The sequence below is a fragment of the Rhinolophus hipposideros genome, assembly GCF_964194185.1.
Source record: "Rhinolophus hipposideros genome assembly, chromosome: 3".
Classification (NCBI taxonomy): domain Eukaryota; kingdom Metazoa; phylum Chordata; class Mammalia; order Chiroptera; family Rhinolophidae; genus Rhinolophus; species Rhinolophus hipposideros.
This window is the reverse complement of record NC_138049.1, coordinates 100,383,283-101,462,297: the sequence shown is the minus strand read 5'-3', so window position 1 is coordinate 101,462,297 and position 1,079,015 is coordinate 100,383,283. Positions and strand designations below refer to the sequence as shown.

At 42.9% G+C, this 1,079,015-nt stretch overlaps 5 protein-coding genes, 1 long non-coding RNA gene and 2 pseudogenes across 14 annotated transcripts in view; 4 read left to right on the top strand and 4 right to left on the bottom strand.

The window, feature by feature from the left end:
* Positions 1-40,483: 40,483 nt before the first annotated feature.
* Positions 40,484-53,242, top strand: LOC308495063. Its single transcript, XR_013992970.1, has 4 exons — positions 40,484-40,731; positions 49,141-49,346; positions 51,799-51,886; positions 52,936-53,242. It is a non-coding gene; the product is annotated as an uncharacterized lncRNA (long non-coding RNA).
* Positions 53,243-55,720: 2,478 nt separating this feature from the next.
* On the top strand, positions 55,721-92,550 carry LOC308494574 (large ribosomal subunit protein uL10-like; annotated as a pseudogene). The gene is made up of 3 exons: positions 55,721-55,764; positions 61,855-62,760; positions 92,449-92,550. The product of its transcript is annotated as a large ribosomal subunit protein uL10-like (transcript).
* A 15,067-nt stretch (positions 92,551-107,617) lies between these two features.
* MDGA1 (MAM domain containing glycosylphosphatidylinositol anchor 1) lies at positions 107,618-162,654 on the bottom strand. Of its 3 annotated transcripts, none has more exons than XM_081044945.1 (17): positions 161,756-162,654; positions 132,880-133,019; positions 127,720-127,894; positions 125,838-126,034; positions 124,895-125,027; positions 124,370-124,639; positions 122,211-122,540; positions 119,097-119,393; positions 118,242-118,526; positions 116,455-116,606; positions 115,419-115,596; positions 115,150-115,173; positions 114,003-114,155; positions 113,368-113,502; positions 108,977-109,107; positions 108,665-108,773; positions 107,618-107,971 (listed from the first exon to the last, which is right to left on the bottom strand). In XM_081044945.1, the coding sequence occupies exons 1-17, from the start codon at positions 161,820-161,822 to the stop codon at positions 107,880-107,882; spliced, it is 2,868 nt and encodes a 955-aa protein (XP_080901071.1). In that variant the 5' UTR covers positions 161,823-162,654; the 3' UTR covers positions 107,618-107,879. The 3 variants fall into 3 exon arrangements, with proteins under 3 accessions (XP_080901071.1, XP_080901070.1, XP_080901072.1); XM_081044944.1 differs by lacking the exon at positions 161,756-162,654 and adding an exon at positions 160,612-160,791; XM_081044946.1 differs by lacking the exon at positions 161,756-162,654 and adding an exon at positions 138,207-138,295.
* Positions 162,655-254,379: 91,725 nt separating this feature from the next.
* ZFAND3 (zinc finger AN1-type containing 3) lies at positions 254,380-553,479 on the top strand. 2 transcript variants are annotated; one of them, XM_081044345.1, is made up of 6 exons: positions 254,380-255,031; positions 354,254-354,294; positions 474,581-474,763; positions 496,107-496,172; positions 524,810-524,977; positions 552,302-553,479. In XM_081044345.1, exons 1-6 carry the CDS (start codon positions 254,961-254,963, stop codon positions 552,454-552,456), a joined length of 684 nt encoding a protein of 227 aa, XP_080900471.1. In that variant the 5' UTR covers positions 254,380-254,960; the 3' UTR covers positions 552,457-553,479. The 2 variants fall into 2 exon arrangements, with proteins under 2 accessions (XP_080900471.1, XP_080900472.1); XM_081044346.1 differs by lacking the exon at positions 496,107-496,172 and having other exon boundaries at positions 254,742-255,031.
* LOC308490930 (RWD domain-containing protein 1-like) lies at positions 372,204-378,018 on the bottom strand (annotated as a pseudogene). Its single transcript has 2 exons — positions 377,928-378,018; positions 372,204-372,930 (listed from the first exon to the last, which is right to left on the bottom strand). The product of its transcript is annotated as an RWD domain-containing protein 1-like (transcript).
* A 13,653-nt stretch (positions 553,480-567,132) lies between the features above and the next one.
* Positions 567,133-1,009,948, bottom strand: BTBD9 (BTB domain containing 9). 4 transcript variants are annotated; one of them, XM_081044979.1, is made up of 12 exons: positions 953,454-953,598; positions 925,066-925,132; positions 914,647-914,858; positions 904,221-904,584; positions 902,877-903,141; positions 893,949-894,168; positions 890,833-890,952; positions 709,380-709,489; positions 669,919-670,108; positions 645,066-645,173; positions 589,757-589,835; positions 567,133-571,458 (listed from the first exon to the last, which is right to left on the bottom strand). In XM_081044979.1, exons 3-12 carry the CDS (start codon positions 914,829-914,831, stop codon positions 571,261-571,263), a joined length of 1,839 nt encoding a protein of 612 aa, XP_080901105.1. In that variant the 5' UTR covers positions 914,832-914,858; positions 925,066-925,132; positions 953,454-953,598; the 3' UTR covers positions 567,133-571,260. The 4 variants fall into 4 exon arrangements, with proteins under 4 accessions (XP_080901105.1, XP_080901104.1, XP_080901103.1 ...); XM_081044978.1 differs by lacking the exons at positions 925,066-925,132; positions 953,454-953,598 and adding an exon at positions 1,009,800-1,009,948; XM_081044977.1 differs by lacking the exon at positions 925,066-925,132 and having other exon boundaries at positions 953,454-953,610.
* A 13,604-nt stretch (positions 1,009,949-1,023,552) lies between these two features.
* GLO1 (glyoxalase I) lies at positions 1,023,553-1,052,596 on the bottom strand. The gene is made up of 6 exons (XM_081044986.1): positions 1,052,302-1,052,596; positions 1,035,589-1,035,671; positions 1,033,122-1,033,262; positions 1,032,192-1,032,259; positions 1,031,394-1,031,483; positions 1,023,553-1,028,833 (listed from the first exon to the last, which is right to left on the bottom strand). Exons 1-6 carry the CDS (start codon positions 1,052,383-1,052,385, stop codon positions 1,028,745-1,028,747), a joined length of 555 nt encoding a protein of 184 aa, XP_080901112.1. The 5' UTR covers positions 1,052,386-1,052,596; the 3' UTR covers positions 1,023,553-1,028,744.
* An 18,553-nt stretch (positions 1,052,597-1,071,149) lies between these two features.
* The window catches only part of DNAH8 (dynein axonemal heavy chain 8), a gene marked incomplete at both ends in the record, with an annotated part of 336,864 nt that continues 328,998 nt past the window's right edge, over positions 1,071,150-1,079,015 (top strand). Inside the window, 3 exons of the mRNA XM_081042394.1 lie at positions 1,071,150-1,071,671; positions 1,071,778-1,071,912; positions 1,077,120-1,077,200. Of these exons, the coding sequence (XP_080898520.1) occupies positions 1,071,150-1,071,671; positions 1,071,778-1,071,912; positions 1,077,120-1,077,200 (738 nt within the window). The remainder of the gene's footprint in view (positions 1,071,672-1,071,777; positions 1,071,913-1,077,119; positions 1,077,201-1,079,015) is intronic.

Sequence of the window (1,079,015 nt, the reverse complement as noted above, 5' to 3'; positions counted from 1 at the left end):
AATGAAATCCAGCTCCTTACTGTGGCCTCGGAGGCTCTTTGGTGTGGACCTCGTGACCTCTCCACTCTGACTTCTGCCAGTCTGCTCTCAGTCTTCCAACACCCCAAGTTTACTCCCCAAGTATTATTTGCACGGCCGTGCCCACTATCTGGGGTGCTCGTCTCCCAGATGGTTACACATGGGCTTCCTCTCACTGCTCAGGGCTCAGCTCACACAACACTTTCTCAGAGAAGCCTTCCCTGATGACCCTTCTAAAGCATTATCTCCCTCCCCTTTCCATTACCTTTCTGGTTCATTGGGCGGTTGGTTTTCCTCTTCATCACACTGGTACAGATTCCAAAGGGTATTGGGAAGGATCTTCCACCGTTTCCATATGTTTCCCCGAATGTCCCTCCTTATCAAAGAAAAATCATCATTCATATAGACAATTGACATTGCTTCAGTTAAAAAAAAAAACTTCCTCATATTTATTTAGATTTTAAGTAAAATCATAGTGTATACTTAGCAAACGCAGCTTCAGGATGAGTTTCCTTCTAATCATTTTGCTGCCTTTAAGTCCCTTTGGCTGGGCCATGGACCGAGTCCTTTTAATGCCACCATGGTGGGAGTTAGAGACTTAGGGTAAGATGGGACCTGTAATCCAGGGTGTTTAATTTTGCAAGAAGAAAAATGGGCCACCCAGGGGGACACAGAGATTATGGATGAAGACTTCAACACATTCAGAGAAATGAGGGAAGGACGGGTGCTTTGGGACAGAGGTGCAAATTTCATTACGGTTAATCAGAAAAGGCTTCCTGCATAACTGGGCATTTCTGTTGTCTTGGGAATATTTTAAAGAGACAAAGAGGGACTAAGATAACCATAATAATAGTTATTTTGTTTAGTGCTTGATTCCCTGCCAAACACTGTTCTAAAAAACTGTTCTAAAAACTCGTATTCATTTAATTCTCACAAGAACCCTATAAGGTAAATGCTATTTTCACCATCATTTTACAGATGTGGAAACTGAGGTTCAGATATTTGAAGTAACTTCTCCAAGGCACCCAGCTAGTTAAAGGTTGAAACAGGAAATCTAGCTTAAATCTTTAAACATTACACTGTACTGCCTCTCCAATAATGATGTCAGCAGTACTTTAAGTTTCTGTACAGATTCCCAAGACTGTCCCCATACTCTAGCTAGTTCCGAGTGCCCATGAGGTAGCCAGGGCAGGCAGTGCACCTCGTTTTCTAGGTGAGGGAGCTGAAGTTGGTGAGGTTAAGCAAACTAACTGAGGCTCCACAGAAAAGAAGAGGCAGAAGCGGGACTCACATCCCTGCCACCAAGCCTGGCCACCTGCCTGCAAAAAAGCCTTAAGGGTGTCTGTCCTCCAGCCACAGTCAGCAAGCCCGGCCTGGGCAAGCCGAGGGCATTTGGGAAATAACATTGAAAGCCAGAAGACAGGCAGCGTCCCTGCTCCTTTGCCCACCCCATCCTTTGCCAGTCATAAGATATATATAGCGCCAACAGAGAAATGAATCGTGTGTTTGTCTGCAGCCCCTTTCTGCAGATCCATCATAGAGCAACGCTTGGTGCAGATTTTGCAAATAGCTTGAGATTACTGAATTAATTAGAATAAAATTAATCAAAACACCCACCACAAAGGAACCTGAGCGTGTGGAGTGTGGCTTGGGTGAGGGAGGAGGTGCAGTAGAGAGATGGCACCACAGGCAGACTGGCTGTCCGCCCAGAGCCCACTGGGGCAGGCCAAAAGCTGCTGGGGTGGGACTCTGACTCCTGCCAACACTCTCACATGCTTCCCAGCTCCCATGTCTGCACATTGGGTCTCAAAAAAGGAGAGGACATGCGCGGCTAGTTGCTCAGTGGTTAGAACGCGGTGCTCATACCACCAAAGTCGCTGGTTCGATTCCCACATGAACCAGTGAGAAACAACAGCTTGAGCTTGCAGCTGAGCCACGGTGGGCAGCCGGTTGGCTCAGTGGTTGGAGCATGGTGCTCATAACACCAAGGTTGCCGGTTTGCGTCCCACATGGGCCAGTGAGCTGGGACTCCCACAACTAGATTGAAAAAAACAAAAACAACAACTTGACTTGGAGCTGAGCTGCGCCCCCCCACAACTAGATTGAAAACAATGACTTAACATGGAGCTGATGGGTCCTGGAAAAACACACTGTTCCCCAATATTCCCCAATTGAAAAAAAAAAAGAGAGAGGACTCTGCCCTTTCTGTCCAGGCTTTAAATCTTTTTAAAAAAAGATTTTGTTGGGGAAGGGGAACAGGACTTTATTGGGGAACAGTGTGTACTTCCAGGCCTTTTTTCTAAGTCAAGTTGTTGTCCTTTCAGTCTTAGTTGTGGAGGGCGCAGCTCAGCTCCAGGTCCAGTTGCCAGTTGCTAGTTGCAGGGGGCGCAGCCCACCATCCCTTGTGGGAGTCGAGGAACCGAACTGGCAACCTTGTGGTTGAGAGGAGCACTCCAAACAACTGAGCCATCCAGGAGGTAGCTCAGCTCAAGGTGCCGTGTTCAACCTTAGTTGCAGGGGGCGCTGTCCACCATCCCTCGTGGGACTCCAGGAGTTGAACCGGCAACTTTGTGTTTGGGAGCCCACTGGGCCATGTGGGAATCGAACCGGCAACCTTCGGAGTTAGGAGCACGAAACTCTAACCGCCTGAGCCACTGGGCGGCCTCAGGCTTTGCATTTTGTAGGGAATGAAGCTTGAGTCTTATAAGACCGTTCAAGGAGGTGACGAATGGGAGAGAGGGGAAAAGGCAGGGATAATGCAACAGATTAGAGGTCAGAAGATCTATGTCTCTGAGCATCGTTATCCCAGTTTCCCCGGATGGATGGTTTTGACTTTACTCACCTGTTTCAGCCCTTGTAAGTTGTTTAAAACAGACAATAGCTTCAGAACATAGACCGTGGGCCAGAATGTCTAGATTCAAAGCTCGGCTCTACCACTTAGTAGCTGTGTGACCTTACTGCGTGACGTTTACTGGCTGTGTAATCTCTCTGAGCCTTAGTTTCCTCATCTGTCAAGTGGAGATGATAAGAGTACCTCCCTTATGGGGCCTGGTATACAGTAAGTGCTACACAACGTAAGCTGTTATTATTATATCTAACCAGTCAAGAGACGCTGTCCATTTTCCTTCAACTTGGCTTCACATTTCCTTTTTCTTCCTATTGCCACTATCTCAAATCAGGCCTTCATCACTTCATTCATTCATTTATTCATTCATTCACTCATTCATTCATTTATGGAGCTCTCACTATGTACCTGACCCTGGACCAGAGCCTGGGGATGTAAAGATAAGACCCCATCACTGTCTTCAGGGGTTCCCCCTTTAACAAAGAGGTGTGGATGCACCTGGTTAACCCCCCCAGGGGTCACGGAATGTCTCACGTAGTTCTCTGGGTATACAAGACTGGGGAAGGCATTCCAGACAGGGGAACAACACATGCAAAGCATTGCCAACAGTTAGTGCCCTAAAACACAAACTTGATCAAGTCATGTCCCTCAAGAACCTGTCATCAGCACACTGGGGTCCACATCATAGCTGACCTAAAGTCCTGCTTGGGTTTCAGGCTTCGCCTCACATCTGTCTCCACTTACTTGCCCCCTGCTAGCCAACTCCCAGCACCCCTCTTCTGCTGGGGACTGTAAAATGGTAGGGTTGCTGTGGAACTTCAGTGATTTCGTGTATGCAGCAGTTGCTTTATAAATGGGCCCCTCTTCCCTCTCCAAATGAGCTGTTTGGTCTGGCTCTCTTTGTTTATGTGTGTGCAGGAGGGAGGCAGTGCCGTGTTCAGGGCACTGAGCCCTGGCCTGGAGGTCAGCAGAGCACTTTGTAGTCCTGGCTTTTCCTCTAAGTGGACCCGGCTACCTCTCGTCCCTGCCCCAAGAGGGTCTTCCCTTTGTTTCCTCATCTACTGAATGAAAGGTCCCAGAGTTTCTCAATAGGGGTGTTAAGGGCATTTTCTGGGAACTAGTTCTTTGTGAGACCCTTTTATGCAGGATGGGACAGTGTAGCACCCCAGTAGTGCCCCCAGGCATCGCAGCAACCAGAACCACCCCTTCACATTTTCAACTCCTCCATCCCTGCCTGGGGCAGAGACCCCTTTTTGAAAAGCATTCCTGTGGGTTTTTTTTCCAGCTCTGACCTTCTCTCAGTCTCTGGCTCCTCAACTATCTGTCTAATGTCTCAGCTTATGTCGGCTTGTGCGCCCCCACAGTGACTGGAGGAGTTGGGAGCACATGGTAGGGCAGTAAACTGGGAGTCAGTGAGAGCTTCCCGGGAGCAGCTACAGCCCAGGTCTGGAGTCACACTGAGAAATTTCAAATCTGGCCCTGCCACTTACCGGCTGTGTGATCCTGGGAAAACTTAACCTTTCTGAGCTCCAATACTTGGTTCATCAGTGAAATGAATGATGGTGGTAAGAGTAACCGCCTCATAGTATTACTAGGAGGGTTAAATAAGATAATGAATGTAAAACACTTAGCACAGAGCTTGGCATGTAATTAAATGCTCGATAAAAGGTTTATTAGGTCATCTTGGACAAAATTGAATCTCTCAATGTTCTCATCAAACAAGGATAATAATGCGCAACTCTCCCAGAGCTGCTGTGAGATCCAAGTCAGCAAGGTATGTTCGTGGCTGGCCCAGGTGGCTCTCAGGGCACATGACTGGTCGGAGTATAAATGGACGTCAGTTTGGCAGCATCTTTCAAATACCAATGCACACATCCGTTGTTCCGGTAATTCCATCTCTACCTGTGGTATGTAAAATAACATATGTACAGGTTTGAATTAGCAAAAGGTTGCAAATAATTCAGATATCCATCTATTGGGGATTGGTTAAATCAATTCTGGGACATAAATACAGTGGAATACTAGACAGCTATAAAAAGGAACGAGGACGTTCTTTATGTACTCATATGGAAAGATCTCCAAGATACTTTGTTCTGGAGAGAAAAAGAATGGTGTGCTGTAATACCTCCATTTGTGTGCTCGTCTGTCTGGAGAATATCTCTGGAAGATTCACAGTATATCAGCAACAGCAGCTGTTACGTTCAGGGAGGGAAAATGAGGTGCCAAGAAGGGAGGAGGGCTTTTGTGAGTTTGAACCATGTGCACATAAAAGCCATTGATAAGTATAAAGCCTGACTTAAAACCTCAGGAACTGTAAAGAGCCTGAGTCTGAAGTGAGGTCTTCTGAAGGGGGATGATGGTGAGGCTGGGTCCCTCCCATCTCAGGCACAAAGCCCATTGCTCTTGCTGTCAGTCAGCTCATACTTGGGGTGGGGAGGGGGGCTGGGGGATGGGCTCTGCCAGGGGCCAGGAAGCACCATGCACCCTCAGGGCAGGCAGCAGCTGGGTCCATTCCTAGCACCTTTGGAGGCCACTTTTCCCCACGGGTCCAACATTTTTTCACTGAAACTGGGGCTATGGTACCAAGAGCCTGATTGCTCTGCCCAGGACTGCACCCTCCAAGGGTTCTGTGGGTGTCTGTGATTGGAAAAGGAGTCCTTCTTGGGTGGCCTCTTGGTGGCTGCCAGAGAGGAGGTTTCACAGATGGCCCTGGCCCTGCGCCCCTTTTCCATGCCTGGAGCAAAGGAGCTGCCACTGTGACTCTGAGGAGTGAGCTTATGTATCCTTGAAGCAGATTCAGCTTCCTTGCACTTCCAGCCTGTCTGGAAATCAAAGCTGTCTGGAGCTTGGAGCTGGAGGAAATCCAAGAGCCACACATGGGACTAGTGAGTGCTGAGGGCATATGGCAGGGCCACCAATATCTCTGTCATAATTGCTTTAGCATGTGCTTGGCACCGTTTTAAGCACTTTACAAAATATTAACTTGCTTAATCCTTAGTACAATCCAATGAGGTAGATGAAGACACTGAGGCACAGAAAGGTTAAGTAACTTCCCCAAGTTCATTCAGCTAGAAGGAGGAGCCAGGATTTAACTCAAGGAAGTCTGATTTATTAGTTCTAAAAGGACCTTAGAGACCACAAGGTCAACCCCTTTATTTTGTGGATGCAAAAACTGAAGACCAGAGAGGGGAAGCAATTTGTCCAAAGTTACACAGCCAGCTAGTGACAGAACCAAAACTTGAACTTGGATCTCCCATTTCTTTTCTGACTACCTCCTCCCTTTTCCCTCCCCCTGGCTTAACTTTAGCCTTTTCTTCTCTGGGTGACCAGTCGCACCCAGAGGCAGGTGGGGCCAGAGGTAGGTGGGGGTGGTTGGGAGGTGGTATTCTGCAGAGCACTGGGTGCTGCAGTGCGGAAGCCAGGGGCCATTAATCGGCTGGGAAGGCGGGCATGGCAAAATCAGATTATGATCTTTAAGATGCATGCTTTGAATGTCAAAATCAGCAAAGGAATCAGGGCCCAGAGGAGGTATGTGTCGCCTGTCCCTGCTTTTTAACCCCAGGCTGGCATCAAAGAAGAAAAGATGAGCTGGGCTCACTAGAGTGTGAAATTTCCTTTTTGTCTCCTGAGGTGGGGAGGGAGAGATGAGAAATTGTGATGCACCCCATGTGTCATTAAAGGCTCTAGAATTTCTTGAGGATTATGTTGCTCATAGAGACATGGGGGGCTCTGGGTGGCATAGCTGGGCCCTGGCTGGCGTGCCTCTAGATAGACTAAGGGAGGTAAGGAGTGTGTGTGTGTGTGTGTGTGTGTGTGTGTGTGTGTGTGTGTGTGTGTGTTCTTGGACTGAAAGGAAATCACACCTGACAAAACATAAATTAACTCTTGCTGCTTCATCCTTCTCAGAAAGGCCAGAGCAGGGCCTGACAGTCTTTGCCCGAAGACAAGCTTCTAGAATCTTCTCCCTTCAGTTGCCAAAGGGTGTCCTTGCCAGACTCTCAGTGGGTGGCTGGCACAACAAGGGTGATCATGTCCTAGTTTGCCTAAAACTGTTCTAATTTTAGCCCTGAAAGTCCTGCATCCTTGGAACCCTCCCAGTGCTGGACAAGTCAAGATGATTTGTCATCCTAGGTGTGATCCTTCAGTCCCCACCCCGACTAAGGCTGGACCCAGAGAAGCCAGCTGTATCAGAAGACTGGGCCTGTGGGAGCTGGATGAGGGCAGGGCCACGGGCAAGTACGGGCTACCCAGCCAGGTGTCCCAATTTGTCTCCAACTCTTGGTTCCTCCCCCCCTCTTCATCTGACTTCTCTTTCAGATCAGGTCACACTCCTGTCAGGAGCCCTTCCTGCTCTGGGAAGGGGGTCCATGATTTCCTTGTGGGCCTGTTGAGCCCAGCAGGCAGGGCTGTGTGCCTGGGAAGGAACCTTGTGTGGGGACAGTGTAGGATGGGGACTGGGGCCAGGCTGTGAGCACTGTGCAACCTAAGAAAGTCCCTTTCCCTCTCTGGGCCCAGGTTCAAATGAAGGGTTTGGATTGGACAATGCTTTTTTTCTTTTTGGAAAAGATTTCTGTTTAAATTATGAAAGTAATACAATTATTGAAAAACATTTAACAGTACAAAAATGTAAGTGTGAGAAGTTAAAGTCTCTTCTTTTTCCTTATCCCATGGGACAACCACTGTTAACAGTCTGTTTTTTCTAATCTTCCCAGACATTTTCTATGCATATACAAGCATGTGCGTATATATAGCCTTTATTTAAAATGTAACACAAATGAGATTGTCCTCTACATGCTATTCTGCAACTTTCTTTTTCTGTAGAACAATATATCCTGGACATCTTTCCACACACATATAAATCTCCCTCATTCTTGCCAGCTGTGGAACGTTCTGTGGTAAGAACACACCATGGCCTGTTTAACCAAAACGGCTGGTTTCTAAGGGCCCTTTTGGATCTCAAGTTCACTGCCTGGCTAAAGAGAAACAACCACAGGGTGGAATGGGATTGGGGAGTATCAGAAGATTGTCAGTCCAGAAAAGCCTGGTGTATGTTGCATCTCTTCATTGAGAGATGAAAATGATTTGGAGAGGGGTGAGGAAAAAATGGGAATTCCTGTGTCCTGACGATTAGGCATGGGGTGGGGGGCTTCTGAGGATACACAAAACGCCCCCTCTGGCACCCAGGCATAGCCACAGACACTAGGCTCTCTGCTAATGCAATGTGACAAGGGCTGCAGGGCCCGATAAGTTTTTTCATTTCTTTGTCTTTTCTGAGAGAAGCTCATGATTATCACCTTCTAGGTCACCGGGAGCAGAGCCCCAGAACGACAGCACAGCTCATGCGCTTCCATCTGGCTCCCATCAAGAAGTTAGAAGGGAACCTGCAAATATATTTCCTGTTATCATCTCTCCACCCCAGAATGACTTTCCCTGGAGGGCTTGGGGGAGGGGAGGCGGGCAGCATGCCCCTCAGGAGGACCTGGGCAGGAATATTAATGCCCCGACGACTTCCTAGCGCAGGAGGAGGAGCGACCTCGGCTCAGCCGGGTCCTGGAAGGGTCTGGAAGATGGTTGCGCAACAGTCCACGGGAGGGGCAGATCCTCCGGCTCGCGGCAGGGGTGGCCCAAGTCCTATTGAAAACATAGCCTCGATCCTGGCAGGGCGCCCCTGACACACCGCCCGGGCCTTTCTCGGCCACCTGGGAGAGGATGGGCCCAGCGCGTGGACAACCCACGTGCCCGGCGGTGCGCGTCCAGCCACATCGCTTTACTCCCTGCCTGGCATCCGTCTCGCTGGGTCTAGATGGATAATACAATCTCTCTGCCCACACCCCATTTGCTACGAGACAGCCTGGGCTTCTGAATTTTTTATGGCCTCACTTAGCTTGGAGGAAATCCAGAGGTCAAAGCCGGCGCAGACGCTCCAGTCACCTTGCGGGTTCGGGCTCACCCACGGGGCCCTAAATTACGGCGATTACACTGCAATCCGCGGCGCGATATTATTTTGATACACTACCTGCCGCAGCCCGGACGGGGAGGCGTGCATTATTTACCAGGGCGGCTGCCCGCGCCGCGAACCACGGCCTCCCGCGCACCGCGGGGTCCCTCCGGTCCCTGCAGCCCCGCCCCCGCACGCCGGGTGCGGGGTCTTGGAGCTGGAGGGGACTGGAGGAGCCACCCTCTCTGAGTGACCCTTTCCTGACCGCAATATAGGCCGGGAGAGAACGATTAACAGAACGGCAGCGGGCGAGGAGATGGGGGGTGGGGGAGAAGTGCTGAGCACGCGGCTCCTCCCGCTCGTAAGGACACCTCGGCCCCCTTTAGCTGGCCTATAGCAGCCCTCGGCGCGCGCGCCCTGGGAACCAGCCGGAGGGCGGGCGCGTCCCGGGCGCGGAGCTGGCTCGCGGACCCTGGTCAACTGCTAGCAGCCCATGAACGCTTGGACCTGGCTGGCGATTCGGCCTGTCCCGGCCGGTGGCAGAGGTGGAGGCAGACCAGGCTACTCGCTTCCCTAGGTCCCAAGAAGCTGAGTCTGTTGCAGCCGAGGCCTTGTTTCACCCCTGCTGTGGGCTTGGGGCCGGATTTGGGCAAGCAGCTTCTCTCCAGCTCCCCCATTACAGCTTGGCATCAGCATCTAGATTGCAGGTTACTTTTGCTTTTATCTAAAGCGGTCCTTGAGGGAGATGGATTTCTGATTGAAATCCAGTCAATTGGTACCGAGGCGCGCAGAGGTCGCAGCGTGAGCGCACTTCTGGGGAAATTGCCCTGGGTCCGGGAGGAGGGGTGGAAGGAGGGGGCAGGAGACGTGGGCCCTGCTCTGACTCCCCCACAGAGACTCTGCTCTGCAATTCCAGCTCCTGGGGAGCAGGAAACCTCCAGCAGGGGCTCCCAGAGGTCGCTGCATCCGGTCTCTGGCATTCAGATAGTGTGTGGTTAATGAACACCAAGAGGAGACCCAATCTGTGAAATGGCGGGTGAACATCCTCATTCCTGTTCTCCAGGATTTACCAACAAACAGGGAGAGATAATTGGTCCCTGCGGGACATGCCTGACTGGGGACAGTCTTGCCATTGGTGCCTGGGAGAGAGGCTGCCCCCAACCTTCTGCGGTGTGCCCAGGTTCCTTGTTCTCTGCCTCCGCTCCTGGGTAGTGCCCCACATCCAGCCAAGCCTTCCCTTCCCATCAGGGAGTAGCTGGGGAACCCTGGGAAGGCATCTCTGATATCCCACCCCAACACACACACACACACACACACACACACACACACACACACACACACACACACACATCTCTCCCCCTCATTGAGGCTTCCACTCCAGCAGAGGCTGGCTTAAAATACAAATTATCCTAGGGGTGAGGTGAGGGGCACAGCACTTTGAATCTTCACTACCTTACAGTAGAGGCATCTGGCAGCTGGAAGAACAAGGTGTGAGGGACTCCTGGAAGGAAGCAAAAGGCACAGGAGGGTGAGGGATGACAAATGCCCCTGCTTCTCCACTTCCCCGTTGCTTGGGAGAGAACGTGGCCTGGGGAGGAAACAGAGACCAGAGGATAACACATTCCTGGTATCCCAGAAAGGTTAGGAGCTCATTCTGCCTGCTCTTCCTGGGTCAGCAAAGACTATATATATATATATATATATATCTCATCCCTGTCCGCTTTGGGACTTACCTGAGCTGAACATGTTTTTTAAAAGGAATCCCAGCTGCTGTAGGAGCAGATGGTGCTGTGGAGGTAGGCAAGGGTGGGCGAAAGGGGACTGGCTCACAAATTGGGAGCCCAGGGCTTTGCCCCGCTCCCTCCCTCATTACCTGTGGGACTGTGGGCAAGTCACGCCCCGCCCCTCATCCCCCACGTTTCCTTGTGAAGAATGAGTGGGTCCCCTGCAGTGAACTGAGAAGCCGAAGCCTCAGTCCTGGTGATAGTGAGGACAGAACACTGCCCTGATCAGCAAGGAAGATTTATTTTCCTATTTATTTGTCCGTTCAGCTGCAGACAGTGGGGCGGTCTTCCAGGCCCGCAGCAGCCACTGTCGTGTTCATCCTTCTCTGTTGTAGCTGTTTGCCTGGCTAATTTATTTAGTGGCCTCCCTGGCTGTGGTTGGCTCCCTGTGTCCTCTTGTCCTTTTGCCTCTGGCCTCTCCCTGTGGTTATCGGGAGGAACAGCCCTAGGTGTGGGGCTGGAGGAGACTGGAACCTCCCCAGTCACTCACTGAATCTTGGGTTTGCACAGGATCTTATTTATTTATTTACTTATTTATTTACTTACTTACTTTTTATTGAGGAATGTTGGGGAACATTTCTCCATAACGTTTCTCCAGGGCCCATCAGCTCCAAGTTGTTGTCCTTCAATCTAGTTGTGGAGGGCTCAGCTCAGCTCCAAGTCACCATTTTCAATCTTAGTTGCAGGGGGCACAGCTCACCATCCCATGTGGGAATTGAACCAGCAACCTTATTGTTAAGAGCTCTTGCTGTAACCGACCAAGCCATCCGGCCGCCCCTGCACAGGATCTTAAGAGCCACCTGGCTAGCTGCCACCTGGTACTTGGGGCCCTTCCTCAGAAACTCCAGCACACAGTGAGAGGCTCACTACCTCTTGCTGATCTACTCTCTTAGAACGTTTATCCTTTTCTAGAACCAAAGTCCAGTCCCCTGTATCATTTCCCCTTAATTCTAGCTCTTCTTCTTGGAGGCAGCACATGGAAACAGTGAAGTCTGGTATTTGAGGGCAGTCTACTTGTACCTACCCCATGCCGTCGTCTCGGGGCTAACCCTGCACAGTGTCCTCACACCACTGCTTCTAAGTCACCTCACGATTTTAGCTCCCACAGTAATTGAGCTTCTAGTCTGATGGCAGAGCCCTGATCAGAGCTCCCAGTCTGGGACATAGTCTTCCTAGGACCAAAAACAATGAATAACAAACTTACACAGGCATTTGGGGCTGCTGGATTTCCAAATGGTGAGGCTTCTGGTTCACAAACATCCAAGAAGAGGGATTTTCCAGTTCTTTGTGAAACAGCTGTCCTGTCCTTTCTCTGAGAGTGTGGGGTCACCAGTGTGCTCCCGTGCCCCCACCCTCCTCCCAGAGGAAGAAAGAGAGAAGTGAGAAAAGATGCTCTTCAATTCTCCCCTCTCCCACCCAGCCATCCTGGGGGATGGGGACTCACTGGCTTTAATACCACAAGTATACAGGGTCCATTGGGCATGTGACTTGGGAAAGCTACCTCAGAGTCTCAGACCCTAGTGCTCCTGGTATTTCTCCTGATTCCTAGATGTTCCTGGAGGGGCCGGCCTTCACTGGCAGAGAGGGCCTTCACATCTAGTCCTCTTCCACCCGCCCCCAGCTCTTAATTTATTATTAACTCTGGAACTCACTTTGAAATTGTGGAGGACCATGTTGTTTCTTTCCTCGGAGTCTCTTATGGTTCCCCAGGGGAAGTGAGCTGAGAGCGCCAGATACACAAATGCGCTGTGAAAACCGTATGGATTTGCGGTTCTGCAAGGGGTAGGAAATTAGCTATAATAAGGCGCTGTCTGCCGCCTCATCCGAAAGCCTCCAATGCAGACCCTCAGAGGGTCTCCTGGACCCCTTATTCTGCTCTCCCCACTTCCCGCACCTCACTGGCGACCTCTTTCTTCATGTCTCCCTGCAGGACAGTGGCCTTCTAGCCACCCAGTCCTGTGACATCCGGATGGGGATTATCAATATTCCCCAGGCCTGTGAGGCAGAGGAGGTGAAGGAGACGGGCCGCAGGTGCTCCAAGAAGCTGTTTCTGGCTGCTCCCTAAGCAACAAGGATGAATGGTGAGAGAAGCAGTGATAAGAGAAACAAGCGGGAGTCAGTTTTCATTCTCCTAGAATTACCGGAAGCGAGATGTTATTTGGAAGTTTCTGAGAGGTGAAAAGAATTCATTGGCCCGCAAATAAAAGGACCAGTAGGCACCTGGCCTTTCCTTTTTCCTCTTCTGAGGAGAACCAAAGACTAAAACCCTTAAGTGACCACCCCACAGCAGCTGCTGCACTCTGGCAGAAAATAGACTTGGGCTGTGGCTGGGGTGATGGTAGGAGCTGATTCCAGCCCTCTGCTGGCTAACAAGTTGGCCCACCACGACCTGGCCTCCAGCTTCCTCTCTGGCTTCTAGTGCAACGAACATAACGCAATCATGTGGCAGATGTGATATAAATATTTATTGAACTAAGTAGGTTAGGTTCTCCTGCTGACTTGCTGTGTGACCTCTGGCAAATCACCTAATCTCTCTGGGCTGCAGGTTTTTTGTATATAAAACGGGAATATTGTGAGATGAGTGTGCCATTTTTGGGATGCAGAAGTGTTTTACAACCATGACCCAAATATACTTTCTGCCACGTCCACCAGCCAAAGAGATGCTGTCTGCGGCAGACTCACTCACTGATAATGTTATTACAAGGAAAGTTTTATACCCAATGGGATAATCATGACTTTTCACTACTAACCAGTATCTTTGTGACTTAAAACCTTGTCAGTAAAATGAATTCCTGCCAATATTGCTCTATCTTTTTACTTATTTAAAATTCACTAAAATTTTTCCCCCTTGGAGAGACAGCAGGATGTAATGGTGAAGAGTGTGAGCTTAGAAGTCTGACTACTTGGATGTGAATCCTGGCTCCGCCGCTTACCAGCTGTGTGATCTTGAGCATGTTCCTTAACCTCTCTATGCCTCAGTTTCCTCATCTATAAAGTGGGGAAACGGTAAATCACTGGTTGTGACCTGAAAAGTTGGATTATAGTAAGTGCGTAGCTGGTAAGTGTTGGATATTATTACTGTAATCACAGAATGCTTTTAAATGTTTCTCAGGAAAGGTGGTATCTTTGTTTTTATCATGCCGAGTGATGAATCTTTGCTAGAGTGATCAATTAGAAACATATGATATCTGAAATCCTGAGGAGCACCCAACACGATGATGTTAAAGATACACACTTCCAGCTAGGGTGTTGATGGTAGGATGAGTGTGTGTTCCTGGTTAACAGAATATTCTGGTTAACTGAGAGTAGCCCATTGTTTGTTTGTTTGTTTATTTATTTATTTATTTATTTATTTATTTATTTTCCAGGTACAACATCAGGTTCTTTTCTGCTTCCTCGAAGCCCCACAAAAGATGGGGGCAGAGACAGAAGAGAACGTCCACATTGGGTTCCACCTCCTGGAGATTAAGGGAAGACCCCTTTCCCAGAGAAGGGCTGGAGGGTTGGAAGGGAACAAGGCGAAAAGTGGGGGTCCTGGTGAGACAAAGTAGGGGAGGCATGAGTAGCCCATTGCTTTTAGTTTCATTCCCTTTGTAGTCGAAAATTGAAATTTGAAATGCACAAAGCCCTTTCCTTACTTTAGTCAGCAGGGTAATTAGTATTCCTTTCTGTGGAGGTCTCAAGGTATTATTGCAAAGTGCCAGCCTAGGCTGTGAGAAGACTGCAGGTCTGTCCTGCCTCCACGCCTGGCTTCTGCATCTATAAATGGGGGTCGTAATACCTGGAGGGAGTGTGGGCTTCCCTTCTCACAAGGAGATATCAAGTGGGATAAAGGCTCCAAGTGAACTTGGTAAAGCCCTGGGCACCCAAAAGCCTGCATCATCCTCATCTGGCAGCCCCTGCTCCCCAGGAGCCCATTTCCAGGACAAGAAGTCCCCTCATCCTAGACCCCTAGAGGGGTGGTCCAGGAGACAGCCTGAGGGTGTTGAGCCTGGGACTTCACCCCAAGGAATAGGATGATTTGTTCCTTGTGTTCCTGTCTGACCTTGCTTTATCCTAAAGTCAAAACACAAATCCATTTAATGGGTAGTCTTTTGAGCTAAGACTTTAGAGGTTGGATGTAATACGTGTCTGTGGTGTCCACGTGGGGCCCGACCTTGACCAATGGCTTCCAGAGTTCATCCTCACGTCCAGTCAACACCACATGCTTTTGGGATGTAGACATTCACTCCTTGGGTAAGAATTTATGGAGAACCAGCCAGATGCCATTCTGGGGGCTGGGGAGCCAGCCATGAATAGACCAACAAGGTCTGTGCCCTTATGGAGCCCACACTGAGGTGGAGAGAGGCTGGCAATAAGTAGAGAGATAAATAAAGAGGAGTTTAGGTTGTGATGAATGCTGGGAGGGGCATAAGCCACAGTGATGTGATGGTGACTTGGGGGTGAGGGCACTTCCTTGGGCATGGTCAGGAAAGGACAGATTCTGCTGAATGGGCACCTTTATGTAACAGATTGTCCGCAGTTCTTTCTCTTTAATAGAAGTACTATTACCATGCATAGTTATACTGGCAGTAACTACTATTATAATAACTATAATTACTGAGCACTTGCTGGTGGCACACCATTCTGAAGGGTTTGCGAGAATCAATTTATCCAATCTCCCCAACAGCCCCATGAAGGTATTATTACCCCCACTTTACAGATGAGGAAACTGAGGCTCAGACAGGTTAAGTAACTTCCTCAACATTGCACAGCTAACAATGAGTGAAACAGATTTGAGCATCCTGATGGACTTATGACTATTGCTGCTTTGGGGCTACAGTATAAGTATTTGAACTGTCACTTGAATAGTTACATTCCATTAAGTATATTTCATTCAATTTGACCCATTTTCCAAATGCATTTGGTAATTATAGGTGTTTATTTCATTTTAGTGAACAGGTCTTCCCTTGGGAATTGGGAAGCTGGTGGTTTAGGGAGGTTTGTGGCTTCTAGAATGGTAGAGAAATCACAAAGCCATGGTATAGAAAAGCTGCAAAGGTTGTGGAGACCATCCGGCCCATGTCACTTACTGTGTAGACTGAGAAAGTGAGTCCAATGGCATGAGTTGCTCAAAGGCACGTGCACATGCATGCGCATACACACACGCACACACACACTCATGTACACACACACCACACCCCACACATTTTGGGTCCTCCTCCCTCCAGCCTCCCACACATTTTGAGGAGCGTCTCCTATTCTATTAAGAGCAACCAAGCGCAGTGTTCAAACACCGTTTCGGCCTATTCATCCGGGGACGTCACAGCTTTGGAGGCCGCAAACACGCTCATTTGTTACTATTTGCAAAGTGGCGTATACCAAACATGGGCTTTCTGTAAACAAATTAAAAAATAATAAAGTGGCCCCATCTGCATACTAGAACAGCACGCTTCCATTTTAATGAAGCTTGCTATCGCAAGGCCATTTTGATGGCTTGTCAAACATGCTGCAGCCCATGGCTAAACATGGAAATGTGCTGTCTTTCCTGCCTGCGGTCCTTCCTCCCTCCAGAGTGTACTGTGTACCTGTATGGGCCGTATGGTTGGGGCTGCTGAGGAGCTGGCTGGCCCCTAGGCCTGAGGGGCTGGCTGAAGTACCAGGGGGACCCAATGTGAGCACACGATGCTAAAATAGCTAAAATAGCAAGGTCGGACGTCACAGGGTGATCCACACAAGCCACTTGAACAGGAATAATGGTATAATCCTCCCTTGGTATCCAGAGGGCATTGGTTCCAGGACCCCCCCAAAATCCACAGATGCTCAAGTCCCTTACATACAATGATGTAGTATTTGCATACAATCTACACACATCCTGTCTACTTTAAATCATCTCTAGATTACTTATAATACCTAATACAATGTAAATGCTATGTAAATAGTTTTTATACTGTATTGTTTAGGGACCAACTTTCAGGAACTTTGGGGGGGGATATTTTCCATCTGCGGTTAATTGAATCCAAAGATGCGGAACCTGTGGATAAGGAGGGCTGAGTGATAATAGTTAATCAGCGTTTGCCATATGTCAGGGTGCTGAATATCTTCCGTCTGTGCCTCCAAATCCCCTCTCCACCCTCTCCCCTCTCTTCTCTGCCCTGGGGAGGCTGACCTCTTGGAGGCTGATCCCCTGACCTCCGTTGGCTGGCATTGCCCAATGGGAAGCACCACTGGGAGACAAAAGAGGGAGGGGAGTGAGTTGAGGTAGGTCTTCCAGGACACAGTGGCTGCTTCCTCAGTACTCTTGATGCCATCTCTGCCCCTCTCCTACAGCACAGCTCTGTCTCTGGTTCCCGTGACAGCTTCCTTCCCAAGCCCTTTAGACTTAGGGAGCTAACAGTGCCCCGGTGTTGCCAGCCCTGGGTTTGGGCACCATCCTTTGTTTCTTTTCTTCAACTCTGCACACATCTTTGCAAATAACCCTGTTGGTCAACTCTGCCTGGACCTTTCATTCTCTATCTTGGTGCCCATCTACCCAGAAGGATGAAAGGCATTTCTGAGTTCGAAAGGCATTTTGGAGCACAGCAGTTCCCCTTTATCTGCGGTTTTACTTTCTGCAGTTTCAGTTACCGGCGGTCAACCATGATCTGAAAATATTAAATGGAACATTCCAGAAGTAAAAATTCATAAGTTTTAAATTGTGTGTTATTCTGAGTAGCATGATGAAATCTCACGCCATTCTGCTGCATCCTGCCTGGGACGTGAATTATCCTTTTGTCCAGCTTATCCTCACGGTATATGCTACTTGCCTGTTAGTCACTTAGTAGCAGTCTAGGTTGAGAGAGAGAGAGAGACATTCACATAATTTTTATAACAGTATATTGTTATAATTGTTCTAATTTATTATTAATTATTGTTAATCTCTTACTTTGTCTAACTTATAAATTAAAATTTATCATACATGTATATGTATAGGAAAAACTTAGTATATACAAACTATCCCTGAATTATGATGGTTTGACTAGTGATTTTACAACTTCACAATCATGCAAAAGCAATATGCATTCAGTAGAAACCATACTTCCAATTCTGAACTTTGATCTTCTCCGGGCTAGCAATATGCGGTGTGATACTCTCTCAAGATGCTGGACAGCCAGCTGCAGCTCCATGTCAGACATGCAATCACGAGAGCCAACAACTGATACGTTCCTTTGTACTGTGTTGCCAACGTTTTGTGGCTGTTATGTTCTGAGCACGTATAAGGTAGGTTAGGTTAAGCTATAATGTTCAGTAGGTTAGGTGTACTACATGCATTTTCAACTAAATGATGCGTTTATTGGGATGTAACCCCATCATAAAGGAGCATCTGTATGTGGTTTGATACTATCAACAGTTTCAGGCATCTACCGGTGGTTTTCGATCACATTGAACGTACAAAGGGGACTACTGTAAATGGAACATCCATCATTGCCTCCCTAGAGCACCCATGAAACCAGAGTCTTGTTCCGGGAGAGTAGTGTGGTGACACCAAGGAAGGCAATACAGCCCTGCTCACCTGCTCACAAAGAGCCCCAGTCTTAGGGGAGACACATCCCTGCCTCAGGGACCCCCAATTTGAGGGGAAACACAGCCCTGCCTTCAGGGAGCCCCAGTCTGAGGGGAGACACAGCCCTGCCCTCAAGGAACCCAGTCTGAGGGGAAACACAGCCTGCCTCAGGGAGCCCCATGCTGAGGGGAGACACTGTTCTGTCTTCAGGGACTCCAATCTGAGAAGAGACACAGACCTACACTCAGGGAACTCCAGACTGAGGGGAGACAGTGCTGCACTCAGGGTCTCAGTCTGAGGGGAGACACCTTTCTGACCTCAGGGAACCCCAGTTTGAGGGAAGATACAGCCCTGTCCTCAGGGAGCCCCAGTCTGAGGGGAGACACATCCCTGCCCTGAGGAAGCCCTGATCTGAAGGGAGACACAGGCCTGCATCAGGGAGACCCAGTCAGAAGTGGAGACACAGCCCTGCCCTCAGGGCTGTGTGGAGATACTGTGTGCAGTCTGAAGTGGAGATACTGCCCTACTCTCACAGAACCCCAGTCTGAGGGAAGACACCGTTCTGTCCTCAGGGAGCCCCATTCTAAGGGGAGACACAGACCTGTGCTCAGAAAGCCCCAGTCTGAGGTGAAGACCAGGCCCTCCCCACAAGGAGCTCCAGTCTGAGGGGAGAAACAGTTCTGCCTTTGAGGAGCCCTCGTCTGACTGGAGACACAGTTCCACCTCAGGGAACCCCAGACTGAGAGGAGACACACCTTTGCCTCTGAAAGCCCCAGTCTGAGGTGGAGACACAGCCATGGCCTTAGGGAGAACCTCTCTGAGGGGAGACACAGTCCCGCACTAGGGAAGCCCCAGTCTGAGAGACACAGACCTGCTTCAGGGACCCCCAGTCTGAGGGGAGACACAGTCCAGGCCTCAGGAGCCCGAACCTGAGGGGAGACATACCTCTGCCCTCACGGAGCCCCAGTCTAAGGGGAAACAGAGTCCTGCCCTCAGGGAACCCATCTGAGGGGACACACATCCCCGCCTTCAGGGAGCCCAAATCTGAGGGGAGACACAGCCCTGCCCTCAGGGAGCCCCAGTCTGAGGGGAGACACAGCCCTGTCCTCAGGGAGCCCCAGTCTGAGTGGAGACACAGACCTGCCCTCAGGGGCCCAGGCCTGAGGGGAAACCCAGCCCTGTGCTAGGGAAGCCCCAGTCTGAGAGAGACACAGACCGGCCTCAGGGAGCCCCAGCATGAGGGGAGACAAAGTCTGGGCCTCAGGGGCCCCAACCTGAGGGGAGATACACCACTGCCCTTAGGGAGTCCCATTCTGAGGGGAGACGCAGTCCTGCCTTCGTGGAACCGCAGTCTGAGGGGAGACACAGCTCTGTCTCAGGGAGCCCTAGTGTGAGTGGAGACACAGCCCTGACCTCAGGGTCCAAACCTTAGGGGAGATAAGCCCTGTCCTCAGTGAGCCTCTTTCTGAGGGGAGACAGTGGGCTGTCCTCAGGGAGTCCCAGTCTGACAGGAGACACAGCTCTGCCTCTGGAAGCCCCAGTCTAAGGTGGAGACACATCCCTGTCCGCAGTGAGCCCCATTCTGAGGTGAGACACAGCCCTGCCCATAGGAAGCCCCTGTCTGAGGGGAGACACAACCTTGTGCTCAGGGAGCCCCAGTCTGAGGGAGACACAGTCCTGCCCTCATAGGCCCAAGTCAGAGGGGAGATAAATCCCTGCCCTCAGGGAGCCCGAGTCTTGGGGGAAACACAATCCTGCCCTCAGAGAGCCCCAATCTGAGCAGAGACACAGCCCTACCCTTAGGGAGGCCCAGTCTGAGGTGGAGACACAGCTCAGCACAGTGTGAGGGGAGACACCATTCTGTCCTCAGGGAGCCCCAGTCTGAGGGGAGACACAGCCCTGCCTTCAGGGGCCACAGTCTGAGGGGAGACACAGCCCTGCCTTCAGGGGCCACAGTCTGAGGGGAGACACAGCCCTGCCTTCAGGGGCCACAGTCTGAGGGGGAGATACAGTCCTGCCCTGAGGGAGCCCCACTCTGAAGGGAGACACAACTCTGCCCTCAGTCTGAGGGGAGACACAGCCCTGTCCTCAGGGGACTCAGTCTGAGGGGAGACACTGGTCTGTCTTCAGGGAGTCCCAGTCTGACGGGAGACACAGCTCTGCCTCTGGAAGCCCCAGTCATAGGTGGAGACACATCCCTGTCCTCAGTGAGCCCCATTCTGAGGTGAGAGACAGCCCTGCCCATAGGAAGCCCCAGTCTGAGGGGAGACACAGCCCTGCCTTTAGGGGCCCTAGTCTGAGGGGGACACAGTCCTGTCCTCAAGGAGCCCCAGTCTGAGGTGGAGATACCATTCTTCCCTCAGGGAGCCCCAGTCTGAGGGGAGACACAGCCCTGCCTTCAGGGAGCCCCAGTCTGAGGGGAGACACAGTCCTGCCCTGAGGGAGCCACAGTCTGAGGGGAGACACAGTCCTGCCCTGAGGGAGCCACAGTCTGAGGGGAGACAGAGACTTACCCCCAGAGAGTCCCAGTCTGTGGGAACACACATAGCTGCCTTCAGGGAGCCCCTGTCTGAGGTGAGACACAGCCCTGTCCTCAGAGAGCCCCAGTCTGAGGGGAGACGCAGTCCTGCACCAGGGAAGTCCTAGTCTGAGAAAGACAGCCCTGCCTCGGGGAGCTCTAGTCTGAGGGGAGACACAGCCCTGCCCTCAGGGAGCCCCACTCTGAGGGGAGACACAGCCCTGCCCTCAGGGAGCCCCACTCTGAAGCGAGACACAGCCCTGCCCTCAGGGAGCCCCACTCTGAGGGGAGACACAGCCCTGCCCTCAGGGAGCCCCACTCTGAGGGGAGACACAGCCCTGCCCTCAGGGAGCCCCACTCTGAAGCGAGACACAGCCCTGCTCTCAGGGAGCCCCAGTCTAAGGGGAGACACAGCCCTGCCCTCAGGGAGCCCCACTCTGAGGGGAGACACAGCCCTGCCCTCAGGGAGCCCCACTCTGAGGGGATACACAGACCTGCCCTCAGGGAGCCCCACTCTGAAGCGAGACACAGCCCTGCCCTCAGGGAGCCCCAGTCTGAGGGGAGACATAGCCCTGCCCTCAGGGAGCCCCAGTCTGAGGGGAGACACAGCCCTGCCCTCAGGGAGCCCCAGTCTGAGGGGAGACATAGCCCTGCCCTCAGGGAGCCCCATTCTAAGGGGATACACAGACCTGCCCTCAGGGAGCCCCACTCTGAAGCGAGACACAGCCCTGCCCTCAGGGAGCCCCAGTCTGAGGGGAGACATAGCCCTGCTCTCAGGGAGCCCCATTCTAAGGGGAGACACAGCCCTGCCCTCAGGGAGCCCCAGTCTGAGGGGAGACACAGCCCTGCCCTCAGGGAGCCCCAGTCTGAGGGGAGACACAACCCTGCCCTCAGGGAGCCCCACTCTGAAGCGAGACACAGCCCTGCCCTCAGGGAGCCCCAGTCTGAGGTGGAGTCCCAGCCCTGCTCTCAGGGAGCCCCATTCTAAGGGGATACACAGACCTGCCCTCAGGGAGCCCCACTCTGAAGCGAGACACAGCCCTGCCCTCAGGGAGCCCCACTCTGAAGCGAGACACAGCCCTGCCCTCAGGGAGCCCCATTCTAAGGGGATACACAGACCTGCCCTCAGGGAGCCCCACTCTGAAGCGAGACACAGCCCTGCCCTCAGGGAGCCCCAGTCTGAGGGGAGACATAGCCCTGCTCTCAGGGAGCCCCATTCTAAGGGGAGACACAGCCCTGCCCTCAGGGAGCCCCAGTCTGAGGGGAGACACAGCCCTGCCCTCAGGGAGCCCCAGTCTGAGGGGAGACACAACCCTGCCCTCAGGGAGCCCCACTCTGAAGCGAGACACAGCCCTGCCCTCAGGGAGCCCCAGTCTGAGGTGGAGTCCCAGCCCTGCTCTCAGGGAGCCCCATTCTAAGGGGATACACAGACCTGCCCTCAGGGAGCCCCACTCTGAAGCGAGACACAGCCCTGCCCTCAGGGAGCCCCACTCTGAAGCGAGACACAGCCCTGCCCTCAGGGAGCCCCACTCTGAAGCGAGACACAGCCCTGCTCTCAGGGAGCCCCATTCTAAGGGGATACACAGACCTGCCCTCAGGGAGCCCCACTCTGAAGCGAGACACAGCCCTGCCCTCAGGGAGCCCCAGTCTGAGGGGAGACATAGCCCTGCCCTCAGGGAGCCCCAGTCTGAGGGGAGACACAGCCCTGCCCTCAGGGAGCCCCAGTCTGAGGGGAGACACAGCCCTGCCCTCAGGGAGCCCCAGTCTGAGGGGAGACATAGCCCTGCCCTCAGGGAGCCCCATTCTAAGGGGATACACAGACCTGCCCTCAGGGAGCCCCACTCTGAAGCGAGACACAGCCCTGCCCTCAGGGAGCCCCAGTCTGAGGGGAGACATAGCCCTGCTCTCAGGGAGCCCCATTCTAAGGGGAGACACAGCCCTGCCCTCAGGGAGCCCCAGTCTGAGGGGAGACACAGCCCTGCCCTCAGGGAGCCCCAGTCTGAGGGGAGACACAACCCTGCCCTCAGGGAGCCCCACTCTGAAGCGAGACACAGCCCTGCCCTCAGGGAGCCCCAGTCTGAGGGGAGACATAGCCCTGCTCTCAGGGAGCCCCATTCTAAGGGGATACACAGACCTGCCCTCAGGGAGCCCCACTCTGAAGCGAGACACAGCCCTGCCCTCAGGGAGCCCCAGTCTGAGGGGAGACACAGCCCTGCCCTCAGGGAGCCCCACTCTGAAGCGAGACACAGCCCTGCCCTCAGGGAGCCCCAGTCTGAGGGGAGACATAGCCCTGCCTTCAGGGAGCCCCAGTCTGAGGGGAGACATAGCCCTGCCTTCAGGGGCCCCAGTCTGAGCAGAGACAGAGCCCTACCCTCAGGTAGCCCCAGTCTGAGGTGGAGTCCCAGCCCTGCTCTCAGGGAGCCCCATTCTAAGGGGATACACAGACCTGCCCTCATGGAGCCCCAGTGTGAGGTGGCAACCGGGCCCTGCCATCAGTGAGCAGCCACAGTCTGATGGAAGACACAGTCCTGCCCTAGGGTCCCCAATCTGAGGGGAGACACATCGCTGAACACAAGGATCCCCAGTCTGAAAGAGACACAGAACTGTCCTCCCGGAGCCACAGTATGAGGTGAAGACATGTCCCTGTCCTCAAGAAGCCCTGTTCTGAGGGGAGACACAGCCCTGCCTCAGGGAGACCAGTCTGAAGTGGACGCACAGCGCTGCCCTGAGGGGCCCCAGTCTGAACGGAGACACCTCCCTTCCTTCAGCAAGCCCCAGTCTGAGGGGAGACACAGTTCTGTTCTCAGGGAGTCCCAATCTGAGGGGAGACCCAGCTCTGCCTCAGGGAGCCCCAGTCTAAGGGGAGACAGATTCCTGCCTTCAGGGAACCCCAGTCTGAGGGGACCCACATCCCTGCCTTCAGGGAGCCCACATCTGAGGGTGACACAGTCCTATCCTCAGGGGCCCCCGTCTGAGGGAAACATAGCCCTGCCCTCAGGGAGCCCCAGTCTGATGGGAGACACAGTCCATGCCTCAGTGGCCCCAACCTGAGGGGAGACACACCTCTGCCCTCAGTGAGTCCCAGTCTTAGGGGAGACAGAGTCCTGCCCTCAGGGAACCCATCTGAGTGGACACATCCCATCTGAGAGACAGTCCTGCCCTCAGGGAGCCCCAGAATGAGATGAGTGAAGAGTGACTGTTTCCTTAGGGAGTTCGAAGTCTCAGTGGGGAGATTCCCCATGTGAGGGAGCCTCCCCTCTATGTACAGTTAGGACCAGATGCCTTCTTATCGGGGTCTTTTATGGTTTACTCTGGTTACAGAGCCTTCTGGCTCCTGCTTTCCTCTACAGCAGCGACCATACTATTCCAACATGATGAGTTCTCTACATGTCTGTTTCTCCTTCAAGAGTGGAGCAGACAGGGAAGAAAGTGAAGAACAAAGGAGGGTAAGGTGAGAGCCAGGCTGGGCATCCTCAGCCCAGACTTCCAGTCCCCTCCCCCAGAGGACACCCTGACTTCTGCTGCTGCTCCCTGGGAACACCCTCTGCTCCTCCCCCTCTCCACTGTGAGGCCTTCTCCCATGATTCTGACGTGTTACACGTCAGATGCCTCCTCACTCCCCAGGAAAGCCTTTAGGCATGTCTGCCTCATTTTTTTATATCCAGACCCCCACTGTCCATAGTGATGCCAGATGGACCAGCATCTGATGACAATTTAGCATTTAACATGTGATTGGGATTGTTTGAAATCTTTATGTGCAATATTATTTAATCCTTACAACAGCACTGGGAGGTGGCTTCTAATGTTGTCTCCAGTTTATAGATGAGGAGTAGAGGCACAGAGAGGGTAAGCAACTTGTCCAAAGTTGCAAAGCTGGTGAGCACCGGAGGCTGGACCCAGGCAGTCGTGCTGCAGAGCCGCTACTCTTCCTAACTTTACCTTCTGTCTGTCAGTAAAATTGTGCAGATTAACAAGGTGTATGTGTGAGACCAAGGCGTTGATAGATGGAGTTAAGGGAAGCAGGCCTCACCTCCATGTCCCTTTGGCTAACTGTCCATGGGAGGGAAGGAATTCAAGCTGGAACTCGTTTCTGATTCTGTTCCCCTCTCCTTCTCCTGCTGAGAGGCTGAGGGTTTACGGGATGAGGTCCCTCTGGCTTGGTATAGACAGGGAGCAAGGTGGGTTATAAATTAACCACCCTCTGAGAGTGGCAGGTCCATTCAGCTTGCACAGATGGCAGTCCGGGGCAAGGGCAGGAAACTCCATTAGCAACTCCAGTTCTGCTGCATCTGGAGCCACAGTCAGTCTCCTTTCTGGTCTCTTCCTGCAGAGGAAGGTGAGTCATGCTGGCTTCAAGGTGGCCCAGGGCGGGCCTGGAGGAATGGACTGCCCCTCCTCAGGCAGCTTCTGGGCTACGTTTCCAGCCCCCACCAGAAGGGTCACCCATGGCTGGATCTGTAGGAGGATAAAGCACCCCCCACCCCGGCCTTCTGTGGTGCTGGGATGTATGTGCTGGCTCACTTAATCCTCGCACCAGTCCTGTGTGGTAGAGATGGTTGTTACCCTGGTTTTTGTATAGGTTCAGAGAGGCGGGGTCACCTGCCTAAGGTTACACAGCCTCCGCTAACTGCAGAATCAGTGTCCTTGACCACTAGGTACTTGCCTTGCAGCCTGGTCCACCCAGCCTACACAGTTGTATTTGTGCCTCAATTTCTTCTCTGAGTCTCCAGTCCCCAGAGGGAACAGAGCCCTGCCTGGAACCCCTGCCTCTGGCCTGGGGTCCTGACCCTTTTTGCCCACCTCTGCCCATTGCTCCCAGTCTTGCTCCCCCAAGGGATTGGTTGTGTCCTCTTCAGATGCCTGCCTCTGGGCCTGTAGGTGGGAGAGGGGGTCTAGCATGGTGGTTCAGAGCTTGGGCCCTCGAGTCACATTCCAGTTGCATTGTGTGATCCTGGGCAAATTACCTAGCCTCTCTGGGCTCCGAATGGGGTTTCCGAATGGGGTGACAATCTCTGATGGGGTGGTCCAGGAATCTGAATTTTAAAATTAGCTCCCCAAGTGGATCCTATGTCCACTAAAATCTGAAGCCTCTGCAGGGTTGGGGGGAAGGATAGGATTGTAAACTTGTATGGATGGATCAGATCTGCTAACCCTAAGATTTTCTGACCTCCTTCCCTTCGCACTGAACTCCTGCTGAGAAAAACTCTAGGAATCCACATCCCCCTTAACTCACAGTGCTGGTCCGCAAGTTGTACTTTCCATGATCACCCAAATCCCTCCTATGTGACAAGGACTCCCCCAGGCATCCCATCCCAGCACTGAGTCTCTCTCCTTAGGAAGCAGACATAATGGTTCCTCTGACAGGGTTTGTAAGGCATTGAGTGGGCATGTGTAAGTGTGTGTGTTCACTCGTGTGTCTCTGGATCTGTGTGTGCACATGACTCTCAGCAGCAGTATGCTTCAGGTGACAAAAGGGCTCTGACCATGTGTGAGTGGTAGCAGCTCCCCTCCACAGCTCAGATCTGTCTCAGCCTCCCAGCACCCCATATCCAGAGTCTGGCAGACCTATTTCTGGCTTTTGTGCCCTCCGGAGCTGAGACTACTTTTCCTTAACTATTTCCTGCCTGAGCTCTGGAGTAATATCTTTAGCTATTTCTCGCCTAACAGGCCAGCACAGAGCCACAGGCTGAAGCAGCAGAACTGAGAGCCCTGGCTAAGGCCCTGGGAGCAGAGTGGAAGGGCCATCGCGTCCACTTTTGAGATCTGCTCCCTATCTGGTCCCAGCTGTGTGACTTTGAGGAAAGCAGTTGTTTAATTGCTCTGATTTCGGTATCATCATCTTTAAATTGAGGACAATAGTAACAATGTCATGAGGTTTTTTGCGGATATGAGAAGTTGAGAGCTCATGGTCTAGTTGGGGAGACAGATTCATCATCAAATTATAATATGATATAGTAAGGGCCAAACTGGTCTTAATAATAATAATAAATTGTTGAGGGTTTACTTAGTGTCACACACTGGGCTAAGCACACTACAGCTCTCATTTACCACACCGATCCCATGAAGTGGTTTCCGTTATTATACCCATTTCACAGATGACGACACTGAAGTGACTTGCTCAAGGTCACACAGCCAGTAAGTGGCAGAGCTGGGATTCGAATCCAGGCAGTCAATCTTAGCATCAGAAAACACAGAGGAAGGTGGGAACAGTTTTACCTGGATAGGTGAGGATGGAGGATGGCAAAAATCAGGAAGCCTGTTCTGGCCTCTGCTATTCCTGTGGGAGGTAGCCGAGTCTCCACAAGCACAAGGATGAAGAGCCTTGCTGAGTGTGATTCTTCTCCTCACCTGTGACCAGAGGTTGGTGGGTGGTCACAACCCTGAGGCCTGGTCAGGCGGGCTCTGTCTCCTGCCTCCAGGATGGGCATTCCAGCTCCAGCATACCTCTTTGCTGAGATAATAAACTTGCTTCCTTATCCCCCTCCAGAGAGGTTGTTTTGTTACTCCTCTGTTCTCCTGTCACCATAGCGCCAATAAGCTGTGTCTTTATGGCTGACGACAGACACATTGAGCTGGTTAGGGATGCCCCTTGCCCAGCATCTAAGAGGAGGCCCGGGCCCCATTCCCATTCCTCCTTTGCAGAGCTGAGTGGCTTCTTTCTTTTATAATAGTTCTACTCCAGCAGCTGAGTCCCCTAATCTCTTTTCCAATCTTTGGTTACAACACTTTATTAATTCTATAGCCATACGGTCTGTAAGAGGTCTCCTGGTTCCTGGGGGTTTTGGCTGTGATGACAGATTCTTAGAAGGTGCTGACTAGACGGGGAGCATTGATGCTTATTGAGTGCCCAGCCTATTACGTGCCAGGCACTGGGGTACACAATGGACATTGATCCTTCCCAGAGACAACCCTAAGAGGTACATGACCTTGGGCAAGTTACTTGACCTCTGTGGGCCTCAGTTGCCTCATCTATAAATTGGGGATAATTATAGGACTCACCTCCCAGGGTTGTCGTTAAGAACAAATGAGTTGGTCCAAGTAAAGCAATTTAGGATAAGTATGGTCTCCACACAGTCAACTCTAGAGAGCCTTAGCTATGATGATGGTGGTGGTAAGGGTGGCAGCAGTTGAGGCTCAGGGGCTTGACAGTACTTGCCCATGTCACATAACCAGGATTTAGATCCAGGCCTCTGTGGCTCATTTCCCCTACACAGGTTTGGCATCCAGTCCATGCCCTACATTTTATAGGGAAAAACAGTCTGGAGAGGTGCAGCGAGTTCCCCAAGAACACACAGCAGCCAGCTAGATGATGTGTGGGAAAGTGCTCTGCACAGGTGACAGCCTGGTTTAAAGTTCCAGAGCAGATACAACGCACAAGGCACTTCCCCTCACTGGGCCTCAGTTTCCTCATCTGTAAGATGGGTGAGGGAGTTGGTTGGACCTAATGGGTTGGCTCTAAGGCACCTTCGAATCCTGTATCTGAATGGTTGAGGCTGCATCTAAATCAGATTTTTAATGGCAGAGAGACCCGAAAGCTCAGCCAAGTTGAAACAAGTAGTCCCAGAGCTGTGTGCAGCCCACGGGCCACACATGTTTGATCTGCAGAACATTTTTCAAATTTACATTTGAATTTCTTTACCTGGTCTGCTGTTTGGAGTCTCCCAATAGTCGCACTCTGGGTTTCTTCACACACACTCCTCTTTGGTCTCCCAGCTGCTAAGCCCTCCTGGTTCAGAAATAATAATAATTGCTCTAATTGTTGTTGTTATGGCTGAATGTATTGAGCTCTTCCATGTGCCAGGCCCGCTCTAAGACCATTTATAAGAATTGACTCATTGCACTCTCGTGACATCCCTGCTCTGGATCGTGAGCCCCATTTTACAGATGAGGAACATGAGGCCCAACACCTACAGCGGGACTGAGGCGCAAACATGGGGCATAACTTGCCCAAACTGGCAGAGCAGATTCTCTTGATTCACGGTTCTATACTGCAAAAAAACTGTGCCTCAGCCAGGCTTATCTTGGGGGGGCTCCTTCTGGCCCTGCCCTTTGAGAAAGGGACAGAAGGAAGGAGACAAGGGGCGCGCCCCCACCTCCACACTCTCTTTCCACTAGACAATGACCTCCCACCCCAGTCTTTCCAGGGGTCCTCCATTCTGATGGCTGGAAAGGATCAAAACATCCAGTTAAAAGTGAAAACCCACAGCACTTTCTTCACAATTCCCTCTGCTCTTGAGGAGCTTTCAAGTTGTCAGGAAGAGAAACAGGACCCTTTCATGGCTCTTTCTCTGCATTTCAGGCCCTTGGTGCCAAATTCTATTATTAGCATTGACTTTGCTACCTGCCAAACAGGCTTCCCCTCGAAGAAGTAATTAAATGCGTTATTTGGTGCAAAATAAAAGCATATCTCTGCACTTGCAGCCTCAGACACCTTCACATTCATTTTTGCAATTTTTACAGTTGGGAAGTCTTGTGTCTACACCGAATCTAAATCAGGCCATTAGCCCTGGAGGAGGGTTGGATGGAGGGCACGGGGCAGAGGGCAGGCTCTGCCCAGGTCCTGGCAGTCAGTCTGATGAGGTGCTTTGTTTATGTGTTTTAAGGCTAGAAATGGGGGCCCGTGGGACAGCCAGAAGAATTGAGGTGACTGGCTTTGAGCCAGGCAGGGCCTGGCCATCTCCCTTAGTGGCTAGGTGGAGAACAGGGATTAGAGGGTGTTGCCACTGGCCCCCAGAGCACCTGCATCCTCCAGGGGACCTGGCCTTGGCCTCTGGAGGCTCTGCCTCTGCTGAGCTGAGTGATCCGCAGCAAGAGGCCTCCTCTCTACATCTTATCTACCAGTGCCAGAAACTGGGCTTCTTTCAGCCTCCATATCGAATCTGTTTCCTAACCCTGCTGCTTTGATATACTAAATAGTCTCAAATCCATCTGCTTCTCCTGTGGGCCGCCAGGGCCTTAGTGCAAATCCTGTTGGAGCCCAGGACAGTGTCGCCTGGGGTTTGGCAGGGGCGAGGTGAGGTTTGGATCCTGACGACACCATTACTTGCTCGGTGACCTTGGAATAGGGTTTCCAGATTTAGCATATCAAAAATACAGGATGCCCATTTGAATTTCATATGCAACATTTGGGACGTATTTATACTTTAGAAAAATTCCTTATTTATCTGCAATTCAAATTGAACTGTTCATTCTGTATTTTATCTGGCAACTCTGCCTTGGACAAGCTCCTTAACTTCTCAGCTTCCTTTTCTATAAGGTGGGGATAATAATAGTACCTACTGCCGAGGTAGTTCTGAGGGTTAAATGAGTTAAAAATGTAAAATACTTAGAATAGGATGATAATAACCATCCACACTCAATTAGTGTATGATGAAGGGCTTCTTACATTGAAAAATGCCTTGCAGATGCAGTTGATGTGTTTTTGCTGTACTTTCACCTCTCTCCCAAGTTTATCAGAGCCAGCAAAGCAGCAAAGTTGGGGTGGGAGGATGGAGGTTAGACCTAAGGGGAACTTCCAGGCAGGAGGGCTGTGGGAGACCTACAACAGGTGATAGGTAGCCATCCATACAGTAGTTCTTTCCTGGGCCTGGGAGCAGGTAGTTAATAAGGGTAGAGCAGTTAATCCATCCAGAAGGAAGGCAGGAGGAAGATTATGAGTGTGAGAGGGGTCGACTGGCCTGTCTAGTCTCAGGAAGAGACCCAAGTGCCACAAGCTGGTGTGCTTGCCAGCTGGGAGGACAGGAAGAAGACCTGGGCACCTAGAAGTCTGGTTTGAGGGATCCCTGGAGGGCGGTCATTTATTCACTTGGCAAACATCTACCAGGCAACAATTAGGCACAAATGCTGTTTCAAAGTTCTCTCCCCAGCTACTGGTGCCAATGTCTGGGGTGCCACCATTAGAATTTTTCTCTGTGGTTGCCAGTCTCCCTAGGATCCCTGTTGACACGCAGCACCCCCAGGAGGGTATTAAAGTTTAGGTTCAGTGCGCCCCCAGCACTCTTCATTGTGTGATCTGTCTGCAGAAGATCCTGCCCAGCCAGGCCTCAGGCTGCCGTGGGGTTCGGCAATGTCCCCATGGTGCAGGTTGCCCAAAGCCGTTAAGGCGCTGCAGCCGGTGAGACCTGGGCTGGGCAGACAGGTTCTGGGGCTGCAGCCCTCCGACAGCAATAATCTCTTTCCGACAATGAGAATGAATGGACTGTGACTACACCATCCTGAGGATGAGTCACACAAACACCAGCAGGTCAGCTGAAAGAAGCCAGACACAAGAGAATATATAACATATGAGTCTATTTATGTCAAGTTCAGAAACAGACACAAGGACACCAGTGAGGGAGCACACCACTACAGAGAGAAGCAGGAAGTGATCTCGGGGAAGGGGGAGGTGGATGGGGACGCTAACACGGGGTTGCTGGGTGCTGCCAATGTTCTCGTCCTTGGCGGAGGTGGTGGCTACTCTAGGGTTTGCTTTAAAATAATTTGTTAAATGGAACATTTGTTTCATGCCCTTTTCTGGACGTGGGATTTATTTTGCAATGAAAAAAAAAAGGTATGGGAGAGAGAGGAGGCGGGGAGGGTCTACATTGTTCCAGAGAAGGGTCTCCAGGGAAAAGCAGGAAGCTGAACTCTCCTTGCCCCTCAAAGTTAGAAAGTGAAGCTAGAAAGCAAAGCTGGCCCACCCCTCTGGTGTGGTGTCCCTGGCCCTTGGTCTTGGGTGAGACTCATTAAAATTCCTCCTCAATTCTGCCCTCAGGGTCCACTGAGGCAAAGAAAAATCCGTCAACCGTGTAAATAGCTGAGGTGAGAGAAAGATTGGAAGGAAGGAGAGGAAGAGAGGGAGGGATGGAGGAAGAGAGAGAGGGAGAGGGACAGGGAGAGAGAGAGGGAGGAGAGGAAGTGGTGGGATAGAGAACCCTACAGGTGCCTGGTTTATATTCTTAGCCAGTCCAGTCTAATGATAGCTTTGCAAGTCCATCCCTGCACCACTACCCACCCCTCCACAGGAGCACAGATAATTATTGGAGATAATGATCACCTGGGGGGATAGGGGGCACTTTTCATTAACCCCAGACCTTGGGTCTACCGCCCTTCCTGAGGAGGCTGCCCCCCACCTCATCAGCCCCTACCTTGGGCTGTGCCAATGGCAGTTCCCTCTGCCTGTCTTCATTTTAATTCCTGGGTTAAGTGACATTTAAGGGCGAGCTCTTCATTGGGCCATAACAATTTACAAGCCCTGCAGTGGTAGATTGTTCTGGGGCCGACAAGCGGGGAGCAGTCATACTCTGTCAGGCGTTGGGGCAAGGGGGTCATGTGACACATGGCCCCTCATTAAAAAGCTCCCAGGTGGACAGTGATGACACAGCTGGGGAAGTAAAATATTTTAGCAACCCATTCACTTTTCATTTCCCAAGTCACCCTCCCTGTCAGAAAAGCCGCTTCTGACAGGGAAGCTGGGAAACAAGGCAGCCTTTAAATGCCTTATTTCCATCCTTTCCTTAAGCCAGTGGGGCTTCCTGCTGCAGCCCCAGTTCCCAGGCTGCTCCTCATGTCGTGGCTCTTTCTGGAAAATGCACCTCAGAACAGGTACCTGGGTACCATTTCTTGTCAGTGCTTATACAGCACTTTCATCCAGCACTTCTTCACTGAGCCCTCAACCGTTCAGATCTAGTGCTCGTACCTGCAGAGGCAGGATTCGAAATCAGGCCTATGGGGTCAGCTAAAGCCAGATTCTTCTCTCAAAGGGGTGGGGCTGAGCAAAGAAGCCTCACAGAGGAGGTGGCCTTGAGCTGGCCTGGAGCAGAGGTATGATGAGGGGAGAGATCTGGCCCAGCCTTCTCTGTGGACAGCTCATTTTTGCAGAAGGAGGTGCAAGGGCATGAGGTGTGACCTCCCTGTCTGGACCAGGGGCTTCCTGGGATGTCCTTCCAGCTCTTTCTGGTTTCAGGCTTCACTACTCCCTCTCCCTCTGTGAGGATGTCAGATTTTATCCTTTTATTTGTGTCTTTCTCTTTCTTGTCCTCTATCCCTTGTTTTTTCCTTTAATCTTGGTCACACGTCCCTACTTCCCTCCTTTTTGTCTGTCTCAATCTCTGTCATTTTCTAGAGAAAAAGTTTGCTGATTTGGGAAAAGGAAATGCCATGGGCCTGGATGTGCAGGTACCTGGGTTCAAATCCAGGCTTCACCATCTTGGGCTAAGTCTCTGAACCTCTCTGAGCTTCCATTTCTCCTTGTACACAATGGGTCAAACGGTCTTTAGTTCTCAAGGGTTGTGAAGAATAGAATAAGTCACATTCTGTAAAAGGCCTGGCCCAGAATAAATGTCCAATAAATGCTGGCAATGTAGGCAGAACTGGCCTGCCATGCACCACAAACTCAGGACCCGCTTTCCATGTTGTGGAGTTCTTGTCTGGGAAGCAGCTGCCTAGCTGGGGACCCCATTTTTCGGATCCCCTTCTATCTAGGTGGGGCCACAATTCTTGTTCTCACCAAGGGAATGTGCATGCCATTTTCAGGCAGAAAGATCAAGAATTGGGTGCACCTTCCGGGTGTCTGTGTCTGTCTGCTGGCTGAACAAGGAGGAGTCAGAGATTTTAAAGGGGGCAGAGCCACAAGAAGGAGGGAACCTGGGCCCCTGCTGGCCACACAGCCGACTGTCCCAACAGCAATGCTTGCATTGGACTATGACTGAGAGAGAAGCGAACTTTTATAGGTCAGGCCACTGAGATGTGGAGGTTTGCCTATTACGCAGCTAGAATTGCCTCCTTTTCTTTTCATTTCTTCTGCTGCGCCCTGCCCTGGCCCCTGTCTCTATCCCTGCCCGTCCTTCTTTGTGGGCCTCATGGTCCTGAGTGAGTCTGTGTCCCTTCCCTGGGCTGCCACATCCCTCTAGGCCAGGCCACTCCATTAGGGCCCTCGGACCCAGCCTTTGCCCTGCGGCAGACTGGCTTGTCCTGCTGTCCTACAGGGGCTGAAGGCAGCTGTCTTGGCTGTCAGGCTCAGGGCAGAGTGGGGCCTGCTTTTTGGCGCCAAGTACAGGTCCAGTTTCAGTAGATGATGACAGGATGGTCTGGATGTGCAGGGATGTGGCTTCGTCGTATGGTCTTCTGGGGGCTGGTGTATGGGGACCCAAACCACACTGGACTTCAGAAATCCTCCTTTCCCCCCAGGGGTGCTCAGGGAGAGAGAAGCCAACAGCCATGGGAGCAGTTAGCCTTGGCCTCCAAATCCCCTCTCTCCCAGCTTCCATCTGACAGGAGCAGGCCCTCTGTGGGGCCCTCTGTGGGTCTGCTTCCTCTGAGGGGTCGGGACTGGGGCCCTCGCGAATTTCCACCATTTTTGGTGATATTTCCTTCTCCCAGGCTTCCCTAGCCCCAGCCTCGCTTCTCCTGACCTCCCCCCACTTCGCCAGGACATTTCAGTTCTGTCCCCCACCGCCCAGGTCCTACCCACGGGTGCTGCTGCACAGACACCATGTCCTCCTTGAAACTGAAGCACAGTAGGAGTCTCAGAGGGGTCGTCTTCTGCGGGGTGGGCTTTCTCTTTGCCTCAGTCCTGGCAGCTCAGGAAGTTCCTGGAGGAGGCACTGACATATTGGATAAAAATCTCTTCGTGGCAGATTCACTTTCCTGGCAGTAGGCAGACTTTCATGCTAACCTGCCCTGACACTACTCTAAATCATTCACACCTGACAGCAAGTGGGCAGCATCTTCCCTCCCCAATATTCTCCCCAGGTCCCTGCCTCCATTACCCAGAATCCTTAGCACACCTCTGCCCCTTGCCAGTGCCTTCTCCCAGCTCAGAGTCCCTGACCTCCTACTGCTAGCCAAACCATGACCCTGCCCTTTTCTCTGAACCCTAACCCGTATTCATTTGCTCAGAAAAAAAATTTTTTTTAAAGTTTTTATAATTTTGTATACACAGAGCTGACATCATTTCTGTGGTTGGGTAGATGTCGTGGGTTATCCATTCAAGAAGGATCACTCAGTCCAACTTAATGAAGCCTATATCCTTTGTGGACCGAGGGAAACAGTGGCGGCACCTGCTGAGGCCATATTTCCAGATCAGACTGTGCCGGTTTGAATAGTTGTGGCAAGAGCTAGAACCCTGGCCAAGTTTTCTTGAGCGGTTCCTGTAGAGGCGCTGATGGTCCATCTTGTTTTCATGGACGCAACAAGGCAAAAGGCTGGAAATTTTTCTTAGACGAATCTCCCAGACTCTGGCCACCACTGTCTCCCTACAAACAAGGGTTCATCTCCAATTATTCTGAGGAGGTGTTGGGAGTGGAAATTGGGGCAACCCCTTTGGACTAAGAGCTCTACCACTTATCAGCTACATGACCACAGGTGTGTTATTCACCTGGGGCTTCTGACAGGCATAGCCCCGTTCTCCCTGGACTCCATCTGGGAGACAGATGGACAAACAGACAAGAACAGTGAAGTGTTCCTGGGTACCTGGTGCTGTGGGGCCTGAAGCAGGAGTAATCAGTTGCATTGGGGTGGGGGCTGGGCTCAGCAAAAACTTCACCAGGAAGAAGGAGACTAGAGCTGAACCTTGAACGAAGGCTAGGACTTGGGCAGGTGGAGGGCGAGAGCAGGGGGGAGGGTGCACCAGGCAGGAGGCACTGAGTGTGCAGTGGCCTGGCAGGGAGCGCTATGCGTGAGGCAGAGGAATAGCAGGAGGGGCGGAGATGGGGAGAAACGCAGGAACAGGGTGGGAGGGCCTTCACAGTCCTGCTGAGGAGTCTGGACTTTTCCCTAAGGGTGTGGGAGACACGGAAGGGAGTTAAGCAAAGGAGTGACACGATCAGATGTGCTGGCTTCCTCTGCTCCACAATCCTCTTACGTCATCCCAACACCTTAGCTGGGTTCTAGCAACAGTGCCTGACCCGTGGTAGGGTGCCAGTACACAAGTGGATGAATACCACTCGTGTCTCCCCCATTGTCCTTAGATTAAAATCCATACTCCATGGAGGGCTTGCCCACAGACTCCTTCCCACTTGGCTGGTCTCACTCCCAACTGTCTCTGGCTAACCGCTCCTATCACGCTGGCCCTCCTTAGCTGCTGCTTTGCTGCCTTGGCTGGGGTTGTTCCCTCCACGTGGGCCCTGTTTCCCCACTCCCACCCCACGCCACTCCCCTTTTTCCTTTTGGTTGGCTCCACTTCATCAGGAAGATCTTGGTTGCAGTATCACCAACATGGAGAGACTTTCCTGAGCACCCTGCTTAAAGGAGCCCCCATTGCCACCATTCTCACACATAGGACCTTCATTTCTTTTATAGCATTTAACCCGATTTGTTATATTGCAGTTTATTTGGAGTCTGTCTGCTCTACCAGATTAGAACCTATGCAGAGAGCATGTGGTTTTTGTCTTGCCTGCCTCTCGGAGGCCTGGCACAGAGCCTAGCCCAGGTTCCACAATCATTTGGTGAATGAACGAGGTTTATGTCTCTACTCAGATCCAGGGCTCCCTGAAGGCAGGAATCTGCCTCTCTTTTCAGCCTGCGAACCCCCTCTACCCCCTGCACAGAGCAGGGACTGCATGCCCCCACCCCACCCCAGCTCTGTCCTCCCTTCAGCGTTGTCTTGCCCAAGCAGGCGACAGAGGTGGGGTGGAGGCAGCCGAGAATGTATTCACAGTTCAGTGCCGGAAGGCTCCTCCAACTGACAGCACCAATGCTATTGAACCGAGTAGACGTGCTAGAAATCTCCAAGGAACTCCTGCCAGTCCTCTGAGCTTACTGCCTGGCCTCAAAGCCCGGCCACTCGCTTTAAAGGCCACGTCTTCTCTCTATCTTTAAAGATATGTTAGCGCCTGCTTTCAATAAAAGATAATGTGGCTCAAAACCCAGAGCTGGATGGTAATACACACACGCACAAACCCACACGTGCACACAGGCACGCTCCCCCCAGGACACATCCCTGCTTCCATCTTGGAGCTCAACACTCTTTTTCATCTTTGCTCCTTTCTGCGTTCATCTCTCTTGCCCAAGTCTCCGTCCCCACCTATTTCTGTCTCCGTTTTTGTCTGTCAATGTGTGTCTCTTTCCATTTGCCTCTGTCGCTGGCTGTGTGTCTGCTTCTCTCTCTGCTACATTTTATGTCTCTTCTTCGCCTCTGTCTGTTCATGTCTGTTTTTCTACATCCTGGCCCTGTCGGAGTCTCTGTGTCTGCCTGCTCTCCTTTCACCCCCAGGTCCCCTGGGCCTCACCTCCCTGTCTCTCCAGCTCCGTGGCAGCCTGTCTCTCTGTGTGCCACTAGCTCACTCTTAGTGAGCTCTCAAGGCAATCACAGAAAGAAGAAAGGGAGGGAGCGGGGAACTGGAAGCAAGCGGTGGGGCGCTGTGAAGTCACACTGAATAAATGTGCAGCTGTCCCTTTCTTTTCTCCTTGGCAGGAGGGAAGAAGCATGGGGTAGGGGCGGCAATGAAGAGGGGGCCTGGAGGGGAGATGGATGATGGGGACCCAGGTGAGAGAGGGAGAGTTGGGGGCAGCAGACAGGGACTGAAATAAAAGGGGTGGGAGGTTACAATGACCTCTAGCTCCTGGCAGGGCACTTTTGACCCTAATTGCTGGGAACAGGGAGTTGTTAGAAGTCTGAGATATAAGCGATTACAATTAGAAAGCTGTGGGACAAGCAGTCAGTGTGTGAGCACACACCTGGGTTATGTTGTGGTAATGATTAGTACTATTTGCTAAAAAGTTCAGGGTCTTTGGCTTCCTTGGGTGGGGCCATGTGACCAGTTCTGGCCAATGAACAGAAGAGAAAGTGTCACTTGTAGGTGGAAGGATTTAGTCGCTGGTGCGAGACCTTTCAGAGATCTTCTTTCCCTCTGGCACAGTGAAAAGCAAAGTTTGAGCTGATGGCTTCTCCATCAGCTGGGGTCCTTGGGTGCCTAGGATGAGCAGAGGCTGGCATGGACGTGCAGTATGGGCAAGAATGCAGCCTTTGTGTTTTTGAGCCACTGAGAGTTTGGAGTTTGTGAATGAAGCCTCACCTGGCCTATCCTGACTGATACAGAGTATGTGTCAGTGACTGTATAAGCCTGCACACCAGTGTAAAGTGAGTAAGCATGTTTGCATAGGCGTGTGTATGTGCCTATATAGACACAAGCATGTGTGTTTATGGGTGTGTGCGAGGACAAATCTCTGTGTATTTTTGGTACACGCCCAGCAGTAGGGAAAGAGAATTTCCCTCTGCTGCCTTCTCACCTCCTGTTTCACTTAGAAACACAAAGGGCCCTATCTTGGTCCCAGCTTGTCTCCTCAGCACATTCCCAGCTTTAATCTACAAGTCTCCTCTCCCCAGCAGCTGCCACCCTCTTCTCTGCCTGAATGTGCCTGGGGTGGCTACGGCCCAGCATGGTTTTACCCTCCCCCCACCTAAGCAGAGTAGCTGGTTCTGGGGTGGGCAGACCACTTAGACACCTTCTCCAGGATTTTGTTGCTGGAACTAGCAGGGAAGAGCATCTTCTCCCTTTGGGGTGAGGTTAGATGTGGAGGAATGGGTGGTCAGGCAGAAAGAAGCAGAGTTGAGAGAAAGGAGCAAGAGGGGGCCATCCAGGCACCCCTGTCTCATGAGTTACGTGGGTCAGTGTGTTTACCTGCTTGCTTACCAAGGCTGGTGTGCAGCCTGATGGTTAGTGTGTGCACTCCAGGGCTCACCTCTGTGGGCTGCATGGCTCACGCTCCCTGCCCTCCAGCTCCACGGCAGCCTGCCTCTCTGTGTGCCACCAGCTCACTCTTAGTGAGCTCTCAAGGCAATCACAGAAAGAAGAAAGGGAGGGAGCTGAGAACTGGAAGCAAGTGGTGGGCATCATGGTGAAGTCGCTGACCTCAGGTTGGGCCCCACCATTGGGGAGACCCACAGGAGGTGGAGGGAGTGAGGCTGAGGTATTTAATCTCCTGACTTGCTCCCTGCAGAGCTGCAGGCGCTGGCTGTGTCCCTCCACACCAGCTACAGTTCCTGTCCTGTGGCTTCTCCAGGTGGCTCTCCCTCCAGGTTTCCCCGGGCATGGCTTCCCTGTTACTAGCCACTGTTGGCTTCACCCACTGTTGACTTCCCTACACCTCCCCGGACCTTTGCATCTTGCCACGCCTTCATTAAACTCTCTTCGAATTACTCAGTTTGAATGTTCCTTGAGTTTCCTGCTAGACCTTGTTATGAATAAGACGTCCAGCACCAAGTCCATGGGGGCACTAGTGTTTTTTTCACTGGCACCACTCCCTCCCTCCTTCACCAGCCCCTCTCCTCTGCCCTCCCCTTAAATCCCCTCCTCTCCCCTCCCCCAACGCAGTGCTCTACCAACTTCCTTCTCTCTGACAGTTCCACCTTGGCCCTTTCTGGCCCTCCCCCACCTCTGTCAATCACCTCTATTCCCCCTTGGATTTCAGCCACCACAAACATTACTGGTCCATCCAGCCTCTGCCCTTGGGGCTCAGGCCAGAATACCCAACTACCCTCTGGACAGATGTTCTGTGCATCAGCAGGTACCTCCAACTCAACATGCTCCAAACTGGACATCTCCCTTAAGCTTGCTCTTCTTCCCACGTGACCTTTCAGAGGGTGGCACTACAGTTCACCCACACCCAGGCCAGACACCCCACCCAGACACCCAGGGGTCAGCCTTGACTTCAGGTTTGCTCACTCTGTCTCCATCCTCTTAGGTCCTGATGCTTGGAACTCCAAAATATTTCTTGATGCTCTCTTCCCCCCAAGCCAATGCTTATTACTCTGATGTGGTTCCCCAGTGCTTCCCCTTCCATCTGTACGGTTGTAGTAACCTAACTGGCTGCTCAGTCTCCGTACTCACTGCCTCCAGTACACCCTCCATATTACAGATCTGAAACGGTTACTCCTTGCTCAGAACCCTTTGGTGGCCCCTTACTTCAAGCTTCTTAGAAGGAGAACAAGACTTCTGCGACCTCAGCCCTGCTTTTACTCCTGCAGTCCTTTCTGCTCCTGCTGAAGCTCCACCCAGCAAGACAGAGCTGTCTCCACTCCCCTCACACTCCATACCTCTCTGCCTCTGCTCTGTGGTCCCTTCTGCCTGGAATTCCCTCTCAGCCCCCCTTCACTTCTGGCCAATCCTAGACAACCTCCTACTGCTTCTTAAAAACAGTTTTGGTGTCACCTCTAGGTCGACTATTTTTTTAATCTCTAGGGCAGTGAACTGGAGAGGGTATGTGAAGCAGGGGTGGGGACTTGTTTGGGGGGAAATCCCACCTTTGACCACTTTCTCTGTGTGTCTCATTCTTCCTTCCCTGCTGCTTTCCCTAACTCTTCAGGACTGAGAATTCCCTGGGTTTGATGGTAGCTACCACCCTGCGGCTTCCAGGCTGTGGTGCACTGAGCTAGTCACTTAACCTCTCTGTGACTCCCTGGCTAGCCTCTCTGCAGAAGGTTCTCCAAGGTTCTCTGTTTCCAGGGGCCCTGCGGTAGGGTAATAAGTTGTTGCTGGAAAGAACTGTGAAAGCACGCCTTGGAGGCAGCAGAGTTTGTCTCTTCTGGAGAGCCTGAGTCTGCTACCAGCTTCCAGCTAACACAAGGAAACCATGGGTTTAGGCAAGGGTCCTTTGTTCCAGCAGTGACAGCTTCACCTCCAGGATACTAACCCTCCCTAAGGCCATTGCTACTGGGATTTATGCTCCTTCTGTCTCCTCCTCTGTAGTTTTGTACCATCCAAGTTGGAGACGACTCTGAGCTGAAGCTGAGGGAGGGCCATCTGCCGCTGTCCATCCCGGTCGCCTCTATGCCTCATCTGTGTGTGGGGGAGGGGCGGCTGAGCCTGACTCACATTGAGACAGGCCCCCTTACCCCAGCTACGCTTCATCCTAGCTTCAGCCGACAGAGGGTCTTATCTGCTCCAGCCGCCCTCCGCGCCTTCTCCCAGGAGTTTTGCCTTGCCCTTTCCAGAACAATAGCCTGCCTCACCGTCTCTTCATGCTGTACCAGCTGGTTCGGAGAGGAGCTGGGGTCGGGAAGACCCTGAGGACTGGGGAAGGAGGAGGCGGGGGTGGTGAGAGAGAAACGATTTAAAACTGGGCAAGAGGGACAAGCCGACGGAGTGACAGAGAAAAGGAACAAACTGACTCGGGTAGCTCTGAAAGGTAGGGGGCTTCAATGACTTGTTCCGATTGTGGGGAAAGCAGCCCAGCAAGAAGCCTTTCTCCTGCCCTTCCTTGGGGAGCAGTTTTCAACCGGGGGCATTATTTATGAAGGGAAGGAGAGGGGGGCGGGGGGAGGAAGTCACGTGGGCTCGGGCGTCATGGAAACAAACTCCGATGCTGGACCCGCCGCGGTCCCCAGCCCCTCCCCGCCCCTCCGCGGGGGTACCCGGCCGTGGGCGCCCCCGTGCGGCCACTAGCAGCGCAGCACCCCGCCGCCGGGCTGCACACAGGGGCCTGGAAGGCCAGCCCAGGGCGCAGGGAGGCCAAGGGAAGAGAGGGAGAGCGCCCTGATCAATGGGCCCGCCCATCTTTTCATCATCTCTCGACACATTCATCACCCGTCCAAGCGTCCAGGCTTCTTCAGCTCACCCCCTCTGTCCTGCGACCTACCATGGCTGTCTGGGAAATGGCAGTGGCTGTCAGTGGAAGGTGCTGGGTGTCCATTTGTTGCCTGTTGTTTTTTTTTTCCCCTGTGCCCAGGAGTCCCTCTCTGCATATATCCCTCTGTGCTGTCTCCGGGGTGCCAGTCCTGCCCCTTATGTCCCTGCCTATCTAGTATCAATGCATCTGTCACAGATCCTGCGTCAGTCCTTCCAGCTGACCCTGTGTCTGAGAAACTGTCTCCCTCCATCAATCTATATGTATCTACACACCTATTACTAGGGCTGCAGCCTATACATCACGAGGGCCCCATTATCCATCATTTATCTGCATATGTATCATTCATGCTTCCAGCCATCTATTATCCATCACCTCTCTTGCCGCCTCTTTGATGTCCTGCACTCTGCCATTGGGGGTTAACACTGTCAGGCCTGCTTTCCCCAGATCCAGAGAACAAAGACACCAAAGGGACCTGGAGGGAACAGAGAGGCCACTGGGGGGTAGTTAAAAGAGCTGGGGTCTCAGAGTGTAGAGGAGAATGAAAAGACCTGGACATGTGTCAGATGAGGGAATTCCATTCATTGTCTGGCTGTCCCTCTCTCCGAACTCCTGAAAGATAAAGAAGATGTGGGTTTGATTTGCTGCAGAGCTCTAGGCTAGACACAGGTGGTACTTGTTGACTGAAAAGGTGGCGCTCTCTGGAGGAAAGGCTACCTGTGAAGGCAGTGTCTCTATGGAGAAGGTCCAGACAGGACCTTGGCGAGTCATGGGGTTGGGTAGAGATGGAGCTGTGACTGAGGCCCAGAGAATCCCCACCAATACACACACACACACACACACACACACACACACACACACACACACACACACACACACACATTCTCTCTCGCTCTTCTAGAATTACAGGATTTCATAGTCAGAGATGCTTTCCTTTGGCTGAGAAACTGTTACTTAACCACGCAGCACAAATTCCTGTGGGGCTGGCGTCTCACATTGGTTTTTATAAGCATCACTCCTCATGTTGTTGATAATATTGCATCTTTTCCCCCGAGTCTGGTTTCCTGGAGGAACTGGTAGACTGCGCCTCCTTTGTGCCTGTGGTTTTCACACATCCCGTTTCCTCAGTGTAAGGCTCTCTTTACCACCCCCTGTCTCCCTGTGCCCCCTCACGCACATACCAAAGCTGCAGAAAAGGAGGCTGGAGGGCCCTGTGGACACCCTGGGCAGGGTTCCGTCATCGTCATTTCTGTATGCCCAGTTCTTAACATCTGGTAGGAAAGAGGCCTCCTATAAAGTTGGTTATAGGAATGAAACTTCACCCACAATTCTGCCCTCTCCAGAAGAGAACAGATGGCGGTCAGGTGGCTCCCTCAGTGCCATCTAACTAGCAGATCACTTCTCTAGGCTCGGACCTTCTGAGGTGGTCAGGAACACTCTGTGAATGCGGGTGGGAGACAGTGTTACTTCTGCAATCTTCCTCAGGGGTTCTTGGCAGGGAGATAGATACCTCGGGGCTGGGTTTCCAGGGGAGGCTGGTGTGAGGGCCAGGTATTCTGTGGACCGTTTCTCAGCACAACTTCAAACAAGGAGGAGAACACACCCATTCTTTTTACTGAGCAGGAAACCAAACAACTCCATTTCCTAAGTTGCTTTGGTTTGTAGGGTTGTTGGCTTCGAGTTGGCCAGGAGTGGCGGGCCTGAGGACAGGGAGGCGGGGGATGGCCCCCCGAAGGCCTCCCTCCTCACAGCTCCAAGGGTTAAAAAGCATTTAGCAGCAGCACATAATAAAAGCAAATGTAAGAGAAAGAATATCCTAAGGATTTAATAAACTGCAAACAAAATTATCACGATTCTCTTCCTAGCCAGTTGAGTTTTCAGTGATTAAGAAAATACAATTTCCTATAATTAAATCTTAACAAGAAATGTTATTAAAAACACTCTGTCCCAGCTCCTGTAATAATTGCATGCTCCCTTAGAACAGTAAACAGAATTAGACTTTGCAGCGTACATGCTAATCCATGTGTCATTTTGATCAAATTTGTACTAATAACCTGTCTTCTCATTCGGAGATAGGGAAGGAAGGCCAGAGGGAGCCAGGCCTGGAGGATAAGTGTGAACCCTGGTCAAGGAGTGGGAAGTCGGGAGTATTGGGTTTGGCTCCCATGATGATAAGTGTTACATTTTTTGAGCACACATTGCGTGCCTCACTCTGTGCTAAGCGCATTACACGTATAATTTTACCCCCTCTTCACAGAACCTGGAACCGTGGTTGCCCTGCTTTACAGACAAGGAGATTCAGGGAGGTTTAGTAACTTGCCCAAGGTTACTCAGAACTGGATTAGAAGCCTTGGAGGCCAGACCCAAAGCCGTGCACACATTTCCCATGCACCTGAACACACCTCCACAGCCCTGCCCTTATGGTAATACAGCCCTGGAGTGTGGCTCGGGCTCTCCTGGGACCTGTGCTGTACTGTCCATGTCCAGTAAGAACGTTATCTGTCCATGAGAACCAGACTGGCCTGAGTCTGCAGAGGACTGATGGTAGGTAGCAGGAAGGAAGAACTTCCTCACCCTGGCATGTGTAGGCCATGGGAGCAAGGAAGACCATGGCATCTGCTTCGAGGAGTTTCTTTTCCCTTTGAGAGAGCCAAGGGGTAAGAGAAGACCTTGTCGAGGGCCTGGGTGTGAGGGCAGAGGGCTGGTGTTTGTATGTGTAGGGTGCCAGCTCGGCTGATGGCCCTCAGAACATTCTAGCTTAGAACATTCTAGCACGTTAAGAGGGATCTGAGTTGGGTGTGCAGCCACGAGGCAAAAACCGCTTCTCCTGAATGTGCATGTGTGTATGTGAGTGTGTGTATGTGTGAGTGCATGGGCAATGTGTGCCTGTGTGGGGGCAAGTGTGTGAATGTGTATGTGAGTATATTTTGAGTGCGTGGATGTATGTGGAGGTGATTGTGTGAACATGTGCATGAGTGTGTAAGTGTGTAGTATGGCTGTATGCAAAGGTACATGGGAGTGTGTGAGTGTGTGTCATTGTAGGAACTGAGTGAGTGGATGTGTGTGAAGGAGTGAGTGTGAGTACATGCATGTGTGTGATGTGTTTGTGTGAGTGTGCAAACTTGTGTAGCAGAGTGTATGTGTATCTGTGAGCATGTGCGGGTGCGTGCACGCACATGCATACACACACACACACACACACACACACACACACACACACACACACACACACGGCGCAGGTGCACCCACACAAGCCCTTGGAGCCCGTCCCTGGTGGAGGGGGATGGAGCCAGCCCAGCGCAGGGGCCCTGGCTCTTGTCCAATTATAGCGTCCCCGTCCCTGCGGCTTCATTCCCGGAGGAAGACAAGCCTGAAATTTATACTCAGCTTCCATGCTCACGCACGCACGCACACAAGCACCAGTGCCTCCATCTCTCACTCCCTGTCCACTAATTAGCTCTCCTAATTAAGTTCCTGCTGGGATGAAAGGGGAGGGCCTTCGCTTTCCCCAGTTCCCTGGGGACCAGGTCACGCTGACCTGGAAGGCTCCACTTGCATTCCTATCCCTCAGCCCTTGCTCCTGCTTGGAGGAGCCTGGATCCAGGGAAGAGGGTGAGAAGGAAGGGTCCCGTGTGTAGGACCCTGTTCAGCAAACACAACCCGCCTGCTCCATGCCCAGCACTGTGCTAGGCGTTGTTGGGGAGAAAGCGGGCATGACAAAGAACAAGACAAATGGACTTCCCTAGTTTTGAGTCTCCTTTTCCCAGTCACTCTGGCTTTGAACTTTGGTCTCATTCTCCATCCTGTCCCTCCTGCTTCTCCCATCTTACCTCTCTTGCTTCCTTGCAGAGAGTTCTGCTTTGCTTGATGGCCGATGCCTTGGGCCCTGAGTCCTAGCTCATTCTTAGCTCATTCCTCTGTCCTCCTTCCTGTTTATGGAAATTTTAAACCAATTGGTGTCTCCTCCAGGGTGCTTTCCTGACTTCAGCGCCGTGTCCCTTCTCTGCACACCTGCTGAACTCTCACCTGCTGGGGACTTGGCATATACTGTTTGCTATGACTGTTTCCCTTTTTAGAGGCGTGTCCTGCCTCCCTAATTAGAATTGAAATCAGGGGCTGCATCTTGTGTCTCTTCTCACAGAGCCCAGCAGCATGTGCAGCACACAGTGGCTGCTCTAAGAATTTCTGTGCAGTAGCAGGAAAAGGAGAAGGATGGAGGAGGCGGGGTTCCTTCTTATTGTTCTCACCCCTGGGAAGCTCTGTGAGATGGAGAACCCTGAGCCTCTGAATCTCAGAGTGTATGGGCCTTAGATGTCTAGTTTAACTTCTCCCTACAAACAGAACCTGGGATGGGAATTCTTTGTGGATGACTTATTGTGGGAGTAAGAGAGAAGGGACCAGCTAGGCCAGAAGAAATAGCCAGGGTGGGTGAGGCCTGACCCACAGGAGACTCTGGAACATGAACAGCACCACAGAGCTGGCCCCTGGGGGCAAGGGGCTGACTGCTTATTACACCCCATCCACCCAATCAGGCAGTTATTGGCAGTGAGGAGCCCAGGGTGGGGAGGTGGGAACCTCCCAGACATCTGGGGAGTTTGGCTCTGTTCTCCAGAAAAGGGGGCAGCTGTGAGCCCTTACCAGCTGGGGCTGGATGTAGGGGCCTGACAGAGGGGGCTGGGAGGGCACCAATAGCCTATACTACACCCCCCAGAATGCCCTTCTTACTAGTAATGGTTTCTGAGCCTGCGCCAGAGGTGTGGACATGGGGGACACTCTTCCCCAGTTGTCAGTTGACGGGGGCATAGTACAAAGGTAGCATTCAGGAGAGTTTTGATTTCAAGTTTGCACTGAATGACCCTCTTTCAAATGCATAAACACACCCTGGTTTCATTATGCATTTATTCACATCTGGGTAAATTCTATCCCATTATGTTGCCCCAGCTTCATCTGCCCTCACCTGACCTCTGCACCGACCCTTATAAGGGACACTGCCTCTGTCCCCAGCCCCCTGCTGCTCTTGTGCTGTCTGTATCCACAATCTCACTGTTTACCCCATCCCAGCCTCAACCACAGTAGGGCTTTGCCCTGAAACAGGCTGAGAGGGGCTGGAGAAGCTAAGGTTTGGGGGAGGGGATGCCACAAACAGGCAGAGGAATGCGTGTGTGACAGGAGGGCAGAGCAGATAGAAGCAGTGCCTGGCCAGAGAGAGGAGACCCTGTGGTGCGGAGAGATTGGCTAGGAGGAGGTTTGGCCCATCGGGAACCTCAGCTGCTTCCAGTGTCCTGAGCACAGCTGTGATGCTTCCCCTGGGTTCCTGTGCTATGCCTGGGGCTTCCTGGGGGAAAGTAAAAATACCTGAGGCTGATATGGCCAATTACCTACATGACATCATCCCTCCATCTTCCTTAGACTGTAGAACCTGATTTTGTTGGGGTGGGGGCAACATGCTCAAGGAAGTGGATCCAGTTTGGCACCAGGAGATGAAAACATGGTTGATCTAAGCCAACAAAGGCTATCCTGTCCACCCTGCCCACCGTGATTGGTTCAAGGGTGTAACCCAGTCTGGCCAATGAAATTCAGGAGGAAGACTGCTCGGGGCAGGGAGGCTTTTGTGAATGACTACTCCTTGATTAAAGAAGATAGGTAAAGAAGTGTGCCCCTTCTTCCTGTCTTGAATGCTGGAAATTGTGGAAGCCATCTTGTGACTGTGAGGCAACAAGCTTAAGGATAAGAAGTCAACTATTTGAGGGTGGTGAGGTGAAAAGATGAAGAAAGACTGGCTCCCCCGTGACATCACTGAGCCACTGAATCAAACTGGGACTGCCTACATACACACATGTATGTAATACAATCAAATATCTTTATTGCTTAGGCCTCGTGTGTGTGTGTGTTCTGTGCCAGATATTTTTCTGCCTGTCTAGACACATTCTAGATCACCTCCTCCTCCTCCTCTTTGCTTCAGGAGGCTTCTGATTGTGTCTGTACAACAGGGAGCCCTGGCAAGAGACCAGAAAGGGGGAGGATAGTGACAATGGGGTTATTTACTCTCCTGGCTCTCTACCTGCAAGGTCACCTTGGGTTGGCTAAAGGTTACTGCTCTTGTCAAGGTGGCCTGTTCTCCATGACTCTCTCTTCTCTGGGTGCCCATAACCTTTCCCTCTCCTTATCCCTTTGAGCTTTGGGGTGGTGACCACTCTGAGTTTCTCCACTTTCCATGTGGTCTCCCTACATCTCGCCCATACCTTTGTAATTAATCCATTTGTATATAAGCCCTCCTTGAATTATCCTAACTTGAGTGCGCTACCTACTTCCTGTTGATATCTTGACTAACACACAGTTCTTGTAGCCACATGAATTCTTAACTGATATGACTCTTGAGCTAACTTGAGTGAGCCTCTTAATCATTAGATCCTAGGAGCTGTCTCTACAACAGCTGGCCCTCCAGGATCCACCTGAGCCCCTCTTGTGATGGCTGTTGTCATGCAGGGTCTCAGCTCCCACTCCCCGCCCAAGAACGCAGGACACGGTAAGGCCAAAAAGGAACACCCATGGAGCCATAAGTAGGGGAGTCAAACCAATATATTCTCGCTGGCGTCTGGGCTGGAGACACAGGAAGCAGGATCTACATAATCTGCCTAATAGCAGTCCGCACTTGCCAGCCACCATCTTCTTGCTAGCCCCCATTCCCTTCTGCTAGCGTAGCCACAACCGTTATATTAGTGGCCAATGGCTTACGGGTTACAGCTGACAGCCAACTAGCCACAGCTGCTGGCATCTGATCACAGTTGATGGCCATTTACTACCCGAGCCAGCACCTTTCTATGTGAGGCCGAGAGCCTGGAAACTGTTTTTTGGGGTTTTGTCCCCACACTCCACCCCTACAGGGTCTCGCCTCACAATCTACGCGACAAGCGTCTTCTGCGAGGGTCCCTGTGCAAGGAGCCTGGAGGTGAATGCACTATCCTGAACACAGCCAGGCTCTCTGAGCACAGCCAGGGTTTCTCAGGGCACCACCAGTACTTCTGGGCACAGCCAGACATCCTGGGATTCTTAGGGTACCACTGGTCTCCCTGGGCACAGCCAGGGTTTCTCAGGGGACCACCACAGTACTTCTGGGCACAGCCAGACTTCCTGGGCTTCTTAGGGTACCACCTGTTTCCCCGGGCACAGCCAGCTTTTCTCAGGGCACCACCACAGTACTTCTGGTCACAGCCAGACTTCCTGGGCTTCTTAGGGTACCACCTGTCTCCCCGGGCACAGCCAGGTTTTCTCAGGGCACTGCCACTCTCTCTGGACACAGCCAGACTTCCTGGACACAGCCAGGGCCTCTCAGGGCACTGCCACTCTCTCTGGACACAGCCAGGGCCTCAGGGCACTGCCACTCTCTGGACACAGCCAGACTTCCTGGACACAGCCAGGGCCTCAGGGCACTGCCACTCTCTGGACACAGCCAGACTTCCTGGACACAGCCAGGGCCTCAGGGCACTGCCACTCTCTGGACACAGCCAGACTTCCTGGACACAGCCAGGGCCTCAGGGCACTGCCACTCTCTCTCTGGGCTTCTCGGGGTACTGTGCTGGAACAACAGCGGCTCACATCAAGGTGCTTACATATTATCAATGGCGGCCAGTCAAGACACAAAAGCAAACATCAAACCAGTCCCACTACATGGTGGTTTGTTCCCAAACAGTCAAGCGTCCATTAAATTAGGGATAGAAGGCAATTCCCCATAGTCCATAGTCATTCGCCAGGGCTGTCCTGGGGGTGAGGGAAGACCTTGACCTCACCCTCATCTCCCATGGAGGACTCAGCAAGCGTTTCCTCCTGGGACTAAAAGTCCTGCATCCGGGCTGCCTCAGCAAGCAGTTCCCAGCCCACAGGGCGGCAACAACCTTCGCTTTCTCCGCTTTCTCCACTTTCTCCGGCCTCTGCTGGTTGGGGAACCATCCACATCTTTCCACCCCTCCACAGGAATCGAGCTCTCCGGCAGCTGCTCCTCCTGGTCTTCCTCAGACTGAGCTTTCATACGCACAAACTGCTCCACTGCCCTTCGGAAAGCTTTGGCCAGCACTGTATCCTGCCGACTACGCCATGTGTCACGCAGGGGACCCTGCTCGCTGCGCCATTTGTCATGCAGGGTCTCAGCTCCCACTCCCCGCCCAAGAACGCAGGACACGGTAAGGCCAAAAAGGAACACCCATGGAGCCATAAGTAGGGGAGTCAAACCAATATATTCTCGCTGGCGTCTGGGCTGGAGACACAGGAAGCAGGATCTACATAATCTGCCTAATAGCAGTCCGCACTTGCCAGCCACCATCTTCTTGCTAGCCCCCATTCCCTTCTGCTAGCGTAGCCACAACCGTTATATTAGTGGCCAATGGCTTACGGGTTACAGCTGACAGCCAACTAGCCACAGCTGCTGGCATCTGATCACAGTTGATGGCCATTTACTACCCGAGCCAGCACCTTTCTATGTGAGGCCGAGAGCCTGGAAACTGTTTTTTGGGGTTTTGTCCCCACAGCTGTTCATCAGTGTTGTCAGGGCAGCACCCACTTGAAGCTAGACAGACTTGGATATGAATGCTGTCCTAGCTGTTTTTTAGTTGTGAATCTCTCTCTCTCTCTCTCTCTCTCTCTCTCTCTCTCTCTCTCTCTCTCTCTCTCTCTCTCTCTGGGCAAGATACACATCTTGCAGAATTGCTGTACGGTTTGGAGATACTGTTTATAAAATACATATCTAGAAACAAAGGAGTTTTTCAATGTATCAATATATGTTTCAAAATATTAATGGAAAGGTCTTTAGATATACCGTGAAGTTTTTAAATCACAAATGTTTGGCACTCAGTAAAAAAAAGTACTAGGCATGCCAAGAGACGGGACCAGATCACCTAAGTCAGGGGAAAAAACAGACAATAGAAACAGATCCGCAAGTGATCCAGAGGTAAGGACTTTAAATAGCTATGATTACCATGTTCAAGAAACCAGATGATAAAACAATTACAAAATAGAATATTTCATCAGATAATAGAACTTATAAAAAAGAATCAAATGAAAATTATGGATCTTAAAAATAAAATAACTGAAATTAAGAACTCGATATATGGGTTTAACATCAGACTAGACACAATAGAAAAGAAGATTGTAACAGGTCAATAGAAAATATCCAGACTGAGGCAAAGACATAGCCCCGTGTATTATATGTTACCTTTTGTACAAAGAGGGGGGTTAATTTCCATATGGAAGCTTTGTCCCCATATGCATGGGGACAAGAGGTGAAGAGGGGGACTTGGAATAGGAAAAAGACTTTTCACTGTAAACGTTTCTGTATTGTTTTGCGAATGTAGAATCTATTCAAAATAAGCAAATAAAAATAAGTGTCTTTCACTTATTTTTCAATAAACTATGGCTAGTATAATTTCTTTTTGAGATGGTCTATTTTGATAACTAGTTTAGTTCCTTATGTTAAGCCCAAACCTACTTTTCTATTACTTACATGCATGATCCTTGCTCATCCCTAAAAAATGGTGTAGTGCAAGTCTACTCAACTTTTTTTTTTTAAAGAAGCAAATACCTGTAATTATAAATTGCTGTTCTCATATTTTATTTTATTTTTTTTAATTGGGGAAGGACTTTATTGGGGAACAGTGTGTACTTCCAGGACTTTTTCCAGGTCAAGTTGTTGTCCTTTTAACCTTAGTTGTGGAGGGTGCAGTTCAGCTCCAGGTCCAGTTGCCATTGTTAGTTGCATGGGAGTCTGCACCCACCATCCCTTGCAGGAGTCGAACTGGCAACCTTGTGGTTGAGGGGAAGCGCTCCAACCAACTGAGCCATCTGGGAGCTCAGCAGCAGCTCAACTCAAGTTGCCATGTTCAATCTTAGTTGCAGGGGGCAGAGTCCACCATCCCTTGTGGGAGTCGAGGACTCAAACCAGCAACATTGTGGTTGAGAGTCCGCTGGCCTACGTGGGAATCGAACCATCAGCTTTCGGCGTTAGGAGCACGGAGCTCCAACTGCCTGAGCCACCAGGCTGGCCCCCAAGTCTACTCTACTTTTCATGTGACAGCTATATGGCTCTAAGCTATATCTTATACGCCCCAGTTAAATACTCTCAGATATTTTTGTTGTTCTCATTTCACATGGTTTTTTAGCTCTTCATTTCTGGTCTCTTTCTTCTGGACTGGTTATTATTTGCCGGTGTACATCTTATATGATGCTTAGAAGAGAACACAGTAAGTAAGCTGGGTTCTTACCACATTGGGACTATAATTTCCTTTGACTCACCGGTTTTCTTTCTTTTAATATAACCTAAGATTGAGTGAGCTTTTATGGCTATCACATCAAATGGTTAGCAACTTATGGCCAACTGAAATCAGGTCTTTTTCACACAAACTTCTCTTGAACATCCCACCTTCTTCTGAATTTATGCAGATATTATATTAAACATTAGATTACTTTTTTCCTAATCTTTTTCATCCTTATACATTTCAGCGTCTCAAGGTCTTTTCAAAACTGGATTCTGGTAGCACTCAATCCTGAGCAGGTTGGACAAGCACCTTAAACAAGATAGTCTTTCCTAGTGATCTGATGAACAAACACTGTGATTTTTTTTTTTTTTATTGTGTCCCACAGCCTCTTTCAGATTTATTCGATGGGGGTTATCTTCCTCTGACACAAAGGAAAACACCAGCAGGCTCATGATTTTTCTGCTCTCTCTTAGGTAAGTGATGGTTCTGCAGTCACGTTTTTGGGTGACATCTTTATTGAGATATAATTCATGCATCGTAAAATTCACCCTTTTAAAGTGTACAATTCAGTGGTTTTTAGTATATTCAAAGCATTGTGCAGCCATCACCAAAATCATTTTTAGAACATTTTCATCACCCCCTCCCCTCAAAAAATTTCTCTGAACCCATTAGCAGTCACTTCTCATTCCCCTTCCTCACCCCATCCCCAGCCCTAGGCAACTATTAATCTACTTTCTGTCTTTATGGATTTGCCTGCTCTGGACATTTCATATAAATGGAATGCTGCAATATGTTGGCTTTTGTGATGGTTTCTTTCATTTAGCACGTTTCCAAGACTCATCCATGTTGTAGCATGGAGCAGTATTTCATTCCTTTTTATGGCTGAATAACATTCCATTGTATGGATGTACCACATTTTTTTATCCATTCATCAGTGATGGACATTTGGGTTTTTCCACTTTGGGGCCATTATGAATAATGATGCTATGAACATTCATGGACAGGTTTTTGTGTGGACATATGTTTTCACTTCTCTTGGGAATTTACCTAGGAGTAAAATTGCTGGGTCAAATGGTAACTCTAATTTTTTGAAGAGCTTCCAGACTTTTGAAAGAAGCCGCACAATTTTACATTCATGTCACCAACGTATGAGGGTTCCAATTTCTCCACATCCTCCTCATCATTTGGTTTTATCTGTGTCTTTGATTATAGCCATCCTAGTGGGTATAAGATGGGGTCTACAGCATAGCAAGAGTTCTCTCCAACATAATCCCTTCACCACATCTTTTCTACTAGCTGTTCTCTTTATATGTCCTTGCCTTGGTACTACAAGTTATGAAACTGGTTCTTGACCATTTCCTTGGCAAATTCTATATATAAGATCTGACTCTGGAATTTCACCTGTATTATATGTTGGTGACTCCACTGAAAACTCAGTTTTAATATTTTGGTACATATGCAGTGCCCAACACATGGCAGGTACTTTATAATGGTCTCTTCTCTCCCCTTTGTTTTCCTCCAGCTACTGATAAAAACAGTACACAGAATACAGAACTACACAGAATCAGAACAGCTTTGTGTGGCCCACACTTCTGCACATTTCAGGTTGTATTGGAGACTTTGCCACAGGCAGGAATGCTGACGCTCTGGAATTGACCACATGTATCCAGTTTATAATGGATGTCCCTGTGGTGACAAAATAAAACAGAATGGCATCAGGGGTGCAGTTCTGGCTACACTGCTAACTCACCGTGGGTCCCCAAGAAAGCCAATTTTCCTCTCTATGCTGCTATTGTCATGTTTTCAAAATAGAGGGGTGGTTGGATCTGATGAGTGATAAAATTTTAGCTCTAAAATATAATCCAGTATATTTATACTCTAAAAGAAATAAAGATGAACTTGACCCTCTGCTTTTGGGGAGTGATTGGGCTTACAAGAAAGCCTGGACACAGATATAGGGCAAGAGTGGGGTTGTGGGGACAGGGCTGCAGACGAAATGTCAGAGGGTGTGGGAGGAGCAGACATGGGGTCAGCCTGGGAGCCATCCAGCACTTGGGAGGGAGCTAGATGCTGGTGGAGGAAGCTCTTCAGATCCTGCAGTCATAAGTCCTCCTTGACCTCAGCTCCTCCACGGCTTCTAGAGCTCCTGGGCCTCACCACTGTCCACTGTTGGTGCCATCATGTCACCCAAAGGCATGCTGGCCCCTCCCCCAGGAATGGTTTTTACAGTCTGGAGTTGGTTGCCCACGTTTTCTTGCCTGGGGGTACCACTTAGCTGCCAGTAAACTGTGGGAACCCTTGGGAAGAAAGAGAGAGAGAGAGAGAGAGAGAGAGAGAGAGAGAGAGAGAGGAGAGAGAGGTGCTTCTTCAACTTCATCCCAGAGAGTCTTATTCACCCTGGACCTCACCCTATTGTCCTCTGGGAGATGCCCAATGGCCTAAGGATACCCCTCCTTTAGGTCCCCCGTACTCCCTGAAGAAGTGACAAGTTTCTAAATCATCACACTCAAGGCTATGCATTCTCTGCGCAGCTGCTGGGGAGAAATCTTGGAGCCCGAACTGTATCCAGATAGGCAAGCAGGGTCATAAACAGACCACAATGGGAGACTGAGAGGAACTAATGCTTTTTTCTGTAACTATTATGCGCTGCCATTGCACAAGGTGCTTCTCATACTTTATCTCATTTACTCCTCACAGCATCTTCAGAGAAAGCTGTAATTCACATCATTTCTCCAGTGGGAGAAATTGGGCGCAGAGGGCTCAGGATTTTCCCAGAGGTCTCACACTAGGTCAGGGGCTGAACTCAGATTTAAAACTGGGTCTCTAAGCTTGGGGTCTTTCTCCTACACTTCACAGATTCACAAGTCTATCCCAGGTTAGCACAGAAGTCCATGTCTTAAGTTGGTTTCCTCCAGAAGCTGACACTGCTATAAGGACTCATGCACAGGCAGTACATTACAGGAATGTTCCCTTGAGAATCTGACAAGAGAGGAGGTGAAGCAGCATAGGAAAGAAGAAGAGGCCAATCCCAAGGAGATTTCAGACAAGAGCCTAACCTCAGTCTGATCCCACAAAGAACTCTGGAGTGTAAATCCCACCGTAGCATTGGTGCTGTTTCAAAGCAAGGTTGTTGGTCTTTTTACTCTCCCCTCAGTCCTTGGCTATGGGCCGCCTGGATGTGTGTGGAGGGGAAGGAATTGCAAACTCCTACAGGTGGAGCTCTCCTTACAGGTGAGGTGGCTCCAACAGCCCAAGGGAAACTGCTGGAAACCATCACCGAGACCGACATTAGCTGTAAAGCACACGAGAGTTGGGGATGAACACACAGACCAGTTAAAGGGATCGGAGGAGATCATGGCGGGCCCCACAGTGTCTGCCACACTTAGCTTTACCCAGCATGGAAGGGCAGGAGCACTGGACTGTCAGTCCGGAGGTGCTTGGTCTAGTCCTGGGTCCTGCCATTAATTTTCTTTGTGTGACTCAGGGACACTGTCCCCCTCTCTGGGCGTTTGTTTCTTCATCTGTGAAATGAAGGGCTGGACTAGATTCATTCATTCAACAAATGTGCCTTGTGAACCTACTGTGTGCCTGGTATCATCTGGGCACTGGGGAGACGTCAGTGAACAAAATAGACAAAGAGCCCTGACGGTGACATCGGATGAAAAACTGAGGGAGGCAAGGGAGCAAGCTCTGCAGACATCTGGGGGAAGAGCATCCAGGCAGGGGAAACAGCTGGTGCAAAGGCCCTGAGGTAAGAGAGTGCCATGTGTCTGAGGAGCCATCAGGGAGTCCAGGAAAGCTGGAGTGGAGTGAAGGAGAGGAAGAGTGGTGGAATGTAAAGTCAGAGAGGTAATGAGGGGCCAGGCTGTAGAGCTTGTAGGTCATTGTGATGCTTTACACTTTTACTCAGAGAGAGATGAGCAGTGCTTCTGACTAGAGGAGAGACATAACCTAAGTTTTTAAAGAATATCTCTAGCAGCTGTGTTGAGAATAGGAGGTCGTGGGAAGAAGCAGAAAGACCAATGAGGGGTTCTGCGGTCCTCTAGGGCAGAGGTGATGGGGCTGGACCGGGGTGGGGACAGCAAGGGAGATGTGATAAGTGGCTAGATTCTGGATAGATGTTGAAAGTAGAGCCTCTGGGATTTGCTGATGGATTGATGGGGGTGCAAAACCAGAGTAGAGTCAAGGACGATTCCCTAGTTTTCGTTCTGAGCATTGAGAAGGATGCCGTTGCCATTTACTGAGTAGGGAAAGACTCTGGGCGTGAGAGGTTTGTAGGGGAAGATGAGAGGCTCAGTTTTGGACACATGGAGTTTGAAATGTCCACTCGACATCCTAGTGAAGATGTCAAGTAGGCAGACACACGTATGAGCCTGGAGTTCAAGAGGGAGGTCTGAGAGGTGGTAATAAATTTGAGTCACTGACACACAGATGGCATTTTTAGCAGGAGACTGCTGGGATCACCGAGGGAGAGAGCACATAGTGTGAAGAAAAGCCCAGCACTGGAATGTTCGGAGGTCTAGGAGATGGAAGGAGGGGTGTAGGATGCTGAGAAGGGTCATTTGGGAAGGGGGGGGAGAAAAGCTGAGAGAACGGAGTGATACCTGTTGGGCCCCTGCAGTTCTGACCTTCACTTTCTAATTGCCTGTGGGCCTCTCCCCACCTCTGGCAGGGCTCCTGATCTGGCCTCCAGGAGTCAGGTCAGAGCTGCCCCTCTAAATCCTAGCTGGTACCTGAGACCCTTTGGGCTGGCATTAGCTCCACCATGGGGGAGCACTATGGCTGCCATTTAAGAAGTAGGGGAGAGCCCCATCCCTTCCTCTCACCCACCCCTAAAATGGCATCATCCCCACCCCTCACCTAAAGTCCGAGGCATACGCCCTAGTTCTCTCGTCCCTTAGGCCGCATCCTCCATCTCCTTGACCCTTAGGACCCCCCCTCCAAAAAGCACACTCACTCACACACGCACGCTCACGCTCACATTCCCATATTCACATGCACACGCACACACACTTACATCAACACACACATTCACACAGTATACACTCATTCTTGCACACACACACACATACTCATATACACTCACACATGCACATTCACCTAAACACACCCACACAGAGTTTTTCGCTAGGCTGGCACTTCCCTGTCAGCGCTGCTTTCAGTCCTCTAGTCACGGCCTTTCTGTCCTTTCCTCTCTGTTCCTGCCCCAGCTCTCCGGGCCCCACTCACCCATTTCTGAAGTGTTTGCATGAAGTTTGCTGTTCACAGTCTCAGCCGTGGAATGAGGGAAGCCCTCGGGTTTGAGAGCCTAGGCTTCGAGCCTTCATGATGGGTGGGGTCACTTAATCCCCTCACCTCAGTTTCCTCAGCTATACAATTGGGAATAAGACTGGCCCCTCACCTTACAGGGTAATGAATTCAAATGAAATCAGTTAAGTGGGAGGTCTTACAAACTGGATCTGCGTGGGGAGAAGTTAGCCAGGGAGAATGAGGTCTCGTGGGCACTCACTGACTTCCCAGTGTCACCTTTCCAAGGCCACCAGCCTCAGTAACCCAGAGTATCCAAGCAACGTTCTGTGCTTTGAGAAGATTGCCACGGGCTGGAGCTGGACACCAGGTCAGGATCCCAGCCTTCAGCTCACCCCAGACCTTCCAGAACAGGCCTGTCTGCCTCCCTCCCCGGGCCTCAGACTCCACCCCCAGACCCTGCCCTCCCGTTCTGGGCTGAAGTCCCTACACTCATTCCCCACCTGTGCGTCCAAAGCAGCCTTATGTTTGTTTACCCTCAGCCCAAACTCCAGCCTCCAGGCTAACACAGTGACAGCCCCATGCACACACTGACAGGCTGAGCAGACTCGCTCCAGCCCACCCCTCTCCTGAGGTGCCCCCATCTTCCCCATATCCCCAGAAGTCAGTGCTCCCTGCTTCCCCATCCCACCCCAACTTCCTAAACTGCCGGCATTTATTATTGCATTTTCTTTTTTTAATTTTTTAAAAAAAATTTTATTGGGTGACAGTGTGTCTTTTCCAGGGCCCATCAGCTCCAAGTCGTTGTCCTTCAGTCTAGTTGTGGAGGGCGCAGCTCAGCTCCAAGTCCAGTTGCCGTTTTCAATCTTTAGTTGCAGGGGGCGCAGCCCACCATCCCAAGAGGGAATAGAACTGGCAACCTTGTTAAGAGTACATGCTCTAACCAACTGAGCCATCTGGCCGTCCGCCCCTGTTATTGCATTTTCCATCCAGAGCTGAGGGGCCTTGGAGAGAGTCTGCTCCCCATCCTTCTACTCCGCTTATGGGGAAACTGAGGCCCAGAGAGAGGAAGCAGCTTGCACGAAGCCATAGATGTTAATGAGTCAGATAAACTTCATCTAGGGAGGCCCATAATTCCCCACTCAGGGGTAACCCATTGTACCTCAGCATCCATTACAGTCCTATTTTATTAAGCAGGTTTTCTTTTTTTGTTTTATTAGTTTCAGGTGTACAAAGCAATGTAACTGAAATAGGTTCTTTTTACAGGAGCACTGGGTTAGTAGTCAGAACTGGGGTCCAGTCCTGGCTCTGCAGTAACTGGCATGTGACTTTAGCCTCAGGGCCTCAGTTTTCTCAGCTCTAAACCGGGCTTTTAAACTTCCCTTGCAGTTGAAAACAAAAGAGTTGCTATTTGTGAAAATGTAGATTGTAAACCAGCCCAGGCTCAAGCCTCAGCTGTCTGCTAATGAATGACATGAAAACGAAAACACCCTTAAACAACACATCTACTAAGCCAGTAAAAATAAATTCAAACAGCACAAGCCGATGTTGGCTGGGCTGGAAGGAAACAGGGACGTTGGCTCCTAAATCCCCCACAGCTCTGCTGTTTGGGCGGAGGTTGGGAGCCCAGTGCAGCAAAATGTAACAGCCGCCACTGCCAGAGAGAACGAGTCACACCCTTCAACCTGGCAGGTTATTGCACATTGGGAAATAAATCGCAAGGAAATAACAGAAACGAAGAAACGCAATTTGCACTGATAGGGTTATCTGGAGTGTGAAAAAATTAGAAAAGGTCCAACTGGTCATTAAATCATAGAACGTATACAGGAAGAAATGCCATCCTAGACTGGCAGCGACTGCCAGTTGTCTCCCTGAAACCATCTCTTTTCTGCCTTAGGGGGAAAATAGCATAGTACATCACTGCCCAGAATGAATATTTCATTTCCCAACCTCGCTTGCAACTAGATGTGGCCTTGTGACCAAGTTCGGGCCAACGGGATATGCATAGAACAGTCACCTATGACATGTCATTACAGAGAGAATCTCCCCACCTCCTACCCTCACTTCCTCCTCCTTCAGGATGGAATGGAGTTTGAGTTTGGGCAGCTAGCTGAGGTCATTTAGAGGAAGCCATCTACTGAGAATGGTAGAGTAACAGGAGCAAAGGAGCCTGGATTTCTCGCCATCATGGCGGGACTGCCGACCTCTAGTTTTTGCTTGAGAGATGAGTGTTCAAGTCATTGCTAATTTGGGTTTTCTGTCGTTAGCAGCCAAACTGCATTCTCACTGATGCATGCACATAGGGAGGACATATCAAATGGAAAAGTAAAACACAAGAGTGGATGCTCTTTATGGATTACAACGCTATAAATTATACGCTCGTGAGAGACCACGACTGAGTAGGCAATCATCACTAATAGCGTGGTGGTGCTGAATGGGTTGTTTTCCCTTGTAAACCGTTTTAGTGGCTGAATCAGTCAGGAGAGGCTAGGCTATGCTGAGGTGACAAGTAACTCCTAAATCGCAATGGCTTCAAACAACCAAATATAATTCTCACTTGCTCTTCATGTCCATTGTAGATTGGCAGGAGGCTCTGCTCGTCGTGGCCACTCGGGGAATCAGGCTGGAAGAGAAGCCATGCCAGAGGGAGAGAGAGAACTCTGGAGGGTCTTGCAGTAATTAAATGCTCAGGCCTGGAAGTGACCCTTTCATTTCTGCTCACAGCTCATTGGCCAGGACAGTCCTGGAGCCTACGCATCACCCGCTCACCCTCAACAAGACCTGAAAGTGTAATTCAACCCTATCTCCTAGAAGTTGCAGAGCTGGAAAGAAAAGCTTGGCCAAATGCACTAATGACTATCCCAGATGCATAATGAAGAAACTTTAGTAGTACAAACATTTGTGAGAATTTTTAGACATTGTCCTTCTAGACCAAAAACTCTATGTTTCTACAAGCCTTTGTATTCCTGATTAGAACGGAATTCCCTGAGGTATAATAGAGCTCCTTCCTCCTTCAGTAGCTCCCACATGCCTATCACAGGGCTGGGTCCATTGGAAGCATGATAAGAGGAATTATAACCGTAATGATGGCAGCTGACCTGCTCACCGTGTGCTAGGCTCTGCACATTCTGATCACAGCACCTACCCATTATTCACATGCCAGGTGAGGTTCTCTTCACCTTATATGGATTACTTAATCGAGTCCTCATAAAAATCCTTTGCGGCCAGTACTGTTATTATTCCCATCTTACAGATAATGACCCTGAGGCACAGAGAGGTTAAGTGACTCGCCAAGGATCACCGCTAGGAAAAGGCAGAGCCAGGAATGAATCAATCCATGTGGCACCAGAGGCCATGCGATCCTATGATCCTGCCAAACTCTGGAGAGCAGGAATAAGGGCAAGAAAATACAGGCTTCCCACCTCAAGGGCCTCACAGTCCGGTGCCTGCAGCAGGATACCCTCAGTGGGGCCCCTATGCTAGTCTGAAAGATGCCCCCTCCCCAAGATGTCCACATCCTAATCCCCGGAACCTGTGAATGTTACCTTATTTGGCAAAAGGGATTCTGCAGATGTGATTAAATTAAGGGTCTTGAGGTGAAGACATTATCCCGGGTTATCCAGGTGAGCCCAGTGTCATCACAAGGTTCCTTGTAAAGCAAAGAGAGAGGCAGGAGAGTCTGAGACAGGGTGATGCAAGCAGAGAATGGAGTGACGTGGCCACAGCCAAGGAATGCTGGCAGCCTCTAGAAGCTGCAGGAGGCAAGGGACAGTGTTTCCCTTGGAGCCTCCAGAAGGAAGCAGCCCTGCTGATACCTTAGGACTCACTTTGGACTCTGCCCCCAGAACTGTAAGATAATAAATCTGCATTGTCTTAAGCCACTGAGGTTGTGGTAATTTGTTACAGTTGCAACAAGGAAACTAATACCCCCACCCTCCATTTCTGTCTTCACAGACCCAGAAACTCCTGCATGCTCCCTCACCCCAGTCCCATGTATCTCCTTTGGCTGGAGGCTGAGAAAGAGCTAGGAAAGAGATGGGAAGCATTGTGCCCTCTCAGTTACCTTGGGATGTAATCTGCATTGCCTCCCCTGCTCTGTGGGTCCTGGACAAATCCTGGTTCTATTTCTAGAACAGGGCTTCCCATGCACAGCATTCCACGCCACTCTTCTCCACTTGCGGGTATCTCCTGTCTCCTGTACCCAGGCTGGGTCCACCATCACTCCCCAGGGCTGGAGCACTGCCACACTCCCACAGGCCAGGCCCTCTCTGCCAAGCCACCAGGGGAAGGGGAAGGTGTGCCAGCCAGGGGAACAGTCACAGAGAGACCTGCCAGACATTAGGCTGAGAGGCCAGCAGAGGTAAGAGATAGGAATAGGTGAGAGCAGATCCACAGAAAGTCAGAGCTGGGAGAAGGAGAGCAGGAGAAGAACTAGGGAGCCAAGACACACAGCATGTCTGTTTCCTTTATCCACAGCAAAAATGGCAGCATGCATAGGCTGAAAGTAAGCAGACAGTCGGTTTACCAGAGGGGGCTCAGGCACCAATTCCTGGTCCAATCGGCTGTGGCAATAGCAACGGCTCCAGTGCACAGCATAAAACCCAAGGGCTCTGCAGCCTGCGCAGCCTGGCTCGCTTTGGTCCCTGGGTTTGCTCAGACCTCTTTTCCCTCCCCCACCCCACCCCTGTTCCAGCCACTCTGGCCTCTGCTGCAAGCACATTCCCATCTCCACGCCTTTGCCTTTGCCATTACAGTTCCCTTGCCTGGCAGGCCCAGATGACCCCGTGGCTCTCCATCCTTTCACTCACTACCCTTTCTAGAACAGCAGCCCACGACATCACTCTGTAACTCAGTTTTCTTCCATGGCATTTATCACAACCTGACACGAGACCACATGGGTTTTGTTTAATGTCTGTCTGTCCCACTGGAACTTAATGTCACGGATGTGTCCCAGTGTCTCCGAACTGCGCTGTCGGATCCAGTAGCCAGGAAGCCCAGGTGACTATTGGAATTTACATTTATATGAATTAAACAATGACATAGAACTTAAAGTTCAGCTCCTCAGTGGCACTGGCCACATTTCCACTGCTTGGCAGCCACATGTGGACAGTGGCTGCCAGACTGTACAGATACAGAACATTCCCAGAACTCAGACTTTGTGTCAAGAATCAACTCATGTAGCTCCTCCTGCCAGGCGAGTGACATTGTCTTTAAACCCCACGTGGCAATCCCTGACGCACCGCCGTGATGCCCACGAAGACAAAGCGACTTGGAAGTTCAGCCACTTCCTTGAGAACATCCGACTTGTGGATGATGATCCAGAATGCTTCATCGTGGGAGCAGACAAGGTGGGCTCCAAGCAGATGCAGCAGGTCCGCACGTCCCTCCACGGGAAGGCGGTGGGGCTGGTGGGGAAGAACGCCAGGACGCGCAAGGCCATCCGAGGGCACCCGGAAAATGACCCAGCTCTGGAGACACGGTTGCCTCATCTCCAGCGGAATGGGGGCTTTGTGTTCACCAAGGAGGACCTCACTAAGATCAGGGACATGCTGCCACCTGTGCTGGCACCATTGCCCATGTGAAATCACTGTGCCAGCCCAGAACACTGATCTGGGGCCCAAGAAGACCTCCTTCTTCCAGGCTTTAGGTGTCACCACTACAATCTCCAGGGCACCATTGAAGTCCTGAGTGATGTACAGCTGGTTAAGACTGGGGACACCGTGGGGGCCAGCGAAGCCACACTGCTGAACAGGCCGCGCATCTCCCCCTTCTCCCTTGGGCTGGTTGTCTAGCAGGTACTTGACAATGGTGGCATCTACAACCCAGAAGTGCCTGACATCACAGAAGAAACTCTGCATTCCTGCTTCCTGGAGTTGCCAGTGTATGTCTGCAGATTGGTTACCCAAATGTTGTGTCAGTACCCCATTCTATCATCAACGGGTACAAGTGGGTCCTGGCTTTGTCTGTGGAGACTGATGACACCTTCCCATTTGGTGAAAAGGTCGAGGCCTTCTTGGCTGATCTCTCTGCATTTGTGGCTGCCACCACCACTGCCCCAGCCAAGGTTGAAGCAAAGGAAGAGTCAGAGGAGTTGGATGAGGTATGGGATGTGGTCTCTGATCAATCCCCAAAAAGCAACCAGCACAGCCTTCTTTATTTGTGAAACAAGGAAATAAAGGCTGACTTCTCTTTAAGAAAAAAAAAAGAATCAACTAATATAATGCAGGTTGAAGCATTGCATAAGACATTGTGCCAATACAACTGGCTTCATACTGAGCAGGTCTAATTATGAGGCCCACCCCCCTTGCCTCCTGGGTGCCCCTCACTCTCTCTTCCTGTCTGCCTCCCCTGACGTCATCCCCAGGCTCATGTCTATGTCTCCTACCCTCCCTCAGGGGGGTAGGCTCCCTCCTGGATGCTCACACCCCCCTGTGCTCACCTTCCTAACAGCACTGACTGGATTCCAATTGCTTCTCTCTTTGCCTTCCCGCAGCACGGGTCATCTGAGGAACTGGGATGTACCTTTTATCTCTATTGCCGGAGACACCACAAAGATTTCAGTAAATGTTGGCTCTCAGTGGAGTTTTCACCCTTGTTCATTCTCTATTCTCCTGGCGTCCACAGTATTAGACTCCCCGTGTCCATACCTTGTCAGAGAACCCCTTCCTCCACAAGCTGATGGAGCCAAGTGGCCGAGCCTTGTGATTGTGGGGGTAGCAGGCCAGAAAAAGGGAGCCCCCTTTGTGTCTCTTGGTCTTATTGTCACATGGCCTTCTCATGCAGTCGTAGCATTACACATCACCTGGCCTTTAACCATGTGGAAAAGGCTCTGCTCCTTTGGATACACGTGCTCAGGGGAAGGCTTATGCTACCCCACAGTACATCCCCTCCCTCCTTGGAGAAACCCCTGCTACCCTCCCTCCCGACCTCCCTCTCTGAGGTCCTGGCTCAGGCAGCAGGGCTCCAGGTGGGGACAGAGGAGCAGGGAGAGAGCTGGGCCCAGGGCCATGTGAAGACAGGAGAGAGGGCACCGTGGGCTGTGTGTCCCCCCACCCCCAACCCCAGCCTGCTCTGTCGGGGTTCTGGACCATCTGCACAGTCTCTCAGACATTAGCTGTTCAACTTGCCTTCACCTTCCCAGATACTTCCACCCAGAGCCTTGGTGGGGAGGGCCCCTTCCACCCCCACGTGATGCCAGTAGTGGGAGCAAGTCCCTAGAAAGCTCCTGAGCTGAGGGAGGTGCTCAAGGAGAGGCAGGAACTTGGATGCACATTCCTGATATCCAGGTCCAGGAATCTCTCCCTCCCTGCTGCTCCTTCCATGAGCTCAAGGAGTCAGGAATTGCATTTTCCCAGGGAGGCCATTGTCCACAGTGTTTGGGAAGCTCCTGATCGGAAACCAGAGTAGGCTCCCAACCCAGACACAGGTAGAATTGGTGGGGGTTAGTGGGAGCCAGTAGAGGACTGCTGGGGGAGTACTGGGGGGCCTTCCCTCCTTGATTGCCTGAGATACTGAGAGCCGCAGTGTGTGAGGCCCAGCGTTGGGGTGTCCTAAGCTCCTTAATAAAGACTCCATACCCCTCTACTCCCCTTGAGGTCTGTGTCGCAGGGGACAGCCCTTGGGCCTGGGTTTGGAAACGCACTATGTCTGCAACCCCAGGCTCCCAGAGAAGGACCAGCACATTGGCTCATTGAACAATCCTATGGCCGAAATTGGCTGGAGGAGGGTGTATCCTCCCTGTCACCAGGGCCTCTTGCTTTGTCATAAGATTGCTCCTTCTCAGGTGACATGTAGTCATTCTCTCCACCCCACTATAGCCCAGGACAATGGCAGAACAGGGTTGCACCAGAAACCCAGGCTTCCTAAGTGCCGTTCTGTTAATTCTCATGCCTCCTTACTCAGCATACCATAGTGGACTGCAAGGTCAAGAAGCCACAGAGACTTCTCCTACAGAGGAAGTGGCTTAGCCCAGAAGGAGAGGGATTTGGGGGCCTTTGAAGTGATTGCCTTTCCTCAGACGCACCCAAGCACCCAAATGCTCCTCTGGGGTAAGCGGATATCTGCTCATCTGCTGGCTGCCCAGCACCCAAGCTCCCTACCTTTTCACAGAATCTCCCAGTGTGTGAGTCTGGCAGGAGGGCAGGGACCCAACTCATTCTGGAAGCCAAAGGGGTGCAGATAGTCCCCCTCCCTGCCGGGCTATGGGCACAGAAGCCATCTTGGCCTGAGGGCATTTTTGCACAGGATTTTATTTTTTACGTTAACACACAGTAAAAGTGATTTAATTTTTTTGTTGTCCAGTTCTATGAATTTTAACACGTGTAGATTCATGTAACCAGCACCACCACAATCAGGACCCTGAACAGTTCATTACCAAAAAATCTCCCTCCTCCTTTCCCTTTGCCCTGGAGGGAGTGACATGGAGAAGTGGGGACCATTAAAATTGTTCACAATGTGCCAGTGTCCAGACATGCTGGTGGCCATGGGCAGTGGTGTCCCCTGCCCTAGCTCGGCCCTCGCTGGGCATGACTCTGGCTGCCCCCTTCATCAGCCTTTCTTGCTTCTGGCCAGTTTTCTGAGCCTGCTTCTCCAGCTGCCTCATCAATTCAAGGAGCTCTGATGTGTCCTTTCTATAAATTCCTTCCTTACTTGTGTTGGACAGACTTGTGGTTTGTGTGTGTGTGTGTGTGTGTGTGTGTGTGTGTGTGTGTGTGTGTTTTTACAGTTTGCAGTGTGATCCCTGCAGTTCAGGTGGGACTGGGGCCTGGGTGGATAACTCCCTAGAGATGTGCAGGGCCAGAGGGAAATGGGATCTTTTGGGATGTCCTGCAAAGGTAAGATCCTGTCCCTGGGGCCCTTCCCTGCGGAGTGGTCCCCTAGCCAGTCATTTCAGGGGTGGGAGGTGATGCCGGCAGACAGAGTTTGCCCCTCCCCCCAGTAGCCTCATTTTCTCTCTTGCCTGGGTTTTAGTGTCCCCACATCTCGGCCGGCCTGAGCGCCAGAGGCAAAACCAGCTGCCTTCCCCTCATCGAAGAAGAAGCAGAGCCCCTGCTGGGAAAATCTGGGGGAGGGGGGATTATTTTCAACTTGGGGCCCCCTGCAGGCTGGAGCAGGGGCGGTGTGGGGGCGGTGGGGGCTGCCCAGCTCCTCCTTCCCGAGGTTGGCGGGGAAGGTTTCCATGGAAACAGCAGCTTCGGCATCTCCAGAGATTTGGGGGGAAACTGGCTCTAAAAAATCACCATCTTCATTTCAGAGGGGCGGGCAGCATAGCTCCGAGGAGAGGTTAGGAGCTTCAGGGCCCGCGGGGCCTAGAAGAAGAGCTGGTGCCCCCTTGGGGCCCAGGTCTGTCCCCATCAGTTCCCTGAAGTCCCCTCACGTGCCTCACCTCTCTCTGCATCACCTTCCTCCCCATCTAAGGTGCAGCCTTCTCACAGCGCCTCCCATCATCTCTCCACCCAGGCCCCTCCTCCTCCTCCTGTTGGGGCAGAGCCCTAGCCCTTGTCTCACTGCTCCTCAGCTTCCATCCTCACACGCAGTGGAGACATGGTGCCCAGCCCCCAGCGCCCAGCACACTGCCCCCCATTACAGCGTTGGGAGAGCAGGAGACAGCGAGGGGAATCTTGCTGGGGAGTTAAAGTATTGCAGCTTCTCATGTTCCTGTTCCCTCGCTGGGGAGAGTTGGAGGGGGACCAATCTGTGTGTGACCGATGGTGGGCAGAATCAAGCATGCCAGCCTCAAGGCATGTGCAGACATGAAATCAACTGGAACTCTTGCTTTTAAAATGACTTTTCCAGTAGTTTTCCTCCCTGGCCAGGCTTCCCCACCTCTGTCAAGAATCTTCTTAATTTCTGGTGCTGCAGCGGACCTTGCCAGACTATTCTGGAAGAGCAACTCACTCCTGTCCTTTCCATATCTAGACCCCTTCCCACGCAACTATTCATTCATTCATTCATTCATTCATTTATTCATCAATGATTAACTCTGTTTATTTTGTGCAAAGCACTGTTTTAGTGCTGCAGACACGGTTGAAATATTGGTGGTGGTGGTGGTGGGGCAAAAATCCCAGCCCTTGTGGAGCTTATAGTTTGGAGAGAGAAGAAGAAGGAGAAGGACAAGGAGAAGGAGAAGGAGAAGGAGAAGGAGAAGGAGAAGGAGAAGGAGAAGGAGAAGGAGAAGGAGAAGGAGAAGGAGAAGGAGAAGGAGAAGGAGAAGGAGAAGGAGAAGGAGAAGGAGAAGGAGAAGGAGAAGGAGAAGGAGAAGAAGAAGAAGGAGAAGAAGAAGAAGGAGAAGAAGAAAAACACATCATATGTCAAATGTGATGAAATGATCTGGGAAAAAAAAAAAAAACACCAAGAGAGACAGAGTGTGTTTGTGCCAGGGCAAGGGAGTGGGTAGCTTGCAATTTTAAATAAGGTGCTCAGAGAGGATCTTACTGAAAGGTGATGTTTCATAATGACCAGAAAAGGTGCTTGAGCAATACAGATTTCTGAGGAAAGAACACTCTAAGCAGAAGAAACAGCACATGCAAAGGCCCTGGGGAGGGACGGGGTGCCTAGCATTTGCCAGGAGTAGCAAGGAGACCAGTGTGGCTGGAGTGGAGTGAGTAAAGAGAAGAGCAGTCAGAGATAAGGTGAGAGGTAATGGGGCAGGGTGTATGGGTTAGATGCTCTGGGCTTTGTGGGCCGCTTTTGCTAGAGTAAGGTAAGGAAAGGGGTTTTTGCTGGAGTATCAAAGACCCTCTATCATGCAGCCATATTTTGTGCATGCTATGGGCTCCTAAGCTCAGAAAGGAAGGACCAGAAAGACAGTCTGAGCCTTCCCACATTCTAGTCACCCCCGATGAAGAATCACAACCTGCCCCATGATTACGGCCCTGCTTAATTCCCTGTTTGGACTTGGACTCTGAAAGTTCAATATGGATAGTCTGTTGATTACAATCCAGGGAGGCCCAGGGGCTGCCCTGAGGCTATGCAGCCTGGTCTTTTGCCCACCAACAAGCCTCTGCCCTTTCTTCTTTCCCTGCCCCCACAGGCATCTGCAGCGTTGTGACGCTGGGCACTGCAGCAGCATCTGTGTAATTATGGTGATGATTTCACAACACGCGGCTTTCCCTTCTCTTATCACCTCCCAGTGCGAAATAAACCGTTCAATAATTAATTGACAAAGATGAACTTGTCCTCAGCTGGGCTGGGAGGGTGGGGGGTGGTCACAGCCTCTGCAGACAAATGATGTGAGAAGTAATTGCCCTAGGAGAAGAGGCAGAGGTATTAAGATCAGATTTGCAAGGTCCCTTCCAAGAGCCGGTGGGCACCAGGTGACGGCAACTGCTGAGATTTACGTTACTAATTCATCACTAATTAATGCTCCAAATTGGGCCTGACAGGAGGAGAAATAAGTGCCTCCTCATCCTCAGAGATAGAGAGACAGAGGCTGGGAACAGAGAGAGACAAAGAAGGGAGGAGACACACAATGAAACACTCAAGAGGCAGAGACAGATGTTGGGGCAGGAGTATGGGGGCGGAAGTGCCAAGACAGGATTCCAGGGCTTAGTTTCCAACTGCGCCTGTGACCCAGATAGGTCATTTTCCCTCTCTGGGCCTCAGTTGTGTACAGTAGTCCCCCTTATCTGTGGGGGACACATTCCAAGACCCCAGTGGATGCCTGAAAACGAAGATAACACCAAGCCCTGTATATATACTCTGTTTTTTCCTATACATAAATACCTATGATAAAGTTTAATGTTATGAATTAGGGACAATAAGAGATGACCAACAATAACTAATAATAAAATAGGACAATTATAACAATATCTTTTCATAAAAGTTGAGTGAATGTGACCTCTTTCTCTCTCTCTCTCTCTCTCTCTCTCTCTCTCTCTCTCTCTCTCTCTCTGTCATATTGTAGTGGTCTCCCCCTTCTTGTGATGATGGGAGATGATACAGGTGAATGATGAGGTGAAGTGAGGCGAATGACGCAGGCATCGTGACATAGCTTTAGGGTACTACACAGGTGACCTGCACACAAGCTCTGTGATACTGCGACCGTCGATGCGATAACCGAGATGGCCACAAATTGACTAACAGGCAGGGAGAGCATACAGCGTGAGGCACTTGATAAAGGGATGACTCGCATCCCAGGCAGCCATGAGATTTCATCACGCTACTCAGAACAGTACGCAATTTAAAACTAATGAATTGTTTATTTCTGGAATTGTCCATTTAATATTTTTAGACCGCAGTTGACTGTGGATAGTGGAAACTGCCGAAAGTGCAAACGTGGGTAAGGGGGAACTCCTGTAGTCTATAACATGGGGCTTGGAAATGATCTCTGAAGTTCCTTCCAGGTCTGATAATGCTGTCAGCCCTAATTTAAAAATAGACCTAGAATGATTGTGTGTGTGTGTGTGTGTGTGTGTGTGCGCGCGCGCGCGTGCGCACACACACACATGCTTCATTGCCACCACCCTGGTAGAGGCCACCATAGTCTCTTGCCTAGATTATTACATCTGCTTCTACCCTGTCCTCCCTATAGTCTCCTCTCCACCGCCAGAGTGATCTTCTGAAACAAGCCAGTCTAAGCCCCGGCTCTGCGCAAACCATGTCATCTCATCCAGGGGAAAAGCCAAAGCTGTGAGGAAGGTCCCGGCACCCTGCATCTGCTCTTGCTCACGCCCTCCAGCCACACGGCCTCCTGCCGTTTCCAGGATACACCAGCCTCTCGCGCCTCAGGGCCTTAGCAATTGCTGTTCTTTGGGCCTGGAAAGTTCTTCCTCCTCATGTCCACATGATCCACTCCTTCTCTTTGTTCGGGCCTTTGCTCATCTCCTCACCGGGCCTTCCCGGACCACCCTATTTACATAATCAGCCCTTTCCCCATTGCCCTAGGGCTTATCACCACGGACTCTCTCTGTTTTGCAGACATGTCTCTGCTCTGGAATGTCAGCTCCACAAGCAAGGACATTGTGCCTTCCGTTCATGGCTGAATCCCCAGCACCTGGGTCAGTGCTGGGCGCCAGGCACTCAGTGAATGCTGCTGAAAGAGTTCCAGGATTCTGTCTCAGAGAAGGGCTGGAAGACATAAGACAGGCAGAAGACAAGAGAGCGGAGGTCAGAGCTGGACTGGACAGGGTGGGAGGTCGGCCATGTGGGAGCTCTGCCCTTTTTTCCCCGAAGGGGTCAAAGGTGAGCGGAGACTGAGGACACGACTCGGGGGTGACTGGGGACAGGGTGACACCTCCTGAGCCCCAGGCTGGCCCAGGCCTGCCCCCAGCCTCTCCCCAGCTGGCGGCTGTTTCAGTGGCACAGAAATGCTCTCTTAGCCTGGTTCCTTCAGAAGGCGCCACCACCACAGCTTGGGTGTTCCTGGCGCCTCCCCCTAGTTTAGGAGGAGATGAGAAACCATCCAATTGCTACACAATAGGGGCCAGTTAAATAAAATGAAGTCTGCCAATAGAGTGGAAAATTAGGCAGGCATTTAGCAGGCTGAGATGAGAATTCTGTCGATACTTGGAGCGGTGTATGAAATGCTGTCATGAGACCCAAGGAGGCCGCTGCGTTGGAGACACGCATGGATTCACTCTTCCCACCACATTTATGAGGCACCTGCTGTGTGCTCGGCACCCTGCTGGGCCCAGGGGCCCAGAGGTGGGGTGACCAGCTCCTGCCCTGTCAGGACACACACAGCTGGGCTGGGAAACAGATGTGCCCACCAGCAAGGCACTGTGAAGCCATCTGTCCTTAGGAGAGGGAAAGCTCTATAGACAGAAGGCCCTATAGGTCAATCCTGGGCCTGCCTTTTCTAGGCTAGGACCCTGGGCAAGCCCTCGAGGGTGCTGGAAGCTCTGCTTCCTTCATGATGCTTTGGGAGCCATCAGCACTGAGTCCGGGGTCTAAGTAAGACGGTGGGTCTTCCTTCAGTAGCACTACTAATAATGCCTATACAGACATTACTAGGACATTAAAATAGGCTCTGAGTCCATATATTGGATCTACCACTTAACCAGCTTTAGGACTCAGTTTCCCAAAGTGTAACTGAAGATGAAAGCACCCAGCTTGTAGCATTTCGGGAATGCTCGGTTCATCCTGGCAAGAAGCTCACTATTGGCCTATGCATGCTGAGAGCCCAGTGCGTGCATTGGTTTTCTGGGGCTGCCATAACAAAGTACCACAGACTGGAGGGCTGGAAACAGGAAGTTATCCTCTCACAGTTCTGGAGGCTGAAGTCCACGATCAAGGTGTCAGTGAGCTTGGTTGCTTCTAAGGGCAATGAGGGAGCATCTGTTCCAGGCCTCGGTCCTGGCTTCCAGGTTTGCCAGCAGGCTTTCGCTTTCCTTGTAGATGGAAAGTTTCACACCATCTTCCCTCTGAACATGTCTCTCTTCACATGGCATTTTTTATAAAGATACTAGACATATTGGATTAGGGGCCCATCCTACGTCGTATGACTTCATCTTAACTAATTATGTTATATCTGCAACAACACTATTTCCAAATAAGGTCACATCCTGAGGTGCTGGGGGTTATGACATCAATATATAAATTTGGAGCACCACAATTGAACTCATAACACTGAGTGTCAGCAGTGCTTATTGAGGTCAGTGTGTGTGTGGGGCAGATCACACTTCCCTGGTAAAAAGGGGGAGGGCTTCCTAAAGGAGGCAGTGCCTGAGTGAGGGTTGGAAGATGGAGAGGATGTGTCTGTCTGCAAGGTGGAAGAGTAGGGGAGAGGGAAAGGCCATTTCAGGCTCAGAGCACGTATCAAAAGACAGCTGCCAGGGTCCAGCAGTAAGTCAGGGCTGTTATAAACGGTTGGAAAGGTGATTTTAGTGCATAAGGTTTCTTTTATGCAGTCTAAAAATCAGGCAGACATTTGAGTAGTTTTGGGAGAGGTTGCACTTGGCCTTCTTGTTAATCACTTTCTCAATCACTTTCTCTTGGTGTCTGACAACTTACAGTGCGTGGCCTCGAGGGGTGAGAGAAGGTCAGGCAAGAAAAGGGAGGGCTGGGTCAGACTGGGCTGTCCGGGGGGCATCAGAGAAGGGCAGAGCCCTAACTAGGAGGTCCTGCGAACTCTGCCTTCCTTTTATACCCAGCTGCAGCCCTCCAAAGTTGGAAAGTCCTTTGACAGTGTCCTGAAGTGACGATGCTGTGATTGGCTGTGGCAGAGAGGGGTTGTCAGCTTGGGTTTGGGGTGAGAGGCAGCATTGAGAAGCAAGAGGGTGTGAGGTCTGCGTGCCTTCCTTTCTGAGTTGCAGAGTAGCTGTGAGCTAGGATCCTGAAGCTTAATGTTCTGGGGGTGGGCAGCCCCGGAAGCCCTGGGAAAGGCCCCCAACTTGCTCTCCGCCCCTCATCCTACACCAGGGTATGGAACCAAGGTGGGGATCAGGAGACCTTCGCTGAGTCATGTCTCTGAGGCAAATTTGTTGGGTGCTGTTGGAGAAGTCACCCAATAAACACCCATTTGCACAGCTGTAGAATGGGGCAGCCTTTCTTCACAGCAGGAGGAGCTGGGGGAGGAAGGTTCTGATACTCACAGGTCTGCATACAAAGAAGGGAAATGTTTTCTTTCCTCTTTCCTCTCTGCCTCTATTTCTGAGCTCAGATTCTTGCCCTTGAGAAGTTCCTTGACTTCAGCAACTTCCTGCTCCAGTTCTGAGGGATGGAAACTCCGGAGATCCCAGGAGCACTGGTAGGGATGACAAGGGGCCACTTCTAGGGCTCTCCCCGATGTGGTGTGGGTTCACAGGGCTGGAACTCCCCAGCTGCACCGTCTATTTATTCATATCTTTCCAGCAATCTCTTTCCCTTCCTCCAAATCCCCGCTTCATCCAAACATCTCAGCATCCCCATGTCTAATGTAAACCAGGACGACCCATCTCTGCTGTGCCAGCTGTGCCATCTTGGGCAAGCGGCCCCCTCCCAGTCCAGCATCCCCAGCAGCAAAGTGACAGATGGTCTGTCCTGCCGGCTGCATAGGATGCTGCACAGGGAAACCCTAAGTGACCATCGGCACAAAAGCACCTTCTCTGGGTCAGGTGGAAGAGTTCCATTCAGGACAGATTGTATGCCAGTTGCATACATATTCTTTTGTTCTGTCCTTTGAAGATATGTTGAAATCTACCCAAATTACAAGCACATTGGTTCTTCAGTTCCCTAATGAGGAATTTATCCTACAAACAGATTTTCTGTCTTTGACTGTGTTCCCTGGAAACAGTCTATGAGACAGAGATTTGCATGCAGGACGTTAACTGGGGAACGTTCTTGGGAGCCACACATGTAGCGGAGTGAGGGAAGCAGGATGGGCACAGGGAGGAACTGAACTACCACGCAGATCCCACAGGAGTTCTGGGCTGGGGTGGCTGCAGGGATGTCCCTAGCTGGGGCAAGAGGGCTCTTGTGGGCCAGTTAGCAAATGTTATGCCCAGGGAGAAGTGTAGCCCTGGGTGAGGGTAAGTGGAGGGCAGAGCCTGAAGAGGTGTGCAGCTGTGAGCTGTTAGCAGCCAACGCTCTGGCAGCTGGGGAAATGAGTGCCGGATTCTGAAGGAGTCTGAGCAATGCGTCATAATTTCCACTCCACTTGCTTACAACAGAAGTGACACATGCACAGTGATATGCATTGCAGCAATTTATTTAGCAAAGGATTGGACAATGTTCATTAATAGGGATTTACATGAATAAATGATGGTATATCCACAAAATGGAATACTTTACAGTCATAAAGAAAGCCAAAGCTATTAGAATACTGATGTGGAACAATCCCCAAGATATAGTCTGAAGTGACAAAAATAATGTATGAAAGAGTATAAAGAATATGGTGGCATTTGCATAAAATGGGAGAGGGGTGGAAACATCAAGTAACCATATTTTTGTGTAAGGATAAAATATTTCTGGTAAGATTCATAAATACTGGTAACACTGGATATTGCCAGGTTGGGGAAGCTGGTGGCTGGGGTTGGCAGAGAGTGAGACTTCACTGTATACCCTTTTGTGTCTTCTGAATATTAAAACATACAATTGTACTATCCATTTAAATAAATTCAATTATTTACCTAATTAGATATATTCAATTAAAGACTATAAAAGAAACCACTGAAGAGGTTTTGAAGAAGGGATGGAGCGTTTCAGAACCCAAGTGCTAGGGTTAGTGCAGTGTTTTGGAAGCCTGTGGAGGCCCAAAGGGGGACCATCCTCTTACAGGGAGCAGGTAGGTCAGTGGATCCAATGAGAAGAAGCAATGAGTCCCTTTCTCTGAATCTGTGAAGGAAGAGAGACCTGTTGTGAAGGTTCTGACCAAGGCCAGCTCCTATTGGCTCTATGACCTTGGGCAAAGTCATGTAGGCTCTCTGAACCTCAGTTACCTCACCTGTTATGTGGGCACACTATAGAATGCAAGGCTGCAATGAAAAAATAACACACTAGATACACAGACAGATATGGGAACAGATATTAAAAATAGAGTGTTGAGTGGGAAAGAAGAAACAGAATTAAGGTCCATTACACAATATCATTTATGGAAATTAGAAACATGTTCTCAGACAAACCAACACAACATATTTTTAACAAGGATGGACATACATATTCAAGGATATATAACAACAGCATCAGAATGTATGCTGATGTCAGGAAGACAATGAGAGTGACGGTCAGGGATGTAGGAGAGGAAAGAAAATGAAGATAGAGGGGCCCTTGCACAGGCCAATAAAAGTACACCGTGGAATTGGAATGATTTTCTCATGCTTGGGCCCTGAAGTCCCCTCCTCAAATGTCACATGGGCTCCCTGAGAGAATGTCTGAGGCATGTGTGAGCACACAGTGGGTACTAAAGTAAATCTTTTAAGAATTGGAATCCTTACATGGGTGTTTTGTTATCTTGCTCTTCATTCTAACAGCAACACCCAAGCCAATTACCATGTGTGAGCAGCAGCCCCAGGAAAACAAAAGTGACCACAGGCAGCAAGTAACAGGGCCAGAATTTATCCCAGGCCTGCCGGTCTTCAAAACCAAGACTCTTTCCCACCATACCACAACATGGCCCTCAACCTTTCACGGTAGCACTGAAAACTGGAGACTCAGAAGTTAGTAATGTACCCGAGGGCTCACAGGGGACAGAGGACAGAAGAGGCTTGGGCCTTAAGGGACTTGGATTTGTCTAGAGAGATTGGACGTGCTCATCTGCAGGGAACTGACATTATAAGAAGGCAGGAGACCAGATTTGTCTTTTCTCTCTGGCTGTTTTTAGGATTTTCTCTATTTGGTGTCCTGCACGATGAGTTTCTCTTAATAGTTAAGAGCCATCTTTAGGAAGCCAGTTAGAACCTGCTGGTCCCTGAACCCACAAAATTCAAGCAGCCTGGCCAGGTGGTCTAGATGAGACCTTTTTAACTTGCCCTATTTTCATTGTGTTTCCTGTCTCTACAGATCCACATTTTTAATCAAAATGGAAACTGCATAGCCATTATTGTTTCAAATAATTCCTCTTCTCTGTTTCTTCTTCTGAGACTCCAATTAGTCTATCTACCTTTTAACCCTTCTCTCATATTTTATTTTCTTGGCTTGCTGTGCTGCAATCGAAGTGCTGTCTTCTATAAGGCTTGTGGAGAGATAATGAGGCTAGTCAGGTTGGTTGAGAAAAGTGAGTGCTTTATTCTGCGCTCCCGGGCGAGGTTAACAGGTACACAGACGGGGCCGGTGAAGTCGCGCCCCGGTGTAGAGAGAGGGAGGCATATATGCGATTTTTGGGGTGGGGGTTGGCTGAGTGAGGTGGCAGATGAGCAGGCCCCCCAGCGCAGATTGGGCACGAGCAGCTGTGTCCGGAGTTGCTTATCACACCAGCGGTCTGCTTCCTTTTCTGGGAAACGCCAGGGGCCTCAGTCTCTGTCAGGCGATGAAAGGTCTAACTTAGCAAAGGGGAATGACTTGGTTTCCGGCCGCTTTGACCATGCCAGCAGCTGACCAACATCTTTGGCTCTAGTTTCCACTTCACTAATTCCTTCTTTAGCTATGTTTAAGCTCCTGTTTGACCCATTCATTGAGTTCGTTTTATTATGAGGTTTATTCAGCCCTTTAAAAAATCTCTGCCTTGTCATTTTCAAACTTTTGTTCCATGATTATCTTTGCCATTCTATGTTTAATTTAAAAATATTTTATGCATAATTATTTTGTAAACATAGTTATTTTGTCTAACTATCATAGTATCTGAACTCCTTGGGAATTCATATCTGTGGCTTATGGTTTCTGCTGACTCTCACTCACAGTGACTCATTTTCATGAGTGTGTGGTGAACTTTGGTCATGAGGTTTCTATTGCTTAACCTGAATCTGTGGGAATCCTGTGGGACTAAATTGCAATGTTTTCCTCCAGAGAGAATTTGCAATAGATTTTGCTAGAAGCCAGGGGACACTGGCCACCTGAGTCCCTGCTTAAAGCAGGAGTGTCAGGTCAGTTTCTCTGCCTTCCCTGTAATTATCCTATTGTAGAGCTAATATCAGCGTGTTCCCGGAGGACAGTCTTTAAGATTCTCCTGACCCCATGTTATTACATATGGTTTGTTAAGGATCTGAGTGTTTTATAGAGAGAGGGTGCTTTGGAATGTCTAGTCCATCATGTTCCTGCATGTGATGTGTCTAGACGAAAGGTCTCATTCCAAGTGCTATAGGGGTTCAGAGCCGGACAGCCAGTTAACAAGGCCGGGGGGCATGACAGGATGGGGGTGGGGGTTGTCAGATGAGCAAAGCCTCTGACATTCCTTCCCCTCAGGGAGTCTAGTCCAATAAATCTGGGGTGGGGCCCATGAATTTTAACTACCTCCCCCACCTCCCATTTAATGTGATTCTGATGCTAAAGGTGCAAGTCCATTTCAAGAAACTCTGGGCTATAGCAATCAAAGAAGGCTTCATGGAGGAAGCTGGATTTGACCAGAATCTTAAAGGGGCTCAGTCAAAGGAGGTAGAGAGGACAGGGAATAATAGATGCCTAGTTTGTCCAGAGTATAGAGTCCTGTCAGCAAGGTAGGGAAGTAGGGAGGGCCCAGGTGGTGGAGGTCTTGAGATCTAGGGTTTGGGGCTTTATCCTATGCAATCTTGGGAGCCATTGAACGCTTTTGGGGGAGGAGATGCAGTGACAAATGAAAAGCAGGATTTTAGGAAATTCAATCAGGCATCAGGAGGCTGGATGAATTGCATTCCTACAGTTACCAACTTACTATGGAGAATAATTAACTAAATCATGTTTTTATTTTAATAGAGTTGTGTTTTTTTAGAAAGAGGAACGGTGACTAGCTAATGCTCAGTGTTCTGGGCTGTCAGTTCTTGGAGCCAGGGGGAGGGAGTTGAACAGGCAGACTGACACAACCTTATGATCCACCTGGCAGGGTTGCATGAACTTTCTGCGGGTGGAGCCCAGGGGTCCTAACTGGATTCCTGGAGATGGGCTTTGGTCACTAAGCGGAACCCACACATTAAAGCCCATGTTCCTGCCTTAGACTCTGCAACCCCAGAGGGCAGGCAGCTGTCACATCACCCTGATGAGGGGCCTGGGATACTGCCACCACAGTCAGGTACATGATGACAATTAAACCGCAGTAATAGCCCGTCATGCTTATGTGATGATTTATAGCTTACCAGCTGCTTTCACTGACAACATCGCATTTAACCCCACAATAATTCCACGTGGTGGATTCTCTTCTCTCTGTGATGGATGAGACTTGGAGAGGTTCACTGACTTGCCAGAGGTCACACAGCAAACCAGAAGCAGAGCTAGGACTTGAATCCAGATCTCCTGGTGACAGCAAGAGTTCTGGCCATCATGCTGCTGGTGGCAGAGACAGGGGGCAGGGACGTCTCAGGTAGGGTCCTGCCGGGGAGGGTGATAGTGTGCAGCGGAAATTGTTTTTCCAGATCACCTGAGAAGGGGTTCTTCCTAGGTTCTGTTCATTTTCAAGGACAGCGCTTCCTCATTGTAAGGAGCTTTGAGAGATGGTCCAGCCCTCTCTGGCCTCCATGCTCGATGGCACCTGAGCTCCAGGAGATACGTGTTACACCAGGGGACAGACCCAGCCATTTGGACAGAGTGCTCCTGCACCAAACCCCACTGTCTTGGAGACTTCATTTCTCATGGAGAGAAGTCCTTCCTGCTGTCTGGCTCCAGTTCTCCTGCCACTGCAGCCGAAAGCAGTGGTTTCTCACATGCCACGATAATCTCCATAGATCTTACATCGAGAATCAGAGATCTTTCGTATTTCAGCATCTTTAGTCCCTACTTGTGCGGAATTGACAGCCAACCAAAGTGGGAGCTCTCCTCTGACAAGGAACGGCCTGAAAGCCGGAGTTGTGCCTCCTCCCTTGGACTGGTGACTGTAAGAGTAGGGGCTCTGCCTTCTCCCTTAAACCAGTGGCTCCCTGAGAGCAGGACTGGTACATCCTCCTCAGACCGGGGTTCCCTGAGGACAGGCGCTCTGCTTCCTGCCTCAGGCTGGGGCTCCATAGCATTCTGTCCTCTGTCCAGTCTGCAGAGGCGAGGTAGACCATGAATGCACTTGGAGCAGAAAAGTCTCTCGGCACTGTCCCTTGGATTTTTTCCTGTCTCAGCATTTGGACTGCGATGGGGCAGCTGTGGCAAGAGTGAATGGTGGGAGATTGCCCCTCATCAAGAGGGGGCTGCTGACATCTAACTATAGAGGGGTGTGTGTGTGTGTGTGTGTGTGTGTGTGTGTGTGTGTGTGTTTAGGGGAGATCACTGCCTCCTGGCAGCAGGATTGTGGGCATCATTGCCAGCAAATGTAGCCTCTCTTCAAACCACCAAGCTGACTCTGAACCACTCTGCCCTTAACTCACTCCAGGACACCCCATTCCAGCAGTCTGTGAGCTCAGAAGTTTGTTGCTGTTCCTCTGGGAGAAACTGGGGCACCTTCATTCATGCTTCTGTCACCCCCTGAGGCCACTTCCCCCACTGCCATTATGTTGGCCTGCCCTTCCCAGGGACCCATGGGAGCCATTGACATGTGCAGTGAGAGAGGTGCCCTAGTAGCAACAGACAAAGGCCATGTCCCAGGAGCAGAGGGGTAGGAAGGCAGGACCCATCTCAGGTCCGCATGAGATCACCCATTCCCTCACCAGCCTGGCAAGAAGCACATACTGAGCTCCTCCTGTGTGCGCCCACCCCAGTACTGGATACCTCACACATACCAGACAGGGCTGCAGCCATCCAGAAGGCAGGAGAGACTGAAAAACAACGCTAGACACGAATGCAAGGGGATCAGAAACAATCTCAATATGTATCAATAGTGTGATGGGAACATCAAGTGTGATACATCCGTGTTCTAATTATCTGTTGTGTGTAATAAACCACCCCCAAATCGTAGAGGCTTAAGACAATAACCATCATTAATTGTCCCCCCATATCTGCAGTTTGGGCAGGGCTCAGCAACGCAGCTGTGCGTTCCACCTGGCGCCAGTTGGGACAGCTCAATTCAGACAGAGGAGTCACTTAAAGGTGACTTCCTTACTTGGCTGGCGCGTTGGTGCTGGCGGTCAGCTGGGAGCTCGGCTGTGGCAGGGGATTCCGGCTCCTCTCCCCTCTGAGCCTCTTCATGACAACACGGGTTTCCTCACAGCACGGGGTTGGGTCCCAGGAGGGCAAGGCGGAATTTTTATGACTAATCTCATCGTCATCAATGGCAGTCCAAAGGTCCGCCCAGGTTCCAGAGGAGGGGAGTCAGACTCCAATTGTTGGTGGGGGAGGGGCAAGGTTCTAGAAGAGCTTGTGAGGTGGGAGCTACTGTTGCAGCCATCTTTGGAAAATACAATCTTCCATAAGCCAGAATATGGAATACCATGCAATCATTAAGAGGTTTTTAATGCATATTATCGAATGAAAACAACAAGTTATGAAACATTTGTGAAAAAGAGAATTACATGTGCATATTTATGAGAAACAATCCTGCAAGAACGTACACCGAAATGCTTAGCAGTTTTCCCTCTGTGCTTTTCACTTTGTTCTTGCTCTCTACTGCATTACCCAACTTTGTTGTTGTTGTTGTTGTAATGGGCATGTATTATTTTCCTAATTAAAAAAAGACAAACTATTTCTATGCTGAGAAACAAACAACAACACAAAATATATAATTCGGAAGTAAATGATACGAAACAAGTGAAGGGTTCTAAACAAGAAAAAGTGGGCGTTCTTTGATGCTGAAATTCTCGGCGGCTTTGATATTCGATGTGCATCGGGAATCTACAAGGGAGGGTTACAGGATAAATCATTTCCCACTCTTATTCGACCAAGAAAGACTGTGAAGAGTGCATACACATGTGCACATGGGGTGTGTGTTGTATGTATAACGCTGTGTGCACAGGTGTTTTGCTTGATGTACAACTGTGTGTCTGTGTGCATTTACATACAAGTGTGTCTGTGGGCATGGTGTGTGTACTTGCTGTTATGGGTGTGTATGTGTATGTTGTTGTGAACGTGCACGTGTTGTGGCATCTCAGGCGACCTGTGACGCTCACTTACACTTTGGTACCCCCTGGTCCAGATAAAAGTGCTCCTGAGGTCTGCAGAGGAAGATGGCACTTCCCCCCAAATGCATGCCCTTGCCTTGTTTCTGCTTCTCCTTTTCTCTCCCAGTGGTCTTACACAATTTCCTCAGCTTGTCTCATTAGTAGCCTTCAGCCCAATGGCAGAGATTGGGGAAGGGGGTCTCTCTTCTCTCCCCTCCTGCTCCCTAATGCCTTCTCTTCAGCCCTTAACAGAAGTTGAAAGATTGGAATAGGGAAAATGAGTGAGAAAGAAACTACACTGGCAAGACAAAAATTGAGAGAGGCAGACCCCCCAAAAGTTTGACAAACAGCATTTTTTAAAATTAATTTCAGGTGCACAAAACAGTGCAATAGACATTTACACCCCTCACAAAGTGATAAACCGCCCCTCAATCTACTACCCCTCTGACATAATATATAGCTGGACAAACAGCATTTAAATCCCCTTCCAATACAGGTAATCTATGGTAAGTACTTCAAGTGCTTAGTTCAGGTACACAGACAGGGCTCAGTGACTCGTGGAGTCTGGGAGAAAAAGAAACCTTAACACCCAAGGATTAGACCAAGCTTTTCCCCTTCCTAGAGAAATTCCCACACATTTATACACAGAGATATGGACAGGAAGCTTCCCAGCAATACTGGAAAAGCAAAAAACCAAAACCAAAACCCAAACAACAACAAAGGAAACGAATTAAGTGTCCATGAATAGAAGAATGGATAAATTGTAGCACAATTCTACTGTGGAACACTATACAGTAGTAAGGATGAATGAATAAGATCTATATACACAGCATGGACGAACCTCACAATACAATACTAAGAAAAGAATGGTAGTAGAAAAATTGTGTACAATGTGATACCATTTATATAAACTTTAAAAACATGAAAAATATACCATGTGTGGTTTGGGGGTATATGCATATAGAGTAAAATTATTTTTTAAAAGCTTGGGAAAGATAACACATTCAGGTTAGGGGTTACCAAAACTTTCTCTGGGGAAGTGAGATGGGTGGGGGAAGAAATACAAGAAGCACAGAGGGGCACCCAGTGTGTTGCTGATGTTAATTATCCATTGTTGAGTATCAAATTATCACAAAACTCAGCAGCTTAAAACAACGTACATAGGGCCAGCCCGGTGCTCAGGCGGTTAGAGCTCCATGCTCCTAATGCCGAAGGCTGCTGGTTCGATTCCCACATGGGCCAGTGGGCTCTCAACCACAAGGTTGCTGGTTCGATTCCTCGAGTCCTGCAAGGGATGGTGGACTGTGCCCCCTGCAAATAACAACGGCAACTGGACCTGGAGCTGGGCTGCACCCTCCACAACTAAGACTGAAAGGACAACAACTTGACTTGGAAGAAGTCCTAGAAGTACACACTGTTTCCCAATAAAGTTCTGTTTCCTTTCCCCAATAAAATCTTTAAAAAAAAAACCCACAAATGTACATTTGTTATCTCAGTTTGATATGATCATGTGGATTTTCTCCTTTGGTCTACCAATATGATGGATTACATTGATTGATTTTTTAAATATTGAACCAGCCTGGCATTCCTAGGACAAACGCCACTTGGTCATGGTATAATCTTTTCATATATGTTGCAGTATTCAGTTCGCTAGTATGTTGTTTAAGATTGTTGCTTCTACGTTCACAAGGGATATTGGTCTATAGTGTTCTTTTCCTTCTACTGTCTTCATCTAGTTTGGGCATTGGGGTAATCCTAGCCTTATACATTGAGTTGGGAAGTCTTCCCCTCTCTTCTGTTTTCTAGAAGAGATTGTGTAGAATTGACATTACTTCTTCTTTAAATGTTTCTTAGAATTCACTAGAGAAACTATCTAGGCCTGGAGATTTCTTTTTTGGAAGTTTTTAAACTATGAATTAAATTTTTTAAATAGATATAGGATTATTCTACTTATTTTTCTTAGGTGCATTTTGGTAGCTGGTAGCTTTTAAGGACTTGGTCTATTTCATCTAAGTCAAGGGTCATCAAACTTTTTCTGCAAAAGGACAGACAGAAAATATTGTAAGCTTTTGGGCCATACAGTCTCTTGTACAACTATTCACCTCTGCCTCTTGTAGTATAAAAGCAGCCATAGACAATACACAAATGAATGAGGGTGGTTGTATCAGTTTGCTGGGGCTGCCATAACAAATTACTAGAAACTAAGAGGCGTAAGACAATAGAAATATATTCTCTCTTAGTTCAGGAGGCAAGAAGTCCAAAATCAAGGTGTCAGCAAAGCCATGCTCCCTCTGAAGGCACTAGGGAAGAATCCTCCCTTGTTTCTTCCAGCCCCAGGCATTCTTTGGCTTGTGACATCATAACTCCCATCTCTACTTCAGTCTTCACATGGCCTTCTTTCCTTTGTGAATCTTTGTATCCAAACTTTCCACTTCTCTTCTTATAAGAACACCAGTCACATTTGATTTAGAGCCCATGCTAATCCCATAAGGCTTCATCTTAACTAATTACACTTGCAAAAACCTATTTCCAAATAATGTCACATTCTGAGGTTCTAGGTGGACATGAATGTTTGGGTGGGGGTGGGGACTGTTCAAAACAGTACAGTTATGTTCCAAAAAAATTTTGTTTACAAAAACAGAAGGTGGGCCAGATTTGGTCCATGGCCATAATTTGCTGACCTTTGAACTAAGTTGTTAAATTTATGGACACAGAGATGTTTGCAGTAGTCTCTTATTATTTTAATGTCTGTGGGTTGGTAGTGACATTCTCTTTCATTTTTGATGTCGATAATCTGTGTCTTTTCTCTTTTTTTCATTGTCGATCTAGCTATAGGTTTATAAATTTCATTGATATTTTCAAAGGACCAGATTCCAATTTAATTTATTCTTCTCTATTGCTTTCCTGGTTTCATTTCATTCGTTTCTGCTTTGATCTTCATTTAGCCCTTCTACTTACTTTGAGTTTATTTCACCTTTTTTTTCTAGGTTCTTAAGGAAAAAGCTTAGATTGTTGATTTGAGAACTTTCATTCAGTTTAAAATATTTTCTCTTTAAGATTTCCTCTTTGATCCATGAATTACTTAGACGTGTGTTATTTAATTTCCAAGTGTTTAGAGATTTTCCAATTGTCTTTCAGTTATTGATTTCTAGTTTAATTTGGTAGGGTCAGAAAATATACTTTGAATTTCATTTTTTTTAAATTGTTAACACAAATGTTCAACTTTTGGTATTGTTCCACAGATTCCTGAATTTCTGTTCATTTTTCTAAATCTTCTTTTTGTCTGTTGTTCAAATTGAATAACTATGGATCACCCAAGTTCCTTCACTCTTTCCTCTGTCATCTTCACTCTGCTTTGAGCTTATCCAGTAAATTTTTAATATAATTACTGTATTTTTCAGTTCTAAAATTTCTGTTTGGTTCTTCTTCTTCGTATCTTCTATTTATTTTCTGAGACTTTCTACCTTTCCATTTATTTCGAGAGTGTTCACCCTAGCTTCTTGGAGCATATTTGTAATAGCTGCTTTAAAGTCTTCAATAATCTAATATTTGTGTCATCGTGGGGTTGGCACCCATTGCTTTTCTTTTCTCTTGTAAGTTAACATTTTCCTTATTCTTCACGTGCCAAAAAAATTTGGATTTTATCCTAGATAGTTTGGATCTTGTTTAAATCCTAAGAAGTGTGTGGGGTTTTGTTGTTGGCAGGTAATCAACCAAGTTAGGTTTAGGCTGCAAGTTTTGACCTGCCTTCTGTGAGCTGTGGTTTCAATGTCAGTTTAATTTTCAAAGTGTTTGCAATGCTTTAAGGGACAGTCCCATGTGTGTGCCACTCAGTGGCCAGTATGGGATTTGAGTGTTGCTCCTAAACTGTGGCTCAGTTCTTAAAGCCTGGATAAGCTGTTTAGAATCAGATCCAGGCACACACAGTTCAGAAGTGAGGCCTGGAATTCATACACAACTTTATGGGATTACTCTCTTGAGTTCCCTCTTCTCCAGGATCCACCTGGCACTTCCCAGATCCCTGGAGGCTCCTTTCCCAGACCTCCAGCCAGAAATCTGGGGTTTTCGTTTCCCCACTCTGCTGCATTCTTCCCACTACTGCCTCTGTGTCCAGTACCAAGTAGTGAGAGGATAAAGAGAAATAAAACAGTAATGGGTATTCGCCCTGCTATTGGGATCACAGCTACTCTGGTGAGAGATAAGAGTTTCCCTCTCTTAGATATTTAGGCACCTGGCCTGCTGACTAAACTGCCATCACTGTGTGACTTCTGAGCTTCAGGCTGCCTTTGAGTTCAATGGTGCCAGAGAGGTGAAACTTCTAATTTTTCCTCCATCTACCTGCTGCCATTTATTTTTCAGAATCCTCTGATACCTGCTCCATGAATTCAGGATTTATAGTTTTATGTAGTGGAAGAGACAAGGTAAGGGGTATGCTTACTTCATCTCTTCAGGACCGAAACCCAAATTCTTATAAAATAAGAAAAGTCCAACTCCTTTTACTGATGTCTGCAATTGCACCATTAGGGAACCCCATCACAGTGGCAGCCATCTTGTCAGTGTACTTCTAAGGACCATGTTGCATATAAACTTATCCAACAACTACCCCAAGACACAAGCTACAATAAACATGCACTGATGCAAATATCCAGTCCTCTCCCTTTCCTCACTCACCTCCTTCCAAACCCTCTTGTGTATTCAGAAGGAAAGATGCCCTCACCTTGAGACAGAAGGGAGGAACTATCCCCTGCGGATGACTCTATCTTCCTGGTTGATGTCTGGCAGGGCCCACACAGTAGTAGTGGCAAACCCAAGTCAGAACCTTGGAGAGCTCCTACCACTCTTCCCAGGAGGAAGAAGACGAACTAATAAACCTGGCTGAGCCTGTGGGACAGGGCTTCCCACTCTGTCATAATTTAATTGCCTGTTTACTTGTCCGTCTCTATGGCTGGGGGACTTCTTCAAAGGGACCAGAGCCTGTTCCCTGCTTGTCTCCAGGGTCTGACACTGGGCCCCTGATTATCGTGCAAGGGAGGAGAGAGTGTGGAGGATCATACAGAAGGATTTCTGGGAAGCCTAGAAGCAGTGTTCATTACTTTCATCCATATTCTGTTGTCCAAAGCTCAGTTAACATGGCCCAACTGAACTGCAAGAGAATCTGGGAAATGTCGTCTTTCTGTGTATCCAAGAGAGAAACGACGCAGCTTTGTTGAATACATATCATTGTCTCTGTCACCCATGTCTTACTCTTTTCAGCTCTGAGCCTTTGCAAATACTCTCACTTCTACCTTGGAATGCTGCCCTTCAGTCCCTACCAAATCTTCTCCCTTCTTAGAGGCCATACTCAGTCTCTTCCTTGAAGCCCTCCTTGGTTGCTCTCTCCCCCTGAATGACTAAACCATGGAATTACCCCAAACATGCTACTTAGCACAGGGCTGCGATGGCCTCAGTTTGTTTTATGTGTGCAGGTTTGGACAGCAGCTGTGCGACACTGAGAAGTCTTTATATACATATATTCAAAAATGTTTGTTGGAAATGAACATCATCAGAAATGGTACATGTTGAAATGTGATAGGATGTCGCACTAACACAGCATCACTTCTTTGATGTTCTTGCCAGACAAATTGAAATTGAGAAACATTGTACAAAATCACTGGTGTGTAATTTTTAAACACATTGATGTTATAAAAGTCAAGGAAAACAAAATCAAAGAACTGTCTTGGAGTGAAGGAAGTGTCACATGACAGAGACATGACAACTAAATGCATCGAGTGGTTTTGGACGGAATCTTTTGGCTATAAAAGACATTATCGGGACAGTTGTCAAAACTTGCATAGGATCTGAGGATCAGAAGGTAGTCAGTTTTAATATCCTGATATTGGTGGTTATGGTCATGCAGAAGAATGCTCAGCTATAGGAAATACTCACATTTGGAGGCGATAGGACATTAGGTCTGCAACTTATTCTCAAACTATTCAGAAAATAAATAGATCTTTGTACTGTAACTTCCAACTCTTCTGTGAGCTTGTGATTGTCTCAAAATAAAAAATAAAATGCTTGTTGGAAGAGGATGTCAATAAATTCCAAAATAGAAGCAAACAGGCACACCTCTCAGGCAAGCCTCCTCCATCGTCCCCTGGGCCCTGTCCCAGTAGTTTCAGCAATAATTATCACTGTGATGCTGGCTGCTGGTGGTCACGTGGCAGCCATTTCCCCTCCTCCTTCTCTCAGAGACCCCCAATTGTGTTGGGGTTTAGCAGTGTGCCCAGCCTCGGGGGTTGAGTCACTGGACTAACCCAAGGGTGACACCCCATTCCTCTTTGCCAGACATTGCCATTCCTGTTTCCAGGTAATGACACGCTAAGCCTTTCAGATCAATCCTCCTTATAAAAACTACAAAAGAACTGGACAAAATGCAATTGTAATAAATAAAATTAAAAGCTTCAAAAAGGATGAAAAGGCAGCAGGGAATACCAATACCAGGCTAATTTGGGGATGAAAGCTTATCACCAGAGAGGGAAGTACCAAAGCGGCTTATCCTGAGGTCATTTGCAGACACCACTCACGTGGTTCAGGGGACACTCCAGATGAGGGGCACGAAGGTCAAGGTCCACCAAGGCCGAGGTGGGGGAAGCGTTCCAGGAGACCCTCCCTACATCACGCTGGGGCCCCACGGGATACACCCTGGAGTAAGGGTGCCAGAGACGCTTTCCTAAACTCCTTTGCAGTGAGGGGTGATGGTGTGACTCAGTTCTGGCCAGTGAGACGTAGGACAACCTGCTGGACGGTTTCTGAGAAGGACTTTTCTCCCTGAGGAAAGGAGATGGGCATGAGGAGGGCTTCCTTCTTTTGTCTCCTTCCTTGCAGCTCCAGATGCTGTCTTGAGCAGCTGCAGTGTAGTTCTCTGAAAGCCCTCTTGCGCCCATGAATGAGGTGGCTTCTGTGAACACGCTGAAGGTGGCAGAGCAGAGGGATCTGTGACGAGCTCGGGTCATGGGCCAACCCTACGTCCAGCCCCTCCCAGACTTTATGCTATTTGAGGAAAACAACTGAAAGCCACTTTGGGTCTAATATTCTATTCCTTTTGATGGAAGGCATCTCTCTTAACTGAGAAAAGCACACACACACACACACACACACACACACACACACACACACACACCACAACTGCATGGCGGGGGCCTGCCTACTCTCACCTCTGTCACTCACTCACCTCAGAGTCACAAGGACAGCCCCTCTGTGGATCCACTGGGCTCCCAGGGAGAACAAGGAAGGTAGCAGATGAGTAAGAGCCCAAGCTCTTCACTGCATGAGCTCAGAACATTCATAGCTGTTCATACTCATCCCTCGTCTCCTCTGGCACAGGGTTGACATTTGGGGTTAAGAGGGGAATCCCAGTCCCAGGCTCTGCTACCCTCCCGGCAGCACTTGGACACATCTCTGTGAAGGGGAAGATTGAGTCCTACTCTGTCTGTGCCTCAGGGTCAACACAAGGGGTGCTGAGAAACCCCTTATCCTGCTTAAGCCTCGTTCCCCTTCCTGGTGTGTTACACACTTCATCTCCGTTGGTTTAAACCTCAGAACACCCACCCCAAGAGGTCAGTGTTATTAATACCCTGTTTACAGACAAGGAAACGGTGGCTCATTGAGCTTCAGTGACTTGCCTAAATCACACAGCTGGTAGGTGACTTAATTCACTTAACTCAGATCTGTTCAACTCCAAATCATTGCCTTGTCCAACCCACCCTCCACCCCAACCCATTCCCTGCTTCCACCCCTAGGTCTATAGCAGCTAGTAACATGTGTGTGTAGATGGGCAGCTCGGGGCTATGGGAGAGTACATGAGGGCAGGGGCAATCAGGGAAGACTTCTTGGAAGAGGTAGGGAAGGCCAGGCCCTGAAGGCTGGGGAGGAATTAGAAACAGTTGGAACGTCAAACACCCTAGAAGGAACTGAGTCAGAGCCTCAGAGCTTGGAAGGAGGGAGTCTCAAGGAAATGGTGCTGGGAGGGGGCCAGTGGGTATAATTGTAAAAGAGAGGGTATAACCTGATGTTTAGTACCCAAGTTCAATAGCCAGAGGGCTGGATTGCCTCCCAGCTCTGCTACTAATCAGGTGTATGACTCGGGGCAAGTTCCTTAACTTGTCTGTGCCTTAGTTTTCCCATCTGTAAAACAGGTATGATAATAGTACATACCTTATTGATCTTAGTTACAATGATGTCCAGGACTTGGTAAGTGTCATTATTATAGCTTTCCTTCATTGTAGCTCTCCTTGTCCCCCTACCAATTTGTTTGGCCAGTCTGGGGTACCCCAGAGAGCTCCTGGGTGTACCCCACCCCTCAAAGCCTTGGTCCTTCTGCTGAAAATGCTCACTGCCCCCAGAACTCCACTAATCTGGGCTTCCCCTAACCCCAGCCCTCCTCCTCTCTCCCCAATTCTATATGAGGGAATGAGAGAGATAAGAACCAGTAGCTTCAATTAAAACCGAGTCGCTTGAACAATAATGGAAAAGTAATTGAGCTAAATTGAAATGTAATTGGAAAAAAAAACCAATCACGGCTTAACATGGATTTAGAAACCAGGCTGGGGGCAGAAGCCTCTCTATTCTCCAGCCTCCAAATCTCCTTATCTCTTCCCCATTCCTTAGGGGGCCCCATCACCTCTCAGTCCAAAGTACCCACAAACTCCTCCCTAGCCTGATGCTCCTCCCTCCCCTCTGCTCCCCCAAATTATTCTAGACAGTGCTTCTCAATGAGGCAATTTTGTGCACGTGTGTGCACACATTTCTCTCTCTCTCTCTGCATTTGACATTTTTGGTTGTCACAACTGCGGGGGGACAGAGGGAAGATTCTACTGGCATCTAGTGTGTAGAGAACACGGATATAATGCACAGGACGGCCCCCCACACCCCAAATCATTAATAGTCTGAGGCTGAGAAACTGCCCTGCTCCAACTCTTCACTCTGCCTCAGCCCTCAACTAAGGGGCCTCTAGTTTCCTCTCCCCTCTCCAGCATCAGGGGGACAGCCCATCTTTATGTGTCCCCTGTAAATCCCAAGACTTAGACCCTCAGAAGAGAGAAGGGCAGATGTCCTTACTTTCTGGAGGCCACCTATCTCCACCCCCCACCCTAAGCGAATTAATTCTCCATCCTTCCTCTCTTTCCTATACCTTTTGCCCTCTCCCCTTCCTCTTCTCCCCTTCCTCTCTCCCACTCCCTTCCATGGGCCCATCTGGAAGCCAAGAAGTGAACAGAATGACTATTGAAAGCGCCCTGCCATCCCCACCACCCGAAAACACCTCAGAAGATTGTTCTCAGAGGGACCCTTCAGGGGGCCAGAATCACCACATGTCAGGATGTGGAACCCAGACTCCCGCCCGTGCTCCAGCCTCCAGCCGCTCTGCGGCGTGAGCACCAGGAGGGAACTGCTTCTTCCTGTCCTCAGGCCCTTTTCCTCTCTGTCCGCACCTGAACGTGGACCTGCCGCCCACAGAAACCAGGCCTCGCTCCTCTCTGCTCTCCATCTCCTTCCACCTCTCTCCCTTCCCACCCCCTCTTCCAGGCTCGGGTGTGTGACTCCAATGTGGAGGGTGGGCACCTGGGGGGGACAGGGTGGGGGAGCTGGGAGGTGAGCAGGAGGTGCCTATTTGGGCTCCAGATAAACTCGGGAGTCAGCTGGCGTGAAATGAAGAAATATGGCTCCCGGTAAATATTTATTTTCTATCAGAAATTAGCAAACCAAATGTAATTAAAAACAACTCTGTGTGTGCCTTTCCATCCCCACCCCCATCCCCCTAGAAAATGACATCTCGGAATAGTGAGTCATAGAGACCGTGTCCTAATTAGCAGGCTGCCCCTGCTGCTGAGGCCACTTCCCTCAGACTCCCCAAAAAGCATGGTACCCAGCGTGGGCCCAGACCATTGAGACCTCAGCAGGTCCCCTCTGCCCTCTGCCTCCCCCATCCACCCACCTGTGTCTGAAGGGCTCAAACCCTGAGCAGGGCTAGACAAAGATGGAGGGAGAGGGAAACAGACCTCTCACCAGTGAGTCAGATGGGGGTGGCAGAACCCCACCCTCCTCCTTTGCCTGGCTACCACCCATCTGTGGAGTGGAGCAGGGGTTGCTGGTTGAGAAAATGGCTTTGGGAAATCAGCAAAACCTGATTCCTTCACTTTCTACCTGTATGACCTTGGATAAGTCCCTTTAGTTCGCTGAGCCTCAGTTTTCCCCACTGTGAAATGGAAACTGTGAGGCTTCCCCTGCAGATTCACTGGATATGAGAAACTGCAGCCCCCGATAGGACAATCGGTGATCAAGAGGAACTTCCCAATGCCAAGAGCATGAGGCTCTGAGGAGCTGGGAGTGTTTATATGCATGATGTGTTCAGTTAGTGAGCCCTACTATGCGCAGGGCACTGTTCTGGGCTGTGGGGATGGAGCAGTGATTCACACGGACCAAATCTCTGCTCTGAGGACGCACCTTCTGTGGTAATGCGTGGCACACAGCAGGTGCACTCTCACAGCCTCCCTCCATCCAACATCCCAGGAGTCAGAGGAGTCCTGGCAGTGTTGTCACCCACCTACGATGGGTAATAGCAACTCCTCTTTATTGAGCACCTACTGTGTGCCTGGCACTGTGCTGGGTGCTGCTCCACCAGGGTGGCTCAGCTAGATAGAGAGCTGGCTCCCAAGTCTAAGACCCACGCTGCCTTGGGATGGGGTGCAGGGTGGGAAGAGACCCCAACACCCCTTGTTTTATGCCTCCCCTTAGCCCCGGCTGTGGGTTGCTGTACTCAATAAGTATTTGAGACCCCCTTCTTCCAGAAATGTTGTTTCCTTCCTGTCAGCAACTCTGTTTAAAAATCCACAATGTCCTAGTGTCAGCCCTGCTCACAGGGTCTCTGCAGCCTTTTTGACCTGGACCACACAGCTCTCTGACTTGGCCACTGAATTAGATGCTGTTGAGCCCACCCATGTCCCCTCACCCTTCCTTGCTGCAATGAGCCAGCCCAACTTCCAACTGCCAGTACCTGCATCTCTTTGCCTGCATGCTCGCTCTGGAGCAGCCCAACCATCCTGCTATGCGCACAAATGCCACCTCCTCTAGGAAGCCTACCCAGATTGCTGGAGCCTGCTCAATTCTGCCCCCTGGATCTGGCTTCCTTCAGCTCTGTGTGAACTCTGCTTTGGGCACTTGGCACAGATCGTCATGTATGAGGAGTTCCATTTCACATGTCCAAGTTTTACCTCATCATACGGATTATATCTTCCTCCCTCCCCAACTGGTGCCACCAAAAGTTTTGGGTTCAAATCCTGGCTCTCTCACTTAACAGCTGTGCAACCTGGGGCAGTTTATTTAACTTCTCTGAGCCTTGGTTTCCTTGTCTGCATATCACAGATGATAATAATAGAACCTCTCTTGTGCTAGTTTCAAGAAGTAAAGGAAATGAGATAGACCAACTATTTGGCAAGATGCCAGACACATAGTGAAGGAAGGAGACAGCTGTGTCCCCATATTTGAAAACTATTACATGGTCTTCCCAGCCCTTTCTGGAATTGGCATCCCCTTTTCTGGGGAACTCTGTCCAGCTCTGTGACCCTAGGAGAGAGTGTTTATCCTACTCCCCACCCTTGGCCATAAACCATCTACTGAGGAGTGAGTCCAAGCTCACAGCTGGGCCGAGAATGCTTCCCTAGGATTCTTCAGTCTGGAGCTGGGAGAGGGAGAGCCATCGTGCCTGCCATTGGCAGGAAGAGGGTCTGAGAGACTCCAGTTAACAGGCAGAGAGGAGACCAGAGGGGAAATGACAGAAAGACATGGCAGCGTTGGAGTCCTGGGTTCAGTTGCCTCGAAGCCTCTCCTGCCTGCTAGTCCCTCTCTCCCTCTGACTGACAGATTCCAAATCCGTCCCGGAAGGCCCCCACCCCCGGTTTATTTTGTCTTAGTGCAATCACTTAAGCAGGGTTTCTGTCACTTGCTCTCCATCAAGTCCTGATCAATGCAGAACTCCCAGGAAACCATCTTTCCTCCACCTGCCTGCCAGTGACAGAAGGCCCAGGACTTCCTGGGTGGAGAAGGGGAGGTGAGGGCAACTCTGCGCCTCTCCCGAAGGGTGCTTCCTGTTTTCCTTCCCCACAAAGGATGTAGTGGAAAGACACTGCAGCCTCAAAGAGGGCAATTGTGATCAAGAACTTACCAATGCCAGAAGCGTGGGGCTCTTAGAAGCTGGGTGTTAGGTTAGTGGGGGGCCCACGGGGGTAGGGGCTGATCATGACGCCTCTGTATCCCCGAAGCCTCAGGTGGGGCCCAACTGCCCACATCCAGATATCTGGGGGGACTCCGAGGAGGCAAGCGGGCTGGCAGGGGCCTCCATGGAGCCAGTGGAGGTGGAGTAGTGGCCGGCTTCCTGTCTGATTGGGTGTCATTTTACTCCATTCTTCAGACTGCTCAGGGAAAATGACCTTCCTAATTGGTTCTTCTCTCAAACAAGTTGTAATGAGGCTAAGCTTCATTCCAAGGGTACTTAACCACCCTCTGCCATCACTGGATGCCCTCAGCAGCCCCTGCTACAGTCACTACCCAGGTTAAAAGGGCCTGGGAGGCAGGGGAGGGATACCCAAGAGTCTTGCCCTGCATTGGTCTCAGCTGCCCAGCGACACTGCTCTGGGCCTGAGACAGTACCGGGAGCAGCAAACTTTGTCCTCAGGGAGCCCCAGTCTGAGGGGAGATAGCCTTGCCCTCGGGGAGCCCCAATCTGAGGTGGAGACTCAGCCCTGCCCTCAGGGAGCTCCCAGAATTACAAGGAAATACTACTTATTCCCTGGATCACTCATCCATTCAACAAATACTTATTAAGTATCTACTATCTGTCATGCTGTTTCCAACAACCGATTGGAGACATAGCTGTGACAGAAACAAAAGTGTCTGCTCTTTTGGAGCTCACATTCTAGCAGGAAGAGCCACCACCTACCTCCTCCCAACCCCCAGCCCCAGTCCTAAACTTCCAGTCTGGAGCCAAGACCTGGGACACTGCCTTCCAGGAGAGGCTGCTGCATGAAATAGGGTAAAACTCGATTCCTACAACAGAATGCAAAGAGTAATTAAGGCTTGTAAGTTTCTCCATGTCATCTGAGTTCTAGGCAGTGAGCAATTGTCTGCCCAAAAGTAATGTGGGGGGAAAGACAGCCCCGCTGTCCTACAGGCTCTGGCCTGGAATGGCCTCCCTCACGTCCTCCCACACCCCATTGGAGACAACTGAGTCAGTTGGTACACCTCGATGCAAAGGAGACCGAGAGACAAGGTGTAGCTGGGCAGCCACGTGTTGCTGCGCCACCATCCCTTTGCCACAATGGAGGAAGACAGATTTGAGTTGTCACCTAGCAATCTACTCCAGGGTGAGACTTGATCTTCCCTGATTCAACTACTCAGTGGGCTCCTGGAGCCAAGAATCTCGGCTTCTCTTTGTCCCCACAGCTGACACAGCACAGGGCACTCAAAGTACCTCTGAGTTCATATGTTGGTTCAGAAGTAGGAAGCTGATGTTATCAGCTATTTACAAACTCAATCACTTAAAAAAAATTTACTCCCACGCCTGGGGGTGAGCAATTTGGGCTGGGTTCTTGCCTGAGATCCCTCACGGGGCTGCAGCCAGCGGCTTCCCTGGGGCAGGATGGTTTCAGATGGGCCCACTCATGTCTGGAGGTCCATGGGGCTGTTGTCTGGACCTGGTATCTCCAGCATCTGCAGGGTAGCTCATCCCTTCCCAGTCTCAGGGCAGCAAGACAGAGAGACTGGAAGTTGCAAGGTCTTTGAGGCGAGGCTAGGCTAGGCTGTTGCACAACTTACGTCTGCTATATTCTGCTGGTCAAAGCCTGCCCGGATTCAAGGGCAGGGGAAACAGACCCCATCTCCTGATGGGAGTTGCAAAGAATTCGCAGCCATTTAAGATGTACCATGTCATTCTGGTTATCTATTGCTAAATAGTAACGACAAACCACTCCAGAACTTAGTGGCTTAAGACAATAACATTTCTTTTGCTCACAAATCTTTAATTTGAGCAGGATTTGTGGGGGAGCCATCCTCTCTAGTCCACCAGCATCAACTGGGGTGGATCCAAGGAGGGCGCTGCTATGGTCTGAAGCTCACTCACTGGTGTGTCTGGGGGCTGATCCTGAATGTCGGTGAGGAGAGAGAGAAAGAGAGAGAGGTAGGGGGTGGGGAGCGGGGTTCCAGGCAGAGCTGTAGCGTATCCTGTTGGCAGAGGCAGTCACACATCTGCCCAATTTCAAGAAGAGAGAAAGAAATCCACCTTTCGATGAGGAGTGACCAGGTCCTAGAAGAGCTAATATACGCGCAAAACCAGACATATTGCTGCGGCCAATTTTGGATAATACAATTTACCACACACTCCTTGGTTCTTCATTCATCCATTTATCATTCACTGTGTGCCAGGCATGGAGTCAGAACCACTCACACAAATTCTCTGCTTCCCAAAGGAAGTGAGCCACCTTGCTGCCGTGAGGGTGGGAGACTGACAGCCTTTCTTCAGAGGCCTCAGAAGGGGGTCCAGGGGAGATGCCAGCACCAATGCCTGTCACACAAAAGGACAGAAAGAGAGCTTACATCTCAGCAGGCAGGATTCTCATTAGAACCTAAGAAGGACTTTTCTAAGCAAAGATTTGTTTTGAGGGACATGCTCTCATCCACACAGTTGTCACCTTCCTCCCTTCTTCCCCTGTCCTTGGGCTCAGAAGAGGTAGGGGACACCGGGGGAGGGTGAGTCATCTCAGGGGCCACCAAATGTAATGTCCTTTGCTCTTCAGTTTGGATGCATGTCTGGGCAGAGCAGTTGCTCACAAAGCTGTGCCAGATTTGAATGTCTAGACTTGCCTTGTTCTCCCCTTAGACCACGAGCAGCCTGAAACCCGGGCCCTTGGCACCTGGCACAGGGCTTTCTGCATAGTATGTATTTATACATGTTTGATGAATGAAGGCATGAATGAATTAATAAGTGAGTGTGCAAAAAAAAATCAACAAGACTGCCAATTTCACCCCATGTATGTTCTCACTTTCTTTTACAGTAAAAAAATTATAATGTATAGCCAGACACAGCAACCCAGAATAAAGCATGCGTTTTCCAGCCTCCTTTGTAGCTAGGAGTGGCCATGTAACCAAGTTCTGGCCAATGAGATGTGAACAAAGGTATGGCATATGTTATTTCCAGATCATAGCTTTAAAAGGGAGAACAAAGCCCTCTCTTGCCTTTCCCCCTTTCCTCCAGCTGAAATGTGACGTGGCAGAGATGTCTTGAGCATGTGAACAAGAGAACATTCCAGGCGAGGTGAAACAATAAGCCAGAAAGATCCTGGGTACCTGACATCTTGGAACTGCCATTCCAACCGTTGACTACTTATACTCAGACTGTTATGTGAGAGAGAAATAAATTTCTATTTAATTTAGCCACTATTATATGGGGTCTCTGTTACAGAATCTGAACCTCTATCCTAAATCAATACAGCAAGAAGGTGGGTACATGCGTGAGTGAATTCATGAGCAAGTGAGTGATCAATTGATCTAAATGGTTGCTCTTACAGTGACAACAACAAAAAAGATAATACTCATTTATAAAGCTTTAACTGTTACAATATTTATTGACTTAATGAAAAATGTGGAGGGGTTTGTCTCAGGGCTGATTCAACAGCTGAGGACCTCAAGCTCATTCCACCTTTTTGCTTCACCATCTTCAGAATGTTGGTTTTTATTCTTGGGCTTGGTGCCTCATGATCACAAGATGGCTGCCACTGTTCCAGACATCATGACCCCACACAACCATGCCCATAAGAAGGAAGCAGGGGGAGGGCCACGGTGGTAAGATAGGATTATCCTCCTTCTTCCCACAGAGAGTAAAAACTTTCCCAAAAGCCCCCAGCAAACTTCCTCATATCTTATTGGTCATCGCTGTGTCACATGGACCAGCTCTAGCTGCAAAGGAAGCTGAGAAATGAGTGCTTCCATTTTTCAAGCTCTATAGTGGGAAGGGAGCAAAAAAGAAGGGAGTGACTATGGCATTAGTAATCAACAGTAATGTCTGCCACAGTAACTAAGTGCGTGAATGAATTAATGAACGGATGAACGAACAAACACTATATAGTAAAAGTGCAACTATGGCCTCCCCAGCCCTAGTAGTTGGAAGAACTCCCAGGGTCAGGATCCAGGAAGGGAGAAGCAGAAAATGGAGGGAAAGGGATGGAGATTCTCCTGGGCGTTAGAGGCAAGAAGGAGGTCAGAGTTCCTGGGGTCAGGGTGGGCCTGACCCTGGGGTCAGGATGAATCCAGGTTGGAGAGGGCACCCAGAAGCTGGTTGGGGGTGACCAACAGGGCAATAGGGAAGAAAGAGAAACCCACCCCGGCCTGAAAAGGATGCCATTCCTGGAAAAGGGAATGGGGCTCAGTCAAGCTTAAGAACCTGGCAGGGCCTGAGGGGACGGGCAAGTGTATTGGATCCCAAATCTCAGATTAAACATGTTTTGCAGGAATCCATCCTCTGCTAACCCAGAAATACAAATAAAAAACGATTTTGGTTATTAGTGATGCTTTCTTATGCCCGCTCCTTTACCCTAATAACAGAACACTGGAAGTCGGAACTTTGGGGCCCTAAGGAAATCATTCAATCTTTGCATTTTGCAGGTGGAAGATGGAAGTCCAGACAGGAACAAAAGAAATTCCATGGCAGAGCCTGGACCAGAACCAGACTCTGGGACCCAAGTGTCTGCCTCTCCCATTGGGCATTACACTATTTCTCATGACCTCCATGAAATGACTCGAGGGGTACAGCCTTGGTTTACCAATCCAATTCTGGAATATTTGGGGTACAGAAAAGAGGCTTCACCGCCATTCTGCCACTGCTTTCCCCACCACCATCACACACGATGCAGAGGGTTGGGAAGAGACGGTAGCTGGCCAACAGGGAATGACCTGTCTGCAAAGTGCTGCTCTCCTGGTCACCAGCACCGTTCAAGCAGGGTGGAGGGGAGAATGTAGGGAGGACTCCGGCCAGCTATTGGAGGGCGTGGCCAGAGGTTCCCTTCAACGTTGAAACTCTTGGCAACATCTCCAGACTGACTCAATTCTCACCAGCCAGGATGGGCTGGGCCCTGCTCAGGTCTGCAGATGACAGGCACCTCTGCCAACCCTAGAGGCTGTTCCCATGGTGACAAGTAGGCAAGAGAGAGGCAAGAAGAGAGATGTATGGGGGTTCCTAAAGGTGTGGCCCTCTGACAGACAGGCTCTGGAGCAGGGTGCAGTCAAGGCTGGAAGGAGAGGGCACCACTTCCTCAGAGCCAGGCCCTCTCACCAGAGGCTGGGGCTCATGACTGAGGGAAGAGACCTGGACCCCTGCCCGACCCCCACCGTCACCACTCCATAGGCCGGAAGTCGCCAAGATGCTGTACATGCCTCCCACCAGAGTCAGCAGGGGAATAGTGTCCTGTGGGGAGTGGGGAATGGGAGATTGATCCATTCAGAACCTTCTCTGATTCTCAAATTTTAGACAAAGAAAAGGGCCTCATATTCCATCTTAGGAGGTGGGGAAATGGGCACTTCCCACCCTCACTGCGCTCCAAGTTGTCCCTACCTATGGACCCAGGGTGAAGGAGGTGAAGAACATCTCTGAAACCCAGTATAGCACCCATCTCCTTCCACCTCCACCCTCACTCTAGGAAAGGGTGTCCAGCACTGGCTGATGATCACTGGGACTTTCTGGATTTCCTGGGCCACCCTTTCTACCAGGATAGAAGGGCCAGATTGGACAGGGCTCTTCTGATGCCTGGGGGGAGCCATGGATGGCACGACTTCTCTCCCACCCCTTGCCCACCATCCTAGTAGCTGCCACCACCCACCCCCAAGTCTATCTGCAGGCTCCCTTGACCATACAGCCATCTTTCCTGCAGACTGTTGGCTTTTCCTCCTTTGTATTTGGCTCTGCCTCCAGATCTGACATTCACCCCATTCTGCCAAGTTCCCTCTGCCTCAAGATTCAGCCAGACCTCTGCGGGTCTGCTCATATCCCCAGGGCTGGCGCCACTGGTGCACAGCAGGCTGCCCGCCCCTGGGCACGGAGCCCAGAGTCTGAAGCCTGCAGCCCCCTCACCCTCCTGGTTCAGCCGCTGAAGTCCCACTCCGTGCCCTCATCCCACCAGGCACCCCGCCAAGACGCCATCTTGCCTTTTCTGCCACCTACTTGCCTCCTGGCAGAGGAAGGGCCAGTTAAGGGATCGTGGTGTGGAGGGGGGACAGGTTGACTAGCTTCCACCTAAGCCTGGTTAACAAGGTTCCCCAGTTTGAGGAGGGGACAGAGATAGATAGCCACTCGGTCCCACAAACAGAAACAGGGCTATGTCCCTGGGGTTACCATTTACCCTTTTGTGGGGTCCCTTTCCTCTGCATTGCTTAAGAACACCCCACCCCTCGTTTCATTGACTCCCAGAGTTGGAAGAACATTCAAGTTCAAATCTCGCCCAATATACAGGGAAACTGAGGCCCAGATGGCTCTGGCTTAGTTGAAATCACAAGCCAGAATTTGGATCCAGGGGTTCCTGTCCATCCTCACAGTGGTCTTTCCACTCTCAGAGCTCAGACTCTGTCCTCAGGCCCTCTCTCCTTCTCCCATGGACTCAGGACCCCTTCTCTGACCCTAGTCTTGGGCCAGGGATCAGCAGAGGCCTGGATGCTTCTAGTCAAGGGTCTGAGAGTTTCCAGGGGGGTTTTCTGACTGCCAGGTGGAAGAGGAGTCTGGGAAGGGCCCAACCATGGTTCTTGCCCACCCCCAGGCCCTCCCCAGATTGCAGTGGCCAGCCCTCGCCGCTCCCACCTTGGCTGTGTCAGCCCGCACCCTCACCTGAGCTGGAGTAAGCCCTCATTAAATGGCCCCACAGTCTTGGGAGGGAGGGAGACACCAGTGCTGCAAAGTGTTGCCCACTCCATGGGTGTCCCAAAGGGAGCAGGTACATACGTACACTCACAAGTGCACGCACACTCGCACACAACTCACATACGCACCGGTACCAGGTACACCCCCAATGCCAGTGTTTCTTGCTAGAACTTGTATTATTCTCCTTGGGATTTCTCTTATTCAGGACGTGGCTTGACAGCCCCACCTCCTCATCCCTGGTCAGCGCAACCCAATTCTTCTCCTCCTTTCAATCGTCTGAGCATTTTTATTGGAATAAATCAGCAGGAAAAGATTTCAAGGCCTAAGTTCAAAGCCCTTTCATAATCTCTGTGACATATAGTTATAAAACTAATGCTAAGAACAAAGTGACCTTTATTTCCAATCTCTACTCCTTGATGACTTCTGGCTTTTCTTAAGAAAAAAGTTTTTTTCCTGTTTATTAAAAACAATACATGTGAGTCAGAAGCATCTGAAATTTCGCCACTGCGATAACTACAGATAACCCAGCGAATATTCATCTAGACTTAAAAAACTTCACACATTCACATATACACACAGAGATTTCTGTAGAAAACGATGACATAGTAACAAGCTTGCTCTTTTCTAATCTGCCTTTCTCTCTGCACAATATGCCATGGCCATCTCTCAATGCCAGCAGAGACTCCCTCTGCGTGGACACTTGGCACTCTCTGCCTCTCTCACTCATGTTTTGCTCTACTGCTCACCGCCTTGCAGATGAGAGTGAATAGGTAGGTGGTTTTGGGGGGATGCAGGCACTGAGAGCAGGGTTCTACTTAGGGCAGCACGTGTAGACAGAATGAAGTCCTGCAAAGTGTTGAGTCCCCTTGGCTGAGCTTTGGCTGGCCTCATGGGGCCTGAGAGAAATGGGAAGCTCAGAACATTTTTAAAGACAAAAACTGCTAAAGAGACAGGGTGATGGGTTCAGTGGGAGGATTTGCATTCACGGGGGCTGCCAAGTTGACCTCAGAGCAAGGGGACATGCTGGGCCCTGATGAGGCGGCATGCCCAGGAAAGATAAATTAGGGAGTCAGGGGTTCAAGAAGCATTATGGAGGCACGCCTCCACTTGGTCAGCGTGACCTTAAGGAGAAGAGTTTTGACTTTTTTTCTTGGATTTATTTATACCCAGCCTCTTTCTAAAAAGGTGCTATAGTCACTTTCCACAAAGAACATATGCAAAAAGGTCAGGCAGCTAGAAATAGAAAATCAGGACCAGGGACAATTTCCATCAGAAGGGGATGGGCCACACAGGAAAGGGCCCTATTTCTCCCAGCCCCTAGGGATAAGCTGGTGAGAAAACCAGAACGCTGCCGAAGGGGAGGAAGGAGAGGAAGCGATCTGGCTGAAAGAACACAGCACCAGACAGAAGTCAAACGTGTGCATTTGCCTCCAGATTCTTCCCCTTCCTGTTTCTAACCACCGTTCCTTTCTGAGCATCAGTTTCCTCATCAGTAAACATGAAAATAAAAATATCTGAGTCATCATAAGTGAGTAACACAAGACTCTGTTCTTATCATTTACCTGATCTACCTGTAAGGTTTGCATTGGGATCTGCCCTAGGACAGGGTCATTTTCATGGTGCACATACTGAACAACTGTGCTCCTGAAAATAGGTGGTCACAGAGGAGAGGGAAAGAGTGAAGAGCCAGAGAGGTACGTCTATGGTGCCTGCCAATCCCCTGCCTCTCTGAAGTGAGCCCATGTGCAGCCTTTCTAGAAGCAACAGTTTCCAGGCAGCTATGTTTTATATCCATGACCCCTTCCTCCTATCCAGCTGATTGGATGGAGGTGACACTTGACCCAAGCGGAGCCAATCAACAGTGTGTCACTGATATATGAATGACTGGGAACAAAATGGTGGGCCAGTCCAATGGGTCCTTCCTTTAGAGAGGCTGAGTCGGTAAATGCTAGAAGCTGCCCCTGGAAGGTTGTGAGGGGAAGTTGCAGCTGGAGAGGTCATGATGCCTGGAAAGCTGAAGTCCTGAAGGAGCAAATACCATGCGTCAGGAGAGGAACTGAGTGGGCAAAAAGAAGCGGGTGTTAGAAAGTGGCTGAATCATGCCTGGGTGGTTATCTATTAAGTCCTCCAACCTCAGGGACTTAAAACAATTATTTTTATTATACCCCGTGATTTTGTGGGGCAGGAATTTGGGCAGAGCTCGGCTTCTGTTCCATGAGATTCTTCTGTTCTATGTGGCATCGACAGAGGTATTCAGCTGGTGGATGGGCTGGTCTGGATGATCCAAGAGGATTTACTCCCGTGTCTGCTGCTTTGAGGGAGATGGCTGGAAGGCTGGGCTCAGCTGGGACAGTCGACTGGAGCCCCTCCTGTAGCCTGTACAGTGTGTCAGTCTTAGGGCAGTTGGACATCCAACATGGTGGTGGTTGAGGGCTCCCAGAGAGAATGTTCCCAGAGGCCTGAGCTGACACTGCAAGGCATCTTCAACACAGAAGGTCACATGCTGTTGGCCAAACAAGTCACTATGACCAATCCAGGTTCAAGGGAAAGGGAATTAGACTTCCCTCTCCATGGGAGGAATAACAAAGAATTTTCGGCCATCTTTTCTCTGCCACATGTGAAGAACCATAAACTCTGAGAGTTACCCTGAGTCCACAATACCCATATTGTTCCAGAAACCCATCCCTGTTACACCTCCTGTGCTTGGATTTCTGAGAGTGTCTGTCCATCTCCCTACACACAACCTCACAATCATGTACTGTACTGGAACGAGCTCAAATGGGTCTCTCTTCCTTGTACCCAGTGAGCCACCCCAATGCAGTGGTGGGCCCCAAGCTCCACAAGAGGAATCCTGGGTTTGGCATCAAGAAGTTACCCAAGGTGTGAGCTGATAAAGCTGGGGTAAAGCTGATAAAGCTCATCTTGTCACCTTTCTGAGCCTCAGTTTCCCCATCTGGAACATGAGAATGAAGTTATATGCTCTACCTACCTGAGTCACTGTAACTCAGTTACACGAAAGACTCTTTCTCTCATTTGCCTGATCTCTCTGTAGTTTATATCGTGGCACCCATGCCTGTGATCTGGAGTGGATTTTCCTTATCACTGCCTAACCCCAGAACCTTAGCAAGCTATTTCTCCTAAGGAAAACATGGTGGTAGATGGTTGAGATCAGCTCTGAAATTCTAGGATTCTAAAAGGTCTGGGGGAAAGGGAAAGGTTGGCACCATATGATTTTGGGGCCACTGGGCAGCTAACTAGTGGTGAAGAAGGAGGCAGCCCCAGATAGAGTGCAGAGTGGGGTTTATGGGCCCAGGACAGGAACATAGATTGTGGGGGGAGTAGAACTATGTAGGAGGGATGGTGGGATTGGGTGCCAGGAAGGGAACAGGCAAAGTTGGTATGAGTAGTTGACCAACTTTAGTCCTTCTTGTCCTTTCCACCTTTCCTCAAGGCTTCTAAGATTTTTTTTTTTTTACCCTTCAAGCCTTTGCATATTCTGTTCCCTCTGCAGAGGGAAGACCCCCTCTGCTCCAGTAGCGTAACTCCAATCCTTCTTTAGGTCTCTCCCACATGTCTCTTCTTTAGAGATGTCTTCCCTGAAGCCTCAACCCCAATAAGAACCTCCTCTTACCTTCTTTCACGGCACCAGTTTTCCTTCACAGCCCTAACCGTATTCATAATAATACATTTCCTGGTGTATGAGCTTTGTCTCCATCTCCCCCACTAACCGGGAGCATCTGTGAAGGTAGTATTTGGCTAGCATTTGTTGAAGGAACAAATGAATGAGGACATCCAAGTTCACTGGATTGGAGGCCAGGACGCAAGTCCTCACTCTCTGGGCGGCAGAAAAGGGTCCACAATAGGAGGTGCTAAAGACAAGAAAGCATTTCCCCAGGGGCCTGAGAGGAAACCCCCAGCCCCTCACCCGCACACCCCCCCCCCCCCGCCGGCCTGCCCATGTGCCACCCACACACACAGCCTGACCCAGAGCGCTAGAACACTGCAGCTTTATTGAAACAACCGCGTCCGCAACTAGAGGTTACATCTGGGGTCTTGGAGGTGAAAGAGACAAGAGAGGACAGAGGCTGAGGCGGAGACAGACAGCAAGGCAAACGGGTGAGGACGGGGTCATGTGACTAAAACAACCCCAGTACCTTTCACCCATTAGTGAGGGTCTCCTGTTGTGCTTTGACCTTGGTGGTGGGTGGGCCAGGCATGGGCGGGGAGCTTCTCTCCCAAGTTCATGAGGCCTCAGGGCTGAAGCAGCCCCCTGCTTCCCCTGCCCTTTCTCCTGGGTTGGGGATAAAGGCCTTGGTGAGCTGGCCACCCTGGGGGAGGAAGGATGCTGGGGACCAATGGGGTAGAGGGGCCAGCAGAGTTGGGCTAAGATAGTGATTGTGTGAGCAGCTGGGTGTGTGTGGGGTTGGGGGGGATACCAGGAGGAGGGCGTTTCTCGTAGGGCTCCTGGGAAAGGAATGCAGGTAACGTGAGGGAGAGGGGGTGGTGGTGGGCATGTGCCATCTCTCTGGGCCTCAGCTTTCTCATCTGTACAGTGGGGGTACTGGATTAGATGGTCTCTAAGGTCTCTTCCAGCTCTAAGGGTCACGGGATACCCAGGAAGAGTAGTCTTTCTGCCCCAGCACACACACCTTCATAAACATACATGCGCCTGCACGTGCATGCACACACACACACACACACACACACACACACACACACACACACAGCACTGACTTGGAGAGGGTTGTGCTACCCTGCCTTTGAAAGCAAGAAGGGCTCCCCTGAAACCAGAACTTCAACCAGTGGCCCCACAGGGACTCTCCAAAGGAGGTTCACCCATCCTATTCCTGGGACAGACCTGGAAATACCCCCGAACCCCTTTGAGCTGTCCAGGGAGAAGAAAACACCAGGATTTGTCCCTGTTCCCCCAGGCCCTCCTGGTCCTTAAGGGGAAGTCAACAGGATGAGGACACCAAGACACACTGACTTTCATTCCCAGCCCAGACTTGTGTGAAGACAGAGGGGAGGGGGGACAGAGTCCCTTCTCTCTGAGAGCCTGGGGGAGGGGCAGCAGCTACAGCCAGTGTGGGCAGAGGGAGGTGGCCTCCATGTGGCACCCAGACCTGACCTGGGGTGGGAGGGGCTGTGGCCAGAATTTGGGGCAGAGAGCATTATATCTCCGAATGTAGGGCCCAGTAACATCTGTAACATCTGTACCAGCGACTGGAGAGTGGGCAGTTTGACCAAGCTCCTCATTGCTACCTGGCAAGAAACCCCAGGGGCAGTGGCCAGTGGCCAGAAAACCCAGAGCTTCAGTACCTGGATTCCAAGGCTGGCTCCACCTAACTAGCTGTGTGACTGGGGCCAGTCCCTTCCCCGCACTGGGCTTCACCCTCCACGAGGATCATGGACCTGAGGCCCAGACCAGCACAGACAACCTGAGCCAGGGGCTTTCACAGAGCACAGGGAGAAAGGAGAATGAATGGGGAAGAGGTGTCAGGGCTGTCCCAGAGAGGGCAAAGGTGGGAGCAGGGTCCCAGGAGGAGGGGCCTTGGGTTGCAGGCTTAGCTTGGTACCCCAGCGACAGGAGCCACGCTGAGATGCCCCCTCTCCTACCTGTACAGCGCCTGGCCCCAGGTGTCCCTTTCTCCTCCAGACACCAACCTGGAGCGGGTGGGGTGGAGGGACCCTAACACCCTGAGAGCTGACCCTGGACTCTCAGTTTTAAGGCCACAAAATGCCTCAGCCCCCGTGACCAGAGCTGAGACCGCCATTGGGGAGATGCACTGGATCCAGCCAGCCTGGTCTCCCCTGGGCTGTGGGTCTTCATGGGCCATGTACCAACACACAGACGTTGACACCCACGGGCACACAAGACACACACAGCACAGGTGACACTGATACAGAGGTGCTGACTCACGGGCACACACACACACACAAACACACACCCACATGTTACCCAGGGACACACACACACACACACAGCCTGGCACGCCGTCGGCGCTCACATCACACATTAGTGCTAGCACACACTGACAGCCACACCTCCTGCAGTCCTGCCTGGGCACAGACACACACATGCCCACCTCACCGTCCATGCACGAGGACCAGGGACCACAGCGTCTCCCTCAGGCATGTTGTGTGAGCCCAGGTCCAGCCACCCTGAAGTCGGGGTTGTCCCTGCCCCATTGCAACCTCCCTCCAGCCGTGCTCCGTCACTCCCTCGCTTTGCATTCTCTGCCCATGTCACCAGGTCCTGTCTCTCCAGACCAGAAACTCAGGGGCCACACATGTGCAATTCAGCTCAGGTGACATATGCCGAACACCTTTTGTGCACCAGACTCTTTGGATATGGAGGTGAGCAGGGGAGACAGGGTCCCCATATTGGAGCAGCCAATGCAGGGGCAGGGATATTCTTAAGCCATCTGAGGGACGTAGGCCTAGGGTGCCAGGGAGCCCAAAGAGGGAGCTCTCAGGGCTATTCATCGCTGGGTCTCCAGCCCCACCCCAGCGAGGCCACAGAGGAAGCACCTAGCAGGAGACAGGCCATTGGTTCCCACTCTTGGGTTCTCCTGAGGAGCTCTGAAACATTTCTGATGCCTGGCTGCATGCCAGTCCAATTAAATCAGAGCCTCGGGGGTGGGACCCAAGCATCAGTGATTTCTCAAAGACTCTTTGGTGGTTCTATCCTGCAGCCAGGGCTGGGAGCACTGACTTACATGTCCGATCCCACTGGGCAAAGCCCGCTGAGTGAATTCCAGAACAGGCCCACTTGTGCCAGGCACGAGGTTGGGAGGGGTAGGAGAGGGTTGGGAGCTAGGAGGAGCTCACAGTCTAGTTGGGGCAACAAACCCTGCACAGATGGGACAATTAAGGAATAATACCCAGCAGGCGCAATGGAAGCATGTTCTGGGAACCTGTGGCTATTCATTTCGGACAGCGGCCTTGGCTGGGCCAGGAAGGCAGCCGGGTTGGTTGGGTATCAGGAGGCCCTGCTCCAGCCTTGGCCCAGCCACCCACCAGCTATTGGTGATGATGGTAACACAGGCCTGGCAGAGCGCTGAGATGGGCAGCGTTTGCTTTGGTTGCCTGCCTGCCTCCTGGCATTGCAGTGCTGTCTCTTCTCTGCAGCTGTCTCCACCGAATACCTGGAGAAGCCCTGTGACACTTCTTTCCAAAGGTCGTTGCATTCCAGTAGGGTCATCTATATAGCTCTTTGTCATCCAGAGAGGATGAAAGGTAGAAATTCAGGCGGTGGCAAGGCAGCTGGAGACTACCCAATAGGGCTGGACATGGCATAGTTGGCCAGCATCCCACAAGCATTCCTGCCACTCATGAAGATGGACATGCATGCTGATATACACGGGCACTCATAGAGACGGGGTACATACGTATCACTGCACACACAGGCTCAGAGCTGCACACTCCTGCCCCGAGATGTACCCACAGTGCTACACAGACACAAATGCCCCCCCGCCACACACACATGCAGCCACACGCACACATGCATGAAGACCATCCTGGAAGGGGCCTCTTCTCTCTCGTGGACGGCTGGGTGGGGGCTCGGGGGTGACGTTGAGAAGTCTAGATCCCATCATACCCATCTCGGGCTCCCGACCCAGGACCCAAGGACAGGGAGCCCTTTCGCAGCTGGGGTCATGAGCTCAGCTCCCAGGGAACAGGGTGACCAGCATCTGTCCCACCCCCCACCCCCAGCTCTGCGAACCCCTCCTCCTTCACTGACCCTGGGTGGGAAGGGAACAGCCAACTAGAAGGTGCTTCGCAGTGGAGGAGCGGAAGGGGCAGCCTCCCTACACACACCCTCTCATCCAGGGGACCCCCTCATGCCAAGTATATAAGAAATGGAGCTTCCACTCTACTCCTGAGTTGTGTTCTATACAGGAGCACAAAATTGTGAAAGCAGGACTTCTCTGCCCCTTTCAGAGTCAAGCCTCACTCCAGAAAATGGCCTGGCCCCCACTCACTGCCCTGGTTCTTCAGAGAAGCTGCTGGGGAGTGAGGTTAGGCCAGCCCCTTAGTGTGGGGACCACGCTCTCAGGAATCCAGCTGCTTCAGGAGGGGGTTTGGGGGTGGGAGGCGCAGGTGTCAATCTACAGGGCTCAAGACCCCGAGCTGAGTCCCTACAAAGGGGGCACAGTGAGGGGGGAATATAACATCCCAGGAACAGGTCAGGGGATCTGGGTGGCCTGCGGTCTCCACCTTTCAGCCCTTGTCCTGGGAACAGAATGGCCTTGGGAACAAAGTTGCTTACAAAGTCCCGCTTGGCCCCTTCTGACCCTGGCCTCCCCCATCCCAGGAAGTCCCAGAGTCGGGCCAAGAGCAGGGCCCCCGTTTCTGCTCCCCTTCTGGTAAAGCCACAGGGTGGGCAGGAGCTCAGCCTTAAGTTAGGGATGGGGGAAGGGCAGAAACACCCCCCAGATGCAGCCAGGACGAGGCCGATGGCACCGAGGCCCCTGGAGGCAGACACCATTCCAGTGAGTCCCGTCTCTGCAGTAAAGAAGGTGCTGGCAGGTCAGATAGAAACTTGTGCTTTAATATATCTGTGTGTGTGTGAGTGTGGGTGTGTGAGTGTGTGCGTGTGTGTGGAACGACCGTCTGCAGGGCCTCAGCGGCCAGGCCTCTGTCCTTGTTCACTGCTCATCCTCGCAGCCAACGCAGGCCCCCTCCCTGGTGGGCTGGCCCTGCCCCGGGCGCCCCAGCTGGCGGGGGTCAGTCTTTGGTACGATGCAGACACTTTGGTGTGCCGGGGGCGGGGTGGGGGCCACGCAGCTCTCATCATCTCTGCAACGCCAAGAGGAAGATGGCCATGGGCCCCCAGAGCTGCGGGTGGGGCTGGAGGGGGGCTCCACTGCCAGGCATCACCACCACTGCGATGGGAGAGAGAGGGGAGACAGGCCAAGGCTCCGGTCAGCTGGGCGGGGCCAGGGAGTGGCAGGCAGTCAGGCGGGCTGCGGTAAGGCCATCCTCTCGCTGGGGGCCTGAAGGTGGTGGGCGTTGCCCTCAAGGCACACAGCACACTCAGCACAGATGTGAGGTGATGTGGTGTGGGAGCTAACTCAGCCTGCCAGGGTCCACATCCTGGCTCTGTGGCTCACTAAGACACAGAGCAATTCATTTGACCTCAGTGGGCCTGTTTCCTCATCTGTAAAATGAGTCTGAAAGTAAGAGCTACCCCAGAGCACTGCTGTGAGGACTGAATGAGTTCATGCATATACAGCTTGTTGTATCTTGCCTGGTACACAGTAATCACTCAGTAAACTTGGGCTGTTATTATGGCAAACACCTGGCCCCCAGGTGGGGGGCAAAAGTCACATCTGGACCCACACAGAGACGGACCCAGACACAGGCATTCCGGTACGTCAATAGCTTAGCCAGCTCGCGGAGGCAGGGTCTGGTCTTCTCATTGTCCTGAGCCAGGCTGGGCCCCAAGTGTTCACATAGTCACCACGTGCAGCCCTTCAGCCAGCAGCCTGAACCCCCATTCAGACACCCTCCTTCCCCTGACACAGGTGTCCACCCAAACAACCCTCCACAGATTTGCCCCCGCTTCTCGTCTTCACCTTTATTGGGATCCATCTGCTTCCGAGGACATTCTCCCTTCTTCAGTGTGACATCGTCTATGGCAATATCGCCCAGGTAGCCTGAGCCTCGAACCCCCTCGAAAATAATCTGGGTGGGATCAGAGTGCAGGAAGCAGGGATTAGGGCGGTTCTGCTGGACAGATCCCCAGCCTTCCCCTCGGTGTACCAGGGAGCCCCCCCATCCCTACCCCCATTCTGCCTGCTTTCCTCCTTCTGAAGTGCTTCGTGGTCAGAGCAACTGCCCGAGGGCTGGGAGAGCCTGTGAGGAGGCTCTGGGCCTGGCAGACTCACCTGGAAAGGCCCACTGGGGTTGATGGGCACATGGGCCTGCTGCCACACATTGCCCTTATTGCCACTGAGGGACCAGGCATGCGTATCCAGAGCCCCCTTGCTCCGGGACCGCACCAGGAGGTTGAGGGAGCCTGCAGTGGGTGTGAAGAGAAGTGGGCAGTGAGATCTATGTAAGGGCACCCTGGCCCTTCCCCATTCACCAAGCCCTCCTCTCTCACCACTGCCCACAGCACTGTTCCTGCTGGATGGGACTTTCTCCCCATCACATACTGGTTCAATGTCCCATTATCCCAGGGGGATTGGGGGCGGGGGGGTGACACGGGAAAGAGAGAGACAGCAGCAGGCCTTCAGTTTATCAGGACAATTTGCAAATTTTCTTTTATTTTTTCCCTTCCCTCCTGATCAGCTAATCCCCCGCCGCCAGCACACACACACACACACACACACACACACACACACACACACACACTGCCCTCTCCCCTCTAGACAGGGGAGTGTAGCAGGGGCTTATGTCTGAGCACACAGGAGGATTCCAAAACACACAATGCACACCCCTGGCAGTACGTGATATACGAGGTGAATTCTGGAGGTACAGAAATGGACTGAAAAAATTTTAATATGTATGTTTTAAGAGATGAATAAAGCTAGCCCTTCAAAACCACGATCTAACTAATATTAATGCTTAGGACAAAGCTAGGAAAAAAAGAATGTGTTGATTTAAAAAAAGATATTAGCATATGTGTGACATAACCAGGGTAAAAATAGCTCAAGTGAAATTTGGGAGGTATTAGTCTGTGGGTGCTGAGCCCATCTGCCCACAGTCACAGGGACAGGAGTTTTGGAGATGCTGAGGGGCACTGGAGGAGAGGGAGGGGGTCATGGCTTGGCTGAGAGCATCCAGGCAATGTCATGCCCCCTCCCTGGCTCTCCTGGCCCACCTCGAGCCCGCAGTGACATGAAACACCTGGCTCAGAGGGAAGAGGAATCAACTTAGGTGGCACCTGGAGGCTGGCATTTCCATGGCGCTGCCCACAGACAAAGTCACACCATCTGTGACACCAGATAGACAGACCCCCTATGGGGGAAAGCCACCAAATGTTAACTGCCTGAGATCAAAGGAGTTGGTGTGGACCAAGAAAAGCAGGCAAAACAGGTGGTCTGGGGACAGCTGGTGCCCAGAGCTGCCAGGTAGGGTGCGAGAGGAGAGGGACTAGGACAGCAAGAAATGACCCCTCGCCCAACAGCAGACCCAGGCCCGGGTGGGGGACCCTCCCCAGAAGATGGTGCCATGAGATGGCTGCAGCCAGCATCCAGTGGGCCAGGAAGTGACACACTGGCATCAGCAGGGCCCAAGCCCCAGTGCCTTCCAGTCTCCCCAGCAGCTCCAAAAGGACCACTCTCTCTTCCCTCTCCTAGAGATCTACCCCTGTTCCGATCCCCCTGGGGTCCAGCCTCAATCCCCATGACTTCTCTTCCTCCTGTACCACCCTGTCCCAAGGACCCTAACGGAGAAACCCCATGTTTTCACTGCTCAAACTAAAATGGAATATCTGCCCCCTTCCCTGAGTACCCCATAAGCTCCAAGACCACCTGCTCAGAGGCTTTCTGACAACCTCTCACAGGGATCAGCCAGGGCCCAAGACATTCAATCTTCCTTAAGGATGTGCCTGCTCACTGCAATTCTCCCGTCTTCACCTCCTCCAAAGCCAAATGGAACTGCATGCTGGAGCCTGGACATACTCCAACTTTCCAGCCTCTGGGCTTTTGCTCAGGCTGTTCCCAGTGCTTGATATGCCCTTCCCCTACCATGTCCCCCTGGCCAAATCCATCCTGTGCTTCAAGGCCTCTCGGAAACATCACCTCCTCCAATAAGTCTTCCTAGGCTTGAGCTGGAAGTCCTCTATGCTTCCTGGGACCTCTGAGTCCTTAAACTACAGCTCTCCAAGCCCAGCCCTCTCTCTGCTCAGGGGTGTGGCAGTTATGGGGATTCATATCTTCTCCCTACTTGACTCCTTGAGGGAAAGTTTGCGTCAAATTGCCATCAGTTCGCAATAATTAAATGGTGAATGAACTTTTCACAACTGTCATCAGGATTTTCACAGACTCTCAGAGTTAGAAGTTACCTCAGGGTTCATCAAGCCCAGACCTCCCTATCATTCATTCGTTCATTCATTCGTTCGTTCATTCATTCATTCATTCATTCATTCATTCATTCATTCATTCATTCATCTGATTGAACACCACTACGTGCCAGGCACTGTTCCAGGTACTAGAGATACATTAGTGAATAACACAAAGACCCCTGCCCTCCTGGAGCTTATGCTCTACTAATGGTAAGCGTTATAAAGAAAATAATGCAGGGAACAGAGAGGTATTTCAGATGGGGCGCAGGGCCCTTCTGAGGAGACCTGAACGAGACAAGAAGAACGTTCCAGGCCAGGGGAACATCATGCGCAAAGCTCTCTGTGGCAGGGAGAGCAGCAGGGAATGAGGTCAGAGGAGCGGGCAGGGTCAGGATCAGGGATGGGAGACCTGGAGAAGATGGTGACAGAAGGGGACGGCGCAGGGGAGTAGCACGCCCTGGACAGGGGTCTCCATAGCCTCCCCGCAGGGCAGTCCTGTCCGGGGACAGGGCAGCCCACTCCTTTGCTTACAGGGTCTTCCTCGGGTAGGATCAAATCTGCCAGGAAGCTTTCATTGACTGGTTTGCTCCACCAGAGAGCAAGTTCGGGAGCCCCCACTGCTCCCAGATACCCCGGCATCCCCGCACGTAAGGTCTGGATTCCCAGGGTCCTACTGGACCCAACCCGCTCCTCTTGGCAGCTGGTCCCCAGTGCCCCTCCTGAGCTGTGACCAACTGTCCTGCTTTGCCTGGGATGTGAAACTTTCAGCGTTGACAATGGGAAAGGCTGGGGCAAAGCAGAACTGCGTTGCATCGGTTACTCCAGCTGGGGAAGCCAGATGGAAATAAGAGGACTGGCGAGGGCGGGCAGTCCTGGTGGCCCACCCCACGCACCCCAAAGGGGCTTCTCACCAAGTCCAGACCCAGCCGTGGGCGAACTCATCTGTGTGCATGGTCGGGGGGCCCCAGTGGCTACAGGACCTTCCCTCCCACCATTCCAGTTCATCAGTTCACCTTGAGCCATCATGCGAGCTGCGGACACTGCTGCATGACGAGCCCTTAGGTCTGCACTTAAAGTCATTTCCTCTGCTGTGCCGCTGAGGAAAACAAGGAAGAGCCTGTGGCCTGATAAGGCCCGGTCACCAGGTTCAGGGTGAAACAAGGCTCAAAACAGTGTGTGTAAACGGGGCGGGAGCAAAGGGGTGAAGGGTAAGGGGATAAATAGAATATACGTGTACGGCTTCTATATGCATAAAGTGTTTCAAGAAAATGTCCCCCGAACCTAGTACATCGATTGCCTCTGGGGAGGGGCTGTAGGTAGCAGGAGGACTGGGAGGGGAGGGGTCTCTCATTACGCACCTTTTGTACCTTTTGCCTCGTGCAAAATATATAACGTTCCCATAAATCAGTAAACAAACAAATGAATAAACATTTTTAAAATTGTCAATTCCTCCACAGTCTTCCATAACCAGGCCCCCAGAGTTGGTCCCTGGACCAGCTGTTGTGGCCCCTATCCTTCTGCTGCGGACACGTGTCACAGGGGCCACTAAATCCTATCTGGTGCAATTAGCTGTTTAACTTGACTGTCCCTCCAACTTGACTATAGGTGCCAGGATGACGGGGAACTTGTGCATTCCTTTCACTGCAGCACCTGACGCCTGGCACAAAGCAAGGGCTCTAGAAGTGATGACTGCACTGATGAGTTCATTACTAATGTGACATTCCTACCAGCGACATCTGTTTCCAAAGGGCATTCCTTTGGTTTACATCCACTCTTACGAAGCAGGACTTTCTCTCACAGCTCACAAAGCAGCACCCTTCTAACCCTGTGTTAGGGTTCAAGGGAGTCAGGTGGACTTGGGTTGCTGTGTGGTGTTGGGCAAATGCTTAATGTCTCTGATGACATGGTAATACCTCGCTTACCTGGTGGTTATGAGGGCTAATGAGACCACAGATGCAGAGCTCCCAGGATGTCACCTGGTACCTGGCATGCACTCAATACATGCAATTCTCCACCCCCTCCAAGACTCCCATCTCATCCTCCTGGAGCATCTTTTTTTTTTTTTTTGGTAGACGCAGGGAGCCTTGATTATCCCACACAAGCTGGCTCTGGACCTCCTCCCTTGTCCAGATTCTGCCCAGACCCCCTCCAAGGATCTCTGATTCAGCCCAGGCCTCATGTGGGCTGGTGCCTAGCCTCCTGTGGACCCCTCTTGCCCCTCACAGCCCCAACACACACTGGGGAAGACTACCTGGAAACTTGACTCACCGATGTGCTTCCCATACATGTGATAGAAAAAGGAGACGCAGTAGAACTTGGCGCTGGCGTTGTACAGGGGACTCACCAACCGTGCACGGTCCCCCAGCTCCCGGGGCCTGGATGTCTCAATAAACATGTAGTAGCCTGCGGGAAAGGGAGAGATGCACCGACAGCTTCCTCCGCACCCCACCCAAGCCTCTTTCTGTCCTTCCCGTCACCATCACCACTCGTTTCTTAGCCTCCTGTGTCTGAACGGCAGTGCCTCACTCCAACCCACCCCATCCTCCCTGCCTCACAGAACAGGAGTCTAGGCCAGCCTTTATCAGTTCTTAATTCTACTGAAGCACTTCCTGTTTCTCTGTTAGGACAAAGCTATGCCTCCCATCAGATTGGGGCTCCTTGAGGGCAGCGCTGTGTCTCCCTCAGACTGGGGCTCCCTGAGGCAGGGCTGTGTCTCCCCTCAGACTGGGGCTCCCTGAGGCAGGGCTGTGTCTCCCCTCAGACTGGGGCCCCTTAGGTGGGACTGTTTCCCCTCAGACTGGGGCTCCCTATGGACAGGGCTGTGTCTCTCCATTAGAATGGAACTGCCTGAGGCCAGAACCCTGAGGTAGTCCTCCATTCCTAGCAGCAGGCCATGCCCTCACCCTCAGGGGTGCCACTTATGTCAGTGGGGGGACCGGTGTTGGGAGAACGCTTGGGGTTCTGGGTGAGGGCGTTCTGTCGTGTCCAGTCAAAGTTGTCTGTCAGGTCCTGGGTGTAGCCACAGATCTTCTCATCCTCAAAGTGGCAGGTGTTGTCTGCATTGGGGTGGGGAGGTTGGGGATGAGACAAAGAGGGTCAGCCTTCTCAGGCGCTCTGGTCCAGCTGTGCCCTCCCTGGCCACCTGAGGCAGCTCCCAAGCATCCAAGCAGTGGGCCCAGGAATCTAGGGCTTGAGAAATTAGGTAAAAGGACCTTGGACTACTTTGTTTCCAGAGCAGAACTTCTTAACCTTTTTGTGACACCACAGACCCTTCTGGCATCTAGTGAAGTTCAAGGACCCCATCTCAGAATAATGATTTTAGATGCATAAAATGAAATACAGAGGAAATCAATTATACCGAAATACAGTTATCAAATATTTTTAAACAAATTTGTGATATAAGTGGGCTTCTTTATTATCTAATTAAATCACGAGATCCAGTATTAGGTCTAATAAACTGCCGTAGTTTTGAAATACTAATGAATGTAAATGACATTTAGAGATAGCTGCAACAACTTTAAGGTGATGTGAAAACATCAGATGTCTGATGACAAAGTCACAAGTACTAATTATACTACTGTGGTTGGTCGCCTACACTCATCATTGAAGGAGATATTACATTTTTGCTAGAAGTTAGGAGAAGTTAAGTAAGTACATAGCCTTCCAGGTTCCAGATTCATGGAGCCCTTAAAGTCTATACACAGATTCTTTGGGGATCCATGGATCTCAAATGAAGGACCCCCTGCCCCAGGGAACAGGGGAAACTGATTAGCCTGGCCTTTGTTTTGGGGATAGTGAGTGATGCAGCATGAGGACAAAAGGCCCTGAGTTAGAGATGTCCCCCAACTTCTCTTCTGCCCCCCACCTTTAAGCCCCAGAATAAATCCTGGATATAAACATCTCTGAGCCTAGCCCTGCTCCCTCCTGCTTCTCCTTCCAGCTGCTGGCTTCTACTGCATTTCCTCTCTGGTCTCTCTTGGGGTCCTTTCCTCCCACCAGGGGAGCTTCTGTGTCCCTAAGGGGAAGGAGAAGTGGGTGGGGGTGTCTCACCTGATAGACTGGGAGAATTGATGGCTGAGAAAGCAAACAGGAAAACCAAGTCAGAATCGAGTGGAGCTGTGCAGAGGGTGCCTGAGCTTAGAACCAGAGGACAGGGTCCCCAGAGCCAAGACTGGGGCCAGAGGGGCCTGGCCTGCAGTGACAGAGCAGGACACTGAATAGTGGGGAGCCCCAAGCTCAGCAACCATGTGGGGAAGGTAGAGGGGGTCCCCTGGGCATAAGATGGGCCCTCCCTTCCCACCACCACCACCACCACTTACGCTCTGTGTAGTGAATGATGCGGGAGGCCATATCACCAGCCCCAAACGTGGTATAGGGCGTGAGGCGGACCTCGTAGCTGTGGGGCACACGGAGGTCAGTCAGAATGTACTCCAGCAGCTGCCCCTTCTCCACACGCCGCACTGGGATGGCCTTCACCATGGCATTGTGCTGATTCAACTGTAGATAAAGGGAGTTCCCAGGAGCTCAGCAGCCATGCCCTCCACCAGAGCATCAGCCCCTGCAGCCCCTGGTATGACTCTGGGGATCAGTGTCCAGGAGCAGAAAGAGCAAAGAACTAGGAAGCCAGGTCCTCAGTTTCTACGGGATAGAGCAATCACCCCTTCCATGCCTACCTCCCACGGCTGTCTTAATAATAGTGACAGCAACACATATTGAATACGTGTGCTAGGCACTGTTCTAAATGCTTTGCAATTATTAACTAATTTAATCCTCAAAATAATGATCCTAGAGGTAGAATATTATAATTTTACCCCCATTTTACAGATGTGGAAGCTGAGGCCAAACAGAGATAGCTTGTCCAAGTTCATACAGAGCTGGATTCTAGCTTAAGCAGTCTGCCCCAGAGTTATACTTTTCCCCCCCACCAAACTGCCCCTTGGGCTGGGCAGAACCACATGGTCCATAGACAGGACACAAGACCAGCATAGTGGTTCTGGCCTTGCATTCTAGAGACCTCGTGGGTGAGACTTTAAGCTCATGCCTTAAGTTTCTGCAGCTAGCTTCTGAGGTAAGAGAAGATTCTAGATTTCATGAGCAGAGCTGGCTCTGCTCCCCTCCACCTCCATTGACCCTGCCCAATTCTTGCGGTTGGGCCCAGAACATGGGTCCACAGGGGTCAGATCCCTAGCACCTCCCAGCTCCTGCTGCTGTGTCCAGAACACTTTCCCTGTGGCACTGAAGAGCTGTCTATAAGAAGGGTCAGTGTGTTCCAGCCCCATCTCCAACCCCTTCCCCTGGCTCATTGAGCACTTCCACGGTCAGCTGGCACCCAGAACCGTCTCTCCCTTGGCCCACCTGGCGGACACTGAGTCTGTAGTTGAGCACAGGGTCAACAGCGTCCGGCTCCCTCTGGGTCCACTGCAGCACGTAGGAGTAGTTCTTGGACAGCTTGTGGCTGCGGGTGGGGTTGGGGGTGTCGAAGTAAAACTCCGGGCTGTAGGCTTTGGCTGAGAGGGCAGGGAGGGGGGCATGGGGCCATGGAGGGTGGGGGGATGGGGAGAGACAGAGAGAGAGGAGGTGTGGGAGGGGGAGACAGAGAGGATGGAGTGGAACAAAGAGAGGGGATGGGGAAGACAAAGAGAAGGGAATATTGTCAGGAGAGGAGATAGCAGAGAAGGTTGGGGAGAATGAGGGTGGGGTAGGAGGAAAGGTGGGAGATGGAGATAAGGGAGATTGGGAATTTAAGAGGTGGTATTAGCGAGAAGGGAGCAGAAAGACCAAGGAAAAGATACAGCAAAGAGAAATTTGGGAAGACAGAATGGATATTAGAGAAGACACAGGGAAAGAGGGTTGGGGAAGACAGGAAGAAGGATCAAGGAATTGAGATATAAGGAAGAGAAGAGAGGAGAAGGATAGAGCGAGGCAAAAAAGGTGGGGAGACAGGGAAAGTATGGGAGAACAGGGGAGAGGGGAAGGAGGTGGGAAATGTCACCGGGGCCTCTGGCTGTCAGGGCTGGGGAGGTGGCCAGTGACCTGTAGTGCTAGCCCCCTTCTGTTGAGTGAGGGGATCCAAACAAGAGCTAAAGGATCATCCCGTCAGTCGGGGGCTGTTGGGAGAGCTGAGAATGCAGTGGAATGGGGGCAGGCATGCCGGGAATTCTGTGCAGGGCGCTGCCACCGGCTTTGACAAGGAACAGGCTCTTACCAATGGAAGGAGAAGAGACAGGGGTCGGCAACCCCGTCAACCCCTCTCCGTTTCCCTCGGCCCTCAACACGACCTCCACCCCTTTATGACCCACACACTCCTGTCTGCAGCCCCAAACAGCCCACCCGCGAATGGCTTGATGAGGAGATAGGGCTGAGAGGGACTTGTGGGCACCGAAGGGCCTGAAACTCTAAGGTGAAAGAAAGCTCAGGAAATGTGTGCTGGCTGTCCCAGCACCATCCACGAGGTCCCAGAGACGCTAGTGAGGGGAGTCTTCGCTCCTCTAAGCTCAGGCCCCTCACATTGGACCTGCGGTCTGGAAAAGAGGAGGTTCCCCATCCCCAGCCTCTGGAGCCAAAGACCAGGAAGGAGGGGCTTGAAACTTGACGCCTGAGATGGGGTGGTGCCTAGGGCTTGAGTGGGAGGATCTAAATCTGGTGTAGGAGGGGTTGGAGGGGAAATGTAGAAACAGCAAGAAGTGGAGAGCTCGGATTGGATAAGGTTGGAAGAGGTGGAGCCTATACCTCATGTAGGCGGGGCCTAGGCGCTATGTGGCTGGGCCTTTAAAGGGAAGGGCCCAGACGTGGTGCCCGCGGGGCTAGAGAGGGCGTGGTGAAGGAGGAGCTTGAAAGGGGCGGGGCTGTCTGAGTCCAAGAAGGAGACTGAGCTAAAATGGGCGGGGCTTAGGACAGGTATAGGTGGGCCTTGAAAGGCGGTCTAGACCTCGAGTGGGCAAGAGTGGAATGGGCAGGGCTGTAAGAGGAGGACATTGCTGGATCCAGGTGGCACGGACGGGTCTTGGAAAGACAAGGGCCTATACCTGGTGTAAGCGGGAAGGGGGCGGGACCCAAGCCGGCTGTGGGCAGGGCAAGAATTGGGGCGGAGCGTGGGCCCAAGTGGGCGTGATTAGGTGGGGCGGGACCCACTGGATTCTCACCCGAGACCTGGAAGAGACAGACAGCCGAGCCCACGTCGTTGGAGACGCTGCACTCGTAGCTGCCGCTGCTGTCGCGGGTGACGGCGTCGAGGCGCAGCTCGGAGTGGTCGGGGGCCTCGGCGGCGACGGGGACGGATGGCGGCGGAGGTAGCAGCTGCCCTTTGAAGCGCCACACGGCCGAGGCGATGCGCTGGGGGCTGCCTCGGAGGAGCGAGCAGCGCAGGAGCACAGGCCTGCCCAGAGCTTGGCGCACATCCTGGGAGCTGGGCTCCACTTCCGGCGGGACTGGGGGCGGGGGCTGCGGTCAGCTGGGCGGAGGGGTTTCTGAGGGGCCGCCCCACTGGGGGAGCGACGCGCTCGCCCTTGTTCCCGTGTCCCCCCGGCAAAGTTCTCCGGAGGATACACACAACATACCCATGCAATAGCCACACTCATACCTCCCCGACCTGCAGACACCTGCCACCCCTTTCCCAGCCATTCTTTCCAGCCGTGGTTCCTACACTGGGCTCTATTCATTCCATAAATGGCCCCTTCAGCTCCCGTGTAATGTAAAAGCAACAGAACGTCGGGGTTTAGAGCCTGATCCCTGGAGCTAGAGGGCTGTAGGTTCAAATCCCAGCACTTCCTCTCATTAGCTGTAAGAATTTACACAAGTTGCTTAACCTCTCTCTGACTCGGTTTCCCTTATTTGTAAAAAAAATATGTCAAGGTGTCGAGGAGGGTTTAGAGGTATCAGCAGTAGGTGGGGGGGTTTGGTTGGACTGGGGTGGGTGAAGGGGTAAAGACGGGACAGGCTTGGCTGAGAACAGGGAGAGACAGCTTGAGAGGTGCTCCAAGTGGGAAGGTGGGACTCACACTGCACGTTCAGCTGCACCTGGGCCTCTCGGGGGCGCACATTGAAGCCATTATAGCGAGCCGTCTGGCAGCGATAGGTCCCACTCATGTCGCGGCTCACGCGCTCCAGACGCAGCTTCCCATCTGGGGTCTCCTCCAAGGGCAGCCCGGAGGGCAGCAGCGCAGCCTCCTTGTCCACGCGGGACCAGAGAACGGGCGGCCGGGGCTTGCCGCGCACCTCGCACTGCAGCTCGGCGGGCGAGCCCTCGCGCACCGTCACCATGGCCCTGCCCTTGGGCACACTGATGGTGGGCGGCACTGGGGAGGGGGCGGTAGGAGCGGAGTTAGAGCTACCCACTGGCGTCCGCTCCGGAGTTTCTGCTTCCCTACTCCTAAGTGTGAGCCTCTCTTTCCCATTCCAGACCTCCCACGGACCTCTCAGCATCTCCAAACGGAACTCACCTCCCCAGGTCCTCTCCATCTCCTGGTCTCTACCTCAGGCTCTCCCAACTCGGAAAAGGAGCTGAAGTCGTGCTGGCCTATTTCTTCTTTCCCCTTACCTCAACGTTTTGGGGATCCCACCTTTTAAACAGTTCTACTAAATATCTCCTTCCTCAATACGCTCTCTTCTGCCTGCTGGCCCTGCTGTAGTTAAAGCCTCCCTCTTCTCTTTCTGGAGTGTTATCACAGATGGCTAGTCTGTACTCCCAATATCCTTTCACTTTCATCCAAAGTAATAATATATCTGGGCGTTAGCACAGCACGCAGCCAGAATAGACTGTATCTCCCAGCCTGACTTATGGCTAGCTGTAGCCAGGTGACCAAATTCTGACCATTGGGATTTGACAACATAAGCAGCTTTAAAGGAAGAGGCCATGCACCTCTCTTCCTCCTTCTTGCTGGCTGGAATGCAGGCTGATGACTGCAGCTGGAAATGCCACTGTGGACGAGGTGGCACATGCTAAGGATAATGGAATGGCAATACAAGATGGAATCTGGGGCCCTGAGGACTTGGTGGAAGAGAGCCGCCATTCCAGCAGGCACTGCTCACTTGAATATGAAGAAGAAATACACGGCTAGCTTGTTTAAGCCACTTTTATTTAGGGTTTTTCTCTTATTCATAGCCAAACCTAAATTAACTCGACACATTGTCCAAATGGAGGGTCTTTTAAAGATGTCTATGGGTCCCATCTCACATCATGTCAAACAAATTAAAATGTCCTACATTAAATATAAATTACAAATAACTCTACAAGGCACGTTGAAGTCCAGTTATCTAGTTAGCATAATTTATACTCTACGAACATTTATACATTTATTGCCTTTAATTTTGCAGTTTTCTTTGTATTTTGGAGCCAATTGATTTATTTTTCTAGGTCTAAACCATTTCCACAGGCCCTTAAAAAACTTCCATTCCCTAGGCATCAGGCTTATGAGCCAAATGGAGGAAACAGCCCTGTGCCCTGTTGATTACCTGACTTATAAAACATCTCAGCTCCCAACCCTTCTGTGTCCCCACAGGCTAACGGGCTGTCTCCCCCTCCCCTGCCCAAGGCTGCACTGCCCTCAAGTTAAAGCTCAAACTCCTTGGCTCTGCAAACAAGGTCCTTGTGCTCTGGCTTCTGCCACCCCCAGCCTCATCTTCCCTCTCCCATCCTGTGTCCCAGCTGTGGGATATTCCCTGGATACACCAAGTCTCATACACCTTGAGGGCCTCCCTATCTTGTCTCTCCTGGGCTTGTCCCATCACCTAGCAAATGTTCACATGGAGAATGGCTCCTCTGAGAAGCCTACCCTGACATCCCCTGGCAGCCTGGTACTCCTTCTCTCGTGTTCCCCAGGCTCTGCAGATCCTGCTGTTAGCAACTATGTCCTATCTAAGGTTTGCCCTTTCAATTCCTGCTTTATCCCAACAGATGTGTCTCCCAGGCTAGACAGTGGGCTCTGAGGATGGGTCTGTGGCATTTGTTTGGGTCCCCAACTCACTCCTCACCCATGGCCTGGTACACAGCAATGGGCGAAAGAGATTTGTGGAATCTGTGGAGGCCTGGTCCACTCCTAAAGCCCAGCTCAGGTCAGTCTCCTTCCGGAAGCCTTTCCTGACCCCCTCCAGCTTCACCTGGCTTCTCCCTGTGCAGATGTCAGGATGGAAGGGGCCTCCGAGGCCATCTGGTTCAATGTCTCACAGAAGAGAAACTGAGGTCCAGAGAGTTAAAGAGGTCTGAGCTAAAGGCAGCCAGCTCCTCAGTGCAAGGTGCTGGGGACTAGAGATGAGATTCTAGAGACCCTCTCCAAAGTCATCACCTCCAAACTCCTGTCATTCTCAAGGTGTAAACCCTCAGAGGTGGCTGAGCGCAGGCTCTGCAGTCAGACTGCCTAGGTTCCAATCCCAGCTCCACCACTTACTGTTGTGTTGTTACCTTCGGTAAGTTTTTTAAACTCTCTGAGCCCATTTCTTCATCTCTAAAAATTGAAGATAAACCATCTATCCCACAAGGTAAATCATAAAGGGAAATGAGATAAATATAAAATCATCAGAACACATAGTAAACACTCAATAAATGTTAGTCATTATTATTTATTACTAGAATAGAAACCCAAACCTCCTGGATAATCTGGCCTCTGCTGACCTCTCCATTCTCATCTCATTCCATTCTCCCAGCCATATTCTCCTTCCTTCAGTTCTCCAAATGGCCCACACACTTGCCTGCCTGCCTCAGTGCCTTTTCACATGCTGATGCCTTGGCCTGCCTTTCTCTTCTACCCTCCCTTGCTCTCCTTTGCCTTATAAAATCCTGCTCCTCCCTCAGCTTTCAGACCAAACATTCTATCTTAGGAAACTCTTTCCTGACTCTCATGTATCACAGTTTGCAGGGGTATAAATTTGTGAGACTACCTGAAAAATGTTTGCCTTCCTACTTAGTTCCATGAGGGCAGAGCCTATCTTGCTCACCACTCCACCCCCCGTGCCTAGCACAGCACCTGGCATATAATAGATACTTGATAAATTTGTGTGGCATAAACAAATAGTATTTTCTCCACTCTGGCTTCCCTTTCCCAATCCGTTGCCCCACCTCCACTCTGGGGGCCTCTCCAGCTCTCTCACACCTCCCTGCTGCCCCTTCCGCTGCCCACCTGTCTCAGAGGAGATGTTGACCTCGACGCTCAGGTCGGGCACAGGTGCCCCTGGGAAGGAAGCCACACACAGGTAGGTGCCGTAATCGCTGAAGTGCAGATCAATGAGCTCCAGGCTGCTCGTGACGGCAGGCAACTCAGGGTCGTTTCGAGTCACCAGCAGCCTCTTGGACATGCGTGCCGGCTTGCCATTCTTGAACCACTGGTAGGTCACCTTCTCCTGGGGCACTGCATCCACATGGCACGATAGCTTCAGGTCTTGGCCCAGCTGTATATTCTCACTCTCTTTGATCACATCTGGGGTGATCTGGAATGTGGCGTTCTTCATGGCTATAGGTGGATGGGGAGGGAAGGGTGGATGGGGAGGGAAGGGTGGCTGGGGCTGGCCCAAAGCCAGGGGCTATGTCCCACCCCCATTCAGAACCATCTCCTCCCCTCAAAGTGGCCCTCCTGGAGGTTGGCAGCCACTATATTTTTTGGAACTTGTTCTGCTTGTTCAGACGCAGTTTTAAAAGTTCAAAAAAAGCTCGCTGCAGAAAAGTGAGTTTAGTAACCATTAGAGCCACTATTGACTGAACATACACTGAGAGGCACTGTTCCAAGCACTTTACGGAGTTTATTCACTTAACTCATCCCACAATCTGTGAGGGAGGCACTTTAGTGTCCCCATTTTATAAAGGAGGGAACCAAAGCACAGACAATTTAATTCAGAGCCTGTACTCTTAACAACTATACTACTTTATTTTTATTTTGTTTTAAACCTTGAACTTGAAAAATACAAATTTTAGGAGGATGCACCAGAATGTAATTGTGGTTTTATCTAGAAAGTGGGTCTGAGGGGAATTGAAGGGAAATTTTAATTTGCACATTTTACCCTTTTGTGTGATTTGACTCTTTGCAACAGGTTGTGTATTTTTTATAATGAAAACCCAGGGCAATCATTTTACATGTAATTACATAAAAATGCAGAATTTAGAAAGAGAAAGGTCTTGCCTTTTTAAAAAATCTGAATATTGATTGACTTAATCCAAGAGTTAGACAGAACTCAATACTGGGTGCTAATTGGACAGGAGACTGGTACAACAGCAATAAACCAGAACTGGGTTGGGCAAAGCAGGCTGTATGTCACCCCAAGAGGTGACCATAAGTATTTGATGTAAATTGAAATCTCATCAACCCAGGTTTTAAAGGCCAAATGAAAACCAGTGGAGAAAAATAATCTTCTGATGGTAAAGTACCATCAAGGGAAAAAATAGTCATCAGCCACAATCTTGCTACTTTCTTTCTCACTCTGATTAAGTAAAAAGTCATAGAGAGTTAGCTTCTTATCATGAGGAAAGTCAGAGGGAGACTAGTCAGTGAAAGATGAGCAACAACAACAAAAAAGCCCATTTCTTCAGAAGACTCAATCGAATTTGGCAGAATCTAGAGAGCGGTAAACAGCCTGTATCTTTAAAAAATATACAATAAATAAGTAAACAAACAAACAACCTAAAGCTTCATAATTTAAAGTTTTCTCCATGAAGCAGAATAGCAAAATCAAGATCATATTGAGCAGCTACTGCTGACTACTGAGGCAGAGGTTTAGTAAGGAAAGTGTAATCCTTTAGATCGTGCTCCAAGTTTCATATCCTTTTAACATTTAATAATTATCTTCAGACTCACTGAAATGCTTTTCTAATAAAGATTTACATATATGTTATGTGGAAATGTGTGTTAGTTTTACTTTAACTCAGTGAATCATGTAGAAACCAGTGTAAAAAAAAAAGGCAGGAAATTTCTCTTGAAGACTGGAAGTCCACATGTAGCTTTTTAATCACAGTTACCCAATCTCAAAAAGAAAAAAGAAAAAAAAAAGAAAAAAATATATATATGTAATCAACACCAGCCCTTCCTACCTCTTGGATTGTTGAGGTTATATTTGGATATGTAGACTGTAAACACTAAATAAAACTACTCTTTGGTGAATTTTAGTCCTACCATCTTCTGGCAGACGCCTGAATTTCAGGGAAATAAAAGTGCCTGGAACATGCCTCATCAGCATATCTGACCTACCCAGGGGAAGCAGACAGGCCCTTCTCCCCTTTCATTGGTAGTTCCTGGAGGACAGGGACCCTGTCTGCCTCTGACTTTCCTCCCACCCCTCCAGAGCCACGTACATCGCACCAGCAGGTTGACGGTCTTCTTGGCGGGGTTGCCCACATTGTTGGTGGCTGTGCAGTTGTAGTAGCCAGAGTCCGGGGCCTGCACTGAAGGGATGCTGAGAGTGCCACTCTGGGCCAGAGCCCCCAGGGGAAGCGGGCCTGGCCCATGGGACCACTGCAGCTGGGGTAGGGGATCACCGCCTGTCAGCAGACACTGCACCGTCACATTCTCCCCAGGGTTTACCACCAGAGTTTCGTTCACAGACAGCTTCAGGGCTGGTGGTGCTAAGAGGACAAGGAGGTGGGGTCTTAGGGTATCATGAGGCAGGGCTGCATGTGAGGGATATAGGGAACTAGGGAAGCCATGGGGCTGGGGAAGGCCTGGAGGGAGACGAAAGGGCAGAAAGCAGGAAGCAGGCAGAAGGGAGGAGGGGATGCACTAGGGCGGATGTGCCTAGAGGCCTGTGTGGAGTGAGGCACTGTCTCCTGGTGGGGAGTCAGCTCAGGTGCGCAAGGGGATGGGCGGGAGAGTGCCTGTACCCGTGGTGTTGGTGAGCCGGAAGGTGATGGCCTTGTCCGGTATGCCACATACGTTGCGTACAGACACCTGGCAGGTGTAACTGGCGTAGTCCTGGGGCCGAAGGTTCTTCAGTTTCAGGACCTTGGTCTCCCCCTGGGCAACAGCGAACCATTGCTGTGAGGGGTCTGTGTGGGTCTCCAGGGGTCCTTCACACATTTACCCAGCACCAGAGGCTTAAGCAAATTATTATTCTAATTCCTATCTTTCTCACCCTCCACACCATTTGTCCCCAGGGAGCCTGAGCCTCACTAGATGCTGTATTCTCCATACCCTGGCTTCTCTGGGCCTGAGGTAGCCCTGGCCAGGACCAGGTCTCAGTTTCTCCACTTGGGGAAATGGAGGGATAATGAGGGCACCCTGCTCTGTCTTACAGCCATACCAACATGGAACTGGCTCCAAAGGCCATGGCTACAAGTGACACTCTGACAGCCACCTAGGAAAGCCACTTCCGAAAGCCCTCCCTGGTAGCATGGCTTCATCACCACTTCCTGGGACCGCAGGGAGCCTATGGGAAGTGGAGTCACCTCTCTGCCTCCAATTCTTGCTGTGTCTGCCCATGGTTGCATATACTCTGCCAGCCAGCGGTGGGCAGGGATGGCTTGCCTGCCTCTAGGGGGTGCCTTTCCTAACTGGCAATGTTCCCGAAGGACATGTTGCCTTGGGGACTCTCCTGTCCCTATCATTGTTCCCTGAGCTTTCTGTCCCGATTTTGTCTGCCCCAGGTTGTCTGAAGCCCAATCAGAATGTATGCTTCTGCCATCAGAACAGAGTTGTTGAAGTCAGGGCAGCCCCAAGAACTCCAGATGGTGAGGCCTCAGCCCCCAAGCCCCAGCCCCTGGTTGGGTACAGGAGGAAGACAGGGTGAATCACGAGGGGATCAGGCCAGCTACCACCCGTCCTGACCTGGGTGTAGAGGGGCTCGTAGATGTCAACTCCATTGTCCTGGCTGTGGGACAGGGTGTCAGAGCCCCGCTTCCAGATGAAGCGAGCAGGCGGGTTGGAGTTGACAGTACAGCGCAGGAACACCGTCTTCTCCTGGTAGAAGTTGCCTCGAACGTCACTCACTGTCTGGTGCACTGTGAGCACCGGCTCGTCCAAGTCTGCAAGGGCACAGCCCCAGGGGAGTCAGAACTGGGTGGCCCCAATGTGGGGACTTGGGCTTCTGGCAGGGAAAGCTGAACCACTCTCAAGGATGCTTCCAGAGGGCCAGATGCTGTCCCAGCCCTGCAAGCTTGACCAACCTTTAGAGCCAGGTAACTGGACTTCATGACTTCCCAGCTGTCCCTCCCCGGGGACCTGCATGGGGTTGTCAGTCTTCACCCTCCCGTCATGGGGTGGAGGAAGCAACTGTAGACTGGAAATCAGGAAACCCTGGTTCAAATCCCAGGCTAGCTATTAAGTTGTAGTGTGACCTGCCTAAGTCCCTTCTCTGCCTGTCTCCTCCTTGGTAAATTGGACTAGATTGGTGGTTCTTGCCCTTGTTTGCACAATAGAATCATATGGAGATTTTCTTTGTAATATTGATGCCTGGCAATGCTCATTAATGGTGTCAGGAATTGGAACAGTGATTGCCTCTAAGGAGATTACTGACTGGGAGGGGTCATGAGGGAACTTTCTAGGGTCCTGGAAATTCTCTTGAACTGGAAGGTGTTTACACATGCACATACATATGTAAGAATTCATTAAACTGTAAATTTAAGATTAACGCACTCTATTGGATGTAGGTTAATCCTCAATTTTAAAAGAAAAAGTTTAAGAAAAAATTCCCAATGTCGGAACCAAACCCCCAATTAATTCCATCAGAATCTCTAGAAGTAGGACCCAGGCATCACTACTTTTAAAAAAAGATCCCCTAGATATTCTAATGTGCAGCCAGGGTTATGAACCAAAGGCATTAACATTCCACATTCTATCATTCTACAGCAGATGTCCCAACATCCCATCATTCTGTCCTGCTTCCACAGCCCACTTGGATAGAAGCCATTACCAAGGCCGTGGGCAGAGGTGGAGCATTGGTGAAGCCCAGGTCATGCCTGCCAGCCCTTTCTAGCACCAATAACTAGAGAAATGACCCTCAGCTCCAGGGTTTGGCAGGCCCCTGGGTGACTGATGGGGTACAAAAGAGAGGATCTGGGGTGCCATTGCTCCCCACTCTATCAGGTCCCACTTGGGAGGCATGGGGCATATTTAATGGTTAGATTCATTAAGATGGTACCAGACAGGCCCTTGGGCCTGGCCCCACAGCTTCTGGGTACCTGGGTCAGCCTAGATGGACACAGAGGCAGGTGGCAAGCAGGGAGACAGTATCTTGGGGTTAAGGGGATACCCATGGTGGCAGGTAGGGACGGGGGGAGGGGCTTTCCATTCAAGCAGTAGGAAGGACTGAGGGGTGCTTGGTCCTGCATGTGGTCAGGCAGGGAAGTTTCAGAGCTTTCCCAGGACAAAAGTAGAGGCCTGTGGGAAGGGCACTGGACCACAGTGAAGAGACTTATCCCTGTGAGCAAGTCAGGAGTTCTTGGTACCCCTCAGTTTCTTCATTTGTGGAATGTGTGCCACCTGTCCTCCGTGACTACTTTACAGGCCGGTTTCATATGGGATTACGGAGAGGAATGTGTGAGTGCTATGGGGTAGTACACATCGGAGGAACCGCAGAGACGCCCCTCTATAGCACGGGAGAGAGAAAGTCCCTGTTCTCCACGAAGGTGCCTCTTCTCCACCGCCACCCACCCCCACTCCTCCTTCCCAGCCTGAGCCCCGGCGCCACACAGGGAGGGCGCCGACTCACACTGCACGTCCACGCGGATGGACTTGATGGCGGGCACGCCCACACCATTCTCAGCCTTGCAGTAGTAGCGGCCGCCCTGCGTGCGCGCAATGCGCTCAATGCGCAGCGTCTCGTTGAACACCGAGGTCTCCTGGAACTTGTCAGATGCGCTGCCTGCTGTCTTGGTCCACCGCACCTGGGTCCAGCCATCGGGGGATGGGGGTGGCAGAGTCAGAGGCCGCCGTGGGGCGGGGGGCCTCCGGGCTGAACGCCCTGCAGTGTGCCTCCGCTCCAACCCCCAGGGTTTTCCACAAGCGTACTTGGGACATGCAGGCCTAGGAAACTAACTCAAACCGACTCGTAGGAATGCACAGGAGGAGTAAGATGCCTCAGAAAGAGACTGGGAATCGAGGGTCAGATGGATGAGGTGTTCAAAAAAGCGGTATAGTGCAGTGTTCCAGAGCATGGATTTGTGGACAAATTACCCAACCTTTCCTGCCTTCCTTTCCTCGTCTATAAAATGGAGAATATTAACTCTCCTCCTAGGGTTACTGGGAGGATTAAATTGACGTATAATTAGTGCCTGGAAGACTAAGGTTACTCATCTCTTAGCTTCAGATTTCTCATCTGTGCAAGAGGTCTCCGGTAGCCAGCCTCCAAGATGGCCCCAAATGATCCCGGCCTCCTGGTTGGTATTCACACCTTACTGTTGTCCCCTCCCACTTTGTACCAGGGACGGTCTGTGTGACCAATAGAATGTGGCAGGAGTGATGGTATGTCACTTCCAAAGTCAGGTTATAAAAGACTATGATTTCCATCTTGGTTGGTTTCTCCCGTCACTTGCTCTGGAGAAAGCCAGCTGCCATGTCATGGGAAGCCCTAATGGATAGGTCCACAGAGGAGGAAGGGAAGCCTCTGGTCAACAGCCATGAAAGTTAGCTTGGAAGGGGATCCTCCAGACCCAGTCAGTCTTCAAATGACTACAGCCTTGTGAGAGACCCTGAGCCAGAATCAGCCAGCTCAGCCACTCAGGGATTCCTGTCCCACAGGAGCCAGGAGATAATAGGTGTTTGTTGTTTTAAGTCCCTAAGTTATGGAGTATTCGTTATGCAGCAATAGACAACTATAACTATTACATAGAGCTATACCCACTTTTCAGGGTCATTGTGAGGTTTAGAAACAAAGTATGTAAGGAACCTAAGTGTGGTGCCTGGTATATATTAGTCACTCAACAAATGTCTACCATGTTTCCCCGAAAGTAAGACCTAGCCAGACAATTAGCTCTAAAGCGTCTTTTGGAGAAAAAAATTAATATAAGACCCAGTATTATATTATATTATATTATATTATATTATATTATATTATATTATATTATATTATAGACCGGGTCTTATATTATAGTAAAATAAGACTGGGTCTTATATTAATTTTTGCTCCAAAAGACGCATTAGAGCTGATTGTCGGGCTAGGTCTTATTTTCGGGAAACACAGTATATTTATTAACATTGTCTTAGATTATGAGACACTATCAAGGACCACACAAGAAACTGAAGCTACTATTCAAAGTACCAGAGGTTTAAGAAAAACTGATCAGTTCTAGGTTACTTCGTCCTAAGGACTGGAGGATGGGGTAGGGAAGCGTCCATGTTAAAGTTGAGTAGGATTGCTTATTACTGAGACAGGGCAAGGGCCCTGATCCTGGTGAATAGGTCAGGCCATAAGTCATAAAAACAACAGGGTGGAAGAAGTAGGTGAAAGGGCAACCTTCTCATGCAGGGAGGGGCCACTGCAGGCCATAAGATTTCTAAACTTATCCTTTCGCCACCTTCAATACTACCCTGAAGGACCTAGAGGTTATAAAACTTGGGGAAGGCTACAGGTAGTTTCAGGCAATTGATACTTAGAACAAAGGGTGCTTTGGAGGGAAACAAGGCCATGAAAACATTTTTTTTTTTGTATTTGACTTTTGTGATTTTTAACATGATTTGTCTAGATGGGGTTTATTTACATACCGCTTAAGACATAGTTTGCATAGTTTGCCCATCTAAGGGTTCATACCTTTCTTCAATTCTACAAAATTCTCAGCCTTTGTCTCTTTAAATATTGCTTCTTCACAGTTTTCTCTAATCTCTTCTTCTAGAATGCCCAAGTTTATAGCTAAGTTGTAGCTTCTCATTGTATCCTCCTTGTCTCCCAAGTTCCTTTTCACACTTCCATCTCTTTGTCCTCTCCAGACTGCATTATGGCTGATTTCCTCAAATCTATCATCCACTTCATTAATTTTCTCTTTAGCTATCTCTATGGTATCAAGGCCAAGTTTTACAAAAGACTATTTTTTTCCCCTAGGATTTCTATTTGCTTTTTTCCATATCTAACTGATCAGGTTTTATAATCTCCTGTCGTATAGATTCTATTCCTTCCATGATCTCTTTAAACATTTTAAACATACTTATTTAAAGATCCTTTCAAATTGTTCTATGATCTCTGTTTCCTCAGATATTAATTGTTCAATTATTTGGATCTATGGATTAGCATTCCTGACACTGTATTTTTGAGTGGGTTTAAAATTTTTACTCCACAGGCTTGTAATTGTAATCAGTGGGAATTCTCTTCCACAGAAGTCCCACTTGGTCCCTGACAGGCCTGTCTGTGGTGTAGTTTTATGGTTGCCTATGTTCCAAATACATGGGTTCACAGGTTCCAACCAGAATTTATGTTAGTTTCTCAGCTTAGGGTTTCCTCACCACTTGGATAGTACAAGACACAGACAAGCTTAGGGGCATGCTCTCTTGTGGGTGACTCTGTTTGCACCCACACTCTGAAGCGGAGAGTCTGCTCCCTGCTGTGATTCTGGGCTGTGAGACAGAGGTCTTCTGGTCCCCATTCATAGGTGTGCCACTCTTGTCAAGCTTCCCGCTTCAGATAGAGAGTCCGTTTCCAGCTCCTAGCCATGGGCGGCCCTGTGGCCTCACCTCACATCCCCTCCGCGGGTGCATTAATACGACTGCCCTGGCGGTAGGTATACAGTCCTGGTAAGTATACAGTCCAAATGCCTCTGAGATGCTGCTGCTCCCCTATGAGACTGGGTGCTCCCCAGGTGCACCCTGGGTGCTCCCTGGGTGCAACGGGAACTGTAGCTGTATCCTCAGGCCCCATTACAGTGCTTGGCATATAGCAAGTACTCAACACACACTTGTTGTAATAAAATGAGGGCAAAGGGAGCCAGGAGGCATTTCAGGAGAAGTGAGCAGCAGTGGTTAAAGCAGGAATGAACAGGGTGTACTTGGGCATGTCCGACTAGAGCCCAGGGTGTGAGGAGGATGGCAGTGGGAGATCAGACAGGGAAGGCAGGTGGGGGTAGATTGTGGGAGGCCTTCAGTTCCACCGGGAGCCTGAACTGGGTCTGGTAGTTAATGGGGAGCCATCGAAGGTTTCGGAGCAGGGGAGTGATATGATGCAGCAGGTTGGAGGCTGAGGATTCTGGGAGCATGGTGCAGGCGTGGATTGGAAGGGGAAATTTGGGAGAATAGGAGGCCAGTTAGCATCTACTGCAGTGGTTCAAGGAACAGGGCTGAAGGTCTGACCTGGAGGGGTAATGAGGAATAGAGAGGAGGGGACCCCACAAGAGGCATAAAAATGAAAGTCCTCAAAGGCTGGCTATATGGGAGAAATGAGATGGGACAGAGTTAAACATGAGCCCAGGAAAAACCATGAAACCACAGATGGAAATGGAAAAACGGAAGCATGCACATACAGCCACCGCTGCAGATGACTCATATGTGTGATGTGGAAGGCGACACACACAGGCAGCCAGTGCAGCCTTAGCTGCCTCCCTGGCTTTAGGGAGAACCACCCCTCATAGTCACACCTGACACAAACACCAGCCTGCAGACGGGCAGCATTGATTTCACTTCTAAACAAACCTTTGAGAAGGAGCAAGTAGCGATCACAGTTTCAGGTTGAAAGAGTCTTTAGGGGTTTCCTGGTCCATCTGCTTGTCTCAAGGCCAAACCTACTAAAGCCATTCCTGTTCCCAAAAGTATCCCGAAAAAAGGATTTCGCACTTCACTCTCCTTCCTAGGATCCAATCGAAACCTTTTCTGCTGCTCTTAAAGGTCACAGCAGCTCACCAGCAAATTCCACCCATCCCCCAGCCCACTGCTTCCTGCCTCCTCCCATTGGCTCTCAGTGACAACTGGCCAACACTTCCTGCCTGAACCACACTGTTGGTCTGGGACAAAAGTCACCTGGCATTTCCAGATACTCTGCATCTGTTGCTTTCTAATTGCTTTGAGTCTTTTAACCACAAAAGTGTAGGGCTTGCCTACTGGAAGACGCCTAAAGTAGAGATTATATTAGATGTTGCTGGGAATTCCTGGAGCCCCCAACCCAAAGATGGGTACACTGAGTGGAAGTGTGCTAAGCTATGGTTCTGGATTCAAATTCTGCCTCCACGCTCACAAGTACTGTGTGATGTTGGGAGCTTACTTAACCTCCCTCAACTTCAACTTCCTCGGCTGTAAAATGGCGGTTCTAATGCTTTCCCCACAGCATGGTTGTGAGGAGCCAAAGAGAAAACACTAGAAAAAGCACCTAGCTAGTGCTTGGCACACAGTCCACCCTCAAACAGTGGCTGAAGGTACACATGAGGCTGTGTTTGCTCAACATATACCAGGAATAGAGCGGAATTAAGTAACCGACATTCCGTTTTTCCCCTTGGCCATCAATGTTTTCAGGGGACTAAGCCCACAGCCTCTAACCCAGGGGTGTCCAAACTTTTTCCAACGTTTTTCACCAAGGGCCATATGCGGAAAAATACACAAACAGTCGGGCCACTCACTTGAGGTGAAGTACGTATTGCCTCACCTGGTTTATTTAAGTAAACTAAATATATTTTTGGAATTTGCTGTGAGCCAATTAAAAATGGATTGCGGGCCAATTGGATTGCGTGCCACAGTTGGCCCGCGAGCCGCAGTTTGGACACCCCTGCTCTAGCCCTTCCCCACCGAGTTCATTTTCCAGTTATTTGCCAGGCCCAGTCTCCTGTCTTCTGTTTATTTGCCGCTGTATACCTCTCGTCCCCAGCTCCTACTGCCTCTTCTCAAGCTCTGATCCCAGAGTAGGGGTGGGAGGGAGAGGGTGAGGGCAGGAGGGGCCTGTGCAGGCTGGATGGGGGCTTACCTGGGGCCGAGGGTGCCCGGTGACAAGGCACTGCAACACAAGGGTGTCCCCCTCCCGGATGGTGTAGACACGCTCACTGATGTTGTCCTCTTTCACCACACACGCCTGGCCTGCGTGCACAATCTGGGCCTGGGCTGGAGCTGGCAAAGAGGGGGGAAGGTTTAGACAAGACGCACCAGGGCTAGAGGGGGCCTGAGGCTCCCTTCTGAGTACGTGGCGTGGGGGGTGGGGGGAAGGGTCAGCCTGGACCTCCTCAGGCCATCTTCAAAAACCTGACCCCATTGAGCTCAGGCAAGAATCTTCCCAGAGCCCCCAGGCCAGAGCCAAAGGGACCAGGAACTCAGGAAAGGGGCAATTCCTCCCCATCCCAACCCCCTTGCAGGAGATCTGTGCTCTTGAATGAGCTGATGAGGGCGAGGGGCTCTGTAATCGGCACAGACTGGGTATCACTCAGTGAGCATGGCAGTCTTAGCAGCCCCCGTTCTGCAGCTGCTAGTACCCCACCCAGCCCTGCATGGGCTGATGCATCCATCCTCATCTGCTCTGTGTGACAGCTACTATGTGCACACAGCTCAGCTTCCCCAGGGAATCAATCGCCCTTAGCCAGTGGGAACCGCCTGGGCCAGAAATGCCCAGGAGGCCACCTTCTTCCCCAATATACACACACACTCCCAATGACTGGCCAACATGAGTGCAAAGGCCCAGCCCCCTTGCCTCAAGATGGGATGACTGGTGCTGTTCAAGCTCCAGAGCCCCCACCCCTGACCCCAGGGAACAGGCTGAGGCTAAGTCAGCTTACCCGCAGTTTTGCCCAGCTGCTTCCCTCATCCTCTTAGTTTCTCCTGAGATCATTTTCTCAGCAAATCACCTGCCTGAACTGTGCCCACCCCCAAGCTCTGCTTTTAGAGAGCCTAAACTAAGATTCCCCCCATCCCCACAGACTGCATATTCCCCTCAACCAAAGGCCTGTTAATTTTCCCTCATTGCTCCCTGAGCCTGTGTCAGCCTCTTCTCCAAGGATCAGAAGTTCTCACAAGGGACCCGGAAGCTCTCAAAGGACTGGCTCCTCCCTGACCTGTCTCACAGTGCCCAGGGCTGGGGGAACCCAAAGGGGAAATGGCTAAAAGTTCACAGTCCCTCCCTCAGTGTCAAACCCCTAGAGGCAAAGTCCTAGAGGCAAACCAGCCCCCAGCCCACCAATGCTTGGGTTCTGGGTGGGAGGGTAAGGCCCTCAAGTTCACACCTGTCTGCTCACAGCTGACTGGAGAGACTGGAGGTGGGAGAGCTGATCCAGGACACAAGGGACACAGGGAGTGAACACTGAGTCCTCGTCCTAAAGAGGTGCACCGAGGTGAGATAAAACCCGTACATAAAATATGTAACTTCCTCCAGGAAGTGTCCCATGATTAACCTGCACCCTCCCTCCTTCTGTGTCCGTCACTTCCCCAGCACAACAACAAAGCATCAATCTGCGTGTCTATCAAATTAGGGTTCTTGCCTTTCTGCCTGCCAGACTGTGAACTTCATCTTGGTATCCCTAGCACAAGACCTTAACTACAGGGGGCGTTCAGTGGATGTGAAATGGATGAATTGACAAGAATATCCCATGGTAACATTGCTAAGCATTACGAGAGGTCCAGAGTCCCTAGGAGGTCAGAAGACAGAAACATCACCATCCACTGGAGGAAGAATCACAGGTAGCTCTATGGAAGAGGCAGATTTTGAACCAGATCTCAGAGACCGGGCCTTCCTGCCAGTTGCCAGGGCAGAATCCTACATTATCTCTTCTGGATTACTGGCGGTAAGCCACCAGAGATCACTGGGCCTTCGTTTTCTCATCTCTAACATGGAGAGAACACCACAAAACCTGAGAACACACAAGGGTGGATGCGACAATAACACCAGGTAAATGAGAAGTGCTTAGTAGAACTCTAATGTGTTCTACAGGTACCACAAGCAGCGCCTTAATGGACTCTCTCCGAGCAACACTGTCGGGACAGACACGAACCAGTGACAGAGGGGGTTCCACAGAGGCAGCCTGGTGCCGGATGAGAAGCTGGTGGGGCAACAAGTGAGCCGCAGGTCATGTGACGCAGGCCCTGTTTAACCACAAGAGTCTCTCCAAAGAGCAGCAGATTCTGCCAACAGTGGCACCTGCCACCAACCCAAGTTCTGAGTGTCCAGGTGTTCATCCTGCCTGCCCGGCTGCCACAAAGGAACGAACCTAGACCAGTTGTCAGGAGACAAGCTGTGTGGCCTCCCTGGGCCCCAGCTTCCCCACCTATAGGAGGGGAGTGGATAAGATGACCTCTAAGGTCTTTCGACTCATACTTTCAACGCTTTATGTAATCAGTACATAGTCCCTATGTAAGATGCTCCCTAGAATCTGGGGAATGGCTGGTGCCCCTGCAATGAAAAGGCATGAACACTACCATAACACGGAAGAGATAGCCATCTGTGGCCAGCGTCCCCCGGAAATCTCATCAGGAAACAACCCACCAATGCATGACGTGTAAGCCAGTCGCTGATAAGACCAGGAGGCCATATGGATATCTACAAGAGGCCTGTGGTATGTCTCAACAAGGAAGACATTGATTTCACGGGCTCCAATGGAAGACAAGCTATCATCTTGCACACTGTGGCTTCCCCATAGCCAGGCAGTGCTGCAATGACGAAAACTTTGGGGACTGAGAAGGAATATGAAAAAGGGCTGGAGCGCTAACCTTTCTCAGGGCCCAGCCAGCGCAAGCCAGAGAAGATGAGGCGCGGCCGGCAGACACAAGGCCCCTTGCCATCTGACAGGTGTGTTTCCTCACTGGAGATGGGGCTATGAATGGGCACCATGGATGATGACATTATTACAATGATTCAATCCCCTTTGATGACACTAATATCAAGACTATCCAGCTCTAAAATGGTAGAACCACTTTGGAACAGATCTTGGCAACAATTCCACCCCTGGGTAGGTACCCACTAGAAATGAGTGCTTATGACAACCAAACAATAGAACATTCATAGCAGCTTTATTCATGATAGGTCCATCAAGGGTAGCACGAGTAAATCAATTCCGGTATATTCATACAATGGAATATGACACAGCGTGAAAACAATGAACTACTGATAGACACAGAAACACTACTGAATCTCACTGGCACAACTGGAGGGAAAGAATTCGGATACAACAGAGTAAATAGTGTATGATTTTTATCTATTTGAAATTTAAAACTGGAAAACCTAATCTTATAATAATCGAGATCTAAATAGTGGTTGCCCCTGGGTAGGGGTGGGGGGTTCTTTACTGGGCACAAGAGAACTTTCTGGAAAGAAGGTAGGATCCCATCTGGGAGGAAGAACATGTTCTACATCCTAATCTGAGGGGTGGTTACACAGGTGGATACACCTGTAAAAATGCATTAAGTTATTTGCTTAAGATTTTACAGTATCTAAGTCACACTTCAATTAAAAAAAACAAAAGAGCATACCTTTGATGACACTGCCTGTTGAGGTTACCTTGTTTCGTTTGATGTCACTAACCATTACAGTTCCCTCCTCCCTTTACTCTGACTCCTACTTTGATGAGCTGCTTCCTATGGCGGACTTCTTCCAGGTAGAGATTTCCCTTCGGGAGTGAGTGCTGGCCTTGGTGGTTCAATTTGCCCATCAGCCCCCACTGACTTTCATTAACATGAGTCAGCCCCCCACTCTCCTCAGCCCTGGAATGGCTGGAACCATGTTTCTGACCCTGAACCAACAGAGATCCCACCACACCTCCGGTCCCCAAAGGGGCTCTGTCCCACTTAACCTCAGTCTCCCACTCCAGCAGCATCTTCTGACTCCAAAGGCAACCAGGCCAGGGCCTGTGTCAAGAGGCACCACGACATAATCCCTTCATTCAGTCTGTCAAACAACAAATGCTTCGAGCCTGCCACTGTGCTGGGTGCTGAAGAGGCTGCATGAAAAGCAAACAAGGACCAGCTCTGAAAGAGCACTGTGAGGGAGATAGCAAACAAGGAAACAGAAAGGAACAGGATGGTTTCAGAGTGTGCTAAGTGCTAAGACGACTCCAAAGCAGGGGGATGTGACAAGGAAGTGGGTAGAGGAGAGATCTGCTTTAGAGAAATGGAAAGAGCTGACAATCTGGGATGAACTCCTGGCTCTGCTACCCACTAGCTGGGTGACACTGGGCAAGTTACTTAACCTCTCTGTGACTCAGTCTCTTCATTTGTAAAATGGGAACAATAATGCCTTCTCCCGGGGCTGGTGTGAGGGTTTAAAACAACATATGTAAAACATCTGGCCAAACCGTATGTGCTCTTTCACTAAATGATAGCTACTGAAATGACTGATTGCATAGGAGCAAGAGAGGGGTACAGGAGAACACCCTCTGTAGGCCCATCTACATTCCAGGGGTGAAACCACTCAAAGCAGACAGTAAACCGGTCGGGATATTTCATGAATATGTTCAAGATTCATGTTGAGGGCAGTGCAGGGCTTCGGAGGAGTTGGAAAACAGGAGATGGATGGCATCCTTCTCTGAGCACCCTTCTTAGCTTTCAGCAAGTTACTTTGCATCTTTCAGCAAGTTACTTAAGCCTTCCTTGTCTCAGTTGCAACACCAGGAATAAATACATAAACACGAAAGTGTTTCAAACTTTCTGACACAGTGAGCAATGTAACCATGCCAGCCAGCATTTTTATTCTATAAATGATCCTGCACTCCTCTCAGGCCACCTCCCTGGGGGCCTGAAGCCCTTTGCATGACAGGATCCTGCCTTATCTGCAACAGATGATGAGGGCTGGTATATTCCCAGGGTGCGCTGTGTATATCCAAGCTCCTCACCTCAGCTCTGAGAGGCAGAAAAGCAAGTCCTATTTATAGCCTCCTTTGGCAGATGAGGAAACTGAGGCCTGGAGAAGAAAATGCCCATGTCACTCACAGACAGGCCAGTGGCATTGCTGAGACTCTAACCCAGGACTTCCACCTGCTAGCTTGCAACTCAGTTCACCGGCCCAGCCATCCACCGACCCTCCACCCCCAACCCTTGTGTCACCAGGGGAGCCTGTGGAACGCAGATCCCCAGGCCCACGGGAAACCACCAGCTCTGACTCTCCAGGGCCTCAGAGTTTGTATTTGTAACGGGCTCCTGGGAATTTCAAGGCTCCGCGGGATTTGATCATCTCTGCTTGACACCACTTTGGTGGATAAAAAACAGGACAGGATTTTGGAACCAAGTACGTTTCCTGCCTCTGGTCTATGAGACTTCCTATTTCATTCTCCAAGCTCTATTGACAGACACCAATGGAAAAGGAAAACTGTGTCCCCCAACCTGTGTGCCAGAAAATGTTCATCGATAGTCCACTGCCAAATACGACGCTGCGTCTTCTCTCTCCTCAGTCTCAGCACACGATATTATTAAAGGCTCTGAAAAGTCCTGCAGTAAACACATCTGTTAACTTGATATAATCCAGTGCTTTCCAAATGTATTTGACCAGAAAGCCCTTTCTTCACCGAGTGTCTCTTAACATCTTAAGAGACAGAAGTGTTTTGTAAAACGGGCGGAGAAGTGCCGATCCAAGGCTCAGTAAAACTAAGGCTGTGTGGAGTCAGGTAACACGTTCCCCCAGTCCCTTGGCTGAGAACAGTCAAGCGGCGTGAGAGACGTCACCCATGGGGCCGCAGCGTCATGAGAACAGCTGAGGCAGAAATAGCAAGCCCCTGGTAGAATGCTTCTGGCCTACCAGCTCACTCCTTTCTTCCCCCAAAAGTAGACACCCGGAATTACAGGTGGGGGTAAGGGCTTCCGGCACCCAGTAAGCTCAGTGACAAAGCGACAAACTCTCAACGTCTGACTCACGTTAAGGCAAATGCCAACTTGTCCACTGGGCTTCTGAAGAAAGAGAATTCTCACTGGAACCTAGAAAGAGAATTTCATCAAGGGCCCCCATCCCCCATGAGAGAATTTCCTCCTGGCTGCTAGCCAAGGTGCTGTCAAATGCATGAGGGCGCAACAGTAAGATACAGAGTCAAATAAGGCAGGCAGACAGCACATGCATGGAAAGCCTGAATTTAAAGCCCCATCAACTTTCTGTCAGGTTTCCTCCCCATCCCGCATTTAAAAAGGTTAATCATTGCCAAGTGGGGGCTGTCTTCCTCCTTCCTGCTCCTGACTCTTTCAGGGGAAGTGTCTGCAGGCTGGGGAAACTTCCAAACAGAGCAGACTGGGGGAAAGGACAAGGAGAGAGGAGAAGGGGTGAGGGTTGCAGACCTCCCCACCTGGAGTTGGTTCTATCTGCTCAGTTGCATCTTAAGATGGCTGGGCAGGTACCACCACCCCAACCACCTCCCGCGAGCATCGCTCAGTGTTCTGGGCCAGACAATATGTAATCAGGATCTGTGTTCTTGTCCTGACTTCCACCAGACAGTCATCCAACACATGCTTGTGAGTGTGAGGCGCTGAGCTTGGTGCTGGGTGTACAGGAAGGGACGGCACCCAGGTGCTGCACGAGGGAAGTTAGAGTCTAAAAGAGCTGGGATAAAGGCCTCCTGAGAAGCAGAAAGGAAGAGGGAGGGATTGCTGTGAGCTGCAGTTATGTCTCAAGTCTCTCCCCCTCCTCCCATAAGAGAATAATAATGTAACAATGTATACATAATACAACAATAAGAATTTACTCTGTGCCAGCATTGTATTGAGTGTTTCATATCTAGTACCTTATTTATTGCTCATAGCAAGCCTACTATTGCTCCCATTTATCAGATGAGGAAGCTGAGGCTCAGCAGTTTCAATAAGTTGTCCGAGGACACCTAGCTGAAGGGGAGTCTGTCTGATTCTCTGACTTTTGTGCTCATCCCCATGCACTTCCAGTTCCCAAGTGCTGGCACAGGTTGAGAACACGGGGCTCAGGACAGGGCTCAGGGCACAGGACCGTCTCTGGGTCGCTGGTGGACCAGACTCCTGCAGCACCCTTAGAAACTACCCCTTCCTCACCTTCCCAGCTTCCGGTTCATACATGTTTATCGATCCTTTTATGCATGTAATGCAAATGGACACTTAATAATTTAGTGGGGTTAGCAGTGCTGAAATATTAACAAGCTTTTCTCTTTTAATTAGGGGCTGAGAGAGTGGCGGCTGGGTCTGGGAGGAGGCTCTCAGGGCAGGAGGCTGGCTGGCTCAGCCTGGGTCTCCTTCTGCGAGAGGTGACACTTATGTGCCTCTGCTGTGGCCCGGGGGCCATCAAACATGGATGAACCCTGTCCTCTCCAAAGTGGGGGTTTGCCCTGCCCCCCCACAGCGCGGGCTGGCTGTGGAGCGGCCTCAAGCCTGTCCGCTGTTCACTGTCACCCAGGGGTGGGCCAGGTGACTTCTCAGAAAACCTCCAAGTGTTGGGGAGGCTCCAAATCTTTGCTGGGAAAACCTCGTTGAAACAGTCGCACCACCCCGCACCCTCTCCTCTGCCTCACTGGCATGCCCGTCGTCTGGAGGGCACGCACAGAACACTGTCGTGTCTACTCCTGGGCAGCCTCTCAGGTCAGTGGGCCTTGGTCCAGGCCGATTCCCTCTCCATCCCGCCCCCCTCACTCCCTGGCCTCCCCGTATTTCCAATGGCACACACAGTCACCTGTTAATGTGCCATCGAGTCATTGATTCCTTCTGTAACATTTCCTGAGCACCTATTATGTGAAAAGTCCTGCCCACGGCGCTAGGATGCAGAGCCAAATAAAGCCCAGCCCCCTCACAGAAGAAACTCTGCTCTCCCTTGGCTGCAGACCACCTTAAGTCTGCTCTCCACTGCAAGGTCTTCTTTGCTCATCAAACCAAATCTGCATTCAGCCAACCTCCCTCCCCTTTGGCTGCAAAAATCTCTCCCCCATCCAAGTGTACGTGTCTCCGACCTCTGGTACAAGGTGCTGTCAGTGAATATGGAGAACAGACATAGCTGAAAAGATGAGTGCACAGGCTGCCATCCTGTCACCACAACGGAGCATAAAATCTAGCTGTGCTCTCGTAGTCAGACGAACGGCCTGCAGCTGCTTGCCCAACCTGCCACTGTGTACAGGGCCTGGGTCCATTTGCAGAGCCTGGCGGTCCTGGCAGCCCTCCTCTGCTGAGAGTGGCGGCCAGTCCATCCCTGCCCCGGTCCCTAGGAATGCTCACCACGGCACCCACATCCTGGCCTCATCAGAAGGCACACAGCTGTTGAGAGTGCCAGCTTTTCTCATGGACTCTTTGTTGTCAGAGTATCAGTAGAAGTCTAATTTGTACACCACGTCTGGAATTCTGGGATATCAGCACAGGCCACGGGAAAAGCCCTGTAAGTGAGAAATCAGAGGTCCCTGGGGAAAACTATAAAGGGGCTTTCTCCCTGGTGGGCCCCAGAACACTGGGATCGGAACTCTCAACAATGAGAAGACAGGGAAAAAAAGAACTCTCAACAATGAAGGGACGTAAGGTAACAATCACCATTGTAGGCAGGATGCTTGGGGAGAGAGCAGAAAGGCACAAGCCTCGAGTCAGGCATTGCTTGATCCAAGGCTGTAACTGCGCATCTGAGGGGCTGCCTAGATGGCGTGGTGTAAGGGGCAGGAGGTAGGGCTCTCGCTCCCACCTAATCACTGCGTGACCTTGGGCAAGTCATTAAACCTCTTGAAGCCACGGTTTCTTCAACTGCAAAATAGGAATAATACTACATCTGAGGCTCTAGGGAAAATAACTTCTGGGTTGTGTGGATTAAATAATATAATGTGCATTGGGTACAGAATTCAATGACTAGTATCTAGTAGGTGCTCAATACATTTCAGTTCCCTTTCCATTTGATAATATAGACTGGGACCCTTTGGGAACCTGTTCCAAGGGTCTGCAAGAGGAAAATATACAACTGAATGAGGAAGTCTACTTTGGGAGGGATACCAAGAGCCATAATCCCAAGAGACCAGAGCATCAAGGGGGGCCGAAGGAGGTTATCACTGGAAGGAAAGCTCTCCCCAGATGAACACACAAGATGATGGTGGGAAAGAGAGGCTGCCACTCATCAGGGTAGGAAGGGCTTCTGGAACCCAGGCCCTGAGCCTACCTTGCCCAGAGATGTGAGGACCGGAGTTATTCATGTAAAATTTTCCTAAGCCAGCTACCTAGCCCCACCAAGCTCTGCTGGTCCTGGCGACCCCATTACTGCAATTCATTTGGCCCTGGGGGCTGACAGCAGCCCAGACTAGATATGACCAAGCTCCCATGTGCCAAAGTACATGTTCTGTGCATGGTATACCCCAGGCCATGGGAGGAGAATCAGGGCTGGAGGAGACACAGCCCAGAGCATGGGTTTCCCGGCCAGGCTGCTGAAGTAATTGCTGTATGGTCTGGGGCAAATTCTCTAGTCTAGGGTCTCAGTTACCTGACTGTAAAATGGGCATAAGAGAACTTCCTATTGTGAATGTTAAATACTATAAGAACGGGATATACCATGCACAGAACATGCTCCCTTCTAGATACTCTAGAAGTATAGTTAGAAGGGAGTAGAATAAAACCAAACTCATACCTCAGGGTGTGTCCACCATGACAAGGTACCCCGAGTCTAAGAGTTGCCACGACCTCCACAGCCTCCTAAGTGACCCTGTCCCTAGGAACCTGAAGCTCCAGTGTACCCGTGACCAACACTAGGGATGGGGCACTTCCTGCATGGGACCAGAGACACACTGCCAGGTCCAGGCCCCCAACTCAGAACATAGAGCCTGGCCAGTCTTGGGTCAGGGAGTAGTGGCTTTGCTTTGAAGCAAAGAACCCCAAAGCCCCACCTAACCCCAAAGCCCAATAGCTTCCTCCAGGCCCCACAGAGCTGAGACCCAACTCGGAAGCATAGGGCACAGCCTGGGGCCTGGCACAGGCCTAGCCACGGGCACTGAGGAAAGACGACGGGGCTGACCTACTGCATTGGGGCTGAAATGAACATCCAGGGGCTCTGGGCCCTCAGAAAGAAAGGGATGGTGGCAGGTGCATGGGAGTCCTTTCCAATCAAACCTGCAACAACTGGTTGACTAAACCCCATTTCATCATATAAAACAGAGGACAACAGTACTGTGTTTCCCCGAAAATAAGACCTAGACGGACAATCAGCTCTAATGCGTCTTTTGGAGCAAAAATTAATATGAGACCCGGTATTATATTATATTGACCCAGTATTATATTATTGTAGTATATAATAGTGGGTCTTATTTTCGGGGAAACACGGTATTGGGCTCACAGTGTCTTAAGTGAGATGACATACCAGAAAGCGCCATGTAAACTGTAAAGTTCTGCACAGATCAGGTCTTATTAGGTGCTGAAAGACCTAAATATGGCTTCAGGAAGTGAACATTGGCTGTTAAGAAGCAGGCCACAGTACACCTATTAAACCAGTGAAAATAAAATTATAAAATCCATGGTGGCTGGGCTGCATACAAGGCTGGCTCAAACTTTTCGCAGCACAACCTGGCAGTACAAAATGAGAGCCATAAAACTGTTCCTCTCCTATGACCTATTAGGCAATCTCACTTTGGGGAATAGGCCCCAAGGAAATACTTTAAAAGGAAAAAAATAATTCACATAAGGATATTCACAGCAGGGCTCTTTAGAAGAAGGGAAAATTGGCGTCTGCCCAAACGCCCAGCAAATGGAGAAATGGTGACCAAACTCCAGCACGTCGATGCAGGGGGTAACCTGTGGCCATTAAAGTGACAGGGCTGAGGGCTCAGTCAATACCGGGAGACGTGTGGAGGAGATAAAGTCAGCCAAGAAAGCAGAACAGACCACTGTTTACTACTATGTAAAAATATATTGACAGGTATGGGCGGGGAATTTAGAATGAACGGTTAATGTTTGATGGTCACTGAGCTCCTTTTTTTTCCCCTGTGAAGTTGTTTAAGTGGGTAATAATAACAGTAACAACCCTGAAAGTCAAATCAATCTTGCAACTTGAGAGCGGGTACGGCCTTAGACCCCAGGACAGAGAGCCGGGGAGCAAAGGACAGGATTTCTGGGGAGTCTACCACCACCAGGCAGCAGTCTCACCCCCCACCCCAGGCTACTGTGGGTCCCCGGACATCACCTATCCAGCTGGGGGTAGAATTTGGGTGCCACAACCCTGAATGCTTGAAACCTCTTAAAGCTGCCTCTGCATAGCTCCTCCACGCTGGGCCTTTTCCCCAGCTCAGAAGGTAGCGGGAGGGTTAGCTCTGAGGTTTAAAACCAGAAAGCACACATGTAAGGGCCTGATTAGCTTTATGCCTCTCTCCATCCATTGACCTTGGGAGGATAGTCCTTAGGACTCACCCCCCAACACTCCCAAGGCCTGAAGCCATTTCTCATTCACCCATTAGTAAAAAACTAACACTGTCCCCTGCTAAGTGTCAGCCAGAAACCTGAGAGCCACCCCTGACTTCTCTCCATTTCCCACACCCCACACCCAATCCACCATTGAGCCCCCTCAGCTTGACCCTCTCAAAACTGGTCCTGACTCCGACCCCTGCGAAACCACCCTTGTCTTAGCCATCACCACGATCTCCTGCCTGAATTATTACAGCAGCCTTCTGCTAGGTCTACCCTGCGCTTCCTCCTTGCCTGGTAGTCTGTTCTCCACAAGCAGCCAGAGGGACTCCTTGATGACACAAGGCCAGATCCCATCCTTCCTCTGCTCTAAACCCTACTGTGGCCCTATCTCACTTGAGTCAAAGCCAATGCTTTCTCAATAGCCCGCCATACTTCTGTCATCGGTCCCGTCCCACCTTGTTTCTGCCCTCCTTCCACTGAGGCCACACTGCTCTTCATGCAGGCCAAGCCCATTGACCTCAGGGCCTTTGCACTTTCAGCTCCCGGTGATGGACCACTCTTCCCTAGATTTACAGAGCTCGCTGAAAACCATCACTTCTTTCAGCTCTCTTAGGAGAGAGGCCTTCCCTGCCCACGCTATTTAAGACTGCTTGCCTGCCCCACCTCCATCACTCTCAATCCCCTTCCCTGCTTTGTGTGTTCTCCCTAACACTCATCAACACCCAGGATACTCATTGTCACTTGTTCATTCTCTGTGTCCCTTTCAAAAGGTGAGCACCTCTGGGACGGAAAGCACATTATGTCCCTGAAAGGGATGAACAATCTTTAGTTTTCAAGAGTCAATTCAGGAAACAGGAAGTTTGGGAACACATTTTCCTTAGCATCAGGTACATTTATAAATGAGGAAATGCCATACCTGCCGCCGTTTAAGTATTCTCGTTATTTTACTCTCCATCACTGAAGGACTTCTCTCCTTTCTTGGTGAAAATTTTAGAAACCACGTAAGTGGCATGCACTGTACGGTCTCATTATAATGCTGAGCCTCTGAACAACCTGTAAATGACTTGAAACCCAGTAGGTTGGGGGAGAAAAGTAAAGGACTTGGGGGTGGGGGAGGCCCCCAATTGGACCAGATTTCAATCACAGCCAGGCACAGAAAAGTCATTGCCATTAGGAGGCTCCGAGGGACTGAGGATGGGAAAGGGGGACTGCCCTTAGGAGGAAAGTAAGGTCTGGAATGGGCGGTGATAAGGGTGGTAGGTAGCAAGGGGCTGCAAACACACCTGTCTCCCAACCTATGAAGTAGTGCAAAGGGAAACTTCCTGCTATGAACTTCTCCAAGAGGAAAATGAGAGGAGGGTTGGAATCCTGCCACCTTTTCTCCTGGGCCAGGCTCTCGGTCCTGCTCTCTCTTTCCCCCACTATTATGTCACACGCCTGTACGCAGAGCTTCACATGCCACCTCCATGGTGGCAGCCTCTGTGACTTATCAGCTCCCTGAGCCAAACCCGGGGGCTGGAATCTCTCATGTAGCAGGTCCTCCTCTGAACAGCTGGGTCATTTCCTCCGCATGTGCCAGGAACTGGGCTAAGAATGACTTCCAGTGAGTTCCCCCATTTCCTCTTCGCCACAGCACCGAGGAAGGTGCTATTATTATCGCCATCGTGTGCTTGGGGAAACGGAGGCACAGAGCATAGCCTGCCCGAGACCACACAGCCAGTGAGTGGCAGAGGCAGAACTTGAACCCAGGTCTAGCTCAGAAGCCTCTGCTCCTATCCTTCAGGCCACACTGCCTCCCTATCCTCCCAGCTGAGTGAGGAAGATGATTATTCATTGACTTTGATATATTTAGTTGCTTGCTTCTGAAATTAGATCCTGGTGGTGTCATGGAGCCTGGCAAGTCATATGCGACAGCTGACCTCAGAGCTGCTAGCCGCTGACAGATCAGTGTGAAAAACTTCTCTGCTTACTCTCCTTGCTGCGGGCGCTGATGCATGCGGGAAGGAAGCAGTGGGGGTGGGGGTTTGTCCAAGACCACTTGGCTAACCCTTCTCAGAATCCTCCTCTGCAGTTGCCATGGCACCACCTCTGCAAAGGCAGGGGCCCTGGTGGGGGCGGGAGGGTGAGGTGGGGCCAACGGAAGTGACCCAGAAGAAAGAGAGCTAGCTTGTTTATAGGGTCCCTCTGGATAAAGGGGTGGCAGCATCCCCCATCGGTCCTGAGACCCTCAGTTATCAGAGGCACTCTTGAGTGGAAGGGAGAAGTGATTCCCAGGAGGAAGGGAGAAAGACCAAGCAGAGGTGGGTGAGGGAGGTGACAGAACTATACAGAAAGCGAGGAAATCGAGGTGCACGAGCAAGATTGGGACATACTAGGACTGGGGACTTGGCAGCACTAGCCCAGGACCCAGCAAATAGTAAGTACTTAATAAACGTCAGCTCAAAAGAGACTTCCTGGTTAGGACATCAGGGAGCCCCAACTTGCTCAGACGATGAACAAAGCATAAGCACTGTGTCTTAGAGATACGCTCACAGCTCCCGCGGTGAGGGGCTCCCGCCCTGCACAGACGCTTCTCCAAGGTGCCAGGTCTCCTTTGAGCCTGGGCATCTCTGTTCCTGCCAGGCAGGCTGGGGAGGCGTCCAAGAGAAGAATAGGCCCCCTGCCACTCAGCCCAGCTGGGGCCACTGTGTCCATGCACCCAGCCCAGCCCCCACCCTGGCACGGCACTGTGGGTGAGCGCACGCCTGGCAGAGGCCCCAGTGCCTGGGAGAGAGGCTCCAAGCAGGTGGCTTTGTATTTTGTGAAAACCAAATCCACAACTGAGCTCTCCAGCCAAGCAAGGCCTGCTGGGAAGACTGGAGGGCTTCTCTTCCCATCCCCCTGCTGGGGCCCACCCTCCCCTCCCCAGCACCCCCGCCAGGAACCATGGGGAGCACCAGCTGCCACCCTGGCTGGCATGGGGGGCTAAGGGGGATGGGCCTGAGCCCAGCTCCTGCGTGCCAGGGTTCACCCCCCCCCACCCCCACCCTGACCCCCTTCCTGTCTGGAATAAATTGAAATACAAATCAGAGGGAAACGCTTCCCTCTGTTTCAACAAATTGCTATGGATCCCTCCCTGTCTCAGGTCAGGGCTCATGATGGGGGATATTTTCACTCGCCGACAGCTAATAGACTCAGGAGAAGCTGCTGGATCGATGGAGGCCGGGAAAATTAGCCAGGAGCTTCAGGCCAGCTTCGGCCTGCCCCTGCCCCCACTTCAGGACTCCAAGAAGGGATGGCGGCAGCCATAAGCTAAGATGGACATAAGCACCTGACTGACAGCCCGTTCCTGTCCTCCTGCCTGGGAATCAAGCAAGGGTGTTGAGGGGCTGCCTAGAGGGGCAGTGAGACAAAGGTGAACCCAGAGAAGCTCCCAAAGATGTCTGTAGTCCCTCCCACACTCCAGCACGGCCCCCTGCACATATACCCACGTTCTTGCGCGCAATGTCGTCTGCATACATGCCTTCAGCACAGCATGCACACGTATATTTCCATGTGCACAAAAAATACAGATAAAGTGTGGGTGCACGCTTTGTAGATAAAGTAGAGAGAGCATGGAGAATGTATTTTGACTCCTATCGAGGTACCCAGAGAGTAGTTTATCTAACGCCAATGGTTCTACACACACACCACCGCCACCACCACCACCACCAGCCAGGACTCCCCACCCAATCCCCTTCTTTCACCTCTCAACCTGACTTTAAATTCTGCAGCGGAACTTGAAGGAGCCATTCCTTAGACCTGCCCCGGCTCTAACAGAATGTGTGGGGGGGGAGCTGATTGCGTGGAGGTGGGGGATGCAGCCACCCTCACCCTGCACAGCCTCACAGCCCCGCTCCCTCAGCTCCCGAGGAAATGAGGGGACAAGCCAGACGGAGTTAATGCTTTGGGTACATCAGGGCATCCCTCAGTACCAAGCCTCCTGGCACTGTCCAAGGCCTCTATGCCAGTGGGCACTGGCCAGGGTCATGGCTGTACGGGGGAGCAGAGGGAGGCAGAAGGGGAGGGCAGAGCTCACTGCAGCCTCTGAATGCCCCAGAAGAAGGCGGGATGGCTTGATCAGGAGAAAGCCACTGATGTCTCCTGCCCATTGCCCTAGCCCACATGAAGCTACACACACATACACATATACACACATACACACACGCGTGCAGGCACACATGCACACATGCATGCACACACACTCCCTTCAGTAAATGGGAGCCTGGATCTGGCTTGGGAGAAAGACGCAGAAGAGAAAAATGTGTTCACTAGCAAGCAGAGCAGTGCCACTAACTTGGTGCGACCCTTCGCCTCAAGCTACTGGTTTCTGCCTCTAAAACCTGAGCATTTAGGGCCAGGTGACCTCTAAGCCCATCACCTCTGACCTTCCATGATTGCAAGCCGGGCTGCCCGTTTGCTGTGTGGCCTGAGGGCTTCTCTTGCCCTCTTGGCCTCAGGTTTCTCTTCTGACAAATGAGATCCGCCCTAAGATCTCTCCTGGCTCTCTCACTCTACAAGCCTGTGATTCTAGATCATCTCTTTGTCGTTCTCTGCTGTATCCTCAGCACCTAGAACAGCGCTGGACACATAGACGGAACTCAAGAAAAAACTGATTAATTAACAAATTAATCTCAGGTCCCAGATGGTAGTGAAGAGACCGAGAAATTCGCAACAGGTTGGAGGTGCCACTCTGATGTGGACCCTAAGACCCAGGGGTGTTCAGGGGTGCAGGCGAGTCGGGTCACTACCCACAGGACGTTTCTTCCCTGCAGAGGAAAGCGAACAGAATGCAGTAGACCTTATCACCCACACAGAATCCTGCCTGCGGGGAAAAGGGGCAGTCTTCTTGTCTCAGGGATTGTCCCCACCTCTTTCTTAGCTTTGAATTCAGCAGGTCGGGAGCTAAGGGTCATGCCTCTCATGGCAATACCCAAAGGACCCTGGAGACTCTGGGTTTGTCCTCAGTGACATCCCCAATCAGGCCCTCCCCAGGTGTGAGGCCCCTCAATCCTTCAGGGAGAGCCTGGATTCTACCAGGTAGATCTTGGGGACATCAACGGGCTGGAGTTCTGGTCACAGAATCCAAGGAAATAAATAAGCAGCTCACAGGTCTCGTGGCTGCAGGAAAGTTTTCAGCCTGGAATCGGGGCTTATCATGCAGCCCAGAAGACAAGACCTAAGAACAAAGAGCTCAGCAAAACAGGCTGGACCTGCAAAAGCAAGACCCAAGGCTTAGGATGTAGTAGAGGCCGTGGGTGCTCCCTGACCACCGCCCTGCCACCACCACCGCAGAGCACACCTGCCAGCACCTGCTTCTCTCTTCCTGAGGCCAGAGCTCACACTGCTTGCGTGTGCAGCGGGCTACAAGTACCAGGAATTCACACCCCCAGAAGCAGACCCCCACCAGCGACAGGTGGCAATCCGTGTATACCTGCCCCAGCTCCCTCACCATCGTGGGAGAACTCTGAGTGCTTTACAGTGTCCCAGAGGTCCCCAGTGAGGCATGGTGGTGACTGGCTTGACAAAGCACCTTTTCTTGGTTCCTGTTGTTTCCCTATCTCACATCTCCTCTCGCCTACCAGAGCTTCCCGCACTCACCTCCCAAATAAACTACCTGCACTCAGCTACTCATCTCAGGGTCTGCTTCTTAGGAACCCAAACCGAGAGTCCAAGGCAGTTCCGTTCAGCATGGTGTCCCCTATTCCATCTCTCACGCGGCCACAACCCAGGGTCCTCATGTCTCCACACACACATACACACCAAATACCCTACCCCGCTCCCCTCCCTCCACCCATCACTTCCCTGGAAACCTCCTTGCCTGAGTCGCAATGCCTCAAAATCCAACTCATCTGATCAATGAACCTGAGCCACTGCGACAAGGTTCAAGGGCTGCTGGGTATTCCCAGCACAACCTTCCAAAAACAGTGGCCGTGTTTCGGTTGGCTAACTTGTTAGTAACTCTGAGGTGGCCCACAGGCAGTGCGACAGAGAGATTGGACCTGCTGGAGACTGGTAGTAATCTCCAGTTCACACTACTAAGCTGGGTGCCTCCTCTATCCACAAGGGGGACCTCCCAGGGCCTCCTGGACGTTTCAGTAAGGGCTTCTAACACCTAACCAGGAGCCCTGGACCCAGAATGAGCCCCAGACCCAGTAGTTTGGATTCACTGAGGCCTGGGATTTATAGGGGGTTTACAGGGATAGGGAGAGAATGATAGAAATATGGGTATAAACTGAGCTCATAAATACCATGCAGACACACCCTGGCTTCTCCTGAACCTGCCAGGTGCTAGGGGAGAATGAGAAAGATCCAGCTGTAGAGTCCCTTGTCATGACTTTTAATTTCAGCTTTGGCACCTAATTGCTGTGTGACCTTGATAGGCCACTTACCTTCTCTGGTCTCAGTCTCTTCCTGCACTGAATCTTAAATATCTGCTTCTGGGTCACTTCAAACCACTGGTTGGCAGCTGAGCTCACTCCTTGCTACACAGTCAAACCCCACCTCATGGCCTTCTCTGTGTCTACCCTGTAGCCTTATTTCATAAAGGAGAGTAAAGCCAGGCCTTACCAGAGCGCAGCTCTTCAGCTTGCCTTGTGGGCTTATGTATTGTACTGGAAGGTAAACTGACCTCAAGATCATCATTTTACCAAGACACCAGAGCCAAACCCAGGTAGATAAGCCTACCAGAATCCAGCTCCCTCCTCATCTCTACCCTCCGGCCGTTCCTCTCAGAGATGGGAAAAAGTACCTCAATAAGAGTTTCTTAAGAATCACATGGGGGATGTCTCAGGGCCAAGGAGATATTCCAGTTCAACTCAGAGGCCTCAACTCTTCAATCTTTCTGAGAAGAAGTTATGTTACAGCAAGTTAAAATAAAGTCAGACAATGAAAAGAACTTCCCAACAATAAAGGAACAGAGACCCTGAGCAAATAGCAGTGCACTTGCCTGGTCTCATGTTGGTGTGGACCTGCCGAGAGGCAGAAAAATTAGCTCGATTGCCTCTATAGGACTCTGGCCCAGGGCTTCTAGCATAGCCCCTCAGTTTCTCGTCCCCCAAATCAGGAGGGTCAACAGAGCTCTCCCGCAGCTGGGACTGACAGGAGCCATTTGCTGGAGGAGAGAGGTACCAAGCAGCAGAAATCAACAACAAGGGAAGTGTGTCAGACGTGTGGGGTGGGCAGAGGGAACCAGAGCGCTGGCAGATAGGAACCTGGGACCCTCACATGAGTGAGTGGCTGACCCCAAGCAAGTCTCTTTCCTGCTCTGGGTCTCAGTCCTCCCTAAAGTTCCTTTGGGTATCCTCAGAGTAATCAGAGCCCCCCACGCAGTGGGAGGGGAGGGCGGGGAGAGCAGTGATCACACCCATCTGTATCTCTCTCAGGAACGCCAACTGACCCTGTTTGGGGATCTGTGGTAAAGACTGCTCATTACCTATCCATTATCCATTCTCTCCTTTCTAATGGAACCCCGATATTCTAATAGGTGGGACTATATCCATCAAAAGGCTATATTTCTCAGCCTCCCTTGCAGCTAAGAACGGCAGATGGGATGTAAGCAGAGGTCGTTGGGAAGGGACTTCTGGAAAAACACTCTAAAGGAAGCTGACTCGGCTGGTAGGCCTTCCCTTTTAAATGCTCCTCCCTTCTTCCTACCTGCAATGTGTCGTGATGGCTGAGCCCTCGCAGCTATTTGGTGATTCTGGGGCAAAATGTTCCAAGGCAGGGGTTCCCAAACTTTGCTGCACAGTAGAATCAACGTGGATCCTTTTAAAAAGCTAACGCCTGATTTCCACTCCTAGACATTCTGATCTAATTGCTACTAGGTATGACCGAGGCATTATGATTTTTGAACACTCCTCAGGTAATTCTAGCAAAGTTTGCGAGCCATGACTGTAAGGACAGCAGAACAACAAGCTGAAAGGAACTTGGATCACTAGTGACCAGTGGCTGCCACAGCAGCCGTGGATGGCCTACCTCCAGAGTTAATAAAGTCACCTTTAATTCATTGGAGACTCTGTCATCTGGTCTTTGTTTCTAACATCAGGGTGAGACTCCTAACTGATACAGGACTGGGGTCCTCATGCTGCTCCCATCGGCCAACCCATTCTCTGCAGCACAATCCAGGGAACAAAAATTAGCCAGATATGGCCCTCGGGAGCCTCGCACTCGGAGCAGTGGGCAGGCATTAAACTTGGCACTGGGCAGGCTTGAGTTCAAATCCTGACTCCACCACCTGCCAACTATAGGGCCTCAGGCAAGTCACTCAAGCTTCTCCATCTGGAAAAGGAGGGCACTGGAAAAGGCTGCATTCTCCTGCTCCACTGCGAGCTCCTAGGGCACAGGCGCTCTTCACACTGCAGCCACAGCACCCACCACCCTTCCAGACACTTAGCGGGTACTCACAAAATATGTGCTTGGTTTACACTGAATGGCTACAACGTAGCCCAGTTCTGAAATGTTCATTTGATTCTAAACCAAACAGGGAAGAGAATAAACAAAAGGGCCACATTTCAAAAATAGGTAATAGAATTCACCTATTTCAGGTCAATGAAAATAGTATTTCTGGGGCAGTTTCTTTCAATCTGTCTAGGTTCGGTTCTGGAAATCCTCTGGTTAGAAGCAGGGAGGAGGGCCAATCTCCCAAGCTCCTGACCTGGACCTTCCAGTTAGCACTGTTGAAATGGAAAGTCTCCCTACTCCTAATTTTTAAAAATTTTTAAATAATTTTTTTCAAGTCCCCAGGGTCCGAATGAGTTTGGTTGAAACACAGCTTGGGCAATGACCTGGAAAATCCAGAAGTGCCCTCCGAAAGCCCAGGGGAAGATGGAAGACATCTGTTTGGGCCTGACTCATTCTGATGAACTGTCTACACCAGCTGCGCCCGCGAATCGACTGGAGGGCTCTTGCAACCCCAGCTGCCGTGATGCTACCTGCGGAGTGTCTGATTCAGGAGGTTGCCAGGCATCTGCTGTTGAAAAAGCTCTCCAGGTGGTTCTGACAGGCTGCAGGGGTTGAGAACCACTTCTCTACACAGCTTCCAGCCCTCCAGATAATCAAAGTCTGCCTCAGCTGCGTTTCTGGGACTGGAAAGGAACCAAGAAGAGCCTGAGGTGGAATCTCCAAAGACAGCCAAGCAGCGCCCTCACGCCTGCCCAAGTCACCACCTCCCCACAGGTCCCCCCCTCCCCCGCAGCTCCAGCTTCCCACCGGCAGACGGCCCAGGCTGTCTCGTAGGAACTGCCATTCTGGCGCTCCTTGGCCTGCCACGTTTCTCAAAAGCGCAGCCTGCACCTCTGGCTTCCACACGCCACCCACGCCCGGGGATCCCGACCATCTGCCTGCCACCCACTCTGCTCTCATGAGACAGAGTCCCCACAGTTCGCCTGAGAGTTTACAAAGTGCTCTTACTCTTGGCTTCTCTGAAACCCCCAAGAGGTGGGTGTGCTTGAACCAGGCTTCCAGATGGGGTAACTGAGGCTCAGAGAGGTAAGCCTGTCAGGCCAGGGTCCCTTTGAGGCCGCAAGCTGCCCACCTGGCCCTCCAACCCGAGTCTGCCCATTTTCATCCAGTCCTCCTTCCCGTATGGCCTTGCCATTCGAAGACTGGTCCATGGGCCCGCAGCCCTGGCATCGCCCCAGAGTTTGTTAGAAACGCGAATCTCAACCTCGCCCCAGACCCACTTGACGAGAATCTGCAGGACCTTGAGGAGCCACTGGGTGCTGCAGCTGCCTGCCTCCCAGTCCCCAGACGGCCCTTCCTCTGTCTCCTCCCCCACCTGAGATGCCCCTGCTTTAGTGGACTCTGTCTTGTCCCCTGTCTTTCCAGTCCCTGTCCCGTCTGGTCTCTTCCTACCTACCTGATGACACCTGTTCTGTCTCCTCTTTCTCCCCCCGCCCCCAGGGCACTGGTCTCAGCCCAGTCTCTTCTCTCACTCTATTCTCTCTTCCCTGAGAATTGTATTCCACTGCACGATTCCAACCCACATCGTTCTAGTCACATAAATCCAAACACGCGTGTCCACCTCTTCCGAGCAGATCTCTCCTGAGTACCAACACTCTTGTCCACCAGCCCAGTCAACATCTCTCCCAGACACGCCACACCAGAACCCCAGGACGTTCAAAACTGCACTGGCATTGTCATGAAAATAAAACTGGATTGAGGGCTTGCTCAGCTCCAGGCACAGAGCTCAGGGCTTCCTGGGCATGGAACATGGCATGCTCATTACAAACCCATGCGGTGGGTACGATGCTTGCCATCTGACCCGCGACCCGCAGGAAAGCCATGCCTTAAAAAGCAGATGGAAGTCAGGCTCTCACAGCTGGTGCGGGCAGAGCTGGGGTTCAGACCCGGGTTTCTGACCAGAAGTCCAGGCACTCAACTCCTTCACTCCAGTGCCCCAGACCTATCTGACATCAGTCCCCTTTGCTCTACCCTGATGCCATGGTGTGCCAAGTCTCCCAGTGCCAAACCTCAGCATCATTTTCAGTTCCTATCCCTTGCCTGAGTTCTCCCTGAAGTACTTTTAAGACCTAATGACTACTCAGTCTCATTTCTTGCCTTTTGCGGGAGTCTCTAACTGGTTCCCTTCCCCCATGCCCAACCCCCTCTAGTCTATTCTCTACATGGCAGCCAGAGGGATTCTCTTGAAAAGGTGTCAGTTCATGTCCCTCCTCTGATTGAAACCCTCCCAGGGCTCCTCACCTCACTCAGGATGAAAGCCAAAGTCCTTTGCTTAGCCTTCAAGGCTGCAAACAGTGTGGTTTCACTAACACTCCAACCCCCGCCCCCTTCCCTCCCATCCCCCGCTGTTCCCCTCCCATGGCTCATTCTGCTCTGTCCATCCTGACTCCTCTTTGTGGTTAAACAGGCCAGGCAGGCTTGTACCCCATGGCCTTTCCACTGGCTACTCTCCTTCCTAGAATACATTTCCTGGAGACACCCATAGGGCTTTCTCCCTCCTCCCTTGGCATCTTCAGGTCTCTGTTCTGGTGGCACCTACTCAAGGAGCCCCCTGACCACTGTATATGAACTTGAACCACAGGCCACCATTCCTTTTCCCTTTGGGTGTTTCACCTTTTATCACAGACCTCATCACCCCAGGATGTATTATATACGTATCATCGACTTGTTTATTGACTGTCTCCCCTCAATTTGAATGTAAACTCTAAGAGAGTAAGAGCTTGTTTATTTCCAAATATCTCAAGTTCTCACTCTGGCTTCCCTGGACAACTGCAGGACTTCCTGGCGGGTCTTCCTCCTCCAGACCCTCACCTCCTCACAGCTGCGCGGCTACCAGGCATGAAATACAACACATTTCCCTGCTCACGGTCCTCCTAACAGGCCCTCCAAACCCAGGATTCCAGCCTACTCCCACCAAACACAGGCTTTGCAATCAGCAGATCTGAGTTTAAGCGCAGCTCTGCCACTTGGACAAGTAATTTCATCTTTCTGAACCCTCAGTTTACTCATCAGTAAAATGGGCTGTGAATGACTCTCTCAAGGGCTTGTGGTGAGGATGAAAGAAGACTATACACATTCATGATCTCAGCTCGGGGAGTAAACATTAACGATTTTTATTATTATTCCTATACCGTTCCAACTCCAACTGCCCCTATTCCTTTTCAACCTATGAAAGGAGTCACTCCAGCCCAGCTGAGTGACTCATTATTCCCCGCACACACTCAGGCTCTTTATCCTGCGTGCCTTTGCCTCCACCTGGGATGCCCTGTGCTCAGCCCTCACTTCTCTTTGTCGAGGCCAGTTCAAATGCCCCTTCCTCCACAAGGCCTTGGAAGTAATTTCCTTCCCCTTAGTATTCCCACAGCCCTTTATCTGCCCTTGGCACATGGCATTTATCAAGATCTTCCTGGAACCACCATCTGGTCCGTGATTCCCCTCCCCCTCTTTTTGAGGGCAGAACCTCATCTTATTCCCCTCTGTGGCCCTGTCACTAATCAGAACAGCGCCCTACTCAAGAGAAGTATTCAGTAGATATTTAATGAATGGTCAGGGGCACACCATACTGTTTTCCTGCCCCCAAATCAGAAGACTCACAGGGATCAAATCTCAGAGCCACTTCTTATCAGCTGTGTGACCTTAAGCAAGTCACTTAAACTCTTAAAACCTTGGTTTCCTCATCTGTTACATGAGGACAATAGGACCTGATGTGCTGACCTCTCAGAATGTTATGGAAGTTAAAGCAGAGAAGGCATTTAATGCTTGGTTAAGGCATGTGGCACTTATGCACCTATCCGGGATTGTCGTTATAACCAGTGATTTTCCCTGAAAGGTGCCTTCCTCTTTGCACAAAAAGATGCCCGAAAGAACCAAAGGCATGCCAGGATGTCAAACGAGTTTTACTTTCTTCCTTATATGTCTGTGTATTCTCTGATTGTTTCCCAAAGACCCAGGGAAAGGGAGATTTCATTTTTTTTGAAAGAAGGATTCATTCCTTTGAGTTAAGCATTGCTCTTGCCTCCCATATCAGCATTTAAATGCAATAGGGGCCTCTTAGCATCTAGTACAAGCCATTAGCAGACGCAGGCCTGCAAAGCAGGGTCTTCTGACCACGGGGAAGAAGATGGAAGAGAGGGGCCCCACCCCAGGTTCACAAAGAGGCAGCTCTGCCAGAGCATGAGCCCCTGCTCTGCACACAGCCCCACCGGGGCAGGAACCCACGTGGGTGAGCCCCACCTTGGCCTGGGGGTGGCTTAGGAAATGTGGCTTTGGCTACAGGTGAATGCCCTAGGACACTGAGAGGGGAAACCTGAGAGCTGAAGGGAAACCTGAAGCTTCAGAACGCCTAAGGAGTCCCCGTGGGCCCCAGGCTGAGGAATTAAAGTCTCATCCCACCAGAGTCTTGAAGCCAAGAAAGTCCAGGAAAAGCAATAAGAAATGTGGTGGCCAAGCCCGCCCCCTGCTGGCTACATCTGGAGTGGCAGTGCCAGCTGCACAGGGCCGCATCCCTAGGCACACACCCCTGCACCTGGGGCCTAGTCAGGCTCAGGTGTCCAGAGGCAGGTAGAGACCCGGCAGGGCTCCTGTACGACCGAGAAGCCCAAGGCCCCATGTCCCAGGTCTCATCTTTGCTGGGTGAGGCATGTCTTGGCCCAACCTCCCTAAGCCCAGCCATTAGGAAATGCAAGACAGAAAGGGGTGGAGGGAGGAAGACAGACTGGGGGCGGGGGTCATGAGGGCAGGATATGAAGGGGAGAGGAGGGTACACCACACTCCTGCCTCTGTCTCACTCCTCCCAGGCCCGTCTGGGCCTCCTGGGCAGCCAGAGAAGCCACGGCTGCCCGGATTTCCACTCCCACCCCCAGGTATTGATTTCCTGCATCATTCATTTGCCAGCCTTGGCTGCTGTGATTAGCTCCCTCCATTCTCCCTATGGAGCCCCCCACCCGCCCCTCCATGTTCCAGCAAAGCAGAGCTAATACCAGGCTTTAAATGAGGCTTTGCCACCCGGCCCCAGCAGTTCCCAGCCAACCCTGGCCAATTACAAGTGGGCCCTTAGCATGTCCCCAGCCCGCCCCCTCATGGGTGCTTTCCTCACTAATAAAATCTTCTCTCACCACCCCCACCACCATCCCCAGAACCTCACCCAGCCAGGAAACAGATTCTCAGCCTGTAGTGTAGGATGGAACATCATGCAGATCTTGACCCTAAGGGGGGGCTCTCTGGCCTGGGAGCCCTCAGGCAGGCTCAGGGGCCAACATCAGAGAGGAAAGGGGTGGCAAAGAAAACCAAACAGCTTAGATTTGGGGATACAAGGCCCTCTCTCTCCCTCATGCAGTTTCTATCACTGAGACGAAATGCGGGACAGCAGCATGGACCTTCTTGAGGACATTTTGAAAACCCTAAGCCTTCTGTTAGCCCTTAGGGGACCAGTTTTCTGATGCGATGTCTTCTGCAGGCGGAGAATCAGATGTGGACAGGCAGTTTTGAGACACGGGGTGACGACTCTAGGGAAAATCCCAAGAGAGCCCACGCCTAGATCAACACCCAGAAGACAGCGCTGGGAGACACACTTCCTGAAATTCCTTCTCCTCACCCCTCAGAGGAGGGGGAAAAAAAAACCTGACTCGGTGATAATTCTGTAAGCTATGTTGCTCTTGTCAAATTTTCCAACATCTGTCTTCATGTTCCCATAAAAATTAGCATAGGATAGTAGTTTCTGATGACACCTTTGGTGAAATATTTTGACTTCCACCAGTAAGTTGCAAACAACCTGTCTTAAGGATAATGTCAATTCCCACTCCTGCATATTAAATAATCCAGGGGTTTGTTGTGTTTTTGTAAGGGAGAAGGATCCCTTCGACCTGCCCCTAGCTGGAAATCCACGGCCACGGGAGGAGTGGAGGAAACCAGGAGGAAGGCTGGGGTGTTCTCTGACGCTATCCTCACACAGGATATTCCCCGTCCTTCACCTGGCTACTGCCTTTGCCCCAGAGCTAGGCCTCTGGGGGCAGCCACCCCCCTGGCCTGCCAGAAAGCAGATTACAGGACCCCCCAGGAGTACAACAAACTGGACCAGGAGATTCGGAGGCGGGGAGGAACCAGCTCCAAATAGACCATCTGGTCTAGTACTTGGCTGCTGTGACATCTGTGCCTCAGAGAAGAGTGAAGCCACCTGGCCAGACTAAGTGTGCTTCCCCAGTCCGATTGCAGGCAAGGCAGCTCAGAGCCGGCAAGAGGAACCTCAGCGGGAAACCGGGCAGCTGCCTCCCACCAGCCTCAGCAGAGACTCAGCAGAGGCTCAGGCCAGATTCTACTGGGTTTGCTCTCTACATCCTGCTCTTCTTCCCTCTCTTCAAATCAGCTTCCATGTTAATTTACCCTTCCCTCAGCCACACAGGCCTGGGGGCAGTGGGGAGGGGGCTAAGGTTCCCTCTCCAGGCACACTTTTTTCTTTTGTGTCTAGAGTCTAACCTGCCTCTCTCCTCACTGCCAAAACAGCACTAGGCTTCCAGCCTCTTCTCTTTTCTCCTCTCTGAGGTTCCCTACGGCCACCAGTCAAAGACTTCGTAACTCTTCCTAAGCAGAGCCCCCAAAGAATGCCCAAAGACCCTTCTGTAAACCATCCTAGACAGACTTCTTGGAAAGAAAGAAATTCAAGGATTTCCTCAAACTTCCCCAATGATGGCCTTTCCTTTGTGCAACAGATATTTGCTGAGCTCCTGTTGTGTGCCAGGCGCCATGCTGGGTGCTGGCATACAATGATGGACATGAGTGACCATTCCTCACCCCTACAAGGAACTCTTTCTCAAGCTGCTTCATCTGCTTGGGGCATAGAGGAAAAGTGAGGGGCAGAAAATCAGCTCTCCATACTACTTGTTACCCCAGACCCAGCCCTACAAGCATTCTCCCTTCTGCTGTATCTGGCCAAAGCTTCCAGCATCACAAGGAAATTGGCAGCCTCTTACTCTCCTCCTCCTCATATTAGATCTTCCTCTTTCTCTATCCACCTCGATGAAGACTTTCAACTCAGCAATTCCCCTGAGGCTCCAGTCTTCCCTGGAACCACACTTTCCAAGGGCACGTGGAAAGGTCACCCAAGAGTCTGGGGTTGGCCAGTGCACACAGCCCACCTTGACTTGCTCTGAGTGAGAGCAGCTTGGACCCAAGCATATAAATGATGGGAGACAATACCAAGAAAAGGGGACAGATAAGCCAATGACTAAATTCTGGCCTCAAAGTACTCTGAAATCCGGGTCTGCAGAGACCACTGCGTCTCTCCTCCACTCCCTGCCCTCATCGCTGGAGTTTCCAGGCTAGGCTCAAAGGAGCTTCCTCAAGATAGGCTCTGTGCAGCCCTGGAGAAGTTTGGAAAGGGTGGAGGGGATGGAGAAGAGGAATGGCCAGGAAACGGGCTTGCCAGATCTACCCAAAGGCACTCCTAGGGAGGATAGGGTGGGAGAGCAGCAGCAAACAGGAGGTCTCTCCATCACTCTCCAGAGCCCCTGTAGTGTGGTGAGAAAGAGGAAAAGGTCTCAGCGATGTCCCTCTTTAGGCCACCGCTTAAGGAGACATTGATGCTGTAAGGAAACCTTGGGGAGAAAGAAGAAAAAGCCTCCCCCCCAAACACACACACACAACCCCGGTGTCTTCTGCCCTGGAAAGGCTGAGGCCTCTGGGACCTGTTCAGTGGCCTCTTCCCCACAACCCAGCCTCTCAGTCCTTGCTACATTCTTCCTCCTTCTTTCCTTTTCTGGCCTATGTAAACGGCCAGGCAATAAGAGACACAAACTAATTAAGAAGCAGAGTTTGGCCAGATGCCTGAGCCAGCCTCCCCAGGGAATTAAGCCTGACAGGTAGCTGTATAGGGACAGGAGCTTGTCACCTCCCAGAAACGCCTCAGGACACCCCTCCCTCTTGCGAGGCACCCCCAGAAGGAAGCATTTAGCATCTGCACCTGAGGCTGGCTGCCAGGGGTGGGGTGGGGGTGGAGGACAATGCCTCTGACCCCCACCAGCAGAACAGGTCAAACTCTCTTCCCTGATGAAAGGTGAAGAATGAGACCCTTGACCCCTGCGAAAGAAAGAGAATCTTCCCCACTTCAGATTCCCCATCATTAAAAAGTGGCCTACACAGACCGCCCTGTAGTCAAGGGAAGGCAAAGTCAGGGCGACTGGCCCTGAGACTGACTTTTTGTGCTGTGGGGTCAGGGCATTGCCGGCTGCTAGAACTCGGAGGGAGGGTCCTTGACAGGGATGATGCCTGCGCTCCTGACCTTTCCCAAGGAAAACCCACGGGAAAGAAGGGAGAAGGGGTGACCAGAGTCCTTTTGGTGCCTGAAAATGAGGTGTGGGGACGCGGGAGCAAAGCTGCGGGGCAGGAGGCAGAGTTTGGACACGTAGCCGGGGGTGCGTGCCGTGTGTCCTGAGGACGGTGGCTGACTGTGTCTGCGTGTGCACACAGGGAGAAGGAAGGTGGGGCTGGGGTTTTGTAGCCGGGAACCGGAGACAGGAAGAATTGGCTCAGGAGAGGTCCGAAAAGGGATGCTGGCGGGGTTTTAGGCGCCGGATCCCGGGGATGCCGGCATCCGCTCCGGCTGTCACGAAGCGAGTAAAAGCAGCGAAGCCACAGAGGGAGCCGGGAAGGCGAGCCCCGGCTGGGCGGCGGTGCCAGCTGCCAGCTCGTCCTCACGCCGCGCGCGATTCCGGGCTGCGCATCGCTCAGCTTCCACTCCGGAGGCCGCGCCGGAGTAGGACCAGGCTTCGGTGCACGTCGCTGCCCCAGCCCCCGGGATGGAGTCTGTCAGTCTCCGGAGCCGACTAGGTTTCAGGATGCGTAGCCACTGTCGCCCCTGACAGGCTTTGAGAAAGTGGGTACCTCCCCCTGGCATCACCGGCTTCACGCCAGACCCTACCACCCGCCTGCGTGCTCGGAAGCAGCCAGCTCCGTCTCCTCGCGCCCTGGAAAAGGGCGGAGAAGCAGGCATCCGCTCCGGAGTGCGAGCCCGGGGCCCCACCGAACCCCGGCAGCGCGCACTTCGCGCCTCTTGCAAAGTTTCCGCGCGGTTCTACGCCGGCGTGGAGCCGGACAGCGGCTCTTACCGTAGACTCCTTGTCCTCGGCAGTGGAAGGGGATGAGCGCCAGAAGTAGAAGGCAGGTCACCTCCATCTTCACGGCCGGTGCTTCATCCCCGCGAGGCGGCGCAGCCCGAAAGGCGGCGGGGGGCGCATCCGCCGGGGCCCCGCAATGCCCCCTGCGTTTCCTCCTTACCCGAGAGGCGACGGAGGGGGCGGCAGCCGCGACGGGGACCCGCAGACTGAGGCGGCGGCGGCGGCGGCGGCGGCGACCCGCGTTTCTCCTCCGGCGCCGCTGCCCGTGTGGGGACGCAGGGGGCGCTGGCCCGGCCCCGGGTGCCTCCGCGCGCCGGACGCAGCAGCCAGCGCCCGGGCCCGAGGAACCCGGCTGCGGAGCCGCCCTGAGTCCCCAGGGCTCTCCGCCCGGAATGCTGGGCGCCAGGGACCCCTGTGCGCCGGCGGCGGTGCTTCAATCCAACAGGCCACCGACGCCTGATAAACTTGTTTCCCGGCCCAGAGGGCGCCCCTCCGCGGAGCGGGTGCCGGGAGGCCCCAGCTCCTCTCTGGTCAATCCGCTGTCTCCAGTCCTGCGGCGAGTGCAAAGGAGACGGGCCGGGCGCCCTCCCGGAGGCGAAGGCGCCCTCCCGAGCCGGCGAGCAGCGCGGGCTGGGCTCCGCCGAGGGCTGAGAGCCACGGGGCCCCGGGCCCGCGAAGTTAGCCCAGCCACCGAGAGACCCCGGGGAGGAATTGCGCCCGAGCGCCCCGCGGGAATCAGGAGAGCGATTCCAGCCAAAAGAGACCCCGCAAAGCGGGGAAAGGAGGAAAGTTTGAGACGTTTGAAAAACAGTCGCGCTTTCGCCGAGGCCGGGGCTGCAGCGCGGACGCCGCTGGCGGCTTCCGCTAGCCGCGCTGGGCTCGCGCCGTCTGGCCGCCGAGGGGGCGCTCCCTCCCGGGCGCGGTGCTCTCCCCAGCGCCGGGCTGCGTCGCGCCCCAAGTTGATCTTCCCCGCCCCCGCCCGGCGGCCTCGGCCGGCGGGGGCCCCCAGCGGGCGGGGCCGGGCCGGGATCCCGGGCGCGGCGGCCGCTGGGCTCCGGGGCGCGGCAGCGCTCCAATCGCTCCGCAACTTGGGCTTCGCTGTGCTGCTTTCCCCCCACCCTCCGCGCTTTTCATTCCACGCTCCCCCCTCCTCCCTCCCTCTCTCCTCCCTCCTCGCGTCTCCGCGTTCGGTCTCTCGCTCTCCCACCCTTTGTCGCTCGCTCTCCTGTTTGATTCCCCTCCAGTTAAAAAAAAAGGAGCCAATTAAAGGCAGCCCAGCTCGCCCGGCCCAGCCTCTGTCCAATTTCCTCGCCTCCCCCAGGACCAATTAGAGAAAACAAAACAGGGCTAGGGGAAACAAGACTGCTCTCTCTCTCTCTCTCTCTCTCTCTCTCTCTCTCCCCCCTCCCTCCCTCCGTCCCTCCCTCCTCCTTCTCTCCTTCTCTCCCCCCCCCCCACTCCCCGGCAGGAAAATGTCAGAAAGCAGAAATGGATCCATCTATCCCGAGGACAGTGGCCGAGGGACGTGGGTTTCGGCGCCGGCTCAGCAGCCGCGCGCTCGAACACTCGCTCTCCGCCCGCCCTTGCACACCCAGACCGGCTGCCTGAGCCGGGTGCACTGATCCCAGTGCGCTCGCAGGGCAAGCACGGCCTCTCGCCCTGGGGACCCAAACCTGCCGGGCACTGCACACTTTGTAAATGTTTTACACTTTTGGGAGCGGGACTGAAGCGGGGGTCGGAGGCAAGGGCAGGGGCCCCGCGGTTCCTGAGGTCCAGCAGGCGCGCGAGCCGGCCACCTGCTGTCGGTCTGCAGGGATGTACGCGCCGCTCCCGGGTCCCTCCGCCCCCGGCCGAGCCCCCGCCTCTTCCCAGGCCGCCTCGGCCTCTCCGCGCGTAGGGCGTGGAGCCACCGTTTAGTAGCTCGCCGAGCCGCGGGCTCAGAAGGCGCGCTTAGAGCTCCTGCCCTTGCCTCGGCCCACAGGTTGCCAACAGGTTTATCCAAAGGACCCCTCCGCCGGAGCTCCGCAAGCCACCCCCCCTGCTCCCCAGCTCGCCCCTCTCGCCATCCAGCCTCCCCTCAGGGCCTCAGGCGCCCCCAAGCGCCCCAGGGACGCACTCCCTTCCATCAGCCGAGCCCCGGGCCCGCTCCAGTTGCTGGGGTCCGGCACTCTGAGACTCCTCTACCTCAACCCGGCCCTCCTGGAGCGGGGGTGGGGATAGTGCTCCTCCCAAACGCCGGCCGGGAGGGGTGTAGATTGGAAAGCAAGGCCGGCGGCCTCCCCCGCGCCTCTCATCGTGTCCCCCTATCCGGGTGCTGCTAATCTCACCTGCTCCACCTGTCGCCGTTATTTATTTTGGCGTGTGCGCAGGGATTGTGTTAGGGCGACCCGTGGGAGCGCAGACAGCCGCAGCAGCTACCATCGGTGAGATTACAACCCCCCTCCCCCCGACCCCGGGAGCTGTACAGTATCTAGGCTGTGATGCTTGTTCCACGATTCTGCATTTGTGAAAACTCAAAGAACTGTACACCAAAAAAAGGATTTTTCCGTATGTAAATTAAAAATTAAAAATAATAATAATAACGACCCTTTCCCCAGGCCCATTTCCTGCTGGGTCCCTCCTATTCTGACTGTCCAGGGGCCGACACCCACAGGGGTACGTGCTCCCAACTGCTGGAGCAAGAGTCAGAGGTGTTGGGAGAAATTCAAGGCAGCATGGGGTGCCATCAGCTGAAACCTAAGCTTCCTTTCTGTCCATCGCAGGAACTCTGAGAACATCTGAAGAATCGCATCCAGCCCACCTGAACTTAACTGAGCTTCCTTAATCCCCTCTGCCCTTCCCTCTCCTTCCTTTCCTGTGGGTCCAAGGCTGAATAAGGGGATCTGTATCCAATTTAGTATTGGGCACTCAGCAGATGTCAACTGAAGGTTTGTTAAATGAATGAATAAATGATTCCCATCATAGGCCAGCTATCACAGACCCCGGATACCCACAATGCAGCCATCCATTCTACTCCCCACCCTCCAACTATTACCCCAAAGAGAAAAACCATTTTCTGCCCTACAGAGATACAGAGCTATCTGGCTTCTTCCCACCTACCACCCACACCCAGTCTGGAAAGAAAGTGGCACTAACTGAGGGTGTGATTACAGTAGCTTCTTTTATTGTCATTTTCCCACTATTTGAAAATTCCTAGAAATTCTCACCTCTTCCAGGAAGTTTTCAGGGAGTGATCACAGTGATTGCCACCCTCCTTGGCTTTGCCCATTCTGAGTTGAGTGAGCACTTATCCATGTCATGGGAAACTGCCTTCCTGTTTCCCAATTAGCTACTCTAGCCCCAAACAGCAGTTAATTGCTCTTCTTTAGCTTTGGGGTGCATTACTGAGTGGGGGAAGAACAGAGAACCCCACCGATTCAGCTGACATTCTCTTGCGTTTGTCATCTCAAAAGGCCTACACTGGCCTAGAGGAGAAAGAAAATTCCTGATGGGGAGGGACGGGGGAAGGGGGTAGCTGAGGACCGAATTGGAGCCAAGCTGGGATTGAGCATTTGCTGTAGCAAATCCACTTGTGAATACCCGGCAGCTAATTGTATGCAGTGTAAATACCTTGACAGCCTGTTTGCTGTGCCTGTAAATTCAGTCATCTCAACCCCCAAGTGTGCCCCGCCGGCTGCCTCTGCCAGAACCCTGTCTGGCAATGGGGAGAAGGAAAAGAGCACTAGGCTTGGGAGCCATCAGTCCTGCCTTCCAGTTCTTACCTTTCTAGGCCTCAGTTTCCCCAGCTGTAAAGTGAATAGGACCCCAGTCAGAGTGGTTGAGAGACGTGAGTAAGAATAGCTGGCACCATGTCAGGCACTGTTCTAAGCCCTTCGTGTAGATTAAATATTTAATCCTCATTACAGCTACGTGAGATAGGGCTGTTACTCTCACAAAATAACAGAAAGATTTAGTGCTTCATGCAGCTGCTAAAAGCCAAACTGGGCTTTGACCTAGGTAGTATGGCTCTTCGGTCTTACTCTTTCCCACCGTTCTATAGTGAAGAGATGTAAGGGACTATGTGCCTAGTATTTTCACAAGAAGTGTTTCCTAGTCTCTTCAAACAGAGAACAATTTTCTGGGCCCCAATTTTGGCTGTTGGGGGGGCAGATGGCAGAGAGCTAGACCACTGGACCTGAGGCTATCTGAGGCCTGGAGCCCGGAGGCTCCGTGGTCAGTACCCAACTGCCAATTCTTGGATTCCATCCAATATGCTCTAAGAAAAATCCAGTTCCTTTCCCCCAGACAAAGCCCAGCCCTTGGGTTCCAGGTCTCAGGAACTAGCTGCTATTAAGTTGGGGTATGAAAGGCCAGGAAAGAAGGAGCCCCAGCTCTTGACCCAGCAGGGCAGCTGTGGGCTTTTGTTGTGAGAGCATTTTACTAGAAATGCCATCTCCTCTGCCTCTCACTCCCTCACCTCTGGGAAGTCAGAACCTGGAAGAGGAAAGGGAAAAAGAGAAGAAGTCTTTGCAAGGATGGTGCCTCACCTTGCGAGGGAAATTGTCTCTGAAAATCATACAGTGGCAGGTATCGATTTAATCTCAGGGCAAGACACTTTCTGGACAGGTGGGGGAAGGCTGGCTGGGAGGGGATGAGCAACAGGGAGAGTTATGACCCTGATGAAAGACTGGTTTATTAATTCGGGCTCTAACAAATAGCCAATTAATGGTTCCAGCTGCTAATTAGTTAGCAGTTAACTCCTGTTATAAATGGTGCTGCTCAAGACTAGTAATAATGCAATCCCGCGATGGCGCCTTCGGAGAGGAGGGGCCTCACAGACCTCTGTGGCCCAGGGTCTGCAGCCCCTCCACTCCCTCCTCACCCATACCCCCAGCAAGCCCTCTGCTAGTGCAATGCTTCATGACAGCAGGAACCCCGTCTGTATATCCACTCTTCATTCATTTAACAAATGTTTAAGGGGCTCCTACTATGTGCCAGGCACTACTTAGACACTGCAGATTCAATGTGAACAAAACAGACAAGAACCCTGGTCCTCGTGGTGGTTACATTATAGTGAAGAGACAGACAATAGACTATGTAAATAAGGAAAATAAATAATATTTAGATGGTAAGGAAAATACTAAGGCGAGGAGGAGGAAAAGTGAGGACTGAAATATTAGTTTAGCAAGGGTGTCCAGAGAAGATTCCACTGGCAATTGAATCTTGACCTTAAAAAGAAGAGGGATCGGACAGTGTCAGTTTCTGGGGAAAGAGCATGGCAGGGAGCAGGGCAGCAAGTGCAAAGGCCCTGCAGTTATGAGGAGGGTTTGGTTGCAGCTCAGTAGGTGAAGGGAGAGTAGTGGGAGCTGAGGTCAGAGGTTAAGGGGCAGGTCATTTGGTTCCTGGGGTCATTGGGGGGTGTTGAGTTTTAGTGGGAGTAAAATAGGAGCTGTGGCAGGGTTTGAACAGTGGAGGGATAGGATATGACTATAATTTAGCCAGCTCACCCTGGCTCTGTGTGAGGAATTAACTGAAGAGGGTGCTATGGTGTCCCTAGCACTTGGCATTTAGTGGGTGCTCAATAAATGCTTATCGTATGGATTGATGAAAGAATATTGATGGGGCTAGATTATAGGATTGGGAACTATGCTCACTTTGAAAGGCCGATCTTTTGGGATTCTCTGGTAAATTATTGTAGAAACATCACCAAGCATACCCTCACCTTTGAACTTTCCAAGGAACTCCACACCCACTATCTTACTTGGTCCTTAAAATGTCTCTGTGAGGTAAATTAAGACAGGTGGCCCCATCCATTTTACAGATGAGGCCGAGATGTTCACTGACTGGCTTCACAGTGAGTTACTGAAAATACCAGTCCTAGAATGATAGGGATGGAGAATACAAAACAGACAGGACATCCTCCCTGCTTTCTGGCCAGTATGTCACAATTGTGCCCGCCTCACCATGTGATCTTTCCTCTCTGGGCTCCAGATTCTCATTTCCACAACTAGCAGATGTGCCTAGAATGATTCTAAGATTGCTTCTAGCCCAAACTCCAGAGCCTTGCCAGCTATGTCTGAGGCCTGTTATCTGGATGCCACCATTTCCCAAGTGAGGGTCACCTGGGCTGTCCCAAGCTCCCTTTGTCCACACTAGTGTTGGAACAAGGAAGGTTTTGTTTAACTTTTTTGAGTTGATGGTTCAGTGGATCAAAAGTAATTTGGTTTTAACACCAGATTGTAAATACATGGTCTTCCCACTCTGAGCAGGTATAAGAAGCACTGGTTTTTACATAGCTCTGCTTCCCCACAGGCCGGGGGACGGGTCTGGGAAAAGGTGAATGGACTGGAAAACTCAGATTCTCTTGACTATTTGTTAATTCAACAAATATTTATTGAGCCAGCCATTTGCCTACATCATACTGGGTACCCTGCTCGAGATGTCCAACAAGTGAAGACACAGCCCTGCCCTCAGGGTCCCCAGTCTGAGGGGAGACACAGCTGTCTTCAGGGAGCCCCAGTCTGAGGAGAGACACAGCCCTGCCTCAGAGGCCCCAGTCTGAGGGGAGACACAGTTTCAAAGAACCCAAGTCTGAGCAGGGGTACACAGCCCCTACCCTGAGAACCCCCAGCTGGAGTGGGGAGAATGCTATTTTAGGGTTATAGGTCCTGGTATAAAAATGGAGTGTGGATATAGATCTAGGAGCAGATACTCTGTACCAGTAGTGAAGTATTCACTACATGGGTGAGGACTAAGGGGATAGGGAACAAGGTGGCCTGTTTCTCTGACTTCTGGGCTCTTACTGCAAGATGGTTTCCTAGCCTTTAAGCCTCGTTGCCTGCAGCCTTCCAAGTTTCAACCAAGTCCGAGGGAAGCAACCTGGTGTTTTATTTGGGGATTTTCTCCTACTGCAAATGCCTCTCTGGGCTCCTGGGAACCAGGCCTGTTTGAAGACGAGACGGTGAAGCTGGCATGCAGCGGTCAGCACCCATAGGAAGGAGAACCCACTCTCTGTGAACACCACAGCGAGAAGCACCATTCCCACCTCACGCCACTGGCCTTCCTAGGGAGAGACATCTGGCTAAGGGGACTGCAGAGCAGCTAGAGATCTGAAGGCCCCACCTGTTACTCCAGTCTCTTGGATGTCACCCCCCACCCCAGGCTTAGATTGGCATCTGTGCCGTGTGCTCTGTTTCCATGTGTGCTGTGAGCTCACAGGCAGGGTAGGTGTCTTACAGCACCCAGCACAGGGTCGGGTACTTGGTAGCCATTCAACGTCTGCTCATTATAATGAATTGAGTTGGATTAACCTGACTAACTCAAACTAAAGTCAGCTTTGGGCAAAACCTGAATTATCAGGATAAGGAAGGCCCAAATTATGCAGACAATATGTGGATTAGGGACAAATAGAAATAATAAATAGACAAGAAGACATGTTTGTACTATGTACAGGCTGAAGGGAAGCAAATTCCCAGGGAAGGGAAGTAGGCAAGTGAGGAGGAGAATATTCTGGGGAAATCCTGTGTAAACAGGTGGCAGGGAAAGTGCCCCCCACTGCTGCCTCATTCTGGGATGCCTTCTAGGAGGGGAGGTCCAGGTCAGGTGTGTTTACTGGAGGTGTGGGGGTTATGCCAGGCTGAGGATGGCTCTGTCCTCTTGCATCTGCCCCCAGGGCCCCAGCAACCCCATGGAAGGCATCAAGTTTCGCTGAGCTGGTCTCCCTCACTTTCTCTAGGGCAGCTCTTCAGAAGCAGGATCAAATGTTCTCCAGCTTGAAAGGACAGGCTGGGGTGTGAGGAGAAAGGAGGAAAGGGGAGGAGGGGGGTGAAGCTGAGGTCATGGCAGGGGAGGGATGAGACTGGACCCAAGGACAGGGCTGGTGATTCTCCTTGCTCCGTTTCTGTTTAACCTCCTCAGCAAATTCTTTTCCCTTTAGCCATCACCTTTTTGATTCACGCAAAGTGTTGGAGGTAGAAATCTGGAGTGGAATAATCCTGCACACACACACACACACACACACACACACACACACACACACACACACACACCACCCGCTGTGTGGCATAAACTCCAGGGGGCGCCATCCACATAGAATACGCCAGGAATGGTGCCCACCTCCCACCCTCTGAGTGCAATGTGGTGGCCCTGCTGAGCTTCCTCTGCTGTGACCAGACCCCTCCTCCACACACACACACACACACACACACACACACACACACGCGCGCGCTGGTGTTGTCCTACCCTGTACCTCATTTCCCCTGCTCCTTCTCTTCCCAACCCTCTCCTCAGCGCCTGCTCTGGCCTCCTGCTCTCCTCTGGTCCTTCACTCTCTAGGTCTTGCGTGGCCTGGAACCCGCACCCCTCCAACCACCACAGATTGCTGGGGGAAGGGGGGGTCCTGGAGTCTGCCTCTAAGGCTTGTCGTTCCCCACAGACCGAGAGATGTGTGTGTGTGGCGGGGGCTCACTGCCTTTTGATTAACTCAGCTCATTAGCTGGCTCACCTCAGGGATCCTCCATGCCCACAGTCCTGGGGGCCTTCAGGTGTGGAAGGCGGGACCCTCCCACTCAGCCCAGTGAGAATGGTCTAGCGCTACCTCTCATCTTTTCCATCCCCTAACCCAGGGTTGATCTGAAAGAATGTGTGCACCATAAAATAACCATAAAATGCCCAGCTTAAAGGTCACTTGCCCTCATGACCACCCTACGAGGGAAGTAGCTTTTTATCATTCTTTTAGAGCTGGGGGAACTGAGGAACAGAGAGGTTCAGTCACTCCCCCAAGGTCACACAGCTAGCAAGTGGCAAAGCTGGTGTTCAAATCAGAGAGTCTGACTCCAGAACCTATAGAATCTATAATCTCCACTGCTACTTAGTGCTGCCTGTCACGTGGAAGAGGGGCCAAAAGCTGACATCCTAGTAGCTTTTTAAGATTAAACAAAGTAAAATTTAAAACAAATTCTCAGTCTCACTAGCCATATTTTGAGTGCTCAATAATTACACATGGCCAGCGGTTACTGTATTGGACAATGCAGATATCGAACATTCCCATCATGATAGGAGTTTGATTGACAGCAGTGTTCAGGAGTCCTTAATTTTAATCCCAGCTCTATTGCTTACTAGCTGAGCAACTGTGGGCAAGTTACTTAACCTCTCTGTATCTCAGTTTCCTCATCCATAACATGCTGATAAGAATAGTGCCAACCCCATAGGGCTGTTAGGGGGATTAGTGAGGACATGCATATAAAGTGCTCTGTGCAGTGCCTAACTCATAGTAACTGTGCTACATTATTGGTTATATTATTAGAAAACATAGTTTAGTCCTTCATTTAACTAAGGAGGTAGCTAAGGACCAGAGAAACTAAAGAGCTGGCTCACACAGCACAGCCACACAGCAAATTAAATGCTAAAGCAAGGGCTTCTAATTCTTTTCACTCCATTGCATGGCCTAATGATACCACTACGGTTGATGAAGAACTTTCACATTTAACCCTCCCCCAAATATTGGGAGGTCATTAAATGAGGTTTTGCCAACCCATTTTTCAGAGAGGATGAAATAACTTCTTTGGGCCATGTTGCTCTTTGGTAGCAGGGTGGGGACTTATCACTGTTCAGTGTTCTTTCCTCTGCTCCATTCTCCACTCTCTCTACAAATTAGTGTGTGTGTTTGTGTAGGAGTGTTTATGCGTGTGTGTTCTTCATTTGCTCACCATGCAGAGCTCAGGGGCCTGAGCTATAGATAGGATATAAATTATATAAATAATATTAATATGCTCTCAATTACGTAAAAAGCTGTACGTAGAATAAAGATGAGAAGGACAGATAATACCATTTTAATGATTATCGTGGGCGATGGGATTATGGATGATTTGCATTTCTGTCTTTGTGTGTTTCTATTTTTCCCCAATTTTCTGCAAGCAGTATTATTTTTACAATCAGAAATAAATAAATGTGAGTTTTCAAATACGTTTTTTAAAAACTAAACTTCCTCCAGTGTTTCCCCTGTGGCCTCCTCGACCCTCCAAGCAGCCGAGAGGCCTGACCTGGGGTTTGGCTTTGCCTGGCCAGGCCTGCTAGCAGACAGGGGCCTGTGTGTGCCTCTCAGTTCAGTCCCCTTCCTGTAGAGGCCCTCAGGCCCGTCCACACTGGAGTGGGTTTGAATTTACTCAGCAACATCCACGTGCAATAAATGTCGTACTGTTTTATTTTTTCAAGTCAAATAAATTCTGATCCCAAGCTTCCACTTGCCAGAGTGCTGAGAAATCAGCCTTAGTTATGTTTGGTGGGGAGTCTCCAGGACTATGGAAGGATCTGGGACCCAGGAAAAGAGGCCTGAGGGCCTTGTGGTTGCCATGGTAATTGACTTCGGTTGCCTTGGCTCCTGAACCCTGGGTCAGGCCTCAGTCAGCGGCTGCCCTGGACAGGCTCTGAGAGGTCTCCACAGCAGCTCTCTCAGTGACCACGAGTGTGTCCCAGAAACGCTCAGGGCTTCAGCACTTATCATCCAGCCTCCACAAATGTCCCCATCTGGCACTGCAGGCCTGAGGGACCCAGTCCGCCAAATCTGTGTTCCTTCCTGGGCTGGAAGGAATATCTCCATCTCCCTTCTCCCTCCCAGGGCAAGTGACCTCTGCACCCTCCCCTCTGTGCTCACCCAGCCTCTCTGGCCTGGAGCAGGGATTGGTTTTTCCAATAACTCATTAGTGGGGCTTTTGTCAGGATTGAAGAAACAAAAGCCTAAACAAGAAAAACTAATTCAGCGCCATTACGGGTTATTTATGAGCGACCACAATGCAGCCTCAGCACTGGGGGAAGTCTGGGGTGGCAGGAAGGCCCTCTGGGTGGGGGGGCTGGGATACCTTGGATCTGCCTGGCACTGGCTAACAATGCACATGCCCACCACAGACACAGCCTCTTTTTTCCTCCTACCTCCCCCTGACAAAGCCAGCCATGAGTCACCACTGCTCTAGACACTTGATTTAATTCTACCCACTCATCCAGCATTTCATCCATTCCATTCATTTATTGATGCATGATTCATTGATGCATTTGTTGATTCATTCATTCATTCAAACATGTACTGAGGGCCTACAATGTGCCAGGCACTAGCTGATGTCAACATTTGTGGAGCATAGACATGAATCAACAATTGCATGCTGGAACCAGCTCATACCAGCTCACAGAGCTACTGTGTTTCTCTGTAAATAAGACCAGGTCTTATACTAAGTTATACTTCAAAAGACGCATTAGGGCTTATGTTCAGAAGTTATCATCTTGAAAAATCATGGTAGGGCTTATTTTCTGGTTAGGTCTTATTTTCGGGGAAACACGGTAATTGCACACGTTTCTTCTCGACTGCACCTTCAGTGATGTCACGTTGGTAGCGTTAAGCCAGCCATACAGGAAATGGGGGAGTGGTATAAATCCAGGCCTTTCCCCAGAGAATTGGTTGTTAAACATTTACTAATATACCACTGTACCAGGCTTCGGTGTGTTGGACCACACAAAATTGAACCCCAAGAACTTATGGTGTAAACTATAGAAGGACATTGACCCAATTCACAATGTAACTTTGTCCCACCCCGGTTTGTTAGCCTCAGGTACACAGTTGTCTTTGTAACCTAGGAGTACCGAGAACAGAGAATTAAATTCTATTATGCAAAACCTAAGCCGGAGCGATAAAAGAGGTGCATTTGAGCTGAGTCGTTCTGTCTTTCGGGTGAGATGTCAACCTGAATGGAGGGTGTTCTGAGTGGGGGGAGCAGTTTGAGCAAAGGTCTAGAGAAAGGGCCAGGCTGAGTGTGTTCACTCCACTTAGAGAAAAATGCCAAGGCAGAGAGTGGCTGCCACCTATTATTACCTACCTCCCCAATCACGCCGTGGAAGTGAACTGCTTTCTGGAGGAAAAAATTGATATTGCAAGAGCTGGATTGTCAGGGAGAGGCTGCTGGTTGAACACTGGGTGCTGAGAAACGAGGACACCTCTCCTTTTTCCTCCTCTTCCAACCTCCTCATCACCATTCCTTCTCAAGGAAGAGCTTAAGATAGAGGGAAATTGGCTACAGTGTATGCAAGGGGCAGCCAAGAGGCCGTCTACCCACCCTCCACACCACCACCATTGTAAGAACCAGAGGACACAGTGGTATATAACCAGCACGCTAGCCTTGCCACCGCCACTGGTTCCATCATTTGTCCTGTGTGTCTCATGTGCGTTAAGGAGCACACATACACATGCACATGCTTGGCTTGCAGATATCAGGAGAGAGCCCCAAACCAACCCAAATGCTCCAAGTACCCCAGTGACCTCTACCGCACGCAAGAGCGGGCTTCTCAAAGGTTCCATAGCTTGCCCCTCCTTACACTGGGAGCTAGCTGAGCCTCCCCCAAGTGTGCTCACCCACAGACGTATACACACACGTGTGCAGAGGCAAGTCCACATCCAGGACGCAACACCACTGAATGCCAAACCATTAGGCGTGAACTGGGACAGGCTTGGGGGAGGCCATAGTCCATTAGCTCCCACGATCCCTCAGGGCCTGGTGAGTCAGTGGTCGCCCACATCCTCCCCGCCACCCTGCTGGCCTCACCCCATTTGCCTGACAAGGAACTGAGCTTCCCACCAGTGCAACGCAGCCGCCCACTCCCCACCACCCCCGGGGAGGGCAGACAGAGCATGACCGTGCATTGCATTTGTAGGACACCCTGCTGTCCTCAAAGTACAGGCCCCTATTCTCTCATTCAATCCTGGCGACCCTGTGAGGTGGGGATTTGTGTCTCCAGTCTGCAGAGGAGGAAACTAAGGCTCTGAGTGACTCACCCAAACAGAAGCTAGAACCAGAACCAACATGCTCTGATTCCGACATTCCTCCCACGGGTATTTAAGTCCTAAACATGTTAAACTCTGGAGATTCCAACACAAGCATCCATAATAATGATGATAATGGCCAATAACAATAAAGCCTCTGCTTATGGAGTACAGGTACGGTATTCTCTCAACTTTCACCACAGCCTTTTAGGAGGTACCACGTGGACCTCTCAGAAGAGGCCACACAGCACCATTCCTGTGCTGGAATTCACTGGGACTCCAAGGTCTCTCAAGGTGACCCAGCACCTCAGTCATATACTAGGAACATATTGTTTAAAAACACTCCAGGGGTGAGCAGCATGAGTGTTAGAGTGCGGGCACCACAGGGGCCCTGCGGGTACCCGAGCGTCTGTGGGGGCAGCTTTGTCAGTGTCCCCTGGGCCTCGGCTCCTGGCCTCCACTTTTATTCCCTTCACAGTCCCCCACTGGGAGTTCATCCACCCTATGGCTCTGACCACCACCCCACTCTGTGACCCACAGACAGCGTGGTGTGAGGTCAGGGGTACTGCCCTAGAGTCAAACTGTCGCTTCTCGGCTGCGTGATGTTGGATAAGCTCCCTCACCTGTCTCTGCCCAGTTTCTTTGTAAAACAAGGCTAGTAATTGTAACGATAACCAATTCTTCCAGAGTGCTCACTTTGTGAGAAGCACTAGTCTAAACCCCGTATGCGTATTAAATCATTTAATCTTTGTCATGTCCCCATGCGGCTGGCTCTCAGCACAGCGCCTAGCGTGCTGCGTACGCTTAGTAACTGTTAGCTGTTGTTAGCTCCATCTTCAGCCCAGAGCTCCGTGAGGCTGCCTACCTCTCTGCTTAAAACTTTCAACCTCGTTCCTCCCCTGTGTTTCTTACCTCAGTGAATGGTTCACCATTTCCCCCATTGCCCAGGCAGACACCTGGGACCCTAAGCTCTTCCCTTCCTCTTAAAACCCATCTAAGAGCTGCAGATTCTACCTCCTTCATATCTCTCATATCCATCCCCTCCATCCATTTCCTCTTTCCGTCATCATAGCTTCAGTGACATCCTACTCATTTCTCACTTGGATTATGCAAAGGCCTCTGATAGCTCCCCACAACCTGTCCTTCTGCTCTGTCAGAGATTTATGAATTACAAATCCACTGAAAATCCCTCCATGGCTCTCCACAGCCTCCAAGATCAAGTTCAGGATCTTCAGCTTAGCACACAGTCTCTGTGGGATCTGGGCCCTGCCTTCCTTCCTTCCGCTGCCCCCCCCCCACACCACACACACACACACTGCAATACAGCCACGTTAGTCATGCCCATTCATTCCTCTGGCCCTTAACACATGAAGTTCTCACAGTCTGGAGGGTCCTGCCCATCCCCCTCTGTTTCACCAGTTCCCACCTCCCTCATGACTCAGCTCAGGCAACTCTCTTCCCAGTCTTCCTGGATCCCTACTACTGCTCCTCCTCCAATCTTCTGGAGTAATACCCTTAGCCCCTTGAAATTATAATGACATTATCCATGTTTTCTCCCACCAAACAGATGTTGCCTGGAGGCAAATGATTAAAAGCAGTCACTGAAATCAGATGGCCCCATGTCCATCATCTACTCATTAATTTCAGCTCTACCATTTACTAGCTGTGTGATCTTGGGCAAGTTACTTGACCTCTCTGAGTCTCAGTTTCCTTTCTTTTCCAGTATGAGGCTAATGATAGTACCTACCACATAAAGTAGTTGTGAGACTGAGATATATATGGCTGGAAAATATGTTTAGCACAGCGGCCAGCAGAAACCAAATGCCCAATAACTGTTAGCTGTTATCTAATAATAAGATTCTGTCTTATTCATTTTGTATCACTGTTGCCTAAAATAGGTCCAGCCATGTGGCAGATACTCAATTAATGTTTGTTGAACTGAATCAAAGTGAAATAACCTGGAGCCAATTTCTAATTCAATCAAGGTTTCTAGCTGCAAGCAACAGAAACTACTGACTACTTTATGTAAAGGAGGAATTTACAAAGGATATTATTAGGTGGCTCATGAAATCTCTGGGCGGACCAGAGGACATGGCTTGGAGACCACATATCCAGTCACGGAGTCCAAATGACACCCTAGACCTGCTGCAGTAGATGCCTTTCTACCCCTATGACTTGGCACAGACCCCACAACTTGTACTAATGACACTGGGCCCCAAACTCTAGAGAGAGTGCCTAACATTTGCAGGGCCCGGGGAAAGTGCAAATGGAGGCCCATATACTATGTATCAAAGCATTTTAAAGTTATAAATCTAACAATCTATTAAATGAAATATATTCAAATCTGTTCCAGTTACTATGGCTGCATAACAAGCTATGCCAAAACTTAGTGGTATAAAACAAATTTATTATGCTCATAAATTCTGTGGATCAGGAATTCAGATCCTGAATGGCTTGTCTCTGCCCCATAATGTCTGAAGCTTCGGCTGGAAGATTCGCAGGCTGAGGACTGAAATCATCTGTAGGTTTGTTCACCCACATGTCTGGTACCGTGTTTCCCCGAAAATAAGACCAGGTCTTATATTAAGGTTGGCTCCAAAAGATGCATTAGGGCTTATGTTCAGGGGATGTCATCCTGAAAAAATCATACTAGGGCTTATTTTCCAGTTAGGTTTTATTTTCGGGGAAACACGGTAGTTGGCTGGGTCCTCAGTTTCTCTCCACACAGGTCTCTCTAAGTATCTCTCCATGTGGGCTAGTTTGAACTTCCTCACAGAATGGTAGATGGGTCCCAAGGGCAAGTGTTCTAAGAAAGAGACATCCCGAGAGCTGTATTGCCTTTTATGATCTGGCATCCAAAGTCATGTGGTATCACTTCTGCCACATTCTATTCATCAAAGCAGTCACAAAGTTCTGCCTAGGTTCAAGGGGAGGGAAAATCGACTCTTCTTCTTGGTGGGGATCTGATAAAGTAAATGGGACAAGATATACAGCTGTTAGCATTTCTGGAAAAGACAAGCTTCCACATATTCTCTCACTTTCACAAATGTACCTTTCTAACAGCCAGGAAGGTCAGGTTCAGATTTGGAATCCAGAAACCCCTCAGAACTATGCCACAGCACGGTGGTGCAGGGAGAGTCAGCCTCTGGTCCCTGGCCCCATGCCCTTCTCTCTCTTCCCCGCAGCGCCATCCTACACAGCTAGGGGCCTCCTGTGCTTGTGTTTGGACATTCCTGCCCACAAGTCCTAGCTCTGTTCATGTCACCCACAAACAAACACCCCCCGGCTGTTCCTCGGGCATTAGGGCATACAACAGCAGCGTGAGCTACCCTCAGAAGACAGATCCAGGGAGGAGGGCTGCACAGGACTTGCAAGTGGGCCCGGGGCCACTTGGACAGGGAATGTGGGATCCTGGTTCTTACAGGATGATGTAGGAGTGGGGTTAGGGGGGCAGTGGGTAGCATGTCCCTTGGTCCTGAAGATTCCTGGTCTTGAGGGTAGAAGTGTGGCTGCAGGACTCTAAACTGCAGGGACCTCTCTCTCCCAGGTCTAAGAGTGATACTACCTAGAACCTTCATCAGCAAAGCCTCTGGAAGCCGGATGTCTGTACTGCTACAATCACCCAAGTGGATTCCATGCCATGCTTCTTCAGAGACTTTACTGGGCATATCTGTTCAACGCAGTCTAATTGTGTACCTGGTGCAAGGGACCCTGAAAAAGTGAGCTGACACTTAATGTGTGGAGGACCCAAATAAAGGACAAAGGTTTGAAGGCTGTAGGCAGCCAAGAAGAATGACAAATGTCCACTATGGCCCACCTCTTGGCTGCCCAACATCATCATACCCCCTTCTTCCATTCTTAAACTTACCCACCATGATCACCACCACTAAAACCTACTTCCACCTAACATAATGTAATTATTCTTCACAAATGAAAACATACCCTTTGTCCAAAGGGGGAAAACCCAAATTCATATCAGTAATTACACCGGGATAACTAGGTTGTCCATTCTCTTTCTAACTCCATCATGCTCCCATCTTGATATTCTCTAATCCATCCAACAAATTGCAAATATAACTGTCAAAAACACCCCTATATAAAAATGACAGGGCATGAGGATGGGGGGAAAGAAGGAGATGTTGTCAAAACAGATCAATATATCCAAAGCAAGGAGTACAACACGGTGAACACTATAATTCCTGTTTCTGCATCTATTCACAAGACGCTCGTTTGTATTAGTCATTTCATCCCATGTCCCATTCGCCCTTCACAAGTACCTCAGCTAGTCAGAGCCCTTTATCTGGTGGGGTGATCTTCACCTGCTGACTGGGGAAGGCTGAGCGTGGCCTGGCGTTGCCGGGTTAGGGCTGCTGTGGTCTTCCCAGAAGTACTCGGAGATGCCCCATGCACCTCTCTGCCCCATTGGTTCTCATTGAGAATTAGCATCAATCACCGCAGCTCACATATAATCCCCCTTTCTGCATGAGAAATCAAAAGGGCCTGGTGACAAACTCACCTTCCAGTTCAGTGAAACCATTTTGTCCCCTGCTGGAAGTATTGCTACCTTGGATGTTCAGACTTCTAAGCCAGAAAATCTGGAGTCACATGGTTAGGAAGCAGGAAAAAACCTTGCAAATGGGTCTTTAGGTAAGTGGGAGAGGTCTGGACTAGAGATGTGAATTTGAGTTTCACCCGTGCATTGAAACAAAGATCATGGTTGGGCTGCCCCAGAGAGCATGATGGAGACAAGAAGAGAGATAAAGCAGGTCCTTAGGGAACGTGACCGTGTAAGGGTTCAACAGAGGAGACAGGGAACTGGGTGGCCAGCGGGGCTGGGTAGTCTTTCTACCCGAGTCCAGCTTTCTCCTTAAGGACCTTTCTAGTCTCTGGAGAACAGCATCCCACATGGGGGCAGGCATGTCAAGAGTTCACTCCAGCTCCCTTCAGCTATGCTGTAGACCTAGTATTACAATGCAGCTATGTCTTCCTGCATCTCTTAGGAATTCTCTTTGTTGAATCCAAAATCCCAAGAAAGGTCAATCAAGAACACTGAAAACTGAGAAGAAGTATGATTCTCCTGCAAGAATTAAAGCTTCATCATCAACCAGAGATGTTACTGGTCTGAAGGGATCAGCTGATGTCAGCTTGAAAGCAAGACCTGGAAATCCTGATACATGGAGTTGAAGGTTAAGGCCGACATCTCTGGGAACTGAAACAGGAGCTCAGAGGTGACACTCTCACATCTAATCAGTCCGTCTTGCTTGTAGCTCTTGCCATCCCATCAATGTATGTTTGTGGCCTTATCTCCTGCCAATGGTGAGACATTCTTACAAATAAATATGTTTATACGCATAGTATATGTTATTCAATCCTATGAGCAATGTTCCAAGCAAAATATGTTTTTAAATTGGCAGTTTTGGTATGGGTAGTGCTGTTACCTGACTAGAGTCTGAACTTGACATTCTTCAAGTACTATCCAGTCATGCTCAGTGGCATTTTCCAGTGTTTGAATATTTGCTATGGAAGAAATGCAAAGAGAAGAAAATAGGAAAGTGGGGAAATTCTCATACACAAAATCAGAAATTGATCTAAAATCTGAATGAGCGAAATCAATATCAATTTCAATGGTAAAAAGAAAATCAGGGAAAGCAAACAAAGTGTATTCACTTTTAAAGAGAAAAAAGAGCTTATATGAAGCAATGTGTGCCCTAACACCCAAACTGAAGACAGTTTTGGACATTGTGTTGATGATTCAAGCAATGTCAGCACAAAAGATTTTTTCTCTATGACTGGAATATTTATTGCAAAACAAAAATAAAGAATACCAGAGCTATTAATGCTTTGTGTGCTTTATAAATTTCATTTTAAGAATGAAAATTTTAAAATATTAAATATTTGTATTTTTCAATGCTTAATGATTTTTATTTATCAATAATTTTGTTTAGTATTCCTTTAATGTTTCCTCTTACCAAATGTCTATATCACATAGGGAAAAATTTTACATGTTATTGAAATAATCTTGTAAAAATATATTGCTTCATAGTAATCATAAACCATGCATTTCACATTATATCTTTTTTTAAACAAAAGACTTTTGAAAAATGATTTACTGTTTATTATTTACAGTCACTCATTATTTAAAACATGTAAATAGAGTGTTATAGGAAATACAGACAATTTGATTTCAGGAATTTCCAAGATTTCTCAGAATTCCGATTTCTCACTCCCAAAATCCCCCACATTAGCAGCTGTCAGGAATTTGGAAACACAGTACAGACCGGTGGCGTTACCCCTGGTTGGGACCCCTGGATTTACCCAGCCTCAGGGGTGCTGGCACTGGATGGAAAGGGCAGTCTCATCCTACACCAGCCCTAGTAGCCTCCATTGCAAATGCTAAACCCACCAACAACCCCCTCATCCTGCAGTGACCTCATGCCCAGCACCCCAGCACCCTCACTGAACTTGAAACAATCAGAACTCTGGGTCTGCCTCCCTTTTCCCTGGTCCCCAGGAGAAGAGAAGAGTAACATTTACCTTCCTCCTGATTCTGTCCTTTTCAAATGTCAACAGGGAAGGGAGGGGGCTCCTTCCTCCCTCAGCTCCACATTGGCCTTCTCAGCAGGAGCCCTCACTCCACACCTCCCTGCCTGCTTATATGGGATGCAGGAGGGGTGTGCATGGGGACACCCTCTGGGATCCCTTGAAGATCAGGGTGGTTCAGGGGCAAGTGTGGAAAGTTGGGAACCTCTCCTTCGGGCTCCCTGGAACCCAGGTAATGTGTAAGGGGACAAGAAGCCACATAATGAAGAGACCATAGTAGGGGAAATGAGGCCATCTGGCCCTTTGTTTAAGAATAGACAGTAGTTTTATCAATTCATGCAGACTAAAGTACCCCCAAAACTTAATAGTTTAAAACAACAAGCCTTGTATTTGTTCACAGCTTTGTGGGTCAGAATTTCAGACAGTTTCAGCAGGGACAGCTCATCTCTGATCCATGTGACATCTCCTGAGGCTGGAATGCCCATGGTCGCTTCATTCACAGGTCGGCTGCCTCAGCTAGGCTGGGAGCTGCCTGGAAGAGCTTGACTAGGTCATTCATCGGGGTTCCTCGGTCCTCCTCCATGTCGTCTCAGGGTCTCTCCCTCTCCATGGGGCTTTTCCACATGGTGGTCTTTCCTGAAAGGTAGCTGAACTTAGGTGGTAGTTCAGAGCTCACAAAAGTTCAAAAGTGGAAGCTGCCAGGCAGTGGTGTGCTGGTAACTGGCTTTACAGGAAAAAAAGAAAAAAGAAAGAAGGAAGGGAGGGAGGGAGGGAAGAAGGAAGAAAGGAAGGGTGAGAGGGAGTGAGGGAGGGAGGGACCTAATTTGTAGCATTTGCCAATTTCTGTGGTGTAAATACTTTCACCAAGACTAACTTCAAGCTACCAACTTGATGTCAATGAGCTCATAAAATTCCTGAAAATTTAACAATCAGCCCTTGCAAATCTTATGAGCCAGCTGCAGCACACAAGGGCTGCCAGGTCTTCTTAACGTTTCGGCCGGGAATGGACCCAACGTCCCTTCCACCGTAGTCTATTGGTTAAGTCAGGTCTCAGGCCAGCCCAGGATCAACATGGGAGGGGAGTACACAAGGCCATGACACATGGAGGTGTGCTCCATTGAGGGCCACCAAAGTAAGAGATTCCCAGGGACAATAACACTGATCACAGCTCTCATTACATTGTGCCCACGGGTACCAGACTCTTGGGCCAGGCATCTTGCAAATATAATCCCTTTGCAGCCCGATGAGGTAGGTGTTATTACCTCCCTTTAGAAGATGAGGGCCCTGAGTTCAGAGGCTGACAGCATGTGAGCCTTAGATCCTGTTGCCTCCAGTATCCAGCCATCTCCTCTACAGGAGGGAAGGGGAATTATAGTCCTTAGATGGTTTTAGGAAGCTTAAGACTATTGGGGAGCACGGGAAATCGATTCTTAGTAAATGAGCGTTCATCAAGTCTGGCAGTGTGGTGGGCATGACATGAACGAACGTGAAGAGGAAGGGCAGAGAGAGTGAGAACTAACTCACCCCAATCCTAAAGTATTCATAATAGTACAGCAATTGAGCACTTACTGTGTGCTATGGAAGGTGATATTTGACATACCTGTCTCATTTAATCCTTACAGTCCTACAGGAGGCACGAAGGTTACCCGTGTTACCAATGAGAAAACAGCCTCAGAGAACTTAGTTGGTATGTTAGTCTGCTCAGGCTGCCAGAACAGAATTCTAGGCCGGATGCTTTAAACAGTAGACATTTACTTTCTCACTGTCTGGAGGCTGGAAGTCCAGGATTAAGGGGCCATCAGGATGGGTTTCTGGTGAGGCCTTTCTTCCTGGATTGCAGATAGCTATCTTCTCAGTGACCTCACATGACCTTTCCTCTGTGTGCATGTGGAGAAAGACAGAGAGAGAGACAGAGAGACAGAGACAGAGACAAAGACAGAGAGACAGACAGAGATAGAGATAGAGAGAGAGAGAGAGAGAGAGAGAGAACTGGTGTCTCTTCCTCTTCTTATTAGGGCCTTAGTCCTATCAAATTAGGGTTCTACCATTAAGACCTCACTTAACCTTAATCACCTCCTTAAATGTCCCATCTCCAAAGAATCCATGACACACAGAAGAGGTTAAGAATTGTGTTCAAAGACAAGGAAGAGGCATTGCTCAGCAGGCCTGTGGTACCCAGAGAGCATGAGAGAAGACACAGGACTGGTTTCAATGAGCTCCTGGGTGACACATGGCAGAATGGGGACCCTCAAAGCTGATGTTGCCACCCTAGCGCTCCACATCCATCCCACATCAGGGACCACAAAGCTGACCAGCTCAGCTGGTCAGTGAGCGGGAAGGACTGACTCTAAAGGCCAGCCAGTCTACCCTTTGTGCCTGTGACTGCAGCCTCGGCCTTCACGCTGGCTTTCCACCCCCTTCCCTGCCTCATGAGGGCAGGCTGGGCATCGCCAGGAGCCAGGTGCCTGCTGCACCGAGAGGCAATTTATGAACTGTGGGTATTTTGTCTGTTTACTTGAAAGCACAAAAATTTGTCACTTGTGTGGGTAATTTGCTGCTAATTATGAGCTTACAATCTGCAGATAGGAAAATCAGGGCCAACGTGCGCTTCTTGAGGAAGAGGAAAATTACCCCAAGTACTGTGTAATTATACACTTAGCGGGCACAGCGCTCCCAGCCCTCACCCTTCCCACAGAGGGCTGGCGGTGCAGGCTGAGTGTGCACATAGGCCCACTGAGGCCCCCTCCTGGGGAGGGGAGGGCCTGCCTGCGGCCAGCACCCCAAGACATGGGGCTACTTGGCCTCATTCTTTTCCTTCTCTGACAAGCAAAGGAAGAAGGTGAGGAAAAGGTCTAGGCACCCCCTCGGGGAGCTTGCAGTCTGAGTGGGGAGACATGACATCTGCCTTCAGGGGCTCCCCAACCTGAGGGAGAAGGCATAGGCTCAGGAAGTCTCTGGTCCAACGGAAGAAACTCAGTTCCTGCCCACAGGGGCTCCTCTCTGATCAGGGTTATAGAATGCCTGCCCTCCAGGAACCCCTGATCTGACAGCAGGTCAGACATCAGATCATCGGGGAGCCCCGGATTTGTTGGAGAGGCACAGCCCTGGTCCTCAAGGGTGCCCAGGTCTGATGGAAGGGGAACACTTGCCCTCGGGGTGCTCTCTGATGACAAAGACATAGGCTTTGACCTTAGGGTTGGGACCCTCCAGTTTCATGGGGGGAGACACAGAACCTGTCTGTAAGGGCTCCCATTTTGATGGAGGAGACACAGCTGCTGTCCTCAGGAAACCCCTGGTCTGATGGGAGAGACAAGTACCTGTCCTCAGTAACCTCTCTATTTGATGGGGAAACATAGCCCCTGATTTCTGGTTGTCTCTGGGCATCTCTCTGTCCATCTCCATGAAGAAGGAAGAACTGAATAGTGAGACTTGGGTTAGCACATTAACCACCGTGTCATGTGCTGGAAGGCGTGTCCCAGCACCCAAAGCCTTCCATGGGATGCCCAGCACCCTCTTCCCCGAGACCCTCAGCTTTCGGAGTCCCTCCAGCCATCCTGGATGATGAGTTAAGGGATCCTATAAAATCCCTCTCCCTTCTTCTCTTCCTGATCCCTTTTATTTGCTGGCCTAAATCATTCATGACTTGCAATAAAGGCCTCCATGCCCCTCTCCCAGCCCCCTGCAGAAAATATTATTTAACAGAAAGGTGACAGTTATGTAATTTAGTCTCGGTCTCCATTATTGATGAATTTGACCATGAAATATTTAGGTTCCTCTGTGTTCTGCCGCTCGGGGTCTGACAGTAACAGTGTCACGTTCCAGTTTATCGTCATGGAAGATGTGTCAATCAGGAATGCCCTGCTTTACCCACCCAAGGCTACATACTGCCGCTCATCACAAACCCCAGCTCTCCCCACTCAGGACTGATGATTAGGGTTCTTTTGTCCCCCAGGGATCCAGCAAAGTGGCTGGAGTCCATGGACGGTCCTGTGACTTCAAGACAGTCTGAAAAAAACAAAAAAGAGAAAGAGGAAAAGAAGGAGGGAGGGAATGAGGGAGGGAGGAAGGGAGAGAGGGAGGGAGGGAGGAGGGAGGGAAGAAAGCATCATGTCTTAAGAATCTATAAGTGTTTGCACTCTCTTAACTCATTTCATCCTCCCACCAACCCCATAAGACAGGTATTATTATAATCCATTTGCATTTGAGGAAACAAAGGCTCAGAGAGGTTAAGACACTTTCCTAAGTTTACTCAGCTAGCCTGTGTTAGAGTTGAAATGGATCACTGATCTAGCCTGCAAGCCTCTGTTCTCTCCATTCCACCTTGGTGGAATCAGGATGTACCAGAAGACATACTAGTTAGTATGTCAGAAGGCACGGCTTGGTCAACATAACACATGTATTCAGCGACTCCCAGTCTGGTACTCTTTCTGGATCATAGTTCTTAGCTGGGAATTCCAGGTGGCGTGAGAAAACAGGAGAAGAGAAAGAAGAGAGGGTTCTTGTCATCAAAGGATTTCCAGCCTGATGGGAGAGAGAGTATCCTTGAGGAGTCGACATTATTAACAGGAACCACAGCCAATTTTTCTGGCCCAAATGGGGGTAGAGCTGCAATTGGGGAAACTAAGGTCTGAGTATCATCTTCTTGCCCTGAAAGGACTTTAGGGCTTTTAGCATAGCACAGCCCTCCAGGCTGCTCTGTAACCCTCTGGGGTTGCTGTGCCCCTAAAAAATCACTGAAAAGACTTTCCTCCTAGCTCTGCAGGTAAACTGTCTGTCTGTCTGTCTGTCCCCGGCTTCAGATGATTGATGAGCAGCTCTGGTGTAATGGTAAAATATGCATTAGGCTAATTGCATGCTAATTAAACAGACGAGGCCATTACGGCTGTTCAGGGGCCCATCTGTGCTCTGGGGCATCCCAGGGCGGCTGGCAGGGCTGGGGCCTCAAGACACCGAGAATCCAGACTGGCAGGAGGATGGACAAGGTGACCCTCAGAGGGAACTAAGGGTTGTCAGGCTGAAGAGGGCTGGCAACTCGAGTTTGCAGGCATTTCAATACAAGGAAGAGCTTTCTGACCACCAGTCACCAGCTATTAAATGAGGGTAATGAGCTCCTTGTTCTTGGAGTTAAGCAAGCAGATAAATGAGGATCCCTGAAGCATTTTGTGAAAAGGCGGAATGAGTTTTGTGATTGCTTCCATTTCCAAGGTTCTGAGTTCCTGTGATATGAGACAAGCCCCTCTCAGTTTCCCTGCCACCCCCTCAGTCAGCCCCTGCCAAGAGGAGCCATCCTTGTTCTCCTGGGGAGGGTTAGAGACATGATGCCCACAGAGGGGCTGGGAGGAGATCTGCTTCTCCCGACCAAACAAGGACACACAGTATGTGCCCTGGGGGCCCTGAGCCAGAGCCCAGGTAGATGGGGGCCCAGGTAGCCCCATTCCTTTAGGTTCCTGCAGGAGAATGATTTCTGCCAGGGTCTGGGGACAGGTGTGTTTCATTTCATCATCTGGAGACTTGTGTGTAAATATTTCATATCCCATTGAATATTTTGGGATGATTATGAATTCTTGATGTGATAAGGACCTTGGTATGTATGAGATGCAGTAGGCCGCTGGGAGGGGAGCCACAGGGGAGGGCAAATCTGATAAATCATTACATATCTTGAGCTCAGAGCGAAGCGGCCGAGACCCAAACACCTCACACTCTGGCCACCATCTATATGCCAACCACAAGCCACCCAATTTCCCACCTACATACCTTGCATGTGCCAACCACACACCAGAACACAACTACATGTCACCATACTCCACCCACAGCCACCCCCATGCCAAATGCAAATCACCCATACTCCAGCCACACACACACACACACACACAGAAAGCATCACTGTCTCCCGTCCTCCCAGCACTTGCGCATGCCCAGAGGACCTCCATGACCAGCATCTTATATGAGGTCGAAAGGATGGTGCACATGACCTCGCAGTAACTATGGCACAGAGAGGGGAAACCACTCTCCCAAGGCCACACAGAGCCAAAATAACTCTTCAGCAGTAAAAATTCTCATTTGCTTGGTAAAAAAAAAACCCACAAAATCTTTCATTCGGTAATTAAAATGTCCAGTCCATCTGGGGGAAGGGATAAAACTGAGGGTGCAGATGACACAAGACCGGCCATGTTACGACTGAGCAATGGCGTCTGGGGGTCCATTACTTGGAGTCTCGTTACTTGGGGATATGTTTGAAATTTTCCATGACAGAGCTTGTTTGGTTTTGAAAGTCCAGCCTACATATTGCCAGAGAGGCATCTTCATATACATTTGAAGCACCTCCCTGGCTGCCTGTCCCAGGTGAGGCCCCACTCTGGCCAGCCCCCTGCTGTGGGAAGGGGGGGGCATATTTCACTTCCTTTTCTTTTCTTTCCACAGTAAAGCCCCCTTTTCCTTCCCCAACTCACCAGGCCACTTCTGCCCCTCACAGTCTGGGGGTGAGGAGGTGTGGAGCAGGAAAGGTTTCACTTGCTTGGTATTGTCACGTACTTTAGTGGAGGTCTCCTGGACTTGGCATGTGTACACAGTTGCCTTTTCCTCTGATGGGGTCCTTCATGGGTTCTTTGGAGACACACCCCCTCCAATGCATTGCTGGGCTTTCTCACCTGTCATTGTTCCCTAATGTGGGTGTGGCACTCTCCAGCTGTCATTTCATCAGGAGCCTTCAATCTCTGAGCATCTGCTTGTCCACCCCTTTGGAAAGACTATAAGTCAATCCCAGTTGGCCTCCAGATGCTCCATCGAAAATTCTCAGCATCCTTTGCCCCTGCTGACTCATCTGCCATCAAAGCTGGTGGCCAGGAGTAGCCTCTGACACTTCAGGTTTTCCCCGCATGAGTCCTAAACCCAGCCACCATACCCCACCCTTCAAACATGGGGAGATGAGACTCAGCTCACCCTTAGCTCTCCTCCTAACCTCTAGCTCTTTCAGCCTCCGACCTCTCATATGGCCTGGGGGCATTGGCAGTGAGTCCCAGCTCTGAATCACCTCCTTTGTAAGTCCCGCTGGAGGTCTCACACCTCACTTTGGATGTGGACTCCTTGGCACCTGTTGACTTTGGGGCCACAAGCAAGACAGAAATAGTGCCATTTAACTTGGTGTTACCTTATGACTACTAAGCAGAAAGTTTTCGCATCATTAGGGAAAGACAAGAAGTCCTCTGAAAGGTCAAAAGTGCGAGATGGGACTCCTGGTTTGAGGGCAAAGAAGGGTTCCAAGGAGCAGCATTGGAAGTATGGGTGGTGCCTCGATGTGTGCGATATGTGTGCACGAGGGAGGTAGAAGAGGGAGGCCCAGCAGGAGGAAGAGCATAAAGAAGGCTCAGAGGGGAAAAACTGAGGAACACATGCCTGACTCAGTGTGCAGTTCAGTGATCTGCCCTGCTCTGGACCAGTGTAGCACACGGGAAGTGGGATGTGAGGAACAAGGTGGGGAAGTGGGTGCTCTGGGTCTCATCATACAAGGCCTTAAATGCCAAATGAAGGAGTGTAGATTTCATGAAGTGACTCCATTGCTCTGTTGAGGGTTGTCTTAGGTGGACTCCCTAAAAGCAGAGCCTGAGACAGCTATTCAAGTGATGTGATTGTTGAAGGAAAATTCTCAGGAGGAAGGGGGTACAGGGTAAGGCAGGGGGAGGGGCAAGCAAGGATGTAGTCTCCACTTAGAGTTTGGCTTCAGCCTGATCCCTCAGGAAGCTCTGAAGAATAAATTACACCTGCTTTGAGGCAAGAGGGCTGGCCTTTTGCACCCCTGCATCAGTCAGTCATTGGCTGTGGGCTGCCCCTGGCTGCCAGGACATAACCTCCTGGAAAAGATGGCTCCCACTGGCCCAGGGCAATTCTCCAAAGAAGGAACAATTGTGAGCTATTATCAGTCAACACTCCCAGCACCTGGGCCGAGTTCTCATCAGAGGCTTGACTGGAGAAAGATATGCTTCCAAGCTCCCCCGGGCACAATTAATTTCCTTGTAGAGGTGGAACTCAAGGTAAATTGCTTCTTTGAGTCCAGCAGGAAAGAGTCTCTGATCTCAGGGAGGCCATCAGTCCCTTTTCAAGGGGCTTTCCCCCAATTAAGTAAGGCTAACCCAGGATAATCTCCTTTTTTTATTAACTCAAAGTCAATTGACTTGGGACTGTAAAATCCTATAACCCTTAACATAGTCTATAGATTACAAGTAAATCACAGGTCCCACTCACACTTAAGGGATGTAAGTCGCAGAGAGATCATCTTAGGGTGTGTTTGCTGACAGCGAGAATCGAAGAGTTAAGCAGTGATGATTGTTACAAAAGTGTAAGGTGCTGTGGGAGTGTAAAACCCAGCCTAAGTGAGGTCGGGTCAGCTTTATGAACTGGGACCTGAAGGTTAAACAGGAATTAGGTAGACCATGTGTGGAGGAAAAGGGATCTAGGAAAATGAAATGGCATGTGCAAAGACCCTGAGGCCAAAGAAAGCTGAGTGAGTTCAGGAAACCTAAAGGCCAGTGTGATTGGCACGTAGAGCGATGGGAGAAGACTTGCAGCTGTGGAGATCGTCGCTGCCCAACCCAGGATTCTGTTTTCTTCCTGGGCACCAAGCAGCCAGTTGTTGCTGAAGTTAACAAGACAAGCATCCATAAAACCACAGACACACACACACGCACCCTGAATAGTGACTACCTCTGCGGGGGCTAAGGCTAGGACGGGGCACACGGGCACCTTCTGAGGTGCTGGAAATGTTCTCTCTCTTGCTCTGAGTGGTGATTACATGGGTGTGAACATCTGTCATAAGTTATTAACTTAGACACAGACTTCGGATTAGGGCACTTTAAGGTATATAAGTTATCTCAATAAAGCAAACAAAGCCCAGCCACAGGGAGGTCCACATATACACCAGCTCCAGGCTGTGATCCTGATGGAGACCAGGCACCCCCAAAGCCACACCACTGGTGCCCAGGGAGGAAGGACTCGAGATGTTCAAGGGCTCAATGTGGCCCACACACACTCACTGAGAGCTGTCTCTGCCCCACTTGCACTGGCCACGAGGAGGCTGAGACTGTAGAAGGCACTGCCCCCACCAGAGGCTCACAGTCTAGGAGAGGAAGCAACTCTAGAACCGACTGCAATACACAGCAGAGAGAACTTCTGGAAAGTACTATAGGCAAGGGCCCAGGAAGAAGTGGTTAGGTCCACGTGGGGCTCTGAGAAGCCACTTGAGGGGAGAGGCATTTGAATGGGTCTCTACCAGGTGACATCAGAGACTTTTGGTTGTTCCCTCAATATCCTCTCTCCCTTTCTTCTATAGCAGCAAGACCCCCGACAAGATTTTTATTTTTATTTTTTTAATTTTATTTATTTTTATTAGTTTCAGGTGCACAAAACCATTTAATAGTTAGACATTTATCATTTATATCCCTCACACTGTGTCAACCCACCATCCACTATCCCTCTGATATCACAAACAGCCATTACATTTCCACCGTCTCTATTCCTAATGCTGTACTCCGCTTCTTGTAACTATATACATTATATACATATATGTTATATATGTATATAATATACATATATACATATTGTGCGGGGCAGCCTGCGGGATCTCAGCTCCCGCTCTCCACATAAGAACACAGGATATGGCTAGACCAAAAAGGAACACCCACGGAGCCATAAGTAGGGAAGTCATACTACTATGGTCTCACTGGAGGCTGGGTTAAAGACACAGGAAACAGGAGCCACACTATCTACAACCTGCTGTCCGCTTTGCTGCCAACTGACTGACTCTCCTTGACTCCCCTCCACTCTCCTCCACTCTCCTCGACCTCCCTCCGTAGCCACGGCAGTTATATTAGTGGCCAATGGCTCAATGGTTACAGCTGATGGCCAACTAGCCACAGCTGATGGCCATCTACTACCCGAGCCAGCACCTCTCCACATGAGGCCGAGAGCCTGGAAACTGCTCTCTGGGGCTCTGTCCATATATATACATACATATATATATATATATATATATGTATATATATATATGTATATATGTATGTATATGTATATGTATATATGTATGTGTGTATATATATGTATGTGTATATATATATGTATATATGTATGTGTGTGTGTGTGTATATATATATATATGTATATAAACTTCCCGACAAGATTTTTAGCCAGGTACATGATTCAGAATAAATTTCCCATCCTCCTTTTCGGCTGGCCAATGGATATAAGGGAAAATGCAGCATGGTACCTATGGTAGCCTTCCTTAAAAGCAGTCACACAAGCCCTTTGCCCTCTTTGCTGCCTAGAACATAGAGGTGATAGCTGGAGCTCTGGCTGTTTTCTTGCATCATGAGGATGGGAACCACACCCGAGGGATGACAAATCAGTAAGCTGGGATGAGCCTGGGTCCCTGAGGACTTCACAGAGCAGAGCTCCATCTGAACTTCTACATGAAAGAGAAATAACATCTCTCTTGTTTAAGTCACTATTATTTGGGGTCTGTATTATTTTCAGATAACCTAATATGAATTAATAAAGTGAGTAGAATGGAATAGATAGGCATTGGGGATGGGGCAGGGCAGGGCCTTTCTGGCTGAGGGACAAATGTAGGCAAGTTACCACCCCCAGAAGGTTCAGGGAGAGAGGAGTGAATACAGAGAAATGAGGTGGAAGGAGTTGGTTGTGACCAACCATGGAGAGCTCTCCCAGGTCTTCCTGGCTTTGTACCCTGTTTGGAGGCTGGATGGGAGGTAGAACAAGATGAGAGGCAAAGAGTCTCTGTGAGATGGCAGAGGCTCCAGCCAGGAGGGTGGTCAGTGGGGATGGCGAGGAGGGGGTAGAAAGAAGAGGTATTCAGGATGGAGCCCCCTGGATCCTCGTGGTTATGTTGGGAGCTGGCTGTGACTTGTGATCTAAGTCTCTGGATAAAGGGACAGAAAGGGTGGTGGTGCCAGTGGAGGGTTTAGGGATTTCAGAAGGATAATCTAATTTGCAGAAGAAGATTCTGACAAACTGCTATAGACAAATTGAATTTGAAGTTCCAGCAGGAGAGCCTAGTGGAAGTTTCGAGAACACATGGAGAACACTGGCTGATGTCCTTGGAGAAAGATCAGGACAAGGGATAGGAATTTATTTGGAAGTCTGCTTGGTGGCAATAAAGGAGTTGAAGACAAGAGGGTCAAAGAGGTCAAACAAGGTGGGGGCAGGTGGTACTGGAATTGAACTCTGCTGGGAGTATCGGAGGAGCTGCCTGCATTTAAGGGGAGGACAGAGCAAGAAATGAGCAATGGATGGACGAGACAGAGGAGGAGCCGCCAAGTAGGTAGGAGGAGAAGTGAATGAGTTCAGTGGCAGCAAAGTAAAGGGAGGGGGAGTTTCAAGAAGGCATGAAATGCATATGAAGTGTTAGTTTTTCTGCAGAGGGAGTGGGCAAGCCCAGGAAAGTGGGGCCTACTTGTGGTGGGGGACAGGGTGGGAGAGGCATGGTAACCTCACCTGCAGAAATGCAGACACCCCCTCCAATGCCTATCCCACGGAGCTCATTTGCCTGCACTCTGCAAACTGGCCAACGGCAGCTGCCCAAGAACTGAAAACAGCTCAATTTTCAATAAAGTTCATTTTTAATTTCTTTTGTGGAGTGAAAAAAATCGTTTGAATGCAGCTCGTCATACAGTCCCACTCATTTGACAGAGAAATGGTTCTAAATGAACTTTTTATTTCTCACCCTGACAAAGCCTTCTCTGTGACAGGTGTTCCTTGACAATGTGCGCACAGGACAGCTCATTTGCAAGTCAGGTGTGCGAGTCCAAGTGTGTGCCCACACGCACCCACGTGCTCCAGGCCCCAGCAGGCCAGGCCTGGGAACCAATCTGGATCATCAGCCGACCACGTGACAGCGCACGGCTTGTTGTAGACCACTGCTTAACTCACTGTGTTCCAACCAGGTTGTGGGCACCCGGTGGCCACATCCCTCCTTACCCAGTGGCGCACCAGGAAGCAAATCCCACGACAGCACCCGCAGCGCTTCGGTGCAGGGAGGCATAATAGGGACCATCCAGATTTCTCCTAACTGAATGCGGCGGCGCCCCCTTCTGAGAGAGTGAGAACTAGTCTCCAGGGCCCCTGATTTCCTGCCTGCCCTTTCCCTCAGCTCTTCAGGCCACTAGCTGAGAGCTGAAAAGGGAGGTGTGTACTTTATGAGCCACATGGAACCCCCTGGGGGCCATGACTCGGCTGTAAGGCCAAAGCAGCCCCTGTGATCACTGTCTTAGTCCCCAATCGCAGCTCCACAGGTGACTCACAGGTACAGGAAATGTTAGTAACAATCGTGCAAGCCTCTCCAACCCCATACCCCCAGGACCTGTCAGAGCAACCCCGCACCAGTACTTGGAGCCTCGCACATCCCTGGCTCTGTCTTTTGCTTCTCCTCTAGTCCCTACAGATTTAGAGGAGATTTTAACACTCCCCCACTTCTGTATAATAAGCAGCATCTACGGAGTGCATGTGTGTTCTAGGGACTGAGCATGCATGATCCCACGAAATCCTTCGACAATCCTGTGAGGACCAGGCTTTATTATCTGCATCTTATTTCACAGGTGAAATGATATGTCTGGGACAGACTGGTTTTAAAATACTTACCAAGAATGGAGGCTGGAATAGATAAAACAAGATGAGAAAAATATTGATAACTTGTAGCAACTTCTTGTTGAGTACACAAGAGTTCATTATTAACAATTCTCTTTGTGTATGTTTGAAATTTTCCATAATTAAAAGTAAAATTATAAGAAAGAAAGAAAGAAAGAAAGAAAGAAAGAAAGAAAGAAAGAAAGAAAGAAAGAAAGAAAGAAAGAAAGAAAGAAAGAAGCAGTTCTGGCACACAGTATGTGCTCATTAAGTGGTCGTTGTCTCTTAAAGATTAACTGAGATAATGTTTGTAAAGAAGCTAGTACAATTCCTGTGCTCCATAAAAGGTCAGGATGGTCGACGTCTTGTTGCTGCTACTATTATTATTATTTAGAGCAGACCTTTCCTGCCCTATCACCCTGTGTGTCCCTTTACCAACAGCTTCCTACTCCTGGACAAGCCAGTGTCCTGGTCTCCACGCACCAGCTCCATCCCGGAGGGCACTGCACCACCCCTGAAATGGCCGCGTGGCTGTAAACGATGGGAGCCAGCGCGTGTGCCCTGCCTCCCTATTTCCCTGGGAGCCCCGTGGGGCGGGTACAAGGGGCAGGAATAGCATCCCTCCTCCATTCACTCAGCAAACATTTTTGCAGCCGACACCGTGGGTAACGTGGCGTTCGCGAGCTCCGGAGGTGGCGGCATGCCTGGGGCGCAGGTGAGTCCAGTGCTAACGTGAGACCGTGAGACCGGGAAGTAGCCCCGAGGCCCTTGACTTCTCAGGGTCCAGGGAGCCGAGAGACCTACCGGATTGCCCGTCCCGTCCCAAGGGTGTGCCCCCTCTCACTCCCCCCACCCCAGGCCACCCGACCACGCATGGGCACAAGGAATGCGGCAGGGGCTCCCCTGTTGACCCCTCCCAATATCCCAGACGCCCACCCACCACAGAGGGCGACCTCCTTGGGCTCTAATTTTAACCCCAGGAAGGTGCCAATCGTTTATTTGCAAAGCTGTTTCAAAGTGACTCTGATAAGCAAATTGCAGGCAGCCCTGGCTGGTGATTATTCCTGCATTAATCAGGGGGAAATTATGCCAGTTACTGATTAACTAATTACAGCAATCAGATCGGGCTTGGAGAACAGGGCAGGGTGAGGAGGCCATGGTAAACACAACCTGGGAAAGGTGAAGGAGGCAATTTGGGGTGGGGTGGGGTGGGGTGGGGTGGGGTGGGGGAGCGCAGAGACAGCAGATCTCTTCCTGCCTTCTCTTGCCCCAACCATCGCACTCCAGCTGCGTGGCCCTTAGGCCAGAGCTGGGTGCCCAGTCTGACGAGGGTGACAGGGCCCATCCTCTGGGAATTAGTGCCCAGTGTAACAGGAGGACTTGTCCTCTCCCAGGATTTGCGGATTTCTCTGTCTACCAGAGAACAGGATTCTGGCCTTCAGGAGGCCCCCTTCTGGTAGAGGAAGCTGAGATTTCTACACCTACCCTGCTCCCACCACCTGAGGAGGGAGACTGGAGAAACAGTCCGGACCTGGCAGTTAAGACACAGTCTCAGAAGTAGGGAAACAAGTGACAAAAGAGAGTGAGGTGTGACAGCCAGGGCTTCAGAACCCCGAACCCAAAAATCACCTGGTCAGCCTGGTAAAGGGTCACCTGTCTCTGCCCACCGGCTCCCCTCCCCCACCCAGAAAGGAGGCCGAACCCCACCCTGCCCTCCCAGCACTCAGCCACGGAGCCCACCATCTGCTGTGGGGGATCCTTCCAGAATCCTCTATGCTCACTCCTGGACCTCTTGCCACCCAAATGCTTGTACTCAAGCAGGTGTGTTGTGTGTGTGTGTGTAGTCCAGCAAGGGTCATCTATAGGCGGCATTTACAGGGTTCCCAGGCTTAGACTAGAATCTAGCCCCATTGCATGGGAAGCCTCTGTGTGACCCCTCTCTAGAACCCAAGGTGATTTTTCTTCCTGGAGTGAAGGACTCAGTGAAAGGGTGCCCAAGGGTGGGGGTGATGGCTGCCTGGCCCGAGGCTGTAGGAGGCTGCCAAGATGGGTATCAGCCGGCACTGGTCTCTCCCCCTGTGGGCACCTGTTCTCTTCCTAGAGAACTGCACTTGCACGTGCCTCACCCCCACCCCCAGAAGTGTGGCGAGGTCCTGTGTGTAGAGAACGTTCCTTCTGATCAATGAGAAGCGAACCAGAGATAGGAGCAAAGGCACTGCCCAGATCATTGAACTCTGGGAGGAGCGGCAGGAGATGCATGGTGATCACTCAAGGGACATCAAACGTCTGTCTTCCTCCTTCTCCTCTTGTTCCTGCAACTTCCATGTCGGGGCTAGTAGGAGGATGGGCTGGAGCTGACCTGACCTGCCCTGGACCTGGGCTGCAGGGCTGCACAGGGGCTGTGAGCAGCTTCCTGCGCTGGACTGGAGGACGGTTAAAGGGAGGAAAGAAGAGAGAAAGATGGCATCCGATAGGCCATAATCACTACCACTTATTGAGTGCCTACTCTATACCAACCTGTATCGATCACTCCAGTTTGCAGATGGAGAAACTGAGGCTTTAGAAAATTAAATAATGTACCCAAATATTATTACTTAAGTCCAGGCCTGCCTGGTTCCTCGTCTATAACCATTATGCATGTTGCCCCCTCTCCTGTAAAATGGGGAAGAATGGTACTGACATCACAGACTGATGTGGAGATTAAATGAGACAATGCTGGTAGGGAGCATCTGGCACATTCATGGAACACCTACTGAGAACAGGTGCTATCGTGAGTACCGGAGGATATGAACAAATGAGTGACAGTCCCTGCCCTTGAGGAACTGGTCTAATGGGGAAAGTGGATGCAGAAGAGAAACCACCAGAGGGCACATTTTGTGCTGTAAAAGAGGACTCAGGGCAGCAGAGGATGGGGAGAGGGGTGACTACCCCGGGCAAGGAGGGAAGATTTCCCCTGGGAAGTGACTTGTGGATGGTATCTGTGAAGATGAAATGAGGAGCAGAAAGGGCATGTTAGGAAGAGGAACCAGAATATACAAAGTCACAAAGGTGGGGAGTTCATGGGAGAAAAGTGGGTGATTGAATGTGCCCTAGCAAGGTGCAGGGAAGAGGGAGAAAGCTGCAAAGTGTGGGCCAGGCAGATTTGAGAGGTCTTTAAATGCCATGCTAAGAGATTTAGAGTGTATACTAGCATAACAAGAACCATCAGAGAGATTTTAAGAAATAAGTTATTGGGGGGTGGGGTGGTATTTGAAATGTAATAAAGTAACACATTTTAAATAATAATTCAAATAAGTCAAGCAATATAGAAGTGTAGGATGTTAAAAATAAACTAACATTTAAGTATTCTTTGCAAAGCCATTCCCTAAAATGATCAACATAAAGTTTGTTTCCTTTCCCTGGTCAGAGATGATTGGTTGTCCCCTGATGTCCATACTCTTTTTCCTAAAAGACTTTTAACTGGCTATGTGGCCACGTGGAATGAAGACTACATTTCCCAGCCTCCCTTGCAGCTAGATGTGGCTATGGGAGTAGGTACTGGCAAATAGGATATAACCAAAATTAATATCTGAAACTTCGAGGGAGTGACCTTTTAAGGGAAGAGGGCATGCTTCTGTTGGTGTCTTCTTCCTTTCTGTTGGTCTGGGTGGTGAAGTGATGTCTGAAGCTAAAGCAGCCATATTGGGCCATGAGGTGACCTTGGAAGTGGAGGCTACTCATGGTGGACAGAAGGAAACTGGAGGACTTCATGGAGTAGAACTACCATACCATCCCTGAACTACTTACCTCCAGAACTTTAAGTAGGAGAGAAATAAACTTTACCCTGTTTAAAACACTGTTGTTTTGTAGTCATGTTTTCTGTAACTCACAACTAAACCTAATCCTAATCTGACTCCTCCATGTGCAAACATATACAGATTTTTAAAAATTAAATCCAAACACACACTTACTCTGCAACTTGATTTTCTCATTGCAATTTTCCAAGTCAATAATTGGGTCCACCTCCTTTTTAACAGTTACATGATACTCCAAAATCGGACCATAATGTATTCAACCATTCCCATTCTTAATAGACATTCAGGTTTCCAGTTTTTGTTTTTTGTGTGTGTGGTTTTTTTTGCTATCACCAGCAGTGTGGCAATAGATATCAAGTATAAGATTCTTGTGGGATAGTGGTTGTGTTTTGTTTTGTTTTCTACTGGATAAATGCTGCAAAAAAAATAGGCTTGAGTCAAAGGGAATGTGCATGTAGGCCAGACCTATTGTCAGTCAAAGCAGAATAGGAGACCCTTATTTTGGTGACTTCACAGTCTAGGAAGGCTCTCTTCTTTTCCCTCTCCTTCTCCTCCTTCTCCTCTTCCCCAGAGGTTCTCCTCTGATCAGGATACAAATAGTTTTACTCCACAGGTGGAGAGAAGACTTGGCCATCTCTAGGAGAGGAGCCCATAAAACCCACTCAGAGGCGCAAGTCACTTCCCAAGAGCAAATCCTGAGAATGAAGGAGCGTGGTCCTCTGAAGAGGGAGTGAAGAAGCCTTGAGATAAAGGGAAGGAATTTGAGAAAGGGATGCTGAGAGATCCAAAGACAAACTCTTATGCAAAAACCCAGAAGACCAAGGTCAAGGTTTCCAGCCCCTTCCATCAGAGCTTGCCGTGCAGTCTCTTGCTAGAGTCCCACTTCCCTTAGCCTTTGTGTCCTCAGCTATAAATGGGCTAAAATCCGTACATTTTGCTCAGGATGGGCCTGGTACAGGTCTTCCTAACGCAGGCTCCCTCTCCTATACCACCCTCACCCCATTCCCTGCCACGTTGTTCTCCTACTGTCCACTATTCCACATGGCCCAGAAGAGCAGAAGTGGTGCTTCCTGCCTCAGTTGCCCTCCAATTCCAGTTTGAGGCCATTATCCTTGTTCCCAGGGCAGGTAGCAGAGCTACACTTCTGGAAAAAAAGCTGCGCGTACAGTGGAAGGAGGCCCAGTAGAGCTCTGGTGGGCTGTCAGGGGGCGATTTAGGGCGATTGCTTTCCGCCAGGCACATTGTTTCACTGCAGCAAATATTTCCTCAGTGTTGCTACAAGACGTCCATTTGGCAAACCACAGCGGGCCTGCAGGCCCCGCTCTCCGCCAGTAAAGAGGCAGGCGGGCACTGCTGATGACGGGAGTAAATCCGAGCTCACAATTAAAATCTCTTTAGAGATTGCAGCCAAGTGACTGATGTATAGAACCCCAGGCTCTATCCGTCCCCCTCCACGCTGCTCCGCCAAGACAGATATCGACAGGGCATCATAAATAGCCTTGCATATCCAGGGCCTGGGAGGATGGCAGGCGGTTTGGCGGGGAAATACAAGGAAAGGGCTGATTTGGGCTGCTCTGCAAGGTCCAAGTGGAGGGTGGGGGTGGGGGCTCTGTGCAAATCATCTTGGGTGGGTAGGAAAGGTGTTTCTATTTCCTTTCTATAAATGAGAAAGCTGAGGTCCAGATGATTGCAAGACTTCCTGGACTTGAATTTTGGAACCATCCAAAACCATGTGTGGACTCCTGGGGCCCCCATACCCTTTGCCCTTGCTCACACTTTCCACTTGTCTGGCATGCCCTTTCTCTCCCTGAACACCTACCATAGCAGATGATGTCAGTGTCCCACTGGACCCCTTTGTCCTTGCCACTTCAGTGTATACCAAGCTGACTCCCAACTGCCAGAATGAGTATCCTTTGCTTGAAGGCTCTCTCTGGCCACCAGAGCTCCTTCTGCCACCTATGCAGCAGGCCAGGAGTGCCAACGAATTAATGTCTCCCAGGGTAGCCCTCACCAATGATGGATTGAATTTGGGAGTATAAATACCCCAGCTCCCTCACCACTCAGTTGGGACAACTCTGAGACATGTTTTATAGTCTCCCAGAGGTTCCCAGAGGGAGTGAGCCCCAGTTGCCCACAGTGGAAACCTGCTCACTGATGTACCCTGTCTCAACTCCCTTCCTTCTACCGTGTTTCCCCAAAATTAAGACCTAGCTGGACTATCACGTCTAATGCGTCTTTTGGAGCAAAAATTAATATAAGGCCCAGTCTTATTTTACTATAATATAAGACCAGGTCTTATATAATATAATACAATACAGGGTCTTATATTAGTTTTTGCTCCAAAGGATGCATTAGAGCTAACGGTCCGGCTAGGTCTTATTTTTGGGGAAACACGGTAGGTCTCTTTTATCCTCCCCTACTAGTGCTTTCTGGGATTCGCCCAATCACTCCTTGTACCCTTTCCTTCTCTTAGGGTCTGCTTCTGAGTGAGCCCAAAGACATCTACTCATTTTTTAATTCCCCTCCCAACTTGCTCTCCACCCAGGAAACCTTTCCCACTCCCTCCCTAGTGCCACAGCCAACATAATTACACATTGCCATAGCGCGTCTCATGTTTTCTGGCACATATCAGTCCCCAAGTCAGTTTCCCCAGCTAGATAGGAGCCTCTTGAGGGCAGGAACATTTCTTTGTATTACCTATATGTCCCCTGAATCCAGCACAGTACCTGGCACTCAACTGGGGCTCAATAGTTGTTTACTGAATAATTAACTGAATGAATGAGCCACTGAATGAATTACGTGTTCCTGCCAATTAAGGGAATGGGGAGGAGGCACATTTTCTTCCTACGGAAAAAGGAATAAGTAAGCAAGAGCCACATGAGCAAAAAACAACTTAACTTCGCTCTGTTTTGTTTTAAGCAGGGAATGTAAAGCATTTTATTGATCTGCCTTTTAAATTAAGAACAGGAAACGTACAGCCGTTCAATAAATAAAACATAATAAAAACACTTCAGTTCCAAAGTATGGCTAATTAAGGGAGACAAACAGAGAGAACAAAATGGGAGCGAGGAGGGGAAATGAGAGACCAGGACGGAGCCAGAGACAGCGAGACACAGAAAGACTGCTTGGTGGTGAGTCACAGAGACCCAGTCAGAAACCTGAGCTGGAGGTCACTCTGCAGCTACATAGGGCCGCTCCAGACACTGGGCTGTAGGGGAGGTGCAGGGTCAGAGGAAACACAATTCTGTGTTGGCATTTGTGAGCCAGGAGTGAAGTTCTGCTGCAAAGAAGATGCCCACTTCCCATCTGGAAGGGCAGGGCTCTTTCCTTTGAGCCCTTGGAAGAAGACTTCTCAGGGCTGGTCAGGACCAACAGGGATATGCGATCCATTGAGGTTAGAGGTGTTGCCAAAGTGAAATGCAGATGGTGAGTCACAGGTGGCTGGACAACTGTATCAGTCCTTCTAATCACTAAGGTGGATTGGGCACCTCCTGCCAGCCAGGCTGCGTGGGCTGAGTGCTTTATGTGCATAAGCATATTTAAACATTATAACAACTCTGTGGGACAGGTACTGTTATTATCCCCATTTTACAGATGAGAACACCGAGGCTCAGAGCTGTTAAGTAATTTGCCCAATACATCACATAGTGAGGAAGTAGTAAAGCCAGCCAGAATCTGACCCCATGTCATCTGATTCCAGAGCTTGTGCCTCGGCATCTGCCTGAAGCCACTTTGGAGGGGAAAAGGTCACACAGGAAGGGGGACAGCAGTTGTGGAGGGCTTATGAAGAAAGAGATCTCTTCCATACTATAACCTCTGAGTCACCCAGCCTGCCCCCACTGCTTTCTCTATGCCCATTTGGTATTTTTTTCTAACCCGTAACAAGTACGATTTACCAACTAGCCATGAAGGATCTAAAAAGCAAAGTACGGTGGGGGAGGGGAAGTTTACACTTTGGCCTAAGGAGCCACACTGCCAGTTTGAGGGTGTCAGGTGAATATGGGTTGGGAATCTAGAAAGATGAGGGCAAGGTCTTCTATGGGTACCAGCACTTCATGTTCTTCCACGCCAGGCCACTTGTGGGACTATGATACTTACATGTGCCTGGCCCAAAGCCACCTAGAACCCCACCCCCAGCCCCAGAGCTTGGGACTTACCTTTTATGACCTCAGTCTCTCCCCCAGTGGACCCCCCCTTCCAACTCCTCTCAGACCTTCAGGTCCTGCTCTGGGTCCTTCGGGGTCTATGGGATGGGGTATCCTCCTTTTCTCTCCTTTTTTATCTTCTCTCCAGCCCAGAATTGGCTGTTCTCATGCCTAGGAGATCAAGGTTCAGGGCAGGAGTTCCAGAGCTCAGGACACTGCTATTCTCTTGGAAAAGAAGTCAGGGGAGGGAAGGCCCTCCCATACCCACTATCCTCACAAACCTCCAGTCCAAAAAGAATACTTCTGAATTGGGGAGGGAAATAAAAGAGGAAGTCAAAAAGTTGGAAAGGATTTTGTGATTGAATAGCTTCATCCCCAACCCCAAACCAGCATCAGCCAAACACATACAAAACACTTGCCAGAGCCTGCTTTGGTCCACCACCTCCCTAAGTGAGCTCTACCCTCAGCCTTCATTCAACGTTTGTCCCATCACTCATTATTGGCTCCAGCCAGGCCAAGATTCCGGAACATCCGGGGACCTCAGTGCCATCCCCAGTGGATTTTAATTGCCTGACAAAAGTAGTACCAATATTTATAAGGGAACAAACACAAATACCATAAATAAATACATTACTGACTCATTGAATTAATTAGTGTTTAATTACTTGAAATTACCATCAGTTACCACCAATTACTTGAACAACGAATGCATTCTTTCTGCATTACGGATGGCAATTCCCATGGTGAAACCCAGGGATCTCAGGCCCCATTAGATCTCACCTGGCACTTCCCCCACTGCTTCCCCCTTTTGTTCATTCATTCACGCCTTCATCACATATTTATTGAGCACCTATGATATGCCAGGCATGGGATACATCAGGGGGCAGTAACAGACTATATCCCCGTCATTGTGAAGCTGACCACCCAATGGGTGAAGATAAACAAAAATCATCTGGTATTTTAGAAGGTAATAAGTGGGATACAGAAAAATAAGCAGAGAAGAGGGATAGGCTGCTGAAAGTGATATTTAAATAGTGCAGTCACAGGGGATGACCTGACCATCTTCCCTTCCACTCCAGACCTCCTCTCCACCCAGTTCCATGCCCCGGGAGACTGACCCTCGTGGAATGTTTCACCAGGGCCCTCTGCTCTCTGGCTTCTGTTAAGCCTGATGTAGGCTAGCTACATCAAGTTATCCTTTCCACTGAGTCCTTTGGCCTCCAGGATTTTATAGCAGCTGCCTGTCTCCAACCCAACCTCCCTGCCCTGTTGTCTGGCCTTGGGCTGTAGCCCCTCACTGTTAATAGCTTCAGGATCCTGCCCCATCCCTTGTGGTTTCCAGACACCCTCACCACATCTTTGTAAACTATCCTCAAAGGATCTTAACTTGAATGTGCCATCTATTTTCTGCTGGAACCTGACAGAGACAGCTGCAGTGATAAGGTGACATTTGAACAGAGGACTGAAGGACTTGAGGGAGCAAGCCATATCTGGGAGGAAAGCTCCCCAGGCACAGGGCACAGCAAGTGCACAAGCCAGGACTTGCTGGGCATCTGTGTGGCTGGAGCAGAGGGAGTGAGGGAGAGAGTGGCAGAGGCGAAGTCAGAGAGAAGGCAGAAGCCCAGGTCAGCTACGGTGCGGGAGGCATTTTAAGGACTTTGGCTTTTCACTGTAAACCAAACGGGGACCTCTTGCAGCATTTTGAGCAGTGAACTGACTTGGTTGGATACACATTTAAAAGGGTCACTTTGGCGCTGTATTGAGAACAGACCATAATGGAACGGGAGCCCACTTAGTTGACTGTTACAGTCAGCTAGGCAAGAGATAGTGGTGGCTTGGACCAGGACGGGAGTCGTGGGGGTGGTCAGAAACAGCCATATTCTAGGCATATTTTGAAGTAGAGCCAACAGGATTTGCTAATGGATTGGAGTGAAAAAAAGAAAGGAGTTGTGGACCACTCCGAGGATGTTAGCCTGAGCAATTGGAGGATAAACTGAGGTGGGAAAACATCCCAAGAAGTGGGTTTGGAGGGAGGATCCAGAGCTCGAATTGGAATATGTTAAGTAAGGGCATAGCCTAGAGTGTGGACACATGTGTCCCAGGTATTGGGAGGTCAGCTTGCCACTCCCCCATACACAAGCTCCTCTCTCAGTCCCCCTGCTGGGCAAAGACATTGCAACTTCGTCCTGCCCTCTCCTATCCGCTTCCCTGTTGGAGGGTCTCCTTTGAGTTTACAACAGGGAACGCAATAAAGCCATGGCCCAGCCCCTCCTGCTCTCCATTTCATGGCAGAGTGCCCAGATAAGGCCATGTCCTGGAGCAGAGAAGGAAAAGAAACTGGGGAACCGGGGGATGATTCCTCTCTGGGTACAATGGAGGAGGAAGGAGACTGTTTTCCTCTCCCACACCTTAGGAAGCTTGTGCCGAAAAATAAATGTGGATTGAGAGTAACCCCAATCTCACTTGGGTCAGAGCAATCAAAATGTAATTGGGTTTGTGAATAACTAATGTTTACACTGATGTTGTCCTAATAGGACGATGAGACCTGGAGATGTGACTCTGCTGTCTCTGCTCAGTGAGAAACTTGCGTTTTCACAGAAACTGGGTCAGGCAGCAGGAGATGGAGAGAGAAGCCACTGTCCTGGGCTAGGTGACCAGGATAAGGAAGTCCAGGAAGTTCTCTGGGCAGATAAAAGAAGGCTGCCATTTGGTAAACTGGGTATCTCGGAGAGCAGTTTCACCCTGGAATAGTGATAATAATAATAATAATTTTATGTGCCACATATTAAGCACCTACAATGTGCTAAGTGTTTACCTCTGTTATCCCTACAATAACTAACCTAGTGAGGTGAATTTTACTATCCCCACTTTACAGATAAGGCTACTGAGGCACAAGGAAGCATGTGACTGGCTCTGGGCCTATCATCTGGTCAGTGGTACAGAGGAGTCCAAGGTCAAGAGCCCAGCTCCTCTCACAACCCCACTCGATCTCCATAGAACCAGAGAAACCAGATAAGAAGGATGCTGCTTCCAGGAGCCACAGAGGTCCCTGCTGGTGGCAGAAGTCAGGAGCCGAGGCAGAAACAGCCGTAACATTTCTGATTGCCTCATTTCTCTGCGCCAAGCTAAAATGGGTATTGAAGCCAGGCCGGTAATTACCTACCCTCCTGTTGGTGATAATGGTGGTGATGGTGGTGCTAGTGATGCTGGCTACGGCAGCATGAGGGTGATGTCGCCAGTGATGGAGTTAGTCTTACCAGTGTCAGCAGCACCCAGGGTGGTAGGAGGGGTGATACCATGAGTGGGTGCTGAGATGCTATTAGTAATGCTGTTAGTGCCACCGGCTTAGCTGTGGCAGGGTGAGCGACGTTCGTCTCTGTGGTTCCGGTGATGCTGCTGGAGATTTCTTGGGAAGATGGACTCAGGCTGGCATTGCTGCTGGTGCCTTTCCCCACCTCCCCACCAGGAGAGCCCTTCTGCCCCCTCCCACCCTCAGTGAAGGGGACAGGGCTTAGGGTCTCCTGCAGAACTGGCTTTATTGCGTTCCCTGTTCTGGACAGTGTAAGCGATGGCCCTGTCTCTCCAGAGAAACAAATGTGATAAATGACCCGGGAGGACAAGCGGGAGGAGGCGGCCTAGCCACCAGAAGTCATAAGTCTCTGTCTAGCCCTTCGGCAGGCTCATTACAGAAAGCTCCGGGGCCGACCCGGGCTGCCTGGCCTGGGGCTCGGGACAGCGCCCGATGCAGAGCCCCCAGAGCTAATGGCTCTGCAGCTCCTGGGCTCACCGACCTCAGCCCTTTGGCCCCTCCCTGCATGCCAAGCCTGGCATACCCAACCCACCCTGCGGTTGCGTCCAAGGGCTCAGGCTCTCTTGTCCACTTCCCCCACTCTGACAAATCCAGGGAGGCATTTGGTGAGGTTTTTCCGGATGTTCCTGGAAATAGGGTGGACAAATATGAGCTGGATAACAGTCCACTTAAATGCATTGAAATGCAACATACCCAGAGAGCCCTGGGTTCAAATCCCAGCTCTGGTACTTAGAAGTCACGTGACCATGACAATTCACCTAACCTCGGCTCACCTGTAAAACGGAGACAATAACACACACCCTCCTTCATTAGGATAAAAATGTGAGATGACATATGTAGCTCCTGATTATAATAGTGCTAGTTAATATTTGTGGGCCTTCTGTAATGTTGGTAGACGTCTTTGCATAAATTATCTCATTTAATTCACACGTCGATGCTGTGTGTTTAGGTGCTTACCGGTACCTATCCCTATTTTAAAGATAAGGAAACTAAAGCACAAAGATACTAATTAACTTGACCACATTGATAGTAAGTGGTGACACTGGCATTGGAACACAAGTAATCTGTCATCAAAGCCTCTTTACCACCAGATTGCCAACCTAGTATACATCAGGCACTCCACAATGCATATTTATTGAGCAGTTATTATATTAAGCCAGATTCATGGGGTCCTCCCAACTCTAAGACATACGTGGCATTTGCCTGGAATATTATATTAAATAAACTGCTTTCTTATTAACCTCAGAAAACTCTGTGAAATGGGTATTATCTTTATTTCCTTGAGGAGAGAATAGATGCTTAAGAATGCTAAGTGACTTATTCAGGATTACACATTCAGAAGTGGTGAGGCCAGTGCTCAAGCCCTGGATTTCCAACAAGTAATCTCAAAGTCTCCCACAAAGGCTAGTGGAATTTCTCTTTTTGCTCTGTTTCCTTCCATATGTGGTTTCTGGATCCTTCTGTCTTCCATACACCCTCACAACTTTTCAAGAGCAACATGGCAGCCTGATTACCAATGATGACAACTGGAGTTGCCAGCCCCTCTATGACATGGCTTCTCACTAAAGGGACACTCATTCCCCCTCGAGTAGTCTGCTGGGATCGAATACATTCATTTGCAAAAATAATTGGCTGAGGTTAAGAGCAGAGTCAGTGCACATCCAGAATATAAAAAAGAAACTACTAGAAATCAATTAGAAAAGGGCAGACAACCCAATAGAAAAATGAGCAAAAGATTTAAAAAGACACTTCACAAAAGAGGCCATCCAAATGGCCAATAAGCATATGAAAAGATGCTCCCCATCAGTAGTCATCAGGGAAATGCAAATTCAATGAGATACCACTTCATGCCCCCAGAAGGGAGAAAATGAAAAAGATCCACAATATCAAATGTTGGTGAGGATGTTTGTATATTTCTGGTGGGAGTATAAAATGGTACAACTACTTTCCAAAAAACTGGTTGGCAAAAGCTACAAAATGCATACATTATGACCCAGAGACTCCACTCCTAACGACAGACTCAAAATATGAGTACATATGTGCACCAAATCATAAATAGCAGAATGTTCATAGCTGCACTACTCATAATCACCTCAACTGGAAGCAAACTTAGTCATCCACAGTAGAATGGACACATATATTGTACTAGATTCATGTAATGGAATATTATGCAACCACGAGAACAGACATCTACAACTATACACAATATGGACAAATCTCACATACAATGTTGGGCAAAGAAGCCAGATACAAAATAATACAGCCTCTATGATTCCATTTATACAAAATTCAAAAATGAGAGAAGCAATCTGTGGTGTTAGGAGTCATGAGGGTAACTCTTGACAGGGGGAGGTGACTGGAAAGAGAAATGGCGGAGGGAGAGCAGTATTGTTCTTCTTGATCTGGGTGCTGATTACATGGTGTGTCACTTGTAAAAAGTCATCAAGCTTATGATATGTCATAAAAAACGTCATCAAGCCTTTTCTGAATATATGCTTCAGAAGAAAGATTTCTTTTTAAAAGTGTGGCGTCAGTGGCTAGAGAACAGAATCAACTCTTTTTTTCTTCACAGAGTTGCTAGACTGACAGAAAGGAAACTGTCAGATGTGGTGTATCTGGGTTCAGTGAGAAATGTGACAAGGCATCCTATGATGTCCTTGTGAGCAAGATGAACAAATTTGGCTGGGTGACCGTGTAATTAGGTGAATTGAACCAATGTCGCCAAAGGGTGTCGATGAAGGAATACGTGTCCACCTGGAGGGAAAGTTCTAATGCCTCCAGGCTCTGTCCTTGGCCTGCAGTTGAACACGGTTATCCCAGACTGTAATGAAGACATAACAGGCAGGCTTATCACATTCACGGATGACATGAAGCCGGGAGCGAGAGGAAGGACAGGGCATGACAGAAGCAAGATCCAAAATGATTTTGGCAGAATGGCCAATTGGAGCAAATCTAATAAGATGAAATTGAGTCAAGGATCTGGGCAGGGCCCTGCCACGGAGTCTAAAAGCTAACTTTAAGGGCACAGGAGGGGTGGGCATGATAACTTTACAAAGGCAGCTCTGCACGTGGAGGATGTGCACTCCCCAAGGGCAGGGACCCTCCTGTTTTGTCTCTGGATCCCCAGGGCCTATTTCAGGGCCTGGCACAGATGAAGCACTCAGAAAGAGTGGCCAAATTAGTCCTTGAATGAAGGATGGGGCAGTGTCTAGTTGTGACCTGCGGGCCCCAAGGCCACGTGACGTAGCTTCTGCTTCAATTGATTAACACTAATCAATTAAGAACCCTGTCTCTTTCCAGCCATACTTCCCCTTCGTCATTCCTCATGTTGGATGGTACCAGAATGGCCTCGGGCATTGATGGCATCCATCAGGGGAAACAAAGGAAGGGACCCACTGAGGTTGGGTTTAATGGATATGTTTCTTTGGTTCACAGTCACTTCCGTGTTATGGTTTCATTGTTGCTAGCCATCCTGATGCAGGGATGACATTCAGGAATATTCCTACCACCCAGTGTGCTGACTCATCCGACAATGGGACACAAAGGGGCAGAGTCAGAGGGGCAGAGTCCATATGGGTGACACCGGAAGCTTGTGGATAGAGGAGAAGAAATCAAGTGTGAAATGTATTGAGCCAAAACAAACCAAAAAAACAAACAAAACCCTGCAGGGCAGTCCTGTGTGAGGTGTCCCTCGTTCTCTATAGCCCCAAGGCCTGGACTGGGACCGAAGGGCAGAGGTGAGGGCCTCATTCAAGTATAGACTTTCTAACAGAGCGACACAAAGGACAGACGTTCTCTGCATGTCTGCATTTTCTCAGTATCCAGCATTGTCTTGCATTACTTGTGTCCTAAGTGTGGATGGCATGAGCTCCCTGTCACTAGAGAGTGTTTAAGCACAGGCTGGAAACCATCCAGCACAGATGTTGTAGGAGAAAGTTCAAGAACCAAATGGGCCAGCTTGCCTTCTCTGACCACGAGATTCCAAAGTTCTAGCTAGTTCATTCGGGAAGCAAATTGCTTGCTGGTTAGCACCACGAAAGGGCAACCATTTATGGTCTCGTGCCTCTTGACTCTACGCAAAATTCTGAGGGCTTCATTTTTCAATATTTTTTAAGTTGTGATAAAATACACACAACATAAAATTTACCATATCAACCAGTTTTAAGTGTACAATTCAGGGGTATTAACTATATTCATATAATTGTGCAAACAATCTCTAGAACTTTTTCGTCTTGCAAAACTGAAACTCTGTACCCATTAACCAAGCCCCAACCCCAGAGCCCCAGACTCTGGCAACCACCATTCTTCTTTCTGTTTCTATGAGTTTGACTACTCCTGATACCGCATATAAGTGAAATTATATAGTATTTTTGTCTTTTTGTGACTGCGTAGGGCTTTTATTTTTGCATTATTTAAAATGTGGTACAAGTTATATATGATAAAAATGCATAAATCTTAAGTGTAAAGTTTAGTGATCATTTACCTTTACATACATAGTTGTTACCACCTCTAAAATCAAGATATGGCCCTTCCAGTGCCACAGAAAACCCCTGTGTACTCCATCCAAGCACTACCCCCACCCCAAGGGCAACCACTACTCTGACTTCTGCCAAAATTGTTTATAGCAGAATACACACTGGAATTGAAAAGCCCAAATTCTCAACCCCTTATCAATAGTGTTACTTTAGGCAAGTAATTCTGCGCCATGGTTTTCTCAGCTATAAAACAAGGATGCTAATATCCACATAGGATGCCGGAGAAGGATCAAATTAAATAAGTTATGATAGAGAGCCCAGAGAGGATAGATGTTGGTTGAATATAAATGTGCTCCCCTTGTAGTGGTACCAGGATGGGGTGCTGATGGAAGGGCACCTTACAATGGGTGTCATGGGGGCGGTCCTAGGCTATGGAGGACTGCAAGGACGAAGGTCTGTGGAGAGATGTTGGGGAGTAACACACTGCTGGGAAACTCTGGTCACACCAACTGAGCCACCAGCCACAGACCTGGGTCCACAAGCCCACAAACAGACCCACGTACATCCTGCTGGCCGGGCGCACTGGACTGGAAGTCCCATAAGCCCTGGGACAGTAACTGCATTGCTCCCTGTGTTCCCTGTAGCTCAGTGCTCTCTGTTGAAAACAGAGCTTTCCAGGCTCCAGCCCCAGAGCTTCTGATTTAGGGTCTGTGAGACTGAGCTTAACAATCGTCATTTCCCAGATGAGGCTGATGCTGCAGGCCAGAAACCACAGCTTGAAGACCACTGATGTAGTAGAACCTACTGATTCCTTGCCCAGACCCCCTACAGCGAGGCAGCTGCACCACCCCTCAGCGACAGTGCCTGCTGCCTCCCCGCTGCCTCTGCTAATGGGAAGCACCTTGTCGTGGAGGGCCCCCCCCCCACAGCCATCGCCCACAGCCAGTGATCAGTTGATGGCCAGGTGGAAGGGCTGGTCCTCCTCTCAAAGGGGGACACAACTTTGCAGTTTGGCTTCTGCTCCAGAGCTCCCTGCAGATCAGGCCAAGGTTGGGTGTTATGGAATAACATCAAGGTCAGCTCTTGTTATGGAAGGAAAGTTTGTGTCTCCCAGCCAAGCTCCTATGTTGAAGCCCTAATCCCAAATGTGATAGTATTTGGAAGTGGGACCTTTGGGATTAGGTCATGAGGGTGGGACATTCATAATGGTATTGGTGCCCTTAGAAAAAGGAGGAGAAGGGGAGGGGAAGGGGAGGAGGAGAAGAGAGGAGGGGAAGGGGAAAATGAGGGGGAGGGGAGGAGGGGGGAGGGGGACGGGGAGAGCATGCACTGAGGAAAGACCACGTGAGCATGCAGCAAGAAGTCGGATGTCTGCAAGCCAAGAAGAGGTTGTCACCAGAAACCAAATTGGTCGTCACCTTGATTTTGGACTTCTCAGCCTCTAGAACTGTGAGAAATAAGTGTCTGTCATTTAAGCCACCCAATCTTATGGTATTCTGTACAGCAGCTCGAGCAGACTAAGATGGCTCCTTTCTCTACAAGGGGTTCCTGAAAAGCAAGTACCCCTAATAAACCATGTGTGTCTAAATCTCCGTCTCAGACTCTGCTTTCGGGGACTCTGACCCAAGACACACAGCAGGTACTCAGTAGTGTTTGCTGAATGAGTGAACAAGCATGAGCCACACCGGGCTTGAGAAGAGGACAGCCCCTCTCCCCTCCTCCCCCTAACCCCCTCTCACAGGTAGGACCCAGGGTCCATGTGGCTGAGGTTGCAGGGCCTCCCAAGCCCTAACCCACTGAAGGTGCTGCAGTCTTGCTGTGTTGTGTGGGGGAGGGGCTGCCCAGGCTGCCTGGGCCTCTGGATGGGTTGATTAATTAATTACCGCCAGCACCAGCAAGAGAAGGCAGCCAAACTGACAGCTCTGGGCTGCTGGCAGGGCCTGCAGTGCCCCTCCCAGCTCCTCTTGGCAGGTGAGGTCTTCATTTCCCAGCACTTGGCAGAGTCAAGCTGGGGAAGGGGTAGCACTGAATGGGGGGGAGGGGAGCAGAGCGGGATGTAGTCAGGAGATGAAGGACAGGAGGACAGAGGGAACAAGGGCCTGTAGAATCAGCATTTCTTAGGCAACGCCCACCCCATCTAGGTCTCTTGTGGAGAATTAATCCCACAGTACCAACAGAGAAACTGAGGCCTAGGGAGGCCCAAAAACTAGCCCAGGGTCACAGGTTTAGTGGGGCGGGGGGCGGGGGGGGGAGCAACATCCCAGACCCTCTGCCTCTCAAGCTGTTTTTGGCTTGCTTTGGAGTATGGATGGTAAGGGGGGAGGGGGGTGGGGTCAGGATTTCTGGTAACTTCTCCCCCTTTTCTCCTTTGTACTATAAACCTTTGCCATCAGCAGGTGCATTGCCGCCTGAGACAGACCAGAAAAAGGAGTGATGCAAACGCAGAGAAAGGTCCATGTGTCTGCAGGAGGAGCCAGGCTGGATGAGGCCCTCTCTTTCCAGCTCTGAGTCTCTCTGGGGCTTCGCTCCCCCACCTCCTCTCCCCACCCCATCCTCCCCTTTCCCATGACCTGGACTGAGCTGATGCCTGTTGGGCTGATAGAAATGACAGCTGCCTCTGTGATTAATCACCGTGTACCACAAATGTAGGAGAGGGGAACGGGGAGTCGGGGCAGGGAGAGGGGCGGGCCCTTCAGCTAAAGGAGAGTCTGGGAGGGAGGTCTCCAGAGTGGGCCCCCCTCCTCTGAGGTTTTCTCTGTCGCCCTCTACACACTCTGCTGTGCCTACAAGTGTGGCACTGGTGTTTACAAGGCAGCCCATGAGGCCTCTACTCTTTGAGGGCAAGTGAGAATTCACCTCTCTGTGCCTCAGTTTTCTCATCTCTAAAGTGGGAACAGTAAGAATTTCTACCTCAGAGGTGGTTGGGAAGACCTAATGTGTTAAGACATGTAGAATAGGTGGGACAGTATCTGGCATGTAGGAAGCACAGCTACTTCCAAATTCAACACATCTAAGCTGTCGTGGTTTGGCTGCAGCATGACTTTATGTACCTCTAAGAAAACTAAAACACTGCTGAAAATAACCAAATTTCTCTGCTTGTAAGACACATCCTGGTTTCAGAAATGTTAAAATTGTGGGGATAATATGCTTCTTAGAAAGATGGATTTGGCATTGTTCTCATTCTTACTGCTCCCTAACTGAAGCACTTAGCCCCCCACTGGCTGCACTGCAGGTGCTGAATAAACATTTGTTGAGTCAATGAATGACAGGTCAGCACTCAAACAAGTATGAGGAAGGCCAGGGGAGCCCTACCTCTCAGGCAGCCCCGCTCCACATGATCCTCCCTCACTGGCCCCCAGCTCCCTCACTGTGGAGCCCACTAGGCCCAAAGCCTTTTCAGTTTCTGCCCCTCCACTTCTGTCCAAATCTGTGGTGGCCAAAGCCCTTGGCCTAGCATGGCTCCCAACAGGTGAATTGGGTAGAGTGGCTAATGGTGCCTCTCCCCACACTCCCCATCCATGGGTGCCCCTAAGCCAAATAAAGCACACCTTCTCTGGAGGGCCCTCAAGAGCGACCAGGCACAGGAAAGTGCAGTTAGAAGGCTGTCCTGGCTCCTAAACTGACAACTACAGAGAAATGCTGTGGGAGTGGATGAAGAGAAGGGGAACAATGGGTGTGTATCTAGCTCTCCTTTTTTCTCTTCCCCAGTCCTCTAAAAGGAGATTCAATACCAGCTGGCATTAACAGCATGACCTTAGTCATGTTACTTAACTTCTTGGAACCTCAGTTTCCCCTATCAGTAAAATGGGGAGTAACAATCATACTTCCCTCCCTATACTTGGTGAGAGGGTTAAATAAAACAATATGGCAAGTGTTTGGCAGAATGACCGCCTCCCATTCCTTTACCCCTCCCCTCTCTCCTCTATTCCCTCACCTGCTTCATTCTCTCTCCTCCCACCTCATTCTAGCCCTGCCCTATAACCCACTTAATGCCAACACTGATTAATTTCCCTTCAGCTGCTAGGATGCTCTTTGATCCTAGGGGGAGAGAGAATGGCAGGTGGGGCACACAGCCTGGGGAAGCCTGGGGCTGGGGGCAGCTGAGCGGTGAGGGGCCCTCCTCACACAGGGAACCTGCACTCTGGCTGTTCCCACAAAGATTTAATTTATGTCTTAATGGGCTTCAGCCTCCTCCATAAAAGCCCTAAAGTGCCTTTTTATTTTTAAAAAAATAACAGTTGCTGACGGTGCCTGCTATTTCCTGGGGGATGGCAAGCAAAGAACAGGAGAAAGGGGAGAGTGCAGGGGAAGAGGAAGAGGTGGCAGGGCCCTGCGGCCTTCAGAGTCTGCTTGTCCCCTGGCTCCCCTGGCCCAGGCCCAGCGCCACGGGGCCACTTGCCCTGGTGAGTAGTGAGGAGGTGGCTGCTCCTGGCTCATCTGGAGAGAGCAGTTACAGCCTAAAATACTGGACCCTGCTTCCCTGAGTCCCAGGAAGTGATTGTTGGGATGCAGCCATTCAACTCAATCCAGCCAACAACCCCCACTGGTCAGAACTACACTGTGAAGGCTTGGCTGGAGCCCCTTGGGCTTTAGGGAGAAGGTGGGGCATGAGAGAAGGAGGGGAGGTTGAATATGTCACTTAGTTGGCCCTCCCTGGAGAACCATCGCCAATTTCACCTCCACCTCCCCTTCCCCACACACAGTACCTGCTCAGCATCCCCTCAGAGCCACGAGCTTGGCTTCTGCAGCTCTAGCTCCTCCCAGAATCCCTTTTACTCTTTTGGAAAGATCTCTCCACCCTTCAGTATTGGAGGCAGATGGGTGTGGGGACTGCTGAGGAGCTGAGTGTAGTGTTTGGGTTTCCCAGTAGGGAAGCACCAATTCCAAAAGCAGGACTCCTAAACCATTGACTATTTTTTTCAACTACAGTTGACATTCAATATTATATTAGTTTCAGGTGTACAGTATAGTGGTAGACATTTATATAACTTACGAAGTCATCTCCCCATAAGTCTAGTACCCCCTGGCACCACACATAGTTATTACAATATTATTGACTATATTCCCTATGCTGTACTTGACATTCCCATGACTATTTTGTAACTGCCAATATGTACTTCTTAATCCCTTCACCTTTTCACCCTGCCTCCCATTCCCCCTTCAATCTGGCAACCATCAGTTTCTTCTCTGTATCTGTGAGTTTGTTTCTGTTTTGTTTGTTCTTTCATTTTTCAGATCTGAAAAACCAAATCATTGACTCTGTATCATAATCTCTCCTTCCAAAGGAGAGCGTTCCCGGACAACTGGGCCCAGGAAGTTAGCTCCAATGGGGAGGAGCAGATGGATCTAAGCGATGCAATTCAATGCCTATCAGGATAACTTGTAAGCCATCCTTAAGTCCCTCCGCTCCTGCCCCAATTTTCTTAACTCTGATTTTTTTTCTACTTCTCCAGCCCAATTCCAGGATGTTTTTAACTGGGAAAAATTAGAGAGAAGTTATTTGGCCAAATACCCCCCTCCACTATGGTTCTCTGAAGTTCTGATCTCTGGAAGGTACCTGAACCAGTGATAACAAAAGTTGATGCCTATCGGAAGAAGCTAGGTGGGAAACATAAGTGTGCACATCAGACTTGGTGTAGCACTGCAGGGAGTGGTGAGGCCTGGAGAGTGCATGACTTTCCCTTACAGTAGTTAAAATTAAGAATATGAATCATCTGATCATGTTAAGAATATGAATCTTCTGATTAAACAAAGTGATTGTACACAGTTACTCTGCTCCTTTCTAAAACACCACTAAATGACCGTGTAAGATATTTTTAGAGGCAAAAACCCACAGAAAGAAAGAGAATGGAAGAAAAATTGATAGCAGATGAGAGATGTCATTAAAATTTTGGAAGTTGGAAAGCTGACAGATGAGTGGTAATGGATTTTTTCTGTAAAAAGCATAATTTTAGGCCCACAAGGGCTATGTCAACAAGAAGCCAGATGAGTCACACCACAGAACTTCAGGGAGGATCGAGCACTGAAGATGCCAAGTACCACTAAAGGTGGGAGTAAGGGGTGAGGCTGCAACTGGCAGATGGGTTTCAAAAGTCTCTGCGTAGTAGGAGCAATTAGACCTATAGGTCTCCTCTCATACCTCGGTCAATGACCCTGTCTCCACCCCAGCAGAAGACTGGAGGTTTACTCCCAGGAGAGGTTGAACCAAAGGGCCTCTGGCCTCAGGGATAACAGGCCAGGTGTAAATAAGGCGCTGAATAAGTTTCCTAGGGCTACTGTGACAAATTACCACAAACTGGGTAGCTTAAGACAATATAAATTTATCCTCTCAGGGCTCTGGAGGCCTGAAGTATGAAATCAAGGTGTCGGCAGGGCTGTGCTCCCCACAGAAATGCTGGCGGAGAATCTTTCCTTGCCCTTTCTAGCTTCTCATGGCTCCGGTTCTCCTTTGGCTGCATCACTCCAATCTCTGCTTCCATCTTCACATAGACGTCTCCTCTCCTCTATTTGTCTCTCCTCTGTATGTCACTTATAGGACACTTGTCATTGGATTTAGAGCCCACCTTGATAAAACAGGATAACCTCATTTCAAGAGCCCTAACTTAATTACATCTTAATGTAATTAAGATGTACACAACTTAAGATGTAATTAAGCCACAACTTAGTGACTTAAAACAACACAAATTTATTATTTTACATTTCTGCAGGATGAAGTCTGACACTGGTCCCACTGAGTTGGAAAGATCCTCTTTCCAACTATGTTCACATTCACAGGTTCCAGGAATGACAGCATAGATATCTTTTTGGGGCCATCAAACAATTCACTTCAGATACTTTACTGGAAAAGATCATAAATGAGAGTCTGTACAGCAGGTCCTTGAATAACATCGTTTCTTTCAAGCTTGTTTTGTTATAATGTTGATGAGATGCCGTTGGTATATAACTCTTATTTATATCAATTAGCCTATGGTAAAATTGGTTTCATTATACATCATTTCACTGAGTCACAGAACCTATCAATGACATTACATAAGGAAGGACCGACTGTATTCTGAACTGCAGGACTCTAGTTCTCTTCCCTTACTCAGTTCTCAGCTTTGTGGCAGTCAGGTTTATAGCCCTACGGGGTAATTGGAGAATCCCTGTCTAGAGAAACTGACTGGTTCAAGAGAAAAATCTATATATACTGACACTGGGTATCTACCAATGAAGCAGCTAGGTCTCCACCTGATCACCTTCCATGAGACCCATTAGTTGACAGCTTTTCCATGGAGCTGTCAAATAATTTCCTAGTAATCCACTTTTCAATATGAATAGACAGCAGGTATCACCACATGTGTACAGAAAGTCCCCAACCTGAAACACAGAGACCAAACAGAAAAACGGGGGGTGGGAGGGTGGGGGAGAGGAAATCTAAAGAAACAGAAAGCAGATGAAAACTTACAAAATAAAACAAAGCAATAGAAAAATTATTTCCAAAGAGATGAGAATATGTTGTATCCATGTAATAAAACTAAATTATATTAAAGGAAACATTCAGAAAACAGATGCTCTTAAAAAATTATTTTGAAAGGACAACTGTTTCAATTCAACATAAATTTGAAAAATAAAGTTGTGGGAATCTCCCACAAAGTAGAATAAAAAGACAAAGAGTGGGAAATAAGAGAGAAAAAAATAAGAAAATTCAAAGATCAGTTGAGAAGATCAAACATGACTGATAGGAGTATCAGAGAAAGAAAAACAGAGAATATGGTTGCAGAAAAAATAAGCAAAGAAATAATACAAGAAAATTTCCCAGTACTAAGAGACATGCTTGAAATCATCTATAATTTCAATGAACAGAAAAGGACTTCTACAAAATCACAGCATTGTGAAATTTCAAAACACTAGTGATAAAAAAGAAACACTGAAAGCCTTTAGAGATTAAAATATAGGTCACTTGCAAAGAAAAGGGAATCAGAATGGAATCAGATTTTCAACCATACATGCAGAAGTTAGAAGATAATGAATCAATACATCCTAGGTTCTGAGATATGTGTCTTTCTTTAAAGAATTGCATGTCCAGCAAGCTAACAACCAAAGGGAGGATAGAATGAAGACACTTTCAGACATACAGTATCTCAACATTTCTATTTATATATCCCCTGCCTGGAGCCTAGAGTCTCCTAATCCTGTCTTTACTTAAAATATTGATATTTGGGGGCAGCTGGTTAGCTCAGTTGGTTAGAGCGCGGTGCTCTTCACAATAAGGGTGCCGGTTCGATCCCCACATGGGCCACTGTGAGCTGTGCCCTCCACAACTAGATTGAAACAACTACTTGACTTGGAGCTGATGGGTCCTGGAAAAACACACTTAAATAAATAAAATTTTAAAAAATATATTGATATTTGGCTCATCATGGTATTAGTTTCCTATTGCTGCTGTATCAAATTACCACAACTTAGTGACTTAAAACAACACAAATTTATTATTTTACATTTCTGCAGGATGAAGTCTGACACTGGTCCCACTGAGCTAAAACCAAGGGGTCAGCAGGACTTTGTTTGTTTCTGGAGGGGAGAATCCGTTTCCTTGCCTTTTGCAGCTTTTGGAGAGCTCTGGCCTTCTGTGGCTCATACTTTTCACTCCATCATCAAACCTAGCAGGATCTTCATCATATCACATCACATCACAATGCCTCTGCTTCTGTTATTATATTTGGTTCTTCTGCCTCTGTCTTCCACTTTTAAGAACCTTGTGATTCCAGGGATCCTAGCTGGACAATCCGGGATAATCTCCCTATCTTAAAGTCAGCTGATTAAGAATCCTAATTCTATCTGCAGCCCTAATTCCCCTTTGACATATAACGTAACATATTTACAGGCTCTGGGGGTTAGGACACAGGCCTCTTAGAGGGAACATTATTCTGCCTCCAACAATCACGGATTTTGTTTTGCATTTTTATTTTTTTAAATATTACCTAAAACTATTATTTCTCTTGATCACTGAGTTTTTTGGCACCCCTTAAATTTTATGCCTGTGCTGAGTAAGGCATCCTAACCCCATAAGGCCCTTTCTATTTTCCCTTCTTCGCCCACCCTTTCAGCCTTAGGTCCAGCGAGCAAGCCATCCTGGGCTTCAGGCTGCCCAGAATCCAGATGAGTTCTGCAAGCCCTTTCCCAACTATGCATTTCTCTGCTCCAGTTTGAGAGATGGTGGCTCATGTTGCCAAGTCAGAGAAGGGAAGAGAAGTTGTTCAATTCCTCCTGGGCCCCAGGGAGGAGGGGGGCCCCAGCCCCTACACACCTGATCCCCCCTTGGGGCTGCAGAGATAGTCAGACTTACAGTCTGGCAGCAAGCAGAGAGGATTGAAGCTGGAGTTGGGGGGAGCAGATAGGAGAGATGAAAGAGGATCCTGGTACTGCCTGAAGGTCAGGGGCAGCCAGCGGTGTCTGGGCCACTGCAGGAGGGGATGCTAGAAAGCTGATGCGGCTCACATACCAGAGAGGCCCTGGGAGGTGGGGGTCTGATTCTCAGCCGTTCTAGCAATGTCACAAGGACACTGCTGGGGTGGGGAGAGAAAAAGACTGGGAAATGGAGGTCTCCATCCCAGAGGTGGGGGGGAAGGGAGTGGCCACTATGGAGGTAGTGTGTAACGGAGTTCTGAAACTGCTGAGTACAGGACATAGAAGCAAAAGGGCAGGTTTCATGAGCACACTATAACATACACATCTACTTGAGCCTGCAAAGCAACCCTTGTGGGAGGCTATACACTCAAGACCTTACCCTTGCATAGCTTCTTAATATCCCCAGAGCCCTTAAACCTTCTTATCTGGTGCTCACCACAACGCCAGGAGACAGGCAGGGTAATCTCCATTTCGTACATGAGGGAACTCCATGTAGGGAGTTCCAACTGCTATCCCTGCTCAGAGCCCCAGATCTCCCAATTCCTTCCTTGGAAACTAGGAACAGGCAAGTGTCCCTGGACCAGACAAGGGGCAAGCACCGCCACCACCCCCAACAAGAAGTCTGGCTTCAAGTGTCACTATGTAGGATGATGCCAACCTCAGCTCCTCATCCTAGAATCAGCATTCGATAGAGCTGGCAGAGGAGCCAGTGTGGGGAGGTTAGGTGTCCACCCCTGCTGTCCTCCGCTCAGAACTGCTGGTGCCCCTTTGCTACCCATGTCCACCACTACAGAGGGTCAGAGCAAGGGATGCACTGTCCCTGATTCAGGCCTCTGCAGACCTCTTCCCTGGGGTGAAGGTCACATCTTCTCCCTACCCTCTGAGTCTTCCTCACCACCCTACTTCAGGGCCTCTCGCCTTCCCAGCAAATGGCCCAGAGGTAGAGCTCTCCACTCAGACCTGCCAGGCCTACAGACCTCCCCTTGCTGGCAGGGCACATCGAGGAGGGGGCTTTTAGAAGGTGGCTTCTCTGAAGACATCTGCCACTGCCCCCCCACACACACACACTTTATTTTATAGTACCTAGACACTGCCACGCACACAGCAGGGACTTGGCGAATACTGATTTATTTTCTCCCCCTGCCATGGCAAAGACTATAGAAAGAATTTTCCCCCTCAGTTCCGGGTGTTCAGAAACTGCACTGCCCTCCTGGGTCCTGCCAGCATGGAAAGGCCTCTCGGCCTGACCAGCATTGCCTGGGGGGAGGCAGGGGGATGGACAAGCTGCCTTCTCAGGGTTCCCTCTGTGCTGGCAGCTATGGGCTGATGAGGTGAGATGACAGAGCAGATCCTACCCCCCACACACCACGAGGGCTGTCGGGACCCTCTGAACCCATCAAATGAGAACCAGGTGCAAATTAAGTGACTAAGGCACAAGGGCATTGAAGTTGGTCAATTTTCCATCAAGAGCACACAGGAAAGGTCACCAGGAATAACTCACAGGTAGAGAGAGGGAAGTAGGAGGTGGACATATCCAGAGACTAGGCACAGAGAGACAGACAGAAAGACTGGGAGGTTGAAGGGGAGGGTGAGGGGGGGATAGCAGGAAGAAGGGGAGGAGGAGGGAAGAAGGGAAGTTCACACACCATGAAAGGGGAGGGGAGGAGATGGGAGCTGGTGAGCCTGGCAATGGCCACCTCAGGACAGGATGGGGCAGTCTGCAGCTTGAACATGGATCTCTCTGAGCCTCTGACTGCCCAGTGGAAGTCGGCAGGGAGGGTGCCAAGGAGGGCTAGCAAGCTGAGGGGTCACAAGTCCTGATCTGGGTCCACCAAGGCTATACCACCTGACCCTCCCCTGAGCCCAGTCAGGAGCTTAGAGCACAGAGCTGTCAACTGAATATTCAAATGACCCAAGCTGTGGACTCCAACTGATCACTAAAGTTTGCATATTTTGCAACTATTTGCATTCTCCTGGGGCCTGTCAACACCTCCACAATCACTCGCGAGACTCTTGCCCCTGTCTCTCAGCTCTCCATCCCCATGCCTCTGTCCCCCACATCCCCAGGCCATCCTCACAGACTCCTATCTCCCTGCCCTCCTCTCTCATCGCAGATCAGACAGGGCAGGTCATAAGTGGAGGCGTCTCTCAACCCCAAGTGTCCAGCCAGCAGAGACAGCAGGGGAAGCTGGGTGCACCTTGGAAGAGAGTGACTGACACCCATCTGGTGATTAATCTTCCTGCTAATGGAGGTATCACTGTCACCAGGCTTTTACGGAAACTCAGGGAAGCCCTTTATCGCCATCACAGCTGTCTCCAAGGTCCTCAGCGGGCTCATTAGCGGCCCTCCACCTTGCAATTAAGAGCCCCTCCTCCAAATGGCTATGGGGGGGGGGCAAGAAAGCTTCTTGGGGCCTGTAAGGCCCAAGGCCATTGTCTGATTGGGTGGAGTCCTCCGCGGAAGATGTCCTCAACCCTCGGAGCCTAAGGCCGCAGCAGATCACCAAAATGAAGGCAACGCCATCCATGGCCAAGAGGGAGGTGTGCCACCTGGAGGCTTGAGCCTCCCAGGCAGACCACGCCTCCTGCTCCCGGCATCACTCCTCACAAAGCTGAACTTTTGCACGCATAAACTGCTCCACCACCCTTCGGTAAGTTTCTGCCGGCACCATACCCTGCTCGCTGCGCCATTTGTCACGCGGGGCGGCCTGCGGGGTCTCTGCTCCCGCTCCCCACATAAGAACGCAGGACACAGTAAGGCCAAAAAGGAACACCCACGGAGCCATAGGTAGGGAAGTCATACCACTATGGTCTCACTGGAGGCTGGGTTTACATGACGTGCGACCTGCTGTCCGCTTTGCTGCCAACCGACCAACTGTCCTCGACTCTCCTTCACTCTCCTCTCCTCGACCTCCCTCCGTAGCCGCAGCAGTTATATCAGTGGCCAATGGCTCAACGCTTATAGCTGACGGCCAACCAGCCACAGCTGACGGCCATCTACTACCCGAGCCAGCACCTCTCCACGTGAGGCCAAGAGCCTGGAAACTGCCCTCTGGGGCTCTGTCCCCACAGCCATGAGCAGAGCTGTGACAACCTCCACTAGTCCCTCACCCACACCCACTCACCAAAGCCTCTGAAATGGAATGAAACTGCCCATGCCTCACTTCCAATCCAATACCCATTACAGCTGGAAAGGGTTTGTATTCATCCAGACCCGTCCTACACAAGGAAAGCAAGGTCCCGGCCTTGGGCCAGCCAGACTGGCGTCAGTTGTCCAGCCTCCCAGCTCTATGTCCCCAGCTTCAGGTCTCCTCCGTTGTCCCCCACTCCCACCTCCAGCGTTAGGAAAGGCAGCCCCTTCTCTAAGGGCTTTGGAGTGCAGGCAGGCCACTGACCTGGTTAGGACAATCCCCAGGCCAGAGGCCAAATGGGATGATGCCTGGGAGTTTCCTATCAGCCCAGGACACAGAGAGTCTCTAAGACGCTGGGCAAGAGCAAATGAGGTGAACCAGTTCGCTTTCAAACCTGGGTGTAAAGCTCCCCATTGCTCGTAGCATAGCAGTTTAAGGCAAAGGAGGCGTCTCTAGGTGAGAATTCATGTGCAGAGAGCAGCAGTCAGAATTCCCTGATCCAGGCTGCTCAGGAAGAAGGATGGGGTGCAGGAGGGACTTCATTTTCCATCCAGTCCACGAACAGGAGCACCTACCCTGAGTCAGACCTCTGCCAGTCACAGAAGTGAAAGAAACATGTCTTTATTCTCAGGCCATAGGGTTGAGTGGTTTGGAGCAAATCTTTTATTAAACTAGACTCAGTTTCCCCATCTGTAAGATGGGACTCATACCTGATGTTCCAGGAAGTGTGAAAGGCTACAGAGAACTGGGTCTCAGACAGCAGCTACAGGTGATGATAGATATGACAGGAAAAGTCATCTTCTGCCAAGTGAGAGCTCAGTAAATGGTCATCAATGCTATTATCATTATTATTATTATTATTATTATTATTATTATTATTATTTGGTGGTGGTGGTGATTGCTATTGAGATAGCCTTCTGACCTCAGGGTGCCAGGCTGGAAATTACATACTGCAGTCTCTTTTCCCAGCTCCCAACAGATTACAAGATAGGAAAGGGCATTTATTAAGCACCTACTGTGTGCCAAACACCATGCTGGACAATTGGCCTGTGTTATTTAATCCTCATGCTCACTGAACAGACTAGTTAACATCTTCCCTCACTCTCATTTCAGAGATGAGGAAAGTGGGGCTCAGAGATGTTAGATACCTTGCTAAAAGATTCTGCACCCACGATTCCCAAGCGTGGGTGGAGCAGTGGGGCAGGGGGAGTTTCCCCACACCCCTCCAAGCAATTCTCCATGACACCAGCTGGGTGTCCTACAATTAAACTCAATTCTGACAGTATTTAGCCAGAGATAGTATCAGTCCCCACAGGCTAAGGGCTCAGTCCTACAAGGTTGCCCCTGCTTCAGATGCCAACCACATGCCCAGATTGTTACCTGTTACCAACTGGCTACAGATTGATAGTTTCCATGACCCCCCTCCTTGGGTTTCATTAATTTGCTAGCACAGCTCACAGAACTCAGGAAACCCATTTACTCACTAGATTACTGGTTTATTACAAAGAATATTAAAAGATACAAATCTGCCGCCAGGTGAAGAGATACATAGGAACTCCCAAACAAAGGAGCTTCTGTCCTTGTGGAGTATGGGGCCCAGCACGGTGGCCCGTGGAAGTCTTCTTGTTCCCCAACCAGGAAGCTGTCTAAACCCCCCCCCCTTTTTTTTTTTTAAATATATATAAAGGCTTCATTACATAGGTGTGATTGATTAAATCATTGACTGCTGGTGATTGATTCCACCTCTAGCCCCTCCTTGCTCCCCAGAGGCTGGAGATGGGACTAAAAGTTCCAACCCTTCAATCACATAGTTAGTTCTCTTGGCAACCAGCCCCCATCCTTTAGTGCTTTCCAAAAGTCACCTTATTAACTAACACAAAGTGAGGTGTGGTGGAAACTGGCTTGTTATGAATAACAAGACAACCATTTCACCTTTATGGCTCTGAAGCTATTTCAGAAACCGAGGACAAGAGAACAAATATTTTGACAGAAGATGCTTCCGTTGCTTTGGTTTTGGGGCCGTGAGTCAGGAGCCATGGACAAGGACCAAAAATATATTTCTTACAAATCACAATATCGCACTTGCCCAAGGTTACACTGCTCTTAATGTGCATAGCACAAGAGGAACAAGAATGTTCATGGAGTTTTATTCACGACAGCCCCAAACTAAAACGACCCAGGTATCTATCAAGAGAATGGCTGAATGAACTGTGGTATATTCACACAATGGCGTGCTCTATAACCATGAAAAACAATGAGTTGCTGCTACAAACAACAACGTGGACAAATCTCACAGATGTAATGTTGAGCAAAAGAAGCCAGAGACAAAGGGTATGTACTGCGTAATTCTATTTATATAAAGTTCACTAACCAGCCAGACTAATCTGTAGGGATAGAGGTCAGAGTAATAGTTCCCCTGAGGTGGTGAGGGTGGGGTGGGCCTAGACTGGGATTGTGGCATCAAAGGGTCTTTCTGGGGGACTGGAAATGTTTTCTGTCTTGATCTAAGTGGTTGGTGGTTACAAGGGTATGTGTATAGGTTGGGGAGCAAAATTTGTCACTGCAAAATGTATCTCTTTAACGTGAGGATTGTTTTAGGCTGATTTTTTTAACTTTTATTTATTTTAAATGTGTTTTTCCAGGACCCATCAGCTCCAAGTCAAATAATTGTTTCAATCTAGTTGTGGAGGGCGCAGCTCACAGTGGCCCATGTGGGGATCGAACCAGCAACCTTGTTGTTAAGAGCACCACACTAACCAACTGAGTTAACTGGCCACCCCTAGGCTAGTTATTATTATTTTTTTACTTTTTTATTAGTTTCAGGTGTACAAAACAATGTAATAGACATTTATCATTTATATCCCTTACACAGTGATAACCCTCCTTCCTCCTAGGCTAGTTATTTTTAAGAAACAGAAGACTCAGGAAGTTTATGTCTTTACCTCCCCCTTACTGCCTAAAAGAATTTAGATAGGGAGCCTATACCTGTAAAAGAGCTATTACTAAAGATAACTTTATTTCCATCAGAATTCTCTGTGTGACCTGGCAAACATTTGTTTACCAAACATTTGCTCTTTCCATCTCCCTGTGAATTGTCTTTCCCCTCTTTGAAGTCCCACACCTCAAACCCCTTCTCCTTAGCTCCTTAGTCTCAACTGCTTGACTGCCTGTGAGCCTCATATTCTTGTGGAGCCCCTGTACGTATGAAATTAAATTTGTTTTTTCTGTTGTTAATGTCTCGTGTTAATTTAATTCCTAGACCAACCAGAAGAACCTAAAAGATTTTTCCTTCCCAACAATACCTATGTAAAAACTCATTAGCTGTACCCTTAAGATTTTCCTCCAAAAAAATAAAGAAAACAAACAAAACAAAAATGTAATATACAGTTGACCCTTGGACAATGTAGGGGTTCGAGGCACTGACCCCCCCCACAGTCAAAAATCTGTGTGTAACTTTTGACTCCCCAAAAACATAACTATTGATAGCCTACTATTGACTGGAAGCCTTACTGATATCATAAACAATCGATCAATACATACTTTGTATGTTATACCACGTTTCCCTGAAAATAAGACCTAACCAGACAATCAGCTCTAATGAGTCTTTTGGAGCAAAAATTAATATAAGACCTGGTTTTATTTTACTACCAGGTCTTACATAATATAATGTAATATAATATAATAAATACCGGGTCTAATATGATATAATACAATATTGGGTCTTATATTAATTTTTGCTCCAAAAGACGCTTTAGAGCTCATTGTCTGGCTAGGTCTTATTTTTGGGGAAACACAGTATGTATTATATGCTTCTAATGGAGAAGCTAGAGAAAAGAAAATGTTAGAAAATCATAAGGAAGAGAAAATACTTTTACAGTACTATAGTATATTTATGGATACTGTGAATTTATGTTGTCTGTTTTGGGCTACACAGTTCGTTTATAAATTGTTGATTGAAAAAAAAAATCCATGTACCATGTTTCCCCGAAAATAAGACCTAGCCAGACTATCAGCTCTAATGCGTCTTTTGGAGAAAAATTAACATAAGACCTGGTATTATATTATATTATATTATATTATATTATATTATATTGTATTATATTATATTATATTATATTATACCATGTCTTATAGTAATATAAGAAAGGGTCTTATGTTAATTTTTGTACCAAAAGATGCATTAGAGCTGATGGTCCACTAGGTCTTATTTTCGAGGAAACACGGTATAAGTGAATCCACACAGTTCAAACCCATCTTGTTCAAGGGCTAACTGTATCCCCTTTAACAAGATGCAGGGCCAAAATTGGAGCAGCCAAGTGAACTCTGACTGCATCCTGGCAGGAAATGGGGGTGGGGAGGCCCCCCCTTACTTTGGAGGGGGAGGTCCTGAGGCTTTGAATAGAGGGAGGGGAGTCTGCCTCCTATAGCCCCCCAAACCCTCCTCTGGGGGTGGGCAATTACCCTCTCCATTCCAGGAGGGGAAGGAAAAGTGAGAAGGAAGAATAGGAAGGAGAGAGGGGCAGGCCAGGGGTGGGTAGGGGGATATTTTCTCCAAGCCTCCTGTGGTTCTGACAAGTGGGAGAAGTTCAGTGAGAACTTCTCCATATCCTGGGGAGGAGGTGTGGGGGATGGCAGGAGCCTGGGAGGCTGGGGGAGACGGAGACATTTCTGTGCATTGTGATGGGGCATGAGGAGTGTTTGCCCTGAGTGCTAAATGATATGCCAGAGCATGTCCCAGATGGGGACCATCAGGGGCCTGCATGCTGGCAGATTTCCCGGAGGGGCGGATTTCTGTCAGCTTTTGTATCCAGACCCAGCTACCCTCACAAATGCAGGGAGCAGAGCCAGTGCCTACACCCCCCAGGCCCAGGCCAGCCCTCCTAAGCCTGGAGCCGGGCTTCTTTCCACCCAACCATCCTCCTATCGCCTGTTTCTCTATTTCTGATCCCCGCTCCGCATCCTCCCTCTCCCCCTTCTCTCCCCACTTCCCTGTCCCTGTCTCTCCATCTCCCTCCTATTCTCCCAGCACCTCTCTGCCCCACCACTCCCCAGACTTGTGGCTCCTCTGTAGCCCAATATAAATAATAGAAATTAATTTATCAGCCTGCACACGTGGCCCAGCCCGCACAGCAGCAAGCTGAGAAGGAAAGCTGGTTGAAATAATTATTCTTGACTTAAGAAATCATTCTTTTTATTCCTGAAGGCTAATGGAGTGAGAACAGCGCCTGGCCAGGCTGTGCTAATGGCGGACAGCATGGGCCCGGGGAGGGGGAGCGGCGTCTTCTGGTCCTCCTATAATGAGCGGATCCCCCCCCACATCCCACTCCACTCTTTATTTAAAAGGCAAACGAAGCATTGAGAGGTACTCTCTAAGTTAATGGAGTCATACATATGGCTTGCGGACAGGATTTTTCATCAGGAGCTCTCCCTAATTCCCTCTTTCTCCTGTGGCCGGGCCCCCTCTTGGAGGGAATGCTCTCCCCCAGGTCAGGTGGAAGCAGGTGCAGAGAGGAAACCACTGCCCAAAGGATACAAAATCTAACACTTAAGCCGGGCAGTACACTAGACACACAACTCATGAGGCATAGGATCCTAAAGCCACCTAGGAACGAAGCCTGCGGACATTCCCATTTGCCCACCACAAAACAGAGCATAAGCAACTTGTCTGAGACCAAAGGGAAGAATCACCAATGCCCCAGGGGAGACAGACAAAGTGCCTCATCCCAGCAAGAGGGTGGGGGGAGGGGTGGGGTGGACAGTTTGAGGAATGTGTCCATCAGACCTGGCAGGAAACACACTAAGGGTTAATTGAAGACATATAAATGAAGGGACTATTTACAGAGGTGTGGGCAGCTTTAAGGAAACTAATAAGAGGTGATGAAGCACCCAGGGCTAGTTACCATCCCAGGCATGAAGGGGGAAAAAGAGCAGGCTGCAAAGAGCTGTGGCGATGGGAGCTGGCAGCCCACCCAACAGGGGCTGCAGCCTATGGTCTTGGTGGAGAAATGCAGCCATGGTCCAAACTGCAGCCTGGTAAAGAGGGAGGGGTGGGCTCAATACTCTGACCTTTCTCTCCAGCTGCTTTCAGACTTATTGCTAGTGGCTCCCATCAGCGATGGAGCCCAACTAGAAGCCAGTGAACAAAGAGACCATAAGATGCAGTTGTAGAGGTCAGCCTTTTGGGACACAAAGCTAAGTGGAGCAGGGCAGAAAGTGGATCTGAAGGGAAGCAAATAACTGGCACGGGGTAGGAAATTTTCCAGGGGGGTCTCTGAGAAGGGGCCACCTGGATCCAATAGAGAATGAGGAGTCTAGAAGGGAGAGGATGAGAGCACCCCCAGACTTGGAACCCACATCCTGTCAGATGGGAGAGTCGCCAATTCCTGTCGAATGGGGAGGTACACATCCGTTGGGTATCCTTGGGCCCAGACGTTAGTTGGGAACTGGAGAAACTGGGATAGAGCCAGGATCCCAAGAAATGACTGAATAACCAACCAAGAGAGACTGGTTCCCTGGAGAAGGGGTTTCTGTCTGCAAGGCTGGAGGAGAGAGGAAGAGAAGGAGCTAATTGAGTGATTATCAGGCACCAAGCATTGACATAGTTGAAAAGCTGAGTTTGGTGATAAGGAGGGTACACAGTTTGCATAAAATGATCCAGATAAGAAAAGGTGTCAGGAGAGGGGCCAGGAGAACCCAGAAGTCAGTTTATTCAGCAGGAGGCTGAAATCATGAGGGGCTGGGGGCTCACCTAATCCACTGTTCTCCCCACTTGTGTTTTAGAGGTGAGGGAATGTGGCCCTAAAAAGCTGTGATTACCCCAAGGCCATGAGGGGGCAGGGAGGGCAGGTGGCTAAGCCAGTGATTCTGGAGGAGTACCCAGCTGGCCTCCCCGCTGCTCATGGGCCCCACATCCCATCCATCTTCCTTGTACACAGCAGCCACCGGGATCTTCCCAAAACACAAGCCCCATTATGTCAGTCACTTCTGAATCCCTTCAGTGCTCCCCACTGTACGGATAAAGTCTAAATCCTCACTAAGACCGACGGGGACCCTCTGACCTCACCAGCCTCATTCCCTACATGCCCCATATTGAATCGCCAAGTTCCCAGAGTGTCCTATGTCTGCCCCCAAAACACATTGTTCCTTCAGTTTAAAATACTCTTCTCTCTCCACTCATCTACCCATCTGGCTAATGCCCACTGGGTCTCACCATAGATGTCACTTCCTTCGGAAGCCTTTCCTCGCATTCCTCTGGCTTTCTATTTTAACACATAGTTCTCCTATTACAAACCTTCTTATACAGTAAAGGGATTTGCCTGTGTTCTTCTCTTCTTCTCCCCCTGACTTTAAACCCCACGAGGTCAGGCCCTTTGACCAGCTCATTCATGGCCTAGTGCAGTGCCTGGCCCTTAGTAGGTGATTTGTGTATATGTTATAATCCATACAAAGGAATACAATGTAGCTGCATAAAAATGAGGAAAGCTTGCTATGTACTCATGTGGACCTACCTCCAAGATACACCGTGAAAATCTCAGGACAGTGTATGTTTGTGTAAAACAGAAAAATAATATATATGTATTTATGGGTCTATACACAGTACTTTCAGAAGGAAACTCAATGAGGTTGATTGTCTCTGAAAAGAACTGGGTGGTTGGGGCTAGGAGTGGAGGGAGTTTGTGGCTTTGGGATTTGGGGAGCTATTCAGTTTAAAAAATCATAATTAAAACTAAGTGGGAAATATTTGATAATTAAATGGGTGGTTTGGAAGCCCTGGAGTGTGGAATGTTTGGGTTTGGTTGGAGCAACTTGCTACTACCACCTGCTCTTCCTGGGATGTCCAGACCCTGGGCCTGCCACCAATCACCTGCCCAGGGTGCCCAGGTTGTGCCAGGGGCCATCTCGGACCCAGAGAAGGCCCCAGAGGGGCTGGTGCAGAGAGCAAGCAGGTGCAGAGAGCCTGGGAGAGATTTGTCAGGAGCTCAGGGAAAGTCAAGGAGGTGGGGCTGGGAGTCAGTATTTCTCTTCCTCTCTGCTCCACTGAGCTTCTTCCGCCTCTCCATTTCCACTGAAGACAGAACAGAAGGGCGGAGAAGACACTCTAAGAGGAGGGGTGGAAGGTAGGCCGCAAAGAAAACTTCCTGGAAAGAAAGGACTGAGCTATTTCTCTGTCATCTGTCCTTAGCACCACAAGGCTGGCTGGAGGGCAGGATTGTGTCTATTCATCTCTTTCTCAGGCGGCAGATCAACTGTAGGTGTTCTTTCCCTTGAACTGGATCAAGGAGCTTGGTTCTTAAGGGCCCTGCATCAGAGTGTGCCGTCCCAACCTTCCCGGCTTCCCCGCTCTCTGCAATTCTGCCTCTCACCCCAGATCTCTCCTGCCTTATCTGCCATTCTCAGCTCTCCCAACCAGCCAGTAAACATGGGAAAAACTCGCAAAGCAAAAGCCATACCACTGATTGTACTGAAATGACTCAGCATGGCCCAAGGTAGGAGGCAGAGGCCTAGGGGGTGGGTGGGTAAGAAGGGGGTGTCATGGACCCAGAAAAGCAGGAAAACTGTCAGCTCTCTTCTCCCTTGGGGTGGGGTGGAGGGAAGTCGGAGCTTTCAAATACCCGCCACAGGCCCATAACCAGCCCAGTCACCACAGCACATCCTCCTTCTCCTGTGCACATTCCCACGCTAAGGTGCTGGGATGGAGAAGCCCCACCCCTCTCTGAAAGCCCCGCCAGGAGCAAGCCTTCCCTAGCCCCCAACCCCCTAACTCCAGCCAGAGGGAGCTCTCAGCTGGGAAAGAGGCTGGGCTCCAACCCAGCTCCCCACTAACTCACCAGGAGACCTTTGACAAGCTCCTCAGTTCTCAGGCTTCTTTTCTCAGCAGTAAAATCCAATAAACCCCAGGGGTTTAAACGAGGTAAAGCACCTGCAAGGGCTGTGAAGACTTTCTCTGCTTAAAAGAATATGGCAGATCTTTATTTGGATTTGCAGATTGTCGGTACCATTTGCTTACGGTGTTGGGAGAGAACCCCAGGGTACAACCCCATGAACCAAGGACAATGCCCCCTCAAAGTGATTTAGAGGGTGGCTAAAGGAAGAAACACCCACCTGCTCCTAGAGCAATGGGCAGGAGTCCGGGAATAGGGGGTGCCCATCCTGCCCTCTTCCCTGAAACAGCCCCTGACGCACCCCACCTGTCCTGACACCCCCTCCCGCCCCTCCCTTAGGCAAAGCGTCATTTATTCATCTGCTCAGGTGGCCATCAGGGAGGGCGTGCTTAGGGACTTTGGGGAAGTGGTGGGACTTGGGTAACCCCCTGGGAGGTAGTAACATTATTTGTCAAATGATGACACAACACTTATGCAGTAAAGGACGTGAAACTTAAGGGGAAGCTCAATTAATTTTTACCTACAGATGCACGCATGGAACCACGACCTAGATCAGGACAGAGAACATTTCCAGCACCCCAAAAGGCGTATGCCTTCTCCGGATCAACAGTAGCTACTATGAGGATTTCTATTGCCACAAGTTAACTTTGCCTAGTCTCGAACTCCATGTAAATGAAATCATACAGACCCGATGTTTTTCTGCCTGGCTTTTTTCATTCAGCCTTGTATCTGAGATTCATCCATGCTGGTGCATGTGGTGGTTATAGGAAAACTTCATTACTGAGTAGTGTTTCATTATATACTACCAGTAGTTCTGCACTATATGTAAATACATATCATATATATTATATATATTATATACATACATAATCACAATTTATTTATTCAACTTCTTGCTGGTGAACATTTGTGTTGATTCCAGTTGTTGGCTATTATGAATGAAGCTCTGAGCCCCCTCGTACTTGTCTTTCGATGAATCCATTAACGTTATTTTGAGACACACACTTGACTTTTAAAATAGACAACAAGATACCACTCTCTGCTTCCTCCCACTGAGCTGTGCCATGCAGGGATGAGATTACAACGCAGGGTGGACATGTCTGTGGGAGAAGAGGCAGCCTCAGGACCCGCTGGATAGAACCCATAAGCCTCCCACTACAGCCTTGGGCCTTCGTGCCAATCCTGGCACAGCTAAGGTCCTGGCCCGGGTCTGTACCCAGGACCGAGGGGCAGGGAAAAGCAAAGATCCTTAAAATCTGCTTGGGTCTGTCTAGCACGGCTTTTATGGCACAGACACTATTTCACAGATGAGGAAACAGGTTGGGGGGGGCTGAACGACCTGGGTTCAAGTCATGGCTCTGCCAGCTACTAGTCGTGTGGCCTCGAACATGTTTATTTAAGTTCTCTGAGTCTCCATTTCCTCACCTAGAAAAATGGGAATAATAATATTTACCTCACAGGGTTGTCAGTAGAATTAAATAACAGATGTAAATCACCCAGCACAGTACTTGGCATCTATAATAATGATTTTTTTCTTGTTTATTTTCTGCTCTAGGTTACACAGCTAGTAAGCAAAAAAATAAAAAATTGGAACCAGAGCTCTTAAAGAGAAGGGACAAATAGGAAAACAGTTTTATGTGGCAAATGAGGGACTCTGGCCATGTTTTGTGTCTCTGTATTCTTGATATGCAGCATAATGTCCAGCACACTGTTAGCACCCAGTGAACGCTTATTGAGTGACTGAAAAGAGTGAAAAAACAGACCCAGGCGTTCACACTGAAATTGCTTGTAAGCCTTGTTTTAGACTGGCTACCAACTGGGATTTATTGGGATGGAGAAACCGGCTGGGTGGCTCTGCAGGGTTGATGGGTTCCCTCATCACTGGCAGGCTGTCAACTCAGCCAGGAAGGGTTCCTTGGCCCGGTAGGTAATGAGGTTGGGTCAGAGAGTACATGTCAGGGAGCAGGGAGAAAGGGGCTGTAGGGAAAAAAAGAGGCATTGGGAGCAGGTGAACCGTAGGGGAACCATATGGGCAATGAATGGAACTCTCACTGGGACACATTAAATATGGGAGCTCTTGGGGGCTCAGCGTGGAGCTGGCGAGGTCATGGGGTCAGCCAAAGCACCTGGGAGATAACACTGCCATCTCTGTTCCTCTGAAAGCCCAGGGGCCGGACAAGCCAGTTTGCTAAGAATGCGCAGCAAGGCAAGGAAGCTGTTCTGGGATTCCTGCCCCCACTTCAAGGAGGTGGAGTTTGTTCTCCCGCTCATTCATCCTTTGGGATGACTTATGGCTGAGCTGTCAGCAGTGTAGAGGGTTCCAGAGAGGAGGGGCAGCCACTGAGTCGTCCATCTGTGCACCCACAGTCCTGGCAGCTTTGCAACACGCGTGTTCCCAGGCTGGCCACAGGGGGGCGAGGATGAGCCAGGCCCAGTGTTCAGGCCATCTGGACAATTCCTGCCCTGGGAAGAGCACTGGACTGGGAGTCAGGAGGCCTGGGTGCTAGACCTTCCAGCCTCCTACGTGCTGCCACCCTGGGAAAGTCGCTTTCTCCCTATGTGCCTCCGCTGACCCCAAAATGAGCGTGATGAGACCTCTCCTACTCAAAACCACAATGTCTCATTTGTCATTTGGGTTTATGCCTCAAGTTTGATAAATCAGGGAAATCTTCCTGGTTGATTTATGTAGCTAAACACACTCCCAGTTTTGTTCCCCAGAAAGACTTAGGGAAACTATTTTCTTTGAGATTATGTCTTACAAATTCATCATGGGTGCAAATAGGGAACGAGAGAACATGATAATGCCAGACTGCAAAATGCTTTGCTTTCACCCTCCCTGTGAATCCGCACAGACTAGACTTGAGAATGAGGGGAATGAGAATCTTTTCTGACTTTTTACTTTTGTATTGCGGTACAGTGCCTTAACCTTAAGTGCACATACAACTCGACGAATCTTTACCTACACGTGTGCCCCCACCCCCCAGATCAAGATACAGAGCATTTCCAATGCCCCAGACGGCTCCTGCATGCTTCCTCCCACAGGTAACCTCTATTCTGACCTCAAATACTCTTTTTGCCCATTACATAGATGAAGAGACTGAGGCTCAGCGATGTGAAGTGACTTGCCCAAAGTCACAGAGCTGTAAACAGCACTATTTATGCTTTTGGAGGGAGGGGGTATTTGGAGAGCTTGAAGGAGGACGCAAGTGTTTCAGGACCCAGTGTCACCCTCAGCGGATGTACAGCGTGCTCCACCCTCCCCTGGCATCCAGCTTCAGGCAGGGAACACTTTTGCCTTCACTGGCTGAGGCTGCATCCTCCCTTGCCCCCTCCTACTTTTCCCCGCTTGTGCCAGGGTGCCTTACCTTGCCTAGAGTATCCCCGTGGGAGAACAAAACCATGCCCAATCCTAAAGGGCTTAAGCCTGAAAGCTTTTACTTGAGAGTGATTGAGGCTTCATGCTAGGAGTGAAATCCAGCAATTTCCTATTTGTAGCCGGTATTCCCTCTCCACAGCCTACCACTAGGCCACGCTGGAGTGTTGCAGACTGTCATGAGGAAACCTTGCCCCACCCAGGTCCTCTCTGAGGGCCTGTCTGGGCTTGGGCCACAGGACTCTGTCCCTTGAGGCTAGCACCAGGAAGTGACCCCAGTCCTTTTGGGAGCCTTGGTCCAACCTCCTGCTCTGAGAGGAGGATGCTCAGGCCAGGAGCATCATGGGTATTTGCCAGCCCCTCACTCACACAGAGGTTCTCCATCCCTATGGGGCTGACAATGAACTTGTGTGTAAATACACATATTTGTGTTGATCTTGATCTCAGAACTCTCATTACTGCCAAACCCTAATATGCCATACCCACTCCTTAAAATTTTGTAAACACCTTACCCTGTGCTCCTGATTGTGGGAAGCAGTATGATTTACCAAAAGAAACGATGGCTCTGGTGGTTTGCAGAGATGGGCTTGAGTTTCAGCTCTGGCAACTTCTCCACTGTGTGATAGTGGGTAGATTACTCTTTCTTTTGCAAAGACTGCTAGTGTTGGCTCTCTTCTTCCATAGTAATACAACCTCCAAATTTGAGCTCAGCACGGCCACCCAGAAGACATTTCCCAGCCTCCCTTATACCTAGGTGGCCATGTGGCTAAGTTCTGGCTAATGGAGCGTAAGCAGAAATGTCCTGTGGCAGCTTTGGGGAACTTTGCTTAAAAGTCAAGCACCCTTTGCCCTCCTCTTCATTCTGTCTTCATCTATCTTCTACCTGAAACAAAGAAGTGATGACTGGAGCTCTAGCCACGATCTTGGACCATCACATAAGCAAGAAATAAACTTCTGTCTTGGGGTCTTTGTTACTTACAACAGAACCTGATCCTAACATATCCTCTACGCCTCAGTTTCCTGATCTGTAAAATGGAGATAACAATGTGTATGTGGAAGACTGCTCTGAGGAAGATCAAAAGTGGTAACATACAAAAAGAGCCTAGCATGCATAGTAAATACCAATAAACATCTGGCTGGCCCCACTACCCCAGTGTCTGTACTCATTCAGCACAGCCCTGAGCAACCCCTGCGCATCCGACGCTGCACTGGGCACTGGAGATTCAGAAATAGAAGGTGCAGGCACTACCCTCAGGAGAATCCTGGTCCAGGGAGAGTCCGATGGGTCAACTGGCCCAGTGTGGCTAGTGCGCAGTTGTCGGAAGTGCCACCGAAGCTTAGAGGAGGAGTGCCTGGTCCAGACTGGGGAGGAGGAGGCAATGCTGGAGCTGAGTCCCAAAACTGGGGGAGGATTTAGCCCAAAAGGAAGGCTTTCTTGTAGAGGACACCAAATGTGCAAAGGCATGGAGGTGTGGCTGCATGAGCCACATGTATGGAACTTCAGGAAGCCATTAGGACTGGTGCCTGAGTGAGGGGAAGCAGCTACAAGAGATAAAGGCCTGGCCTCCCATGAGCTGTCTATCATTTGGCCACAGGGGCCAGAGTACCTGCCTGACCTTGATTAATGACAGGTGACTGAAGTGGGAAATGAAGTGTGTGTGTGTGTGTGTGTGTGTGTGTGTGTGTGTCTTACAGTGGAAGCATATCTAGAAACACACACTTACACACACACAATATAAGATTATATACATATGTAAGGCTATATTTGTTAATACTCTGGTTCCAAGCAACAGAAACAAATTTAAGGAAGACAGGGGAAATGTACTATTAATATGAAGACAGAGGAGTGTCTTGTGGATCCATAGGTACCATCAGAGCTGGGCCCCGACATACAAGGTCCCTGCCCCAAACGGGCTTAGACTATAGGACCAGCCTCAAGTTGGGTTTGACTCAGGCTGCCTAGAGCTCTCTTTCGTTCTCTCAATTTCAAACGCTTAGGCAGAGCCTCCCATTATCAAAGCTCAACGCAGGTACTATCCCTGATCCAATCCCAGGGGCCAGTGGACAGGGCCATGGTAAACCAATTTGGCCCTTGGAGACCAACCCTGTGAAAAAAAGGAGGGGACAGCCCCACAGGAGCAGGGTCTTCTCAAAGACCAACATGAGATCAAGGTGTCCTCCTTCTCAATTCGGTGTCCTACAACTAATAACAATGGTATAGTAATACTGATAATACATGGTATTGTAATATGAATAATAATGGAATACTAATGGTGCTAATAGGAATCGTGCCATCTGGAGGACTAATCTGTGGCTGGGCGCTGTTGTGTTTTAACTCACTGATTCTTCAGAACAGCCCTACGAGGTAGGTGCTATGATCACACCCACTTTGCAGATGGGGACACTGAGGCACAGAGAGCATTATTCTCTTAGTCACGGTTGCACACTTAGAAACCAGGATTTGAATCGTGGCAGTGTGGTGTCAGAGCATTCTTTTATAACCACGGTGTTCTACCCACTCAACCCTCCAATGCTAAGCAGATTCTACAGTGCATTTCAAAGTGTGTGTTTTAGCCTTGGCCCCCAACTCGCATGCACACGCAGCACAACTCAGGTGGGAACGAGTCTTCTTCGGCTCCCAGCCCAGGCTCAATCACAGAAAAGCACCTGGGATAAAATGCCTGGCCCTGACTGCGTGGGCTCCGTATCAGTCCTCACCTCTAGGTCACGGTCCCCAGGCTGATTTGTCTCAAATCCTCATTCTTTCTCTCTCTCCTCTGCTCTCAGACCTGCTCCCATGGAAGTATTTGAAAGTCATTCTGGCAAACGTATAAACAACTGAGAAGAGTTTAAGATACTGCCCTGTACTTAATAGTCCTTGAAAACCAATCCTAGGGATTCTTAGCCTGGACCACACCATGTTCTTTCTCTAACATCATCCATGGCTCCCCATTTATTCCAGAACAAAGCCCAAACTCTCGGCTAGAATCTAAACCACCCATTCTGCCTTATCTCCTCATACAACCAATAGGTCTATTTTTTAAGACACACACTTCAGATACATAGAACTAATTGTCCAGTTTAGTGAGGAAGTACAGGGATGAGAGAACTTTGGAAGTTTTCAGGGGGAAAAAAGTGTCCCTCGAGATCAAGAGTGGTGCTGAGAAGTTTTGGCAAAGGGTGTGGTTGGCAAGGACCCAGGTGGTGAGAAGGACGAGGCAGAGGAGCCAAAGGAGGCTTTTCATTCTCCCCCTGTGTCCTGTGCCCCAGGACTGGAAACTAGAATAGAAGATGATAATTATAGCAGTGATGATGATGGTAATAACAGTTAATATTTATAATTAATGAAATAGAACAGCCAGGCACTGGTCTGAGCAATTTAGGTACTGTAACTCATGTGTTCCCTGCAATAACACTATAAGGTAGCTACTATTATTGTCCTCATTTTATGCACCAGGAAACTGAGGCACAGCGAGGGAATCAACTCAACCCCTCTCACTCCTCTGGACCAACTTGGGTTTCTGTTAGAGCTCCATTTTGATTTTTCTCCGCTCCCAACTCTTTCTGTCTTTCTTCCTCAGTTAACTTTTGTCTCTGGGCCTCTCCTTCTGCCTCCTGTTCTCGTCATGTTTGTGTTTCTGTCGGCCTCACTTCTCCTCATTTGTTTAGTACACACACACACACACACACACACACACACACACACACACACACTTCCCAGCCAATCTCCATCATCCATCAAAGTCAAAAAGGGAACTAGCACTGTGACCAAGCAGTGTGCCATCCATAAAGTGCTAATGCCTCGGCCTGGAGGAGGCTGTTAGACAGCTCGGGGACAGGAAACCTGGGGTCAGGGGAGACTCGGTCGGAGGACAGGGACCTGATGAGCAGAGAGAGTCTCCCTTAATCCTACTTGTCCTGAATGGGCTTTGGAAAGAAAGAGGCATGGATTGAACTTCAGCGCTCTCAGGAAGGAGCCCAGGAAGGATCTGGAAAACGATAGGGATTCCTTGCAGTCCAGCTCTATTTCTGGCCACCTCCTGGAACATGACAAAGGAGACACAGGATTGATGAAGTTCTCTCTGTATGGCCGACTCAGCCTCTGGCCCCTAAGCGTGAGGCCCCCGTCAGAGCTGAGGGGCAGGGACAGCCTAGGGACAGCTGAAGCAGGAGAAGGAGGCAGGCAGAGGCCCAGGGAGCCGTGAGTCTGACCCAGAGGGATTCCGCGGGGAAGCTGGAGAGAGAGAGTCACTGAGAGAGAGAGAGAGAGAGAGAGAGAGAGAGAGAGAGAGAGAGAGAGAGAGAGAGAGGAAAGCAACTTCAGTCCTTCCCACTGCACCTTAACGCCACTCCTTTCCATCTGTTCTCAGGAGGGCGCTGCACAGTGCTGAAGGATCCAGGTAGCACTTCTGTTCGCGTGGAAGGGGCGGAGACTGTACTTGGAAGCCCCTACGTGCTGAGGGGCCCATGTGAAGATGTGCGAAGTACCCTTCTGTCTTGTCAGCGGATCCTTTATCACTTAGCACGGCTGAATTAGCAGGAAAAACATCAGATTAGCCTAAGACTGAGCACAAGAGCAGTTGGGTCCAGATCAGCACATTCTGATGAGTTAGTGAGCCCAGCAGCTGTAGGCCAAATAAACATCCGACGAACACGAAGCTGGTTGACGGACATGCTCCAGATGATGACTGTACTTTTGGATTATGGTGTTTTTACTGACTTTCAAACATAAGAAATTCTTCCAGGAACAGACTTTGGCCGAAAGGTAGAAATCTAACAAACACATGTACACAAATCAGATGTACATGAAATCCATGGACAGAAGGTGGGATTTTAATGCTTTTTTGTGATAATAAACCCAGTAGGAGGTGGGGAGCCTCCCAGGCTTCTGTACTTCGGGGCTCAGGCTTTATGCTGTGATTATAATTCATTTTCTTTGATTTCCTCTGTGTAAGCTGGAATGTTCTGGGGAGGCCTTCTTTGGGATCACATGAAAGCTTTAAGAGATGTATAAGTAGAGTTAAAATCCCATATTGTCTTCCCAATATTGGTTCTGTGAATTGAGAGGTGGAAGGGCACCTGGGGTGGGTACCTGACCCTGTCCCCCCTTTCCCTGGGGCAAATTCATTGCTATTGTCTTTGCTGTCAGGACCTCTGAACCCTGAAAGGTAATGCTCCTCCCAGCTTTCTCCTGACTTGGGCAGAGGGGGCGGCACTCTGGGAGAGCTTTCTGCTGCCCACTCCCTCCAACCCCGTGGGGGCTCTGCTACGTCGAGTACTAGGAAGTTATTGAGAAATTCTAACAGCCAGTCTGTGAAAAGTGTTCGGGGCCTCCTTCTGTTGGAAAATTACCTCCTATTTAGAGTTTCCTTCTTTTAGGAATCTCCTCTTGGCAAGAAATTTCTTCCTCCTTGGAGAGTCCCAATCTAGTGAGAACTCCACTTGGGGCATCTCTAGCAATGGAGAAATCCTAAAGGAAAACCCTTTCTTGGCTTCTTGGTGGGCAGTCTTCCTAGCTGGCTGGGTAAACTGGGGGATGGGAGTGGGAGAGGGTAGAGTGAGGCTTCTACAATGAAGAGGTCAGGGTTCCTGGAGTTTAGTCCAAAGGCTGATGGTCATGTATTACTTTGTTAGAACAATATTATTTGTTTTAAGAAGCTATGTTGGGAAACAGGATAGATGAGACTGTGGAGAGTGAAAAGACATGTGCGCTGTAGGATTTGGGAGTTCACCTCTCCCTCATGCTTCCTCCTTTTTCTGGTTCCTTCACTCCCCTCCCCTAGGGCAAAAAGTCCCAACTAGACATCATTTCTGCCCCACTGGAAGCATTTGGCAATGTCTGGTGACATTTTATTGTCACAACTGAAAGAGTGGGTGCTGTGGGCACCTTGTGCGTAGACACTAAGGATGCTGTTAAAGTCCCTCCGATGAACAGGACACTCCCCCACGACAAAGAAGTATCCAGCCCAGAATGTCATTAGAGTGGAGGTTGATAAAACCCCAATCTAGGGCAGTGGAGCCCTTTTCTTGGAGGGGTGAGTGGACCCAGGGATCTAGTCTTGGTGAGGGAGCCATTTGTGACTGTTGGTTTGGTGGGCAAAGAAAAAACTATTCTGCCCTGTTCTTAAGCTCCAAAAATTTGAAAGAGTGTGTGTGTCGGGGGGGCGGCAGTAAGAATGGGGGTATCTGGGGAGAGCCATTGAGTGGTCCAGATTGGCCTGGTGTGAGATGGAAGAAAAGGGTGGAAGTGACATGAACTCCCACCACCACCTAAAATGGATGAACCTGGACAGTGTAGCCTGTTCTTCCAGAGCAGGGAGAATGGGGGTGGGATCTGAGAGGGACCCCAAAGCTAGCCACGTTGCTATTATCTGGGCTTCTCTCTCCCCAGCTGATCTCAGGGGCAGCATTACTGCAGCTCATTACAGCCCTAACCAGAGACAAATACAGTACCATTAATTTAATTTTATTTACATTTCAGAGTCATTTAGAGGGAATAAATTGAACTGAAGTTGATTGAAAGTGTCCTACAGGACAGGCCCTGAGCTTCCTCAGGCTGCCAGGCTTTGATGAATGATGGCAGTGGCTTCTGCCCAGAGCAGTCTCCCCGGAAGGCTGGGCAGGAGGCAGAGGAATGAGCGAGGGGGCAGCCCACTCCCCGGAGCCAGAGAGGGAGGCCCAGGCCTAGCTCACTTCACTGCCTTTCACCAACTCCTTCACCAATTTGTCCTTTTTCTTCTCCAGTTTTCCTCACAGGCCTGGGATGCCTTCCTCCCTCCAATCCATCCTTTAATGCGATGCAAATACAACATGCATTGATTGAGCTCTGGTACCTTGCTAAGTTCTGGGGATAGAGAGACGACCACCTTCACAGACTTAGGAGGCAGGGCTCAACTTCCAGTTTCACTAATTAAGGGTTTGGGTGATCAGGACAAGTTATTTAACCTCTTTGGATCTCTTTTAAATGAGACTAAAGCAGGAAAAATGAAAGTGCTATTTAAAAAATAAAAAGCTAATGTGATCTCGTCTACCTCCTGAGTAGATAGTTCTTTCATTTAGGAAAATACCTGGACAAGTCCTGATGGGCAATATTGGTGGGAAAGAGGAGGTGCTGTGGGTCCAGCGTGGTGGGGAGACCCAGCCTAAGGGGAACTGAATTGCTTTGCATAACAAAGTAGGGGTAGTAGGAGGCCAGAAAGGGGGAAGAGAGGAAAGCCTGAAGGGTCTGGAGCTGACAGTGGAAACTGGCTGAATGTGGACCCCTTTTATTAAAAACACGCTCCTCCTCCTGCCTGAGGAACGGGTTGGAGCTAAATGTGTCTGGCATTGTTTCACGGGGGCCTGCACTCTGGTGGTCATCGCAGCCCCTCCTTTTATCCAGGCCACTTCACCCAAGTCTGTTCCTTTCCTGTCCCATGTAGGATTTGGAGTTTGTGATCCGTATCGGAGACAGGGGCTGGGCAATGACGTGATGGAGAAGGGACCTGGGAGAGACCCACTTGATGACAAAGAATGACCAGTACAGTTCCTGGCCTTGTGATGGCTAACAGGGAACTTCAGGTTGCTCTCTCACTGTGTTGTAATTACTCCCAGTTGACTCCAAATCTTCAGTAAAAATCAACACTGTCGTGATGTGTTTGGAACATGTTGAGGGGGTGAAGAAAGAGGGGTGGTGTCCAGTGTAGGGTAGAGTGTTACGATAAGAAGACAGTGGCCAAGGAGGCCAGGGTGAACATTGAGAGCCACGTGAGAGTAGGAAGTGGTGAGTGACATCACCTGAGTGCCTGTTCTGGGGCAGTATTCGTCTAAGAATAGAGAACACTCCTCTGGGGTGACAGAAGTCAGAATGGTGGTGACTTTTGTGGGGGGACTGGCGAGAAGGGATCTTCTGGGGAGCCAGAGATATTTAGATGTTCAGTGTCTTGATCTAGGTGGTGGTTATACAAGGGTGTATGTGTGTGTGTGTAAATCAAACTGTACATTTAAGGTTGTGCCCTTTTCTTGTATGTTAAACCTCAATAAAAACAAACAAACAAAAATGAAAGAAGATCTGTACAACCTTCACTACGTTTGCCCTCATTCCCATTCAGCCCCTGGCAACCACAAATCTACCTTCTGCCTCTGTGAATTTACTTTTTCTTGCTATTTTATACTAATGGAGTCATACAGCATGTGGATTTTTGCATCTTTCACTGACCATTTTTTTGCGGTTCATTAATGCTGTAGCATGTACAGTGCTTCCTTTTACTGCTGAATGGTATTCCAATGTACGGATGGATACCATTCATCAGTTAATGGACATTTGGGTTGTTTCACTTTGTGGCTGTTATGAATAACGTTGCTATGAACATTTGTCTACAAGTCTTTGTGCAGACATATGCTTTCATTTGTCTTGGTGGGTAGATACCTAGGAGTGGAATTGCTGGGTTGTGTAGTAAACCTGTTAACCTATTAAGAAACTGCCAAACTATTTTCCAGGGTGGCTGCACCATTTGACATTCCTACCAATATATTAGGGTTCCAGTTTTCCCACATCCTCCTCACCGGGACTTGTTATTGTCTTTTTGCTTATAGTCATTCTACTGGATGTGGAACGATGTGTCATTGTGGTTTTGATTTGCATTTCCCTAATGACTGATGATGTTGAACATCTTTTCATGTGCTTATAGCTATTTGTACCTTCTTTGGTGAAGTATCTATTCAAATCCTTTGTCCATTGTTAAGTTGGATTGTTTGTCTTTTTATTACTGAGTTTCAAGAATTCTTTATATATTTTGGGTACCAGTTCTTTCTCAAATATTTGGTTTGCAAATATTTTCTCCCAGTCTGTAGCTTGTTTTTTCATTTGCTTGATGGCACCTTTCGAAGAACAACTTTTTGTGAACTGCTGTTAATGAAACTGAAACTGCTCTTGTGTTTAAGCCACTATTATTTGGATTTTATGTTATAAGCAGAGAAATAACTGATATACTCCTCTTTCCCTTCTACAGGTAGAATGTGCCATGGGCCATGCAGTGTGTACAGTATGCTACAGGAGCACGAAAGAGAAAGTGTAAAATTTCTAAGTGGGACATTGGAGAATGAAGCCTCTTGGGGTAGTTGGCACTTGAGTTAGGAGATGAGTCCGAAAGTTCCTTATGTATCTCATCTGTCAGCTGTGTCTTTAGAGGGCTGTTTCTCTCTCATTCTGGCCAAAGTGGTCCCTTCACTGGTTTTTAGGACAAATTCTATTAGTCTCTGTATTTTGTGGAAAAATGGTGAGGGGTAGACTCCATACACTTTCCTAGTGGAAGAATTGCCACCCCACAGCACAGAGCTTCATAAGCTTCCATTAAATAGGGTTATTCTCCCCAAAAGTTTGTCTCTGGTTGAGCTGCCAACCTGGAAACGTCTCCTATTGCTCTAAGCCTGGATCTTTTTCCTGGGTTTCTTTTCTGGGATCTTTCCCAGTGGGACTTGTATTGCAAAGTATATCAGTATGTCCCAGCTGCCACTGCTAACTTCACTCCTTCCTTCCTGCCCAACAGAGTCTAGGCGCTGTCTCACGGATAATAAATCACTTTGTTCCGGCCACAGCTACTCAGAGTGATTATGAGGCATCTTCCGCTTTCCAAACATACCTTTGCTGAATGCCAACCATGTACCATACTCTGTGCCAAGTTTTTTTTTTAATTATTATCATATCATGTCTTTTCATTTTCATAGCAGTGTTTGGTATCAGCGACCCATTGTACAGGGAACGTAGCCAAGACTCTCAGAGGATAAATGCTCTAAGCCCCACAGGCAATAGAAGATGAACCTAGGAGGTCAGCCCAGGTCTGTTGGGCTTCAAAGGCCTTAGCTTGACCACTACACATCGACCACCTCTGCAAGCTCCTCTCATGTCCTGGTCTTCAGACTCAGAACCAGCTCTAACTCCCTATGCCCTTCTCACTCCTCTTCGCTGGCCCTTCTGGAGCACTCAGCTTCGAGTCCACTGACCTCAACACCCCTCCCCACTCCATGGCCTGGGAGCTTCCTTAGGCTGAGACTGTGTCACCTGATGAGAACAGGACGCCCCCACCCATCACATCCCAAGAGCAGACTTTGTGGTGTTTCCTTCTCTGAATCACTCACAGCTCCTGGCAAGATTTTTTTCACTTTTTTTTTGAGGTGGAAGATTCATATAGAGAAATGCACAAATCATACACACACAGTTAATGAACTTGCACAAACTGAATGCATACATGTAACCAGAACCCAGATCATGAAATAAAATATTACCTCTTACTAGCTCCCCAGAAATTCCTCCAATATCCACTTCCAGTCATTCCCTGACCCCTGCAAGGCTAACCATTCTCCCAACTCTCAACAGCATAGATTAGTTGTATCTGTTTTTGACCTTTATGTTCAAAAACATGAAACATGCATGAAATCATGCCTTAGGTATTTTGTGTCTGAATTCTTTTGCTCAACATTAATCAGTTTTATGTGAATCGTTCGTATTGTCACGTGTAGCAGTCATTTGTTACATTCAGTTCTCATTCTGAGAAGATTTGGGATGAGATGGAAATTAAATATCACACACTGTGGAATCAGAGACCTGGTCTCAAATCCTGGCTCTACCACTTAAAAATTAAGTCTTTGAGCAGCTAATTTAGCCTTGAGAACTTTGGCTTCCTCATCTGCAGAATGAAAAGGTAAAATTACTCTTGCATGGCAGTTTGAAAGTTTATATTACTACAATAACCAGTGTGTGTGAAGCACCACCACGGTTGCTGGTATGTGGAAGATACTAAAAAAATGGTAGCATTAGTATTTATCAATGACTAATTTGCTAAATGATCTCTGTGAAGGAAATAGGACCACAATGGTTTTGAACTGTCAATGTTCATATGCATACCTGTGTGCACAGGTTCTCACCTGTGCACACACCTGTACCTGTGTGTACATGCACACACTCCCCCCAGCATGAACACTATGCAGATTTTTCCTCCCAGCATCTCTTCCAAGAAAGATACACCAGATGGGATTGGGTCTGCTATATGACTCAGCAGCCCCCACATCAGAAGGTTATAATCATTGAATCCATCATGTGGTGCAGCCTGGCGAGGGCATGGCTCATCGTCCTGCCCGATGGGCCGTGGAGGAATGCGTCCTCCTCCAGAGCAGAGAGCAGACATGGGCAGGCAGTTGCCAGGCAATGGAGCCAAGAGAACAGATGGCAGCTGCGCAGCCTCCTCCTAGCCCCACTCCCTGGCTGCCAGGGTAGGAGCCAGGCAGCAAGCATGCTGGGGATACCTCCCTCCCTTCACTAGGCCATCCTGCACTCTGTCCTCTTAACGGGCTTTGGAGTAATACTGACCAGGCTGCAATCCTGCCCTGGCCACTCACTACTAGCTGTGTAATTTCAGACAGGATGGATAAGCTTCTCTGAGTACCCTTCACAGAACCCTAATTCTCTAATCCTATTGTAACCTTAACTCTGCTCCCTAACTCCTAACCAGAAGGCAACTAGCCTTACTTGATTAATTGCAGCCTTAGGAAGAAACCCCTGGGTAATTTTTACCAAATCTACGTACATATAAGGTGTGATCAAAAGATACTATAAATGTTTAAATTAAAAATAATTTATTACAATAAAAGACACATTGTCATTAATCCTCCTCGAAATAACCCCCTCGTGAATACACTTGTCCCATCTTGCCACTTTCTGAAGCAGTTCTGGAAGTCCTCTTTCGTTGAGTGTTTTTACTTCATCCTCCATCATGATAATGCTCTATGTCATACATTGCTTCTGGTATGGCAATTTTTGTCAAAAAAAACAAACAAACACATTACAGTGTGTCCTCATCCACCTTATTCACTGGATCTGGCACCGTGTGACTTCTGGCTCTTCTCCAAAGTCAAAATGACCATGAAAGGTAAACATTTTGCATCGATTCAGGACATCGAGGCAGCCATGACAGTGCAACTAAAGACACTCACGAAAGAGGACTTCCAGAACTGCTTCAGAAAGTGGCAAGAACGATGGGCTAAGTGTGTTCGAAGTGAGGGGGAAGATTTTGAGGGGGATTAATGGCAATGTGTTTTTTACTGTAATAAATTGTTTTTAATTTAAACATTCACCATATCTTTTGATCAGACCTCGTATACGCACTGTCTCCACTATGGCAGACACTCTGGGTGCTCCATCAATACCCCTCAGGCCTTACCACTTCAGAGGAATTTCCAATGGTCAGTCTCTGCACCTCTTCGCCTCAGGGCTTTTTCTGAAATCAGGGAAGGGTGTTCTGCCAGCAAAAGGCAGGCTGAAGTGCTGTGAATAGCCATCACCTATGAACAGACCTGCATGTACAAATACTCAGTCCCTCCACCCCTTAGCTGGAATAACTTCAAGATGTGATTTGGCACAGTCCTCACAGGACTAGTCACTGAGCTCTAGTCCCTCCCAGTGACATATGGCTTCACGACACTCCCTAATTCCTAGAAGGTTCCCTGCACCTCCCGGTCCTTGTTTCAGGGTCAACTCTGGGGGAGAGGGGAGAAGAAATCCAAACTAAGACACCAGCCTTAGCCTTTGATCGCATCCTGGACATCTCCGCCTCTTCCCCGTTCATAACTGTTTCCTTAGCCTCTCGTGTACCTCTCGGTGTTCAAAATACCTACTCCTGACTCCCCGGCGCAATCCCTCCAACAAGTACCCTTGGTTCTTCCCATTGGGTCAGTTCTTAGAGCTCAGCCTGGCCATATGTGGTGCCATTCACTCCTAGATATTATGTCAACCTGAGCCAAAGACTTGATGGGAAGTTTTAGGCCAGTCCCTAGGTGCTGACAGAACTATAGGGCCACACCTTCTGTCACGAAATCAGGAAGAATGAAACCTATGTCCTGGGTGATTCACCTCAGGGAGCTCAGGCTGGCACCAAGCCCAAGGGCGTGGGCTGGGCTGACCCATGGAGGCCTTGGCCATTTGCCTCAGAGCTGAGCCTATCTGCCCGACATGAGGGAGGTTTGGCCAGGTTGAGGGGATGGGCTTCCTTTCAGCGCTTGCCCCCCATCTCCTGCAATGTCCTACCTTTCCCCTTTTAATTCTCTCCTTTGCTTTTTTACCTCTCAGCAGTAACTAGAGGCCTTAAGAAAAACGTGCCCAAGTGGGCAATTCAAACATTAGCTAAAATTAATCCACATAGTTCTCCTGCATTTTAGACTCTTGAAAGTCAAAAGCCTAGATCCAATTAAGAGACAAATGAAAGAGAAGTAGTATTCACTACATATGACAAAGGTGAATATTCTCAATATCAACGTAAATATCTTAAACTACGTAAGAAAAGAAAAACTCATGTAGAAAAATGGATAAAGGACATAAACAGGTAATACAAATAGATAATGCACACAAATATAAATCGAAATTCAAAATCTACACAAAAATAAATTCAAATAAATCCAAATCTAAATTTTGTGAGAAGAGACCTCATTAATAACCAAAACAATGCAAATTAAAACATCCTTTAGATGCCATATTTTATCTTGCACATTGGCAATGATTAGATAGAGTAATGATATCCCAGCTCTGCTGAGGTGTGGGGAAATCTGCCTTGTCATTCAGGGTTGGAGTGAGTGTAAACTGGTACAACCTTTGTGGAGGAAAGTTTGGCCATATATAATAAATGTGAAATGGTATTGTAATTATTTCTAAAAAATTTATCTAAGACATTAACAGAACAAATGGACAAATATTCATTGTAAAAATTTTTATGAAAGTGGAAAGCTGGACTTCACTGTTCTTTAAGACATTTTAAAAAAACATTTAAATTGCCTTTTTATCCACCACTAGAGGATAAGCACCACTAGAATAGGGAAACTTATCTGTCTCATTTACCACTGTATCCTTAATGCCTAAAACAGTGCCTAACACATAGTGTCTGTTGATTGAATAAATGAATGAATGATAAGATAAATTAATCAAGAGGGGAGTCATTAAATGGTTCAACCATTCACCCATACAGTAGAGTGACCAGCAGCCATTAAAAAGAAACACATAATAATAATAGTGAATGTTTATGGAGCTTCTACTACTTGCCACATGCCATGTTAAGATTTCCTCATGGATTATATGATTCAATCTTCACAATAAACCTATGACATAAGTAGATACTATTGTGCTTAGTCAGGACTTTTCTCATTGAGACATACTGAAATCTAACTTAAATTAGATTAGGAAAGAAATTATTGGTCTATGTAACCGAAAAGTCCAGAGGGTAGTTTTGGTTTCAGACTTAGTTGGATTCAAAGATTCAGACAACGTCTTGCTGATTTAGTTTCTCTCTCTCTCCATGTCTTTTTCCTCTAGGTTGCTTGATCCCCAGGTAGCCTGGCTCCACATGGATGGTCCCTTAGTAGCTCCGAGCTTAGCCTAAGTACACTTGACCTCAGAAGGCAAAGTTGAATTCCTGAGCCAGCTGAATTCCTGTGGCCAGAGAATAGGGCTCCCTGACTGAACCTAGTTAGTGTATGAATCTCTGAGGAGGCTGGGAGCATAAGTGGGACCACCAAAGCGAAACTGGGCAATTGAAAAGCATAGCCCATACAGGTGCCTCCTGTTACACATGAGGAAACTGAGGTACAGAGAGGCTCAGTAACTTCCCTAAAGTCTCAGAGCCAGTAGGTGGTAGAATCCAGATTTGAACTCAGGTAGCTTGACTTTGGAGCCCATGATTTTCCTGTGATGGTTAATTTTATATGTTAACTTGACTGGGCATGGAGCGCCCTGATGTTTGGTTAAACATTCTGGGTATGTCTGTGAGATTGTTTTTGGATGAGATTAACATTTGAATCAATAGATTGAGTAAAACAGATTGCCCTTCCCAATATGGGCAGACCTGTTACAGGCATGAGTAGATCAAAGGATTGGGCAAGAGAGAATTTGCTCTCTGCCTGATGATCTTCCCACTGGGACATCAGTCTTCTCCTTTGGGACTGAAACTTATACATCAACTCTCCTGGTTCTTAGGCCTTTGGACTACAGATCTTGGGACCCCTGTCTCTGTAATTGCATGAGCCAATTCCTTTTAAGAAATCATATATATACTGGGGGTGACAAAAAATGTATACTCATGACTTGTATTCATCTTTTATTATTGGATATATATATGTGTGTATATATATATATATATATATATAGGATATGTATTTTATATATACATATATATAAAATGGGGTGCCAAAAAATGTATACACATGACTTGCATTCATCTTTTGTTATTGGTATATATTGAGCATTACAATTTTAATAGTTTTTTCCTTTCTTAAAATGTGTATACCTTTTTGTTTGGCACCGCCTATATTTATCTGGAGAAACCTGACATACATTTAGCTACAAAGCTATGCGAAGCTATATGCATAGATACGAAAGATATCCATGACACATTTCTAAGTTAAAAATAATCAGCTACCGTATGCGATGTGTTGAATTATCCCATTTATATGATCATATATAAATGAAAAGCCTGGAGGGCTATATACCAAACTGTTAACAAGGGGTATCTCAGGGTGGTGGTATTCGGGAGGATTTTTACTTCATTACTGGAATTTTTTCCCAAAGGTCAAGTATTTCTGAGAAAAACAGTATTTCCATTCTTCAAAAGAAGTTTAAAAGTCAGTAAAATCAAATTTCACACTATGATGGGTGTGAGTAGAAGGGAAATCAGCAATTGCTTCATGAATGTGGGAACATGGGATGTGAAATGGCAGCATTTTCTCCTTTCCTCCCTTCCCCATCACACTCTTCATTTTATTATTTAACTTATTTTTAGTTTCCTGTGAAGGGCTGGAGAGGGTATGCTTGGTTGCTCTTCTTTTCCCTTGGCTCTGAGTTTATCCATGACAACTGGATGGCAAGTGACTAAAAGAATCAACTGCACATCATAAAAATCAAGGGCCAGAAGGAACCTGAGAAAGTCTGGTTCAGCGACTTTAAAAAAAAAAGTTTTTTTTTTTCTTCTTTGGAAAACCACACCCAAGTGAAGGAAAAGAGCAGAAACCAGAATTCTTTCTCGGAGAACATGGTTTGAAGCCGCTCATCTAATTTAACCTGATCATTTTGCAGAAGGGTCTCAGGTCTTCTGCTCTTAGCTGACTGTAGCACACATTCCTGAGTCTATACAGGTAGATTGGATTGTATCTTTTCTGGACTGTCAGAGGCTGAGGAGCACCTGAATCAGGTAACAGGACGAGTTGTGACTGGGCAGGGTCTCTGTGTCCTGCACAGAAGAGAAATGCCCCACTTTCTCTTCCTTGGCAGCCCAAAGCTCTTTTCTTTTTTAGGATTAATGCAACGGGCTCCCATTGTCCCCAGGGGTCCAGGTGCTATAGAGTTCTCTGTTCCCTGGAGTGGGTCAGGGTCAAGGGACACAAGAAAGAAGAGCTGGAGAAAATAACTCAGCAGCAAGGCAAGGAGCTCATAGAATTAGAGTTGGGATTAGGTTGTTTGAAATCTAGGATTACATTTTACAGATATATTAGGATTAGGATTCATACTGAGGCTAGAGTTTGGATTGGCCATTGGGGCTAATACCATGTTAGAATGAACTATAATGGTGAAAGGGTTTGAACTAGGAATTAGAGTTGTGGGGTAAGGGCTAGAATCAGAGTTGGAGAACCATCTGCTCTCTCTTGGTTCTCTCTACAAGCTCATCCTTTTCACTTATATCTTCCAGGGCTAAGGTCTTTGGATTCATTATTACCAAGAAAGGAGCCCTTGTTAGCACCTGACTTGCGTCACACCTGGCTCTTTCCTATACAACTTCGGTTGCTACTTCAGGAGCTCTGGCTGCTGAAGCATTAATATTATCCTTTACTAGACCCTACTGAGCTCCTTTTGGGTCGGTGGTGATTGCAAACTACCCCCAAGAGTCATATTACAGGTCCTTCTGGAATGTAATCCACGTTAGAAAAAAGTCAAGACAATTATGACAAAAGCACTTCTGCCAATTATCTCACACTTTGGTCTCCTAATTTGATGATGCACTGACATTTTATGTCCTCTTTGAGCTTTCAGCCAACTAAGTAGACATGTTATAGGAATTGGTTCAAGGGCTCCTCAGATAGCAACCTTGGAAACTAAGAGTGATGAGTTAGCTGGCTACAAACATAAGAGGAAGCAGATGAACACTGGGTCTCATGTTGTACAACTACAGTGTGATGAAAAAGCTCACAGTGAGTTTCAGTCTTTCTGGAGCATGGTGGTGGAGACATTCCTCCAGGATAGTCTGATTAGGATGCCAATTCATATATGGATCTCACACTGATTAACAAATTATTGTGCCTTTTTATTTATTCAACAAATGTTTATTAATGCCTTACTAAATGTGCCCTGGGCATTGTATATACAGCAGTGAACTAGACAGACGTGATCTTTGGAGAGGACACACAAATAAATAAACTCTGATAGGTGTTACAAAGGAAAATGGTGCTATAGAAGGTAAACATGGGGCAATAACTTTACTTGGGGGTAGGGGGGGAGCAGTCAGTGAAGCCGTCTTTGAGGGAGTGCCATTTAAATTTAGGCCTGAAATAGTTTAAGTAGGAGTTAGTTTGTTGGAAAATTCTTGAATGTGTCCATTGTTCTTTAGGCTTTTGAATTTCAGGCTGCAATTTATTCATTTTTTGGTGGTAGACACCTTTTGGAATCGTTGCCAAGAATCTGACCTTTGAGAACTGCAGGTTATAAGGATAGGTTTCTGGCAGCCATGTTTGCATTACAAAACAAAGAGCCTTGACACTGTACTGCTCCACTGGCTAAGGGCAACTGTACCAAGAAAGGACAACCTGACATAAGCTAGACCAATAAGGTTCTTTCTCCTGGGACCTGGGACTCATAGATACGAATTAATCTCTGCTGGTTCTTGAAGTGAGGCTAGGTAAGCTTGGACAGTCATGTTTTATCTTCCCAGAGAAGCAGTGAAAGTAGGTCTGTAGAAAAGAATGAAGTGGCTCTGCAGAGAGAAGTAGAGATAGAAGAACATTTGACCATAGAGACAGAGATAATGAAGGAATAGATACTTGGCTTCCCGTTGATATTTTGATCTTTGTTCCAGTCCTTTATGATTATTTCCTTCAATAATTTTTCTTTTTTTTCGCATGGAGAAGTTTCAATGAGACGTTGCGTGGAGAAGTTTCTGCTACTTGCTGACCAAAACGTTTTGACTAAGAGTGGCTTTTATCAGATTTGCTCTTCTGCTCAGCAAACATGGACTGAGTCTGCTTCAATCTCATAGAGATTTGTGGACCCCACAAGTCCACTGAGAATGCACAAACAGAATGGTATATATACAAATAAAATACTAACATTTGGTAGTAAAATTAATCTAGGTAATATCCTCTAAGGCTCTTATATCCCCACTGGGTTGGGGCTGCATAGCAGCTATTTCTAAGAGCCAGTTCTTTTGGAGCTAGGTTTTGTGAGAAGAGACAAACATGTAAATTTCCTGGTCCTGTAATGTAAGTTATGTGTGCAGAGGAAGGAGGGGCCAATTGTGCTTTGTCAGAGTATGTAAGGCATTGAAGGGGTAATGTGTTTGAACTAGGAGTGTGCCGGACAAGAGAGAGTAACGAAGGGCAGTTCGGGCAGAGGGGAATAGGACGGATAAGGCCTTAGGAAATACTGGGTACTCCATAAATGCTTGTAGGTAAGTAGTTTTTAAGATGACAATCATGTTTTATATTAAAATTTCCTTTTGGTTTTAGGGTTTCCTTTTATATATATATAAAAGAAAATCAAGATGTCAACAGAGTCCATTTAATCCCAGTCTGTTAAACTCATAGGCTGTAAGTCTTCCACCAACATGGCAATTTTATGTCAGTTTAAGTGAAGATTTAAATCCACAAAGTTGAAACTAAATATTACACAAAATAAATCAGCACTTGCATTTGGGGATGAGTTGGCTTTAAATGGCCTGATTTTTGTAATCATTATCTTCGTCATCAACAGCATATTTAGGACCATGTTAAACTAAATGTGATTCTTGCTCTTTAGAGGCCAAAAGAAGTGATTATCAATGTTAACAAGTCCAGAGCATGCACACACAGAATGGTATATACAGAAAAAACACACAACACATTTCGTAATAACATTAATCTAGGCAATACTCTTCGAGGCTCTAGTGTCCCCATCGGGGGTACACAGCAGCAATTTGGAGGAGCCAGAAAGCTCATAATGGCATCAGCTGTGGGTCAACTCTCCAGATCTGGTAGCCGTTCCCTCCGTGTTCCTTCCGTGTTGAAATTAGTCACCAACAATCGCCTTCTGCTCACGTTTGGCTGGAGCTCAGAATAAGTTCAGACTCCAAGACAAGGAGCACTAAATGACTCATTTTTCAGTGCTTCAAACTTCTTTGATCACTTACCAATTTCCATTACTGATTCGGTCATAGCTCCTTTTTAAAAACCAAACATGTCCACTCTAGGAGGAAGAGAGGTTCTCCTAGCTTAGGTATAGGTCGTGGACTTCTGTCTCCGAGGCTGGGTACCGACACGGCAGGAGGGGCACGGAACCTGTCGCGGACACGACTCCCCGCCCCCCGCCCTTGGTGGGGCGGAGGAGGGGGGGAGGGGCATTTCCCAGAAGTTCATTATTGCCAAGAGGAGACAAGTGCCACGGGTGGAACTGGAAGAGTGGGACGGGTATGGGGAGACTGGGAAGAAAGAGATTCCCAGGGGGTTGGCAGTTTGTGGAGAAATGTTCCCCGGTATCGCCCAGGACCAAGAAGGGCTGGTTCAGAGACCTCTCTGGTAGCCGAAGACCCCGACGGCCCCGGGAAGACCAAGACCCACTTCCGGGTGTGGAAGCATTCCCTCCTCGTACCCAGTTACGGTGTCTCCCGGCGCATGCGCCGCTCGGCCGCCGCTCTGGGACTGGCCCAATTTACCCTAAACAACTAATCTGCTCCTCCCCCTCCCGCTTGGGGCGTACCATTAACGTTGGGGGGGGACACAACGCGCCCCCGAATACTTAGTAGTCTGTTTTCCCTTCTTCAGACGGGTGGGGGAAGGTAAGTTTGCTTCAGATTTTAAAAGTTCCAAGAATACAAAAGCCTCAGAGGCCCGTCGCCGAGTGATAGCCCGCCGCTCTCGGTTTGCTTACAGCCCCACACTCTTCCTTTGAGGCGCTGAACAAAGTGGCACGCCCGGATCCCAGCTGATCAGCTGCTGGGCTTTGGCGGCGGCTCCCCCGGGCGAGACCATTGTGACTCCTTAGGAGGGGTGTATAAGGAGGGGAGGGGGCGGAGCGGCCATTGTCCGGTCATTGCAGCCTCCGGGGGAGGGGAGAGCGAACGGGCCCTGGGGCTTCACTGCGGCCGCTGCTACGCCAGAGCCGGCGGGGGCCTCAGGTCCTTACCAGCGCCGCCGCACGGGACATCGCTCTGGCTGGGAGCGGCGGTGGGAGCTGCCGAGAGCGCCGGGTCTTCCCTCCTCCCCAGCGGTCCTCGGTTCACCCGCACGCCCCTCCTCCTCCGCTCCGCGCCTCCCCCGGCACCCCCCGTCTCCGCAGGCCGAGTGGTGCGGCCCGCCTCCAGCTGACCGGCCTGGAATCCCGGCTCGGAGCCCCGGACTCGCGCCCGCCCGCGCGCCCGCTCCCTCCCCCTCCCCCCGCCCCGAGCCCCCTGCCGTCGCCGCCGCCGCCGCCTCCTTCGAGCGGGGCCCAGGCCCAGCCGCCGCCACCGCTGCCGCCGCCGAGCTCCGCCGCCGCCGCCGCCGCCGCCGAGCACCATGGGAGACGCCGGGAGCGAGCGCAGCAAAGCGCCCAGTCTGCCGCCTCGCTGTCCCTGCGGCTTCTGGGGGTGAGTGCCGGCCGGGTGGGGGCGGGGGTCGGGGGCTCGGGCGCCCGGGCTTTCTGGGCAGGCCTCGGGGCCCGGGAAGGCCCGAACCCTGGGGGCTGGGCCCAAGCCGGGCCTACGAGGAGGGGGCAGGGGCCGAGTCCCAGGGAGGGGCACCGGGGGGGGAGTGGGGGTGGGCCGAGAAGGCGCTGCCCTGGGGGCGCTGCCACCCTCTGGGACTCGCCTGCCCGAGGCTCGGGCCGACCGGGGCCACCAGGGCCACGGGATTGGGGGGCAGGGCCCCGGGGAGGGACGAGGGGGCGGCGTTGGCACCACCGGTGGAGCTGGGATTCCCCCCTTCCGCGGCGTGTGGAGGCCAGCCCTGCGCCCCCCACCCTTTGGTGTATGAATTGGTGCCCAGGCACCAGGAGGGTATTTCCTCTGACTTTTTAACCTTCCCTCCTCCCTCTCCCCCAGAGACTTGCATCATCACTTCCTAAATGATATCCCAGTGCCCCATTTGCTTTTAGGAAGCTGCTCACACGTCACCCATTTTTAAAAACCGAGCCCAGAATCCAGGGGGTGGGGGAGGTAAAGTTATAAGACTGTTGAGGTCTCACCTTTATTTAAAACACATTTCTGGAGATCTGTAAAATTTCCTTGTCAAAAAACAAGCAAACAAACAAAAAACAACAGTCAGTCTGGCTGGGGAACGTGAGAGCCAGTTTGCTTAATTGGCTCAAATTTCCTTCTCCCCCCATTTTTTTTAAAGATAAAAATACTCATATTGGCCAGCCTATCTTATTACTTGGCCATCCTGTGTTAGAACAGGAAAATAGGAGGTGGGAAATCAACTTTCTCACCTATAGTTTAAATTCTCCTTGGAACCCTGAGTTTCTTAGATTGCCTCCTCTCTTACCTAACAGGTGCCTCCAACAAACCTTATGACTCTAGTTCTATTCTAAGGAAACGAGAGACTTTGAAGGCCCACTTTTGTGATTGAGTCCTTTTTTCTTTTTTATCTTTTTGTTTTCCACCTGCTCAGTATATTTGGAGGTGCATAGAGGCGGTAAGGAAATGATTATTTCTGCTGAGAACATCTTGGGAAGATGTATTGAAGTACTTACTTTACCTTTGCAATCTTTCAGCTAGATCTTAGGAATGGTTAAGGTAGAAATGAAGGCTGTGATTTTTTTGGAGTGCTGAGAAAGATTAGAAAGTAGATCTTAGTGTAGAGTTTTTTTTTGTGGAATTTGTGAAATCCAAAGGTTATGACAAAGACATAGAATCTCATTTTCTCATCTTTCTGCCTTTATTAAAAATTTCTGGGTGGAAGGACATTAGTAAAAAATAAGGTATGGCATTACCAAAAGTTCTGAAAAGGTGAAAATATTTTAGGTTTTATAGTCTTCGCTTCGTTGTGATTTGAAAATAATAATTGGGTTATCTGCTAAGTGATGTCTTGGACAATTTAATTCCAAGAATCTTACGAAGTAGGAGCTATTATCTCCTTATAGATGTGAAACTGAGACTTAGGGTGAATAACTTGCCTCTTGCACGCAGAGTTGAGGGTGGAGCTGGTGAGCTTTTTAGAGTGCTTAGTACTATCCTGTTTATGACATCAGTCTGCAGCCCTGGAGAAATCTGGTGTTACAAGCCTCAGATTGAAACCCATAAGAAGACATGTGGCTCAAAGAAAAGGAGCTGCCAGTGGCAACTAATGGCTAAGATGTATCAGAGGCCTGTTTCCTGGCACCATGTTTATGTCTTTGGGACCATTATCATGAGTGGAACCCTTATTGAAAGATGTATCAAGACAGAACTAAGGAATTGGAATAGACTTTTACCTTTAGCCAGCAAGTTCTGAGTAATGCCAAGAGTTTTTGGTGCTGGCAGGCAGAGAGTGGTAGTTACCCTGATGCCATACTTGACCTATAAGCAACCAGAGCTGCTTTTTGATACTTTTAGCCTGGCACTTTTTATGAAATGCAATTTGCCTAACAGGAGTAGTGACCACAAAACTAATATTTTCATGTTAAAAAAGTGTTTGTGTTTTTTAATGTGTAATGTTTTTACCTTTCCTAAAGGTATTTGTAGGCACATGTGTAGTTTGCATTTTATACCAAAGTATAATGAAATTACTGCCTAATTTCCATTATATCATAACTGATTGCGAACATGTTTTCTTTATTGCATGGGTGACAATCATGTTATATAATTAAGTAAACTTAGACTATATTCAACAAAGTTTTGAGTGCCTCTGATATAGTGACGGACAAGGGGGCCCTGACTCCATCCTCTGGGAGCAGGGGGCGTGGAGAAGTAAAACGACAGTTACTGTAAAGTGGATTAGGAGAGGTACAGGATATGATGGGAGGGGCATCTACCCGAGCTGATATGGAAGGTAGAGCAAGATAGCCTGGAGGAGGTGACACCAGCCTAGACCTGCAGGAGAGAATGGAAATAGGTAGGGAGAAGTCTTTCAGGCATGGGTAAAGGTCTGGATGTGAGAGAGAGAGCATTACACGTTTGAGGAAAGGAAAGTTTATTGGGGTCCATTGGTAGATTATGAAGGGGGAATCTCCTAAAGATGAGATGAAGCTTAGATGGTGAGAGCAATTGGTGCTGTAGGGCCCCACGGGTAATGCTTAGGACTTTTATTCTGAGTGCTTCTATCCTGGGGAGCTATTGAAGAACCAACCTTGAGTGGGCAGTGATGTGATTTCCTTTAATGTGAAAGATTATTGGATCATCTTGAGTGTGGCCTGGGGGTGTGGGTATGATTGTGTGTGTCTGTATGAATATGGTGTATGTATGTATGTTTGTAGGGTGTTGCCAGAGGTACAGGAGGTTTGTCAGAAGGCGTAATCCAGCCCAGTGATGCCAGGGAGAACGGAGAAAGATAGGTAGATAGGTGTGAAAGTCATTCAGGAGAGGTACCCTTTGCCTTTTCTCTTCATAAAGACAAAGATGAGTTTAAAAACTTTAGTTAGCATTGTGCTTTGTGGAAGCTGTAGCTCTGGAGTCAGCTAGCCACGGCCCACACCCAGCCATTTGCAGAGGAGCCTCAGCCGAATGTTTTGGCACCAGCAGACTAAAGGCATTTCCTTTAGGATGGCGCTTTGCTCTAGTGACTTAGGTTGTAGGACTTAACTGTCTAGCATTGTCCAGTCAGAATACCAATCAGCAGGGTTTAGTTAAATGAGAGAGCTGAGGTCTTTTTCGTGGGAATGCAGTTAGACAGGAGAATGCCAAGAGGGGCATACGATGCAAATGTGTTAGTGCTTAGAATACAGTCTCCAGTGCTCTCCCTCTTGTTTTATAGTGTGTAATTGTGTGCAAGTAACTAAGTTACCATTTTGTAGAGACACATCTCTCCATTGGGAAACTTTGCTACCTTGGAAATTGTTGAAGATTTACCGATTTATAAACTTGGGAATTGTATACTACATACAATGTTTTTAGGGTTAATGACCGTAAACAGTTTTTTTCCCTGATACAGGGACTTAAAACTTTTAGTGAAATATGAACACTTCCTTAGCTTATTTTTTAGGCAATCAGTAATCATGAAAAATACATACTAATTTATAATTGTCAAATCTGAAATGAAATAGTCAATTAGTACATTTTCTTTTGTTGAAGTATATACATACATAAAAGCACTTTTAAACTATACAGATAAAAGTGGTATTAGTTGAAGCTACATTTTAAATTGTTTAGACATTTAGAATGTCCTGAAGCATGTAGCTTTTTCACAGATACATTAAAAGTGGTTGAAAGAGCAGACCTGGAATATTATAAAAAGACAGGCTGAAGACTAAGATAATAAGACTATACCGAGTATATTTTAGGATAATAGAAAGGATAATTAGGTTGGATAGAGAAAGATGGACCCCCCCCCCCCATTCTACTTATTTAGTATAAAAATACAGTTACTAATATTTTACTTTTGCAATTGGAGAAAATATCACAGTGTAATATGAAAACTTTGGGAAGCACAATTTCTTTCATAAGTAAGTTGAGAGTAAACATAAATACTCAGTTTGGTATTTAGGGAATAATGGAGTATTTAAATACAGGACTTATATTTAAATACAGGACTTACTGGGTAAAGTATTCACTGGTTTGATAAAAAAAAAGAAGCCTTTCTAATTAATCATGTCATAAATATTGCATAGGGACATCTCTTTAGGGAAATAGATTTTATTGGTATTTCATTTTTGTGATCTATCCTGTTGAAGCATTTTACTTACCAACTAGATCTGCTAGATAATAGATGTATTTTAAATAAAGATGTGGTCACACAGAGATCAAGGGTAATTGCACAAAATAAATTCCATTCCTGACATGGTTACTAATTGAAAGTTGATTGAACATATAACATGAATTGTTTTATTCCATTTTACTTTTGATAATCACAAGATAACTGCTAGTTATCTCATATATCTAAATATTCCCTCCCTCCCTCCTGCCTCTCCCTTCCCTCTCCCCTCCCTCTCCCCCCCTTCTGTCTTCTCCCTTCCTGCCCTTCCCTCCCTCCATCCTTTTCTTTCTTTTTTTTCCCCACTGAGCCCAGTGTTTTGGGAATTGACGTAGATGTCTGTTTCTGTCCCTTGGAGAGTCATCTGGCTACTGTGCTTGGCTCCTAGCAGTGTGTGGCCCTCACACTCGTTTTGGTTCTTCAGTCTGTCTCCCAGTTGGAGTATGTTCACACCTGGGCTTTCACGTTCGTGTGAGCACAGCATGAATCACTAGTTAATCAGTAGAATGTTCATTCCAGTGATGTCACTAATTATCCCTTGTTATAAAACCCCCATAAAACATTCTCTTAAAACAGCTTATTTGTGCAGTTTTTTGTTTGCATCTTTGAGTATTGTGTGCGTCTGAAATACTGATTTAAATGAAGCATGTTTATCTACTTGCCCAGCTTTTCTGATTACATTTGAGGTGTCCAGAAAATATGAAATTTGCCCTTTCTGTGTAATGGAACATAAGGAGATAATTTTTTTTTTTTAAAGAAAACATGTTCTTTGTTTACATGGCTTGGAGGCAATAGCTTTTTAGAGTTACATCCAGTTAATATGTAGGACATGTGGCTCTTCTGGTATTACCCTCCTCCCCGTTCACCCTTCTCCTCTCCAGACGAGAGGAGAACCCTATACTTAAGTTGTACTGAAAAGTTTTGAGGAAAAATCTTTTTATAACCCTAAATGGTATTAAAGTTAACATTTGTTTTTACAAATTAACCTTTTCCTAGTTGGAAAAATCAGAGGGTTAAGAATTCTTTGAAATGAATGAAGTCCTAAAAAAAAAAATCCCCACATGTTAAATATTATTTACTGAGAACAGAGTGAAAACTAATATAATTTAGATTTTTTTATTAGGTCATAAGGAGGTTGTGTCTGTGTAAAGTTACGCAAGGTGTTGAAACCCTACAGTAATCTTGGAGTAAGATTGAGATTAAACATTTATTTTTGAAGAAAGGTTAAGTTTGGTATCTCAACACAGTTACATATAGGAAGTGACTGGTCACAACCCAACACTTGGGTTAATTTTAATGAAATACTTAGAAAGTCGTCCAGATTCAGGGTTGTTGAATGTTGTGGGACCTTGTGTTAAGTAGTAGTTTGTAAAAAAGGCCTTCATTCCAATTGGTGGATGACACTGATGTCACTCAGTTCTTCTAGGGGATTTGAAACAGGTTGGTCCTGCTCTGGGCTGGGCCCCTAGATGACAAGATTATGTTGCTGAAGGAGATACTTAGACATAAGACGTTTCCTATATGTGCTATTAGGTGCAGAAGTAATTGCGGTTTCAGAGGTTAAAAATAATTGCAAAAACCGCAATTACTTTTGCACCAGCCTAATAAATGCAGAAGAGAAGGTTAAGCAACTTTATTTGAAGTGTTTAATAACCAGAATCTAAGACCCTATTCTAGACGTGTGCTGTCCAATATAGTAGTTACTGGCGACATGTAGCAATTTCAATTCATACTAATTAAAATGAAATACAATGAAACATTCCATTCTTCAGTCACATTAGCCACAGTTTAAGTACTCACGAGCTCAAGAACTAGGACTGTCCTATTGGGGAACACAAATATAGAATAATACTTTTATCGTCCTAGAAAGTTCTGTGGGACAGTGCTATTGCAGGGCGTTGACTAAATAGGCAGCCAGGATTTTCAAGCCTAGTTTGTTTTTTCTTTCCAGTTTTATTGAGATATAATTGACATTCAAGCTTATTTTCTTGTGAGTTTTCCAGATCTCTGTTTTCTCATTCTGAAAGTAAGGGTTCTATCTAATTTAGCTCTAAGTTTCTTTCCAGCTCTAACATAGTATTTTATTTCCATTGGGGGAGCAAGGCTATTGTTAATCCAGATTACTGGGAAGTGCTCCTTTGATCAGTTTTGGTAATTAAAGTTTCAGCATACAAATTAGTCTATAATTTGAACTTTTTTTTTTTTTTAAGTTAGGTTTTGAGTCAGTCACCTTTGCTCTTAGCACTATTAAACTGGCAGTCTCAGGTCTGTACAGGGAGGTATTGGACTTAAGAAGAAGCAGTTTTTGTTTTCCTCTTTAGTGAAGAATTTTTAAAGGTATTTACCTTGGACTGTATGTGACTGTATTATTTTGTAGGAGAATAATATTTGTTTTCCCAAATGTAAATCTCATGGCAGCTCCCCCCCTTTCTAATACTTCGTTCTGGTCTCACTGAATATGGAATTGTGATTTTTTTACATACCTTTAATCTAGAATAAACTAAATTTAATATTCTTTACTTTTTTACTTACTATAAGTATTTTAATACTTTGCTACCCAATCTCCTAAATGTTCATTTAAGAGAGCTGCAATGTATCCCACTAGTTTGATATGCCATTTACTTATTTATTCATCTGTCTATCTCTATTTATTTAGGTCTACAGTGTTAAGACATTTAGATTATTTCCACTTTTAAAAGCTAATGTAGAAAATGTTACAAGGACCATTTTCTTACATATTGCTTCGTATTTCTTTAGGGCACATACTTTATGGAAACATTTCAATAAGATGAACTACAGGTTGACGCATATGAACTTTTTTACGATTCTTACAAAAGGAGCTATGCAATTTTTGTGAAAAGTTTTTATCAATTTCCACTCCCATCTTCACTGCATCTGTGTTCCCTTTCAATACATTATAAAGAAAGAGGGAAAGAGGGAAGGCAGGCGGGCTGGCTGGCTCATATGTCAGCTTTTGATGGGTGGTTAGCGATAAGAAGATTGGATTTTCTGGTAAATTTAAGCCTCTATGTACAGAGGAAGGTGGAGTGTATTGGAATATCCAGCAGGAGTGGGCAAAACCAAGCTGATCTGTGATGCTGATGGAATGGTGCAAGATGAATGAAAATGCAGTGTCACCCGTGAGGCAGGGGCAGAGCTGCACACCGCGCTGACATCTGAGGTGTGGCTGTAGCTGTTATCCACGAGAAAGAAGAAGGCAGTAGGAAGAAGATGGCAGTACTAGACAGCTGCATCTGTTCATTCAGCTGTACCGGATGCCCTGGATGTAGGCAGGTGCGATTTTCTATGAGGGCAGAGGAATGTGCTGGGAGAGGTTATTGATGCAGCTTTGCTACTGCTCTGGCCAGGAGGTGGGGCGGGGACAGACCACACCACCGCATTTTGTCTAGTTTGCGGATGGCTCTAAATATTTAGCCCCATTGCCACTTCGTCATTAATGACCTGCAAGCAGTGAGATTGGTGACGATCTACTGGGCGCTCTTGGGACATGCCTTTGCTCATTTCTTCCTGCTAAAGTGGAGGGGTGTGGAGTAAAAGCTGTTGATGTCTTACCTACTTCTTGGACTTACACGCTGGTAAATTGAAGTGCATTTATATAAAACAGTCCCACTCTCAGCCATACTTCCTGGCAGAAGTCTGGAGAAGTATCTGACTGTTCACAAGTGTCACAAATACTCTTCCCGCAGTCAGGTTCTTGGGCCAGACATTTGCTTTCCTCTTACGTGCGTTGGTAGCATTCCTGAACACCCCGTGAGGAGGTTTCTGTACCTCATGGTACCGAACTGGGGCGGGGGGCAAGAATTTGGAGACCACGGATTAGGTAGTCGTGTCTGTGTTCAGAGTCTCTGCCGATCACAGGTCATCATGTCTCAAATTTCAGCCTTTTCTAGGGTGCTTTATACGGGTAGATGTGCTGGCAAAGTTACCTTCTTAAAGAATTTTTTTGACAGAATGAGACAAAAAGTAGATTGAATAATACAGTCATTAAACTGGCCAGAAGTGTATTAACCAGCGAGAAATAAAAAATAAGCTGGAGGTGGGAGAAAGTGGGGTGTGTTTCAGTATGGGTTGTTTCTAGATTTATGTTCTCTTGGTTTCTGTCCTGGGGAGGCGTGGATGGTATTTATTATCTTTTCCAGATGCCACTGAAATCTAGAAAACCAGGTTTTTCAAGTCTTTTCAGTGTCTGTATATGAAACTTTGCATGTTTTATATACAAAATCTCCACAGTGTATGACTTATACAGTTTTGTCTAGTTTTTCTTCCCCTTTTAATACAACACAAAGCTGTGCTGCTTACCTTTAAAAATAAAGGAGTGTTCTTGGATGTTAATCCACAAAAGTGCTTGCTTAGAGGAACTTGTGTTTTGTTCTTTTGTTGATTTGGGGGACATGTTCATGTAACCTGAGGCCTGTATTTCCTGTTTCTGTGGATAGGTTTGTTCGCTTTGCCTGTCATCCGTGTTCCCGCCCCCGCACAGTGCTGTAGCGTTTTCAAGATGTGTTCAAATCATGCATTTTATTTGAGAGGCTAATCTTTTTTCTTGAGTGCATATTGGGCAACATTGAACCCAGGAACAGTTGCTATGACTTAAATGGTAAAGATATAATCTTGAGTGAAAGTGTGGAGTATCGCGTGGTGTGCACTGGGGTCTCGGGGTGTATATTCTCAGTAATGTTAATACAGATTCATTTAGAAAATGGCAGTCACAGTAAAACCTGTTCTGTGGAAGTGTATGTCCATAAAGACTGCATTTTCTTACCCTTGGTTTTGAACTGGCTAGGGACTAGATATTCGAATCCCATAGTTGAAAACCCCCCAGGTTTACCTGAATGATTTTCATTGTGGATGAATTAGATGCTTACATCATGCGTGTTTTTGGTTGGAGCTGGGGCCAGGAAGAAGGGACTGTTTTGGTTTTGTGTTTAAACTTGGGTGCAGAAAAGTCAGTGGACAGATGTGTATCCGATACCAGATTTGGAGGTGAGTGGAAGAGGAAGGACACAGGGTGGTCGGGGGAAGACGAGTGCGAGGGGATGAGGATGGGGGCAGTGTGGATGGAATTGGGCTGGGAATTACGAATGAAAATGCTTTGTGGTCACCAGCTTCTAGTCAAAATAGGAGAGGTGGCCAAAACTAACGTGAAGAGGTGGTGGTGAGATTAAAGAAAACACTCTGTCTTGAGGTGTAGGGTGTGAGTCCCTGGGGTCTTACAGGGAAGTGTTAAACATCATCGGATGAGAGCTGCGGTGCTCTCATCTAAACTAAAATGTAGTGGAAATGGCAGCAGCTTTCAGCAAAATTGGTGTTCCATCTGTTAGAACCCCATGGGCTCTTCCTTCTGCTAAGCCCAAAGGCACCTTCTCAGCCAGGTAAAGGATGGTGTTTCATGGTGTCTCCTTGTAGCAGCTCAGAGACATGCAGTCTACTTTCTTTCCTTTGCTGGGATTGCCACAACCAACTCCATTCCTTGGGACTGATTTTTTGTCTCTTTTCAACCCCCATCCTCTGGTTTACTTGCTCTTCTTGGAAAAACACTCTCACAAGCCCTTCTCTTTTAAAAGATTTTCCAACTAATGCATATGGGGGAGGTTACAGTAACTCTTAAGGAATTTAATAGTAGTGCTGCCTGGGGAATAAGTCCTTTCTCATCAAACCCAGGCTCTTCCAAAATACGTCCAAGGACAAAGGGCATGCTGCTCTCCAGCAAACCAGCTGCGCTCAGTGGGTAGGCAGGGGCTTTGGGGTCACAGTCCTGGGTTAAACCCTGACTTCATAACTTTCTGCTTGGCTTTGGGTAATTGACCTCTCTGCCTCTTTATCTTTAAAAAAGAGTATCTTAGAGTTGTTTTGAGGTTAGTTAATGCCTGTCAAGCCCTAGCACAGTGCTTGACCAAGGTAATTCTATTTATTAAGGGCTAACTTCCCAGCCTTGAATGAAGGAGCATCGTGGGCAGGTTAATAGATGCAGAACTATCTTGCCTCAGCTGGGCAGTTCGCATGTATGGGGAGCTCCAGGCCAGTGCCACCTAGTTAGTTGATGAGGTTTCTGACCAGCCTGTGGCCGCTTGGCTGTTTTCTGGAGCCACTCCCTTGTTCAGCAGGCATTTGTTAAGCACTTGATGTGTGTCTTGAGCTCTTCTGCGCTTGGTCTATATACTGCTCTGGCTTTTGCCCTAAGAAAGCTCAGTCTAGAAGGGGAGGCAGACCGATAAACTGACCAAGCGCCATGAGGGAAGCGCAGTGGGAGGTTATCACAGCACTGTGGGAGCTCTGACAGGGCATCTTACCCAGACCGGGAGTGGAGGACGGCCAGGAGGAGGGTTTCTCGGAGGAGATGGTGCTTCACCTGAGAATGAAAGATGAGCAAGAGTTAAGCTTGTGAAGATGGTGAGGAAGTGCTTTCCAGGCAGGGGCGACAGCTTTGAGCAAAGGCAGAGGAGGGAGAAAGCCTGCTGAGTTGAGAGACTTGTGATCCAGCTCGGATTTTAGCTGCAGTGTGTGGCGCGAGGCAAGACGAAGCTGGGAGATGAGCAGGGGCCAGTTTTGAACGTGGTTGCTGTGCTGTTGAGTTTGGATTTTATCCTGGAAGCAGTTGGGACCACTTGAGGATTTTTAAGCATGGTTGACAGATACTTATGTTTCAAAACATATGTTCCAGCAGTGTCGAGGAGAATTGGAGGGTATAAGCATGGAAGCAGAGTCCAGTTAGAGCATCTCAGTCTTTCTGGGCCATGGATCCCGTTGGTAATTTGATGAAGCCGATGGCCCCTTTCTCAGAATAATGCATAAAACGCCTGTGATTATGAAGGAAACCAGTTCGATCTAAATACATTCTCTACATGGACTGTGGTCTGCGGACCCTACAGAAAGCAACCCTGCCCTAGTTGGAGAGCTGAGGGTGAGTGCAGGCTAAACCCTGGGTGTTAGTCCCATTGGGCTGCTGTAACGCGATAGACCGGGGCTCATAACACAACACAAATTTGCTTCTCACGCTTCTGGAGGCTGGAAGGCCAAGGTCATGGCACCAGCAGCTTCACTGTCTGCTGGCAATGAAAGATGAGCAGTACTGAGCCCTGTGATGACGGTGAGGAAGGGCTTTCCAGGCAGGGGCCTTCCTCATTGGTGTCTTCTCACTGTAGCCGCGCATGGTGGACGCGTGAGGGTCCTCTCCAGCCTCTCTTGTATGGGCACTAACCCCCTTCATGAGGGCTTTGCCCTCGTGATCCAGTGACTCCCAAAGGCCCGTCATTCAGACACACTGGGCATTAGGATCCACACAGTGAATTCTGGGGGGACACACGCCTTTCAGTGCATAGCACTGGGGCAGTGAGGCCCGCAGAGCAGTGGCATTGGGTGGAGGTGGGAGGCAGGCGGAGAGGAGAGGAGGCAGCGAGCTTTCCGCCGTGGGTAACTCCGGGAGAGATGGTGTCAGTCACGCGTGGTGGGCATGGGAGTTCTACTTGCAAACTGGTTAGACCTTGCAAGGCCCTTTGTGAATCTGTCCCTAAACCCGCAGTGAAACTGTGGAAGCAGCCACTGACGCCGTCTGCCAGTGTGTGCAAAGGTGTTTGGTAGAAGGAGTCTATGCTTCGGAAGTTCTTAAGTTGAAGTGATTCTGTCCAGATGATGATGAGTGGGTTGTGGGGAAGAGATGGTTAATTTTAGACAAGTTGTGTATAGTTTTTGGTAAATTAGACAGCATGTCAATGTACTTTTATATTGTATCGTTTTTAAGTGAAACTTTTTACTGAAGTATTACATACATAGTGAAGAATGCATAAATCTTAAGAGGATAGCGAAGTGAATGTTCACAAAGTGACGATAGCCATGTAACCAGCACCTACATCAAGAAATAGCGTTCCCAGCCCCCTCCCCCCAAACCCCCTCCCGTTCTCCCGGCACCGCCCTCCTCAAGGGTAATCACTACCCTGACATCTGACGCCATAGTTTTCCTTACACTTCTTGGCTTCTTTTCTCCACTTTTTTTTTTTTTTTTTTAGATTTTCCTTTATTGGGGAGGGGAGCAGGACTTTATCGGGAACAGTGTGTCCCTCCAGGACTTTTTTCCAAGTCAAGTTGTTGTCCTTTCAGTCTTAGCTGTGGAGGGCGCAGCTCAGCTGCAGGTCCAGTTGCCGTTGCTAGTTGCAGGGGGCACAGCCCACCATCCCCCGCGGGACTCGAGGAATTGAACTGGCAACCTTGTGGTTGAGAGCCCACTGGCCCATGTGGGAATTGAACCAGCAGCCTTCGGAGTTAGGAGCATGGAGCTCTAACTGCCTGAGCCACTGGGCCGGCCCATTTCTCCACTTTTTAATTGAGGAATTACTTTGTTTACTGCACACGTATTTGCAGTGCGTACTTTGAGGAATTAAAAAATATTTTTTAGAGCAGTATTAGTTTCACAGCAAAACTGAACAGGGGGTACAGGGAGTTCCCCTTTACTCCTGTCCCCACACACTGTCGGCACCCCCCCACCAGGATGGTTCATTTGTTACTGTCAGTGAACCTACACTGACACATGATTGTTACTCAAAGTCCCGAGTTTACATTAGGCTTTGTTTACTCCTGTTCTTGTACATTCTGTGGCTTTTGACAGCTGTATGACATGTACCCACCATTGTAGTATACAGAACGGATTCACTGTCCTAACTATTCTCTCTGCTGTCTATGCATACCCCTACCCCCCAGCAGGCACTGGTCTTTTTACTGCCTCCATAGTTTTGCATTCTTTAGAGTGTCCTGTAGTTGGAACTATGCGGCATGCAGCCTTTTCACATCGGCCTCGTTCACTTTGTACACATTTAAGGCCCCGCATGGCTTTTCATGCATTGATAGCTCATTGCGTTTCAGCTCTCCGTTGTTGGGATGTGCCACAGTTTATCCATTCAGCACCTACTGAAGGACGTCTGGGTTGCTTCCAAGTTTTGGTTATTACGAGGAAAGCTGATATAAACATTCATTTGCAGTTTTTTTTGTACTGGCATAAGTTTTCAATTTGGTAAATACCAAGGAGTGTGATTGCTAGATTGTATGATAAGAGTATGTTTAGTTTTGTGAGAAACTGCCAAACTTTTTTCCAAAGTGACGGTACCATTTTCCATTCCCACCGGCAATGAATGAGAGTTCCTGTTGCTCCACAGACTAACCTGCATTTGATGGTGTCAGTGTTTTGGATTTTGGCCATTCTAATAGTATGTAGTGGTATCATTTTGATTTGCAATTCCCTAATGATATGTGATGTTGAATATCTTTTCATCGGCTTATTTGCCATCTGTACATCATCTTTTGTGAGATGTCTATGCAGGTCTTTTGCCTATGTTTAAATCTGGTTTCTTTTCTTACTGTTTTTAGAGTTTATACTTTGGGCAACAGTCCTCTGATTATCAGATGTGTCTTTTGCAAGTATTTTCTCCTAGTCTGTGGCTTGTCTTCTCATTCCCTTAATTAAGTTTGGTGAATTTTTATGTACAACTTGATTTTTTTTTTATATGTATACACTTGTATAAGTACCAGGCGGTACTTATACAGACTGACATGTAGTTAGTACATTTCCTGCACCTCAGCCCCCCCACCCTATTCTGACCTCTATTACCATAGATGAGTTTTGCTTGTTTTTAAATTTGGTATAAATGGAATCATGTAATATTTACTGTTTTGTATTTGGCTTCTTTCCCTCAGCATTATGTCTGAGATTCATGTACATTATTTTTGTAGAGAGAGAATGATTTTTCATGGGTTTGTGGTTTTATATTGTATGATATCATAATTCATTCATTTTGCTTTTTGGAGATTTTTGTTTTGGGGGTGTTATGAATAATGCTGCTATGAACATTCTTCCATGTGTCTTTTGGTGGACATAACACTCATTTCTCTTGGGTATATGCACAGTAGTAGAATTGTTGGGCTACAAGGTGTATGCATATAGTTTAGGTTTAGTAGGTATGTAAGTTTTCAAGTGGTTGTATCAATTTACACTCCCTCCACCAGTATGTGCGAGTTCTGCTTCTTCCACATCTTTGTCAATACCTGATACTGTCTCTTTCATTACACTATACAGGGTTATTGCATTGTGGTCTTAGTTTGCATTTCCCTGATGACTAATGAAATTGAGCCCCTTTCTTGTTGGCCATTTGTCTGAACTTTTTTGTGAGGTGCCTGTTGAAACCTTTTGCTCATTTTTCTGCTGGGTTGCTTGCCCTTTTATATATATATGCACACACACACACACACATATAGTAGGAGTTCTTTATATATTCTGAACACAAGTCCTTTAACAGATAGCATATAAACATACTTGTATAGCTTTGTAATATCTTAAATCCTTTTAAAAAAATTACAAAGAATTACTCGTGCCAAAACATTGAAACAGCACAAATGTGTGTACAATGACAGGGTTGTCTCCCTTCTGAGTGATACACTTAGTCTCACTTTTTAGTGAAAATCAAGGTTAAGTTTCTTGAGTATCCTTCCAAAAGTTTCCTGTGCACACCGCAGGTATCCGTTTTTCAACACAAATGGTAGCGGTACTACACACTCTACTGTACCTTGCTTTTTTTTACTTAATTATACTTTAGAGTTTTTTCCAAATCAGCATATACATTTCTAGCTGCTGCTTTTAATAGCAGCACAGTGTTCCCGTAAGTACACATACTGGATTTAATTTACCCAGGTTATCTAGTCACTTCTTCATGGGTATTATTGTTATGATGCTATTAAAATGGTGTCAGGCGGGTTGAATTTTAGGGCTATGGACCATCCAAATGTGGAAATGCCTTAGGTGTCCAAAGTTTAGGAGAGAGAGGCTGAGGCAGGGCTACACCATTTAGGGTGACATGAGTATGTAGGTCATAGCTGAAGCCAGTGGAGCAGGTCACCCAGGAAGTGGTGTTAGAACAGCGGTCCTCTCTGCAGCCGGGGGCGGGGGGGTGGGGGGAGATTGTGAGAACCACTATCATAGCCTTTTCTAAAACACACATGACTGCTGCTTCCCCCAGCTCCAGCTTAGTGTATCCAAGGTGGGATCTGGGCATTTATTGTTGCCTTTTCCCCTTCCATCCCTTGGCTACTACCCCTGTGTGTTCTTTTCCTTTTGAGGTCCAGTTGGATAGAGTGAGAAGATAGGTGAGGATGGAATCCTAAGAAACACAAGTAGAATAAGCGGAGTTTGGGATGGAGATGGTTGGACGGAGATAGGAGAAATCAGGTGAGTGTAGGGTCACTGAGACCAAGTAGGGAATAGTTCAGTGGGGAAGTGGCAGTAGGGTCGTGCTGCAGAGTGGTCAGGTAAGATGGTGTGTGGGACTCCGCTGGTGCTTAAAAGTGCTGGGCGACTTAAGTAACGCCTCTTAGTCACGGCGTACGCCTCAGCCTTGTTCTGGCCCAGCACGGTACCAAGGTGCCTTGTCATAAGCACATCCCATGTGGACCAGAAATGAACAACTTGTTAATCATCCCATAATCATGAATTAAGAATCTGTTTATAATTTTGGTATCTATTAATTCTCTTCCAGTTATTTAAGTTTTTGCATTAGATTTTATAAAAACAGAACTTAAACTTCTAATATTTTAGGTATGAAGGGGTACTTTTTCCTTATAGTCTCTAGGTTCTTGTGGACAAGGTTGCACTCACCTCATCGGTCTTGATATTTTACCTAATTGTATAGACTCAATCTTCCTCTCTCAGGAGAATTTTGTTTTTCTAGGAAGATGTCCCTTTTATTTAGTCTGTACTTTCATTCCTGTAAATATTTAGATGTTTTTTCTGAAGTCTTTCCAGTGGTGTGTTAGGTCTTTTTGAAGTGCGTCTATGTTGTTGAAAAGACACTCAATATTCTGCCACCTCTTTTTCAAGGGGGTACAGGTTGGGATAGGGTAGAAAGGAATTGATCATGTGGGAGGTAATGAAGTTTGTTTCTTAAAAATAAAGCTCAGTATGTATTTAGGAAAAATTAGATGAGGTATGAAGTAAGATGAGAGCAGACTTTTTGGCTGAGACTGAGTTATACTGTTTCATTCATGATTATGGGTTGTATGTGTCAGTATAAGAAGAAAGGACAAATTAGTCCACACATAGTGTGATTGCGAATTAAGGTCAAATTGTATTTTTCAAATATGAAAATATTTATTTGCTGCATGTTATTTTCTATAAACAGTCCTCAGTTTATTTAGCTATATGACTACTATGTTACGACTTTAAGGAATTTTAAACATTTCAGCATTTGAACTCTGATCAAAGAGAATTGGGTCATTTGAATTTATAGATGAGCTCTTATTAAAGTACCATTGAATACCATTGTGTTAATGGTAAATATGTTATAGTACATGTTAATGGTAAATACAAAGATATATTTTAAATTTGTTTAAAATTACTCTGATACAGTTTAATAGTCTCAAGACAATGGCAACTGTTGCTTCATTTTAGCATATTCCAGGCCAGGAGCCTGAGGTGGAAGCTCTTCTGACTCCCTGCTGCTTTAAGAGGTGGAAACAGGTGGGCAGGCCCAGGCTGCAGTGTGCGTGGGGGCTGGATCTGCAGATAAGGGCACGTGCTTGCTGGGTTTTAACCCAGAAGGTGAGAAAGCTGGTGCTTGGGTTCCTGACTCAGACAGAAGTGGGTGTCTTGGAAGTGCTGCGGATGATATTTGTTTTAGCAGAAACTCTGGGATTGTAATTTTCTGGTTTTGAAGGGATTGAAAATTTTCGGATGTGGCCTTAATACTACAACATTATTGAATGTAGAAAGTAAGTTTGAATTGCTTTGTTCCTCAGGTTTTTTTTTTTCTGCTTAGTTTTTTGTATTGAGATACAGTTCACGCATCATAAAATTCATCTTTTAAAGTCTTCAGTTTAGTGATTTTTAGCTTATTTAGAAAATTGTACAACCATCACTACCATCTAATTCCAGAAAATTTCACCTCAAAAAGAAATCCTCTACCCATTAGCAGTCGTTCCACATTCCTCTATTCCTCTGGCAATCACAGATCTGCTTTGTTTTTATTGATTTGCTGATTCTGAGTATTTCACGTAAATAGAATTATAAAATATATGGTGTTTGTATCTGGCTTCTTTCACTTAGCATGTTTTCAAGGTTTATCCATGGCGTAGCATGTATTATTCATTTCTTTTTATGGCTAGATAATATTCTATTGTATGGATTTGCCACATTTTGTTTATCCATTCATCAGTTGAGGGACATTTGGGTTGTTTCTACTTTTTGGCTGTTATGAGTAATACTGTGAACATTTGTGTACAAGTTTTTATTTGAATGCGTGTTTTCAATTCTCTTGGATATATGCCTAGGAGGGGCATTGCTGGGTTGTAGGTTACTCTGTTTAATTTTTTGAATAATTGCCAGATTGTTTTCTGGAGCAGCTGCACATTTTACATTCCTACCAGTAATGTATGAGGGTTCCAGTTTCTCCACATCCTGGTCAACACTTGTTCAGCTTTTTCAAGTGGATGTGATGTGGTATCTCATTGAGGTTTTGATTTGCATTTGCTAATTTTAGTGATGCTCACATCTTTTCAAGTGCCTGTTGGCCATTTGTATATCTTCTTTGGAGAAATGGCTATTCAAACCCTTTGCCCATTTTTTAATTTGGTTATATGTCTTGAATTGTGAAAGTTCTTTATATGTATACATTCTGGATACTAGTTCCTGATTAGATATATGACTTAGATATTTTCTCCCATTCTGTAGGTTGTTTTTTTCATGTTTTTTGGGGGGGACAGTATCCTCTAAAACACAAAAGTTTATAATTTTGATGAAGTCCAATTTATCTTTTTTGTTGTTGTTGCTTGTGCATTTGGTGTCATAGCTAAGAAAATGTTGCCTGATCCAAAATCATATAGATTTATAACTTTTTGTCTAATTGTCTTACAGTTTTAGCTCTTCTCTTATTTAGATCTTTGATCTATTTCCAGTTAATTTTTGCATATGGTGTGAGACAGGGTTCCAACTTCATTCATTTGCGTGTGGATATCTAGCTGCTCCCACACCATCTGGTGAAAAAAGTATTCTTTTCCCCAGTGAATTGTCGTGGCACCCTTGTTGAAAATCAGTTAACCATAAACGTCAGAGGTTATTTCTGGTCTCTCAGCTTTATTTCCTTGATCTATAATTGCCTGTCGTTATGCCACTGTGTTGAGTACTTTGTAGTAAGTTTTGAAATTAGGAAGTGTGAGTCCTCCAGTTTTGTTCTTTTCTATCCAGATCGGTTTGGCCATTTTGGTCCTTTGAATTTCCATATGAATTTTAGGATCAGCTTGTCAATTTCTGCAAAGAAGTTAGTTAGGAATTTGATAAGGGATTGCACTGTATCTGTAGGTTAATTGGGGAGTGTTGCCATGTTAACAATATTTAGTTTTCGTATCCTTAAAAATCCTTAAACAATAGGATACCTTTCCATTTACCTGTGTCTTCAGTTTCTTTTAACAATGTTGTTTGGTTTCCAGTGTACATCTCGCACCTCTTGTTAAATTTATACCTGCTTTATTGGTTTTGATACTATCATAAGTAGAATTTTTTTAAAATTTTATTTTCAGGTTGGACATTGATAATGTGTACAAATACAATTGATTTTGGCGTACTGATCTTGTATACTGCTGAACTTAGTAGCTCCAGTAGTTTTTTAGTGAATTCCTTGGGATTTTTTTTCTGCATGCAAGATCATGTCATTTGCAAATAGGGATAGTTTTACTTCTACCTTTCCAATCTGGATACCTTTTCTTTTTCTTGCTTAAGTGCCCTGGCTAGAACCTCTAATACAAGGGTGAATAGAAATGATGAGAGCAGACATCCTGGTCTTGTTCCAGATATTAGGAGGAAAGCTTTCTGTCTTTCAGCATTAAGTAATAAAGTTAGCTGGTAAAGAAGCTATTAGCTTTTTTTATAGATGCCTTTTATCAGGTTGAAGAAGTTCTGTTCTATCCTTAGTTTGTTGAATTACCTCCTCTCCCCCATGAAAGGGTATTGTGTTGGGTCAGATGTTTTTTCTGTGTGTATGAAGATTGTCATGTGGTTTTTGTCCTTTAATCTATCAATATATGATCTATTACTTTGGTTGATTTCTGATGCTAAACCAACTTTGCTTTCCTTGGATAAATCCGACTTGGTCTTAGTGTATATTCCTTTTTATTTGTTGCTGGATTTCGTTTGCTGGTAATTATTGAGCAGTTTTGCAGTTATGTTTATAGGAGATTTTGGAGACTTACATTTATTAGGTCTCTAGTTTTTTTTGTTTGTTATGATATTTTTGATTTTAGTATCAGGGTAATGTTGGCCTCATAGATTAAATTGGGATGCATTCCCTCCTTTTCTATCTTTGGGGAAGATTTTGTGAAGATTTACATTAATTCTTCTTTAAATATTTGGTGGAATTTACCAGTGAAACCATCTGTGCCTTGGGCTTTTCTTTGTGGAAAGTTTTTAATTACGAATTCTCTGTTTCTCCGTTGTTCTTCTATTCTTTATATCATTACTTTCTGCTTATATCATTATTATTTCCTTCTTTGTGTTTGTTTTTAGTTTGCTCTTTTTCTCATGTTTTAAGGTAGAAGATTAGTTTGATTTGAGACTTCTTTTTTAATATAGGCATTTACAGGTATTAATTTTCCTCCAAGCACTGCTTGGATCCTCTGGTATGTTGTTTTCATCTCAAAAATATTTTCTAATTTCTCTTGTGATTTCTTTGCTTCGGTCTTTTTTCCCCCTCTCTTTTTTAGTATTAGCTCAAGTATGTGTTAGTACTGGAAACAGTAATAATTGCTACCATTTGCTGGATGACAGTCACCTTATGTGTGTTAATTTTTCTAATCCTCATAGGAATTGTGTATTTGGTGAAATAGTGGTTTCCTGTTTACAGACAAGGAAACTGAGGCTTAGTTTTCTAAGATTTTATAGAGCAAGTCAGTGGCTTGACTCTCTTGAGAACTTGTGTTTCTTCTACTATGCTACACTTCCACCCTAAGCTACGTGGGAATAGAGTTTGCCTTTAAATAGAAGGTAAATGTATTTGCCTAATATGCAGGCAGTAGCAGGTAGCTGAACTGTGTTTAATATGTGCCATATTCTCTTTATATATGGAATGCTCTTCTTTCTTACGTTTAAACATTGACGATTTAGATTTTCCCCCTCCCAAATGTTATAAGGACTGGCTGGGCTTCACTTTTAAATGTGTGTTGTGGGAGCCCTGCTGAATCAAGAAACAGCTTTAGATGGTATTTTGTATTCAGATTTTGATGTGAAAGATAACTTGTGTCCACTGTTTGCTATATCTTGTTTTAGATGGGTTATTGCTGTGTCGAGGAGCAAGTGTTTAAATATTTTTCATGTTTGTTTTTTATTTTTTTGTACATTTGAATGCTTGTAGGACAAAGAAGAGCCTCTATCGATCCTTTGAAAAATTGGCCGTAGGAATTAGCATGCATTTTATGCTTCCTAGCAGTTCCTGTTATTATTGGGTTGTATAAAGGATACATTTTTGTGTCTTCTGTAATTTATAATGATTTGGAACACGTTATAGCTAATCAGTAAATACTGAATGGTTAAGGCTTTAGGATTAAGCTTTGATCAGCCTCTTTTCCTTTTGTTTCTTTTGTCCACACAGTGTATTTATTGTAAACTTTGAACCTAGAATTTTAGGCTCAAATTAAAAACTTCTAAATGAAACTTAATTTTTTTTTATCTTCACTCATTCCTTTAAAAAAAAAGGAGAGAGAGAAATTATACTCTTAAGTATGTCTCAGTTTTCTGCAGAGGACCCTGTCTTCACGTATACTTTCTTACTGGAATGCAAATCTTAAAGTTGTGCTGAACTTGTTGAGTAGCTGTAGGGAGTGACGAGAAATTTGTTTTCAAAACCAGAATGAGGTCTTGATATAAACCCATAGGTGCTGCTGATAATTTTTGTGGGAATCTGTCTGAAATGGACAAGGTAATTTACCTGATGATAACTGTTTGAATTAAGACCTTTTTAATTGCTTAATAGTGTTACCAACCTTGGATTTGCAAGAGGTATTTAGCAGCACTCCCACAGGGATGCCACTAAGCATTGCACTCAACAGGGTCTCCTCCCGGTTACTTGGTGTACTTGAATATGGATGAGACGAGAAGACCTGGTGGGTAAATTGGGAATATTAGCTCTTGACTCACACAGGTATCCTATGAGTCAAGACTAATCACTGTGGGTCAAGTGTTTGTACTGGAAAGTTCTCATAAGTGACCTAATTCCTTTATGGTAGTAAGCTGGTTAAATAATTCTTCTGTTACGTCTCCAGTAATAGGTCGTTTCAAGAGGTCATTAGTAATATGAAATTATCATAATACATTACTTTTGTGTAGAACTTTATTTTAAAAGTGCTTTCTTATATGTTATATTACTTATCCTCACAAGTATATGGTGGGCAGGGCAGATGTTACTTAAATTTTACAGATGAAAAATCCAGGGGCTGCTTCAGGCACGGCGGCCTTCACAGGGGTGGTGTTGGTTTTTGACATTACTGTGCAAAGTGTGGTCCTTTGCTTCCAAAATGGATACTCTTTTGTTGAAGGTTTCCTAAGACTTTTGGGGACATAATTATGCTAACCACACTCATAAGAGACCAGTTGATAAGAAAAACTGGAGATAAAAGGAAGGTTAATTATATTAACAAAGCACAGAACCCATTGATTAGAAAATTTTTTAGGATATAGTTTGCATACTTATGCTTTGTTTACTTTGTAATACTATTATACATTTGTCTCAATTTAAGCATCTCTTTTGTGATTTCAAGGTTAATTAATTGGAAGGTCATTGGATGATAGAAGAATCAGCACAGAGGGAATTGAGTGATCTACTTGAGTAAATATTTTACTCTAGAAATGGAAGAGGGTCATAATAGTTCCTAGTCCAAAGAAGAGGCTCCCGAGGAGCCTGAAGTTTTTGAGTATGGATGATCTTAATGGAAAGAGACTATTTCTCTAATAATCTGATTTTCTTTTTTGCCCTAACATTTTATCTTGAAAAATTCCATGATAAAATTTTCATTTATCATGAAAAACAAAAATTGAAAGTTGTATATGAATTGTACACCCATTCACCTGCCACCTAGATTCTGTAATATTTTGCTTTATTTGTTTTCTATCTCACTAGGCATCTGTTAATCCATCATGTTTTTTATTTTCCAATTAAATTACAGACATTAGTATATTTTACTTCCCAGAACTTCAACATGCATATTATTAACTAGAGTTTAACTTTTATTTTATTATGAAGTACAGTTTACATACAGTGAAAAACACAAATCTTAAGAATACTGTTTGGTGAGTTTTGACAAATGTACACCTGTGTACATAGCCATTCCGGTCCCTTCCCAGTCACGCTGGCGCCCCCCACCCCCAGTCTTTCCTAAGTGATTCCTTAGGCAATCACTGCTCTAATTTTTCTCCCACTGTAGAGTAGTTTTGCCTGTTTTGAAAGTCATGTCAGTGGAATCATGGTGTACTCTTTCTGGTTAAGGCTCCTTTGACTCAGTGTAATGTTTTTGTTACTTGTTAGCTTTGTGTGTATCGGTAGTTTGTTCCTTTTTATTATTGCATATTATTAAATATACCACCATTTTGTCTATTTTATAGACACTCTAATTCACTTCTTAAATCAAAATAATAACAAAAATTACTTTTCAGCAAACCTGACATCAGGAAATGGATTAGAATAGATTTGTAATTTTCTTAGATAACTTTATATTCCAGCCTTGCCTTTGCTAGTTGTCTCAATTTGATTTTAGATACGGTTTGAGAGATACCCTAGCCCCATGAGCTCCCCATTTCCAAACCATCTCATCCTTTATTTGGCGACTTTTACAAGGGAATGATTTTAAAAATCCTTTAGCTCACTGTGCCCTGTTAAGTGAGTTTTCTTTTTAAAACAAAAGTGTGCCTCTCCTCATGTGTGATCCAATGTTGTAAAATCCTGCCCATTTCCCTGAAGCTGAAGGCAGTACTGAGAGCTAATAGGAGAGTTTTGTTTTGGGAACTCTGTGGTCTCCTTTATTCATGTTTACGACCAGTGTTTGCTTAATGACTTGAGTCTTGAGCCTGTTTTTACAATTACTCAGCATTTTCCTCATTAAATAAACCTTTAATATATTCAACAATCATAGGTAAATGAGACATTTTTTCATTTCTGGATTGGATATCCCGTGTTCCTTTAACATTTACCAAATCTCTGGTAATCTTTCTACCGACAGTGGATCCTTGTAGTTTCTTTCTCCCCCCATAAAAAATGATTGGAACATATCCCAAAAGTTAACAGATAGATGTCTAACTAATGCTGAATATAATAAGGTCATTTCTTAATTCTGCCTATACAGTTGGCCCTCTGTATCTCCCTGTTCTGCATCTCAGAATTCAAGCAACTGGAGTGTGGAAAATGTTTGGAAAATCTTACATTGTTGCTGACGTGCCTCTGCAGTTAGGCCTAGGATAGTTGCTTGTGTACTGAAGGTATACAGACCTTTTCTTGTCGTTATTCCCTAAATAATACAGTATAATAACTGCTTACATAGCATTTCCCTTATATTAGGTATAGTAAGTAATCTAGAGACGATTAAAGCAGATGGGAGGATATGCGTAGGTTATATGCAGGTTCACCATTGTATGTGAGGGACGTGAGCACCTGGGGATTTTGTGTCCGTGGCTTCCTGGAGCCCGTCTCCTGCAGATGCCGGGTGACGACTGCATTATACTGCTTTCAGAGAACTCCACATGGTTCCCTCTCCTCCACCTCCACCGCCTGCTCCACTTGCTCTGTATTATGAATGTATTAGGCGTGGGGGGTCCTGTGGTCATTTTTCACTAATCTGTTTCATGTGTTATTTCTGAATTTACTGAACTGTACTTATATTTTTCTGTGTTTATCTAGTTTTTATATAACTTGCTGATTTAGCAGTTCATTTTGTATCTTGATTTGTAAATGTTATTTGTATTTTTCTGGGGAGGAATGGGAGCTAAATTGGAGTATTTGGGCTTAGTAAAGGGAAAAACTTGACTCGGAGATCATAGCACTTCCATGTTTTGGAAGAAGTATTGGTAGTTGGACCTTGCTGAATCTTTGTTTCTATCCTTTTAGGAAATTCGATAAACTGGGGGTTGAGAAGAGCTGGCGGAAGTGCTTGTAGATAACAGGGAGTTCTGACCCCTGACTGAGCACTCGGTTACGTGGGAGAACATGGGCGGACAACCTGGAGAAAACCCGAGACAATTTCAGAACCTTGTTGCTTTCCTTGTGGTGATTTCTGTTCCACTTTGGTACTTTACTTGACATTACTAATCAGGAGCAGAACGAAATGTTCTGAATTTCATCTTTTCCTTTTCTGCCTCCTAATGGAATGAAATGTCTTAGGAGCAAGGAATTGGTCTAAAGAGAAGAGGCCAGAGATGTGGATAGTTTATGAAAACTTAAAGATGTTCAAGAGAGGAGTTGTTGTTTTCCTTTTGTGCCCAGCACTTCTGGTTTGATTTGCTGTCCGTCTCATATACACCCAACTATCTTGTCAGTTTTCTTGGGGTTGGGAGTGTGGTCCAAGCCCGGAGAGGAGGGCACTGTGGAACACATGTGGAAGGAGGCGTTGCGCCAAGTTCCTGGAGGCGTGGGGGTTCTCACATGGTTTGCCTCTTGCCTAGTGTCCTTCAGAGCTGGACAGGCAGTGTCCCGGCTGTCCTCGTGCTGGGCGCTGTGCTGATGGGAGTGCCTCTCTGTGCCGGAAGGAAGGAGCCCGTGGTGGTGGATGAGAGAGGGGCAGGTTAGCGGGCATAGGCTCTTCTCGTCGTTACCACTCGGTATCCTTTTGGGGGCTCGCACCAACATTCTATAAAGCATAGCTAAGAATGGCACTTACTATCATTCTTAATGTACCTTAGAGGCATTTAAAAGTTGTTAGGGCTATAGTGGCTTGTTTTTTTGGCAAAGGAAATACCTTTTTAAAATTTAAAAAGTATTACATACTTATTTCAAGTAATTCATATTGTGTGGAGCATAAAGTTGTCTGTTACTCCGCTCCTTCCCAAATACTGCTTTCTAGAGATGACTGCTTCTTGGTGCTAACCTTTCAGACCAGAGGGTTTTCTGTAGCGTGAAGAATAAATGCATCACTTTGGTGTGTTCAGGGAGTTTGGTTTTTATAACCTGTTCTTACGGAACTTGACTGACATTATTTTTTGGCAGTTTGCATTTCTTAGGAGTTAGGACATTTTGGTCCTTTTCTTTTCTTTTCTTTTCTTTTTTTTTTTAATTTCTGAGAGTTGACAGCCTGTTCTGTTAAAAACCTATTCCCAAAAGTTATAACTCTTGAGTTTTTATTTCCTTTTATAAGTGAACCGCATGTTGGCTGTTTGCTGTGGTGAAAGGCCTGCAAAGCAGGAGCTGTGATCTGGTGGCTTTTCTAAGTTATCTGTTGCTTCTTAACAAACCATTCCAAAACCCAGGGTCTTAAAAAACAGTTTATTACCATTTCTCACAATGGACAGGCTCAGCTGGAACGTGTCATAGCATCACTTCTGCCATATTCTATTGGTCAAAGCACTTACAGAGCCTGCCCAGATTCAAGGGCAGGGGAATGGACTCTCTCAACCAGAGGAGTAGCAAAAGGTTTGGGATCCTCTTTAATCTTCCACCGGTGGAGCGACGGATGCAGTGGCAGTCTTGGAAGGGAGAGGTAACTGAATTATAGGACACTCTTCTTGTTGCTCATTTTGTTTTTGAAGAAATTTTCTTCTGGGTTAAAATTTGCTATGCCTAAGCACAGCTCCAAGGTAAACTTACTTGGTTCTTGTGGTTGGTAATGGGGTAAACATGAATAAAATTTGGTTGTGGAAAAGGTTTTTAATAATGTAAATAGGAAAAGCTCTAGAAGAAGAATGTCATTTCCTAGTGCCCTCTTTTCCCAAGGAAATGTAAGTAGCTTATTCTTTTAAGAGCTAACTCGTTACATTGCTTTTCTTACTGAGAACTGTGATAACTTGAAGAATTTAAGAAAATGGTTTCTGAAGCAGGTTGATGTATTGCATGTCATTAGGAAAGCTCAGTATGTCAGTCCCCACTCCCTCAGAGATTTGCTAGGCCAGGCTTGTCCCTTTCCTGTAACTCAGTCCCCTCTAAACAAATCCTCTGAGGTAATGTTTGTAAAATGTTTTGGGAAATGATGATGAAGTGTGTTGAAACCAGCATGGGCCATAATTTTCCTGATTATTTTAAAATGAGCCTTTGCTTATCCTTCAAGAGATTACCTTTCAGAGATTTAAAGACTAACAGTGAGATTTTTCTTTTCCTGGTTAGATTTTAAAAATGAAGCTGTCTTTTTGGAATTTGTTTTAGAACTTGAACTGCCCTGTATTCTGGGATGTGTTTAGTGTTCTTTTACCTGTGTAGCTATGCTCTTGCAATTCCCTCTGTTACAGTACTGGGAGTACGTATGTCTCCCAGTATGTACCCAGGCCCTTTTTAAAAACTGTAAACCCTTTTCTTACTGCATAGTATATTCATGTTGGTTTGTATTTGTTCCTCTTAAGCACTGACTGATGAGTACATGTGAGTTCATTGTAAGCTGTTTGAGGGCTAGGACCATCTTAGTCATCGTTCTGTCCATCGTACCTCACACGACGCTGTACTTAAATATGTTGAATGGCATATACTCCTAAGTGCACAATATGCCACTGAACCCAAGGCCTAGCAGGTATTAGTGTTATTAAAAAGAAAATGATAATACGAAACAAGTCACCGAGCGTCTATAATGGCAGCAGATATTTCTGTAGTACTATACAAACTTTCCCACCTAAGTTTAATTGTACACTTTTGACTACTCTTGGAGGGTTACAGGTAAGAGTATTTCCTTTCCTTAACAGACAAGTAAAGAGAGTTAGGAACTTGCTCCAGCTCACTCATCTAGAAAGCGGTAGAGCTGGAACTCAAAATCTAGTAGGTAAGTGTTTGAGGAGATCATGTAATTTATACTTACACGATTTTTATTCAGGTAGATTCTGCTTTGAAAAGAAACACAATGTGTGAAGATACAAAATAGATTGAAAGACCATAATTGAATTTTTGGCTTTACTAAAATAATTTCTTTATTATTTCTGGTGATACATTAATCAGAGTTAATTTGCAACAGTTTCATTTATATCATCCATTGGCAGTATATTGGATGTGCAAGTTCCTTTTTATATTTTTTATATTTTGAGATTTAAGTAAGTTTTAACTTGTGTAAAGTTATTTGCCCAAGTTAACCAGTGCTAATAAAATCTCATTAGTTAGCTTCATGCTAGACAGAGTACTCTTTTAGACAATCAGCACCGTAGATACAGAAAATGATTTGAGTGCCTATTTTCTCAATTCTCTGTAGTATGGTGCATAATTCCTACCATTCCAGATGCGTAGGGGAGAAGTTAGTCTATTATATGCAAGAATGCCTTATGAAATAGTTTGGCAAACTACTGCCCAGAGCCAAACCTAGTCAAAGAACTGAGTTTTCTTTTTTTTTTTTTATATATATAAGAATGGTTTTAAAGTCATTGGAAAAAAAGAATGTTTCTGTGAAAATTATATGAAATTCAAATTTCAGAGTCCATAAATAGTTTCATTGGAACGCTCATTCATTTACTTAACTGTTGACAGCTGCTTTCGGGCTCCAGTGGCAGAACTGAGTAGTTGTGACAGAGATCATGTGGTCTGAAAAGCCTAAAATATTTACAGAAAAGGTTTGCTAACTTCTGCTCTGGGGCATTTAGTGCTTAATTCTTTCCTGTGGAACCACGTGGAGAAAGGCTAATATTACCAGTGGAGACACCTGTTAGGTCGCTGCTGCATTCTTTTTATTTAAGGTGGGGTATGTGGATGACCACTATTGTGAGAATTGGATCCTTTCTTTGCTTGGGACGTTTTCTGTCACTTGGCTTTGACACTGGAAGCCTGGATTGAGCATCCAGGTTTTATTTTGTTCTAATATGCTGAGTTTGACTAATCCATTGTATTTGACACTTTGAAAAGCACTTTTTTTTTTTCCAATGGCTTACATTGAGATTTGCTTTTGAGAAGCTACTAATTGGCAGTTCTAAACTGGACAGATTGAGGCCAGGTAAAGCCTGTAGGTGCCTGTCAGGCAGCCGGGAAGTTAAAAATCACCTCCTGTCAACACTAGGGAATTTTATTATCATTTTCCTTTTTGAATAAATGAAGAATCATTAGATTCCTGGAGCTGCAGCACTCAGTGGGGAAAATGGGTAGTCTGCCTCTGTGGAATATTCCTTTTGTCTCTGTAGGCTTATCATAAATTAATCTCTGCTAACCTCCTTTTGGGTTTTCGTTAAAAATCGTATCTCTGGTAAATTTTTAATTAGCAAATGCAGAAATAGAACTGCTTGAGTTGTCATAACTTAAGTTAGCCGTGGAACTTTTAAACTGGAGAGGGAGCTGTCTAGGCTAGAAAGTGGCTGAGTATATAGGTGATGACTCGTTTGAAAAGACGGGAGGGATGTGTTTGCTGCCTTAACGCGGGTAGTTTTGTATTGTATGAAGCTGAAGGCAATTCTAGATAGGGATGAGAGACCTGTTGAGGAGAAAGCCGTCGACTTCTTCCTTTAAATTTCTATTTTGTATGGAACTTTTACAACATTGATCTAATTTTGACAAGTGAGGTTCTTCAACACAATGTTTTCCTGTAGAGCTTTAAAAAATCAACTCTAAGGTTTGACCGATGTCTTACAGCATATCAGCCAATAGTGTTGTATTATTCAGGTAAATTAAACTACCCTGCAAGGTGAGACGGATTAGCTCAGATTCTACCTACCTTCTGCCCTTCAGTAGTAGTGGCAGATGGCCAGAGAGTTGGAGTGAAGATGGGGGGCAGGGGAGTTGGGGGGAGTACAGGTGATCACATCCCAGAGCTAGCGCTCTCCTTTTAGAGTTGCTTTGTGTTATTTTTCTTTCCTTTTTGTCTTACTTCCTCCACCCCTTTAGGGGAGGGGTGTAATTTATGAACACCCATCTTCCCCAAATGATTTGTCTTAATAATTTGTGCCTGTGCCATTATTATTTTGACTTGGTTTAAAACTGCCATATTCAAGATGAAACAGAATTGTGATAATAGCAGGAATATGTCCTGAAGGATAGCTGATGGCTTAAAACTTGATTTGATCTGGTGCCTGTGGGAGGGATTGTGGTCAAGCCGAGGAAAGAATGAGTGAGGCTTTGTGGGGTCTGCCACCCTCTTCCTGCCTTTCCTATAGTCTGTCTCATCTGGGTGTGGACCCTGCCAGGTCCCTTCCTCCGTGTCCCTCTGCTCCCCCTTGCTGCTGCCACTACTGCCGGCTGCAGGTACCTGTGAGATGTTTGTGCTGTATCTACCGTGTTTCCCCAAAAACAAGCCCTAGCCGACCATCAGCTCTAATGCATCTTGAGGAGCAAAAATTAATGTAAGACCCGATATTATATCAATTATGTTATGTTATGTTGTATTGTTATATTAATTAGACCCAGTCGTATAGTAAAATAAGACCTGGTATTATATTATATATTATATTATACCTGGTCTTATAGTAAAATAAGACTTACATTATGTTATATTATAGCCGGTTTTATAATAAAACAAGACCGCGTCTTACATTAATTTTGAGCAAGGATCATTAGAGCGTTGCATTCACCCTGGCCACCTCCCCTTAGGTTCCCTACTTGAGTGGAGGTGAGCCGTCTAGCCGTGGAGCATCTTATCTAAAAGGGAAGATCGATAAGAGTAAACATAGGTGATTGAAACATAGCCAGTGATAGTTGTGCATATGTGTTAACAGAAACGAGATGCTTTTCTTTCTGTGGAAGCTCTTTGGAGCCAGTTGGGAGCGGCCTTTCGGAGGAGGTGAGGTTTTCTGTCTGAGGAAGGATAGACAGATTAATACAGAGATTTTTAAAACTGGGATTAGGAACGGGAATGGGGGTGAATCCGTCCACAGATGTCCTACTGTTTACTTTGTGCCAAGCGTGGTTCTAGGCCATGGGGATACAAGAACCTGCCCTCATGTGGCCGCGTGAGGGAGGCACCCTACTGGGTGATATGCTTAATGCAGCAGAGGGTGCACTTGGGGGTGTAGTGGGAAATCGTTTAAGAAGGGGAATAATGTCCCCTTAGCAGAAGAGGCCATGGTGAGTGGTTTCAGTGTGACTTCCTGAGACCATTGGGAAGATGGTCTCATTAGGAAATCACCGGAGGACTGTAGTATTATTAATACCGTATTTGAAAAAAGAATCTTTCTGTGACATACAGGGAATTGGAGTTAAAGGATTTGACAGTGGAGGCAGCCCTCCCCCGCAAAACAGGAAAAGTTTTTATTTGTTTTTGTTTTATTATTTTGCCTTTTGAGGAATAAATTTTTGCTGTCAGTGTTCAGAGTATCAACAAGGGATAGGGAAGAAGGTAGAATTCTGCTTCTAAGAGCTCTCAGAATCTAGTCTGACTGCTCTTGTTTTTGATAGTTCTCTCTGTTCTGTTTGCTGCAGCAGAGTTGAAAGGCATAAATTATTTCCATAGTGTGATTAAGGTATAAATTACATACAGATCAGGTAAATCATTAGATACATATAGACTTTCGTCACTCCTTACTGAGGCAGAGGTCAGAGTCTTTCTTTGTTAACTACCTAGATCCTTGAGAAAACATGACAATTTTCTGTTTTAACCTTAGAGCCTTGTACAAGGTCCAAGCACAGTTCCTTACAGCTACCAATTCCTGGCCTCTATTGTTCAGTTCTCAATTTTGCCCCATGAAATTCCTTCACTTTTTCGTTTGGACATGGTATGTGTCTTAACTCTTTCTTCTCAAAACAATGTTCTCTCTCAGGGCCCCATGGATCAGCTCCCCATGGTTCTGGCCTTATGTGTTCTCCATCCCCACTCCCGTACACGTTGCCTAATTAAGATGAGTTTGATTACAAGAAACAATTCTATTACAGCTAGTTTAGTAAGGGGGAAGTTTATTTTAAGGCTGTTCATTCAACAAACATTTATTGAGTCAGGCACTATTCTAGGTATTCAAGGATACAGGCAGGCCACACACTAATCCAGGGCCAGATCGTGGTAAGCCTGAGAGACTGGATTGAAACGGGCTCTGAGGCCCTTCATGGGCGAGTGTGTATCCCTCTGTGGTTCTCAGACTTCGCGGTGTACCCTGGTCCCCCGGAAGCCTTGCTGGGACACACGTTGCCAGGCCGCATTCCGAGAATGGGGCCCCGATCATGTGCATTTCCGAGAAGTTCCCCACTGATGTGGCTGCTGACGCTGCCCTGTGGGGACCCCACTTGAAGAACCATAGTAAGCCCCCGGGGGGGATTATCTAATTGCTTCACCTCTGATGACATGTGGATGTTTTCTAATTACCTTCTGCCACCAGGTGTGTCTGAGGTCCATCCCTCGCCTAAACAGGACGTTTTCTGGGGGCAGTTACTCTTGAAGGCTGTGACAGTAGATTTAGGTCACAGAACATGCCCAATAAAACATTACCAGCTGTGCCGGGTTGTGTGGTGCATTCATCTATTTTTCTCTCTATATATATTTTCCTCCTTTTTTCCTACCCATCCTTGTTCTTTGTAAAACCCTTAAATTTCTTTACAAAGTCTGGTTGTTTCTGGAGTGAGGGGCTGTGAGGTTCTAACTTCCTAGTACAACCCTTTTCTCTCCTGCGACTTAACACAGAGAGGAACACACATTCACCCCAGTGATCCCATCCCTTTCTCCAGACTAGTCAGACCTTCACAGCCAGAGGATTTTGGGGGGAGGGAGGTGGGGTGTATTTTTTCTTAACCCTGGGGGGAAGTGTTGGAGGCTGTGAGACTACTGAAGTTGGACTGGGGTGATCGGAAATAGAGTAGACAAGATACAGTAGAAGAAACACACATACAGATGAAAAATGGCCAATGGAAAAGAACCTTTCAGAGTGAATTTCCTTAGTGTGATTCTCCTATAACAGATGCTGTCAAGAATGTCAAAGGAGAGGTGAAACACAGTGGTGGAATAAAAACCCCAGGACAGTAGAACAGAAATGACCAGGAAGATGGCGTTAGTGGCTTTAATGTGAATTACTTAGGGTGGTGAATGGAAAGATTTGTGATAGGGAAATAGAGGTACCCAGTGAAAATTGTGCTTAGTGGAGTTTTGCCATGAATAAGAAGAAAAAAGGAATTTTTAGTCCTTACAGTAGACTGGTTCTTTTCAAAGTACTTTTACTGTTACTGTCTTATTTAATCTTCACAAACAATTAGATGGGTGTTATTTTTCCCTTTTTCACTGCGGATGAGATGTATGAGAAACTTGACTTGCTGACGTGAATCCTGGGTGACTGAGGTCTAGACGCTAGGCCTCAAAACCCAATAAAGAGTGTTCTTTTTTTCCTTGGAAATAAGGTTCTCTTACTGTTTTCCCAGTCTTAGTTCTATCTGCCCAGCCAGAAGCCAGGGTCATCTTTGACTCTTTATACCCCCTCCTTTTCCCTCCCATTATTCACCTAATTGGTCTTCTAGTCATATCTCATGTCTCTGCCTCCTTTCCATCCCTGCCACTCTGGTTCAGGCAGCCTCTTTCTTCTGTTTGGCCTGTTACTACTAAATGGAGCTTCTTCCTGGAGTCTGTCTTTTCTCCATTCTGTTCATTTATGATCTTTGGAAAACTGACTGGTTCATGTCATTTACCCACCAAAGGAGGTAGTGAGTGCTTCTTGATAGAGTTTAAATTATGTTTGATGTTTTCGCTAAAGAGGGCAAGGCAGTATATAAAAATAAAGATACCTGTCCAAGAGAGTTAAAACCGGAAAAAAAAACCTTGCTACTTACAAGCACAGACTTTCAGCTATTAGGAGAAATTTGCTTCTTAGAACACTCAGGTGCTCAGGGATCTGACCAGCGGATGTTTTGGTGTGGTGGTACACTGCCTGCTAGGGTTCCTTTGATGGCTTAATTGTTTTGTTTTATTTTGGGGCGTTTTGGTTAAAGACAGATTCTTTAAAGCAGTGTAGAAACAATAGATATTATAGCATATACAGTGCATATACAACATATATGGCATATACAGCAGGTAAAAGGTCCAATTTAGGTATCAAAAATATTGTGTTAATTTCTAAAGAATCGTTAGAAGCCATTTTAAGCGTACTTTAGGAAGATCACAAAGTCTGATGTAGCATACTTCTTGGCTTGGCGTATGTCTTGGCTCTGGCAAAACCAAAAGTAGGCTGTGCGACCTTAGCGAGTTATGTGACTTCCCTGGGTCTCGGTTTTCTTACCTCATAAAGGGGCTTGGACTAGGTAAGGGGTTCTCCACTGTTGTGGGAAGGGTGATTTTTTTCCGTAGAGAACATGTGACAAAATCTGGAGACATTTTTAGTTTTTACTACTTGGTGGAGAGAGGTGCTGATGGTATCAAGTGGGTAGAGAGCACGGATACTGCCAAATGCCCTACAATGTATAGGGTATTCTCTACCACAGAGAATCACCTGGCTGGCAGTGGCTCAGGTTTGGTCTGTTCCAATCTAAACTGCACCTGTTCACTTGAAGACTTTTTGCTGCTTAGCCCCGTGTACCCCCGGGTCAAAACCGTGTCCTTTCTTTCCTCTTTTATCCCGGTGTGGTGTGTTTATCACCTCCTACACATGTCCTGCTTTTTTCCAAACTCCTTCTCATTTTCCTCTCTTCCTGGAGTGCTTTTCTGCCTCCTCCTCATATACCATGTTTCCCCGAAAATAAGACCTAGCCGTACAGTCAGCTCTAAAGCATCTTTTGGAGCACAAATTAATATAAGACCCGGTATTTTATTATACTACATTATATTATATTATATTTATGATATTATATTGGAGCCGGTCTTATATTAAAGTAAAATAAGACCAGATCTTATAGTAATGTTTGCTCCAAAAGACGCATTAGAACTGATTGTCCAGCTAGGTCTTATTTTTGGGGAATCCGGTATTTATTAATGTATCTTAAGACATAATTTTTGCGTTCTCCTAGCATTTAGTGTTAATTTAAATATTCATAGTTCTTTAGTTTCACATGTTCTTACTTGTATTTCCTAAACTCTTTAAGTTTCTGAAAGGGTGTGCATGCTCTGCTTCTGTTCTAATCTTTTCTTTGCTACAGATGTCTTTGAGGGTTTGGGTAGTTTTCGAAGCCTTGTGGGTTTAGAAAGAAGAGTAAAATAAAAGTTGTGAGAAGCTGACTGGGGCTGGTTCTATTCTCGGTCTATGAGGTCTGTTTCGATGTGGCCTGAATGTTTCACTTCGTTTTATATGACTAGAAATGCTCCAGGTTAGAATTAAGGGGTTCAGTGTGAGTTGGTTCATTCAGACCTAAATGTGATCTGTTACACTGGAAGGACGGAGGGGAGAAGAGGACTGGGTAAGATTGCATCATGGGAGACAGGGCTTGGGTGGGGTTCTATAATAGGTGGGTACAAACTAGAAGGCAGTCAGAAGATACCAAGGCAAGCTTCCAATTTTAAAATTTTGCCAAAGGCTATTCCTGAGCTGAAAAAAGATGATGGACTTTTAAAACTTTTTTTTCCTCCTGATGTTGTATGGCTTGACCCTGGATTTTAAAACCTAGGTCAATAACTCTTACTAGTAGAATTCAGTAAGATTATGGCTGAAGAATCTTTTTGAATTAATATAGGAACTTTAACCATACACATAACATTGCTTTTAAGGGAAAAGGAGTTTTGAGTTCTAAACAGATTGTGTTCAAAAAGGGAACTTGTGGTGTATAAAATTTACTTGTATGATGTGATTTAGTAAATGTGTTTTGTTTCCAAGCTTTTGCTCATGAGCAGTGTAATAGGTATAAGAAATAGGAAGAAAATACTCAAACCTCTAAGAATCTGAACTATTTTATTAGGCACTTGAATAAATAAGTACATTATAGAAGAATTCCTGACTGCCAAAATAAATTACTGAGGGGAAAAATTAATCTTATAACAACTATTGTATTTTCTCATTACAAAAGCAATGCAGATTCAGGACAGAAAACTCGAAAGACACAAAACTAGGGCGTTTGCTTTTCTTTTTAGTGGCCTTACCCATTATAAGTCTACCAGGCAGAAAGAAAACAACAGATAAAACATTTTCCTAGTGTGCCATCTTTAGAGAGGCATGAATTCAGGTAAAAAAAAAAAATAATTGATTTAATGTCAGAATAAAGTGGAGGACGTATTAGGGCATTATTGTAAAACCTCAGGTCTCTGTACTTGTTAGAGGTTCTTGGAGGTAGTCTTGGAGGTCCCTAGGTTATTTTATATTTTAAAGCCTCGAGACATGTTAATAGTAATTAAACTATTTGCTGAACATTTTCCATTTACCAGGCACTGTTCAAAGAGTATTACATGTACTGCCTCCTTTTGGCCTTAACAGCTCTATGAGATAGATATTAGTAATAATCTATATTTTATAGATGAGGAAACAGACTCAGATTTAAGTTACTTGCCCAGGATCAGGCAGGACTGTACCAGGTGTGTTTGATTTTAGAACTCTCTCTTAACTACTATAGTAATGAGACTATATGGGCTAAAATACCAAGTTTTAAAAGTTCTTCCCCCCCCCCTTTTTTTTTTGATGAGGACTGGGTTGGCCTAAAGTTTTATTACTTAATTATGGTTGTTTATGTTGATCAGAAGCTTCTGCAATTATGTATGTTTTGGTCTGAAAAAGCTGAAGCCAATAAGTTAGTAGTAGTAAGTTCATTTTAGAAGCAAAGTATTAGAAGTTTGAGGTTCACAGGAGAAATACAATAGTTTTGTGGTCAGGTATTTGGAATCTTGCTGGATTGTGATATGGGTGCTTATTGTTGTTATTATTTTTATTTTGGGTGCTTATTATTTATACTTCTTTCTGATCTCTGATGGTTCCCCTCTGATAATCAACCATCTAAAATCCTGCTTTTTGGAAGAGTACACTGAGGGAGTTACTTTGGATTCTGTGGCAGTTGAAATTTGTGTCCATAATTTAATTCAACTGTTGATTTTCTTTTTTTGCTATACTAATTGTTTGATAGTGATTTGAACCTAATGAAAGAGGAATTTGTGTTTTTTTAAAAATTTTTATTGGGGAATATTGGGGAACAGTGTGTTTTTCCAGGATCCATTAGTCGTTGTCCTTCAAACTATTTGTGGAGGGCGCAGCTCAGCTCAAAGTCCAGTTGCCGTTTTTAATCTTTAGTTGCAGGGGGCGCAGCAGGAATTGAACCAGCAACCTTGTTGTTGAGAGCTTGCGCTCTAACCAACTGAGCCATCAAGCTGCCCCATTGGCAGCTCGATGTCTTTAATCTAGTTGTGGAAGGCACAGCTCACTGGCCCGTGTGGGAATCGAACTGGCAACTCTGTTGTTAAGAGCTTGCGCTCTAACCAACTGAGCCATCCGGCTGCCCTGAGGAATTTGTTTTAATGTTAGGAATTTTTTCTTACCGGGGATACTTGCTTCAAAGTTTAAAATTTGAAGAGAGAAGAGAGTGAGTACCCTGTCAATTTTGTTAGTCAAATGAAAAGCAACACCTTTCTTTACTTTTTTGGGGGGTAAGGGGGCTGGAGTGACTTACTGAATTCATGTAAAATCTGGGTTGCGTTTCAGAATGGGAGAGCATATGTAAAACTTTATGTACTGTGAATAGTTAGTGTACCTTTAATCATCGCTGCCTCATTCTTTGAGGAATAACTAGGAAGAATTTTCTTTGTGGATAGAAATTTTGTAAAATAATGACACGGTTTATATTTAGCATTATACTGCGTTATACTCTCCTGAACTCTGACATTGCACAGGGATGATCCATAACCCTCTATCTTTTCCTCTCTCCCTCTTAGAGCTAGTCCTTCTTTGTGTAAACCTTGGTATTGATTCAGTTTCTTCTCTTTTATTTTCTGTCAGTTCACCTGCATGGCTTCATGTAGAAGCATTCTTTTTGGAGTCATGCTCTCCTTTTTACACTCCTAATATTCTATTTCTGGGTATGCCAGATACCTGCTACTTTCCATACTCAACATACCGCGTTTCCCTGAAAATAAGACCTAGCTGGACCATCAGCTCTAATGCGTCTTTTGGAGCAAAACTTAATAAGACCCGCTCCTATGTTAACTTTTGCTCCAAAAGACGCATTAGAGCTGATGGTCTGGCTAGGTCTTATTTTCGGGGAAACACGGTACTTAGCTTTTTCTGACTGCTTCAGATCACACTCAAAACTCTACCTGTTCAGTGAAGCAAACACCACCTGCTGACTCACTTTCTCCTACCTCCCTGTCCTTTCCGTCAATCCCACGTGCATACTATTTGTGATTACCTTAAGTTGTTAAGTTGTTAAGTTGTCTGTTACGTTCTAACTCCGAGGTTCTCTTGATACTGTGCATTATGTTCACTGCCTAACACCTTTGTGCTTTGTAAATAATGAAATATACATAGATCTCATTTGTTTATATACAATAATTTTGTGAAGCTGTATTTAATAATGTTATTTAACATAGTGAGTACTGTGCTTAAAATACAATCCATGGTTATAAGTGTCCTTTTTACATGTTTGTGCAACTGTTTTAGAAAATCCAGAATAATGGAGTAATAAAAATATCCTGCTTTCAAATGTCCTTCAAAGTAATCTGATTAGGATAAATATTATGCTTATTAACAAAATTGTTCACTTTTTGAGGATGAAACACTGTGCTGGGTTTTGTGGAAACATATAAAAGAATAGACATGATAAAGACTAGTTTATTTGCCGTGGATTGGGGAGACAAATGCTTTTTACAAGTGAATCTGAAAAATATGTTACTGTGGATAAGTTGTAAATAAATATACTAGTTAAACCGTGTGGGAATAGGGGTCTCTATTTAAAAAGAAAATTGAGGCCAAGCAAATTTCAAATAATGTTTAGCATGAGGCAATTTCCCTGTGGGTTGAACTGAATCTCTAAAGTTCATTGAAATAGGTGCTTTATAGAACAAACTAAATATATGGAGGAGTTAGAGTAAAGGAGTAATTTAATATGGTTTGGATCAGTTGGAGAAGTCTTGAAGGAGATGAGCTATCAAGCAGCTCAGGGTTGTCATGGATTATTGTGGTGAGAAAGACTTAGGTAATCGGAAGGGGCTGGCCTTGACTTGCCAGAGGAGCGTGATGGTGTGTGAGACGGCCTGGCTGTCCAGTGACCAGGACCAGGGCTGTGATGAGGTGAACACGTTAGTGTGTGCAGAGGAGTAAATCAGTTGTGTTAGGTAGACATTTTAAGGGTTGTGCAGAATAGACACACACCTTCAGGAATGGGGCTTTATTGAGAGAAGTGTGCAGTAGCGTCCAGTATGGCCTGCTTGCTAACTGTGCATTCACTTCAGGGGCCTCATGCTTCCCAGGTTGGAAAAGGAGGAGTCCTCATGACGAGTGGAGACTTTCTCTGAGCACTGCCTGAACTCTGTACCCTGCTGTTTATGGGAGCGTCTGGATAGATCTGTCTCCATTCCATGTACAGTTACCCCGTTGGGTCAAGTTTGAGCCTAGGTGTCCGTGGCTGCCTCAGGCTGCAGCACCGTCCCCTGGGTCAGCCTGGCATGACCAGAATTGCAGGGTCATCTTCACTGGGAGACACATGCAACTTTATGCCAGAAGAGCCTCTGGGGGCATTTTTCCTGGGGAGAGCATGGTAAATTGTAGATGGTTTGCCACAGATACTGAGGGCTTTCCAAACTTCTCACCAAAATGGCAAGATGTAGGGGTAGGAGGAGCTAGACTTGAAGTGTGCCAAGTTTTGAATAAGATTTAAAACAAAACAAACCAGCATTTGAGTAGATTGTGGAGTATTACGGCTTTCAAATTGTTCTTGAGATTTTAGGCTCATGAAAGAGGATGGCTTCTAACAGCGGAGGGTAGTTTTTTCTTAAAAATTTTAAATTTGCAAACACAGAGGGTGCCAAAAAATGTATACACATGTTAAGAAAGGAAAACTGTATTAAAATTGTAATACTCAGTATATACTGATAACAAAATATGAATACAAGTAATGTTTGACTTCTGCAATTACAAGAGGTGCTGAAAGTGGTTACCATCAGCGCCCAGACACTTCTGATGATGGCAAACTACTGCTTGAGCAACGTTGACCAAAGTGTCCACCTGTCTGCATTTTTTAGTACCCCCAGTATATATCCAAAGCCTACATTCCCACATACTTACTGAAAAGGGGGGCTTTGATTATAAAACACATCCTGCTATATATTTGGATTTGTTGATTTGAATGGCATGTATTGCTGCCCAACTTTTCTAAAACACTGTATATTTAATATTTGCTAAGTGTGACTGAGACCTCTTTGTTAAACCAGGTAAGGAAAAGTTACAAAAGTTACATAAGCTGTTGTTTTAGAACAACCCTTTGTGTGGTGCTTTGAAGACCAATGTATTTACTCCTTGAGTTATCAATGCTTAGCTGGCTCTTCTGTGTTTACAGTGCTCTGCTGCAAACATCATTTTTGACTTTGCCAGTAACTGCACTGTCATTTCTTTGGACTGGAAGAACTGGAAAGAACAGGTATACTACCAGGACCAGCACTGGGCACGTCACACTGTCTTCTACTCATGTATCATCATCATTCAAATTATTTTGTACCCTTTTACCAACCTCTCCTTATTTCCCCCGCCCCCAAACCCCTGGCAACCACTTTTCTACTCTCTATGAATTTGACTTTTTGACCTTTTTAATTAAAGATACCACCTATAAGTGATATCATGTAGTATTTGCCTTTGTCTGGTGTATTTCAATTACCATAATGCTATCAAGGTCCATCAGTATTGTCACAAATGGCAGGAATTCTTCTTTCCATAGCGGAATAATGTTCTTGTGTGTGTATGTGTGTACAGGTGTACACATACCCCACATTTTCTTTGTCCATTGATTCATTGGTGGACACTTCTTTATCCATTCTTTCATTAATGGTCAAATTAATGTGTACATGGGTTTATTTCTGGTCTCTCTGTCCTGTTCCACTGATCTGTGTGTCTGTTGTTAATGCCAGAGTACCATACTGGTTTGATGACTATAGCTATGTAATATAGTTAGACACGAGGAATTGTGATGCCTCTAGCTTTGTTCTTCTTTCTCAAGATTGCTTTGGCTATTTGGGGTCTTTCGTGGTTTCATACAAATTTTAGGATTTTTGTTTCTATTTCTGTGAAACATGTTGTTGGAATTTTGATAGGGATTGCATTGAATCTGTAGATTGCTTTGGGTAGTATGGACATTTTAATAATATTCTTCCAATCCGTGAGCATAGAATATTTTTCCATTTATTTGTGTCTTCAGTTTATTTCATCAGTGTCTTACAGTTTTCAGTGTGTATAGATCTTTCACCTCCTTGGTTAAATTGATTCCTAGGTATGGAATGTGCAAATAAAGACAATTTTTTTACTTCCTTTCCAATTTGGAAGCCTTTTATTTCTTTTTCTGTTTGCTTGATTACTCTGGGTAGGCCTTCCAGTACTATGTTGGATAAAAGTGTTGAGAGTTTGCCTCTTTGTCTGGTTCTTGACCTTAGAGGGAAAGCTTTCAGCTTATAATTACTGAGTATGATCGTATTGATTTTTATCATTCGTTTTGTTGATATGGCAGATCACATGATTGATTTGTGGATGTTGAATCTTCTTTATATCCCTGGAATAAATCCCACTTGAGCATGTATGATCTTTTTAATATATTGCTGAATTCAGTTTGCTAATATTTTGTTGAGGATTTTTGCGTCTGTGTTGATCAGGGCTGTTGATGTGTAATTTTCTTGTAGTGTCCTTGTCTGGTTTTGGTATCAGGTGATGCTGGCCTCGTAAAACAAGTTTGGAAGTGTTCCCTCTTCTGTTTTTTGGAGGAGTTTGAGAAGGATTGGCATTCATTTTTCTTGAAATATTTGGTAGAATTCATTAGTGAAGCCATCTGGTCCTGGACTTTTATTTGTTGGGAGGTTTTTGATTATTGATTCAATTTCTTTATTAGTTATTGGTTTGTTCAGATTTTCTGTTTCTTCATGATCCAGTTGTGATAGGTTGTATGTTTCTAGGAGTTTATTCATTTTTCTGGGTTGCCTAATTTGTTGGCATATAATTATTCATGTATCTATTACTGAAAAAAAAATTTGTGTCTGTGGGAGCAGGTCAACCGTATTTCCAGTGCACATGTTCTGGCCTTGGCTTCAGGAAGACAGCATGTTGTCATGCAAAGAGCTTTCACTTTGCAGCTAGAAAGCCCAAGTTAACAGCTACCACTTACTTGTTAGCTTTGTTCCCTTGAATAAGACAACCTCTCCAACACCTCAGCTCCTGTGATTGTGAAAAAGACATGTTGCCTGCTTTTCAGAAGGATTGTTGTAAGGCTCAAATATGGTAATGTATATAGAAGTACTTTTTGAGCAGAACAGAACCTTTGGGTAGTACACTTAGATTCCACCTGTCTCAGTTCTTTTTTATTAAAGACAGACAATCATGACTTACTTTTGCTTAGAGTAATTTTACCTGAGTAGTCATATTTGGCAATTTGAACTTGATTTTCAGTGTTTCCTATTGTTGGTCCGCCTGTTGTATCCTCCTCCTCCGTACCAGTTGTAGTCATGCTTGTCTGTAATTGTCAACAGAGACTGTGCTCCTCCTTCAATTGTATCTTAGAAAGATATAATTTCCAGGGTCTTAACTGTTTTCTGATGACTCTTATGGTCAAAGACTGAAAATGAGGTTTGCTTAGTGGAAAGGGTCCTGAGAGCAGCAGCCTGGAGACCAGCCGATGAGGGTTTGGGATGAACAGTAGATGAAGACTGAATTGAGGAGAAGCTGCTAGAATTAGGACACTGGCCTTGCGCTTCAGTTTGGGTAACATCTGAGACACTAGCAGCTTTTGTCATCTGAAGTTCGATTGATACAGATTTATTTTTCTGCCTTTAAAATGGATATATGTTTCTATTTTACTTATTTGGAATGTACCTGTATCACAAAAGGACTTGATGTAAGAGGTGACAGTTTTATGGAGTATTTATATTATGTAGAATAATTTATAAGTAGATGGGCTCCAGTGATTTTTATGGTTAATACTCAGAAGTTTAATTTAAAAAATTTCCAGAATTTGAAAAATTTGTTAGCCATTAAGTATTTTGTGGTTACGGTGTTAATGAACTTTCACTCCCCCTGCTGGCTGACCCTTTAGAAATACAAGGCATTAGGGAAAAGAATTCCAATTCCAAATTTGAGAATATCTTGTCAAATTTTGTATTCTCTGTAGAATGGCTAATGGTATAGGTGTCATTTTAAGGAATTGATTGCATTATGTCCTTCCTTGTTTTAACTTAATTGCAGTGGTATTTAATACTTAGGGGATACTCATTTAGATTAAAATTTTTTAAGGTAAACTAAATTATAGTTATAGCATGTGTCATAAATTTATTCTGTGTTCTCAAGAGCCACCTCAGCTACCTTTTTCACCCAGTTTTTTTAATCCCAAACAGAACAGCTTGTAATTTCTGTGCCTTTATTTGGTCATTCATTCTTATGGCATTTATTTACTGAATGTTGCTTTAGTTTCTGTAGAGCACTGATAGGTGTTGAACTGGGCATAGAAGGATGAGGTGAAGCTCCGTGAAGGCTTGGAGCTTCCCCTCTGCTCGAGATCTATACTATTATATGACAGTGAAATATTAACTAAAATTTAAAGCATTGTCTCATTAAATAGCGTGATGAATGTTTACAGGCCGCAAACCGTTGGGTATCAAAGATAAGGAAAAGCCATCATGGCGTTACAGGTAAGGCAGGCATCAAGGGTGACTTGAAAAAGACTGAAGAATGGATGCGGCGCAGGTAGGGAGAAGCCGGGAGGACAGATATTCAGGGCAGAGGAAGCACGTGACAAGAGACATGATATTAGTGGTACTGAACTATTATTATTGGTAGTAGGCACACGCGAATGTTGTATGTGTGGTGCTGCACTGACCCCCTTCGCCGCCACCGTCAACAGGTTGAAATGGAATAACTGATTTATGGCACGCTTGCCTGTTGAGTCTGCATCTGGCCTCGTTTTTTAAAAATGCACTCGAGGGAATAGCCTAAGAAAATTTTATGTGATTCTAATTGTATTCTTTATGTTATACTTTGATTTCTTGGATTCTGAATGATGACCTGTTTTGGTGTGATCATTGAAAAGTTTTCGTTTCATAGATTTTTCTATTCCGGTTAGCCAAAATGATTTCTCAGACATTTTCAAATGGGTAAACAGTACGGATTCAGTGATAACAACTGCCTAACTAGAGCAACGCATCCATCTGTTTTGGGAGACAGACAAACCCAACGGTCCAGGACAAGTGGTGCTTGGGCCGTATGCGGAATCCTGACAGGTCCAGTTGTTTTTGTCTAAAATGGGGGATGGATTGGGTAGATGGCACGCACTAAGGAAGGGATTGTCCAGATTACTGAGGCCTAAGGAAGAAACTTCTTTCCCAACTGATCCTTTAAGGATATGCCTTTACCAAGTTTATGAAGTTGATGACACATACCTTGATCAATTTTAAGATTTGTGACAACTTAAAAGTTCTGTTTTTGAATTTAAATAAAACGGCTACATCAAATAAGACTTTTGCTTTGAGTCTATCCCCATGATTTCTTTTTTTGTTCATGTATATAGACAAGTTAAGTTTACCTTTATGTTCTTACCAGACAACATTCTCCATAATGGTACACTTATTGGGGATCAAAGATAAAGAAAATGTTGGTTTCTTAATTAAATATGAGAACTGTTGAGTCCTTACCATAATTCTACATGGTAAGGATTGTAGATTTTCCTGTAAGTTTCATCTTCCCAGTAGGACGTGATGAATGGTTAGGAGAGAGAATGTAGCAGATTGTCAAGTGTATCATGCCTGTGTTGAATAGCCTTTAAAAAAAAATTGAGATATAATTGACATATGACGTATTAGTTTTAGGTGTACAACGTAATGATTTGATGTATGTATATATTGTGAAATGATTACCACAATAAGTTTACCATCTGTCACCACATATAGTTACAAAAATTTTTTCCTGGTGATGAGAACTTTTAAGATCTTCTCTTTTAGCAGCTTTCAAATATGCAATACAGCATTGTTACCTATACTCGCCATACAGTAAGTTATAGGCCCCCCCATTTATCTCAAACTGGAAGTTTGTACTTTTGACCACCTTTACCCATTTCACCCTCCATCCCTCCATCTTTTCTGTCAACCAGCGATCTATTCTCAGTAACTATGAGCTGTTTTTTCTTTTTTCTTTTTTTAGATTCCACATGTGAGGTCATACAGTATTTGTCTGTCTCTGTGTGACTGACTTCACTTAGCACAATTTCCTCAAGGTCCATCCATGTTGTCTTCAAGTGGCAGGATTTTCTTTCTCAGGGCTGAATAATTTTCCGTTTTATATATGTAACAAATTTTCTGTATCCATTTATCTCCTGATAGATACTAAGTTTCCATGTGTTGACCATAGTAAATAATGCTGCAGTGAACAGGGGGTAGGGTGCAGATTTCTATTCCAGACAGTGGTTTTGTTTCCTTCAGGTACATACACAGAATGGAATTGTTGGATCATATCATAGTTCTATTTTAATTTTTTGAGGAACTTTTATACTGTTTTCCATAGTGGTTGCACCAATTTACATTCTCACCAACAGTGCACAAGGATCAGGAGTCTTTTTTGCATGAAGGCCAATTCAAGAAAATTACACACACACATATGTAAAATAAGGTTTGTCAGTATTTTCCTGTATATATTTTTTCTCTGTTGAAATTATGCTTTTTAAACTCAGATACAACTGTAATCACAGTTAAGCATTTTCTTAGCTTTTTTTAACTGAAGAATTTCCCTTTTTGCTGAAAATTAGAAACTACATATTTCACATGCATTGTAATATCTTGAAACAAATTTTATGTGAAATGGGACTATATGGGTTGGGGATGTGGTTTGAGTGGAGAAAATAAATTGGCCTCAGAATTTAGCTGCATATTAGCCACACAAAAGACAGTTATTTTTAGCACTTCATAGGTGCTTCGGAAGCAGGAGGGAAGGCTCCTGCCACTGGGGGTGGAGAGCTGGGTTGAATAGGAGTGGATCACAGAGAATGTGGTGCATAGGTAGGTTTGGGGGTAGGATCATGGGCGCACACATTTCTTTGCTCAAACTGAAACTGGGAGTGGGGCTTTCATCCGTTAGTGGTTTGGGATCTCTGAAGAAACCGTTACTTCATTTCTGGTCCGTGCGCTCTAGTACCACGTCTCTTGAGGCAACTTCTGCCTCTTGTTAATAAGATGGCAGCTCCTATCTTTAACCTTGAGATACGTGCAAGTCTGCCAGCCCCAGGCTGATGGTGATGGTGGTTGGATTGGCATTACTTAGTGAGAGGAGAGCTTAAAAAAAAAAGTATGTTAGAAAGTGACTGGTTGAGATTATCATTCTTTGAATGTTTTTAATTTTTCCTAAAATTAGACTTGAGGGTGGTATTGGTGAAGTTCAGAGTGTTGATCTATAGTTTGTTCAAGTGTTACATGATGTGGTACTTGAGGGAATTCTAAATTACCTTGATAATAACTCCTCTTTCCCCCCTTTTTAGGTGATTAATAGGAAAAGAAATCTAAAAAGAGCTTCTTGTTTTTAAAGACATTCAAAGGTTTTTGAATTCTTGGAATTAAGGAGAAGTTTGAAGTTATAATATTGGCTTATCCATAAAGTAGTCATAATAAAGAGATTTTGTTGAGACTACTTGAATAAAAGTTTAGGTCCTTCAGTGGTTTCTATAGGACGCTCCCAAAAGTGGCTGAAAGCAGACATTTTGAATTAAGAAGTGGCTGAGATAACTGGTGCACTCCACGTGGTAGGTAGTGTATTATCCACTAACCTTTGAATTTTCTGTGTCACTTGAAGAAAAGAGGTCCTTATTTTTACTTCAATCACTGTAAATGTCAGCGAGAGATACTTCTGTGGTCACTGACTTTCAACAGTAGTAAGGTCAGATGAGAAACTCACCACGCCTTTTAGGACTTGTGTACAAAGCGTACTGTGTTAGGAAACATACGGGCTCCTTTATAAGGACCTGGATGGTCACGGAGAGGACACCTCCGTTTGTGAAGGCCTATTTTAATTGTTTCGTGTTTTGTCCTAGACAAATGAAGACTCATTGTCAAGCTTTCCCCTTTAGGAACACAAAGGCACAAAAGAGGATACATAGAAATGATTGGTCTATAGGCAGCTGGGTGGCCTAGCTAGTTTATAGAAAAAATCCTTTTTTGTGTGTGTGTAGTTCTGTTAGATTATTTAGAGAGACTTGGATTTCCCTTGTGCTTTGAAGTGAAGTGCATGTTGTTCAGTAAAGAAGCAAATCCAGCCTCATTGTGGAACTTGCTGGCTGTGGGTGTTATCACAGATGGAAATGTTAAGACAGCATTCATATTTTCCTACATAAAAAATTCATATGACTCAGAAACAAACTCAGAAGTGGCCCTATGATCCGGCTTCTCTGTTAAGGAGCTGTGGTCCTAAGTTTCCAGCTGACAGCTACTCAGTTAAGGCACTGACAGGTAGCTGAGTAGAGATACGAATTTTTAGAGGTCTTGAATGACCTGTTTTCCTGCTGCATTTTAGACCCATTAAGGGAAAGGTAACTGACCTACCAGTGGTTGTTTGCTGCCGCCATTTTGAGGAAAGGGGATTTGAAATTCTTCTTAATATGGGTTTTAAAAATTTTCATTCTCCATTGGTGTTACTTGTTCTTTTTTATTTTATCAACCAATGAACGATAAATAGCTGTTTAAGTATCTTACTTTTAGCTGTGATCACCTTAAATGAGTGGCATGGCTAGAAAATTTAAAAAATTGCCACATCAGGGTCCCTTACTCAAGTCTTTGACAAGGTTACCAAAGTGTGGTTTGTGGGGGGACTAATTGTTCTTTGTGACATGAGCCTGAAGGGACAGCATGCTGTCGTGGAAAAGTGCTTTAGGTGAGACTGGATTCTAGTACTGGCTTCTTCCTTGGGTATGTGATTTAACATTTCTGATCCAGAGTTTCTATTAAAGCAGTTGGGACAATAGTAGCTCCCTACGGGAGGCATTTTTTTCTTTTCTTTTTTAAAACAAGGTTGTGAGGACCAGTGAGATATAAATAAGCACATATAAATGTTGACTATTGTTACTGAGGTTAATGTTACTTGGAAGTTAAGTATGATTGAATATTTTTCTTAGATGCCTTTATTTGATGGAAGAAATTTCTTTTCTTAATTTGTTTAAGGTTTTTTTTCATAGATGTGTATTGACTTTAGTCAAATGTTTTTTGCTGCATCTTATTAAAATAATCATGATTTTTCTTCTTTATTTTGTTCATATGGTAAAAGGATTTAACTCCTGCCCTATGGGTGTGATAGTGAGAAAAAAAACAAAGAACTAATGGTAATATCTATTATAATTGTTACAAAAGGTGCAGTGGGGATGTAGAGAGAAGAGAATGAAATCAATTTGACAAAGTCAGGAAGGCTTTCTGAGGAACTCAGGTGAGGTGTAGGTTTGGAGTTTGTGAGTGGAAGGAAGGAGGGGAGTGACCTGTCTTAGGCAGAGGGAGTTACTGGCCGTTGTAGAGGGAGTATGGATGCATGTTGAAGTTGGTAATCAGCTGCTGCGAAGGGGCAGGTTGTGAAACCATGTTAAGGTTTCTGTCTTGCATGTGGGTATGTGGAGCACCAGAGAGTTTTGAGAAAGTTAGGGACACTCTTAGGTTTTTTTGTGTTAAAGAGATCTCTTCTGCAATGATGTAGTGAATGACGATGAGTTATTTGTTTAGTGTTAAAACAACTTTGCTTTCCTGAGATAAGCTTCACTTGGTCATGATGTATCATTTTTCTAAATACATCCATGAGTTCCATTTGTTAGTATTAATAGATTGTTAAGTAAGGATTTTTGCACATTGCTCGTGAAGAATATTAGTCTGTTGTTTTCTTTGTCAGGTTATGCTTTGAGGGTTATGATGGCCTAAAAGTGAGTAGGTAAATGTTTTTTTTTCCCCCCTTCTGTTCTAGAAGACTTCGTGTTCAACTGGCATTAGTTATTCCTTAAATGTTTGAGAGAATTAGCCAGTGAAACCATCTGGGCTTGTGGTTTTCTTTGTGAGAATTCATTTGATGAGGAATTCAATTTCTTTAATGGAGTGAGGGCTATTAGGATATTTTAATCTGTGTCATGTCAGTTTTTTTTAAAGTTGTATTTCTCACAGAATTTATCCATTTCATCTAAGTTGTTGAATTTGTTGTCAGTAGACGTTCATTTATTATTTATTTAATATATGTAGGGTCTATAGGGATACTGCCTGTTTCATTTCTGATATTGGGAATAGGTGTTTATCAATTTTGTTAGTCTTTTATGAAACCTAACTTTTTCCTTTATTCATTTTCTCTATTTGTTTTTCTATTAGTCTGACTTTTGCCCCTATTTTAATTTCCTTCCTTCTACTTTGGATTTTTTGGGCACTTTTTCCAGTTTCCTGGTGTAGGCGCTTAGGGCATTTTATACTTTTCTGTTCTACAAATACTGGCATTTAAAGGCATACGTTTTTCTCTCAGTTCTGCTTTAGCTATATTTCACAAATTTTAGTATGTTGTATTTTTATTTTGGTTCAGTTCAGGGTATTTTCTAATTTCATTCTTGATTTTTTTCTTTGATCAATAGGTTGTTTTGAAATATGCTGGTCTTGATGAAAAGAACGTGTATTCTACAGTTGTTGAGTATATTTCTATAAATGTCAATTAGCTCAAGGTTATTGGTAGTGTCTTTGGACCTTCTATGTTGATTTTCTAAATCTAGTTTTATCAATTGCTGAGAGATGAGTACTAAAATCTCCAACTATGTGAATTTCTCTTTCTGTCAGTAAAATTTTGGAAAATTTTGCTTTACGTATTTTGCAGCTTTAATATTAAGCCCATATACATTTATTATTGTAATTTTCCCTGATGAATGACCTTTTTTTAAATCAAAATTAATCAGAAAGCCTTCCTGACTTTGTCAGGTTGATTTCATTACTCTTCTCTCTACATTCCCACTGCATCTTTTGTAACCCTCACTTATAATATATATTATCATTATTTGTTTTTTCTCACTATCACTCTGAAAGTAAAGTCCTTTGATGTGAATATAGCCACCCCAGCCTTCTTAAGCTTCTTACTCATTGCTTGGTGTGTCCTTTTGAATCCTTTTACGTTCAGCCTTTTTGATTCTTTGTATTTAAAGTATGTCTCTTGTAGACAGCATGCATTTGTTTCTTGGTTTTGATAAATCATTCTAACTATATCTGCCTTTTAACTGGAGTTTGTTAATATTCAATGTAATTATTGATATGGTTGGATTCAGGTCTGTTATGTTAGTATTTGTTTTATTTGTACCAACTCTTTTTTGTTCCTTTCTTTATATTTTCCAGGCTCTTTTGGGTTAATTGAACATTTTTAAGATTCCATTTTAGTTTTCTGGCATTATTTTTGCTATACCTCTATTTTCTTTTAACAGTTTTCTGGAGATATAATTTACATACTATTCACCCATTTGAAGTATACAATGCAGTAGTTTTTATTACATTCACAGGGTTGTACAGCCATCACCACCATCTAATTTTAGAACATTTTTGTCACCCCTAAAAGAAATTATGTCCCCAGTAATGGTCACTCCCCATTTCCTCCTATCCCCCTGTCCTCATTTTAAACAACTGCTGATCTAATTTCTGTGTCTATAGATTTGCATATTCTGGGCATTTCATATAAATGCAATCATACGTGGTATTTTATACTTGGCTGCTTTTACTTAACAAACTATTTTAAAGGTTATATATGTTAGTACTCATTCCTTTTTATTGCACAATAGTATTCCATTTTATGGCTATGCCACATTTTATTTATCATATATGTTAATTTTTTGGCTAGTATGTAATGCTGCTCTGAACATTGGTATACAACTTTTTGTATAGATGTTTTCATTTTTCTTGAATACATATCTAGGAGTAGAATTGCTGGATCATATGGTAAGTCCATGCTTAACCTTTTGAGGAAGTGCCAAACTTTTCCAAAGTAGTAGTTGGTTTTTCATTCCAGCCAGCAGGCAGTGTATGATGATCTTAATTTCTCCACATCCTCAGCAGCGCTTGTTATTATCATGTTGTGATTATCGCCATCCTAGTATATATGTAATGGTATCTCATTGTGGGTGTTTTTTAAAAACTTATTTATTTATTTTTAGTTCTAGGAGCTCTTTTGTATATTCTTTTGGATTTTTTGGGGGGAAGGGGAACAGGACTTTATTGGGGAATAGTGTGTACTTCCAGGACTTTTTTCCAAGTCAAGTTATTGTCATTTCAGTCTTAGTTATGGAGGGCGCAGCTCAGTTCCAGGTCCAGTTGACCTTGCTAGTTGCAGGGGGGGCCACCCACCATCCCTTGTGGGACTCCAGGAGTTGAACCGGCAACCTTGTGGTTGAGAGCCCCCTGGCCCATGTGAGAATCGAACCAGCAGCCTTCGGAGTTGGGAGCATGGAGCTCCAACCGCCTGAGCCACGGGGCTGGCCCCTTTCATTGTGGTTTTCATTTGCCTTTTGCTAACGACTGATGATGTTGAACATCTTTTCATGTGCTTATTGGCCATTTGTGTATCCTTTTTGGGAAAATGTCTGTTCATATCCTTTACCCATTTTTAAATTGGGTTATTTGTTTTACATTGAATTGTAAGAGTTCTTTATAGATTCTGGATACAAGTTCCTGAGCAGATACGTGATTTCTAAACGTTTTTTGTCATTCTGTGGGTTGTCTTTCATTGATGGTATGCAACATAAAAGTTTTAAATTTTGATGTAGTCTAATTTTTGTTGGTTTTGCTTTTTGTTGTCTTAGATATCTAAGAAACCATTGCCTAATCCAAGGTCATGATGATTTACACCTAGGTTTTCGTCTGAGTGTTATTGTGTTTTTAACGCTTATATTTAGGTTTATGATTGATTTTGTGTTTTTTGTTTTTGCTATTTTTTTTTAGGGTGGGGGGGGTCCCACTTTATTTTTTGCATGTGGATATCCAGTTATCCAGTGCCATTTGTTGGAAAGATTACTCATTTCCCATTGAATTGTCTTAGCATTCTAGTCAAAGATTAATTGGCCATAAATTAGAGGGTTTATTTTTGCATTCTCAGCTCTATTCCTTTGGGGGTGTGTATGAAATATATATATATAGTATATAATATACAGATATTATATATATCTGCCACTACCAAACTGTCTTTTTCTTTTTTAAAATTTTATTGGGCAACATTGGGAAACAGTGTTTCTCCAGGGCCCATCAGCTCCAAGTCGTTGTCCTTTAGTCTAGTTGTGGAGGGCGCAGCTCAGCTCCAAGTCCAGTCATCGCTTTCAATCTTTAGTTTCAGGAGACTCTCAGCTCAACAAGGTTGCCAGTTCAATTCCATGTGGGAATTGAACTGGCAACCTTGTTGAGAGCTTGCTCTCTAACCAATTGAGCCACCTGGCCGCCCCTCTGGAAGCTCAGCGGCAACTTGTCATCAATCTAGTTGTACAGGGCACAGCTCATTGGCGCATGTGGGACACAAGTAGAGCAATTCTCACAGGGAACTTGATAACTGTAAATGACTACACTAAAAAAGGAAAAAGATCTCAACTTTATAACCTAATCTTTCACCTTAAGATACTAGTATAAGACCACCAAAGAAAACTAAACCCAAAAATAAGCAGAAGGAAAGATTAGAGCAAAAACCACTAACGTAAACAAAAACAGAGAAAAGCAATAAAATCGAAAGGTGGTTCCTTTAAAAGATGTTTTCAAAATGCCAAACCATTAACTAAACTGACCAAGAAGAGAGAACAATCAAATTACTAAAATCAGGAATGAAAGAGGGGCATCACTACTTCCTCCCATTACAGAAATAAAACAGATTATAAAGTAATAGTAATTTAGAAAAACTCTACATCAACAAATTAGGTAATTTTGATGAAATGGACAAATTCCTAGAAAGACACAAACTACCAAGACCAAGGTAAGGAGAAAAGGAAAATCTAGAAGTAGATCTAGAAGTAGAAAGACCAAGTTCTTTCCCACAAAGAGCCATAGGGCATTTCTCGAGGACCTGCAGGTGGGCCGGCGGAAGGGAACTCATGGTCCTATCCATCAAAAGCATTGGCTTTTGTCTCAGTGGCCATCGGGATGTCCCAGTAGAGACTTGCACCTGAGGCAACCCCAACATTTCTCACCCTCTTCCATCACTCTCACTTCTGATTATAGGTCTCTGCTTATACCTATGACGCGTAGGTTTAGACTTTGGTATTATACCACATGTGACTGTTTAGGTTTCTTTCTTTTTCTTTTTTCCCCCCTCTCTGTTCAGAGTGAATAATTGCCATTGATCTTTCTTTAAGTATACTGACTCTTCTGCCGTCTTTTGTCTGCATCCATTGAATGTTTTTATTTTGGATATTGTATTTTCCAATCTAGAATTTTCATTTGGTTCTTTTTAATAGTTTCTATTTCTCTGCTGAGATTTCCTATTTGTTATGAGCATATTTTCCTCTTTAATCCTTGAACATACAGTTGCTTTTAAATATCTTGTCTATAAAGAAAGACTGAGAAACTACCTCAGGTTGGTGGTGACTAACAGTACATGAAAACTAAATGCAGTGTGGGATATCTCGGATTGGACGCTGGGCCATTAAAAAAATACTAGTGGATTGATTGACAGAATCCACATAGGTTTGTAAGTTAGTTAATAGTATTATGTCAGTTAATTTCCTGGTTTTTATAGCTGTATGAGGGTTATATAGGATGTTACCATTAGAGAAACCTTGGTGAAGGTTAAAAAATTCTTGTCTGCTAAATAAAACATCCAGGTTATCATGGTGTTGGTCTCTAGTGATTTTCTTGTCTATGGGTCATGTTTCCCTGTTTCTTTGAATGTCTAGTAATTTGGAATTGCATGTTGGACATTGTGAACAGATTTATTATAGAGATTTTGAATCTGTTGTGTACCTCCAAAGAGTATTGATTTCTGTATTTGGTTTTAGTAGGATGAGCTCATCTCCAACTAATCTTCTCCTGTGGTTGGCAGTTTAAATCTGTATTCAGGTTTTAGTCTAATCAAGAATGCTCGTAATCTGTCCTACACATGCATATTTCAGGAATCAGGCAGAGATTTGGGGCCAAGTTTATATGTAGATTTTGGGACCTCTTCCTTTGTGGCTTTCTCTTTTCCTTGATTTCACCTCTGTTTTCACCTGGTGGAATCATTCTGAACTCTGTCCTCTAGTTCTTCATACCAGTAACAGTTAGTTTCTATCCACATTCAGTTACCTAACAAGGCTTAACTGGACCTGCCTTCAGGCAGAAAGCCAGTAAAAAGAAAAAAAAGAAAACTTCTTAGTGCTGTTTCTTTTTTCCAGTGACTTACCTCCAGTGTCTGTCTGCTTTTGATTGCTCTCCTTTGCCTTCAGGGTAGTTACTTTTTGTATTTTGTTCAGAGTTTATGGTTATCTTTGGGACTATTGGTCTAGTAAGAGCATAATAAATTCTGTTTCCAGTATTCTTAGATAGCAGCTCCTGGAAGTGGAGCTTAATTTTTTGGTTAACCATTTATTGAAGTATGATATATGATACACGCATTCACGCATGCACACGCACAGGACACCAGTTGTAATTCGGCAGCTCAGGATGCTATTCTAGGTGAACATGACTTAGGGAGGGAGATAGAACATTACCAGCACCTCAGAAGTCCCTTTCGTATCCCTTCCCAATTAGTCCCCCGACCTGCCTCTCCAAACTAGCCACTCTCCTACCTTCTAGTGTCATAGATTAATTTTGCCTGTTATTGAACTTTGTATAAATGATGTTATTTGTGTGTTTTGCTTTTAGTCTGGTGTCTTTATGTTTGTGAGATTATTCCATGTTGTGTGTAGGAATAGTTTAATTCTCATTGCCGAAATGGGTTTCATTGTGTGAATTTATTATAATTAATTTATTCTTTCTATAAATGGACCTTTGGATTATTTCCATTTTGGGTCTGTTATAAAAAAGTGCTGTTTGAACATTCTTTTACACGGCTTTTGGAATACATGTGTGTGCATTTCCGTTGGGCATGTATCAAGTAATTGGATTACTGGGTTATAGTATATGACTCTTTTGTTCAACTGTAGTAGATACTGCCAAACAATTGACCAAAGCAGTGATACCTAATAGTTTTTTGCAATGAACAATTAGGAGATTTTATCTTTTAGGAAATTGGAACCAAGAGTTATTGCTAACACAATTTATCGTTCTTTCCATGTGCTAGCCTGTAGTTTGATTGATAAATTGGTAGTTTGATAATAAGTGGTTAACACAGCCTTAATTCATATATAACACTTGTTTGCTTGCTTCGGCTTACTGAATTTGGGTGGATCATTTATGTGCTTCTGATTCTTGGATCTGTCATTGACAGTTACATGAAGTATTTTATCTGGTTTTGTTAGTCACGCAAGTTCTGCTAACATTGGTGGGCTTATCAGGTTCATGATCCAGAAATATGTTAGTTGTTTCCCTTAAAATTATTTCAACTTATTTATGTTGTATGTGCATGGAATTTTATAATTTTCATGTTTATTATATTTTGTAATTTAACGAGGCATTCACATTTAACACTCACTCGATCTACACACAGTTGTAGCCTTGGAAAGTAGGTGTGACGTAGCTAATTTTTTGAAGAAAAGCAGGATACTGAAGAACAACTGTAAGAAAGATGGAAAATAGTAACAGATTCATCCTCTTCCTGTCTGTGTACACACTGTAGTGTAGTGTGATGCTTTGTGACATACTTGTAGTTGTTATTCTCAGACTGGGAAACTTTTCTGTAAAGGGCTAGAGAGTTAATATTTTGAGCCATATAGTCTCATGCAGCTGCTCAGCTCTGCCCCTGCAGCGCAAGAGCAGTCTGAGGTAATGTGGAAATAAGTGTGACTGTATTCACCAAAGTGTGAGTTCATACAATTTTCACGTTAAAAAATAACATTCTTTGATTGTGTTTTCAGCTGCTTGAAAATGTGAAAACCATTTGTATTGGTATGCTAGGGCTGCTGTAACAAAGTACCACAAACAGGGTGGTTTAACATGCATTGCCTCAGGGTTCTGGAGGCTAGAAGTCAGAAGTGGAGGTGTTGCGGGGCTGGTTCCTAGTTCGGGATGTGAGGGAAGCAGCCGTGCCAGCCTCTCCGGGGCTGGGAGGTGGCGCCTCTTTTCTGCACGTGCCCATCTGTGCAGGTTTCCCAGTCATCTTGTGTGAGGGCCCGCCCTAACGAGCTCATTTTAACTTGGGGTTAAAACTTGGGGTACCTCTGCCAAGACCCTGAATCCAAACAAGGACACATTCTGACATAGTGGGGGTTAGGACTTGAATATATCTTTTTTTGGGGGAGGTGGGATGTAGCACAATTCAATCCATAATAATCCTTCTTAGCTGTGGGTCATTAAAAAAATAGGTGTTGGGCTGGCCTTAGGCAGCTGGCGGCCCTTGTCACACTTGGCTTATCTGATTGGGGCAAAGATGATCCCTGCAGGATCTCCCGGTCCTAGTCTCGCTGCATCTGTGGGGGAGATGACTAATCTTGTGGACTCTTCAGGTTCACGAGAGGAACAATCATCAAATTCATCTTTGAATTTGAGGGACACCAGTTTATACTGACTTAGCTGAGTATAGTATTATGTTGTCTTAGACATATTTGGAGTTCAGGTTAAAATAACCTTTTTGTATCTTGAACTTGAGAAGGACTAGACCTCCCGCCTCCTGTCTAATTGGAGATGTCCTGAGAGGTGGGTCAGAGTTGCCATGTATGATAGTAGAAGGTGGCGGAGGTGAGTGGTTTGACATAGTTGCTCAGTGTTCTGTGGAGACGCTTTTAAGGCTTTCATAAATATTTGATTAGAATTTTATTTTGAAAATAAACTCAATTTTCATACATTGGCTAGAACTAATACAGTGTTGCTATTATATTGTCATTTTTGTGCACATCTCAAATGTGTGGGTGGTGTGTTTTTTTTATTTCTGTCTGTTTAATCTGAAGAGCCTCCCAAGACTCTGAGGCAGAGTTGAGTACATGTTTAAAATAAAAATTAATCTGTTATCGCTAGCAACTTAGGTGCATGAATCAGGATTTTTTGATTGCCGTCTTATGTATTCTTGTTTGTATAATATTTCATTTCTGTATATGATTCTTATTTATAACCCTTCATTTCAGTCTGTGTTAATCCTATGAGCCTTATTTTTTCAATAATTGACTTTATAATAAGTGAAAGCTTTACATCTGAATTATAATATATACCTAACCTAGAAAACTTTTTTCAATTTTATAATTGTGTTCTTTGTAAGGTTTCATTTGAGAGGAAGTTTACTACTTTAAAATTTGGAAAATTGTTGTTTTTAGCATATAACCTAATAGGAAAAGGTGAGGCAGGCGGGTTAATATACTGATGGGGAAGGCACAGCAGAAATGAAATCAATTTACGCTACTAGTTATCCAAGTTTTGTTTTCATTTCCCTGATGACTTTCGGAATCCTATGGATGCTGATTTGTTTCTGCCTTCAACTTCATTAGATATACCATTCTTTATTATTTCTTGGTATATGCTGTTACCCTAGTACCCTAGTACCCTAGTACCTTCTGAACAGGTAAAAGAACTTCTTGCCTATATGTTAGTGAAAGAAGGCATTTCTGTTAGCATTACAGCAAAACAAACCTAGATACTTCTTGACTATGTTGATAGGTATAGAAGAAAATACGGAAAAAGAAGGGTCCTATCCATGTTGTATAACAAAGGCTATATTTTTGGAGTATGTTTTCCTTGCAGCAGTTCTTGTATTTGTTCATGTATTTGAAATGATCTGTAGTTCTTTATAGGAGATAATGAGATAGTTCATTTTATCTCTGGTCAGTCTTCCATATTAACCCCTAAAGGTCTGTAAAGAAAAATAGTGAGTTATGGTGTGTGTCTTTAAGACAGAGGCAGAGGGCATTTTGGGGTGTGGTAGAAAGAGCACGTATTGATGTAAGGATATTACTGTGTTGGCTTGGAATGGGAGGTCCTTGCACGATCTCTGCCTTGTTTCTGAGGTTAAAATACACACCGATATAAATGGGCTTATTGAAATTAGTTATTTTAGATATTTAGTTATTTTTATGCATATTTATTAAATTCCTTTGCTCTGAAGGTATTCCTGCTCCATTGTGGAAGCTCTGGAAATGTATTAATTAATTCTGTGCCTGCAGCAATCATTTCCTTGTGTGGCACAGGATCTTGGGTTTTAATGTTTGCATATTTATGCAGGCACTTTATGCATGTGAGTGGAGGCCTGGAGAGTTTTGTTTGGTGTTCAATAATATATTTTAAAGACAGTCTTGATAATGTGCCATCATTTCTCCAGTGGAAATACATAAAGTGGTGATCTTTGTTGTTTATCTTGAGCATGGACAAATCATAGGACTTCTCATTGGTATTTTCCTCATGCTTGTGGGGAGAGAAATCCCTTAGTGCAGCTTCTCACTTGTTATTCTGTAGATATTTAGTATGAACCTCAGATCACCATGGAAATTATTTCCTTGGTTCCTGGTAGATACTTTTTTGAAACTGGAGAAATAAGAGAAAGGAAACAACTTCAAGCTGTTAAGTTTGGGAATTAGTGTAGTTTCTGAAAAACGATTTGTATGGATCTGGTTGGGCAGGCTTGTCAGAGTGGCAAGGAAGAGACACTTGACAATCACGGGTAGAATGAGAGGTAAAGGGGAGTTTGCTTCATTCCCTGCACAGGTAGCCCTTGGTCCCCGTGTTCCCGATGAGGTTTCTAAATGCCAGGGAAGTGTCTTGTTTTTGCTTCCGGACAGCTTGTCTGCTCCAGATAACCCCGTGTCCCTTTTAATCAGTCCTACAGGTGGGCTTTGATGGGGTTGATTGAGCGTTGTGCCTGGAACAGGCATCCTTGTTGGTCCCAGTTGGAGTCAGGAATCTTAGAGGGAAACCCCTCATGCCCAGCCCATGTGTGATGACCAGCCTGGGGAAACATCCTGTTCTTCCTTCAAAACCCCTGTGACCTATGTAATTGCTGGCTTTCTGTTCCTAGTCAAGTATACCTCGGAGGAATTACAGTGGGGAGTGGGATAGGATGGCAGAGGGAGAGCAGCTTGAGGACACTTTGCTCCAAGCTCTCTTTGTGTGCGGTGCTTCATAGGTCTGTGGGCCAGCACAGACTTGCCTCTGATTTTCATTCCAGATGCAGGAGAGGTGTTTGGGGGAGATCCGGGCGGTACTGATTTTATAAAGTTGGGAGGATTGTATGCAACCATCTTTGTTATCTTTGATACCCTCATGGATTTACATACTAGGAGTGATTATTTACCGTGGTTATGAAATGGAATATTTTTCTGTGTAACATAGCTATTTCCATGTACCAGAACCCAGCTAAATGAATTAACTGCATAATCAAAGGTACTTGAATGTGTGGGTCTGGAAGTTTGTTTTGTCTGTATTTAATGAATATTTTAAAAGAGTATTCGAATAACTGAATGACATGGATGAGTAAAATACTTTTTATCTCGATGTGGTTGATAGTAAATTCCTGATTTACTGATCAGGCATGTTATATTGGTCCTTTAGAATGTGAGTTTGGGTATGAAAAGTAACACTTGGGAACCAGATATATTTGATATTTAATTCTTTTGAGCTAAATATTGTATTATCTTCAGGATAGCCCAAAGGTGTTGGTTTGGAACGCCTTTCTGAGGGGTTGTTTAGCGGGCTGTACGTGGGACAGACCATTAGTGATGGCTGTCTGGCTGTATTCTGAGCATTCAAAGCAAAATCGTTGCATTTGATGTGTTGTATATTTGGTTTAAAAAATCCACGAGCTTTTAAATTAAACGTTGTGAAGTATGGGTCATTTTTGTTCAGATAAGAGTTAGGTCAATAAAGCATTTACTAGCATGAAATGTTTTTCTTCTCCCCGTTGTCAGTATTGAAAGAAAGGTGAATGGACAAAATAGCTATTAAAGGATTTAATTTTTAAAAATGTAGCAACAAAAACCACACACTCTGGCTGTCCATGTTACTTTAAGCTTCATGTTTCAAAACTATATTCACAGCTTTAGAAATAAACTCTCCAGTAGCGGAATGGCATTAACCAGTGCTTTTCTTTGTTGCTTTATCCTATTGTGTCAGCAGGGGTACTGCAGCAATTCTTTTTGATCTAAAAACGACTTTGTTCTGGAACTAAAAAAGAAAAATGTTCTAATCTCCTGCTAAAATTTTACCTGACAGTGAGGTCAGCCAGGCACTGGAAATAACTTGCTAAGGGAGCTCAGTGAGAATCTTTCCCGAGAGATGATCCAGAGTTGGCTTGAATGAGCCACTTGGAATTGAAAATCAAGCTGGAAAAATTCTCCAGGATGAGATAGCTCCTCTGAACTAAACATTTTAAAGGAATTAAAAAGTCTGTGCTGCACGTTTTGAGACAATATTCCCTAAAATTATTTTTCAGAATTTACATTTCCAGGTATGTTTTGTGTTTTATAAACATCTTTTATGAAGGAGACGTTTAATAATGAAAAAATATATTCAAAAAAAGCTATATAGTTCTAGGTCATAAATTACCGTTTCATTATGTATGTTTTGAAAAGTTCATTATTAGAGCCCCTACTGTTGTGTGCTGGTGCGTCCTACAAGGTAGTCTGCGAGAGGGAGGCCTGCTTCACGATGACCTTTAACTTAAAGCGCTGGTGGGTGGCGGGCCAGACTGTCAGGGTCATTACTAACGTCCTGTGAAGTGACGCCAGAGGTGAGAGCTGATTGTTCTGTCTTTCTGCTGATGCCAGCAAGAGGTAGGATTGATGCTGGAGGGGGGCGGTAGCTCTGGGGCGAGCCTGAATCTTTAATCCCGCCACAGGTTCCCCTTTCATTAATTAGAAAAGGAAACAGCTGGACTGCTGGAGCTTTGCTGTTTCACAGCTTAGCCAAACGATACCTGCTATATAGGGTTTGGAACATAGCAGTAGACCACTAAGGGGTAAAGACAAGAATTTTAAATCTTTGGAACCTTCGTAGAGATTTTTGTTCCTGGCTCCTTAGGGCTTGAAAGAAAAGATTTGAGGCCTGCAGGAATGGGAGTTGAGGCAGGGGTGGAGTCGAAGACTGTATTTAGAATTTCAACAAATGTAGTTAAAAAGAAAATCATTCCTCTGGATGCTAGTACAGAGTTAAAAAGTACAGTAAGTTCACAGAGGTCCCTGTGAAATCGCAGGAAGGCTGTAGGTTGCGGCAGCGCGCGCCCACTGTTGAATGTCCCAGCTGCTCTAAAGCACGGTGATTGCAAAGACAGCTGTGACATGAGGGTGCTTTCCAGTGACAGGCCAGTTGTGTGGCTAGGTCTCCGGATGTGGGGCTGAGGGAGGAGATGACACTGCGGGGCCACTGTTAACAGAAGTATTACCCTTGGTGTCTGTCACTAAAGCCATGCGACCGCCTCTGAAAAAGGGAAGACCACTGCTGACTTAGGTGAAAATGTTTAGAGCTGTTCGTACTAGCACTGGTTTCTTGTATCCTCCCTTATCAGGATGGGGTGGCCAGATTAAGCACTTAACCTTAGGCTTTTCGGGTTCTGTTTATTGGGGTGCAGGGATCAAATCAGAAGCATGAAATAGCCTTTTCATTCTCTTGCTCTCGCTTTGCCCAAGGATGGGGTGCTTGTTGGTGCTGGGACTTGCGGGCCCACGCTTCCTCTGATGCTTGAAAGAAGGGTGAGCGGGCAGTCTGCTTCCCAGGCGGAGTCAGGCCCGGCGGCTTCCCTGTTCTCTGGAGAAGGGAAGCAGAGATGACGTAACTCCTGTTTAATCCAGGGACACCAGCCTCCCTGCGCTGGGCACCCCCACCCAGACCCTCTGCACCCCCAGCCACCCCCTCCGGTTACTTAGCATAAAGAGTTTGTCCTTACCCTGCTTTTTGACATTAAAGAAGCACAGGACGAGGTTAGCCCAGTTCCTGGGCTGGGCTACATATAGAATAAGACCAGGGAGTAGTTGACCAGTTCTGGCATTTCTTAACAGAAATCCTCTGTGTCTCTTTATATTTGTTCATTGTGGAAGTTGGGAATTTTTTTTTGTGTTTTCCCCCATAAACATTTCTTCCTGCTGAGGACCTTCCAGTGGTTGCTTAATGTTTCACTAGCACTATCTAGTGTATGACTATATTTAAAACATCTTACAATTGTAGTTAATGAATGGGTAGTGTGGCAGTAAAAGTAGCGGATAAGGCACATCTGGAGGGAGAGTGCGTCCTGGGATAATTCAGTCTCGTTGTAGCAGCAGTATTATTTGTCACTGCAAAGAGGGTTACCGTTGGATTTTTCTGTTCTTCCTAATGTCCCCCCTTCCCCCCCCTCCCCGTTTACTGTTGATAGTATAGAACATACTCAGATTACAAACAAGTTTTCCATGTTTTCTACGCCTTTAGAAATCTCCCTGTCTAAATGGCATATCCCTTTTGTTGTCTACTTCCCTGCCCAACGAAGTAGTTCTTAATGTTCTGGAGCTTCTCCAGGCCTGGAAACTTGCAGCTAGAGCTTAGAGCTTCTAAAGGTTACACAATGACCAAGTGCTCTAGGGCCTTAAGAACTTGGGTAGATAGAAAGGTGTCTAGAGTCTGGCCTACGTGTAGCTCTTATAACGGAGAGTAATTTTGAACTTTATCACATAAAAGTGAGAGGTTGTTTGGTTTTCGTATTGTTTGGGACCAGTCAGGGCTTTACAAATGGTTGAAAATGAAGTATGTCTTGATTCACAAAAGTGCGGATTGCTTTGGGTAATTGTCGGATTGCGACATTGCGGTTGCGTGTCCTTTGTGAGATTGCTAGAATATAGTTCCAGTGTGTCTTCAGGCTGTAGAGCAAGTCTCTCATTTCTACCATCTCCCTAGCGCGCTGACTATAAGTGGGAGGCCGGATCCCCACAAGCACATTAGGTTCAGAGGCGTTCAGGTATGCAGTGATGTCACTTGACACTTTTCTGAGAGAGGCGAAGGGAGAAAAATGATCAGTGGGTGGTTCTTCAAGCTGCTGCTGCGTAGAGAACATTTAGATCAGGTCAGGCACTCCAGCTCTTGCTAGATAGTAGTCCTAGGTAGTAGTAGTTTTCCAAATCCCCACGTGACTTTTTGGGAAGGAGACAAGATTGGGTAGAAAGGGTTGATGATCATGAAGGTGAAGAACACTGAAGGTCCTTAACTGACGTGACTGTAGACAGTGAAGGCAGCCAGTGTTGTGTTCAGGGCCTTGGGAGCCGCAGCACGCGCCTGACTTGGTTTCCTCATCTCTCAAACCAAGAACATACCCCACCTTCTAGGCCTGGTGGGAGGTGTAAGCACAGCATCTCAGTGCCTGGCTTGTAGCTGACTTGCACGTACAGCAATTCCTTCTTACGATTCCTTCTTACGATCTCTAAGTGTAGGTCTGAAGACAGTTGTGAAGAAGTCTAACAGTGTGTTGGAGTAACAGCCTCAGTGTCCGGAGTAACTTCCTTGAGATTAATTCTTTAAAAGAAGCACTTAATTGAGCATATAGTTTACTTATTTGTTTTCAGCTGAGCAAATGTTTTGTTTTTCATTTTCTCAAAGACTGTGTTTTTTTAGAGCAGTTTTATGTTCACAGAAAAATTGATGTGAAGGTGTGGAGATTTCCCATGGACCCCTGACCCACACATGCATAATCTCCCCCATTATCAGCGTCACTCGGCAGAGGGGCACATTTGTTACAATGGATGAACCTACACTGACACATCATAATTACCTGAAGTCCATAGTTTTACATTAGGGCTCACTCTTGGTGTTGTCTTTCTAGGGTTTTACAAATATAATAACATCTACCCACCATTATAATATCATCCAGAGTATTTTAATTGCCCGAAAATACTCTGCGTTCTCTGCCTGTTCATCCCTTCCCCAACTCTAGTTCCAGGCAACCACTGATTCTTTTGCTGTCTCCATAATTCTGCCTTTTCTCGAATGTCATATAGTTGGAATTATACAGTATGCAGCCTTCTTAGATTGGCTTCTTTCACTTAATAATATGCATTTAAGGTTATTTCACGTCTTTTCATGCCTTGATAGTTTATTTCTTTTTAACACTGAACAGTATTCAATTGGATGTGGAGAAAATGTTTTCATTGCAAAGAATGTGCTGAAATTCAGCTTTGAGTACTCCAGCCGCATGGGGAAGCCAGTGCTAGGTTTTACTTCAGTGATGTGATGTTAGACGGGTCACATAAGCGCCTCTGGGCCTCACTGCTTTGTGTGGACAGTTAGGAGTTTAGACTCCATCAGTAAGAGCACAAGCCTGTTGGTGTGAAAGGCTGAATCCTAAAACAGTACAGATTGTTTGGGCAGGACTAGCGGTTTCTCGTGGGAAGAAGGTGCCCATTGTCGTAGCGTGGAAAGGATCCTGGATTCCACTTTGATCTCTTTAGCACACTCGCTCAGTAAAGCCATTACCTTTTAAAAACGTAAAAGGAGGGCTCAGTACGCGTGCATGGGACTGTGTGTATGTGCTGAAGTAAGAATCCGTGTTAGGGACGTTACAGTCATGAAGCTGTTGGTTGCACACCATGCTTCTGTTCCTTTATATGGCAATTTATTATTCAATCAGGGACAATTATAAAGCATAAAGAGGGTTTTAATGAAGGAGGAAGTGTGGTAGTATGGTGAAACAAGCCCCTTTTACTTTTCTTTTAAATGTCATTCTAGGTATAAATTTTGTTCTTGAATTTGAAAGCAGTGAAATTGCAGAGTAATGGAAGTAATTCTCTTGCAAAAGTACATCACAACTACTTCTCAGTTTAAAAGAAATGCATTTATTGTTCTTGGCATATGAAAGAATTTGTATAAACTATGTAATCATCATGACTTCTTTAAATAAAAATCTTCAGTACAGTTGACCCTCGGTATCCGTGGGGGATTAGTTCCAGGTCTCCCCCGAATACCAAAATCTGCAGATGCTTAATTCCTCATATCCAGCAGTATAGTATTTGCATCCTGTCTTCTTTAAATCATCTCTAAGTTCTTCATAATACCTAACACAATGTAAATGCTATGTAAATAGATCTTATACTGCATTGCTTAGGGAATAATGACAAGGAAAAAGCCTGTTCATGTTCAGTGCAGATGCAACCATCGTAGACCTAACTGCACAGCACACGTCAGCAACAATGCAGCATTTTTTGCCCCCAAGTATTTTCCATCCTTGGTTGGTTGAATCCACAGATGTGGAACCCACAGATATGGAGGGCTGACTGTACTTGTACCAACTAAAGCATTTGCTTTATAGCAGGATTATTAAAAGAAATATCTATTTTTTAAACAAGTAACCTTAATGTACATTATGAGAAAAGTCATAACCAAGTTGGAACTTCTGATGTTGGGAATAAAGTTGTGAGAAAAAGAAAAAAAAAACCCACCTTGAATTGTATTCCCTGATGGAAGAATCTTGTCTGGCATATTTCAAGTCCAGGGCAATTTGATTATAAAATATCATTTTAGTTTTGTTTTTGTTTCTATTGGAGACCTCTATCTGATGCTGGATGCAGCTTCCATAAGCATACCATAATGCATTTTTGGCCAAAAAATGGTGCTGCCTTATTTAGTTTAGTAATTAAGTGTTTAATCAATGAGAGTTAATCTAATTAGGCTGTTAAGATGTTTGTTAACTACACCCATAATTTCGGGACAAGCTCTTTTAGCTATTGATTACAGATGTGAATTATTTTTTGAGAAATTAATGTGTAGCTTTTTGAAAAGCAAATAGCCTTGGCAAACACCTTTGTGAGGTCATGTTATCTCGAGTGCAGTTTGGCTTTTCATTGTGTTGAGATTTCTACTTGCACGCTCTCATCTATCATTTTTGATTGTTCTAAGAAAGCATGCATAGACGACTCTTCTATGCGTTTTCCTAATTTACAAAATAGAAAAAAAACATAAGGTGGAACCACTAAGGTGTTTTCTTAATTGTGTTACGTCTTCCTGTTAAGTACATGTTAAGTACTAAGTCTACAGCTATACATTTTTCATATGTGTGTTTTAGCTTTTCTATATCAGAGTATGATTAAACATTTTGCAGATTATGAGTAGAAAGTTTTAATAGATGAGTTAAAAAATAATTGCCATTGTGCGTTGTTTAACTTTCTTTAAAGCCAACCGGGCAGTTTGATTTTTACACAGCTCCGTCTCACACTGTAATGGATCAGCTCAACTGAGCTCTGAACTGATTTAATGAAGTCACATAATATTAATATTCTAAAGAGAATTAACATCTGAAATGTAGGTGTATAATTATGGCATCAGTAGGAATGCATAATGATTCAATCATTTATTCTTTATTCTTTTAGAGTTATTTTTCCCCCCAGTATCATTTGGGTTGCATATGCATTGAATTTTTCTCACATGACTTCCCTTTCCCCTTTTCCACGGTGTTCTGGGATCCTGGGAAACTTATGATTAGATGAGAGACCAAAATGCTATTCTCCAGATCATATTTGTTTCTATTTTGTTTAATTTCACTTGGTATGTTTTGTTATTTGCGAAAGGTCACTCTTAAAATGGGCGAGGATGTAAGACACCTTGTGTGGACTGCTTTCTCTTGGGTGTTGCTGAATCCCCGGGTGTTTTTGGCTGCAAGTAACTTAGTACCCAACTAAAAGTGGCTTAAACAAATGCTTCTCCACTCTGTAGTGAAGGCATGCACAGTACCGACTGTTTCTTGTCCTTTTGATGCTTCTTTGTTTTTCTTTTGCTCCTCTGCCAACAACTGATGGAGCTGTGGCCATGAGACTCAGTTCTGGCAAATGAAATGTAAAGGGAAGTTTCTAGAGGTGGCAGAGGAGTTACTGGGAAAAGTTTCATTCCCTAATAATAAAGAAAAGCAGAGGAGAAGTTCCTTTTTTCTCCTTCTCCTCCTTTTTTTTTTTTTTTTTTTTAAGATTTTATTGGGGAAGGGGAACAGGACTTTATTGGGGAACAGTGTGTACTTCCAGGACTTGTTTCCAAGTCAAGTTGTTGTCCTTTCAATCTTAGTTGTGGAGGGTGCCATTCAGCTTCAAGTTGTTGTCCTTTCAGTCTTAGTTGTGGAGGGCACAGCTCAGCTCTGGGTCCAGTTGCCATTGCTAGTTGCAGGGGGCAGAGCCCACCATCCCTTGCAGGAGTCGAAACTGGCAACCTTGTAGTTGAGAGGATGCGCTCCAACCAACTGAGCCATCCGGGAGGCAGCTCAGCTCAAATTGCCTTGTTCAATCTTAGTTGCAGGGGGCGCTGCCCACCATCCCTTGCGGGACTCGAGGAATTGAACTGCAACCTTGTGGTTGAGAGCCCACTGGCCCATGTGGGAATCAAACCGGCAGCTTTTGGAGTTAGGAGCACGAGCTCTAACCGCCTGAGCCACTAGGCCGGCCCTAAAATGGGGTTTTTGTGAGTGAAGAGGAGCAATGTCTGGGTATATTACCAGCAGTATCTGCCACACTGAGCATAGAGGTCCGTTTGGGAGTCTCAGGCACCGAACTAATAACAAATCTTGTGTTATAGTTAAGAAAGACATAGGAAGGTGATGAGAGGAAAATAATAATAAATGCCATTGAGACCCATTGTGCTTGATACTGAACTGTGGGCCTCTCTTGGTGAGTCTACAACTTGCTATTGGCTGTTGCTGCTATGTAATACTTGCCTACTGGCTAGAGTGTATTTGATTTGAACCATGATTCAATAAACAGCCAGACTTCAAAAAATAAAAAATATATTCTTGTTTGTTGATATAACCTTTATTATATAATATATATTTTTTTCTATTTTCAAATATATGTTTCACTTTTAGAAACTGCACAGTATATATTTTAAAGAGTGATTTATTTTGTTATTTTTTTCTGATTACTTTTGCAGCTGTCTTAGAAAAGTGAAATGATTTGGCATGTTAAGACATGCTCTGTCTATCTTTAGGGTACTTGTCATGATCATTTTTTGAGCAATTAGGCCTTGTGGTTTATGTTACTGCTTGCATTTAGCACTCAATTCTTACTTTTAGGTAGGACGAAAATAGGAATTAAAAACATGTACCTGCTTCATGCAGTTGCTCATAATAGCAAGAATCATTTTAGTTCCTTCTATATTCATATCCCACCTGACAACACACACAAGCTTTGCTTTGCTGAGATGAGTCTGGAATTAATAGTTTTAATTACACACATGCATTTATAAATCCGTCCCCAGTTAACAGTTGTTTAATGAATATGTATTTTTGCTTTATGGTTTTAAAATAAACAGCACCTCTATTTGAGTCTCTAACAGTGCTTTTATTAAATCTGAGCTATTTAGATGAGTGATCCCTGTTTGCAGATACGTATTTGTTCTTTCGGGTTTCCTCAGAGGTGTGCAGGTTGAAGGGAAGCCCATGAGCTTGAGCGCCAGGAGCCTTTTGTTCTCCTCTGACTTACTGACTGCACATCTGGTATGAAGAAGGCACAGACTTATCTGCTCTATTACTCTGTCTCATTGGCTTGTTGTGTGGAATGAATTAAATTATAAATACTGTGAAACATTTCACAAATGTAGTTGACATATATTATTTTCGTTAATAGTAAGTTTTATGGAGTAATTTGATAGTAAAAAGTACCCAAAGCACCAGAAGTATGGCTAACGTAACACCATCAGATTAGTTTAAATTTTGCTAACTCAAAAGCAACATTGTTTTATCAGTTTATTTCATTTTGAGATAGGCATAATCTGGTATTCTGGAATTCTTGATGATCTGAGAATTTGAGCATCAACCAATAGAATAGTAGGAGTGCTTCTAAATTCAGTTTTTATTTTGAAACATTTTGAACTATCTCGATAGTTCCACCCCACTTAATATCTTAAAAGTAAGCCCAGGAATGACTTAAGCCAAATGATGGAGCACGTAGCTTCAAACACGCATCCCTCCACAGAATCATTGAAAAATAAGCAGAAACTACCAGAACTGCCTTTGTTATAACTCTGGAAACCAGTAAAAGGATTACAGTCACCAAGCAAACATTTTGAGCACCACAAATAAAACCTTGTCTGCTTTAGCTATTACCTTTCTACCAACCAACCTCCTCCATTTACCCCAGCCCTCAGCAACCACTAATCTGCTTTCTGTCTCTCTACTGTGTTTCCCCAAAAATAAGACCTAGCCGGACCATCAGCTCTAATGCATCTTTTGGAGCAAAAATTAATATGAAACCTGGTCTTATATTCTAGTATATAAGACCTGGCTGGGTCTTATATTAGTTTTTGCTCCAAAAGACGCATTAGAGCTGATGGTCTGGCTAGGTCTTATTTTTGGGGAAATGGTCGATTTCCCTCTTCTGGACATTTCATAGAAATGGAATCTCATGCTGTGGGTCTTGTGTGACTGGTTTCTTTCACTCACTATACTGTTCACAAGGCTCATCCATGTTGTAATGTACGCTGATGCTTGCTTCCTTTTTGTGACCAAATATTCCATCGGATGGATATACTACATTTTGTTCATTCATCAGTTGATGGGAATTTCTGTTTCCACATTTTCACATAGTAGAGCACTAAAATACATGAAGCAAAACTGACAGAAAGGGAGAAATAGACAATTAGACGATAATAGTTGATAACTTCAAAACCTCATTTTTAATATGTATAGAAGAACTAGACAGACGGTAACAGGGAAATGGAAAATGTGAACAACACTGTAAACCACCTGGAGCTAACTGACATCTATAGAATACTTCATCTAACAACATTATGTACATTTACATCATTCTCAAGTGCACATGGGACATTTCCAGGATAGACCATAATGCTAGGTGGTCAAACCCCAGTACATTTAAAAGGACAGAAATAATGCAAATTATGTTCTCCTACCATATGGAATGACGTCAGAAATGAATAGCAGGAAGAAACTTGGGAAACTTAACCAAAATGTGAAAATTAACAGCACATTTCTAAATAACTAGTTGGTCAAAAGAAATCAAAAGGGAAATGAGAAAATGTTTTGAGATGAATGAAAATCGAAGATGCAACATACCAAAATGGATGGGATGTGTCTTTGTAGTACTTGCAGGGAAATTTATAGCTGTCAACGCCTATACTAAGAAAAGAACACTGTGGAAACAGAAGAGCAAATGAAACCTAAAGCAAACAGAGAAGGAGATAATAAAGATTGGAGGTGAAATTAATGAAATAGAAAATAAGAAAAACAATAGAGGAAATAGAGGAAATCAATGAAACCAAAAACTAGTTTTTGAAAATATCAAAATTGATAAACATTTATCTAAAGAACAGTTAAAGAAAACTTAAAGAATTAATACCAATTTTTACAAACTTAAAAAAACCCAAAACACATTACCTGGATACCAAATCTAAACAAAGACAATCAGGAAAACTACATACCAATCAATATCTCTTTTGGTTATAGATATAAAAATCCTCAACTAAATACTAGTAACATATAAAAAGAAATATACACCATAACAAAGTTGGATAATATCAGGAGTGTGATACTGATTTAACATCTGAAATTAATTAATGTAATATGTTAGTAGGATAAAAAACAAAATCACATGATCATCTCAATATACTGAGAAAAAGCATTTGATAAAATCCAACACCCTTTCGTGATAAAAACGCTCAACAAACTAGGAATAGAAGGAAACTTCCTCAACCCGATAAGAGACATCTAGGAATAGCTTTTTATTGTGTTATTTTATTGGTTACTTTTATCTTTATCTTATGACAGTCTGTCTTAAAAGTGGTATTATATTACTTCATGTATGGTAGAAGGGCCTTACCTCTGTTTTAAAATCTCTTGAACTTTGTTATTGTTATTATGTACTTCTCCATGTGTTATAAAATCTGTACTACATTGTTAGTATTTTTGCTTTAAAAAATCTTTTAAAGAGATACGAATAATTGGAAAAAAGTCTACTTACATAATCATTATTTCCATGCTCTTTCTTTGTGTAGGTCTGTATTTTCATTTGATATCATTTGATATCACTTTCCTATAAATGCTTATTAACATGTGTGTGTGTGTGTGTGTGTGTGTGTGTGTGTGTGTGTGTGTGGTGCATGTATTCTGGTGTGGGGTATTTTATTGTTGCTTTAATTTGCATTTTAATGACATGATGAGTTTGCATATTTTGGATAACAGACCTTTATCAGATATGTCTTTCTTAAGTATTTTTTACCTAGTCTGTGTCTTATTTTCTTGATATTTTCACTTTTTATTATGGGAAAATGCAGACAAAATTAGAATAGTATTATAAATCACCCTTGTGTTCAGTTCTGTTTAATTTCCTGTTTAATTTCAATCATTTTGCAGCAAATCCTAGCCATCGTATCATTTCATCTAAAAGTAATTTAGAATGTATTTTAGAACTCTGGACAGTTTTTTTTTTTCTCTAGATAAAACACTAACACCACTATCATACAAAACAATTATCTTAATATAATGCCTTAAGATAGTGCCTTAAGTAACGCCTTAATATCACCAAAGATGTCTGATGCTGTTATATAGAAATATCCTGGGGTTTTGTATGTTGACTTGATGTCAGACAACTTTGTTCAACTCACTTATTAATTCTAATTTATAGGGACTGTGGATTTTCTAGTTACGTAATCATCTACTCTGAATTAGTTTAATTTCTGTATTTTAAATTCTTGTATCTTTTCCTTCTCTCTTTTTTACTGCACTGACTGAGCTGCCTTGTGTGTCATTGAATAGATGTATAAATGTGATAACAGCTATACTTGCATCTGTTTGAAACAGAAAGTTTTCAGCTTTTCACCATTACATTTGGTGTTGGTTTTATTAAAATAAATTTTTTTTCAGTACTCTTATTCTGGTTAAGTTCTCTTCTATTCTTAAATGAATTTTTAAAAGTAATGGGTGCCTGTTAGTTTTCATTCAGTTCTTTTTTTCCATCTGTTAGGATGCTCATTTCTTCTTTTCCTTTATTCTGTTAATATGGTACATTACATTGATGTTTAAGTGTTAAACCAACATTAGATTTCCAGAATAAACCCACTTGATTGTGCTGTCGTATTCTTTTATTGTTCACTTTGGTTTGCTAAATTTTGTGTACAATTCTATGCATCTGTGTTCATGAATGAGGCTGGTCTGTAATTTATTTTTTCTTGTAATGCACTTGTTGAGTTTGGCATTAAGGTTATGCTAGCCTCATCAAAAGAATTGACAAGTGTTTCTTCTCTTTCCATTCTCAACTGTGTGTTTATGATTGCCTTATTTCTTAACTCTATAGATTGCCAGTAAAGCCATCTGAACCTGACGTTTTCTTTATTGGAAGCTTTAAATTATGGAATTATTTTCTTCATTAGTTATAGGATTAGTTAGATTTTTCTGTTCCCAGATTTGGTAAGTTTTTTTCTTAGCATTTTATTGACATTTTAAATATATTGCCATAAAATTGTTCATAATATATCCTCTTTTAAAATTTAGGTATGACTTACATATATACTTAAGTTGTATGATGTTAAGTTTACAACTTGATGAATTTTCACAAATCTATATTTATATGTATACCTACGTCTGTATACCATGAAAATTTAAAAATCAGCGTGTCATGTGCAATTGAAAAGAAGCTGGGTTTTGATTGAAATTCTGTCGAATCTATACATCAATTTGAGGACAGTTGTCATTTTATCATATTGAGCCTTTCAGCTGTGAGCATAGTGTATATACCGGGGGTGTCAAAAAAATGTAGACAAGTGGACACTGATCAGTGTTGCTCAAGCAGTTTGCTGTCATCAGAAGTGTCTGGACGCTGATGGGAACCACTTTGAGCACCTCTTGTAATTGCAGACATCAAATATGACTTGTATTCATCTTTTGTTATTGGTATATATTGAGTATTATAATTTTAAACCATTTTCCTTTCTGAAAATGTGTATATATATTTTTGGCACCCTCTGTATACCTCCATTTATGTAAGACTTTAATTTCTCCCAATAGTGTTTTATAATTTTAAGTGTAGCCCTGTATATCTTTTAGATTTATATTTTGATATTGATTTTTTGGAGGGTACTGTGGTAAATATTACTGATTTAAATTTCATTATTAAATTATTTGCTTCAAGTGTAGAAATAAAATTTTTGTATGTTGACCTGAGAGTGTGCCAAATTCACTTGCTACTTTTGATATTTCTAGATTCCTTTGCATGTTTTTATTTATCCAGTTAGGTCATTTGTAAATAATGACAGATTTACTTCATTTCTCATCTTTATGATTTTTATTTTGGTTTTCTTGCTTGATTGTACTAGCCAGGCTCTCCAGTACAGTGTTGAGTAGATGTCCATCCTTGCCTTTTTGTTGACATCAAGGGAGAAAGCATACAATATTTCGACATTAAGTGTGTGTACTGTTAACTTTGTATTGTCATTCTTTTAAATTTAGCTATTCTGATGAAGGTTAGAGTGGTATGTCATTGTGCTACTATTTATTTTTGTGTTGTGCTTTTCTGAGGTGATCCAAAAGTATTCATCTGTCCAGTTCAGATGTATATTTGGATTTAAGTTGTATATTATAAATTAATACTTGAAATAAGCACCACTAAAGTGAGATTGATTTCATTTTAACCCTTATGCCTAATAGATACCAGAGAGTGTCTTTGCATATTTTAAGTAAAACTAATTTTATTCCATAATTTTATCTGTTTTGAAAAGATAATATTCACATGGAAAAAATCCAGACAGTTCCAAATTACTTACAGTGAGAGTAAACCCTTTTACCCCAGTTCACAGTTCCTTTACCCTGTGGCAGCCTTTCACCAGGGGTGTTGGTGATGGGTATACTGTGCTTCTTAACAGTCATACATTTAAACAATACACATTTCGGAATGTACTATCCATACTGTTCAGCTTCCTGTGATAAAATCTTACAGATTGTTCCATCTCAGCCATCTCTTTTGGGTAGCTTCCATCTCTTTTGGGTAGCTTCATATTGTACTCAATAGATACAGCATACTTTTTTTAATTAGTCTGTTTTGATGGACATTCATGCTTTTTTTTTAATTTAAACATTTTAAATTTTATTTTATTGGGGAATATTGGGGAACAGTGTGTTTCTCCAGGGCCCATCAGCTCCAAGTCGCTGTCCTTCAATGTAGTTGTGGAGGGCGCAGCTCAGCTCCAAGTCCAGTCGCCGTTTTCAGTCTTTAGTTGCAGGGGGCGCAGCCCACCATCCCACGCAGGACTTGAACTGGCAGCCTTGTTAAGAGCTTGCGCTCAAACCAACAGAGCCATCAGGCCACCCCTCCGGAAGCTCAGCGGCAGCTCTTTGTTTTCAGTCTGGTTTTGGAGGGTGCAGCTCACTGGCCCACGTGGGAATTGAACTGGCAACCCCGCTTCTCAGGAGCTCTCTCTCTAACCAACTGAGCCATCCAGCTGTCCCTGGACATTCAGGCTTTTGGCAGTCTTGCTTTAACTATTTCTTTAGTTATTTAACTCGTTGAAACAGTGCTGCAGAAAGCCTTGTAATACATGTCTTTCTGTATATGTGTGAAGATTTTTCCCCATACTTACTATTAATGTTTTTATTTATAATGTATTTATACTTCGTTCTTAAAAAAATACATAGCTAACTGTTCAGTACTTCTGAGATTGCAGATTACCATTTAAAATTTTACTTCCTTAGATAGACTTGCAGAAGACATTTCATTTTCGGGAAAAGAATCTTACAAGTGGTGTTTAAGTAGACTTCCTTTTATGTAGAAATTCAGTGTAAAATTTATAATCTCAAATAATGAGCAATATCGAGCATTTGCAAGTTTAGTTCCTCTTGAATTGATTTAGCTCCCTAAGTAGAGTATACTATTCCTGTAGTTTTTTTCCTTTTTGGAAAAGCTTGTATTTTGTAAAGAATAGATAATTTGCTGGTTATTAGTGTTTGTAATAATGAAGGTTATTAACTCATTCAGCGAATACTTGTTAAGGGTCCATTATCTTCCTTCCACGCAGTGTTCCGTGCTCTGGGAATATAGCAGTGAATAGAGTTCTTCAGGGGGCTTTTATTGTTGCGGGTGAGGGTGGGCCAAGAGTAAAGGAATCAAATATATAATAGTAAATAATAAGTATCTAATGGTAAGGTCATTGTTGATCAGTGCTGGAGAGAAAAATAAAGCATGCAGCAGGCTAGGGGGTGCTGTTGGAAGGTAAGGGGGATGTAGTTTAAAATAGTATGCACCTCAGGGAAGGATCTACGAGAGAGTGGTAATAGCAGTTGCTCCTAATAGGGGAACTGGGTATTTGGCTGACGGGTGGGAATGGGGCATATTTTCACTCATACTCTTTATTAGTGCCTTTTGAATTTTCTATCATGCGACACATTTATTAGAGTAAACTTTACTGAAAGAGGCTAGTGTGGTGGTAGAGGCAGGGGGACCATGGAGCTACCCTAATTTCCACAGATCGTTCTGGTCCTTTTGTTGTGGCCATGGTCTTTTATTTTCCTACTAACACCTCGGTAAAGAAAAGGGCTGCCTGAGAAAGGAAGGGCATTTTGAACACGGCAGATGGGTAGGAGATGAAAAGCTGTTATCAAACCTGGTAACACCCTTTGTAGTTATTTGAAATCATTCATGATGCTGTGTTTATGTTCCTAACATGGAAATGAAACCATCAGTGACTAACTTCCCAGTGTGTTTCAGTTAAGCCTTTTAGAGAAACTTCAGTCCTTTGGATAAAAGCAGTGTGGCTGAGTGGAGGGTGTGATGGCCAACACCATATACCGGGTCGCTCGCTGCGTCTGCGCTGCTGCGTCTGCACCACCGCTGCAGGCTGACTGGAGGTTTCTCTTACAAAAGCCAGAGGGATTCCCGGGTCCTTGGGTTAACTCCTGGAGGGACTTTCTAGCTGGGGCCTCTAACAAAATTGTAGCTTAATCCTTTACTTGATCTCTGATTCTATACATCAGACCAATTAACTTGTAACACGGGTGTCACTGAAGGTTAATCCTGAGTATGCCGTTGTTTTGTCCTTGGTAAGTCTTAACTTTTGTTGACTTTAGCTTTTATACTTGTAAATTTGGCAAGTATGGTCAGTGCCTGCCAAAGGTAAAGGTAGGATTAATTTGGAATCTGAATATAAAATGTTATAAAGAAACTTATAGCAACATTAATAAAAATCATAGAACAGAATTTTTTCTGTCTTTGAATATTAGAATCTTCTAGTCCTCGTTTGGTGCATTCATGTCCATATTTCCAATGGCTGTAATCATGCATTGGATCCCGTTTACTTAACATTTTATAAACATTCTGTGTTTTTACTTGTCTGGAAGTGGTTTCATAGATGTTTTTAAATATTAATAATTTCAGAGATTATAGCTAGTTGTCTTCAACAGAAAGTTGGAAAATTGGCAAAATATGTTAAGCTGCATCGGTAGTAATTTAGGATGCATCTTTACACTTCTCTTAAAGTGTTCATTTTTAAAAGGTTGCGTTGCTCACCAATCTCCAGAGTTTTAGAGGATCTTTATTTGGACATAATGAAAATCTTTATACTTAGAAAACAAACCATTCTCATATTATAACCCCCTTATTTATTGGGTAGAGTTGTATCAGAATTATAATTAGCTGTATAACTGAAAAATCCTGTAATTTAAAATGTAAATATTTAAGCTTTCAGGTTAGATTCCATAACAAGAAAGTAAAATACTGGACTAGTTGATTTATTCTCTGTTTGAAGAGTGAAATACTCTGGCAAGTTTTCAGACTAATAGAACAGTTTCCAGAGATTGAATACAATTGTTAATCACTAATGGACCAATCTTCTAGGTACTACAATTGTTTTCTGTGAACTTGGTCATTCAGGCTCTGAGCATCACTTTCTGAATTTTCTAAATTGCCTTCAAAGTTTCTTCTATCTACTATGTAAAACTTTCTTGCTACCTAGCTTTTACCTACAGCAGTTACTCCCTTTAACCAGTAGAGGTAAGAGGGAATTGAGAGTAGATAAAATTCACATTAGGTCAGTAATAGCTGTGGTTCTTGAGTGGGAAGGTTAAAAGATTTAACAACTGATGAGAATTTAAAAGTCATCCACTGATTTTAATATCAATGGCAGTGTACTGTAAAATTATGAAACTACGTAGAACTGATGAAAAAGTTTTTAAACTTGCAATTTATTCATCAAAAATATGCTTGCTTTTAAAAAATGTTTTCCATATATGAATTGGAATCTGTGCCCTTGTCCATTGCAAGTTACTAGCTGCTATTACCAAACAATAGTCCCTTTGTGAGGTGTGAGGTTTTGTACTGTGGATATTCCCAAAGGGCTATATAAGGAAATTCTAAAATAAAGGGTCAGATTATCTTTAAAAAAAAAAGCACAACAAAAAAAAACTACTTTGCCTACTTGGAAGGGAATAAACAACTATGGGCTACAGTTTTTGCTTTTCTAGAATGCCAGATTTCAGCCCAGAGCAAATTCTTCAGCAGAGCAATAAACCTTTGAAAATTGCTTTATAATGGAAATGCTGACAGACCATTAACTATAGTGGTGCAAATGCACTGCTCTGATATACATGAGGTTGTCCCAAGTTGCTAAATGCAATAAACCATGTGGGCAGCGTACATCCTTGGAAGCTTATATGGGTATGTACAGTTGGTCATGTTATGCCACTTAATTATTAATGGAGAAGCTCAAACATCCCACCTTGGACATGCAGGAGAAGTATCATTTTAGAAGGAAAGAGTGGTTTAGGCTTTGCTGACGCTGATAGCTCATTTTATATTTGCCACACTGGGAAAGGCCCAGGGTAAATTTAACATGATGCATTTAATCACCATTCCAATTACAGTGTCACTGAAGCAGATCAATGTTTTCTTACTACCAATTCATTGGAACTTTTAGGTCATAAAGTATCATTATTAGGCATATTGGAAAGTCTCAGCCCAGTGGAAATGTGGATTTTGGGATTTTTCCAATTGCTTTGAAATAGTAACAGAGGCTGCTTAGATGTACATTGTCCCCATGTAAAATGAAAATTGGAATTTAAAGGGGTTGATACGACAAAATGAGAATCCTATAATGCCCCAGGGAAGAATGAAGCAGAATGTTCACATCTAAAAGTAAAATAAGGAAAATGATGAAAAGGGGTGGGTACTTCCATAGCAGCCTGATTAGTGACTGACATATCCCTGCTAATACGGTTGTGAGACGGTCTCATCCTTGGCTATAGTCACGGCATCCTGCACAGTGCCTGACATACAGTGTGCGTGTCAGTAAAGATTTATTGCATTTATTTGAGATTTTTTATTTGAAAACTATTTGAGGCTAGATTGTCAGGCACCAATGTAAATGTTATATAAGGTTACTAATACGTGTGTGTACACAGAGACACACATACAAGGTCTGACAATTAAGTCCGCGAACTCATCCTAGAAAAAGTGCTACATACCTCGTTGTTGAATATCACTATGGTCACCTTCGAAGTCCTCCCCTTGGGAGCTATGCACTGATGTCAGCACCTAGTTCATCCTTCAAAGCAATTTTGGAACTCTTTTTCTGGAATGGTCATCAGAGCTGTCATCATATTACCCTTGAGGTCCTGAACGTCATCAAAATGTCTTCCTTTCAATATTTCCTTTATCTTCGCGTAAAGAAAGAAGTCATTAGGGGCCAGATCAGGTGAGTAGGGAGGGTGTTCCAATACAGTTGTTTGTTTACTGGCTAAAAACTCCCTCACAGACAGTGCCTGTGAGCTGGTGCATTGTCGTGATGCAAGAGCCATGAATTGTTGGCGAAAAGTTCAGGTCGTCTTTTTCACACAATCTTTCAGCACTTCCAAATAGTACATTTGGTTAACTGTTTGTCCAGTTGGTTCAAATTCATAATGAATAATCCCTCTGATATCAAGAAAGGTTAGCAACAAATTTGCGGACTTAATTGTGTGACCTCGTATATACACGCATAGTATACATAATACACATATGCAGCTAGAATTAATCCATAAAAGATTTCTTAAAGGCATGATAGGTACAATTTGATCTTTTGAGTATCATGAGTTAATGCAAAGATTCAAGTTTATTTTGGGTGAAATCATGTTCTCTGAAATGAAAGTACAGTAAAAAGATCCGACATCATAACTAGATTATAAATAAATCTGATTCTCCTGTACTCTGAAGTCAATGCTAATGGAACCAGGCTTATATCTGTTATGTTTCATTTGACTGAAAAAAAAAATGTTTTTTTCCCCACTTGACTGTGTCAATTGCCAAATGATACTGCCTACCTTAAAACATCAGGATTCATGGGCATTAGCCCGAGATTTTGATCACTGTGTCTGGGGTGGAGACGGGGGCTCTATGTTGTGAAGCTATTTCTTTTCCTGGGATGCTTATGTACAGCCAGTCCCCGGCTCCTCTTCACGGTGCACTTTGAAATGAGGGGTAACAATAATCTTGTACCTTTTGCGTACTCCGGAAGTGGGAACTAGCACGGTAATCAATGTCTTGGTCTTGGTGGAGGGGAGAGAGATGCGAAGCATGTCACGTTGAAGGCCTGTTAGGACTAGTGTTGACTTTCTGTCCATATACTGGGGGTGCCCCCAAATGTATACACAGGACTTGTATTCATCTTTTGTTATCGGTATATGTTGAGTATTACAGTTTTAATACAGATTTTTAATACAGAGTTTTCCTTTCTTAAAATGTGTATATATATATTTTTGGTACCCTCTGTATTTCACCAGAAAGCTATCAGGACAGTTTGGGGAAGGGTGTGATTTTCTTTTCCTTTCTGTGACATATTCATAGAGTTGTATTACTGGGAGGTGTCTTAGAAATCATTTAGTTTATTCCTTTCCTTTTATATTTGAGGTAATCTTACAAATGTTAGGGTTGGATTTCACCTCTACCTGTTAATAGTTATTGCCTCATTTCTCCGAGCCTTGGTTTCTTACATATAGAATGGGGACAATAACACCTTCCTACCTACCTACCTTACAGTTTTTTGGGGATTAAAATGCACAGAAAATGCCTAGCATATATCTTACATGTAGTAAGTACTCAATAAATGTTAGACTTTATGGCATACTTATTATATGATCTATGGTATACGTAAAAGCCAAGAGAAGTAGAAAAATTATAATAATTCAAGTTAAATACGCTGTATACCCAAAAGCAGAGTTTTTTAAGTGTGGTAAAATACATACAAAATTCACTATTTCAACCATTTTAAAGTGTATAATTCAGTGACATTTAGTACTTTCACAGTGTGCAACCATTACCACTACCGTGTTTCCCCGAAAATAAGACCGAACCGGACCATCAGCTCTAATGCGTCTTTTGGAGCAAAAACTAGTGTAAGACACAGTCTTTTTTTAAAACTTTTTAAGTTAATATAATTAATATAAGATCGGGTCTTGTATTAATTTTTGCTCCAAAAGACGCATTAGAGCTGATGGTCCGGCTAGGTCTTATTTTCAGGGCAACACGGTATCTAGTTATAGAAAACTTCCATCACCCCAAAAGCAAACCTCAAGCCATTAAGCAGCCATTCCCCCCTCTCCCCAGTCCTGAGCAACTGCTAATCCATTTTTCTCTGGATTTGCCTATTTTGTATACATCATACGTCATGAATGGAATCATACAGCTTGTGGCCTTTTGTGGCTAGCTTCTTTCACTTTGTATGTCTTTAAGGTTCGTCTGTGTTCTAGCGTGGATCAGTACTTCATTCCTTTTTATGGCTCAGTAATAATCCATTGTATGGATATACGCCAGAGTTTCTCGGTTGACGAGAACATTTGAGTTCTTTCTACCTTTTGGTGACTGTGAATAGCACTGCCATAAACATGCGTGTACAAGTTTTTGTTTGAACACTTATTTTCTGTTTTTTCAGGATATATATCTAAGTAGAATTTCTGGTTCATATAGTAATTCTGTATTTCAGTTATTGGGGAGCCACCAAACTGTTTTCCACGGCTGCACCATCTGACATCCCACCAGCAATGTCTGAGGGTTCCAGTTGATCCACATTCTGACCAACACTTATAAAAAATATGATAGTCGACCTATTGGTGTGAAGTGTAGCTCTTTATGGTTTTGATTTGCATATTGCTGATCACTTAATGACATTAGGCATCTTTTCAATGTGCTTGTTGGCCATTTGAATACCTTTAGAGAAATGTCTGTTCAAGTCCTTTGTGCCCACTTTAAAATTGGGTTGTCTCTTGTTGAAGGCAGAGTCTTTTGATTATGAATTTAATTTGTGTTATCCTTTTGGGTCCTTATTTGGGAATATAAAAATGTATTTGAGAATATAACATAAGGAATTGGCATTCTTTACTTTTTTTTAACTTTTTAAGTAACATCTTATTGAAAATTCTATTTTTTTGTAGAAATGTAACTCCCTTTTTTATAAGCTTAACCTGATTTCTTACTCCCTGCTTCCAGTCTACACTAACAGATATCCAAATTTATTCCTTTCCAAATTATCAGTTTTACATAGATTTTTTTCAAATCACAGAATGTTCCTTTCCTAACATTTTTGTTAAACAACTTTATTGAGGTATAATTTACATACCATAAAATTCAACCATTATAACTGTATAGTTCTATGATTTTTAGTAAATTTATACCACCATTATTACAATCCAGTTTTAGAACATTTTCATCACCCTGAAAAGTTTCCTTAGGTCTACTGGTGGTAAATTTCTGTGCCCGCCTTCAGGCAACCAGTGGTCTGCTTTCTGTTTCTATAGATTTGCCTTTTCTTGATATTTCACATAAATGGAATCATAATATGTAGAAAGAAGACTGGCATCTATTATTGAGATGAATGTTTTTGAGGTTCATCCATGTTGTAACATATATTCGTAGTGTGTTCCTTTTTATTGCTGAATAGTAAGCCTATTCAGTGGGTAGTATCACATATTATTTATTCAACAGTTGATGGGCATTTGGATTGTTTCTAGTTTTTGGCTATTATGAATAATGATTATTCATGTACAAATCTTTGTGTGGACATGCGCCTTTACCTTTTTATTTTGAAGAATTTCAACACCACAGAAAGGTTAAGATAAGTTGTATAATGAATGTCCATATACTCTTCACCTAGATTCACTGATTGTTAACATTTGCTATCCATGCTTTACCTCTTCCTATAAATATACCTTTTTAGAACCATTTGTAGATATAACAGTTTTACTTTTAAGTGTTTCAGCATGTATCTCTTAAGAACGAAGAACAAAGGAGATACATGCTGAAATACTTAAAAAGTAAAGCTGTCATATCTACGTTCTCATACATAACTACAATATCATTATCAGACTTTTAAAAATTAACAGTAGGGGTGGCCGGATTCCAAAAATGATTTATAGGTTACATTTGGTTATTTCATAGTCTCTTAATCTAGAAGATAAAAAGTTCTAGAAGAATTCTGCTTCTTTTTGCTTATCCCACATTTTAGATTTGTCTTACTGTTTTCTCATGATTTAAATTAAACATTTTTGGCAAGGATACTTAATAGGTGAGGTTGTGTACTTTTTTATCCACTGGTGATTAAGTGAAAAAGTGAGTTAAAGTATGTAACCATAAAAATACCATGAATACTTCAAAAACATAAGCGTACATTGCATCGGGATGAACTAATGTCAGGTTGTCTCCTCAATGTGTAGCTTAATTTGAGTACTTGGTTAAGGTATTGGCTGCTAGATTCTAAAGGTATGAGTTTTTGTATTTAGTAAGTAATTTGTAGGATGACAGTTTGAGACTACTATGAGATCTTGTTCTTCAATATAACCTTTTGCCCAAAGGTTTCAGCGTCCATTGCTTGAAGTGATGGGGTGAGGTACATAACAACGCTTTTTAAAATAACCTTATTGTGTAGTTGAAAAGGCATTTTGTAATTGTCTTCCTTAGGTTGCTATGTTGGATGAGCATATCCCAGATGTCGCCTTGACTTGTTATACTGCAGTTTGTACTTAAAATTTCAGAGAGGAATTTATTGTGGTTGTATGTAAAGTGTGGAGATGGATTTTATGTTTTAGAAGTTGCTTTTGATATTTGATTGCAGTTTTTAGCACTCAACTAAACAAGATAGTAGAGAAATTAAGGGGGTCCAGTAAGAGTAAAGACTGTCTTTATAGTAAATAAACGTATATATCAACTATTTCACCCAAAAAAACAGATTTAATTGTTTCTGAATGTCAAGAATTTCGTTTATAGTTCACTTCTTTTTCTCCGCATTTTTAGAAAAGATTTTCGGTACAGTTGCTTGTTTTGTCCTCTGTGCATTCCTGAAATTGCTTTTATTGTGATGCTGATTAATCATGGGTGGAATCTCAGAATGTTTTGTTTAAGCCTGTAAGTACTTTTCCTGGGAAAAGAGAAGATGGTATGTCAGTAATATCAGTAGTTAATGTGAAGCCATTTACTCTGTCACCGTGGCTGTGATTCGCTTGCCCCACAACATGGGAACTATATACCAAAAGTCTCTTATTCTAATGAGACTGACTGATAGGTAAATGAAAAAAATGTGTTAACGCATGGCATCCTAAAAAATACCTTAGATGCTTTAGTTTAATTTAAAATAAATGTATATAATTTCTGGCTTTTGCGGTAGGCTTAAGACCTTTTTGTTGCATATCAGTCAACTGATTTGAGAGCCACTTTTTCTTACATAACCCGCACAAATAGTACATCATATGCAGTAGCTTAGCATAGTGGCACTATGGCCTCTGGGATATACTGTTTGGGCTGGAGCCCTCACTCTGCCTCTTACTAGAATGTGAACCTAGGCAAGTTACTTGAAACTCTGTGCCTCAGTTTTCCCATGTATAAAAATGTAGATAACAATAGTAATGAATTAATAATTGTAAAAACATATGCTAGCTGGTAACTGGCACATCAGTACCTAAATAAATGTTTGTTAGTTAACGTCCAGTTTTGGTCTCATTAAGTGGAGTGAGAATCTATTGATATATGAAACATCTGAAGGTACTCTTTAGATTTTTATTCTTTGTTCCTCAATCTAAGTTCTCTTGTCTAATCTGACAGTATTTTTCAAATAGCAACATATCTTTTAATCTATTCAAAGTATTCAGCATAGATTTCATAGAAATAATGCTTTCTTTTTGCACTTACTGTTTAGGGAACAAAAAACTGTGATCACAAGAAGTAAAATAGGCATATTTATAAGTCATAGGCAGATTGGGAAACAAAAAACTGGTTTTTCACAATCATTCAGCTCAACTGCTGGGAGTGCAGATAAGTCTGTGTATTGGAAAGTAGGTCTGCTGGCTGGGAGAGCATTTGGAAGCTGTGGGCATGTTTTGCCGTGGGAGGGTGTGTATGTTCTTTGAAGAAACTGCAGCTGCAGACTCACCATCTTACGGCACCTACTTGTAGGTTATTTGTTATGGGTCTGTTTTCTGCCAGGTTCCAGTCTTTCATCTTGTTTTTCTTGTGATGGTTTAGGTAGCATATCTTTGTGAGAAGTGTCAAGTTCTGTGACAGAAGGTAGACTAACCGGTGATTAGCAAGCTCTTAGAACAACTAGCCATGGCGAGGCCCTGTCCTCAGCACTAGTAGGGCAGGGTGGGTAGTCATGCACTGGGAGCTGAATTGGATCAGACGGGTCCCGAACCTTTCAGTATGTCCACCAGATTCTTCAATGGTGGCACACAGAATATGCTTAAGTTTTTCAGTGACATCATGTTGGGTGGGAAAGGTGGCTCAAAAGACAACTATTAAAATTGGATTAAAATTTAGACTATTTGGTATTAGGCTGGTGCAGAAATAATTGCAGTTTAAAACGTTAAAAATAATTGCAAAAACTGTAACTGCTTTTGCACCAACATAATCGTTTGGAAAAGTTGGTGAACATACCTATGGAATTCAGCAGGATCGAGGCAGGATCATTCTCTTAAGGAAAGTAAACAGCGGTGGAAATTCGGTATGGGAGTAGGACTGGGTTTGTACCAATGGTAGGACCAAGAATCCCAAGGTGATAAGAAAACCAGTAAAAGAAGTCAGTGATGCCTGTGCATTTAAAACCATTGATAACAAGTCATATACTTGGAATGGAGCTTAAAGAAATCACAGGGCCATCTCTTCACCATAGTTACTATTAGACCATCAGAGGGTAAGCATGCAGTGAAGACCTCAGAAAAATTTTCCAGAGTGAGAAAACTGAAAAATTAGGAAATAGTTCTCATGAGGTTTTAGTAGATATTTAGCCTACGAATAATGGAGAGTTTAGTAGTTCTCTTACTAGATTATATATGATTATATTATTATGTCATCATAGATTCATAGAATGTTAGAGGTCACTGGTCTAAGTAACCCACTTTATTTTATTGTGTGAGAGAACCCAAACCTGAGGTCACACATTGACCGTGGCCCTTTCCTCCCAGGTCACTGCTCTTCCCAACTGCCCTGTAGAGCAGCCTGTGTTGTTATACAGAAGACAAGATTATAAAGGCATTTACAACTGGTGGGAAGGTTACAAAGTAAGACATGAGAAATTCATGACTTTGTGGGTTGGGAGGCAATGAATATGATACATAGAGAAACAGTGGAATCTCTGGTGATTATAGAATAGATATACTTTAGATTAAGTTTTGTTGACGGAGAGACAGAAAAGAAGTACTCTTGACTTTCCTTCTCTTTTGTCTTTTTCTGCTGGGCAGTTATAACTGCTAACATTGATTACATGGAGAATTTTCTTTTGTAGTCTTTAGTCAATCTTGTATTTCGTGGTGAAGACTAAAATAATCAGGAATGGAAATCTTGAACTTTGAACTTATTTCCTTTTCAATGAGCATTGGACTGGAAATGAGAGCACTTTCTCTTCCGCTATCACCTGCAGCCATTTCTCAACCAGATTCAAGGTAGGTGTAAACTCAAGCCTTTTACTTACCCCCAGGAGAATATCCTAGTAGGCAGATATAATATATAAAATGTTTAGAATTTAAACAAAAGAAAGGTGCTATTGAAGTAAATGACATTTTTAATGTCAGTGACAACCTGCACATTTAAAATTTTCTTTTGTTTATATATTGCTAGATTTTGTTTTCTCCTCCTTATTTAGTAAATGTTCTGTTGGTGCTTGCATCTCACCTGAACGATATGAACTGAAATGTTTCATCTTGTAGATACATGTCTTTTTACTTGGATGTTTTCCAGCTGCTAGAATTGACTAGTGCTTTTCTTTTTCAGCCAAAGAGCTACCCCTGCTTGTCTGTTGAACCCTGTCGTTTGAACCCTTGTAACGCTATCATCTTCCAGATTTATGTCTCATTTTCTGACAAAGGAAGATATAATAATAATGCTTTAGGTTTGCTTTTCATTAAAATTATCCTGTGTTCCATCTAATTTTTCATAAATAAGGGTAAATGAATACCACTGCTTGCAAACCGAAATTATCTTCATAATAATAGATAAAATGCACACTTGAGCAGAATGGTGCAGAAGTATTTGCACTTAGGTAGGACAGGTGCTTATGTGTTTCTTCAATAGTTTTATGTAATGCTGGTTGCAAAGATGACAGAATATGCAAAGCTCAGTGTTTTGCCTCAGAGATGTTCTTTAGTTATTAAGCCGTTACAGAAGTTTCATAGCCATTTAATTCTGCTGAGCTCCATAAACGTTGTGTCCCCTGCCCCCCATCATTTGTGGCAGCAGCATGGCTAGACAGGGGAGAAAGAAGGGCAGGGAGTACTTTATTGTTAGCCGTCTCGAATTTCTTGTTCTAAGTTTAATTTGCAAATTTTTGCTCCCTAACGAGTGGTTGAGAAATTTTTTGTGTATTGTTTTTATAGCAACATGAAGAATTCCTTTTGTAACGGACCAATGGTAGTACCTAAGGTAGAGCAGAATTCAAAAAAGTATGTTCTGTACCAATAATACTTTATTGAGCTATGATTTACATAGAGTAAAATGCATACTCTTAAGTGTATAACATAGCGAATTTTAACAAATACATACACCTGTGTAATCATCACCCAGATAAAGATATAGAACACTTCAGAAAGTGCTCTCCATTGATGGAGAGTTCCAAAAAACTATTTTTATAAAATGGATGGAAATAGTTTAAGTGAGAAATTTAATAATCAACTGTATACAGTTTCTTTAGGTAACTGGGCAGAAGTGAAGTCAGTCTTTTCTCCTGCTATTTTCTCTACTACAAAGGTGAATTTTGCTGATCATTAGTTTTATTCTAATATAGTGTTTGAATTTCCTAAAATATAATACATATTTGCAAATGAAGAAACCCAGATATAAGGCAATCCTCCATTGTCTCAATAAGAAAAAAAGTGTTTTGATGAACTTCAATATAGAAACTTTCAGGGGTGTAGCTGAAATAGTTAAATATCTAATTTAAATATTAATTGTAAGACTTAAGCATAAGACCTGACACAATAAACTGCATTGAAGAAAACATAGGTACTAAACTTATGGACCTTGGGTTCAAAGAGCATTTTATGAATTTGACTCCAAAGGCAATGGAAGTAAAAACTAAAATAAACGAATGGGATTATATGAAACTGAAAAGCTTCTGCACAGCAAAAGAAACTATTGACAAAATAATGAGGCAACCAACTGAATGGGAGAAGATTTTTGCAAACAGTGCCTCTGATAAGGGTCTAATATCCAAAATATACAAGGAACTCATGAAACTCAGCAACAAAAAAACAAACAACCCAATTGAAAGATGGACAGAGGACCTGAGGAGACATTTCTCCAAAGAGGATATACAAATGGCAAACAGACATATGAAAAAATGCTCAACATCGCTAATCATCAGAGAAATGCAAATAAAAACCACAATGAGATATCACCTCACCCCAGTCAGAATGGCTTTCATCAACAAAACAAATAGTAACAAGTGTTGGAGAGGCTGTGGAGAAAAAGGAACTCTCATACACTGTTGGTGGGAATGCAGACTGGTGCAGCCGTTATGGAAGGCAGTGTGGAGGTTTCTCAAGAAATTACGAATAGAATTACCATATGACCCAGCAATCGCTCTCCTGGGTATCTACCCAAAAAATCTGAAAGCATTTCTCTATAGAGACACGTGTACTCCAATGTTCATTGCAGCTTTGTTTATGGTGGCCAAGACATGGAAACAACCAAAATGTCCTTCAATAGATGAATGGGTAAAGAAGTTGTGGTATATATACACAATGGAATACTATTCGGCGTTAAGGAAAGATGATATAGGAGCATTTGTGACAACATGGATGGATCTTGAGAGCATAATGCTAAGTGAAATAAGTCAGACAAACAAAGCAGAGAACCCTATGATTTCACTGATATGTGGTATATAAACCAAAAAGAACAAGACAAACAGATGAGAAAGAAAAATTCATAGACACAGACAATAATTTAGTGGTTACCAGAGGGTAAGGGGGTGGGGAGTGGGTGATGAGGGTAAAGGGGATCAAATATATGGTGATGGAAGGAGAACTGACTCTGGGTGGTGAACACACAATGGGATTTATAGACGATATAATACAGAATTGTACACCTGAAATCTATGTAAATTTACTAACAATTGTCACCCCAATAAATTTAATAAAAAAAATATTAATTGTACATACCTGTTTTAAAAATCTGTTCTTTAACTTTATTTTGAGGTTATTTTAGATTTACATGGAGTTTAAAGAAATAATAGCGCGATCTCATATGTTCTTCAGTCACTTACTCCAATGGTAACTGCATGTGCATATTTTAATTTGCCTACCTCCCAACCCCCCATCGACAACCATCAACTTATTCTCTTGTTTATTCATTTTGTTTTGTTTAGATTCCACATATTAGTGAAATCGTATGGGATTTGTCTTTATCTGACTGATTTCACTTAGCATGATACCCTCTAGGTCCATCCATGTTGTCGCAAATGCCAATCAACGTTTTAGCTTTTTTACGACCGAGTAGTATTCCATTGTACATATATACCACATCTTACCCATTCATCCATCTATGGACACTTAGGTTGTTTCCATATTTTGGCTTTTGTAAGTAATGCTGCAACGAATATAGGGGTGTATATATCTGTGGATACATACCCCAAAGTGGAATTGCTAAGATGTGTGGTAGTTCTAGATTCAATTTTTTGAGGAATCTCCATACTGTTTTCCATAGTGGCTATACCAATTTACGTTTCCACAAACAGTGTATGAGGGTTCCCTTTCCTCCACATCCTCTCCAGCGCTTGTTATTTGTTGATTTTTTTGATGATAGCCATTCTGGTAAGTGTGAGGCGGTAATATCTCACTTTGGTTTTGATTTGCATTTCCCTGATGATTAGTGATGTTGAGCATCTTTTCATATGTCTGTTGGCCATCTGTATGTCCTCTTTGAGGGGAGAAATGTCTATTCAGGTCCTGTGCCCATTTTTAAATTGGATTTTTTTTTTGGTGTTAAGTGTATGTATTTTGGATACGTATTATCCCCTTATTGGATGTATCACTTGCGAATATCTTCTCTGATTCAGTAGGTTGTCCTTTCATTTTGTTGATGGTGTCCTTTGCTGTGCAAATCCTTTTTAGTTTCATGTAATTCATTTGGATATTTTTTGTTACCCTTGTCCGAAGAGACATAGCCAAGAAGATTTTGCTAAGAGCCATGTCAAAGAGTTTACATGTCAAAAGGGTTTACTGCCCATGTTTTCTTCTAGGACTTTTGCGGTTTCAAGTCTTACATTGAAGCCTTTAATCCTTGGCTTTTATTAAGCCAAAAAAACCTTGGAGGTTTTTTTTTTTTTTTTTTCCTGGTATATGCTGTAAGAAAGTGGTCAAATTTCTTTTTTTTTTTCATGTAGCTGTCCAGTTTTCCCAACACCCCTTATGGAAGAGACTGTCTTTACCCCACTGTGTGTATATATCCTTGCTTCCTTGGTTATAGGTTAATTGACCATATAAGCTAGGATTTATTTCTGGGCTCTGTGTTCTATTCCATTGATCTATATATCTGGTTTTTGCCTATACCATACTGTTTTGTTTATTGTAACTTTGTAGTATAGTTTGAAATCTGGGTATACATTTTAATGAAATAGATTTATTCAAACTCGCCGATTTTCACAGATACCATCAGTGTCTTTAATGTTTGCTAAAACCATGTTTAAAGTTATTGACCACAGTTTTTCAGTTATTCACTTCCTTACAAGTTGTCTGAGATAGATCACTTTAAAAATCTGTAAATGTTATTTATCCTCACTAGAAATTTTATTCAAAGCCACAAGAATCCGTTTATGTAATGTTAGGAGAGTTGCCATCATTTTAATGCTATTTGTGATCTTCCTAAAATTCCAAGTCTTTTATTGCCTTGATTTCTACATGATCTTCAAAGGCCCTTTTTCAGTGGCAGTTGCCTCTTGTAATTGTGAGATCACACTCCAGAAATAAGTCTGAAATCTGCATTTAAAACTATATTGTAGTCCCTTTTAAAATTTGTTTGGTGTCAAAACCTTGACAAAGCCTCCAACGCTTGTGTTGTCTGATGTCTTCCAGGCTTCAGTGTTTTTGCCCGGTGAGGAGAACTTGACTATCTCTCCCCTTTCACAGACTCTGATTGGACAGATGCCCCCGGGAGTTGGATCCCACTGACGCAGTCTTTCCTTTGAAATCCTACACGCCATTCTCCTGGGCATGACGACACACCTGGATTTTTTTACTTCCGGGTTTTTGGACAGGCTTGCCTCTTCCTCTTCCCTCCCTTCCTCTCCCTTTCTTCCTCCTTCCCTCTGTCCCTCCCCTGTTGGTATTTAGTATAAAATTATTGTGCTTATCTCAAAAGTAAGGATTTAATTGTAAATCAATTCCTTCTTTTTGAAGAATGATTTTGATGCATATATGGTAAGACAGCTGCAGCCATTGTATACATTGTGTCTCAGAGTTAGTGTCATTGAGTTTCTCTTATGTGGAAAAATTATTTGGCATTTTTATTTAGTTCACTGTGTTTTCTTTTCTCCTGCTTTAATTTATATTTACCTTTTTACTAGTTTATTGATGGCCATGCCTCATCTTGTTTTAATTGTTAGTGCTGGGCTAAGCGTTTAGTAATGTGTACAGGGCCACAGATAATTGACTTGCTTTACATCTATATACCTTTTTAGTTCATGGATTTAAAACACAGAAAAAGGAGAGAGGCTTGTGCTACTATGTCCTTGTTGTCTTTGAATTCGAGTATAAAATGTGAAAACACTGCTCATTATAAATTCCCAACTGTAATTTAATATGTTACACTGAAATTAGTTTTTAAAGTAGCATGACCTGTATTGCTGCATTGTAGAAACTAATCACTTTATCTTTTTCTTTGTAATATTTCCTTAAAAAGAAAACTGTGCAGACATCATCTGAATGATTTAGAGTGATGTGGAACAGCTTGGACAGGCTGGATGCACTGTTGAAAACCTCCTTTGTCATCGCCAGCTAGAATGGCATCTGTTTGAACTGGCCTTTTTCTTGTTTGCCTGGGGTGAGCAAAGAGTGATGATTTAGTAGAGCTGTTTGCTGCTTCCTAGCAGTTGTAGGAAGCTAGACTTTTTGGCTCTCCGTGTATGAGGCGGCACGTGGATTGTTAGGAGTTCTTAACCATCTAGTTTTACCTCTAAGGCAACTGGAGTGATTTTTAGAGAGGAGGTTTTTTCCTTCTCTTTCTTCACTGGCCGCTCCTCCTCCCTACCTACCAATCTTTCCTCTCTTCCCTTTTCATCTCCTCTCCTCCTTTCTCTGGATTATTAAAGGAGATTGAATTAGGAAATGTGGCTACTTGGTTTTTATTGATTGGTACTCTTTATTAAGAAGGAAGTACCTTTGTAATCTAGACTTTTTTTAGCTTTATGACCCATTCCTAACCTAGAGAAATTTGGGACCACAAGACTGGAAGGGCTTGGCTTAGGCATGCACAGTACTGACTGTTGCTTGTCCTTATGATGCTTCTTTGTTTTTCTTGTGCCTTAGTTTCTTCCTCTGTTGGACAAAAAGAATTGTTGAGGAACATTGATAGTGACAGCATTTTATATTGGCTCTTTTAGATTAAGGTATTGGCCTGGGTGTGTTTTCCTGCGTGGTGAGAGATCGTAGTGTTGTATGGATGTCAGGAAAATATTACAAATGAAATGTCTCTAGAATTCTCAGAAATTAGGAATGCTATTTTAATTCCCCAAGGTGAATTAGCTGGATGGTTAATTCTTTATTTAAAAATTAATGTCTTTCAAAACTGGAAAATTTGTTATTTTGGAAGAAAATATATGATTAAAACAATCATTTCTCCCATCAAGCAAAGATTTAAAAGTGATAATACTCAATGTTGGTGAACGTGTATTGAAACAAGTGCTTTCATATGCTTTTAATGAGAGTGTAAGTTGGTAGAACTTATCTGGGAAGTAATTTGGCAATATTTGTCAAAATCAAACTTTTTAATCTAGTAATTCTTCTCAAAATCAGTTTTAAAGAAAGTTATTTAAATATGACCAAAGATTTATGTCCGGAAAATGCTCATTATAGCAATATTTATAGTAGGAAAAAATCTGGGAAAAAGATTGAACATCCAATAGTAAGAGACTGACTAAATTGTAGTATTAGTATTAATGGACTATTATAGAGCAACAGAAATGTTTTTGAAGAATATTAAATGGCATGAGAAATACTAAATGTAAATATGTATAAACTAAAAAAAGAAATTACATATTTTTATTATACATTTCTTTGTGATACATGTCATATATATATGAAAAAATATGTAAGATGTCTGTCATAAAGCATAATAAAATGCTCATCTGTGAACATACAACAAAATTTTACCAATACTGTTAAATATAATAAATTCTTAATTTATCCATGAAACAAAGAATTATTTCAGAATATTGACAATTCTTATTTTTGGGGATAGGATTATCAGTGCTCATTGGTTTTTGCTTAAATGCTTCTGTTCTTTTTCTAAATTCTGTGTAAGGGACATGCATTTTCAAAACCAGAAGATATCATTAAACGTTTTTTATTAAAAGAAGAAAAAAAAATTAAGCTGGTTTCTTTCCAACTCCATCTCATTGGAAAGAAACTTCTTAAAATGCCTGCCACCTGTCTGATTGACAAATCATGGCCAGGTACACAGGGTAGCATTACCTACTAGTGCTAAGTAATACAGTGTGACAGAGCTCGAGAGATGACAGGCTGACAGCTACAGAAATTCTGGATGTCCTGTCTTCTAGGTGGTGTTTGAATGACCTTTAAATCTACTTAGATTTTTCATGGTTTAGCCTTCAAGAGAGAATTCATTTATTCATTTAACAATTGAATAACTGGGTGCCTAGTAAATATCAAACAAGAGTGACCTAGAGGGTCTTTGCTCTTATGACACTTACCTTCTGGTGGCGAAAGATAGTCCACAAGCACACAGGTGGGAGGTGAGCTATGAAAGATTGATGTGTGGGAAAGAAAACAGGAAGAGGGTGGTCAGGTGAAGCCTTCTGGGGAGGTTTGAATCGGATGTAGTGACAAGAAACACCAGTCTCACAGAGATTTTAGGGCAGAGGGAACAGCACTGGCAATAGCTTCTACAGCACATTCTAGAACAGAAGTAAAAAGGCCATTGTGGTTGGAATGTGGTAATTGAGAAAAGCAAAATGGTAAGGAATGAAGAGGGGAGGTAAGCAGAGCCAGATCATGAGGAGATTTCAAGACTGGTGAGAAGTTTGAATTTTATAGTAAATGCAGTAGGAAATTATTGGATGGGGTTAAGCAAGAAAATAGCATGATCTACCTTGTTTTTAAAGGTTACTCTGGCTGCTATGAGTCAAATCATTGTAAAGGGTCAAGAGTGGGAATGGGGAGACCAGTAAAGTCATTTACAGCAGGCCAGGTGAGAGTTAATGGTGGCCAGAGTAGAAGCATTGACAAAGGAGTGAAGTATAGATGGATTTGAGGTCTGTTCGGAAATAGAGCCAATGGCTCTGGCTGAGTATTGTGTATGAGAGACTTCTGGAAAGATGGGAGTCAGAGTTGGTTCCTGGGATTTTGACTTGTGCGAGTGTGAAGAAGATGTTGCCATTTACAAAGGTGGACAAAAATGGGTCAGACACATTTGAGGGGAATATCGAGAGTTCTACTATGAAATTGAGGCTGAGTTTCATGTTGAGATGAATAGGCAGTTAGATATATGACTTTGGAGCAAGGTGAAGAGGTTTGGGGTGAGGGTGAAGATTCGTGAGTCTTTAGTGTATAGATAAAAGTATTTAAAGCCGCGGGACTGCATGAGGTAACAAAGTGAGAAGTGGAGTAAATGAGGACGGAGTCCTGGGACCTCCAGATAGAGGTCTCCATCGTGGAGGAGTCAGCAAATGTGTCTACAAGCTAGTCGTTAGGTGGAAGGAAAACTGGAGGGTAGTGGCACATTGGATCTAGGATCTGAGTGACAAGAAGGCAGGAGTAGAGAGAGTTTCAAGAAGGAGGGATCTGGTCAAATGCTGCTGAGAGAGGGAGTAAGTTGAGATCAGAGCCATAACGCTGTGCGCTAGTTTCCTGAGGCTGCTGTAACAAATTATCACAAAGTTGATGGCTTAAAACAATAGAAATTTATTCTCTTGAAGTTTTGGAAGCTAGAATTCCAAAATCTGGCAGTGCTGACTTCCCTCCAGAGGGTTCTAGGCATCCATCCCTTGCCCCTCCTAGCTTCTGGTAGCTGCCTCAGCATTCCTAGGTTTGGGGCCGTTTTCCTCCAGTCTTCACATTCCCTTTTCTGTGTGTCTCTCACTTCCTTTTCCCTCTCAAAAAAACACTTGGAATGTCACTTAGTGCCTACCTGAATAATACAACAGGGTGAACTCCAAACCCTTAATTAATCTGCAAAGACCTTTTTTTCCAAGTAAGATAAATTCCAGGGATTAGGCTTTGATATCTTTGGGTGCTCATTATTCAGCCTACTAAACCTTGGTTTTAGAAACATGATAGCCATTCAAGATCTCAAGAAGAGCAGTTTCTTTGGAGCAATGGGAACACAAGAGAATCATGTTTAGCTTTCATGTTTGCTGCCCAGTAGAGAACTGCTGTCTGTCCAGGGACTGTGCCTGTTGGTCACACGGCTTTCCTTGGGCAGTTAGTGCTATATGCCATGGCTAGCTTTACGTTTTACATGTTGAACATGAGAAAGGGACAGAGGTCTCAAAGCCTCTGCTGGTTTTTTCAAGTTCACTGTTGTTGACCTTTGTGATCCACATTGGTATTACCAGTGGCCATTATTTTATAGCCGAAATCTGGTTTATTCAGATTTCAGACGTCTGTTTTGATTAATTATAAAGCTGTATTGTTTCATTTATAACCCGTATGATACCATGTTACTGAAAAATTCCTAAGCAGAGTGGAATGGATGTCACTCAGGTAATATATAGGTATAGCGGGTATTTTAAATACATAAAACTATCTGAGGAGAGATAAGGGGATGCAGAGAAAAATGCTGTCTTTTTTTTCTTAACCAGTTTTGTGAAATACAGATTGTCAATGAGAAAACACCCAGTCTGAGAGAAAGTTTACAAGAGTTTATTTGAGCCTAACTGACGACAGTTGCCGGGAAGCAAGATCTCAACGGATTGAGAAAATGCTCCACAAAATGCCAATTTGCAGCTGATTTTATACATAGAATCAAAGGAGGAAGGTTACATGAAATCCATTGGTGGTAGATTAAGGGGGTGGGAGAAAGCAAAGCAGGGAAATGTCTGGGATTGGATAAAAGTGAATTGGAGAAACAGGTACTTCTTTTACATAGCTGGGTGCAGGACAGTTAATGGTTCACACAGAGATGTTAATCCTGGGACAAAAATAATCCAGGGATTCTGTAGTTTCCTTCTCTGGTCTGGAATAAGGGATTACTGATATTCTAAGGATGTTATTTTAGGTGGAAAAAGACAATAGGCTCACTAAGGTAAAGATTGCTCTTATCAAAGAAGCTTCAGGCTAAAGATGTGACTTCCTGCCATGGCCCACCTTAGTTGGGAATTTTTTTGTTCACGCCACCCTGTGTGGCTATTTTCAGTTTCCTGAGCTTGTTAGGTTAAACCTGTGGCCCCTTTTCCATCCACAAGATGTTAAAACTAGCACACACTTGGTGCTGAGCTGCCCTCACTTGTTCTCTGCAGGCGGTCCATGATTCTTGCTGGGCAGGGGGAAGCAGCAGAGGTGATAATCAAGTTACCTCTGGCTCTAATGGCCCTGCTGGACAAGAGAGAGCAACCATATCTGGAAGAGAGGCCTGCTTCCCTCAGGGTGGGCGTGGGGATGGTTCTAGTCGCAGAGGAATTCTTTTATGCCCAGATCTTCTGTGAGTTGGAACTGAAATGACTGGCAGCCTTGGATTGCTCCCCACTATGTGTATATGTGCTTGGAGGGGAGCAAGGGCTTGTTCTTCCTCCGCATGAAAGGCTTTCCTTTCTCAGGGAGCTGACTTGATTACCACAGATGAAATCTTTAGTTGTGGGACCATTCTCCCAAACTACTATAGTGTCTGTGCCGGACGCTGATGCCCTGCTTTGACATAGTGAAAAGAACACAGGCTTGGGGGCGGCCGCTTAGCTCAGTTGGTTAGAGCGCGGTGCTCTTAACAAGGTTGCCGGTTCGATCCCTACTTGGGCCATTGTGAGCTGCGCCCTTCACAACTAGGGTGAAACAACTACTTGACTCGGAGCTGATGGGTCCTGGAAAAACACACTAAATAAATAAAAGTTAAAAACAAAAAAAGAACACAGGCTTTAGAGGTAGGCAGACCAGGTTCATCCATTTTCTTGTTCTGTAGCTTTTGGCAAGTTATATTCCCTGTTGGAACCTCTGTTTTCTCATTTGGTAACATGGGTTGAAAGCATCTGGTATTATGCTTACCACATAATAAACCTGTATAAAATGTTAGACTCCACTATTAATATATCTCTTCATCCATTCATTCATTTTTATGCATTTATTGAAACTCAAATTTACTTAACTGTCTTTGGTATCTTCATTTTAAGCAGAATCCCAAAGAAAGATTCACCTGTTAACATAGCATCTTTTTTGGGAAAGAGAAATAATGACCATCCCCTCACTCCCAAATTTTGTCTCCCTATGACAACTACTAACTGTTAGATCTTGGGTTCCAGTACTTGTGCCCCCCCCCCCCCGTCTGTTCCCCCCTCCCCCATTCAAGTCATTGTTTCTCAGTCTAGTTGTGTAGGACACAGCTCCCCGGCCCAGGCTGGTGTTATGAGCCTTGGTCCCCCCTCCCCACCAGCTGAGTCAGTGGAGCACCGGTAGGCCTCTCACGGAAAGTTGGCTAGTTTTTTTGTTACCGGAGAGTGGGCCTTTCTTGGTGCTATGTCCAGGTTCTTGGCGTCTCAAGCAAAGAACTGAACGAGATACTGAGGTAAAGTAGTGAAAAAGCAGTTCATTAGCAGAAAAAGTACACTTCAAAGAGGTAGAAGCGGGCCCAAGCTGAAAGCAGTGTCTCAAGGGCCATTATTAGAAGAGAAAGGACACTCCGAAGGGATTGGAGGGGGGCCTGAGCAGAAGAATGGGCTCAAAAGGCTCAAAGGTGCTGACTTGGAGTTTTTATCCCTTTTTTTTTCTCTAGAATGGGCTGTTCCTTTCTGGGCATGGGACCACTTGATTGGCACCTGTGATTGACAAGAGGCTATTACCTCATCTCTTCAGGCTGCATATTCCTTCCCAGAATTCAGTCTGTTATAATGATATTAATGAGCTTCCGGGCATCTGCATGATGTTATAATGATGGTATAATGAGGCCCAGGTGAAATGAAGGTCATTGTGGCCTTTACTGCGCAGGTGTGACTGGTTTAATCTAAGTGGGTATTTTGTACCTATTTGTTTCCTCATAGGGGTACATAATTATAGGGAAAAGGGGAAGTTTTGGGCAGAAAGGGGAGGTCTTTTGGGCGGTTGCATTCTGAGGGTTGTGTTGGACGGGTAGGAATGCAGAAACCCAATGTCTGTCTTTAACTGCCTGCCTTGTTTTCCCGCTGAGAGGCATGATCCCCATAAAATCTCTATGGGAAGTTGAGGGACCAGGAGGTCTTTTCTTCTGTATCTGCCTCCTGCTGGGCAGGGGCGTAGGGCTGTCACTACCTATTGGGGATTCATGGAACTCGCGCCCTATCTGATCTCAGAGGAGAGGAAGGGGTCTCAGGATCCACCTAGAAGACCGTTGGCTTCTTTAGTTGGTAGACTGGTAATCTTGCTGGGGTATCCTCTGTATCCCCAAGGCCCCTGAATGAGGAAGAAAATAGATTTTAATTAATAAATTTCTTAAAGAGCAGAGCTTGAAGCTATTCATGCGATGTGGCTATGTGATAGAAAATCCATCAGCTCTATAGGGCCTGTGGCCACCTAACTGGTTATTCAGGTGACATTACTTGTCCAGGAGTTAGCCCAGAATGGGTTGGGAAGAACATTAGACTTCAATGATTACAATCAAGTATAAATCACAAGTCTTAGGATAATTATCTAAAGCAGGGGGTAGAAGCTAAAAAACTGGGAAAAAGGAAACTTTAAGGAGAAGGAAATTTAAAATTTCTGTAGGAAAGGAACAAAGGGAAATAAAGAGTGTTGGGGGGCTATTCATTGGCCCATTATCAGTTCCATGTGTAGGAGCAGCTCTGGGCAAAGACAAAGATATAGGGAGGGGAGTTGCTGAGGATTGAGGCTGTAAATTGGCCCGCTCAACCAACACGAGTATTCTGGGAGGAAGGCTGTAGGAATGCGTCCACGTGGGAGAGAATCAGGAAGGGAAATGGGCAATGAGAAGAACCTAACAAGCAAGTTATTATTCGTTCCCGCCATGTTGTGCGTGGGCTGCTGGGTGGTGCCGGGTGCCATGCCGTGTTGTGAACAGAGGACGGCAGAATGGCCTTTGGACTTAGCTCATTACCCAGGTCACACATTAGGCTGGTGCAAAAGTCACTGCGGGTTTGGCAATTATTTTTAACCTTTTAAACCGCAGTGACTTTTGCACCAACCTAATACTTCCTCTGCAGTTCTCCAAGTGTGTGACATGGGGCAAGCTGCTCACCTGTCAAATGGGGATGAGATGTGTGCACGTCCTTGATTTCCTAGGACCTCTCAATTGAAGACCTCTGGGAGGAGGTGGTGGGAACTTTTCCTCACTAGATTATACATTGCTTGTAGCCAACTATGTGTGTTTCCTGGTTGTAGAAATGTTAATGTGATGTTTTTAAAAATGCATTTTAGAAGCAAAGCAATACAATAATAGCCATCTCAGGGATGTTGAGAAGATTATTAAGATAATGTATGTTAAGTGCCCATCCAAGTTATTATTCAGTGAATTGTAGCTATTATTAACAGATGAAAGGACATGAAAAATAATTTGATTGGGAACCTCTGAAGAAAGAATTTTAAATAACAAGGTCATAGTGTGACCAGGATCTGAAAATAGGACTAGAATGAGGGGAGAGAAGACAAGATAAAAGTTCAAGCAATGTTACGGAAATAAATGAGCATGTACTAATATATGAGGAGAAAGTTTTACTTCTTTACAGAGTTTTCGTTGTTTGTAGCGATAGCTTTGTGGTACATGTTCCCTGTGAACAGTGGGAATGTGGGAATCACTTGGGATAAATGGACTCCTGTGTCATCTTCTTAAACTGCTAATCACAAAAAATAATGCATTGGATAACTCACAGATAACAAAATGTCATGTTTTATTTTTGTTTTGTTTGTTTTTGTTTTGTTGTGGGAGAGGGGTGGCTGGTTAGGGACTTATTAGTTTATTAGTTCAGTTGCCTGTCCAGGATATTCTTTGCCTGTGTTTCAAACATCTTTATGTTTTGATTAGAGTAATACTGAATTTTTAGCTCTTCTTTCTTTTTTTTCTTTTTTTTTGCCCCAGGTCCAGCAAGACTATGAACCTCTGTTCCAAATGCTTTGCTGGTAAGTGCAGAAAAAGGATTTTTAATTTACTTTCATTTTTCTTCTTTTGGTTGTTTTAAGACTGTCTAAATCATTTGGCCCTCCTTTGGGTTTATGCATGGGCCTTTGTTTCTTTGCTTGTGAGTGAAGGCAGTGTCTCCTCACCAAGACGCTTCCTATATTTGCCAGCACTGTGGAAACAGTCTTCTTCAGTGAAATGAAATCTTACGTGTACTTGCACCAGACAAACTTTCCTCAGTGTACAGTGCAATTGTAAAACTCGTATTGTAGTAGAGTAATAATGTTCATGTCTGATCTGGACTTGAATGATTAATGGTGAATGTTGCTTTACCAATGAGAAAACAAGAGAAAGAATATTTTCATGTTGGAGTCCGGAAGAAAATCATGCTGAGTTAGCCTTTCCTAATCCAATCCCTCATTGAAATCACCTGGGGAAAGTCATTTAATCTCTTTGGCCTTGGTGTTATCATAACGTGAAGGGGGTGGGCTTGAAGTTAGTCAGGGGCCCTTTACAGCCTTCTGATGCCGGTGGTTGACTCCCTGAACTATGACACCTTCATGAAGTTGAAGCCTTCATGGTGGTTTCTTTTTTTTTAAAGAACTTTATATTTGAATGATCTTATGTAGTTTTTATTAATTGAGATATGTTTAACATTCCTTCTTTATTACTTCATTTTTGTCAAAGATAAACAAAGCCAGACACTAGTTAAAATTGTAAGGACAGATTTTATTCAGTAATGTACTCCTACGGTAGGGAAGTGAGTCCAGTGTGAACTGAACTGAACTTCGATTTGTGCAGAGGGACTGGGCGTTTTAAAGGGAGGTTGAGGGAGAAGGCAAGCGTTGCCATCTTGGTTCAGTAGAGTCAGGGAAGTGAAAAATGATGAAGGGTCGGCCACTTTAAATGGTGATCAGGCCTCCGTGTCTCTTAGCTGACAACCCTGCAAGTTAGGATTCTATCCTCCTACAGAGACTGAGGCCCTGTGCTTCCCGCCCATCACATTTGAAAGGAATGGCTTTCATATCCTTGAGAAAAACGCTCCTGAGTTGTAGGAGATACATATCATCTCAAAGGGACAGAGGCAGGATTCACAGTTGTAAACTCTTTTTAGTAAAATCCTCTACGGTAGGGTGCTCAGGGCCAATAGTCAGGTGTTGGCTGTAACAAACCTAAATTCTTTCGGCAGTTTCAAGCTTTCCTAGGCAGGCACTTGAAGACGGGCTAGCATCAACCTAGGGAAGGAGCCTTGAGCTGTTAGAAACTGTTAGTGATTGTCTAAATCTGAATGTTGGGGGAGAGGAGGAGATGAAATCATTTGTATCAAGAGTCTAGTTTTTATAAGCCAAGGTTGAGGCCTCGTTGAGAGGAGGGCTCAGAGGACCGGGCTAGAGTTTGGTCAAGTGGAGAATTGGTCAGTGTGGGGACAGAGCCCCAGAGAGCAGTTTCCAGGCTTTCGGTCTCACATGGAGGGGTGCTGGCTCAGGTAGTAGATGGCCGTCAGCTGTAACCAGTGAGCCATTGGCCACTAATATAACTGCTGTGGCTACACTAGCAGAAAATGGGGGCTAGCAAGAAGATGGTGGCTGGCAAGTGCGGATTGCAGTTAGGACGGCGGGTTGCGGACAGTGTGGCTCCTGCTTTCTGTATCTCCAACCCAGCCGCCAGCGAGAATATAGTGGCATGACTCCCGTATCTATGGCTCTGTGGGGACAGAGCCAGGAATGCAGTTTCCAGGCTCTCAGCCTCACATAGAAAGGTGCTGGCTCGGGTAGTAAATGGCCATCCACTGTGATTGGCTGGCCATCAGCTGTAACCATTGAGCCGTTGGGCACTAATATAACTGCCATAGCTACGCTAGCAGGAAATGGGGGCTAGCGAGAAGATGGTGGCTGAGCTAGCAAGCAGAGCAGTGAGGGTTGCGGACAGTGTGGATCCAGCCTCCAGTGAGACTATATATAGTGCTGCCAGTGAGAATATAGTAGTATGACTCCCCCATCTATGGCTCCGTGGGTGTTCCTTTTTGGCCTCACCGTGTCCTGCGTTCTTGTGTGGGGAGCGGGAGCAGAGACCCTGCAGGCCGCCCAGCACGACAGTCAGTTTTCATCTTCTGTTTATTGTGCTGTTTGGGCAGGGAAATAATCATAGTGTAAGCTTTCTAGACCTTTACATTTCTGCCTACCCTAGGGGCTAGGTGGGTAGGGCTGGGATAGCTGGCAGTTTGTAGCTGTTAAAAGTTTAGAATTTGTTGAATACTTTAGGTCTTTAAAAGGAAAAAATATTGGTAAGGTTGGTTTTTATCCATCTTTTAGCAGTATCTCTGCCATGTTGAATGTGTTCTACTTTTCTTACTTTGCATATCTACAATTACAGGTATGAAGAAATGGTTCTTCACTGATGAGAGTTTAACTTCATAGTAAAGAGGAAAGTAGCAGTGAGACAAAATGTACATGAGATTGTGTGAGTGTCTCCACGTAGAGTTAGCTCCCCCTTGTAATTCAGTAACGTGTGGCTTTGGGAGAAGGCCAGGCATCTTTGAGTGAGGTGGCTCACATCCTGAAAGAACTCTCAGGTCCCTAACTAAATAACAGAGTTTAAAAAATTACCAATGAAGACGGTTCAGCCATAGTCTTTGCGTTTCTTTTAACTTGTAGTTTTATTTTCTGTGGTTATTTATTGTCTTCCTGGTGATCTGTGCCCATTTACTCTATACACAGCTTTGCCATTTTTGCTTTTAAAAATATAAAGATGATATTTTCAAGTGTGTAAAGAAAATACTGTTTCCTTCTTTCCTCTTTATCTCGAACCCCCACACTGCTGATTCCCCCACTTCATTGCAGCGGAATGAGCAGTAGCACCCTGCTTGCCGAAGCAAAAGCTGCTGTTCTTTTTGAAGTTCAAAAGAAAAAAGAGCATTGAACTTTAAAGATATATTTGTGGATTTTGTTCCTGTATGAAGATAGAGGATAGAAATACATTGCAGCTGAGGCATGAACTGTGTAAGAACATGCAAGTTATTTTGGCCGAAGCCACTGTCATTTTAAATACTCTTTTAGAGATTTTTTCCAAGATTCCTTTTCAAGAATAAACCTACGTGGTGAAAAAGTGAGTGTGTTATATAACTTGTTTACATAAAATTGAATGAAATGAGTAAAAGCGTGTTTAAAGTCTTGTTTAGAGAGTAGGTACTAGGTTAGGAGCTGTGGACGCTAAAGTTAACTCTGATAACAGTTTACCTCTGAGGAAATTTTCTGCCAAATGGTGAGCGCATTCCCAATAACTACCATCGCTTAAACAGTTTTCCTATTTTTTTTTTTTTTTTTTTAAATAAGAGATTCCTGGGCTGTTTGAGGTCTAGAGGAAGGGCAGGAAATGAGTATATGGAAAGTGAGAGTTACTAAAAAACCATTGAAAATATTAATTGCCGATAAATTATATTCCAAATGATAGTGTGTCTCAATACTGTCAGAAAGAGAAATGTCTGTGTCAGCCGTTTGTGTGTATGCGGAAGAGTGTCCAGCCTGTATGAATTTGCTATCCCAAAGGCTTGCAGCTCAGCTAAAATTTCTTTCTCCAAAATGGGAAGGTGTTATTTTTATTTTTATTTTTTGACAAACCCTCATCTTGAACCCTGGTTTGGCTTGGCTGAAATTTAAGACCATTTGGAGTCTTTCCCACAAATGTGTAATATGTTTCTTTCTTAGCCTTAAAGCGCATTTGACCTGAAGACCCTTATCATCCAGGTTTTGTAATGCCATGATCACTAGGACTTTTAAAAGAAGTTTTCTGGGGAAGCACCAAGAAATGATTGACTAATGTAATGATTTGAGGTACAATAGATTTAAAATGCTCTTCTGGATTCTCTTTAGTTGAGGTTATTATTTCATCTTAAACAAAAGAAAACAGGCAGGATTTACTTTTACCATGCTATATTGTTTTCCATTCCTGTGTTTGCTGTTTTTCTGCCTTCCCCAGCAAACCCCCTTTCATGTGTATTTTCCTTCCTCAAATCACAAGTCTGTACATTTGTTTGGAAATTTGGGTATCTCTCTCTTAAGAATAAGACTATTCTGTGAGCAAAAGCCAGAAACATCTGCAGTGTTTGGTGAGGATGCTTCTCATCTGAATCGATGTATTATTCTTCCCAGTCAAGAGTATTATTTTTATACTGTTTCCCCGAAAATAAGACCCAGCCAGACAATCAGCTCTAATGCGTCTTTTGGAGCAAAAATTAATATAAGATCTGGTATTATATTATGCCCAGTCTTATAGTAAAATAAGGAAGGGTCTTATATTAATTTTTGCTCCAAAAGATGCATTACAGCTGATTTTCCGGCTTGGTCTTATTTTTGGGGAAACATGGTATTATTGCTAAAGAAAGGATTTGCTTAACAGAAATACAGTTTATTTGAAGTTATAGAAAGAATGTCTAAACTATTGAAAATGATGGCATTTAAACACCCTTGAACATAGTATTCAATTGATCTTGCCACAGATCTTTCTGATTTTTAAAGCTAATTGAGGATCTTTTTTTTTTTTTTTTGGTCTAGTTTTGGCTTTTCTATCCCTTTGATAATATTCCACCTGTCATACTATCCTTTTCTTGCATTAAATGTTTTTATGTTGTTTGTATGACTTTACTAAAAGAATCTGTAAAGGTCTATAATAGAAAGCAACAAAATTTCGTAACATGGTACTTATGGTGAATAAGCATTTATTGGTTGAAACACTACTTTCTAATGCAGTTTTTCAAACTGGATGTTGTGATTCATTAGTGGGTAGAGAAATGAATTTAATGGGTCATGATCAACATTTTAAAAATTTTGAGTAGAGTAGAAAATAATCAGAATGCATTGCAAATATTAAGGGTAAGTGTTGTTTTGTGAAACCTTTGAGTTACTTATATAAATGAAAAGAATGTGTAACAAGTTGTGATATAAATACATATTACTGTGGGATATGGTTTTAAAAGTTTGAAAACCACTGAATTACAGAAATTCATTGGAAAGTCATTGAGTTATTTGGGATGGATCTCGTTTTCTTTGCAAAGTAGGGCATATTTTCTTTTGGTCTTTAGGCAAGGGGTTAACCAACTGATTTCTTGTGAGCTTTGTTCTAAGCTCTTCACTTGTTTGGATTACGTGATTTTCTGCGTGAAAGCATGAACTAAACATGCTTGCTAACTGCGGTGTTCAAATACACATGGAAAGTCAAGCATAGCGTCTGAAAGGTAGTCCTCCCTTTTACAAAGGTAGAAATGTCTTGCCTGTGGTATTGCTTCCTGTTTGTGTGCCAAGTCATTTTATGACTGTGAGTTTTAGATACTAACTGGTCTTCGATATTTAGGAACATTTAGTACCTAATTCACAGTGGCCTCCTCCTGTACTACCATATGGAAGCCCTGCTCTCATTAAAACAGTGCTTTTCACAGAATGGTTTTGCTAAATAAAAGTATGGATGACAGAAACACCAAATAGGATGATTACAAGTGGGGAAGACAGACATTTTTAAGGAGCTGACTGAAGTAGCTTCTTCAGCGATGTGGCTTTATCCCCAGCACTTAGAAGTGCTTGCTGGGGGGGACAGAGCAGTGTGGTGACGAGGAAGGCGTCATCATCTATAGAGCACTTGATCCTTTACAAGGGGGTGGCTGAAGGTATGTCCCAAGGGATGGGAGATTCTTGGAGTAGGGCTGATGACAGGTGCTATTCAGCAGAGAAACTTAACGTGCTCAGTGTAAAGAGAACCAGTTGGTCCTGTGGACTTGAGACATCGATATGCATTTAATTTTTAATAAATTTCAGTAATTTGTTTAAAAAACTAACACTAACGTGTCTGTTTAAACTATGAAAAAGGTACATCATTGAGAAATCAAAGTAAGCAATTTCTTTTAAACTGTAGACATGATTTGAACAGGTTGTTCCATGTAAGACTATCTTTTAAGAAACTTGCTGTTCCCTGATTAACATAAAAAGGATTTTTAAGGGAGAGATGATTATTCACAGTGCAAAAAGCTTTCTTTTTTTCACCTTTTACAGAATAGTTTCTTTAAAAAGGAATACTTTCAGTGTTATGTTGATTTACAGAAAGGGGACAAGACTAGAACTAAAGTGTAAGGGGTTCTCTTGTCAGTTGAAGATTAATTAAAAATGCAGCTAAAGCATGTATTAAATTATAAGTTAATGGTGAAGTTATTTAATCTGAAAATTAGTTTCAATGTAACTTTTTAAATATATATATTTCTTAGTGGGAAGATAGTTAAGCAAGTTTATCTTTGTTTCATGATTACCTGTGTGTTATACCTCATTATTGGTGAAGAAATACTGCCATAAATAAAGAAAATGATACATGTCAAATAGGAAACATTCTAATATAAATCTACGGCTAATCTGTTTCAGGCACCTTTATTCAAATGAATAATCTTGTATGCTGGGTTCTGATATTTAACTTTGGAGAAAATATTGTTATAATTAATATATTTCTGTTACTAGCCTTTGTCAGCTGGGAGAAAAACTATTCTATATGATAATTTCACTTTCATTTTTATTATTTCATGATATTGTCGTATAGTTATTGTTTCAATTTCAAAATGGACTTCGGGAGGCTATAAGGGATTGAAATCGCCAGTATTAATGCAAGAGTTGAGTTTCCCCATTGCTGCATACTTTGTATCCAATCTGAAAATTATCAAGCTTGTTTATTGCTGTCAAATTTTCTACCTAAATCCATAATGTTAATTGAATAATAGAGTTCCATAATTTATGCTTTTAGCATGCCATTAAGTGTGGGATTCTCCCCCCCCTTTTAAAATAACATAAGGACATTAATTAAATAACTGATCGAGAAGACTACAAAGTATCCTGTAATTAGACCACATAATTTATGTGTATGTAGTTGCATGGAATAAAGCTGGAAGAAGGTACATGAAAATTTTAATTTTGGTAGTCTCAGAGTGGGAGTGTTTTGGGGGGATTTTAATTAAATTTGACTTTGCTTATATGTTCATACTTTTATTATGAATGTAATTGTAAAAATTATAAAAATTTAAAAAGTAAAGTGCATTGTGCTTATGTCTGAGAGACTTCAGAACTTACTAGCTTTTTTCTGGAATGAACAAAATAGAGTTGGCTGTAGCTTGCTGCATAGGGATGTTGACACGTAAGGGAAGTAATATAGCAATGCCGTGTACAGGGTGGAATGATAGGTAAACCAAAGTGCAAACATTGCTCTTCCAGGTGACTTGGCGTTTCATGGTGATTTCCAGAACAGAGTAACAAATTCCCATTTCATAACAAGTAAATTAAAACATTTTCTTATGAACCCGCAGCTCTTACTGCTTGAATTTACACTCTAATCTCGTTTCTGCTTTTATTCCCTGTTAGAAGTTAAGAGTAGAAGTGACCTTATTCCAGTAACTTTTGAAAGGGAAGAATTGTAGGTTACAGCTGAATTCTGCCTTAAGAACAGACTGAATCTGAAAATTTTAAGTTCGTCTTATTGTTATGCAGGTTTCCTTTTAGAAATTGTGGGAACTCTGTACCCTTCGGGAAAACAGTATAAAAATACCCACTCCAATTAGTTATTTTATAGCATGGTCAGCTTGTGCAGGATATCAGTATCGTTGTTATACCTTGATATTTCAAATCGCCTTTTCCCAAAAAGAAGGCAACTCACTGTTGCTCTTAAAATGAATCATTTGAATGGGGTAGTTCTGTCTTTGTAATTCTGTTGACTGGATTACTGATTTCTTTAAAGCTGAAAGTCCAAGAAAGATTTCTTAAGTATAACACACATTGTTTATGTAGTTATTAAAAAGAGACAGTTCATCTTACGGAATTCTTTCAGCTATTATGTATCCATTGCAAGTTACCTGTCTGCTGTGGGTTATAGAGGAGAGTAATATTGTAAATATCCACAAGCCAAACCAGAATGAACAAATACTAACATTTTGTCCTGTTTCCCCCCCTTTGTAACGTGTTTTAAAAGGGAACTAAAATCTCATAGTTTATCTTTTACCCCACTCATCCTCTTTCCACTTCAGAGACAACCACTATCCTTCTTATCCTTGTATTTATACTTTTTATTATGAATGGGAATTTATATAAACAATATATGATTCTGTTTTAAAAATTTGTGAGTGGTACATTGCACTAGTCATTCTACAACTTGCATTATTTTTTAATAATGCTTTTAGAAACCAATCACGTTGACACATGTTGCTCTAGTTCATTTTAACTGTTATAAATATTATAATTAATGTCCTGATTTGCCTGGGACAGTCTCAGTTTATGTTTTTTTGTGTCAGTGAAATTAATAGCATCCTTTTGTACTCCTCAGTGTGTCCCAGTTTGGTCGATGAACTATTTATTATTGGTCACCCTCATTATAATACTATGCCCCAATTTATCTAGTCCTTTGTTGATGGACACAGAAGTTCTTTTCAACTACTGTTTTTATACCACAATGGCAACTTCATGTTTCTCCCTATCTCTTTTTAAATTAACATTCAGTTTGAATATGTGAAGACTGTTTTTGTATTAGAAACGCTCTTCTTTGTGGAGTCCCTTACTCGTTCTCAAATGAAAGCAAGACAAGGGCAGCAGGTCCTTAACTGATTAGCAGAGCTGAACGGTGGCAGCCTTTCTGACCTCTAAGTCTGTAGCAATTTGCTGTCTTACTAATAAGCATTTTAAATTGTGTGGCTAATTGTTATGCTAGTTAAGATAAATGAAGCAGTGTGTTGAAGATGATGTTGTTATGGAAATTATGTCAAAAATAATTGTTGCATTTCTAATGGGAAACAAAATGCTCAGTGTTGTAAGTAGCAGAAAGATAGCTTCTTTCTGGCGTTTTAAGTAGAAAAATTGTGACCATGTGTCAGTATTTTAGGTGAAATGGAAGAAATTTAATAGTCATTGGGTCTTTTAAGATAGTCTGACTTTGTCGTTTGGCTTTCTTTTGCCCACATGTGGGTTTAAAGCTGTGATTTCTGTAATGGTGCACAAGATTATCAATTGAGGTGTAGAGAGAAAATGTTAGAATTTCTACTTACATTTATTTTTTTATCTTTTATATATTGTTAATTTTTATAATGTATGTAATTTTGTTGCCATAACAGATTACCACAAACTTGGTGGCTTATACACCAGATGTTTATTCTCTCACAATTCTCGAGGCCAGAAGTCTGAAGCAGGTGTCAGCTAGCAGAGCTGTTTTCTTCTGGGGGCTCTGAGAGAGAAGTCCTTCCATGCCTCTCCTTGGCGTTCGTTCGTCTGGAGACACATTCCTCCAGTCTCTACCTTTATCTTCACATGGCTTTCTCGCCTCTTTTACTCCCTCTCTTTCCTAAGGACAAGTGGCACTGGATTTACAACCCACCGTTATGTAGAACGATCTTATCTCCAAATCCTCAATTACATTTGCAAAGGTCCTTTTACCAAAGAAGATTACATTCACTTGTTTCAGGTGGACTTTTTTTTTTGGGGGGGGGGAAGGGAGCGTGAGGATGGGTTGCTGCATTCAATCCACTGTGGGAATATATGATTATTTTTAAAAACAAATAGAAATGTAAGAGGTAAGTGCTCAAATTTTATACTAATGTTGTATCTCTAGCAAAGAAGCTTGGAGACTCCTTAGTTCTGAGGTCTGCTTGGGTTAGATGTGGTTGGCCGTTTTGCACGTAATAAGGCAACCAACCCTCTATGACATGAAAAGTGATACGTGTTTATATTACCTATGTTTCATGTTCTCAGCAGACTAATGCAAACTAAATTGGAACAATCACACTTAGGTTTATGGGTTTCCTTTTAGTCTTGGCAGGAATATGGGTACCTGTCAGATAAACTCAGGAAAGCACCATGAGACTTTTCATGTGCTTTAGTGGTCTTGATTTCACCAGATACAGAAACTTAGAGTTAATTCTGGATCTGGCTGTTTCCTTTGTGCTTGAATTTAGAGGCTTACGCTAAGGTTGCTTTTTGACACTTTTCCTGGTAGCCTCCTTGCACTTAATTCTTAGCCTACAGTAAAAATTGTGGGTAAAATGATAGGGCATTACTTTCAGGCCATTAATGTATAACTAAAATGTGATCTTTATCATACAGAATTTTATGCCAATTAAAAGCCCAACTGCTCAGATGGTTCTTAGCGTGTAAAGAACTGACTATATGTTAACAATCGTAACTCTTACCAAAGGTTTATTTTAAATTTCTTAATTTACATTTAGACTAAATATTGGGTATAGAAAAGAAAAAAATACCTTAATCTATGACTTCTGGTTTGGAGAAAAATAACAAGGGTACATAATCTTAAAAGTGGAATGCCAAAAAATGGATACTTAAAATAAGAAGTGGAACAAGAATTACGTTTGTGAAATAAGATGGAGGAAGAACACAGACAGCTATATCTATGTTTTTAAAAAGGTGATGAAATCCTGAGATGAAATAATTGCGATGATTACTAAGATTTTTGCAGTACTTTTATATTACAAAGCCATTTTGCACAATATTACCTCATTTGATCCTTACAACTTGGGTGATTTTGTATCTCCATGTTATAGATAAGGAAACTGTGGCTTAAGTGGGTTAAATAATGTTCCCAAGATTAAATAAATTTTAAGGCAAAGAACAGCTTGACCTTAGTTGTTTAGACTCTAATTCTAAGTTTCTCCCACTGCTTGATATTATTAGGAGTGAAGGTAGTAGGTTTAGACCCATCTAAACTGTACTGTGAAAACCCTGTGAGGAAGCAGCTATAGCATTGTTTTGCATTTGTGTGTAGATTAGAGGTGTACACTTCTCCCGTTCTCCTTTCTGTGAGTTCAGTTGCAGTTTGTCTTTAGATATCCAGGGAAAATCAGGGAAACAGTTCTCGGTGCTTCAGTGCACAGCTAATTTGGGAAAGGTTTGCATATGTGGTGGGGGGGGGAGCGTTTCTGTCTAATGCATTTTCTATTTTGGTGGTGAGATCTTCATTTCTTAACATTCTTCTTGTTCATGTAACTTTTAGCTCATTAACCTTGCTCTCTGCACTGCATACTGAAGTACCATTTCTAATTTAGTCTCCTATGTTTAGCTTCTCAGAAGACTTAAAAAAGTGTAGGCGTAATTTAATTGCAGGGCTGTTTACACATTGTCAGTGTGAAGGTAAAGATGAGTTTCATATTTAGACAGTGCAGTCTGCAGGTTTCATTTGTTAAACCTTCTTGTTGGTATTCCCACTCTCATACATGTGTGCATAATAGTGTTGAAAAAAATTCTCTCATTTTGTTGTATCCATATTTAGCAATTTGGTTGAGTTATGGGAGAGCACCGAATCCTAACTAGATTAGGATTCGCTAGACGCTAGACCACCAGGGAGCGTCTGGGTGAGTTATGGAAAAGCCTATCCTGTCTGCCTTGTGTATTTGCTCGTTTGGAAACCTTGTATAGTTTATAGAGACACTAGTGATTTGTTCCCCAGCTTCCCTGTGGATTTTGTACCATATTACAATCTAATTCCACCTCCCTGTCCCACACTCCTGCACCGTTAATTTGTACATTTCAATGCAGTTTGTTTCATCCGGTGTTTTTGTAATCCAAACTGAATGTAACGAGCTATGTGCTTTAGGGACCTGGCTTTGCCATGCCAATTAGAACAAAGCAGTTACTGAGAAAGAGTATGTTTTAAATAAAACATGGCACCTCTGAGTGGGACTGACACTCATTTGGGAGTAAAAGAGATGGTTTTAACTATTTGACTCACAAAGAAGAGCTATTACTAAAGATCAGCAGTTTTTCAGGGAAAGAAAGGTAAAGATTTACCTCCATAAAACACAGTTTTGTAAATTTCTTCATGGATTACATACATTTAGAAGTTTGTCATTTCGTGTCCACTTTTTTCTTTGTGATTGAGACATATGTTAGCAAAATTCTCTAAACTTCTGAGTGTTTAACCAGTGGCTAGTGTTTCTGAATTTTGAAATTCATGTTTAGGACCGTGAGGGTATATAAAATCATAGCTATGTTAGCCTCTTTATTTTCTAATACACAAAGCCAAGTTTTCAGTGTAATAGAGAAACCCCAAAAGATACTTGAAAATTATGAGGAAGAATACAAGATTTTGCCATAGTGTGTGGATGTTATTTTCAGATGATAATAGAATTTTGAGCCATCAGTGACTTAAGACTATTTGTAATTTTAGCAGCAGTTTCATCAGACATTTGAAGGATAGATGTCGTTGACTAGAGCTTCACAGGCTGGCAGTTTACTGCTTCGCTCCATAGGGAGACCCCTCATAAGTTGTCACCAGTATTGTTTTGGTGTCTACACTAAAAATAAGAGTCCTGTTTTTAGCTGAATACCAAATAAACTCTAGAATTCAGTATTGGTACAAAGAAAACATGAAGTTGTTTGTTTTCTGTATTCCATACGACTTAAAATTAGACATTTCAACATTTATTAACCTTTGCAAGCAAGAGCAAACAAGAGGAATATATATTCTTATGGAACAATTCAGTTAAAAAGTATGGAAGTATACCCTGCTGAAAAAAATTGTGTCTGGAAAAATGAGTCTACTAGAGGAAACTAGTTTAATTGGACTAAATTAAACTAAACTTACTCATTTCTAACACTGTCCTGTGAAAGTCTTGTAAGCCCTACTTATGGTTTGAAGAGGCAGTCGTTATGACAGTATTATTAAATGCCCCATACTCCATTTTTGAAGATTAATACTCTTGAACAATTTTCTGAGGTAAAATAATAGGCTAAAATCTGTTGCTCCCTTCTCCTTAACACTGTTCTACAGGCCAGGTAACTGAAATATTCAGCATCTTCAGAAATCACTGCATTTGCCAGCTTTGCATATAGTGATGATGGTGTTATGTTTGACTCATATGGTCTCAGAGCCAGTAGCTGTTAATCTCCATGCTTGGAGCACAAATGAACGTCAGGAAGAGTCTCTCAAAAATTATTTTAACACAGGTCCTGGACTTCTAATGACAATGAAAACTAGATTGTTCATTTCTTCTGTGCCCATTCAGTTACTCAGTGTATATCATATGTGTTTTGTAACATGTTTTTAGGAAGTTTAAAAGTGTTCAATCCCATTAATCATGTGATATTAGGAGATGGGAACCATAGAATATTTGATTGGAAGGAATATTAAAGCCTGTCCTGTTCAAAACACTGGTGCTTATTCCAACGTCTACTGAATTTAATGAGTTTCAAAGTAAACTGAGGTGATGGGGTAAAGTGGCTTATTTTTTCATCTTTTATGTATATCTTTTAACCTCAGTTTCCTTTCTCCTTCTAATGTAACTATGCTATGTTCGTAATCTTGAAGATGGGACTAGGAAGAAATCTAGAACATAGTGGCAACAACACTTTTGTGAATACTTCTAAGGGATTTTATGCATTTTTCTGTTTACTATATGTTAGCTCATTTGCTGATTGTTTTGCACAGTTACTTAAATTTATTCACTGTTAAGTAGTAGCGTTAGTAGAGTTGACAACTTAAAATATATTTATTACATTTCTGAAATCTTAACATTTTTCTTAAATGAGGCTTGCATTAAAATCTCATAAAATATGAGATTTTATCCCATATAGCAATTATAGAATCACTCAAATGTCCTAAAAATGTTTTCTATATCAATACTGCCTAAGAGAAATCCCCCTGAACTTGACAAAAGTGTTTATTAAAGCTTTTTTGTTTCCATCCAAAGATGAAGTATTTCATATCCCCAGATATATACTCTCTGGGAATGGATTTTTTTTTATGATGTCCTTCTATCAGATAGTCTTGTTTTATAACCTATCACAAACCAGACAAAATTCTTCCCTCAAGATTCTTAAAAGGTCCTGCAGGAGAAGGAGCCTAAGAAAGAGAAGAGAAAATACTCTGTATGCTTCCTGCAGGCCAAAATTGGTCTTCATTGAAAGGAAAGTCAAAAGCAATACATTCCTTTTCTTTTGGGATGGCTGAGGTCTTTATTTTTTGACCTACAGTGGTGTCATATAAAGGTGGTGCCACCCATAGCTTGTGTAGCAATTTAAGAACCTGGGTAATGGCAGTGGTAGGTACTTAATATTTTGTCTTCTGAGGGGTTGGGGGAAACTTCATGTTATGTAGAAAACTAGCAAGTGAAGCAAATAATTTTGGACAATGAGAAATTTTACACTGAAACCTTATTGACTATCTTATTTTAGTTAGCAGTGGTATTCACTTATTTTTGGACATGCCAAATGGTTTAATCTTAAGAAAACAAAAATGAATGTCTTGTCCAAAATACTTTTTATATAGTTGCCATAGAGCATATCTGATTTTGTCTTAAGCAGACTTTTTTCTTTTATTGGTGTTAATATTCTGAGCCTATAGAAAGCACAGCTCTTGCTTAAGTTCTTGTCAGACACCTGGACACTTGAGACGTTCCTGGTTATCAGTCCTTGTTAAAATTCTGCGGGTGATTCTAGTTGCATCATAAATCAAAATTCAGAGAACGAGCTGCACCCTAATATCAGAGTGATGTTTTTGATATCTCACAGGGCTGGTGTGCTTTGTCTGTTTAGTGGCTCTATTGAAAGGCTGTCTGGGACCTCTGTGTGAGTTTTAGATGGAAATAAATGCATGGTATTTAGGGCAGAAATTCAGAGTGCGGGCATGGAGGGGGTTGTAATGGCACACAACAAGCTTGTTTTTTTTTTTCCCGAATTGCAACCAAGGGAACCTTTTCAAAGTATATCAGAAAGGTCAGGTTTCATGTATTTCCTACTTGAGCTCTGTGTGACTGAATGGGGGCTATTTCGCTTCTGATTTATAAGATATTTACTATGACTCAGTATTTTGTGAACACCTAACATTGTTAGTAGTACTTTCTGTCTTTTGTGTGGCCCCGCCCTTAGAATAGAAAACAAAGACCCAGTCTACAGTTACAGAAGCCCTTCCTTATAGACCTTTGCTGCACAACACAAAAGAGCACTGACCTTAGAGGAAAAGTAATTTTTTTGGTTTTTTTCAAAAATGAAAGTAGGGTTTTTCCCTTCCTTTGTGTATGTGATAAAGTATCAAGATAACCTTGTTTCAGTAGTTTAAAATTGTAACATTCCTTTTATCTTACTGTTCCTGATCATGGTTAAGGGAGAGGGAAACATTAATTTTTCTTAACTAAAATCTAAGTTTAGCTAAATTCTCATCTATTCAATTTAGAGGTGCTTTAATTCCTTAGAGCACAATCATGAATTTTTTTTATTTTTTATTTTTTTACTGTTTTGGGAACTAGTTTTAAAAAAATTTGCTACAACATGGATGAACTTTGAGGACAGCATGCTAAGTGAAATAAGCCAGTCACAAAAAGACAGATACTGTATTGTTCCACTGATACGAGGTACCCAGAGAGGTCAAATTTACAGAGACAGGAAGTATTTATAGAATGGTGGTTGCCAGGGGCTGGAGGGAGGGGAGAATGGATGACGGTGATGCTTGCACAGTGGTGCGAATGCACGGAATGCCACTGAACTCACTTAAAAATGATTGAGATGGTGAATTTGATGTTATGTGTATTCTACCGCAATTAAAAATAATGACTAAAAGAAATGTTTTATCTTGGCGTTTGATTGCAGTGTTCTCCACATTTGCCAAGAACCAGTCTTTGTTCAGATTTCTTTTAAAAATTCATTATTAATAAGAGGTTAAGTGTAAATATTCCTTCGTGCAACCTATAAACTAGTCATCTTCAGTAGAGGAGAATAAAACTAAAAATATTTGCATAAACAAATAAAAATCAGCACTGAAAATAATTTTTTCCTCCTTTGATTATCTGTGTAAATGATGCCATGATGAATGTTGTATATATAATTATCAAAGGAAGTGTAGTGCCTTCGACTTTAGGCAGGCTACTGAACCTGGAATATCAATTAACTCATTTGTTAAATGGGGCCATTATACTTCCCTCACTAGGAATCAAGTGAGATGATGTAGATGAAGTCTGTTTGAGAAGTCTTTATTTTGTCAAAGTATTACAAGCACATAGTTTAGTCAACATATCACATGTAACAAAATGCCCCACACCTCCCTACTCCCTCCAGTTTTTCCCAGTAGCAGCTACTTCGAATTTTTTCTGCTGTTTCTTCTAAAGTTATACTCTCCATATTTATGATTAATATACATATATTGCTACTTTTTGATTTATCACTTTTAGACATGTTTTACTTTTTATGATATATAAAATGGTTGCTTTCTTATACCATCCTATCCCATTCCCTCTACACCAAATAATTATAGCCCAATTTTTGGTTAAATAATTCTTCAGTACTCACATTTATTATGGGTATATAATTGTTAGTACCTACTGGGCATTTTAGTATACTATGGTATTTCCTTTTTTTTTTTTTTTGGTTCCTTTTTCCTTTCCTGGGTATTTTCCAGAGATATTTCTGTTATTTCTATTTTAATTTTGTTGTATTTAGAAAATATATTTTGTATGTTTTCAGTTCTTTTATACTTATTGAGATTTGTTTTATGGCCCAAAATATCATCTGTCTTGGTAAATATTTTGCGTGCACTTAAAAAGAATGTGCATTCTGCTATTGTTGGGTGGTGTGTTCTATCAATGTCAATTCAGTCAAGCCAATTGACAATATTCTGTGTACTGTCTTTGCTGTGTACTTTGTCTTTACTGATTTTTTGCCTACTTGGTCTATTAGTTATTGAGAGAGGGATATCAAAATATTTGAATATAAATATGGATTTTTCTTTTTTTCCCTTATAGTTCCATCATATTTTGCTTGATGTGTTTTGAAGCCCCGTTACTAGGCGCATAAATGATTTTTACGTGCTCTTTGTGAATTGATTCCTTTATCATTGTGAAATGACTATCTTTGTCCTAGGTAGTATTAATTTGTTCTGAAATCTGCTTTGAGATTAATTTAGCCACTCCAGCTTGTTTTTAGATTAGTGTTAGCATAGTATGTCTTTTTCCTTTCTTTGCTTTTTAACTTAGTTGTGTCTTTATATTTAAAATGCACTTCTTATAGAAAGCATATAGTTGAATCTTGCTTTTTTATCAACTCCAACAGTCTGTATCTTTTAATTGGGGTATTTATACTATTTATATATAAGGTGATTATTGGTACGATTAGGTTTAAATCTATCATATTTAAATCTATCTATTAAATACCAATTTGGTATTTGTTTCCTACTTATCCCATCTATTATTCTCTCCTTTTCCTGTTCTCTTTTGGATTAATGAACATTTTTTTATGATTCCATTATATTTCCTTCGTTGATTTATTTTTTTATTTTTCTCCCCTCTTTTATTTCTCTGTTTCATTTTAGATATGTTCACTAATTTTTTGTAATTTCTCCTATCCTGCTAATCCCATCCAGTAGTATGTTTTTCATCTCAGACATTATGGTTTTCATCTCTAGAAGTTCAGTTTGGGTCTTTTATATCTTTCATGTCTCCTGTCTGAACTCCTTGAACATACAAGATACAGTTATTTCATTTGTTTGTTAGTTTACTTATTTACTTACTGATTGTCTGTCAGTTCTTGGTCAGTTTTGATTGATATTTTCCCCCCTCCTTTTGAGTCATAGTTTTCCTGCTTCTTTACATCCTCCATTAGTTAGTGATTTGATGCCAGATACGGTATTTATGGGTGTTGGATATTGTTGTGTTACTGTAAACCTTCGTGTGCTTTATTCTGGGGTGCCATTATGCTACTTGGAAACAGTCTGGTCTCCCCTCCCCTTTTTTTTTTGTTTTAAATTTTAAGGTCAGTTTATTAAGTTCTATGATGAAAGCTATCAGAAGAATATTCTCCTGAAAATTTTTTCTTAGAAAAAATAAAAGAAAATCAACACGCACTCAGCATAGGCACAGATGCTGTGGCACTCAAGCCTCTCTGCAGATGGGACTGTCCATTAGTCGGTCAAGTCACAGCTCAGCAGGACTGTGGTCGGGATCGTCCTCATCATCCTCCAGCTCCAAGCTGCCCATTTCCTGGAACAAAGACTCATCTACCTCCTCGTTGTTTCCAGCGGCCTCCAGGAAGTGGATGTCAGATGTGACAAGATTATGATCTGTTTCAAATAGCTGTTTCCCACTTAATTTGTTTTTTCCTTCCTGTTCTTCTTTCATTCATTTCTTTTTAATTTCTAAGAGTTCTGCATCAAACTTGGCCTCCCAACTTAAATTTTTCAGTCATAATAGGAATGCCATGAAATAATTGCTTTCCGGCTTCTTCTGCTGCTGCTTCTCTTCCAGTTTTTATTTGATCTATTTCATTTAATTTTTCTTGCACAGCTGTCACTAAAAATCACCACTCCAAGGTTTTCCTCTGCCTGTAATGCTAATAATTTTTAAATGCTGGAGACATTGTTATCTTGTAGATTATCCTGGGAGAATATTTTGTAATGGGGGCCTTCATCTGGCTATTTTTTCACTGTATGTAAGTGTGAGGGTGGTCTGGACAGTTTCGTCATTCTCTCCAGCCTCACATGTCACCGTAATGGTGAAGCTTTGCATGGTTTCTGGTAATACTGTGGGGAGTTGGGGTACATGGACTCCAGAGGCTCTAGCTCGTTGCACTGCTTCTCCCCAGAAGCTGTCACGGCGGCCCTTGCCTCTGCCCACGGATCGCCCAGACCTGGTCTTTTGTGGGCTCGATTTTAAGATTTGTTAGGGAGCAGTTCTTCATCTACAGCTAATTATTCCACATAATTGAAGCCAGGCTCTTTCCTGTACTCAACTCTGTATCCAAGGGATTATGAGGTTTTCAACTCTGGTGGAAACAGGCACTTTTCCTCATGTTGTGTGAGTAACGAAGTCAGGAATGCCACGGGGCAGTTCGGTTTTCTGAAATGAGTACATTTTCTTTCATAGGATCCCTAAAAACTGAGAGTTGTGCAGACTGCCACAGGCTTTGAAGGACCCCTAGGAAGGGAAATTCCAAATCATCAGGTCACAGTTACCTCCTCCCCACTCCGTCCCTCTTACCCTCTGGTGCCCACATCCGCGACCCTAAATGACATGACCCTAAAACAGAATCTTTCACTTGGATGCCGGTGTCTCAATGAAATTTATAGGCCCGCTTAAAAATGTGTGTAAAACTGTGAGCGCACAAACCTTTTTCTGAGAAGAATCCACTGCTTTCATCAAATATTCAGAGGTCGGTGACCCCAAAAGGATAAACACTCCTCTCCAAAGTCACTAATGATAGTACTGTTCCTTAGATCTCATGCTCATTATTCAGTTATTCGTTTTCTCTTTCTCCCTTACTTGATAGCAAACATTACTCAAATCTGAAATCCAAAAACCCCTCTTTTCTAGAATATATATCCCTGGGGTCATCCAGCGAATGGTGGTCACTATTTCTGTGACCTCTCTCATCTTCTTCCCCTCAAAACCCGAGAACTATTCTGTGCTCTCTGCATTCACTTCCCATAGTCGGTGGTTCTTAAAATGTGGTTCCCAGACCAGCAGCAGCAGTTTTACCCCGGAATTTGATAGACATGGAAATCACTCCAGTCTCACTCCAGATGCTCACAAAGTCAAGCGCACAGAAGCAGAGAGTAGCATGGTGGGTGCTGGGGTGGGGGAGATGGGAGACGCTGGTCAGAGGGCACACATTTTCAGTAATAAGAGGAAATTCCGGGGAGCTAATGTATAGCATGGTATTTATAGTTAATATTTCGTTATACTTGAAATTTGCTGAGAGAATAGATCTTAAATGTGCTCATCACACACACAAAACGGTACTATATGAGGTGATGTGTCAGTTATGTTGGTGGTAATCATTACACCTTGTACGCGTAGATCAAATCATCATGTTGTACATTTTAAATATGTATCCTTTTTGGCAATTATACCTTAACAAAGGTGGAAAAAGAAAACAAATATAATGGAAATAGAGTTGTCAGCTATTTTCTACCTAAGGAATGCAATAGAATTCTACTTTTAGTTGTTGTCAGGGAAATGTGAACTATTCTAGGAAACTTGTTTTTGCTTTCATATGTTAGCTGCATTACAGACCTAGACTAAAATTATGAGGAAAGGCAGCACAACTCTGGTAAATACTCCTAGTGGAATAATTTATTCATGTACCTTTGGAGAAAATTCAGATATGCTATATAAGTGATATATGTGACATATAGGATGTCAGTAGTCTGTGATTTTGCTTTACTATGTTTAGTCCAAAAATCTTTTACTTAAATCAAATAGGGAGATTAGACCAGGTCAGTGTGATAGAAAGCAAAATTAAATTTAGATTTTTTTTTTTTCTGGAGGAAAGACTTTATGACTATGAACAGAAAAGTAGCCAAAATACTGTTTTGATGCCTTTATTATTTATGGTTATTTAGAAGTAGGAATTTTTCAGTATAAAAATAAGGTTTTTGAAAAATTGCTTTAGGTCTATTCTTAATCATGTAAATGAGATTATTTTTCTAATGCTATACTGCTGTCATCATTCTAATTAATCCTGGAAGCTAAATGTTTGATCCAAGATACCGAGCACTTGATTTTTATTTAGAAGAAAATTGAACTGATATAGGTCTAACAATAAAGTTTGGGATGAATGTACATCAGCTCTTCTTCTACACCCAAGACTTTTAAGAAGCCTTGCCTGGCTTTTCAAGATCCCCAGATGGGCAAATGTATCTTATGTTTATATTGCTTATATTACAAAAGTAAATTTCCATAAAAGTAGGTATGAATTGTGGTAAAATATGTCTCCCAAGTTTGCTTCATGTATTTCCAAGCTTTAAGATGATTGGCGCCCCTTAATTGTATCTGCAGAGTTCCATCTGAGTCTTAGCTTAATGTATAAAAATGGTTAAAGGGCTAAAGGAACCAAAATCCTGCCATAGGTTTTAGCACCAGTCATGTTCATTTAGTACCCGTCATCTTCATTTAGTACCCATTCATAGGCTTAACTTAAGGTATTTCTTGGTGAAGAACTAAAGAGCTAATTCACGGTGAGTAGCAGTGGAATAGTGAGTACTGGAGTGTGGTCTTCTTGGCCCCATTTCACGTTCAGAATTCTCTTCAATGCAGTGATTTGCTTTTGTGCTAAAGTTTTAACCAACATGATGCAATGTAGCCTGATACAATGTAGTGGGCCATAAATCACACTTCGGTCTCACTCCGCTCCTTGCTGTCCATGTGCAGCAACAGAAAATGTTTCAATGTTATCTGTGCAATTTCTCCACAGTAGTGATTTTTCCCTGCAAATGCATTTAACCTGATTTCATCAAGATAGAAATGTTGGCATTCGAATCATATAGATGGCTTCAAAAATGGGAACTTTGTCCTGCTATTGTTGTGGGCACAATGTTGAGAACAGATTGTTACTTTAAAAATCCTACAGTTTTAAAGAGTTAGCATAGCTGTGTATTTTCTGTTGGCTGTGGTGGTATTGGTGGTATTTCATTTATGTTGTTTCACCATTCAAAGGATGTCAGTTTGAATAATATGAATACACATGTGAATAGAAATGGTAATGACTTCACACAAGTTGTAAGATATATAAATAGAAATAGTTCAACATAAAAGAATTTGATATGAACTCTATTGGCCCTCACTAAAAGACCTTATTCTTGTGATCTTTTTATTTTTATTTTAAACAAACGATCACTTTCTAGAGCTGCTTCCTGGTTATATCAGTACTTGAACATCTTTCTGTTAACTTGGCATAACTTTTATCTCCCAGACTCAGAATTAAATTGAGACCAAATAGAGGCCAGTTCTTCAGGCTTCCAATTTAGACTGTTTCCTTCTAAGGAACACTTACCACCTGGGCCTCTGAAACTTGAAAGTGTTACGTGGAAATAAATTGCATTTGTTCAAAATACAGTTTTCTTGCCTGCTATGTTTATTGCTTTACATTAAGCACTGTAGGGCAGAGCGTACATAGCATCCCTACGCCAAAGACAGTCAAGTCTAGTTGGGGCAATCAGATCAGGCACAAACATTGAAGTAGCAGTATAGCGGGCTCTTGAAATTTGTGGGAGATGTGTTCTGGAATCTTCAAGATACCAGCGTAGCATAACTTTTACTTAGTTTTGTTAGCTGTAATGTGGGGGATAATACTCTACCCTCAATTTTTGTGAAAATTACTTGAGATCCTGTGTTAAATGTAAACTGTAAAACCGCACTGAGTTGATCTGGTTGGTCTCACTGATCAGTCAAGTAACTTCATTCCTAGCAAAATAATTTATTACATGTAGTGAAGCCTGAAACCCCACGTGTTAAACCCTTGAATGCCAAATGTTTAGTGTGACACGTTTCAGGTTTCTGTTCTCAGCACATTTTCATATATACCTTCCACTCTCAGGACAGAGGTGGTGGGCAGTGCCATCAATGCCATTTGCCTGAGCATGGCGTCTTCCTCTCCTGTGGCACTGCTCACTCCTCCTGAGTTACGTCCTCCTCAGCACGTATACTCATTGCTGATACTGAAACAACCACCTCAGAACCTTGTAGCTACCTTCCCTTTGTTTAGAAGTTTAGAAAAGGCTGCCATAGTCACTTGTTTGTTGATTTGTTCTAGCTACAGAAATTACTCATCAAAATTTTTACTGATCTCCATGTTGAGTCATAGTCACCTGTCCTGAGAGCTCCCTTCCTCTCCACCCCTGTTTAAAATTAAGATGGCTGGTTTCTGGTTCTTAGGTTTCCCTCCTGCTTCACTAACAGTACCAAAAGCTTCTCTTGTGAAGGTCTCTAGTGCTTCTGAATGTGGAAGCCTTCCCTCCCAAGTTTTCTTTTCTTTCGATTTTCTGCTCTTTTTTCTCTCTGAACCTAGCTAGAACTTAACTTTGTTCTATTGATCTAGGTGTTAAACCTTTCTATCCAAGATCTCTCTATTGGATACAGTACTCTACCATACTGCAACAGGGCTAGTTAAAATAATGTAAGGCACATAAGGTGGATATATAGTTGCATGTTTTTCTGTTCTGTTCTCAGGATCTCAATTATGAGGTCTGTTATCTTACTAATCCTACTTTTCTCGAAGAAGTGTCAGCTCTTTTTGGCTTGGACCAGTGTTTCATATATTAAAAACCTTCCCATATCTTATTTATTTCTTGTAATTCTGTTTTTACTTTTGTACCATTTTTATTTTTTTCCCAGTGGTTTTCTTTAACCTTCTCCTCCTGCAAAATGAAATAAATTCTTGAGTCCAAATCTTTCCTCAGACCTTAGAGACCCTTACCACCTTCTCAAAGATCAGGTAACATAATATAGTAGAAGAAATGTGGACTTGATAGTCCTGCCCTGAGCCCTGGCTCTTACAGATGGATTTACCCCAGTTCCGTGTCACCAGAAGGGGTGACTGGGTCACGAGATAGCCAGCCCTTAACCTGTGATCTGTGTGGCTCATTGGAGATGTATGAACTTCTAAGGGAGGCAAAGGGAAATTGAAACTGCTGATGGGCAGGCAGGTATGCTTGGATTGGAATATCTTTGTGTGTGTGCAGGCTGAAGCAGAGGAAGTGCTGTAGGCAGGAGAGAAGAAAGCAGAAGTGTGCACAGTCTCATGACTGCATAGCCCCCGAGAGAGCCGGCCAGCCAGCTTTCATTTCTGACAGTGACCCCATTCCTGCTGGGGATCCCTGTGATCTGTGTATGTACCCTTGTGAGGACACTGTCTCCCTTTACTTGAGGCAGGTAAAGTGGATTCCTGTGTCTCACACTTGGTGGAATCTGGGCCAAAATACACACATTCAGTGAACGCCAGCACGTCCACCATTCGTTGAAGAATTCTTTCTCTCATCATTTCTAAGTAAGCTGACCATTTTCTCTTTCTAACTTGTATTGTTTTCAAGACTCTTTGGCTTAGTAGTTAAGGACTTAAGTTCAGAAGTCAAACATATTATTTACTCAAGTACTTGGGCAAGTCGTACCAAGTTGTAGTCTGTGCCTTAGTTTTTTTATCTGGAAAATGAGAGTAGAGATAGGACTTAGCTTTCTGTGAAGATTTAATAAAGTATTGTGTGTAAAGCGAACAGTACCTGGCACGTGGTAAGTGCTCAGTATATGTTAGCTTGTTGTGAACAAACTTAGGATATGAAAATCTTTTAAACTGTGGTGAAAGACCAGTTCTCCCCCCCCCCCAGCCAATCACAATCCAGTATTTTTATAAAATACAATAAAAATGAATTAATAGATTAAAAAATAACCAACAATAAAGATATAAAATATAAGTCCTGTTTTTATTATATGCAATAGACAAAGTTACTCTGTCAAGTTATGAAATTTTCTGACTTCTTACCATTGATATCTTTACTTACCTCGTTACGACCTTTCACACTTGGCAGAGTGGCACTGGTCCACGCACTGTGCTTTGAGCAGCACTGTCTGAGCGTGTACGGACGTTCTCATAGGAGACAGAACATACATGCACTGATGTGGTGGGGAACAGAACAGAACCATTTTTATAACATTTAGTAGTCAGCAGTTCAGATTCATTTATTGACCGGACAGCGTGTGACCTGAAGCCTCTGGAATGCCTTCCTTACATGATTGCTATCCCACCCTTCCCAGGTAATGGAGTTGTTATTTTCCTCTGAGCTGCGCAGTTCTCCCCCAGTTGCTCTCCAGTTGAGAAATAAGAAATCTGTACTTCTTGAAGTCCAGATATGCATGCACCGTCTTGGACAAATCAGCTCTGCTAAGTGGACGAGAGTAGGATGCTGAGCGCTGCCTTGTGGGCTGAGGTGCAGCTGTCCCTGGTACTGTGGTAGAATAACGTACGAGTCCCCTAAAGGACAGCCTCAAACCAGACTGTATGTTTGTGGACAGATGGGGAATGGTAGACAGAGGAGCTTGGCATTTATGTTTTCCTCTGTGCACAGGCAGTGACAGACCATGCATCTGTGGTACAGAATTGCAAACAGCATGTTTTACAAATAGCAACTGTGGTTGACAATCGAAAGTCTGCAAAATGCTAGATGCAGCTAGGGTTGGTATTCTCTTCCAAGTATTTTAGCAGGGACCCAGCATTATCCGATTTTATCTTCAGAGAAAGTATAACTGTCAGAAGGACATTAAGTGGCAGACATTGTGCTAAGGTGTTTTATAAACATCTAACTTAATTTTCTTCACAGACAGACTGATCCCCTTTATTAAACAAGCAAACAAGATTGAGAGAGATTAAGCAGCTTGTCTAAAGCCTTGTAGTTTTAAGTGGCCGAACCTGATTTTGAAACGAGGTTTACCAGACTCCTGAATGGATTTTCTTTGTTTTTCACCTTAAAAAAAAAATAAAAAAATCACAAATAACTTTTCTGGAACCATTTGAAAGTAAGTTCCCAACCTGATGCTCCACCCCTTCCAAATATTTTAATGTTTATTTTCTAAAAACAATAACATCTGCATACGTAACTGAAGTACAATGATCAAAATCAGGAAGTTAACATTGATACATTGCTATTATCTAACCCTCAGACTGCACTCAAGTATGCCAATTGTCCCAGTGGTGTCTGTTATAGCATATATTCCCATAATGTCTCTTTATTTCCTTCTGAAATCGGTCTTCCATCTTTTGTGAACTTCTTGACACTTTTGGAGTTAACAAGGCAGTTATTTTGTGGAATGTGTTTGATTTTTATATGTTATTTCCTTATAAGCCAAACTACATACTTCTGGAGAAATCGCACATGAGTGATTCCTTCTCATTGTACCCTGTCACATGTCGTTGACCCGGTCCTAATGGTGATCACTTGGACTGCTTCATTGAGGAGTTGTGTGCTGGACAACTTTACTTACTGTAAAGTTACTCTCGCCGCCTTTGTAATTAATAAATACTTTGTGGGAAAGTATAACTATGTAAATATTCCATGACAGTATTTATTATTCACCAAATTTGTGTCTGTATGGATTCATGGTTTCCTATTTTATTTAACGGGTTGTAATCTGTTACTACTGTTATGTGTTTTGATGACCAAATTGTCTCAAATTTGCCAGTGAGAGCCCCTTCAGGTTGATTTCTGTCTTTTCTAACATGTTCTGTCCCTTGCAAGAAAAAAATCCTCGAGCATTTTCTTGCATTCTGGTATAAGATGATGTTCCAAGCTTATCTTATGTTTTCCCTGCTCCGGCCCTGGAATCAGTCATTTCTCCAAGGACCCTTGGTTCTTTTTAGTGGAAAACAGTAAGTATTCAGAAGCCAAGATCTGGTGATTAGTGTGCTTACTGCCCTTGGGACGTTTTTGTTTCCAGACCCTCTTGGTGAATCCTTACACATGAACCTCTATATTTATTTGTCCCTTTCAGTATATTGAAAAATCGTGAATTCCTATTAAGTCCAATTCTAAACTAATACCACAGGATTTATTCTAGTTTTCTTTCTTATTTTGTAATGCCCTTCTCTTACAGTGAGAAACTTGGTTTCCATGGTCCTTAGTACATTTACTAACTGATCAGTCCCATCTGTTACCAATCTCCCATCTCTGTCCTACCTCCTTCTCTGCATGGATGCCCTGTTTTTCCCTCTTGGGCTCCGACTCCCCATTCTAGACACTCCCCTATATTCCCTCTCGCATGTAGGATACCACTGTGGGGTATCTCCTAATGGCGGACACCTCAACTTGGGCTGTCAAGTGGATTTTCATAATGACCATATTATCTCAGTCCTCCTATTTTGGTGTTTTTGCTGCTATATACAAATGACAACATTAAGAGTTTTCTAAAATGATGATCCTGCTGGTAGGAGAGCACCGACTAAAATAATCTAAGTGGGAGGAATTCAACATTAGAGCTGAAAAGTAACATTTCCTTGGATCAGCCTGGGTCAGTAATTTGTATTCTGCAAATTATTCCAGAGCTGGAATTGTTCCTTTGACAAGAAATTGAGGCTTAATAGGCTGTCTCTAGAAGTCTCTTTAGAGATTAAAAAGAGAAACAAGTTTTTACTGTGATGCGGAGGATGTAAAATGAGGTGGGTTCCTGAGTGGGCAAGAGAAGAGGGCTTAGAATGGATGGAAAAACAGAATCTTCTCTGAAGGGACCAATTGGGCTAGGCCTGCCCATTGGCAAGATAAGCTGTTATGCGTTCAGCAAGCCAGGCAGGATGGAGACATGGGTTGGGGCAACTAGATGTGGAGACTTGTCCTTGGAAGGGTGAAAGAGCAGACAGTCTGAGGGTAAATAGGAGGCGGGAAGCAGGGCATTGACATGGGGGTGGGGTGACAGTTATAGTCGTTCTGTGCTGTTCCACAGAGAAAATAAGCAGGAGCATGGCCAGCAGTTCCTGAGACGGAGGTTTTACCTCCCTTAGCCAGGAGCGAGGTGGTGGCGCGCCGTGGGGCCACTGTTCTAGAGGACGCTCCTTCCAGGGCAACACACTTGCTCGCCTTTTCTCATCAGACCAAACTGATGCGAAAATTTATTCTAATCCCAGAGGGTGTCCAGTAATTTGAGGTATCATGAAATCCTACCCCTAAAATTGTTAAAGATGTAATTCAGTGCAATAATAGGGAGGGAAATTGGTCTAGTAGTTACTGAAATTAGCTCTGATTGATTCATAATTTTTTTCTGTCCCGCCCCTACCTGAATTCAGTAATTTGGGAGTTCCTTACTCCCTCAATATCTGAGGGAAAGTGTTTTTTTGATGGGAATTTTGCTTCATAAATTTTTGCTCAGTGTTGATCTTTAGAAAACAATCAAATCCCCCTTGCGGTTATTCAGTTGATTTAGCATCATTAAAGTGAGAGAAGTTAGAATGTAAAGTCATTTTCAGAAGGAAAAACCATAGGTCAGAGATAAAAGATGTTATCAGATTTTCCATGCCAGAAAATGTGAGCAGTTGGTGAATCGGGGTAAAAGGCATATAGCAGTTCCTTGTGCTATTCTTGCAGTTTTTCAGAGTTTGAAATTAAGTAAAAATTAAAAGCCCCCCAAAGTTTTGCATGCTATGCTACAGTTCCAGCCAGTTTCTTTTGCTGTATCGAGAGGCCAGAGGCCCCCGTCTGAGGAACTGAGTATTGACAGAATTTGATTCTGTGGCGAGAAGTACCCAGTCCCCTGGCACAGAGGACCAGGCCTCAGGAGGTCCAAGGTTTTGACTCATACCGGTCAGGATAGTTGGAATGGAATCTCCAAGGATGGAAAAGACCAAATCCGCCTTGGCGTAGAACTCTCACCCATGGCTTCTCAGTCTTTCTGTGATGATCCGCACTGCCAGTTTGGGTTGGGGATGTGGTTTGTGGCTTCCATAAAGGTGTTTCATTCCCTGAGCTCTGAACGCTGCCGTCTACTCTGTGTGTGGAAGATCTTTTAGCCTCATTTGAGTGTAATTTCAGTCTCTACTCGTCTCACCATCAAATACTTTATATAGAGCAGAGTCCTTTTATGGGCCTTGCTATTATTGAACCCATAGTCTAGTCCTTAGCTTATGTGACTTTTTTTCTTAAGCCATCTAGTGCCCCAGCCCTTAATTATTGCAGTTAATTCACAGCTCTCGGTTCGTATACACTCATACACGTTTTGTAAGTAAGAGATGCTGTTCTGTGTATCCCCGTGAGGAAATGAGTCCTGGGTTGGCCAAGTGTCTCACTAATTGAGATTAAATTTTTGCTTTTGATACTCGTTGATTTAACTGCCCTCTGAGTAACATGATGAACACATTCTAAATTTGTTGTTGAAGGCTGGATGAAGTTTTCTGGTATACTTCCTCGTGTTGCCAAGTTCTAATAAAATGACTAAATCTACTCTTGATTCATTCTAGTCAGCAGCCTCTTATTTATTTCTAAGATTTACTTAAGGTTTTTTCTGAATCAGCAATGTTTGCTTTTCATATTTGCATTATTTTCCTTTGGCTTAATAGCAGACAAATAAAAACATCTGATACAAATGCAGTATGATAACTTCATATTGCATGTGCATCAGATTTCTCTAGCTGATATTTCTTGTCCTTATTAAATAGGGGCTTCCCCAAATGATTTTTGGGTGCATAGGAGGGAAGGAAAAAACGGAAGACCAAAGTTAGTTGTATGCATTGAGTTTTTCTTCTGCTTCCTTCCTCTAGATTAAACAACCTACCCTCCTCCCCTCCTTTTTTTTTTTTTTTTTTTAAAACCTGTTAGCAGTTTACTAGGCCTGGTAGAAACCAGCTGTTACATCTCACTTTAGTGCACTACCTTTTTTTAACAGTGACTTAGGCACCCGCTGCTCTTCCAGCGGCACAGAGGAGCCACATAAAGCTGGGTTCTGTACGTAAGTCCCACTCGTAGAGCATCATTTCAGCAAGCCAGTCTTTATTTTGTCAGCCATTCAGAGTCTATATCTGCTTCTCTAAGACTTCAGGAATAATTGATGATTGTTCTGTTAATGAAAATACGTCCTTAGATGTCTAATGCACATTAAATATGTTGTTAGAATAACAGATGTGGTATATGGAATGACCCTTGCAGGTATATGGAATGGTGAGGATGTTCATTTTGAAGATCTATAAAGAGAATTTACCGAAGTATGATTTGAGCCATTAAAGAATAAGTTAGTGTTGCAATAATTGTTATTTTATTTGAATGGGATTATCTCATTAATGTATTGGTAGGCGGGTCCAGGTGCAATATTTTATGCCCTCCCTTCCCTTTGCAAGGTTTTTGGCTTTATTAAATTTTAGATGACATTGGGACAAAATTTTATTTTGGCAAAAGAGATTTAAGTGAAAGGTAGGTGAGTGATAGATAATACTCATCTCTACTGTTGGCTGCCAACTGGGATTAGAGTAGTTTTGTTAGCAGTCAACTGGAAGAGGTGCTGTGAAGTCAGTAATACATGGCTTCAGTGAATATTCCACTTAAATGAAATTTTAATTTATTCATACAGTTTACCAACATTTATATCCATTAAGAAAGTGATAGTTTATTTTGAAAAAACTTAACACGTATTGAGTTTTGTTGGCACTTCACTCCCCTGAGTTCACTTGTCAAAGTCATTAGATCTTCTACCACTGTATCCCTGACTTAATTGTTTGACTGGCTTTTCTCAGTTACTTAGCTGCTCATTTGGTAAGGCTGTCATGACTTGGTTTTCTGGTAGCCTTCAAGTGATGGCACTTCGCAGGTAGTTAGATACACCTAAGGTGTAAAGGAAACGTGGTAGGATTAAAACAAATTTTGTGCAGCGTTCTAGGTTGGTGGTATCTAAAGCTGAATTTCATTCCATAGGTGGCCTGAGCACCTGCACTTAGAAAAGCATGGATTCATAAAGTAGTATTTTTTAATGAAAATACTATTTTTATCAAAACAAAACATCATTTATGAAAATATCTAAAAACTAAAGAGTTTGTGAAAGAGAGCCAGTAGCTTACTGTAGACTTGGTCACTCTGGAGTAGCGCTGTTCACTTGACGGTTTCTGTGTTGGTGAAAATGTTCTCTATCTGTCCAGTATGGCAGCCCCCGGCCACCTGGGGTTCTGGAGCACTTGAGATGTGGCTCGTGCCCGAGGAACTGAGGTTTCTCTGTGACTTGAATGGCCACATGTGATAGCGCAGTACCACGCTGCTGCACGGGCTGTCAGCACAGTTCTGAGGCATACTGAATCCCTAAGCTACACGTTCCAAAACAAAGGCATCCCTTGGGATTTTCTTGAACCCGAAGACCTAAATACTGCCTGGAGTTACTCTTGAGTTTTCCATAAAATAAATAAGGACCGTCTTTCACTATTCCCAGTTTTTACATTGGGGAGGTTCTGAAATGTTCTTATATATTTGCTATCATTTTAGACGAACAATACAGTAGTCAGTATATTGTGTTACAGGTTAGTTTAGAGACAGTTGTTGTGACCTGAGAGTTTATTGTCTATTGTCTGTAGGAAAATAAACTTCTGCTTTACTCAAAACTGCTGGACTTGGATATGGATATAGTGCACAAACTAGCATCTCTCAAACTTGAGATGAACTGATTATTCTCTAGTTGAAGGTCAATTGGAAATGAAACTATTTTAATAAACAGGAAAATAGATTCCGTGTACAAAGAATAATTTTTATCACATATTGAATGAAGTGAGTCATAATTGCCCTCAAGAAACTGGCCTGTTAGCCATGAACACATTTTCATCTACTTCATTCTAAGATGCCTCAGTTTCCTTGTTTGTACTATAGCAGCAAGAAATGTATTTTTGTGACATTAGTATTAATGTAAGTAATGAAGAGAAATAACTGTTTACTCACGTTGATTGTCTGAACCAGAAAAGGGGTTCTTTGCGAGCAGTGTGAGGTGAAGGCTGACTTGGCCTTTTCATAAATAGGGTCTCCTGCAAAGTCGCCTTACTGTGTGCGCAATCCAGATTAATCCCCTGCTGACACATGACTCATGGGAACGTTTCATAACGTATAAAAGCATTCCTACTTGTGAGGCAGAAACCTGAGGGAGCTTTTGAAGGACATTATTCTAGTATGAGAAGTGCTTTTACTGGTAGTGTTGTAAACTCTGAAGAAAAAAGGAGAAAGTATCATAATGGAAAGTATTATTAATAGCATAGTGGTCTGAATTAGCTTCGGTGGCTTACATTTGAAACATGTTTATTGTACATTGAAAAGCTTTATTGAGGTATATTTGACATAGGTATATGCCTGTGAAAGCATCACCACAATTAAAATAATTAACATATTTGTCATCGACACAGTTTTCTTTTGTTAGGAGTCTCTCTCCCTCCCACCTCCGCTCCACCCTCATCTCAGGCAACCATTGATCTGCCTTCTGGCACTACAGATTGGTTGGTATTATGTAGACTTTTATATAAATGGAATCTTACGGTATACCAGTATAATATTTGTGGGGGAAGGGGTGCGTCTGGCTTAATTTGAGACTCACCCATATTTTTGCCTGTATCAGTGTAGCCCATTCCTTTCAACTGCTAAAGTAGCATTGCATTATGTGGATATATTACAAATGATCTGTTTACATATTGATGGATATTTTGGTTTCTACCTTTTGGCCATGTCAAATAAAGCTGCTGAAAACATTCACATACAAGTCTTTATATGGACACATACTTCACATATTCCTTTTCTTATGGGCAGATTCCTAGGAATGGGATGTCTAAATCATATGACAGGTGTATGTTTTACTTCTAAGAAACTGCCAACCTTTTCTAGCAGCATATGGGAGTTCTAGTTCATATCCTCCCTAGTCTTGGTGTGGTCAGGCTTTTTAATTTTAGCTATTCAAATAGGTGTGTATTAGTATCTCATTGTGGTTATAATTTGCATTTCTCTAACGACATTGAGCAACTTTTCGTATCCTTGTTTGCCATCCGTGATTTTTGGTGAGCTGTCTGTTGAAATTTTTTGCTCATTTTTAAATTGGATTGTTCATTTGATTATTACTGAGTTCTGAGAATTATTCATATAATTTGGATACAAGTCCTTTTCAGATACATGCTTTGTAAAGAGTTTCTTTTGCTCTGTGGCTTCTCTTTTCATCTCTTAACTGATTTTTGAAAGAACGGAAGCTTTTAATTTCGATGAAATTCAGTTTATTCATTTGCTCTGTTATAGATTATGCTTTGAAAGATTTTTTTCTGTATTTTGTTCAAGAAGTTTTATAGTTTAGGTTTTACACTTAAGATTTATTTTCTGTTTTTTATATGTGGGATGAGGTATGGATCCAAGTTTATTTTAATTCCACCACCAGTAGTTGGAAAAACTATTCTTTCTCCACCTTATTTCCTTTGAGCCTATGTCAAAAATCAGTTGTCCATTTATATGTGGATTTTTTTTTCCTGGACTCTATATTCCGTTGCATTGATCTATTTGTTTATCTTTATACCAATACCACACTTGATTACTGGGGCTTCATAATCATTCTTGAGATCAGGTAGTGTTAACCCTTCAACTTCATTCTTTTTCAGAGTTGTTTTGGCTATTCTAGGTTCTTTTTGTTTCAGTATGAGTTTTAGAATCAGTTTCTCAATTTCTACAAAAAAGCTAGGTAAGTTTGTGATTGGGATTGCTGTGAATCTATAATCAACTCAGGGAGTATTGACATTTTAACAGTCTTACGTCTTTTGCTCCATGATCAAGATACATCTCCATTTATTTAGGTCTGTAATTTCTCTCGGCAATATCTTGTAGTTCTTATTGTGTAGGTTTTTCACATCTTTTGTCCTTAAGCATTTAATATTTTGATATTATAAATGGTATTTAACGTTTTTTCTATTTCTTGTTGTATATTGATTGTGTAAGCTGTCACTTCGTTAAACTGTTTAACGTATTCTAATTGCTTTATTGTTGAGTCCATTGGGTTTTCTACACAATTATGTTTTCTGTGAAAAAAGGAAATTAATCTCTTGTCTTCAATCTGGTTGCCTTTTTTGTTTTTTTTTTGCCTGCTAGACCCTCCAGTGGAGTGTTGAATGGAAGTAGTGAGAGCACACATCTGATTTCACAGGAAAAGTGTTTGGTCTTTCACCATCGAGTATGAGGTGCACTGTAGGGTTTCTTTTTTAATAGATGCTCTTGATTAGATTGAGAAAGTTTTCTTTTATTCCTGGTTTGCGGCAAGATTTTTATTTTTCAATCAAGAATGAATGTTGGATTTTGTAAAAAAAATTTTTTCTATGTCTATTGAGATGATCAGATGGTTTTCTCTTTGTTAATCTAGTGAATTGATTATACTGATTGGTTTTCAGATGTTCACCTAGTCCTGAATTTTTGAGATAAGCCCCACTTTATGATGCATTATCCTTTTAATGGATAATGTGGATTCAATATGATAAAATTTTATTAAGAATTTTTACATCTATATTCATCATGGATATTTATCTCTAGTTTTCTTATCTTGTAATGTCTTTGTCTGGTTTTGTTAGAGTAAATTCTAACCAAACAATGAGTTTGGGAAGTGTCCTCTCCAGTTGTCTATAAGAGTTTGTTTAGTGGTATTACTTCTTCCTTAAATGTTTGGTAGAATTTTATGCCCGGAATTTTCTTTGTGGGAAGGGTTTTAACAATACAGTTACTTTTAATAAAAATACAGGACTATTCAGATTATCGATTCCTTCTTGTGTGGGCCTTAGTGGCTTGTCTTTTCAGTGATTTTTGTTCATTTCATGCAGCTTGTGTTCATTGTATACAGTTTATAATATTCCATTGTGCTTTTAATATCTGTAAAACTGTAGTGATGGCACCTCTCCTTTCTGATACTGGTAATTAGTATCTTCTCTCTTTTCTAGTCAGTCTGGCTAGAGATTTATTTTTATTTTTTGTTTGTTTTGTTTTGTTTGTTTAAATCAGTTTGTTGGTTGTCTCAAAGAACCAGTCTTTGGTTTCACGTATTTTCTCTCATTTTTCTGTTTAAAAAAATTTTTCACTTTGATCTTTATTATTTCTTTTGCATACTGAATTTAATTTGTTCTTCATTTTTCAGTTTTTTTTAAGGTGGAAACCAAGTTTATTGATTTAAGATCTTTTCTGATAAAGGTGTTTAATGCTATAAATTTCTTCCTACATACTGCTTTAGCAGCAGCCTACGAATTGTCCCACGTTGTTATAACGTCCTTATCTGCTAATTCTAACACTGTTTTAGTTCTGGGTTGGTTACTGGCTTAGTCCTTTCAGGCTGCTATGTAATAAAATACCGCAGACTGGGTGGCTTATAAACTACAGAAATTTATTTCTCACAGTTCTGGAGCCTGGAAGCCCAGATCAGGGTGCTCTCTTCTGGACAACAGATGTCTCGTTGTGTGTGTCCTCACACTATGGAAGGGGCTGCGTAGCTCTGGGCGCGCTTATAGCAGCACTAGTACCACTTATAAAGCCTCCAACCTTATGACCTAATCACCTCCCAGAAGCCCTTCCTACTAAGCCTTTGGGGGTTAAGATTTCAACATAAGAACTTGGGGTGGGAGACAAACATTTAGACCATGATAGTTGTGAAGGATTGATTCTTCTTGGTATGGGTTGTGTTTTCCACTTGTGTGTACCTGCTCATCTCTGATTGGATGCCACTTGTGTGTACCTGCTCGTCTCTGATTGGATGCCACTTGTGTGTACCTGCTCATCTCTTATTGGATGCCAGATCTGTGTTTTACCTTGTTGGATGCAGGGTTTTTTTTCTACCTACAAATGCTCTTGAGCTTTGTTCTGGGATGCAGTTAACTTACTTGAAACAATTCAGTCTTTTGGAGTTGCACTTTTATGATTTTCTTTTTAGATGGATCCGGGATGGTGCTCAGTCTATGGTTAATTGTTCTCCACGTCGTTGGCAAGATCTTGAGCACTTCACCCATTGCCCCTAAATTATGAGTTTTCTTGGTCTGACCTTTGGGAACAGGCACTATTCCTAGACTTGTGTGCATGACAGGTACTGTTCCCCCTAATCCTTTGGGATGTTCTTTTCCTGGGCTCGGATAGGTTTTTTTATATGCCTGTGTACTGTTAGCCGGTCCTCTGAACTCTAGCTGCGTTAGTCTCCCAGACTTAGCTGATCTCCTCAGTTCAGGGCATCAGCCCGCAGGACCAGCTGTACAGTTTGCAGGGCCCAGTGTTAAATGAAAATGTAGACCTTTTGTAAAAATTATATACAATTTCAAGATGGCAACTGCAGAGCCTTAACCCACGCCCAGGCCCCTTCTGCGCTGCAGCTGTGCTGGTTGTGCGGCCTGAAGCCAGTGCTGCCGCACGGGTCCCGCTTGCTTGCTTTCCCGTCCCCGGTCCATGGCCTGGAAGGTCTTCAGGGCAGTAGCTGAGAAGTTATAGGGCTTGGCTCCTTTGTTTCCCAATCGCCACAGTCACTGTCCTTTTTTTGCCAGATGTCCAGAGTATTGGAATCTATTATCTCATGTGTGTTTTTTTTTCTTTTTTCTTTTTGGTTGTTTCAGGCAAGAGGATAAATCCAGTTCTTATTACTCCATCTTGGCTGGAAACAGAAGTTATTTTTAGTATAAAGATCTGATAGTTTCTTTTTTGTTGTTGTTTAAGGACCTGGTAGCTTCTTTTATGTCAAATTGGGATTCCCCTATTTAGTCTATTGGCTCGGCACCTTGTTTAGATAGCTTTTTGGGTTAAAAATCTATCTTGTGTCATTGGCTGATCTGTTTTCCACTCATATTTTGCCTAGAGGGTCTTGAAGTGGAAGCAAATTTCTTGGTGACCATCAACTCATTTTCTGAATTGTACCACTTGATTTCAAGCAAGCATTCGCTTCCTCCTTGAAATCACGGTGCTCTCATTCTCTGTGTTGTATCGGAATGCAAGCTGCAGGGGATTGAGGACAGTCCTCTGTCCTCCCATCTCCTGCGAAATACGTCCTTTTCAGTGCAATTTGATCGGCATTTGTGCGGTAAGGTATTAACTGCCTTTCAGATATGCCCTGCCCTATTAGCAAGAATATACAGTTGATACAAAAATGAATTTGTCAAGAGTTTTATGGCTCCATGATCTATCGTACAGTATTAATCCTGCTGCAGTGTTATTAAGTCATTTTTCATCTCCCCTCAAATTAATGTTGACGTTCTATTACTGGATTTGTTCTTGTCCCCAGATTAAAACATAAAGGAAAAAAAAAAATCTTCCCTGCTACAATATTTAAATTAATTGTAGGGTAAGCAGTACCTTGCTTGGTGAAGTAGAATCCTCCTGAAAAAATTATAACATGAATTTATTTCTCTGCTTTCTGCTTGTTCTTGTGCACAAAAAAGCACAATTGGAACATACTTGTACTTCTGAGGGCACAAGGAGAATAGAGCAAGGAAAGGGGGTCAAATTAAAGTATGAAAGATTTTCCAAAAAGAGAAATACGAAACTCAGGGGCCTAAGTCTGGGGGAACCACACCCTCCAGTGCTTCTAGCCTAAAGGCTGATAGAAATGCTGGTCATGTTAGATGTGTAGGTAGAAGAGTTTGGATTGACGGACTTGGGATCCTATTACCGTGTTTTGCCCGGTAGGATACACTCCCATGTATAATGTGCACCCACATTTTTGTCCCAAACTTCCAGGGGAAAAAAACCTTTGGTTTTAACTTTTTAGTTCAAATTTGTATTTGTTTATATGTAGGTACTTGTTTTTGTATTATAAAGGAATTTTAGTATTTATTTATTATTATACTTTTAACTCATAAGCACAAATAAAAGAATTAACATTTATATAGATATGGCATTAGTACTACCCATGTGTAATGTGCATCCTTATCCTTAGTTTTCCCTCACAAATTTGGGCAAAAAAGTGCTCACTATTCACGGCAAAATATGGTATATTGTGTTCATAGGAATAAAAGGTTTCTTCTATCCCAGTAAATTAGGGGTACTTAAAAATCACATGGTGACGTCAACACTAGTAAATCAGGGTAGTGCCGTAACCAGGGCTTGCGAATGAGAAGATAGCTGTTATTGTTGCTCAAAATCAAGGCTAAAGGATGCTTTTCTGTGAATGGTGGTGCTTGTTTTTTCTTCTAATTTTTACCCATTTGGGAGCAGATGTGAGTCTCATGTCTGTGACCTCTGTAAATGAGGTCTCAGAGTATTGTGGTGATTTCTAACCTTGGTTAGGGAGGGGTACGTGATCCAGAATGCTAATTTTTACTGTGGGAGGAATCCTACAGTAGTTCTTTAAATCTAGAGGTAAATTTTAATTTAAAATATTTATATTTTTAAATGAAAGAAGCAAGCAGAAATACAGTTATAATATTTTAGTTTTGTAAAATGTATACAATATAAATATATAAACTATAACATGAATAATTTTTAAAGTTTTTTTGTAGAAAATCAACATGAGTTATATAATAAAAATTTAACCAATTACATACATTTTTGTATTTGTCAATGATAAACAGTGTAGCACCCTTCAAGAGGCTAAGTGTAGGCGGTAAGATGAGGAAAATTGATGTTGAATTTCTGGCAAGTTGGAAAAAGAATCACTGTTTATCATTGGTACAGTGGATATTCAGATTTTTTATATTTTTGTCATTTTTATAATATGCAGAAGTAAGAATAAAAGGATAGTGAAAGCTTAGGAATTTTAATTAGAATTTAAATACAGCAAACCTCTGTATCAAGTAAATTTTGGCACGCAAACATCATACAAGATGAGAGAATACTGTCACATTGTACTTTTAGCAGATTGGGGTGGTTTGTAGTCTTTTTTTGTTTTGTTAAGATTTTATAGAGGAAGGGGAACTGTGTATTTCCAGAACATTATTGGAGAATAGTGTATTTCTCCAGGGGCCCATCAGCTCCAAGTCAAGTTGTTGTCCTTCAATCTAGTTGTGGAGGGCGCAGCTCAGCTCCAAGTCCAGCCGTTTTCAGTCTTTAGTTGCAGGGGGCGCAGCCCACCATCCCATGTGGGAATTGAACCAGCAAGCTTGTTGTTGAGAGCTCGGGCTCTAACCGACTGAGTCATCCGGCCGCCCCGGGGTGGTTTGTATTCTTGTTGCAAAATAATTGTGTGCCAGTGTCGTTCCTGATAAAGACTAACTGATGCCATATTTTCTTTTTATCTCTAGAAATATATTCTTAGAGTCAGTCTAGAGTGCTGCTTTCTGTCTCTTTGCATTCATCTGACTTGTCTAATAATTGTGAACCATCTTTCTCTGTTAATTTTTTTCTCTTTGCCATCCTGGGTAGAAAATGAAAAATTCTGAATTCTCAGCTGTATTCATTGGAAGCTGAAAGCAGGCTACAAAGATGGTGTCTCCAGTTTTTAATTCCTTCTTGAAAAATGATGCAAATACTTTGGACAATGCAATGATAAAACTGAAAGATGTGATTTATTTCACTGTTGCATCATCCTTCAATGTGGGCAACTTCATTATTTTTCCTTTTTCTTATTATTGTAGTCTTTTTTAAAAGCATAGTTGGATATAATTGATGGATAATGATGAGTAATGATAAAATAACTTCCAGGATGATGAAATGGCAAAGTGTTTTCAAGATATAGGAAAAATAAGATCACTAAGCTTCCATAATGTATCTTAGGTTTATAAAATGGGTCCAATGGACCAATATGGTAATTGCAAGATAGATAGAGCATGAAATGTAGTTTAGTGACTCTAAGAAAGAATAAAGGTCAATAAATATCAATCCTCACAATTAGTTCTAACAGCTGAAATAGAAACTGAAAAATAAAAGTGGTCCAATGAACTGAGTGGGAAGAGCTTTTAAGGTAAAAAGCTGTCTAGGTCTCCCAGCGTACATATGAGAAGCAGAAGTGGGTTCTCAGTAGCAGAACCGTGGGTTGGAACGGAGGATCAGATATATACAACCTTAGCTTTCACATTCCCCCAGTTGGTGTTGAAGACGAAACGAAAAATGTGAATGTCAGTCACTCCCTTATGGGCTCTTCTTTAGTTGATGGTAGGGAGTAGAGATCTCACTTTCTGGCAACCTCTGAATGGTATTTGATTACATGATGTGAACTAAGCAATGTCATCCCCGATTCACTGATGACAGAAGTGGGTTGGCAGACAGACATTTTGACTTAAAAGGATGATTTGTTTAAAACTTCCTTAGAAGCCCAGTGGAATTCCGCATCCCAGATGCAGGTCTCCGGAGTGACTCTAGTCTTGGAGGGTGAGCTGCTCCTGCAGAGGTTAAAGGTGAGGTCCCGCTAAGCTTGTCTAAGACAGTGAGCCCGGTAGCCTTGCTGGTAGCGTTACCTCCTTTCTGAGAATATGAAAGCCTAGGACTTGGCTGGTTAATTTTCAGAGTGGACATTGTGTATGTATTGTATGTTAATGGCGCTGCTGTGGCAATTGTTCTTTTAACATAGTCGCAACAAATTGAATATGAAAATTGAAAAAATTTTAAAGGGATGTTTCACTCGTAATTGTTCAATTGCGTAAAACTTCTAGTACTTTAGTTTTTCTCTCAGCTTCTATCTTAGTAAATAAAAATCTGTAAGCTAGGCAATCAGTATTTATTGAGTACCAGGTGTATGTGAGGCACTGGAGGAATGTGATACTCAAGGAAATCCTTTTAAAGTAAAAATTTTAAAATGTTTTTGTAATTCAGTTTAACAAATAGTTACATATTCAGAATTTTAAATAGGGTCAAGAATAGAAAAGTGGTAGTTGGAAGATACATGAGTACAATAGTCCTATCTCCTGACTCCCCAAGATCTTAGAATTTTATTTGAAATCCTTAAAAAATCATCGGTGAGGTTTAGGTTGGTGTAACCACTTAAGTTGTTAGTGCCACTAACAGAGCAAAGCATAAGCAATTGTGGAAGAAAAAAGGGAATAGATAAAAAGGAGTTAAGATACAGAGGAGAGTTAAACAAGACAGGACAGACATGTCTGTGACATTGCGAAGCTTTGTGGGATTTACTTTTTATTCTTCTAGTCTCTCTAAACACCCGAATTATCTTGTAATCTCAGAGCTATCCATCCATCTAACGAGTCTTTATTGAGTACTGTGGTGAGGGCATTGTGCTGCTATCCCTAGACTGAAATTGATCATCACCTCTTCCAGGGGTCTTTGTATTTTAAAAGGAAACACAAAAGTAGAGATTGTCCGGAGACGTTTATAATGTGGCCTGCAATGTTTTAAAACTAGGGGAGATTTCACAAAACTTTTGAGTGTGTGGCTTCTCTTTACAAAGCATAGTGTTTTTATTTTCTCTTAATTTGTGTGCGGTTCCAGTAGGCTGGAATTGAGCAGATGTCTCCCCTCTAGACTGGTGGGTATTCTTGTGTTTGCTGCAGATTCACCACTCACGTGCTGTTGTTCTGAATATAGTTGGCTTTACTCGCTTATGTTACCTGCCCAGTTTTTATGGACATTGAATATGTAGCCTGTGCCCTTAAGTGGCTGAGCTCTGATGAGGTTCATCTGCGGCTACCTACCATGTTTCTCCCAAAATAAGGCCTAGCCAGACAATCAACTCTAATGCGTCTTTTGGAGCAAAAATTAATATAAGACCTGGTCTTATTTTACTATAAGACCAGGTATAATATATAATATAATATAAATAATATAATATAATATAATATAATATAATATAATATAATATAATATAATTTAATACCGGGTCTTATATTTATTTTTGCTCCAAAATACGAATTAGAGCTGATTGTCTGGCTAGGTCTTATTTTTGGGGAAACAGTAGGAGAGGATTTAGACAGATATGCGGGTGGTGGCAGTGGTTTAATGTCACTGTAGACATCCAAAATTATGCTTAGTAAGCAGCTACCAGTACCACCTGCATGTAAGAAATACCTTCTTTGGGGAGTGAGGAAATAACTCTACCAATTTCCTTAAATGACATACAGTAGCTAGCCCCCAGTTGTAGGTTTTTTATTCTTAGTTTAGTGGATAATAATAAGTGTTTTAATTAGTAAAAACCCCAGAGTTCTTCCATCTGTCCAGCTTTACAGTGATATAGCCTTTTTTTTTTTAAAAAGCATTTTGGCAAGTCAATTACTTTTATCTTTCCATCTAAGAAAATTTAATCATTAGAGCAAGAGATGAATCTCTGAAGAAAGCCGGAATATTATATTATTTAATAATCCATATTTAACCAGAAAGGAGGATTACCCCCTGTTTCCCTTCCCCCTGTTGTTTATTCCTTTATTATACGGTAAAAGGCAAACTTTGTTCTATATACTAAGCATGTTATTAAGAAGTCCAACTATATCAGTGAAAACGCTTTTTACGGTGTTTACTAAATGATCCAGGCACGGGGATACATGATGATTAACATCCGATCTCGTTTAAATAGCCTGTGCTATATCAGGTTTACAATTTACTCCTGAATGTAGGTCAGTGATTTATCTCAGAGACCCAGGAGCCTAGGAAAAAATTCAAGAATATTTAGATTGGAGTGGGGTTTTACTTTGAATCAGATCGTGGTACCAGCAGACACAGTTTGAAATTGAACTCTGGTTCTAGGAAATATTCAGTACAGAGGAGGGGAGTCAAAGGGGTGGCCCGCAGATCTCCAAACAAGAGAAATTCATTCCTGTGATACAAGGAGTCAGAGGTTACAGATGACATGTTCAGAGCAACTGCTTTCTAGATTTGGGAAAAATGGTTCAGTTTTGAATTTGCTTTAGAAGTCCTTCCAGTAATAATATCACTTTCCTTTAATGGGTGACTTTATTGCCAAAAAGTTTATAATTAAATGGGAAGTTAGTGGAAGAAACAGAATTTACTTTATAGAGATTTAAAGTATGGTCCTGGAGTGTGTTCTTCTGAGAAAAATGAGGATAACTGTTTTTCGGGTGTGGTATTGGGATTATGAACCCAAACTAGAAAACCTGAAAAAATCATACGCATTTTCAAGGTAGTAATTGCCAGCTTTCAAACAAGAGTTCCAAGTCACCTGCAGAATTTTTTTGTAAACACTAAATACCGTTGCCCTGCCTCTGACTTAGGGAATCTAAATCTTACCCTGAGTAAAGACTACTGCCCTGGGGCAGAATTCCTGAGATCATTTGCTTGCACTTTGTTGAGCCAAAATTAAGAGAGGAGAGAAGAACCAGTGAAGTTTAGTGATATTCCAACCCCGCACTGGACACTGGCGTGGATCTAATGACCCTATGATTTGTTTGGCTCTCAAGGGCTCCTTCTTAAAAAGGGAGGATCACAGGTGTCACACCCCTGCTGCCTCGAAGTAGAGCATTCCTGGGAAACCCTTCCTAAGGCAGGATGGCATAAAGCAAGGCAGCAGTTACAATTCATTTATATGGAGACATTGTTGAAAATTCCCAAATGCAAAAAATAACCTACCAAATCATACCAAATAACAAGTAAAACCCAAAGTAACACTAATATAGGAAAAGCTGGAATGATATGATACACAGCCTGTATAAAGTACTTATTACGTATAATGTAGTTTCACTTGTTAAAAAGACTGACTTGTTTCCCCTTAAGTGTAAGATAACAGATCGCTATGCTTTGTCCACTCCAGCAGTAGGCTTTCCATTCTGTTACTGGATGCGACTATAAAAGAGCACTTTGCTACTAGCAGAACCAGTAGTAACTGTGGCAGCTTTCAAGATTCCCTTTGTCTTTTCTCTGTGTAAATAGTAGGAATGGTGGGTGCAGGCAGGTTTAGCGCATGCACAGTGCCTGTGTTTTGTTCCCCATGATCAGAAATTGGGGGATAACTGCATTACTGTTGGCTATGCCTTCAAAATGAAACATCCTCTTTAAAAGAATGTCTTTTAATAGATTTAGTATTTTCTGAGAAGAAATTCTTGACTTCCTCAGGCAAATCTAGAACTGTTTTAATTACTTATATATTTTTGGCCTTATATAATAACAGAGCATGTTTTGAAAATTAGTGGTTGTTAAGGTTATTGGAGGGGAGAAAATACTGTATCTTAGATTTGTTGGTAAAAGTTTTTAACGCTACATTAGAAGTAAAAAAAATATTAATTTTGCCAATAAGTCAAAAAAAAAAAAGTAAAGTTCCCATAGTAACGTTATCTGTGCCCTCACACAGCTGCGTTATTACCCCATTGGACTGTGTGATTAATGCTTTTTCCTGATAACCGTACAAGCACATAAGATTCTTTCTGTATCACTGGGTATGAACTTTAATGCTGCTTTCCCAGTAAGCTGTGTAAATATGTGGTCTCAATATGTATCTCCAGTTTGACCTTTATATTTTCTCTTCCTGCCAAACTTTGTCCTTGCAATGCTATCTTGCTACATCTGTTGCAAACTCTTTTCCATCCCCCCCCATTCCCCGCCAGAAATGTTACTTCTCTGAAATTTATTTATTTTATCATTTTGTCTCCCCATTCCTAACATTCTGCATTATTTTCCCCATGTGATTCAAACTGTTCACATTCTCTCAACATAATTTCTAACTATAAACTTACTGGGCTACTTTCTAAATGCTTTTCTTAGCTCAGTGTCTCCTTTGAAGCTAGCCCTTACTCTGAGATAAAATAAATATTTGATTTGTTTTCATATTTCCTCTAACAACTCCTCTTGTTCTTCTGGCTCATTTAAGGATGGCCTTCCTCCTTCTCTCCGTTTCTCCAATATTTACTGAATATGTACTATGTCAGAGACTCTTAGACTCCAGAAATAAGAGCAATGCAAAGTGTGCATACTTTTTAAGTATCTAGTTTTTATTCATTCCACAAATATTTAACTGAACTTCTAATGTATACTAGTGCTATCCTACCACTAGGGAATATAACAGAAAATGAAACTGGCAGAGTTATATTCTTGTGGGAGGAGAGATAAATGTGTCAGATAAGTATGTCAGACGGTAGTGCGTGCTATGGAAGGGAATGCTAGGAAAGGGGTGGTTTCCTGCTTATGGAGGGGAGGTCGGTCACTAGGTAAAGACCAAGCCATGTGATTATCTGGGAGAAGAGTGTCCAGGCAAAGGTACCTGCAAGTGCAAGAGGCTGAGGAGTATTCCAGAAACAGCGGTGACACCACTGTCGGCTGGTGCAGAGTGCAAGCTTAAGAGGTGGTAAAAGATGGCGTCAGTAGTAATAGGCCTGAGTCATTGCGACTCTGGTAGGCTTTAGTAAGCACTTCAGTTTTTACTCTGAAGAGGTAGGAAGTCGGCGTAGAGTTTAGTAAAAACCTGAGCTTTTACTCTGGGTGGGATGGAAAGTCAGTGGAGAGTAGGGTTCGTTTGATCAGATCAAAGGAATGATGCGATCAGATTTCCTTTTAAAAGGGTTTCTTGGGCTGCCCTGTGGGGGCAAAGGAGGAAGCAGAAAGACCATTTAGGAAATTGTTACAGTAATTCCAGTTTGAGACCATGGTGGTGTGAACCAGGAGTGGAGTTGGGAGGAATTTTTAGGAGTTTGGATATAGCTGGGAGGTGGATCAGCCAGGAAATTTTTGATAGGTGACCCCCAGATATTTGACCTAAACAACCAAAGGATGGAATTGCCTTTTACTGAGGTGAAGAAGGCTACCAGAGAAGTAGTTTTGACTGGAAAATGAGGGGTTGGGTTGGAGACATGTTAATTAAGTTTGAGCTGCTATTAGATTGGATAAGGGCACCTAAGATTTTTTGATAATCATGTTTTTCTTTGGAGTTACCTACTTGCTTGGCTAAAAGACAAATAAGAAAAATAACGATCTGTTTAGACATAACCATGAATTGAGCTGTTCTGTTTGCTTACAACTCTGCTATATCTCACATCTTCCTACTGCTGAGGATCACTTTTTTTTTTAAATTAAATTTATTGGGGTGACAATTGTTAGTAAATTTACATAGATTTCAGGTGTACAATTCTGTATTACATCATCTATAAATCCCATTGTGAGTTCACCACCCAGAGTCAGTTCTCCTTCCATCACCATATATTTGATCCCCCTTACCCTCATCTCCCTCCCCCCACCCCCTTACCCTCTGGTAACCACTAAACTATTGTCTGTGTCTATGAGTTTTTGTTTCTCATTTGTTTGTGAGGATCACTTTTTCTGTTGGACAGCGTGCTCTGTTATTGTTATCAGAAATTATGTGGTAAATTTGAGAGCGATGGTGGAAAATGTTAGTGTTTTGCTCTTTGGCATGAATGCTGTTTGGGTATAAAGGTCTAAATTCAAAATTATTTTCTCTCAGAAACTTTGTCTAGTAGGAGTCCACAAAGAGGGAAAGCAGAAAAAAATGGGAGAAGGGTCGAAGAAATAATGAAAGAAACTTTGCAGTATCGAAGACTGAAAAGACTACTGACTTTTAGTCAGTAGATCCTACCAGATAATCAGATAAATGCGGTCAGACCCCACTTATCTTGTGTCACCACATACAAGATACAACCCGATGAAATTTCGTAACCCAAACAGATTAAAAAGTGCTCCCCAAAGACATTTCACACCAGGTCCGCTACCTAAGGAGGATCAGAGCCAGACTTGTTAGCGCCATTGGGTGCTGTGACTCAGTGAAGGGCATCCCCTCAAAGCGCTACGTGAAGTGTCAGAGTTGGAGAGGCTGATCAGAGAAGGCCTTTTAAATAAACATCTGAAGTATGGGAAGGAGCTCGCCATGTTACATCTGGAAGATAAGCATCCCAGTTAGTGGGAACACAAGTACAAAGATCAGAAGCAGAAGTATGCTCGGTGTTTAAGAACAGCCAGGGAACCAGTATGACTGTAGGAGAGAGAGAGAGAGAGAGAGAGAGAGAGAGAGAGAGAGGGAGGGAGGGAGGGAGGGAGGGAGGGAGGGAGGAGTAAAGGATGAGTTGTAGGAGATGAGGGGTTAAGGGGCTCAGATCATGTCAGGGCTTGTGTATCATGGTAAAGACTTGAGCTTTTATGGAATGAGTTGGAAATCTGTTGAAGGGTTTTGAGCAGAGTGGTGATATAATCTGATAGAGGAGTTTTTTAGCAGCTAGAATGATTCTTTTGTGCTAAGACTGGAGGACAGGATCAAGGGCAGTTAGGAGGTTATCATAATCCAGGGGAGAGTTCCTCATGGCTCACATCAGAGTGATGACTGAGAGTGATGAAAACTAGTTTAATTTGGAATCTGTTTTGAAGGTGGAGTCAGCAGCATTGCTGGCAGATGAGAGATGTGGGGGAGGCGGGAAAGGGGGAGAATGAAACCCAGAGTCAGATTAAATCAAGTGTAATAGTAAGATGTTTGGCCTCAGCAATTCCTGAATGGAATACCACTGATTGCAGAAGGCGTGGGGGTGGAGCAAGAGAATTAGAAGCTAACCTTTAGACATGTTTTCAAGCTCTTTTACCTTTGCCAGTATGAAAAGTGAAAAAAGAATCTTTTTAATTTTCATTTCTCTTACTATGAGTGAAATTGAGCATTTGCATTTCCTTTATTGTGACCCATCTATTTTAATTAATTTGGAGAGGCATTTTTCTCTTGGGTGGTTCTTTTTCTTTTGATTTGTAAGGATCCTTTTTATAAATTAAGCAATTAGCCCTTTGTGATATTTGTTGCAAAAATCACCCTCCCCAGTTGTTTCTGTTTTTAAACTTTGTTCATGGTGTTTTTGTTCAATTCAGGGTTGGTTTGTTTTTTTTTTTGTATTATTGAATTAATCATTTATAGTGTCAGGATTTGGTTCATACTTAGGCTGGTACCCTAACATCACTAAAAAACTGTATTGTTTGCTCTTACTTTTGTGATTTTATTTGCATTGAAATCTTTAATCCATCTAGAAGTCAAATGAAATGGGCGGCTGCCCTGGATGGTGGGTTTGTCCAAGGGATGGATGCGCTGGAAAGTCAGACTCAGGCTGCAGCTGTCGAGACTCCGCTTATCTGGTAGAGCAGGTCTCAGCAGAGGATAGGAGAACAGGGACTAGCCTTTTCTCAGGCTTCTCATAGTTACTCTTCTTTGAGATGGTTTGATTGGCTGTTACCTGTAGAGCGCAGGGAAGTGGCTCTCAGACTTTGGGGCTGAATCAGCACCCTCTGGAGGGCTAGTTACAATACAGACTGCCGTACCCCACCTCCAGATTTGGATTCTCTAGTTCTGGTACCAGTTTCATTTCTAGCAAGTTCTCAGGTGATGCTGATGGTCTTGGGACAGTACTTTGAGAACTGCTGGCCTAGGGGTTCTGGGCTTCAGCTCTGGAATGAGAAGAGAAGGTTTGCGTTCACATGCTTGTTGTGGTATTTATTAGCTTTGTGATTGGGGAAGTTTTTTCTTTTCTTGGTCTACACCCCCCACCCCCCCAATCCCACAAACTGCATACTTGAAACATGGTAAATGCCCCTAATAAATAAACAAAGTTGCCGCTGTTTTTATCAGGCTCTCTTTTTGGTCATAGTGTCAGTGCTGTTCAATAAGAACATATGTGAGAAGCATATAATTTTAAAATTTCCAGTAACCATATTTAAAAAGTAAGCAAAACAAAACAAAAAGGTGAAATTAAATCATTTTAAGCCAGTGTATATGAAATGTTTTAATAAATAACCAATATTAAATTATTAATGAGGTATTTTACAGTCTTCATAAGTCTTTGAAATTTGATGTGTATTTTATATTTATAGCACATCTCAATTCAAACTACTAATCAAATTTCAAGCACTTAATAGCCACACGTGGCCAATGATAACCATTTAAACAGTGACAGTCTAACCAGCGCTCCCCTTTACCTGCCTTCTCGACCACCTCCGTTATGCCTAGTCTCGCTGAAGCTACTGGTCTTGGTCTAATTAGTTACAGACATGGAAGAGAAGCTTGTTTTCACTTGATGCAGGAAGAATGTCCCTAGCTACGTATGGCAGATGTATTTGAACTGGATCTAGGCTTTTCTGTCTTTTAAGAAATCAGAGACAAGGATTTGTATTTCTGGGAGTCTGTTTCCACCCAGAATATTGTGCCACATTAGAACCTAGTATCCTTTGAACGGTCTCTTGTAAATTCTGCTGGCTTGAGCATTTTTCACTGGAAAAGTGGCTCTGGAAACCTCCAGGGGTGTAAGGAATAGCCCTGATTCTTAAAAGCATGTATTATCATTGATTTCTAGAATGAAGCCTCTCCACTACTCAAGAGAGAGGCATTTCCCTTCTGTGTGTCTCTGGAGGGTCTTACCCCTTAGGACTTCTGGTTAGTTTTTGACAGAGTAAATATACCTTTTTCAAACAACCACTGCATAAATGTTTTTGCTAGGATTTTGCTAGGGTATACTATGTATATCTGATTATTACAATGCTGTTATCTTAATTAGGGGAAATTTTTTCACATGCCCCTATTTTGTTGGGTAGTACTGTATTTTAAAGGCATTGATGTGCTTTTGTATTCTGTAAGTATCAATTTAATATTTATTTTTTTATTTACAGATTCTCTTTTGGAGTTTCATATTTTTCAAAGGTTGTTCTCAATCTTTTAGCTTTTACATATTGTAAGCATCGTAATGAAATCCTAATAGCAAAAAAGATTTGTGGTTATTAAACTTTTTATATTCATTCCGCATTCTTTGCACACTTAACCTATTCGAAGATAAACAAATGAAATGTTAAGTTTTCTTGCCCATGGTGATAAATCACGTTTGATAAATCATTTAAATTTATAAATGGGCAATATGATTTGCATTCTTTGAAAATCTTTTACTACTCTTGCTGACTGGCTTTCTTTAGATTGATTGGGGCTTTTCTTTGACTTAATGTAATAAGGTTTGGGAACTGTGTTGTTTCTTAGACCAGGCTTTTAAATTCATTCCCCCTTGAAGGCCTCTCTTCTGAATTTGTTTTTCTAGGCAGCATTTCTGTGCTTAGAAGGAGAAAGAATTTTGTATCTGTGCTGCACATGATGCATCGCGGTTTAACTTAGCATCTTTTGCTGCTGAGAGGAAAGTGATAATGATTTGGGTGTCACCCATAAAGATAAATCATTATTGATCTACTACTTAAACAGGGAATATCATAGAACTAGTGAGATAATTTGATTTGTAACTTTTTGCATTTTTATATTAACTAGAATTGTGTGTTTGTGGTTTAAAGTACAAGTGTATGGCGTATGTGTGTGTGTTGGCTTCTTTTGGAAACAATGATAATTGTACGAGTATAACGATTATGGTGTCATGTTCCCAAAGATGAAGCAAAGAGGTTGCAGTCACTAGAGGGAAAATCCTAAAGTGTGTTCAGAGGACAGGGGGCTTCCTTCCCATATTGGACCAGGGAAATGAGGAAACACTCATTCTTTCTTTGAATTTATTTCTCTTACGTTGCCTCCTACTCAGAATCAGATTAGGTAGACCACCTGGTGTCTCTGTGTGAAGGGGAATATTTATGAGCAGGCTGAAGCAGTTCTTAAGTGTCCACTTCTTCCATAGAGAGAGACTGCTTATTCCAAGCGCAGACATTACTTTTCCCACAGAAATTGCCTGCCGTCACTTCCCTAGCAGTAGAATGACTAATTATGAGCCGGAGTCTTAACATTTTTCATTGTTTTGACATTGTGTGCTTGGCAGGGTGTAGGGTACTTCTTTACTTCTTCAGGGTGTCTATATTTATCAAATACAATGTTGATGCCTTTATAACATAAATACTTGATTTGTAACACGTACCTTCCAATTTCCATCAGTAAAGCACAGCTGCTTAGTTACAAATCAGTCTGGATTAAGCAGTTTGTTACATCTTGTGGCTCACTAGAGTAATTTGAAACAATGAAGATTTACCAAGGGCGTAGGGCCAGATTTTTGCAGGTACTTTTCTGTGTCTTGTTAGCATTCATCATGAATGGCTGGTCTTCAGGCATGCTCCCCAAGTAGACTGATGGACAGTAGTGACCAGCCCCGAAGTTCCCTGTCTCAGAGAGGAGGGGTGAGCCTAATGATTGTGTTCTAGGATGTTGTCTCCAGCTGGTGCAGCGGGTCTAACTGCCTTTGTCGCTGGCTGTGTTGTAGCCATTGAAGAGTTCCCTTGAATGTGACAGTGAATGAATGAGAGAGTAAAAGGCAAGGGTAGAAACCGGAAGGTGACATAATGCTGGAGACACCTGTGTGAGGATATTAGCTCTGTTGACGCAGTGCGCTGTGTCAAGGACAGAACGGCAGCTATTGACTCCTGGCAGATCTGATTAATCAGATTTTTCCCTCCTTTTTAAGTGATTTCCTTAGTAGAAATTTATTTCTCTCAGCTTTCTTAAGGTGAAGGAAATTTCTATCTTGGGTATCAGTCTCATTTGCAATTGTAGAGGCAAGGATTTTAGAAGTTACTGTCTTCGAGCATTAAATTCTCAGCTTGAGTTGCCTTTAGCAACCTCAGGTATGTATGAGTGCAGTGAATTCTGTTACAGGTAGCCCCATTCTGTCGGTTTTTGGTGTACAACGTTTCTGGGTTTTTATTAATGAAAGGTTCTAGAATACAATAGAAATTCCCTTTTGGAAAATTGCATTAGGAACCTGCAGTGGTAACTATAGCCAGATTGTTGCATAATTTAATTCTGCAGTGGGAATAAAAATAGAGAATTCAGTCGATAAATATTCATTGAATGTTGACTGTATATGTTGTGTGTACTGTGCCTGGAAATACAAAAATGAGTAAAGCAGAGCCTCTTTCTTGAATGAAATTGTATTTTTTGGAAAGCCTTTTAATGAGTCCAGAAACTAAAACAAAACTAACAGGTAAAGTGAGTAAAAACGTGTTTGAAAAATCAAAACATCAGTAGGTAGTTTTGTAGAATACTAACAAATAAATTATTCTAAGTAAAAAATTTAAACAATGGATCTTTTCTCTTACAGAAAAAAATTTAAGAACATATTTTCAAAAGCTGTAGCCTTGCCAACCCCAGGCATATAATCAACACACAATATGTGCTGCTTATAGATTTTATTGCTGGTCTTCACAGTATTTCTTTTCAACACTATTATCTGATCAACACATATATGAATGGAATAATAACCACTTACATTTATCATGCACTTGTTACACGCTTACTTTTTTTCATTACCACAGAACTTTAAGAATAAATTTAATAGGAGGACTTTTAAAAATTAGTAACTGTCCCACATTACAAAGCTAATAGCTGGCAGAGCCTGAATTCAGACCAGGCAGACAGATGTTTTAGCTCCTTTCGTTTCTTGGGGTCAGTTATACAACCCCTACAGGTTTTTGGGTTTGTTTGTTTTTTCTATTCAATTACGATTTAGAAGAACCTTCCAATCTTAATCTACTTTTTTCTTTAAAGTTAGAAAAGTCTTAAAGAAAAATGGTTAATTTCATCACCTAAATTGTTTTCTATGTATTTTCTTTCATTCTCTCCATATATGTATATTTTTGTAATGTGTATTTGTGATCTTATATTCTATTTCTTTGTCATTGTATCAGCCATTTCACATTATCTTTCCTAAAAATTATTTTGAATTGTTACATACTATGACATTGATGTAATTTATCCACATTTGCTCGTTCATTTCCCTACTTAGAGATTGTGTTCTGGTTGTTTTCAGTTTTTCATTATTACACATAGTGTAGTAATGAACATTTTTCTACATCGAATATTTTTCTTCTGTAGAATTATTTTTATAGGATAAATTCCCAGAAGTGGGTCAAGTGTACTCTTGAACCTTGTATGTTAAGTTTGTATCTAGCAATACCTTTATTATGTTAATTAGGCAGGGAGAAATAAGTTTGCAAAATAAAATGTTATATTCCTTATAAAGTCGTTTTGCATTGTCCAGTTGTTTTGCATATAAACTATGGAAAGAGGTTAATTTATTTACACTATTTTCTTATTGCCACGGGGAAAAGTAAGGATCGCAGAATACAGGCAATAGTAAATTAGCAGTGCGCTAGTACTTCAGTCTTGTCATCCTGTGGCATAGGCTTTTAGGTTTCGCTTCTTAGGAGAAGGTTCAGGAATGCCTGTTGACGGTGGTGACAGTGGGTTTATATCCTAACGGTCAGACAGTTAGGAAGTTCGCCAGCTCAGCGGTCTGGTGGCAGGAGAAGAGGAGAGACTTGAATGAAAACACACAGGAGTTCCTGTCCCTAAGGGGCCCCAAGCCATCTCCGACTTGAGGTGAAGAAAGCCAATGCGGGGACAGGGAACACGGGGCACGCCTGTGGGGCTTGTCCCCTTCCCCCCCCCCCCCCCCCCCGCCCCACTGAGGGCCACAACCACTGCTTCACTCATCCTTTGAGTCCCAGTACAGGGCCTGGCACATACCGTGTTCCGTGTTTCCCCCGAAAATAAGACCGGGTCTTATAATAAGTTTTGCTCCAAAAGACACATTAGGGCTTATGTTCAGGGGAGATCATCCTGAAAAATCATGCTTGGGCTTATTTTCCGGTTAGGTCTCATTTTCAGGGAAAAAGGTAGTAGGCCCTTAGGAAATGTTTCTTCAGGCGAGGTAAATTCATGGGTGAGCTTTGAAAACAGTGGCTAGGAGACATGCAGTGAAAATTGTACTAGATAACCTGAGGCTGCTTTTGGCAGCTTCCGTGGATGGTCAGCAGAATTGGAAGGTTGCTCAGGGAGAAGAAAGGATGTTAACTGCTATATTGAAACCTCATTTGAGAAGGGAAAAACCACACACAAAAATCTGCACAGGATGTTTGTAATATCTTTATTATGGTCTTCCAAATCCGGAAGTAACAGAGAGGTTCTTCAGTAGGTGAATGAATAGACAACCTGGTACATCCATACAGAGGAATATTATTCCACAATAAAAAGAATTATGAAGCCACAAGAATACATGGATGAATCTTAAATGCATATTGCTGAGTGAAAGACACTGGTCTGAAGAGGCTGCATTCCATATGATTTCAGTTGTATGACGTTTTAGAACATGGAAACTGAAGTGGTGGTACGGAGGTTAGTGGTTGCCAAGGATCTGGGAGGAGAGAAGGTGGGTTGAGCAGGCAAAGCATGTGGCAAGTTTTAAGACAATGAAACTGTTCTGTATGAGAGTAGAAGTGTGGGCACGCGACACTATGCATTTGTCAATACACATAGAACTTTACAGTGCAAAGAATGAACCTTAATGTTTAGATGTATACTGTTAAAAGATCATTGGGAGATTGGGAGATCCCAGGATGGATTACAAAATGTGACAAAACAGATTTACTATAATACAAGTGTTTGAAACAACCTCACTGAAAGGGTAGGAGAAAAAGGTGCTGACCTAAGTAACCTGCACATAAGTACTCCACTCTAGTTGACAAAGTTGTTTTCCCAGGGGATACAGGTTACGGATTCTGAGGCTGCTCTGCATGTGTACTGGAAATGAACAGTTAATTGAATCGATGGTGGCTGGTTGAAGCCAGGTTTCTTCTCACTGCCCAAATGGGAGATTACATATAAGCAAGGGGAGGAGGTTCTAGAATGATCTATGGTAATGGATTATAGGTGGAGACATCAGAAAGAACTCAGGTTTAGCTTATTACAGGTACAAGTGGTTACGTATAGAAGTATTTGTAGAAATATGTATACGTAGGTTGGTACACACACACATATTTCCTTGCTCTGTCAGCTGAGAAGACCTATAAGCAATGACATCCCAGGAGCAATGAGCACACCTAGCACCCACATCTTGGTTGTTAACACCATTCTCCAGTGAAAGGAACCAGGGCTCTTAGAGAAACAGCCAGTTCTGGGACTGGGGCAGGAAACATATAGGATGAGCATAGAGCATATTGTAATGCCAGAAAATAAAGGAAGTGCTTTTAAAAAAAAACCGCCACGATGATGGGAGTATGTCAAAGGGGACATAGGAGTCAACTAACAACAGCTCTCGGTAGCTGAAGCTGGAACAATTTGAGTAACAAAAGTTAGTAGTAACGGATTATAACCCAAAGTATAAATACCCATGAGTCCATATTGATAGAATTAGTGATTTATTAAATAAAAGTGGGAGAGAGGCAGATTTGCTGTGCAGAAGAATTCAAATGATTTATATAGATGCTCCTCGCTCAAGGAGGGGGGGGAGCCTAAGTTTCTGCCCTGTAAGTGTAGGTTGTGGGCAGTGACTTCCTTCCAAAGGGAAAGGGGGGGAAAGAGTAACTTAACATGGAGATACCTGACAAGCACTCCCTCAACCAGGTCAGCAAGTTAACGTCAACAGTGGCAATTCATGCTGATAGCATGTACCTTTGAAATGACTTGATGAGAATGGCACTTCACCTGTGGTCTTCATCCCCCAAACCCATAAACCCATTCTAACTATGAGAAAAACATCAGACAAACCCAAACTGATGGATGGTCTGCAAGATCCCTGACCAGTAGCACTCTAAATAACTGTCAAGGTCATGAGAAGCAAGGAAAGTCTGTAAACTGTCAGAGTTAAGAGGAACCTAAGGAGACAGGACAACTAAGTGTAATATAGTTTCCTCGATGGGATTCTGGAACACAAGGGAATTCATAAAAAGCGAGGAAATATGAACAAAGCGTGGACTTCAGTTAATAGGGTATCTATATTGGCTCATTAATTGTAACAAATGGGCCGCACCAGTGTAAGATGTTAATGAGAGGGGAGGTTAGGTTTGGGGAGATAGGAACGCCCTGTGCCATCTTAACAGCTTTTCAATAAATCTAAAACTGTAAGAATAAAACATTAAAGAAATACTTCTTAGTGGCACACAGCTAGAATTGCTTGTATTTATGCCCTGATGGAATTTGTTTCTTTTTTTAAAATAAAAGCAATTCAGAGAAACCAAAAAGCTTCCTGTGATGACCCTAGAGGTTCCAATATGAGAACTGTCTTGATTCTCATGTTTATCACTTGGGGCTTCTATTAATTAACTACAAAATCTTTTTCATCTAATTCTGAAATTGAGAAATACAAACCGGTGTTCCCATGCCCTCCACAAAAGTTTATGAGGAGGTAAAAAGTCCACAGATCCTGACTTGTGTTCTACTTTTCTTAATTCTTTTTTTATACATCAGTAGAAGTATTCATAAGTGAAACAATTGTAGACCCTGAATCTTCCTCTGATGCATTGGATAAAACTTAGTTTGCTCTATTACACTCAAAGAAGAACGTATTGAAGATGCAGGGTAATTTAGAAATGCAAGGATGCCTATCCTTTTCCAAGGGAGAATTTTTAATCTCCAAAATAAACTCTGAGACTTAGTGTGGAAAGAATTCTGACTCATCTGTATTCATTCTGCTTAAATAAATCATACTCTCTTGATCTGGAGAGGGTAGTACCAACTTCCAAGTTGAATAATATCCTTAATCCTATAGAAACAAAATTCAGTTTTTCTGAAACTGGTTCACTATGCCCTCTTCACGAGTCCATTTCTACTAATGTCTGACATTTAGAAGGTATAGAGTGTCCCTGAAACTATAGTTAGGTCTGAGAACTAAAGGGCTGATGGAAATGTATTTTGTGAGACAGTCTGTGTTCTGTTATAAATGATCTTCATCCTGGTGTTCTTTCCTGTTTGATTTATTTTGTGTTCATGGGATCTTCCCACAGAGCAGAGCAACATAAACTATATTAGAATCTTATCTTTTAGTGTGCTTTTGGCCAGAGGTTCAGAGCTCCAGGTTTTAGAGAGTGTAGCAGTACTTTTTATGCCATAAAAACACACAGGGCTTTCTATTAGCACGTGTTCTTTTTTAAGCCATTAATACATCCAGTGGTCATAGGTAAACATCCTAAATGTGTACGATGTAACTGGTGTAGCGAGATGTCTGATTTATCTAGTATTGGAAACTTTTTAGAGCATGAATAAATATGTATTTGTACATTACCATACCTCCCAATAAGTTCTGTTGAGAAGGTCTGAGGAATAAAAGTAAAGGTAACTTCTTTTTCCCCAGCAATTAAAAACTAGTTGCACACAAAAGAAATGAGTTGTGACTATTGGCCTGACTTTAGTCTAAATGTTGATATATTAAGTGAACGCAGAGTTTAACAGTGTGCTTGCTACCTTTATGCTTGATTCTCTGGTGATTGTTTATGGTTTAGTTTTCTCATTATTTGAAATGCAGGTAAGAATAGTTCCCCAACTTACGGAAATTTTAGGGCTCAAGATCTATCAGCTTTGACTCTTCAATTTAGATTTGATTTAAAGTGGCTAAAATTGTACTGGGCTTCCAATATTTCTTTCTCCAGTGAAATCATGACACTAACATGAAAACAAAACTAATTCAAAGATCAAATTGCTCAGCAATCAACAGGAAGTAGCTTGGTTATATTTGACTGATGAACTATATTTAATATACTAGAAGGTGAGCTACTGGAATGTCTGACGCAGTGCCCAGCAGATAACAAGCACATAGGGGTTGTTCGGTAAAAAGTACCCTTTCTTCCTTTCTTACCAAGATCTTCATCTCTAATTACCAGACAAGGAAAAATTGAGTATTGTATTACCAGATGCGTATATGTTTTTACTGGTGAAAATACAATCAAATGTGAACATTTTAAATAAAGGAAGCTCCAGAAGTTTTGTCCAACTTAATAAAGAGACTGAGTTGTAGAATATTCAAAAAAAAAGATGTGGTTTTCTACAAAATCTAGCACTGTAAGTAAGTGTCCATGTGTTAGATAAGTCCGTGTCAGTATAAACGAGGCTTCGTTCAACAGGAAACACTTGCCCAGCTCTGTGAAGACATTATCAGTGCAAAGATGATAGCCTTGGGAAGCTTACAGTCTAGCTCTGAATCATACTGCTGTATTTTAATTTATGATTATTTGGCCATCTTTGATATTGTGTTTGCTTATAAATGGGATTAATGAAGTTTGGGTAAGTGGACTTGTGCTGTTAAACCCTGTGCGGAATCTGAGGGCTCCCCTTTGCATCTCTCCCTCCTGCCCTCAGGGCACCCCTCCGCCCGATCTCTGGGGTTCGCAGTAACCCAGCCATCATTTTCGGCATTCTGAAGGGAAACACTATAATTTCCTTTTTTTTAGGGCTCTAATATTGAGTGGCAACTCACTTTTTCTTCCCCTCAACTGTCCTCGTTAATTTTTTTTATGTTTAGTGTCAGACCAGAGTATGACCAGGGCTCATCATTCAGATTTCTGAGGTCAGCTCTCCAGGTTTTACGAAGGAGGAATTTCGGAGTACTGAATTTTAAAAATTTGGAGAGGCTATGGCAGGGGCTTCAAGTTCATATCCTCAAACTTGGATATATTCAGTTTGAGATCTTGTGGTTATAGAAAACTTGTGTGTTTTGAAGTTGGTAGAATCTTAGCAGAGTGGCTGGGGACCGGATTTCCAACACGTTAGCTCTTAGCGTTATATTGCCTGCCCTGGAGATGTGACCAGTGTTTTTCCTCTGTGGGATTCCTTTCCTTTTCCTCCCCTCACCCCCAACATTCTTTTTTTTACATTTTTTAGGGTTGCTTTAGGCAGCAGTGTCCTGATAAAGGCAACACACGATTATTTGTTTTTGACAAGAATTAATAGCTGGTCATTTAGACGGAAATGAACAAACAAAATGTAACATTTTTCATTTGTACTTTTGATCCTATAATTCTAAATTTTGAATATTTGTGCAACACATAAAATTTATAACCTTCAAACTTGACTTTGTAACCCAACATATGATGTTATTGTAGAATAAGAATGGTACAGGAAAAATGAGATCCAGAGATAATTCTCAACCTTTATTTTAACCATTTAAAACTTTTGTCCCGTTAAATTTCTAGCTGCAAAACACATCAGCATGTTGTGGTAAAGGTATGCCAGACTGGAAAAATAGGGTGGCAGTTGTTTAGAGGGCCTCAGTCAGTAATCAGCCAAGGCTTACCTGGTGTCTGGAAAATACAAGTCTGGGACTCGAAAATCATTGTGATCCCTTCTAGCTCTGAAAGTTGGTGATTTTCTTGGCATCACAAATTAGTGGAAGTATATGTGGATAGTGAAATGCTCATCCTGTAACAAGACGAGGTGGACAGTCTTCAATGAGATAATCAGAAAGAGCAGTGGCTTTGAAATTTTTATATGAGGAAAATCGAAAATGAGAGTCTGCCCAGCACATTTGCAGAGAGTCTTTGGTAAATTTCTTTAGTGCCATTTCAAACCCCAGGAGCTCCACATAGGACAGTTTTCTTTTGGGCTCTGTTAGGAAATATTCTATATCTGTACTCTCACTGGATAGATCTGTCTAAGAATCTTTTGAAAACTAGTGCTGAAGTCTCAAAGACAGGGTTTAATATCTTTACCAATGGATGGCAGACATTGACAGATGGTTTCTAAGGATAATTCCTTGCAATCAAACCTTAATTTCTTTATAGTGTCAGTATATAAAATGAGTCTAGGTATGTATTATTACATTTCCAATAAGACCTAACAGTTGATTGCCAGAAATATACTTTTAATAGCACCCAACTTTTCTAGATCAGAATCATGTAGTGTAGTAGAAGGAGCTCTTAAAAAAGATTCACAAGTCTCCGTCCTCTTAGTTTTAGGCTCTTGGGCAAGTCATTTAACCACTCTGAAAGACAGTTTTTGTAAAGAATGATAATTGTCCTACTTATTCTGTCCGTATCATCGAATTCTTGTGAGAATAAAATGATATCATGTATATGAAAACATTTTGAAAATAGTATTTAAAGAATTCAGGGCCATGGTATTGTCTGTCACAAGCCCATTTTCTGATTGGGAAGGGGGAAATCCAGTAGTTTCAAAGTATTTGTGAAACTAATCTCTACACTTTTATTTTAGAATTAATGAAACTGAAATTTGTCTCACCTAGCTAGGAAGTTGCAGATCCAGGACTGTGACAGTTACTCTTTTTTTTTTTTTTTTCATACTACATTGATTCTGTTTTTTTCCTTTAGTCTCAAAAGTATGTGCTTCTCCTGGTCCTTTTGTGTTGGGCGGGGGAGAGACAGAGACAGAAACAGAGACAGAGACAGAGACAGACAGAGAGAGAGAGGAAAGGAAGGGGTAAAATCTGGTTTTGTACTCTTGTATCCTTTTTTAGACAAAAGTATTTAAGATAGATTTCTGAAAGGATAATTATAACTAAGTCACTGGAGTCAAAGCTGTATTCTAGATTTTAACAGGCTAGTACCAGTTGGATTAAGTCTAATGCTTGTTGCTCTGCTCTGTGATGAGGCTTCTTAAAGCTGAGGCCATTTCAGGGGTTATGTATAGAATCCAGTAAGAACTGGGCACTTTGTTACTTGATTCTAAGTAAGTTGTGATGATGTGTATTTTTAGCATTATGTAGTGGAATTGTTTATTGTAAGAAGTAGAAAACTGTTGACAGAGCTATCTTTTTCAAAACACCATTGAAAACAGTAATTTGTTTCCTTTGACGAATAGATTTCCGTTTACATAGTGTTGTACAAGAACATGAACACATTAAATCAAATAATCACTTTTCTTATAATGATGGATTTAAAAAAATCTTTTTAATTATTCTACAGTTAATGTATTCTGTATAGTTAATAACGTGTGACCTGCCAAGAGGAGGGAAAAAATCTTAATTTAATCAGGTTTCTAGAACAGGACAGGATTCAGAATATTGCTGTGGTTTTGTAGTTTTTTTGCCATGTATTAGGTAAAATAGACTACTTGCGTATTAACAGTCTACACTAAACTGAGTGTACAGTTCAGGGGACATGAGCACATAACAAGGTGTGATCAAACAATACGGTAAATGTTTAAATAAAATAAATTATTACAGTAAAAGACACATTGCCATTAATCCCCCTCTGGCACCATGGGACTTCTGGCTCTTCCCCAAAGTCAAAATGATTCAGGGCATGGAGGCAGCCACGACCGCACAACTAAAGACACTCACAAAAGAGGCCTTCCAGAACTGCTTCAGAAAGTGGCAAGAACGATGGGATAAGTGTATTCAAAGCAAGGGGGAGGATTTTGAGGGGGATGAATGGCAATGTGTCTTTTACTGGAACAAATTTTTTTTAAGCAGTCACTGTATTTTTTTTTTAATCACACCTAATATATGGACATTTGGCAGACTTAATAAGCCCATCATTCTGGTCCCCTTTGAAATCCCTTTAAAAAGTTATTAATTAGGTAATCACAGATCATTGAACCAGAAGAGTCTTGTCATAGTGTGCTAACTGGACACTGTGAAGGCCGAGCCAGCTACATAGCTCAGCACCTGTCCTCTGCGTGGAGTGGCACTGAGTCTCACTTGTGTTTCTGAGTGACAGCTTCAGCATGCATCATACCTCAGCGAGAGATCGTCATCGTCCCACGATGACACGTAGTATACAGTTTATACATGCAGTCTTGTGGGTGAAGGAGTTGGGCGAGAAGGTGAGTTTAATGGACTTGAGGTAATGTTTAATAAAAGAACATGTAAGTTATATAGGTCAGCTCTTGTGTATCTCTACATTTAATGTAATAGAATGTGGGATGGTAAAAAATTTCACATGAATTGTATGTCACACTAAACAATTCTAATTGTTTGTCTTATACAGAATATGTGAAATTTGCCTCCTTACGAGGCTGTCCTTTTAAAATTAAATACAAATTTTGGCTTTCTTCAGGAACTCTGCTGTTCTGGGTGCTTTGTCCTCATTCAATATTTTTAATGCAAAGTAACTTGCTAGCACCCAGCTACAACAGCTTCTTTCTGTTATGAATAACACAGGTACAAAACTCATTCACATGTTTCTCTTCAGGAAAAACAAAACTGCGTAATACTGACATGTGCTCAGCCTACAAAGCAGAGGATGAGATTTTTTTTTGACTTACAGTTTTGTCAGCTCTGGATTGTTCAGAAAGAAGAGCGGAAAAAGAGGTATAGATTCCCTGAAATCAGAGGCTGTCAGAGTTCCAAGGACCGTAGGCATTGCCTCACCTTCTGTGTCTAAATAACTTAAACCACCTTTCCCCCAACCCAGACTCACCTGAGAGAGTCGACACAGTTTCATCAGTAAATACAGTCACAACCTGGGTATTGGAGGAGAGGATTAAAAAATGCCACAAGTGATTCTTATTGTGTGCGTGCGCGCGTGCGCGCGCGCACACACACGCACACACGAGAGTCCAGCACCTCCGTTCCCGTAGAAGTGAGAGCTATGGAGAAGTTATTTGAATTTGGTGGTTCTCGGACTTTGGATCATATTAAGTTGTTAAAAAGAAAGACGGGAAAGTGACCAATATAGGATTGCCAACTTTTATTTCATTCAGTTGGACATTTAAAAAAAAATCAACATAGAGTTACAAATAAATTATAACAAACATATAACAATTTAGCATCTATTTATCTTTATGAAAAACTGATACTGTCCTTATTCTTCTCATTTAACTGTGAAAAATGTCATCACCTGGTCCATGGCCTAGGATTTAGGAATTACTAATCAGGTGTTCATAATTTGAACAATACTGTACCAATTTAAACTTCTAAATTATGTTAGCCTATTGCAGCTCAAAGTTAATTCTTGCCGAGTAGTAAGCAGCACTGCTGCAGAATAATATTTTTAATTAATTTTGGGTTCAGCAGCTATTTGAAAACGCTGAGAAAGCAACTCAAATCAGTTTCATTAGGCGCTCACAAAGGTGACGTACATTGGTGTACATTGCCATGTTGAATTACTGTATTCACAAATATCAATTCTCTCGAGATCATGGAATAGACACCTTAAAATCTTGACGTATGATTTAGGGCTTTGTTACTTATTACAAGTATAATCCAGGGAGTAGCTATGTTAGCAGTATTTGGGAGCTGCTGGAAATGCAGGATCCCAGGCCCCACCCTGGATCTGCTGAATTAGAACCTGCAATTTTAACAAGATCCCCAGGTGATTCACATGCATAGTAAACTTAGAGACTGATTTAGAGGATCTTTCTGAAAGCAAGGGTTTCAAGTAGGTAATTTTCACGTAGCCTTTGCCTTACCTAATTAATGAGTGTTCCAAAATAAGGATTATTAGAGGAAATAGGTTGTTTAAAATAGAAACTAAGACTAGCCTCAAAGTGTAGTACAGAGAGGCCTTGAGACCGACAATCATAATATGACTTACAATTAGCTTCTCAATTAGATATAAATTGGTATATCTAAAGGAATTGGAAGCTGTTTTTAAAGTTTATCTTTTCAGGCTTAGTTTTATATTTAGGAAAACAGATAAAATTGCAAATAGAGGAATGTTTTTTCAGCAGGAAGAAATTTATGTCACAGTTTTTGGACTACACAGTAACAGACAATGGAATTTTCTAACCTTAGAAGTTACCTATTCCACCCCTAACCGCCCTCCATCTCAGCCATTTTCAGGGTTCTGTTTACATTGAACATTTTGAGCAAGAGGACAGTGGTTTGTTTGGATCTGGGTAGCAGTTGGGGGTCCTCCCTCCTTCCCTGTTTGACCCTCTCTCCGTCTCCCCCTTTTTTCCTCTTTATCCATATCTACTCCACAGATGGTTTCACTGTTAGTGTAAATTTAAGCTTCCTGAAGAGGACACTAAGCTTTCTGAAGACGACACTAAGGTTCTTGAGGACCTTGTCCATTACTAACACAAAGACTATTGCTCACTTTTAAAGGCCAGTTGAAGGGCATATGAGAATATTGAGGAAGAGGATGTTGTAGAGAAAAAGTGTTACTTTGTTTCATTTCTGTCAGGTAACTGACCATAATGATACAAGCTGACCTTTAGCCCAAAGCCTCAGTACAGGACTATAACTGGATTTTGAAAGTTTATATCCAATAGCATAGTTTTGATTAGTTTAATTCAGGTTCAGGGTGTGCTTTTTACTTTTATCTGCAGTTGTTACAGTCTTTTTATGCCTTGTTAGAGCTTCAGTGGGAATGTCGTAATGGCAGATTGTGAAAAGCTCTAACTTTTCTGTTTTAGTTTGTTCATTTAGGTGAATGTTTCTCTAAATACTTTGTATGCAGAATATGAAAGATAGCTGGTGAATGCTTAATTGCAAGGTCACATTTGAAGATAGATGTCCCGTAGGGCTGTGCTTTACATATCTAATATAGTCTGTGATTGTTTCAGAGCCCTGACAAGAATATGAATTTACAATTTATTGCTCCTCTCTGGTAAAATCTGCAACTTGATGGCGAAGTCTTCCTTTACCAATTGAATTGAGTGTGAGTGACAACCCCAGTATGTTGTGTGTGCCTACGATCATACTTGGCTATTTTATCTTTTAGGGTAGATAAAAAAAAACAAAAACCATTTTCTATATGTATAAAAGATTTCATACATATGTACATGATTACATGATTTTAAGAAATGATTACACCCTTTGTGAACTTAGAAAGGTGATGTATGCTGATATGTAAAGTTAGCGATTTTGAGTTCATAGCCTCAGGCAAGTCCCTTTTTCTGTGCATCTTCTGTAAAAATAGGAAAGTAGGCAATGCGTTATTTAAGGTCTCTTATATTCTGTGATTATTCATCTAATTTTATAATCAGGGCAGTTTCATAGATGAAGTAAATGAGCTAAAATACTTCAGTAGGTGGTTAATAAAAGTAAAACTTGATAATCATGAAATTGGAAAGGGGGGAAGAAAAACCAACATTAGTAGTTTGTAGAAAAGCAACAAATTTATATACAGGGCAGATGTGCAGAAGCAGATGTGGGGAGTCTTAGGCATCCTTTCAGCGCTCCTGCCAGAGGCTTATTCTCCCAGCCCTGGGTAACGCGTGCTCTCTTCCTTCTGCCCCTCCGTATTGTCCCCCACTGGTCACTGAAGCTTCCTCTCACACCTGTCTTTTTCCCAGTAATTAACCCGTGTCTTGATGCTTCATTGAAAATTTTCTGATTCCAGAGTTCTAAACTAACATGATAAATGTTTTTTTTTCAAAAAACAGCTTTATTGAGATGTAATTCACATTCCATAAAGTTTACCTGTTTAAAGTTTACAATTCAGTAGTTTTTAGTATATTCACAAGAATTTTGCAGCCAACAATACAGTCTAATTTTAGAACATTTTCATCTCCCCCAAAAGAAATTCTGTACCCATAAAACTATATTTATTTGATCATACTTAATGTGGATCTTTCACCACATATGTGTATTTTTTTTGTATAATACCGTGTTTCCCCCAAAATAAGACCTAGCTGGACCATCAGCTCTAATGCGTCTTTTGGAGCAAAAATTAATATAAGACCCAGTCTTATTTTAATATAAGACCAGCTCTAATATAAAAATGATATATAATAGTATCATATGATATGATGTGATATGATATATAATATAATATAAACCGAGTCTTATGTTAATTTTTGCTCCAAAGACACATTAGAGCTGATTGTCCGGCTAGGTCTTATTTTCGGGGAAACATGGTAGTTGTGGAACTCTCACACCGTTTAATCACTCAGAAGTGTGCCTCTAGTGGTGGAGATTTTAGACACTTTGGCAAAGGTATAAAATAGGTCATTTTGGTGCTTTCCATGCTGTGCTCCTTTACCCAGTAATTAGGGCAGGCCTAGAGATGGAATGAATAGATTACCTCGTTTGTATTTTATTAAGGTTTAGGATGCACAGTTTTTGAGAAAGCAGGGCCTGTTTCTGAGGGTTCTGGGGCTGGCTAGTGAAACTGAGAACAGTGATGAGGAGACGTGTTCCAGACTTACTGTAATAAGCAGCAGAGACTGAACGCTTATCCATTGGTGAGCAGTAAAATCAGTACTACTACACATATGCATGTCTGGCTTATGTAGATCTTTACATGTGGAAACCTGTAAACATTCATGATGGGTCCTTTAAAAGATACAAAGGAGAAAAAATATTTCCCTATGTGTATTGGTCATTTTGACCATCCTTTTTCATTTTTCTTCTGAATGCTATATTAAGCCCTGACCTATTAAGTGTTAGAATCAGTTTATTTTGTAGGTTTTTAATGAAATTTTACATCAGCTTTTTGGGGATATAATTTATTTAAAATACCATTCATTGACTTTAAGAGTATAATTTGATGAGTTTTGACATAATGTATACAGTTGGTAATCACCACACAATCATGATATATAGCATTTCCATCACCCCCAAAGTTTTCCTCCTACCTCTTCATGGTCCTACGCTTCCTTCATCTCTGGTCTCTGACAGTGACCTTTCTGTCACTATGGTTTTGCTTTTTCTAAAAATTCTTACCAGTGGAAATTTACAGTAGTTAGTCTTTTGTGTCTGGCTTCTTTAACTTTGAGGGGGATGATTTATGTCGTTGTGTATTTCAGTAGTTTGTTCCTTTTCATTGTATGGATTCACCACATTTGTTGAGTTAATGGACATTTGGATGGCTTCCAGTTTTGGACTATTTTGAGTTAAGCTGTTGTGAACATTACAGTATAGGTCATTGTATGTGACATGCTTTAATTTTTCTTGTATAAATACACAAGAGAGGCAATTCTGGGTTGTATGAATGATAAAATATGGTAAGTATAAGAAACTCAAACTTTTCCAAAGTGGCTGTACTATTTTGCATACCCACCAGCGATGTATGAGAGTTCCAGTTGCTCCACAGCCTTCTCAACACTTGGTGTTATCAATCTTTTCAAATATTAGCCATTCCAGGGAGTGTGTGATTATCATTATGGTTTTATTTTGTATTTCCCTAAGGTTTGTTTTTAATGGATGTGAATGTGTACTTTGTGGCACTTGTGTTAAAAGCACCAAATAGGATGAATTTTTGTGGGTTTTTTTTCCCCCTTTCAGATTCTGTTACCATTTTACTTTGTAACCTTTATGTTCTCAGAACATAATTTGATTCTCCACAATCAGCATCACAATTATTTTACATTAATTGGTTTTCTTGGTTGTCTAGAAATCTGTTATACTTAAAATATGATCAAACACTGTAAATGATTGTATCATTAGGATAATTCTTTGCTATTGTACCTTATCAGTTAGGTTTCTGGGGAACTAAAACCTTATGTAGATCTTCAAAATGGTTTTATTTTTCTCAGTTAATTAAGCGGTACATAGCTACATTTCATGTCATACATTTTTTTGGTGAAAGTATAATATGAAACTTTAAAATATAAAGGAGAAGATATACTCAAGTTTTGACATTTGATAGTTGGGATATTATAGTACTTTGGGGCAAATTCTGTGCAAGTATTCAAAATTTAAGTTTCTTTAGCCTAATATGCACAGTACACGAAGGGGGTGGCAGGCAGTAGTGGGATACTGCTGCAAACATCCGGTCCCTATTGGAGAAATTACATCTTGTTCCCAAGAAGTAGGAGACATAGGGTAAAATACATGAGCAGCCAAATTTGATATCTTAACTGTTAACACTTCATGGGCCTGAGGGAATCTCTCCTTTCTGTTTGAAACTAATTTTTAATCTTTATGTAATGAAGTGTTAGGGTCTGGAAATCTTAACTTGAATATCAATTAAGGGCCGCTGAAAAAGTCGGGGAGGGTGATGGATACATCAGACTTGGTCACCCTCTAGTGGCTGCTATGGTCTTATTGCAACTTTAACTGTTCTTGTCTTTAGTGGACGTCGTCAGGACGTCTCTAGAATTCTCTTTTGTATTACAGAGTAAAATATCTGGACCAACAACAACTTTAGTAAGAAGCTACTTAACATATCAACATCGCCTATCTGGATAGTATAGTTATGGATGTCTATTTTCATAATCATACTTTCCTGTATTTTGTGAATTTTATTCATTTACTTTGTATTTTGTTTTAAGCCAGAAAATAAAGAGGAAGACTCAGAAGCCAGAGAGCTCCCTTTATCTGTGTACCAGGCACTGTTGAAAATATCATGTCCAATCCTTAAAACACAGATTTGAGTTACATTGATTCCTACATACTGTGTTTCCCTGAAAATAAGACCTAGCTGGACAGTCAGCTCTAATGTGTCTTTTGGAGCAAAAATTAATATAAGACCAGGTCTTATTTTACTATAATATAATTAATATAATCCGGCTATGACATAACATAACACAATATAATATAATGTAATACCAGGTCTTATATTAATTTTTGCTCCAAAAGACTCATTAAAGCTGATTGGCTAAATCTTATTTTTGGGCAAACATGGTACAGGATTTACCTATGTACCAAGGCCTGTATTTCCTTAACCCCTGTTTAAGGTTTTAAAAGAACACTGATCATTCTCTAACATTTCTGTGGCGCAGAGTGTTTGCTGATGCTGTTTCTCAGAAAGTTCTTCACTCCTGTCTTGTCCAGGAAAGTCCTCTGTACCCTTTAATGAGTATCTCAAATGGCACTTTTTTTCTGGATCACTCACCATTTCTGTGGCCCTTCAAAGTAAATACATTCTGTGTTCCTATTAGTCTTAAAATATTTTTAATATAGTACTTATTGCCGTCTGCTATAGTTATTAATGTGTGTTGCCTATTTCCTGGCTTTGCTGTGCCTTTTTATATTCATCCGACAGCCCCAGAATAGCACATAGGAAGCACACATTATTTGTCTAAAACCATATGTTGAGAGCTTCTGCCTGCCTCAATTTGCAGTTTGATTGTATTTTCCTTGTTTATTTTCATCAGTTGCTTGAAACTGTAACATATTTTCCTGGAACCAGTATTTCAAATGGTGTGTAGGAGCCTAAACCCTAAGGCAGGTTTTAAAACTTTGGTGCACATTTTAAAACTCTGGATAGTTTTAAAAATCCCAGTGCCTAGGTCATACCTCAGACCAATTAAAGCAGAGTATTTGGAATAGGAGCCAGGTATTTTTTAAAGATCCTCAGATGGTTCCAATCTAAAGCAAAGTTTATGAACCACTGTTTAACCTGTAATGTGTAGGTGCTAAAGTTAAACTCCTGCCATTTTAAAGTTTGCTTTTTGTGGGAAAATACCTTTCCCAAGCCAGGTGTAAGGGGTTTTGATAAATTTTATAAATAACAGCCTTGACATCTAGATATTTACTGTTAAGAGAGGTTTGTTCAATTTATTCACAAATGGTTCCAAAAAATATTCAGACAGAAAAGATGAATGATGAAGCAAATTGGGCAAAAAGGATGTATGGGAAGTTCTTTGTATTAGTCTTATAACTTTTCTGTAAAAGTTTTTAAAATATTGTAAAACTAAGTTCTGTAAAGAAAAGAATTAATTCAGATTTATAATTGGTAAGGTATTTAGAGAGTTTTTTTGTTTGTTTTTAATTTTTAAAAACACTGGGGCAAGCAGAGTGCATGTGGCTTCAGTCCATCTCTTTTCATTCATATTGTCATTTATCTGAAATTCTCTTCCTCCTGGGGCCTTGTTTTCTAAAGGGAGAAGGCATTTCCTTTTATTCTCTAGGATACAGAAAAGATGGTATCTAGTTAAGCATCCGCTCTTTTTCTGTCTCTTTTTCTGTTTCATAGGCACAAAATATATTTCCTCTAAGGTGCCTAAAGGTGATGCAGGTACAGTTCTGTAAATTCAGAAAATTATTATTGAGGTTTTCTAAATACAATTTGTTGGTTGCTGTGTCTTTGATTCATTGATTGATTAATTTATTCATTCATACATGGAGTTACGTGTTTTCCCATAGAAGGGTTTTGACTGTATTTTAAATGACATTTTTAGTTGGAAGATGTCTTTGATCATTTAATTCATCTTCCTGCTTTTTACCAATACAATGACTAGACCGATAGTTGAAAACACTTATACTTTATTTAAGGCTGCAGGGGAAGGGGAGTATATATTTTGCTGTTTTTCTTAGTATCTAGAATTCAGCATTGAATATTTACTTTTAGGAAAAACTTTTATATTCATTTTATATTACATCTATGCCCTTGATGCTTAATTAGTTAACTGTGCTGTTGTTTCTTTTTTTAAAACTGTGGCTAGTAATTATGCAAGCATGCTCAATCTCTTAATCAGGGAAATACAAATTAAAATGAACATGAGATTCTTTCATAGCCATCATTTTGACAAAAATTAAAATGTCTGGCAGTACCAAGTGTTGGAGAGAATATGTGGGTCCTGCTGTTGGTAAGAGTATGAATTGAACATCGCTTTCATGAGCAATTTGGCAATATTTAGTAAAGGCAGTATTCCTTTTGGCTTGGCAAGTCTCCTTCTAAGTCTGTCCCCTGGAAATGCTGTAATGCTTGTGCAAAGGAGATGGGTAGGAGAAGTGTTTGTATTACTGGAAGAATGATTATACAAACAAGCTGTCGACATCAGGTGAATAAATGAATTGTGGTTTGTTTATACACTGGAGCACGATGCCGTTGTCAGCACGGACTAGACGCAGAAACATGGCTGAGTAGAAAAAGAAGTTTCTGAGAGATGCGTACGTATGACACCATAATATAAAGTTTGAAAACCTGTGAAACTCCTGCTTTTTCTGGATGCTTGTAGAAATAGTATAAAAAGATGCCTTGGAATGCAAATCCTACATCAAATTTAGGATAGTGGTAACCTCTGGGAAAGAGAGAGAATGAGACTGGGGAAGAGTCCACGCAGAACGTTGACTTGACTTGTAATGTTTTATTTCTTTTTAAGACTGAAGCAAATACAGTGAAATGTTAAGAGTAGCAAAGCTAGATAGCAGCTTATCATGTTATTCTCTGTAACGTCCTGTATATTTATAAAACATGGTTAGATACATTGGGGGTAGTATGTTTAAGGGTGCCCCCAATTCAGTGCTAATACCTCCGTAATGCAGAACAGCAGACCACTTCGTGCACGTGGTCCTGACACTAAAGGCAGTGGTTCAGAAGTTAGGCTTGGTGGTGGTGGTTTCTTTGTTTTTAATTTTGTTGGGGAACAGTGTGTGTCTCCAGGGCCCATCAGCTCCAAGTCGTCGTCCTTCAGGGCACAGCCCGGCTCCGAGTCCAGTTGCTGTTTTCAGTCTTTAGTTGCAGGGGGCGCAGCCCACCATCCCATGCGGGAATTGAACCGGCAGCCTTGTTGTTGAGAGCTTGCACTCTCACCAGCTGAGCCATCCGGCCGCCCCAGAATCTAGGTTTCGGAGTCAATATATGTGGGTTAGAATCCCAGTTTATCTATTTAGCTTCTGACTTTGGGCTTTAGTGTGCTCCTTTGTAAAGAAGCTATCAAACTTACCTCCTGCAGTGGGTTGTGAGATTTAAAAAAGAAAAAAGAAGTGTGCGACATGTAGTAAACGCTCACTATATGGTTGTTACACTTAGCCTTTAACCACCTAAATAATTGTACTTTAAGGAGCCATTGTTCGGTAGAGATTCATGGTGCTGTGGGGACAGTGTGTTAAATACACATTATTGCTTGTTTTTCGAATAACTGGTGTAATCAAAAGTTTCTAAAATACAAAATCCATGCCAAAACCTCAAGACCCCGTTAGTTTTATTTCTGTACTGAGTTCCACCTGCAAACTTAATAATGAACGAACGTTGAAGTTAACTTTGTTATTGTGCTTTCCTCTTGAATACCTTGCCTTTTAAGAGGAAACTGTTCCCTGAAAGTAGGTCAAGTGGTAATTTTTCAACAACTGAAACTTCCATCCTTGAGAAATTTGTCCAATGAAAAATTATTAATAAAAATAATTATAAATATATTAAAACATACAAGTGCAACAGATGAAATGGCTATTTCATGGAGTAAAAAATATCATTTTTATGAAGATGATTTCTTTCTTGATTTTTTTATACAGGATTACTGTTAATATATATTTTTGAACTGTTTTGAGAACTGGCTTTAAAGATCTCTAGAAATATTGTATTCATAAGCCAGACTCAGACATCTAGCCAGGGGCCCTTCCTTACTGTGTGTAAAAGAAAGGTAGAGCTGTTTTTTGTTTTGTTTTGTTTTGTTTTTTTAAACTGTCTTGAACTTGCCTAACCTGGCATTGCTTGCCATCTGGTCACATTCATCAAATTGAGAGGAAGGTGGGAGTGCAGTGATATCTGATAAAATTTCATTTTAAAAGGCCACCAGTAAAAAGGGTTCTAGGCATTTTAAAGGTGTGGGTGTCTGGCAGATGCCCGAAGCCACGGGGAACGAGGGAATGGCTTTTTGAGTACAGGATCAATTCCTCATCCAGCTTCCCCCAGTGGATTGATCACTTTTAGAAACACCAGCCAGAAGTTAACTCACCATTCCTGGAGAGGCAGGCCAGAGGAAGCTTTGGGCTGGAGCGCAGGGGAAGAACCTGTGTGGGAGGGGCCGCTGGCTTTCAGCAGAGGCGCCGCCTTTGCTTTCATTCCCCAGTGACTCCAGCTGATAGTAAAGCTGGTCATTAGTGTGCCCAGTGAGCCGAGCGCTGGTGGGGTAGCTCAGTGGTGTTAAAGTCAAGTCTGAAAGCGTGATCTGCTTAGTTCCCCTAAACCACTCTTCATAGTTTTTCTGAAGGCATTTTAGCAGAGCCTATCTTTTCATTGTGTGAATACTAAACTGCAAAGTAAATGACACTCTCAAAATGAATATACACTTTAGAATTTCTGCATTTGATACTTGAAAAGTCAAGGTGGGGGAGATAATGGTGTTTGTGTATCACTGAAGAAGGGACACCTCTCTTCTCTTTAAAAAAGAACCGTACATTTCTACACGTATATTTCTATCTTCCAAGGCACTTCCTTCACCTTTTACTTCCCTAGTCATAGATGTGATATGGGCCTGTTTGGTTTTTTTCTACCTGTGCTGTTTCCTTTATGGAAACAGGTATATATTTTCTCAGATGACAAAAAGTAACATTCACGTCAGTAGCCTTGGATGTCTCGTTTTGGGTTTAGTCCTCCCCCTTCTCCCCATCTCTAACCCTCTGCTCTTGAAAATGTGCTTTTTCCAGGTTCCTGGAAAACCAATTCTTATTAACTCACCCTTCTTCCCCTGCTCCCGCACAGGCTTTTAGGGTCCGCTCCCTTTTGCAGTCCTTGGTGGACTCGTAGCTGAAAAGCCACTTATCTCGCTAGAATATGAATTTAGCATGTTTATATGTGACTTTTAAAATAAGATGGGTTAGATAATGTCACTTGTGACCTGTCTCCTGAATAATTAAAACATAATATAACAGTGGTTTGTGGCCTGGTCACCCATCATCTTTACCATAAAAGGGAGCCACTAGCATTACTAATGTACTCCTTTAATGTCCTACAAATAAGAAAACATTTAAGTTGTTTGCATTTTGAAATAAGATAAAGAACTTTAAAATGTTCCATCTTACTAAGTGAAATAAGAACAGAGGAAAGACATCGTGTGTGAGATCACTTACCTGTGGACTCTAAAGAGGCCAAACTCAGAAACAGAGAGGGGAGTGGTGGTTACCAGGAGTTGGGGTGCGGGTGGGATGGAAGCTACTGGTCAAAAGATACAAACTTCCAGTTACAAGATTAACACGTTTTGGGGATCTAATACGCGACATACTGATTATAGCTAATAATACTGTATTATATACTTAAATGTTGCTAAGAGTGTAAATCTAAAACTTCTCACCAGGAAGGGAAATGGTGATTATGTGACAAGGTGGAGATGTTAGCTCGTACTTTGGTGCTCGTCACTTTGTAATCTATAAATGTATCAAATCTCCAGTTGTCCATTTTATACTGCCACGGTGTTGTATGTTAATTGTATCTCAATAAAGCTGGCTGTATCATAAAAAATAGAGCTCCTGCTCCAGACCCTGACCCACACAGTTTACCTGCCTTTAGGGGTACTCGTTTTGGTTTTTACGTTTACATGTTCTACACGTTCTACTATACTTAGTTCTTTCCACTCGTTATGTTCTGGAGCTCATTTCAGATCAGTACAAATAGAGTTGAAATTGAGGCGTTCTTTTTTTATGCCAGCATAGATTTACATTTATACTGTAATTTATTTAACCCTTCTCTGTTGTTGCATATTTAACTCTCCCCACCCCTACCCCAAGCTTTTACTAAAACAATGTTGCAGGTATTATCTATGCACATTGGGTACTTTGCATATGAGAGATTATATCTGTAAGATGAAGTCCTAGAAGTAGAACTGATTGGTCAGAGGGTATGTACACTTCTAATTTGGACATTACCCTATTGCTCTCCATAGAGGTGGCCACGGTTTCTACTCGCACTAGCAGTGCTTGACAGTATGATTTAGTCCGCTCTTTCTGCAGTAGAGAAACTTTTTGATCTTTGCCAAACTAGGTTTTTTACAAAATGATTTATTTTGTTGTAGTTCATATATTCTGTGGTTGAACATTTTTCTGTAGCTTTAAAGAGTGATTTAGATTTCTGTGAATTGTGTCTTTATGTCCTTTGTCCATTTTTCTATTAGGCTTTCCATATTTTTCTTTTTTATTTGTGGGAACCCTTCCATGTTAAGAAAATGAGTCCTTTTTCTGTACTATGTGTTGCAAATACTTCCCCCAGTTATTTGTCATTTGGTCTTTTTATGGCATGTGTTGAAATGCAGAAAGTTTTTTGGTTTTTTATGTAGTCAAATTTATCAGTCTTTACTTTTATGGTTTTTGGGTTTTATGTTAGACTGGAAGGCTGTCCTTTCTCTGAAATTATAAAGAAAAAAATCCATGTTTTCTCCTAATACTTTTTTGGTTTTGCCTTTTATGTTTAAATAGTCTTGTTTTTGTCAATAAAAGACGTCTTGAACATTAATATCAAAATCCCATTTTTGGTTTTCTCATAATAGCCTTTGCTGTTTAATGGTAGGATGTCCTGTGTGGCACAGACTGTAGATCCAGACTAGTGGCCAAATCATAGCTCTGTTATCTCATTGCTCTGTGAGGTGGTCAGAGGAATGTCTGTGTCTCCGTTTTCTCATATGGATAACCGTACCTGCCACCAGGGTAGTTATGAAGATTGGAGGATAATGTGTATATTCGTTACATACATTCTTATAACAGGGCGTCACAATTTATAATCCAGCACATACTAGTTTTCTCCTTTCTCTGACCTGAATGCCACAGTGCTAGGGGAAAAAATAAGAAGATAGAATTAGTTGATGTTAAAAAGATGTTCCAGATTATCTCATAAAATATTATGCTTTAGTGTTATTAACAAACAAATCTCTGACATTCATTGCATTATTTATAGTTAAATAGTAGCATTTGCTTTCCAAAAAGGAAGCAACTGCAGGCTTATATATTAGAGCAAGAAAGCTAGTTACACTGTGACATGTTACAAAATTTTTTTAGTGCTTCTTTCTTAAAGAGGAATTTGGAAAACTCATCTTCTTATTTTGCCCCTTTCCCCATTATACAGTCCTCTCTTGTCCAGATTACTATGGGTCTTCTCACCAAATGAGTTTTGTATCTCTAAGTTAATTTTCTGCCAGAATCACTTCAGTCTGACGGCTTTGGTGTTTGTGTATCCATTAAGCACACTGCCAGGCTGTGTCCACTCCTTTTCACCTGTCCCATTAAACAGCTGTCAGCAGGTTTACAGCGTTACTCCCTTGCTCTGCATTAATTGTAGGGAGCCACAGGATGCAATGTAAATGGGTCCATAAAGGAGTTACACAGAGCTGGCTTAGGTGTCACAGAATGTAAACGTAAATCCTGTCATCAGTTGGGTCCAATTTATTAGTGTTTTATATGAATAGAAAAGATATAGGAGGAAGTGAGTTTCTGTTTTAAGTTCTGTATCTTGGTTAACCTTTCCCTTGCTTCATTCAACAACCTCCACCAGTAAAATGCAGCAATTCTGAACAAGCACATGTTGGAGGAGTCTTGGGTAAGAAGCTCTCATTAAAGTTGTAGATAGCACCCTGCTGAGCTTTACAATTGGTTTTGAAATGAAAATCTGTTAGATTAGAGCAAACATTATCCTAGCTGTGGTGATAAGTAATGTGGAGAAGATTAATGATTTGTCTGTGAAAGCCACTGAGCATTAAGTCTGCCTTTGTGCCCTTTTCTAAAAGGGGGAGGCGAGAGACGTGGCAAGGAGGACGGACAGACCATGGGTTTCACGGCTACATGCCTATCTTCTTTATATGAATTAGTGATTCCCTAGCTTTTTCTCCCTTGCTAAAACCAAGGAAGCTTTAAGTTTCAGTTATACCCACAAGGACTAGAATATTTCATTCACTGGAGAAAGTGGGGTGAAACACGGAAGGAGGAGGGGGTACAATAAAACCACCTTTCTTTCTTATATAACTCGAAACGTTCTCACTTCTGTCTTCCTGTTGGTGGTGTGGTTTTTTTCTTCCCTTCTCCCCTGCATAAGTTGTGGTGTCATGGTCTCCCTGTTGGGGCAGATAATCTAAAGGTGAATGGATGAAAAATTGGTGGCAGATTCCTCGTAATCCACTGCATGCATCACTAAGGTGAAACTGAGTTGGGCTGATGTTATCAGATTTCCTGCCTCTAAAGGGCTGCCCTGCCCAAGATAGTTCCTGCTTACTCCAATTCGGCAGCATGTGCCTTCAGTGTGGGAAAAGGAGAGTGACAACAGCACCGTTTTGAAGCACAGGGAAAGACTGGCTTAGTGAGTATTTAAGAAACCACCAGTACTTAAACGTACATGCGTGTGTCATAGCAGACTTACAATGGTATCAACACCATTCTAATCCTGTGATTTGGAAATCAAGCACTGGTATCAGGACCAAAGTTAGGTGATGGTGGTTTGAATGTAGTAAACCCTTTGTAAACCCTTGCGATTCAAAGTATGATCTCCAGGCCAGCAGCGTCCTCATCACCTGGAAGTTTGTCAGGAATGAAGAACCTCAGGCCCTGCCCCAGACCTACCAAATACTAAATCAGAGTCTGCCGCTTAGCAAAAACCCCAAGTGCCGTGCATGCACATTAAAGGGTGAGAAGCTCTGCTATAAACTATAGCCTGCTTTTCTAAAACCGGCATCGACTGTTTTTCCCTTTGTTCAAAGTAGGCAAGAAGCTTTTTAAAAAGAAAGAAAATGCCTTTTATTTCACCAGCAGTAGGCCTGATCATGATTTTAGTGTCACTGCAATGCCACGTTGTTTGTTGCTGTTTCTGAATCTTCCTGGAGATGCTATTTATAAAGGCAGCTATTTCTACCTAATCTCTGCAACAGAAATAAGTCAGCTCTTTGTTTTGCAGCTCTTTTAATAACAACAGCTACCATTTGTTAAGAGTTTGCTATGTTCCAGGCATAATACTAAGTTTATGAAATTCTCTCATTTAATCTTACAGCATCTCCCCACTCCCTTTCTTTTCCTCCTCAAATTCTACCCAGAGAATTCTAATGTGACTTGGTCACATATTTCGTACATGTTAGGGCTAAATTTAGTCCTCAGTTTGTCTGAGCCCAAAGCCCCTTAGCCAGTATGCTTTTCTGTCCCTCTACCATTTGGTCAGAATTCACCTAAGAGCAGGTAGGTGAAATGTATAATTGTTACTAATTTAGAATTTTTGATTTAAGGATTATCATTCTTTTTTTTAGTTTTTAAAGTGGGTCCTCTGTATATCTTATTTTCCTACCTTTTTTTAGGGAAAAAAAAAAAGCTTTCATTTATTATTGAAGTGTGTTTTTCCAGGACTCATGAACTCCAAGTCACGTAGTTGTTTCAATCTAGTTGTGGAGGCACAGCTCACAGTAGCCTGTGTGGGGATCGAACCAACAACCTTGGGGTTAAGAGCACCGCGCTCTAACCAACTGAGCTAACCAGCCGCCCCAAGGATTATCATTCTTTTGCTCTTACAGCGCACAATACAACTTGGTGGAAACAGCTTTAGACTAGACTTCAGGAGATCAGGATTCTAGGGTTATTGGGCTGCTAACTAACTGGAAGACTCTTGTTGGCCTTGTTTTCTTCCTTTGGAAACTTAGGGAGTGGGTATATGGGAGTGTGTGGTTAGCTTTAAACACTGAATTTGGCATATCCTTTGCAAATAAGCAAAATCAAGTTTGCTACTAGAATGTACTATCCTTTTTGAATTTCTCAATTTGTAATTTACTAAGGGAAAAGGTGTTTGGTAATATCTTTTAACAAATCCTTAATGATAGAAGGGGCTTTCAGAGGTGAGCTAGCCAAACTCTGAGTTGAGGAAGATGTAATCCTTCTTATAGTTTTTATTGAGAAAACGTACATGAAGAAGCAGCTGAGCGTGTATGTGTGAAATGTGTTTTAAGGTAGACATGCCCTTTTTTATTGAACATTAGTTGGTCTGATTGAGGTATCGCTAACAATTTTTAAGACATTTTAGTAACCATTTGGGAGTTTTTGTATTTTAAAAAAAGAATTGAAAGCTAATTCTTCTGAGTATCCAGAACGTGTTGCCTCTAAGGTGTCCAAAATCTGACTTTTGGCATAGGCAAGGAACAAACATTTCATTTTGGCAAAAGAGAAATTTCCAAGTGTAAGAGCAGTTTTCTTACGCACAAGAAAAATGTCCTTATTTATCTGGAAAAATCAGGAATGATTCCCCCCCCCCCCCCAATGCTTTAAAAAAGATTTCAAATAATTTAAGTGGTACTTGTACTTCCTTGCACAGTTGGGTGTCTAATACTTTCTCTCAGTGTTTAAACTACTCCATTATTAGGGAAAAAATCAGATTAATGATATTGGCCCATTGTAGGAATCACTGTATTCAGTATTCCTTTCTTCAAAGGTATATTATCCTGCCCAGCGATTCTACACCCCGAAGAATTGAAAACAGGGACTCAAACAAGTACATGTACACTCCTGTTCATAGCAGCAGTATTCACAACAGCCACAGGTGGAAACTGTCCACATGTCTGTCGTTGGGTGAATGGAGAAACAAATTGTGGTTTATCTATACCAGGGGTGTCCAAACTTTTTTCAACGTTTTTCACCAAGGGCCATATGCGGTAAAATACACAAATAGCCGGGCCACTCACTCAAGGTGAGGTACGTATTGCCTCACCTGGTTTATTTAAGTAAACTAAATATATTTTTGGGATTTGCTGTGGGCCAATTAACAATGGATCGCGGGCTGCAGTTGGCCCGCGGGCCGCAGTTCGGACACCCCTGATCTATACAGTGGAATATTATTCAGCCATTAAAAGGAATGAAGTATGGATTTATGCTACATGTAATGTGGATGGACTTCATGAACATTCATGCTACGTGAAAGAAACCAGACACGAGAGGTCACATATTGTATGATTCCATTTATATGAAATACATAGAATAGGTAAATTCATAAAGACATGATTCAGATCGGTGGTTACCTGGGGCAACAGGGAGTAGGAATGGGGAGCAACCGCTTAACAGGGCAGAGTTTCCTTTTGGGTGATGAAAATGGTTTGGAATTGAACACAGGTAGTGGTTGCACAACATTATAAATGTACTAAATGCCACTGAATTGTTCACTTTTAAATTCTTAATTTTATGCTATATGAATTTCACTTCAATAAAAACTACAGGTATATTATTCATTAAAAGTTTGACTGAATCTTTTGATGTATTTGGTACGTGGTCACTTGTCATTATCATCCAGGAGACACTCTTCTCAGGTTTCAGTGTTGAGTTGGAAACATTTTAGTTCTGGACCCACTTATTACATTCTTTTGCTTTAGAAGTAAATCTCATTTTTCTAACTCAGGGTGTTAATTAAGTTGCTGTAAACATAACAGAATTAAAAAAAGTTTTTCCCTCCAAGAATTCACAAGTCACATACTTTTAGGAGGGGGCATTACTAAGGAGAGGCAAAGGTCTTCCATTGGTCACATCAGTACATTTTTTTTGTAATTACTTGTGCTGTTTTCAGTTCTTAATTAGAAGCGGTGCTTATTTTTGTACCGTTATTTTGTTCATTTGGATATTTTGTTTTAGGAGACAAAATATCCAAATGAAGGGGAGAAATGGTATTTCATACTTATCAAATGAGGAAGAGAATTTCTCTGAATGCTTTTCTTTTTTGAAACTTGAATTAATACTGCACTCAGATTCCTAAAAAAAAAAAGTTACATGAAAAAAAATCATGATGGCATCATTCTTGTGAACTCATTCTCTTTTGTCTGTGTTGTTCTTATGAAATACTTAGTTATGCTGAATTAGTGGTATTTATAACTACAAAACATTAGCCTTTAAAGAGAAGCTGAGTCTGACAAATAACCTGCTTACTCATCTTTTAGCCAATCTCATCCATATGGGGAATATTACTCAGCCATAAAAAGGAATGAAGTAACTGATTCATGCTGTAACATGGGTGAACTTTGAAAACATGCTACATGAGAGAAGTCAGTCTCAATAGACCGTATATTGTATGATTCCATTTATAAGAAAGGTCTAGAATAGGTAATTCTACAGAAACAAAGTGGATTGGTGGTTTCCTGGGGCTGAGAGTGGGTGAGAGGGTATGTTATTCTTTAAATGAACAGTATCATATGTGAATTATGTATATCTCATTAAAGCCTACCAGAAGACATGACATAGTACTTAAATTACAAATTATTAACAAATCCTGTCCAAAATCTACTTCAAAATGCAGTTCATGGCAAATTCTTCATTTCTGTCCCCATAAACACTTATGTATCCAATTTATACTGGACCATTTCATACTTGACACATTGTTTTTGTAATTTTTCCTTATGAATCCTACTTCTCCAGTCCCAAGTCCTAGGACAACTTCTTTTACGCCCTGTGCCAGCATTATAATGGAGGGCGTGGTTTACCCACAGTCAACATTAGGAAATGCTTGGCAACAATGGAAGGACTCTGTGCTTACACAGCCTTTTAGTTCTGCATAACATTATGGATTATGGAAGCATTATTTGTATTATTTTAGGATCTCTCTGTAGATGAGCCTGAAATGCTTTCAAAATTTGACACTGGACATCTCCCATCTACCATGTGTGGTAGGTATTATGGCTCTATTTTAATATAATAACCTGTGTGTGTGTGTGGTGTAATACAAATCTAGACTTCTCTCTCAAAGAATGGGTGCTCTATTTGGGAAGCAAATTTAGTTTTAGTTCTTGGATACACATTAGCTCGTTTTTTCTCTTACAGATGAAATTCCAGGTCCAAGTTTTTTAATTGATTAATGTTTACTAAATAGGATTGGATTTACTGACCTGTTTTCTTTTTGAACTAAGTAAATTCCTATCCCCTTTCATAAATATTTCCTCCAGTCCCAGAAGAGAAATCTTCAAAAGCCTGTTCCAGGGCTCTACGGACATGGGCTCTCGTGATGAGTAATGAATAAATGAGCACATGGAAATGGTATTGTTATGTGAGGACAAGCATCCGTCAGTCCCACAGAAAAGGGATAGTTAAGAGAGTAAATTACAGTGGTTTTCTTCCATGTCCTTTCAGCTTCTGCTTTTAAAATATTTCCCATAACTATAAATTCAGAGAGCCTTTTAAATGCTTCATTGTTTACAAGTACTTGGTTCTCCTTCATTCCTCATTTAGAAACCCCATGCTGAATTTTCATGGAATTTTTAAGGTCCTCAAACAAAACCAAGGAGTTTTGAATAGCATATGGAGATACCGTTTTTCCAAGGTTAATTCTTCCTTTTGCAAGTATATTTTAGGTAGCAGCCTGCCCTTTTAAAGGTACTTCTTTTTAATAGAGCGTTTTTAATAGAATATATTGTTTAGCTGCCTTGGAATTAAGTCTATAAAATATTAATGAATGTACTAAGGCTTGAAAAACCCAGCAGTGTGTATAACTTATCTAGCTTTCAGAAGCTCAGAGAGAGAGAGTAGCAAGGAATCAAAGCAAAATTTTGAAGAAAAACTTTTTCACAGCTGGCTGCCTTGGTAGGTATAAAATATTAATATTTTTACAAAAGGCTGGTGCTCTCAGCAGAGGCTTTGAAAACAATCTCAATATCTTAGGAGGGTGGGAATATGATAGAGCGAGTGGAAGACTGACTCGGCAAAACATCTCAGGGAGCCCTCAGTCACAATCTCAGGTAGGAGCATGCTGATCTCATCGGAGCTGCCCTAGGTGGAGCTTGATTTTGTTTTCTCGAATTCGCATGGGCCCCTTGTTGCAAAGACTGGGAAGACCTTGCTTTTCAGGCTGGAGGTGGTTAACCTACATTCCCCAGGGAATTAATTGCTTGCTCTCCCCAAGTTGTCACTCCACATTCCCTACCTAATGTCTGAAAATTGTCTTCGGGACCTTATTTCTTGGAGATGTGTAAGCCTGGCTTTAGCTAGTATCCCAGGAACACCGGCTCAAGCCTGGGAACGAGGCTGTCTCTTCCCTTCCTCTGTTTTGTAATTGGTGCCTCCTGAAATTTAGATTTAAGAGTACACAGTCATGTTGCATACCTTTCTTTTTTATGGCATACTTGACAAGATAGCAGTGTATGTGAATGAGAAAACATGAGTCTCTAGCCTCAAATATAAGCTTTGGGTAGGGTTTGTTGGACTTAAATGTCTGTGGTATGTTAAGATGGTTTTAGGTAAACATTACAGCAAATTTTCTGTATATTATTGCAATTAAAAAAATATTTCTCTCCATCTTTTTTTTAAGTCATCTCTGGATAGCCTTAGTAAACTACAATTAGACTGTTCAGTGGTCTGTATTCCAAGCTGGTATTTATTGTCGAGTCAAGATGTCTTTTTTCCAAGTTAATCTCCTCAGACAACTGCACATCTGCTTGATTATGTTCAGAAGGTGATGATGTCCCATTACAACTAAAGCTTGTGTGACTTACAGAACTATGATAGTAGGAAATCCATTTACTGACCTCTCCTCAACAGTGTGGCGACAAAATAAGGTGCAAGTTAATGGGCCAGTGAATAAGTTCCAAGTTGCAGCTTTTTACCTTCCCATGGGATTTTGGCCTGGCTTCTGGCTTCTGGTTTATCATGGATAGACTTCATACATTCCATGTAGAATTCCATTACAGAGGGTAACTAGGTGACTTAGCTTTGTCCTTTCTTTATGAAGAAAGTATCGAGCAGAATAGCAAACTCCAAATCAAGCTCTGTTTTCTGCTCGTAGGGAATTGTGTTAATGAACTGTGATTAGACGTATTTTCAGTGAGGTTGGCCTTGTCTCTCGTCACAGACACCTCTGGAACATCTTGATTGAGCCTTACTTAATAGCACATGATGAACTGGAAAGTCACTAGGACACAAATCTTCAGTCTTGGGCCTGGCTAGCGGTTTCAGTTTTATCTGAACTCCTACCTTGAGAAAATTAGGGTTTCTAGAGGAAGCCATTAGGGTTCTAGGAGACTTCTTTACTCATCTTCTTGAACACAATACAGTTTTTTCAAAATGTTTCCATCATGTATCCACAAACTATTGCAGGTTGCTATCACCACCTGTTCTCTTCTTGCTTGTTTGTGTACTTTTTCCTTAAAAACCTAGTTACTCTGTAATCATATACTTGGATTTCACCACAACTTTCATTCACCTCCTGACTAGCTGCCTCAATACTTACTACAGTTTCAGGTTCATCTTCCGTAACTGCTATTCTTCTGTGCTTCCTTGGATCTGCGTTTTATGCTTCAAACCCCAGCTGCTTAGCTAGTGACCCCACTATGCTCAACCCTTTCTTTTCTTACTTTGCTCTTCTGGAAACGACAGACTCCGCTTAGTATGTTCAGTCTGTCCTCTGTTCAAGGTCTAGTTGTAAACCTGTCTCAGTTCTGGAATTTTTCCTGGCTGCAGAGAGCAAAGTGTTCAGACTTTGGAGTCCAACAGACTTGTATCTGACTCTGCCACTCTCTAGCTCTATGACTCAGCAAATTTCCTAACCTCCATAAGCCGTAGCTTCTCCAACTGTAAATGGAGATAATTATAATAACTACCTCAGAAGGTTATCGGTTAATCGAAATAGCACTAATTGCCTAATAGAGTTCCTGCCTAGACATTTTAATACATTTTAATGTATCTACTTTGTTATACATATATATTTTACATAATTTGAATCTTACTTAATTTTGTATCCTGCATTATTTAATGTAACATATCATGAGCATTTATCCATGTTAATATGAGAATGCTAATAATTCTGTTATGGAGTATATTGCAGTATAATCAATATAATATGTTATAATAACAATTCCATTTTATAGCAAAAGTAATCTTTGAAACTATTCTTAGTGGTATAATAATCCAGGCTATATGGTCATGTTATACTTTAATCATTTTTCATTGAGCATATGAACTGTTTGAAAGTTTCACCAGTAGAAATAACCTTGTGGAGAAGGTCTTTGAGATAGTTCAGTTGTATCGGAAATACCACCTGGGCTGTGCTCAGTGATCATGGAGATGTGGTGGGAAGGGCCATACAAGACAGAATAAGTTCCAGGGCGACATGGACCTCATTGCTCAAAAGAGAACAGAACTCTGAGCACCCCTTCCTTTAAAACGTACTGAGGAACTACCAGTGAAGGCAGAAGTCTGCATTGTTTTCAAAATATCTGCATCTCTTTTAAAAGCTAGCATTAAAGGCAACTGAGAGAAGTTGCTTATCTAGGTTGGTGCAAAGGTAATTATGGTTTAAAAGGTTGAAAATAATTGCAAAAACTGCAATTACTTTTGCACCAACCTAATAACTGGAGGAAAATGATAACCAAGGAAAGCCCAAAGAAGTCCCAGGATTTAGTTCAGCTCAAGTACCTGCAAAGGAGGAGCCATGTCTTATCTTACTGAGAACATAGCAAACTTCTTTGCTTTTGATTGAATTAATTTATTATTATCCAAATCTAGGCTCTAGAAAGTAAAGGTCAGAGCTGGTTTTGTGGATGCGAATTTACTGTGCGGAGACCCTGCATGCCGCCACTCTGTGTGAGATGAAGTCTTGGTTGTCTGGCCAAAATGCTAATACAAAGGCTGTCATATTACAGTTACTTTGTTGGCAAAAAAGTATCCTTGTGGTGTAAAGCTAATGAGAAGCTTATTGAAAGGATGTGGAAACCTAGTAGCTGAAAAATTTAAACACTTTAGCCAAAATATCTGCAAGTAAGCCCTTATCTCCAAGAGTAGATTTCCTGAGATCTAAGCTTGAAATAATTTATTTAGATCTAATATGAGAAGATAGGAAAACACTTAGTTTGGCTTTCGTTTCTCTTTATAGAAACTAAACTTCATATAACATAGACTATAATGAGAAAAGGGACATAGACTTCAGGGATAGAAAATATCAGTCCAATTTTGACAGTCTTCATTATTTTTGATTTTTTTTTAAGGTGGGAATTTTGCCTTTCTGTGTGTAATTCAAGTTGAAATGTTTTTCTAGCTGGAGTTGATATCATCGCACCAGCCGCTTGTTTGATCGAGTTAATGGAACTTGTATTTATAGCAATGTGCTCCTCCTTACCTCGTTGGGAGACCAAGTTTGTCCTTCGTAGGAGGCTCACAGGGATGGTGTATGGGCTACTCCAACCAGGCAATTAGAGCAGCATGTGTGTGACAGCCGGTAGCGTAGAGCAGCAAGTGAGCTGTGTCTGGAAGGATTATTTACCCTTCCATTTACTCACATGTCTCCATTTGTGCTGAATTATACGTGCCAATCCACAGTCCGTTTTCTGTGGTAATGCACTATACTCATTACACAATTAGCAACCGTGCCTTGAGTTGAAAGTCCTTTCATCTTAGGTTTTACTGGTAGTCAAGAAGCAGGTAGATTTTCATGTTCTTTCTAGAAGCCTTTCAGGGATGGCTCAATCAATCACAGGACATCTCTATAACACCTCTCATGACATTTATCTAATGGCACTTGGCAAAATAATGAAAATTAATAGCTTTAGATATTTAAGCTAGCAGAGTTAAAGCTTTTGTTTAGCCTACTAAATACTGTTGCAAAATGAGTTTTATTTTGTAAATGACTTAAAATTCTAGTATTAAAAAATAGAATTTCTAATGAAAGAATATTCTGCATTGATTTTCTAACCTTCCATCCCCTTTGGGATCTGAAAAAGCATTAATACAAAGTTGGCCTTCTTTACTGAAACAATAATCCTCAGCTTGTTAAAACAGATTTGAATTTACCGGTTATGTTTTACATTGAATTTCAGCTTTTGTGTGAACTCAAATGTGCCCAACTGCATACTTCAGTGTTTTTATTTAGTGAAATAAACTAGTCCCTCCCCTTTCTTTTTGTATAAAGCTTTTACTTTCCCCACTTCCACCCTAGCCCATATGAGAAATGGGGATGTTAAAATAAAGAAAAGCATCCAGAATAAGAAAGGGGAAAGTCCATTGAGATTGGTCTAATAGACCCAGGCTAAATCTGCTTTGATAAAAGGCCACCCAATACATTATAATGGGGTGTGCCACCCTTCTTTAGTTATTTTATTAAGAAAAAAAAGTATTTTGTATATCCACTTCAAGGTGTAAGGAACATCTAAAAAGAAGTACTGCAAAGCCAGCAGAGGGAGCATATTTTGTGTATGCTGAGTTGTCTTGAAAATATCCAGTGTCCAGCCGCTATGGAAGGCAGTGTGGAGGTTCCTCAAGAAATTACGAATAGAATTACCATATGACCCAGCAATCGCTCTCCTGGGTATCTACCCCAAAAATATAAAAGCATTTCTCTATAGAGACACGTGTACGCCAATGTTCATTGCAGCTTTGTTTACGGTGGCCAAGACATGGAAACAACCAAAATGTCCTTCGATAGATGAATGGATAAAGAAGTTGTGGTACATATACACAATGGAATACTATTCGGCGTTAAGGAAAGATGATATAGGAACATTTGTGACAACATGGATGGATCTCGAGAGAATAATGCTAAGTGAAACAAGTCAGACAGAAAAAGCAGAGAACCCTATGATTTCACTGATATGTGGTATATAAACCAAAAAGAACAAGACAAACAAATCAGAAACAAAAACTCATAGACACAGACAATAATTTAGTGGTTACCAGAGGGTAAGGGGGTGGGGGGTGGGTGATGAGGGTAAAGGGGATCAAATATATGGTGATGGAAGGAGAACTGACTCTGGGTGGTGAACACACAATGGGATTTATAGACGATGTAATACAGAATTGTACACCTGAAATCTATGTAAATTTACTAACAATTGTCACCCCAATAAAATTAATTAAAAAAAAATAATAATAAATAAATAAAAAAGAAAAAATAAAAAAGAAAGAAAATATCCAGTGTCATTTTTTGTTTTTTTCAAATATTTTTATTAAAAAACAGCTAACACAATATTTTATTAGTTTCAGGAGCACACCAGAGTTACTCAACATTTACACATATGTACCTAAAGAAGTGATCCCCATGATAAGTCCAGCAACCATCTGACACCGTACCATGCTATCACAATATTATTGACCATATTCCCCATGCTGTACATTACATCCCCATGACTTGTTTGCTTTATAGCTGGAAATTTGAACCTCTTATTCCCCTTCACTTTTTCCCTCTTTTTAATTTTTCGTTTACAGTTGATATTCAATATTATTTTATATTTCAGGTGTACAGCATAGTGGTTAGACATTTATATAATTTAAGAAGTGAGCGCCCTGACTAGTCTAGTACCCACCTGGCACTATACATAGTTATTACCATATTAGTGACTATAGTCCCTATGTTTTACTTTACATCCCCATGACTATTTTGTAACAACCAATTTGTACTTCTTAATCCCTTCACTTTTTCCACCTTGCAACCCAATCCCCTCCCATCTATCACCCCAACAAATCTAATACTCATCTGATACCATACATAGTTATTACAGTATTACTGACTATATTCCTTATGCTGTACCCTGCATCCCTGTAACTATTTTTTAACAATCAATTTTTACTTCTTAATCCCATACCCTTTTTTTTCACCCATACTTCCAACCCTCCTCCCATCTGGAAGCCATCAAAATGTTTTCTGTATCTATGAGTTTGTTTCTGTTTTGTTTGTTTGTTTTGTTTGCTTTTTAGATTCCACATATAAGCTAAATCATATTGGTTCTGTCTTTCACTATCTGACATACTCCACTCAGCACAATACCTTCCAGGTCCATCCATATTGCCACAGACGGCAAGAACCCATTCCCTTCCATGGCTGAACAATATCCACTGTATATATGTACCACCTCCTCTTTATCCATTCATCCAATGATGGACACCCAGGCTGCCTCCACATCTTGGCCATTGTAAACAATGTCCCCTCGAAGTAGTGTTTTGGGTTTCTTCACGTAAATATCCAGAAGTGTAATCCCACACTGGATTACCGGGTCCTTCTTTGTCTTTTGATACAGCCTTTGTTTTCAAGTCTATTTTGTCTGTTTCATTTAAGTATTGCTTCCTCAGCTTTTTTTCTTTGTTTCTATTTTCATGAAATACTTTTTGCATCCCTTTACTTTCAGTCTGTGTGTGTCTTTCAATCTGAAGTGAGTCTCTTGTAGGCAGCATATGTAAAGGTTTTGTTTTCTTACCATTCAGCCCTCCTTTGTCTTTTGAGTAGAGCATTTAGTCCATTTACAGTGGAAATAATTGTTGATGGATATGTAGTTACTGCCATTTTATTATTCATAATTTGGTCTTTTATTTTTATTTTTCCAGTCTTAAAGAAGTTCCTCTAACATTTCTTATAATACTGGCTTGGTGATGATGAACTCCTTTAGCTTTTTCTTGTCTAGGAAGACTATATCTGTCCTTTGATTCTAAATGGTAGGTAGCTTTGCTGGGTAGAGTAATCTTGGTGGTAAGTCCTTGCTTTTCATCATGTTGAATATTTGTGCCAATCCCTCCTGGCCTGCAAAGTTTCTGTTGAGAAATCGGCTGGCACTCTTATGGGGGCTCCCTTATAAGTTACTGGTTGCCTTTCTTTTACTGTTTTTAGGATTCTCTCTTTGTCTTTAACCTTTGTCATTTTAATTATAATGTGTCTAGGTGTAGGCTTGTTTGGGCTTGGGACTCTCGCGCTTCCCGGACTTGTATGTCTATTTATTTTACCAGATTAGAAAAGTTTTCGGCCATTATTTCTTAAAATAACTTCCCACTCCCTTGCTTTCTCTCTTTTCCTTCTGGTACCCTTATGCGAATGTTGTTACATTTGATCTTGTCCCAGAGGTCTCTTAACTGTCCTTATTTTTTTTAATTCTTTTTTCTTTTTGATCTGATTGGGTATTTAAAATTACCTTGTGTTCCAAATTGCTGATTGGATCCTCTGGTTCATCTAGTCTGCTGGTGATTCCTTCTAGTGTATTCTTCGTTTCAGTTATTGTATTTTTCACTTCTGACTGGTTATTTTGTATGGTTTCTATGTCCTTTTTTATGCTTGCTATCTCTCTGTTGAAGTTTTCACTACGTTCTTTGAGCATTCTTATAATGATTGTTTTGAACTATGTCTCCGGTAGGTTGCTTACCTTCATTTCATTTAGTTTTTTCTGGATTTTTCTCCTGTTCTTTCATTGGGGACATATTTCTGTGTTTCCTCATTTTGGCTTCCTCTCTGTGTGTTTCTATGTATTAGGTAGATCTGCTATGTATCTCAGTCTTGACTGGTGGCCTTACGTAGTAGGTGTCCTGTGGGGTCCTGGCACAGCCTCCCTGGTCATCTGCTCCAGGTGCTCCAGGAGTGTCCCTTCTGTGGGTTGTGTGTGCCTTCCTGTTATAGTTGAGCCTTGATTACTATTGCATGTCAGTGCATGGGATTGGCCCTCAAGCTGATTGGCTGTGAGATTTGGCCATATCCACAGTTTACAGGCTACTGTGTGGGGGGCTTACCCCACTGAGTGGGATTTGTTTGCTTCATTGGGCTCTGGTGCCTGTTGAGACCGCCCTTTGTGTGTGTCACTTGTGGGGCTAATTGGGCAGTGCTCTGCTGTGGTCTGAAGCCAACCCTCAAGTATGTTGGTTCTGGGTTCTTTTGCGAGGAGCTCTGGTGCAGGTCCCAGTCAGCCACAGCTTGTGACCGACTGGGGAGTACCTAGTAGGAGCTACAAAGTGATTTGCAGTTGTTCACTGCCTGTTCTAAACCTGGAGGCACGTGGGAGAGGCCACGCTGTGAACTGAGGACAGCTGCCACCAATACCAGGCATGGAGTAGCTCCACAAAAACCCAGGATATCCCAAGACCTGCTGCCACCGCTCTTAAAGGTTCAGCCACTGATAAAGCCTTGTCTCAGGGAGTCACTACAGTGGGAAGAGCTGTGGTCACCAGGTTAATGTAGACGCTGTTTTGGTGCCAGTGCTGAGTCTGGAGCTACTCAGCACAAGTCTCAAAGCTCACCAAGGCCATTCTCCACCCGCCTGGGACCCACGGACTTGCATAGTTTTCCACGAAAGAGTGCAGTGTGTGTGGGGCTGGCTGCTTGAGAGAAAGTGCCTCTGGAGTTGGGGGAGTCGGGTGGGGTGGGGTCCCAGGGAAGCTCACCAGACCAATTCAGATTCACATTGGCCATGGTGCCTGCATGCCAGCTATACTGGAGGATGACCCCACACAGGGAAAATGGCAACTGACCTCCAGCCCTTTCCTTGAAGTCACATATTTCAGTCTGCTCCTGTATGCTTCCAACACGCCTCCAACACTCCCTCCCTCCCCCAAAGTCACCATCTCTCCACCAGAGCCCAGGGTGAATGGGAATGAGAGAGTTTGTGCACAGGCCCTTTAAGAGGACATCTGGGTTTCCGGAGCCTTCTATCCCATCCCAGATGGTGGAATCCCATTTTTCACAGCCAGATTTGTGGGAGCTCCTCTTTCCAGTACCAGTACTCTGGGCTGGGGAGCCTGATGTGGGGCTGGGGTCCCTTGCTCCTTTGGGGGGAAACTCTGGCCGAGATGTCCCTTCTGACTCTCAGCCCACCACACAGAGGTTTGGAGCCAGCCAGTTTCTCATCTCCACTCTTCCTACCAGTCTTGATGTGGCTTCTTTTTTATATCCTTAGTTATAAAACTTCTGTTCAGCCAGACTTCAGATGGTTCTCTAGGTTGGTTGTTCTATAATCTATAAAGTTGTAATTTTAATGTGTTCACGGAGGGAAGCATGCACAGTGTTTATTCCACCATCTCGGATCTCCTCTCGATGAAAGAATGAATTCAGTGTCTTTTTAAAGATTCTTGACCAAAGTAACTAAAAATAAACAAGATCACTTTTCCAACATGGTTTCAAAGTTGATAGTAATAAAACCAGAAGAAAAAAAATTTAACAAAATTCTCTGTCAGAAGCTGGTAACAGGTCTTTTCACCAAATAGAGACTTCAGGTATGTGTAAAAGTATCAGTTCTAAAAAATAGTTCTCAAAATAGAATGGCTTTACTAGGCATTTTATAAAGTTGACCTAGACTTTTAAAATAATTAAATTTAACAACCAACAAGAATTGTCATTTATTTACTGAGTGGTATTTATTTTAGTTAAAACATTTAATTTGATAAATACAGTAAAACAATTTGTTCAATACTACTCCCTAAAAAGATTTTTTAAAAAGTATTATACAGTAATGAACTCTGTTGAGCTTGTGGGTTTAATCTTCAAACTGTATCATAGTGTAAAAACTAAATTAATAAGGCAGGTTACAATTTATAATCTTGGATTCCTCAGGGAAAATAACTGCAGTAGTAAACTTCATATTTATTGCTGGACTGACTTAAAATCAAATCTTGTAAGTTTAGCGTGGCACTGATTGATAGAAGGTTTACCTCCCCGCACCAGTCTCCCCAAACCAGTTACCTTGGGGAATTTCACCTCTCGGGGGGCCATCTGAGTGCTTTAAGGAAATCACTTCTCAGTATGGTTATTATTCTTTCAATCCACATTTGCTTTCTTGTGTTCTGTTTGTGTTTATCCCTCATTAGCTGTGTGACTTTAGAGAGATTACGTACTTTCTGGGAGACTGCCTTTTGAGGAAGTCTCAAAACAGGAGAAGGCAACCAGCCTCACTACCTGATCCTTGGTGTGCAGTTGCTCAGTGAACAGGTGGTCGTGGTGGTTTTGAGTTGTTAATCCTCACACAGGCATTACTTTCTCTGCTCTGACGCTATTACTATGTGCACCTCTTCTTAAACTGTTAGGTTGGTGCAAAAGTAATTGCGGTGTAAAAGTTTAAAAATAATTGCAAAAACCGCAATTACTTTTGCACCAACCTAATCACACAAGAGTATATATCTTGAGAATGTTTCTTTTCAGTAGATTATTTCTGGAGCAGTTTTAGGTCTACAGCAAAATTGAATGGAAGGTACAGAGAGATTTTCTGTATATGCCCCCTGCCCTACACGTGCACAACCTCCCCCTTTATCCCCCACCAGAGTGGTACGTCTGTTATAACTGATAAGCCTACGTATATGTCATTATCACCCAAAGTCCATAAGGCTCACTTTCGGGGTTGTGTGTTATGGGTTTGGACAAATACAGTGATACATGCCCACTATTACAGCGTGAAGAGGTTTCACTGCCCTAAATAAAGCTCCTCTGTGCCCCACCTGCTCATCCCTCCCTTCCCTGGCAACCACTGATCTTTTTCCTGTCGCCATAATTTTGCCTTCTCCAGAATGTCACATAGTTGGAATCATACAGTATGTAGCCTTTTCAGAATGGCTGCTTTCACTTACCGTCTTTCCCCGAAAATAAGACCGGGTCTTAAATTAATTTTTGCTCAAAAAGACACATTAGGGCTTATTTTCAGAGGATGTCTTATTTTTTCATGTACAATGATCTACATTTATTCAAATGCAGTCATGTCTTCTTCTTCTGGAACATTATCATAACGTACTAAATGCATCCATCTGGCTGATGATCTTAACTGGGGCTTATTTTTGGGGTAGGTTTATTTTCGGGAAAACATGGTAGTAATATGCATGTCTTTTCATGGATTAATAGCTCATTTCTCTTTACCGTGTTTCCCCTAAAATAAGACCTAGCCGGACAGTCAGCTCTAATGCATCTTTTGAAGGAAAAATTAATATAAGACCCGGTATTATATTAATTATGTTATATTGTATTAATTATATTATACCCAGTCTTATAGTAAAGTAAGGCTGGGTCTTATATTAATTTTTGCTCCAAAAGACGCATTAGAGCTGATTGGCTGGGTCTTATTTTCTGGGAAACATGGTAGCACTGAATAATATACCATTGTTTGGATGTGCCACAGTTTATTTTGCGATTTACTTAGTGAAGGACATTTTGGTTGTTTCCATGTTTTGTCAACTTTGAATAAAGCTACTATAAAGTTTATACTTCAGTATGCAGACTTTTGTATGGACATAGTTTTCAACTGCTTTGGGTAAATACCAAGGAGTATGATTGCTTGGATCTCAGGGTAAGAGTATGTTCAGTTTTGTAAGAAATGACCAAACTGTCTTCCAAGGTGGCTCCACTATTTTGCATTCCCACAGGCAATGAGAGAGAGTTCCTGTTGCTCCACATCCTTGCCAGCATTTGGTATTTTCAGTGTTCTGGATTTGGACCGTTCTAGTACGTGCGTAGTGATGTCTTGTTGTTTTAATTTGCATTTCCTTGACGATATGTGATATGGAATGTCGTTTTATACGCTTATTTGCCATCTGTGTATGGTCTTTGACAGAGGTGTCAGTTAAAGTCTTGGCCCTGATTTTAATCGGATTGTTTGTATTCTTACTATTGAATTTTAAGAGTTCATTGTGTATTTTGGATAACAGTCCTTTATCAGATATGTCTTTTGGAAATAGTTCTCCCAGTCTGTTGCTTATCTTCTCATTCTCTTCACATCGTCTTTTGCAGGGCAGAGGTTATTAATTTTAATGATGTCAGATTTATCAGTCTTTTTTTCCCGGGTTGTGCCTTGGTGTTGCATCTAAGAAATCATCATCAAACCTAAGGTCATCTAGACTTTCTATCTTAGGAATCTTGAAAGAGAAAGGAAAGAGTGATAGCTATGGGTCAAGATCAAAAGAGCTTTTGTTTGGTTTCCAGCGTGTATCATGGGAACAGATTTTAGCATGTTTATATGCGATGGTGAGGACCCAGCACATGGGGAGCGTCGAAGGGGGGCTAGGCGGCTCGAAGTGGCTCCATGCACCTGGTGTATCAGTATTTCTAACAGAATTTGTCGGTCTACGTTAGGCGCAGACGGTGGGACTGGCCCAGGGTTAGGGTTGGTTTGATTGCAGACCTAGGGAACAGAAGACAGGGTTGCAGCGAAATTAGGGATCGTTGCCAATGGTCCAAATAATGGACTTTAAGAGTTTGCTGGTTGGATAAGGGTGTAAGAATGGCAAGAAGCTGGTTACTTAAGTGGAGCTGGGGAAGAAAAGAACAGTAGGAATAAAGGAAAGGAATACAGACTGGAAGGAAAATAGATTGTGGTTAGAGTATGTGGTGGTGAGTTTCAGGTTTTCTGAAATGGGTCGTTTGGGAGTCCTGAGGGTCAAGTTATTGCCTTGGGAATGGTTAGTTGAAGTAGAGTGATAAATGTCATCAGAAATGAGGTGAAGGCCCTTGGTTGTTTCTATTTTGGGGAGTTTGTCTGCAGGATAAAGACAAGGATAGCAGTTCCATTTCTTGGATTTACTATTTGCTGTGAACTGCTCTGTGTGCTTTCCATGTATTAACAGAAAGTCAGATTTGGACCCTAAATACAGCATCTCTAGCCCTAGAATTAGGTTGAATATAGGAGAATAGGAAATAACCCATTTTCTGAGAAACTTCAGACTGTTCATCGTGTTTTAAGAAATGATCACGGAATGTTTCAGTGGAAATCCGGGTGTGCAGAGACAACACTGTCATTCAATACAGAGAAGCATACTGGTCCCTCTACTGACCTTTAAAAGGTACAGGAGGAGCCACCACCCTTTTTGCGTGGTGAGTCCTTTTCTTCTTGTGTTTTATGTCTAAACAGCAGGAAAATGAGCTCCATTTGCACGTTGTGTAAGTCTGTCAAGATTTGTATAGCTCACAAACAAATGAAACATAAAAGTCTCTGATACAGACTGCCCAAGAATTTTTGAATTTTATTTTACATTTCTTACCAGTTTCTAAAGTAATTTTCCTAACTGCTATGGGAACTGTAACTATGGGCAACTTTAAAAATCATTTTACTCTTCTTAAAAAAGAATATGCTTTTCTTAAGAAATTCCTGCTTTAGCCACTTGTTCTTGCAATTTATTATTTTTTATTATGTTTTATTTCAGAAGGGTTGAGCACTTAAATTCAGTCACACATATATCTTCTGAGAGGCTTAGTGAATACCAGCAATTAGAATTTAAATTCATTTAATTATCAATGGTCATTTTTTGCTTAGATATAACCAAATATGAATTGTGATGGATATTTCATAGATAATGTAAACTAGAATCAATCTAAGTAAATGTTTTCTATATGTGATTAGAGGCACTACGTTCTTTGTAGGTTTTCTTCTGTCGTTTTTAAATATAATCAGGTTTGAAATTTCCTGTTAAATGTACAGCATTGTTGGTCGCTTGCCTTACATCTGATTCATGCTATTAAATAGTCAGAATTGAGTGGAAATTAAATTTTTACACCTCCTGAGACTAGTGTAAAGGTGATTTCATGTTGACCTTTGGAGTTCATAAATATAGGTCAGCTTTTCTTTCTTGGTGGCTTTTTTGACACTTTGATGCATGGGGTTATGGAAATTTTGTACATGTATTAAAATTGTCCTTTTTCCTTGGTGAACTACAACTGAGCTGAGGTATGTAACTCAAGAGCAGTAAAAATTTAAGTGCTTTTGCACAAGAAGACATCTTCACATGTGACATCCTAAGCCTTCAGTTAGGTTTGTTTACTTTGTAAACTCATTTTCAAAATCTGTAATTATAGCCAAGGCATTTTTCTCTGTACCTCTTTTTAACAAAGGTTTTCTTCCTTCTACTGCCCTAATTTTGCTTCTTCAGGGATGCCTCATGGTTTCTAAGCAACCAAGATGATGCATGGCTGGGCATGTATGTCCAGCATTTAAGTGATGCTGTATTTACCTTTGAAACCCTTAGAAATAATCCTCGAAAAGTGGGAGGGTGGTACATTTTATAATGTACTCACGTTCTGAATTATCAGTAGTATTGGTATTTAGACACAATAAAGTTACGTTGCTTAATTATTAATAGTATAAGAAAGTTCTTCATAAATATAATTCTTCTGTAAAAATGTCTGCATTTTCTTTCCCTGTAACACAAACTGTTATATAAACAGCGTTGGGTCATTTCAGAACAGAGCAAATATACCACTAATCTAGGAAAGGTGCAGATTATATCATATCCATGTTTTAATTTTCTAGAAATAGTTCAGGGTGGGAATTTCTGGAATAGCTGTGTAAGAAGGTCAGTGGATGCTCTCCCCAGTGAAACAACTACCTACTGAAAATTATTTAAAATTTTTTTTTAATATCTGGAAATTGTCCTAAGGGCACACAACAAATGGAGAAACACTTATTCAGTAAATGGTACTAGATCTTGGTGAGAACAAGAGCCTGTGGCATTTGTGTCACAACCTGCTCCCTTCCACTGCCTGTCCCAGTGCCATGTCATAGCTCTACTCCAAGCAGGTGCAGCTGAGAATACGGAGCTCGTTCTTCCCCCAACTCCAAGTCTAGGGACTCAGTGTCACCGTAGGAGGGACAGGCAGCCATCATCTCTTCTCTGCCTCCAGCCCTCTATCGCAGAAGCACTTTTCTGGACATGAAGGCTTAGAGAACTGGGGCTTCCTTCCGTGACCCAGCTCCCACTCACAGGGCAAGGCCTTTGCTTCAGGCCTAACAGGCCAGAGGTGCTGGAGCCCGGCTGCCCTTGCCCCAGCTTGCTCCTTGGGCAGAGGTTCTGTACCAGGAGGGCCAAGCCAAGGCGCACCAGGGTGACCCTCTGGGAGACGCACTGCTGTCCTCACCCTCGGCACCTGTGTGGTGGTAGAGGTTCTGCCGTGGGGGGGATGATGGTGGTGAAAATATTGCCTGTATTTGGAACACAGCCTAGAGAAGTTCATGCCTAAGGGCATCGTTAAAAAACGGTGGCACAATTAAGCAGTGAAAGGTAGCTCCGTGATACCAGTAGCAATAAGCAAAAATGTAAACCAGCTAGAGATTGGACAGAAGTGAGGAGAAAGGGCCCTCGTGGGATCCCAGCCGTACCCCGGGACCTGGAAGGCTGTGCCCAGGCGCTCGCAGTACCACTCAGGAGCCGTTGGAGCAGGATGTGGAGTGCACTTGAAAGCGTTCCCCCAGCTACACGGACTCATCCACAAAATGGCTCAAGAGGCTTAAAGCTTACCTTAAAGCACAACCTGTGAACAAACGAGGAGGGAACAGTAACTTATTCTGACCCCGGGGGCGTCCTAGAACGCCAAGCTTAAAAAGAACAGCACATCCCACATTCATCCTGGTGATACGTGAGATTGTGTGCGTGCCCAGGGCTGCACCCTCTCGGTGGTGACCAGAGACCCTGGCTGACGGCCGGACGTCATCATAAATTCCTTGAAAAGTGAAATCATTCTCCAAGTTACACACATATTCAGCAGTCAAGGGTGAAAACCTAACAGGCGGAGGAGGCCTGAGCCCAACCTTTGGCCCAGCAGTGCTTCACTGGCCCTAGGAGTGGCCCGTAGGAATCTAGGCTAATAGATAGAAAACAAGGGGAAAAGTCTGAGAAGGGTTATCAGAGGCTACAAACTGCAGGATAAATAGACTTCACAGAATTAGTTCAACTAAGCCCCTTAACAAATAACCATCCAACCAAACAAGCCCCCCAAAAAGAGGGAGAGTAAATAACCAGAGTTGATACAATGTATTATCTAAAATGTCCAGTTTTCAACAAAAAGTTGCAAGACATGCAAAGAAAATGGGAAGTGTGGCCATACACAGGACAAAAATGCAGGCAATAGAAACTGCCTTTCAGGGGACCCAGATGTTGCACTTAGACAAAAATTCCAAATTATAACATGTTTAAAAATTACGTAATTATAAATATGTTTAAAGGAAGGTATGATTACAGTGACTCTGCATCAAGTAGAGAATATCAATAGATAGAAATTGTAAAAATTGAACCAAGTAGAAATGGAGACTTCAGAAGCTAAGTTGGTGAGCCAACTTTAACATGTAATAGCAAACATACGAATGTATTTTAAAAGGTAAACTATCTGAAGCGATATCCAGAAACTGAGGTCAGAATTCATTTTCTATATAATGTATACTTTTCTCACTTGGGCAGACAACACTTTTTCCATTTAGTTTGTCTTATTTTATAAGACACCAAGTTGCTTTACAGCTTATGGAAAACATAATGTGGTTTCTGCCTAAGAAGCAGGATTTCAGCTCTACTGTGTTTCCCCGAAAATAAGACCGAGCCGGACCATCAGCTCTAATGCGTCTTTTGGAGCCAAAATTAACATAAGACCTGGTCTCATTGTACTGTAATATAAGACCGGGTCTTATATTAATTTTGGCTCCAAAAGACTCACTAGAGCTGATTGTCTGCCTAGGTCTTATTCATAAGACCTGATTGTCTGGCTAGGTCTTATAGGGGAAACACAGTAGTCATATATCCCACTAACTAAATATATGTTTCCTTTTTCTTTAAGTTATTCGATCTTTTAGGGAACAGACAATGTGTATATCTCCACCATGGCCATTTATAGCTTAGAACTTTTTAAAGAGTTGTAAATGTAATGGGTAAGCACATGCAACATAAGATATCAAGAAATGAGGAGAAGTGTTTTTAGTATTATCTGGGTGTAGCCCTGCCGTTGAGGTTTTCCTGATGTCTGACACAAGCTAGCCGTCTGGTGTTCAGCAGAACCGAATTTCTTGGAGGGTAGTTGCGTGGAATTCACCTCCCGGGAGGTCAGTAAACACTGTTTCCTGCCATATTCTCATTCAGATTTTTCAGATCATAACCTGTGCCACTGTGATTAAGATAAGCATGGTTGGGCTGTTTCAGCTAATGAAAGAGGATAGGCATATCCATAATGCAGAAATACATTATAAACGAGACTTGAAGATATTTTTTCCCCTCTATGTCCTGGTTTTGTGCACAAATTGTAGCAAACATATTTATCCTTAAATAAGGATAATAACTTACATTCTCCTTTAGGCTGACCCAGTATTCACTTGTCTCCAGGAAGAATTTAGAGTATGTCACGGTTCAGATTTTTGGTTCTCAAGAAAGTGTAATGGCACTTATTTAAGAAGCATTATAATCACTAATCCATCACCATTTTAAAGGTAAATACATAAATAGCTTCTTGATAAAATGTTTTTCACAGCCCAGGTTGCCCAGGTAATTAGGTGACGTTGACAGTACAATTAACTGAAAGGCATCAGCTGGTAGGTGAACGGTGTGTGTGCGCACGCGCTTTAATGTAAGTAAAGGAACCGTATCCATGTCCGGAGCTGGAGGCACAGTAGCACTTCCATTGGGGGGGCGGGGCACAAGGTCACCCAGCCACTGCTGATACTCCTTAATTAGGATGAGGACTCTGGGTCCTTTAAGAAGCTCATCTTTGTCATTCTCCTGAAGGATGGGTATATAGGCTGTGCTCTCATGTCTCCTCCTAGCTGTTCTGGAGACCCGCCAAGTGACTGCCTGTGCACCAAGTGTAGTAACTGATAACAAACCCAGCATACTCCTGAATGTGTACTGCAAAATGGGTGAATCAAACATTGCTTTCCCAAACCTCACATCCTAATCTTTCCTTGCAGGGAGTAACTTTTCCTTCACATGATCTTAGTATGTATTATCTCTGAGGAGGCTATATGGAAGGGTGTGAGCTCATTAGTACCCGTGCCACAGCACGAAGAGGGTAGAGAGTCAAAGCAGTGAGGGGTCGCACTCTGCTCCTTCCTGGGAGCCCACATTTGGGAAGTGGGGCTTCCAGGGCTTTGAGGATTGATTGGCTGGTCTGAGTCCTCTGGTCTTAGCATCTCACCCTGTCGTTTTTCTCTGCCATGCTGCATTGAGGACCCTAAGAGTAGAAGCAGCTCTGCTAACTAGAAAGCTTTATTATCCTGTAGCCTGCTTTCTCCTGTATGGAAGGCAGAGGTGATACACGCAGTGCAGCCTTTTGTTTGCAGTCAAAACAGGAGACTCTGCTTAGCATGTTGGTCCATTAGCTCTTTATGAAAGGGCTCATGACTTTTTATTTCATCCAGATATTTTTAAATGGCTGAACTTGAAGCGAATTTTACCAACTAAAACTAAAGCAAATATACCGTTTTAATTGGATTTGGAAGGAATGTACAAGATAAATTGTACAACAGGATATTTTTAAATGGCAAGGTTTATCTCAGGCCTCCAGGAAGTATTCTGAGGCAGGGTCTCCAAATATGTTCATACAGGAAAAGTCAGCCGAAAGTCGTGTTCCCCCCACCCAATGCTTTCTTTTTTTTTTTTTAAGAGGAAAACAACGTGTTTCTGACATAACTTAGAAGATTCAGAATTGTCACCTGTACCTTTTCAGTGTCAGTAGACCTTCGTAGTCATTTGTCTTTGCCAAATAACATTCATTAGTCTCATGTTTAGATGTTATTCTGGATACAAAGGTTTCAAAGGGTTTGAAGCAAGGCACGAAAAAGGAGCTGACTCTTACCGTATAATCTGCCGGGGGCATCACTGTCTCTTGAAGCTGTTGGATCAGACCCGAGACCTGCTTGGCATGAAGCTCCCGCTAATTGGGGTCTGGCTGTGTTTGCTTTTGAGGTAGAAGTAAAACCACGGATGGTAACAATAACAGGTTTGGGTCTTGTGTTTTGTTTTTAATGTAAAATTGGGAGATAAAATCTAGATCTGAGTTTCTCAATCTGGGAACAGGCTATATTACCAGTGTTCCCAGTTTTCACAAGTTTGAGAAACCCTGCCTGTGTCAGTTGTCTCTTTTTCTTTCCTTATATTTTGTTAAGAAAATAAAAGAGGTGTGATGTCTTGTTTGTACAAGTTAGTGTCTTATCCCTCCTAAAATTTGCTTCCTTACCGAAGGTCAGTTTTACAAGACTACAGGTTATTTGGGAAGAATGAGAAGATCTAAAGGTGTATAAAATCTCAGAGGTTTACCTATCTGATGTCAATGATTCCTAACAACTTGAAGGTTAAAATGGCCTATAATCAGCTTCAAAATATATATGGAAGAGCCTAATTGGCCTGTGTCTGTCTGTCTCTCTGTCTCTCTCTCTCTCAACTTTTCTGTACATATTTTCATTCTAGCTTTGTCAAAGATCTGTAGAATTTTCCCAGAGATTTGCCTCAGAAGGAGTCAGGAGGGGAGTGTAGTATATTCATAAGGTGGAGTAGTACGTAGAACTTAAAATGAAAAATTGGATACGTATGTATTAGCATGTTTATGTGCAAAAACTAACATCGAGGAAAAGCTGCTCATAGTACGAGACACGCAGTATGGTACCATTTATGTACATTTTAAAAACCAGTGCCATACACTGGATGGGTAATACAAGTACATGGACCACGACCTGACTGATAGTGCTTTTTAAAAAGTTCACTTACACACGCGCACACACATACACACATTTAAGGCAAATACCACAGATACTAAATTAGTTAATTCTGGTTGGTAAGAATGCAGGTATTTGTCATGTTCTCAGTGTTTGGTTTTCAATATTTTTTAAAATACATACTTATTGTTAAAATAAAGCCATGACATAGGTAAGGAAAATAATACTCCCCTTCCTAACTCTACCATCTGGTTATTATGACTCCTAAACTTATGGTACATCTCTATTATACTTTTGGGGAAAAAAATGAATTAAAAAAACTAAAAAACAATTTTAAAACACAAATAGTATACTAAACATAGTGTTTTGTAAGCCTTCATTTAAAACTTTTTTCCCACTGTGTCTGTACATATAGCTCTGCCTCATCTCCTCTTAAAGGACAGTTTAGTTAACACAGTTACACAAATTTTGCAGTGAATATTCTGGTATATGTATCTTATAAAAAGAAAACTCATGTTTATTTTTTTTAATTGTAGGATTCACACATCATAAAATTTACCATTTTAACCATTTTAAGTGTACAGTTCAGTAATGTTAAAAACATTTAAATGTTATATAACCCACCTCCAGAACTTTTCATCTTGCAAAACTGAAACTCTGTACTTGTAAAACAATTCTCCAATCCCGTGTCCTCAGACCCTGACAACCACCATCCTGCTTTCTGTCTCTGTGAATTTGACCTCTCTAGGTGCTTCATATAAATGGAATCCTACACTGTTTGTCTTTTTGTTACTGGCTTATGTCATACAACATAATGTCCTTAAAGTTTATTCATAGTGTAGCATGTAACAGAATTCCCTTCCTTTTTATGGCTGAATAATATGCCACTGTCTGTATATACTATATTGTGTTCATTCATTCATCATTGAACACTTAGGCTGCTTTCCATGTACACTTTTTTTAAAAACCTTTTTATTTCGATACAATTTCAAACAAAGAAAAACTGTAAAAAATAATACAGGGAAGTTCCATATATCCTTTACGTAGATTTAGCAGTTAAGTTTTATCCCATTTGTTTTATCATTCGATGTATGTTTTATCATACACACACGTATGGCGTGTGTATGCACGCATGCACGCACACATCTTTTCCTGAACCATTTGAGTGAAAATTGAGTCATTGTGCCTTTTTATCATTAAATATTTCAATGTGTATTTCCTTAAGAACAAGAGTATTGTCTTAACATAACCACTGCAGTAGAGTGATCAAAATCAGGAAATCTACTACCGTGTTTCCTGAAAATAAGACTTAATCGGAAAATAAGCCGCAGCATGATTTTTGAGGATGACATCCCCAGGACATAAGCCCTAATGCATCTTTTGGAGCAAAAATTAATGTAAGACCCAGTCTTATTTTCGTGGTAACACGGTATTGATACCATTTTATTACCTAATCCATAGAATTTTATCAGTTGTCTCAGTAATATCCTTTATAGCTATTTTTTCTCCTGGATCAGTCTAATCGTTGGATTTAGTTGTCATGTCTCTTCCATCTCTTTTAGTTTGGAATTCTTTTGTTTGTTCTTCTTGACCTTGACGTTGGTAAGGAATACAAGTCAGTTGTTTCGTAGAAGGCTCCTCAATTTGTGTTTTTCAGATGTTTACTCATGATTATATTCAAGTCATGCAGTGTTGAGAGAAATACCAGAAAAGTGAAGTTGTGTCCTCATCGCCATCATATCCGGAGCATGTGATACAAAGGTGGTGTCCTCACTTGTGGCCAGTGTGAGGAGGGTGGAAACTATGCTCATTTAAATTTTTGATCTGTTTCTTGAGCTGCTTTTTAAGAAGCATAAGGTCATTTTTGTGATTACTGTATTACAGCGTCAAGAAACATCTGCAAAAGAGGGAGACAGAGATAAAGATGGGATTGTCTTGCTTTCGGTGCCATTCAGGACTAACAGTTCACAACTATCTGAATCGCTAAAAGAGGCGGTTAGGGTGTTTTTTTAAAGAATGGATGATTAGCAGTGTGTAATTTTATATTAAGTACAAAACCCTAGTTGGGAAAGTTACGGATTAGTATCCATAGTGGGGTGCATTTCCCTTCTAGAGTCAGACATTTTTGTGTTGCTCATTTGAGCTCTTAGTACAGTGATTAAGATGGCCCAGAACAATTTGATTTCTTTTCTTCTCTGTACCTCAATTTCTTCATAGATAAAATGAAGATGTATTACATCATTGGTATTGTAACTTTTTTTTACTACATCCTACAATAAGAAATACATTTTGCATTGTGATCCAATATACACATATGTATGTGCATAATACATGTAACAAAGTCAAGTTTTAGAAAACAAAATTTAACCTTGCTATCTTCAGTGCACTGATATTTTTTTCTATTGTTTCTTTAAAGTGCTGGTGGTACTTTAAAAATTGTTTTTACTTCAAAAACCTTGTAGTAGATTATTTCTGAAAGCTCTTCAGTTCCAAAATTTTGTGATTATACTTTATGAAATTATTTTTTTAAATGACAATACTAAAACTACAGACTTTGGAACAAGGTCTGGCATGGGAGTAGTTACAATGAACAGCTTCTCTTATATAGAGAAGTTGTATAGGTAGTTGTAGTCAATTCAACAGCCAATCCAGTAAAGATCTAGTCCCAAATTTCTAGTCTGTTCCTCCACTTGTAATCACTGCTAGCATAAGCCAGTTTTGCTCTTTTTCCCCCTTTAAACTGACCTTCTGCACCCTTTTCTCTTTTAGTGCATCCATAGCAACATGCTAATTACTACTCATGGTGCTGTGTTTTTTTTTTTTAATTTCTGACCTGACTAAATGGTTAGTGGAAAAGATTGATTTAAACGATGCTGGATTTTAATTTGGTTAAAAATAAGGCTAGTCAGCGAGTGCTCTTTTTAAAAGAGGTGTTTTTTGTTTGTTTTTTGAAAACATTGTGATGTATGCAAATAAGGTGGTAACTGAAATATTTATAAAATTGAAACAAAAGTTTGTCTTTTCGTTATCTTGAAGAATTTGAGCGCCTGAATGCTAGAGCCACAGTTCACTCTTGCGTAGGCAATGCCTCAGCAAGAACTTGGCTGAAGACAATGTGATTTTCCTTGTCACTCTCAGTTTTAGTATTTAGAAAAAAAAGATGAATGGAATTTAACATCAATCAAATTGCTAAACACCGTATTAACGGAAATTGAGAAGGTGCTGCAGCCCTCCTTGACATGCTAGCCTTTTTCCTGAGTCTGCACTGCAGCGTTACTCACACACGGAACCAAGTGAAATGGTAAATCACTTACATGAAATGGGAGCTTTGGGGTTGGTTGTGTTGAGATGTTTTTGCTCTTGATACAGTACATTTGAAGATGCAGAGTAATTACTCTTTCTTTTCAGGGCAGATCTTTTTAGGTTTATATGATTTGTGCTGAGACAATTGAAATATGAACTGCAAGGGAAATGGTTGTGCTGCTTTGGCAGTGTCGTACCTCACCTCCTAAGCATTCTCTGTTCTTTTTTGTTTGTCTATTACTTTTCAGCTTCTCAATTTTTAGATCTATTATTTAGACATGGCATGTCTTACCCTAAAACCTGTTTGGTTCTATTTAGTGGATATTTCTTCGACATGTATTCTTTGCCCTGAAGGGTAAAATGAAAAAAAAAAAAAATCTGTAACTGATCTCCTCACACAGAAATTCTAATGCAGTTCATGTAGAATTTTATTCTGAATTTGATATACTCATATATTTTCTAGTAATTTTTCTCCCGTTTGGTTTCTAGGTAGCTTTCATTTAAACATAGATACAGACATAAATATATGCTATTTACAAATGTTTATCTTTATGAAATCCCCACATAAAAACGAGATTATGATATTTTTATTTAATTATCACCACTTCTTTCCAAAAAATGGTAGTTTGGTAAAACAGTGACATAGAGTGCAATAAGCCTTTGTTTTTCAACTGAAGAAATCAGGACAGAGGGAAAATTCAGATCGATTAATAAGATGAAGACGAGGAATTTGAACACAGAAACTCGTGCCATAAACATCCGTGTAACTGTTAAAGTCAGAGATCTCAGCTTCTTAGGAGTCAGAGCAAAAATGGAAATGCAAACAGTTCAAAGGTCAGCATCCTGTGAGCTCTACAGTGGATAATGAGAAGAGTAGTGAGCAGCCCTTCAAAAAGTGTGTTTCACAGGGCTCTTATAGCTTCCCTCATTAGAAGCCAAGAGCATTATCTATGAAAAATGAGTACTGGGATGGCAGTTGCAAGTAAATCTCATTTTCCTTTTTCTCATTGGTTAGAATTAATGGTAAACAAAGTCTCTCAGACTAATGCAGGATCTAAACCCAGTTAATTGCCTAAATTAGAAGTTATAAAGGATTTGATTGACAAGTCCTCTTGTTGGGCAACCTAGAATAAGAGTGAGGGACTTTAGAGTTGTATCTACGTAGAACATCATCACTGCATTTGCTTAGTCCTAATACAAATTAAGGAGGGATTTGCCTGTGTCACATACCATTCAATGTAATTTTAGAATGGGTAACTTCCTCTTCCTCTTCCCATTCAAAACACATTTAACCAAGCTTACAATTGAAATAAAAAGCATACTCCTAAATGAAAATTATATTTTAAATGGGTTAGATATACATATTTTACATGTCTTAAATGAATTTTAGACAAAATCAGATTGGACTGTTTAGTTAGTACAAGGCAGTTGGTTCCTAAGAAGGACTTTCTAGTAATTTTGTTTTTTCTGTTTGATAGGGAGCTATAAATATTTCAGTGCATTCACTTAGTAAGTAGCCTTTGTCCCTTTCAGAATCAGGAGTGAGCCTGAGGTGCAATCATTAAAAGAGAAATCAAATAAACATTGCATGGCCTTATTAATTTGAAAATAAAATTTTTAATTAGAGTCAGAATATCTTGTATTTCATAAAAACAGGGTTTTTAGTTGGCTGGAAATCACAGTTTTTTTTCTGATAAGACTTTATTTTCAGTTAACCAGTATTAGCCTACTATAGTTTTGTTGCAATGGATATACTGAGATTTTCATACAGCGATAATAGAATTTAATGCAGCCTGGTAGAAAGTTCAGGTTATTTGGCAAGCCCACACTGTCTAATCAGCAGCTGAGAAAATCAGAGTTAGGACCCTTGAACAATGAAGGGGTTAAGAGCGTCATCCCCCTGTGCAGTTGAAAATTGGCTTCTAACCTGACTCACCAAAAGCTTTACTAATGTGGTAGCCTGTCTGCCAGAAGTCTTACTGATAACGTCTATTAACACGTATTTTGTATGTTGTATGTATTATATACTACATTCTTACAATAAAGTTAGAGGAAAGAAAATGTTACTAAGAAAATCATAAGGGAGAGAAAATACACTTAGAGTATTTGTAGGAAAAAAAATCCATGTGTGAGTGTACCTGGGCAGTTCAAACTTGTGTCGTTCAAGGGTCCACTATATTATAAAGTCACCAGTAATGACCATGTGTTAGAGACCCGATGTCTTTCAAACCCAATATGATATGTTTTAGGCCCTTTTTATCCGTGATACCTTTCAGAATATAGTATCTGTTTTGTTTTTGGAGGGAAACAATGGTCCTGTGTGCACACGTGTTAGTTTCCTAAGGTTAGCTCAGAAATTGTGCAGGTGTACCTCGGACCTATTGCGGGTTTGGCTCCAGACCACTGCTATACTGCAAGTATTTTAATAAAGTGAGTCACACAGGTTTTTTGGTTTCCCAGTGCATATAAAAGTTATGTTTACACTATACTGTAGTCTATTAAGTGTATAGTAGCATTGTCTTAAAAAACAGTGTACATACCTTAATTAAAAAATACTTGAATTGGTAAAACATGCTAACCATCATCTCAGCCTTCAGCGTTTGGTGGGCGGAGGGTCCTGCCTTGATATTGACGGCTGCTGACCCGCAAGTGGCGACTGCTAACGGGTGGAGAGGCTGTGGCAACAGGGAAGCTTGCCACAGTGATGGACTCCTCCTCTCACGAATAATTTCTCTGTATTAAGTGCTTTGATAGCATTTTACCCATAGTAGAACTTTCAGAATTGGAGTCAATCCTCTCAAGCCCTGCTGCTGTTTTATCAAGGAAGTTATGTAACATTCTAAATCCTTTGTTGTCATTTCAATAACCTTCACAGCATCTTCACCAGGAGTACATTCCGTCTCAAGAAACCACTTTCTTTGCTCATCCATAAGAAGCAACTAGTCATCCTTTAAAGTCCTATCATGAGACGATTGCCACAGTGCAGTCACATCTTCAGGCTCCACTTCTGATACGTGGATTTCCCCTCACAAATACTCTTCAGTGTATTTTCTCCCCTTAGGATTCTAGTTCTCTATTTCTACCATATCTACAGTTATTAATACTTCCTCCACTGAAGTCTTTTGTCTTTTTCTTTTAGTTAACCAAGTAAGCAGTTTTATTTTTATCACCATTTATCACATTCAAATCAGATACATGATAAAGCAATTCTATAAAATAATGTATTTTATTGTAATTCCCTGTTGAAGGAAGATCCCTTCCTGACCTTTTTGCACAAATTTTCAGCACGCACAACAAATTTCTTGTCAGGATGCAGCAGTTGTGTCACTTGACTCTGTAGGTTAGGAGAAATTTATCTGGAAGAGGTTTCAATCACCTCATTGTTATTTTCTGCAATTTTCATTCTTCTATAGCCAGTAATCTCAGGGTGGAGACCACACTCTTAGGAAAGCCCCTCTTCTTATGTGTACTCATCTAGATATGTGGGTCCTTTTCATGGTTGGGGAAACTCTTCCACTAAATTCTTATGACTATCTTCTGATGTGTTCTTATCTGGGGAAAATCTGGAGAAGAATGCAACCTCCACCTCGTAGTTCTTCTGTGAAGGTTCTGTGGTAGCGTGCCGTAAATAGCTAGTTTTACAGTTGCCACTGGATCCTCCTGGGGAAGTAGAGCAGCTGTTATTTGTTCAAATCCACCTGGGTAAGCAGTATGTGAGGAGTGTACTTCTTATGTTCCTGTTTGTTTCCAGACTGCAGTGTGACTTGTGTTTGTTACGGCATCGTCACCGCACTCATAGGTTTATGCACCGTCATAAACCTGATGCCACAGCAGCAAGTTTGCCAGGGGGCTGCATTTGCCCATCTGGGAGATACCAAACGTGAGCAAAAGTGGCCCACTGCTGGGGGGCCCTGGAGAAACTCGTTCCCCTACTTGCAGGACCGTCCTTCTTTCTCCCCTCCACTGAAATCTGGAGCCTGTCAAAGTCATCCATCCATGAGGGCAGGGGTCAAATTCTTCCTCCTGTTATTGTTGATATTTTGAGTTCTTCTCATGAATCGGGAATGTTCTTAATGGCATCTAGACTGGTGACTCCTTTCCAGAAGGTTTTCATTTGTTTGGTCCAGAGCCATCAGAGGAATCATTATCTACCGTGTTTCCCCGAAAATAAGACCTAGCCGGACAGTCAGCTCTAATGTGTCTTTTGGAGCAAAAATTAATATAAGACCCGGTATTATATTATGTTAGATAAGACCCAGTCTGATATTATAATAAAATAAGACTGGGTCTTATATTAATTTTTGCTCCAAAAGAAGCATTAGAACTGATTGTCCGGCTAGGTCTTATTTTCGGGGAAACAGGGTAGCTAGCAGCTTTAGTCTTATGAAATGTTTCTTTTTTTTTTTCTTTGAAAAAATTTACACTTTATTTTGACATTCAGTATTATTTTACATTACTTTTAGGGGTACAGCATAGTTGTTAGACATTAATATAATTTAAGAAGTGAGCACCCTGACTAGTCTAGAACCCACCTGGCACTATACATAGCTATGACTATATTATTGACTATAGTCCCTATTCTATACTTTACATCCCCATGACTGTTTTTCTACCAATTTCTATTTCTTAATCCCTTCACCTTTTTCACCCTGCCCCCAACCCTCTCTCATCTGTCACCCCGATAAATCTAGTACCCATCTGATATCATACATAGTTATTACAATATTATTGACTATATTCTTTATGCTATACCCTAAATCCTATACTGAGTAACAACCAATTTGTACTTCTTAATCCTTCCCCCTTTTTAGTCACCCCAACCCCCCTACCATCTGGCAACCATCAAAATGTTCTCTGTATCTAAGTTTGTTTCTGTTTATTTTGTTCTTAAGAGTCCACATATAAGCAAAATCACATTGTGTCTGTCTGTCTGACATACTCCACTCAGCACAATACCTTCCAGGTCCATCCATGCTGCCGCACATGGCAAGAACCCATTACCTTCCATGGCTGAGCGATATTCCATTGTATATTTGTACCACCTCCTCTTCATCCATTCATCCAATGATGGACACCCAGGCTGCCTCCACGTCTTGGCCGTTGTAAACAGTGCTGCAATGAACATATGGATGCACACGTCCCCTCAAAGCAGCATTTTGGGTTTCTTTAGATAAATACCCAGAAGTGGGTTTACTGGGTCCTTCCTTGTCTCTTGTTATGGCCTTGCTTTTAAAGTCTGTTTTGTCTGGTATAAGTATTGCTACCTCAGATTTTTGTTTGTTTCCATTTTCATGATATATCTTTTTTTTTTTATCCCTTTACTTTCAGTCTGTGTGCCATGAAATGTATTTCTTAAATAAGTCTTGAAAGTCAGAATTACTCCTTGATCATGGCTGCAGAACGGATGCTGTGTTAGCAGCATGAAAACCACGATAATCTTGTGCATCTCCATCAGAGCTCTGGGGTGAGCAGGCGCATTGTCAGTGAGCAGCAGTACTTTGAAAGGAATCATTCTTTTCCCGGGCAGTATTTCTTAGTAGTGGGATTAAAACATTCTGTAAACCATTGTGTAAACACAGGTGCTGTCATCCAGACTTTTTATTCCATTTATAGAGCACAGGCTTTATAGAGTAAATTTAATATAATTCTTAAGGGCCCTGGGATTTTCAGAATGGTAAATGAGCATTGGCTTCAACTTAAAGTCACCAGCTGCATTAGCCCCTAACAAGAGAGTCAACCTGTCCCTTGAAGCTCTGAGGCCAGGCGTTGACTTCTCCTCTCTAGCTATGAAGGTCCTAAATGGCATCTTCTTCCACTATAAGGCTGTTTTGTCTGCACTGAAAATCTGTTGTTTAGTGTAGCAAACTTCATTAGTTATTTTAGCTAGATCTTCTAGATAACTTGCTGCAGCTTCTACATCCGCACTTTGCAGTTTTAGGTTAAGGAGACAACCTCTTTCCTTAAACCTCATGAACCAGCCTCTGCTGGGTTCACACTTTTCTTCTGCACCTTCCTCACCTCTCTCAGGCTTCACAGAATTGAAGAGAGTTAGGGCCTTGCTCTGGATTGGGCTTTGCTTCATTGAAATGTCGTGGCTGGTTTGACCTTCCATCTAGACTACTAAAACCTTCTCCACGTCAGCAAGAAGGCTGTTTTGCTTTCTGATCATTCCCTGGGGTGGCACTTTTAGTTTCCTTCAAGAACTTTCCCTCTGCTTTCACGCTTTGGTGTAAGAGGGCCTAGTTTTCCGCCTGTCTCGGCTTTGGACATGTCTCCCTCAGTAAGCTTAATCATTTCTAGCTTTTGATTTAAAGTGAAAGATGTAAACGCTTAGAGGCCATTGTAGGGTTATGAAGTGGCCTGATTTCAATATTGTTTTGTCTCAGAGTGTAAGGAGGCCCGAGGAGAGGGAGAGAGATGGGGGAGTGGCCGGTCGATGAAACAGTCAGAATACACACAACAGTTACCGAGTAAGTTCACCTTCTTATACAGGTGTCGTTCTTGGCGCCCCCAAATCAATTATAATAGTAACATCAGAGATCACTGATCACAGATCACCGGTCACCATAACAAATATGGTAATACTCCAGGTTGGTGTTTTTGTTCTGTCTTTTCTCCTATCACTTCTGCACAGTAAAATGAAGGGCTGGTAGCATGAAGACTGTGGATACAAGTATAAAAACAATCAGGGATCTGCAAAAAGGGGGGTAACCTGACTTTTTCTAATTGATTCCCAAATGCTTTGCTAATTCTCTATTCTGTGGTCCTGGCTCCAGCCTCTCCAGCAGTTAGGTCTGTGTTACACCTGTGCCATTCGAATGATTCGTGAATGCCAGTAAGCACTAATGGCTTGAGGGGACGTTTTTAAATGGTACCATGGATCAGCTGTAAACATATACGTCAGTGGTTTTTGTTTTGTTTTTAGCTTCTAATTTGCCTATTTAATTTTGTCAGTTTTGCCTAATATTTCCACAATATGCCAAGCCCTATTGGCAATTTTGGTGGTTGAGCCATATGTGTGGGTGTGTATATCACACACATCATCAAATGCTCATTTTATTGAAAGTAGATTTAATGTCACAATATTCAGAAAACTTCACCCTGTGTTTTTCAATTTTTTTTTAAATGACACATTTTTGTGGTTAGACTGAAATGAGGTAAATTGGTCTCCTGTGCATGTTATTGTTGTACTAATGGATTTTTAGACATTTGCTGTAATATTAACATGTTAATTTATGCCCTGTAAATGAATGTGAGACATTATTACTGGGAAAACTGTATAGTCTGCACAATAAGTGCTGTATAAGAAACAAGCCTTCCTGCAAATAACTTTTTTTGCTAGTTCACACCTTGAGCAGTAGACTGTATAGATGTAAAGAATCTAGGGGCTGTATAATTTCAGTGATAAACCATATTGTAAAATAAGCTTAATTACTGATAAGAGTTTTATTTGTAAGCTTCATATATTCATTCTCTTGTTGACTATTTTGCAAGAAGCATTTGAACATGTGCTTTTGGGAGCCAATCTAATGTTATTTCTATTCTTAAATAGAAGTTGCAGCTTTGTGGTCTGAATTTAAGCAAACAGGAATTGCAGCTTTGTGGTCTGAACCTAAACAAACAGGAATTGAGGGGTCTTCGACTCACAAGTCCTGTCAGAACCAGTTACCTGTGGTGAGTCATAAGGAAGAAAATTTTGTGCAGGGATAGTTTGTAAAAAATAAAATATTTGTTTATTGACAAGCGTGCTTAGTATTTCTACTGTATGTAGAAGTATTCTTGATTCCTATAAATTTTATAGCAATTTGAAGTCCGTTAATGTCCGAGAGAACTAATATTTTCAGCAGTATCAAATAAGTTAAATTCAACAAATCCATATTGTGTATTCTGTGGAGGGCATTTTGCTTAGGGGCTAGGGTATATAGTGAATAAGACATTTATTCATCCATCCAACAAGTATTTAAGTGCCTTCTATAAATAATCTCAAGGGGCTCACTGAGGAAATAGTGCTTATGTGAAGGTTCAAAGATGAGTAGAAATTACCCACATGAATAGCAGAATAAAGAAAAGTAGTCCCCACGTGCCACGATCAAAATACTCCAGGTTGAGAAAGAGTGTGGAGTGTTTGAAAAACCAAAAGGACCCCAGAATGGCTGGAGCAGGGGGAGCAGTGGTTTAAGACGAGATGGAAGAGATAGCCAGACGCCAGTTCTTGGAGAGACTTCTAACTTTTAACCATGTTTCAGATTTTGGATCTGATTATAAAGGCAATGGGAGGCCATTGAAGGGTTTAGGGAAGAAAATGACTTTATCAGAATTTGTCTTGTTTACAGTGTCACTTTGATTACCTTGTGGAGAATGGATTAGAGTGGGCCGAGAGAGTAGGCTGCAAAGAAATCAGTTAGGATCCTATTGAAGGCACCTGCCAAGTGATGTTGACTTAGAGGGTAGTGGAGAAGTGGAGGATTCAAGAAATACTTCACAGTTGTAGGGGCCGAGACGTGGTAATTTTGAGATGTAGAATTAAGGGAGGGAGAGTGTGGAGTCTGAGATGATTCCCAGGCTTCTGGGAGAATGTTGGTGCAATCCCCTGGCATGGGGAAAAGGGCAGAAGACAAAGTCTATTTTAACTTGTGGACAGGTTTATGGGCATAAATGGGGAACATAGGACAGGAGTCATTTATCATCAATAGGGTACACACACACAGGGTTCCAAAAAATCTATACACATTTTAAGAAAGGGAACACACTGTATTAATTGTAATACTCAATATATACCTATCACAAAAGATGAATGCAAGTCACGTTTGACTTCTGCAATTACAAGAGGTGCTCAAAGTGGTTCCCATCAGCGTCCAGGCGCTTCTGATTACGGCGAACTACTGCTGGAGCAACGTTGACCAAAGTGCCCATTTTTATACATTTTTTTGGCACCCCGGTATATATGGTGTGTGTAACATGTGTTAATGTTACACAATATTAAACTCATCTGAAAGTATCAATCAGTCCTTTTACTCTGAGATCAGTGAAGACAGCCCCCCCTTTTTTTTTTTTTTTTTTTTTTTTAAAGAGAAGGAATCATCATGAGAGCGCAGGTGAGAATCTGGTAGGGTAAAGGTTTTCGTTTTTTTGTTTTTTGAAGAAGCTAGAAGAGATGGCTTATGAAAGGAAGTGTAAATGACCCCAGCTACATTGAGTAGATCACAGTTTTCTCCATAAGCTCGGATCCAAGATGAGTGCCTTTTAAGGTGTTAATGTTAACCAATCTTTTGGTTCTTGCTAATTTTTGTTTAAACCAGTTTGGTTTTGCTGAGGCTGTTAACACAGGTTAACATCCAGCAACTAGAATTTTACTAAGATTTTAATTAGAAGGCTAAAACTCTGGTTTGTGAATTGGCTGGCTACTGCTAATGGCTTTGTAGTATTTATTTGTATGTATGTATGTATGTATGTATTTGTTTGTTTGTTCGTTTATTTATATTGGGGAACTGTGTTTTTCTAGGATCCATCAGCTCCATGTCAAGTCGTCGTTCTTCAATCTAGTTGGCGGGGGGCAGCTCAGCTCCAAGTTAGGTGGTCGTTTTCAATCTAGTTGTGGAGGGCGCAGCTCACAGTGGCCCACATGGGACTCGAATCGGTGACGCTGAGCCATCTGACCATCCTATTGTAATTTTTAAAAATGAGATATCTAAGGTTTGTGATTGGGATGAGGGTGGGAACATGCATCTTTAAAAAACCTGGAAATGTCATTCTGAATGGAGGCTGTAGCCTATTATGGACATAAGTTGAGAGAAGGGATGAGAAGAGGAGAAAACACTGTTCTGATAGAGGAAGCCTTTATACCAGGGGTGTCCAAACTTTTTTCAACGGTTTTCACCAAAGGCCATATGCGGTAAAATACACAAACAGCCGGGCCACTCACTCAAGGTGAAGTACGTATTGCCTCACCTGGTTTATTTAAGTAAACTAAATATATTTTTGGGATTTGCTGCGGGCTAATTAACAATGGATCACGGGCTGCAGTTGGCCTGCGGGCCGCAGTTTGGACACCCCTGCTTTATACAGTGCCTTGCATGAATCAAACTTGAGATATCAGAATTGAATTTTTATTTGCAACATATCTGTTTTTCTTTAATTGGGTATTTGAAACATGAAGCATTTTATGGTGTCAAACACCAAAGTAAAGCTTCCAGTGGGAGCATGGAGTTATAATCTGTGATACAACATCCGATGGGGTTTGGAGACTGGGAATGGAAATGTGGGAAGTGGAAAAGAAACTCTTTTCCATGGCAAGCTATATCTCGTTTTGTCAAGCTGGGCGGTGGTTGCTTCAGTGCCGCCTGCTGCAGTAGAAGAGTGGAGGCATTAGGTGACGTAAACCTACGTCTCAAACCCTAGCTCCAGCGCCGGCTGGGAGGAGGCAGGTTGCCCCACCTTGCCATGCCCCACCGTCCTCGGCTGAAATATGGGGATGACATTGGTCCCGTTTATTTTGAGGATTAAATGAGAGAATGAACAGAAAGCCTCTGACAGAGGGCCTTGTTCATAGTAGACACTTAACTCTTAGTTCTTCTTTTTCCTCCAATTTGATTTTCTTTATACCCAGCTTTAGTGTCTGTAATAATGATACAGAAGCCTTGTAAGTGGCCAGACAGACTTAATGAGCGAGTTAGAACAAAAGCAGGTGAATTTCTCGTCTCTACTTACTGATTATGAAGTAGAAATTCACAGGTACTGAGCGCTTCAGCTTTTAGAAATGCAAACCCAGAAGATGCTGGCAGTGCCCTTAAACGCGCACAACAATTGGGCAATAATGTTAAGTGTAATCAGTGGTAAATAAGTTTTCTACAGAAAATCATTTTGCCACTTACTCAGTTAACATTTATTGAGCACTGTTTTGTCCTGGGCCTGTACGAGGTGGGAGACTGCCGAGTGAAGACATGATTCTTACGTGCCGTTGGAAGTCTTGCGCTGTGGGAAGTCACAGGGTGTTGTGCCAAGAGAATTTGACAATATGTACCCAGTGCTTTAAAAATGCGCATCGTCTCTTACCCAGTTGATCTACTTCTGGCAATATAACCTGAGGATGTTTGATGAAATCTCGCTCATAATAGTGAAAAATTGGTAACTGCAAATGTGTAATGATAGTGAATTGGCTTAATTGCTGTATTATCAATGGACATACTAAGAACCCATCAGTGATCATACAGATCTGTACGTGACAAAGAAAAAAATATACATGGTGCATTCCTAAGAGCAATAACTAGATTGCTGAAGAGGATTTCTAAAAAGAGAATTTGTTTTCAAAGAAAGAATGTAGTGCAGTCCTTTCCAAATTACTTTTGTGTATTCTCTGCCTTGAAGAAATCATTAAAAAAAAACCCACCATAGTTGTTGTCATGCTCTGGAAGTGGGGTAGCTGAGCGTCTTGCCCAGTCTGTACCATACCTCTGAGAGATGAACAGCTGGGCTGTATATACGTATCAGAGGTGAGGTTGGAGTGATGACTAGATACGGTCTGGTCCCAGTGACACTGCCCCGGTGAATGGGCTGGTCAGCAGAGCAGGGTGAGGTGCTTTTTTGGTGCTCCCAGTTTTTTGAGGTACACTTTGTAGTAAGAAAATTGACCTGTGAGAAAAATCTTTCTGAAGACAATGGAGAAAAATATGTCTAGTGAGTATGTGGGCAACCGGCCCCAGAGACTTCACTGGCCATTTTGGCTCAGCTGGTAGGTACCATTAGGTCAGTTTCTCTGTCTTGAGGAAACATCCCATTTCTGGATACTTCAGGACAAGTGTACCTTTGTTGAGAAATTATTTTCCCCCTTAGTTGATAATAAGGTAATCTGCCAAAATCTTAGCTTCTGTTCACTTTTGTACAGCAATCCCATTAAAATGCAAAGGTTTTTACACAGGTTTTACAAATAATAGTTTAGTAATTTGGAAAAGCTTTATTCACGCAAACCTGTCTCAGACTCACAGCTTTATTCAAGACCAAGTTTACAGCTTTGGATATACCATTAACTCTTAGCAATTTACGGAAATAGATAATGATTCCTAATTTTTCCTCACAGAGATGGATAAGCTTGGAGATTTCTAGTTTTCCCGTTTATACGAGAGGTATAAAACAAGTGAACAAGTCTTTTCTGTGTCTGGGTCGAATGAAGTGACTCTGCACCTTCCCTGCACGTTTCCAGGGTAGTGTGATCATAGGCTGTCTCTGCCTATTGTTGACTTTTTTTTTGTAATTTAAACATAAGAGGTTTATTTTCTCTATGTTGTTGACTTTTTACATGTGATACCGATCTGCTCCCCTTCGTTCTTGGAGCAGACTTCTGGAATTTTTTGTGTTTTGTTGTTGTTGTTGTTTTGGTCAGAAGTTGGATGCTGAATGATTCATGAAGAAAAGAACAAGAGTAAGAACTGTGATGCAGACATCAGGGCTAAACGGAAGAGATGACTCAGTGCCCTTTCTTTAGGAAAATACCTTTTAGTTTTAATGACATTTGTTGAGGACCCATGTGCTAGATACTAGTACGTTATCTTATTTAATCCACATTATTCTGAGAGGTATGAAGGGATTCCCTTCATTTTCTAGATGAGGCCCCAGAAGGTTAAACAGTTTGCCTTTAGCCGTATATCCAGTAAAACGTGAAGTCAGGGTTTGAATCCAGATTCAACGCTAAAGCTCTTTCTCCTGTACAAGCTGTTAACTTTGTAGTTAGAAAACTCTTAGGATTAACTCTGAATTTCTGGTGACTTAGCATTGACTTTCTTGGCTCTTGCTTTTCTTTTTCTGTAAGATGAGAAGATTGAGATAGATCTTTAAAATTAATTCTGGTTGTAAAATTCTGAGATTCTTGGGTTCTTTATAGAATGAAAGCTGAGAATGTGTTGAGCTTCTGGGGTGCAGCCAGTTTGGTTTGGAATGAAACACCGTCACCTTGAGGAGGTGCCGAAAAGGCCTAGTGGAAGGATGGGTTAAAAGAAGGTCTTGTTCAACTGCAGGTCACACAAGAAAACTGAAAGCAAAGTACCTGAGTGTCGAGGAGCATGACAGGCGTGGACTGGGGACTGTGGGTGGGACCTGGTAACAATCAGTATCTTCAAACAAAAACATCATTTGACCTGAAAGGGTTATTGGGCCTGAGTGAGTGCGTCTGTGTGTGTCTGTCTCCAGGACTGGGCATTGTGCTAGATGGTACAGTGATGATTCGGTTTCGGTTCTTTTAGGGCCTGATAACATTTCCAATTAAATGGCAGAGAGATAGTTACAGGAGGGATACAATGATTATTGACATAGGAGAGTGAATGAGATGGCATGACATCAAAAAGAAGCACTATTATTGCAGTATTTCTATTCCATTTGTATACCTTTTTCTCTGAAGTGCTGTATGTACAAAGAACATTGAGATAATAAGCCATTTAAAAATGTCAAAACACTGAAGAATAAGAAAGTGGCTAAGTAATAAACACACAGAAAAGAAGCCTTAGAGGCTTCAGGTCACTGATGAGCACAGCGGGTAGTGATTCCTCCACTGCACTCACCTTTGGTGCCATGAGTTGGTGGACGCTTGACATGCGGGCCTTGACATGGGGGCCTTCTCCTCCGGCCCGTCTGGTGCTCACCATTCCTTTGCCCTGTGGTTGTGACTGAAGACCATGGGTTTGGTGTCACATGGGCCTGTTTTTAAATCCTCATCCTGCTACTTATTAGCTGTTAACTTGGAACAAATACCTAAACTTTCTGAGCCTCGGTTTCCTCATCAATAAAATGGTGTTAATTATACCTCCCGTGTTAGGGTCGTCAGTGGGATTCACGTAAATCGGTTACACACTGAAAACATTTAGTTTAGTGCCTGGCCACATGGTAAGTGTAACATAAATGCTGGCTATTCTTATGCCCAGGATAGGTCATAGTAGTGGTTCTAGTGGGGTGACAGCGCATAATGGCAGCAGCTTCTCGGTGGTTCAAAAGATAAGGCAGTGTGGAATTGTCAGAATCTTTTCTTTCTCTGCATTGATGTAGTAAAATATAATCTACTTCACAGACTACCATTGGGTTTTTTAAATGAAACTTACAGACAACACGTAATAATTTAACCCACCACCAGCTTTAAATACAAAATTACAGATAGATTTGAAGACCCCCTTTTCCCCCCCCTCTCCTCCCAATAACCACTATTCTGAATTTGGTGTATCATTTCCATGCATGTTTTTATGTTGTAATTATGTATCCATAAACAATATATAGTATTTTACATATTTTAAATTTGAATATAGATATTATGCTATATGTATCTTTCTGTAGCTTCTCTCTCTGCATTGTGTTTGAGATTTTTCTGTTGGATTTGTAGCTTCATTCATTTATTCTAACTGCCACTGAGCATGTGCTTGAATATACTGTTTCAGTCCATTCTCTGTCAGTGGGACTTATTAAAAACCTATAATTTTGAATATTTCTGTACCTCTCACTTTCTCATCCCCCTCCCTCAACCTAAGAGGTAACCACTATCCTGAATTGTGTTAATATTTTTAATAGTTTGAACATACATATTCCTAAACAATATAGTGAGTTGTACCCAGTTTTAAGGTTTATATAAGTACAGTCTTACTGTGTTTTTTAGTGACTCGTTTTTTTTTGTCAACATTTTGAGATTCATGTTGATGTATGTGGCAGTAGTTCTCACTATGTATATTATTCCATTATTTGAAGATATTTTTACTATATATAGACCTTTAGGTTGTATCTGACTTTTTACCATTACAAACAGTATATAAGTAAGCTCCTTGTACGTGTGTGTTGAGTTCCTCTCAGGCACATCCTACGAATGACATGATATGTCTTCATCTTTACTGGATATTGATAAGTAGTCATTTTATTATCATGTAATTGTCAGTATTTTCTGACTTTTCTGTTTTCTGATTTGACCCATGAGTTTAAAGTGTACTTTTTAAATTTCCAAATATGAAGAATTTTTTGTTACGAATTTTTAACTTAATTTCTGTATACAATGTGTATATCTCATTTTTTGGCATCTTATTGAGGCTTTTGCTTCATAACTTAATGTGTGGTTAAGGTTTAGCCAGGTTTTAATTAGTTTTTATCGGTGTTCCTTATGTGTATGAAAATAATTCGTTATCTAATTTTGGGGTACATGAGTCTTTATATGCTTATTTTTTAAAAAGATTTTATTGGGGAAGGGGAATAGGCCTTTATTGGGGAACAGTGTGTACTTTCAGGACTTTTTTCCAAGTCAAGTTGTCACTTCAATCTTAGTTGTGGAAGGTGCCGTTCAGCTTTAAGTTGTTGTCCTTTCAGTCTTAGTTGTGGAGGGCGCAGCTCAGCTCCAGGTCCAGTTGCCAGTTGCTAGTTGCAGGGGGCACAGCCCACCATCCCTTGCGGGAGTCAAACCGGCAACCTTGTGGTTGAGAGGACGCGCTCCAACCAACTGAGCCATCCGGGAGCTCAGCGGCAGCTCAGTTCAAGGTGCCGTGTTCAATCTTAGTTGCAGGGGGAGCAGCCCACCATCTCTTGTGGGACTCAAGGAGTCGAACCGCAGCCTTGTGGTTGAGAGCCCACTGGCCCATGTGGGAATCGAACCGGCAGCCTTCGGAGTTAGGAGCATGGAGCTCTAACCGCCTGAGCCACCGGGCTGGCCCTCTTTATATGCTTATTAATCTTAACTAATTTTACTAGTTGTTTTGTCTGAGACAAATATATTAAAACTTTCCCATTATGATAGTAAATTTTTCAATTTCGTATAAATACAGTCATTTTTGCTTTACAGATTGTGATGCTTCATTATTAGGTGCATACAGGTTCACAATTGTTTTATCTTTCTGGTTAAAAAAAAAAATTTGTTTACTATTGGGTAGCCGGATAGCTCACTTGGCTAGAGCGTAAGCTCTGAACAACAGGGTTGCCAGTCCAATTCTCACATTGACCAGTGAGCTGTGCCCTCCACAACTAGATTGAAGGACAACAACTTGGAGCTGATGGGCCCTGGAGAAACACACTGTTCCCCAATATTCCCCGATTAAAAAGAAATTTGTTTACTGTTATATAGTGATCTTCTTTATCTCTAATAATGTTTTTGCCTTGAAGTCTACATTCTCTGACAGTACTATAGCTATTACTGGCTTTTTAATCATGTGTATTGCTGGTATACTTTAAAGTTTTCTGTATCCTTATATTTATGTTTTTAGTATGTCTTTTGTAAACTGCGAAGAACAAGATTTTGTTTATTCAATCTAAATTTTCTGTCTTAACTGCTAAGTTTAGTCTATTTATATTTGTTACCATTACTGATATGTCTGTACTTACTTCTACCGTCTTTTTTTATGTTTTCTATTTACCCTGCTTTGTTCTCTGCAGTTTTTCCCCCTTTTTACCTGCCCTCTGTTTATTGAACAACTTTTCTGTATTTTTTCCTTCTATTGATTACCCCTGAAATTTTAACATGCATTTTGCTTAGCAAAATCTTACAATAAAATCAGCATTCTACCATTCTTTTGAATAATACAAGGATCTTGGAAAGCTTTCAGTCTCGTTACCCTCCACCAACTTTGTTTTTGACCAGTATTTTACTTCAAGTTTTCAGTCAGCCAAATTAGTCTTTATTATTGCTGCTGTTACATTTCATTTTTGTATTAACTTTCTTTGTTTGTAATACCCAAGGAGATTGTGAAGTCATTAATTAAACTGGTTTTCTCACGCTTTCTCTTCAGATTTTCAGAAGAAACAACTAGACGATGATTCCACTCCAAGTACAAGTAACAGCCAATCAGATTTGTTTTCCGAAGAGACCACCAGTGACAACAACAATACCTCGATAACCACGCCAACTCTTAGTCCCAGCCAGCAGCCGCTCCCGACAGAACTGAATGTAACTTCACCAAGTAAAGAGGAGTGTAAGTGCCAGTCCTGTGAAGTGTTAGAGAAAGCAGCCCAAGAACCCTATCATAATGCCTCCTCCCGGAAAAAAGATAGTAGGTCTTTTAACTCAAGATGAAGCGTTGACATATAGGCCCAAAGCAGCAAGTTAGAGAATGAGTTTCATCCGTTCTGTAGAGCTTAAGATGATCTAAAAAGGTAGCCGTTCACGTTAACTGTCGAGGTGCACAAGGGTTTGAACCAGTGGCTCTCCGCCCTGGCTGCCAGTCGGAATCCACTGGGGATTTTAAAAACAATTTTAATTTTCAGTAACATTCCTTGAGTCAGTTTGGTTGGTCTGGAGGGAGGCCCAGGGATCTGTTCTTTTTAACTCTGCAGAGAACTTTGTAAAAGTGCAGCAAGTGTTGGGAACCACTGGTCTAGGGAACTTGCCCCTATTTTAGGAACCTTGGATTGAAACCTTGCCTCCGTCACTAACTGGGCCATGAATGTTTCTAGGCAATTAACTGAGAGAATAACACTGTATACTTCATAGAACATTAGTATTTAAAGGGAACAGGAGATGGTTTCTGTTACTATTCTGTAAGTTGTAGGTGATATAATACCATTATCATGTATGTATGTGATGTGGAAGTCCCTTGTCCACTTTATCTTGATAATACTATAACCATCTCCTTTAGGGCACAGCTGTAACTGTGACAGTGTTTGTTGAAAATTATAGGGATGGTACGACACAGCAGTTTTTGCCTTTTAAAAGCTTTAATTAACAAGTTGAAATTTGGTGTTTCAAATTTAATGACTATATAGAAATCCTTGGAATAATACAGTAAGTTAGAACGTTCTATGAACTCTGAAAAGATTATCAGAGATTGAATATCTCAACCTATCATAAACCACTGTTCTAGGTAAAATTGAGAATATAAAAGTAAAGAAGGCCATAGCCCTGTTTTCCAAAGAATTGGTTATTTAGCAGGGGCAATTAAATATATTTGTTATTTGTTGTTATATTTGTCCAGCTAGGTCTTATTTTGGGGGTAACATTGCAGAGAGAGACTTTTCAAAACTATAACTTTTTGATTAGAGGCCCAGGGGAAGGCGTAGAATCATTTGAGAAGAAAAAAAGATGAAAATGGTAGTGGTAATGTTAAGGCAGTAGGTTTTGTTTTGTTTTAAAAAATCTATTTGGGATCATGTACTTATTAAGAAACTGATGAAAGCGCTGGCCCGTTGTCTCAGAAAAACACACACCATTCATTTATACCCAATTTTGAATAACATTGTTCTAAAGCTCACTATGGCCTTTAGGTTAGGAATTCCTTGTCTATGGGAAAGGTTGGAGCTAGTCAGGATCTCATTTGATAGAACCTTATCTGATTGAACCCACACAGACCAGGGTCGGGCCACAAAAACCAACTCGAGCAGCCAAGAAGGCATGTGAGACGAGATAATAGCTACCGATTATTAAGCACTTTATGTGCAACACATTGTACTTGTATATTTTCTCTCTTATTTCAGGATAACCAACCCAGTGAGGTAGATGTTATCCTTATCCCCGTCTATAGATAAGGAAACAGGCACAAAGAGATCTAGTAATTTGCCTGTGATCATGAACTAGTAGATACCAGAACCAGGATTCAAATTCAGGTATTTGGCTGCAATTCTTTTAATCAGTTAATTCACAATGTGAAATATAACTGCCACAGAGAATAGAAATACGCCTATTGGCAAGATCAGCACTTTTTCTCTCTGTAATTAAGGAAACTCAAATCATGAAAGTTGCTTTATTAATTCATCATGAAAAATCCTTGTAACAGGAATTGGAAATAAAAATACTATATTCATAGGACTAAAACATTTTGCTGGAGGCAGACCTTTATGGGAAGCTAACCTATAACAAGGATTTAAACAGCAAATGGCAAAGTATGACTCAGAACACGTGGGATTAGATGAAGTAAATTTTTGAGTCAGATTGCTTGTCAGGTATACCCTAAGGACATACAGGGAAGGTCTTTTTGTACGAGATTCCTTCTTCATACCCCTTTCCTCCTCTTCTACTTGGACTTAGACCTGCCCTGAGCTCTGGTGCCGCTAGGACAACTTCCTGTTTCCATAAATTGCCAATCTAGGCCACTATAGACTGCCATGATTTTTTTGTTTGCTGTATACATACCTTCAATCTGATTAAGGATTGTCTAGTTCTACTTGCTTCAGATTCATTCTCTTGCTTTCTGGTGACATCACTGCTTGAAACCATTTTGTGTTCATCTTCACGTTAAACTCTCTGAAGGTAATCTCATTTCCTAATTCTTGTGGGGCTCATTATTGTAATTCTCAGGTTTTTCACAGATCTGGGGAAATGAGATTTGCTAATCTGAGATTTGATGATGACGTAAGTGGTCCACTGGGGAGTTTGAGTTGGAGCTCAAGGGAGAGAAGTCAGGTTTGGCTTTATCCACATGGAGGCGAGAGGCGGAGCGTTGGGGTAAAAGGAGATTGCTAAGAGTGGAAAAGCAGTGAGAAGAGCATTTTGAGTGAAACCAAAACAGAGGAGGCCAACTGAAGAAGTCAGAGGAGCAGAGTGACGTGCAATACGTTTTACTGTGTGTTCTGCAAGATCACAAAAGCCAGGGACAAATTTCAATTTATGGTGTGCGGTTTAATAACAATAACGAAAATGTTAGCTCACATTTGTGAGGTGTTGGCTATATTCTAAGCTCTTTACATGTACTAATATTTCATTTTTATAATGCCCTATAAGGTAGGTGTTTTTATAGATGAGGAAGTTGAAGCACAGAGAAGTTCAGTAACTTTTACCCAAAGTTACAGACAGAGCTTGTGCTTCGCAGGGTAGTTCATGTCCCAACCCACTAATTTAACCTCAGAGGCTTTGTTTTCAACAACTATAGCACATTGCCTCAACAGTATGCAAATGCTGCGGAGACTGGAAACCAACAAGAGACACGCGAAATGGGTGATAATGGGATTGGTTACCGAAATAAACTATTTCAGTAGTTTGTATATTCATTTAGCAGTCTTTGCTGAGCGCCTACTGTATGTTAGGCACTAGATAAAGGGCTATGTACAGAAATGATTAAGATTGGTCTCTACCCACAAGGAGGTCACCTTTTGAAATACATACACCTCTCCCTGAGTTTCTGGCCTGTTCTCCTGAACAGATGCATAAGAATTTGGGGGTGAAAGGGGCGCAGCAGGAGCAGTAGTTAATAAGCATGTCATTTGCAAAAGCTTTCTGAGGTGGTTTTGCTACCTCTCCTAGTTTGAACACTATGCTAGAGAGGAGATGTGTACTGGTGCGTGGGTGGGGGACATAGGGATGAGAAGAGTAAGGCAGGTGGCTAAAGCTGTCAGAGCTGTCCGGGCGGATGGATTGTAAGTCAGCATGGTTGCCAAGCAGCAGTGAAGACCCAAGTGAGATTAGACAGCCTGATCTATTGACACCTTGCAATTTCTTCAGCTATGACCTACTCAGGAACAGACAGAGGAGGAAGAGACAGCAGGGGATTACTTATGTTGATCTTTTAGTGTCCTCAGGTCAGGGGCCCAGAATTTCATATATTGGTCCTTCTTAGCTTCCCCTGGAAACATATGGAGAAGTAGGGTGTGGGAGTTGCTGGAAAATGGGTTTGGAATTCCTAATCCAAGTACTACATAGTTTGTAAACTCTATAGTAGTTATATAGATCTGTTGTTATTGTGTGGAACAGGAACCGTTGTGTATTCTTTGGGGCTTATAAAAAGGTTTCACTTTTTTTCTTATCAAGAGAATGCGTATTGCTTACATCTGCTTTCTACGTCTCATTGTTATATGACTATATGAGCGGAAAGGTTATGAGAGTTTGGGTACGTTAATACGGTTTTGAAAAGACTCCGGCTACAGGAAGAACTATAGACAAGAGTGTGTAAAATACAGATTCTTATCCAAAAGAATGAAGACCCTTGAGTGAAGGTCAAATGAAACAGATGCATAAATGACATTTCTTTGTCTGAAAACACGTATCTTCCTCTTCCATCTTGTGTCTGCAGAGGAGTCCATGGAACTTGAGCCATTAGAAACATTTCAAAAGACAGTGTAAACAAAATTCAAATAGTGACCAAAGGAATTGTCACAGCATTTAAATGCTATAATAATGGTAGCAGCGAACACCACAGTACTCAAGTACTGTTCCAAACACTTGATCTGCATAATTACCCTGTACGGTGAGTACTGTTACCACCTCTGTTTCACAGACGTGGAAGTGGAGACGCAGGGTGATTCAGTGTCTTGCTCATGACCACGAAGCGGCCCGGCGCGCTGCACCACGTCATAGCCGGCTGTCTCTCTAGTGGTTTATGGAGAAAAGGCCGTGGCATGCAAATAAAAACTACAGAGGGGAGGGCTGGGGTGTTGCACACACACTTAAAGAGAACAAAATAACATTGCTTTCTTCTTGTGCTACTACCTCTTTACTGTTCCCCCAATTTCTGGGTTTTTCATAGAGGAGATAAAGTGTGAGTTGTCCCTATGTTTCTTGAAGCAACTTTTGAAGAGAGACAGGATACAATACTGAAACAGTTGTTGTTTTGCTGATGTTTTTGAATGACGGGCAGAGGACTGGTCACTTTAAGTCAGTCTTACCAGGTTGGGTTTAAGAGATGCAAAAATGCACTTTTATCTGTCCTACAAATGAGCTTTCCTCCCGTCATGCTCTTAAAGGCCTAGGCATCCTACGCAGGACCTGTTTGGGGGCCTTACGATGTGCATGCCTATCTCTCCCCCCACCCCCCAATCCCACTCCATATTGGAGGGAAGTTGAGGTGTTAGAGGAGAGTTGACTGGTCCGTTCTTTCCAGTGCCTGGAAAGACACTATTTTCAAATATTCTGACATTCTGGTCTAGCAGGTAGAGAAGGCCCACCTCAGACTCTCCTAAGCTCTGCAGAGGAAATGCTAAGGAACAAATAGCCACCAGCACACGTAGAACTCTGCTTTACCAGAGGAGTTGGCAGCTACAGCCCAAAGGCCAAATCCAGCCCAACGCCTGCTTTTGTATGGCCCGTGAGCTAAGAATGATTTTAAATGATTGACAAAAAATCAAAAGAAAAGTATTTTGTGACATGTGAAAACTATATACATGAAGTTCAGATTTCAATGTTCATAAATAAAGTTTTATTGGAACACAGCCGTGTTCATTTGTTCATGTATTGTTTGTAGCTACTTCTACACTACAGCAGCAGACTTGGGTAGTTGCTACAGAGGCCAGTGGTCCTTTATAGAAGTTTGGCAACCTCTGTTTTACAAAGCAGTTTGACTGACAAACATTGTTTTCTTGGGATCGTCCTGAAAGATTACCGACTTGGCCGGGCAGACAATCTTCCTGTTCTGTAAATGAGAAAACAGTTTGCATGGTGACCTGCCTTGAGTCACGTGACAGGGGTGGAACTCAGCTTTGGGCGTTTTTCATCCGTAATTATGCTCAAGTTTTTCTTATTCTTCTACACTGCATCTACCCAAGAGATGCTTTTGTTGTAGCCAAAAGAAAATGTACAGAAAAAGTGAAAACCATACTAACTGAATGTTAGGAAGATGTTTTAATGATTAAATCTTCATTCTAAAGTGCTGGCTGGATTTTCCTTTAATTTTACAGTGATTCCCAAAATAGAAATTGGAGAACATTCTTTATCTGTGGTTAAATTCATTTGGTCGAACAAAGAGATTTCCATTGTTACCTTGGAAACTGGTTCCTGGTGATACTCTCTAGCTTCCCCAGGCATTTAAAAAGTAAAATAGAGTGGGGTGCATTTTAATAGCTGCACTTGCTAGCATGCCCTTGGGTCTTTGAACATACATTGATCCTCATGGCTACTAGTAGTCTTCATTCCTGTCTGACAAGCCCTTATCTGTCCCCTGGAAAATTAATATCACAGTCACTAAGTGGCTAAGCTTTTTGTTCGTTTTTACCAATTACGTTTCTAATAGTCCCTAAATGAAACTAGTTTTCCCTTTTTTGGAGTGTTCCTACATCCAGATATTGGAAGACCAGATATTGGGCAAAACAAGCTGGTTTACTCTAGTAGAACACTTAGAAAATATTACCTATTAAAACATTTTATGACTTCCTGCTGGGCTGGTTTTACGTGAAATATTGTGGGGAGATTTGTTTACAGTTCTCTCTCTATGTGTCTTTCTCTTCCCTTTTCTCTGATGAAACTCTTAAGCATCAGGTCGTTTATCAGAGATAATTATACAACAGATGGAGCTTTTCTGATATATAATAGTCTCAAAGTGGAAGATTCTTTCCCATAATGAAGAATGCCCAAACTTTAAATGTCTCTTTTGATTTTAAAGGGTTTTTGTTTTTTTCCCCAGTGCATTTATTTATCCTGAAGCTGATCCTGTAAAGCATGCTGCTTTCATTAGGGCTGTGTTCTAAAAAGATTGATACTTCGCAGTACAGTATGATAATGTACAGTTACATGCTGTATTGAATTGAATGTGTAATTCACCAGGAATCAATGAGAATATTAAATTAATCCCTGTCAAAATGCAGAAGGACTAGAGCAGTTTAGCAGTGTTTTCTTATAGAAATTATTTCTATTCCATAATGTTAGCTGAGTGGGAACTGTTTAAACACTTATAGGGTCATCTGTCCTTCAACTTGTAGTCAAAATAAAAGCCAAATTAAAGCAAAATCATGCTTTTTAAATTATTTGCTGGGTTTTTTTTACCCTTTTCTGTAGTTTTTAATCCTATTTTTTAAGCGTATTGGTAAAGACATATAGGTTTATGTAGAAGAGAAGGTAAAAATACTCCTTTAATATCTCCACCCCACCCCCACCAAATTTTCACTCTTTCCAGAGATAACCACTGTTTATTCATTTTGGGTTATATTTTCTTTGCTGTGTAGCTGTATACAAGTTTACATACATATAAGGTTTTCTTCATTTTTATACAAATGAGGACATACTACACATATTGTTTTGTAACTTGCTTGTAAATTTAATAGTATATTTTAGAGATCTTTCCAGTTTAGCATATATTCTTTTTAAACTGCTGTATAGTATTCCATATTATTATCGTTTTCTCTTTTCTCTTGAACTGTTTCTAATATTTCACTACTATAAACCATGTGAAGTAAAAATTTTTGTAAATGGCTAATAGTGCATGTGTCATTTTTCCATGATAAACATGGAAGAGGAGCTAACAAGTCAGAGAATGTGTGTATTTTAAATTTGATATACATGGCCAGATTCGTTTTCAAAATGGCATTACCACTTTATACCCCTAAGAATAGTGTTTGAGAGTGTTTCCTACACTTTTAAATGTTTGGTGTTCCTTTTGTTGTATTTATTTTTTTGCAACAGGCAAAAGAATAGCTCATTTTAATTTGCATTCTCCTGACATCTCCTGCTAGTGAGACTGAGCCCTCTTCCCTGTGTTTACCAGTTATTTATGTCTCCAGTGACTTGCCTCTCCGTATTCTTGGCTTATTTATTAGCCATCATTTTCTTACTGATTTGTAGGAGCTCATATATTCCGGATAATAAATCTTTGTTACATACCTTACAAATATTTTCTTCTGGTATGTCACTTGGCTTTTATTTTTGATTTGGGTGTCTTGGATTCCATTAGAAACCTCACAGATTTTAAAATTCAAAATCTGTTGGTCTTTTTGTCTTCTAGGTTTGTGTCTTTCATAGAAGACATTTTCCATCACAGAATTATAAAAATACTTCTCTCTCTATATTTTAATACTTTTATAGTTTATCTTTTAATTTATTTAGCTCTTGAGTCCATCTGGAATTTATTTTGTATATGATACGAGGTATAAGGATTTATCTTTTATTTTTCCAAATGGATAACCAGTTATCTCAAAACCATTTATTAAATAGTCCTGGTTTGAAATGACGTTATTATTATATAGACGTAGATCTATTTTTAGGCTCTCTTTTATTTGTTTCATTGATCTACTTGTATATTCCTGTTTTTCTAAATTTTGTTGGCTGTTCTTTTGTATTTTCTATTGATGAATTTTATTGTCAGCTTGTCAAGGTCTATTAAAAATTACAGCGTGATTTGGGGATTACATTAAATAATATAGATTTATTTGGGAATAATTGACATTTTAATACACAATTGGGCCTTTTCATATAGTAATATCATTTATCTTCATTTGTTTAAGCCTTATATATACTTGAATAAAGACTTATCATTTTCTTAATATAAACCTTATACATTTCTTGCTAGAATTTCTTCTTCACAGCTTTATAATATTTTTCTTTATTCTCATGCCTAATTCTAATGAGACTACTTCTGGTGTTTCATAAATATAGTATTTGCTGTAGGTTTCTTGTAGATATTGTTTATCGGAAAACTTCTATTTATAGGAAACTTTTATTTATAACTTGCTTTTTTTTTTTATCTGAGAGGTGTGTTGAATCTTATAAAATGCTTTTTCAGCAGCTATTGAGACGATCATATGGATTTCTCCTAATTAAAAAGATTTACAGTGTTAAACTGTCTTTGCATTCCTTGAATAAACCCTACTAGTTCTTTTATTATACTGCTGGATTCAAAATGCTAACTTTGTTTTAAATTTTACACCTTTTTAATAAGTGAGTTAATTTTATGTACGTATGTGTTTATATGTGGTGTGCATGTTATTTTTGTCTAGTTTTGCTATCAGTTACATAAATCTCATGAAAATTTTTTTATCTTTCCTGTACTGTATGTAACATAGCCTTTTGCCTTACATTCTAACATTATGTAATGTATCTATTTTTTGAAAGCTGGAAGAACTTACTCATAAAGCTGATTAGTCTGATATCTGATATTAAACTATTCATATTTTCTACCTCATTTAAAGTCAGTTTTGGCAATTATATTACTATAAAAACACCCATTTCATCTAAATTTCTAAATTTATTGGAATAAAGTTATACATATTCTTATTTTTAAATTTCTTCTATTAAAGGGGCTCTTAATTTTAGAATATATATTATACTAAATACACAAACTAAATCTTATTCTTAATTACTCTGATATTGTTCATATTTCCTAATTAGTCTTTGTGTATGATCCTCTAGTTGGCTCAGTGGAAAAAGTCTAAAGGTCTGCAAGGTTCTCACTGCCACCATGTTTTCATAGGGTTACAGACATAATCTTTAAATTGTTCTTGCTTCTAATCTTGTTCTAGTCCATAAAACTTGTCAGATGAATCTCCCATTGGTATTTTGTTAAACAAAAAAGGAAATTCTCTTGTTGACTCATCACCACCTATTTGGTCATCCAGATTCTTAATCTTGTGTCGGACGTGTCCTCCCCCATAATCTGGACCCTCCTTGTATCTGACCCGCCTATCTTTCCCAGCACTAATGCCCAGTTCTGAACCGCACTGGACCGCTGTTGTCCCCAGAAAACACCGTGGCAATCATACTACCATTTTCATTCATGCTCTTGGAAGCCTACCTCAAAACCATTTGATCCACACTGCTCCCTTCCTCCAAAGCATTCCTATATTTCCTACCTGTACCATCTAATCACATACTGTGTAGGTTACCTCTTTGACTTGAGAATGTCATCTCTCAGTACAAGTTTAGAGACGAAACCCAAAATTAGTAGAGACTTTATTTTATGCTGCTTCGCTACACCCTAGATTGCCCAGCGTAGCGCTTGCCAAGGCAGCACGCAGTAAATGGTTAGTGATTTGGATATTTAGAAAAGTTGCTTTATTTTTCTTACTTTTGGAAACCTATTGCATGTGTTTTGATACCTTTTGAACAACTACTTACTATTCTTTTATGATTTTCTGTGCTATTTGGTAGCCCCAAGATGAAGTAATTTGGTTGTCTTGTTATTGTGACCATTCATCACTTTTAATGGAGCTTTTTAAAATAATGGGAGACTGACTTTTTTTTTTTAACTGTGCAAATAGCCAACCACCTACCAATTTTGAAATAGCCATTTTTTTCTCACCTGAATTTCCCCCTTCAAAATTCCCCTTTGCAAGACAGGCTAGCAAACCATAAACACTCATCTTCAAGGGCCCCGATAGGAGGCTGCAAATAAATCTGAGAGGTTAGTTTCCCATAAAGATTTCCTTGGGTGCCTATGATATTACACAGTCCTTGATACTCAGAAGAGGATTGGAAGCAACACCTAACTCTTTGCCCCCTTCTTTGCAAATGCAGATTTTTAAAAATGTTCTTATTAACTGAAATGTTCTGCTTTACTGTGAAAGGAAAGGTCACAATGAACAACTACACTTCACACAGCTTTAGCCCTTTGCAGTTGTCATGTTGTTTTTCTTTTGTGTAGACTCGGGTACTGGGTGACACTGTGCTGATTTTAAACTAATCCTCAGCTTTATTATGACAGAAGTGTTTGGCTGCATAAAATCACATTATAATAGGAGAATTGGTTTGGGTGTATTAGAGGTAGCTATTTTAACCTTACACAGATATATTTTAATTGTGTTTATGAACTTCTCTCCAAAAATTCAGAGTTGCCAATGCCATAAAATGACTAAATGTAACTTGACATTTTGTGTTCATGTGCTGTTACTTCATAAACCATTTTACTTTTGATCTATTAAAGGATAATTCTTCAGATTTAATAAAAACAGTAGGATGCCGCCTTGTTAAGGAATTTTCAAAATTCCAAAATATCAATATAAACACTTCTCTACATAAATGTAAATGGTGACATTTTCAACTGCTACTGGCAAAAAGAGGTCCAATTAGTAAGACCTTCTAGCGTTCTCTGTAAAACAGGAAGGTTGGACTGAGGTACCTTCCATTCAGTGTCACTCTGAACACATTGCCAGCTGTGGTACAGACACCTATAAGAGAGGCTCGGCAAAGGGGCCGGGAAGAAGGACACCTGTGTTCCACCTTCTTTTTTAAGTGCCCATGGGGCCGTACCTCTGGCCTAAAAGGCTGTCTTTTTCCATTTTCTCTGAAGCATAGTATGGAGCACATGCACGGAGCCCATGTACAAGTTCCTTCCCTTTCCAATGATGGCTTTGCAACCTTCTTGCCGGTGCGGGGCAAGATTTATGAAAAGGCTCTTGGTAGCTGAACTACGTCAAAAAAAATAAAAGCTCTTCTAATGCTGAGTGGTTTCTCCGTTAATGTTGTTATGAGATTCATGTTTGTGTTGATGGTAAAATGCAAATCTAGAAATCTGAGTTGTGCCTTAGTTAAGCCTGTAAATAGTTAACAACTGAAGCCTAAATTGGAGATGTGACAGCTCCTGATTTCATATCCATATTAAATATGCTTTGTCACAGAGAGAAACAAAAGTATCTAAAAATAGAGCTGACTTTATTAGCCAGGTGGTATTTGACCTCTCAGAAATGGGTTCTCAGTTTTGATCCCCAAGATGGTGGTGGTGTCTTAGAATTTCGGTGTTAATTGCTGTTGGGCTTCATCACTTTTTGGAGTATTGATGGTGGGTATGTATCAGTCAGTGGGAAGCTCTGTGTTGGTCATAATGGTTCTAGAGAGATTGCATCTGAAAAACTGGCATTGGATGAATTTAACTGCTTGCTCAGAATCCTTTGAGTTCCATGAAACATGTTTTTACTCTTCCTACGTAAGTAGCAGAAGTAGAATATCCTCGGTTTAAATTAATGACTGTAGAGTTTATTCCACTATCCTCTGCCTTTATTTACTTCACTATTAACATTTTGTTGAGAATGGGCAAACGTTTTACTATTATTTATACTAGAGCATCATTTGGTCTCTGCAACACTAGAACAAGGCAATTGTCATGTGAGGAAACTATGGAGATATTGGAAATTATATTAACCTTTAGGTGCACTGTTTTGTTCTATACCATTGGTTTGTTCTATACCACTTTGTTCTTCAAAGTGTGGTTCAAGGATCTACAGAGGTCCCCAAAACCCATTCGGGGGTCCACAAGGTTTTTTCTTTTCCAACTATATATCTGTGTGAGGGTGTTTTTTCTTTATATGCTTTATATAAACAATGCATTGCAACAGATTGAATGCAGATGCAGGTATGAAAACCCCGGTGTCTTCCTTTAAGCCAGGCCATTCTCAAGTTTTAAGAAATTTATAGTTATTTTTCAAAAAACATATGCTGATATGTAATTATTTTTGTGAATTTTTAATAAAGATATATTTAAATTTTTTTCCAGTTTTAATTTCAGATCAGGTAAATATCAACAGACATAACCCACATAAACAAAAGCTCTTTAGTGTCCTTAGTAATTTTTAAGTGTGAAAAAGATTCCAAGACCAGAATGGTAGAGAATTGCTGTGGTAGATCAACGTGTGAATTTGGTGAAAATCAACTATATTTATTAATAGTTCCATTTCACTTCTGAATAGCTATGTATGTCCAGCCATTGCTTTTGGTCTGGATCATTTTCATTCAATAATGAGAAAACACATATTTTTGTTTTTATTTATTTATTTACTTTTAAATAAAAATTGTATATTCTTTTTTAAAATTTTTTTTTAAAGATTTTGTTGGGGAAGGGCAACAGGACTTTATTGGGGAACAGTGTGTACTTCCGGGACTTTTTTCCAAGTCAACTTGTTGTCCTTTCAGTCTTAGTTGTGGAAGGTGCAGCTCAGCTCCAGGTCCAGTTGCTGTTGCTAGTTGCAGGGGGCGCAGCCCACCATCCCTTGTGGGTATCGAACCCGCAACCTTGTGGTTGAGAGGATGCACTCCAACCAACTGAGCCATCCAGGAGGCAGCTCAGCTCAAGGTGCTATGTTCAATCTTAGTTGCAGGGGGCAGAGCCCACCATCCCTTGCGGGACTCGAGAAATCGAACTGGCAACCTTGTGGTTTAGAGCCCACTGGCCCATTTGGGAATCGAACTGGCAACCGCCTGAGCCACCGGGCCAGCCCAAAAATTGTATATTCTTAAGGTATAGAACATGTTGATTTGATATACATATACATATTGATTATTACAGTTAAGATAATTAACTTATCTCTGCATAGTCATCTCCTTTTTTGTATGTGCAGAGTACTTAAAATATACTTTTTTTTAGCAAATTTCTGGTTTTCAACACTGTTGTATTTTTTAATTTGTTTTTCAATTACAGTTGACATACAATATATTAGTTTCAGGCGTACAACACAGTGATTAGACATTTATGTACCTTCTGAAGTTATCACCCCAGCAAGTCTAATACCCATCTGGCACCATACATAGTTACAACAATATTATTGACTCTATTCCTTATTGAAAAATATATTTTGAACACCTAATGTGCTAGATTACCAAGATGAGTAAAACTTTGCCCTTGCCTTTGAGGCTCATTCCAGTAAGGCCATTGCTGGTTCAGGAGAGAGCATTTCTTCTGAAGCACAGCCCCAGTAGGGACGTCCACTCTGCTTCCACAGAAGAGGTCATCAGTACTGGGCAAACAGAAAGCATTCCTGATTTCGTTTTGCTTGTAATGTTTTTCCCTGGGGAAGGTGGTGTGGGAGAATTTTTAATTTTATTTATTTGAGCAATAAATAGGCTTATGAGCATGAGGATGTGCACACACACATACTCACACATACCTCTCTCTCTTTCTGTCTCATATTTGCAAAGCTGCCCAGCACTGGAATTATTTAGGGGAATGGTAATGAAATTTTTTTTAAGAAGCCCTTTATGAGCAAAATAGATAGCTACCAATAGCAACTTCTGACCCAGTTTAAAAATCCTATTCTCATGAATCCTTAATTTAGGTACAAATGGTGTGAGAGATCATGCAATGAGTTAGGGTTAGAATTTCTAACAGATTAACACTTATATTCTGCAAGAAGCTTCATAAATGTTTTAATTTGAAAGTTTCATTTGGAAAAATTGGGTGGCTATTATAAAGCTGAAGATTTTCTGTAAACATAGATTCTTACTCATTATATCTTTGTATATCCTTGTATATCCTTGTTTTCAATCGATGGTGCTTTTCAAACTCAGTTATGTAGACAGATTAGGTGTGTCCTTTCTGATTAAAACAACATGAACTGCAGGTTTAGGGTGGGGTTGGAGGATAGGGTTTTCTTTTCTGAGGAGATAACTTACTGTGCATTCTGATCTGTTCCTGATACTCATTTATTACCATTTATTTATTACCGTTTAGTATTTTAAGTCTCCATGTGTACATTGAAGGCTTTTAAAAGAGGAATAGTTTACTGTTGAAGAAATATAGATCCTTTGAATATTTTAAAAATTTTACATTCTTAGTAAGGTCACATCAGGAGACAGTGTAGCATTTATTTCACTATCTCCATTGCATAGATTTTTTTTTTTTAGATGCCTCATCAAAAAAATTGATTTGAATCTCTAGAGAGGGGGGAGAATTGTAGCTCTTGAATCTGTTGCCCAAAATCGCTTTTCGAACAGTGATCCTGGAAAGGTGAGACGCTGCAAAGGTAAACAATGTGCCGATTAAGATAGAGTGGAATTGACAAGCTGATTAAAAAAGGATGATGCGCTTCTAATTAGACCACAGTGCCTTTAGTTGGAAATTAATTAGATAGTGTTATGTAAATGTCATGTTAATTACGCAAGAATATTGAAGTGTTATAAATCTGCAAAAGGAATGGCTGTTTTTGTTTATTAATGTCTTGTGGTTACCATGAAAGAGCTGATAGTAGAATATTTGTTTGATTATTGAGCTTCTGGCAATTTTTAGCTGACTGACTCCTTGGCAGTCCATTTTTCCTAATTGATGTGTTTTAGCATATGGTATGACTGCAGCCAATGAGGGCTCGTAGAACCAGGAGCCGAAAATAACCAGTCCTCACAGCTGTTTTAACAAAACCTTTCTGGGTAGACTGTTGATCTCTGTTTTCAAAGTTAAGGAGAAATACTATTTTTCTGTATTTACTCAGCCTTAAGTTTTGAGTGCCTAAAATGATTGCCAGCCTAAATGCATCTGCCCTCCAAACCTGTGTTCTCTACTTCCTCGAGTCATAGTTTTCAACCAGTTATGGGATAGACTACTATATGAATGAATAGCTCAGAGTTTTTTGAAATGCTCAGTGACTCTACAGGAGGCTGGAAAAAAAATTAAGAATTCTGCTACTTCGGCTTGAAATATGAGTGTTGGTAGTTTAATGGGATACCTTTATTCAGTCTTTCTGGTTTTGCAGGTTATAGTGAAGTTAGTATGTAGATTTGGCCCCTGCCTTCAACTTGACAGGGCTGAAATCAGTATGTTTCCACAAGTAAATACACTATCTATCCTATTGCAAATGCTATAAAGATTTCTAGTTGTTGGGGATACAGCTGAAGAATTTCATTTCATGGCTCTCATGTGGAATTGCAGATGCGATCCATAGTGCTGCATTATGTATGACACCTTTAATACAAGAATAGAAACATCCCTAGATGACAGAGTATTCAGACTTCTGGTCACAAACCACATGGTACCACAGACATTTATTTACTTGCAAATTCCAGACTCTAAATTGTTGAAACTTAGCAAAAAATCCGCTTAATTAATATCAAATGCAAAACGATTCTGTTACGAAATACCTCCAGATAATGAAGAAACTTGAAAAAATTCAGATATTTAATTTGCTCTAGCAAAAGAAAGCAAAAAGCAGTCATGGTGATTGGCTGAAAGTTAGTTCAGGTTGGTTAATCTTGTTCTCATGTTGTTCAGAATCCCCGGAGCACCTGTCATATTAAGCAAGGAACTTTTGTGGGTTTTTTTTCAATGTTTAAAAATTAATACAAAACGTATTGTTCCAAACTCAGTTGCCACTAATATAGGCTAGAAGGTAACGATGTGAATTGTTCTGTGCTTAGAAATACATTTATTTTCCCAACCCCTTGATCCCACTGAACAAACACACACACACACACTCACTCATTCACTCTTCACCAATAGAACCCAGTCTTCAAGAAGCTTCCTCATCTTGCTCTTAAGTTATTAACTCTGTCCCTCCTGCTGTTTGGAAAGAAGAAGAAGAAAGGCCCAAAATAGAGTTTACAGTGATTTATGGGACCATACGCTAGCCCCTCTCTCAGGCATTAGGAAGCACAGTAAAGAAAAGCCAACTTCATTTCTTGATGGAGCAGATGCCCTGACTTTAACCCTTACCATCAACTCTTAAAATTATTTTGTTTGCTATGTCCACATGGGACTCATGTTATATTTTTATTGTTGTAGACAGTCTGAAAAGGGTTCCCCTTGAGTAGCCCTTAATTTCTTGCATTAATTTTAACAGAGTTGATTTGTAGTTAATTGTGTAAAGGTAGGTAGCGTAATCTCCTGTGGCTGCTTCCTTTATTTGAGAGTACAGGAATTTTGTCTGACAGCACAATTAGTGTAGAATGTACATATGTACAGTGCTTACATGCATCTGTTCTGGATTTTTTAAGTTTCATAGGTTACAGTATGGCAGACCAAACTTAATTCCAAGTTCTCTGTTTATAATATTGTCCAATTATCAAAGCTGGGATATATTATCACGGCCAGTTACTCTTGCTGTCAATTTGTTTTGGCTCAACTATGGTTCTGTTTGTACTTTATTGTAATGTAGTGAATATATTAGATTGGGTTGTTAGTTTAACAAGCTCTCTGGAGAACAGTTTCATGATGATGCATGTTGAGATATGCTAGGTAGCCTTAGCATATTTGCCAAACCTACAGAAATTCATTCATTAAGAGTTTTAGAAAGAATAAACTCGCAACCTACAGATGAGGTAAAAATTGCATTTGTAAACATGGGAGTGTTTAATTCATGAGTCCCAGTCAGATTTCTTTGGGGGTTTTGATTTGACCAGTTTTCTCCTTTTTCTTATAATTTTACTGGATGAATTATTTTATGTTCTTTTAAGTAAGTATGCTGGTGGTTAAGCTGTTATTGCTCTGTGCAGTGCTCTGTGAATGCTCTGTGCAGCTCATGATGTGGGAACTCTGATCTTGGCCAGATTCTGAGCTGGGAGTTAAAGAAAATATTACCAGACACTGGAACTAACTAGGTTGTTAACATTCACATTGTGCTCAGCTGGTTTGAAAATGTACACTAATCTTGGATACAAAAATCAATATTCAGAAATCAGTTGCATTTGCATATACCAATAATAAACTATCAGGAGAAATTAAGAAAACAGTCCTATTTACAATTGCTTCAAAAACTATAAAATACTTAGGAATAAATTTAACCAAGAACGAAAAGACCTGGACTCAGAAAATTACAAGACACTGAAGAGAGAAATTAAAGAAGGTACAAATAAATGGAAACACATACCATGTTCATGGATAGGAAGAATTAATATAGTTAAAATGTCCATACTGCCTAAAGCAGTATATAGATTCAGCGCAATTCCTATCAAACTACCAATGACATTTTTCACAGAAATAGAATATATAATCCTAAAATTTATATGGAACCGTAAAAGATCCAAAATAGTCATGGCAGTCTTGAGAAATAAGAACGAAGTGGGAGCTATCACAATACCTGACATCAAATCATATTACAAGGCCATAGTAATCAAAATAGCATGGTACTGGCATAGAAACAGACACATAGATCAATGGAACAGAATAGAGAGCCACAAAATAAATCCATTCCTGTATGGTCATTTAATCTACGACAGTGGAAGCAAAAATTTACACTGGGGTAAAGACAGTCTATTCAATAAATGGTATTGGGAAATCTGGACAGACACATGAAAAAATGAAGCTGGACCACTTCCTTACGCCATATACAAGAATAAATTCAAAAATGGATTAAAGACTTAAATGTAAGATCTGGAACCATACAACTCAGGAGAAAATATAGGAAGTAAATTTGCAGACATTACCCTTAATAATGTTTTTACTGATATATCCCCTCGGGCAAGGGAAGAGAAAAAATAAACATGGAATTATATCAAACTAAAAAGTTTTTGCACAGCAAAGGAAACCATCAATAAAACAAAAAGGCATCCTACTGAATGGGAGAAGATATTTGTCAATGATATATCTGATAAGTGGTTACTATCCAAAATTTATAAAAAACTCATTCAACTCAACACCAAAAAAAGCCCTATTTAAAAATAGGCAGAGGACATGAGACATTTTTCTAAAGAGGACATACCAATGGCCAACAGACATGAAAAAATGCTCAACCTCACTAATCATTAGAGAAATGCAAATAAAAACCACAATGAGATACCACCTCACTCCAGTCAAAATGTCTATTGTCAATAAATCAACAGACAACAAGTGCTGGCGCGGATATGGAGAAAAGGGAACCCTGGTGCACTGTTGGTGGGATTGCAGATTGGTGCAGCCAGTATGGAAATCACAGAAGTTATTTCAAAAAACTGGAAATGGAACCAGCAATTATTACCCAGCAGTTCCACTCTGAGGTATCTATCCAGAGAAATCGAAAACATTAATTCAAAAAAATATATGCACCTCTATGTTTATTGCAGCGCTATTCACAATAGCCAACATATGGAAACAACTGAAATGCCCATCAGTAGATGATTGGATTAAGAAACTGTGGTACATTTATACAGTGGAGTATTACTCGACCATAAAGAAGAATGAAATCTTACCATTTGCAATGATATGGATGGACCTAGAGAACATTATGCTAAGTGAAATAAATCAGACAAAGACAAATACCATATGATCTCACTTATATGTGGAATCTAAAAAATAGAATAAATGAGCAAACTAATTAGAGACAGTATCAGAGAGATACAGAGAACAAACTGATGGTTACTAGATGAGAGAGGGGTGGGGATGAGGGAGAAGGTGAGGGGTTTAGATAGCACAAATTGGTAATCACAGATTCCCACGGGGATATGAGAGGTAGTTTGGGAAATATAATCAATAATGTTGTAAAGATTTTGTAGGGTGTCAGATGGGCACTTGTCTTATTAGGGAGACCACTTATGGACAGTGTAGGTGTCTGACCACTGCACTGTACACCTGAAGCTGAAGCTGAATAATACTGAATGTCAACTATAATTTAATGTAGTCACGGGATATGGAGTACAGCATGGGGAGTAGAGTCAGTGGAATTGTAACAGCATATACGATGTCAGAAGGGTAGTAGATTGGGGGGGCGGTTATCACTTTGTGAGGGGTGTGAATGTCAAACTATCACATTGTTTTGTACACCTAAAACTAATTTTTAAAAAAATGTACACTAATCTCTTCCTATGCCCACCGCAACTTATTGCATCAAATATTTCAGAGTCACAATCGGGGAATCTGTATTTTTAAGTCCCTTGAACTTTCTGGATTCTGGAAATGTTCTAATACTTTTTTAATCTGATGGTCATTACATGAGTGTATATATATTTAAACTCTTCAGGGTATACATTTAAGATTTGTACACTTCATTCTAGTATTTCATTCTCTCTGTGTTATACCTCAATAGGAAGGATTTTATTAAATGTCCAGTCAGGCAGCTTGCGGTGGTCTTCATGAACTTTCCATGTAGTCATAACCCAAGAGTAGAAGTGGGGCTTGACCATTCGGAGCATAAAATCTGCTAAAAGGGAAGGAAAGCGATGACATATAATAGAAAGTTGTGTAGTTTATGAAGTCTTTTTGTACAGATGACCTCATCAACCCTGTGGCTTATGGGCCGTTTGGCTATCCTCATTTTTGTTAAAGTGAAGAGTTCCAGGACTTAAACTGAGTCTGCTAGAAAGGCCTATTTTTCCCCAGAAATAAGAATGCTGTTTTCTCAGGAATAAGAATACAGACAAAAAACAAATTTCCCATGGAAGCAGAAATTACAACATTTGATGGAGCTATGGTAGGCGGTGCCCAGAGAGTTCTCAAGGATGTGGGGTCTGTATTAGGTTTTCCTGCAGCTCATTGTCTCTCCGTTTTGCTCATTTTCATGTCACAGTTGCCCTTTTGGACCTCCAGAATTTTAGTATGTTAAACTTTCTCTGGGAAATGTGACATTTGTAGAAAAATGCTCTGCTCTTTTGGTCTGACTTTCAATTTTTGCCTCATTTGCAAATTCTTGAGAAGTGTTTCCAGGTGCTGTTGGCCAATGATGACTACCCTTCTTCCTGATTACATTGAATGTTTATTACTGGTTCTGTATTTGTTGACACTTGCTCATTTTTGACCCAGCTCTTTGTTGCTGTCATGTAGTTTTGATTTGTGTACACAAATTTTGTTGTCCTAACAAGATTATAAATTCCCTGAGCGCGAGACTAACCTATAGTGGCACAGAGTAGGTATTTGCTATGTGCTCTTTGATGTTAACAATACACTTCCTTGGTTTTTTTCTCCTATTTCCCTTCTGTGTCTTCTGAAACCAACTAAGGTTTGCTGCTGTTACAGCCTTGGTGAAGGAAAGAGTGGACTAACAATGAACTTCTTAGGTGGGCTCCCCAGGTCACTACACCCTTGGATTTCAGTGGCATCAACTCTAGGAACAGGTCTCTTTCATCTTTCCTTCCTTTTCCATGAGTAACTTCAGTGATACGAAGTCTTGTCATAGGTGACATACAACTATTCCAATTAGCCACATTTCTCTTCGCTAGTCAGAGTCACCTGGGGAGGCTTTTCACAATGTATGTGTCACTTTTGCCTTTGTGTTCCTTTATGGTCACCATACTGCCCCTCCCAGGGCATATCTGGTAGCTTCCTGTGTCAGAAGATAGGTTGGTGGGGAGTGCTGATGTCAATATCAACTTAAGAATTTGTTGGTAGCCCTGATTCTGTGGAATGGAATTACTGCTTTTCAATGACTGATGATATCGCTTGGATACTCTTGGGTTACATGTATACATCAGATCTTTGGGCCCGCAAAGTTTCCATGAAGACCCTCTTCTTACCGTATTCTTATAACTAAACTAGATATTCTACCTCGGTCAGCAACGCTCTCTTTATATATTAAAATGGTCTTTATTTCTTCTGACATGCAATTTGTTGTTCCTTAGGCAGCCCTCCCCTTTCCCCCTCCCCCGCCCCTTAAATAAGGCTAGTCTTGCAATAAATTCAAAGGTAGGGTGACCACTGACATCAGCTTAACAGGGAGTAACTCCTCCTTACCGCTCAGTTCAAAAACTCATCTCCCCAAACTTGTGGGTAATTTCTTGTCACCTGGATCGGAATTCTAGTTAAAGTTTTATCTTTTAACTGCTTAACGTTATGTGAGACTCGATTGTTTTTTATGAAAAACATGTTATCATGTAGAAAAAGTATGGATCTGTAGACTAAATTGCTGAGCTAAAATTAGGTCCTGAGAATTAACCTACCACTCCTCCACTTTCTCCATCCTTCCTCCTGCGGCTCCTCATGCATATTTGCAGGTTGATCTCTGCCCTTTTAGGTTTCTCTTTATCCAAGGGAGCAGCTGTGGGCATGTAGAGGTATGTCCTGACTGATATGCCTGCCTTTCTGTTTCTAGGTGGGCCATGCACAGACACAGCTCATGTCTCGTTAATCACACCAACCAAAAGATCCTGTGGTACAGGTACGTGCTTCATTCTAATCTGGGTTCATTCTTACCTGCGTTCTTCACAGAAATTAGTGTAGCTACTGGTTTTAATGCGATGTCCTTGCCGGGTACTCTCATTTCTTCCATCAATTTAGAAGTGATGTGTTACGTGCTTAATATTGGGAGTGGCGAGCGAGCAGAGGTCAGAGTGGTGCTGCTGGAGGTCAGGAGACGGGATTAATGCTGGCAGCTGGAACCAGGAAGCTGGGTGTCAGAATCCACCTGCTTCCGAATGTCTGAGGAATAATGAAACATCCAGAAAATGCAGCTCAGTGCCCAGTTTCTGACACCTGGCTAATTTGTCTCAGTCTTGGACTTCCAAAAAAGCCATTATTTAAATAATGGGGACTGGAAGTGAAAGAAGTCGTAGTCCAGATAATCCGTGTTTTAACTTAGAGTATACTAATAGTTTGGGAAACTATTTTCTCTCATTCGTCTTAAAGCCATGGAGTGTGCTGAAATCCTTCCTTTCAGATGCATAAAGTCCCCCCAAAATCTTTGTACGTCTGTGACATTTTTATTAAATATGAAGTCACGAATCTTGGAGCTCTCTAAAGAGCAGTCGTAATGCCCGTTGCTACCTTAGCCTATAGCTTAATTTATTGTAAACAGTATTTGCCTTTTATAATAGCGCTGTCTGCTATTTAAGTATCTCAAGGATTCTGTTTTGGAGAGTCAAAATAACTATTGTTTTTCTAAAGGTCACAGTCAAAGTATTTTTCATAACTTAAAAAGTCCTTTTAACTCTCCAACAAAAATAGCATAAACTGTTTGTGTACAAATTTGCACTGAAACTTCCGCCCCTTTGAAATGCTCATGGTGTTGATGGTAAGCCTCAAGCAGGCCCGTCCTTGCACAGTTTCGGAGTAATATCCTGGCCCTGAACTCGGAGGAACTTCATTTTACTCTTCTGCTCAGAGTGACCAGTTCTGAGGCGGGGCTGTGTGAGGTAGTCCTGGCGTGCTCTCCTCCCTCCTGTCCCCAGTCCCCGAGCTCCCCTTGGGTAGTTCCTGATGGAGAGAGAAGTGTGCCCTGGAGTGAGACAGACGGTCCTGATGAGCGGCTGTGAAGTCAGAGAGCCGGCTTCCTACCCACATCAGCGGAAGCTTGAAAACATCCAGAGCCCTTTGATTTCAGGTCCAGCACTTCATATGCACAGTGTACTTCAGTCTTTCTTCTTTCCTTCCAGTCTTGACCCTCAGGGCAGGGTTTATGGTTAGCACCACCAACATGATCAGGTAGCAGTCAAGGAGTAAGCCTCGAGCACATCTGGTCATCCTGAGAGATTTAGGGGAGAGACTTGTGTGCTCAGCTGAGACACTGAAACTAGTAGGACTCCTCCCTGAATATCAGGTACTCGTGTCCTTCATCTCTGGGCAGACCTGTCTCCTCTCTGCTCCCATTCCGTTTGTATATCCAAAACTAACAATAGCATGTATTGCACATTAGCACTAATACCAGGCACCATTCAGTATGCTTTAATACGTACTCATTTAATCTTCAGAACAATTCTGCGACATAGTTATTCCTCTTTTACAGATGACAAAAGCGGGTGCTCAGAAAATCAAGTACATTTCCTGGGGTGATATTGCTAGTTAGCAGTAGAGCCAGGACTTGAACACAGATCTTTCAGATGCTAAAGCCTGTGTTGTTTTGTACTACATCACGTTACTGCTTATCACATTTGCCTGTAAACCTACTCCTAGCCAGACTGTGGGAAACCATATCATTGAATGAAATATGGAGACAGAGAAACACAGATTTGGAAATACAGCATGTAGTGAAAGAGTGTTAAAAATGTGAGTTTTAAAAGCAGATCTGGTTTCAGATCCTAGCCTAGCCACTTACAAAATGTGGTTTTAAGTAAATTAACATCTCAAAATTAGTTTTTCATCTGTAAAATGGGATGGTAAATGTATCTCATAGGTTTTATGTGAGAAATAATACACATGAATAATAGATACTCAATAATGGTAGCTGCTGTTATAATCTTAACATTAAAAATTATGTGTATACAGTGGCCAACCATTAAATGGTATTCATAGCACATCAGTAGGTATTTTAGGTGGAAAGAAGAGTAGATTAGAAGTGCCAGAATGCATTGCCATACATAGTTTCAGTAACTGACTTTATGTTGATCACATTCTCTGTTGCATGTGAGTACTATAGTAGGAACGGAGGGTAATATTTCTAGGTCCCCATAAAGTGAAATGATAAGTGAGGCATTGAGCCTCTCGGTCATAACATTTCCAGGCCTTCTTTTGGATGACTACATACCTCTTAACTAGAAAAAGATTGCAAATTTCTGGCTTGGAAAAAAATTAATGCAATGTCCAGGTCATCTTCTAAAAAGCCTGAAGGAAATTTGAGATTTCTCAGCGTGGACGGTAAAGGCCGTCCAGGTCAGCCTGCTGCCCTTTTCCAGCAGCCTCTCTGCCCCTCGGCTCCTTGAGCTAGTATGCTGCCTCGGCCTTAAACGCGCTCCTGTTGTGGAGGACAGCGTGCTCGTTTTCAGAGGTAACAGAAATGATTTGCTTTGAGAACCAGCTGGCTGTCTTTGTCGCCATCTTTCCATCTGTCCTGGAATCAGCAGTTTGCCCATGGCGGGGATTCTGAGCATTTGTCTTATGCACCATCAGCAATTACAGTTTTACGTTGCTGGAGTGATCTTGTATTCTTTATGTCTAGGTTCTTTGAGAGTGGGACTCATACCTAACACATGCTCCATGGTGCTTTTACCCCACCGGGCTCCGGAACAGCTGCTCTCCCACAGATCTCCCAGAACACAGAGCTTAGGACCGATGGTCCGTAAATAACTACCTGGGTACTGTCATTTCTCGGGAGCCTTAGAGGGACATCCTCTGAATTAGATCTTACCGTCCCCGCCCCGAGTCTGTCCGTACAAGTTTGGACCTACGGCAGCCTCCAGCTTAATAATGATGTATGTTAGAAAAAGGACACCTAGACTGGAATCCAGGGGTTAAGTCAGCAGTGTCTGAAGAAGGGCATGTAATGTACAGTCTGTGAGGTAGAGATGGGAAGAAAACAGTAAAAGTTCTTTATCTCAGCCTTTTAAAATTTCTATTTTGCAGTTTCACTTCATAATTATTTATTAGTCCACACATACAGTTTAAAACGAGCAAATACACATACAAGTATATACATATTAAAAGTACATGGCCAAATGTCTTAGGCGTGTACACTCAGAAAAAGTTAGTGACCTCCTCAGCAGGTCATTTTCTTTTTAGTACTTTGAAAATTATAGCTAAAGATTAGCATTAGACCCATAATTACGTGGTTTAATAAGTCAGGGCCTGAATATAAGCCTGAGTGGTTGATTAATGTCTGTGTCAGGGGTGTCCAAACTGCTGCCCACGGGCCAACTGCGGCCCGCGATCCGTTAATTGGCGCGCAGCAAATTCCAAAAATATGTTTAGTTTACTTAAATAAACCAGGTGAGGCAATATGTACTTCTCCAGTGAGTGGCCCGGCTGTTTGTGTATTTTACCGCATATGGCCCTTGGTGAAAACCGTTGAAAAAAGTTTGGACACCCTGGTCTATGTGCATGTTTGAAGGGACTACTGTTGATCAAAGAGTATTGTAATTTAGAGAGGTGGGCAGCAGTGTGGTGTAGTTGGTCTACAACCATCAAAATGGAAGAGGGAACTCTTTAAGAATTGCTTTGTGGTAACAGGGAGTCTAAGAAGTCTGGGAAACAGGTTGCAAAAAGTAGCACTAGTGGCAAATGCAAGGTCAGCGTGTACTTGAGAACTAGGTAGAAAGGCTTTTCTTTAGACACTGGCTTTTGGCCACATGGAACTATTAATTGTTAAACTCTGTAATCTTTAGATGGGAAAACAAACAGCAGCACTGTGATCACTTCGGTATTTAAGCAGAGAAAAATTAAGTGAGGATGTGTGGCACAGCTTTGTCGAGTTCTGGGATCTCTAGTCAGCAAAGAGCTGAAAAGTGCTTTGGTTAGAATGTGAGAGTTACAGCACATCACACCTTCAGATTACTAGAGAGAGTTTACATTTCTTCCAAGAGCTTTGAGTATTTTGCACATGTTCCCTTGTTAATTCTCACAACATTCCTGCCAAGAATGAATATACCGTAAAGGAAAAGAGTTCACTTTCCTTGGCAATAGAACCACCAGAAGACGCCCTTTTGTCCTTCATCTTTTCTAACTGTGAAGGTATACCTTAAGCCATATGTTGTAATCTGAGCTATGATCATCTTTTTAGACAACTTCATTTGGAAGGTGTTTGGATAGTCAGGTGAATATCTTCATGAGGTCTTATTTTTATGCTTAAAGTGCTTTGTGGGAAAGGAGGGTGGTTTGTTGCCTCTCCTTAGGATTTCTTATTTAAAGACATGTAACCTTTTTTCAAAAGACTGACTTGCTGCGAGTTACAGCAAAAGAAATGTTATTTTGTATTTCATTGATCAGAGCTCACTAATTGATGAACCTTAAAATTGAAGCTGTAATGAACAGGTCGAACCATGTCTTGTCTTAAATTTCCTTGGAGAAGTAGTCTCTCTCCAGCAGGGTCCTTGAGCAGTGACTAACCCAGGACCCTGCTCCTTCCAAGTGGAGCGTTCACCAACTCCTAACTCCCAGCCTGGTTGATTATATGACAGGATAGACTTTTTGGCATATGAAGAAAAGGAAATTGCTCCTTCCCTATTTTACCACTCTTAACATGGCTTGATTTTATTTTTTCACTTTATTTCTGAAGTTAAAATAAGAAAAACGTCATAAACAAGTTTACAGACTAGATGGTACTGTCAGCAGACTTGCCCCACTCTGTGTTCACTGCTACTCTTCTTCTAGCAAGTATGCTGACTAAATAGTATTCTCTCTGATCGACTTGGAAAATGGTGGTTTTAAAATGCTCTGTGTATGTTACAAATGTGTTATGCTCTGTGTGTGTTAAAAATGTGTACAGTTAGTACAAGAACAAGTAAAAGAACCACTCGTGGATCCTATGGGAGCTGTGCAACTATCTGAGATGAAAGCAGGTGGGTCTAAACCTGTCCCATTAAACACCAAGGAAGTCTTTCCAGAAAGTCTCACCTTTCCACTCTATAGGGAGCACATTAATTGAGCTTAACTATATGTCCTTTTCCTGCATCTTTTTTTTTTTTGCTTCCTTTTTTTTTCTTTCCTGTAGGAAAGCACATGTTTATTCTTTTAGGTCACCTATTTTCTTTTTAGCGTGATGAACGGTGACATGAGCTAGATAGCCTCGTATTGTTTATTGTTTCCCTTTTTTCCCCAAAACCTTTTCTTGACTCGTTTCTCTCAGGCAACCTGCTTATGATATTATTGTCTGTTTTTACAAAGACAAGAGAAGAAACCCCCTTTCACCTGAGAGTTAAGAGAAGATTGATGTGCTAAACACTTTCCACATCAGTGTTCAGAAGCCACTTAAAGGGGAATGTTTCATTGTTGTTATGTTACCAAGAGGTTTATAGAAGACCTTTTGTATTGATTCAGAAGCTAAAGGGTGGTTAAGTGTTAAATCGGAAGCCGCCGTGTAAATCTTAGAAATACCTATAGTTGTATGTTTTATTTTCTGGTAGAGTCAGTATTCATGGAAACATTTCAACCAGTGCGTTTAATCCTAGACAGTTGAGTTAGTGACTACAAACTATTATTGGTCAGTATTGCACATTGTAAGTGCCTCTTCTAGAAAGGACGCTGTATAGCTTTAAAGGAAGGTGGCTTTGGGTATGATTCCGCTGTGTAATTCAGTTCTCTCTGTCATTCTTCCTTTTTGGTCCTTAAGGTATAGCTTTTCCCTCAGGTCTGCAGTATCAGCATTTGAGACAGAAAATTAGAAATTTGACCTACTTATGTAATATGCAAGTTCCCATCAGGAGAATATTAGGGAAGATATAAACCCTTCATTTTTTTATTAGCATTTAATGTAACCATTGAAGAAAGATCAAAACAATAAATCTGTCATGGCAAAGCAAAAGTGTTAAAAAACTGTTTTACCTCATGCGCTCATCATCTTGGGTCTTGAAGGAGTTCATTTGACTCCTGGGGCGGGGGACAAAATGAATACCAAATATTTGGCAAGATTGCAAAAATTCCCTAATCTAAAAGGTGCCATCTTATGTTTTACCATTAAAGAAGCACAGGTTATCATGGTGTGCCGTAATGTTTGTTTACTGACGGTATGTGGTTTGGGGCCATTGAGTGAACAAGTGGTGAAGGGAAATAATCTGCCACATGCTTTTTCTTGTGAGGCGCTTTTTCCTTGTAAAAACTTGTTGCTTATATTAAAGAATAAAATGAGGTAGCACTATATAATTAGATGATTTGACCTCCGTATGTAAATAATTCCTGGTGAGTTTAAAAGCACTTCATTCGATGTATAAATTTCAAAAACGGTTAGGGAGAGCTTACTGTTTTTCATTTGTACCTGAGTGAGAATTAGGGCCAGTTGTCACTGTTTGCTGTGTGTGTGACAGGCTAGCTAGACGTGTGATGTCTGAGCTTACTGAACTTGAAGTTATAGACTTGTTTCACAGCTCTTGTTTGGGTTTTACTCAGGAGAAGCAACGGCTTCCCCTGATGCCAGTCTTGTCAAGAGGAATTTTTGCACTTGAGGGATAAAAAGGCACTCCAGTATAAAAAGGGAAAGTCACTGTGATGAGGCTTTTTGCTATTTGGGGTGTGTGTGTGTGTGTGTGTGTGTGTGTGTAAGAAGCTTCGGCTGTGGTGTTGAGCTGCCTGTGGTCCACATGCTTTCTGCTAATTCAGTTTGCTTGACTCCTTGAATGCAGCTGCAGTTGGTTTTTTGGGGTTTTTGGGGCTTTATGGCCATTTATTTTCTCATAGCTTGCACTCTTACCAAGAAGAAAAGCCCTGAACTTCCATTAATTAGCTGTTCTATTGCTCCACTGGGGCAAAATGCCTGAGCCAACATTATTTTAAAAGGATGTCAAAAGAATTTAATACCCCTCTCCTCCTTTGAAACTTTTGGATTTTGGGGGTGGGGCTGGGGGTGCCTTTTCAGGTGCTGCTCCATAGCATGTTAGCACCTGTTAGAGGGCAGCATGTTAGAAATGCAGCTTTTCTGAAGCAGTCTTATGAGGAGGAGCAAGATAAAACAGCTTCAGAGCTGCAGTATAAATCATCAGAGACTCACAATGATACTGCCCGTTAAGGAGACTTTTTTTTTTGTCCTACTCAGTTCCTGGCTGTACTAATAGAACAGCGCATCAAGGAAGGCTGTAAATAAAAGTTATTACCTAATAGGTGGGTGCTGAAGTGGAACGGACAGAGCTGAGGCTTGGAGGCCTTATTACTGCTCATCAGCAATTATAAACAGGATAAAGTGTCTGGGACTTGCGCTGATGCAGCGAGGGCTCATAGAGGCTGGGCATGACACGAGGCCAGGATAGGATGATGTATGCTGATGGGTTTTTACTGCTCCGTCGTGCTGCTTACTTCCGAGACAAGTTGTGTTATCCCTTTCCCTGCTTGCTCATCTGTCTGAAGAGACAGTCCCATTGCCTCCACTGCCAGCAGGTGGGCTGGCATTTATTCCTCAAACCTGTGTCTGCTTCTAAGGCAACCCCCTCGTGAGGAGTCCTCGGAAATATTTCATAATCATGGCCGATTAAAGCTGTAATCTTACTGTATTGCCTGCTGTCGTGGTTACAGATCACACCTTCAGAAGTGGTTGCTTACATGGAATATTGGACCAGCTGAGGCACTCTAGTTAGTCAGCCAGTCCAGTATTTTATTCAAAGACCACTGTTACAGTGGATTCTGTAGCAACATGCAAAAGAAGTGATAAACAAGCATCTTGCCCCGGGGAGCTTATACAGTAAGGAGACAGAATAAGTACAGAAGCATGAATACAATAACGTCAGCTTTAGAGAACAAGAAATGTAACTAGTGCTTATTTTTAAAAGTGAGGACAAGGACGATAAATTATGCTAATTGCTATAAGCAAATATAATATTAATGTGGTCTTTCTCTTTTAAAGAATTATTTTCTTGGTGAAATGCTTAGAATTGAGTTCCTTAGAGTCAGTAGGAGTGGTAAAGGGATACTGGAGTGTGGAGGTAAAGTCTAGAAGTAGGACTGTTTTCTAGTGAACGGAAAAGGGCAAATATGACTTGGCAATGCTTTTGAGTAGCAAATAAGCACCTAATACTTGGGAAAATTGAGATACGGCCTGGGCAGCTTTGATCACACAGCCTTGCTAAATCACAGTAATTAGACCTTAGAGACAGGAGAGCTCTGTACTCTGCAGCAGAGCCACAGAGGAATGCTTTGAAAAGGGTTTGCCAGCCTGATCCAGGAGTTGATGAGCGTTCTGGTAGTGCGGTTGTTTGTCACTTGTGCCTTTAAATGAATAACACTTTTTTATGCAGTGCCTTCAAAACTAGCTTATCAGTACCAGACAAGCAAAAGCTAGAGGAGTTCATCACCACCAAATCAGTATCACAAGATATGTTCAAGGGACTTCTTTAAGAAGAAGGAAAAAAAGATAAAAAATACGAACAATAAAATGGCAATAACTACATATGTATCAATAATTATTTTAAATGTAAATGGATTAGATGCTCCAATCAAAAGGCGTGGAGTGGTAGACTGGACAAGAAAATAAGACCCATACATATGCTGTTTATAAGAGACCCACTTCAGATCGAAAGACACACATAGACTGAAAGTAAAAGGACGGAAAAAGATATTTCATGAAAATGGAAATGAAAAAAAAAAGCTACAGTAGCAATACTTATATCAAAATAAACTTTAAAACGAGGGCTATAACAGACAAAGAAGGGCTTTTCCTAACGATAAAGGGGTTGGTCCAATAAGAGGATATAACCTCTATACACATTTACAGACCCAATGTAGGAGTACATAAATATATAAAGCAAATATTGACAGCATTTACAGTAGCCAAGATATGGAAACAACCTAAGTGTCCATCAATAGATGAATGGATAAATAAGATGTAGTACATATATACAATGGAATATTACTCGACCATAAAAAAGAATGAAATCTTACCATTTGCGACAATATGGATGGACCTAGAGGGTATTATACTAAGTGAACTAAGTCAGAGAAAGACAGATATCGTACTTCCATGTGGAATCTAAAGAACAAAATAAATGAACAACCAAAACAGAAACAAACTCAGGTACAGAGAACAAACTGATGGTTGCAAGATGGCAGGGGGATGTGGGCTGGGTGAAAACAGTGAAGGGATTAAGAAATACCAGTTGGCAGTTACGAAATAATCATAGGGATGTACAGTACAGCTTAGGGAATATAGGCAAAATATTGTAATAACTATATGATGTCAGGTGGGTACTAGACTTACCGGGGGATCACTTTGTAAGTCATATAAATGTCTTAACCACCATGCTCTACACCTGAAACTAGTATAATACTGAATGTCAACTGTAATTGAAAAATAAAAAAAATATATCATTTTATTAACATCTTAGTTTTTAGTACCCTTTTTTTATTCCTAGCATTGCTTGTGATTTCTCTTTTTATTTCTGGTCAATATTAACCTAAAGTTTGTCAGTTTTACGCTTTTCCAAAGAAACAATTTTTGACTTCGTCAAGCCTTAATATTGTATATTTGTTTTCTATGTTACTAACTTCTGATATTGTAAATATTATTTCTTTCCTCCTATTTATTTTGGACATTTTATGCTTTTCTCTCACTTCTGAAGTTGAATGCTTGACTCAGTTTTTAGACTTTCTTCTTTTATAAAATGAACATTTAAGACTATAAATTGCTACAGCTGCTACTCACAAGATTTTAACATGAAATGCTTTCATTATTGCACAGTTCAAAATACATTGTACTTCTTTTCGTCGTGAATTTTTCTGTGGCTCATGCGTTATTTAGAAGTATGCTGCCCAATTTCAAAACAAATGAAACTATCTTGATTTATTCGGAGGTAAATATTTATTCTATTTTAAATTGAAGTCAGAAAACTGTTCTTTATGATACCAATCACTTGAAATTTTTTGAGATCCGATTTATCCCTTTGTATGAGATCAGTATTTGTAAATGTCCCATATATGCTTAAGAAGAATATGTATTCTGCAATGTTCTATATATATTCATTAAAATAAGCTTAATAATTGTGTGTTTTTTTTTAAAAAAAAAAACAAAAAAAAACACCACCAACTTATCAGGAGACTTCCTGCTGTTTGAGAAATTGTAGTTTTTCTGTGGAGTGCTTTGATGTCTTTGCATTGGTGTACCTCATTTTAAAGAAGCCTAATATGATAATATCAATATTACCAAAAAAACAGATAAACTAAGAATCAGTGTTATAGGAGAATCTTTCAATGTACAAAGTGTCATCCCACTGAGTTAAGATGGAGAGATGTTTTCCCTTTTGCGTATAAAGTCATATTTGACTTACCGAATAAGCAATTCCCGCTTACCCATCTACTCACTGAGTGTTCTGTGGGCAGTGGCCAGTGGAATGGAGGAAGAGAGGTGAATGTGATAAAAATGTTTTAAAATAATAATAATAACAGGATTTAATGGCTGGTAAGAGTTAGCTGAAGAAAGACTGTAAAGTTATAAACCTGGGGAACTGAGAAAAGAGAGATGAGATTCATGGCTGGGAAAGAGTGGGAAGAAAAACTGGTTGAAACTATTTTCAGTTTCTGATAAGCTAAATTTTAGGTTATTGTAGATAGTCCTGTAGAAAATTACAAATATAAGTTTACTTTGGAAATTATCGGTCTGGAATCAGTGATTAAAGGTGTGCTAGTGGGTATGGGAATGAATGAATGCAGAAGAACAAGAGGCTAGGGACTGGATTCAGGGGGCTGGGAAAGAGAAAAAGAAGCCCGTGAGTTACTGAAGCCAAAGAATGAGAAAACTTCTTACAGGATCATGCAAGGTGGAAGAGAAGAGGGGCCAGGAAATATGAGGACTAAGAAAAGCTGTCGCCTGTGGCTCGCAGATCATTGGAAAACCTGAAAGAAGCGAGTGCGATGTGACGGGATTAAAAGCCTGATGGGGGGGCCATTAAAGAGGCACTCATAATAAGGCACTAAAGTCGGCAAATAGAGGTCATTCTGTTAAAGAGTTAGTCGAGCCATTGAAAGCCAATACTGGTGGTAGGAGGGAGAAGTAGGGTCAGCATGTCTTAGTATGGAGGAAGATACTCTGCCTTTGTTATGATACCAGGAAAGGTACCTGGGAAGAAAACGAGACAGGAAATATTAGAGGAGAAATAGAAGAGATACCAAACCAAGATTCTTCAGACAGAAACCCAGAAGTATTAGCTCCTTCCAAGAGTATCAGGAAAGAGCTACAGAGACAGATAAGTACATTTCCTCTTTCAGCATATAGACAGTTAGCTGAGACAAGATGAACTAGGGAGTTCATCCTAGAAGGTCATCATTTTCAGAATAAATAGGAAATGCCATCAGCTGTAAGGAGCAGCAGAGAACTGAGGTTCTAAGGATAGAATTGTTGTGGGCTGAGGAGGGAAAATAGGATTTCCAAATGGTAGCTAATCCAAACTGTGATTAAATTGTTTAAATTCACAGTTGGCCAAAGTGAGACTATCTCTGGCTACTACATTTAGCCCAAAATAAAGAAGCAGAGAACAAGTGTACTTATTCCTTTCTTTTCTAATTATATGTTTGTTTTTTTCAAACGTAACACACGGTAGCAAATCCTAACAGAATAGTTTGTAAGAGAAAGTGAGACTCTAGAGACAGTCCCAGTCCACAAAACTGACCAGCATTTCTTTCTTGGCAGTTTCTGATTTTAGTACTTTCATCTTGTAGGTTACCTTTATAACTGCTAAAAAAAAATGCTAATATCACTCCTTTTTAGATGTCAGTCAGATGGTTTGAAAAAGAAGGTTTAGCACACATTATTCGTCATCCCCGTGTTTGGTATTTATATTATTTGTTTTCATTCTTTCTTGATCCAACTCTCAGCACCATCTCTTAATGAGGATATTCCTTATCATACCTCCTGTCAGCTACACTTGCACTTTTTTTTATTGTCATAGTTGTTAACTATTCACAATCGGGCCTGTAACCACAAGCATATCTTTCATGGTATGTCCAGAGGTTGTTCCCCCAAATTGATAGCCATTAAATGGTATTTACGTTATTATGACTCTGTAAATGTTATTCCCTGCCAGGCAGCCAAGTTATATAGTAAGAATAGACTTCTTTTTCTGTGGGTCTAATGTCATAGTACCTGGGCCATTGAAAGAGAATGTTCCTACATCAAAGCCAAATCGGGTTTTTGTGATATACCATCAGCGGCTGAAAAATCATGCCACATTGTAGTTTGCATTATATTTGGAGTATAACTTTTTAATACAGCCTTTTTCCTTGGTCTTTATAATTGCATTTGTTTTTTTCTTGCAATATTTGGTTTTGTGTCACTATTTCTTTCTTCTTACCTGTATTTATACCTTTTACTCAAGACCTGCCTCCTCGAGCCCGCCATCTTTCTGCTCCAATCTGGACTACATGTTCTTGAAGCCTACTGTGTCACCTGAGAATCTCCCTCATCATTCTCTCTTTTATTCCCTTATTTTTCGGTATATAACCTCCAAGTAAGTTCCTAAGAGAAGAAGAGTTGGGGTTCTTGGGTATCTGAAAATGTCTTTTTTTTTTGCCCTTTAGCATGATGGAAAATTTGACTAAGTATAAAATTCTTGGCTGAAAATCATTATTCCCTTCTCTTCTAGCATTCCGTGTTATTACTGAGAAGTCAATGCCACTGATTTTCATTTTTTTAAAAACTTTTATTAAAATATAACTAGCATACAATATTATATTAGTTTCAGGGGGACACCCTAGTTATTCAACCTCTATATACCTAAAGAAGTGATCACCGTGATAAGTTCAGCAGCCATCTGACACCGTACCACACTATCACAGTATTCTTGACTATATTCCCTATGCTGTACGTTACATCCCCATGACGTACTTGTTTTATACCTGAAAATTTGAACCTCTTATTTCCCTTCACCTTCCCCCCACTTTTCAAAAAGTTTTTCAATTACAGTTGACATTCAATATTATTTTATATTAATTTCAAGTGTCCAGCATATGGTTAGAAATTTATATAATTTACAAAGTGATCCCCCTGACTAGTCTAGTACTCACTATACATTGTTATTACCATATTATGGATGATTTTCCTTTTCATAAGTAATGTAGCTGAGATATTTTTTTTACCTCTAAAACTCTTAGGATTGTGTTTTTCTCCTTGGTGTTCTAAAATTTGTAGCAAAGTGTGTAGTGGTCGTCCTTTTCCCCCCATTCAAGATGTTGGATACTTGCTAGGCCCTAAGATTTGAAGACCGATGTCCTCCTGCAGTTGTAGACTGTCTGACATTCCCCAAACCTCACATTCTCTTCTCCTTTAGGACTCACCGTGTAGATGTTGCACTTGCCAGCTTGGTGATTTTTCTCTTAACTCCTTTCTCAGAGTTTCCATCTCCTCTGTGTTCTGGGTGATTCTTGTTGATAACCTTCAGGCTTTTTTTGATTGTATTTCAACAATCATACATTCAGTGAGCATGCTCTTGTTTCCTGAATGTTTCTTTTTCATAGTATCCTATTCTTGTTTATGAACATAATAATAATATATAGTAATATCTTCTGAGTGTATTCAATAGTGGTCAGACTGTGCTATCCTCTTTGCTGAGTTATCTGTGATTGCCTTGAGGCCAGTTTTCCTGTTTATTTTAGTCTTACCCGTCATGCTTCTCCTCACTTATTTGCCTGGTGCAGTTTTTTGACTTTTGAGAAAGAAGGCCTAGATGGGTGGGGAGGGTTTCTAACATGTCTCTTTCTCGATCGGGAATTTTTAGTGGGGGCTCTGCGTGGGATGGAGTGGGCAGAGGTGCCAACCGGCAGGGTTTGTTGTGAGGAAGTGCAGAGCCCGCTGCTGTCAAGTCTCCCAGATGGAGGAGGCGAACTTGACCATGAGGAACCATAGAAACAGCTTTGCCCAGACAGGTCATTCCGTTTCTCTGGAGAGGAGCGATCCAGATAAATCTGTGAATGTGTGCTGCTGCCGAGGTGGGAGGTGCAGGCCAGCACAGTGTTCTGCTGTCAGTGGGTCCTTCTGCCCCCGCCCTGCTTCTCGTTCTGCTTCCGTCACATGCAGTGGCTGCCACCTCTGCAGTCACTAGTTTCAGCCTCAGCCCACTCACTCCCATCGCTGTCAATGTCTAGAAATTTGTTTAAAACCTCTCGCTGATTATGTTAAACATACACACGATTTCACTTATTACGGTGGATTCATTCTCCATGTTATTTTTGTGCTTTTCTTTCAGTTGGGTTTGGGGAGGGGTCAGAGGAAAGTGTGTTTTGTTCTCTTGAACTGAAAGTCATCTGGGACAAGTCAGGGCTGTGCCTTCGGATTTAATCACTGGTGGGAGACAAAAGGGAAGGCAAGGTAGCCTCGGGAGAGTGTTGTAGTTCTTAGGAAATCTAGAAATGAGAATGTACCCAACTTAAAGTCCCTAGTCCTGAAGGGAATGAATGTGGGTTCTAGAGGCAGGTTATGTAGGTGCACATTCCAGTGCCCCCTTTTTACCAGCCACATGACGGCAAGAATTGTTGAACCTTTCTGTGAGGCTTGATTTTTTTTTTTCTTTTGTAAAATAATAGACCCAAGCATAGAGTTGTTGTGAGGGGAATGAAATAGTGCTTTTAAAGGACCTCCCATGGTGCCTGATAAATGCTAATTAGGTGAAAGGTACAGCGATAATCCCAACAGAAGGAGAGTGGAGAGAAACAGAGGGAGTGGAGAGGAAAGTGAGAAGGAACTCGCACAATTCAGACAGTCTGGTTGGAAAAAGAAATGGAATCAAACTGGTAATCCAGGCCCACAGGAGAGATCAAACATGGAAGGGAAGTGCAGGTAATGAAGTCGCGGGGGGGGGGGGGGGAAACACACACGACCGTGAGCAGCCCTGTGTAATAACAGGTGAGGGCCAGGACTAAGGGACGGGAAGCACAGAAAACCTTCACGAAAATTGGGTATCACAACTGGGATTAAACTGCTCTTTTACTCTGTTTGTTTCATTTCTAGGCCTTGTTTTAAAAGTAAAATTTGACCATATGTATTAATGGAAAGTAATTCTTACAGAGATTTCACGAGCTTTTCTGTTTAAAAAAAAAAAAACAACTCTTATTTCTTGAGCTCTTCTCTAAGCTCATATACTTATAATTGAGAACCCCTCTTCTTTCTGGGGCAAATCGCAATTTAGGAGCCACAGAGTTTTGATAGTTTTCTGGTGGTTAAAATCTTGATAAAAAGACTGTTGCATCCAGAACAACAACATGAGAGAACTTTCACCAATAAATTCACTTCTTTATGATTAAAAATCAGACAGTTTAACCTTGGATGCATTTTTGTCATGGGGGACTTCACATTGTGATTAGTTATCTTAACAGCCAAATGCCTCCGTGGGCTCAGTTAACCAGCCTCCCACTACATACGTATAATTATTTTTAGTGCATACACTCACTCTGCTATAAAAGCTTATTTGGCCTTGTGCTCCCTGCCGTTCTGAATTCTCTGTTTCATTACCACTATCCACCCACAGAGCTTCAGAAAGCCATTCCCAAATAGCAGAACCACAACTCAGAATTTTAAATAAACCACATCTCTATTAGCTGAATGGACAGGGGAATTAGTTACATCCTATGCATTTCCCACATCCCTCCACCCGTTCAAAACTTATTAAAAATGTATATACATTTATAAGCAAGAAAATAGAACATTTAACTCAGATTGTGTTAATTTTTCTGTGACTTTAGCAAGGGAGAAAGAAAGAGAATATAGCAGACAATCTTTTAAGATTTTTACCTTGAATGTGGGCTGATATTTACTTGAAAAAATATATTGGGTGCTACTGCTTTTTTTTCTAGAGAAAGTTGAACAACCCTTCTCCAAAGATATTATTTACATTACAATTTGAATTATGTGTCCAAATACGCACGATGGCTTTTAGAAGAAAGTTGGGCTAGGGGAGGGGACTTGTGTGGTACTGATTTGAATGGGAGGTATTAGCTGCAGCGGTCTTCCAACTTGGCACTGATAGTTTCTGTAATTGACAGAGACTCAGACCTACTTTGTCTTTGGCATCTTGTTGATAAATCCATTTCTAGAAGATTAAAATCACATTTAAGGTCTTGATCATCATCCTTCCTGGAACAGCAGTTGCAGTAACTGATGCAATTAAAAATGGGTCTTTATTGGGATTGGAGGAAGTATGGACTGAAGGAGTGACATGTAAAAAGTCTGTGCCTAATCATTAAGGTGTGCTTACAGATACATGTTGGCTCCTCTACAAACTTGGAGAAGCATGAATTTGGACTTTACTGTTGATTGCCTACTACAATGGTTTTGTCTTGCACTTTTTCCTAAGACCTAAGCAGTGTGCATTTCTGGAATGAATTCAGCAGGCACTATAGCCAGTCATCCCCAAGTAGGGCTACTCGGGAATATAGTTGTTGGGGTTTCTTAAAACATAATTTGAGACTTGCATAAAAGTTATAAGAAGATTACATAGAATTCTCAGGTACCCTCCCTCTGTTAAGCAGATTCCTCTGCTTAACATTTTACCACATTGGACATTGGCTTACTCCAGTACTCCCCTTACTCAGCCCCCTCCCCCTGCCGTGTGTGTGTGTGTGTATGTACACGTGTGTATGTACATGTACTGTAGCCATATCCCTAACCATTTCATTAAGTTGCCTTTGTTATGTTCAAAACTTCAGTGTGTAATTCTTAAAGTCAAGGTATTACCTTAATAGCCAGAGTGCAGTTTCCAAAATTGGGAAATTAACTTTGATGTAATACATAATTGATTTTTCAGTACAGTTCATCGTGTGAACATCTTTATAAATAATAATTCAGTGAAGAGTGTTGAGCAAAGTCAGTTGAATTGAGATTAAAATGTTAGGTACTTGATCCTCTCGTGTTTCAGATATGAACTAAAGACAATTTTCATAACAATTTTATGCAGAATCTCTTGCTGTGATTTTCCAGCCGCTCGTTTTACAAATGGGGTTATTTCTCTTTATCTCATCAGCCATTTTCTTGAGGCAGCTTCCTGCAGCCCTCCACACACGTGGTAGCCCCGGCATCGCTTACACAGCCCTGAGTGAGGACCCTGACATCTCACTGGGGACGGGGAGAGGACACGGATTTCTTTGGGGGCGCTCTGTCGTCATGTGTTAAGTTCTAACTTTAGGTTCATTTAGCCTCACATCATAAGTGAGGTACAGAAGTGTTTATAAGCTTAAGGATTTACTTTGGAGGTAATGAGCCAAAAGACTAGACCTTGGGTGGAAAAAACTAAGTGATAGGTAGAGAGAAGGACTGAATTAAGCTGATGCTAAATTAGAAACAAAAATAATTTTAAAATAAATCAGCTATTTAATTTTACCATCTATAGTACTTGGTTTTGCATTCAAGCTGATTTTTTGTTAAATAGCAAAATAATGTTCAAACGTTTTTTTCCCTGTGTTCAACCTGGAGCACAGCCCACAGGACGACAGTCTCTCATGGCAAGGCTGCCATCGTTAGGGACTTGTTCCTGTTGCAGAGACGTTTAGTAGTAGTTGTAGTAGTAATAGTTGTTGTTAAACACCCGTGGAGTACTAAATATGGCCAGTTCTGCCCCTGCCGACAAAACAATTGGAAAATTAAAAACACCCATAGGGAGGGCAGTTAAGCTTCGTAGGGGTGAGATGATTTGCAGGGGGATATTTGACTTTTTGTCTGTATGTGTGATTTTAACAAAAAGTCAGAAAAAGTGAATTAGTGTCTCCTTCTTTGCACACTTTACCGCCATACTCAGTGTTTGCCATACAGAACCCCTAGTTTCAGTCTTCCTGGCCACCCCCCTGGGCAAAAAATTCATGCTTTGGAGACCAAGATAAGGGAGTACATTCTTTGAAGACTTCTGGCCTTTCTCTTCCCTCCAAGGCATCTTCAGATATAATATTCAGATAACAACAGCAGGAAGAGGTGGGTAGAGTCTGTGGCTGTGTACTGCCCAGCTGCTCGCACGGTTGTATGATTTCATAAGGCATGATTAGAAAACCTAGGCTTCATATAAACAGAGTAAGTAGAAGACTTATTCCATGTTTTTAGGCAGCTTAACCTGGAAATGAATGTTCTAGGAAACTAAATGAGAACACTATTGCCTGTCTTACATACACAGTTATATGAAAATAAATCTAGATATATAGATACTTAATAGATTCTCTGTCCCTTTCTTTGGATAAATGAAAATAAATTGTTGCTGCTCTTACTTTTCTGGAAATGTTGGAAAAGGTAATAGAACAGAAGTTCAAGACCAGTCTTAGCACCGTAAGAGTTTTAGAACCCTCCTGATCATAGACTGTAATTTGTGGTCAAGGAACAGAAATGAGGGGACTTGGGCATGTGGCCTCTGAGAAGTATCTTTCTCTTAGGTTTCTTAATCTTGCTTTTCTCTCTGTCTCACGTTGCTACCTTACTCTGTATTTCACTAATGCTATGAACGCAATATTTTAAAAAATCAATGCATTGTAATGTTGAACTCTGAAATACCCAAGCAGGTTATGAAACGGAAAGATTATCTATTGAAGATAATTTGTCAGTTACAATGAGCAACTGAAAAATCTATGGGGGAGACGTAATGTGGTTTAGTTGGGCAGGCAGGACAGGTGTTGGTAATGGAGAAGCGAAAACAAGGAAGTGGTGTCAGGCCAGTGCCAGCTACAAAGGATGACCACTGTATTGCAGGTCTGTCAGCTGCTGCTGGCCGGCACCCCTTTAGCCTTAGCTCCTGGTGATGCCCTTAAATGGTGATACCATTTGAGTAGAAAGTACAGCAGGAGTGACACTTAACCAGTAGGGATGGTAGCTGCAGTTTTTCAGACGAACCGAACCAAGGAGTGGTTTATGGGCCACCCACCCGCATCTGTGCGTTTTTAAAGAGACTGGCATATGAGCTGTAGGAAGCTATCAGGGTGGTTAAGAAGAGAAAGCTTTGACTTCTGCCTGTATGTTCTACCTTTTCTGACCATTAGGAGAAATAACATTTCAAATAAAAACAACTGGTTTTTCTTTTGCTGTTGGGAGGGGGAAAATTTTTTTAGACCATCCTACAAATAATCAGGGAAGAAACTTTTCTGGACAAAATAACTTGAGAGGAAAAAATAAAGCTGATTTTATATAAATTAAATGCTGATTGTAGTCCATAGAAATCCAGAGACTTAGCAGCAATGGGAAGAAAATGGTATGACGCGTAAGTCTTATAAATCATATTGTTAGAGCAGAGGACAAATACGATTATTCAACAGAGATGTATCTTAGAGAAATTGAACCACATTATTTGGGTAAGAAAATTCTAAGTGGAACAGAGAGAGGTGTTTGTTTTCGTTCCCGTCGTGGCCCAGGATCTGCCCCACCATCTTCCTCCCAGAAGCAGCTGGGTCTTTGTATATATGGGAAGTGGCAGGAACTCATCTTCTAAATGGGAAGGGACTCAGGGAAGAGCAGGAGTAGAATCGTGGCAGTGCGACAACAGTTGGAGACGGGATGGTATGGTGGTTGGGAGCAAGAACTCGAGGCCAGGCTCCCTAAGTTCAAATTCTAATTCTTCTACTTTACTAGCTGTGTGATCTCAGAAGTTCACTTAACCCATGCCTCAGTTTCCTCATCTTAAAATGCAGGTACTAATAGTACCTTGTTATGATAGCTAAATGAGTTAACCTAGTAAAAGCATTTAGAAAGTACTGGTACTGAATAAGTGCTTTTGGTTAGTGCTTATTATTTCAATTATTACTGAACCTTAACTTAAGGAATCTCTTGTCATATCCACCAGCTGTGATGTGTGGCCTTAAAAATGAGTTTGGACAAAAGGTTACATAATATGATTCCATTTATATATCCATGTACATGTCCATATATACGACATTCTTAAAACGACAAAATTATAGAAATGGAGAACACATTAGTGTTTGCCAGGGGTTGCCGGGGAGCAAGGGGGGAGAGAAGGAAGGTTGGCATGGCTGTTAGGGCGACATGGGGGGGTCCTTGTGGTGATGTAAATGTCCTGTCCCTTGGCTGGATCAATACCACATCGTAGTCTGGTAGGGTACTAGAGTTTTGCAAAGTGTAACCATTGGGGAAAATTGAATGGAGGGTAGATGGGCTTTGTCTGTGTCAATTCTTATAACTACATGTGAACCTACAATTATATCAAAATGAATTGCTTGATAAAATGAAAATAGGCTTAGAAGATTCCTGATAGAGAAAAATTGGCATTTAAAGCCACCTAAGTGTGTATCTGAGCAGACAAATATTAAGGTTAATAAACATGTTGAAAGGAAAACTGTGAGCTAGCTATTGGCATTTTAGTGAGATGTTCACGAACCATCAGAATAAAATGGTTCAGAATAAAATAAAAAAAGAGGAAAGATAAACAATAACTTTATTTCCCTAGGACCCTTCAAAGTGGTGTTCTCCAGAGGCCTTTGCTCCTTGGACTTTGAAATGGTCTGTTGGTTGATAAGATTTTTGGTGAAGAGACGAAGTTAGATAATAGATGAGCAACAACTTACATACAAATGGTATACTAAAAAGCAGACCTCAGAAAAGAATGTGGGGATGACAAATGGAAGCTACAAATCACCCGTCTACACACGTACAATATAGTTCTTAAGTCGTAGAGGTACCTTTTCTGATCTTTCCCTCTTCTGCTACTTAACCGCCTGTCCAACAGAATTTATCACTTCCACATTTTGGGTTCATAGCATTCTGTTCATGTTAATGTGCCACTTAGTATGCTGTAGGTTTACTTGTATAGACGTCTTTCCTTCTGGAGTGTAGCCTCCTTGCGGGGAGAGATCACTGCTGGCACACAGTAGGCGCTGGAGAAATAATGAAATATTGACTGTCGTCAAGGCCCTGAGTAGAGTGGTCATGAATCTAGAGGCCTAAATGAATTAGAGCGTGTAAACTGAGACTATTATTGTATTTAATGAGATTGTGATTATTATTGCAAATTAATCTTTCTGGCTTCTGCTTTATGTTTTTATTCTGGTGAAATTTTTCTTTAGGTTTAAAATAAGGACGAATTTTGGAAAGTTGAATAATTCAGCAATGAGGAGGTGTCCTATAGAAACATTTAACAGCATTGTAGAGTTAGTCAGGAGGGGAAGGGCAATCAGAAAAAGGCTAAGAAGCTATTGGAAAGGAGATAATTGGGGGAATGACGTGTGGCTTTCTGGGACCAACTTCAGTCACAGGCAGTGCCATCAGACTGTAAGAAATCATGAACTTAAAACACGAGTAGCTAGCTCATCTTCTAATGCTTGCCCAAGCATCCATTCCTTGGCAAGCAAGGCACAAACTGTGTTGTCATGTGCAGTACATGGCAGGACTGCGGTGCAGGAGGAGAAAGCATTCCTTCCCCCGCCGCCAGGTGCAGTAGGGGCCGCGCGGGTTGCACAGTGCTTGCCCTTCATCGCCTGCCCTTACTTGTGCCGACCCTCCAGCCATGTGGCTTTGTCAGGTGCTTGCTGGAAATTTTAATTTCTGGTCTTCAATATGAAACAGAGGAGACGTACAATTATAAATCTCCTTTTTTACAAGTTAAATGATGCTGTTAAAATAGATAGATAAGATAGAAAGAATCCAGGATGTGGTACATTCCACACTAACTAGGACTGTTCACAAAGTCTGTGTCATAGGGAGGGAGGGAGGGACATTTAACAGCATTTAAATGGAGGGAGGGAGGGAGGGAGAGGGGTATATCCTGTTCTGTATTAAAAGAGGCTTAAACGTACTATCCAAGTGTAACATGAAACTTGACAGGACATGCCTTTGAAAACAATGGAGATAATTTGGATATGGACTGAATGACACTGGAACATTATCTTTAATTTTCTTAGGTGTAGTATTTTGGTTATGTAAGGAAATGCCCTTATTATTAGGTGTGTATGTATGAAGTATTTTGATGTTTCCAACTTAAGAACTGTAGGACTCAGGGGCCATGATTTTAAAGATTGTTCTATTTCATGGAGAGCTGTTTTCTCCAGAGCACATTAGCTTCTCCTACTTGCTTTTTTGGTGAATTCATAATCACTTTTTTCTGGTGACAAGGTGTGCCACCGAAGTTAGCTTCCGACTATCTGTCCAGCAGGGATCGGCAGGGGGGAGACGGACTGTGAGGAAGTGACCCCAGTCTGTAAAACATGCCGTGGGGATGTGTGGGTGCTCATCTCCAGAAAGGGTGCAGGCCTGACTCGTGACTTCTATGTTCTGCTGCCCTCTAAGCTGTCTTCCAACCTGAAAGTTGTACAGAGGCAGCTTCTGCATTGCTGTCATGAGGACCCAAATCAAATGATCAGATGATACAGTTCTCCCCCAAGAAGCCTTCTGATGCCTTATGTCTTTTGAGCGCATTGAGGGGGACAGCCCCCAAAAGTTCAGGTGCGCTCCCAAGAGAGTCGGCTCTACTGATCCATAGATACAGGTAGAGAGAGATATCCCCCAGGCTCCCCACTCTTGTGTTCCCAGCAGGGACGCAGGGTCGCGGGACTGCTTTTCGTGTTGAGGTGGTGACAGAGAAGGATGCCACCCTCAGATGTCTGTGATAGCAAAGGAGAGAGCCAGAGACAAGAACCTGGGGAGGGGAAGGCAGGGGAGGGGTGGGGGACTGCTGCCTAAGGATAGTACTGACTGGCCATTTGGGGAAAACGGACCTTTACATAGTTGTGTTCTAAGACCTGGCGTCCTAGGTGTATTTCAAGCTAGACTCATTTCCATATCATATATCAAATGAAAACAAAGGCATTCTCCACAAAATTTTAATAATCAGCCTCTTCCAAAGACTTGAACTTCTTTCTCTGTCCATGTAATAGCATTTTAACAGGTGTGTTATTCCAAAATTGTTCTAAGGGTCATTAGGAAGATAAAGGAGGGGGAGATCCCAGTTGGATAAAGTGGGGGGAAAGTTTTTAATGGATAATGAGGGAGTTTTCTCTCCTGAAGTCTTTCATGACACAGTAAAATGTCAGGAGAGGATGGATCTAATCCCTGCATATACTCTGAAAGCAAAGCCTGAGGAGAAACACAGAAAGGACCTATAAAACAGGTTTTTAAAGTTTTTTATCAGTTTTTTCAGTGAGAGTGGGGTGCTGTTCATGGATAGGGGTTTCAGCAGCTGAAGCTCCTCTTTAAAATGGTCAAAGGAGAGACAGCAGGGATGTGTGAGGGCTCATTAATTATTGCTCTTCCTGATGTTTGCGCAGGCTGTGGGGATCAGAAACGTCAGTCTGTCAAGAGACTGTGATAGGTTCTAAGAAACTGATTGAGTACCTCAAAAGCTGTCATAGAGCGTCAGATTAAACAGATTCATCTTTCTCTTTTAGAAGTGAGGGAAGGTACGGGTGATGTGAAGGGAAGAAGGCTTCCTCCTCTTTGTTGCCACTTTATTTCTCCCACTCTCCTGATCTAAATTGTGAGGATTGGCTTGTACAGCGGGCTAAGAGCCTGCCGGAGATGTCAGAAGGCCACAGCCATGGTTAGCAGCCTCGGGCGTCTGCAGGCTGCCAGCTGCACAGTGATGGGAGATTAAGAGAGATTGGGATTCAACTCTGACAGGCCTGACATAATTTATTTGGAAATTTCTGGGAGAGAACATGAGTAATAAAGACAAGAACAATGACAGTAAGGAACAAATGTGAATTTCTGTCAGAGACAAAACAGAATTTTAAAATAAGTAGCTCTGTTTGTTGTCTCCAGTCAAGCTTTCCAGTTAAACTGTGTTTCTAAATTGAAAGTATTGCCACTACTTTTCTGCGATTGGCTAGGAAAGTATAATTAGAAAATTTCTCTCTTCAGAAGATGATGTTTTAAATTCACTGTACTTTTTTTCTCTGTCACAAATTAAGTAGTAGTTACTTTCAAACCCAGGAAGCTGATAGGTAAAATATTTTTTCTTAAGATTTTCCTTCTCATTTAATCACGTTATAATTCTTGATCAGGCTTTCATTTGACTTGAAGATCTGATGTGGTATTTTTCTCATTCTGTTAAACATAGGCAGGGGAAGAGGGGGTCTGGTGAGTACCCAAAATGGTGAACCTGACATGGGAGTATGGCAGCTCTCGTGTGGGTATATGCAGACTAGATTATGTTCTCAGAAAAACAGCATACTGGGGGGAAGATGCTTTGTTGGCCCTTCATGAAGGACCTTAATTAGAAGTCACTCGTAACTCCTGGGGTGGGAATAGTTTCTAACTTGCCACTACAGCTCCTCCTGCTGCTAATGAGAATGCTCCTTGCAAGGACCTGATTCTTCTGACAGTTAAAGCTGCATGGAAAAGTTATTTCTGTTCACTTTTCTCTCCACATTTAACCCTTACTGCCCAAGTTCAGATTATGCAAGTAGACTGTTCCGTTGAGGAAGTTAAAAGTGCTTCAGCGTAACAGAAATGATGTTTGTCAGCAAACTGTAAAGAATCAAAGTTTAATTTATTCAAATATGGACAATAGATGAGGGTTTCTTTAGTTTGACCATGTTTGGATCTTTTCTTTCTGGTAGTCTTTTTTTTTAATTGATATTAAATTCCTCATTGAATAGTTGAATTATTTAGTTCATTATTATGTGATTAGAATCCTGGTCCTGGACATCTGTTTCTCTTATTTAGGCAGCTCACCCCATGGCACAAAGTTTCATTAAGTAATTAGCAGAGGAGATGTAAATTTCTTGTGCAGACCTGACGATGATCCTGTAGACTGCTGTTTATTTCATTAGCTTCTAATTAAAACGCTAAGTTGACTTGTGAGAAAACGCCAAGGAATAGTTTGCTTCACCAGGAAGTTATATATAACACAGTGACCTCCCTGGATGGCAGCTAGTGGAGGGTGGTAAATAGTTCAGGGAGTTCATTCCCCCCCTCTTTGTGGTAGGGAGCGTTAGAGGGCACAGGATTCTTTTCTAGACTGTGGACCGAGTGAAGGCTAAGTAGATATATTCCGGGGCATAGAAGTTATGGATGTCTTAATGTTTGGGGACAGTTCCTTGATTACAAAAAAAAAGTAACCTGTTCTGGTAAACAATTTGTTTGTCTTGGTTTAGAGTCATTGAGGACTGCTTCCCATGGCTCGGACTTTATACACCGATGCTTTAGTCTTAGACTCGCACAGATGCCAACACATCGATTCTCCAAGGCCTGACTAGGGCCGAGTGTGCTCTGTTAGGATGGGCAGTGCAGTGCAGCCAGAGCTGTTGGCAGCGTCAGAAACCAACAGCTCTTTACTTGCCTTTACTTAATATTTGATTAATCTATAGTCTGCACTATACGACCCACTGTTTCAGGAATGTCCAGTGCTTTCTGCTTACCTGAACAAATAACTCAGAAGTCTTTCTATGTAATGTGGAATGGATCAAGGAAAATTTCAGCATGAGATCAAGCACACTTATTCCTTAGTTTTGTTATTGAATGTTCATTAGTCAAACAAGGTTGGGAATTAGAAAAAAAGAGATCAGGCCTGGACAGGCCTCCTAATTTGGGGGGGGCCCATCAAATGGATTGCTTGGTGATGACCAATGACGCGTATGATTATATAAATATGAATTGTCTCCCAGTCTTAGGAATCATACATTTAAAAATATTTTCTTCACAGATCACTCCTCGCTTATTTAAAAATAGTTAGCTATGGCCGGCCCAGTGGCGCAGGCAGTTAGAGCTCCATGTTCCTAACTCTGAAGGCTGCCGGTTCGATTCCCACATGGGCCAGTGGGCTCTCAACAAAAAAACAAAAAAAAAAACAAAACAAATAAAAATAGTTAGCTATGGAGAGCATAGCTGAAAGAAAAAGTATCTTCTCCTTATAGCAAAGGTTTGCTTTAGAAATGGAGATGGGTGCTATGCAGGCAAACAGCACATTTGACAGATGCATGTGGAAAGCAGCGTTGTGAGATCTGCATTTCCAGACACAGGCTCGGGCCTATCGTACACATAGTGGTGGGAACGAAAGCCTCCGGTTTGAGTGCTCCGCTTGGTGTTAGTGCTGTGCTGGTATCGTGTCTCGGCCTCGAGATTTTAACCATGTTCATCAGTTCAGAGGATTCAGCTGCCTCCCATTGTGTGGACCTTTCTCTCCTCCTCCCCGCCCCCTGGGTTTGGGGGATAATTTCTCATAAGGATGCTCCAGATTTAGGATCTTGCCTCAGAACAAACTCCATTTTTTTTGTTAACAACTTCTACTCTAGAATTTTCTTCTTACAAAAAAAGAAAAAAAGTATGTCTAAATAGGCTTATTAATACAAATAGTGCCATTGCTGGTTTGTGGGAAACAGACCCCTCGAGAGCAGTGTGGCTCATACAAGGTGAATTCCTTTTGGCCGGTGCTTTGTAATGATTTACATTTAGATTGTTGCTTGTTGCTCTTGTAGGGGGAGGGAGAGAGGACCTTGTGTGTTTGTAGCTGCCTGGCCAGTCTCTGTTCCACAGGGTTGGACAGCTTCTCTCAGCAGAGCTGGGAAATCAGCTGAACTTGCTTTCAATTGTTTTCATCAAAGGCCTTGTTTAGTTGGTGTGTATTGGGGGGAAATGTCATGTAGGACAGGAAGAACCAAATGAGATGAAAAATGAAGTTTACAGTCACTAAGAATAGTGCGTGCCTTCTGTGGGTCAGTGCACAGAGCGCTGGGCTGGGCGCTGTGAGCGAACTGTCACCATTCGTCACCCGTCGTCACAGTCACCGTCAGGACCAGTGAGCGTGCTCTAATAAAGCACAGCATCTTCTTTACATGGAGCGAGCCTGGGCAAAGGGACATGGACCGCCTCGCTGAAGTGCATCCAACCGTCTGCTGCTTCCCACTGGGGCCACTGCGAGGAGGAGAGTCAGTCATTCAAGAAATACATACTGAGCTGTAGGCACATTAGTGGACAAAGCGGGTGAAACTTCCTACCCTCCAGGAGGTTACATTCTCCTGGGGGGTGATTTTAAAAGACAAGTGCTATGGAGGAAGGAAAGGCAAGTAAAGAGAGGAGGGGAAATGCTGGGGAAGTGGGGACAGGAGTGGTCTCCTATCGGCTGATTAGGAGAACAGATTCCATTGAAAAGGGTGATCACTTGGTACCTTATGTGTCTAATCACTGTCGTACACCTGAAACTAACATAATAATGTATGCCAACTGTCACTGAAAAATAAATTTACAAGAAAATGTAACTTAAAAGACGTTAGATTCCGTGTAGATCTGGGTGAAGAGTGTTCCAGAGAAAGGGAACAGAGGTGCCAAGGCGCTGAGGTAGGAGATAATGAGGAGGCCAGTGTGGATGGAGCAAGGGGAGTGAGCACAGGAGATGGGGTGTGAGAGATGGGAGCAGGCCAAATCGTGCAGGGCCTTTTGAGAGTCACGGTTAAGTGTCTCAACTTTTATTCTGAGAAGGGGAGCTATTAAAGGGCTTCGAGCGGGGAACTGAAGTAATTCTAACTTGACTTTTAACAGGGTCACTGGCTGGCTGCTATGTGGAGAATGTACTGTAGGGCAGGGAGATGACAGGGAGACCGGTTAAGAGGCTGGTAGACCAGGCTAGAGGACACAGTGATGCTTTGGGCCAGCGTGGTGGTGATGGTGCTGGTGGAGGGGTGAGGGGGTGGCATTTGGATCCGTTTTGAAGAAGATGGTTTAGGAGACTCCCTCCCAGGGGAGATTCAGCGCAGACCGCTTTGGAACCTCAGCAAGAGGAGCTTTCTCTGTGCAGTGGAGTACAGAGCCCCAGGCGCTGACTTCTTCTGTAAGGCAAGAGTTATTTACAGCCCGCCTATGACAGGAGCCTGATTGCATTTTAGTTACTTTTTTAAGGTTATACAGAACACATGTTGTCACACACTACATCTCCCTCCCCCTGCCAGTTTGGCACCAACCCTAGGTAGGCACCAGCTCCACTGCACACTGGAGGCCATGGGACAGCTCCCTGGTGAACAAGCAGGGACACTCCTTAACTCTGAATAAAGGTGGAGTAAATTCCAATACTGTAGCCTGATTCTTGTGTGTTTAGGGTAGAAACATGAGTGTTTTTACTAGAAAAGATTATGGATCACCCACCAAACACTGGCTTTAGGTGTGGAATTGTGCTGACCATGGCAATATAAAGAAGTACTAGACGTAGTCCCTTCCCTAAAGAATTACATTTACGTAAGGATGCAAATATCCAAGAGAAGGTAAATAACCAGTATAAGCAGTAACAGCTGGGACCCACAGAAGGGGCACAGACAGAGAGGACCCCATTTCTGGACTGCGTGGTCTCCCCGTAGAGACAGCTATTTTAAAAACAGCATTGACCTGATTTTGTTTGCCACCGCCACCCTCCTCGCCTGGTTTGGGCCTAGCTTGTTAGAAGTCAATGCTGCAGGTTCATTCTTGTCACAGTTTGTGCAGCCAGTCAGAACGGGCTCTTGCTCACACAGGTCCAGTTCGTGGAGAAGGGCAGTAGCCTGGTCAGAAGCGCGCCTGGCAGTACATTAATCAGCTGTGTTTGCCCGGCCCGGCACTAACCTGACCCCCGAATGTGTTGTTTTGGTCAGATTCACAGTCTGAGAATGAGGACTCGCCAGTGAAACGGCCACGACTACTGGAGAATACCGAGCGAGCCGAGGAGAGCAGCCGGTCTAAGCAGAAGAGCCGACGCCGGTGCTTCCAGTGCCAAACCAAACTGGAGCTGGTGCAGCAGGAATTGGGATCGTGCCGCTGCGGTAAGCATCTCCCCCAGTGGCGTGGGGGAGACTGCCCTTGATACCCTGGCATGGCTTTGGAATTATTCCACCTTCCTCTAGGAGGTGGAAGTCCCTTGTCCTTCTCCTGAGTTACCCCCTGAGAGCTGGAGGTTTGGAGTCTGAGGACTCGGAGTAGAGGATTCTTCCAAACACACACCCTCACTGCTTGGACACACACTCCTTCAGAGCTGCCGTTACTGCTTTCTGCGTTCAGCTTCTCCCCACTGCACATTGCTCTGGTTCCTTCTCATTGATGACTTATTTAGAAATTAACCAAACCAGCAAAATCTGGGGCCATGTACCATAAAATTCAGATATTAAATTAATTTTGAATGAGCTTCTTACTATGTATAATAAATGGAAGATTTCTCCCGTCATATCCCTTTTAAATTAAAGTTTGATTAGAAAAGTACTTTCTTTGAACCGTAATTCATTGTCAGTTAACCCCTTGGAAATAGCTTTAAAGTAACCTTTTCTTCTCTCTTGGCCAGTATAATACCAACTCTTTGCATAGCTCTGCCCAGGGATGTGTTTTTTAAAACTTTATGTGGACGCACAGTGGGACAAAACTTAAACCAGTGTCCCTTCTTTCCCTCATCATTTCGGCTGATTTATAAATGTCCTGCCCCTGTTGTGCTTTCCTGATTTTAAAGTATAGCAGTGTGCTTTAGGGCCTTTGGGGCTAGGCTCGTTTCTGAGAATTCCGTATGTATTCTTTGTCCTTAGGAGTGAGCGTACGCCTCCTTTCCCCGCTGGGATAGCCTTAGATGCCCACGAGGGCGAGTGCCGGCCCTCAGGGGTAGATGCTTCTCTCAGCAGCTAGGAAGAGAACAGTTACTCCGTGTCCCTCATTTTCTGATGAGACTGGCCGTTTCTTCTCTTGTCCCTCAATCACCTGCCCCGTTGGAAATGAGAAGGAAGTGAGGGAGTGCCCGTTTCTCATGGAAACAAAGTTGGAATTCCTGTTCCTGTCACGACTAGAGATCTCTTTGTTGTACACTCGGGTGTGTGGCACATAACCGAAGCGTGCATTCCATTCCACTCCAGAAATGGGGACCAGCATGGGGAGTCCAGATGTCACTGGACAAGTTTTCATTTTTCCGCTTGCATTTCGTTTCCTCCTAGGTGCTTGTGTAAAAGGATAAAGAAGAGAGGTGTGGGGTAAGAGGTGGGGGTGGAGGCTGTCAGCAGAGTTTTCAAACTTCAGTGTTGTTTGTGCATGTGGCATGGCCCAGGTGAGCCCAGAATCTCATCCTTTGGCTGCTCCTTGATCAACCCTGCGTTCAGCCAGGCACCTGCCAGGTAATTTGAAGTTCTTGGTGAGGTAAGGAGGGAATACTGTGGCGAGCCAAGGAACGTCGGAGGCTACTGCCTTCCCCACATGGAAGACTTCATCTAATCTTTCATAGTGCACATACTTTCTTTGGTTTTCACTGGGACGGTTGCAGCATTTCAGCAATTCCGTCTGTTACCAGTGTTGAGAAGCCTAACTAACCATTTTGCCTGTAGCTTTTATAACACAGGCCTTTGGTTCCTAAATTTGAATTATGGGATTTTCTGGTACTTTGTGTCCTTGTTTCCTTCTTGAAAGTCACTGAATCCGGGGTATTACACAGGATTTGCCTTAGTGGATCAGGCAGTTGGTTCCATCAAGTGTGCTGTCTTGCCTCTGGCAGCGGCTGGTATCTCCTCTCCTTGTCAGGCAAGCAGTAAGGGTTCACAGTTTAGCCCCTGAGAGATGTTGTAACTAAGTAACCCTTCATTCAGCATTGATGCAAACCACCTAATTTCCTCAGGTCTTAGGCATTGCTGAATAAAATCTAGAAATACATGTTAGATGACTCTACCTGCTCCTAAAGTGTAGCCAGCTCCATTGTCTCTGGTAAGTGCGGATTACTCAGCTGTTCTCTTCACTTCTTGGGTAGGAGACTGGACTTTAAGTGCCCATTGGGTTTGCCACAGACATGCATTCTTTTTAAAGGATCTCACACGTAGTCCCTTGGCTTGTGCCCAGTTCTGAGAGTCTGCTTATAGAGAGGTTGGATTTTTCTGGTGGAGAAGAATGTTTTGAGCTTTCTGCAGTCCTTCCAGAGGTCGCCTTCCCAGAGAGAGCCAGGAGTTCAGTTTGGCCCATTGAGAGTATTACACTTATATACCAGAAAAATGGCTGAGGCAACTGCCACATTGCGAAAGATGCAGGACAGCAGTGGGAACATACATCGGTGGGACTGTCGTTGACAAACAGCTCTTGTATTCATCCTGCCTGTCTGCTTGGATCTCTCGAGGAAAGGGTGAGGTGTCTATAGTTATTTCCTTTGGATGCATGGAGTGTTAGAGAGACATTTAACTGCCCTGAAAGGTCTTAGATGGGGGAAAACACGGTCATTTACTATGGAAAGTGAAGACTCAGGAAGGTAGTTTGAACTCAAACAGAACACTCTCCACTGTAGAAAATATATATATATTCACAATTTTTTTCCATTCCCCTTCCACTCTGTACAGGTTATTAACTGCTGACAAGAAATTCACATCTCATAAATAATGCTTAAGAGCCATTGCTATATAAATTGAATGTGTTATGAATTGTGATGGGCCTTTTTGTAGCATTCGATGCCTAGAGCAGGAAGAACAGAGGATGTCATTTTCATTAATTTCTAATGAGGTGCCAATTAAAGACAGGGAAGACGCTCCAAAGGGAAGAGTGGCCAAGCTCCCCTGAAGCCTCTGCCCTGGGGCTGTCATCCAAACACTGCCAGCAAGCCTGCTCTAAAAATTCCATTAAATTACAGTCTCATGGAGAGCACACACAGACACATTCAGCTTCCCTTTGATCTTCAAAAGAGCAATTTGTAAGACGAGTTCTGAGCTTTCTCACATAGGGAACAGCTAGAGGTGATAGGAATTGTTAATTTCCAAGACACTCCATGGCTTTGCAATAAGTAGGTGAATTTCGAAGATGAGTTCTCCTCTGCCGCTGTGAGTAGATAACCTTTAAATCAACAATACCAAAGTAACACCCTTTTCCTGTGAAATCTTTCTGGGTGCCAATTAGATAAGGTGTGTGGTGAGGCTGGGAGGATAGCCTCCATGCTAGAGGATATTCAACAGTTTAACTTCTCAAGATAGAAAACAGTTGCATAAAAATGGATTTACTTGATTCATTTTCTACTCAGTAGGCAAATTGATCAGCTCATTCTCATGGTAGGAGTCTTGTCCCTCCAAATGCCACCCAGCTAAAGGGTGTTCTTCTGAGGCCTGGCCGTCCAGGTGAACGCTGTGTTTTCTTAGCAGGTCTTGCGTGATACACACGCGTGGCTTTTTAATCGCTTCTCGTTGCGTCCCAGAACCACAAAATTAATTTTTAAATACCAGTCTGATAGCTTATATAAATTATCACGTATTTTAAATTGACAGCGACTTAACAAACTGTAAGCTGATACGCTCCCTTTTGGGACAACAGTGCTTTTACTAAGCTCCTGCGTAATCTGATTTCCTTTATTGCTTTCAAAATAAATTTTGTATTCACTTTAGAAACTCAGTGATGCTTTAGCTGGGGTCTGTAGTTTATCATTTCCAAGTGCCTCAGTGGTCATTTCTGCCTTATCATTCACTATCAGACTAAGTTCGGCAAGCATTTATTGAGATACAACTATATGCACAAAGCATTTTGCTAGGTGCTGTGGGGAACATAGGAGCTAGAAATAGAGAATGTAGGAGCTCATAGTCATGATCAGTGGCTTCAAACTTGGGTGGGCATCAGAACCCCATGGAGGGTGTGGTAAGACCCAGACCGTGGGCCCCACCCCTGGAAGTTCTGAGGCAGTGGACCTGTGCGTGTTGAGCAAGTTCTCAGCTGATGCCGCTCGTCTGAAGGCCGCACTTTGAGAAACCGTGCTCTGGGCACTTCTCAGTCCTGGGAAGCTTCCAAAAATGGTGTCTGGGCCTTCCTCTAAACGAGGGGTGTCCAAACTTTTTTCAACGTTTTTCACCAAAGGCCATATGCGGTAAAATACACAAACAGCCGGGCCACTCACTTGAGGTGAAGTATATATTGCCTTACCTGGTTTATTTCAGTAAACTAAATATATTTTTGGAATTTGCTGCGGGCCAATTAACAATGGATTGCAGACCACAGTGGGCCTGTGGGCCACAGTTTTGACACCCATGCTCTAAACAGTGAAATCAGAGGTCTCCAGGTACTTTTTAATTTTTTATTTGGAAAGTAAAAGTGTTTTCCTGGACCATTTGAGAGTCAGTTGCAAACCTCACGGTCCTTTTCTCCTATAAACATCAATGAATGTTCCTTAAGAATAGGGATACTTTATATAACCACAGCACAGTTACCACCTTCAGTAAATTCATACTGATACAACGTGTTCGTCAAATCTTCTGTCCATGTTTGAGTTTTGTCTGTTGTCCAGTAATGTCTTTAATAAAAGCATTTTTTTCTCTACTCCAATACAGAATTCATTCCATGATCAGGTATTGCATTTAGTTGTCAGGTCTCTTTAGACTCTTTCTTTTTTTTTTTATTTTTTATTATTATTATTTTTTTTTATTAATTAATTTATTTATTTATTAGTTTCAGGTGTACAAAACAAGGTAATACTTAGACGTTCATCATTTATATCCCTCATACTGTGAACCCCCCTCCCCCCATCCACTATCCCTCCGACCTCACACTGAACCATCACATTATATATATAAAATTATAGTTGGCATTCATTAATGTTTAGCTTCTGGTGTACAATGCCATGATCAGGTATCCACAGTATCCCTGAGGTGGTCTCCCAAATAGGACGCATGTCCATCGGATACCCAACAAAATCTTTACAACATTATAGAATACCTTACCCAAATTAATTTTCAAAAAAACCCTGAGGCCATCTTGTGGTTACCAGCTGCTTCCAAATCCCTTCACCTTTCCCCTTATCCCCAACCCCCTCCCACACACCCATCTAACCACTCTCGGTTTTTTCTCTGCGTCCCCAAAACTGTAGACTCTTTCAATGTGGAACATTTTCACAGCCTTTCTTTGTTTTTAATGATATTGACATTTTTGAAGACCACCCCCTCCACCTTCCTGCCCACAGTTGTTGTTTTATTAATAGAACATTCCTCATTTTGGGGTTTGTCTGCTGTTTCTTCATGATGAGATTCAGGTATGTATCCCAGTCAGTGTATTATGTAAGCGATACTGTGTGCTTCCCAGGGCTTTACGCCGGGAACTGCAATGTCCATCAGCCTCTCGGTGTTGGTGTGAATTGTGATTCACTCACCCAGTCAAGGTGCTGGTCGATGTCTCCACTGTGTGGTCACTATTTGTAACCTTACAGCTAGAAAGCAATCTGGGGGGAAATGCTTTGTGACCATGTAAATGTCCCATTCTTCATCAAACATGTCTCCTAGGTTTAGCATCCATTGATGATTGTTACCTGAACCAGGCTTTACTATGAAGGTTACAAAATGCTGATTTTCTAACTCTAGCCCTTCTACATTTACTATTTGGCTTCCGGTGTTCTTCTGTCCGTGAAACCGTCTTCCCCCGTTTATTTATTATTGGTATGGACTCATGAGCTCTTGCAGTTTTTAGTGGTTTATAATTCATTACTGGACTTAGTTTGGTGTTCAGACTATCCCACATTTGGCCGGTGGAAGTTCCTGCAAGCTGACTTCTGTGTCCTTGTGACATGACCCCCACCCATCTTTTTTGTTTTTTTCCTTAGCATTTCCTTACTTTCTAGCATAATAAGATGTTATTTTGGGTGCATTTATACTTACCTTTGCCAAGTCCTGGAAACAGCCTCTTTTCCAAGGATTCCCAAGGTGATTTTAATATGCATTCAAAGTAGGGAGATGCTGGGCCTGAGAGGAAAGCAGATACATTCATAAAATAAATGACATCCAGGGCAGCCTATCAGAAGAGTTTTAACCAAGGTATAAGCCATCTGTTACAGGAATATGGAGAGGGAGAGATGAATTTCAACTGGAAGACTCCTTCCACAAGGAAGGGTGGAACTTAGCTGTGGGGAAAAAGCTTGGACAAAGCTGAGTTTTTTAGATGAGTGACCTCTGTGCAGCTGGATGGAGCCTTTGGGTTGAGTAAGGAGAGCCTGCTAGAAAGGAAGAGAAAGAATTCCAGATTCCAGGCTGTAGCGTTTGGACATTGGTTTGCAGTAAGAAGATATCATTGGTTTTGAATATGGTCAACACAATCTAATTTGACTTTTTTTTTTTTAATTAAGCACACAGGAAAACCAGGTGGATGTTGAATCTTTTTAGCAGAGTGATCTAAGAATATGTGAATTGATTCACTAAATAATATGCACATGTCACAGCCGTCCCTGCCACTATCGGGGACTGCACAGTGAACGAATAGTGACATCCTAAGGCTCCATGTGGGGCAAGGACCTGTGGTGATTACGAAGCATGTTGCTGACATGAGATTTCCAGGCTGGCCCATTTCAGCAGCATCAAAAATCACAAATAAGCCTCCCTTTATTTTTAACTCTAGTCCAAGTGTGATGTGAACCTGTCAGAAACATTTGGCATTGTGTCCTATGACTCTGAAAGAAAACAAGGCAGGATGTTCTTAGGGAAGGCCTTATTCCATGTACAGAGGTCTAGTATGGATCCAACAGAAAACCCTGCTATTCAGGGAAACACCTGAGATCCTTTATCATGACCCAATTGATTTAGCTGGTTAGGTGTTACCATTATTGCTCGAGTGGAGAGCCCATGCTCTGCATGTGGTACATAGAGTATGGCTCCCCACCCTTTAGGAGCTTCTGTTTTTTATGCTAAGCCTGGCAGTGAAAGCCTAAAGTTTCTCCAGTATCTCTAAGATGGCAGCGAGGTGTATGTTACCTGTGGCTCAAGAGAAGGAGGTGCCCTGCCCACCCTCCCAAGAGCAAAATAACAACAACAACAAAAACCTGTTGATGAGTGTTATTACATGTGTGAGAGCTAAGAGTAATTGGAAATCTTGAGGCATTCTGAGATAATTTTTTTCCCTTTTCTACTCCCTTTCTTTCACTATATTTTTACCTAAACAGGATTGTGCTATCTGTATTCCCCATTTAATCTTTAATGTATAAGAGCCCTAGTCTAAAACCTAACAGATTAGTCCCTCTGCTGCTCTTCCATAAATTGCAAGCTGAAGTGTTAGAGCAAAACAAGTCAAACTTTTTGCTGAACACTAACTCCATGTACTTATTATACTTAGTCCATTAGTTCAGCACTGTCCAAGCTCCAGCCTACATGTGCCCTTTGACAGAGCTGGAGAGATTTCAGGCGCATAGACAGCTCCCCTCCCCAGCCAGAGAGCGTCAGACAGTGTGCAGAGCTCATGGGCTGAGCCTGTGTCACATCCCCACTGGTACCCTACTGGTGAGTGAGTCAGGACACCCTTGTCCCATGAAGTGAAGTATTTCCTGTATGGATAGCAAATCTGTAACTGTTTCTGTACTCCAATCTTAGCAGCCATAATAGCACAATGACTTTCTCAAAGCTACTTGGGTAGCTTACCCTACTTAAAATACTTCATTATGGGGATTAGCGCAAAAAGAAATAAATTATTGGTGTCTTTTTGTTGTTGTTTTAGTTCCAAGAGTAAATAATTTCAGTTAATTCTTTGCCCAACAGGGGTGTGTGTGTGTGTGTGTGTCTTTACAGATTTTTTTTGGAAATACAATTCACATACCATAAAATTTACCTATTTTTGCAGTTTAGTGAATTTTAGTAAGTTTAAGTTGTGCAGCCATGACAAAATTCAAATTTTAGAATACTTCCATCACCCCAAAAAGTTTCCTTCTGCCCCTTTTCAGTCAATCCCTACAATCCCCTACCCCAGCCCCAGGCAACCACCGATCTGCTTTCTGTTGGTATAAGTTTGCTTTTTCTAGAGTCGTAATATCAATGGATTCATGCAGTATGTATATAGTCTTATGTGTCTACATAGCATGTGTTGAGATTCATCCATGTTGTTACCTATAAGTAGTTCATTCCTCTTTAATGTTGAGTAGTATTTCATTGTATGGATAATACCATATTTGTTTATTCATTTACCACTTGACCTACATTTGGGTTGTTGCCAGTTTGGGAATATTATGAATAGAGCTGCTATAAATATTCAGGGACAAGTCTCGGTGTGGACATATATTTTAATTTCTGTTGGATACGTAGAGGTGGAATTGCTGGGTTGAATGGTCAGTGTACATTTAACGTTTTAAGAAAATCCTATCAGCAGTGTATTAGAATTCTAATTTCTCCATAATGTGCAACATTTAACATTGTCTTCTTTTTAACTTTATTCTGGTGGTTATGTGGTACGTGTCACTGTGGTATGTTAATTTGCATTTTCCTCACGACCAGTGATGTTAGGCATTTTTTTAATGTGCTTTTTGGCCACTCATATATCTTCTTTTGTGAAGAATTTGTTCATACCTCAAATATTTTTCCCATTTATAAAAGATTTATACAAACACCATCTTAACAATATTCTAACCCATGAATATAATACATCTCTCTGTTTATTTAAACCTTATTTAATGTCTCAACAAAATTTTCTATTTTTTAGCATACATCTTTTATTAAATTTATTCCTGAGTGTTTTAATTTTTTGATGCTAATGTGAATAGAATTTTTAAATTTTATTTTCAGGTTATTGTTTGCTGCCACTCCAAAATAAGTCAGTTTTTATATGTGATCTTTTATCTGCAGCCTAGCTTAAATTCACTTACTACTTCTAGATTCCTTAGAATTTTCTACATCCAGGACCATGTCATCTGCAAATAAAGGCAGTTTTACTCCTTTCCGATCTAAATGCCTGTTAGTTTTTTCTTGCATTACTGCACTGGCTCGGGTCTCTAGCATAATATTTAAAGAAGTGTTGAGACTAGACCTCCTTCTCCTTGACTTCAGGTGGAAAGCATTCAGTCCTCTGCCATTGAGTGTAATTTAGCTGTAGGTGTTTCACAACTGTCCCCTACCTCTGCCCCACACCCCAACAAACTGTAATAGTTGTAGCTGTTGAATACATTTTAGGAAAACAAAGGAAATGTTCAAATACATTCCCCCCAAACAGATAATAGAGCCCATAGTGAGCTACTGTGTGGCCTAAAATGTCAACAAAGCCGTTTTAAAGAGTTTTGCCATCCCATGGATTCATTTCTGTGTACAGTTGAAGCTTATTCCCTTTGTTCATAATCACATGTAATGAGTCTGTCTGGCTGTCGTGGGAAAAACTGGAGACCTTAGAGTACTCCTTTTTCTCAAATCAGCATCATAATAGACACCCAAGATACTATTCTGGGTTATTCTTACTTGAGGTAATGAAAGCAAACTGCATTGAGTGATGCTTGGAAATGCTGTTTGAATTAAGTGCTTTTACTACGAGACAAAATCATAAACATCTGTGGGTAGATAAATACCATCAGGGTTAGAAAGAGCCTTAACAATCATTTAGTCCAATCCCATTTTTAAAAAATAAATGAGGAAACAGAGACCAGAGAGGTTGCCACTAATCTCAGGTCACACCTGAGTACTAAATACTGATATTTTGTGCAGCCTTTGATCCAAAACCCAGAGACTGCTGAAGTCCCTGACCAGTTGACTGCTCTCAGCAGTGCCCACTTCCCCCGTCAGCATATGTTTCAGCCCCGTAACTATGGCTCCTTATCACATATTCTTGCCCATCCCTCCCTGGTTTCTGCTCTGTGGTCTCCACTGAACCCAGCGTCTCCCTCCTGAAGGACCCAGATTTGTTGGTCTTTCCTCCAAATTAATGCACCTGATTCTTTTAACTTGCCCTTAGTTTGGCCTCCAAGGCCTTCCTCAAGACTGGGAACTCATGTATGGATGATTCATGCCAAAATGTCACCCAATTAGACCAGTTGTAAAAATAAAGTATTTAGACAAAAATAATAGGATTTTTAATTTTTTTCTTTTAAATTGATAACAAATTGTTCGCAGAGTTTTGTTAAAGAAATGTCCTTTCCAGGGCTTTTAATGTGTGTAATTAAAACTAACTTGTGTTCAGTATCTTGTATGCAGATATCTGCTAGCAGACACTCTTGATCTCCCTAATAGGTTCTTACTGTGAGTCCCTCTTGAGCAGTGCCTCTTAAAACAAGGGGCCTGTGGCCAGCACTTCAGAGTCCCTGGATAGAGGGGATACTGCCTCTTTAGAAAGTAAAAATTCAGTTTTTCAGGTAATTCTAATATAACCCCAAAGTTTGATATACTGCCTGTGTACTTAATAGCTCATTTTTTTCATAGGAAACACAAAGGTAATTTAAGACCAAATGGAATTATTAGAAAGTTCAAATGAGGTGATCTACATCATAGAGGTTTTATATCAGATTTAGTCAACTCTACTCTCTTCACGTAGGGATTTAAATCTTCTGAGTGTGTAATACATGCCTTCCCCCACTGGTCTGTCCCCTGCTAGCTGCTAAAACCCTCAGGCGCCAGCACCATGTGTGGTCCGTAGCTTCCCATAGCGCCCTGTAGAGTACGGGGCCTCCACGGGGTACCCAGTCAGTGTTGACTAACAACGTGCAGGAAAAATTTAGAAGTCAGAGACATGTGGTGTCTAGTGAGCCTGCTGGTCATCTTTCGGGAAAGTCCTTTTGTAGTAGTATTCGAAGGCAGGGCCAAGCAGGGGAGTAGGAGAATGTCTGGGTCTGTCTCCATGCAAATTCCTGAAGCCAGGATGCGTGAGCAACCCAAGGGTTTCCCAATAGAATATTTGGCTGAAGGAATAGGTCTAGATAAAGAACCTTAGCATTATTTATTTTTACATATTTTTCTGCCTTGAATTTTTATTGGTAGAGGGGGGGAATCAGATAAGACATACCTACTTTCAGATAGGGTAGCATTGCTTGCTTGGTCTCATTAAAATTCTTTGATATGCTTATGGTTTAATTAAATACTCAACTTTGGGGGTGGATGTATTTGCATAAATAAAACCTGGGATTCATCTTGCACACGAATAAGATGGGCTCTTTGGAGGTCACAGCCCTACTATGTGTCACCACACCAATCTCTCATTCCTACCTCACAAACCTGTTACTCTCTGATGTGGAACCTAAGCACTTGAGTGACTTAGAAGTTACTCTTCCTGGTGTCAGTCCAGCCCCCTGAACGTATACAGCAGAAACCACATTCCCCGTGCCCTGGCAGGTAATCCAGCCCGTGTACATCTCCAGCCTGGAGGGAGTGTGGCATGTCTGGTTGCCAGGCAGCTTACACTGACTAGGTACTTCCTCCATTGAAAGAAAACGAGCTCCTTGTATGTCCTCATTCTCCTCACTCTGCCCTCCAGAGCAGCTGTCACAAATCGTCTTCCTCTCCTGCAAGCTCGCTCTTCCACTGTTTGAACGCAGTGGCTTTGGCTTTCCAGCACCCTAGTTACTGCAGTAGGAAGTCCATTCACAGGGATAAAGAACTGGAGTGGGGCCCTCAAGGACAAGTGGGGCTCAGGAATGCCAGACTGGGCTCAGGGTGTGTCTCCACAGTTTTCCTCATCAGGGGCCCTCACAGAAGCTGGGTGTCCTGTTTAACAAAACCCTTCACCTGCTAATCTCTGTCTGAGCCTGCTCAAAAGTGTTCTCTTCTGTGGAGTTCACGGCTGGCCTCTGTTGCCGTACTTCTCAGAATCTATTAAAATTGTCCGTCTACCCGCCTGTCCTTCCCAGACGTGAGCACTGGAGGGCAGGGACCAGATCACGCTCTCTGGTGGATCCCAGCTCCCACTGCACCTGCTGGCATGTAGCGCTGCCTGCTCCCGAGTAAACACTGGAATGAAGGCGCGACCCTGTACCATTGTAGGTTTGATCCTCTGGGGGAAGGAAAAGGAACAGCTTCATTGAACACTTGCTGTGTGTGTGCTGGGTGCCTGCACCTGTGTGCTACCGTTTGCCCCTTGTACGAGCATCACTGGACAAATGGCACTCTGTTTTTACAGAGGTGAAAACTCAAGCTTTGAAGTAACTCAGAAATACTACGGGAGCACATGGCATTTGAGCCCAGGTCTGTTGAGCTCCCAGAATCTCATCACTTTTTCATGTCCCCAAACTGACCCATGGGGTGAACTAAACAGTGAGGAGATGACTGCAAAATGAGTTGTCTGTGTTTTCAGCCATGTAGCCCATTCCTTATTTAAACACCCCCACATTTCAGAGATGCCTTTTATTGAACATGGATTGGTAAAAATTTCTGTGACCTGCTATGTGATCTACTGAGATGGTTTCGTGAGTCATCCCAGTGCACTGGTTTCAGTTGTGTCCCATGTGCCACTTGTCACTCCATCTAGATAGATGCTTCTGGAGGGCAGGGCCCAGTGGTGCCACCTTTTTGTCTCCCACTGTGCCTAGGTAATAGGAGGCACTTAATTCTTGTTGACGTGTACATTCCATTTTCTCCTAAGTGCTAATTCGTGTCCTCATTTTTCTTGAAAACTGACCTCCCCCTGGATACCTTATGCAGCTGACCTCACCTCATGCCCCCGATTCCTTACACAGAGCTGGGTGGTATTGATTTTATTGGCAGCTGATTTCTTGCTTTGTTTCTATGTCCTTCAGCTGTTTTTCCTCTCTGCGTCTCCAGCTGTCTAAGGGCAGGGACCAGTGCCTTCTTCTTTCCTTCTCCTCTACTGGCCCCTAAACTGGAGCTCTGTGGACAGTGCACGGATGACCAGTACATGCTTCTGATGCTTGAGCCTGGTAGCTTCGTTTCCCTGTTGGACTGACGGCCCAACACTGGAGCCTGACTCCTTTATTAAATGAGATTTCTATATAGCACCTTTCCTCTGAAGAGATCAGTATCAGTGCAGTTTGTTTCTGTTTCTGGAAAGTGTTTTTTCCTAAGCAGACCAAGTCTCTGATAAGATCACATGATAGCTCTTCCTCCTCTGCTGTTGGGCCCTGGAGAGGCAGACTCGAAGAAAAGCCTCGCCACTTCTCATTTTTCTGTCTTATTGCTGACAGTGACCCTGGATAAGACTGTGACAAATACCAACACAACTCTGCAGCGGTGGTTGATACTATGCTTATGTTACCAAAAGAGAACTTGCGTTTGGGGGCACCGCCATCTTTTGAAGGCAGATACAGAGAAGGTCCCTTTAGAGCTCAGTATATCTGCCCACTAACCTGAGTGCTCGTGGGTTGCTGGCTCTCACACAGAAGTGCCTGGTGGCACTAGACCTGGGGCACTAGAACTGTTCAGTCTCTAAGACTAAAACTCATGCCACTAAGGAGCTGGGTCCCAGGAGGGGCATGAGACCCAGAGACTCAAAACAAACAAGTGCTGGGTGGGCAGGGAAGAAGTGCTGAGATGGCACTCTCCTAAGCTGTATGGTCCTTGTCACACTGCATAGTCGGGTAGCTGAAACTGACCATGAAATACTGGAGCAAAGTTCAGAGGCCAAAAACTGAAAGGGGTGCATGAGTCAGCCCTATAATTCATTGGAGAGGTGCCTAAAAGAATTGGATCAACTGGCTTCTCTAGGAAAGAGCTTCCCTTTCCACATCTTATTTGCACAGACATTCTTCCCATCCCTGTTGGGTGAAGCGACTCAGTAGGAAATGAAGGCGTCTCCTGTGGACTGTAGAGGATGAGAGGTGCACGCCTAGAAGCTGCTCGGCATGGGTGCTCACAAGCATCACTAGACTTGGCCTGCCCTTGAGCCTGCCATCTAGAAACACCCTCCACTGTCAGAGCAGGAGCAAAGGCAACTGTAGCTGCTAAGGTACCTTGAGAAAGAGAAAGGAGGAAAACAATGTAGGGAAGGGGATTGTGAGGAGGTGGGCACAGGGCAGAACTGGAGCTGTGGTAGGTGTGGGACGCCCATTGGCATTTCCTCAAGGGTTGGTGTGGTCTTGGGAGGGTGCCGTTGCTTATTCCCTGCTGGGAGGTCACAGGTATTCTCTGGTGTCACCTGCAGAGTCGAGCGGTAGGGCCACCTGTGCTGTCTAGTTTATTCTCTGCCCCATCACTGTGCCTGGCCATAGTTGGAAGGAGAGGGTACCTCCTGGTACGTGATCACGGGGTATGGCCAGCTGTTGTACATGCTAAAATGTGCTGTGCCCAGGTAGACGGCTGGGGGACAGATAGCGCTGGCTGCCTGTGGGGATCGCCATCTGATGGCTGGCTGTCTCCCAGCAGCCAGTGGGGCCGGCTTCCCTTGTTGTGATGAGTCCTCCAGGAAAGTTCGCAGGGGCTGCAGGCGAGCTGGGGAGGTGTACCATGTGGGTGTTAGATGCTCCTCTGGCCAAAATGTTCTGTGAAGTATCAGTCAGGAAACGGCATTTGATGCAGGAGATGGGTTGTTCTTAGGCCGTAGCATGGGAGGTGACAGGCAGTGGCTACTGCCATTGAAGACATTTCCTGTGGATCAAGGAGGCTTAGTCTAGCAACTGCCCAGTTGTGTGTGGAGGAGCTGAGCAGGCCGCTTGTTCACTGGATTATAAGGACACCTGCTGTGCAGCTGCACGTTCTCCACTCTCCACACTCACACTCGCTCCCAGTATCCCCTGGGAGATGGAAGCTGTGAGTCAGCACGAGGGAGTTTCTCCTTCCTTGTGAGTAAGACACAGGATGACATGTGCTCCCAAGAGCTGTGCAGTACAGTGTTACAGATTCACCCAGGAACGGCGAAAATGCCAGATTTACAAATTAAAGGGCCAGGTTTGTGTTAATACTCCAGCATCAATTAAATTGTTCTTCCCTTGAACCGAACTGTTATCCCAGCCAGAACCAATTTTCCATGGAATCTGGGGTGATTGACTGAAATACCAGAGTAGGGTAGGAAATGAATGTCAGTGGGAATCTGTGTGATTTATGTTCAGGTCTTCATTATCTGCTCACTTAATTTGTGGTCATGAGTTATAGCAAAGTTGTAATTCCAGGAGAGTACCTGATGCCATCTTGGACATTTCTGGGTTGCCTCTCAGAGTGAGTTCAGCAAATACAGGCTCTTGATAATAATGGCAATAGAAAAGCATAATTAGGAAAGTACACCTACTGCCAAAAAAAAAAAAAAGGAGTATTCCCCAGGCAACAATAGTTTTTAGGTCGCTCACTGTACCCATTCACCCAGGAAGTGGATTGGGGTGACTGTCCTCTCCAGGAGTGGGGGGAGGGCCACAGTTTTAAACATACTTTTGTTGCTAGAAGTAATTTTTCTTCTTTTAGGGAGTCAAATGTTGATTCACATTATTTATTTACTCAGTCTACTTACCTTTATTGAGTTCCAGAGGAATGGCAGGAGATAAAACTGACACAGTACTGACCATGTGGTGCTTTTATTCCTTGGGGGAGAGATGCAGTGAACAAGGGAACATATGAAAAGATACTTTCTGATGGGAGTAAGTGCCATGATGTAAAGTATGACAGAATGAGGAGGGCGAGGGGTGGGGGCTGCAAGTAGGGATGGGGCCCGCATCTGGGAGGAGATGAAAGCTGAGCTGGTGAGCCCGCCATTCAGACAGCTGGGGGAAGGTGTCCAGGATGGAGAGAACAACGGGGGTCCTGGAGGCGGGAACATACTGGGCAGATGTGAGGACCGGAAAGGCAGCTGTGGGGTTGGAGCACTGGCCCTGGAGAGCAGAGGCAGGCAGGGGCCGGACGGGCTAGTAGGCCTCTGCCAGGAGTCGGAATTTTATTGTAAAAGTAGTGGGAAGGCACTGAAGAGTTTTAAGCAAAGGAGTGACATGATCTGGTTTATATTTTTAAAATACCTTCTGGGAGATAAACATAATTGCTCATGTATGTATGGACTCTGCTTTGCCTCCTAGGAGGGTAACTGAGAATGGGATGAGAGACTTTTGCTGAATCTGATCTTTACAAATTGAATTTCTACTATATTCATGTATTACCTATTCAAAGAGGAATTAACACATTAAAAAGCACATCTCAGGTCACTTACCTGAAGGAAAAGAGGGGGGGAGGGAGCGAGGGAAGGAAGGAAGGAGTCCCTCTAACTGCTGTGAGGGAGAAGGCTTGGGGGACAGTAGAGGCTAACGCAGGGCAGCAGCGAGTTCCCTGTAGGCCCCAGTGAGCCACAGTGGAACTTTGGCCCCATTGCGTCCCAGCCCTGCTGGCTTCCTTCCCAGTCCATCTTCATACTGCACTCATTCATGCCACAGGACATTTGCCTGAGCTGGAGAGCAGCAGGGCAGATCAGGACATCATTTAGAGGCACAGCCAACAAGATTACAAAAAAAGATGATGTGAGGACTACGGGAAAGAGGAATCACAAATGAGTCCTGCGTGGCTTGAGCCGCTGTGTCCATGGTGTAACTCACTGAGGCAGGGAGACTCGGAGATGAGCTGATACAGGAGTCAGGAGGATTAAGAGTCTTGTTTTGAACATGTTACAGCTGAGATTCCTGTCTGCCAATCCAGTTCGAGGTGCTTGTCAAATAGACAGTTGGATATAGGAGTTTGGAGTTTCAGAGAAGAATTTCTGAATGGAAACATAAATTCAAGAGACATCACCTTGTAGATTTTACTTGGAGCCTTGGGTCTAAATGCGATTCCTTAAAGGAGGGGATATAAAAGCAGAAAATGCAGGACTGCGGTCTGTGGCAGCTTTTAGACGCCAGTAAAGGCTTCCCAGGGGCAGCATCAGTGAGAAGGAAGGGAATGGGAATCGGGGTTATGACCGAGGACAAGAGGGAGGCACTTCCGGACGAGGGCAGGATAGGCAGGTGCTGCTGCGAGGCCAGGGGAGGGCATCGCGTTTGCCACTTGAGCTCTTGCCTGGCTTTTGCTTGTCCCCTGAGGTTCCGAGAACATGGTCAACTAACCTCTCATTCATTCTCTCAAACAAAATGCTTTGGCTGAACCATGCACTGTTCTAGGCACAGGGGGGGGTGTGTGATAAATTACAGAAGCATGTTTCTGGCTTTCATGAAATCTAGTCAGGGAAACGAGTTAAATAAAAAAAATATACAAATGACCCTATAATTATAATTGTGACTAGTGACTGAAGGAAAAGTCCAAGATGCCATGGAAGCATGTAGCGGGCTCTAGGCTGCTCTGAGGGTCTAGGACGGTCTTCCCGAGGAAGGGCGATTGAAACAGGCCTAGAGAAGCACGAATGTAGTGAGGAGGTCAGTGTGTCTAGACCACGGAGTAAGAGGAGGCGAGTGGCACCGGGGAGGCTCACTGATGCTGAGGTGTGTGCTCGTTCAGGGAAAGCACCTAAGGCTTTAGGTCAGATGTGCTCCTCGCAGGTGTATGGAGCACCGTGGGCTGCTGGGAGGAGGATGGCTTGACATGGGCAACCTTGAGGAGGCTGTTGGAGTCACCTGGGCAAGAGATGCTGGTGGCTTTGGGTGGTGGCAGGAGAAATGGAAAGAAGAGACCGGATTGGACTTTTTGGAGATAGGATCCTTGGGACTTGGTAATTGAATGTGGAGAATGAGGAAGATACCCGTGATGACCCCCGGTGTGTGTCATGAGGCTGCATGGTGGCCCGGTTCTCTGACATGGGGGACACTGAAGAAGAAACGCGTTTGTGGGGAAGTAGCAAGTATTCCATTTTGGACGTCTTAATTCTGTGATATCCAGGATGCCAAGAAGATAATTGGGAACAGAGGCATGGAGCTCCAAAGAGAGGTCTGGGGCAGAGAGATCAATTTCAGAGTTGTTAGCATATATGGTTAGAATTTTAAACCTTGGGAGAGTGTGGGGTGAGACAGAAAGAGGGTCCAGCAGTGAATAGTTGTAGTATGTAAAGCACAGTAGATGCGGAGCGAGCAGGGAAAGAGGAAGAGATCAGGACAGTAAGTATGTCACACGGCCTGTGGCTCAATCATCTGTCCCGGACACTCTGGACTCAGTGATTTCAGGCCTCATTCGCGGTGTTTTTAATACCCAGACTGGAGCCATTGGTGGAGTTTTCATGTATGAGCCCTCCCCACTCACTCCCCAAGTGAAATGGAACTGGGCTATTATTTCAGCACCGGCTGCCCATCCAGGTAGGAAGTCTCTAGAACCCTGGAGTAAGCTGTCCAGTCAGTGAGGTCTTCATATATGTAGTCCATAATCTGACCTCAAATCTGAACTCATGTCTGCAGCTAAAACACTCTTCTAACACTGAATATAAGCCTCTTACCCTCCAGGGAGATGTGTTTAAATAAACTTAAGTTTAAACACAGAATCAAGAACTCAGCTTCTCTGCACCTCCCCCACCTGACACACACACACACACACACAGACTTTTAACAGTGGACAGCAGATGTTGTGCGACTTACGACCTTAAAGTTCAAATTTTGTGAAAATAGGATGCTTACACTCATGAGGTCCTCAGAATGACCTTTTTGAGGTATTGTGGTGAAAACAAGAAGCATGTGGAGAGGCTTCATTCTTAAGAGAAGCACATAAAACAATGCATGTGATGCTGGCACCGTTTGGGTAAAAATATAGATTGTTTGCAGAGTGTCTGCCTCCTATTGCTTCCTCTTGTCCATCCTTTCACTCCACCTCCCAGCTGGACAGTCTCAGGGAAATAGACACATCAGGACGTGACCAAACTTGGAAATGCACATGCTCTGCCTCTGCTTATGAAAGAGGCGTGCAGAATTCTTGGAGAAGCCCCCCACAGCAGCAAAGGAGCTGCTCTCTGCTGTCCTTGGAAAGTTGCCGTGTCCCTTTCATGGTGTCCCTAACCACTGGGAGCTTTCCAGGCTGCCCCGTGTGTCTTCATATATTTAAATCAGTCTCACTAAAATTTGCATATCTTGAGCAGAAATCTTTACTGAGCTTGTCACTTACCATGCATTTGTAGTCTGTACAAACAGGTTCGTGGAGAGGGACAGAGGAAACTTGTGCGTCACATGTTCAGAGGAAGATTTCCTTGTTCTTTCTCCTTTGTCAGTAGCGGTATCTCAAAGGATGAGGGAACGGGAGCCTAGACTGAGAAGTAAAAGAGGGAGGCGCAGAAAGAAAGCCATAGGATGGGGGCAGCAGGGAGGAGGGGGCTCCGAGCCTTGAAGCCAGGCATGTTAGTTGTGCTGTGAGGTGACACGGATGACAGTGGCTAGGACAGTCAGCCTTCCTCGTGCCGGGCGCTTCATGTGTGCTACCATGTTTCCTCGAAAAGAAGACCTTGCCCGACAAATCAGCTCGAAACACGCATTAGAGCTGATTGTCCGGCTACGTCTTATTTTCGGGGAAATAAGGTACTTCAGTGCCCATAACAACCCCATTCTATAGGAGACACAATTGAGGCTCTGAAAGGTTCAATGGCTTACCCAGCCACACAACTGCTAAAGCAGTGCAGCTGGCACTTGAATCCAGCACTTGGGCTCCAAAGCACAAGCTCCTCCCTGGGTTTTCCAGAAAGAGAACTTGAGGTTCCCCTGTTGAGGGACTTGCCATGACAGCAGGGATGGGACTAAGCCACAGGTCTCTCCCAGCTTTGGTCTGTGATCTTCATGCTTCCCTGAAACCCCAACGAGTGGATGGAAAGGCCAGCAGAGAAAAATGGGGAAAGTTTTCCGTTCCGAGTGTTGGCCTGGAGAGAGACACCTGGCATTTAGTCTGATGTCCCCCGACGGCACCTCCACTTGGACTTCCTGTGACTGGACGAACTGGCTCTTGCTAGTTTAGCCTCCAGGGATGTCTGCATAGGCCCCTGTTCTGTGGGGAGCCTTGGGCCCCATCCATGCCTTTGGTCGGTGGCTGCTGGGTGGTACAGGGACGGCCCTGTTTCTTGTCTCCACTGCAGCTGTGGAGGTGGGTTTCTAAGGACTTCTCCGTTTGGGAAGATAATCTTTTACAGGACAAGGCAGTGCTGAAAGAGAAGGCCAAACAAATCATGAGCCTGCTGAGGAGAGGAGAAGGTCACTCCAAAAACCAAAAGCTCCCCGCTTTTGCTTCACTGTTCCCCTAAGGCACATGGAGAGGAGCCAGGACTGTGGGCAGCTCCTCGGGTTTCTCAGATCTGAGAAAGTGCCCCAGGTACCAACAGCCTAATGCTACTGCTTTCCGCTGCTGAAATGAAACGGTTTGAAAGCAAGTCATTATTCCTCTGGCAGAAACTGCCCTGAGCTGTTTTTTCTTGGTTTTTAAATATATGTTCATCTCTAGATAAACCAGCCCTGCATAATGTGAGCCTGCAGCCCCGCCCCTCCTTCCTGTGCACTGAGGCCTTTTTAAGGGGTTTGCTCGGTGTTGGTTCTCAGCCCTCAGAGGTGATGCTCAGTGTCCTTCCTGGTGCGAGCAGCCTTCCCCCAGGACCACTCCACCCATCCCAGTGGGAGAAATAGGAAGGGGTTTTTCCGCGGTAGAGGCAAGAATGAAGGGTGGGAAGACTTGTTCTCGGAGTGTCAGGCCAAGTGAGGCTGCCAGAGTTGGGTGATGGAAGAGGACATCCTGGGACGGGGCGGACATCACACAGAGGAGAGGAAAGAGGTCGTTGGAGTTTCTTCGAGAATGGGGCTGTCCGCAGAGGCTGCACTAGGGTGCCAAGAGTGGGGACTTTTGTATACTTTTTAAATGACGTGTATACACACTGCTGGGTTGTGACTGTCATTTCCCTCTCATGCTGATGGCTCTTGTAGAGCTGGTTGCCGAGTACATTCCTTTACCTTAGGAGCTGGTTGCACAGGTGTTGTGCTGGAGACCCTGCTCGCTGTGCCATTTGTCATGCGGGCGGCCTGCGTCTGCTCCCGCTCCCCACATAAGAACGCAGGACATGGTGAGGCCAAAAGGGAACACCCACGGAGTCATAGATAGGGGAGTCATACCACTGTATTCTCTCTGGTGGCCGGGCGAGACACACGCAGTAGTAGCCACACGATCCACAGTCCTCCATTCACTTCTCTGCCTGCCAACCAACCAACCAATCAACGCCCCGCAGTTACATCAGTAGCCAATTGGCTAACCGGTTACAGCTGATGGCCAACCAATCACAGCTGATGGTTATTCACTACCCAGCCAGCACCTCCCCACGCGAGGCCGAGAGCCTGGAAACTGCTCTCTGGGACTCTGTTCCCAAAACAGGCTCTTGTATCTTTGCTTTCTTTCACTCTGTGTTTTGTTCTAACATTTAGCTCATATCTATGTAACTGGTACTTTAATTGGTTTGGGGGGAAACGTGATTGCTTCTGTTTTAGAATTGTCTCAGTATGATTCAGTGGTTTTATTAAATTGTTGAGTGGGCTCTTCTAGATTACAGGTTCTCCTTCCCTTTGAAAAGCAGACAGACATACTGATGCCCAACTTCACTGTGGCTTTTCAGTTCCAGCTCTCCAGCTCTGCCCATCGGCCTGTCCCTCCCGCAGCCCAGCTGGGCTCTGTGTCAGCCCACTCATGAGCCGGGATCCAGTTCTGTTTCTTGGAGTGTGGTGGTGCTTTTCCTTCCACGATGCAATGTCAGGGATGGGAAGAATGGAAAGTAGACACAGTTCATTCCCAAAAAACCTGCAGCTGCTTTGCCTGTACCATGAGCCTGATGAAATAAGACTCATTAAGATCCTTTACTACATTTCTGTGCTAAGATCATGCCTTGGGCATTGGGTCAGAGGATGGTGGTGCAGTCCAGGGACTGCTGCTGCCACGTGCGAGTATAAATGGCTGATGCTTTCCAACAAGCTCTCCTGGAGCCGCCCGCTGTTCCCAGCGTGTACTAACAAATGAGCTATGAGGTTGGTTAGCTGTCCTGAGCTTTAAGGAACCCTTACCTAGCTGGAAAACGGATTCTTTTTTCTAACGAGCTTGCCTGTTCATTTCAAACACTGGGTTAGGCATGTTTGTCGTTTATTTTTTAAATAGGCACTTTGGATAGCAAGTGGGGCCTATCAGCGAGCTGAGCTTTGGAGGGCCTTACCCAGGTTTCCCAGGAAGCTTCGGGAGGCCTGGGCGACGCTCGCTGGAGCCCGTGTGCATCTGTGGCAGTGCTCTCTGGTTTTCCTAGCTGGACACACCTGCCAGGGCCTCGGGGCCGGGCTGCACCAGCACGGAGGGGGTAAGGGCGGGGGGGTGGTGGCTGTGGGGTCTGTGCAGACGGCTTGCATGCGCACTGCCACCTGCCACCGCCGGCACACCAGTGGATCATTTCACAGTGCCTCAGCCCCCACACTTGTCAGTATTTTTAGGTTCTGCTTGAACCTTAGACAATTTGAAAGTCAAATGAGCAAGAAAGTGTAAAACATCTTGCAAGTGAGGTAGAAACACCAGAGCAGCTGGAGCTGAGGCCTACCCTGGTCCCTGCCTTTAAAACAGCCCGGCCCCTGGGGGAGCCTGCAAGGGGCTCGGATCTGCAAGGAAACAATGTCTAATTAAAGTCCAGAAGTATTCAGAGCTGCCCAGTTTTGCCAACTTTAAATGGTACTTTTTACTCCCAGATAAAGCCAAAAAGCAACATTTCTGTCTGGCAGGGATTGAATAAAAATGACAAGGGCTCAGACTTTGAATGTGAATTTTGGTATTGCTTTCTTTGTCTCCCTTAGGAAATTCCAATAGGAAAACAGTTCCACCTCCTGCTCAGTCCTTAGGGTTTGGAGGGAAGTGCTGGCCTGGGAGCCCAGGGCCTCGGGGAAGGGCTGCATTGCCTGCCTCCTCCTCCCTCCGCTTCCCCAACCCCAATTCCGTAGCCCTTCCTGTGGCCAGAGGGTGCGGGTTGCTGAGCAGGAGGGAAGAGAACTGGCACTGAGGCCACTGTCCAGCTCAGCTGCCCCAGGGCCCTGCTGGCCAGCTCTGCTGGGTGCTGGGGAACCCAGGCCCTTCCCCCTCTGCCCTGGGCGAGGCCTCTGAGTTTTCCTCTTGGGCTCTGATTGTTGTTGGGTTTTGTAAACAAGTGAGTGAAACAACTCCGTTGCACCTTTCATAGCACTTAGAGCAAGGTGCTGGGTGTTGTGTTATCTTTGCCTAATGATGGCCTTTGTGCAGAGTGTTCTCGATCATTTTTGTTTAGTCGTAGAAAACCCACATTCCTGCCTGTGTAAGCAGAGATGAGTGTTAGCTGTGAATGAAGGATCTGAATAAATTGTGTAACTTTCAGGTGTTAGCTTTAAAAGCTCACGGGTCAGGTCTGGAGTTTGGTTCTGGCCAAAGGAGCATTTTTAGAAACCTGCATGTTAGACCTTTATGAGTCTGGGGAGAAGGCGCTTCAGTTCCGTTTTCTGCGATTGTTTTCCGGGCCAGCATGTGTCGTCTGTGTGGCATATGGCTCACTGGTCACAGTCCCCAGGTCTAGTCAGGAGGGCCGAGGCCAGAGGTGCTCCTTCAATGGAGGCCATGAGCAGCTTCCATTGAAATGCCTGTCCTCCCACAAGAATCCCCCAGGCCGGTGGCCAGGGCAAGTGACCGAGTGACCTGAATGCTGCCTTCAGCGTTTCTCATTCCCATGGAACCCTTTTGGGACAGAGGGGTAGATGGGTCTGGAATGGTATGTTTTTGCCTTATTCCATAATTTTGTGTCTCTGATGGTGACAGTCAGGGAAGCTCCTGCTATCGCCCCATCGCTCGCTGTCCTCAGCCACAGGCTTGGGTCCCAGGACGAGCCCCAGCTGGCTCCGCCACTGGCTGTTTAGACAGGCAGGTCTTCCTCCCCGCCTGATGTTGCCTGATTAACTGAAGGGTTTTCACACTGAGGGTGTAGCTGCTGGAGACCTTCTGGAGACCTTCCAGCCCAGCTCACAGGAGGCTAACTGATGTCACCTGTGGTGGTCCGGCCTCCTCCCTCTTCCCATCCCCAGGATGGCCTGTCACATGCCAGGTAGTGGCAGGCAGAGGGCCGTGAAGGATAGGCCATGGAACAGAGTGCTCGTGGAGCTGCTGCTGAACCCTCCCTTTGGAATTAAGAGCTCATCCCAAATTGCCCTCATTGCCAGCAAACAAAGAAATGCCCACACAAGTTCTTGAGCGTTTTGTTCAGATAACTCTGCAGCTTCCGCTTAGGCCAGTATTTTCATGGAATACCAGTCATCTGGGTCTCTGAGGAGCAGGGGAGCCCGTCATGTAACATGGCAGGGAAAGGGCTGAGGTTCAGCCACAGTTAGCAGGCAGATCATATTTTCAAAAACTTTTGCCTTCGGTGTTTTCCTCTCCTGGGGGTCAGCATCCTTTTCCTCATATTCTCCTACCCTTTATCCCTCCGAAGCACTGTGTGGTGTGTAGCTGTCATAAGCAAAAGTATATTGAAATTGTTTTCAAAACTACACGATGCTGAACTAGGCTAGGGGCCCATATGGATTGTGTGTATGTGAACGCGAGAAAGAATGCAATTTTGATATATAACTTTTTTAAATCAGGAAAGAAAGAATTGCGTGACACCCTGGGTGGCAGTGGCAGAGCCTGGGTCACAGCTTAGCTGCTCAGTTCAGTGTCCTCTGTGCTTTCATCCCTTCTGGACACTGCCTTGCTAGACCCGCACTCGACAGGCCCCACTTGGTGTCTGATGACCGGCCTGGAGGATGGCCCGGCCACGATGGAGGCTGTAAGTCCCTTGTGCTTTACAGCGGTTCATCAATCACCTTCCCCAGCAGCCAGAACTCAGCTCTCTCCACACCCAGCTTGGTCTCCAGAAGTCCATCAGAGTCATCGAAAGCTCATGACACTTGCACTGGTTCCTAGAAATAGGTCTGTGGGGTAGTAAGGAAAGAGGATAAAGACTCCTGCCCTCCGGTCTCCAGAACAGCCCGCTGAGACTACTGACACCGAAAGTCATTCAGCTGATTGGCTACTGTCAGTGGGTCCCGCCTGCTCAGCACCTGGGACGAGTTCCGTCGTGTAACCTCCGTTTGGTGAGCGATCCTGATGGGAGAGGGAATGAGCTTCATTTGTGCCGTCTAATCACCTCAGTGCAGCACCTTGGAAAGGGAGCTTTCCAGAAGTTTCTCCAGACTTTCCCCCAGTGAGTTACAGTGCATATATTGTAATTGAGATCAGCACCACTCCCAAAACTTAGCTGCTGTTTAGTGGCTTTCACCTTCAGAAATCAAAGCCAAGTGTCAAGGTGTATCTTACCGTTCACAGAACTGTAGAGAAATGAAGTGTTTGGGCTGGATGGAGGATCCTGGGTGTAGAGAGAATATGAGGACGCCTCTGTGGTTGCTGTGCCAGATCCCCCAAGGGGGCCGCCCCCGAGCTGTCGGAAGGCAGTCCAAGCACAGTTACAAGGGGCACAGTGAGCACATGACCAGAGCCTCTCCCCGCCACCTCAGTCTGCCTTTGACTGATGAGCTGTTAGGCAGAACTAGGGCCAGGGTAATTTTAGGGGTGATCCATTTCCTGCTGTTTTTATTCAACCAGCACCATTCATCAGAAGGAGTGAGGAGCCCCTGGGACCTTCCCCTGCATCATCCCAGTATCTTGAAGAAAGGGAAGACAAAGGACAGCAGGCCTCCCCTGCTCCTTATAAAATGCACACACGTGCTGCCTGCCTCCCTCCCGCTGGTGCCCTCGTGCCAAACCCTGACCTGGCAGCAGGTTGCCCCTGTGGGCTTTGCTCCACAAAGATGATGGTGTTTATTAGATGGAGGGTGTATATTGAGGCCATCCACACTTCTGCTGAGAAATCCTTTAGGAGAAAGACAACTGGTATCCAATATCTCCGAGTAATGAACTTATCAGTAAATAGAACACATGAACTCATTAGTCTTAACTTTGCTTTTGGACCAAGTGGGAACTCCGCTTCTCAGGAGACAAAAATTTCATCTCTGTTCTTTTTTCCTTAAACCCAATCCCAATATAGAGGCAAACATTGCCGCGCTCTCCCTGGGAAGCAGTTAATAATGTGCTGTCTCACACAGTGGGTGGGCCAGGCCTCCCTGGTCGCTCAGCCCCCAGGCGCGTGCACAGCCTGAGCCCAAGGCGCCAGGGCAGCGCTGTAGTGTCAATGAGGGGAATTCTCGGGCGAAGTTAATCTTAAAATTAAGGCTGTTGAAACTTTTGTCCATCCTGGTCACTCCACCTTTGCTTCAATTTCGGTTATTCTTCTAAAATCACTGCCCCTACCCTTCATCGCTGAGAAGAAAAGAGATTGAGGATGTGGAGATGGATGGGTCACAAGGAGCAGTGCTGTGCCAGGATCTAGGCTTAAAAGAAAGACGTTCGCTGGGTGAGGGGAGCACTTACCTGGCCTAGGGGACGTCTGCTCCAGGGGCAAGGGGTGGAGGTAGGTTTAGGAAAGGATTCAGATTCATCTGCGGGTTGGTCCTGTGGACCTGGTCCAGGCCCAGGGGCCTGGAGGTGTGGCCAGATTCAACTGATGGGGTGAGGGGGTGGCGGGGAGCCAGCTCTTCAACCCCACTCTCCCTGAAAGAGACAGACCTAGGGAATGGGAGCTGTCCACCCCCACTCTCATCCACTTACCTGTCAGCATCTCTAGAAATGAACCAGAAGAGGGGAAGAAGGAATGGATCTCATGCTGACACCGCTGTGTGTTCCCTTTGACCTCTGAGCCTCTCTGCTGACTCCCTGAGGCTTCCTTTTCTTGTTTCCTTTCAGAGGCGCTTCATCTGCTCCCTCTTCCTGCCTCTCCTTCATCCTTTGTTTTGCCAGCCCCACCAGTGTCTCCTGTGGCCCTGCAGCCCCCTCCGCTTGTGGAGGGGAAAGGCCTGAGTGGGAGCCCCAACCTTCTACCTGCCAGGTGGAGTTAGAAGCACCAGGCTCCTTTGAGATGATGATTAGAGCTCAGCATTTCTGTTCTTTCCTCTATTTATATGTAGTACCTTTTCCAGCACTTGAAATCCATTTTCCTTTGAGATCCCCCACTCACTTGTGGGTTGTGGTTTGATCACTCCCACCATCCCCCCAAGCCCTAGCTATACAGCAGGTGGAATGTAATTTAAGCCATAATCATTTCTGCTCCCTCTCTGCCTCCTAGAAATGGTCGGTGTCCTGGGGTGGATATTACATTTTGCCCAAGCCAGAGAAAGTGCTGAGCTGGCAGCTCTGTGTTCTTCCGCCTACGTGGCGGCTGCTGGGAGGGAAGGGGCCGAGAGCCCCCTCATTGCCTAGGGAAAGGGGGTTTATCTTGCAGCAGCAGCGTCCTTTAGGGTCCGGGCAGGAGCAGCAGTAAATGCAGAGCCAGCCTGTGAGCAGCTGCCCGGGACGTTTCGAGGATATCAGACTGACGGAAGGAGCAGCTGTGAAATGTGGTGTGCAGGCCCCTTGTTACAGGGTGGGGAGGTATTGTAATAAACTCCTCAGTAGCAGGAGCCCCTGCCGTGACCATCCACTCACCGAGATGCCCCCACCCCATCCTCCGGACCGGAGTGAGAGCTGGGCTTTGGGTGTCGGGCGGCCGCTCTGATGGTCTGTTCTCTGCTTCTTCCGCTGCTGCAGGTTACGTGTTCTGCATGTTACACCGCCTCCCCGAGCAGCACGACTGTACGTTTGACCACATGGGCCGCGGCCGAGAGGAAGCCATCATGAAAATGGTGAAACTGGACCGGAAAGTGGGGCGCTCCTGCCAGCGCATTGGGGAGGGGTGCTCCTGAAGCCCGGGTGCGGCCGCCACACGACGCTGTTCTTAGCTCACTAATGTTAGCCTTATCTAGGACAAAGTCAGCCAGACACCTTGTACTGGGCACGCGTCAGACTACAGCCAGTCTGTTTCCTTTCTTTAGCCAGCCATCCTGGTACTGTAGTTTAGGGGTTGATGGTGGTTGAAATTGATTTCTGGCTGGTTACTAAGGTGCCTGCTAGCCATTGTATAAAATTAAAACATGAAGAATATTTTTTTTTTTGAGCATGGCTAGTGGATTTAAAACAACACATACCTGTCACTGCTGGAGTCAAACTTATAAAAAGCCTTAAGCGGAAAGTGTTCCAGACGGAGACTCTGAGTGAATGGAGGAGTGGAAGCTGATGTGAAAGTTCCCACGACGCACATGGCTTTGCCAGAAACTCTGGTTAATGTCCGGCCTTTCACCTCTTCGCTTATCCTTACTCCCAGTAGCCAGGATACCTGATGGCCACGCGTGCCTTGGTCACAGGAGGCTGCTGAGATGCCACGTGGCTGGGCTGGGTGGTGGCCTCGCTCTCCCGCAGAGCTGGAAATGGGGGTGGGGGGTAGGTTCTTAGGAAAATCTTATTAAATTTTTTACCTGACTTGCTATGAAAAAACTCTCTCATCATACGAGAAGAGAAACAGTAACCTCACTTTGAAAATTAGCTCCACTCAAGACTAGTCCACATACAAGAACCACCTTTCTACGCAGGACCCCATGGTCATGAGAAGCGGCCAGGGGCGCCCCCTGACCCACTGGCTCTGGTTTGCTTTTGCCACGTACAGGGATCTGGCAATTGATCAAATAAGGCTAATCGCAGCACAGCAGCTGCAGCTGGGCTCTGCACACTGGCCTCTGCAGCTAGATTTCTATATTGGAGTTTTTTTTAAGACGTTTCGTAGCCAACAGGAATCAGTGGAAGAGCTGGGGAGCGCCTGGGCAGCTGCTGCCTGCAGACTCTGCCTCTTCCAGCAGGAGCCTGCTCAGCCCCTGGGGGGGGGGGGCGGAGAGGACGATGGCCCCGCCTCCCATGTCTGCAGCCCCTCTGCCCAAGGACCACCAGTCCACATCTACCACTTAGCACGTTTAGGAAAGGGGGGACAGTGGGCTGGATCTGTCTAGGACAGTGGTTCGCGGCCCTGGCCCAGCTCCGGGAGACATTGGCTCTGGCAGGTGAGTGGGAGGGCACGGTTTTCAGCCTGTGCCTCTCTGTGGGCAGAGAGGAGCGCAGTCGCTGCAGTAGCTCAGGCCAGGTGGGGAGGGTGGAGATGGGCCTGTGTGCCCACATTGGGGATCAGTACCAGTCAGGTGGGGTGGGCGGATAGATCAAGATTCCCTTGAAAGCAGGGCAGGGGTGAGTGTCCCCAGCGCCTGTCTGACCCAGGTGGGTGGCAGTGGCAGGCTCCTACAGAGGCCGTTTGCATCTGCCCCCTCACAGCCTACTGGAGTGTTAGCCCAGCAACTTGCCCTTTTATGTCACAGCGAGCACTTCAACTCTGTCTGCAAATCAGTACCTGTAACTTCAAATGTTATTTGATCCAAAATACTGAAATAGGAAATCATGCTCTTTCCAACCTCCTCCCACCCCACCCCGCCAGAGTGGAATCCGCTGCAAAATCTCCAGCCTTAATTTTTGCTTCAGGACCCAGACCAGTGTCTTGCTCTCGGGCAGCCCAGGGCAGAGGGGCCGGGGTCTGCCCGCGTTGACCACTGTTGTCAAGCCACGGCCCTCTGGCCAGTCCATGGCCATCCTCAGTGAGGCGGCGCCTAGGCCCCCACCAAGCTCTGATCCCCAAGAGGCGAGCCCTCCAGCCCTCCTCAGGTCCTACAGGCTTCAGGCAGCGATAGGGATGAGCAGGCTCCCTGGGGAGCCCGGCCGCACACAGGGCTCCAAGCCCACGTTCACTTCCTGATGGTAGAGCTGGGGGGAGGGGGGCTTGTTCCCTGGCAGTTATCTGTTCTGTGAAGTTTGTTAAATGTAAGGAAAGCTTAAATTCTTGTATCTTTAAAAGAGAAAATCTTATTTAACCCTTTTGTGTTCTAGATTTACTTACACACATAGCCTAGAGCTCAGTTTTAGTTTTAACATTGTGAAAATATTAAAAGAATCTTGTAACTTTATTCTTTTTTTCTCCTGCTGAAAAAAAAATTAAACCAATCGTATGAAAGTTTGGATTTCTCTGTTTCACCCACTCTCCTGCGTACCACCTACATAACCGGTAAAATGGTAAAAGGTCATCCTGGTCAGAGCTGGGGAGAGATGGGGGGCTCTTGTGTGTAGAGAGTCCCTCTGCATTGCCTGGGGTCGTGAGTCCAGTAAGGGTCCAGGCTAAACAGCTGCTCCCCTGCTCTGTGGGAGGCCGTGGGCCTGGCACGGGAGCTGTCTGCTGGGCCAGGCCTCTGCTGGCAGCAGGGAGGTTACATAGGGTCCTGGCGGGAGGGGCAGCATCTGCGGGACCCAAACCACACCCCAGGAGGGAAGGACCCTGAGGATAGAGGGTGCAACCTCCCTGAAGGGAGGATCAGAATGATGTATTTGCTGTGTGAATCCCTTGGGGCAAAGGATACACTTACTTACGATGTTTAAAAACATTAGGTGGGGGGGTGACAGGAGTGGCATCCCTCCCCACCACCCGTAAGGCAGAAGCACTGGCCACACAGTGGTCGTGATGATGACGAAGAATCTTCAGGAAATCAGAGATGCATGGCGGAGAACAAGCCACAGCCAGCGGGCAGAGCACGGGGCTGGTGCCCTTGGAGGAGGCGCTGGGACTGCCGGCAGAGCAGGGAGGCTTGTCTGCCAGCAGGAGTCTACTCGGGGAGGATGTGGTGGGAACGGAGAGCGCTCTGCGTGGGCAGCAGAGAGCAACCGGAAGCCCCTGGCTGGGGACGTGCTTGGCAAGGCAGTGGCCGGCCACACACTCGGGGGACTGAGCCCCCTCGCTTCAGAGAAGCAAGGACCCCAGACAGGCACCAGAGCAGTAGGAACACCCAGGGAAAGTCTGCAGGGGCCTCAGAAAATGGACTCCTTTGCAGCCAGTCTCAAAGCTTCCTGAGAAAGGGTTCCAGAAAAAGGAATAAGCAGAGAAAAATGCCGAAACCCCAGAGTGTTGCGAAGGGATCGCACGGCCGAGGGCCAGGCCTGCGCGCCCCGTCCACACCCAGCGCCAGGGAGCCAGGACTGCACGCGGCTCTGATGGGGCTGAAAGTCTCAACATTTGATTTACGCTTCTCTCACGGGGTTTGGATGTAAATCTGAGATAGAAAATTACACAAATAAAAATAGGTAATTTATTGCAAAACAAAAAATCGGAAGGAAGAGGAACCATAGACCCTACATGACTCAACTATGACGAATACCGACATATAAATAATGTAAACACACAAATGATGAGGAGTGTTGCTCTGGCAAAAATGGATGATGGAACGCTATTGGGAAACAAAGGAAAGTCTGCGTGTGTGTGGAGCACAAAAGGGCTAAGTTCCTGTTCGGAGAGGAAGTTGGTGTCTGAAACAGAAAATTCAAGAGAGCCATACGTTATTTAGAAATGTAAATGCAGCACCAAAAGCTTAAGTCCAGGAATTTTCTTTGGGGTGGGGGATGGAAATGAAGCACTATGATGTTTACTACTATTAAGACGGTACACGGCGTATATAATGTTACTTTGTAAAATTCACATTAAAAAAGACGGAAAGGGGGCGGGCGGATGGCTCAGTTGGTTAGAGCCCGAGCTCTTAAGAACAGGGTTGCCAGTTCGATTCCCACATGGATCAGTGAGCTGCGCCCTCCACAACTAGACTGAAGGGCAGTGACTTGGAGCTGATGGGCCCTGGAGAAACACACTGTTCCCCAATATTTCCTGATACAAATTTTAAAAAAGACGGAAGGGACCAGCCCTGCCAGGGTGTTGGGACGCTGAGTCTTAGAAAGCAGCATGTCCCAGCTCTTCCCAAAGTGGGGTTTGTCCAGGTCCCCGGCCCTTGTCCAGGTCCCCTGGTGCTGGTTTCCTGGCCAGAGCCCAGGTTTGGGAAGAGGCAGGTGGCAGGTGTAGCGCAGGCACTGCGCGTGACTGACTGACCACAGGACCTTTCCTTAATCAGTACGCCCAGGGACTTGGGACTGGCTGCCCTGGTTCATTGCGCGCCTTATGTGCTTCCTGAGAAAGAACTGGGTTAATTTTTGCCAGGCTGGCCTGGAGGCTCCAGCGTATGTGAGTCTCTGTGCTGCGCTGTCCCCAAGCCCAAAACACCTGCCGGGGATGCTGGCCAGTTCCTGCAGCTTCGCCTCTCCCGTGGCCTAAATCCTGTTCCTTGGGTTTACACAGCAGGGTGTTTCCCATCAACTACTGCAGGGGGTTTGCGGTGGACAGTAAGCAAGAGCGAGAGGCCCCCGGGGGCCTGCGGGCTCCTACCTCGGGGACGCTGCTTCCCCCTCACTGGCTCAGACCTCGCCAGCGCCCAGGCAGCTTCCAGGAAAGGCCTGTAAAATAACACTGACAGGTCACCCTCAGGATGAGCGCGAGAGGGCCTGGCTGGGAAGGGGGTGACACGCAGCTGCTGGGCTCAAGGGGGTCTCACAGATTTGGGGATTAAGCTGTTGGTGAATGAGGTGCTCCCCAGATGCGGGGCTTGTGTTCACGCGTGGCTGGCGAACTGTCTTGCTGGGTTCACAGACGGGAGGCCAAGCTGGACAAGTGGTCCGGGTGGGGGCTCCTGTTCCACCTCCTCTAGGCGTCCCCATGCAGCCCCCCCCCAGGTGGGAAGCGCTTCGACTGCCTGGGGAGTGTGGACATGGGGGGGCGGGGCTCTGGGAACAGCAGGGCCACAGGGTCAGGCGGGAGACTCTGCCACCCCCCTGGGGAGGGGCTTTGGTGTCCACAGGCCCAGGCCCCCCAGGCAGCAAGAGGAGCTGGGGAGGGTGGCCCCAGACTAGGAAGAAGGATCTGCCCTGGTGACACGGCTCCTGGCCGACGCCTTTCGAGCCCCATCAGGGGCTCCTTCCTACCACCAGCCCTGGCTGTGGTGGCTCTTACTCAACACCTGCTATGTGCTCAGCACCATTCCAGGTACTGGGGGTACAGTGGTGACCAAAAACACGGGACAGGGACAAAATAAGGGAAGTGCAGAGCATATGACAAGGGGACAGATAAGAAATAAAGCGTAAGTGCCAGGGGATAGGTAAGTGCAGGACCTGTGGGATTTTCTCTGAGCTGGGGACCATCGGGGGTATTTCCCGTCAACTACTGGGAGGGATGGGGTCTGCCTTGGGTTTTAAGGACAATAGCTGGGAAGGGAGCAAGGGAAGTAGAGGCCACGGAGGAGGCTACTTGAGAGAAAACCCAGGCGACTGTGTGGGGTGCGGGGGCGGGCAGAGCTCAGGTAGCAGGGCAGTGGTGAGAAGGGTCAGACTCTGGACTGACTTTGAAGGTGGAGGTGACGGGAGTTCCTGACAGTTTGGGTGGGGGAGAGAGGGGAGCCCTGGGTGACCTCATGGTTTTGGCCTGAACACCAGGGAGGTGGAGCTGTCGTTCACAAGACCCGCGCAGGAGTACCGTTGGGGGTTGGATGGGAACAAAGGTGCCGACTAGACATCCCGGTGGAAGTGCCGAGAAGACGCCTGTGGATACAGCTCTGGAGCTCAGCGGAGAAGTCCTGGCTGGAGGTGTGCGTTTCGGAGTCGTCAGCATGTAGTTAGTACTTAGTCACCAGCCTGGCTGAGGTCACGGAGGGAGGGAAGGAGTAGAGATGGAGAACAGGAGATGGACGGAGCCTGTGCCAGGGACATCGAGTGTTACAAGGTCCAGGGAGACGAGGAGGACCCAGCAAAGCAGACCGAGAAGCAGCTGCCAGCAAGGAAGGCAGAGACCAAGAAGGTGGAGTCCTGACGTGTTTCAGGGAGAAGGGGGTGGCCACCTGTGGAGCTGCTGCTCGGCCAGCGTCTGGGGCTGGCCACTGGGTCGGAGAAAGAGGGAGGCATGCCTCCCGGAGCCGCCGCCTCAAGGGGTTTTGCTGTAATAGAAACGGAGAATTGGGCAGTAGTGGAGTGGCGAACGGGGGCGAGGGAGTTAGTCATAGCAGGTGAAATAAGGAGGAATACTAATGGAATGACCAGTAGAGAGGGAGAAACAGATGTAGGCGGGAGGGGACAGGTCCAGAGCGGTGCCCGAGAGGGACGCGCAGGCTCAGGCAGGCAGGTGAAGTGGCCCAGGGAGCTTGGGGACGTTCTCTGTTCTGTTTCCTCCTGAAGCAGGAGGCAGGGTCATCGGGTGCGTGGGAGGTTGGATGAGGACGGGTGACAAGTTTGATGGTGAGCTGGGGTGGATTTACAGTGAAATGAAGTTTTAGCTAAGGCCCACGGCCCTGCGATGGGCCGTGGCAATGGGTTCACATGTTCCCAGGTTGTGTAAAGTTTGCAAGCACGAGACACTTTACCTGCAGTTGGTTGAAACTGGTGCCTCTTTTCATTCCAACTTCCCATCCATCACACATCCTCTTCTGCTGGGTGGTGCTGAGGCCACGTGGGCATTTTGGGGATTTGGCTAAGGGGATGTTGAGTGGGGGACATGATCAGTTCATGAATTAGTGGGATATATTTGTGTGGTTTGCAGTCACTTCCGTGTTTAGTTGGGTTATTGATGGTCGTCCTGGGGTCGGGATGGCTTCCAGGGAGATCCCTACTGCCCACTGCACCCGTCATCCTATGGCTGGAAGGTGCAGGGCCGAGGTTGCTGCAATAGGAACGTGTCCTACAGAGCCTGGCCCAGAGGGTAGGGGAGTGAGGAGGACACAAGACTTGAAGTGTACGGAGCCAGACCCTAGTGGGACATGCCAGCAGTCATCAGATGTGTGACCTTCAAAGAGGAAGACTGATTCTCATCCCTGCCTGCTCACGACAGACATTTGCTCTCGTCAGGACCACTCAGCTGTGCAGTGGTGACAGCCATGGCACTGTCCTTTGTCGGTGCAGAGTAGGAAAGGTCAGGTGTTCTTGCCATGTCCCAGAGTCTTTGGTTCATACAGGAAAGAAACTCAGTAACTCTTTCCCCAACAGTTCTCGGAATTTACATATGTGCTGGTGTGAGTTGTGAAGATGAAAGACACTTCTCAAGTATCAATAATTCAAAACAAATTTTGATCAACTGTGCTGGAGGAAAGATGGAGGACTCTTTCTGTTCTTACACGATATTATGAAACCTTTATCACGTGAAGGGACGCTCAAGGAGTACAGCCAAACCAGGCCGGGCCCCACGCGGCAAAGCTGTGTCACAGTCACGACGGTTGTGCTGATATTCTGGATGTGGGGATGTTTGGGTGTTTGTCAACGTGAAAAAAATGTGTCACGATTTCTCATTCTTCGTATTCACTTTTGAACCTAATTTTGTAGTCATATTTTTTATTTTCCTTAAAGGGGGGGCACCAAAATACATAAACTTCAGGCCCCATAAAACCTGAGGGTGTGAAATAGCCATTTAGGGTCACAGTGCTACTCCAGGGGGCCCACAGGTCCTTCCTCTGTCACACGCTGGGATGAGCTGAGGTCTGCGTGTGTCCCCCAGGTCGCTGAGCCCTGGGTACACCAGCTGACAAGACTCTGGATGGAGGAAGCAGGGTGCTGAGTGACGGCCTGGCAGAAGCGCTGTGTGGTGTACACACTGGCACTACAAGTAGCACTGGTCTCGGTGAGTGGGTGAGAAAAGTCATGGCGATGTTGTGATTTTAAACATATCCCTAAATTCTTTGACACTCATCCCGTCAAAAAGTGGAGCCCCTCCCCTTGAATACCGGCTGGCCGTGGGAACTTGCTTCTAATGACGAGCTTGTCTCCTGACTCCAGGCTTGATCTACACGCCATATGATAAGCCTGCACCTGGCTGCCTCTCGAGCGCGGGCCCCAGGAGCTCAGGGCGGACAGGTGGAGAGTGTGGCTAGTCACCTGCACGGAATGTGAGGATCAAAGACTGGAAGGTAGCAGGTGTTGGCAAGTGTGCAGAGCGCTTGGAGCCTCATGCACGAAACACGGCGGCCTCTGTGGAAAACGGTCTGGTAGTTCCTCAGAAAGTTAAGCAGACTCACCGTATCGTCCAGCAATTCCACACCCCCAATAAAGAAAGCAGGGACTCCCATAGGTGCACACACACGTTCGCAGCAGCTCTATTCAAAGTGGCCCAAAGTGGAAACAGCTCAGGAGGTCTGCAAGGGGTGGATGGGTAAATATGTAGTACACACAGTCTCAACAAGAAGTAAAATGCTGACCCGCTGTAACAGGGTGACCCTCGAGAACTTGATGCTCAGTGGAGAGTCACACTTTATATGATTCCATTCAAAGGAAATGTCCAGAACAGGCAAATCTGTAAAGACGGAGCAGATGTGCCGTCACCAGGGCGGGGGCCCTGAGTGCTTCATGGGTATGAGGTTTCCGTTAAGGGAGATAAAACCTTCTGGACCTACACACATAGAGGTGCTGTTTGCACAACATTGAAAATGTACTAAATGCCACTAAATCGCTCACTTAAAACGGCAAGTTTTATGTTATGTGAAATCTCACCTCAACTGAAAAAAAGCCTGGCTGCCCCGGTACCAGCACACTCAGAGCCGGGGGAGAGCCCAGACGAGCCCTCGTGCCCGGGCACTCGCCAGCATTGCTGATCAAAATGGGTCCTTCCAATCCCACCAAAGGCACAGCCCAGCCAGGCTCTGTTACCCCAACACCCTAAACCCAGCGCTCCCATCAGTTTACCTGCTGGGGCTTCCCCACAGCAGCTACAAAAGGTTTGCCCCAGGGCCCTGCCCACCCCAAAGGGACCCCACCCTTGACGGGGGTGCTCACGGGTGATGACTCAACATGCTTGGAAGGGCATTCATTCCACAGGGCACCTGGAAAAGGTGGGAGAGGTGTGACCAGGAGGGGAGCCGAGGGGGCAGCTATGGAGGAGCTGGGGTTTTAGGACTATTTCTGGAGACAGAACGGCCTAAAGACTGCTTTAGGCCAGTGGAATGATGTTAGCAGATAATCAGAACAGCTGGCATTTATCGCACACGTGCTCCATGCCGGCCCCTATCCCAGGGGCCTTCCACACACGTATTTTCTCCTTACAGTCCTGTGGTTTATTACTATCGGCTCCACTTGACAGATGAGAAAACTGAGGCTCAGGGAAGTGCCGGCCCTCACAGCCCACACATGCCTGCCTGAGCCGTGTTGCTTCTCTACACATAATACAAGAGCCGCTGAGGTGGGCCCGGGAAGAGAGAAACCTGCACATTTCCTCCTCTGCCTCTGGACCCACCTCACAGACACGTGGCCACTTGTGAATCATACGTGTGTGTCTGAAGACGTGTGTCTTCCATTTTGTTGTATATCGTGTTCTATGTGTAAATGTCAAATCAAGCCCACCATGGTTTTAGGCAATTCCTTCTACTGCTTATCTTTCACCATTTCTTGAGTTCCTGCCATCCCCACCTTATTTTCGATTCTGGTTTGGGTTTTTTTTTGTGTGTGTTTTTTTTCTTCTCCAAATGATACATCTTTTTGGTCATTGCTTGTGAGTTAGAGGGAGGGGAAGGCAAGAGTGTATGCTCATTGTACCTCATTTGCACACGTTACATTTTAGTCGAGACTGCCCATTGCCTTCCTAACTATTAATAGCAGTCTGCCTTCTTGAATTAAAAGTCCAAGACTTTAGATCTTTAAAATTTAAATAGATTAAATAAGAAGAATATCCTGGAAGCTTTGCAGTCCCAGATAGGTGAATCGACAGTGAAATGTGTGGCCACTTCAGAAGAGTTTATCCTTCCAAGTTCTGGGCATGTATATCCTGAGTACAGATATTGCAAGATTCCACTACGGTTATTGGTGGAGAAATCTTGTCACTGGAGAAAACGCTGAGACTCTTAGAGGCAGCAAAGGCTGTTCTTACAGCCTGACTCCAATCCCCAGCAAAATGAAAGAGCGATGTGTCAGAAGGATTGTAAACATTTGAGAAAGGAAAGTGTGGATCCCAGGTGCCCACATGTGGGCTCACTACCAGCCTCAGGGACTGTCCCAAAGGTGGTCAATTCCAGAAACCCTGACTCCACAGTCAGCCCTCAGCCCTCATCTTACTGACCTGCTCTCCCTCTGGGCTGTCACCACCGGCTGTCCAGGCTCGTGCTGTCCGGTCTCAGCCGCCTTCGCTGTCCCTTCCCACCTCCCCAGGCTTTACCCGCTGGAGGTGCCAGGGCTCAGCCTGGGACCTGTCTCCCAGTTTGGTGATTTCTTCCCGGCTCCATAAACACCAGTGAGCCCCAGTTCTACCCCCGGCCCAGACCTTGGCCCTCTGCCCCAGGCTAGGGTCCCAGCTGCTCACATGTCCGGTCAGCATTCCTCCAAAGGCTGTCAACCAGAAGCAGCGGAGAATTTAAGCAGGCAGCCCAGGTCAACCTGTAGGGCCAGGCGTGCACGTGGCTTTTTATCAAGTTCCCAGGTTATTCTTATGCAAGGCAGAGTCTGAGGACTGCTGTTCTAGCCCTCATCTCCAGCTTGTAGAAACAAAAACATCCTCTGCCCTGCTGGGACAGCGACAGCACTTCCCACACCACTCTCAGAAAGAAACGGAAACCCAATTTACACCCTGAGCCAAACTGAAATTAACAGGGACAACCTGACTCATTCTGGTTCCCATATAATAAAAGCTTGAATATTTCCCACAGAGACTCCCGGTGTTAAGACACTTTTATCCCTAACTTTTGCTCAGCTGAAGTGAAAAGATAAGTCATGACCTCTGGGGCTAGGATAAGTGAGAAGTCGCTCTTCTTCCATCACAGACATGCTAGTATGAACTTGACCATTTGTAAAGTTTGTGTTGTTTTCCTTAAATACATGTTGGGTTTCTTGTTTGGTGAGCTGGTCCTTCTCTCTGTTTGACAAACCCAGCATGTCTGGAACTGACCTGCCCCAGGCCAGCTCCTCCCCTCCGTGTACCACCGAGTCCACTGACCCTGATTTGGCTTTTCCTCTCACTGCCGCATCGACGAATCCCATCGGCCCTTCCTGCACAACAGAGAGCACCACCTCTGTGGCTCACCTGGTCCAGGTGTCACTGTTTCTCCCTGGATGGCTGCAACAGCCTCCACGCCCCTACTGCTCCCTGCTCCCCCACTTCTCTCTACAGGAATTCTCTACTCAGCAGCCTGAGTGAGCCTGTTAGAGAATGAGTCCGATCACAGCCACCCTGCCTAGAAACTTCCACTGGCTCCCATCTCAGAGAAGAGCCCAGCATTCCCTAACACTCCAGGGTCGCCCTGCCCACAGCCCATCCCATTCACCTCATCTCCCACCTGCTGCCCTGCAGGGAAGGGCCTTCCCCCCTCTCCTCCCTCTTCTGGGGAAGGTCTCCTTGTGGGGCCTTGAGTCTCGGTCCTTCACCCTCAGGGTTTGCCCAGCTGTCACCTGGGAAGCTTCTCTGGACCTCCGATTTCTACTTGCAGATCCGCACACAGGGCGTGGGCGACATTTACATACACGTGTGTTGTTGGTGACTTCCCTCTGAATGTAAGAGCCACAAAGGGAGGACTTTAGTGTTTTGTCCACTTTGATCACTGCTGGGTCCCCAGCACTTAGGAAGTGGCCTGGCCTGGCAGGTGTTCAGCGACTGTGCTGAGCGGTGAGTGTGGTGGGCCGGGCCGTGGCTGCAGCTCAAGGGGGCGGGGAGGGGGTGCGGATGGCCAAGCCCAGCGCTCCCCAGGTTTGGTTCTGCCTTGGCGGACACTTACATCAACAAACGGTTGCACTGTCAGTTCTGGCCAGTCTCAGGTCTGAGGGCAAGCACACGCGACAATGCCTAAATCAAGTTTCGAAATGGCCTTGACGTCAGGCCCCACGGCCAGGCTGAAACCACCAGATGGAAGTTAACAAAGAGAAATGTCGAGTCCTGGGTTTCGGCTCAGAAAAGAAACGACACTGAGTGGTAACACCTGCCTGATTCAGGCTGTTTGAAGTGAGAAGAGCTCAGTAGGCCGAGATCGGAGGTGGCCAACTGCCGACGTGTGTCAGTGCAGCACGGCAGACCCTGCACGGCTCCGCGGAGCTGTGGCCATCGAATCACGCTGGGGCCGCAGGCGAAGGAGAGACTGCTGCGTAAGAGAAAACTGAGGAGTGGGACCCCCAGAGCCTGGATTTGTGAGCTGGTCACGTAGAAAAACAGGGCAGCTGGGGTTGAACTCAGAGCAGGAGAAATGACAAGGGAAGTGGACCTGGGTTCACAGTGATGGAATTTTCTTCCCACCAAAAAATGCCATCAAATAAGCCGCCTCAGGTGGAGAGAGTGTGACAGGGAGGTCTCCAGTGCACAAGAGCCTGGACAGCAGCTCTAAGGGACTCTGCTCTGAGCTGTGGTCCCACATTCTGTCCTAGAACAGGTCAGCCCTCTGCCTTGCTGTCCACATGGGGACATGTGACATCCGGCTGACTTCACAGGGCTGTGTGGGGACGGAAAGTGACAGCACTTGCTTGGGTGCTGTCTGCCTCCCCACCCAGAGGGAGAGCAAGGGGGGCGGGCAGGCACCCCATCCGTGTCCTGGGGCCGGCGGGGTGATGGGTAGCCAGTGTCCACAGGAGGGGACTGTGGGCCAGTCCAAGGAGGGGATTGCAGACGGGCCGTGGAGGGAGGGACGACACGGAAGCAGACAGAACGGAAAGTCACCACTTTATTTCTAACAGGAAACCCATAGCAGCAGTCTCAGGGATTGTTCTGAACACACACAATTTGCACATTTGCTCACTTAGGTTGTTCCACAAAATGAGGACAAAGCCACAGCCTGCCCACAAATTAATACATGTTCCAAACAGCAACACTGCCCTTTATGCTTCTTAGAATTTTGGACAAGCCCCTAGAGTCCTTCTTTACAAATGGCTTAGAAGAGCCACTCCCCCACTCTAGGCCAGCACGGCCCCAGCCTCCTACATCTCAGAGGCCCGGGAAGGGGAGTGGGGGCAGCGCTCAGAGCCCCCAAACGCAGAGGTGCCATTCTCCGGTGAATTCAGGACAGTTTGGCAAGAGGACCTCACGGGCCAGCGCCCACTGAGGCGCCCCTGCGGCCGCCTCCACATTCCAGGCCCGAGGCTGGGCCTGAGGTCTCTCTCCTCTCGCTTTTCCAGGTGCTGGGGTGGGGGGTGGTTGGAACCTCGGTGCTCAGGACAGCCGGACATGGAGACTGCGCTCGGAGCAGCGCTGCCTCAGGTCACTTCTGGAAGGGTGCTCTGAGAACTGAGCTGCCCTCTGGCGTGGGGAGGCCAGGCTCCGGCCAGCACTGCGTCCCTGCCGTCCTCTCCTATGAGCATCTCAGATCTTACCGTCAGTGCCCCGCTCCATGGACGGTGGGGGCCGAAGAATGGGGGGACCAGGAGGACCCCATTGCTTGGGGCGGGGCTGCGAGGGCACACCTGTAGGAGCTGCACACAGCATCAGACCCAGGTGGGAGGCCATGTGGCCTGGGAGTAAACCTGGAACTACAGGCAGCCCCTGGGACAGCCTTGGTGACCTGGTCCTGTGCACCCCAGCACTGCTCTTGGGCCACGAGCCCCTGGGACTCACATGGCAGCAGGAGACTGTTTGGTGACAGATGGACAGACTGCAGCAGTGTCACCCTGTTCGCAGGGCGTCCATGGGCCCAGATCCAACCCCCCCCAACACACACACCTCCTCGAGGCCTCTCAGATCCGCTGCCCACTTCCGTCCACACCTTCCTCCCCAGGCGGAGCTGCCGCGCTGCGCCTGGCCACTGCGGGTAGGATGGAGCCGCAGTCCACTGGCCCCGAAGGTGGCTTCCGTCACCTGTCCCAGCCGCAGTGGAGCAGGACACAACAGTGGGGACAGGTGTGAGCTCCTCCTCTTCGCCCTCCCAGTTCAGGGCTATAAATACTCAGATGTAAATGGTAAACGCTGGAGGCGGTTATCACCAATTACAGGTGGCTGATTGTGAGTCTTTAGGCCCGCCTCTGGGGGAGTATTCCAGGGCTGAAGAAACAATCCCACAGGGAGGGAGGCCCCTCGGTGGGCCCACCTGGCTCAGTGAGTCAGTCGGAGGAAGTGAAAGACCAGGCCCAGGCCAGAGAGCACGGCGAGGGCACCCACACCCCTTCTGCGGGGCTGGAATGTTATTCCACGAGCATTATTTAATAATTCTCTTAAATGAGTAATTTAAAGAGACAGAGCAGTTATTTTCTAACAAATGTGTATTGCGGGGGCTCTTCTGGCTCCTTCTGTGCCTGCTCCCCACCCAGCATGGAAACAGGTCCCACCCCACGTTAGTCCAGCAGGAAGTCCTGCCTGAGGGGCGTGGGGGTGACGTGCGGGGGAGCTCGTTCAAGTCATGTGCACAGCTCCCTAGTTTGCAGATGTGGGGTCATGGCCGGGAGTCTCGCCCTTCCAGCCAGCCCGATGGAAACCAGCAGAATCACGTCCTCTCTCCTCCCTACAACCATGAAGGGAGCCCGGATGCAGCGCAGGGGAAGCTGGTCTACCCTCCAACCCATCCCTTCTCGCCACCTTCTCCATTCATTGTCACACCAGGGCCTCACATCCGGTCCAGTAACCAGGTATGACCAGGTCACTTCGAGGAGGACTTGCCCAGCCTGCTCCAAATCATCCCCCTTCCCTTTTCCAGAAAGCCCTGAACAAACACCAGGCACCAGAGGACTTCTAATTTAATATTGCAATAATAAAAACCATGGTGGTACAGAACCTCGAACTGCATTTTAAATTCCTAGGGCCACTAACGAGCACTGGACTCCTGCTGGAACTGCTGTCAGGACAAACATGCAGAATTGATGGCTGCGGCCACAAAAGTAAACGGAGCGTGGCCTGTGCCCGCTGCAGCCACAGCCCGACAGCCACCGAGCCCCCACCACCTCGGCAGTGGGTTCCACAGGAGCCGGCCACCCACACACAAGGCAGGATTAAACGGAAAATACCGAAAAGCAAACACTAACGAGGAAAAACTGGAAAGAGACAAATTTTTCTTTTCTCCTTTGACACCTTTCTTCTCTGTCCAAAGGGAGGTTCTTAATTGAAGCCCGAAATGGGGAATGCTCCTTTTTTATCACCCAGTGACTTCGGCACACAGGATTCTCTGCTTTTTAGCACAGATTATACCTTCTTCCCTGCATCTCTGGAAAGGATAAGTGATTACAATTTTGTTATCTTCTAAATTAAAACAGGTGAAGTTGGCGAGCTTGGAGCCGTTTGCACAGCAGTTTGACAACCGGGGCGACAACATAACTGCTGAGCAATTTTTTGCACAATTCAAAACTCATTTCATTTTCTTTTTTTTTCTTTTTGCCAAGGAATCGGTCTAACAAACATCCCACTGTTGCTGAAAATAATTTCTTTTCCCAACTCTTCTAGGAATGAAATAATTTTAATGTATTTGTCATTAAATAAGATTTAAAAAGTGACAATTTAAAGAGCAATTGAGAGGAGTCCCCATCCATCATGGGTTCATGTCTCTAACTGAAATCAGAAAAAAAATAGAAAAAGCACTGAGACGGTGGGAAAACTGTGTCTGTGTGGGTGGTGGTTGCGTGGGGTGGTTGTGTGTGTGGAGTGGCTGTGTGTGGGGGTGGTTGTGTGTGGGGGTAGTTTGTGTGTGTGTGTGTGCCCACACGCATTAATTACTCTGTTACACCCGGTTTGTTGGCAGCAACCCTGCCTTGAAGACTGCTTTGACCCGGTGCCCGCCCACTGCGCACGTGCCCTGCCTGGCACGCTCAGTGCCACCCCAGCAGTCCTCCCAGGAGCTGCCACAAGGTGACCTTGATGGCTTTCCTAGAAGACCTAATGAAGTTTGCTCTTTACTCTTCAAAAACCATGATATGAAATGAAGGTTCTGGCAGTGTTCTATTCCTTCACCTGGATGGTGTTTACAAAGCTGCCATTTTAGTTTAACTGACAAGCATCACAATAAAGGACCAGAAGTCACAAGCACCCCTCTGTCCATCTCTGCTGAGGGTCCAGCCCCGATGACCTTTCAGGCTGTGTCTTCACATGGATGGGGGAGCCACAGCCCCTGCCCTGCCCGAACCCCACAGCTGCCAGCGCACAGTAGCAGCTCTGCCCTCTGCGGGCTCACTCCGCGGGGGTCCGGGAACTCTTCCGTCTGGGTGCCAGCCCATCTTGTCACCCACATATCCAGGTAGCTCCCTGAGTCTCTTCAAGTTTTCAGGCCACTTGGGTTGAGTTGGCCGCAGGGGAGATCTCCGCGGGGGCAGCCAGGGCTCTAGATAGAGAACGCGTCGCCTGCGGGCTTCTCTCGGCCACCACTCATCCCTCTTTCCCTAGTGATCCAGGCCTCGCTCTGCGTGTGTCTGCTTCCACTCGCGAAAAGTGGGGTCTCCGGCCCCCCTCAAGAAGGCCCTGGCCCAGCCAGGCAAACAGAAAGAGCCCCTCGTGCCCCTCAAAGCACAAGGCCATCAGGAAGGCAGCGCTCCGGCCTGGTACCAGGAGGCAGACGGGGCAGGCTTTGCCGGGGCTCAGTGCCGGCCTGCGGGGAGGGATGGAGGCCGTACCACCGTACAGAGCCCGCCCTCAGTCCTCCCTGCTGCCATGCTGTCCGCACAGCCTCGGTTTCCCCTCCTGTCCCTTCATCTAATAATGTAAGTATCAGAAATGCTGCAGAAGAGTGGGAGGGGGCCAAACTCCATTCTCTCAAGGGCAGGTGCACACACCAAAGGAAATTCCTAGGAGGGAGGAGACGAGCCCTGGCAGGAAGGGCACCGCGTGGGTCTAGTGCTGAAGCTGCCCACGCAGTCTAATCTGTGCCCCTGCAGGGGTGAAGCTGAGCTGTCCGGCGGCATTTAGTTACCTGGGCCTGGGATGGCCAGGTGTGCCGTGTGCCAGTGCAACTGACAGGTCTGGAAACAGCGTTCAATCACCTCATCCAGATCCTTCTTTAGCTCCGCACCCCCATCCCAGGGTCCTCAGTGCGGCCTCTGAGCCCGGGGGCTCCTCTCTGGACAGGTGGCTTTGGAGTTTAAAAAGCCCGTCAACAGATGATACTTTCAAAACATTTGCAGTTGGCCCTTGCTCTGACTTACTTATGTGGCTGCCTGTGTCCCCTGCCGGGTGCGAATACACTGCTGGCGGAAGTGCTGAGTGGACAGGAATTCTGTGCTTGTGCCCCAGGGGCTGGAAGCGGGAGGCGAGGCCAAGCCCCAGAGGGCGGCCCCCACTGCGGAGCAGGCCAAGGCACCGCTGGTTACAGGAGCCCGCCTCCCTCCCATTGCTAAGCGCGGGGCGCCCCTCAGGGGTTCTGCTCACCCCACACAGGGCAAGTAGATGGATCAGAGTGAGGGCGCAGAGGGAGACATAGAGCCCTGGGTGAGGGCTGCTGGCCCAGCGGCTTCTCCTCCCCCAGGACCGCTCCTCCCTGCCTGCACTCACACAGCAGACTACCTTCCCCAAGAAGGCAGTTGATGCTGCCCTACTATTCTAGCACCCATCAGTCATGCAGAACTAAGTTCCACTAGGAGAAAACTGTCCACCCACTGCTCTCCGTACATACGCAACCAATGTGTCTTGGAGACGCCAGACGGGAAGCCCCTGTCAGCCGAAGCCAGGTCACAGGTAGTAGAGAGAACCCTGCGTCTGAAGAAGCGTCAGGTGGAGCTGACAGAGACAGCCAAGGGAGAACTGTGCAGGTAAGCCAGCAGCAGACAACAATCTGATTATTAAGACAACAGCAGCAGATCAAGCTACGTGAGTCAGACGAGACTGTTTCAGTGACGACTGGGAGGAAAGCATCTTGGAACTGCTTTTTTTCATCAATCCTGGTAGAGTATTGTGGTCTGGGGGACAAACACCAGACTGGGCTGCAAAGGAGAGCTGGAGGGCACCAACCAGCAGGAGGGCTGCCGCCCTACGTGGCCCAAGTGTGTCGATTTGAGGACAGGTCCAGCGCAACCAGAAGTTGGTACAGAGTTATATACACATGCTTCTGACCATTAAATCAGCAGGAGGCATGATAGCTATTTCCTCGTCAGCCTCCCAAGCTTGAAGGCTGGGTACATTTCAGAAATGACAGGTTAAGGACCCCGCAGTTCGAGTGATTATTAACTCTAGTGTCCATGTGTTGGTTTGCTCATTGTGTATTTTGTTGAACTTCCTCCAAGGGTTTCCTTATCAGCCCAGGAGTCACGATGAGCTGCATCCGGGCCTTATTTAGGAGAGCACATCATGTGTCTCGGCTCTACCTCTGGCTTAACCATTCAAAACTAAGGAAGGAAAATTACAGCGTCAAAGGGATTCAAACAAGTGATTTGCTGTTGGAGCATTTCAAAAAGATCTGGAACACCTATGATTCAGCAAATGGAAAAGAGCTAAAAGAAATAAAAAATTATTTAGTTGCCAGGGCGATGTGTTCCACAAAGTAACCACTATGGAAACCCATTTCCTAAAGGGTGCCTCCAGGTAATAAAGGCTCATATATTCTCTTCCACTTGAGTGTGCACATGCCAATTTTGTATTCCGACCCGGGTCTGTCTATTACTTCCTTCTGTTCCCTCGCCCGGGTTAGATTAGAGAGGTAGGGTGTTAACGGGGAACTTGATGAAGATTGAAGACCCATTTTCTCCCCCTGGAGGCCAGTCTGATTTGAACAAATTGAGGAGAACAAAGCGGCCCCTTCCTGCCCTTGGGAGAAACCTGCTCTGTGTCTGTTCCTGCAGCCAGGTCTGCTCCTCTGTGGAGGGGTGTGTGTGGGGGGGAACACCCGTTCTTGCTGCCATCTGGGCCCACTGAGTCCCTCCACATCGTGCTTCCTTTATTGGTGCTGCCGGTTGGGTGAGCGTGAGTTGGAGACCGGGCTGGAGGGCAGTGAGCTGGCACTGGGGGCCTGCAGGGCATGGGGGTCGAGCTGCTGGCTGGCCGGGCTGCTGTCCCCTGGCCCTGATTCCTCGCCATTTTCCTCCTTCTGGCTGCTCTGCTGCTCCGGACACTCAAAGTGGACACAGTGGAACACCTGAGGAGAGAAGGGAATGAGCCCGTGAGTGACAGGTTGGTGTCCCGCCCTGGAGCTGCCACCAGTTGGGACACTGTGCTGCCAGCTCTGGGGGGCTGCCCAGAGTGAGAGGAAGTCCTTCCCACTCCCCCTGCCCCTGGCGTGCACACCTGGAAGCAACTAGAAGGTTGTAAACACATTTCAATCAAGATAGGAGTAAATGGACCAATGGTCTGAAAGTTACAGGCAGCCCCACATGGATTCCTATAAAATGTTCTCACTGAATTACTCTATTGTCTCAGGTGGTCTTCTTTGTAAATTATGAACTAATTAATTCTTGCATTTAGCAGTTGGGCTAAAAGTCAATAGGGGTTGAGTTGACGGTGGTGAGGGTGGCCCAACTTGGTGAAGATGCTGAAAACCACTGAATTATACACTTTAAATGGGCGAGTGGGATGGTGTGTATCTCAGTAAAACTTATTTTGAAAAAAGCCAGCAGGCATTACCGCAGGGGAGGACCTGACTTATCTCCAAAGGTGCAAACGAGCCCCGCCTTCCGTGCGTAATTATACTGTGGGGGGCACACCTGATAAGGCCTGGGCCCTCACCAGGACGAGCCAGCCACCCCCCAGCAGCCAGGAAAAGGTTCTCTCCCCCGCAGCAAGTCTCTCTGGAAACCTTTCTGAGCTTAGTGCTGTGTTACTTGCAGACAGGGCACCGCATAGCCCAGTGCTCAGTCAGGGGGAGCCTGGGCCCTGACCTTGACAACACACAGCACGGTTGGTTGTGGGAAGCCGTGGTGTGAGCCTAACACACCTGGTAGGGAGCAAAGGTCACCGCTGGATGTGAGCTGTGGGGGCAGGGAGGAAGGGGGTCAGAGGAAGTCTCTCAGAGGTGGGCCTTCAGGGGTACCCCCCGCACCTTCCCTACCACACATGGAAAATCCTCTCTCCACTGGGGTGCCTGCTCTTTCTAGGGTTCCTGTCCTGAGTTCTCTGACGGGGAGGAACCACACGCTCTGCAGTGGTGGTCTTCAGTCTGGGGTACCCTCAGATCTGCTTTCCAAGGAGCATGCTGGCAGCTTGAAGGAAATCAATTTCCAGATCCTCAAATTCTGTATTTTCCAAAACTGCCTGAGAACGTGACTGGATTCACAACGCCATTCCCGCCTCACAGAAGGAAAGCACAGCCCTCCTGCCTGCCCTGCCGTGCCCTGGCCCTGGCTGGGCGGTGCCACACGGGCACAGACACCCCCCACGAGCCTCCCATGAGTCACAGGCCCCGAGGTCTCCCAGTCCCTGTGACGGTGACACTTGGCCTGAGGGAGATGTTCTGAATTCAGAACTGAAGTATATTCCGACTTATGTAATTTTTTATAAAAAGGAACTGGAATTTTTCCAGAATTATGAAAACATTTTCAAGATATTCTGACTAAAACTCATGGATGTAAATTTTCCACAATTACTTTCACATTGATGTACCTTCTTCAATGAGTTAGTTAAAATCTGTTTGAGCAAATCAAATAGATGTTTTGATTATCAGATATTTATTCCTAATAATTAGTCCTCATCTTCCATCTTGTTTATTTTTTCATACCTCATATTAACAAAAATAATTTTATTTAAACTGAAGACATATTTTACTTCTCAACCTTAAAATATTCAAAGGATTACATTTTTTCCCAAACCCCTTTTAGGAGATATGTAAACAAAATGTGAGTAAGATACTGGGGCACGGAGGAAACCCTAAGCTCGCCAGACTCCTCCAGTCAGCAGGCAGGACCTGGGGGCGGGTGAGGACACGGTGTGGTGAGAAGGGTCCCAGGCCAGGTGTGACAGGCTGAGGATGCTGGGGAGTGACGAGCCCAGGGTGTCCGAGCAGATCCCGGCAGCAAATCGTGGGGAAGTCAGCAGTGGGGCTGGCGAGGGCTTTGAAGCAGGACTCCCCCAGGATCCGTCGCTCACCCCATAAACACTGACTGGCTGCTTCCCGCAGGACCCGGCTAGTACATCAGCTCCAACAACAAAGATGCTGGCCTCAGGAGTGTGTGTGCTGGCGACATGGTCCTGGGGTGTGGGGGAAGATTCCTCCGCCATGAGGAGCAGGACCTGGAGATGGAGGGCCGCGTGGGGAGGGAGGTCGGCTTGGGCCAACAGCGCTTGCCCCACCCAGTGGTGAGAGGTCTGGGCAGGAGGCCCAGAGGCCAAGAGGATGTGCTAGGGTCCGTGAGGCATTGAAAGAGAAAACCAGACGGACCTTGGTTAGAGGTGAGGTTTAGAGCAGGGGGGTCAATCCAAGAGAGGCTCCAACCTTCAGGCTGAGACGACTTGGCATAGGCTCACGGGGGCGGCCTGGCAGCGTGAATCCCAGCAAGAGCAGAGGCTAAGTTCAGCGAGGGCGGCCTCAGCGGAATGGGATAAGGGTCAGATCTAGCTCCTGAGGGTCCTGGTGGCCCCCCAGTCTTAAAGAAACTTGTGTGCTGGCACTGAGCCAGCAATGTGACAGGAACTGAGGCTGGGGGAGCCGGAGGGCCACCAGTGACTAGGGCTGGGGGGCCAGGGGCAGAAGACCTGCTGCTAGAACAAAGCCTCCCAGACAACAGCTGGGAGGCCCCGGCTCTCCACACGGTGAGGCGCTACCTTATCCCAAGGCGGGCTGCCTTTGGCCGCCAGGCTTGTCCTACACCAGCCAGAGGCCCTCGAGAAGAAAGACGATGCAACTTGTAAGGCTGTAGTTGAACTTGCAAATGCTGAGGCTAAACCCTGAGTAATACGCCAAGGAAGGGCAGGTAGGTCCCCCGGTGCCTGGAGCCTGTGTGGCCAGCCAGGAAAGGTAGGCCACGTGGCACACCGCACGGCCGGTGCTCAAGCCCAGAGGGCGGGGCACATGGGCTCACTGCCGCCCCCCCCCCCCCCCCGCCCGCCTCCCCCGCCACCCAGTGCTCCCAGGAGAATTGCAACCCTCCTGCTCCCTTGGGTAGGGGCCCACCCTTTCCTTCCCAGGGGTCTGCTGGCTGGAGAGGAGCCACTGAACCTTGGATCTGCCCATGCTGGGTGAGTCCAATCCTGGATGAGGCCCATCTGTAGGGAATAAGGCACTGGCACCCTGGGATCGGGCAGGACGCAGGGAGGGGCCGGGGGACACAGCCACTCTCCCTGAGGCGGGACCAGGCAGAGGTGACTGGAGGGGTCAGGAGGTACAGCTGTGGCAGACAACTGCGGGGACGAGGGGCTGCCCCTGCCTCTTGTGGGAGCTTACATGTTGCACAGCTGGAGCACGAACGTGCACACGCACTGCGCACGCCCTCGTGTGTACACACGAACCCACGCCATGCACACACCATACATGTGTGTACACATACACAGGCACACACACCCCCATCTACTGTAGAATCAAATTCGCAGAGAAGACAAATATAATGTCAACTGTGAAATTATATTTAAAATATAAATTCTGTGCTTACCTTCCTGCATCACTATTTTTCCATATTCCCACTTCAATTCATTTATCTACCACTGTTTCAAATTTCACATTTCAAACTCTAATATTAAGGCTAAGTGAGGCATGCATCTCCCGGCCTGCTCTCCTCATTCCGGCAGAGACTGTTTTTACTTAGTGAGCTGGTTTCTCTCCTCACACCTCAGGCCTGGGGCTGTCCCTGCCCTGTGGTGTTAGCCCGTCTCTCCTCCTTTTTCCTTTCCTTCCTCCCTCTCTTCTTTTATCGCAAGTCTCCTTCTTTGGGCCCCTCTGCAGGTGCTTACCTGTCAACAGCCAGGTGGGAGGGCCTTTTATGGAGATTTAAAAACTAATTGGGCCATCGGCTCTGACCTGAGCTATGCAAGGTCAATCAGAATCTCCTAAGTGCGACTATTAATCTACTCTTCTGCACCAGCTTCACCTTTAAGCATTCGAAGTGACAAGACCACCTTCTGCTGGGTTACTGACAGTCTCTTTTGTTTTATGAACACTGCTCTTTCCAAGCACGGGACAGTCGGGACACAGCCAGGCTGAGTGGCCAGGGCGACCCCCACGAACACATCCCGCTTCCTCATGTCCCACCCGACACTCTCAAGCTGCCCCTAGAGCTGTTTGTAAGGGGACACCCTGCCCCCTTCCTCAGCGCCCAGTCACACTTCCCACGCCCATGTCTCCACCTTCTCTGAACATGTGGCCTCTCACTGCAGCTGCGCCTTCCTGACCCCGAGCTCCTTATCCGGCCCCATGGTGTTATTAATTCTTCATCTGTGTGACCCCAGCGCTCGCTCATGCCCTGTCTCCGAGCTGCAGGCTGAAGCTAACCCCGGAACTGCCTCACACCCGTCCTTCCTCGAGCAGTGCCTTCTTGTATGCAGTGGGTTTTCTTTCCTTGTGCTCGCTTCCAACCCGCCCCGTGCCCGGCCCTGCCCCGCGAGGCTTCCAGTGCCTCCTGCCTGTCTGCTGCAATGTCGGTTCCCATCTGACTCAAGGACCAAGGCGCGCTCGTCCTTTCTCTCGCTCAGGGCCTTGCACACATCAATGAAAATCCTGGATTGAAAAATAAAGTTAGAAAGGATCTCAGTGTGGCCGAGCACTAATGGCTGGTTCTTCAGAACGTGCCTTCACCTGAGAAAGGGTTCCCGGAAGTGACGCTACCCTGAGGGGCAGGGTGGCTCCCTGCTCTGCATGGAGCTGTAACAAGCCTGGGAAGGCCCTCCGCCTGCAGTGAACACTTAATGTTCACCGGCCTGACTCTTCCTGCCTCATTCCCTTGTTAGTCCCACTTCTCTAACTTGGGTGATGTTAACTGCATAACCACCTTTAGCCCATGTAACCAACCTGTTTTAAAATCACAGTGCAAACGGCTGCTATTTTCAACACACCTAACGATACTGACGGCGCATCTCCACAGGCTAGTTTGGTGTTCTCCTACGAATATTTCTGCTCGAGGAATCATGACCACTCCTCTCCCTGACACCACACAGCTCATGGTGGACCCTTCCACCTAAGCTGGGGGAAACCGGAGGCTGTGTTAGCCCCAGCTGCGACCCGCCTGGCTGAGCTCCCCGGTGGTTCTGGTGGGTGTTCTGAGGCCGGATGTGAGAGATGAGGGCGGCTCAGAGCCATGCTTCAGTCTGACCTGGAGTCCCAAGAGTGTCACTAAAAGACAAGCTAACTTTAATGCGGGCGCCCCGAGCGTCTCTGGAGAGCCACACAGGTCTGCTGGATTCAAAGGCAACACACAGGAAACAGTTACTTTTATTAAGCTACAAACTGAGGGGTGAGGGTTCTAAGTGAAAAAGGGTGTTTTACAAATGGAAAGATGGGTGAGGCGTGAAGTCAACAAAGAGACAGAGTGTGCAGTGGGCATCAGAGGGAACAGGCTAAGGGCAGGTAGAAGTCGGGAAAGGATCAGTGCTTCCATGTGCCAGGCACAGAGGGCAGAATGAGCGTGACACGTATAGTAGACGTGGCTGGAGGAGCCAAATGTGTGAGTAGGGTTCAGAGGTCAGGAGGTCTGAGTGCATTCATTCATTCATTCCACAGACACTTATGAGCGCCTCCTGCATGCGCCACTGTGGGAGTCCGGGCGCCTCAGGGTGCACCATCCAGTGAGGTGAACAGACATATTACTGGAAAAGCCAGGATCTCTGGGCTTAAGGGGAGCCATGAGGGTGTAGAGGAGGGGTCCTCAGCCAGCCTGGGGAGTCAAGGATGCTTCCTGGGGGAGAAGATGTCTGAGCTGAGTTGAGAAGGTCAGAGGAGGGAACCCTCAGTGTAGAAGAAGAGGGGAGACCACTGCAGGCTTTCAAGCTGAGGGTGATGACAAAGAAAGCAGGAAGGTGTGAGGGAGGGGGTGCTGGAGGCAGTGTGGGCAAAAGGCCACAGCTGGGGGACAGAAGGAGGGCCCGGCCCAGACCTGGGCAGGGAGCTAGGGGCTCTGGAGGGAGGAGACTCTTAAAAAAGGAGTATTTTTTTAATTTAAAATATTGCAAAAGCAATATATATTTATGGCAACAAATAATTTAAGTGTCAAAAGAAAGTAGATAACAACAAACCCTTAAACCTCGTGTAAAAAAAGAAATCATAATATAAACAGAACCACTTTAAAATAGAGCCACAGCTGCCATCCCAGAGGAACCGCCTCGCATGTGTTATGCCTCCCATGTTTGGAATGTTAAAACAGGGCACAATAACCTTTGGAATGGGCCTAAAGCAACACTGTGTCCCAAAGAACCGTTTGCAAGGATAACAAGAGAGCAGATATTATGACTACCAGACTGACGACTAAGTTGTTTAGAATTAGCATCACTATGATATGTTATCTGCACCAATAGAAATGCCTTCCTTCTATTAATGTAATTGTTCCCCTTCCCTTTCTCATAAATACCCATCGCCTTTGTCTCCTAATTGGACATAATTCAGGCTTCTGCCTCAATCAGTGCTTTCCGAATAGCTATTCTTTGATCTCAAATAAATGCTTGTTGCCTCTCACTTTGAAAGGCATTTTATTTTTAGGTTAACACTTGAAATCCCCTGATGGAGAACTCAACAATTTGGGATAAACAGGAAAGAGTCATTTTAAAAGGAAGAATAATAGAACTTGGTAACAGATTCAGTAAGACTGATACAGGGAAGAAAAGGGTCTGCAGTGACTGCAGGGGTTCTTTGGGAGGACGAGGCTGGCAGACTGTGGTGCTATGGAAGGTGGCAGGAGCGGGGGCCCCGGGGCTCCAGGCTCAGTAACCACCAAGGACCTGTAGTCACCGTCAGATCCTTTCGCTGTTTTTGTTTTTGAAACTTCGATGACCTCACTGAGCACAAACACTACCCAGGCACTGCACACACCTCCCAGCCCAACAGGGGAGAGGGTGGGACAGAGGCGCCCCTGCCAGGTAACGGGGTGCCCAAGGTCACACCCATTCATCCTCAGGGCCAAGCAGCTCCAAAGCCTGTGGTCTCCCGGCATCAGATGCCTGCCTCACACACAGAATACCACAATAGCATGTGATCAGTAATACGACAGGTGCGTGAGAAATTAATTTTCTCGGGAAAGGGGAGTTTTGGGAAAGTCAGAGAGGAAGATGTGCATCAACGAGGCCTTGAAGAGCTGGGAGGCAGATAGGGAGGGGAGTGGCCTTCCACCAGGGGCCAGAGGGAGCACTTCGGGATCAAGGTCTGGCCTTGGCACCTCGCTCCTGGCAGCCTGTCCCTTACCCACTCTGTCACCCCTCTACAGAGCCGTGTGCTGGCTCAGCCATCTCGGGATAACCCGGCCCACCAGCCTTGCACCTAACACGGCACCAGTGCTAAGGTAACGCCCAGCCAGGTCCTGAACTATTGCAGAGGCAGCACAAGCACCAGCGTGTGTGTGCCTCCCAGCATCTTGTGCAGGCTGGGGTTCCTTCCCTGGGGACCCCCCTTCAGATGTGCACGCATTGCACATGGACACCCAGACAGAAGGCACGTGGTTGGGGCCAGCAGAGGTGCATGAAGGGAGGGGGGCTGTGGCGTCTCTGCTCCTTTCCTGGGAAACTGGAGGAGTGGGGGACGGGGGTGGAGGGGTGCCATCTGGAAATGTGCTGCTGGTCCCATCACACCCCCAAGCTCCTCTTCCCATTGAGCACCTGGGGACCTCCCTCTAGGTGGAACAGCCAGGTCCTGAGTTTCCCTTTGCTCAGAAGCTTGTGTGATCCAATTTCTTTCGTCTGAACCTTCCCAAGACTGCAATACCCCTTAGAAAGGATGTGACCAAAAGTGAATGAGGCATACAGGGCAGAGTCACACTACTGATTTATGCAAAACCATTACCACCGTTGCCGCATCATTTTCCCTTCCCCGTTTCGGCAATCATGTATCCCATTAGCCTGTTTGATTGCCGCTGCTCACAAAGGGGCACCTTCGCTGAACCAGCGTCAATGGCCTCTGGATCTGTCCCCTGAGAGGAGCCGGCTAATTTGGAATGTAGTCGTGTGCATGACTCCGCCACAGTCTCGGTCACTACCCAGCGTCCTTTTCTGCAGCTGCTGTTTAGTATCACTTTGCCTTTCTTCTCGGGGAGCCACAACTCTGGATGCTGGAGGTAGTCGGGGGTGTTCTTTTCTCTGGGAACCCTGGATAGGAGGCACACGACTGTAGCAGCGCCTTCTCGGTCAGGCTGGTTCCTCGGCTGGGTGCTGTCTGCCGTTTATTAGAGGGACTCCCCAAGCACTATTTGTTTGACATGTCTTCAAGGTTTTTAAAAGCAGAGAAGTCTCTGCTAATTTTCCCAAGTTGGCTTGAGAGTCCACTGTGAATTGCAGCAGAAATCAGGAAAATTTAATAAATGGTGATCAATGGCTCTGCCTTGCCTTTCTGGTTTCTCCTGAGTAATTTTCACAGACTGCTTTCATGCCAACCGATACAAATAGGATTTCTGATCCAAGCTTTCAACTTACATTTACAAGGAGAGGTATCTTTATAATAGATATCTACCTCTCAATGATATTTGCTCATAAGTCAGAAACAGAGCCGTGGCTTCTGAATTATACCACCCTGGGGACTTCTGTTTTGTTCACAGAGTCTGGTGGGTGTGGCGGCATCACACACCCACTCGGCCCAGGAAACTTAACTGATCCTGATGATGGTGACAATTAACGCCTTTCTTACACTCCTCTCAGGGGCAGAAGACTCCCTCCACAGACTGCAGGGATGTTTTATTCGGGTTCCTTTAAAAATGAAGACCAAATGTTTCTAACAAAACACCGCTTTTTATAAATCAGAATTTTATATATGGACATCCAAATAGCCCAAAACATCGTTTTCAGGTAAGGAACCCGTTTCACAGGGAGACATATGCAGACTGAGCAACAGTCTTCAGCACTGCCTAGGATGGCGGGGTACCAAATCGTTTTGCGCAGCATTCACTTCTAATGGGATGCAAGCAAGTTTCTTGGTGATGTTGCTTACACATGGCAACTTTCCAATGTCACTATCCCATATTCACATCGGCAAGGGCACCCACAAATAACTGAAACTCCATGGCTTGGAATGTTCTGGAAAAAGGGCCTTTCCAATATGTATCACCCCAGGCAGCCCCGGAATTCCTGATGCCATTTCCTATGCGTGCACACCCTAGGGTTCCAGGGGCAGCGATTCACTTAATTAATTAGTTTGCCTCTGGAGTGGCAGAAGGTATCTTTTTATTGTTGAAAAATGAAAGAACAAAAGAAGGGAAATGTCCTAGTTCCCAGGTAGGACCTGGTTGATGTGGCCCTATCAAGGCCCCCTTCCCGCTGGACAGGCATCGAGAGAGCCGGGCCATGGCCCCACTCTCCCCGGAAGGCTGTGCACGCCGCCCCAGCCTTCCTGGGTAGTTCTTCACCTCATCCAGGGGGTGTGCGTCTGTTCTGTCTGGAAGAGCTCCAGCTGCATGGAGATTTCAGGCCGAACGCCTAACTGCTGGCTCAGCAGTGGGACCCGTCTAAGATTATGCTCGCAGGCCGGAGGTCTCCCTTCATCTCACTGCTCAGCGGCTCCCGGCACTCACCTGCTCAGGTTCCAGGGGCACCTGCTCCCGGGCCAGTTGCTTGGTGCAGAATTATCGCTGCTCCAATACAAGAGGCATAAGGACTGGAGTGCTTGGAACAATGCCACGTGCTCGCTGTTGTGTCACTTTCCCTCCCTTCTTCCAATAAAATCTTTCATAATAGATATTTAAGTACGAAGATGCCTATAAAAAGGTCTTCCATTATAATTATGCTACAAATTAAATATTTTTCTGCTGTTTTTCTGTCTCACTGGGAAGGAACCTTTAAGATCTAGTTCATTCTCCTTATTTTAAAGATAAGTGTCCTGAGAGCCAGGGAGGTGCAGTGACTTGCTGGGAGTCACACAGCAGGTGGAGGGTGCGGCTGCTGCCAGTGCTGAGGTCTCCTGGTCCACATGTGCCGAGACTCTGCCCTTCCTTCCATCCACTTCTCTCTCTCACCTCCTGCCCCATGCATTATGCCTGTTTCTCAGGCTTACTTTTCCATCCTCCTTTCTTCTTAGCCTGACTCTTCTGAGGCACCTGACCTTGACCATGTGTAGTCTTTAATCCACGTTAAGCTCACCTTTAACCATCTCCCACCCATCCTGTATTTTCTCACAGTAAATGCTTCCAGACATTCTCACAGCCATCGCAGCCCTACGATTCTCCAAGGTCATGGGGATTACAGCCTTAGTGAGATCTTCATTTTCCCTCATTCCTCAGATCCCGGTTGTCACCAGTGAGTCCTCAGAGCTGATTTCCCTCAGCACCCTGCACCAAAGCTCTGGCCCCAGTGTGATTTATGGACAGGCTACTGTGTGCTCTGGACACTGGGCTGGGTGCCGGGACATGAAGATACCACGACTTGGTCTCTGCCCTCAAGAAGGGAAGTGCAGTGGGGGAGCCAGGCAGAGCGCCCTGCTAGGACGACTGTACAAATTCACAGGTGCCAGGCTGGCCTACCTGGCCCGGCCCTGGGCTCTGCCGTTGTAGTGCTTATCCTTTCTCTGCACACACCTAGTCCTGCCCTTGCAAATGCCACCTCGGCCTCACATACACCGCACACGGCATCCAGGTGCTGTCGGAAACCTGGTTTGTTTCAGTGCTTTCTACCCCCCGCAGGTTTTATCTGTGTGTACCCTTCGCCCTTTGCAACCCCTGGACTGCCGGGTTCTCTCTGGCAGATGGAGTCTGAGGGCTGGAACGGGGTCTCTGTGCAGATCACGAGCTCTCTGAGGGATGGAAAGGCTTGCCTGCCCATCCACTGGCTCCGTATCTCTGACACCAGGATGTCCCTGTCAATTCTGGTGCTGCCGGCTGGGAACCCTGGCCTGGGGAGCCAGCGTGACTGAGGTGCACCTTCAGGCCTGAGAGAATAGCCTCTAGATACTGCCAGGGAAATCCTCGGGGAGCCAGAGAGAGCATGATCAGACCTGAGGGAGGAGTCTGGGAAATCTGATCACTACGCCAAGAAAGAGCTTTAATAAAAAACAGAGTCCGTTTCCCTGTTTGTTTTTTTCTGCACTAGAGCCACATGTTGCTATGGGAACAGGATGGCACTGGGAGCCCACAACCACTCACCGGCCTGACAGAAGCCTGTAAATAAGTTGTGCCTCACTCCAGGCTCCGCGCTGAGTGGTCCTGGAGGGCAGCTCAAGTAGCCACTTGCAGACTTTCAGTCCTGCAGGTGCCGGCTCGTGCACAGCTTCCTTCCTTCTCAGGCTCGTGGGGAGGTGACTATTCCCCACCCAACGAGCATCGAGCCTGTGAGGAAGACCTGTACCCTTCCCCCCCTCCCTCCAAAACCCTCCGCACACCATCTCCTTCATGGCTACCCATTCCCAAAGGGCCGGGCTCATCTGATCCATTTTACCGATGAGAAACCCCCTCCGCAGGCCCGGGCCCCTACATCCATCCACACCAGCCCCCCTGATTCAGTTCCCACCACTGCACTTTCGTCTCTACCATCGCCTGCTATTCGCAATGCCACTAGAGTCAAGAGCTCTTCCTGTGGTTGGTCTCTCTCAGGCAGTGAAGCCGTAGTTTCCCTAAGGAGGGGCGCTGCCTTGGTTTCTCTCCTCGATCTAACAAGGGCTTGCGCACAAACTTGCCTACAGGACCCATCTGCTCGCCAAGGTGTGACTCAGATAACCGGGCCAGGCGAGAGCGGGGCTCATTTCTGTGGCTTTACTATTTATTACACATTTTTGGGAGACGGAGCAGCCTGGATACTAAGAGCCAGACTGCCTGGGTTCAAATCCGGGGTCTGCCACTCACCAGTGGGCTGACCTTGTACAAATCACTCACTTAACGTCGCTCAGCTTCAGTTTCCTCATCCATTTCCCTTTTTTTGCCTAAAGCAAAACATTAAATGTGAAAGCCATGCACTAAAACGCGCATAAAATGCACTTACACGGCTTGCTGAATTAACCATATACAGTGAGCGCCACGTAAGCCCACGTGGGTGAAGGACCAGGAGCATTGCTGGCCCCTGTGGTCCCTCCCCATGGCCCTTCCTGATCCGAGCCCTGCCGCCCGAGGAAACCACAGTTCTGGCTTTAATAACAATGATCATTCCTCTGCTTAAAAAAAGAATTGTTTTACCACCTGTGCATGCATCCTTAATTAGTTTAGTTTGCCTTTTTTGGACACTGACATGAATGTAATCCTACCACACGTACTTTCGGGTCTGGGGTCACACAGAGCGCACCGGCCCCTCTGCGCACCGGCCCGCACCGCGTCCTATATTTGCTCGTCCCTTCTCTCGCAGACACACTGTCGCGTGGGGTCGCGTTTGGGTCTGGGACGAGCAGTGCTGCTGAAGGCATCCTCGTTCTCGCATACTGAGATTATATAAGATTTCTTTAGAGACTAAACAGAGGTCAGTGTTTACCGGGCAGGTGTGCGAGTGTTCAGCGTTGGTCGGTTGTACCAAACTGTTCTCCAGAGTGGCTGCTTCCGTCCATACCCCACTGCACGGGGCGGGAAGCGCCCATCGCCCCTCACCTTTGCTGACACCTGGTATTGAGTCGCCTCATTAAAATGCAGGGAGAGCAGAGCCTACTTCACATATGAGGATTACATAGTATAAAAAATACGAAGGGCTTGGAATAGGGCCTGGCACACAGTGAGTGCCAGGTATTATAATTTATAATAATAGTAGTAATAATAATTATTATTGTAAGGGCCCTAAAGTAGGAGATGCTGAGGAGATGCTGGCACACGTACTTTTCCGTTTACAAAAGTTCCTGGTTTAGGAAGTTCCTCAGTATGACGACAGAAACCCTGCCTCTGAATGCCATGGTCTCTCGATGATGAGAAGCTGAATTACTAATTCTTTTCCTTTGTTTGGCTGATGATAGGGAGAGGGAGAGAGGGATGGACAGACCGAATGATTCATTCACTCATTCAGCTGGCAAGTGCTCCGTGCACTTGCCAGGCCCATGCTCGGTGCCGAGGATACCAAGATAAATATGACACAGCCTCTCTCCTCAGCTACATAAATTCGATAAGCAAATGGAACGCTGAGAGCTGCCTACAGACTGTCAATACCACCCTTAGTTTCTGCTACTGACTGGCAAAAGCTTTCACATGGCTTCTCGTGAGCAGGAGCCCAGGCTTTGTATGTGGCATAGAGTTAGTTGTTCCTGGTCCTTTTTAACCCTTGGGGCTGCTCAGCCCCCTGAGCTCCCTGCCTAGGAAAAATCATTCCAAAGCTTGCTCTCAAATGCAGGTTTTCACAAAAGCCACAACAACAACAACCACAACAAAACCCAAACACACACATACACACAAAAACCCCAGAAACAAAAACCAAAAACAGGTGTAACTTCTATTTCTTTTAATACATTAACTTCTTTTCATGGGTCCACAGACAGGTCTCCTTGGGCCCAGGCTGCTCTCCTTAAGGATGGAGGAGTGGGAAAGACCATTGTTCTAGGTAATTCATGGAACGAAAAGGATGGACCCGTGGGAGGCGCTGCGTCAAAACCAGCGTGGCTCTGCGGCCCCTGGAGTGAAACTCAGATCTGCTGGGACACAGGCAGTGTTGTCACCAAGGCCTGGTTTCTAATTTGTTTTGGACAAGAGAGACTTAGAAAGGGGAGTAGTGTCTGCCTCCTGAGTCGCTCAGAGTCAATTAGCCACCAAGGCAGGTGGGCTGGAACGAGCACACGACTGCTGAGCTGGTGATGGAGATCCCCAGGAAGCAGGTGAGGAAACAGGCAAGAAGGACCTTTTTGGCTACAGACACTGGGGAGAAGCCAGTGAATGAAAACAACTGAAGGAGAACTGAAGAGAGCATGGGTGTGCTGGAAGACAAACTGACATGTGCCTGCCATCTAGTGCCGAGTGTGAGGGGAAGACAAAGGATACGCTGCGAGTGGGCAGGGAGGGTGTGCAAAAAGGAGGCCACGGGCAAAGGAGACAAATACAACGTGAGGAATATGGCAACTCAGAGGAGCATCCAGAGCAGCGAGAGGAGCAGAGCCAGACACACACACACACACACACACACACACACACACACACACACACAGACACACACACACACGGGAAACCAAAGGAAAATGTTCTCAGAAGTTAATATAAATGACAAGGATGACACCGAGTCATCCTTGGAGCAGGAGGTCACTGAGGGAAGTGGGGAAGTGGTACAGCCTTTAAGAGGTAAGCATTAGGGAATTTATCGACAGAAGTTATAAACGTAGCTAAAAATTAACTGAATTCATTGCTACAGTGCTCCCAAAGGAAGATGAAAGACAGATGCCAGCAGCAGACATCACTTCCCAGAGGAGAGGGATGAAATGCCGCAGGAAATCAGAAGTGTGCCAAAACACGTGATCAAGAAATCTGAATCTTCACAGCCGGCCAAAGGGTCTCTCACCTGAGAGCGGGCCTGACCCGGCTGGAGAGAAGTGCGGGAAATTAACATGCAGCAGGCAGATGCTGGGCCCTGCGTGCTGGCCGACCAGAGCAAGACAGACACACACCTACATCGGGCAAGAACTCCCAACCTGGTTTAGTATGGGAGGCTGGGCTATTCCAATAGCTGGAGGTGTAGAGGTGGGCATGCGTTCCCTTGCCACAGTCGCAGAGCTGCCAGCAGCTCTGGCCACTTCCATACCATGCAGGCCACTTTCCACCTTCTGCCAGAACAGCCCAACCCCATTACTCTGAATGCTCTTCAAGCTGCACGTTCCCTGCTGTGCCCTGCTCTGATCCTCCCTCTCTGGATGGGGCGCCACCTGCAGAAAGCAGTCTTATCCGGGAGATGTGGCAGTTTATTCACCCACATTTCTCTTTCTGTTATCATCACACAGACAGTCTTAATGTTCCATGCTAAAAACCAAGTCCACCTATGCTTCTGAAATTGGCACCAAGTCTTCGGGTGGGTAAACATCCATGTTTAAAGGGAAACAGGTCCTGGCTCTGACTAAATGGAGGCCACGGGTGTCGCTTGGCAAACAAGCAATGACAGACGGAGGAAGCCCTGCCTCCCCTCTACATGCCCTCCACTGTGAGAAGGTGCTCTGCCCCTCATTTTCTGATGGCATGGTTGTCACTCCCGCGGGACTAGGGATCAAGGTAGCACGGAACCCCGCCATCTTGGTTTCCTGACTCCGCCCCAGCCTCCTTTCCCCAGCCATCTGTGCCATCTCAGTGCTTCCTCAGGGCTGCCTCTGCCGGGAGTCCTGCCTGACCAACCCATGTCACCTCCCCCTCCTTAATGCAGCCCGTCCCTCACACCGAGTTACACCCACTCCTGCCAAGCCTAAGGTAGGGGATGCTACTTCTTCCAAATGACGTCCCCCCAATCCAGCTATGCTGCAGTGAAGCACGTTCCTCCGAAGGCTTGCTATGCCTGGGGTGCCAGAACAATGCATACACATGACTTGTATTCATCTTTTGTTATCGGTATATGTTGAGTATTACAATTTTAATACAGGTTTTTCCTTTCTTAAAACGTGTATACAATTTTTTGGCACCCTCTGTATATGCTCGATGCCCAGTGAAATTCAACTTTTCTGTGCTTTCTTGTATGCTCTGAGAATGATACAATTTATGGATCTTGCCTTATGATCCTGGTCACTATTTATTTTATGATTTAAGATGGTTCACAGCTGGCAACACTACATCGAAGCTTCTTTTCCTGATCAATAACTGATTCTCTAAGGCAGCCAAGCAAGCTGCTCCTCGGTCAAATGCAACAGATCTCCAGTTGGTGACTGACCAGCGAACCCATTCCTACTGGCTGGTTCAGTCTCCAAACTAACTGGTCCAAAGTGTCTGCGGTTCCCTGCACATACAGTTTTGGGAAACTCATCAGAGGAGAGAAGACCTTGAACTCCAACATTAGAGGTCTATGGGGATTATTCTTCACCTGGTCCCTGAGGTGATGAGCTTGGGATTGAGCTGGAAGAAGACCCTGGTCAAACTCATTTCAGTGCTTCTCAGCCTTCTCTAAGCTGAGAATTCTTTCTGTCGTAATACATAATTGCAGAGCCCCATTTAGGAGATAGAGAAAAATTCGGTCCTTTTATTGATGCCTTAATGTAAGAAACAAGTGACTGAAAACAAAAAATATTTCACTTTAGCTTGACATATTGTTATGGAAAGATAAATTTAGATGGTTTGCCAATTTAATAATATATACATAATTAATTTAACCTAAGTTCAAGTGGTTAGAAAAATTGGGATTTATTGGCAAAATTTCAAAAAATATATTTGGTTTGGGGATCATATACGTATTAAAAATGCAGATTCAAATTTTACTTTTGTTACATCATCAAAAAAATAAAAAGTGCTTTTATGATTTGATGTTTAGAATTCTTTAATTTTATGCTTTAAAAATAATGGTTTACTTTTATAATTTTCATGTTTATTTTGAAATGAAGAGGTAAGAGAAAAAGTTTCAGAATTCAGTTTACAAGTTGTTCTCTGTAAGAAATACATTCTGGGTGTGTATTGTTTTCATTTTAAATAAATAAAAAGGCAAAAATGAATATAAATTATCCCAACATATTCACTTTTTAAAATGTTTTTTGAAGTACCAGAAACATCTCAATGTGCTCTGGAGAATTCTGATTCAACAAACATAGTGTATGAATCTCGGACCAGCTATGTCACGTGCAAGGCTCAGGGCAAAGTGAAAACATGGAGCCTCTTGTTCGAAAAGCAGGAAAAAGCTTTTTTTTCAGTCTCTCTTTTGACTTGCCAAGGATTTTCATTTGCTGTTTGATGTTGCATTTCCTTGGGCACAGGGGACCTCCTTAGACCAGGGCAGACGCCCAAGTTGCCAGGGGCCTCGTTGGGTGACTCACACGCAGGATTCATGCCTTCCCTGACAGTCCCTGCAAACAAGCCAGGGCCCCACTGAGAGTGGAGGGTGGCAGTGGCTGTGGGGCAGGCTGAGGAGGGGGAGGCTGGGCAGGTTCAGGCACTGGGGACAGGGAGTGGATAGCTGAAGACCCTTCCTGGGAAGCCGAGAAGGGGCAGAGGTGGGCCTGTGTGTGAGCTGAGGCTCCAGAAACTGGGTGGGTGCACCACTGACCCTGGGGGCTTCCTTTATTAAACAAAATAATTCAAAGGTAACATCGCTAAGAACTTCCAGATGGCTACAGGGCGCTGTACCCCTAGCACAGAGCCCATCCAGGCATAGAGCTCTGTGCAGCTGACCTGGTTGCCCACCCGGAAGCTGGTCCCTTTGGATTTGAGAAAGATCACGCTACAGTGAAAATGCAGAGCTGTTACTATTTTTTATGCCATTCAGTTACCTCTTAAGTCTCAACCTTACTGTTGCTCATAATTCCTGTCTAATCAGCGGTCCTTCAGAGGTCCGCACTACACATATATGACTGGACAGAAAGTGGGAGATGAGCAGACTACGTCAACAGCATGGCCATGGGCTAAATACCAACCGTCCCCACGTGTGCTTGCTCAACACCCACTGAAGAAGAGAAAAGGTAATTAACTCTGATTGATTGTTTAAACTCAAAACGGAAACGAATGCTATTCTCACCTTAAGTTGTGAGTGAATCCTGAGTGCCTCTGTGAGCCCAGTGGGAATCCATGTTAAGGGAACAACAGTTCAGGTGAGCCTGCTCGGTTCTGTTTTAGTCTGCTGTCCTGGCGCGATCACTATTAGCGCCCTCCCGAACCCAGTGCCCTTCTGAGCCATTTCCATTCCACACAAAATAGCATGGCAATGTTTGAGGCCCACTCTCCTCACCTGACTGCTGCCCTGACCATGGGGACCAAATATGGGAGGAAACCACTCACCCACTCTTCCCTCATTAAATCCGAAGGTGAGGGAACATCGACCAACAACAGCAAGGTCCATGGAATGACTGCCTAGCCCTGGGAGCAGGCCTGGACGGGGTAGGCTCGCTCATCAACATTCACGTGCAGCCAGCGCAGGACTGAGTAGGCAGACAGAGGAAACCAGCAACTGGGCACCATGCCGCCCCCTGGGGATGGGGAGTCTTGAACACCACAGAGATCCAGGGACATCTGGGGGAGCAGCTGACTGGGACGGGCCGATGGAGGACTGAGGACAGGGCATCTGACCTCTCAAGGTCTCCATGGTTGCCAGTTCCCCAGAGGTGGGTAGGAGAAAGCAAAGCCATAGGAGTTGGCTTTCATGTGCCGGTGAAGAGACATTCAGAAATGATAATGATATCCCCACTGTGCAAGAGCAGGGCTTCCTTCTGCACCAAGCTGTCTGAACAGCAGGCCATTCGCGGGTGGAACATAAAACACTTACCTCGGGACGCAGCGTTTACCTGTGCATGATGAAATGTCACAGCATCTTTCAAGAAAGGAGACCCTTACCTCATTGGCTGTGTTGTGTGTTCCCACGATTCGGATGAAGGAGGCGGGCTGTCTTTCAAAAGTTACTGATTGCCAGGACCTGTGAGAAGAAGCACAAGCGTTGGCCTGGTTCGACGGCACAGGGAGCCCTGCCTGCAAACTAGGAAGGAGGGGCTGCTGTCCTATCACCGGGAGACCAGTGCTGCAGGAGGGTGGGGGACACTGATGGGGAAGCGCGTCCCTCGTGGCCCATTCACAGCCTCCACTCTCATGCAAGACGGCACTCCTCCCCTTCTGTGAAGGTGACTGGGGTCCTCCTAAAGCTCTGCATAAACAAGCCCTAAGTGCAGACCAAGCTCATACTGTGACAAGAGCGAGGCCGTGTAACAGTGATCAGGGTTGGCCGGAGTTCATAAAACACATTTTCTCCGCTGTGAAACCAGGCCTGCCTCAGAGCACAGTCGGCTGAATGGAGGAGTCCGAGTGGGAACAGTGACTTCACTGGGGGGTTCTGGGAAGGATCAGGGCAGGAACGTAGGCGAGGGAGGGCAGGGCAAAGGGTGGCTGTGGAGTCCCAGCACTGCGGTCAGAGACGTGGGGGTCCCTCACTGCAGTGTGAACCCCGCGCTCTTCTGTCTGATCTCCCTCCCAACCCCCATGTAAGTGCTGGCACCTGGGGAAGAAGAGGCCCCTACCCGACCCGTTCCAGCTTCCAAACGCATCCCCCAGATGGTTTATTCTCAGGACTGCCCAGTCTCTGGGTGGGAACCAAAGCAGCCCCAATATTTTAAAGGCAATTCCTCGTCAATTACCAGGAGCTGGGCCAGCTCCTTTAAAGCCCAGCAGAGCAGGCCTTAAACAAACCTGAGAGGGGGGCTCTGCTCTGGGCTTACCCCACACAGCTCGTCAGGACACACTGGAGGACAGCGTGGCACCCAGACTGTAAACGCCAATAATGTTTCCTATAATAAATGTGAGGAGTTCACAGTTGCCTTCCCTCCTCCGCTCACACCGTGGAAATGCCAGCTGCTGGGAAGCTGTTTCCTGTAATTGTCTAATTACCAAGTAATGCTACCAAAGAAAATATATGTATCTGTGGTTTGTTTTTCCCCCCTTGGCTTCAGGTGTTCCATCTTCTCTCTCGCTAGGAGCCTCCCATTGAGACTGATTCACTGCTGCCTGGACACCAGGCCCCTGAAGGTCATTAAAAAGTCGTTACCATCCTGTGTGCAAAGTCTGTGCCTCTGCAAGCAGTTTTCTGGAAACAGCACAAGAAAAATCGCCATCCTTGTAAAAATGATATTATTCATACATGAAGGTGATGCCATCTGACCATCCCCGGAGTTGGCACTCCTGGCCCGTTTGCTCTGCCGGGGACTGTTTTGCTCCCAGACCCACGTGCTCTCTTGGGGAGTCTGCTGGGCAGGCTGGGGCCTGTGGGGCACCCACACTGGGCCTGGGCTCTCACAGGCCTCGCTCTCTCTTCCTAGCTAAGCTGTGTGACCGATGACAGACTCATGTCCTTCTGGCAGGTCAGGGAAGCGAGGTGCCCACACTGCGTGGGGCATCAGTCCCATGCCTGCTGCTATAGTAAGCTACGACGCACACCAAAACAGGCCCACTGCCTGCTTCTGAGACCGCCCCTCCAGGAAAGGGAAACAGAACTAGGATCAGGGACAACAGCCAGTGACAAGTGTTAGGTTCAAATCACTTTCACAAAATAGACTGGGGTAGAGAGGGGCTAGGAGTGAAGGAGATAAAGATTTTGTTCTTAGCTTTCTAGCCCTAGGCCTATCAGAGAAAATCTTCAAGTGCTTCTGGATATAAAGTTGACATCTGACACTTGTAAGCTCACGGTCCTTGTGGCTCTGAGAGCCCAGGCAGGCCCAGAATTATGCCTCCAGTGTGCAGCCCCTCCTGCCTCCACAAGACAGACGCGGAGGCCCAGGCAGTGAGGGAAGTGAGGTCTTGGGTGGGCCGTCCTGTGCAGAGTTGGGCCCGCAGCCTGTCTCCTGCCTCTCACGTGCTGCAGTTCCCACCATCTGCCCATCTGCCCTTCTCCCCCTACCCCAGGCTCCTGCAGTGGGCTCAGGGGGTTTGGCACCACTGCCCCTCGCTTCTGCTTGGGGAGGCAGGGCTGGCAGGGCCTCAGCCTGAGCAGGAGGGAGCATTTGTGGAGTAATAAGATCAGAAGGCTTCAATTTAATACCAATCCTCCATTACATTACATTAATATCTAATCACATTAGAGTTCATTTTCACTAACACAGCCTGAGAGTTGAACAGATGATTTCATTTTCAGCAAAACTGGATACCAACCCTAAGACCAAAGCACCAGTAGAAAAGGAAGTTGGTTAGGATGAGGTAATGAGCATCTCTCCCTCTCAAAATATCAGATTCCATTTTCCTTAAACTTCCTCAAAACAACTCTCAGTGCTGCTGGATGGGAAATGGTAGGTGGCACTGGAACCGTCATGGTCACGTCGGGGCCACATTTACAATCACTGTGCAACCTCCAAGGAGGCTGCCTCAGCCGAGATTTCACAGGGCCAGGAAACTGCCACCATCATTTAGTCGACACAAAAGCTCAACGGCCATTTTTATTGAGAGCTGTATAAATATTTCTACTTGCCAAGGAGCCCACATTTCTTTTTGAGTAGGCAGCACTCCCAGAAGACTAGAGCATTCGGGGCGCGGCACCCACTCAGTTCAGAGCAGGACCTGGTACTGGGAGGAAGTGTGCACAGGAGCGATGGGTGTCCAAAAATACATGTGGCCTTTGCTTTGAGAACTGACACCGCAGACCGTAAACTCACCCGCGGTTGATGTCCCCACCCTGGCACTTGCTACCTCTCCCCTGGACAAGTCAGTCCCCTTTCCCGAGCTGTAATTTCCTCGTGTGTCCAAAGCTGACAAATAACACCACCCCCTGGTTACAGAAATGCATACAGAACGAGGTGCCAGTTCCATCACACTGCAGACAGGCACCTACACACATAGGCATTCAAAGGAGACGTCTGGAAGAATGTTTGCCAAAGTGGTGTCAAGATTTTAGCTTTGGACAGAAAGATTTCAAGAGACATTTATAGTCCTTTTGTGCCGTTTGAATTTGGTAGAATGTATATGTAAGCACTGAGAAAAGTACCTAGCTTACTTAATACAGATGGCATGACAGAAGCAAGTGACAACACCAGCACTGTACTGTCATGCAAGGTACTGCCAGCTGGGAGGGGTGACAGTCCAGACAGCAGGTTTTAGCTCTCCGATGAGGGGCGAATATCCAAAATATAGAAGGAACTCATACAACTCAAAAACAAAAAACAAACAACCCAATTGAAAAATGGACAGAGGACCTGAAGAGACATTTCTCCAAAGAGGACATACAAATGGCCAATAGACATATGAAAAAATGCTCAACGTCACTAATCATCAGAGAAATGCAAATGAAAACCACAATGAGATATCACCTCACCCCAGTCAGAATGGCTATCATCAACAAGACAAATAGTAACAAGTGTTGGAGAGGCTGTGGAGTAAAAGGAACCCTCATACACTGTTGGTGGGAATGCAGACTGGTGCAGCCGCTATGGAAGGCAGTGTGGAGGTTCCTCAAAAAATTACGAATAGAATTACCATATGACCCAGCAATCGCTCTCCTGGGTATCTACCCAAAGAATTTGAAAACATTTACACATAAAGACACTTGTGCTCCAATGTTCACTGTAGCTTTGTTTACAGTGGCCAAGACATGGAAACAACCAACGTGTCCTTCGATAGATGAATGGATAAAGAAGTTGTGGTACATATACACAATGGAACACTATTCTGCCATAAGAAAAGATGAAATGGTGTCATCTGCGACAACATGGATGGATCTTGAGATTATTATGCTAAGCGAAATAAGTCAGACAGAAAAAGTCAAGAACCATATGATTTCACTGATATGTGGTATATAAAACTGAAAACAACAAAAGAAGACAAATGAAGAAACAGAAACTCATAGACACAGACAATAGTGTAGGGGTTACCACAGGGTAAGGGGGTGGGGGATGGAAGGTGAGGGTAAAGGGGATCAAATACATGGCGATGGAAAGGAAAAAAAAAAGACAGCAGGTTTTAATCCTGGCTTTTCAGGGATGAGAGGCAGTATGGCCCAGTGGTGGACAGGTTGCTTGGGTTTGAATTTCAATTTTGTATTTTTATCAGCTGTGTGACCTTAGGCAAACTGCTTAACTTCTCTGGGCTTCAGTCTCTTGTGAAATAAGGACAATAACTATATAACACTTTGGTGACGATTAAATTCTTTAATAAGTGTAAAACATCTAGAACAGTGCTGACATATACTAGGTGCTAAAAACCCCCAATAGTTGATATTGTTACTACTGTAACTACCATTCAGCCAAGTGACTCACGCCGCTTCTCTGTGAGTCACCAGGGTTGATAGTGTGTGATTCAATGACTACTGCAGAGGTTCCAAGCAGCCCAAGGCACTGCCGTCAGCGCCCATTTCCTGGAGGCAGATAGCCCGGCTTTGGAGGAACGAAACCAGTATTTGTTGAACACACTCCTAAGCTTGGCACCTGCCGGGTGCTAAGGGGGATCCAGGCAAGAGGTAGTGCTTGCCCTTAAGAAGTGTACCATCTCTGTGGGGAGATCAGCTATCCTTCCATGAACTAATTAGAAAACACTGCAAAAGGTACGGTGGTCCCAACTTACAAATTGGTGGTGTTCCAAAACTTCCCTTATAATTAGTTGTTTGAAGCTTGGAAGCAATTTTTCCAGAGAAATAAAGCTATACGTTTTGATTGGGTTCCCAGGCCCACCCATAAAACTTAATTTAACCCACAATGAGGTTGAAATATGATATATATGAAGTTAAAAAAAGGAAGAAAAAAATGACGTTGCCACAGTAGTAATTAAACAAGCCAGAAAAAAACAAGAGATTTAAAACACTCTCTGTAAAGCTGCTGCTTGAGGAATGAGGATTGAACACTGTAATGAATATAAAACCAGGTGGGCTGTTGAGAAGGAGGGTGAAAAAGCAGGCCACAACCCGTCCTCCTAAAAGCCTCCCCTCCGCAGACCGCTGTGGTTTCCCAAGTGCTTCCCCATCATGACCCACCTCACCTGGTTCCCAGCACAGTCTGCTGGCAGGTGAACAGCCAAGCGGAGGCCCATTTCAGAGGCGTGGACGAGGCAGAAAGAGAAGGTAAGTTATCTGTCAACGTCCCAAAGCCACCAGGTTTGAGTCAACCATGGAAGCTAGATTTAGTGATGGTTAGTTTGTGCTTTAGTGATGGTTTGTCCACCAAAGGTCACAGTGAGAACCTTTCCAGTGATTGAGAGGCTGGGGCGCTGACTGTGCACTGTCACCTGCGTCCCAGAGTATGACCGACACCTCACCTACGAGTTGGTGTCTAGCCTCGGGGGCTGCAGATCACACACACTCTGGATTACGAGCTGACCTCAGGCAAAGGACAGTTCCCTAAAGCCACGGTTTCCTGGGTGAAACTGGGGTGATAACAGTAGAGCCGTTACATTTAGGGGTATGAGGATCCAGTGAGGAAACGGAGAGCGCGTGGCATATGGTACAACCACCGTAACTGTTGGCTATTACTATTATATCTTTATATTCACATACATGGACAATAGGAGAAGAGGCTCCGAAGGTGCTCCTTCTCTCCGTATCCTTCACGACGGAGAGACGTAAACCACTCAAGGTTTACTAACAAGCAAGGCAGAGGACACCACGTCCAGTGTGGGACTACACACACACAAAACCGTACACGTTACTCACGAAAACACACGTGCTTGTACAGTACTTTGAAAATATTCTGGAAGGGGATACGCTGAATTCATGATAGTGGTTGTCTCTGAGGAGAGGGTGGGGAATAGGATTGCTTTGGGGGAGCACAGGAGATTCCCACATTAACTGGAATGTTTTATTTATTTGATTAAAATAAAAAAGACTTTAAGTGTATGTGAAAAATATTCACTACAGTCAATTCTGGGGATGAGTATGTTAGGGGATGTTCTATTGCTTTTTATTCTTTTCTATATTTTAAATAGTTCTTGAAATAAATGAAAAGAAAGAGGGAGAATAAAGGGATTAAAACCATGTCTGTGTTTATTTGAGAAAGAATTTGCCAGAGGTGGAATTCAATAAACTGCAAATATAAAAATTAGGGAGAAAGGTGGAGTGGTTCCCAGGTGGGAGTGTGGATCTGCCAGGTGGCGCTGCCATCGGACAGCTGCGCCTCTCTCGGAAGTGAGCAGAGGCCTGGAGAGGGCGGGTGGGGCAGGAGAAGGGCCGCCATCTGTAAGTGCAGGGTCTGCGTGAGTGGCTCTGGGAGAAAGACCGCACAGGCCCTCAGGGCTACAGGAGAAAGGAACACCGAGAACAGCTTTCCATCCTAAGCCTTGTCCTGCTTTCTCCGGGGATTCTGTGGATCCTATGCCAAGGGTGCCTGGTCTTTTCAGCTCTTGCAAATTACAGGGCTCTGCTGCCTATGCTATAAAGAGAATGCAAATGTCAGAATTTTCTGTAGCAGACCTGCTGGACAGTGGGGAGATGAAAACACGAAAGCATCTGGCCAAACTGCAGTAAAATAGGGCAGAAGGGTTAATCTTTGCTTTCTCCACTAAAAGGACAGGAAGGAAGTTTAATAAATGTTTCGTATCAAATGTATGTGTTATAATAAACACACACACGAGCACAGAACAGAGAAAGGATGAAGAGATGTTCCCAACTCTGTATGTAGACACCGCAGAGAGAAAACACACAGGAAGCAAGTGGATTCGCCCGCAGAACCTGAAAAAGGCTCATGTCCTCGAGCCCCAGCCACCTCTGGGGATGAGGGTGTGCTGGGGGCGGAACCAAGAGTTGAAAACAGGTAAAAGGAGCAGGTGGAGCGCCAATTCCCCTTCTTCCTGCATCGTGGGGAGGAGCCCCTCCCCTGGCAGGAGATGGGTTTTACTCGGGAGTCCTTGAACAGAGGGTCTGGACTCTGGGGACGCCAGGCACAGCAGAGGGCAGGAACCTGAAGGGGGCCAGAGGGAGGCACTACATGGAAGTCAATGTGCCAGACGGAAACTTCTAGGCCCCTGTCCTCCCTGGGCATTCAGGCCGCCGTGATCCAGCCTTCACCCCCTGGCAGGAGACCGCAGGCTCTCTCTGGAGACTGGCCAGCCCACGAGGAAAGACGTAGAGAGATACTGGTCTACCTTCCTTCCTTCTGTGCATTCTTCCTGCCATCAATATTTATCAAGTGCTTCCTATGGAATAGGCCCTGTTTTAGGTTCTGCTCTCACAAAGCTTCCATTCTAGTGGAAGAAACAAATTTATCAGAGTTAAAGAAGGGCTATGGAGAAACAGGAAGCAGTGTCAGTGGACTGGGAGGGACACACTGCTTTAGGTAACATATTTAAGGACGTTCTCTCTGGTACAGTGACACTGAGCTGAGACCTATGGAGGAAGTGGCCATGCAGCGGGAAGAGCGTCCCAGTGAGGAGGAGCAGAAGGCAGCCAGTGATTGGTAAGAATGAATGGGCAGGGGTCTCCCACTGAGACCCCTGTCTCCCTGTTTGATGACCTTCAATGAAGCCCACAAAACCATCCACATACAAAAAGCTTCCAGACAGCTTTCTCAGTACCTAACTTTTAAAGGTAAACAGCCAGGCAAGGATCATCAAAGAGTCTAACATGAAAGATAGAGACCAAAAGCAAACAGAAAAGAAAAATAACTCAGAGGATATAGATACAATTCAGTTAGCAGAATAAAACTTCAGGGAAAAAAAACCCCTGTGTTACCTCCAGAAAGATAAAAGAAAGTATTATTGCATGTTGAAATAAGAATAAAAGGATAGGAAAAGGAATACTCGGAGAGCAAGGACATGCTCTTATAAATTAAAACGATGAGTTGAAATAAATAATTCAACAAAATAGTCAGAAGCTTAAGTTGAGGAAATTTCCCACAATGTCACACAAAATGACAAAGACAGAAAGTAGAAGAAAAAGGATATGAGAATGACAGAATCAAACCAACAGGTCCACTATCCAATTAGTAGATGTTCTAGAAAACAAGAGTGGAGAAGATATGAGCTAGAAAATTGTCAAAGTAGCACGAGAAATTTTCCCAAATCTGAAGGACTGAAGTTTCCAAGTTAAAGGGGCCACTACAATAAATGAGAAAACACCCAAACCAAAGTGTATGAAACTTTAGAAGATCTAAATGCTTCTGGAGGGGGGGGGAAAGCAGGTCAAGATAAAGATGTAGGAACCAGAATCACATGAGATTTTGTTTTTCTTTCTTTTTGTTAGAGGGCACAGCTCACAGTGGCCCATGTGGGGATCAAACTGGCACCCTTGGTGCTACCAGCACCACGCTCTAACCAACTGAGTTAACCAGCCTCCCCTCACATGAGATTTTTAAAAAGCAACACTGGGAGTTAGAAGATAATGGAGCCCTTTCGTCTATTAGGTTGGTGCAAAAGTAATTGCGGTTTTTGCAATTATTTTTAACCTTTTAAACCGCAATACTTTTGCACCGATCTAATAAATGCTGAGGGGAAAATTAGTTCCCAAACAGAGGAATATTCCCAGTCAAACTATCATCAAGTATTAGGACAGAACAAAGAAACTTTCATTCAGGCATAAATCTCAAAAATTCACCTCCAGGGCATTCACAAAAAACTACTGGAAAACATGCTCCCCCAAACAAAGTATGAAACAAAGGCAAAGAAAGTTATGGAATCCAGAAAACAGAGGATCTGGCATGGAACAGAGGCGAGGGGACTTCTGGGACGATGGGGAACAGCAACCGGCCCAGAGGCAGAGGGACAGCGGGGGCTCCAAGAGGCCTTCTCTAGTGGGACAAACAACCTGATTTACCGGAGGTGTGAGACCTGGGTCAGGGAATTCGGGTCGCTGACAAAAGTTAGGGGGAAGAATTCGTGCTGCATCTATCTCTATCTATTAATATAATACTAAGTCATTTTAGTATTATAATGGAAAAACGAATGAACAAAGAAAGGTGACCATAACAGAGTATGTGGCTTAGCTCTGAACGCCAGTTACACAGTCGTGCTATGGCTGTGGTAAATGATACAACGGAAAACAGTGACCTGCCTAGAGTGGGAAGATGGGGACAGGAAGAGCGTAAGTATACTAGGTCTGACAAGTTCCCGAGCTTCTTGCAACGATGTTGCTAATTTTTTTTTGACATCAGAGGAATAATTCATGAATTTGTACCAACTGGACAAATGGTTAATAAAGTTTACTATTTGGAAGTGCTGAAAAGGCTGCGTGAAAAAGTTAAATGACCTGAACTTTTCGCCAACCATTCATGGCTCTTGCATCAGGACAGTGCACCAGCTCACATGGCACTGTCTGTGAGGGAGCTTTTAGCCAGGAAACAAATAACTGTATTGGAACACCCTCCCTACTCACCTGATCTGGCCCCCAGTGACTTCTTTCTTTACCTGAACATAAAGGAAATATTGAAAGGAAGACATTTTGATGACATTCAGGACATCAAGGGTAATACGATGACAGCTGTGATGGCCATTCCAGAAAAAGAGTTCCAAAATTGCTTTGAAGGGTGGACTAAGCACTGGCGTCAGTGCATAGCTTCCCAAGGGGAGTCCTTCGAAGGTGACCGTAGTGATATTCAGCAATGAGGGATGTAGCACTTTTTCTAGGATGAGCTCGCAAGCTTAATTGTCAGACCTCATACTTGCAAAGGGGGAGGGCGAAAAAGCTAAATTCCTATTTTCCAAAATAGGAAAACAACAGATGATTTTGGTCACAGAATTAAGCAACAGAATAAGCATATAGTTTAGAAACATGAAGGTACAGATCAAAAGAAAGGTCTAAAAGAAATGAACATGCTTGCCTCAAAATCTCAAAGTGTGATCGCATGCTATGATGGACAAGTGGCGGGACACAGGCCTTTCACACACACACTGCCGGAGGAAGTGTAAACTGACATACACCCAACCAGCAACATTTTCAATGTGCATACCCCCCGAGAGCTAGCCATTCCTCCTGCATCACGTTAGCTTATGATGTGCTCCCAGCATGGGAACAGAGCAGAAGGAAGGGCAGCACGGCAGCACTGTGTGAACAAGAGAATAGAAACAACCGAAATGCCTGTCACTAGGGACTGTCTCTATCCCTACTAGGAAAGACTATGCAGTTATGCAGTGGGGTGGGGAGGACACACAGAGACAGACAGACAGACACACACACACACACACACACACGGGATAGGGAGGGGCTCTCTAGAGATCTCCAAGGTACAGAAACACAGGGAAAACACATACATTTCTTTATGTGTAAACTATCATCTCTGGAGGAAGAGGTGAGTGGAAAGAAGACATTTCACTGTCTGTAGTTTTTAATTTTTAAACTATATTAAATGTATTTTCTTTGAACATATTACCTTTTCAAAATATTAACATTTTTAAAGACAAAAAGAGGAAAGAAGTTGCCTGTGGGGAGTGGGACTTGGGGTAGGGAAGGGTGAAGCAGCAGACTGCTGCTTTCTGTTCTAAGCCTTGTGGTTCTACTTGATTTTTAAAACTATGTACATATTTAACTTTGATAAAAATAAAAAAAAAATTTGAAAGTTAAAACACAGAGACAAGAAAGGGAGCAAAGCCTGTGGTGATGTGGAATAGAAAGGATACCTTGTTTCCCCCAAAATAAGACCTAGCCGGACCATCAGCTCTAATGCGTCTTTTGGAGCAAAAATTAATATAAGACCCGGTATTATATTAATATATTAATAAATAAGACTGGGTTTTATATTAATTTTTGCTCCAAAAGACACCTTAGAGCCGATGGTCCAGCAAGGTCTTATTTTCAGGGAAACACGGTATGTAGGGAACAGATTTATTTACAACCTTTGGGAAAAGGGCTGCAAGGCAAACATGAACCTTCGAAAAAGATTCTGAAAAAGGGAGGAAATACCAAAGGCTGTCCTTTATCAGCTGAGCTTATGTAGCGATGGTGGTGCTCTTTCCGAGCTGTGTGGCACGGGGGCGTGAGGAAATGAGAGGCCGTGAGTGAGCCTCCAGGCTGGCCTGAAGTGACCATTCTTTCCAAGCGCCTCGCATGCTGGCCCCACGGCTGCCTGCAACTTGTTCTTATTGCCTTCTTCAATCTTGAGGTGGGTGGAGCACAGGCATCTCTTCAATCATATCTAAAGCTGTGCCAAGGACTGGGCATGTGAGGGAGAGTGTCTTCCACAACACTGGGGGAGGTGGGAATTCTGGTGTTGTCACAGCGCTCAGCCTGGGCCCTTTCTTGGCTGACTCCCAACCTGGGATCCCTTCACTTGCTCCAGAAGCAGACGGTGAGAAGGTGTCCTGTGCAGGAGAGTGGCAGGCGGCCCAGATGACTTAACCTCTTCCAAGGAGCTCCCTGGTCCCCAGATGTCTGACACCGTCTAAAGGAAGCCTCGGTACAGGACTCACTGTGGAATGTGGCCCCCAGGGCAGGAAGTTCTTCTGTCTCACACGCTGCTTACCTGGACGGTACAGCTGTCTCACTGATGTACAGAGCATTCTGGGCTCGCTCCATTCACCCTGTCTGTCCATCCATGCAGCAGCTATTTATGAAGAAGCCTCTATGTGCCAGGCTTAGAAAAAACAGTGCTGAGTGTGTCTCACCTGACTGCAGACCTGAGGTGGTTAGGAACCACCAGGATTAGTGCTTATTACTCACATGCTCCTCAGGCAAATGCTTACTGAGAGCAAACGTCACACATGGGGGGCTCACAGACACATTTTGCAGGTTTACTGAGTATTGTGTAAGATTTGAATTAGCTGCCACTTAAAATTGGGAGACTTCAAATGAAATACAAAGCTCTGCTTTCTCTTGAAAACCAGAAGGTCTGGCATCCTTGGGGCCTCTTTGCAGCAAAGACAGTACTGGCTGGAGCCGAGGCGAACGTGAGGGACCCAGGCGCCTCTCTATCACTTCCCGGGGCCTGTCCTGGTCTGCTGCACTCACTTCACCCACCTGGCCCAAGCAGGGGGCCAGGTTTCTGTCACAGCCTTAGAAAGAGCTCAGGCAGCGGCAAAACGGAATGAATTAAATTTCTAACTCCTGCACAGGAATCCCGCCACTTCAAAATTCTTTGGGGATCTAGCCCCAGAACTGATACAAAAATTATGTTTCAGTTAAAAACAATCGATCTTCTTACACTGTTCTCTTCTTGGCCTTGAGACAGGTACAAGTGAGCTTCTGGGAAGGACGTACCGCCTGATACAGTCTTCAGCTGCAGCGGCTTCCTTGCTCCCATGTATGGTGCGCAGGTTATCCTGTGGAATTCTAAACATTCCAACTCTAGGCTGCGCCTCAGACCAATTAAAACTCAGAGTCTCTGGGGGTGGGCCCTGTAACAGTCTTGTTTAAGCTCCTGAGGTGATTTTACGGTATGGCCAGGATGGCACCCTCCCTCCTGCTATGGATGGAGCAGAAGATGACACATGTCATCTTCTGTCCTAACTACAGTCCAGACCAACCCACCCCTAGGTTCCTCCTGCCCCTGGGATTTCTGGACCCGGGTGGGCATTTGACGCTTCCGGGCTGAGCGGAAGGAACTTCAGGTCTCTCTCTGGTAAACGCATTTGCCTTTACAGCTCCAACGTGAGTTGGCCTTGGGTTTTGCTTTCCCTGCTCACAGCATAATTTTCCTTTTTGGAGGAGTCTCCTCTCTAAGATAAGGTCAGGACCCTCCTGCCAGCTTCTCAGATGAGCTGAGCTGAGGGCTTTTAACCCTGCGGCAGGTGTGCGTCCCGGGGACATTCGTGGAGTGTTTGAGGATGCGGGGAGATGTGAGCAGAGGGGGCTGTGTTAACAGTCCACATCTCACTCAGTCCCCCATCCCCAAGCCCCCCGCTCCTGCCCTCTGCCATCCAGCTCCTTGATTCCCCTAAGGGGGTGCAGTAATTGATGATTAGCATTCCAAAGCTTGGCTTACATCCTGCTAGCCCGTCATATTTAATTACATTTTAACTATATTCGTCTTCGATAATAGCACGAACATAATTTAGATAATTATCTCTCTCTCTTTCTCTCTCTCTCATTCTCTGACTCTGTATGTCTCACTTAGAGCTCCTTGCAATAAAAATCGCTTTCTCGGCTCAAACACATAAACAGACTCTGGGGCCAAGTGCTTTTCTCTGTCTCTTGCAGCAGCAGCTGTGCTAAGAAACGCAATGGTTTTGAGTATCATGCAGAAAAAAAGAAAATTCATGTTTCTTCCTGCCTCTGTATTCATGTTTGTACACAAGTGGTGGTGGAAGCTGGTGTGTTTGGGTGTGTGTGCGTGCCCATGCCCACACACAGCTGCATCTGGCAGGAGCTTTTGTGTGGTGTACAAACATGGGAGGCCTTGTCAATCAAATTAGTGTCTGTAAAGCACCTTCTCGGTCTGGCATTTCTTTCTTACAAGGTTTAATGGGTTCCCTTGCAAATCTAAACTCTGTTGAAACAGTTCTAAATGTCTGGTCTTTTGAAGAGTTCTTTCTAATGGGGTTTCTGTCACAGCTGGATCTTATAATTAATGACCTTTGCCCTTGCCTATTATCTGCCTCCTCCAAGAGACTCAGGCATGAGAGAGACGCCTGGGCCTCTTCCAAGGGAGAGTGTGTCTTGAGCAGTAGTCCCTACAGACCCTCCCAACCCCAGTTAGGTCACAGGCCATCTGACTTCCTCGGCCTAATAGCTACATCTCCATCCCCACTCAGGGCAAAAGCTATTCATTCCTCAGGAGCCTTTGTTCATTGGTTTCTTTGGTGGAGCTGGCCAACAGAGTGAGCTTTTAAGGTACAAAGATTTTCTGTGGCAAGCTCACACCTCTAAGAAGATTTCTGAACAAAAGGGAGTAAGAAGTGGGTGCAGAAATAGCTACTATCAAAGACAGTCTTGCCCAAAGTTGAGAGATCTGGGGCCTGAAAGAACGTGAACAAACCATTTCACAAGGCTCAGTGCAGAGGTGGGAAGGCCTCACCTCCAGTTCTCCAGATTCCGTCCATGTTCTTGGAGCTCTTGAAGGCTCCTACAGATATGGATTTTGTACCAGTATCCACTTTGGCTTAACCTTGTCTGATATTGACAGGTTATCCCTTAGCTGACGATCAGTTACTCGTCTTCTTCAGACAAAATTCATTACTCAAATGGTGCTAAGTCCACATCAGAGACGAAACGCAATTTTTTCCCCACTGCAAAATAAATACTAAGGAGTCCCTGCACCGGTGAGGGGTAACAGGCAGAGGCTGGACAGGGGTGTGTGTGTGTGTAGTTCACAAGCACGGAGATCCTTGCTGCCGCTTGTGTGGGAAGCCAAAATTCCTAGCTGTCTCTGGAAATAAACACTCGGACAGACTTCAGGGGCCAGACAGAGTACGCTGGACCATACTGGCCAGCCTTGTGTTGAGTCCACTACCTGACCCTCCTGTTGTGCTGGAGCCCACAGCTGGCTGGTATGCAGAAGGAAATCAGCAACCTGCCAATTCAAAGCCACTCAACATGGTGACCAGGAATGGTTGTGGCGTCCTGTCCTTAGAGGGGAGCCGCCCTCCCTTGGAGGTGAAGGGAGCGGAAGGCTCTCCATCCACGGCACAGGTTCTGGACTAGTCATTCCCTTCTCTCTGACAGCAGCTGGGTAGAATGACCTGGACCCAGCCCTGGGGATGTCATGGGGAACGGCCTACCTGGGGCTGTGGTTTTGTGTGCTGGGAAATAAGCAACATTAGACCAGGCCGGTGGTGGAGCAAGGGGAGTTAGGTCTCCTCCCTCCCAGCTCCACACACTCTGAACACCTTGATTTGCTACATGTCGTTTTTAGGGATGCTCTTACTTTTGTTCTCAGTGCCCAGCTCAGGCGCTTGGGAATTGTGCTGACATCTGCCCGAAACCTAAGAACCACGAATGGATGGAAACGCTGGCAGTGTGGTCACACTTCCTGCCAGCAGCAGCTCTGGAGGCTGGTGGGAGAGGGCAGTTTCAGTGTGCTACTCCCCAGAGGTCTCCCTGTCCCCGGCAAGCACAACAGAATTACTGACTGAATGACGTGAGTGGCTCCTTTCAGCCCATGAGGAGAGCAGCTCACAGTGTAGAGACGGCTGCCTCTGAGGAAAGCGCTGGCTCCTTGGCTCTGTGGAGCGTTCAGCTCCACTTCCACTTCTCCCCAGAAGCACACTGTCTCCAAAATGCACACTGGAAATGTGAAGACCAGGCATGGGCAGGAGCCAGTTTTTAAATGTTAAGAATCTGGTGACTTCATTTCCTAGTGTTTTAAATACCAAATGCATTTAGAACACAATGAGGACTAAATGCCCCCCCTGAATTTCAGGTTTAAAAAAAGGGTTGCTTTTATGAAATTCATGCCCAAAGCCAGTGGAGAACAAAGCCTGGCCCTGACCTCAGAAACCCACTCCAGCACACAGAGCTAAACAAGCCAACGGCTCTCCAGAAGGACCGCCAGACATTCTCTGAATCAAACCCGGCCAATTTCTACCCCAAAATTACACTAAGCCCCTGCGGATATTCCAGATCTGATGAAATGCCAAATTCACTCAGCAGGGGTATAGTCAGTACAAACTTAAAAATAGACTCTCCCTTTCCAGCCATTAAGGGCCTAATACTTGCAGCTGAACAGGTAAGAAATTAGGGGCAATGGGGAGAACTTTAAAAATCTCCAGAGTACAGAGAAATGTTTCTCTATGATGAAAACTGTGGCTCTTAGCACTAAGCTGCCCGAGACTAGCCTAGAGCCATTTCACACACGGAATCTCGGAATCTCGAAGTGTGAGCTCGGTAATGAACAGGTAGCAAGTGTTTGTGGCAAGCCCCATCAAGGCCTTTTCCAGAATTTGCATAAACTGCCACATTCAACACAATTAAAGCAGGACAGTGAATGGCCTGCCAGCTGATGGAAGGCAGTGCAGGGCATGTAACAATCTTTCTTTGGGACATTTTCTGACAGTAAGAAAGTTGAGTTTAAAAAAATCATTTCTTCCTCTTTCCAACACTTTTCGTGATAAAAAAACAAAACCCACTACCCTCATCTCGGTGTTGGTGACTTTCTGGGTCCAGCCTTTGTTGGCTTAGCCCTCCCTTAAGACTTATAAGGGGGTGTGTTCTCTTGCAGCCCCTCCACCCCTTCTCTGTGGGCTGGTTCCAAGTCACCCTCTGACCCCTTCCCCAGATTCTCGCTGTACACTGGCCTAGACGCAGGCAAGAAGGAACTCCCCTGAGACCCTGCTCTGCCCCATCTCAGGGTCGTCAGCCAGGCTGCCGTGTGGCATCATGCTGGTGTCACAGTGCAGGAAGGAAAAAGGCAGCCTGCGGTCCCTGCGAACTCACAAAGCACGGTGGACAATGAGACGGGACAGGTGACAGCGAGGGCATGTGTTAAGTACATAAAGTAAGTTCAATATTTTAGATACTTTATGACACAAAAGTCAGATGCCCACACAGGTAGCAGGATTTAGCTGGGCCAGGAGAAAGGCTGGCGGTATGGTGGCCGGGGGTGATCATGGGATCATTTTTCTTAGCCAGAGGAACAAAATCAGGGAGAAAGAAGCTTGCACAAGAGGCACCTCACTCTTTGGGATGAATCCTGATTCTCCTCAGGCCAGTAATCTTAGCGATTCCTTCCCCATAGTTTCTGAACTTCCACGCCGTATGTGTGGAGACAAGAGTTGATGAGGTGGCTTTCTTAACACCTGCTTTGAATTTTGTTCATGCCCCCAAGGCTAAGACATCAAACAATGACTTCTTTACTACTTCATAGTAAACAAGCAGCCTCCAGACGCACAGAAATATGGCTTCCTTTCAGGGTGTGTTTCAATCTACCCCTAGTTATTCACAGCTCTAGTCCCCTGCTCTCAGGGTTTGGCAGAGTTAAAGGTACATGTCGAGAGGTCAAACCACATTCAACAAGGTTAAAAGTTATCCTTGGCACATGGAACTCTCCTGCAGTGAAATACTGTAAGGCTGTCGCTAAGGCTCAATCAGCTTATTTTTCGGTATTTTTTCTTGGGGAGGAAGGTTGCTGGGTGAAGGGGATGGATGTGAAAACTGACCAGTAACTCTTTCTGATTCCATTGTCAGGCTTTAAAATCAGATAGATCAGCTATTAATCTCAGAAAGCCAGCAGTGAATGGGTGCAATAAATTTGTCATCATTTTATGAATAAGCTCTCAGTCATGAGGGCTTACTGTCTGGCAATTCACCTTTTCCATGATATTTTCTATCACTTGTATTTTGGAGCGGCTTAGAAAGAATATTATTTGTGTTCCTGGAGATCGGAACATAAAAAACCCTCCGAGTGATGGAGAGGTACAGGCAGGCTTCATGTCTGCCCCTGGGCACACTGAACAAACAGTTTATCGATGCTCGAGTGAACACTGCTAGGGGACAGGAATCACTCTCCGGGGTCCAGGAGGGCATGCAGCCCCTCAGCAGCTGCTAATGAAGGCCCTTGTTACCGCTAGAGGACGTTGCACTTGCCATTGGCTTTCTGTCAAAGACCGTCAAACAGAGCTGTTGGTAATCACAGCTGGTAAGTTGTTTCGTCAATAGTTTTGAAAAGTTCAACCAAGTGTGTGAAAGCACAAAGTAGATGTTGCGAAAGTTGCTAGACAATTTACTCACCTCCCTGTTTTGTTATGGGTCTGCCCCCATCAGGATCACACTGGTGTCCTGCTGGGCAGGCCTGAAGGACTGTGGGGTCTGAGAGGGAGAAATGGATGATATTTCATCCGTTTTGTCATTCAGCTGTTTTGTTTTTTTCCCCCTATCAAGTCAGCAGAATTCTAGATCTGAAACTCTGTACTGAGGAGCCTTTAAATGAGAGATGAACAACCACCAAAAATCCCCTTAACACCATTGCTGCTAATAACAGTTCCAACCCTTGCCTAAACACTACCCCAGGGAAAGGGCCCCTCCATATCCATTTTAAGGCTTTGGGGAGAATACATTTCTGCCCTTCACTCCTTGTGAAGGACCACTGCTCTATTCTATACCTAAAGATGACAAAAGTCCTCTTGGAGCCATTTCTTCTGGATGTGACAAAATACCGTGAGAGGGAGCCACACTAAATTGAGAATGCAACGGACACTGTACAGTTTGTTTTCTCAGAGCACATGACTGGGTTGGAATATCCATCTTGGTTTTTATGATTTTCACTTTCTCGTTCTCAATTTTATAACCTTTGTGGGAAGGATCATAACTCCCAACTTTGGGTCAAAAGGCCCTATTAGCAGGTGGGTCTGGGTTGTGAGAACACTTTGGGGAGCACTCGGCTGGGACCCCTTTCTGCAGCAGTGAGTCTAGCCAGATGAACTAGTGTGCGTCCTACAGAAATGCAGCATTTGGCAAACACAGGTTCCCTCTGAGGATCTGAGATGCTGGAACTCCCAAGTCTGGGTCTGTGGGTAGATGGTTTTACCGCATGTATGGTAATGGATTTATGTCCCGTACTCCTCAATTCTGTTACGGCCTCAGGATGGGAGTGCTTAGCAGCTGGGGAGCATCTGAAGAATCTGCCGCGGAAGCGGCATGCTCACTGGTCCTCATGAGAGAACCAATACGCAACGACTGTGCTGTAGCTGTCACTAACACCTTCGCCGTCAGCAAAGCGTGCAGCAATGACCTTCTACAGAGAACGCCAGCGATGCGCTTGTTCCGGGCTTCCTACAGGCGGGAAGGGGGGTGTGCCCATATTCTGCTGTGCTGTTTCAGGGCGTCTCAAACTTGAACTCATCGGCATCGCCTGGAGCGTGTGCTACACAGATGTGCGGGGACACTGGGCCGGGACCCACAGCGTTTCTGCCTCAGTAGGTCTGGGTTGGGGCCTGAGGGTTGGTACTTCTAACATGGTCCCAGGTGATGGTGGTGGCCTGAGGGCCACACTTTGAGACCCACTGGTTCTAGAAGATAACAAAGAGGACAAGCTGATGCTCCAGTAGATGGAAGGCAGTGAGCTGGGACGGTCATGGGAGGTTTTAGAATAAGGGAATCAGAAGAACTCAGGAAGGTAATTTTAGTGGCAGTGAGGACGAGAGACTGACACGGAGGTGATACTGTGGGAAGGTTCCAAATCCAGCTTTCAAAAGTACTCCATAGGTATCCTGGTCAGGAGGCGAGGTCTGCTGGCCAAGGATTACTACTGGGGGAGGAATTATGGTGGAGCAGGAAGCCCACGAGGCAGGAGTCACATGCCTGAAGTTTGGCCCAGGTTCTGCCACTCCCTAGCTGCAGGGCCTTGGGTGAATCACTTCACCTCTGGAGTCTTGGCTGTCGTACCTGGAAAACACCTACCCTGCAGGTAGTTAAGAAGGTCCAACGAGGCAGAGGCTGGGAGAGCATTCTGTAAACTGCCACTATGATGTCAGGTGTTCCTCTGCTGCCACACCTGAGAGAGTTCCTGCTGCAGGGCCTGCCTGACTCTCTCTTACGTGGGATTCTACCTGAGCCCTGGTTCCATCTTATCCCTAAGGGGGGTGGTACGGGAAGTCACTCAGCAAAAAGCTGAGCCCTACTCTGGGTCCTGCTCTTGTGAGCTTGAGTCCTAAGAACTGGCTCTCACCTCACATGTAATTCAACAAGCATGTCATGCCCCTGGTCCCAGCAATTGTTCTGTACTCAAGTCTGTGCCACCCCCAGGGTCAGCAAACTTTTACTGTGAAGGGCCAGATGGTAAGTATTTTAGGGCACACAACTCCCTGTCAGATATTTCTTTATTTTTTAAGAACTTTATTCTTTAAATTGTAAAAACCATTCTAAGCTTACAGATCAGACAAAAGCAGCCTATGGGATGAATTGGGGCCTGACCTCTGCTCTGTCCCTTCCCCTGGACACCTTATGGTCCTGCCATAACCTTTCCAGTCCTCCTAGGGCTACAGTCTGTTTCTGAACCCCAGTTTCCAAGGCAGGAACTTGCCTGGAATATTCCCTAAGTGACAGACTTCCCTGAGGATTGCTTGTCCTGCTCTTTACGCCCTCCTACTGAAAAAGCCTTCCAGAATATTCTCTTCTGTAGTAGCAGGTTGGCCCCATGTCCAGGTCCCAACTTTCCTGGCCTGGAACGTCTACTGCCGACTGCCTGGGTTCTGCCCGTTAGGCTGAGTGTATGAGGCACGGACAGAAGTTCACACGAAGGACAGACATAGTGAAGCTACGATTGGGCAACTTCATAAAGAAAACACTGGTTATCTTGACTTAATTTGTTTTATTCTTAAATCCCCACGATCAATAGATTGTATATTTCTCAGGCACGAAAATTTAATGACTAGTTATATATGACATTTACTTTCTCTCTGTATAGAGTTTAATTTCTAGTTACATATGACATTTTATCTATCTGATCAGTGGAAAAGTAATCCATTGTTGAGTGTGACTTTCTAGATAGACCACTGTTTCATACAGATTCTGCTAGTGCCACCCAGACGGCACCAGGTGTGGTAACGCGACAGCTACTGCTGACTGACTAGCCCTTTGTGCAGGTCTAGTAAGAAGCAGCACATATCCGAGTGCTGCTTTCTGTTCCTTCAGAAGGAAAATGAGGACATTACTTTGTCACTTTCTCTTCTTTGGACTAAATATTCTCCCCTTACAAATTAGCCACCTAACTCCAGCTTCTTCGCTCTCATCTTTCTGATGAATCCTCGGATTTGAAACTGTTCCAGTTTTGTCACACCATCTAGGAGTTCTGTCATGCATCTCCCGTGTGATCTGCCCTTGCAACACCACAAATGTAAAGTTTTGTTATTCACCACGAGTGAACAAGGCCAGGTGGTCTTGAGATGGGTGAGTGTGCCTACAGTAAAATGAACCCAGCAGCCACCAAAAGATGCAAAAACAGACAATGCTGGCTGTTTTTACCATATGACTCACCAATGGCAATTGTTACACCTTTTCATAAACGTGATAGCCTAAAATAGATACACAAATATAAATAATTTCAAACACAGAGGAAGGCATTCAGTCAACTACGCCTGCCATCTCAGAGACACTCTCCAAAGAGCTGACAAATAGACTATCTTTGGCTATTTTATATTAAATATGGTATATCAATGTTATTTAATACATTATTTAGCATGATAATGTGGTATGTCAGATTCAAGGACTGACGTGGCAGTCTGTACTTAAAATACTGAAATAAACAACCGTGGAAGTGAATTTATTAAGCATCAAGCTGATGGATATAAGGCGTTATTAAAAGCACACCAAAACATATGATTTACAAAGGAACAAGACAAACAAATAAACAAAAACTCATAGACACAGACAATAGTTTAGTGGTTACCAGAGGATAAGGGGGTGAGGGATGGTAGGTGAGGGGTGAAGGTAAAGGGGATCAAATATATGGTGATGAAAGGAGAACTGACTCTGGGTGGTGAACATATAATGTGATTTATAGATGATGTAATACAGAATTGTACACCTGAAACCTATGTAACTTTACTAATGTTGTCACCCCAATAAACTTTAATTAAAAAAAACACACAAAAACTCTAGTTCCCCAAAAGCCTTGATTTGACTGCTTCATTTTACATATCAAATTGTTGAGCACTTAAAGAAAAAAAGAAATTTAACGGAAAAGCAGTCTACTTCTTAGGCTGCAGTGTCTGCCTCTATGGCTGGGGCAGTGGAGGTGGGGACGCGTGCGCAGGAAGCCCGAAGTGGTGCATGGTGAGAACAGACCCCTAGAGAGTGAGCATGCCTGTCAGGCCCCACCTCCCTCTGCCTGACCTCTGCACTGTGGTCCGGGGATACTGACCACTGAAGAGCGAGCTGTGTTCTCACAGGCAGAGCTGAGTAGGAAGATCCTTTGAATGGTAGTTTACTCTTGACTTTCTTTGAATAAGTTACTTGGGCAGTGAGGCAAGTTCCTTACCATCCCAAAGTAGCTCGTTCTTAAAACACTGCTGATAAGGAAGGGTGTGACCCACTGGCGTTCTCACTGCGATTTGAAGCTATCCTTTCTGCATGGTTTGACAATATACACTTATACTGGCCAACAAGGGATCTTTTATTCAACTCTCATAAAGTTTTACAATGTATGATTCATTTCAGAAATGAGATTTGATAATGCAGATTTATCACAACGAGAGGCCTGCCTTTAAAATGTGATTTAATGATGCCGATACTTATTCACTGACATCTTTATAAAACTGTTAGTGTGGAAATATATTTATCTTGTTGAAAATAATTCTTCCTTTTTTACAAGTGCCTTACAATACAAGAGCCATACGTTAACACTAGCAGAAAGAAGAGCTGTGGCACCGCCGTGCTGAGGCACGGTGGCACCGAGAGCGACCTTCTTCAGATTTCAGCTACACCACCAGGCACGGCAAACACCTCCTTCTGTCCAGCAACCTCCACCCATGCGTGTGAGTCCTCGGCTCAAGGCTGCTACTGTAACCGGAGGGTAGAGAAAGGCTCTCCAAGGTCACACAGAGGCAATAATGCAGTAAATAAACAAACTACTGAGGATGATTTAATGCTGCTTTTCTTTGTACCTTAACTTGGTTTACGAGCAGATCTTCATGATTTAACCTTTCAGCCAATTAGAACAGAAGGTTTGATTGACAGCAAATGAATAAATAACATTTTAGTGCAGGAGACAGAATCATCCTCCCCTATTAATCAGTCCCTCTGCCGTGTGCAGGTAACGTGACATTCATCACGCCACTGTTATAGTCCCTTGGGGTGTCATTTCATGGCTTACCAGTAAAAACTTCACATTTACAGCAACTGCCCCTCTATTACTGTCGATAACATCTAATTGATATGTCAAACCTCCAAGGAATGCAGTAAATTGAAACACTGCCTCCCCAAAGAAAATAAACTGGCAAACAGGTAAACCAGCACCTGCCTTCCTGTAATCACTTAGCCACCTCCCAACCCAAACCCACCCCCAGAAAGCCACGGCCTCCATCTCCACTTAGGTCTCAGACATCCTAGTGCAGACACACAGGCCAAGAGCACCACTAAATTGCTGCCCACAGAATGTCACAGTGAACCCTAAGCACAGCCCAAGATGAGCCACTGTGTTTAAATCATTTTGCCAGTGAAAGCCTAGCTAGACTGGGTGTCACGAGCATTACATGGGGTGCAATTTGGGTGAGAACAGTAACAACTTATAATAATACTGCAGATTTCCTCTGAAGATCAGGCAATGCTGTCAGAGATAGGATCTCATTTACCTTCCAAAGATCCCGACTGTGCGAGGAGGAGCTGGAATAATTAGTCATTGTTTCAAGGAAAAAAATGAAGCCCAGAGAAGGTAACAGATTGGTCTAAGCACTTGTCATGAATTGGATACATTTGACACTGAAATATAAAATTTGTCTTAAAAAACAGGGCTGTTAGCCACTCAAATACAATGCTTAACAGTGTTAATAAAAATCACAGTGATGAAGGGAGAAAGGTCTAAATTAGCATTGATAATTCATTCCGTTTATTTACTTAACAAAAGAACCCTGATTTTAATAATGGACAAAATGAGATATAGCATATTGTGTAAAGGTTCTAGTGGAAGAACATGTAACACTCATCTCTGTCTCTCAAAAATAGGAAGACCCACATATGTCAAGTGTAAAGTAGACAGACAGACATGTAAAATACACATTTATAATTAGGTGTGTTACACACACACAGCAGGTATATGGTCACACATGTCCTTGCCAGCCTCCCACTCTAGCTTTCCTCCTGCTGCTTTCTTTACTTATTCTTTGTCTTTTAAAAAAAAATAGATTTGATGTGGGCAAGCCAGCAGAAATGAAGTTCTAATCCCAAATTTTGGGGAAGATTTGTAGATTATCAAAACAAATAATTTGAAAACATCCTAACAGTTGATCCTACTACCATGTTTCCCCGAAAATAAGACCTAGCCAGACCATCAGCTCTAATGAGTCTTTTGGAGCAAAAATTGATATAAGACCCTGTCTTACATTATGTTAGATAAGATCCGGTCTTATTTTACTATAAGATAAATAAAATAAGTAAAATAAGACCAGGTCTTATATTAATTTGTCTAGCTCTTATTAAAAACACGGTAAATTATAGTGCCAAATAATCACCAAATAATCACCTTTTAAAACATGGGAAGGTATCCTTGCACAGGAATTCTGAATTTAGATATTCCCTTATCTTTCTTTCCACCTACTTCATCAGCTATCCATATAGGTCTGCCTTTACTCTCACACTGCTGCCCAGTTTTATCATTTCAGCCAAACATTTTCTTTTATTCCCTTTGTTCTGTTATTTTCCTTCCTTTTAAAAAAATTTAAATTGGTTACACTCCGTCCGAACACATTCCCCCAATTTCCCCAATTGAGAATCTTGCTTTGGAAATCCCTGACTTGGGTCTTACTTTTTTCTACAGTCTTTTGGCTGGGGATTCTTTACAATTCTGAGGTATGGATAATTCAGTAATAAGATTTATTTGGGTCTCATGGCCTGAACAACCTACTTTTCTATGTTGTCACTCCTCTTCTTGTCTGTCTGCCTGGCTCAGCTGGCAAGTCCCTGGCCTTCCGAGCAATAGTCCTAGTCTTAGATATGACCATGAGCATGCTTATGGATGAGGGCCATCCCATAATGATGAGAAAGAAAAGGACTGTCAAAATCTAGTGTCACTGCTTAGGGGAAGAGGATCCTTGGGGCAATACCAATGTTGGAGGAAAAATACTTAAAAACCTCACACAAAGGCTTTTGGAGATTAGCAGCCAAAGAACACACAATGTGTAAACAGTAGAAAGGGAGAAGCTGTCTACTGCAAGGTCTGAAGAGGGATAAGGGAGTTCCATGCAAGAAAGGGAAAAAGGAAGAGAAAAGGCTTGAGTGAGAGCCAGACCTGCAGGAGAGAGGACGGTCCATCACTGAATCAGAGACCAGGGCCTAGCTGGCTCAAGTATAGAACTGACTTTTGTTTTCCATTTCTGATTTCCATGATTTATCTATTCAATCAGTTACCCAAATATCACCCATTACCATCTTGCAGCTTGTTTTAGAGTATGCATGACAGGAGGTGCTTAAATTATTTACAAGGCTTGGTCATTCAGAATGAAATTGTGATTTCAAGGTAATAATGAAGTGTGATGCTGCAATTCCACAATCTAATTTGGGTAAATCCATAAATGTGCATCAGAAAGACACATTTAGTTGAAGATAACTAGCTTCTGATGGAATTCTTGCTGGTATATGGTGACTGGATGTCTTCAGGAGCTCCCCTATGAGGGTACATATGGGCATATCAGGAAGATATGAAAGAGCATACTTCCCCTGTGGGTGCACCCAGGGTAGCCTTGCATTCGCCCCTACATGCCTGGTTAAGAAGTACACTTACCACCTCTCTGCATCTGTAGCCCCAAAGCCATCCAGCCCTTCATCTCCTAAGGTCCTCCATGGACAAATGGGACAGAAACAGATCAGCTAAGGTAGCTGCCACCGCTTATCCAGCGATGTGTTCTACAGGCTCTGAGATTCATTTGAATCAAGTCACCGGCAGTCAGAGGGAAGAGGCAGCAATGCTTAGGGTATATATAGCTCCACAGAACCTGAAGGTAAAGGCCAAGGACTTTCCCAGTTGGTAAGATCTAGGAGAACAGAGACAATCTCTGGCCCTAAACTTACTACTGTCCACCTGGGGAACCACACCTTTGTAACTCAAAAACATACTGATATGTGCCAGGAATTATAAGGGTGCTGGGAATACAGATATGAACAAAGCAGAAGGGTCCTTGCCTTCATGGAACTTAAAACCTAATGGGAAAGACATACATTAATAAGTAAATTACAGACAACACAGAATTATACTGTTTTTCCCCGAAAGTGAGACCTATCTGGACAATCAGCTCTAATGCATCTTTTGGAGCAAAAATTAATATAAGACCCGGTCTTATTTTACTATAAGACCAGGTATAATATATAACACAATATAATGTAACGTAACGTAATGTAATATAATGTAATATATAATATAATACCAAGTCTTATTTTACTATAAGACCGGGTCTAATATAATATAATACCAGGTCTTATATTAATTTTTGCTCCAAAAGATGCATTAGAACTGATGGTCCGGCTAGGTCTTATTTTCGGGGAAACACAATAAATTGTGACAAGTGTTATGAAGGAAAAGAACACAGTGCTATGAGAGAGAATAACAGAGAAGGCCAATTCTAGCTTGGCTGGAAATGGTCATTTAACCAGCCAGGCAAAGAGCAGAGATTAGTGGCTACCTACGAGAGTGCAAAGAGTTATGAGGGGCAACCTTGGACTTCAGTGAGCTTATGATCTAGTTGAAGCGATCTAACGATATATTTGTATACAGTTTTAGCACTTAGAGACGAGCCCCAGGTGCACCAATTCATGTGAGGCAGACACGTACATGAAAAGAGAAGCCTAACAATACTAGTGCTCCATGAGCGAGCACAGTCCATTGGCTAGGACAGAATATGAGGCTAAAGGCCAGAGGTGGACTATCTTCTTTACTTCGCAGGCATCCCAAATCCTAAAGCACCTGCGACTGTCTTGCCCCAGGTACTTAGCTATTTCTGCCCTCTCTGGGTCTCTCTGCTCCATCCGTAGGTGTATGTTAGTTAAGCTTGTTCAGGTTACTAGGAATAAGTCACCTTAGAGGAATGGGAGTGCGAAACCCTCTCTCATGGAGAACTGATAAGATACCGAGCGCGGCGCAGCTGGTCGAACTGCACAATTCAAAGCATGGCGGCCTGTGCATAAGGAAGTGCCTGTGGCCACCCTTCCCGAGGCGGAGCAACGGGCTGGCACTTGGAAGTTTGCGGAGTAGCTGAGTAGAGCACTGCAGAGATGAGAGTGGGGGCCTGCCTGCCGCTGCAACCCCATGAAAGGGAAGCCAGTAACGGGGGCTAGGCTGGCACAGTGCAGCCAGCCAGAAGGGAGAGGTTCAGGGCAGATGTGTGAGTGCGGATTAGACACAGATCAAGACAAGTCTGGCCGGGCAGCTCCAAGGCCCCAGCACATCGCGCATGAGCGAAAGAGCGTGGGAGGAAAACGGCTAAGACGCCAGGGGTGATGCCAAGATTTTTGATGTGGAAAAAGAAGTAGTAAAAACTCAAACCTGAGCTCTGGGTGAGAACACTTAAATCTCGTGGTGCCTGCACAGGTGTGAGGGCACCTGTGCACAGACACATGCACACACAGTCAGAGCTACCTTCCCAACAGGAGAGGCTTTGGAAGCCATTCGTGGTACCATAGGGATCCAATTAACTACCGTCTCTCACAAACATTAAAACACTAGTTAGACATGAAAAACACTGCTGTGGCCCATCAAAGACGAGCCTAGAGCTGACAGAGCAGCCTTGAGTAAAACAAAGACCTAGAGATACAGGGTCGCTTTGGAAGCAGTCGACTTCATAACCACAAATTGACCCAGGATTTCACAGCTGAGACAAGCAGAAGTTCGGGCAGTGTGAGGGTTACCACTTAACAAGCGTGTCCTGGCGTGGCTTTCTCATCCAACCTGCGTCTCAAGTCCTCCCGCCCTCCCCCGCAGGGCAAAGTCACTTCACAGGGAAACCAAACCCTCTCCTGCAAGTACACACAGAATATAGTCTAGACAGGCGGTCGGATATTTCCTTTCTTCACGTTTCCAGAGAATTCTGGGATCCTGGTTTCGTTCCCACCTTGGGGGGAGGGGTGTACTTTGAAGCCCCAGCTGCAGCCATCACGGCTGCCACTTAATGTTGTCCGAAGGGCAGATATTTATCACACGGTTCGCAGCGTATAGTCCTCCACCTCCTGGCTTCAAATTCCTCAGATTATTGATCCAAAGATTCCCGAAGGCCTAATCAATGAGCCTCTCAAAAACAGCTGGAGAATAAAGAGCCACCCAGTGAGGCGTGGCTGGCGCCGCAGAGCCCCAGACACACATCCAGTTAGTCCTCAGCCCCCCTGCTCTGATGGGGCAGGAGGGAAGGAAGGGGATGGAGCAGCAGAAAGCAGCTGGCACAGCAGGGCTGGCTGGCTACGGTGGCGGGCTGAGTGAGCCGGTTACGGGAGAGGCTCACATGCACTTCCGAAGACGCCACAAAGACATCTGCAGGGGGTCACAGCTCTAAGTTTATGAAAACAAAGGGATCACTTTCCTCTGTGCTGGCAGCTCCTCCTGCACACAGAGCTCCGAGTAAGAGTGTGATGGAGAAGGCGGGCTGGGGCCAGCAGTCCTTCCATGCTGAGAACTCAGGCACCTGTGTCTGATCGGAGGACGGGCTTGGGAACAGTAGGTTCTGTGGCAGTGGCACCTCGGGAATCATGTGTAGTCCTTTGTTCGGATGAAACCCTTTGGCCTCTAACTGGTTTACCTTTGGCTGTCCAGCCTGCTGACTGGCTGCCCCAATTCTGCACACCCCATCCCCCCGGCACTAGGACACAGAGTTATAAAGAGTTTTTTCCTGCTCACTCCACCAGTTTCTTACCTACAATACTTTCTGTGCCAACTGCTATTGCTCTAGTTTCGCCTCTCATCTCTAACGCCTGCTTCCTGGTTTGTTTTCCTATCTCCAGTCTTACTCCCAACTCATCTTACTGTGGTAAGAACATGTGCCTGAATACAAAGCACAGCTATAGCACTCCTCTGTTTTGAACAAGGATACCCCCTTGTCCAGGTAACCCCTGACATACTGCCCTGGGATTTCCACAGTCTGGTCCCAGTTTGTCCTTCCAGCCTTGTCTCCAGCTCGTTCCCTGTTGGCACACTGTGCTTCAGGGGCTGTCCAGGGAACACTGACCCAGGTCCCTGGGCCTCCCACTCTGCTCTCCAGTCATGCCAAAGTGTACTTAGGTAGTTGAATATGCACTCAGCTATTTCACACCTTATACCTTATGCCTCTCCTTCAAGCATGCATTCATATGGTTACTTCCACCAAGAGGCCTCTCTCAACCCTCCTCAGGTATTAGATTGGTGCAAAAGTAACTGTGTTTTTTTGCAATTATTTTTAACCGTTTAAACCGCAATTACTTTTGCACCAACCTAACAGAATGGCCACTTCTTCCACTGTGTCCCCACTGTACTTAATGCATACTTTTGGCACCAGGAATACTTTTGTTGTGCTTATTTATTTATATATCTGATATTTATTTATATATCACACGTGAGAGACATAAATTCAGGGACTTAAAAAAAGAAAGTGGCACAGAGTAGATGCTCATTAAATGTGAGCTGATGGTATGAACAAAAATTTTGTTTAGTGCCAACCTGCATATACTTAAAGATAATTTTCATGACCTCACAACACCCTTGGTTTTGTCTTACCTGGATCTTGTTTTACATCTAGTTCTTTCAGTTTAACCCCGCCCCCCCAATGAAACAACTTCCTGAACTCTCAGCATCTGGTCATTGCATTAAAGCAGTAATCTCCTGAAGCCTGTACTGGCACCGCTTTAAGCATGGCCACATATGTCCTGACCAACACAGAGCACGACAGGAAGATCGCACAGGCATATGGACGCCTGTGGAGGCGGCCAGTGGAGGCTAAGACTGCCCCAGGTCTGTAGCAGCTGCACCCTAATATTACCTCACGCTGGGTTTGTGGTCAGCTAAAACCACAGCTCTTTTTTCACATAAATGTTTCCCAAGCATCACTGGCCCACACCGTATTTATAGAATTGATTTTCTGAACCTAAATGGAGGGCATCACATTTGTCCCCATTAAATCCCATCCCATTGTTTGGTCCCACACTAGAGGCTGGAGAGACTTTGAGTCTCACGTGTGTCATCTATCACAGTAGTCACCCCTCCCATCTAAGAAACCCAAGAAGCATGTTTTCTGTCTTTTTTCAGGACATTGAAAAAAGTGTTGAAATGACCAGGACCAAGGACCGAGCCAGAAGGTCCATGTCACGACCTCTTTCTCTCCTCTCTCCCATCCCTACCCCGGCCCCCATCCAGTCAATCAACAGTAGATTTTCCACAGCCACCCACCCACTTCTCACCTTCTCCAGTGTCACCGTCCTAGTTCAAGACCCTGTCATCACTTGTCTGGGTTATAGGAATGGCCTCCTTGCTGGTTTCCCAGTTCCATATTTACTTCCCTCCAATTCATTCGCCACACAGCAACTAGAGCGATCTTCAAAAGGCAGAAATCAGTTCATTCTACTCCCCTTGCTTAAAACCCGCCAGCAGGCTGGCCCGGTGGCTCAAGCAGTTAGAGCTCCATGCTCCTAACTCCGAAGGCTGCCGGTTCGATTCCCACATGGGCCAGTGGGCTCTTAACCACAAGGTTGCCAGTTCAATTCCCCGAGTCCCGCAAGGGATGGTGGGCAAACTAAGATTGAACACAGCACCTTGAGCTGAGCTGCTGCTGAGCTCCCGAATGGCTCAGTTGGTTGGAGTGCATTCTCTCAACCACAAGGTTGCCGGTTCGACTCCCGCAAGGGATGGTGGGCTGCGCCCCCTGCAACTAATAACGGCAACTGGACCTGGAGCTGAGCTGCGCCCTCCACAACTAAGACAGAAAGGACAACAACTTGAAGCTGAACGGTGCCCTCCACAGCTAAGATTGAAAGGACAACAACATGACTTGGAAAAAAGTCCCGGAAGTACACACTGTTCCCCAATAAAGTCCTGTTCCAATAAAATCTTTTTCAAAAAAAATCTTTTTTTAGAAAAACCAAAAACCCACCAGTACCTCCTCATTGTTCTCAGAATAAAATCCACACTCCTTCCCAAGACCTAACAGTCCTATACATCTGAGATCTGCGGCCTTTCCATCGCACATCGTACCGCTGACTCTTTCACCAAGCTTCAGCCGCATTAGCCGTCTTTCGGTTCTGCACACACACCAACTTCATTCCTTCATCATGGCCTTCATTGCTCCTGAAATTCTCTTATTCCAAGCCTTTGTAAGGCTGGCTTCATATCACTTATCTCAGCTCAAACGTCACTTTCTCAAAGAGGCTTTTCTGACCTCATAGCTGCTTCTTGCCTGTCGTAGCCTTGTCACCGTCTACCTACTACCCTGTTTCACGTTCTTCATAGCATTTCTCAGTAGTTGAAACTTTCTTATTTATCTGTTATTGCCTGCTTTCCCCTACTGGCATGTAAACTTGATGAAAACAGGGATCTTGTCTGCCTGTTCAGTGCCCAGCACTGAGTAGATGCTCAATTGATTTATTTCTTGAATGAATTAATAATAGTGAGAATTATGGAATCAGGAATAACCAAATAGATTTGCTATGTCTTCACTTGTATTAATAAAAATAGTTCTTGGTTCCATTCTTCTAGTATTATAATTATCAACTTTTTATCAATATCTTATGATGCCATCAAAGAACCAAATTGCATGACCAGTATTGAGTTGGCTCAGACAATAACTGGTAGTAAAAATGCATTATGTGGGCTAACACAGACATGCTCTTTGCAATCCATGACTGTGAGAGACCTCTACGATGTCAGTGCAGAATTAATAGCTCATATGTAGCTCTGTGGTTATAGGATTAGATTGTTTTCATATCAAAAGAGCCACTTAGGAGGACTCCTGCTCAATCAGGTCAAGTTCATGCAAATGTCTCTAACTCCTGCATTTATATGTACTTATTTCAGTGCAACATTAGGGGCAAAGATCATTCTGATTTCAGAATCTGAATTTTATTGACTTTAAAATCCCATTACAATGCTAGTGTAAGACTCGGTTTACAGAAGGAATTCATACTGCTGACTTAGTGGCCAACACATACAGTGGGCTCACAAGGGGCTGGAAGGCTAATCAGGAGCCTGGCAGCTCATCAACCCAACACCACTGAGCTGAGCCTCCTCAAACCCGTACTGGCTCCTCGTAGCTGCTGCGATCCAGCCACCTGTGAGGGAGGTAGGGCCATTCTTTTCACTGTGACATCTATTCCTCTGCTCTGTGTTTTGCCCTCTTCTATCGCAGAGCCCCAGAATGAAATCTCTGGATTTGAATATGTAAATTAAAATTGCATTAAAGCAGTAATCCCTGGTCCATCCACAATCTGTGCAGAGAGGGCCAGAAGAAATAGGAGGAGGTGGGGCAGGGGCAGGAAACAGAAGAGATGGGAAAAATGGATCTGTTACCTACCCCTCTCTTCTTCCTTCTCAAAGAATTACAGGGAAAGGCACAGAAAACGTAGTGGAGAGCAGAGTTATGTTTCTCTGCTGCACTTTAAGCCTAGCTTCCTTCAACAGCTTAGAACCCCAACAACTGCCATGTGGTCCCTCTGTGAGATGAAAACCGGGGTGGGGACTCTGTAACCCGGAGGATTCCTGTTAACAAAACAGGGCAAAATAAGGGCTTTCCTACTCTACAGAGATGTCCCTGACATGGAGAGTCCTTCTTATCAGGGTACTTTCAGCCCTGGTCTGGAAATGTCCCACAGACCTCTCTCTCTCTCTCTCTCTCTCTCTCTCTCTCTTTCTCTGTCTCTGTGTGTGTGTGTGTGTGTGTGTGTATATATATATATATATATATATATATATATATATATATATGTGTGTGTGTCAGGTTTACTGTGATATAATTCACACACTATAAAATTCACCCTTTTAAAGTGTACAATTCAAAGGTTTTTACTATATTCACAGAATTGTGCAAGCATCACCACAATCAATTTTAGAACATTTTCATCAGCCCCGAAGAAACCCCTTACTCTTTAGCATCATTCCTCACTCCCCAACATGCTCAGTCTCTGGAAACCAAAAATCTACTTTCTGTCTCTAGGGATTTGCCTGTTCTGGACATTGCATACACATGCACGAGACAATATGTGGTCTTTTGTGATTGGCTTCTTTCACTTAGCATGTTTTCAAAGTTCATCCATGATGTGCCATGGAATCCGTACTTCATTAATTTTTATTGCCAAATAATAGTCAATGGATATGCCATATTTGGTTTATCCATTTATCAGTTGATAAACATTTGAACTGTTCCCAATTTTGGGCTATTACAACTGCTACTACGAACGCTCATATACAAGTTTTTGTGTGGACATATATTTTCATTTCTCTTGGGGATATATCTTGGGGAGTAGAGTTTCTGGGTCCCCTAGTTTCTTTTTAATTATTATGTTATCCATAAGTTCCTCAAGTTCCAGGTGTAACTTTTAAGTTCTAGATTAGAAGACAGATGACCTCGTGGACCATTTATGCCCATTAACATGCACCGAGCTTCTACCAAACAACAGAAGGTAGCAATGAACAAACCAGATTCAGCTCTTCCCTCATCACCAGAGAGGAGCCATGCATTAAAATGCTTCCTCAATTTCTCATTAACAGAGAAGTGAGAATTGAAAGTGGTTTTATCATTTCATCATAAATGATATCATTTATCATTTCATTATTAAAAGCGGTTTTATTATTTCTTCGAGCCTGAAACCCTCTATTCCTTTGCCAAGTCTGTGAGTCATTTCCTGACTAATCAAGGAGAACAGTAGGTCTTTCCCACATTTTGCCTCAGTTGGGGATCCTACCTATTCCAAGTTTATTTTGGAGGGGTCGGGAAGGGATTCATAGATGAGGTGACATTGAGTGGAGCATAAAGGATGACCTAGAAATCACCAGTCAGAGAAGGGGCAGGAGTGGACTTTAAAGCTGCCGTTCATTTAATGAGACCTTTTCAAATGAGTCTCTGTGGATCATGGCTTAGTACCACCTCACAGGGCCACTTCCCCCGAAAGCCCAGGCTGAGCCCCACCCGCTCCAGCAAGCCCTTCCCCAGGGGTATTCTGCTCACCCCGAGTAACCATCCCCTTCCCACATCCACCTATTGAGGAGCTAGGCCAACTGGGCTTTTTTCCCCCCAGTTATTTTTTCTTTTTATAAATTTATTGGGGGTGACAATTGTTACTAAAATTACATAGATTTCAGGTGTACAATTCTGTAATACATCATCTATAAATCCCATTGTGTTTTCACCACCCAGAGTCAGTTCTGCTTCCATCACCATATATTTGATCCCCCTTACCCTCACCAACTGGGTTTTTAATTCACATTTTAGGCAGGGAGGTCATACTTCCTTTGCAGAACTCGTCTCTCCAGACCAGTAGGAAGGCTCAAGGTGTTGATTTTCAGGACAGAGAGCAAAAATTTGTTTTGGATGAGTTTAAATCTCATTTACCACTCTTCTATAGCAATAACCTTTAATTCACTATAAGTTGAACAAATTTGTGTTATAATTAGATTTAAAAACACTGTCCCCCACATACAACCACTCATTCATTCATAAGTTTATTCATTCACTTGTTCATGACTCATTTCTAAGCTCTTACTACATGTCAGGCTCTGTGCTGAGTTTTGGTGATTCAAAGATGAATAAAACCCAGTCCCTGCCCCTTGCAGGGGTATTAGACAACCTGTAAATGTATCAGAGAGAGAATTTGCAGCACATATTTGATTTCTATGACCACAGCCCCCACATTCACAACACCAGCACTGGGGTACCCGGGAAGAGCACAACCACCCCTGTACCCCATCCGGTTGCACCTGGGACAGGACTAGGCAGACAGTATGAGCTGGATGCACGAGCTCGTGTTCAAACAGCCACTCACCACTAACGTGGCCTCATCTTGCCTGCTGGAAGCTTTCACGTCTCACCTTTTGGCAGGTAGAGTTTAACAGGAAGCAATAGCCCTGCACTAAAGGACAGACTTGCGCCATCCGAGGGCTGGTGACCTTTGGATTCATTTAAACAACTCAACCTTTCTCAACCAGAACAGTCACCCACCTCCACTTGTGAATGAATTCAGCTGCCACATTTGCATGCATAATGTACTGAAAAGCCTTCTTTATAATGTTTACTTCGATGTTTCTTCCAAATGAAATCACTGAAGGGCAAATTTGATTTTCAAATCAGTTTTAAAACATCTGCCTTCTAAAAAAGTTAAGAGTAAAGAGGCTTTTAGATTATAGGCAAGGGCTAATTATTTTAACTGATACCACTGTGTCCATGCTAAAAATACAAATGTTAAGACATTTTTAATGCACACCCAACATCTAATGGATGTTAATATTTCATTAGGAAAAGGCTTCCCATCACTAGGTGTGTATTTAGTGATTTTTGAAGGAAAAGGCTAACTTCCTGACCTTTCTTTCAACACAGACTCATCTATTTGTTCTTCTACATGACTACATTCTTTCAAATATAATTTAACTATGTATGTTATAACAGCATGCATCTCCAGAAACTCAAGCTATTGAATGTATTTCAGATTCTTTTTTTAACTTCCCAACAAGAATATCTGAGATTGTAAGCTTTTATCTAGAGGTGGAGCTCCTTGTAGCTTTTTGGGCCCAGGTACATGATGGTTAATGACAGTTTCCAGGGACTAAGGAGATGGAGGGAAGCAGCCACAGGGGTTGGTTCTACCTCATAGTAAGAGTTAAAAACTCACTCACATATATTTTATATGTAGGCCAGTGTCTGTGTATCTGTCCAGCCAACACACTATCCTAGGACTACAGAACCATGGTATAGAAATGTTAGAAGGAGCTTTAGAGGTAAGTCCATCATATTTTATATTTTTATCAGATAACGTAACAAAAATATACTATTTCAGTAAAAACAGCCCCTGGAGTACAGTGTTTTACAAATATGGAGACAGAAGTATTGGGAGAGTAAAGGATTTGCCCAAGGACACTTGGCTGGTCAGAGGCAGCCCCACGGCTGAAAGCCAGGCCTCCTGATCTTCAGTTTGGGGATTTTTATTTTGCCTCTTTTACTTCATTCATGTGCAGTTAATGTTGCACACTTTTCTTTCTGGTGGCAAGATACTAGTATTTCAAGAACATAATCACGGATATAAAGGCTGAGATTGAAATCATTTTACATTTAACACAATTCCAACAGATTCTCACTTTCATTCATGCACACATTATTACACCCCCTAGCCTGCGCTTTCCTTGGGGGCAGGGCTCGGAACCGCCACCAGCCACATGCATGGGACAGCTAAGTACCAGAATGCACGGCGAGCTGCTAATCCACAGGGAGCCTGCACTCGACACTCCCGGCAGTCACCCGGTTCAGCCAAAGTACAAGCACCAGCCGCTCCCATGGACTCATGGATTCTGTGGTCAGGTGGGTTTTGCCTGGTATAGTACCAACCTAATAGTAGGTACTTCATAAAAATGGGTGGGATAAAGGGATAAATGTCTGCATAGGCTTCCTGTCAGTATAAAGGGAGTCCTCAAAGAAGGCAGGCAGACAAGGGGGGTTAGAGTAAGGGCTAAAGCAAAGCCAGGGGCTGGCATGTTGCCCAGCCCTGATCTTTGAGAACAAACCTTCAGGACTAAGGTGAAATGCAGCTGCAAAGAGAGGCATTATTCTGAAAGCTGAGCCTGGTGAGGAGGGCTCAGGTTTCACTGTGAACTTCATTTGGCTCCCAGCACCACTGGCTGAAGTGTAACAACTGAGGCACCACTCACATTTCAAGGCTTAAGATGGAGAGGTCAGTGACCAAGATGAGCTTGACATGCTCATCTTAGCGGCAAAGGGCCCCGGACCAAGGGCGCGCATGCACCAGATGGACAAGGTCACAAGAGGTCCCCTGGAAATGAGGCAAAGGAATCATACGGTAACAAAGTTGTCAGCAACCGGAACTCCCTGTTTTTGTGGAAGTGTCTGCTTCATCGGAAGCTTCTCACAGGTGAGTACTCATGTAACCCTTACATCTTTCCTTTGCTTTCAAATGCATAAAACAAAACACAGGGAAACAATGTACTGAAACACAGTGCTGCCCACAGACCCCTGGGGCAAAAGGACATGGACAGACGCTTGACCTGAAGTTCAAAGGTCAGGCCTCAATACCTGACATAACTGTGCTGCACGGGACAAGACTTCAGAGCCAGGAAACAGACTCTGGATCTCTTTACAGCCAGAATTATCATTTCTCAAGGAAACGTAAATTAGACCTTCTCATTAGAAGAAAGGAATGCCTCAATTAAGAAACAATAATGATGCCAACAGCTTTTCCATTGCTTTCTCCTCCCTTTCCCCTTAGCCTCTCGGTTAGGTGCCTTCCTTCCCTCCTCAGCCTCCCTCCAAACAGAATGGAGGCCACGAATTGGCAAAACTAGTACAGATTTTAGGTTCTGTCTTTGAAAATATAATCCTGAGCTTCCCCCACCTTACTTTACTTTTCATTTGTAGTAAAATTAACAAATGATTTGACCTAGACATTTCTAAAGGAGAACACTCACCTGTGACATCATTTCAAACAACCTGGAAAGTTACCCCCAAACCTGAAATCCAAATGCCCGACATCCTAACAAAAGCTAAACAGTAACACCCGAATCCAGTGTAGGGCAAATCACTTCTGCTTTGAAGGAAAGACCTTCATTTTGATCACAACTGTCTGCCAACACACAATGTTCTATCTTGAGTTGTGTGTGTGGGGGCTGTCTCCATGTAAGATTCCTAAGTGAGAGGATCCAAGAACTAAAAATTCTAATTTAATTAAATCAATCTAAATAACCCCCAAAAGACAGCAGGCTGGGCTAGAAATCAAATCCCAGAAAACAACTAAAAAATATGGGCACCAGTGATGCTAGGACTCCAGAGATATTGGTAGAAAATGGGTTGTTCTATTGGTATTTGATTAAAAATTTGCTTCCACCTGGGTTATTTCATGGGCAGAGTTGATTCAGTTCCACATGCAGAATAGCTGTTTCAAGGAAGATGCAGGGAGAAAGAAAACAACAGCCCCTGAGACCCCAGAGCAGTTGAGATGGTATTTGTGGGAAACAAAAGGCTATGGCTGTGCCAAACGAATGGGACGCACCTGCTCTGAGCAACACTGTAAATGTCGGGGTCAAAGGAACCCTGGTGTCTGCCCAAGCACATACGAGGTCGGACAATTAAGTCCGCGAACTCATCCTAGAAAAAGTGCCACATACCTCATTGCTGAATATCACTACAGTCACCTTTAAAGTCCTCCCCTTGGGAAGCTATGCACTGATGCCATCGCCTAGTCCACCCTTCAAAGCAATTTTGGAGCTCTTTTTCTGGAATGGCCATCAGAGCTGTCATCATATTACCCTTGATGTCCTGAATGTCATCAAAATGTCTTCCTTTCAATCTTTCCTTTATCTTCGGGTAAAGAAAGAAGTCATTGGGGGCCAGATCAGGTGAGTAGGGAGGGTTTTCCAATACAATTATTTGTTTACTGGCTAAAAACTCCCTCACAGACAGTGCCGTGTGAGCTGGTGCATTGTCGTGATGCCAGAGCCATGAATTGTTGGCGAAAAGTTCAGGTCGTCTAACTTTTCCATGCAGCCTTTTCAGCACTTCCAAATAGTGAACTTTGTTAACTGTTTGTTCAATTGGTACAAATTCATAATGAATAATCCCTCTGATATCAAAAAAGGTGAGCGACAAGTTCACGAACTTCATGGTCAGAACTTCGTACTTCCACACCTCACTGATGAGCAAACTAACTTTTTAAAGCTATGACTCGCTTTTGTGTTCCGATAAACTGACTTCATAAACTGCACACTACTTCTTCTGTGGTTTGGATGAATTTTTAAGCAGACATAGGAAGCAAACTATCATTTGAGTCCAGTTTGCTTTTTAGGCAACACTTAAGAAGTCAGATGATAGCAGAGTCTTTTTTTTTTTTTTTTTTTAAAGATTTTATTAGGGAAGGGGAACAGGACTTTATTGGGGAATAGTGTGTATGTCCAGGACTTTTTTTTTTTCCAAGTCAAGTTGTTGTCCTTTCAATCTTAGTCATGGAGGGTGCTGTTCAGCTTCAAGTTGTTGAACTTTCAGTCTTAATTGTGGAGGGCGCAGCTCAGCTCCGGATCCAGTTGCCGTTGCTAATTGCAGGGGGCACAGCCCACCATCCCCTGCGGGAGTCGAACAGGCAACCCCGTGGTTGAGAGGACATACTCCAACCAACTGAGCCATCTGGGAGGCAGCTCAGCTCAAGGTGCCGTGTTCAATTTTAGTTGCAGGGGGCGCTGCCCACCATCACTTGCGGGAGTCGAGGAATTGAACTGGCAACCTTGTGGTTGAGAGCCCACTGGCCCGTGTGGGAATCGAACCGGCAGCCCTTGGAGCCAGGAACATGGAGCTCCAACCGCCTGAGCCACAGGGCCAGCCCGCAGAGTCTTTTCTATGTGTATGTTGTTTTAAAACTAGAACGACCACAGGCAAGTGGCCTGTCTCTCTTCTCTTCATAACCCTATACAGAACTCTGCACACAGGGAGGACCAAATCTATCATCTTGACGAACAAATCCCCCCTTTTGTACCCAAAAGGCACAATCTCTTAAATGTGAGGTCAGCTCAAGCCACTTCTGCATCTTAGTTGACACCATTCACTGATATCTTAGTTTTAGAAACTCAGGCAATGTAAAGTGCCAGGCAAGAAATCTGCAGGAAGGCCAGCGTGTGACAGATAAATGGCAGTAACCGGCGATTATGAAAGTACCAGGGCTCCCATCATCATGACTCATATGACTTCCCCGAGATCACAAGACCCACAGCTGGCTGGTCCTGCTCAAGCCATCTGAAAGGGTAAGTGGTTACCCAGAAGCCTACAGAAATGAATGAATAGATAATGCAGGCCGTATCTCAGAAAGGGGGAAGGCAGTCTGATGGAAGAGAAATCGTAATTTATTAGAGGAAAACACTGAATTTTATGGTGTTCTGAGCATCAAGGGAAAGTCAAGAGATGACTTTAAATGGAGGTAGGAGGGTTAAAGGGTAAAGCTTGTGTTTGTTTCTTTTCTAAAAGTATTTCCCAATGATTAAAAAAAAAAAATCAGAGCAAGAACCGCATCCAATCTTGACGATGAGTGACTTGGGAGAAGAGCACACAGTGTAACGGCCCCCTTCCTCTCTCGGGGAGGGGACCGAGTCATCCAGGGCGAGTTCTCTTTATACTTAAGATATAATCTCTTATAGGAAATTTAAAACAATAGCTTGAGACTTGACACTTTTATCATCCAAGCTATTGGGCTCAGCTTCAAGCTACTAATCCCTTGAGGAAAAGCACAGCCAGGAGACAGCAAAAACGAGCTTAAGAATGTATATAGTCATTTTATTACAAATGGCTACTTCAGAATCATTTTGTTTGACTTTGATTTTTTAAAGGCAAGATTAGCTATTACACATTTTGGACACACTTGGAAAAGAGCTTGTCAATCTATCTTGTGCAAAAAGATGCTGCTGAAAATTCATCATCTTGGTGAAAAACCACCCACAGTTTGGCTATAGCTGAAAGCCAAGCAGAAATCTCCTGTTATCAAGGATAAGTGGAAAATTATTGCTTATTATATGATATTACACAGTTTACAGAAACTGCAAGTGCTCGTTACAAAATGAACATCACACTTATCATCAGAGAGGGCAGCCAGAACAATGGCACCGGCCTGCGACAAAACATGCTCCATTTGCTAAGGCTCGCTAGGGCTGAGGTTATGCTTTGCAAAGGTAACCATACAAAGGTAATGAAGAAGTGGATTGGCTGAAGAGGCTGCAATCCCACCATCTCCAGGAAGACCTGTGCTCAAAGGCACACTTGCACTTCCCTCCAGCAGGCGGAAGGGAGAAGGAGTGATCTTTATGTATCTACCAAGGCCAAGGCTACTGCTGTCTGCGGAGCAAGTGCTTCCAGGTTGGTATGTTGCTTGCTCACACACGTTAGCCCTACCGGTTCAGAGAACATCTGGTCTACCTGGGTGTGTCAGACTCCACAAATGCTTCTCTTTACATTTGGATCAAGGCCTCTCGGTTCCTACTGACCCTGAGCAGACAGGAAACGTGGGCCCAGAAGATGGAAGTGCCCAGCCCAGGGCCTGACCTAGAGCAGTGGCTCAAATGTGTCTGCTAAGTGAATGATGAATAAATAATACATTTCTGAGTGAACATGGCCTCATGCCTCGCAAACTGAGGGTTTTTAGCAGGGCAATGAGTGAATATTAGTTGAATAATAATCTTGGTTAAGAAAGTGACAAAAGGAGAAAACAGTGCCTGAGAAAATAAGTTGTTCCATCCCCAAACATGAAAAGCTTAGAAGACTGTGCCCTGTGCTCCCTTTTCATCTTCTCAGAAATTTATAATGTTAATTAATATTAATGTAAGAATGCGATATTAATGCAATGTGAAGGTATAAATTTGAAAATCAGACCAGAAATTCAAAAACGAATGCATTTGTAATTGTAGATCACAGTACCTGCCACGTCTTACTAGAAACTTGATTACTACTTAATGTTATTGTGGGCCGCCATCCTCACAGGGCAATCCAGCCACATCTCTGTGCATCTGAGCCTTTTATTAATATACCTGAAGCACTTACACACAGGCAGAAGCTGTGAAATGAGGGGCTCAATGGTGGTGTGAGAACGTGAACTTTGGAATCACATCTTCATGTTAGTTTAAACCTGTGACCTCCACATTAGATTAGTATAGGTGCAAATTTTCATTTTAATTAGGAGAAATGCATTGAGAAGATTCAGAAATGTGAAACAAACAAATATGCTTCCATGAGCCCCTCCTTCCTTCCCGCACCCCCAGCAGACCCCGGAGAAAGGCCTATCCATTTCTAAGCCTCAGCAGTCAGAATTTCTATGAAGCCTACACATCCATCGCCAATCCTACAGAGAATCCAGCAACTCTCTAGAGAATTAGGAAGGAAAAAAGAACAATATAAACAAGTGACTCCCATCTAACAGCAGCAGTACCAACGGGGCTTCCCTCCCTTTCCTGAGCATCCTCCCGCTTCACAAATGTACAGTTACAGGCTCCGAGAGGAGATGAGGAAGCAAGAGATATTATCCAGTCTTTGTCACCAGTGGGAAATCAGGAACTCGCGGGGACACTTTTAATGCACAGCTGTCCTGGTGGCAGAAGGACAGACGAGATGACGCCTCACCCTTCCAGGTCAAACTGCCGGGCTGCATCCTTAGAGCACAGCACAAACCTTCTTTGGTTCAGTTTAGGTTTATATTGTGGGCTCCGTGTTGCTGTGTAGATTTGGATAAAGAGGTGAAAGTGCACGAGCAGAAAACACTCACCGACTCCTCCTGAAGCAGCTGGTGAATGTGCGCAATCCAGATGATCACCACTCTGAAACCACACTTTACAATTTGTAAGAAATGTTATTACTGATACTCAGTCCGTAATTTACAGCACCAGGGTGAAATTCACTTCCATTCCGTTTCAAGGGATTGTGAAAAGAAAATGTCAACTGTGGGGAAAATATGCTGTACGGAGCTTGGCTTAAAACAGAGGGTAAAAATACACATGCAAGTCTCTTTTGATAGAAGGAAATAGTCTAATAAATGGCCTAATGAACAGAGTAATGGTTTTTTTTTTTTTAAGTAGGCAACAGGAAGGAACAGGGAAGAAGAGCAGAGGCTAAAATACTCTACAACGTGGATAATAACACTCCAGGTAATGTGGACTTGACCACCGGTGTAGAGCCTATACTTCTAAAATCGGCTTGTAAAGTATGAATCATGATACAGCTAATAGGCTGGACAACTTAATATTCTGTGGAGCAAGCAGAGTGATAGCAAGATAGGAAATCACATAAAATATAAATGGATTTCTTTGTAATCTATAGTCTTCATTATACCATCAGGAGGGTGAGTCTATTTCTGATTTGTTCCTTGGGATGATTTTTAAATCTGAAGTTCATAGGTTTCTTTGGTTGGGAAATCACCAGTTTTCCCAGCTGCAATGGAGGCCGGTGGTAGATGACTAGACTCAAAATGCATCTTTTCAGAAAAACTTCCCTAACTTCATGCCATATTCTGATCATGCGCATATTCTTACAGCCCTTACATGTCTTTTTTATTATGGTCTTACAGGCCATGCAAAATTCTTGGAAAAAGGGACTCGGAATCAGGACATCTGGGTTCTAATCTGGCCCCTTCCAGTAGACGAGAACTTGGGAAAGGCACTTGTACCTTCTCTCTAAGATTTTAATCTGCCAAACGAGAGGCCTGGCCCATGATTTCCAAGGTACTTTCAGTTACAATATTTTATGATCACAGGATTCTGTTTTGTATTTTGCACTGTGAGCATGTGTATGTGTGTGTGTGTGTGTGTGTGTGTGTGTGTGTGTGTGTGATGGTTCCCAAATGTCTGGAATGTGTATAACCTGTAAGTTCCTTCAGAGGAGAAACGTATTCCTGTCTCCTCAGTATTTTCCCTCACAATGAAGCATTAACATAACAAATATAAGATTGAACCAAAGTTGGTTGGGCTATGCATTTGATTACAGAACAAAAATCTGGCCCTGTATGTCCAGGGGTGTCAATCCAAGTGCAGCTTGAAAAACGGCTAGATTTTTCAAAAGCAAGCTTCCTCCCAGCCTAGCCCCTTATTCTGCCCTTCTCTAAAACAGACCCAAGAAAAAGTGAGTGTTACCCAGTTATATACAAATTATGGTGGGCTTTTAGCTAATAGAATAGTTACTTGTGTTTGGCAGGAGCAAGATCAAGGAAAAATCCTCAGAGCATTTTTGGCTGGGTTTTGAAGGGACCAGAGGACAGCTAGAGACTTGAAGATCAGCAGGTGGAAATAAAAATAATTAGCTGACCTAAAGCATGGACTTGTTGGGCAATAGTAATTGGGCCAGATTGAAAGGAAAGAATTAAAGAGATCAAGATTAGGAAGTTTGGTGAGAGTCAGAGAGACAGACATGGTAATTATATATTTGAAATTTGGACATGAGGTCTGACAGTGGGGCAAAATATTTGAAAACCAGATGTTTGAGAAAAGCTGGTCATGTAAGAGACAGAAGATGATCCGAGTGAGGATCTGAGGCTTTTCTCAGCAGAGCACTGGAGGCTCCTGTACAGAGGAGCAAGGAATCAGCCAGGCCAACGCAGCAACAGTGTTCCAGACACAAGACCAGCAACAGATGCAAACAGAGTATTGATTCAAGGAAACTCATTCGAGGCTACTACAATACTCTGGGAGGGAGGCATGAGGGCTGCGTTAAGATAGAGATAATACGAACAGAAATAAAGGAAGGAAGGGTGTAAAAGAAAAGACATGACACCTGACTGGCTGTGGAGGGCAAGGAAAAGAGTCAAAAGAGTAAGCAATGCCCAGGAGAAGGGAGTTACCACCAGCACAAGCTGGACATTGAAGGGGAGGAGCTGCTTTATGGGGAAAGACAGCAACGAGCTTAGTTTTAGACAAGGTGAGTCTGAGAAGCCATTGTAGAAGGGGCCAACATTCAATGGAAAGTACGAATGGAAGAGATGGCTGAAGCCACGAGAATAAATCAGACAGTCAAGGAAGAGTGCCCTTTCAGACCTAAAAAGTGATTCTATGTGCATGCTGGACCCCTGAACTCATAGGGAACACTTTTATTTTTCCTTTTTCTTTTTCTAACCTATGAAGACAACACGCGCCTTTTAGCACTTTGGGACAGCGCTGAGTCAGCATTAATCACAGCACGATTACCAAGACAGTGCTACTGTCTCTGGATTAGGACCCAGAGACAAACCGAGGCGGTCCCTTTAAGAAGATATGATCAAAACTGTACCAACCTTCCTCATAGGTTCTACTTTCCTCTACTGCAGATGTGCATGCTGACCATCCATTTTCAAAAATGGATTTCTATGATGACTGCTCTTCTGGTGTTTCGATGGGCTCAGCTGGCTTGCCTATGTTAGGGGGTGACTCCTCGTGGAGGCCCACTGAGGGGCAGACTGCATTGCTTTGTGGGCAATGGCTGTCTCAGGAGAGGGGTTAGTCAAGGCTTGGTCATGGGAAGGGGTGCCTCCCACGCACCTCTCTGCACAGTGCGGGGGCTGGGCCCTCTGTGGCATCCTGAGACTATGGGAGGGGTCCAGAGCTCCCGGAAGCCAGAGAGTGGTCTGTTCTGTTGGACAGACTCTGCCCTGCTGGAGAGCTACACAGAATGCCTTGGAAACGGTTTAGAGTTCCTTTTCAGAGATTAAGGCCAGCTTTTTTCTTCTTTTTAAACCTTTTACTCTGAAACCCAGAGAAGCAATCAAAACATATTTACCTGGCAAACTTGGGATTTTAAATCAAATCGATTTCCAAAGTGAAAGGGGCACAGCTGGCAAACAGTTTTTAAAGCACTTGGCCCTCCATAAAGAAAACTTTGTTTTCTCTAAGCGTGGTTAAAAATAAAAGTGATGGACTTCCAGCTAGTAACCAGTCTCAAGTGATAAACTGTTAAGTCATTAACTGAGGGGCAAGGATAGATGTGGAGACCAGAGAAAACTGAACCTCTGGCAGTGACTGAATCTGTGGACTGACTCTGGACAGGAATCCAGGATGACAGAGCAGTAACGGATTAATAAGGAGAGTTGGGAGACGCATTCCTTGTCTATAAGAACCACCTTGTCAGGAGCAATGAGCAACATGGATTTTCTCATACAAACTCTTCCCTGCTCCCTGCGACAGCATCAGTGCTGGGATGGACAGACTTCCCGAGTGGGCGCTGTGATGACATTGTGATGACAATGGCTCCAGATGAATGAAAGCAGCATGTATGCATGGCTGGAGACAAGAGTGGGAGCACTCACCCAGCCTTCATGCAGACAGCACAACTGCTAGGTCCCGGCCAGGCTACCACGGGTAAGAGTGAGCACAGAAGATGAAACCCCTACTCCCACGGAGCTTACGTTCCAGTGGGGAAGAACAACAGAAACCCAATCACCACAGACGGAAACCGTGATGTGAGCTATGGGAGAAGGCAGCTCAGTTCAGGAAGCGGGAATAACAACGTGACCTGACTGAGATGGCTGGTCAGGGCAGGCTTTCCTGAGAAAGTGGCCCTTGAGCTGAGAACAATAGGATAATGGGGGTAACCAGACAAAGGGCAGGGGTGCAAGGCCCTGTGAGGGGATGAAACAAGATGCATGGTGGGATGGAAGAAGAAGCCAAGCCGATGTAAACAAGGAAAGTGACGTAGGATGAGTCTGGGGAGGCAGGCTGGGGCCGGAATGTACAGGCTCTAGGCTGTGCGAAGAATGCTCATCTTTATCAGAGAGCAATGAGAAGCCAGTGAAGGGTTCTAGGGAGGTATAATACCAGAGTTGTGCTTGAAAAATGACACTCTGGCTAAGTAAGTAAAGCAAACTTGAGGAGGGTGCAGAGAATGTGTGTGTGGCGAGGGGAAAGTAGCAGAGTGGAGCAGAGAGGACAGAGAGGACGGCAGTTGGACTAGGGTGGTCTTGATTGATTTTTGTCATTTGGAATGTGATATTAATATGTAAGTTATTTCCATAATAAAAGAAAAATCTTTCTGATCATGGACATTTTAAGTGTGCTTACACAGCTCACTAAGAAAGTTTTATTGAGGTATGCTTCATTTTATTTATAACAGGCATGGAAAAAATTATTACCCTCCCAGAATAATGTGGCTCCTGGATGAAGCGAGGAAGCCGGGAAGGAGCTCTCTCAGCTTCTCCCTCCTGATCATTTGCTAGCCTCGGGAACTTCATTGCCTTCCAGCTCCTTCATCTGTCAAATGTTCTGGGTGGGAGGAGCCTCTCCACTGGTGGTTGACAGAACCTGCTGATAGCTCTAAATTTACAACTCCGTTCACATACTTAGCATCAAAATCTACTTTCCACTTGGCTTCCAATATATGGGTAAATTTTTGCATAAAAACTTCCTGCAGTACAGAAGATAAGTCCCTTGTCTGTATGCGCAGGGATGAGTGACTGCCTCCCTAATGATGTTTTCTACCCCAAAATATTCATCTAATGCTGGTACTTCATTACTCCACAAACAACAGTTTGATTAACAGGCATCTTCAAGTCGGGTGTAACAGACAGATGCCTTCTACAGAGCAGGCTCGGATATGTCATCGTTGGCACAGGAGTCTGCCTGGCGCCAGACCTGCCGTGTGTGTCTGTGTGTGCGCGCACGTATGCGGGCATTATCTGAATCCTGTTATTTTTCATTTTCATTTTTTGCCATTCCTCTTACAGGTACATGTTCCTTTACCGATCAAGTTCTAAACCTCCTGACAAAATTAACACCAATGTTTGCCCTTTTAAAAAGAAACATAGGAAAGAACATGACTGGCTTTTTTCATTACTGTCAAATGCTGTGTAGAAAAATGAAAATAAGTATGAAAAGAGAAAAATAAAATCTCCATCGAGCATTTTAAAGGTGACAATTACACAACCAGAGCCCATTAATTGGCTCACACGTCAAGAAGGAACAAGCAAGTACACTCTCCCAACCTCGCAGGGAAGGCGATCCAAGGAGAGCAGCCCATCTGTTACCACAGCAGAGACCTGCGAGAAATAGGCATATTTCAACACAGGGCCTCCGTGACAGTCAAGAGCTGCCATCCCATCCTGGAAACTAAAACTTGACACTAAACATGAACTTCTTCTCATTGGCCGCCTCCACGGTGATGACATTTCCTCCTTTAAAACCCATTTTCTTTTTATTGCAGCAAATTAGTGACCCCAAGAACTACACACAACCCCCAGGTCACATATTTAACAATGACCTCCTGGGACCAACTCAAGATTTTCATTTTGCTAAGTGTCAGGCTAAGGGACAAAGCTGGCAGAAGGAATGCTTTCTCAGCTTTATCACGAACAATGGCAGCGAAGATGCAGAAAATCACAGGTAAGGTAAATAGCTTAGGTTTAAACGTGCCGTTTTTCAATCTTGCTACACTTTGGAAAAGTTTACTGAGGCTGTAAGTCTCCACCTTTCATTTATCTCACGGCCCTCCACCACTGCAGCACTTAGAAAAGGAAACATGACTTCTTGTTCTAAGATTCCTAGTGAATAAACAGCACCAGCTACAGACACAGACTCCAGAAGGGAAAGTTGCCCTTCCCCAGGACAAAATGACAGTCTATGCAGTGAGGGGACATACTGCTTCTCAGATATGAGTATCATGCTGCAGACCAGGGAGCAGACGAGCTGCCCCCACAGAGGCCTTTCCAGGTGACACAGAGATGGCCCAAGTTCTTCTCAGGGAAGTTACAGGGAAGAAACTTTCTAAATTTAGGATGCGGTAGAAATTGCCTGATCCAAGGTGGGGCTCCAAGGTTGCAAGTAGGCCAGGCCTCTAGGAGAGGGGACACCCCGGTGGAAATGGGCTTCTGAGGTCCTGGGGAAAGGTAAAAGGAAGAAGTGCTCTCTGAGAACTGGGCTTTATGAGGCCCAACAGCAGGAGCAGCAGGAGAACATGGCTCAGGTGTCCTTTCACGGAAGCACAACTTGTGCTGAGGGTAAGTGACTTCGAGGTTCGGAAAAGCTGCTAGGATATTGCTATGTACAGCACTTACTTAATTTCTTTAATTTATTGCTGGCAGTGAATAAACATGCCACTCTGCCAGCATATGCTCCTCAAATAATGGGAAGGACAAACATCTACACAATGTTTATGGCTGCAGCAAGAAAAGAATCTTTTTCAAAAGTTTGCTTTTTGATTTTAAAAGAAATACATGTAAATTGGTCAAAAACTGTAGAAAACGAGAAATACTTCCCATAATCCAATACACAAAGGCAATCATTATTAACACTTCCTTCTGGTCTTATTCTTCCATATTTTATTCCTACTAGTGATAATACTTCTACAATTTTGTATCTTGCTTTAAGAAATCCTGTTATATAACGGTTTTCTTAAGCTATTAAAAACTCTTTACAACATCATTTTGAATAAACACTTAGGTTGGAGACAAAAACTTATTCAAAAGGAAATCTGGATAGTATGTCTGGAAGGTGGATAAACAGTTTGTGAGAAAACTAAGAAAAGAGCTGAATATACTAGGCAGTGCAAATATTTGGACCACAGAATGCTCAAGTGGAAAAGAAAAATTTCGGTATCACCCAATTCTTTATATCTAATCATTTATATTTGCCAAAATGTTTGCCAAGGGCACAGTCTTGGACAGATGATGGCTGACATCATTAACGCTTTGGCAGACAGAATTATTAGTTAATGAGACCATGACACAGTGAAAAAATGGTTAAAAACGAACACAAATGAGGTCAATATGCTAAGGAGCACACGCTGGCAGGAAACAAGGCAGATACATAACACGGGAGAAGTGCAGCCACGCACAAAAAAGGGAAGGAAAGGAAAAAGATTCGGGGGTCACTGGGGAGTATCAACAGCCCTTGCAGCAGAGCTTCAGGGAGTTCAGGTTCAAGATGGCCGACCCACAGGCACAGTTACCTTTCTCTCTTCCTGGAAACCAATGAGGTGTCATCAAAGAAATACAAAGGGAATACATTCATAAAGGTGCTGCCAATCGGAGGGAAGTGTATTAGCAAATGAAGGTTTTGGTGAACTTCTAGAAAATGGCAGGTACATGAAACATTGATAAATCTGAGGAGAACTGGGCAGATTTCCATATTGAAGCAAACTGGGCAGGATGGACAAAAAACAACCCACATCCAGCCATATCACTGTGAAATTCAAGAACTCTAGGGATGAAGAAAAGCTCCTAAAGGCTTCTATACAGAAAAATAAATTACTACAAGAATAAGAATCAGCTTTCTCATCAGCAACATTAGATGCCAGATGGCAATAAATCCAGGCTTTCAAAATCCTGAAGGAACTGAATTCTATACCTGGTCAAACTATGGTTCAGGCATGCAAAATTCTGAAAATTTGCTTTTGCTCTTTCTGAAGAAAATTACCTCTAGATTCACACTGTGCAATGCCCATGAGGGATCTTCTTAACTAAGACCCAGCCGCGTCCTATTTGGTTTCAGATTCACCCAGGAGAGATAACAGGACTCGCAGACGCCACTAGGGGGCATGGACATTTCTCCTCAGTAGGGTCCTTGTCTACACCACGTACAGAGGTTATTCCTGCTGGCATGCAGGTGACGGCTCAGGGCAGTGTACGACTTACATTGGGCAGTGTGGAGCCACCCTGGCTTAGAAGCCTCATATTCCAGACTAAAACAATTATGTGGAGCTTTGCAATAGCTCCACAAACACAGGTCAGGAGGGACATGCCTAGTCTCAAAAGTCAGAGCACTCAGGAAACCCAAAGCTACGGCTTTCAACCAGATATTTGCAGTCCTCCCAGGCCAGCTGCAATTTACAAGAGGGAGTAATTTTTATCATAAGCAATAATGCCTAATCGTACAGCGGACATTCCACTTCTGTCAGGTTTTCTGGGGAACTGATAGAGAGAGGTAACTAACTGGGCCCTAGGTCAGTACTTCCTGTAAAGGACAACAGGTTTTGTTAACCTTGTATTCACGTTCTACAAAAAGAAAAAGAAATCCAAGAAACAGTGGAACCAACCTAAATAGGAAAGAAAAAGAAACTGTAAGAGAGTAGGCAGGCCTAGGAAGCAGTCTGTTCAAAACTAAACAATGACCAAACAGCATGCTTTAGAAACTTCTGTTAACAGGAAAAAGAGGCAATTAAGAACTCTAGAAAAACAAAAAGCTGGCTAATATGAAGGTATTTATTATTTGTGGAATAACTTTGAGCTTTGGTAAGAAAATCAAGTCTACTTGATCTGAACACAGTATAATTCTTTGAAGAGGGGCACAAATTTAGTGACAGAATTATTTCCCTCACAATAGATCCAACGAATTATTAGATATGTAGTGAACAATATTTATATAGTTATGATAGTAAAAGGAACTCTTAGTGGTTTTCCTTTTTCAGAATCAACTTATACTTAGCACATGGAAGATTTGACTATTAGGTTGGTGCAAAAATAATTGAGGTATAAAAGGTTAAAAATAATTGCAAAAACCGCAATTACTTTTGCACCAACCTAATAGAATAGAACGAAAAATAAGTATCATAAATCTTTCCAATGTCAATGTGATGGGACACCTAACAGAAAGTGGGGAGACAGAGGGAACTACAGGAGTGGTAATTTCTTTATTAATAAGTAGCGAGTCAAGAAATACTGTCCACAATTGATGGATCAAAATATAGAGATTTAAGTATATTGTTTAATTTTAAAAGGTCAGTAGTAGCAGAACTAAAAAGGGAAACATAATTAACCAAAAATGAGGAGTGGTTAAGTAAACCAAATTCATCATTTTTTTATAGCAAGGAATTAGTACAGTTAATTATTATACTACGGTATAGTTAATAAACAGATATAAAATATTATTTAGAGTGGAGAAGTTACAAAAACTAAAAAAAACAGTCAAAAGTAGTTCCAAAATAGTCAAAAATAGTCAAAAATAGTTCCATTCCTCCTACTTCTGAGGAATGGAACAGAAGATGGGAAGGTACATTTTCACTTTTCATTTATACCTTTTTGTATTAAATTTTCCCTGTGCATGTCTTACATGTATAATAAAAAGACTGATGTTAGTATCTTACTGTATTGACAGTCGTAGGTTCAACAATTTAGAGGACAGTAGAGAAAAGGAATCAAAGATTGGAAAGTGAAGTCTTTTAGAATAAGGCTAACGGGTACAGGAATAGATTATGTGAAAACAGAGGGGTAAAAAGTAAAATCAGTCAGTACATTTGCAATGACATGGATAAACCTTGAGGGCATTATGCTAAGTGAAACAAGTCAGACAGACAAACACGGTATGATTCCACTTATATGTGGAATCAAAAAAAAAAAAAAATCCGAACTCTTAAACAGAATACATTGGCTGTTGCCAGAGGCAGGGGGGTGTGGGGTGGGGGAAATGGGTGAAGGTGGTCCAAAGGTTCACACTTCCAGTTATAAGATACATAAATTTTGGCATATAATGTACAGCACGGTGACTACACTGAACTGTAATATTTGAGACGGCTAAGAGAATAGATCTTGAAAGTTCTCATCACAAGAAAAAAATTGTAACTACAGCAGGTGATAGAAGCATTAACTACTGTGGTAATCATTTTGCAATATATACACATATCAAATCATGACGTTGTACATCCTGAACTTACACACAATGTTATGTACCAATTATATCTCAGTAAAGCTGGCAAAGAATCAAAATCAGTCAGTACAAAAACAGGGTTCTCTATCATAGAAAATGAGCCTTTATCCTGAAAGCAAAACAAGAGATGGTCCAACTGTAGCAGATAGAACCTAGGACACCAATAAAGAAAAATACACTGCCCTCAACCCCCCAAGAGCAGAGGGATTTACAGGGGGACACTGAAGAAGCTCATCTTCTAGGTGTTTTTCAGAGGACAGTAAAAATCTGCCCTCTGATTTCATGACTAGGTAGAATATTACCAAGAGGCACGCTGTAATCTTTAAAGATCCTATAGGGTTTCATTTATAACATGACTCACATTTTCTTTTGACTTACATTCTTTATTTCAATAAAAAGCAGGCTATAACTCTTGACGCTAATAGAATCCTCTCTCGAGGACCGCTCTGGAGCGTACTAGTTAAAAAGGAAAGGCTTTCTTCTTTTATCATCTGCATACCTTCCATTATATGCCTTAAGACTTAACTCAGAAGTGGAAGACACCATGGATTCAGCTTGTGCCTATACACATAAAACCATAACCTTCAGTTCCAGTGATTCTTAGAGGGTTAACAGGCACTTGCCTTCTTGCTACTACTCTTGTTCTTGTCATGTATCACTTATTTGTTAATGTGTAAAGCATTTACTGCTGTAGCATCTAAGTGCTAACACACAAAGTTAAAAACATAGAAATTATTTAAATCTACCAACTAATGGAAACAAGAAATAAAAAAAGAGGGGAAAAAAGATGCTGACGACTTAATGTAAAGCTACTGCGAGAGGATCTAATGAGTGAATGGGTTTCTGAATCAAAAAAACCCATTTAAATAAATATAAAATCAATATGATATGTACCTGGTCAGTAGTTAGTCAGCCAGTTCTTGCTAAAACCCCACATTGTATAATACTTTCAACAAGGGGACATAAAAGAAAGAGAAGAGGAATCCAATTTGTAGCACATACAATGGCAGAAGAGATGGGTGATGGTAAGCAGTGAGATGTGTAAAGGGAAGCAGAGGGTCTGGCCTGTGCACTGTACACCCCATAAGCTATTGCTCTGAAAGGACAAATGAGTTGTTTGTGGGCCCTGAAGGCCTCCTCTTGCATAAAAAGGATTGTAGGAGCTTGGAAACAAGTTAGCCACTTCATTTCCCAGTTTCCAGCATCTAGCTTGGTTTAGCTCTCTCTAGGAATGCTTTGGGTGCTAGGAGGCAATGCAGTACGGTGGAAAGGGCCTTTCATTTTCTCCTTATCAAATGAGGACAACATCCCACAAGGTATTTTGTATTCGGGACAAAATGAGATAAAACATGTGGAAATACTGGAATACTATTATTAAATGATTGTCGGTGTTCTTGTGCTATGGCAGCAATAGCTACAGGCTTTGTGTGCCACTGAGAAGTCGCTGCCTACCCAGGAACTGTGTTTCCCAGCCAGAGAGCAGGTGCTGTGGCAACTGACCAGTTCTCCCTGGTGCAGTGCAGGTGGAAGGGCTGTACACGGCATCCAGGCCCAGGATGCTTTGAACCGAGGGACTTGCGCTCTGCTCTTTCCCCAGCTGCCACCCTCATGTGGTGATGCTGGCCAGGCCCTAGGTGATGGCAGAACCACAGAAGAAAGATGTCTGGGTTCCTCAGTCACCTGTGGAGAAGAGCTGCTTGACAACCGGGAACACCCATACTCACTGCTACATGACTGAGAAACACGATTGTGTTAAGCCTCTGAAAAGTTGAAGCCACTATTTGTTATAGTAGCAAGTGTTACCTTAACCAACATAAACATGCCACGTGATAATTACTATACTAATAAAGGTGAGGTCGTCAGATACTGCACCAAACAAGCCGTCATCAATGATATTACAAAATCTTGGCCAAATAAGCACATGAAAAGATGTTTGGCATCATTAGCCATCAGGAAAATGCAAATCAAAACCAAAATGAGACGCCATTTTGTTTCCACTACGATGGCTATGAACAAAAAGACAATAACAAGTACTGGTAAGAATGTGGAGAAATTGGAACCCTCACACATTGCTGGTGGGAATGCAAAATGGTATAGCTGCTGTGGAAAATCTGGCAGTTCCTCAAAAACTCAAATAGTTACCATTAAGACCCAGCAATTCTACTGCAATTCTAGGTAGATACCCAAGAGCACTGAAAACAATGTTCACATAAAAACTTATACAGGAATATTCATGGAAGGACTATATATAACAGCGAAAAAAATGGAAATAATTCAAATGTTCATCAACTGATCAATGGATAAATAAAATGTGGTTATCTCTCTCTCTCTCTCTATCAGATTAAATATTATTCAGTCATGAAAAGGAATGAAATGCTGATACGTGCTATAACACGAATGAACCTTGAAAAGATTATCCTAAGCGAAAGAAGCCAGGAAGAAAAGATCACTTACTACATGACGCCATTTATCTAAAATGTCTAGAATATGCAGACAGAAGTATATTATTAGGTGCTGGGGCAGAGGGAGCTGGAGGGAAATGGGGAGACTGTTAATGGGTAGATTTCTTTTTGGAGTGATGAAAATGTTCTAGAACATTAGATAGTAGTGATGATTGCGTAACTCAGTGAATATATTAAAAAGCACTGAATTATATGATTTAAAAGGGTGAATTTTATGGCATGTGAATCATATCTCAATTAAAAAAACACCAGCTATTTGCTTCATCATGCCTCCCAGAGAATGTAGACCTGAGCTCTGTTCTGGTAATGACTGGAAAGGGTCTGAGGGAATCTTCTAGGATGCTGGAATTGTGCTAATTTTGAACTGAGTGGTAGTTACATGCGTATACACACATGTAAACATTCGTTCTAGGCATGATTCTAGGCTGGTCAGAATGAGCAGAATTCTTCCTGCTGGCTTCCCCACAGACAGAGTAAGCTCCAACAAAGCTCCAGTGCCCTATGCATGAAATGCCCGTTTGCCTACGAAGAACCTAAGGTACAAGCTTTCCTCAGTTTAGGTAACTGTGTAGCTAACACGGAGAAGAGATAAATATTTAAAGCTAACCTTGAGATTGACATGAGGGTGGGGAATACGATAGAGTCCCAGAATAATTACTAAAGTGTATACTGCATCAGCAAAACTTTCTAAAAGTCCTAAAGGGTAGTATGGGATGTGGGGGGAGGACCCAAGAGAGGATTGTATCTTTCTTTACCTGCTTAGGTACATGCCATTTTTGAAGGTCAAGTTTCAATCACTTGTTTGGTCAGCTTGTTTGGTCATACAACATAAATTCTCATTTAAGTACTTAATAGTCAAAACTGAAGTAAAGGATCATCAGAATGTTTTCAACCTCCAAATAAGATATAATTTGGTGATTCCATGAATCTTCATTGGAACTTTCAGAATCCATTGGAAAGCCTATTTTTTAAATTGGAATAAACTCCTCAAAGCATGTCACTTACTTGCAGGAGACTTTAGTTCTGTCAGCCACCATGGTCCACTGTTGCTGGTTGGTGGAAACCTCAACGTAGTAGCTGTAGCTTCGATCGTCACAGTCCCAAAGCAATAACCTGAACAAACGGCAAACAAGGATGCTATGAATGTTCTGACGGGCTGTTCCTTAGGCTGTAGGCATGCGGGATCCATGTCTACCCAACCCCCCTGCCTGCCTCCTTTGCCCCTAGGAATGGACAAAGAAAGTGAATCCCCAACAAAATGAATCTCTCAACAAAAGTTTGGTGAGAGAAGGCGGTGTTCGTCTGCAGGAAGAAGTTTGGCTCTTTAGGAATTTATCTCACAATCATCCCATCCCAGGCCGCCTCTGTCCGCCAAGTGGCAAAGCTTGTCTGACTGGCCGATCAGGGAGAAGATGTCACCAAATCCCCCCTTCCAGTCTTACAACTCTCACCTTCAGTGGGCTGGGCTCTCCAAAGGTAACATCCTGAGGCCAGGTTCTCGGGAGAATCTGTGTTTTCTAATTGGTAATAACTAATATGTCCCAATGACCTTAATTATCATATTTTAGGTTCCTTCTCATTCTTCGTAGGCTTTTTGTTTGTATAGCTTTGGTAAGATTGTCTGATTTGGAGATATAGGCAAATATATATTCATTAATAAAACTTTCCCATTATTTAGAAATTATCTTGGTCCTGTTCTTCTTATCCCCTCTTTAGCCCACATAAGAACCTAATCATTGACTATATGATTCCATTTGCATAAAGCTCAAAAGAGACAAAATTTATCTATGGTGACAGGAACCAGAATAGCGGTAACCTCTGAGGGAGGTAATGATTGGACAAGGGTATAAGGGAACCCTCTGGGATGCTGGAAATGTGCTGATTTTGATCTGAGTAGCAGTGACATGTAAATATTCATCGAGCTGTATATAAAATATCTGTGCACTGTATGTGTGTTGCTCCTCAATTTTTAAAAATAGAGCAAAAAAACAAAAAACAAAACATAAAACAAACCTTAAGTATTGTAATACGGGATCAGACTCCAGTCCAGCATTCTGCTTCTGCCTCTGACAGTGCCACAGTGTGACAGATCATTATTTTCTATCATGGCAGCCTCCTAAGTCCTTTCATACAATATACTATCTTACTGCTTTACAGGTAAGTCATAACATTTCCTTCCTCCATCAACTAGAAAGACAGTGAGCTCCCTGAAGGCAGTACCTATGTCTTACTGGGTTTTCCATCCTCAGTACTTGCATAGTGTCTCACATGGAGTCTACACTCAATGAATGTTTGCTGAACAAATACATTATACGGTAATAATAACGATAATTATTACCATAATGGTCAACAATTCTTTGATGCTTACTGTGCACCTGGCCCTATGTTAAGTGCTCTATGTAATTTATCTTATTAAATCCTTCCAAAAACCCTCTTAACAAACATTATTCTCATCAAATTATAGATGGTGAAAGTGAGGCGTAAAGCTGTTAAGCAACTAGTCTAAGCTCAGTTAGTGATGGTATTATAAATACCAGGTTCTCACCCGGTGTCCTCACCCAAGCCTACTTCTGTAATCCCTCTGCCAAATGCTTCCTTTACTCCCCAATGGATAGATCTGGGCCACAATTTTCAACCGGTAACCTATCACTCTACAAAAGTAGTTCAGATGATTTTCCCTTAATCTTGCAATTATAACCAATGAAAAATCCTTTATATGAGGTTCAGTTTAGCCTCACCTATAAAGCTATTATTGAGGATAAGAAATACCACTGTGCTCCCCTTTCTCTTTACCCTTTGTTCCTTGTTTTCAATTATATATATATATATATATATATATATTTTTTTTTTTTTTTTTTTTTTTTTGCTCTCGATGACTAAATCGACAATACCTAGTATTTTGGAATTCATCTTTTAAGCACGGAAAACTATTAAAAGGTTTTGGAAAGCATAAACAGATTACACTTACTGATTCCCTTTAATTCACGGGAGTATTTAATCTCTCAGAGTATGCTGAATGAATCAGACAGGATCCCTCCCTATTGTTTTTATGAGTTCAATAATTCTACTCTTAGATTATATCAATTTGCCTGATAAGAAAGTGAATCATTTCCCTCATTAGTCATTTCCTCAAATATTATTGTAGTCTCTCAGCACGTTGATACAGTTAGCCTACGCTAATTTATATTCATGTTTAGTAACTTTTAAAAGTGTACTTTTTGCATCTATGTTTGCATGGTTCTCAAAATGATTATAAGCCTTTTAGAATGACCATTGATCTTTTTCTTTTTAAAAAATAATTCTACTCCAAATATGTGCTCTGTTCATAGTGTCAGTTTCTCTCATACATGTTCTGGGCCGAAATCATTCATAACTCTGCCAGAGTTGATTCAAACCAGGAAAACATTTCAAATTAATTAATTATTCTCTTTACTTAACAGCTCTGGTAATGGGCTTTTTGGGAGACAATGTTGAGGCTATTTCCCCAATGGATCCTTTGGATTATTTATGGAGATCCAGGTCTACCATAATCCCGCTCCTTCTGATAATGAGTTAGTGTTCCTACCAGGGTATCCCAATGAAAATAATCAGGTCCCTTTGGAATAGAATTTAACCAGATCTCGAAATGTTTCATGGGAAAAGACTGCCCCAAGGATATGGGATATGGAGAAGATAAAAAGGAAGACTGATTATGAGTACCATAAATGTTCTTGGAGAGATTCTTGGAGTGACAGCACATGGAAAGAATTTCTCAAGTTGTGCATATTGTGTCCCATAGTAGTTTATTCTATAAAGTCCTCCAATTTGTTTCAAGGGAAATTATTACGTTTAAATGAGGATCACCTGTAATTCCAATAATTTCGTAAACACATACACACAGTGCAAGTTATTTGTAACTTGCTTGTTTTGCTTCATGGTCTATTATGAATACCTTTTTTGTATCATCAAATAGTCTTCCTCATTACACGTACTGGCTTCGCAGAATTTTGCTGTATGGATGTCTCATCATTTATTTAATCAGTCTCTTATTACTGGGCACTTAGGTAGTTGATAACATTGCACTGTTAATGAAAATTCCGTGAACATTCTTATAAGCTAAATCTATGATTGCTGCCTTTGAAAGTTTCCATAAGTGAAATTCCTGGAGCGGGGCATGTGAGGCCTTGATATGGTTAGAAAATAGCTGTACACAAACAAAAGTTTGTACCAATTTATACTCACACTACCAAGAGTGTATAACAAATCCCATTTCTGTGAGTCACCACCAATACTGTGCTTTATCTTTAAAAATACTGTCAATTTGACAGACAAAATATATCTCATTATATACTTTAATTTGCAGCTTTTTACTTGTCATTGAACTTGAACATTTTACCCATTTTCTACTTATATTTATCCTTTTGTTAATGACTTACAAGATGCCCTCTGTATTCTAAGGATATTAATCCACTGCCTATCATAGTTCATATGCTGAAGATATTAATTTTTATTAGCCTAGTCTATCGATCTCTACCTCAGTAATTTTTCCTGGCCTAAAGTCTTTTTTCTGAACAGCAGCCAAATGCACAGACTGGTCGAGACATCTCCTCTCTATTTCTCTATTAAGAGTCCCTGGGGGCTGGAAGTGTGGGGTCATGGTGACTCCTGAGTGGAAAAGGGACACTGATAATGGATCTGAGGTTATCAAGCCCAGGGCTCAGACTCACCTACACTTTTGAATTGTTAAGAGACATTCGAATTCATGGGCTAGGGTATTATTTACTTGGAATTTAGGTTTAGCCAGGAATGAAAATCCCTTTGTTGATTCAACTGAAAAAAAGCAAGCACAGCTTAAGGACAGTAAAGGGAAAGGTGGCTCCATTTATTTTTTCCATGGAGAGACATTTTGTTCTTGGAAGGCACAACTGCAAAGCCAACTCCCTTCACTTCTTTCCCTGCCCACAAAGTCTGTTCCGATGTCTTTCCACCTGCAACAACAGAGATATTTCCGGTTTGTAATCTGCCCGGAGAATGGCTGCCCAGGGAGCTGGCCCTGGACTCACACACTCCCTCTGACTTGAACTGAGTGGAGCTCCTTAAATGGACGCCCTGCATCTGCAAACCTCCACCCCTACATCAAAAGCCCTTTTCAAAGGAAGCCGCTGGCCAAAGCTATCAACCCAGATCAGTCTCTGTCTAGCTGTTGCCACACACCCCTCACCTAATGAGCACATGAAATGCCTGGTGATGGGAAATGCCTCTCCTCCGTCTTCCTTTATTCTCATTGTGGAGTTTCCCTTCAAAGCAGTAAAATGCTGGGCTTTTAAAAATTGATTAACAGATGTGATTTTGCCTACATCTCCCATAAACGCTCTGGCTGGCTGCAAACCATTGATTACCACGGTTCAGTTTACAGCAACTAATTGCTCTCTTTGCTGGTGTTTTGATACAAAATTCAATAGCGAATATGTTTTCAAAACTCCACTTTGTGGCGAGAGTCAGAAGTGACTTGAGGCAAACCCAGTGGACTGAGTTTTTTCCCTTCTTTAAAATAATTGCTCTCTCATCAGTCTGTGAAGAAAGTTTCCAAATTGTAGCATTCTAATTGGAAAGTCTGCATTATGCATGCGATGACAAACTGTGTTGTGCTGAATGGCATTTTTTTTTTCATCCCTTTCGTAAGGGATTAATTCTGTGCCAGACTGGGAACAATGGCTGAAGTTTAATAGTGGAGATCAACAGCTTCTCCACTGAATTGGCTCCTCTTTTAGATGACAAGCAAGTGTCTGTTTTGCCTGTGTCTAACTTGTCCATTGTCTGGGGGAGACTCCCCTGGAAGGCCTGGAGCCAGGATTGCTGCTGTTGCAGAGTTTTCTCATTTGGGTGAAAACAAGACAACTAAGGGAAGATCCATTGCCATGATATTAGTAATATGATAATAATATATCATCAAACCCACTTCTAATCTCTCAGTCAAAATCAAATCTGACCTCCAAAATTTGTACAGACTATTCTTTGTTAAAGATCTTCAGAAATTAAGTTCTTCAGAAATAATTGTCCTCCATTCAACAATTAGACAAATATTTACTGAGTACTGACTATGGGACATAATTTACTTGTACTTCAGCTTCATCCCTTGTGAAATTAAAGGTCTAGATTTGATAGTTTCTAAGGTCTCTTTTGGTTCTAACGTTTGATAATTCTCTGCGACAGCAACATGCAGTAGAGGTTGCTTTTCTTTTTGACACACTTGTCCATCCTCTCTTTGAGACTTCCTGGCCCAACCTGGAGGTCAACATGGTGTATATAGCCTGAGCTTGGTTTGTAGACTTGACTGCATTCTAGGAAGAAACAGTACCCATGCTGTGTCAATCAGATTTCCTCTAAAAATTTTAGAATTATGTGAGATTCTCGCTAACTGGCCCTGTTCATTTAAAATGCGATGATGAAAATGCAGGCGTTCTTAGGGTGATCCTCTTTCAGCAGAGGCACAAAAGAAACAAAGGAAGGAAGTCACCTGCAGTGAGAAGCAAAGGAGACAGATGGCATGGCCCAGGGAGGGTGTCTGGGCTCCTGGCGGAATTCCAGTACCTAATTTAGTACCTGTGAGGGCCACCAGAATTTCTGTCCCAGTGTTCTATGAGAAATCTCTCAATCATTGAAATAAAGTCATCATTTATAGCTTAAGTCACCTTTTCCTGGTTTCTGCAGCTTGAAATCTAAAGGGCTGAAGACAAGATAAGCTCCTAGCAGAGTATGTGAGACAGAAAAGGGACTCAAGAGTGGCTGTTCAGACACAAGAATGACGTGATGGCTACAGGGCCAGAGAGACAATGAGGGGAAGCCCAGGGCTGGTGAGGCAGCTCATTCTGGATGGCAAGCTTTTCATACAAGTATGAAAGGAGGTTCTTTGTAGAACTTAGAGTGGGAGGACTGCAGTTTGGGGTCGACAGGCTTGGGAATAGGCTCTGTGGGGCCAGCTGAGCTGCAGGGAGGGGCCCTGGCAAAAATGGAACCGTTGGCAGAGTTTACAACTCTCTTCAGCAGTGGTTCTGAGGGAGCAGGAGAGAAGAGGCAAGTGGACAGGGACAAGAGCGACGCAGTGCAGGGCCGGGCAGGGAAGGCACCAGTTCTGGCTGCCGAGGAGTTAAGTGCGGTCAGAGGGAGCTGATTAACTTTCAGAACAGAGAGGGACTGCAGGTCATGAAGCAGAAGAACAGATGCGATAGACATGAAGGTGAGGGAGAGAGGTAGGACGTTGTGGCCACAGAGGGAAATTACAGTGTTTTCACCTCATTCCGAGGAGTCCAGTTCTCACTCTTCTGAATGAGGATCAGGAAGACAAACATCACATCATAAGCTCTATTCTAATCTCTGCTGTTGAGAGGCAGGAGAGAGCAGTAACAGCTGCTGGAAGGAACTCATACAGCTTCCGAGGAACAACCTTACTGGTAAGAAACTGGGATCGTCCCAAAGATGGGAGGGATCCTCACGGCTGGTTGTCACAGGGTTCCATCATGTAGCGTCTCCCTCCAGTGGGGAGCAAGGTCACGCTGAGAAAAGCTGCTGGAGGGCTGCGGGCCCAAAATAAGATTCTCAGCAGGAGACTGAAAGCAAGTGACTTTGCTTTATCAAAAGTGTGCGGAGTGGGCCCGGTAGCCACCCTGCAGCTTCCAGACACGAGGAGCTGCCACCACGGTGCCATAACCTTTCAGGGCAGAGGCAACACCAGCCTTCCTCCAACAGTAGGAGGAGGGAAATATAAGCTGCTCACCAGATGGAAGAGGGTTTGGGGAAATAGTCAGGGGACATCAGAGAGTCTACACACTGTCTGATATTGTTTAATTTCCCATATCTTTGACATAGAGGGTGATTTCTCTACGAGAGGAAGAACTATGGTTCTGGTAAACAATATTCTCTTGTATCTGGTGAGCGAAAAACAAGTGCAAGCTCTCAGTGGTCTGGCATATGCGTATGTCAGGTCTGTGTTTAGTCACCGAAGCCCCAGGGTGACAAAAAGTAAGGAGGTGGCAAAGTACACACTGGGGCCCCACTGTGCAGGCTGGACTCTGAGAAAGGGCAGCGAGAAAGGAGGGGCTTTCTCTCCATCACGTCTTACATGTAACACAACATAATCCAGGTAAATTACATGAAAGTAGAGAAATGTCGAGGGAGCGTATGCCTGGAGGAATGGCTATCTGGATGGTCAGAGACAAAACTTCCCAAAAGCTGGAGACGATACAAAACTACCAACTTTTAACAGTTAATTGAGACCATCATTTCATGCCCTGGAGAGGTTAAGTTTTTAATTTCTAGTTTTTGGTGGTAACATAAAAGGCGACAACCCCATACTGCTAAATGGCATGGGTGCAGCTGCAAGATTCAATACATCCAAGAGTGTGGATGAAATGGTGAACATAATCCCACCACACACTCACACACACCGCACCGGTTTCCAAATGTTTTTGCATACATTATCACATTTAGAAAAAAACAACAACAATTTATAATCACACACTTCCTGCTTTCAATGCAAATCTGCTTTTCTAAGTTACTTGGTTAATTTTCTTATAGGGGCTAAACATGCCCAAGCAATCTTTCACAGATTATTCAGTCACTTGGCAAACTCGTTAGTAATAAATAAGTTTTTGCCCAGGCTTATGATCTAGATTTCATTACACAGTCCAATGTGATGAAAATTCTTTCATTTTATGCTTTCAATGTGGACATATGAGAAAATTTTGTCCAAGCCAAACAGCCCTTGAGAAGAAAAGCAGTTTTCTTCTATTTTTCAAGGTGACTCTTTCCAATGCAGCCCCTTTCTCATGCAAGATGTTGGCATCAAACATATTGGGAACCATTTCAAACGGAACCATTTTAAAAGGTGAAGTCTCATTATACTGCAGACGTTTTTGGCAGTGACACACTAGGCAGGCATGCGGCTTTTACAGCTCCTTCCCTGCGTTTACATTTGGCGGTGACAATTCCCTCTCGGCAGTAAGGCTTCCTTCCTTGATCTCAGCGGCTTCCTCATCATGACTCGGATACACAATCAGTGACACTGGCCCGATTTGGCTCACCAGCAGGATCGGAAAAGCACGTGAAAGAGGTAGAAATGGAGGGTCCTGCCCTGACCACAGGGCTTAGCTCCCTGGGTACCAAGTCCTGCTCACCTGCAGCTTCTTTTGCTATCGGAAGGCTAGTAGGGGCTGTTGTAATTTTTGAAGGCCAGAATCAGTTTCGTCTATTAACAGCTGTAGGCAACACGCATTTGTGTGAGGTTTTCTGTTCCCTGTCCCCAAATCTATGAAGTTATTTGCAGGGTGAGAGGAAGGGAGAGGCATGCTAAAGAGCTCCAAGCTTGCTATCCTACCAGCTGAGTGTTAGGGATCTAACTCCTTGATCTTTACTTATATTTATGACTCCTCTGCGATCAAATGGCCCCACTGTGGACCTTCATCCAATAGGGAGGGGAAGCTCCCGCTCCCTGCATAACACCATCCAATGTCCTTTCCCTTCAGCTTTCAGGACCAAGTTCAATCAGAAGGGACCACCCTGACCACGCTTCTAGATGCAGGGACAATGCATGCCTGTGGTCTTGGCATTCCTCACTGTCCCCAGCACATCCTGTGCCCTACTGACCTGAACTGAAGGAGACATGGGAGCAGGACAGGAGAGGATGATGGACAGTGGAGAGGGAACTACAGATAAATCACCCTTCTCACCAAACCCAGGAAGTTCATCCTGGTATAGCAGCTTCTAACGCTCCATGGACTGAATACGGTTCTATCCAAAAACACCCCCAGCAGTCCTCTATCCCCACACCATTTTGGAGAGTCTCACGTAAGAGATAATTTATGAAATATACCAATGCTGACTATTTCATCTCTTGAGCTCATTCTTCCACCCCTTCTCTGACCACATGCTAATATGTGCCCACATGCACAGAATCTACTTGTCTATGGGAGAACTCACGATTAGCTACAGGCAGATCTTTGTATTCTCTCAGCCTGGAGATAAGGGAGAGAATGGAAGGGCAAAAATGAGGTGGAAAGACTCAACTCTGAATATTAAGGTGAGAGAACATTCCAGCAGGGATGAACTACAAGGCAAAACTCTTCCTATGCAGTCTTGTTATCTCTTTATTTTAGTTCTCACCATATCTCTTCTCTGGTCTCTCTTAACACAGCCAGTACTATTTTCCTACGTCTCTCTCTCTCTGTCTTATCAGTCTGACCTTTTCACCCAAATCAGATCTGGGTTTCAACCTTTGGTCCAGCTTTGACTCACCTTCTCTTCTCCACAGGGCACAGTCTACAAAGTCCTGAGCTCTTGCTGAAAATGATTTTAAAACACTTGCCCATCTAATGCAGGCTGTCCTCCTCTGTCAGCAGGCCACCCGGGCCAGCTGTTGCTCGTTTCTCCTCTGATTCTTTCTCTACTACGTTACTGCCTTACCCTCGTCTCATTCCCAAATCTCATAGTTCTTTTTGGCCCTGTGCAATGAAATGCTTGCCTGCGTAAACGCGCTCTCTCTCTCTCTCATCTCTATTTCTATCTCTCTTTCTTTATCTCTCTATCTTTCTCTCACCTGGACTAAATTTCCTCCCTTCTCTAATGAACTTCCTTTATGGAATTCTTCTGTGAAGGCTTTCACACGAAAACAACTACCCTCTCAAACAGAAAAATGAAACTATAAAAAGTTGCAAGTGCTATAAAATTTAGACATGCAAAATATGTAGATTATTCTATTTGAAGTCTGAGGTGTCTGACAAATCATAATCCTCTATGTGGACATGACTTACCATTAAAATAAAGACAAGATTAATCAGACTTATAATAGTAACGTCCTCTCCACCGATATGTAAAAGTGAGAATCCTAACTATAAGTACTTATAAACAAAAGATAATTAATCAATTTAATATGTAACTGTGTGATAAATCTTTTGAAGAATGGTAAGCAAGAAAAAAGGCAAAAATTTATGTAATTTTTGGTAACGGCTAGAGGGAAAAATGGCTAATTATGTTTTTTAATGGAATTCTTTTGATCACTGGCCACTCAGTACACTTTTCTTGATCCAGGTCTTCAAAGCTGGGATCGTAAGTTTTAATTCAAATGTTTTCAGCTGAACATTAATAACTCTAACTTTTCTAACGGCTAAACAGCTGTAATTAAATAAAACTGGTGTGGGCTACAGGACCACAAGCTAAGTGGGCAGTTGTCATTTTTTTCTGGAATCACCTAGACTGTTTTCCCCACAGTGGGAGGCCCAGGCAAGGGCTCTGACTAGGGAGGGGCTGCCCCCCAGCTGTTGCAAAAGAAGTGAGGATGCCGGTTTCTGTCTCATAAGTATTCACCAGAATTGCAGAGTAGCTTCCCCTCCCTCCCACATTTGTTTGGTTGAAGGATAGGCAGGCAAGAGAAAAACACTCCCTCCTTAGATGTATTCTGCACGAGCTGCCTTTTTAGAAATAACCCTCCCAGGGGCCAACATGAATATTCACCAGAGTGTACTGGGCACCGGGACCAGTCTCTATGCCATGTACACTAATCCTTCAAAATGTATTCCAGGCGAGCTACCAGGGTCAACTCCTGTGCAGAACCTGGGCTTTCTGGTGATGGATATTGGATGGCTGCAAGGAGGAAATGTGAGTGAAGGAGGCAGATATGAATAAATCACTCCTACCTGCCCAAGGCCCTGCTGCAGCTAGCTAGCCCTTGCCACTGGGACTCAAGCACAGCGTGAGGCTTCATTAGAATACTGCGCTCTGTGAATTAAGCTGTTTCTTTTGTTCATCTGGCTTATCCGTCCTCATTAAGAAGAACAAACATTTATCTTCCCTGTGCCCCATAACCCTATCTGTTGGACCCCTGTTTACTTTCTCCTTATTTTGGCTGATAGGACCCACATAGGCGTCCTGAGAACACAGTCTTGGTACCATGCAGATACCCAATGCACGTGTACTCATACATGTGTACACACACACACACACACACACACACACCCCTCTACACCACTGCTCTAACTCACATTCAGAAAGGTACAGACAGAAAAGATTAAGAACTCTCACAAGCCAGGGAAGGAATCACGTCCAGCATGGTGAGATCACGGATTTCTTGAAACCTCCCACTCTGGCACTGAATCGCCAAGAGTCAACACTGAGATTCCCGCTGAGGGGAGAAGACTGGCTAAGGCAGCGTGTCTGAGTCACACACGAGACTGTTGGAACTACCATTCTTCAGACAATGAAATGGATGTTTAGGTGCTGGGAATGGGAGACATCCTGGGGTCACCTCCAAGGAGCCAGTGCTGGAACTGTCCCACCTGTAAGTACAGTTCTACCCTGGTAGCTCGGTGCATTCAGGAGCTTGCGGGCTCCCGGAAGCTCAAAGGAAGAAACAACGGGCCGGGAAGAAGAAATGGGGTGGCTTCTGTGACATTATGGGTCAAGCTATCTCCCAGCCTGTCTGAACCATGAAGGGCTCTGCTGACTCTCCTCTGGGCCAATGGACACACAGACATCCCGAGGCAGCATGGGATAGCTAGGAGCAGTGGCGTCTGATGGGAACCTAGTCCCCACTCTGCCTCTATCCTGCAACCTTATTTTCTCAGAGTTATAATCTGTTCAGTGGGGTGTGAGGGGAAGGGGAAGAGAGGGAGATGGTTTTTAACATAGATGATTTGTGATCCCTTTTTTAACATCCTTTTTTTCCTTTTCATGACAAAGTACAGTCAGCCCTCCGTACCTGCGGGTTGCACATCTGTGGGTTCACCCAATCACGGATCAAAAGCAGCACATATTTTTGTTCTGTGGTTGGGAAAGCGCAGCTGTGGAGGGCTGAGTGCATGCGTTGTTCTGTACCATTTCATGTAGGGGACTTGAGCATCCACGGATTTGGGTATCCACAGGGGGCCCTGGAAACAGTCCTCTGAGATGACCATGGGACGACTGTAATAATGATATTAAGAAATTCTTTGGTACTTCTTATAAAGTATGCATCATGAAGAGGTATTATAATTATTGCAAAAACTGTAAAGCAGTATTTTCAAAAATATTCTCTAGTAGCAGAACTTTCTTTTTTACAGACATTGCTTTAGAAGAACCCCAATATCCATAACAGATAAAAGCAAAACTGCTATTAGGGTCAGATTTGGGACTGTGGCCTCACTTGCCAGACTTGTTCTTGATCCTTCCTTGTAGCAGCTCCCAAGGCTCACCCCCCACACCCCCACAAAACACAGGAGGAAAAACCACTGGGTCGTGGTGTTTATCCTGTCCCCCAGACTCGATGCTGATATGAATATTCATATCTTATAATAACAGGCTTGTAAGTATCATTATTCAGTTTTGAAACCATGGAAGAAGGCTAATGGACTTCTCTCATTCTCTGCTTTCACCTCTGTGGACCAGAGTTGCTCACGAGGAAAGGAGCTGAAGAGATTAAGCATTGGTAAACTATGGTTTACCATGGCGGCATCTTCTTGTCAGTGAAGTTTTATGACATTTCAGCAGTTGTGACAGACACTATAGCATACGAAGTCTAAAATTACTACCTGGCCCTTTATGGAAAAAGTTTGCCAATGTCAGAACAGACAGAAAACCAAAGGTGTTTGCATGGAGCAGTCAGGAATTACGGCATCAAGGTAGAAAATAAAGGTACATTTCTAGGCTGAGCTTATCCTAGAAATGTCTCAAATCTCTTCTGTTGAAAGTGTTTCAGTAGATTTTCATGTAGCAAATTCCACATGGAATTTTTAGATTCTGCCATAGTCCTAATCCCATCTTTGTTACTGTGACAACTGCACTGACAATTCACTATTCTTGGCTTGCCTTTCACCCCCAATTTTTGGTATTTCTCTTAAGACTAAAAAAACAGGAAAAGAAATGGGACCAAAAAAAACCCGAAAAACAAAAAGCTCCAATTAAAAATGAAAACCTGGAAACCGTCCCCAAACCTCCCTATTCCCTGAACTAATGAGGTACCCAGGAGCTGCGTTCTCAGAGTGAAGACGTGCAAACAGGACAGTCACCGAGCTCGACCCTCCAGATCCCTCCTAAAGGGACTCCAAGGAGTAGCGTAGGGTGGAGACATTAGAGAGATGTTTAAAGTCAATAAACAATCCACACACAAAAGTTACATAGTCATTGATAAGGCCGTTAATATGACAGCAGTAAGATAATAATGTATCAGTTATGGAGGAAAATGACACCACGGACTATGCTGTACCAACTAGGTAGACGGTGCTGAGTTGTTTATTGGTCACCAGGAGAAAATGGATTTGTATGGATCTGTCCCCCTGCTATCGCTTCAGCTCTGTCTACTGTGATTATAAAAGGCATCTTACAAAGACGGCTGACCAAGGCAGTCAGATCGCAGAACTATAAAAACCTTACCATGCTTGGTGTTTTATCAGAACTATTCATTTGGAATCTTCACTGAAACCAGTTTTTAGGGGATGACTCTATTTAACATGTTTTTCCCAAGTAGTTCCAACTATCTTCATGAATTCTCTGCTTGTTGTTTGAGTCTAACACATACAGCTAACATCTTGCTACAGAAACAGAGCCATTTCCCTATTCTACCAAGAAGGCTATTATCAACAAGATCTTATTTATCTGGTTCCTGCCAATTCTCAGACAAGTCTCTCTATATAATGCTTTCGCTGTTTCTAATAGGGCTACTGTGAACTTTCTAATAAAAGCACTACTTGATTATAGATACTTTATCTTTTTTAACCTCAGGGAAGAAATGAATGCAGAAGGTTAGACACCAGAAAAGAATTGACAAGGGTTTACATTAGATTAGATATCAGGGGACAATTAGATGGTATACGCCTAAGGGACTTAGGAACAAGCTCTAGCATCCTAGACCACAATGACCCCTTCCCACAAGTTTCTTGAGGTAACTATATGCCAACGAAAGTCACAAGTGGGAAGCAAAGGGTTAGTTTATTGCTAGTAGAATTTCTAACTCCAAAATCTCATGTAAAAGGCATAGGACATGGAGCACTCCTTACTCCCAAGATAGTTATGCTTGAACAGCTTCAAGGAGAGCAAGCTAGGAGGCTTGCTCTGTTCCTTCTTCAAAACCCAAAACTTATTCTTGGTTCTTACCACTACAATTTAAGGAAGGAACAACCCAATATACATTCTTGTACCACTGGGAGAGAGTGGATAAGGGGCAGATCATTGTCCCCTGCTGCCTACCATGTTTCCCTCAAAATAAGACCTAGCCGGACCATCAGCTCGAGTGCATCTTTTGGAGCAAAAATTAATATGAGACCGTATTTTTGCTCCAACAGACGCATTCGAGCTGATGGTCCGGCTAGGTCTTATTTTCGGAGAAACCGTAGCACTGAGTTGTCCCTGGGCTAAGGGAGTAACCTTACCCTGGCTGCCCTAAATGATAAAGGAGGAAGTAAGAATGCCTGAGGAGAGAAAAGGAGGGGTCTGCTTATCACTTTGTTGTGAGGACACAGAGAGGAGAGATTGGGAGAGAGGGAGGAACAAAAAGGGAAGGCGGGGTCTCTTACTAGCCAAGGCCACGTTGGGGTGCAGTGGGAGACAACAGACGTAATCTCACTGAACTATGACCCACGCCAGTCCCGCCACCTCCCAACCTGAGCAGCCTCTCCCCTGGAAGGAGCTAAATGCCTGGCGTATGGCCACTATTTGGGGAGGAGTAGAAACGGGGACAGGGCAGGGCACAAAGAAATGATGAAAGGAAAAAAGGAGTGTTTGAATTTCTTCTCCCAAGGTCTAAAATCCTGGGATTGCTATAATTACCCTCCCACTGACTGTACATCTTGTTCGAAATGTTCCAAAAGCCAGAAACACTCAGTGGAATTCGACAAAACAAAACACCACATTCCAAGAACTTAGAGGAAGGAAAGACTGGAGGTGGTATGACAGTGTTGGCCCAATACCCCCTGTGAAAGTCGGAGGTCCTTTAAAGTACTAGCTCATCCTAGGGCAGATGGGCGTGATTGTTTTTAACTCCAGATCTTAAAAACTAAAAATGTTATTCCTAGCAGGACTTTTGTCATAATTAATCTGCCACTACAAAATAACATGGATGTGCAATAAAGTTTCTGATATTAGAATTTTATATATGTACGGAAAGAAACTCAACTCACTATAACCTGGTTAAGTAAACAGGTGTTTTGGTTAACCAGCTATGTCTGGTCAACGGATTCCATGTGGATTGCCAATTTTAACAAGAACTCAGATATGATAAAATGTACTTAACTAGAGTAAGACCACAGCAAATACAATTTATTCCCCTTTTGATCAATCAGAAGGTACCTGGGTTCTCACCCTGCCTCCCAAATTTCATTAGGTGCAGCCACTATGACTGTGTGGGTAAAACAGAAAGACCAACCACAGAACTCAGTCAATTAAATACTAGGTAACAGTTTGTAACAGAAACTTACAGTTTTTTTCAAGAAGTAAATTTCTTGAACAAGAAATCAAACATATATAATCAATAATGCTTCATGTTTTGGATCAAAATTACCCAGGAAGCAGATATAGGCTTTTTATATACAGAACATTTTTGAGGCTGAATAGTAATATAAAATACAATGATTATATTTACTGTTTTGGATACATCCAGAAGCTGTGGGCTTAAAGGGCATCTTTAAAAAAATAAATGGAAAAAACAATCCTTATTGAGTTCTATACTTTAAATGGTATATGAATTGTATGCTATATGAATTACATCTCAATAAGGCTGTTTAAAAAAAATAAACAGAACACATGAAATATGGAGATTTATAAAACTTCCAAAGAAGATATGAAATGTCAAGCAGGAGGCAGGGATTTGTGGCAGAATTGTGACTGGAAGAGCCAGCCCCTTACCACGATCCTCAGCTTCTTCTCCAACCTGGCTGGGGCAAACTGTATGACACAGTTCTACCTACTAGCTAAGTGAAGTCGGCAATGTGTGGCTTCAAATAACGCTTTAGTTTTTCCTAATAGAAATGGCCAGAGCTGGCTGGCAGGGCTCTTTACCCTTCTACGTCACTGGGCCCTCCTCCTTCCTGCCTAATGCTAACATAGTTACAGCCCTAGCAGTCTTATTTCTCTGAGGTAATCATACATGTGGGAAGACCAAGAAAACTGAAGAGCTCACTGAATGACAGAACCAATACCAGCCGCCACCACCTGTGTACTTTCTGTCATGTGAAACCAAAACAAGCAAAACGAAAAAAATTGAAAAACCCAACGTTTTGAAAATCTTTCTTAATTTGGTTCTCTATTATTTGCAGTCAAATGCAACCTCAATGCAAGCTCCTTGGAGTAAATGAGTGCTAGTAACAAAAATACATGCTGTTACTTCTTAGCCACAACATTTAAAGAAAGTTTATACCCTTAAGAAATGAGGGTGGGTTGACTAGAAGGTGCTATACCTCCTCTAGTTTTCTTTCTTTTTTTTAAATTAAAATTTATTGGGGTGACAATGGTTAGTAAAGTTACATAGGTTTCAAGGGTACAATTCTGTAATACATCATCTATATATCATCACACTGTGTGTTCACCACCCAGTCAGTTCTCTTTCCATCACCATATATTTGTCTAATTTTCCTTTTAAGACCATAGGAGGCTGTGTAGGATCTTGCAATAAATTGGAATCTTCCAAGATAAGAGTTGTAGCACTCCTTGCATCTCCACGTTCACGGTGGAGAGAGAAAGAAGGAATTAAATTCGGTGTATGTTGGTTTCTTCATCTCTTTCATGGAGACAGTGAAGCAGCTAAAGCTCCGGAGCTACTTTAAGATGAGGTAACTAAAAGAACCATTAGCCATTTCAAAACATTAAACAGTATAGAAAATCTAACAGTCTTGGCTGGTGTTCAGTTACAATAAAAGGATAATGTGGCAAGGCTGGCAATGTCATCATCTTTGAGGGACACGATTTTAGATGTCATAAGGTAAAAGGAAGGAAGAGAAGCTGTTAGATGTTAGGGGCAAAAGGAAAGAAAATCCAGGGAGAAGTAAAAGCATACTCTGCAGTTATCTAGTAACCCATAACTCTTATACTGAATCTGATACATTGTTGAAAGAGGCAACACAGCAGAAAAAAATGATTCCTCAGCTGGAGCTAACCCCCTGAGCGCCCAGAAAAATTGCTGAAAGGAGTCTGAGAGAGGCACCAACCAGCCTGCCATCATCAACATTGTTCCTAGGAGAAGGATGCAGAGTGGAGGTGGATGGAGGTAGAAGAGGTAAGAAGGGGAAGTAGAGAGTTTTTCTTTCTCTCAGTGCTTCTACTTGTTCTTAATCAGAAATACAAGAAAGTTTTGGTGAAGTGCCCTGTGGTTACCAGTTTACAAAGGGACAAGCTTAAAAATAAGAGAGACAGATAGAGAGAGAGATACTGACATCAGGAGCTACAGAGATGCACCAAAAGCATCTTAACGAGGTGACACAATTGGGCTCCTGGGGGAAATAAATCTTTGATTTACGGATACCCGAGGAATTGAAGATTTTCAAAGGTAGATTTCTGCTTTGGATTAATTCAAGGATTAACCTTAAATGACTGTGACCCTTCATCAGTTTTCAGATTTGCTTTGTTCACTTAATACTCAAAAAGTATTTTCAAGCAATGTGATGTACTAAATTTGTAGACATTTCATTCAATTTGCTGAAAGAAAGGCCTATGCTGTTTTGGGCCCTCAAGAGAACAGCCACATCTCTGTGACCCTGTATGGCCTGTTCTAGGGCAGCAGCGTGTAAAACACCTGCCAGAGTAAAAGCACAGAAGGAGTGAGTTGATGCTTTTGACCCATTCATTTGACCTTCCAAGGTGAAGGATTCTGGGTTTTTTAAACGGCTGCTCAAAGCACTATTGGTGAAGTATTTGTTGAGAGGGGCCTTAAATAACAATTCCAGATAATCACATTTGTGCATGAAATACCGGGTCAAATGGGGCTGATAGACTCTAAAAATGTCTTCTTGATGGGTTAATCTTTGAATACTAAGAGGATTTTTCTTTTCATGTATCCAGCTATATTTTATGATGACTAGTTGTCAAGTTCCCTAATCACTCAAGAGAGACAATGTGAGACAATGTGAGGTTAACATGTGAGGTAAATCAAACACACAAACACACACATACACATTTTTCTCTAGCATTTAACCTTTCCTGATTTTCCGAAGAACATCTGAATTCTAGTGCCCCTCCTGTATTTTTAACATTCAATTTAGTTGCCATAGCAATACTTTCCAGACTTGAAACACCTCTAGGATGAAACTGGCAGATGCCCATTTCCCATGCTCCCAAACTCTGCTATCTGTGTCCAGGCTCCAGGATTTCTGGTTCCATAAGCATTCACACAGTTCAGACTTCAACCTCTACGAGGAACCACAGACAAAATTTTTTATTCAACAAATTTTTGGAAACCAGAGTTCCAAGGTCTGAGGGTGATGAGAGAAGACTTTAGTGAAATGCAGACAGGCTGAGAGAGAGAAACAACACTTGGTAAATAAATCATGGATCAGCAAGACAAGGAAGAATTCTTCGGTTCAGAGCTGTGACAGACGACACTCAGCCTGACTGATACGAAGCAAATTTTGTAAAATATCTTTCCAATTTTGACTAGAATTATAGGCAATCTTAATCCAAGCCAGAGGATTCATATATTTTGATGTTTGTTGTATTCTCTAGACTACAAAAAGGAAAAAAGGAAATTTCTAGCTCTCTAGGTTGTGAAGGAGGCTGTAATGTAAATAGATGTACCGCTTGCCTGAGCAGCCCTTCGATGGAATGAAATGGAGGGAGGCTGGAACGTGTGAGGCAGGCACCCTCGCCGGTGCTAGCGTCAGTCAGTGCCTGACTCCAGAACTCAATCTCAGTTATGTGCTGGAAATGCCGATTCTTTAGCAGTTTCTTCACATATACTTAGATCAGACGCTCTGAGCAAATATGATGTCCAATTTAGCTGATAGATAGAGCTCCCTCAGCTGCACTAACACACTGTGTTGGCAGTTCTGTCAATGAGTGTTTATCGAGTACTCACTGCGCAGAGTACTGCACCACGTGCTCGGACATCGCGGCAAAGACTCACGTCCATCTCACTCCTACAAAATCACTCTCTTCAACTGGAGATGCTCTGGGGTCTTGTGAGAGACTGAGGGCAGCATGGGTGTGGAAACACTCAGATCATTACAAAACACCCTTTGAGTCAGCTCCCCACCCCTATCAACTCCGCCTTCACTTGAAGCTATTAAATAGGAAACAAAATGGAATGGTATGTGACTCCTCTCCTTTCTCTTTTCTGGGCCTAGCCTTTGGGTGGGAAGTGGATGAGCAATAGTTTGGCAGGGTGGTGTGCAGTGGGAAGAAGGGAAAATAGCAGTCAAAAAGGGTCTCAGGAATTTACAAATGGAATAAATCATTTAGAGTTGGTTGCAGCCACACAATAGTGAAAAGGCAGCTGAACCAGGCTCGGGTTTGACAGCTCACAGAGAAAGAAAAATATGCCGGATGAGTAAGGACCACAGTGGCATACCTAATTTTCTTTGTTTTTTAAAGGATCAACTTGCTGCTGCTTCGTTTTATGTTTAATAACTGCAAACTATAAACTGATTTGTGGTTCAGATTCACTTTATAAGCAGTAGAACTGGCTCTTCCTGCTGCAACACAAAAAGCCTCACCCCCACAAACTAAAGAGATTGGGAATACTCATCAAGAACATACTTTGGGCTAGGCCCATTTTGTCCTAACATATTATATTCATCTCACAGTTTCCAGCTGAAGAACTCAAAATATTTTTGTGTCATTAACTCCTTAGTCCTCACGACACCCCGAGAGACTATGGGTTCATTTGGTTGCACCCGTCTGCACGGTTTCATCTGTGGACAGCCTACTTACTTACAATTAGGTTTGCTAGTTAAAGCATAATGGGCATTTTACTTACAGTATTGCACATATCAGTTACAAAACCATCATTCTCAAGCTAATGCAAAAATTGTTCATTTAACTGACTGTCTTATAATTAGGGTTTCAACAAAGTGCTGTCATCTATTAGCTGAAAAAGACTGGGTGACAGGCATATTTAATGCAGTCGATGGGGTTGCTCATACCAACCTGAAAACACTCAAAAGAATATCATGATTAGCAATGAAAGATAGGAAGTCTGAAACTAGGGTGGCAGAGGGACCATAAACTAAGACACGAGGTAGCTTTGGTTAGTTATTATGACTCTACCCTGGGCTTTTTATGTGGCCAGGCCTCTGAAGATTTCCTGTTATTTAAATTTTAATGTTTTTCAAATTGCATGAAAATGATGTAATTACTACTCAGTTACCCACTTTTAAGGTACATTCCAGGCAATTTCTCTCAAATAAAATGAATAACTTTTGCTGTGTCTCGACACCGAGCAACAGCAAAGACAAGCTCCTTAATCCCAGCTAGAACACCTGCTCCGGCTCTTAGGGAAGAGAGACACAGCCAATGGGGAGAAAGTTTCCCCTCACACGGCCAGGAGTGGGATGCCTCCTGCTGCTTCTTTCCCAAGAGTGGGTCAGATGAAGGCAGGTCAGGAGCAAGGACGTCTACAGGCAGGATGGTTTCACAGCCCTCCCCTTCCATTCCTCTAACTGTGCTGATGAAACAGTGGGATGGTGGCTGTGGTGGTAGGCGGATGGTTTGGGAGCTGGTGACCGGCTGTAGAAGCAGCAACAAAACATCTCAGGGCTGTCACCTCTCCAAGTTACCTCCCTCAGCTTGCCCCTTACTGCCCCTCCCTCAGTGGCTTCCTTGCTGCTCCTGCAACTTGCCATTCAGGCTCCCCACTCAGGGCCGTGGCGCTGTGCCTGCGCCGCTCATCCCCCAGGTCCCCAGCTGGCTTGTTCTTCTAAATCTAAAACTGCGCTGTCTCCATCCCCAAGTCCCCCCTCCTGACTGTCTCATAGCACTTCGAAATCTCTGACATGTTACAAGCAGTGTCTGTTTACTGTTTGTCTCCCCACGAGAATGTCAGTTTCACGAGAGCACCAGTTTGATGACTGGTGTTGTTACTTAATGCAGTGTCCCCAGTGCTTAGAACAGCGCCTGGCACACAGTAAAAGGCTCAATAAATGTTTGTGGAATGAAGGAAAGTACGTAGAGGGAGGTGCAGATGGTCAGAGACCATATTTCAAGGCCAGTTTCTCCAGGACACCACAAGGGAGCGGGTGTGAGACCCACACGCAGGGTTGGGTTCCTGCCCAGTGTGGTCAGGAGCAAGCATTGTCTCGTCAGGGAGGAAGGCTCCGCCTGCCCACCCAGCTATGGGGCAAACGCCAGAAAGAGAGACGTGGTCTCTGTGAATGAAAACACACAAACAGAAGGAAACTTTATCCACAAAACAATGATGTCCTCTCTCAGGAATAAAGAACACAATAATCGAGACATCTGCGTTTGAGAACTCTGCCTGTGTGGTCACCATCTACAAAGAAATGCCAATTTTTAAAGCCAGTGTACTAAGAGTTTCCAGGATTGCCAAGTCTCCTCTCCTTTAGATGGGGAAAGCGTTAGTCCCTCTGCTGTCATGCTCTCCCTCTGAATGTTGATTCAGAATCACTGGGCTTCTTTGGATACAGTGACTAGGAAAGCAAGTCAGTCATCACAAGCAATGGAAGCTGTAGGTCAGGTGTCACTGACTAATCAACCTGTCATTGGTCAATTACCCACCCCCACGAAGAGGTGCCACTGATCTAGTTTCCCATCAATAAACATCTATCTTGGGCCATCAGCGGCTGCTAACCATGGCCTGCCAAGATAGCCAGCATCGTCCACAGGCATTGGTGGTCAAGAAATCCCTCTCCCTTCCTTCTTAATAATGTCACAGAAGAGGCAAATGCAGTTCCTGACAACATAATGGGAGTTTCACAGATACGTGTCTCTTGGAGCGCTCAGCCTGTTACACAGGGCTTCAATTGCATGGATTTTCTCGCTGCAAAAACAATAGCTGGGCTTCAGGAAGCTGGAGGCTCCCCACTGTGCTGAGATACACAATTCTGCCTTTGGTTGTGCTCACCATCCCTCCTCTGCGTCAGGAAAAGAAAAATTGTTTTGGGGGGACCACTTTCATTCCACATTTAAAGAAAATCAAATGGGCACTGTTCTCTCTTGCCTGAAGCCCCAATCACACCTTTTTCTGGAGTCAGATTCAAGACCTCTGATTCTTCGAGAGGAGCTAGAGGCCAAGGTGGCCTTGTCACGTGAAGAGCCTGTTTGTCTCTAAGTTGCCACCTTGGCAAAGATCTCACAAAGTCCTTGCTGGATCTAAACTGCCAGATCTCCCACTACGCCCATGAAATTTCCCCTTCTATCTTGACAGACTACCTCATCTGCACATTCAGTCTGTGAAAGGAAGCTTATTCCGATTTGCTACAGGCTTTACCTAACAGCTGAGGCTGGAAGGGGGCAGCAAGTAAACAATTATAAAGACGACACATGCTCTGATAGGAAGTACATAGAGAGTGAATGAGATCACTGAAGAGGAATGGCTAAATCAGCCCAGGAGATGACAGAAGGTTAAAGAAGCGTTCCCAAAGGAGTGGAGTATTGAAGGTGGAATAAGAGCCAGGTGAAAAGGGGGTGAAGAGAAGGTAGTGAGAGACACAAGCAATAGGAACAGCACGTTCAAAGAACTGAAGACACAGGGGTAAGAGAGAGGTGACACAGAGAGGTGACACATGTGCAAAACTGCAAGTAGCTGGCCAGAAAGGGTATGTATAGGGCGGGTGGAGAAGCAGGAGACAGGCTGTACAGCCAGAAGCAAATCAGATCACTCTTCAGTGCTTTCATTTGAACTTTCTCCTGAAAGCAAATAGTAGCCATGAAACCTCTGAGGAAGGAGCATGACCAAATCAGATTTGTGGTAAGACTGTGGGAAATGGCCGCAGGTGGGGAAGGAAGGGCCAGAGGAAAGTCTGGAAGTCCAGACAGAGAAGAGAAACTACAAAGGGGCAAGCAGTAACTATGGTGATGGCAGTGGGGAGGATTTGTGAGATGTGTAGGAGCTGGTATTGACAGAACTTTACAGCCGAATGGTTGAGGGGGGAGGTGAGGAAGAAATTTAGAAAGATTCCCATGTTTCTGGCTTAGTTGATGGATAGATGTGTGGGGGGATGCCACTGAATGAGATGGGGAATGACTGTGAGGCAGCTTGAGCAGAGGAAGGCGGGATAATGGAATTCCATTTCTGACATATTGGTTTGAGATGCACATGGAACATTTTCAGGTTGGGGGTGACATGGGGTACGAAGTAAACAGACAGAATATAGGGAATATTAAAAGAGAGTGGGCAGAGCAACTAAGCTGCCAGTCTGCTTCCATCTTCATTGTCAAGAAGACTGGTCTTCAAATGAGAAATGGCAGAACAAACATAATAAAGAGAAAATTGAAGCCCCAAATAGGTGAAGTGAAAGAAAGAGAGTATCTAGTCAATTTAAATGATTTCAAGTCTCCTGGCTCAGATGAGTTACACCACAAGCCTGCAGAAAGAAATTGCAGATGTAATCTCAGAGACACGATTGGTAATCTTCAAGAAATTGTGGAGACAGTAAGGAGTGCCAGTGACAAGAGAAGGACAACTGTTTTCGAGATTTTTAAAGTGAAGAGGGTTAGATTGTAATGAGAAATATTCAGATAAGTTTCGCACCACCTATGACAAAAATTCTAGAGTGGCTTATAAAATAGATGGCTTGTGAATGCTTTAGTTAATGCATGCAGCTAAGAAAAAGGAAGGCAGGGGTGTTGTTTGCTACGTAACGGAAGTTTATTTGTACCGGTAGCTTGTCCAGACTGTGGCTCGTCTCCTCCCGTTTCCTAAGCACAAAGCGAGTTGTCTGGTCTGCAGTATAAACCCAAGGCTTCTCTATCTGTGATTTGTTGTATGTAGTACTCACTCATTGGGAAAAGGGATTGACAATTTAAAGGAAAAAATCCACAGTCTGAATTCTCTAAGAAATCCACCATCACTTTTCAGGGCACCTTCAGGAACTGGCAAAAGTAACAATAGCCCCTATGGCGATTAGCCTAAACATCAACAAACGTTTACCTTTTAGAATCCTACTACCTTATTTTTCTGTGCTATTTCTCTCTTTACACTTACTGACTTTAAGATGAGATCAGGAAACAACAAACCAAATATGGTGGAGAAAATGATGGTGCGAAGGCAGCCACCTACATCTCTCACCGGCAGGCTAAGATGTAAAGTAAAATATTTTATCTAATGTTACACACACACACACACACACACACACACACACACACACACACACACTAGTCTTTCAGAGACCTTCTTAGAACATTAAAAAAAAAAAAGACAGCCTATTCAAGACCCAGATGGCTCTCTTGAACTAAAAGTTTATCCTCTAGGGATGTCATTTTAAAATTACATGGTCCTATAAATCAAGCAATATTGGGTTCAAGTTCCCTTCTTAAAAGAAAATGAAAACAGCAACTAAAAACCAGACATAAAGATCACTAAGAAAATGTTTTAGAGGCCTCATATTCAGATCTGTTTGGCTCCCATGTAATGTCATTTATTAAAGTTGAAAACGATTTTTGATTCTGTAACCTGTCTTGACATTAAGCCCTGAACTGGTACAAACTGAAACTTAGGACAGGGTAAGCCATACCCAGGGAGAGGTCTCTGTCCTAGTCCTTCCTCACGTCTAATTTGGGTACATCTCCTCACCAGAGACTCCAAACAAGTACCCTGTGTCTCTCTGTTCCCCCCTCTCCACCTCTCTCCTCGATACTGAGAGCAAAGAACAGAAGAGTGTCTTCACTGATGTTAGAGGGTCATCATTGTAGAGAAACACAATTTGCACGTGTGTCTTCCATTCTAAAAGTAATGAATGAACAGGAATCTTCTTACCGTATTGACCCAATCATGTATGGCTGTGCCAGTTGAACCACGATCGCGCCACTGCCTAGCTGATGACACGTATAGCCAGAATCCCAGTCATAATTCTTGGTGTCCCCATTCAGCAAGGCATTTCGGCTCCGACTGACTCCTTCAATCACACTGGCACAATCAGCAATCGTTGCAACGTTCTCCATGGGAACTGTGAATCCAATACAAGATCCAGCATCAAGATAAGAGAAGCCAAATATATCCCGATAGCGTGCTATGAACAACACTAATTAATTTCTATCTGAAATCAATAACAAAAAGGAATTAGAATATCCTGATTATATCAAGTTATGAACACATTTTCCACGCTAAATAGCTTCAAAAAAAAAGTTGAACCAAAGGTTGGAATAAACTAAACCACATGTAGTAATTAACCCTACATAATTTTATTATAAAGAAACATAATACCTCATAAAACAGAATGGATATATTGCGAGATATTACTACAATGGGAAAGAAACTACACAGTAATTGAGATTAATGAACTACAGCTACATGCAAATAGATGAATCAAAAAACAATGTTAACTTGGGGGCGGCCGGATGGCTCAGTCGATTAGAGCACGGGCTCTCATCAACAAGGTTGCCGGTTCGATTCCTGCATGGGATGGTGGGCTGCGCCCCCCCGCAACTAAGATTGAAAATGGCGACTGGACTTGGAGCTGAGCAGCGCCCTCCACAACTAGATTGAAGGACAATGACTTGGAGCTGATGGGCCCTGGAGAAGCACACTGTTCCCCAATATTCTCCAACCAAAAAAAAGCAAAAAACAATGTTAACTGAAAAAAGCAAGGCACAGAAAAACAGAGTATGCGTCCATTTATACAAAGTTAAAAAAAATAGCAAAACTGAATACATGCTTTGTTTAGGAATACACATGTAAATGTAAAACTGAAAATTCAGGACAATTTTTCTGGGAAGGGGAAGATGAAATCTTGGAGACCGCCATCAATGGGTCGAACCATTAATTGATTTCATTTCCAGGAAGAAATCTTGGAGGGGCTTTAAAAGTACTGGTCTTGTTCTGTTCTAAAGCTAGGTGGTGGGTACATAGGCACTTGTTTTATTAGTATTATCTAAGCTACATATTTATTACATGTAAAAAAATGGAACAAATTTGTTTAAAGATGTATATGTTTATTTTCTCTCTCTCTCTCACACACACACACACACACACACACACACACACAGTAGTTTAGAATTTATAAAGCAGGGAAGTAATGCAGGATACCAATCCCTTTTCAGAATATACAGTTGCCCTCAGCCACAATTCATTTCCCTTTTTTTGTTTGTTTACTATTCCGTGCATTTCAACACATATACTCTTCTCTTTGTTCACAAACTGCTGTATTTCGAAACATCAGCTTTGTTTTGATTCTGAGTCTCTCTATATACTTCAAATCCATATCAGCCTGTTCATTTATAAAAATCAAGGGCTTGCACAAAATGATAGCTGTCCCCAAATGAGGTAGCCTCTCTACACACTGAGAAGGAAATGAAGAGGTGAGAGCCTTTTAAGTCCCAGGAGCTTTTCTGTGCATTTACTTGCGTTGGTTTTTCCTTCAGACTGTTAAGTTATTTAACCCAAATCTACAATTAACCCCAGTTACTTACATTCAAGATTTATAGCCTACTTTACATAATTTTAAAATAGATTGAAAAAAAGACAATTTTTCATTGGAATATACTTTACTTTCCAGTATATTACGCTCTCTGAAAAGAGAGAGGTGAGCAGTGCTACCACCATGCCAAAACATTTCCAACTTTACAATGATGTGGAGTAAATAATCTTACATGCATCTTTTATGCAATGCATTTATTTCGCAAAGTTGGGCATGCCTGTACTTGAGCCCTTCTCTCACAGGCCTTCTTCACTAATTGCTTTGCTGTCTGCGAATGAGGACAGCCATCCACAGATACAGAAGTGGGGAGTAAGGGAAAGAGGAAGGAAGAGAGGATGGATTTTCTGGTGGTGAATCCCTTGACTTGCAGCTTAAGTCCAAAGCAAAAAGCAAAACTACTGATGGAATCACCTGTAAGGACAGTTTCCTGACAGAGGGGCTTGGAGAGGAGCTCCCCATGAAAAAAGACAAGTGAAGAACTACAGTTAGAGGCAAAACCCTGGTACTTCTGTCTCCCCGAAAAGAGGAAGGACAGAACTTCAGGAAGTGGTACGAGACGCACAGTAACCTGACCGGACAGGTAAAACACTACGGTAGGTAACTTAGGCTGCAGCAACAGACAGCCACCCACTCCCGGGTGCTTCACACGGCACGCGTTTATCCTTTGCTTACCCTGTGTATTCAATGACAATCAGCAAAGTGGCCCTGCTCTCTGTGTCACTCAGGGACCCAGGTGACAGAGGCTTTGTACTAATATGGGCTTCCTCAATCACAATAGCAGTGAGAAGAGCGAGCTGGGGCCTGGCTCTGAAAAGTCTTCCCCAAAAGTAACACATGTCACTTTGCTCACATTTGGTTGACTGAGGCAAGTCTCAGGGTCTCACCTAACTTTAAAGAGGGGGAAAAGTGCATCTTGGCTGTGCACCCAGAAGATAGGGAATGGTCCGTGAATATTAACATTTACCACAAGCATTAAACCTGGATGAAGGAACTTTCAGTAGGCAGATACATCTAGTTTATTCGTGGAAAGTATATCAAATATTTCGATGTATAAATATACAAACATTTATATATCTAGTCTCCCGCTAAGGGACATTTAGGTTGCTACCATTGGTTTCTTTGTGAGTACAAAGGTATCTTCTTATGTAGATGGGTAAGACTTTCTTCAAGGAATACATAAGATATATGTATATACCTGGGGTGCCAAAACAATGCATACAGGTGGACACTTTGGTCAACGTTGCTCACGCAGTACTTCGCCATAATCAGAAGTGTCTGGACGCTGATGGTAACCACTTTGAGCACCTCTCGTAATTGTACAAGTCAAATGTGACTTGTATTCATCTTTTATTATCGGTGTATATTGACTATTATAATTTTAATACAGTTTTTTCCTTTCTTAGAATGTGTATACATTTTTTTGGCACCCTCTGTGCATATATAATATATATGTACCCACACACGGAATTACACTTATGGCTATGGGTTACCTTCAATTTTCTGGGATATCATCAAATTATTCACCGAAGTGACTGTAAAAATTTACACTTTGAACTCATTGCTCCCTCTCACCAACTCTTGGTAATATCAGACAGATGATTATGACATGACATCTCAATGTGGTTTTAGTTTTTTGTTGTTGTTGTTAGATGAAGTTGAACATATTTTTCTCTCTTTTTTTTCCCCTCTTTTTTCCCCTCTGGTATCATTTTCACCTTTCTTCAGTAAATTGCCTATCTTTATCTTTTGTCTGTTTCTATTGTCTTTCTAACTGATTTGTTATTCTTTTGTTGGTCAGTGTACTGAGTTGAAATATTAATATTTTCCTTTGTGATTTGTGCTTTTCCTTTCTTGTTTATAAATTCTTTCCTACCCTGAATTCATACAGATATTTTCCAATATTTTCTTCTAAAAGTTTTCTAATTTTGCTTTGCATGTTTGGTTCTTTATTTAGGATTTAGTTTTGGTATGCTGTGAAATGGAAATCGACTTGCATCTTTTACTAATAAGGTTGGCTAATTTACCCAGCACCACTTAACGAACAGCCCATCCTTTCCCCCACTAACTTATGTTACTCAGTCACATAAAAGGCTTCCTGTGGATTCGCATCGCTTTTTAAGATCTGTGCTCTGTAGTCTGATTTGCCCAGCCTTGTGCCTATACCATGCTGTTTTAATTATTACAGTTTTTTAGTTATCTTAAAATCTGGTAAGATGAATACCTCTGCCTTCCCTTTTCTTCAAAATTACTTCAGATATTCTTGGCCCTTTAGGAAAAAATTCATTTTCTTTAAGTTTTCAAATATACCAGCTTATAAAAATGTTCATAATATGCCTTCTTTTTATCTTGAATATTTTTACTTATACCTCTTCTTTCTTTTTTGATTAGTCCTATAAAGGTTTGTCTACTTTATTAGTGTTTTCAAAGAACCAACTTTCGGTTTTGTTGATTCTTTATTTCCTACTTCACTAAATTTTGTTCTTTGTATTATTTTTTCCTTCTACTCCTTTGCAATTACTCTACTTTTTTTTCTCTAACTACTTAAAAAGAATACACAGCTCATAACCTTTCTTCTCTTCTAACAAATGAGTTCAAAGCTAGTATTTTACCTCTAAGTCCTGCTTTATCTTTCTTTCTCCTTAAGTTTTGACATATGGTATTTTGAAGGGTATTACTGGTCAGGTATTGTGTAGACTGTCCCTCAGTTTGGGTATGTCTGATATGTAGTGTTTTAAAAGTTGATCATTTCTAAATATTTTCTAATTTCCATTATAGTTTTTTCTTTGACCCATAAATTATTTAGAAGTATACTTATAACTTTCTAAATATAACGTTTCAAGTTATCTTTTATTACTGATTTTAATTACACTGCAATGTGGATTAAAAAAAAAGCATGGTCTTTATAATATTGACTTTGTAGAATTTTTTGAGATTTGCTTTGTGGCCTCATACATGGTTAAGTCTTATTAATATTTTATATGTGCCTGAAGAGAATGTGTATTCTCTTATTTGGGAGATGTATGGTTCTATATATATCTACTACATCAAACTTATTAATTATATTATTCAAATCGCTTATACGTTTATTAATTACTGGGAGAGGTTTATTAAAATTTCCCACTATTGGCTGTAGATTTGTCAGTTTCTCCTTATAATTCTGTCAATTTTTGCTTTATATATTTTGAGATTAGATCATTTCATGTGTATCGTTTTAGAATAGTATCTTCCTGGTGGATTGAACCTTTCATCATTGTGTAGTATCATTCGTTATCCCTAATAATACCTTTGCTCTAAAGTCTATATTGTCTAATGTGAAATAACAATAGCAACTTTATTTTGGCTACTGTTTCCTTAGTATCACTCTACTTTCTATTTTTCTGGCCTCTTGCAAATGACATACAAATATAACTAGGTTTTTAAAAAATTCAGTGCTTTTTAACTGGCAGATTTACATGACTTACATTAATTGTTATTACCGATATCTTTGGATTGACATTTACTTTCTATTTACAAGTTTTTTCTTTGCGCTTCCCCCACCTCTCTATCTACTCCAACCCTCTTTTGAATGGATTGATAGTTGCCTTTACTTCTGTCACCAACTATCTTTATTGATTTGATTTGGAAGTTCTCGATTTCTATTTTTTTTTACTAAATTTTAGATATGCATACCACACCAAACAATGCCTAAAATTAAAAATCACATATTCTCTTCTCTTGAACTATAAATATAGAAGACCCTAACATTTTAATGCACATTACTTGTCTCCTGGCTTATTTATTATTGTTACCTAACATTTTCGTTCCTCCTTGCTTTATACTCTGTACATCAGTCATTATTATTATTACTATTTCATACAGTCAAAACTTATTTATTCACATTCACCAATTTGTTCACCACTACTTTTTTTATATAGTCCTTTCGTCTTGGCTCAACTTCCATTTTTCTAAGACACATTCATTAGTATTCAGATGTCTTTGTTTGAAAGTGTATTTTGCCACCACTCTTGAAAAATAGCTTAATTAGGTATAGAACTCTAAGTTAAAAGCTATTTTTCCTCAGCACTTCGAAGACATCATTCCATAGTCTTCTGGCTTTTATTGTTATACCTGCTTGAGTCTGCTATTCCTCTGTTATAATTGTTTTTTGTCTACCTTTAATATTAAGGCTTTCTCTTTGGTGTTTTGCAATTTTATTTTGGTACTTTTAATGTAGATTAAATTTATCCTGCCCAGGACTAAATATGAGCATTATGCCTTTATCAAAAATTTTGGAAAGTTTTGGCTATTATTTGAGTATCGATTCTCCCTCATTTTCTGTTCTTTCTTCTTCTATAATTCCCATTAGACCTCTGTTGAAACTTCATTGCATTCTCTATGTATCTTCACCTTCCTTTCATTTTTTCCCTCTTTACCTCTTGTTTAAAGCATTCTGGGTAATTTCATAAATCACTATTTGCGTTCACTAATTCTCTTTAGGTGTTCCTAACCTGTACACTTAGTTATTAAAACTTCATTACTAAATAAAAGCTACACAGTACTGAAAATAAATGAACTAGAACTATGTGTATCAACAAAGGTCAATCTCACAAAGAAAGTTGGTTAAGAAGCGCAAGTCAGCAAAATACACAGATATTTCTGCTTCTACTGTTTAGTGCTATACTAGGGGTGCCAAAAAAATGTGTACACGTTTTAAGAACGGAAAAAACTGTATTAAAATTATGCTGATGATGGTGGAAGATGAGGGTAAGGGGGATCAATTATTTGGTGATGGAAGGAGAACTGATAAAAAAATTATGCTGATGGTAACCACTTTGAGCACCTCTTGTAATTGCAGAAGTCAAATGTGACTTGTAGTCATCTTTTGTTATTGGTATATATTGAGTATTACAATTTTAATACAGTTTTTTCCTTTCTTAAAATGTGTATACATTTTTCTGGCATCCTCTGTATACCTGTGTGGTGAATTTAGAAAGAAAAGCTAGGAAATAGTAAACACTAAAATTCCTAATGGTTACCTTTGGATAGAAAGGCAGTGAGAAGGTAAATGGGGGAGGGACACACAAAGGACTTTAAAGGTTTAGGAATGTTCTATTTCTAAAGCTAGGTGGTGGGCATGAGTGTGCTCCTGGCCTCCAAATTTTACACATATGTCCCTTATGTTCTTTTGCACATATGGAATATTGTTTTTTGTTGTTTTAAATTAAAACAGTTTCATATGTTTTTACACTGCTTTTATGAAAACCAGAAAGATGGCAAGCCTCTGAGAGGATAAAACCGTTTATGATTATTTTGAACTATCCAGAGGACTTACGGCCGTCTCCGTGGACTCTTGCTGAGTTGGTCAATTTCCACCTACCCTATCTTACCATTTCACAATTTTATTCCTAGATAATCTGATTTTAAGTTGTGGTCAATCAGTACAACAGCATCAGGGACTATCACAAAATCATTACTGATATGGTTTCCAGCTCTTTGGGAAACAAGTCTGGGGTAAGCACTCAGAATCCCTGTTCTATAGACACATTTATAAATGGGCTTATTAGAGAAGATTCTTTCAGTCGCTAACATTTTCTCTAAGCAAAACAGCTTTAGTAATATCACCCTCTGTCCCTTTGGAATCTTGAGGTGGTATAAGATACATGCTACATTCAAGAATTTTGCCTTCTTATCAAGGAATCCTACATCTGTCTATGTGCTGCAGAATAGCATACCATGGTTTCTCCTTGGATTTTGACATAATTATTCATTAATGTTTATTAGTCAAAGTCAGGATGCACAAAGGGTGCCCAGCACAGACACATCTCAACATAGACACACAGAGATGGACTGTACCAGTGAAATCTACCCCAAAGTCCCAAATTTCATTTCAAGAAATAGCTTTTGCTGGAACTCTACTAGCAAATTGATTGAACAACTGTATCTACTTCATAAGATACAAAAATCAAAAGATTACTACTCCTTTTCTTAATTTGCAAGCCTATTTTTTGATAATGAGTCAAATTAATAAGAAAATGACCAAATGATGCCAACAAGTGGAAAGAAAGGCAGGAGAGGGACATGGGCACAAACTCAGTGGGTAATGACCTTCTGTAAATAACCACGATGAGGCAATCCTTCCAGCACTGTGCTAATTCTCAACGTCCACATCAGTATTTAAATTCCATCCAACCTGACAATAGGGGATTTCAAACGTGAGTTTCACAAGGGCAGGAACTTCTGTTTTTTTCACTGCTATAGTCCCAACTGCCAAGCTACAGTGCCCAGCATATAGTTGGCCTTAAATTCGTACATTTTTGCTGAATGAATGAATCAGAGCTGGAAAAGAATGCCTCTGCAGGATGTGGCACTTAACCTGGCCTAACACAGTTCCTTACCCAAAGCTAGAAAATCTGAAAATTACTGAATAAAGCAGGAAAAAAATTGCTTTCTTGGTGAAAGTTTTCTTAGAAAAGTAAAGTATAATCAATCTTTGGGTCTTGACCTAAACATTAAAAAGAAAAAAAAATATGCCCACAGCAGAAGAGCTGCTATATAAGCACCACATACACACTCAGTGCTCTCAATGTGTCCCCTAAAAGTGTATCCACACATAGAAAGTTTGGTGGTAGGCTAAACTATTTCTGATGAAGAAACCATTCTGGGGAGTGCAAGAAGAGGAGGAAGTATAAACCCGGTGGCTTTTAAAGAATATAAAAGCACATGCCTGATGGGGGCAGCTATCTGCTTTAGTCACACGACAGGCTTCTCACAGAAGAGGTTTGTCCTAAATGTCACTGCAAGGTTTGGAACACATACAGGCCGCATCCTCCATTTCAGCAGTAAACAATTCTGTTACTAATTTTTCTTCCTGGTAACACAAACCTCAGCCTGCCTAAACCTGCTGGACTGCCTAAAATTACTCCATGGTCTCAATAAGTTCTGTGGTCTTTTTTATTGGGAAAACTTAAGAGCGTGATTCTAACAGACTGCAGCGCACAGAAGGTGTCATACTGCTTCCCCCGTGGGGTTGGGCCGCGCCCCACCTGAATGTTCATTACCATCTTTCATATGCGTCTCATAAATTTATTAAAAACACCATCTGGATGGGACTCAGGTTTGTGCTGTGTTTCCAGTCTTCCAGTTTCCTCCCCGTCCCACTGGAATTTCTGCCCCAATTTGTGTCGCTTTGTTTACAAAACCATACTGCCCAAACCCAGCATCTCACGTCTGTCTCTGTCTGGTTTCCCTTTGCCGCCCTTCCGCCAGCCACACACCTACTACAATAGCCTGTGGTCTGAGCCAAAGGCGAAGGAAGAACGGCCGGGGCAGAAATTGCTTTTCCCCCTCTGTGCACATAGCAATTCTGCTCAAATTTAATTTGCTGCTTCTGAAAGCAAAAGTTGCATGTTAACAAAGTGTATATACTCTGCCAGTGTATGAATATCGGGATGACTCAGACCGTGGGAGCTGCAGGAGGAGTGCTCTGAAAACAATTTTACTGCTCTCTGTTCTTACGCAGCACCCGGGTGGCCAAGAGCGTGCCAGTAAATTTAATTTGGGAGTAATAAATTTTTTAAAAGGCAGTATTACTTCACCAGGACGTGACCTGAGGGCCACCTGTACCAGCTATATTTAAAGATAAGACTGACATGTTATTTAACTGCCTCCAAGGATCACCTTCGAGAGGTGGGGGGAAAAACCAACTTGAAGCAAATTTTCAAAAATGAAATAGCACTCAGCACTTACAGGGGACCATCGTCTTCAAAAGCTGTGCTTGTGTTGGGCTTAATTCACTGTTTTCCTGCCTGTTTTCCTTACAGAATGTTTTCTGACAGCACAGTGGTTCGTTCACACAGCAAACAAGTGCTTAATAGTCTCAGCATAGATTCCTCTCTACTGCCAAGATTTTCAGAGATACAAAGTATTTCTTTCAAAAAGACAACTAAGGCTATTAGCTGAAGGTCACACCTAGATATTCCCCTACAGACCTACACTTTTTAGTTTTAAAGGGGGCCTCACCCTCGGGTGCCAATCCCCTGGCCTATACAAGAACTTGCTGTTCCAACCCAACTGCAAGCCACCCTTCTGTCAAGTGATTCTAAAGGAAAAAAATACCCGCAGCTGTTGTGTCTGAGCAGCTGTAAAAGAACAATAGCTAGTTAGAGCGCAAGCCCATCTTTCTTGGAAACTATCAAAAAGCTACACAAATGTATTCTACAGCACTGGCACTAAGTTACATTAATTCCCAGTTTTATCTATCAGGTTAAAAAAAATCACTTTTCAATCATAATTACATCACATCACTGAAGTAAAACCTTTTAAAGTTTCCCTCCCCCAATTTTGCCGTTTCCAGACTCTGTCCTGAGCACCTCTCCATATCTGCAGGGGAAACCCACGGGAAGAAAACAGACCATGCCCCAGTCCTCTGAGCCTTTTTCTACTTTTGCTTTTCATTTTTGCCTGTTTTAATCAGTATGAATCTTAGCGTTCTTGTCATTCCTGTTCTAGCTCCAGGTCTGACATCACCAAGGTTGCCCAAATCACACCGCATCTTGAGATTGATTTATAACGGCTTTGACAATCGCACGGGGCTCTACTTAGCCAATGACAGGAAGAAGTAACACGTTCCCAAACTTCAAATGTGGTCCTCTCCCCCACGCCAAATAGTCAAACTCTATAACTGCTTAAAGCTAGAGCTCCAAACACTTCAGAAGAAATGGCGGTTTTCTAGAAGATGAAGGTGAGAAATTAGAGGTGGTTACTCCAAGGGGAAAGGTGAGGTGGGGCGGGGCCCGCGGCTCTCAATGTGCCAGTTCACCGGGATCAGTGAACTTCCTCTCCTCACGCTGGAGCCTTTGAGGAAAGTGTGGTCCGGAACTCCGTAAGAGGTCTACTCTCTTATGTGTAGTTGGAATGCTGGAGGTTTTAGCTGCTAGAATCTTCAATTCAAAAGACATTAAAGAATCAAGCATCAGATGTTTAACAGCTGTCACCCCTGCAGCGTATCACTCTGTAGGTGAGCCTTGAAATTTAGGACAAAGGCATATCCAGGTGTAAGAAAAACGATATTCCAAACATCCAACTCTGTGTTTGAACTAACAGGCAATATCTCATTGGGTGTTCTCTTTTCCTTTCTCTGGACATAATCTGCCAGAGAAAGACTCTACATCTGCCCCCTACTTAGGGATAAGTTATTCATAGGGTGTGGGGTGAATACTTAACATACAAAGAGTTGCTGAAATTGGTTTTCAGGTTTTGGAAACTCTACCTCAAGAAATTTAAAAAGTTATCGTGTAAAGGGCATCATTTTCTGTGAGTAGTATTATAAGAATTTTGCAGGGATTTATTTTCCTTGTCACCTAAAAGAAGTTGAAATCAACAAAGTTATTTTTGTTCCACGCTATTGGTTTAAAGGTTTGTGACTCAAGATCAGAGGTGTCACAATAGCCTGGGGGAATATTTTTCATTCACGATGAGCACAGAACAAAGGATGTGCAAAGATTATTTTAAAGCTCCACAAAAGAAGTGGTGGTTTGCTTAATACTGTTTTGTAAGGAATTTTTAATAAATTATCCCTTTCATAAAGTAGTAGCTTTTCCCTTCTCCTCCGCCTCCTCCTCCTTCTTTTTAAGCAAAAGGGTGCATCTAGTTCAAACAGCTTTAAGCTGGGATAATGGATAACTCTTCAGTCTTAAGATCTTAAATGATATTTCTTTAAATATCAGTATCAGCATCAGAAACTATAAAATTTGAGTTTTTATTAAAGTAGTATCAGTAGTGAGTGTTCAAACATTAAGTGGAGCCTTGTACACTGCACAGAAAATGTCCCAATCAGATCTGACAAGTGTGCTCCTACAATTCCTTTTTGGCGGAAACTTCCTGCTGCAGCTTTTGGAGACAGAGAGAAAGGCCAGAGATGACGCCAAATTCTCACATGTCTTAGCTCCCACCAGCCACCCTAGAATGAGAAGGAAAGAATCTCTGAGAATCTCAAGGGAGCAGGATGGAATTTAGCAGAAACATATGGGTAAAGGTGAGTCAACATCTGAATGCGTGGCTCTGGGAATGAGACTCCGTAATCAAACAACACAGGGTGCCCGAGGGAAAAACTTATCCCCTGGGCACTCTCCCAGTTTTAGCCTGAGGGACAAGCTCACGGCTGTGGGGAGGCCAAGCAATTCCCCAGGTGAGAGTGAGGTGATACCTCTCAGACAGGTATCAGAACTTGGGGTGCCTGGGGGATGTGGCGACCCAACTTCAAAGACTGACAGAGTCTTCCAAGTGACCTGGAACGACTCTATTCATACCTCTAAGTAAAGTAGTTTATCAGAAAAAAAAAAAACCTCAGCAAAACACACAGATTATACTACCTTCTGGAAGCTAAAATTAATCTTGATTGAGGAAACAGAATCATGCTATGTTTTCCAGTAGATTTACAGTATGTGATGAAAAGTCTTATCTAAAACAGAATAAAAGGTAATTTAAAAAGAGCCTTTTGCTACTATTTTGAATTAATTATTCTTTTAATGGTTTAACACTTAGTCTTTGGGACATGAAAAATGGGTGCGAGTATTTATATGGAACTTTATTACAAATATTTCAAATCTGCTGATTAAGAAGCATCTTATTTCTGAGTCCTAGCTCTCTTTGCATGTCTTCATACCTTAGTTCTGAGAAGGGAAATGTCCGCTCTCCCCTGCCCACGTTCAGCTCTGACACCCACTGCATACGGCAATGGGCTGGAAAGCAGGCTCACCCACAGTTCTGCAACCGGCTTCCTAGGCAACCTCGAGGAAGCCATTTAACCCCCCATGACTCAGTTTCTTTACCTCTAAAGAGGATGAGCCCTTCTTCTCCTTACTTTCTTATGATATTGACAGAATAAATTAGACAATGTTTACAAAAGTATCTTGAAATTTTCAGAGGAAAGCAAGATCCAGGCTTGGCACCTCCCCAGCCATGAAGAGCCAGGTTCCCCTCAAGTGGAATGGGTAGGTGGGACGAGCATTTCAGCAATCTGGGTATTACACAAGAGGGGAGACTTGTATCCCCATGAACTACCTTGCAATTGTAAAAGGACGGGGCAAGGGAAAGAAGAACCAATAACAATTCTACTGACTTGCAAAAAACTATTAGCACCTGCTAGTGTAATATGCAGCTGGCAGTTTCAGAATAACCAAGAAAGCAGTTCCTTCTGGTCGATATTTGCTGGGGACAGCAATTTCTGACCCATTGAATCAGATCAAGATGATCCGAGTCATTAGACCAAAGAAGCGTCTTTTGCTAACAGTACAGCAGCGAGGGGTCTCTTTTCATTAAACAAAGGGGTCCGTTCACAGCTTGCCTTCTAGGACAGTCACTGCTTTGGGGTTTCATGAGCTATCACAACTGAATGAGAAATCAAAACACATTAAAAAAAATCACACACTAATGGGCTTATCATTTATCAGTAAGAATGATGGTGGTAAATGCCACGTAGCTGCTGCACTCCTCTTGGGGGAAGTCAGGAGGGGTAGCAGGGAGACAGGAGAGGAAGAGAAAGAGGAAAGGTTCCTACAGTATTCAGATGGTCTTCAAATGTTCATAATTTCCTTAGGGTGTGCTCGTTGCCAAGTTGACAGATGTTGCTGGGAAAACCTGTACTATTCTAAAGAAAGGCTAACCTTTCGAGAGTGGGAGAGGGGGAGGGAGGCAGCCCGTCCCTTCCGTGAAGAGATGACATTAAACTGGACAGCAAACTACCTTTAGCATGCGCATCTTTGAAAGGCTGTGTGAACACTGCCAAAGAGAACTGTCCTGGGAGAAATTTCATTCTACCAGGGTTTTTCCTTGCCATGAATTTAAATGTGTTTTAAAACTAAATATTGGAATGCCCTAGACAAATAAATGATTATTAATTATTACTTTTTAAAACCACCATGACTCTGACTGATGAGTTGCACAACTTTCCCCTAAGAGAAGTCATGGATATGTCACTTTATGCTCTCTCCTAAGCGTTCGCCCACTTTCTTTTTCATTCCTTCTTCCTTGTTATCCTTTATGCATAGAGAAATGGGTTCTTCAAAGCAGATTGCCAATGATCTTATTCCAGACCTCCTGACTGGGTGCAAAGGTACATACCTCTTCTGCTTACCCGACCCTTGACATTTCCTAGAGAGCTTCCGAGAATGCTGAGTATTAATTTACGGGGCAAAATGGTACTTTTGGAAAGCCTTAGTCCTTGTCCACCAAAAAAGAGGAATAAGGCACAATAGGACTTCCTGGTTAAAGCCTGTAAGTCTGTCAGTGCAGCCAGATCAGCCTTCTGGGTGCTGAGAGCTGGGGCTGGGGGAGAGCGGGAAGGAAGTGTGGCCAGACCTCCTGGTTCAGCACACACAGCCTTGGACCTCTTCCTGAGCACGACAGCATCTCCTTTTTATCTCCATGAGTTTTCTTCTAAGTCCCAACTCTAAACCTCCTGCACAAAACCCCACACGCTCGTGCTCATGGATGTGACATTAGGCATTTCTTCCTGTGTCCTGGTTACACCCAATGTTTTTATCAGCTCCGAAAAGGACCAGCTCCCCTTATATCTTCTTGTGTAAGGCAGATTAACCGTCCTACCCATTTAAAGGTTAGCAGTAATGTGCCATAAGGAAAATTATACCTCCCGCATGAAAATATGCAATTGGGGAACCATTTTTCAGGACAGCATTCATTTATATCAATTATCTTGTTGATCAAACACAATGAAACCCAAACTGGTAGCAAAAAGGTACAGAGTGCACTGTGAGAGTAATTAAGTCTCACCCTCCTGGAGGCCGATGGCCATTTACCATTTCAGCAAGGGAGGTGATGTTTACAGTGTGCTTTATAACGCTCTTCACATTAACTTTCAAATGTCAAAAGCAGGCAGTTAATTGTTTATTACACAAAATGTCACATATGTAAAATACTGAGACATAAAATTATTATAACTGATCTGCCACAAGAAATCCTGGTTTTCAAATTTTATAGCTTGTTTGTCAGTCTGTGGATTGCAGCTTAACTGTCATTATACGGACTGCGTGTGCCAGGTAGTTGCTGTCTGATGATAATCTTCTCTGTGTGCACTCTGTCCTCAGCCGAATGAAAAATAAAAATAACATGATACAAAAATTACTACTATGGTTTAAAGTAATGTGCTAAGAAGAGTGGGAGATGACTGAATAGCAATGTCCCATGTTCTCATTTCACTTGAGCTCTGAGAGTGAGGCCTGGGAATGATGCAAAGCTTCTCAGTTTAAACCGACAAGAGTGAGTCTGCACTGCCCAAGGTCTCTAAGGCCACGAGGTGCTGCCACCCGCACTCTATGTCTATCCTGGAATCTCTCCATCATGAAACTACTACGCACCAGCATGGAAACTTCTTTTCTATCACCTGCCAAATCTGTAGAGACCAAATCCCCTCCCTCTGTTACCCATTTATTCCAATCTTGCCCAAACCACCCCTTCTGGTAATTTCTTTGTCTTCTGGTTCAAAGAACCCAATTCTCTTCTAGAACCATAAAAATCAGACAGATGGAAAGAAGAGCACAGCAGGAAAGAAGAAAGGAAATAACCGTAAAAGAAAACAGTGTATTTCTACGAGGAAAGAAAGGAGAGGCCGGGAAATCAGCTGGGGTAGGAGTGGGGCGAGGAAGGCTCCTTTATGATCTATTAGATGCAATTTACACACCAACATTTTCGTGGCTAAAATTTAAACAAGTGAAAGGATGAAAATAGATACCAGTTGACTACAGACTCCTGTTTACAGCCGTCAGTGGGCACACGATGGACAACACCATTAGCACCCGCAGAGGGTTGACCCCCTCTGCCATCATGAGGTCGTGGCTGTACATAAATCTGCTTGGCGAGTCCACACAACCAGTGATGCACTGGTAAGAAACTCACAGTAGCTCATCAAATCATCAAATTTATAGTTAGAAAGGAGCCTGGAGACTCACTTAGTTCAAGGAGTAGATAATTTATATCTTATTACATATTGATCTAGAAAACAGAAAAAGAGGGAAAGCAGCTCAAGTCATTTTAATATAACTTTGGTTGCACAATGACTTAGAGATGGGTCAAGAAAAGAAATTTATAGGCCCATTTTCTTTAAGAAAACAGGTATAAAAATTCTAAAATAAAATAGTAGTCAACCAAATCCAATAATTATTTTAAAAATACATCATGTCCAATAGCAATTACCCTAGGAACGTAAGTGTGGGTCATCATCAGAACATCTGTCATTTCAGTGGATTAAAGAAAAAAAAGGCTCTGAGTGATTCTGAGCAAAGCAGTGTTTCAATAAGATGACTCTGGGGCCAGCCCGGTGGCTCAGGCAGTTGGAGTTCAGTGCTCCTAACTCCGAAGGCTGCCGATTCGACTCCCACATGGGCCAGTGGGCTCTCAACCACAAGGTCGCCAGTTCAATTCCTCGAGTCCCGTAAGGGATGGTGGGCAGCGCCCCCTGCAACTAAGATTGAACACGGCACCTTGAGCTGAGCTGCGGCTGAGCTCCCGGATGGCTCAGTTGGTTGGTCCTCTCAACCACAAGGTTGCCAATTCAACTCCTGCAAGGGATGGTGGGCAGCGCCCCCTGCAACTAAGACTGAACACGGCACCTTGAGCTGAGCTGCGGCTGAGCTCCCGGATGGCTCAGTTGGTTGGAGCGCGTCCTCTCAACCACAAGGTTGCCGGTTCGACTCCTGCAAGGGATGGTGGGCTGCGCCCCCTGCAACTAGAAACGGGACCTGGAGCTGAGCTGCGCCCTCCACAACTAAGACTGAAAGGACAACACCTTGACTTGGAAAAAAGTCCTGGAAGTACACACTGTTCCCCAATAAAGTCCTGTTCCCCTTCCCCAATAAAATCTTAAAAAAAAAAAAAAAGATGATTCTGGCTGCAGCGTGGAGAGCAGTAAGGATTAGAGACGCCCGGTAGCAGTGAGGAAGCAGCAGTGAGGAAAGATGGTGGTGGCCTGCAGGAGGGGACAGCAGCAGCAGTGGCAGAAAGTGCACCAGGCATCCGAGAAATGCAGATGAAAACAATGAGATACTAGATAATGTCCAAGAAAAGAGCACACATTAAGTGTGGGTGAGGACGCGGGGGAAAGGCTCTCGTGCACGCCTGGTGGTTGGAGCGGGAACTGGCACAGCTGTGTAAGAAGGCCGACTGGCAGGACAGAGCAAAATTAAAGACATGTGTGCTTTAGTACTTGGGGACCAGACTTTTGAATACAGAGAAATTCTCATGCAGGCGCAAAGGAGACAGATACAAGGACATTCACTGCAGTGTTGTTTTTGAGAGCATGAAAATGGAGGTAACCTAGGTATCCATAACCAGGGGAATGAATGAATCACAGGTGAGAACCATAACTACCTACCTTTCAAGACTGTTGTGAAGGTTCAATGATTTTACGTAAAGAACTTAGAACAGTATCTGGTGAATAGTAAGGACTATGTAAATTTGCTAATAATAGATTATTATGATGGAATACTAAGTAACATTAAAAAGCAATGACAGGTTAGGTCTTAAAAACATAATATGGAGTGAGTAAAGTCTGAATAAGATTTACAGCATAAAAACATGTCTGAAAACGAAAACACATATACAAAACTCATTACTTATGTTACAAATACATGTGCATATTAAGGATAAAATCAAGCACACCAGAGGTGGTATCATAAGGGGAGGGGAACTGGAGGAGTTGGGTTCAGTGAAAAGACGAAATATAAGTAAAAGAGAGGCCTCGCTTGGACCACTGAGGGTGATGTGCTATGACCTGAGGTATATGATTAACACAATTATCGACACCCAAAGGATACTTGTTTTTTTATTATTATTATTTTAAAAAACAGATTGCTAGGTTAGATTTTTCATTTTGTAGCTGAGAAATCTAAGGCTCAGAGAGATTGTGTCTTATTTATTATATGGCAAATCAGCAGAGAGTGGGAATGAGAATCTGGGTTGATCTTCTGGTCTTCAGAATGCAAGACATTCATCCATCCATCATCCATCCATCCATCCATCCATCCATCCATCCATCCATCATCCATCCATCATCCATCCATCCATCCATCCATCCATCATCCATCCATCCATCCATCCATCCATCCATCATCCATCCATCCATCCATCCATCCATCCATCCATCATCCATCCATCATCCATCCATCCATCCATCCATCCATCCATCCATCCATCCATCCAACATTTATTGAATATAGCGATTCCACGTGCTAGGAATATAGCAGTGAACAAAACAGGTACAATCCCTTCTATTATCAAACCATGTGAATCAATGTATATCTAGTTACAAATGAAACTAAGTGCTTTGAAGGAAAATCCCCAGATCTACGAGTATCATATAAAGAAACTTCACCTAAAATGGGGGTAGGGGGGTAGGCAAAACTTCTCTTAAGAAGTGACATTTAAGCTGAAACTTACAAGGTCAGTAGGAGGCTACTTGGACAAAGGGGATGGAGTGTGATGAGGCGAGGGTAAGAATGAGGAGAGGGTAAAGGACGTTCCAGAGAGAGTGGCTGTACAAAGGCTCTGGGGTCAGGCAGTGCAGGGTGCATTCTAGCAGTGGAAGGAAGGCTCGTAGCCCGAAGGCAGGAAGTCAGCCGAGGACTGGCGTGAAGAAGCAGGTATGCTGGCTTGGATCGTGCAGGGCCTGGGGGGCCATGGTCAGAATTTTGAAGGTTATCCTAGGAGCCATGGAAAGGCTCCGAATGATTGTGAGCAAAGCAGTGCTCCGACAGGAGTGTGGAGAATGATGAGAAGGACTAGGGAGGATGCAGGGACACTGGATAGACAAGCAGCACAACAATACAGCTGGTGGCTTGCCCTAGGCTGGCAGCAGTGGTGGCAAGAAGAAAAAAGATTTGACATTTGGAATGTGGTATCAATAGAGAACTGATTTCTATAATGTAAAAATATCTCTGATGATACAAATGCTTCCACAGCTCACTGAGGTTTTACTGAGGTGTACCTCCAATTTTTTATAACAGGCATCTACTGAACATTGATTTGTCAAAGGATCATTGGCAAAAAGTATGATTGTGCTCCCGGGGCGACTGGCGCTTTGGTTTTGAGCAAGAAGGAAGGACACAAGGCTCTCAGCCCCTTCCGAAACTATCATTTGTCAGCAAAGACCTTTTCTCTGTCGTCTACTAGCTTCTGTAGCCATTAGCAAAACAGGAGCTACCCAGTCGGGACCTGGCTGCACTGCTGACAGTTCTGAACTGAGCACTCAAATCAATTCACATTTCATATTTTACAGAATCGTTTCCTGCAGATTCAAATTCGAACATTTCTAACACCTTCTGCACTTTTACATCTCACTTGAGCCCCTCACTTTTACACTCCACTTTATTACCATTTTACTTGATTTCATCACAGCTTCATGGAAAACAACTTCACCAACGACCATTTCCTGTCATTATGTGGGCAGAATTGAAGTAATCCCCTGCTTGAGTACTAAGTAGTTTTTATGATAATTTTACCACAGGTAATGCTGTAATTTTTAAGGACATTTCTCTCTTGCATAGCACTGTACCGATTCCTATCTTTAAAAAGATAAGTATCGAATGCAGCTATAAAAGAAACATACCCATCGTCACAATATTAACGAGCCAATAAATTCAAAAGCCTTCCGCATCCCAGACCTGCTCACCTACCAGGCACCCACTATGGTACAATGACTTAATTTTACTCGAATCAGCAACACGTCCAAGCCCTGTTACACTGAATTAAGAGGCAGGAAAGGGCCATCAGGTTTAGAGGTCCCCTCCCAAAACCTTTTATGCAGCAGTCTGCTCCAACAGTCGCCAAATCCTAAAGGGTTTATTAGATTCACAAAAGCACAGCCCTCACATCACTATTTTAATAAATAAGTCACACTTTAATGCCCCAAAGGCTACTGGGATCTTTCCTTCCAGTTCTCTCTTCCCATTTTTCAACATCTTTCTTGAGATATAATTGACAATAATAAACTGCACATATTTAAAATGTACAATTTGATGAGTTAGACATATGCATACACCCATGAAACTATTAGCACAATCTAGGCAACAAAGCTTTCCATTGTTTTCAAACATTTCCTCACGCTCCTTTGTAATTCCTCCTGCTGCCCCACAGAACTATGGGTCTGCTTTCTGACAAGATATATTAGTTTGCATGATCTAGAAATATTTATAAATGGAATCGTAGAGTATATACTCTTTTTTGTTTTGCCTCTTTCACTTAGATTCTCAAGAACTCTTGGTTTACTCAATAGCACCATCAGGTGAACCACTAGACTTCCTGAAGAAATTCCCCTTCCTAGCCCAAAAACAGGACTTTTCTTCATTTAGTGGGCCAGATTGGGGAGCACGTGGGTACAGAGGTGCAAGGGGGGCACTGGCGCTGGCACTGCCCACTCTGCCTTGTGTCTCACTTAAGACAGCCAATGTGGAAATAAACTTCAGTTGAAAAAGAAACATTATTTTTTCTGATTATAAAAGTATTACATATTCATTGAAGAAAATATGTAAATGCAGAAAAATACAATAAAAAATAAAAATTACCTGTTATGTCACCAACCAGAAAACCTCTGTAAACATTTTAATGTTTGTCCTTATATTCTTTTTTACGTACAGTTACACACTGAATTATGTCCCCACCCTTATTCGTATGTTGAAGTGGTAATCTTCACCCTCCCCCCACACACCCCCACACACGTTAGAATGTGATGGCATTGGAGGCAGGGCCTTTAAAGAGGTAATTAAGATTAGATGAGGTCATAAGGGTGGTGTCCTTATAAGAAGAGGAGGAGACCTCAGCAATGCGTGGGCATGGAGAAAAAGCTATGTGAGGACACAGCGAGAAGACGGCCATTTTCATGCCAAAGAGAGAAGCCTCAGGAGAAACCAAACATGCTGATACCTTGATCTTGAACTTCCAATCTCTGCAACTGTTAGAAAATAAATTTCTGTTGTTTAAGCCACCCAGTCTGTGGTACTTTTTTATGGCAGTCTTGGCAAATGAATGCATGCACATAAAAATACATATGTTATCTTTAATTTCAAAAAGTGGCATCAATCTGGATATAAAGATATCCTACTTCTTCTATTTTACATTGCATGTGGGCATTTCCCTGTGTTATGAATGAGGACAGAAAAATTTTGATGTGTGAATGTGCCATAATTTCATTATGCCCCACTGTTGGATATTTGTAGTTCGTCCCCTTTTTTGGTGATCAAAATTAACACTGCACTGAACATTCATGTAGAAGAAATGCCTTTCCAAAATATTTTCTTAGGATAAATTACTAAAGGTAGAAGGGGTAGATATATGGATATTTTTAAGACTCTTAGAGTACATATTGCTAAACTGCCTTCTAGAAAACTTGTACTGTACATATTTCAGCAGTATATGACGCTGCCCATTTTGTGACACTCTCACCCATATATGTATTTTAATTTAAAACATCTTTATCAACAGGATGTTAAAATGAAACTTGACAGGCTGATTTTCAAGTTCATTGGAAAAGAAAATTTGAAAGAATAGCCTAGAAAATTTAGAAAAAAATAACAATGAGTGTGGATTTACAGTACTAGACAGCAAAATAGATCATAAAGCTGTAGTTTTTTAAATTATGTGATAGAGAATCTAGAATATATATACAGATGTATGATATCTACTATTTTAAATCAATAAGGGAAAGGATGAAATAATCAGTAAAGGATTTCAAAACAATTGGTCACATATTTTAGAAATAAAAGGTAAACCTTTACTTCAGGTCAAACACTGAATAAAATTTAAATGGATTAAAGAGCTAAATGCCAAAAAGATATAAAACAATAACAAAATAATAATCAACCCTAACAACTACTACAGTGGAATATATTTTTACATTTTGGTTTGGGGAGGGAGTTTTTAAGCAAGTCACAAAATCAAGAAGTAAGAAATGACTGACATGTGACTAAATCAAAATAAAAAACTTCTGTACAACAAAAACATCATAAACAGAGTTAAAAAGTAACTAACAGTCTGGGAAAAGATACTTGCGTCCCATATAAAAGACAAAGACTTAACATCCATAATCTACAAGTTACTATTACTGTATTTTGCTGTATACAATGTGCTCCCGTGTATAATGCACACCCACGTTTTTGGCCCAAACTTTCAGGGGGAAAAAATCTTTTAATTTTTTAATTCAAATTTTTATTTGTTTACATTTAGATACTTGTTTTTTGTATTACAAAGGAATTTTAGCATTTATTTTTTAACATATTATGGTACAAGACATTTTATTAATTATTTATTAATAATTATAAAACCCAAGAACAGATACAAGGTCCAAGAAATTTTAAGTACTGGTAACAAATTTATGATATTTACCCATCATAGAAGGCCAAGAACTCTTCGTCATAGCAAATTTGTTGCAAGTTTAACAAAACCGATGATCCCATTCCAGGGGATCATCCATATTTTGCATATGGATATTGTTATTGATTTCTAGAGTTATACTTTTAATTCATAAGCATAAATAAAAGAATTAAAAACATTTATATAGATACGGAATTACTCAGTACTACCCATGTATAGCATGCATCCTTATTTCTCTCTCACAAATTTGGGCAAAAAAGTGCACATTACACACGGCAATATATGGTAATAAAAAATACAAGCAAGCAAAAAGCAAGTTGACAAAAAATATGAAGTTACACTTCATAAAAAAATTGAAATGGTCAAGAAACATAAAACGATACTCAATTTTAGTAATAACTAGGCTAACGCAAGTTAAAACAAATTTTATTTTACTGTGCGTACTTCTGTATTGTTTGGTTTTTGTTGAGAAATGATTGTTGTATTACTCATGTAAATAAATATTTTAAATTAAAAAGATTTGCCAATAAAACAGGCCAAAAAATGGTATCTTGTTTCAATTCGTATTTCTTTGTCTATTGTGAGGCCAAATTCTTTCAAGTTTATTGACTATTATATTTCTTTGTTTTTTTAATAAATTGCTGTTTGTACATATATTTTATTGGGAATTCATATTTTTTTTACTTATTTGAATGTACTTCATATATATTAAAGTGAATAGATCATTGTCATGTATGTTGCAATTATTTTTTCCCAGCTTGTCAAACACCTTTGAATTCTGTTTTTGGTTTCTGCCTTTGCTTTTATGCTAAGGAAGTAGTTCTTCAACTTGAGATTAGATAAAGACTTATTAATAGTTCTCTACAGTTCTTTTGGAATAGTATTGTAAAATCTAAGTCTTAACAGGAAACTATTTTGGTATATAGTATAAGGAAAGAATTTCATGTAAGTGTTTTCAATTGTCAACTGTCTTGGCACCCTTTGCTGCATTACGCTTCTGTTCTCAGCTGATGTGAAATGTCATCTTTATCTTGTGCTATATTCTTACATGTACTGGGATATACACGTAAGGGATATAATTCAGAGTTTAAATGACGGCTTAATTTATTTACCATTTAATTTTGCATTAATGCTGTACTACTTTAGTATGCAGTACTAATTTTAATATCTGGTGGTAGTAGACCCTCTCATTTCATTCATTTTATTTCATTCTAGGGGGGATGGAGTTCCATTTATTTTATTCTCCTGGAAAAATTTTAAAAGAACTTAGTCAAAATTCTTTTGTTTGTTTTTGTTTTTCTTAAAAAGCACAATTGGGATTCTGAGTAAGTCCTGTATTAAATTTACAAGTTAATATGGGAAGAACCAACATCTTTACTATATTAAGTTTTCTCATCCAGGAAAATCTTTTTGTTAGTTAGTGTTTCTTAAATATTTATCATTTCTTTACATTAGAACCTGTGGATTTATTAACGTTATACCCAGGTAGATATTGCTGTTTATGGGGGGAAAAATAAAAATTTTAACAGAGCGCACTGGCATGCTCACCTCATACCTACACAACTTAAGAGCTCACATCATTCTTCTGCCTCCCACCTTCTGACCCTTATCCTATCTCTAATGGCATAAGGTGGTTCAGGGGTGGGTGATGCTTGGTAATACGAACTGAAAAAACATATGTGAACATATGCTACATTTTTTAATAAAAAGAGGGGAAATAAGAATATATATTTGTAACACCCACTTAAAATATTAAATTAAAAAATTATCTGCCAGATTTGGGGTAGATTGGGGTACTGAGTAAGGGACTAGGTGAACAATATTAGATTTACATCCCCTTGGCCACTGGGCTATCTTTCCCAGAGAAGCACTTTGCCCACTTATAACCTGGTTACTGCTATGCCAGTTTGAGGCAGAACCATGATTTGTGAGAAAGTGATATTATTGCATAATGTTGGCTATATGCTCTAAGATGTCATATTTAAAAAACAATTGTGCATATTTACATGTTTACCCAGACACACAAACACACACACACACACTGCTTTGTCCCTGCTATAACAAGGTGACATAAAAGTAGGGTATCCAAAAAAATTCAATCCTGTACACTGTAGCAGTAAATTCTGTAAAATAAGAGCAATAAAAACTTTCAGGCTGTTTTTTATTCTCAAATAAAAAACCAGGTATAAAGCATAAGGGAACTTAAATGTACACAAAGGACCACACACGAAACCAACAATCCTAAATGATTGTGGGGAAGTTACTTTCTAATCATTCCCTCCGCCCTGCCTCCCACAAGAACTGGTGCCCATTTTGATTTGAGAACACGGGCTCCCCAGGGTACGAGGCAAACCAACAAACTCCAATAAATTCTATATGCATTATTGTGGGGTGTTAACTTATCTGAATTTTTGTAACTCTTACAATCTTGTGAGAAAAGAATGCTTAATTTTCTCCAGAGAAAGGTGAGAGACTACAAATAACTAATTTCTACTCCAACCCCTGACGAGATACAAGGTGGTCTACTGAAGGGGCACCAGCTTTGGAGTTGGTCAGAGATAAACACACCTTGCTCAGGCTGACCATCTCTCCTGACCTTCCCTGACATCATCCCACGACTCTGTTCCCAGAGCATCTGCGGAAATCTCCCAGGAGGTGACTTAGTTTGCTGCGTCGTCACCTTCTGTTTAAGTGTCTTTCTCCTCCATTAGCTCATACGATCCTCCACAGCAGAAACTACCTGTGTCTCTTTCTATCCCCAGTGTCTAACATACACTTGGCAGCCTCTCAATAAATGTCTGCTTAATGCCATGTAATTGACAGTAGATAAAGAAGTTAAGCTTCACTGACAATTAGAACCAGCCTTAATATCCGGCTAGAGAAATAGGCTGGGAAAAGCACAGCATCTTGGCCTGCGCTAGTCCCAACTCAATAGCACCCTTTTAGGAAACTACCATCTGCATTAAGGTCTTTAGGGCCCTGCTGCTGCTCCACCGTGTGTGCTTCTTTGCACATTCTAATACCTTCGTCCCTTCATGAACTCCCCCATGCACAAATCTCTGTTTCTGCTCCAGAGGACACTTACTTCTTAAACACAGTTATAAAGCACAAAAGTCATATTCCCAGTTCAGTGGGTTCCAAAGGCCCTTCACAGGACAGATTTCCAACTCTGTTTACTTTCACGGGAGCTTGATAAAATTCTAAACACAGTTATAATTTTTTTCTATTTTATAATTTAAAAAAATATTCTCATTTAAAAAAATTTATTGCGGTAACACTGGTTAGTAAAATTATGTAAGTTTCAAGTGTACATTTCTGTAACACATCATCTATATATCACATTGTGTGTTCACCACCCAGAGTCAGTTCTTCTTCCATCACCATATATCTGACCCCCTTTTCCCTCTTCTACTATCCCCTCCTCCTTACTCTCTGATAACCACTAAACTGTTATCTGTGTCAACTAGTTTTCATTTGTTTGTCTTGTTCATTTGTTGCTTTTAGCTTTATGTCCCACATATGAGTGAAATCATATGGTACTCAACTTTTGCCGTCTGATTTATTTCTCTTAGCCTTATAATCTCAAGATCCATCCATGTTGCTGCAAATAGCAGTATTTCATCTTTTCTTATGGCTGAGTAATATTCCATTGTGTATATATATCACATCTTTTTCATCCAATCATCTATTGAAGGACACACATTGTTTACATGACTTGGCCACCATGAATAATGCTGCAATGAACACAGGGGTACATAATATCTTTACAGATAAATGTTTTCAGATTTTTTTGGTAGATACACAGAAGAGGGATTGCTGGGTCATATGGTAATTCTATTAATTTTTTTGAGGAACCTCCATATTGTCTTCCATAAAGGCTGTACCAATTTACATTCCCACCAACAGTGTATGAGGGTTCTTTTTTCTCCACAGCCTCCAACACTTGTTACTTGTTGATAACAGCCATTCTAACAGATGTGAAGTGCTATCCCATTGTGGTTTTGACTTGCATTTCCCTAATTGCTAGTGAAGTTGAGCATCGTTTCATGTATCTGTTGACCATTTGTTTGTCTTCTTGGGAGAAATGTCTGTTCAAGCCCTTGGCCCATTTTTTAATTGGATTATTTTTGTTGTTGTTGTTGCTGAGTTGTATGACTTCTTTACATATTTCAGATATTAGCCCCCTATCAGAGGTGTGCTTTCCAAATATCTTCTCCCATTCAGTTGGTTGCCTTTTTGTTTTGTTGATAGTTTCTTTTGCTATGCAGAAGCTTTTTAGTTTGATACAGTCCCATTCATTTACATTTGGTTTTACTTTATTTGCCTTTGAGATCAAATTCATAAAATCCTATCTACACCCAAGGTCCATAAGTTTAGTACCTATGCTTTCTTCTATGCAATTATTGTTTCTGGTCTTATATTTATGTCTTTAATCCACTTTCAGTTAATTTTGGTGTATGGTGACAGCAGTATAGTTTCATTCTGTTCCATGTGGCTTTCCAATTTTCCCAGCACCATTTATTAAACAGGCTTTCTTTTCTCCATTGCATGTTTTTGGCTCCTTTGTCAAAAATTATCTGCCCATATACATGTGGGTTTATTTCTGGGTTCTCAATTCTGTTCCAATGGTGTGTGTGTCTGTTTTTCTGCCAGTACCATGCTGTTTTGATTATTGTTGCTTTGTGATATAATCTGAAGTCTGGGAGTATGACACCTCCGGCCTTGTTCTTTTTTCTCAGGATTGCTTTGGCTCTTTGAGTTCTTTTGTTGATTCCATACAAACCTAATGATTTCAAGTTCTATTTCTTTAAAAAATGCCATTTGGATTTTGATAGGGATTGCATTAAATCTGTATATTATTTTGGATAATATGGCCATTTTAACGATTTTGATTCTTACAATCCATGAAAATGGCATAACTTTCCATTTCTTTGTGTCTTCTACATTTTTTTTTAATAATGTCTTGTAGTTTTCAGTGTATAGGTCCTTCACATTCTTTGTTATGTTTCTTCCTAGGTATTTTACTCTTTTGTAATTGCAAAAAGAATTGTTTTATTCCCCCTATCTTTTTCTGAAATTTCATTGTTAGTATATAGGAACCCAATGGATTTTTGTACATTGATTTTGTGTCCTGCAATGTTACTACATTTGTTTATTGTTTCTAATAGTTTTTGGTGTCATCTTTAGTGTTTTCTATATAAAAAATCATGTGATCTGAAAAAGTGACAATTTGAGTTCTTCATTCTCAATTTGAATGCCTTTTGTTTGTTTCTTGCCTGATTGCCCTGGCGAGGACTTCCAATACTATGTTGCGTAACAGTGGTGACAGGTGGCATTCCTGCCTTGTTCCTGATCACAGAGGAAAAGCTTTCAGTTTTTTAGCATTGAATGTAATATTATTAGCTGAGCATTTGTCATATAAGGCCTTTATGTTGAAGTACTTTCCTTCTATACTCATTTTATTAAATGTTTTAATCATAAATGGATGTTGTATCTTGTCAAATGCTTTTCCTGCATCTATTGATATGGTCATATAATTTTTATCCTTTATTTTGTTTATGTGGTGTATCTATTGATTGATTTGCATATGTTGAACCATTCTTGAGACCCTGGAATGAACCCCATTTGATCGTGATGTATCATCTTTTTAATGTATTGTTTTACTCGATTTGCTAGTATTTTGTTTAGGATTTTTGCAACTATTCATCAGAGATGCTGGTCTGTAGTTTTCTTTTTTGTGTTGTCCTTACCAGGTTTTGATATCAGGATAATGTTCACCTCATAAAATGAGTTAGGAGCTATTGCCTCTTCTTCATTCTTTGGAATGAAGTTTGAGGACGACAGATATTAAATCATATTTGAAGGTTCACTAGAATTCACTAGTGAAGACATCTGTTCCTGAATTTTTGCTTTTGAGGTGGTTTGGATGATTGTTTCAATTTCTTACTGTTGATTGGCTTATTTAGATTTTCCAGTTCTTCGTGATTCAGTCTAGGAAGGTTATATATTTCTAAGAACTTGTCCATTTCTTCTAGGTTATTGAATTTGGTGGCATATAGTCTTTCATAGTATTCTTATATGATCCTTTCTATTTCTGTGGTATTTGTCATAAGTTTTCCTCTTCATTTCTGATTTTATTTGTGTCTTTTTTCTTTTTTCCTTAGTGAGTGTAGCCAGTGGTTTGTCAATTTTGCTAATCTTTCAAAGAAATAGCTCTTTGTTACATTAATTTTTTTATTGTGTTTTTGTTTTGTATTTCATTTAATTCCACTCTAATTTTTATTATTTCCTTCCTTCTGCTAATTTTGGGTTTCATTTGTTGTTCTTTTTCTAGTTCTTTAAGATGTAATGTTAAGTTGTTTATTGGGGATTCTTCTTTTTTCTTGAGAGGCCTGCAATGATATAAATTTCCCTCTTAATACTGTTTTCCCAATATCCCAATAATTTTGATATGATGTATTTTCATTCTCATTTGTTTCTATGTATCTTTTGATCTCTACTTTTTTTCTTCTTTGACCCAGTCATTCTTTAGGTAGCATGTTGTTTATTTAATCTCCATGTATTTGTGGTTTTTCCCGTTCTTTTTTTTGGGGGGGAGCTTACCTCCAATTTCAAAGCATTGTGGTCAGAGAATATGCTTGGCATGATTTCAATCTTTTTAAATTTGCTGAGGCTAAGTTTGTGTCCCAACATATGGTCTATCCTTGAGACTGTTCCATGTGCACTAGAAAATAATTTATAGTCTCGTGTTCTAGGATGAAAGGCTCTGTAAATGTCAATTATGTCCTTTGGTCCAATGTGTCATTTAAGACTGATATTTCCTTATTGATTTTCTGTTTGGATGATCTACCCATAGCTGTCAATGGCATATTTATTGTGTTTTTGTCAAGTTTCTCCCTTTCGTTGTGTTAGTAGCTGCTTTATATATTTTGGTGTTCCCTGATCAGGAGCATATGTATTGATAAGTATTCTGTTTTCTTGCTGTATTGTACACTTTCTCATTATGAAATGTCCATCTTTGTCTCATTACTTTTTTTATCTTGAAGTCTCTTTCATCAGATATAAGTATGGCTACAACCACTTTTTTTCTGGATGTCATTTGCTTGGAGTATTGTTTTCCACCCTTTCATTTTGAGTTTATATTTGTCCTTGCAGCTGAGATGTGTCTCTTGAAGGCAGCATATGGATAGGCTTTGCTTTTTTATCGAATCTGCTACTCTGTGCCTTTTTATTGGTGAGTTCAGTCCATTTACATTTAGAGTGATTACAGATATATGACGATTTCCAATAGCCATTTTATCTTTTGCTTTCTGGTGTCACCACTGTTTTTTTGCCCTTGTGTCTCTGTCTGTTATTTTAGTTTGGTGGTATTCTGTGATATTTTCCCCTCTGTTTCCTCTTTTTTTATGTTTGTGTGTCAGTTCTAAATTTTGTTTGTGTGTGGTTACCATTAAGTTTACATAAAAGAAAGTTTCATATATACAGTAGTTCTTTTTCTTCTGCAGGCATATTTTCTCCATTACCTCTTGCAAATTCAGACCTTTACTCTTTCCCCTTTTATGTTTTTGTTGCCACAAATTATTGCTGTTTATGCTGTGAGCTCATTTCCGAGTTGCAGTAGCAATTGTCTTCTTCTCTTTTTCTTTTTTATGTTTTTACTTCCTTTAGCCTTTGTGTTATATTTAAGTGGATAGTGCCCTATTCTGAATAGGGGTTGCAATTTCCTGCTTCTGTCTGTTATACGTTTTACTCATAATTTTGTATCCTTTTGTCTTTTTGTTTCAGGCAGAATAACCTCCTTCAGTATTTTGTGTAATACAGGCCCTGTGGTGGAAAATTCCCTCAGCTTCTATATGTCTGGAAAGGTCTTTATTACTCCTTCATATCTAAAGGGTAACTTTGCTGGAGACATTATTCTTGGGGGGTAATTTCTGTCTTTCATTCATTTGAATATTTAATTCCACTTCCTCCTAGCTTGTAGAGTTCCTGCTGAAAAATCTGATGATAATCTAATGGGCTTTCCTTTATACTGTCTTCTTTACCCTGGCTGCCTTGAGAACTCTTTCTTTGTCATTAATTTTTGACAGTTTTGATATACTGTGCCTTGGAGAAGGCATTTTTGAATTTAGATAAGCGGGTGTTCTGCTTGCTTCTTGGATTTGAAGATCCAATTCTTTCCATAGGTTTGGGAAGTTCTCGCTAACTTTATGTTTGAATAAGCTCTCTGTTCCATTCTCCCTTTCCTCTCTTTCTGATATACTCATTATTCTTATATTGCTCTTTCTGATGGAGTCAGATAGTTCTTGTAGAGTTCATTTCTCTCAATTCTCAAGTCTCTCTCTCTTTTAATTTGCGTCATTTCCAGATTTCTATCTTTGATATCACTAATTCTTTCCTCCATCTGGTCAGCTCTATTTCCTAAGCTAACTATTTCATTGTTCATCTCTTTTATTGAGAGCTGCAGCTCCAGAATTTCTACTTGGTTCTTTTTTTAAAGTTTCCATCTCTTTGGTAAAGTATTCATTTTGTTCATTGATTTTATTTCTGAGTTCATTAAGCTGCCTATCTGAGTTTTCTAGCATTGAGTTTTTTCAGAATTGCAATCTTGAACTCTTTGTCATTTAAGTCACATATTTCCATGTCTTTAAGTTTATTTTCTGCTGGAGATTTTTCATTTTCTTTCTGAGGTGCCTTGTTACCTTGGTAGTTCATGGTATTTGATGGATTATGTCTCTGCCTAGGCATCTACAGGACTTAACTCGGAAGCAGGTTGATAAGAAAAGGCCTTTCTTTTGTTTTTCAGTAGGTGGCGCTGGAGTGTCGTATCTTTCTCTTTTGAGCTGTCCCTGGTGCCCCTGTTGGGACCAGCCACTAAAGGTGGGGGCGATGTAGGCTGGGAGAGGCCACTGGTGTGTTTGTGGTTTTGGTCTCCCAGTAATGGCAACTGCCCAACCTCGGCTGCCTTGCTTCTGTATCGCCACTCATCACTGGGATTAGCTGCAGTTCGTATCTGCTGCTCAGGAAATCTCTCCAGTTTTCAGGGTTGTAGATATTCTGCTTTGTATTCCAACACTCACTGCTACAGGTTCTTCTGGGGCCTGCTGCTAGCTCTGGGAGGTTGCAGGGACCTGGCCAGGCTCCCTGGCTTTGTTTTGTCTGGCAATGGTGGCTATTAGAACACAGCTGTCACACTTCTGTATTTGGTCTCTGCCCGATCGCTGGGTTCAGCCATATTATATACAGATCACTACAGCAGGAATGCTCAGGGCCACAGAAAGTGCAACTGCAGGCTGAATCCTCCCCTCTCCTGAGACCTGCAGTCAGCTCTAGGCTGTGTCCACGGCACCCATCTCTGCTCTTTCCCCTTCTCTCTTCTGATTCGCCCACCTTCAGATGTTTCCATGAGCAGATCTCTCAAACATGTTTTTGTATTATGCAGGGAATCCTTTGTTGAATTATAGCTGTTTAACTTGTTGTAACTTCAAGGGAAGAGATCAAGACGACCCCTCATGCCACCATGCTTCTGACGTCACCATCCCAATTTTAAAATACTTTTAGATGACAGTGGCAACTACAGACCACTTATTTCTATTTCCTGCCTCCAGTGCCAGCCATTTTTGTTGCTACGTAAATTAGCACTTCTTTTCAAAAATTAACATTTTTATTAAATCAAGTTAAAAAAATGTTCACTGTAGAAAAGTCAACAAGGATATTAACAAAATCAAAATATACCTTTTTATATACTATATGTACCTATTAGCAGCAAACTTCTTCTGAGATTTTTTTCTTTTAGTTATTTAAAGAACTCATAAACAATGTATGTTAGCATGAAATATCAACTAAGCCATCTTTTATTCTGTGATTTGTGCCTTTCAGTACAAGTTATTTTGTGATTCTCATTAATGAATGCTAAGAACAAATCCAGTTTGACTAAAAAGTAGTGAAACAGAGTGGCTGGTAGAATGTGTCTTACTGCTTCATATTCATTATCTTTGGGTACAAATGAGCATTATAGAAACAGTTATTCAGTTCATATAACTCAATTTTAAAGATATAACAGCAGTCAACCAGAGCACTTAACATTTGACTATGTTTTTAAAAATTTGGTGACAAAATTTTAATCAAATCAGAAAAACACTTCAATCCCATACTGCTTATCAATTTTTAAAATCTTAAGAGAAATTCTGTATATAACCTGAGAAACTGCATGCGCGTGTATATACACATACAAAAGTGTACATATACATACGTACATACACCTTTAGCTTAGACTGAATTTCTCAACTGAGGTGAAGTCAAACTTCTCACTTAAACATACTTGCATGCAGAATATCCAACTGAATCAATAACAGTTTCTAATAAAGTTTCACCTTAGCTAATCAGAAATACTGGCTTAAATTAGCACTTTTTTAATGCTCTGTATTGTTTACTGAATTATTCAAGGCCAAGCTCAAAACACCATTCTTCATGAAGCCTTATCTTACTGGGCAAGAAAACAAGTCGGGTTCCAACTAAATATTTAATCTTTGTCCACCCTTGCTTGTGCCCTTGTGTGTGTTCTCCACTCTGCGTATTTCTATGACTTGCCAATGTGCTTATCCAGCTACTCTAAATCAGATGGTAAGTTTCTTGTTGTCTAGAGCCCCTTTTACACTTTGTCTTTGCACCAGTCCTCTATCTGCTTTCAGCTCCATTCCTTCCCTTGCTCTACCCTGCATCTTGGCTGCAAACTACAGTTCCCGCGCTTTCCATATTGGTACCTGGTAAAGTTCTGCCAAGAGCAGAACCTGGTGAGAGACTGGAAGAAGGGAGGAAGAAATTAAATGTCTCTATCTGCTGCTGCTGGTACTGCAGGGAGCCCAGTGGCAGTGCCTACGGGCTCCTGGGGTCCTGTTCAGATGGACAGCCCCAGTGAGCGCTCCCAGAGTTTCAGAAGCAGACTTCCTGGCTTGTGCTGTCTATTGTGATTGCCCTACGTCACTACTAAGAAGAATCCAGAACAACAAAGTTACCAGTCGTCAGGGATGCGTGCTGACACACACAGAGGGCTTAAAGGCTTGGTGGTGAGGGCTTAAACTTAAGAGCTTAAAGTTGGTAATGAAAGCTTCTTCTTGTTCTTTGAAAGGGTTAAAGAACTATGAATTTTGAGCCCAGAGTTCCATGTTCTAGTTATTATCTTTTAAGCAGAGGTAGAGCCAAGGATGAGGATGAACAGGGACTCAGGACAGCTTATGTTTTCCAGAAGAACTAGGAGACCTTAAGAACGGAAACCAGACTCATGCAATGCTAAAAAACACACTAAAATATTAGTGTAAAGTGCTTACTGCTCCCCCAGGTCGTACTAAAAGTATATTCTCTATTCATCTACACGACTTAGAAAAAGAGCTATTTAAAAAAGAAATATGAAATGCAAATGGCCCTCAAACATATGAAAAGATGCTAATTTTCTCTCATAAGAGAAATAGTTAAAACTGCACTGAGTTACCATTTCTCACCTATCAAACGGGCAGAAATCCAGAAGTTTGACAGTATGTGCCACCAGCAGGCTTAGATAGACAATCATTATCATACATTGCCAATGAGAATTTTAAAATGGTACAATATCTATGGAGGTAAATTAGGCAATCTCTAGCAAAATTACATGTATATTTATCCTTTGACCATGTAACCCTCTTCTAGGAATCCCAAAGATATATTAGTAAAATAGGGAAAAACTTAGGCAACAGCATAATTTGTAGTAGCAGAAAACTGAGAACAGCCCAACTGGTTCATCAATAGAGAACCAGTTTAATAATATACAGTACATCTATACCAAGAAGTACCATGCAGCTATAAAAAAGGAATGAACAGGGTGGCCGGTATGCTCAGTGGTTAGAGCACAGCGCTGATAACACCAAGGTCGCCGGTTCGATTCCCACATGGGCCAATGAGCTGCGCCCTCCACAACTAGATTGAAAACAACGACTTGGCTTAGAGCTGATGGGTCCTGGAAAAACACACTGTTCCCCAATATTCCCCAATAAAAATTAAAATAAAGAAAAGGAATAAGATGTTTCTATATAGCTATCTCTAGGTAAGTGTTAAGTACAAAAAAAGCAAGGTTAAGAAAGAAAGTATGTTTGGTATATATTATGCCACTATTTAAGAATGTTGGGGAAGATACAAAATATAATTATTTTCTATTAAAAAAAACAAAAACAGAAGGACAATCCAAAAAACTAAAGGGAAAGAAAGATAACGTGCAGGAATAGAGGGGACAGGAATATAAGCCTGATTTCTCTAAATACAGCTTTTTTGTAAATTTGGTTTTGGAACCATGTATATATCTTATATAGATATAAAACAAAAAAACATTTTGAAGGCAATCACTAAATACAGAAAGCAAAATAAAACAAATGACTCAAACTGTATACTGAAATAGTGGTATGATCACACAAAGAGTTATTTTAAGTGACTTTAAAACACAGTAATTATACTGCACATCTCTCGTTGGACATACCCTAAGGGCTCAAAAAATAATTGCAAAAATCTTGAACTATTTTCAGTAATCATAGGTTCATTGTACTGGTACTGTAATTCTGAGACTATTTGGTATGTACTGGAGACAAAGCAAATGAATTACAATGCTTTTTCACTGGTGACCAAGATTTTTAGTATGGAAAAAAGGAGATGAAAGACCAAAAGGTTAAAGAAACTTTGCGTATTGCATTTTAATTAGAAATGTCATCGTGTACTCATGATAGATTTTACCTGTTAAATATGTGATAAACAAATATGCATATATTTCTTAGTTCTGTTCACTGAGAAGGCCTAGAAATAATGACCAACCCAGTGGCAAGCACTGAGACTGAGGTTTCCATATGTAAGTTCTCACTTAAAGGAACCAGGGCTTCTTGTAGAAATGGCTGACTCCAGATCAGGGACAGGAAATGTACAAGATGAACCCTGTTTATCTTGTCATGCCAGAAATCAAGGAACTGCTGAGGACTCCTGAAGGCATGTCAGAAGGGCTCAGGAGCCAATAGAAAAGGCTAGAGGTGGGTAAAATTTGAATACCAATAATAACTGTAAGGGATTAAAAATTGTCCAATTTGTTTAATCCCATATTTTTGAAATGATATGTATTTTCCTTCTGCTTCCCTCTCCAAAAAACCCCACAAACAAACCTCATTGGTCACATTTGGAGGATGCTAGGTAACTACCCTTCAATCTGAAAGCTGGTAAATAAAAAGAAAGAATGTAACATTTATCCTTCTTTTCTTGGGCAAATTGCATCTCAGGATTACCAAATGAGTGTTGAGGAAAATTTTTCTCGTTTAGCTACTAACTGAAAAAGAAATGATAGAATTAGAATATAACTATTTTGCAATTTCAAATTATGGAATAATGTATCTAGGAAATAATCATGAATGGATGTGACTATCGAAAAGAGAGATAAGCAAAGATTTTCTGTGCTTCTTGATAGACACATGTACCACCACCTATTGAGTATTTGAAGGAAGGAAGGAAGGAAGGAAGGAAGGAAGGAAGGAAGGAAGGAAGGAAGGAAGGAAGGAAGGAAGGAAGGAAGGAAGGAAGGAAGGAAGGAAGGAAGGAAGGAAGGAAGGAAGGAAGGAAGGAAGGAAGGAAGGAAGGAGAGAGAGAGAGAGAGAGAGAGAGAGAGAGAGAAAGAACCCGAATTAGATTAAGCCTCTAACTACCAAGTCAGCAGAGAAACACAAATATTACCATGGGGATTTAATCACCGAAATCCAGGCTGTTAGAAACTCTACAGGATAAAAACCTAGTTTCTTCAACAAATAAATTGTAATTAGAGAGAAAGGGAAAGGGAGGGAGGGTGATAGGGAGGGAGGGACGAAGGGGGAGAGAGGAGGGGGAGAGGGAGAGAGAGAGAGAGGAACCTATAGACGTAAAGAGATTTAAAGAATCATAACAGCTATTTACTGACAGTATAGACCTTATCTGAATTCTAATTAAAACAATCTCTAAAAACACATAAATTCATCCCAGCCTTTCATCTAATTAGGGACATTTGAACACTAATTGAATAATTAATACTCAAATAATTACTGTTCAGTTTGGGGGTATTATAATGATATTGTGATTATGGCTACAAAAAAGGAGGCTTTATTTTTAGAGATACGTATTGAAATACTTACAGTTAAGATGATAAAATGTCTGGGACTGGCATCAAAAAAATACGATGCAGAGGAAGTAAGTAGCATACAGATAAAAGCAGCTTGTCTGTGAGTTGATAAGTTTGGTTGTGGGTAATAGTATCCCTACCTGAGTAATTAACAGGTATTCAAAGAAGTGAATTTAAATACAAGATTAAATGAAAAGGACCTTTGGGCCATTATTATGAAATCGTAGAAGGACTTGGCAAATGCCATGTATGTCCCACAAAGTGGAGTGCCAACGCACAGGAGATAAGTTCTTTGGGAGGTTGGACGCTTATGCAATAGCAGTCCTATCTGTCCTGATTCCTTCCATGCCTCACGGCTAAGACAAGTTCAAGTTTCCTACATAAGACTCCTTACAAAGAGGAGACAGCCATCACAGGCTGCCTCTCCCAGGCAAGCATACATCTCAGCCTGATCCAGAGGCAGCCACCAAAGGAGAAGTTGCTGTGGGGGCAGCAGACACGGAGGAAGACCGCTGTGGGGAAGCGTCTGACACACAGGTCTGGTCAGTGTTGTCAAGGTGGGGCCGGTTCCCATGGCTACACGAGCCCACAGGGTTCCAGAGCTTCCCCAGGAACCTGTACCAGTGAAGCAGCACGAGGAATGAAATGCTGTCAACAAAAATGGGGGGGAAAATCCTAAAATCTTATAAAGTTAGTGCAGTTTATTTTTATTTGTTTTTCCTTGCATCATTTTATGTTTTAAGTAATAACATTAAAATCTGATTTAAAATGGTTTTAAAGTAATTTTAAGGCCTATAAGGCGAATATTACTCTAATCAGAGTAGCCAAAACTATGAAACAAAGACCAAGAACTGTGAAAGAAAGAAGTTCTGAATCTTGAAGCATAAAATTAGAGTTTGATACCCTACTAGTTATTCATGGATACATTATTCTTTTTTTATTTTTAATCCCCATGAAAACCTGGAGTTTGTATCAGTGGTTCTCAAGGGAGGAGATTCATATTTCCCAGGACATGGAAAGGAGTAAGAAGTTGGCAGCTACAATTTAAAAATAACTGTGGGTGGTTCTTATATACACAATGCCCTCACTAGAGGACTGGTTTCTAGGGGGCCCTGTGTGCAGCCAAAACGCACCCAAGATTATCAACATAGAAAACTGGTCATTACTATTTCAGACACCCCTTTAAGCTAGGCAGAGCTGCCATGTCAGAGTGAAATCCCGGTACTCCGTCAGGCTCACTCACCTCCTGTGTGCCCAGCCCGGGAGCAGCTCTGAGCTGGGACGGCGGTAGGGGGACCAGAGGAGAGCCCGTTGTAGGCCAGCTGCCCATAGGGGAGTGCACAGCTCTGCCTGCCTGCTCCACTGCTGCCATTCAGCTGAGGGATGATGACAGGCAGATGTTTGCAGTGCTCTCTGTGGTCAAACTTGTGAGCACCACAGAGAAGGGCTCGGAACAAAGTGTTTGACAGGACAGCAAAACCACTTCCTGAATCTTTGCAGTCTTCTTTCATCCTTTGACGTGCCTGAGACTATTATGGCTACTGAAGATGCTGACTAATTCCGTGTGGACAAGACATGCGTCCCTCACCACAAGGAGTCCGAACTTTGATTCCTGTGATGGCCTCTCATGCCACATAAGCCTGTTTCTTTGATCGTTTACAGTGTCCACAAACCTGTTCTTTCTCCAATAAGCATGGGGGGCTGTTTTAAGTAGGTAGAACCTTCTGTGTAGCACATTCAAAACTGCAGTGCCCTGGGCTGTAATGAGGGAGTAGCGAAATGCCAGAGGGCTTATGCCTATGAAGGCGGTTTGGTTTCTAAGATCCTTCTCAGCGATGACTCCCCTTACTACAGATATACAGGGAGGTCTACAGTCTATAAAAGGATGTGGGCAGCAGGTGAAAAGAAGTGCCCTGGCCACAACCCCCGTCACCAATAGACCACATGGCCCACAAAATTAAAATCCTTAGTAATATCAGGTAATGCTTCAGCTCTGTTAACTTTCAAATTATTTAAAAGTCACAAAAATCATTAACATTAATATTAAAATTATATCCATAAGTAAGTTAAAATCAAATTATTTATTTTAGTTGAGCTCTAAGAATTCTGTGTGTTGGAATAATTTCTACTCCCACTATTTTATTAATATTACTCTTCTAAATTTCCCTAAGTAAAGGATTACATTTAGGGCGCAGCTGGTGTTATAAAAATTTAGACGTATGACCAAAGAATTAGAAAACATTTGCAAGTTGCACTCATCTTTCCCATTCTAGTCATCACCGTGTTTTTAGGACATCTGCCAATACGGTATGTGCCCCAGGTGGAGACGACTTGAGAAGGAGAAGAAAAATGAGTTTCTTTGTAAAGACAAAGGCTTCTATTTTAGGTCCACCAAGGCAGGGGCTTCTCATAACCCCCACCTGAACACAAAGAGTGCCTTTTCAAAGGAGCTACAGGAAAGGAACAGATTCAAGGATCTAATTAGTCAAACTATGATCTTTGCAAGAGGTGAGCAAAAACCTGTGACAGGCATGGGAAAAAAGGAAAAAGGGACAATCACTCTGGATGGAAAAGCCACTCATGATACCTGGAATGTCAAGCCCTGGGACGGACTGTACCCAATGCCACACTAAACAGTATCTAAACCTGAAACAAAAATAAAACACAACAGAAAGCAACCAAACAAACAACTAAGCCAAAATTGAAAATACCCTTTTGAAAGGGCAGTCAGGCAGTATTTCCCACAAGGTAACTGACTTTCACAATGATAATTCAGTCTTATTTAAATTATATGCAGGCATTTTCTTGAGGTAAACTTGGCTAAACAGGGCAAATATGGACAGACGTATCCATGAAAAGATTTCCACAGCTGAATACACCATTCCTACCAAATCAAAGCTCCAAATAGCTGCATGGCCTTGGAAAATATGAGCGTGGGATCAATATTACACAGACGTCCTCCCTGATCTTACCTACCATTAAATACAGACAAAGCTTGGTGTGGAGGGCTTTGCCTGACTACCACAAGCACCCCCCACACAGCAAATCTGAATGAATCCCTGGAACATTTTCAATTCTTAACTACGAGTAAAATATTTATATTCTTTTAACTGAAATTGGTATTTGACTACTTCTAAAAATATAAGCCCTCCCCTATGTCACTCAGTTATAAGGCAATCAAATCAACCGAACTTTAGTCAAAGATGATTAAGAGGTGAAGTGAGTTATGAGGAATTAATAATAAAATATCTGAAGATAAACTATCTAAGTATATGTGCAAAATGTAATTGTAATACTTACCTATCAGGCCCTTCTCGAGAGTGAAGGTTTTGTTTGTAAACATACATTCAAAAGCCACAATGTGAAAAATCTTGTTCACTGTGTTGTGAGTGCCAACTATTCGAATATACCTAGGATTAAAAAAGAAACGAAAAATTCTTGAAAATGCGCTTCCATCACAACCAACCCCAAATAACAGAATTAAAATACATTATGTAAATACAGTGTACCAGGGCATGAAGTAAAGGAGACTTTGAACTTGACTTCAGACCCTATACTTGCTCCTTAGGGCTACCTCCAACTGAGCCTGGAAGAATTATAGCAAAATGAAGGAGAAAGCCCTTTCCAGAGACTTAAATTGAACTTAGGTTTGATTTACCTGGAAAATCACACCAGGTACTGTTCAGCTCAACCCGAGTGCCAGTACAATTATATGTCCATGAGACATTTACGCTGAAGAATAACAAACAGCCTCTATGTTCGCCTTGGTTAGGAATGTGTGTGCGCACAGGTGCACAAACACATGCAGAATCTAATGTTTTCCAACTCAGTGAGAGATTTCATCCATTGGAGACAAATGCATGAAATCAATATTGCTTTCTTGTTCAAAAGAAAAATCTACAGACACTACTGGAAACCACTCACAGTTTCTTGTATTTTAATATTACTCCCAAATCCTTGCTACCAAGTTAACCCTAGACACTTACCCCAGCTCCCCACCTGACTGCTGGGCAGCCTTCTCCTGACCAGAGGAAGTGCTCTGCAGAGGTGACCCAGCCTGCCCGCGCAGCCTCCCTCCTGGCCACACGGACCTGGCACTGCACACAGTGCAGTTTCACGGGGCAGGTCCTGAACATCTTGGCCTGTTTCCCCTGTGTTTCCCTGGAGGCGTCACCTCCAACAAACAAGCATTAACCTTGCAGTGACTTGCTCCTTTCACTCTCCAAAGAGACCTGACAGTTCACAGGTTAATGAACAAACTCATCCTTCTGAGTATCACACAAATCCACGGAGAATGTGCCACACACCATCTTACTGGAATTCAAAGGAAGGACAAGGAAAAATAACTAGATTAACTGATAACACTCTCCCAAATTATGAGCTATGCGATCTGCAGGATGGGGCATATTACACGAACAGATTTCAATTAGGAGATGAAAGACTGAGCAAGGGCTTAGCAATATCCTCTCTACGCTGCGTAAAACAACCTTCGACTTAGATGATACAATTTTACTTCTGAGTTAATCGCTGTTCACTAATTCGGTAATTTCCTTACATTTCTCATCACTCCAAGTTAACTGTATAATGTAAATGCCGATTTAAAAAATTCACATTAAGAAGACTGTATGTGGGGTTTTTATATCCTGGGCTATTTTCCCTCCTGTTTCTTCAAGCCTGAATCTCACAGCATTCCCTGCGCACCTCATTGAGCCATCTGCTGCCTGACACGAGCTGATCACTCACCTCCATAACCAATCTAACAGCCATCTCCTGACCTGGCTGTTCAGTATGCCCACACCACTGCGAGGAGCCATGGTTTTCCCGGGTGGAGAGTCGCGACAACTGGTGCATCACCAGAGCCTGCTGGTGAAGCAGGAAGTTGGCCCTGATCTGCTCTCCGAGCCCTCAGACAGAAAGAAGGTGCTGATTTTACCGGCTTTGGGTGGCTAGGTGGGCTTCGTTTAAAATAAATTCTAAATGGTCTGAGTAGAACAGATTGTGTTGCTCTTTACTGTTGGTGGTAACATTCTCTGGGCTTTCTGGAAGGGAAGGGGTGTGTTAAGCCTGGCACGTTGGCCTGCATCTAATTTTGTCCATCTCCTTAAACCCACAGGAACTCCAACAGCACAGCATTTTCAACCACTCATGGTCACGACAGCCTGAGTGCTGTGGTCTGCAGCCTTGGAGGGAATGTGGTTTGGTGGAATTTGATCAGATCACTCTCCTGTTCCCGACGTCGTTGCGTCTCCAGCAAAGGAGGGGCAGCTCTCCTAATTCTGAGCAAGGCAGAAGAGCCAAGAAGTGATGAATAGAGCCTTTCCCAATTGGCAGCTCTTGAGGGTAACAGTCCGCTGATTTAAGGGGATACAGGGATGTTCCCTCCCTCCCTTTCTTTCTTTTAAAAACATTACGTGGAACCAGAATCTCCAAGTTTAGATAATAGTCATTTCCAAGTTTCACCCTGGTGCAGATGTCAGGAATGGGAGAAAATATGCGACCTTCCCCTCCCTCGTCCTCCAACCATAAGAAACTGAAAATAAAAAAACTGTACTGGAATACATTTTACAGCCTTAATGATGGTGTTTGTGATAACAAACAAGACAATATATAAGGTTGGAAAGGCACTGAGAGATGCCTCCAGATAAAAAGTTCTATGCAAGTGAAGATAATGTTATCGCTGCTGCATAATCTGAGGTCAAATTAGCATTTCACCACTGTGTATCACACTTCTTATATGTAACGCTCATAACAAGTTTAATTATACTAGTTCTACAATACTTTCTACGTCTCCATAAAATTATAGCATAATTTACAAAAATGGCATAAAGTCCCTATTCAAATACATATTTTAAAAAATGGTAACAAAACCACGAGAAAGAAGCCATGCTCCTTTTCTCCAGCAAGGAGCTGTAGAGCATAGGAGTGCCCTTTATGAGAGTACTTGGCTAGAATTAGCAGACAGGCCTCACCTCACCCCCACCTCCAGAGACTGGGAGGGCAGCCTGCAGCTGTGCACAAGGAACTCAGAGACCCTGCGCGGCTCAGAGGAAGCAGAGCCCTGATCCATCTCGAGCGATGGCCAGAGGGAGGGGAGGCAGCGCAGATAGCATCCTTGAGCGTGAGCAGATTTCCTCAATGGGGCTCACGACAGAGCCTCCACAAGGGAGAAAAGAAGTTATTCTTTTTTTACTTAAAAAAAAAAAAAAAAAAACTTGCTCTGGGTCCTAACACTTAAACAGGAGAAGATACATTTTTTTCTGTTGCAAAAGATTTTGAATAAAAGGCAAAATTTAAGGTTAATTTTTTTCCTTTCACCATCATCTCCCCAGTGGACAGTCAGACTGTACAGCGAGTGACTTCATCAGTGTTCAGAGAGGGGCACTGCTGAGAACGTAACCGCAATCCTTTGTTCTCTCTGAGGTCCTCAACAGCAGCTCACACAGCTGGAAGGTAATTAAAACCTAAACAGTGCTGAGGAAGGCAGATAAGCAACAGATTGGCCATTTCTGGTGAGGACGAATGCTGTGCACACGAGCGAGCCCCAGTGTACCAGTCTGTTTCCGATGTTCTCCTCCCTTCCCTATGCTAGCCGTCTTCCGGTGATTGGCAAAGCCTGGATCCAGAACACAGTTCAGAACAGATGTCTCAATGCAGAAGTGTCTAGGAGCAATAATGTTGGGGGTGAAAAGAGATTCTGTCCTCTTTAATAAAACGAACCTAAAATCTCCAAGGACAGCTAAAATTCAAAGGCACTAGAGAGTTCTAAGCACATGCGTTAGTCTAACCGACCAGGTTTGTAGCCCATCCCCACCACTTAGCTGTGTTACTGGGGGGAAAAATGCTTTAAACCTTTTTGAACCTTAGTCTCCTTCCCTATAAAATGAGGTCAATAGCACAACGTATAGGATATTTAAATGACATAAGTATGCAATGTGTTATAGTAAAAAGCTACATTCCAAGTTGCAAATTACCTGCCGCTATGGTATTTCTTGCTTTAAGCCCTGAATCTTTAGAAAAGCCTATTTAAAACATTGTTGACCTGGGGCTGGCCCGGTGGCTCAGGTGGTTAGAGCTCCGTGCTCCTAACTCCGAAGGCTGCCGGTTCGATTCCCACATGGGCCAGCAGGCTCTCAACCACAAGGCTGCCGGTTCAACTCCTCAAGTCCCGCAAGGGATGGTGGGCTGCGACCCCTGAAACTAAGATTGAACACGGCACCTTGAGCTGAGCTGCCTCCCAGATGGCTCTCAACCACAAGGTTGCCAGTTCGATTACTTGACTCCAGCAAGGGATGGTGGCTGTGCCCCCTGCAACTAGAAAAACAGCAACTGGACCTGGAGCTGAGCTGCGCCCTCCACAACTAAGACTGAAAGGACAACAACTTAACTTGGAAAAAAGTCCCGGAAGTACACACTGTTCCCCAATAAAGTCCTGTTCCCCTTCCCCAATAAAATCTTTAAAATAAATAAATAAATAAACATAATAAATAAAATATTCTTGACCTAACTCAGCTATGCATGAGGAGGCGACTGAAGAATCTTTTGCTCATCTTGGTCCAGCTGCCCATACCCACAAGCCTTTCTTTTTTGTGCAAACCCTGGAAGTTTCAGAAAAACAGTATTTCCCAATAGAGAGATATCATAATACTGTGACAATTTTGTGTTGGAGATTTCATTGGATCCCCTGCCTGTTCTGAGAAGGTACAAATTCCTATTCTTAACATATCTTGCCATCATTTCTTGTCAGGATGCTATCGAAGTTAATTTTGAAATCACATACATTACATCTTTAACATACTAAAGAAAATAGAGAAAAACAGCAACTTGCACACTCCCACTTTAAACCCCTTGGTATCCCATAACCTTTAGTTCTGGGGGTGCACAAGCCTGCTTGTGGTTATAATTAATCCTTAACCTTTGCCTCTGGTTATATGATCACCTAACTTCTGTTCAAGATAAAATGGAATTCAGTACAAAATATTTAAATGAGCTCACAAGGGATCAACTACAGCCAGAATCCATGAGAATTCTGTTCTTTGGTGAACAAAGTTTTATTCTCAAAGTGATCTTCGTATCCTTGGGTTGAACAAAGACTTGAGAAGACTAGAGTCAGCCTAAGACTGGTGCACCAGAAGGGAGTCTTAACATTTTGGTTCTTCCTCGGAGGCAGAGAGAACTCTAAGGAGTAAAACTTCTTTACTGCAGCCAGGTGTAGTCACCTACTAACAAAAACTCTAACTCTAGCATTTACTAGGGACTTGTGACCACGCGGGGTGCGGATTCACCATTCCCACGATTTCCTACTTGACTTTTCTTTTCAAGGAGATACTGAGAATGTATATAAATAATTCTCTAACCCAATAAGCAGTCATGTCTGTGAGTTTCCCAGCATGATATTTTTTTTCTCGTTCTAGATACAATGTTAGTGCTCTTATATTCAAACCACAGACTGGAGGGGGAAGTGACTTCAGGTCTTGTCGCTAAGGCAGCAAATGGAAAACAGTTTACTGCCAGAATGACAAAAGGCTTCTAGAAAAAGCATGTTGCAACAGAAAAGATTTGTTACTCTTGGAAAACCTTCCCTCTGGCTGATGTGTGGAGCTATAGATTCTCCTCTCCTGACTTCAGCAAAGGTTCCCAGCAGCATTTGCTTACTTGGGAGAGGAAGAATTATTGAAAGATTAAACACTAGGTCCAGTTAGCCTGGGCAGAGGCTGCCGTCCCAGAGAGCAGTCCCGATGCTCACTGACCGTCAGCCCTGCAAAGGGAGTAGTTCTGTTCCAGCACGTCCACTAGTCAACCTGAGGGGTAAGGGGAACAAGAAGTCACCTTGTTTTTCAGAGAAAACTGATGCGACGGAGAATCAGGTATGCAGAAGGGAGAAGATGGGTAAACAATTACTAATACATCATAACCCGGGGCTACCATAATACATAGGCATTCCAACTGACGAGATAAATATTAAAGAGCTGTTTTTTATTTGGGGGAAATAAATGAATTTTGAACAGTAGGCTTTTTTCCCCACACCCAAATAGGTAGAATCTAAAACCTGCCATAACAATATGCCTTCAACTTATGAAATTACATTTGGAATTAATACCACAAAATAACGTAAGTATAATATTTACATACGAGTAAACCATGTGAAAGTGATATACTATTTTATTTCTATTATTTAAATAAATTAAAATTTATTTAATTGATTTAAATCACTGCTTGCACATTCACCAATCAATATATTGGGTAAATCTGCTTTCAATCAAGATGTAATAAACACCTACAAGGAACGAGAAGTTGTGCTAAGCACTGTGAGGAATGGACTCAAAAGACAGGACATAAAAGCTTCATCTAAGAGAAGTTCATAGGGCAGTTTAGAAGGGAAGACTAAAACACCAGTTGTCACAGTGAGGAGGGAAAACACAGCAGCTTCTTGTCTATTTACACATGGTAGCCTAACCTTAAAACACCAAACTTAGCAACATGAACTTTAAAAGTCCTCCCTGTGAACTACTCTTGTTTCAAGGACCAAAACAAAACAAACATGGTTAAAAGAGAAATACCTCTCCACCCCCCCCCCACAAATGATCGCTGAATCATCTAACAAATATTGACTGAGTATTTACTGAGTGCCAGCTGCTGGGTGCTGGGACATGGGATTGAACAATGAGGATAAAATCTTTTCCCTGTGAAATTTACATTTCAGGTCAGGAGACGACACATTAAAAAATCAAATAATTATCCATCGGGTGGTAGGTGATCTATTTAGCACAGAACTTTACAGACCAACTTGCTAAATTGGAAGGATAAACAGTTCCAAAACTTCTCTCTGCAGGAATAAAAGAAGGGTCAAAGGGGAAGGCACAACTAGTTCTGCCTGAGAACTTGGAAACAGTGTTAATGAGTCTGAGATGTGGACACAGGATACCTATGATATTTAGCAGGATATAGGCAAAAATCTAATTAAGTAGGCTTCTGAGGATCCGCAAAGAGGAACTGATTTGGATTTCATGGAAAGAAATGTCTTATTTATTTCATAGTTTAGTTTTCTTTTTATCTTTGCTTTTTTTTTCGGATTGTAATTTTCAAGGGATTATAGAGAGACAAAATGGGAAATGGAGGATATAAAATAAATGAATGAGAGAAGGAGGGTGGGGAGGAGGGAGAGAGATGGGGGGATAAAGGCAGGGGTAGAGGAGGGAGAGGGAGAGAGAGCGCATGAATATGAATAAACCAATCCCTTCTTCTCTCTGTTATGTGCTAATGTGAACAAATCCCCATGTGGGAATACTGTTAACCGATTTTATTGCTCAATAAAACATTTGAAACCAACACAAAGTATATTTTAAGAAATGGAACTAAATTACCAAAAGTTCAACATTTGCATTTTTTCATTAACTTTGCCCCTAGCCTGAGATGCTGGGACTGGAGGAGAGAATTTCACTAGTTTTATCTTTAAAATGGCTGCATAATCTTTTTCAGTTTATCCAACAGGCTGTGCATTTCCACGAATGTAGACAAATGAGTGTAATGGAATTGTGCACTAGAGAAAAAGCAGAAGAAAATTAAATTTGTTAGTTCCCCTATGAATCTGTAAGAATTCATTTGGTGACTATGACCTGTAGCAAAAGCCTGCTTTAGGATCACTGTGGGTAAGGAAAGTTTCTTTTTTTTTAAACCTAAGACCATGGTGGATATATGCCATTTATGGTAACTTCAAAGTTGAAGGGCTGGAGGAGCCTCCCCCCAACCATTTTTCCTTTTGAGTAGAAGATTAAATAGAGAAGGAAGAGAGGCAAACACAAGGAGAAAGAATTTGCCTCTCGCCAAAGAAAAATCTAAGAATCCTTCTAAGAATGTAAACATTTGACACACTGAGAAATAGGATAGGAATTGCCCAAGACAGTGGGAAAAACGGAAGTGAAAACTGAGCACCATAGTCAAGACAGTAATAATAAAGAGCATAGGGAGTAAGGAAATCACAAATCTTCATTCCAGACCCCTGAGAAACTAGCACTGGAATTACAAGAAATGCTACCAACTCCATGTGCTAGGCTTTACATTCATCATTTCCTTTCATGGAACCCCATGCCTCCCACACTCAGACAATCAGGCTGGAGATTTCAAAGTTCCACAGAACAACGTCCCTCAAAGCCTCTGCATTCTTTACACACGATGTAAAGAAACCTGTGTTGCAAGCAATCCACAAAGAACTAACTAAAATGTATTTGGGGAAAACAAGCCCAGACCATGAAAGTCCCAAACAGCTTCAATATTCACAGGAAATTTCAGGGACTCTTCTTTGCTCTTTGGGAAATTCTGGACCTGTACCTAGAGAATGGACCAGAAAAAAAGAAAAATATCTAGAGATTTACTTAGCACATAATTGAAGCATCAGTATAACTAAGTGCAAAGCAACCAACCAGAGGCAGAGTAGTCAACGTAAATAAAAATAATCCTACAAAAAACTTGAGAAGAATGCTCACCACCAAGAGCACAAGAAATGCAAACAATAACAGAAAGAGAGAAAGGGGGAGAGGGAGAGAGAGGTATTTTTGTCCTGGATGCCCAAACTGGTATGGATATGTATAATGTACTATCTCAGGGATTATTAAAGCTGGAAGTGCTTAACTGACGTCACTGCAGAAGCCTGTACTCCAATTTCCAAATTGCATGAAGGATTACTAATTTCAGCACTACTGGTATGAGAGATTTTGCTGCTAAAGTCTCTCAGTGTGTTAAAACTTGAACACAAGCAAAACAGAAATATTAGGTTGGTGCAAAAGTAACTGAGGTTTAAAAGGTTAAAAATAATTGCAAAAACCACAATTACTTTTGCACCAACCTAATAGCAAGCTGCTCCAAGTGGCGTATTTGGTGTCTGCAGAACCTACAGCTTATAGCAGGGGCTGAGCAGACACAGGGCGCTTTCAAACCCGTACCAGTCTCCCCAACCAGTTTAAAATGCACTTCCCCATTCTCACACCTTTTGGGTTAGGAGTCCTACATGTATTTCCCCAAAAGTAAGACCTAACCGGAAAATAAGCCCTAGCATGATTTTTCAGGATGACATCCCCTGAACATAAGCCTCAATGCATCTTTTGGAGCAAGACTTAATACAAGACCCAGTCTTATTTTCGGGGAAACACAGTATACACTGTTGAAGTTCAATTTTGAAGCCTGTCCCCAAACCATATTTCTGCTGGATTACTAAACAGGTGGGGAGATGGAATAGTTTGGCAAGGACGTTTTTTTCCCCTCCCCAAAGCTTCTTGAGAGTTCAACCAAACGTGACCTAGACTTTATTGGTATAGCATTACTGCTAAGCCAGTGATCAGAAAGAAAATGTCAGTCCTTACAGTTGTTTCAGAAATTCAAGGAAAGAGTTATGAGATGAATGCACATAAAGTAAAATGCGTACTTTGTAAGAGAAGATCTATTTTCCTTTCATTTTATTTATTTTTTATTGGGGAATGCTGGAGAACAGTGTGCTTCTCCAGGGCCCATCAGCTCCAAGTCGTTGTCCTTCAATCTAATTGTGAAGGGCGCAGCTCAGCTCCAAGTCCAGCCGTTTTCAATCTTAGTTGCAGGGGCTCAGCCCACCATCCCATGCGGGAATTGAACCGGCAACCTTGTTGTTGAGAGCTCGCGCTCTAACCAACTGAGCCACCCGGCAGCCCCACCAGCAGCTCAGCTGCAGCTCCTGGTCTTCAATCTAGTTGTGGAGGGCACAGCTCACTGGTCCATGTGGGAATCTAACTAGCAACCCTGTTGTTAAGAGTTTGCGCTCTAACCAATTGAGCAGGCGGGCCTCCCCGAAGATTTATTTTTTAATAAACAAGAAGATTCTATTATATTACTAATAGTCACTGCTACCACAGTGGTGTTGGACTCCTCATTAAAACAAAACAAAACTAGCTTAGCTATTTCTTTTCCTTCTTTTCTATTTTAAAAATAAAGGTTTATATATACATAGTTTAAAAAATCAAATAGCCTATAAGGTTTATTATAAAACATATCCTCTACGCTCCATTTCCTCCCCTCCCCAGAGGCTACCATTACTACCTGTGTTAGTAGATTGTTTTAGGATTTATCTCAGCTCTAATTATCATGTTTTTAATGCTACTTGTTGATTTTTCAGTTTGAGGCTTTCTCTAACAATCTGCTACCACGCAACACAAGTATTTAGCTCTCCCCTCTCCACATACACACGTAACCCCCATTTAGACTGTACTGTAACTTTGGTTGAATCAATATTCAATGTTTCCATTACGATTACGTAAACATTATTCACAACTAATATATGGAATACTTTCTTGCACAATTTTTTTTCCTTCCAGATTTAAAAATAGTCTTAATTTTTTGTTTTGCTTAGTTTTGTATACACTTAGCACAAATTCACCTCCTCTCTCCCAACTCTCCCTTAGTTGAACTAAAGTTCCTCTCAAAAGATTCTGACATGTCAGGTATTTCTAGAAGTTTCTTGAAAAAGTCTTTTGGCTGGTTTCAATCCAGTCTGGCTCTTCTCTAAATCTTATGCAAGCTGTCATCCTGGGATCTATCTTTACCATTATTTTAGGGATTCCTTTCATCTCTCTCCCCCCTGATAAATTGGCCCTATCCTGTATCTCATGTTGTCTTCTTTCTTGGTCTACTCTCTCATTTTGTTGGAAAACATCTCCCAATAGCTTTTCCCAATGGTATCTGAAAGGTAAAAATTTTAAAGCTTTGCATGTCTTAACGTATCTTTAGTCTACTTACATATTTTATTGGTAGTTTAGCTGAGTATAGAATTTTAAGCTGTAAGCCGTTATTCTTCAGAACTTTGAGGGTCTTATTCTACAGCCTGTAAAGCTCCTCGTTTTGCTGCTGAGTAGTCATTATGATACCCGATTTCTCCCTCCTCCTCCTTCTTCTTCTCCCTCTCCTTCTCCTTTTTAAAAAGCATGTCTTACTGTGGAAGCATGTAGATTTTCTCAACATCCCTAGTATTCTGAAGTTTCATGATAATGTATCTTGGTGTGGGTCTATTTTCTCCCACTGAGTTGGGCACTCAGAAAGCCCCTGCAATCTTGAAACCCATGTACTTCAGTTTTGGTAAATTTTCTGAATTACTGTTATGGACTTCGTCCCCTGGAGTTTGTCTAATCTCTCTTTATGAAACTCCTAGATGGATTGAACCTTCTTATCTTCATTTGCATTTTTATACTTTCTCTATTTGCCATTTTCGTCATTTTGTTCTACTTTCTGGGAAAGTTCCTCAACTTTATCATCTGAATTTTTCATTTCTGCTTTAATATTTTAAATCTTCAAATGTACTCCTTATTCTCCAAACATTCCTTTTTTTATGGCATCTCCTTCTTGGTCTAAGATTGCCATATTTAATCTCTCTGAAGATAGCAATTATTATTTTTTTAGTTTTCATCTCCCTATATATTTTTTTTCCCTGTTTGTTTATATTAGTTTCTTCAGATGTCTGGTTGTCAAGAAGGTTTCCAGGAAGGAACCTAGACATACAATAGGAAATTCTGAAAATATAGTTACCAAAATGGGTCAACTGTCAGGAAAACTTCACTTTCAGATTTTTTAGCTCTTCCCTCTTGGGCTGGTCAGATTGCCTAGGAAGATGTTTCTAATCCGCTGCATGGAAGTTATGGGCCTGACTACTAGAGTTCTAGAAGTTAAGTGGTAAAACAGAGCATGGGTATTTGTCTCTGTGTGTGGGGAGGATGGTTGGTTGGGGGGCAAGGTGTCACTGAAAGTTGGGGTCTCAGCATATGACCATTTAATCTTCCTATAGTACAACTTTTATCAACTGTGCACGGTGTCTTTCCTAGTTTAGAGCCCCTCTTTTTACTTTTATCAAAGGATAAATTTCCAGTGTCAGACAGAGACAAATATTTTATTACCTCACTTGTATGTGGAATCTATAAAAGCATAACTCATTAGAAACACATTAGAAAGGTGGTTTGCCTGGAGGTAGGGGCTGGGAGAAATGGGGAGATGTTGGATAACAAGTACAAACTTTTGAAGACAGGGAAAGAAGTCATAAGCTGAATACGTTCTGGGGATCTCATATGGAGAATGGTAACTTTAGTTAACAAAGCTGTGTTATACACTTAGCAACTTGAAAGTTGCTAAGAAAGTAGATCTTAATTGTTCTTACCACACACACACAAAAAGGTATGTGTAAGGTGATGGAGGTGCTAACTAACCCTGTTGTGGTAATCACCTCACGATATGTAAGTGGATCACATCATCATGTTACACGTCACCATGTTAAACTTAAGCTCTCACTGTTCCATAAACACATAGTTAACCAATCTTCCTCACTTTAGTCTTTTGCTACCACTTCATGCACCGCAGTTTCAAAGGCGCCTGGTGCCTCCAAATCCTAAGTCTTTGAGGATTCGGTGGTTTAGGATTCAGATTAACTGAGCCTGTTAAATCACTTACCACTTGTTTATCTGTTTTACAGCTTCCTCTTCCACGTTTGTTTGTTTTTTAACCTCATCTCCCCCTTTCTTTATCCTTGTAGGTTAATCCTAAAACAAATCCCTTTACTGTCATTTTAGTGGGGTTTTGTTCTGAAGGGCGCGAGAATCATGTGTTCATTCTGCCGTCATTACCTGAAAGCTTAACTCTGTTTCACAAGAGTATTCCACCTCTGTGGTTATTCCTACAAGGATAAAGGCTCAATCAAGCATCTTTTCTGGACTTACTTACTGAGTCTGAGACCTCGGGTCTTGCAAACTGCTAGGGTCACAAGGGCACAACCTCTAAAATTGTACTTAGGACAATAATACAGGAGCTAAGAACCATTCCCCCTCATTTCCTTCCCTGCCTTCCGCCTGAGGACTACACGTCTTTATTCCCTCTGGCCGTGAAATAACATTTTTGCCTCGTTGCTGCTCTTCCATCCTCCTCCTTGTCCCATCCTTCTATCAGGTCTTCAAATGGTTGTTTCAGATTATTTAGCTATTTCATCTTCTGCACTAGTTTTCCACTAATTAAATGTCCAAACAGGGTGTGTTCAGACAGTTCCAAAAATTGTCACCATTCTACAGAAAGATTCAAATCATTGAGTGATTTGTTAGCCAGCCCCTCTCTCTGAAAGAAAGGGGTGTGTGTGTGTGTGTGTGTTAGTTCCCACTGAGTAAAAATAAAGTAACTCAGCTCACCCTCACATTGAAACAGCTGCACCGACAGCACTGGCTGCTGTTTACCTAGCCAGCTGTGGAAAACCACCGTAGCCTCCCTTTCCCACCCTCTCCAGAACAATCACCATGCCGCACATGCAGATGGGTGAGCTAGACTCTGGAGCAGACACGGGCTGTCTGGTGTGCTTCCTGCCATTTGCAGGGCTCCTTCCTGTGCTTCTGTGGGGGAGCCCCAGGGGGTTCAGATAACAGCTGTTGCAGGGGACCTGACAGATTCAGCTATGGGGCGTCTGGAGGCTTCCTAAGGCCCCGCTCCGCCAGCTGCATCTCAGCAGAGCCCTGGGAAGCAAGGGCCAGAGTTGGAGAAAGTACATACTGCACATCCTCTTTGGAGTTACTGCAGCAGCAGTGAAGGGAGAGGGGGAGGAAGAACGAAGAGATAACCTCCTAGGCACGGGGAGCAGGGCGCCCCGGGTTCTAAATCAGACACGTGGAGGGCGAGATGCAGGTGGAGTAGGAAGAAAGCTTTCAACAAGGATCCATTCAATTTTACTGCTTATTCCAGAGAGTCCAAGGAAATTCTCATGTTTTTTGTTTTCACTCAGTGAGTCAGACAGAATTTATAGACAATAGGAAATGACTTCCACCTGATTGTGAATTTTTTGATAAGCTAAGATAAGGTAAGCATACAGGATGAGCAACCATCCAGGTTTGCCCGGGAATGTGCTGGTTTTAGTAATGAAAATCTCAAGGCCCAGGAAACTACTCAGCCTCAGGCAAACCCGGATAAATGGTCACCCTATGCCACTAACAGTTATTTCCCCTTCCGGGGCTTAAGTGAAACGGGGCTGCATTCATATTCTGCTCAGCACCTTCCTTATCTTCCAGGGCCGATCCTGCCACACAAATGCTCTTCAGCCTCTATCAGGCACAGTCTAACAGACAGGGCCATGAAAAGGCCATTCCGGGCCTGCCTCTCGGTGGGAAAGAGAACTGTGTCATTCTCTCCGCTTCCTGTCTGGAGCCCGTCAGAAGCATAAGCCTTCTGGCCCACACAGCTGAATCAAAGTGATCATGGCAGAAACGGAAAACACGCTCGCCTTGGTGCCTGGAGAAACAGTGCATCCCTCAGTAACTTGAAAATGCTGAACTCTGAGGAGAAGAGAGCCAAAGAAAACTAACTTACGCCGAGGCTGCTAACGGAGTGTGTGGGTTGCTCTGGCTTCCTTCTCTGCTCTCCCTTCCTCCTGGCCCTAGTCATTATTAGCCATTTCGCTACTTATTAGCAGGGAGGAAGAAGAGGAAGGAAAGACCGGGGGCAGTCCAAGTAGCCGATTGTTCTGTTTATGAGGTTTCCTGAGGAGGGTATTCAAACTGTTGGCTCAAGAGGTTCTTCAGTGGGGAGAGGGGCTTGGGAATTGATGGTTGTAGTACTATCTGTTGATTTTAATCAGTTGGCTTCTCCTAATCCCAAAATAAAATGAACTGCTGGTCCTCTATTTTTACTGAAGGGCTAGCAAAAGTATAAATATTTTAACAAAAAGAAATTACTAGTTAAACCACACAAGATCCCATCTTTGGAAAAAAGACCTTGGACAAACACCACAGACAACTGAGAATGCTGCCAACTTGTAAAATAAGTGTAACTGGAAGATAAATATATGCTATGCTCAGAAAGTTTACAGCTAAATGACAGAAGTCCCTCCAGGTCAAATTAAGTGTGACATCCACTTAATCTCTTGAGCGATTTGAGAAAGATACCAGAAAGAGCAAATTCAGTATTGGTTTCTTCACTTAACTTCTCACAGCCTCAAGTTGCCTTGTCTGTAAAGGTAATGGAAAGTAACAGAACCTAACTTTGAGGCGTTCCATAGACGTGGTTAGGCAGTCAGGACTTAACCAGGCACATACTACGTGCTCAGTAATTGGTAGCTAACATAGTGTAGGCACTCAAAAATGTTAAATCAATGAGTTTCACATCATTAACTTAGCAATTTTTTAATCAAGGAATTACTATATATCGAGTACTGTTAGGTACTATATACAGAAACAAATATGAAAAAGTGAATTCCTAAAAGGCTCATTGTTTTAATGCGGACAGGTAATTACAATATGTATTAATAAATGTTATACATGTTGGGAAACCTGGACAGACACATGCAAGAAAATGAAGCTGGACCACCTCCTTACACCATATACAAAAACAAATTCAAAATGGCTTAAAGACTTAAATGTAAGATCTGAAACCATAAAATATCTAGAAGAAAATATAGGAAGAAACTTCATGGACATTACCCGGAGTAAGATTTTCACTGACATATCCCCTCGAGCGAGGGAAGTAAGAGAAAAAATAAACATGTGGGATTACATCAAACTAAAAAGTTTTTTCACAGCAAAGGAAACCATCAATAAAACAAAAAGGGATCCTACTGTATGGGAAAAGATATTTGCCAATGATATATCTGATAAGGGATTAATATCACAAATCTATAAAAAACTTACTCAACTCAACTCCAAAAAAACAAACAACCCAATTAAAAAATGGGCAGAGGACTTGAGGAGACATTTTTCTAAAAAGGACATACAGAAGGCAAGAAGACATATGAAGAAATGCTCAACCTCACTAACCATCAGAGAAATGCAAATAAAAACCACAATGAGATACCACCTCACTCCAGTCAAAATGGCTATCATCAATAAATCAACAAACAACAAATGCTGGCGTGGATGTGGAGAAAAGGGAACGCTAGTGCACTGTTGTGGGATTGCAGATTAGTGCAGCCACTATGGAAAACAGTATGGAGGTATCTCAGGAATCTGAAAATGGAACTACCCTATGATCCAGTAATTCCACTCCTAGGCATCTACCCGGAGAAATCCAAAACTCCAATTCAAAAATCTGTATGCACTCCTATGTTTATTGCAGCACTTTACACAATAGCCAAGATATGGAAACAACCAAAATGCCCATGGGTAGATGACTGGATTAAGAAGCTGTGGTACATTTATACAATGGAGTATTACGCAGCCATAAAGAAGAAAGAAATCTTATCATTTGCAGCAACATGGATGGATCTAGAGAACATTATGTTAAGTGAAATAAGTCAGAAAGAGAAAGACAAGTACCATATGATCTCACTTATATATGGAATCTAAAGAAAAGACTATGTGAATAAACTAATCAGAAACAGTTTTGGGGACACAAAGGAAAAACCGAGAGTTGTTAGATGGGTTTGGGGGGGGGTGGGGATAAGGGGAAAGGTGAAGGGATTTGGAAGGAGCTGGTAACCACAAGATGGCCTCAGGGTTTTTTTGAAAATTAATTTGGGGAAGGTATTCAATAATGTTGTAAAGATTTTGTTGGGTATCCGATGGACATGCGTCCTATTGGGAGACCACCTCAGGGATACTGTGGATACCTGATCATGGCATTGTACACCAGAAGCTAAACATTAATGAATGCCAACTATAATTTTATATACATAATGTGATGGTTCAGTGTGAGGTCGGAGGGATAGTGGATGGGGGGAGGGTGGTTCACAGTGTGAGGGATATAAATGATGAACGTCTAAGTATTACCTTGTCTTGTACACCTGAAACTAATAAATAAAAAAAAAAAATAAATAAATAAATAAATAAAATAAAATAAAAATAAAAAAAAATAAAAAAAAAATAAATGTTATACAAATTCTACCCAAAAATAGCATGGTAGCACAAAGGAATGGCATCTAATCCAGACTGGGAAGATCAGAGGGGGCTTCCCGCATGTGATCTCTGGGTACTGAATGATGAGAGGGTGATGCCAGGAGAAAATGTGTGTGGAGGGAAAGCCCCGGGAGAAGAACTAGCACATGCAGAGTGTAGGAACGCTGGGGAGGCTGGGCAGTGCAGTGGGGCTGCAGGCTGGGCTGGGCTGGGCTGGAGGGGGAGTAAGATCAGAAGTACATGGCGTGGCTAGGAAAAGAACACCGATGATGGCCAGCCCCTGACTGCAGTCAAGACAGAGATTTGTTTATCCATTAGCAAGGGGAAGTGATGTGAGCACGTGTCAGTGTTGCAGGGGAGCGAGCCGTGGGGAGGGGCAGGGGATGCTGCTGTAACCAGTCTAAGGGTGGAGTGGATTTTGACTTAAAGGTACCCCTTTTCAGTTTCAACGAGTCGGATCTCTTTAGGTGCCTCCCCTAACCTGTTCAAGTGTTGAAGGAGGTTAGGGTCAGTAGTTCTCAACCCTCGCTGCTCTTGACCTTCACCTGGGGAGCTTAAAAAAATATGGACCCCATCCTTAGTGATTCTAATTTAATTGGAATGAAGCAGAGATTCTAACGCACAGCTATGGGTGGGAACCATTAGTCTAACTCATAATAAACACCTATAGTCATACAGCAATGAAAACACACATTTCAGAAGCGAAGATTAATTACTTTGGGGATGATGCTCCTCTGGATAAGAGGACCGCTGCTTTGCGTTTGCAGCGCACCTGCACGTATTTTCCTGGCTCCAGTACCAGCTACTTGTAATCCTGTGCCCCATGTTTGAATCACGGACCACTCCGGGGTGTACTTCAGGGGTCTGTGCCTTCTTCACGCAGTTCTGCTCCGGGCACGCCTTTCTCTCCTTCCTCCCTGCGTGAGCCCTTCCCCCTCCTGTAAAGCCCAGCCCCAGTGGCACACACTTTATGTAGCCTCCCGTGAGTACTGAGTTACCACCAGAAGCATTCATTTCTCCGTCATCACTCCTAGTCTAGGGTCTCTTACACTGTACCATAGGTAAGCGTGCACTTTTGGGCTTCCCCTCCTGAACTCTGGTCTTTTGAAAACAGACTTTTCCTTGTTCATTTCCCTTTTCAGAGCACCCAGTACAGCGTCCAGTAGGTGCCCTGTGTATCCTCAGATGTTTGCTAAATGAAGGAATCAAAGTGGATAAATAAAAGGTAACCATAAAAACTGCATTTAAGAAAATGGAATTTTTAAAGATTGTTAAAATTCCTCAAAGCAAATAGTACTTATATGAAATTACTTAGAGGAGTACAAATTACTCCCAAAGAGCAAAGGACAAAGAATTCCAGAGGTGTCATACACAGTATGAAATGGGACGCTTATGTCTCAATGTATATATGCGTCTCAATTAGACAGTATTTCATTTTCCAAAACTTCTTTCTATCAGGTCGCCATATACTGGTGAGACAAGGCACAGCTGCAGGAATGAGGTGGCCGGATTTGATGGCGTAGCAGAAGAAAGGAAAAACACCAGTAAGGTTTCTAAGTGACACCCGTCAGCAGGTTGGAGAATTGCTTACAAGTACAATAGCATTAAATAACCATGGTATGATAGCAAGTTGCTCAAATATCATCACAGAGGAGAGATAAAAATTCCTCTCTAGAAAGATGATGATATTGAAATCTGTCTTTCACTCATGGGAGTGTCAGTAATAGCAGAGACTGGCCCGGAAATGACAAAACTGAATGATTTAAGAGAAGATGAAGGTAAAATTAAAAAAAAAAATCACAACTATCCTGATTATTGCTATGAGAAGGTACATATTGCTACTTCTCTGGGATTCATCAATATCTACTTTACTTTAACAAGTTACTCTAACTCTGAAAGCTCTGCATGTAATGCACTCTAATTCTATTTGCAGGATTATACTTATTACAAATACTCTGAGCAAATATAACTGAGAAAAACAGAAAAGGAGGAGATAAAGTTATTTATGTAATCAGGAAGCACAAAGAGAATAATATAAAATGGCTTGAGGGGTATATTACTACAAGCAATGGGAAGAAATTAAGAAAATGGTGACGTTAGGTTGCATATCAGAGATTCTCTCAGCAGGATTTTTGCTGTCGTGTGAAAGCATCTTCTGAACTAAAATGCTAATTTTAAATGCCCTCTTAATAAAATGCTCAGGTTGCTATAGCCTATTAGGCAGTAATTAAAACCTTGTGAGCTCAGCCACTCCTTTCTCTGGTCTGCCACAGCATGGCTGCGCCAGGGAATGAGGCCTTGTGAATCCTGGCACTCTGGGGTTATGCTGGCCAGGTAAAAGATGGAGGGCCCATCACTCAAATCATTTAAAACTGGACACAACATTAGAGAAAATGCAATGGAGCTTACAAGGATGAACTAGAGCACCTAATGTAGCATTAAAAAAAAAAAGTCACATTCATTGGTGCCCAGGGACACTTGGAGGACACCGTGTTTAAATTTTGGACTCATTTTGCAGGAACGAGTGTTAACTGTCCTTGATCTTTCAGCTGACTCTACACACGGGAACTCCCTCTTAAAAATATTAAGCGCTGAAGACCTGACAGGGAACAGTTTAAATCCCCGGCTCACAAAATCTTCAGCTTACAAACTGATTTCCTTTTCTTCCGTCTTTGGTTCAGTGATGATGATGTCATCATGCATCTGTGGTTTGTTATTTTTATATGGACACCAAAGCAGACAGAAAATACATTAAAGTGATGTGTAATTTTCCATGCACATGATTTCAGACTAACAAGAGTTGTGCTTTATGATTTAGTGGCAGTTGGTTATTTGCTTTAAATATTTATGATGAAATGTTTAGAACTAACATTTAAGCAATTTGATCCATGAGATAAAACCTTTGCAATATTCCTTGGCTGACCTTGGCAGCTAATATGGCACATATGTTATCTTTGCAGTGGAAGGCCTTTGTGTTATAAACCATATCCACAAATAGCAGTCAAAATGGTTTTGTGTCTGGTTCTGCTACCAAACTCGGTAACTTAGAGTAAATCTTTTATCCTTACTCTTCAGGTAGCTCTTCTAACAGGATAAAATGAAACCATTGGCATATCATAGGCTGGAGAAGAACTAAGCCAACTAGGTTGATGAATAAGGCAAGGTCCCGTAGCTCCGTGAGAGGTGATGGATTCTCTCTGCTCTAAGACTTCTCCCAGAGATCCCTCAAGATCATGCAGTAAGGTACCAGTTTTGTGTGAATGAATCAAGCCCTAGGAAAACTGAATCCTGTGACAACAGAAATGCCGAAGTATTTGAGGGGACTGAGAATCCAGTCTTCAAAGGTGTTTTCAGGACTGTGCTGAACTGTAACACTTACCACATTGAGGCTAATGTCGAATGGCTCATAATGCTAACATTATAATTATGGCAAGGTTAACAGTTAACATTTATTGAGCACTGAGTCTACATCAGGCACTAAACTAAGCACTTTCCCCATTTTATCTCACCAACTCCCCATAACTTATGAGGTAGACACCCTCACTATCCCCATTTTAGAGATGAGTAAACGGAGGCATAATCGTAGTGTTTAACTAGCTTGCTCACAAACTGAGAAGAGCTATGCTTTGAATCAGGCTGAACATCAAGGCTTTGTTTCAGTACATTCCAGTATGTTCTGTGCTTTGCTAGCACAGAATGGCAACAGCTGTGGAATCGTAGTTTCCTGTAGTCCTTTTTGTTTTTTTTAACTTAAATTTGCATTTGTCCACAAGACCCTGGCCATAGACCTGGGGCCTAATCTGCATAGCTATGAGAACTGAACTAAAACAGGAAGTAAAAAATCTGACACACTTACAATCATGCTCTAAAAATCTGACACACTATAACCATACCAGCAAGAGTAGCAGGCTGCTACAACTGATAATACAATCCCTCAAGGACAAGTCAATCTATAAGTAACATTTTTGTGTGCTTCTTAATGAATAATTTATAGATACATTATTAAAAAATAATTTCTGCTTTTAACAACTGGAAGGAAAGACTGCTCACAAATTAGACATCTGCTGGTTTCCTGAAACAAGGTCAGCAGACACAACAGAAAACAGAGATTTTGTTGTTTCTGTTTTGACTGGATACCTCTCATTCAAAAGGAAGAGATTACATTGAATTTTGGCTCTCATCTGGTTCTTTGGTGGTTAAGGGTGAGAAAATGCCAGCTTTACTTCTTCAGAATGAAAAGGAGACTACGACCTGCTTTATAAGTGAATAGGCTTGCTTTATCAAAATGTAAAGAATTTCCAAATTACATATTTTCTTTAAAAACCCATCGAATCTGATTTTCATTTGTCAAGAAAAGAGGCTCACAATTTTGATTTGCAAAATAACTGCCCCCCTTCCCTGCCTCCATCCTGGTAGGAAGTGCATCCTTAGAATGAAGTGCAAGCATTGCTCGGCAGTTTCCTCGAGCTTCTTTTCAAGGAAAATCTTTTCCCGTCTACAGATGAATTCTGACAGCTATCTGGAGTCACCGAGGAACCACTCCATCCCCCAGCACTGCGGGTGCCAGTCAGCTGACATGAAAAGCAGAGTCTGAAAAGAAAAGCTGTCTCCAAAGCACGTCATCCAAAGCATGCCTGTGCTGTACACTTCATTACAGAGCAGAACCACGGAGCACATATAAAACAGGCCTGGCCTTCCCTTCACAAACAGGACTGTTGGTTTATGAATTAAAACAAAGGATGTGTTTAAAATCAAATATTTTGGAAGTTGCTAAACACTGAAATGCTCCTAAATAGTTTCAAGCACAGAATTATGATTGATCCCACGAAAGAAAGTGGAAAACAATGATACATGTAATGGTGATTTACCTTATAGTGTCTTTTTGGAAGAATGAAAAAAAACAAAACAAAAAACCTTTCAGCTTTATGATCATTCACTAGGAAAACAAAGAAGAATGATCTTTCCTTCTAATGACGTATGCTCAGGTTCTTCCTGTGTCCCCGTACTGCTACTATTGCGGCGCTGCTGCATTTAGTCCTGCGTAGGTAAGGCAAGGACACACAGAGCACGCTCAGAGTCCTGACTGTGGAGCCTGATAATAGCTCCATGGTCAGTAATAAGGCCTCACGATGAATTACAGGTTCAAAGGGTCAGGCTGTTTTTCTTGAAGTGCACGAAGCAAACACCCTATGAAAACCCATACCCACATATGTTTAAAAACGTGAACACTTTAGAACAAGAGTTAATGCACATAAACTATTTCTGACTTAATGAACCACAGTGGCCAGAAACCTGCTGATCTTGCTTTCCCCTTCCAAAACTTGCTGCTCTCAGCGCTGGCCCAAGGGTAGCCAATAATTTACATTAAAATAAAAGAACGGAAAGATTTGTGAAATTTGGTTAATTTGACCATCTTTTTTCATAAGCAACTTATAAAAGAATTAAGATTAGACATATACATAATACATTACACAGTGAAGTGACAACCTCTTGATATTTATGGTGCCTTAGGTTTTCTTGGGAACAAGGGACTTGGAGCATGATTGCTGACAATTATACTGCAGCAAGGACTTGCCTCTGACATAAACTGCTGCTTTTACTTTTGGGGGAGAAGAGAAGCTCCTCAAAGAGAGTACTAGGTCCTCTGTGAATTCTGTAAAGCTACTCAATATTTAAATCTGGTGTCATGTACTCAAGAGGGCTCGATAGATACTCAGCAGAGAAAATTAGTAGCCATGAAAGAGGAGAGAGAAAAGGCCCAGGGAGTACAATTCTTAGACGCTTCCAGCAATCCCAGACCACAAATGGTGCTTTCTTTCTCAGTCAGCAGATAAGGTAAGGAGACATATCAATTAATGTGGAAGACTCATTTTTAAATGTGCTTCTAACTAGATATTCTTAACAGTTCCTATGTGCATCATCTTGAAAGTGTTACACCAGACAGGGCAAAAAGACCCCCTCATGAAAAATGCAATGATTTTCCTTTATTCCCTGTGCCCTCAGTAAACTTACCCCCCTGTATTATAGCTTTTCAGAAGGAATATAGTGGATACATGTGGTGGTGATGGTGGTGGTGATGCGATAATAGGAAGGAGGAAAAGCCGTGGTCCAGCAATATTGCTGCCGGCAATAAAAACTATCGATTCTTTTGTCCTCAGCTATTAGATACTGAGAGCAAAACAGACGAGAAGCCACTGCTCCTTTTACTCCACACCAATGTTTTGTACCCTTTCCCCACATCACTTCCTTAAGGAGTCTCGTAAGACATTTTCTTTCTAATCGCCCCCATGAAATTTGACACCATGGACATACTGTATAGCTGTTTTATGTATGTATATCTATACTTTATACATAAGAGAAATAAGATTTTTTGCCTCCTGAGAACCAATTTGTGCCCCATTGGGGGAAGGCATTGCCCCCTTTCGGAATACATGTTCTACGCCAAAGCTCCGTAGCCAGTTTTTGATTTGGAGATCCCTTGGAGAATCTGATGAAAACGAAGTGTCCTCTCCTCACTGCCCTGCCCCACAGTACATACGTACAACACTTTGTGCACGATCAGGGCACTCAGAGCCCCTGGAGCCCATCCACGGACCGCGGCTGAGCTTCCCACGCTGCACACTGCCCCACGGTGATCGCACGTATGCTCATCCCTCTAGCTACCACCTGAGTCGGTTTGAACTGCAATCCATACCTTGAGCACTGATCTCCACGTTTCAAACTCAGATGCTTAGAACTCTAGAAATATCTATTCAGATGTCCCACAGACACTTCAAGCTCAATTGCCCAATTTTGAACTCATCGTCATCTACTCAAATCTGCTTCTGGATTCCAGCTCAGCTCACACACCCTATCTTCCCCAGTTCCCCAAGCAGACATTCGTATTACCTTTGATCTTCTTTCCTCATTGCACAGCTATTCAATCAACAAGTCTTGCCCACTGTTCCTCCTTCATATTTCTCAAATGTGTCCCTCCCTTTCACCTCCTGGCCCCAGGGCAGGCCCAAATCTCCCACCTGAGACTTGCACTCAAATGATGACTCTGCCTCTTACTCTGGCCCTTCTCCATCCAATCCAATTCTTCAAAATCCCACCCAAGTAAGCTCCTGAGAATGCAAAATCTGTCAGTGTCAGTTTTTGCCTAAAATCCTGCAATGACCAACTCCATGGGGGGAGGAGGAACAGACAAACTGATACACACATGACCTTCAAGGTAAAGCCATAGATTCCTAACAACGTCTCCAGATCACTGGCCCCTCATCCCATCTGCAGGCCCTTCCCACTCCCCCCTGGACGCCCAGCACACTGTGCAGCTTCATGCTCCTGCCGCTGCCTCTGCCTGAAACACCTTCAGTGTCTTTCTTCCCTCTGCACCTTGTGAAGTAACTGTTCTCTAAATGTCTGTAATAGGGGAATGCTCACAGGGGACGAGTGATCGGTAAGGGAGGAATGACAAGAAACACCGCTGGCAAAACTGGAGCTTGGCCCTAGGGCCCTTCGTGCCGGATCTTGGCCACAGCTCTTGGGCTACCTAAGCACATGGGGCCCATCCATCGGATGCTATTTCCAGGAATTTGGAGTTAGGAGTCGGGTTACTAGCTAATTGGTTAGTATTTTTCCCCTTCCTCCCTCCGCCCCTGGAGGCAGCTCCCTGGCCCATGTTGGTATAATGAGCATTGTACTCCAACGGGCTAAGGCCCTCAGCCGCGGACTGCAATTCGTGCGGACAAGCCATTGTTCACAATCTTACCTGTAGAGGGCACAGCTCACTGGCCCATGGGGAATCGAACCGGCAATGCGAGCACAGCACTCCTACTACCTGAGCCACCCGGCCACCCCAATTTTTTGAATTGGAAAGTCATATACATCTGATATGAGGGCAACCATGGTTGGCCACATACTCCTCACTGAAGAAGAGCACGTCTGTCTGTCTGCAGGCAGAAGCAGCTGTGAGACAGCAGCCGTCTGGGAGCACCACAGAACTACTACAGCTCGCGACCACTTGCTATTCTCTATGCTGATCTGTATTGAGGCCTGGCCACATCTTCCTTGGACCCCTCAGCCTCCCTGGACCCTGACTGTAATTTCCCTGTTTGCTTCAGTCCGTCTGAGTAGATTTCTATTCCTTGAAATGTAAGGGACTTGATTACGACAGCGTCAGGAGAGAACCGACCTCCGCTGTGGGACCAGGCCGCCTCCTAATGTTTCATAGCCAGTGCTGCGCTCCCATCCTGCCTCTTTGAATATAATATAGCACTTTCTCTGTAAATGGGAGGGCAATCATATCAAAAGTCATAAACGTACCTCATTTAAATAAACTAGCCAGGCTTCAATGCTCCAAAAAACATAAAACAGAATTGAAAACAAATGAATCTTTGCTTTGGGCTTTAAGGCTTATGAATTAAATCAGCTATTAATCAGACTTGGAAAAACACTGGCTTCTTTCCCATAGTCGTTACTATAGAATTATTTTAAACAATCAATAGAACTCACTAACCTACATGACTTTCTGGAACTTTTCACTCTCTAGTTTACTCCAGAACTTACTGCTAATTACTGTAGGTTTAAGAGAACCCACATTCGAGTGACAAAAGGCACAAATTATTTACAGGGCTATTTATCTGCAATGGACATCCCATCAGATTCAACCTTGTAAGTGTCACAGGCCCGGTTATTTTGAAATCAGATTGTATTTTATAGGAAATAACAAAGATGCTATAGCAGCACGATAAATGCACACTAACAGATCTGCATTTCATTGTAACAAATGTCTCTCCTCCAGTAAGCAAGGCCTGAAATCTGACCTTAACGTGCCATAGAGTCAAGGGTTTCCCCAAAGTGTTTGCAGACTCGCAGGTGTCTAAGGCTAAGAGCCGAGCGTGGGACAGTTTTAAAACATCCCCCTCCACAGTTTCCATATGGGAAATGAGACTCTTGGATCTGAAAGGACTTGATCTAATCTAAGAGAACCTTGCTCCTGGCATTTATTTTTCTCGTCTGAAACATTTTTTCTTCTCTGCTGTGATCCACTGTGTCTCTGCAACAGAACCACGTTTATCATCCAGGAATTATCGCACTGCTCTTGCTGACTGACTGAGTGGTCAGCAAAAACACAAGTTGATGAGTCTCGGATGTGAGCACTTGGCAGCCCCCCACTGCTTTAATGGATCTCAGCAGTATTAGTTTCCTGAAAGGCGATCCAGTCCGCCTGGGACAATTTACCATTCCACGGATTGTGCACAGATGAGACCTTTTATTTTGTTGGAGTTTAACTTTGTTTTTTCTCCAACAGACAGAGAAATTTGAACTCTGAAAGTGTTCCAATAATCAGGTAGCAATGAATACAAGCAGCCCAGTGCGACTGTGATGGGTGCTAAACCCACTCAGGATTACCAGATGGTCACTGGCCAGGACCAGGGGAGACCGTAGGCCCTCCTTCCCAGGACCTCGTCCAGCGCATGACAGACAGGCCCATTCTGCCCAGAGGTGTCTGTTAGACACAGACCTGTGCAAAAGTATAGAGTGAATGAGATAGACGACTTCTCAAGGTCACTGCCATCGCCATGATTCATTAATGTCAAACAGGCTGCTGCTCTGAGCTGTGTGTTTTCCTAAAGCAATAGACTGTACTGTCCACCTTCTGTAAATAATAAATCTCTCAGCTTCCCGATCTTTCTGTAATCTGCGCACCAGCACACTGAAAGTAATGTAAGCAAGGTGAGCTTACAAAATAAAGCATGCACCCACAGCCAATCCAGTGAGAATGACATGGTTACTGATCTTTCATGTCTCCAAACTGTTACATAATATCTATCCTGTGATTACAACTGGAAGAATACAATTTTTAAATTCGTGTACCTTTTATGGCCTCAATGTCTATTTCTAATTTTTATAAAACCGAAGGGGAGATTTGTATGTAGTTTTGAACAACTGAAAAGAAAAGAAGGCTATTTTATCCATAGACTAACAACAACAAATCACAACACCTCAGTGTAAAAGAAGTAGGTTCCATTAGATGTTGACCCCACCCCACCCCCAAGAATCCCATGGGAAATGCAATGCACACAATTCACCATCTCCTGGGCCATCAGTCACCCGCGTCAACAATGAGACAAGTGTCTCTGCGCCTGGAGTGACAGAATCTTAACCACACCTTTGGCTAACTCATAACCCCAAATCTAGAGTGATTGCAACGTAAATATCTCTAAAATCCCAGGGAAATTATATCTTGGTAAAAACTGCCAGTTTATTCTCTTCCCATGTGGAGTCACACTCATTATTAAAAGACTCCAAGCCTAATCACAGTATGATGAGGTACACTAATTTGTCACTTCCTCAGGCTATTTTGCAGTGGTGAGCTAGGGCTTTAGTGGGTTGGTGTGGAACGACATAACCCATTTTCTAAAAAATCAAACAGTGCTACAGCAGCTAAAAGAAAATCCAACTCCATCAATCTACAGATCCTTCAAGAAAAACAAAAAGAAGAACACTTTAAAGTATGAAGCAGAACAGGATAAAACCACTTTCATTCATAATTTCAAGGAAAACAAATGTATCATTTTCTATATGTTTCCTCTCTTGGGGATACCTTCTTGGCACTCTCAGCATTGAGACCATGGCCCACCCATCTGGTGCTAGAAAGTCCTAGAAGGGATGTTCAGACTCCCTGCCTTTTCTTTTTAAATTTATTTTTAAATTAGAGTTGACATACAATATTACGTTAATTTCATGTGTACAACATAGTGCTTAGACATTTATATACCGTACGAAGTGATGCCCTGATAAGTCTAGTCAGACTACCTGGCTTCTCCCTCTGTACCCTCCACTCAGACCACACGAGCCTCTTTCTAGTCTTCCTTCCAACAATTTCCCAAACCTGACATGATTTCTACCCCTTTCTACCTGTCATACATCCAAATGCCTTCCCCTCTAGCCAAAAGCATCTTACATTTGCCATAAAACAAGTATAGCAAAGGTCTGCCAGATTCTTTGAAAAATCTAAGCTGGGAGTTTTCTCCACCCGCTTCTTTCTCCCTGTTTTTCTCCCTCACCCCCTCTAGGTTTCTCCATGGGCCTTGCATGTGTATGTGTGTGCATTGCTTTATCTTTGGGGGAGGAGTAGAATTAGGTCTTTCTATTAGCTTTTCTGAAGCTGCAGGGCCACTGGCTATCTGTGGTGACCAGCATTTGACAAGGACCATGGTGTTGGTCTGTGCTGGCTGCTATCCTAAGAAGACTACACAGCCACAGAGATCAGGGGTAAAATGTGTCACTTTGCTGCTTCCAGACACCACTGAAAATAATTTAGAAATCAGAAAAGTTTCTGACTAAGCTTTGGACCTGTTTAATAGCTTTTAAGTTCACTGACTATAGGAATTATGCTTAAGTCACCTTTATACTTCCAACATTATGAGTACATTACTAAAACACCCAATTTGTGTTGAAGGAAACATTGTGATAGTTTCAGTTTTAATGAGACCATAAAATACGCACTTTAGGAAAGCATTCTGCTATATTTAGTGTTGGGAGGTACACACAAACTTGGTAATATTGGTTTAACATTCAGGTTTAAAAGTTAATGTTAAAAATCAAAACTGGAATAGGAATATATAGATAGATAGCAAGGTAAGTCACGCTTAACTCTGCTTCGATGCCTACCATCTTCTGAAAAACAGGCTTTTATAATATTAATACCCAAAACTACATAAGGGTCAGAGGAGATAGCACAGAAAAATTATATTCTGTAAACTTCAGACTTAGATTGGTGATATTTAGAAATGTCTACATTATTCTAAAATATCACTATTTGAAAATCTAATTAATTATTTTAACTTACTGCATCTTAATAAAAGAACTATCTCCCTGAGACTTCTCATTTTTAGCATAATCATCAGAAACAAACTAACTAATGAAATGTTTTAAAACAAATAATTTGAAAAAAAAAGAGTTATGGATACATGCAGATACCACCCCCCAACACACACACACACACACACACACTCACACACGTACGCGCTAGAGACCCACACAGAGACCTAACCCTGCATTGGAATCAATACCCTTTATGTGGCTTTGGAAGCCCTGACAGACGTATGGATACACCTACCGTGTCTTAGAAAAGTGTCATTGGCTTTTTTTGCCTGACATAGTGACAAGGAAAGGGATTCAGAGTTAGCAGAGGCATTTTCGTGATCTTTGGAACATAATGTCCAAAAAACACAGGGCGGTCTCTAGGAGCAGCTGAGATGTGCTAGCCGTCACTCTAGAGATTTGAGGGGAGAAAGAGGCTTACAGTTGTGTTTCAGATGTTCTCGTCTTTCAGGAAGGACTAAGGACCAAATAAATCACATCTCAATATTCCTTCCATCCATGGAATTCCAAGTCCCTTGATAAAAACCAGCACCAAAGGAGCAGTTAGGAGGTGAGATGTGTCCGGGACCAGGTAAGGACCAAGAAAGTTCCTGGAAGAAATCCTGTTGAGTTGTCCACATGAGCTCTTTCTCAGAATGCAAAGCGCAGACAATCAATATAATAATGAAACATAAATTTGGTTAAAATCATGTTCAACAGGAACTGTGGAAAGGCTTATTTGGACAACTGAATGGCCTGTATCCTGCTTTTTATTAGCATCAAATATTTACTGAGCAATCATAAGATAACACTATTGTGCTAGGAGTTGGCTTTAAGAAGTCTTAGTGTGAGTTAGAAAGTCTGTGTCCTGAAAGTACTGACCATCTTCTATGCAAGCTCTATGCTAATCAGTGCACCCAGTAACTGGAGAGGATAGGGAGTTGGCCAATCCCACAAGTCAGAGAGCTGAGGCCTGGAACGACGGCATTCAGATGGTTGTCTATCCCTGCTAACCACAGCGTGAAGGGTTACCAGATGTTTGAGCTCTGGCAACAATATCAGACCTTTGCTTGCTCAGAGGAATTTAACCATTTGAATTATTGAACAGACTTCTTCAAGAAGACAAGGTCTGGGGGAAAGGGCAAGTTGGAAAGTTCACCGCTTGCTTGTGTTGTGAGGGATGGACACACAAACACACACACTCACACACACACACACACACTCACTGTACACTGAGCAATTCTAATTACTTTAAAATAGAAGAAGTATGTTTCGAACATAAGTTAATACTGAACTAAAAATGTAAATCTGGACTTAGCTAGAACTCTCCCAAAGCAATTAACCTTGAGCCAATCAGAAAAACCATGTAGAGGTTAACTATGACAGGAAAATAAAGGCAAGTCTGCAATCTTATATGTCTTGTTTAATATAACCAGAAATCATACCCAAGATTCCAGGGCAAAAAGCAAACTCCAAATTACCTCCTGCTGCTTAATGAGCATGGGAAGCCACAAAGGAAAGTTTCTTTAAAAAAAAAAAAAGTAAGACGTTATACAAAGTAAAGTAAACAAACTTTAGAGAAAGCAATACATGTGAAGAAAAACTTGGAATAAATGATTCAAGCAGAAAGATTGCAGGAGTTATGTATATATAGTTTGGCTAAGGGCTGGCTAAATAGGGACCTTTCTCTCTACAAATAATGTTGAAGGGTATTCCAAGGATGAAGAATTTTTTTGGTAATATTTGTTAGTGTGGTAGGAAACAGGGAATTGAGGAGAAATAGGAATGAAATTAGGGAAGGAAAATTTATCCTCAGTGCTAGAACTTTCCCACAATCTATGCAATATAAATACCATGTACGGAGGGTACTACAGAAAATGTATACATCTTGTGTGATTAAGGTATGCATGCAGATAGACATTTAAGTTAAACAGAATGAAGGCTGTAACAGAATTATTCTGAATGCAGAAACAAGAGCTCTGTTAACTCTTGATAAAAGGGAAATCATTATGTAAATCATTAACTAGCACTAAGAAACCTCCCAACACCCTGCAATATACATCAAATTTTACTGCAATTGTATACAAAGAAAATTGGAGACAAACTGATGTATTCTGATATCATTCATTTTACCTAGTCTATGCACTCTGGGTACTCAATAGCTTTGAATGCTTATTACCTTACAGTTGTCCTTCTTGGAGTGGTTATAATCATAAAAAGCTATCTAGCACCCTGAATGGACTGGATAATTAGAATTACAATGACTTCCATCTGAATATATTGCACGTCATAATTTCCCCTAAGCGCATTATCCTGTTTTGCGACATCCACCCCTCCCATCCTGCCTTGTACTAAAGGCTGCTCTCCAAGGCAGAGATAAGTTTCTTGAGGAAAGGTGGGCTTATCTGAACCAATTTCTTGAGTTGATGGATGAGGTCTCTAATATTTCATCAGGTTCACTTACCTAAACCCACTATATTTCTTTTATAACCACCTTATTCTGTTCAGAAAGTACATAAATTTTTAGTTGAACTTATTACAAGTCTATTTTGACATGTAGATAAATGAAAAGTAAACATTTTACATAATGATTTCTTACTCCTTTGTAGAAGATGGATTTTAGTATGTAACTATATACTGCTGTCTCATACATTCTTCTCAGAAGTCATGTCAGGTGCAGCAAGAAAACTACTACTCTGGGGTTAGGACTAGTATTTCCATTAGAAACAACTCAAAAGAGAATAAAATCATCCTCTGTATTTATCAATGAAGAGACAGACATTATTTATTATGGTACCTTTGAAGAATATCAGAAACCAATGATAGTATACAATTGTTATAGCTGAGGCCAGAGCAATCTGTTGTCTAAAGATGAGGAACAAGATTTAACCTCTATTTTGGGTTTTTGTTTCTCAATTTACTATATATTTCATTCTTGTATTCATAAAAATTAAGAGCATGTACATCTACATGTACGTATATGCACACACACACACATACACACAAAACAAAACAAAAACATGTCACATATAAAAGATCAGTTTCAGAGATTTTGTATCAGAACAGTTTCAGATTTCTCTAGAACACTAAAGCTAGAAAGCAATAGGAAAATGCTTTTGAATTTCTGAAGGAAAAGAATTTTCAACCTAGAATTTTATATTTAGCTAAACTGTCAAACAAGATCCAAGGTCTCAGAATGTTTACTTCCCATGAATCTTTTTCAGAAAACTATTGAGGGGTATCCTCTACAAAATGACGGTTTATCCCAAATCATGGAACATAGGAAAGAGATGATCCAACAAAGAGGAGAATCAAGGGGAATCTCTAGGGTGACAGTGAAGAGAGATGAACACTGTACCCCAGGCATAGAGGACAACCAATCTGAACAATCAGAGTAACTCAGAAAACAGGAATATTGAAGGCTTTTATGACCAGACCCTTCGCCACTGTAATCTTTGTAATCTGACAAGACTTCCAGAGAATTTGCTCTACTAAAACAATGGAGTAAACCAAGAAATGAGAAATAATAAAAAAATAAATAAAAAATAGGCAATCCAACTCAGGAGAATGGCACAGAATTCCAAACATAACAAAAAAGGAGACCCCCTAGAATAATAGCCGTGTATAAGGCTTAGAGAACAATGGGAAATAGAGGAATATTTTAAGTGACAAAAAGGGAACAATTAAAGTGCTCGAAGAAAACTATATTTAGAGGCTATTGGATGGCGCAGGAAAAAATAATCAACAGCTATTAACAAATCCATTATCATTGGAAGATGTTAACAGCTCTCTCTCAGCAACTGATAGCTCAACCAGACAAAAAAAAAATCAGAAAAAATATAGAATACTTGAACAATATAAGTAAAATAACACAGACATAAAGAATAATGTTCCCAGTAACTGGAAAATACACATTCTTTTCAAGCGCACATAAGATATTTACTTTTTTTCTTTAAAAAGGCTACATTCTAGGCAAGCATCACCAATTTTCAAAGGATTTCTATCATCACATTCTCTGACCACAACAAATTAACTGAAAAATAGTCACACACACACACACACACACACACACACACACACACACAAACACACACCTTCAAAATAGCTTTAAAAAACGTATATATTTGCAACCTAAATTTCTCTCTAAACAATCCATAGGTCAAAGAAGGAATAAGTAATAAAACTTAGAAAATATGAGGATAAGAACAATAATGAAAATAACACTCACTAAAAATTACAGGGTGGAGTCACTTAAAATGGCAGCGTAAGAAACTCCAGGGCTCCATCTCACCAAAAAAGCAACTAATGAGCTGGCAAGGACTGTCAGAATAAACTTTTGCAGAACTCTAGAATTTAGGAATTAACTTACCACAAGCAAGAGAAGGCAAGGTGGAGAAAAGAAGCTGCTGCAGTATGAGAGGGCTGTGGCATTCTAAACTGCCCACTTATTATCCCTCCCAATGCAGACTGGCAGCAGCCCTGGCAGCAACCCACACTTGGGGTGCAGGTCCCTTGCCAGACAAAGAGATACGGACCCTGTTCCCCAAAAATTGTGGTTGTGGGTTTCAATCCACCTGGTAGTGCCCTCAAGGACTGGTGCGAGGGTTTGCCTTTCTTTTGCCCAACTTGGAACATTCCCAGGGCTTAGGTGGCTTCCTGAATGGCTTTGAACAGAAGCATTTAAAGGCTTACTAGCCACAGTAGCCTGGGGTTAGAGACAACAGTTGGGACAAATGACAGACTGAGAAACCTGAGAAGGAAGAGGTTAGAAAAGGAGATACATGGGGGACTTTAAAAAACTCCTGCACATACGGGGAATGGAGAACACACCAGTCATCCCAAAGGTTGGGTGCATGTTCAGAAAGGCCTGAGGGCCCCTAAGTTTTCACATTTGGCTGGCCTTCAGGCTCTGTGTGGGCAGGAAGTAAAGGCTAAGGCAGAGCTGCAACCAGTAAAGGCTAAGGCAGAGCTGCAACCAGCCTTGCTACGTGTTGAAGCAGTGCCTCAACGCAGAGCCAATATGGGAGAGGTTTCCTTTCTTTTTTTCCTCCAAGGAAACTGTCAAAACACTAGTTGAGCTCAACATCACTAGTAGTTAGGAAAATGCAAATCAAAACCACAATGAGATATCGCCTCACACCTGTTAGAATGGTCATCATAAAAAAGACAAGAGATGAATATTGATGAGGATGTGGACAAAAGGGAACCCTTGTGCACTCATGATTGAAATGTAAATTGGTGCAGCCAGTATGGAAAACAGTACGAAGGATCCTCAAAAGGTTTAAAATAGCACTACCGTATGATCCAGCAATCCCACTTCTGGAAATATGACCAAGGGAAGCAAAAACACTAACTTGAAAACATATCTGCACCCCCATGTTCGTAACAGCATTATTTACAATAGCCAACACACGGAAACAACCTAAGTGCCCATGGGCTGATGAATGGATAAACATATAGCACAATTGCTGTATGTATATGATGGAATATTATTCAGCCATAAAAAATGAGGAAATTCTGCCATTTGTGACAACATGGATGGGCTTTGAGGGCATTATGGGGGGGGGACATACAAGCTGACCATTAACAAAACAGAACTCAGACTTCAATGGCCATACATAGCAAAAAATACATTTTAAAAAACAGTGGTTTTAGGTTTAAAAAGTCACCAACAAGCAAACAATAACAATAGCAACAACAAACCCTGGAAAGGGGAATCTGATTTTCAGAGTTGTCCCATAATTATAATATACAGAATGTACAGTTTTCAAGAAAAAAATGACAAGATATGCAAAGCAACAAGAAAGTAGTGGTCTATTCACAAGAAAAACAGGAACTGATAGTAACTATCCAAGAGGAAGGCCAGGCATTGGACTTACTAGACAAAGATCTTAAAAACCGAAGGCTATAGTTAATGTGGTTCTTGGTTGGAAGTCTACAGTTTGCTTACATCAGAAAACAGAAAAGAGTGAAAATTACTGTATTAGACATTCAATCAACTGATTGTTATTACTGTTAAAACTGTTCTTAGAAAAACAAAAGCAGTAGAAAGTAGAAAGAATAATAAGAACAGAAAGTACTGAAACAGAAAACAGTAATACAGAGAATTAAAAAAAAAAATAGTTGGCTCTTTGAAAAGGTTAACTGAAAAAATTCTAACAAGATCAAGAATAACAGAGAAAATGGAAAAATAAAATTAAGAATGAGAAGTAGAATATAATTACAGATGCTTAGAAGATTAAAAAGAAATTATGAACAACTTTAAGTCAATAAATTTAAAACCCTAGATGAAATGGACAAATTTCTAAAAATCATGAATTACTAAAACTGACTCAACAAAAAACAGGAAACCAGAGTGGCCTTATAAAGATTAAGCTACTTAATTCATAGCTAATGATCTTCCCACAAGGCCTGGAAGGTTTTACAGGTGAGTTCTAGCAGATATTCAAGAAACAATTTTAATATTATACAAATTCTTTCATGGGAAAGAAAAAGGCAATACTTCATAACACATTTTATGAGGCTGATAAAACTTGACAACAAAATCAGACAAAGAAAGTACAATAAAATTCTAGTTGACCTGACTCTCAAATACAAATATAAAACTAAACAAAATTTGGCAAAACAAATTAATGATGTATGAAAAGGTAATTCCTTATGACCAAATTAGGGTTAGTCCAGGAATTCCATGTACATCCAACATTGGAAAATCTTACAATATTATTCATTAACTTTAAATAAGAAAAAATGTATGATCATCGCAGTATTTCCAGAAAAAGCATTTGACAAAATTGAACCACTATTCAAAAATTTAAAAAATTCTTAGCAAACCAGAAATATAAGGCAGTTTCCTTAACCTAAAATGGGCCTCTATCAAAATCCTATTACCAAATGTCTTTTTTAATGGTAAAATAGAAGCATGCCCTTTAAAATTTAAAGACAAACAAATATGAGAAAGATGACCTTCATTACTCCTTCTGTTCAATATTAGCCTGAGATCAGAGTAAGAAATGGGGGAAAGGGGAAATGACATGAAATTATTATCCATGTAAAATACCCCACAGAATCTACAAATAAGTATGATAAATACGAAAATTTAGCAAGGATGCCAGATGCCAGACAAAAATGGAAGAGATAGTTGGGCCTGCTGGGTGGCTCAGGCAGTTGGGCCTCCGTGCTCCTAACTCGGAGGGCTGCCAGTTCGATTCCCACATGGGCCAGTGGGCTCTCAACCAAAAGCTTGCTGGTTCAACTCCCACAAGGGATGGTGGGCTGCGCCCCCTGCAACTAGCAACGACAACTGACCTGGAGCTGAGCTGCACCCTCCACAACTAAGACTGAAAGGACAACAACTTGACTTGGAAAAAAAGTCCTGGAAGTACACACTGTTTCCCAATAAAGTCCTGTTCACCTTCCCCAATAAAATCTTTTTAAAAAAATTGAAGAGATAGTTGTATTTGTACACATTTTGTAATAAATGTACAGAATGTATCGATTAAAAGATAGTGTATACAATAGCAACAAAAATGTTACAACTAGGAAAAAAATTAACAAAAGATATGAAGATGTGGAGAAAATTAGAAATTTTTTTTGAATGACAGTAAAGAAGACCAATAAATGGAGAGACAGACACATCATGCTTGTGGATAGGAAGACCCAGTGTTGTAAAACGCCATAAGTACTGGTAATATTCAATCTTACACTTTGTGATGAGTAATAGGTCTTCATTTTATTAAAACTCATTCTTTAAACTGTACATAAACAATATATGCATTCTTGTGTATGTTATGTTTCTTCAAAATCTTAAAGTCCAGGTAATAATGTTTTAAAGAAAACTTTAAAGAAATGAAAGAGGTTAATAATTTTTCCCTCAAAAATGAACCTTACAAGTGTATCAAATGTTTAGCAAAAATAAAAGAAAAAAATATTCTCACACATGCACACGTGCACACACAACACTCAATTAATGATAGTAGAAAAACTGGGATAAAAGCAGGAGGTACCATGGAGACAACGGGGAAGACGATGGTGTCCGCCCGCAGGTGACTGAGAAGAGAGAGGGCCATGGACTTGGGTGGAATTCTGCCCAAACCCCAGGATGCCTGAGAGGGCTGTAGTGGAGACAGGTGACTGGCCAGCTACAGGAACTCGGTACCTCTCCTCCATCACCTGGTACCCCCCTTTGGCATGCTGACTTTTTAGGGCTCAGTGGGAAAACTTTCAGCCTCACTAACCTAAGGCATAGTGACTCTGGCTCAGTTGGAAAATAAGTGCAAAATTAAGAGTATATTCTGTCCTTAACTTTCACCTTAAAAGTTTCCTTTTACTTTTAAGCTTGCGATTGATTCTTTCCATAAAGTGTCTTGTGATAGTGTGAATTAGGCTACATAAAAATAAAGCACACTGCATTATATAAAGTTTTATTGCTTCTCTGCTGTAACATCAAATGTGCTTGATTCTCCAGGCCTAATTTGTATATCTTTAGACTCACCAAGTAGTTTTCACCTTATGAAGAATTCAATAAAATGGTATTAAAAGAGACAAAGATTGCTGTCAGATATAAATTCCTTTTTATCTTTCCTCTGAGCCTAGACCTTTGACAAACGGCCCTTTTGGATATGCAAAATGCATCCCACCAGCAAAGGCCTGCTTAGCTAATACAGAAGTTAGATCAGTTAGCATTCACAAACTAGAATCCACCATATCCAAAAGCTACATATTAGAAGGTCTTCACAACTAGTATTTCCTAACAGTCACATAATTGATAAGGAAAATCACAGTTTTTTCAGGCCTCCAAAGACTGGGGAACAGTTTGGGGTATATGTGATACCTCCTGAATGACTTCAAATGACAATACTTGAATATGGTGGTGAATTCAATAGAAAAACATTTCTAGGATAAATGACTTCCAGGTTTCATGGGGAGTTTTGTCTCATCTTGTATGGAATATACTGACAAAAATACACTTGCTGCATATCAAACCTAAACATCTAGGAGTCTTTTAGCTTTGACTCAGCGATCTGCTATTTGGCTTCAACCCTGGCCTTTGGAAGGGTATTAAAAGCCTAAGAGCTGTGTCATTTCTGGCCACCCTGACTGTCTTCGTGATCAAAGATCATGTGACATGTAGGTTCCTGTAAAATCTAATTCGTATAACAGCCAAAGTAATAGGAACAAAGGATGCCATTAGGACTTACAGTTAATATCTGATTATTCAGCTTCAAATAGATAAGCATACTAGATGCAACTTGGTATGAAAGCTCCTTCTGTGCTTTTTATATTGAAATCTTAATCAGCTGATGTTTGAATTTGGTTATTATTATAAGAGAAAAATGCTACAACACTAATGACCATGGCATGGAAATTATTAATTTCATGTATAAAATTAATTATTACAAACCACAATGGTCAAATAAACGATTAATATTGCAAATATTAAGAAATAGATTTACTAGATATCTTTAGGAAGAACATTTTTTAAAATCAAAATATGCTTATAAAATTAAAACAAATACCAGGACAACTATTAGATATTAAATATCATAATTCTAATCTTTATAATATTACTTGGTAAACTATTATTCATAACCTTAAGCAGAAACCCTCTAACTACTTTAGTTATTTTATTCCATTTGTGCTACAAGTTTTGAGAAACAATTCTATTTGAGAAATCTTCATGTCATGTCAGGATAAATTCAAGGTAGATGTCAACTTCGCCAACCTCAAAATTTCACAAGAAGACTCCAAAATAACGTATACCAACACCCATGATAAATTATCTTCAATTTAAATAAAATAATTCTCAAAAGAAGGAAGAAAAGACTACAGAATTAGAGCAAAATGAGTTGTCCCAAAATATCTTGCTTCTCAGACTTCAGTTGAAAGTGGCTACGATCAGAGGATCAATTTAACAGATCATAGCACTGAGAATTTTCGTTCCTGCATTTTCAGGTCAAATTTGAACATTCTGACTATTAAAAATATACCAAAATTATAATGATATTTATATTTGGGATACATTTTCAGATATTTTCTTACTTGCCAATAGGCCAGATTGATATTTTTGGTCTCCATGTTACATTTGGTCAAACTATGTATCTGATATACCTCTTAAGTGACATTTTATATTATGTGGAAAGAAAGGATACTTGGCCATAGAATGAACAATGATACATTTCAGAATTTACTTTGGATATTCAATTTACTATGAACTCATGTTAAATAATCAAATCCCATTTCTTTTTAACCACCATTGTGTTTCTGAATGAAAATCTTTACATGTTTGTTTGCTATGGGGAGGGATTATAGTACCTCTAGAATTACTAGACAAAAGCCGTATGAAGGGGTTGTGTACCTGACATGCATTATTCAGCAGTCAGTATCGGGTCAGCATGACAGAAATTATGAGTAATGGCCACAAAATATAACATATGGTTTTGGGTGAAACCTTCTAAAAGTATATCATTTGCTTTGTTTATTCCATCTGTGCTCAGAGGAGAAATGAGCCAAATAGATAAATGATTCCACTAAATTCTTGGGAAAAGGACTTTCCCAGGCGCCCAATACATGCATGCAGAATCGTAAGGGAGAAAGGCAAATTCAGTGTGTCAGACATTTGTGGCAAAGAAGCCTGAAAACCAAGAGAGAAAAATAATGGTCCATTTCATTAGCATCCCATGTTCTCAGACTAGGTAGCATGTCTTTGATTTGAAATGCATGTGCTCACCTCACACTGATAGGATACACCAATTCTAGCTTCTCAGATACCCTTTCTAATCACAGCCCACAGGGCTATCGTCTGAAGTGAAATGTAATCTCCCAGTGACAAATAGAAAATGACGGAAAAAGTATTTTCCTCACTCAAGTGAAATCTGGTTTTATGATGCTCTTGCTCAAGAGACATCTGTTAGCATATTTGGATTTAAATGTTCAGATGTGCACTTTGTGCCAAGAAAATGCTTCTGTATAACTGTCCTAACAAAATGTCTGCTTTAGCAAAACAGCTTTGAGGTTCACAGTTTAATTGGCTGCAGCCCGGCTGTGTTGTTGGTAAGTAGGGCCCTCTCCTCTTTGACTTGTACAATGACAGTAGCATCGGCTCGCCAATGTTAGGGGCTGTTTTGTTTTGCTTTTTAAGAAAAGAAAAAAGGAAGATGATATAACTCAGTACCTATATTAGCTGTTAGGGTTACAGGCTACTCAGACTCTTATAATGATTTGTTTATAGCTTTATGGTTTTCACCGAGGAAGAAACAACAACCATGTTTGGGGATGGTGAGCTACTTGCGTGTGCTGTAGTAGCTTTTTCCTATCTCTCCACTGTATTACTAGACATATTGACTGAAAGGGAACATACCAACTGAATTTAGTGTGTTTAGAGATTTGATATGGTCCTTTTCAAAAGAAGTGTGCTGAAAACAGCAGTCCCCATCAATCTTTTGGCCAGTAGTTCTTTGTATTTGTATAAAAACATCTACTCTGTTTCTAAACTTCAGAAACTCTGTAGTGACTCTGTTTCTAATAAATACTAATACTAAAAACCCAAGAATCATTTAAATTGCAAGTTCAAATTAAACCTTCATGACTTCTGAAATATTAAAATGTCATCATAAAAGGTATATTTTTTAAGGGGTTACAGAAACTGTGTTTTTGATGTATTGTCTTATCCTTTCTCAAGAATAAAATCTGAGTTGTGTAAGACCACAGGTTTTACACTAGCAAAAAAGATTTTTAAACAAAGATTTTTAAACAAAATGATAATAGTGCAATAAAAATTTATTTTTAGGACTAGGTAATGTACCAAACTCTCCACTTGATCTTTTAGCTGTCTTCAACTGGTAGGAAATCTGTGATAATTTATAGTATAGAGATTAATAGAGGTGAGGGTTTAATAAAGAATCTTAAACTTATTTTTACCCCATTTTAAAGACATATATTATATCTAGAGCCAAATTTCTTTCTTCTTACTCTCTCTGGGAACGTTTCATTTCCTTCAACTCAATACATACAATCTGTACCTTTGCTCACCAGAGAAATATGCTGGAGGCGTGGTCTGTTTCACGTCTCGATACGCACCGGAACACAGGCCAATGCACGACTATGTTCTTTGCAGACTTCACATAGAGCCAGGAAATTTCAAAATACTCTCCTTTTAACCCTTCAACCTCACCACCAACACACATGTATTCAAATCTGCACTGCACTTACAGGCCTGTGGGAGATACTGCTGGGTGTGCACCTCCATTCACAACCGAATGTACTTTAGAGTGACTTCCTAGTACATAAAGATTTTACAAAAAATATGCAGTGATTGTTCACCGCCTTCTTCAAGAACCAATCACTCAAATACAGAAATACCCAAATTAATTATCATCACCTGACACGATAAACAAATAGCATAAAAAATCAAGAAGATTAACTCATCTGAAGAAAAGAAAATACTGAATAAAAAAATTAAAATGCCTTAATTTAGTATACGATAGCTTTAAAATCCTGGGCACTATGACTATGAAACTATACCAGAATGGTAAATTTTACAGGTTATATTTTCTCTGTGGTTCTGGTGCCTCAAGCTTCATGTTGGTGATTTAGGATTTATATTGTCAGTGAAAGCTCTTAATAAAAATACAGCTTTATGTCATTCAGTTGGGAATAGAATATTTTTCTTTTCTCTGTAGAGTCTTACATACATATTGAATATATTCTAGTAGTAATTATAAAATATGAGATTATAGGGCCATCATTGATTGTCATCACATGTCACTCAAACTTCTTTCTGACGGTACACTGAGTTGATTGGAAATAGCTTTCTGCTGGTGCTGTCACATACCTGAGTGTGCTGGGCTATCCGAATACAGAAGACTCGTTCTCCCTGACTTCCAGACATTTCCACAGTACAGTCATATCAGGCTCTTTGGACTTGGGCAACCGAGGCTTCCTATAAGGGTTGGCTCACACACCTTAATTTCCACCTTGTAGTCAAAAAGAGGGGTTTCCCAAGTGGGATGCATGCACTCCAGGGGGTTGTAAGATTCTGATTCATTGGTTACAAAAAGAAAATACTAGGATTTATATTACCATTACCTTTATTGTATACTTTAAAAATGTGTTTTATAATGTACACAATAGTACAGGACTACATATGTATAATTTATAAATGAATAAACATATTTGTATCAGGGGTGTCCACTTGAAAATCTTTTTTGTAATAGCTTTAGTAAGATATAATTCACGTACTATACAATGCACCCATTTCAAGTATACAATTCTGTGGTTTACAGTACATTCACAGAGGTGTATAGCCATTACCTTAAGAATTTTAGAACTTTCATCACATCAGAAAACAACCCTGCATCTTGCAGCTGTCAACCTCTGGTCTTCTCCATTCCCGCAGACCTAAGCAACCACTAATCTATTTTCTGTCTCTATCCAGAATGTTTCCTAGAAATAGAATCATATAATACATGACCTTTTGTGATTGGCTTTTTCACTTAGCATAATGTTTTTAAGGTTTAGCCATGTTGCACCATGTACTTCATTCCTTTTAAAGTTGAATAATATTTCACTTGCATAGCTACCCCACATTTTATTTATCCATTTATCAGTTGGTAAACATTTGGGTTTTCATCGCCTTTGGCTCTTGTGAATAATGCTACTATGAACATACATGTGCAAGTTTTCATGTGGACACGTTTTCATTTCTCTTGGGTATACACCTAAAAGTGGAATCGTTGGGTAAATGGTATTAATAAATCGATATTGAACTTCTCGAGAAACTATCAGACTGTTTTCCAAAGTGGCTGTACCCTTTTTTACATTGTCAACAGCATTTATGAGTGTTTCAGTATCTCTACATCCTCGCCAATACTTGCTGTTACCAGACTGTTTTGATTCTAAGCACCCTGCTGGATGTGAAGTGGTGTCTCGTAGTTTTGATTTGCATTTCTTCGATGACTAATGATTCTGGTTTTCAAACTAATGGTGTTTGTGATTAGAAGAAGTTGTAAGACCACTGGCAATTTCAGGGGCAGTTATCCAATGAAAACCCCAGGGAGCATTCTGAAATAAAAACAGTAGCTCCTATTCAAGACATTTAGCTCTTCACGGACGAGAAAAAAGGAACATCCTTAGATGATATATAAATCAAGACAAAAAAACATGGGAAACGGGGGGCGGAGGGGATCAAAGATCAACCAGATGCAGCCATCTGGACGCCACTTCCAAGTCAAAGAACTCACACAGCTCTGAGGAACATGCAGAGACGCACCCTTACCACTGTGTAAGCTGATCCCTGGCTCACTAGTATTACAAAGAGGTGATGGTAACAAGGCTTCCGTTACTTCCTGGGCACCCATCAGCAGTCTGAAAGGTGACTTAGTGACAACATTGAGGGAGGCACCCCACGAGGACCAAGGGGCCACTGCCTGTGTCTGTGCAAACAGCTCTCCTACAGAACTCAAAGAACTACACACAATTTTAAAAATATAGCAAAATATAAGCAATGTAAAGAGCTGCCCTTTTAAAAAAACAAAATGATAGCCACTCTATATTTTGGTTTTAAGGAGCAACAGTGATAGCCAACATTTTTACTTAGCAAAATTACTTTTGGAAATTGCACAGGCTGGTGAGATCCACAAATCTGGGAACTCCTGCTTTAGTAGATGCCTTCCATCCACTCTAGAAAGGACCTAGGGTCTCCCTAATTTACTTGACGCATTCCTACTTTTAAATGCTTATTCCTGCTGTTTCCCTAACTCTGGAATATCAAGTCTTCAAATTCGACCCATTTTAAAAGACCCAACCTCTTATCTACCCAGTGAGTCTGTCAGTCAGTTTGCTCAAATGTTTACTGAGCACCTTACCTACATGGAAGGCAAGGTGCTTGGCTAAAAGAATCAGGAGGAGGAGTGTGTATGCCAAGACGATCGGCTTATGAACTCTGCTCTCACGGGTTTTATATATGATGCTTTCCATCAAGTCTTCAGGGATAGACTGATTAATAATTTCTGAATCACACCATTGGTTAATGGAATAATGAGGGGCCAGACTGTTTAAAATCAGAGCTACTTTGGAAAACCTTGCACATATAGGTCACAATACCTACTACACAGTACAGTACAAAAAGCCTTAAAGAAGGCTTTTCGGATGAGTCACAGCTTTAAAGAGGAAAGAGGGCAATAATAAAGGTTTGTACCTTAAGTCAGATCAGTAAAGCAGCACTTTCTACATCCCCAAATCTAAGACCTAATGTCAACAAATCTTCTGATTATTTTATCAAGAAAGAAAATGCTCTAATGATTAATTCTTTTTTAACTAATCCTTTTTAGACCTCTAACACCAGCGTCGTTGTTTCGGAATAAAAAGTCTCCTTTCTCTTTTTCCAAAGGCTTTCTCGCTCTAATCCTCACCCAGCTGAATTTAATTGCCTTGGCAATGCCAAAACAATGTCTGATCCTAATAGGTCAGCATTGATCGCTCTAAACCAATTGGTTCCTTCATTAGCAAGAAAATGAAGTAAAGAGAAAAGGCAGGTGGCTCCGAACAGGCAGCTGGGCTTTTGCTCCTCTCGCAGAGCCTCTCGCTCATTAAACAGCAGCTGATCGATTGGCAACTTGCTCAAAATCCACAAAAACTGTTCATCACTTTTGACATGGAGCTGTTTTCAGGGGCCACTCACCTCATGGTTTGGACACCCTAGATGCTTTATTTGTGAGGCCCATCACATTCCTTCTAGACAGATCTCTCTGCAGATGATATGGAGGAAAAGGAGGACACATCACCCACACAAGCACTTCCTTGGCAGGGCACCAAGTAAAGCCTGAGTGATTAATCCCAGCTGCAAGTCTTGGGAGCAAAGACTGCCCAGGAGGAGGGTCCTTCTCTCAGAGTCTAGGTCCTGTGGTCTTGTAAAGACAGATGGGGTGAGGGATTAGTCTTAGTGACACCAGTAAGTGGAAGTAAGCAGGGATCTAAAAATATCAGTTATCACCAAAGGGAAGGAGAAGAAAACAAGGCCAAAAAGGGAAAGAAAATATAAAAAAAGGAGAGAAAAGAAAAAACACACTAGAAACGCACAATACATTCAGAGTGCACTACTTTGGTTGGCTGGGAAGAAAACGAAGGAAGAGAGCAGACTAAAGGCAGCTGAGTTTTATCAGATGGCCTAGGGAACCACCTCCCTGCCAGAATTGAGTCACTTATTCCTGGGGCGCCATGACCCTGATCACCATGACACAGGGCTCAGCACTACTTCAAAACAGGGAAACAAACTAGGAAAGGGTGCTAGTAAATCTTGACTGAGCACCTACTATATGGCGGACACCACACCAAGCACCTGATGTAAGATATTTATTCAGCCTGATGACAACCTTAAGAAGGGGTCATTTCTATCCCCATCTTATATACTAAAATAATAAGATTCAGAGACATAAACAACAAAACAAAAATCGAGAAACAAATAGAGAATTGATTTCTTAAGTATAAAAATAAAGAAAAATATAAAATAAGACAATGATTTTTAAAAGAAATGAAGAATGGAAGGAACACGTAGCCCCATTTTATTTACTGAGTTATTGCTTTCATCCCAGTGGGTTCGTGGTAACTGACCCCGGGTCCTGCACATTCAGAAGGGAGGAAGTGAGGCCGGCACTGCTGATAAGCCTCCCTTTCATTTGCTGCCTTTCTACACAGCTACCGTGTGTCCCTGAAAATAAGACTTAGCCGAACCATCAGCTCTAATGCGTCTTTTGGAGCAAAACTAATATATGACCTGGTCTTATTTTACTACAATATAAGACCCGGTCTTATATAATATAATACAATACAAGACTGGGTCTTACATTTTGTTGACTGATGCCACCTGAGCTCATGGGATTGCCTGAGGAGAGTATGCAGAGGGAGAGAAGCAAAGAACACAAACAAAAACATTAAGAATACTGTTCTAGATGATGATGAGTGTTATACCAGAAATAGAGCTGGATCAAAAAACAGTGAGTTGGGGAGGCCGGATGGCTCACTTGGTTAGAGCCCGAGCTCTCAACAACAAGGTTGCCAGTTCAACTCCCACACGGGATGGTGGGCGGCGCCCCCTGCAACTAAAGACTGAAAACAGCCACTGGACTTGGAGCTGAGCTGCGCCCTCCACAACTAGACTAAAGGACAACGACTTGGAGCTGATGGGCCCTGGAGAAGCATAATGTTCTCCAATATTTCCCAATAAAATGTATTTTTAAAAAAAGATTGTTGAAATCATTTAACAAAAACAAAACAAAACAGTGAAGGATGGGATAGGGTTGTGTGGCTATTTAAGTCTGGGGAGGGGAAGATGGCTGGCCAAACAGAGAGAAAGAGCATTCTGTGTAGAAGAAACATCAAGAGATGTTTCTTTCACAACACAGAGAGTTGTGAAAATATCTGACAAGTCCAGAAAAGCAGCAAGAGTCTGGCACTATTGGAATATAAAGTATGAGGAATGAACAGGAAACATTACGTGGGCACACAGGGGGCAAATCCTGAAGTGCTTTGTATTTGAAGCTAAGGACCTTGGACTTTATTCCGAAGGCAAAGAGGAGTCGTGAAAAGTTTTAAGTAGAGGAGTGACATGACTTCATTTGATCTAAATCAGTCCTTGGTTAAAGGTTTGGTGAGAAAAGTATTAAAATGTACCTGTGCCAATTTCTTAACTCTCTTTCCTCCCTTTCTCCTTCCTCACCCTCTCCTCCCATTCACTTGCTCTCAGGTAATAATACGCATGGTAAGCCTAAATGTTAGGAATATGAGAGCATACCAAGAAACCAGTGCTCACTTGCAGGAAGATATCATATATTCAGGCAAAATACCAAGGAAAAAGGAAGTCAATACCCTCTTGAGGGTTGTCATTGAGAACCATAAACTAAAAAGACACAATGGAAGTCGGGCTGCTCACAGCTAGGCCCTTTCACCATCCTCCATCCACCTGTTCTTCAGCTCCTAATGACTGCACTGTCCTTTCCCTCCCTTCATAGGCAAACAGGTCAGGAAGGGGAAACCCCTGAACTAGTAAATTGTAACAATAGAGGAGAAGAAAATTAAGCTAATGGCTGAAACATGGTTTAACATTATCTGTTTATTTCCAAAGCACTTACCATTTTTCTCTTCATTTATTACAGTACCCATTCTTTACAACGTAATGATTTTATTTCATTTTATGTCTAGGAGAAGTGACTTGTGCAGAGTCACATACGCCTTGCTCCTCAGCTCTGAGCCTCTTGTCATCACACTATTTTCATTTCATTGTGGATTTTCTAAGATGAAATATTTTTCATAGCACTAAGACGGAGAAACATTTGCTTTTAGCAGGAAAAGGTTTGTTTTTAAAATAAATGGTGTTCAGGAATAGCCTTCACCAGTGTTCCTTATGATATAATAGCAGGTCTTATGGTGGGAAGAATTTGCAAACACTTTGCAAACCCTGAGAAATGACTGTGTCTCAAAAGCCAAATGAGTTTCTGAACAAAACTAAATTAAATCCATTATAAAAAGCTTTTCAATGGACCACATCTAAATTCCACTGACTTCTTAATCTTTCTAGACTTTAACATAACGTATAAAATACTACCTAGATTTAGAATATTTAGAATATCTGCAAGTAAAGCTCTAAATCTTAAACTTGTCTATTTGTTGAACTACAAATACAAATACATATGCATATAATCACATGAAAAGCAATCGTACAATAGAAAGAATGAATGCTGGGTTTGTGAGTATGAAGACTAGTTTCTGCTATGCTAGCTACTCATTATGTGAACTGGAACTACTTAACCTTCTTGAGTGTCAGTTTACTAGTCAGTAAAATGACGTCACTGGTGAGCTAATAAATAATTTTAATTCCCCATATATGCTCACCAACCACCCTAGATGGGTTTGGTTATCTATGGCAGACTGTGAAGTGCATACCCCAGAGTCTATTCTCCTCTTCTTCCTTAGTAAAACAACCTTGATTGTTTTGTAAGCTGATCACATAGCTGCCTGGAATGAAAACTACACTTCCCAAACTCCCTTGTACCTATCTAGGAGTAACCATTTGACTATGTTCTGACCAAAGAGATGTAAGAAAGAAAGTTGTGCAAAAGAACCAGGAAGCTTCCTTAAAAGTTGCTGACTCAGCTGGACAATGCACTCGTTTGTACTTGCTCCCTTCTGTCTTCCAGCTATCTGGAATTTTCGTCATGGAAGCTGGAGTCCCAGCAGCCCTCTTGGACAAAATGGCAGAGAACAGACGCTAGTACTCATGATCGCAGAACAGAAAGATGAAAGGAACCTGGTTCTTCATGTTCCATTAAGTCACCATATTAGTCCTAGAATGCGTATATTCAACCTTCTTTTACATAAGGATATACACTTGCGTGCTTAAACCATTGTTATCTTGGATTTTCTCCTATATGCAACTGAACCTAATTCTGATACAGCACTATTCCTATGTGGTCTCATAAAACCATGTATGTCCCTCATTTTAATACTGATCACACCTGCTTGTTTACTTGTCTGTTTCACCAACTAGACTTTAATTTTGGTGAGGGCAGCATGGTGTCTATTCTGGTAGCTGTTGAATCCACAACGCCTGACACATAATAGATAACTACTTATACAACGATTGACTACCTTCTCTGTAAGAAAAAGGAGAAAGAAGAAAAGACAAATGAAGATGTGATAGTCAATGCACCTAGGAATTTGTCTGTTTCATAGGGTTACTGGAGGGCAGAGTAAGATGTATATATGACAGTAAAAGCTCTGTGTAAATTATAGTTATATTACACAAATGTGAATTAATACCACATAAGTGAGAAAAAAATATATTACCAGACCTCCTAGTCGACCTAATTTTGTAGGGCTATCACAGTTGTTCAGCAATTCCTTTTTCTGTAGCCTTCTCTTCATTATGGGGACCAGGCTAAACCTTTACCTCTCTTCCAAAGCTCTCTACCCAACCCCTGCACCATTCACTCTCAGAGGTGACCCTGCCTCCTGTTCATGGAGAAAATGGAGACCATGAGAAATGGTGTCTTACAACTCTCCTTTTTTCAGTACTTCCCCCCGTTCCTGTCACTCTTCCTTTGTAACAGATACCTCTCCACCTGTGTTCCTGATCCCACCCTGTCCTGCTTCCTTTACCTCCATCTGTCCCATCAGTTATTCCTTCTCTCTAGTATCTTCAACAGTTTTCTCTCCACTAACCACTTCCTCTCAGACCAGATCCTTAAACAACACGCCTGTTTGCACCCTATTCACTTTGTAAGCCATCACTCCCTTTCTCCTTCCCTTTACCATCAAACTTCTTGAACTCAGAGTCATACACACACTCCTTTTACTTCTTTACTTCAGACTCAGCTTCTGCCCTCTTCCTCACTTGCTCTACCTAAAACTGATCTTAAAGGTCATCCAATGTCCTCCTAAGGGCCAACCCTATGACTTATTTTGTCTTTATCCAACTGATAGACTTAGGAGCAGCAAGCATGATTAACCACTGTTCTTCTCAAAAGCCTTCCTTCCCTCCACCTTTTATAACTGTCTCCAGTCTTCTGCTGCTTCTCTGACCATTTGTCTCCGGCTCTTTTGTACTCTCCTCCTCTTTGATTTACCTCAATAGTCATTCCCTAGATACCATCCCAGATTCTCTCTTGTTCCAGTAAATACACTCTCCAAGGCCTATTCAGTCTCTCCCAGAGCTTTAACTACTTTTAAACAATAAGGTTTTTTTGGCTTTCTGATGATAAAAGTATTCATGCTCATTGTAACCACCTCAAAGAAAGGTTTGTTTTTTAAAGCATTTACTTTGTGACAGGCCTCGCTAGGAATTATCATGTATGTTATTTATTTAATCCTCACCAGAATCCTGTGAGATCTACTACTCCTTCTTCCTGGAATGCTTCTTTCCCACTTTAAGCCATGCTAATTCCTACCATCCTTCAGGCAGCTCACAGGTATAGAGCCCCTTCCTTCCTGACCCCCCTTACAGATCAGGATTTCCTTATTACTCTCTGTTCTTTCCCTCCACAGTATGTATCACAATTGTTATTTATATACTTTGTATTTACTATGTCTGACACCTTCAACAGACTATAGTCCTATGGAGATAGGGACCATGTGTGTTTTATTTACCATTACACAATCAGCAACATATTTGTTAAATATATAAGCTGAATAACCTATAGTGAGTGATGAACTACAACACGAACCAGGTTGTCTCTCTACCGTACTATATGCTTAAGATTCCAAACCTTCACACCACCAACTTCCCTCTACTGCTCCAGTGAACCCACCATCCTCTCCCACCTAATTAACCTACCTTCAGCCAATGCCATCATCATTTGTTCAGTCATTAAGGCTAAACACCTCAGGCCTTCTTCATTCCCCATGTAGAACTGGTTTTTTGACCCTACTTTCAAAATGCCTCTCAAAGCCACCCCGCTATGTCATCTTCTCTACTGCTACTTAATCATTACCTGCCTGTTGAAAGCACTTCCTGCCTCCAGGCGCTATAATGGCTCACATATTCTGCTGAAGGATATCTCTGAAATTAAAATTCTCCAAAGGAGGGAGAGAATCACTATTGTATAAAAGCAAAACGATCAACCCTGATAAGAGACAAGAATTAGAGACCTGGAAAATATTTCCACGTTGCTCAATCTATTGCCTAGCTTCCAGCATAGAACTACTTTGAAGTCTTTCTCATAGGCAGTATGGTCAAGCGGTTAAGAGGACAGGTTTGGGGGTGAGAGGTGTGGGTTCAAGTCCCAACTCTGGCACTTATTCATTAACAGTAGGACTATGGACAAAAATTTTTCATTGTAAAATGGAGATAGGGGAGCACTAGAAGAGAATAAGTCAATGTAACATATGTAGCTTAGTGCATGATACGTCTGTGCCAAAACATGTTAGCTTGTCATAGTCTCCCAAATAAGACTACAGCTGCCTTTATCAAATGGTTCCAATACATCTGATATTGTAACAATAATATATTCTTAAAAGCAGGTATATAATCAATATGCAAAAATCAATTGTATTTCAATATGCGAGCAATGAATAATATGAAAGAAATTAAGAACACAATTCCATTTATAATAGCATCACAAAGGGTAAAATAGGAATTAATTTAACAAAAATGAAATAGGTGTACACTAAATACTATGAAATATTGTTTAAAGAAGACCTAAATAAATGGAAAGGCATCCTGTGTTCATGGATTAGAAGATTTAATATTGTTAAAATGGCAACACTCCCCAAAGCAATACACAAATTCAATGCAATCTCTTTCAAAATCCCAGCTGGCTTTGTAGAAATTGACAACATAATCCCAAAATTCATATGGAAAGTAGCCAAAACAATCTTGGGGGGGAAAGTTGGAGGACTCACACTTGATAATTTCAAAATTTACTACAAAACCACCGTAATCAAGATAGTGCGGTCCTGGCATAAGGAAATACATATATACCAATAGAATAGAATTGAGTGCCCATAAATAAACCCATTCATCAATGGTCAATTGATTTTTGACAAGGGGGCCAAGACAATTCAACAGGAGAAAGAATAATCTTTTCAACAAACGGTGCTTGCACAACTGCATATCCACATGCAAAAGAATGAATTTAGAATCCTATACACACACCATACATAAAAATTAACTCAAAATGGACCAAAGACCTAAACATAAAAGCTATAATTATAACACTCTTAGAAAAAAACGCAGGTGTGTGTCCTCATGACCGTTGATTAGGCAATAGTTTCTTAGATATGAAATCTAAAGCACAAGCAAGCAAAGAAAAAATAAATTGGACTTCATCAAATCTAAAACTTTTGTGCTTCGAAAGACATAATCAAGAAAGTAAAAAGACAATTTGCAGAATGAGAGAAAAATATTTCCAAATCATATATCTGATAAGGGCCTAGGATACAGAACATATAAAGAACTCTTACCACTCAACGATAAAAAGACAAATAACCCAATTAAACAATGGACAAATAAACAAAGAAGAAATAACTCAAGTGAAAATGGGCAAAGGATCAGAATAAGACACTTCTCCAAAGATACACAATACCCAATAAGCACCTGAAAAGACGCCCAACATCATTAGTGATCAGGCAATGCAAAGCAAACCACAATGTGATACCATTTCATGCCCACGAGGACGGCTAGAATCAAAAGTTCTGATACCAACACGTGTGGGTGAGGGGGACGAGAAAGCAGAACCATCACGCACTAATGGTGGGAATGGAAAATGATGCAGCTGTGAAACACAGTCTGGAAGTGCCTGAAAAAGTTAAACAGTTATTAGCATATGACCCAGCAGTTCCACTCCTAGGTATATACTCAAGAGAACTGAACACCTATGTCCACACAAACAGCAGCATTATTTATAACAGCCCAAAGATGAAAACAACCCAAATATCCATAAACTGATGCATGGATAAATAAAATATTGACTATCCATACAATGGAACATTACTCAGTCATAAAAAAGAATGAAGTACTGAAACATGCTACAGCACAGATGAACCATAACAACAGTATGCTGAGTGAAAGAAGTCAGACACAAAAGGCCACACAATATATGATTCCATTTCTATAAAGTATCCAGAATAGACAAATCCATAGAGATAAAGTAAGGTTAGTGGTTGCCAGGAGTTGGAGGGGGGCGGGTAATAGGAGTGAGTAATTACGGACACACGGTTTGTTCTGGGGGTGATGGAAATGTTATATTAGAGAGTGGTGACAGTTGCACAACCTCTGAATAGACTAAAAACAACTTCATTATATACTTTTAAACGGTGAATATTATGGTATGTGAATTATATCTCAATAAAAAAACATTTTTTTTAAAAAAGGTAGCTAATATAAATCTATTCCTTTAAAAGTGCTAGCCTATTTTCTCCCCTCAGCAGACTTAGAGAAGAAGTGCTCTTCATTTGCCACAGGACAATTTCTGTGAGTCTTGAATATTTTAAAACAGCAGGAGGCCGAGTTGTGCAAACCCACTAGATAAAAGAATAGGGTGGACAAATTTGCATCGCATCCAGCCCAGTACCAAAATACTGGACGCATTCATTACTGACAGCACAATCGGGACAATGGGAGAAGAGTCAGACATTTAAAAACTGAAAGCTTCAGCCCAAAGCAAGTCAATAAATAAAGAAAACAAACCCCACACTACTTAACACACCTCGCTGAGCCTGCCTGGCATGCACGGGCTCTATTTCTGCCAAAACCCAAATTCAAAACAATTACCAAGATTCTAGGGAAGCAAAGTTCAAATAAGCAAAAACATTTCTAGTTAGCAGCAGATAAGGGAAACTAAACAGAGGAGTTTCATTGTGGGCTTGTTATTGTCAAATTGGCCCTGGCCAGCAAAGCCCGCAAGAGAAGTGGGACTGGTTAACTCCCAGTGAAAAGATGGAGCTCAGCTCCAAAGGTGCCCTCACTCGAAACACTTTCCACCTCAGTTAATTCTCTCTGAAGAAGCACATTCAGAAATTGCTTCAGATTAGAGCCCTGGTCCTTTTCTTTTTCCTCTTTACAATTCCTGCTAGGAAGTGGCTGAGGCAGGAAATATTGCTATAATCACTGAGGCTGTTAGTGCTTATTGTGAATCGTTACCAAGCGATCCTCGTCAGCTTCATACCTCGGACGGAATCACAACCACAATGTGAGAGTTTCAGGAACAAACAGAAAACTGCCTGGTGGTTGTGGCTTTGACTTGTACGACGCTAGGAATGTCCTGTGATCTCTGGCTTCTGTCTGAGGGCCCGTCCCCTCACAGCTGACCTGGCCAGGGCTGTCACTGCATGTGGATCGCCCACTATGAACCTTTTTAAAGAAACAGATGCCCTATAACTGAAGATAATTTGGAAATTGGCACAACAGTTAAAAAAAAATAAATCCAATTGGACAGTCGTTGTAGGGCTCCTGCCAACTTTTGGTTTCTTGCCATAGAGAGTAATGATTCCTGTCAGTCACGTAGAAAAAAGATAGCTTCGAGAAAAGCCAAATCACCGTGACCTAAAAAGAGCAACCCTACATCAGCACATAAAAACTTATAGGAAATTGGAAATCTGAAAAATCGAATTCAAATTCAGAGAGTAAATCTCTGCTCCAATACGGAAGTGACAATGAGAACTAAGCTCCTGCAAAAACACATATTAATCATTTTATTGGTTCTGTTGTAAAAAACAGCAAGAAAGGAAACACAGAGTTGCATCTCCAGTGCAAATGTTATTTTGTGACTGTATCTTCAAATTATTTTATCCCGATTTGTTCTATAATTTCTAACAATCAAATATCCTCAAATAAATAAAGTCAGTAATCAGGAAAAGTAGCCAAAAAGCCTACCTGAGTTCCCATATTAATCACAAACATTATAGTGATCTTTAAGATGATAAACATTTTGGCATTCAGACTCATTTTACATGTCACATGTGTGCAACAGTCACAAATGCAAACTTTAAAAGCCTGAGGGGGAGGAAGAGCGTGGTGAAGACGCTGCGGGATGGTGGTGAAGTGTGGGTGTCTCACAGCCCAGTAAGTGCGGACAGAGGACAGCATCAAAGGGCAGCGAAAGCAGCAGAGGGCTGGCTTGGTAAGCTACCCTTCAGGTGGGCTACCTTTGCCGCCTTTTCACCCAGAATGTAAGCTTAGATCCAACAGGAGTCCACGGTCCTTAGGGAAAGGCAGGGGAAGAAGATAAGGAAAGAAGTTCTTTGCAATTCTGTGGGAGGGGGACGTAGCACCTTCTTACACGGCGGGGGCTACAACACAGCACTAACATTTAAGAGTCCCAGAAAAGAGTAACTGCAGGAAATATCCGCACAGGCCAAAGGCAAAATTCTTTGACAAGGTGTAAGTTCTGCTGAAATTTTGATCTACAGTCTGAGAATTGATAACAACAACAACCTCCGCCAAATTCTACTATCAGCAAGTTGGAGCAAGGCCCACATCACACTGTACTGGAATATACGTACATTACCATTCCATTCCATTTTTTGTCAGAGTGGCACTTGGAAAGGCCTCTTAAATTAGGGAATTAAATTTTCTTACATAAGGACTTGGCATTCCCAATTCCAGAGAGTTCAGTGGTAGAAGGATTGGGATAAGTTTTCTGATACCCCGAACTGCAAAAACCGTGTCAGAAGATTACAGGACTGATCCCGGATGTGTGATCTCTTTATGAGGAATGGCACCAGGGGACATTCAAGTTTCTAAATGCATCATATCATCTGAAATCAATAACTGCCCTGATGATGGATGTAGAACAGGTACTTTTATCACCGAGGAATTTCAGTGACCAGTCTAAGGATTCACACGACTGGTAAGTGACACCCAGGTCCAGAAACGAAATGTTTGGAGTCCAAATTCCTCATTCTCTTCCCGCTACCTGACTGTCTTTTGTAAATAAACACATAAACATAACCAGGGGGACAGAGATGACAGTGAACAAGGAAAGAACTGGATAAAAATCTATGTTGCACCTGAATAATTCTCAACAGATTTTAATTTCATTTTCCTACAGGTCTGGAAAATTATTTGGTGACCACACGGTTTAAACTTTTGTTTTAAGCTGCTTAAAACCATTTAAACTTTTGTTTTCATTTTGAATCCAACTTGCAACACATCTGTTGGTCACATACTAAAATGAAATTGCCAGAGATTATGCAATAAGTTGTTCTCACTAAATTTATTCCCAGTCCAATTCAAATAATAGCTTTCAGAATAAGCTCAAATTGAAAGATCATTTTTGAGCAGTAAGAGAGGAAGCTCTTTAGGTGGGGGATCAATTTTGAGTTCTGGTTCTTTGAAATTTTATGTCCAAGACCAATTAGTCATCAGGTATGTTTATCATCAGGTATGTTCACGAGCCTGGCTGTGCGTGAACCACACAAGCAGCGGAACAGCCTGCAGACCCACGTGCGATCGGCCGCAGGACTAACCCTTGAGTAGCCTGGTTAGGGTTTTGAAGAATTCTGGTCATGCACTTAAAGTCATTTTCTCAACGTGCTAGACTTCAGTTCTCATTTAGGAAAACGGAGGTAGGTTGGGTGGTTAAATGTGGGGAAACACACAGGATAAAATCAGCTAAGGGATTATTTTCAACAAAAAGCGAAACAATACAGTTCTATGTCACTTAACAATGGGGAACCGTTCTGCGAAAGGCATCATTAGGCTATTTCATCATTTTGCAATCATCGCAGAGTGTACTTTCACCAACCTAGCTGGGATAGCCCACCACACACCCAGGGCCTCTGGTAGACCCTATTGCTCCTAGGCAACAAACCTGTCCAGCATGTCACTGCATTGAATCCTGTAGGCAACCGTAACACAATGGTATTTGTGTATCTAAACATATCTAAACATAGAAAAGGGCCAGTAAAAATATGGTATAAAAGATAAAAAATGGTGCACTTACATGAGTGGAGCTGGTAGGGCTGGGGGTCGTTCTGGGTCAGTCAGTGAGTGAGTGGTGAGTGAGTGTGAAGTCCTGGGACTCACTGTACACAACTGTACATGCTATAGACATTGTACACTTTGGCTACACCAAATTTACAAAAAATATTCTTCTTACTTCAATAATAAATTAACCTTAGCTTACTATAACTTTTTTACTTTATAAACTTCACATTTTTTAAAACTTTTTGACACTTTCATAACACTTAGCTTAAAACATACTGCACAGCTGTACAAAATGTTTTCTTTAAATTTTATTCAATGAGCTTTTTTCTATCTTTAAAACTTTTTAAAAAAATTTTTTATTAAAAACTAAGACACAAACAGACACACAGCCTAGGCCTACACAGGGTCAGGACTATCAATGTCACTGTCTCCACCTGCACACCTAGTCCCATTGGAAGGTCTTCAGGGGCAATAACACGCATGGAGCTGTCATCTCCTTTGACAACAATGCCTTCTTCTGAAGACCTCCAGAGGACTTCCTTGAGGCGGCATTCCTTTCAGAAATATGTCCATGGTAGTTTGCTTGGTTTCTTTCTGTTTTTCATCAGTTTGCTTGTAAGCAGATAATGCATCTTGAACATTCTTCTCTATTAATGAAAACCTTTTGGTGCTGGGGAACAGGAGGATGTCCATGTTTTCAAACTTTGAAAGGAGCTTATTGGGGTCTGCCAAAAACTTCTGTTAAATCTCTCACTGAATTTTCTTAGGGGTTCTTCTTTTTCTTTTCTTATAGTTTCCTTTCCTCTTGCCTCTTCCCCAGCTATGTGTTCCTGTTCCAGTTCCAACAACTCATTAGCCAATTCCTCAGGAACCCCCTCTGGAGCTCCTCAGTGTCGTGCTCACACACCCCCCAGGTTCCAGTTGTCTGTCAACTCAACCACAGCCCCGTTGATGTCTGCAACCTTTGTGTTACAATGTTAAGATGGTTACCATGTCACTAAACAGTACGAAGTTTCCAGCTCTATTATCATCTTACGGAACCACTGTGGTATATTTGGTCTGTCGTTGACCAAAATGTCATTATGAATATATGACTGTATTTTGTTTTCCCAGGAAATTTTCACAACGTTTCCTATGTTCATGCCTACAAAGATAATCAGTAGGAAATCTTGAAAACACTGTGTAAATGATGATCAAAAGAGGATTCAATTAGAAGACGAACAAAATCCATGGTGCTTGCCTAACCATCCAGATTGATTTAAGAACCCGTGCACTCAAGGACCTGAATGGGCCCACTCTAATGTGTGCTCAGACATACGATTAAAAAAAAAAAAAGCTGCTTTCTTATTTGGAGATAACCGATTTTTCCCCCTGAAAAAGGAGTCCCAGTGAAGGTTGATATATAACATAAAGGTAAGTAAGCCCTTTCACGTATTCACACTTAAAGGTCATGATTTTAAATCATGGCATCTCAGTAGAGAGTGAACATGCTTCCTTGTGGTGGCCCCAGACACAGAAGTAGCAGCCCACTTCTGTCCCCACCAACTGCGACGTCTGTCCCCAAAGGCTGCCCCTGTCATGGCGCTCTGTTTAGTTAAAGTAGCAATGTAGTCCGAGTGAAAATGTAATATCCATATATATTTTTCAACTTTTGCTCAATGTTCTTACTTATTCCTTTTGCCCACTTATTCTAATGCCCAAAGGTTAAATGTATTGAAGATGAATAAATCCAAAGGTTTGTTATGTGGATAGGGAAATAAGCCTACCAAAGTTTGGTTTTCTTCTGCCTGGATTGAAATAATTCTAAAACTACTACATTCACACCTTAGCCCTGTGTCAAGAGATATAGTCGTGAGGGTCATTATGTCTGCATAGTAAGTAGCTTAACAAGAAAAATTCCTGAAAAACCATTTAACATACAAGCTAGAACTACTCCAAAGAAACCAGCTTCTGTGTAGAATCCATACAGAAAAGAGAGATGTATGCAAAGAAGAGGCAACAGGTTTTATTATTTCCCAAGTCTTGCTGACAGCAGGGCTCCCAGATGACTTCTGTCTTTACCTCTCTTTCTCTGAAACTAAGGCTGAAGGTAGGAGCATTTCTACCCCCTTCGCCCCATCCATTCTCAGCACACACAGAGCCCAAAGCAAGTATCAAGAGAGAAAATGATATAAAATTCTATTGCTTTAGGTACTACCACAGGAACTGGTGCTAGAGAAAAATAGATACCTAGACAACTATCCAACAGAAAAATAGCTGTGGTCCATAAAGTGCATTATCTTAATTTCTCACACAAGCTTAATCTACAACACCGTGACATTATTTCCCGAGATGGTCTATTAAGGTTTAATAGGTGTTAACTGGTTTTTAAAATAGAAGACAATGCATAATATAGAGTAGCCACCAGTTGTTTTTTTAATTCTTATTTTTAATCTATAAAAATATTTCTAAAATACAGAAAAACAGATGCTCATAACTCCTGCTTACTTTTCTGATTAATAATTTCTTGAAAAGGTTATCTGTAGAATATGTGACTTTATAAGTATGTGATTTCCTGAGTATAAAATCCAAAGCAAGGCATAACTCAAACTAATTCATCTAGTCATCTCCTTATAGTAAACCCCTTTCCATAATTATTAAGTTCTGAAACTAAACTATTACATTTTCTGGGCTATAGTGCATCGATGAGTTATTAAAAATACCCTCATTTTCTTTGCTCTAGAAATTGATGACTTAAAAACACGAAGAGTTTTCTTTATATATTTTTGTATAGTTGATAAAGTTCAAAATATCCATCTTTTTATCTTGGAATTAGAAAAAAAACACGTAGTCAATGAAATAGTCTTAAAACGTTAACTTTTTTATTCCACAAAACTGAAAAATTGTGGCACACAGGATTTACAAACAGTCCTAAAACATTTCTTTAATTGATCAGGAAATATAAAAATGTTACTGGGTCATATATCTACTACGAATAAAACATCTTCTATGAGGAAGGTCTTCAGAGAATGTTACTGAATGACTAACTAAAGATGCAATAGTATGCAACAGTGAAAATGTCATTTCATATGTGATTCATGAAAATGGTTCCCAGCATATATCACCAGTCCAACCTGTCTCTCTTGAGTCCTTTTGCCCACATTCTATCTGCTGGGCAGCTAAGCTCTCCAAATTCATCCTGGCCCAAATTGAGGGGCAATGTTCTTGGAGAAGACTGAAAATCATAAGGTATCACTACTCCCTCATTCTTAACTTAATATGACATCCCAACAAAAATACCATCAGTCCCCTCCCCACCCCCACCTCTGGAATTGGACAAGTTAATTAAAAGCTATTTTGGAAGGGCAATCAAGCAAGAAAAGCCAGGGAAACCTTGAAAAAAAAGATCAGATGTGAAAATATATGATAAGCCTCTAAATAAAATAATGTGATGTTGGCTCAACGGGATAGAGTAGAAAATCCAAAATGCATATGAAAATATATGCCTATTATACCATAGTTAACATATCAGATCGGGGGCTGGAAAATACTCAGTTTTTAGTAAATGGTGTTAAGTGAACGTTCTTCACACCGTACATGAGGATAAATTGTTAACGAATCAGAGATTTAAATATAAAAAGTGAAAAAAATATTACGTACCAGTTTAAAAAATAGGGTAAATTCTTCTACATTCTGGAAGTGGAGAAACATTTTTTAGACGACTCAAAATCCAGAAGTATAATAGAAAGAAGACTGGTAAATGTGACTACATAAAAATCAAACAAAATTCTACATATTAAAAAACAAACAAACCCATAAGCAAAAGAAAAGTACAAATTAACAAATTGAGAAAAAATTACCTGCAACTCCTATCACATACAGAAGTAAATATTCCCAATAAAGAACTCCTAAAAATAAAGGATTGAAACTCGTGTAGAAAACTGGGAGAACTAAGCAGAGTTTACAGAAACAATTGCCAAGCACCCCCATGAAAATATGCTCAAGTTCCCTCCTGATAAGAGAGTAAAAGATCTCTCATCTAGTAGATTTCCAAACGTTTGAAGAACGCATTCTGTTGGAAAGGTTGTGGGAAACAGTTCTCTCATATATTACAGGTAGGAACTGCATTTGAGGGAACATTGCAGCGAGGGGGTGAGGTATTTCTACTACGTGCCAGGGCCCTGTGGAACCAGCAGCGATCTGGGCTATATAAAAAACTTCACAGTTGGAAAGTTTGTAAACTGCCTTAGAAATTTCCAGTCCAGCCCACTGCATCCACTTGTATATGATGACGATGTACACCCCAAGGGGCAACTTTCGCCTGGGCTATGCAACATGGTGTCCATTGGGTTGTTCTGTGTCTGCCCCTGCTAGCAACCGCCTAACCCTTAGAAAACCATTTCTTCCCACTACACTCTTATTTTGATTGGAATTAAGTTTCTTCCTTCTCCCTCTTTCCTTCTTTCTTTCCTTTTTCTTAACTATTCCCTCAAGGAGGACAATAATATCCTTCTTTTAAAAAGCATTCTTTCTCAGTTATACTCCTCCCCAGCCACATGGCTTAAACTAGGAATAGCAAACTGCAAGGTCCATGTGGGTGGCATGGGAAGAGGGCGAAGGCAGACCGGGAACACACACCTAAAACTTACTGCAGCCAAAGGGGAGTGCGGACCTAGTGTTGACAAAGCTTCTTATTTTTTTAATGGCTGCTGGTAATTTGGAGTTTTTATAGGAAATTCCACAAATTTTAAAAGCTAACAACAACCAGTTCAGATTTCTTTATACTCTATAGGCCAAACAAAAACGCCACTGTTTAGACCTCCAGTTTGTAAGCTCTGATTTAAATCTTTGTTTCAGGGGGCTTATTTTTTTAACCAATTAATTATCTGGGTTGTTCTTCTCCAGATCAGCCAGTTACTCATCACTTGTCAAAATACAGAGATCAAAAAGGGACATAATTTCCTAAGAATGTCATCTGGTGTATATTGTGACATCTTATGTTTACATGTCATTTTCCTGTATAAGCATTCTAGGATCTCTTTCTTTAGAAACAAAGAAAGAAACAAAAGTAATGCACCGTCCTATGCTGGACCTTGCCCACTATCACACAGCTACCTACTTTTTAAAAAACTTAAAGCAGTTCAGATTAGAAGCCAGCTCTTTTGATGCCTGATTCAGCCCTTCTGTCCCACTGACTTACTGTGTGACCTGTGAGAAGTTCCCCATCCATAAAATGGGAATAATAACACAGTATTTAACGGAGCTGTTGTGAAGACTGGATGATCTGAAACAGGGAAAGTGACACTGTAATGACTAAAGTGTCATTACAGCTACTATGTCAGCTACCTGCACATTTAACTCACACAACACAGAATACGCCCCAGAATTTCACCGCAGTTTAGGTGTTACACTTCTTATCTCCTCTTTTTGCTCATGACCAGTCTACTACAGAAGTAGACTTAACAACTGACAAAATTTGCCGTTTGCCAAACCACCGTCATTGCTGCTCAGTGCCTACTGTTTTCAAGTTGCCCCTTTTAAGTGGAGTTTGGTGAGATGTTATATTATCATCCACCCTGTTTAATACCCTCGCTGCTATCTGGAAGAGGAAGACATCTATAATGACAGGGGTTCCATCCCAAAGCTATTCTCTAGTTTTTTATAGCTGTCTTTTGTGCTCCATGGAATCTCAAAAATAATAGCTAACAGTGGCTCTGCCGATACGTTTTACTAATTCTCTGAATAATAGAGGGTGCAAGTCACAGGGTTCTGCTGATATGAATTCACCATTTTCCCTCCAACCATTTATTATTTTTAAAAAACAGCAAACTTTTCTCAAACCTGTGGCTTCCCTCCGGCTACTGCCCTTTCGTGTTTCTGTCCCTCACATCCATCTCTACGTTTCCTCTTCCACTTATCCCTCAGTGTGCTGCCACTGGTCTTGTGCCCCCGCTACCCCGCTGGACCTGTTCAGATATTTTTCAGTCCCACTGACTGCTGTGTGTTCTTCTGTGACACCATTCCCTCCTTTTACTCCTCACGTCTCTTCCTACGCTCTTCCTCAGCATCCTTCCCTTTGACGCCTGGTCCTCTCCTTTGTTTTGTCCCTTAAACACCGGGGTTATCTAAGCGTCCCACCTTGCCTTCTCTTGTTTTCACTCTATGTACCCATCCCAGGCAATCTCCTCCACAATCATGACCTTCAGCTATTATCCTTAAACTACATACACCCAAAGAATAATTACTAAGCTCCAGACCCATACTTTCAATTGTCTACTGGCCATTTCCCCTAGAAGGTTCCACAGACACTTTAAACCCCAAATATGAAAGATAATCATTAACTCGGTGCTACCACCCAAACTTTTTTCTTCTGCCAACATAGCAATGGCACCGCTATCTACACAGGCACCTGTGCTAGGAAGAACAATGCCCCCCCCCCTGCCCCCCATCCCCAAAGATGTCCTTGTCCTAATTCCTGGAACCTGGGAACAGATTAGGTTACTGCCAAAAAAGAATTAAGGTTGCTGATCAACTAACTTTGAGATGGGGAGATTACTCTGGACTATTGGGGGGGGGGGAGGATGGAATCACAAGGGTCTTTAAGTGTGGAAGAGGAAGGCAGAAATCCAGAGTCAGCGGGATGCAATATGCGAATCAACCAACCATTGTTGGCTTTGGAGATGGAAGGGGACCATGAGTCAAAGAACGTGGGCAGCCTTTAGGGTATGGAAAAAGGCAAAGAACTGGTTTGTCCCCTAGAGCCTCCATAAAGGAAGTCAACACTGGTGACACTTTAATTTTAGCCCAGTGAGATCTATTTCAGACTTCTGACTTCCAGGACTGTAAGACAATACTTTGTGCTGTTCTGAGCCACTAAATTGTGATAACTTGTTACAGCAGCAACAGGAAACTAATCCAGCACACAAGGCAGAAGTTAGAGAGACACCCTCTACTTCTAGTCAATTGCTTTGTAAGTATTACTGCATTTATCACCTAAATGACCTTCAAATCCAATTCTTCTTCTTCATCCACATTAACACAGCCTCATCCCATCTTGTCTCGTCTATGATCACAGTTTCCTATTAGTTTTCTGTCTTTAGTTTGGTACTCTCGTCCAACTTCATTCTTATCCATTGATACTTCTTGCCTGCCTAGGGAGGAGAGACTCCCTTCTCTGATCATAGTTCTTCAAATGGCTCCTTAATGACTCTAGAAATAAAGTTCACACACCAGGGTAGAGCCTACGAAGCCCTATCAGAAGAGAGGCTGGCTGTATGAAACATTAAAACACTGCTGTGGACTAAACATTGCTAACATGAAGAGATGAAGGAAAACTACACCGAACAGAATTCCAAAGCACCAAGCACTGCATGAGCTTGGAAGAACACACTGGGATGTGGGATGGGGAGAGGTTCAAGATCCAAGGAGCTTTCTTTAGTGGCACAGCTAGGTGTGAAACTGCCATCCAAGAAAGGCCTTTAACGACACAGCATAGCTGGGGACGCACTGCAGTATGGGACACAGTCCCCAAAGGGCTCAGCCTTTTCCTCGATAGCCCTTAGTGTCTCCAGTACTATTAATTATTTCTAGGAAAGGTACCGAGGAACTAGTCTGCCCAAGAGCGGGAGCTGTGTTCTGTCATCTCCTGTGGCTCTGCCTGCGACACACAGGTGCCACTCCTTGCTCAAGCGCCTTACCGACCTGTGTGGGCAGTTCCTCTGAGGTCGCCTGTGAGTGAGCCCCAGCCCGCTGAGTTGGGTGTCCCTCGGGACTCGTACCACGGCCCGGGACACTACTGTTGCACGTATCTCACTGGGATATAAGGTTTGAGTTTTTATTTTTTACAACCTATTTCCTCTGCCTAGAATGTAACTTCTCTGAGGGTGAGAATTGGTTTTATTCACCTCTGTCTATACCCCAGTATCTAATAAAGGTTCACAAATAACTGGTATTGAGGCATTTGTTGAATAAGTATACAAATACAAGTTAGTTGCCTTTATCATTTTCCCACAATATGAATAACATTTGTTTTCGGTAACTGATCATCACAGCTTATTTTTTCTCAAAGGCAAAGATGGAAAAAAGCAAAAAAAGAAGGAAAAACCTATAAAACTCATTTATCAGCTTTCCACCATGGGCAAAGAAAGCAGCTGAACAATGTACCCTGGAACTCTTGCCTGCTATAACTGAAGAGTGTTTTTTTTTCTATTATCATTTATGTCTTTGCTTATGGCCCATAAAGAGTCAGACTTAACTGCATTGAAAATTTAAGGGAAAAATATAAAGGATCTTGATGAAACCAAAGTGTTGGTATGAGATGAGCCTTCCAAGGGAAATAAATTACACAAAATCACTCTTTCTGACTCTAAGTATGGGAAGAAATATGCTCAGGGTTGCACAACTACATGTAAATGTGTTAAGGCCGAGATGCAGAAATTGGCCCAAATGCATATAAGACTGTCCATTTACAAACCAATCTGGACTTATCTACCCAAGTGTATTCCGGTCATTTTCTCCATCTCTACCCTCCCAACACATCTCATCCTCACCCCTAAACAGAGAAGGGCAGGGAGGAGGTGGGGAGCAGGAGAGAGTATGTGTGTGTATGAATGGAGTGAGCTAGTAAGTTTCCTGGTTGCTACAGGAGATCCACAGATTTGAAAAATCCCCAAATGGAGCCTGAAATTTCCCAGGTCCCTCTAGAGTAACGATTTTCTTCTGCATGGCAGTATTTTTCAACACATTTTTCATTATAATCCCCACTATGGAGCTTTTCCATTTGTTTTTCCTAATTGTTCCTTCCCCCCATGAAATTTTAGTAGTACAACTATATACTTCTTTATGTACTGTATATACAGAGGGTGCCAAAAAAAATGTACACACATTTTAAGACAGGAAAAAACTGTATTAAAATTGTAATAATATATATCTATAATAAAAGATGAGTACAAGTCATGTGTATACATTTTTTTGGCACCCCAATATATCTGTACTATATACATAAAAAGAGTAAGATCTTTTTGACCCCAAGAGCCAGTTTTCATGCCTAGGGGGGTGACATACCCCTGGGTGAACATGCATGGGCTAGAGGATATGAATCTGATACCACTGTTCTTACGCTAAGTAGGGTAAGACCACTAAGCCCATTGTTACAAAATAGCTATGTGTTTGCGTGCAAGGAAAATAAATGAGATGAATTTCAAGCATGGAATTTACCTTTACATAGGAATGCTGCTAGTTTCCTCTTTCAACGTGTATTGCATCATCTATTTAGGCGGCATTTGTCTCTTCAGATTTCCTGAGATTGTACCTGGTTGAGCTCCATTGTGATAGAGCCCCATGTCCTCTGCTGCCCCTGCCCATCATCCTGATGACCCAAAGGGAATTCTGTTTGGGGGATGTTACTGAGGAGATTTACTTTTTGCTTGTAATCTCTGTTTCCAAGAAGCACTCTAGAAAAGGGTCAGGACACCCTTTCCTTTGCTAATTATCCTTTTTGGAGGTTGGTTATGGACGAAACATCCCATATGCATTCCTATTACCAATTGAGCCTCATCAGTTCTAGGGCTAGAGAGTTCTAGCTCTTGAAGAATCCTACTTTCAAATGATGAATGTATAAACAAAATGTGGCATATGTATAAAATGGAATATTATCAGCCATAAAAAAGAATGAAGTACTTATCAGTACATGTATCATGCTACAACATGGATGAACCTTGAAAACATTTTGCCAAAGGAAAGAAGTTAGTCACAAAATACCACAATTTTATGATTCCATTTACATAAAATATTCTGAATAGGCAAATCTAGAGAGACAGAAAGATCAGTGGTTGCCTGAGGCTAGAGAGAATGAAGAAATGGGGAGGGCGATAGCTAAAGGGCAAGGAGTGCCTTTTTGGGGGGCAATAAAAATGTTCTAAAATTAATCGTGGTGATGGTCGCACACTCTGTGAATAGAAACATTGAATTGTATACTTTAAATGGGTGCATTATATGGTATTTGAATTGTATCTCAGTAAAGCTATTATCAAAAAAATAAGCAGTGGTCAGAAATGGTTGGATATTGCATTTATGAGACCCTAAGATTAGTCCCATTTACTTGGTCTGAAATTTCAAATTCATTTCTAAAAGAATCAGAGTATGATTTAGTTCAGAAAGAAGAGGAAATGCTCATTTTGGAGAACTCTAAAATACTGGCTTAGAAATATTAAGAGAAAACATTTTAACACTTTTAATGGTGTTCAAAGCAAGCTTCCTTCTCTACAAACTAAATGCCTAACAACAAGGTAATATAAATACATTACATTAGACAGACCTGAAATAGTCAAAACTGATTTATCCCATTATACTCATAAATCTACAAATTCTGAAAAACCTCTGACAATGTCTCATTTCCCTGATAAATAAACAAAACTGGAAAAATTTAATCCTTTTAAGCTTTCAATTATTCTATAAGTAGACGACTGTAACTATTTATAAGACTAATACAGCCAATTTTGCCACTAAAATGAACACTGTTCTGCATCATTACTATGGTGACAATATCCAGGAACTTACATGACTCTATGAGGGTATTTTTCTTTAATCCTTTTATAAGAGTTGCTGTGCACACAGGACCCATAGAAAACAAGATGGTGCTCAAACGCTATGCTGCGCAGGGACTTGGCTCACTCTCTAGCTAAGAAACTCATTTGGCACCTGTGTGGCAACACCAACAGTGACCCAAACTTGTGCCTCAGTAAAATTCCTGGATAATGCACCTGTGTGAATGCTTCTGACTTGTTAAATCCAAGATTACCAAGAAGTCAATCGTAGGGTTTTACAAAAAAAAATTGGGTTACCGGGCAACAATTAAAAGTGGTATCTGTGATGGCTATACAGAAAATGTTTAAAAAATAATGTTACAGGGCCGGCCCGGTGGCTCAGGCAGTTAGAGCTCCATGCTCCTAACTCCGAAGGCTGCCGGTTCGATTCCCACGTGGGCCAGTGGGCTCTCAACCACAAGGTTGCCAGTTCGACTCCTCGAGTCCCGCAAGGGATGGTGGGCTGTACACCTTGCAACTAAGATTGAACAAGGCACCTTGAGCTGAGCTGCCTCCCGGATGGCTCAGTTGGTTGGAGAGCATCCTCTCAACCACAAGGTTGCCAGTTCAATTCCTCGAGTCCCGCAAGGGATGGTGGGCAGCGCCCCCTGCAACTAAAATTGAACACGGCACCCTGAGCTGAGCTGCCGCTGAGCTCCTGGATGGCTCAGTTGGTTGGAGCACATCCTCTCAACCACAAGGTTGCCGGTTCAACTCCTGCAAGGGATGGTGGGCTGCGCGCCCCCTGCAACCAGCAAGGGCAACTGGACCTGGAGCTGAGCTGCGCCCTCCACAACTAAGACTGAAAGGACAACCTGAAGCTGAACGGCACCCTCCACAACTAAAACTGAAGGGACAACTTGACTTGGAAAAAAGTCCTAGAAGTACACACTGTTCCCCAATAAAGTCCTGTTCCCCTTCCCCAATAAAAATCTTTAAAAAAAAAGATAATCCTTATGCCAATAAGGCATCTTTAAAAAAAATAATAACGCTACATAAGAAAAAGAAAAGCACACAGATTTTAAATGACCTTATAACTGTTAAATATTAAGGTAAAAAATTAAATGTTACAGTTTTAAGATTATTGGATGAAACTTTCAAGATTCTTATTTCCTTTTATGATGTCTTAAAAATATTTAATAATAGAAAATACTTTAGTTTTAGAAGGCAAGATTATTTATATGGCAAGATTATTTTATTCATATGTTTCGATTTTAAATTTTATTCTTATCTTCTAACAATTTCCTTTGTATGTATATATGTCCTCTACTGCCTTAGAGAGGAGACGTCTCATCTCAAAGATGTCTACTTCTGTATGTCAGCCACACGGAACAAAGGATTTAAGTGGTGCATAGTAATACGGCCAATTATAATAATTCTACATGTTTAACTTTTGCATCCATCACCAGATAAATGGATGACAAGTAGACTCCACTGAAATTTGAGATGACACCAAGCAGTAAGGCATGAGCTAGACCCTAGAAGTTCTGACTGAAGCTAAACTGTCAATGGAATAAATCATTACATTCATTTTAAATACAGGGTATGTCCGTACAGCAGAAGAAATAAAGACAGGAATGGAAATGGGGAGTACAAATATTAAAATACAGAAGGCTTGGCCCAAAACATGCATGCTTGCCTCTGAAAACGGTGGTCAGTTGCTTTCAGTTTCCATTAAGGATTAGTGGTAATGAGCTAAGAATGTAGCATGAGGGACTTAGGAAAAATAATTAAGAAACAACTCTTCAATTGGCTAAACAAACAAACAAAAGTCGCGGTGCCATCAAACACAGTTACCAAATCTCCCTATCAAGTTAGTGTTCCAAATCAGAGGTTTTCAGTGGCAGTGGCATCGCCCTGGGCGCATTCTGGATCTGTGGGAGCACCTCTATCTTCCAGTCTAATCCTTTAATTTCTTCTTTAAGCCACAACTAGAGCATAATTCTGATTTATTCAACCCCCCCCCTTCATTGTGATATAATCAACGTACAGAAAAATGGAAACAGCCTAAAGGCATAACGCAGCAAATGGCTGTAAAATGAACCCTTCCCAGCACCTCAAGCCCGCCACGTGCCCTGATACGTCCTGATAGCTAATCAAGCTAGTCTGCCCACTGTTTTCCTTCTTGGGTGACCTGGTTATTTTTGATCCTGTTTACTTCTTCATAAATTTTAAAATCAGCCTATTAAATTCTATTAAAAAACCAGTTGGGGTCATATTGATTTTTTTAAAAAACATTACTTTTGTGGGTAGGTTATACTTTCTACACAATTTTATTTCAGGCTGGTTAGGGCTGTTAGGTCTTATTTCGTATAAAAGGGGAATGTTCTACATGACACAAGGCTGTGGCGCTCTCCCCTGTGGAGCAAGGGTTTAATATTCTAAGAGGACATCTTCTGTGAGAAACAAAACTCAGGGAATATAATCCCTGAGAACATCCCCACCTGAAAAACCTTCCTCGGATGTCAGGACTTGCCCACCTAATGATTTTAACCAGGGTTTTTTGGCATGTGCCTTGATATCTTGTAAGGGTTCAAGAGATTTTATCAAAATCCATGAACTAATCATAAGCTGATCAAGGACAAACACACTAGTACGAAACAGGCCATTATAAATCAACTCCTCATTTTTATTTGGGCAATTAAAGCCACAATGGTTAACAAGACTTGAAACCCATCAGGTCAAAGGATCAAAGTTGTAACAGTATTGGGATTCTACAGGTAAATCATATAATAAAAAACAACACATCAGATAACAAAACGGGTGAAAATAATATTTTTGGAACCTTAAAAATTTAAACCAGACCTGTTGGCCTATTCGTCCAAGAAGAAAAGATGATTACATTTTTAAATAGTTCATAACAGGGTTCGTGCCATGTTCAGCACTTTCACTTACTGGCTGAGTGACCTTGGACGAGTCACTTGACCTTTCAGAAACTTGATGTCCTTAACTGTAAAATGGAAACAATGCTGACATTCACCTTTTTGTATGAATTACTGGAGATGAGTATGCAAAACATCTAGAAGCTAGGTACCTAAAGGAAACCAAATATACGTGATGGCCATCAGTATTATTTGTATACTCACTGATTGACTTGTGAATGACTTTTGGTTGGTACGCCTCAGAGGCATTTGTATCTTAAGGCTTTTACTTCTAATTGTGAAATGAAAATCTTTGTCTTCTTTAAGGATTTTCAGGCATCAGCAAGCAGATGGCAGTGTCCATGCAAAATTCATCCCACAAGGTCATAATGTCCTTTCAATTTACAAAGGAGAAATTCTGAAGCAGTTGAGAAATGTTCTGTGATATTTCAAAAAATGTAATATTGCCCCCAAATTGGCTTGATATCAATGCTCCAGTTCATTGAAAATTTCTGTCAACTGTCGACCACAAATATCAGGTTGATTTCTCACCCTACTAGGCTTCAATCTGAATGAGTTACAAGATTTTCCAAAAGTTAATCTACCTTCAAAATATAGGGATATTTTCTACTGAAATGTTCAATAGAATATACTAGAAGACAATATGATGTGATAGAAAAAGCAATGAACTTGCAGCCAAGAGAAATGGATTTTCATTTTAGTTCTAACACTTATAACATTGGTGTGACATTAGGCAGTATGTTTAATTTCTACAGGTTCCAATGTCTCATCTAAAAATGAGAAGGACGACTTCTCTGTTCAGCTCCTTTCACGCTCTTTTCAAGCTCTGAGATTCTATGTGAAAGGTACCTCCAAGGTGGGGGAACGGGAGAGGTTGTGTCAGGTTGCCCCTCGCAATCACATTGTAATGAATGGCAAGCCCAGCCCAGAAGCTAAATCTGACATATTTCTTGGTGCCTTTATAAAAAGGAGGATCAGCATGGACCTCCTGGAGAAGAGGATGGGCTGTCAAGAGCTGCTACGGTCTATTTTTATAGCTGCAGAAACTAATAAAGAAGTCTGATGTGGTATCATGTCTAGACTAGCAGACAGAACCAACCGGCCTTCAACACTTCTTTAAATGGCTGGAATGAGATTTCAGTTTCTGTCTCCCCAGATTCCCAGGTGAAGTCTCTCTCCGCTCTGCATCCTACGTCTCAGGCCGGCATGACCTCTCTGCCCTCTACAGCAGCACCACGGTGCTCACCCTGACTGGTCTGGTGACTGGTCTGGGACGAAGTTTTACCTCCATCCCATTCTGTGCAGTGACACTCCGCCCTAGCTGCATATTAAAACTACCCAAGGAGCTTAAAAACAATGCTGCTGGCAGGCCCAACCCAGACCCATTTAGTCAGACTCTCCAGTCCGTGAGACCTAGGCACTGGGAGTTTGTAAAAGCAGCCCAAATAATTCCAGTGTACAGCTGGAGTTGAGAAAAGCCCACACCAGGGAGCAAGAGTTAACCAAGCACAGGACAGACACCTCCCTAGAAGGGAGAAGAGGGAATCCCAAAAGCGAGAAGTACTACTTTTGTTTTTCTAACCTGTGTGTCAAAGTATTTGTGTGGTATTTATGAGTGCGCAAAACGATTAGATTATCCTCGTCTCCAGAAAAACTGTCAACAGTAAAGATAATTACAGGTAACAGAGAACTACAAGAAGAGAAAACACACAAAGATCTACTTTCACATACAAAAGAAATGCTACTGCATTTTCTTAGGTCAACTATTCTCTATTTGATAATTACAATGCAGCACAATACTGACAAGGTGCGTTACTATGAGTTTTGTGTTAACGAAAGTAAGTTTTACCTGATTACAAGATTAAACTGTTCCTGCGCACTTAACCTTCATAGGTTGTTACTCCAGAACAGTGTAATGTTTAAGGGAACATTGCTCCTGGGCAGGAGGAAGTGTTAATGTTCGCTATTTGCATAAGTGAAGGTACTTTTCTACATTTGCATACAAAGAGGTAACTGGATCCCTTCAAAGGTATGAGGAACAGAGAACAAGGCTGGAGGTTCTGGGAAGGGTGCACTGGTGAGGGGGGTGGGAGGGGGGTATAAAAAGATGGGGCTACGAAGACAGACACATCCTGACATTTACACATCAAGAAGTGCATCACAGAAGACTTAAAAATGGGGCAGAGTGAGGACTTTTCTGCAGGAGTTGGGCACGTGAAAGAAAAGCAGCACTACCTGGGGCAGCACCTGGTTAGGTCGGCCACGGCCCTGCGTGGGCCCTAAGAGACGTCTGTGCACTGCTCTGTGGGAAACTGTGCTCGGCGAAGGGGTGCTTAGCCTACCACACGGTCCTGGAAGGCAGGGACCAGGATTTGTTTCCCTTTGTTTTCCCATGTCCGCCCAACATCAAGAATAGTATTTGAAACACAGCTCTTGATAAATACCAATAAATGAATGAACTAATGAGTGATTCCTGAATGACTGTTAAATAATACAGCTTTTCCAGTCACTGAGAAGACTGTTTCATTTGATTCTGTCATCCACGGCATTAGTTCTCTCCACGTGCCTGTTACGTTTTCATTTAGGCTTCTGAAGATCATTTTCAGGACAGCGCCAGAATGAACCCTGGGATACTCCACGAGAAACCTCACGGGGGTCACTGACTCAAGAACTGACACTCTGAATATAATTTCCCCATCTTATCAAGTGCTTTGCACACGCAGATCCTTAAAGGTTAGCTCATCCTTATCTGAAAACATATCCTGAGAAACTCCATCAGACAATGTGCTGAAATCAAGGTACACAGTTTCTACAGCATCACCCTGATTTTCCAACACAACTCTAAGAGAAATCCATTTATTTGGGAATGACTTATTTTTAGACAACTCAAATTGGTTACTAGAACGTGCAATTTTCCCTAAGTGCTCATAAACTGTAAGGTTAATCGCTAGTTCTAGAATTTTGCTGGGGATAAAAGTCAGGTCTATTGTTACTTATACATAGAATTTCTCTTTTTGGGGGGAGAGAAAATCACCTGTCATATTAATCAGCCTTCTTGCTAGAAATAATGGTGAATGAAAATTCCAAAATCAGATCTGAAAATTCTTTGCCGTGTAATTTAACAGAACCCAGAGATTAGACTCATCTAAAGAAGCAAATACTTCTTTCTCTTTGACCCTCTTACCAATCCTGGGCTTCAATTCCCTCCTTGACGTTTGTTTTTTCCTTTCCTGTTTGAAGGCCAAACTCCTTACTGAATAAAATGTAAGAAGACAGAAGTTTAATAATTCTGTTTTATCGTTGGCAGCAAACACTATGAGAACACTTCTGCCATGTGAGGACCATCCCTTACTGTTCAGAAAGTAGCTTTGAATTTTTTAAAAACTCAACTTTTGTGGTCTATCACATTTGTCTAGATCCTCAATTCACTGTGAATATTTCAACTCTTCCTCTCTCTCATGCTCTCTAACAACTTCACCTGATACTTCATTTTTAAAGATACGCAATTAAACAGAAGCTCCCATCATTCCATCCCCAAACCCGCCGTCGTACTTTCGGCCGTATCCATACTCTGCCTTGCCTCCATTTACAATGGAAGAAGTATCTCTGTTCCGCTTCAGCATTTCTCTTGGATAATACCCTGTGTTTTGACAACGTAAGGATTTTGTTCTTGTAGTTGTTCCCCCTCTCTCTTATATCATAAAATTCTCCCTCTCTACTGAGTCATTCCAAATAGCATACAAATGTGTTTTAATCCTCCATATTACACTAACCTTCCCAAGACATCTCCCAACCCCCATCCTTCGCTAGTTATGGCCCCACTTCTTATCAGCCCGTTCTCTCCAGCCATCCCAATAGAGATGTTCATTCCCACTATTCCACGACAATGGCTCTTGTCAAGATTACCATTAATTTTCCCTTTGTCAAATCCGATGGTCAGGGCTGTCCTTTTTCTCTCACTTTCCTTACTTTTAGCATCATTTGATATGGCTAACTTTTGTCTTCTAACATTTTCTAGACTTTGCTTCTATGATGCCACATCCTTCAGGTTTCTCTCCTGACTCTTGACAGCTCCTCCTCAAGTTCTTTGCTGCCTCTGCCTCTTCTTCTTGACCTCTAGATACTAGAGGGCCCATTCCTTACTTCTTGCCTCTCTTCTCTTCCCTCCCCTCCCTTCCCCCGTTCCCTTTCTCTCCCCTCCCCTCCCCTCTTTTCACTGGCAATCTCATCTAGTTCTATGATTTTAAATATTCATCTATATGCTGATAAACATCAAAGTTTATCTCCAGCCCTTGCTTCTGTCCGGAGTTCCAGACTCATCTATCCTATTGCCTATTCAATGTCTCACTTGGATATATTGATAATAATATTAACAACACCAGTGGCAGCAGCAGCAGCAACTAACATTTACTGAGAACTTAATATATGTCCAATCTTGTTTTAAGTGCTTCAGGGACATTAATTCATTTAATTTACACACCAACCATATGGCACAGGTCTATCGCCATCCCATTTTACACGAGGACATGGAGACACTTTGTTCAATATTCCTTAGCTAGTAAGTGTTAGAACTATGTATTTCAAAATTAACACGGCTAAAACAAAACTCTTGATTCCCAACCCTCAAACTTCCCATCTCCACGGTCCTCCTCACACCTCACAGTCCATTTGCTCACACCAAAAATCTCTCTCCTCCCATCTCGTATCTACTCCATCAACAAATTCTGAATATACCCTGAATCTGACCATAGCTCTCTATTTCCACTACCAGCACCCATGGCCCAGCTGCCATCGCTTCTCCTCCAAGTCACGGTCTCTCTACTCCTACTCTTGTGTGTCTGTATGTCCACTGCCACAAGAATAAAACACATTTTTTAAGTTTTTAAAAAGTTACTTGATCCTCTCCTAATGGTACCCATTCTCACTTAGGATAAAACTTAAACTCCGTGACAAAGCCGAGGGCCCTCCAGGACAGACACCTAGCCATATTTCCAGCTCTACCTTCCCCCACCCTCCCTATTGCCACGAGCCTTCTTCCGGTTACTGAACACACCAAGCTCGTGGTCACCTCGAGGCCTTTCGCGAGCACTCCTTCGGCCTGGGATGCTTCCCAGGAGATTTTTACTTACCCAATTCCTTCCTGTCACATAATTTTCAGCTCAAATTTTATCTTTTCTGACCACCCAATGTAAAGTTTCCCAATCCTCTACCATGTTTTCTTTTTTCCTAGCATTCATCATATCTGAAATTGCCATATTTATTTAACTTGTTTGTTATGTATCTTTCTTCCTTCCCCAATAAAATGTAAACTCCACAACAACAGGGACCGTACCTGTTGGGTTCATTGCTGTACATCCTCAGTGACTGGACAGGGAGTGGCTGGCACTCAATCCAGATTTGTGGAATGAGTGCATCCAAATTTAAATCGCTTTCTCTCTAAGTTCTCTCCCCAGTAGCAGCCAGCTGCATTTACAAAGTCTGTGATTACACATTAAATTTTGTTTTAGTTGTTTCATGTATGTATGTATATATGTACATATACATATATAGATATAGATAAGGATATATGAATAATATCTCTATTTCCCCACGTAGAAACTTTTAGAGAACAGGAGATATGCTTTTATTCTGTATCCCCAGAGTTCTAGAAATATATACAATGCTGAATACAGGTTTGACTTCTTTTGTCACAGCTCAGGGATATGTTCCTTCGGCTCACTTATAGCCCAGAGAAACCTACCACTTCTTGTTGTATGTACAGTTTTCCTCTCAGCCTAGCATAAGTCAGGACACAGAAAACTACTAAATTTGATCTTAGAGAAAGAATGATTAAAGATATGTTCTTTAAAAAAAAAATCTAGAACACAGTAAAAAACAAAAACAACGACCTTTAGAACAGAAGTGCTCCATTTCTATCTTTCTAATAATGCATCGAGGCATAAGAGTATTCCGGTATAACCACAATTCTAAGGGAATGTCCAATATTAATATTCTGAATATAAATTTAACAATTTGGAGCAAAATTATTAAACGTCATAAATCTCTTTAAAATCTTGAAACTGAAAGTTATACAAAATTGCTGCCTAGTGCTGATAAGTAGATAAATACCATTTTATTAAAAGTAAAACAATGAGGCAAAGAGTTAAAGATTCCTGCCATAGCTAACAGACATATTCCATTTTCCCACCTTAAATGCAAATCTCCCACTCACTTCTCCCCAGATACTTTACTATCTATCTAACACTGCAAGCAAGGGAAAGCTACAGAAGCTTCCACAGTGAAACTAATAAGCAATAGCGACCCAAATTCTAATTAGGAGAACGTCAACATTCTAATTCTTGGGAGTTTTTCATTTTAAAAAAAGTGTATGCCTTGCTCCCTAGCATTTTTCCCTCAGCAAGAACCTGAATCCCCATGTTTGAGTCAACTGCTGCGGGATTCACGTCAGAGTGAATTCCTCTCGCAGGATCTGTAAACAGGAAGTGCTACAAATTGCAAGTCTACAATAATGACAATTGTAGTCATAGGAATATGTATGTGGGTACCACTCTTTGAACATCCAGTTTTCCCCCTGACTTCCTGTGACACCTAAAGCGAGTCAGTTTGTTCTATCCTCCTAAAGACGCAGAATCAAGCATGGTATCAAAAAGGGCTAAGTTGGTTAGCCTGTATACCATACTAATGTATTAATACAAATTAAAATGAACCCAAGGTTTAAGGAGTATGGATATATAAATGCATAGTGAAGCTGCATATACCACCTGTGTATGTTTTAAAACTGAAAGGTCAAGGTGACAGAAAGATAGAGGGAGAACAGGGACATTAATGACAAAGCGCCCCTGGATGGGTCCCACTATCTTAAAGTAGCCATGGGAGGCTGACAGCAACATAACTCCTTACAAGAGGGAAAGGAATCTTAGTATCTTGCCCCATGGCTCTGAGAGTTATCAACTATACGATTTATCAGCTCACAACAGCTGGAGGAAGAAGAATATAGGAAGATGCAAATACCTTATTTTAATTCATATTTTTTGCCATTATTATTAATTTTTACTTCTATTTGCTGAGAAGAAGAAGTGTGAAAATAATCTCTGTCTTTTTCTGGGCTTACTGTTATTTCTTTGAAAAAGAATGACATTTTGAGAAGAACTGTGAAACCTCTAATACCCTTTCCATGTTTTCTAACATAGTCATCTTTAAATCTTATATCTAAGTCACATCTGTCTTACTTTGCAATCCTCATAAAGTGAAGATTCTAGGCTTTCTACTCAGTATATATTAATAGTTCACACAGAAAAGATGGTTTCATTAATAACTAAAGGGGGAGATCATACTGAAATGTACTAGATTAACCTAGAATACAATATTAAAGCAAGGGACAATGTTCAAATGGGAGCTCTGCATTTAAGGTTTGAAAAATCCAGCAATCAAGTTTCTTCCCTGGGTGGGGGATGGGAAGAAAAAAGGCAAAGAGAAGTAACCTGTGTTAAAGGGTGACATGTCAGACCCCAACTCATATTTTAAGCGACCGTTTCAAAGTCACACAGCTGGATGAGTGTTGGAGCTGCAATTCTAGTCCAAATACCCCCTGCCCTCCCCGGTCATTCCTCCCCCTTCCCACACACACACCTGGGCTCCGAAGCCCAGTGATCTCTGGGGAGAGAAGGGAAGACATCTTCACCTACATCGAGAGCACTGACTGTGAAGTTCTGAAACGTTTATAAAAAGGGTATGGCTGTAAGAATGTTGCTCTTGTTTTACAGCTATACGGCAAGTTAGTACCTAGAATGCTTTTGTACATCTTGGACAATCGAAGTAAGCTTGGGTACAGAGAAACAGTTCAAGTGGGGTGATGAGGACCATTATACGAGGTACACAGTGGGAGCTAACAGCCTTTCAGAACTAAGATGCCAAGCAGCTAATTTCATTTCTTCCGGCAGGAATATGGGAGTGACGGCAGGACTGAGTTCAGAAGGGAGTAAGTAAATACTACCACACAAAATGTCTCTCATGTACTACCAGCAAGACATTTTCGAATATAATCATTACTAGGAAATGAACCTTTTGGTTGTTCAGGTCTCAATTAGATGAAAAGTTTCTTTCCTCTGAAAACTACAAAGGAAGAGTGAGAGTTCATTATTTCAATTTCAAGTACGCTTATTGAGCACCTACCATGTGCCAGGTATATAGTTCTGGGTCCTGGGGAGCTTCATTTTAGAGAGCATGAAAGACAATAAATAAATTAAATAAGAAAATAAATTAGTAAAATATATGTGGTGAGTGCTGATCAATGGTACGGATAAAAATAAAACTGAAGAATAGACAGTTGGCAATTTTTAAAACAGCACAGTCAGGGAAGGTCTTACTGTGAAAATGACATATGATGGCAAGCCCGAAGAAGGTGAGGAAAGGAGCCATACAGATATCAGAAGAAACAAGGTTCCAACAGAGGGAACAGCCAAGTTCAAAGGTCGTGAGGCAAAAGAGTATGTGTTGTGTATTCCAGGAAGAGCAAGAAGGCAGTGTGGCTGGAGTGGAGAAACAAGGAAAAGAGTAGTAAAAAAGAAAAGTCCAAGAGGCAAGGGGGCAGCAGATAATGTGGGGTCTTGCTGGCTACTTTAAGGGGTGTGATTTTTAATTAAGGTGGGAGGGAAATCACTGCAAACGAGGCTAGGGGAGTGTCATGAACAGTGGCATGATCTGACATGCGTGAAGGATCAATTTGGCTGTTAGGTTGAGAAAGGCACCAGGGGCAAGGGTAGAAGCTTAGTTACTGGGCTATTATAATAACCCAGCAGAAGACGGGGGCAGATGAGGAATCAGGGAGGTGGGGAGCCATTGAAACAGTCAGGAAAGATCTTGTTCTGGAAATATTTTAAAGATAGAACTAATAGGGCTTACTGACTAGATGAGGCCAAGGTTTTCTGCCTGCACCACAAGATGAAGTTGCTATTTACCAAACTATGGAAGACTGCAGGACGAGGGGGATTTCAGAGACTAGCTGAGGAGTGTGGCTTTATGTTACATTTCAGGTGTCTACCAGACATTCAAGTAAAGGTGTCAAGTAGGCAGGTGAATTTATGAGTCTGGAATTTAAGGAGAAGTCTGGGCTTGGTATATAAATTTGGGAATCTTCAGCCTAGAAATGGTTCAAAGCTCTTGAGCCTGAATGTGATCACCAGGCGTGAGCGTGAGTACAGAGAAGAAAAGAGTCATGGAAGAGTCCAGGGCGCTTTAGTTTTAGAGGTAAGGGAGACAAGGAGCAACTAGCAACACACACAGGGTAGGAGCAGCCAGGGAGGGATGAGGCAAGGGAGAGTGGTTCCGGAGCCATGGAAGGGAAGTGTATCAAGGAGCAGGGGGTGATGAACTGAGTCCATTGCTACTGGGCAGCTGGAGCAGGGCGAGGACTGAGAGCAGCCCACTGGGCGTGGCTCTGTGGGAATAACTGGCAACCTTGACACGAGCCGAGCCGGAGGAGGGCACGGCTTGAGGGGAAGCCTATTTGGAATAGTTTTAAGAGACTAGGACAGCTTCTGGACAACTTCCTTAATATTTCTGGAAGGTGTCAAACATTCTCAGATAAGCTACCTAAATTCATCCCATCAAGTCCCTTCCAAACTGTAAAAAGGCAAGTGACATTAGTGTTAATGACATGTTTAGTGTATATTATAGCTAACACATTATTTTCAGGTGATGTCAAATTTATGGCAGAGTAGACATATTTTCAGTGTGTTGAATGTTTACCTTACAGTGCATTAGGGTCTTCTGTACCACATATACTAAATTAACATTTAGGCATATCTTACAAAACTTTTGAAGGAGAGATAATGTGATATTGTAAATAAAATATTGATCAGGGAGCCAGAAGACCCGAGTTCCAGTGCTGGTTCTTCCTGTTACTAGTGGCATAAATATGGGAAAGTGTTAGCAACTCTGGGCCTCTTTTATTATGTATAAAACGGGTGGGTTATACTAGCTCATTTGTAAGTTCTTCGCAACCTTAGCAATTTTAAGGGCTTAAATGTTTTATTTGATGTGTCTACTTTTCCAATTTAGCACTGGCCAAATGTAGAATATTTTTATACTGAGTTCTAAGTTAGCAAAGTAATTTACACTTCTATTTTGTCTACAGAAGATGGTAATACATTTTATCATATGATTTCTAGAAACATCCTGTGGAGAAGTAGAGAAGCTGGGTGACTGAAGGCAATAAAGGGAATTATAATCCCCAGGGTAAAAACCACTGCTCTACAGAATTCAGAGCTAACACTGAGGTGAAGAGAAACCTCCTGAGAAGCATGGAATGCGGGGTGACCCAACCCCAGCCCTAAGGTGCTATGCGCTGTCCACGGGTCACGTTAGAGGCTGGTTTTCATTTTTCTTGGGTTCTATTATTGGTTCCTTTGGATGTACTGAGTCCTTCCCATTTCTTTACTAATTGCTATGATTTTTTTATGGGGAAAGGAGTTGCAGGAGTTTTCTGTATACAGAATACTATTAGAAGCTACAGAGAGTTACGGATAGGAAAACCTGTCTCCTCCATCCTGGAAGATACAGGGAAGGCAACAATGGCTAACATTTATTTACTATGGCTAATATTTATCTTACTATGTGCCAGATACTATTCTAAGTGCTTTACACATAGTGTCTCATTATTCCTGACAATCTATGAAGTCGATGTTACCAGTAGTCCAATTTTACCTACGGCACAAACAAAAATTAAAGTCCTCCAGTGACACAGCCTAAAGCCATCCAGCCAGAATGCAGAGTGCTAGGAGCCAACCCAGACAGTCTGCTTCCAGAGCCACTCTCCTAACCATGAAGTTTTCCTCCCCAAGTTCCTGAGCAAGAACAAAAGTTCCTATTTTAAGGGTCTAGGCAAAACTGTGGCAGGAAATACTGGCTCCCCAGTACTAGAATGTGTAGAAATACATGTGACAAAACCGTGGCACCTTCACAATGCTGGTGCTGGGGACGGGCTTTGGTTACTCAACTAATATCTTGTGGGGACAAGATTTTATTTTCAATAAATTTGAATTCATACAGCAATGCCGAGCGAGGAAGAAGACACCCATGCTAATACGATGCCATCAGAAGCTTCACCCTATCTTCTCTGCTCAGCAACAGAGATCCCTTTCCTATGGAGGAAGAATCTTGGAAGGAGCAATGCAGAATAATGTCACCTGTGCTATTGAATATAGAACTAGCAAGGCTTGAAAAACAACAACATTGTAAGGCACTCAAGCTGCACAGAATCCTCCTGATTTCTGCCTTTGTATGACAAGTAAATATTGACTTAGCAGGCAAATGGACTGCGGTGTGTGACCTTGTGACACAAAGGGCACACAAACAATTTCCCAAGAAAGACTGGACAATACTTCTACGTTGACTTAACCAGAGCAAAATAGACAGGCCTCTGTGAGGAATATCAGCAGAGACTGAAACCCTGATATTTCAGACAAATGCCTTCTATGAACAAAAAAGTTAAGTACATAAAACACTTCGTTAGTCTGGGTGGGTCCACGTGAAGGATGAGACATGAGTGTGTTTCTCCCTGTCTGAACCCTCCCATGCCTCAGTATCTAGAGCTGGGTCACCGCGGAGCTGCTCACTTAGGTTTCTGGCAGTGTCTTACTTCCCATTTACACCCTGTCCCTGTCACTCACCCCTTATCTTGGCACTTCCACTCCTGTGTCCCACTACAGGGGTACACAATGCTCATCTTCCCCTTTAAAGGCTTCTCCACCATTCTCCCACTGGAGGGAAGAGCAAGCGCTCAGCTAGCCGCTCAAGCCAGAAATCAGGAAATTGGCCTTCATATTTATCCCTTCTCTTCCCCTCCCCTCTCCTCTTCACTCCCTCTCTCTCCCCTCCCCCTCCTCTTCACTCCCTCTCTCTGCCCTCCCCCCTCCTCATCACTCCCCTCTCTCCCCTCCCTCCCCATCCTAACCACCTCTGACTCCCATCCACATACCCAGTTAGTCACCAAGCCCCAAACCAGCTTCCTTTGAATCTCTCAAACCTATTTACATCTCCTAGCCCCGCTGCCACCACCCTAGTCCCCTAACTAGCATCCTCAGGACAACTACAGTCCCAGTCCCACTGGTCTCCCTGACCCACTCCTGTTTCTGTCTAATCCATTCTGTGCCTCTGCCAGAGGGATCTGTACACACACAGATCTGGTTGTTCATTTCCCTGCTTAATGGTTTCCCGCATCCACGGGCTAGCACCGGGCTTCCGTATCCCCTTATGCCCTCCTTGTCTGCCTCATCTCGTGACACGGAGCCTTCCCTAACCCTCCTGGAAGATGTCCCCTGGCTATGGGCCTCCACTGGACTTTTTGTGTTTGCTTTCAGTGACTCTCTATTCCACAGGAACAAAACCTCCATGAGAACAGGGACCTTTTCTGTCTTATTCACTACAGTCAATCCCCAGAGCCTAGCACAGTACCTGGCACACGTAATAACTATTTTTTTTAATTTACTCCAGAATTATAATCGAATCATATGGCTGGAAGGAAATGTTTTGGTCACCTAGTCCAGCCCCCTGTCAATATCTCAGTTCTCTTCCAGCCTTAGGAGTCTCCATTATGGTACATGAATAATTATTTAAGAAATCAATTTTCTGAGGAAAATGATCTGCTATGAAATGTTTAAAGTACCATATTGCTTAGTGGTTAAAACCTTGGACTCTGGAGCCAGATTACCCGAGTTGAAATCCTGGCTTTGTAAGTACTAGTCATGCAACTTTGGACTTCTTACTTAACTACTCTGTGCTTCAAATTAAATATCGATAAAAGGGGGATGAAAATAGTGCCTTTTTCATAGGGTTATTATAAAAGGTAACTTCACTAAGAGAAGACTCATTAATTCATCCCTAATTGGTCATTCACCATTAGTCCTTATTTCTACTTACGGATACCTACATCCAGTTCTCCTCTCCTCTGGGCTAATGGGAAACTGAATTTCCTATCCCTCTGTGGCTGGGTGGGGCAGTGCAAGTTGTGAGTAGCAGTGACCTGCGTGGTATCTGAGCTGGAAGACTGAACTGCTCAGAATGACACCCCCCCAGGCCTCTTTCTCCTGCCTTGGCGATCATGGAAACATGGGCTGAGATGGGGTCTCTGTCAGCTCGCACCCTCACTGACTAGAGTGGGCACCCGCTCCCCCCCCCCCCACTGAATCCGGTGTATGAGTGAGAAAGAAGCCACTAAGATTTTGGAGTGGTTTGTTACTACAGGATAACTCTGGCTATTCTGAATGAAAGAATAGTATCTGCAGGTTATTCCTTTCTTGAGTGATCCACAGTAGAAGAAACCTAGATAGGATTCTGGGTCTTAACTCCTTTTCCTTTGACTGCCCCATATTTGGCCAGCAGTCAAACTGAAGAGGCTAATAAAAGGTTGGAGAAAGTCAAAGTCCACCAAGCAAGGCTGACCAACCAGTCGGTGTAAACTTAAAGTAAATTGTGTCAGCCTGACAGGGAGTTAGTGTGACCCAACATGGCCCTCCTTGAAGTTGTTCTTTCTAGCATTGTCGTTTGATTACCCTGAAGTATCACAGATTCAACGAATATTGAAGATTCGCTATAAAATAAATGCTTAAAATAGACTTTTTAAAAACTTTCTTTTTGGATTATCTGTATCATCACAGTTTTTTCATTAATTGCAGACACCTGAACGGAAAAACTGAAAGTTTCTGAAGGACTACATGTTGAAATAAAAAATATCATCAGCAGCTCTTGAAATGAATGTATGGAATTCACAATTCCAGAAGACATTTGTAGTGACACTGTTACCACATAATCTGGTGAGATGAGTACATCAGGAAGGACAAAACGCTATGTGCTTATCTCTTGACTAATAAAATTTATTGAGAACCAATATATGGAATATCATGCCAAGCACTGAAGAGAAAAACAACTGGAAAGCTCAGTTCTAGAAGCACACAATCTAAGTGGTAGTTGAAAGAGTATAGCAAATGTCAGTATTTAATTCTTCTACTCCAGTGGAGGCCTCGCTGGTCCTCCTAGGGAGTTCACACTGAACTCATGGGTAAAACATGAGAGCAAAACAAAAAGCAAGACGCCTCAGTGCTGAGGACTCCATCCACGCGCTGCAGGTAACTGGGGCCCCGCCCCCTCTCTAGAAAGGTGTCGGCCTCGCTGAAGACACAGCATGTTCAGTCAGTGTAAACCATCACAAGGGAAGCAGGAAAGCAGCCTCTTTAAATACACCAAGTCCTTTGCCCTCAGGTGTGGCTAATCAGAAATAAATTTGCCTAGTGTCTGTCTCCACCCGTGGACAGTGAGGTGGCCGTATTCATGGAACTCTCGTTCATCGCTGACACCTGCCATTTACTGACTGCTAACTCTTTGCCAGGCGCTGAGTACATTTGTGAGTTCGTTCCATCCTGCACTCTATGAGGCAGGGTCTAGTAATAGCCACATTTTATATTAATAGATAAGGAAATGGAGGCTCAGAAAAGTAGCTTACTGAAGGTCATACAGGTGAACGTGAACCCAGGTCTGTTTGACGCCAAAGCAAATGCGCACTGGACTACACTCAACAGCTAGCAGAGTGGAATTAATTTCTCCAACACATACTGCAAAGTCCGAAGTCAAATCCTGTGCAGAAATCTAGACAAATTAAACCAGGGCAGGCATAATTCCTGTAGATACCTGGCTAATTAGAAAGCCTGAATGATCCTTAAAAGTCTTCGGTTAAAAAAAAAAAAAATCAACAACAATAAGTCTTCCCCATGTAATTCATATTTTTCTTCTTTATTAATGGCAATTTTACAACTCATCAAAAGAACGGTCATTGCTTGGATTTTTGCCACAATTACTTCACTGCCCTGATTTTTTTTAAAAAGCAAATGACAATATATCAAGCTCTATAAGAGTTGACTAGTATTGAGACAAAGTACTGCAGTAGAGTGAAGACTTCCAAAAATCCTGCTGCTTTGTTAACAATCCCGGAAGTATGTATGACCCATCAGTGAGAGACAGAGAATTTGGGGCAGTGGATATAGCAATTTGTTACAATTCAGATGTCTATGTTGGGATCAGAAAGATAGGAAGAGACTCAAAGGACTTTTCAATCACCTGGTATAACAAGCAACAAACAAAAGATGTAAATAATTCAGCAAAGTCAAAAAGAAACTAAAAGAGTAATATTTGGAAACTGTGCCTGACTTCATATAAAGTCCACTGGCACCCTTATTCTCAAAGAAAACTATCAGAAGAAACAAGAGCTCTAATAGTCATCAATGCATTTAGCATGCTGCCAAAGGGCATGCAAGTGAGGAAAAGTCAAGGATGTGGAGTACAGACTTTCTCCAGGACTACCGCACTTTGACACAAAAGAGCTAATTATTACACATCTCTTCTGAATACGTAAGATTATAAAATAAGAAAAATTGAGAGGAAAAAACACTGTCTCTTCCACTCTCCTTTTCCCTACCCACCAACCTCTTTATTAGAAGGGTATATGGTATAGTTTACCAAGTTGGAGAAGAACCCCATCTTGAAAAATTGATAGGTCAGCTTTTCTGAGGGTAAATTCAAAGAAGTTGGTGGGATGCAAAAACGGAGCTGAAATTTAGCCATAGGAGAATGAAGCCTGCAGGAAGATCCGTGACTGTTCTTTGGTCTTGGTTCAATAGCTTTAAAACAGACCTAGAAATGTACATTTACATAACACTCCAAAAGGCAATTTATAATTTAAAAGCAGCTTGTTTAGCTGCAGCTCTGATTAACTTGAATTAACCCCAGAGCCCAAGCCTAAGAACTTCCTGCAGCCATGCGAGTGTGTCAGGGCCACACAGGAGGAAGCGCAGGGCTGTACATGGCTGCCGTCGCTCTGCCCTCAGTGGAAGCCCCTCTTCCACCACCCAAAGTCTCCAGGACAGTATTACATTTTGCCCTACCTAAGAGTGCCTGGACGACATGAAAGCACAGATAATAACCTCTCTAACCTAACACGTGAAAAATTCTTAACACATAAGGAAAGGAAAGGGAATAAAAAAGAAAAGGGGAGCGGAGAAAGCAAACCATAAGAGGGAAGAAGATGGCGAGAGATACATATTTTTAGAAAACAAGATGGGGGAAAAGGGACAAGGGCAGTAGTCTCTCTAGTTCAAATAACATGCAAAACAACCAAGCACATGAGCCAGTTCCAGTCCCTTTCTTTTCTTGGTGGCACATAATCTCTTAATAAAGGTTATTCCAATCAACCTTTTGTCCCCATGTTGCCATTCCAATATTTATGAGGACCATATGAGAAAATAATTGATAAAACCACATGGCCCATCTGGGTACTATTCACTCACGACGCAGAGACCATGCAGCAATAATGTTTAGTTCTGGGTGCTGCACTTCACAAAGGTCACAGAAAAACTGGAAAGCATTCAGAGGCAAGCGTCCAAGACAAGGAAAGGATCAAAAGCAAACCAATGAGGACCTGGACGTATTCAGCCTACAGAAGAGAGGTTTCTAGTGCTTGAAGGGCTCTCACACGGGAAAAGGTCTATTATTGTTTCCTGTGGCTTCAAGGAGGGGAGAGCTAAAATCGAGGGATAGAATAGACGGAAATTTCAGTGCAATAAAAAGAAAAACTTTCTTACGGTAGCAGGGCTATTCAAAGACAGAATAGGCAGTCTCAGAAGACAGAGTCCCATTTCATGCAACCACTTAGCAGAGAGGCATAGAAAGAGCTTGTTTAAGCACTGACTGACTGGGACCAGGTCAGTGTTTCTCTGAGTGTAATTCAAGGACAAACTGAATTAGAACCAGCCAAATTGCTTACTAAACAGAAAATAATAGGAATTCAGAAAATAATGCAAGTTCCTGGACCCACTCTCTAGCTCTCATGACTCAGAAGAGGGAAGTGCCTGGGAATCTGCATTGTCACAAGCTCTCCAAGTGATTCTAATGTACCCTCAAGACTGGGCATTAGACTAGGTCACCTCTGAAGCTTCGTCTGTCAGTTAGCAGCTAATAGTACTTGGGCTGTCCAAACAGTTTACCTGCTCTGATCATTTTTTGTTGTTGCCCCTGTCAGAAAACACACTTTAAGTTTCCTGAACCCCTGCTCTCTGTCTACTGAAAACCTACACACCCCTTCAAGATCCAGCTGAAACAAATGATAAATGATTTTTGTCGGATTTTCCTACCACATGTGATTCCTAATGACTCTAAACTATATCACTGCTTTGTACCACGCCAATGGAACTTGTTACTACAAAACAAAACATACCCATACACTACAAATACTTTGAGGGAAAGGTCTGTGTCTCCTCCCCCATTTTATCCTCATTATTTAAATGTTTGTTGAATGAATGCGCATGGATGTTTTGTGCTTACTCAGGTGTAGGATCTGTGAAGGCAGGTGCTCTGCTCCCCTCAGTGCTTAAAGAGACCAGAAGGTCTGATAAACATGGACTCAAACTAACTCATGAGTGACAGCCATTTTGTTTCTGGGTTTTCGGGAATAAGGCATTTTTACAAACAATTGTCCCACTTCGTGCCCACTGCCACTACTTCTTACAACTCGCCTTAAATGAGTACCGCAGACATATTTGTAAATGGCAAACGATATAATCAGAGATTATAATAACCACGAGTTGCAGGAAGAGTCCAAAGAGTAGCAGACTCCATTTCTTCTATTACAAGGACAGTGAGAACACAGGGAGACAACAACAGTGCCCCACAGCATCCCACGTACCATGTAAAACACAGTATCATTAGTCCTTCTGATTCCTGGGGCCCCTCGCTCCTGCACTTACCCTCAACACTCATTCCTTCCTGTCATCTAAATCATACGTTGGAGCAAAAGTGATTGTGGTTTAAAAGGTTGAAAATAACTGCAAAAAACGCAATTACTTTTGCACCAACCTAATACTTTATGTCACCACCTTGTGATGGCAAAGCCTCCGCGTCCCTGTTGCCTCCTACAGCTAGTGCCTCCATTTCATTCCTTATTTTCACTTTAAACTTAGTGGATAAAAGGTCTACCACTCTCTGCCTCTACTTCCTATAATTTACTACGAAGTTCTCCTGATTCATTTTTGATAATACTCTCCTGTGCACCTCTCTTTTTCATTCCCATCTGGCACCTATTGTTCCATACGAAATCGCAATCTGGAAAGTTCCTAATCACCAAAACCAACCTTTGATCCTTGGGTTTACAAAGAAATCTTTGTTCAAGTATCTGAAAAATTACAGTCTGTAGTCTATTTGAGGAGAGGAGGGCTAGATATATAAAAACTGTAAACATTGTAAGAAATACAAATTTGTAAAACCCTCCTTCTTTCACAAGCATCTGCCAGCGTAGAAAGGCTCTTTTTCCTTATGGAGGGAAATCATCCCTGGTTCCATCTTCTAATCTCTGTTCCCTTTCTCCATTTTGTCCTAAAAATAACAATAACAAGAAGCAACAATACTTCTTGTAATAATATCACTATTAATTGAGCCCACTAAAACTAGGTACTTTACATATTGTAGTTACGCCTTATAATAACCATGGCATTACTCTCCCTACTTTTAGTTGAAGAACTTGATGCCCAAAAGGTCAAGTAATCCAGTCCCTAAGGTCATTCCACTACTAAGGGACTAATGCCAGACTCCACCCCATGTCTATTTGGTTCCAAAGCCAATATACCACTATATTATGCTGTCTCTTAATAATACTAATAGCTTCAATTGTTTTTGCAATCACTTCCAAACTTTCAAATTGGTAAGTATAAGAAAAGCCATGTTTTAGTATGATAAATCTAGTGATAATATGCAGGATGGATTGGAAAGAAATTAACTGGAGGTTGGGAAACCAATTAAAAATGTAATAATTTAGGCATGAGTCCATAATGGCCTGCTGTAGAATGCTGGCAATGGGAAGAGGAAAAAAGAGACGATATGAGAGAAATTATGAAAGATGAATCAAAAGAACTTGGCAACTGCTTAAACAGATGAAGTTAGAGAAAAAGAATCAAAGCTGACTGAAATTATAAGTCTGTGTGACCAAGAAACAACAGGAACTGAAATAGGAAAGATAAGGGCAAGATCAGAGTTTATGGGGGAGGAAATGACAAATTTCTTGATATAATTATTAAAAACAACACAAAGACGTGACCTAGATGTAGGAAGGTGATTACTTTAGAATATACCTATCTTTAGAGTAAAAGTGCCTTTTTGCTTTTCCTTAATGTGACACTAAAACTAATGAAAACGACTTCGATTCACATAGTCACATAAGAACATCGATCTCTGGTTGGAGTAAATACCCTTATGTTCCTTGCATGCAACCCCTTTCTTTTCCTGACTTATAAAAAGTGCAATGCCTGCAAATTCCAACACCACTCATTCAAAGGAGATGGGTAATAGGTCTCATCTGTTTAGCTGGAAAGCGTAGAACAGGTCCTTCATAAGAAGACCACAGACAATCGTTAAGAGTGAAAATTTATGCAAAGTAACAGATTAGTAATAGTTTTACACCAGCAGGGCTTCATGTCTCATTATTTTATACTGACTACTAATAGAGTTTAGCATTAGAATTTGAAAAGGAACAAAATGGAAAGCTCTCCCCACAGAATTTATTGTACTCTTTCAGCTATTATGGGTTTCATTACAGATTTCTACTCCAAGGCGTTATTCTTTGTTTTATTTTCAAAATGTGGCTCATACTTTTACAATGGCTTTCTGGGAAGCCTCTACATTTGCATGAATTCAAATGAAACTCTGTTCTCTGTCTGCTGCCATCATTCTGTTCAGCAGCTTGTTACATATTTTATAGGGTTAGGACATAATTAACAATGGACTCCTTCCTCTACAGCATTCCATAAAACACCAAAATCAAGAGTAAGGCTCAGCAAAGTAAACATGCGGAGTGCTTTTAAATATTTGGTTTTATAGTTTTTAAATGACAAGTTTTAAAAGCGATGCAATGATGTGGATGAGCTATGGAAGCGTCCTGTGATTGAGGGCAGCCTGATAACGGGAGAGGTTCTATGTGAAGAATGTCCCCTCCTTAGCTCTTTATTCTCTTACGATATCCACTGGAACATCAAATGTCCCCCTGCATATCGCATATCATCCTAGACGAAGAGAGAACATGATAGAGGGAATTAAAATGCTACAAGTGCAATAACTATTACATAAATAAATCAAGTTGCTTTTGGGAAAGAGAAGACATCAGAAAATGAGATAAATTTCAGATGGCGCAGGAATGTGGAGGACGCATTCCAAATCCAGCCCTGTATTCTACAAACTCATGAAACAGAGCTATACATGCCAGGTCGTGCATCAGCAGGACGAAAAGTAGTTTCCTTTTGTTGAGGGAGATAACAAAAATAAATGCTGGGAAGTTTTTCAAAGGTGATCAAAAGCTGCAGTGAACAATGACTCAGACACACTTCAAAATGGAAATTCTTCAAGCAAGTAGGTCTGGGTTTCAAGTAATTAACCTAACATTTGCGCAATGTTATGTAACTTTTTAGTCCAATTGTTTTTGAGGTTAAAGAGTTTAAAATTCACATGTCATGCTGGATCATAAAGCACTGAAAATCATCCCAGTCTTAGAAAAATTTATGTTTAAAAACTATCTTTCCACAAGTAGTTTTAAAGGCATCGCGGATGAAAAAGGGGCTCTGTAATAAATCTAACTGAAAGTAGCCTCACAGGGTGACCTGATCATAAATTCCTAACTGGGCAGGTCATGGTGGGTAGTCACATCCCAGGCCTATAACTTCTGTAGTAAAAGGTCTCTTTGCCTTAAACCAGCCCTGTCCATTGTTCTTGTACATTTAGGTCAAATCACCTTTGAAATAATCTGTAACTACCCTCAAGAGAGCATATAATTTTGGTAACTAACCTGTAATCCCATCCCTGACTCGCTTTCTCCCACCTCCATGTAATCTTCTTTATCTTCCCTCCTTAATTTCAAATGCATAAAAGAAGCTGCAAAACTGTCATTCTCTGGAGCATTTGAGCGCTTGCTTCCAGGAAATTGCCATCAGTTTTGGCACAAATAAACTCTTACAAAAATTCTCTACGGATGTGGACATTTCTTACATCAACAGGCTATTTGGGTTATATCCAATTTTTGTAAATCATTAATACTGTTACAATAAACATTCTTATTTAGGTTTTAGTGAGGAATGGCTGGGTGGAATGCCGGGGTCAGGTGTAGGTGTATGTTTACCTTTATAAGGAACTGCTGAACTGTTTTCCAAAACGGCTGTCCCATTTTGCATTCCTTCCAGCAACGAATGAGGACACCAGATGCTCCCCACCCTTGCCTAGCCTTGTTATTGTCAGTTTTTCTGTTATCTCATTGTGGTTTTAGTTAGCATTTTCCTAATGACTAATGATGTTGAGCATCTTTTCATGTGCTTATCTGCCATCAGGATATCTTCTTTGATGTAGCAGCTGTTTACATCTTTGCCTTTTTAAAAAGTACTGGGTTGTCTGTTTTACTTATTATTGCATTTTGAGTGTTCTTTACATATTCTGGATACAAAGCCTGTGTCATGCATGTGACTTGTGAATATATTCTCTCCCTTGTAGTCCTTTTTACATTATCTCCTCAAATATCAGCTGTTTTATTTATCATTCTCCTGGCTCAAACAGTTTGTAACAGCCTTTCACTAATTATCTGGCATGGCATTAAAATAATCACTTTGAAGAAAATAAAGACTCTGAAAAGATAATATGTGTGATCCAAATGATAAGAAGCCAAAGAGAAGAACAAGCAGGCAGAGAGAAGAGCAAGGCAAATGCCTTTTGGTGGAAGGAGCTTGATAAATTCCAGGGGAAAAGGTAGGCCCTCACAGCTGGAGCTCAGTGAGGGGGGCAGAATGAGGCGTGAGAAGCAGCAGCAGAGGCAGGGACTAAGCCACGTAACGTCTTACAGGCCTCGGAGAAGTCTGAAGGTGAGAGACCATTCCAAGGTTTTAAAACAAAGAACGTAATTCAGTCTTCCTTAACTTTTAAATTTGTCTGGCAAACACTTGAAAAATTAACTGGAGGGGCAAGCAAGGAGCCCAGTTGGGAGGCCACTACAGTCGGGCAAGAAATAATGCTGGTGCCACTGGAGTGATGGCAGTGCGGAATGACTGTGGATGAAGTCAAGAGGTATTTTAGAGCTGAAACCAACAGGACTCACCGGTGGGCTGAAATGTGGAGAATAAGAAAACAGAAGAATAAAAGATGGCTCCTAGGGTTGGGGACGAAGAAAATAAGGTGGATCATAGTGTCATTTACTGGGATAGAGAATAACTAACTGAGAGTGAAAACCAAGAGTTTCATTTGGGACATGTTAAGTTTGAGATGTCTAAGAGATACTCAAGTCAAGTGTTAAAGTCAATAGCTGGCACACAACGGAAAGGCCTGGCCCAGCAAGCTGTAAGTGGGAGCTAGAAGCACACACAAGTCTGAGAAAAGCCCTAAGCACCCCAACATTCTATTAAAATATCAGTTTCCACATCTCTCTCCCCCAAGGCCTGTAAGCTTTTCAAGTGCACAGACCACGTCCTTTTCACATCGGTACTGGAAAAATCTTGGTGCCTAATACTTAGGCAATGCTTATAAAGCGCTTATGGAACTCACACGGGCATAATATATGAGGGAAATGCCCCCGGGACATCCATCCCAGGGGTCCTGGAGTGGAAAAGAGGAGCAACTCTGAGGACCCTAAAGGTCCAGAGTGGGAGCTTCAAAAGCCTGACTTTGCAGCATCCACGATGGGTAACTGGTATCTCAGGCAAAAAGGAGCCCTAAAAACAGCAGATTGAAATATTTGTTCGCGTGTAAGAGAAGTTGGTTTTCAATTAGAACTCTCATAGGATTCTCTTTTCTACTATTTTAGTTTCCTATATGCAAAATAATGATGTGCTCTTTCCCTTTATTAGAGTTTATAAATTAATAGGTTAGATGACTGGGTTAAACTGAGACTGAACAGCTTTGGATTTGATGATCTGAATATACATCTCCCTGACATTCCTAAGGTGCAAAGGGACTCCAACAGTCCCTACCACTGCTGCCCTAAGTTTACTTCCACACCATTTACCACCCTCCCCACCCCCAAGAAAAACTTTAGGAAATGGCCTAAATAAAAGATCAAGATAATTCTATCATGACATAAGATTCTCTTCCTCAATGGTTTAACTTTACTGGAGGGAAAAGCAACGTAACAACTCAGCAAAATCTGGGATTGAGACAGAACCCTAACAGGAGAAACTCCTCACCAAAGATACAGAAATCACTCCAGCTGTTTTCAAAATATATCGCTAGTTCTCACTGTAGCCACATATTTCTACACAAACATACCCACAAAATCTTACTTCCTGGTCAGAAGCAAGGTCATTTTGATTATCTGGAAAATGGAAACTGGCAACTTGCTATTTATATAAACAATGGTAAACTGAAGAATATATTGGTTCCCTTTCCCCATTCCTATTAACAGATGAGAGTACAAAAAAAATTTAAGTGTGACATAAAAAGGCCATTTTATAAGCATCCTTACCAGTTGGAGACTTTAATTATATACCATTAAACTTTATATTAAAGGTATTATTTCAAAGGTGCCGGGCAAAGCAGAGTTCCTGTGATGTAAAAATCTGCCCCTCTTTCTATAGCAGACACTTACTTATCACTGAATATCCATGGACTCCCCCACAATTCTCCAGATACCCTGCAGGTAGGTGGGGCCATAGTACTGGTTCTGGACAATGTGTTGCCAGTAAAAGGACATGTCAGTTTCATGCTGAAAAACGCTAGTGTCTGACTCCGCAACTCTCCCCTCCCTTTCTGCAGTGACCAAGGAGGCCACATGTTCCAGATGGTGTATATATAAAACAGTGGAGCTTCCATCCGCCTTAGTCCCTGGGAGACCATGTAGAATCTCTGACCTACGTAAATGTGTAATGTCAGTAAGAAATATGCTTTTGTTATGCTAAGTGACTGAGATTTTGTTTTTGTTACAACATGGCTTCATCTAACCTTATTAATAGACCTTTACAATTGAAAATCACATTTAGAATTAGGGACAATCTGGGGGAGATAAATTCAGAGACCAATTCTGGTCAAAGAATCTTTCACATTGCACACAAGTATATTCAATTTACAAGTATAATTATTTGCAAAGACTAATTCTTTTAAAGTAGAGGTCAGCAGGTAGTCTTTGATTTTAAGAGTCATTTGATTTCCTATTGTTACTTCCTGAATTGGTTTGTACATCCTGATTTGCAGCATTTCCTCGACAGAGTTATAGCTTTGTGTTGTCTCATTTATTTCCTCACCTTTCGGGATCATCCCAAGCTAGTTCATGATATAGACATCAACTAAAAACCCTACCAAAGCAGCCTATTCAATCGAACGGGGAGTCAATGCTGATATAATTACTTCAGAGAGATAATGTTTGCTTACTCTTTAACACATACGTTAGCAGACTTGTTACAACACTAAACTTCCAAAGGTCTGCATCTAAATTTTACACAGTGAAAAAACGCAAACGATCTTATTTCTACATGAGTTTGTCTGTGTATTTAAGTTTTGTGTTTTCTTCCTTTCCAACTTAGTAATATCACAGCAATCATCAAACAGTTGGATCTGAAAAATGATAAAACCAGTCTGCCCCTTATGTCATTTCTACCCAGGAAGCTGACAACACATTGCAATTTGTTTTTTGGTTGGTAACAACATTAGTCTGAACATCATTACGCACACTGCGGTTGCGTATTTATTTCTTCTTCCAAGAGAAAAGAAAAAAGAATTTACTAGTGTAATATAAGAACAATGGGACACTTTAAACTAATGGCTAGTGAATTTATAATAAACAAAAAGAAATGTTTCCTCATATACCATACAGACAGTCGGCTAACCCTTGGAATCTGTTACTAATTATTTCGGTTGGGGCTTTTTAAAAAGCTGTATAACTTAGTAATTGATGAAATCTTTAATTTTTGTCACCTAACTATAAAAGTGATTAAATTTTGTTGTTTAGGAAATCACCTCCCTGGTTCTGAGGACTTTCCGTTGTACACTATTCACCCTCTGGGGTAAAGGCAACGGCAGCAGTAAGTTTTATAGCCACCAACCTGGATGTCTCCATCAAAACCACCTCTGGCAAATTGAACTCAGACTCAAGTTCTAAAAATCTCTTCCAGGTTGGTAAAAACTCTGAGCTTCATGATTCCATTCCCTTCTTCAAGAAAGGAAAGTGGTTTTTGTTTGTTTTTAACAGCTTTATTAACGTTGAACTGAAACAAACTGCGTAACTTGACAATTTTTCACAGATGAAACCATCACTATAATCAAGTTTCCTTGGACCCGTGTAATCCCTTCCCCTCCAGTATCTTCCCACCTCCCACCCCGCTGTTCCGAATGTGTAGTGCTTTCTGACACTATGGATTATTTTGAGTTTTCTAAAATTTCATATAGATGGAATGATACAGTATGTACTTTTTTTGGTTTGGCTTACCTTACCTGTTAAAGTAATCAAACAAGGCCATTAGAGCCATTAGACTGAGGTGGCTCTAATGCCTTGGTAGCTAATGTCAGCAAAATGAAACCTGAGCCAGATTCATTTCTGTAAATGCCTCAACGTTAGGAAGAAGAACCAATTACAAACAGCCAACTAGGCTTCCCCACGAAGGGCAACCGCTGTAAGCTACAGCCCATCAAACAATGTCGTTGTTGCTTCCAGGTCTTCTCTCTAAAAACCTTGCCGCCAGCCCCTGCTCCTCACCACTTCTGCTTTGGCGCTGCCTACTGGAATCAATGTTTCCAATAAATAAACTCTTCAAGAATTTAATGTACCTCAGTTTATCTTTTAATGCACTCAACATAATTATTTTGAGGCTCATCCATGGTGTTGCTTGTGTCAACAGTCCATTTCTTTTTCATTGCTGAGTAGTATTCTATTGCGTGGCTGCATCACAATTCATTTCTCCATTTATCTGTTGCTGGACATTAGGGTGTTTCCAGGTTATTGATATTACAAATGAAGCTGCTGTAAATACTTGCATATAGTCTCCGTATGAATACTTTCATTTTTCTTGGGTTGTAGAATAGTTAAATTGTATGATAATTGCATGTGTAACATTTTAGGAAACTGCCAATTTGGGAACTGCCAAACTGTTTTCCAGTGTGGTTATACCATTTTACATTGTCACCAGCAGAACAGCCGATTCTGAGTTACAGTTCCTTCACCTCTTCACCAACACTTGGTATGGTTGATCTTTTTAATTTGAGCCAGTCTAAGCAGTGTTACGTCATTTTGGCTTTAATTTGCATTTCCCTAATGATTAATGACAGTGAGCATTTTTTCAGTGTGCTTATTTGCCATTCATATATAATCTTTAGTGAAGTATGTGTTGAAATCTTTTGCCCTTTTACTCTTGGGTTTTGGTTTTGGTTTTGAATTAATGAGTTGTAAGTATTCTTTATGTGTTCTGAATACAAGTTTGTTTGTTTGTTTTCATCAGATATGTGATCTGTAGATACTCCCCCAGAGTCTGTGGCTCATCTATTCGTTGTCTTTACAGTATCCTTAGAGGAGCTGACGTTTTTACATTTATTAAAGTCTAATTCATCTTTTTTTTTTTCCTTTTATGAATCATGCTTTTGGTGCTGTTATCTAAAAAAACCTTTGCCTAAGCCAAGGTCACAAAGGTTTTTTCTTATGTTTTCTTCCAGAAGCTTGCTAATTTTAAGCTTTACATTTAGATCAATGATCAATTTTAAGTTAATTTTTATGTATTGTACAAGACATAAGTTGAAGTTTTTTTGTTTTTTGTGTTTTTTTTGCACATGGATATCCATTTGCTCCAGCATCATTTGTTAAAAAGACTTTCCCCCTCCATTGAATTGCCTTTGCATTTCTGTGGAAAATAAGTTGTCCATAATCATGTGGGTCTACTTCCAGACTTTCTCTCTGGCCCCATTTGACAGATCTGTCAACTTTTACACCAATATCATACTACCTTGATTTATAGTAAGTCTTACAATCCGGTAGTGTTAGGGCTCCAGTTTTGTTCTTCTTTTCCAAAGCTGTTTTGATTAATCTAGCTTCTTTACATTTCCACATGGAGTTTAGAATTTCTTCAAATGTGCCTGCTGGGATTTTAATTGGGATTGTGTGAAGTTATTGATCAGTTTGAGAACTGACATCCTAACAATGTGGACACTGTTGACTGATAAACATGGTATCTCTCTCCACTTAAGTCTTTCTCTCACCCTTGTTTTATTCTTTTTAGTGACCTGCACATCTTTTGCCAGATTTCCCCCGAGTATTTTAATTTTTTGATGTTATTGTGAATGGCATTGCTTTTAAAAATTTTATTGTCAACTGTTTATAGATATTTTATAAAAATACAACTGAATTTTGTACAATGATCTTGTACCCTGCACCCTTGCTAAACTCATTTATTAGTTTTAGTAGCTCTTTTGTAGATTCCATTGGATTTTCTACATAGATCCATAGATGATGTTGTCTGAGCATAAAAACAGCTTTCCTTCTTCCTTTCCAATCTAAATGCCTTTAATTTCCAGTACAATACTATAGGGGAGTCATAGGAGTGGATACCCCTGACTTGACCCTGATGTTGAAAGAAAGCATTCAGTCTTTTACCATTATGTTAGCTATGGGCTTTACATGGAAGCCCTTCATCAGTTTAAGTTCCCTTCTATTTCTAGTTTGCTGAGAGTATTAGAAATGGATGTTAGATTTAACAAAATTCTTTTTTTTTGCCTCTATTGAAACGATCACATGATTTTTCAATTTTAGTTTGTTAATATGATGAATTACGTTAATTTTTGAATGTTAAACTAGCCTTGCATTCCTGGGACACCCCTAAAACCCCAAATTATGATGTACTATCCTCATGGATTAGAGGATTCAATGTGCTAAAATGTTGCTAAGACTTTTTAATCACTGTTCCATGAGGAAAAACTAGATAGTATTGTTTTGTAGTTTTCTTTTTTTGTTTATGTAATATCTGTCTGTTTTGGTATTAGGGCCTCAAAGAATGAATTGAGAAATACTCCTTTCTGTTCCAATATTTTTAGAAGAGTTTGTGTAGAATTCATGTCATGTCTTCCTTAAATGTATGGTAGAATTCAGCAGTAAAACCATTTGGGCTTGGTGTTTCTTTGTTGGATGGTTTTTAGCTGTAAATTTTAACTTCTTTAATAGATATATGGCTATTCTGGTTATTTATTTCTTCCTGAGTTACTTAGCTGGTTTTTGTCTTTCCACAAATTTGTTCAATTCAACTAAGTTGTCTAATTTATTAGCACAAAATTGTTCATAATAGTCTCTTATCATGTTTTTATATCTGTATAATTTGTAGTGCTGTCAACCTCTCCCGAGTTGATTAAAACCCTGAGCTCCACACTTCCTTTTGCTTCTTATAGACGCAAACCCTGAGAGACAATGCCATGGAAAAGGATCTCATTCTATTTTAGTCCCTCTCAGCTTTGGTTTCCAAAAACTGTCAGGCCCTTCTTTTTCCTCCAGGTTTCTTTCCCTAGACCTAGGGGAAAAAATGTCTGTCATTTTCACGAGAATAAAAATATAACTATTGTTCTGTTTCTGAATTTATGCAGCTCTATTAGCATCTCTGTATACAAATACCTCAGTTACAAATCCAAAGTAGAAATCACAGACATTATCTTCACTCTACCAACAGATTATTAGTTCAAAATACCAACTTAGATATTAATCAAGCATACAAAGGATAGTTTAACTTAGGTAACAGAAATGTAGAGATACCATAACCTGATAGGCAATTTCTTCCATCTATCCCCGTGACTTCAGTTTGCGCAGTGTCAACTGAAAACCTCATCTACCCTCTATGCAATACCCTCCATGATTTCACTTGCCTCTGGATAAAGCCATTTGATATCTTGCTGGCACTTCAGCTCCAAAATGTCCAAGAGATTGATCAACTCATCAAAAAAGCTTTCTCGTCCCTCCTCTTGACTTCTTTTTGTTCTGCCTCCACAATTTTTTTAAATCTCCCAAGCTTCACGACTTCATCATCTTTGACTCCTTCATCTCCACTGCCCATCCTCCATTTAGAGAGTTACAGGGAGTGGGAAATGACATATTTAGGAAATGACAAGTGCACTGAGGGATAATCAGGAAAGGCTTCTTAAAAAATACTTATATTAGGCCTTGAAAGAAGCCTGGGATTTTTCACACAGAAGGGCACAGTATAAATATTTTCTAGGAAGCCTTCCCTCGTTGGTTTCCTTCTTCTAGACTCCCACAGTATTTTGTATTTCTGTTATCTCGCTTGACATGTACTACTTTTATTGAGTTAATTTGCAACTATCAAATTGTAAGCCCTTTGACGGCAGAAATCATGTTTTATTCTCCTCTGTAACTCTCTAGGTTCCCTTGGATAGTACTTTAAGACTCAATGTAAAAAAGACTAAATCCTCTACTATGTACAGTATACCACAGAAGGCCCAGAGAATATACTAAAAAATTTAGAGAATGGCCAATGAATGAATATCACCACGTCAGTATGTAAAACTTTAATTAAAGAACATTTATAGGTAAAAATATAGTTTCCATATTCCTCCTCAAAGGTTATTTGACTACCTCTTTCTGAGCAAAACTTTTGCTAGCCTTACTTCCCTAATAACCATTCAAAATACTGAACTACGTCTGACTATATAAGGATGGATTTGGGACTCAGAAGATTATCAAAGCAAGCAAACAAGGAAGGAAGGGAGGGAGGAAGGAAGGGAGGAAGGAAAGAAGGAAGGAAGGAAGAAAAAGAAGGAAAGGAAAGGAAAGGAAAGGAAAAAGGAAAAGAAAAGGAAAAGGAAATTTATTCCTTAATAAGGAAATAAAACATCAATTTTTCAGAATAGTATTGTTTGTATGTCTGTAAAAATGTAAAGTTGTAACCAAAAAAAAAACAACCAAAGTCTATTCAGAAATGTTGGCTGAGTGGCCAACAAGTAAATATTCTGAATGGGGCAAAACAAAAGCAGTGGATAGCCCAGGCTTACCATATGCCTCTGACTTTCAACAGGCTTCCCAATCCCTCAGCTGCAGATAAGTCTCTGAGCCCCGCCTGACCCTGTATCCTGAGGAGGATGGAAAGCGGGACATCAGCAGTAATCCCAAAGGCCACTCTTAAAATACTCTGCCTGCTTCGGGGAGTTGTAACATTGTCTTTCAACAAAGATTGTTAGAAGGCTGTTACACAGACAACACGATCATTTCATCTGAGTGATTATAATGTAGATTCAACAAATAACCACTCACTTTTCACCTTGAAATGTACCACTTGTATTCCATAGTCACCTCTTTGCCGTTTCAATAAACTTTCATATCCACCAGCATTCATTATATGTGATGTATTCTTGGTCTTCAAATACGGGAAGTCACCCAAAATATTTTAATATTTAACTCAAAACTATCCATATATACCAGTGTTTAGAGTTATCTCAAAATTTTATTATTGGCAGGAAACACTAGTATGAAATATTTCCTCAGAAATCAAAAGACATTAATGTAAATATCCTATACACCAAATTGTTTCACTCAATACCAACGATTTCCAGAGAGAAAGAACAGAGAGGGAAAATTTATCTAGTGAGTGGTAAATTTCAATTCCTTATTAAAGACATAAATATGTTTTGTTGCCAGTGATCTTTAAGGCCTCTGCAGACTATGTGCTTTGCAATTGTTCAAAGGGCTTTGTGTTCCTTTCTATAAGAACAGAAGAAATAACCAGGGGAGGAAAGAACATGACAAAGTAAAGAAAACCTGGCCATGAAATGCAGTCCGATTTTCCCATTTATCATCCTGCCCAGCACAGGCCACAGCTTAGATGGAGGACAGCCATGGTCCTGGCCACAGAATTTCCTACGAGCCAAAGGATGCCTTGGTCTTGAAAATGAAAGCAGAAGTTGAAGGTGGGGTGGATTACAGCTCAGGGAGTTGCAGGCAATGCCTTGTCTGTGGATATGCATGTTGGTTAAGGAGTGCTCATTTTATCGCAAACTCAGGAAAAAGGTCCTTTTTTGAAAACCGTTATTACTCAGATACTATCCCATTTTTCCTTAATGATCTAGCTTTTCAAAAATGTTTTATCATTTTAATGTGAATCGTTTTGAAGCTTCCAAGTAAAAGACGACCAACAAGAGAGGAGCTTGAGGGGTTTGTGCCTGTGTACAGTGCAGCGATGACAGCAGGACAGCATGAGCCACCTAGAGGCATGACACACAGCACACCACCAAGAAAGCGCCCTTCACATTACCTGCCTTTAGAAGAGATGAGCTCTGGAAGACCTCCGGCCTCCCCGCGCAACAGGCCAAGCAAAATGCCAGTGACGATCCACTAGAAAGTGCCACCTCAGAGGCCTTTAAAATCACATTCAATTATATGACTCACTGCTTCTTCTTTAACATGCATTGAATGAAGTAGTAAATTAGAAAGAGAGCAGTTTTCCAAGATTAATTTGCTACATTAAAACTCTTTGGGAGTTGTCTGTAAAAAATCTTTATCACAGATGACGGGTTTTGGAGCTGTGGGGAGCCACCATATAAATACAGGATGGTAAACTTCTTACCAAAGCATCACTATTTTAGGGGCAGAACCATGGCCTTAATTTTCTGCAAATGTATTTAAAGCAAGGTGTAAGATTTTCCCTCTGTGAGACTAGCCATCAGATCGCAACACACCCTTGAAAGGTGAGGCACAATCATTTTTTCACCTGCTCACCAGGCAATGCCCAGTGGCTACGCTGCTGCGGAAGCCAGGAAGCTTCCTTGGCCAGGGAGTCAGACGCATCAGGACATCAGGAACAGAAGTAGCTTGTCTAACTAGGATTTCATCAAAATGAATCCACTTTCTTTTCTTATTATTACTAGGGAAGCTTAGAATTGATACTTTTAGATAATTGATACTTTTACATAACCAGTTCAAACCACTTGTCATAACTAAAGGTCAGTCAAAATGATCCAAAGAAACTAGATCCAAAATGATTCGAAGTCTTAAACCTTCCATCCCCTAAATCATCTCCTCCAGCTCAAGGACACTTAGAGAAAGAAAACAAAATGTCATTCCTTGGAATTATGTTACTTCACTATGAAAGAATATCTAACTTACATTATTTCTAGTCCATTTAATAAATAATTTTTGCAGGTAAAAACATGGTCATTAAAGCAAAATGACTGCCTCCTTTGAGATGAATATATTTGCAGTTTCAATCCTTTATTAACCACTTAGAAATATACAGAATACATGAAATAACAGAGCTTCCCAGAACATTTGCAAGATTCCACTTAGTCTTTGTAGAAAATGGAAGTATTGTATATAGATTTTCTGCAAAGCACTCTGAAAATTCCATAAATCCCAGCCGGCAGCGGTTTCACATTTCTGTAGTCTTCCGACCATACTTGAGTGCTAGCCCCTCTAAATATATGCTGCAACGCCAACGTTTCCAGAGACAAAGCACTGCACACTAATAAAACACAACACTGTTTACATATAGTGCAAATATATAACATATTTTTAGCGTAGGTTATGAGCCATATTTTTAGATGGATGGAGCCTGCAGTGATATTAGTAACAAACTTCTACTGTAAATTAGTGATCTAAATAGAAATTTATGTTCCATAAAACACAGCACGAAACAATAAGTTAGAAATATTTAAATAACATTTTACAGAGTGTTAAGCAGCAAGTACCACTGTGCCAGTCTGAGTCAGGCACTGAAAAGGAGAGCTGGGCACTGTCATAGAAAGGTGCCCAAGCAGCAAAAGACAATGCCCTGGTTTTCTGTATAACTTTTTAAAAAATTGTGTATGATCCCCGATTGTACCTAACATCTCAAAGGGAGGTTCAATCTTGAAAACAAGGAAAAAGGAACCAATCGATCCAGGGATAAATTTTATAACTTCTGTAGATGCAAAGCCAAAAGGTACTAACATGAGTTAGGGTTTTGGTTCAAATTTCCAGTCATTTTCTAAAAAGCATGCTGGGTCTACAATGTGAACAGACAAGCTTACACCTAGGTTTGGCTTTCTAAGATCTATAATCCTGCTCAAGTCATAATCCAGTCCATTCTTGCATCACTCCCATTTCAGAGAGCAAAGAATATTTCTAGGGGACAATCAGCTTCCAATTTAAATTTATCTTTGCAATTCTGCAAAATACCAAGGCTTTAAACACTATATTCAAAATCTAATATAACAAGTCTGATATATGGTTGGATCCCAGTAAGTACATTAAAACACTACAGAAGCTCCCCAAATTTGTAATTTAGATATTTTTCCAATATAATTGAAGTGGGCGTTTATGGTAGTTGCCGGGGTAGGGAGGAAGGACGGAAGTTCCAACTTTTTGTTCTCCTCCAAATGGAGTGGGGAAGTGTCAGGGCTGCAGTGATGGAGATGGCAGCATGCCATGTCTTCAAGTGAGACTAAAATGCTGGCTCTATTCTTTCTATTTCCTCATCTGCAATTTAGAAGGACAAATGCAATATTCTAAAAAACAAAAGCAAAAACCCACCAAGGCCTCAATTAAAAAAATAAAAAAGAGCTCTGATTCATGAATAATATCCCCAAATGAAAAAAAACACAATAGGTTTGGATTAAGGTTTTTTTTAATTAAGGTAAAAGATCGGTGTTTGACATGCTGGATTTTTCCAATGAATTATCCCACTTTGATCCTTAAATTCCACATACTTACAACTGGATTCATTATTTCTCTCCTAATTTGACTTGGCCTAACCATTTCTGCCAATGACATCTTTATCCTACTGACCATCTAAATTAAAGTCTTGCATTCATCATTTTTGCTCACTCTTCTTCTCTTACCCTCAGAGCCAATATGGAAGCTCAGTAAGATTACAGACTCTAAGAAGACTGGGACTACGTCTGTCTTATCCACATTTTATTTATTTTTTCAGGTCCACCATGTGACAAAGGCTGTGACAGGTGCTGGGCAAAAGTGAACAAGATAGCCATGGTCCCTGCTCTCTGGAGCTTCCAGTCCAGGGGAGGGGGGAGTCAGGCATTAAATAAATACACAAATAAAGGTATCACTACAAATTGTGATAAGTGCTTTAAAGAAAAAGACCTGGGTTCTATGAGAGGGCTTAATTAAGACAAGGGGTGATGGTAGTCAAAAAGGATTCTCTCAGGGAGTGAAAACTGAGCTGAGACTAAAGGGTAAGTATGAGGTGGTTAGGTGAAAATCAGGGAAGAGTATTCTAGGAAGAAACACAACATGTGGGAAAACCCTAGGGTAGAAAAGAGCTCGGCACATACTAGAAAATTCAAAAAAGGCCAGTAAGGCTGGAGGAGGTAAATGGGCAGTCCAGTGGCTGTATTAAGGCTTCTGGTTTTTATCCTAGATATAATGAGAAACCTAAAGGGTATGTGCATGATCTGATTTATGTCTTAAAAAGAACATGGGAGCTGCTGGGTGGAAAATGGAGGGGAGCCAGAGTGTAAGCAGGGAAACAAGTTAAGAGACTATTGCAATAGTTCTGGAGACAGCTGACAGTGACTTCGGCTCATCCAAACCATCCCTGTTCCCAGGGTGCAGCACAGCTCCTGGCTCATACAAATGAGTGAATCAATCAATAAATATCAACATCAGTTCTTATAGTCTTCTTTTATGACCCTCCTACCTGCCTAAGGTACAGGCATCCTCTAGTTTCTAAGATACAATTACGTTTATTTTCTAGAGTCAAATTCTTAGTCAACATCTTGATAAAAAAAAATTAGATGGTCTCTAATGTCTCTAAGTTAAAGTTCAAACTCCTCAACTGCCACATTAAATTCTATATGAAAGCAGAAGTATAACTTTTTGAACTCTCAATTAATCAGATAATTTATATATAATAAGCAAAAATTAATATATAAGAATATTCATGACAGCATTGTTTACAATATCAAAACAGAAACAATCTATATGTGCTTCAACATAGGAAAAGTCAAATTATGATACTTCTATATATAATGAATATACAGTCCTAAAAATTTTTTCAAAAAATATTTCATAATACAAAAAAAAGAAATACATTAGATGAAAAAAGGATGTAAAACATGTAATGTGATCTGAAGTTTATTTTTTAAAAGAATACATACTTATGTATATGATCAAAAAGAAACAGATCAAAGATCGAAGCAATGATCTATGGTTTGTGAGGTGAGGGGTGATTTTTTACTTTCTTCATATACTTTTCTCGTTTCCAAACTTTCTACAGTAGTCATACTTTTATTCTCAGAAAAACCTCCCAGTAATGGTTACATCCAAAAGTAAAACACTTCCTCCTAGCTCGGTACTGCCCTCCCAAGTTTTGCTCCAAAGTCTGTGATTGTGTTGGCTGTGACCTGTCCCTACCATTCGTTGCCTGGCCTGCATTATGCGGGAAAGCAGCTCCCAGGTGGGAGGGCCGCCCTCAGGACCTCAAGTCCTGCTCCCCACACCTACTACACGACAGAGCAGGTGCTGCCTGCCTCATCCATTTCTCTTTTGTGCCTCTAGCTCTCTCGTCTCTGTCAGATTGACTACGTTTTTGTTTTCCGTCCTGCCCCACAGCACCAAGTGCAGTGTCTTCCATAGAGACACTTAATATTTGCTGATTACCCAGAATGAAATCATTCCATACAGGGGACACTATTTGGCTATCAGACTAGCGTGGTCATGATCTCGGGTTTCTGTTGCTTTTTGGTCAAAAGGTGATGCCATACTTCATACCTGGAATCACGGATGGTTAGGGCAGAGAAGAGACATGGGATGGGGGTCTTGCTCAACCACTGAAATTAATAAAAAATAGTTCTAAAAGCACAGAGAGCCTCTCTGGGTCCCTGGGAGAGGCAGTAGCAGAGCCAGGCCTGCAAACACAATGAACAGGTTCAGTGGGCTTATCTATGGCAGGGAACTAACTCCAAGGGCCCTTCTTTCTAACTCGTCAAACAGTGTAAACTGGCAAGCAGGTTTGGAAATGTTCATTCAATTTCCCGACAGTCCATCTGACAGGCTGGAGAAAATGAATTTGGGATTGCCATTGTGTTTTTCACTCTGTATAATCTGTGGACTATCAAAGGTTCACTGAAAGTACATGAAAGTAGTTTTTAAGCTTAACCATTAGGCACTTTAGAAACTGTGCTCGAGGCAGCACAACACAAAAGCCAGAATAATCTGATCAGGAATTCCTCCAGGGGATATAAAATTAAAAGCATAATTCAGTGTCCCTGTGAGGCTGCATCTTCCCTCCTCACACCCCTCCGATGAATGAACACAGGCCTGAGTGAAGCCAGGGTGTAGGATATGTGCTTCTGAACTGGCACGGAAAGGACGCTTTACCCCCTCCAGGAAGGTATATGAAAATCACTGATGAATAATTATTCAGATAAAGTACCAAGATCCTACGAGGTTAGGCTGTGATTTGACAGCTTTGCTTATAAACATTGGTTCTAAAAAATACCAATTAATGATTCATTTGAATCCTGCACTGCTCTGCTACTGTCCAAATTCTGGCATTTCATGTCATGCCATCATCTTTTACACATAAACTTCAGTTTTATCAACGCAAAGACATACTTTGGTAAAAAATACTTTCAGGTGAAAATAATACGAGTAACAAAGGATCTATTCTACTGTTGCAAACTCTTGACAATTTCCTCTTTGCATTAAAAAAGATAATAAGTGTCAAACCAGTTATTACAACACGTGACAGCTTCAGAATAGAGACAGCACATCCCACTCTACATTATTCAACACGGACACATGGGAAAAGAGCAAACAGTTTTTCTAACAGATTTCTCTGCCTCAATGTCAATATGGCAAATAATCATATGAAATGTTATTACTCTACCTAATCTTCCCTTGGAGCCTTTAAATAGAAACTTTTAAAAAATGATTTTAAAAATAAGCTCAGGAAATGACAGTAACAACACTGTGAAGTGTCCTACCAGTGACACCCAGGCTTAAGCGAGGTGACACCTGGGATGGGTGGAGTTCTGAAGATGAGAAGCAAGGACTGAGGAGCAGGGATACACAGCAAAGACAGACGTCTTTCCTAAAAAGGAAGGGTTCCTGAAATGGCACGAAATCCACTGAGGCAGAAGTCGGAAAAAGGAGGAGAGAAATCTTAATCTGTGCTTTCTTTCTCTAATCACTGGGGATGACAGTCAAAATTAGAGAAGAGTACAGCAATTCTGAGGTAAAAGGAACAGAAGCAAAATGAAGTAGTTAAAAGGTGACAACATTTTATCAGAGACTGAGATCGATTCATTTCAACTCACCTGTCTTAGGCGGCGCGACTGCCATAACAAAATACCACAGACCGGATGGCTTAAACAAAAGACATTTATTTCTCAGAGTTAGGGAGGGTGGGAAGTCCAATATCAAGGTGCCAGCCAATTTGGTTCCTAGTGAGAGCTCTCTCCGGGCTTGCAGATGATGGCTTTCTCACTGCATCTTCATGTGGCAGGAGAGAGAGGAAGAGAGAGCTCTGGTCTTTCTCCCTCTTCTTATAAAGACACTAATCCCACCATGGGGACCCACCCTCATGACTTCAGCTAAACCTAACTGCCTCCAAAGCTTCCACCTCCAAATACCACCTCATTGGGGGTTAGGGCTTCAACCTAGGAATTTTTTGGAGGTCACAAGCATTCAGATCATAACATAACCTTTACCTAGACCTGCTTTGTGCGAGATGGAAGGTCTGAATAAAATTGAATAGACATGGCTCCTTTTATAAGAGCAAATCCTTGTCTATAGGACACGCTTATAATAAGATGCTCAGAAGCAGGGCTATTTTCCTTTAGACCTAAAAAATGCTTGTTTAGCAAACAAAGTTATCTTTATCTGAAATGCTTTTAAAGCCTGTGCTTCATATTTATGTCCATACTTCTCAGATAAGACCTGCTCTGTTGTCAATTCTCACATTCTACTGATCTATTAAACAGTATGTATATTTGCCTATTTTATTTTCTGTCACTCTAATGTTATCATAACTTAATGCTATCAGGGAATAAGAAAGAATCAATGCTGATTAGAGTTCAGAAAGTGAGGGTGAAAGCAATACTAATGGCGATGTTTTTTGTAAAGCCTGGACTGGAGCTCCTCTTACCCTGGAGTCATTTAGGAATCACTAGCTTGACTTAAACCAAGCAAAGATGCTACAAATACATCAGGTAAAGATGTATTTATGGACATCGTTTTCTGGTGAGACAGCAAGGTTTAATGGAAAGAGAATCCACTCAAGGTCTTTGGAGTCAGGCAGACCTGGTTTTGAAAATCTAACCACTTTTCTTTTTTTTTTTTTTGGTTAACACTGCAACCTCTCTGAGCTTCAATTTCTTCCTCTATGAGAATAAGAATACCCCTGCTGCACAGAGATGCTTTGCAGGATTAGGTGAGACAAACGTATGAGTAAGAACCTAAGAAAAAGTTAGCATGTGGTCAGTGGCTGTGTCTTCTGTTTCCTCAAATGCCTTCGAATAGGGAAGGGGGGATCAGTAGTTCAAAAAGTTCACTGCCAGTGTCTGCGCCAGTGTGTACACGTGTGAGGGAAGGGGCCAAGGGCAGAGGAGGGTTATGTACTTGTGAGCACTGGGCTTTCATAAGCCATACTATCTTTAAAATATCTTGGTTTTACTTTATTGATTTGAATATCATATTAATTTACCCACATATGTCATCTGACAACTCTATTTACTGGTGTTTTAGGCATCTCCGGGCATGTGGACGCTTGATAAATCTATTAGTATGCTTTGACTATCTCTATCCTGGCTCCCTTTTTTTTTTTTTTTAAAGAGAGTTACGTGGCTGGCAGTGAGGATGATACCAAATCTCATCATTCATTTATAATCACTCTCTCCCCTTTCTGTATTACTGAATTTGACGCCGTTTCTTCCCATCCTCCGTACAGGACCACCTCTGGTCTCGTCACTGAGGGGAGATATGGACAGGCAGACAAAGCAGAAGACTAAAGGAGGGAAGAAATGTGAGTTCCTGGCTTCTGCATGAGCTCTCACCTACTTCACTCACCCTCAAACTCTATGGGAATCTATTTCAGCAACTGAAGGGAAGGGCTGGGAAATCCTGTTTTCCTTGATGAAGGGAATGAACAATCATCAGACTAAAAATCAGAGGAGACTTTGAAAATTACAAGAAAGGCTGTTACTGTGGAATGACTAAACTGCCTTGGTGTGTCTTGTGGGCTAAAATTCCATTTCATTTTCATCACACATAGAACCGGAATTATAGCTCCAGGAAGAGCTACAAGTTGTGTTCCCTTTGGTCTATTTGAACATCCCAAATAGTATCACATTCTACCTGAAGAAGTGCGCCTGAAATAGACTGACAATGCTTCAATTATCTTGGCTGTAGGTGAAGACAAAATAAGAGTCTCAGGAGTTCTCAAAAAGCTTGAAAAGTTCTCTCTAAACTATGTTGTTATCAGCTGGAAACCACAAGAATACAACCAAAACTCTAAGAGTAGAGATTTCCCTGGGCTTTGTTTGAGCTATAAGATAGTTTCCAAATATGCAATGAAAGGTAGATAGCAGCAGTGTAAATAGAAGCGGGGGCCCAATGCACATTAAAGTGATCAGAGTTCAGACACATGACTCATTCAGCACCCCCCGTCCTCCCCCCCCCACCACCACTCACACAGTGCTATCCGAACTCTGGTTAACCTAGTATCCACCTTCCTATGTAAGTGTATCTGATAATCCACAGTGTAGATGGGAGAAAAATAGAAACACATGAAGAAGAAAGCATAAAAAGAATATTGTCCTTAACGTAAGTAAAAACATAACTTTGTTACGTGGCAAACATGAGGCAGTACAATGGCAAAGTTATTACAATCCTTGGAGGAAAAAAAACAATCCCATTTCTTTAAAATGTTTCACCATTTTATAATCCAGGTCCAGGCCTGAGTCACTGCTGCACAGGGAACCACTCCCTTTCTGGCTGGGCCACTGCTGCTGTCATGACTGCTCGATCAACATACCCCGGAACAAGAATTTTCATTTCTGAATCCAACTTTGCTCAAAATCCTCCTGGGGAAGTAAACTAGCAGCTGGGCACGTACAGCAGTGTAACAATTCTCTTAACTTACAACTGGAGCCTCACATTTAGACTCAAAAATGCCTTTCTACTTGTATCAGCTTCTCTCAGGTAAAGGAAATGAAGACAGAAACCATGAGCCCCTTGAGTAAAATCCCATTGACTAGAGAGATGCAAAATAGGAAGATGTAATGTTAACATTACAGGGCCCCATGATGGTGTGAGAGGAAAAGAAGACAGAGGAGGAACGTAATCTGGAAGATTCAAGTTCATTCACAGATGCTTTCCCAAGGTGTGTGCCTGAGAATCTAGCTTTCTTTAAAGAGACAACCATAGCATCATGTAATTCAAATTAATTCCTTTCTGAATGAGAGCTGAGTAACAAACACAATTTGGCAAGGTGGCAGAGCACAGTGAGGGCAGATTGTATCCCCAGTTAATACGTAGTGAGATGTTAGCTTGTCAGCTTAATGTGAAAGAAAATGAGGCCGCGCATCGGAAAATGTTTTGAAAAGTAAAAATCCAAGGTAAAGATGAAGGCAGCATTATAATGAATCTGGAGGAAATAAACTCTGTGGGGTGGGAGGCTCTGACCGTGACCTTGGTTCAGTTGGTATCCCATTGGCCTCTGGGAAGGGAAGAGACATGATGGACAGGCCGGTGCCTGCCTCCTTTCCCCACAATGGGGATGGCAGTGCTATTTGCCAGCACTGGGCAGCCAAGAAAGAAAGGCAGCCGAGAAAGAAAGGCAGCCTGGTGTGGAGATCTCCCATCCATTAAAGGCAAAAGAATAAAAAGTGGGAGAGAAAGCTCCCAGTGCCACAGTGGTGAGCTGGGGTCATGCAGTAAGGACTTACACAGGCATGAGAGCTTTATTCAGATGGTTCCTTTCAGGGCCACTCATTTCATGACACTTAATGCAGGCGGTTAAGAGAACAGTTGGGTTGGATAGAGCATACAGTACGTCACACAAATCTGCAGTGCCCACGGAACATTAATTTCAGGCCACTCATTGAGATTATGCTCTTAAAACCAGCCTCTTTTGCCAGGGGCTGCTTGTAAATCAGAAAGTCGTGTTTCATTTAGAATGTGCTGTATAATGCTGAAGGGACAAGTTAACTATTTTGTTTTATTGTGGGTTTTCCCCCCCAATCCAAGTAGAAAAAAGCATAGTAAGAGTTATACATGCTAAACTGAAACTTTCTATAAAGTTGTTCTCACTCATTTGGGCATAAATCTGCTCAGGTCATATCTCTTTAACATTTACTCTTGTTCTAAACACACGCTTCCCCTGCTATTCTGAGATCCTCACATGTAGGCTGACCTTATTCGGATTTGCTTTTCCCACACACACTTGGGTTTTTCACGTCCTCCTGAACCTAGAACTGTGCTTTCCGTCATAGCATGGCAGGCATGAACTATCCCTACTCAAATGGGCTGTTACAAAAATCCCCACCCTCTTCCAAGTGGTCTTTTTTTTTTTTTTTTTTTGTAACCCTTAGCTACCCCTCAACTCTGGTAATCAGTAACAACTCACTAAAATTAAAAAAAGAAATCATATTAATTCTTCTAAGTAATGTAAACAATTTTACTCATGCTCACTAATTACTTTTCTTTCTACTGCATGTTTGTTGTGTCACTGTTCCACGAGTCCTTTGTACTGATATAACTGTCATTCCTGCAACTCAGCTCTTGCCAAACAATGAGCTGTGGCTGGAGATACAAAGAGAACCACTCTTGTTGAAGAGATGCCAGTTTAGTGGGAGAGACAGACATGTAAACAGATCTGTATGTGAGAGACATGGCCTAGAGAGGGGGGGAAAAATTTATTGCACAAATAAATCAGCACAACAGCACAGAAAGACCTGGAGGGCCATGACATAGCACAAAGACCTGGCAAAATACAAGGACCGTGAACATGAAGGTAATGCTTCCATTTTTGCCTCATTCCATCTAACCACGCACATCTACACTCAACCTTCCCTCCAGTTACAAGGGAAGAAGTAACCTCATCCCTACCTAAAGCCCATCTTCCACTTGCGCTCAAGGTCCCAGCCTCTCTCCCGTATCAGGGACTTTTACCCTGCAAACATCCACTTTCCTGCGTTATCAATTGTCCCTTCCTGCGGAATCATTCCGATTACAATACAAACATACCTTAACAGTCAACCCCCTGGACCTCTGCTTCCCTTCTCAGCGATACTCCTTTCATCTCCATTTACTGCTAACCCTGTTAGCTTACCTTCCATTCTCTCCTCCCACGACTCAACTGGATCGGCTCTTAGCAGGGTTACCAATAAACTTCGTCTTACTAAGGCCACTAGGGAATTTTCTGTTCTTACCCACTTGTGTAGCACCCGCTGCCCATTCCCATCGCCCCCTCTGTCCATACTGAAGGACTGCCTTCTTTAGGCTCCCATGAAATTCTCTCCTTGTTTTCCTTCTGTCTCACTGGCAACGCCTTCCCAGTTTTCTCTATTCACTTTCCCTTACCTGCCTAACTTCCTGCCTCCCTTATAGCCCATGTTCACAGCAGCTAGAGTGATCTTTAAAAAGCATAAACCCAGTCATTTCATTCCCTGACATAAACCCTCCAATGGCTTCCCATCATCCTTAGAATAAATTCCACACTACCAAGGCTCTGTAGTTCCTGGCTCCTGCCTACCTCTCTGCCCTCATTTCTAGCCAGATCTTCCCCCACCCCCTAACATCTACCACCAGATGTTAGATACATATGGCCTTTTCTCTGTTCCTCCAACACCCCAAGCCAGTTCCCATTTCACAGCCTTTGCCACTGCTGTTCACAAGCCTACAACACTCTTCCCTTAGCTCTCTGCATGGCCAGCTTCCCATAATTCAAGTCTCAGCTCGCCTGATTTCCTCAGAGAGGCCGTCCCTGATCACCCAGCTCAACGGTCCCTTCCCCACACTCAGTCACCTGCTAGCTCATTACCCCATTCCAATTTCCTTAAACCACCACCAGCAAGTATCATGTTTATTTCTTCACATTTCATCTGTCTGCCTCTCCTAGCATGTAGGCTGCATGAGGGCAGGCACTGCGGTCTGTCCAGCTCCAGGTGTGCTCAGCACACAGGAGCTGCTCTGGAAACATTTACTGAATGCATGAAGGACATGACGGTGAAATCCTGGCTTAGGGCACTGCATCTAGCTCTTTGCTTTTCAACTGCAGAAGGCACAGTAAGGACGAAGTTGAAACATTCGCACAAGGAATTAACGCACAAGGAAATCAGATTTACAGCAAAAGGTTAACAGAATGAGAATTAATGAGGAAACAGTATTTTATTTTCATTCTTCAGGGAGTCATTACTAGTTTTCTTTTTTTTTAATGTCTAATGAGGATTAAATAAAAAGAATGGACTACAGGTTCAGTAGACTGGGTTTAAGTTCTACAGTAGATGAGCTGTGGGTTAGAGTTCTGAAAACACTTCCTGGGATTGACTTCTATTTAAGATTATAACTAGTTCCTGAGGAAAACACTGAATATCCTTTCAAAACAGAAAGGGCTAATAATAATCCTACACCACTTGAGTGCCTCCTACGTGCCAAGAGCTGGACCCAGACTGTTACAGCCTGAGTTCCTCTGTCACTTGTAGGACTCAGAAAACACAGTGTTGTCCTCGGTTGACACATGAGGAGATGGAGGCTTAGCACAGCTGACTAACTGGAAAAGGCTACACAGTCCATCAATGACCAGTTGGAACCAAACCCAAGGTCTGTTTGCCTATGAAATCTGTGCCCTCAACTATTCTGTCTAGAAGGGAGAGTTTGACATACTGGATATAGCTCTGCTGAAAACACGAGGGTCAACTTTTTGAGTCTTCACCCAAATCTAGAATTCTAAGATATTCCTAGAATACTATAAAGAACATGATATAAAGAACAACCTAAAACAGTCCCATAATGCAGATTTCATATTTGAGCTTTTGGTTATACAGACATTTGATGAACTAGACAAAATAATGTGCTTTTGGTTACCCATTACATAAATTCTTTTCTGTCATTTTGAAGGATTGCTTTATTTACAGTCTGAAGACCGGTTTTCAGGTGGGAAAAGAAAAACAAGTTTGCAAGCATCAGTAGGTATGACAAAATAATTTCTTGCTCCTCTAAGGTTACAAACAGAGGTCAGCAAATTATGGGCAGCTTATGGCCTGCAAGCTTAGATTTTACATCTTTTAAAAGCGTTGTTTTAAAAGAAAAAGGAAGAACATGTCATAGAGACTTTGTGTGGTCCACAAAGGCTAAAATATTTACTATCTGGTCCTTTGCCAAAAAAAGTTTGCTGACCCCTGGTCCAGCAAAAATGGAAGCAATTTATTAAATAGCTGTAATAGAGGATAAAATACCCGCTTAGAAAAAGTGACTCCTTAAAGGTTTTAGAAAGTATCTATGCAGGTTTTTGTTTATTTGTTTACTGTAGACAACAAAACTTCCAAAGTCAGATTTCAAAGTGGGTCTGGGCTCCAAACCTAGGATCAATGAGATGATATAAGGGGACATAAAAAGGAAATGAGGGTGTTAAGAGCTTGGAAAAATATCAGGGTGATCAAATTTTAGAGCTGCCTGGGGACTAACAGAGAAACTAGGGACCCACACACTCACTCTGTAAATGAAGAAATCCCTCAGGGGAGGGCAGTGACTTCCTCAGGTGACAAAGCGCACACACAGCACAACGGCACATCGTGGCTCCTAGGCTGTGTCTATTCTCACTATGCTGCCGTGTGGCCTGTACCTTTCTACAGAGATGAGCTCCACAAACCAAGGAGAGGGAGACAGCTTTTTAAAAGGTCAGACAAGAGCCAGCAGACCTGCAAAGAATGTGTGATCTGAATGTGAGGTCCCAACCCCTCTATGAACAAAAGTTTAATTTGTTTCTTTTTTAAATTTCAAAAGTAGCGTAGTGTCATTACAGAAAATTTAGAAAAAATTTTAAAAAAAGAATAATCATTCAAGATCCCTTCCTTCAATGATAAACACTTTTAACATTTGGTGGATTTCCTTACAGCTTTTTAAAAAATGCATATACACATATGCCATTTAAAAAATCAGAATATTGTTTATTTTAGTATCTTTTCCCCACTTAACTTGTTATAAGTTAACTTTTGAGCATTTTTGTGTCATATAAAATTCTCCTAAGACAGTTGTTGTAATGGCCATACAATTCCATTAACATATGATAATGTTAATGACTAAGTAATCCTTCCAGGACCAGCACGTATGAGAGAATGTTTCATCTGCTCCTCACAAACATGATTATACACATAATTCAGAATATTTTCCCATTTGATAAGCATAAAATGTTTCTCTTTGCTTTACAATGAGTTGATCTTTTCTTCACATGGCCACTTATTTATATTTTTATGAATTGTCTGTTCCCATTGTTACATGTCCTAGTCCCATTTTTCTGGTGGGGTGTTCATCTTACTCTTTTAAAGAGCCAAACCGTAAAATTCTAACCTTTCTTTCTGTTACAAATTTTGTATTTTTCCCACTTTGCCATTTGTCTTTTGATTTTGTCTTTTAAAATATTTCGTTGTATTTAATTTCAGAAATGTAGTATTTCTGTCTCGTCAAACGTCCTGGAGTTTGTTCTCTGTGGTTTTGATAGAGATCAGTGCTAGCCCAGTGTTGCTATGGGGCCGTGTAAGGAATGACCTGCAGGAGCTGGCCACGGAACCATCTATTAGTTAGTCTCTGAAAAGCAGCCAGTGTCCGTCTCCCGCATCGGCACAGCCGCCGATGTTCTGCCCAGCGGCGGCCAAATGAAGGGCTGTGCCGTGGAAATGCCATAGGATGGGCTAAGAGTCAGGCCCCGGGGTGCTCCCCCCGTGTTTGCAGCTTGCTCGCTGCACATCCTCAGGTAAGCCAACAGTCTCTGTGGGCATCACCCACCGCCTCTAAAGCGATAGTGTGGAGACACCATCAGGAAGGGACCTCAGTGCTGGATGCTGCAGGATGGTTAGAATCCACAGCCCAGAGAGACCTGCCATGGAAAAGGGTGAAGCTGAGAGATGGCCGAAGGCAATGACTAACAGGGGAGAACTCACAGTCCTTTCCACAGGTAGGTTATAGGAGCTCATTTCAAGTAGGTCAGCGTGAAAGGCAGAGGGAACCAAAACTGGAAATGGGCTCAACACTACTGTGTGGATTTTTCCCAGAGAAGTCACCAGCTAACATTATTGTGGTTTACTGTGAGTCAATTGTAAATGTTGCATATGGGCCTAAAGGCCAGAATTAAAAAAATAAATAAATAAAAAAAGAAAGGAAGAAAAGGAAGAAAAGGAAGGAAGGAAGGAAGGAAGGAAGGAAGGAAGGAAGGAAGGAAGGAAGGAAGGAAGGAAGGAAAGAAAGAAAGAAAGAAAGAAAGAAAGAAAGAAAGAAAGAAAGAAAGAAAGAAAGAAAGAAAGAAAGAAAGAAAGAAAGAAAGAAAAAGAAAAATAAAAAGGAAGAAAAAGGCTGGGCTGGGGGGAACTTGGATGAGAAAAAGTGGTAGGAGTTCGGAGGTGAAAGGGAAAAGATACTACGAGGGTCACGTTGAGAGGGAGGTCTTCGAGCTCAGGCATCAATTAGGTCATACTAGAGACGGAAAGGGACTTTTAAAAGAGTGAAACTCAAGCATAAGAGAAGAAATGGTCTCAAGAAAAGGCTGGCAGGATTGTAGTAGAGATGAAAGCGATGTTCTCTGTCCCTGTGAAGTACCCGCAAATACACTATTGTGAAAAAAATACTACACGCTCTGAAGTATTACGATGCTGGAAAGAAAGGTAGAGTGTTGATGGAGTAACTTAACAGTAGCACCAGGACGTCTCAAGTCCAGGTTACACAAGATCACAAAAAATGGCATTAATGAGATTATCTTTATTTGGTAGCTAGCTAACTAGTAGTATTTACATGTACTTAACAAGCAATTGTTTTTTTCTTGCATAATATTAAGTAATAACACTGGCTCATTTTCTTCACTTTATTGCTATGTTTGTAATTCATCTTTTTCATCTTAGCACTGATTAAAACATAAAATGTCTTTAGGAAATGTTATGTCCTAATTTATGGCTTAATTTAATCTTAGCAGTCAAACACTGATAACATTGCATGTCTTGAAAGAAATCTATTATCACACACCAATAAGTACATTAAAAAAAAAACACATGTGCTCGCTTCGGCAGCACATATACTAAACACACACACACACACACACACACACACACACACACACACACACACACACACACAAAACAGGACCTCATTCCCCTGGGAGAAGAATCTGCAAAGCTATGAAGCAATGAAGGAAGAAAAACAAATCCGGAGTCTTCCACCTGGCCCACGAGGTGTGTTAGGAAGAATCAGAGAGACACTTCCCATCTTTCAACAATGGAGGATGCCTCATCCATCTGTTTACTTCCAGTATTTTTCAAGCTTGTTTACTTCGTCTTTTATGTAAAGATGAAGGAAACAGCCACTTCCCCCTTCCAAAAACACAGAAGGTAAAAACTACATGTAAAAGGAGCTTTTTACCCGTAGGCTCAAATTTCTCAATAAATTAAAATTCCATTATTGTTGATTCTGTCTTGGATAGAACTGGAAAACAACTAAGAAAATCCCATTTTAAAGGTGAAAACACTGACACACAGCAAGCAAGTCTAGAACACACAGGGCAACAGGCCAGCCAGCCCTGCAGAAGGAGCTCTGATGGGTCTCCCTGGGGTTCACGGCAGGAAGGAGGGAGGAGGACAGAGCAGGACACTGAGCTCAGCCCCAGCTTTACAGCCCACCACTCAGTGATCTTGGGCAAGTCGCTGTGATGTTCTGATAGCTCCGCTTCGTTCTCTACACAACGGGGACGATATTTACGTCTACTTCCTAATACAGTGTTTGGAAGAATCAGATGGAAAAAAAGGGCTCTTAATAAAGTACTGGGGCATTCTTGTCATTTATGGATTTAAAAGAGAAGAATGATGCAACTAAAACAATGATTTTTAAATGTGTGCCCCTGTCATTTGTGAGTTTCATAAGCTCATCTTATAGAAGTGCTATACCGCACATACTTAAGAATAAGCATAATTTTTGTGTCAATTATTGTTTTACCCAACTGAGGTAACTATTAAGTGTGTATACAAATACACGCAATGTTTAAAACATATATACATGTATTTATACATCACACACACGTTTAAAGGTTTGGTAAGGAAAATTATGGTGTAGCACAAACATCACATAAATTCTTTTTAAAAACTATTGCTAAACAAATCAAAGTCAATGTGCATTTTGCTCATGAAATTAAATTTAAGCTTTCAAGATTTTATTCACAAAATAAAACCGTGCCACTGCATATAAAGAATTACATGATGATATAAAATGCTAGCTGTTGACCAATTCTGTTTATAGTTTTTTTAAAAAAAAAAACCCACACAAAACAAGGTAACAATTCTAATCTAGCATTTAATCTAAGAATGATAGACTGCATTTTTAACCCTCAAAAAATTATCCGGGTTATGGACAAAACTTTCCATAAAGCTCAGAATAACAAAGCATGCTGGCCTGAACAATTACTTTGAATAAAGGATATTTATCAACAATCACAATCGTGAAAATGTTCCTTTCTCCAGCAGCCTGGAAGAGCAATGTTTAGGAAGAATTATTTATGCCTACAAACAGAAGTGTAATGGGCAGTTTTAATATAACACATCACAGCAGTACCAGCAACCTGCCAGAAAGGTGTTACCTTGTTTTGACTTACACTCATCTGATTTCCAAGACCAGACTAAAGCTCTGAAAACAGCTGGGGCTTTTGGTTTTGTTTTTTGTTATAAATGAGTCAATGGCAACAAGAGCTGTGCTGATCGGGTCCTTCTGGCAGGAACACTGAGCTTCCACCACTTCCTGCTGAAAACGAGTTCTCACTGACAGACAGGACTATGACGTGAAAGCATACTTCTATCTTTTCTCCCTCTTTTTAAGTGCTCATGTTAACTTAGTGCTTTCGATCATGACTACATTCATTTTGAAATAACGAAATAATGTTTGAAAGCTCGAATCATAATACATCGTCAAGACAAGTTTTCGGAGGGGAAACGACCTACAGTTAATCGGTTTTGCTACCAACTGTAGCTGTTGGTACACTGAAATCAAATTAACTACAGAAATAGCATAAAGAAGGTGGAATGCGTGTGGGGCGGAGAGCAGGAATGGGGGGAGATGAGCACTGAACTGGGATCAGCCTGGGCCACAGGGAAACCTCTTTGCAGTCTGATCATTAACAAAATAGGGAAATTGGTTTTACAGTTTTTAACTTCAATTAGTCACATTAATTAATGCTAAAAACAATGTTAACAGTATATTATTTTCATCCAGTTAAATAAAGGATGATACACATTTGAGTAAATTACACAGCATTAAACATTTAAATAACTTGAAATGAAGCCATTACTGTCATTCAAACAAGTCTCTACAGCTAAAGGCTGAATGTTAAGTATGAACTGATTTGGCATTACAGGAATGTAAATCCTTTATCTTTTTAGTGAGAAGAACAAATGAAGCGATTCCATGACTTCTGACTTGATAAGTGGTTTGCAGTAGCACAGCGCCCTCCAGTGGTCAAAGGCTCAAACGCAATTCCCAAAGGCCAAAGTTAAGCAGCCAACCTTCACTTTGGATGGTGTTAATAATATAACGTTAGCTCCTGTTTTTAATACAATGGTTTATCTCAGCACATCTTTTCAATATAAGATCATGTTTCCATTGCCAAATTTCCCTCACCAAATTTAAAGTTTTTTATTCAAATCTAATTTGTTCCCTAGAAATGCTCTGGAGAGTAAAAAAAGAAACCAAAGTAAAACAAAACAAAACCTTACATGGACAGACACAGTTGCAATTATGAGTGAATTACTTTCTATAATTGTAAAATAATGGCTGGGAAGCGAGCACTATAGTGGTATTTAATTTTTATGTGTTAAAATCTAAACTCTAGAGTAAGATTATAAAAATTATGCAACTATTTTGCCTGATATACAATACAATGAGTACATATAACAAGTGCAAAATTATAGAAATGTCTTTTAATAATTTTTATATGTGATCATAAAAAGATTCATTGTAGGTACACTATTTTTTCATCATCAGAATTCCTATTAAAACAGAACCGAAGTTAAGAGCTTCAAATATTATTCTGAAGAGGTAGGGAAAGATATTTACCCTTAAAGCTTATCAAAAAAGTCCCTTAGGGCACAAAGAAAAAACCGAGAGTTGTTAGATGGGCGGGGGCGGGGGGGGGGGGGTTGGGGATAAGGGGAAAGGTGAAGGTTTTAGGAAGCAGCTGGTAACCACAAGATGGCCTCAGGGTTTTCTGAAAATTAATTTGGGGAACTTATTTAATAATGTCGTAAAGATTTTGTTGGGTATCCGATGGACATGCGTCCTATTTGGGAGACCACCTCAGAGATAATGTGGATGCCTGATCATGGCATTGTACACCAGAAGCTAAACATTAATGAATGCCAACTATAATTTTATATATATAATGTGATGGCTGGGTGTGAGGTCGGAGGGATAATGGATGGGGGGAAGGGGGTTCACAGGGTGAGGGATATAAATGATGAACGTCTAAGTATTACCTTGTCTTGTACACCTGAAACTAAAAAAAAAAAAAAAAAAAAAGTCCCTTAGGCCAATTTAGAATACTTCTATTCTTGAAATTCCATTGGTTTCTCACATACAAAGGGATCATAATTCTATGTATAATAACAACTGAAAATAGTTAAATGATTAAAATACTCTTGGTTTTCTACTCTATAAACTGCAAGGTATGAAAGCATCACCCCAGACTCTTCTGCAAACAATTACTGAGTACAATAAGGTAGTTGTTTTCAAAAGAATAATGATTATCTAATTAATTTTTCTTCTTCTACCTTCCTCCAAAGTACAGAAAAGTCTGACCACAATTTTAAAAGAATCATTTATTTCACTGAAACCAAGGAAGCAACTTTGTATAATGTAAAGAGAAATGGCTTTGGCTTTGGATTTTGACTCTGCCATTGCAAAGCAACCCAGGCAAATAACACCTCTGAGCCTTAGTTTCTTCATCTATGAAATGGGGATAATCGCCATCTCATGGGAACGCTGAGGATTCAGTGTAATGATGCAAGTAAAATACTCAGTCCAGTGCCTGCATTCACATGGGAGATCCTCAAAAAATGCTAGTTTCCTTCTATCCCTTCTTACCACTGACAGAATGTAGAAGACCCATTTTCCCGCAAGGAGGACTAGAACCAGCATTAGGAGGTATAGAGTCACATGGAGGAATCCACAAGCCCACTTGGAATTTCATCTCTGAAAATCCTGTCTTCTTTTACTACCATACATTAGAAGAGCCAGAGTTGATTCTGGAAGCAGAAATCCTGAATTCGGGGAAGGAAAGGAAAGAGGACAGAACTAGCGTTTGTTCTGCGCTTCACATACCACTCATGGCACTAAGCCTTTCTGTACATTAGGTTGGTTAAGGCACTGCAGGTCTCTCCCCAGCGGAATCACTGCTGTGATGGGAATCCGCGATGCTGGCTTATTCTTGCCCAAGCAAGGCTGGAGGACCGGGCCCACTGACTGAGCCGGGAGGTCGGGAAGGAGGTGGGGAGGATGGCGAGGAGGAGGAGCCATAACACAGTGCCAGGGGATGGTGGCGGAGAGACAGATGTGCTCATGAATACGAATGTCTCACTTATCCCATCTTAATTACTTGCGTCGGTTTCTCTCTTCACAGTTAAGTATGGAAAGCAGTGAGGTGGCAGGAGATGGTATGGGAGCCATATCAAAATCTTTTCTGGGGAAGATGGGTGCATGTATGGTTTGAACATGCATTTTCAGAAATATAATAAACTAGATCATATTGCAAAGCAGGTTCTCTGCCCTTTGTAACCATGAAAACAAAGCAGTGAAACAGGCTTGATATGTTGTGCTCCATCACGAGCAAAAACAGGAAAAACACTGCAGCAAGCAAGCAAACCCCACTTTCACACCAATCTCACGTGACTGAGGTAAAAAACACACACACACAAAAAAACACCATCCTTCTAAGACTGTCATTGCCTTGATTCGTTTGTTACAATTCTTACTTTTTAATGGATATTTTAAGTAATATTAAAGAAGGCGTAAGATTTCTAAGTTTATCAAAAAGGGCATGAATTTTTAAGTGTTGGGGAAAACATGTTTTCTTAAAAGATACCAATCAGCTTCAGGACAATGAAAGGGTAAAAGGGAAGAAGAGTTCAAGGGCCAACTTTTAAAATTCGGGCTTTAGACTAATGGCTACATGAATTACAATGCAAATGGTTAAGGTTTCCAACTTTTGCCAGCTTGCCAAGTACCCTGAAGACTTACTGGAGGCAAGAGCCCCTCTGCCTTCCCTGCTGTGTCAGCATCCTGAACAATGGCCCAGAAGCTTCAGAGCGGATGGCAGATCCCTAAGTAGGCAGAGCCTGGTCTCTCACGCTCTCTCTCTTTCTCTTCAGGACCCATCCTGAGGGTGGAACTTTCCACCAGGGCAGCAAAGGTACCAGCATGTCCCACCCATCCACATGGGAAACATCTTTTTCTCAACAGGACATCTCATACCACAGAGCTAGGAACGTCAAGCAAGCAAAAGACAGATGGGTCTAGATGCATGAGGTAAAGAACAGAATTGGTTTTGGTGACTTTCTGAATATTCATAGAATCTATAAAAGGCCAATCCTTTTAAGACACAGTCTGTTAGAAATGAATATGCAACTGTACCAAATAAAAACACTGTATTTCTCAAAATGTACACATGGCGGGAACTGCTGCCACCTCCCGTTGCTATCACATACAATTTCTGGATAGCATATTATCTGAACTTTGTATTGATTTGTGATTTATATTCTCTGATGTAGGTCTAAGAATATGCTTTCCTTTCTTATTCTTTCACGTTGCACTCTCTCTTCTATCATTTTACCCATCACAAAAGATGCTACATTCATTAGGATGTTTCCTAAGTCTAGTGTGAGAACCGGCTAGCGCTTCAAAATGATAGGATTCCTGGACCCCACTCAGGACAGCAGCATGGAGTTTGTTTCTTCAAGGTTCCCAGGTCATTATAGAGGAAGAAAAGGGAAAGAGAGGGGAGGGGAGAAAAGAAGAGAGGAAGAGAGAATAAAGTATTCAGTAAGAAAGAACTATTATCAATACTGGTGATTACTCCTTACAACTAGACCTAATATTACAATGAAAATCATCATATACTAGAGGGTTTCTAGATCTTACTTCTGCAAGACTCCAACCAACTAGCTGAGCAACTGCTGCAGCAAGGAAAGGCTCAGACTTGGCTATTCTCTCAAGTCCCAGGCAGGGCTGAAGGATTTTTTTAAGTCTTAATTAAACAAGCTTGGCTAGAGTCAAACCACCAGCAATCAACCAACATGGCAACAGGTGGGTTTATACAAAAGCATTCAATGAAAATAACGTGTGTTACATAGGCTGAAAACAAATGGATTTTGTTTCCAATGGAGGCATCCCTTAGTTGCAACACTGCATTTTTGAATTTTGTTGGCTTTACAGAAACACTAATTATAAAGTTACTTTCATATTAATAAAAATCTATACCAAGATCAGCATTCGAGTGACAGAAATCTGATAACTGATAAAAGTGGTTTACTATGTGAATTTGGCTGCCTAAGGCACCTGTCTAAATATCTAAAGCCAGATTCCACTTATCTCCGTTTTTCCCCGGTGAGATCTTTCCAGGACTCCGACGAGGCACCAAGGGCCAGTCGCGGCAGCAGAACTAGTCTGTCGTCCACATCCATACTCAAGGAGAAGAAAGACAATGCTGTACATACTTTGGAATCGCAGATCATGCTAAATAGGCACATGTATCATAAGCTGAATTTCTGTCATTATTTACAGGCACATATATATTTCAGAATGTACATGGCTCTATGTTGTCCTGTTACCTGGTACTAAAGTTGCCTAGTACCAGAGCAGGAAGTAACCAGAAAGGGTGGGAAGGGGCAGCCCGGCTTTTACAGGACTTGGCAGGAAGTGTCACACATCTCTTCCCTCAGAGTCTACTGGCCTGAGCTGATCACACAGCCCAAACCCAACAGCAACACAGGCTGCGGGCTGTAAGGGGACACCGGCGTTAGCGGACGAACACCCCTGCTTCTTCGCACCATCTAGTTTTAAAATACTTTGATTGTAAAAATCAAGTAGCCCCCTACTACTGCTCTGGTAAGCTTCGCTGTCCATCACAAGGACTCATGAGTATCATCTCCTTTGGTAATTTTCCCCCATTATTGATACTGGGCCAGTTCTCGATTCCATGCTGATTTTCTCATAAAATTACATTCAAAATGAATGGAGCCCTAAGGATATAAATTCCGCAGAACAAAAACCTGTACAATCAAGTTAAATCTCCATACGTTTTGCTCCATACCAATTATGTGCCATATTTAAAGCACACACACACACACACACACACACACACACACAAATGAACGATCTAGCACATTTGGAGTCTAAACAATGCTTGTCAGCAATGGCTGGATGTTTGTCTTTTGCACTTGGCCTTTTGCCGAGCCTATTTTCTGTCAGCTTTCTTATTTTCCCTTAATTTTGCTAAGTGAACACTATTTTGACAAGGGGTTAAGCAATACACAAAAGCAGAGAAAAGTGTTAACAAATGAAGCACTTCTGTCTCCTCCTCCCCAGAACACGGTGCCTCGTCCTGGGCCCTGCACGCTGCAGCCTCAGGAAACTGCGCAGGGACCGCCCGCTCTGCATTCCGCACACAGATCACTTTGTCTGTGACCACACGTCTTTATCTTTATTTTTAACATCTCCTTATTGTTGCCAGTGACACTCGAACGTTGTTATTACGAATCCAGCTACTCCTAATAATAGTATTTAAGTAACTTGTCATCTTGGGGACTTAATAGACAATAGCTAATTAATTGTCAAGCATTAATATAACAGGACTCTAATCTCCAACCTCTGAAGCAGCGTATTTATTTGTTATAATGGTAAAAACTTTTGTTTGAATTGCTTATTTATGCAACATATATTCTCAATCACCTCAATTTTAATTTTTATATCTGCTTTGTAAGTAAAATAAAGAACCGCATGCTGAAAGACAAAGACAGTACACTTCACAAGCAGTAATGAATCTCCTGCGACTCCTTTTATTCACACTACAAGAGATTCTATATTACCATGCAGAGAAAAACAAAACAAAACACCATAGATTATTCCCCTTGTTTGCCAGATATGCACACACAGTATTCTGATAGGAACAAGCACTGGAAGGTGCAGCATGCTATATCTTAGGAGTGTGAGTAAATACAATATTCTGTTGACATCTTGTTCCTGCTTTCAAACAACCAGGTATGTTACATATGAACTGTCAGAACAGCTAAATAAGTTTTCCTGTCTAAATGTGCCCACATTCTTTTCAGAGACCTCGTCTTATGCTGAGCTCCCTATCTTAGTTCAACACCGTGGTAACCATTTCTTAACTTGCAACAGTCCTTTCAAATCAATATTTAAATGGTATAAGCACCACCGCTCTTATCCGCGAACCTTCCCCTCACATATACCATACATGTTTTCCATGTGACAATGCAAATGGTCTGCGTCCTACAGAAAATAGAAAGGTGTCAAAGAAAGAGAGATAGAATCCCTTTCTCGGGCCCTTAATGAGGTCTCCAGAGCCAAAGGCAAACCAATAACAAATTGTACTTTCCACATATTGGAAAAAAAAAAAAAAGGAAAAGGCGGGAGGCGGGGGGTGAGCTTGTCATCTGAAATTAATTGAACTTAGCCATGCCAAGAAAACACTGGTAATAAACCCTCCCCATCTAAATTAAGGGTTTTATACCATGAAAAAAAAAAAAAAATTTATGGCAGTAATTTCATCTGGGTTTTTCAAGAAGTGCTTGCTGATTTTCTTGTACTCAGTAGAAAAATCCCCAAGGAGCAATGCAGACTGCAATAAGGCAGACTTCTAAAAAGATACCATTTAATTTCTCACACCTCCCCTTGCACTATTACCACATTTCCACTTTTCTCTAACTCAGTATTAACTGTCTCAACACAATTCTCTTCCATTAGCTCTCAGCAGCATCTTACAGGGCAGGGGAAACGCGCTCAATCTGCAAGTGCCCATCCATTGCTCTTGGCAGGAGAAGTGCGAGGGAAAAGAGCCAGGCGCCCCAGAAGCACACCCATTTATTTGTCTTTGGCTTTTCTTCATGACACCAGCCATCTTACTTCAAGGCACCCAAAGTCAAAATGGTTTCAAAACAACTCTATCACTCAACACCGTTAACACTGGTGACGAGAACTGATGAATGACTTCTGAGAAAAAGAAAAAAATCGCACACAACCACAGTTCCCAACCTGTGGCTCATACTTGGCAGGGCAGCTACACTGGGCAGGCACAGAGTTATGGGCAGTGGTTTTGCGACCCCCACGGACACCAAGCACTGCTTGCAGACCAACTGAATCACGTATAAAAACAGACACAGTACTTGTTTTCCCATGTTCACAGATACTGTTGTGATGATTAAAACAGAAATTTATTAAAAACCATAACTAAATTCACAGTAGCTTTTTATCATTTTCTCAATTAATGGATGGTGTAAGTAAAACAGCTAATTTATAATCCTGAAATATTTTGGAAGTCGAAGTGAGGCTTCATATTGAAAAAGATGGGCAACAAATGACATGAGTGTTAGTATTTTCAGTGCTTTCCATTCAGACACATGGTTGGCACTCAATATTTGATGACCACAGGTGTGAGTTTTTCTTGGCCCCATTGGTACCCATTTTTCCTTTCATTCCAGTCCCTACCAGTTACTCCATCAATTTGTCCATTCCTTGGTGTACAAGACAGCAACAATTTTCAAAGCATGGTCTGGGAACTCCTGGGGGTCCCAAGATCCTTTCAGGAGGTTTGTGAGGTAAAAGCTTCTTAATTTGCAGAAGTTATTTGCTTCCTGTGTATGTATGGCTGAGCTTTCCAGAGGCTACATGATGCGTGATATCACAATTGAATGAGAAATAGATATGAGAATCCAGCTATCTTCTATTTAGTATATCAAGGAGATTTGGGAGGCCACTTTCTTCACTAAATTTATTTTGTTTTGAAAAACATTTGTTTTTTCATTAAAACTGTTACTTGTATTGACATATAATGGGGCTATTATTGAATTTTTGAATTAATAAATAAATACTGATGAGATATATCCTGCAGAAACAAAAACTCGTTGAGGTCTGTACTAATTTTTAAGACGATCAAAGGCTCCCGGGAACAGCGGTTTGAGAATACTGCTATAGAGAAAGCAGTGCCCTGGTGTCAACGCGGAACCTGGTTTCGGCTCTCAGTACCTGGACAGGCTGCTGAAGACCGGATTCCAGTGCAGCACTGGTGGCTGGAACAGCTGCTCTGTGGTACCTCCCAACATGAGATTCTGCAATTCTATCTCAGAGGGACCCTAAGAAAGCCTCCTTCCAAAGCTGTGGCTACTGACATCGAATATGATACCTAACGTTCCTTCATTTTTCTACCCACAAAACTTTAACATGAGCACATTAATGGGCAAATTAATATTTTTCCATCGGCTGTTTGGTCTTCATGTCAGTACACTATCTCCCACATTTTGGAAGCAAGGTGGCTTTTTAATTTTGCTTATTAAGTTCTTTTTACAAGAAAAGCTCTCTCCTCCAATTTGAGCCTCCCACAGCTTTCAAATCACATAGTACAGTACCATTCACTCAGGAGGGAAAGAATGCTAACACAGTCCTATTCACTCAGAAGACAATCGCCATCCACTATATGCTCAAAGAATGTCCTCACTGCCAAATGGTAAGGTCAACAGCAAGGTGAAGATTCTGCTGACAGAAATTCCCAAGGCAAATGAATTCATGCCAAACCAGTAGGGACGAGAGGAAATCTTCATCTTCTGCACAGGTCTTACTCTTACACAGCAGGAAAATAGGATAATATGTTTCCCTGAAAACAAGACCTAGCCAGACCATCAGCTCTAATGCGTCTTTTGGAGTAAAAATTAATATAAGACCTGGTATATATTATATTATATTATATTTATTATATTATATATTATATTATATAAGACCCGGTCTTATATTAATTTTTGCTCCAAAAGACGCACCAGAGCTGATGGTCCGGCTGGGTCTTATTTTCGGGGAAACACGGTAGTTCAGTGTAATGAGCACACTGTGACCACAGAAACCAGTAAAGTTGTTTAGAATGTATGCTTTCAGATCAATGAAGGAGAAGGACTAGTAGAAAAATAAAGTGACGATCCTTGTGTAATTTGATTCAATCCAATGACCATTAACTGAGTGCCTGCTATATTCCAGTATTTATTCCAGCTGATCATGAAGAGAAGATAAATGAGACATAAGCCTTACTGTCTAGGAACTCACACTCTAAACAGGAAAACAGGTAAATAACTGGAACAAATGTGATAAGTGATATAAAACTAGGTGTTTAATACTATGGAAACATAGATGAGAAAGTAAATTAGTCTGGAGGAAACAAGGGGAAAGAGACATGACATATGTAATGGGAAGGGAGAAGAGAGAGAAGTTTATGCCTAACTGGTAACCTCCAATCTCAGTCGAGCCCTTACCATCTCCTAACAATCCTTCTACTCGTATGTGTCACTTCCATTCTCCACAGCTATTTCAAACCTCCTCCATTCCTCTCACACTCCTATCCAATCCCTAACAGCCCTACTCTCAGCCGCTGTTCTCGCTGCCTTTTACCAGAAGAGAGAGAAGCACCAGCCTCTGGCCTCGTATCCCACGGCTCAGCCTGCTCCCCCTCCCACTGCCCTCTACAAGGAGGCTTATCTCTCCAGGAAGACTCTACAGCCAGTCTATTCTTCCTTCTCAGGAACCTCAACCTCTCTTTCACTTGATTCCTTATACCCAGCATTTAAATATGCTTCCCCAGTAGCCGCATCTCAAGAAGCGGCTGTTTATTTCTCCCAATGCCCTATATATATCCCAGGGCCAGGAGTCAAGGGAAGCAACGATCCTTGCTCCCCAATATTACTCCCACCCCCTGCTGTGACCATTATCTACCAACTTCACACTCAACTGAAAAATTGTATTCCTGGCTCACTTGGCTTCCACTCCACTTCCTATCATCACGTGCTAACAAGAATACACAGATACAAACAACATCTTGGCCTCCCAGGTCCTGACATCCTCTTTCCTTGGTGACCCCAATCCATGGGCAACACCTTGACTTGGTCACAGGAACTATACCGGCGCCACAACTCTAAATTCAAACAACTGACAGCCAGCACCCCTTTCCATACTCCCCATTCATCTGCTTTAGTATCCCCATCACTAAAAATTCTTCCCGGTCATTTAAGCTTCTAACCACTGGTCCTGTCACGATCTCACACCCCGTTCTGTCCCCCTCTGTTCCCGCCTTTGTTCAGCTTAGATTCTTAGGGTTGATGTATAATCGCTCCCTTGCAGAGCGCCTTTACTTTCCTCCCTTGTTCCTCTCTCGCCATCACTGGCGTGGCTACCTCCAGCCCTAGATGACCCCCAAGGATCTACTTTCTCAGAGCACAAACCCAAGGAACAGTATACAGCTAGAGAAGAACCACACGAGCACACTTCATTTTAAATTCATTAAGGCTCAGCAATCGTACCATAACCCTTTTCGACATTTTAGGGACAATTTCATACTTTGTGCCTTGCAAGTTCCTCTTTTTCAACTGATGATTTCATATTTTATTTCACTGAGATGACAAAACTTCCTCATGCTACTTCCACCCAAACTACAAAACCATGGGCATCTAAAATCTCCTTCTCCTTCCTTCCCCATTACAATGGAGAAAGTGTCCCTTTCTCTATGGAAGCCCCGTCCTTTCACATGTACTATACACCCCATGTCCTCGTACCTATTTAAGGACTTTGCACCTTCAGCTAGACCCCTTCTCTCTGTATCATAATCTCTCACAAATTGCTGGTGATAATGCAAATTTTTATTGCTTTTTGGGAGGGTAAGTAGCAATACCAGCTAAAATTAAATAAAATACACATATCCATCATCCCAGTAAGCTCATTCCTAGAATCTCTCCTGTACAAATAAATTCACCAGTGTGTGATGATGGACACACACACACACACACACACACACACACACAGTGGAGAAGAGTGAGAGAATACTTATAGCCTTATTTTCAATAGAAAAATGAAAACAAAGCGAATAGTGGTCATCAACAGTGAAAGGTTGAGTAAATTATGGTGGAACCACACCAAGGACCATCACACAACCCTTCGAACAGATTCTAACAGATCTAGTGTAATTGGTACAGCTCTACTTCCTCACTTGCTTTCACTCATCTTCTACCCCCACCACTACCCTGAAAATGCTTTTGCACTGGTAACCATTAATCTAGATGATGTTAAATCCAAAGCTACTTTTCTGACCTTACTGGAACCATCCAACAGAATAACCCTTCATTCCTGAAACACCCCTCTCTCAACTTCCATGATACCACCTTCTCCTGAGTTTCTTCCTACTTCATTCGCTTTCCCAATTTTCTTTGCAAGCTCTGTCTTCTTTTTCTGACTTCTAAATGGCTGGTGTTCCTCAAGGGCTTAGTCCTGCATCGTCTTCTCAGGTGATCTTGTGCATTCTCATGGCTTGAAACACATCTATGTACCAACAAATTTTCATTTTCTACCTACAGACCAAACCTCTCCTCTAACTTCTGCATAGCTAATTGCTGAGTTAAAGTCAATGCAACTGATAAACGGTCGACAGATATATATGAAAAAAAATGCTCACCTTCACTAGCGATTAGAGAAATGCAAATCTAAACCACAATGAGATACACCACCTCACACCTGTTAGGATAACTATTATCAACAAGACAAGAAATAACAAGTGTTGGAGAGGATGTGGAGAAAAAGGAACCCTCATACACTGCTGGTGGGAATGTAAATTGGTACAGCCACTATGGAAAATAGCATGGAGGTTCCTCAAAAACTTAAAAACAGAACTACCATATGATCCAGCAGTCTCTCTTCTGTATATGTACTTCAAAATATAAAAACATTTATCTGTAAAGGGTACCCCTGTGCCCACTGCAGCATTATTCATGGTGGCCAAGACATGAAAACAACCAGTGTCCTTCGATAGATGACTGAATAAAGATGTGGTACATATACACAAAGGGATATTACTCTGCCATCAGAAAGGATGAAATAGTGCCATTTGTGACAACATACATAGATGGACCTTGAGATTATCATGCAAAGCGAAATAAGTCAGACGGAAAAATTCGAGAACCATACGACTTCTCTCATATGTGGGACATAAAACTGAAAGTAACAAACGAACAAGACAAACAAGTAAAAACTCATAGACACAGACAACAATTTAGTGGTTACCAGAGGGTAATGGGGAGAGGGGTTGTACAGGAAGGTAAAGGGGGTCAAATATACGGTGACGGAAGGAGAACTGACCCTGGGTGGTGAACACCTAATGCAATATATAGATGATGTATTATAGAAATGTACACTTGAAACCTTTATAATTTTACTAACCATTGTCACTCCAATAAATTTAATTAAAAAAATAAATAAATACAACTGAATTGTAGAAGGTATAAAATGGGAACTCTTAATTGTGCATATCCTCCTAGCCCCAATGAGCACTGAAAATCTGGGCCCCTTTCAGGGTTTTCCCCCTCGGTAAATGGTGTCACCATTTATACAGACACTAGTGAGACATGCTCTCTCTTCCCTGTCCTTTGACCCCTCAGACAATCAGCCAAATCATGTTGATTCTATCTTCACATTTTCCTGGCGATCCTTTTCCCTCTATCTTCACCCTAACCCAAGTCACCACTAACTGATCTCCTGCTTCTATTCTCACTCTATTTCTATTTATAATCCATTCTCCACAAAACAGTCATTGTGACTTTTTTAGAACTTAGACTGTGTCATTCTGCTTCAAATTCGCCTATGGCTTCCCATTATTCTTGAATACAATACAAACTAATATGATGCGTAAAGGCCTCAACTCATACTACTCTCCCCCAGCTCACCCCACTGTGGCCACAAAAACCTGTTCCTGCTGGTTTCCAGACTACACCAAGCTCCTTCCCGTCCTAGAACCTGTGCATTTAACGTGCGTGTCCTCTCTTACCCCTCTCCACGTTCAGGAAGTACTCTTTCCTAGGTTTTCTACATTCAGTTTCCTTCTCACCCTTCAAATCTCAATTTAAAATGAAACCTCCTCAAAGAGGCCGCTCCTGACCCCAGTGTCTTAAGTAGGTCCTCAGCTATTTTCAGTCACAGCATCCTGCTTATTTCCTTCATAGTGCTTCTAAAGATTTTTGTCTGTTTTTCAACTTTTAAGTAGCTCTTCCACCACAATTAAGATCCATGAGAACCAGGATCTATTCTCAGCACAGAGCACAGGGTCTGGCTCATGGACGCCTTTAATGAATGACCACTCCAGGAAGGAATCAACAGAATGATCAAATTTCTCCTCCCCCAACAATCCTCCTTCAATCCCTCCACCTTCAGTTATCACCCATCTGTCTTACCTCTGTTGTCTCAAACTTCTTGAAACAATTGTCTACTCATTACTATTCTTTCCAGTTTTATTGAGATATAATTTACATATAACATTGTATTCATTTAAGGTATACAACATGATGATTTTATGTTACTCGTCATTATTTTACCTTACACCCTTCAACCTAGTACTTCTCTCCATACCATGTAACTGTTCTTCCTTCTGACATAATAGTCTTGTTATTAAAGAAAAGGGAAATTTCTTTTTGACCTCTTCAAGACATTTAAGCCTGGTGATCACTCTTTCCTTCTTAAAAAGTTCTCTTGCCTTCTACGACAATTCACCCTCTTAACGTTCCTCCTACTTTTACCATTCCTCTTCAGCCTCATTCTAAGGCTCCCCCTTTTCTACTTCTTTCCTAAAATGTTGGTATTTGCAAGGGTTCTAACCTAGGCCTTCTCCGCTCTCTACACATGCTGAGTCATGTCATGTACTCATATAGTTTCAATTGTTATCTACATGGAAATGTCTCCCAAATCTTTATCTTTATCCCAGATCCTACTCCCACGCTTCAGACCATCTTGCTGCTTGGACATCTCTACTTTGATGTCCAACTGATACCTCAAACTCAGTATGTTTAAACTGAACTCATCACCTTTCCCTGCAACGCTGCCCCTTTTCCTGGATTCCCATCCTAGTGACTGATACCCCCACCCATCCCATGACCCCAAGCTGAGAATCTAGTCCTTACTACACTGACATCTCACACATATACCCCACCCCCAACACATTTACTTTTTTTTTTCCCAACGTGGGGCTCGAACCCACGACCCACATTTACTTTTAACTGAGGTCAGTATATTCTAATTATTTCTTTAAATTGTCCACTTCTCTGTATCTCCACTGCCACTACCTTGACTCAAATCACTGGCATTTCTTGCCTAGACTTCTACAAAAGTCTTTAAATTATATTCTTATCTTCCTGCAAGCCATTTTCCATAGAGTAGCAGGAGTGATTATATGAAAACATGATAAATCTTATATTACTCTACTACTTAAAACCCATCAATGGCTCCAGCTGTCTTCAGGATAAAATGCAAATGTCTCGAAACCTAGCAGACAAAGCCCTGAATGATCCAGACCCTGTCTATCTCTCCAATCTCATCTCTCACTACTCTTTGCCTCCTCTTCTGTGCTCCAACCACCATGAATTCCCAATGTCCCAGGTTCTCTTCTTGCAGTACATACATCTTATCCCCAAAAGCCCGAATCAGGCTCCTGCCTCCACCCTGCACCCACACCCTCCTCACTCCACCAATCCTGATCTTCCCAGCAGAGGCGAGGGGACCCTCTCCGGCACCCACTCACTATCCTGCGGCTCACTTCAGGGATTATAACTGCCTACTGCCTCGTCAGTAACCCTACCTACTCCCCACCTCCTCAGAAGTACAGAATCAGAAGCTCTAGGGCAGGGTTCCCAGCATCTGTGTATGCACAGCCTGGCTTCAGAGTAACTGTTGTACCCTCTCTAAGGATGGGGAGCATGATGTTTACTATTATAACCCAACACTCAGCAGAGTACTGACACGTAGAAGTTACTTAAACATGTAATGAAGCAAAGAAGGGAACAGGGTAGTGAGTGGAAGGAAAGGAAGGAATGAATTAACTTAAAATAATCCTCAAGAATAGGTTTGAATGTTCTTCCACACACGCGTAAAAGGACATATTACCAGGAGTGCAATCTTTAAGAATAAAGGTTCTATTCTGCTTTCAGTGTTATTCAGGGTTTTTTTTGTTGTTGTTGTTGTTTGATGTTTTGGGGGGTTTTTTTTTGCTGACGCTAAACTATACTCTCTTTGCATCAACTCTAAGTAAAGAATGGCAGCTAAGCTATGTTAGGCCCAAAAGGTTCAGTACAAATCAGCTTTCACATGTATTACCCTGTGTGCTCCGCCTTCTTGACCTTAGAAATACTGGCTGGAAAGGCACAACCCGAAGAAAAATGCCAGCCATTGAGCACCTGTACTATCCTCAAAATGCAGAGTGAGAACTGAAATAAAGCAGTGGAGTGGCTTAAATGGTTCTGAACCTTTTAGAGAGAGCAATAACTACACAGTGCTTTAGGAGCAAGCATGCATAAAACATAATAAAATGGCACAGAATTAACACTTCTCAAAAGAAAAATCTAATAAAACCGTGAATTTGGGGAAGAGACATCACGCAAACAGGGCAGAAGCATCTCGTTATCTCCATTGTTGCTCTGAGAGCAGCAGCCTCAGTACATACTTGTTGAACGAATGCCTGATGATTGAATATGGTTCTTAAAGGATCACTCACATTTTCCTCCCCTGATCAAAGCACCAGCTACTCTTAGCCTCATGTTTCCTCAAAAAAATATTTATCAGGTGTCTAAACCAGCTTGTACTGTGCTAGTACACAGTGTTCTAAAGAACCCAGAAGCTTGATTTTGCATTTCGGCACTTACCGTCCGAATCCTACTGGTGGCATGTCGCCCTGCACCAGCACAGCCAAGTAAATGGGCACATAGTCCAGTCCAGCCACGTTCCTAAACCTGCCGTGTTCTTTCATGATGCCCTAACTTTTCATATATACTATTCTCTCTGCCCAAAATAACCTTCCCTCCTACTCATCCTTAAAGATCGACGTAAATATTATCTTCTTTATAATTCTCTGAATTCAATATTCTCCGAATTCCCCAGAAATAATTAATCATTTCCTCCCTGTGTTCTTCTGTAGTATTTTATAAATACCTTTAGTGTACGCGTTTTTGAATCCCATTTGAATTATGATGATTAACTACATACATATTCATTATGCGCAATTCAAAGTATGAAGGAAAACCATTCACTTTTTTCATATAGATCTGGACATTTTTCACGTAGAAGAAGAAAGAATAAAGATTTGCCTGGACAGATAAAAGGCAGGGAATGAGATATAAGCTGGGAAAACCTAAACCTTGGGTGTGTACAAGTACAGGAAAGGTAAATGAAACGGTCTGGGGCCCTCTTCAAAGCTCAGAGTGGGGGTTTTGAGCTCGATCCACTAAGTTTTATGGGAGGAAAGGGACAGTATGGTTCGCATCACTCGTTTAATCATGGAGTGACTGTGGGACACGTGGCACACCAAACACCATATGGCGACTACCGATTAGGTGCCATCAACCGAGATGACCCACGTAAAACTCACTCTTCCACGAAAGTGAGAGCTGTTTCAGAACAGGGACATGGGCTCACTCACCGTGGTCTCTCCAGTGCCACGCAAAGGTGGGGGCCTGCTTCATGGACTGAAATAAATTCTTCTTTAATAACTCTACATAACATGCTCTGCAGAGTCTTTACCAGCTTTGATAACAGAGCAGACATGCTGCTTGGCGGTAAACTACTTTGCCTGACTCTCTTACACACAAAAAAACTAAAACCAATAAATCATCCTTTTAGAGGTGGCCATCGATAGTTTAATAAATTTGAGGAAACATCATCACCCTTAAAAAGTCATTTTTTAACTATGATTTAAAAAAATGAACCCATAGCATTATATACTGTTCTTTATGTAAATGTTTAACTACCTACTATACTGACAGAATTTTGTGGTTGAGACTTAAGTATTTCCATGTAGCCTACGGCTGAAGTTTAACTTTGTGATACGTGTAATGTAAAAATAACAAGGTTTTAAAGTATGTATAGTCTAAAAGCACCAAAATGAACAAAAATATAACAAGGATCAATCAAAAGGTAATGTTAAGTACAACGGTTCTTGACTGGGTTGAACCATATACTCCAAGTATAAATTCTGAGGACTTAATGGTGCCCACCCTTAATCCAATGCCAAACTGTGGACCCCACTAGAGCCCAGGGAACCTTGTGGTTATCTGGCTTACAGAATTTTTCTTATAAGGTTAATTTAATAAAAGCATGTTTTAAGAAGTGTTCTCATCTTGGTTTGAAAGTTCCATGATGCTTTCAACAACCTTGATGTAAATGGAAGAAAAGAAATGCTCCTTGGGCTGATGTTAAAATCAAACTAGGAGTAATGCTAATAAAAATGAACCCAAGGAATGATTCTGCTTTGGGGAAAGAGATTAATATGGGACATACACACATAATATACATAATATAATAATATACATAATATACACTCACACCATCAGGAGAGGAGGGCAGAAGCACTAAATGCCGTCACCCAGACACATTCAGGTGGTAGCTTTTTGTGGGGGTGGGGGGTCGTCTATAGCTCACCAGCACCAGCGCAGTGCTCACTCAGATGATACTTTTATTTTTGAAGTCTTACTAACACACCTTAGGTTACAAAATGCAGTATATGACCCTTGGCTGCAGAAACAAATTGCTAGTTGTCTCATTAAGGACAACCTCATTTAGTGAAAGGCAAATGCCAGCATAGAACAAAAGTAAATAAAGATGGGTACATATGCTCTACATTTCACACTGGAAAGTGACAGTGATGAGAGAAGCAGAAGAGGGAAAGGATTAAACATGAAGAACAGCTGCCACCAATAGCAGACTATCTGACTGTTCAAGCAGTCTAATAATACAACGCGGCAACAACGCCAATTAAAATGGCTGGTGTGAAGATTTAGAACCAGAGATCTAAAGAAACCATGGGAGTCCAAACAATTCATCCGCTGCTATCACATAAGGCCACGAAACTTAGCTGAAGAGTGCTTTGTACACCGCATTGCTCTCTAGAAACACATGATACTGCTGCTATTCCTAATATGGGTCTATTCTTCCTTTAGTTGTAAATGTATCAAAAGTCCCAATTCCTTCTGCATTTGTTCATTTCTCATAAATAAAGCTATACTTGTTAATATTACTGTTATTATTTTATGATTTATTTCCTTGAGAACCTTCAAACAGGATATGCTCCCCAAACCGACTATTTCACAGGTGTACAGCATGAACAGAATACGTCATGTGTATGAGAACAAGACGTGAACAAGGCCTGTCTCATTTCCACCCATAACATGTCGGTCATGCGTACCAAAAGTCTCACCGGGCCTGGGAACCCCCATACTTTCACAGAGCCAACTGCTCATTAAAGATTAGAGCAGGAAGGGGAAAAGGAATGGTTGGCCTTTCCTGACAAAGAAGGAGGGCTTGGTGATGTGCTTTCAGTGAGTGGAATAAAAGAAAAAGGTTTCAAAAGGGTCAACAACAGAGAGCATGAAGAGAAGCTTAAACGTCTGACTTCACCACCCACCTTAACAGGACTACTTCACCCAAATGAACTAAAATAGACCACCACTAGCTATTACAACACCACCTAACAAAGAAAGAATTTCTACAAGTGACCTCTGGTTACCCTTCAACACTGCAGCCCTTCCAAACAAACTAGTAACAGAGTCAATGCAGCCAAGAAGAACCTAACATTTATATTTTATGATTTTATTTCAAGTTTTCATATAATTTTTAATAGACCTACTTTGTAGATATAATTTAATTCTAAAGTATTTGGGAAATACATTTAGGCCAGTTGTGCCTGAAAAAAGGAAAGGAAAAGTAATTTTCCAGTTTTACAGATGCTTCCAGAATTCTGTCTGAAGATGGATTAATCTACAGTTACTCAGCTGCAGAATATTACTTCTATTCCACAGACTTTATATATGAACTATTAAATCCATTAGATCGATAGCAATTCCTCCCACCTACTCTTAAAGAGCTGCTTTAATGAGAACGTCATTTTTTTTATTCAAGGCTTTCTTTCTTAAGGGAACACAGTCCTATGTGAACACAGTCAACGTTTCCTCTACATCATGACAACTTCATATAAACAGAGCCTGCGGCAGCGCAATGAAGCAAAATGTTGGGTGGTAAATAAGAGAATTTGTTTAAAAGACACCATTATGGAATTTGAGCTTGAAACTGAACTTAACTTACAAAGATTAAGATATAAGAAAATCAACATTAACCATTTTCTTTCTCAAAATGTCTTCAAACGACACAGGCACGAGTGGCAACACAATACAGAAAAAGGCAGTGTTATTCTCTTAGTACTAAGAGTAGAACTGTTCACTATTAACTATTTCAACATCCTCTCTCTCCTCTCCCCTTCTGCAACTAAAAGATAATAGTGGACAGAAATCTCCCCTTTCATTCTCTCGGGACCTGCATGTTAATAGAGACGAAGTGGTATTATGTCAGTTGTTCTTGGTTTAGACAATATAAGCAAGGGAAGCCTCAAGATACAGTCACCAGATACTAAGCTCTCTCTTTCTCCTCTGAGCCTTTATACGTGAAAAGCATAGAATAAATCATAAAATACCACTTAATGCCCCCAAAATTAAAAATGGAGACAGAGGGTGAATCAGTGTGTATTGTCTCACCAATACAATTTCAAAGATAATTGGTGATGTTCTCCTTTTCCAAAGAGGTGAGGGTTAAATATAGTCACTCTGTACGGAGACTGATGATCTTCGGGATGTGTAAATTATACATTACAGTTACATAACTGACTAAATCACAGTTATCAACAAAAGAAAATTTGGCACAATTCTTGAATTTTTATGATTCTCGCTCATAAGTAGAGCCTCAAAAAGGAGGGAAAAAAATCCCATCTTACATCAGCCCTATAAGTAGCCTCACACTTCACTGCAGGTAACAAGTGTCCAAGGTGAATGGAAGAGAGAGGCAATCGTCTCCACGGGACTAGAAAATGGGAAGGGGGCCTTTTATTTTCAAGGTTACTTAGAATAAATAATACTCAGTCATTCCACTAATTTTTAAAAATAGGAAGAAGAGGGGCAACTAATCAGATGCACGTAGAACTGTGTGTTTTGACACCAACAGACCTAATGTGACTACGTCCCTAGGTTAAGTCCAGACGCTGAAGTTTGGTGAAAGCAGAGATCCTCTCAGGACACTTTCAAAAATTTGGAGCACAAACCAAAGACGGGCAAAGAATTCTCATGCTTCCAATGCAGCTCAAAGAGCTACATGGCCCCCCAGTGCCATGCCAGTGCCACCCACTGTAGGCAATTCAGAACAGGGCAGGAGCGCTCAGCTAGCAACCTGCCCAGAATGTCCAAGCACTCTGCCTCGGTTCCTATGACGACACAAAAGCAGGAAGTCCCCTCAGGCTTATTAGATGCAGCCAATTAACATTCATGTCTGACAAGCTCATCCTTTAATCTCCCACACAAAAACAGCTACCATTACTCTGCAATACCTATTAAGCAGTCATAGTAATCTGAGTGAAGTACACTAATGGAAAAACGAAGAGATCTTAACCCAAGAAAATGGAAGAAACATATAAGGAATGCAAAGACCAAACCAACCCAGAAAGGACATTCTTTCCTTCGTTTCTTCAGACTGTCTCTTCTGCCACCAATTCAATACAATTTTCTCTCTGCACTGTGAATAAAAGGCAAAAATTGGCTCTTTTTTTAAAAAAGAAGCTGGCCTTGTAAGAACGTTCAGAATTCAAAGCCCACACTCAGAGGATTTCCAAGTGTCCAGAGCTCCAAAGAATCCATCAATCTTGATAAACTTGGAATGACTGGACAATCTAAGGGGGCCCAGAGCCACTCCACTCAGCCCCAACCATATTTGAAGATGACTGTGAAGAAATCGATGTTGACCTAAATCCAGAACAGCCAATGATTTGCGGACTCTGGAACACTGCCAACACCCCTTATAACAGATTCCCAGACCAGAGAAAAGCAAAGCATTTCATAAGGTGATTATCTTAAACTTGATAGCCTTGGATCACAAAAGCAGTCGCTGGCTTGTTTTCTGAAACTAATACATTTCCAAGTAATTAAATACCAAAGTAATGCTACAGCAAAAATGTTCAACTTCAACCTTCTTAGGTGTACTGGGACACAAACCTGAGTACCTTCTCAGGTACAGTCACCTCCGTGTCTATCTGTCCTCTTTCTCTCTCTCAGCTCGTGCCTTATCCACGTCACCTTTGGGTCGGGATGAAATACACACTGTAGGGCACGGGATACAGCATCCTGAGTACCCACAGAGGGCCTGGATGCGGCAGCCTGATACAGCAGGAGATCATTCCCATGAGATAAAACCCCATCAACTCAAAACAGGATACAGGAGGAAACCAGGCAGGTAAATCCGCCCTTTTTCTTTTCCCAAGACCACTCCAAGGATAGTTCCTCCTTGCAATCCTTTCTGAGAAATCATGTTGGCAAGGGAACATGCCTGCTGAGTGACCTGCTGTGTCTCTTCCCAGCTTGTTGTGAAGCACGAGCTAGCTCTACAATACATCAAATCAATTTCTTTGCACCTTTCCTTGCTTCTTTTCCTTCTGCCCTTACCCTTCCTTACACACCTATACCTACACCTCTCAAAGAAAGCATCAACACTTTAATCGTTGCCTCAGGCTCTGACAGAGAACTCAGGCTTAGACATTAGGCTTAAAGGAATTAATTCCAGGTGAAATTAAAAAGGAACTGTTAAAATACATATTTTTTCAAAATAAAATACGAGTCAAAACTGATAAATTCTAGGAAGAAGTAGAAAAAATATTAAGCACCTAAAACTTAAAAGATCAGGGCCACTACAATATCATATGTCACTGATTAAGAAAACATTTAGGGGATGGCCCCGTGGCTCAGGTGGTTGGAGCACTGTGCTCCGAACGCCGAGGCTGTGAGTTCGATTCCCATGTGGGCCAGAGAGCTGCGCCCTCCATAGCTAAAACTGTGAACAATGGCTCTCCGTGAAGCTGGGCTGCTGTGAGCAGCTGGAGTTCGGTGTGAACTGCCGTGGACGGCTGTGGGCTACTGTGTGCTGCCATGAGCGGCGGCCGGTGGCCAGCGTGAGTGGCCGGCAACGAGCGAGAGCTGCCGTGAGCTGCTGTGAGTGGCCAACCAATGACTGGTGACCGACTGCCTCAGCCAGGGGAGCGCAAGGCTCATAATACCAGCATGGGCCAGGGAGCTGTGTCCTACACAACTACACTGAGAAACAACGGCTTGAACCGGAGTGGGGGGGGAGGGAGAAGAAGGGTAAAAAAACAACATTCAGACAGCAACAAGAATCAAGCAGAATCAAGCATAGAATTTCTTCAGTGTGTGTCCCCCACCAACCTCAGAGGACACAATCAGGCATCATCATTAAGGAACAATATTAAGGAACAATGCTGTGTAATAGGTGCTACTTATTGCCTGTACAACATTGCTACCTTTTTTCTTTCTTACAGGCCGAGTCCTGATTACATTAGTGTCTGTCCACTCCTCTCCCATGACCACGGTTCCATTATCTTCACCAGTAACTGATCTGAGCTTGTTAATGTCAATTAGTTTAGCCAATAACATGGAAGCCTGCTAGGGGGCCGCTGGGCAAGGTTTCTTGGCTCTTTTGAGGGGCAAAAAGGAAGAGATATTATTGCATCTGGATGTGAGGCCTGAACCTGTAGCAGCCCCCTTATGACCATAAAAGGACACAGTCTAAGGACAAAGCTGACATATAATACAAATGATGGTAAAGCCTAAAGACAGCAAAATCCTTGTCATTAAGCCACACGTTAACCAACCCTGAAGCTGGGCAATCTCTATACTCTACATAAGGAAGTATACTTCCCTACTATTAAGCTTCTTTGAGTCAGGGTTTCCCATTACTTGCAGCTAAAAGCACCTTCACAGATGCATAAGGAATCTGGCAGGTTGGAGAAGAATTTGAGTAGCTACCATCACACGTAATATAAGGGATAAAGTTAGATATGAAAAGAACTGGTCTTTGCCCTCAAGAGTTTACAATCTATTTTTTTTTAAAGACACATAAAACATGTACTATATCAAGTAAAGAAAAAATGATGAGGTACAGGTACATAAAGAAATCACTACTCTGAGATAGCAGCAGCAGCTTTCTAAAGAAGATGAAACCAACAAACACGCTTTTTGCCTAGCATAAAGATAGGCTGTCTAAATTCAATTAGTGTAATTTGACTTCCAGGAAGCTCTCTCCTACAGATACCTAGAGTTCTATCTGTCCAGCATCCTCTTACATGCGGGAAATGCTGCTTCCTTCACTCTCTGAGCTCAGGAATTGGCCCCAGACCCAAAGCGGGCTAGGGCAATTTCCTGAGATTTAAAAAAAAATCTTAGAATCATAAAAAGTGAGTCTCGGAAGGGTTTGGGTTACAGGTGTGTGAATTTGTCAAAAGTCAGCAAATGAAAAGTTAAGATTGGTGCATTTTCTTGGATGACAATTTTACATCAACAGAAAAAATGTAAACAAATAGTGAAGTCTAAGTTAACGATATGCATGCTGAAATATTTATGGGGAAGTGTACTGATGCCTGCAATTTACTTTGAAATGGATTTCGGAAAGATGCGCTGATAACCAGCAGGACTGCTAGACGGGCAGATACGTAATAAAGCAAGTATGGTAACATGCATGTGTGGCAAAGCTTTAGCCTGTAGTTTGAAAACTTCAAAATAAAATTCTGGGGGGGGAAGCAAGCTCAAGACCCCCTCTGCCGACACTACTGTGAGCTACAGCTCAGAAGCTGTCTGTGGGCGTGTTTCCCAGGGTATGGAGGGAAACGGTTTCAGAAAACAAACATGCAGAAAGAGCCAGGAACAATCGGTGGAGGGGTCTGAGGTATCTGGGCTGTCCCTGGCCCATCTGCGTCCCTGCCATCTCACCAGTTACCTAAGGCCAAAAATTCGGTTGTCACCTAAGGTAGTTCAAGATGGGTTCCTATCACTTATAAACCAAGGAGTCCTAACTAATACACTAACACTGAGTAATAATAAGAACTGTAGGCAAAGAACTGTTTATGAGAACAAAATACAGAAATGACCTGATTGTTCAACAAAAGAGAAATAGTGAAATTTACGGTATATTTGATGTCATGAAATAATATTCTTGATAAAATTTTAAATGAAAATCCCACAAAACTACATAACTATATGTGTGTGTGTACACACACAAACACATTATGATATAATTTCATAAAAAGAAAAATAAACCTAGACAAACATTACATGAAAACATACAGAATGGTCAACACTAGTTATCTCTGGGTTTGGATTATTATATTCAAAAGTATACTTTGTTTTCTAACTTTTCTTCAATAAGCATATATTACTTTTAGAATAACCAAAAAATTAAGTCCTTTTTTAAAAACTCATTACTATTAAAGATGTTTTAATAATATATCTATGGCTCGCTTCCTGAGCACCATTCCCACCATAACTGCTGTAAATGTTCATGCATGTTTGAACTCTCCCATTCATCCCCTGGGCCTAGGAAGCGGTAGCCCAGGGGTTGAGATCACGCTCCATGAAGGCAGACTCGCTTGGTTCAAATGCTCACTTCGCCCTTATTTTCAACAGTGAAACAAAATGTATGGTTTGGGGGAAATTAGTTAATCTTTCTTGCCTTAATTTGTCCATCTATTAAGTGGGGAAATAGTACTTACCTTATAGGTTTGAGAACTAAATGAGATAATACATGGAAAACACTTAGGATGGTGTTTGACACATAGATGTTAACTACCGTTGTCACCTTCACAAACACCTTCTCGGATGATCTTGTTTCCTACTTTCATAACAGAATTGAAGTCCTCAGGTATTATTAACTCACTTTTCCACTTCCTCCCTATTTCTAAATACTGGTTTTTACACCTTACCTACCTCCTATCTTTCATTCAAACCTTTGTTTCCAAACACCTGAGAGGTGTCCACCCCTGCCAGGGGCACAGGTTGCCATCGACCAGGACGATGGGCCTCCTTTCCGACACTAAGCCCACAGGCTCCGCTTCATACTTCCCATCTGTTCTAGCTTCCTGCCAGTTCATTCCACCTCCTTCCCCCAAAATATTTACTCTCCCTTTCCACTGGCTTCTCTCTCTGTGCCTCAAAATGTACACACCTAACATTTTTTTGAAAAAAAATTTCATGTGAACCTACTAAAGCCATCATATATATCTTCCTCCTCCTTCTTCTTCCAATCTCAAAGGACAGTCCCCAAATCTGGTTTCTTACACGCTACTGAAACTTCATTTACCAAGTTACTATGACCTCCTTATTGTCAGACCCAAGAACTAGCGTAGGCCTCAGTCTATTAGTTATGCAGCTTCTAACGCAGCTCACTATGCACTGTTGTAGGGTAGATGTTGAGGAAAACTTGCCTTCATTGGCTGATGTGAGCTTTTGTCTATTAGCTTTTGTCTGTTCCTGCATGTGAGGGGATTTCTGTGCTGTGATCAGGGGTTGAGTAAATTCCCCCTGTGGTCTCATTCTCCCGAGCAGGGGAGATATGAGATGATGTTTGCTGTTCTGTCCGTGTTGTGAGGTGATGGTTAGCTTAGGGTTAGTTTGATCAGGGGTTGAGAGAATTCCCTCTTTGTTCTGTCTGTTTTGCCCACATCAACAGATGAAGTGAAGAAGTAGCTAAGTTATATCAGGATGAAGTGATAGGCACATTGCCAGCCCAGGAAGACCTTGGGCTAATGGTCCCGAGTGAGAATAGTAGATATTGCTTATCTGGATGAATTGGCCCTTCGACCAGATGGGCAGCATTCGTATCAGTAACTGCCGGACCCTCCCGGAATTGGCCATTCCCAGAAGGGGAGGCAGGAACAAAGAGCCTGGCTCTAAAATACATTTTTGGAAAAGATATATATATATATATATATATATATATATATATACATATATATATATATATATATATATATATATATATAATATATACATATGTATATATGTATATATATGTATGACAGAACTCAGTTGACAGTGTAGTTATTGTTTTGTCATTTGTCATTGGTGATTCTTCATCATTCTACCATTTCAAAGATTTCCAGCAACATGCAGCTCACAACACCAGGGGTTGTCCTGACTTCCGGCCGCGAACCTGGTGAGGGCTGACTGGTTCCCGGCCTCTCCAGTGTTGTTCCCCACGGTTAGCCTTCTTGAGAACATGGTAGCATCTAGAAAACTTGTATGCAGCTTGCAGCTTACAACATCAGCTGTCTTAACTTCTAACAACAACAACGACAACAACAGCAACATTCTTCAAATTGCTAACCACCTTGAAAACTTCTATGCAACTTGCAGCTTATAGCGTCAGAAGATGCCTTGACTTCTAACAACAACAACGCCAACAGCAGCAGCGTTCTTGGGAACTAACAAGCCGCGGTGTGGGAGACGCCTGAGTTTTTCTGAGCTACAGACCTGGCAAGGTTTTGATTTGTGACTTTTCCAGTGCTGTTCTCCCCCACTTTGGTGAGCTTTCGGCATCTTCTGTAATAGTTACTATGCTATAGAGCTTATCACTGCTTTTGGATACTCCTTATTTATTTGTGTATTTCGCCAAGTGATTTTTGATCAATAGTAAACATATGTTGGGATCTCGTAAACTTACATGTATGTGTACTCCTTTGACATGACATTGTTATCAAAGTATATAGTTCAGTCTTAACCACCTTTACTTTCTGACATTAACATATTCTATTAATTGCCTTTGTCTTTTGCTATTGCATATTGCTAAATAATCAGATATTAAATAAATGAATTAGCCCCATTCTAGCGTGTGTCCCTCTTCCTTCTTTTCCCCTGCTTGTCATTACACCTGCGTTGACACACTTTCTTCTCTTCTTTGATGTCCATTAACACCACCTTGGTTTTCTCCCAATTCTCTGGCTGCTTTGCCACACTGCCTTAAACCAGATGTTCCTCAAGGAGTAGGCCCAGCGCTTCCTGTTCTTCCCCTGGAAGCTCTTGATTCTTTCATGGCTCACATATTAGCTCTAAGGAGACGACTGCCGTATTTCTAACTCCAGCCCTGACTTCTCTCCTGAGTTTCAGTCCTTCATTTTCAGCTACCTGTCAGGCATTTCCAACTGGTCTTTCAATCTAATTAAGCATGTCCGAAAAATCTGATAATTCGATCCACAGTCTGCGCCCTATTCTGATTTTCCCTCTGCAGTTAAAAATACCAAATGAGGGGAGAGTACTAGGCAGGAAAAAAAAACACAATTCTAGCAATTTCTGCTGATTTTGCAGATCTAATGTATCAGGTTAATCTTCCATTGTAACACAAGGGCAAGCATCTCTCTTTCATTTTTATTTCTCTTTGAGAGGTAGGGATGGGAAGTTGGGGGAAGTGCTTCACTTTGAATTGACATTGAATATTATGTATGAACAAAGAAAACATTAGCTATAAGATGGAGTGGCAAAATGTTTTCTCCCCTCTTCAGCAAATCTTAACTGGCACATGGCTACCCAACTGAGACTATATTTCCCAGCTTCCCTTGCCAGTAGGTGTGGCCAGTAGCTAAGTTCTCATCAACAGAATTTGAGTGGAAGTGATGAATAACATTTCCAAGCCTTGGTGTTAATACATTGGACATACACTCCTCTGCCATCATGGAATCCACCAGAGGAATCATGCAAGTCACAGCAAACGGATGGCAGAGCCACCCTGCAAACCTGAGTCCCACGAGGTCGTGAAGGAGAGACTGCCTATCAGCCCTAGATTTAAAGCAAGAGAAAAATACCTTCTATTTTTATCAAAGTCATTGGGTCTCTTTGATGCAATAACTTAATCTGTACTCTTACCGATACAGAGATGGATAAAATTAAACATCAGAACTGCATATTAGAACCCATAACCACTTTTGCAAATTCACAGTACTGAGGTACCAATTTAGAAAAAAAAGTTGCTCGGTATGAATCTATTCCTACGTACCTGATGCCTAGGAATTCATTGGTTTTTTCAGATAATAAAGCACTAGTTGAGACCATAGTATTAAACCCAAGAGACGAGAAAATTACAGATTACTTTGGGGAAATTAAGGGGTTTCTGAGGAGCACATGCATTGTCAACACTAGCAATAAAAAGGAAATGAGAGTGGGAGGCGGGGGAGAAATGATAGAAGTATTCATTGTGATTTTAACTCTGAAATCCAAGTACATTTTAGGAGTGACAGGTATTATCTACATAACATTCTTTTAACATTTCTTATATATAGGCAGGAGCAATTTTTACATGTAAAATTATTATCTTCATCTGTTTTTTTAATCGAAATTTACTAAGTCTACAGCACTTTGTTTACCAAATCTTTAATCACCTGTGCCACATTTAACTATTATCAACAATTAATGTCATTAACTAACATTTACATGTTAGTTCACCTGACTGTTACCAACATCAGCCTTATTTAAATGTATTTATTCCTCTAACCAAACAAACTCAGGATTAACACTAATTTCCAAGATGGGCAGAAGTTAAGCAAAGAATCTGAGACTCTGGGGCCTGAATTCCTTTAGGACAGGTGGCTGGTCTGAAAGTATTTAGAACCAGGTGACCACTGTTCTAGTCAAGAATGATATTGTGCCACAGCCAATTTTTGATTATTTATGTTAACTGAAGCACAGATGATCAAAAACAATCTGCAAATCACTTCTAGTTGGCTTTGAAATATCTATTAATTTTTAAAAGATATTTATTTGATTATCTTTTTCTCGGGATATATGAAAAATGACTTGCGTTCTCTGGGTACAAGCCAAATGATGGGAGCATAATCGGTAGTTGAACCAATTCAATGTGGGTATAAAAATTCACCACTAATAAAATGGAAAGCAGACCAATTATAAGAGATAAATGAGACTTGACCACAGGTATTAAAAATAAGATATTTTACAACACAATTCTGTATCAGTCTTAATATAGATCGGACTCACGGAGATGCAATGAATGAAAATTTTTGTGCTATACTTGAGTTCACAAGCTCAGGGAAATACAGATTTCTAGAAAGCCACTGGTGGTTGGCTTGCCGGTCTTACAGGTGTCTCAGAGTGAAGCGTAGGGATGTTGATGTTATTAGCGCTTTCCTCTTTAATGTGGAGGTTATTACTACCCACAATGCATAGGACACGTGGATCACGAGCACGTGATCCTATATGTACTTCAAATTTTAAAATGGGACTGAAATCGTTTAGAGACCAATAGTAAAGGCGCAGGCCCCACAGGGAGGTACACAGAACAGCAGGACTTGTCTCCCTCTGCTTACCGCTGTGTCAGTGTGACAAACAACGGTTTGGTCTGCGTCAAGTTCCATCTTCTGATTTTGTTCAGTGCCTCAGACATTTTTGGCATTGAATAAGTACTAAGTAATTGTGGGGACAGAGCCAGGAGTGCAGTTTCCAGGCTCTCGGCCTCATGTGGAAAGATGCTAGCTCAGGTAGTAAATGGCCATCGACTGTGATTGGATGGCCATCAGCTGTGACTAGCTGGCCGTCAGCTGTAACCAGTGAGCCACTGGCCACTAATATAACTGCTGTAGCTATGCTAGCAGTAAATGGGGGTTAGCAAGAAGATGGGGGCTCAGCTAGCAAGTGCGAATTGCAGTTAGCACAGCGGATTGCAGTTAGCGAGGGGAGTCGGTCAGTTGGCAGAAAAGCAGACAGCAGGTCGCACGTCATGTGAATCCAACCTCCAGTGAGACTATAGTGGTATGACTCCCCTACCTATGGCTCTGTGGGTGTTCCTTTTTGGCTTCACCATGTCCTGTGTTCTTATGTGGGGAGAGGGAGCAGAGACCCCAGAAGAGGCCCCACAGGCCACCCCGCACGACAGTAATACTACACATAGTGGTGTTGTAATAAATTAATATGAAATGTGCCACAGTGGGGCCCATTTTACGGATTAGGCTAATAATCCATGAGCCATACATACTTTCGATAAATTGGTTTATATTACAATAAAACATCGTATTATAACAGATTCACTGACTACAGCGTATTACACACTTGCAAATCCCAAATTTATAAAGCATTTATTTTTATTTAAGATTTATAAAATCATGTCCATCTTAAGATGCCTCCAGGTGTTCATATGGTTTAAAGGCAGATACAAAATTCTAACAAAAAGAAAAGCCAGGCTCTGTTCAGATTTCCTTTTTGTTCTTTTTTAAAGCACTAAACAAAAGCAGAATGTCTTATACCGGAAGGTCAACCCAAAGGGCTCACTTTATAAAGATTTATAAAATAAAAAGTCTATCTCAAGAAAATACTGCTATCTCTGGACACCAAAGACGGGCAAAGTAGCAGGAGAGCTTCGGCAGAGCCTCACTGGAAGCAAGTGTTAAGATACCTAAAGGTTTAAGTATAAATTTTTAAAAAAGAAAATCACGACTCTGAATGTAACTCCAAAGCCAAGCAGAGCTGTGATGTATCGCCTGCTGGGTTCTCGGCTGCCATATGCCAGCGTGGTGATCCCGGGCACACGGCACCACCCACAGGTGGTCTGCACTGAGCGCGGGCCTTCTCTTTCACATATAGTCACTGCTTGATCAGAGGGGCAGCGAGTCAAGGAAACACAATAGCTGTGTTAGTGTTGGACACAGGTGAAATGGTAAATAGAAACTGAATGACAATGTTTCTGGTGGTCTCAGGTGAAAGACTCCTAACGTGAAGGGCACATTATTCATTTTTATTCTGCCTCCCACACTACTCCCTCCCATATAAAAAGCATGTGAAAAAAAATCACAAAACGGATGTCGGAACAATAGAATGTTTGAACAGACGTTATTACTGAAAACAGACAATAAGCTTCATGGTGGGTTTTGTTTTTTTTTTTACTATTATGTTACCTATGCTTATTCAACGCCTTGCAGATAGCAGGTGCTCAAGTATTTGAGGAGGACAGGAAGAAGAACAGGGAAGAGGGAAGAATTTCAACAGGAGAGATTTCCTAAGTGGAGCACGGACATGAAGGCCAACTATAGAATTTTCATTCTGGGATGGACCTGCACTCTGAACTCTCTACTCAGAATTAGTCAAAGACCTGCTTTCTCCTTCTGTTTCTAGCATGTTTAATGTAAAACCAGTCATTTCTTCCGGTTGTATATCAGTAACTCTTCCTTTTGAGTTAGAATTCTTGAGGTTCCTAGGATCATTGTCACACTTACTAAAAATATAAAAGCAGTATTTATTTTTTCAAGTAGGAAACACATAAATTTAACTACACGTTTAACTCATAAATTCATATAGAGTATATGGAAAGGGAGAGCAGAGACGGTTGCCAAGAGGATACAGTTATGACTCTAAGGCTGACACATACCCTCTTCTCTGCTCTCTCTCAGCCCTTCACCCTCGTTGAGCTCATCTATTCCCATAGCTTCAACTCAACTATATGTAACTCCCAACTTGTATCTCCAATCAAGACCTGTTTTCCATGCTCCCGTCCTTCATGGTCAACTCTCTGGAAACCTACATGTAGAGGATTCACAAGATCTCAAACCTAAAAGGCCTCAATACTAAAGGTTGGTCTTCCTGCCCCCACAATATACCTTTCCCCAGATTTCCCTATCTCAGTTGTTCGCACCAGAAATCCAAGGTCAATGACGAGGCCTCCCCCTCCTCCCTGTCTCTGCATCTTCCACATTCACTCTGTCATCACGTTTATCGTTACCACCTTCTGCTTTATATCTCAATCCCATCTGCTTTTCTGTGTCTCTGCTGCCATCACCCTAATCCAGAGATTGCAAAGTGTCATCATCTATGAGACTCTATTGTACTTGCAGGGCTGTTCTGTTTGGCCAACAGCATTTTCATAAACTACTTGGTTTAGTTGCTAACAATAATAAATTGAGAAATTTAACAAAACGATTTGGATCCCTGACTTCTGTTGGAAAATCAAAAGACCTGGCAACGCTGGGCATAAAATTCCACTTGGCCTAAACTTGGTGGGGTTCTGGGCCTGCGGCCTCTGGTTTGCCAGCCACCTCTCCATTACATCCCAACACTTAAGCCAAAAGAAAGGTGCCATTTATCAACAGTTTCAATATTATCTTGTTTCTATGGATCTGCTACATACTTTTACACTATGTGACCACTGGAAACAAATGAGTGTGTGAATCCATTCCAGTACAAGTTCCCACTTAAAATGTGAATCAGACCATATCATTCACCGGTTAAACTTTCTAATGACTTTCCATTGAATCAAAATGAAAATCTAAACTCTTACCGTGGCGTCCAAGGCCCTGCATGATCTAAGCTGCCCAATTTCATCTCCTGCCACTCCCCTCACTCACCATGCTTCACCTGTACTATCCTTCTCTCTCTTCACTGTCCCCAAGCTTTGAAGGCTCTTCTCATAGATATACACGTGGCTGGTTCCTTGTCATTTGGGTTTTCTCGAAGGTGAAAAGTCTTCTCTGACCATAGGACATAAAGCAGTATGCCCTTGCAACTCACCTTCATTTTCTATCACCTTGTCTTATTTTCTTCATAGAAGTCATTACTATTTAATATTATATTGCTTATTTATTCACCTGTTATATATATAACCCTTCTAGAATGTAAACTCGACTACAATAGGAGCCACAAATACCTTATTTGACATTTTAACTCCACTGCTTAGCACTGAGTAGTAAATATTTGTCAAATAAATAATATACTACCATAATAGTTCTTGCTTTAACGGGCTCAGTCAACACCCATTCCCAACCCCTTTCTCATCTCTACTAACCTAGAGGCTAGGCTCTTTTATAGCTTAGGGCACCATATACATGGTTCTGTCATTCAACCAGTACACATTATAATTGTTCAACGTGCTGGGATCAGCCAAAAAACCTTGCCCTCAAGAAGCTTATAATCCTGTAGGGAGGTACAAACAAGAAACAAAACAAGCTAATAAATAATATACTGTATTAGCAGCAGATGAAGACTAAAGAAAAAGACAGTGGGACAGGGATACGGGGAGGGTGGAGCCTGTGTGTCAGAGACTGTGTGTGGGTCGGGAAGGGGCTGCAATTTCACCTGGTTACCTCCTTGCCATTCCTCAGGTCTCAGCCTGAACGTCATTTCCTCAGGGAGGACCTTTTTTCCCTCATAGCCCTTACGGTGTGATAAGTGAAATGATACGATTATCTATGTGCTGCTTATTATCTGTCTCCTCTAGACTACAAGCTCCTACTGGCAGGGAATTCATTAATAATAATGTTACCTGGCACACTGTAGGCTTCCAATCAATTTTTGTTAATAAATACATGCATGAAGTTTCTTTCCCATTGTGAAAAAGTTGCTAAGTTCTAAGAAGTTTCAAAAATAATCACTTCTAGCCACAAATTTTATAGTGTAAATTATATAAAACACTATTATATTCTTATTTTTGATATTTATTTAGTTACTTCTGATTCAGTGTTATGTTTCTTTGCAGCAAATCTACAAGTACACCATTCTCTGGAAACACATCAAAATCATTTATATGTTTTATTTTCAGTGGGGAATAATAGAATTATTTCAATTTCATTCATTTTCACTCTACCAAAATGGTATAGATTTGCCAGGCTGAAACAATTCATTTCCCTTTCATTTACACACTTATCTGTGAAGGCAGCATGAAGTATGCCATAGGAATCATCTCTCTTCTAAGCCTATTACGTATGCTTTGTAATTTACTGGAAATTGAAATCATCAGTAATCATTTCTTCCTGTTCTCTTGTCAGGCTAGAGTCCTTTTTTTTTTTTTTTTTTTAAGAGCTTTCTTTCCAAGTTTTGCCAACACATTTTTAAAAGTCATTTCCCTTATTTTAAAATGAAAATGTGCCTACAGAGTTCAAAAATTTTTAACAGTGCATTCCTAGATGGCACCTTAAAAAAATAGAGCAATTTCAAAGCAAAATTTCCTTTTTTGCCCAATTCTGGCATTTATTTTTCCATCGAGATATGTAAATGAGCAAAGAAGTGAGGTCCATACATTAAACAAACAAACAAACAAAAAAAGCAAAATCCACCGTAGACTAGATGTTTAGCTGCAAACCACATAATAATTCAAACACTGTGAAGGGTCACTGTCAGCAGGTTTGGGCCAGGAGCATAACGTACCTTTAAATTATTGTAAGCTGATGGAAGGGATAAAAGTCTGACATAGTATTCCTCTAACGAGAGCAGAGTAAAAAGATGAGCAATAAATCCACAGGGCAATGGATATGGCCAGGCAGGCATTATAGACAAGGCACCAGGAAAAATCAATAACTGCAGAAAGGCACAACAGAACCCACGGTTAAAAGGGACCTGTAAATTCTAAGAATTTAAAATCTTTTGGATGATTTTCATTGGGTTGAGGTGTTTTTCCCAAAATCTAGCCTCTCGGTTAAAAAAAGAGTTATCTTCTTCGCCAGAAGTTCATAGTATTTTTTAAAAGTAGCCCACAATGTGACTCCTGTAAATGCTTCTGTGCCCGGTTCCATAAATGTGTCTGGCACCTCACATTCATTCATAAAACACCCCTGGGCATCCCAATGAGCTACCAAAACTGGTAAGATAAAACATAGTGCTACCAGGGTTGTCACAAATCCCAGTTATTTACCTGTAAGAGTTTCTTTATAAAGCTCTATCACCCCAAGTAGCTATTATGGGTAAACGGATAATGATGTGAAATACCCAGACTCAGCTGGCACAGGGGAAGCACTCAATAAATATCTGCTCTTTTTCTTGTGCACGTGGCACTGCCCCAAGTCTTAGGAAACGCTCGTCTCCAAACTGACACTCCTGGTAACCTGCTTTGGACGACAGTATCTTTGTTCCCACACAGTGGCTGGCTCAGTATTTTTGCATCCTATTTGAGGATCAGAAAGAAAGCAGGATTTCAGTAGGTCCTAACGTAGGCCTGTCAAGGAGGGAGGCAACCCAACATGAGAGCTGTCAGGAGAGGGAAAAAGCTCAATGGTAATAACTAGGTTTCTGCAAAAGCAACTTTTCCCAGACAGCTGATACCGAAGTGACTGTGTAGCTAAGCCTCCGGGAAGGAGGGAACCACTGCCCTACTTCTTTCCTTTTTCACAGTTAAGCGTCTCAAAAATGTTGTCTGTATATGCTGTTCTCAGTTCTTCTCTTCTGAACCTACTCCAATTAGGCTTTCATCCCACCACTCATCCAAAATTACTTCACAAGGGCATTCAGGATCTCTGTTGGCAGAGCCCGTCATCAATCATCAGTCCTCATCCACGTGACCTCTCGGCAGCACAACGGTAGTCACTCTGTTCCTTGGCTTCCGAGATACCATCCCTGCCTAACTTGTCTCCTGCCTCAACAGCAGCTCCTCCTGGTCTTATGTGCTGGATCTTTCTTCCGTCCTCACCCTCTTAACACCGGTGATCTCATCCAGTCTCACAGCTTTAATGAGCACCTTCTGCTGAAAATTCCCACATTTACATATCCAGCCCAAGACGTCTCCCTCGGACTTCAGATATATATTCAACTGCCTCTCCAAAATCTCCACCTGGGCATCTAAAAGGCATGTCAAATCTAGAATGTTCAAACTGAGCTATCCTAAAATCTACTCTGCACTGCCCTTCTTATCCCAGTTTACTGCAGTTCCCTCCTTTCAGCTGTTCAGGCCAAAAACCTTGGTGTCATCCTTGATTCCTTTCTTTTCCCCATATCAAATCTATTGGCCAATGCCATCAGCGCTACCTTCAAAATATTATCAGAATCGAAAGCATTTTTCCCTACCTTCACGTTTGCCTAAATTACTCTTCCTATCCTCGCCCCCCTCCAGCCCAGCCCATCCTCCCCACCCAGCAGTCAGAACGATCAGATCACAGGATCGCTCTGCTCACCACCTCCACGGGTGCCCATCTCACTCAACCAAGCCCCACCCATCTGGCCCCAGCTCCTCTCTGACACTGTCTGACACTCCTTTCCCTCCTGACCATTTGTAGAGCACACCAGGGGTGTTTCCACATCAAAGCCAGTTATAATGCCTTCGGCCTGGAACACTCCCACCACATGGGCTTGCTTCCTAATCTTCTTTAGGTCACCACTCAGGTGTCACCTTTCTAATGAGGCCGTGCCTATTTGAAGTTGCAAACACCACCCCCTAAATAACCTAGTCCTTCCCTGCCTCACTTACTTACTTTATTTAACTGTCTGTCTCTGCCCATTAGAGCATAACCTGTTTGAAGACAGGCATTTCTCTGCAATCTATACTTTGCTGAGTCTTTGACGCCTAGTGTACTCATGTTCATCCTACTCTGGGAAATTTCACAGGGAAGGTAATGCTCAGGCATCAGGCAGAGTGAAGTTCATTCAGGACAAAGGATACATCACGTTTAAAGAGACAGAATAATGAACAAGTATAGCATACGTTTGGAATCTACAAGCAGTTGGTTTGGTTGGCTGAATGTTTCAGCAGGAAATCAGACTAGACAAGTAAGCAGAGGTCTAACACTAAGTACTTACTATGTGCCAGGCATTGTTTTAATTCCTTTATACTGTTTCTGAACAACGCAATCCTTCTCCCACAAAGAAGCCACTATTGTGATCTCTATGTTACAGGGGTACAAAGTGAGGGCAGAGAGGTTAAGTGACTTTACCAAAGTCACTCAGCTAGTAAATAAAAGGCAAATATATAGCCAGGCAAACTGACTCTAGCATTGCACTCTTAACTATTATACTATATTGACTGTGCAAAGGAGCTTGGCTTTCATAGTATAGACAAGAAGGAACCACTGAAAAGTTTTATGCTGGGGACTGACATGATCAGTTTGTATTTTAGGAAGATGACCCTAAAAGCAGTGTGGAGAGTGCTCTAGCAAAGGGCAAAGAGAACAGCAAGATCCAGGCGAGAGATATTGATGGCAGGATTTAGGGCAGGGAATAGTAAGGAGAAGGATAGATTTTAGAAACATCCACAATATAGAAATTATTAGGAGTTCTGATAGTGTTGTGGCTGAAGACAGGAATTTCTGCTCTTCCATTTTTTTCCATACATATTTACATTTTTAAAAAGAAGAAATCAAGAGCTGAATGAAAATCAAAGTATCACTTTACCCCTAATTAGTTAATTTTGCATCCAAATACCACCAAGCAGGAATCCAGTAATGCCGGACTAGAGCATTTGGCTTAGGATCAGGATGCAATTAAGAGCCTCTATCTTCCCTGAAATCCATTTCTATATCTTGGGATTTCCCCTTTTTCAGGCCAACTACAAGTACAGAAACCTGAAGCAGTCAGTGTCCAGCATACTCAGACTCATGTACTGAGAAAACAAGAGAATGTGATGATCGTGAGACGAATGCCTGGGTTACATGAAGTATTCTGGTTCAACTTACTACACGGACGGTGTGCAAGGAGGGAGTACACCAGCAGTCCAGGAAGAGACCGTGATGGCAGGATACCTCCTGGACGCAGGAAACCCTCAAGAGGAAGAACAAGATAGCAAGGGCAGCCCGACCCCAAAGCTAAAGGAAATGAAAGACAGAAGACTCTATGGCTGCATGATTATTTAATATCCACCAACCTTACCTACTAGTAACTACAGCCAATGTCCTGGCCACTGACCACTTAGATCAGCATATTGTTAATATATTAGAAAAGAACACCAGACATGAAGTATGGTGAAAATGAAGGGGGCAAAAGACAGACAGGATCATCATACCATGGTCTGTCAATCTGAAAGTCCAATTAATTCCGAGGTAGTGGTGAGGGGACTATAATTTTCACCCAATACTGACTAGATTTGGAGGGGGCAGGCTGGTCACCGCAACTGATAAAAAAGAAAAGCTGTCACCTCTGCAACTTTACCTGCACTCTAGTATCTTTAGGCTGATATTTTGAGTGTTAGAAAAGAAACATCTGGACAGACTTTACACCTTAGTTCCTAATATTAGCTGAGGGGTGGGACACATGGCCTCTCTAGATCAAGGGCAAAAAGTCTTTTTTAAAAATTCTAGACAATATAAGGTACTATCTAGTATAAGAAGCAATCGATAATGAGCCTTCTACCCTTGAAAAAAAACAGAGATAATGGCAAGACTTCCCATTAGTAATCTAGCTGAATGATACAACTTAAAAGATCTAAGACTGATTATTAAGCCATTAGAAGAGGAAGTTCTGAATCCAGATTTCTAAGCTGTTCTTAACACTGGGCACATAGAAGACATTCACAAAATCTACCAGTCACTGGGTTAGTCTTAGTGTCAAGTTTTCTGCTACAGAAGTTTACCTCTCCCCAACAGACAGACCAAATGATCCCTCTGGAAAAGCCCCGAGTCTTATCAAAGAAGTATGCCTTTTGGTTACAGAAAGAGAATGATTTTAACACAGTTTACCTGTCTTTAAAAATATGTAATACCAAACAAAATGAGAATTTCTAACATATACACTCAGAAAAAAGAGGAATGTAAAAAACTTCCAATTATTACAAAATTACCCACCTATCTGACGTTAATCCTTTAAAAGTCAATTGGGCAGAAATGATGCAACAACAGGCAAATGTGCTTTAAAAAATATTTATACATAAATAAATTTTTAAAAGATTTACATAATAGTTAATTTGGAAATTTAATAGTATGGAAAATTAAGCTATATGCAATTTTCAAATTTTTAAATTTATTTTAGGTTGAAAGTCACAATTTTTTTGGTGTGTTTCATTCGGATGCATCTATGATATACATATCTAACTACTTCATATGCCACAAAAGAATATTTTTTTTCTTTTCATAAGCCCAACTGTCTTGTAAGGAGGTTTACCTGAAGGCTCCCCTAACTGGACTGTAAAATCCTTGAGGATTATGTCCCCAGCTCCTGAAGGCAAATTGCAGAGAACAAGTGTCCAATAAATATTTGTTTATGAATTAAAAAAAGACTGAATGACATTGCCAGTGTGTGGTTTAGAATAGTTTCCTTGATCTGGGGGTGAAATCGTGGCAGGAACATCGAGTGTTTTATAAAAACTAACGAAGCTTTGGATAGGACCTGGAGATTAGCAGGACTGCTCTGCCTATTAGAGGAAGAAGAACATGAAAGTTCTGAGGAGAAGACAGCCAACAAGATTGGGCACTGAGAGACAGAAATGTCCAAGAAAAAAATAAAGACGGCAACATTATGGGGAAGAGACTCTGGAAACGTGCCTTTGCCTCTCACCTCTCACCGTTCCACCCCCACGTCCGCCTCGGCCAGATCAGGACTTTTAATCTTCACCCACTCCCCTCCCTAGTAAGGTCAAAACTCTCCAGTAAATGTTCTCAAGTACTATGTACCTCTTTTTCACAGCACTTATCACAGTTAGAGTTTTACATCAATCTGTGTGCCTGCTTGATTACCTGGCTCCCCTGCTGGTCTACAGGCTCCATGAAAATGGGGACCTATCTATTTTTTGCTCACACTTGACGATCCAGTGCCCAGCACAATGCTTGACTCATTAAATATGTTTCAATGAATAAATAATGTCTAACACAGATTTTCAAAGGCAATTAATAATGGGATGAATGATGTTAAACCTTTCCTTATCTCTCCCAGTGAAAGCCTCAGAAAAGTCTCCATTGGTCACTAATGCTTCTGTGGGAGAGGACTCTTCACAATGCAGCAGGAATTTAGCACTTAAGGATAAAGGAGACCAGAGTCAGGGGAGCTGTAAGTCAGTCCTGGGATTTCTCAGCTATCTTGGGAGAAGTTTTAGACTTTCCAAGACCATGGAATTGGGGGTTTGAGGCACTCTTACCCAAACTGCATGGACTGGAAGACAAAGTGACCCCTGAATTGTATTTATATAAACTGGACCCTTGAAGGCTCATTTAAAAACACAGAGATCTAGGCAGAAAGAATATTACCTATGAGCTTCAATGAAAAGAGTAACAACAACAAAAGTAAAACTCTACAGAGGTTTAAATAGTAAATGTAAGAAAAAAATAACTTATCTTTTTGAGACTATGTCATACCTTTTAAATACTGTAAACTTATAACAAAGAAAATTATTTCTAAATCCTGTTCTTGCAGGATGAATAAAATACATTATTATACTAAAAGGTACATGACTGTTCTTAAATCTCATTTAGTCATCAGACTACATTATCGCAAGAATCAATCAATTAATTAATTAGCTAAGTCAAGAAACAGTCATTGAATGCCAACTCTGAGCCAGGAAACGGACCAGGAATGAGAAACTATCAATTACCCCCCCTGCTAAATGTAACTCCAACCTGGTAACATACTTCTGTAGCTTTCTAACACAAAACACCACAGTTATAGATAACTGCACTTCAACACATTTTCTGAAATTTCACTGTATATGTGACATACTGCAAGAAAAACACTGGTCACAAAGATGGCTAAATCTGCCCGGAAAAGAGCTATTGCTTCAATACATTTACAATTTTTCTAAAATATTTTCTAAATAATCAAATTTAAGAGATTTATATTTATTACCTAATTGCATGGAGGTTAAAAAGAAATATATGTGTGTCATATATATATGAGATATATATATATATATATATATATCATTGTATCTAAGTAGTCCCTGCCTTACCCTCAATTTCACTTCCATGGTTTCAGTTCCCTGCAGTCAACTGCAGTCCAAAAATATTAAATGGAAAATTCCAGAAACAAAGAATTCATGAATTTTAAGTTGTGTGTCATTCTGAATAGTGTAATGAAATCTCACTCCGAGCTGCTCCATTCCTCCCAACCCCACGCCCCCACCCCCAAACACCCCCCGAGCTGGATGAGAACTGTCCCTTTGCCCAGTGTATCCACACTGTATACAACACTTGCTCGTCAGTCCCTTGGTAGTCATCTGCGTTGTCAGACTGACCGCCAGGGTACTGCAGTGACAGTATTTTTGTAACACTTATTTTACAAAACTTACGCAATGAGATCCTCAGTTAGAATACAACATTAAAGTCACCCGTATGGTTACTGAAGGAGGACAACCTCTGCAGCAACACTTTGATGAGTTAAAAAGAGACAACTTCCAATTACAATGTTCTTCTAAAATGTTTCAGAAAAAAACAAAAACAAAAACACCCCCCAAACCACCTTCAACTATTGAGGATCCCCAACCATCATTATCTTCTGCTCCTTACTTCCTACGATTGACATTGTCATGGCTCAATAGTCCACGAGCACCCGAAACCAATCATCCTGCTTCTGATGTGTGATCAGAAGGTCAATAGTAGCCAGCAATGCCCACATCATTTGCCTCATTTCATCTCAACGACAGGCATTTTACTATTTCACATAATCACAAGAAGGACGAGTACAGTACAATAAGGTATTTTCAAAGAGAGACCACATTCACATAAGTTTTATTACAGTATAGTTATAATTCTTCTATTTTATTAGTTATTGTTGTTAATCTCTTACTGAGTCTAATTTATAAATTAAATTTTATTGTAGGTATGTATGTATAGGCAAAAACAGTATATATAGCATTTGGTACTATCCACAGTTTCAGGCATCTACCAGGGGGTCTTGGAACATAGCTCCCATGGATAAAAGGGGACTACTGTATTTACCTATTTTCATCTTATAATAAACAGATGGTATACAGGGTCTGACAATTAAGTTTGCGAACCTGTTGCAACAACGTTGCTAACCTTTTTGATACCAGAGAGATTATTCATTATGAATTTGAACCAACTGGACAAACAGTTAACCAAGTTTACTATTTGGAAGTGCTGAAAAGGCTGCGTGAAAAAGTTAAATGATCTGAATTTTCGCCAACAATTCATGGCTCTGGCATCAAGATAATGCACCAGCTCATACAGCATGGTCTGTGAGGGAGTTTTGAGCCAGTAAACAAACAACTGGATTGGAACACCCTCGCTACTCACCTGATCTGGCCCCCAATGACTTCTTTCTTTACCTGAACATAAAGGAAATATTGAAAGGAAGACATTTTGATGACATTCGGAACATCAAGGGTAACATGACGACAGCTCTGATGGCCATTCCAGAAAGAATTCCAAAATTGCTTTGAAGGGTGGACTAGGCACTGGCGTCGGTGCATAGCTTCCCAAGGGGAGTCCTTCGAAGGTGACAATTGGGATATTCAGCAATGAGGTGTGTAGCACTTTTTCTAGGATGAGTTCGTGAACATAACTGTCGGACCTCATAGTTTAACGAAAATACATTCTTAATCACACTAAAATAAAAAGAAACCATATGGTATTGAACCTTTTCAGCTCTAAGATGAATTTCAGAGTAAAATCCTTGGAAAAACATAAATTAAGATTTATGATTAGCATGATATATGTCCTACATGATTGGCCATGAAATGGAGAAGAAGCCAATCACACGTCATACTTTTCAGTGAAAAGCAATCTCCCCACTATTAAGACAGTCATGACATGTCCCTAACACAGATACTATAGACATCTCCACACCAGGAAATGTTCTGTCCCCAGATCAAGTGGCTTATCTTAACCACACAATGACTAATTCAACCCTTCTCAAAGGGATAAAGAAAAATAAATTGAAATGCCAGCTACTCTAAATCAAGCACTTAACTAACATATTGCTCCTTAAATTGCACAGATAAATAATTCCAGCCTAAGTTCAAGGGAAGCATGAATGTAAATAGGGGTCATAATGCATGAGCTCTATTTGGAGAATGGCTTTAAGGTACACATTACTTTTCAGGTCTCAAAAAAACAGTCTTCTGGTTTTGCTTTGAACAGGGCTTGCGTGTTGTTTTAAGTTATCAGAAAATCAACTATGTACTATAGTTTCAATGGATACATGTTCTTTACACATATTTTAAACCCAGAAAACACTGAATTTGCTGACACTAACACTGCCATGAAGTATTCCACAGACTCCATGACTTAACAACAACAAAATCTAAAAAGGAACATCATCTCCAGAAATAATGGCTGTCCTGAAAGCAGCTGCAGGGTACATCAGATCCCACTCTGGCTGCTGCAGCTGAGCCTGCCAAGTAGACCAGTGCGCCAATGAAGGCTGGTAGAGTTAGTTACACACACGCTTTTCTTTTCAAATGGATTAGGAAGCTCCAAAATATATTCATCTGGGAGTCTGAGTAACGTTACAGCCATGGGCAGTGCTACTGAACAGAAACAAAGACTTCAAACCCAAAATGACTGCATTCCCCTCAACCACCCCCCAAATGGAAATCCTGTTTTATGTATTGCCTTTTCATTTAGAGTGGCCTGAAGCCCTTTCTCTAAGATAGAAGTATACTCTGCTGGTTAGCTATTCTTCTAGAAGAGATTCTGTTTCTTTGCCTCACTCAGGATGAGGCACCCGTCTCCAACTTGCCCGCCAGTGTTCGGTGCTGCTGTTCATGACCAACTTAACTGGAGAGGAACAACACACAGACCCATGAAGACAAGTATCTAACCCATTAGAGGAGCTTCTCATCATTCAAGGACAACAGATCTGAAAAGGGACATTTAAAGTCAATTCATTTAAAATAGGGACCAAACTTTCATAGTGAATGTAGAAAAAAGTTTCATTACGTTAAAAAAAGTGAGAAATCAAATATAAATGTATTTTATCTTCTACTTAACAAAATTTAAATAATAAATGCAACTATGTGTTAACCAAAACAGCAGCAGCAGCAGTAGTAAACAATTGTTAGATTACATTTTGGTATAGTTTTTCTAACATTTCCTGACTAGCTTTCCCAGCACAATTATAGTGACAGAGATTCTTCCAAAAATACTTGGACATCACCAAATTTCACTTAATCTTTAATATCATATCCTTCTTTTGAAATGCCTATCATGTCATTATTTTGGCCGATTTTCTCTTCTTCCATCGCTCACTGGTCTAACACCACCAGAATTTCATTTGCCAATAGCTTTACATGCAAGTCTGGCAGTTCCTCAACATTACTTTTCTTGATTCCATTAAATTTTTATTTCCTACATTTTTGCAAAATCTGCCATTTGACTTTACAATCGAGTACAATGATTTTATATCTTCCCAACAATCAGTGGAACACGATAACTAACAGGACGGGCAGGGATAGTATTCAACAGGGATGAATGTTTGAGTGGGAACTAATTTTACACGTGGCCAGTTCATCAGTGAACATTTTTATATTACGATGACTTCTGTTTCCCTATGCAACCTTTGCGACTGCAAGGCACGAGATAATGAATATTAAATAAGAAGGGCACCCATATATGAAAGGCCACAGCCATCACAGAAAAGCTTCTGTCTTCGGGAGCGAGGCAAGTTTCTCGGGGGACTAGAAGTACATCCCAGAAGCACGTCCTAACAGTCCACATTTTATTTACATTTTAATGTTGCGTGTCTGCATGCCCTATCATCACAGCATAAATACACTGAATAAAACGATACCTAGTATGCATCGCACTCTTTAATAATGGAAATTATTTTAATCTGGCACCATGCACTAACCACAGCAGCAAAATTAAAATCTTGACTTATTTAAGCATCCAAATGTACATCTGGCAGCTGCCAGAATCTGGATAGTACTGAGGGTACTAAATGCTTTTAGAAGATTAAAAAATATGTAGCATATGGATATTATCCTTGTCCTATAAAGTGTGTGTGTATGTGTGTGTGCATGTATGTTGATTACCCTGCAGTAAAAGCTATTACTTCAGAATCCTGAAGTTCAGAATCCATTTTTTTCATCTTTGAAGTCTCACTATAAAACAAAGATAATGTCAAAGATGATACACAGAGATGGAAAAGACAGCATTGCATGTTAAAAAGACCTTTAGAATGAGACAGACGTGGGCTTCAATCCCAGATGTTGTGTGCTAGCTGTGTGATTATAAATTCATTATGCTAAGTCTCACTTGCCTCATTTGTACAATAAAATAGCTGGACAATAATTGTTAGCTCCCCTGTAAGACCAAACGAAATACTTACAGTGTCGGGGAAATTGTGGGCACTACCTGTGCTATAAACCATATCTTAGCTAATAAACAATAACTTTCCTCCTTCTTCCAGGCATTATGACAGTATTTAAACCTCCAAAACTCTCTGATGAGGTTCTACCTATCTATAAAAACAAAGTGTTAGGATATCGTCACGAGGACTTTGTCAGAATCCCTTGATAAAGCATTATAAACAAAGCTCCCCCAAAACAGTGAGGTCCCATACCCAAGCACATATCTGCTAAGCCTTACAAATAAAAGGAAAGGCGCTTATTTAAATATGTGAATGGGTTCTTTCTCAGTGATACTGTATGCTGTAACAGTCTTTGAAGCTAACCAAATGTGGGTTAAGAATCCTAGACTTTTCTGGTTTTGAGATCTTAGGCAAAGTACTTAACCTTTCCCAGGCTCTGTAAAATGAGAATAATCAAACCAATCTCCAAGAGTTCTTTTAAGGACTGAAAAAAATAACTTATGCAAAAGCACCTAGTACTCAGAAGGCATCCATCCTTATTACCAGCGTTCTATAGATAATGCCATTTAAAAAATAAGACAACAACAATTTGTATTAAAAAACAAACAAACCCCAAACCTCCAAAGATCAACATGTGAGCCAGTGTCCTTCAGACCCAGATTCTGCAGAGTGTATTTTCAATACATTTGACAGCAATAAAACACATTCCTAAAATCTGTTCCAAAGATGTCATATCTATTGGTCATGTCTTCTCTAAGATGACAACATAAATAACAAACTGGTAAAACCAATGGTATAATAGTCAATTAATGAGTACTGTTCACTGACAATGTTCAAAATCATCTCTCAATTGACCAAGCAATTGTAAAGTCTGCAAACACTGCACCATCCTCTAAGTGTGAGGTGGGCCACGGCAGTAAGTGCCGTCTGGGCCATATTCTCAGTTGCAATTAAACCTCCTGCTTTTTCTCAGTTTGCTTTCCAAATTCTGAGTGCACACATAATTTTACGTGAATTTTATATTGAAAGGTAATCCCCAGGGTCTGTTTTTAAGAGCTATAAAGAAAGCCAGGAAATAGCTCCATCTTTTCCATAGTTTAAACGCATTTTAAAACAATAGTGGTAGTAAAGTAGAAAACAGTACCAGGATGTGAGCAATTATTATTATTGCCCCAGCAGCAATTATCTCTGCACTTTTCTTTTGCATCTTTGCAAACACTCTCCATTTTCTTGCCCCTCCCATCTTCTATTGTACTGGACTAGCCAGACTCCCACCCACTCCTCAGCCACTCAATTCTCTGAACATTAGCCCGAGCAACTGAATTTCACACAAGACACACGGAATCACTACGGTCACATCACGCCTACCAATCTCAAACAGACCATCAACCCTGGCTGGCATGTTAGTTTCCCTAGTAAGCGTACTCTCCCACTGTCTGCAATAACTTCCTACCTACCTTTCTCTGCTCTACTCAAACCTCCAGCTTCGCTCTTAGTTCATGACTCTGTTCCACACATCCTAAAGGAAGGAGAAGCCATCACACTGGCACTCACAGTCTGGAACTGGGTTTGTCCTCTTTCTTTCCGCCCGTATTACACAACACAAAGGTGTCTTTCATTTCATTGGCTATCTTTCTCTCCCTCTTCAATCTCTTTACTGGATCCTTTTAATCAGCATTTAAACATGCTTTAATGCATCTCATTCTTAAAAAATGCATCCACTTCTAGCTTCTATCTTGTATTTTTATTTACCTTTACTGCAAAGTTTCTCAAAAGAGAATTATCAATTCTTTCTCTATTTCCTTACTTCCCAGAGCTTTTTCAAAAGTTCAACTTCCTTTTTAATTTAAAAATGATGTTATAGCAAGTGTAACAAAAGATAAATAAAAATAGAATAGTACCTTTCTACTTTCCTTACCCCATCTTCACTTTCCTGAAATAATCAATATTAAAGTTTATTCTCTATACTTACATAACTCCATACAAACATTTATATACATACACACGTATAGTTTGTTGACAAAAGAAATATAATTAACACACCATTTGCATTGTGTATTTTTAATCTAATAATTTTTATGGAAATCTCTTATTGATGGACATTTTGGTAGTTTAGTTTTTTGATTCTATGAACAATCCTGCAGTAAGTATCCTTATATCCATATTTCCTTTGAATAAATTTTACCAAAAAAAAAAAAAAGTGTGTGGGGGGGGGTGGTTGCTGTCTCAATGGGTATATGCATTTTTAATTTTATTTCAAATTACACATTTAATTACTTAACCAACTCCCATCTGGCTTCCACCCCCTGCCCCCCCCCACACACACACATATAACCCTGGCAGTAAAACTGCTACTGCTAAGCGGAACCGTGCACTCTGTGTTCCTAACGCAAGGCCAGTGGATACCTCTCATTCCTCATCACCTGATCTCCCAGTAACATCCGGCATCGTTGACCTGTTTCTCCTTGAAAGCACACTTTCCTGGTTGTCTTTCTCTTGCTGGCTGCTCCTCCCCCATTTTCTTTGTTGGCTTCCCCTCTTCTACCTGATCAAATTCTGGAGCATCTCAGATTCGGTTCTAAGCCCTCTTTTCTTCTCCTTCTATGCTCTACTACATTCTATCTTTTTTTTTTTTTTTATTTATTAGTTTCAGGTGTACAAGACAAGGTAATACTTAGACGTTCATCATTTATATCCCTCACACTGTAAACCCCCCTCCCCCCATCCACTATCCCTCCGACCTCACACTGAACCATCACATTATATATATAAAATTATAGTTGGCATTCATTAATGTTTAGCTTCTGGTGTACAATGCCATGATCAGGTATCCACAGTATCCCTGAGGTGGTCTTCCAAATAGGACGCATGTCCATCGGATACCCAACAAAATCTTTACAACATTATTGAATACCTTCCCCAAATTAATTTTCAAAAAAACCCTGAGGCCATCTTGTGGTTACCAGCTGCTTCCAAATCCCTTCACCTTTCCCCTTATCCCCAACCCCCCCCCCCACACCCATCTAACAACTCTCGGTTTTTCCTTTGTGTCCCCAAAACTGTTTCTGATTCGTTTATTCACATAGTCTTTTCTTTAGATTCCATATATAAGTGAGATCATATGGTACTTGTCTTTCTCTTTCTGACTTATTTCACTTAACATAATGTTCTCTAGATCCATCCATGTTGCTGCAAATGATAAGATTTCTTTCTTCTTTATGGCTGCGTAATACTCCATTGTATAAATGTACCACAGCTTCTTAATCCAGTCATCTACCGATGGGCATTTCGGTTGTTTCCATATCTTGGCTATTGTGTAAAGTGCTGCAATAAACATAGGAGTGCATACAGATTTTTGAATTGGAGTTTTGGATTTCTCCGGGTCATTCTATCTTTTTTGAATCTAATCAACTCCCCTGGCTTCAAATACCATCCTCTAACGGAACCCAGACCTCCTTTTTCTGCTCCAACACTGTATATGCAATAACACTGCTCAGAAGTCTTACAAGCTAAAGAACACCCCTGAAAGCCATACATTTTTCTCTACCTCCACTGTCACCATCCTTATACAACCAACCACCATACCGCTCCTGAACTACAAAGCAAAGGCCTCCCAACTGGTCTCCCTGCTGCCACTCCCACCCACCTCAAGCTATTCCCCACAAAGGAGACAGGTCTTTACAAATTTTAAGTCAGATCACGCCACATCCTTGCCTACCACCCTCCCCAGGGACTGCACTTCTGGTCAGCCACCAGCTCTTCAGTGTGGTCCTGCCCATCCTGAACAACCTGGTCTTTACCGACCTCTCCCTTCCACCTCCCACCTCCTTCTAGCCACACTGATTTCTTTTCATTTCCTTAAACAAGCCAAGTCCTTACCTTCTTCCAGGCTTTCCGACCTGTCTCTGCTCTAAATGCTTTCACTCCTACTCATCACTTAGGTCTCTACTTAAACATCATTTCCCTAAAAATCCTCCCTTGACTTGCCCAGTTGAAACTACCGGGGTGCCAAAAAAAATGTACACATTTTAACAGATGTTATCTACGTATTAGTTTTCGAAGTTGAATTGAATTACAGTAGCAATGTGTAGTATGACGTTCGCTCAAAAGATGGCGTTAATCAAATGAATGCTAGCGTCATTCATTGTATAATTTTAATACAGTTTTTTCCTTTCTTAAAATGTGTATACATTTTTTGGCACCCTCTGTATATTCTTTTGTTACACTACTAATGCTCACTTGTGTTTTTCTTTCTTTGTATTTATCATAGCTTATAATTCTTCTTTTACATGTAATTATTTTGTTCAATCTCTGACTCTCCTACTAAGCTGTAAACTCCACAAGGGCAGGGGCTGTGTGTTTAAAGCTCTCCACTGTAGCTCCAGTTCCTGGCACAGTCCTGTCATGTAGCAAGAACCTGATAAGTATTTGTTGACTACATGAAGGAAAAAGACTTTATTTCATTTGGGGAGATCAAGGAAGATTCCCTGAAGAAAATGGCACATCACCTTGCCAAATAAATAGACATGATTTCAGTTGTGGAAATGAAAGCCCATTTCAGAAAGAGGAAATTGTTTGAGACCAAATGTTTGGTACCAGTTACAGATTCTGTAATCCAAAATCCAAACAATCCTGGCACAAAGTATAAAATTAAAATCTCACTATATAAAAGCAAAGCAGATGAAACAGCAAACAGTGTCACTATGCATTTCTTAAGTAATAAATCTACAACTCGCTCAAACTGGCTTCCTCACATCTTCTGTCTGCCAATGTCAGCCCACTTCCCAGCCACCTAGGTTCCAAACTCGGAAGCTCTATTTAACTCAATTTCTTTTTTTCCCCTCTCCATATTCAATTAGTCACCAAGTTGGACTGGTTTTTCCTTTGAAATGTCTTTCTCATTTATTCTCTTTCTCCATTTTAAGCAAAGATATCCTAAGTCAAGCCCCCTTCACATATGGAATTGCTGCAACCTGCTCCTACATCAGTTTCTCAACCCTGGCACTCCTGACATTTAGTCTGGATGATCCTTTGTCGTGGAGTCTGTCCTGTACATTGTAGGGTGTTTAGCAGCGTCCTTGGCTTCTACTCACTAGATGCCAGGAACACTGTGCTCCTCCATTGTGAGTGCCAAAAATGTCTCCAGACACTGCCTGGGAGACAAAATGCCCCCCTACACACACACACACACACACTAAGAACCACTTTCCTAGATGACCTCATGGTAAATGTCCTCTAAAATTACCCAGTCAAAATTCAACCCATCCTTTCAGGCCAACTCAAATTTCATCTTTTCTATGAAAATATGGATGCTTATAAGTAAGCCAATATACAGTTACCTTTACAAATAATACAAAATTTGCACAATAAAACAAATGAGAGATCATGACTTGCTTGTCAGCCTGACAAAAGATTAAAAATGATAATGCCCACTGTTGATAAGGATGTGGGGAAATAAGTTCTATCATATGATGCTGGTGGAAATAAACTGGTACAATGCTTTTGCATAGCATTAATCAATGTTTCACATTTTAAGATGATCATATCCTTTGACTCTCATCATGTGAAGAAATAATCAGGAAAGTGTGCAAAGACTACACTGCTCTATAACAGCAAAACTGGAAACATCCTAAAAGTTCCTTAGTAGGAAACTAGTTAAACACCAGAACATTAGAATATTACGCTATTGTTAAGAAGGATAAAGCAGATATATATGTACTAACATGGAACAACAGCCACATGAATATAAACATATATGTGCAAGGTTTCAATATAGTACGTGCTATATAATACCATTTTTGTAAATAATATGTTTATGTATGGCTACACACAGAAAGGTTGGATGACTATATGTCAAAATATCAACAAATTTCTAGAGTCAAATTTAATCATATTTTCAATGTATTAGATGAATTGTTAAATCTTCTTTAAAAATCTCTTGGAAAAGTCCAATTTACGAATCTATACTTTAAATTTTTCAGTTTACTTAAAGCAAGCTTATATATTTATTTACCACCTCCATTTCTGGCAAATATCTTGAGTTGGGATATTCTGTTCTGAGCCGTATTTTTGCCCTAGAGAAATCAATGGTAAAAAGGAAGTTTACAGAGAAAAATATATTTTTGTGCATGACAGCTTACCGGTGTGATGCATTCATGAATCATACTGAAAATATGTCCCTTGAAATCAAAGAAAACAATATGTTTATATAAAGAATGTGCCCCAAAGTTCCCCAATAAAGAAAAGTGTTTAATCAAAATATTTGTTGACAGCTGGTTAGTGCCGATTCCAAAGTAGAAAAGAAAATCAGTGTCATTGTAGTCTTTTGTTTTGTGTACAAGAGCTGAATATGCAAATTAGCCCCAAATGGAGACTCATTATCTGTTTTACACTTCAAGTGTGATTTTAAGCACTGTAGGTATATATACACACACACATCCAGAATACACATATATCTCAACAAACCATGCACATCATCTGTTCAGAACTGAGAAACGCATGCATGCTTCTACAACATTCAACGGAAGGCAGATGGTAGGCACTGATCAACAGAAGTAAAATAAAATCCTTCTAAATCCTACTCCCGCTAACATTCCTTCTAATTTTTTTTCTTTAGAAAAATATCAAGCAGTTCTTCATTACTGTTGATTTGCAACTTCGAAATTACAATAGGCAATCCAAAAGGAGGATTTCAAAGAAGGAAAAATGTCTGTTGCACAGATTCTCTTTCACAGTCTCAGGCAGGAGATAACACTAACTTTGAAACTCATATCATACTGTAGTTTTATCAGTATCTAATGTATAAATTAGCTCTTTCTATAACTGACGGTTTAGCTTTCAAAATACGTAATTACTGATCATTTTAGTCTGTATCACATTTCTTTTGCAGAGTGAAATGAACTAAAACAGCTGTTACATCCTAATAGCTGCATAATGTGCCTAGAATTCCTGCGAATATTAGAAATTAAGCCTACAGCTTCCTATCAGACAGGACATATTCATGTGTATATGACCCACATTATTTGGCAGAACAATTATTAACTTAGGAAATTATCATTTGAAACATAATGAAGTAAGGCTGCTAAAGGAAATATTACAGCTCTTAAATGAGGTCAAAGCTGCCGTCCACAGTGATCATCGGTCCCCCACCTTTCCTCGCATCAGTAGAGCACTCGGGGCCGAAGGCGGTCCAAGTGTTCAGGCTACCACCATTCCTTGCAGAGATCGAGCCCTCTATTTTCATACCAAGAGATGAATTTTTAGAAGGTGAACCGCGTCTGGCACTCTGCCCAGAACTGCTGGCAGCCGACAAGCAATCTGGTTTCACTTCTGGTCCACTCTCCCCTGAGCTAACCTTGTATCCACAGAAGGAACCCTGATCTAGGGAACTTGTAGTGTTTATATGATCACTGAGAAAGCTCTGATGATTTTATTAACCATGGAACTTGTACGTACAGTTCTCTTTAAGCATATTTTCTGTGGGAAGAAAGATGATAAAATCTTCTTGTTTTCTGGTATCTCTAACAATGGGGAGGGGGAAATAACAGTGTTAAAGAGATTTTTCCAGTAAAATTTATTATTATCCAGCTACCTGCATTCAGAGAAGTTAGAGGGCTAAAAAAGGTTGACTAAGTTATCTGATGAGCAACTACTATCAAAAAAAAAGAAAAAGTGAGGTTCAGGAACCACAAAATAATTAGAGAGGCGTACAAGATATATTATGTAATTAATGGCTAAATTGGGTGATTCAAGCTATAAATGCTATAAAAGGTCACAGCAATCACTGCTATGCAGTGTGGGGTACAATTTAAATACACATAGGTCTAACTCTCCACTAAGAGAGTTTTAATTACTTAACCAATATCTTCTTTAGGTTGCCATTTCCAAAGTAAACAGGATTAGAAAATGACGATGTAATTCACACATAAATCTGCGTCCAAGTGTTTGGGGTTTTTTCGACCTCCAAGATCTAGCTGTCCTTCTCTCTTCTCCATCTTCCAAAAAGCAAAGTAAATGAAGCATTATTCCATTAATGTCATTTTCTTATGCACTCCAGGAGCCAGGCTGAAGGTTCTGGAAAGTCTTCCCCACCACTTACATTAATTCCCTGGTTCCTATTACCAGTTCCATAGCTAACCACTGTCTCTGTTCCCTAGGCTGGATGCCCCGGCTCATAAGAAGGAGCCCAAGGTCCCAGATGGCTCTGCATTCTATTCCTTCTTGCTTTCTACTTGACAGACCCACAATCCCATGCCAATAGTACCTGGATTCCTGGTTCAGGATTTCCTAAGTTCCATAAATAAGTGTTGGGAGAGCCGCAGTGTCAAAACATTCCAAAAGGTGATCTCCAATAGGAAAACCGATACATGAAAGTTAATTTCCTTATATGCAGCATATATCCAACAATGAAATGCCCACAAAAATGTGTTATTTTTCTAAGTAAAAGACACACTGACTCAAATCCTGGATCCAAAATAGGGAATTTTTCTTCACTTCTTGAGAATTTTTACTATTCTCTGAATATTATTTGTGAAAAGTAACACAATGTACAGTTCTTCACAGGAAGTCTTCTCATCTTATTGAAAGAAGTTTAAATAAAAAACATAACGTTGGGCCGGCCCGATGGCTCAGGCGGTTAGAGCTCCATGTTCCTAACTCCAAAGGCCGCCGGTTCGATTCCCACATGGGCCAGTGGGCTCTCAACCACAAGGTTGCTGGTTCAACTCCTCAAGTCCCGCAAGGGATGGTGGGCAGCGCCCCCTGCAACTAAGATTGAACACAGCACCTTAAGCAGAGCTGCCCCTGAGCTCCCGGATGGCTCAGTTGGTTGGAGTGCGTCCTCTCTACCACAAGGTTGCCGGTTTGACTCCCACAAGGGATGGTGGGCTGTGCCCCCTTCAACTAGAAAAAATGGCGACTGGACCTGGAGCTGAGCTGCACCTTCCACAACTAAGACTGAAAGGAAAACAACTTGACTTGGGAAAAAGACCTGGAAGTACACATTGTTCCCCAATAAAGTCCTGTTCCCCTTCCCCCCCAAAAAAAATGCCTACCTTCTTTGATAAAAAAACAACAAAGAAACATAACTTTAACTAATACCAAGTCCCAGATACCAAACAGTTATACAAGGTCACATAAAGGGAGGCGGATGGTGATTCATGTACAGTCTCCAAGCTTAGAGACATACTAAGTAGGAGGTATGAGTAGATGGATGGTAAATAGATGAGTCTGACTAGTGAGACAAAACAGGGCATTTTTAATAAGAACCAAGGATGAGCTAGAGAAGCAGAAAGACCCATTGATGGAGAGCTTTGAGTGAAAAGTTTGGATCTGGCCACACCCAGGGCAAGTTCAGGAAGTGTCCTGCATACACAGCACGCCCTTTCTTATTTTGCCTGCTCAGGACTGATTCTTGGGTCCTTTAAGGCTCAGTTCAAACCCTCTCTTCCATAGGATCCCCCGTAACAATGCTCCTGCACACACACACACACACACACACACACACACACACACACACACACCGTTTTATCATTGCACCATCATATTTTACTTTATCAATCTTTAAAAAGTTGCCACGCCTGTTATATCATAAAATTCTTGAGGGCAACAATTGTGTGTTGTTCATCGTTTTATGCCTGGCACCTAAACTAAGTGCCTGTAATATAGCAGGTATTCAACAAATGTTTGTTAATGAATATCTAAATGAATAAATCCTTTATGTAACTGAGTAACTGAGGAAGGAAAAGTACGAGAAAAAGGATGTTTGATGATCAACTAGGGAGGTGCTGTCTGAATTTAATCCTGGACCTAAGTGCTTGGCAAGCAACTATTAGCACCACCAAATATAGTTCTTGCCCTTCAAGGATAAAAAAGGGACAATGGTTATCTGTGGTAATAACACCGCGTGCAATGGGCTTATTAAAAGACACCAATTTATATTCTAAAATTATAAAATAAAATATAAAGCAAAAGGGTAACCCTATTCTATTTTCTCATGTTCTAATTCTTATAGTATACACAAAAGAATCTCAACATGTAATTATCCTTTAAACAAAATAAAACCAAAAAACCCTTGATCCAGCTGAATAATTTAAGCACAAACAGCCATGTCTCAAAGGTCTTAAACTGAATATAAAACACAGTGGACTAGGCGGGGGGGGGGGGGGGGGGAGGGGTGCTAATCAGAGGATTCTAAGTGAAAATAATAAATAGAAAATTCCTCAACTTAAAAAGAAAAGCAATTCAAGATGTGAAGAAAAATTCTATAATATCTGAAATTTGTTTCTGAACACAGCTGAAGCAAAACAAATCAGAAGTTAAGAACCTTAGGTTCACTGTAATAATAAAATCTATAATGACCTTATGGGGAACTAAGGGGCAGAAAAATTCAAAGCTCTGTTGGCACACTGACAAAACAAAGCGAGATAAAGGATTGCTACACATCCTCTGGAGCATTTTAAGAGCGAAGCCCTTCCCAGTTGTTTATCGGCACCCTCCTCTGCACCAGTAACCCTGTCATCCGTTCACTGTCCGGCCGCCGTCCGGCCACCAGAGGGTGGCCACGCCAGGCCCGCTCTCTCAGTGTTCCTGGAAACAGCGCCTGCCAAAGAGGCAACCAGAGCCTCGTCATGGCTCCAGGTCTCCTCCTGCTCTAAAGCAGAGCTATTTCTTTACCTTGTATCCTGCAGAGGCAATGTAAGATGGGATGTTAACTGTGTATGCAGACAGACCTGCACATTTAGTTTCTCTGAGGCTCAATTTCCTCATCTGTAAAAACAAGACAGTTAGTGGTATTTCTCTCACAGCGCTATCATGAGAATCATGTGAGCGAACGACATGTGTCTGGCCCATACAGATGATCAGCAAATGGTAGCCTGTTCCCTTCCTGTGTCTCGCCTGAGGCCCTATAACCCTTTCTCTTTTCCTCATTGCTCCTTTCTTTTGCTTTCTGACTCCTTATAAATATTAAATGGATCTATCTCCTTTGAGTTACTCTTCTATTTATTTCAAAATTCCAAAGGAAGAGTTTTTAAAAAGTTATTTGTCTGAAACCGAGTAACTGTCCTCCAGAAGCGCACGTGTCTGCCGTTCTTTGCAGATGACACATCATGAGCTGGCAAGCACCTGAATGTACATCTACGGACAACGGTCAACATGAGCAGAAAGGCTTAAATAGCACAAATAGTTTCACATGTTATTTCACAAATCACAGACTTCAGAACGACTTATATTTAAATATGGTTTTATAAAAGAAACAATTTCAACCTTTTTTTTTGGCCCCAAGTAAAATTGTAATGATATAGTGACACCATGTGGCTACATTTTGCTTTGCATTCTTAGAAAAAAACCTTCCTCTCTGCAGGATTGCTCTATGCTCGTTCACTTATGATATCGAAGTTGTAGGTAAAGGCACAATTCAAACTAGGTATAAACTTAAATGACTATTTTTAAAAATTCAAATGATTCCTTTTTGATTTACATCTAAATAAGGCTTTTCTTGAATTCCGAAGATGTCAATCGTGTCAAGGAAGTGACGGCTCGGCGTAATTCTAGCTATGGTGCTCAAGCGCCCTGGCGGACCACCACCTAGTGTAAAAGTGCCTGTCTTTACAAGTAAATACATACACCAGGGTCCGGTTATGGGGGTGGGGGGAACAAAAGAGAAAAGAGCAGACACACATGCTTTTGTACAATGCTAACATGGTAGGAAAAGCATGCTGCCATAAATAGCAATGTTTATTTTCTCATTCATTTTATGTCTTGTAGATATATAGCATTGTGTAGGAACTATAATCTAATGAAGATGGGTTAAAAAAATTATGCAGCATCTAAGGATGGCAATGATTGGGGGGCACTTGGTATGTATGGTAGCAATAACAGAGATTAAGGTGGCTCTCTACCAAAAAACAGTACAGTTTTAGTATTCATCTAATGAGTCTTCCTACAGTAGACCAGATCCTCCGGAATAACATTAAATGTACACCAAAGGAACCATAAATATCTAAAACAATGGCCAGACAATATCATTCCTTTCATCTCAGCTAAAAACAATCACCTCCCCTCTGGGGGCTCCCTGACCCCTTATTTAAAATAACCATCCCCCTCCCCTTGACCTCGGTCACTATCACAGTACCATCTTCCCAACACTTATAATTGCCTGATGTGTACTTACTATTTGTTTACACCTGTTTCTCCCAAATTCCCTAAGAGCAGAAACTCGGGCAGTCTTCCGTGCGGAAGCCTCAGAATCAAGTATAATGCATCGCACAAAGTAGGAGCTTATTTGTGGAATGAGTGAGTGGTGAATAATCAACAGATGAGTAAGTGAAGAAAAACATACTTCCTTAGATGGGGAAGCATACCTATATTAGAACCTAAGGCAGAGACATTCTCATGAGGTGTCTATCATCCTTTATGGTCTCTAACGTGACCACTGAGACCGGAAGACAGGGGCAGATGCTCTGTAACACCCTTTCTTTTTTTCCATGACACATTGGCTACATTATAACTTCTCATTCTAAGAAAAGAAGGAAAAAGAAGGAAGAGTAACTATCATAATTAAAAAACTTTGAACAATAGTCAAAGAAATCAATAGAACAGAGTACATGCTAGAATTCAGCACATGATAAATATGGACGTTCACATTAGTGGGGTAAGGAACGATGATTAAATAAAAGGTCTTGGGCGGCCAGTTGGCTCAGCGGTTAGAGCGCAGTGCTCATAACACCAAGGTCGCCAGTTCGATTCCCACTGGACCAGTGAGCTGCGCCCTCCACACCTAGACTGAAAACAATGACCTGACCTGGAGCTGAGCTGCGCCCTCCACAACTGGATTGAAAACAATAAAATAAATAAATGGTCTTAGTTGAATGACTATCCCTGCCTGAAAATATACACAAAAGATATATTCTGGCTGGATTATTTAGATATAAAAATCAAGTAGTAGAAAAAAACTTATAAAAATATAACATTCTTTAATGTTAGAGTGAAGAACACCTTTCTAAACATGATACCAGACCACCAGAAATAAAAAGGACTGATGGATTTGACATTTTTTAAAAAGTGAAATTCTGTATGGCAAAAAGTACTAATAAAACATAAAAAACTAATAACCAATTGCACAATACATGACAGGCAAGACATACACATAAATACACCTACTACCGTGTTTCTCCGAAAATCAGACCTAACCGGAAAATAACCCTACCATGATTTTTCAGGATGACATCCCCTGAACATAAGCCCTAAAGTGTCTTTTGGAGCAAAAATTAATATAAGACGTGGTCTTATTTTTGGGGAAACACAGTATATGTTTATATGTACACATATATGACATTATATAAATAAAATCAATGTATACGTATCAATGTACCAATATAAAGTTCTCACAAGCCAAAAACACCAGTTGGTTGGAGCACGTGCTCTCAACCACAAGGTTGCCAGTTCGACTCCCACAAGGGATGTGGGCTGCGCCTCCTACAACTAACAACGGGCGACTGGACTTGAAGCTGAGCTGCGCCCTCCACAACTAAGACTGAAAGGACAACAACTTGACTTGGATGGAGCTGATGGGTCCTGGAAAAAACACACTGTTCCCCAATAAAAAGTCCTTGAAATACACACTGTTCCCCAATAAAGTCCTGTTCTCCTTCCCCAATTAAAAAAAATCTTTAAAAAATAAATAAATACGCACATTATAATTTTATAATAAAAACATCACAAAAAAGACATTTCCATTTTGATAATGAAAAACGAAAGAAAAGAAAGAAGCCCCGTTTTGTGTTAACTTGAGTTTATCTCTTCTGTGCCATGTTCTAAACCGTCAAGTACCGCTGTTCTCAACACCCTTTCTGGGCTTGTCTTCAGAAAACTGCTCCACCTGACTCTCCTCCAATATCTCTAACAGCCCCTGCAGTCGGCATGTCTGCCACCTACTCTTTGCTTCCCTCTCTCAATAGGTGTATCTCTGAGGACTTCGCTTTGAGGCTCAACTCCCAGGTTTTACACCAAGATCACTTTTGTAATTCCCGCTACCAGCCATATACAGGCTCTGAAATCTACCTCTACCCTTCACACCCATGTTTTCAAGTCTTCTCATATTTCAGCAACATTATATGGCTGCCATATTACCAGCACCACATTGAGAAACATCCAGAAAAAAAATTTAAAAAACCCCAGGACACTCAATATCTGCCCTCCTTATTAGTGTTTTCTGGTTCAGTTCTCGTCTCTACCACGTAAGAAAGCTACGGAAGGGCTTGATGAGAGCTTACTAGACAGCCAAGAAGACAATGTGAAGGTTAGGAAATTTATGGGTAAAGCAGAAATTGCCTTTTCCTGAGAAAGAGAAAGCTGATAAGAGAACATGGTTCTGAGTGCATATGAAACATTATGCCAAAGTTGACAGGTGGTTTTTCTTCATCCCCAGTTGAGGGTTGGAGACATTATTTGTCTAAGCTTTTGGCTACACAGAGCAGTCCCCTCTTAACCCACAATGCATTCCCGAAAATGACCCAGAAAGACAGAGCAGATCACTTCCCTCTATTCACTATTACGGTTCCAACTGGCTTTGCAGTCTGACGACATCCCTATTGCCACTAGATAATGTCTACTACTTTGGCGAGGAGAAATGCTGACTGAATTACATTCCACAAGATATATGAATGGAAATTTTTATGTTGTTTACCACAATAAAAAATGCTTTACCAAAATATCGGAAAACTGCTGGAAACATACAAATGGGCAGGTTATTTAGCTAGAGACCCATTTAATGCATGTTTTGGATTGCTATATATAGACTGGCAATATGGAAACACACGGAAAAGATTAGGCTTCCGAGGTAAGGAACTATTTCCTCATAGTGAAAGCCACCATGGCCAAAGAGGATGGCAGGGATGAATCTCTTTCTCCCAAGGTCAAATATCAGTTGAAAATCTCAGAAATTAGGGAAAAAAAATTAAGAAAAAATTAGTAAGAACAGAAAACAAATAAAAACAACTATTTACTGGGCCAGGCACTGTGCTCAGTACTTGTATGTGTGCTACGCCATCTAACCCTCCACTACAGACCCATGAAGGGGGTTGTTATTCCTGTTTTTTACTGGAATAGAAACGAGGGCTCAGAGAGGCACAGCTTTACTAAGATCACAATGTCAGTATTAGAAGAAAATGATATTTGAGAAGAGCTCTATCTAAGCCCCCAACCCATGGTTTTTCTACTACACTATGCTGATTTATATGCAGTCCAGCCTTGACTCAGACAGAGGGTTGGGTAATCTCACACTCCCCAATTCACAGAGTACCTCTTCTTTAGTGAATATATCTGATGTAATCTTTCATCAATACATGACATTCACATCCTTCGGGATGAACCTTAAAATCCAGTAACCTTTGCAAACCGTACAAAACAACTTCCCACTCCAGAGAGTTTTTCAGCATTGATAAACATTTTAGCAAATACATGGATAAAAAGTAGTAATGGATATATGTACATATTAATATTGCATCAATCTCTCTTCATTACCCAATTAGTGCCTTAACCCCATGAAACCTGCAGTACCATTTATAGAGTACCTACTGCGTATAAGGTCATAGCCTAAGTGCTATGCAAGAATACTGGAAGACTAGAATCCATACTCTTTGCTTCCAAGAGCTTGTAATTTTATCATCAGAGGCAAGAGAAACACGAGAAGGACACTGAAGAACAAAGGTGACATACAAATGTGCAAGTTAACTAACATAATACAAACTGAACACTTACGTGCTAAGGAAATAAAAAATATGTATGTGCCAGTGAAGTTCCTGGAAGAAGTGCATTTAGAACACTGTTTAGGTAGTCAATTAAATGATTGTGGAGATAAGAAACACCAAGTATAAGACACCCTTGAATAATCAATAGGGACTTATTCTTATGTTCATTTTAAATACTACCAAAATTCCGACCTATTACCAAATAACAAGAAAAAAAAACCCAAAAATCCCAAACAAAAGGTAGAGTTTACAAAGGAATATAGTAATTAATATAACACATTAAAGTGGTTATAAATTTTTTAAAACTTTTTACTAGTATGAATACTGAGACTCCTTCTTTTTTCCCTCGTTATCACTATCTCTACCACCACCTTTTCTCAGTTTTTCTTGACCAGAGTTGGAGTGGACTATAGCAAGACAAAAACTAGCACCATGAACACAGCCAGGCTCTGCAATATTTAAAAGTTACACCCACAAAGGCAAGGCCACACGGGAGAGACAAAATAAGGAAAAGGGTGTATAAACAATGCCTATTGCTCAGTAAGGGGAAGTATGTTTTCTAAAAGCCAGAGACCATAACTGAGGGCATATGTTTCCCTCCCACAGCGGCGGTTTTAAGGTGGGTAAAGCACACAGACTCTGTCATGGCTGGTATTATACTCACGATGATTTGTTCCGGGAGTCATGTTCCTATTGTTTCACATTAAATACAAACACACGGTCCTCTAGTCCACATCAGATGCTTTGGTTGTTATATTGTTTATTTTTTAATCCAATACCATAGTAATAAACTGAATCGATGCAGACTCAATCACCTCCTCCACGCCAGGGCCTTCTGTGACCATCAGAGTATCCCTAGGCAGCTCTGAGGTAGAGAATCTTCACTCAATTTCTGGTCCCTCTCATTTTAATCCATTCAAAACTCCTCTGATAAAAGAGCAACCGCCAGACCTGAGACACTTTAGTCCCCTTTGGGAAAATGAAATTGATTTTCTTCATTTTCACACACGAGGATCCCTGGGTAACAATATTGTATCTGGTCATACCCATAATAAAAAAATGTAGACAACATTCTTTACTGTACCAGAGGCTGAAAGGTTTTGTGGAATTCTTGTGGTGGAAATAAGAATTCAGCCTGATAAGGATAGATGATGAGTTTAAAAAGTATAATGGTGTCTTCTGACCAAAAGCAGAAGTGCTGCGGGGCACCCCACCTGCTCCAGGTCAGCCACAGTGGGAGGTCAGTCAAGGTGACAGGTGAGTGTGAGGAGGGAATCGGGTAAGGGGGCATTTCCACATTCCCCCTGTTAACACTGTCTCTTCTTGCCATACCTAAATAAATGAATCAATCACTTTCTGCCTTAGATCCTTTGATTCTGAGGTAAAGAATGTCTGAGGGCAATTTCCAAGAGGAAAATTACAACAGAAATAAACACAACAGAATGGGGGGCGGGGCTTAACCACCTTTCCCAACTCCCAAATTCATTATAGGTTTTGCAGAATTTCAGAAAGAAATGTAGGCTTATACCTAAAGGAAGAATATGAAATATTAGCTTATCAATACTTTATAAAAACAAACTAACTTGGGGCTGCAATACATAACAACAATGAAAGCTAAGGTGGTCTGACTGAAAGAGGGTGAGAACCTTGAGCCCCACCAGCTCAGCCTCCCTTGCCCCACACCAGCCCCCTAGGAACACTTGTTCTGTCAAATTCAACTGATAGCCACTAGCCTAGAAAAAGAGCACAGATATTCAGAACATGCATGCTGGCATCCAAAAGTCTTCTCCTGGCCAGGAGGTTGCCAGGGAAGCCTCCAGAAATACCTTTTGTGGTTTCTGTGGGAAGAACGCACCCTCTAATAGCAACACTGCTTTTAAGGTACAGCAGGCAGCTGAAAAAGCATTTCTACTTCTCAGTGTTCCCCATCCCTTCGTATTCCTTTACGTGTCTACTACATATATATGGTACAAAACACTTTGGATAAACAGCTCCACAGTACATTCTAAATATTAAGATGCTTAATTTTCTATAGTTTCCCTAAGTTTTTAGTTGGGATGCATTTGGTAGCTGATACTCTGAAAAACTCTTCTTCCATGAGACAGAAAAATGTAGTCTGTTTCTCAAAGTCCAACTCTCCTTAAATAAACATCTAAATCACTTATTAGCAATGAGAACTAACCTGCAGACACGGGCTGGGAAATACAACTTTTGCCAAGAACGACACAGATACTGTGAATGATCAATCACTCTGATCCAATCAAGTTCATCCATCGATACTTCAATGAAGTATGAATAAGACCTATCAATCAAAAGGAAAAAAGTACATATTAAAGTAACAATACAAAATTATATTTTAATAAAATGTTAACAAAATTTAACAAAGTGCAATAAAATAAAAGGTACTAAAAAATACACTATTCAGGAATTACGTTTTCTGCAGAACAACCAAATTCGGAAATAACGATACCCGTATAGACCCCTGTACTGTAGCGCTCACCACAAAGTACTGACATTCTCTCTCAGCAGGTCTGTTTGCCTTGTTAGATCACAAGCTGCTTAAGAACAGAGACCATGCCATACAGATCCTCACCCATCCAGGGTCTAACACGGTGCTTAGCACACATCAGGTATGCAAGACGTCTGTTCCTTTTCCAACAGGGCCAGGATGCCTTGCTCATACCGTATAAGCAGACTAGTAAAGGAATGACAAAGAGAAGACAGAACAAGACAAGTGTGTGTCCTTTCTCCCTCTCCCTTCCCTGGCCTAGGAGCTCAGCGCCCCACTCTCAGGAGGAAAGTCACCTCCAGTGGTTCCCCACAGAGGCCAGCTTATCTCCCACTCCCTCACAGTCTCCTTCCACTCTCATACATACATTCAGCCTGCAGAAAAATAAATGACATGGGTGAAGAGATAATACATGTTTCTTTTGGGTACAACTTAAAATTTACCAGCTAACGATCTGGCAGTAATGAAAATGGCCTATCATCCTCCACTAGTCAGCTACCCTGGACCATTACATGCTGGTCCCATACTGAACAAATCTATATTCCCCTGTCAAAAGCCAAATTTAAATTTGAGATGCAGTTATTACTTGTACTGTAATATCAACAGGAACAATCTCAGAAGATTTAGATGGCCATAAATGTCAGCCTGCAACCAATAGTTGTGACCAGAAAAGGTCAGCTTATTTTGTGTCATCCCCTCATTTTCTGCTGTCCTCTTACTCCCATTTATTTTCTCGCTCAGTCTCAAACTGGTTATAACCTTTTATTGAACCTCTCTGGGTTATCAGTAATGCAGGATATAATTTTACAATACATGTCAGAATCTTTTTGGCTTAAGATTCTGAATTTTTCACCTTTGCTTAGAATGGTTAACAACTTCTGTGAGAAAAGAACTGCTATGTGGTAAACTTAAGTCCCCTGTGAATGTAATGCACAGACTAAAACAAAATGGCCTATAAATATTTAAATCATGGAAATGATGATGACTACTTTCAATTTCAAACATACTAACCTTTTCTTTTTACTAATTTCATTATTAAATAAGTTAATATATGTAAAGATTTTAGAACAGTGCACACCACATAAAAGTGCTATGTGGGTATTATTATTATTATTATAGTAGTATTATTAATCAAACTCTTAGAAATGATATGTGAATTAACTCCATTTTGCCAACTATACATCACATTATGTCCAACAAGATATGTATCAGAAAATGTATTCTTAATAAAAAAGAAACCGACAGAGAGAACCTGCGGACCTCAAAGACCTGTGCACAGGAAATGCTGACTCCTACTTCAGACTTGGCTCAAATGGTCTAAAAGGCCAGAGTCTAAAAGGCACAAATTGGTAGCCACGATATTGCCAAACGGATGTGAAATTTGGGGAATATAATCAATAATGTAAAGATTTTGTAGGATGTCAAATGGGCACTTGTCTTACTAGGGAGACCACTTCATGGACGATGTAGATGCCTGATCATTGCACTGTACACCTGAAGCTGAAGCTGAAGAATACTGAATGTCAACTATAATTATATATATGTACTTTTATCTACATAAAGTCATGGAGTGTAAAGTACAACACAGGGAATAGAGTCAATGGTATAGTAACAGTTATATATACGATGTCAGAGGGGTAGTACATTGGGGGAGGAGGTTATCACTTTGTGAGGGGTGTAAATGTCTGACTACTACATTGTTTTGTACACCTGAAACTATTAAAAATAAATAAAAGGTCAGAGTGGTAGCCAGGGTGCTAACAAGAGAAAGGAACCAACTTGGAGACTTGCAGGGTGTCATCACCAACACCATTAAGCTCTTCATGCCCTGACTAAAGAGACGTAAGTAGAGTCTAGGAGACTGTACATCAGTTTCTTGGTACGTAGGGTTTAGGTTAATGATAAGCAGCCATGAAAGAGTTCAGTGCTTGGTCATCCATTCCGCGCTGGTACTTCGGTTATCATTGCCGAAGCCCAGAAACTACAGTGAGTGAAAGCATCAGGATGGCTAGAAAGAAGGCAGAATCTTGAAGCTATTATAAAAGTAACTGGAACCCACCAAATTTTTAAAACAAATTTCTTTTGCTTTGAGGATATTTATTCACACACTAAAAAACATATTTTTCTTCATCCATAAAATGAAATGCATTTTAAAAGTTGTTGCAATATCCAAAAGTAAGGAATCAAGTCAATAAATAATGGGAACCCACAAGGTAGAATACCAGACAACAATCAAAAGTAACATTGTAGAGGAATATTTTTTAAAGGGTAGAATATTCACAACGCATTAATTTACAAGTGAAGGTAGCTTTTTACACATCTAACCTTTATTTTGTAAAGCTATGTGTGGTTTTACGGGTTTCCGTTTTTGTGCACGTGCATATGTGTGTGTGTCTGTATGTAAGACATACAATGTATAATAAAAAACACCAGTTAGATATACATAAAGATTATTAATGGGTGGTGAGATTACTAGCCCTTTTTGTTTCTTTGTGCTTTTCTATATTTTCTACATTTTCCACAATAAACACATACTCATTACTTTTATAAGCAGAAAAAGCAAAAAAACCCAAAAAGTTGTTTTTGTAAAAGAATATACCCTTTATATAAAAGAATATATCCTTTAACTCTTCAAAGTTTAGCGTTGAAGAGCTAAACTTCGAGAGAAACACCCAAGTGATCACAAAGAAATACACCATCAAATCTGTAAAACCAAAGCAGACCACAAAGTCAGGCCGTCTCAGTGAAACACAGTGTCGGTTTCAGTCTGAGTCACGCTGATGACTCACCGGCTATCCCGGTCCCACAGGAGGATCCGGATGTGATTGATAATGGACGGCTGACCCAGTTTAATCTCGATGCCCGAACGGCAGTCATCATCAATTGGATGCCGAGAAAATCCATGATCCAAATCATAATTTTGAGTATCACCATCTAGTAAGGCAGATTTCAGCTCCCCTTTTACAACCTGGGCTCCATACTTCATAGTTGCAATGTTTTCTTCTGGTACTACAGTTAAAAGAAAAATAGAAAAAGCAAGGTTAATGGTTGCATATTATTCTGTATTTTGAGGAAAAAGATAAAATTCTAGCATTCTAGTTGATTCTAGTAGGAACATTTAATTTAAAAATGGCAAAGACAATTCTATGGAGATAGAAGAGATAAAATGGCCAAGGGGATTAAGATACCACCCACAGTTTAAATTTAACGACACCGTCACTGACACAAAGTGCTCAGGACTAATGTTATTAAGAAAAAGTTGGTAATACTAGAAAAAATATGTACTACCACAAACAAATCAATTCTGCTGAGTTCCTACTATGAGTAGCTTTAATTTAATACCTACTGGACAAAAACCTGCCATCTGGACGGAGCACATCTGGCAAAGCAGACATGTCAGACATTAGATAAAACAACAGAGAAAGAAAGGTCCAATACAGCAGAGCTGCTGGTCATACATGGATGTGCTAAATAAATTAAGCCAGCCAAAAACAAAAATACATTTAAAGATACATTTTTACTTCACTTGAACATTTTTTAAAACGAAAATTCAAACAGTCTGTCATCAAAATCAGTATTATGGTTATCATTAAATACCCTCCATTCTCCAACAGATTTATTAAGGCCAATTATCACTGAGACTCTAAAATCCTCTGTGCAAATTTTGCTTAACAGATCTGGAACCTACCCTCCATGTACTAACATTCTAAAATTGACACTCTCCATGGAGAGACCAGAGACGGCATAAAATAGATGCGAAGAGCCTGCACTTCAAGAAGCTTCAACAGTGGCTCCACCTTTATCAAGTACATCACTCTGGGGAAGTTACCTTCTCTAAACTGAAATTTCTCAGCAGGACAATATCTATCTTCCACGTGTTTTGTTTGTTTCTTTGTTTTGTTTTAATAATTAAATGAGATGATGTTTGCAAAGCACACAGTAAGCTCTAAAAAAAAAGACTGCCATTATTATTATTTTAAAAAGCACACAATAATAAGAGAACTAAGCAAGTTTACATACTATAAATAAATACTGAATTCTCCTGTATGTATATATCTGGGCTACCTGATTTAAACAGGGGAAAGTATGAGCTATAATTAGGCTCTTAGGGAAATCAGGTACGTAATTCATCATTGCAGATTCCTTGGAAAATGTGGGTTTTAAAAAAAATTTCAAATGAAAACAGGTAAGACAATGGCTCCAGAAGACAACAATAAATGCAACTGAAATGCAGTTGGGCGGGATTTTATTAACTTGCAAAAGACTAAGGCAACTCAGAAGCAAAACAAAACCAAACCTAGTCATACTCAACTTCTTACCACCAGAAGCTTAAGAGCCACAGATTTGTAACTTAAGTTTATAACCTAAGTTCTACTAGCTCACGGTAGTCATACATATCCTTCCTGTTTATTCTTCATTTATTTAACAAACGTTATTAATTCCTTTGACCTACTCCTCACAAAAATCCTTTGAATATAATATTACTACTACCACATCCATTTCGCAGATGGGAAGTGGGGGCAGAGAAAGATCAGATGGACTTTCTTGCCCACCAGCAAGTATCAGAGCTGCGATTAGAACCCAGGCAGCCTGCCTCCACGGGCCCTACTCTGCCACCTACCTCATGAACGGTTTCTGTTGGAAAGAACATACGTCCTCCTCTTTCTAACCTCTTCCCTCTAAGGTGATTTAAGACCCAGAGGCAAGAAGCAGATAGTTTGATACAGTTAAAAAAAAAAAAAAAGTTGGTCTTCAAATGAGAAAACCTAAGTTTGAGACTCAGAATCTGATTTCTCATCGAAACTTTAAACTTTGTCCAACACACCCACAGAATGACAGCGAAGATTATACTACAAATAATATATGCTGAAGTACTGTGTAAGGATAAAGCATTCAATGAGTCAGAAAACATTTACTGTGGAGTCATTTTGTACCAGGTACCGCGTGAGGCATTGGGACCACCTCAGTGAACTAGAGAGCTGGGCCCTGCCCTCCTGCTGCCTCCAAACTAGACATAAAACATTTTATAAAGCTAGCAAACAAACAAAAGCTTCAAGTTTGCGCTTTTCAGCTATTAGTGCTGGAATGAATCCCTTATTATGAGTATAAGATGTGGGGGTCCAAAGCCTGCTGCTGCTGACCACTGGAACCATCTCCTCCAATCTGACACCACCAGTCAAGGCCAAGACTAAAAAGGGAGAATTGAGCTTTCTGATTTAGAAACTGCCACGACCCTTTGATTTTCTCTAACCATAAATTTCTTCAACCTCTAAAATTTATCAAGCTAGGACTAACATGCTCGGCACAAGAGTGTCATGTGACTGTGACTAAGAGTCTAAAATGGAAATGAAATTCTAACACAAGTCTAAGTCATCTTTTGAAATTTATTTCAAGAGCACTTGAGAACTTTTCTGACTGTTCTTGATATAGATTCCCTAAAAGCATCTTTCACTTCAAAATGGGGAATATCCATACAAGTGAATATTGTCTCACAGTAATTATAATCTGAGTACCTCACAGGATAAATATATAACTCCAAGTAAGGGCAAATTCTATAGTTAAATGATGAATTTAAGACAAAAAGTGATTGGGAGAAAATTCAAGTAATAATAAAATAATTCAAACCATAAATATTCTTAGTGCTTATATTTGTCTATCAGCAGAGAAAAAAGCACTCAAAAAAATGTAGGGTGGCAGTGATTAAACGAGATAGTAGATGACAATAATAGTTTTCTTTACTTTTGTCATTTTTGATGCATTTTCTAAACATTAAGTGAAAAAAATTAAGCTTTGCAGTTCCACAGCTAGGCAGAACCAAGACAATTATTAGAAAGAAAAACTAAGGAGAAATGGAGCAGTGCCTGTCACTGGCTACACAATGCCAAAATCTGAGTGGTGCTGGGTTAATGATCTTGTGTTTTTCTTCAATTGCTTTATGTTATTAATCATTCTTTATTGAACTCTCTTATATCTAGGCTGAGACATTGTCTACCCAATGGATTGTTTGGATTCACACTTCGCTCTCTACCCTCTGCAATCTCTTTACCCAGTTCTGGCCCCTCAATCATCTTCTACTCCCTAATCCGACTTCCCTGAAGAATGAATGGATCCTCCCTTCCAACACGTGTGGCATTACATATGACTTTCTTGACAACTCCTGTCTTACCTGAACGTGCCCGCCATCTCCACTCTCGGCAGGCCTCCTTTCCATACTGCACAGTACTGGTACTCAAACCCACCACGAAACAGAGACAGAACATAACCCACGCTGGAGATTATCAAAGAACACCAGCCTTGGGAGTCAGCTCAGCACTATGGTTCTAGCTAGGACATCAATGTTACTCTTAGGCACTCTTAGGCAGTAACTTTAGGCAAGTTACTGACAAAGATTAAAGAATGAAAACACATAAGAGTTGAAAGGGGCCTTCATCCTATTTATTTAAAGGGAAAACAATTCCTCAGCGGCCTTCTCTACGCTGGTCCCTCCAGGAGCTGGCACCTCATGGACACAAGAGCGCATTTCAGACACGAACTCCCGCCACAGAGGAATACTCAGCAGTGGCTACTTGTGAGCCCCCCAGTTTATAGAAGAAGACACTGTAAAGGATAGTTGGGAAGATACAGTAGTAATAGAAGTCAAAGAGTTTTAAAAGTATTAAAGGTTCGTTGTTACTGTCTTTATGTGATAAGTGAGACAAATTTTAAATTCTAGTTAGAAGCAAGAGATGGATTCATTCGCTCATTTACTATATTCTGAGAAGTCTAGACTCAGGCACTATGAGACATAATCAAAGTCCTCAAGAAGCTCAGTCGAGGCCAAAAGCAAAGCAACAATTAATATCACAGTGGCAAACTTCCTTGGTCTGGGCTACTGTCAACTATGGGCATAAGTACATGTTGCCACGTACCTACAGCACAGATTGACACACACACACACACACACATTAATCAGTAACTTAACTAAGCAGTCCTATGAACAGACTGACTTTCACTCAATAAGGAAATCTTGAGGATGGAAGCTGTCATACAAACCCTGCTAAAAAACATGAAGAAACAAGAAATTGCTGATCTGTTTCCCAAAGTCTAAAACCTGAAACAAGCAAAACAAAGTATAGCTCAGCCTGAATAGAACAAGCACTAACTTTCAAGGCAGAAATAAATATCTCTACAGCTAAGACAAAACTAAACATTAAGAGAATGGCCTGAGCACAAGTTGTTCAAATACCCTAAAACAAAAATAATGTCACTAAAAGGTAATTCTCTTTACCCAGGTTTATAGACAAATGCTCATCATCACATATGTACAAAGCTAGTCTAAACCACCTTCCCAGAAAGACTAACCTTAACTGGTAAGTTAAAACAGCTGTTGGATCCTCGTTTTCCTCATGGGGAAAATCGCTGTAATTTGGTTTAAAAGCCTAGGACATGCAAGTCTAAGAATTTAACCTTCCAGTAACCAATATTAACGAACTCAAAGAAAAAGAATTAGAAGAATGACATTAATCCCTAGTCCTAAAATAAGAACTCTCTACATTTCATGAAAAGTCCCCAAAGACAAAGAACCGGCATCCAGGAAAGAACAAACAAACAAACAAATTTGCTCAATAATTTCAAAATAAGCAGAACTATCTTTCCAGATCATCAGTCCAAGAGCAGTTCTGAAATTTTAGACCCTTTTTTTCCCTAACAGTAAAGAAATTTTATGAAATAAATAATGATATAAATGTTTAGATAACATTTACTTAGAAAATAACCTGTTCTTTAGGATCTGATGGTAAGATGATACCGTGTTTCCCCAAAAATAAGACCTAGCCAGACAATCAGCTCTAATGCGTCTTTTGGAGCAAAAATTAATATTAGACCTGGTCTTTATTTTACTATAAGACCTGGTCTATCTAATATAATAATATAATATAATATAATACCAGGTCTTATATTAATTTTGCTCCAAAAGACGCATTAGAGCTGATTGTCTGGCTAGGTCTTATTTTCGGGGAAACACGGTATGCTTCCTCAGTATTTATATTGTGGTTTTACTATTCTTTAAATTAAAAAATCAGAAAAATGGCCTGCCATTTCAACATTTCTCAATTTTAGAAGTTAAATAAAAGATTCCCAAACATTTGTATAATCTCTTCCTTGAGCTCCCACTGAATTATTCCAAAATGAAGAACATTTATTTATGAGCAATAATTACAGTAAGTATGTCATTCCAGAACTGAGTGTGCCTCAGCTGGTTGATTACTCCCTTCCACAGTAATTTCATGGGTTTACTGAAACCCAGGTCTGATGCCTATACCGAGCAGCTGACCAATTCCAAGCTACCAGTGACTATGTGAAATGTGCAAAGCACCTCCGTAATCCTGCAGCAATGTCCTAAGCCGAGCCCTATAACGAATCCACTTATGGGGCCCTACCAGCACCTCAGATCAAAACTAGGGCCAGAAGGGAAAAAAGGAGCTCATATAAGAGGATCCAACAATGAATGTTTAGAACGTCTCAAACTGTATTACTTGTCTTGTTACCTCTCCCCCTTCCATCCTCCCACACTTTAGGCAAAGTTGACCCTCAATTAGTACCATTCTCTAGCACCTCCAATCCCTTCCCAGGCCTCTCCTGCCCGCTCCCTCTGGCTACCATACTATTTCTCTACAACTTTTCACTGCAAGTCACACAGCAGATGGTCAACACATTGTATTCACTATCTTTTCAAACCCATGGCTTAATTCCCTATTTAGCCAAGCTTTTGTCCGGACTCAACACAAATTTATACTGAAAAGTGTTCTCTCAATTCACATTCTTCTTGACCTCCCAGCATCACAAGATACTACTGACCACCCTCTCCTTGTAAAAGCTCTCTCCTCTGTTGGCTTCTGTAACCCGATCCCAGTTTTCTTCCTACCTTTCTAATTCTTCCTTTTCTACCTTTAGCCCCCTGGCTGTAGGTCTTCTCTAACTTGCAGGTCTTTACTTCTTTCTCTATTCTCTAGCCCAGGTTTCAACTCTTTTATCACCAGCTTTGACTGCTTCCTAAACACCAGTAACCTGCTTGCAGTGTTATTAGACATTTCTCCTTGTACTCATTCACCAAGTGTCTGTTACATGCTGTTCAGTATGTTAAATGTTGAGGATATAAAGATCAACAGGCTTTTCTTTCAAAGATCATCTCTGCCTTCAAAGACAAAAGATAAGTAAACAAAAATGTTTAAAACAATGTGATAATTCCTACACAGATGAGAAAGAACAAGAATAATGACAATATGATAACAGTGGTTTCCTATATTGAGCTTACACACATTCTTTGTATGCATTATTTCAATTAATTCTCATAACAACACTAGGAGATATAAAACTGAAGGTAAAATCCTTATGTAATTTAATACTAGGTCATACAACTAGTAAGTGACTAATTCAGGATTTGAAGTCAAATTTGTCTAGCTCTAAAATCTATGCTTTTTCTTCTAAGCCCATTGAAAAGAAATCTAAATGTGATGAGTCAGGAGAGACGTCCTAGCTAGGGCACCTACCGGGGGTGCCAAAACAATGTCCACAAGTGGACACTTTGGTCAACGTTGCTCAAGCAGTCGTTCACAGTAATGAGAAGTGTCTGGAGCTGATGGTAATTGCAGACGTCAAACATGACTTGTATTTATCTTTTATTATCGGTATATATTGAATATTACAGTTTTAACAGTTTTTTCCTTTCTTAAAATGTGCATACATTTTCTTGGCACCCTCTGTATTTAAGATCAATCAGTAACTCAAGAGAGTGTCTGAAGCCATCGTCAAGGAAAAGATTGCTCGGGGAAATGGTTAACATGAGAAAGAACTTAGATGTCCCCAAACCCCTCAAGCTCAGTAAGTCTAAAAATAAGATCAGGATCTTCTTCAAAGAACTATTATATTTCATTAATTTTACGACACACACTTTAATTTTAACATTTCTGAAACTGGGATATAGACATGATGGTATGTCATGGTTTAACTGGCAATATTGTTTCCTTTCTTAGTTGTACATAAAACAATGGTGCCTCAGAATTTCTGGTTTCTTAGATTTGATAAAATAAAGTGACTTCCTCCTAAATGTAATCCTTAAATTTAAATCCCCTGAATCATCAAGATTTAAAATAATATCTCTTCTATATATCCATTATTTTCCATTTTCCCTGCCACCACTCTAGTTAAGGCTGTATCAATTGTGCACAGGTTAAATACCCTCCTCACTGGTCTCTCTGAACCCCATTTTTCCCTATTCCAAATCATCGAGTGCAGCACCATGGGTCAATCTTTCAAAACTACCACTGTACTCACGTCTCTACCCCTCTCTAAAATCACCTTCTCATTGCGCATAGGAGAAATCCCAATCTAGTTTCAGACTTCCATGATTTTGCCTGATCTAATCTTTACAGACTTTCTTCCTTATTAATCAACATACCGTATTTCCCCAAAAATAAGACCGGATCTTATATTAATTTTTGCTCCAAAAGACGCATTAGGGCGTATTTTCAGGGCATGTCTTATTTTATCATGTACAGCAATCTACATTTATTCAAATATAGTCATGTCATCTTCTTCTGGAACATTGTCATAACGTACTAAATGGGTCGGTCTGGCTGACGATCTTAACTGGGGCTTATTTTTGGGGTAGGTCTTATCTTCGGGAAAACACAGTAATAAGCCTCTTACTCTAGTCAAGCTCTTCTGTTCATGGTCATTTAAATGCTCTAACCTCTATTAACCTCACCAGTCCTCTCATCTGTAATGCACCGGACCCTGATGCCATTTCAGTCAAAGGCCAAGGCTCACCCCAAGCTTCGTGATCTCCAAGAAATCTCCCTCAATCATTCCAAGCCACGGCCTCTGCGGAAATGCACAGCATGCACCCATCTTGAACATTGCTGTAGTTAACTTTCCATGGAGGGATGTCTTATTTCCACAATAAAATTAAGAGGATCAAAGGCAGAGACTATATTTTGTATTTATATAGCATAGTTTATTGGTTAATTACATAGCCTCTGGAGTCTAACTACACGGGTCTGACCCTCAGCTCCAGGAAATTTTCTGTGTGACTTTGGGCAACTTACTTAAATCTCTTTGTGCTACAATTTACTCATTTGTAAAATGGAATCATAACAGTTCCCACCTCAAAGGATTGCTATGAAAAGTAAATGATCGTGTAGGCCTGTTATTGGAACATACAAACACTTTATAAATATAATTAATTGCTCGTGTTTTTATTAATAAGAAAATCACCACATAAGTGTTAGAAATGCTACATAAGTGTTAGCTATTACTATTTAGAATCTCCATGTTCACAGTACCTAAAATAATAATAAGTACATAGCAGTACTGATTTGTATCAGTACAAATCAATACTGATAATACAGTCCAGATAATAATTAGTAGTGATTTGATGGAGAAAAGGAGCAAAGGTCTTCAGATGAGAAACAGCTTTTCAGGAAAATATCTATTCTAGGGAGCAGCTGGAGAAATTTTTCCACTAATGGCAAGAAATACCTATTTTGGGGTCTCCATGGCTATGCGTTCTCAGGAGGAAGTAACAGGAGAAGCGCAGGGAAAGAGGTTCCACAGGAAGCAGAGGTGTATGTTCTTAGGCCCACACATACCATGAACACCTGCACGATAGCTTTGTAGTTGAGACTGTCCTAAGCTGCAAACCGAATTCCTTGGTGAGATGAGGATAAACAGGTACTTACTGAGCATGCCTCTGTAACTGAGGTCCATATCCCGGCTCTCCGATCGAACTTTAATAGCATCCAGAATGGCATCGGGAGATAAGAGCCCCGAAGGCCTCACAACATTCAGAAGTTCAGTGAGGCTCATCAGAGGTAAACGCACAGCCTGCATGATTTCAGCATGATTCTCCTTTGCATTGTGCTTACACCAGTTTAACAAGGCTAGGAAAATATCTTTTTCAGGAGCTGCAAATGAATCTCTTAATACGATGTGTAAAAGTGCTGTCTGAAAACGATAAAAAAAAAATTCTAGTTATTATGGAGCTCAACCACGTGCATGATCAATCAGTAAAGTCTTACAGAACTGCAAGTATCAGTTATATTTAAACAATTAACTCCTTCTGACCATCTTCCTCCCGTATTCTTTGTGCCATATACTCTCTTGCACATTATGGCTGTGTAAACAGCCGTAACCATCCCATATGCAGTCTTTCCAACACATCTGCACCCATCTTTAATAAAACAACAAGAAGAAAAATGGCAACGTGAGGAGCTGTCATTCCACACAGGTTCTTCAGGGGAGTTTGCATTTGTAAGTCAGTAAGATACATCTGGCATTTAAAACTGAAAATCTTTTGTTACCCACTATTACTGCACTATTGTATTTTTGGTTCTCAGATTTTCAGACTGACCTCCAGCAACACTGGAGAAACCCTCAAAACCCTTGCCTCTAAAAATAAAGTAGGACAATAAAAATCATAGTTTAAACTCAAACGAAGATATGCAGCAATTCAAATAGGTTTTCTGACTCAAAATATTCAGGTCCTAGAAGAAACAGCGAAAGGGAAAGGAGGGACAACCAGCAGGGTTCAGAGAAAGATTTGAGAAAAACAGTTTTACTTTAGCTATTATACAGTGTAAAACATCATATAATATTGAGTTTTGAGCCAGCAAAAACCAAAAACAAAACAGTAAGTTAAAGCCACCCAATGATACACCGGATCTCCTTTATGAATGTCCCCTCTCATAGGAAAGAACTATTAACTGCATTCTCTGTCAAAGAAAACCAAAACGCAGTACGCCACAGCACAACGAGCCTATTTGATTGTCATCACATTGAAAACAACCATCCAGCATCACAGTCTTTTGTGCACATAGAATTTACCAGAATAACCTTAAAAGAAACCAGAAGCACTCTGCCTCTCTTATATGACCTAGAGTCTCAGAAGCCAGAAGCAGATGGTTAGACAACCTCTTCCACACTTATGAGTTTTATTTTTCGTCTGAGTCCATCGCTGTATTTCTAGAGTACAGATATAAATAAAACAATGCCTGCCTGCAAATTACTTGCAGACAAGGACACACCTTAGAAAGGGAGAGGAAGCCTTCACTTGAGAGCACCTCCTGAGCATTTCTGTCCATAAACATGCAGCACATGCAAGTTAACTTGGGGAGTGAGTAGAGACTGGCAACATCAAACGTCATACAGACATTCTGAATGTTAAGTATGGTGCAGAGGTACTCGGAGGTAGAATCCTCCAGCTCTGGAAATCCGTATTTATGCGCCAGGCTCAGGAAGTCCAGCAGCACCTCCTCCTTCTCGTCCGTCAGTGTCGCCCGCCCAGTGTAGATGTATTTAAGCAGCATTGTGAAGGCTTCTGCAGTGGTGTCCTGGAGAGGGATTTCTGCTTCAGGCTGAGATTCCCGCATTCCACCATACAGCAACGCTCTGCACATCAGAGAAGAAATGCATGAGAAAAACCGCAAACACGATTTGCTACAAAATTATGAAATAATGGTTATCAACATTACACAAACTTAAGTGTGTTTAATGACACAAAGATTCAGGTAAATAAATGCACAGTAGTCATTTCAAATAGTTCTCTAATGAAACTAAGAAAAAGAAATTTAAAAATATTTTGAAAGAATTCTAGGGGGCGGCCGGTTGGCTCAGTTGATTAGAGCACGGTGCTCTTAACACCAAGGTTGCCGGTTCGATCCCCACGTGGGCCACTGTGAGCTGCGCCCTTCACAACTAGATTGAAACAACTACTTGACTTGGAGCTGATGGGTCCTGGAAAAACACACTAAATGAATAAAAATTAGGGGAAAAAAAGAATTCTATAAACAACTGGGCTAATGAAATATCCTGAGAGCTCAAGATGTGTAATAGATATTCATTAAATAGAAAGATGAAAGTGCTCTTTTGAGAGGAAGAGTGAAATCAATATTAACGTGTCACAGGTCAATAAGGCAATTTAAAAAGTAAAACTCTATAGGAAAAGATATAACCAGATAAAAACAATTAAGCACAATTCTTCTGTATTAGACTGGCAGAAATTAAAAAGCCTATTAATATTCACTGCTGTAAAAGCAATGGAAAAACAGGCTCTCTCATGCACTGCTTCGAGAGTATAAACGGGCACCCCTGTTTGGAAAGTAATTTAAGTAATATCTATTCAAATAAAATGTGCATACCCTTCAACTCAGTGATCACTTTTAGGACTCAATTCTACAGACATAATGCAGCATGGTAAAGATAAATGTGTAAGAATATATACTGAAATAATGGAAACACTAGGAAAGATTAAAATGTCATGGAACATGGTTGAAAAAATTGTGATATACACATTCTGTGTAGCCGTTAGAAAGATCAAGAGAGATCAATATATACTGTCTTGTAAAGATGACCAGGATATAGGTAAGTTTCAGATCCATATGTGTTAAGGAAAAAAAGTGTATAGCACATGCCTACATATGTATGCACATAGTATATATAGTCTATTCATATTGAGAAAAATCAGGGGAAATTCATATTAAACTGTTAACAGTGGTTGTCTCTGGGGAATGGGATTCGACGGCTGGGAGGGAGGGACTTTCATTGTTACTTTGTAAATTAAAAATGAAATTGATGATTGAATTATGGATGACTTGACTTTTATTGTCTCTCAGTATTTGTCATATTATAAAACAATACCCACATTATTGCTTATCTGCTCATCTAAAAAATGAAAACTAGACTATTCAGTCAGGTAATGATTTTGAATTTCTACCTCTATTACTCTATGAGAAATAATATGAACCAATTAAACCTTCAATCCATCAGAAAAGAAAGACTGACCAGAGGACAACAAGGGAGGCGTACAGAAAAGGAAGAGCAAAGAGAGAGAAAGAAAATATGTAGAAGTGACAGCAAGAGAAGAGGGAGCAAAAAGAGATCGCCCTGCTCCTAACCTTCTCAGAGCAGGACTAGCATTTCCAGGGTTCCCTCCATGCCTGCCTGGAATGCCGCCCACCCCCACCCCCAGCATCCAGCATTCTTCTTGCCTCAGGAAAATAGTTGAAACCATCCAGCAAAGATTCATGAATATTCTGAGCATACATCTTCACTGGGTTATACTCTGCCTAAAAACAACCGTGAACATCTTCATTAATCCAGAGACCATAAGCCATAAGTTTAAAATTACTACTAGATTAAAGAACATCTTCCTGGGAAGGCCTTGCCAAGATTTACTCCCACTCCGCTGTGACCCATGGTATTTACCTGCATTCCCAGTGCCTTAACAGCCGTTTTGATGAGACTTCCTTGGAAGCAGAAATATGAACCCCCACCTTGTGGAAAGTTCCCTCCTGTACAGTTAGCTGCTCCTTATCTGGGAAGTGATAGGCTCTGCAACAACACTTGGTAAGGCCTCTCCCAACTGCTAACAGTTAACTCAGCCTTCGCACATGAACAGTAGCAGCCATGAGAATCTCAGGTAGCATTGGTAACGACTGAGTTCAGCCTAGTTTAGCCATCACATACTGTAAAGGTCAATTAGCCACAAAGAGACCTCAAGAACAAGATTAATAAATGATGGGACTATACACCATTCACTCAATATGACCCTCAAATTTCTAAAAGTATTTGAGATTCTTTTAAAAATATACTGAGGATGTCATCAAAATGGCGGAGTGAGGTGAGCCTTTGTAAATCTCCCCTGGAATTTACAACTAATCGAACAACTATAACACCACAAAGGACTCCCTACATAGCAGACAGGCAAGACGAAGAGGCCCACTACTGAATTCACCTAAAGGTGGGAGAATCGGGTGAGCGGGGGAGGAGGGAAGGTAGAAGTGCGGAGACGGAGCCGCGGGCGCAGGACGCAGACCTGGCTCAGTGCTCCGAGCTCACTGCATCCCGGAACTACCGCACTTGCGGGAGAGGGAAGAACTAGGACTGCTAGGGCTCTGCTTATGGCCCACAGGGCTGAAGGGGGCAGCATATAACACGACTGAACCCAACGATCACGGCAGAGACCTCGGAGCAAAGACTGAGGGAAAAAGGCTGAAAACGGTGGTTTAAGCCCTCACTGCCGAGCGGAGAACGGAAGCCTTAGACACTGAGACTAGCCATCCCCTCCCTACCCTCCCAGACTCGCCCCGCCCCCACCTGCCCGGTGCTAGAAGCAGAACAGTAGCAGTGTCAGATCAAAAGAACAGAATATTTTGCTGTTCTGAGAACTGTGGACCACAGACACAGATTCGCAGCCCAACTAGTTGCGGCAAAGGGGAGGAAGCTGTGGAAGCAGGACCAGCTGTGGTGGTGGTTGCCGCCATTGCTCTGGGCCATCTCTCACAACTCACCCCGCCCCTGGCCCCACCTATCTGGGCAGATCCCTGCAGGAGTAAACAAAACTGCTGAAACATATGGGCCCTGAAATCTGGAGCAGGAAGAGCTTTGGAACTTCAAAAGCTCTCTGCATACCCACAGAGGCGAACTGTTAACAGAGGAGAAGCCCGTCTCCCAGGCAATCCCCCCATTGTGTGAGAAGCTGGAATAGTGCAGAGAAAACATAGCACTACCGTGGGGGAGAGAAAATAAAACATTCTACCAACAAGTATTGGAAAACAAAAGAAAGACCTCTTCCTATCAACCTGTTGCAGAAGCCACTCCTGTAGATGTCTAGGAAGAGAAATAATAAATCAGTAATTGCCATGAATAACCAAGGCAACAAGACAGCTCAGAAAGAAAGTGAAAAGTCTCCAGAAAAGGAACTTAAAGGTATGGAAATATGTGACTTAAATGACAGAGAATTCAAGATTGCAGTTCTGAAAAAACTCAACGAGATGCAAGAAAACACAGAAAGGCAGTTTAATGAACTCAGAAACACAATCAAAGAACATGAGCATTTTACGAAAGAGATTGAAATTTAAAAAGAACCAAATAGAATTTCTGGAGATTAAGAACTCAATAGCAGAAATTAAGAATGAAATAACCAGCTTAGGTAGTAGAGTTGACCAGATGGAGAAAAGAATCAGTGACATCGAAGATGGAAACCTGAAAATTACACGGATGGAAGAAGAAAGAGACTTGAGACTTAAAAGAAATGAAAGAACCCTACAAGAACTTTCTGACTCCATCAGAAAGAGCAATATAAGAATAATGGGCATATCAGAAGGAGAAGAAAGTGAGGAGGGAACAGAGAATATATTCAAACAAATTGTCGATGAGAACTTCCCAAATTGTGGACAGAACTGGATCTTCGAATCCAAGAAGCAAATAGAACACCTAATTACTTCAATCCCAGCAGGCCTTCTCCAAGGCACATTGTATTGAAGCTGTCTAAAATCAACGACAAAGAAAGAATCCTCAAGGCAGCCGGGGAAATGAAGACAGTAACCTACAAAGGAAAGCCCATTAGATTATCATCAGATTTTTCAGCAGAAACTCTACAAGCCAGGAAGGAGTGGAACCAAATATTCAAACTATTGAAAGAGAGAAATTATGAGCCAAGAATAATAAATATATCCAGCAAAGATATCCTTTAGGTATGAAGGAGGAATAAAGACCTTTCCAGACATACAGAAGCTGAGGAAATTTTCTAACACACGACCTGCACTACAAGAAATACTAAAGGAGGCTATTCGACCACCATCAACAGGGACAATTTGTGGCAACCGAAACATTAAAAAGGGGGAGAGTAAAGGCCTGAACGGGAACATTGGGAATGGAGAAAGTAAGGGTGCTCAAGAAAATGGAATACTCTAAATATCAAACTTTCTTTTAAGTAAACTTAAGGGTAACCACTCAAAAAAAAATCCAGAACTGAAATATGTACTGTAATAAAAGAAGAAACAGACGGAAACATCATAGAATACCACCACACAGAAATAACAGACAACAACAAAAAGGCAAAGAAACAATGGAGACATAGCCTTACCAGAAAACTCAAGAGAGAATGATAGGAAATCCTCACATATCAATAATCACCCTAAATGTAAATGGACTGAACTCACCAATAAAAAGGAACAGAGTAGCAGATTGGATCAAAAAACTAAGCCCAACCATATACTGTCTCGAAGAGACACATCTCAGCTACAAGGACAAGCATAGACTCAAAGTGAAAGAGTAGAAATTGACATTCCAAGCAAATGGCATCCAGAGAAAATCAGGTGTGGCCATACTGACATCAGATGAAACAGACTTCAGGGTGAAAAAGGTAACAAGAGACAAAGATGGACATTTCATAATGGTAAAGGGGACTATACAACAAAAAGACATAACAGTCATCAATATTTATGCCCCCAATCAGGGAGCACCAAAATATACCAAGCAACTACTAACAGAACTAACGGGAGAAATTGACCAAAACACAATTATACTGGGGGACTTAAATACATCATTGACAGCTATGGATAGATCATCTAAACAGAAAATAAATAACAAAATAACAGCCCTAAATGGCATACTAGATGAAATGGACATAACTAACCTATATAGAGCACTTCATCCTAAAACATCAGACTATACATTTTTTTCTAGTGTACCTGGAACATTCTCAAGGATAGACTATATATTGGGACATAAAATCATCCTCAGCAAATTTAAGAAGAGTGAAATCATACCAAGCATATTCTCTGATCAGAAGGCTTTGAAATTGGATATCAACTGCAAAAATAAAAGCAGGAAAAAACGCAAATACGTCGAGATTAAACATACTTTTAAGGAACGACCAGGTCAAAGAAGAAATTAGAGATCATATATAATGTGATGGTTCAGTGTGAGGTCGGAGGGATAGTGGATGGGGGGAGGGGGGTTCACAGTATGAGGGATATAAATGATGAACGTCTAAGTATTACCTTGTTTTGTACACCTGAAACTAATAAATAAATTAATTAATTGAAAAAAAAAAATTAGAGATCAAAAGATACATAGAAATAAATGACAATGAAAATATATCGTACCAAAATTTTGGGGATGCAGTGAAAGCAGTTTTAAGAGGGAAATTTATATCATTACCGGCCTATATCAAGAAACAAGAAAAATCCAAAATAAATAACCTAATGTTACACCTTAAAGAACTATAAAAAGAAGAACAGTGAAACCCAAGGTCAGCAAAAGAAAGGAAATAACCAAAATAAGAGCAGAACTAAATGAAATAGACAACAAAAAGACAATAGAAAAAATTAATGTGACAAAGAGATGTTTCTTTGAAAAGATTAGCAAAACTGACAAACCCTTGACTAGACTCACTAAGATAAAAAGAGAGAAGACACTAACAAAATCAGAAATGAAAAAGGGGAAGTTATCACGGACACCACAGAAATACAAAGCATCATCCAAGAATACTATGAAGGACTATCTGCCACCAAATTCAATAACCTAAAAGAAATGGACAAGTTCTTAGAAACATATAGCCTTCCTACGCGGAACAATGAAGAACTGGAAAAATCTAAACAGACCGATCACCAGTAATGAAATTGAATCAGTCATCAAAAACCTTCCCAAAAGCAAAAGTCCGGGACCCGATGGCTTCACTAGTGAATTCCACCAAACCTTCAAAGAGGATCTAATACCAATCCTGCTCAAACTCTTCCAAAAAAATTGAAGAAGAGACAGTACTCCCTAACTCATTTTATGAGGCCAACATTACCCTGATACCAAAACCTGGTAAGGACAACACAAAGAAAGAAAACTACAGACCGATATCTCTGATGAACACAGATGCAAAAATCCTAAACAAAATTCTAGCAAATCAAATATAGCAATGCATTAAAAAGATTATTCATCACGACCAAGTGGGGTTCATCCTGGGGCACAAGCATGGTTCAACATCCGCAAATCCATCAATGTGATACATCACATAACAAAATAAAGGACAAAAGTCATATGATTATATCAATTGATGCAGAAAAAGCATTTGACAAGATACAACATCCATTTATGATTAAAGCACTTAATAAAATAGGTATAGAAGGGAAATACCTTAACATAATAAAAGCCATATATGACAAACCCTCAGCTAATCTCATAATTAATGGTGAAAAACTGAAGCCCTTTGCTCTACGTTCAGAAACACGACAGGGCTGTGCCCTATGACCTCTGCTTTTCAACATAGTGTTGGAAGTCCTTGCCAGAGCAATCAGGCAAGAGAAAGAAATAAAAAGCATCCAAATTGGGAATGAAGAAGTTAAATTGTCACTCTTTACAGATGACATGATGCTATATGTAGAAAACCCTAAAGACTCCATCAAAAAGCTATTAGGAACAATCAACGAATACAGTAAAGTTGCTGGCTACAAAATCAACGTACAAAAGTCCATTGCATTCCTATATATTCACAATGAAATCTCAGAAAAAGAAACACAAAAAACAATTCCTTTTGCAATTGCAGCAAAAATAATAAAATACCTAGGAATAAACTTAACCAAGGGTGTGAAAGACCTACATGCTGAAAACTGTAAGATATTTTTAAAAGAAACTGAAGAAGACAGAAAGAAATGGAACGACATTCCATGCTCATGGATTGGAAGAATCAACATAGTTAAAATGGCCATATTACCCAAAGTAATATATAGATTTAATGCAATCCCCATCAAAATCCCAATGCATTTTTTAAAGAAATAGAACAAAAAATCATCAGATTTGTTTGGAACCACAAAAGACCCCGAATAGACAAAGCAATCTTAAGAAAAAAGAACAATACTGGAGGTATCACACTCCCTGAGTTTAGCTTGTACTACAGGGCTACAATAATCAAAACAGCATGGTATTGGCAGAAAAACAGACACATAGACCAATGGAATAGAATTGAGAACCCAGAAATAAAACCACATAAATATAGACAGATAATTTTTGACAAAGAAGCTAAAAACATACAATGGAGGAAAGACAGCCTCTTCAATAAATGGTGCTGGCAGAATTGGATAGCCACGTGCAAAAGAAAGAAACTAGGCTGCTATCCGTCACCATGTACCAAAATTAATTCAAAATGGATCAAAGACTTAAGCATAAGACCTGACACAATAAACTGCATAGAAGAAAACATAGGTACTACACTTATGGACCTTGGGTTCAAAGAGCATTTTATGAATTTGACTCCAAAGGAAAGGGAAATAAAAGCTAAAATAAACGAATGGGACTATATGAAACTTAAAAGCTTCTGCACAGCAAAAGAAACCATCGACAAAATAAAGAAGCAACCAATTGAATGGGAGAAGATTTTTGCAAACAGTGCCTCCGATGAGGGGCTAATATCCAAAATATACAAGGAACTCATGAAACTCAACAACAAAAAAACAAACAACCCAATTGAAAAATGGGCAGAAAACCTGAAGAGACATTTCTCCAAAGAGGACTTACAAATGGCAAATAGACATATGAAAAAATGCTCAACATCACTAATCACCAGAGAAATGCAAATGAAAACCACAATGAGATATCACCTCACCCCAGTCAGAATGGCTATCATCAACAAGACAAAGAGCAACAAGTGTTGGAGAGGCTGTGGAGAAAAAGGAACTCTCATACACTGTTGGTGGGAATGCAGACTGGTGCAGCCGCTATGGAAGGTAGTGTGGAGGTTCCTCAAGAAATTACGAATAGAATTACCATATGACCCAGCAATCCCTCTGCTGGGTGTCTACCCAAAAAATCTGAAAACATTTATCCATAAAGACACGTGCGCTCCAATGTTCATTGCAGCTTTGTTTACGGTGGCCAAGACATGGAAACAACCAAAATGTCCTTCGATAGATGAATGGATAAAGAAGTTGTGGTACATATACACAATGGAATACTATTCGGCGTTAAGGAAAGATGATATAGGAGCATTTGTGACAACATGGATGGATCTTGAGAGTATAATGCTAAGTGAAATAAGTCAGACAGAAAAAGCAGAGAACCATATGATTTCATTGATATGTGGTATATAAACCAAAAACAACATAAGAACAAGACAAACAAATGAGAAACAAGAACTCATAGACATAGACAATAGTTTAGTGGTTACCAGAGGGTAAGGGGGGTGTGGGGAGGGAGATGAGGGTTAGGGGGATCAAATGTATGGTGATGGAAAGAGAACTGACTCTGGGTGGTGAACACACAATGGGATTTATAGATGATGTAATACAGAATTGTACACCTGAAATCTATATAATTTTACTAACAATTGTCACCCCAATAAATTGAAAAAAAAGAATATACTGATCACCTAAAAGATACCCACGTACAGTTGTCTCGAGTTATTTTTGAAAGAGGGTATGGCATTTACTATTACCGAATATTAAACATAAAACTAAAATGTTCTGAGTTCAGAAAGGATGGGCTCTTAAAAAACTCTTTAATAGTAAGGAGTGAAACAAAAGTAAGAAAAGGGAAAGAAACACAAAGGGAAAAGTGTGCCGAGGACAGAGGCTGGTAACAGTGAGCAGCCCCAGGCCAGCTGCCGTGGTAGAGTTGACCATTATCAAGACCAACAGGAGAGTGTTCACTAAAACTCTTAACAGACTCTCTTTTCTAGACCCCTAGCTTCATCTACAGTGGCATTTTCTATGTACAAGATGGAATGTTCTTAAAATGTTCATTAAGTACTAGAAGAGTTCTAGCTAAATAGTAAATATTGCCAAGAGATATACTTTACTACAATGTATGTGACCCTAGGTGTTGTTTCTCTGTATCGGGTAATTCTGACTGTAAAATTCAGGCTGGTTTTCACTAGAAGTAACAGAAATACTCTCTAAGCCATCGGCACCTCATTTTCCCAATATCAAGTTTCCCATGCAAATCCATGATTTTCTGGATATAGGCTCTATGGATGTATAAAAAATAAATTATCATTCAGCGATGATTCCCTTTTAACATTAGGCAAATGTAGAGTAATTAGAACTCAGTTTAACATTTATAACCCTGGAAATTAAGGGTTTGAGTAACAAAGAATAGCAACATATAAGGTAAATTTTTACATTAATTAAATACATAAATATTTTGTTTAGTTTTAGTTCTAACATAACTACGAAACAGTAAACACTTAAGTTTCATGTCATTTGGGGTTACCAAACTGCTTGTCTTAAGAGATAGATGTGCTGAGCTTTCTAAGGTCCTAGATCTCACTAGTCTGAAACTAAGAGGTATTCATGTTCATCAGCAAGTCCAGAGGGCAGTCTATATGCAACAAGAAGCCAGTCTGCCAATAAATCAGTTTAAGTTCCACTGGTCACCAACTGTGAGGAGAAGGTCAGGGCAACAAAGACTCAGCCTGAGAAATACTCCTGAGGCCTTAAAAATCGGTTGACTGGGCACCCAGTCTAGCCTGGGGAGCCTTCTAACCTTATCATTCTAAGCTGGCTCCTGAAAAAAGGCAATTTTGAAAAATTAAAAAGTCTACAAAAATGAAATTCATTTAGATGTTGAAGTGAAGGATTACCAGTATTTATTGTTATGCTTGGTTACATATTTTTCATAGACTAGAAAATACCAATGTTTTCTGCAATTGACTTCAATCTTCGAAAAGTATTACAGACTTACCGAAAATATTGGCACCTCGCTGCTAAAATTACCCTGTGGGCAGGAAAACGTTTCTTTTCCACAACAAATGTGACGTCGCCATATTCTTCTCCAATCAGCAAAGCACCGATATGTTCAGACAAAATGTGCACATGATCAATTTCCCCCACTGCAGTAAAGGGGCGAAGAGGGTGGCTGTTACTCATCTTGTAGAACAGATGATAGTCACTGATCTAGGATATAAAGAAGGGATGAGAGTTAGTGGGGGAAGGTAGTGCACTTAGGAAATCAAACACCATAAACACAGCTAAGAAAAAATGTAAAGTACTTAATAAAATCTCATGAGAGAGAGTTCATCATTACTGGTATCTTTATTAACCCATTTATTCTGGAAAGCAATTCAGCTTGCTTCCATTAAACCCACTATCTTCACTGCCTTATCACACCAGAAAAGCCAAAATCAAAGCCAGGGTTTTCAAACACTAATAGCACTTAGAGCATTCACAATCTACAGAGCTGCTCCCAAATACAGGTCCCTTATTTCTCAGTACCTCAGGAAAAAGAAACTCAACCACCAGAAGAACTCGTCTGTTAGCACAGATCTATTTAATAAAGTTTAACTAGTAACCACTCCCAATATCAGTCATTCAGGAATAGATTTAGACTCCAATCACAAACAGAATAAACCATTGCATTTCAAATAATTTCAAAGGTTTTGGTCTGAAACCATCTTAAATATTTTATTATAAAAATTATAAAATCCCTGGATTTACAAAAATAACTTGACATTATTAATGAAGTTTATAGCAAGAATACTAATCCCCCTCAAAATAAGAAAAACCCCAAGTATTTTTCTCAAACTTGTGCTGATGATCATGTTGCCTGTTTACACCAAACATTATTTAATTTCATTTACAAGCACTTCCTTGCTTTTGTATGCAATTCCTATCTACAAATATAACTGAAAATCAAAGAGCTAAAACTTGATTAACATCTATCCATTTGGAAAGGGGAGTTATATGCTCCGATGGCTAAAAATGTCTCTAGTCTTCAATCTCCACTGCATTTGCAGGTACTGCTTTCTCAGGTGTCAGTAACCGGAGTGGAGGAGAGCCTTCTCCAGCATCCTGCTGCCCGGGTGGAGACATGGCTGACAGCTCAGAGGTAAGCCAGCTACCCTGTGCCACACCGGAGAGTAGGGGAATTGAGCCAGACGTGCTCTCTCCATTAGCCCTCCACACCTTCCAGAACTCTCCACTTGGACAGGGAAGGATTAAAGGTTAAGCCACTCCTAATTTTAAAATGTCACATCCAGATCCATTATTAGCAAAGTGTGTGAAAATGGCCTTTATCCTCAGTGACTGCAGTGGAAGCTCCTCATGGTCCAGGCTCTCCAGTTACTGCTATTCCATGACCACCCCTGCAGAGGTGGGTGGGTGTCCTCTGTGATGCAGAGGACAGGAGCCGGAGGAAGCGTTAGGCAAGGAGACACCCAACCCACATAAGTCAGTACACAAGCTCCTGGCCCCCTACCTAGGAGCACCCGAGGGCTAGCAGCTTTCCCCCAAACCCCACTGACAGAGCAAATTCCTTTCCTTCAACTGCCACCTCCATTTGAAAACTCTAAAGACAGAATCATCTGCAGTCACCTGTATATAAAAGACCAAATGCAGCTTTAGAGGATCCATTTAGGACTGTCAGCAAATCATGTGTAAATCAGTCATGTAATGTGGGATACAACATCTAACACAGGAGCTGGCAAACTCTGTCAAGGGACATCCAGTAAATATTTTTAGGCTTTGCAGGCTATATGGTCGCTGTCACAATACTGTTCAACGAAAAGCAGCCACAGACAATAAGTGATTGAATGAGCATGGCTATATTCCAATAAAACGATTTACAGAAAAGGGCGGGATTTAACCCTCAGGCTATACTTGGCAAACTCCTGCTGTAACATGTGATCAAAGATCAACTATAATCTAGAAAAAGGTTCAGACTGTTTCAGTTTTTGGTTTAGGTTTCTGGTGGAGGGCCTTGCCTTCAGTTTGTAAAAAACACAACACCTGTGAAGTGCAATAAAGGGACAAGCAATAAAAGGAAGTGTGCCTGCACCCAGTAAATATATTCACTGATATAACTATCTCTTAAAATTTTATCCACATCATGAGTTAAGAGTCAAATGACTGGCAAAGTCATTGACAATGATGGATTTTTTGGTTAACTAGATCAAAAGTAAATTTATAATTCTTCAAATGATACATAATAAACAATACTACATGTACAACTATAAATATCACCTTAATAGGTTCTCCAGATCTGTACTTCTTAATACACATAATTTCATTATGGTAAATTTACATTTTAATTATGCTTTTCCAACTGGAAACATACAGCGAATATTGCCAGGTATAGAATATAGCCACTTAGTATGGAGTAAATGCAATTTTTATTGGCATATATAAAGAATTTTAATTAGACCCGTGATTTTCAATGAGCTTGCCACACATTGGAATCACATGAGGAACTTAAAAAAAAACAAAGATGCTCGAGCCCATCCATCAGAGATTCTGATGTCATTGGTCTGAAATGTATAATCGCTATTCTGAAGTGATTCTAATGAGCAGCCTTGAGAAGAGTCACTGAATCCGACTGTTGCAGGTTCACAACTTTTACGCAGGTGCACTAATACACAAACAAAATATCCGCTGAGAAAATTCATTTAGCATATAATTCCATGTTGAATCTTATTGCAAAGACGCAAATGGTGCGAAGTTATCAATGCCAAAGCTTGTATGCAGAAAATATTTTCACCTGATGCCCTAGCTTATGTATAAAATGATACTTTGGGTCCACCCACTTGCATTTTAAAAAGCCTGTGTTAGAAACCACACAATAAATGAAATTCACAATAAATGAAATTTGGGGGGGAAATTAAGTTCACCGTTTTACCCTGTGATTGTTCCCATGAGATTGTTTCCACACCTATAATGACATGGTTAAATTAAGTGGTTTTTTGTTTGTTTGTTTAAGTTTTATATTTTTTAACTCTGCCGCTGCTTTTTAATATCACTGTTTGGGCCTGTCACATGAAATGGACTCTCATGACTCAGCATATGGTTGTGCTTACGGCTCTGATTTATTACAGCAAAAGAAAACAAAGCAAAATCGGCAAAGGTTTAGAAAAAGCACATGGGGTAAAGTCTGAGGGAAACCAGACAAGCTTCCAAGGACCCTCTCCCAATGGAGTTACATTGGATGTGCTTCATTCCCCCAGCAAGGTGTGACAAGTGTTAAATGTTGCCAACTAGGAAGCTGGATAGAGACTCAGTACCCAGGGTGTTTAGTAGGGGAGCGGATGGGGGTTTCTGCAGGTAGCTCTTGCCTGGCGAGGATCCAAATTCCAGACTCCAAGAAGGAAAGCAGTGTTCAACATAAACCATGCTGTTTGCACACTTTACATGAGCTCATCAATTAATGGCAAGAGCCCTTCTAAAATCTGTTTCCTGATGCCACACGAGAGTGTACCTTGCAAGCAGGCCTTTAAAAATAAAAGTTCAATAATGCTATCTGAACTCTTTTTTGTATATCCCCACAAACAATCAGAGGATCTAATAATGTGAGCAAAAGCACTGGAAACAAGGAGTCTACAAACCTACCTGATACATTCATGTAATCTTAGATTGGAAAGAACCTACCGCAGTTGCCCAAATGTATACCTGACACTTCACCTCCCATATGCCAGATCCAAACTTTTATGGATGGGTTTCTTCCAAACTTCAAGGACCATGTAATTCCAATGTTAAACTATTCCTGTGCGAATAGGAAAAAGTTTTCTGCTGCTTCTTATGAAGCCAATGTACCCCTGAAACAAAGATGTACCATAGCCACACTCTCAAAAACCAGGATAAATGAAAACAAATCCTATGTACAATATTAGAAAAATTAAGCAGAAGGATTTATGACAGAGTGAGTCAATTTCAAAAGGATGGAAGACTATCAGGGAAAATAATTAAGTCATCAAAATAAAAGGTCAAAAGAGAAATAAATCATATAATTAGCACTATAAAAGCTCAAATATCTTTTTATATACACATTAATAAGTTTATTTTTTATGTTTTAATTGAATAGGGATAAAATGATACTTTCTTAACTTGACACACACATGCACAAGCTAACTGTTACAGGTGTAAGCACCTGGTTAAAAATAAAACACTAGAAACATTCCTAGGAAGTTCAGAAATAAGATCAACAAGTCTACTCTTCTCACTATTAGCATTTTTCAGGAACAAAACAGTGCAATTAAGAAAACCAAGTCACAGGTAAATTGAAGAGGAAACAAAGAGGCAAAATAATCACTGTTGCTGATAAATCTAATTGCCCACATGAAACAGCCATGAGAATCAAATGAAAACATATGAGAGAAAAATAAGGAAGGTTCACTAAGATGACCACATAAAATTATCTGAAAATAAAGAGTACCTTTCCATGTCAAAATAACCAGCTAGAAAATATGAGAAACAAATTTGCAATTTGTAATTGCAAAACACGCAATACCTAGAAATACGTCATAGAACATGTAAAGGAAATTATAAAACTCTATTGAGGGAATTAAGAAAAATAAATGACGAGACATACATTATTTGGAGATAGAAAGATCCAATGCTGTAAAGAGACCAATCATCCCCAAATCACACTATTAAAAACAGCATACTTAATTATTGTATTGCACTTTAAACTGTGAACAAAAACAGTGCTTCACTAACAGAAAGAAAAATTCAACAAAACATTCTTGGTCGGGAAACACAGTTAAAAAAACAATTTGAAAAATGGGCAGACATTAGAAAATTGAGAATGAGAAATTACAATTTTATATTTATCAAGAGGTTTTTTAAGCTGACACAACTCTAATTAATACAGGAACCAGAATCACAGCAAAGTTTTTAAAGTAAATTGGGTTAAAGAGTTCTTCAGGAAGAATAAATATGTCATTTGGTATATATCCTTAAAAAAGGAGTAAGAGGAGGCCAGCTTACTGGATGAGAAAGCAAATCATAAATTAGAGTAATTAAAACAATGTCATATTAGAGACACATATCATTGGAACATATTAGTCTAGGAAAAAATCCAAGTATACACGGGAATTCGGTATGTACAAATGTAGCAATTCAATTCAGTGGAAGAAAAATATGCATTTTTTTTTTCACTAAAAGATCTGACTTGCCACTTTGAAAAAAGTAAGCTGAATATTCATAGAACACAAAATTAAGTATATAAGGATGTCAATTTCAGCACTTTCTGTAACAGCAAAAAATTGGAAAGAACTTAAATGCCCACTTAAAGGGAACTGGGTAAACTAATAATGGTAAATCTATCAATGGAATATTATAAAAAGAATAAAGTTAAATGCTACTGACACTGAAAAAAATCTTAAATATCTGTATTTGCATGCAGAAAGACAAGCTATAAAACAGCATTATAGTAAAATCTTATTTGTTAGTAATAAAAAGCAAACACCAAATTGTTAATAAGGGTTAACCCAATTTGATCAGGGTTGTGGAAAAAGTTTTACATAGAGAGCTACATATTTCTGTAATGTTTAAAATTTTTGTAACAAGCATATTTTATTTGTCAGAAAACTATATACAAATATTTCAATAACTTTGAAATATTTGTATTGGCCAAATATTTGTATTTGGCCACTACAATGACAAAATAAATTCGCCTGTGTATGAGACAGCAAATATGTAAATTTGCCACAACCAGTAGCGCCTGATTGACTAAGACAGAAAATGCTAAGCAGAGGGACTACATATTATCCCCACAGATAAAAACTGAAAACAACTTGAAGGCAAGGACAGAAAGTTCATTACACTACAACAAGCAAACAGCAATGACTGTCAGCTACCAGGCAGAGTACCCTATGAGGACACTCTTATCTGACACAGTCCAATAAAGATCTTCACCTAGGGATTGTCAGTATGACTTCTTCTAGACCGAAGGCAGAGTTTCTCCAGGCAAGCAAAATGCTCTAAGGGGCGCTCCTGCGGCCATTCACAGGATAGGGCCACGATAATCTATTCACTCCAGCTGCTCCTTCCAGGTGGGAGGAAGGAGAAAGTAGGAAGGCAGGGGAAACAGGGACTTACTCTAAGAGAGGACAGGGAGATCTGAACCCGGAAACCTTACCATTGAGCATACCGTACACAATTATTAGCTGAGGGTTCTGGGATTCACGTGGATTTATTTATCAGGGATGGTGACAAAGAAACTACACTATTTTTTGTGGTTGGCCAACTTACCTTGATTCAAATACATCAAAAAGTAAATAAAAAAAGACAAAAGCAGCATTATAAAATTCTCAGGGTTACATTTGGGAGACCACCTCAGGGACGGTGTAGCTGCCTGATCACTGCACTGTACACCTGAAGCTGAAGCTGAACAATAATGAATACCAACTATAATTTTATATACATATATATGTATGTATGTATGTATATACTTACAAGAAGCGGAGTACAGCATTAAGAATAGAGACAGTGGAAATGTAATGGCTCGGTGCCATATCAGAAGGATAGTGGATGGGGGAGGGGGGTTCACACAGTGTGAGGGATATAAATGATAAACGTCTAAGTATTACTTTGTCTTGTGCACCTGAAACTAATAAAATAAAAATTCTCAGGGTTAGTGACTGTTTATGACACAATGAGAAACCCACACTCATTTGTTTATAATAATAAACAATGTGCACCAATAAAGTGAAACACCATACGTAGGGCATAATGTTGTAATGTTTTAATTGCCTCACGGAGTTTGAAAAAACCACAGCGATCTAAATATCAGTTTCTTTACTCAAAGCTCACTTCCAGCAGAACTGTTTACAAACTCTTCTTTAACAAGGGTTTGCCACATTTTTTAGAATTACAGTTTACTCTGCAGAGTTTAATCAGGAAATGACAAAAGAGCAAGTTCCACCAGGTGGAGATGCCACTGAGTCCTTGAATGGTGTATAAATCTCCCCTGGGAAGCCCGCTCTCTCCAATCGCCTATTTCCTGACTGAAAGGCCTTTATGGGGAAAAAGACCTTCTGCTCTTTAATTGCAAAATATAAAAGACCTTTCTCTTGAGGAAAGAGATGGCATTTACAAGCATATGGTTTAGCACTTTCTTTCTGCTCTTGGTACCCAGTGGGGTGTAATTTGAAGCAGTATTCCTTAAATTTTAAATGAGTATCGCTTGGGGAGATAAATGATATCGTGTCTGCATCTTAAACACTCTAAAAAACATCACAATCTACATTCCCATGGGAAGGATACCTCACTTCTTTTGATATATACTCTACCCATGTCATCCAAAAGCTTGAAGAAGCAGGTGTAGAATGGCCATACTGGTAGGTGTAACCTTGATTCTGATATTCTGCAAATCCAATTCTAAACCTTGCAGAACAGTAATAACACCCGGGCAGTAAGGTGCTAACATGAGAAATATGACGGGAGTTCATGGGCATTTTCTGGTCTCAGGATTCCTGAAATGTCTTTGCCTGGGAAAGATGAAATGATCACTAACACCCAGTCCAGATCCAAATTGTTGTCACTCTATGATATTATGTGTTTGTAAATAAATGTTTATAGATATGCTCAGCTTGAAACACTGAAGAACTGTATCATAACAAAAATATTTGACAAGATTATTTCATTGAGAGAGTATGTAACTCCATTTACCAATTCCTACATTGATTGTCCATTTCTCCGCCGAGGGACAACTTAGTTTCTGAATCTGTATATAATTCATTCGATAAAAGATTTATTACGCTCCCTCTATAACACAGGCCCAGTGCTAGGTGACAGAAACAAAGATTAATAAATGATAACTTCGCTACCTTTGAAGACCTCACAGTCTACTGAGGAAAGAAGGACTAGATGACAAATAATATCAATTCTACAACTAGGGAGCCATAATTTGATGATTTTTTTAGAAAGTCAGATACAGTTATCGTCCGATCGTCCGTAATACTATACCCAAACAACTACCGCTGTGCTAAACACAATACTAAATCAATGAGAACTCAGGAAATTGCTACAATCTTGTATCAGAATAACAGTTAATATTCAAATAACTGGCCACTTGCTCTCCAAAACGGGGTGCTCACATTCCAAGGAGAATGAAAACAAATCATAAAAGTTTGGTAAGAAAACCTTAACACTTCTATTGACATGTATTTTAAACTAGAAAAAGCAGGAAAAAATAAGCTTTAGTAATATTTATTGTGGATAGATACAACCTCTCTCTCATGATCTGTGTGTCAAAAACAGTCACTTGTGTCATAGACAAAGCGGTATCTTGAGAGCACAGGGGGAATTCCACAAAGTGGCAGGACTGAAGGCAGGGTCATCCTTTGCTCAAGGGAAATATCAGGTTTACCCAGGTGCTTGCTTATGCGAATTTGCCAAATGTTATCTACTTTTAATTAAATTACGACTCACAAAATGACAAGTGGATTAAAAAAGTTTCTTGCAAGGAAGCCACTGACTGAAGAAAATATAATATTGGTAACACAAGCAAACAAGAAGAAATGGCTGTTATGACAACTCTAAAATTAGAGTTTATAAGGTGATCCTGCCTTGAGTTCTAGAAACCTAATGCAGTATATTCACTAATATCAACAACAATATTATATTATAAATATCAAACTTGCTACAGACTAGAACTTTATTCCAACCACTAAAAAGCAATGATAATTACGGAACATGATAAAGTACTAATTATTGCTACAATGGTAATCATTACAATATATAACTGTATCAAATTAACATGTTATACACCTTAAACATTTACAACGCAATGTTATGTCACATACATTTTAATAATAAACTGACTCCCCAAATTTGAAATAATCAAGATCATTTGAAGCATACACTATTATTAACATTGCACATCAATACAAAAGGAATTAAAACATATATTCAATAAATACACATTGGTTGAATGTTTTAACCCCAAAAGAAGCTTAAAAGAAAATTACAATCTAGTAGCAAGTTCACCATTTTGCAGTAGGAACTCAGAAAGTACTTCTCACGTAGTAATAACGGTTACTACTTATTCATGATTTACTGTGAGCCAGACAGAGCCTACGCATTTCACACAGACCATCATATGCAAAGAACTGGATTAGGTGGGTACTGTTTTGATCCTAATTTACAGATATGAGACACAGACAAAATTAGGCAACTTGTCCAAGACCACAGACAAGGAACAGTAGATAGAAACCAAGGTCTGTCAAGGCCCTGAACTTACACGAGTTCTGCTGTGGTTACATGGAATAAGAAATGATTCTGACACAGACTCTTGGACTTGCCAACTAGCTCCTCAGACCAGCAATTCTCAAACTTTTGTAACACACCCTATTCAAACCAGGGAAAACATATCATGGATGATAAGAATAAAGTGCCAATTTCCTAGCCAATATTTGGTTATTACATATAAATCTATTTTACTAATATAGAGAAACAAATTCATATTTTAACTGTAATGTAGGTTAATTCTAGAAATAGAAAAATTACAGACCAAGAATATTGTTAATATAAACATGCATCAATAAATGTTAAAGGGATACTGAAAAACCTACAAAAAAATTACACTAATAACGAGAAGGCTAAACAGCAATTTATAATAAAAAAAAAGAAACAACTAAAAGCACAACCAACTCAATAAACACTGATGATATGTATCTTTCCAAAAATGTAAAGTAATTCTATCTTAAGTGTGTTCATAATTGGAATAGGAGCTTTGCAAAGCTGCTACAGACCATATAGAAGCCAGACTTCTTAGAACACTAAATCAGAATCCTTCATCAATTCTACATTATGCTGCTGTAGATTTTGCATGCTACAGTTTGCATACCGTCAGTGCTTCACTTGATTGGTTATTAGTAGGTTGCCAAAGGATATGATTATATATGTATATATATATATATATATATATATATCCATATATATGAGATTTTATATACATATAAATATGTATGCATATATATGATTTTGTGTGTGTGTGTGTGTGTGTGTGTGTGATTCTATGAGATCACCTGAAATTAGCCAATATTTTTTCATCTGGGCCCACCAGTGGCCCTGGGCCATGAGAAATGTTCGCCTAGACCAGAATATACTCCTAGCTCAGTCTGGCAATGATATCTAATTCTGCCGTGGTTGGGAGAAGCTCCTCTATAATTCAATCACAAAATACAGAGGGTGCCAAAAACATGTATACACATTTAAGAAAGGAAAAAGCTGTATTAAAATTGTAATATTCAATATATACGGATAACAAAAGATGTACACAAGTCATGTGTATACATTATTTGGCACCCCATTATTTTGGTACCCCCAGCATATAACTCCCAAGCAAAAACAGCTCAATATATAATATGCATTATTATTTTTATTTTACTTTCAATTCAAGCCTTCTTCAGTTTCTCTGGATCCAATCTCTAATTGAAACAATCTTTCCCAAATACCTGTAAACAAAAACAAAAACATTCAAATCAGGTATCCTAGAACAAAATAAATACCAAATTACCCAAGTGAGCTTCATTGTGCTATGTTTTAAATTTCCCCAAATACTGAGGCTTGTTCCTTCTTCCCTACAGTATCTTCTTGAGCTTATCTTCAGAAACGGATAAGGTACAAAAACTTAGCATCACATTTTATTAACCTAAGTTCTGAATGTTTACCCAAAGTCCTATGCCATCCAGCCACCAACTTTCTCTCGGTGTCTCAGCTCCTGTTTGTTCCACTGGGTAAATGCCCTGTAAGGCAACCTCTATAAGATGGGATGACTTTTGGGGATAACAAGTCAGACTGCAACTCTAACAAGTGGCCATCGCTCAACACATCTCAGTTGATTTAACTGTCCTTTTTCAGCTTCTCAGCCTAATTGGTCCCAAGTCCCCTGAAAACTGCATGAACTGTATGCTGGGAAGAGAAAAACTATACATGCACCTATAGCCAAAAACAAAAAGCACAATGAGTGCAGAGGTCATTAGTTGTAATGAAATATCAAAATACAGGACATTTCTGTTTAATTTCTTCAGGGACAACTTATGGGTTTGTAATATTCTTGCCCAGATTTAAATTACGCGATGTTTTCCTAATTAATAAAGGTTATTATAGCACGAATACCCATTAAAGCAGTACAATCACCAATTGCAATTATTTAATTTCTTTGTAGCAAAGCTACCGTGAACAGTTGCAATATTGTCTATGTAAAAACTTTGGCTTTTCATTTGTACATGTTATAAAAATGTCCTACTATGCACACTTTGATGCCGATTGTTAAACCAGATATCTTGGCATGAGACGTTTGTGAAATTGTGGAAATAAAAAAAAAGATCACGTAAAACCTTGATTTAGAGTTTATTTGTTGCCATTCTAGAACATAATCTAAAGGAAATGTTCACAAATTATACTAGTCTTCCTGTTGTTCCTATGTAGTTTCTTCCCTTTAGTTTACAAGCGTTGTCTTTTTTCCTCCAACATACTATTTTTACTCCAATGGGGGCAAAAAGAAGATTGAAACTCAGAGGTAATCATCCTGATGCAGTCTAGGAGTCACTGTCCTAACGACGGCCACTGATCCAAATCTATCGGCAAAGCCAAGTCCACAGCCAAATCCAAATCCATAGCGTGTACTCAACAACAAGCAAATGAAAGCATAGGTCAAGCAAATTTTGTTTTCAGGAACAAAATACTTAGGGAAAATATTCAAGAATCCCACGCCTTTTAAGGTTAAGAAATTGAACGGTTCCTGTAAAACTGTCACCCTTTCATGTTCCAAACTCAATCTGACCCCAAATCTGCCACAAACCCCCATGAATAAGCAAATATGAGGCCTGCCTTTCACCCTCTTCGGGTGCACATATAAACTTCATTTACACTGTAGGAGAGGAAAACCCATAAAAAAAGACAATAATGTATGTGGTTTTTCTTCTGTTTTAGAACAAAAACCCTAAAGGGTACTGGATGGGTCTTCTGTATTCTGGACACTAATACCCTCGAGATACTCCTGAATAATTGATGATTTTAGGATTAGACTGCTATCCTCAGATTTAAACAACATTCATGGACCAAATTTAATTCATATCCAATATTGAATTCTATCTCTTTTATCATCGTCAAAATATACATCAAGGCTGATCCCTACTCCTTAGAATTTGATCAGTTCATTCTTTACCCGAGGTTATAATCTTGACACGTGACCCACTCAGCTACAGCAGCCACTTCAGATGTCACTGACACAAATTCTCAGAGCCCCTAAAGAAAAGATATTACGACCATGCCTTTATAAGAGAAATAAGCCTGTAACACAGGCTCCTTAGGAATAAATATACTGACACAAGAGGAGGAAAATCTATTTTATTTATACTTTAGAAGCAGAATGCTTTCTCATTTCTAAGAGAAAAAAGAAATTGTGATTAATATTTTTTATTTTTTATTATTATTAGTTTCAGGTGTACAAAACAATGTAATAGTTAGACATTTATACCCCTCACACAGTGATTCCCCCTCTCCTCCCAATCTACTCCCCCTCTGACATCACACACAGCCATTACATTTCCACTGTCTCTATTCCTTATGCTGTACTCCACATCCTGTGATCATATATATGTTTCATATATATGATCACATATATTAAATTGTAGTTGACATTCATTATTTTTCACCTTCAGGTGATTAATAATTTTTAATATTATTAAGTTGATTTCATTTAGTTGAAATGCTATCACATTACTCAACAAAGATAAAATGAGCAAATGTAGCAAAGATGCTGTAATAAACAAATGTCTGTGGTCTATTTTCTTCTCCGAGTTTATACACGAAGAAGCTTATATGTTACTTGGCTAACAGGTTAGGGTCAGCTTCTCATGAGGAAACAAGATTCATAAAACACTTTGTTGTGCTATACCTATGGCTACACCTAAAGTTACCCGTATACCTTGTGGATAAGGTAGGTTTTAAATAATGGAAGAAGGTAGCTTTTTAAGGATATTAAATGAAAGATGTTCCGTGCAGACAACAAGATGGCAAGGGAAGAAGTCTCGTGATACTATCAGAAAATGTGAGACTGAAAGGAAGTTTGTTTTCAGTAACAACAGAAAAGAAGAGACAATATAACAGCACGGTAGCAGCATGCAATGTATAATGTGTCTAAAGTAAGATGCCTCCAAGGGAACACAGGTCAGGGGCTGGGAAGTACTCATAGTTCTTCCCGGTCAGCTCTAGGCAAATCATTTCAGTCCCCGAAACTCAGTTTCTACCATGGGAAATGGATGAGAAGGACTCAGCTACATTCTGCGGTCCCTTCAAATTCTAAAACTTCTAGGACGAAATCACATATGGAGGAAACAATGATTTCCTAACTTCTGGAAATATAAACTGGTTCAGGTTTTGGAAGGTTAGTCTGGCAGAAGCTGTCCAATTTTAAAATACATATTTCCTATAACCCAGGAATTGTGCTTCTAGGAATATATCAAGTTATTAATTCAGCATTACTTGAAATAGCAAAAAGCTGGGGGACTAAATATCCATTAATATGGCGAGTGGAGATAAATTATAATGCATCCATACAGTGCAGCCATTAATACGAATGGACTAGATCTGAAGGATCTGACCTGAGCACTAAAACACTGTAAGTGAAAAGAGCAGGCCTCAGTACAACAGGATCCATTTATGTAAGTGTATGTGAGTGTGTGTATCTATTTGAGAAGGCACTTAAGTATCTACTGAACAAATTAAGTAAACAGGTATATACCTGGAGAAGAGCACACACATCACACTGTTAAACCCCGTAACCTCCAGGGAGGGAAGTGGGGGTGAGGGGACGAAAGGGATGAACGGGAAGTTTTACGTTTCAACTCAGTAAACTTCTAAAGTGTTTCCTTCTCTGAAAAGAAGAATGATCTTTTATACAAATGATATTTCAAAAACGTTTAAGAAGTGGAAACTTTAAAAAGTGACAGGATACTGTTAATCAAAAGGAGGCTTCTACAAAAACCAAAAGAATGAGAAATCACGGGCACTGATGATCTCTGAGTAGCTGCACTTTTTACTGAGAAGCAATGTGAGGAGAAACGGGCGAATGCTGACGTGAATAAATTTTTAGTAAATAAGAGGTTTTCTTGGTAATCGTTTTATTTTTAAATTACAGTTGACATACAATATTATATTAGTTCAGGTGGACAACACAGTGATTAGACATGTATGTAATTTACAAACTGATCACCTGATGAGTCTAGTACCCACCTGACACCATACACTCATTACAATCTCATTAACTATCTCCCCCAACCTGTACTCTGCATCTCTATGCCTATTTGTAACTACCAATTTGCACTTCTTAATCCCTTCACCTTTTTCATCCACCCTCCCAAACCCGCTCCCATCTGGTAACCATGTTTGTTCTCTGTATCTATGAGTTTGTTGTGTTTGCTTTCTTCTCTAGATCCATATATAAGTGCAATCACATGGCATCTTTCTCTGTCTGACTTACTCCACTCAGCACAATATCCTCTAGGTCCATCCACGTTCTTGTAGATGGCAAGATTTCATTCTATTTTATGGCTTAGTAATATTCCATTGTAAATATGTAGCACCTCCTCTTTACCCACTCATCCATTCAGGGACACCCAGGCTGCTTGGCCATTGTAAACAGTGCTGCAACGAGCATATGGATGCACATTCCCCTCAAAGTAGCGTTTTGGGTTTCTTTGGATAAGTACCCAGAAGTGGAACTACTGGGTCCTTCTTTGTCTCTCGTTATAGCCATTGTTTCAAAGTCTATTTTGTCTGGTATAAGTATTGTTACACTAGCTTTTCTGTTTGTTTACCATGAAATGTTTTTTTCCATTCCTTTACTTTCAGTCTGAGTGTGTCTTTCGAAAATCTGTGAATCTCTTTTAGGCAGCATATTACGCATGACAATTAAGTTCACAAACTTGCTGCAATGATGTCGCTAACCTTTTTTGATATCAGAGGGATTATTCATTATGAATTTGTACCAACCGGACAGTTAACCAAGTTTACTATTTGGAAGTGCTGAAAAGGCTGTGTGGAAAAGATGAAAACATGCTGGGGTGGACAGGTGGCTCAGTTGGTTAGAGAGCGAGCTCTGGCCAATGGGGCGGCCGGTTCGATTCCCACATGTGCCAGTGAGCTGCGCCCTCTGCAACTAGAATGAAGTCAATGAGCTGCCGCTCAGCTCCCGGGTGGCCCGATGGCTCAGTAGGTTGGAGGGTGCGCTCTCAACCACAAGGTTGATGGTTCGACTCCCACAAGAGACTATGGGCTGCAGCCCCTGCAACTAAGATTGAACACAGCACCTTGACCTGAGCTGCTGCTGAGCTCCCAGATGGCTCAGTTGGTTAGTGCGTGTCCTCTCAACCACAAGGTTGCCGGTTCGACTCCCATAAGGGATGGTGGGCTGTGACCCCTGCAACTAACAATGGCAACTGGATATGGAGCTGAGCTGCACCCTCCACAACTAAGATTGAAAGGACAACAATTTGACCTGGAAAAAGTCCTGGAAGTACACACTGTTCCCCAATAAAGTCCTGTTCCCTTCTGCCAATAAAATCTTTAAAAAAAAAAAAAAAGAAAAAGAAAGGAAAACATCCTGAATCTTTCGCCAACAATTCATGGCTCTTGCATCACGACAATGCACCAGCTCACATGGCACTGTCTGTGAGGGAGTTTTTAGCCAGTAAACAAATAACTGTATTGGAACACTCTCCCTACTCACCTGATCTGGCCCCCAATGACTTCTGTCTTTACCCGAAGATAAAGGAAATATTGAAGGGAAGACATTTTGATGACATTCAGGACATCAAGGGTAATACAACGACAGCTCTGATGACCATTTCAGAAAAAGAATTCCAAAATTGCTTTGAAGGGTGGACTAGGCACTGGCATCGTTTCATAGCTTCCCAAGGGGAGTCCTTTGAAGGTGACCATAGTGATATTCAGCAATGAGGTGTGTAGCACTTTTACTAGGATGAGTTCGTGATCTTAATTGCCCAACGTTTTATCTAAGGGTCTTGTTTTCTTATTCATTCAACCACTCTATGTTTTCATTGGAGTATTTAATCCATTTACATTGAAAGTAATTTCTGGTAAGTATGTATTTATTGCCATTTTATTATTCATATTTTTTTATTTCTTCTTCTTAAAGAACATACGTATCTTCTTAAAAACATATCTTGTCATTCTGGTCTGGTGGTGATGAACGCCTTTAGCTTATCCTTCTCTGGGAAGCTCTTTATCTGTCCTTTGACTATAAATAACAGCTATGCTTGGTAGGGCAATCTTGGTTGTACTTTCTTGTATCACTTTGATACAAGAAAGGACTGATGCAAGTCAGTCCTTTCTGACTTGCAAAATTTCTGTTGAATAATCAGCTGACCATCATATAGGAGGTCCCTTGTAGGTAACTAACTGCTTTTCTCTTGCTGCTTTTCGGATTCTCTTTGCCTTTAACCTTTGCCTCTTTAATTATGATGTGTCTTCATGGGGGCCTCTTTGGTTTCATCTTGTTTCAGACTCTCTGTGCTTCCTGGACTTGCATGTACGTCTATTTCCTTTGACACTTTAAGGATGTTTTCAGTCATTATTTCTTCAAATAAGTTTTCAATTGCTTACTTGCTCTCTCTCCTTTTGGTACCCCTATGATGCAAATGTTGGGATGCTTCATGGTGTGTCAGAGTCCCCTTAAACTGTCCTTTTTTTTTAATTATTCCTTTTTCTTTTTTGCTGCTCTGTTCGGTGTTTTCTACTACTTCCTTATGACAACTGCTTTGAACTCTGCATTGGGAAGATTGTTTGTCTCCATTTGTTAGCTATTTTTCTGTAGTCCTGTTCCAGAAAAATAGCTAGTCTATTTATCCATTCACAAAAATGTAAACCGCCGGTTGATGTGCTTTGAGACACTGCAAGGATTGCATGTTAAGAACAAAAAAAGGATAGGTCTCTCCATTCTTTCTACACTTCTGCGTTATTTAGTTTGTTAGAATAAGCCTGTGCTGCTCTTTACAAGAGTTAGGACGCACGAGAAGCAAACGTTTAAGAACGGAAGTTCATGAAGGAAACAATTCACATAGCTCAGTTCTAGAGATATTTACTTCTCAGCTAATAGTCAACTCCACAAACAATTGGCAAAGGCCTACTATGAGCCTAGCTCCAGGGAGAAGAAAAACAGGTAATGAGCATTACCCATAAACACAAACTCAAAAAGTTAACTACTCTTCTCCTTGAGCTGCAACACCTGTAAAGATCATCGAGCAAATGATCGCTACAATTTCCTCTCCAACCTCACCCCCTCCTCCCTGGGGTCAGACCCAGGAATTACTGCTCTTCCTTCTCTTTCAGGTGGCCTCATCTGCAGATTTTCAGGAGGGTTTTTCTCTCTGGCTCCCAAACAGTAGAACACGGTCAGAACTTTTCGTCCACTTTCCTGTCTCTTTGGAGCTGCATTGCCCCAAACAGTAGCCACTCACCACATCTGGTTATTGAGCACACAAAATGCGACTATTCCAAATTTAAATGTGCTGTAATTATAAAACACACATTGTATTTCAAGACTTAGTAAAATATCCCGTTTATAATTTCATACTTAGTAGATGTAGAAATGATGCTTTATTTTCTTTTTTCACTTTTTAAAAATTAGTTTCAGGTGTACAAAACAATGTACTACTTAAACATTTATCATTTATATCCCTCACATAGTGACAACCCCCTTCCCCCCATCCCCCCATCCACTACTCCTCTGACATCACACAGAGCCATTACATTTCCACTGTCTCTATTCCTAATGCTGTACTCCGCTTCTTGTAACCATATATATATATATATATATATATATATATATATAAACTTGTAGTTGACATTCATTATTGTTCAGCTTCAGCTTCAGGTGTACAGCGCAGTGATCAGGCATCTGTATCTTCCCTGAGGTGGTCTCCCTAACGAGACAAGTGTCCATCGGATACCCTACAAAATCTTTACAACATTATTGATTACATTCCCCAAATTGACTGTCATATCCCTGTGGCCATCTTGTGGTTACTGACTGCTTTCTAATCCTCTCACCTTCTTCCTCATGCCCATTCTCCTCCCATCTAGCAACCCTCAGTTTTTCCTCTATGTCTCTGAGACTATTTCTGATTGGTTCATTCAGTTATTCTTTTCTTTAGATTTCACATATAAATGTGATCACACGGTATTTGTCTTTCTCTGTCTGACTTATTTCACTTAACGTAATGTTCTCTAGGTCCATCCATGTTGTTGCAGATGGTAAGATTTCTTTCTTCTTTATGGCTGTGTAATACACCATTGTATAAATGTACCACAGTTTCTTAATCCAGTCGTCTACCGATGGGCATTTTGGTAATTTCCATATCTCGGCTATTGTGTATAGTGCTAAAATAAACATAGGGGTGCATAAATTTTTTTGAATTAGAGTTAAGGATTTCTCCGGATAGGAGTGTAATTACTGGGTCATAAGGTAGTTCCATTTTCAGATTTTTGATACCTCCATACTGTTTTCCATAGTGGCTGCACCAATCTGCAATCCCACCAACAGTGCACAAGGAACCATAAAAGACCCGGATAGCCTCGGCAATCTTGAGAAATAAGAACAAAGTCAGAGGTATAATGATACCTGACATCAAATTACACTATAGGCCATAGTAATCAAAACAGCCTGACAATGGCATAAAAACAGACACATAGATCAATGGAACAGAATAAAGAGCCCAGACATAAATCCATGCCTATATGGTCATTTAATGTACAACAATGCAATGGAAGCAATAATTTACAGTGGGTAAAGACTGCCTATTCAATAAATGGTACTGGGAAACCCGGACAGACACATGAAAAAAAAATGAAGCTAGCCCACCTCCTTACACCATATACAAGAATGAATTCAAAATAGATTGAAGACTTAAATGTAAGACCTGAAACCATAAAACTCCTAAAAGAAAATACTAGGAAGAAACTACAGACATTACCAGGAGTAAGATTTTTACTTATATATCCCCTCAGGCAAGGGAAGTAAGAGAAAAAATAAACACGTGAGATTACATCAAACTAAAAAGATTTTTCACTGCAAAGGAAACGATCAATAAAACAAAAAGGGATCCTACTGAATGGGAGATGATATTTGCCAATGACTTATCCCATTAGGGGTTAATATCCCAAGTTTATTAAAAGACTCACTAAACTCCAAAAAACAACCAACCAAATTAAAAAATGGGTGGAGGACATGAAGAGATATTTCACTAAAGAGGACATAGAGATGGTAAACAGACATGAAAAAATGCTCAACCTCACTAATCATTAGAGAAATGCAAATAAACTCCACAATGAGATACCACCTTACCCTCAACAAAATGGCTATCAACAATAAATCAACAACAAGCGCTGGCAAAGATAAGGTTTTAGATATACTGGACTTAATAAAAATCTTTTTCAATGAATGTTACCTGGGTTTTTTCCTTCAACATGGCTACTACAAAATTGTTAATTACAAACATGGCTTGCATTTTGCAGCTCACATTACATTTCTATTGGACGGCACTGCTTTAGAAACTGACGTAAAAAGACACTAAGGAGCCTCCAAAGTCACAGGGTCTGAGTTGGAATCTTAGCACCGCCCTTTACCTCTGTGTAACCTCAGACACATTACTTAACCTCCTTCTAAACCTCCATATTCTCTTCTGTAAAATGTGGTAATAACAAAACACTACCTCAGAGGGCTGTTGGTACAATTAAATGAGGGAAAGCAATCACTATGGTACCTGATACATAATAAATGTGCCATAAATATTAACCATTACTATCACTACTACTACTATAGTCACATTACTATTTGCATGAGGAAAACAAAGGACAAAGACACAAGTGGGGGAATGGAGAGAGGACACAAACACAGGCGCCCCAGACAGAACACTTTATTTGAATTTGCAGGAGTTCACCACTAAGGCACAGGCCTCGTTTGCTGCCATGCAGCTAAAACACTAACTCCAGGCTGGGATCAGCTCCCAAATACACAGCCCACATGGAGGCTGCCATTACTCAATGGCATCAGCTGGGTGTTTCCAGAACATTCCCTTTCCATAGAACGATGTCAGAGGATGTAGGAATACGCAGTGAAAGGCTACTGATGCTCCTGTAGCAGTGGAAAGAACCTTAGCCGGGACTCTCGGAGACAAGGGTGTGCTGACAAGGTATCAGCAAGTCAGCTCTCCTGCTGGCAGCCTCATTGGTAAATGAGAAGAAATGGCAGAAAATTCTCTGAAGTCCCTTCCAGCTATGAATGTTCTTCTCTCCTCTTTCCAAAAGGGTTGCAGAGCAACAATCGCTTCATCACAGTAACTTCACCACCACAGAAACCTCCCAGGTAAGCAATACACTGCCTTCCCACTTACTTGTTCAGCCTACGGTGGAAGCCAGGGATTTGGAGTACTCCTTTTCTGAGATGTCCTTGCCTTTTCTCATACGACCAGGGCTTTCACTACTGCAACTTCCTGTATCCCCTCGTCCCCTCATTCTGTCTCCTTTTTCAAGGCACAGAATAGGCTTCATGGCCTTCAGCAAGAGCCCTCACTGATGCTGCCAATCTCGGTCAGTGCCCCCTTCATATGCTCTGGAATCAGCTTCCGTTCCCCTCTCTCAGTGCCCCGTTATACTGTCCTGGATTTGGTTCCTGACTTGTCTTGTTGGGAAGGAAGGTCCCACAGGGCAATAACCACGACACAGCACCTGTAGGTATCCAACAAATACTGAATGAACGTCCTATTCGTCGTTACAGTCCCAGATCCTAGTACACTGTCTGGCATATTTAAGTCCTCAAAACTTACCAAAAAGGCCATACACGTGTGAGCAGAATTCTTCTCTGAATCCCACACACGTATCTCCCACACATACTTTCCATTTCCACTTGGGTCCTCCCAATGTATTTCAAAACTCACTTCATACTCCCTACGTCCTCTCTCCCACTGAAAGCCTGTCCTCCAGCAACGTGCCCCAGCCAGTGAATCCAATGATGGAACCCGAATGACACGTGGCTCAGCCTCACTTCCCAACCTAATCCATCAGCAAGTCCTCTGATCTGACTTCCTCAATGAGCTCTGATACCGATTTACTTCTGGGCGGTTTCCATGCTACCATTCTAGTCCGCACCACCCTGTCTCTCACTGGGACCATCACTTAGTGCCGAACGGATCTCTCTGCTTCCGCCAAACTGTTGTTCACTCCGCATCCACACTGAATCTGTCCAATGACAAAAGTGATTATGAACCCCTCCCCTCAGCCCCTCCCTCTACAACCCCCACTCCCACTGAAACCCTTCAGGGACTGCCCACGGCTCTAAACATAAAAGAACAGGAGAAACACTCACTAGGCCTGCGAGGCCCATGGCTGACTCCACCGGCGTCTCCCCAACATTCCTGCCACCTCACACGCTCCCTTATGCCATGAACCTCCGCATGAGCTGTTCCCTCGCTAGGACCGCCTTCCTCTTCTCCCCTCCATCCCCCGCCGCAACGCAGGTGTCCTTTCCTCAGGCAGCCTTCCTCGCCTCAATCTAGCCAGGGTCCCTTGTCATCTGCAGCCATAGGACGTATTCATTTCCTTCATAGGCTCATCTCCTTGTATGTGCATATTTCCATCACCTTAGAGGCCATTCTCAACACAGAATTTTTGAAAATGTAAATCAGATCGGTAACTCCACTGTGTAAACCCCCTCAGTGCCTTCCTACCTCAATTTAAATAAAAATCAGACCCTTTACCCGGGCCTACAGGGCTCCGCAGGAGCTGCCACCCAATTCCCTCCTCCTGCACATTCTGCTCCAGCACCGACCCTTCTGCGCCTCAAACACACAAGCTTGTCCCGGATGCAGGATCCTTGTGGCCTCGCTGCGCCTCAAACACAGACAAGCTTCACCCTGAACGCAGGGTCCTCATAATTACTTCCTTCTGCTGGGATGTTTGTTGTCACAATCCACAGTACTGGCTACTCCCCATTCAAGTCTCTGCAACCCGACCGCCCTACCGAAAAAACACCCCCCCACCCGATCTAACGCTCTACTGCAGTTTAGTTTCTTCCCTGCACTTGTCACCACACGATACCCTCACGGGAGCAAGGACTCTGCCCCGTCCATCTAGTGCCTAGAGAAATACCCGGCCTGCTGTAGGTGCTGGACACTTAAAGCAGCTAGTGTCCTGCTGCAAGTCACTGAAATCCGCAGGCCTCCGGGAGACACACAGGTACAAGGTGCGATCCTAGTGGCCACAGGCGGCAGGATTGCAAGCTGCCCCTGCATTCCCACTCGGGAGTCGCGTCCTGTATTCTTCCCTCCCCTTCGCTGTGGGCAGGACCTGCGAACCTGGGAGAGTCACGGGAGTGACCAGGCACCTTACAGGAGGCTCTGCTGTGGCGACTGACATTCTCCTACTGGCTTTGCCCAAGGAAGTTACCCTGTTGGGAGAGGACCACGTGGTTAGGAGCTGACACTGACTCCTGGCTGACAGCCAGCAAGAAAATGAGGACCTCAGTCACATGTAGGCTTTTCAGGTGGGAATTCCTGCCCGTTCTCGGGAATTTTTTTCACTTTCCTGTTCCAGAATCCCGAGATATAAACTGTTTTCTGCTCTCCACGATGAATCGTTTCCATAAAGGGACAGCCGATACCACCTGGGTTCAAGGAGCAGATTTTCCAGATTTCCCGACCAACTCTTCTCGGGATTCGGGAAAGAAAAAGTGACACAAATTCCCAAGAACGGGTGGAAATTCACGCCCGGAAACCCTAGCGATAAACAGGAAAAATGTCTAAGAGATGCATTGGGAGTAGTACGTTTATTTCCCATTGTGGGTATTACTGCGTTCAAGGAACCGATTTTCCTGATTTCCCGAGCAACGTTTCTCAGGATTCGGGAATGGGAAAGCGAAAAACATTCCTGAGAACGAGTGGGAATTCCCACCTGGAAACCCTAGTTACATGATTGCAAGGAACTGAATTCTGCCAACCTGCAGTGAGCGTGGTGGAGCCACAGGTGTGATCACAGCCCCTGCAGACACCTGGAGTTCAGCCTTGGGAGACCCTGAGCAAACAATGAAGCTCCACTGTGCCTGGCCTTCTGCACAGAAACTGGGAGGGACTACATGACTGGTGTTTTAAGCTGTGAGTTAGTCGTACATTGTTCCACGTTAACAGAAAACTCATTCAACAGCCATCAACTTTATCAGACCCAATGCCCACCTTTTATAACAAATAACTTGTTACCAACCCTATCATTCAGAAATAAATAGATTTAGAACCTACTAAGCGGTTTTAAAAATACACTGGTTATAAGGAAGAAATCAATAGAAAATAATTACTAATAAACTTATGTCTCAACCACATGAGAAACCAAAAAAGCTCCTATAAATTTACAAAATGCCCTCTGAAAAGAGACTCCAATTCATGGAGAAACTGCTTGCCAGCATCAGTGACTCTAGAAAATGGTGGCTCCAACTTGAGAGAATATTGAACCTAATATTTGCTAATTTTGTTTCTTTATGTATCATTGTTGTACAGCATGTCTTTGAAAGTCACCCAAAACAGACTTAAAAAGGTTGGAAAGCCTCATGACTTCCTTTCCCCCCTCCTCCTCAATAATTACGCACTCGCTGGACACATAATTCTGTTCCTTCAATTTAATTTTCACAATTAAACATTTAAAGCTTCTAATTTATGTCCCAACTTTCATTTTTCAGATATGAACAGAGAATCACCATCTAGTGGCTCATTATACACACTATAAAATATTTCACCCCAGCTGTGAAACCGGTAATAGTAAATATGTTTTGTTGCCTTAATCAAGATTTATGATAATATAATAAATTTAAAGGCCACATGCCAAAATACTTCCTAAATTAATAAAAGTACTTACTTAGCACTTAACCTATTACACACTTTAAAATCGTCACACCACCTTGCAGGGACCTATTGGCCCATGAGCCCAGGGCCAGCAGCAATGATGAAGAGCCTGTCACGGAGCCCATTTACTTGATTTATTTTACAGTAGCTTTCTAAGCCCACATATATAATAGGTACTCACTTTGTGATGGGAAAATAAATTATTTAGACTGGACAACCTGACATTGTTACTATTAAGTTATTAATTCACTAGGGGGAGGACTGCATGAATAGCCTTTTTTTTCATGGCCAAATAGCAACACTATTAGTAAATATTCACAGATTCCTAGAACCAGAGAGCTGGAAAGAACTTAAAGATCATATCTACAGCTTTTTTCAGATTAGGAAATTGAGTCCAAAGTCACAGCCATCAGAGGCAGAAGCTAGGATAATATAAGGAAAGATAAGCTGCAGAATCGCAATTTATTTCTTTAGAAAATGGGGATAACCACACCGTCAACAGGGTGGATAAAGGAATGAGATAAAATAATACACAATAAAACACACCAAAGGACATAGTACAAGGCCTACACTTAACTGCCATTCCGTAACTATCATTTTCCTTCCCCCCGTTTCCTCTACCAATCTCTTCCATCATTTTGTTTTCACAAAATACCACTTAGCGTGACGCCCTTTGGTGATGATTTTCTCGCACATACGTATGTTCTTGCATTTAAAACGAATTACAGCAAATTATATTTGGGAACAGAGGGATTCACTGTGACACAACAAAGGAAGCAGCGGAACCCACCTCTCAGGAATGGAGTCGACACTCCCCAGAGTTTTCATAGATTTTCAACCTGTTGGACTGAGTGTAACCAGCTTCCCTCAGATTGAGACCAGGCCGAGTTCAGAGCCAGGTGTTCCACCTCGTGCTTCCCACCTCATACCTGGAACACGTGGACCACGAGGGAACGCGCGACACTCTTGAACATGCCTCCTTGGACTCCACTCCCTTAGCCTCTGTGACACTCTCCTCTCCCGGTTCCCTTTACTGCTATGTCTCTTTTTCACTATGTCTCCTTAAGAGTTGTTTCCCAGGGCTACGCCTTCCTGGTGAGTTTACTTATCCTGCTGGTCTCAGCTACTACCTACTAACTTCCAAAGCTCTGTCTCTTGGCCAGACCTGCCTTCTGAATTTCACATTCATGTGTCTGCAGTCTGATTCCACTGCAGGGCCCTGCCGGCACCTCAAATCAACACTCTTCCCTTAACGCTTATCTTCCTCCAGTGTCCATTATTTTAATACGCAGTCTCGTTACAGGGTAACCACGCTAAAAACCTGTAAGTCTCCCCTGACTCCTTCCTCTCCCTGACCCCACCCAATCTATTCAATTACTACATCTTCTAATTCCACCTCCTAAATATTCCTCTAATTCATCCCTTCTAGGCCTATCTAATAACTTCTATTTGACTTCAGGTTTCCATCACCTCTCGCCTGGACTTCTTCAAAAGCTTCCCAACTAGCTCCCTGCCTCCCATGTTCTCCTCCTCAAGTCCATCTCCATTCGCCTTACAGAATAATCCATCTAAAATATAATCATGCTGTTCCCCCGCTTAACTCTTTCTAATGAAGCTCTGACTAAAAGGCTCTGGAGTAGGAAGACCTATGCACTTTGAATCCACTCACTGCACCCATTAGACGTGGCCCTGAACAAGTTACCCAACTCCTCTGCACCTCCATATTGTCACTAGTGAGTGCCCCAGAGGATCAAGTGAGAGAATAACTATAAAGCACGTAATACAGTTCCGGGCATTTACTCAGTGTCTAACGAATGGTCATTATTAGTGATATTAGTACTAATACAATCATAATGATGGTGTTACGGTCACTGGATGGTACACAAGTCACAAAGCACACACACCCTCCTTGAACTGACCCTCGCTTACCACTCTAGCCTTCCTTCTCAGATAGATACGCTGTGTCCCACTTTATGTATGCTTCAGTAACACCAAATGTAGTAACCACTTACCCTGACGCACTGCCATTTCTCCGACAAAAACACCCATTCCCTTCACCCGCTGTACAGGTAAGGCCTTATTTCTTAGGCCTAATGAAGTGTCTCCTTCACCGGGAAACCTTCTCTGCACAGCAGAGCTTACCAAGATGTCTCCTCAGAAGTATTCATAGTTGAGTATTCGAGCCATGTAAGTTCTAAGCTCATAGTCTTCTGGATATACCGGTGTGCTAAAAAAATGCACACATGCCTTGTATTCATCTTTTGTTATTGATATATACTGAGCATCACAATTTTAACAGTTTTTTCTTTTCTTAAAATGTGTATACATTTTTTGGCACCCTCTGTATCTCTATCATAGCACTTACTACTCTATATTACAACTGTCTGAGTTTAAATCTACCTCCCCCACTACATTATAAATTCGTAGGGGCAGGGAACAGAAATGATTCTCCTTTGTACCCACAGCACTTAACATCACCTAACATGAGGTCAACACATCTTTAATGGATGAAAGGATATCTGCCTGGAAATCTCCCTCCCAATTCCACCTGAATTAGGTCAATTCTTACCATAAAGGAGTTACGTTACACCCAAATTTAACTTATGTAAATTCAACTACTGATATGGAAGGAAGAGTTACAAAGAGTGAGAGCTACCCACCACTCCCCTCAATGACTATGTCTACGAGGTCAGACAATTAAGTTCACGGACCCATCCTAGAAAAAGTGCTACATACCTCATTGCTGAATATCACTACGGTCACCTTCGAAGGACTCCCCTTGGGAAGCTACACACTGATGTTGTTGAATAAAACAATGAATCAATGGTAACGGCGGCTACTTCCAGAAGAAGGAACTGAATGTTTGTAGGGTAAGGATGAATGGAAGACGTACTTTCCACTTTATATCCCTTTGTATTTTTGAATTTTTTAAAGTCCACATATTACCTCCTTGAGAAAACGATTTTTTAAAAATAGTAATGAGTTGATGTTAGCTGAGATGTTACAAAGGGATTTCTTCATTAAGCTTCCCTCTATCTCTAGGAATTAGGAAGGTACTGAAAGCATAGTGTGAGGATCAGTAGGCTTGATGTAAGTGAAGCTCAGTGTTAATATAAAGACTCAAAAATAAATTAAATAACATATATTTAATTGATTTAGCCACTCTAGAATAAAGTTTGATGCTATCTACCAAAGTTGAAGATCTGCGTATCATATGGTTCAGCAATTCTACTCGAAGGTAAGTACAAGAATGTAATAGCTAAAACACAAAAGACCCTTAACTCCCGAAATCGCCATCAGCAACAGAAAGAGTGAATAAATTGTATAGTTATGAAGCAGAATACTAGACAGAGTAAAAATGGACAAAAGCAGCTGTACTCAACAAGATGGATAAACCTACAATGTAATATTAAGCTAAAGAAACCAAACACCTTAAGAATACACACGTATGATTGTTTTTACACGCACACCTCAGAGATACTGCAGGTTTAGTTCCAAAGCACAGCAATAAGGCGAGTCTCGCAATAAATCGAGTCGTACTTGTTTTGCAAATGGAGGCTCTTGCCTCCCATTTATGAAAAATGCAACATTTGTGAAGCATACTACAGTGAAATGCAATGAAATAAGGTGATGTCTGCAGAAAAAGTTCAAAAACAGGCAGAGTAAACTATGTTTAAAGTGTATACTTTTTGTTAAGTAGAGAATACTAAATTATAAGTTGGGACAGTGGTTACTTTTAGGCAAGGAGCTGTGATTGGGAAGTAGCTCCTGATGGTTCTCTAGGTACTGGTAGTGTTTTATGTTTTAACCTGAGTGGCAAAAAAATTGAATCTTAACTTTAAAATAATTTTTTAGGCTGAACATTTGTGTCCTATAGACTTTTCTTACATATTTTATACTGAACAATAGAAACAAAAGTTTAAAAATATAGAGATGTTCTCTATGTAAGCTGGATCCAGGAAGAAGAAAGCATGTGAGTTTCAGAATCCTGGGCCTAAACTATGGGCCCCACAGGACAGAAAAGGGAGACCAGGAGGGTAACACAAGAGTTTTCCATTTTTTCTGAGGCCCCCTGTGGCCGGGTCAGCTTGGTTAAATTCTTCCTGCTTTTCTCAGCTTGTTCACTTCTTTCTCTACGTGGGTATCCACTAATTTCTCTAAAAGCTCCTTCTATAATATTACAAACTCTGTGTCCATGATTCTCCAACTTTAGATGTACCAGAACCACCCAGAGGTTAAAACACAGATTGCAGGGCCTCATCCCAGAGCTCCTGATTCAGGGCGTCCAGAGTGAAGCCCCAGAATTTCCATGTAGAACAAATTCCCAGGTGACTCAAATGCTGTCCTAGAACCACTGCTCTACAGTTAAGGATTCTAATGCAATAATCCTGGTGAGAAAGTAAGAGGAGTTCAATGAAGGTAAAAGCAGTAGGAACGGAGAAGAGAAAATGGAAATGAGGAATGATGAACAGATAGAAGAACATGAGGGTGCAAGAGAGTGGGAGCTCAGGACGCTCGGGTTTTCGGCTTAGATGAAGACTGGACCACTCACTAGGTCAAGGAATTGAGGGCGAGGAAATGCACATTTCATCTGGTAAATTAACCCACGGCTTAGACAGTGTGAAGAAGGAAGCCTAAGAAAGGCACCTAACCTCACATGGGAAGGCCAGAGGGAAGCAGGAGTGGAATGAGGCAACAAGAGGAAAGTGCTCTAAAAGTAGTGTGTAAATATAAGAAACCCCAGAAAAGTAAACAGGTGACCTCTTCACAGTGGGATTTTATGCAGCTTTAAATTGAAAAAAACAACAACAAAAACACACACATGAATATGAAACAATGAAGATCTCTATGAACCGAGGCAGGGTGGTTTCCAGAATACATCTGTAACAAGCAAAAGCAAAAGAATATCCATCGCACCTTTTATGTAAGAAAGAAGCAGAAAAACTAGAATATACATACATGTGGTTATCTGTGCAGAAAACAAGCACAGGAAGCAGAAACAATGATTATCCATGGAGCAGGGGACAGGAAGACGGTACCGGTAGACAGAACAAAAGGCAAGGGTGACACTCATCTGAGAATGCCTTCTGACTTTTCCAACCCCGTTAATATTTTCACATATTCAAAAAAAGGACAGTAAGTGTCTATGAGCTTTGTTTATTTATTTCTCTTGCTCATTTGTTGCTTTAAGTTTTATATCTCCCATTGGCCAACTGTTTAGTGGTTACCAGTGGTAAGGGATTGATGGGGGATGGTAGAAGAGGGTAAAGTGATGGAAGGAAAACTGACCCTGGGTGCTGAGCACACAATGTGATATATAGATGACACACTATACAACTGTACACTTAAACCCTATATATTTTTACTAATCAGTGTCACCCCTATAAATTAAATAATTTTCTTTAAAAAAAAAAAAAAGCATAGTAAATAAAATCAACAAAGATGGGGAGGAAAGAGAGTAACCAAAGTGTATTTCAAATGAATAACATAACCACACTGAAGGGGTTACATAATGTAATTTTTTATATATTTTTTTATTTTACCATTACACTTGACATACAATATTACACTAGTTTCAGGTGTACAAAATAATGTTAAGGCATTTATATAACTTATGGAGTGATCACCCGATGAATGTAGTACCATCTGACAGCATACATAGCTTTACCATATTATTGACTATATTCCCCATGCTGTACTTGACATCCCCCTGACTTTTTTGTAACTGGTAATTTGTACTTCTTAAACACTTCCCCTTTTGCACTTATTCCCCCATTACCCCTCACACCTGAACCATCAGTTTGTTCTCTGTATCTATGAGTTTATTTCTTAGATTCCACATATAAGTGAAATCAGATGGCATTTGTCTTTTTCTGACATAATGTAACTTTTGAACAAAGTATCTGTACCATATTCTCTCAGGCTAATTTTTAAAAGTTATGTTAAATGAAGATTGAACTCTGGTTAGCGAGTTTCATTTTCACAGAGGTGTAAGTTCACAATTTTGAACCGATTTTCTAGGTGTATTAGGAATATACAAATAGGTAAATATGGTGCCAATAAAAGGGAGCCAGGTTCTCACTGTTGAAGAAGGAAGTTACAAATATGAAAAGGGGAATGGACAGAGTAAGTCCTGGGGTGTAGGATCAGAATTGGAAGTATCAGTGTGAACTAATGGGTTTAATACAGATAGATATGACACACAAAAATAGATACAAATGAGTGTGGGGTACACACACAAACATACACACACCCCTCTGTCTGCTAACAAGACCTAGAAGCAACGATATCTCAATAGCTGTGAGTGCAAACACTGAGATGTCTATTTCTAGATACAGTTTTGCAGTAAGGGTTCTCTGGACCCAATTCTGGGGCAGGGGCAGGGAAAAATCAAGATGAACCTGAACTATCCTGTTGTACCAGAAAATAAGCAAGTGCTTAAAGAATAACGAGGACACATCAAAAATACAAAAGCCAGGTTGAAAGGGCTTCCATTGGTTAAATATGGAACAATTTAAGGAAAGAAAATAAATTTGATTTATAAATATTTACAAAGAATTGTAACTCATTGGGTAACACACGAATCTGCGAGTTCATAGTGGTATTAACTAATGGGGGGAAGTAAATTAACAAATATACAAGGAATGATAGAATTAGAAAATTATCATTTGGCAAAATTGATTCAGGAAAGAATCATCCATGGACCCTAAAAGCACTGGGTGAAAGGCTAACATGTAAAAGATATTTACATGTCGCAAACTATTTCCCCAAAAGGCACACTACTTACAAAGAAAAACAGTTAATTTACCCTGGAGAAACCAGGCGGAATCGGTCTACACTAAATGATCTAAGTTAACGTCACCAGTAATGAGCCACGTCAACATCACTGGCCTCATAAAATGACACACAGAGAAAACCACATCACATCTGTGGCATTCCTGCCAAAATGCATTACTGTGGCTCTAATCATGAAGAAACACCAGGCAAACGTCAAATGAGAGACATTCTATTGAAAAAGAAAACAAAAACGTGGCCGAGCCTCTTCAAACATGTCAGTGTCTCACAGACAACGATGAACAACTGTCAGGAGAAAGTAGAGCAAAGGAAAACCACTGAAGTCACTGCGTGAGCAGCGTCTGGCTGTGGCGGCTGGGTTTTTGTCGTTGTTGCTGGAAAGGGTATTCATGGATAAGAATTGGGGACAAGGCCTGTGGATGCCCTAACAGCACTACATTAATGGTAATTTCCTGGTTTGTCAGGATTAGAAGGGGGTTACTAAGAATATTCTTTTCTTTTAGGAAAGGATTTAGATAAAAGGGCATTATATCTGCAACTCACTATCAACAGTAAGGGAAAAAATATATATGCAAAGAGAGAGAAAAGAATAAAACAAATGTGACAAAGTGTTAACATTTGAAGGAATGTGGTAAAGGTTAGATGAGAATTCTGTGCAGGTTAAAATTAAAGGTTACAAGAAAAAGATAAGCAGGTAATTGATACCTATTGGGGGTGGGGGTGGTGACAACAAAATATAGTCAACATCTAAAGATATGAAGTTCCAGAATATAAACCTAACTGTGATGTGTTCTGAAACGGTTCCCTGAATAAACTAATTATGTTCTGTATACATCTTGTAAAGAGTGTGGTTTGGAATAAAATTGATCTACTTTAGCACCTTATTCAAAAAGAAGAGCTTGTAAAGTTCCCAAAGGACTTTAATGTAAGTTAACAGACTCATCACACCCATGTAACCCGAAGTCATTATGCTACATGGAAGATGAAATGCATGGCCTCAGACAGTGGTTAAGCAAGTAGGTTTCATCTAAAAGTTTGGAAAGTACAGTAATTTACCTAGAAATGTTTGGTTCTATTTGAGATTAATTATGGAAACTACTAAATAATTGTAAATAAAAGTATACAAGAATACATACAAAAACTGGATAAAAATGAAAGCATTTCAGCTGTATTAGAAATAAAGCTCATGATATGGATGCAAAACTTCAAGAAATCACAAAAAAAAGCGTGTAATTTATGAAAACTTGCTTTAGATTTTAAAAACCACTCCCTTTTCTTTAGAGCATTTCCAGAAAATACTATGCACACACAAGTCAGGAAAATTATAACGTGCTATAACAGAGATAATTTCAACTGAGGATAGGTTTCATATGACAACGAATTTATGGTTGTTTTAAAAGAGTTCACCAAAACCTGTCTCCCACCCCCACTTCTACCCCAAAAGGTGGAGCCTAGTTGCCCTCCCTTGAGTGTGGGCTGACTTAGTGACTCATCTCTAACAAAGGGCACAGAGCAGAAGTGGCAGTGTCTGCATTAAGATAGGACATGGCAGGCGGGTGGTTTCGTCCTTGCTTTCTCAGTGCATCACCTGCTCTGGGCAAAGCCCACAGACATGTTGTGAGGAGACTCAAACCTCCCTATGAAGACCTAAGGCCTCGTGCCAACAGCCAGGTGAGGAGGCCCCTTCAGAAGCAGAACGACCCCCCACCCAGTCAAGCCTTCACATGACTGGTCAGTGCTGGCCAACAGCCTGACTGCAACTCATCACAAAGTCTGCGCCAGAACCAGTCAGCTAAGCGGCAACTGACTTCCTGACCCACACAATGTTAGGTAAGAGAGGTTTGTTGTTTTAAGCTGCTATAATTTGGCACTAATTTGTTACATGCCAATGATAACTCATACAAGGTTTCATATTTATCAGTTGTATAATTCTATACAAATATTCATTGTCAAATTAGCTGAAACTGACCATGCTTTACAAATGTAATTACAGTTGACCCGTGAGTAACGCGGGGTAGGGGCACTGACCCCGGGCACAGTCAAAAATCCACACATAACATTTGAATCCCCAACACTTAACCACAGTCCCTTTGGAATCGTCTCCAGGACCCTGTGGATACCAGACTCTGAGGATGCTCAAGGCCATTATATAAAATGGTGTGAAACAATGGGGACAGTCAACCCTACGCATCCACACATTGGAAATTGTCTTTGATCCACAGTTGTTTGACTCTGCAGATGCAGAATTGGGGACACAGAGGATTATTTGTTGAAAGATATCTGCCAATAATGGACGCACACAGTTCATGCCCACATTGTTCAAGGGTCTACTATACAGTCGATATTCCTAGGAACGGATAAAATAAGACCCAAAGGGATAAATCAAATCAGAATTGAAGCATTAAGCCATAAACAGAACATACACACCAGTATTTAACCCGTAAATATTTAAAAATAGACAGCTGGGCAGGTAGGAGGAATAAGTGCTGTGGAGAGAAGAGAGACTAGCTGGGAAATCTCAAGTACACAATGTTTGGGGTGAGGAGCAAACTAGTTTCCACTAAGTGATTAAAAAGGAGTTTGGAATTTACTTGAAACTCAGTAGCATGGAAAAGTAAGTTCCTCCTCTAGAAGACTTTGCACCTATACATAGAGAAGCAGGACATCTCAACAGTCATGTAAAGTCTCTTGTCAATTAAAAAACCTGGGTCAAATACAGCATGTCTGCACCGGAAAATCGGCACTGCGGCCTGTAGGTACATTTCCCAAACCAAGAAAAGAAACCCACACACTGCCAGGATATTTTATTTGTATTGCACAAAGATGCAAAACTCTGTCCGGGAGATTAATGTGGGTATATGACATGTTACCATTCCTAGAACACTGCAGTAACTTAAGAGTTGAGATCACAACTGAAACACTCGGGCACTCAACAATCACTGGAGAACCTAGTCTGTGAGCAACATTTACACAGCACGTACCAGAGTCTACGCAGTATTGTAGATGTTTTTTCCTCCTCTACCAAATTATGTATTCTTCGATTGCTTAAAGAATTTCTGCTCATCTCTATGTTTCCATGGCTCCTTACATACATAAGGCCGAATGAATATGACTGTTCTATATGCCAAATACCTCCCTATATGACACATGTGAGACCGAAAGTATATCGGAAAATAAGGAATAAGTACTTATATTCCGGTTCCTTTCCATCTACATTTGTGATTATACCTCCTCCTTTTATTTCCTTTGGGTTCTGCCCATTTGGTCCATCCTATTGTAAACCTCCCCAGTACAGGAAGTATATTATTTCTCTTCCTATCAAAGTGCAAAGTACTTAATAAGAGACAGATTATAATCTTGACACTTGCTATTGACAATTATTTTGCAAACTGCACACTGACATTAAAAAATAGTGGACAGAGGGCATCTAACACACCTTCAAAGCACCCAGCTATGCATCAGCTACTTGAAAGAAATTGTCTGTAGTTACTGCACACGCACACGTGTGTGTAAAATTAGAAACAGTGCCTTCTCTGTGACTCAGCAGAGATACGATGAATGAAATCGGTGTGACGTACGTACAAACATGCAAAAAAACAGTATTAAGAAACTTCAAGGGTTCAGTGAAACAATGCTATGTACCAAGCATGATGCCAAATTCTGGAGAAGACAGAAGGATGAGACAGGTCCAGGTATGGATTGGGAAGCAGCCTGTACATCCGAGAGTCTGCAGGCTCTGACGTCCTGTCCTCTTCTAAACGCGCTCCTGCTGCTCCATCCACCCGGCCCTGCTGGTACCCAGCCTCTCAGCTGCTTTCCCTGCTTCCATCCCTAGTCTAAGTCAGCAGTTCTCCGAGTCTGGGCCTGGAGATAGCAGCATGAGCAGCGTCTGACAACTTGCTCTAAACGCACGTTCTCCAGCCGCACTCAGACCCTCGGAATCAGAAACCATAGCGGTGGGGCCCAGAAACTGTTTTACCCAGGCCTCCAGGTATTTCTCAGGTGTGCTCAAGTACAAGAACCATCTCACCTTGATCTTAAGTGTTCATTCCCAAAAGTTCCCTTCCTTGTCCCTCCCAGTTCTCACTCGCCACTTTTCTGTGTAGTGACAGCTTCTTCTGTGACCTCTCCAATGGTAACGCTTACCACTACTGCTAGCAAAAACAGTCACTTATTGAGTATTTCTAAGCTACACATGCTGCTAATCATTGTGCACAGGCTTTCTTCCTTCATCTCCACAACAATTCTTTACAGTATTAACAACCACTCACTTCAGAAGAAATTTAGGCAGAGGTGATAAATAACTGGCCCAAGGTCACCGAACCCAACCAATAAGTGAAGTGATGTGTCCAAGATCTCACCTCAGCTTTATGCCGACGCCCAAGTCCACGGCGTCACCCACTATCCTAACTCCTAAAACGCTCCTACTACCACAGCCTTGGAGGCTGTCACTTCAATTACACTTATTCCTACACGGTCTCTGGACTAGAATTGCCAACTACCTAGTGGATCTCTACAAACTACAAACGTGGACCTCAAAATTAACCGCCATCATTTCTTCTCTCCATTGCAAATCTGTTTTCTAATTTAACGGCGTCATAATCACCAGTTACTCAAGCTGGACAAGTCTTCTCACTCTCACCTCTAGCTGGTCATATCATTTAGAAATTTACTATCCAAAATATCTCGAACAATCCATCCATTCCCAGTGTCCTCCAGGCTCCATGAACTCTCACCCACATCCTAACTGGTCTGCAGACCTCTCCACTCTAATGCAATCTGGATATAAACTGCCACTTAAATTCCTGATCTGATTATTGTACCTCCCAAGGCTCTCCAGGACCTACAGGAGGTGAGGGTGGAAGGGAGAGCCTCGGCTTTTCAGAATGGAATGAAAGACCCCCTCATAATTTGGCTCCAACCACACCTTTCCTGTGTCATCACTTCTTCCACACAACAAGCCTACAAGAAACAGCTCCAGGTTTTCCAAAGCCCCATTCAGTGTTTGGCAACTCGCTAATGCTCTCGCCCCTCTGCCTGGAACTCTTGTTTCCCCTTTTACACGTGGCAAAATTCTACTCAACCTTCAGGGGTAAGTTCCAGCCTCTTCTTGGTAAAGCTTTCCCTGACTCTTATCTATTTTTTCCCAGCCAAAATGATTATCTACCCCTTCAGCATTTCATTCATTCCAAAAGTGATTAACGCTTATCATAACATATGGTTAGTGGTTTGCCTTCTCTGACCAACACTTAGCATCTCAGAGGGTATAGTGTGTCTTCTCTGTCTTCCCAGCACTCAACACAGTGCTTAGCCACAGCCAGCACCCAATAAATACTTGCTGAGTCCTTAAATAATGCAACATTGAGTGCTGCAACTTGACACATCTTAGGTTAACAATTCAACCTCAGGTGTACATACCACTCAAAAGAATTTTCCCATAAAAAAAGATATTATAAAGAGCAAAGTTTCATTATTTAGCAGCTGCATATTTAATTTTCTCAAATCTTTTGGTCAATATTTTTAGTAACCTTCTTCAACTACCCTGTTTCCCCGAAAATAAGACCTAGCTGGACTATCAGCTCTAATTCATCTTTTGGAGCCAAAAATTAACATTAAGACCCAGTCTTATATTATACCCGGTATTATATTCTGTATTATACATATTATCTTAACACGGTCTTACATTATAGCAAAATAAGACCGTATATTAATTAATAGTCAAATAAGGTCTTATATTATTGTTTGCCCCAAAGACGCATTAGAGCTGACTGTCCGGCAAGGTCTTATTTTCGGGGACACAGGGTAGTCCATTTCCCCAGCTATCAAGATTTGTATTCTTACAGGATGAGCAGTAACTGCAAACCTCACAGGCCACTATTAGACACAACCCCAGCAAAACTGTGTCACTGAGCGTGGCTGGGTAATTGCTTTGGGTACATCACTTCAGTACATTTCCAGCGGAATGGCCCAAGCACATCAGGTAGGTTTTAGAAATGGGGACATGCGCTGCTGACTAAACACATGAGATGACACGCACATTCGTGAGGCATTTATTCAAATTAGTAATCAGAAGTAGTAATTAGTAATCTGAAATCAGAAGTACAGATGAACCTGATGCCGGTTCATCTATAATACCCTTTCATTTTAAGTAAGGATGACACGTGTTCGTGTGTAAGACCCCACCCTGAGTCGCACAAGCCCCTCCCGCCCAGCAGGCTCTATCATGTTATCAGAGGCATGCTGCTAAGCCTGCTCACTCTGAAAACTTTCTCTCCTGACGTGCGAAACCTGACCGCTCCAATATTCCCCCATCAGACACCTTCTGCTCCACTCACCAGACAAGTGAGTCTCCTCATTATACACCGCGATGGCCAAACTCACACTATTTTCGACACATTTCTCAGCTCTTCTCTAATTCAAACTTTATCCTTCTTTCAAAGACCAGCTCCAATCAAACCTCTTCTGCAGTGTTCACTGACTCAGCCCACCCACCACAAGTCTTATCTTTTCTAAATTTCTACTGCACTTCAGGTGGAGCAGCTCACATAGCACTTGTTTACAAACTACCTCATTTGGTTGCATAAACAGTCTTATATATGCTTTATTTTCCTAGCGATGCTGTTTGCTCCTGAAGGGAAAAAACCAGGTCTTCTTTGTCATTTGTGATCCCACAATCCTCCTCCCACGTGTAGCGTAACACTGGGCAGAGGCAGCACATGTATCTGAACTAAATGCTTGCTACGCAATGATTCACCACTTACACCGTGTGACAATAACAGATATCTACTGCTTGCCTACTGTGTGGTGAGCACGTTTGTAAGTACTGGACGTACCACCACGATGAAAATAGGTGTGCTTCCTGTCCTCAAAGCTATCATACTCCAGAGAGCAACAGACACCGAATCTCCAGCACTCTTACTGCTCCAGGGTGAGCTTATTAGTGGTTCCAAGACGTACGAAGCTCAGGCAACGTGCGTTACAGCTTCTCAACTAGGACACTGAGTCACAGAATGTTAATGCTCAGGTCATTTCGTGCACAACTCCTCATTCAACTTCAGAATAGTCTGTCTGCCTTAGTCTGTCTTTCTCCCAGTTCCAGGCACTGCCTTAATCAACAGTCGGAAAAGACTGACCCCCCTCCCTACCTCCGATTCTACTCCCCCCCAGGATGGCAACTCCCACCCCACACATCTGCCCACGAGCAGTTCGGCCGCTGAGAGGAGAGCGCTGGCCCGCGGTCTGCTGCGCCTTTACACTCAGGCTGGGCCAACCGTCCGTTCTCCAGCCCGCTCGCTGAACGCAATCCGTATCTTCTACGAGGTATCAGCAAGCCTGAGCCACGTGTAAGGAGCGCGGTGACCCTGCCTCCACACCTCCTGGGCCCCAGTAACGACACGAGAACACAGCTGCGCGGGTCCGGGAAACACAACAGCTGCGCGGCCGCTACGAGGAAGCGGCGCTGAACGCGGACGCCCGCCCCTGGCCTCACAACCTGGAGCAACACGGTGACGGAACGCGCGGGCCCACAAAGTTTAGGGGGCGCGGCAGCACGTGCGCACGACGTGAGGTGGGCGAGCCCGGGCCACAGGTGGGCTGCCCGCTCCCCCGCGGAGGCCGCCATGGGCAGGGCCGTGTGTGCGCGGGGCGGGACACCGATCCCGGCTCCGTCCGGAACGCGGCTCCTCCCACCCGCCGCGCAGGGCGCCGAAGGCCCCGGCGGCGCCGGCTCCTCCTCCCCTCGGTCTCGAGCGCCGCCGTCTCGGGCGGGAGGCGAGGCTGCCGCGGGAACCCGGGCTTCTCCGCCTCCACTGGGCTGGGGAGCCCGGCAGAGCCAGCCCGCGCCTGCAGCACCCACTTCCGACTGCCCCTTCGCCACCAGCCCGTCTCCTCCGGCCGTCGCTGCCGCTTCCCGCGGCGCCCGCGACCAGGAACTGACCCTCGTCAGCCCCCGTCCCGGAGGACGCAGCGGAGGGGCGTGGAGCGGGGCGCGCCAGGGCGGCGGGGGCGCGCGGGGGCCCGCGCAGCAGGTGCGGCCAGGCCCCAGCTCCCCGGCGAGGCCCCGGCTACTCACCCCGACGATGCTCCTCGGCGACCTGCCGCCGACACAGAGGCCTCCTCCGCCCGCGCCGCACACCCCTCGTAGCCACCGCCCCCTCGGCCGCGGCCGCCTCCGCCGTCCTCGCCGTTGCCGCCGCTGCGCGCGCGCCCGCTCACGCACACCGCCGTGGCCGCGCACGCGCTCAGCGCGCTGGCGTCACTTAGCAACCGACCAGCGGCCGCGGGCCGGGCTGGCTGCGAGGGTTTAGGGCGCCGGGGTCGCCTCGGGCGGGTTTGGCGGCTTTTCCCCGCCCGCCCTACCCGCTGCCCTCCGGAGCCGGGGTCCCCGGGGTGTGGCTGCCCTGCCGGCACCTGGCTCCGGGCGAGTCACGCACCACTCGTCACTACATGGCGTCCCGGATTTCGTCACTGCGAACGGGGCAGTCCCCGCCTTGATCGCCGCCTCGAAGTGACAGGGCGCCTGCGGTGGAGAGAGCTCTGGCCTGGTCCCGACGGGCGCGGACCCCGCAGGCGGATCTGCGAAGTGCAGTGAGGCTCTCACGGGAGTGGAGCCGGGAGGCCGTGACCGCGCTCACACGGAAGACGCCGAGGGCCTGGCTCAGGAGCGGGGGGTGAGGCGCCGAGCCTTGGGTTCCCCTCTCGGCGTCCTCGCTCTGTACTTGGGGACCAGAATGCCCATTGGACCTACGCTGCACAGTCGTGAGGCCAAAAGGAAAGAGCGCGTGCCAAGGTGCTTTGCTAGCTTGAAAAGAGAAGACAGTGGAGCAAGAGCAGTTCAGAGCATGGAGTTTGGAGGCAGAAAGCCAGGTTCAACTCTGATCCTGGCTGATGCTGGATGATCGATTCTGCTTGACGCTTGGGCCAAGTGGGGACCGGAGTGTGGCACTTTAGAGAGTGAAACTGGAAAAGACACAATCCCAGGCAAAGGGAGCTCATGGGTAACTGTATGGAAGTGAAAATGGGCAGCAAGAGCAGGGCTCAAAGCAGGGAGATTGGTTTTCAGGCCCTCGCTGTACCCCAGGTAAGAAGTGATAAGTCTTAGGCAGACCACTGGCGGTGAGAATGTAGAAGGGACAGATGGGAGCGCTGCTAAGGTGGTAGAATTGACAGCACTGAGTGGGGCGAAATGAGTAGGCCAGGTTACTAGTATGGGTGCTGGGGTGGGTGGTGGAAAAATTCAGCAAGATGCGAAGAAAAATGAGTCTTCGGGTTATCCACAAGTTTCTGATCTAAGTTACTAGAAAGTGCTGGTGAGAATCTGGGAGGATGATCAGATGTGGGATACGATGATGAGTCCAAATGTGGATGTGTTTATTGGGGAAACACTTATTCTCCCCTCGTGATGTCTCCTTCCATGTGGAGTCACATCCATGAATATAATATTCCTGGTTTGTGCTGCACCTCCCCCAGCTCATTCCTCCCTGGAGCAGTGACTTTATGATCGGTGAATTGAAAAGAACGTGTACCCATCCCATTGTTTTTCTCTTGAAAGAAAGCTTCCTTCACAGAACTGTTCTGGTGTTCTTCTTGCTTCTCCAGGAGCAGGACCTGGGGGTGGTGTTGAGGGTGTCTGGGCCGGGGCTCCAAAATTCATAAACCTATTTAATTCCAGAGTTTGGCATTGGGAAGTTCTTGGTCCACGGGTAATATCCAATACCAACTTTGTCAGTTGTACGATACAGATTAATGCCCGTCCCCAAAGACGTCCCTGTCCTCATCTTCTAGGACCTGTGACTGTTAAGCTTACATGGTAAAAGGGACTTTAGATGTGACTAACTTAAGGATCTTGAGATGGGGAAATTATCTTGGATTTTCCATTTGGGCTGGAGTTAGGACAGTCAGAGAAGTTGATATAACGATGGAAATAGACGTCAGAGAGATTTTAAAAATCTGTACATTTTAAGGTGGAGCCAAGGAATGTAGGAGATGGAAAAGGCCAGGAAACACAATTTCTCCTAGAACCCCCCGAAAGAACGTTGCTCTTCCAATGCTTTGACTTTAGGATTTCTGATCTCCAGAACCTTAAGTAATAAATTTGTGTTGTTTTAAGCCACTAAGTCTGTGGTAATTTGTTACATTATGAAAGTAGGACAGTCAGTAGTGAAGATGTTATAGTTGGTCTCCAGTTGCATTCTCCTTTATCTGGAAAAGAAGGGTGCAGTTTACTACGGTCCCTCAAAGATGTACTGCAATGTGACTGTGACTTGATAGAGGGAACCTCCACATCCAGAGAGAAATATCCAATAAGCAGTCAAATTACACAGGTCGATGAGTGATGAGAATAGTTGACTTAAAATAAAATAGATTTGGAGGACGTTATCTTATGATTGGTCATTTCAGTCGTAGGCATGGATGAGATCAATCAGGAGAAAATACAGAAGAAACAAGAGGACCAAAGATAGAGTCCCAGGAAGCACTCACTTTAAAAGGGAAGTCGCAGATAAACAGAAGGCCACAAAGAAGTCAGAGGAAGAACGGCCAGAGAAAAAAGAACGAGGTGGGCAGAATGCCTCTGAAACCAAGGTAGGAAAGAACTGCAACATGGAGAGAGTGCCATCAGCGTCAGAGACTGCAAATAGGTCAACTATTTCAAGGGCTGAAAAGCAATGACTGGATTTAGTAACATGGAAGTGATTGGTGACTAACAATAGCAGTTTTAGTAAGGTAGGAGAGATACACATACATGCCAAAATACTGGGCAGGTCAATATGGTAGATTGGCCTCTGGACTGGTTGATGAATTTCAGATCCTAACCATTAGCTAGATAACCTTGGACAAATCACTTAAGTATTCCAGGCTTTGGTTGAGTCATCTACCAAAGGAGAGGATCAGGCTGAAACTGTGATTTTAAAATAAATTCCTAGATAATCCCCCCAACTTTAAACTTTATATCGGGCTCATTTCCTTATGACAGTACACTTCAAACCCTACTCAAATCATTTGACTAAAAAGTGAGAGTCAGTACATTATGTGCCAGCTTCTCTCCAGATACTATGGATATGACACAGTTAGTCAAGAAACACAGTTTGGGTAAGGAGATAAACACTACGTAAATAATTGCCACAGTTCTTTTTTAAAACAAATCAAGGTATACTGTATGAACTGAATGAACTACAACAATAACACAACTTACTACTACATGCTGCATTAGAATTCTGTTTGGGTGAAATGAAGGATGTATAAATAAAGTGATAACAGATGAAAGAGTGATCAGTTTTACCCAATGGGTATAAAGGTATATAGCTACACCGATGCGTTTCCATGGTGATAAAACAAAACAGAACAGGGGAGTTGTGCTAAGCCAAAACTGATCATTTAACATTCCTTCTAAGTTGTGTTGTGATCCGAATAAATATTTATGTACAATTGCTTCTAAACTAAGTACACTATTTAATTGGGAAAAAGGAACACTAAAAATTGAATGCAAGAGTAATTTGTTTACTTTTCCACCAGATCCAAGAGGAAACATTTATTTGCTCTCCATGCCATGCTCTTACATTTGCTCACCTGATCCTCACGTATTAGTGTTAGTACACCCAGACCCAGCGCAAAGCACTCAGACTGAAAATCGACCTCTGTAAGCGGAGAGCAGGGATCAACCAATGAAAGAGGCTGGCCACTCCAATCTGGTAATTAATAGTTTATTAAAGGAAGCTTACATACAGGGCCTGTTTTGGGGCAGCTGCAAGATGAAATGGATTCCCCACACCACTTGGCAGGGGGAAAGAATTATATAGGATAAGGGGGGAATAGTCACAGGAAGTAGAACCCAAGCACTACCAGGTACGGGCAATTGCTTTGCATGCTTGACCAGGTCAGGACAACAGCCTATCCTAGGAACCAGCACATAGCTGGAGGCAAGGGAGGGGTGCTGTTTATGCCAGAATAATGATCAGACAGTCTCTAAGGGGATTTGGCAGAAAGCAACCTTCGTTCTTTCCCAGGTCCAGCTCACGGGACAGACAACGGTCAGGTCATGGAATATTATCTCCACAATTACCTCATTTAACATCAGCTTACTGTATCAGCAACTGACATAGCTCTGTTTTACCTGGTGAGGATACAAAGTTTAAGTTGACCAAGGTCATAAAACAGCAGTTAAATAGAAGACTCAGCTTGAGACCCAGCGTAAGCCTCCTCTTTCTAGGAAACCTTCCTCAGGCCCTTCGTTGCTAAGTGCCCTCCCTCTGTACCATTATATTACATCATGTGCACGCCTTTATTTTAGCTTTTACTGTTATAATGAAGATGTTCACTAAGCGCCAGGTCCTGTTTGAGGTGCATTATGGGCATTAAGTCATTTAAGCCTCGAAACAGCCCTTTGAAGTAGGTGAATACCAATCACAATACTTTATAAGTCAGGAAACTAAGGCACAGAAGGTTAAGTAATTTACTCAAGGTTACACAATTAGTAAGTGATGGAGCCAGGATTCCAACCCAGGTAGTTGGGCTCTAGTGTCCGTCTTACCGCCCACACCGTCCCTCCGTACCAGGCACACTCTGCTCACAGTGAAGGCTTCTAGTCAGCAGTGCAGTTACTGGCGGGCTGTGGTGTGTGGTCTCATGTTGTATTCCTTTGTAAATGAATACAACAGGATTTTCTCTCTCAGTCCCATGTCAGGAAACACTTGGCTGTCCCTAAGTAACTGGTATGTTCTCTCCTTATGTGCAATGTAAATTGTATAACTGGTTATTCTCTGAGTACATTTTGTGGCTTAGCATTAGTATCTGGGAGGACCCTTGGCCTGCATTTGTCTTCCATTGGTTTGAACTAAATTAAAAAGTTTAGTTTCCCCAAACTAAAAAGTTGGGGAAAAATAATCTAACTTCTTCTTTATTTTCTAAATTGTTGAGAACATACATTTATTTTGTTACTATAAAATGTAAACCTTGTTTTTAAAAGAGAAATGATTTCTCAGGCTTGGACTCTAGTCACATGAAATAGTTTCAGGCTAAGTTCCACGACGAGTTCAATACTGAATCATAATTCTTATAAAACTAGGACTTCTGCTATGATCTTGAAAGTACAGATCAATTAAACTGGTGTTCACACAGATCAGAAAGTATTTGAAGTAGCATCAAACAGATAAGCTGTGTCCCTCCTTGTTTTCAACCTGTGTCTTAATAATTTGAAACCACTTTTGGATTATTAGGACATATGCTACCTTGCTTCAGAGATAAGAAAGTTGTCTTCCTTAATGCTGATGGTATTCTTTTATAATTAACTTTAATGTATAGTTCATTTTTGTGGTTTACCTTTCATCAGAAAGAATGGAGAAAAGTCACCTGTTCTAAAACTGAAGTATTTTGATGCATTTAATTTAATTGGCTTAGATCTATCAAATTTAATTGGCTTAGATCCAGTAAGTAAATACCACATTCCTCTCTTTACTTAAGGGTATGTTTTGCAAGTAATTCTTCCAGGTAGATTTACCCACCAGTCACTTTTCTAGAAGCCATATATTTTATCAAACTATTATTCACGTTTTTCTATAGCCAGAGTGAGCAACTGATCATTTCTTCTTTGAATGTTTTCAATCCAAATCTTATTCATTCTCTGAAATCGTTCAGATGCCTCAGGGGTGGGTAAATGCTCTACAGCCCAGCAGATGGTTTCCACGTCGGGGTATGAGCCTCTGGGGTGCCAGATTTGAAATTTACTGATGTCTAAATATAGGTAACTAATGTGAACTTTGTAAAAAAAAAAAGACATCTCTCTGAGTTTACAGACCCTTCTGCTCTATTGGATAGAACTTTACAGTCTTGAACACTTATATTTTCTTATTTTAGTAGAGTTTTGTTTGTTTTTTAAGGAAAATCTTGGACGGCATGCAGATGTATCCTCTGTGCACCAGCATGTGTGTGTGTGTGTGTGTGTATTGGAATATTATTGAGTTATAAAAAAGAATGAAATCTTTCCATTTGCAACATGATGGACTTTGAGGGCATTATGCTAAGTGAAATATCAGAAAACCAATAACCATGTGATCTTACTTATTATATGTGGAATCTAAAAAAACAAAAAACAAAAACCAAGTCATAGATACAGAGAACAGATTGGTGGGTGAAATGGGTAAAGGGAGTCAAAAGGTACAAATTTCCCCAGTTACAGAATAAATGTCATGAGATGTAACATACAGCCTGGTGACTATAGTTAATACTGTATCGTTAATACTGTTAATCTGTATAGTTAATACTGTAGCAATACAGTATTTGAAAGTTGCTGAGAGGAGATCTTAAAAATCCTTGACTTGGAGGAAGAAGCCAAGATGAAATGACCAAGAACAGAATGTTGAGTTAGAGTGCTTTCTGGACAAACATCCTTGACTCCCTCTTTCTTCCAGAGAGTGACTTGATCCTGAAAGGGATCTTATCTGAGGCTTCAGATTCTTCGGAGGATGGTGTAGGGCGTTATGATACAGGCACAGGGCACAACTGTACACTGATGTTCCTGTGCCAGGAAAGTCTGGGGAGCCAGCAGCCTCAGAGGAGTCCTGCTTCTGTCTGAACTTAGGGGAAGATGCATGTTCAGTCCAGTGGGTGCCTGACGTGTCCCAGGACGTCCACACTTGTGTACCTCAGTAGAAGGATAAGAGCAGCTCTGGGAGGAGCCATTTAATGCCACTGATAGCAGGAGTTGCCTGTGGACATGTAGCGTGAGAATTCAACCTTTATTGTAAGCCACTGAGATTTAGGGAATCGTTTGTTACTGCTGCGTAACCTAGCCCATGCTACCTGATATTATGTGTATTCTTTCAGCATCTGTGTAGATCCAGCCATTGAGATCCACCAAGCAGGTAATGATGGATGTAGAATGACAGAGAAGGGAGAAATATCTGTTCCAAAAGACTATGTTAGAGGAACTGATGGGTGGGATTTCTTCGTTAAGGCATGGGGGTGGTGTTTTTAGATTCTCAGTGTCTTTAAATGTCAATGGGCACAAATTGAAAGAATAAAATCAAAGGGTAACTGAAAGACTACAGAAATCTTTTTAAAACCTACAGCAGAAAATTTATCAAGGCAAATAACCACAAGAAAAAATGAGCAAAGGAACAAACAAACATTGGATAAAATAGAAAATGCAGATTGTCAAAAATATGAAAAGATGCTCAACTTCACTTGTACTGAGGGAAATTCAAATCAGATGGGAGTGTGAATTGTTACCTTTGTGGAAAGTAATCTGACAGCATGTACTCAAATTTAAAGTGTACTTACCCATAGATCCTCAGGAGCATCTATTGTCCCTCCCCTCAAAAACTCCCAACATATAAAACACACACACACACACACACACACACACATGCACACACGTGTTTACTGCAGCACTATTTGCAATAAGAAACTGGAAACTAGAATGTCCATCCATAGAGGAATGGTTAAATGAATATGAAACATCCATACTATGGAATAATATTTGGTTATTAAAAAGAATAAGCTCTATAGATATTGACCTGTAAAGATTTAAGTGAAACATTATGAGGTAAAAAGGGTAGTTGCAGAGCACTGTAAGAGAATGATGTTATATTTACAAAAGATTTAAAAGGTAGAAATTTTTGACATATATTAGTTTTTCTATTGCTATAAGAAATTACAGAAGCAGAAATTTGGTGTCTAAAAACAACATTTGTTCCCTTACACTTTCTGGAGGCCAGAAGTCAAAAATTGGTGTCACTAAGCTGAAATCAGGTGTGGGTGGGGCCATGATCCCTCCAAAGTCATTAGAGGAGAATGTGCCTTGTCTTTTCCAGCTTCTGGTGACTGCCAGCATTCCTTGGTTTGTAGACACATCATTCTGATCTTTACTGTCATTGTCACATAGTCTTTTCCTCTTCTGTGTCAAATTTCCCTGTGTCTCCTTTTCTTAAAAAAAAACAAAATTAGTTTCAGGTATACAAAACAACATAGTCATTAGACATATACATACCACAAAAAGTGAGAACCCCATAAGTCTATTACTCATCTGGCACTGTACATAGTTATTACAATATTATCAATTATATTCCCTACGCTATACTTTATTTCCCCATGAGAATTTTTTTAAATTACAGTTTACATTCAATATTATTTCATATTAGTTTCATGTATACAGCATAGTGGTTAGACATTTATATAATTTATGACATGATCCACCCAATTGGTCTAGTACCCACCTGTCACTATATATAGTTTTTACAATATTATTGACTATATTCCCCATACTGCACTTTACATCCCCCTGACTTTTGTAACTACCAACTTGTACTTCTTAATCCCTTCATCGTGGAGTAATATTCCATTGCATGTATGTACCACCTCTTCTTTATCCAATCTTCTATTAATGGGTATATCAGTTGTTTCCATATTTTGGCTATTGTAAATACTGCTGCAGTGAACATAGGGGTGCATATGTCTTTTGAATTAGTGTTTTGGATTTCTTTGGATAAATAACCAGGAATTGAATTGTTGGGTCATAAGGGAATCCTATTTTTAATTTTTTGAGGAGACTCCATGCTGTTTTCTGTAGTGGCTGCACCAATTTGCAATCCCACCTACAGTGCACAAGGGTTTCCTTTTCTCCACATCATCACCAACACTAGCTGTTTCTTGATTTATTGATGATGGGAATTCTGACATATGTGAGGTGAAAGCTCATTGTGGTTTCTGTTTCCATTTCTCTGATGATTGGTGATGTTGAGCATCTTTTCATATATCTATTGACAATTTCTACGTCCTCTTTGGAGAAATGTCTACTCGGGCTCTCTGCCTATTTGTTAATTGGACTGTTTGTGTTGTTGGTCTTGAGTTGTATGAGTTTTTAAATAAATTTTGAGTACTAACCCCTTAGTAGATGTGTCATTGGTAAACATCTTCTCCCATTCAGTAGAATGTCTTTTCATTTTGTTGATGGTTTCCTTTGCTGTGCAAAAACTTTTTAGTTTGATATAGTCTGATTTCTTTATTTTTGTTTCTCTTGCCCAGGAAGTTATATTCAGGAAGTGTAATATCTGAGTTTATTGCCTGTTTTCTTCTAGTTTTATGATTTCAGTCTTACACTGAAGTCTTTAATCTATTTTGAATTTATTCTTGTATATGGAGTAAGAAGGTAGTCCAGTTTCTTTCTTTTTCCTTTTTTTTCTCATGTATCTGTCCAGTTTTCCCAGCACCATTTATTGACTAGAATGTCTTCACCCCAATGTAAATTCTTGCTTCCTTTGTCATAGATTAAATGACCATATTAAATGTGTTTATTTCTGGGCTCTGTATTCTGTTCCATTGAACTGTCTCTGTTATTATGACACTACCACTCTATTTTGATTACTATAGCATGTAGTACAGTTTGCTGTAAGGTAGCATGATACCTCCAGATTTGTTCTTCTTTCTCAGGATTGCTGTGGCTATTCAGGGTCTTTTATGGTTCCATATACATTTTAGGATAATTTGTTCTAGTTCTGTGAAAAATGCCATTGGTATTTTGGTAGGGATTGCATCGAATCTATAGATTGCTTTGGGTAGTATGGACATTTTAACTATACTAATTCTTCCTATCCATGGGCACAGTATATGCTTCCATTTATTTGTTGTGTTTTTCTTTTTTAATTTCTCTTCAGTGTCTTATAATTCTCTGAGTAAGGTCTTTTATTAATACTTCCTTGGTTAAATTCATTCCTCGGGATTTTATTTTTTGATGCAATTATAAATGGAATTTTCTTAATTTCTGACAGTTTGTTGTTGGTGTATAAAAATGCAACCAAATTTGGAATATTAATTTTGTATCCTTCTACTTCACTAAATTCATTAGTCAATTCTAATAGATTTTTGGTGGAGTTTTTGGGGTTCTCTGTATAGAATCATTTCATCTGCAAATAAAGAAAATTTTGCTTCTTTCCAATTTGGATGCCTTTGATTTCATTTTCTTGTCTGACTGTTGTGGATAGGAATTCCAGTCTATGTTGAATAAAAGCGGTGAAAGTGGACATCCTCATCGTGTTCTGATCTTAAAAAGAATGCTTTAGCTTTTCCCCAGAGAGTACGATGCTAGCTCTGAGTTTATCATATATGGCCTTTATTATGTTGAGATGTTTCTTTTACTCCCACTTTGCTGAGAGTTTTTAATTATAAATGGATGCTACATTTTGTCAAACACTACTTCTTCATCTACTGACATGACCATATGATTTTTACTTTTGATTTTGTGTATGTGGTGTATCCCATTAATTAATTTGCTGATATTGAACCAACCTTGCATACTAGGAATTAATTCCACTTGATCATGGTGTATGATTCTTTTTAATGCATTGCCAAATTCGGTTTGCTAATATTTTGTTGAGGATTTTTGCATCTTTATCAGAAATATAGGCCTATAGCTTTTTTACTTGTAATGTATTTGTCTGGTTTTGGAACAGGGTAATGGCAGCCTCGTAGAATGAGCTTGGGAGTCTTCCCTCCTTTTGAACTTTTGGAATAGTTTGAGAAGAATAGATGTTGACTCTTCGTTGAATGTTTGGTAAAATTTACCTGTGAAGCCATGTGGTCCATGACTTTTGTTTGTTGGGAGCATGTTGATTACTGCTTCAATTTTATTAGTAGTAATCAATTGGTTTAGATTTGCCCTTTCTTCTTGATTCAGCCTTGGACAATTGTACACTGCAAGGAAATTATCCATGTCTTCCAGATTGTCTAATTTGTTGGCATATACTTACTTGCAGTATTTTCTTTGATTTCTTTGATGTCCATTGTCACTTCTACTCTTTCATTTCTGATTTTATGTGTTTGCGTCCTCTCCATTTTTTGCTGGATGATCTGGTTAAACATTTATTAATTTTGTTTATCTTTTCAAAGAAACATCTGTTGGATTCATTGATCGTTTGTATTATTTTTTTTAGTCTCTGTTTTGTTTATTTACACCATGATCTTTATTATTTCCTTTTTCAACTCATTTGGTCTTTGTTAGCTCTTCCTCTTCCACTTCCTTAGGTGTAAAGTTAGACTGTTTATTTTAGATTTTTTTATTTTCTAAGGTAGGCCTACATTGCTATGAATTTTCCTCTTGGGACTGCTTTTGCTGTATCCTATAAGTTTTTGTATCAATGTTTTCATTTTCATTTGTCTCAAGATATCTTTTGATTTCTTCTTTCATCTCATTGTTAACCCATTCACTGTTCACTAGCATATTATTTAGCCTCCATTTGTTTATGTGTTTTTCAGTTGTTTGTTTGGCAACTGATTTCTAGTTTCAGACCATTGTGGTCAGAGAAGACTCATGATATGAATTTAATTTTCTTAAATTTACTCAGACTTGTTTTGTGGCCTAACATATAGTCTATCTTAGACAATGTTCCATATGCACTTGAAAAGAATGTATAGTCTGCTGCTTTGGGGTGAAATGCCCTAAAAATATCAATTAAATCCATCTGGTCTAGTGTATATTGAAGGCAGTTGTTTCCTTTCTGACTTTTCTGTCTGGAAGATCTGTCCATTGGTGTTAAAGTCACCTACTGTGGTTGTGTTACTGTTGATTGCTCCCTTTATGTTGTTCAATATTTGTTTTATATATTTAGGTGTTCCTCTGTTGGGTGCATAGATGTTTACTAGGGTTATGTCTTTTTGTTGGATTGATCTCTTATTATACACTGTCCTTGTCTCTTATTATAGTCTTCGTTTTAAAGTCTATTTTGTCTAATAAAAGTATTCCTACTCCAGCTTTCTTTTTTGTTTCATCTCCATTTGTGTGAAATATCTTTTTCCATCCCTTTATTTTTAGTCTTTCAATCTCAGGTGGGTCTCTTGTAAACAGCATATATATGTATGTATATACATGTATATATGTATATACATACGTATATACATATATATGGGTCTTGTTTTCTTATTCATTCAGCTATTCTAAGTCTTTTGATTGGAGCATTTGATCCATTTACATTTAAAGTGATTATCAATAAGTACATAGTTATTGACATTTTATTATTCATATTTTGATCTCCTTTTGTTTGATTTTTCCCCTTCTTCTTAAAGAATTCCCTTAATATTTCTTTTAATATTGGCTTGGTGCTATTGAATTCCTTTACTGTTTTCTTGTCTGGGAAGGTCTTTCTCTCTCCTTCAATTTTAAATGTTAACCTTGCTGGGTAGAGTGGTTATGGTACCTTGTTTTTCATCACTTTGAATAGCCCTACCACTCCCTTTGGGCCTGCAAAGTTTCTGTTGAGAAATTAGCTGATGGTTTTATGGGAGTTCCTTTGTAAGTTAACTAGCTGTCTTTGTCTTGCTACTTTTAGGATTCTCACTTTGTCATTTTAATATACCATGTTTTGGCCTCTTTCGGTTCATCGTTTGGGACTCTGCACTTCCTGGACTTGTATGTCTATTTCCTTCACCTGGTTATGGAAGTTTTCAGTCATTATTTCTTCCAATAGGTTCTCGGTCCCTTGTTCCCTCTCTTCTCCTTTTGGTACTATGATGTGACGTTGTTACACTCGATGTTGTCCTAGAGATCCCTTAAACTATTTTCTTTATTATAATTGTTATTGTTGCTATTACTATTATTATTTGTTCTTGTTATTCCAATTGGGTGTTTTCTGCGACCCTGTCTTCTAAATCGTTGAACCACAATGGGAAAATAAAACAAAAGATGCTTGAGCCCATCAGAAATTCTGATGTAATTGGTCTGAAATGTATAATCACTATTTTGAAGTGATTCTAATGAGCAACCTTTGAGAAGAGCCACTGAATCACACTGCTTTGGGTTCACAACCTGTACTCAGATGCACTAATACACAAACAAAATATCCGCTGAGAAAATAAATTTAGGGTATGATTCCATTTTGAATTTTATTGCAAAGAGGCAAATAGTTATCAATGCCAAAGTTATAAATGCCAAAGCTTGTATGTAGAAAATATTTTCACCTGATGCCGTAACTTATGTATAAAGTGATAAGTGGTGTCCACCCACTTGCATTAAAAAAAGCAAGTGTTAGAAACCACACATTAATACACTTAATTTTTAAAACACCAATTTTAATTTGATAAACTTGGGGGAAAATTTAAGTCACAAAGTAAAACTTTATTGACTTGTTTCTTAATCTTAAATCTTATTCTGCTACTAACGACGTAGGTGATCTTTGACAATTTTCTGACTCCCATGAGATTGTTTCCACACCTATAATGACATGGTTAAATTAGGTGGGGTTTTGTTGGGTTTTTTCAAGTTATATTTTTTAACTCTACCACTGCTTTTTAATATCACTGTTTGGTCCTGTCATGTGAAATGGACGCTCATGACTCAGCATATGGTTGTGCTTATGGCTTTGATTCATTACACCAAAAGAAATCAAAGAAAAATCAACAAAGGTTTAGAAAAAGCACATGGGGTAAAGTCTGAGGGAAACCAGACAAGCTTCCAAGGACCCTATCCCAATGGAGTTACATTGGATGTGCTTCATTCCCCCAGCAAGGTGTGACAAGAAGTGTTAAATGTTGCCAACCAGGAAGCTGGATAGAGACTCAGTACCCAGGATGTTTAGTGGGGAAGGGAGTGGGGGTTACTGCAGGTAGCTCTTGCCTGGCGAGGATCCAAATTCCAGACTCCAAGAAGGAAAGCAGTGTTCAACATAAAAGGTACTGTTTGCATACTTTACATGAGCTCATCAATTAATGGCAAGAACCCTTCTAAAATCTGTTTCCTGATGTCAGACAAGGGTCTACCTTGCAAGCAGGCCTTTAAAGATAAAACTTCCGTAATGCTATCTGAACTCTTTTTTGTATATCCCCACAAACAATCAGAGGATCTAATGATGTGAGCAAAAGCACTGGAAACAAGGAGTCTACAAACCTACCTGGTACCTTCATGTAATCTTAGATTGGAAAGAACCTACCGCAGTTGCCCAAATGTATACCTGACACTTCACCTCCCATATGCCAGATCCAAACTTTTATGGATAGGTTTCTTCAAAACTTCAAGGATCATGTAATTCCTGTGCGAATTGGAAAAAGTGTTCTTTTTCCAATTCCTGTGCAATGGGAATTGGAATTACACAGGATCGTGTAATTCCTGTGCAATGTTAAACTATTCCTGTGCGAATAGGAAAAAGTTTTCTGCTGCTTCTTATGAAGCCAATGTAACCCTGAAACAAAAATGTACCATAGCCACAGTCAAAAACCAGTAAAAATGAAAACAAATCCTATGTACAATATTAGAAAACAAAATTAAGCAGAAGGATTTATGACAGAGTGAGTCACTTTCAAAAGGATGGAAGACTATCAGGGAAAATAATTAAGTCATCAAATTAAAAGGTCAAAGGAGAAATAAATCATATAATTAGCACAATGAAAGCTCAAATATCTTTTTATATACACATTAATAAGTTTATTTTTTATGTTTTAATTGAATAGGGATAAAATCATACTTCCTTAACTTGACACACACATACAAAGCTAACTGTTACAGATATAAGCATCTGGTTAAAAATAAAACACTAGAAACATTCCTAGAAAGTTCAGAAATAAGATACAGGTGTACTCTTCTCACTATTAGCATTTTTCAGTAACAAAACACAGTGCAATTAAGAAAACCAACTCACAGGTAAATTGAAGAGGAAACAAAGAGGCAAAATAATCACTGTTCCTGATAAATCTGATTGCCCACATGAAACAGCCATGAGAATCAAATGAAAACATATGAGAGAAAATAAGGAAGGTTCACTAACATGACCACATAAAATTATCTGAAAATAAAGAGTACCTTTCCATGTCAAAATAATCAGCTAGAAAATATGAGAAACAAATTTGCACTTTGTAATTACAAAACACACGCAATACCTAGAAATACCTCATTGAACATGTAAAGGAAATTATAAAACTCTATTCAGGGAATTGAGAAAAATGACGAGACGTACATTGTTTGGAGATCCAATGCTGTAAAGAGACCAATCATCTATAAATCATACTATTAAAGCAGCTTATTTAATATTTTATTGTACTTTAAAATGTGAACAAAAACGCTTTACTAACAGAAAGCAACATTTAACAAAACATTCTTGGTAGGGATACACAGTTAAAAAACAATTTGACAAATGGACAGACATATTAGAAAATTGAGAATGAGAAATTACAATTTTATATATATAAAGAGGTTTTTTTAAGGTGACACAGTTATAACTAATACAGGAACCAGGATCACAACAGAGTTTTTAAAGTAAACTGGGTTAAAGATTTCTTCTGGAAGAATAAACATGTGATTTGGTATATAGTCTTGTTAAAAAAATAAAGGCAATAAGAGGAGACCAGCTTACTGGGTAAGAAAACAAATCATAAATTAGATATTAGAGTAATTTAAAAAAATGTCATATTAGAGACACAGATCATTGGAACACATTAGTCTAAAAAAATCCAAGTAGAAACAGGAATTCAGTGTATATAACTGTAGCATTTCCATTCAGTGGGAAAAATATCCTTTTTTTTTTCACTTAAAGATCTGGCTAGCTACTTTGAAAAAAGTAAACTGAATATTCACACAAGAGCACAAAATTAAATACATAAGGATGTCAATTTCAGCACTTTCTATAACAGAAAAAATTGGACAAAACTTAAATGCCCACTTAAGGGAACTCGGTAAACTAAGTCTATATATTGGAATATTATACAATGATTTAAAAGAATAAAGTTAGATGTTACTGATATTGAAAAAATCTTATATGTATGCATTTACATGCAAAAAGACAAGCTGTAAAACAGTATTATACTAAAATCTTATTTTGTTAATAATAAAAGCAAACACCAAATTGTTAATGAGGGTTAACCCAATTTGATCAGGGTTGTGGAAAAAGTTTTACATAGAGAGCTACATATTTCTGTAATGTTTAAAATTTTTGTAACAAGCATATTTTATTTGTCAGAAAACTATATACAAATATTTCAATAACTTTGGCCACTACAATGATAAAATAAATTCGCCTGTGTATGAGACAGCAAGTATGTAAATTTGCCACAACCAGTAGCGCCTGATTGACTAAGACAGAAAATGCTAAGCAGAGGGACTACATATTATCCCCACAGATTTAAAATTGAAAACAACTTGAAGGCAAGGACAGAAAGTTCATTACACTACAACAAGCAAACAGCAATGACTGTCAGCTACCAGGCAGAGTACCCTATGAGGACACTCTTATCTGACACAGTCCAATAAAGATCTTCACCTAGGGATTGTCAGTATGACTTCTTCTAGACCGAAGGCAGAGTTTCTCCAGGCAAGCAAAATGCTCTAAGGGGCGCTCCTGCGGCCATTCACAGGATAGGGCCACGATAATCTATTCACTCCAGCTGCTCCTTCCAGGTGGGAGGAAGGAGAAAGTAGGAAGGCAGAGGAAACAGGGACTTACTCTAAGAGAGGACAGGGAGATCTGAACCAGGAAACCTTACCATTGAGCATACCGTACACAATTATTAGCTGACGGTTCTAGGACTTCACATGGATTTATTTATCACGGATGGTGACATAGAAACTACACTACTTTTTGTGGTTGGCCAACTTACCTTGATTCAAATACATCAAAAAGTAAATAAGACAAAAGCAGCAGTATACAATTCTCAGGGTTAGTGACTATTTATGACACAATGAAAAACCCACACCCATTTGTTTATAATAATAAACAATGTGCACCAATAAAGTGAAACACCATACGTAGGGCATTATGTTGTAATGTTTTAATTGCCTCACTGGAGTTTGAAAAAACCACGGCGATCTAAATATCAGTTTCTTTACTTAAAGCTCACTTCCAGCAGAACTGTTTACAAACTCTTCTTTAACAAGGGTTTGCCACATTTTTTAGAATTACAGTTTACTCTGCAGAGTTTAATCAGGAAATGACAAAGAGCAAGTTCCACAAGGTGGAGATGCCACTGAGTCCTTGAATGGTGTATAAATCTCCCCTGGGAAGCCGGCTCTCTCCACTCGCCTATTTGCTGACTGAAAGGCCTTTATGGGGAAAAAGACCTTCTGCTCTTTAATTGCAAAATATAAAAGACTTTTCTCTTGAGGAAAGAGATGACGTTTACAAGCATATGGTTTAGCACTTTCTTTCTGCTCTTGGTACCCAGTGGGGTGTAATTTGAAGCAGTATTCCTTAAACTTTAAATGAGTATCGCTTGGGGAGATAAATGATATCGTGTCTGCATCTTAAACACTCTAAAAAACATCACAATGTACATTCCCATGGGAAGGATACCTCACTTCTTTTGATATATACTCTACCCATGTCATCCAAAAGCTTGAAGAAGCAGGTGTAGAATGGCCATACTGGTAGGTGTAACCTTGATTCTGATATTCTGCAAATCCAATTCTAAACCTTGCAGAACAGTAATAACACCCGGGCAGTAAGGTGCTAACGTGAGAAATATGATGGGAGTCATGGGCATTTTCTCGTCTCAGGATTCCTGAAATGTCTTTGCCTGGGAAAGATGAAATGATTACTAACACCCAGTCCAGATCCAAATTGTTGTCACTCTATGATATTATGTTTGTAAATAAATGTTTATAGATATGCTCAGCTTGAAACACTGAAGAACTGTATCATAACAAAAATATTTGACAAGATTATTTCATTGAGAGAGTATGTAACTCCATTTACCAATTCCAACATTGATTGTCCATTTCTCCGCCAAGGGACAACCTAGTTTCTGAATCTGTATATAATTCATTCGATAAAAGATTTATTACGCTCCCTCTATAACACAGGCCCAGTGCTAGGTGACAGAAACAAAGATTAATAAATGATAACTTCGCTACCTTTGAAGACCTCACAGTCTACTGAGGAAAGAAGGACTAGATGACAAATAATATCAATTCTACAACTAGGGAGCCATAATTTGATGATTTTTTTTAGAAAGTCAGACACAGTTATCGTCCGATCGTCCGTAATACTATACCCAAACAACTACCACTGTGCTAAACACAATACCAAATCAATGGGAACTCAGGAAATTGCTACAATCTTGTATCAGAATAATAGTTAATATTCAAATAACTGGCTACTTGCTCTCCAAAACGGGGTGCTCACATTCCAAGGAGAATGAAAACAAATCATAAAAGTTTGGTAAGAAAACCTTAACACTTCTATTGACATGTATTTTAAACTAGAAAAAGCAGGAAAAAATAAGCTTTAGTAATATTTATTGTGGATAGATACAACCTCTCATGATCTGTGTGCCAAAAACAGTCACTTGTGTCATAGACAAAGCGGTATCTTGAGAGCACAGGGGGAATTCCACAAAGTGGCAGGACTGAAGGCAGGGTCATCCTTTGCTCAAGGGAAATATCAGGTTTACCTGGGTGCTTGCTTATGTGAATTTGCCAAATGTTATCTACTTTTAATTAAATTACGACTCACAAAATGACAAGTGGATTAAAAAAGTTTCTTGCACGGAAGCCACTGAGTGAAGAAAATGTAACCTTGGTTAACACAAGCGAACAAGAAGAAATGGCTGTTATGACAACTATACTAGTAATTAGAGTTTATAAGGTGATCCTACCATGAGTCCTAGAAACCTAATGCAGAGTACAGTGAATAGCGACAACAATATTATAATCATCAAACTTGCTACGAGACTAGAACTTTATGCCAACCACTAAAAAGCAATGATAATTATGGAACATGATAAAGTACTAATTATTGCTACAATGGTATCATTACAATATATAACTGTATCAAATTAACATGTTATACACCTTAAACGTTTACAACACAATGTTATGTCACATAGATTTTAATAATAAACTGACTCCCCAAATTTGAAATAATCAAGATCATTTGAAGCATAAACTATTATTAATATTGAACATCAATACAAAAGGAATTAAAACATATGTTCAATAAATACACATTGGTTGAATGTTTTAACCCCAAAAGAAGCTTAAAAGAAAATTACAATCTAGTAGCAAGTTCACCATTTTGCAGTAGGTACTCAGAAAGTACTTCTCACGTAGTAGTAACAGTTACTACTTATTCATGATTTACTGTGAGCCAGACAGAGCCTACGCATTTCACACAGACCATCATATCTAATATGCAAAGAACTGGATTAGGTGGGTACTGTTTTGATCCTAATTTACAGATATGAGACACAGACAAAATTAGGCAACTTGTCCAAGGCCACAGACAAGGAACAGTAGATAGAAACCAAGGTCTGTCAAGGCCCTGAACTTACACGAGTTCTGCTGTGGTTACATGGAATAAGAAATGATTCTGACTCAGACTCTTGGACTTGCCAACTAGCTCCTCAGACCAGCAATTCTCAAACTTTTGTAACACACCCTATTCAAACCAAGGAAAACATGTCATTGATCATAAGAATAAAGTGTCATTTTCCAAGCCAACTTGGTTATTACATATATATATGCTTTACTAATATAGAGACTAATTCATATTTTAACTGTAATGTTATTAAATTCTAGTTATTGAAAAATTATAGACCAAGAATACTGTGAATACAAATATGCATCAATATACATTACAGGCTTAACTGAAAATCCTACAACAATTTACACTGATAATGAGAAGGCTAAACAGTAATTTATAATAATAAAAAAGGAACCAACTAAAAGCACAACCAACTCAATAAACACTGATGATATGTATCTTTCCAAAAATGTAAAGTAATTCTCCTATGCATGTTCATAATTGGAATAGGAGCTTTGCAAAGCTGCTACAGACCGTATAGAAGCCAGACTTCTTAGAACACTATATCAGAATCCTTTCTCAATTCTATATTATGCTGCTGTGGATTTGTGCATGCTACAGTTTGCATACCCTCAGTGCTTCACTTGATTGGTTAATAGTAAGTTGCCAAAAGAGATATATACCGGGGGTGGAAAAAAATTTATACAAGTGGACTCTTTGGTCAACGTTGCTCAAGCAGTAGTTCACCATAATCAGAAGTGTCTGGACGCTGATGGTAACCACTTTGAGCACCTCTGGTAATTGCAGAAGTCAAATGTGACTTGTATTCATCTTTTGTTATAGGTATATATTGAGTATTACAATTTTAATAATTTTTTCCTGTCTTAAAACGTATATATATATATTTTTGGCACTCTGTATATGTGTGCACGCGTGTGTGTGTGTATGAAATTCATATATATATATATATATATATATATATATATATATATGAAATTCTATACAATCACCTGACACTTGCCAATATTTTTTTATCAGGGCCCACCAGTGGCCCTGGGAGATGAGAAATGTTCTCCTAGACGAGGCAATACTCCTGGCTTAGTTTGGCAACTATATCTAATTCTGTGGTGGTTGGGAGTAGCTACTCGATTATTTAATCACAAAATATATGATCCCAAGCAAAAAAGCCCAATATATAATATGCAGTATTATTTTTATTTTCTTTGCAATTCAAGCCTTCTTCAGTTTCTCTGGATCCAATCTCTAATTGAAACAATCTTTCCCAAATACCTGTAAACAAAAACAAAAACATTCAAATCAGGTATCCTAGAACAAAATAAATACCAAATTACCCTAGTGAGCTTCATTGTGCTATGTTTTAAATTTCCCCAAATACTGAGGCTTGTTCCTTCTTCCCTACAGTATCTTCTTGAGCTTATCTTCAGAAACAGATAAGGTACAAAAACTTAGCATCACATTTTATTAACCTAAGTTCTGAATGTTTACCCAAAGTCCTATGCCATCCAGCCACCAACTTTCTCTCGGTGTCTCAGCTCCTGTTTGTTCCACTGGGTAAATGCCCTGTAAGGCAACCTCTATAAGATGGGATGACTTTTGGGGATAACAAGTCAGACTGCAACTCTAACAAGTGGCCATCGCTCAATACATCTCAGTTGATTTAACTGTCCTTTTTCAGCTTCTCAGCCTAATTGGTCCCAAGTCCCCTGAAAACTGCATGAACTGTATGCTGGGAAGAGAAAAACTATACATGCACCTGTAGCCTAAAACAAAAAGCATGATGAGTGCAGAGGTCATTAGTTGTAATGATATTTCAAAATGCAGGACATTTCTGTTTAATTTCTTCAGGGACAACTTATGGGTTTGTAATATTCTTGCCCAGATTTAAATTATGCGATATTTTCCTAATTAATAAAGGTTATTATAGCACGAATACCCATTAAAGCAATACAATCATGAATTGCAACTATTTAATTTCTTTGTAGCAAAGCTACTGTGAACAGTTGCAATATTGTCTATGTAAAAACTTTGGCTTTTCATTTGTACATGTTATAAAAATGTCCTACTATGTACACTTTGATGCCGATTGTTAAACCCAGATATCTTGGCATGAGATGTTCGTAAAATTGTGGAAATAAAAAAAAGATCAACTCTTGAGAAACTAGTCTACGTAAAATCTTGATTTAGAGTTTATTTGTTGCCATTCTAGAACATAATCTAAAGGAAATGTTCACAAATTATACTAGTCTTCCTGTTGTTCCTATGTAGCTTCTTCTCGTTAGTTTTACAAGCATTGTCTTTGTTCCTCCAATATACTATTCTTACTCCAATGGGGGCAAAAAGAAGATTGAAACTCAGAGGTAATCATCCTGATGCAGTCTAGGAGTCACTGTCCTAACGACGGCCACTGATCCAAATCTATCGGCAAAGCCAAGTCCACAGCCAAATCCAAATCCATAGCGTGTACTCAACAACAAGCAAATGAAAGCACATGTCAAGCAAATTTTCTTTTTAGGAACAAAATACTTAGGGAAAATATTCAAGAATCCCACGCCTTTTAAGATTAAGAAATTGAACGGTTCCTGTAAAACTGTCACCCTTTCATGTTCCAAACTCAATCTGACCCCAAATCTGCCACAAACCCCCATGAATAAGCAAATATGAGGCCGGCCTTTCACCCTCTTCGGGTGCACATATAAACTTCATTTACACTGTAGGAGAGGAAAACCCATAAAAAAGACAATAATGTATGTAGTTTTTCTTCTGTTTTAGAACAAAAACCCTAAAGGGTACTGGATGGGTCTTCTGTATTCTGGACACTAATACCCTCGAGATACTCCTGAATAATTGATGATTTTAGGATTAGACTGCTATCCTCAGATTTAAACAACATTCATGAACCAAATTTAATTCACATCTAATATTGAATTCTATCTCTTTTATAATCATTAAAATATACATCAAGGCTGATCCCTACTCCTTAGAATTTGATCAGTTCATTCTTCACCCGAGGTTATAATCTTGACACGTGACCTGCTCACCTACAGCAGCCACTTCAGATGTCACTGACACAAATTCTCAGAGCCCCTAAAGAAAAGATATTACGACCATGCCTTTATAAGAGAAATAAGCCTGTAACACAGGCTCCTTAGGAATAAATATACTGACACAAGAGGAGGAAAATCTATTTATACTTTAGAAGCAGAATGCTTTCTTATTTCTAAGAGAAAAAATAAATTGTGATTAATAAGTTTTTAATGTTATTAATTTGATTACATTTGGTTGAAATACCATCACATTATTCGACAAAGATAAAATGAGCAAATATAGCAAAGACTCTGTAATAAACTAATGCCTGAAGTCTATTTTCTTCTGCGAGTTTATACACGAAGAAGCTTATGTTTTACTTGGCCAACAGGGTAGGGTTAGCTGCTCATGAGGAAACAAGATTCATAGAACACTTTCCTTGTTTCGCTATACCAATGGGTAAATCTATCTTGGGGATAAGGTGGGTTTTAAATAATGGAAAAGGTAGCTTTTTAAGGATACTAAATGAAAGATGTTCCGTGCACATGCCCTGTTTCCCTGAAAATAAGACCTAGCCAGACAATCAGCTCTAATGTGTCTTTTGAAGCAAATATTAATATATGACCCAGTACGATATGATACATGATATGATATGATATGTTATACCAGGTCTTATATTAATTTTTGCTCCAGAAGATGCATTAGAGCTGATTGTCCGGCTAGGTCTTATTTTCAGGGAAACATGGTAACAAGACGGCAAGGGCAGAAGTCTCATAATACTATTAGAAAATGTGAGACTGAAAGGAAGTTTGTTTTCAGTAACAACAGAAAAGAAGAGACAATATAACAGCACGGTAGCAGCATGCAATATATAATGTGTCTAAAGTAAGATGCCTCCAAGGGAACACAGGTCAGGGGCTGGGAAGTACTCATAGTTCTTCCCGGTCAGCTCTAGGCAAATCATTTCAGTCCCCGAAACTCAGTTTCTACCATGGGAAATGGATGACAAGGACTCAGCTACATTCTGCGGTCCCTTCAAATTCTAAAACTTCTAGGACGAAATCACATATGGAGGAAACAATGATTTCCTAACTGCTGGAAATATAAACTGGTTCAGGTTTTGGAAGGTTAGTCTGGCAGAAGCTGTCCAATTTTAAAATACATATTTCCTATAATCCAGCAATTGTGCTTCTAGGAATATATCAAGTTATTAATTCAGCATTACTTGAAATAGCAAAAAGCTGGGGGACTAAACATCCATTAATATGGCGAGTGGAGATAAATTATAATGCATCCATACAGTGCAGCCATTAATACGAATGGACTGATCTGAAGGATCTGACCTGAGCACTAAAACACTGTAAGTGAAAAGAGCAGGCCTCAGTACAACAGGATCCATTTATGTAAGTGTATGTGAGTGTGTGTATCTATTTGAGAAGGCACTTAAGTATCTACTGAACAAATTAAGTAAACAGGTATATACCTGGAGAAGAGCACACACATCACACTGTTAAACCCCGTAACCTCCAGGGAGGGAAGTGAGGGTGAGGGGACGAAAGGGATGAACGGGAAGTTTTACATTTCAACTCAGTAAATTTCTAAAGTGTTTCCTTCTCTGAAAAGAAGAATGATCTTTTATACAAATGATATTTCAAAAACGTTTAAGAAGTGGAAACTTTAAAAAGTGACAGGATACTGTTAATCAAAAGGAGGCTTCTACAAAAACCAAAAGAATGAGAAATCACGGGCACTGATGATCTCTGAGTAGCTGCACTTTTTACTGAGAAGCAATGTGAGGAGAAACGGGCGAATACTGACGTGAATAAATTTTTAGTAAATAAGAGGTTTTCTTGGTAATTGTTTTATTTTTAAATTACAGTTGACATACAATATTATATTAGTTCAGGTGGACAACACAGTAATTAGACATGTATGTAATTTACAAACTGATCACCTGATGAGTCTAGTACCCACCTGACACCATACACTCATTACAATCTCATTAACTATCTCCCCCAACCTGTACTCTGCATCTCTATGCCTATTTGTAACTACCAATTTGCACTTTTTAATCCCTTCACCTTTTTTATCCACCCTCCCAAACCCGCTCCCATCTGGTAACCATGTTTGTTCTCTGTATCTATGAGTTTGTTGTGTTTGCTTTCTTCTCTAGATCCATATATAAGTGCAATCACATGGCATCTTTCTCTGTCTGACTTACTCCACTCAGCACAATATCCTCTAGGTCCATCCACGTTCTTGTAGATGGCAAGATTTCATTCTATTTTATGGCTCAGTAATATTCCATTGTAAATATGTAGCACCTCCTCTTTACCCACTCATCCATTCAGGGACACCCAGGCTGCTTGGCCATTGTAAACAGTGCTGCAACGAGCATATGGATGCACATTCCCCTCAAAGTAGCGTTTTGGGTTTCTTTGGATAAGTACCCAACGTTGGATTACTGGGTCCTTCTTTGTCTCTCATTATAGCTGTTGTTTTAAACTCTATTTTGTCTGCTATAAGTATTGCTACCCTAGTTTTCTATTTGTTTACATTTTCATGAAATATCTTTTTCCATTCCTAAACTTTCAGTCTGTGTGTGTCTTTCGATCTGCAGTGAGTCTTATGCAGGCAGCATATGTAAGGGTCTTGTTTTCTTCAACCCTCTATCTTTTCATTGCAATATTTAATCCATTTACATTGAAAGTAATTTTTGGTAGGTATGTAGTTATTGCCATTTTATTATTTATATATTTTTTCTTTCGTCTTCTTAAAGAAGTCCCTCTAACTTTTCGTAAAGCCATCTGGTCCAGGGCTTTTGTTTGTTGGGAGATTATTGATCACTGATTCAATTTCCCTGGTGGTAATCAGACTGTTCAGGCTTTCTTTTTCTTCTTGAGTTAGCCTTGGAAGGTTGTGCGCCTCTGGAAAATTGTCCACTTCTTCCAGATTGTCAAATTTGTTGGCATGCAGTTGCTCATAGTAATTTCTTAAAATTTTTTGTATTTCTGTGGTGTCTGTTGTCACTTCTCCTCGTTCATTTCTGATTTTATTAATTTGGGCCCTCTCTCTCCTTTTTTTAATGAGTCTGGCTAAAGGTTTGTCAATTTTGTTTATCTTCTCTAAGAACCAGCTCTTGGATTCACTGATCTTTTGTATTGTTTTTCTGGTTTCTATTTCATTTATTTCTGCTCTGATCCTTATTATCTCCTTCCTTGTGCTCCCTTTAGGCTTATTTTGCTGTTCTTTTTCCAGATCCCTTAAGTGTGAAGATAAACTATCAATTAGTGATGTTTCTTGTTTCTTTAGGTAGGCCTGCAGTGCTATGAATTTCCCTCTTAGGACTGCTTTCGCAGCATCCCATAGATTTTGGGTCGTCATGTTCTCATTCTCATTTGCCTCTAGATATCTTTTGATTTCTTCTTTGATCTCCTGCTTGACCCATTCATTATTTAGTAACATGTTATTCAGCCTCCATGAATTGGTGTGTCTTCCTGGGTTTTTTTTCCTGTAGTTCATTTCTAATTTCATAGCACTGTGGTCAGAGAAGACAATTGGTATGATTTCAATTTTCTTAAATTTATCAAGGCTTGTTTTGTGGCCTAACATATGATCTATCTTGGAAAATGTTCCATGTGCACTTGAGAAGAACATGTATTCTGCAGCCTTGGGGTGAAATGCTCTGAAAATATCGATTAAATCCAAGTGGTCCAAAGTATCATTTAAGGCTGTTGTTTCCATATTGATTTTCTGTCTGGAGGACCTGTCCCTTGTTGTCAGAGGTGTGTTGAAGTCCCCTACTATGATAGTGTTGCTGTTGATCTCTGTCTTTATGTCCATCAGTACCTGTTTTATATATTTAGGTGCTCCTATGTTAGGTGCATAGATGTTTACTAGGGTTATGTCTTCTTGTCAGATTGATCCCTTTATTATTATATAGTGCCCATCTTTGTCTTTTAATATGTTCTTCATTTTAAAGTCTATTTTGTCAGATATAAGTATTGCAACTCCAGCTTTTTTCTCGCTTCCATTTGCATGAAATATCTTACTCCAACCTTTCACTTTCAGTCTGTGTGTGTTTTTTTGTCTGAGATGAGTCTCTTGTATACAGCATATACAAGGGTCTTGCTTCCTTATCCACTCAGCCACCCTATGTCTCTTGATTGGAGCATTTAATCCGTTTACATTAAAAGTGATTATTGATAGGTACATAGTTATTGCCACTTTTAAATTTGTAGTAGATTGTTTTCATCTTTCTTCTATTTACAGAAGTCCTTTTAGTATTTCTTGCAATGCTGGCTTGGTTGTAATAAATTCCTTCAGTTTGTTCTTTTCTGAGAAGCTCTTTATCTCTCCATCAACCTTAAATGATAGCCTTGCTGGATAAAGCAATCTAGGTTGTAGGCCTTTGTGTTCCATCACTTTGAGTATCTCCTGCCATTCCCTCCTGGCCTTCAATGTTTCTGTAGAAAAGTCATTTGATAGTCTTATGGGAGTTCCCTTGTATGTAACCCTCTGTCTTTCTCTTGCTGCTTTTAAGATTCTCTCTTTGTGTTTAAGCTTTGCCATTTTAACTATAATGTGTCTTGGTGTGGGCCTGTTTGGGTTTATCCTGGTTGGAACTCTCTGCACTTCCTGGGCTTGTATGTTGGTTTCCTTCATCAGGTTAGGGAAGTTTTCGGACATTATTACCTCAAATATGTTCTCAATCCCTTGCTTCCTCTCTTCGCCTTCTGGTATTCCTATGATGCGCATGTTGTTGCGCTTGATGTTATCCCAGAGGTCTCTTAACCCATCTTCATTGTTTTTTATTCTTTTTTCTTTCTGTTGTTCAGTTTGGGTGATTTCTGCTAACTTGTCTTCTAAGTCGCTGATTCGATTCTCTGCTTCATCTAACCTGCTGGTCATTCCTTCAAGTGAGTTCTTAATTTCGGTAATTGTGTTCTTTAGTTCTAGCTGGTTGTTCGTTAAGATTTCTACATCCTTTTTTAGTTCTAACTGGTTGTTCTTTATGATTTCTATATCCTTCTTTATGTCTTCTCTAAGCTCCTTAAACATTCTTATCACCAGTGTTCTGAACTCTGTCTCTGAAAGGTTGGTTACCTCTGCTTCATTTGGTTCCAGTTGTGGAGGTTTCTTCTGTTCTTTTATTTGGGACATGTTTTTTTGTCTCCCCATTCTGACTGACTCTCTGTGTTTGCTTTGATCTATTAGGAAGATCCCCTAGAGCTCTTAGTACTTGCTGGGTTACCTTATGTAGTATGTGTCCTTTATATTTGACTTGGACTACTTCGTTCTTCTCCTCTGCATGTGGTCCAAAAGTGGCTCATGTGTTTAGTATATTGTCCTGTTCAAGAAAAACTTTAATTGCTTTTTGCTTGTCAGTAGGTGGGTTTAACTCCTAGGCTATCTAGTTGTGAGACTTGGCTTTGCCCACCGCGGGGTGTTCTGCTGGGTGAGGGTTGGCCACTTAAATGATGTTTGGCCTCTCTGGGCTCTTGTGCCTTCAGAGAATTCCCTCTGGCTGTGTGACTTGTAGGTCAAACCTGATAGTACTCTGGTTTGGTCTAGAGTTGGCTTCTGGATATGTTGAATCTTATGCCTCTTAAGCTGGGCCCTGTTAGGGCAGTTTCAGCACAAATCAAATTACCAAGTACAACAACAACAACAACAAAGAAAACAAATCAAGTACATTCACATGTAAAATACAACCGACAATCCCCACTCAACATAGGCAAAGATATCAAAGAAATAAAGACAGAACAAAGCAAATCAAAACAAGCAGGAAAAAAAAAAAAAAAACAAGCAAAGCAAAACAGGAAGCAGCACCAGTCTTGGCTTAAGCCCACCAGGTGATCTCCAGGTTGTCCTCCGCTGTGCCAAAGAGTTCCCTGCCTATTGCGCAGGCAGCGCTGGTCACCTGGTGCCCAGAGTGAATTGGGGACTGTAGATTTAAATGCGAGGGGCTGAGGGGTCTGGATGACAGTTTTCAGAGACCGTGCAGTTTCTGTCCTTTCCTGCACAAATGCACGCTGAGAGTAGCTCCACCAGCCCTGTGCCCAGTACTCCTGAGTCTTAGGGCCCTCCTTCCGTGGGTGTGTGGGAGGGGGCGGGAGGGAGATTTCTAAGCTGCTGAAAGCCGGGAGCTGTGTCTGTGTCTGCCGCTTACTGCTGAACTCAGGGAGTGCTTCCGCGGTTGCCCTTGCCCCGCCCCAGGCCAGCCAGAAAGGGTGGGTGCTGGGGATGGAGGGGTCTTCTCTCTCCCAGGCCAGCTGGGTCACACTCCTCCCGCAGGTCCAAAAAGGTGGTGGCTGGGGGTGTGGGAGTCTCCTCTCTCCTCCTCCAGTGAAAATCCCCTCCTCCCAGCCTCTTCCAAAGGTCAGAGCTGGCTGCCAATCTTCCCAGCGCCTGAGCACAGACGCCCCTCTGTAATCTGACACTACTCCTCAGTTCAGGGGTCAGTTTAAGTCTCTGGGGTTAGGGGGCCCAGGTGTGGCGTCTGAGTTCTTTGTCTGCCCTAGGGCCCATGAGCTACCCGCCCTGGTGGGAGCGATCAGCTGTGGGACGCAGGGAAAGAGCCCACCTCCTGGACCCTGCACTCTCCGCTGCACCCTGGGCTCCCGTGGGACTCTAGAGCCCCGGGTACTGCCTGCCGCTGCTGCTGTGGGCACGCTGCAGGACCACGGCTCTACCATGGGGGTGGGGAGCGCGCAGCGCGTTTCCTCTCACCCTCCTCGCTCCTCCCCCGCTCGCCCAACTAGCACACCCCAAAGCGAAACTTCCAGGAGTCTCCGCTCGTCCTGGGAGCCGCACCGCGGTCGCCGCCTGGCCTGGGCTCCTCATTCATTATTTCTTCAAATAGGTTTTCAATTGCTTGCTCTTCTGTTTTTGGTACCCCTGTTGCAAATGTTGGTACACTTGACATTGTCTCCAAGGCCCCTTAAACTGTCCTTTTTTTTAGATTCTTTTTTTCTTTTTTGCTGCTCTGATTGGGTGTTTTCTACTACCTTATCTTCCAAATCATTGATTTGGTCCTCTGCTGCATCTAATCTACTGCAGATTCTCTCCATGTATTTTTTATTTAAGTTATTGTAGTCTTCATTTCTGACTGGTTCTTTATGTTTCCTATCTCCATTGTTATTTTTTGGTCTCTTTGTTGAAGTTTTCCCAGAGATCACTGAGCATCCTTATAACCGTTGCTTTGAACTCTGCATTGGGCAGATTGCTTGTTTCCATTTGTTAATTCTTTTCCTGGAGCTTTCTTTCATTTGGGATATGTTTCTTTGTCTACTGATTTTGGCTGCCTCCCTGTGTTTGTTTCTGTGTATTAGGTAGGGTTGCTGTCTCTCCCGGTATTAATAGAGTGGCCTTATGTGGTAGGTGTGCTGTGGGGTCCAGTGGTACGGTTCCCCTGATCACCTGTGCCAGGTGCTTCACGTGTGTCCCTTGCATGGGTTCTGTGTGCCTTCCTGTTGCAGTTGAGCCTTGGTTGCTATCACACGTCAGTGGTAGAGATTGACTCTCAGGCTGATTGGTTGTGGGAACTGGCCATGACTACAATGGAAGTGCTGTTATGCAGGGGTGACCCAATGGAGGAGCATTCACTTGAGCAGGAACTGCTGCTGCTCAATCTACCCTTTGGATGTCTCATCTTTGGAGGCCACTGTTTGGTGCTCTGGCTCACTCCGATGGTGGCCACCAGATGTGCTGCACCCAAGGTCTCCTGGGAGGGGCCCCACCACAGGCCAAGTTTAACCATTGCCTTTGGCCTCTCCGGGACCACCTGCCATGAACCACAAAGCAATCCAAGATGGAAGATCTGTGCCAAGCCAGGAACTGAGGTCAGCTGCTGCTAGGCTTGGGGCTGCTCAGCAAGAGATAAATGGCACACCAAGGCCAGATGCTACTACTTGTTTGGGGTTTGTGAACCATCGAAAGATTTTAAGAAAGTCCACACCATGAGTCAAGACAGACCATTTGTCTGGAAAAGCCACTGGAAACAGCATGGATGGGCCTTCAAGTTGGGTGGGGTGGAGTCTCAGGGAATCACCAGGGTGTGGCAGATGTGTTAGCCAGGTTGAGGGAGACTCAGATATGGAGCTCACCTGGGTCTGCACATTGGATGGAAGGGAGTGCTTGACAAAGGAACAATTGCTTCTGCCAGCACTTCTGTCTAGGAGTAAAATCTGCCCCTCCAGCCCTTGCCTGGAAAACAGACAATTCACTTCCTCCCTGTATGTCCCTGGCAACTTTCAAAGTACTGCCCCAGCAATGGGACTCAGAGAGAATGAGTCCATCAGTGAATAAGTCCATGCATGGGCCCTTTAATGAGAACTCCTGGGATTCTGCCCTCCTTCTCTCTCAGCTACAATCTCTGCTGATTTTTCAAGCTAGAAATTGTGGGAACTTCTCTTCCCAGCACTGGAACCCTGGGCTGGTGAGCCTGGTGTGGAGCTGGGACCTTTCATTCCTCCAGGGAGAACCTCCACAGCCGAGATATCCACCCCGTTTCTAAATGCCACACGTGATGTGGGACCAGCTTATTCTGGATCTCTACCCATCCAACCAGTCTCAAGGAGGTGTCTTCTGCACGAAGTGCAATAAAAAAAATACGGTGAATGCTGCTGCCAACTGCCAAAAACAGAAAGGCAGGGATCTTCAATACAGGAAGCACCATGTCAAACTTTAGTAACAGTGTGTGACAAGTTTCACCTTGTTTGATGAAGTTGGTTGGGTGGGAGCTACGGTTGACAAAAGGTATGTTGTAAAGTATGCCATAAATCATGGATCATGACCAATGCATTAACATGCATTGCCCATGAAATGGGTAAACAGTTTCATCTTCCATCATGACAACGCTCCTTGTCACACATCACTTCTGGTATGGCAATTTCTGTCAAACAAAAACATTATGGTGTATCCTCATCCACCTTATTCACCAGATCTGTCACCATGCCACTTCTGGCTCTTCTCCAAAGTCAAAATGACAGTGAAAGGTAAACGTTTTGAATCGGTTCAGGAAATCGAGGCAGCCACCACAACGCAACTAAAGACACTCACAAAAGAGGACTTCCAGAACTGCTTCAGAAAGTGGAAGAACGATGGGATAAGTGTTTGAAGTGAGGAGGAGTATTTTGAGGGGCATTAATGGCAATGTGTCTTTTACTGTAATAAATATTTTATTTAAACATTCACCGTATTGTTTAATTACACCTCGTATATCCTTAGTTGTAGGAATTCTGTTCAGCTAGACTTCAGCCTGTTCTCAGTGATGGTTGTTCTGTAGTTTAGTACTAATTTTAATATGGTTGTTAGAGGAGGCATGCGCAGCGTTTACCTACAACACCCTCTTGACTGGAAGACCAATAATAGGTTTTTAAGAGTTAGACAAAAATGAGCCAACACACAAATTCCTGGATAGCAGGAATTTCTCCCTGTTGTCCCACAAGGACAGCATTCAATAAACAAATAGTACATTGAAATGGAACGATCTAAGCATAGCTTGTAGACACAAATGCTGGACTCCATGGTGTTCTCAGGAACTGATTATAAAAATATATGTGCTCATCTTAAAAATCTCTCTCAACTATTTATAATCATACATTTTCATTAAGAAGTTCTCCCTCCCCCTAATATTCAACTGGTATTTGGTTTCCTAATTTCTACTTCACTAACCAAGGTTATATTCCTCCATCACATTTTAAATGTTTCTCATATTCTTCAAATACTTCTAAAGTTACACAACTACTTAATTATAATGCATCATCTTTCTTGTTCTTTTAGGTTTCTAGTGATTTATGACTTTTTGACTATAAATTCTATTAATAATTCAATGATATGTAAACAAATATTAGCAGTATAACTATGAGTCAACATTCCTGTAAAAACCTTTGATATCTTACTAGTCTGTTTATCCATTCACAAAAATATAAACCGCCGGTTGATGTTCTTTGAGACACTGCAAGGTTTGCATGTTAAGAACAGAAAAAGGATAGGTCTCTCCATTCTTTCTACACTTCTGTGATATTTAGTTTGTTAGAATAAGCCTATGCTGCTCTTTAAAAGAGTTAGGACACACGAGAAGCAAACGTTTAAAAACGGAAGTTCATGAAGGAAACAATTCACATAGCTCAGTTCTAGAGATATTTACTTCTCAGCTAATAGTCAACTCCACAAACAATTGGCAAAGGCCTACTATGAGCCTAGCTCCAAGGAGAAGAAAAACAGGTAATGAGCATTACCCATAAACACAAACTCAAAAAGTTAACTACTCTTCTCCTTGAGCTGCAACACCTGTAAAGATCATCGAGCAAATGATCGCTACAATTTCCTCTCCAACCTCACCCCCTCCTCCCTGGGGTCAGACCCAAAAATTACTGCTCTTCCTTCTCTTTCAGGTGGCCTCATCTGCAGATTTTCAGGAGGGTTTTTCTCTCTGGCTCCCATACAGTAGAACACGGTCAGAACTTTTCATCCACTTTCCTGTCCGTTTGGAGCTGCATTGCCCCAAGCAGTAGCCACTCACCACATCTGGTTATTGAGCACACAAAATGCGACTATTCCAAATTTAAACGTGCTGTAATAATAAAACACACATTGTATTTCAAGACTGTATTTCAAGAGTAAAATATCCTGTTTATATTTTCATACTGAGTACATGCTGAAATGATAACGTTTTAGATATACTGGACTTAATAAAAATCTTTTTCAATGAATGTTACCTGGGTATTTTCCTTCAACATGGCTACTACAAAATTTTTAATTACACACATGGCTTGCATTTTGCAGTTCACATTACATTTCTATTGGACGGCACTGCTTTAGAAACTGACGTAAAAAGGCACTAAGGAGCCTCCAAAGTCACATGGTCTGAGTTGGAATCTTAGCACCTCCGTTTACTTCTGTGTAACCTCAGACACATTACTTAACCTCCTTCTAAACCTCCATATTCTCTTCTGTAAAATGTGGTAATAACAAAACACTACCTCAGAGGGCTGTTGGTAGAATTAAATGAGGGAAAGCAATCACTATGGTACCTGATACATAATAAATGTGCCATAAATATTGACCATTACTATCACTACTACTACTATAGTCACATTACTATTTGCATGAGGAAAACAAAGGACAAAGACACAAGTGGGGGAATGGAGAGAGGACACAAACACAGGCGCCCCAGACAGAACGCTTTATTTGAATTTGCAGGAGTCCACCCACTAAGGCACAGGCCTGGTTTGCTGCCATGCAGCTAAAACACTAACTCCAGGCTGGGATCAGCTCCCAAATACACAGCCCACATGGAGGCTGCCATTACTCAATGGCATCAGCTGGGTATTTCCAGAACATTCCCTTTCCATAGAACGATGTCAGAGGATGTAGGAATACGCAGTGAAAGGCTACTGAAGCTCCTGTAGCAGTGGAAAGAACCTTAGCCGGGACTCTGGGAGACAAGGGTGTGCTGACAAGGTATCAGCAAGTCAGCTCTCCTGCTGGCAGCCTCATTGGTAAATGAGAAGAAATGACAGAAAATTCTCTGAAGTCCCTTCCAGCTATGAATGTTCTTCTCTCCTCTTCCCAAAAGGGTTGCAGAGCAACAATCACTTCATCACAGTAACTTCACCACCACAGAAACCTCCCAGGTAAGCAATACACTGCCTTCCCACTTACTTGTTCAGCCTACGGTGGAAGCCAGGGATTTAGAGTACTCCTTTTCTGAGATGTCCTTGCCTTTTCTCATACGACCAGGGCTTTCACTACTGCAACTTCCTGTATCCCCTCATCCCCTCATTCTGTCTCCTTTTTCAAGGCACAGAATAGGCTTCATGGCCTTCAGCAAGAGCCCTCACTGATGCTGCCACTCTCGGTCAGTGCCCCCTTCATATGCTCTGGAATCAGCTTCTGTTCCCCTCTCTCAGTGCCCCGTTATACTGTCCTGGATTTGGTTCCTGACTTGTCTTGTTGGGAAGGAAGGTCCCACAGGGCAATAACCAAGACACAGCACCTGTAGGTATCCAACAAATACTGAATGAACGTCCTATTCGTCTTTACAGTCCCAGATCCTAGTACACTGTCTGGCATATTTAAATCCTCAAAACTTACCAAAAAGGCCATACACGTGTGAGCAGAATTCTTCTCTGAATCCCAGACACGTATCTCCCACACATACTTTCCATTTCCACTTGGGTCCTCCCAATGTATTTCAAAACTCACTTCATACTCCCTACGTCCTCCCTCCCACTGAAAGCCTGTCCTCCAGCAACGTGCCCCAGCCAGCGAATCCAATGATGGAACCAGAATGACACGTCGCTCAGCCTCACTTCCCAACCTAATCCATCAGCAAGTCCTCTGATCTGACTTCCTCAAAGAGCTCGGATACCGATTTACTTCTGGGCGGTTTCCATGCTACCATTCTAGTCCGCACCACCCTGTCTCTCACTGGGACCATCACTTAGCGCCGAACGGATCTCTCCGCTTCCGCCAACCTGTTGTCCACTCGGCATCCACACTGAATCTGTCCAATGACAAAAGTGATTATGAACCCCTCCCCTCAGCCCCTCCCTCTACAACCCCCACTCCCACTGAAACCCTTCAGGGACTGCCCACGGCTCTAAACATAAAAGAACAGGAGAAACACTCACTAGGCCTGCGAGGCCCATGGCTGACTCCACCGGCGTCTCCCCAACATTCCTGCCACCTCACAAGCTCCCTTATGCCATGAACCTCCGCATGAGCTGTTCCCTCGCTAGGACCGCCTTCCTCTTCTCCCCTCCATCCCCCGCCGCAACGCAGGTGTCCTTTCCTCAGGCAGCCTTCCTCGCCTCAATCTAGCCAGGGTCCCTTGCCATCTGCAGCCATAGGACGTATTCATTTCCTTCATAGGCTCATCTCCTTGTATGTGCATATTTCCATCACCTTACAGGCCATTTCTCAACACAGAATTTTTGAAAATGTAAATCAGATCGGTAACTCCACTGTGTAAACCCCCTCAGTGCCTTCCTACCTCAATTTAAATAAAAATCAGACCCTTTACCCCGGCCTACAGGGCTCCACAGGAGCTGCCACCCAATTCCCTCCTCCTGCACATTCTGCTCCAGCACCGACCCTTCTGCGCCTCAAACACACAAGCTTGTCCGGGATGCAGGATCCTTGTGGCCTCGCTGCGCCTCAAACACAGACAAGCTTCACCCTGAACACAGGGTCCTCATAATTACTTCCTTCTGCTGGGATGTTTGTTGTCACAATCCACAGTACTGGCTACTCCCCATTCAAGTCTCTGCAACCCGACCGCCCTACCGAAAAAACACCCCCCCACCCGATCTAACGCTCTACTGCAGTTTAGTTTCTTCCCTGCACTTGTCACCACACGATACCCTCACGGGAGCAAGGACTCTGCCCCGTCCATCTAGTGCCTAGAGAAATACCCGGCCTGCTGTAGGTGCTGGACACTTAAAGCAGCTAGTGTCCTGCTGCAAGTCACTGAAATCCGCAGGCCTCCGGGAGACACACAGGTACAAGGTGTGATCCTAGTGGCCACAGGCGGCAGGATTGCAAGCTGCCCCTGCATTCCCACTCGGGAGTCGCGTCCTGTATTCTTCCCTCCCCTTCGCTGTGGGCAGGACCTGAGAACCTGGGAAAGTCACGGGAGTGACCAGGCACCTTACAGGAGGCTCTGCTGTGGCGACTGACATTCTCCTACTGGCTTTGCCCAAGGAACTTACCCTGTTGGGAGAGGACCACGTGGTTAGGAGCTGACACTGACTCCTGGCTGACAGCCAGCAAGAAAATGAGGACCTCAGTCACATGTAGGCTTTTCAGGTGGGAACTCCTGCCCGTTCTCGGGAATTTTTTTCACTTTCCTGTTCCAGGATCCCGAGATATAAACTGTTTTCTGCTCTCCACGATGAATCGTTTCCATAAAGGGACAGCCGATACCACCTGGGTTCAAGGAGCAGATTTTCCAGATTTCCCGACCAACTCTTCTCGGGATTCGGGAACGAAAAAGTGACACAGATTCCCAAGAACGGGTGGAAATTCACGCCCGGAAACCCTAGCGATAAACAGGAAAAATGTCTAAGAGATGCATTGGGAGTAGTACGTTTATTTCCCATTTTGGGTATTACTGCGTTCAAGGAACGGATTTTCCTGATTTCCCGAGCAACGTTTCTCGGGATTCGGGAATGGGAAAGCGAAAAACATTCCTGAGAACGAGTGGGAATTCCCACCTGGAAACCCTAGTCACATGATTGCAAGGAACTGAATTCTGCCAACCTGCAGTGAGCGTGCTGGAGCCACAGGTGTGATCACAGCCCCTGCAGACACCTGGAGTTCAGCCTTGGGAGACCCTGAGCAAACAATGAAGCTCCACTGTGCCTGGCCTTCTGCACAGAAACTGGGAGGGACTACATGACTGGTGTTTTAAGCTGTGAGTTAGTCGTACATTGTTCCACGTTAACAGAAAACTCATTCAACAGCCATCAACTTTATCAGACCCAATGCCCACTTTTTATAACAAATAACTTGGTACCAACCCTATCATTCGGAAATAAATAGTTTTAGAACCTACTAAACCGTTTTAAAAATACACTGGTTATAAGGAAGAAATCAATAGAAAATAATTACTAATAAAATTATGTCTCAACCACGTGAGAAACCAAAAAAGCTCCTATAAATTTACAAAATGCCCTCTGAGAAGAGACTCCAATTCATGGAGAAACTGCTTGCCAGCATCAGTGACTCTAGAAAATGGTGGCTCCAACTCGAGAGAATATTGAACCTAATATTTGCTAATTTTGTTTCTTTATGTATCATTGTTGTACAGCATGTCTTTGAAAGTCACCCAAAACGGACTTAAAAAGGTTGGAAAGCCTCATGACTTCCTTTCCCCCCTCCTCCTCAATAATTACGCACTCGCTGGACACATAATTCTGTTCCTTCAATTTAATTTTCACAATTAAACATTTAAAGCTTCTAATTTATTTCCCAACTTTCATTTTTCAGATATGAACAGAGAATCACCATCTAGTGGCTCATTATACACACTATAAAATATTTCACCCCAGCTGTGAAACCGGTAATAGTAAATATGTTTTGTTGCCTTAATCAAGATTTATGATAATATAATAAATTTAAAGGCCACATGCCAAAATACTTCCTAAATTAATAAAAGTACTTACTTAGCACTTAACCTATTACACACTTTAAAATCGTCACACCACCTTTCAGGTAGCTGTTGGGCCATGAGCCCAGGGCCAGCAGCAATGATGAAGAGCCTGTCACGGAGCCCATTTACTTGATTTATTTTACAGTAGCTTTCTAAGCCCACATATATAATAGGTACTCACTTTGTGATGGGAAAATGAATTATTTAGTCTGGACAACCTGACAGTGTTACTATTAAGTCAAGACACTAGGGGGAGGACTGCATGAATACCCTTTTTTTTTCATGGCCAAATAGCAACACTGTTAGTAAATATTCACAGATTCCTAGAACCAGAGAGCTGGAAAGAAGTTAAGGATCACATCTACAGGTTTTTACAGATGAAGATATTGAGGCCCAGGGCTCACCATCAATGGCAGAACCTGGGATAAGATAAGGAAAGATAGGCTATAGAATCTCAGTTTACTTATTTACAAAATGGGGATGGATAACCCCACCCCCAACAAGGTGGCTATAACAAGGAGATAAAATAATATACAAAGTATATGAAAGGACATAGTACAAGGCCTACTACTTAATGCCATTCCGTAACTATCATTTTCCTTCCCCCCGTTTCCTCTACCAATCTCTTCCATCATTTTTTTTTCACAAAATACCACTTAGCGTGACGCACTTTGGTGATGATTTTCTCACACATACGTATGTTGTTGCATTGAAAACAAATTACAGCAAATTATATTTGGGAATGGATTCGACACTCCCCAGAGTTTTCAAAGATTTTCAACCTGTTGGACTGAGTGTAACCAGCTTCCCTCAGATTGAAACCAGGCAGAGTTCAGAGCCAGGTGTTCCACCTCGTGCTTCCCACCTCATACCTGGAATACGTCGACCACGAGAGAACGCGCGACACTCTTGAACATGCCTCCTTGGACTCCACTCCCTTAGCCTCTGTGACACTCTCCTCTCCCGGTTCCCTTTACTGCTATGTCTCTTTTTCACTATGTCTCCTTAAGAGTTGTGTTTCCCAGGGCTACGCCTTCCTGGTGAGTTTACTTATCCTCCTGGTCTCAGCTACAACCTACTAACTTCCAAAGCTCTGTCTCTTGGCCAGACCTGCCTTCTGAATTTCACATTCATGTGCCTGCAGTCTGATTCCACTGCAGGGCCCTGCCGGCACCTCAAATCAACACTCTTCCCTTAACGCTTATCTTCCTCCAGTGTCCATTATTTTAATACGCAGTCTCGTTACAGGGTAACCACGCTAAAAACCTGTAAGTCTCCCCTGACTCCTTCCTCTCCCTGACCCCACCCGATCTATTCAATCACTACATCTTCTAATTCCACCTCCTAAATATTCCTCTAATTCATCCCTTCTAGGCCTATCTAATAACTTCTATTTGACTTCAGGTTTCCATCACCTCTCGCCTGGACTTCTTCAAAAGCTTCCCAACTAGCTTCCTGCCTCCCATGTTCTCCTCCTCAAGTCCATTCCATTCGCCTTACAGAATAATCCATCTAAAATATAATCATGCTGTTCCCCCGCTTAACTCTTTCTAATGAAGCTCTGACTAAAAGGCTCTGGAGTAGGAAGACCTATGCACTTTGAATCCACTCACTGCACCCATTAGACGTGGCCCTGAACAAGTTACCCAACTCCTCTGCACCTCCATATTGTCACTAGTGAGTGCCCCAGAGGATCAAATGAGAGAATAACTATAAAGCACGTAATACAGTTCCGGGCATTTACTCAGTATCTAACGAATGGTCATTATTAGTGATATTAGTACTAATACAATCATTATGATGGCGTTACGGTCACTGAATGGTATACAAGTCGCAAAGCACACACACCCTCCTCGAATTGACCCTCGCTTACCACTCTAGCCTTCCTTCTCAGATAGATATGCTGTGTCCCACTTTGTGTATGCTTCAGTAACACCAAATGTAGTAACCACTTACCCTGACGCACTGCCACTCCAACAAAAACACCCATTCCCTTCACCCGCTGTACAGGTAAGGCCTTATTCCTTAGGCCTAATGAAGTGTCACCTTCACCGGGAAACCTTCTCTGTACAGCAGAGCTTACCAAGATGTCTCCTCAGAAGTATTCATAGTTGAGTATTCGAGCCATGTAAGTTCTAAGCTCATAGTCTTCTGGATATACCGGTGTGCTAAAAAAATGCACACACATGCCTTGTATTCATCTTTTGTTATTGGTATATACTGAGCATCACAATTTTAATAGTTTTTTCTTTTCTTAAAATGTGTATACATTTTTTGGCACCCTCTGTATCTCTATCATAGCACTTACTACTCTATATTACAACTGTCTGAGTTTAAATCTACCTCCCACACTACATTATAAATTCGTAGGGGCAGGGAACAGAAATGATTCTCCTTTGTACCCACAGCACTTAACATCACCTAACATGAGGTCAACACATCTTTAATGGATGAAAGGATATCTGCCTGGAAATCTCCCTCCCAATTCCACCTGAATTAGGTCAATTCTTACCATAAAGGAGTTACGTTATACCCAAATTTAACTTATGTAAATTCAACTACTTATATGGAAGGAAGAGTTACAAAGAGTGAGAGCTACCCACCACTCCCCTCAATGACTATGTATACGAGGTCAGACAATTAAGTTCACGGACCCATCCTAGAAAAAGTGCTACATACCTCATTGCTGAATATCACTACGGTCACCTTCGAAGTACTCCCCTTGGGAAGCTACACACTGACGCCAGCGCCTAGTCCACCTTTCAAAGCAATTTTGGAACTCTTTTTCTGGAATGGCCATCAGAGCTGTCGTCGTATTACCCTTGATGTCCTGAATATCATCAAAATGTCTTCCTTTCAATATTTCCTTTATTTTGGGGTAAAGAAAGAAGTCACTTGGGGCCAGATCAGGTGAGTAGGGAGGGTGTTCCAATACAGTTATTTGCTTACTGGCTAAAAACTCCCTCACAGACAGTGCCATGTGAGCTGGTGCATTGTTGTGATGCAAGAGCCATGAATTGTTGGCGAAAAGTTCAGGTCGTTTTTCTCTAACTTTTTCATGCAGTCTTTTCAGCACTTCCAAATAGTAAACTTGGTTAACTGTTTGTCCAGCTGGTACAAATTCATAATGAATAATCCCTCTGATATCAAAAAAGGTTAGCAACATCATTTTGACTCTTGATTTGGACTGACCAAAGTGTTTTGGTCGTGGAGAATTGACTGACTTCCATTGAGTACTTTGACGCTTTGTTTCAGGGTCGTTTTGGTACACCCAGGTTTTATCACCAGTAATAACACGGCCCAAAATATCGTCTTGCCTCTCCAAAAGGTCTTGGCAAACTTCGACTCTCCTCTGCTTTTGTTCATCGGTAAGTTCCTTCGGGACCATTTTTACACACACCTTTCTCATGCCAAGATTTTCAATTAAGATTTTCCTAACTGTTTCTCTATCAATGTTTACTTGGTCAGCTATGCTTCTGAGAGTCAGCTCACGATTTTGACGCACAATTCGACGAATTTCTGCAATGTTTTCATCAGTTCTGCTTGTTACTGGCCGCCCTGACCTCTCTTCATCAGTGACACGTTCTCTCCCCTCAGAAAAACGTTTAATCCATTTGTACACTGCTGTTTTCTTCATGGCATTATCCCCATAAACTTGGACTAACATGTTCCTGATTTCACTTCCACTCTTGCCAAGTTTAACAAGAAATTTAATGTATGTTCGTTGCTCTAATTCAAGCTCAGACATTCTCACGATGGCACACAGAAACACGCAACAGCAATAATGAATACCACTCGGGAAGTATGTGCTCCTTGCCGTAATCAAGCCTGAAACAGAAGGTATGAGTGGTTTTAGAAGTTTCTCAATCACTGATAAATAAATGGAGGCATCAAAAATTTAATTTTAAAGGCTCTAGAAAAACCCTGACAATGAAGAGGTAGAGAGGTGGTAGACCAGAATATGCCTCCTTAGAATTAACCTTCCTTTAAAAACGCTCAGTGGGTAATTTCTCCATATCAAAATAACTTAATAACTACTGAAATAAATGGTACACAATAGAATCAGTAGTTAACAAAGTGTAGGTATGTTAATGTTTAGGTAATTAGACTTTTAAAGGAGGAACAACAAAACAGTAGAGAGAGCAACAAAATCAATGAAAACAATTACACACAAGATTATTTGTACTACAAAGTAGCAAACTACTATCTGAGAGAATTTAACCCAACCACCAATTACGTAACTGCAAAGATAGCTCATAGTGGCGCTTCTGAGGCAGACCAAGAAATGCCTAGTAATGATGGCATTAATGAAGTGAGGTGTTAAGCCAAAGCATAGGATGTCAAATAAAACTTCTAGCAAAATTAAATTTTTATAATCCAAAATAGCTTATTTTATGACATACATATATTAAGAAAACCATTACATGGTACTTTGTTGGCAGTAAGCAATCTTCTAAAGAAAATTTTTATAGTACTTGATTTTTACATTTTATCCTAACTTTCTAATATAACCACTAACCCCACTCCCACACCAACTATGTGACTCCACTATATGCTCTTGCTAATGCTACCATCTGTAAGAACACATAAACCTCTCTGCTGCTAACTGGAGCCATGGGGTTTCATTTGAGTCTCCAAGACTTGACTAGTTCCATAGCCAGCATTAAAAACAAAAACACTGCGTGTGTATGTGTGTGTGTGTGTGTATAAATAAAATGAAATACTATTCTTCCATAAGAAAATATGAACTAGTGCCATTTGCGACAACATGGATGGATCTTGAGATTATTATGCTAAGTGAAATAAGTCAGACAGAAAGAGTCAAGAACCATATGATTTCACTGATATGGGGTATATAACTGAAAACAACAAAGGAACAAGACAAACAAATGAAGAAACAAAAACTCATAGACACAGACAATAGTTTAGTGGTTACCAGAGGGTAAGGAGGGTAACAGGGTGGTAGATGAGGGTAAGGGGGATCAAATATATGGTGACAGAAGGAGAACTGACTCTGGGTGGTGAACACACAATGTGATATATAGGTGATGTAATACAGAATTGTACACCTGAAACCTATGTAACTTTACTAACAATTGTCACACCAATAAACTTTAATTGGAAAAGAAAAAAACAAGAACACTGGCACCCAGTGTCCCAAGGAGAGAGATATCCGGTTCTACCAGCACAGACCAGCAGCCTACAAGAAAAAGCAGACACTGTGAAGAGCGCAAGTCCATGCAGTCCTTGCCCACCCTTAGGGGAACCGAAACTTAACTCATCATTCTCAGTGGATGACTCAGTGTCCCTGCCACTCTTCACCAGATATCATTTCTACTCCTTCTCCATAATCTATTGTTGTTACATAACAGCCTAGCCGATTGCCTCCCGCCCCCACCCCGTGTCTTTCCTTAAGGAAAGAAGAGTCTGTGAGATGGTGCATCTCTGGGACTGTATATTTCTCTATCTGGTCCCCAAAAGATGGTTTGTAGCCAAACACAGGTAAGATATCTCACGTGAGATACAACCCAAGCCAGACGGAACCGAGCAGGGACCCCCAATGAGCTGTATTAGAAAGATCTGGGAAGGGGCTTTGCCGCCCCTTCCCCCTGTGTGGGAAAAGCCGTTGCTGACCCTGACTTTCCCCTCTCACTTAATTGTGAGAAGAGTCTGTAGAGCGATAAGATTAAGCTCTCTCTGTTCAGCTCTGTAAAACAATTTTAACATGTGATATTTGTCCCTCACGGGAGTCACATATCTCTCCTCAAGGACTTTCTGCTTCGGCTGTTTAAAGATCAACATAATTTGTTTGGGTTATTTCTAAAACATAATAAATGAGTCTCACAGACCATGTCAAAAAAGAATAACATTTCCTCGTATGCTAACCAATAAAAGCCCCCAGTTGGCTTCATTCTGGGCTCCAGTCCTCTCAGACTGAGAGACCCCTGGCCTTCTGAGATTTAAAACTGCATTAAGTCTCTTTTTGTTTCTTTCTTAAGAACTTAACCCAAGCCGCCCCTTCTCGCACCCTCACTGCCCGTGTTGCGCTGGATGCGACAGTCTATAAACTCTCTGAGGGCAGGGACAAGGTCCTAATGTTTGACAGAAAAGTTATCAAAACTGTCTCAGCCTGGGGGTAAAGAGAGATCAAATATATGGTGATGGAAGGAGAACTGACTCTGAGTGGTGAACACACAATGGGATGTATAGATGATGTAATACAGAATTGTACACTTGAAATTATGTAATTTCATTAACAACTGTCACCCCAATAAATAAATAAATAAATAAATAAATAAATAAATAAATAAACAAAAAGTACAATAGTTAAGTTCGAGACAAGGACAAACACAGGTAAATGAGCTGGTGAGGAGTTAACAAAGTAGATATATATTTAAATCTAAAATATTAAAAGTGTCCTTTTAAAATTTAAAAGGCTGCCTTTTTAAAATTTCCTTGTAAAATAGTTCACGATTAGTTGTGGAGCCAAAGATGGATAGAAATTTCAAAGTCAATAGCACATGCTCTATTTCAATTGCACAATTTTATATAACAAATATTTATAAAAACCATAATGAATAGTAATGTCCAGTTCTTGAGAAAGTGAAAATTAAAAGTTGTTTTCAGGTAGCAAAAAAAAAGCTGTCTCAGCCATTCATTTCCTTGGCAAAGCACCACATACTACTGCTTCATGACAGCACAGATTTTCCTAGTGATTAAAACTGTCTAAAACTGGGATGAGCTGCTTTATAAAGAAATGAAATGTCCATCAAAAAGAGACATACTCTATCTGTGAAAAGGTGTTTTTTATGAGAAAGTGAAATCATGACACGTATAACTAGTATAAAACATGTCAAAGATTTTATTTAACTCTAATTAATGAATGAAACATCCAGTAAGATATTATAATCAGTTCAAAGAGACGTCCAAAGACATACATAGATATATTCCGGCGATCTGGAATGCTTGAAATTGCTTTATAAAAACATGCGAAACTGGTCAATTTCCCCAGGACAACATTCAATTGCATTCCACTGGACAAAATCCATTTGTGTTTCTATAGACAAGAACATCTGCATGCATTAGATCAGTTTTCTACAATTTAGAGAGTTATAAAACAATTGAAAGACAACGGAAGGTACAGATAACCTGGAAGAACACACTGGACAGGACAGTCTTTTGTGCCCATTTCACAGTCTTCCATAATATTTCCTGACAATACCCATAAAATGGAATATTATGCAACTTATAAAAGAAAATGAGGCAGCCCTTTCATGTACTAATATGGAATAGACTCCAAGACACAATGGAAAAAAGCAAGATGCAGTACAGTAATGTGGTAGGTGACATTTATCTTTAAGCATCATATAAGAATATGCCATAAAGGAATATTTCTGAAAAGATATATAGGAATCTTTATTACTTTAAATCACCCCTGGTAGAATGGAAGCCTCCATGAACGGGAGTAGATCTTTGCTTGTTTTATTCACCCCTCTAACTGCAAACACTAGAACAGTGCCTAGTATTCAACTGGCGCTCAACAAAATTTGTTGAATAAAACAATGAATCAATGGTAACAGCGGCTGCTTCCAGAAGAAGGAACTGAATGTTTGTGGCGTAAGGATGAATGGAAGACGTACTTTCCACTGTATATTCCTTTGTATTTTTGAATTTTGTACAATGCCCACATATTACCTCCTTAAAAAAAATGATTTTTTTAAAAGAGGTAATGAGTTGATGTTACCTGAAGTGTTACAAAGGGATTTCTTCATTAAGTTACCCTCTATCTCTGGGACTTTAGGAAGGTACTGAAACTCCAGTGTGAGTATCAGCAGGCTTGATGTAAGTGATACTGTGTTAATACACAGGCTGAAAAATTAATAGAAATATTTAATTGATTTAGCCACTTTAGAAAAGATTGATATTATCTACCAAAATTGAAGATCTGCATATTATATGACTGAGCAATTCTATTCTAACGTAAGTACAAGAATGTCATAGTTAAAATACAAAAGACCCTAGAAACACCTGAAATCTGCATCAGCAACAGAAAGAGTTCTAGAGCAGAATTAAATGAAACAGAGAATAAAAAGACAATAGAAAAAATTAATGTGACAAAGAACTGGTTCTTTGAAAAGATTAATAAAATTGGCAAACCCGGGCCGTCCCGGTGGCGCAGGCGGTTAGAGCTCCATGCTCCTAACTCCGAAGGCTGCGGGTTCGATTCCCACATGGGCCAGTGGGCTCTCAACAAAAAAAAAAAAAAAAGAATGAAGGTAAAATAAAAATATTTAAAAAAAAAAATTGGCAAACCCTTGGCTAGACGCACTAAGATAAAGAGAAAAGACACTAATAAACAAAATCAGAAATGAAAATGGGGAAGTAATCACGGACACCACAGAAATATAAAGGATCATCCAAGAATACTATGAAGGACTATATGCCACCAAATTCAATAACCTGGAAGAAATGGACAAGTTCTTAGAAACATATAGCCTTCCAAGGCTGAACCATGAAGAACTGGAAAATCTAAACAGACTGATCACCAGTAATGAAATTGAATCAGTCATCCAAAACCTTCCCAAAAGCAACAGAAAGAGTGAAATTGTATGGTTATGAAGCAGAATACTAGACAGAAGTAAAAATGGACAAAAGCAGCTGTACTCAACAAGATGGATAAACCTACAATGTAATATTAAGCTAAAGAAACCAAACACCTTAAGAATACACACGTATGATTGTTTTTACACACACACCTCAGAGATACTGCAGGTTCAGTTCCAGAGCACAACAATAAGGCAAGTGTCACAATAAAGCGAGTCGTAATCTTTTTGCAAATGGAGGGTCTTGCCTTCAATTTATGAAAAATGCAACATTTGTGAAGCATACTAAAGTGAACTGCAATGAAATGAGGTGATGTAGAAAAAGTTCAAAAACAGGCAAAGTAAGCTGTAAGTGTTTAAAGTGTATACTTGGGATGAATTTTTTTTTTTAAAGTAGAGAAGTAATACTAAATATGTAACTTGGTAGAGTGGTTACTTTTAAGAGAGGGGATGTGACTGGGTAGGAGCCCCCCTGATGGTTCTCTAGGCACTGGCAGTCTTTTATGTTTTAACTTGAATAGCAAAAAATTGAATGTTACTTTAAAATAATTTACTAGGAACATTTGTGTTCCATAGACTTTTCTCACGTGTATTATACTGAACAACAGAAACAAAAGTTTAAAAATATAGAGATGTTCTCTATGTAAGCTGGATCCAGGAAGAAGAAAGCATGTGAGTTTCAGAATCCTGGGCCTAAACTATGGGCCCCACAGGACAGAAAAGGGAGACCAGGAGGGTAACACAAGAGTTTTCCATCTTTTCTGAGGCCCCCTGTGGCCAGGTCAGCTTGGTTAAATTCTTCCTGCTTTTCTCAGCTTGTTCACTTCTTTCTCTACGTGAGTATCCACTAATTTCTCTAAAAGCTCCTTCTATAATATTACAAACTCTGTGTCTATGGTTCTCCAACTTTAGATGCACCAGAACCACCCAGAGGTTAAAACACAGATTGCAGGGCCCCATCCCAGAGCTCCTGATTCAGGGCGTCCAGAGTGAAGCCCCAGAATTTCCATGTAGAACAAATTCCCAGGTGACTCAAATGCTGTCCTAGAACCACTGCTCTACAGTTAAGGATTTTAATGCAATTATCCTGGAGAGAAAGTAAGAGGAGTTCAATGAAGGTAAAAGCAGTAGGAACGGAGAAGAGAAAATGGAAATGAGGAATGATGAACAGATAGAAGAACATAAGGGTGCAAGAGAGTGGGAGCTCAGGACGCTCGGGTTTTCGGCTTAGATGAAGACTGGACCACTCACTAGGTCAAGGAATTGAGGGCGAGGAAATGCACATTTCATCTGGTAAATTAACCCACGGCTTGGACAGTGTGAGGAAGGAAGCCTAAGAAAGGCACCTAACCTCACATGGGAAGGCCAGAGGGAAGCAGGAGTGGAATGAGGCAACAAGAGGAAAGTGCTCTAAAAGTAGTGTGTAAATATAAGAAACCCCAGAAAAGTAAACAGGTGACCTCTTCACAGTGGGATTTTATGCAGCTTTAAATTGAAAACAACAACAACAACAACAAACACACAGGAATATGAAACAATGAAGATCTCTATGAACCGAGGCGAGGAGGGGTGGTTTCTAGAATACATGTGTAAAAGCAAAAGCAAAAGAATATCCATCGCACCTTTTGTGTAAGAAAGAAGCAGAAAAACTAGAATATACATACATGTGGTTATCTGTGCAGAAAACAAGCACAGGAAGCAGAAACAATGATTATCCATGGAGCAGGGGACAGGAAGACGGTACTGGTAGACAGAACAAAAGGCAAGGGTGACACTCATCTGAGAATGCCTTCTGACTTTTCCAACCATGTTAATCTTTTCACATATTCAAAAAAAGGACAGTAAGTGTCTATGAGTTTTGTTTCTTTATTTCTCTTCTTCATTTCTTGCTTTAGGTGTTATATCTCCCACAGGACAACTGTTTAGTACATACAAATGTACAGAGGGAGGATGAATTAAAGAAGAGGGTAAAGGGGGTCAAATATATGGTGATGGAAGGAGAACTGCTAGTTGGTGAGCACACAATGCAATATATAGATGATGTATTACAGAATTGTTCACTTGAAACCTATATAATTTTACTAACTAATGTCACCCCTATAAATTTAATATTTTTTTAACAAAGGACAGTAAAAAAAAAATCAACAAAGATGAGGAGAGACTACAACCAAAATGCATTTCAAATGAATAACATAACCACACTGAAGGGATTACATAATGTAACTTTTTTAAAAATAATCTTTTATTTTTCAATTTAGTTAACATTCAATATTAGTTTCAGGTGTACAAAAGAGTGGTTAGACATTTACGTAACTTATGAAGTGATCACCTGATAACTCCAGTGCCATCATTTCACCACACAGCTATTACAGCATTACTGACTCACTCCCTATGCTGTACTTTACAGCCCGTGACTTTTTGTAACTTGCAATTTGTACTTCTTAGCACCTTCCCTTTTCACTTACTTCCTCAATCCCCCTCCCACCTGGCAACCATCAGTTGGATCTCTGTATTTGAGTTTATTTCTTAGATTCCACATATAAGTGAAATCTATGGCATTTGTCTTTATCTGACATAATGTAACTTTTGAACAAAGTATCTGTACCATATTCCTTCAGGCTAATTTTTAAAAGCTAACTTAATGAATATTGAACTCTGGTTAGTAGGTTTCATCTTCACAGAACTATAAGTTCATAATTTTGAACCGATTTTCTAGGTGTATTAGGAATACACAAGTACATATGGTGCCAATAAAGAGGAGCCAGGTTCTCACTGTTGGAGAAGGAAGTCACAAATATGAAAAGGGGAATGGACAGAGTAAGTCCTGGGGTGTAGGTTCAGAATTGGAAGTATCAGTGTGAACCAATGGGTTTAATACAGATAGATACGACACACAAAAATAGATACAAATGAGTGTGGGGTACACACACAAACACACACACACCCCTCTGTCTGCTAACAAGACCTAGAAGCAACGATATCTCAATAGCTGTGAGTGCAAACACTGAGATGTCTATTTCTAGATACAACTTTGCAGTAAGGGTTCTCTGGACCTGATTTTGGGACAGGGCAGGGAAAAATCAAGATGAACCTGAACTATCCTGTTGTACCAGAAAATAAGCAAGTGCTTAAAGAATAACGAGGACACATCAAAAAGACATAAGCCAGCTTGAAAGGGCTTCCATTGGTTAAATATGGAACAATTTGAGGAAAGAAAATAAACTGCGAGTTCATAGTGGTATTAACTAATTAATGGGGGGAAGTAAACTAACAAATATAGAAATAATGATAGAATTAGAAAATTTTCATTTGGCAAAATTGATTCAGGAAAGAATCATCCATGGACCCTAAAAGTACTGAGTGAAAGGCTAACATGTAAAAGATATTTACATGTCGCAAACTATTTCCCCAAAAAGCACACTACTTACAAAGAAAAACAGTTAATTTACCCTGGAGAAACCAGGCGGAATCGGTCTACACTAAATGATCTAAATTAACGTCACCAGTAATGAGCCACGTCAACATCACTGGCCTCATAAAATGACACACAGAGAAAACCACATCACATCTGTGGCATTCCTGCCAAAATGCATTACTGTGGCTCTAATCATAAAGAAACACCAGGCAAACGTCAAATGAGAGACATTCTATTGAAAAAGAAAACAAAAACGTGGCCGAGCCTCTTCAAACATGTCAGTGTCTCACAGACAACGATGAACAACTGTCAGGAGAAAGTAGAGCAAAGGAAAACCACTAAAGTCACTGCGTGAGCAGCGTCTGGCTGTGGCGGCTGGGTTTTTGTCGTTGTTGCTGGAAAGGGTATTCATGGATAAGAATTGGGGACAAGGCCTGTGGATGCCCTAACAGCACTACATTAATGGTAATTTCCTGGTTTGTCAGGATTAGAAGGGGGTTACTAAGAATATTCTTTTCTTTTAGGAAAGGATTTAGGTAAAAGGGCATTATATCTGCAACTCACTATCAACAGTAAGGGAAAAAATATATATGCAAAGAGAGAAAAAAGAATAAAACAAATGTGACAAAGTGTTAACATTTAAAGGAATGTGGTGAAGGTTACATGAGAATTCTTTTCTGTGCAGGTTAAAATTAAAGGTTACAACAAAAACATAAGCAGGTAATTGCAACCTATAGGGGTGGGGGTTGTGATGTCAAGACATGGTCAACATCTAAAGATACAAAGTTCCAGAATATACACCTAACTGTGATGTGTTCTGAAACTTCCCTGATTAAACTAATTATGTTCTGTATACATCTTATAAAGAGTATTATTTGGAATAAAATTGATCTACTTTAGGACCTTATTCAAAAAGAAGAGCTTGTAAAGTTCCCAAAAGACTTTAATGTAAGTTAACAGACTCATCACACCTATGTAACCCGAAGTCATTATGCTACATGGAAGATGAAATGCATGGCCTCAGACAGTGGTTAAGCAAGTACGTTTCATCTAAAAGTTTGGAAAGTACATTAATTTACCTAGAAATGTTTGGTTCTATTTGAGATTAATTATGGAAACTACTAAATAATTGTAAATAAAAGTATACAAGAATACATACAAAAACTGGATAAAAATAAAAGCATTTCAGCTGTATTAGAAATACAGCTCATGATATGGATGTAAATCTTGAAGAAATCCCCCCAAAAAACCATGTAATTCATGAAATCTTGCTTTAGATTTTAAAAACCACTCCCTTTTCTTTAGAGCATTTACAGAAAATACTGTGCACACACAAGTCAGAAATTTATAGCATATGCTACAACAGAGACAATTTCAGCTGAAGATACGATTTCATGTAACAAAGAATTGATGGTTGTTTTAAGATACTGTAAATCTCAAGTACACACTGCTTAGGGTGAGAGGAAAATATTTTTCACAAAGTGATTAAAAAGGAGTTTGGCATTTACTTGAAACTCAGTAGCATGGAAAAGTAAGTTCCTCCTCTAGAAGACTTTGCAACTATACATAGAGAAGCAGGACATCTCAACATTCATGTAAAGTCTCTTGTCAATTAAAAAACCTGGGTCAAATACAGCATGTCTGCTCCGGAAAATCATCACTGGGGCCTGTAGGTACATTTCCCAAACCAAGAAAAGAAACCGACACACTGCCAGGATATTTTATTTGTATTGCACAAAGATGCAAAACTCTGTCCGGGAGATTAATGTGGGTATATGACACGTTACCATTCCTAGAACACTGCAGTAACTTAAGAGTTGAGATCACAACTGAACACTCGGGCACTCAACAATCACTGGAGAACCTAGTCTGTGAGCAACATTTACACAGCACGTACCAGAGTCTACGCAGTATTGTAGATGTTTTTTCCTCCTCTACCAAATTATGTATTCTTCGATTGCTTAAAGAATTTCTGCTCATCTCTGTATGTTTCCATGGCTCCTTACATACATAAGGCCGAATGAATATGACTGTTCTATATGCCAAATACCTCACTATATGACACATGTGAGACCGAAAGCATATCAGAAAATAAGGAATAAGTACTTATATTCCGGTTCCTCTCCATCTACATTTGTGATTATACCTCCTCCTTTTATTTCCTTTGGGTTCTGCCCATTTGGCCCATCCTATTGTAAACCTCCCCAGTACAGGAAGTATATTATTTCTCTTCCTATCAAAGTGCAAAGTACTTAATAAGAGACAGATTATAATCTTGACACTTGCTATTGACAATTCTTTTGCAAACTGCACTCTGACATTAAAAACTAGTGGACAGAGGGCATCTAACACACCTTCAAAGCACCCAGCTATGCATCAGCTACTTGAAAGAAATTGTCTGTAGTTACCGCACACGAACACGTGTGTGTAAAATTAGAAACAGTGCCTTCTCTGTGACTCAGCAGAGATACAATGAATGAAATCGGTGTGACGTACGTGCAATCATGCACAAAAACTGTATTAAGAAACTTCAAGGGTTCAGTGAAACAATGCTATGTACCAAGCATGATGCCAAATTCTGGAGAGGACAGAAGGATGAGACAGGTCCAGGTATGGACTTGGGAAGCAGCCTGTACATCCGAGAGTCTGCAGGCTCTGACGTCCTGTCCTCTTCTAAACGCGCTCCTGCTGCTCCATCGACCCAGCCCCGTTGGTACCCAGCCTCTCAGCTGCTTTCCCTGCTTCCATCCCTAGTCTAAGTCAGCAGTTCTCCGAGTCTGGGCCTGGAGATAGCAGCATGAGCAGCGTCTGACAACTTGCTCTAAACGCATGTTCTCCAGCAGCACTCAGACCCTCGGAATCAGAAACCATAGCGGTGGGGCCCAGAAACTGTTTTACCCAGGCCTCCAGGTATTTCTCAGTTGTGCTCAAGTACAAGAACCATCTCACCTTGATCTTAAGTGTTCATTCCCAAAAGTTCCCTTCCTTGTCCCTCCCAGTTCTCCTCGCCACTTTTCTGTGCAGTGACAGCTTCTTCTGTGACCTCTCCAACAGTAACGCTTACCACTACTGCTAGCAAAAACAGTCACTTATTGAGTATTTCTAAGCTACACATGCTGCTAATCATTGTGCACAGGCTTTCTTCCTTCATCTCCACAACAATTCTTTACAGTATTAACAACCACTCACTTCAGAAGAAATTTAGGCAGAGGTGATAAATAACTGGCCCAAGGTCACCGAACCCAACCAATAAGTGAAGTGATGTGTCCAAGATCTCACCTCAGCTTTATGCCGACGCCCAAGTCCACGGCGTCACCCACTATCCTAACTCCTAAAACGGTCCTACTTCCACAGCCTTGGAGGCTGTCACTTCAATTACACGTATTCCTACACGGTCTCTGGACTAGAATTGCCAACTACCTAGTGGATCTCTACAAACTACAAACGGGGACCTCAAAATTAACCGCCATCATTTCTTCTCTCCATTGCAAATCTGTTTTCTAATTTAACGGCGTCATAATCACAGTTACTCAAACTGGACAAGTCTTTTTCTCACTCTCACCTATAGCTGGTCATAGCATTTAGAAATTTACTATCCAAAATATCTCGAACAATCCATCCATTCCCAGTGTCCTCCAGGCTCCATGAACTCTCACCCACATCCTAACTGGTCTGCAGACCTCTCCACTCTAATGCAATCTGGATATAAACTGCCACTTAAATTCCTGATCTGATTATTGTACCTCCCAAGGCTCTCCAGGACCTACAGGAGGTGAGGGTGGAAGGGCGAGCCTCGGCTTTTCAGAATGGAATGAAAGACCCCCTCATAATTTGGCTCCAACCACACCTTTCCTGTGTCATCACTTCTTCCACACAACAAGCCTACGAGAAACAGCTCCAGGTTTTCCAAAGCCCCATTCAGTGTTTGGCAACTCGCTAATGCTCTCGCCCCTCTGCCTGGAACTCTTGTTTCCCCTTTTACACGTGGCAAAATTCTACTCAACCTTCAGGGGTAAGTTCCAGCCTCTTCTTGGTAAAGCTTTCCCTGACTCTTATCTATTTTTTCCCAGCCAAAATGATTATCTACCCCTTCAGCATTTCATTCATTCCAAAAGTGATTAACGCTTATCATAACATATGGTTAGTGGTTTGCCTTCTCTGACCAACACTTAGCATCTCAGAGGGTATAGTGTGTCTTCTCTGTCTTCCCAGCACTCAACACAGTGCTTAGCCACAGCCAGCACCCAATAAATACTTGCTGAGTCCTTAAACAATGCAACATTGAGTGCTGCAACTTGACACATCTTAGGTTAACAATTCAACCTCAGGTGTACATACCACTCAAAAGAATTTTCACATAAGAAAAGATATTATAAAGAGAAAGTTTCAATATTTAGCAGCTGCATATTTAATTTTCTCAAATCTTTTTGTCAATGTTTTAGTAACCTTCTTAAACTACCCTGTTTCCCCGAAAATAAGACCTAGCTGGACCATCAGCTCTAATTCATCTTTTGGAACAAAAATTAACATAAGACCCAGTCTTACATTATATTATACCCGGTATTATATTATGTATTATACATGTTAACACGGTCTTACATTATAGCAAAATAAGACCGTATATTAATTAATAGTCAAATAAGGTCTTATATTATTGTTTGCCCCAAAGACGCATTAGAGCTGACTGTCCGGCAAGGTCTTATTTTCAGAGACACAGGGTAGTCCATTTTCCCAGCTATCAAGATTTGTATTCTTTCAGGATGAGCAGTAACTGCAAACCTCACAGGCCACTATTAGACACAACCCCAGCAAAACTGTGTCACTGAGCGTGGCTGGGTAATTGCTTTGGGTACATCACTTCAGTACATTTCCAGCGGAATGGCCCAAGCACATCAGGTAGGTTTTAGAAATGGGGACATGCGCTGCTGACTAAACACATGAGATGACACACATTCGTGAGGCATTTATTCAAATTAGTAATCAGAAGTAGTAATTAGTAACCTGAAATCAGAAGTACAGATGAACCTGATGCCGGTTCATCTATAATACCCTTTCATTTTAAGTAAGGATGACACGTGTTCGTGTGTAAGACCCCACCCTGAGTCGCACAAGCCCCTCCCGCCCAGCAGGCTCTATCATGTTATCAGAGGCATGCTGCTAAGCCTGCTCACTCTGAAAACTTTCTCTCCTGACGTGCGAAACCTGACCGCTCCAATATTCCCCTATCAGACACCTTCTGCTCCACTCACCAGACAAGTGAGTCTCCTCATTATACACCGCGATGGCCAAACTCACACTATTTTCGACACATTTCTCAGCTCTTCTCTAATTCAAACTTTATCCTTCTTTCAAAGACCAGCTCCAATCAAACCTCTTCTGCAGTGTTCACTGACTCAGCCCACCCACCACAAGTCTTATCTTTTCTAAATTTCTACTGCACTTCAGGTGGAGCAGCTCACATAGCACTTGTTTACAAACTACCTCATTTGGTTGCATAAACAGTCTTATATATGCTTTATTTTCCTAGCGATGCTGTTTGCTCCTGAAGGGAAAAAACCAGGTCTTCTTTGTCATTTGTGATCCCACAATCCTCCTCCCACGTGTAGCGTAACACTGGGCAGAGGCAGCACATGTATCTGAACTAAATGCTTGCTACGCAGTGATTCACCACTTACACCGTGTGACAATAACAGATATCTACTGCTTGCCTACTGTGTGGTGAGCACGTTTGTAAGTACTGGACGTACCACCACGATGAAAATAGGTGTGCTTCCTGTCCTCAAAGCTATCATACTCCAGAGAGCAACAGACACCGAATCTCCAGCACTCTTACTGCTCCAGGGTGAGCTTATTAGTGGTTCCAAGACGTACGAAGCTCAGGCAACGTGCGTTACAGCTTCTCAACTAGGACACTGAGTCACAGAATGTTAATGCTCAGGTCATTTCGTGCACAACTCCTCATTCAACTTCAGAATAGTCTGTCTGCCTTAGTCTGTCTTTCTCCCAGTTCCAGGCACTGCCTTAATCAACAGTCGGAAAAGACTGACCCCCCTCCCTACCTCCGATTCTACTCCCCCCCAGGATGGCAACTCCCACCCCACACATCTGCCCACGAGCAGTTCGGCCGCTGAGAGGAGAGCGCTGGCCCGCGGTCTGCTGCGCCTTTACACTCAGGCTGGGCCAACCGTCCGTTCTCCAGCCCGCTCGCTGAACGCAATCCGTATCTTCTACGAGGTATCAGCAAGCCTGAGCCACGTGTAAGGAGCGCGGTGACCCTGCCTCCACACCTCCTGGGCCCCAGTAACGACACGAGAACACAGCTGCGCGGGTCCGGGAAACACAACAGCTGCGCGGCCGCTACGAGGAAGCCGCGCTGAACGCGGACGCCCGCCCCTGGCCTCACAACCTGGAGCAACACGGTGACGGAACGCGCGGGCCCACAAAGTTTAGGGGGCGCGGCAGCACGTGCGCACGACGTGAGGTGGGCGAGCCCGGGCCACAGGTGGGCTGCCCGCTCCCCCGCGGAGGCCGCCATGGGCAGGGCCGTGTGTGCGCGGGGCGGGACACCGATCCCGGCTCCGTCCGGAACGCGGCTCCTCCCACCCGCCGCGCAGGGCGCCGAAGGCCCCGGCGGCGCCGGCTCCTCCTCCCCTCGGTCTCGAGCGCCGCCGTCTCGGGCGGGAGGCGAGGCTGCCGCGGGAACCCGGGCTTCTCCGCCTCCACTGGGCTGGGGAGCCCGGCAGAGCCAGCCCGCGCCTGCAGCACCCACTTCCGACTGCCCCTTCGCCACCAGCCCGTCTCCTCCGGCCGTCGCTGGCGCTTCCCGCGGCGCCCGCGACCAGGAACTGACCCTCGTCAGCCCCCGTCCCGGAGGACGCAGCGGAGGGGCGTGGAGCGGGGCGCGCCAGGGCGGCGGGGGCGCGCGGGGGCCCGCGCAGCAGGTGCGGCCAGGCCCCAGCTCCCCGGCGAGGCCCCGGCTACTCACCCCGACGATGCTCCTCGGCGACCTGCCGCCGACACAGAGGCCTCCTCCGCCCGCGCCGCACACCCCTCGTAGCCACCGCCCCCTCGGCCGCGGCCGCCTCCGCCGTCCTCGCCGTCGCCGCCGCTGCGCGCGCGCCCGCTCACGCACACCGCCGTGGCCGCGCACGCGCTCAGCGCGCTGGCGTCACTTAGCAACCGACCAGCGGCCGCGGGCCGGGCTGGCTGCGAGGGTTTAGGGCGCCGGGGTCGCCTCGGGCGGGTTTGGCGGCTTTTCCCCGCCCGCCCTACCCGCTGCCCTCCGGAGCCGGGGTCCCCGGGGTGTGGCTGCCCTGCCGGCACCTGGCTCCGGGCGAGTCACGCACCACTCGTCACTACATGGCGTCCCGGATTTCGTCACTGCGAACGGGGCAGTCCCCGCCTTGATCGCCGCCTCGAAGTGACAGGGCGCCTGCGGTGGAGAGAGCTCTGGCCTGGTCCCGACGGGCGCGGACCCCGCAGGCGGATCTGCGAAGTGCAGTGAGGCTCTCACGGGAGTGGAGCCGGGAGGCCGTGACCGCGCTCACACGGAAGACGCCGAGGGCCTGGCTCAGGAGCGGGGGGTGAGGCGCCGAGCCTTGGGTTCCCCTCTCGGCGTCCTCGCTCTGTACTTGGGGACCAGAATGCCCATTGGACCTACGCTGCACAGTCGTGAGGCCAAAAGGAAAGAGCGCGTGCCAAGGTGCTTTGTTAGCTTGAAAAGAGAAGACAGTGGAGCAAGAGCAGTTCAGAGCATGGAGTTTGGAGGCAGAAAGCCAGGTTCAACTCTGATCCTGGCTGATGCTGGATGATCGATTCTGCTTGACGCTTGGGCCAAGTGGGGACCGGAGTGTGGCACTTTAGAGAGTGAAACTGGAAAAGACACAATCCCAGGCAAAGGGAGCTCATGGGTAACTGTATGGAAGTGAAAATGGGCAGCAAGAGCAGGGCTCAAAGCAGGGAGATTGGTTTTCAGGCCCTCGCTGTACCCCAGGTAAGAAGTGATAAGTCTTAGGCAGACCATTGGCGGTGAGAATGTAGAAGGGACAGATGGGAGCGCTGTTAAGGCGGTAGAATTGACAGCACTGAGTGGGGCGAAATGAGTAGGCCAGGTGACTAGTATGGGTGCTGGGGTGGGTGGTGGAAAAATTCAGCAAGATGCGAAGAAAAATGAGTCTTCGGGTTATCCACAAGTTTCTGATCTAAGTTACTAGAAAGTGCTGGTGAGAATCTGGGAGGATGATCAGATGTGGGATACCATGATGAGTCCAAATGTGGATGTGTTTATTGGGGAAACACTTATTCTCCCCTCGTGATGTCTCCTTCCATGTGGAGTCACATCCATGAATATAATATTCCTGGTTTGTGCTGCACCTCCCCCAGCTCATTCCTCCCTGGAGCAGTGACTTTATGATCGCTGAATTGAAAAGAACGCGTACCCATCCCATTGTTTTTCTCTTGAAAGAAAGCTTCGTTCACAGAACTGTTCTGGTGTTCTTCTTGCTTCTCCAGGAGCAGGACCTGGGGGTGGTGTTGAGGGTGTCTGGGCCGGGGCTCCAAAATTCATAAACCTATTTAATTCCAGAGTTTGGCATTGGGAAGTTCTTGGTCCACGGGTAATATCCAATACCAACTTTGTCAGTTGTACGATACAGAATAATGCCCGTCCCCAAAGACGTTCCTGTCCTCATCTTCCAGAACCTGTGACTGTTAAGCTTACATGGTAAAAGGGACTTTAGATGTGACTAACTTAAGGATCTTGAGATGGGGAAATTATCTTGGATTTTCCATTTGGGCTGGAGTTAGGACAGTCAGAGAAGGAGATATGATGATGGAAGCTGACATCAGAAAGAGAGATTTAAAAAATCTGTACATTTAAAGTGGATCCAAAGAATGTAAGAGCTGGAAAAGGCCAGTAAACAGTATTTCCCATGGAGCCCCCTGAAAAAACGGTACTCTGCCAAATGACTTGACTTAGGATTTCAGCTCTCTAGAACCTTAAGTTATAAATTTGTGTTGTTTTAAGCCACTAAGTATGTGATAATTTATTACAACAATAGAAAACTAGGACAGTCAAGAGTAAGGATGATAGTTTTTATGGTGATAAAAAAAAAGCACAAAACAGGGGAGTTGTGCTAAGCCTATGATGATGGTTTCACATTCCTTCTAAGTAATTTTGTTATGATCTGAATAAACATTTATGTTCAGCGGCTTGTAAACTATGTACTGTTTAATTGGAAGAAAAAGGATTGTGTAAAAATTGAATGCAAGAGTAATTTGTTTACTTTTCCAGCAGATCCAAGAGGAAACATTTATTTGCTCTCCATGCCATGCTCTGTTACATTTGCTCACCTGACCCTCACTATTATTGTTAGTACACGCAGACCCAGGGCAAAGCGCTCAGACTGAAAATCGACCTCTGTAAGCAGAGAGCAGTGATCAACCAATGAAAAGAGGCTGGCCACTCCAATCTGATAATTAATAGAGTTTATTAAAGGAAGCTTACATACACGGCCTGTTTTGGGGCAGCTGTGAGATGAAATGGATTCCCCAGCACTTGGCAGGGGGCAAAGAATTATATAGGATAAGGGGGGAATAGTCACAGGAAGTAGTACCTGAGCGCTACCAGGTACGGGCAATTACTTTGTATGCTTGACCAGGTCAGGACAACATTCTATCCTTCTGTGTTTCCCCGAAAATAAGACCTAGCCAGACACTCAGCTCTAATGTGTCTTTTGGAGCAAAAATTAATATAAGAAGACCCGGTGTTATAGTACTGTAATATTATCATATAAGACCTGGTCTTATAGTAATAATATAGTATTATAGTACTATAATACCGGGTATTATATTATATTATATTACATTATATTATATAAAACCCGATCTTATAGTAAAATAAGACCGGGTCTTATATTAATTTTTGCTCCAAAAGACGCAGTAAAGCTGATTTTCCGGCTAAGTATTATTTTCGGGGAAACACGAAAGGAACCACCACATAGCTGGAGGCAAGGGAGGGTTGCTGTTTATGTCAGAATAATGACCAGACAGTCTCTAAGGGGATTTGGCAGAAAGCAACCTTCGTTCTTTCCCAGGTCCAGCTCACGGGACAGACAACGGTCAGGTCATGGAATATTGTCTCCACAATTACCTCATTTAACATCAGCTTACTGTATCAGCAACTGACATAGCTCTGTTTTACCTGGTGAGGATACAAAGTTTAAGTTGACCAAGGTCATAAAACAGCAGTTAAATAGAAGATTTAGCTTGAGACCCAGCGTAAGCCTCCTCTTTCTAGGAAACCTTCCTCAGGCCCTTCGTTGCTAAGTGCCCTCCCTCCGTACCATTATATTACATCATGTGCACGCCTTTATTTTAGCTTTTACTGTTATAATGAAGATGTTCACTAAGCGCCAGGTCCTGTTTGAGGTGCATTATGGGCATTAAGTCATTTAAGCCTCGAAACAGCCCTTTGAAGTAGGTGAATACCAATCACAATACTTTATAAGTCAGGAAACTAAGGCACAGAAGGTTAAGTAATTTACTCAAGGTTACACAACTAGTAAGTGATGGAGCCAGGATTCCAACCCAGGTAGTTGGGCTCTAGTGTCCGTCTTACCCCCCACACCGTCCCTCCGTACCAGGCACACTCTGCTCACAGTGAAGGCTTCTAGTCAGCAGTGCAGTTACTGGTGGGCTGTGGTGTGTGGTCTCATGTTGTATTCCTTTGTAAATGAATACAACAGGATTTTCTCTCTCAGTCCCATGTCAGGAAACACTTGGCTGTCCCTAAGTAACTGGTATGTTCTCTCCTTATGTGCAATGTAAATTGTGTAACTGGCTGTTTTCTGCTTTCACTTCGCCGAGAAGCTCTGAGTACATTTTGTGGCTTAGCATTAGTAACTGGGAGGACTCTTCGCCTGCATATCTGCCTTCTGTTGTTTTGAAAATGTTCAAACTAAAATGTTTGTGGGAAAATTTAAATTTTTCTTTGTTTTCTAAATTGTTGAGAGCATATATTTATTTTGTTGCTATAAAATGTAAACCTTGTTTTTAAAAGAGAAATGATTTCTCAGGCTTGGACTCTAGTCACGAAATAGTTTCAGGCTAAGTTCCACGACGAGTTCAATATTGAATCATAATTCTTATAAAACTAGGACTCCTGCTATGATCTTGAAAGTACAGATCAATTAAACTGGTGTTCACACAGATCAGAAAGCATTTGAAGTAGCATCAAACAGGTAAGCTGTGTCCCTCCTTGTTTTCAACCTGTGTCTAAATAATTTGAAACCACTTTTGGATTATTAGGACATATGCTACCTTGCTTTAGAGATAAGAAAGTTATCTTCCTTAATGCTGATGATATTCTTTTATAATTAACTTTAATGTATAGTTCATTTTTGTGGTTTACCTTTCATCAGAAAGAATGGAGAAAAGTCACCTGTTCTAAAACTGAAGTAAGTATTTTGATGCATTTAATTTAATTGGCTTAGATCTATCAAATTTAATCGGCTTAGATCCAGTAAGTAAATACCACCTTCCTTTTCTTACTTAGGGTATGTTTTGAAAGTAATTTTTCCAGGTAGATTTACCCACCAGTCACTTTTCTAAAAGCCATATATTTTATCAAAGTATTATTCACGTTTTTCTATAGCCAGAGCGAGTAACTGATCATTTTTTCTTTGAATGTTTTCAATCCAAATCTTATTCATTCTCTGACATCATTCAGATGCCTCAGGGGTGGGTAAATGCTCTACAGCCCAGCAGATGGTTTCCACGTGGGCGTATGAGCATCTGGGGTTGCCAGATTTGAAATTTACTGATGTCTAAATAGAGGTAACTAATGTGAACTTTGTAAAAAAAATAGTATATATTAGATCTCTGTGAGTTTACAGACCCCTCTGCTCTATTGGATAGAACTTTACAGCCTTGAACACTTAATTTTTCTTATTTTTGAAGAGTTTTTTATTTTTTTTAAAGGAAAATCCTGGACGGCATGCAGATATATCCTCTGTGCACCAGCATGTAGGGTGTGTGTGTGTATTGGAATATTATTGAGCTATAAAAAAGAATGAAATCTTTCCATTTGCAACAACATGATGGACTTTGAGGGCATTATGCTAAGTGAAATGTCAGAAAAACAAATACCATGTGATCTTACTTATTATATGTGGAATCTTAAAAAAACAAAAAATCAAACAAAAACCAACTCATAGATATAGAGAACAGATTGGTAGTTGCCAGAGGTGGAGGGTTGGGTAAAATGGGTAAAGGGAGTCAAAAGGTACAAATTTCCCTAGTTACAAAATTAATAAGTCATGGACTATAATGTACAGCATGGTGACTGTAGTTAATACTGTATTGCATATTTGAAAGTTGCTAAGAGAGATCTTAGAAGTCCTCATCAAAAGATTAAAAAGAGGGCCAGCCCGGTGGCGCAGGTGGTTAGAGCTCTGTGCTCCTAACTCCGAAGGCTGCGGGTTCGATTCCCACATGGGCCAGTGGGCTCTCAACAAAAAAATAAAAAATAAATTAAAAAAAAAAAAGATTAAAAAAACGTAAGGTAAACAATGAAAATGTACCACAATTTTTGTTATCCTGGTTTGGTACTGCTTTTCTTAACATACCACGAACCTCAAAAAATTGGAAATAGTACAGTGCTATTTCGTATATCAGATTTCACTTGTTGGATTACTCTGCCAGGCACAGAGGGGATACGGAGATTGAAGATGCAGTTGTTTCTCTCAAGGACTAACAGTCTAGACCTGCACTGTCCAATATGGTAGGTAGCCTCTAGCCACGTGGGCTGTTTATGTTTAAATTCAATTCGCTTCCTCAGACTCCTCATATTTCAAAAGCTCAGTAGCCACATGTGGCTTAGTGGCTGGACAGTGCATGTGTGGAACTTTTCTTTCATTGTAGGAGGTTCTACTGGATAATGCTGGCCTAAAAGTTTGTTTTGAGAAATCAGCTGATGGTTTTATGGAAGCTCCTTTGTAGGTAACTAGTTGTCTTTGCTTACTGCTTTTAGGATTCTCACTTTGTCATTTTAATATAGTATGTTTTGGTGTTGGCCTCTTTGGGTTCATCTTGTTTGGGACTCTGCACTTCCTAGACCTGTATGTCTATGTCCTTTGCCAGGTTAGGGAAGTTTTCAGTCATTGTTTCTTCAAATAGGTTCTCGATCCCTTGCTCCCTCTTGTGCCCTTCTGGTACCCCTATGATGCAAATGTTGTTACACTTGATGTTGTCCTACAGATCCCTTAAACTATGTTCGGTTTTTATCATCATCATCATCATCATCATCATCATCATCATCATCATCGTCATCATTATTTTGTTGTTGTTCCGTTTGGGTGTTTTCTGCGACCCTAACCTGTGTTCTAAATTGTTGATTCGATCCTCTGCTTCATCTACTCTGCTGTTGATTTCTTCTTCATTTCAGTTACTGTAGTCTTTATTTCTTACTGGTACTTTTTATGGTTTCTGTGTCCTTCTTTATGCTGGCTATCTCTTTATGGAAGTTCTCACTAAGTTCCTTAAGCATTCCTATAACCAGTATTTTCAACTCTGTCTCTGTTAGGTGGTTGCCTCTATTTTATTTAGTTCCTTTTCTGGAGGCTTGTGTTCTTTTTTGTGGGACATGTTTCTTTGTTTTCTCATTCTGGCTGCCACACTGTGTTTGCTTCTATGCATTAGGTAGATCTCCTGTGTTTCTCAATCTTTGCCTGCTGGCCTTATGGAGTAGGTGTCCTATGTGGTCCGCTGGCGCAGTCTCCCTGATCACATGTGCCCACGTTCCAGGAGTGTGCCTCGTATACGTTGTGTGTAGTCGCCTGTAGTAATTGAGCCCTGATGGCTTTTGGAGCTTCTGTGGGTGAGACTGACTCTTAGCCTGACTGGCTATGAGGATTGGTTCTGTGGGGGCTGACCCCTCACAGCGGATTCACCCCAATGGGCTCTTGTGCCTCTTGAGACCACCCTTTGGGTGTGCCACTTGTGTGGCTAATCAGGTAGTGCTCTGGTGTGGTCTGAGGCCAACCTCTGGTGTGGTTTCCGGTGCCTCTTGGGAGGGGCCAATGTTAGCCTTGCCTGTGAGCAGCCCGTGGCTATCTGGTATAAGCTATAAAGCTGTATGCAATTGGTTGCTGCCTGCCCTGGACCTGGAGCCATTTGGGGGTGGCCTTGCTGTGAACCAAGGCTGACTGCCACCAGTATCGGGCCTGGGGCAGCTTAGCAGAAGGCCCAGGGCCCCCTAGGCCTATTGCCTGCCACCTGCTGGCTGCCTGCCCATGAGGCTCAGCTGCTAGAAGAGCCTCCTTAGGTCCTTAGACTGGTCTGGTTGACCCAGTGTTGACTGCCCCCGGCAATGCTGCCTCAGTTGGACGGGGTGGGATGTTAGGAAGTCAGGGGGCGTGGTTGGCGGTTTTCACAAAGTTAATACGGATTCAGTTCTTGTGCCACTGCTGAACCTATGGCCACTACGCAAAACCCCCTGAGAACACCACGACCAACCATTGTTTGCCTCGGGCCCACAGAACCCTGAGAGCCACCCAAGAAAGACTACAGCGTGAGCTGGAGCTGACCACCTGCCAATGAAAGTTTCCCAGGCCACCAGGGGCCATCCCCTGCTGTACAGTCCTCTAGCAGCTTGTGGGTGGGGCTGAGATTGCCCTGGGTGATACCACACTAGTGGGCAGTGTCCAGGGGGTCCCCCAGGGGGTGTGTGTGCGCATTTTACCAGACAATGTGGTTTCCGATTTGGCCGTTTGGGGGAGGATTCAACACAGGAAAGACCGTGCCCTCCTGTAGACTACACATGACGCAGGTCCTCACAGAGATGATGGCAGCTGTCCTGCGAGCCCTTACCCTCTAGCCTTCAAAGACGGAGTGGAAGCCACACAACTCAGTCTTGCCCTGTATGTCTCCCGTGCCTCTCGAGTTGCCGCCCCTCTACCGGGGCCCAGGGTGAGTGCTTGTAAGCAAGTGATTCTGTGCGCAGGCCCTTTCAGAGGACATCTGGGTTTCCAGCTGCCTTCAGTTTCACCGGGGTGACGGACAGAATCCTCATTGATTTTCACTGTCAGATGTTGTGGGGGCTCCTCTTCCTGGCACCTGATCCCTGGGCTGGGGAGCTCAGTGTGGGGCTGGGACCCCTCCCTCTTCAGGGGGACCTGTGCCACCAGGTGTCCCTCCAAGTGCTCAACCACTCCTGTGGGTGTGGGGTCAGCCTAGTTTTGTGCCTCCACCCCTCCTACCAGTCTCGATGTGGCCTCTTCTTTATGGCCTTAGTTATAGTGGTTCTATTCAGCTAGTCCTCAGATGAGTCTCAAGGTTGATTGTTGTATAATTTAGTTGTAATTTTAATGTGATCACAAGAGGCAGCAGACATAGCGTTTACCTAGGGAAGGTCCCTCTTGGACCTTCCTGTCTCCTTAAAAGGGCACCTAAGATTTCATTTAGTGCCCACCCAGATAATCCAGGACAAATGTCTTCATCCCAAGGTCTCTAACTTAATCATAGGTACAAGTACCCCTTTTCCATAAAAGCAACATTCACAGACTCCACATATTAGGACCTGGATATTTTGGGGGACCATTATTCAGCTTATAAACAATATGTTTATATTTACTTACGAACATAGAAAATGATGTTGAAGGATAGATATACACCAACTTGTTTTTAAGTTTACTTTTATTCTTTTAAAATAGTTTTTTATTTTTCAATTACAGTTGACATACAATATTAGTTTCAGGGGTACAACATAGTGGTTAGATCTTTATATAACTTACAAAGTGATTATTCTGATAAATCTAGTACCTATATGACACTACACCAACTTTTTAATGTAAGTTTTTTCAAGATTGATGTGATTGTGGAAGAAGAGGGAAGTTATTAACCAACAGAAGTGGCAATATTAATTTCAGATATAATGGAATTCAAGGCCAATGGCATTTATACAGAAAAGAAAGGATATTTTCTATCATAAAAAGGCCAATAAATGAATATTTGTTATAAGTCTTTATGTATCAATTTTATTAGGAGACTTTCATATATAGTTATTAGAATTTGATGCACCAAGTAGACAATAATAATGATAACAATAATTATAATAATTAGTACAAAGACCAGGCCTGGTCCCCTTGCCTCAACCTGCAACATCTCTAGGAGTCTGTCCCAGCTTCAGAGCTCATGGAATTGGGTGAGGCTTCTGTTGCCACTGTATTACAATTAAACCTCTCCTCCTGCCCAGTTGTGCTTTTTTCACTTCCAGGCACAGTATTGAAAGCACTCCCAAATAAACCATCTGTACATGACTCTCCATTTTTAAGTCTGTTTCCTGGGCACCTACCTGCAACATTTTCCTTTACCTACTGCTTTGCAGCACTACCTTTGTCATAAATCAAGCATCCATTCCATGAGGATCTGTTTCTAGACTTTATTCTTTCCCTTTGATCTACTTGTCTATACCAATACCACTCTGCCTGAATTATCGTAGCATTATAATAAGTCTTGACACCTGGTAGAGAAAGCAATCCACTTTTGCTTTATTACTTTTGCTTTTTTGGCCCCTTGCATTTCCATATTCATTTTAGAAGAAGCTTGTCAATTTCCATAAAAATCCTTCTGTGAGTTTCACTAGGATTTTATTGACTCTAAAGGTCAATTTAGAGAGAATTTACCCCTCGGTATTGATTCTTCCAATTTATAAACATAGTATATCCTTCCATTTATTTAAGTCTTTTAAAATTTCTTTCATTAAAGTTTGATAATTCTCGTTTATAGAGGTCTTGCATATCTTGTTAGATTTATTCCTAGGTATTTGCTGTTTTAGATGCTATTTTAAATAAAATCATTTAAAATTTTATTTCCTAATTGTTTATTGCTCTTTTATTGAAATACAGTAGATTTTTGTATATTGAGTTTCTATCCATCAGTCTTGCTAAATTCACTTACTAATTCCTCACTCTGGTCTCCAGTCCATGTACCAGAGTCATGCAGATTCTGGAAGCAGATGCTGGAAATTTTAATGAACAAGGAAAGTAGGTGAAAACAAAATGGCTGAGAATGTGGGAAAACATATTCACAATGGAACGGGGTTTGCCCGTAGTGCTGGGTGGAACGGAGTGGTGTGGTTGGGAAACAGCGAGGAGTGTGTTTCTTTAAAGAATGCGCAGAAGAGTGACTATTAGGAATAAGAATTCCATTTATGTCATTTTTGGAAAGGAGGTTGGGACTAGCCAAGGGACACGTATTAATGATGGGGCTGCAAGTGAAAGGATAAGGGAAATCAGGAAGGGTTGCTGAATAGACAGATTTTATACTGAGTCTGTAGAATAAAACCTGCAAATCCATAGAGAATGTTGACCCTTAGGGCAGTGGTTCTCAAAGTGTGGTCCACGACCAGCAGCTTTAGCATCATCTGGGAACTTGTTAGAAATGCTAATTCTAGAGCCCACCTCAGACCTACTGAAACAGAACTCTGGGAGCGGGGCTGACACCCATGTTTTGACAAGCCTTCTGTGTGTTTCAGATGCTTGCCAAATTTTGAGAATCACCGATTTAGGGGTGGACTCTTCAAATTAGTCTTTCAGATCTGTAATTGCCTCTCATAGCCCCCAATAGGGTAGTTAGTTTTCCTTGTAAACCTATTTTACTCGTGTGATATTTTGGTGTGCCCTTGTACTCTAGTTGTTTTGTATAGTTTACACAGACTAGTGTTCTCAATACAGGGTCCCTGTCTCACACTTCCAGCCTTCTTGTTCTGAGAGAATGCTTAATATGATTGTGTTCCTAATCATGCTGAGCACACTCCACTGTAGTATGTGTTATAATAATAGGATATAATTCCTTGTATCCTGTTCATGTGGCATGATATTTTGAAATACGAACTTTTCTCTCTGCATCACACAGCTAGAGTATAGGCCTACGGATGTTACAAAAGAAAAAAGGCCTTTGACTTTCAAACATCTAAACCTTTATGCTTTGGGTTGTAAGGAGGGGAGTCAGGATGGAGAGCTCCAAAACCTGGGGAGTCCCTATGAAAAGGCCCAACCTTCCTCTGACCTCTGGGTGAAGATAAAAGGGAACACAGGGTCCTGAAATATAAGTGTCTGGAGATCTAAAAGGAGAGGGGCCCTAATTTGCCTTCCCAGGTAAAACCCCTGGAAGTCAGCAAGATTCCTGGGAAGAAATGGCAGTGAGAGATGTCTACAAGACAGGACCTTATGTAAACCTTGTACAGCTAGTTTCCCATGGTCTCATGTGATGCAGGAGCAGCAGAATGATCCAGAGCTCCCTGGGTAAATACTGTGGAGGTCTTAGCCCCAGTGATTTTCCCATAGGCTGACATAGCATGAAAACAGCAGAATGAAGAAGCAAGGGACATGCCAAACCTGAAGTAGCCTTGACGTAAGAATGAATAATGTTCTAAGCAAGCTACAGAAATTTACAACAAAGGACTGAATAGGATACTTGACATTTTAGCAAATGCCAGCAGGATGGTTCACCTATGGAAGATCAGAAGCTCACCTTCCTCCAACCTTTTAGACATTAGATGAACTTCAGACTTCCTCAGAGAAAAGCAGCAGAGAGGTCCTGAGTTTACTGAGATTCAGTTCCCACCTACCCCCTCAGAAAATGGGGCTTTAAATTATGTCCAATTAAAAATTCTACTTCTCACTGAGTTTGTGGGTTAGATACATATCCTTTATAGTCATGACAACAAATGGGTGTCTTACTATATTTATAATAATGGGAGAAAATAATTCCTATTTTTGGAGACATACTTCTCCGATATTAGTGGCTTTAAAAAGGAGGCTGTCCAACAGTGCTTCTCAAACTTTATTACGCACACGAATCACCTTTGGGGGATCCTTTGCAAATAAAGATTCTGATTCAGTAGGTCTATGGTGAAGCCTGAAAGTCTTAATTTTCAATTAGCTTCCAGGCGCTGCTGGTACAGAGAACATGCCTGGAATAGTCAGGCTATTCAGAATCCTGGAAGGAAGACTACACTACATCGATTTGCAATATACATTGACTAGCACTTTCTTAAATACACACAGGGGGTGGTTGTGTCCAAGGTGTACCATGGACTTATGGTAAATCAAAATGAATGTAAGCAACAAAAAGAAAAGTTCATTCAGAGGAAGTCAGCTAAGAGCAGGTAGTGTGGCTAAAAAGATAATGCCGACTAACTTTCTTCATGGGTTACTACCTGTTCCAACTTTTAAAAAACGAAACAAAAACTCTAAATGTTTAAATAGTTTGAATGTCACCGAATTGAACTTGCTTATTTAGAATATTGTCCTTTTAACCATATAAAGAGCTTTAAATGTCATAATATATAAGCATCTTCTAGTCTATAATATAAGTCACTGTAGGGACCTAGCACAGGGACAGGCAGATAAGCTGGCAGGCAGTCAGGGTCTCCTGGCTGCACGGGAACACTGCTTAGCAGACCCCTAGTTCTGTACGCTGGCCACCCGTCAGGTCTCCTGGCTTCTTGGGGCGCAGTGTGCCTGAGCGCAGGCCTGCAGGGCCGCCAGATCGTTTCTCCCACGGAACGCCCTTTGTCTTGCGGGACCTGTATCACCTCGCTTCTCCTCCACCTTGGGGCCGATCACTTCCCTCCGGCCGCCACCGCAGACTCTCCCGGGTCCATAAGTCTCAATGAACCTCCGTCCCGCACTCAGCCAGCCCGCGTGTTCTTTGGGCTTCCGGCTGCTCAGGCGCAAATCTTAAACAACTCGGACTCAATCTGAAGTTACCATTCTGAATAGAACTTTAGGTAGCAGACAAAAAACATGTTTGCTAAAATACCTCATTTTACTCAAAAGGTGAAAAAAGTATATGTTAGGAAATGAGGCAGTATTTCTCACTTTTTCCAGATTATAAAAGAGACACTTGCTCATTTTAGAGAATTTGGAGAATACAGAAAAATATAAAGAAGGAAACAAAATCATTGGGAATCCCAGGGAGAATAACAGTCAGGGAGAATAACAGTTTGGTGCATTTTCTTCTAGTAATTTCTAGTAATTTCTTTGTATACTGTTTTTTTAACAAAACCAAGAACATATCATACATTAGTTTGCATACTGCTATTTTCACTTAATATCTCATGAACATTTCTCCACATCTTTAAATGTTCTTTGAAAATAATTTAATGGTGTTAAAATAGATAATATTCTATCATATGTGGGTGCTATAATAGTTCATCTCTTTCCCCATTTTGGGACATTTAAGTTGTTGCTAGTTTTTTTCTATTATGAATAACGATGGAAGCAAATTGGATATAATTTTAAAACTAAAATCTCTGATTATTTTCTAGGAAACAGAATTCCCAGAACATATCAATATTACCAGATCAAAGGATCCGAACATTTCGAAGTCTGTACTGATTCTTGAAACCTATTGCAAAATAGTTTATCAATAGTTTGGATAAAGTCTATAAAAGTGCCCATTTCATGACAATTACAGCAGTCCTAGACTCTGGCATTTTAAAACACTTCTATAATCATTTTGATAGGACTCATATCAATGCATTTACTATAAAATTTCTCTTAACCAGTTTCTACTTCACCAATTATTGGATTAACCTGACTCATCGTTTCCTCAGTAAATAACTGATTCCCCGGCAGGCTCAGTAGCTATTGGCTGTGTACTTCCACATCCCCACTGGGTTGTGTGCTTATCAAGTCAGTTGTGTCCATTCCCAATATGTTCAAGCCAGTTATCCTCATAAATATATAATTTAATGAAATATTACATAAGACAATGAGTTTATGTAAAAGTAAAGTTGAACATTCTGAAGAACTCTCAAAAGCAAAAATAGCTAACATAAATTGCTGCTGAATTAGTGGCAAACAAAAATATGTAAATAAGGAAGGATGCATAAAACATAGATTCTGAACTCAGATGCCTTTGTAAATGCTTTAAGTTCACCACTTTCAAGAAACTAGAATTGGGTAATAGGGAGAGATTGACATCTCTTTCAGCTCCAGTCCTAACATTCTCGGGGAAGGGTTCACATTGACTTAACTGGATCAGGAGTTCATTCCTGGACTAATCAGTTGTGGCTTGGATCAGAGTCCTGTATTAATGTGGACATTCCCTAAGTTACATCTTATTTTATATCTGCTTTCCTGCGAACAAGGAGGGCAATGGCCAGAGAAGGGGTCTGTAACTCTCATACATCTGTGTACCTTTGTGTATTCTCTCCCTCTGTCTGAAATGCCCTTTCACCCCCCTTCTCTAGGTGGTTAACCAGTTCATTGAGGTACGGTTGTTACCTGGTCGGTGAATCTTTCCCTGAGTTCCTAAATTTGAGCTAGGTATTGCTGCTTCTGTACTTTCGTAGTCCTTGGTTATGTTTCTTGTCTGACATTTACCACTTTGAGTTGCGACTATTTGTTCCCAAATCTCTTAATAAATAGACTTTGTGTTCCTTGGTAGCAAAGACTTTTTCTTCTTTATGTCTATATTTCCAATACTTAAGAGTCATGAATGAGTGAAAACTTACAGAAAAGAAATATCAAAGAAGTACAGGTTATGTATACTTACTGATTGACAAGGAAAGACTTTTTTTGTGCTTTTAATTTAGTTTGGCTGATTCTTAGATGTATGGTTTTCAACAGGCCAGTACTGCCCCCTAGGGATTGTTTTGGAAATTCGTGGGGCATTTTTGGGTGGATTTCACTACTAGGGACAGGGACGTGAGACTTCCTGTAATGGCCTGCACAACTTTGTAGTCTCACTGAGTATTCATTTAGGTAAAAACCTGCTTTTTCCCTCAAGGAGGAGCATAATTTCTCACACCTTAGGTGCGGGCTTCATATATTGATTTCCTTCCAAAGAGCACAGGATGGAAACGGGGTGGGGGGAGAACTTCAGTGGAGAAACCTGACAAGCAGCACAGCAGCCAGGTAATCAGGGTCAGCCTCATCAGTGATGTGTCAGGTACATAGCATGTACCTTTGTTAGATGTGATGAGAAGGGCACTTCACCTCTGTAGTCTTCCTCCTAAAAACCCGTAACTCCGGTTTCATCGTGAGAAAAAAATTCAGAAAATCCCAACACTCTACAAAGTATCTGTCTAGTACTCCTCAGAACTGTCAGTTATCAAAAACAAGGAAAGTCTGAAAAACTATCATTGTAACGGAGCCTAAGCAAACATGATGACTCACTGTAATGTGGTATCCTGGATGGGATCCTGTAATAGAAAAAGAGGTAAAAACTAAGAAAGTCTGAATACAGACTTCGGTTAATAATAATGTATCAAAACAGGTTCACTGATAGTGACAAATGTACCATACAATGATGTAAGATTTTTTAAATAAGGGAAACTGGGTTTGGGGTTTCATAGGAACAAGGAGGGCACTGGCCAGAGATATGGGCAAATCTAAAACTACTCTAAAAATTTTTTTGATTGTAAAATACAAACTTGCAACTAGCAGATAAGTAAGTCCTGGAGATCTAATGCACAGGATAGTAATTATAGTCAACAACACTGTATTAGAAACTTCAAAATTGCCAAGACTATATTTTAACTGTTCCCCCCACAAAGAAATGGTAATTACGTGATGTGAGGGAGATATTAGCTAATGCTGTGGTGGTCATCATTTTGTAATATATCAATGTATCAAATTAACAAATCATACACTTTAAACTTACACAATGTTTTATGTCAATTATTTCAATTTTTAAAAATGAAGTTTGCTTTTTATTATTATCTGAGCCTAGAACTTCATTTTACTTATTTGTATATATAATTTCAATATTCACTGGGGACAAATCTATCCTATAAACAGGAGTGTTATTCTTTTATTCAAAACTTTAGCAAGAATTGATCACCATTTTGGAAAATGTTTCCAACAGTAATATTATAGTCATTGACCAATGAAACACACTTATTAGTATGCAATTAAAATGGTAACTAGTTCTTAATGAATCATGAATTCAGTCTTTATTTTAAAATGTCAAATAGTGTTAACAGTACTCTATTGAACAGTTTTACTTCTTCCATACTTAAGAGCAAGCCCCTGACGACTTCAGTTTTCTAGTGTAGCAGTTAATCTGGATCTATACGTATTACAGTGCATATTTTATTACAAATTGATTTCATTTTTCCTCTATATTACGATAAAGGCATTGGACTGACCCTTTTTAAAACTATGTATTATAGGGAAGTTATATATGAATTTCACTTTAGGATAGATGTTTAAATACCTCCATGTTATAATAAAAAGGGTCTTCTGAGTTTGATGTGGTTGAGAACCACAACCTTAAACTAAGTTCTTTGAGGGACGATGTATGATTTTTTTACAGCACTCTGCACCAACTAGGTCCTCAATATTTAACTTCACCTTGTTGCAGTTTCGATTTATGCTTACTCAGAAGCCCTTATTTGCTCTTCCGTTTTGGAAGTCTCACTATTTGATCCAGTGTACACCCTCATGCAGGCAACTTGGGTAAATATGATCCAAGGCAGTGGCCTGGTTCCCTTTCCAGTTATTAGAGACAGGATTAGAAAATAACCTTTTGCTAATGAACAAAAGGTTATTTTCTTTCACTGGACAGTGTTGGTTCATACATGACACCTTTGGAATCAGGGTTGGCATCCTTGATCACAAGTATTATTAGCCCAAAAAGAAAATGCTGAGAATGACAGGCTCGGAAAGGTGGAAGGAAACTGAGGTTCTTGATATGTCTGAACCCTCCATCAACCCATTCTAGAACCTCTGAAGCGCTTGTTACACTTGGTTTTTTCCTTATTGCCAACAGCAAGCATCCTTGCTGATATAACTCTCTTCACAAGCAGTTGTGTTACTAAGTAGTTTTTATTTATATTATAAACAGTCTTGGTCAGAATACTATGTAGGGGCGCCATGACTCTCTCTCAGCCACTAATTTAAATGACTTGTATTATAACTGAGTCCTAGGCTTAGCTGTGTAGGGTTCATGGGAGACTGATTTTACCTTGACAGTAACCTAGTCTTGTTGTCCAATTGTGGGAAACAAGAAAACTTCTTGTGCTCAACTTTATCCTTTCCAATCACCACTTCTCAGGTAAGTTCATTTGGAAGTTAAGTGAACTGTCCTAATTTCTAGTAAAGCCTGGTAATAAAATATATATTTTTTCAATGCACATAAAAATGAATTAAAGGAATAAACAAGGGCTATCTTTTGGTGAGTTTTACTTAGCAAGTAGAAAAGGCTTCTTTCTGTGGAAATAAGGTTTAAATGACTGAATTTATGAATCTAATAACCCGCCCATTTGACAATTCTGTACCCAACATGTGAAACCGGTCTCCATTGGTTCCCACAATTTACTTTTTGATATTTGGCCTTTCTTCTCCTATGTACTTTTTCTTCCTCAATCCTTTATTCCTTATTTACTTTCCTCTTCCTACTTTTCCCACACTTCCTTATCCATCAAAACTATCTGCCTAGCAGGATATATAGAATCACATCTAGTCTCATTTCAGAATGAGCCTGCAAACTCCTTCAAATTCTTACAGTACTCTCTGAGGGCAGCTTTTTTCTTCTTTTAAGAAAGAAAATGCTGGACAGAAATTTACAAATTAAACATAGCCTTATTTAAATATTTATTTTATTTCAGTCTACAAGTACTGCCATTTGTTCAATTTGCTCACATAAATCCATTCCAACCAAAAAGGAAATGTAAATTGTTTTCAGCTGTGTAAGCACAGTTGGCATGGCCTCTCCAAAGGTCTTCCACTAGATCTACGGAAAATCTATAAGATAGTTAAAACTACCAACTAGGTGTTGTTATTCTCGGGACTGGAAGAGAGTTTCAAAATCAGTTTGGTTTTTTCAAACCCGTCATGTCAATCATGGCAGGGAAGACCACTGAGCTGACTTCCGATAACTAAGTTACATTATCACTGATGGTCATTTATCCTAAATGATTACTGGCATCTGGAAGACCTTGGGGTAGGGGCTCTCTGTAATACAAGCACCACTCACATAAGACCAACTGGGTATCCCAGAGCGGCTGTGTGCTACACACTTCCTCCACTGCTTCTTGCCTTACTGAGGTACTCAGGCCCGAGAGCTGAGAGAATAATGCTCAAACTCACTGAAGGTTTAACAACAGACTAGTGGAGGAGGTATTGTGAGGTACTAATTCTAGCTAAATACTGAAAATGATGAAATCTTGGGTACTTGAGCCTATTTAAATTGCCTTCAATTCCAAAGTTATTTTACACGTCTAGCCTGCTTTCTTTCTCACAGGACAATTGGGAGGATTAAAAGAAATAAAAGTATGAGACAGCCTAATCCAGTGTCCACTATCCAGTACATAATATTCCCATCCCAAAATAAAGAGGTTAGTCCTTGAATCTTTGAACTTTGAAAACACTTTATAAACAACAAATTAGTTTTTCTATCAGCATCCTTGTCAGCATAATTCTGAAGAGTGTCTCCTCTTTTGTAAAAGGAACACTTTATACTATTTGAAGTCCACATAAAAGTTTCATTTTTGTTCAGAGTTCTTTACTTTCCATTGTGAAAAGTTATTTCTGAGGAACTTACCAGAAGGTAAGCCAAACAAAAACATGATAAATGGTTGTTTTTGAAGATGATGATTCAGAGGCAGACTGGTAGAGAAGTCATAGAAGGAAAATGCAGCCTCTGAAGGGAATGATTCTAATTACAACCTAAAAAACTAATTCTATACAACTACATTCAAGGACATAAGATGGAACTACTTTACTAGAATGACTGAACAGATAGGTGAAAAACACAGCTGAAATAGGAAAGGGAAATGGATTTAAAAATAATCTGAATTGAGACAATGAACCATCAGTCCTAGATGCTTCTGTTATCTGAATATCTTGAATCACATTGTTTCCTTTTTTATCTCCCACACTGTCTTCACTGAAATATCAGCAGTATTCTCACAGAACTAAATAATAGTTGTCATTCCATTAGGATTCAAAATTTCAATCCAGTAGCCATCAGGATCTTGAATAAACGCCAGGCCTTTCATTTTACCTATAAAATGAAATGATTTTCATTATTGAAGACTTTTTGAAAAACTTAAACGTTTAAAATATATTTTTTATTACTTCAAATTTTAATTTGCATTTTAATGAAGTACATTATTTTGTTTATAGTTTTAACTTTAAAAATTGTATTGTTATTGTTGCCCAAACGCATTTTTTAGAATGAATAGCTGGAAACAACTCTCCTGAAATAAACTATGGGACTGGCTACATCTTTTAGGTACCAGGTAATTACTTCATCTTCACAATATCACTTCATGTTACCAGTTGAGTAGTCACAGAAATTGTCTTATTTTAAAGAGGAAAAAGAAAATAAGGAGGTGCCTGAGGAAGTAAGAAGCACGGCACAGCCAAAAGACTCAGATGCTTGGACCATAAAAACCCTTTAAAGACTATTCTGTGTATTGCAAACTCTACCAATTCATAACGGATTGAAAGGCTAGTTAGTAATGCTACCGGGAAAACGACATTGATAACCTCGGCTCTTGTCTTCTTGAAGGAAAAACTTCAACCAAGAGACAGAAATTTGTGCAGCAAGAACAGCAGTTTATTAGTAAAAGAAGTACACTCCAAGGCGTGGAGTGGGCTGACCCGAGAAGGAAGCAGCCTGGCCTTACGTAGTGTGAAGGCTTTTATTTCTATGGGTAGAATTGCCTCCCCCTCTCCCTGCTCTTATCCATCCTTCCCCTGAGGTGCCTAGTCCTTTGGCATTTAGCAATGCATTTCTATGATTTTGGAGCATGTGTAAACATATCCCTTTGATTTAGGGGCATGGGTAAATACATTCCTTTGGTTTGGGGGGATGTGTAAACACATCTTTGGGGTATGTGAAAACCTGGAGTCCTGTTGGGCTAGTAAGGTATTGCTGACAAACATATGGGTTCCCCGCTCCTCTGACTTTTAACAAAAGATCTCTTTGATTTAGAAATACTTGTCAGCCTGGAGTCCTGCCGGGCAGCTGCCAGGGGTCTTGACCCAAGTAGGAGCCGCAGCAAGGGGCTTTCTCATGGGGCCAAATTTTTTTCTTCTCCTGCTCATTTCTATCAACCTACCCTATCAGTAGGTCTAGTAGTAGAGTTGTTTGCTGAAATGGAAAAATGTGACCTCAGAAATTGGGGTCTGGCCTTCCCCTCTGTTCACACTGCCTGTGGACTGTAATGGCTAATAGATGCAGGAAAAAACCCTCTGAGACCGGAGTAACAAGAATTTGAGGAACATAACCATAAACCAAACAATGGATTATAGAGTCAAACAGAAGAATAAATATTAGACCAATGGACCAAGAACCATTAAAACACATAAAAGTGATGAGGAATATGAAATAAAATGAAATAAGAATATTAAAGAATATGAAACAAGAATATTAAAGTAACAAGGAAAAATTAGGACTCAAAATTATAATAGCTGAAATTAATAAAACAATAGACGAGAACACAAAAGATGAATATCAAACGGATACATGTGAGGAAAAATTAGCTAACTAGTATGCTAGTTTGAGGAAATCTCCCGGAAAGAAAGCCAAGACAAAGAAATAACAAATATAAATAGCTTCCAGAACAAGAGAAGATAATATACAAAGGAACACAAATTAGGCAGCAGAGTTTTCAGTAGCAACACTGGATGGAAAAATGAGACATGGAATTCTATTTGCAAGATTGAAGAAAAATAAACCTGATTTTATATTCAACAAAACTGTCATTCATGTATAAAGGCATGGTTCACAGGCATACAAAGTCTCAAAAGTTTTGCCTCACAAAACCTTTGAAAACAGTTTTGGCTGAGGTACTTAATAAAGGGACAGAAAAATCTAAAAGATGCTACGAGAGATACATGGAGAAAAAGTGATCTAATACTTTGGTATATTTATTATCTTTAAAAAGAGCCAAAGCCAAAGAAACAAGAAAAATTAATAATATCCCAGTCTGGGAAATAGTAATATGAAAGGAATAGACGGGAGCAAGTTCTTATTGGGGAGGATATCTGGATATTTCAAATGAAGACTGAAATAATAAATTATGATGGCAGAAACAGATCTAAGTAAAATAAATTACATGTAAATCCAACAAAATCTGGATATATACAATTTCAAGAGACATACTTAAAGCATAAGGACATGCAAAGGTTGTAAAGGGTGAAAAATACCAGGCACTTATTAACTGATGAGATCTGGTCCTAGGTAATAGCAGATAAAATAGACCTTAAGGAATTTGTTTTTGGGTGGCTAGACAATACCTGAGACAGTAAAAGCTGGTGGCCAACGAGAGAATGTGGTAGGGTCTAAGGGTGGGAACAGGAACTAGTCTTTGATGGCACCTCATATCCTGTGTCTAGTTCCCTGTGAGGCCACCCTAGTTGCTGTCTTTCAGTTCCCTAAAATAAGCAGATACTCTTCCAATAATTTCCCTTCTTTCCTTAAGCTGGTTGAAAGAGACATCTTCAAAGCTGCTTGCAACCAAAAAGGTTTTACTACAACAGTACCCTCTCTGTGGGTGCTTAATAAATGTTCTATAACTAAAGAGAGGCCTGAAGAAAACAAGTAGCAGACTGACCATCATCAGGTTTCTTCACAAATTTGACTCCCAGTTCTTCAAATCTTTTACAAGCTCCGCGTACATCAGGAACAGCAATTCCAATGTGACCTTAGGTGACCACCAGCAAAATAAGGCAGAGAAAAGGAAGAAATCATTACAACAGGGCAGCCAAGTGCCACAAGTGGCTTCCCACCTAGTATATTTCAAAACAGAAGGCATCCAAAAATAGACTGAATCAAGTAGGTTCATAATCTATAATATTTGAAAGAATAAGAATCGAAGTCTAACTGGCTGGATATAATAAATTAATTAGATGCTCTGAATTATAAATTATTTAAAATAAGCCCAATATTGGCTCATATATAGTTCAATCTGTTAAGAATAACTACACCAAAAAAAGAGTGATCATTTATTCATACTTAACAGGTTTGTGGTTGACATTGACAACATAGCAGCCAATTTAAGCCTGTAATCCTGTTGTCTTGATTAAAGATTTTAAATCAAGGCAGAAGTATATGCTAGCAAAACATCGAGATTATTATTAACCATAGTTTTTGGTTTTTTTTTTAATTAAAAAGTCTACTGGAAATACTACAACATAGAGACTGAAAAGTAAAATCATTGTGAGTAGATATAAAGTTCAGACTGAGACTCCGTGACTAAACAACTCCTAAATAAAATTATTTGTGCAAATAAAAATAACCATACTCCTAATAAATTGATTATACTTAATGTTTTAGATTTATTACAAATCATAAATAGGCACGCAGTGCAAAAATCACACAAATCCATATCCATACAAACAGGCAAACATACCAAATCCTCGAGGGTCTGAATTGCCACTGTGGTAACTCTGGCTCTCATCATCTTCAGTGCCCCAATTGCTGCAAAAGAAGGGAAAACGTAATTACAAGTGACCTGTAGAACAGATATTCTGAAAACAAAGTTGCAACAATCTGTCTTTGAAATCTTACCCTGTATATAGGATACTTAATATACTTGGACTAATCTCTGCTACTATAAATATTAAGTTTTCAACTACAGAAATGGCAAACAGGCAAAGTATGGTTTTAAGTAGATCCAGGCATCTGGATAACGATAATAACAATAATAATAGCAATTATCATTTATTGTGTTGGGTACTCTATGTTTCATTAAATCCTCATGACAGCTCCCTGGGCTATATATTTGAGCATCTCCATTATAAATGAGACTGTCACTGATGGAGGTGATAAAACTTGTTTAGGGTTGCAGAGCGATTGTCAGAGCCAAGACTCATCTGATTCTAGGTCTGTCTGATTCCAGAACTGTTTTGAATCAGGGGATACACTAAATCACACACGTGAAACAAATGCTGTTTATTAGTTGTTAACGAGTGCACAGAAACAACATAAAAAATAAAAAGAAAGAAGGGGGAATCCATGCTACCTATTTCAACATTTTTAAATGTTGAAATTATAAATACCTTAGTTGTAGCACCTAAACATTTGTTAGCTATAGTTTGGCAAATACCTTGTCATTTCAGTTAGGCTTTCTATCTAAAAAGCAAATGATCTCACTTGCCCTTCCTGTACCACAAGAATACGAAGACCCAAAAATCCATGAAAACACATTCAAACATATTGTTACAAATGCGAAGTGACTAAGTAGACCTGGTTTGAATTAGGCTGATAAGGGAAAAAATGTAAAAGAAAACGAGCTTTTAAAAAATATAGAATATATAAAAGGATAAAACCTTATACTCACTGTGTCAGTTCAAGTGTAGCTTTTCTGGAGAATACCCATGCTACTTTTTCATCTTTATCTTTTGGGATGTCATTTTTATCTTCATAAGCCAAGAAGTAGAGTGAAAATTTCATAGCGGGAAAATCGAATTTTTGTATTAGCCTGAAATTAAACAATAAGCCTGAATCAATTAACAACAGAAAAGGTTGATTCATACTAAAATCAGAACTTGAATGACAGTATTCAAGTTCTGTTAAGATTAACACCTGTGTGCATGAAGGCTATTTTCATAGGAAAAGCAGGGGGAACAAAACAAAACAAAAAAACACACAAAAAAATCATTAGAAAACCCTGTTCGCCTGTAAATATCAGTGAAATAAAAACATTTTTTTTTAAAGTAAACATTTGTAATTCATCAGTTCTTTAAATAAAATGAAACTTAGCTGGAAGTATGGTACTTTTTATAAATGGCCAAAGTATCTTCAAAAGAAAATTTAATTTTTTGAAAAATATAATGCATTGCTTTATTGTTCTTTCCGATATATGGCATTCAGTTAAATAAAAAAAAATTTATTGAGTTCTTACTATGCCAAAACTCCTAGGAAAAGAAACTGAGGATAGGCGGTAGGAGATAAGGAAGGGCAGATGACTATCAGAAGACGTGAATGTCAACAAAGTGGCTAACAGAATCAAATCCTGCAGAAAGGCCAAACAAGATTGAGACTGAGAACAGGTCACCAGACAGGGAAAGGTCCGGTGAGGGCAGGTGCTAGTGTGGGCAGCGGAAGCTGGGCTGCCCTGGATGGGGAAAGAATGGGAGGTGAGCAAGTGAAATAAGAGTGATCTACCTACATAGCCATTCGGTGATGACGGGAAGGAGGGCAAGAGAGCAGAGGGCAAGAATTATCCTAGAATAGAGAAGAGTTACACTTTTCTGTAGGCTGAGGGGAAAGAGCCAGTGGAAAAGGAGAGACTGATATGAGAGCATGAATGACTTACTAATCCTGAGGTTTTAAAAAAATTAATTGAAGTTATAGCCTACAAAGTGAGTTCAAAGAGCGTTAAGATTATTTTGCAAGGAGTAGGGTAGAATGAGGATCTATACAATACAATTTCCTTTAGACTGTTGAGGGCTAAATGCTCCAAGATGACCTCATTCATAATCAATAAGAGGGAACGATTCAAGCATAGCAAATGGAAGTGTCTGGAGTTCTGTTCCAAACCTTTTAATTATCACTGCTATGTGATATGCCTTGGCCCACTAAGATCTCTGCACTGGCTTAGCACAAATAAGGTTTACTCTAGTATGTTTATAATAAAGTATAAACACCTCAAATACTGCAGTCCTGGAAAGCAATCTCCACACCCACTAAAGCAGACCGCGTGAGCCTTAAGGACCAATCGGATAGGAACTGGAGCACATGAACCGCTCATAACTTGCTTTCCTCAGCTAAGCGCGTATCTTTCATATAATGTCAAGGCCGCTATTCGGGGGCTCTTTGAAAACAAGGTCAACACAGGCGTCAACCAGACCGAGATTCACATTCCAGGTCTGCCACGTGCCCACTGTGGAATTTGGGTCCAGTAACTTAATGTCTTTAAGCTTTGGTCTCTTCCTTCATCTGTAAAATGGAGATATGAGCTACGTCATAGGCATGCTGTAGAGATGGAATGAAGAAAAATGTCAAATCCTGACAAATGGCAAGTGTGCAATAAATCTGTTTTTGTCTGTGCTTTAAATATGCCATAAATATATAAAAAATGAATTCTTCTGGAAAAAAAATTACAAGAGACTGTTAATAAGCAGTTATCTTTGGGGAGAAGAACTGGGAGAGGGAGGTTATCACTTTTCATTTTGTATGTTTCTGAACTGGTCAGGTTTTCTAAACACAGACATATACCATATTAATTGAATTTTTCTCAGTGTCAATGGAGGTTATCCAGATAGTAAATTAAAAATCATTCTATTCTTTATTTATATTATCAAAAACAAAGAAAAAAAACCGCAAATTAAGAAAAATAAACGAATATACTTTAAGAATTATAAGATCAGTGGATATTACCTGTTCAGCAAAAGAAAACACAGCCTATAAATACGGGACAGATGGCCAGTTTTCGGTAAACTCATTCATTTTCTAGGTAATATGTCTTTATATGTATGTCTTTTCTGAAGTGAACAAGAGGCTATAAAAGTGGCCATATCACACGAGGGTCTGGACATATTAAGGATTAACTGGCAGCTTTCAGAGTTAGAGCAAATAAAAGTATTGGTGTCTTGTTGCCCAGCGAGCCTGGCTGAAATAGAGGAGAGGAACCTGACGGACGCCCTGGCCAGGAAAGCCTAGTCCTAGACTCCTGGCCAAAAAGGACTTTTGTGACTTAGGAAACAAACTTGAACACATTTTTAAAAAATAGATCTGGAAACATTCCCTATACTTGCAAAGCTATGCATTTAAACATTACAGGCACCAGTAAATAGTTTACTTACGTCATTCCAAGAATTCTAGTATAAAAATCCAATGACTTCTTAGGATCCTTAATTCGCAGCATGGTCTGCTGCAACAGAAAATCCTAAGGAAAAACAGTAGCTATTAAACACCTTTAAGTTTCATCACTTTTTACGCACATTAATTGTACTGTGCTTTCTGTAACAAGATGCAAACAGTTCACCGTTGTAACATAATGTTTAAGAAAGCAACTTTGTCTCCTCAGCCTGATCACATGGAAACAATTCCTACACCTATGGCCTACACCTGCCTATGGCTCTCTGCCCAAGGGTGTTTTCTGGTCACAAGAGCAGGCCCCTGGGTAGGGCAGGTCCAAAGTGCCAGGGAGTTTATACCCTCAACCAATAATGGATAAAAAACCCGGCTTCCTTGCCCCTTATTGGGACAATTCTGAGACACGTTCCACAGTCTCTGAGGCTTCTCAGCAGCAATGACGCCCCACTGCTCAGTGGTAATCCACTGTGACACAAGTTTTAGTGCCTCTGTTCCCTACTCCACAGAGATTTCTTTGACTACCTCCCAAATAAACTACTTAGAACCAAACCCTTATTTGCAGTCAGCTTTTGGATGACCCAAACTAAGGCAGTGACATTACAAATAAAGAGTTCAATCGCTCACATTTGTTGAATGAATGCATAAACACCCTTCCAGATCTATTTATTGGTAATCATAGCAAGGAGTTAAAACATCCCAGACTCCTAAATAACTAAAAGGGTAAAAAGCTACTGTCTCTAACACCATCGTGCAACTGTTCGATTTAAAAACCAGGAAACAAGAGGCTTGACTTGACTGATAAAAGGGCAGAGAGTGTATTATTAACTCGGCATTTAATTATTATTAGCATTAATACTTTCCTAGGGGTCTGTCATCATCAGATTTGACTTCATTAGGTACAATAACTATGCGGTATTATAATCTATTAATAAGGCATTAATATCCCAAGTTTATAGATGAGAAACATACTCCGGGTGATTAAATTAATTGTCCCAACCTTCTAAGTTCAGGTCTCCTTCTATTATCGGTACCTTCCAGACCATGAGTCTGTTAATTGCGCTTGTGCTTTCTAACAGATCCTTATTCTTGTTATACCCACAGACGGACAAAACAGGCCTGACAATTCTGAACTCTCGCTTCACAGCCACGCAATCTCTCCCCTATAACTGACATCACATAAAATACAAATATAGTTGATTTATTCAGCATCATTAGGAAATTACATTTTCGTTTTGCTAAATTTTTAAAGTAACCAAAACGTACTAGTATCATTTTAAGCATTAAAATTCTCAATTAAACAAAGAACGACTTTATTTTAGTAAGCCGAGCTTAATGAATATAAGAACAATTCTTCATTCACAGTTTATAATCCTATATAAGGCAGTTGGCTCTGGAATATTCGCATGGCATCTCTCAGTCAAGTGCTGTGCTCCTGAAGGTCTCCGTTTCAGCAAGCAGCTGAAATTGAGAAAAGCATCTCCTGATATCCAGGCACTCAGCAGTCACTCGCAATTAAGCCTTGGTTTTCTGTTGGATATAGTTGCAAATACACCTACAACGTCGCTTTGTGACTGTGATGAAGGGAGACCAAAATAAAAGCAGCAACACCCATTCCACCTCACACTCTTGTGTAAGCAGAGATTAAAACAAATGAGCACAACACAACAGCAAATATTCTCCTCTCCCGGCTAATGTGAGTGACTGCGGCTTCTCTACCAGTTACAGAGAGTTTGCTTGAGGAGGCCGGCTCTGGGCCAAAATCCTGTGTGAGCGGACCCCAGGCAATTACACCAGCTGTCCCTGGCAGGCCTTGGGGGGTCAGGGGGGCAGACAGCTGGCTTCCTCACACCAAACTCGGTGCACTGCAGTCTCTGGAGGGAGTTGCAGGCAAGGACTGAATTCTAAAGATGTTCCTAGTTACTCTATCAAACACTAGATGCTTTGAGGAACTTTGCTGATGGAATGACAGTTACTAATCAGTTGACCTTAAAATAAGATTAACCTGGATTATCCAGGTGGTTTCAATGTAATCATATGAGTCGTTGAAAGCAGAAGAGGAACCAGAAGAGACGGAGAGATGGTCAAGAAAGCAGAGAGGTGTGGGAGAAGAGGAAAGCAGATCTCAAGGATGAGAAGGATCCAATGTGCCACTCACTGCTGTCTTGGACATGTGGGTGCACATGGGCAACGAGGTAAGGAAGCTGACAGCAGGCAAAGAAACGGGACCTCAGTCCTACAACTAAAAGGAACTGAATGAGTCAGTGCATATGGGATTGCTTTTAGTATTTCCTTACTGTGTTTCTGGTATCTGCAGTCTTTAGTGCTATCCCCTATCTCATTCCTGATGTTGGTAGTATGTGCCTTCTCCCTTTTTTGTTGGTCTTGCTACAAGTATGTCAATTTTATTGGGTTTTTTTTTATAAGAATCAGCTACGTTTAACAGATTTCTATTTTCTCTTTTCAATTTCATTGATTTCTGCTCTTTTTTTATTTCCTTCCTTCTGCTTTCTTGGGGTTATTTGGCTCTTTTTGTAGGTTCTTGAGGAAATTTAAATTACTGACTTGAGACTTTCCCTCTTTTCTAATTGTATGCATTTAATGCTATACATTTCCCTCTTACCACTGTTATCTGAGATTCCTTTTTCATTTTCATTCAATGTGTGTTTTTTATTAAATTCTCTTGAGAATTCTCTTGATCCTTGGATTATTTAGAAATGTGTTATTTAGTTTCCAAGTGTTTGTAGATCTTATGTTTCTGCTATTGATTCTAGTTTGATTCTATTGTGGTCGAAGAACACCCTCTGTACGATTTCAATTATTTTAAATTTGTTGAAGCTGGTTTTAGGGCACATGACACGATCTTGGTATATGTTCTGTGGGCACTTGGGAAAAAAGTGTATTCTTTTATTATTGGGTAGTGTTCTATAAATGTTGATTAGATGTTGAATTTGAAATGTTGATGGTGTTGAATTTGTCTATGTCCTTGCTAATTTTCTGTCTAGTTCTATTGGATGGCGAGAGAGGAGTACTGATCTCTCCAATTATAATTTTGGATTTGCCTACTTCTCCTTTCCATTACGTCAATTTTAGCTTCACATATTTTTGCAGTTCTGTCAATTGGTGCAGACACATTTAGGATTGCTATGTCTCTAGGTGAATTGACACTTTTATCATTATATAACGTACTTTTCTATATATGATAATTAGCTTGCTCTGGAGTCTACTTTATTTGATATTAGCATGCGTACTCCTGTTTTCTTTTGATGAATGTTGGCATAACATGTGTTTTTGCATCCTTTTACTTTTAACTTGCCTATCATTATATATGAAGTGAGTTTCATGTAGATACCATATAGTTGGGGCATGTTTTAACTTAATTTTTTCTTTCATTTTAATTGAGATGTCATTGACACATAGTACCATGTAAGTTTAAGGTGTACAGCATAATGACTTATGTATTTTGCAAAATGATTACCACAGTCAGTTCTATCGCCTCATGTATAGATGAGCTGAGGCATGTTTTTAAACCCACGCTGCCAACTTCTGTATTAATTGGTATATTTATACTGAATGTAATTATTGAAATATTAGTACTTAAGTTGGCCATTAATTTTTACTTTTCTTTTTTCTTTGCCCTCCTATGGGTCATTGGAACACTTTTTTATAACTCTAGTTTGATTTACCTAGAATGTTTTTGCCATGTACCTCTGTATAGCTTTCTTAGTGGTTGTTCTATGTGTTCCGTCAATATATAAGTAACTTATCACAGTCACTTGGTGTCATCATTTTATCAGTTTGAGTCAAGTATAGAAACCTAACCTCTCTTTACACCCTTTTACTCTCTCCCATTTATAACTGTGTTAAAATATTTCCACTGCCAGGGTTGGGGCAGAATTTCAGGTTTACCACGTTTCTCCACTGATACAGCAAGGTGGGAAACGCTTGTCACTTCCTGGCGAGATACAAGTTCTGGCTCCCTACGCAGCTTTTCCTGGTACTACCCTGGGGAGATAAGAAAGTCATAGGTAGGACCGCGGTAGAGGACATCAAGGCCCAGAAAACCAGTTTCAAAGGTTTCAAAGTAAGATGGGAAAGTCGTGGGCAGTCAGGGACACGCAGCAGAGGAACTCAAGGCCAAAGAGAACAGTAGCTGACAGAAAAAATGCAGAGAAGGGAACTGGGCAGGAGGGGCTACCACATCAGACTGCAGTCAGTCAAAGCACCAGCCCAGGTCAGGAGGGGAAAGGAGGGGCCCAGTCAGCTCCTGGTAAACAACTTAAAGATTATAGACTCAAGGACATACAGTCTCCAGCTCGGCTTAGCCGGCAGGGCATTCCACTTTCGGACCCCCTCCTCTCTTCAGAGAGCTTTCCTCTTGAGTTTTTGCAATAAAACTGTGTACAGCTTTAATTTACCTCTCTGGTCCGTGTCTCCATTCTTTGGCAGCTGCGAGACCTGATACCAGACAAACACATCAAGATCCATATATCATCCTATATCATTTGGGGGCTCGTCCGAGATTAAGGGGTGGTAAACATTATCTTTGCCTTTCTACTTGTCCACTCACAGGCCTTCATCATTTTCGTCTCTTTCTCCTGTCACACAAACATTGGGCCTCCATCAGCCAGTTAAAGGCGACTAGCATGGCTGCCAGTCTCTAAGATTCTTAGGACAGGTCTTCTGGGACCGGAGGCGGCTGATCCCGATTTGCATCAGGAACAGCGATCGGCCGCTCGGCCCGGGGACTGGAACGTCCTCAGCACACTACTTGGACTGCTCCCTCCCATACTGTCGCTTTCTTTCAAGCCTTTCCTGCTTTTGACGTTTTGTGAGACTGGTCCGGGCTCTTTCCCCATTAGACCTCCTCACCCGCCTGACACATTATTCCCAGCAATATCTAAGGTAATAAAATGGATCTTTGCCTTTACAGTACTTCCTTAGTCACCAGGGACCTTCTCTTTAAACATCTGGCAGAATTCCTCCTCGAGTCCCACTGGAAACTCGTTCAGGCCCTCAATCATAGGTGGTGTTGTCCTGAGGTTCCCACCCAGCACCTCTGGTGTTTCTGTTTCCTGGCCCACTCCTACCACTTCAGCAGCTTTTGCCTGGTGGCCCACGTTCACTTAGGCCTCCATCCATGGGGGCCCAAATATTTCGCTGCCTTTCTCCTACACCTGTTTTTGCCATCCCTCCAGCAGTCCCTCCAGCAGTCATCAAGGTTACCTCCCATATCCTTGATTTCCTCTACATTAAGGAATCCTCTTTTTTGAGGCCTTTTGGGACTTTTGCAACCTTTTCCTCAGCCCTTATCTGGATTGGGACTCCCTAGAGTCCCTCTCCCCCAGGCAGGTTCCCTTCCCCCAGGTCTGGGCCATTGACACCCTCATCACCGTTCCCTTCAAACTGAGTTGCTTCTACATAGATCGTGCCGTCAATTTCCAGATGCCCAGAGTCGGGGCCTCCATCCATCCACCCTGAGATGGCCCATCGTCAGCCATGTATTATATAGGTCTCTGATCATGGTGGTAGACGAGCATTCACTCGGGGTCTGGGCCAGGCAGCCCAGGTAAGCATGACTAATCCTGGCAACCCGCAGCCCCCCACCATCTAGCTCCTGGTCATGCAGCAGGTTAGACCCATGGGGCCAGGGGATGCCCTAGGCAGAGTAGTGGGAGAAAGAGCGATAAAGGGACACCTTTTCCTCTTCTTCCTCCTTTTCAGAATAGGCAATCAGCCCTCAACCGCCTACACCCTTCTGAAATGCATCCTGAGATATTGGGATAAATTTGACCCCCAGACCCTGAAGAAACGGTGTGTAATATTCTTTTGCTCTGTAGCGTGGCCCCAATACAAATAAGAAGATGGGGAGACCTGGTCTCCTGAGGGAAGTTATCAATTACAATACCATAGTACAATTAGACCTATTCTGTAGATGGGAAGGTAAATGCTCTGAAATTCCATACATTCAGGCTTTTCTTACCCTGAGGGACGATCTTATGCAAAAAAATGTAAAATTGACCCAACCCTTTCAGCCCTCCACCAAGCCTTGGATAGAACACTTTCCCCCTCACCTGAGGTCGGGTTACAGGAACAACATAGCCACCAGAGGTCTCTCCTCAGGCCTCTCCTCCACCCCTCCACCTGCAGAGCCAACTTATCCCTCAGCACCCTCTATCTGTCCTCCTTTCCCTGGACTGCCAGCCCCGGCTACTCCACCCATAGAGCAAATGTCTTGCCGTTATAAGAGATGCCAGGAGAATTCGGCCCGGGTTCTGAGTGCAGGTCCCTTTCTCCCTGCAAGACCTCAGACAAATAAAGGGCGACCTAGGAAAGTTTTCAGATGACCCAGACAAATACATAGAGGCTCTTCAAAACCTAACTCAAGTTTTTGAACTCTCATGGAAAGACACCATGTTAATCCTTAATCTGACACTTACCAGCTCTGAAAGACAAGTGGCTCTACAAGCCGCCGAGTGATTTGGGGATGATCAATTTTTAATACACCATAATGAACAGGCAGGACGGGATCCTGTCAGGGAGCCCTTCCTCACAGGAAAGCAGGCAGTACCCACCAGCGATCCCCAAGGGGACCCCAATACTGCCATGGGAAACTGGCAGAGGAAGCACTTTCAGGCGGGCATCTTGGAAGTCCAGAAAGGGTCCACCCCATTTCCACGTACCCCCTCCCCAGTACTCTCAGACAACTTAGGGATTTTCTTGGCCTTACAGGGTATTGCTGTCTATGAGGAAATAGCCGGACCTCTGTACCAAATAATCAAAGACAAATAAGAGGCCAAGAGGCACCTGGCGCTCTGGAACCCCCGAGGGCAGGGAGGCTCTTAACCTCTTGAAATAGGCTTTACTAACCGTTCCAGCTTTGAGCCTCCCAACCGGAGGGCCCTACAACTTCTATATCAAGGAGAGAAAAGGAGTAGCACTGGGGGTCTTCACCCAACAAAAAGGGCCTGCCCAACAACTGGTAGGGTATTTAAGCAAGGAACTGGACTTGGTAGTTTGCAGGTGGCCCACCTGCCTCCAGACGGTTGCAGCAACCACCCTACTAGTACCAGAGGCTCTCAAACTCACCCCACACTACATTCGGGAATTACTAAACACTGAAAATAGCCAGCGGCTCACAGATGCTTGTCTCTTAAAATACCAGGTCCTGTTGCTAGAAGGCCCGATCACACAGATCAGGACATGCTCTACCTTAAACCCTGCCACCTTCCTCCCTGAGGATGACACGGGACTCACAGACGACTGTTAACAGGTGTTAGCACAGACCAATGCGGCCAGGTGGGACTTGCAGGATGTGCCCCTAGAGAGCCCAGAGTGGACGCTCTTCACTGATGGGAGCTCCTTTATAGAAAACGGGGCCGCCAAGCTGGCTATGCCATAGTCACTTTGCATGAGACCATAGAAGGAAAGGTCCGACCCCCAGGGACCAGCGCTCAACCAGCTGAACTTACTGCTCTCACCTGAGCCTTGGAACTAAGCAAAGACAAGAGGGCTAACATATTTACAGACTCCAAATATGCCTTCTTAGTTTTACATGCCCATGGAACCATCTGGAAAGAAAGAAACTTTTTAACAGCCACTGGATCTCCCATCAAATACCATCAGGAGATTAATCAGTTACTCCAATCAGTACACCTCCCCAGAGAAATGGCGGTCATACATTGCAAGGGACACCAAAAGGGAAATGACGAAGTTTCTGAAGGTAACCATCTAGCAAATCAGGCGGCCAAAAACAGCACCAAACAAGCTCCCACAATAGCTCCCCTAGTCTGGGATGGGTTGGTAACACATAGCAGGCCCCAATACACACAGGAAGAACAACAGTGGACAAAGGAGATGGGCTACACTTATCTGCCTACAGGATGGCTACAGAGTGAAGATGACCGTATCCACCTCCCAACAGCAAATCGGGGGAAGGTCCTCAAAACCCTATGCTAGACCTTCCATTTAGGGTGGGACAAAACCCTACAGATGGCTCAACGATTATTCACAGGCAACAACATTTACAAAACTATAAAAAACATCCTTACCTCCTGTAAGGTCTGCCATAGAAACAAGCCCCTAACGCATCCTCAGACACCCACAGGAATGCAAAGGGGAGGACTGGCATCCAGGGGAGGACTGGCATTAGATTTCACCCATATATCCCTAGCAAAAAGATACAAATATCTCCTAGTATGGGTAGGCACCTTCACATATTGGGTTGAGGCCTTTCCCTGACGGACTGAAAAAGCTATAGAGGTAGTTAAAGCTCTAATCACAGAAATCGTACCCAGGTTTGGTCTCCCCAGGTCCCTCCAAAATGACAATGGACTCTCTTTCAAATGCTTGGTTACTGAAGGAGTTTCTAAAGCCTTGGGAATAAACTACCATCTCTGCTATGTGTGGAGACCCCAGTCCTCTGGCCAGGTAGAAAAGACCAATGACATTATTAAAAGACATCTGCGAAAGCTATCCCAAGAAACCAGCCCAAGATGGACCATCTTGCTCCCTATAGTTCTCCTTTGTATTCGAAAACCCCCAACAAATGGGGCCTAAGCCCTTTTGAGATGCTCTATGGCAGGCCCTTCCTACCAAGTGACCTACTACTAGACTGTGAAACCATAGAATTGATCCAGCATGTTACCTCTCTGGCCCAATTCCAACAGGCCATCCAACAGATATCAGGGTCACGACCCAGAGAAAAAGGCAGCCCCGTTTTCTCCAGGGGACGCAGTGCTTATTAAATCCCTTTCCTCTTGGTCTCCTAGTCCAGATCTGGTCTAGAAAGGGCCCTACACGGTAATCCTTTCCACTCCCACAGCAATTAAGGTGCCAGATTTCGACTCCTGGATCTACCACTCTCCAGTCAAGCACTGGACACCTACAGATCCCAGCCCTGAATGCTCCAGCCCCAAGGAGATCTGAAAGTAATCCTGTGCCATTCAGATAAGTGTCTGAATGATGGGAATTAACCCCAAAGGGACGATAGTAGGGGGTTACATTCTCCTAATACTGGCCTTTTTCCTCTCTCTGTCACTCTCATCTGTGCTGCCCTAGACCTAACACCCCTTCCCTGTCACAGTCTCTCTCATGGGCAGGCTTGAGCTTGGCACTTAGTTGCATGGTATTCTTAGGACTCATTCCAGCAGTCCTACAAAACCTCCCTGGTCTAATGAAACCCAGACTCTGGCTTGGCTTGATAGGGTGAGCCTTAATACTTCTGCCACCTTACTGCTTTGCCTGGGAAATGCTATCCAAGTTGCATGCCCGGAGTCATTCGGCCCCTCCTCCTCTTTCTGCTCGATTCAGACCCTGCATCCTCAATCTGCTCATTTGGTTTATCTCTTCTCACCTAAAAACCATAAAGCTACAAATGGTACTCAACATAGAGCCGTGCCTGGACCTCCAAAACCCACGCATCTGCCACAGACCGCTAGACCACCCTCTGACCAACTAGCCCACTGTGGGCCCAAACTCCGCCCCTTCTCTGTAGGAAGCAGCCAGGGCGGTCTTCGCCCCTTCCCCTAACCGCAGTTAGGGTTAGGTCATCAGAGGGGGAACTGAGATAGGAAAGTCATAGGCAGTCAGGGACAGGACCGCGGTACAGGACATCAAGACCCAGAAAAACAATTTCAAAGGTTTCAAAGTGAGATGGGAAAGTCGTGGGCAGTCAGGGACACACGGCAGAGGACCTCAAGGCCAAAGAGAACAATAGCTGACAGAAAAAATATAGAGAAGGGAACTGGGCAGGATGAGCTACCACATCAGACTGCAGTCAGTCAAAGCACTAACCCAGGTGTAGGAGGGGCAGGGGGGCCCAATCAGCTCCGGTAAACAACTTAAAGATTATAGACTCGGCCGGCCTGTGGCTCAGGTGGTTGGAGCTCCGCGCTCCTAACTCCGAAGGCTGCTGGTAGGATTCCCACATGGGCCAGTGGGCTCTCAACCACAAGGTTGCCAGTTCAATTCCCGCAGGGGATGGGGGGGCTCCTGCAACTAAGATTGAACACAGCACCTTGAGCTGAGCTGCCGCTGAGCTCCCGGATGGCTCAGTTGGTTGGAGCGCAGCCTCTCAACCACAAGGTTGCTGGTTCGAATCCCGCAAGGGATGGTGGGCTGTGCCCCCTGCAACTAGCAACTGGCAACTGGACCTGGAGCTGAACTGCGCCCTCCACAACTAAGATTGAAAGGACAACTTGACTTGGAAAAAAGGCCTGGAAGTACACACTGTTCCCCAATAAAGTCCTGTTCCCCTTCCCCAATAAAATTAAAAAAGAAAAAAAAAAAGATTATAGACTCAAGGACATACAGTCTCCAGCGCAGCTTAGCCTGGCGGGTGGGGGGGGGGGAATTCCACTTTCGGATCCCTCCCCGTGGAGTTTTCCTCTTACGCTTTTGCAATAAAACTGTGTACAGCTTTAATTTACCTCTCTGGTCCATGTCTCCATTCTTCAGCGGCTGTGAGACCTGATACCAGACAAACACATCAAGGTCCATATATCATCCTATATCACTGGCAGAGGGGAAGTTGGGTACATTACAGCCTGGTGAGTAGGCGGATAGGTTCTCCGTCATCCTTTCCTGGCACAGGTGGGGCTGCAGCCATAGTTTTTCTATAGTGTTTGGTTGTAGCAGAGTAGCTATTGTCTAAAAGTTCCTGTCTTGTCAAGGAATACTGCCTATTTCCTGGTTCTGTGACTAGAGATGGCAGGTTTCATTGAGTTTTTTTAGTCTACACTCATTATTGGCATTTCCAGGTTGCTGGCTTCTTCAGCTCCAAGTCCGGGCTATATGAGGCAAAAAGAAAACCCAGGAAACTCACCATCATGTTGTTCCTAGGGTCTCAAGGTTCCTAGCCAGTCTGCCTCCTTCTTTCCACCTTTCAGAATCTTCCTATGTTTGTTTTATATATAATGTCCAGAGTTTTTAGCTGTACTTAGCAGGAGGAATAGGGAAAACTATGTATACTCCATTTCCAGAAGAAATCTCCAAATGGATTTTATACAATTGCCCCCACCATGGGATATGTTTCGTCACTGTATGTCTGATGTTAGGATATATCAAAACTTGTTAAAAAATGGCAAAAAAGTTGCTTGCCTTTGTTTTCTACCTCTCAAATTCTGTTTGTAGTGACAAAGACACTTATTTCTCTAACACTGTTACTAATGACCTTTGTATGATAGTACACTTTACTCAAAATCAAAATCTCCATTGCCTCTATCACCTTTGGTCTTCAGAAAAGAGAAGTTTCAAACTTAAGTTTGGCTTTAGCCAGATTTTCAGAAATGTTTAAATTTCTTTGGCCTAAAGTGTGTATTTTAGCCTTAATAGCAGTGATGCCAACTTCCTTTGTAGCCCAACACTCTATCCCAAGGAATTTTCAAAGGTGTTGCATCACCCCAAGCAGGGAGTCTTAAGGCTCAAGTAAACATTCAGACTCACAAGACAACCTTAGGCTGAAAGGATTTCAGCCAGGAAAACACAGCTTGCCCAGTGATCTTATGACACCTCCAGAATGATCTGGCAGTATAAGGTGGTCTTCTTCAGCTGGAGCCCTTCAAGAAATCTAGATAGCTCTGGTGTCGGGAGAAGATCCACCCCAGTGTAGAAGCCCTATGTACCATAGGAACCAGTATCTCCAGGAGCAACTCCACAGGCACAGCTTCCAGAATCTCCACAAAGGATGACTGATGTAAGAGTCACTACATTCAGGGAAGCCCAAAGCTAGAGCTTCCTATTGGGTATTTAATAATTCTCCCTTTCCAGATGAAATTTACCAATTGAGTTATTTTTACCATAAGCAATATTCCCAAGCAACAAACACCATTTTTTATTGTTCCCTGGGAAACAGAGCTCGAGTTAACCAAAGGTCAGAGTCTCATCAAAGGGAAAAGGGCTTAACTCTTTACTCCCAGTGTCTTATCTCCTATAAAATGAAAACTAGTCAAGTTTCATTTTTAGTGAAAGATCGTTTTGGAAATACACACGTATCTGAGGGGGACAAGATTGTTTTTACTATGTGACAACAGGGGCATATGGTTGATGTAAAATACGATGCGATATGTTTTTCTCTTTACTACCTTCCTCCTTCTAGTGTTACTTCCCCAACTCAATCTGTGTCAGAATGCGACAAATGTTCCAGAAAATAGTTCAGCCACTCCCTTTCCATTTATTCTATCTTATCTAAATTGGTTTCATGTGGTCCTTTCCTTCTCACTCTATAAGGCAGCAGCCAACAACATACTTCAAGTATAATTTCCCTATAGATAAGGGACACAGAAAAAGCTGAAAGACACAAAGGAAAGTTTTTTAAATTTAAAAATGACCTGTGATATTAGTAAACATACCTTACAACAGATAAGAGAAACAGGAAAATTCTAGAAGCCCTCAGTAACATGAGGCCTTTCAAATCTCATGCAAAGGGAGAAAAAATACACAAGTGTGAGAGAAATAATTATTCAGAGGCAATATGGTTCAAATGCTGACTCAACCACTGTTACCTTGAATAAATCATTACTTTTCTTAAATCTCAGTATTCACATCTTTAGAAGGGGGATAACTATAGTTCTCAGCTCCTATGATTGAGTTGAAAAGTAAGTGGGATAATGCATGAAAGTGCTTAGCAGAGAAAGTGGTTAGCATGGCGCAGAGCAAATTACTTCACTCATTATTGTTCTTGCTGTTATTATAAAATATGCCCAGAGGTTTCACTATCAACTACTGCTTTTGATTCTCAAACTGCATTCCCCAGGCCAAACCTCTAACCTCAGCTCTGGACTTAAGTCTTCACGAGCCTACTCATCAATTCCACCTGTGTCAAAATATTAAATTGATCACAGCCAAATTAAACTCTATCCTATATCCAGAATCCCTTGTTAGCCCAAGTCAGATACCAGGAGTCTTCCTAGATTCCTCCCTCTCCACTCCTCCGTAGTCTGATCTAAGTGTCCCGTCAACATGACTGCTTACACCCCTCTGGAATCTTTCTCCTTGCCTTTCTAACGATCATTGCCTTGCTTGTGTCTTCATTACATCCTGCCTGGGCAATTGCAATAGCCCCCCTGGTCTCTTTGCTTCTTGTAGGCTTACAATGGAATCCAGAGTGATCTTATAACACTTCCAGAATGATCTTTCTATAATGAAAACCCAACTGTGTCATTTCTGGGTTAAGAATCAATTCTTCAGTGGTGCCTCACAGCTTTTAGGAGAAAGTGCCAACAGCAAGCACATATGATTGACGCATAGTTCTCTGCCTTGATTGTTTGTCACCACTCCCGTAAACGGGTAATCTCAAACATTTTTTATTTCATACCCTTGTCAGTTAAAAAAAAAAAAGCATGCATTCCCCCCAATAAATGTGTATTTATTTTAATTATGTACAAGCACAATATACCAATAAAACATATATTATAAAACATATTTACCAAACAGAAATCTTTACAGCGTTTGAAAAACACGTGAACATAATGGGAGTGCTCGTATTTCCTTTGAGCATCCCAGCGATCTGACAATTAAGCTTGCGAACTCATCCTAGAAAAAATGCTACATACCTCATTTCCGAATATCACTACAGTCACCTTCAAAGTACTCCCCTTGGGAAGCTATGAACCGACACCAGTGCCTAGTCCACCCTTCAAAGCAATTTTGGAATTCTTTCTGGAATGGCCATCAGAGCTGTCGTCATATTACCCTTGATGTCCTGAATGTCATCAAAATATCTTCCTTTCAATTTTCCTTTATCTTCGGGTAAAGAAAGAAGTCACTGGGGGCCAGATCAGGTGAGTAGGGAGGCTGTTCCCTCCCTACAGTTATTTGTTTACTGGCTAAAAACTCCCTCACAGTCAGTGCCGTGTGAGCTGGTACATTGTCGTGATGCAAGAGCATGAATTGTTGGTGAAAAGTTCAGGTCATGTAACTTTTTCACGCAGCCTTTTCAGCACTTCCAAATAGTAAATTTGGGTAACTGTCCAGTTGGTACAAATTCATAATGAATAATCCTTCTGATGTCAAAAAAGGTTAGCAACATTGTTGCAACAAGTTCACGAACTTAATTGTCACGCCTCATACATAAAAGCCAACTTCCTTAGATGTGACACTCAAAGCTCTCTTCATGAGCTGGCTCCAACCTACCATTCTAGCCTTCTCTACTACTGCTCCACTGCTTAGATGACCTGAATTTCAACCAAAACCACGTAAGTCCCCTCTCCAGAACAGGTACCACACTGCATCTTTCTGCCATCTCGCATTTTTGCTCAGATGTTTCCTCCACCTAGACTTCCCTCCCATGTAATCCTGTCTCCCATGTGGTATTGGAATCCCACCCATCTTTCAAGGCATGGGCCCACCCCACCTTCTGCCTGATGCACTCCTTGATCCCCACAGTTGAAATACAACCCTGAATTATATTACTTTTCACAGTTTAGAGAACATCAGCGCACTTTATCCTCATAGCAGCTCTTTATGCTGCTTTTACAAACTCAGCCCAAGTGCGCTACTAAAATCACTGCAGACAGTGACAGAATTGGGGATTCAAATGAAGGTCTTCAGGCTCCAAACACCCTGTGCACACACCATAACACAGATGCCACCTTCAAAAATCTCTACCTCCTGTGCTCCCAGGGTGCTTTATACTTTCAACAGCACATTAATCCCAGTTCCCTTTTATGTTAATGTTGTATGTTTGGTGAATGGACCTCATCTTGTTCATCCCAGTATCCCCCAAACTTTCTTTACATATAGCAGGTGATCAGCAATCAGGCTGAATTTAATTAATTTAGGTTTTTTACTTTCCTTCATGCCAAGTTCCAAAATTAGTGCTAAAGTCTGTAGTCCAAAAGCTGAATAGGGCGGAGGCTGGGACTGTGGAATCCTCCTGGGCTAGTTACTACTGTGTTTCCCAGAAAATAAGACCTAGCCGGACAATCAGCTGTAATGCGTCTTTTGGACTAAAAATAAATATAAGACTTGGTCTTATTTTACTATAAGACTGGGTCTTATATTAATTTTTGTTCCAAAAGATGCATTAGTCCAGCTAGGTCTTATTTTCGAGGAAACACAGTATGTGCCAGAGTCTTTTTAGTTGTAAAATGGAGATAATAATTATGCTTTCCTGGTAGGGTTATTGTGAGGATTAAATTAAACAATGTACTTAAGACAACAACCTAGGGTGTGGCACACTCAGTGTATACCAGCTGCTAGTACGCATTCCACTTTATGTCCCCTACATGGTACATAATTCAAGAGCCAAAAATTATTGCTGTCAACATATGAACTACTCCCAATCACCAAGAGTAATTTAGATTATAAAGAGTGTAAATTAAGAATGCAAGAAAATGTATTTAACACATTTTATAAAGATCTCCCTGAAATCTTTTAATAGCCCAGTACATAAAATCCCCAGTTATCTGGGAAATTGATTTATAATGAATGACTCTGTATTATGTGAAATAACCAGGTATTACTGTCAGAGGCTATAAAAGTAAGATGGGGTGAAAGGATATATACATACGTATATATATGTAGATATAATAAATTATATATGTATATATAGTCATATACACATATTATACTACCTATATGCATATATATATATTAAGTTGGTGCAAAAATAATTGAGGTTTAAAGGGTTAAAAATGGCAAAAACTGCTATTACTTTTGAACCAACCCTATGTATATTTCTTCCCTCCTAATTTTGCACTAAGATTTTTCCTAAGCTAAGTACCAGGTGTTAGTCAAACGTTTTAGCAATCAGAGGTGTATGACTCTTTGCCCCGAAGGCAAAGAGCAAGCTGGACAAGTCATCCACCCTTCTTAAAGGGCCGCATAAAGCACATTCAGTCTTCAAGGAATTAAGAAATTCCCCAGTTTAAGGAATCAATACAAAGGCGTTTACTGACACTGATGAGTATACCCCCCACCCCGTGACTGCCGTGTCTAATCTTGACGACGCAGAGAGGCACCACACCTGAGTGAGTTACACTGGCACTTAGTACAGACATGTTCAGTAAGCAGGAGGAACGAAAGCCTTCACATGCAACAGGTCGTTCCTCTAGTGGACCTGCAATGAGGCGATCGGTGGAGATACTTCTAAGATTCCTTTCGGATCGAAGCTCCGTGAGTCTGTCGTCTGTCCTGGGAAGCGCCACGCACAGGGAGGACAGAAGTGTGGCTGTGACCAGCGTAAAAGCCAAGCAAACGCGAAACGCTGGGCGCGCTTAACTTCGGAGCGATCAAGTAGTTTGAAGGCGTTAAGCCTGGGGCCAGGGTAGTTACATAAAAGTGATCCAGGCTGGGAGAGGCCGGCAAGGATGGGGACTTCGAACCTGGGTTGGGAGTTCCGAAACTGTTCTTTTTATCCGCCACGGTTACTGACCCAGGGAATACACCCACCGACGGACAAGGGATGTGACCCTGGATTGGTCGTGGCTTCCAGTGACCATCCCCAAAATTAAGAAGTTAATGCAAGGTGGCTTGCAGGCTTTGAAGCAACCTTAAGAAATGGAGCCGCTCACGTATCCCCCATCGGACACCACGGGCCTTCTTCCCAGCCCAGAACGGCCCGCCCCGGGCGGGCGAAGCTGCAGAGGCTGTCACGTCGGGTTCGAATCCAGCCCGAACTGAGCTCGGTGATCTGCCCACGCCTAGACCCCCAACCCAGCCACGCAAGGCCCCGACTCGGGAGAAATAGGTTCTGCGCCCACCTTAGTGCTGGGATCCGGCTCCGAGCAGCAACCGAGGGCAGCCTGGTCGGTAAGGCCGCCAGACACGGGCTGCGGTTCTGCCATGGCCGCGCTGCTGTATCGCGTTCCGTCGTCCTCGGGAACGCGGCACCGGCTCGCACTCCGCCGGATCCTGCGCGGCCCTTAACTGTAGCGACGGCTCGTCGGTGTTGCGGAGCCGCTGACTTCCAGCCAATAGCTGAGCGTAGAGTAAGTTGGCTCTCTGCCGATTGGGTCCCAGTGAGTCAGCGCCTCCAGCCACAGGGCTCGGTGCCCTAAAACTACAACTCCCGAGGTGCCTTGCGCATATGGAGGCCCGCTGGAGGGGAGAAAAAACAAGCCCCAAAACACCAGCCAGAAGCAGAGTGGTTTCTCTGCGTTGCTTGATGACCTAATTTTGTTCCTGTGTAACTGTTAAAGTTAGGTAACCACCTATACCTCAGGGCTGCAATTTGGTGGGAAATTGGAATCTGATGGAAAGAGAATTGGGAATTATTCTTTTCAAAGTGTAAATCTCAGTTTAAGCAGCAAAGATCAATGAAAGCAATTCTGACTTAGTCAAAAACCTAGGTACACTATTTATGAGCTCTAGAAGCTTGGAATAATAACTGACCCCCTCTCTGCGTTTCCTTGCAGGATTTTGGTGAGGTTCGAATGAGTTTTATAATGGTTCCGCTATTTATGAGACAAAGGTCTGTAACTTTCCGTGTGTTTTACGTTAATTTTACCAAGGCACATACCGTGTTTCCCCAAAAATAAGACCTAGCCAGACACTCAGCTCTAGAGCGTCTATTGGAGCAAAAATTAAGACCTGGTCTTATGTTAGACAAGACCCAGTCTTATAGTAAAATAAGACCAGTCTTATATTAATTTTTGCTCCAAAAGACGCATTAGAGCTGAATGTCCAGCTAGGTCTTGTTTTGGGGGAAACACAGTAGTATTTTCATGGTGTTCACTGGAAGACTTAGTCATCACTGTGTTCTTTGGTAACTAGCACATAGTAGCTGCTCAACAAATATTTCCTGTTGTCAAAAAACTAAGTGATCATGACTACTGTGTACGTAATTTAGAAAAGGACTTCATGTTAATAAATGAATGAGGAATGAGATTTGAAAGAGAGTTTGTAAGTACGTAGGAGAGTAAGTCAGCAAGAAGGTAGAGGGTTGTCAGGAATGTTGGTTGCAAGGGGTTCGGCAAAATGGGAGCTTATTGGTTCACCTAATCAAACTGAAGCAGGGGAGCGATGCATGTGGCACCAGACATCTAGCACCAGGCCACCACCAACATGTCTGCATCTCTCATTTCAGCTTTGTTCTTCCTCTCAGCTTCATTTTGTCAAACATACTTGCTCCACAAGTCTGGAAACTTGGAGCTCTCAACCTCTCACAAAAAGGGAGTTAGCTCCCTCCCTGTATTCTATTTAAAATCCAGGGTGAAGCTATGATTGGCCTAGGCTAGGACCCATGCTATTCCTGTGGTCAAGGCACTGTCACTGGCAGCTTGGATTAGAACCACGTGGTTGGAGTGGGGGTTGAAGCATTTTCCCAAAAGAAGAGGGATGCTGTTCTTAAAAGAGCTGATGGGCAAACTGAACCATAGATGTCCACTGCTAAAAGGTGGGCAGGATAAGAATTTGAACAAATTTTGTGCTAACTTATTTGGTACTAACTTATTGAGGGTTGTTTCATCAAAACTCGATGTACTAGAACTACAGAACTTCAACATGGAGATAGACCTTAAAGTTTCTAAACCTAGAAATTGAGGCAATACACAAACCCTCCATGCACTATATATTAGCACTGAATTTTTGAACAGAAAGCCCAGACAAAAGAGATTTGTCTGAGATATTTTATCGAAAAGATGTCCCAAACTTTTTTTCCCCTCTAACTCCTCTGGTGAACTTTCCAGAATATGTAAACGGATAGGAAGACTCAGTGTCATAAATATTTGATTTGTTTACAGATTAAATCATTAATGCAATTCCAATAAAAATCTTGTGGGTTTTTCTATGAACTGAATAAACTGATTCTAGATTCTATTTGTAGAACCCCAAATCGGCAAGGCACATTTGAAGAATAAGTAAGTAGGGGAACCTACCCTTCTGGATAATAAGACTCAATATACATCTGCAGTAACACAGTGTAATAATGCACTGTATAGATCAATAAATGGAAACTGTGATAGGCAGGTGAAAGATGGCCCCAGTGAGCCCCATCTCCTTGTACTCACATGCCTCCCTTTGAGTATGGATTGAGTGACTTGTTTCTAAGGAATAGACTATGGAAGAACTGATGGAATGTCACTCCTGAGGTTAGATTACATAAAGACTGTAATTCTTGTCTTGGGAGCGCTCTCTCACTTTCTTTCTCTCCAATCGCTCATGCAGAAGGTAAGCAAGTTGCCACATATGGAGAGCAACAGTATGGAGAGATTCGTGTGGCATGAAACTAATTTCTCTGGTCAGTAGCTGCTGAGGACCTGAGGCATGCCCAGGGCCACACGAGTAAGCTTGGAAGTGGGTCCTTTTCCAGTAGAGCTTTGAGATGACTGCTGCCCTGGTTGACACCTTAATTTTGAACTTGTGAGCAACCTTGAGCCAGAACTACCCAGCTAAACCTTTCACAGATTCCTAACCCACAGAAACGATGAGATAATGTTTGTTGTTTATAGCTGCTATGTTTTGGGGTAATTTGCTGTGCAGAAATACAAAACTAACACATACACACACAAACTTGATAAAGATCAGAGCTAGTGCTGCCGATTAGGGGGGAAAGCATGAAGTTTTCAATCACTGGTGCTAGGACACCATAGTTTATGACAAAAAAAAGTAGATTTCTCTATTTCACACTATAAAGAAAAACAGAAGTCCAAGTGTATTAAGGATATAAATGTAGATAGAGGGAGCCTCATCACACTGTGCCAGGCAAATATTCCTTCCCGAGTACCCTTGAACACAAATCATGTAAACATGATTCAGTATTTCTTCAGGAGAGGCACCTAAGAAGTGGCGTTACTGCATCAGAGGTGACTGCCAATTGTCCTTTCAAGGTACACTTACAGGACAAGGTGTAACCACACCCATTTGCCTACATGTGGTCAATGACAGATGCTATCAAACTGAAACTTTCAGCTAATCTGACAGCCAGCATTCCAGATGGCCCCGATGATTCTGCTATCCTGCTGCTCACAGCCTGTGTGGCCCCTCCCATGTGTGTGACCAATAGCAGATGGCAGAAGGAGTGGTACAGCCCCTCCAGGATCAGGTTATAAAGGGCTGTGTCTCTCATCTTGTTGCTCTCTTGTCCAGTTGTTCCCTCTCCCTGTGTCCCATCACCGCTCTGCGGAAAGTGGAGCAGTCCTGTGGTGAGAACCTTGTGGCCGGGAACTGAGCCTCATCCCAGCTGCCCAGTGCCAGCTTGGAAGCGGATGCTTTGGATGCCATGAAGCTCCTGGGAGACCCAGAGCCAGAAACATCATCAGAGCGCCCCCACATCCCTGACCCACAGACACGTACGTGTTATAGGCGTATGTGTGGCAACAAATGGCTAATACGGTGTCTTATTTGCTTGTTTATTTTTAGGAGCCCTTTACACATTTTGGATGTTAATAATTTATTATATGAAATGAGAATCTTTTCACAAATTAAAAAAGATATAAATGTGAAAAGCGAAACTTAAAAACATCAGAAAATATCTTTAAGAATTCATGGTAGGAATGTCTAAATGCGATGTAAACGCACAAAGTATAAAAGAAAAAAAACTATCTTGAGTAAAACCCATCATAAAAAGTAAAAAGACAAACCATTTTGTGGGAGAAGGTGTGGACAACAAACATAGCTCACAAAGGATCAGTATTATGTAAAAACTCTTACAAATCGATGAAAAAAAGATAAACAATTAACAGAAAAACAAATAACAAAAGAGAAAAACAAGCAGTTTACAAAAGAGGAAACACAAATACCTAAAAAGCATAGGAAAATATGTACCAACTCATTGGTAAACAGGGAAACGCAATTTAATATAAAAATGAGATTCCTCTGATGCCCTTCAGATTGACAAAAATTTTTAAATTTAGTCTGTCAGTATCAAGTGTTGGTATGGATGTGAAACAACTTGAAACTCACATACATTTGCTGGTGTAAACCTACGTTATCATCAACACTTTGGAAAATAATTTCACAGTATCTAGGGAACTTAAAGATAGTACATCCTAGGATCCACTAGTACGTATGGCTCCTAGACGATTATTGTGCCTACACCCGAAGTATAAGAGACATGGTTTGAATAGAAAAAAAAAATTGATAAAGCCTAAACATCCAACGGCAAGAAATTAGATTGTGTTATTTGTGGAATCCTATACATATGTAAAAATGAATGAATCAGAGGAACATATTCCAATATGGATAAATCTCACAAATAAAAATGAAATAATTAAAAGTTGCGAAAAATCCGCATGGCACAATTCAGTTTTTGCAAAATGTTAAACTGTGCAACAATATAATATATTGCTTAGGGCTAAATACACACATAGTAATGGGATCAGGAAGTACCTGGGAATAAACAACTCCAAATTCAGGAACATTAATCTCCTCAGTGGGTAGTGGAGGAAGCATAGGAAAGAGACATACTGGGGATTTAAATGTTTTGACATTGTTTCATAACTTCAGCTGGATGTTGGGTAAATAAATAGCTGTATTGTTCTTTATACCTCTCTGTACACTTAAATATTGTAGAATATACTTTTTTAAAGCTTAAAAGTAATAAGCACCACATATAGAAACAAAAGGGAAGAGCATTAGTAGGGAAGGACAGATACTCCTCAACATACGGCCGAGTTACATTCCAATAAGCCCATCGTAAATGGAAAATGTCGGAAGTTGAAAATGAATTTAATACACCAACCTACTGAACATCACAGCTAGTCAGATTCTGCTGGATGTGTATTGCTTCACAGCATAGTCAAGTCAAAAAATCGTAAGTCAAACTACTGTAAGTCAGTGGTTCAGAATAGTAACTATTTGAGAAGACAAATTCCAAAGAATTTAGAAGTATTTCCTTTTCTGGTAGAAGGGAATCCGTTTCCTAGAGCTGATTTAACAAATTACCAAAAACTTGGAGGCCTAAAACCACAGAAATTTATTCTCACAATTCTGGAGGCCGGAAGTGTGAATCACGGTGTCAGCTCGGCTATGCTTCTTCTTTGCCTCTAGCAGCTTTTGGTGGTGGCTGGTATTTCTTGGTTTGTGGCAGCATGACTCCAATCTCTGCCTCCGTCTGTACATGGCCATCTTCCTGTGTCTGAAATCTCTCATCTTTCTCTTCTGAGGACACCAGTCACAGGATTAAGAACCCATTGTCGGTCCAGGTGATCTCACCTTGAGATCCTGGACTATATCTGCAAAGATCCTATTTCCACAACAGGTCACATTCACAGGTACCAGGAGTTAAGACTTGGACATATTTTGGGGGACAGAATTCAACCCATGACAAAGGGCATATACATGTTTTTTCATTTTTATTAGTAAAATTAAGATGAGAAAATCTGCTCAGATTGTATGTTTAAAACAGTTTTATGGTTGTTAATCTTTCTTAATGAACATCATTCTATTAGTTATCTAGGTTCCTATTGTCAGGTGTTTTAGATTTCTGCATTGGCGGTCTTTTTTCTTTTTTAACCAAATAGAATGGACAACTAAACAGGATATTAATGTGCTGTTTCAGCCACAAACCAATAATCCGGGAAGAAAAGCTTGGGAGAATTAACTGTGGATAGTTATTCAATATTTCTGTATATTTTATTTGAATGGTTGGCTACTAAAATTACTTGATAATATGATCGTGTGGCTATATTAGGATAATTACAACATAACAAAAATTGATAATCTGTGTACTTTAACTGTATATTCCCTACAGTACCTAGACATTTCTAGTCTTGACATTTTAATTTCTGTCAATAGTATCATCTTTCTCTCAGTTGTTGAGGCTTGACACCAAACTCATCACGGCGTTATAGTTTTTTAGAATAGGAAGGGAACTTAGAGATCATCTCATTTCCCACATTTTATTTTACAAATGAGGACACCCAGGACTAGAGCAGTTTCACAAACTGAGTTCTGGAACTAGTAATTAGTTGTTATTATTGGATAGCACAGTCCCAGGGTAAATTCAGGTTCCCTGATTACCAATTCAGCATTTAAAAAAAATCTTTACTACATACACAAATACTAATACTACCAATGATAACTAACAACTAGCATTTGTTTAAGCCATTATCATAAACTACTGCGCTGTGTTTTCATATACATTCTCTCATTGTATTTTCAGCGACATTTAATTCTCAAGGTTTTGGCAGTCTAACCACTTAATATCTTACATATGCTGTGTGATGTTTTCTTTCTATTAAGCCTCAAGAGAACACAAAAGAAGGTGTACTTTTCCTGTAACACAGGCACCTGCGGGAGTCCTATCATTTGGCAGTATCCCACAAACCTAGTTTTCTGCCAGAATTAATGAAACTACTATGTAGATCATGGTGCTACAAACCTAATAATGCAATACATATCTTTAGAACAAAAGCTCTGTCCATATTATGTTATTTCTTTAGAAAATATTTTCAAAACAGGAATTTGTAACAACAAAAGGTCAAGACAAACAAATGAAGGAACAAAAACTCATAGACATATGTCGTGCAGGGTGTCAGGCAGGGTCTCTGGTCCTGCTCCCCACATAAGAACGCAGGACATGGTAAGGCCAAAAAGGAACACCCATGGAGCAATAGATAGGGAAGTCAAACCAATATATTCTCGCTCACGGCTGGGCTGGAGACACAGGAAGCAGGATCTACATAATCTGCCTAACAGTAGTCCGCGCTTGCCAGCCACCATCTTCTTGCTAGCCACCATTCTCTCTGCTAGCATAGCCACAACCGTTAATTAGTGGCCAATGGCTTACGGGTTACAGCTGACGGCCAACTAGCCACAGCTGCTGGCCATCTGATCACAGTTGATGGCCATTTACTACCCGAGCCAGCACCTTTCTATTGTGAGGCCGAGAGCCTGGAAATGTTTTTTTGGGCTCTGTCCCCACAACATAGACAATAGCTTAGGGGTTACTGGAGGGTAAGGGGGTAAGGGCCATCTAGAAGAGGATAGAAGAGGTCTAATATATGGTGATGGAAAGAGAACTGACTCTGGGTGGTGAATGCACATTGTGATATATAGATGATGGATTACAGAATTGTACACCTGAAATCTATGTAACTTTACTAACAATAGTCATCCCAATAAACTTTAATTAAAAAAAAAACACACAAAATACAGGAATTTGTACGTTAAGGCATGTGGATATATTTAAGGCTCTTTAAAGAACACTGTATTCTGTAATTTGTTTTTTACTAAATTAGAATATCTAGATATACCTCTGTCGTGCAGGAAGTCACGCAGGGTCTTTGGTCCCGCTCCCCACATAAGAACGCAGGACATGGTGAGGCCAAAAAGGAACACCCACGGAGCCATGGATAGGGGAATCATACCACTATAGTCTTGCTGGAGGCTGGATTCACACAACGAGCGACCTGCTGTCCGCTTTTCTGCCAACTGACCAACTCCCCTCGCTAGCTGCAATCCACCATCCTGACTGCAATCCGCGCTTGCTAGCTGAGCCCCCACCTTCTTGCTAGCCCCATTTTTTGCTAGTACAGCCACAGCAGTTATATTAGTGGCCAATGACTCACTGGTTACAGCTGACGGCCAACTAGCCACAGCTGATGGCCATCCAATCATAGTTGATGGCCATTTACTACCTGAGCCAGCACCTTTCCACGTGAGGCCGAGAGCCTGGAAACTGCTTTCTGGGGCTCTGTCCCCACAACCTCTGACTGGGAAGATGGCAAGGATTAAACCTGCCACAACTTCATAAATGCCCAAAACAGACAATGAGACAAAAGATAGATGAAAGAGATAAGAGATACTATTATTCACAGGCCAACAAACAGCAGGAGTAGTATCACATGGGAGGCCAGTTTTGCTCCCAAGTCCCACTGGCAACACTACAGGCCCAGATGCAGGAGCGGATGGGGAGGCAGCTGAGGAATCCAGGGCTAAGGGCTCAGCACATTTTGTAGCAAGCAGTGAATAAGCTTGTCTCCCCCTCCCTTGGGAAGTGAGCAGTTGCTCCTTAGTCACGCTGTGGTTGCTGTCACCTACTTAATTGCCTACACACTAGCTAAGGAAACAGCTCGGGGTCAGAGGAAAGGTAGGCATCCACGTTTGGCATACTCAGCAAGACGTGCGGGGGAGCTGTGGGTTCCTTAACCTCATCCTGTATAATCGCTGCGTGGTATTTGTTAATATGGATGGACCACGATTTTTTTAAACGTTACTTGTGATTTTTACAATTATTATTTTTTTCAGTTGGCAGACCTTCCCAGTCTTCTGCTCTATATTCAGAGGTTGACTTGAACACCCAACCAAAACAAACACCTGTCACGCTGTGTCTGGGAATTACAGGGAAAGCAGAAATGTACTGGAAAGGGAAAGGGGGATGGACTTTGAAAAGGATTCAGTTACTGTCAGTCTTTCTATCCTTTATACCACCAGCCTTAGGTTTCTGAGCAAACGAATCCAACAGAAAACATTTTAGGTTCTCAGTGAAACATTAAGCAACTTCAGAAAATGTGAAGGTTATACAAAACATTATTGTATATATTTACACATTTTCATGCCAGTCCCCTCAAAGCATATCTTGAAACCCTCTCCAGCCCCTACCCGCGACATCTCCATCTCTAGGCAGCTGTCCTTCAGGGGTCCGAGGGCCCCTACCCGAGGTTTCACTTCTCCGCTAGGTGGGGTGAGCGTCCCGGCCCATGTGAGCGCGCGTGGGGGTGGGGAAGTCCGTGTCCCTGCAGCTCAGCGCCCGGCGTCTCGCCCGGGGCGAGGAACAGCGCCCTGCGGAGTCTGCGCGGAGCGCTGCGGAGCGAACCGGTGTCGGACTCCCAACGGCCCGCAGAGCCTCGGCCGCGGACCAGGCCAGGATCCGCGCCCCCGGCAGCGCGGCTGGTCGCCCGGCTTGGCTGAGCCGAGAGCGGCGGTGAGTGTGCTGTCAGCTGTGCGCTGTGAGCGCGGGCCCGGGGGCTCTGGCCGGGGGAGCCCTCCTGCAGCTGGGTACCCGCCCGCTGAGGCCCGGCCTGCTCTCCCCCTTTGGGGGACTGCAGTCGGTGCTAAAATGGAGTCCCCCACCTTCCAACTAATCCTTCCATCCAGCCCAGTTAACACTTAACTGCAAACCCCCAGCTAAACCGCTGCCCTTTGTAAATCCAAGTGTCTTCACTGGACATCTAAGTGACTTCACACCCTACTCTTTCTTTTAAGAATTCAAAGGTAAAACACAAAATACCCATCACTCCAGGCTTATTTTTCTGCTCCCTTATCCTCCTCACTCCCCTGCACACCAAAAGTCTCAGCACTGAAGTTAACACTTTTCCCAAGCAAGCCATGCCCTTTACAGTTTTCTTGCCTTTGCACCCCAATAACCCCATCTTTTTGCCTAGAATACTCCCTGATAGGTCGGCCGGTAAAGGGACGGTCAGGCAAGTTAAGAAAGTTTATTAAGAGAAAGTCTATCAGGCTGAGCAAAGACAGCTACAGCCTGGGCTGCATGTCTAAAGGAGACTTGCAGCCCTGAAGGAGGGGGTGAGGAGGGTTTTATAGGGGCTGTGCTGACAGGGTAGCCTTGTTTGAACAGAAAACGCTGACTGCCTGTAAGCCAGTAGCTGTTTTGTGGCGTTTTCTGTTATCGCAAGTTGGGCTCTGTCTGCAGGTGCAGGCTGTGGGGACAGAGTCCCAGAGAGCAGTTTCCAGGCTCTTGGCCTCACGTGAAAGGTGCTGGCCCGAAAGGTGCTGGCCCGGGTAGTAGATGGCGGTCAGCTGTGGCTGATTGACCATCAGCTGTAACCAGTTAGCCAATTAGCCCCCTGATATAAATGCCACGGTTGCTTTGTTTGGTCAGTTGGGCGGTTGGCAGGCAGAGAAGTGGACAGCAGATTGCAGATGGTGTGGATCATGCCTCAAGTGAGACTGTAATGGTATGACTCCCCTATCTGTGGCTCCAAGGGTGTTTCTTTTTGGCCTAGCCATATGCTGTGTTCTTAGGTGGGGAACGGGACAGGAGGCCCTGCAGGCCTCCCAGCATGACAAATGGCGCAGTGAGCAGGGTCTCTCGCGCGACACAGGCTGTGGGGACAAAGCCCCAAAAAGCAGTTTCCAGGCTCTCGGCCTCACATAGAAAGGTGCTGGCTTGGGTAGTAAATGGCCATCAACTGTGATCAGATGGCCATCAGCTGTGACTAGTTGGCTGTCAGCTGTAACCAGTGAGCCATTGGCCACTAATATAACTCCTGTGGCTACGCTAGCAGAAAAGAATGGGGGCTACCAAGAAGATGGTGGCTAAGCTAGCAAGAGCGGATTGCAGCTAGCATGGCGGAGTGTGGGTCACAGATTGCAGATAGTGTGGCTCCTGCTTCCTGTGTCTCCAACCCAGCCGCCTATGAGAATATAGTGGTATGACTCCCCAACTATGGCTCCGTGGGTGTTCCTTTTTGGCCTCACTATATCCTGCATTCTTATGCGGGGAGGAGGAGCTGAGACCCTGCATTACAGTACTATATGTATCTTGCTTTTGTTAATGTAACGATATGTGTTGGAGATCTTCCCATATCTGTATATATAGCTCGCCCTCATTCTTTTTATTGCTAATGTCTGCATTAAAATTTTATTGAACAGGGTATTACAGTCCAATTAACTTTATTAGGGGACATTAGGTTCTTTATTAGGGGACATTTTGGTTGTTTTCATGAAGTGTGTTTGTTTTCGCTATTACAAACACATTGAAGTGAACAACCAAACTTGTGTGTATGTATATGAACATACAAATGTATACGGTATATGTGTGTATATACATAGTAAGCTCATTTATATTATATTTACTAAGATTTTTCCATTTCTGCTATGTAATCTATTCAAAATTTTGCTATAGTGTTTAAGAATCCTTCCTTATAAACTAATGTAGTTGTATACATTTTCTAACTTAAAATTAAGTAGTTGCATCAGTCTTTGCAAGTGGTAACGTGATATTTTATATTTAGGGTTCATTACATGCCACTTGGCACTTGAAACCCATGTAGAAAATGCATCTCAAATTATTTTGTTAGAGGAAGAATTCTACAATTCCTCAAAGCAAAATCTCCTCAAAATGGTAGTGGTTATTTATTCATTTTGAGAGTCTTAGATAGATGATATGATTTACTTAAACATTTTTAAACCATACAACTTATTTAGGATTTATTTATTTCTCAGTCATGATAGTGATTAATACCTAGTTACCAGTTTCCTTATATTCAGTGTTCACAGACTACTAACTGTAAAGACTATATTCACAAAATGAGAGCTTATACTGTCCTGAGCTTCCCTCATTCCCTCAACAATTATATATGTTGGCACTCAATTAATAGAGCACAAATTGAACTCTTTACATAGAACATGTGCTCTGGGAGTAGTAGTCTAATAAGTTCCAGAAATTCATTGCTGCTTTTTCTTTTCCTTATACAGCTTTACATAAATTCCAAGGAAACTGAGCGAAGAAGAGGTGTATACAGGTGGAAAGTATTTGTCTGTTAACATTTAAATATTTACCTGAATTGAGGCTATGGATTATGTTTTCAGATTACCATATGAGCAGAGCAACTCACAATGACCTCTTTCAGTGTATTTTATTATAAACCTGACAAATTATTGATTAGGAGATTTTCAAAAACTACCTAGTGCTGGGAAAAATAAGCACTAAGTAGAACTGGGCCTATTCCCTAACATGTTAACATTAAGAACCTTTGCTTGTATAAAAACCATGTTTTATTATTTATTACTTAAACTAGCTTAACTGATTCTGAATTCTTGCTATATGTGGTCTTTTGGAAGAATAACTACAATGTGGCATAATCCTAATATATATATTTTAAATTGGGGAATATTGGAGAAACTGTGTTTTTCCAGGACCCATCAGCTCCAGGTCAAGTTGTTGTTTGTAATCTAGTTGTGGAGGGTGCAGACCTTGTGGGAATCAAACCGGTGACCTTGGTGTTATGAACACTGCACTCTAACCATTGAGCAAACCGGCTACCCACCTGCGGCTCAGCTCCAAGCTCAAGCCGTAGTTTTTCATTGGTCCATGTGGGAATAGGACCAGCGACCCTGGTGTTATGATCACTGTGCTCTAAACACTGAGCCAACCGTCCCCCCAGCTTCCCCCGCCCATTAAATTCACCCCTTTTTGACTTCATAGCTTTACCTCTACTTTTCTCTCTAGATTTCTTCCCTCTCCTTCTTATTGAATCCTACTTATCCTCCAAGGCCAATTTATGTCCAAATCCTCATGAAATCGTCTTTGTCTATTTTGTCCACACTAATTTTTCCCTTCTCTAAATTCGTTTTCCAGCAGAACTCCACAATTGTACACCCTTGATTGATTCATTGATATTACTTTATCTCCCCAATAAGATTGTGAATTCTTGAGGACAAGAGCCACATCTTGTTTTCTGTCTCCCAAAGGGAGTATCATAGCCTTGGGCCTGTAATAACTACTCATGCCACTTTGAGTAGTGGCTGTGGCACAGAAACACAGGGAGAAGCTTTTCTTTTTTCTTCTCTTCCTACTCTCTTTATCTTCCTCCCAGCTCTCTTTCCTTTTTGCTTTACCCCTTTCCTTTTAATTTGGTTTCAGTTCTCCTTCTCTAAGCCTATGGATTCAGCCTGACTTTAGTAACCATAGATATTGTTTAACCTAACTGGTTACATTCAGAACTAACTTAAGCATTTTTAGCTTTTAATACCCGTTCTTTAAAAGATTACAAATAGCTATTTGAGCAAAGGGAGAAACTGGTGCCTACAGATGGGTAACAGTTCCTGAGTGCCTAAATGATTCTTTTACCTTTCTCTTGTTTAATTTCAAAATTTCCCCCCTCCACTGTAGGTTGGAGGGGAAGTTTTCACAGCTAAAACCTCTGGATAGACTGTCAGTAAATTGGTCATTTCCTTACTGCAGCGTTTATCATGTTTTCTTTTTCTTAAATAGCATTTTAAAATTGAGATACATTTCACTAACATAAAATTCACATTAAAGTGTACACACTTCAGTAGTTTTTATTATATTCTCTGTTGTGCAGCCATAACCACTTTCTAATTCCAGAACATTTCCATCACCCGAAATAAGACCCATGCATATTAGCAGTTAGACCCAATTCTTCCTTCCCCCAACCTCTTGGCAACCACTAATCTACATCCTGTCTCTATGGATTTGCCTTTTCTGGACATTTTATGTAAATAGACCCATACAATATGCAACCTTTTACATCTGGCTTCTTTCACTTTGATGTTTATAAGGTTCATCCACACCGTAGCACGTAATAGTCCTTCATTCCTTCTGATGACTGAATAATATTCCATTGTTTGGATATGTCACATTTTGTTTATCCGTTCATCACCTAATTGGACACTTGTGTTGTTTTCACTTCTTGGCTATTAAGAACAATGCTGCTATGAACATTTGTGTACAAATTTTTGTGTGAACATATATTATCCATTCTCTTGGGCGGAATTGGTAGTAGAATTCCAGCTAGGAGAGGAATTACTGACTCGTACGGTAATATATACATACATACCGGGGGTGCCAAAAAGCTTTTTGAAATTTCCATACTGTTTTCCCCAGAGGCTGCACTATTTTACATTCCCACCAGCAATGTATGAAGACTTACATTTCTTTACATCCTGCCAACACTTTTTTTTGGTCTTTTTAAAAATATGTAGTCTTCCTAGTGAGTGTTAAAAGCTATCTCATTGTGGTTTGATTTGCATTTCCCAATGGCTAATGATGTTGAGCATGTTTCCATGTGCTTGTTGGCCATTTTTAGGTCTTCTTTCAGAAATACCTATTTTGATTCTTTGCCCATTTTAAATTGGGTTGTCTTTTTATTGTTGAGTTGTAAGAGTTCTTTATATATTCTGGATACTAGATCCTTATCAAATCTATAACTTGCAATTTTTTTCTCCCATTCTGTGGGTTGTCTTTTCACTTTCTAGATAGCGTCTTTGATAAAAGTTTTTAATTTTGATGAAGTTTATTTACTTTTTCTCTGATTGTTTGTGGCTTTTGGTGTCACACAAAAAGACATTCCTTAATCCAAGATTTGGGCAAGTCTGCCTAATCCAAGGTCACAGAGACTTTCACCTATGTTTCCCTCTAAAAGCTTTATAGTTATCACTGTTATATTTAGGTCTTTCATCCATTTTGAGTTGATTTTTGAGTTAAAATATGATATGAGGTAGAGATCTAAATTCATTTTTTAAAAAAATGTGCATCCACGTGTTTTTTCAGTTGTCCCAGGACTAATTGTCGGAAAAGACTATTATTTCCCAATTCATCTGTGTTACCACCCTTGTAAAAATTGATAGACCATAAATGTATGAGTTTATTTCTAGCCTCTCAAATCTGTCCTATAGTTCTATATGTCTATGCTTATGCCATTATCACATTGTCTTGATATAACCTATAGAAAGTTTTGAAATTGGTAAGGGTGGATCCTTTACCTGGTTGTTCCTTTTTAAAAGAAGGGAAACCCATTGTAGGGCCAGAGCCCCAGAGAGCAGTTTCCAGGCTCTCAGCCTCACATGGAGGGGTGCTGGCTCGGGTAGTGGATGGCCGTCAGCTGTGATGAGTCAGCCATCGGCTGTTGCCGGTTAGCCATTAGCCCTGATGTAACTACCGTGGCTAAGCTGGCAAGCGTGGAGTGTGGCGGAGTGTGGATTGCGGATTCTGTGGCTCCTGCTTCCTGTGTCTCCAACCCAGCCGCCAGCGAGACTATAGTGGTGTGGCTCCCCTACCTATGGCTCCGTGGGTGTTCCTTTTTGGCCTCACCATGTCCTGCGTTCTTATGTGGGGGGTGGGAGCTGAGACCCCGCATGACACCCTGCATGACACCTATCATCTTAGCAGAACATAAATGTTTAAAGACTGAAATAAATTAGGTTTATTAGTGTTGGGAAAAATGCTCAAAGTGTATATAGTTTGTCGAATATATATGTTGAATATTAAATATATATGTATATACTGGGGGTGCCAAAAAATGTATACACATGACTTGTATTTATCTTTTGTTATCGGTATATATCGAGTATTATAATTTTAATACAGCTTTTTCCTTTCTTAAAATGTGTATACGTTTCTTGGTATCCTCTGTATATATACATATACATGCATATATACATATACATTCATATATATGTATATATGTGTATATGAGGTCAATTAAGTTTGTGAACTTATCCTAGAAAAAGGGCTACATACCTCATTGCTGAATATCACTACAGTCACCTTCGAAGTCCTCCCCTTGGGAAGCTATGCACTGACACCAGTGCCTAGTCCACCCTTCAAAGAATTTTGGAACTCTTTTTCTGGAATGGCCATCAGAGCTGTCGCCGGATTACACTTGATGTCTTGAATGTCATCAAAATGTCTTCCTTTCAATATTTCCTTTATATTTGGGGAAAGAAAGAAGTCATTGGGGGCCAGGTCAGGTGAGTAGGGAGGATGTTCCAATACAGTTATTTGTTTCCTACCTAAAAACTCCCTCAGAGACAGTGCCGTGTGAGCTAGTGCATTGTCGTGATGCAAAATCCATGAATTGTTGGTGAAAAGTTCAGGTCGTCTAACTTTTCCATGCAGCTTTTTCAGCACTTCCAAATAGCAAACTTGGGTAACTGTTTGTCCAGTTGGTACAAATTCATAATGAATAATCCCTCTGATATAAAAAAAAAAGGTTAGCAACATTGCAACAAATTCGCAAACTTAATTGTCCGACCTACGAGATATGTGTGTGTGTGTGTGTGTGTGTGTGTGTATTTATTTATCAAGTACAGTTATATATCTCACTAAGCACAGAACCTGGCATTTAATTGTTGGCAATTAATATTGCTTTCCCAATCTCCTTCATGGAACTTGTATATATCCTATCAAGACTTAAGTGACATCTCCTCCATAGAGATTTCCCTCCACATTTTCTCCTCTGATACTACAGATTCTTGTGCGCAGTTTGGCTGGTTCTGATATAACTATAAGTGTTGGTATGTTTGCCTTTTGTGTTAGGCTGGGACCTCCTTGCCAATGCCTAGAGGTGAGAAACAGTGCTTGTTTCTGGAACTGCTCGAGCTGCTGTGACTAGGCAGCACAGAGTGCACTGGCAATAAAAGAAACTGGAGAGATTTGAACTGAGTCAGGAAGGCCCTGGAGAACACAAGAGTTTGTATTTGGCACCCTGAGGAGGACTTTAAGTAGGGCAGTGACATGGTATGATCTGAGGTTGAGAAAGAGCATTCTTGGCTGTGTACTTGAGTAAAACCTGTAACTTCTCTAGATCTTAATTTCATTATCAGTAAAAAGGGAGAGTTGAACTTAGGATTTCTAAGATGTTTTTTCTTGTTCTGAAATTTTGCACCAGGAGTCTCAACTATCTGGAGTCTTCAGGAATGAATTGTGTTGTGGATAATAATATTTTCTGAAATTAATATGCCAAAACTTAAAAAATAGTAGCAATTTTTAGATGAAACACTCATAGGATTTATTGCACACTTCCCTGATTTCTTAAACAAAATATCATGATTCCGTTTTAACTTTTGCTTGATAGCTTGAATAATAGTGGCTCTTTAGTGGCTTAAATAACTGTGTGGCTCAAGAAAGAGCACTGGTTGCCTGCAGAAAAGCTCTCCAGTTCTCTTGAGCTCAATCAGTACATGTGTTTTACCATTATACTCATATAGAAATTAAATTTTACTTTGGTTTCAGAAACCAGACAACCATGGCTACCGATAGCCTCTGAGAGAAGTCACAATTTTCTTCCTGAATAAAGTTAATTGTTTTGCAGAATTCAAAAACATGAATTTGGGCAGAGTGACAGACAGTTGATATAACTTCACTAAGTTGTATCATTATACTTGTTCATGCATTATCATAATAGATAGCATGACCAACTCCCCTAGGCCAATTTCACGTGTAAGAATGTAAGGCACACACAACTCTTGGGTATTGCAGATTGTTGTGTCCAATAATAATTCAGAGACATTTAATTAGTTATTTTCTAAGCGAATTCACTCACATGTGAAGAAGACAGACTTTAGATTGTGGCCAAGGAACAAAGACAAAAACCAGCACTTATAAAAGAGAGAGGAGATGGCCGGCCCGTTAGCTCAGGCGGTTAGAGTCCCATGCTCCTAACTCCAAAGGCTGCCGGTTCGATTCCCACATGGGCCAGTGGGATCTCAACCACAAGGTTGCCAGTTCAACTCCTCGAGTCCCGCAAGGGATGGTGGGCAGCGCCCCCTGCAACTAGAAAGGGCAACTGGACCTGGAGCTGAGCTGCACCCTCCACAACTAAGATTGAAAGGATAACAACTTGACTTGGAAAAAAGGCCTGGAAGTACACAGTGTTCCCCAATAAAGTCCTATTCCCCTTCCTCAATTAAAAAGAGAGAGAGAGAGAGAGAGAGAGAGAGAGAGAATGCCTGTAGTATGGGAACAATGATTCCTGTTTGCACATCTTGGGTAGCTGGCAGCTAAAAGACAAGTCACATTGGGTATTTCTGTTCAATTTGGGATATCAGAGAAAACAGTTGAGCTGTTTATGGGTTCTTTGGAAAACCTGGAGAGGGCAGCTGTGGGGTGCAGATTGTGTGCGTGCTCTGTGCCTCATGGAGGGCTGCTGGTGTCCCCCCAAAAGGTACCATTTTACTTAGGCCAAGTCTGCATCAGTGTTCTCAGAATTTCTCACTAGAAAGCCTCTTTGCTTCTTTTGTACTATCTGCTTTGAAATTTATTGTTTTGTTCTTCAAGTTATTCTCGTTTCTGGATCTTAGCCATATCCTGAAAACTTGTTTATTTTGATGGAGGCTTCATTATTGTCCTACAATGTGGTTTTTTTCTGTAACTCACATTTCCCCCTGTTCCACAGGTGCCCCCTAATTTTCCTGGTTATGTGCTCATGATAACTTCCAAACTCCTTTATAATTAGAGTTTATCTGATTGGTTGGGTTGGATTTACACTTTATATGATACCATTGCTTCAATATGTAGTCTCAATCACCTTTTAGCATGACTTTTATGTTTAGACTTGGGATATTTATTTTGGTTGCTAAGAGGACATATTATGCTTTTGATAGGTTCTTGGTTATGCTCATGAAAATGAGATGGCTAGATAGTTGAGTGTCTGATTGGTGAATTGTATTGTATCACAGCATTCTTCCAAGCAAGGAACATTTCAGTCTATGTAGTTCTTTGCTTGGTTTCTTGGATGAGTCAGTATCTACGTGGTGGTCACCAGTCTGTCCTCTAATACAGTGGCTCTCAGTCTTTTCCAGTCCTTACAAACCTGAGGACAGGTGCCCTCATTGCAGTCGTTACTATGACAGGGATTAACGTGGAGCAAAAGTCCCCTAGTGTCATATCATAATCAGGAGGAGCTCTTATAGTTTGACAAAGCCCCCAGGTGTGCGTGTGTGTGTGTCTGTGCCCGTGTCCCCCTTAAAAAAAAATCATCTCTCTAGTCCTGTAAACTTAGCTTCTTTAAATAACATGGCAAGGGAGAAATAGATGATTTTGCTACCTGTTGAGCTTCAAGGGGAGGAATAAATGAAAACGTTTAACACTCAATTTACTGTACCGTTTTTTAAAAGAAAATCTTTTATAATTCTAGGTTTTGAAATTTAAGGTGCTCTGCAGGAGGAAAGAACGGTTAACATGAGCACAGAAGAAGGTGGCCCACCCCCTCCAGCAGAAGAAGTTCCTCATCCTCCAGGAGAGGCAGCCCCTCCGGGTTCAGAAGATACTGATCCTAGAGAGCCGGCTTCGCCCCCTCCGGAAGCAGAGGCTCCTCCTCCGGAAGATGAGGCTCCGGCACCGGAAGAAGCTTTTCCTTCTTCCGGTGAAGAGCCGCGGACTGAAGAGGCACCGCAGGAAGACGCCCCCGGAGAGGCCACCTCTGCAGGAGAGGCCGTCTCTGGAGAACATGGGTTCTCTTTTTCTGAAAAAGGTGGTGCCCTTTCCCCAGGTGATATTCTGAATCTCATTCCGTCTGATGAAAGTATGATTCCTCCAGACGACGATGAGCTGGAGGCGTATAGAGTTCGCCCGAGGCCTGCGACCCGACTGGGCCAGTCAGTGATTTCTGAAATGTTTTCTCAGCCTTCCACTAGGTCATCCAAATTTCGCCGAAGTATGAGCGGCATTCCAAATCTACAGGAAACATTGAAAGAGAAACAGGTTTTGCTTCCAATAAGATTTTTCATATATGTTACTTTCATGTCAAATGAAACATTTTGGTAGTTTTCTTCATAGTTAAATTTTTACACCGGTTTTTATTCTTTAGGCAAGATTTAGAGAAGCCAGGGAAGGCCGAAAACTGAAAATTGAACTTTCATACAAATACATATTTGAAATACTATCAGAAATCCTTGGCCTGGACTTAGTAGCTGTTGAAGAATTAATTTTGGATTGCCCATCTGTAAGTCTGTCTTATTATTATTTTTCTTACGGTGACACATTTTTATATTTAGAATTTCCCAGCTGGACTCGAGTTAGATGATTCCAATTTTGTGGGCAACTTCCAAAGCGTCATAGTCAGGAGCCAGTCAAACATATGCCCTCTTCTCTCCATCAGGCCTGATCAGGGCGCTGACCTTGGCCATGTCAGTGCCATGGAGCGTCTTCACAGCCTGTTTGATCTGGTGCTTGTTGGCCTTGACACTCACAATGAACACACGTGTGTTGTCCTTTATCTTCTTCATGGCCGACTCGGTAGTTAGGGGAACTTAATGATGGCATAGTGGTCAAGCTGGTTTCTCCTGGGGGCGCTCCTCTGAGGGTATTGGGGCTGCCTTCAGAGACGCAGTGTCTTGGGCCTTCGGAAGGTGGGTGACAGGCTGATCTTTTTTTTTTTTTTTTTTTGGTGGCTTTGGACACCCTTCAGCACTGCTTTCTTTGTCTTCAAAGCCTTTGCTTTGGCTTCGGCTTTGGGAGGGGCAGGGGCTTCCTTCTTTGCTTTCGGCGCCATCTTCGTGAGAAATATTATTTTTAACTTGATCTTTGAGAAGTGATTGATTTAAGAAACTGGGGTCATTGTCATGAACAAAACATTTAGAGAAGGCTGGAATTTTACTGACTAGAGAAACTTTATTTTATATATTGATATTATTGCCAGTTGAATGATATTTCTCATTAGGTTTCCTATTGAGGAGGAAGGCAAGAGAAGAGTCAGAAACTAGAATTTGACTAAAATTCTAACTCAAAATGGCTTTAGAAGTTGGAGGGAGAGTCATGCACAGGTAGAGTCATGTTTTAAAAGAACAGGTTGTATGCACTGCATATGCAGATCATTTGGCTAGAGAAATAAATGGCATAAATATGAGCGAGGGAACAGTGACTAGCGCATAAGTATAGTAGAAAACAGCGAGGTGATTACCATATACTTCAGCATGACAGTTCTGGATTATGCCTACTTTCCTGGCCTCATTATTAACAGTCCCTCTTTTCACCGCTAAAGTTCCCGGTTAGTAACGATAAATTTATATGGCCACTTCAATGATAGTAATGTATGATAAGCTGTGACTTTCCTAGCAGCTCTCGGAAGCAGCATCATAGCTTCCTTCCTGGTTGCTCTGGTTCTAAATTGATTTTCAATAGAATTACTACTAATAATTAAATTAATTGCTACTAATAAAAAGCGGCTTGAACTTTTTATCGACTATCAGAGTGTACTGGGTAGAGCCCCAGCAAGATGTATGCTGATGGTGAGCCGATTGTCTCACTGAATGCACTGGTGAGAGAATTGGGTGGCGGGTGACATTGGGTTGAGGCTGTCATCATTAGGGTCCATACCCCTGCTTTTACAGGGGCCAGTAAACTTGGGCAAAACTCATAAGCTTGTACTAGGAGCCACGATTCTATGGAATGGTTCCTAAAAGAGCCTCTCCCTTGCTTGTGCTGCCAAATTCTGGAGAGTTTTCTGCCCTTTATTTTTCCCAGGACCTTTATAAAACTATAACTGGAAATTCCCTAACAGTATGATTGGGATTACTCATTTTCCCCGCTCTCTTAGTATGTTATATGAGATGGTAATGTGATCGATGCAGAGATCAATACCTTTGAGCTATTTTAATGGCAAAGGATAGAAAAATGCATGGAGATGTGTACATAAAACGAGGTGCCACATAAACAACTGGGAGTAGGGTATGATTTCCTGGGTCACTAAAGTTCCCTTTGGGAATGTACAGGGGAAGCCATGGATTGCTTCATGGGCATGCACGCTGGGTAGTTATATAGGCATCTGTACTGAAGGGCCCTGCTCTTGGTTTAGTGATCTCCTGTTGTCATCTTAATTCTTAATATTTTTTAACGGCCAGTCTTGCATTTTCATTTTGCACTGAATCCCACAAATTCTCTAGCCTGTTTGGGCTGTAGATGATACCATCCATACAGCAAGAGGATTTTTTGTTGTTCTCAGATTCTTTTTTTTTTTTTTTTTTAACTCTCCTGGCCTTCCTGCATTGTTTGGGCTCCTCTGGCAACTCTGGTTATGTGTCTACCTATTTCCTACTAGAAGACAGTGGTACAAAACAACCCTATACACATCCCTGAGTAGATGACTCTGAGATGAAGGAAAGGCCAATTTCTAAAAACGTGTTTCTCAGTAGGCCCAGGCTTCTGGCCTGTCCCAAGGACCATTCCTGCACTTGATAAGGGAGAGAACCAGTTAGGTGATCAACCCTGTTTCGCCTAAAAGTGGCTAGGCCATAAATTTGACTGACCCCACAGTTGGAATCCCAGCAGCTCTGCAAAGGGTTTAGGCATAGACGTTGGGTCTGGCTAGTGCCTTCAGAGGAGGACAGCTCCTAGGACTAAGTCAGGGAGATGGGTGCCTGAGAACTGGCAACCTCATCCTTAAATATTTGTCACCTGGCTTTCTGGACTGGCAGTCTGTGCTTGGAGAAAGTTTATCTCACTGGCTAGCATGCTGGCCAGGAAGTGACAGTGCCATTTGCCTGCAAATCCTTCCATTTGTCATTCCTGGGTTATGTCTCAGGCTTTGGGTCTATGTGGTTAGCTTCTTCCATTAAGGCCATCATGGACCAGGCCACACACTGCTTATGCTGTAAGGGATGGGACATCTAGATCTTGAGGGAAGAATCGAGCAAGGAAAGGTGTTTCCTTAAGAGTTGTTTGTGAATTGCAAGCCACAGTGGAGGGAAGATAGTAGAGCCAGGAGGGAAACCAATGTCAAAATTTGGGAGAGATTAGAGTGCTTATTTGGTTGAAGAGAAATGACAAGGACATAGAGTAAATTGGCATCCGGATTTGTGGACAGGTGCAATAAGGAACACGGGGTGGCATGGTTTGTTGTGGTGGTTTAGGAAACTGGGTATATAATAAAGTTTTCCTTTTGTGTGAAGCCTGGTGTGCAATCCAAAGCAAAAACAATTTACTGAAGGCACCGTAAAGCAGTGGTCAGCAGAGGGTAGGATGGTTATTTTGTTTGCCTTCAGATGCATTCTCCATTCTGCTCCACCGTTCTCTGTGCCCTGGAGGGCTGTCCTCTCTAGAATCCCTCACCTGGGCTCCCTTGCTCTCTGGCTTCCAAGTGGCTCAGCCACTGGGAGGCACCAGCAGGAGACTGGAGGGTGGAAGGGGAGAGAAATCTGACCCCTCCCCGCTTAGCCTTGTTTCTGGCCACCATGGCATCCCTCTGCCACAGCGCCAGTTCTCAGCCTGCTTCCAGCGCCACCATTCTTTCCCACCCCCACCATTTCAGGCTTCGGGGTGGTACTGCTTTCCTCTAGCTAGTCCTGTTGCTGCTAGTGCCACAACTGTGCTTGACCCTGCTCTGGCCTCTAGAAGTAGCCTCTTTGTTACAAAATTTCTTCGAAAACCCTTTTGTTGGGACTCCTTTTCTTGACAGGACCTTGACTATAACAGGTTACTACCACATTAGCTTACATGCTTCTGCCACTTCTGGTTTTGCTGTTCCTTTCATTCAGCACTGTTCAAGATAGTCACAGACATTGCTTTCCTGACTTACGTGACAGTGTTTTCCAAAGTAGAGGCAGCAGCAGTAGGTTCTGAGGAAAGAGCACAGACCTGGAGGCCCCGGGCTGGTGTTCAGTTCTGAGCTCTGCACTGTGGTTTTGTGTCCGTAGTCCTTCACTCAAATTCTTTTCAGCTTTGGTTTTCTCTTTGGCAAGAGGGGCATAATGCCTCCTTACCTAATGCCTCCTTACTTGGTGCAAGGTTGTGGTGATGCTCAGATGAAAAACATTACATTTGTAAAACATTACATATTATATATTTTACATTTTACATATTTGTAAAACATTACATATTATAAGTGAATTTTTAATCTGCAGTCAGGATTTTGGCCCGTGACAACATTCCCTCTGCTGACCTCAGGAGTACAGTGTGTCTTAAAAAAATGAGAATTTGTGCATTTGATATTGCGAAGTCTTTTGATCACAGTCTTGTGCTCTAATTTTGAGTGTTGGGATGCTTTCAAAGCCGATGGGTCATAAATATCAGACACAGCAAGAAAGTATTTATGGATAGGGCAAGAATAGCTGTACTGACAGCTTTGGTAGCTTTCTGGTGACAACCTGAAATAATTGTATAGGAGACTCAAGTTTATGTGTGAGATGGAAGAGTAGAAAATTCAGGGCCAGAATTTTGCATGTCACTGTGGTAATTCCCACACGGGTCTGGTCCCACCAGCATCAGCATTACCTACAACCTTTTTGAAATGCAAATCCTCAGATCCAGCAGTGTGTATTTTTAAAAAGCTCCCTAGGTGCTTCTCAAGTTTGAGAACCATTGTGTTAGGGGGAGAGGCTTTGCCAGACCTGGGATACTTCCCACCGTGGTCAGGAAGTAAAGAGAAACCCACTTTCCAAAGGAAACACTTAAACTGTACGAAATCAGTGGGATTAGATAAAGCAGGTCCACTAAGTTTGTATTTCCCAAATGAGGTAGGAGGCTGTTTGCTTATGTGACCTATTTAGTTTTCTATTAGGTTGGTGCAAAGGTGCTAATTGCGGTTTAAAAGGTTAAAAATAACTTCAAAAACCGCAGTTACTTTTGCACCAACCTAGTACTTACTAAGATACTGTGCTGCCTTGTAAATAAATGAGAACTTCATGCTCAAAAATATGGAAGACTCATTATAATAATTTGTTTTTATATTAGTTTGGCTACAATATGGGTCAAATTACAATTGCTAAAAGCATAACTACTCAAATAATTGCTCAAACAAAACAGTTGGTTAATAAGGCAAGTTTTCTGTTCCCCAAGCCAGCTTTTAAGAATGATTTCTCTTAACAATAATCCTTCTATACACTCCAGTTGGACTAACCCATTTACTTCTTTAAGATTCTGTAAGGAGGATCAGGTAAGTGGCTGCCTGCTTATATAGGTAGGTTCTTAATGCACGTTTTGAAGTAGAATCACGCTGTGTTCCACGTAATTTTGGAGTTAAATTAGTTCGGATTCTGATCCTGCCTCTGATGCGCCTGTCACTTTGTATGTTGAATAAACTGTTTGAGCCTCATTTTTTTTTTTTAATCTACAAAGTGATGAAGACTAAGGTATGTAAAATGGCTAGCACAGGTCCTGGCTCATTTTATGATAGTTCCTATTTTATTAATTCTCATTTTCTCTTTTATATAACAGGTGGAACCAATTGTGTATTTTTTTATGAAAGATGGTTGTAAGACGTTGAAATTACTGTACCAGGAAGGAGATGCACCGGGTGTAGGTAAGAATGTTCTCAGGTTAATGTGCTAGCTATTAGTTAATGTTAAAGTGCAGCATGTCTCCTCTCTTATACAATCGTATATTTATAAAGAAAATGTACCAGAAGCTTACATGTGGAGAAAATAGCATTTTAAAAACAATAGATTTTCAGCCTAACTACATATTTCAGGCATTACTATCATGATTTAAGGAGCAATCATCCTGGGGAATACACGTTGTCACTAGAATTTAATTGGATTTTCCCTGAGAGAGGTGGAGCCATTTTGTACACACATTTTTGGATGACTAGAAATAGTTGTGAAACCACCCAAGAACTCAGCAGTTGCTCCCTGTGATTCTGTCCTGGGTCAGCATCTATGTCTGCTGCAGCTGTCAGTTTCCATCCTCACTGTTCACATTATTCCTAAAATAATTAACACTTTACCAAGTCATGAAATCTTTATCTTAATAACTAGGTGAATGGACCATCCTTTTGGTCTTAGACACCTTATCTTCTAAATCTTGTGGATTTTATCTTCAGTGTGTCCCTCCTATTGGTCTTTTCTTGCTTTCCTCCTCTGCTGCCTTTAGGCTGGGCCCATATTTCATACCTGCCCTAGTATCCCAGATTGGAAACCATATCTCCGTTACCAGATTCCCCCTCTGAAGTCCACACTACTCCTGCTGAGTAGATCTTTCATTGTGCTGCTAATTATTGGGTCGTGTCCAACCCCTCTTTATCTGCTAAGGCCCATAGTCATCTGGACACACAGTACTGGTTTAGTCTGATTTCCTCCTCTTCGAGACGTGAATCTACTACTCTTGTTAAGCCAGTCCCTTCATTGTTTTCCCTATATACCAGAGTCATTTCAGTGCACTTTCCTCTGCTCTCCCAACTCTCAAAATGCCGTTCTTCTCTCCACTCAGCCAAATCCTGCCCTTACTCCTGATCATGTTATGCATTCTCTTCTCAGAACCTTCCCAGAGTGTTCCAAACCCAACCGTCGCTGTTCTCCAAGCCTGTCTCATTTAAAGCTTGTGTCGCAAAATATAGCACTCAATTACATTCTTCTGTTTTCGTCTAATTGTTTAATATATATGTCTTTCTTCCCCAGTATATAGGTAAGCTCATAAGTTGTGACTAGGTCTGCTCTGTGGATTTTCTGTCTCTCACAATTCTTATCCTGGGCCATTACTGTATGGTCCCTATTTTCATTACTCATTAAAAATGACAATACTGAAAAATTATAGAAAGGTAAGAAAATATCTATAATTAAAAATAAAAACCACCCACTTTCCCACTCATTTGGAATAAGCATTATTAACTCTTTGATGAATACATACACACACTAGATACGTATATGTAGAGTGTGTGTATATACATACATAGTCATATGTAATTGTATATATATATATATATATATATATATACATATATATATAGAGAGAGAGAGAGTTGGGTATATAACATGTAGACTTGGATTCCATTTTGATATCTATACATTACAAAATGGGATCCAATTCTACATATTCAATGGTGGCTTTTAAAATTTGATAATCTCTTCATGCCACCAAATACATTTTTAGAATCAAATTTTAAACAGTTGCATTGTATTTCATTAAGCTAATGTAACATTAATTTCAAAACTTATCTCATGTTACTAGAATTTAGGTTGTTTACAACTTCTTGCTCCTTTAAACAATGCCTCAATGAAGTCATTGAAGCCAATTTTATGTGGATTAGGAATTCTTTTCAGGAAGAATTCTCAGGAGGGGAATTTCCAGAAGAAAGAATAGATGTATTTTAATCATTATTTTTGCTACCTTCAAAGG

Coding starts and splice junctions, on each gene's coding strand:
- MDGA1 (XM_081044944.1), bottom strand. CDS start 160,771: ATGATGGGGAATCTGAAGTGGGGAAGATTCTCTTTCTTTCGCAGGGGT. Junction 126,035..127,719: donor CATCCGCGTGGACGTGCAGT/GTGAGTCGGCGC, acceptor GTGCCCTTGCAG/ACTTGGACGAGCCGGTGCTC. Junction 109,108..113,367: donor CATGTATGGGAAGCACATCG/GTGAGTCAAGTT, acceptor CACCCACTGCAG/GCTCCCTCAACCTCCTGGTG.
- ZFAND3 (XM_081044345.1), top strand. CDS start 254,961: ATGGGAGACGCCGGGAGCGAGCGCAGCAAAGCGCCCAGTCTGCCGCCT. Junction 474,764..496,106: donor TTCACCAAGTAAAGAGGAGT/GTAAGTGCCAGT, acceptor TTCTGTTTCTAG/GTGGGCCATGCACAGACACA. Junction 524,978..552,301: donor ATTGGGATCGTGCCGCTGCG/GTAAGCATCTCC, acceptor CCGCTGCTGCAG/GTTACGTGTTCTGCATGTTA.
- BTBD9 (XM_081044976.1), bottom strand. CDS start 953,003: ATGGCGGCCTCCGCGGGGGAGCGGGCAGCCCACCTGTGGCCCGGGCTC. Junction 890,953..893,948: donor CTGTGGGACCGGGATAGCCG/GTGAGTCATCAG, acceptor TTTGATTGATAG/GTCTTATTCATACTTCATTG. Junction 589,836..645,065: donor AGAACTAAAGTCTCCTGCAA/GTAAGTGACATG, acceptor TTCTTCTCACAG/GTCCTGGCAATCAGTAACTT.
- GLO1 (XM_081044986.1), bottom strand. CDS start 1,052,385: ATGGCAGAACCGCAGCCCGTGTCTGGCGGCCTTACCGACCAGGCTGCC. Junction 1,035,672..1,052,301: donor AGCCGGATCCCAGCACTAAG/GTGGGCGCAGAA, acceptor GTTTTTCCTTAG/GATTTTCTGTTGCAGCAGAC. Junction 1,031,484..1,032,191: donor TTCAGACCCTCGAGGATTTG/GTATGTTTGCCT, acceptor TGGTCACCTAAG/GTCACATTGGAATTGCTGTT.